The sequence below is a fragment of the Pristiophorus japonicus genome, chromosome 2 (assembly GCF_044704955.1).
Source record: "Pristiophorus japonicus isolate sPriJap1 chromosome 2, sPriJap1.hap1, whole genome shotgun sequence".
NCBI lineage: Eukaryota > Metazoa > Chordata > Chondrichthyes > Pristiophoridae > Pristiophorus > Pristiophorus japonicus.
The window spans coordinates 145,813,787-146,967,219 of NC_091978.1; the positions used below are offsets into that span (position 1 = coordinate 145,813,787).

The following is a 1,153,433-nucleotide window of genomic DNA, read 5'->3' on the forward strand; positions in this document are numbered from 1 at the left end:
CGTCTCTGGGCATTTGCTCTAGAAATCCCTCACACTCACAATGTCCTGCGAGGCACCTTAGTTTGGCGATGTAGCTCACCACTTCCTGGCCCTCCGATCGTTGACACGTATAGAACCGATATCTCGCCATCTAAATGCTTTCCTTAGGATTTCGGTGCTCCCAGACCAGCGTACACAATTCTTCGTAGGATTTTTTCTGTTGGTTTGCTGGGGCCAGGAGATTCTTCATGAGGCCATAGGTTGTTGCCCCACAGACAGTTAGAAGGATCACCCTTCGTTTGGTAGCGTTCTCGTCCCCTTCCAGCTCTTTGACCACAAAATATTGGTTGAGTCTCTCCACGAAGGCATCCCAATCATCCCCTTCTGAGAATTTCTCCAGGATGCCGACTGTTCTTTGCATTTTCACGCGGTTGTTCGTTACCTCATCGCCAATTGTTACACTCATAATAAAAGGGTGAGGCTGAGTACTGTGTGTAATGAGCAAGTGTGACCTTAGCTCCTTTAATAAGATTCCAGAGTGCAGGTATCTTGTGAGAGGCCTGCTTAAATACTGTGCTCCCAAGGGATCCCTTGGGACTCCAACAGGTGGGCCCTCTGGTGGTCAGGTGTAATGCAGGTTACAAAGGGTTAAATACAAAACACTCTCCTCCCCCTAGACCTGGTTGATTTCTCGGAAAGCTTGGTGCGTGTGTGGCAAGTGACATCATTGGACTGGACGAAATCTGAAAGTCACGACATTGTCACTATTCACTTCATACCCAATAAACCTGTTAGCAATCTGTGACCCACACACAATGCCCCATATATGGAGAGGCGGGGTGGGGGAATGTCAGGAACTTGTTGGGGGGATAAGGTTATGAATCCAGGGGAAGGTCAAAAACTTGGGCGGGGGGGGCGGGGGGTTGGGGGTGGAGGTTAGAAGCTTGGGCAGTGGGAGGTCAGGAACTTGGACTGGGTGGCAGGGGAGAAGATCAGGCACTTGGGTGTGGGGAAAATATTAGGAACTTAGGCGGGGAGGATTTCAGAAACTTCGGGGGAGAATTTCATGAAATTGGGCAGGGGAGAGTGGGTCAGGAACTTGGACAGGCAGGGAGTGGGTCAGGAACTTGGGTGGGGCGGGGGGGAGGAGTGGGAGAGTAGGGTCAGGAACTTGGGTGGTGGGGGGAGTGGGGGAGTAGGTCAGGAATTTGTGTGGGGGCGATGAGTCAGTCAGGAACTTGGGTGGGGGGAAGTGGGACAGGAACTTGTGTGTGGGGGAATGGGACAGGAACTTGGACGGGGGGGGAGGTGGTCAAGAACTTGGATGGTGGGGAAGGAACACGTTAATTGGAGGAAGAAGGTCTTAACCCATGAGGGTGAGCACTGTTCCAATTGAGCTCTGTTCGATCTGGAATAGACAGTCAGAATGGCTTGAATTACACTTTGCAAAGTAACTCATTAAGTAGGCAGGAAGAATCTAGTTGCACATTCCAGAGAAATTGCTGGGTGTGTCTTGTCTTCCAAGGGGACCAATCAGGACTTGTCATCAAGGGGGATCAATAAGATCCTTTGGTTTTGAAAATAAACACGTCCTTAAAATTGGATGAGCAAGAGGCCAGAATTAGAGGAGCGCAGATATCTCGGAGGGTGTGGGGCTGGAGGAGATTACAGAGCTAGGGAGGGGCAAGGCCATGGAGGGTTTTGAAAACAAGGATGAGAATTTTAAAATCAAGATGTTGCTTAACTGGGAGCCTGTGTAGGTCAGCGAGCACAGAGGTGATGGGTGAACGAGACTTTGTGCGAGTTAGGACACAGGCAGCAGAGTTTTGGATGACCTCAACTTTCCTTAGGGTGGAAAATGGGAGGCCAGCCAGGTGTGCATTGATATAGTCAAGTCTAGATTTAACAAAGATATGGGTGAGTGTTTCAGCAGCAGATGAGCTGAGGCAGGGGCAGACTCGAGCGATGTTAAGAAAATGGAAATAGTCGATCTTAGTGATGGAGTGGATATGTGGTCGGAAGTTCATTTCAGGGTCAAATATGACACCATGGTTGTGAACTGTCTGTTCAGCCTCAGGTAGATGCTAGGGAGAGGGATGGATTTTCTGGCTAGGGAACGGAGTTTGTGGCGGGAACCACAATATTCACAATATTTAGTTGGTGGACGTTTCTGCTCATCGAGTACTGAATGTTGGACAAGCAGTCTGATAACTTAGAGACAGTGATTGGGTCGAGAGAAGTGGTGGTGAGGTAGAGCTGGGTGTCGTCAGAGTACATGTGGAATCTGACGATGTGCTTTTGGATGATGTTACCTAGGGGTAGATAGCAATTGCTTCTGACCAGCCTCCTTATCAATGCCCCCACAAGCCCTGGTAGGTCACCACTTGACAATTCTTGCAGATTGGGAAAAATCAGACAGTGGACAAATGGGTTACTGGCAGTTGGAAAATTACAGTACTACCAATGGGGAAAATGGCATGAATGTGTCTTGTATAAGTTGTACCAGAGAGTTTATATTCAGTCACAAGTTGTCGCTCTAGTTGGAATTTTCCTTCTTTGATAGCCAATGTGATGTTTGCTTGTTGTCACCTTGGGAAAGGTTATTAATGATGAACTTAGGCAGAATTCTGGTAGCTGTATAAATAAATCCAGTTCAGACTTACTGCTAGTGAATGTATAAAAGGAGTAGAATTCATAAACAACATTGTGGATACACAGTGCCTGAAAGAGACCTGGGAGTAGAAATTCATGTCCTCCCGAAACTGCTTTTGAAGTGTTTTTTCCGCCACGGTAGATGAGGTAGTCTTTTTCGCGAAATTCAGCTCTTTGTCATTTTTTTTCAGGCGGAATGGAAGCCGGTCATAATGGGGGCAGAAGTGGGGCGGTAAGCAGAAGATCGACCACAAGAGAGGCAGAAATGGAGGCGGGACAGAGTCTCCGCCGCTGTCATTCAGCAGCAGAGCGGTGATGACATCATAACGCATGTGCATCACCACGTCTCTCCCCTTCACTTAAAGGGGAGAGCCGCTGTGAGCTCTGCGAAGATTTTACTTTGGTCCACTGGGCCACCAGTGGTCTGGCACCCAAGAGGAGGTGCCAGGCTAACTATTGGCGACCCAGCTGAACCCCGGGGCATAATTGTCTGGCCAATCTGGATGTCGGCCGGCAAAAATAATAAAATGATGGCCGCAGCGGTGCGCCCTCCCCTTGAATGGCCGCAGTGCAGCCATCTCCCACACACTGAAAACAAGGTGCACCGACAGAAAAAGCTATTTTGTGCTGAATATCGATTGAGTTGTGGGAGATTGGCAGTGTGCTCTTTGATGATGCACTTAGGAGCGGTTGGCAGCAGCGGGGCGGAAGTGGGGACTGCCGGAAAAATCACCGAGGTGAATTTTGCTGGCGGCGGCCATTGGACTCCAAATCGTCGGCCACTCGACTCCGCCACTTGGCCAGCGCTTTCCGGCGGTAAGCGTCCTTTTTGTTCGGCTGAATTTTGGCCCCCTGGTCTTGATTGTGCTGCGTCATCCAGTCCACAAACATCTGCAAGGCCCATCAACCATCTATATTGCATGCCAGTAGTAGTGAGGGTCACCATTACCCTCAAATTTTATGCCATAGGTACCTTCCAAGCACTGACAGGGGACATTTCAGGAGTCACTTTGTTCATTTACCTTTTGGAGGATAGACACTATTTCCTGAACATTGGATGAATGATGGCTTCAAAATATATTTGAAACAAATTATTGTTCATATTTAACAGCTATTACTTTGCTTCATGTCCTGTGTTGCTGATTTACAGTAATAATTATACTTTATTATTGGCGCTCGAACTTCTGAACGTCCAAGTTTCTGAGTGACCGACTTTGAGTACATTCTCACACTGATATATTGTCAGGCCTGATGTCTCCTTCAAATTCTTGGAAGCAGCCATTGCTGGACAAAAATGTACCTGCATCACTTTATTACAGAAATCCTTTTTTACGAGGTCTGTCTGCAAATGAGCCTTTCTCCTTTTCCATTTAGCTCTTTTCACCTTAAATTGCACACTCCAGCACTGGATTAATGAACTTTTCTGCATTTATACTGGTTAAGTGTCTCACTAGCTGCTTGCAAAGCATTAAAAGATGATGTGATTGCTTGCTTTTTTGTGCCCTTTAAGGAAATTGTAATTTTAGAAATTACACATTTCAAAGCTGTTTATCCCTGAAATGTTATGGTTGGCTCACTGATTTCAGAATAGAACAGGTATTTCTCCCATTGAGTGTTTATTTTAAACATATAAATTTAACACAGGTAGATTGGAGAAGGTGATTGCAGGCCAGGGCAGTAATCGAGCAATGGAAGGCATTCAGTGAAGAGATAGTTCAGGCACACACTAGGCATACTCCTTTGAAGGGAAAATGGAGGGCATCGAAAGCTAGTGCGCAATGGATGACAAAAGAAATTAGTTAAAATAAAACAGTAAAAGGAGGGTTATGCCAAATGTCAGGAGCAGATCCAACTAATAATCAGCATGATTGTGGAAAATACAGGAGGGAATTGACAAAGTTAATATGGGCAGCAAAGAGAGATTATAAGAAAAGATTAGCCTAAAAGATTTTATGAACATAGGGGTGAAATTCATTATCGCCTGTTTCGGAGTGGTAACTTTTGAAAGCTCGGAAACTTAGCACCAGGTGCTAATACTTCCCAGCTTTCAAAAAATTGCATTCAGCGCTCCAGGAAGGAAGTGGAATGAATCAAGTGCTCCACTTTCTTCTTGGAGTGCTAAAGGACACAGGCGGGGCGGAAATCTCAGGAAGGGCAGTCGCTGCAAGCTCCACAATTTAAAAGTCACCTACCTGGACCACCAAGGCCGCGGTGATCCCACACGATCAGTCCGGTACACAAACAAAGTGCCGGACTGAACGATCGCGGACAGGAACCCACGAAGAATCATCATCATTGTCATAGGCAATCCCTCAGAATTGAGGAAGACTTGCTTCCACTCTTAAAATGAGTCCTTAGGTGGCTGAACAGTCCAATACGAAACCATATTCCCTGTTACAGGTGGGACAGATAGTTGTTGAGGGTAAGGACTGGTTTGCCGCACGCTCTTTCCGTTGCCTGCGCTTGATTTCTGCATGCTCTCGGCGATGAGACTCGAGATGCTCAGCGCCTTCCCGGATGTACTTCCTTCACTTAGGATGGTCTCTGGCCAGGGACTCGCAGGTGTCATTGGGGATGTTGCATTTTATCAGGGAGGCTTTGAGGGTGTCCTTGTAATGTTTCCTCTGCCCAATTTTGGCTCGTTTGCTGTGAAGGAGTTCTGAGTAGAGCGCTTGCTTTGAGAGTCTCGTGTCTGACATGCAAACTATGTGGCCTTCCCAGTGGATCAAGTGTGGTCAATGCTTCAATGCGGGGATGTTGGCCTGGTCGAGGATACTAACATTGGTGTGTCTGTCCTCCCAGGGGATTTGTAGTACCTTGCAGAGACATCGTTGGTGGTATTTCTCCAGCGACTTGAGGTGTCTACTGTACATGGTCCATGTCTCTGAGCCATACCAGAAGGGCATGTATTACTACAGCCCTATAGACCATGAGCTTTGTGGCAGATTTGAGTGTCTGGTCTTCAAACACTCTTTTCCTCAGGCGGCCGAAGGCTGCACTGGCACATTGGAGTATCGCCAGTGTCTGCTCTTGTTGATAAGAGGCTCCCGAGGTATGGGAAATGGTCCATGTTGTCCAGGGCTGCGCCGTGGATCTTGATGACTGGGGGACAGTTCTGTGTGGTGAAGACAGGCTGGTGGAGGACCTTTGACTTACGGATCTTTAGCGTAAGGCCTATGCTTTTGTATGCCTCAGTAAATACGTCAATTATGTCCTGGAGTTCAACCTCTGTATATGCGCAGAAGCAGGCATCGTCCACGTACTGTAGCTCGACGACAGAGGTTGGGGTGGCCTTGGACCTGGCCTGGGGATAACGAAGATTGAACAGGTTCCCACTGATTCTGTAGTTTAGTTCCACTCCAGCGGGGAGCTTGTTGACTGTGAGGTGGAGCATGGCAGCGAGGAAGATTGAGAAGAGGATTGGGGTGATGACACAGCCTGTTTGATCCTGGTCCGGATGTGGATTGGGTCTGTAATGGATCCGTTGGTAAGGATCACGGCCTGCATGTCATCGTGGAGCAGGCGGAGGATGGTGATAGACTTTTGGGGGCATCCGAAACGGAGGAGGGCACTCCATAGACCCTCGCGGTTGACAGTGTCAAATGCCTTTGTAAGTTCGAAGAAGGCCATGTATAAGGGCTGGTGCTATTCCCTGCATTTTTCCTGCAGCTATCGCGCTGCAAAAATAATGTCCGTCGTGCCCCATAGGGGACGAAATCCGCACTGTGACTCCAGGAGTAGCTCCTCAGCCACAGGGAGAAGATGGTTGAAGAGGACTCTAGTGACGACTTTCCCAGTGGCTGATGACAGGGAGATTCCTCTGTAGTTGCCGCTGTAGGTTAATCAAGGAGAACCAGCATGGATTTGTTCAAGGCAAATCATGTCTGACTAACTTGATTGAATTATTTGATGAGGTAACAGAGAAGATTGATCAAGGTCATGCAATAGATGCTATATGAACTTTCGGAAGGCATTCGACAAAGTGGCACATGTGAGGTTTATTAAGAAGATGGAAACCCATGCAATTAAGGGGAAAGTGGCAGAATGGACACAGAATTGGTTCAGTGATAGGAAGCAAAGGGTGATGATTGGATGTATTTCAGACTGGGAGGTGGTTTGCAATGGTGTGCGGCCAAGGATTTTTGGGTCAATTACTCTTTGCAATTTTTATAAAAGACCTAGAGCTTGACTTTGCACTTATTTTGCATCGGTACTGCCCACTTAATGTCCATTTTAACGCTGAGATGAGGTGTAATGTCCAGATATCGCCCATTTAGGCACAAAATGGAAAATAACACCCACTTATCGCCCAGCAGTACTTTCGGCATGTACTTAACGCCGAGAAATAATAATACCGTCTGCCCACTTTTTTTTGGCGTAAAGATCAGAATGGGCGAAACTAACGCCCAAAATATCGCCGTGAGTTACTTTCGGCACTTCGCACACATATCACTGAAATATTTATCGGCAAAAAAAATCGCTGTGAAAAAGTTGTTCTCACCTGAACTAATCACAGCGGTATGGACGCTATTTTGTAAATCGCGGGTCGCTTCATTTAAAAGGCTGCTTCAACTTTTGGGGACTTTTGATGTACTGTGGAGTTCTTTTAAGGTGATTTGAACATCTGAATAAACATCTTATCATACTGTGGCCGATTGGAATTTAGTTTAGGTGTCTTAGTGGGAAAATTTATTGTTTGTAAACAACAGGTTAATACTGATAGTTATTTTAATGAGGCCTATAATTTCTCAGCCTGTCTTGATGACTATGCACATGCTGCAGACTAGAGATGGCAGAAGGTATATTCAACAGCATTATGTGCCCACTCTAAGACAAGCCAGACTGCTGAGGAGGATGAGACCTTACACCCCACACACTCACAGGGAGAATCGGCCCTACCTGAACTTGTCCGATAACACGAGCCTTAGGAGACTGCGCTTCCACAAAGAGGTTATCAGTGAGATATGCCAGCTCATCAGGGGAGATGTGCAGCCTGCCAGCACCAACAGGACCGCACTGTCCGTCGAGGTCAAGGTCACCGCAGCACTTTGCTTCCACGCATTGAGTTCCTTTCAGGCCTCAGCTGGTGACATTTGCGCTATATCTCAGCATGTCACACATTGCTGCATTTGACAGGTCACTGAAGCCCTTTACGCACACAGGATGGACTTTATCAGCTTCCCTATGACATAAAAACATAGAAAATAGGTGCAGGAGTAGGCCATTCGGCCCTTCGAGCCTGCACCACCATTCGATAAGTTCAGGGCTGATCATTCCTTCAGTACCCCTTTCCTGCTTTCTCTCCATACCCCTTGATCCCCTTAGCCGTAAGGGCCATATCTAACTCCCTCTTGAATATATCCAATAAACTTGCATCAACAACTCTTTGCGGCAGGGAATTCCACAGGTTAACAACTCTCTGAGTGAAGAAGTTTCTCCTCATCGCAGTCCTAAATGGCCTGCCCCTTATCTTAAGACTGTGTCCCCTGGTTCTGGATTTCCCCAAAATTGTGAACAATTTACCTGCATCTAACCTATCCCGTCCCATCAGAATCTTGTATGTTTCTATGAGATCCCCTCTCATCCTTCTAAACTCCAATGTATAAAGGCCCAGATGATCCAGTCTCTCCTCATATGTCAGATCTGGCCATCCCGGGAATCAGTCTGGTGAACCTTCGCTGCACTCCCTCAATAGCAAGAACGTCCTTCCTCAGATTAGGAGACCAAAATTGAACACAATATTCCAGGTGAGGACTCACCAAGGCCCTGTACAACTGCAGTAAGACCTCGCTGCTCCTATACTCAAATCCCCTAGCTATGAAGGCCAACATGCCATTTGCCTTCTTCACCGCCTGCTGTATCTGCATGCCAACTTTCAATGACTGATGAACCATGACACCCACGTCTCGTTGCACCTCGCCTTTTCCTAATCTGCCACCATTCAGATAATATTCTGTCTTCGTGTTTTTGCCACCAAAGTGGATAACCTCACATTTATCCACATTATCCTGCATCTGCCATACATTTGCCCACTCACCTAATCTGTCTAAGTCACCCTACAGCCTCTTAGCATCCTCCTCACAGCTCACATCACCACCCAGCTTAGTGTCATCTGCAAACTTGAAGATATTACACTCAATTCCTTCATCTAAATCATTAATGTATATTGTAAAGAGCTGGAGTCCCAGCACTGAGCCCTGCGGCACTAGTCACTGCCTGCCATTCTGAAGAGGACCCGTTTATCCCGACTCTCTGCTTCCTGTCTGCCAACCAATTCTCTATCCACGTCAGTATATTACCTAATACCATGTGCTTTGATTTTGCACACCAATCTCTTGTGTGGGACCTTGTCAAAAGCCTTTTGAAAGTCCAAATACACCACATCCACTGACCAGGAGGCTCAGACTGAGAGGGCTCAAGGATTCTACCGAATTGCTAACTTCCCCAAAGTGCAGGGAGCAATAGACTGTATGCACATCGTGATGTGGGCATCTTTTCAGGATGCAGAGGTTTTTTGGAATCGAAAGGGATTCCACTCCCTGAATGTACAACTCGTTGTCAACCTCCAGCAAATTATTATGGCGGTGAATGCAAAATTTACAGGCAGCATCCATGATGCTCCCATCCTGCGTGAGAGCGCTGTATCTGACATGTTTACCAGTCAGCCACAAGGTCAATGCTGGATGCTTGGTGACAAAGGATATGGCCGATGAACCCCCTGCATAACACACAGACAGAAGCCGAGAAGCGATAAAACGAGAGCCACAGAGCCACATGCAATATCGCCGAGAAAATCATCGGCGTGCTTTAGATGCCTGCACCACTCAGGAGGCAAACTACAATACCACCCTGAACAGGTAGCTCAATTCGTGGTGGTGTGCTGCATGCTGCACAACTTCGCTATCAGGAGGGTTCAAGAATTGCCAGAAGGGACTGACGGTCCACCTTAGGAGAGAGCGGAAGAGGAGGACGAGAAGGTGGACACTTATCTCATGCCAGACAATCAGGCTCATGATGAAACCATGCCCCCGCCCCCCTCTAGACTGCAGGAAAGGGCCCATGGTGGCTACATAGCTGCAAGACCCTTACATCAACAGCTCTTAAATGAGCACTTTGCTTGAAATAATGTTGGTGTTATTTACAAAGCTGCAACACTGCTGTGTCTGCAGCTCATACTTCAATGGTGTGCATCACATTGGTGACAGTTAAAGTTTAAGTTGATTCAAGTTAAGTTTAATTATCCCCTTTCAGGTTAAGGAATCACCAATGTGTAACGGTGCAACTATCTGAGACAACGCGCAACAAGGTTAGATTAAATAAAAAACATTTGAGGAGAACATTTGTATGAAATCATAATTATAACTGTAAAAAACACCCCACCCCACAACAAGTTTATAACAGTTAGATTAATCAAATATTCAACATTTCCAACACAGAACACAAATGCAAAACAATAAGATAGCCCTCTGCTTCCTGCCCCCAAACCTCCCAACAAAATAGCACCAACAACATAAAAATATGACCAAGACAATACCTGCGGCCATGCACCTCACTTTCCTTCCCCCTCCCGCTTCTCCACCCCACCTCTACCCCTTTCCCTTCCCCTCCCGACTCCAAGCCGCCATGCCGAACTGCTCCTCAGGCGCTGCTTCATTGGGGGGATGACGGCAGAACCGCTGATTGGACGGATATGGGAGAGGACGGTCCAGAGGTGGGAACGTGCTCCGAGCAAGAAGCAAGATCTTCCTCCTGGCTCTCATGTCATTGGCACCTTGGGGTGCAGTGCCGTGCTCTGGGACCACTGGGAGACCTCTGCCAGTAGTGTTCCTGGCTATCACCTCCAGGCTCTCCGCCATCCGCGGCATGTACTCCGTCATGGTGGCAGTCATGCTGGCCAGCTGTTGGGATATGCCCTCCATTGTCTGTAAGATCTGCTGACCTATGTCAATACTGCTCCTGGACAAGTCTACCATGTCCCAGCTCAGATCTGCCACTCATGGAGCAGACTTGCTGCGTCGAACCAACCTCCGCTTGGTCAGCGCCGTCCTGGAGACACCTTGGGTGCCCTGTGGCAAGGTGCTTGTGCCTGGTACCTCCACGGTGGAGGTGGGAATGGCCACAAGAGGCTTCGATGTCTTTGGTGTAGACTGCATTATGGAGCTTGGTGATGCAGGCTCCTCAAAGTTGGCACTGTCATCGGTGGAGAAGGGACCCAGCAGATTGTCGGGCAAGAATCGGGCCTCCTCACCACCAGATGGAGGTTTGTCCGGCGAGTCCAGCCCTGCGCCCCCATCTTCTGGGCTCAGTGGTCTTGCATGGCTGAGCTGCAAAACATAAATGAGGTTATTAGAGGAGAAGTGGGTGCTAGGGTCACAAGGTGATTCCAGCGCTACACACAGCATATGCACGACAAAAGCACCACTGCTATCAAAATCATTACAGACATCACATTTCATGACCATCACCAAATTCTGCATTGCAATGATTCTCATGAGGCCATCATTATTTAGAGAACACTTTTATCTATAATCTATCATATATTATTGGTCGGATATGAGTGGGTGTGGCATCTATTGACTTTACATCACACAATGGTGCATACTTGACTCATGTGGCATCACATCAGGTTCTGCAGCTGCTTGCGTGGCCGACCCGGGGTGACTCCCCATTAGTGCCAGCACCCACTCCTCAATGTCGGTGAGCTCACTGATGACTGGTGTCCCACCACCCGTTCGCCTCTGCTCGGTCCTATTCCTCGAAAGCTTCTTCTGTAAAAGGTAACTCCAGCATGCCATGACATGAGATCATTGCATGAGATCATTGCTAGGTACTGCCACAGAGACTGATACAACACATAACTGACAGATGTAATCATGATTATTATGAAAATTATCATTCTTTACCTCAAGACGTATATCGTGAATGCAGGCTTTGAGTAAAACGTTCCCAGTATAAGTGCAAGACATCATTATCTGATTTTAATCACTCATTAAACTTATAATTCCAATTATATAAATATATAAGTACATGTAAATAAATGTAAGATTTACTCTGGCAGATCTGACAAGGTCGTTCCAGTGCTTGTGGCTTTGGTTGCCCTCACGCACCTTTTTGGTCACTGATGAGACCACCTCGGCTATGTCGGCCTATATCCTCTGGTAGACCTTTGGGGTGGGCTTCCCACGCCCACCCTGGGTCAATTGGCCCCAGCGTGATTCGGCCTCCTACAGGAGGGAGGCATTTGCCTCGTCCAAGAATCTCCTCGCTCATTTTCGTCCTCCCAATTGTTCATCTCCCACCTCACTGCTTTCACCGGCATCAGTCTCCACAGCGTGCCGTGTTGCCTCCTCCATCTCTTCCATTGTAAAAAAAAATGTCCGCAAAAAACTTGGTGGGAACAACATTATTTGTGCTCTGAATTCTTTTTGCTGCTGGAAAATCTCCCTCCTACCTCCCAAATCAGCCAAACAAGCACACACCACACCCACACACACTTTCAGTTCCTCTCTGCTTCCCCTGTCTCTCTCACCTCTTCTACGCATGTAATGATGACCCCTGACCTCATGAAATGCGGGAAACGACCGTTGCCGTTGCTATGGACGCCGACACTTTACGGCAGAAGGTCAAAAACTTTAACGCTAACGCCCATTTCAGGTTGCTCGCTGTAACGCCATTTTATAAAATGGAAAAAGTTGAGGTTTTGAAAATGGGCGATAATCCGGCGATCTCACCCATTTTTAGGCGATCTGCACAAAAGTGGAAAGTCTAGCCCCTTGACTCAGGTGTAGGGAGCAGCATTATAATGTTTGCAGATGATACAAAACTTGACAAAGTAGTAGATCATGATGAGGTTCGTTGTAGACTTAAGGATGACATAGACAGGATGATGAAATGGGCAGAAACATGTCAGATGGAGTTCAATGTGAAAAAGTGTGAAGTGATGTACTTTGGGAGGACTAATATGGAAAGACAGTACACTATAAATGGCACGATTTTGAAAAGTGTAGATGAGCAGAGAGACCTTAGTGTCTGTATATACAAATCCTTAAAGGTAGCAGGGCAAATTGATAAAGTGGTTAGAAAAGCATACGAGTTACTTTGGTTTATTATTAGATAAATAGAATACAAAAGCAAATAAATAATGCTGGAACTTCACTGGAGCTGGAGTATTGTGGACAATTATGGGCACCACACTTCAGGAAAAATGTAAAGGCCTTAGAGAGGGTACAGAGGAGGTTTACCAAGATGTTTCCAGGGATGACGGAACTTCAATTATGAGGAGAGGTTGGAAAAGTTCGGACTGTTCTTCTTTAAACAGAGAGGTGACCTAATAGAGGTTTTCAAGATGATGAAAGGTTCTGATAGAATATACAGAGAAAAACTATTCCCTCTGGTGAGTGGGTCAATAACCAGAGATCATAGATTTAAAATCACTGACAAAAGATCTGGAGGGGTGATGAGGAGAAATGTTTTCACTCAGAGAGTTGTTTGGATGTGGAATGCTCTACCTGAAAAGGTAGCTGATTCCATAAATAATTTTAAAAGGGAGTTCGACAGGTACTTGAGGATGAGAAATTTAGAGTTATGGACAAAAAGTGGGGATATAGAACTAAGCATGACTGCTCTTTCAAAGAGCCAGCAGGGACACGACAGGCTGAATGCCCTCCTTCTGTGCTGTAAGTTACTATGATTCTATTGTGCTTATACCAAATTCATCTCTGCATTAAAATAGCACAGAGCAAAATTTGGTACGTGATATTAATTGTTCGGTAACGAATGGCATCAATCATAAATTCTACCCTCTGGACTCTTGTTTACTGCATTGTTGCAGAGGTTGTCAGTCCCAAGAAATAAACAAATAGGAAGAAAGATTATCTCCCAGTGATATATTTCAAAATTGTAACAGAATTGGTTGATGATTTTGCTGCACATAGTGTGCAGACTGTTTTCATCTTTCTTGCTGACTGAAATTGTAATAGGTCAGATAGTTTATAACACATTTATTGTTGTTTTCAAAGTTACCTCAGAAAAAGATGGAATCCATATTTACCTTGGTTTTGATGTTTTATACAAAAAAACAAGTTCCCATCTCCTGGTTTTGATCTGCCATAATGATCCATTGATACACAGGGGTACAGGAAGGAATGGTACTTATTAACAGAAAGTCCTGGCATGCTCTGTGAATGACTAGTCTATTGTCAATCGTCTATATATTATTAAAAATTAAAAATCATGATGGTAGACTTCCCGTTCACAAACCTTATTTCCTCTTGTCATGATTTTTTGCCAATGTTTAAATGTCAATATTTAACACAGAATCTGCCTTTGAAAATATTTCATAATGAGAAATGCTTTTCTCAACATTTCATCATAATGGTTTATTAATAAACCAAAATGCTTTCTGAAAAAAATTCCACCCATCATTTTCTTTCTCAACAACTGAAATGTTTATGATCACATGGTTTTGGGTGGGGTGGAAGGTGTATGTATTGGGATCCACAAGGTATCACAATTGTGTGGGATATACTGGATGAACTAGAGAGTCTTTTCCTATCAGCCTTGTTCGTATGTTTGTAACAAAGTAAAACATATATCAATTTCACAATACATGATTAAATGCAATCACCTTTTGGATCTGTTAGTACCTTCCTTAAAGTTTTTATTTCAAGGCCTCAGCCTGTCTCAGAGTATCAACTGGATATTTTACCTCAGAATAGTTGGAGAGTGCTTTCAACTACATCTTTGCATTCGGAACTTGTTTGAAAAATTTCCCAGTATGCAATCTGTGAATCAGCATGAGTCCCTCAGTACCTGATAGTTGCTTTACTTTTTCCCTAAAATCTTGAAAGAAACTGTAGATTGAATTCACAAAGCTTTTCTTTCAGGCAAGTGATGACGTTTATATAAGCTCATTAATCATTGCTGATTTTCTGTTATGAACAGAGATGAATAGGTTTTGTGATAAGCAGCATTGGTGATTATAGTTTCCTTGTTGATAGCTGGTAAAGAACACAACAAAACTGTTTATTACAAATGGATTTTCTATTTAGTCGTTCACCATTATATAGAAGATTCACTTGAGAAATCTCTTCTGAATCATTTTTAAGGCTTACAAAATTGGAAACTGCAAACAATAAAACTTTGAGCATTTTATAACATCATCTTTTTTGTTCACTGTATACATTGAAAGGGTAAGTTTTCCACTTATGCACACCTGCTGCATGTCAGAAATGCATATCAGAAAATTTCACATCCCCAGCCGATGATTTTCCATCTATTTGAATCAAGGACCAGGGTGTGCAATTTCCTCATACCTGCTGCTGTCACGTGCCAGAAGTGCAGAAGCAGGAATGTAAACATTGGAGCCGCTGATGATGGGGAAACAATGGGTGATCCCTGAGGGCACAAAAGGCACTGTGCATGAGTTGAGAAAGGAGGCTGATAGTAGAGGGTGGGAGGGAGTTGGTGCCCTATGTCCTGAAAGAGGCCAAGGCTAAGTTTGGGTCCCCAACTCCTGGGCCCTCGTCCCCAGCAATGCTGTTAGACACAACAAACAATGCCCCCCCCCCCTCCCACCCCAGCACTGACCCCAGGATTATTAGTTATTTTAAACCCCTCCCTATTGGATCACAGAACCTCATTGATTGCCACCTCCAATCTTGGATTCTGAGACCACCTCAAAGAGCTCACAAACCCCTAGATTGCATTTCCAGAGTTCCCTGCTCCCAAGTCCTCCTTCAATGCTTCCAGACCCTGAGACTCAATGTTCTCAGATTCCAGAATCTACCACAATGGTCCCAAAACATACTTTTCAAATGCTTTCAAACACTCAACCCAGATACGAGGACCCTCTCAAAGTGCTCTTAGATCCTAAGTGTCCATCAGTTTGCCTCTTTGAATGTCTCTTTTCTTTTCCCTTATTAGTTAAAGCTCCAGGAATCAGTAAGAGGAGTGTTGCTGGCTTTTGTGTGAGGTCACAGGGAAGCAGCTCCAGAGGGAGAACAAGAATTCTGAGACGTCAGAGCTGAGCCATTGTAAAAATCGGAAAGCAAGTTTCCAAGCCCCATGGTAACTGTCAGCAACATCATGGGAAAGTTAAAATGCATAAATGAATATTAAATTGTAAGTAGAAATATAAGGGATATTTGAAAAGTTTAAACAAGGCAGTATTGGGGTTGATGGATCACACCAAAATTTGAAGCCCAGGGATGAAGGAGGTCAAGGTCGGTTTGGGCTAGGTATGAGCAGAAATAGGCAATAAAATAATAATCATAGTCAGGCCAGAGGTTGTAGGCCAGAGTCAAAGGTGAAAAATATGAAGTTGCACCAGAGAATGAACACTATGACAGGAGGATGAAAAATAAATAATTAAAGGTCAACTAGAGATGAATAAAGGATAATTTAAGGTGAAAAAAATTCAAGCTGCAGATTATAGCCCTGGAAAAAGGGTAAGGTTGAGACTAAGCTCTGGCTGTAGGAACAAGCAGTGAACATAGGGTTGCCTACTCTGGTTGGAGATGTTACTAGACGTTTGATCATGTGACACTTACCTACAGATGGCAATTGTTATAACATTTATCTTGTAAAGGTTTTCTAGGTTGACACTCCAGTGCAGTGCTGAGCGAGTGCTGCACTGTCGGTGGTGCCGTCTTTCGGATGAGACATTAAATCGAGGCTCTGTCTGCTCTCAAGTGGATGTAAAAGATCCTATTGCACTATTTTGAAGACGAGCAGGTGTCCTGACTAATATTTATCCCTCAATCAACATAAAAAAACAGTTTATCTGGTCATTATCACATTGCTGTGCGAAAATTGGCTGCCGCGTTTCCTACATTACAAAAGTGACTACACTCCAAAAGTACTTCATTGACTTTAAAGTACTTGGAGATGTCCGGTGATCATGAAAGACGCGATATAAATGTAAGTCTTTCTTTCTTTCCCCTATATTTGAGTATCTTTACTCCCGATTTTACGACAGCAGTTGCCGAGTGAGAAATTCTGAGCACCAGGAGGCTTCTGCGAGTAGGTGAAGAAGCTAGACAGGTGCAAACCATAGGTGTGAACTGCGAATGTGGTAAAGTGCTAACTTTACTTTTCTATTGCATTGCTAACCGCAATACTCAAGAGATTAATCTTCCATTCCCGAAGAGTCCCAGACAATGTGGGGGGATTGGCAAACCTAGCTATACCCTCTCTGAAGCCTGAATAGCTTTCCTGCAGTGTGGAGCCCAATACTACACACAGTACTCTAATTGTGCAGATAGCAGTTAACGGATACGATGTGGTTGGCATCACGGAGACATGGCTCCAGGGTGACCAAGGCTGGGAACTCAACATCCAAGGGTATTCAACATTTAGGAAGGATAGACAGAAAGGAAAAGGAGGCGGGTGGCATTGCTGGTTAAAGAGGAAATTAATGCAATTGTAAGGAAAGACATTAGCTTAGATGATGTGGGATCGGTATGGGTGGAGCTACAGAATACCAAAGGGCAGAACACTCTAGTGGGAGTTGTGTACAGACCTTCAAACAGTAGTAGTGATGTTGGGGAGGGCATCAAACAGGAAATTAGGGGTGCATGCAACAAAGGTGCAGCAGTTATCATGGGTGACTTTAATATGCATATAGATTGGGCTAACCAAACTGGAAACAATACGGTGGAGGAGGATTTCCTGGAGTGCATAAGGGATGGTTTTCTAGACCAATATGTCGAGGAACCAACTAGGAGAAAGGCTCTCTTAGACTGGGTGTTGTGTAATGAGAGAGGATTAATTAGCAATCTCATTGTGCGAGGTCCTTTGGGGAAGAGTGACCATAATATGGTGGAATTCTACATTAGGATGGAGAATGAAACAGTTAATTCAGAGACCATGGTCCAGAACTTAAAGAAGGGTAACTTTGAAGGTATGAGGCATGAATTGGCTAGGATAGATTGGCAAATGATACTTAAGGGGTTGACAGTGGATGGGCAATGGCAGACATTTAGAGACCGCATGGATGAACTACAACAATTGTACATCCCTGTCTGGCGTAAAAATAAAAAAGGGAATGTGGCTCAACCATGGCTATCAAGGGAAATCAGGGATAGTATTAAAACCAAGGAAGTGGCATAGAAATTGGCCAGAAATAGCAGCGAACCCGGGGACTGGGAGAAATTTAGAACTCAGCAGAGGAGGACAAAGGTTTTGATTAGGGCAGGGAAAATAGAGTCCGAGAGTAAGTTTGCAGGGAACATTAAAATGGGCTGCAAAAGCTTCTATAGATATGTAAAGAGAAAAAGGTTAATAAAGACAAACGTACGTCCCCTGCAGTCAGAATCAGGGAAAGTCATAACTGGGAACAAAGAAATGGCAGACCAATTGAACAAGTACTTTGGTTCAGTATTCACTAAGGAGGACACAAACAACCTTCCGGGTATAAAAGGGGTCAGAGGGTCTAGTAAGAAGGAGGAACTGAGGGAAATCCTTATTAGTCGGGAAATTGTGTTGGGGAAATTGATGGGATTGAAGGCCGATAAATCCCCAGGGCCTGATGGTCTGCATCCCAGATTACTTAAGGAGGTGGCCTTGGAAATAGTGGATGCATTGACAGTCATTTTCCAACATTCCATTGACTCTGGATCAGTTCCTATCGAGTGGAGGGTAGCCAATGTAACCCCACTTTTTAAAAAAGGAGGGAGAGAGAAAACAGAGAATTATAGACCGGTCAACCTGACATCGGTAGTGGGTAAAATGATGGAATCAATTATTAAGGATGTCATAGCAGTGCATTTGGAAAGAGGTGACATGATAGGTCCAAGTCAGCATGGATTTGTGAAAGGGAAATCATGCTTGACAAATCTTCTGGAATTTTTTGAGGATGTTTCCAGTAGAGTGGACAAGGGAGAACCAGTTGATGTGATGTATTTGGACTTTCAGAAGGCTTTCGACCAGTTCCCGCACAAGAGATTAATGTGCAAAGTTAAAGCACATGGGATTGGGGGTAGTGTGCTGACATGGATTGAGAACTGGTTGGCAGACAGGAAGCAAAGAGTAGGAGTAAATCGGGACTTTTCAGAATGGCAGGCAGTGACTAATGGGGTACCGCAAGGTTCTGTGCTGGGGCCCCAGCTGTTTACATTGTACATTAATGATTTAGACGAGGGGATTAAATGTAGTATCTCCAAATTTGTGGATGACACTAAGTTGGGTGGCAGTGTGAGCTGCGAGGAGGATGCTATGAGGCTGCAGAGTGACTTGGATAGGTTAGATGAGTGGGCAAATGCATGGCAGATGAAGTATAATGAGGTTATCCACTTTGGTTGTAAAAACATAGAGACAGACTATTACCTGAATGGTGATAGATTAGGAAAAGGGGAGGTGCAACGAGACCTGGTTGTCATGGTACATCTGTCATTGAAGGTTGGAATGCAGGTACAGCAGGCGGTTAAGAAAGCAAATGGCATGTTGGCCTTCACAGCGAGCGGATTTGAGTACAGGGGCAGGGAGGTGTTACTACAGTTGTACAGGGCCTTGGTGAGGCCACAACTGGAGTATTGTGTACAGTTTTGGTCTCCTAACTTGACGAAGGACATTCTTGCTATTGAGGGAGTGCAGCGAAGGTTCACCAGACTGATTCCCGGGATGGCGGGACTGACCTATCAAGAAAGACTGGATCAACTGGGCTTGTATTCACTGGAGTTCAGAAGAATGAGAGGGGATCTCATAGAAATGTTTAAAATTCTGACGAGTTTAGACAGGTTAGATGCAGGAAGAATGTTCCCAATGTTGGGGAAGTCCAGAACCAGGGCTCACAGTCTAAGGATAAGGGGTAAGCCATTTAAGACCGAGATGAGGAGAAACTTCTTCACCCAGAGAATGGTGAACCTGTGGAATTCACTATCACAGAAAGTTGTTGAGGCCAATTCACTAAATATATTCAAAAAGGAGTTAGATGTTGTCCTTACTACCAGGAGGATCAAGGGATATGGCGAGAACGCAGGAATGGGGTACTGAAGTTGCATGTTCAGCCATGAATTCATCGAATGGTGGTGCAGGCTCGAAGGGTCAAATGGCCTACTCCTGCACCTATTTTTTATGTTTCTATGTTTCTCAAGTCTTCTCAAGGTTTGACATAGCCTCATCATTACCTCTTGGCTTTTATATTCTATACCTCTTGAGATAAAACCAAGAATTCTATTGGCTTTTTCCACAGCCTTATCAACCTGAGGCACTGCCTTTAATGTGCTGTGAACCTGTACCCCAAATCCCTCTGCTCTTCCACAACGTTGAGCCTTTCAGAATATAATTACTGCTGTTTCTTTTACCAAAATGCATCACCTTACACTTACTGACGTTGAATTTCATCTGCACCTTTTTCGCTCATCCCTCCCATCTTATCAATAACCTTTTGCAATTTCCTTTGGTCTTCTAAATAATTAACTACACCTCCTATTTTGGTATCATCTGTAAATTTTATCACCACTCCTTCGAAGACCTATGGGTTACAAGCAGTCTGCACAGAGCTGATTGTGCTAGTCAATGTATGCTCCTGCATCAAATGTTGTATCTACAGCAGCAGGAGTGCTTAGTGAAATTTATGCAGTTTTGAATTAAATATAAGTTCATTGCAGATCAGTCACAAGATCATGGCAGCACATTAGTAGTCACATCACTCTGCCTTCCTACTTTCAAACCTGGCCAAGTTTTAGTGCTGCACTTCACCACATGTCAGTGCTCTTTTAATAAGATCAGTTGATTCTCTATAGCTAGAAATCACAATGCACTTCTTTGCTCCCCACTTCCCAATACCAAAAAAAGTCCATTAACTGCACAGATAGGTTCTTACAGACAAGATACAGATGTGACAGACTGGCACAGTGGGTCCGAACAGCACTTTCACCCCTTCCAGCTGCATTTGAAGTCAGCCAGGTCGAAGACACAAGTGTCTCCTCTCCAAGGGTCCTGACCGAAATGTAGACAATCTCTACTCTTACAGATATACATACGACAAAATAAATGTTAATCGTTTGCTCCTTGGTGGTCTTATTTAAAGAAAACCATAGGGTTAATCTTTGAGGGTGGTGAACTTTTCCTGCATTATACCTCAGGTGAATCAGACAACAGATGGGAAAAGATTGAAAGAAATACTAGGGCCCCTATCTTAAACACACAAAACATAAGTGAAAGCAGGGACAGCAAGAACAGTTGATGGTTTGTTATACAGGACTTCAATAAGAGACTTTCATCCTGTTCTGAGGGAGTGACTGGAAAGGATTGTTACAACATCATCAGCTGACATTCACATCGAAAGCACCAAGAACCCAGCATCTATCAGTCACCCAACTAAAACCAGGGCTTCCAATCGTTACCAGAAATTAATCCTTGCTGCCCGGGGATAGAATAAATAAATCACTGCCATTCATGTTGTACTCCCTCCACTAACGCTGGCTTTGATCTGTGCTTTACTAACCCAGTTATCAGCTAAGGCTGCAGTGTAACTATAGTGACTGCGGGAAAGTCACTCAATCAACTGACATTGACACAGGCGAGCGCCCGGTGCAAGGGAAACTCAGGAATGCTGCCCCTGACAGTGGGCTTTCTACCCACGACTCACCGGCCACAATTCAGGCAATGAAACACTTTCAAACCTGCACTGATCTGGAGAGGGTCAGGCTGGGTTTGGGTTCCTGTCTCCCCATGTTCTGAAGCGGGTCAGGCCATGTTCAGCTTCACTGGCAATGGTGGAGAAGTAGACACGGGCCGATTTTCGGGTTTAGTCGGTGGAGCCCTCCTGCTGTCCTCCCGTGTTACAATTGAGATGCCAACTAATTTTCATGGTTGGGCTTTATTATTATCATTCAGTCAGCAAGCTGCTCGCATGTTTGGAGCGCAGACAAGCAGATTGCTGGTGGAGAGGAGCAGGAAATCCAGTGATGTCTCTGCGGAGCTAAGCCAGCAGAATTTAGTTGAGGGTGGTCCCTCAGAGACACAGACAGTAGGCTTACTCACAAACAGACAAACTTGCTCAATAACATGTGGTTCCTAATTCTTCATTAATTCCTCTTTTTGGGTATGAACCATTTATTAGGCTATAGCTATATTTTAGAATCTCAAAATAATGTGCTGTTGTACATTGATTGTAATATAATCAAACTGTTATGTCTTGAATAAAGAGTGAGACTAGATACTGCAAGCTCAAATTAAGGTGTGACCATAGTCCTTTATTACAGATCCCAGAGTGCCTCTCCAACCTGTAAGGCCTCCTTATATACAGATGCTCCAAAGGGATTGTGGGATCCCTTGGGACTCCAGGGGATAAGCCCTCTGATGGTTAGACATGGTATTTACAGGTTTATATACATAACAACACTCCCCGCCCCCGCCCCCCCCCCCCAAAGTCAATAGTGTAACTATTTACAATGTGAGTCGATCTGGGGCCTTCCTTTCCTTGGTTGATCATCTCGGTGCAAATGCTGGTTTTGGTGAGTCATTTGTTGGGCCCTCGCTGTGCTGCTGCGCAGCTGGCCTTGCTGGGCTGCTGGGGGTGGTGAGTCCTGCTGGGCTGCTGCAGGTGATGGGTTCTGCTTCATGGTCAACCGCTGGGTCGGTTGCCACTTGTGTGTGTTGGAGGGTCTAAAAAGGTGGAGTCTATTGTGGGTTGTTCTGGATAGTCCGTAAATCTGAGTTTGATTTGGTCCAAGTGTTTCCTGCAAGTGAGTCCATTTGAGAGTTTGACCACAAACACCCTACTCTCCTCTTTGGCCAAACCAGTGCCAGGAAGCCACTTGGCACCTTGTCCATAGTTCAACATAAATACAGAATCATTTATCTCAATTTCATGTGACACATTTGCGCGATCATGATATGTATTCTGTTGAAGCTGCCTGTTCTATACCTGTTTGTGTAGATCAGGGTGCACTAACGAGAGCCTTGTCTTAAGTGCCCCTTTCATGAGCAGTTCAGCAGGAGGGACCCCAGTGAGCGAGTGGAGTTTTGTGCGGTAACTGAGCAGGACTCGGGATAAGCGAGTCTGCAGTGAGCCTTCAGTTACCCTTTTCAAGCTCTGCTTGATTGTTTGAACTGCTCGTTCTGCCTGACCATTGGACGCTGGTTTAAACGGGGCAGATGTGACATGTTTGACCCCATTGCGGGTCATGAACTTCTTGAACTCGGCACTGGTAAAGCACGGCCCATTGTCACTTACAAGGACATCAGGCAAGCCGTGCATGGCAAATATGGCCCATAGGCTTTCAATGGTGGCAGCGGACGTGCTTGCCGACATTATCACACATTCAATCCTTTTGGAGTATGCATCTATAACCACTAAGAACATTTTTCCCAAGAATGGGCCTGCTTAGTCGACATGGACCCTGGACCACAGTTTGGAAGGCCAGGACCATAAGCTTAGTGGCACCTCCCTGGGTGCATTGGTTAACTGTGAACAAGTATTACATTTGTGCATCGATACTGGGCCACCACACGTGGGATCTGGCTATCGCTTTCATCATTACAATGCCTGAGGGGGTGCTGTGGAGATCACTAATGAAAGTGTCCCTGCCCTTTTTTGGCACCACTACCCAGTTACCCCATAGGAGGCAGTCTGCCTGTATCGACATTTCATCTTTGCACCGCTGGTATGGCTTTATTTCTTCCTGCATCTCTAACGGGACACTAGACCAACTCCTGTGGAGCACACAGTTTTTTACTAAGGACAGTAAGGGATCCTGGCTCATCCAGGTTCTAATTTGTCGGGTGGTAACAGGTGATTACTCACTCTCGAATGCTTCCATTACCATAACTAAATCTGTAGGCTGTGCCATATCCACTGCTGTGGTGGGCAATGGCAGCCTGCTGAGAGCATCTGCACAATTTTCTGAGCCTGGCCTGTGGCGGATGGCATAGTTGTATGCGGACAACGTGCGTGCCCACCTCTGGATGCGGGCCGATGGATTCATATTTATCCCCTTGCTTTCAGAATAGAGGGATATAAGCGGCCTATGGTCGGTTTCCAATTCAAATTTGAGCCCGAACAGATATTGATGCATTTTCTTTACCCCGTAAACACACGCTAACGTTTCTTTTTCGATCATACTGTAGGCCCTCTCGGCCTTAGACAGACTTCTGGATGCAAAAACAACCGGTTGCAATTTCCCAAATTCATTAGCTTGTTGCAATACACACCCGACCCCGTACCACGACGCATCACATGCTAGTACCAAACGCTTACATGGATCATACAATACAAGCAATTTATTTGAACATAACAGTTTCCTAGCTTTCTCAAAGGCATTTTCTTGACTTTTACCCCATACCCATTCATCTCCTTTACGCAGTAAAGAATGCAGGGGTTCTAACAATGTGCTAAGACCCGGTAAGAAGTTACCAAAATAGTTCAGATATCCCAGAAACGACCGCAGCTCCGTCACATTCTGTGGTCTCGGTATATTCTTGATTGCCTCCGTCTTCGACTCGGTGAGCCTGATGCCGTCCACCACGATTCTTCTCCCCAGGAGCTCCACTTCAGGCACCAGGAAAACGCACTTCGACCATTTTAGCCTGAGCCCCACACGATTAAACTGACTAAGCATCTCCTCCAGGTTCTGCAGGTCGATGGTGTCCCGACCTGTAACCAAGATGTCGTCCTGGAAGACCACGGTGTGCGGGACTGACTTCAGCAAGCTTTCCATGTTCCTCTGGAATATCGCCGTGGCCGATCGAATCCTAAACGGGCATCTGTTGTAAATGAAGAGACTTTTGTGCGTGTTGATGCAGGTAAGGCTTTTCGATGATTCCTCCAGCTCCTGCGTCATGTAGGTCGAGGTCAAGTCCAGCTTCGTGAATGTTTTCCCTCTCGCAGCGTCGCAAATAGGTCATCTGCCTTCGGTAGCGGGTATTTATCCTGCAGTGAGAAACGATTGATAGTTTCTTTGTAATCACCACAGATTCTGACGGTGCTGTCTACCTTGATGACTGGAACAATCGGATAGGCCCACTCATTGAATTCGATCGGCGAAATGATGCCCTCTCATTGCAACCTGTCCAGCTCGATCTCCACCCTCTCTCATCATGTAAGGTACCGCTTTTGCCTTGTGATGAATGGGTCATGCCTCCGGAATCAAATGGATCTGCACTTTTGCTCCTTGGAACTTCCCGATGCCTGGTTCGAACAGCGAGGGGAATTTGTTTAGGACCTGGGCAGATGAGGTGTCATCGACGGATGAAAGCGCTCGGACGTCGCCCCAGTTCCAGCGTATCTTTCCCAGCCAGCTCCTGCCGAACAGCGTGGGGCCATCACCCGGTACCACTCAGAGTGGTAACTCGTGCACCGCTCCATCGTAGGAGACCTTTACGGTAGCACTGCCGATTACGGGAATCAGTTCCTTTGTATACGTTCTTAGTTTAGTACGAATGGGAGTCAGGACTGGCCTTGATGCCTTGCTGCACCACAACTGTTTGCTCATTATGGACTGGCTTGCGCCCATGTCCAGCTCCATCGACACCGGGAGTCCATTTAATTCAACCTTCAGCATTACCGGAGGACACTTTGTGGTAAATGTGTGCACCCCATATATCTCTGCCTCCTCGGTCTGAGGCTCTGGATCTGTCCTCTTCTGCAACATGGTGCTTTCCAGAATTAGCACGATTTGCAGCTCGCTTGCACATATGTTGGAGGTATCCCATTGTTCCACAGCCATTGCAAACGTATCCTTTGAAGTGGCATGAATGGAAATGATGATCACCCCCGCAGCACCAACAAGATGTTAATGGCTTTGTATTCACCACCCTTGATGGTGGACTCTGAGTCATCTGCGGACGTGGAGCTGCAGGCGTGTAAGTCCTGCCCTGTACATTTCGATTCGAAAACAACGTTACTTTGTTCACAGTATTTGCAGCAACACTCATGTGCTGAGAAATTTGTTTGGTATTGCCTGGTCTATCGCTATGGCTTTACTCAAGGTTGGGGTCTCTACAGTCAAAAGTTTGTGAAGTATTACTTCATGGCCAGTGCCAAGTACAAAGAAGTCCCTGAGCATGTGCTCCAAGTGTCCTTCAAATTTGCAATGTCCTGCAAGGCGCCTTAGCTCGGCGACGTAGCTCTCCACTTCCTGGCCTTCAGACCTCTTGTATGTGTCGATCTGATACCTCGCCATCAGAACGCTTTTCTTCAGGTTTAGATGCTCCTGGACCAGTGTGCACAAATCATCATACGACTTGTCTGTGCGTTTCACTGGAGCGAGCAGATTTTTCATGAGGCCATACGTTGGTGCCCCGCAAACAGTGAGGAGGATCGCCCTTCATTTGGCAGTATTTGCCTCTCCTTCCAATTCGTTGGCCACAAAGTATCAGTCGAGTCACTCTACAAAGGTTTCCCAATCATCTCCCTCCGAAAATTTCTCCAGGATCCCCACGGTCTCTGCATTGTTGTCATTTGTATCTCGTCGCCAGTTGTTATGTCTTGAATAAAGAGTCAGACTAGATACTGCAAGCTCAAAGTAAGGTGTGACCATAGTCCTTTATTATAGATCTCAGAGTGCCGCTCCAGCCTGTGAGGCCTCCTTATATACAGGTGTTTCAAAGGGATTGTGGGATCCCTTGGGAATCCAGGGGATTAGCCCTCTGGTGGTTAGACATGATATTTTCAGGTTTACATACATAACACAAACAATGCTTGACTAGTGGAGAAATATGTCTTTCCATTCTGTGAAATGACTTTGTACTGAACATAAGAATTAGGAGCAGGAGTAGGCCATACAGCCCCTGGTGCCTGCTCTGCCATTCAATAAGATCATGGCTGATCTCTGACCTCAATTCCACTTTCCCACCCAATATCCTATGTAATCGTATGTCATCTCCATATCCCTTGATTCCCCGAGAGTCCAAAAATCTATCTATCTCAGCCTTGAATATACTCAACGATTCAGCATTCACAACCTTTTAGGGTAAAGAATTCCAAAGATTCACAACCCTCTGAATAAAGAAATTCCTCCTCATCTTTGTCTTAAATGGTTGACCCCTTATCCTGAAACTATGCCCCCTAGTTCTAGACTCTCCAGTCAGGGGAAACAACCTCTCAGCATCGACCCTGTCTATCCCCTTCAGAATCTTCTAAAGCCCAGAGAGTTATAGGCCCAATCTACTCAATCTCTCCTCATAAGACAACTCGCTCATCCCAGGAATCAATAGCATATGGGGGGTACAGTAGCATAGTGGTTATAAGAACATAAGAACATTAAAAATTAGGAACAGGAGTAGGCCATCTAGCCCCTCAAGCCTGCTCCGCCATTCAACAAGATCATGGCTGATCTGGCCGTGGACTCAGCTCCACTTACCCGCCCGCTCCCCGTAACTGTTATGTTACTGGACTAGTAATCTAGAGACCTGGACTAATAACCTCGCCATGGCAGCTAGGTCATTTAAATTCAGCTAATTAAATAAACCTGGAATTAAAAAGCTAGTATCTGCTGTCCTTACTTGGTCTGGCCTATATATGACTCCAGACCCACAGCAAGGTAGTTGACTCTTAACTGCCCTTTGAAATGGCCGAGCAAGCCACTCAGTTGTATCAAACCGCTACAACAAAGTCATCATTGTGGGAGCACCTTCACCACACAGACTGCAGCAGTTCAAGAAGGTGGCTCACCACCACCTTCTCAAGGGCAATTAGAGATGGGCAATAAATGCTGACCTTGCCAGCGATGCCACAAATAAATAATCCAGTCAACCTTTGTTGCAGCGCCTCTAAGGCAAGTACATCCTTCCTTAGATAAGGAGACCAAAACTGTGCACAGTACTCCAGGTGTGGTCTTACCAAAGCCCTGTACAATTGTAGGAAGACTTTCTGGGGCCGAAATTCAGGGTCAAAGAGACGCGTTAATGCCCGTTTGTGGTGGCCATTCCTAAAAATCGAAAGGCCACCGCTCTGGAGTCAACAGGCCGACCCGATCTAAATTCAGGTCAGGGATTTTTCATCCTGGACCCTATCCAGCCCAAGTAGATGCACTGGCAAATTAAAATAAAATAAATATTTAACTATCCATTTTCAGCTCGATCCGTCGATCTCCCGCCGTGCGGTGCCCCCGGCAGGTTTTTCTGCCGGTGCACCTCCTGAAGACTGTGTGCGGCTGGCCGTATGACCATCCTTAAAGGGGAGGGCCCACTGCCGCGACTGCAATGCAAACATTTTTGCCGGCCGACTTGCTGATCGGCCGGAAAAATACTGCCCCCGGGTTTGTCCGGGCTGCCAACGGGCAGCTTGGCACACCCTCTTGGGTGCCAGGTTGCTGGCCTGGCCAAAACCCTCCCTGGTGGCCCAGTGGCCAAAGTTAAAAAGTGATCGAATCGCTCCCCTTTAACGGAGGGGAGAGAGCATGGTGATGCACATGCGCTGTGACGTCACCACATTGATTGACAGCGGTGGACGGCCCCACTGACCCATTTTCAGCCAGTCAGCCTGGCTTTGATTCTAAGGCCCACCCCCATTATGATCCATTTCCTGTAGGACTTTGAAAAAAATTCAAAGTCCTGAAAATGGATCTATTCACCGCAGCAAGAGATCCAGCGGTGAGTACCAATTAAAAACTCATAGGTGCGCTAGCTTTCTGGTGCATCTGAATTTTGGCTCCTCTTACTCTTGCACACCAATCCTCTTGTAAGACAGGCCAATGTGAAATTTTCTTTCCTAATTGCTTGCTGTACCTGCAAGAGAACTCTCTGTGTTTCCCATATGAGGACATCTAAATATCGCTGAACACCAACATTTAATAGTTTCTCACCATTTAAAAAATATTCTATTTTTCAGTTATTCCGATCATCAGCAAACTTGGATACGTTACACTTGGCCCCTTCATCTAAGTCATTAATATGAATTGTAAATAGCTGAGGGTCCAGCACTGATCCTTGCAGCACCCCACCAGTTACAGCCTGCCAACTGTAAAATGACCCTACTCTCTGTTTTCTGTCCATTAACCAACTCTCTATTCATGCAATTATATTACCCCCAACACCATGATTCCTAATCTTGCGTAACAACCTTTTATGTGGCACCTTATCAAATACCTTTTGGAAACCCAAATATAATATAAATTCACTGGTTCCCCTTTATTTACCCTGCTAGTTACATCCTCAAAAAGCTCTAATAAATTTTTAAACATGATTTCCCTTTCATAAAGGCATGTTGACTCTGCCAATCATATTATAATTTCTAAATGCCGCTTACTTATTAATGGATTCCAGCATTTTCCCGACAACTGATAGCGTAACTGACCTATAGTCCATGTTTTGTTTCTCCCCCTTGCTTTAACACTCTGTTTCAAAGCACTCTGTTCAAGACCATTCTGTGCAGACCACTCTTGAACATTTGCTTCTTTGGTATTTTCTGATGGCAATTAGACTGAATTAGCAATTTGTTTAAAAAATTCACTTTGCGTATAGGAGTTGTAAAGCTATTGCAATATCTATTTAACTGGTTTGAATATACATTGTGCTTGTTGTACGTAGTTTTTCACTCACAGAGGTTATACAGGTTGTGGTTAATACTGTTGTCTCAACATTCCATCATGGTTACTTTATTGTATTATATAGTGTGTTCTGTAAAGGATCACAACTTGAATAGCTAATTGAAACAGGCTGTCAATTTGCTAAGCACTTGGAAATGATATTGTACCAGGTGTGTAGTATAGCGGAAGCTGATTCTGTCTGAGGGGAACAGGCCATGTTCAGTGTCTGTCTGATATCTGTAGATTGCTTGTCATGGATAGTCAAAAATGTGACAAATAAAGCAGTACCCAGCATGGGTTGCATTCAGGCCAGCCCAATATTGCATTGGGAGCACAAAACAAGCATTAGGCCAAGGTCCTAATGCCTGTTTTAGGTGCATTCTCTGGACGCCTTCTTTCTGCCTTTACCAATATGGCGGGTGGTGCACTTGTAGTGCATAATGAGCACACTCACTTGCCGCCATATTGGATGCTTCGGTTCCAATTTGCACCTGAAAAACAGACACAGCATCATTAAATTTCCGGTCAATGTTGTCCCACACTCTTCCTGGCAAGTTATGTTTAAAAAATTATGTTTCATGCAGTGTATGATCATCTCAAGCTATACCTCGCCTCACAATACTATTCCCAACTATAGCACCACAAATGCCTTCCATTTCTTCTTTTCTGCATTTGAAACACAAATCTGAGGGGGCGAAATTTGGGTACTTTGCACTTCCTGTTAGTGCCCCCATGGGGCGCTAACAGAAGCAGTTCTCCGACATCAATTTCACTGAGGAACAGTGTGTTCGAAGGCTGCGCTTCAGCAAGAATGTGGTCACAGAGCTCTGTGACCTCCTGCAACCAGACCTCGAGCCTCAGAACAGGGTGAGGACGGCTCTCTCAGTGGCAGTCAAGGTCACCATCGTGCTCAATGTGCAACAAGAGACATCGCCAATATCTCCCAGTTTGCCGTCCATTGCTCCATCTGCGAGGACACAGTTGTTCTGTACAAAAGGAGGAGGGACTACATCTTCTTCCCCATGATGAGAGAGAAGCAGCTGGAGTGTGCATGTGGCTTTGTCAGGATAGTGGGCTTCCCCATGATGCAGGGCACCATTTACTGTACCAATATTGTCTTGTGGGCACCGCATAACAATCCTGAGGTATTCCATAACCGCAAAAGCTGCCCACTCACTGAATGTGCAGTTGGTGTGCTACCACACATGCAGAATCCTCACCGCCAATGCCTGCTATCATGGTAGCAGCTATGATGCCTTCATCCTGTGCCAGACCGGTGTGTCAGCTCTCTTTCAACCACCACATGAAGCTCACGCTTGGCTGGTGAGAGACAACGTGCTCTCTGCTCTCCACTTGGCTCATGACTGCTCTGCAACCCCAACACTACTGCCCAGCAATCATATAATGAGAGCAATGCCACCACCAGGAACATCATTGAGCAGACCATCGGAGTGCTCAAGCAATGGTTCTGTTGCCTTGGCCGCTCGGGAGGCGTCCTCCAGTACTTGACTGAGCGGGTGTCCCTATTTGTCATCATCTGCTGCATGCTGCACAAGCTGGCCATCATGAGGACACAGCCATTGCCATCAGGCATAGCTCCGTCACCTCAGGTAGAGGAGGAGGAGAAGGAGGAGCAAGAGGTGGATGAGGAACAGCAGAAGCAGCAACCCCAGCGACGGAGGAGGCAGGCAAACAATCGGGATTCTGGAAGGGCAGTCTGCGACTGTCTTATCAGACTTTGGTTCCAGTGAATTTCTCCCCTTTCCAGTTCCCCTGGATGCCGCATTACCACTTCAATTTGCCCATCCATGCCGATGGAACATTCCAATTCAAATTTATGTAACAACAACTTACAGTATCATAAAGAACCCTTGTGCATTTCCTTATATCCCCTCATTGGTTCAACTATTACATAAGAACATAAGAATTAGGAACAGGAGTAGGCCATCTAGCCCCTCGAGCCTGCTCCGCCATTCAACAAGATCATGGCTGATCTGGCCGTGGACTCAGCTCCACTTACCCGCTCGCTCCCCATAACCCTTAATTCCCTTATTGGTTAAAAATCTATCTATCTGTGATTTGAATACATTCAATGAGCTAGCCTCAACTGCTTCCTTGGGCAGAGAATTCCACAGATTCACAACCCTCTGGGAGAAGAAATTCCTTCTCAACTCGGTTTTAAATTGGCTCCCCCGTATTTTGAGGCTGTGCCCCCTAGTTCTAGTCTTGCCGACCAGTGGAAACAACCTCTCTGCCTCTATCTTGTCTATCCCTTTCATTATTTCAAATGTTTCAATAAGATCATCCCTCATCCTTCTGAACTCCAACGAGTAAAGACCCAGTCTCCTCAATCTATCATCATAAGGTAACCCCCTCATCTCTGGAATCAGCCCAGTGAATCGTCTCTGTACTCCCTCCAAGGCTAGTATATCCTTCCTTAAGTAAGGTGACCAAAACTGCATGCAGTACTCCAGGTGCGGCCTCACCAATACCCTATACAGTTGCAGCAGGACCTCCCTGCTTTTGTACTCCATCCCTCTTGCAATGAAGGCCAACATTCCATTCGCCTTCCTGATTACCTGCTGCACCTGCAAACTAACTTTTTGGGATTCATGCACAAGGACCCCCAGGTCCCTCTGCACCGCAGCATGTTGTAATTTCTCCCCATTCAAATAATATTTCCTTTTACTGTTTTTTTTCCAAGGTGGATGACCTCACATTTTCCGACATTGTATTCCATCTGCCAAACCTTAGCCCATTCGCTTAACCTATCTAAATCTCTTTGCAGCCTCTCTGTGTCCTCTGCACAACCCGCTTTCCCACTAATCTTTGTGTCATCTGCAAATTTTGTTACACTACACTCTGTCCCCTCTTCCAGGTCATCTATGTATATTGTAAACAGTTGTGGTCCCAGCACCGATCCCTGTGGCACACCACTAACCACCGATTTCCAACCCGAAAAGGACCCATTTATCCCGACTCTCTGCTTTCTGTTAGCCAGCCAATTCTCTATCCATGCTAATATATTTCCTCTAACTCCGCGTACTTTTATCTTCTGCAGTAACCTTTTGTGTGGCACCTTATCGAATGCTTTTTGGAAATCTAAATACACCACATCCATCGGTACACCTCTATCCACCATGCTCGTTATATCCTCAAAGAATTCCAGTAAATTAGTTAAACATGATTTCCCCTTCATGAATCCATGTTGCGTCTGCTTGATTGCACTATTCCTATCTAGATGTCCCGCTATTTCTTCCTTAATGGTAGCTTCAAGCATTTTCCCCACTACAGATGTTAAACTAACCTGCCTATAGTTACCTGCCTTTGTCTGCCCCCTTTTTTAAACAGAGGCGTTACATTAGCGGCTTTCCAATCCGCTGGTATCTCCCCAGAGTCCAGAGAATTTTGGTAGATTATAACGAATGCATCTGCTATAACTTCCGCCATCTCTTTTAATACCCTGGGAAGCATTTCATCAGGACCAGGGGACTTGTCTACCTTGAGTCCCATTAGCCTGTCCAGCACTACCCCCCTAGTGATAGTGATTGTTTCAAGGTCCTCCCTTCCCACATTCCCGTGACCAGCAATTTTTGGCATGGTTTTTGTGTCTTCCACTGTGAAGACCGAAGCAAAATAATTGTTTGAGGTCTCAGCCATTTCCACATTTCCCATGATTAAAACTCCCTTCTCATCTTCTAAGGGACCAACATTTACTTTAGTCACTCTCTTCCGTTTTATATATCTGTAAAAGCTTTTACTATCTGTTTTTATGTTTTGCGCAAGTTTACTTTCGTAATCTATCTTTCCTTTCTTTATTGCTTTCTTATTCAACTTCTTTGCAGTGTGTCCCCTGTGGTTGCAGCACGGCTGGTGGAAGGCTACTGGGTGTCAGGGCCAGAGACTACAGATGGCCTTGCAGGATGCCCTCGACCAGCTCTTGGCCTGGAAGGTCCGGCTGTAGACTGCAACAACTCAGGCTGGGTAGTGGCAGTGTGGGCTGGCTGGGTGACAGCAGCGACAAGTGCAATGGCAGAGTGGCAGTGGTGGGATCAGGAATGCTGTCCTCCTGAGAGAGGACAGCAGGCTCCTGCTCCACTGACTCACTGTCACTCACCCGGGGCAGCACCTCACCAATCCCACAGTTTGGTGGGTTGCTGTGACACCAAGAGATCCCCGGTGGACTGTGGTGGACCCAACGGCAATGGCAGCAGTCAGAGCACGCGTGACATCCAACTGAGACGCATGAGAGCCCTCTGAGACTCGATGACAACAACCATGCTCTGCATCACAGCATCAAGGCGTTGCATTGCTTCCACCTGTGCTGCAATAGAAGCTGCCACATCACCCATGACACTCATCATGAGGTCTGGGTCTCCAGGATCTCTGGGAGTCCACCATCGCCTGCAGCCTGGAAATGATGGGCTCCATGGTGTGCACAGAGCTCTGTACTATACTGGAGGTGGACTCCTCCACACTCTTTACCATTTCCGAGAGGCTCTTGGGCACACTATCCATTGCAGCTATCATCTCGGAGTGCGTGGCCATCATCCTTCTTGTGTATGCCTCCCCATTGAGGTCCTCATCTGAGTCCTGTGCAGCAGAACTCGCGCGTGAACTCTCCCTCTGCGGAGCTGGCCCCCGAGGTTCCCTTTTCCCTTGACCTTGCTGCAACCCAGTAGGCCCCGGTGCATCACCCAGTGCAAGCCCCTCTGCTAACCTAATCTCTAAGGGCTGGTGCCTGCAGGAGAGAGATGCAATGATGCAATTCTTGTGTCCTCCTCCTCCTCTTTCTCCTCCTCCTCCTCCTCCCCTCTGTCCTGACTGTGCTGGGGGGGGATTCAGATTTAGGATGGTCATCTGCTGGCTGATTATCTGAAAGCAGAAATGGCACAAGACTTGCATTAAGGTGAGGGCAGGGCAGCAGGAATGGAGCAAGGAAGACAGACAGTATCAGGAGATGGAAAATGATAAAGCCTTCTGATTTGACAGTGAAGTGGAAAGAGAAAAGGAGAGTGGATAAAGATTCTGTTGTTGCCTCCAGCGGGATCGACGTCTCCGCCGGCTACGGTGCCCACCACCTGTGGGCCAACAAGCCGCAGCACTCGCTCCTCCAGATAACTAAGCACTTGCAGTTGAGGGTCGTCCCCTCCAGTCCTCCACTGCTCCCTCCTATTATGCACTTTCTTGGCCTGCGAAAGAAAGAAACTTGTGTGAGTAACAGTCCAGCAATGTATTTGGCAGATAGGTTAAATATGTGATGCTTTTTTTCTATTTTTTGATGGTGTTTTGATGCTGGGGGGTGTTTCTCAATCATAATAATGAGAACTCCTACTTACCGAGTTCCGATTATTATGAATGAGAAGATACTTTACCTGGATTGGCTGCCCAGTGCCATGTGACTCCAGTCCAGCTCTACTTCGATCGAGACGTGCACGGGCTCCAATGCGCAGGGAGAGGAGGCCTTGGGACCGGGATTTCTGGTGGGTGCAGCAGCAAAAGGTAAGTGCGCATTTTTTGTCTAGAATTGAGTTGAACGCCCATGGGAAGAAGAAACCAGGATTTCAGGGCTGTTATTTATTATTATGGATGTTAACGGGGGAGGAATGATTTCTCGGCCACCAGGAGAATTCCCTTCACTTCTTCGAATAGTGCCATAGGATTTTCTTTATCCACTTGGACAGGCAGACTCAGCCTTGGTTTAATGTCTCATTCAAAAGATTTCCCTCCCCAAAAAATACCAGCACTCCATCAGTATTGCACTGAAGTGTCAGCCTAAATTACGTGCTCAAGTCTGCAGTGAGGCTTGAGTCCATAACCTTCTGACTTAAAGGTAAGATTGCAACCAACTGGACAAAACAGATACTGATAAGCTGCAGACAAGATCTGGAAAAGAATGATTCTTCCCAAAAAGAGGAAGGTTTCCACATCTTGAGGTTTTCATGTTGTTGTCACATCAAGCTACGAGTCCAACACAAGAGACACCTGTTACATCCAGCAAGCTACAGTGCATACCTGTATCAAGCAAGTGATAACCACTATGTTTGCAAGGAGTAGCGCCTTCATCACTTTTTTGTAGAAAGGAAGGGCTGCTGATTAGATAACGTAGCTTTCACTGGGTGGCTGATGTCTCTTGAGTGCAGGATGTTGTAGATGCGACCCGTTTGATCATTAGGGTTCTTCATATCAATCCAATGGCCTCCATGAACAGCAGAAGGTTTTCACTCAATTAATGTTCAGGTGCCATCTGACACAGAAACATCAATATGCAATTTAGCGGCCATTATCCAAGAAGAAATCATGATAGAAACATAGAAACATAGAAAATAGGTGCAGGAATAGGCCATTCGGCCCTTCTAGCCTGCACCGCCATTCAATGAGTTCATGGCTGAACATGCAACTTCAGTACCCCATTCCTGCTTTCTCACCATACCCCTTGATTCCCCTAGTAGTAAGGACTTCATCTAACTCCTTTTTGAATATATTTAGTGAATTGGCCTCAACAACTTTCTGTGGTAGAGAATTCCACAGGTTCACCACTCTCTGGGTGAAGAAATTCCTCCTCATCTCGGTCCTAAATGGCTTCCCCCTTATCCTTAGACTGTGTCCCCTGGTTCTGGACTTCCCCAACATTGGGAACATTCTTCCTGCATCTAACCTGTCTAACCCCATCAGAATTTTAAACGTTTCTATGAGGTCCCCTCTCATTCTTCTGAACTCCAGTGAATACAAGCCCAGTTGATCCAGTCTTTCTTGATAGGTCAGTCCCGCCATCCCGGGAATCAGTCTGGTGAACCTTCGCTGCACGCCCTCAATAGCAAGAATGTCCTTCCTCAGGTTAGGAGACCAAAACTGTACACAGTACTCCAGGTGTGGCCTCACCAAGGCCCTGTACAACTGTAGCAACACCTCCCTGCCCCTGTATTCAAATCCCCTCGCTATGAAGGCCAACATGCCATTTGCTTTCTTACCCGCCTGCTGTACCTGCATGCCAACCTTCAATGACTGATGTATCATGATACCCAGGTCTCTTTGCACCTCCCCTTTTCCTAATCTGTCACCATTCAGATAATAGTCTGTCTCTCTGTTTTTACCACCAAAGTGGATAACCTCACATTTATCCACATTATACTTCATCTGCCATGCATTTGCCCACTCACCTAACCTATCCAAGTCGCTCTGCAGCCTCATAGCATCCTCCTCGCAGCTCACACTGCCACCCAACTTAGTGTCATCCGCAAATTTGGAGATACTACATTTAATCCCCTCGTCTAAATCATTAATGTACAGTGTAAACAGCTGGGGCCCCAGCACAGAACCTTGCGGTGCCCCACTAGTCACTGCCTGCCATTCTGAAAAGTTCCCATTTACTCCGACTCTTTGCTTCCTGTCTGACAACCAGTTCTCAATCCATGTCAGCACACTACCCCCAATCCCATGTGCTTTAACTTTGCACATTAATCTCTTGTGTGGGACCTTGTTGAAAGCCTTCTGAAAGTCCAAATATACCACATCAACTGGTTCTCCTTTGTCCACTCTACTGGAAACATCCTCAAAAAATTCCAGAAGATTTGTCAAGCATATCTTTATTTTGTGGCAGTCTATTGTATTAAATAAATGAAACATTGGGTGGCTAGTGTTAAGCTCATAATAAAGTAATGCAACTGAGTACTGTGGACAATGAGTAAGTGTGACCTTAGCTCCTTTAAGTAAACTCCAGAGTATTGGTACAGCATAGGAGGCCTGCTTATATACAGTGCTCCCAAGGGATGCTGAGATCCCTTGGGACTCCAGCAGGTATGCCCTCTAGTGGCGGTGTGATACAGGTTGCCCAGGATTGCATACTAACATCACTCCCTCCCAAAGTCAATAGTACACTTATTTACAGGATGAGACGATCTGGGACTTTACACTCCTTTGTCGATCGTCTCGGTACAAACGCAGGTGTGGGTGAGGTGGTTTGTTCTTCGCTGGGCTGTTGAGCAGCTGGCCTTGCCGGGCTGCTGGGGATAGTGAGTTCAGCTTCGTGGTCGACGGTGATGTCGGTTGCTGCTTGTGTGTGTGTTGGAGGGTCGAAGTTGGTGGAAGTCTGCAGGCTCTGCCATTTCCACCCCGGTAGTGGGCAATGGTAGCCAACTGAGAGCATCAGTGCATTTCTCTGTGCCTGGTCTGTGGTGAATTACATAGTTGTATGCAGACAGCGTGAGCGCCCATCTTTGGATGCGGGCAGAGGCATTGGTATTAATCCCATCTCCTGGTATAATCCATTGTTGGAGTTTGTGCACTGCTCTATCATAGGAGACTTTTACTGCTGCGCTGCCAATTACAGGGATCAGCTCTTTGGTGTAAGTTCTTAGCTTGGTATGAATGGGGCTAAGCTTGGGCCTGTGTGACTTGTTGCACCACAGCCTGTCGAAGGCTTTTTTGCTCATGATAGACTGACTCACACCCGTGTCCAGTTCCATGGATACTGGAATTACATCCAGTTTGACTTTTAGCATGATCACTGGACATTTCGTGGTGATGGTGTGTACCCCGTACACTTCTGCCTCCTCGGTTCGAGTCTCTAGTTCAGCCTGATCCACCATGGATCGATCCTCCTCTGCAACGTGGTGGTTTGCAGGGTTTGCAGCTTGTCAGCACATTCGCTGGAGGTGTCCCATTGTTCCATAGTGTTTGAAGCGGCATTGATGGGCTCGATGATCACCTCCGCAGCACCAACAGGGTGTTAACTGCCTCGCATTAACATTTGATGGCGGACTCTGAGTCTTCTGAGGTCGTTCAGCTGCAGGTGTGTACGTTCTGCCATATGCATTCCTGCCTGAAATTGCCATTACTTTGTGTGCAGTACTTGTCGAAACCTCTTTATGCTGCAAAATGTGTTTGGTGTTATTGCTGGTGGACATAAATGCCTGGGCTATCGTTATGGCTTTGCTCAGGTTCGATGTTTCAACAGTCAATAGTTTGTGAAGGATAACCTCATGGCCAATGCCAAGCACAAAGAAGACCCTTAGCATTTGCTCACAGAATTCATCGAATTCGCTATGTCCTGCAAGCCGCCTTAGTTCATCGACGTAGCTCGCCACTTCCTGGCCTTCAGACCGCTGACACGTGTAATGTCGATACTGTTATGTAATGATGTGTGTATCGTCCCAGTACCTTAAATGTAATGTAAGTACTATGCCACACCACAGAGGGCGCTGCGGTGGGAAACCCTGGTAGTACCTGTAACAAGGACTATATAAGGGTGACCACCACACCTGGGAGGCACTCTGGAGCTGAACAATAAAGGACGAAGGTCACAGCAGTTAGACTTACACCAGACCGTGTGGAGTCAGTGATTTGTGTGCTACATACACCACATTGACACTGAGGAAGCGGACGAACTCCATGCAACCATGGCTACTCTGGGCTCGCTAAAGGATTTTACCGTGGGCAATGATTGGGAGGCCTTTACGGAAAGGCTCGAGTACTACTTCACAGCAAATGACCTGACGGAGGACACATACGCAATGAGAGAGAAGCGTAAGGCGATATTGCTCTCCAGTTGTGGAGATGAGGTTTACTGTCTCGTCAGGAATTTGCTGGCACCTGGGAGCGCCAGGGACAAGTCATACGAGGAGTTGACTGAACTCATTCGTGACCAGTTGAAACTGAAGGAGAGCATCCTCACGGCCAGATACAAATTTTACCATCACTGCAGACCTGAGGGCCAGGATATCACCAAATATGCTGCGGACCTCAGGAGACTCGCGGCGCCGTGTGATTTTGGAGCACACCTTGACGAGGCTTTGCGGGACGTTTTCATTATGGGGATTGGCCACGAGGGCCTCCTTCACAAGCTGTTAGCCACGGAACCCACAGTCACTCTGACAAAGGCCATCACCATCAGCTGGGCATATATGACCTCGACTTGCAGCACCAAGCAAATAATCCACACTGTCTCGAACCCGGCAGGCACTGTCCACAGGATAGCGCCCACCACGGACAAAACTGCAGAACGTGGCTCTGCCCGGGGCAGAGAGCACGGACCTCGGGATCCTGGAGCTCAGAGTCCGCCGAGGGGGGCCAATCAAGCAGCACCATGCTGGCGCTGTGGAGGAAGCCATGGGAGGAGTACACGTGCAATACCTGCCATGTTAAAGGCCACCTTCAGCGTATGTGTAAAAGAAATCGGACTCACCATGTGGCTGAGGAGATGGGGGATGATCCACTGTTCAGCGAGGAGCAGGTAGAAGAAGATGTGGTGCTTGGACTGTATACGTGCACCGACGATTCGCCCCCAGTGATAAGGGAAGTAAAAATCAACGGAGTCCCTGTGAGTATGGAGGTGGACACGGGCTCGGGTCCGTCGTTGATGAGTCGGAGAACTTTTGATAAACTGTGGATTAACCCAGCTGCACGACCCAAGCTGGTCCCGGTCACTGTGAAGTTGCGTACCTACACCGGGGAACTAATACCTGTTCTCGGCAGAGCGATGGTGGAAGTATCCCACCGGGACGAGATGCACGCTTTACCTTTGTGGGTCATTGCAGGCGATGGGCCGACACTCCTCGGCCGGAGGTGGATGGGGATGGTCCGTGGGAGCTGGGAAGACTTCATTCCTCCACAGGCTGCTGCTCCCCGGGGTGCTGCCATGCCCCGGGTCCGAAGAGAGCAGTGCTAACCGAGCTGGAGCTGCAGCCTCAATCCACCCACAGGCAAGTCCCAGGCCTGGGCCTCACACAGAGACCCTTCAGCCCCAGCCCCCACAGGCAAGCAGCCCTGCACAGAGGGGCCCAAGGGGGGTTGGGGGTTGAGCCGGCGGGGTGCTGAGGGATCCAGGGGCCGGCGGTTCGGAAGGGCCCCGCAGAGGAACAGGCCGTTGGGCGGGCCCTGCCGAGGAGCTGGTAGCGTCGGGCGTCGGGCGGCCATGGCAGCCGCTACGGAAGCCGCGGGGGACGTGGCAAGTGCGGCCGCTGGAGAAGCCACGACAGCCGCAGGAGAGGCGGCAAGTCAGGTGGCAGCGGAGGGGAGCAGAGGCTGCGGCGGTGGAGGGCATCCGGAGCGGCGGAGAAGAAGATGGCGGCGGCATCGTGTCGGAGCTGCAGAGCATCAAAGATGGCGGCGCCCAAGGAGAAGCCTTGTGGAATCCTCCTGCATCAAAGATGGCGCCTTAAAGAGGAAATGCACCCGGGATTCTTAAAAGGGCCTTACAAAGAGGTGGTCCCCACAAAGGACTTCTGTTTGGCAGAGCAAGTCTAAAATGAGCTATGTTAATGTGAGATAGTGAATTTATAATAAGAATTACTTTTTTTATGCTGAATGGCCACTGTATTTGTGTAAAATAATGGATGAAGTACAATTAATGATAACGGTTAACAAGGAAATCGAGGTTCCGCTACCAGTCAATAACCAGTTAATGTACCAGATAATATGTACCATACTAACGCACTGTCTATGCCCACCTGCCTTCCGTTGGACAAGTGTGATGTTATGTAATGATGTGTGTATCGTTGTCCTGCGTCCAGGTGGGGGGGGGAAGGTGATGTTATGTAATGATGTGTGTATCGTCCCAGTACCTTAAATGTAATGTAAGTACTATGCCACACCACAGAGGGCGCTGCGGTGGGAAACCCTGGTAGTACCTGTAACAAGGACGATATAAGGGTGACCATCACACCTGGGAGGCACTCTGGAGCTGAACAATAAAGGACGAAGGTCACAGCAGTTAGACTTACACCAGACCGTGTGGAGTCAGTGATTTGTGTGCTACATACACCACAGATACCTTGCCATCAGAACATTCTCCTTCGGATTTAGGTGCTCCCAGACCAGCGTACACAGTTCTTCATACTATTTGGTTGTTGGTTTCAACGGAGCTAGAAGATTCTTCATGAGGCAATAATTGTTGCCCCACAGGTGGTGAGGAGGATCGCCCTTCGTTTGGCAGCGTTCAGACCCCCTTCCAGCTCGTTGGCCACAAAGTATTGGTCAAGTCACTCCATGAAGGCCTCCCAATCGTGCCCTTCTGAGAATTTCTCCAGGATACCAACAGTTCTCTGCATTTTCACGTGATTGTTCGTTATCTCGACGCCAGTTGTTAAGCTCATAATAAAGTAATGTAACTGAGTACTGTAGACAATGAGTAAGTGTGACCTTAACTCCTTTAATTAAACTACAGAGTGCTGTTACAGCATGGGAGGCCTGCTTATGTACAGTGTTCCAAGGGATGCTGGGATCCCTTGTGACTCCAACAGATATGTCCTCTGGTGGTGGTATGGTACAGTTTGCCTAAGTTGCATACATAACAGCTAGCGTTCAGAAGAATCGAGCTATCATCTATGTTTGCAGCCACCAACCCAACTGAACAACCCTCTATGAGTAGAGGAGCACCTTGGGCTGGACACCCCAGCGTTTCATTGCTGCTCTTCAGCTACCGCGTCCACCATCAAGAAAAATGTGCTTTGGCACAATAAGGAGGTCAATGCAAAAGGGCAATGATTCTGTACAATTCTTCAAATGGCACCTCCCAAAGGATGCCACAGTTTCCAACTTGGGTTAATGCCTTGCATGATTTCTGGAGATGTGCCTACGTCCAAGTGGCATCAGCAATATATCAGAATAACACTGGTAGTATTTGCAGTGCCATTTGCCCATTCCCTTCCTCGCAGCATGAAACAATAAATACACTGCTACAAATATGGAAGGAGAATACGGTGGATACTTTTTATCTACTATGCCAATAACAGTTTTATTATCGCACATTAAGGTGCTTCTGATACCTACTGACAAATCAAAGGAATAAAACTCTGCTCTATTAAAAGTATAGTGAGATTTCTGAGACAGCTTATGACTTTCAATATCACCAGTTGTGGGGGAGGCGAGTGTTTATTTTAACTATTTGAATAATTTACTCCACACTCTTGTTAAAATACTCATTACATTTGTGGAGCATGTGCTCATTAGGTTACAAAATTATAGACCAATTTGAATGAATTAATGAAAATTAACTTCAGCTTTAGTTATTGTAATGAGCGGGAAAATGGCACGTAGGTGTAGAATATGAGAAATGTTCTAAGATGATATATTTAGGGATTGACATTCCTGAAAATTCTAATATGCATTAAACTGAATTTCTGATCATTGCAGGCTTGGGTGAAAGCCTCCGGGACTGTCAGTAACATGGATACATTCCATCCTCAAAATCTTCCATAATCATCAGTCAACACAGAGACGCTTCTAACTAAACTAATAGAGTATGACACATCTACCCAATGCTAAGGAGCTGTTAAAGCCCCTCGTCATACACCATTGAAGACATTAACTAACATTGAAAATTCTTTATTTACTACAGGAATTCTAAATAAATGTAGTGAGGATAATAAATGTATATTTTATGCTCTGTGGGATACATTTTCTGCAAGAAAAAAATCCCATGAAATCAAAAGCAATTATAGTAAGACACCAGTATTAAGGAACAGGTGTTGAAACTGCAGTGGCTATATAAAGACCAATATGATGACACCATAGAGGTTTGAAAATAACAAGTCACCTTCTGTGCACTCACCTTGCAGCACTATTTGAACAGAAAAGGTGAATGTAGTGCACACAGGAGGACAATTCCAATCAGAACATTTTAGCTTCTTTGGAAACACTTTCCAATGAAATCAGATTTAGTTTGTTTATATTGGCAGTAATCTATTCTATTCAGTTCATTTCCTTTTGTATATTAACAATGAAATAAAGGCCGTTCATTACATAGAATTTACAGCACAGAAACAGGCCATTCAGCCCAACTGGTCGTTGCTGGTGTTTATGATCCACACAAGCCTCCTCCCACCCTTACTTCATCTAACCCTATTGGCATAACCTATCCCTTTCTCCCTCATGCAATTATCTAACTTCCCCTTAAATGCATCGACTATATATACACTACATAGTGGTAACCACAATTGGCATGGAATTCTCTTTTTGGTAAACATTCCAACCTACAAATGTCTTTGGGACAAAAATATATGTAAATATGTTGGATTCAATAATAAAATAACAGCAAATCTTGTTGAAGTATGTGATGTGGTTTGCTAAGATAATCAACGATGACTATTGTAGCCAAAGCATTGAGGCTGACATATTATAAATACATTAATCTATCGATATAATTTAAAAAATACATCTGGTGCATCTTCAACAAGTTTGGGAAAGTATCCGAAGTGTCTGCAAGGCACAAAACAGACCAATTGCCTCAAATTTCACAGTCATTAAAAGGAGCTGATCACAAATGCATAAAATACACTTGGCTCTCTCAAAAAAATCATATTTTTCAGAAAAAAAAGGAATCAATCGCATCCTTGAATTCTTATTCTCAAATCCTTTGGGCAGCCATCTTGTTAGCCCACTCACTCCACTTATACATCTAATAATAACATTTTTAAAAGAAAAGGTACAACAAAAATTCAGCAATTCTGAAAAGCAATTTATTAAAGTTACTCCACCTCAACTCCCTGCAAGTCTTTACCTAATATAGGATTTCATTCCCAGGGGCTTCAGGCTCGCTAATGCTCTACTCATGATATTTTAATCCTTCAGCTGGGCCTTGGGTTGCAATGTTTCTTGAGCCGCTGTGCATGCATGACTTGAGATCAGTGCTCCTCACTGCTGCTATGTTGCCCATCACTGGCATGTGTATGTGTGATCACAATATTTTCCTGGGTTTTATGCACGTTTCCTGCCCTTTGTCCAGCTCCCTGCTCCACTTCCCAGCCTGTGTTGCAGGCTACCCATTTGCAACAGATCTACTAGTAATTTAGAATTTTATCTAATTGTGCATGAAATATGTAAGCTTGCGTACATAATATTCTCAATCAAGCGATAAGATTAGTGATATTTTGTGCTTGTAGGACAAACTGAAGTAATATATATTTGAAAAACCATAAAGATAAAGTCATCAGAAAGATGAAACCAAAAATCTTATGTTTATTTTATATCATTAGCTGGCACATGATTATATGCATGACCAAACCCTAAGGCAAAGAAAATTAATAAATAGTAGGAATGGTAACTTGGGTTTCTTCACAATTTGTCTAAATTCCATAACACAGATGAAGATTCAACTCCACTGATGTCTCCCTAAAATGACAGAGAATATGAATGCATTCCCTCCCACACTCGGCACCATTCAGCAAAATAGGCACATACTCATACAACCCTTCCTTTTATAACTAGAGGGCTGGAATATAAAGGGGAAGAAGTTTTGCTACAGCTAAGGAAAGTCCTGGTCTGGAGTACTGTGTCCAGTCCTGGGCATCATAGCTTATAACGGATACATTGGCCTTGGAAGGAGTGCAGTGCAGATGCACCAGAATGTTACTAGGGCCAATGGTTAAATTATGAGGAGAGATTACATATACTAGGCTTGTATTTCCTGGAATATAGAAGGCTAAGGGATGATTTGATTGTGATTGTTAGGATTTTGAAAGGAATTAATAGGGTAGATAGAGAGAAACTTTTTATGCTGGTAGGGGAGTTAGGACAAAGAGTCATAACCTTAAAATCAGAGCCAGGCTATTCACGAGAGAAGTTAGGAAACGCTTCTTCACACAAAGGGTGGTAGAAGTGTGGAACTCTTGCCTACAATAAGCAGTAGATACTGTTTCATTTAAATTAATAATTTAAATCTATGATTGATAACATTTTTCGAATCAAAGGTATTAAGGGATAAGGAGCCAAGGCAGGCGGATGGAGTTAGGATACAGATCAGCATGATCTTATTGAATGGCGGTACAGGGGCTGAATGGCCTACTCCTGTTTCTATGTTCCTCATTATTTGACTGACACCACGAGAGAAAACAGAATATGAATCATCATTGCAAACCCAGGCAAGGGATGTCTCCGCATTTGGACAACAGGTTAAAAAGAATACTCCTAACAATATTCATTTGGTTAAAGAGGATGTGCTTACCCCAGAATATGGATAGGTCAAGACAGCTCTAGATTCATTAAATTGAGCAATTCTGATGGTTTCAGTTTGTGAATGGTTCATTTCTATGTACATTGGAGACTAAGCACTGAAGCTGGCTGATATCTTTTAGACAGCTGCTCCCAGCATATCAGTTTTTTTTTCTCTAAGGCCAAGTAAGTGCCAAAAGACAACCACTCAATATTATGATAGTTTATGTCCCTTCTGCAATTTGAGGGGAAAAAAAATGATACGCATACATGCACTTGGCTTGTATTTTCACCTTTGCATCGAAGGAGGATCAAGGCAGAACTTTCACCTGCTGCTGCCAACCTGACTCATTCTCCTGGGTCAGAGCTGATTAGTTACACGGGACAGACTCCCAATGGGATCCCTGCTACCAAGCAGGAGCCCGCCACTGCTCAGAAGGAAGATAGCTGCTGCTGCCCAAGAAGAGATGGGATTCAGAATTAAAGGGACAGAAGAGTTTGTTGCATTTCATATTGAAGACATCAGACTGTTGAGGTTTTAGGGCCAATACGGAGTGAGAGGAGGCCACTACTAGAAAACGCCACCTAATTTCCCCATCTTTTCTACAGCTAACGCACTCAGTTTGGGGCAGGATAGCAGAAGAAAATCCAGGACATAAACTCCTTTCTGAATGTAATTGTGTAGTTTAAGGACTTTAATTGAATTTGACCTTGTTGCAGCCTGTCAAGTAATAATCCATTTAATGGCTACACCGAGCAACTTGTAAACCTTCAGAGTCTCTGAACAGCTTTCTAGTTCCAGCTTCATTTCACAGTGCAGAATGAATCTTTACAGCCATAGTGCTTTTCTTGAAAAGTACCGATTTAGTTAATGGTCTGTATGTGCAACTGATTTTGTTCTGAAATGGTTTTGTTTATTTGTCCAGGCTTACAGAAATATAAAATGTTTCAATAAAGTAAATGGCACTTTTCATTGAAGACCTCTTAGCGGAATAGCATTCTTTGGCTCATCAGTTACACACTACACCTACAACGCCTCCATTGTTGCTATTTTCATTGTCATAGACCAATACTTCTGTCTTTTGGATGAGATGTTAAACCGAGGCCCCATCTGCTCTTTCGGGTAAATGTAAAAGATCCCATGGCACTATTTCAAAGAAGAGCAGGGGAGTTATCCCCAGTGTCCTGGCCAATATTTATCCCTCAAATGACATTACTAGGGGGAAGGATATAGAGGAGTAAATTTGCAGGGAAATTACAGAGAGGGTGCAAGAACTGTCATCATCATAGGCAGTCCTTCGAAATCGAGGAAGACTTGCTACCACTCCAAAAGTGAGTTCTCAGGTGACTGAACAGTCCAATACAAGAATTACAGTTTCTGTCACAGGTGGGACAGACAGGCGTTGGAGGAAAGGGTGGGTGGGGAGTCTGGTTTGCTGCACGCTCCTTCCGCTGCCAGTGCTTGGTTTCTGCATGCTCTTGGCGATGAGACTCGAGGTGCTCAGCGCCCTCCTAGATGCTCTTCCTCCATTTAGAGCAGTCTTTGGCCAGGGACTCCCAGGTGTTGGTGGGGATGTTGCACTTTATCAAGGAGGAAACGTTTCCTCTGCCCACCTGGGGCTCGCTTGCTGTGTAGGAGGTCCAAGTAGAATGCTTGCTTTGGGAGTCTTGTGTGCAGCATGCAGACAATGTGGCCTGTCCAATGGAGCTGGTCAAGTGTGGTCAATGCTTTGATGCTACTTTACAGAATAGTGATAAGGGGGTCTGCAATTATCTTAATAGAGACTGGGATAGTAATAGTGCAAAGGGCAGAGAGGGGGAAGAATTTCTGAAGTGTGTTCAGGAGAACTTTCTTGATCAGTATGTTTCGGGCCCAATGAGAAAGGAAGCATTGCTCTATCTGGTTCTAGGGAATGAGGTGGGTCAAGTGGAGCAAGTATCAGTAGAGGAGCATTTAGGGAACAGTGATTATAGTATCATAAGGTTTAGATTAGCTATGGAAAAGTATAGGGAGAAATCTAGAATAAAAATACTTAATTGGAGCAAGGCCAATTCCAGTGGGTTGAGAATGGATCTGGCCCGGATAAATTGGAATCAAAGATTGGCTGGCAAAACTGTAATTGGACAATGGGCTGCTTTTAAAGAGGAGATGGTTCGGGTACAGTCAAGGTACATTCTCACTAGGGGGAAAGGTCGGGTAACCAAAGTCAGAGTTCACTGGATGAGGAAAGAGATAGAGAGTAAGATGAAGCAGAAAAAGGGGGCATATGACAGTTGGCACATTGAGAATACAAGTGAGAATCAGGCTGAATATAGAAAGTTCAGAGGGGAACTGAAAAAGTAAATAAAATGGGCAAAGAAAGAGTATGAGAATAGATTGGCAGCCAATATATAAGATCATCCAAAGGTCTTCTATAGGTATATAAATAAGAAACAGGTAGTAAGAGGAGGGGAGGGGCTGATTAGGGACCAAAAAGGAGTTCTACGCATGGAGGCAGAGGGCATGGCTGAGGTACTAAATGATTACTTTGCATCTGTCTTTACCAAAGAAGAAGATGCTGCCAAAGTCATAGTGAAAGAGGAGTAGTTGAGATAAAAATTGATAAAGAGGAGGTATTGAAAGACTAGCTGTACTTAAAGTAGGTATGTCACCAGGATCGGATGGGATGCATCTGAGGATACTGGGGGAAGTACAGGTAAAAATTGCGGAGGTACTGGCCATAATCTTCCAATCCTCCTTAAGTGGTGCCAGAGGACTGGAGAATTGCAAATGTTACACCCTTGTTCAAAAAAGGGTGTAAGGATAAACCCAGCAACTACAGGCCAGTCAGTTTAACCTTAGTAGTGAGGAAGCTTTTAGAAACAATAATCCAGGACAAAATTAACATCATTTGGACCAATGTGAATTAATTAAGGAAAGTCATCATGGATTTGTTAAAGGCGAATCATGTTTAACTAACATGATTTAGTTTTTTGATGAGGTAACAGCGAGGATTGATGAGGGCAATGCAGTTGATGTGGTGTACATGGACTTCCAAAAGGCGTTTGATAAAGTGGCACATACTAGGCTTGCCAGAAAAGTTGAAGGTCATGGAATAAAAGGAACGGTGACAGCCTGGATGCTAAGTGACAGGAAACTGAGTAGTGGTGAACAATTATTTTTCATACTGGAGGAAGGTTTACAATGGTGTTCTCCAGGGGTCGGTACTAGGACTACTGCTTTTCTTGATATATATTAATGAATAGGACTTGGGTGTACAGGGCACAATTTCTAAATTTGCAGATGACACAAAACTTGGAAGTATAGTGAACTTTGAGGAGGATAGTGCTAGACTTCAAGAGGACATAGACAGGCTGGTGGAATGGGCAGACATGTGGCAGATGAAATTTAATGTAGAAAAGTGTAAAGTGATACATTTTGGTAGGAAGCACGTGGAGCGGCAATATGAACTAAAGGGTGCAATTCTAAAGGTGTTGCATGAACAGAGAGACCTGGGGTACATGTGTCCAAATCGTTAAAGGTGAAAGGGCAGGTTGAGAAAACGGTTAAAAAAGCTTACAGTTTCCTGGGCTTCATAAATAAAGGCATAGAGTACAAAAGCAAGGAAGTTATGATGAACCTTTATAAAACACTGGTTCATCCTCAACTGGAGTGTTTTGTTCAATTCTGGGCACCACACTTTAGGAAGGATGTATAGACCTTAGAGAGGTTGCAGAAAAGATTTACAAGAATGACTTCAGTTACGTGGATAGACTGGAGAAGCTGGGGTTGTTCTCCTTAGAGCAGAGAAGGTTGCGAGGAGCTTTGATAGAGGTGTTCAAAATCATGAGGGGTCTGGACAGAGTAGATAGAGAGAAACTGGCAGAAGGATGGAGAAGCAGAGGACACAGATTTAAGGTGATTGGCAGAAGAAGCAAAGGCGACATGAGGAAAAAGATATGGGATGTCCTGGGGTCATGAAAGGCACTAAATAAATACCTTTCTTTCTTTCTTTCTTTCTCTCTCTCTTTCTTTCACTCTTTCTTTCACTCTTTCACCTCTTTCAACTCTTTTAACTCTTTTAACTCTTTAAATATTATAGTAATTTAGCTCTCAAATTCAGCAAGTTGGGTTATAAAATATACTGTAAATGTGCTGTTGATTTTATCTGCTAAGACTTTATTCCTGATATTAACATTGATTTATTTTGAAATTATAACATGGAAACAGGTCTTCAAACCTAACCAGTCCATGTTGGTGTTTATTTCCACACAAACACCTCTGCCTTGATCTAAAGATGTTCTGCCTTGATCCTCCTGCAGTGAAAAAAGGAAAATACAAGCCAATGTATAAATGTGTATAAATTTTTTATTTTCCGCAAATTGCAGGAAGATCATAAACTCTCATAATATTTAGTGGTTGGGGCCGAAATTCAGCCTCCCAAAAAGGCCACTTACCGCCAGAAAGTGGCGACCAGACGGTGGAGTCGAGCGTCCACCGACTTCCGGTCTAATGGACACCGGCATGGAAATTCAGCTGGGATTTTTCTGGTGGTCCTACTTCCGCCCCGCTGCCACCGACCATCCTAAGTGCGTCATCAAAGGGCGCACAGCCGACCTCCCGCACCGGCATGGCACCCCCTGTGAAATTTCACTGGAAAATCATAGATCCGCTGCGCGGTGCCCCCGACAGCTTTTTCTGTCGGTGCATCTTCCTTTCACTGTGTGAGCCATGGCAGCATGACCGCCCTTCAAGCGGAGGGCACACTGCCGCGGCTGCCATGTGGTTTTTTTGATGGCCGACTTCCCGATCGGCTGGTCAATTATGGCCCCGCTTGGGTGCCAGGCCACTGGCCCGGCCAAAACCCTCCCTGGTAGGCCAAAGCTAAATAATCACTGGTTCTCTCCTCTTTAAATGAGGGGAGAGACGTGGTGATGCACATGCGCACTGACGTCAACACCACTCCATCGCTGACTGACAGCGACGGAGACTCCGTCCGCCTCCACTTCCGCCCCTCTGGAGTACCTACCACCGCACTTCTGCCCCCATTATATTCGACTTCCGGTCCGCTCCAAAAAATTGCCAAAGAGCTGAAAATTGATCAAGAGTCCACGTCGTCTGATGCAACGGTAAAAACACTTTGAAAACGGTAGGTGTGCCAGGTTTCCGGCGGGGTGAATTTCTACCCCATTGTCTTTTGGCACTTACTTAGCCTCAAGAAAAAATCAAACTGACATAGTGCGAGCAACTGTCCTAATCTCCTGTGCTCACTCTGTTCTGATATTAATTTACTCCACTTTCCTTCAACCACCTATCTAACCTATTCATAAATGTTGAAATGATCTCTGCTTCAGTCATTAACTATAGTAGTGCATTCCACAACCTCACAACTCCCTGTGTAAAAATATTTTTCATACTCTCTGTGCAAAATTCTTTGCATTTAATCTATCTGTGTCCTCTGTTCTAGGCCACTCAACCACTGATGACAGTCTATTGCATCTCTTCATAACTTTAAACACCTCTATCAAATCGCCCCACCATCTCTGTTGATCTAATGAAAAGAGCCTCAATTTTTCAGGTTTTCTGCTTAACTGTATTTCCTCACACCTGGCACTATCCTAGTGAACCTGCACTAAACCCTCTTTAGATGCAACATCCTTCCTATAATGCGGTTCCTAAAACTGTGTACAGTACTTCAACTGTAATCTTACTAAGGCTGTATAGAGATTCATCAATACATTTCAACTTTTATATTCTATGGGGGAGAAATGCGGCTGCTTTGTGCCTCCCGTTAGCACCGGCGGGGGTGGTAATGGGGCGCTAAGGGGGCTACTGACCGGGCGCAGCGAATTCAGCGATGCCCGCAAACTTTCTAGCAGTTTTGTGCTGGCGCTAACACCGCCTTGGTCTCTAGTGCTCCGTAGATTGTGATGTCATCAAGTGCGTTGCGTCCCATTACCGCCCCGGATGTGAAATTTGCTTCCGTCCCCTGCTGCATCGCTAGGCACCAGCAACCAGGGGGCGTTGTCACCTCAGCTGGCCGCTTGGGGAGCAATAATTTAAGGCAGTTGTGGACACGGAGGCTAAAGTTTATTCTTTGTACCAGTCTGGTGCCCGCTGGAAATTTTGACAGCCTCATTGCTGCGCAATGCCTAAGCCCTCCACTCTCTGAGAGTGATTGGAGATGTAATGGAAGTTGTGCAGGTCCCCTGGCCCCACAAAACTAAGAAGAAGAATGTTACAACCCATCATTGGCCTTTCCCTTTAATCGAGGGAATGAGCCTCTGACGCCGGCAGCACTGCACTGAACATTCTACAGCGCTCTACCGCAACTGCCCCTATCAGACACTTTTGCGCCCTCTTGGATTGCTAAAGCTGAAGTTCCTGGGATGAATAAAGGATTAAGACAGAGATGAGGAGGAATTGCTTCACTCAGAGGGTTGTGAATCTTTGGAATTCTCTGCCCCAGAGGGCTGTCTGTGCTGAGTCTCTGAATATATTCAAGGCTGAGATAGATAGATTTTTGGAGTCATGGGGAATTAAGGGATATGTATATCGGGCGAGAAAGTGGAGTTGAGGTCGATGATCAGCCATGATCTTATTGAATGGCGGAGCAGGCTCAAGGGGCCATATGGCCTACTCCTGCTCCTATTTCTTATGTTCTTATGTTCTTATCGCCTGGCAATACTTATCTCACATTTCAAAAGCTAGCACCCCAAACGGGATGCAACAGAATTTCTAGCTCTATTGCTCAACATAAAACCCAATATTGTTTTTTTAATGGACTTATTCACTTGAGATGCTACATTTAATGTTTAATGAACCTGAATCCCCAACTCACTCTGCTCTTTTGGAATTATGCTGGTTAAATTACAATTAATTCAAGTTTCCAATAAAAAATCATTTGCAAAATCACAAACATAAAATTTTCCATGAACCAGTGCAATCGCACAGCGTAATAGAATGTAATTTTATTTTTTCTTTCCATTAAAAAGTATTCATTGATGTATTTAAGAATGGTAACCTGGTGCAGTTTTATTAATACAGCTAAAAATGGGTTTATTTTCAAAATTAAGCATTTATAATAATGTCCTAGTCCTCCACCTTTAAAATCTTTAAAATCACCAAAAATGCATTAAAAAGGACTATAGTGAACCATATACTACTTTCATTGGTGTACACGAGTCAATTTCTTAGTAAATTAAATATTCTTTGAAATGAAAAAATTGAAAAAATGAGCCTATTAGTGCCCATGTGCCTAAGAAAATGAGTGCAATTTGAAGACCTCTAACCAGTGCAATCGGCAAAATCTTGCAAAGTAGACCTGGGAGCGTAGCCAGTTTTGTGGGTGAGGCTTGATTTGAGCAAATTGAATCTTAAACCATAAAAGATCACAGAAAACATGAACATAAGTAGTTTTGGGTGCAACTTACAATTAAAATTGCTTGTGCTGGTTTGGTCGATTTTGTTCTCAATAGAACTCCATATTGCTTTGGAACCTTGGATGTATCTCGTCACGTCCTGGTACCTTGTCCTCTTTTAGCTTAATTAACTCCTTTGATACTTTAAATTTATTTATTACGATATATCTGATCTCACTTTTAACCAACTCAGGATTTACTCCATTTCAATAAGCTTCTCTTTTGTAATCACTGAATCAAAGTACTTGTTAAGCATCCCTGCCAAGTTTTGCATATCCTCTACTAACTCACCATCATCTACTCTTTGCGATCCCACCTTATATTTAGCAATTCTCTTTTTACTAATATATTTGTAGAATACTTCAGATCTTTTCAATATATTTTGAGATTCTCTCCTCATGCTCCCTCTTTGCTTCCCTTATTTCCTTCTTAACTGAGTTCCTTATTTTCTCATATTCTCATCTGATAATTTTTATCATTCCTATAAGCCCCATATGCCATTTTCTTTCATTTTCGCTTTTGTAGACAGGACATACCTGGGCAACTTTCATATTTTCATGTAGATACCAGTGTTGTAGCTGTACTGAAACAGCTTGGCTAGAGGTGTGACTAGTTCTGAAGCACTGGTCTTCAGCACTACTGCCGGAAAGTTGTCAGGGCACATAGCCTTTGTTGTGCTCAGTGCAATCAGCCATTTCTTGATATCAAGTGTTGTGAATAAAGTTGGCTGAAGACTGGCGTCTGTGATGGTGGGGACCTCAGAAGAAGGCCAATAAGGATCATCCACTCAACACTTCTGGCTGAAGGTGGTTGAAAATTCTTCAGAGGGTTGTGGATTCAAGTCCCACTCCAGGAACTTGAGCACATAAATCTAAGCTGACACTCCAGTGCAGTGCTGAGGGAGTGCTACACTGTTGGATGTGCCGTCTTTTGAATGAGACGTTAAACCAAGGCCCAGTCTGCCCTCTCAGGTGGACGTAAAAGATCCCATGGCATTATTTTGAAGAAGAGCAGGTGAGTTATCCCCTATATGCTGGCCAATATGTATCCCTCAATCAACATAACAAAAGCCTATTATCTGGTCATTATCACATTGCTGTTTGTGGGAGCCTGCTGTGCGCAAGTTGGCTGCTGTGTTTCCCACTTTACAACAGTGACTACAATCCAAAAGTATTTCATTGGCTGTAAAGTACTTTGAAATATCCGGTGGTCGTGAAAGACGACACTATATAAATGCAAGTCTTTTGTTCGTTCATTCTTTCAGCCTTGTCCTTTGCGCCCATGTGCTGGGCTCCGCCATCTTTGTAATGGAATCTCCTCCTTCCGTTAGTTGCTTAATTATCCACCACCACTTGTGACTGGATGTGGCAAGACTGCAGAGCTTTGACTTGATCCATTGCTTGTCTGACATCCAGTAGTGGATAGGCAGAACTTTCCTCAAACTAAGGGCTCGAACTTGGTCAAAACCAAGGCCCACCCAAGTGCTGTCTAAAGGACTGCCAATGGCCTCTGAGAGACCGAGTGGTACTTTGCCAGGAAGATCCCTCAAATAGAGATGGCAGTACCGGCTTGTGGCAAAATGATGGCTTATGCCGTCAATCGTGGTGGCAGAGGCCGGGAGCTCCCAATCTCGGTGGCAAATGCGATCCTCGCCAAAATGCCGCTGAGGATTGATTTGGGCCCAGGGAGGGGGAACACTGAAAAATAAAAGCAAAATACTGCGGATGTTGGAATCTGGAATTAAAAACAGAAAATGCTGGAAATTTCAGCAGGTCAGGCAGCATCTGTGGAGAGGAAGCAGAGTTATCGACCCGAAACGTTAACTCTGCTTCCTCGCCACAGATGCTGCCTGACCTGCTGAGATTTCCAGCATTTTCTGTTTTTTTACCGAAACAAACCACTGGAACACCTACAGGGACCCCATACAGGTAAAATGCTGAAAGAAAAAAATGTAAAACATTTTCATTAACCTTTTTTTGCATGTCTTCGTACTTACTGTCTCCACGCAGCGGTCCTTCCTCCTGCTGCCGCCAACTCCCACCGACACCAATACGGCAGCTCAATGGACGGGAGGTCACTTACGTGACTTGGCCGCCAGTGGCCGTCAGCGGGAGTCAGCGGGCGGTTCCTTGCAGTACTCCCTCCCGCCGGCATCAGACCAAGAGGAATCTGTCACCGAGGGGAGAGCGACAAAAAAACTCGGCGGCAGTGGGCGGTAAGGCCACCAATTTCAGAGACTATATATTGGTTAATCCAAAGCCATTGTTTTCAAGTCTCAACTACAAACTCCGTTCCCTATCTGCTGGCACCATCCCTCTCCCCAGCAATTATCTGAGGCTGAACCAGACTGTTCGCAAGCTTGGTGCCATATTTGACCCTGAGATGAGCTTCCAACCATATATCTGCATTATCAATAAGACTGCCTATTTCCTTCTCCAGAACACTGCTCGACTTCACCTGCCTCAGCTCCTCTGCTGCTGAAACCCTCATCCATGCCTTTGTTATCCCTAGACATGACTATTCCAAACCACTCTTGGACAACCTCCGATGTTCTACCTTCTGTAAACTTGAGGACATCCAAAACGCTGCTGCCCATGTCATAGCTCACACCAAGTCTCATTCACCCACCATAAAATAAAGGCATTGCTTAACTGGGGGCCAATGACCTACATTCCTTCTTAAAGATGCTCCGTAAAACGTACCTCTTTGACAAAGCTTTTGGCCATCTATCCTAATGACTCTTTATGTGGTGCGGTGTTAAATTTTGTTTTATAACACTCCTGTGAAGCACCTTGGGTGCTTTACTATGTCCTAATAAAATATAAGTTGTTGGAGTTGTTGTTGTGGGATCGTTTAGCTCTGTTTAAAGCATGTTGCTTCTGCTGTTTAGCGTGCATATCGTCCTGCGTTGTAGCTTCATCAGGTTGTCACCTTATTTTCAGGTACGGTTGGTGATGCTCCTGGTATGACCTTTCCTCCCCCCACTCCCCTGCCCGCCCTCCTCCATTGAACCAGGCTTGTTTATCTGATTTGATGGAGATGGAGGAGGGAGTAATAGGCTGGACCATGAGGTTACAGATTGTGGTCGAATACAATTCTTCTAGCGTTCTGTGATCAGATCCTGACTTAAGCAGGGATCCCAAATGCTTTTAATATTGATTTCTCAATAGCAATCAATTCCAGAGTAATCAGTTTACTTTGGGAAATCTGTAACTTTGAATTTTTGAAAACATATTCATGTTTCTGGGTGTCTTCAGCCAGCATCCCCAGACTCACTAACTGCACTGCTCCAGCACTCCTTTTCCTTGCTCAGCAGATCAACGCAGTAGTGATTTAAAATGGCCTGGGTGTTGTTCCCTGCCTCCTCCATATGTAAATGTCCCTGACCCTGTGATTTAGGAAAGGTTCAGAGGCATGGCAGTCTGGCAGTCGTCAGTTCCTCCCACATTTCCAGTGGTGGAGTGCATCCTCTGGAATTTTGGGCTCCACTAATTTAAAAGTTTATTTAGTCAAGGTATTGATGCAAGGTCTACCTTGATTTCTGTGAGTTTCTGCTCGATGTTGGCTCATTGATAGCACAGTGCAGAGGCAGTGGAGATGTAGCACTCATCAAAGGTAATACATGCATTGACATTACTAATTGCTTGGTATGTTGAGGCTGTCATTTTATAATGAAGTCTAATCTTTTGTTTAGACGGTGTCAGGTTGGGGGCTGTGCCACACTCAATGCTGCAGGTAAAGATTTGGCTGTAGTCCAAGGTACCTGTCAGCCTGACATAAATCCCTTGTAGAACAGATAGATCTACCATTTTTTATGAAATAGTAACATGATCTGGATTGAACCAACCAAGTTCAAACAACTTTAATATTTTTACCCATTATCATCCGCATCATTAGTTTATAATGTGCCCACTTCCTTTCTGCACCAGTTGACATCCTGCTGTCATGTTTTTGTGTCTATGTTTTCTCCATTATAAATTTCTATGTCCACATTAAAAATGTGTTTTGCGGTGCTGCGTTCCAATGTGATGTTTCTTAAATCAACATTAACTCAATATACGCTCGACATAACTTGCACTTAAAATTCCTTGATCTTTGGTTTGATTAAATAGCAGAAACTCTAAGCCCTTGTGCTTGAAATTTGGTAGGTTAGCATCTCCCATTAGCGCCTGGGGCAGCGGAGGGGGGGAGGGAAGGGGTTGAGGGGAGGGTTAGGGGGAGGCGCTAGGGATGCTAAGGGGATAGCGACCAGATGCGGCGAAAGCAGTGACTCCCGCGAACTTCAGTGCTGGTTTAGCATGGGCATTAATTTGTAGCATGATTTGCAGCCTAGCTGATCGTGACATCATAAAGTGTGTAGCACCCAGTTACCGCCTCGAATGTGAAATTGACTCTCGCCCCCTACTGTGTCGCCTCGCGCTGACAACGCCAGCAAGAGGAGGCATTGGGAACTCGGTTGGCGGCTTGGGGAGTGGTTATTAAAGTGTATGGATTTCAGCTTGCACAACTTATTATTAGGCTGGTGCCTGTGCAAAGTTTTTCATGTTTCACTGGTGCAAGATGTCCCAGCCCTTCACTTTATGAGAGTGTTTGCGACTGTAATGGCAGAGATGCAGTTCGCCTTGCAAAACAGTGTCATGTATCTCACATTACTGTAGATAACTGTATCTTACCATGCTATACATGAATGTAACTGGATATGACCTTTAACAATAAGCATACATTACCACCACGAGTGCACTTGCAGGAGACATAAGAACATAAGAACATAAGAATTAGGAACAGGAGTAGGCCATCTAGCCCCTCGAGCGTGCTCCGCCATTCAACAAGATCATGGCTGATCTGGCCGTGGACTCAGCTCCACTTACCCGCCCGCTCCCCATAACCCTTAATTCCCTTATTGGTTAAAAATCTATCTATCTGTGACTTGAATACATTTAATGAGCTAGCCTCAACTGCTTCCTTGGGCAGAGAATTCCACAGATTCACAACCCTCTGGGAAAAGAAATTCCTTCTCAACTCGGTTTTAAATTGGCTCCCCCATATGTTGAGGCTGTGCCCCCTAGTTCTAGTCTCCCTGACCAGTGGAAACAACCTCTCTGCCTCTATCTTGTCGATCCCTTTCATTATTTTAAATGTTTCTATAAGATCACCCCTCATCCTTCTGAACTCCAACGAGTAAAGACCCAGTCTACTCAATCTATCATCATAAGGTAACCCTCTCATCTCCGGAATCAGCCGAATGAATCGTCTCTGTACCCCCCTCCAAAGCTAGTATATCCTTCCTTAAGTAAGGTGACCAAAACTGCACGCAGTACTCCAGGTGCGGCCTCACCAATACCCTATACAGTTGCAGCATGACATCCCTGCTTTTGTACTCCATCCCTCTCGCAATGAATGCTAACATTCCATTCGCCTTCCTGATGACCTGCTGCATCTGCAAACTAATTTTTTGGGGATTCATGCACAAGGACCCCCAGGTCCCTCTGCACCGCAGCATGTTGTAATTTCTCCCCATTCAAATAATATTCCCTTTTACTGTTTTTTTTCCCAAGGTGGATGACCTCATACTTTCTGACATTGTATTCCATCTGCCAAACCTTAGCCCATTCACTTAACCTATCTAAATCTCTTTGCAGCCTCTCTGTGTCCTCTACACAACCCGCTTTCCCACTAATCTTTGTGTCATCTGCAAATTGTTACACTACACTCTGTCCCCTCTTCCAGGTCATCTATGTATATTGTAAACAGTTGTGGTCCCAGTACCGATCCCTGTGACACACCACTAATCACCGATTTCCAACCCGAAAGGACCCATTTATCCCGACTCTCTGCTTTCTGTTAGCCAGCCAATTCTCTATCCATGCTAATACATTTCCTCTGACTCCGCGTACCTTTATCTTCTGCAATAACCTTTTGTGTGGAACCTTATCGAATGCCTTTTGGAAATCTAAATACACCACATCCATTGGTACACCTCTATCCACCATGCTCGTTATATCCTCAAAGAATTTCAGTAAGTTAGTTAAACATGATTTCCCCTTCATGAATCCATGTTGCGTCTGCTTGATTGCACTATTCCTATCTAGATGTCCCACTATTTCTTCCTTAATGATAGTTTCAAGCATTTTCCCCACTACAGATGTTAAACTAACCGGCCTATAGTTACCTGCCTTTTGTCTGTCCTCTTTTAAACAGCGGCATTACATTAGCTGCTTTTCAATCCGCTGGTACCTCTCCAGAGTCCAGATAATTTTGGTAGATTATAACGAATGCATCTGCTATAACTTCCGCCATCTCTTTTAATACCCTGGGATGCATTTCATCAGGACCAGGGGACTTGTCTATCTTGAGTCCCATTAGCCTGTCCAGCACTACCCCCCCCTAGTGATAGTGATTGTCTCAAGGTCCTCCCTTCCGACATTCCTGTGATCAGCAATTTTTGCATGGTTTTTGTGTCTTCCACTGTGAAGACCGAAGCAAAATAATTGTTTAAGGTCTCAGCCAATTCCACATTTCCCATTATTAAATCCCCCTTCTCATCTTCTAAGGGACCAATGTTTACTTTAGTCATTCTTCTCTGTTTTCTATATCTGTAAAAGCTTTCACTATCTGTTTTTATGTTTTGCGCAAGTGTACTTTCGTAATCTATCTTTCCTTTCTTTATTGCTTTCTTAGTCATTCTTTGCTGTCGTTTTAAATTTTCCTAATCTTCTAGTTTCCCACTAACCTTGGCCACCTTATGCGCATTAGTTTTTAATTTGATACTCTCCTTTATTTCCTTGGTTATCCACAGCTGGTTATCCCTTCTCTTACCACCCTTCTTTTTCACTGGAATATATTTTTGTTGAGCACTATGAAAGAGCTCCTTAAAAGTCCTCCACTGTTCCTCAATTGTGCCACCGTTTAGTCTGTGTTTCCAGTCTACTTTAGCCAACTCTGCCCTCATCCCATTGTAGTCCCCTTTGTTTAAGCATAGTACGCTTGTTTGAGACACTACTTCCTCACCCTCAATCTGTATTACAAATTCAACATACTGTGATTACTCATTCTGAGAGGATCTTTTACTCGGAGATCGTTTATTATTCCTGTCTCATTACACAGGACCAGATCTAAGATAGCTTGCTCCCTTGTAGGTTCTATAACATACTGTTCTAAGAAACAATCCCGTAGGCATTCTATGAATTCCTCCTCAAGGCTACCCCATGCAATTTGATTTGACCAATCGATATGTAGGTTAAAATCCCCCATGATTACTGCCGTTCCTTTTACACATGCCTCCATTATTCCCTTGATTATTGCCCGCCCCACCATGAAGTTATTATTTGGGGGCCTATAAACTACGCCCACCAGTGATTTTTTTCCCCTTACTATCTTTAATCTCCACCCACAATGATTCAACATTTTGTTCATTAGAGCCAATATCGTCTCTCACAACTGCCCTGATATCATCCTTTATTAACAGAGCTACCCCACCTCCTTTCCCTTCTTGTCTATCCTTCCGAATTGTCAGATACCCCTGTATGTTTAATTCCCAGTCTTGGTCACCCTGCAACCACGTTTCTGTAATGGCCACCAAATCATACCCATTTATAATGATTTGTGCCGTCAACTCATTTCCTTTATTTCGAATGCTGCATGCGTTTAGATAGAGTGTTTTAATACTAGTTTTTAATCCATGATTTTTAGTTTTGACCCCTCCTGCAGCCCCTTTATATTCAGTGGCCCTTTTTGTTTTTTGCCTTGGGTTTCTCTGCCCTCCACTTTTACTCATCTCCTTTCTGTCTTTTGCTTTTGTCTCCTCCATACCTGCCCCACTGTGGTATATAAAGAGAGGTCTCAGGCAAGTGCAGCACTGGAGAGCTGGAATTAAAGCTGCAGCTCCTGAGTGACCTTGACTTCAGCATGTGTCTCGTGTAAGTCAGTACATTCAAGTCAGGACTTAACAGTGGCGACGAGCTACGGGATCACAGAATCTACAGAATGGCTACCAACAGCTCAGATGAGAAACAATGCTAGAGACAATTGGGATGACTTTATAGAAAGGCTCCAGCAAAGCTTTGTGACCAAAGACTGGCTGGGCGATGATAAGGCAGACAAGAGAAGAGCCCATCTCTTGACCAGCTGTGGCTCAAAATCATACGCTTTAATGAAAGACCTGCTGGCATCCGAGAAACCAGCAAGCAAGTCGTTTGAGGAGGGAAGAGACCACCTGAAGCCAGCGAGCAGCCTACACATAGCCAAACACAGGTTCTACAACTACAGACGCTGTGTGGGCCAAAGCATAACCGACTTCGTGGCAGAACTTCGGAGGCTGACTAGTTCATGTAAGTTCCCCGATGAACTAAGGCGAGAAGTACCGAGAGACTTTTTTATTGAAGGAATAGGCCATGCAGGCGTATTCCGAAAGCTTATAGAGACTAAGAACTTGACCCTAGAGACAGCAGCACTGGTCGCACAGACGTTCTTGGCAGGCGAAGAAGAAACGAGGCTGATCTATACTTCGGGTACGACAACCAATGAGGCATCAGAACAAGGCGTTCACATTGTGAAACAAACCGCTACCCCCACACACAGACAAAGGCTGGAGAGCAGGCCTTCAACAGCAGACAGTGGTGCCAGAAGCCATCAAAATCAAGGGCCACATGAACAGCCGATCACACCTTATCAACCCACAATGCGAGCAATCAACAACAGATTGAGAGAAGCTCAAGGGAGAGCAGCCAGAAGCAGTTCATCCTTCGGAAACAATGGAAACGGTCTGTGTTGGAGATGTGGGGGAAGGCACTCAACCAGGGTGTGTCAATTTCAGCATGCCGTTTGCAGAAACTGCAACTACACAGGGCATCTGCTTCGCATGTGCAGAAAAACAGCAGCTCGGCTGGTATACGAATTGGAAGGGTTGGAAAGCGGACCAGAAGAGGTTGCAACAGTGCACGGGACGCCGAGGTACAGCGAGTTAACACGATCAATGTCCACTGTTCTTACACCAAGACGCCTCCAATTATGATGAGGGTTCTACTCAATGGGATACCCGTTAAAATGGAACTGGACACGGGGGCCAGTCAATCCCTCATGAGCGTTCAACAATTTGAACAGCTGTGGCCGCACAAAAGCAACAGACCAAAACACACAAAGATTGACACCAAACTAAGGACCTATACTAAAGAAATCGTCCCAGTCCTTGGCAGCGCCATGCTCTCAGTCACACACAAAGGGATGGTACACCGACTTTCCCTGTGGATTGTCCCCGGGGATCTCCCAGCCCTGTTGGGGAGAAGCTGGCTCGCAGAACTTAATTGGAAATGGGATGATGTTCACGCCATGTCATCAGAGGAATTAACCTCCTGCTCAACAGTTCTAAGCCATTTTGAACATCTCTTTCAGCCAGGTGTGGGCACCTTCAAAGGGGCTAAAGTTAGAATCTACCACACAGAATGCCAGACCGGTCCATCACAAGGCTAGAGCTGTGCCTTATGTGCTGAGGGAAAAGATTGAAAATGAACTGGACTGGCTTCTGCGGGAAGGCATAATTTCTCCCGTGGAATTCAGCGACTGGGCAAGCCCCATCGTCCCCGTCATGAAGCCTGATGGATCCGTGCGAATCTGTGGGGATTACAAGTCTATCATAAACAGAGTCTCCCTACAGGACCAATACCCGCTGCCCAGAGCGGAGGACCTATTTGCCACGTTGGCTGGAGGAAAGATTTTCTCGAAACCTGACCTCACATCTGCGCATATGACGCAAGAACTGACCGAAGAGTCTAAGCTACTCACCACCATCAACCTTCTTGTGTACAATCGATGCCCATTCAGCATCAGGTCGGCAGCTGGTATATTCCAGGACAACATGGAAAGCCTGCTCAAGTCTATTCCGGGGACGGTTGTGTTTCAAGATGACATACTCATCACGGGCAGGGACACCGACTCTCATCTCCACAATCTTGAGGAAGTACTAAGTTGATTGGATCGGGTAGGCCTAAGAGTTAAGAAATCCAAGTGTCTGTTTCTCGTGCCTGAGGTTGAATTTTTGGGCAGAAGGATTGCCGCTGATGGAATCCGCCCAACCGAATCCAAAACCGAAGTGATTCGCCTGGCACCAAGGCCCCGGAATGTCTCAGAACTGCACGCTTTTCTCGGGCTACTCAATTACTTTGGGAATTTTATGCAGAACTTGAGCACGCTGCTGGAGCCTCTCCACGTGCTACTCAGAAAGGGGTGCGATTGGTTTTGGGGGGACGCCCAAGAACGCGCCTTCAATAAGGCACGCAACCTTCTATGTTCCAAGAGTATTTTAGCCTTTTTTGACCCAGGTAAAAAGTTAGTCCTTACGTGTGATGCATCAGCGTACGAGGTCGGGTGCGTTTTACAGCACATCAATGATGCAGGTAAATTGCAGCCCGTTGCTTATGCCTCCAGGTCACTTTCGCGGGCGGAGCGCGGGTACGGTATGGTTGAGAAGGAGGCGCTCGCGTACGAGTCAAAAAGATGCACCAATAATTTTTCAGGGCCAAGTTTGCGTTAGAAACTGGCCACAAACCCATCACGTGCCTACTATCCAAGTGCAAGGCAATTAACGCCAACGCCTCGGCGCGCATTCAGCGGTGGGCACTCATGCTGGCGGCTTACGACTACACGATAAGGCACAGACCAGGCACAGACAACTGTGCCGACGCACTTAGCAGGCTACCCCGGCGACCACAGAAGGGTCCAATGAACAGGACTGTGAGATGGTCATGGCAATCAATGCCTTTGAATCCACAGGTTCGCCCATGACGGCTCGCCAAATCAGAGCCTGGACGATCAATGACCCCACGTTATCTCGAGTTAAAAGATGCATTTTAACCGGTGACTGGGCAGAGGCTCGCGATGCCTGCCCCGAGGAGGTCAAACCCTTCCATAGGCGCATGCATGAACTCTCACTACAGGCAGACTGCCTGATGTGGGGCAGCCGAGTAGTTATGCCCTTACGAGGCAGGGAGGCATTTGTCCGGTAGCTTCATTGTGAGCACCCGAGGATCGTCCTTATGAAGGCCATAGCCAGAGCTCATGTCTGGGGCCCTGGCATTGACGCAGACTTGGAGCTCTGCATCTGTCGGTGCACCATTTGTGCCCAACTCAGTAATGCCCACAGGGAGGCCACCCTCCTAAGCCCCTGGCCCTGGCCCACCAAACCGTGGTCGTGGGTGCATGTAGACTATGCGGGCCCATTCATGGGCAAAATGTTCCTCGTTGTCGTTGATGCATTTTCAAAATGGATCGAGTGCACCATTTTAAACTCGAGCACCACCTCCACCATTGTGGAGAGCCATAGAACCATGTTTGCAATGCACGGCATTCCTGACATATTAATCAGTGATAATGGTCCGTACTTCACCAGCGCAGAATTTCACGATTTTATAGTTGACCACGGTATAAATCACGTTAAGACGGCACCTTTCAAGCCGGCCTCCAATGGTCAGGCGGAGCGAGCAGTGCAGATCATTAAACAAGGCATGCTCAGAATCCAAGGTCCCACGCCGCAGAGCCGCCTGTCGCGACTGCTGCTGGCATACAGATCTCATCCGCATTCATTGACTGGGGTTCCCCCCGTGCAACTATTGATGAAACGAGCCTTAAGGACCAGGCTCTCATTAATCCTCCCAGACATGCATGAAATTGTTGAGGCTAAGCATCAAAAGCTAACTGAGTACCATGACCGAAATTCGAGGGGGAGGTGGAATGAGATAGGGGACAAAGTGTTTGTGCTAAACTATGGCAGGGGTCCCAAATGGCTTGCAGGGACAGTAACAGACAAAGAGGGAAACAGGCTACTGGTTGTACAAATGGACAATGGCCAAACCTGCCGGAGGCATGTAGACCAAGTAAAAAGTAGATTCACTGATAACATTGAAGAACCAGAGGCAGACTACAATGTGGAAATCACACCACACCTGTTGGATAGACAGGTGGAACAACCTGAGGAAAGAGCAGTCTCAACAGACAGCTCAGGCGAGATACCATCAATCACACCGAACGAAAAACAGGCACCAAGGCAAACAACTGAACCACAACTAAGACGCTCCACGCAAGAGCGCAGACCACCTGAGAGACTGAATCTATAAAGGCAATAAGACCTTGGGGGAGGGTGATGTCATGTATCTCACATTACTGTATATAACTGTATCTTACCATGCTATACATGAATGTAACTGGATATGACCTGTAACAATAAGCATACCTTACCACCAGGGGTGCACTAGCAGGAGACACTCCATACCTGTCCCACTGTGGTGTATAAAGGGAGGTCTCAGGCAAGTGCAGCACTGGAGAGCTGGAATTAAAGATGCAGGTCCTGAGTGACCTTGACTTCAGCAAGTGTCTCATGTAAGTCAGTACATTAGGACTTAACAAACAGAACTGCAGACATCTAGCTTGTGCAGTATCATTGGCCGTTCCCTTTAAGTGAGGGAAGTAGCATCTCATGTCGTTACCAGTGCGCTCAACCGCCTGCTCTCAGATTTTAGCACCTGAAGAGAAGTGATTAGCGCCTGAATTTGCACTCCATTTCCCACTTGGAGTGCTAAAACTGAATATCACTGGAGGAGAGAATGATTAGTGCTTGGCGCTACATTTTAAACTTTTCAAAATTTAACACCACAATTGAGGCGCTACGGAATTTTTTAGCCCCTAATATTTAGTAGAATCTTTGTCCTAATAAGAAACTACTGGCATAATTGATTGACACTCCCTTTTATAAGAAATAGAAGCAGGAGTAGGCCATTTGGCCCCTCGAGCCTGCTTCACCATTCAAAAAGATCATGGCTGATCTGATCTTGGGCTCAGCTCCACTTCCCTGCCCGCTCCCCATAACCCTTTACTCCCTTATCATTCAAAAATCTGTTTATCTCCACCTTAAATATATTCAATGACCCTGCCTCCACAGCTCTCTGGTGTAGAGAATTCCACAGATTTGTGACCCTCTGAGAGAAGAAATTCCTCCTCATCTCAGTTCTAAATGGGCAACTCTTTATTCTGAAACTATGCCCCCAGTTCTAGATTTCCCCACGAATGGAACCATCCTCTCTGCAACTACCTTGTTGAGCCCCCTCAGTATCTTACATGTTTCAATAAGTTCACCTGTCATTCTTCCAAACTCCAATGAGTATAGGCCCAATCTGCTCAACCTTTCTTCATAAGTCAATCCCTTCATCTCAGAAATTATCCTAGTGAACCTTCTCTGAACTGCCTCCAATGTGTCCTTCACACAACTTGCTTTCCTACACATCTTTGTATCATCAGCAAACTTCGCAACATGACACTCGGACTCTTCATCCAAGTCCCTTTTTCCAATGTCTTTAATGTACTTGGTTATGTATATCTTATTTGCTCTGAACCTAGTTTATATAGCTTAATATGGTGATCTCTTCCACATCAGCCACGGAGCAGTACGGGCATATACTCTTCAGATCACTGATGCACTTTGCAGTCGCCCAATTAATAATCAAAATACTGCGGATGCTGGAAATCTGAAATAAAAACAAAAAATGTTGGAAATACTCAGCAGGTCAGGCAGCATCTGGGGAGATAGAAACAGAGTTAACATTTCAGGTCGATGAGCTTTCGTCAGAACTGGAAAAAATTAGAGATGTAAAAGGTTTTAAGAAAGTACAGAGGCAGGGAAAGGCAGGAGAGATTAAAAGGGATGATGGTGCAAGGCAAAATGGGGTGGTCATGGGACAAGAAAAGAAACAAACGATGGGTCTAGAGGAGGAGTAAATGAGAATAGCAGAATCATCAGCAACAACCGTTATCCGAAAAAATAAGGGCAGTGGTTATGACCTGAAATTGTTGATTTCAACGTTGAGTCTGGAAGGCAGTAAAGTGCCTAATCGAAACATGAGGTGCTGCTCATCGAGCTTCCGTTAAGTTTCATTGGAATAGTGTAGGAGGCCTCTAAGGGGCAAGGTACGTACGGTTGGGGAATCACAGACTGGTGCTCTGTCTCTATGGGGCATTGCGTGCCAATTTGTCCTGCAAGAAGATAAAGTACATGAGGATAAAGCTTACAATTGAGGAGTGTGAGCCGAGTGACATGAGAGACCTTAAGTGAGGCTATGAGGCTGTTAAAGTTGAGGAATGTAACTAATTGCTGTGAAGGGTGCTGAATAGCCATACTGCAAGATGCTGAGTTGGAGTCCCCATTAAACAGAGAGCGTTCTAAAGGTCTAGCTGTGCAACTATCACTTTAAGAGGGTGAAGAGTGTTCTGGTTACCAGGATGGGCAAGGAAGAATAGGGAGAAGTGTGCAGTGTGTTATCGTACCTGTTCTGCTGATGATATGGAATACTTTACACCACTGTTTTGCAGCCCTTAAGATGAGTGGGTTGACACTCAGTGCTAATGCCACCTCCCTCCTCCTAGCATGAGTGATAATTCCATTAGCTAGGTAGCACCCACACTCAGAAGTCTGTTCCCCCTGCCTTCAATCCTCTTCACAAGAGCTTGACGGTATGAATGAGTGAAGCTTTGCATCCTTGGACTCTAGTTTGGTGCTTTACCCTGCTGACCTCTGGGTCCAGATGGTCCTTGATTGGTCATAATTATGTACAAGCATAATAAAAATATCACTAAGACAGATAGACAGAATGAAGAAGCCAAGTGATGTTCCTTTCTTAGTCCCCCATTCTCCTGCTGAACGGTATAGGCTGAACGATGTCATTAAAAGCTGCACAGAAGTTTCCAAGCAGTTTAGCTACTTGCACCCATCTTGCACAGTGCTACGCCAATAAGAATACAAATGAGCAGACCCAGGAAATGTACCTGTCATTCTCTCTGCAGGCCACTGGCGGGTACAGATTTTTTTTTAAAGGTGCAACAGTGGCGCAAGTGTCTGCGAGGAAATTCGAGGCCACAATGGCATGGCAAGTCATTTGGTATAAATTCTCCACTCATGGAGCTGATTATAACTCACTCCTGATGTCACCTCTTATAGAATACGAAGCAGCTGCATTTGTGGAACATTTATATTGTGCTATCACACTACTGCCCATGATGTATCTTCTATTGTATAACACTCATGGTCTGGCAACTGTAGATGTAAAAATCATCCATCTTACTGCCACTGCTTCCACGTGAGGAAAGCTGTAAGGTAAATGAAGATGCACAAGATTGCTCTTCTGCCCAGCAGTGCTCCATACTTAGTTCAGCAGAGAACAGTTCTCCTATCTTGTTGACAGCCTTTTTGCAAATCAAATTCAAATGAAGCAAGAGGCTTCATCGCCAGAGGTTCCCTGACAGCTCCAGACTTGGTTTGGCTTGGCCTCAGGAGCACAATGCCACTAAAAGTCATCTTGTTGCTATTGGTTACAGTGTTGCTTAGCTTTTTGCTAAGGGTTTATTTGCATCTTCCCTCTTGAAAGTAAAGCCCTGTTCCGAATGTCAAAATGTTATCAATATTAATAATGTTCTGTTTTTTTTTCCTAAATAAACATTTATGAGAACCTAAGAGATTCAGGGCAATAAGAAGTTGTTCACTGAATTTTTTTTTTGATTCAATAAAAATTGTTCACCAAATCACTCATGGGCTTGTAAAAGTTTTTTCAAGCTCAGGGCCTCAGTTAGTCATGTGCCTTGCCTCCAGCCAGGTTTATTCTTTCATGCAGCTTCAAGCTCGTGATGTTGCTATTTAAAAACACTAAAGATGTGAAGCAGTGAGAGTTGTAGCCAGTACATGAAGGTATTAGAACAGTCAAATATAGTGAAATAGACACAGGAGAATGAGGTGAAAGGCAGGAAGAGATGAAATAGAGAGACAAAGGACTGAGATTAAGAAAAAAAAGACAGCACAATATAAGGAGCAATAATAAAAGAAAGAAGGATGAAGAGAAGAAAAGTTCGAAGTAAAGTCACAATAAAAATATAAAATGCATTAAAGAGAGTGGGAGTGTCAGGCATTTGGGAAATGTTGCAATGCTATGCATGTATATTAGCAGTACAGATAAATAGATCAACTGCAAATGCTGGAAATCTGAGCTAAGACCAAAAATGCTGGAAGTACACAGTTCATCATCTTAAAAGAGAAAAGATGGGTTAATATTATGATTAGAGACATTTTTCAGGACTCTGATAAAGGGGCTGTATTTGAAACATCAATTCATCTTTTGGTTTCTCAGATGCTGATGAACATGTGAATAAATGGGTCATTTTTAGAGTGGCAGGCAGAAACTAGTGGAGTATCACAAGGTTCAGTGCTGGGACCTCAGCTATTTACAATATATATTAATGATTTAGACAAAGGAATTGAATGTAATATCTCCAAGTTTGCAGATGGCACTAAGCTGGGTGGCAGTGTGAGTTGTGAGGAGGATGCTAAGAGGCTGCAGGGTGACTTGGACAGGTTAGGTGAGTGGGCAAATGTATGGCAGATGCAGTATAATGTGGATAAGTGTGAGGTTATCCACTTTGGTGGCAAAAACAGGAAGGCAGATTATTATCAGAATGGTGACAGATTAGTAAAAGGGGAGGTGCAACGAGACCTGGGTGTCATGGTGCATCAGTCATTGAAAGTAGGCATGCAGGTACAGCAGGCAGTAAAGAAAGAAAATGGCATGTTGGCCTTCATAGCGAGAGCATTTGAGTATAGAAGCAGTGAGGTCTTGCTGCAGTTGTACAGGACCTGACATATGAAGAAAGACTGGATTGACTAGGCTTATATGAAGAATGAGAGGGGACCTCATAGAAACGTTTAAAATTCTGATGGGTTTAGACAGGTTAGATGCAGGAAGAATGTTCCCAATGTTGGGGAAGTCCAGAACCAGGGGTCACAGTCTAAGGATAAGGGGTAAGCCATTTAGGACCGAGATGAGGAGAAACTTCTTCACCCAGAGAGTGGTAAACCTGTGGAATTCTCTACCACAGAAAGTAGTTGATGCCAATTCACTAAATATATTCAAAAGGGAGTTAGATGAAATCCTTACTACTAGGGGGATCAAGGGGTATGGCGAGAAAGCAGGAATGGGGTACTGAAGTTGCATGTTCAGCCATGAACTCATTGAATGGCGGTGCAGGCTAGAAGGGCTGAATGGCCTACTCCTGCACCTATTTTCTATGTTTCTATGTTTTTATGTTTCTATATTCACTGGAATTTAGAAGAATGAGAGGGGATCTCATAGAAGCATATAAAATTCTGACAGAATTGGACAGGTTAGATGCAGGAAGAATGTTCCCGATGTTGGGGAAGGCCAGAATCAGGGGTCACGGTCTAAGGATAAGGGGTAAGCTATCTAGGACCGAGATGAGGAGAAACTTTTTCACTCAGAGAATTGTGAACCTATGGAATTCTCTACCACAGAAAGTTGTTGAGTCCAGTTCGTTGGATATATTCAAAAGGGAGTTAGATATGACCCTTATGGCTAAAGGGATCAGGGGGTATGGGGAAAAGGCAGGAGTGGGGTACTGAAGTTGCATGATCAGCCATGATCATATTGAATGGTGGTGCAGGCTCTAAGGGCCGAATGGCCTGCTCCTGCACCTATTTTCTATGTTTCTATGTATTTTCAGAATTTTCTGTTTTTACTTCATACGCAACTGTTGAGTTGTTAACACGAAATCTTCCAATTTATTGTATCTTAATTTACTTCTGGTTATGTTAAGATACACATAATATATCATTTGAAATTATTTACATTTACTGCTCTAACAATGGAAGTGATGCCTCTGACTTGTGCAAAATAATTTGACCTTGTATTCTGGAGGTAAAGAATGGAAAATGATGGCTTTAACGGTGACTCACAGGAGCCCATGTTTCAATGAAGTTCAATCATTTGTCTTGATGAGCAACATCTCACTTCCAAAGGTGTTTTTTGTGTCAGAAAAGCAACATTACTCAAGCAATCATTATTATTTTTTTTAATTCTTTCTTGGGATGTGGGCATCGCTAGCTAGGCTGGTATTTATTGCCCATCACTAGTTCCCCAGAGGAGCTAGTACCATTGTTTCCTGTCGCCTACCGCCATCTACCACCCTAAGAAGTGGCAGTAGCTGGGGAAAAAAATATCCCCTGGGGGACCTGAGCGTCTTCCCCCACTACAGTGAGTGGGGAAAGAAGGTGTGGCTAATGAAGATGCCAGGATCCCCATTGGACAAGGGAGTGGGAAATCCAAGCCAAGGCAGTGATGCAGCAGCAGGCTTTACCGCCGGATTATATGTTCTTCTCTATTGCTTATCTTAGCCTATTTCAGGTGGGATCATAGAGGAGAATCCAGCCCCAAGTGTCAGAAATTGAAATGTAAATGGAGCTGGGAACAGAACAAAAGCAATTGAACACTCAACTAAAGATGAGTAGCTATAGCAGTGCCTTGATACTGAAAAAAGCCTTTCACATCACAGATGTTAATCTTATTAAGTACGTCCTCTGATGGACCAGTCAGTAAAGATAATGGAATAAAGTGTTCATGTTATCCTGCCATTACGGAACTTAATGGAAACACCAGAGAATTGCCCTTTCTTCCAAAGTTACAGTGAAAGATTAGAAAAACACCCAACAAAATTTTATCCCAATGAATTTTCCTGCTTCTCCCTGTCTGCATTAACATTTCCCTACAATCAAAACCATCCCGAACAGTTTTGATTGCAGGGAAGTAGTTAGAGTTTATAGATTGCAATAGTTGGAGTTTATTGATCAAATGCTCATTATTCTTCAAGAAGATAAGAATTCAGTTATCATCGAAAACTTCAATATCATGGCTGAGTTACATATGTCCTGGAAATAAATTTAATTCTGTTCTGAAGTGCCAAATAGGTGTAGGGAATGATCCCTGCGCCAGAAGGTGGATTGGTCCTCAGGCGAGCTGCTGGTGCCTGTCACGCCTCCACGGGCAGCTCGCCCGACTGAAGAATTTAGTTTTGGCCCACTTGCCTCACTGGCAGCAACCCAGAGCTAAGTCCTCTGGTCAGGATAGGGGCAGTAGGAGGGGCCAATTGTGGCTGGCAGTGACTGGCAGCGATGCTGTGGCTTTACATCAATTTTTTAAAAATGTAATTATACTTTTTCAGTGACAGTTGCATTCAACTTCAGGAAACCTGCGCAGAGCAGGTCCGACTGCTCAATTTGGCAGAGAGGTCCTAAAACAGCATTTAGCATATGCAAGGGGCTTAAAAGTTGGCATCAGATTGTAACAGTGGGTGGTGTTATGTCTTTAGATGCTCTGATAATGACTCCACGAGGCAATATTGTGACCTTAGTCCATTTAATATAACTCCAGAGTGAGGATCACACATGGTGGCCTGCCTTTTATACTGGTAACCCACACGTCTCCCACTGCAGTGCCCTCTGGTGGCACACCTTAGTGACCATACAGCTGGTGTACAAGTTTCCCAATGGTAGTGCCCTCTGGTGGCACATCATATGTAATAGTACAAGCAGTAAACATGTCTAGATACATGACATGTGGGGAGGAGGAATGGAAGGAGATGGTGGTGGGGGCAGAAGACGATGGCTTCGGTCTTCCCAATGTTTATCTGGAGGAAATTGCAGTTCATCCGTTTATTGTAGTCTGACAATACAGTGGCAATGGGAGGGTCAAGAAAGGTGATAGAGCGTCATTGCTGGATGTTCACAGCATATATATGGAAGCTGCTGCTGTGCTTGTGGATGATATCACTGGGGAAGAGTGGGGACCAAGGATAGATCCGTGGTGGATTCCACAGGTAATGATGGGGGACAGGAAGAGAAAGTATTTCTGTAGATTCTCTGGTTACAACTGGATAGGGATGAGTCAAATCAAACGAGGGCTGTCCCACTAAACTTGACCATGGAGGTGGATGGCGTGATTGACTATGTCAAAGGCTGCACAGAGGTCACAGAAGATGAGGAGGGATGGTACGTCACCGTCACAATCATAGAGGATGTAACTTGTGACTTTGTTTAGGGCTGTTTCAGTGCTTGAGAGGGTAAATGGCTTTCTTGTGTCATGCTTTTATATGTGTTCTGAAAACAAAATTACCTGCATTTTCCGATCATAGCCACAAATGTCTCAAAACATTTCACATGCAACAATTTACATTTGGAGTGCAGTGACTGTCATCACATAGAGAAACAACAAAACAATTATCAGCGAGTCTTGTATATGTTTTATCTTGCCAGGCTCAGACCCTTGCGATGTCACTTTTTATAACGAATTAAAAATTCCACAAAAAGGCCCAGCACATACATTGAAGCAGCATATTTCATTGAAGCAGATTTTCCCAGGAAACAGCGGTGTATGTTATTTATCTCAGATGGTGGTGTTACCCTGTTTATTTTAATATCACACGCTAATATCACACATCATGCTCTCACCCAGAACTCTACATACAATTCATTTCCAGTAAGTACCATGGTTTAACAATGCTGGGACATAATTGTAATATAACACAGATATTAAATGGGATTAGATGTTACTATTTATATGTGTAACATTCTGAAGATGATATATCTCTTGGTTTCTCTGTTTTGGGGTGGGGATGCTATCCTCCCATTCCTTGGGCTAGTGAAAGTTCCTTATTAAAATAATATGGTCTGTAGGAGTGGCCCAGTGTTAGCAGCTCTGTTGCAGTGTCCTCTGTCACATACATGGGCATAAACAAAAGCTATCACGTGGAAAGTTTCTTCACATTTATGCAATGACTTACATTGAATACTATTGATTTAGAGGTGAGCAAAACTTCAAGGTAATGCAATGAAAAACATACTTGCTTTTGGAGGTTACAAGCAATTGTAGCAGAATAACAGAAATGGGTATTGCTTGTTTTGAAATTCAAAAGATTACTCGTTTAAATTGCTCTGGCAATTTACTCTTGTAAAATGCTAGGCATGGGCAGTTTTTTAATGCACCAGAGTATAAATCATTTTGCTTGCACTGCTGTATTTCCTTAAAGCATTGTCAATACTTGGTCAGGAGATTGAATTCATGTCAAGCATTTATTTTGCACTCCACTGTAATTTGGTTTCTATCACTTCACAAATCATGAAACACTGGTTGGGATAATGTGAGGTGTTATACTGTGAACTTTGGAGCCTGGTCGCTTCTTCCTTCCCTTCTCTGTACTTGAAAGTCTGAGGTCTCACTGTTGTAGTGCAATGTGTGATAGTCATTTACTTTGTCAGTTTGTATTATAGCTGTACTATCTTATAAATATTAACAAGCCAGGATAATTTTCAGTTCGATTAGTGTTTTTAACTCATGGACCAGAGGCACGGAAACAGAATTTGTATTAATTTTGTGATTAAGGGAATCTGAACCTATTAATCAAAGAACACATAGTATTTTTTGGGCCAAAATTGCATTAATTAAGTGACTACTGGGTAATATCTTTTTACATCAGGCTAAACAAATCTTTTTAACACTTTAAAAAAGCAAAATACTGCGGATGCTGGAATCTAAAATAAAACTGGAGAGAGAAACAGAGTTAATATTTCATGTCGATGACTATTTGTCAGAAATGGAAAAAGTTAGAGATGTAACAGGTTTTTAAACAAGTGTTTGAACACTTTACTTTGTTGTGTTACAACAATAAATAGAGAATACGTATCAGCGAATTTAAACAAAATGCAAATGTTGCAGATCTGAAATAAAAACAAAAAGTTTTTAAAATTCACAGCAGGTTAGACAGTATCTGTACCAGAAAGACTGCTTAACATTTTGGTTATCATTCATCACCACTCAGATTCATATTTTAAATTAGTGGCAAATGGTTTATTTTGTTTCTACTTCAATGGACGTGAGTTGATCGTGCAGCACGATCCCCATGCCTGTTTTTGGGCCTTATCCAATTTCTTTCCCACAATGCCTCTTGGAAATGCAACAATTGTCTAAGTCCCATTTTAGGGACACCTTATCAAGCACACTCTAATTATTTAGAATGTCTGTTGTTGATGGAACCTAAGATCCAGTCTCTAACCTAAACAGTAGTTCAACATGTGGCAATATCCCAAGCAGATGAGATTGCAGTGTACTTCTGCAGACTTTAAAATGGAGAACAGCCACATGATCCTACTCAACAAAGTCCATTACTTTATTATTATACACACATTTTTCAATCGCCATAAAGAGATGCTACTGAAAAAAAATCATGCCTTCAAGTTACTATGGTGACTTGGATGTGGGGCAAGCTGAGGAAAAGTCTTTGCTTAGTTGGGATTTCTGATTTTGTTATCTATCTGTAATATCCTTCTCTAATTCCGAAGTCACATAAGTGATTTGGAGGGACAATTGCCTACTAATTCTTTTTTCCCAAGTCAATTAAACCAATGGCTCAGGGCAGAGTGGCAAAATATTTGTGTTTCATTTAAACTATATCGATCAATTTGGAAGACACAGTCTCTTTAGGAGCCTTCCATCATTTCCAGCCTGGAAATCCTGGGCTCCAAGCTCTGCACAGAACCACGTGCAATGTTGGAGGTGGACTCCTCCATGCTCCTTGACATTACCAAGAGGTTCTCTGGCAGACTTGCCATTCCACCTAGCAATTCATCCTTCGTCTGAAGGCCGCCCCATCGAGGTCCTCATCTGAGTCCTGTGCAGCAGATCTCTCGTGTCAACTCGCCCTCTGATGGTGGCACCCGAGCTACCCTTTCTCCAGCTGTGCTGCAGCCCACACGCCTGGTGCCTCACCCTGTGTCGATCCCACTACACTGACAGCTATTCAACTATGGCAGGCACATTACCCAAACACATTGCATGCCACTCACCCATACACTGGCCTCTAAAGTACGTGCAGTGCCAGTTTCTGAGCTGATGTCTGCGAGTGACGGATGCAGTGACACTGTGTCTTTAAGTTTTTCTTCTTCATCTCCCCTTTCGCTCTCATGTGACGCCTCAGTGACAAGGTGCTGCAGTGCTTGTTGATTTTATGAAAGCAGAAAGGCACGAGAGTTGGGTTATGGTGAGGTGATGGGGGAGTGGCAGAAGCAAGGTATGCATGCATGCAGCATCAGCAGCTTGAAAGTGAGAAGAGATTGTAGGATGAGGGGGATGTGGGATGTAAGAAGAAGGATTAGAAATGAGCATGCCAATGTTGTCCCCAAGGGGTTCAACCCAGCTGGTTGCCATGGCTTTTATGATCTGCCGCCCAATGATTTCCAGCACTCTCTCCTCCAGCAGCCTGAGGTTATGGATGTTAGCCTGCCCTGCCTGTATGCCGCTGCTCCCTCTGGGTCCCTTTGCAAGCAAGAGAAAAAGAAGTGTGTGAGTGAGTTTGGTGTAATGTGTTTGGGTGATGTACCTGCTATAGTTCAATAGCTATCAGTGTGTGAGTTATGGTTGTGAGTATGTGAGAGTGAAGTGAAGCACTGATTGTGAGGTGCGAGTGGTGATAGTTAGAGATTGTTGGTAGGTAAGTGCAGATGGTGGGATATGGCATTTGTTGAAGCCTTCACACACCTTGACCTGCTGTGTGAGGTCATTAAACTTCTTTCAGCACTGGATGTCCGACCTTGGCACCACAGTGCTGGCCATGACATGGATGGCTCTCTCCTGCCAGGGCCTTCTCGAGGTGTGTGGTGAGGGCTTCCTTCCAGTGTGTAGGAAGAGGACAGCCCACCTCATCTCATCTCCACAGCCACAACGAGTGCCTCCAGAGCCACATCAGAAAATCTCCAGGCTCTCTCCCTTTGAGGACGCTGCGCCATGGCTTTGCAGTACCTTCTTTTTTTTTCTTCTTCTTCTTCTTCTTGCAGCTACTGTTCTAAGTGGCTTGATAATGAGGTGTTGTACCATTAATGCACCTCCCCTTTAAGAATTGAATAAAGCCTGTGCCACACATGACTGAGAATTAGACTGGACCCAGTATTGGTCCACCTGTTGACCGTTAAGCCAATGAGCAGCAGTTTTAGCACTGAAATCAAAACTATAATCATGTTAATGCTGATGAGCACAAATTTCACCTGCTACCTAGACCATTTTGAGGTAGCTCAGCTTAACTTGTTGGATCTTAATTGTGACCCTATCCAATTTCTAGGCCAAGGTTAATTGTTTAAAAGTTGATAATGTTAAATTTGGTATGTGCTCCCAAAGTGTTTTTAGTAAATGCCAATTTGAACTTTTATTAAAAAAATATATATGCTTCCATTTTCAATCGTAATTTTAGCTTAACTTGCCCAGTGGGAAACTGACATGCTCAGATTGCACAAGTTTACATTTCATTGACTAAGTAATTAGTTCTGAAGCAGGAAAATGGATTGGGATCACATGGAGGGAGGAGGAAGAGGAAGATCCAGACCCTAATGTGAATGATATGATGGAAGCTCTGGTCAATGATGTCTGGAACAGAACCTGTAGTTGTGGCACATGTGAGGAAACAATTACATGCACAAGAGGCAGTCTAAGGACCTATAATAGGCTCATATGAAGTTTAAAAAACTCTTTTTGGAGTTCACCTGCAAAACATAAAACATTAAACGGTGCCACCCGACCTGGGTGACACTCCAGACATTTACAAGGCCCTTTTTTTTTTGTGTTTTTCTTTTTTTTTTTTTTTTTTTGGGGCACTAAAATCACAATTTTTCCCCAGTGCCCCCTATAAAAGGGAAGGGGACACTAAAAGCACCGGCAATTAAAACAAATCAACTTTAAAACGTAAAATCAAATTAAAATTTGGTTGCCGGGCGTGATGATGCACTCCAGTCCCTCCGGTGCCCACCTCTCGCGGAAGGCCGCGAGCGTACCGGTGGACACCGCGTGCTCCATCTCCAAGGACACCCTGGACCGGATGTAAGAGCGGAAGAGAGGCAGGCAGTCAGGTTGAACGACCCCCTCGACCGCCCGCTGCCTGGACCGGCTGATGGCACCCTTGGCCGTGCCCAGGAGCAGTCCTACGAGGAGGCCTTCGGACCTACCCGCTCCCCTCCGCACAGGGTGCCCAAAGATCAGGAGAGTGGGACTGAAGTGCAGCCAGAATTTCAGGAGCAGCCCCTTCAAATAATGGAACAGGGGCTGCAACCTCGTGCACTCAATAAAAACATGGAACACGGACTCCTCCAGACCGCAGAAATTGCAGGCGGCCTGGGAGTCCGTGAACCGGCTTAAAAATTTGTTGCACGGCACTGCTCCGTGCACCACCCTCCAGGCCAAGTCCCCGATGAATAGTGGGAGGATGAAGTTTAAAGATTGAATTACAAAATGCAGCTGTCAATGCTATCATGGAATGATTAAATACTGAATAGGGATAATTGAATTCTATCGTTGGTTGAAAAGATGATGTAAGGAGAATAGAATTGAGTGCACTGAAAATTAGGTCCCGTCCCATCTTCACACCGAGGATACCCTCCAATGTGTCAATGTGGCTCAACCACCTTGCTACGTGGTATAGATTAAGAGCAGATCTAGCAGCTCAAAAGTGGGCACCATGAGGCACTGTGGGCTGTGAGAAGCAGCAGATTTATATACTACCACACTCTGCAACCTCATAACCTGGTATGTCCCTCGTGCCTCCATAATTTTCAAAGCAGGAGACCTTGTTCAATAAGGAGTGTGGTAGGGCATACCAGGAGGAACACCCATGCATATCTGGAAATGAGGTGACAACCTGGTAAAGCTCCAACACAGACTACTTGTATGCAAATGCAAAACAATAAAAGCAGCATCCTATAGGCAGAGCTAGTGATCCCACAACCAACAGATCAGGTCAAAGCTCTGAAACCCTGTCACATCTAATCATGAATAGTGGCAGATAATTAAGCAACTAATGGGAGGGGGAGGCTCCAAGCACACCCCCATCCTCAATGATCACACACCCCAACATGTAAGTACAAAAGACAAAGCTGAAACATTTGCAACCATTTTCAGCCAGAAGTGCTGAGCAGATGAAACTTCTCAGCTTCCTCCTGAGGTCCCTACCATTACAGAAGCCAGTTTTCAGCCAATTTGATTCACTCCACATGACATCAAGAAACAACTAATTGCACTGGACACAACAAAGGCAATATCCTGGCAGTAGTGCTGAAGATTTGTGCTTCAGAACTAGCCAAGCCTCTTGCCAAGCGGTTCCAATACAGCTATGACCTAACAATGTGGAAATTTGCCCACTTATGTCCTGTCCACAAAAAAAGGACAAAAGCCAAACCACCCAATTACCACACTCCCAATCATCTGCAAAGTGATGAACGGTGTTGTCGACAGTGATATCAAGCGGCACTTACTAAAAACCTGCTCACTGATGCTCAGTTTGGGTTATGCCAGGACCATTCGTCTGCAGATCTTCTTGCATCCTTGATCTAATCATGAACATGTAAGGTGAGGTGAGAGTGACTGCTCTTGACATAAGAACATAAGAAATAGGAGCAGGAGTAGGCTATTCGTCCCTTCGAGCCTGCTCCACCATTCAGTGAGATCATGGCTGATCTTCTACCTCAACTCCACTTTCCCGCACTATCCACATATCCTTTGATTCCCTTAGTACCCCAAAATCTATTGATCTGACTTGAATATACTCACCGACTGAGCCTTCACAGCCCTTGGGGAAGAGAATTCCAAAGATTCACCACCCTCTGAGTGAAGAGGTTTCTCCTCATCTCAGTCCTAAATGGCCGACCTCTTATTCTGAGATTGCGAACCCTGGTTCTCGACTCCCCAGCCAGTGGAAACATCCTCACTGCATCTACCCTGTCAAGTCCTGTAAGAATGCATGTTTCAATGGGATCACCTCTCTTTCTTCTAAACTCTAGAGAATATAAGCCTAGTCTACTCAATCTCTCCAATTTCATGGTTGCTTTGTCAAAACCTTGGAACTCCCTACCTAACAGCATTGTGGAAGCTCCTTTGCCACATACACTGCCGCGGTTTAAGAAGACCCAACACCACCTTCTCAGAGCTACTAGACAAAGGCAATAATGCTTGTTTTGCCAGAAATGCCCACGCCTGAGAATGAATTAAAGAAAAATATATAATATATGCGATAGAAACATTGTTACAATGTAATAATAGACAAGTTTCATACAAAATGTTTACAGGGAATGTAAAAAAACAGGTTGGGCAGCATTGCTAATAAGTGAGGATTTACCACTAATGAAAAATGATATAACCTCAAAAGACAGTCCATATGGGTGGTTTCCTATGATATCAAAGAAAATAAACGATTAATTTTATTGTTATAGATGACTAGGACAAAAGGAATAAATTGTGGTGATTATTCAAAGAAAGCACTGAAGAATGGAGGATGCAAGTTAATAGTGATTTTAATTATTCAAAAAGTGAGTGAAATGGTGAAGATTTTTCCAAAGGTTAAAAAAATTTGTGAAATCGATGCAAAATTGCAGTGTATTAAAAAGGGTACCACGAATTGTCTGAACTTGATCTATTTTAGTAGCAAGCCCGAGGTGGAAAAGTAATGTTTGAATTGATCTTGCTATATAGTAAAGGATAAGACACCAAGCATATAGGTCCAGATTTTGTGGTAGTAATGATGGTGAAACTATAAGTGGTTGCCGTCATTACCCCTCTGAATCTGACAGCAACTTCTGGAATCAGCGCAAGCGCAGATAAATGTGAAAATCCAGAATGCAGTCATTTCCTGCCCCTCCACCGGTTGCATCGTGGAACTCCCCGGAGCCAGCGATCAATTCAAATCACACTGACCTGAAAAAAACATCCCCGAATATGCTGGAATATCACTGTTGATGTCCTCCCACACCCCCTCCCCAAAGAATGTAAGCCTTAGTGAAACAGGTGGAACTGGGTTTTTAATGGCGTATTGACCGCTGAATAACCATTCTGGCCCTGAAAAACTAATTTTATATTTGTGGAATGTCATAATTTTCCATTAATATGATTAAGAATTATATGGTTTAAAAAGAATGTAAGTTTGTTTATGATATTTCAACCTCTACCTCAATCCTTTGTCTATGTCCCAATCTTTATTTTGCTCTCTGTAAAATGTATAAAAACAAAACTAGAATCTGTGCATTTTACTTCCTGGTTTGCTGTCTGTGAGAATTCTTTAAGTGCTGAAAATTCTGGCCTCATGAGGTCCGTACAAAGTGCACACGGACCCGGCGAGGATTCGCAAAAGCCGGTTTTAGGGGCGCGATGCGCATGCGATGAAAACTAGCTTTTTCGATCTGTCAAGATTTCCCGTGACAAATCCTCCACATCCCCGGGAGAAGGACATCCACGCGGGAGAGATTGGGCTATTTGCCCATCTCTTGCCCAGCGAATCTTCTTCAAACTTTTACACCTGGTAAAAGCAGTCGTACAGCTTACCTTCACCAGCGTAAGAGTTTTAAAACATATAAAAATTATAAATTTAATCATACATTTTTATGGTAAACACCTTGTCCATTAAGGTAAGTTTATTTTAAATCCTATTAAAACACATTAAAAAAAAAATTCCCCAAATATTTTTTTTCTAAAACATTAATTTCAATTAATTTGAAATATGTGAGGTGTTTTTTTAATTTATTATATTGTGTTTCTTGTTTTAGGAGGGTTTTCTCATAGATAGTAGTGGGAGCTCGTAAAAACGGAGTTCCCATTATTATCAATGAGAATACTAGACAGTGATTGGTGGTCCAGGCCATGTGACTGCAGCATTTTCGTGCGTACAGGGAAGACATCTCCCCGTACGTTGCGTGTCAAATGAAGGCCTCTGACTGGAATCGAAGATGCCTCCGTGACCACCAGGTATTTTCGCAAAAATATTTTGGGTCTGAGGTGTTCGTCCGAAGGAATTTTCTCCCCAATGTTTGGCTTCTGAGCCTGCTTAATAACATCACTGTTGCTGGACACTAGAGATTCATTTGATTTGGTGCCAGATTCAATCAAAGGTCAGAAGAGCCAAAACTCATGCCACAGAGATCGCTAGATCTTTGTGGGCAGATTTCTTCGAGGTCAGCGGCGAGTGCTGTTGCTTCACCACTGACCGCAAATTCTGGGCCATCAACCTTCCAAAGAGTTGACTTGAAAGTAATGAGAATGTAGGAAGAGAAATTGGGAATTAAAAAGGGAGGAAAGCTGGAATTACGAATCAATTTGGTTTTGAATAATACCAAACAAGGAGCCAATACCTTTAAGTAAAGGAATAAAGCTGAAAGAACAAATTGATTAGAGAAAAAAAATTACCTTAGAAAAGAGTAATTCTTAATACAAATGATGCATTTGCTGAAATTTCATTAAGTTGTGCCTGAAATCAAATTCATACAAGGTTTATGGAAATAAAAACCAGTTAAAACAATTAAGTAATACAGCAGAAAATCCTTCATTCAAATAATATAGATCGTCCATATTGATATATCAGTTACTAGACTTTCACATTTTAAAGTAAAACCCATGCATTTTAAGAGCAGGAGATGAAAAGTTAGAAATTGATAAGCTTAGTGGAAATACTGCATCACAAATTAGAAGCAGATGGAACTAGAAGGGTTTGCTACTGTATGCCTTTGACCTTATTAATTATAAATCACAGTAAATGCAATTGGTTTTACATTTGGGACAATTAAATGGGATTTGATATGACCAGGACTTGGGCCACTAAATGTGGCTCCATAGCGCCCAGTTCTTCAGTGTTTCGGGTGCCGTTTTGAGTCAAAAAATGGCATCCGCGCCACACATGCACACTTCTGGTGCGGGCTGCGACGGACGCCATTTTAGTGATGTAGTGAGTACGAGCACTGGGAGCATGCGCCGTAAGTATGCAGATCATGACGTCAATCAGCGTGCTGATTTGATACCAGTGCTGCCATTTTCAACCTCAGAGTTCCAGCTAACGCCCTCACTTAAACACACACAGCTGAACATATGCTCAAGCAGCAGGAAGGATCGTGCCTACCCCCCCTCCCCCATTCCCCGCCACCCACCAGCGCTATTTAAAGGGCTCATTGAGCGTTTTCAGGTTAGTTGCTGACTGATTTCTACTGGCTCTTGGTGAGTTTGTACAAGTGTTTGGTGGTTTGATATCTTATTTGAATTTACTGAAATCTCCAGGGACTGGTATGGCAGGTTACTTCAAGTGTGTGTGACATCTCCACTTCACTTCACTAAGGTGGTGCTCACTGAAATCTGCCACCTGCTGCAGGCAGAACGGCAGCTTCAGAACAGAGCGAGGATGGCATTGCCAGTAGCTGTAATAGTGAGCCTGGCCATGAATTATTATGCATTGGGCTTGCGAAAGGACAGCAGGTTCATTCTCCACAAATTCATTGCCACTTCCCCAGGGTGGCACCTCAGCAATCTGAGTAATCTGCTGGAGGACAGATTGCTGTACTGCTGTGATACTCTGCCAGCCCCTTTCAACACTGGTATCGTAGCCACAATGGAAGCAGTCTGAACTTGCATGGCACGACAGAACTCTGAGGTTCCACTGCAGCAGCCAGACATTGGGGGGCTTCTGCTTGTGCTGCAATGGAAGCTAAGATATCGGCCATTAGACGATGCATCAAGGTTGGGTCCACAAATGTGCTAATGGAGTTGTACATCACTTTCATGCTGGAAAGGTTGGGCTCCAAGCTCTGTGCAAAACTCTGTACAAGGTTGATGCTGGACTCCTCCATGCTCCTTAACATTGTACTCAGGCCTTCTGGCAGGCCTGCCAAAGCACCAACCATTTTGCTGTGCATACCCATCTTACCATTCTTCTGTAGGCTGCCCCATCAAAATCCTCAACTGAGTCCTGTGCAGTAGAACCTGTGTGCGACCTTGCCCTCCAGAGAGCTGGCACCTGCCCGACACTTTCCCCCTTCACTGATTGCAGGCCACTTGTGCCCAGTGTCTCATCACGTGCAGAGTCTACGTCTAACCTATCCTCTAAAGTACGCCGAGTGTCAATATCTAAGCCTGCGAGCACCATCAGAGCAGGCCGGGGAACAGAAAGAGCAGTGTGGCAGCCGAGCCCAGCAGTCTGCATGGCCCCCGGCCTTAAAGCACCATCGGAGCAAGCCGGGAAGCGGAAGGAGCAGCACATGCTGGAGCAGGAGAGCAACAACAGTGAAAAGGGACGTCATCAAGGTCCAGGTCAGTGATTGGAGCGTGGGCAGGTACTGCAGGAGCGGCGAGGTCGGGGCGAAGGAGCGGCGAGAGTTCATAGAGGGACGTGATCGGGGCCCAGGAAAGGTGTGAGTTCGGGGCCCAGAAGAGGCGAGGGCCCAGGGGCAGCACGGGCCAGCCCACACTGCAATATGTGTGCACACTAGGTCCGTGCAGCAGAGCTGGTCTCCAGTCGTCTTGGTTAACTCTTGCTACTGGACCAAGACCTAGCTCTGTCAAGCCCGTGTGGTGGTTGGTGTGCAACAGTCACCACATGTTAAAAAAATCCAAGCACAGGCATCTTCCATCCTTCAAGATTTAATTCGGACCTGGAATTTTAGGTCCTTCATTGAAACACCTGTGAACTTTTTGACGTGGAAGCAAGTCATCCTCGGTTCGAGGAACTGCCTATGATGATGATGATGATGGTGGCCGTGAGTGTGAAATCAAGTGACGGTATTTCTTCTTCATCGTTGTTTTCTTCCGCTGCAGTCCTGCTGCTCCATCACCGCATGGCCAGGTTGCCGTTCTTGGCTATCTGAAAGGAGATAGACACAAGGGTAGGGTTGTGGTGAGGGGAGGGGGGAAAGCAAGATGTGCATACTTACACCATCTGCAACTTATGAATCAGAAGCGATTGTGGGATGAAGGGAAGTGGGATGTGAGAAGAAGGATTAGGTATAAGGATACCGTCATCCTGGATTGTTTCAGCCCTGCCACTGGCTCAGCAATAGCCACTCCAATAATCTCCAACACCGTCTCCTCCATGGGAGTTAGGTCTTGCAGGCACGTCTATTTCCTGCCGGTTAGTTCCTGCTGCCTCCTGTTGTGCACCAACTTGTCCTGCAAGAGAGAGGGTATGGTGTCAGTGAGTGTGGTACAATATGTTTGCATAATGTGCCTGTCATGGTTGAATAGCTGGCAGTGTGTCCAAGCAGTGAGATGTGGGTGAGACACTTACAGCAGTGCTACGTGTGTGAGGGTGAGGTGAAGCTATAAATGTGAGGTATGAGTCATGATTGATAGAGATTGTTGACAGGTGAGTGAAGCAGGGGGTTGGTGAATTGAGCAGTGTGTGAGATTAGTAGTGCAGTTGTAAGGATATAGCATTTGAGGATGAATTCACTGACTTGACCACTTGTGTGAGGTCACTAAACTTCTTGCGGCACTACATCCAAGTCCTCGGGGCTACACTGCTGGCATTGACCATGGCGACTATCTGCTCCCATTTTCTAGTATGCTTGGAGGGCATCCTGGCCCTCTGCAGATAGAGGACCTCTCTCCTCCTGTCCACCTCCTGTACCAAGGCCTCCAGTACTGCATCAGAGAATCGTGGAGTCCATTCTCTGCTCTGTTACACCATCAGTGCGGCTTCTTCTTGTTCACACTCTCTTCCCCAACCACTTCCAGCACCTGCTGCAGCCAGAATGCATCATCATCATCATAAGCAGTCCCTCGAAATCGAGGAAGACTTGCTTTCACTCCAAAAGTGAGTTCTCAGGTGACTGAACAGTCCAATACAGGAATTACAGTCTCTGTCACAGGTGGGACAGAGAGGCTTTGGAGGAAAGGGTGGGTGGGGAGTCTGGTTTGCGACACGCTCCTTCCGCTGCCTGCGCTTGTTTTCTGCATGCTCTCAGCGACGAGACTTGAGGTGCTCAGCGCCCTCCCGGATGCTCTTCCTCCACTCAGGGTGGTCTTTGGCCAGGGTCTCCCAGGTGTCGGTGGGGATGTTGCACTTTATCAAGGAGGCTTTGAGGGTGTTTCCTCTGCCCACCTGGGGCTCGCTTGCCATGTAGGAGTTCCGAGTAGAACGTTTGCTTTGGGAGTCCTGTGTCCGGCATGCGGACAATGTGGCCCGCCCAACGAAGCTGGTCGAGTGTGGCCAGTGCTTCGATGTTGGGGATGTTGGCCTGATCGAGAACACTGACTGTCATGGACATATCATTGACGTTGGTGCATCTGTCCTCCCAGGGGATTTGCAGGATTTTGCGGAGGCATCGTTGGTGGTATTTCTCCAGGGAGACACTCATCAAGGACACCAAGGCAGTCAGGACCCGCTGGAAGGAGCACTTTGAAGATCTCCTTAATCAGGACTCTGCCTTTGACAAGAGTGTCCTCGACTCCATCCCGCAGCAGGCTACCGCCACCTTAGCAAAACACCAGCCCTGCACGAGGTAGAAAAGGCCATCCATCAGCTCACGAACAACAAGGCATCGGGCGCGGATGGAAGTATGGTGGAGAGGCACTATTAGCACGAATGCATGACTTCATTTCCCTCACCTGGAAGGAGGAGAGCATGCCGGAAGATCTCAGAGATACAAGAATCGTGACCATCTTTAAAAAAGGGGACAATTCCGACTGCGGCAACTACAGAGGAACCTCCCTGTTGTCAAACACTGGGAAAGTCATCACCAGAATCCTCCTCAACCATCTTCTCCCTGTGGCTGAGGGGCTCCTCCCGGAGTCACAGTGCGGATTCCGTCCACTACGGGATACACCGGACATGATCTTTATGGCGTGACAACTGCAAAAGAAATGCAGGGAACAGCACCAACCCTTGTACATGGCCTTCTTTGACCTTACAAAAGCCTTTGACACTGTTAACCGCGAGGGACTATGGGGCGTCCTCCTCCGCTTCGGCTGCCCCAAAAGTTTGTCGCCATCCTCCGCCTGCTCCACGATAGCATACAAGCCGTGATCCTGACCAACGGATCCACCACAGAGCCAGAATGCACCGCCCCTTTAAGTGGTGCGAGCCTTGCACAAACTTGGGCCCCCTGCTATGGCGTGCAGCCACTCAGCAGCACGTTCAGCAATGGACTGCCTGCTACTATTATTTAAAATTAACAGGCAGCACAAAGTTTCCGCACTATCTGCATTGAAAGGAACCACGCAGGTGGATTGTGCATCGCGATCCCAGCACCCATTTTTGGGCCTTGTCCAATTTCTAGGCCTTGAAGTGTTCAGAGCACTTTATCCATGTTGACATTCTGAAATTATATATTCTTCACAAACCATGTTTATGCCAGGAAGTATTTTTCTATAATTTTGAATTTGTGGCATTCGGTCCAAATTGTTCTTTATTATTCATGTTTTTCCCATCTACAGTTACTTCACCCTGAAGTATGTATACATTATGCCAAATCATAGTTTGCCAGGGAATAAATTTCAGATACGTATAGAGGTTCTCCTTGCTTTGAGCTTGTATGGCTGTACATGTTTCTTCACGGCCCTTCACCATCCCATTTTGCCTTACCCGATCATCCCTTTTGTCATTTAATCTCTCCTGCCTTCCATCCTATCACAGATCTTCCCTTTTGTTGTTTCCTCCCCTCCCCCTTTCCCTGCTTCTGCGTAAATCTGCAACATTTCCAGTTCTGATGAAATGTCACTGACCTGAAACGCTAACTTTGTTTCTCTGGCCACAGATGCTGCCTGATCTGATGAGTATTTCCAGCATTTTCTGTTTTTATTTCAGATTTCCAGCATTCGCAGTATTTTGCTTTTGTTTGTCTGTACTAATTTCTTCAATTATTAACTCAAAACCAATTAAAATTTAAAATTATTAACGCATCTGCAAGTTACCCTGGACCTGCCATCATTACATATCTATAATTTGAAGTTAAGCTGCTGTCATTAACTGAGGAATTGATACTGAGTGACAATATTGTTTTTGTTTTCAGATGACAAGGGAACAGTATATCTTGGCAACACAACATAACAACCTACAGAGGCCTGGAAATCAACAAGTCTATCAAGTAGGAATTTATGGGTGGCGGAAGCGTTGTCTATACTTTTTTGTGCTCCTCCTAATGGTGACAATGATTGTCAATCTTGCATTGACAATATGGATATTGAAAGTAATGAAATTCTCAGTGGTAAGTACCTATTGAGTCAAGACTGCCAAAGTAGTTTGATTTTCAGTTCACCTTATGTTGAAGTTGTAGAAGTTTTAGTGAAATACTTGTAAGAGTGTGTATAGTTCATCAGATATTAAGGACAATTGATGATTGTCATCAACCCATACATTTTTGTGGATTACCAATAATTCAACATGCTGCATAGGAGGAAATTAAAGTTTGTGCGAAACTTATTAGTTGGCTTTAAATGGCAGGCAAAACCATTAGTATACAAAAGGGCGAGCTGCTGTAGTAATTGTGTTGTAATTTACCTCTACTGTCTGGAGCAAATCGTTTCATAAGTGTATCTAAAAGCAGCAGACACAGCTATCAATAGTCTATTACTTGATTTGGTTCTCGTTTTATTGTAAATGACTACTCATACTTGACCATAACTCTCAGGTTTATGGCAGCACTCATCTACAGTAGCCTGGATTTTCCAATCACATTCATTTGATGCTGATAGTAATTACTGCAGGCATTAAGATGGAACCAATTGGAAAATCTAGGATTGTATCTGCATTTTAGCTAAACTGTGATAGGGGTTATTTTAACTGGTACGAACAGTGCAAGTGGTGGTTATGGTCGCAGGGGGGGAACTGGACAGATCGAGTAGCGATGAATTCACGTCCCCCCTCCATCTTATTTTTCCTGAAATATGGCACAAGCCCCGCTAGAGGTGTGGAGACCCAATTTAAATGCCAAAGTCACCTCTTTTGGGCTCCACACCCCCAATTCCCACCCTGTTAAAATCAGGGCTGATAGGTGGTCTTAAAATTCAAAACACATAACACCTGTAGGTGACGGTGTCAATGTAATGTTACGTGACATCACTGAAGCGGCACCTTGCGTTACATGACAGTTCAAATGGCACCTTGAGTGAATCGTCAAACTCAGCAGAGAAAGTGAAAGGCAGAAAACCTTAATAGAAGTGTGCTTTTATCAAAAAAGTATGCAACTAAATATAATATAGACAGCTGCAGATGGACAAAATAATGGCACAAATCTTGCTGGAGCGGGGCATCTCGCAGCATGCACTGTTAGTTAGACATTAGCTGCGCCCTTCAGCTCCAGAGAAATCTGCCTTGTAAGTTGCTGGAAGTACAACAGCATGGTGAGGGCAATGGGCTATCAAGGACCTTAGCGAACAATGAGACCAACAGTGTATCTCCTTAAAAATTAAGATTTAAGGTTTGAGAAAGAAATAGAGGACCACAAAGAAGGAGCTTGAATTAGAATGGATGAATCAAAGTCAAATCAGGTACAGAAAGGGAAGTAAAGAAAAGGGAAAGAAAGATTGGATTAAGAGAGAGAGATAAAGAAGACAGAAAGGAAAAGTAAGAAACATTTTTTATAATAATGTTTTTTAAATCTCTAGCAAGAATTTACTAAATGCATGAATGAAACTCAACAGTTTAAATTGTTCCCTTTCTGGGCTGAAGAGGTTGATAGGCTGCCCACTTGTGCATTAATAACAGCGGGTGTCATGACCTTGCCGTTGTTTTCCCAGCAAGATTTGGGCTATCGTAGAGTGAAGGGCACAAGAGATATTTAAAATAATCCAACAATGCAAATGGGGCCCTCAAGAAAAAATGCAGAAGGGAAAGATTTAAATATCTAAAATAAATGACACTGTCAGTGTCCCAACAGTGGCAGAGGTCAGAAGAAGAAATATCTTGAAAGGCACGCACCAACAGAAGGGAGCACCCTGAGAACAGGGGAGCTTTGTTAAATGAGTAACCTTTTAATCTAAATTGTTTATCTGCCGAACATATTTTACTTACTAAATTTCACATAATTATTCCTGCTTTATACTTAAAATAGGCCCAACAATAACCAATTTAGCAGGGCAGGGGTCCACGGCTGATCTGTATGGACATTCTGGCCACTATTAAATTGATTGGTGCCTTTTTAAGGTGGCTCTGTCAGTTGGCTGCACTCTCATTTCCAACTTGGATTTATTAATTTGTTTACACTAGTCAGAGCTTGGATGATATTTTCCAGTCTTGAGCACAAAAATCTAGGCTGACAATCCAGTGCAGTGCTGAGGGAGAGCGGCACTGTTGGAGGTGCTGTCTTTCGAATGAGACCGATGCCCCTTCTGATCTCTCAGGTGAATGTAAAAGTTTCCATAACACTATTTTGAAGAAGTGCAGGGGAGTTATCCCTGGTGTCCTGGCCAATAATTATCCCTCAATCAACATTACAAAACAGATTATCTGGCCGTTATCACATTACTGTTTATGAGAGCTTGTTCTGCACAAATTGGCTGCTGCGTTTCCTACATTACAACAGTGACTACACTTCAAAAAGTACTTCATTGGCTGTAAAGTGCTTTGGGACATCCTGAGGTCATGAAAGGCGCGATAGAAATGCATATTATCTTATATATCTAATCGTAGCCAGAGAATCGCCTGCAACGGCTTTTCTTCCCACCCCCGCATCGCTAACTCTGGTGTCCCCCAAGGATCTATCCTTGGCCCCCTCCTATTTCTCATCTACATGTTGCCCCTTGCCAACATCATCCGAAAACACTGTCAGTTTCCACATGTACGCTAATGACACCCAACTCTATCTCACTACTGTTAGGGTGTAGGGTTCTGGTTAGGGTTAGTGGTTAGGTAGGGTTAGTGATTAGGGATATGAGTGGGTTAGGTTTGGAGTTGCGATGTAAGATTAGGGTTAGGAGTTGGTTTATGGTTGTGGCTGGAGGTTAAGTTTCAGTGGTTGCAGGTTAGCGTTATGATTACTGTTTCGTGCTCGGATTAGAAACCGCTAATGATAGCATTGTTGTAACTAGACTCGGTGTACAGGAAAAGTGACTGGGAAAGAAGCTCCTTGAGGCAACCTGATTGTCCATTTTAAATTAAGATTTTAAATTGGGAAAGCTTGCTTTCAAGTGTGCGCTCTTTCCTGCTCGAATTTCCCATTGTGCTGTGTCCAGATGGTTGAGTATGCCCAGGCAAAGGAAAATTTGCTCCCATTCTTATATGGTTAATAGGTTTTTTTTTACACAGACTTTTCAATCCAGTGCCTAATCATTTTCACTGATTTTGATGAATTTGTTATTTTTTTAAAATCACAACTTTCTCCTTGTATCCGCTAACAGTAACAAATGCACAATTTGTGTCTTCTCTCTGTCAGCATTTACTTTTATATCAAAGCCTCTGGGTTGCTATGGATGTCATTGTGATGTCGATTTAAAGCAGTTTCATGATGTCATGACAAAGTTTGTATGGCATCAAACTAGTTTATTGTGACATCATTAACAATATCATGTTTCTATTGTATGCAGTGGAATATCCGGGAGGCAATAGAATAATGATGCCATAAATTGATACAGCAACAACTTTCATTTATATCGTGCATTTTTATCTGCCTCCTACAGTGGATTTGCTATATTTGCTTAAGATGCAAGTGTTTTATTTGTTTATTCTTCCTTCCTTCCTTCCTTCAACCTCACAACCTTCCTTCTGTTTCATTTATTTTCACTTTTATAAACATTACTTACTTCCCCTTATTTCCCATGATGAATATGTAGTAAAGCTGCTATTGTTGTAACAGCATTGAATTCCCAAAGACCAGCACCTGAACAGAGACTCACTCATTTGCTGTGGTCTGAGCCTGCTTGCCTGATTCTGGCCACAACATCAGTGTACCTCAAAAACATTCCCCTCTGGCCTCCAATCAAACACCAGTCACCAAGGGTGATGTCATGTATCTTACATTATTATATATAACTGTATCCTTACATGCTATACATGACTGTAATAAGATATGATCTGTAACCACCAGCATACCTTACCACCAGGGGTGCACTTGCAAGAGACAGGTATATAAGGACAGGTCTCAGGCAAGTGCAGCATTCCAAAAATAAAGGTGCAGGTCCAGAGTGACCTTGACTTCACGACATGCCTCATGTGAATCTGTACTGAGGAGACAGGACTTTTACAGTGGCGACGAGTTACGGGATTACAGAATCCACATAATGGCAAACAACGGATTAGATGAAAAATACAATGCGGGAGACAATTGGGAGGACTTTATAGAAAGGCTCCAGCAAAGCTTTGTAACAAAAGACTGGTTAGGCGACGATAAGACAGACAAGAGAAGAGCCCATCTCTTGACCAGCTGTGGCTCGAAAACAGACGCTTTAATGAAGGATCGGTTGACACCCGAGAAACCAGCAAGCAAGTCGTTTGAAAAATTGAGCACACTGGTAAGAGACCACCTGAAGCCAGCGAGCAGCCTACACATGGCCAGACACAGGTTCTACAACTACAGACGCTGTGTGGGCCAGAGCATACCCGACTTCGTGGCGAAACTTCGGAGGTTGGCTAGTTTATGTGAGTTCTCCGAAGAACTGAGGAGAGAAATGCTGAGAGGTTTTTTCATTGAAGGAATAGGCCACGCAGGCATATTCAGAAAGTTCATAGAGACCAAGAATCTGACCTTAGAGGCAGTAGCACTGGTTGCACAGACATTCTTGGTAGGGGAAGAAGAAACGAGGTTGATTTACAATGCAGGTACGACAACTAACGAAATATCGGAAGAAGAAGTTCACAGCACTAAACAAGCTGCTACCTCCACACACAGACAAACCGGGAGAACAGGGTTTTGACAGCAGGCAGAAGCCATCAAGGGCCACAGGAACGGCCGTTCACACCTCATCAACCTACAATGCGAGCAATCAACTACAAACTGAGAGAAGCTCAAGAGAGATCAGCCAGATGCAGATCATTCTTTAAGAACACTTTGAACAATGGAACAGGTCTGTGCTGGAGGTGTGGGGGTGGGCACTCGTCAAGGCGATGTCGACTTCAGCAGGCTGTTTGCAGAAATTGTGAATATACAGGGCATTTGGCCCGCATGTGCAAAAAAACGGCAGCTCGGCTGGTATACGAATCGGATGGGTCGGAAAGCGGACCAGAAGATGGTGGGGACAGTACCCGGGACACCGATGTACAGCGGGTCAACACGATCAATGGCCGCTGCTCCTACAACAGGACGCCTCCTATAATGATGAGCGTCCTACTCAACGGGATATCTGTCAACATGGAGCTGGATACGCGAGCGAATCAATCTCTCATGGGTGCTCAACAATTTCAACAACTGTGGCCGCATAAATGAGACAGACCAAAACTCACAAGGGTTGACACCAAACTAAGGACCTATACCAAAGAAATCGTACCAGTCCTCGGCAGCGCCATGCTCTCTGTCACACACAAAGGGACAGTGAACCGACTTCCTCTGTGGATTGTCCCCGGAGACCCCCCAGCACTGCTGGGGAGAAGTTGGCTGGCAAAACGAAACTGGAAATGGGATGATGTCCATGCCATGTCATTAGAGGAACGGACCTCCTGCTCAACAGTTATAAAGTGATTTGAACATCTCTTTCTGCCAGGTGTGGGCACTTTCAAAGGGGCCAAAGTCAAAATCTACATCACACAGGATGCTAAACCGGTCCATCACAAGGCCAGAGCTGTACCCTATGTGATGAGGGAAAAGATTGAACACGAACTAGACAGGTTTCTGCGGGAAGGCATTATATCACCTGTGGAATTTAGCGACTGGGCAAGTCGCTAAATCGTCCCAGTCATGAAGCCTGATGGATCCGTATGAATCTGTGGGGACTACAAATCTACCATAAACAGAGTCTCCCTACAGGACCAATACCCGCTGCCCAGTGCGGAGGACTTATTTGCCACATTGGCTGGAGGTAAACTTTTCTCAAAATTAGACCTCACATCTGCATATATGACGCAAGAATTGACCGAGGAATCCAAGCTACTCACCACCATCAACACACATCGAGGCCTTTTCATGCCCATTCGGCATCAGATCGGCAGCTGCCATATTCCAGCGCAACATGGAGAGTCTGCTCAAGTCCATCCTGGGGACGGTTGTATTTCAAGACGACATACTTATCACGGGCAGGGACACCGACTCCCATCTCCGTAATTTGGAGGAAGTACTAAAGCGGTTGGATCAGGTAGGCCTACAAGTCAAGAAATCCAAGTGCCTGTTTCTTGCACCCGAGGTTGAATTTTTGGGCAGAAGGATTGCCGCTGATGGAATCCGCCCAACAGAGTCCAAAACAGAAGCAATTCGCCTGGCACCCAGGCCCTGGAATGTCTCAGAAATGCGCGCCTTTCTCGGGCTACTCAATTACTTTGGGAACTTTATGCAGAACTTAAGCATGCTGCTGGAGCCTCTCCATGTGCTACTCAGGAAGGGATGCGATTGTTTTGGGGGGACGCCTAGGAACGCGCCTTCAATAAGGCACGCAACCTTCTGTGTTCCAACAGTGTTTTGACTTTCTTTGACCCAGGTAAAAAGCTAGTTCTCACATGCGATGCGTCAGCATATGGGGTTGGGTGCATTTTGCAACATGTCAATAGTGCGGGCAAATTACAACCCATAGCTTATGCCTCCAGGTCACTTTCGTGGACGGAGCGCGGGTACGGAATGGTAGAGAAGGAGGCACTCGCGTGCTTGTACGGTGTCAAAAAGATGCACCAACCTTTTCGGAGCCAAGTTCGCATTAGAAACTGGCCACAAGCCTCTCACGTCCCTCCTATCCGAGAGCAAGGCAATAAATGCCAACGCCTCGGCGCGAATTCAACGGTGGGCACACATGCTGGTGTCCTACGACTATACCATAAGGCACAGACCGAGCACAGACAACTGTGCTGATGCGCTCAGCAGGCTACCCCTGGCGACCACGGAAGGGTCTGACGAACAGGACTGTGAGATAGTCATGGCAATCAATGCCTTTGGGTCCACAGGTTCGCCCATGACGGCTCGCCAAATCAGAGCCTGGACGTCCAGCGACCCCACGTTATCCTTAGTAAAAACATGTGTCATAACCGGTGACTGGGCAGAGGCTCGCGATGCCCTCCCCGAGGAATTAAAACCCTTTCACAGGCGCATGCATGAGCTATCACTACAAGCAGACTGTCTGATGTGGGGCAGCCGAGTAGTCATGCCTCTGCGAGGCAGAGAGGCATTTGTCCGGGAGCTCCACCGCGAGCGTCCGGGAGCTCCACCGCGAGCATCCGGGGATCATTCTCATGAAGGCCATAGCCAGATCCCACATCTGGTGGCCTGGTATTGACGCGGACTTGGAACTCTGCGTCCGAAGGTGCACCATTTGTACCCAACTCAGCAATGCCCCCAGGGAGGCTCCACTGAGCCCCTGGCCCTGGCCTACCAAACCGTGGTCGCGGGTGCAGGTAGACTATGTGGGCCCATTCATGGGCAAAATGCTCCTCGTAGTTGTAGATGCATTTTCAAAGTGGATCGAATGCACCATTTTAAACTCGAGCACAACCTCCACCACTGTGGAGAGCCTCGGAACCATGTTTGCAATGCACGGAATTCCTGACATATTGGTCAGTGACAATGGCCCGTGATTCACCAGCACAGAATTCCAAGACTTTATAATTGACAACGGCATAAATCACGTCAAGACGACACCGTTCAAGCCGGCCTCCAACGGCCAGGCGGAGAGAGCAGTGCAATTCATTAAACAAGGCATGCTTAAAATCCAAGGTCCCATGCTGCAGGGTCGCCTGTCGTGACTGCTGCTGGCATACAGATCTCGTCCGCACTCACTGACTGGGATCCCCCCATGCAACTGTTGATGAAAAGGACTTTAAAAACAAGGCTCTCATTAATCCTCCCAGACATACAGAAAATCGTTGAGGCAAAGCGCCATAAGCTGACTGAGTACCATGACAGAAATTCGAGGGGGAGATGGAATGAGATAGGGGACAAAGTGTTTGTACTAAACTATGGCAGGGGTCCCAAATGGCTTGTAGGGACAGTAACGGGCAAGGAAGGAAACAGGCTACTGGTAGTACAAATGGACAATGGCAAAACCTGCCAGAGGCATGCAGACCAAGTCAAAAGCAGATTTACCAACAACACTGTGGAACCAGAGGCAGACTACAATGTGGAACTCGCAGCACACCTGGTGGACAGACAGAGGGAACAACCTGAGGAAAGGGCAATCCCAATAGACAGCCCAGGCGAGTCAACAACAATCACACCAATCGAAACAGACAGCCCAGGCAAGATACCAGCAACCACACCCAAAGAAAAACAGACACCAAGGCAAATGCATGGCAGATGCAGTATAATGTGGATAAATGTGATGTTATCCACTTTGGGGCAAAAACACGAAGGCAGAATATTATCTGAATGGCGGCAGATTAGGAAAAGGGGAGGTGCAACGAGACCTGGGTGTCATGGTACATCAGTCATTGAAAGGTGCCATGCAGGTACAGCAGGCGGTGAAGAAGGTAAATGGTATGTTGGCCTTCATAGCTAGGGGTTTTGAGAATAGAAGCAGGGAGATCTTACTGCAGTTGTACAGGGCTTTGGTAAGGCCTCACCTGGAATATTGTGTTCAGTTTTGGTCTCCTAATCTGAGGAAGGACGTTCTTGCTATTGAGGGAGTGCAGCAAAGGTTCACCAGACTGATTCCCGGGATGGCTGGACTGATATATGAGGAGAGATTGGAACAACTGGGCCTTTATACACTGGAGTTTAGAAGGATAAGAGGGTATCTCGTAGAAACATATAAAATTCTGACGGGACTGGACAGGTTAGATGCAGGAAGAATGTTCCCAATGCTGGAAAGTCCAGAACCAGGGGACACAGTCTAAAGATAAGGGGTAAGCCATTTAGGACTGAGATGAGGAGAAACTTCTTCACTCAGAGAGTTGTTAACCTGTGGAATTCTCTACCGCAGAGAGTTGTTGATGCCAGTTCGTTGGATATATTTAAGAGCGAGTTAGATATGGCCCTTACAGCTAAAGGGATCAAGAGGTATGGAGAGAAAGCAGGAGAAGGGTACTGAGGTGAATGATCAGCCATGATTTTATTGAATGGTGGTGCAGGCTCGAAGAGCTGAATGGCCTACTCCTGCACCTATTTTCTATGTTTCTATGTTTCTATGTTTACTTCCGTCGACCCTTCCATGGCCTCTAAATTGTCAGACTGCTTGTCTGACAACCAGTTCTGGATAAGCAGAAATTTTCTCCAATTGAACATGGGAAGACTGAAGCCATTGTTTTCTGTCCCCGCCACAAACTCTATTCCCTAGCCACTGACTGCATCTCTCTCCTCAGCTTCTGTCTGAGGCGGAACCACACAGTTTGCAACGTTGGTGTCATATTTGACCCTGAAATTAACTTTCGACCTCATATTCACAGCATAACTAAGACCTCCTATTTCCACCTCTGTAACATCGCCTGACTTTGCCCTTGTCTCAGCTCATCCGCTGCTGAAACCCTCAGCCCTGCCTTTGTTACCTCTCGACTTGACTAATCCAATGCACTGCTGGCTGGCCTCCCACATTCTACCCGATGTAAACTAGAGGTGATCAAAAACTTGCCCGCCCATGTCCTAACTCGCACCAAGTCTTGCTCATCTATCACCCCTATATTGGCTCCCGGTTAAGCAATGCCTCGACTTCAAAATTCTCCACCTCGTTTTCAAATCCCTCTGTTGCCTCGCCCCTCCCTATCTCTGTAATCTCCTTCAGCCCCACAACTCCCCGAGATGTCTGCGCTCCTCTTATTCTGCCCTCTTGAGCATCCCTGATTATAATCGCTCAACCATTGGTGGCCATGCCTTCTGTTGCCACGGCCTTAAGCTCTGGAACTCCCTGCCTGAACTTCTCCGCATCTCTATCTCTCTTTCCTCCTTCAAGATGCTCCTTAAAACCTACCTCTTTGACCAAGCGTTTGGTTGCCTTCCCTAATTTCTCCTTATGTGGCCCGGTGTCAAATGGTTTGTCTCCAAATACTCCCGTGAAGCACCTTGGAGCAGTTCAGTACATTAAAGGCACTATATAAATACACATTGTTGTTGTAGCTTTCCTTCTTTCTTTCTAATAAGCAGTCTTTAAAGGGAGTGCTTGAGGCCACTTACAAAAAGCCCCAAATCTTTCAAAATTTCGATTTTTGTGTCATAAGAAGGAGCAGGAGTGTTCCACCTGTCTCCATAAAAATACTGTGGCCCACTGTCAGTCTCTCTCATACTGCTTCCTGCCCCCCATCCCCCAGACTTACCTGTGGGTCGCATGGCACCGAGATAGCCCCCGGTTCAGGGCGCTAAGGAGTTTTAGACCCCCAGAGGGTTTTTAATTGACAGTGATTGTACATTCACAAATCAATGTAATAATAACAGAAAATACTGGAAATGAGCAACAAGGCAATCAGTATCTGAAAGTGAAAGGTATGTTAACATTTTGTTGTGCCCCTTCATAAGGTGATTGCTTGTTCACCATTTTTCTTTGTACATGGCCATTTTTATTGAAAGATGTTTTTCTTTGATATAAGCTCTACCCACTATCCAATTGTATTCAATTAAATTTGCCTTTTGCTGGTGACAAATAAAAAACCCCACAGTCTGCCCAAAAGAATTTGCTTATCCCAGCTTTGAAGTTAGTCGGTGTATTTCTTTTCATTTTCCTGGGCAGCATGCCTAGAATTGTGTCTCAACAAGGTAGGTGTGCCTGGAGCAATGAAGGGGACTACTGTGAATACGACTTATATCTAACTGGTCTTTTCTCCACACAGGGCAGCGCAACTATTGTAGTAAAACAACCTACTTGCACAAGGACACTTGCATCCTCTTTCTTGAGCCTGAGATAATGTGCTCTCACTCCCATTAGAGAGAGCGTAAGGAAGACTTGCAGTAGTCCATTTATACTGATAATGACACATGAACATTCTCAGTACTGGTAGAATTAATATTGCTTCCTGTTACCATCAGTGAAAAAATGTCACCCATAGTATTTATATGAAGAATGTCAAATGTGCGTAACAAAAATTCTTCCTCTGCTGCTGAGAAAATCCAAAAACCTTTTTCTCACTGACATTAATAAATCTAAAACAGAGCTCCTTTCAGAATGTTCCAACAAACACAGACATTTGTGTAAACTTAACTGTTAGTTTTAACTTTTCTATCAAAATATTAGCATGGGTTGGTCAGTTTTTATTTGTGAATTGAAAGTACTGCATCTCCTTGTAACTAAATGGAGTACATCCAGTATTCTTGTATAATAACAGCATGAGAAATGTTAAATAAGATAAGACTATTCAGCCACCAAAATTGTTCCTTCCACAGACTACATGGAACTTGGCATAATATGGATGCAGTCCTACCCACAGGGTAATGCAGCAAAACTCCACAATATAAATAATTAAAAAATCGTACATCTAGCATAAATCTGTAGCATTCCACTCCAAAGGCATTATGCATGCGTAGGGCAAAAAGTGTGTTTAAATTAAGCTAGCCATGCTGAAATGTTTGTATATATTCAGCAAGATATTTGTGCTAATCAACAAATAACTTTGGCTCGACAAGTAAAAAAAGCTTCTGATCAGCAATAAGCAAGCATCAGAATTAAATTGCTCAATTTCTTTTGAAACTCAGTGTTAGGTTCTGAGGTTGTTGACCACTTGTCCACAGAAAGGATCCTGGCGTGAAGCCTGTACCACCTTCAAGTTAAATCCGACTCTCAAAGGATTAAAATTGCTACAGCAGCCGGAAGATGGGGATTATTGTATTAAAGCTAGGTGGACCAGTTTGAAAGAAAAATAGAAGGTTGCGAAAGGTTACTGCTCATCTATCATTTTGAATTAAGACAATTAACTTATCCTAGATTCAATGGGGGCAATTTGTGTTTCATAGAAACATAGAAAATAGGTGCAGGAGTAGGCCATTCGGCCCTTTGAACCTGTACCACCATTCAATATGATCCTCTTACAAGAAAAATCAGGCTGGTATTGGGACCAAAATTACATGTTAAACACAATCTGTGACTTACCTATGATTGTCCAACCATTCTTGTTTTCTGGTAGACCAATGCTCTTGGTGGCCAGAGCACCCACCAGAAATAGGCGGGGCCTAAAGAAAATATGTAAATTGGGGTCAAATGATGTCAAGGTTCCCAAAGCTATTCTTGTTTTCCCCACATTGCTACCGTAAGTCCTGATCCCATCCACAGATTAAGCTCAGTACAAGTCAGGAGGTGGCCATTTCTAGCAATGTTTAAAGTGATCTTCGGCTACTCTCAGGTATAGTGGATAGATTTAGGAGACATCTTGCTTCTATTACATTGGGCTAGATTTTGCACTTTTGTGCAGATCACCCAAAAAATGGGCGTTATTTCCAGCGTGGGCGGTAAAAATAGGGTTTCAGATCGCCGGCTTGTCGCCCATTTTCAAAGCCCCCAAGTCACCATTTTAAAAATTGGGCGTTACTGCGAGCAATCTGAAATGGGCGTTAGTGTGAAATCTCTCTGACCTTCTGCCATAAAGTGTCACCATCCTTAGCAACGGCATGGCAACGCTCGTTTCCCACGATTGGGGAGGTCAGGGGTCATCATTACAGGCGCAGAAGAGGAGACAGAGCAGAGAGGAACTGAAAGCATGTGTGGGTGTGGTGTGTGCTTGTTTGGCTGTTGTGGGAGGCACGAGGAAGATTCACCAGCAGCAAAAAACCTACTAAGCACCAAGAACGTAATTGGCACCGAGTTTTTGTCCAACAAATAATAGATAACATGGACGGGGTGGAGGAGGCCCTGGAGCTGTTAGCCAGGAACACTGGTGGCAGAGGGTTCCCAGTGGTCCCGGAGTGCGGCACTGCACCCCAAGGTGCCGCACCACCATTGCCAATGACACATGAGAGCCAGGAGCAACATCTTGCTTCTGGCTCAGAGCACATTCCTCGGGACCTTCCTTTCCCGTATCCGTCCAAGCAGCGGCTCTGCCGTCATCCCCCTGCAATGAAGCATTGCCTGAGGAGCTCCTTGGCCAGGCGGCTTGGATTCAGGAGGGGAAGGGGAAGGGGTAGAGTTGGGGAGGAGAAGCGGTGGCGGGGGGGGGTGGGGAAGGAAAGTGAGGTGCATGGCTGCAGGTGTTGTCTGGGGCATATTTTTAGGTTGCTGCTGCTATTTTGGTGAGAGGGTCGGGGCAAGGGGTGAGGGGGCTACCTTGTTGGTTTGCATTTGTGTTCTGTTTTGCGGGAAATGGGGACCATTGCAATGATGCAAATCTGATAAATTTGTTGTGGGCTAAAGCGGGGGTGGGGTGGAGAGTTTTTTTACAGATATACTTATGATTTCAGACAAATGGTCGGTTTAAATATTTTTTATTTAACATAACCTTGGTGCGCATTGTCTCAGATAGCTGAATCGTTATACACTTGTGTTTCCTTAACATGAAAAGGTATAATTACACTTAACTTGAATCAACTTAAACTTTAACTGTCACCAAGGTGATGCACACCATTGATGTATGACCTGCACACCCAGCAGTGTTGCAGCTTTGTAAATACCACCAACGTTCTTTCAAGCAAAGTGTTCATTTATGAGCTCCTGACGTAAGAGTCTTGTAGCTATGATGCCACCACGGGCCCTTTCCTGTGGTATAGAGGGGGGTGGGGGCATGGCTTCAGCATCAGCCTAATTGTCTGGCCCGATTGTGTGGGTGTCATGCAGGGGGGTCATCAGCCAGGTGCCGAGGCCATATCCTTTATCACCAAGCATCCAGCATTGACCTTGTGGCTGATTGGTAAACATATCAGATATATTGTTCTCACGCAGGATGTGAGAATCATGGATGCTACCTGGAAATTTAGCATTCACTGCCATAATAATTTGCTGGTGGTCGAGAACGAGTTGCACATTCAGGGAGTGGAATCCCTTGCGGTTCCTGAAAACCTTTACATCCTAAAAAGGTGCCTGCATCGTGATGTGCGTACAGTCTATTGCTCCCTGTACCTTGGGGAAGTTAGCAATTTGGTAGAATCCTAAAGCCCTCTCAGTCTGAGCCTCCCTGGTCATAGTGAAGCTGATAAAGTCCATCCTGCATGCGTACAGGGCTCCAGTGACCTGTCGAATGCAGCAATGTGTGGCATACTGAGATATACCGCAAATGTCGGCAGCTGAGGCCTGAAAGGAACCTGACATGTAGAACGAAAGTGCCGCGGTTACCTTGACCTCGACGGAGAGTGCAGTCCTGATGGTGCTGGCAGGCTGCAGATCTCCCCTAATGAGCTGGTATATCTCACTGATAACCTCTTTAGGGAAGCGCAGTCTCCGAAGGCAGGTGGTGTTGCACAAGATAAGGTAAGACCGCTTCTCCCTGTAATTGTGGGGCGTGTAACATCTGGTCCTCCTCATCAGTCTGACACATCTTACATTGGGTACATGATGCTATCGAATGTACATTCTGCCATCTCTAGTCTGCAGCATGTGCATGGTCATCAAGAGAAGGTGAGAAATGACAGGCCCCATTCCAATAGCTATCTGTTTTACACCGATTGTTCACAAAGAATGAATGTCCCCACTAAGACACCGGTAAATCCCAATCGTCCACCGTATGATAAGATGTTTGTTCATATGTTCACATCACCTCAAAACACCTCCAGAGTACATCCGAACTCCCCAGAGGTTGAAACAGAGCAACCTTTTAAATGATGCAACTTGCGATTTAAAACATGGCGTCCATACCGCTGTGAGTAGTTCCGGTCAGTTCAACTTTTTCACAGCGTTTTTTTTGGTGAGCGATATTGTCGGCGAGATGTGTGCGAGGCTGAAAGTAAGGATGGGCGATATACTGGGCGTTAGTTTCGGCAAATGCGATCTTTACGGCAAAAAACAGTGGCTGGTCAATATTATTAAATCTCGGCGTTAATTACGTGCCGAAAGTGACACTGGGCGATAATATGGGTGTTGGGGTCACCCATTCTAATGATTCCACCCAAGAAACGTGGGCGGGCGCTATTATTTTTTCTCGGCATTACGCACATGCCGAAAGTAATGCTCATCTATAGGTGACTGAGAAATGGGCATCAGTTTCCATTTTGTGCCTAAATGGGTGATACATGGGTGTTACACCCCATTTCAGTGTTAAAATGGACGTTAATGGGCGTATGCATCCAAAAATAATGGAAAATCTAGCCCATAGTATTTTTTACCTGCTTAGACCATTTCAAACTGATTGTAATAGTTGTGGAATGTTCTGAACTTTTTCCAACAGGTTTCAGATGCCAAGAATTATAAAAACACTGAGATGCAAGAAAGATTTTAATTCTCCCCAATACAATGGACATGATTTGTCCAATAAAATGGCCTGCCCCTGCAATAAGTATGCTCCAAACTAGCTCATAATTTTCCAATACAATGGCCTTCCCCTGAATTTAGTATACTCTTAAGTTAACCGGTTTACGTATACATTTCCTCTCGCAATAAATATGCACTTCCGTTGACTGGCTGATGGATAATCTCTCGTGAGCGATAAGCCCGAGAGGATCATTGGTTCGAAACGTTTGCCTGGCCGGCTCAAAAACACCTCCCTTTGTTTCATTTCTTCAGCTCCAGAGAAAGAACACTCCTTTGTCCTTGCTTTTGATACCTCATAGCATGCTGGCCTCTCATGGTAGCCTGGTGTCCAGTTTCTTTTTGGCCAGAGCTAACTTATTCATTTTGCTGATTGGCCAATTCTGATGTCATGAAACATGCCTTTTTCCTGCTTGAATTCAAACTGTTTGTAGCTGAGAATGACGTGAATAGCACGTTTAGTGAGTTGGTCTTACCGCAGGTAAAGGGTCCACAGCCAGAGAGGGAATGGAAGACCAACAGGAAGAGCAGTGCAAGTATTTTGAGGATGTTTCCAGTAGAGTGGACAAGGGAGAACCAGTTGATGTGGTGTATTTAGACTTTCAGAAGGCTTTCGACAAGGTCCCACACAAGAGATTAATGTGCAAAGTTAAAACACATGGGATTGGGGGTAGTGTGTTGACGTGGATTGAGAACTGATTGGCAGACAGGAAGCAAAGAGTAGGAGTAAATGAATACTTTACAGAATGGCAGGCAGTGACTAGTGGTGTACCGCAAGGTTCTCTGCTGGGGCCCCAGCTGTTTACATTGTACATTAATGATTTAGACGAGGGGATTAAATGTAGTATCTCCAAATTTGCGGATGACACTAAGTTGGGTGACAGTGTGAGCTGCGAGGAGGATGCTATGAGGCTGCAGAGTGACTTGGATAGGTTAGGTGAGTGGGCAAATGCGTGGCAGATGAAGTATAATGTGGATAAATGTGAGGTTATCCACTTTGGTGGTAAAAACAGAGAGACAGACTATTATCTGAATGGTGACAGATTAGAAAAAGGGGAGGTGCAACGAAACCTTGGTGTCATGGTACATCAGTCATTGAAGGTTGGCATGCAGGTACAGCAGGTGGTTAAGAAAGCAAATGGCATGTTGGCCTTCATAGCGAGGGGATTTGAGTACAGGGGCAGGGAGGTGTTACTACAGTTGTACAGGGCCTTGGTGAGGCCACACCTGGAGTATTGTGTACAGTTTGGTCTCCTAACTTGCTATTGAGGGAGTGCAGCGAAGGTTCACCAGACTGATTCCCGGGATGGCGGGACTGAACTATCAAGAAAGACTGGATCAACTGGGCTTGTATTCACTGGAGTTCAGAAGAATGAGAGGGGATCTCATAGAAATGTTTAAAATTCTGACGGGTTTAGACAGGTTAGATGTAGGAAGAATGTTCCCAATGTTGGGGAAGTCCAGAACCAGGGATCACAGTCTAAGGATAAGGGGTAAGCCATTTAGGACCGAGATGAGGAGAAACTTCTTCACCCAGAGAGTGGAGAACCTGTGGAATTCTCTACCACAGAAAGTTGTTGAGGCCAATTCACTAAATATATTCAAAAAGGAGTTAGATGTCATCCTTACTACTCGGGGGATCAAGGGATATGGCGAGAAAGCAGGAATGGGGTACTGAAGTTGCATGTTCAGCCATGAACTCATTGAATGGCAATGCAGGCTTGAAGGGCCGAATGGCCTACTCCTGCACCTATTTTCTATGTTTCTATGTAGTGTGGAATGCCCATGCCCTGAGGTCTTTTCTTCAGCCTGTTTACAGATGATTTTATTCTTTTCCCACAAGCCTTCAGCTTTTGGCAATGTACTTTTTTCATGGAAGTCCTTCTGATAATACCACTCTGGCAAGCAGGCGGAGGAGTGGGTACAGCAGGCAGATGGAGAAAACAGAACTGCAGCGGCAAGGATAGTAAATGGAAGGAGCTCACTCAAATTCTTACCTTCCCAACAGTGTATTGGCTCAGATCAACATACTTGCAGTTCTCAAAGGAACAATGTGTAAAGATGCTTTGCTTGTTTAGAGAGGCTGTTAGAGTTGTGCCACCTGCTGCAATAAGATCAACAACATTCTGTGATAGTGAGCACATTGCCTATTGCAGTCAACTTTACTGCAGCCCTGAATTTCTTTGCCTCCAGCTACTTCGAGAATATCAGTAACATTGGTCAGTCTCCAGGTCATTAAGCAGGTGACTGATGCCATGTTTGCTAGAGCAAACGCTTTCTTCACTTTCCCCATGAATATCTGGAGATAGCAGGATAGGACAGATTGCAGGTTGCCCCAAGGCCAGGGTGTCATTGATTGCACCCAGGTTTTTCAGACAACCTCACTTCCTTCATGAATTGCTTGGGCTTCCACTCGATTAATGCATAATTGCTGTGTGATCACCAGAAAGGCATTATGCAAGTCTGTGCTCACTTTCCTGGCAGCTGCTATGATATTTTCATCTTCAATTTGAAATCTAAGCCATTTCTCCATTCTGCCACTCTTTACCTTTGTACAATAAGTAGAGGCTGGCTGCATGCAGACAAGACTTATTCCTTGCACACTCAGCTCATGATTCCTCTCAGGAACCCATGCTCAGCAGCTAAACTGCTCTCCATGGATTGACATGAGTCTTCTTTGAGCCGACCATTGGAGTCCTCAAACAACCATTCCACTGACTGGACAAGTCTGGTGTCTTTCTGCAATGCAGCCCACAAACAATGTTACATGTGACGGTGGTTTGTTGTATGTTGTATAACTTTGCTCTGAATGGGGACACCATTGGACATGATAGAGTCATAGAATCATAGAATGGTTACAGCATGAAAGACGGCCATTTGGCCCATTGAGCATGTGCCAGCTCTCTACAAGAGCGCTTCAGCTAGTCCCACTCTCCCGCCCTTTCCCCGTAGCCCTGCAAATTTTTTTCTTTCAGGTTTTTATCCAACTCCCTTTTGGAAGCAGTGATTGAGTCTGCCGCCACCATCTTTTCAGGCAGTGCATTCAAGCAGGATCCTAGCCACTCGCTGTGTAAAAAAGTTTTTTCTTACGTTGCCTTTGGTTCTTTTGCCAATCACCTTAAATCTGTGTCCTCTGGTTCTCGACATTTCTGCCAATAGGAACGATTTATCTCTATCTACTCTGTCCAGACCCCTCATGATTTTGAACACCTCTATCAAATCTCCTCTCAATCTTCTCTGCTCTAAGGAGAACAACCCCAGCTTCTCCAGTCTATCCACATAACTGAAGTCCCTGGAATCATTCTCGTAAATCTTTCCTGCACCCTCTCTAAGGCCTTTACATCCTTCCTAAAGTGTAATGCCTGGAATTGGACACAATACTCCAGTTGAAGATGAATCAGTGTTTTATAAAGGTGTAGCATTTGCAATTCTCCAGTCCTCGGGCACCACCCCCGTATCTGAAGAGGATTGGAATATTATGGCCAGTACCCCTGCGATTTCTGCCCTCAATCCACTCCTGGTGATTTATCTACTTTAAGTACAGCCAGCCTTTCTAATACCTCTTTATCAATTTTCATCCTATCATATGTCACCACAACCTCCTCCTTCACTATGTCTATGGCAGCATCCTCTTCCTTGGTGAAGACAGGTGCAAAGTACTCATTTAGTACCTTAGTCATACCTTCTGCCTCCATGTGTAGGTCTCCTTTTTGGTGTTTACTCGGCCCCACCCCACCTCTTACTACCCGTTAACTATTTATATGCCTACAGAAGACTTTGGGATTACCTCTTATGTTGGCTGCCATTCTATTCTCATACCCTCTCTTTGATGAGGAAAAAAACACTGATGATATAGAGGATGGCGAGGAAGGGAAAAGAACACCAACACTTGATGGCGGCTAGAGCTCTACAGCAGCAGCTCATTGATTGAAGAGTGCTTCAGCTGAACAATTCCTTGTCCACATGCATTAGCAGTCATTTCCAACATTCTCACAATGTTTTCACCCTCAGATAAACTATATCAGCAAAAACCAGCAGTAGTATTAATTTCAACTAACATAGCAAGGTCAGCAGATAATACAGGGACACTTTCAGCACACAATTTTTAAAATAATTTTACAGCTTCCATGCATGCCTAACACTGGTTTGTGCCTATAATGCCTGTTTTAAGTACTCTTTCATCTACTCTAGTGCTCTGAAGACTGCTCCTCCATTGGCTGCAGCTTGGGAAGTGGAAGGCCGCTGTAGCTCAGTCAAGCACTCTTGAGATGCTCATGGTCATTGACTTCCAGGAGCTGAGACCTGAGAAGGCCCAGTTACAGACTACAGCAGTTCAGTGACTGCTGAGGCAGTCTGGACCAGCTAGCTTTCTGGTACCGGGGTTACTAGGGTCCAAATGTGCTGTCATCCTGAGAGATGACAAACATTCCATTCCCATTGCAAGATTGACCCTACTGTTGAGCTGCAGTGTGTCAATAGCATGTACCAAAGCCAAACATGAGGTGGTAGTGGGCTCCTCCACTTTCTCTGACAAGTAGCAACAGCTACCTCGCACACAATCCAATGCACTGGTGCAGAGAAAGCATATTTCATTCAGAGGCGAGGCCCCTAAGGTCTGCATTTATGTACTCTTCAGCAGAACTAGAATGCAAGCTAGCCCTCTGCTGAACTGTCTCCTGGGCTATGCTTTCAACCTGCACCTGCTCTTGCTCACCTGTGCTCTGTGAAATACCCAATGTAGACCATTCTAACTCACCATCTGTTCCATGCAGGCTGCCAATTTCTGTGCGGTGTTTAAAAAGATGAGTGCGGATTTTCTCCCCCTCCATCTTTGCACATACAAAGTCCAAGACATCTGATGGACCAAGGAAACAGGGGGACGGATATGGGTTAGCATGTAGTGGCAAACAGAAACAGTTGCAGATGACTGGCAGCGTATTGCACCACTGGGTCGTCATGCTGAGTGAGAGAGAAGCTATTTAGGAATTAAGTTCCAATCCTGTAAATTGTAATTAAATCTGATCATGGGATTCCATTAAGTCTGATTACAGGATTCCCTTCTGAAATGATCTAAAATCGAATTTTGTTTCCTGATTGGAGGACCAGGCCCGCATGATCTCAGGTACGCTTCCACACAGGCTGTGCCCTTGAGATCCATGGGCCATTATGCTGCCCTCCAGTACACAGCGTGAGAGAGCAAGTTTACGAAGGAGGGCCCCCATCAGATAGGTGTGTATTCTTTTCGCAGCTCGGTGGCGTACTCTGGAGCTGTGCCGTCGACCGCAATTTTGGGGCCAAAATTAAAATTATAGCTAGGCCTATTAGGAGTGAAATCAGGAAGCACTTTTTCACACAAAGTAAATCTGAAACTCACTCCCCCAAAAGGCTAGAGATTTTGCGTCAATTGAAATTTTCAAATCTGAGATCGACAGATTTTTTTCTAGGTAAGGGTATCAAGAATTATGGAGCAAAGGTGAATAAATGAAGTTGAGGTATAGATCAGCCATGATCTAACTGAATAGCAGTAAATGCTTGAGAATGTCCGATTCCTGTTCCTATGTTCCTATTTTCCTATAATTCTGTTTAAGCTATCAAAATTCAACACAGAAAACAAAAGCTGCATTGATCTTTATCCTACTGAATAAACAGAAACTGCAATAAAGAAAGCTTAATGAATACCACCGCCACTTGCATTATAATCAGCTCTTGAAAGTTAAAATTTAATTGATTCTGCAATGCATAAATAAGAGAAGAGTTTTCTGTTATTTGTTAACAGTTGTCACCAGTCTGGAATATATTTAAGTAAAATTGTAGATTACAGAATGTCTATGTACTTCCAATACTTGCATGCCGCATATAAGCAAACAAATATGAGAATATAATGATGCTGAATTTGGGTTCGGAGGCTACTCGTGGGGATATACCTCCGACCCGCAAATAAAATGCCCACCTACCTGGTGGTCCAGGAGGTAAGGAAATTTGCATTCTTGGGGCTTTCCGGGTATCCACAGGAAGAGTATAAATGTACATGTCTTAAAGGGGCTAAAAATAAACCTACCTTATTTAACAGGTTTTTAAATGTATAAATTATTGCAAAAATTTTATTTTTCTGTTTTTTAAAACTCTTACGCTGGTAAAAGTGGGTCTTACCCCTCCATCCACGAATGCCCTTTTCCCAGGGATGTGGTGGACCTATCAAGAAAATTCTTGACAGATCACGTTCTGGGTTTTAGCGTATGCACAGTGCATGTCTAAACCTCGTACACACCCGTAAGGGCCGCAAATTATGGCCCAATATAACCAGTGTAGGCTGTCTGCTGAGAGCCATGGAGCACTTTCTCCAAAGAACCATGATTATATATGGTTCTTTTCGATAGCTGTTGGAGTTGGATATTCTGCATTTTGTGATCTCAATTTCAAATAAAAATTAAACCACAAAGGTAAAAATTAGATTATAGAAAATGGAAAATGGCAGCTAAATATGATGCAGTGAAACATGATAGATAGAAACATAGAAACATAGAAAATAGATGCAGGGTAAATCCCAGGGGACCCACATTTTTGAATGGAAATCCTCTTTGAAAGCAGGAACTTAGAAACATAGGAAGAAACACATTTTTAAAGAAAATACATGATATGAAAGCAGAAATCTAAGCCTTTCTTTCAAATGGAAATTATTTTATCATAGATTTTACCCAAATTATTTACCTGTGATGTTTCTTGAGATTATTTTGTTGCAAGAGAAGGAGGAGGCAGCTGAGGTGTAGAAGTGGGGACAGGGTGGACATCTCCACTGATGGAATTTAGAAAGACGTTTTTAAAAGATCTCTCCAGAGTCAGTGACTTGGAAATTCCTGGATCCCGATGCAATGCACCCGGGTGGGACTTACGCCTGCTGAAATCAGAGGAGGTATACTCCATCCAAAATCCCAGAGTAAGTTTATTTAAATAATGTTGGTAAGAAAAGGATGAGAGAATTAAAGCAAGTGGTGGTGCTGTGGTTGTGAGCGGGACCTCCATAACTCCTAGGGCTTGAAACGTCTCAAGAAGTTTAATGACTTCCCTAGTTCAGTAAAAGGTAAGGAAGGGTGTTTTCAGATGGATAATAGGACAGTTAACTAAATCACAGAGAAGCAAATAATATTCACTAGCACAATAGTCAAGCATTGCCTTTTGGGATATGATATAGCACTATACTCTTAGACTTGAAGCAAAATATTGTTAAGTTATAATGTCAAGTGCATCACATTCTGTAATGCATGCTAACATATGTTTTTTATCCATTTGTGGGATATGGACGTCGCTGGCAAGACCAAAATTTATTGCCTATCCTTAATTGCCTTTGGGAAGATGGGGGTGAGCCGCCTTCTTGAAATGCTGCAGTCCATGTGGTAAAGATACTCCTACAGTGCTTTTATGGAAAGAGTCCGAGGATTTTGACCCACCAACAATGAAGGAACGGTGATATACTTCCAAATCAGGATGGTGTATAACTTGGAAGGGAAATTGCAGGTGATGGTGTTCCCATGGGCTAGATTTTACACTTCTGCGCATATCACCCAAAAATGGGCATTATTTCCGGCGTGGGCGACAAAAATGGGTTTTCAGATCACCGGCTTCATGCCCATTCTCAAACACCTAGTCTCATTTTTAAATTGGGCGTTACCGTGAGCTTATATGAAATGGGTGGTAGCGTTAAATCTTGCTGACCTTCTGCCGTAAAGTGTCGCCATCCTTAGCAACGGCATGATAATGCTCGATTCCCGCGATTCAGGAGATCAAGGGTCATCATGACATGCGCAGAAGAGGAGACAGAGAGAGTGGGAGCTCAGAGGCACTGAAAGCTTGTGTGGGTGTGGTGTGTGCTTGTTTGGCTGTTATGAGAGGCACAAGGGAGGTTCACCAGCAGCAAAAAGCCTACTAAGCACCAAGAACATAGTTGGAACCGAGTTTTTGTCCAACAAATAAGATATAACATGGAAGGGTTGGTGGAGGCCCTGGAGCTGGTAGCCAGGAACAGTGGTGGCAGAGAGCTCCCAGTGGTCCCGGAGTGTGGCACTGTAACCCAAGGTACCGCACCCCCATTGCCAACCACACATGAGAGCCAGCAGCAACATCTTACCTCTGGCTTGGAGCACATTCCCACCTTGGGACCGTCCTCTCCCGTATCCGTCCAAGCAGCGATTCGGCCGTCATACTGCCCCCCAATGAAGCATCGCCTGAGGAGTGCCTCGGCCAGGCGGCGTGAAGTCAGGAGGGGAAGGGAAGGGGTAGAGGTGGGGAGGAGATGCGCAGGGTGGTGGTGGGGGGGAAGGGTTGGTTTTTACAGAAATACTGATGATTTCTGACAACTGTTGGGTTTAAATGCTTTTTATTTAACCTTGTTGCGCCTTGGCTCAGATAATTGCACTGTTACATGCTGGTGATTCCTTAACATCAAAGAGTATAATTACACTTTACTTCAATCAACTAAACTTTAACAGTCACCAAGGTGATGCCTGTTGTGTATCTGTAAAGCATGCACTCCCATGTTCTGCCACCAGGGAGCTCATCCCCTGAAGTCCCAAGGGGTGCCAGCATCCCTTGGGTGCACTGTATATAAGCCGGTCCCTAAGGCCTGTTCCTCACTCTGGAGTGTCTTAATAAGGACTGAAGTCACTGTCACTTTAACCTCCCTGTGTGCAGCCTCATCTGTGTTAGGAACACAATAACTAGTGACGAGAATACGAATCGAACGCAAATCAAACTGTGTGCATCCTGGAGAAGTTCTCGGAGGGTGAGGACTGGGAAGCCTATGTCGAACGGCTAGACCAGTACTTTGTAGCCAACGAGCTGGACGGAGAAGGAAGCGCTGCAAAAAGGAGAGCGGTCCTCCTCACAGTCTGCGGAGCACTGACCTACAGCCTCATGAAGAATCTTCTGGCTCCGGTGAAACCCACAGATAAGTCGTATGAGGAGCTGTGTACACTGGTTCAGGAGCATCTTATCCCGAGGGAGAACGTGCTGATGGCGAGGTATCGGTTCTACACATGCCAACGATTTGAAGGTCAGGAAGTGGCGAGCTATGTCGCCGAGCTAAGGCAACTTGCAGGACAATGTGAGTTTGATGGCTACCTGGACCAGATGCTCAGAGGTTTTTTGTACTGGGCATTGACCACGAGACCATCCGACGAAAACGTTTGACTGTAGAAACCGAACCTCAGTAAGGCCATTGCGATAGCACAGGCATTTATGTCCATCAGTGATAACACCAAACACATCTCTCAGCACACAAGTGCGAGCAATGTTCCTAAATTAACTGGAACTGTGTTTGCGAGCAGAAATGTACAGCGCAGAACCCACGACCGTGTAACTGCCAGCAGGCCTCAGGTGACCCAGATGACTCAGAGTCCTCAACAAAGGATGAATGCAAGGCAATTCACATCTTGTTGGCATTGTGAAGGCTTCCATTCAGCCGCTTCAAAGGGTATGTTTGCAAGAGCTGTGGAACAATGGGGCACCTCCAACAAGCTTGCAAACGAGCTGCAAGCTCTGCAAAACCTGCTAACCACCACGTGGCAGAGGAAGATCGGTCCATGGCGGAATAAAGCAATTTCGAATCTCAGAGAGAGGAGGCAGATGCTGAAGTACACGGGGTGCACACATCTTCAACGAAATGTCCACCTGTAATGCTAAACGTAAAATTGAATGGCTTACCCGTAGCCATGGAACTGGACACTGGAGCTAGCCAATCCATCATGAGTAAAAAGATTTTTGAGAGACTGTGGTGCAACAAGGCATTCAGACCAGCCCTGAGCCCTAATCACATGAAACTGAGAACGTACACCAAAGAGCTTATCACTGTCCTGGGCAGCGCCATGGTCAAGGTCACTTACGAGGGCACGGTGTACAAACTGCCACTCTGGATTGTCCCGGGCAATGGCCCCACACAGCTTGGAAGGAGCTGGCTGGGCAAAATCCGCTGGAACTGGAATGACATCCAAGTGCTATCACATGGCGATGAGGCCTCATGACTCTGACTTAGAGTCCTGTGTATGGCAATGCAGCGTATGTGCTCAGTTGAGCGATGCGTCCAGAGAGGCACCACTAAATTTGTGGTCCTGGTCCTTCAGACCATGGTCACGGAGCCATGTCGACTATGCAGGCCCATTTCTCGGTAAAATGTTCCTGGTGGTGGTGGATGCTTTTTCAAAATGGATTGAATGCGAAATAATGTCAGGAAGCACCGCCACCACCACCATTGAAAGCCTGAGGGCCATGTTTGCTACCCACGGCCTGCCTGACACCCTGGTCAGTGACAACGGGTCATGTTTCCCCAGTGCCGAATTTATAGAATTCATGACCTGCAATGGGATCAAACATGTCACCTCGGCCCCATTTAAACCAGCCTCCAATGGGCAGGCAGAGCGGGCAGTACAAACCATCAAACAGAGCATTCAACGAGTCACAGAAGGCTCACTCCAAACCAGCCTGCCCCGAGTACTGCTCAGCTATCGCACGAGACCCCACTCGCTCACAGGGGTGCCCCCGGCTGAGCTACTCATGAAAAGGACACTTAAAACCAGACTCTCGCTGGTTCACCCCAACCTGCATGATCAGGTAGAGAGCAGGTGGCAGCAACAAAATGTAAATGATGGTCGCGCCGCTGTGTCACGGGAAATTGATCTAAATTACCCTGTATGTGCTAAACTATGGACATAGTCCCAAGTGGATCGCAGGCATGGTGATAGCTAAAGAAGGGAGTAGGGTGTTTGTCGTCAAACTAGACAATGGACAAATTTGCAGAAAGCACCTGGACCAAACGAGGCTGCGGTTCACAGACTGCCCTGAACAGCCCACAGCAGACACCACCTTTTTCGAGCCCACAGCACACACCCAAAGGATCAACGACACCACGCCGGACCAGGAAATCGAACCCATCACGCCCAACAGCCCAGCAAGGCCAGGCTCACCTAGCAGCCCTGCAGGGCCAACAACACGCCAGCCCAGCGAGGGCACAGTCAACACACCAGAACAGACATTTGTACCGAGGCGGTCCACCAGGGAAAGAAAGGCTCCTGACCGCCTCACCTTGTAAATAGTTTTCACTTTGACTTTGCGGGGGGAAATGATGTTGTGTATCTGTAAAGCATGCACTTCCATGTTCTGCCACCAGGGAGCTCATCCCCTGAAGTCCCAAGGGATCCCAGCATCCCTTGGGAGCACTGTATATAAGCCGGCCCCTAAAGTGTCTTATTAAAGACTGAGGTTACTGTTACTTTAACCTCCCTGTGTGCAGCCTCATCTGTATTAGGAGCACAATAAAGCCCACCATTGATGTATTACCTGCACATCCAACAGTGTGTCAGCCTTATAAATACCACCAACGTTCTTTCAGGCAAAGCGCTCATTGATGAGCTCCTGATGTAAGGCTCTTGCAGCTATTATGCCACCACAGGCCCTTTCATGCAGTCTACAGGGGGGCGGGGGCATGGCTTCAGCATCAGCCTGATTGTCTGGGCCAATGTCAGCATCCGCCTCCTCGTCCTTCTCTTCCTCTCTCTGGTGATATGGACTGTCCGACTCATCAGGCAATTCTTGTCCCCTCCTGATAGCCAAGTTGTGCAGCATGGAGCACACCACCATGAATTGAGCTACCTGCTCAGGGTGGTATTGGAGCTCGCTCCTGAATGGTCCAGGCATCTAAAGCACTGCCTAAGCACGCCAATGGTTTTCTCCACAGTATTGCGAGTGGCTCTGTGTCTCTCGTATCGCCTCTCGGCTTCGGTGTGGGTGTCATGCAGGGGGGGTCATCAGCCAGGTGGCGAGGCCATATCCTTTGTCACCAAGCAGCCAACATTGACTTTGTGGCTGATTGTTAAACAAGTCAGATACAGTGCTGTCACGCAAGATGTGAGCATCATGGATGCTGCCCCAGAAATTTAGTATTCACTGCCATTATAATTTACCGGTGGTTGACATCGAATTGGATATTCAGGGAGTGGAATCCCTTGCGGTTCCTGAAAACCTCTGCATCCTGAAAAGGCGCCCGCATCACGATGTGCATACAGTCTATTGCTCCCTGCACCTTGGGGAAGTTTGCAAATCTGGATAATCCTAGAGCCCTCTCATTCTGTGCCTCCCTGGTCATAGGGAAGCTGGTCAAGTCCCTCCTGCATGCATAAAGGGCTTCAGTGACCTGTCTAATGCAGCGATGTGTGGCATGGTGAGACAGACCGCAAATGTCGCCAGCTGAGACCTGAAAAGACGCGTAGAACGACAGCGCCGCGGTGACTTTGACCTCGACGGACAGTGCAGTACTGATGGTGCTGGCAGGCTGCAGATCTCCCCTTATGAGCTGACATACCTCAGTGATAACATCTTTGTGGAAGCGCAGTATCCGAAGGCAGGTGGTGTCAGGCAAGTCGAGGTAAGACTGCTTCTCCCTTTACTTGCAGAAGGTGTAACGTCTGGTCCTCCTTATCAGTCTGGCACATCTTACATTGGGTGCATAATGCTGTGGAGCCTATCTTCGGCCATCTTGCATCTGCAGCATGTAATTGGTGATCAAGAGAGGGTGAGAAAGGACAGACTCCATTGCAATAGCTCTCTGTTTTCCACCGATTGGTCACAAACAATGAACGTCCCGATGAAGACATCCATTAAATTCCAATTGGTCAAAGTATGGTCAAGATGTCTGTACAGATGTTCACATCAACTCCAATGACCTCCAGAGAACATCTGAACTCCCCTGAGGTTGAAGCACAGCAGCCTTTTAAAGGATGCCACATGTGATGTAGAACATGGCGTGCATAATGTTTGATTAGATCCAATTAGTTCCACTTGTTCTGGGTCTTTTTTTGGGTGAGCGATATGTGTGCGAGGTGATGAAAGTGATGCTGGTCAATCTCATGGCCACTAGTTTCGGCAAATATGATCTTTACGACAAAAAAAAGTGGGTGCGTGGTATTATTGAATCTCGGCATTAATTCTGTGTGGAAAGTAATGCTGGGCGATATTATGGCCGTTGATTTAGCCCATTCTGATGATTCCACCCAAAAAAAGTGGGCGGGCAGTATTATTTTTTCCTGGCGTTACGCACATGGGGAAAATAACGCTCGGCGATAAGTTTCTGAAAAATGCCCGTCAGTTTCCATTTTGTGGCTAAATGGACGATATATGGGCGTTATACGTCATTTCAGTGGTAAAATGGACGTTAAATGGGCATTAAGCATGAAACAAAAGAGGAAACTCTAGCCTCAAGTGCCTGCTCCCCTTGTCCTTCTAGGTGGTAGAGGTATGATGCGGATAAGCGTGTCATACTCAGTGAGTCCCTCATAATTGTTTGTGAAGATGCTTTCATACTTATTCAGCATTGTGTCAAGTCGCTTCTTTGAAGCATTTACACTGAAAATGTTTTTCCAGTCTAGTTTTCTCCAGCAGTCTTTTCCCATGAGGGTTGGCCTGTTGTTGTAACTCGCTACGATAACAGGCAGCTTTACTGACTGGCCATTGCGTTGAACTGTACATTTCATTTGTCCGCATGTCTCTTGGACTTTTTAACTCTACGTTACTCTTTGTAAGTGGTACTGAATTAAACATACTCTCATATATGTCTATATATTTATCAATATATTGCTCGTTGATCAAAAGTTTTGTATGGACGTCTTTCTCATGACTGCTAGTATTGCTGCTAGTGGTATAAGTACTGTAGATGTATTTTCTTCAACATCAGGTATGTTCACTTCAGTATTGTGAATTCTTTCCTTTTGTTGTTGCTGCTTTGCATTACCACTAGAATGGTTCTTCCTTCCTGCTTTGTGTTGCAAGCTATTGAAATATGGCCTTGCTTCTGGTAGTGAAACTACTTCACATTTCTGTATCAGCAGGACTGTGGTAAGTGATTTCCATTGCAGCGATAACAATTCACTGAACTGCTCTCACCGACATGCTTTTAACCCAATCTCATAGCTTTAGGTTTGACGGTGGCTTTGTGACTGTCGACCTCAGCTGCACTACTCACTTGAATTGGACGGAGCTCCCTAGCATTCTTAGACACCATCTCCATAGATAGGGCAATGTTGCATGCTGTGTCAAATGTTAGGTTCAGTGTGTTCAATAACTTGGACTGTGTGTGCTCATCTACAAGTCCATACACAAACTTATCTGACAATATATGATCCAAAAATGTGCCAAAGTTACAATGCAAAGACAGGTTCTTCAGAGCTACAATGTACTCACTGATGGTTTCACTTTGTTTTTGATTTCTGGTACCAAACTTAAAGCTCTTTACTATTTCTAACAGCTTTGGGTCGAAATGGTCCTCAAGTTTCTTGACAATATCTTCAAATGATGCATCCTTCGCTTTCCCTGGTGCGAGTAGATTAGTCAATGTTCCGTAGACATCTGGCCTGAAACCTGGGAGAAAAATTGCTTTCTTCCATTCATGAACGACTTTATTTTGAGCTTGTACATTCTCATTTGCACCTTCGGTCTCAATAATGTTATTGGCCCTAAAAAACATCTCCATCCGCTCAATGTCTTCCATGCCAATGCTAACGATGAATCCCGTAGGTGCGGCCATGATTGTCCTGATCCCGTCGAGCAGAAACTCAGCACGCTACCAGTGTACCTGTGAGAATCAACACCACTGTTGCTATGTATACCTACAAACAAAGGCGAAGCACAGACAATTCTGCATGAACATTAACAGTAAAACATCGCAAAAATTCAGATTAGATGTCACAAATTTGCCTTAAACTTTTCCACTCGAAGGTTGAACACCGTGTCCTTCCATGATCCCTAAAAATGGCTTTGGGATCCCATTCTCATCATCAAAATGTAATATACGTGGTTAGAACAAATGAAGGACAGAGACACGATGAGTTGCTGGTCCATGTGCTTGTTTATTGGGTTAGAGCAAACTAAGCATGCTCATTCTAAACCATGTGATAATACATTACACTTACCATTTTGGTGACAGGCTCCAGTGGGCTCTCTAAGGGCTGCTGTTTTAGTTGTTTTATGCCTGAGAAAACAGATGCTGTACGGCGCTGAAGTGTCAGGCTGGATTATGTGCCCAAATCATTGGATTGAGGTTTACAAACCACAACCTTCTGACTCCGAGGTGAGAGTGCTACCACTGAGCTACCACTGGTTTATAGAGATGTCAATTAAGATACAACTGACATCCTGGCTCTGATATTTTATGTTTCTGGAGAGTTTATTTTTTTTTTATACTTTAAAGTGTGATACAGAAAATTAAGTGGGTGATAAAGAAATGTGAGGGACAGGAAATGTGTGCTAGACTTGTTGTTTTTATAATAGTATTTAGATAGATAGATAGATAGAAACATAGATAAATATATTCATCATAGGCAGTCCCTCGGAATTGAGGAAGACTTGCTTCCACTCTTAAAATCAGTTCTTAGGTGGCTGAACAGTCCAATATGAGAGGCACAGTCCCTGTCACAGGTGGGACAAATAGACGTTGAGGGAAGGGGTGGGTGGGACAGGTTTGCCACACGCTCTTTCCACTGCCTGCGCTTGATTTCTGCATGCTCTCGGCGATCAGACTTGAGATGCTCAGCGCCCTCCTGGATGCACTTCCTTTACTTAGGGCGGTCTTTGGTCAGGGACTCCCAGATGTCAGTGGGATGTTGCACTTTATCAGGGAGGCTTTGAGGATGTCCTTGTAACGTTTCCTCTGCCCACCTTTGGCTCGTTTGCTATGAAGGAGTTCCGAGTAGAGCGCTTGCTTTGGGAGTCTCGTGTCTGGCATGTGAACAATATGATCGAGTGTGGTCAGTGCTTCAATGCTGGGGATGTTGGCCTGGTCGAGGACGATAGATAGATAGATAGATAGATAGATAGATTGTGTCATGTATCTTACATTATTATATATAACTGTATCATAACATGCTATACATGACTGTAATAAGATATGACCTGTAACCACCAGCATACCTTACCACCAGGGGTGCACTTGCAAGAGACAGGTATATAAGGACAGGTCTCAGGCAAGTGCAGCATTCCAGAGCTGTGAAATAAAGGTGCAGGTCCAGAGTGACCTTGACTTCACTACATGCCTCGTGTGAATCTGTACTGAGGGGACAGGACTTTACAGTGGCGACGAGTTACGGGATTACGGAATCCACAGAATGGCGAACAACGGATCAGATGAAAAGTACAATGCGGGAGACAATTGGGAGGACTTTATAGAAAGGTTCCAGCAAAGCTTTGTAACCAAAGACTGGTTAGGCGATAAGGCAGGCAAGAGAAGAGCCCATCTCTTGACCAGCTGTGGCTCGAAAACATACGCTTTAATGAAGGATCTGTTGGCACTCGAGAAACCAGCAAGCAAGTCGTTTGAAGAATTGAGCACACTGGTAAGAGACCACCTAAAGCCAGCGAGCAGCCTACACATGGCCAGACACAGGTTCTACAACTACAGACGCTGTGTGGGCCAGAGCATACCCGACTTCGTGACGGAACTTCGGAGTTTGTCTAGTTTATGTGAGCTCTCTGATGAACTGCGGAGAGAAATGCTGAGAGACTTTTTCATTGAAGGAATAGGCCACGCAGGCATATTCCGAAAGCTCATAGAGACCAAGAACCTGACCTTAGAGGCAGCTGGTTGCACAGACATTCTTGGTAGGGGAAGAAGAAACAAGGTTGATTTACAATGCAGGTATGACAACTAACGAAATATGGGAAGAAGAAGTTCACAGCACTAAACAAGCTGCTACCCCCACACACAGACAAAACCGGGAGAACAGGCTCTCAACAGAAGGCAGAAGCCATCAAGGGCCACAGGAACGGCCGTTCACACCTCATCAACCCACAATGCGCGCAATCAACTACAAACTGAGAGAAGCTCAAGAGAGATCAGCCAGACGCAGCTCATTCTTTGGGAACACTTTAAACAATGGAACGGGTCTGTGCTGGAGGTGTGGGGGTGGGCACTCGTCAAGTGGATGTCGATTTCAGCAGGCTGTTTGCAGAAATTGTGAATATACAGGACATTTGGCCCGCATATGCAAAAAAACGGCAGCTCGGCTGGTATACGAATCGGATGGGTCGGAAAGCGGACCAGAAGATGGTGGGGACAGTACCCGGGACACCAATGAACAGCGGGTCAACACGATCAATGGCCGCTGCTCCTACAACAGGACGCCTCCTATAATGATGAGGGTCCGACTCAAAGGGATATCTGTCAACATGGAGTTGGATACGGGAGCGAGTCAAACTCTCATGGGCGCTCAACAATTTGAACAACTGTGGCTGCATAAAAGAGACAGACCAATACTGACAAGGGTCAACACCAAACTAAGGACCTATACCAAAGAAATCGTACCAGTCCTCGGCAGCGCCATGCTCTCTGTCACACACAAAGGGACAGTGAACCAACTTCCCCTGTGGATTGTCCCCGGAGAACCCCCAGCATTGCTGGGTTGAAGCTGGCTGGCAAAACTAAACTGGAAATGGGATGATGTCCATGCCATGTCATGCAATAAAGGTGCAGCAGTTATCATGGGTGACTTTAATATGCACATAGATTGGGCTCGCCAAACTGGAAGCAATACGGTGGAGGATTTCCTGGAGTGCATAAGGGATGGTTTTCTAGACCAATATGTCGAGGAACCAACTAGGGGGGAGGCCATCTTAGACTGGGTGTTGTGTAATGAGAGAGGACTAATTAGCAATCTCATTGTGCGAGGCCCCTTGGGGAAGAGTGACCATAATATGGTGGAATTCTGCATTAGGATGGAGAATGATACAGTTAATTCAGAGACCATGGTCCAGAACTTAAAGAAGGGTAACTTTGAAGGTATGAGGCATGAATTGGCTAGGATAGATTGGCGAATGATACTTAAGGGGTTGACTGTGGATGGGCAATGGCAGACATTTAGAGACTGCATGGATGGATTACAACAATTGTACATTCCTGCCTGGCGTAAAAATAAAAAAGGAAAGGTGGCTCAACCGTGGCTATCTAGGGAAATCAAGGATAGTATTAAAGCCAAGGAAGTGGCATACAAATTGGCCAGAAATAGCAGCGAACCTGGGGACTGGGAGAAATTTAGAACTCAGCAGAGGAGGACAAAGGGTTTGATTAGGGCAGGGAAAATGGAGTACGAGAAGAAGCTTGCAGGGAACATTAAGGCGGATTGCAAAAGTTTCGATAGGTATGTAAAGAGAAAAAGGTTAGTAAAGACAAACGTAGGTCCCCTGCAGTCAGAATCAGGGGAAGTCATAACGGGGAACAAAGAAATGGCAGACCAATTGAACAAGTACTTTGGTTCAGTATTCACTAAGGAGGACACAAACAACCTTCCGGATATAAAAGGGGTCAGAGGGTCGAGTAGGGAGGAGGAACTGAGGGAAATCTTTATTAGTCGGAAAATTGTGTTGGGGAAATTGATGGGATTGAAGGCCGATAAATCCCCAGGGCCTGATGGACTGCATCCCAGAGTACTTAAGGAGGTGGCCTTGGAAATAGCGGATGCATTGACAGACATTTTCCAACATTCCATTGACTCTGGATCAGTTCCTATCGAGTGGAGGGTAGCCAATGTAACCCCACTTTTTAAAAAAGGAGAGAGAAACAGGGAATTATAGACCTCAGTAATGGGTAAAATGATGGAATCAATTATTAAGGATGTCATAGCAGCGCATTTGGAAAATGGTGACATGATAGGTCCAAGTCAGCATGGATTTGTGAAGGGGAAATAATGCTTGACAAATCTTCTGGAATTTTTTGAGGATGTTTCCAGTAAAGTGGACAAAGGAGAACCAGTTGATGTGGTATATTTGGACTTTCAGAAGGCTTTCGACAAGGTCCCACACAAGAGATTAATGTGCAAAGTTAAAGCACATGGGATTGGGGGTAGTGTGCTGACGTGGATTGAGAACTGGTTGTCAGACAGGAAGCAAAGAGTAGGAGTAAATGGGTACTTTTCAGAATGGCAGGCAGTGACTAGTGGGGTACCGCAAGGTTCTGTGCTGGGGACCCAGCTGATTACATTGTACATTAATGATTTAGACCAGGGGATTAAATGTAGCATCTCCAAATTTGTGGATGACACTAAGTTGGGTGGCAGTGTGAGCTGCGAGGAGGATGCTATGAGGCTGCAGAGTGACTTGGATAGGTTAGGTGAGTGGGCAAATACATGGCAGATGAAGTATAATGTGGATAAATGTGAGGTTATCCACTTTGGTGGTAAAACAGAGAGACAGACTATTATCTGAATGATGACAGATTAGGAAAAGGGAAGGTGCAACGAGACCTGGGTGTCATGGTACATCAGTCATTGAAGGTTGGCATGCAGGTACAGCAGGCGGTTAAGAAAGCAAATGGCATGTTGCCCTTCATAGCGAGGGGATTTGAGTACAGGGGCAGGGAGGTGTTGCTACAGTTGTACAGGGCCTTGGTGAGGCCACACCTGGAGTATTGTGTACAATTTTGGTCTCCTAACTTGAGGAAGGACATTCTTGCTATTGAGGGAGTGCAGCGAAGATTCACCAGACTGATTCCCGGGATGGTGGGACTGACCTATCAAGAAAGACTGGATCAACTGGGCTTGTATTCACTGGAGTTTAGAAGAATGAGAGGGGACCTCATAGAAACGTTTAAAATTCTGACGGGTTCAGACAGGTTAGATGCAGGAAGAATGTTCCCAATGTTGGGGAAGTCCAGAACTAGGGGTCACAGTCTACGGATAAGGGGTAAGCCATTTAGGACCGAGATGAGGAGAGACTTCTTCACCCAGAGAGTGGTGAACCTGTGGAATTCTCTGCCACAGAAAGTGGTTGGGGCCAATTCACTAAATATATTCAAAAGGGAGTTAGATGAAGTCCTGACTACTCGGGGGATCAAGGGGTATGGCGAGAAAGCAGGAAGGGGGTACTGAAGTTTCATGTTCAGCCATGAACTCATTGAATGGCGGTGCAGGCTAGAAGGGCTGAATGGCCTGCTCCTGCACCTATTTTCTATGTTTCTATGACCTCCTGCTCAACAGTTTTAAAGGGATTTGAACATCTCTTTCAGCCAGGTGTGGGCACTTTCAAAGGGGCCAAAGTCAAAATCTACATCACACAGGATGCTAGACTGGTCCATCACAAGGCCAGAACTGTACCCTATGTGATGAGGGAAAAGATTGAACACGAACTAGACAGGCTTCTGTGGGAAGGCATTATATTACCTGTGGAATTTAGCGACTGGGCAAGTCCCATCGTCCCAGTCATGAAGCCTGATGGATCCGTATGAATCTGTGGGGACTACAAATCTACCATAAACAGAATCTCCCTACAGGACCAGTACCCGCTGTCCAGAGCGGAGGACTTATTTGCCACATTGGCTGGAGGTAAACTTTTCTCAAAATTAGACCTCACATCTGCGTATATGACGCAAGAATTGACCGAGTAATCCAAGCTACTCACCACCATCAACACACATCGAGGCCTTTTCATGTACAATCGATGCCCATTCGGCATCAGCCATATTCCAGCGCAACATGGAGAGTCTGCTCAAGTCCATCCCGGGGACGGTGGTATTTCAAGACGACATACTTATCCCGGGCAGGGACACCGACTCCCATCTCCGTAATTTGGAGGAAGTACTAAAGCGGTTGGATCGGGTAGGCCTACGAGTCAAGAAATCCAAGTGCCTATTTCTCGCACCCGAGGTTGAATTTTTGGGCAGAAGGATTGCCGCTGATGGAATCCGCCCAACAGAGTCCAAAACAGAAGCAATTCGCCTGGCACCCAGGCCCCGGAATGTCTCAGAAATGTGCGCCTTTCTCGGGCTACTCAATTACTTTGGGAACTTTATGCAGAACTTAAGCACGCTGCTGGAGCCTCTCCATGTGCTGCTCAGGAAGGGGTGCGATTGGTTTTGGGAGGACGCCTAGGAACGCGCCTTCAATAAGACACGCAACTTTCTATGTTTCAACAATGTTTTGACTTTTTTTGACACAGGTAAAAAGCTAGTTCTCACATGCAATGCGTCAGCGTATGGGGTCGGGTGCGTTTTGCAACATGTCAATAGTGCGGGCAAATTACAACCCATAGCTTATGCCTCCAGGTCACTTTTGTGGGTGGAGCGCGGGTACGGAATGGTAGAGAAGGAGGCGCTCGCGTGCGTGTATGGTGTCAAAAAGATGCACCAATACCTTTTCGGGGCCAAGTTCGCATTAGAAACTGACCACAAGCCCCTCACGTCCCTCCTATCCGAGAGCAAGACAATAAACGCCAACGCCTCGGCGCGAATTCAACGGTGGGCACTCATGCTGGCGTCCTACGACTATACCATAAGGCACAGACCAGGCACAGACAACTGTGCCGACGCACTCAGCAGGCTACCCCTGGCGACCGCGGAAGGGTCTGACGAACAGGACTGTGAGATAGTCATGGCAATCAATGCCTTTGGGTCCACAGCTTCGCCCATGACGGCTCGCCAAATCAGAGCTTGGACGGCCAGCGACCCCACGTTATCCTTAGTAAAAAGATGTGTCCTAACCGGTGACTGGGCAGAGGCTCGCGATGCCCACCCCGAGGAATTAAAACCCTTTCACAGGTGCATGCATGAGCTATCACTACAAGCAGACTGTCTGATGTGGGGCAACCGAGTAGTCATGCCTCTGCGAGGCAGAGAGGCAGTTGTCCGGGAGCTCCACCGTGAGCACCCGGGGATCGTTCTCATGAAGGCCATAGCCAGATCCCATGTCTGGTGGCCTGGTATTGACGCGGACTTGGAGTTCTGCGTCCGAAGGTGCACCATTTGTGCCCAACTCAGCAAGGCCCCTAGGGAAGCTCCACTGAGCCCCTGGCCCTGGCCTACCAAACCGTGGTCGTGGGTGCACGTAGACTATGTGGGCCCATTCATGGGCAAAATGTTCCTTGTAGTTGTAGATGCATTTTCAAAGTGGATCGAATGCACCATTTTAAACTCGAGCACAACCTCCACCACTGTGGAGAGCCTCGCAACCATGTTTGCAATGCACGGAATCCCTGACATATTGGTCAGTGACAATGGTCCGTGCTTCACCAGCGCAGAATTCCAAGACTTTATAATTGACCACGGCATAAATCACGTCAAGACGGCACCGTTCAAGCCGGCCTCCAACGGCCAGGCGGAGAGAGCAGTGCAAATCATTAAACAAGGCATGCTTAAAATCCAAGGTCCCATGCTGCAGGGTCGCCTGTCGCGACTGCTGCTGGCATACAGATCTCGTTCGCACTCACTGACTGGGATCCCCCCCACGCAACTGTTGATGAAAATGACTTTAAAAACAAGGCTCTCATTAATCCTCCCAGACATACACAAAATCGTTGAGGCAAAGTAAGCTGACTGAGTACCATGACAGAAATTTGAGGGGGAGATGGAATGAGATAGGGGACAAAGTGTTTGTACTAAACTATGGCAGGGGTCCCAAATGGCTTGCAGGGACAGTAACGGGCAAGGAAGGAAACAGGCTACACGTAGTACAAATGGACAATGGCAAAACCTGCCAGAGGCATGTCGACCAAGTCAAAAGCAGATTTACCAACAACACTGCGGAAAAAGAGGCAGACTACAATGTGGAACTCGCACCACACCTGGTGGACAGATAGAGGGAATAACCTGAGGAAAGGGCAATCCCAACAGACAGCCCAGGCGCGATACCAGCAATCACACCCAAAGAAAAACAGACACCAAGGCAAACAACTGAACCACAACTCAGACGCTCCACGCGAGAGCATAGACCACCTGAGAGACTGAACCTATAAAGACAATAAGACCTTGGGGGAGGGTGATGTCATGTATCTTACATTATTATATATAACTGTATCCTAACATGCTATACATGACTGTAATAAGATATGACCTGTAACCACCAGCATACCTTACCACCAGGGCTGCACTTGCAAGCAACAGGTACATAAGGACAGGTCTCAGGCAAGTGCAGCATTCCAGAGCTGTGAAATAAAGGTGCAGGTCCAGAGTGACCTTGACTTCACTATATGCCTCGTGTGAATCTGTACTGAGGGGACAGGACTTTACAGATCGATAGATAGATAGATAGATAGATGAATGAAGGAAGTCACAAATCACACATGAAACTTTCAAGAATACAAAGCTCTATGAAGGTACATCAATCAAATTTTACAATATTTGATTCTTGTAATATTATTCAATTCTGACAAGTTGTATTCACCGTTGATATTTCCATAGTCCAGCAGCAGAGCTGTTTTCCATGGAGAAAACATACCTTTATACCTATCCTTCAAACTTGCAATTGTGTTTTTAATCAAATTTCTGACCGGGTCTTTTTTTTTAAAATGACGTAACATTAACTATTTTTCAGGAGTGCCCATTTCACATATTCATTATCTTGGGGAAATCAAAATCTTCAATTTTCTGGTGTTCCTTGAAGCTTGCATATTTTGTACTAAATACTCATAAATTACATTTGTGTTGTCTGTTCCTTTCAACATTTTAAGGACCTGAATCACATTCATCCCAACTTTCTTCAGGTCACCTTTAAGAAACGATTGAGCTGTTAACAGAAAGTGTCGGTGTCAGATTGTAGACTCGATTCTGTTATATCTTCTTCACTACAATCACAGTCTTTCAGATCCAAGCTACAATTGCAGATCAGCTGCACACTTATCTTTGCTGCTAGGAGCTTTTAAACTGCGACTGATAGCCAGCGTGACAGGAGCATTAAATGATCGTTAAAGTTATTCCAAAGCCGTTTTAGCTTATCATACTACTTCCAATATCATTTTATAGAAAGCACAAAAGTTACACTAATACCTTGGTGCCAAATTCCAATGGCCATTTAGCTGCATTCCCATCATAATTCCAGCAGGAGTCCAGCAAAACAGTTCAGAAAAAAGCCCATAACTCAGATATGATGGGTCCTAATGTTAGTTGAGATATCCTACCCAGCTTTGCACGAGATAAAGCCTCTGCTAACCCCTTACAAGAGCACAGATGGAGAGGGGTTAACTAGTCCCTACAACAATAACAATTTGCCTTTATAAAGCATCTTTAACATAGAAAATCATTCCAAGTTCCTTCAAAAGGCTGTAATCAGATAAAAACAGACTTCGAACCAATGAAAGAGATATTATGATAAGTGACCAACAGTTTAGACAAAGAGGTGGATTTTAAGATATATCTTAAAGAAGGAGAGGTTGCTGGAGAGGCAGAGGTGTTTAGAGGGAGAATTCCAGAGAAAGAGGCCTACATGGCTGGAGGCACAGGTGTAAATAGTGGGGCCAAGGGTGGTGAGGATGTACAAAGGGCCAGTGTTGAAGGGATGGAGCATTCTCAGAGCACTGATTGGCAGGGGGAGGTTACAGAAATAGGGAGGGGTGAGGGGGGAGGATTTAAACACAAGGATGAGAATTTTAAATTGGAGGCTTTGGGGGACTGGGACTTCCTGCTTCTCCGCATTTCAGCAGCATGTTGTCAGATGGACGTTTGAGAAACGCCATAACAATGAATTGTTGTCCCATTGACAGCACAATTCTGGTGAGGTCAATGCTGCAGGGTGCTGATTGATCTTGGCATAATTGCCCAGATGGCTGCCCACAAATTTTCAGGGGCTTTATTCCTATTATTCTGACATAAATGTTTTCTCAAATTAATAACTCAAAAGTTTATTGTCCTATTACAGTTAAAATCTTGGATTGATCTGTGCAATGGTCAAACTATTTCTTGTGAGGTGTCAACCCAATGGTCTCATTTGTACAGCTAATTGACAACTTACCTTGTTTATTCGCAATCAGCAACAACATTTGCTTTCCTCTCAACATTGTTCTGAGTATCTTGTGTTTTTCTGTGTATCTTGTGTTTTCCAGTGTTAGTTAGTGTTGACATCAGAATCCTGGTAATATCCTGGTAGGTTATCAGAATCTTTGGGCTCAAGTTTCGGCCTGAGTTGCTCCTATTTTTTTGGAGCAACTAGTTTAGAATGGAGCATCTTAGAAATTGCAATTCTCGGCATTTAATTTGCTCCAGTTCTAGTGAGTTAGAATAGTTTCATTTTAGAACAGTCTTTTTTTTTCTAAAGGGGACGTGTCCAGCCACTTACACCTGTTTTGCAAGTTTAGGCAGCAAAAACTTACTCCAAACTAACTTAGAATGGAGTAAGTGTAGATTTTTGTACGCTCAGAAAAACCTTGCCTATACTTTATAAATTAGGCGTAGGGAACGAGAGATGGAGGGGTTGGAGGGGTGGGGAAGGGAAGCTTACAAGCATTAAACTCTTCACTTTTACAAATAAAGAGCCATCATCAATAATAAACAATAAATCAACCAATAAATCAATCAAAAAATTAAAAAAATTAAAAATATTAAAAAATATCAAACAAAAAAAATTTAAAAAATTTAAAAAATAATAAAAAATCAATTAATAAATAAAAAATTAAGTTTCTACTCACCTACCGCAGCACCGGGAGCCCACCAACAGTGTGCTGGGACGAGCCCCCCCCAGGAGATGCCAGTCAGGCGGGCCCCGCCGCCGCCCAGGACTTCGGGCAGGCCCCACCGCCGCCCAGGACTTCGGGCAGGCCCCACCGCCACCGCCCAGGACCTCGGGCAGGCCCCCCCGCCACCGCCCAGGACCTCGGGCAGGCCCCACCGCCACCGCCCAGGACTTCGGGCAGGCCCCACCGCCACCGCCCAGGACTTCGGGCAGGCCCCACCACCACCGTCGCCCAGGACTTCGGGCAGGCCCCACCACCACCGTCGCCCAGGACTTCGGGCAGGCCCCACCACCGCCACCGCCCAGGACTTCGGGCAGGCCCCACCGCCGCCGCCCAGGACTTCGGGCAGGCCCCACCACCACCGTCGCCCAGGACTTCGGGCAGGCCCCACCACCGCCACCGCCCAGGACTTCGGGCAGGCCCCACCACCGCCGCCGCCCAGGACTTCGGGCAGGCCCCACCACCGCCGCCCAGGACTTCGGGCAGGCCCCACCGCCACCGCCCAGGACCTCGGGCAGGCCCCACCGCCACCGCCCAGGACTTCGGGCAGGCCCCACCACCGCTGCCGCCCAGGACTTCGGGCAGGCCCCACCACCGCCGCCCAGGACTTCGGGCAGGCCCCACCACCGCCACCGCCCAGGACTTCGGGCAGGCCCCACCACCGCCGCCCAGGACTTCGGGCAGGCCCCACCGCCACCGCCCAGGACTTCGGGCAGGCCCCACCGCCGCCGCCCAGGACTTCGGGTAGGCCCCACCACCGCCGCCCAGGACTTCGGGCAGGCCCCACCACCGCCACCGCCCAGGACTTCGGGCAGGCCCCACCGCCGTCGCCCAGGACTTCGGGCAGGCCCCACCACCGCCGCCCAGGACTTCGGGCAGGCCCCACCACCGCCGCCGCCCAGGACTTCGGGCAGGCCCCACCACCACCGTCGCCCAGGACTTCGGGCAGGCCCCACCGCCACCGCCCAGGACTTCGGGCAGGCCCCACCGCCACCGCCCAGGACTTCGGGCAGGCCCCACCGCCACCGCCCAGGACTTCGGGCAGGCCCCACCGCCACCGCCCAGGACCTCGGGCAGGCCCCACCGCCACCGCCCAGGACTTCGGGCAGGCCCCACCACCGCCGCCCAGGACTTCGGGCAGGCCCCACCACCACCGTCGCCCAGGACTTCGGGCAGGCCCCACCACCACCGTCGCCCAGGACTTCGGGCAGGCCCCACCACCGCCGCCGCCCAGGACTTCGGGCAGGCCCCACCGCCACCGCCCAGGACCTCGGGCAGGCCCCACCACCACCGCCCAGGACTTCGGGCAGGCCCCACCACCACCGTCGCCCAGGACTTCGGGCAGGCCCCACCACCGCCGCCGCCCAGGACTTCGGGCAGGCCCCACCGCCACCGCCCAGGACCTCGGGCAGGCCCCACCACCACCGCCCAGGACTTCGGGCAGGCCCCACCACCACCGTCGCCCAGGACTTCGGGCAGGCCCCACCACCGCCGCCGCCCAGGACTTCGGGCAGGCCCCACCGCCACCGCCCAGGACCTCGGGCAGGCCCCACCACCACCGCCCAGGACTTCGGGCAGGCCCCACCACCACCGCCCAGGACTTCGGGCAGGCCCCACCACCACCGCCCAGGACCTCGGGCAGGCCCCACCACCGCCGCCGCCCAGGACTTCGGGCAGGCCCCACCGCCACCGCCCAGGACCTCGGGCAGGCCCCACCACCACCGCCCAGGACTTCGGGCAGGCCCCACCACCGCCACCGCCCAGGACTTCGGGCAGGCCCCACCACCACCGTCGCCCAGGACTTCGGGCAGGCCCCACCACCACCGCCGCCCAGGACTTCGGGCAGGCCCCACCACCGCCGCCGCCCAGGACTTCGGGCAGGCCCCACCACCACCGTCGCCCAGGACTTCGGGCAGGCCCCACCACCGTCGCCCAGGACTTCGGGCAGGCCCCACCACCACCGTCGCCCAGGACTTCGGGCAGGCCCCACCACCGCCGCCCAGGACTTCGGGCAGGCCCCACCACTGCCGCCCAGGACTTCGGGCAGGCCCCACCACCGCCGCCCAGGACTTCGGGCAGGCCCCACCACCGCCACCCAGGACTTCGGGCAGGCCCCACCACCACCACCGCCCAGGACTTCGGGCAGGCCCCACCACCACCACCGCCCATCACTGCATTCTGTGTGACTGGAATCTAAGGCTACTGGCTCCACAAGTTCTTTAGTCAGACACTCATTGTCCTCTTTCACAATTTCACGGGAGGCTTCTACAACTGTGCTCGTGCTCCTTCTGAGGAACTCTGACAAGAATTCAGGGAATCTTTGAGACAATTGTGGGTGATGTCTGAAGACTGAAAACCAGAATCAGGAAATTCTTGCAATGAACACTCCAAGTGAGTATCTTGTCTGAAAGGGGGTGGTGTTAGGTGGCTATTTAAGAGAAAGGACTGTGTTGTGCATTCAGAAAGATGTTGTGGGAGAGTGGATTCTTTTGTATCAGAGTGCAGTACTACATTCGGTGTCTGGGTCAGGGACATCTGCCACTCCTGGAGACTCTGAACCTGGTTCCATAAAAACTTTACAGCTTCATCCTGCACCCAGAAGATGACGGGCCGCCACCGAGGACTTCGGGCATGGCCCGCCCCCAGCGAGATGCTGGGCGAGTGGGCTCCGCTGCCGCCGACAACGGCACTTCGGGCGGGGCCCACACCCAGAAGATGCCGGGCCGCCGCCAAGGACTTCACGCGGGGCCCACCCCCGGCGAGATGCCGGGCGGATGGGCCCCGCTGCCGACGAGATAAGAGCTGTCAGGCCACTCGGCCCGGGATAGGGCGATGTTCCTTCGGCCAGGGATAGTGTCATCGCCCGGAGACAGGACATGCTGGGAGGGCCAGGAGCTACTGCGCACGCGTGCAGCTGCCGGCGCTGTTTTTGCCACAGGGCTGTAGCTCCACCCCCAGCAGAATCGCGAGGTAAGTATCTACAAATTAGTTCGACAAATTAGGCGGGCCTCTCCGATGTACGCCGTTCTAGCGGGGGTCCGAAACTTGAGCCCTCTGAGCTGGCAAAGCTAAAAGAAAAATTGAAGTATATGCAGCTGTTTCCTTTTTCATTTGTCAAAGACAAAGTCAGCTATCTCACTGTCTTTATTTTTGTTCATGCACAATAAATGCTATCCAAATATCTTAATATTTCTTTATACATTTAGAAAGATCTTTTTAGGATGTGAGACTGGCTCTTACTTTCTGTCTCTGTATTTACTCTTTCTTTCTGCTCTCTTATTCTCTCTTTTTCTCTCTTTCTGCACTTTTATCACTTTTTCTCTGCTCCCTGAATTTGGCAGTGGGGTATATGAGCTGTCAGTGGGGTACCCACAGGTGAGCAATAGGATCAACAGACAGACATGAGAAATGTGGGGGCAGGGATGCTGGAGGTACATGCAGATGTGGTCCAGAGTTGCTATGGCAATGGACACAAAAGGCTTATCATTAGTATAGTCAGAAGGAACTTGATTGAAACAAAGGATGATGTAATTGCTATTAACTTGACAATAATTATAATTGCATAATTGAATCAATGTTATACAATATGTGATTCATCTAAAATGTCATGACAATATATCAAATGGGATACATAGAGATTTCTTGCATATATCTTACAAATATCAATGAAAATATGTTACTACTAACTCAATGATTGCGACCTCGCCAACAGTGGTGAGACTGGTGCGGCCAGCATTGGTGGAGTGTGGGGAATGCCCTTCCTGCTCCATTCCACCCTCTCAACATAATGTTCTGTTGATTGGGCTTGTTAAGCCCACTCTGTGAGGTTCCCGGCCAATTAAGAGGAAGCGGGTCTGAGTACATCATCTGATAACACGTCATCAGCCGGTTTCCTTAAAGGGACCATGGCCAACTCTTATTTGATAGTTGTTCTGTTAGTGTTCTACAACATTGAGGTGCAACAAACACTGACGTGCACTGCACAAAGGTTTTCTCATGACACCCTCCAGATGCGTATGGAGGGAGTCACAGCATGCAGGGAGGTTCTCTTCCATTCCAAGGGACAGAAGAGACCTCCCCAGGAGACCAACACAGCCTGGTTGCACACTGCACAGGAAGGCACAAGCAGGGATGTCATCTGAACAACCTGGTTGCAGAGGTTCATCAGTGGATCATGAAACGTTACTGCAATGCCACAATCAACCTCATCCTGCTGTGCCACTCATCACTCATCACATCCCCATCACTCTGCCTTCCTGCACATCCCTACTCACACCAACTTACCATGCACCTACAGCCATCACTCTCTCTCTCTATCTACATTATCAGTTCCCCATCTCACCAGACACCCCTCACACTTACCCTCATCCTTGTCTAAACATACCGACTAACAACGCACAGGGGTAGGCATGGGTGTTTTAACCAATGTTCATGTAGAGTTTCTGCTAATGGGTTGTCAAACATTCAGATCTTTATTTTGAACACTTTGTGTTCTTGGACAGATTTGTGTGCACCTTTGTAGTGAATGGTCAGACATACCGGAACCCTGCACAATGTTGATGAGTGTGAAAGGAATGGCTTGGGCATTGCAGGGATACTTTATGGTGCTGGTGTGGGGTGGTGCCAACCTGGCACATCATGTGGCAACCAGGGTGCATAAGAACATTAGAAATAGGAGCAGGAGTAGTCCATTTGGCCCTTGGATTGTGTGGGAAGCCTTCTTTTCCCGCGCATTGGAGCACACCCCCATCCTCGAGGTTCACATGTAGAAGCTGGAGCTGGAGAAGCTGGAGCTGGAGTCATGTAGCCCTGGACAAACAATCACGGTACAGTATTCTCATTGAAAGCAATGAGGAACTTCGTAACTCCAAATTCCTATTACTATCAATGAGAAAAACACCCAAAACACCCAAACACAACACAATAAACAAAATAAAACATAACACAATTCCAAAATCAATTGAAATTAATGTTAATCAAATGTTTTATAAAAAATATATATTTTGGGGATTTCTTTTTTAAGTCTTTTAATAGGGTCCAACATAAACTTACCTTAATGGACAGAGCCCCCACTCTCAAAATGTGTGTTTCAATTTTATTTTTATGTGTTTTAAAACTCTTACGCTAAAAGTTTTAAGGACATTTGCTGGGCAAGAAATGGGCAAATAGCCCAATCTCTTCTGCGCGAATGTTCTTTTCCCGGGGATGTGGAGGATCTGTCACGAGAAACCTTGATAGATCGGAAAAGCCGCATTTTGGTGCGTGCACATTGCGCACCAAAACGGGCTTTTGCGAAGCCTCACTGGGTCCGTACACACTTCGTACTGACTCGGCAAGGCCGGGATTTTACAGCCATTGAGTACTCATTTAAGGAATCATGTTAATAAGTGCTGAGTGGGTGCCTCATGGCTCAGTGTTGGGACCACTGATCTGGATTCAGAAACTTAATGTAAAGTGGTCAAACTAGGAAGAGCAGCTCAGAATTTACAGAATGAGTCAGATGAAACATACAAGTAAGCACAGCAATGACACATGAAATTTAATGCAAACAAGTATAAAGCGCTGTACATAGGAAGGAAAAATAGATGACATGTGTACTCCATTAATGGCATTGAGATAGCTAAGGATGAAGTTGAAAGAGACCTGCAAGGAGTCTCAATAGACTCAACACTAAACTTACCAACCAATATAGAGCAGCAATCAGTAATGCCAGTAGGCCACCAGCCACCACACAGCTTGACAGAGCTAGGTCTTGGTCCGGTGGCAAGGATTAATCAAGACGACTGGAGACCAACTCTGCTGTTTGGTGATATGGTAATGAGAGGGCACAAATTTAACACAATCACAAAAAAGAATTAAAATAAGTAGAAAAAAATCTTTATGTAGTAGGCAGTTAGAATTTGGAATTTTCCGCCACAAAGCAGAGTACATAATTTTTTTTCAAAGGGATTTAGATTGTTGCTTGCATAAGAAATATTAAATGGTATTGGGAGCAAACAGGAGATTGTGATTAAAGGGAGAAAATCACTAATGCAGATTTGATGATGTGGATAGTCTGTTTTTATGCTGTAACATTCAATGATTCTATAATGTCCAAGGTGGGACAAGGTTTCTGCTATGAGAGCTTGCTGAATAGTTTTTACAGCTGGGAATGTGTTGTTATCCACAGCCTCTTTGGGCTCCTCCTGATTCTCTTGATGATTGATTGCCTTACTGCTGTTGAATGGCTTTCTCCTTTGGGGTTCACCACAGAGTGCTTTTGCAGAACAATGTTGTGGAGCATGCAGCAAACTAACACAAAACTCAATACTTTAGTTGGGCTGTTTTGCAGGATGTCCCACATCTGTCTGTACACCTGAAGTGCAGTTTCAACATGTTAATGGTGAGCTAAATGACTGTGCTGTTTAGCGTGCACCTCATTATATGTGTTTTCAGTTGGTGTCCTTGGTTGCAAAAGGGTCATGTACTCGGGCTCCACAGGGTAGCCTTCACATTTTCTTGACCTTTATAGTGCGCTGGTCATATCTTGAATACAAGCACTCTACTCAGAACTCCTACATAGCAAGCGAGCCCAGGTGGGCAGAGGAAACGTTTCAAGGATACGCTCAAAGCCTTCTTGATAAAGTGCAACATCCCCACTGGCACCTGGGAATCCCTAGTCCAAGATCGCCCAAAGCGGAAAAAAAACATCTGGGAGGCGTCGAGTACCTCAAGTCTCGTCGCCGAGAACATGGAGAAATCAAGAGCAGACAGTGGAAGGAGCATGCGGCAAACCAGACTCCCCACCCACCCTTTCCTTCAACTACTATCTAGTTGACCTGTTACAGAGACTGTAATTCCTGCATTGGACTGTACAGCCACCTGAGACCTCACTTTTAGAGTGGAAACAAGTCTTCCTCGATTTCGAGGGACTGTCTATGATGATGACTGCATCCAGTAGTCTAGTGGTCTATGAAATTGGACTTGCAACTTCCTGACATTATGGAAATTTGAGAAATCTGCAGGTTGATACTGGAAAAAGTGATCATGAAAGCTACTGGATTTTTGTAAAAGCTTAACTGGTTAATTAATGTCCTTCAGCAAAGGAAACCAGCTATCAATTCTCATTCTGACCTACCTATGACTCCAGTCACATTGCATGATTGACTCTGAATCCTCTCAGGGCATCTAAGGATCGACAATAATATTGCCTTACCTGCATCAGCCTTACCCGAAAGAAAGTTAAATGTTATGGGCCCAAACTTGGTCAATGCCAAGTGCCGTCCAAAGGCCCGCCGAGAGACCTGGCAGTACTTTGCCAGGAAGATTCTTCTAAAAGATCTGCCAGAACCGCCCGACGGCAAAAAAAATGACTTACGCCGTGAATCTGAGCAGCCGCGGGTGGGAACTCCCAATCTCAGCGGCAAATGCAATCCTCGCCAAAGTGCCACCGAGGATTGAGTCGGGTCCAGGGAGGGGGAACACATAAGAATAAAAAGTTACACAAAAACAAAACCACTGGTTAACCTAAATCGCTGAAAAAAAATAAAATAAAAGAAGTTCACTCACCTTTTTTTGCCGGTCTTCTTACTTACCATTGGGGTTAGACCTGCATTCACGCAGCAGTCCTTCCCCCTGCTGTCGCCGACTCCCACCCGCACCACACTGGCAGCTCGGCGGGCGGGAGGACAGTTAGGCGCTTTGCGCGCTAGCGGCTGTCAGCGGGCAGTTCCCAGTGGCCCTCCCCTGCTGCTGGTGGGAGGCCGAATGGAAAATGGCACCGAAGGGAGACTGCCCAAAAAACGCGGCAACGGCCGGCGGCATTGGGTGGTAAGGCCACCAAGTTCAGGCCCTAAATGTTTTGGTTCTCAAGAAACAAGATTCAAGTGCTGGAGGCAGAGCAGCATCTTAAGATCAGAGTTATGAGGAAAGACTGGAGAGATTTGGGAGCTGATATTACCCTCCACCCCATTTGGGGTGGATAATTCGAATTAAATGGTAAATTACCGCCAGTACAGATGGGGCAGACAATGGAGGGAAATTGGGCACTTTTGACTGCAAAAATGAATGGGCGCTGTTGGGGGCGGCAGAGTGGCAGGAAAGAGTCGCAAGCCGGGGGGAAGATGGGTGGTGTAATCAGCGCCACGCTGAGCATGTAACAACGTCCCTCCCCTTCACTTAAATGCTGCGAGACCTAACAAGGCCTCCTTGGTGCCCACTGGACCATCAGGGAGGGCTTTGGCCAGGCCAGTGGCCTAGCACCCAAGAGGGGTTGCCGGGCTGCCTGTTGGTGGCCCGGCTGAACCAGCGGCTGCCATTGTCGAGCCGACTGCAGAGATAGCCGACATATAAAACAAAATGGTGGCCACGGCTGTGTGACCTCCCCTTTAAGGACGGAGGTGCTGCCCAGTCACTGGCAGCTTCCTGAAGCTGTCGGTAGCACCGACTGGTGCTGGCTACACTCCCGCAGGCAATTTCTCCTGCGGGGTGGAAAAGGAGTCGCCGCCGGTCGGCAAGGGGTCGGCGGGCAGTCGACAATGGGCAGTAATGGGCCTTAAAAAAAGGGTCAATTTTGGTCCTTGGACTTTTCAGGGAAGGGAGGTGTCAATATATAGGATTGATAAAGGTTTAGAATAAGTTAACCTCGAATATTATTTCAAATTAAACTATGAGTTGAACTTTACACTGCATCGCCGTCCAGTTTCTCGGCAGTATTGGTCGTTTTGGGCGAAAACCGGATCAGCGAAATTTCCACAAAAAGTTCCGCCGGCGGTTTCAAAATACCGCTGGGGAGCGGACCACCGGCGTGCACCCTCCACAGACCGCCTCACCCGATTTTTGACTCAGCGGTGACTGTGGGTAAATAGAAAGAAAACCACCCACGAGAAGCAGCGGGAGCTGGGCGGTGCTGAGTGGTAGGTAAGTAGCCCTGCCAAAAAAGGTAAGTTAATGGGTTTTTAATAATTATTTTAAAATTCTCTTACAGTGATTAAGGTGAAAAGGGTCCTGAGAATGTTTCCTGATTTTTTTATTTTACGTTTTTTTGAAAAAATATTTTTTGTGTTTTCCTCCTCCTCGGCCCAACCTGCAGCCTTGTTATAAATTTTAGTAATTACCGCCCATTTTGTTTAAGAACCGCCCAATCGGCCCAAGATTCCATTTGCCGCCGAGAATCGGGGTGTATGGTCCATTTTCTTTCGCCGAGCAGAAGTTTTTCCTTTTTTTATGGAATTTTTCGCCGGCAGTAATTTTTAAATCTTAGCGGTATTTTGGGCGGCAATTCAGTGCTGGCAAAATTTTTGGAAAATCTAGCCCTTTGGGACTAGAACTAGTGGACACAGGTTCAAACTAGTAAAAGGTTATTTTAGGACAGATATCAGGAAATTCTTGTTCACACAAAGTGTGATTTACACTTCCAGGTAGAATATTAGAAGTAAAATGCTTCTGTTCATACAACTGGATGCTACAATGAAGGGACGTTAGGATCCCTTGGATGGATGAATTAAGATGATCTGAATGGCCTTGTTCATTTGTAATTATCTTGGCATTATTTATTTTTATAGCCCCCAAAATCTTGGTGGTTACACTGGCATAGTACCCATTGCTGTCCTCTAGTGCTGACCTCACTTGAGTTTATGATGGGGTCAGTGAGAGGGCACTAAATTGGCATGTAGCAGACACGCACAACCCACTGCTGTGGGTGTATCTCCAGTGCCCATTTTCCCTATACAGCTTGGATATTTGGCATGTGCCCAACATTGGGTGTTGATGGGACGGTTGGCCAGGCTCCCTCCAGACCTCAATCTCATGGAAAAAGCTCATCAAGAACTTAAAAAAAAATCTTACCAGTCTCCAAGGTCCAGAGTACTTGACTGGGACCCTTCCTCTCCCTCTGTGGGAGTGGAGTGTATCAGCCTCCAGTCTGTGCTGGGCCCCAAGTTGCCTTCCCTGGCTCCACTCCCTGGCGACTTTGGCCTTGTAAAAGAAGAGTGGAGGTTCTGCCCCTGACAAGACAAGCTAGAATATACCAGAAACATTGGAGAGTTGGTGCAACCAAGTCTCTGCCATTTTTCAGTGGCTTCCATCTGTCTTTTGCCAAAATTACAGCAAAGGACTGGCAGAAGATTAAGTACCATGAATGGGTTGCGATAGGTGCTTAAACCTTGCCATTCAGTGTGCATTCTGGTTCTGTTCATGTTGGCAGAGATGTAAAATCACTCATGGAGTTTGATCAATTCTCTGTTGTAAGGTCATCAACTATTAAAAGCCTGAGTCTTTAGAGTTGGGGAACAGCAGGCAGTCAAAAGTCACAGCTCTCTGTGCACGGTGGTGTCACAACGCAGTCTCACAGCTGATATAATGTCAGCTGATTAAAATGTCAGAAGATTACAGCTGGGCAACAGAACAATCAGCTGTGAGGTTTTGTTCTAATGCCCAGTTTTGTCGTCTCCCAGGATTTCAGGCCATGAGATTTTCAATCAGCTGTGAGACTCACAGCTAGACTGCTCTGTTCCCTGACCATTCGACCTCCCACCTTTGCAGTCAGCTGTGAGTTTCAGCTGTTTTACAAAGCTTGACATGCCTGCTGTAGTAGCTTCAAAATAAAACTGCATGTCACAATATACATGACATATGCCTGCCATAAGTGGAAAATGAAATGCCAATCTAACTGGTTCTTGAATGCTCTTATTTATATCTGATGTTATGAGAACAAAGGGAGACATAAGCTATTCTGACAAATGTTACTTTTTCACTGTCACAAAATCCAAATAAAATGACAACCTAATGCAAATTAGTCCAAGGTCTCACTCCTCTCAACCTACATAATCATTGAAACATAGAAACATAGAAAATAGGTGCAGGAGTAGGCCATTCGGCCCTTCGAGCCTGCACCACCATTCAATAAGATCATGGCTGATCATTCCCTCAGTACCCCTTTCCTGCTTTTTCTCCATACCCCTTGATCCCTTTAGCCATAAGGGCCATATCTAACTCCCTCTTGAATATATCCAATGAACTGGCATCAACAACTCTCTGCGGCAGGGAATTCCACAGGTTAACAACATCTTCAACTTTATGTCCCAGTACGTGCCATCCACTCCTCTGTCTCTGGTTTACTGTACATTCAACCCACCCTACACTCCACCATCGGTGGAAGAGCATTCAGTCATCATGTCCATGCACTCTGAAATTTTCTTCCTAAGCGTCTTCATCTTGTTATCCATTTTTTCACCTTTAAAATGCACCTCAAAATCTACCTCTTTGACTGTGCTGTTAGCCGCCTCTCCTACTTCCCTCTCTCAGGTGCCCCATCCACTCTGTAAAGCACCATGGATATTTTGTTACATGAAAGTTGCTGTAGAAACATGTTGTTTCAAATCTTTCTCTTTTATGCAATTTCACAAACTTTGCAAGTTTGTTTGTCACAATTGATAAGACCCTTTTCCTACATTCTCGCTTGATCTACTAATAGAAAATTTCTCCTTGACAAAAAAACTTGGTGCTCGTTTTAACTTTTATTTTACTGGAATAAAGTAAATTGCACCTTAGTTTGATCATTTCTCCAACACAATATGAAACGAATGTATTTACATAAAGGGCTTATTTTACAAGGTTCTGGACCAGGAATGCAGGTTGTGAAATTAAGCTTGGAAATACACATGTCTGATTTGTATTTAGTGGGAAAGAAATGTCCCCATTTTTTGTAACCGCATAGGCGACCAATGTAAGCCTCAATAGACCTGTGTAAACTATGTTGATGACTGCCAAGCTTTCTACACCGGCTCCTCCCCTTTAGCCCAGTTCCAAGATGCATGAATGTTGGACTAACTTGGCCTGTAGTAGTAAGCTTCTGAAAGTTGCATCAGAATTTTGCTTTATTGTTTGTGAAGTTATTTTTGGTTTACTTATTAGTGGATTTCATCTGCATTTTCCTTTATGCATTAATTTATGTTGCCTGTATGTACTGCAATATTTTATTCTCTATTGCTTTCACACAATGGTCTTGTTGACAGCTACAATGCCTGAAAGGATGGTGGAAGCAGATTCAAAATGTTCAAAAGGGAATTGGATGTGTACCTGAAAAGGAAAAATTATCAGAGCTACATGGAAAGAACAGGGATGAGTGGCTAATTGGATAGCTCTGGCACTGGCACGATAGGCCGCATGGCCGCCTTCTGTGCTGTATTATTCAACAAATCCCCTGGGAGGACAGCCGCACCAACATCAGTGTCCTCGTCCAGGCCAACATCCCCAGCAATGAAGTACTGACCACACTTGATCAGCTCTGCTGGGCAGGCCACAATGTCCATATGCCAGACACAAGACTCCCAAAGCAAGCGCTCTACTCGGAACTTCTTCATGGCAAACGAGCCAAAGGTGGACAGATGAAACGTTATAAGAACCACCGTCAAAGCCTCCCTGATAAAGTGCAACATCCCCACCGACACCTGGGAGTCCCTGGCCAAAGACCTCCCTAAGTGGAGGAAGTGCATCTGGATGGGCGCTGAGCGCCTCGAGTCTCATTGCCGATTGCATGCAGAAACCAAGCGCAGGCAGCGGAAAGAATGTGCAGCAAACCTGTCCCACCCACCCTTACTCTCAACGACTGTCTGTCCCACCTGTGGCAGGGACTGTGGCTCTCGTATTAGACTGTTCAGCTACCTAAGGACTCATTCTAAGAGTGGAAGCAAGTCTTCCTCGATTCCGAGGGATTGCCTATGATGATGATTATTCTACGATTCTATAATTTGACTTCTAGTTTGACCATGGAACCAGTGTGACTTCAACAGAAAGTCCTGGCCAGTGTCTCGAAAATTCTGTAAAAAAATATTTTTTAAGGTCGGTAGCAACTTAGTTCTATTGCTTTAGACTAATAAACTATGCTTTCTACAATTAGAAAAGTGTTTCTCTTTTGGTAGCTGGTGCAGCCTTTCTGAAGTTAGGACAAGGTCTCTCCAGCAGTGTATCATGATAAGCAGGGGTCCATATAAATATGTTAATATTTGGAACAGACTTTCATACAGAAAAATTTCAAACCACTGTCTTAAATGATAATGTGGCAGAATGCCAGTGACAAGTGAACTTGTTCTACATTAGTTATTTTTTGTTCCACGTATGGAGTCCTCCACTTATTTGTATTTCACTACATATAACAGGACTCTACACTATTGTCAATGTATTCAGCTTCCAGTACAATGTCATATATAACATGATAGCATTAATACCATATATGCCATAATGTTTAGTTTTGATTAGAAACTGGCAGTTATCTAAGAATAACATATTTCTGTACATTTGATGTTGAGTGTTTGCTCTCAGAGCAGCACTCACCAGACTGAGCTCTGTTCTACGCAGTAGCATTCACTTTCAGCAATACCTACACTCAAACATCGGAATTTCCTTTTATTTAGTTCATTGGTTTGAAATGGATGCCTGATACATGAATGATGTGCTTTTTAATAGTGCATCTTTTGTTCTGATGGAATTTCAATAAATGAAAGAAGAAAGAAAGACTTGGATTTATCTAGCGCCTTTCACAACCACCAGACGTCTCAAAATGCTTTACAGCCAATGACGTACTTTTGGAGTGTAGTCACTGTTGTAATGTAGGAAACAGTTAAATTGTTAGATTTTTTCACAAATCCTGAAAATCTGCTCTTTCGGTGCTTTAGCAGTTAAAAAAGCACAGTAAAGATGCAAGTCGTTATACTTAAATGTGAAATGCATCAATTAAATTGTGCCTCAAAAGCACTTATGATTATCATCTTCTGAGAAAAAGGCACAGACAGAAGCATTTTGGGAAGTACAGAATGAGGCTGTTAGACTTGAAACTTCCTCACATCCTATTTGACATATTAAGCACCTTCATTAGACTGACAGCAACTCTTACACCATAATAATCCCTTACCATCTGTTGGCAGTAGTTTAAAGAGCTGGTTGATCAAATAAAAGCAGATGGCATTTTAATACAAAAGTAGGGTTAGACTGGCCTTTTTATTAGATCATAATGCTCCCAATAAAAGTAGTGAGATTTATTGTCAGTGTGTCAGGCTTCATTAGAAAAGATCATACATGCAAATTCATTTTTATTCCATTTATTTGGATATATTGGCTGGAATTTTCCCGCTGCCAGGCGTGCAGATTTGGAGGTGGATCGGCAGTAAAGTTGCCGAAATTGTGAGTGGGTTGGGGACCCTTGTCATCCCACTGCTTCGCGCATTTAACTGCTGTGCATTCCCAAGCACACCACGGACCCAAACGGTACAGGCGGTTGACCTAATTGAAGTAATTAATTGCTTTTTGCGGGACCCTTAACAGGGTTTTTAACCAGAGCTTTTGATTTTTGCTAGACACCCACGGGAATCACACAGCTCGGGAACTTTGTCTGTCTACGTGAGGCGGAAGCTCAGTGCGCATTGTGCGAGGTCATTAATGGAGAGCACGGAAATCCCACATGACACCTCATTACTTGCCTAAGGGAAAGGCTCTTGCTGACTCCATTTTGTCCATAAATTTAGGTGTCTAGAGTTTTCAATTCTTTTCTGCAACCTCGGAAGCCACTCTCACCACATTGCTAGTAACTATCACAACATTGACAGATTGGTCCTCTGATTGCCTCTTGACCTGCCATCTATTACATCAACATGGGTGCTGGTTATAATTTCTCACCTTGGTCCTCAGAATTGGACCAAGATGAGCTCCACCACCAACAGCACCAAACACACTGGCAGCAACAGCAACAACACCACCAACTTTCTCCTCAATGACCTGATGCTGTACAAAACAGAGTGCATCAGCATAGGGCTGCACCACGCCAGAGGCGATACCCCCAACACAGAGTACCCAACACAGAGTATACAGGCAGAGGATGAGTTTCCCAACATGATTGAGCAGCTGTGCTTGAGGAGGCTCGGGGTATTGCGCCAGGTCATCACAGACATTTGCAGCTTGCTGAAGCTAGACCTGCTGCCCAGAGAACCTGGTGGACACACCTTACCAGTGGCTGTCAATGTCACCAACACTCTGAACTTCTTTGCCTCAGGCTCCTTCCGGGGATCTGCAGCAGACACTTACAGCATCTCGCAGTCGGCCGTCCACAGATGCATCACACAGGTCACCGATGCCCTGTTTGATAAGTCAGCCAATTATATCAACTTTGTCACTGATGACACCAGTGTTATTCAGTGGGCGCTCGGCTTTGCTGCTCTGTCTCGGTGCAGGACATCATCGACTGCACACATGTGGCTATCCAGGCCACCCCATCATCACCCAGGATTCAGCTTCCACTCCGTCAATGCAGCTGATCTGCAATCGTAGGAAGATCATCATGCATGTGTGCACCAAGTTACATTACAGCTGCCAGGACTCTTTCGTACTAAGCCAACCCTCAGCTCGTCGCATTTCCAAACAGACTTTCCACTTGACTGCTTGGCGACAAGGGCTATCCACTGAAGACATGGCAAATGAGGAGTCCAAGTACTGAGGCCAAGAAGAGATATAATGAGAGCCACATGTCTACCAGATGTGTCATGGAGCAGATAATAGGCATGCTGAAAATGAGCTTCAGATGCTTTGACAAATATGGAGGAGCCCTTCAGTACGTACCAACCAGGTCCTCCAGAATCATTGTCGCCTGCTGCGTGCTGCTCAACATAGTGCAGCTACGAGGATTAGCGCTGCATGAGGAACAAGGCTCTGAGTGCACAGCCTCTTCAGAGGAGGAGGAGCATCAGCTGGAAGCCGAGGAGAAGCAGGAGGAACCTGTGGTCCAGATCCCACCAGTACCCGAGCACATTGCTGCCCAGGAGGCCAAGGTGCTGGCCTCATCCTGGCCAGATTTACTTAACTTTCAGGAATTATACCCATATGCCTCCCACATGCTGCACCAAATTCCCACCATCTCACAGTGACAAAATTAAGCATCTCTACAATGACCAGGCCATTCCTTTCACTCTGACCACCATTGCTGGAGATAATGTTATGTTTCACCATTCACTCCAACTCACAAAGCCACTTCCAAAGTTTCAGACAAAATTGGGCATGGCCGGAAATTGGTGAAATAAATAGTTTTATCTGTGAAATAAAAGTAATGGAAGCTTAACACAAACAGTTATTAAAACACCCAAGTGCTTATCCTTGTGCATCTACTTGTGTGGCACCTTTCTCTTACATGTGCTTCTATGAGGTACTACCCCTATGGCTTTAGCAGAGATAGAGGCAGCATGCTCAGGTCCCTGCTGTGACTGCATAGACAGTTGTGACAGATGTCCTCTGGGTCTTAGGGCCTATGATGGCCCCATCAAAGTCTGCTCCTCCTGTGACTGTGCAGGGGCAGACTCGACCATCTCGATCCCATCGCAGTAAACAAACCTGTCCAAGCCTCTTGCACTTCTTCCTGCACCTCTAGGATTGACCTCTTTCTCAATGGACCCCGAGGCTCCGCATCTGCACGCAGCTGAGCAGACCTGGAAGCATACTGCACCTCCGGTGAGGATCTCCACTGCTGTCCCGGTCTCCACCATCTGCTCTTGCTCACTTGTGACTTGTGACGCACCAGATAACAACATTACTCTATCTCGCATGGCACTCACCGAGGTGTGTGTCTCTGCGATGGTGCTGGGTGCCTTATGTCTGCTGACGGTGTACCCTCAGAAGTTTGAGGCTCCTCTGAGGAGTCCTCTTCCTCTTCATCTTGGATGGTGAGGGGGTGGGGGGAGACTCTTGATGGATCCGTGGGAGAGTAAAGAGATGATTTAGAAATGTCAGATTAAGAATGGGTAACAATACCATTATGCACATGATGAACATTCACTGGCTGCTGACATCAGTCCCTATATAAGTAATTGCTGTATGCCATGTGGCTGTATGAGATGTCATTCTGTCACCAGGTTGCTGAGATGTCCCCCTTCCCTCCATCTACCACCGCCAGCAGCTCAGCAACTGCTGAGACTTCCAGGGCGACCTCCTCTGCTGCAGTTAACGTGGCCAGTGATGCATGGCCACTTCCGATTCTCTCCCTCTCATTGTGGGCTTTCTTCCCCTGCAAGGAGGGAAAGAAGCGAAGTTTGAATGATAGTGATGAATGACAGTAAGGAATGGATGGGTTACATCTGTAGAGGGTGAATATGAAGAGGTGGGGTGCCAAATGGACTCTTTGTGTGATGTTACTTGATATGATTGCATTAGGATGAGGGTGAGTGTGAGGGGTTGTTAGTCAGATAGGGATGTGATAATGTAGATAGAGAGAGCGGGATGGGTGGATGTGCAAGGTATGTTGGTGTGAGTAAGGACGTGTGGGAGTGAACGGAATGTGATGAGAGGCACAGTGGGATGATGTTGAGTGTGGCTTTGCACTCACCTTTCCTGATCTAATGAGATCATTGAAATGCTTCCAGCACTGCACTCAGGTCCTCCTCACAACATCCCTGTTGTTGATCTCCTCTGCAATCTCCAGAAGGCTTGTTTGGTCTCCTTGAGGTCTTTTGCGCCCATTAGAAGGGAAGAAGACCTCCCTGCGTGCTCTCGCTCCCTCCACAAGCATACGGAGCGAGTTATCTTAGAACCTGGGTACAGCCCACTGCCTCTGTGCAGTAATGTTTTCAAAGTTTAGGAAGACCTAAATGCTCTAATACAGTGCCTGCACACTCCTAGATAACCTTCAAATGCAATGTGGCCAAGGCTGCTTTAAATATCCCAGCTGGAAATGAGTCATCGATTACGTCATCAGACCCGCATGATTTAATAGGCCTGGGTAACATGCAGGGCTGCCTTAATAGGCGTCTTTAAGGGAAGTCACTCTGAGGAACGGGGTCCAGACCTGAATCACCATGCCAACTGCCCACACATGACCCGCCCAGGTAAACAAAATTCCGGCCAGAGAGTTAGCATGCAGGTACAGCAAGCAATTAGGAAGGCAAAGGGCATGTTGAACTTTATTGTAAAGGGGTTGGAGTACAAGACTGATTCCAGGGATGGCTGGGCTGTCATATGAGGAGAGACTGGATCAACTGGGCCTTTATTCACTGGAGTTTAGAAGGATGAGAGGGGATCTCATAGAAACATATAAGATTCTGACGGGACTGGACAGGTTAGATGTGGGAAGAATGTTCTCGATTTTGGGGAAGTCCAGAACCAGAGGACATAGTCTGAGGATAAGGGGTAGGCCATTTAGGACTGAGATGAGGAGAAACTTCTTCACTCAGAGAGTTGTTAGCCTGTGGAATTCCCTGCCGCAGAGAGTTGTTGATGCCCGTTCACTGGATATATTCACTGGAATTAGATATGGCTCTTACGGTTAAGGGAATCAAAGGGTATGGAGAGAAAACAGGAAAGGGGTACTGAAGGAATGATCAGCCATGATCTTATTGAATAGCGGTGCAGGCTCGAAGGGCCGAATGGCCTACTCCTACACCTATTTTTCTATGTTTCTATGTTTCTAAGAGTAAGGAAGTCTTGCTACAATTGTACAGGGCTTTGGTGAGACCATACCTGGAGTATTGTAAACAGGTTTGATCTATTTATCTGAGGAAGAATCATCATCATCATCATAGGCAGTCCCTTGGAATCAAGGAAGACTTGCTTCCACTCCTGAAGTAGGTTCTTTGGTGGCTGAACAGTCCAATACGAGAGCCACAGTCTCTGTCACAGGTGGGACAGATAGTCATTGAGGGAAGGGGTGGGTGGAACTAGTTTGCCGCATGCTCTTTCCACTGCCTGCGCTTGATTTCTCTGTGCTCTCGGCGTTGAGACTTGAGGTGCTCAGCGCCCTCTCGGATGCAGTTCCTCCACTTAGGGCAGTCTTGGGCCAGGTACTCCCAGGTGTCAGTGGGGATGTTGCACTTTATCAGGGAGGTTTGAGGGTGTCCATGAAGCGTTTTCGCTGCCCACCTTTGGCACGTTTGCCGTGAAGGAGCTCCGAGTAGAGCACTTGCTTTGGGAGTCTCGTGTCTGGCATGCGGACAATGTGGCCTGCCCAGCGGAGCTGATCAAGTGTGGTCAGTGCTTCAATGCTGGGGATGTTGGCCTGGAGGAGGATGCTAACATTGTTGCACCTGTCCTCCCATGGGATTTGTAGGATCTTGCAGAGAAATCGTTGGTGGTATTTCTCCAGCGACTTGAGGTGTCTACTGTACATGGTCCATGTCTCTGAGCCATACAGGAGAGCAGGTATTACTACAGCCCTGTAGACCATGAGCTTGGTGGCAGTTTTGAGGGCCTGGTCTTCAAACACTCTTTTCCTCAGGCGGCCTGAGGCTGCACTGGTGCACTGGAGGCGGTGTTGGATCTCGTCGTCGCTGCCTGCTCTTGTTGATAGGAGGCTCCCGAGATACGGGAAGAATACACTGCCTTTGTTAATGGTTCTCTCGCCTCAGGTACTGTCTTCCTCTCTCTTTAAATCTGATGGCATCACCCCTGTCCTCAAAAAAATAAACTTTGACCCCACCATTCTTGCAAACTACCAGTCCATCTCTAACTTCCCTTTCCTTTCCAAAGTCCTTGAACATGTAGTCCCCTCCAAAATCCATGCCCATCTTTCCCACAACACCATGTTTGAAACCTCCCCCCAATCAGGTTTTGGCCACTGCCACAGTGCTGAAACAGCTCTCATCAATGTCACAAATGACATCCTTTGTGACTGTGACAAAGGTAAACTATCCCTACTCGTCATTCTCGACTTGTCTGCGGCCTTTTACACGGTTGACTGCTCCATCCTCCTCCAACGCCTCTCCACTGTCGTCCAGTTGCCTAGGACTGCACTTGCCTGGTTCCATTCGTATCTATCTCATTGTAGCCAGAAAATCACCTGCAATGGCTTCTCTTCCTGCTCCCGCATTGTTACCTCTGGTGTCCCTCAAGGATCTATCCTTGGCCCCTCCTATTTCTCATCTACATGCTGCCCCTTGGTGACATCATCTGCAAAACACAGTATTGGTTTCCACATGTACACTGAAGACACCCAGTTATACCTCACCACCACTTCTCTCGACCCCTAAATTGTCAGACTGCTTGTCCGACATCCAGTTCTGGATGAGCAGAAATGTTCTTCAATTGAACATTGGGAAGACCGAAGCCATTGTTTAAGGTCCTAGCCATGAACTCCTTTCCCTAGCCACTGACTCTATCCCTCTCCCTAACATCTGTTTGAGGCTGAACCAGACTGTTTGCACCATTGGTGTCATATTTGACCCTGAAATGAGCTTCCGACCACATATCCGCGGCTATGATAACCGAGACCACCTATTTCCACCTCCGTAACATTGCTTGTCTCCATCTTTGCCTCGACTCATCTGCAATGAAAAATCTGATCCATGCCTATGTTGCCTCTAGACTTGACTATTCCAATGCATTCCTGGCTGGCCTCCCATGGTCTATCCTACGTAAACTTGAGGTCATCCAAAACTCGGCTGCCCGTGTCCTAACTTACACCAAGTCCCATTCACCCATCACCCATTCGGTTACTGACCTACATTGGCTTCCAGTTAAGCAACGCCTCAATTTCAAAATTCTCATCCTTGTTTTAAAATCCCTCCATGGCCTCATCCCTCTCTATCTTAGCAATCTTGTCCAGCTCCACAACACCCCGAGGTATCTGCGCTCCTCTAATTCTGCCTTCATGAGCATCACTGATAATTAGCACTCAACCATCGGTGGTCATGCCTTCTGTTGACTAGATCCTAAGCTCTGAAAATCCCTCCCAAAACCTTTTTGCCTCTCTATCTCTCTTTCCCCCTTTACGATGCTCCTTAAAACCTACCTCTCATCTGCCCTAATTGCTCCTTATATGGCTCGGTGTCAAATTTTGTGTCTCATAATATTCCTGTGAAGCGTCTTGGGGCATTTTACTACGTTAAAGGCGCTATATAAATACAAGTTGTTGTTGTTGTCTTAGAAGGACTGCAAAGAAGGATCACTATATTGATTTGTGGGCTGAGAGTATTTTCCTATGAGGAGAGATTGAGTAGATTGGACTATTCTCTCAGGAATTTAGAAGAATGAGAGGTGATCTCATTGAAACATACAGAGCTGGATTTTCGGTCTTCTGCCGCCCCTGTTAGTGCCCGGAGGGGCGGCAATGCTGGCGGTAAGCACATCTGGGTGGGCGGCCGGCTTCCAACACCATGTCAGGACTTTCGGTGCCGGTTTCAACAGGGTGCGGAGCATTTCCGCCCGGAAGATGTGCGCTGATGTGCAACCCCCTGGTTGCGACACCAGCTTGATTTGTGGCTGCTGCCCGACCCTTCGCGCTCCATAGAGCGCCCTGCTGGGAGCGTCTGTGAAAGCTGGCAGTCCGAGGTGTAGTGGCTGCAGTGAGGTATGTAATGTCGACCTCAGGTAAGTGTGATTGTTTTTAAAAAACTTTTTGCACTTTATGTTGTGGTGGCGTGAGTTATTTATTGGGAATGTTCTAGGTGGGTTTTTTTCAGGGGGTTTATTTGCCCCCCAGGCCTCTTTTACAGCACCCTGAGCCTGGCTGCTGAGCTCGGGATTTTCAGTTGCTCAGCTGGCCTAGCATCCTAAGAGTGGTGTGTAACGCCTCCCTTAGCGCTCCATCCCACACGCAAGTCCCAGCTGCTGAATTTTGTTGACTGAGGCGCAAACTGTTCCTGGGTGCAAACTTTACTGCCCTGCCACCATTACGGCCCCAAAATGATCAGTACCGAAAATCCAGCCCATAAGATGTTTCCCCTGGCTGGAGAGTCTCGAACTAGGGACCATAGTCTCAGGACAAGAGATCAGCCATTTAAGACTGAGATGAGGAGGAATTTCTTCACTCGGAGGGTTGTGGATGCTGAATGATTGAGTATATTCAAGGCTGAGATGGATAGATTTTTGGACTCTGGGGGAATCAAGGGATTATGGATACGGGAAAGTGGAGTTGAGGTTGAAGATCAGCCATTATCTTATCAGATAGCGGAGCAGGCTCGAGGGGCTGTATGGCTGACTCCTGCTCCTAATTCTTATGTTCTTATGTTACAAGCTAAAGCTGCTCTTATGCAAGAGAGTAAACACTAACCGTGTAACATTTGAAAATCTGAAGCAGATATCAAGGTGGTAATTTCCTCTTACCTACTATTTATTTTTACTGTGGCCTGGTTTTTGATCCTGTCTCTGCAATGAGTTTGGCTGGATCAAACAGGTGAATTTACTTCATAATCTTGAAACCTTCAATTATATGATCTGAAAGCTGCTTTTCCAAAGAAAGAAAAACTTCCTCATAACTTAAATGCCTGATACTTGGAAGCATTTAAGTTGTTTGCTTCTTGAGGCCAATAATATAATTCCTATAATAAGATGACCAGAACTGCACGGTATTCCAGATGGGGTCAGACCAATACCTTATACAGCAACAATAGAACCTACTTAGATTTGCAATGCATCCTTCTACTAATGTAACCCAACACCATATTTTCTATTTTTACTGAAGCTTTGCACTGTGATGATGGTTTCACAGATTTGCCCACTTTGTCTGGCATATATTCATTCAACATATATTCCCTTTCTTGCTTCCTTGTCCTCATACTAATCATTTTGCACATTTGCACATCAAATTCCATTTGTTGGCCCAGTTAGATCAAAACTCCTCTCAATTGCTCAATCTGGTTTCATTGGACCCAAGTTTCGGGCCACGCCTAAAACGTCGCAGCCCAGACCTGGACGCCCATTTTTCGCGCCACAAAGTGCGCCTAAAAAAACTTACCTATTCTCCGGCTCCCTGCAGGTCCTCTGAAGCTGGGCGCAATGCAGCACGAGCTGTGGGGGGCGGAGCCAGGTCCCTGCGCTGAAAACAGTGCCGGGACCTCTGCACAGGCGCGCTACAGTGGGCGCGCATGTGCAGTAGCTCCAGGTGCCCAAAACTGTGGGAGGGGCCCGAAGCATGCAGCCCCTAGCCCTGGCCGAATGGCCTCACTGGAGCTGCATGGATAAGGCTCCTCCCACCCGACCGGACCCGACCCGACCCCCGTTCTCCCCCCAACCCCTGGCGACCCGACCCGACCTCCGCGACTCTCCCACCCCGACCTTCGCGACTCCTCCCCGGACCTCCGCGACTCTTCCCTCCCCCCCCCTCCAGACCTCCGCGACCCCCCCACCCCCCGAGACCCAACGCCACCTACCTGTAAATCCAGCCCGAAGTCCTGGGCCCGGCCGTTCAGCCTCCTTCTCCCTCCCCCCCGCTCTCCTTCCCCCCCCCTCTCCTTCCCCTCCTCTCTCCTTCCCTCCCCTCTCCCTCTCTCCTTCCCTCCCCTCTCCCTCTCTCCCTCCCCTCTCCCTCTCTCCTTCCCTCCCCTCTCCCTCTCTTCTTCCCTCCCCTCTCACTCTCTCCTTCCCTCCCTCTCCTTCCCGTCCTTCCCTCTCCTTCCCTTCCCTCCCTCTCCTTCCCTCCCTCCCTCCTCTCTCCTTCCCTCCCTCCCTCCTCTCTCCTTCCCTCCCTCCCTCCTCTCTCCTTCCCTCCCTCCCTCCTCTCTCCTTCCCTCCCTCCCTCCTCTCTCCCTTCTCCCCTTTTCCCCACCTTCTCCCCCCCTTCTCCACCTCTCCCCCCTCTCCACCCCTTCTCCTTCCCCCCTTCTCCTCGCCCCTCCTCTCCTCCTTGCCCCTCCTCCCCCCATCCCTCCTCCTCCTCCCCCACCCCCCTCCTCCCCCCCTCCTCCCTCCCACCCCCCTCCTCCCCCTCCTCCTCCTCCTCCTCCCCCCTTCTCCCCCTCCCCCTCCCACCCCCCCTTCTCCCCCTCCCCTCGCTGTCAGAAACACAGACACTGACAGACAGAGAGTGAGAGACACACAGACAGACAGACAGACAGAGAGATAGAGACACTGACAGAGACACACTGTGGGGGCCGTCCCAGCACGCTGTTGGAGGACTCCCGGTGCTGCAGTCAGTAAGTAGAAAATGTTTTATTTATTGATTTTTTAAAAAAAATTTATTTTTTATTAATTTTTTTTGATTGATTTATTGGTTGATTTATTGATGTATTTATCATTTATTATTGATGATGGCTCTTTATTTGTAAAACTGAAGTGTTTAATGTTTGTAAACTTCCCTTTAAAGCCCCCCCCCCGCCCATTCTCTACGCCTAATTTGTAACCTGCGCCTGATTTTCTAAAGTGTAGACAAGGTTTTTTTCGAACGTACAAAAATCTTCACTTACTCCATTCTAAGTTAGTTTGGAGTAAGTTTTCACTGCCTAAACTTTGAAAACAGGCGTAAGTGGCCGGACACGCCCCCTTTTGAAAAAAAAATTCTGTTCCAAAGTGAAACTGTTCTAACTGACTAGAACTGGAGCAAACTAAATGCCGAGAATTCAAATTTCTAAGATACTCCATTCTAAACCAGTTGCTCCAAACAAACAGGAGCAACTCAGATCGAAACTTGGCCCCATTGTTCTTCATTATCATCAGCTAATTTGGAATTTATGTTTTCTCTATCCTTGCCCAAGTCATTAATATATGTGAAAAATAGCCAAGGCCCCAAGACTGACTCATGGGTATGTTGCTGTTGCCTTCTTCCAGCCTGAAAGGTTCCGCACTGTTGGAGGTGCCGTCTTTTAGACAGTGTTAAACCAAGGCCCAGTCTGCCTTTTCAGGTGGTCGTAAAAGATCCCACGGCACTATTCAAGGAAGAGTAGGGGAGTTTCTCCCGGTGTTCTGGTCTACATTTATCCCTTAACCAACACCACTAAAATAGATTATCGAGTCATTTGTCTCATTGTTGTTTGTGGGGCCTTGCAGTACACAAATTTGCTGCTGTGTTTTCTATGTTACAGCGGTGACTGCACTTCAGAAATACTTCATTGGCTGTAAAAACACTTTGGGACATCCTGAGGTAATGAAAGGTTTTATATAAATGTAAGTCCTTCTTTTTTTAAAATGTCAGTAGTTTCAATCCCCAGCTCTGTTAAGACTGTGAGTGCAAGTTGTCTGGACCAAGTACTTTGTGTTAAGAGCATCAAACCTTCTTTCTAATAAGGGGAGAATTTCCTTGTTCGCTATTTGTAGTAAAATGGTAAATGTGCTATTTATGCATCCTTTATTATTGGCATACTGTTGCCTCCTGCTGTGCTGTTTCTGGAAAATTAATCTACTTAGCCAACAATTCATCCCCTTCCTAGATAAAAACAGACGTGCAGTAACTATTTAATAATGCTGCTATTTCTTTGTACTCGATAGCAGAACAAATTGAGAATATAATATTTTCAGACCACTTCTTGAAACTAATTTTAGTTTTCATCTTGTGCAGGGATTGACATTTAAATACCATGGTACATTTTGTCATTCTGGGAGCTACTTCAGGAATACCTTTGAACTCAATAATCATTCTGCATTTTCTTCTAATAAACCCAGCAAAATCACCAATGAAATGATTGGGTTTGGTTGGATAATGTTATCTTTAGATACAGCTTCAACACTGCACAATCTCTACATGAGATTAGTTACTTTTATTCCTATATGACAATGAACCATACGAATACTGAATTCTGAAAGCTGCATCTATCAGCGCAGCAGTCATTTTCATTTTGTATAACTATTCTTAAGGTTTACTTCAGTTTTATTTTGATGGAGAGGACTTTAATTCAATACGGTTAGAGTCCTGAATTTATAGAAGTCTTATCACTGACTGACTAAGTTGATGTGTAGGGCTGTATAGCCCCGACTATTCATTATAAAAACTAGGACCTGAATAATGTATAAAACTTTGGTGTAACCTTATTTGAAGTACTATGCTCTGTTTTGATCTCAACTCAGGAACAAAATGTTGAGGTCGAAATTGTCCTCAGTGGGAAATTGCGGAGGGCACTTTGAATTAACTGGAAATTTACTGCGAGGTGGGAATTAGAGGGAAGAGCTGTAAAATTCAGCTCTTTAACCCTGACACCACCTCCCAGCACTTTGGGGCACTGTTTGAGGTGGTGTAGGGGTGGATTTGCGAGGGAGCAGTGTGGCGTCCATGTCAGTGCGGCGATGATGACTTCAGCATGATGTGGACGTGCTGCGTCACACTGACACATAGCAACGTCCCTCCCCTTCACTTAAAGGGGAGGGCTGCTGCAAGGCCGACATGGAGCCCACTGGACTATCAGGGAGGGGTTGGACCTATTGCCGGCCCGGCCAAACCAGTGGCCACCATTGTCGGGCCGACTCAGGAGTCGGACGATAATTAAAACAAAATAGCAGCTGCAGCAGTGCGTCCTCCCCTTTAAGGGCGGCTGCACCATCCAGCCACTGGCAGCTTCCCGCCTTGTGAAGATGTCGGGGGCACTGACGAGTGGCAGCCATGCTCCTGCGGGGCAATTTCCCCCACATGGTGGTAAGGGGTCGCCATGCCGGGTGGGGCGGAAACACAGGCCACAGCAGATCCTGTTCCCGCCGCCCCTGCCTCGGGGGCAATTGTGGCTGGGTTGGCCCCGCCAGCTTCCCCCAGACGGAAAAGCCTTACTGCCCCATTAGAGGTGGTAACGGGCCCTAAAGAATTGGGTAATTTCCCCCCTTTGACTCTGGAGAAGATGCAGAAAATGCAACAAATATGGTGAATGCCTCAGATATGAAGATAGTCTTGATTCTTTGGGTTTGTTTTCATCAGAAAGATAGAATGTGTCTGGTCCAGATATTTAAGATTATTAAAGCTGTAAGTGGTTTTGCCCTTGGTGGTTTCGAATCACCCCCCTTACAACAGTTCTAGACACCGGAATTATAGTGGTGAACAGAAATACAGTTATAGCCAGATCTTTTGGTCTCAACCATCACAATGCTTTTATTCAAGTTAAAGCACACACCGGCACCCAGTAAAACACACCCTGGTGGTGTAAAACAAACAAACACAGTACAACACACAACCCTGGCCTGTCTGAACAGGCCCCTAACGCAAAGTATCCACGACTAAAACATCCCTGCTCGGATTCAAGAGTGCACCACCAAATCTGTCCAACAGAATTGTGAATATGCTTATGATCCATGCAAAAACCTCCCCATTAAACCCCTAAGGCTTGGTTGCGACACACGACATCCCTCACACTATGCAGTGGCCTTAAAGATGTGTGGGCTGGGATAACTGCTCACCAATTATCCCTCTGGCTTACTCGCTGCTTCTCCCAATGAGGCGTATCTTCTGGTTCTGTACCATTCTGTCGTATTCAAGTCCAGTCTCAAGGTCAGCTTCCCAGTAGAAATAGCAAGGCTCACTTTACTCGTAGATGGTGTTTCTTCTCTCCATCCCAGACACAGTGCTCAGTCCTTGTGCATTGAACGGTGAGTAAGCGTAGAAGAGGCGAGAGGGAGAAAGATGGCAGCTGAAACTGCCTCTCTTATACCTGCAAAAAATGCTTCTGCGTCAAAAATCAGTCCTTCGCCTCAGGCAGTGCAACTGAAAGAGCAAAACAACACCTCTTTAGACAGTGTCTTTGTCAACTGTCCTGTTCCTGGTTAAGGCTCCAACAATCTGGGTGGTCGAAAAGCTTCTTTTGTGTCTTGAGCACCGACCAATCTTCTTGATCTCTCACTGATTACATGACAAAGGACCCTCCCCATCAACCATTTTCCTGCCATTTCAGCCATTGATTCCTGCCCACCTGATGTGTATTCACGTGCGACATGTTTGGACCTGTCCCACATCAGGCTGTCCGCCCTTCTTCAGTAACAGCAAAGTTTCAAAACTTAAAGTCCAAAAGTATAAGTCAAAAAGTTTCTGCTTTTGCTGTCGATGTTTTCGCCGAATTCTTACAGTCCCCCCGATGATATTTCAAGAATCCTTCTGGAATATCAAATATCCACTGTTGAAAACACATCATGGCCTCCAACCAACCCTACATACCTTACTTTTAAACACCTGGAATACATCCCTTAAAATATAACATGAACACATTCGTACAACATATTTACAGAGAAAAACATTCAGGTTCAACCTTTAACCAAGGCCTCCCACCTCGGAGCGCCTTGCTTCTCCTTTTGCAAGACGGCCGCAACAAATACATCACAATGAGAAACTGTATAATTACAAGAGTGTGCGAGCAAATCTGGATCCACGGAGGAACTTCTACATTCAAACCAATGTCCGTTCCAATGTAAAATAATGTTTCTGCGAGAGCTTAATGGCATTTATTAATGTTGTGAGATGTTCGGGCAGGAAAAGAATCTGATATCCGAACTGTGTGATCTACTGCTGCAGATTCTGGATTGTGTCGTTCACCGTGATGTGTACCGTGGATGGCTCTGGGATTGGAAGGATGTGCTCTTGGGCCACTTGAACTTCGGTGTGGGGTTTGAAGCAGAAAGTCATGTCGGTGTCCAGACACCAAGTGCCACGGTGCATCCGGTATTGGTCCATGCTCATCGTGACGCCGTACGTCCCATTGCCTGCATATGCTACCTGAGGTGGAACATGGCTCTGTGCCATCACCTCCATGGTGCAATTAATAGGCTCTGCACTCTCTGATTCAAACCCGCACTCCAGCCGATCGAACGCGTTCAAGTGCTGGGGACACAATATGATGTGTGTGCCCCTTCTCTGGCGCCCCTTGAGGTCAGTGCCAGTCATGGCGTGCTCCCACTTTATTACGAACGGTGGGGTCCCACGGTACCGCGCGTGCATCCCGTCCCATAAGACGCCAATGTTTTCCACTCGGTATACAGGCGCTGGCTGTGGTGTCCCGCCCATCACCAGCATACGCAACCCAATCCCCATAACCGTGTGATTGGACCAACCACAATCCACTGGGACTGGGTAGGTTTCGAAAGCTAAATGGAGCTGATACAGACTCATCGGATTATGTTACGGGCTGAGCGCTGCGAGGTGCCCGTTGCTGACCCACGATGGGACACGACCTTGCCGGAGGTCCTCCAAATTATTGCATCCCTCGCCTAGCAACCAAGCACCATACAACACACACACTTCATTCATGGCTGCCTGTGCCGAGGCATTCCTGTCCTCCCATATTAATTCATTAACCGTGTTAGCATGTGTCTCCAGCTCCCCGATGACCTCTTTTAAGTGAATAGTCATTGCCTGGTCCTCCTTTAGCTCTGACCCTACCACTTCATTCCTTTCCCCAGGATCTTCCGCAGCTGCTCCTTTAAACTGATAACCTGTAACTGCAGCTGCACGTCGTCCATACTATTGATGAGAGATGTACCTGCGCTAAACGCCATAGCGACATCATTGAGCACCCTTCGCCTCTGCCTCCCCTGACTAACGTTATTGTACACTCCCATGTCGTACAACTTTTCCCGACTCACATCCCTGTAACTGATTTCAAAGAACTGGTAGAACATTTCTATAATGAGGGCCTCATACAGCTGCTCAGTTTCTTTTGGACACCACTCGGGCAGATGTACCCCGGTTAAGTTTTAAATGACTGATCCGACCGCATAATGCACCCCCTGGAATAGAACCTTCCCGGTCGGGACTAAAACAAAACCATTCCCTGGGCCTGGTGTGGTGGCGGGACACCTCACTTCTGTCGCCTGTACTGGTGGGGCTGTGGGCAGGGGCTTCCTCTTGTGTGCAACAAGCTCCATGGAATTTATTGTGTTCGGAGGGTCTGGGATCATATGGGAGTCCATACTCCGATCCCATCTGATCCCAGCCCTGGCGTCCTGCCATTGCCTCGAAAAGGCAATTGACATACACGCTGGGCAGATCCATTCTGACCCCCACATACACACATAAATTCCCTGTTCCTCATTCTACACTTGTCCCAGCACACTTCCACTCCGCTCTGTGTTCCCGAAATCTGTCGGTACGTATCGTTCCCTAGTCTCTCCCAATCCGCTGTCTGATTCCCCGTGTCCTGACTCAATTTCCTGAGCCACCACCACCATCCCAGGGGAATGTGTACCTTGCACTTCAAGCATACGCACTTGTCCTCGGTCACCCCAACCCGTGTGGCCGTGACCTTCAGTCTGGGACACGGTATGGAAGCCTCCCCATATGTGAACATGGCGTGGCTGGAGTATTTCGTCGAATTCGACCTCAGCCACCCTGGCCACCTTCCCTCGTGGAAGTAGGTTGCCATCCCGTCCGTGTCCCCTGTCCTACCCCACTGTTTCATGGTGGAGAGGAACACTGGAGAGGAAGGACAACTCGGTGTCTCCTCTCCTGTTGTGCCCCGTTCCAGCCAGCATCCAAATCAGGCTCAGTCTCAGGGCTGTCTCCATTCCATCCTCGGATTCCTGCAAAATAAAACTAACAAGCACCTTGCTGTGAGAGTATCTAACTCCACACGTCTGGCTTCATTACTACTAACCAAAATACTTTAAAAGGAAACTATGTCCAATACCACCCGTGCTGCCGGGTGGACCCGCTAGGGCAGCTCTTGCCTGGGCCTTTTACGGCTCCTGGTCGACGTGTAAGGAGGCGTCCACGCGCCCTCGGCCATGGGATCCTGCTGCTCCTTCTTACAGCCCCCACCATGGGATCCTCGCTGTCCCAAACTATGGGAGGAAGACCTGCATCCACCATGCTGTTTACAGCGCCTTGGTGTTTCTTTCCTTTCCTTACCCTTTCCTCCAGGTTAAACAACTTACACTGGTTCACGTGGAACCACAATGTGCGTCTGGGAAGTTTACCGTGTAAACCATGGGGCTTGCCTTACCCACTATACTGTAAGGTCCCATACACAGTGGCTCAAACGTCCCTACGCGAGCGTAGTTTCGGACCATCACCCGGTCCCCTACCTTCCACTCGTGCGTTCTCTGGGGCTCGAGCAGCAACCGATTACTCCGGTGCTGTTTCCCCATGTTACTGGCTGCCTGCAATTAATCTTATCCCAGTTTACTTCTCTCACTTGACCTTCGGTGAGAACCGGTGCTAGAACATGGGTGGGCGTGCGCATGACCCTCCCGGTCATGAGCTCATGCGGGGAGTATCCTGTGCTCCTGGAGAAGCTGGCTCGGACCCCCATCAAAACTAACGGCAGGACCTCATCCCATCTTTTTGGGGATGGCCCTGTTTCCTTCCGCAGCCTTTCTTTGATGGTCCGATTAAGACGCTCCACAACCCCCGATGATTGTGGCTGGGGGGCCACATGCCATTTACCCTCTATCCCAGAACCTTCAAGGTGGCCTGCATGACTTGCCCTGCGAAGTGGCTCATTTGGTCGGAATCCACGATCTGCGGCAATCCCCACCTGGGGAACACTTCCCTCACCAAAATCCTTGCGGTTGCCAATGCCGTGGCTGATCGGAAAGGGAAGGTTTCCACCCACTTGGAGAACAAGTCTACTCGGACCAAACAATACTTGTAACCCCCCCTTTGTGGTGGGCAATGGCCCGATGTAATCGACCTGTACCGACTGCCATGGCTCCTCTACCTTCTCATGTGCCCCATGGGAACCTTCCTACGTTGTGGATCGGGGTTGTTAGCCGCGCACACCAGACAGTCTGCGCAAAAATCGCGGCTATCCTCCCTCAGTTGCGGTCACCTGTTCTACCCTTTGCCAGGTAGTTTCCGGCCCTGGGTGTCCCGCTCCTGGGCCCCCATGGGCCAACTGGATGAATTCCCTCTGGTGCACCTCGGGAACTATCCACCGATCCCCATTAAAGAGCATCCCCACCTTTACGGTGATACCCGCTACCCCGAATGGACCTTCTACCTTCTCGCCCTTAGCCAGCTGCTCCAGGACGACCTTGAGGATGGGATTCTGTGCTTGGACTTCCCTCAAGTCCGGGGCCAAGGCTACCACTGCATTTCCTGGTGTCCCCCCTTTGTCCCGGATCGCTGCTACTAGGCTGGACCCATATGGATCCCAAAAAACTCCTTCCCTTCCTCCCTCCTTTCCTAACTCGTCTGCCTTTTGGTTGCCTTCCCCTCTGGGCTCTGTCTTAGAGTGAGCCTTTACTTTGTGGATGTAATAACTTCCCAGGGTCCCCGTGGCCTTTAAGACTTTTCTCAGCAACGGTGCTGTTGCTAAAGGATTCCCGTCTGCGGATATGAAACCGCGACAAGCCCAGATGGTCAAGTATTCGGTACACGAATTGCAGGTAAACATGGAATCCGAGCAGATGGTGTGTGGGGTCGGGAGCTCGTCGGCATGGGTAACAACAGACACCACTGCTGACAGTTCGGTGTGCTGGGTGCTCAGGGTGCTTGTGAGTTTAATGGCCCTTGCTATCTCAGCCATAGGGTCATAAATCCCTCACCCGGTGAAACGCTCCCCGCTCACTACCGAACTAGACCTGTCGACGTAGATCTCGGTGTAACCCGGCCCAGAATCCTATGTCCACGTCCCATAACCCTTCCACCGTACACTTGTGGGCCATCCCTGGATAGATCATGTTGGCGGCCAACTTGGGGTCACTCAGGCCTTGCACTCTCAGATGCATCTGTGAGAACAATAAAGTCCAGCGGGCAATGCGAGCACTGCTCACCGTGCCGTCCTTTATCCTCCCATCTAATAACTTCTGAGTTGGGGTAGTGGTGGGTTAGTAGAATGATCAGAGATGATCCCGTAAAGAGCTGTGAGCGCTTTACGGCCCAGTGCGTGGCTAGGAGTTGCCTCTCGCAATTGGAATAGCCCCGTTCTACATCCGTGAGGACTCTTGCCGAGTACACCACGGGCCTCAGTTTGCCGTGCCGCTCCTGGAGCAGCACCACGCTCAAACTATCCCCGCTGGCTGCTACTTCCAAAAAAAAGTCCTCCCCACCATTAATCGCCCCGAGTCTGGGTGCCGTTTACAGGTCTTCCTTGAGGCGATTAAACGCTGCCTTGCAGTCCCCATCCCACTCCCATCCGACTCCCTTGCAGAGGAGCCAAAGCAGAGGGGCTGCCGTGGCGGTGTAATCCTCAATAAAATCCCTGCAGTACCCCGTGAGCCCCAGGAAGGATCTCACCCACGTCACTGTCGTGGGGGCTGGTAACTTCTGTACCGCCTTCCGTTTGGCCTCGTCTATAGCCCTTCCCCAGCCCTCCCAGTCAGCCTGAGTAATTTTACTTCCCTCTGACCGATCTGAGCTTTCTTAGGATTGACCTTGAACCCTGTCTCTCTCAGCAGCTCCAGCAGCTCGGCCAGCAGCGGACCATGCTCTTCCCCCTCATCGGAGAACAAAAGCAAATCGTCCACTTACTGCACCAACTGCTGGGGTCTGCCGAATCCTTTTAAGGTGTCTGCTATGCACTGGTGGAATATGGAGGGGCTGTTATGAAATCCCTGGGGAAGGCATGTCCATGTGTCCTGCTGTCCTTTAAAACTGGTCTTCCTTTTTCAGGGGAATCGACCAAACCCATTTGAAATGTCCAGCACCGTAAATGTGGTTGCGGTTGCTGGAATACTCCCTATCAGATCAGCTCCGGCCGCGACTGTGGGTGCGCAGGCTGGGATCTTTTTGTTGAGCACCCGATAGTCCAAGGTGGCTCTCCATGACTGGTCCGTTTCCTAACCGGCCAAAGTGGCAAATTCACGTGTATGGCTATGAGCCTCAACACTTCCTGTGCTTTCAGGGATCCCAGGGCCGTCTCCAAGTCGGCTTCTGCCTCTCTGGGGAACTGTACTGCTTCTGTGGCCATGGGGTCCACACTGTACTCGGACTTCCACCCCTGTCACCCTACCACAGTCGTGCTTGTGTGTGGCGAACGATGCGAGGTTGTCCTGCACGTACACCTGATACTCGGCCGGGGTATTATTGACCAATTACTCTCGGTCGTAACTCCCCTTCGGCTTCATGGTACACATGTTGCCCTTTCCTTCCCCTTTCCTTGGGATCACTACAACTTCTTTCTCTTTATCGGAACCCACTGCTCCCCAAAGGCAATGATTCCTCAAATCCACTATAATCCTGTGGGCTAACATAAAGTCAGCCCCGAGGACTCCTGACCCTAGCTATTCCCACTTTATTAGGATATATTCCCACCTGGTGTGGAGGGACCCTAAATCTATGGCTAACGGCCTGACATCGCCCCCACCCGCTCGTTCCCAGTGAACCCCACGAGACTGAATGGAACTTGCTGGACCAGAGTGAATCGGTCGGGTTGCTCGCATGGATCACCGTGCTCAAAGCTCCGGTGTCCACCAAGTACTCCCCCTCTATCTTCTCCACCGCCATCCACATGCATGGTCTACTCCACTCATCGTACGTAAGCGAACACAGGTACTCAGGTTGGGTGCGTGCTCGTCAGGGTGATGGGATTACCGGAGCGGTCGGGATTTCCCTGTTCACAGCAGCGTCTACCCTTCCCTGCTCTGGCACAAAAACTGTCCGTAGGGCGGCCACCAGATCATCCAATTGTTCCGCGGTCAGTCCCTTCGCCTCAACAGGTTTCGTCTTAGGCACTGGAGGATATCCTTTGCCTTGCCCCCTCCTTGGGACCGGGCAATCTCTCCTCCATTGTTCCGTCCTCCCCAGCCTGAAACACGTCCTGGCCTTCCCTGCGCTAACCCCTTCCTGACGCCATTCTTTTTTACTAGCCTCACTGGCCTTTATTTCATGTACCTTGCCTTTACTTGGTTTGATCTCCTCCTCTGAGCCAGTTTTAAAGGCCAGGCTCAGGTGACGGAGCACTCCGGCCTCCGTATTCGCAAGGTCCTCGGAGTCAAACCAGGCCTCCGCTTTTACCCTTACTCGTGGCAAACTGTTTGCCAAGAGGGTCCTGAGCCAATGGTTTCTTAGCCTCCCCCCGCAACTATGCTCTGTTGAGCACCCCACCCATGGCCATTTCAGAGAAGGGCCAGAGCCTGTCTGCGAATGCCTGAGGTGCTTCCCCTGCCAGTTGCAGTGTCCTCTCTACTCGAGAGAATGGACTCCCCTGGATGTGACCCATGGCTCTCAGGATTTCCTCCTTTAAGCCGGCCGTGGTCCCCTGTCTCCATTTGGTCTCGGCAGACAGGGTCTGCTAGAGTTTCCCATCCAGGGAAAACAGCAACAGTTTGTGAGCCTTGGCCTCACTACACCTGTTAATGCCCCCAATCTGGTCCATCTCGGTGAAGTGAATTGAGGGGTCCCCTTCTTTCTTTAACTTGAGCACCCCCAAGATCATATTCTGCAGCTGCGGGGTGGTGCATGGAAACACAAAATCACTTTGCAGCGCACCCTGACCCGCGCCGTCTATGGGCAGGCCGAACTTCTGCTGCCGTATGGGCCACATTGGTTCCTTTGGTGCTTCAAATGGTGGTCAGACATCCCTACCCTGCCCCCAGTCCTTGCTATCTTCTCCTTCCTCTTCCCAGTCCACCCGAACTTTCCCGGGGGCCACGAAGCAAACCATGCCTAATATGTCCTTACTATACAGTATAAATGCACACGAGGCCCATACTTGAGAGAAGATCACTCTGTGACCAGTCACCTTTATTACCACGACCTCAAGTGATGAAGGTGGGTGGAGCTTCCCCTTTTATACCTGAAAGTCCAGGTTAGGAGTGTCTCCCACAAGTTCACCACCTAGTGGTCAATGTTCTCAAGGTGTACAACTTTGGTCAGCTTATACATGGGTTACAATGATAGTTGAATACATGACATCACCTCCCCCCCAAAGTCTTATTGGGATCACAGGTTAAGTCTCTCTGGTGGTTTACGCTCCCTTGTAGAGTGCCTGAGTTGGGGCTCCAGTTGTTGGGTGCTGGCTTGAGTGTCTGCTGTTTGCAGTGCCTCAGGCCTGTCCGGACTGCCCACAGTGACTGGGCTCTCCTCCACTTGGTTCCGGTGTTCGGTCACCTGTGGTGGAGTAAATTCTACGTCGTGTTCTTCCTCTGCTTCTTCTATGGGGTTGCTGAACCTCCTTTTAGTTGATCCACGTGTTTGCGGCGGATTTGTCCATTGGTAAGTTTCACTACCAAAACGCTATCCCCCTCTTTGGCAATCACAGTGCCTGCAAGCCATTTGGACCCTGCAGCATAATTAAGGACAAAAACAGGGTCATTGACATCAATACATCGCGCACTCGCATTCCTGTCATGGTAGTCACATTGTGACTGATGCCTGCTCTCAACAATTTCTTTCATGGTGGCGTGTATGAGGGATAACCTGGTTTTGAACGTCCTTTTCATTAGCAGCTCTGTGGGTGGAACCCCTGTGAGCGAGTGTGGTCGAGATCTATTGGCCAACAGGAGGCGTGATAAGCGGCTTTGTAGGGAACGCCCTTGGATTCTGAGCATCCCTCGTTTGATTATCTGCACTGCTCGTTCCGCCTGGCCATTTGAAGCCGGCTTGAACATACCATTCTGACATGGTTGATTCCATTGCCTGCCATCAAGTCCTGGAATTCAGTGCTTGTGAAGCACGGGCCATTGTCGCTGACCAAAATGTCCGGTAGACCATGGGCGACGAACATTGCCTGTAGACTTTCTACCGTGGCAGAGGATGTGCTTGAATTTAAAATGGCACACTCAATCCATTTGGAGTAGGCGTCTACTACAACCAAAAACATTTTTCCCATGAAAGGACCTGTGTAGTCCACATGGATGCGTGACCATGGCTTGGCGGGCCAGGACCAGGGGCTAAGGGGGGCTTCCCTGGGTGCGTTGCCCAGCTGAGCACACGTGTTGCACCTGCGAACACAAAGTTCCAGGTCTGCGTCGATACCTGTCCACCAAACGTGTGACCTGGCAATCATCATGACAATGCCCGGGTGCTCATTGTGAAGTTCTCTGATAAACACGTCTCTGCCCTTCTGCGGCATCACTACTCGGTTTCCCCACAGTAGGCAATCGGCCTGAATTGAGAGTTCATCCTTGCACCTATGAAATGGTTTCAACTCCTCAGGGCATGCCCGTACGTGGCTGCCCAGTCCCCATTCAGGACACATTTCTTAACTAAAGACAGTAGCGGGTCTGTATTTGTCCAGACTTTAATCTGACGGGCTGTTACAGGTGAGCCTTTGCTTTCGAAAGCTTCAACAGCCATGACCATTTCAGCATCATGCTTGGCTGCCCCCTCACTGGTGGCTAGTGGTAGCCTACTGAGTACATCGGCACAGTTTTCAGTGCCCGGTCTGTGCTGAATTGTGTAGTCATAGGTGCCCACCTCTGTATGCGGGCTGATGCATTCGCATTTATGGCCTTGTTGTCGGCCAAAAGGACGTTAGGCGTTTGTGATCTGTCTCCAGCTCAAACAGGTACTGGTGCATTTTTTTTACAGCATATACACATGCGAGTGCTTCTTTTTCTACCATCCTGTTGCCCCTTTCTGCCCGGGACAGACTTCTGGAGGCATAAGCTACCGGCTGTAAGTGACCCTTGGCATTGACATGCTGCAACACACACCCGACCCCATAGGACGACGCATCACACGTTAAAACTAGTTTCTTACATGGGTCATATAACATTAACAGTTTGTTGGAGCATAACAAATTGCTTGCTCTATCAAAAGCCCTTTCCTGGCTGTCTCCGCAGACCCAATCATGACCTTTGCATAGGAGCATGTGTAGCGGCTCAAACAGCATGCTCAATTTGGGAAGAAAGTTACCAAAATAGTTCAGGAGCCCCAGAAACGAACACAGCTCCGTCGTGTTACGGGGTCTGGGTGCTCTCTGGATCACTTCCGTTTTGGATGCAGTAGGTCTGATCCCATCTGCTGCTACCCTCCTCCGCAGGAATTCTACCTCTGGAGCTAAGAAGTTGCACTTCACCTTTTTCAGTCGCAGACCTACCCGGTCTAGTCTGCGTAGCACCTCCTCCAGATTGTGGAGGTGTTCTTCAGTATTGCGACCCATGATGAGGATGTCATCTTGAAAAACCACCGTCCTAGGAATCAACTTGAGGAGGCTTTCCATATTTCGCTGAAAGATCACGGTGGCCGAACGAATCCCGAACGGACATCTGTTATACTCAAACAACCCCTTGTGTGTCGTGATGGTGGTCAGCTTCTTCGATTCACTCGCCAGCTCCTGGGTCATGTACGATGAGGTCAGGTCCAATTTTGAAAACAGTTTGCCACCGGATAGCGTTGCAAAGAGGTCCTCCGCTCTCGGTAGTGGGTACTGGTCTTGGATTGACACCCGATTGATGGTGGCCTTCAAATTGCCATATATCCTGACCGACCCATCTGCCTTGAGCACCGGCACGATCGGGCTCACCCAGTCACTGAATTTGACTGGCGAGATGATGCCTCCCCTCAGAAGGCAGTCCAATTCCCATTCTATCTTTTCCCACATCACGTACGGCACCGCTCTGACCTTGTGGTGTACTGGCCTGGCGTCCGGGTTTATATGAATCACTACCTTGGTCCCCATGAAAGTGCCGATGTCAGGTTGAAATAATGAGTCAAATTTGTCCAGGACTTGTGAGCATGATACTCACTCCACAGAAGAAATTGCATTGACATCGCTCCATTTCCAGTTCATGACAGCAAGCCAACTCCTCCCCAGTAGTGCGGGACCGTCCCCTGGGACAATCCAGAGTGGCAACCTGTTCTCCGAATCCTTGTGGGTCACGACTACCGTGGCGCTGCCTAGCACTGGAATGATCTCTTTTGTATATGTCCGTAGCAGTGCGTCAATCGGCAATAATTTTGGCCTCCTGGCCTTGGACACCCACAACGTTTCAAACTGTTTGATACTCATCAGGGACTGGCTGGCCCCCTTATCCAGCTCCATTAATACCGGGATGCAATTGAGGAGCACTTTCATCATTATCGGTGGCTTCCTGGTATATGAACTGTATATGTGATCCACATGAACTCGCTGAACTTCAGCTTCCAGCGATTTCCCCCAGTATTCATTTGGCCTCGTAGGGATTAAATCGGGCCCGTCCTCCTCGTACATCATCCTAGCTGCAGGCTTCCTGCACATACGTGCCAAGTGACTGCTGACGTCGCAGTTTCTGCAGGTATATTGCTGATGCCTGAAAGCTCTGACTGGGTGTTTGTCTTCACACCTCCAGCATGAGCTGGAGGCCCCATTGTTGGAAACAAAAGGTCCATTACCAGTTGATCATCTCTGACGGTCTCTGTAACTGTCCTTAAGTGCACCATTAACAGGTGTTGATGGCCCCATTACTGGCCGCATTGTCCATTGCGATGGCATGAATCGCCGTTCAGCTAGCCATGGTCTCTGTTGAATTCCCCCTTTGGGTTCAACTGCATGCTGGGGCATGTCCGATTGCCCTTGTCTGCCTGGAGAACTGTGTGCCACATTAACAATGTTGACTCCCTGGTCGTTTGCCAAATTTGAGCCAAGATTTTTGCCATAAATCATTCTGGTCTCTTCCTCCCCTGAGATAATTGTCTGGGTTATCAGAGCCGTCGCTTCCAAGGTCAAGTCTTTGGTCTCAATCAGTTTCATGAAAACCCCAGCGTGTCCGATGCCCTCAATAAAAAAGTCTTGCAGCATCTCCACTCTGCATGCATCTGGGAACTTACATAGGCTCGCCAGTCACCAGAGATCTGCCACGAAGTCTGGAACGCTTTTCCCTTCTCACCGCCGGTGCATGTAAAACCGGTGTCTCGCCATGTGCAAGCTGCTCGCTGGTTTAAGGTGTTCCCCGATCAACTTACTGATCTGTTCGAACGTCTTGTCCGCCGACTTCTCTGGCGCTAGAAGGTCCTTCATCAGGGAGTACGTTCTGGATCCACAAACCGTCAGGAGATGAGTCCTGCGTTTGTCGGCCGAATCTTGTCCCAACCATTCCTTAGTGACAAAATTTTGCTGTAGTCTCTCAATAAAGTCATCCCAATCATCACCAACACAGTACCTCTCTTCTGTGCTGCTAGTGGCCTGCTCACGTGGTTTAAATCCCAGTTTCTCATCGCCAATAAGAAGTCCTTACTATACAGTATAAATGCACACGAGGCCCATACTTGAGAGAAGATCACTCTGTGACCAGTTACCTTTATTACCAAGACCTCAAGAGACAGACGGTGGGTGCAGCTTCCCCTTTTATACCGGAAAGTCCAGGTTAGGAGTGTCTCCCACAAGTTCGCCCTTGTGGTCACAAGTGTACAACTTAGGTCAGCTTATACATGGGTTACAATGACAGTTGAATACATGACAATGCCTTTGGCTTTGCAAGAGCTTGAGTCAAGTTTTGGATTTTTTCTTGGCAAGGCCTGTGATTCCCTCTCAAACCCCCTACTGCTAGCTACCCTGTAAGCTGTCTTAATATCTCTCAATTGCCCCTCCAGCCCGTCAACTTTACCCGTTAAGTGGCCGTTCTCCTCTCATACAGCCTGCTCGTTGAGCTTGGCCTCAGTGACCTGGCATTGCAGGTACTCTCCTGTGTTACGGGAGGTTTCCTCCTGAGTACACCTTTCCTGCCTCTCCTCGAATAACTCATCCACTGATCTGTTCCCCACTGTGGCCCTTGCGGCTGACTGCTGCTCTGACTCTTGGAGCTCTGCCTTAAGCTTACCAACCTGCTCCCTGAGCAGCTGGACTTGCTTCTGCAAACACAGAAGCCAAATTTTCTTTTTGTACTCTTTACCCCCTGTCCACTCAGCAGCTTTGTCCTCAGGACGCTCAGCCTGCAACAGGTCTAACACCCACTGCTGTGTTACATTAACTTTACTGAATACGTATAAGGAAATCCTATCCCCCATTGCCGATCTCTTGACCTTGAGATCTTCCATAACTATCTGTTCACTCAAATATCGATGTCCTGCCGCGGTTACCAGAATCTGTAAGTGGTTTTGCCTTTGGTGGTTTTGAATCCCCCCCACCTTACAACAGTTCTAGACATCAGAACTTGGAGATGATGGTGATGCCATCCACCTGCTGCCCTTTCCCTTCCAGGTGATGCAGGTTGCGGGTGCGGGAGATGCTGGTAAGGAAGTCTTGACCAGTTGCTGCAATGCATCCTACAGATAGTACATGCTTTACAATACTAATGGAGGGAATGGTTGTTTAAGCAAGTGGATGCGGTGTCATTGCAAAAGCAGATTCCTGGATAATGTTAAGCTTCTTGAGTGTTGTTGGAGCAGCACCCGTCCAGTATTGATCCACTATTATTGACAACTAATATTGATGCTACTGCCTATATTATATTTCATTGAGTCAATTTGCAAGCAAAGCAATTGCTGCAGGAGCAAGCAAATTAAATTGGCCATTCCTCCCTTTACTTTGTTGTGCTCAATAATAAAAAATTTACACATTGGCAATAGGGTGTGCAGTATGTTAGAGCACCAACACAAAACATAATAGAATGGTAGCTCAGTGCTCAAACCCCTCTCCTCTCTGTTGCATTACCTTTCTTAACTGCATTGTGATGAGGAAACACGAAGCAGACAGCAAGCAGGAAGACACAGAAAATTAAAGGCTGAGGCAATCAGTAACCACTGGGGTGCTGCAGAGATCAGTGCTGGGACCCCAACTATTTATAATCTATACTAATGACTTGGAAGAAGGGACTGAGTGTAACGTAGCCAAGTTTGCCAACGATGCGAAGATGGGAAGAAAAGTGAGGAGGACACAAAAAATCTGCAAAAGGGCATAGACAGGCTGAGTAAATGGGCAAAAATTTGGGGGATGGTAAATGTTGGAAAGTGTGAGGTCATGCACTTTGGCAGAAAAAAAATCAAAGAGAAAGTTATTAGTTAAATGGAGAAAGATTGCAAAGTGCTTCTGTACAGCGGGACCTGGGGATACTTGTGCATGAAACACAAAAGGTTAGTATGCAGGTACAGCACGTGATCAGGAAAGCCAATGGAATCTTGGCCTTTATTGCAAAGGGGATGGATATATAAAATCAGGGAAGTCTTGCTACAGTTGTACCAGGTATTGGTGAGGCCACACCTGGTGTACTGCGTGGAGTTTTTATTGCGTTCCTAACCCAGATGAGACTGCAGACAGGGAGGTTAAAGTAACAGTGACCTCAGTCTTTATTAAGACACTCCAGAGTGAGGAACAGGTCTTAGGGGCCGGATTATATACAGTGCTCCCAAAGGATGCTAGGATCCCTTGGGACTTCAGGGGATGCGCTCCCTGGTGGCGGAACATGGGAGTGCATGCTTTACAGACACACAACATCACTTCCCAGCCCCAAAGTCAAAGTGAAAACTATTTACAAGGTGAGGCGGTCGGGAGCCTTTCTTTCCCGGTGGACCGCCTCGGTACAAATGTCTGTTCTGGTGTGTTGGCTGTGCCCTCGCTGGGCTGGCATGCTGTTGGCCCTGCAGGACTGCTGGGTGAGCCTGGCCTTGCTGAGCTGTTGGGCGTGATGGGTTCGATTTCCTGGTCCGGGGCGGTGTCGTTGATCATTGGGGTGTGTGTTGTGGGCTCGAAAAAGGTGGTGTCTGCTGTGCGTTGTTCAGGACAGTGTGTGAACCGCAGCCTCGTTTGGTCCAGGTGCTTTCTGCAAATTTGGCCATTGTCTAGTTTGAGTACAAACACCCTACACCCTTCTTTAGCTATCACCGTGCCCGCGATCCACTTGGGACCATGTCCATAGTTTAGCACATACACAGGGTCATTCAGATCAATTTCCCGTGACACAGTGGCGCGACCATTGTTTACATTTTGTTGGGGCCGCCTGCTCTCTACCTGATCATGCAGGATGGGGTGAACCAGTGAGAGTCTGGTTTTAAGTGTCCTTTTCATGAGTCGCTCAGCCGGGGGCACCCCTATGAGCGAGAGGGGTCTCGTGCGATGGCTGAGCAGTACTCGGGACAGGCAGGTTTGGAGTGATCCTTCTGTGACTCGTTTAAGACTCTGTTTGATGGTTTGTACTGCCCGCTCTGCCTGTCCATTGGAGGCTGGTTTAAACGGGGCCAAGGTGACATGTTTGATCCCATTGCGGGTCATGAATTCTTTAAATTCGGCACTGGTGAAACATGGCCTGTTATCACTGACCAGTATGTCAGGTAGGCCATGGGTGGCAAACATGGCCCTCAGGCTTTCAATGGTGGTGGTGGCGGTGCTTCCCGACATTATTTCACGTTAAATCCATTTTGAAAAAGCATCCACCACCACCAGGAACATTTTGGTGAGAAACGGGCCCGCATAGTCGACATGGATCGTCGACCATGGTCCGGAAGGCCAGGACCACAAACTTAGTGGTGCCTCTCTGGGCGCGTTGCTCAACTGTGTACACATGCTGCATTGCCGTACACAGGACTCTAAGTCAGAGTCAATACCGGGCCACCACGCGTGGGATTTGGCTATTGCTTTCATCATTGCTATACCCGGGTGTGTGCTGTGGAGATCCGAGATGAACGTCTCCTTTCCCTTTTTGGGTAGCACTACGCAGTTACCTCACAACAGGCAGTCTGTCTGAATAGACAGCTTGTCCTTTCGCCGCTGGAACGGCTTGATTAGCTCTTGCATTTCAATGGGGATGCTGGCCTAGTTCCCATGCAGTAAACAGTTTTTTACTCGGGACTTCAGAGGATCTTGACTGGTCCAAGTCCTAATCTGGCGGGTCGTGACAGGTGATTTATCATTTTCAAATGCTTCCATGACCATCAACAAGTCTGAGGGCTGCGCCAACATCAACAAGTTTGTAGGCTGCGCCATTTCCACCCCCCGTGTTCTCAGTGCCTGGCCTGTGGCGGATGGTATAGTTATACGCTGATAGCGTGAGTGTCCACCTTTGTATGCAGGCTGAGGCATTAGTATTTATCCCCTTGTTTTCAGCGAACAGGGATATGAGGGTCTTGTGATCGGTTTCCAGCTTAAATTTGAGGCCAAACAGGTATTGATGCATTTCCTTTACCCCGAACACACACGCTAAGCCTCATTCTCAATAATGCTGTAGGCCCTCTCGGTCTTAGACAAGCTCCTGGAGGCATAGGCGACAAGTTACAACTTCCCCGCAACGTTAGCTTGTTGTAATACACACCAGACTCCGTACGACGATGCATCACATGTTAGCACAAGTCTTTTACACGGGTTATACAATACAAGCAGCTTGTTGGAGCATAAAATGTTTCTGGCTTTCTCAAAAGCAATTACTTGGTTTTTTCCCCATACCCAGTTCTCACCTTTACGCAATAACACATGTAGGGGCTCTACAAGGGTGCTTAACCCCGGTAGGAAGTTACCAAAATAGTTGAGGAGTCCCAGGAACGACTGCAGCTTCATGATGGTCTGTGGCCTGGGCGCGTTCCTGACAGCCTCTGTCTTGGCATCTGTGGGCCGAATGCCATTCGTCGCGATCTTTCTCCCCAAAAACTCCACTTCTGTTGCCATGAAGACGCATTTCGACCTCTTCAGCCGCAACCCTATGCGATCCAGTCGCTGGAGGACCTCCTCCAGGTTTTGTAGGTGCTCGACAGTGTCCCGACCCGTGACCAATATATCGTCCTGAAAAACCACCGTGCATTGTACCGACTTCAGTAGGCTCTCCATGTTTCTCTGGAAGATCGCTGCAGCCGACCAAATTCGAAACGGGCATTTGTTGTAGATGAACAGTCGCTTGTGCGTTTTGATGCAGGTGAGGCCCTTCGAAGACTCCTCCAGATCCTGCGTCATGTAGGCCGAAGTCAGGTCGAGGTTGGTAAAAGGTTTGCCTCCTGCCAGCATCGCAAATAGGTCATCTGCCTTAGGTAGCGGGTATTGATCCTGTAGCGAGAAACGTTTAATAGTTACTTTATGATCGCCGCAAATCCTGACCGTGCCATGACTTTTGAGTACTGGAACAATCAGGCTGGCTCACTCGCTGAATTCCACTGCCCTCGCGTTGCAGCCTGTCCAGCTCGATTTCCACTCTCTCCCTCATCATGTGAGGTACCGCTCGCGCCTTGTGGTGAATGGGCCGTGCCTCTGGGACCAAGTGGATCTGTACCTTCGCCCCAGAAAAGTTTTCAATGCCTGGCTCAAAAAGGGAAGGCAATTTGTTAAGAACCTGGGTACATGAGGCCTCATCGACATGTGATAGCGCTCAGATAGCATCCCAGTTCCAGCGGATTTTGCCCAGCCAGCTCCTTCCAAGCAGTGTGGGGCCATCACCCGGGACAATCCAGAGTGGCAGTTCGTGCACCGTGTCCTTGTCGGCGACCTTGACCATGGCGCTGCCCAGGACAGTGATGAGCTCTTCGGTGTACGTTCTCAGTTTTGTGTGGATGGGGCTCAGGGCTGCACTGAGTGCCTTGTTGCACCACAGTCTCTCAAACATCTTTTTACTCATGATGGATTGACTAGCGTCAGTGTCCAGTTCCATGGCTACGGGTAAGCCATTCAATTTTACATTTAGCATTATACATGCACATTTCATTGAAAATGTGTGTACCCCATGTACTTCAGCATCTGCTTCCTCTCTTTGATGCTCGAAATTGCTTTGATCCACCATGGACCGATCTTCTGCCGATCTTCATCTGCAAGCTCGTTGAAAGTGCCCCATTGTTCCACAGCTCTTGCAAACAGACCCGTTGAAGTGGCATGAATAGGCTGAATGGAAGCCTCCACAACATCAACAAGGTGTGAATTGCCTTGCATTCATCCTTTGTTGCGGATTCTGAGTCATCTGGGTCACCTGAGGCCTGCTGGCAGTTGCAGACTCATGGTTTCTGCCCCGTACATTTCTGCTCGCAAACACAGTTCCAGTTAATTTATGAACATTGCTAGCACTTGTGTGCTGAGAGATTTGTTTGGTGTTATCAATGGTGGACATAAACGCCTGTGCTATCGCAATGGCCTTACTGAGGGTCAGTGTCTCTACAGTCAAAAGTTTTCGTGGATGGTCTCATGCCCAATGCACAGTACAAAAAAGTCTCTGAGCATCTGCTCCAGGTAGCCATCAAACTCACATTGTCTTGCAAGTCGACATAGCTTGCCACTTCCTGACCTTCAGATCGCTGTCACGTGTAGAACCGATACCTCACCATCAGCACACTCTCCCTCGGGTTAAGATGCTCCCGAACTAGTGTATACAGCTCCTCATACGACTTATCTGTGGGTTTCACCAGAGCCAGAAGATTCTTTATGAGACTGTAGGTCAGTGCCCTGCAGACCTTGAGGTCGACCGCTCTCCTTTTTGCAGCTCTTCCTTCTCCATCCAGCTCGTTGGCTACAAAGTACTGGTCTAGCCGTTCGACATAGGCTTCCCAGTCCTCACCCTCCAAGATCTTCTCCAGGATGCCCACAGTTTGCTGCATCTTTGCGATGGATTCGTATACTCGTCACCAGTTATTGTGTTCCTAACACAGATGAGACTGCACACAGGGAGTTTAAAGTAACAGTGATCTCAGTCTTTATTAAGACACTCCAGAGTGAGGAACAGGCCTTAGGGGCCGGCTTATATACAGTGGCCCTAAAGGATGCTGGGATCCCTTGGGACTTCAGGGGATGTGCTCCCTGGTGGTGGAACATGGGAGTGCATGCTTTACAGATACACAACAGTTTTGGTTTCCATATTTACGAAAGGATATATTTGCTTTGGAGGCAGTTCAGAGAAGGTGCACTAGGTTGATTCCAGAGATGAGGGGGTTGACTTATGAGGAAATGTTGAGTAGATTGGGCCTCTACTCATTGGAATTCAGAAAAATGAGAGGTGATCTTATCGAAACGTGTAAGATTATGAGGGAACTTGACAAGGTGGTTGCAGAGAGGATGTTTCCACTGATAGGGGAGACTAGAACTAGAGGGCATAATCTTAGCATAAGGGGCTGCCCATTTAAAACTGAGATGAGGAGAAATTTCTTCTCTCAGAGGGTTGTGGATCTGTGGAATGCGCTGCCTCAGAGAGATGTGGAAGCTGGGACATTAAATAAATTGAAGACAGAAATAGACAGTTTCTTAAACAATAAGGGAATAAGGGGTTATGGGGAGCGGGCAGGGAAGTGGACCTGAGGCCATGATTGGATCAGCCATAATCGCATTAAATGGCGTAGCAGGCTCGAGGGGCCGTATGGCCTACTCCTGCTCCTATTTCATATGTTCTTATGTTCTTATTCTCCACAATGCACTTTTAAGTTAAGATAGTGAAGATTTGTTGAGTACCTTGGGGATTAGAGAGAAATGCACAAAATATCATCTTCCAAATTGTTCTGTGGTTACTTACTCCCAGCAGAACATTAAATATTTTTTGTAAAATGCAGTTACATAATCTGTGAGAGAAAGGGGGGAGTTTAACCTAAAAAAAATGTGGGTTGTGAGCATGGGGGTAGTTCAAATGTTAAAAATGTGAAAATCCCGACTTGAACCCACCCACTTCTGGTTTGAACTGAGACAGGAAGGTTGTGGGGTGGGGGCGGTTAGTGGTGGGGGCTGCAGGACGGGTGCGGGCAGCCAACTCACGGCCAGGACACAGGCCGTCAATTTAAATATTATAATGCGGCTAGAAGCCTATTCATTAACCTCCATTTTGTCTCTAAGATGACATCGGAAGATGAGATTAGTAATGAGATAACCACATTTAAAATAAAAAGAGAAGATTTACGGGTGATATCATCATCATCATCATCATCATCATAGACAGTCCCTCGAAAGCGAGGAAGACTTGCTTCCACTCTAAAAGTGAGTTCTAAGGTGGCTGTGCCGTCCAATGCGGAAATTAGTCTCTGCAACAGGTGGTGCAGATAGTGGTTGAACGAAAGGGTGGGTGGGGAGCCTGGTTTGCCGCATGCTCCTTCCGCTGTCTGAGCTTGGTTTCTGCAACTCTCGGCGACGAGACTCGAGTTACTCAGCGCCCTCCCAGATGCTCTTCCTCCATTTTGGGTGGTCTTGGGCCAGCGATTCCCAAGTGTCGGTGGGGCTGTTACACTTTATCAAGGAGGCTTTGAGGGTGTCTTTGAGTGTCCTTGAAGTGTTTCCTCTGCCCACCTGGGGCTTGCTTGCCGTGTAGGAGTTCCGAGTCGAGCATTTGCTTCGGGAGTCTCGTGTTGGGCATACGGAAGCTGTGGCCCGCCCAACGGAGCTGGTCAAGTGTGGTTAGTGCTTTGATGCTGGGATGTTGGCCTGTGCAGCACTTTGATGTTGGTATGTCTATCCTCCCAGTGGATAGGCAGGATCTTGCGGAGGCAGCGCTCGTGGTACTTCTCCAACGTTTTGAGGCGTCCACTGTATATATAGTTCACGTCTCTGAGCCATATAGGAGGGCAGGTATCACTACTGCCCTGTAGACAATAAGCTTGGTGCCAGATTTGAGGTCATGGTCTTCAAACACTCTCTTCCTCAGGTGACCGAAGGCTGTGCTGGCACACTGGGGGTGGTGTTGGACCTCGTCATCGATACCATAAATATGAGGGTTTACATATTAGGAAAGGATGAACAGGCTGGATCACTTTCCTCTTGAAAAAAGAAGGCTGATGCGTGACCTAATAGAGATCTTTAAAATTATGAACAGATTTGACGGAGTAAATTCAGAGTGAGTGTTTCCATTTGTGGGGAAGAGCATAACTAGAGGCCATCAATATAAGATAGTCACCAAGAAATCCAGTAGGGAATTCAGAAGAAACTTCTTTGTCCAAAAAGTGCCGAGAATGTGGAACTTGCTACAACAGGGAGTGGTTGAAGCGAATAGTATAGACACATTTAAGGGGAGGCTATGAGGGAGAAGGAAATAGAGGGTTATGCTGATAATGTTAGATGAGGAAAGATGGGAGGAGATTTGAGTGGAACATAAACGCCAACATGAACTGGTTGGGCTGAATGGCCTGTGTCTGCTGTATATCCTATGTAATTGTATGTAATGTCAGTAATACGGATTACCGTCCACTCTTTCCTCTCCAGCCACTCCCCAACTGAACCATTTCCCTGTCATTTATCCTTCCAGGCTGGGAGTTTTCCTTGATTAGCCTTCACTTCCTTTCATTTCCTTTTTTTCCCTGCCAAAATCTCTCTGCCTCTCTACCTCTTCCCTCCTTTAAAATGCTCCTTAAAACCTACCTCTTTGACCAAGCTTTTGGTCACCTGCCCTAATTTCTCCTTATGCGGTTCAATTTCAAATTTTGTCTCATAATATTCCTGTGAAGTGCCTTGGGATATTTTACTACGTTAAAGATGCTATATAAATACAAGTTGTTGTTGAAGATTTCATAAAGCTGTAACCGCTTCGCCTTGGTCATTCTGACATTTTATTACATTTCTTAAAGCTGTACCATTATAGCGGATGCAGAGCTCACAAAAACTTATAGCTCACATTTGGGACTAGATTTTACACTATTGTGCATATCATCCAAAAATGGGCATTATTTCTGGCGTGGGCGGTAAAAATGGAGTTTCAGATTGCCGGCTTCTTGCCCATTCTCAAAGCACCTAGTCTCCATTTTTGAAATTGGGCGTTACCGCGAACGACATGAAATGGACGGTAGTGTTAAATCTCGCTGACCTTCTGCCGTAAAGTGTCGCATCCTTAGCAATGGCATGGCAACGCTCGACTCCCATGATTCAGGACGTCAAGTGTCATCATGACATGCACAGAAGAGGAGACAGAGAGAGAGGGAGCTGAGAGGGACTGTAGGAGTGTGAGGGCTTGTTGTGGCTGCTTTGGGAGGAAGGAGGGAGAGTTTAGAGCTTTACAGCAAATCGGGAAACAAAAATGAGCTGTTATCAGCCACATATTTGGCCTATAATGGAGGGAGAGGAGCACATTGGAGGGTACAAAAGAGCGAGGAGGTTCTCGGATAAGGCAAATGCCTCCCTCCTGCAGGAGGTTGAGTTACGCTGGAGTGATTTGACACAGGGAAGGCGTGGGAAGCCCACCCCAAAGGCCTATCAGAAGATATGGGCCAAGATAGCAGAGGTGGTCTCGTCAGCGACCAATGAGGTGCGTGAGGGCAACCAATGCCACAAACGATGGAACAACCTTGTGGAATCCGCAAGAGTAAGTATTATATTTATTTACATGTACTTATGTATTTATATAATTTGACTTGTAGCAGTCATGAGTGACTATCAGCAGATGTGAGGTCTTTCACTTTTACCGGGAATGTTTTACTCAAAGCCTGTAGTCATGGTGCACATCTTTAGGTAAAGAATGCTAATTATCATAATAATCATGATTACATCTGTCGGTTATGTGTTGTATCAGTCTCTGTGACAGTACCTAGCAATGTTATCACGCAATGATCTCATGCCATGTCGTACCTGTCACCTTTTACAGAAAAAGCTATCGCGGTGAGGTCCATGCAGAAGCGACCGGTGGGGGGGCCACCAGTCTCCAGCGACATCACTGAGATGAGGAGCGAGTGCTCGCACTCGTGGGGAAGCACACCCGGAAAGCCACGGACGCATCTGCAGACCCTGAAATGATGCCACGTGAGTAAAGCTTACACCATTGCGTGATGTAAAGTCAATAGATGCCATACCCACTCATATCCGAACAATTATATATGATAGATGATTTCTAAAATTGTCATAGAAATAATGCTGGCCGAATGAAAATCATTGCAATGCAAATGTGTTGATGGTCATGAAATGCGATGTCTGTGATGATTTTGATAGTGGTGGTGTTTTTGTCGTGCATATGCTGTGTGTAGCGCTGGACTCACCTTGTCACCCTAGCACCGCCTTCTCCTCTAATAACCTCATTTGTGTTTTGCAGCTCAGCCAGCAGCGCGGCCCCAGGCAAGACCACAGAGGCCAGAAGGTGGGGGCGCGGGGCCCGATTCTCTGGACGATCCTACATCTGGTGTTGAGGAGCTCCGATTCTCGCTCGTCAATCTGCTGGGTATATTCTCTACGGATGAGAGCGTGGACTTCGAGGAACCTACGTTTCCATGCTCCAGAAGCCAGTCCAACCCCAAGGCCATCTAGTGGTCCTCTAGTCATTCCCGTCTCCACTCTGGAGGTATCAGCCCCAAGTACCTCACCACAGGGCACCCCATTTGTCCCCAGGATAGCGCTGATCCGAGGAGGCCTCGTGGACATGGCAGGTCTGGTCCACGAGCTCCACATGAGAGCAGAGAGATGGTACAGTTGTCCAGGAGGACTGTAGACATTGGTGACCAGCTCATCGAAGCATTGGGGGACATATCCCAACAGCTGGCCACCATGACTGAGTACATTCCACGGATGACGGAGGCCCTGAATGTGATAGCCAGGAACACTGCTGGCTCAGGCTCCCAGTGGTCCCAGAGCGCGGCACTCCACACTTGGTTCTGCACCACCACTGCGAACGACAGATGAGAGCAAGGACCAAGATCTTGCTTCTGTATCAGAGAATGTTTCCCCCTTGGCATCCCCTGCTCCCATACCCGTGCAACCACCGCCTCTGCCTTCATCCCTCCCAATGAGGCACCGCCTGAGGAGCTCCTCGACCAGGTGCCATGGAGCGAGGAGGGGAAGGGGTAGAGGTGGGGAGAAGAAGTGGAGGAGGGAAGAAAATTGAGGTGCATGTCCGCAGGTGATGGCTGTGTTATATCTCCATCTGGGTGTATGCAATTTGTTGTAATGTATGGGGGCTGGGGACCACCCTCCTGCTTTGCCTTTGTATTCTGTGTTGCTGGACATGTTGAACATTTGATTGATGTCAATGGTGGAAAAAGTGGGGTGTGGGCGGGGGTTGGGTGTTATTGCCTGTGATACTTATGATTTCAGACCAATGTTGGTATAAAAATATTTTTATTGAACATAGCCTTGTCGCGCATTGTCTCAGATAGCTGGACCGTTACACACTGGTGATTCCTTAACATGAAAGGGTTAAATACAACTTAACTTCAATCAACATAAACTTTAACTGGCGCCAAGTTGATGGGTACCATTGATGTCTGAGCTGCACGCACACAGCAGTGTGTCAGCATTGTCACACACATCAACATTCTTTCAGGCAAATCGTTCAGTTATCAGCTCCTCACGTAAGAGTGTTACAGCTATGAAGCCACCACGGGCCCTTTCCTGTGGTCTGGAGGGGGTCGTGGGCATGGTTGCATAGCCAGCCTGATTGTCTGGCCCTAGGTCAGCGTCCAGCCCCTCGTCGTCCTCTTCCTCTCTCTCCTGAGGTGGAGCATCAGTCCCTTCTTGCAATTCTTGGCCCCTCCTGATAGCCAGGTTGTGCAGCATGGAGCACACGGCCACAGATTTAACTACTTGCTCAGGGTTGTATTGTAGCTCCCCTCCTGAGTGGTCCAGACATCTGAAGCACTGCTCAAGCATAGTTATTGTTTTGTGGACCATGTTGCGTGTGTCTCTGTGGCTCTGGTTGTATCTCTTCTCCACCTTGGTGTGGGTGTCACGCAGGGGCATCATCAGCAAGGTGGCGAGGTCATGTCGGTTATCACCAAGCATCCAGCATTGTCCTTGTGGTTGACTCTTAAAAATGTTAGAGACAGCGCTGTCACGTAGGAGGTAAGCCTCATCGAAGCTGCCCGGACATTTGGCATTCACTGCCAATATGATCTGGTTGTGGTCGACAACTAGTTCGACCTTCAGGGAGTATAATCCTCTTGTGTTATGAAAATGCTCTGGGTCCTGAGAAGGTGGCCGCATGGCGATTGAGTGCACTGTTTCGCTCCCTGCACTCTAGGAAAATTAGCAATGCAGTAGAATGCTCCAGCCCTGTCAGTCTGAGCCTCCGTGGTCTTGGGGAAGCTGATAAAATCCATCCTACTTGCGTACAGGGCCTCCGTGATCTGTCTAATGCAGCAATGGGTGGCATCATGAGACAGAGGGCAAATCTCGACCGCGGAGGCCCGAAAAGAACTGGATGCATAGAAAGGCAGTGCCGTGGTGACTTTCACCTCGACCAACACTGATGTCCTGATGGCAGGCTGCATATGTGGCCTGATGAGCTCACATATTTCATTGATCACCACCTTGTGGAAGCGCAGTCTCCGAAGGCAGATGTGGTCAGACACGTCGAGGTAAGACCTCTTTTCCCTGTACATGCGGGGTGTGTATGGTCTGGCCCTCCTCCTCATTCTTGCACGTCTTAAATTGGGGACATAATGATGTGCATCACACATTGAGCCATCTGCTCTCTGCAGCATCTGCGTATTAATCGATGCAGGCCGAGAAATGACTGGCCCCATTGCAATGAAAGTATAATAGCGATTGATCAGAAGCAATAATTTCCTCACTAAAATACACCTAGAGTAAACCTCCAATAGTCCAAAGTCTGAAAATATGTCTGTTGAGATGGTCATTTCACCTGAGAACTTCAGAGTCAATGCAAACTCCCCCGAAGTTGAAGCAGCCTTTTGAATGAAGCGACCTGCGATTTAAAAAATAGCAGCCACACCGCTGGCTTTAGTTCAGAACAGTTCCACTTTTTCTGCCGTTTTTTTGAGCGAGCGGCATTGTGAGCGATATGTGTGCGATGTGGTGAAAGTGATGGTGAGCGATCTCCTGGGCGTTAGTTTCACCAAATGTGCTCTTTATGACAAAAAAAATGGGCGGGCGATATTATTGAATCTCAACGTTAATTCCGTGTGGAAAGTAACGCTGGACGATATTATGGTCGTTGATTTCACCCATTCTGATGATTCCGCCCAAAAAAAGTGGACGGGCGGTAATATTTTTTCCCGGCGTTACGCACATGATGAAAGTAACGCTCGCCGATAAGTTTCCAAAAAATGCCCATCAGTTTCTATTTTGTGGCTAATTAGGCGATATATGGGCGTTATACGTCAGTTCAGTGGTACATAAGAACATAAGAACATAAGAATTAGGAACAGGAGTAGGCCATCTAGCCCCTCGAGCCTGCTCCGCCACTCAAGATCATGGCTGATCTGGCCGTGGACTCAGCTCCACTTACCCGCCCGCTCCCCATAACCTTTAATTCCCTTATTGGTTAAAAATCTATCTATCTGATTTGAATACAATGGGTGTTAAGTGGGCGTTAAGCATACGAAAAATGAGGAAACTCGAGCCCATCATCCCTCTCGCACTCTGTGACAGTATTAACTGCAATACTTCTCTTTTTATTTCAGGCTTATGCTCAGGGAGAGGGAGGCAGACTGCCTACTCTGTGGTACAGAAACAGGTGTTTGAGGCTCACAAGAGGGCCAGGCAATTGACTTCAGCAGCTGTCAAAGGGCGTTGTAGTTTCTCTTTGCCTCCAAATGAGCGATATGAAAAAGCAGGTTGCACAGTCGTGGACGTGGCTTCCATCAACTGTAAAATACTATGTGCTATTAGAGAGGATACCCTGACATTTATGTACATGAAATTTACAATACTTCAACCTCTTCATGTGCAGTCAGATGCAGGCACACGAAAAAAATACATTCAGGAAGTTGGTGTGCCATGCTATTCAAGAGAAAAATGAGAGCAAAGGATTAGTACCCAATTTTCCTCTGTATTATATATATATTTGGACACTATTTTGGGAGCAGCACAGAGACCAATTTACCCTCTTATGTTTTTGTTTTGAACAGTGAATGCCGTGCTTCCTTTAGTCAGAACTGTTTGATTTATTCCTTAGATCAAGATGAACTGTTTTCCTGTAACTAAATTGGACTTCTTGCTTTCTCAGACAATCAATCAGTGGAGCTCATCAGCTAGGTTCAGATATAGTATAATTTTACCTGACAATGTTCCACTGTGTCATACTACCACAGCTCTTTCCACACTATTTCTTTGATGAGCTGAATAAAATTACTTTTTATTGATACACTTTAGACAGAAGTACATTCATCCAAAGCTTCAGACATTGTTTCTCCTGCCTGTATCAAGAGGGTATCCCAGGCTTAGAATTAAGTTGTTTGAATGAATGAATGACCTCAAATTGTAGAATCATAGAATGATACAGCACTGAAGAAGGCTATTCAGCCCATCGTTCCTGTGCTGGCTCTTTGGTAGAGCTATCCATTAGTCTCACTCCCTGCTCTTTCCTCATAGCCCTGCAAATTGTTTCACTTCAAGTATTTATCTAATTCCCTTTTGAAAGTTGCTATTGAATCTGCTTCCTCCGCCCTTTTCCAGATCACAACAACTCGCTGTGCAATTTTCCTCATGTCACATTTGGTTCTTTTGCCAATCACCTTAAGTTACTGACCTCAGGTCACCTCAGGTTACTGACCATTTGGGAGAATGTAGAATCTGTCATCACTTTGTAAATTAGAGTTATAGGAGCATGCATGCTATTGGGCTATTGGAAATCTATGTTAAAATTGGGCGGGATCACATTGGAAAATTAGGAAAAGGGTTGGGGTTGAAATCTTCTGCTGATGGGGCAGGTGGAAATCCAGGATTTCCCCCACAATACCTACTGGAACCACTGCTAAAACCTCCTTCCCCACTTGCTACATGCAAATTGGTGGTAGGGGCATGACCCAGGTCCCAAAAGGACTTTCACTCTGTCTGTCCAACTTACTACCACTTTCTGAGGTCACCATGTAAAGATGGTGGTAGGTCCCATGAAACATTAGTAAAGGCTCCTCCTATGTAGAGGGAGGGCTTTGTATGAGCCTCCCCATCCTACAGTCGGCTACAAATACTTACTTGCTGAATGCCGTAGTCTAGGCCGAGGCCTTCGGTGGGTAATTGGATCCGGTCTTCAGGATTTAATCTACTTATTGACTATCTCCTCCCCGTCAAACTTACCATCCCGCCAATGGGAATTAAGGGTTATGGGGAGCGGGTAGGTAAGTGGAGCTGAGTCCACGGCCAGATCAGCCATGATCTTGTTGAATGGCGGAGCAGGCTCGAGGGGCTAGATAGCCTACTCCTGTTCCTAATTCTTATGTTCTTATGTTCTTATGTTCACCCCACAGCGGTCATCCTGTGGACGCAGGCAGTGGGGCAGCCATCACCGACCCTCTCCGCATCGCCCACTAGAACGTCTGTCCACCTCAATTCATCTTGCTCTCTCTCCTCTGAGTTTACTAGCCTCCTATACTCCCTTAATCTCTCCCACCATGTTAACTCCCCAACCCATATTCACAGCCAGCTCCTCAACTTTGCCTTCTCTCATGGCCTCGCTACTCCCATCGTGTTAATCACAGATAAGGTGTAAGTGGTCAGTCTACGGTTATTTCCCAAGATTTTCGAGGCCTCGCTGTAGGGTCCAAGTAAGTAAGGGTTTTCACTTGGCAGTGACCGGAGCCAAATTGTCCCTGCCTTGCTTGCTGTGCTACGGGTTGGTTTTCTGCAGAGACCGGTGCCAATAGGTCTCTCATAGTTATCCAATCTGATGTTTATGATTTAACACTTGCTTTTAGCAAGCACACTAACACTGTCCTTAGGTTCGGATGAAAAGAGTTACAACGGATTGTCTTATAGTGAGACACGGACCAACGTTTCAATTTCAAAATCACATAAGGTTTATTACAACAGATCAACACCTCAACTCCATTCACCAGATGCTTGTGAAGTAGAACCACAGAGTGCAGTAATACCCAGTAAAACAATGCACTTCCCTTGTTAGCCGTACAACAGCCCAACCCTCCCCTTGGGCTAAACCCTCCCAGGGCCGACCTAACTCTAAACCCTCCTCTGGTTTGGTTAGGGCACACTGACACCTCCTCACGCACTTTCATGGTTGGTGAGCGTGCAACTATTGAGTTCTCACCCAATCCGCCCTTCCTTGCTCGCTGGTCCTTCCTCAGTGGTTCGACTCCACGGCCCCGTGCTTGGCTGAAGCATGCGAGATCCAGGTTGAAGTTGAAGTCCGTCAGGTTGGAGAAGCGAGGCTTTGCTCTTGGTCCTTGTCCTCGAGGGGTGGGCAAAAGTGCCTTCACGTAGGATGCGATAGAACGAAGATCGAGCTTCCAAAATGCTCGGCAGTTATACTCCTGTAATCCACAATTCTGGCTGGGTTTTGTTGGTTCTGTTGCCTCCGGGGAACTTTTCTGGCTTCTTCAGGGCTTATCTGAGATGTACTGGACTCTGAACAAAGCCAGCCGATCGATCTCTGCAGGCTTCCTGAGTGAGTGTTAAATGGCCTAGCAGTCTTGATTGCTGGACCATGGTGGAGACAATACAGGTAGCGATTTTGTCCTTGCACCTTGCTCCCTTCCCTAGACAACCCAAGACAAAAGAGTCCCTTGGCCTTCCTAAAAGCAACCAGCTCTGATGTCATTGGCCGCTGGCAGGCCAGTGTTCAAATTAACATTTGAACAGACCTAGCTTCTCTCACCAGTTTCTGTGGGAGAGGTCCGTCCCCACTTGTTTCTTCCATCAACAGGTTTCTTTCAAATCCAGACCCGCCATCTTGTGTCACGGTATTGCAAAAGTTTTGTTCATGGTGTACAGCCAACAGGGATATAAACACAACAGTCCAGAGTTGATTTTGTCGACTTACAAAGGCCAACTCTAACCTCTGCCTCGTATCGCTCTCCACCCACATCCGTTTTCCACCCCGCACTGCCCCCACAACCCTACCTTCTTCTGTGTCCACCCCTGGAAAGACTCTCCCCCAACTCTCTTACAACTGCACTTATGAACTCCCAACTCTCCAGCCTTTGGCCCTCCATTCACTGACATTTCTGCAGATACCGATCTGCTCAATCACACGCTCACCATCACCTCTGATGCCCTAGTCCCTGTTTAAACAATTACTTTCTCTCACCCTGGCTGTTCCCCTTGGTACAGCCCTGATCTTCACTCCCTCAAGTCTAAGGGATGCAGACCTGAACGGATATGGCAGAAAACTGGTTTAGTTATTCACCGTCAGATCTGGCTGATCACATAAAGCATTATCGGGTCCCGCTCTTGCCTGCCAAAATTGCTCACTATTCCAGAATCATTCCTGAATGCAAAGATAAACACCGGCTTCTATTCTCCACTGCAAACCGCATTTTTAAACCCCTCTCCCCAGTCTCCACCTTCACCTCTGAAAATAAGTGTGAGGAGCTTCTTTATCTCTAAGATTGAGACCATCTGTTCGACCGTCTCTGCCTCTTCACTTCCTTCCCCTAGCTCACCAGACCAAACTTCCTCTAAGGATCTCCACCTGCCCTACCTCACATCTTTCTCCAGCTTCTCTCCGATCTCCCCTCATGACCTATCCAAGCTCATCTTGTCCATGAGACCCACTTCCTGCTCTCTTGACCTTATTCCCACCAAACTGCTGACCACCCAACTTCCTTTTCTGACTCCCATGTTAGCTGACATTGTTAACGGTTCTCACTCCTCAGGTACAGTTCCCCTCTCCCTCAAATCTGTCATCATCACCCCTTTTCTCAAAAAAACAACCCTTGACCCCTCCATTCTTGCAAAGTACAGGCCCATCTCCAACCTCACTTTCCGCTCCAAAGTCCTTGAATGCATTGTCGCCTCCCAAATCCTTGCCCATCTTTCCTTCGATTCCATGTTTGATCCCTCCAATCCGGATTCTGTGCCTGTACCGAAACGGCTCTCATCAAAGTCACACATGAAATCCTTTTTGATGGTGACAAAGGCAAACTATCCCTCCTCGTCCTTCTTGACTTGTCTGTAGCCTTTGACATGGTTGATCACTTTATCCTTCTCCAATGCGTCTCCACCACCGTCCAGCTGGGTGGGACTGCACTTGCCTCGTTCCATTCTTACCTATCTAACTGTAGACACAAAATCATCTTGGCTTCTCTTCCCACCCCCACATTGTTACCTCTGGTGTCCCCCAAGTATCTATCCTTGGCCCCTCCTATTTATCATCGACATGTTGCTCCTTGGCAACATCATCCAAAAACACAGCGTCAGTTTCTACTTGTACGCTGATGGCATCCAGCTCTACCTCACTACCACTTCTCTCAACCCATCCACGGTTTTACATTGTCAGACTATTTGTCTGACAGGATGAGCAGAAATTTTCTCCAATTGAATATTGGGAAGACCGAAGCCATTGTTTTTGGTCCCTGCCACAAACTCTGTTGCCTAGCCAGTGACTCCATCCCTCTCCCCAACTTCTGTCTGAGGCTGAACCAGACTGTTGCAACCTTGGTGTCATATATGACCCTGAAATGAACTTTCGACCACATACCCGCAACATAACTAAGACCACCTATTTCCATCTCCGTAACATCACCCATCTCCACCCTTGACTCAGCTCATCTGCTACTGAAGCCCTTATCCATGTCTTTGTTACCTCTAGTCTTGACAATTCCAACACACTCCTGGCTGGCCTCCCACATTCTACCCTACATAAACTAGAGGTGATCTAAATCTTGGCTGCCCGTGTCCAAACTCGCACCAAGTCCCGTTCGCCCATCACCCCTGTGCTCGCTGACCTACATTGGCTTCCAGTTAATCAACACCTCGATTTCAAAATTCTCATCCATATTTTCAAATCCCTCCATGGCCTCGACCCTCCCTATCTCTGTAATCTCCTCTAGCCCCACAATCCCCCCAAGATGTCTGTGCTGCTCTAATTCTGCCCTCTTGAGCATCCCTGATTATAATCGCTCAACCATTGGTGGCTGTGTCTTCTGTTGCCTAGGCCGCAAGCTCTAAAACTCCCTGCCTAAACCTTTGTTTCCTCCTTCAAGATGCTCCATAAAACTTACCTCTTTAACCAAGCTTTTGGACACCAGTGCTAATTTCTACTTATGCGGCACGGTGTCAAATTGTTTTATCTCATAATACTCCCGTGAAGCACCTTAGGACGTTTTACTACATTAAAGGTGCTATATAAATTCAAGTTGTTGTTGTTGCAGATTGAATGATTGAATGTTTTTTGCAAAGTAATTTTTTCAAGGCAAGGTTCTTGAAATGGAGCCTTCATTAAAACTTTAGTTACAAAAGGAGCATGGAGGTTTCAATGTAAAGTCCTTACACATTACCGCAAATTCATACGAGGCACCTTCTATGGACAAGGTCACTCCACGACCTGAACCTTTATTCACAGGACCAAGAAGTGATGAGCCTGCGTGGGACTTCCCTTTATATACCTGGGTGACCAGGTGAGAAGGTGAGGAGTGTCTCCCACAAGTTCACCGCCTGTGGTCAAGGTGTGCATTTCTTACATATATACAGTATTGCAGTGTTGTTACATAAAGGTTACATACATGACATAACCTCCCCCTCAACGTCTTATTGGGATCATAGGTTAAGTCTCTCGGGTGGTCTGCGCTCTCTCGTGGAGCGCCACAGTTGAGGCTCTGGTTGTTGAGCCTTGGTATGCATGTCTGTCACCTGTGGTGATTCCGGCCTGTCCAGGCTAACCGCAGGGACTGTGCATGCTGCTGAATGTTCTTGTTGCTCGTTCACTGGCAGTGGTGTGAATACCATCTCATGATTTTCCTCAGGTTCCTCTGACCATGCTGAACCTTTTTTTTACTTGGTCCAGATGCTTGCGGCATATCTGCCCATTGTTAAGTTTAACCACGATGATCCTATTCCCCTCTTTGTCTATTACAGTACCCTCAAGCCATTTGGGCCCCAAAGCATGATTGAGAACAAATACGGGGCCATCAATTTCCATACATCTCCCCCTTGAATTTCAGTCATGGTACTCGTTTTGGGACTGGCGCTTGCCCTCAACAATGTCGGACAGGACTGGATGAATAAGGGACAGCCGAGTTTTGAGTGTTCGTTTCATGAGTAGCTCCGCGGGGGGACCTCCGTGAGCAAGTGTGGTCAGGATCCTATAAGCCAGCAGGAGGCGCGATAGGCGGCATTGAAGGGAGGGTCCTTGAATCCGGAGCATGCCTTGCTTTATGATTTGGACCGCACGTTCCGCCTGGCCATTGGAGGCCAGCTTGAACGGTGCTGTTCTGACATGGTTAATGCCATTACCCGACATGAACTCCCGGAATTCGTAGCTTGTGAAACATGGGCCATTATCGCTAACAAGGATGTCCGGCAAGCCGTGGATCGCAAAGACCACACGCAGATTCTCCATGGTGGTGGATGTCATGCACGAATTCAAAATGATGCACTCGATCCATTTCGAGTACGCATCAACTACAATGGGAAACATTTTTGCCATGAATGGGCCCGCGCAGTCTACGCGAATATGTGACCATGGCCTGGTGGGCCAGGGCCACGGGCTGAGCAGGGCCTCATTGGGGGCATTACCTAGCTGGGCACACGTCGTGCACCTGCGAACACAGTGTTCCAGATCTGTATCAATTTCCAGCCACCACACATCTGACCAGGCAATGGCCTTCATCACCACGATGCCTGGGTGCTCGCTGTGGAGTTCCCTGATGAATGCTTCTCTGCCCCTCTGGGGCATGACTACCCGGCTGCCCCATAGTAGGCAGTCGGCTTGGATGGAGAGCTCATCCATCCATCTGTGAAACAGTCTGACCTCCTCAGGGCATGCTCCTTGTGCGGGCGCCCAATCCTCAGTCAGGACATATTTCTTAATCAAGGAGGAAACAAACAGACCCTTGTGCGTGGTGATGGTGGACAGTAGTTTAGATTCGTCGGCCAGTTCTTGGGTCATGTAGGCTGAAGTGAGGTCCAACTTAGTGAACAGCTTGCCACCTGCCAGCGTGGCAAAAAGATCCTCCGCTCTCGGAAGGGGTATTGGTCTTGTAGGGACACCCGGTTGATAATGGCCTTGTAGTCGCCACAGATCCTGACCGAGCCATCCGCTTTTAGGACGGGAACGATGGGGCTTGCCCAGTCGCTGAATTCAATGGGCGAGATGATGCCCTCTCTCAGCAACTGGTCCAACTTGCTCTCAATTTTCTCCCGCATCACATACGGCACAGCTCTGGCTTTGTGGTGCACTGGTGTGGCATCCGGGGTGATGCGTATCACTATTTTGGTACCTTTGAACGTCCCGATGCCAGGTTGAAATAGTGACTCAAATTGCTGTAGGACCTGTGAGCATGAACTTCGCTCCACAGATGACATGGTGTGCACATCCCCCCATTTCCAGTTCATCTCAGCTAACCAGCTCCTCCCCAACAGTGCGGGACCATTGCCCGGGACAGTCCAGAGCAGCAGCCGGTTCACTGATCCATTATGTGTGACCGCTAACATTGCACTGCCTAGCACTGGAATGATTTCTTTGGTGTACATCCGTAATTGCGTCTCAATGCGTTCTACTTTGGGTCTGCTGGCTTTGAGTGGCTACAGCTTTTCGAATTGTTGAACACTCATGAGTGACTGGCTGGCCCCCGTGTCCAGCTCCATGTGTACAGGGATGCCATTTAATAGGACTTTCATCATCATAGGTGATGTTTTGGTATATGAGCTGTGAATGTTTGCCACATGAACCTGCTGAACTTCAGCGTCCATTGATTTGCCCCAAGCGTCATCCTGCCTCGTAGATCCCTCATCTGGTTCATCTGCCTCGTATATTAGCCTGGTTACAGGCTTTCTGCACATTCTGGCTAAATGGAGGTTACAATTTCTGCAGACGAACTGTTGAAATCTACAAGTCCTGGCAGCATGTATGCCCCCATACCTCCAGCATGAACTGAGATTCCCATTGTTGTGAACAAAAGAGCTGTTGCAAGGCATTCCTTGCTGATTGTCCTTTTGACTGCTCTTGAGCACCCTGTTAGTGGATGTCAATGGCCACATTCCGAGCCGCATTGTCCACTGAGGGGGGCGTAAATGTCCGTTCAACCTGCCATTATCTCTGTTGGAGACTTACTCTTGGGTCTATTGCTGCCTGGGGTGTCTCGAACTGCCCTTGCCTGCCTGCGGGGCTCTGTGTCACGTTTATGATATTGACTCCCTGATCCATCGCCACGTTGGAGGCAGAATTGTGCGCGTATATTATCTTGGTTTCCTCCTCTCCCGCCATAAAAGTCTGAGCAATCAATGCTGCCGCTTCCAAGGTCAAGTCCTTGGTCTCAATTAGCTTTCTGAAAATCCCAGCATGACCGATGCCCCCAATAAAGAAATCCCTTAACATCTCCCCCCTGCAGGCATCTGTGAACTTACAGAGGCTGGTCAAGTGCCGGAGGTCCGCAATGAAATCCGGTATGCTCTGTCCTTCCCGACGTCGGTGTGTAATAGAATCTGTGTCGGGCCATGTGTACGCTGCTCGCCGGTTTGAGGTGCTCACCGATTAGTTTGCTGAGCTCTTCGAAGGTTTTGTCCAGCTTCTCGGGTGCTAACAGGTCATTCATGAGCGCGTAAGTCTTCGGTCCACAGCTTGTCAGCAGATGAGCCCTTCGCTTGTCGGCCGCTGCATCTCTCAGCCAGTCCTTCGTAACAAAACTCTGCTGGAGCCTCTCAATTAAATCATCCCAGTCCTCACCAACACAGTACCGTTCATCTGTGCTGCCGGTGGCCATTCTCGTGGGTCGTTGATTCCCATTTCTCGTCGCCAATGTAAAGTCCTTACACATTACCACAAATCCACATGAGGCACATTCTGTGGACAAAGTCACTCCATGACCTGAACCTTTATTCACAGGACCAAGAAGTGATGAGCCTGCGTGGGACCTCCCTTTATATACCTGGGTGACCAGGTGAGGAGATGCTCCCACAAGTTCACCCCCTGTGGTCAAGGTGTGCATTTCTTACATATATGCAATATTGCAGTGTTGTTACATAAAGGTTACATACATGACACAGAGGGTGGTGAATCTTTGGAAATCTCTACCCCAGAGGGCTGTGGAGGCTCAGTCTTTGAGCCAGAGGTTGATAGATTTTTGAATATTAAGGGAATCAAGGGATATGGGGACAGTGCAGGAAAATGGAGTTGAGGTAGAAGATCAGCCATGATCTTATTGAATGTGGAGCAGGCTCAAGGGGCAGACTGCCCTAATCCTGCTCCTAATTCTTGTTCTTATATTATATCAATACTACATTCTGCTACTTCAATCCTTCCTTGCAGTAAAATAGGATTCATCTTTTTTGCATATATGACCCTTTCTTTAAAGGTAATGATATGATCCAATTAAATCACTGGGGTAGATTTTCATCTTCAGTTGGTTGTATGTCAGCATCTTCTTACGCAGTCCCTCAGAGTTCTCAGGTGACTGAAGAGACCAATACGGGATCTACAGTCTCTGTCATAGGTGGGGCAGACGATGATTGAAGAGACTGGTGGGTGGGGTGCTTCGGTTGTCGTGCGTTCCTTCCAAATGTTTCCGCTTGGCTTCCGTGTGCTCCCGGCGAAGAGACTCAAGATGTTTGGCGCCTTCTCCTCTACGTTGGGCAGTCTTGGGCCAGTGATTCCCAGTGTCGCTGAGGATGTTGCACTTCTTCAAGGAGGCTATGAGGGTGTCCTTGCAGTGTTTTCTCTGCCCACCTGGGGCTCGCTTGCCATGTTAGAGCTCTGAGTATAGCATTTGTTTTGGGAATCTAGTATCGGGCATGCGGACGATGTGACCCATCCATTGGAGCTGATCGAGCATGGCCAATGCTTCGATGCTGGAGATATTGGCCTGATCAAGAGCACAGACGTTGGTGTGCCTATCCTGCCAATGGATTTGCAGGATCTTGCGGAGGCAGCGTTGGTGGTACTTCTCCAGTGCATTGAGGTGTCTGCTGTACATAGTCCATATCTCTGAAGCATATAGGAAGGCGGGTATCACTACTGCTTGGTAGACCATGATCTTGGTGCCAGGTTTGAGATCCTGGTCTTCAAACATTCTCATCCTCAGGCAAACGAAGGCTGCACTGGCACACTGAAGGCAGTGTTGGACTTCGTAATCGACGTCTGCCCTTGTTGACAGTAGGCTCCCGAGGTATGGAAAATATGAACTGCTGAGTATAATTTTACGAGTCAATAGTAGCAACATATTAAAGACTGCGACATTTATTTAGCAAAATACATCTTAATAGAATTCTTTAAATAAAGGTAGCAGTTTATGATGGAGCTGTTCTGAAATATGACTGAAGTACTGTACAGAAAATGGCAGGTGTCAGGCCAGTATTGTTGCTCACTGCAGGTGTTTTTTGTGAATAGAACATATCAAAGATGACAGCTTATTACTGTTTGCAGTCAAGACTTGTAATACATCATTAGGCAGATGTTGAGCAAAGAAGTTCAGTTAATTTAATGCCATTGAGTGTAGCAAAGCCTTAGGCGCTTTTCCTTTCGGTCATAAGTTCAAGCAAATTCAGCTAACAGGAGCTGAATTTATTGTACAGGCTGGGTGGGTGTGATATCAGAGAAGGCAGAACAGGCAGGTTGGAATCTGCTTCTCATAAACATTGGCTCTCCAGCCACTACCAGCTGTTTCTGTGTGTGAGTTACAATGTCTGACACTCTGGCTCCAAAATTTATTTGGGGCCAATTGGGGCCAACGAGAGTTGACTGTACCTCTTCTGTCTTGGATAAAGAGTCAGAATAGATACTGCAAGCTCAAAATAAGTGCGACCGTAGTCCTTTATTACAGATCTTAGAGTGCCTCTCCAGCCTGTGAGGCCTCCTTATATACAGGTGCTCCCAAGGGATTGTGGGATTCCTTGGGACTCCAGGGGATAAGCCCTCTGGTGGTTAGACATGGTAATTACAGGTTTACATATATAACAACACTCCCCCCAAAGTCAATAGTGTAACTATTTACAATGTGAGTCGATCTAGGGCCTTCCTTTCCCTAGTTGATCATCTTGGTGCAAATGCTGGTGTTGGGGAGTCATTTGTTGGGCCTTCGCTGGGCTGTTGCGCAGCTAATCTTGCTAGACTGCTGGGGGAGATGGGTTCTGCTTCATGTTCAACCGCTGGGTCGGTTGCCACTTGTGTGTGTGTTGGAGGATCGAAAAAGTTAGAGTCTATTGTGGGTTGTTCTGGATAGTCCGTAAATCAAAGTTTCGTTTGGTCCAAGTGTTTTCTGCAGGTGAGTCCATTTGCGAGTTTGACCACAAACACCCTACTCCCCTGTTTGGCCAAAACAGTGCCAGCAATCCACTTGGGACCTTGTCCATAGTTCAACAAAAATACAGGATTATTTACTTCAATTTCTCGTGACACATTTGCACGATCATGATATGTATTCTGTTGAAGCCGCCTGCTCTCTACCTGTTCGTGTAGATCAGGGTGGACTAACGAGAGCCTTGTCTTAAGTGCCCTTTTCATGAGCAGTTCAGCGGGAGGGACCCCAGTGAGCGAGTGGTGTCTTGTGCGGTAACTAAGCAGGACTCGGGATAAGCGAGTCTGCAGTGAGCCTTCAGTTACCCGTTTCAAGCTCTGGTTGTTTGTTTGAACTGCGGATTCTGCCTGACCGTTGGACGCTGGCTTAAACGGGGCAGACGTGACATGTTTGATCCCATTGCGGGTCATGAATTCCTTGAATTCGGCACTGGTAACAACAGCCCATTGTCACTTACAAGGACATCAGGCAGGCCATCCATGGCAAACATGGACCGTAGGCTTTCAATGGTGGCAGTGGACGTACTTACTGACATTATCACACATTCAATCTACTTGGAGTATGCATCTAAAACCACTAAAAACATTTTTCCCAAGAATGGGCCTGCATAGTCGACATGAACCCTCGACCATGGTTTGGAGGGCCAAGACCATAAACTTAGTGGCACCTCCCTGGGTGCATTGCTTAACTGTGAACATGTATTACACAGGATTCTAAGTATGCATTGATACTGGGCCACCACACGTGGGATCTGGCTATCGCTTTCATCATTACAATGCCTGGGTGGATACTGTGGAGATCACTAATGAAAGTGTCCCTGCCCTTTTTTGGCACAAGTACCCGATTACCCCATAGGAGGCAGTCTGCCTGTAGAGACATTTCATCTTTGTGCCACTGGTACAGCTTTATTTCTTCCTGCATCTCTAACGGGACACTAGACCAACTCCTGTGGAGCAAACAGTTTTTTACTAAGGACAGAAAGGGGTCCTGGCTCGTCCAAGTCCTAATCTGTCGGGCGGTAACAGTTGATTGCTCACTCTCGAATGCTTCCATTACTATAACTAAATCTGCAGGCTGTGCGATCTCCACCCTGGTGGTGAGCAATGGTGGCCTACTGAGAGCATCTGCACAGTTTTCTGTACCTGGCCTGTGGCGGATGGCGTAGTTTGAATGCGGACAATGTGAGCGCCCATCTCTGGATTCGGGCCGATACATTCGTATTCATCCCTTTATTTTCAGAAAAGAGGGATATAAGCGGCTTATGGTCAGTTTCCATTTCAAATTTGAGCCCGAACAGATATTGATGCATTTTCTTTGCCCCGTAAAGACACGCTAACGCTTCTTTTTCGATCATACTGTAGGCCCTCTCGGCCTTAGACAGACTTTTGGATGCATAAACAACCGGTTGCAATTTCCCAAATTCATTAGCTTGTTGCAATACACACCCAAGTCCGTACGACGACGCATCACAGGCTAGTACCAAACGTTTATATGGATCGTACAACACAAGCAATTTGTTTGAACGTAACAGCTACCTAGCTTTCTCAAAGGCATTTTCTTGGCAGTAAAGAGTGCAGGGGTTCTAACAATGTGCTAAGACCTGGTAAGAAGTTACCAAAATAGTTCAGGAGTCCGAGAAACAACCGCAGCTCTATCACGTTCTGTGGTCTTGCTGTATTTTTGATTGCCACCATCTTCGAATCGGTGGGCCTGATGCCGTCCACCGCGATTCTTCTTCTCAGGAACTCCACTTCAGGTGCCAGGAAAACGCACTTCGAGCATTTTAGCCTGATCCCCACATGATTAAGCCGACTAAAAACCTCCTCCAGGTTCTGCAAGTGTTCGACAGTGTCCCGACCTGTAACCAAGATGTCATCCTGGAAGACCACGGTGCGCGGGACTGACTTCAGCAAGCTTTCCATGTTCCTCTGGAATATCGCCACAGCCGATTGAATCCCAAATGGCACCTGTTGTAAACTAAAAGACCTTTGTACGTGTTGATGCAGGTGAGGCCTTTCGAAGATTGATGCAGGTGAGGCCTTTCGAAGATTCCTCCAGCTCCTGAGTCATATAGGCTGAGGTCAAGTCCAGCTTCGTCGCAAATACGTCGTCTGTCTTTGGTAGCGGGTATTGATCCTGCAGTAAGAAACGATTGATAGTTACTTTGTAATCATCACAGATTCTGACGGTGCCGTATCCCTTGAGGACTGGAACAATCGGACTGGCCCACTCATTGAATTCGATCAATGAAATGATGCCCTCTCGTTGCAGCCTGTCGAGCTTGATCTCCAACCTCTCTCTCATCATGTAAGGTATTGCTCTCGCCTTGCGATGAATGGGTCGCGCCCTCGGAATCAAATGGATCTGCACTTTTGCTCCTTGGAACTTCCCGATGCCTGGTTCGAACAGCGGGTAGAACTTGTTTAGGACCTGGGTACGAGTTGTCGTTGACGGACGAAAGCGCTCAGACATCGTTCCAGTTCCAACGTATCTTTTTCTGCCAGCTCCTGCCGAACAGCGTGAGGCCATCGCCCGGTACTACCCAGAGTGGTAAATCGTGCACCACTCCATCGTAGGGGACCTTTATGGTAGCACTGCCAATTATGGGAATCAGTTCCTTTGAGTACGTTCTAAGTTTGGTACGAATGGGAGTCAGGACTGGCCTTGAAGCATTGTTACACCACAACGTATCAAAAGTCTTTTTACTCATTATGGACTGGCTTGCGCCCGTGTCCAGCTCTATGGACACCGGGAGTCTATTTAATTCAACCTTCAGTATTATCGGGGGACACTTTGTGGTAAATGTGTGCACACCATATACCTCTGCCTCCTCGATCTAAGGCTCTTGTTCATCATGATCCACCGTGGAATTGTCCTCCTCTGCAACATGGTGGTTTGCAGGATTCGCAGGGTTTGCAGCTCGTCTGCACATACGTAGGAAGTGTCCCATTGTACAAACAGCCCTTGTAAATGTATCCTTTGAAGTGGCCTGAATGGAATCAATGATCACCCCCGCAGCGCCAATAAGGTGTTAATTGCTTTGTATTAACCACCCTTGATGGCGGACTCTGAGTCACCTGCGGAGGTGCAGCTACAGGCGTGTAGGTCCTGCCATGTACTTTTCGATTCGAAAACAATGTAACATTGTTTATAGTACTTGCAGCAGCACTAATGTGCTGGGAAATTTGTTTAGTATTGTCAGTGGTGGAGATAAACACCTGGGCTATCGCTATGGCATTACTAAAGGTTGAGGTCTCTACAGTCAAAAGTTTGCGAAGTATTACTTCATGGCCAATGCCAGGTACAAAGAAGTCCCTGAGCATATACTCCAAGTGTCCTTCAAATTTGCAATGTCCTGCAAGGCGCCTTAGCTCGGTGACGTAGCTCACCACTTCCTGGCCTTCAGACCTCTTGTACATGTAGAACCGATACCTCGCCATCAGAACGCTTTCCTTTGGGTTTAGATGCTCCAGGATCAGTGTGCACAACTCATCGTACGACGTGTCTGTAGGTTTTGCTGGAACGAGCAGGTTTTTCATGAGGCCTTACATTGGTGCCCCGCAAACGGTGAGCAGGATCGCCCTTCATTTTGCAGCGCTCTCTTCTCCGACCAGTTCATTGGCCACGAAGTATTGGTCAAGTCGCTCCACGACGGTTTCCCAATCATCTCCCTCCGAAAATGTCTCCAGGATGCCTACAGTTCACTGCATTGTTGAGTTGGGGTTCGTATTCTGTATCTCGTCACCAATTGTTATGTCTTGTATAAAGAGGGAGACTAGATATGGCAAGCTCAAAGTAAGTGTGACCGTAGTCCTTTATTAAAGATCTCAGAGTGCCTCTCCAGCCTGTCAGGCCTCCTTATATACATGTGCTCCCAAGGGATTGTGGGATCCCTTGGATTCCAGGGGATAAGCCCTCTGGTGGTTAGACATGGCAATTACAGGTTTACATACATAACAGTACTGGAGTTGAGGAGTCAACAGGAGGACACCTCAGTTGTGTGGGTTAGTAGTGTGGAAGTATCACATCTCCGACACTGGTCTACCCATGCCTCCCAGAAACTCTGGAGCCCACCTGCCTTTAGCTCCATTCACTTGACATACAGCCTGCCACAACTGTGCATCGGCCCTTTCCAGATGTAGTAACTGAAACTCCCGACTTATGGAGTCTTAGGCTCTGGCTCCACCTACTGGCCATCATTTGTGTTGTGATGTTCCGCCACTAGGGAGCACATCCCCTGAAGTCCCAAGGGATCCCAGCATCCCTTGTGAGCACTGTATATAAACTGGCCCCTAAGGCCTGTTCCTCACTCTGGAGCATCTTAATAAAGACTGAGGTCACTGTTACTTTAACCTCCCTGTGTGCATTCTCATCTGTGTTAGGAACACAATAACTGGCGACGAGTATACAAATCCAACGCAAAGATGCAGCAAACTGTGGGCATCCTGGAGAAGTTCTCGGAGGGTGAGGACTGGGAAGCCGATGTCTAACGGCTAGACCAGTACTTTGTAGCCAATGAGCTGGACGGAGAAGGAAGCGCGGCAAAAAGGAGAGCGGTCCTCCTCACGGTCTGCGGGGCACCGACCTGCAGCCTCATGAAGAATCTTCTGCCTCCGGTGAAACCCACAGATAAGTCATATGAGGAGCTGTGTACACTGGTTCAGGAGCATCTTAACCCGAGGGAGAGCGTGCTGATGGCGAGGTATCGGTTCTACACGTGCCAGCGATCTGAAGGTCAGGAAGTGGCGAGCTATGTCGCTGAGCTAAGGCGACTTGCAGGACAATGTGAGTTTGATGGTTACCTGGAGCAGACACTCAGTGACTTTTTTGTACTGGGCATTGGGCACGAGACCATCCTACGAAAACTTTTGACTGTAGTGATACCGGCCCTCAGTAAGGCCATTGCAATAGCACAGGGGTTTATGTCCACCAGTGATAACACCAAACAAGTGCTAACAATGTTCATAAATTATCTGGAACCGTGTTTGCGAGCAGAAATGTACAGGGCAGAAACCACGAGTCTGCAACTGCCAGCAGGCCTCAGGTGACCCAGATGACTCAGAGCCCGCAACAAAGGATGAATGCAAAGCAATTCACACCTTGTTGGCGTTGTGGAGGCTTCTATTCAGCCTATTCATGCCGCTTCAAAGGGTATGTTTGCAAGAGCTGTGGAACAATGGGGCACCTCAGACGAGCTGCAAGCTCTGCAAAACCTGCTAACCACCACGTGGCAGAGGAAGATAAGTCCATTGTGGATCAAAGCAATTGCGAGCCTCAGAGAGAGGAGGCAGATACTGAAGTACACGGGGTGCACACATTTTTGATGGAATGTCCACCTATAATGCTAAATGTAAAATTGAATGGCTTATCCGTAGCCATGGAACTGGACACTGCGCTAGCCAATCCATCATGAGTAAAAAGATGTTTGAGAGACTGTGGTGCAACAAGGCACTCAGACCAGCCCTGAGCCCCATCCACATGAAACTGCGAATGTACAGCAAAGAGTTTATCACTGTCCTGGACAGCTCCATCGTCAAGGTCACCTACGAGGGCACTTTGCACGAACTGCCACTCTGGATTGTCCCGGGCGATGGCCTCACACTGCTTGGAAGGAGGTGGCTAGGCAAAATCTGTTGGAACTGGGATGACATCCGAGCACTATCACATGTCGATGAGGCCTCATGTACCCAGGTTCTGAACAAATTTCCTTCCCTTTTTGAGCCAGGCATTGGAAACTTTTCCGGGGCGAAGGAGCGGATCCACTTGGTCCCAGAGGCACGACCCATTCACCACAAGGCGCGAGCGGTACCTCACATGATGAGGGAGAGAGTGGAAATCGAGCTGGACAGGCTGCAAAACGTGTGCATCATCTCCCCAGTGGAATTCAGCGAGTGGGCCAGCCCGATTGTTCCAGTACTCAAAAGTGATAGCACGGTCATGATTTGTGTCGATTATCAAGTAACTATGATTCGTTTCTCGCTACAGGACAAATACCCGCTACCTAAGGCAGACAACCTATTTGCGACGCTGGCAGGAGGCAAGATGTTCACCAAACTCGACCTGACTTCGGCCTACATGTCGCACAAGCTGGAGGAGTCTTCGAAGGGCCTCTCCTGAATCAACACGCAAAAGGCACTGTTCATCTACAACCGATGCCCGTTTGGAATTCGGTCGGCTGCAGCGATCATCCAGAGAAACATGGAGAGCCTACTCAAGTTGGTACCATGCACGGTGGTTTTTTAGGACGACATATTGGTCACGGGTCGGGACATCGTCGAGCACCTACAAAACATGGAGGAGGTCCTCCAGCAACTGGGTCATGTAGGGCTGCAGCTAAAGAAGTCGAAATGCATCTTCATGGCAACAGAAGTGGAGTTTTTGGGGAGAAAGATCACGGCAGATGGCATTCGGCCCACAGACGCCAAGACAGAGGCTATCAGGAATGCGCCCAGGCCACAGAATGTCACGGAGCTGCGGTCGTTCCTGGACTCCTCAACTATTTTGGTAACTTCCTACCAGGGTTAAGCACCCTCTTAGAGCCCCTACATGTGTTATTGCGTAAAGGTGAGACCTGGTTATGGGGAAAAAACCAAGTAATTGCTTTTGAGGAAGCCAGAAACATTTTATGCTCCAACAAGCTGCTTGTATTGTATAACCATGTAAATGACTTGTGCTATCATGTAATGCATCGTCTTATGGAGTCGGGTATGTATTACAACAAGCTAATGTTGTGGGGAAGTTGCAACCTGTCGCCTATGCCTCCAGGAGTTTGTCTAAGGCCAAGAGGGCCTACAGCATGATTGAGAAAGAGGCTTAGCGTGTGTGTTCGGGATAAAGAAAATGCATCAGTATCTGATTGGCCTCAAATTTGAGCTGGAAACCGATCACAAGCCCCTCACGCCCCTGTTCGCTGAAAACAAGGGGATAAATACTAATGCCTCAGCCCGCATACAAACGTGGGCACTCGCGCTATCAGCGTATAACTATACCATCCGCCACAGGCCAGGCACCGAGAACTATTCGGATGCTCTCAGTTGGCTACCATTGCCCACCACGGGGGTAGAAATGGCGCAGCCTGCAGACTTGTTGATGGTATGGAAGCATTTGAAAATGATAAATCACCTGTCACGGCCCACCAGATTAGGACTTGGACCAGCCAAGATCCTCTGCTGTCCTTAGTAAAAAACTGTGTACTGCATGGGAGCTGGGCCAGCATCCCCATTGAAATGCAAGAGCTAATCAAGACGTTCCAGCGGCGAAAGGATGAGCTGTCCATTCAGGCAGACTGCCTGTTGTGAGGTAACCGCATAGTGCTACCCAAAAAGGGCAGGGAGACGTTCATCTCGGATCTCCACAGCACACACCCGGGTATAGTAATGATGAAAGCGATAGCCAGATCCCACGTGTGGTGGCCCGGTATTGACTCTGACTTAGAGTCCTGTGTACGGCGATGCAGCGTGTGTGCTCAGTTGAGCAACGTGCCCAGAGAGGCACCACTAAGTTTGTGATCCTGGCCCTCCAGACCATGGTCGAGGATCCATGTCGACTATGCGGGCTCGTTTCTCGGTAAAATGTTCCTGGTGGTGGTGGAAGCTTTTTCAAAATGGATTGAATGTGAAATAATGTCGGGAAGCACCGCCACCGCCACCATTGAACGCCTGAGGGCCATGTTTGCCACCCACGGCCTGCCTGACATACTGGTCAGTGATAACGGGCCATGTTTCACTGGTGCCGAATTTAAAGAATTCATGACCCGCAATGGGATTAAGCATGTCACCTCGGCCCCGTTTAAACCAGCCTCCAACGGGCAGGCAGAGCGGGCAGTACAAACAATCAAACAGAGCCTTAAACGAGTCACAGAAGGCTCACTCCAAACCCGCCTGTCCCAAGTACTGCTCAGCTACCGCACAAGGCCCCACTCGCTCACAGGGGTGCCCCCGGCTGAACTACTCATGAAAAGGACACTTAAAACCAGACTCTTGCTGGTTCACCCCAACCTGCATGATCAGGTAGAGAGCAGGCGGCAGCAACAAAATGTAAACGATGGTTGCGCCACTGTGTCACGGGAAATTGATCTGAATGACCCTGTGTATGGGTTAAACTATGGACATGGTCCCAAGTGGATCGCGGGCACGGTGATAGCTAAAGAAGGGTGTAGGGTGTTTTTAGTCAAACGAAACAATGGACAAATTTGCAGAAAGCAACTGAACCAAACGAGGCTGTAGTTCACAAATTGCCCTGAACAACCCACAGCAGACACCACCTTTTTCGAGCCCACAACATACACCCAAAGGATCAACAACACCGCCCCGGACCAGGAAATTGAACCCATCATGTCCAACAGCCCAGGAAGGCCAGGCTCACCTCGCAGCCCTGCAGGGCCAACAACACGCCAGCCAAGCGAGGGCACAGCCAACACACCAGAACAGACATGTGTACCGAGGCAGTCCACCAGGGAAAGAAAGGCTCTCGACCGCCTCATCTTGTAAATAGTTTTCACTTTGACTTTGCGGGGGTGGGGTTGGGGGGGGGAGTGATGTTGTGTATCTGCAAAGCATGCACTCCCATGTTCTGCCACCAGGGAGCGCATCCCCTGAAGTCCCAAGGGATCCCAGCATCCCTTGGGAACACTGTATATAAACCAGCCCCTAAGGCCTGTTCCTCAATCTGGAGTGTCTTAATAAAAACTGAGGTCACTTTTACTTTAACCTCATCTGTGTTAGGAACACAATAATTTGCCTTGTAAGGGACGATGGAACTTCCACCGTAAGAAGAAAGACTTGCATTTATGTAGTGCCTTTCATGTCATCAAGACACCTAAAGCGCTTTGCAACCAATGAAGTGCTGTTGAAGTGTAGTCACAGTTGCAATGACAGCCAATTTGCACACAGCAAGCTCCCACAAACAGCAATATGATAATGACCAGATAATCTATTTTTAGTGATGTTCATTGTGGGATTAATATTGGCTAGAACTCCAGGAGAAACATCCCTGCTCTTCTTCGAATAGTGCTATGGGATCATTTACGCATGCCTGAGAGAGCAGACAGCGCCTCGGTTTCATCTGAAAGACGGCACGTCTGACAGTGCAGCAATCCCTCAGTACTGCACTGAAGTGGTAGCCTAGATTTATGTACTCAAGTCTCTGGAGCGGGACTTGAACCCAGAATGAGGTGAGAACGCTACCAACTGAGCCACGGCTGACACAAGAAAAAGATTAAACTCCCACAAATAGCTTTTAATTTTTGGGGCATCCGCTGGTCCTGTCGGGATTACAGCAACAAATTGTCACAACCTTGCACGGAATTTCAGCTCCGTAATTAATTTGTTGAGTGTGTCTGGGATGGTTTTCTATAACAATATGTCCTAGAACCAACAAGGTGGCAAGCCATATTAGATTAATAATGAGTAATGTGCCAGATTTAGTTAACAGCCTAATGGTGTGTGAACATTTATGGAATAGCCACCATAACATGATCGTGTTCGACATAGTGTTTGAAAGGGTGAAGCACAAAACAGCTACTAAGATTCTAGATTTAGGTAAGGTTGACTTTAATAGGATGAGACAGAGACTGTCCATAGTAAACTGTGCAAATTTTTTAATTTGTAAAACTACAGAAGATCAGTGGCAGATGTTTAAAAAATAATGTAATGTGATACAGAACCAGTTTATACCCCTGAGGGGTAAGAGCTCTACTTGCCAACCTTGGACTAATAAAGAAGTAAGAGACAGCATAAAACTAAAAGAAAAAGCAAACAAAAATGCAAAAAATATCACAGATCCAGGTGAATGGGAAAGATACAAAGAACAGCAAAGGGTGACAAAACAGATACAGGTAGCAAGATCTACACAAAGAATTTTTACAATTTTATTAGGAAAACAAGGGTGGTCACGAGCAATGTTGGCTCCTTGATAACTGATATTGGTGATATTGTCAATGATAATAAGTAAATGGCAGACATGTTGAATAATTACTTTGTGTCAGTATTTGCAGTAGAGGAAATCCCAAGGAAACTAATATTGAATCAGGGACAGGGACTCAATAAAACCAATGAAAGCAAAATAACAACAATGAATAAAATAATGTCACCAATGAGTGCAAATCCCCAGAACCAGATGGTTTCCATCTCAGGGTTTTAAAGGAAGTAGATGAACATATTGCAGATGCCCGAACGATAATCTTCCAAAGTTCTCTTGATTAAGAAATGGTTCCTTGAGATTGGAAAATTGCACCCATCACTCTGCTAGTTGAGAATGATGAGAGAGGGAAACCAGGGAATTATAGACCAGTTAACCGAACATCTGTTGTCAAGAAATTAACATAGTCTATAATTAAGGATAGGATGATGGAACACCTTGAACATTTTAACTGATCAGAGAGAGTCAGCATGGATTTGTGAAAGGTAGGTCATCCCTGGCAAATCTGATTGAATTTTTTGAAGAGGTGACTAAAGTAGTGAATAGCAGAATGTCTATGAATGTTATTCATATTGACTTCTGGAAATCCCTCATAAGAGACTGTTAATTAAAGTTGAGTCACATGGAATTGAAGAATAATTATTGACCGGATTAGGACATTGGCTGAGCGGCAGGAGACAGAGAGTAGGTGCAATAGGTAAGTACTCTAATTGGCAGGATATGACTAGTGATGTCCCGCAGGAATCTATGTTGCAGCCTCAAATATTCATAATATTTATTAAGGATGCATTTATTTGTACTAATAAAATGGCCACCGTGTCTCTGATTGGCTCTCCATTATCATATGATCTATTGCTGATTGGTCTCCTTGGAGGATAAGTCACACCCTGAAGTTTCTCTGGGATGTGTAACTGGAACCGCCCAGCCCAAGTTCTGACTGACTTTGCAAATTGTAATTCGATCCAATCTGACTTCAGAAGCCAGAGAGGACAGATCTCGAACTACCCAGCAAAAACCACCAAGGTCTAGCCGAAGTCCATTACCCCAGCATAAGTGCATCACTCCCCCAGCAGAAGTCCCTTGTGTCACCATTTCTCCCCCCCCACCACTCCCCCACCCCGCCATAGATAGGGCATTGTGTGGGTCACGGATTGTTAACAGGTTTATTGGGTATGAAGTGAAAAATGACATTGTTGTGACTTCTGGATTACATCCATTCCAATGATGTCCCTGATGCACTGAGCTTTCCGAGAAACGTCATCCATCTTCCCCGAGTTCCCTATCTCCCCTCTCTTCCCCTCCCCACCCAACACCCCCTCCCCCCGGTGTGTCTCTCTCTCCCCGAGTGTGTCTCTCTCCCCCCCCCAGTGTGTCTTTCTCCCCCTGCCCCTATGTGTCTCTCAACACTCCACGTGTGCCTCTCTCCCCCTGCCCCCATGTGTCTGTCCCCCCACCCCGTGCGTCTCTCTCCCCCCGCTGTGTGTCTCTCTCCCCCGCCATGTGTCTCTCTCCCCGCCGTGTGTCTCTCTTCCCCGCCCCCATGTGTCTCTCTCCCCCTCCCCCTGTGTGTCTCTTTACCCCCCCTTGTGTCTCTCCTCCCCCCACCCTGTGTATCTCTCTTACCCGCTCCGCATGTGTCCCTTTCTCCCAAGTGTGTGTCTCTCTCTCCCCTGCCATCTGCCGCCCCTCTCTCCCCCGCTGCCCTTCTTTCCCTGTCTTGCTCTCCCCAGCTGCCCGCCACCCCTCTCTCCATGCCACCTCTCTCTCTCCCCAGCTTGATTGGAAGCTCAGCGGCTCTTTGGAAAACACGATCAATTGCAGGGCCCCACATCTGGTTTGATGCCCCACTTCCGGTTCCGGTTTCGGATGGGACGTGTCGGGCAGAGTCCGGAGGACGCAGGCGCAGAAGGAAGAGAAAAGTGTTAATCCAAATAATCGCTCCGATTTATTAATGACTTAGATGATGGCATAGAAAACCACATATTGAAATTTGACGATGACACAAAGATAGGCAGCATTGTAGGCAGTGTAGATGAAAACATACAATTGCAAAGGGATGTTGATAGATTAAGTGAATGGGTAGAACATTGGCAAATGGATTTCAATGTAGCCAAATTTGACATCACCCACTTTGGACCAAAAAAGGGTAAAACAGGGTACTTTCTAAATGGTGAAAGGCTAAAAACAGTGGTTGTCCAAAGAGACTTGGGGGTTCAGGTACTTAGATCATTAAAATGTCATGAACAGGTACAGAAAATAATCAAAAAGGCTAATGGAATGCTAGCCTTTGTATCTAGAGGACTAGAATACAAGGAGATAGAAGTTATGCTGCAGTTATACAAAGTCCTGGTTAAACCACACCTGGAGTACTGTGAGCAATTCTGAGCACCACACCTTAGGAAGGATATACTGGCCTTGGAGCGATTGCAGCATAGGTTTCCAAGAATGATACCCGGACTCGAAGAGTTAAATTACAAGGAGAAATTACTCAAATTAGGGTTGTATTCCCTAGAATTTAGAAGGTTAAGGGGTGATTTGATTGAGGTTTTCAAAATATTAAGGGGAATAGATAGAATCGATAGAGAGAAACTATTTCAATGGTTGTTGAGTCTAGGACTAATGGGCATAGTCTAAAAGTTAGAGCCAGACGGTTCAGGAGTGACATTAGGAAACACTCTTACACACAAAGGGTGATAGAAGTTTGGAACTCTCTTCCGCAAATGGCAATTGATGCTAGATCAATTATTAATTTTAAGTCCGAGACTGATAGATTTTTGTTAACCAAAGGCATCAGGGGTTATGGGCAAAGACGGGTATATGTAGTTGGTCACAGATCAGCCATGATCTCATTGAATGGCGGAACAGACTCGAGGGACTGAATGGCCTACTCTTGTTTCTATGTTCCTATGTAATAATTACTTTTCTGCACCAAGAGGATTTCATGATTTTAAGATAAATTTAGTTATTTTTAAGTTTAGTTTTCTGAGAAAATGTTATGCTTGATATAGACTTTCTAGTATTTAAGTGCTCAGTAGAATTTCTCAACACAGTCCAAAATGAACTTGAATTTTAACACAGCCTGGCCAGCAAAAACAGTGCGGGCGAGTAGTTAAATAATGGTGTGGTGAGAGTTTCCTGTCACCTTCCCGCCCCACGCCATTTCAACTGAGCAGAAACTCATTTATGAGGATAGCCCATACCAAGCAGAGTGAGACCTACTTATCAAGCAAAAGTCTCAGCCCAGTGATATCATTGGCGCCGTGACTAATATGGGAAGGCCCCCCCACAACTTGAAATCTGCTAGGCGTCCCACAGAAATTCCAGGGCACGCGTCCTGCTGGCATCCCACCTGGGAGTATTTCAGAGATTAATCATGTTTTTTTCAAAGCTTGAATAAATATTTAAACCATCATCGAGGAGCCTTTTTCAATTAATTAAATTCACATGACTTACATATAAGACTAACGTTGGCAATATTAGCAGATGAACACTTAACACATTCAATGGGTTAATGTGTGTGCTAACTGCTTAATGTGATCAGAAGAATGTCATACAGCACATTCTCTAATATCACCAAGAGTAGAATCATATAATTCTAAAGCAAAGAAGACCATCCAGCCTATTATACTTGTGCTGGCTTGCTGAAAGAGCTATCCACTTAGTCCCATTCCCCTGCCCTTTCCCAATACCAATTTGGAGGTATGGTAGTCCTAGACTAATAATTCAGAAAACATGAATTCAAATGGCAGTTTGAAAATTTGAATTCTGTTTGAAAACAACATCTGGGGGAAAAAAAGTTGGTATCAGTAAAAAGGGATCATAAAGCTGTCAAATTGTCGTAAAAACCCAACTAGTTCACTAATGTCCTTGAGGGAGGCAAACCTGCCATCATTACCCAGTCTGATCTACAAATGATTCCAGGAGTTAGATATGGCCCTTGCGGCTAAAGGGATCAAGGGGTATGGAGAGAAAGCAGGAAAGGGGTACTGTACTGAAGGAATGATCAGCCATGATCTTATTGAATGGTGGTGCAGGCTCAAAGGGCCGGATGGCCTACTCCTGCACCTATTTTCTATATTTCTATGTCCCATACCAACGTGGTTGACCCTTAACTGCCTTCTGAAGTAACCTAGCAAACCACTCAGTTGTAACAAACCGCTGCTCAAGAATAAGACTACTGCCACCTTCTCAGGGCAAGTAAGGATGGGAAATAAATGTTGGTCTTTCCAGTAATGCTCACATCATGAGAATGAAATTTAAAAAATGTTTTCTTTGTCAAATAATTATCCCAATAGTAATTGCTAGCTTACAATTTCTACTCAAAGTATAAAGCCTGTGCTTCTGAAGCAACTATGGCTGCTTTCGCTCAAGCTGGCATTCCATTCACCAGTTTGACTGACTGTCCACTGTAAATGTTTGTGCTTGTTAAAGAAGTCGAATAATTTCCCAATCGGATTTGTGTTTCCTGGTCCCCTGCGTTATTTTTTCCAGAAAAGTTCAATTTGATTCATGCCCAGTGACTGTAAAAATCTACAAGATAATGCTGAAATTCCATTTCTCAACATCCCTGACAAGAAAAGATTGTGTCATTGACCTGCTGAAATATGTCATCCAGCTCAATGTTTGTCTAGAAGCATGACATGACAAGGTCTTCTAGAACCTCATTAATGCTGAAAAAACATCCAAGCCTAAAGTAAAGTGATAACATCACATGAGCACATGCTGTCTGTGATCATGCTGTTAGTACCGTAAGTTCCCAGAGAACACAATTCCACAGCATTCAGCTGCTTCGTCATCTGTAACTGCAAGTTGTCAGCAAAACATCAATCAAAAAGGTCTCAGCAATGGACTGTTATGTTACAAGTACTAGTTTGAGATTGTGGGATGTAGAGCTGGTGGTCGAGTTATACAGCTGTGTTTCTTTCTGGTCAGGCAAGTGGAGCACTGAGAAATGTTGCGTACACGCAAGTGTAGAGCTCTATTCATAATGTCCAACTGCTGGTTAAATGTTTAGTATTAGTGAAAACTCACGTCAAGCAATTTATAAATGACATGTGAAAAGTTCCCAGATGAAAGCACTTCCCAAAGTTCATTTCACACCAGTTACAGATATACCACAACTGGTATGAAGTCAAAGGGATGGAAGGTGACCTCCTCAGGATGGTCTTATATTGCTTTCCAGAATCCAATCTGTGGACTTCACTCTAAGTTCTAGTACAGTTTTCATTCATGCAAAACCAAAACCATTATGCATCAATCCAAACCGAAAGTATAACTGGGCTGTAAGATAAGATGCCTGAGGCAGTGTGTGCATTATATGATGAAGTACTTGTGCACTTGGGTTGTGATAAGAAAGGACAATTAATTATAATTGCGAGTATATGTAACGCACAATTACAGTGGAGAGATGCACAGTTACCAGAGTTAAGTTGCAATAAGCTGTGAATCAGTTCAGGCCCAAGACATGTTCAAAATTTTGTTTACACACGTGATTAAACAGTGGAGGTATGGGTTATCTTGATAAAATTACAATACTTGCAATGTCTGCAAGAACCATTATAAGAACTGAGTTATCTCTCCTCTCAATGGGTTATTTCCAATCGCTGCAAACAAACATATTGTGCGTTTAAAGTGCTGATACTTTGGGGCCAAAATTGATGAACTTACCATCCACTATCACCGACTGCCGCCCACTGTCGCCAACATTCCTCTGCTCGAACTGCCCAGTGCCACTTTCGACATGGCCTGGAGCAGGCGAGAGGGAAGAGCCACCGGGAAGCGCTCGTCGATATCAGCGAATGGCCGATGCGCTTAAGTAGACTCCCGCCCGTCGAGATGCCAGATTGGTGCAGGCGGGAGTCGGCTGGAGTCAACGGCAGGACGGCGGTGAACCGCTGCGTGGAGGCTGGTCTGTCCTGAATGGTGAGTGTCAATATCCTGTATAAAAGGTAAGTGGAGTGTTTTTAAATAATTTCTTTACATTTCTTGCCTGGATGGGGTCCCTTGAAGGTCCGCAGATGTTTCTTTTTTTTTGTTGATGATTTTTATTTTTAGGCCTTCGACCCTCCGTGGGTCCGACTCCATCCTCAGTGACAATTGGGCGGCAAGCGCCTCTGCCGTCGAGAATGAGACCTCCCGCCCGCTGCTGCCCAGATTGGCAGCGTACATCATTGATTTGTCGCCCACCGACCGACCTCGGCAATGAAAACCCCGCCGAAAGTACCATCCGGTACCTCGGCGGCCATTGGCGGCTCTTTGGTGGTACTTGAGCGGGCGGAGGCCTTGACCAAATTCGGCCCCTTTATACATAATTAGAAGATAAAAAATGTCAGGGATGAGAAAAAGCCCACTGAAGTCCATCTCTCTACTGCATTTACTCTCCAAACATTGCATTTGATTGTATTTTAAATAGTCTAAATAGTTTTGTCTCTGTAACCTTGCTTGATAGATTAGTCCATACAATTATCATTCATTTAAGTAAGGAGCCATGAATTTCCTTGGGGGTTCGACAGGAATCTGGTAGAACCTACCTGAAAAGGCAAGGCCTGGTTGTGCCTTTTCCTCGCTGCTTCTGGAATTTTTCGGTCAGCATTGTAAGGAAAGCAACCTCCACCCAGCCTCACAATTGCTGTTTGTGGGACATTGCTGTGCACAAAATTGGCTATCGCCTTTCTTGTATTACAACAGTGACTTCACTTCAAAATTACTTTATTGACTGTAAAGTGTTTTGGGACATCCTGGAGGTTGTGAAAGGCACTATATAAATGCAAGTTCTTTCTTTTACAAGCCCAGTGATATCAGTGGGGTGGAGATCGAGGAAGAGATTCCCTGCGCTGGGTATTGCTGCTTGGCTCAGATGGAATTTGCCATAGGACTGGAGGCCAGTACGCTGAGTGAGGTGAGATGTAGTGACCTCCAGATGGGGATAAGTGGGGCCCACCGGGTTGTCCAGGTCAGGGGTGCAGCCTGCAACAACGTTCCTACTAGCGGTGTGGAGGTGCTGCACAGGCTGATCACTGACTTCATATGGGAGAAACCACGCATGCACGAAAATTTGAATGGGCTGCACACTCAGTTAATAGGACTGCATATCAAAAAAATATATAAGAGGGAACATTGGCCTGCATCCCCAAAGAAAGCACAGCATTTTTATTTACCCAAAATAAACCCTCTGAAGCAAAGTAGGCTAGGGGTGGGAAAGGGGGAGGGGTTGGTCAGGCAAGCGATTTTCTGACCACAAGGGACAGGTGGGTACCAGAGTTACACCAGTAGCGGTACAGGCACCCACCAGCCACATGCAAATTAGGTTCCTTCCCGTTAATCCTGCAAACTCCAACGCTCAAGGATGTAACTCCCAGGATCATACACCATGAATTCTTGGGGCCAAGATATTCTTTTTATTTTCTAATTTAAATTTATTTATCACTACTTTCCGCTTATATCCACTGGATCTACTTTCTTTTTGTATTTTGAAGTAATAATCTGTGTTTACCTTACATATAGCATTTAATATTTTATATACTTTGATGATGTTTTTCCATAACTAAATTTTTTTCCAGACTGTACATTTGAACTTCTCTAATCCTTCATCATACCTCATCCCCTTTGCTCTTCGGATTTGGCAAAGTTCCAACAAGAGTGTGGGGGCATCTCGGAGGAAATTCCAGGCCAGTGTTTTCCATTTGATGCAGCATGGGGTACATTTTGGTTTCGATGGTAATAGTCTTTTAAAATATGTTCCTGGGATGTGGGCGTCACTGGCAAGGCCAGCATTTATTGCCCATCCCTAATTGCCCTTGAGAAGGTGGTGGTGCAGTCTGTGTGGTGAAGGTACTTCCACAGTGCTGTTCTGTAGAGAGTTCCAGGATTTTGACCCAGTGACGTTAAAAGAATGGCCAGTGGAGATTATTTCATTATATTCCTGGCGAGGCCCCGACCTGCGAGGAACCATCTGCGGCAGGTTGGTGCCATAAAAGGAGCGGAGGTACGGAGGCATACCATTACAAGATACAGCGCGAGCCAGTTCAAGAGGGCGACGACTTGGAGGAGTGCAATGGGATTGGTCGTCACCAAAATCCAGGTTGCTGATTGGAGCGTTGGCAGGTAAAGCAGGAGAGGCAGCAAGGAGCGCCAAGGTCAGGGTGAAGGAGCGGCGAGAGATTGTAGAACTACATGATCAGGGCCCAGGACAGAAGTGAGTTTCGGGGCCCAGAACAGGCGAGGGCCCAGGAGTAGCACAGGCCTGTGCACACTAGGTTCGTGCAGCAGAGCTGGTCTCCAGTCGTCTTGGTTAATCCTTGCCATTGGACCAAGCCCTAGCTCTGTCAAGCCTGTGTGGTGGCTGGTGTGCAACAGCCACCGCACGTTAAAAAAATCCACACACCGGCATCTTCCACCCTTCAACGTGTAGTTCGGGACTGGAATATTCGGTCCTTTTTTTGTATGGAAGCAAATCATTCTCGATACGAGGGACCGCCTAAGAGAAGATATTCCTGACTTGTGCCTTGTAGATGGTGGAAAGACTTTTGGGAGTCAGGAGGTGAGACACTCAGCCTTTGACCTATTCTTGCAGCCACATTATTTATGTGCTGGTCCAGTTCCGTTTCTGGTCAATAGTGGTCAATTTTCTGGTCACCTTTTCTATATTGCTCATTATCTTATAAAGTTTTATACGGTCACCTTTCAATTCCTACTTTCAAGCTAAAATGTCCAGTCTTCTTTACTCTGATGCTAGGGATCAGTCTTGTGTTTCCACCTGCATCACTTCCAGCGTCTGAGGAGCCAAAATTGTCCCTCCTGCTAAGGCCTCTGGCTGCCTGAAAGCGGCGGCCATAGTGCGTTGTGGAATGACTGCCGACAACCCGCGGAGCGGGCGGCATTTTGTAAATTGCCCTCCCTCAGTTTTGGAGCGGTGCCTGGAGCCGCTGCGCCCATTTTCCCGCTGCGGCGTCCACGCGCTGACCCCTTACCGACCGGCGGGGACCCACTCGTGAAATTGGCCTTCAGGAACTGGCCACTTTCCTGGTATTGCCCCGCGGGAGTGGCCCCACCTCCGATTGGTGCCCCCGACAGCTTTTACTGTCGGTACATCCTCTGTAGCATGGCGCCCAGCTGCCCTTAAAGGGGAGGGTGCACGGCCGCAGCCACCATGTTATTTTTTTTTGACGGCCAACTGCCAGGTCGGCCTGACAATTATGCCCCTGGGTTCAGCCAGGCCGCCAACAGGGTGCCAGACCACTGCCTCAGCCGAAACCCTCCCTGGTGGCCCAGTGGACCTAACTTAAAAGTATGCAGAGCATGCAGCGGTTCTCCGCTGTAACTAGAGGGGAGAGATGTTGTGACGCGTCAGCGAGATGCAGCATGTTCACGTCGCGCTGATGTCATCAGCGCGCGCTGATGACTGGCCGGGTCGGTGGACCCGCTGCAAGAGCACATCCGCCCCTCAGCCACCACAACTTCTGCCCCGAACAAAAAAAACATCAAAGTGCCGAACAATGACAGGGTTACGGTGGAGAAAACCGCCCATTCCGGACGGAGATCAATTTCTACCCCTGAATGTTTCCCATGTGTCTCTCCCGCTCTCTGTAACTTCCTCCAGCCCTCCGAAAACTTTACGTTCCTATAATTCTGGCCTCTTGTACATCCCATTCGGCCAGCATGGGTGGCTGATGTTTCAGCTGCCTAGGCCCCATCTCTGGAATTCCCTTCATAAACCTCTCCACCTCTCTCTCCTGCTTTAAGGCGCTTCTTAAAACTTACGTCTTTGAAAAAGCTTTTCGTCATCTGTGCTAAAATCTTTCTTTGGCTGAGTGTCAATTCTTTTGTCTGATTACGCTCCTGTGAAGCGCCTTGGAACATTGTATAATGTTAAAGGTGCTATATAAATGCAAGTTGCTGTTGTGTCCGAGATCAGAATTAGATGAGGTACTCAAGATATGATTTGATCAAAGCACTATTCATTTGAGCACAACTTCATCTGATTATATTAAACTGTAGGTGAAATAGTTCAGCATTCTGTTTGCTTTGTTGATTGCTGCTTCTCATTAATTGGACACACTGAATGTCTAATATACTAAAACCCTTAGACATTTTGGATTTTATGTAACCGTTTGTAAAGTACAAGATGAATATAAGTAGGAATTTTGAGCCTATCCTAATGGAATTGGGATAGAGGAAAGGACCACTGCAATGTATTGCAATAGTCTGTAATAACCTGTTGTGTGGGAATCTATTCATATGATGCAGATTGTTGAGGTTGAGATTTGTGCTGTGTTTTGGGGAAGACATAGGCTGCTTATAAGAGATGGGCTAAACATGGAGCTAGGTAGAGACCGACAAAGTGGAGTAGTGCCAGAAAACAGTTTGAAGTGGGCAGGCACCCAGAGATCTCTGTCCGAGGCTTGCCAGAAATTGGGCCGCAGGCCTCACCTGCATAAAACCAGAGCATCAGGAAAATCGTTCACATCCAACACCAAACTAGCCCGCAGCTAGATCCTGAGTAGGTGGCGTGCAATGAACTGGAGAGGGAGGGTGGAGGGAGTGGTCAAGCCCAGGCCAGTGAGTGACCGCAGTATTGTTGTGGAACCAAGAGTCATCCTCATGGCTCCATGTAAACGTAAGTTAAAAGAAAGCTCCTCCTCGTTTTGTCAGTTGTCCTTTTAAAGACTGTAGCTGAGGCCACTGTAAACCCAGGTAAACTGACCAGAGCATCCACAGTGCAAGCTCCGTTCAATTTGCATTGAATTTTGGAGCGGGGTCCTGAAGCAAGCATTAATACCCTGTTTAGCATATTCAAGGGGCTGTAAGACGTGTCTACCTTGCCTCCGTCTAACAGTATATAGAGTTGGACCCATAGTGGAACAGACAACTCAAGACAAAAGACTTCAGGGAAACTTTTCTTCACTTAAAATCAATCTATGATTATAAGCAAGTACAAGCATACATACAGACTAACACCAGCGAGTAACCAGTTCAGCAGTGACTGGTCGGCCCTTCTTCCTGTATGACTGGTCAAGTCACCCGACTCACTGCAGCAGCCCCAAGCGTTTTTCTGACTGCGTCCTTTATACCCAAAACTTGGCAGGCCTCCCAATGCATACATGTCTCAAACCACGTTGACTATTGTCCAATCATAGGCATCTCTTCTGTCTCAGAGCATGTTGACTATTGTTCAATCCTTTTACAAAAACTTAAAGGTTTGTTTTGCGGAAATCTTGAGGTCATGCAGATTGCCCCAACCATAGATTTGTAAACCGCAGCAGTTCTATCTTTACAGTGTTTTCCCAGAAACACAGCTTGTGCATCTAATTCAGTCAAGTTACAGGGCCTTATGTGTGTTTCACGCGGGTGTTCGGGACACTTGGAAGTTGGCGGCTACCAAATTAGCGGTTGGCGCAATTGCAGGGAAGATCAGGCACGAGGGATCATGCTTGGAGAGATTGCCACTTGACACACAGCAGTGAAATATTAATCACCCTGGTATTACAATGTGGGCCACGGTCTGAATATTAAATCCAGGAGCTGAGAAGCTGTTCTCTTTCAAGAAGCTGAAATGCAAAAAAAAAACTGTTCTTTACATCCCCGACACCAATATTTCTCAGGTTCTACATATGCATGTTTTTTTTCCCCTTAATTTCAAATCCTAATGTCCAAGAAATTCCCAGAGCTGCTCCCGCTCCACCGCATTACTTAACCGGAAGTGCAGCGGATACCCCATCGACACACGGTAGAAGCTCCGAGGAATTTCACAGCCAATGCAGAGTCCCTAGTTCAGCAATACACTTTTATAATCTTGACATGCACAGAATTGTAAATCCAAATCCCTGCTAATGGTGTTTCTTCAATGTTCTCTTTTTTAATTGGAGATGTTTGTCTGTGTTGGATCTCTTAATTCCCAATGAAATATGAACTCCGGTTGAAGTTTGAATGTAACTTTATTCTGGCAGCAGCAACAATCTTCTGGCTTTAAGCCAGGCCTTTGTCCTTCTGAGACCACATGGCCAAAATGGCTGTACTTATACCTGGTTCAATTTACAGAAAAGAACTCGCCTTCTTTGACCTTATTGGCTCATTTCATAGGCTTTTAACCTTTAATTGGCTCGCTACCCAAGGTCCTAAAATGTCAAGTTGATTGATGACTTAATGCAATGTGGTCTGTGTTTTTTCAAAACTGCAGCCGGGCTGCAGAGCTTGAATTCTCTATCAATCCCCCCTTTGATTCTTTCACAAACTGAATCATAAAACATCAGCTATCACTGGTTAAACATTCTAAAAAATAATTTCATATATGTTAATCGAGTTTCCTTCGAAAATTTGTTGATGTGTTTCGCCTCATGTCCGGACTAGTAACTTCCACACAAATTTACACCAACCCGAGTTCCATCGTGGCCACAATGGAAGTCTGTTTTTAGTAGGTTAATTAACTTTATCCAATTTAATCCAAATCAATATCTTACTTCAACCAGTAAACAACCTTCCTTTAAGCATAACATACCTCTGTGCCACGTACAGATGGTCTGCTGGGACCTGCAAGGTGTCTCACCTGCGGGACAGCAGCTACAACCGCCTGGTTGCAACAACATTTAATCAACATAAACAAACAATATAAAAGTAAAATAATTACAATGACTAGAATTAAACCTTCCACCAAGGAAGTTCCTATTGAACCTAGCCATTCAGTGGCTCCGCTCCACAAAGTGAATGATGGGGGTTGCTTAAGTTTTTCTACCTCCTTTTGGATATGCTCCGTGAAGTGGGTAATTTCTTCAGAGTTATCTGGGATATACGTGCAACACTCATTTCCGAGTAGGGCGCAAGTACCTCCCTTTTCAGAATTCCGGGAGCAGTTACTATCATTCCCTTGCTACCCTACTATTTCCCTTTGGTGCAGAGGGTTGACTAGTAAGAAGTAGGCCTATGCCTAGAATAACTACAGTCAGTAATACAGTAAATTTATACATTTTGGCAAAAAGTAATTGTCCTTATTAGATTTCAGCTTCAGTTACGGGTGCTCGTTTAACGTCTGAAGCGTGGATCCAGGCTTTCTTTCCTTGGACTTTAACAGCTGCCTGGGTGGTCAATAACTCTTGATAAGGTCCCTCCCACTTGGCACCCAAAGGTTCTTTATGCAACTTCTTCACATACACCCAGACTCCCGGGATGAAGTCGTGTCCTCCTTTGGGTAGATTACCTCAAGCTGCCGATACTTGTCGGGAAACAGAACTAATAGCATTGGTTAGGTTCTGACAGTATGATAACAAAGTGTCACTCATTAAGTGAACATCAGCTTTCCGTAAATCAATAGTTCCTGGCAGTGACATGGGTCTTCCTGTTATAATTTCAAATGGGCTTAGACCTGTTGTTCTGTTTGGGGTTGCCCAAATACTACATAGCACTATTTGTAGTGCCTGGGGCCAAGGTGTTCCTTTTTGGTGATATTTGGCAAGCTGTTGTTTCAGAGTTCGATTCATTCGCTCTACTTGTCCTGATGATTGTGGATGATAAGGGCAATGTAAATCCCACGTAATGTTCAGTAACCTACAGACTTCTTGGCAGACAGCACCTGTGAAGTGTGTTCCCTGATCTGAGTCAATGCTACTCGGGACTCCCCATCGGGGAATGTAATCCTTACACAAGACCTTTGCAGTGTGATTGGCTGTGGCTCTTTTAGTTGGGACAGCTTCTACCCATCTAGAGAATCTGTCGACCATGACAAGAATGTTAGTGTATCCTTGGCATGAAGGAAAAGATATATAATCAACCTGCAGATGCTGGAATGGTCCGACAGGGGCAGGGGGCCTCAGTTGGGGCATTACCATGATGGGTCCAGAATTATTTTTCTGGCAGACCACACAGCGGTCTGCTACCAGCTAGGCATGTTTTTTAAATCCTCGACCCCACCAGCTTTTCTGGAACCATGCCGTCATCTGTTGTGAGGCCAAATGTCCCCACGAGTGGATCTGTTGGGCCAAAAAAGGCATAAGTGCTTGTGGCGCGACTGGCTTGTCGGTAACTCTTTGTCTCCAGACACCATCTTCACATAGCTTAATTCCTGCCTCAATCCATGTCCATTTTTCCTCTCGGGAGCACTCGCCTTGCATTGTTTGAAGGTCTCGTGTCAGAGTCCTGAGTGCTTTCAATCTGCACATCTGTGTTGATTCTTCTAGGGGAACGCCCTGTGAGGCAGCATCTTTAGCTGCCTAGTCGGCTAGGGCATTTCCCTGTGCTTCCGTGGTATTTTCCTTGGTATGGGCCTTACACTTCAGGATGGACACTTCCTGAGGTAATTGTATGGCCTCTAGTAAGTCTCGGACTTCTTTTCCATTTTGGATCGGTGTACCAGCAGCAGTGAGGAATCCTCTTTTCCACCATAACAGACCAAAGTCATGAGCGACTCCAAAAGCATAACGTGAATCTGTGTAGACATTAGTTGTCTGTCCTTCTGCTATTCGACAAGCTTCTGACAGGGCCCGTAACTCGGCCTGTTGTGCTGACATCCCTGAGGGTAAACATCCTTTTGCCACTACCTCATATAAGGTTGTAACTGCCCATCCTGCTTTTCTGGTACCATTGTCAACAAAGGAGGAACCACCTGTAAACAGGATGAGGTCTGGGTTGTGCAGAGGCTCCTCTGCTGCTAAGGCTGCTTCTTCTGTTTCTTTTAAAATCTCCACACAGTCATGCTCTTCACATTCTCCCCCGTCTTGCTCCCTCGATTCTGACATCGGGAGCATAGTTGCGGGATTAACCGGGCTGGCCCGGACGATATGGAGATTAGGAGCTTCCAAAACTGCTGTCCAGTGGGTCCATCTAGCTGCCGTCACCTGAGACATTCTATTCATAGACAGCAAAGCATGTACTTGACAATCAGCTTTTGGTCGAGGACTAGACCCGCAGTGATCATTACCGCTCGACATGTAGCTTCCATTGCCCTTAGGCAACTTCCCCATCCGAGGGCTACCGCATCCAGCTTTGCCGAATAATAGCCAATAGGTCTTTGCTGATCCCCATGTTCTTGTGTCAGTATAGCTGTCATATATCCTTCTTTCTCATGGACAAACTGGGTAAATGGCTTACCACTGTCGGGGATTCCCAGAGCCGGTGCCGAACACAAAGCCTTTTTCAAAATCAGGAAGGCCTCTTGCTGTTCCTTAGTGAGGGTGGTGGCTTCTTTCAAGGCACGTTTCCCCTTTAAAATATCATTCAATGGCTGAGAAAGCTGTGTGAAGGAGTCAATCCAATTTCTGTTAAAGTTACACAATCCCAAAAAGGACCTTAGCTCCTGAATAGTGGTGGGTTTTTTAGCAGCCCGAATGGCTGCAGTTCTATCCTGGGTAAGTTCTCTCTTTCCTTGTGAAATCTTTTGTCCCAGGTATACAACCTTTTCTTGGGATATTTGTGCTTTGTCGATGCTGGCTTTATGTCCTTTCAGCCAAAGGTGGTCCAGCAAAGCTCGTAAATCTTGTTCATGCTGTTCTTCCGTGTTTGAAGCTAGCAGGATATCATCTTCATGTTGGATGACTGTGGATGACAGGGGAGGTAATTCTCGCAAATGGCTTTGTAAAGCCATGTGGAATACCGTAGGGCTGTTGTGGAAACTCTGCAGTAACCGGGTCCAGGTATACTGTTGTCCTTGGACCTTGAAAGCAAACCACTGTCGAACCTCCAGTGCCAGAGGCACCGAACAAAATCCGTTGGCCATATCAAAAACCGAGAAATATTTATGTTCCGGTTTGAGGGCATTAAAAATGGTGGAGGGATCTGCGACCAAAGGAGCTTTTTGATCAATACACTGGTTAGCTTTCCTATAATCGACAGTCAAATGGCAAGTCTCATTAGATTTCTGTACTGGCCACACGGGGCTATTGGAGGAGCTATGTGTTTTAATAAGCACCCCTTGTTTCTCCAATTGCTGAATAACTGGTAAGATTCGTGCGATGGCAGTTGGACTGATGGGATACTGTTTAGTGCATGGACGCTTGGTCCCGGTAAATGGCGCAGGCTCCATCTGGAGTAAGCCACAATCGTTCTTATCTTTGGCCCATAGCGGGTGTTCCTTCAATTCTTCTTTCTTCAAAGTTCTAATTGACCATGTCACCCGACCATCCTCAAAAGGCAATGATGAATCTACTTGGATTCGAACATCCATTCCCAAAAGGGGTTGATCTACTGGGCCTATCCAGACCGGCGTGGTTAGTTCATGTGGACCCAGCCCTATAAGTACCAGTGTTGTCCTTTTAATTTCCATTTTATGGCCCCCAACTCCATAGGCTGTACGTGCCCTACCATCCAACGACAAAAAGTCTCCATATTGTAGGGGTAAGCATGTTAATTCCCCCGCTGTGTCTAAAAGTCAGTTCACATCCTTATCGCCCACCCTCACAGTTATATATAGCCCATCTCCCCTTTGTTGTATTAGTGCGAGGAGGTGGACCAGAGTGGGCTCTAATCGTTTTTTGCTATCCCAAGTAACTCCTTTTGTTGTATTGTCAGTCGCTTAAATGCTTCTATGAAGTCGTTATCTTGTGACAATCCTGGTTTGTTGGCTGAATTGTATCCCTGGCTGTGTCCTCTTCCCCGGCCGTGACCTTGCTGTTTTGCCCTGCACGTCTTGGCCCAGTGACCTTCTTTCCCACAATAATGACATTTTCCGGGTAATTTTCCTAATAACTGTTTATCGGAATCCTGGGATTTCCATCCCATAGCCTGTACAGCTCGGACTTTAGCTCCTATATCCCGATCTAATTGGTTACATCGATCCACCAATGCTGCAAAGGTAGTTCCTCTACCTTCCCAGTCCAGTAATACTACCTTAAGCATTTTGGACAGTTCTGGCTTTAGACCTGCCATGAAAGCTGCTTTCAGTGGTCCAAACACTTGTTCATCCATTTCCTCATCCGTATTATTCATACCCGAATGTTGTAGCAATGTGCATCTAAACCGCTTGTCATACTCCAGGACCTCCTCTGTTCCTTTCTGTTGGCAGGCCGCAATTTTTCCCCAGTCTGTCTTGGCTGGACTGAAGGCTTGCAGCCAGTGTTTAATCGCCTCCCATCCTGCGTTTAATTCTTGCTCATCCTGCCCCAAATCTTCTTCTACCTTGTCGTGCAATTTTCTTCCCTGTGTTTTTGGCACCATTATGGTCAAAATTTGCACTCCGTCACAGGGATGAAGTTGATATATATTTCTTAAGCAGTCCAATTGGTCCCACGTTTTCACTCCCCCTTTCTTTGGATTGGGCAATTCCTTGGACCATTTATCAATTTTCTCTGGGTATGTCGGATCATGAAATAAGTATTCTGCATACACCCTTTTCCTCGTTTTTTTGGTTCCGCCCTCATCTGCAGTCTCTTCTGATTTGACTACAACTCGTCTTTTTTTAAACGGGGCAAAGCGCACCCCTAATTCTTCATCCTCTGACCCTGTATCGTCAGAGGATTCAGAATCCGTATCTATTCCTCGGTTGTGTCTTCGGGTTTACGCTTTTAATTTATCCAAACATGGGTACCCTGGGAATTGACCAATACATTTTCCTTTTCCTATTACTGTCTCTTGACCTAATGATTTTTTCCATTCTTTAATTTCACCTTTCAGATCTTTAACTTCCATTTCCGACTTTTCAAGTTCAAGTCTTTTCTGTCGCAACTGTGCACAAACAGCTTGCAATTGGTCCTTTGTACTGGTCAGTTCTCGATCATGTTGGGAACGCATTATAATTTCATTCCGCTTTCGGATCTGTCCCATAATGGCTTGGGACCATCTAGTTCACTCTTTATTTTTCATACGGGAGGTTTTTCCCCAGACCCTTTTAATCTCGTCCAAGGACCATTGTCCTTTGAAGGTTCCGTACTTTTGTTAGATCTTAATACAGGTTTTAGATAAGTCGAATTGTTGCTCTCTGTATTCTTTCAACTGTTGGAGGATTTCATCTATCGAAACGACAGTTGTAGGCAATTCTTTGCTCTTATCTCCTGCTGCCATAATACTGATTTCTTTCCTGGGGTCTCGGTCGTAGGCTTTCCAACCGATCAGTGGGTCGGTGATTAATTAACTAACACACTGCCAAAGTTAGACGTCTATGGAACCTCGAGCCGACTACCAACCGGAGGGTTCGCAAACCGGAGGCTTTCGGAATCGCGTAGAAGGAGAGGCGAATTTAGACTTTTGACTGAGGACTTTTATAAAGAGGAGTCCTTACCTCAGTATGTAGGTCCAATGTCCAAAATTCAGTTTCTTTCCTCAGTGATCGTGTTCGTGACGCCAAAATTGTTAGATCTCTTAATTCCCAATGAAATACGAACTCCGGTTGTAGTTTTAATGTACCTTTATTCTGGCAGCAGCAACAAGCTTCTGGCTTTAAGCCAGACCTTTGTCCTTCTGAGACCACATGGCCAAAATGGCTGTATTTATACCTGGTTCAATTTACAGAAAAGAACTCGCCTTCTTTGTCCTTATTGGCTCATTTGATAGTCTTTTAACCTTTAATTGGCTCGCTACCCAAGGTCCTAAAATGTCAAGTTGATTGATGACTTAATGCAATGTGGTCTGTGTTTTTTCAAAACTGCAGCCGGGCTGCAGAGCTGGAATTCTCTATCAATCTGTCTCTAACTTGATATTGTGCAACATAAAGTCAACTCGTGTTTACATCATTATCAATTTTTAGCATGGAAAAAAATGGATGTAGGATGTGTAACTGACACCAAAGTTCATTATGTTTTACATTGTAAGTTTTACTTATATCTGTCCCTACATGTTCCCTGTCTGTTTCTTTGTTTTGCTCCATCTTGCTCTGAATTTTCTTGCTTTTGCTCTGCGTTTCCACAATTCTCAACCATCAGTCTATCCTTTCATTTCCATCTTCATGTCCATCTTTCTCAGCATTTAAAAATCAAGCAGTGCTGTTAATACCTCTGTAACCCTCCATCCCTTTCTGATCCAACTGCGTTTTAAAGGTTAACCCTGAATCACCCAACTTTTCTGGGAGTCTAATACGCTGTGGGGGAAAAATGATGTTTTAATTATCTAAGCTGGACTTGTGATTTTTTTACCTGTATGCACTGTCCAAATTAACATCTTGCTTACCTCAACCATTTCCAATATTTTTTCATGCTTACTTTATACAGTCTACCACTGTTGTTTAATTCAAGCTTCTGGATCATTTTGACATTTTTTGGACAAAAATTGACTTTGAATAATTAGGAGTCCTCTGTATTTCATGTCTCCTCTTACTTGATGTGGTCTATAGCATTTTCTTTATTTTGTTCTGTGCTACATCTCATTTCCTTTTAATATTGTCTGCAATGGCATTCAAATAGACAGAAAATTCCACAAAAATGTAAAAATATAAAAAGCATGAACATAGGAACCAATAAATAGGCTGTTCAGCCCCATCAAGCCTGCGCCGTAATTTGCGGCTCCTATGGGTACGTACGAGGTGGGCACGCGCTCCTAAGAGCCGCACAAGTTCTGGGTTTCCACGCGATGCACATGCACAAAAACCCAGAATCTTCTTGATACATCCAACGCATCCCCAGGAAAAGGGCATCTATGATTCTATGATTCTATACTGTACCATCAAACACTCCCAGGATAGGAACAGCTTGGATTAAACAGAGGAAGACACAAATATCCTTCCAGATGTACTCGGGGACTAGTGAGAAAGACAACTGAAGGATATCCTTATTAGGCGGGAAATTGTGTTAGGGAAATTGATGGGATTGAACGCCGATAAATCCCTAGGGCCTGATAGTCTGCATCCCAGAGTACTTAAGGAAGTGGACCTCGAAATAGTGGATGCATTGGTGATCATTTTCCAACAGTCTATCGACTCTGGATCAGTTCCCATGGACTGGAGGGTAGCGAATGTAACACCACTTTTTAAAAAAGGAGGGAGAGAGAAAATGGGTAATTATAGACCGGTTAGCCTAACATCAGTAGTGGGGAAAATGTTGGAATCAATCATTAAGGATGAAATAGCAGCGCATTTGGAAAGCAATGACAGGATCGGTCCAAGTCAGCATGGAGTTATGAAGGGGAAATCATGCTTGACGAATCTTCTAGAATTTTTTGAGGAAGTAACTAGCAGAGTGGACAAGGGAGAACCAGTGGATGTGGTATATTTGGAATTTCAAAAGGCTTTTGACAAGGTCCACACAAGAGATTGCTGTGCAAAATCAAAGCACATGGTATTGGGGGTAATGGGACGTAGATAGGGAACTGGTTGGCAGACAGGAAGCAGAGAGTCGGGTTAAACGGGTCCTTTTCAGAATGGCAGGCAGTGACTAGTGGAGTGCCACAGGGCTCAGTGTGGGACCCCAGCTCTTTACAATATACATTCATGATTTAGATGAAGGAATTGAGTATAATATCTCCGAGTTTGCAGATGGCACAAACTGGGTGGTGGTGTGAGCTATGAGGAGGACGCTAAGAGGCTGCAGGGTGACTTGGACAGGTTCAGTGAGTGGGCAAATGCATGGCAGATGCAGTATAATGTGGATAAATGTGAGGTTATTCACTTTGGGGGCACAAACACGAAGGCAGAATATTATCTGACTGCCAGCAGATTAGGAAAAGGGGAGGTGCAACGAGACCTGGGTGTCATGGTACATCAGTCATTGAACGTTGGCATGTAGGTACAGCAGGCGATGAAGAAGGCAAATGGTATGTTGGCCTTCATAGCTAGGGGATTTGAGTATAGGAGCAGGGCGGTCTTACTGCAGTTGTACAGGGCCTTGGTGAGACCTCACCTGGAATATTGTGTTCAGCTTTGGTCTCCTAATCTGAGGAAGGACGTTCTTGCTATTGAGGGAGTGCAGCGAAGGTTCACCAGACTGATTCCAGGGATGGCTGGACTGACATATGAGGAGAGACTGGATCAACTGGGCCTTTATAGACTGGAGTTTAGAAGGATGAGAAACGTATAAAATTCTGACGGGACAGGACAGGATAGATGCGGGAAGAAGGTTCCCGATGTTGCGAAGGTCCAGAACCAGGGGACACAGTCTTAGGATAAGGGGTAGGCCATTAAGGACTGAGATGAGGAGAAACTTCTTCACTCAGAGAGTTGTTAACCTGTGGAATTTCCTGTCGCAGAGAGTTGTGGATGCCACTTCATTGGATATATTCAAGAGGGATTTAGATATGGCCCTTATGGCTAAAGGGATCAAAGGGTATGGAGAGAAAGCAAGGGCAGGGAGTACAGGGGCAGGGAGGTGTTGCTACAGTTGTGCAGGGCCTTGGTGAGGCCACACCTGGAGTATTGTGTACAGTTTTGGTCTCCTAATTTGAGGAAGGACATTCTTGCTATTGAGGGAGTGCAGCGAAGTTCACCAGACTGATTCCCGGGATGGTGGGACTGACCTATCAAGAAAGACTGGATCAACTGGGCTTGTATTCACTGGAGTTCAGAAGAATGAGAGGGGACCTCATAGAAACGTTTAAAATTCTGACGGGTTTGGACAGGTTAGATGCAGGAAGAATGTTCCCAATGTTGGGGAATTCCAGAACCAGGGGTCACAGTCTAAGGATAAAGGGTAAGCCATTTAGGACCGAGATGAGGAGAAACTTCTTCACCCAGAGAGTGGTGAACCTGTGTAATTCTCTACCACAGAAAGTAGTTGAGGCCAATTCACTAAATATATTCAAAAGGGAGTTAGATGAAGTCCTTACTACTCGGGGGATCAAGGGGTATGGCGAGAAAGCAGGAAGGGGGTACTGAGGTTTCATGTTCAGCCATGAACTCATTGAATGGCGGTGCTGGCTAGAAGGGCTGAATGGCCTGCTCCTGCACCTATTTTCTATGTTTCTATGAAAGTGGTACTGAGGGAATGTTCAGCCATGATCTTATTGAATGGTGGTGCAGGCTCAAAGGGCCGAATGGCCTACTCCGGCATCTATTTTCTATGTTTCCAGGTTTCTAGAGTAAAACTCTCTCTAAACTGACCCATCAAGACTCGCAGGGCAGGCACATCACAGGTTTGAGTTGAGCTATTTGCCCAACTTCTGCCCAGCGAATGCCCGTGAAATTCTTACGTCTGGGCCTAAGGCCTGCTTTTACCAGTGTAAGAGTTTAAAAATTTATACATTTAAAAATCTGTGAAATAAGGTAAGTTTAATTTTAGCCCCTTTAAAACATGTAAATTTATTCTTCAAAAAATTGAATTTTTGTTTTAAATACTTAATAAAATGCCAGTTTAATTAATTTTAACTATGTAATTTATTTTATTTATTTCATGTGTTTGTATATTTTTTAAGTGATCCCCATTCATACTTATGGGAGTTCCATACATACAGAGTCCGCATAAGCATGAATTCCCTTCTGTCATTGGTTGGGCTGTTCCACAAGATCCCGGAGAGGCCCAGGATCACACATCACCGTACCTGCCAGACCACCGGGAACGTGGGCATTTTATTTGCAGATCAGAGGCATTTCCCCATGGGACGCCCCATGCAAATTCAGGGCCATTACATCATAGCTGATCTATTGGCTAACTAACAGAAAACATGGTCGGGATAAATGGTTCATTCTCTGGTTGACAACCAGTAACTAGTGGGGTGCCGCAGGGATCAGTGCTGGATTCCCAACTATTTACAATCTATATTAATGACTTGGAAGAAGGGATGGAGTGTAACGTAGCCAAGTTTGCTGATGATACAAAGATGGGAGGAAAAGCAATTTGTGAGGAGGACACAAAACATCTGCAAATGGGCATAGACAGGCTAAATGAGTGGGCAAAAATTTGGCAGATGGAATATAATGTTGGAAAAGTGTGAGGTCTTGCACTTTGGCAGAAAAAAAATCAAAGAGCAAGTTATTATTTAAATGGAGAAAGATTGCAAAATGCCGCAATCCAGCCGGACCTGGGGATACTTGCATGAAACACAAAAGGATAGTATGCAGGTACAGCAAGTGATCAGAAAGGCCAATGGTATCTTGGCCTTTATTGCAAAGGGGATGGAGAATAAAAGCAGGGAAGTCTTGCTACAGCTATACAAGGTATTGGTGAGGCCACACCTGGAATACTGCGTGCAGTTTTGGTTTCCATATTTACGAAAGGATATACTTGCTTTGGAGGCAGTTCAAAGAAGGTTCTCTAGGTTGATTCCGGGGATGAGGGGGTTGACTTATGAGGGAAGGTTGATTAGATTGGGCCTCTACTCATTGGAGTTCAGAAGAATGAGAGGTGATCTTATCGAAACATATAAGATTATGAGGCGACTTGACAAGGTGGATGCAGAGAGGATGTTTCCACTGATGGGGGAGACTAGAACTAGAGGGCATGATCTTAGAATAAGGGACCACCCATTTAAAACAGAGATGTGGAGGAATTTCTTCTCTCAGAGGATTGTAAATCTGTGGAATTCGCTGCCTCGGAGAGCTGTGGAAGCTGGGGCATTGAATAAATTTAAGACATAAATGGACAGTTTCTTGAGGGGTTATGGTGAGCGGGCGGGGAAGTGGAGCTGAGTCCATGATCAGATCAGCCATGATCTTATTGAATGGCGTAACAGGCTCAAGGGGCCGTATAGCCTACTCCTGTTCCTATTCCTTATGTTCTTATGTTCTTATAACTCAACTCCAACTGCCTTTTCTTTATATCGTTTGTTACTCTTACCTAACAAAAATACATTGATCTCAAATTCACATCATCCATAGCTATTTAGGAAGAGAGTTCGAAATTTCCACTACCCTTTGTGTGAAAAAGGGCTTCCTGATTACACTCCTAAATGGACGAACTCTAATTTTAAGATGATGCCCCCTTGTTCTAGAGGAAATGGTTTCTCTTTATCTACTCTACTGAATCCTTTAACCATTTTTAGAGCTCCCTTCAACCTTGTAAACTCAAGGAATACAAGCCATGGTGATGAAACGTCCTCATAATTTAACTCTTTAAGCGCTGGTATCATTCTAGTGAAACTCCTTCCAAGGCCAAAATATCCTTCCTGAGGTGCTGTGCCCAAAACTACAATGAAGTACTCCAGATCAGGTCTGACCAAGGCTCTGTGCAACTGAAGCATCTCTTCTTCACTTTTGAATTCCAACTCCCTTGAGATGAAGGTTAACATTCCACTAGCCTTTTTGATTATTTTTTGTACAGTGCACCAGGTTTTCATGATTTGTGTACATGGACACCAAATCCCTTTCTCACTTCATCTGTCTCTGTCCCTTTCTGACTTTGTGCACCCATCTGCACAACTTACTGTTCCTCCTTACAAGGGCCCCAAGTTTCCACACGCAGCGAAAAAGGCGCCCCTCAGAGCTGGGCGCCTGTTTTTCGCGCCGAAAACAGCGCCTGAAAAAAAACGCGGTATTCTCGAGCTCCTTGCAGCTCGATGTCTGCTTGGCGCGGCGCACAGGGGGCGGAGCCTACCACTCGCGCCGATTTTGTAAGTAAGAGGGGGCGGGTACAATTTAAATGAGTTTTATTGGTGCCGGCAACCCTGCGCGTGCGCGTTGGAGCGTTCGCGCACGCGCAGTCTGAAGTAAACATTGGCACTCGGCCATTTTTAAAAGTGCTGCAGAAAAAGTGAAAATTTGTTTATTGAACCCTTGCAAAGGCTTGTATTTTAATTTTCTTGATATTTCTGTGTGTGAGGGAGTGCTTTTAGCAGCACTGCTGAATAAATCATCTACTGAATTAATGTTGGCTCTTTAACCAGTGTTACTGCAGCAACTGTGCATTTTAATTCAGCCTTTACAACTCGTTACCGTTTCAATCTCCACCAATCATTCTGTAATTAAAGATAGACTGTGATAAACGGGACACATGCACTTGTTTGAGACTATTCAAATTCTTTGTAGCTGTTTAATTTTTAAATTTTTTTAATAAAACCACATTGCCCTTCCATGATCAGCACTGAGGCTGCTTGCTGCTTCTTGCCCCTGCCGTCGGGACCGACGCCACACCGCTGCCTGAAAGTCCTGCCTGAAGCACTTTCACACAGGTAGGAACATAGTTTATTTAATCTTTTCTTTGCTTATACATTTTTATTCAGGTTGGATTTATTTGTATAATATTTGTATAAGTATAACTAAGGATTGATTGTAGAATTTAATGACGTCCCTTCTCCCCCCCCAACTCGTTCCGGACGCCTAATTTGTAACCTGCTCCTGATTTTTTAATGTGTAGACAAGGTTTTTTCAAGCGTACAAAAATCTTCACTTGCTCCATTCTAAGTTAGTTTGGAGTACGTTTTCACTGTGGAAACTTTCAAATCAGGCGTCAGTGGCCGAACACGCCCCCTTTTGAAAAAAAAATTCTGTTCAAAAGTGAAACTGTTCTACCTGACTAGAACTGCAGAAAACTTAAATGTGGAGAATTCCGATTTCTAAGATACTCCGTTCTCCACCAGTTGCTCCTAAAAATCAGGAGCAAATCATGTGGAAACTTGGGGCCTTAGTGTCATTTCATATTTGAACATACAACAATAAAAAACATTAAGCACGCAAACAAAAAGTATTAAATGAAGCAATATTTGCAAGAAAGAAAATCTTGAAAATAGACAGCAATAATGAGCAGGAAGGAAAGGATACAGTTATGATAGGTAAAAACAAAATAATGGCATTTCAGAAAAAAATCCTGAAAATTTTATGAAAGTGACATTAAGACAGAAATAAACAATAAAAAATACATCAGTTATTTGTAATCATATGAATAAAAATGCATAATTAAGTTGTATTTACTCTTAAGACCAGATCAAGCAAAAGTATGTTACATGCAAGCATTTATAGAATACTGTAAATGGTGAACAGTCTTTGAGTTTTATTTATTCAGTTCCAGTTTTGAGTCATTTTACATGAAAGCAGTTAGCTCCAGGCAGATGTTTCCATTTATCTTGCACATACTTTTGAAGTCAGCAGATTGATGATTTCCTTGGTTCTTCAATCAAAAGTGGGTTCTAAAGTAAAGGTTGATACACTGCACAATTTGTATTTATCTTCACTAAAGTGCACGAGCTATTAAAAGATTGTTGTATTGACTTTACAGCCACAAATTGCGAGACTTCGCTCCTGGTACAGATGGAACAGTTTATCAGCGAATCACCTCATTCATGGTGTTCTCAATTTTCTGGCTATTAAGATCAATGGCCAGAAAATTGGAAGTGTGCTGACCTCAGAATCTGATTCACTGATCTGCACTATTGTCATGCCAGATTCTGCTCAGGAGCAGAAGTGTTATCCAAAAAATATGAAAAAGCAAATTCCAAAATATTTGTGGCAGAATGACTGTTAGGGAAAACAAAGACACAACTTAAGACTAGACAAACTTACCCAAACTGGCTGTTATAATTATTGTCATACTTCTGTGATTTCAGCTTCCCTTCCTTTCATTATACATACATGAATTCTTTAACTCTTTGAGGTATCTCTGTTACTACTTGTGCCGACAGAGGAACCTCTTGATATATTTTTTTCCTTATTCCTCTTTGTCTCATGCTGCATGGTCCATTTGAGACCAGTATCTGCAGATGTGTGATATGATCTGGTAGCACCAAGTTATAAAGCTAGCATGGCGCTGTTCTCAAATTGGGGTGAGCATAGCACTGTAGATAAAGCCTTATATATTCGTACTGAACTCTATTCACTTTCCAGGGTTAAGGACACCTCCTCTGGGCTGGAGAGGAACTTGAAGTGGGACGGGAAAGATCCGATTGTAGTAGTCCACGTAGGTACCAATGACATAAGTAGGACAGAAAAAGAGTTTCTGCTGAGGGAATATGAGTAGCGAGGGGCAAAATTATAAAGCAGAACCACAAAGGTAATAATCTCTGGATTACTACCTGGACTATGAGCAAATTTGCATACGGTAAATAAGATTAGAGAAATGAACGCATGGCTCAAAGATTGGTGTGGGAGAAATGGGTTTTGATTCATAAGGCTCTAACACCAGTATTGGGAAAAAAGGGAGCTGTTCCGTTGGGATGGGCTTCACTTGAACCATGCTGGGACCAGTGTCCTGGCGAATTGAATAACTAGGGCTATCGATAAGGTTTTAAACTAATTAGTGGGGCGGGGGGGCAGGGTGTGGGTTCAGGTGAAGGGAAATTTAAAAAGTCATAGTGAAAGGAGAAGGCAATAGTGCAGGGTAGCGATAGGGGTAATGATAACCAGAGTGACAGGAAGGGACAGAGTGTATAAACATAAGAGTGCATGAGAAAGCAGAGTGAGAGTAGGGAAAAATGGTAAAAAGACAAAATTAAAAGCTCTTTATCTGAATGCACTCAGCATTCGTAACAAGATAGATGGGTTGATGGCACAAATAGAAATAAATGGGTATGATCTAATAGCCATTACAGAGATGTGGTTGCAAGGTGATCACGGCTGGGTACTGAATATTTAGGGTATCTGATATTTCGGAAGGATAGGCAGAAAGGAAATGGAGATGGGATAGTTATGTTAATAAAGGATGAGATCAGTGCAGTAGTGAGAAATTATATCGGCTCAGAAGATCAAGGTGTTGAATCAGTTTGGGTAGAGATAAGAAATAATAATCATTATCATCTTAGGCAGTCCCTCGGAATCGAGGAAGACTTGCTTCCACTTCTGAAGTGAGTTCTTTGGTGGCTGAACAGTCCAATACGAGAGCCACAGACTCTGTCACAGGTGGGACAGATAGTCGTTGAGGGAAGGGGTGGGTAGGACTGGTTTGCCGCACGCTCTTTCCGCTGCCTGCGCTTGATTTCTGCACGCTCTCGGCGTTGAGACTGTGTGCTCAACGGCCTCCCGGATGCACTTTCTCCACTTAGGGCGGTCTTTGGCCAGGGACTCCTAGGTGTCAGTGGTGATGTCGCACTTTTTCAGGGAGACTTTGAGGGTGTCCTTGTAACGTTTCAGCTGCCCACCTTTGGCTCATTTGCCGTGAAGGAGCTCTGCATAGAGCACTTGTTTTGGGAGTCTCGTGTCTGGCATGCGAACTATGTAGTCTGCCCAGCGAAGATGATCGAGTGTAGTCAGTGCTTCAATGCTGGCGATGTTAGCCTGGACGAGGACACTGATGTTAGTGTGCCTATCCTCCCAGGGGATTTGTAGGATCTTGCGGAGACATCATTGGTGATATATCACCAGCGACTTGAGGTGTCTTCTGTACATCGTCCATGCCTCTGAGCCATACAGGAGGGCGGGTATTACTACAGCCCTGTAGACCATGAGCTTGGTGGTAGATTTGACGGCCTGGTCTTCAAACACTCTTTTCCTCAGACGGCCGAAGGCTGCACTGGCGTATTGGAGGCGGTGTTTAATCTCCGCATCAATGTCTGCTTTTGTTGATAAGAGGCTCCTGAGGTATGGGAAATGGTCCACATTGTCGAGGGCCGCGCCATGGATCTTGATGACTGGGGGGCAGTGCTGGGCGATGAGGACAGGCTGGTGGAGGACCTTTGTCTTACGGATGTTTAGCGTAAGGCCCATGCTTTCGTCTGCCTCAGTAATAAGGGAAAGAAGTCACTGGTGGGAGTAATCTTTAGGCATCCTAACAGTAGTTGCCCTATAGGACAGAGTATAAATCAAGAAATAATACAGGCTTGTAAGAAAGTACTGGATGATTTAAATTTTCATATTGATTGGACAAATCAAATTGGCAAAGGTAGCCTTGAGGATAAGTTCATAGAGTGTATTCGGGATGGTTTCTTAGAACCAACCAGGGAACAGGCTATTTTTGATCTGGTAATGTGTAATGAGATAAGATTAATTAATGATCTCATAGATAAAGGATCCTCTCGGGAAGAGTGATCATAGCATGTTAGAATTTCAAATTCAGTTTGATGGTGAAAAACTTGAGTCTCAAACTAGTGTCTTGAATTAAAATAAAGGCAATTACAAAGGCGTGATTAAAGAGTTGACTAATGTGGACTAGGAAAATAGATTAAAAGCTTGGATGGTGGATCAGCAGTGGCAGACATTTAAGGAGAAAGAAATAATCTACGAGAAGGATGAACCATCCGTGACTAAATAAGGAAGTTAAGGATGGTATCAAATTGAAAACAAAGGCATACAATGTTGCGAAGATTAGAGGTAAACCAGAGGATTAGGACATTTTTAGGAACCAGCAAAAGATGACTAAAATAATAATAAAGAGAGAGAAGATAGATTATGAGAATAAATTAGCAAGAAATATAAAAACAGAAAGAGCTTCCAAAGATATATAAAAAGGAAGAGAGTAGCTAAAGTAAACATTTGTCCCTTAGAGGATGAGACTTGGGAATTAATAATGGGAAACAGAGAAATGGCAGAGACTTTGAACAAATATTTTGTTACGGTCTTCATGGAAGAAGACATTAAAAGCATTCCAATATAAATAATCAAGGTTCTATAGGGAGGGAGGAACTTAAAACAATCACTATCACTAGAGAAAAAGTACTAGGCAAACTAATGGGACTAATGATGGACAAGTCCCCTGGACTTGATGGCCTTCATCCTCGGGTCTTAAAAGAAGTGGCTGCAGAGATAGTGGATGCATTGATTGTAATCTACCAAAATTCCCTGGATTCTGCAGAGGTCCCAGCTGATTGTAAAATCACAAATGCAACATTCCTATTTAAGAAGGGAGGGAGACAGAAAACAGGAAATATAGACCATTTAGCCTAACATCTGTCATTGGGAAAATGCTGGAGCCCATTATTAAGAACATTTAGAAAATCATAATACAGTCATGCAGAGTCAGGATGGTTTTATGAAAGGGAAATCATATTTGACAAATTTGATGGAGTTCTTTGGAGATGTAACGAGCAGGATGAATAAAGGGGAACCAGAAGATGTTGTGTATTTGGATTTCCAGAAGGCATTCGATAAGGTGCCACTTAAAAGGCTACTGTGCAAGATAAGAGCTCACGAGGTTGGTGATAATATATTAGCATGGATAGAGGATTGGCTAACTAACAGAAAACAGAGAGTCAGGATAAATGGGTCATTTTCATGTTGGCAAACTGTAACTAGTGGAGTGCCACAGGGATCAGTGATGGGTCCTCAACTATTTACCATCTATATTAATGAATTGGATGAAGGAACTGAGTGCACTGTAGCCAAAGTTGGTTGTGAGGAGGACACAAAGAATCTCCAAAGGGATATAGATAGGTTAAGTGAGTGGGCAACAATTTGGCAGATGGAGTATAATGTGGGAAAAAGTGAGCTTATCCACTTTGGTAGGAAGAATAAAAAGGCAAATTATTATTTAAATGGAGAGAGACTACAAAATGCTGTAGTACAGAGGGATCTGGGGGTCCTTGTACATGAAAGACAAAATGTTAGCCTGCATGTACAGCAAGTAATTCGGAAGGCAAATGGAATGTTGGCCTTTATTGCAAGGAGCATGGATTATAAAAGTAGGGACTGCAGCTGGAGTATTGCAATTTTGGTTTCCTTATTTAAGGAAGGATATAATTGCATTGGAGCCAGTTCAGAGAAGGTTCTTTAGGTTAATTCCTGAGATGTCTTGTGAAGAAAAGTTGAGCAGGTTGGGCCTATACTCATTGGAGTTTAGAAAAATGAGAGGTGATCTTATTGAGACATGTAAGATTCTGAGGGAGTTTGACAGGGTAGATGCAGAAAGGATGTTTCCCCTCATGTGGAAATCTACAACTAGAGGGCATAGTTACAGAATAAGGGGTTGCCCATTTAAAATGGAGGTGAGAAGGAATTTTTTCTCTCAGAGGGTTGTGAATTTTTGGAATTCCCTACCCCAGAGAGCTGTGAAGACTGGGCCTTTGAATATATTTAAGGTGGAGGTAGACAGATTTTTGAACTATAGGGGAGTCAAGGGTTATGGGGAGTGGGCAGGAAAGTGCTGAGGCCAAGATCAGATTAGTCATGATCATATTTAATGGCGGAGCAGGCTTGAGAGGCCAAATTGCCTACTCCTGCTCCTATTTCTTACATTCTTATGTTCTTCTGACCTCCAGTTATTGATCCATTCGCAGGAGGGAATACATTTTCTTTATCTACTCTTTCAACACCTCTCATGGGTGTCAGACTGTCAGCTGTGGCTCTGTGGTAGCACACCGCCTCTGAGTCAGAAAGTTGTGCATTCAATTCCCACTCCAGGAACTTGAACACATAAATCTAGGCTCACAATCCAATGCAGTGCTGAGGGAGTGCTGCAATGCCAGAGTGGCCGTCTTTTGGTTGTGACGTTAAACCGAGGCCCCATTTGCCCTCTCATGTGGAAGTAAAAGATCCCATGGCACTATTTCGATGAAGAGCAGAGGAGTTATCCCTGGTGTTCTGGCTAATATATTCATCCCTCAATCATCATAACAAAAAAATAATAGATTATCTGGTCATTACCACATTGCTGTTTGTGGGAGTTTGCTGTATGCAATTTGACTGACGTGTTTCCCAAATTACAACAGTGATGGCACTTCAAAGTACTTCATTGGCTGTAAAGCATTTTAAGACGTCTGATGTTCATAAAAGGCGCGATATAAGTGCAAGTCTTTCTATTCTTTCTTTCTCATTATCTTGAAAACCACATTTCTGTCACCACTTCTCTATTCTAAGGAGAGCAGTCCTAACTTTTCCAACCTTTCCTCATAATTGAAGTCCCTCTAACGAACATAATAACATAAGAAATAGGAGCAGGAGTAGGACATACGGCCCCTCGAGCCTGCTCCGCCATTTAATATGATCATGGCTGATCCGATCATGGACTCAGGTCCACTTCCCTGCCTGCTCTCCATAACCCCTTATTCCTTTATCGTTTAAGAAACTGTCTATTTCTGTCTTAAATGTATTCAATGACCCAGCTTCCAAAGCTCTTTGAGGCAACGAATTCAACAGATCCACAACCCTCTGAGAAGAAATTTCTCCTCATCTCAGTTTTAAATGGGCGGCCCCTTATTCTAAGATTATATCCTTTAGTTCTAGTCTCCCCTATCAGTGGAAACATCCTCTCTGCATCCACCTTGTCAATCCCCCTCATAATCTTATACGTTTCGATAAGATCACCTCTCTTTCTTCTGAATTCCAATGAATAGAGGCCCAACTTACTCAACCTTTCCTCATAAGTCAACCCTCACATCTCTGGAATCAATCTTGTGAACCTTCTCTGAACTGCCTCCAAAGCAAGTATATCCTTTCTTAAATATGGAAACCAAAACTGCACGCAGTATTCCAGGTGTGGCCTCACCAATAACGTGTACAACTGTAGCAAGACCTCCCTGCTTTTAAACGCCATCCCCTTTGCAATAAAGGCCAAGATTCCATTAGCCTTCCTGATCACTTGCTGTACCTGCATACTAACCTTTTGTGTTTCATGCATAAGTACCCCCAGGTCCTGCTGTACTGCAGCACTTTGCAATCTTTCTCCATTTAAATAATAACTTGCTCGTTGATTTTTTTCTGCCAACATTATACTCCATCTGCTGAATTTTTGCCCACTCACTTAGCCTGTCCATGTCCTTTTGCGGATTTTTTGTATCCTCCTCACACATTGCTTTTCCTCCCATCTTTGTATCATCGGCAAATTTGGCTACATTACACTCAGTCCCTCATCCAAGTCGTTAATATAGATTGTAAATAGTTGGGGTCCCAGCACTGATCTCTGCAGCACCCCACTGGTTACTGTTTGTCAACCTGAGAATGAACCATTTATCCCGACTCTCTGTTTTCTGTTAGTTAGCCAATCCTCTATCCATGCTAATATATTATCCCCAACCCCGTGAACTTTTATCTTGTGCAGTAAAATTTTAAGTGGCACCTTGTCAAATGCCTTTTGGAAGTCCAAATACACCACATCCACTGGTTCCCCTTTATCCACCCTGTCCGTTACATCCTCAAAGAATTCTAGCAAATTTGTCAAACATGATTCCCCTTCATAAATCCATGCTGACTATGCCTGACCAAATTTTGCTTTTCCATATGTCCTGCTGCTGCTTCTTTAATAATGGACTCCAACATCTTCCCAACCACAGATGTTAGGCTAACTGGTCTATAGTTTTCTGCTTTTTGTCTGCCTCCTTTTTTAAATAAGGCATTACATTTGCAGTTTTCCAATCTGCATCCCTGATAACATGCTGGTAAACCTCTTCTGCACTCATTCTAAGGTTTTTACATCTTTTCTAGAGTGTGTAGTGTTATGTATGTAAACCTGTAATTACCATGTCTGACCACCAGAGGGATTATCCCCTGGAGTTCCAAGGGATCCCACAATTCCTTGGGAGCACTTTTTCATAAGGAGGCCTCAGAGGCTGGAGAGGCACTTTAAGATCTGTAATAAATGATTATGGTCACACTTACTTTGAGCTTGCAGTATCTAAACCGACTCTTTTTCAAGACATAACAACTGGCAACGCGATACAGATGATGAACCCCAATGCAACAATGCAGAGAACTGTGGGCATTCTGGAGAAATTTTCAGAGGGAGATGATTGGGAAACCTTTATGGAGTGACTTGACCAATACTTCATGGCCAACGAGCTGGAAGGAGAAGGGAACGCTGTCAAACGAAGGGCAATCCTCCTCACCGTTTGCGAGGCACCGACGTATGGCTGCATGAAAAACCTTCTCGCTCCAACGAAACCCACAGACAAGTGGTACGTTGAGTTGTGCACACTGGTCCGGGAGTATCTAAACCTGAAGGAAAGTGTTCTGATGGCGAGGTATTGGTTCTCCACGTAGAAGAGGTCTGAAGGCCAGGAAATGGCGAGCTACGTCACCGAGCTAAGGTGCCTTGCAGGACATTGCGAATTTGAAGGACACTTGGAACATATGCTCAGGGACTTCTTTGTACTTGACACTAGCCTTGAAGTAATACTTCGTAAACTTTTGACTGTAGAGACCCTAACCTTGAGTAAAGCCATAGCGATAGCCCAGGCATTTATCTCCACCAGTGACAATACCAAATAAATTTCCCAGCACACGAGTGCTGCTGCAAGTACTGTGAACAAAGTAACGTTGTTTTTGAATCGAAATGCACGTGGCAGGACTTACACGCCTGTAGCTGCACGTCCGCAGATGACTCAGAATCCGCCATCAAGGGTGGTGAATACAAGGCAATTAACACCTTGTTGGCGCTGCAGGGGTAATCATCGATTCCATTCATGCTTCTTCAAAGGACACGTTTGCAAGGGCTGCGCAACAATGGAACACTTCCAAGGTATGTGCAGGCGAGCTGCAAACCCTGCTAATCCTGCAAACCACCATGTTGCAGAGGAGGACAGATCCACGGTGGATCATGCTGAACCAGATCCTCAGACCGAGGAGGCAGAGATATATGGAGTGCACACATTTACCACAAAGTGACCCCCGATAATGCTGAATTAAATGGAATTCCGGTGTCCATGGAGCTGGACACGGATGCAAGCCAGTCCATAATGAGTAAAAAGACTTTCGATAAGTTGTGATGCAACAAGGCTTCAATGCCAGTCCTGATTCCCATTCGTACCAAACTTAGAATATACACAAAGGAACTGATTCCCGTAATTGGCAGTGCTACGGTAAAGGTCTCCAACGATGGAGCAGTGCATGATTTAGCACTCTGGGTGCTACCGGGTGATAGCCCCATGCTGTTTGGCAGGAGCTGGCTGGGAAAGATACACTGTTTTGTCCGTCGACGACACCTCATGTGCCCAGATCCTAAGCAAGTTTGGCGCGCTGTTCGAACCAAGCATCGTGAAGTTCCAAGGAGCAAAAGTGCAGATCCCTTTGATGTCGGGGACGCGACCCATCCACCACAAAGTGAGCGTGGTATCTTACATGATGAGAGAGAGGGTGGAATTCAAGCTAGTCAGGCTGCAACAAGAGGGCATTATTTCGCTGATCAAATTCAATGAGTGGGCCAGTCCGATTGTTCCAGTCCTCAAGGGAGATGGCACCATCAGAATCTGTGGTGATTACAAAGTAACTCAATCGTTTCTCACTGCAGGATCAATACCTGCTACCAAAGGCAGACGACCTATTTGCGACACTGGCGGGATGGAAAACATTCACAAAGCTGGACTTGATCTCGCCCTGCATGACGCAGGAGCTGGAGGAATCTTCAAAAGGCCTCACCTGCATCAATACGCACAAAGGTCTCTTCGTTAATAACAAATGGCCGTTTGGGATTCGATCAGCTGCGGTGATATTCCAGAGGAACATGGAAAGCTTGCTGAAGTCGGTCCCGCGCACTGTGGTCTTCCAGGACGACATCTTGGTTACAGGTCGGGACACCGTTGAGCACCTGCAGAACCTGGAGGAGGTTCTTAGTTGGCTTAATCATGTGGGACTCAGGCTAAAACGCTCGAAGTGTGTTTTCCTGGCGCCTGAAGTGGACTTCCTGGGGAGAAGAATCGCGGTGGATGGCATCAGGCTCACCGATTCGAAGACAATCAAAAATGCACCAAGACCACAGAACGTGATGGAGCTACGGTCGTTTCTAGGACTCCTGAACTAATTTGGTAACTTCTTACTGGGTCTTAGAACATTGTTAGAACCCCTGCACTCTTTACTGCATAAAGGAGATGAATGGGTATGGGGTAAAATCCAAGAAAATGCCTTTGAGGAAGCTAGGAAGCTGTTATGTTCAAATAAATTGCTTGTGTTGTACGATCCATGTAAACGTTTGGTATTAGCATGTGATGCATCATTATATGGGGTGGAATGTGTATTGCAACAAGCTAATGAATTTGGGAAATTGCAACCAGTTGCTTATGCATCCATAAGTCTGTCTAAGGCCGAGAGGGCCTATAGTATGATTGAAAAAGAAGCGTTAGCATGTGTTTAGGGGGTAAAGAAAATGCATCAATATCTGTTCGGGCTCAAATTTGAATTGGAAACCGACCATAAGCCGCTTATATCCCTCTTTTCTGAAAACAAAGGGATAAATATGAATGCATCAGTCCGCATCCAGAGATGGACCCACACGTTGTTCCCTACAACCATGCCATCCGCCACAGGCCAGGCACAGAAAACTATTGCCGACCACCGGGATGCAGATGGCACAGCCTGCAGATCCAGTTATGGTAATGGAAGAATTCGAGAGTGAGCAATCACCTGTTAACGCCCGACAGATTAGAACCTGGACGAGCCAGGACCCCTTACTGTCCTTATTTAAAAACTGTGTGCTCCATGGGAGTTGGTCTAGTGTCCCGTTAGAGATGCAGGAAGAAATAAAGTTGTACCAGCGGCGCAAAGATAAAATGTCTCTACAGACAGACTGCCTCCTATGGGGTAATCGGGTAGTTGTGCCAAAATAGGGCAGGGACACTTTCATTAGTGATCTCCACAGTACCCAACCAGGCATTGTAATGATGAAAGCGATAGCCAGATCCCACGTGTGGTGGCCCGGTATCAATGCATACTTAGAGTCCTGTGTGCACAAATGTAAAATATGTTCCCAGTTAAGCAATGCACCCAGGAAGGCGCCACTAAGTTTATGGTCTTGGCCTTCCAAACCGTGGTCTCGAGTTCATATCGACTATGCAGGCCCATTCTTGGGAAAAATGTTTTTAGTGGTTGTAGATGCATACTCCAAGTGGATTGACTGTGTGATAATGTCAGCAAGCATGTCCGCTGCCACCAATGAAAGCCTACGGGCCATGTTTGCCATGCAAGGCCTGCCTGATGTCCTTGTAAGTGACAATAGGCCGTGCTTTACCAATGCCGAATTCAAGGAATTCATGAACTGCAATGGGGAAAAACGTGTCACGTCTGCCCCGTTTAAGTCAACGGTCAGGCAGAACGAGCAATTCAAACAATCAAGCAGAGCTTGAAAAGATTAACTGAAGGCTCACTGCAGACTCGCTTATCCCGAGTCCTGCTTAGTTACCGCACAAGACACCACTCGCTCACCAGGTTCCCTCCCGCTGAACTGCTCATGAAAAGGGCACTTAAGACAAGGCTCTCGTTAGTCCACCCTGATCTACACGAACAGGTAGAGTGCAGGTGGCTTCAATAGAATACATATCATGATCACGCAAATGTGTCACGAGAAATTGAAGTAAATGATCCTGTATTTGTGTTGAACTATGGACAAGTTCCCAAATGGATTGCTGGCACTCTTTTGGCCAAAGAGGGGAGTAGGGTGTTTGTGGTCAAACTCACAAATGGACTCACCTGCAGAAAACACTTGGACCAAACCAAACTCAGATTTACGGACCATCCAACACACACACAAGTGGCAACCGACCCAGCGGTTGACCACGAAGCAGAACTCATCACCCCCAGCAGTCCAGCAAGGCCAGCTGCGCAGCAGCCCAGCGAGGGCCCAACAAATGACTCACCAACACCAGCATTTGCACCGAGACAATCAACCAGGGAAAGGAAGGTCCCAGATTGACTCACATTGTATATAGTTACACTGTTGACTTTGCAGGGGGTGGGAGTGTTGTTATGTATGTAAACCTGTAAATACCATGTCTAACCACCAGAGGGCTTATTCCCTGGAGACTCAAGGGATCCCACAATCCCTTTGGAGCACCTGTATATAAGGAGGTCTCACAGGCTGGAGAGGCACTCTAATAAAGTACTACGGTCACACTTACTTTGAGCTTACAGTATCTCGTCTGACTCTTTTTTTCAAGACATAACATGTAGGGTGTTTGTTTTTCACTCTACTCTGATTTTTAGTCCTCGGAACTTATAGTGGGAAAGGACAATACGTGACACAATATTTAGACTTAACCCAGTGTCAGTTATATTACGCAACAGAAACCGAGTAAAACTACAGGACTAGACTTCTGAGAGAAATTTACTTAAGACATACAATCACCACCCCTGGCTGTAGCTATTGTAGGTTCGTGGTCATTGATTCCATGACCGGTTGGTTCTTCTTCTGTCCGTTCTCTGCAGTGCTGTTCCCATTCCTGTCCTTCTGTCTCTCTTTTCCTTTTGTGTTTCTGTGTTTGTATATTTATATCCATAGCACGAATAAGTTTCCCACTGGGCCAGGGTATGATTAATGCGTCTGGATCGATGTGGTGATTTGTTTAATGCTGTGGTGATGAGTTTGAATGGCTACTAATTGGCACACGGAGTCGACAGTGCAAAAGATAACTCCTTATCCTTTATGCCCTGTTATCCAAAAATGTGCATTTCGTCGGGTCTTTTATAGTCCTGGTTTCTTGCAGACTTTATTCACTGGGGTGAACTGTTTTATCCCCTGCGGCCAATCAACTCCGGGGCTCCTCTGATAGATAGTATCAATCTATTTGTCTGCATGCATAACCAAGTTTAGTCCTTGACCACAGAGATTGTTCTTAATGGATGATGAGTCACCACTTGCGCCGAGCTGGTGCTTTTTCCCCTCCCAGGTAGTCCAAAAGGTTTTACTTTAAAATAGTTTGTTCATGGCCTCTTTCTTTGTCTTGTTCCAAGAAAATAGTTGTACCTTTACAAGTGTGGTGCCCAGAATTGTCCAAAATACTCCAGCTGAGGCCTAACCGGTGAATTATAATGGTCTAGCATGATCCCTTTTGTGATGTATGTAGCACTCAAATCACTGACTCCACACAGTCTGGTGTTGTAGTAACTGCTGTGACCTTGGTCCTTTATTGTGTAACTCCAGATGCCCCTCAGGTGGTGGGCAGCCTTTTATACTCTGTCTCGCAGGTACTTTCAGGTCTCCCACCACAGTGCCCCTTGTGGCGCACCATTGTAACTATACATTTAATGTACATGGACAATACATAACATCTCACTCCCGCCCCCCCGCCCAGTTCCATAAGCAAATTGCCGGTAACCTCGGCCTTGTTCGTCCTGGTTGATTTGTGAGTGTGAGTCCATGATCATTCGCTTCCCTCTTCCCCCCCATGTAGAGATTATGCTTGTGATCCGGTGCAAGGATGTGGTGTTTGCAGTCCTTACATGGGTGATACAAGTACACAAACATAATCTCCAGTCGAAAGCAGGTACACATAGACAGTACATTTGTACGATATATATAGATGCGTTGAAGAGTTATATCAAAAGGTTGCAGGTACACTGAACGGTTAATAAATCACAGCTCCACTGGGTGAGGTGTGGTGGCGGCATACTGCCCCTTTTTACCCGAGGTAATGGGCTGTGCTGAGACAGGGTATGGCAACTAGTGCGTTGCCTGTGTTCTCAAAAAATAGTTGCCTTTGCGGCTTGTCTGCAGCTGCTGAACAATTGCATAAATCACATAAAATCAGAAATCGCATTAATCCATTAGTCATGTTAGTCACAGATCCATTAACCCTTTTAACTGTGCATTGTGATATTAACTCTTTTCACCAATCATATCAATCATTTTAATCACAGTAATCATTTTGACTCACTCTTGCCCTTACAAAAGTCTCTTTGTGGGGACCGCCAATGGTGTAAGGTCCCTTTAAAACTCTCGGGTACATTTCCCTTTTAAGACGCCATTTTGTTTTTCCCACGAGGTTTCTACTGGGTACCGCCATTTTAGGTGCTCTGCTGGTGCCTGCCTGCCTCTCTCTGCAGAACTCTGCTGCCATGAGGCTCGCCGCCATCTTGAACTCGCTGTGCTGCTGCCTGCTCTCCCTCTCTCTCTCTCTCGATGCTCCAGCTGAGGCCTAACCGGTGAATTATAATGGTCGAGCATGATCCCTTTTGTGATGTATGTAGCACTCAAATCACTGACTCCACACAGTCTGGTGTTGTAGTAACTGCTGTGACCTTGGTCCTTTATTGTGTAACTCCAGATGCCCCTCAGGTGATGGGCAGCCTTTTATACTCTGTCTCGCAGGTACTTTCAGGTCTCCCACCACAGTGCCCCTTGTGGCGCATCATGCAGCTGACCTTTTTGCCCAGGAGCCGCCACACACACACACATCCTCCGGAGCTGACCTCTTCACTGCCGCAGCCGATCCTGGACGAGCCCTGCTCCTCGGAGCACCGGCCCTCATGACGTCGCCGAGCGAGTCCCACTCCCGGAACTGCCGAATCACCGCTCCTCCCGCTGTAAGCCCCGCGAATGGCCACCTCTGCCTGCAGGCCGACGGTACCTGCTGGAGCAGCCCGTCGAAGCCCTTCTCTCTTCTCCAGCTCAGTCGGCGTTGCTGCTGGTTCCAGTCCTTCTTTCTCACTCTCAGACTTTGCAGGGGAGAGTCGATGGCCGGCGCTGCTCTGCCCAACCCCACACACGCTTCCTTCGCTGCCGTCCGATCTGAAGGTGGAGGCCTGCTATGTCTGTGAACATGGGGTACAGCGGTCTGTGGAGGAATATAGTCTTCCCAGCTCCCATGGACCTTCCCCATCCATCTCCTGCCGAGTAGCGTTGGCACATCGCCTGCACTGATCCACAAAGGTAAACCGTGCGTCTCGCCACCGTGAGATACCTGTATATCCGCTCTGCCAAGAACAGGTATCAGTTCCTTGGTGTAGGTGTGCAGCTTCGTCGTGACCGGGACCAGCTTGGGTCGTGCAGCTGGGTTGATCCACAGTTTATCAAAAGTTTCCTGACTCATCAGCAACTGACCCGACCCCGTGTCCACTTCCATATTCACTGGGACTCCGTTAATCTTGACTTCCATAATCACTGGGGCTGAATCGTCGATACACGTATACAGTCCAAATGCATCACCTTCTTCTACCTGGGGCTGGGATGCCCGTCGAGCCTCGCTGGGTAGCAGATCATCTACCGTCTCCTCAGCCACACGGTAAGTTGTGTTTCTTTTGCACATACGCTGAAGGTGGCCTTTCGTATGGCAGGTATTGCACGTATGCTCCGCAAACCTGCACCGGTGAGCCCCATGGCTTCCTCCGCAGCGCCAGCATGGTGCTACTCGATTAGCCCCCCTCGGCGGACTCTGAGTTCCAGGACCCTGAGGTCAATGCTCTCTGCCCTGGGCAGAGCCTCGTTCTGCAGTTTTGTCCGTGATGGGCGCTATCCTGTGAATACTACCTGCCGGGTTCGAGACTGTGTGGATCATCTGCTTGGTTCTGCAATTCGAGGTCATAAATGCCTGGCTGATGTTGATGGCTTGCTGCAGGCTGACTGTAGGTTCAGTAGATAGCAGCTTTTGAAGGAGACCCTCATGGCCAATCCCCATAACAAAGACGTCTCGCAATGCCTCGTTAAGGTCTGTGCCAAAATCGCACGGCGCCGCAAGTCTCCTGATACCCGCAGCATATTTTGTGACATCCTGGCCCTCAGGTCTGCAGTGGTGGTAGAATTTGTGCCTGGCCGTGAGGATGCTCTCCTTTGGTTTCAGTTGGTTACGAATTAGTTCAATCAGTTGCTCATATGACTTGTCCTTGGCGCTCGCGGGTGCCAGCAAATCCCTGACGAGACGGTAAACCTCATCGCCACAACTGGATAGCAATATCGCCTTACGCTTCTCTATCAATGCGTTCGTGTTCCCTGTCAGGTCGTTTGCTATCAAATGGTACTCGAGCCTTTCCGTAAAGGCATCCCAGTCATTACCCACTGTGAAATCCTTTAACGTGCCCAAAGTAGCCATGGTTGCGTGAAGAGCTCGTCCGTGTCCTCGTCGGCAATTTGTGATGTATGTAGCACTCAGATCACTGACTCCACACAGTCTGGTGTTGTAGCAACTGCTGTGACCTTGGTCCTTTATTGTGTAACTCCAGAGTGCCCCTCGGGTGTGGTGGGCAGCCTTTTCTACTCTGTCTCGCAGATACTTTCTGGTCTCCCACCACAGTGCCCCTTGTGGCGCACCATTGTAACTATACATTTAATGTACATGGACAATACATAACACCTTTGCTTTTATATTCTATTCCACTATTTATAAACCCGAGTTACCACATAAGAGTGGTTAACAATTTTTGAAATGCATGTTTTAAAGTTTAAGGGGCCAAAATTGGCCTCATCTGTGCCACCCATTAGTACCTCCAGGATGCGCTAATGGGGCGCAAATCAGTTTGCGCTCGGGTGATCGCTCCCAGCAAAATTGGCTTCGGGTTTTTGGAGGTGCTGCCAGACACTGCCCAGCTCCTACCGGTAGCGCCCCGGTGATGATGACATCATCATCATGCGCACTGCTTCGTTACAGCTCCCTCCCATAAATTCGGCATCTCCCCATAGGTGCCGTCTGGCGCTGACAACAACAGCTTCAGGCGGAAGGCAGTTGGAGAAGCGCTATTTAAAGGTGCCATTTTGTCAAACTTTTCTGTCGGCCGTTATTATTTCCAGCATTCTGGCAGATAGACAGACTGCCTGTTGCAAGGATTGGAGCAGTTTTCACCTCAAGGACTGTTCTGGCTCTTGAGCATTGCTTTGTTTAATTCAGGGCAGATTTGACTGTGTAACAATGATCTAATTTCATGGGGACTGTGTTGGCACTTGACCTCCTGCTGCAACATCACCGTTGGAGCTTACTTAGGCCGCGACAACTGCAGAGAGAAATAGAGGCAGCAATACAAAGAGAAAGACAGGGAAAAGGAAATGCAGCAATATAAGGAGAAAGGCAGAGAGAGAGAGAGGGAGAGAAAAACAAAGAGAGAGAGAGAGAGAGAAAGATAAAGAGAGAGAGGGTGAAAAGTAAAGAGAGAGAGTGGGAGAAAGGCATTGAGGGAGAGGGAGAAAAGCAGACAGAGAGGGAGAAAGACAGGTACAAGGACAGCAATATGTGGCCAGAGGGAAAAAGCTCAACAGGGCTGGCAACAGGAGATGTTACCCTCCCAATGTATTCTGGCAGCAGTTCTCATACATCACTTTCACTGAGGAGCAGTGTGTTCGAAGACTGTGCTTCAGCAAGGAAGTGGTCACAAGCTCTGCCACCTCCTGCAACCAAATCTTGAGCATCAGACCATGGTGAGGACGGCTCTCTCAGTGGCAGTCAAGGTCACCATTGTCTTCAATTTCTACACCAATGGATTCTTTCAATGTGCAACAGTAGACATCTCCAATTACATTTTGCCATCCATTGGTCCATCCGCGAGGTCACAGATGCTCTCTACTGAAGGAGAAGGGACTACATTTCCTTCCCCATGATCAGAGAGAAGCAGCACGAGTATGCATGTGGATTCGTCAGGATGGCGGGCTTCCCCATGGTGCACGGTGCCATTAACTGCAACCACTTTGCTTTGAGGGCACCGCATCGCAAACCTGAGATCTTCCATAACCGCAAAGGCTACCACTCATTGGATGTGCAGATGGTGTGCGACCACACGCACTGCATGCTCACTGTCAATGGTCGCTATCCTGGCAGCAGTCACGATGCCTTCATCCTGCGCGAGACTAGTGTGCCAGCTCTCTTCCAGCCATCACACCAAGACCGTGACTGGTTGGTCAGAGACAAGAGCGATCCGCTCTCCACTTGGCTCATGATTCCCCTCCATAATCCCACCATTCCTGCCCAGCTGTCTTACAATGAGAGCCATGCCGCAACCAGGAATATCACTGAGCAGACCATCGGAGTGCTCAAGCAATGGTTCCACTGCCATGACCGCTCAGGAGGAGCCCTCCAGTACTCACCAGAGCGAATGTCCCTATTTATCATCATCTGCTGCATGCTGCACAACCTGGCCATCATGAGGCCACAGGCATAGCCACACCACCTCAGGAGGAGGAGGAGGACCAGGATGAGGACCAGGAGGAGCAGGAGGAGTAGCACAGCAGGTGGAGGAGGAGGAGCAGGAGCAGCAACACCAGCGATGGAGGAGGCAGCGACTCCATTGCGATCCTGCAAGGGAGGTCAGCAACCATCTCATCAGAGCTCGTTTACAGTGATTTCAATCCCACTTCCTGGTTCCTCTGGACCATCACCTCATCAATCTGCCCTTCCATTCCAAAGCCCCAAAACTAAAATGAGAGACAACAGCAAGCATTAAACATTCAAATCAACATTCAGAAAACAACAATAAAATGTATAAATGTGTATTTATTCATCCCCCTTGTGCATTTCCTTATATCCCCTCTTTCATTGACCTATTCTAATACTCCTCCACAGTGTGTCCCCTGTGGCTGCAGCATGGCTGGTGGAAGGCTGCTGTGTGTCAGGGCCAGAGACTACAGATGATCTTGTAGGACACCCTCGACCAGCTCTGGGCCTGGAAGGCCTGGATGCAAACGATATCACCTCAGGCTGGGCGGCAGCAGTCTGGGCTGGCTTAGTGACAGGCATTGACAAGTATAATGGCAGAGTGGCAGTGGTGGGATGAGGAATGCTGTCATCCTGAGAGCAGACAGTAGGTTCCTGTTCCACTGACCCAGTGCCACTCCACCGGAGAGGCACCTCAGCATCGCCACCAATCTGATGGAGCACAGATTGCTGGGCTGCTGCGAAACCGTGCGATCCCCAGTGGACTATGGTGGACCCAGCAGCGATGGCAGCAGTCAGGACTTGCATGGTATGCAGCTGAGACAGCAAGATATCATCAAGATATTGCGTGGCATCAAGCTGAGACTGCATGAGAGCAGGCTGAACATCCATACAAGCAAACATTGACTCCATTATTACATTAAGACGTTGCATTGCTTCCAACTGTGCCGTAATGGAAGCGGCCACATCGCCCATGACACGCGTCATGCGGTCTGGATCTACACAGTCTCTCAAGGAGTCCACCATCGTCTGCACACTGGCAATAATGGGCTCAATGGTGTGTGCAGAGCTCTGTACAATGTGGGAGGTGGTTTCCTCCATGCTCCTTATCACTGCCGAGAGGCTCTTGGGCACCCTTCCACTGCACCTATTGTATCGGAGTGCCAAGCCAGCACCCTCTGTGTGAACGTCTCCCCATCGAGGTCCTCATCTGAGTCCTGTTCAGCAGAACTTGTGTGCGAACTCAGCCTCCGGGGGGATGGCTTCCAAGGTTCTCTTTCCCCTTGACTGGGCTGCAGCCGCATTATATTTATAGTAATGACTTGGATGAAGGGACTGAGTGTAATGTAGCCAAATTGCTGATGATACAAAGATGGGTGGGAAAGCAAATTGTGAGGAGGACACAAAAAATCTGCAAAGGGATATAGACAGGCTAAGTGAGTGGGGAAAAATTTGGCAGATGGAGTATAATGTGGGAAAATGTAACATTATCCACTTTGGTAGAAAAAATAGAAAAGCAAATTATAATTTAAATGGAGAAAAATTACAAAATACTGCAGTACAGAGACACCTGGGGGTTCTTGTGCATGAAACACAAAAAGTTAGTATGCAGGTACAGCAAGTGATCAGGGAGGCAAATGGAATGTTGGCCTTTATTGCAAGTGGGATAAAGTATAAAAACAGAAGTCCTGCTACAACTGTACAGGTATTGATGAGACCACACCTGGAGAACTGCGTACAGTTTTGGTCTCCATATTTAAGGAAGAATATGCAGGTTAAGCGTCCATAATCTGGAACCCTCGGGACTGAGGCCATTCCGGATTCAGGGTATTTCCAGATTTTGGAACGTCTTTGCCTGGGCTGAGGTAGGCGCGGTCGGGCAGCCGACGTAAGGGGGCGAGGTCGGCCCACCGAAGTAAGGGGGAGCGGGGAGGAGGGGGGGAGCCGAGGCCAGGACGAGGTCAGGCTGGAGTGAGGTTGGGCCGCCGAGGGCCAGGGCGAAGTCGGGGCGGGCGAAGTTGCGGCGAAGTTGGGCCAGAGATTGGGCCGCCGAGGGCTGGAGCGAGGTCGGGCCGGAGCGAGGTAGGGCCGGGCGAGGTCGGGCTGCCAAGGGCCGGAGCGAGGTCGGGCTGGTGCGAGGTCGGGCCGGGGTGAGGTAGGGCCGGGCGAGGTTGGGCTGCCGAGGGCAGGAGCGAGGTCGGGCCGGGGCGAGGTAGGGCCGGGTGAGGTCGGGCTGTCGAGGGCCGGAGCGAGGTCGGGCCAGGGTGAGGTAGGGCCGGGTGAGGTCGGGCTGCCGAGGGCCGGAGCGAGGTCGGGCCGGGGCGAGTTAGGGCCGGGTGAGGTCGGGCTGCCGAGGGCCGGAGCGAGGTCGGGCCAGGGCGAGGTCGGGCCGCCGAGGCAGGGGGAGTCCGGATTTTGGAACATTTTCCAGTTTCCGGACGACCCTGCCACGAATTGGCCCGGTGTCTGGATTCCGGATCATTCTGGATTCCGGAACTCCGGATTTTGCACGCTCAACCTATACTTGCATTGGAGGCTGTTCAGCAAAGATTCACTAGGTTGATTCCCGCGATGAGGGGGTTGACTTATGAAGATAGGTTGAGTAGGTTGGGCCTGTACACATTGGAGTTCAGAAGAATGAGAGATGATCTTATTGAAACTCATAAGATAATGAGGGGGCTCGACAAGGTGGATGCAGAGAGAATATTTCCACTCATAGGGAAACTAAAACTAGGGGACATAGTCTTAGAATAAGGGACTGCCCATTTAAAACTGAAATGAGGAGAAATTTCTTCTCTCAGAAAGTTGTAAATCTATGGAATTCTCTGCGCTAGAGAGCTGTGGAGCTGTGGAGGCTGGGTCATTGAATATATTAAAGGCGGAGATAGACAGAATTTTGAGCGATAAGGGAGTAAGGGGTTATGGGGAGCAGGCAGGGAAGTGGAGCTGAGTCCATGATCACATCAGCCATGATCTTGTTGAATGGCGGAGCAGGCTCGAAGGGCCAAATGGCCTACTCCTGCTCCTATTTCTTATGTTCTTATGGACCCTGGTGCATCACCCAGTGTAGACCCCTCTACTAACCTAACCTCTAAGAACCGCATAGTGCCAGGATCTGAACTGTGCCTGCGGGTGAGCGAAGCAGTGACACAGTGTTTGGTTTCTCTTTCTCCCCCTCCTCATCATTATCCCCCTCTTCTTCTCCCTCGTGACTCAGTTGCGGGGGTGCTCAGGGACAGGCTGGTCATCTGCTGCATGGTTATCTGAAAGCATAAATGGCACAAGAGTCGCATTAAGGTGAGGGCAGGGGGGCAGGAATGGAGCAAGGAAGTTAGTATGAAGAGCTGGAAAGTGATAAGGCATTGTGGTTTAATGGGAAATGGGATGAGAAGAGGGGTTAAAGATACCATTGTTGCCCCCAGCGAGCTCGATCTCTCCATTGGCTACGATGCCCACCACCTGCGGGCCAATGGGCCGCAGCACTCGCTCCTCCAAGTCAGTCAGCTGGCGCAGTTCAACTTCCCCCCTTCCAGTCTGCTGCTGCTCCCTTCTGTTCTGTACCATATTGGCCTGCAAAAGAAAGGAACCTGTGAGAGTAAGAGTCAAACTATGTATGTGGAAGATATGCCTGCCGTGGTTGAATAGCTTCGAATGTAACCAAGGTGTGAAATGAAGATATGACTGTGAGTAGGTACAGCTACTTGGTGGTTGCCTGTTGGGTTAAGTACTGGTTTGAAGAGTGTGCAAAGATAGAGGCTCAGAGGCTGGTATGTAAGAGTTGTACTCACCTTGACCACCCGACTGAGGTTGTTGAATTCCTCCTAAATGCCTAATTTTCCACAATTTTGAAACCCATCTCGCCGGCGCTACCTGTTCAAAAAGTTAAAACTTAACGTCCCGACCGAATTTCGCCTAAATATTTTACTTTACCAGCAGTGCTGTGGTGTGTCTGGATGGGCTGTGCCAGGGATCTCCTTGGATCCAGTCGGGATGCCCTGATTTTTCCCAATCTTCTTTGTGCTGAATTGCCAATTTGGGCAAGGTGAGAGCTGCATATTCTGGGTGAGTATGTGTTCTTGCTTTGCGGTAGGAGCATCACGGTGTCAATGGAGCTGGTGAGTCATCAGGCAGGATTTTAAGCTAGGAGGGAGACAGCATCCTATACTCAGTAACCTTACTCTGGAATGTTGTTTTGATGACATAAAAAGTATTGCATGCCAGGATAGTTTGGAGAGAAGTTGGCAATAATTGAAACCTGGGGACTGGAAGTGCAGTTGTCCCTTGGCTCTTGCACGGACCATGATGAATTATTTTACTTAGAAGTTGTGGACATGCACCACAGAATGCAAAAGGCCCTGGAGCATTTTGCATTCTGTGGGAACTCTTCAGTGTTAGGACAAATCAGTTGGCAACTTGGTGGGTGTGTACCAAAATGTCATGGATGAAGGGGATATTTTTCTTTGCATCCTCAGGAATGCTAAACATGAGGATGTTGTTGTAACATCCTCAGTTGTTAAGATCTTCTAGTTTTGATGCTACCTTGCACTTTCTGGACACTGCCCAGTAGGTACGTTTAAAAAAAAATTTACAGAGAGAAAAAGATATTGTTTCACACAAGTTGCAACTATGCTGTATGTGAAGCCAACATATTCTGAGACTACCTTTTCAAATGGTCTTAACCTGAAGCCAGAACCTAGAATTAACCCAGGTTAATATTGTACATGTACCTTATAGTAGACACAAATAGGATTTCAGAGGTCTTCGCATATTCATGTATTTGATACGGATTTCTCTGAATTAACCTGAAAGCTTATCTCTATGGGGCAATGCAACTGAAAAGGACTTTTAGGGTTCGTAAAATTGAGGCCATTCCTAAAAATCGAATGGCCGTCGCTTTGGGTCAACAGACCTAAATTCAGGTCGGGATATTTCGACCTGGACCCCATCCCGCCCGTGTGGTTGCACCACCAATGAAAACAATAAAAAAGCAATAAAAATACTTTCCCATCAATTTTCACCTGAATCCGTCGATCCCCTGTCGCACAGTGCCCCCAGTAGGTTTTTCTGTCGGTGCACCATCTCCGCACTGAGTGCAGCCCAGCAGCGCGACCGCCCTTAAAGGGGAGGGCCCACTGCCGCGGCCGCAATGGAAATTTTTTTGCCGGCTGACTTGCCGATTGGCTGGCAAAATACTGCCCCCAGGTTCGGCCGAGCCGCCAATGGGCAGCCTGGCACCCCCCCGCCCCCCCTTGGGTGCCAGGTCACTGGCCAGTCTGAAACCCTCCCTGGTGGCCCAATGGCCAAAGTTAAAAAATGATAGAAGCTCTCCCCTTTAATGGAGGGGAGAGAGAGTGTGGTGATGCATCCACACTGTGACGTGGCCACAACTCCACCACTAATTGACAGCGGCAGAGACCCTGACCGATCCATTTTCAGCCAGTCAGCCTGGCTTTGAATCTAAAACCTGCCCCCATTATGATCCATTTCCTGTAAGTCTTTGAAAACATGTCCAAGTCCTGAAAATGGCTCTACTTATCGTACCAGGAATTTCAGTGATAAGTACCACTGCAAAACTCATAGGTGCGCCAGCTTTCTGGTGCACCTGAATTTCGGTCCCAGAGAGTATGGGCACTTACATTGAGCAAACTAAACAGGACTTGTATTATTTGAAGGGTTATATAAGTTCTATTCAATAGTATTTATCTAGGATCAAGATTCAATTTTGTTCAGACTTAACTTTCGTGGCAATGTGCCAGTGTTTAAAAAGGGAAGTTAATTCAAGTTAAATTCTGATGCACCTCAGCTCAAATGCTAGATTGGTCATACTATAATTCATGAGACAGGTAATCCCAGTTGCACTTTGAAATGTCCTTTTACAAAAGCAGAATCCACCTGAAAGGCATTTTCAATCATAAGTCAAACCAGAAATCTGAAAAATACATTAAGAAATGTGATTTAACCTCAGTGAGGGGATGTGTGGAATCATTTGTGTGGTCTACCTCAAGCCTTAATGTTGTAACCTTGTCAATCAATATCCTAGTCACTAAGGATTGGGATTAACTCTCACTGTACAACACATCAAACTCCCTTGTGCTTTAGAACCTCAATTGTTGATGTGCTTTATTTACCATGTTTCTGAACAGTTCTTTGGAATATTGGCAATCTTAGATTTACCAAAGTTTAGATTTTCAATTTGAAGATAAATGCTACAGCTTCGCCTAATTTGAAGATAATTGTGTAGATGATGTAATTTGATATCACATATCTGGATTATCTTTAAAATAACAACATTAACTTTCTTCTTACCCGTTTCCTCTCCATCTTCTTCCCCTCCCACAAAAATGTATTCACTCCTTGCTGGGGTATAGTTCCACATACATCAGGCTTCTTCCAATGATGAATATTCAAGTGTGATTATACACAAAAGTATATGAGCAGGGGGGTTGGATTCACATCGGAACCCCTCATAGGAACATAAGAACATAAGAAATAGGAGCAGGAGTAGGCCATACGGCTCCTCGAGCCTGTTCCGCCATTCAATAAGATCATGGCTGATCTTATCATGGACTCAGCTCCACTTTACTGCCCGCTCACCATAACCCCTTATCATTTAAGAAACTGTCTATTTCTGTCTGAAATTTAGTCAATGTCCCAGCTTCCACAGCTCTCTGAGGCAGCGAATTCCACAGATTTACAACCCTCTGAGAGAAGAAATTTCTCCTCATAGAAACATAGAAACATAGAAACATCTCTGTTTTAAATGGGCGGCCCCTTATTCAAAGATCGTGCCCTTTAGTTCTGGTCTCCCCCATCAGTGGAAACATCCTCTCTGCATCCACGTTGTCAAGCCCCCTCATAATCTTATACGTTTCGATAAGATCATCTCTCATTCTTCTGAATTCCAATGAATAGAGGCCCAACCTACTCAACCTTTCCTCATAAGTCAACCCCCTCATCCCCGGAATCAACCTAGTGAACCTTCTCTGAACTGCCTCCAAAGCAAGTATATCCTTTCGTAAATATGGAAACCAAAACTGCACACGGTATTCCAGGTGTGGCCTCACGAATACCTTATAAAGCTGTAGTAAGACTTCCCTGCTTTTATACTCCATCCCCTTTGCAATAAAGGCCAAGATACCATTGGCCTTCCTGATCACTTACCATACCTGCTTACTATCCTTTTGTGTTTCATGCACAAGTACCTCCAGATCTCGTTGTACTGCAGCACTTTGCAATCTTTCTCCATTTAAATAATAACTTGCTCTTCGATTTTTTTCTGCTAAAGTGCATGACCTCACACTTTCCAATGTTATACTGCATGGGTCAAATTTTTGCCCACTCACTGAGCCTGCCTATGCGATTACAGAGACGTGGCTCCAGGATGATCAGGGCTGGGAACTCAACATCCAAGGGTATTCAACATTCAGGAAGGATAGAATAAAAGGAAAAGGAGGTGGGGTAGCATTGCTGGTTAAAGAGGAGATTAATGCAATAGTTAGGAAGGACATTTAGCTTTGCAGAACACCAAAGGGCAAAAAACATTAGGGGGAGTTGTGTACAGACCTCCAAACAGTAGTAGTGATGTTGGGGAGAGCAACAAATAGGAAATTAGGGGTGCATGCAATAAAGGTGCAGCAGTTATCATGGGTGACTTTAATATGCATATAGATTGGGCTAACCAAACTGGAAGCAATACGGTGGAGGAGGATTTCCAGGAGTGCATAAGGGATGGTTTTCTAGACCAATACGTCGAGGAACCAACTCGGGGGCAGGCCATCTTAGACTGGGTGTTGTGTAATGAGAGAGGATTAATTAGCAATCTCGTTGTGCGAGGCCCCTTGGGGAAGAGTGACCATAATATGGTGGAATTCTACATTAGGATGGAGAATGAAATAGTTAATTCAGAGACCATGGTCCAGAACTTAAAGAAGGGTAACTTTGAAGGTATGAGGCGTGAATTGGCTAGGATAGATTGGCGAATGATACTTAAGTTATTGACAGTGGATGGGCAATGGCAGACATTTAGAGACCGCATGGATGAACTACAACAATTGTATATCCCTGTCTGGCGTAAAAATAAAAAAGGGAAGGTGGCTCAACCGTGGTTATCAAGGGAAATCAGGGATAGCATTAAAGCCAAGGAAATGGCATACAAATTGGCCAGAAATAGCAGCGAACTCGGGGACTGGGAGAAATTTAGAACTCAGCAGAGGAGGACAAAGGGTTTGATTAGGGCAGGGAAAATAGAGTACAAGAGGAAGCTTGCAGGGAACATTAAGACAGACTGCAAAAGCTTCCATAGATATGTAAAGAGAAAAAGGTTAGTAAAGACAAACATAGGTCCTCTGCAGTCAGAATCAGGGGAAGTCATAACAGAGAACAAAGAAATAGCAGACCAATTGAACAAGTACTTTGGTTCGGTATTCACTAAGGAGGACACAAACAACCTTCCGGATATAAAAGGGGTCAGAGGGTCTAGTAAGGAGGAGGAACTGAGGGAAATCCTTATTAGTCAGGAAATTGTGTTGGGGAAATTGATGAGATTGAAGGCCGATAAATCCCCAGGGCCTGATGGACTGCATCCCAGAGTACTTAAGGAGGTGGCCTTGGAAATAGCGGATGCATTGACAGTCATTTTCCAACATTCCATTGACTCTGGATCAGTTCCTATCGAATGGAGGGTAGCCAATGTAACCCCACTTTTTAAAAAAGGAGGGAGAGAGAAAACAGGGAATTATAGACCGGTCAGCCTGATATCGGAAGTGGGTAAAATGATGGAATCAATTATTAAGGATGTCATAGCAGCGCATTTGGAAAGAGGTGACATGATAGGTCCAAGTCAGCATGGATTTGTGAAAGGGAAATCATGCTTGACAAATCTTCTGGAATTTTTTGAGGATGTTTCCAGTAGAATGGACAAGGGAGAACCAGTTGATGTGGTGTATTTGGACTTTCAGAAGGCTTTCGACAAGGTCCCACACAAGAGATTAATGTGCAAAGTTAAAGCACATGGGATTGGGGGTAGTGTGCTGACATGGATTGAGAACTGGTTGTCAGACAGGAAGCAAAGAGTAGGAGTAAATGGGTACTTTTCAGAATGGCAGGCAGTGACCAGTGGGGTACCGCAAGGTTCTGTGCTGGGGCCGAGGCTGTTTACATTGTACATTAATGATTTAGACGAGGGAATTAAATGTAGAATCTCCAAATTTGCGGATGACACTAAGTTGGGTGGCAGTGTGAGCTGCGAGGAGGATGCTATGAGGCTGCAGAGTGACTTGGATAGGTTAGGTGAGTGGGCAAATGCATGGCAGATGAAGTATAATGTGGATAAATGTGAGGTTATCCACTTCGGTGATAAAAACAGAGAGACAGACTATTATCTGAATGGTGACACATTAGGAAAAGGGGAGGTGCAACGAGACCTGGGTGTCATGGTACATCAGTCATTGAAGGTTGGCATGCAGGTACAGCAGGTGGTTAAGAAAGCAAATGGCATGTTGGCCTTCATAGCGAGGGGATTTGAGTACAGGGGCAGGGAGGTGTTGCTACAGTTGTACGGGGCCTTGGTGAGGCCACACCTGGAGTGTTGTGTACAATTTTGGTCTCCTAACTTGAGGAAGGACATTCTTGCTATTGAGGAAGTGCAGCGAAGGTTCACCAGACTGATTCCCGGGATGGCGGGACTGACATATCAAGAAAGACTGGATCAACTGGGCTTGTATTCACTGGAGTTCAGAAGAATGAGAAGGGATCTCATAGAAACGTTTAAAATTCTGATGGGTTTAGAGAGGTTAGATGCAGGAAGAATGTTCCCAATATTGGGGAAGTCCAGAACCAGGGGTTACAGTCTAAGGATAAGGGGTAAGCCATTTAGGACCGAGATGAGGAGAAACTTCTTCACCCAGAGAGTGGTGAACCTGTGGAATTCTCTACCACAGGAAGTTGTTGAGGCCAATTCACTAAATATATTCAAAAAGGAGTTAGATGTTGTCCTTACTACTAGGGGGAATCAAGCGGTATGGCGAGAAAGCAGGAATGGGGTCTGAAGTTGCATGTTCAGCCATGAACTCATTGAATGGCGTTGCAGGCTCGAAGGGCTGAATGGCCTACTCCTGCACCTATTTTCTATGTTTCTATGTCTATGTCCTTTTGCAGATTTTTTGTGTCCTCCTCACGCATTGCTTTTCCTCCTATCTTTGTATCATCAGCAAGCTTGGCTACATTACAATCAGTCCCTTATTCCAAGTTGTTAATATAGATTGTAAATATTTGTGGTCCCAGCACTGATACCTGCGGCACCACACTAGTTACTGGTTGCCAACCAGAGAATGAACCATTTATCCTGAGACTCTGTTCTCTGTTAGTTAGCCAATCCTCTATCCATGCTAATATATCACCCCAAACCCTGTGAACTTTTATCTTGTACAGTAACCTTTTATGTGACACCTTGTCAAATGCCTTCTGGAAGTTCAAATATACCATATTCACTGGTTCCCCTTTATCCACCCTGTTCGTTACATTCTCAAAGAACTCCAGAAAATTTGTCAAACATGACTTCCCCTTCATAAATCCATGCTGACTCTGCCTGACCGAATTTTGCTTTTCCAAACGTTCTGCTCCTGCTTCTTTCATAATGGACTCCAACATTTTCCTAACCACAGATGTTAGGCTAACTGGTCTATAGTTTCCCTCTTTTTGTCTGCCTCCTTTTTTAAATAAGGTGTTACATTTGCAGTTTTCCCAATCTGCTGGGACCTCCTCAGAATCCAGGGAATTTTGGTAAATTACAACCAGTACATCCACAATCTCTGCCGCTACTTCTCTTAAGACCCTAGAATGCAAGTCATCAGGTCCACGGGAATTATCTGCCTTTAGTCCCATTATCTTACTGAGTACCACCTCCTTAGTGATTGTGATTGTGTTAAGTTCCTCCACCCTATGGCCCCTTGACTATCCACTGTTGGTATATTGTTAGTGTCCTCTACCGTAAAGACTGATACAAAATATTTGTTCAGAGTTTCTGCCATCTCCATGTTCCCCATTACTAATTCCCTGGTCTCATCCTCTAAGGGACCAACATTTATTTTAGCCACTCATTTCCTTTTTATATAACTATGGAAACTCTTGCTATATGTTTTTATGATGCCTGTTTAATGAGGAGGAATGAGAATCCTTCCCAATGCTCCCCTCCGGAGCCTAATTGTAGTCCCCATACCACCACCCAGCTGAAGTCCGGTCAGTAGATAAAGTTGCAGTCATTGGAACAGCTTAAACTAAGTTTTTTTTTGAGATAATCATAATTAGTGGCAATTAATAAATAACTGACATCATTTTACTTCAGAAGAATGAGAGGGGATCTCATAGAAACGTTTAAAATTCTGACGGGTTTAGACAGCTTAGATGCAGGAAGAATGTTCCCAATGTTGGGGAAGTCCAGAACCAGGGGTCAAAGTCTAAGGATAAGGGGTAAGCCATTTTGGACCGAGATGAGGAGAAACTTCTTCACCCAGAGAGTGGTGAACCTGTGGAATTCTCTACCACAGAAAGTTGTTGAGCCCAATTCACTAAATATATTCAAAAAGGAGTTAGATGTCGTCCTTACTACTAGGGGGATCAAGGGGTATGGCGAGAAAGCAGGAATGGGATACTGAAGTTGCATGTTCAGCCATGAACTCATTGAATGGCGATGCAGGCTCGAAGGGCCAAATGGCCTACTCCTGCACCTGTTTTCTATGTTTCTATGTTTCTATTTCAGTTATGCTGTAGTTACTCCATAATTGTGTCGGAAAGCTACATCATTTGCTAGCAAAGTGAGGTACATGCAGGTTTCCTGGAGTAAGTTAATTTAAATATTTTTGATGCAACTCTGGTGCAACTTTAGTGTAGAAATTATCTAAGTTGCTGACACCCCTCTCCCTCCCATAAATCGCTGTACAACAACTTTAAAACATTCTACAGGATCCCAGTCACAGCAGAGCCTTATCCGACAGCAAAGTAAGCGGCCAACAAGCTTTGTTAGCAATTTCCACCAAATCACTTGATGGCATCTCTCTTCCGCAGCATCACACTCAATTAGCTGCCAGCTGTGCCCATTGGATATCACACCAGGGCAGTAGCCAGAAGAAGCATACCTAGTAGAATGGGCGCATACTCTCTGGAATTTAGAAGAATGAGAGATGATCGCATTGAAACATATAAGATTCTGAGGGGGATTGACAGGGCAAGTACTGAGAGGTTGTTTCCCCTGGCTGGAGAGCCTAGAACTAGGGGGCATAGTCTCAGGAGAAGGAGTCGGCCATTTAAGACCGAGCTGAGGGGGAATTCCTTCACTCAGAGTGTTGTGAATCTTTGACATTCTCTACCCCAAAGGGCTGTGGATGCTGAGTCATTGGGCCCAAGTTTCCACATGCACCTAGAACGGCGCAGTCCCGACCTGGACGCCCGTTTTTCGCGCCACAAAGTGCGCCTAAAAAAATCCTCCGTATTCTCCACCTCCCTGCAGGTCCTCTGGCCCTCGGCGCAGCGCAGCAGGAGCTGTAGGGGGGCGGAGCCAGGTCCCTGCGCTGAAAACAGTGCCGGGACCTCTGCACATGCGCGCTACAGTAGGCACGCAAGTGCAGTAGCTCCAGGCGCCGAACTGTGTGGGAGGGGCCCGAAGCACGCAGCCCCTAGCCCTGGCCGAATGGCCTCACTGGGGCTGCGTGAATAAGGCTCCTCCCACGGCCAGCTCCTGCTTCCCCCCACCCCCGACCAGACCCGACACCCGCTCCCCGCCCCGCCCTGCCTCCAGACCAGACCCGACACCCGCTCCGCCCCCCACAGCCTCCGGACCAGACCCGACACCCGCTCCCCGCCCCCCCCCTGCCTCCGGACCAGACCCGACACCCGCTCCCTCCCCCCCGACTGGACCCGACCCGTGCTCCTGTTCCCTCTCCCCGCCCCCCCCACCCGACCCGACCCGACCTGACCCCCCCCCCCCCCACTGGACCCGACCCGACTCCCGCTCCCGGACTGGAATCCGACCTGACCTCCCTCCCTCCCGCCCCCACTCTCTCTCCCTCCCTCCCTCCCCCCTCTCTCTCTCCCTCCCTCCCTCCCCCCCCTCTCTCTCTCTCTCCCTCCCCCCCTCTCCCTCCCCCCCGAACCGAACAGAACCTCCCCGACCCGACCCAACCCAACGCCACCTATCTGTAAATCTGGTGCTGGGGACGGGCCCTGCCCGAAGTCTCGGGCCGGCCCGTTCAGCCTTCGGTCCCGAAAGGCCTGCCTGAAGCACTTTCACACAGGTAGGAAGATCGTTTATTTAATCTTTTCTTTGCTTATAAATGTTTATTCAGGTTGGATTTATTTGTATAATATTTGTATAAGTATAAATAAGGATTTATTATATAATTTAATGAGTTCCCTTCCCCCCCCACCTCGTTCTGGATGCCTAATTTGTAACCTGCGCCTGATTTTTTAATGTGTAGAACAGGTTTTTTCAGTTCTACAAAAATCTTCACTTGCTCCATTCTACTTTAGTTTGGAGTGCGTTTTCACTGTGGAAACTTTCAAATCAGGCGTCAGTGGCCAGACACGCCCCCTTTTGAAGAAAAAATTCTGTTCCAAAGTAGAACTGTTCTACCTGCCTAGAACTGCAGAAAAAAAAATGTGGAGAATTGCGATTTCTAAGATAGTCCATTCTCCACCAGTTGCTCCTAAAAATCAGGCGCAAATCACGTGGAAACTTGGGCAAATTGAGTATATCCCAGGCTGAGATAGATAGATTTTTGGACTCGAGGGGAATCAAGGGATGTGGGGAGTTGAGGTCGAAGATCAGCCATGATCTTATTGAATGGTGGAGCAGGCTTGAAGGGCTGTATGGCCTATTTCTGCTCCTAATTCTTATGTTCATATTTTAATTCATTTCTTTGATGAAGACGTTCACGCAGGGAAGTGGAGCTGAGTCCATGATCAGATCAGTCATGATCTTATTAAATGGCGGAGCAGGCTTGAGAGGCCAAATGGCCTTCTCCTGCTCCTATTTCTTATGTTCTTATGTTCTTATTGTCACATGTTATATCATAAGCATAAACCTTGATGGACTTATCATTCAACACACATTGTTTGATTTTTGTTTTCTAAGCTTTTCAGGAAGCAGTAACTTCTAGAGTTGAAAGCCTCAATATAGAAAACAAAGTTCAAAATGTCTATTGGAAGGTTTTAAAAAAAAACTAATATTGATTACTTTTATGGTTCAATGAATAAGGGCATGTAAGCACTTATGGTCCAGAGGAAGTGGTATCCTGTAGAGATACTCTACAACATTTCACAGCAGCAAATAACAGTGGTGATTTTTTTAACACCATCAAATTTGTGTGATGTGCTTATTTTCAAAGCACATCGCACTGATTCAGTTACATTGCAATAAAGCTCAAAAGGTTGAAAAATAGAAACACAGAAAGTAGGTGCAGGAGTAGGCCATTCAGCCCTTCGAGCCTGCACCAGCTTTCAATATGATCATGGCGGATCATGCAACTTCAGCACCCTATTCCTGCTTTCTCTCCTTACCCCGTGATCCCTTTAGCCGTAAGGGTCACATCTAACTCCCTTTTGAATATATCTCATTTTGAACTGGCCTCAACAACTTTCTGTGGGAGAGAATTCCACATGTTCACAATTCTCTGGGTGAAGAAGTTTCTCCTCATCTCGGTCCTAAATGGCTTATCCCTTATCCTTAGACTGTGACTCCTGGTTCTGGATTTCCCCAACATCGGGACCATTCTTCCTGCATCTAACCTGTCCAATCCCATCAGAATTTTATATGTTTCTATGAGATCCCCTATCATTCTTCTAAATTCCAGTGAATATAAGCCTAGTCGATCCAATCTTTCTTCATATGTCAGTCCTGTCATCCCTGGAATCAGTCTGGTAAACCTTCGCTGCACTCCCTCAATAGCAAGAATGTCCTTCCTCAGATTAGGAGACAAAACTGAACACAATATTCCAGGTGTGGCTTCACCAAGGCCCTGAACAATTGCAGTAAGACCTCCCAGCTCCTATACTCAAATCCTCTCGCTATGAAGGCCAACATGCCATTTGCCTTCTTCACCACCTGCTGTACCTGCATGCCAACTTTCAATGACTGATGTACCATGGTCTCATTGCACTTCCCCTTTTCCTAATCTGTCACCATTCAGATAGTATTCTGCCTTCCTGTTTTTGCCACCAACATGGATATCCTCACATTTATCTACATTATACTGCATCTTCCATGCATTTGCCCACTCACCAAACCAGTTCAAGACACCCTGCAGCCTCTTAGCATCCTCCTCACAGCTCACGCTGCCACCCAGCATAGTGTCATCTGCAAACTTGGAGATATTACATTCAATTCTTTTGTCTAAATCATTAATGTATATTGTAAATAGCTGATGTACCAACAGTGAACCTTGCGGTACCCCACTAGTCACTGCCTGCCATTCTGAAAAGGACCCGTTTATTCCTACTCTTTGCTTCCTGTCTGCCAACCATTTCTCTATCCATGTCAATACATTACCCCCAATACCATGTGTTTAATTTTGCACACTAATCACTTGTGTGGGACCTTGTCAAAAGCTTTTTGAAAGTTCAAATACACCACATCCACTGGTTCTCCCTTGTCCACTCTACCAGTTACATCCTCAAAAAACTCTAGAAGATTTGTCAAACATGATTTCCCTTTCATAAATCCATGCTGACTTGGACCGATCCTGTCACTGCTTTCCAAATGCGCTGCTATTACATCTTTAATAATTGATTCCAACATTTTCCCGACTACCGATGTCAGGCTAACCGGTCTATAATTCCCTGTTTTCTCTCTTCCTCCTTTTTTAAAAAGTGGGGTTACATTAGCTACCCTCCAATCCATAGGAACGAATCCAGAGTCTATAGGATGTTGGAAAATGATCACCAATGCATCCACTATTTCTAGGGCAACTTCATTCAATACTCTGGGATGCAGACTCTCAGGCCCTGGGGATTTATCGTCCTTCAATCCCATCAATTTCACGAACACAATTTCCTGACTAATAAGGATTCCCTTCAGTTCCTCCTTCTTGCTAGACCCTCGGTCCCCTATTTTTTTCGGGAGGTCATTGCACTGTGCGATATTAATACCAAATGCAGTGACACATCTGTATGAAATTCCTCTGTAAAGTAATTTAGTTAATGTCTGTGCCAAAATAGGAGGCAGAGAAATTTAATTCAATATTAATATCAACAGTGGAAGTTTAACCCCCACATCCAAAATCTATTGTTGGTAGCTGTAGTCCCTTGATATGGGGCACAGCACAAAGGTTAGGCAATAACTGCAGACCAGCAGTCGACTGTACTGATGGCCCATGATTTGCAGCTTTTATGGAATATTGGTCAAATTTGCAGAATGCAATCCCCAAATTACTGGTAAAATTTATGGACCCTCGTAATAAAATCTGAATTTGACTAATTCCATCACTGTAAAGTAGTGGCCTGAACATGGGGTAGAAATCACATGAGCGATGTTCTTGTACAAGCTCCTAATGTCCTCATACTTAATTCCTCTCATTATTGCAATAGAGGCATTAACTCATGTTTCTGTTTTGGGGTTTTTAACTCCACATATTGTCCTTGGAGTCAGTGTTTCAGACCACTCCCATTGGGGAGACCTTACTTTGTATGACCCAGAGATGTGCCTTTACCTGTTCAATATCTAGATAATTGGTAGTAAGCCCAGGGATTGAACCAAAATCCTTTCTCAGTATATTTGGCTAATTGGTTATATCAGTTGCTGTTATGTAACCTTCCTTGATTTTGGAAGACAGTTGAATTAACACCTAGAGTGAGATAGGAAAGATAATCACTTCTATATTTTTGAATCACATAAAAAATCAATAAATTGTTAATGATATCATGAGCATTGTGAGTGCTGGCACTTCATTCAACAACAACAACAACTTGTATTTATATAGCACCTTTAACATAGTGAAACATCCTAAGATGCTTCACAGGAGTATTATGTGATTAAAAAATTGACACCGAGCCGCATAACTAGAAATTAGCGCAGGTGACCAAAAGCTTGGTCCAAGAGCTATGTTTTAAGGAGCGTCTTGAAGGAGGAAAGAGCGGTAGAGAGGCGGAGAGGTTTAGGCAGGGAGTTCCAGAGCTTATTGAATAATGGTCTTGTACAAGGTGCATCCACATTCACATTCACAGCTGCTCTTGTAACGAATCTGCATTCACAGTTCCTGGCTTTATTATGGAGGAAATACCTTGGCCTTGAAATTCCATGAGGGTTCTCTCAATCTCCCACAGTAACTCAGCCATTCACGCTGTTTCTCTGAGCCTTCCGCAAGTCTCCTGTTAAGATTATGACGGGAGACTGGGCGATCCGCAATGGAATTTTAAGCCCTTTATGTCCATGATGGGATTGCATCAGCGCTCAGTACAAAACTCAGAATTCATTCCTGAGATTTTTTTTCTCTATTCCTCTGGTCATACAGCCTAAGATCCTATTTGCTCTTTTCACTGTTGCTGCACAGTCTGTTAATGGCTTCAGTGATATTGTCACCAGTGCCCCCAAATCCCTCTCCTGTATCGTATCCTCCTGAATAATGCTATTTAGCATACATTGCTGATGTTGATATTTCCCAATCTCCTGACTTTGCATTTGTCCACATTAAATGACATCGGCAACCTCCTTCCAATCCCAATCCAGCTCGACATATAATCAACGCTGGTATTATAGCTGAACTGCTATTTTACAGTTTTCTCACACACCTACCATAGCACCCACTGCCACACCAGCTACAGACAAAGACAGCCTGTCGAAAACAATTCCTGATTGATAATCATGGGTGCCCCAACAACAGAGGTGACATTTGAATGCTGTATGTGCTCACCTCCAGCAGATCCCCTGACTTTAAAATCAATAGAGATGCTGCCTGTTTAAGTGCCTTCCTATGCTGATGAGGAATGCACTTATACAGTTAGGCTGTATTGATTTTAACTTTGACATCTGTGCCGAGATCAGTGCTGGGGAGGCTGCCAGTACGATTGCTGGCAGTGAGCACAAAGTGGTGTCAAGTATCTGCAGTTCCTCTCCATCGCTTCAAATAAAACTGCGGAGTTGGAATCGTGCCCCAAGCAGGAATTCTTCTGGGCAGACACCCAGATTTCCCAGGTCCTGCTTGATTTTCCACCCATCCTGTCATCTTTTCCCTATCCCCCACTCCGCCCCCACCCCACTTTTACAGCAGCACTCCAGCCCAATCCTCGAGAAAATTCAGGGACAACGGCATAGAAATTTGTTTGCTTATCACCCAGTTTTCAGATGCTAAACCAACATTCCACATACCAGTTTCATGGTGGGATGTCCCATGCCAAAAGTGTGCTCGATATGCAGCCGCCACGGTATTGGTTCAGCAACCTCCTGAAATGAATGTTGAGGTCATCAAAATCTGTAAATAATGGTCCAGTGCTTAACTTAGGAGACTTCTGGGAAATTGGTGTCAAAAAGTATTTGATTCCATCAGTCTTAAGTCTGTCCATAAAAACACTCAGGAAACAGGCTGAAGCTTTGATATTTAAAAGGATCCTCACTTACATGACTCTATGTTACCCGGCATTCTCCCCATCATGAGCCAGCCATGTTTTATATCAGGAAGAGGTTCCACTCCTTAAATGTTCAGATGGTCTGTGACAGAGGCAGTGAATATCGCAGGTCTGTGCTCAGTATCCTGGCAGGAGTAATGATGCCTTCATACTACACCAGTCCTCAATCCATCTTGTCTTTAACCCGGACCAATGGGTGTCAATCTGGCTCCTTGAAGGCAGGGGATATCCCGGGGAACAGATGCTAAACGTTGATAAATAACTAAGAATATAAAGACCAACATCAATGCAAAACACAATCTGAGCTCACAGCAAAGCTGGCAGAGCTGTCACCAGAAGTTCCAACACTGTGGGCCCCACTGCAGGCTCACAGAGCTGACAGAGAACTAACCCAGTGTCTTTAGCATTCACGCCAGTAGCTGGAGCATTGCGTGGTTGTCTTTGGGGAGCGTTTGTAATGGTTTATCTTTCTGTGGGAGTTTTTCTGATCTCTCGCTGTAACTTCAGCAAAAGATTAGTGGAAAGTCCAGAGAAATTGGTCCTTTCTGCCTTTTCTCTAGGATTTACGCCAATCTTCTGTGAAGTTACACGGGAGATCAGTAGAACTCCTGTAGAAACTCTACCCCTATATAAGTATCTATTTGACATGCATTCTTTCAATTTTAAGAACAAGTTTAAACATTAATATTTATCTTTGTAGTTCATTTTATGTTTCCTTCATGGTTAAAATACAAAATTTAATATTTTGAGCAAAAATAGTACAGATCTGACAGTTCCATTTGTTTAAGGTTTAGCTTTTTATGGTGAAATTTAAAACTTAAGGTTTAAATTAATTTGCATATTTCTGTATTTTCTGCAATAGTACTTAAGATAATGTTAAGATGCCACATAAATTATCATAGTTAAATTCAGAACTATTATTCAGAACCTCCCTCCAAACTTCGCTAATACTTTCCTTCCACGAAATGCTGTAGTTAAATTAATCTGTTTTCTGTTGATTGCCAGTATAACTCAAATCTTTAGCTGCATATCACGCTAATGCAGGTACCAGTCTCAAATTGGTACCTGAAGATAACTGTCGACTTACAGCAGAGGAATGGAGGAGTAAAAGAGCAGAATCACTCCATTTTCTTTCACTCTGAAATATTAAAACCAAAGAATTTTACATTTTGAAATCAGCTACAGTCGTACCCTCTGAATGTCATTCAGTCAGACAACTGCACAGGCAGAGAGCTAGTTGAGCTTCAAAGTTAGCATGATTCTAGGGCATAGACGTGATCATGTAAAAAAAATTCCATGAACCCAATCACATTAATCCACTATAAATATAATTTATTGGACCTCAGCTTGTTAAAACATTGTAAATATGGGATGGCACTGTCTGGATGAAAGTATGAATGAATATGATTTTTAGTTTCCTTTACTATTGTTCCCAGAAGTACCAGTTAGTCACAATTAAAGTAAACAAAATTTAACAAGTGAAATTCCCCACATCTTTGTTTCCTTGTACCCATTCCACAACTTCTTCTGAAAATTCAGTAGTGCTGTTTTGGAAGGAGTTAGAATTTAACAATCTTTTTTAAGACCGCACAGTAATTATTATTTAATTTGATTTTTTTTGTTTACTTTTTTTCCTGACATCGGTACATCGATAAACCAAAAAATGATTTTCAAATTGATTACTGAGTAATTATTTACTGCTATGTCAGCTAACTACAATTGCCTACCAGGCAGTTCCTATGCACTTTGATAGAGGTACTTAAGTATAAATTAATAATGAAACAATAAATTATAATTCGGAACATAGTGAATTGTAAGATACCTTTGGCTATCAGGCATACTTTTAGCACAACATTATTTTGAAGCCTTGTTTTTAATTTTATGGAAAATGAAGCTTCAAGTAGCTATTGTATATAATTATTATAAAATTACGAACACATATACAGATGGACAAAAACAGAGCATAGATCGTCACAAAATCATACAACCACATTAATTACAGTACTCATTGGATGGTGTTGTGTTTATTCCAGAATCTATTAATCATTCATAGTTTAGTAGAGAAAGTGAAAAACTAATTCATTATTTTTGTTTCTGTTCAATCATTCAGCTAACTATCAGAGCTGCATTAAATATTGGAGGAAGGCCACCACAAAAAGAATGGTTAAACACCCCTCCTGTGTAGTGTAATTCTTAACTGACTCATGTTCAAAGCTTTAGTTCCATTTAATATACTAGTCAAAATGGAGATCTTACTTCACCATATTGCTTAGTGTGGATAGGACTGCTTTGTAACTTCGACATGGCTAAGCATCATCTCAGTGAAGGGTAAACAGCCAAGACTATCAGCATTTATGAATCAGCAGAAAATAGAATATAGTATAGAAGGCCACTTATAAAATGTTTTTTTTAAGTTGAGCTATTAAGCCAGGAAACATGGGTAAGCATTGCAGCCAGATTTAACAACGTACCAGAGAAGATTAGAAAAAAGTCTGAAAGCAAACAGGCAAGTGAGCAGAACAGAAAAACTGGGATAGCCTGAGGGGAGGAAGTTGAGAGAACAAGAGGAGAGTCTGACTTTTATTAAGGAGGATGTTTAAAGCTGAAAGAAAAAAAAATGAAATTGTGGGGAAGAAACCAAACAATAAAATGGAATGAAGTAGATGAAAAATAGAACCTGATTGACAATGTGCAGAAACTGAAGACAAGAGGAGAAATAGAGGTAGAGTGGAAGAGTTGGGGGTAAATTTTCATCTTCGCGTTCTGGGCTATAATCTGGTGGAGTGGATCGCCTGCCCATTGTAGCACTTGCCCAATTTTCATTTCATTGATAGAGATTTGATCGAGGTGTTCAAAATCATGAGGGGTCCATACAGAGTAGATAGAAAGAAACTGTTCCCACTGACGGAAGGGTCGAGAACCAGAGGTCACAAATTTAAGGTAATTGGCAAAAGAACCAAAGGCGACATGAGGGAAAACATTTTTACGCAGCGAGTGGTTAGGATCTCGAATGCACTGCTTGAAAGGGCGGTGGAGACAATCATGGCTTTCAAAAGGGAATTGGATAAGTACCTGAAGAAAAATAAATTGCAGGGTGAGAGGGCGGGGGAGTCGGATTAGCTGAAGTGCTCTTGCAGAGAACCGGCACAGGCTCGACAGGCCGAATGGCCTCCTTCTGTGCTGTAACCATTATCCACTGCAGCAGATCATCTCCCAGGTGGTGAAGGTGAAAATGTACCTCTTGATATCTGAGTCACCATGCATCAGCTGCTGCACAACTCACAGTCCTGGAGCTGAATACTATTAATTATTAGTTTACTGAATCTGCAGTTTCCTAAAAGCACTAAATTGCCAAAAGCATTAATTTGATTAAACTATGTTAGTAGAAGAAGCAAAGATTAGAATCAGTATAGCAGCATTTGTTCTGCATGAAGCAGCAAGTGTAACCAACGTTTCTCTTCCTGAGTAAACAACACTAAGTTCTGCCTTTGACATCAGCAATAAGAAAGCCTGAAACATACTTTAAAGATAAAAAGCTGTACAGAAAATATTATAATTAGAAGTTCACTTTTAAGAGCTCGCCTCTGTTTCATCCAGTGAAAACTTTCACCAGAAATCTCAACTGCCTGTTAAGTGCTATCTTGCATTTAATCTCTTCGCCACAGGGTGCTGGAAATCTTAAAGGTGCTTTTACATTGCAATGAGCCCTGCGCCACGTTATGTGTTCACCTTTCATGTTACAAAAGAACATAAGAAATAGGAGCAGGAGTAGGCCATAAGGTCCCTTGAGCCTGCTCCGCCATTTAATACGATCATGGGAGATCCGATCATGGACTCGGGTTCACTTCTCTGCCCGCTCCCCATAACCCCTTATTCCCTTATCGGTTAAGAAATTGTCTATCTCTGTCTTAAATTTATTCAATGACCCACCTTCCACAGCTCTCTGAGGCAGTGAATTCCACAGATTTACAACCCTCTGAGAGAAGAAATTTCTCCTCATCTCAGTTTTAAATGGGCGGCCCCTTATTCTAAGATTATTCCCTCTAGTTCTAGTCTCCCCTATCAGTGGAAACATTCTCTCTGCATCCACCCTGTCAAGCCCCCTCATAATCTTATATGAGATCACCTCTCATTCTTCTGAATTTCAATGAGAAGAGGCCTAACCTACTCAAACTTTCCTCATAAGTCAACCCCTTCATCCCCGGAATCAACCTAGTGAACCTTCTCTGAACTGCCTCCAAAGCAAGTATATCCTCTCTTAAATATGGAAACCAAAACTGGACGCAGTATTCTAGGTGTGGTCTCACCAATACCCTGTATAACTGTAGCAAGACTTCCCTGCTTTTATACTCCATCCCCTTTACAATAAAGGCTAAGATACCATTGGCCTTCCTGATCACTTGCTGTACCTGCATACTAACCTCTTGTGTTTCATGCACAATACCCCAGGTCCCGTTGTACTGCAGCACTTTGCAGTTTTTCCCCATTTAAATAATAACTTGCTTTTTGATTTTTTTCTGCCAAAGTTCATAACCTCACTCTTTCCAACATTATTTTCCATCTGCCAAATTTTTGCCCACTCACTGAGCCTGTCTATGTCCTTTTGCAGATTTTTTATGTCCTCCTCACACATTGTTTATCCTCCCACCTTTGTATCGTCAGCAAACTTGGCTACGTTATACTCGGTCCCTTCTTCCAAGTCATTAATATAGATTGTAAATAGTTGGGATCCCAGCACTGATCCCTGCAGCACCCCACTAGTTACTGATTGCCAAACCGAGAATGAACCATTTATCCCGACTCTCTGTTTTCTGTTCGTTAGCCAATCCTCTATCCATGCTAATATATCACCCCAAACCCTGTGAACTTTTATCTTGTGCAGTAACCTTCTATGTGGCACCTTTTTAAAAGCCTTCTGAAAGTCCAAATATGCAACATGCACTGGTTCCCCTTTATCCACCCTGTTCGTTACATCCTCAAAGAATTCCAGCAAATTTGTCAAACATGACTTCCCCTTCATAAATCCATGCTGACTCTGCCTGACTGAATTATGTTTTTCCAAATGTCCTGCTACTGCTTCTTAAATAATGGACTCCAACATTTTCCCAACCACAGATGTTAGGCTAACTGGTCTATAGTTTCCTGCTTTTTGCCTGCCTCCTTTTTTAAATAGGGGCATTACATTTGCAGTTTTCCAATCTGCTGAGTCCTCCCCAGAATTCAGGGAATTTTGCTAAATTACAACCAGTGAATCCACTATCCCTGCCACTATTTCTCTTAAAACCTTAGGATGTAAGCCATCAGATCCAGGGGATTAATCCACCTTTAGTCCCATTATCTGACTGAGTACCACTTCCTTAGTGTTTGTGATTGCGTTAAGTTCCTCCCCCCGATATAGCCCCTTGACTATCCACTGTTGGGATATTGTTAGTGTCCTCTACCGTAAAGACTGATACAAAGTATTTATTCAGAGTTTCTGCCATCTCCATGTTCCCCATTACTAATTCCCCGGTCTCGTCCTCTAAGGGACCAACATTTACTTTAGCCACTCTTTTCCTTTTTATATACCTATAGAAACTCTTACTATCTGTTTTTATATTTTGTGCTAGTTTACTTTCATAATCTATCTTCCCTTTCTTAATCATTTTTTTAGTCATTCTTTGTTGGCTTTTAAAAGCTTCCAAATCTTCTGTCCTCCCACTAGTTTTGGCCACTTTGTATGCCCTTGTTTTTAATTGGATACCATTCTTTATTTCTTCAGTTAGCCACAGATGGCTATCTTTTCTTTTACACCCATTCCTCCTCACTGGAATATATTTTTCTTGAGAGTTGTGAAATATTTCCTTAAATGTACACCGCTGTTCATCAACTGTCCTACATCCACAGCGATATCACACAACTTTACTACATTATGAAACACCTAAATGAAGAGCAGGAAAAGGAACACTTGACATCCAGACAAATATGTAGAAGAATATTTTCAAAATTGCTTATCACTGGGCAAGAAAAATTGTTGGCCCATAATTTGCGGTCAGCGGCGAAGCAAAGGTGTTCGCCATTCATTCACTGTTATTACCCACTGCAAATTCCAGGCCATTAATTTATAACTCAGATAAAGTTATCTTTTACTGACTTGAACTTAAAATAGAGGCAATGGTAAAAAGGAATAAAACAAAACTGTTTTGTTATAGACGGGAACTAAAGGTAAAGAGACTGAAACTCTTCAGGACATGATCACCATGGTGCCCCTGAAAAAAAGGTAACCCCTTGTCTGAGGGAACTCTTCGACTTGCTGTCAGATTCCTTCAGGTCTGCTGATCTTAGGGTCACAAGGCCCAGCACCAACTTCTTGTGTCACCCCTTTGCCTGGACGCCCCTGGAGGAGATTGAGGTGGGATGCTAGATATGTTCCTCCTGTCACATTAGATTGCTACACTGGGTTCATCTCTTGGCAAAAGCCCAGTGAATCCCAGGGCAATGTAAAGGGGACAAAGCATATTGTATCCCATGGCAATGGAATGGGGGTACACACCTGGCAGATTTCCCCCTATTTCCTGACCTTTGCATCCCTGGGCTGAAGTCAAGAAATTGGTCGCTCCATTTTGATAAACAAGAGGTAATTTTTGAGCAATAAATTCTACTCTCCAATCAGTTATACGAGTTTAATAATGTAGCAAACTAAAAACAATCATATTACCATCCTGTTTTGATCATGTCGGACCATAAATAATGGGGGTGAATTCTCTTGGCGTTTCTCCCACTCCGGCTCCTGCCACGGTTTCCGCCAAAGTTTCAGCAACGGAGCAGTAGGACCTGCGCCAATATTCACCCCCAGTGTTGCTGGCAGGTGGCAGGCTCGTGACTTTCTATTCGCCTTTGACTTTCGTCTAGACTCTGTGCAACTGGTTCTTTGTCGGCCGGAGTGGACATAGTGGGCCGAAATGGCCTCCTTCTGTGCTGTAAATTTCTATGTTTCCATGTTTCTATAACTGCACCAAGGTGCAAATTACAGCATTATTATTTTAGAAGCAATCACAGTCTGAACATTCAGCAATCAACCATGACCACTTCATTTACCAGAAACTGTAACAGAGAAATAGGTAGTTTCTGTCAAATCTGCGATGGAGTAAAACTATCAATCTGCATCGACAGGTCAACCCCCCATGAAGCCTATATCATCCATTCACCTACTATAAGTGTCAAACTAAAATACACTTAGTTTGACACACAAAGTGAAAAGTACAAGAACAAAAATCAATAGTAGCCCAGTGCTGAGTGTTACTGGAGGTGCATTTCCTATGTGTGCAGCAATGAGTAGATACTGTTCTATTCTGAATTATTCATGCTGCCTTCAATAATCCTCCACATTTGTATCAAAGCTTTTGCTTTGACATTCAAATACATTCTGCTTAACAGAGCAAACACACCGATCCAAAAATAATATTTTTCACGTAAGAGTTGCAATGGTTATAACAATACAGCTCATATTTCAATATCCTTCATAGATCCACAACCTCAATTGAGTAAAGCAATACCCGATGGCTTGTTTAATTTGGATTCCAGGAGCTCTTTAGGCTTATTCACAAGCTTCCATTGCTAAATCCAATTCCATTATCCCAACAGCAGGATCAAAGGCCCAATTCAGCCATTAGGATAAGGAATCTGGATCTCGACACATAATTATGGAGAGTTGCTGCATAAAATCTCTTAAACTGGTTTTACACTGGCACTAAATAAATGATAGCATAAAAATAGCTTTTGATGGTTAATAGCAACCTGCTTAGCTCTCTAAATGTTGATAACCCTTCATTTTAGACAATTATTTTACACTTTTCATCTCATGAAACTGACCATGGATTGTGTAGTCAGCTGCTCGGATGCTGCACCTGGAATTTCCTCAGAGCTTCTTCCGATCCGGCGCCAAAACTTTACGTGCGGTTTTGATAGAAGAGGAAGAAAAGCCATGAGGAAATTGCCCCCACTAGTCTTTAACCTCTAGGACTTGGGTCCAAATCCAGGGCAGACTGATGGCGTGAAAGCCTCCTCTATTACTGGTTGTAACTGTCCTCTGTGAGATGACTTTAGCCAGTCTCAATCCAGTCCCTGATCATCATGGCATAAGACTACTATTTCGGGCCTCAATTGGCTGTTGTGAGAAATGTAAAAAAGGATCCAATCTATGAAGGTATGTCAGAGTGCATGGTTCATGACAGATATCGTAGATTATGAGGTAGCATTTCTACGGGATTCTCCCGATTACCTGTATTAACTTTGACGTAAGAGCGGCAGAAACTCTAAAGAAATTGTGTAAATGGCCTTTTAAGCTACTTCCCCAAGGTTTCCACTGATCTTATGCTGAAGCTATGGCAGATGATTGGGGGAACCCTCCATGGAAATTCCAGGCAGTTGTAACTCGAACCTGTACATCCAATAATGCAAATGCATTCATGCCGTCTGGTGATACTGAAAGTCAGAAAAAAGAAAGAACTTGCATTATATAACGCCTTTCACAACTTCAGGATGTCCCAAAGTACTTCACAGCCAATAAGTACTTTTGAAATGTAGTCACTGTTGTAATGGAGACAAACACAGCAGCCAATATGCGCACAGCCAGGTCCCACAAACAACAATGTAATTCAAGACAAGATAACCTGTTTTAGTGATGTTGAGGGCTAAATATTGGCCAGGACACCAGGTGAACTCTCCTGCTCTTCTTCTTGTGCTACGGGATCTTTTAAACCCACCTGAGTATGCAGACGGCATCTCAGTTTAACATCTCATCTGAAAGATGTCACCTCCAACAGTGCAGCACTCCCTCAGTACTGTAATGAAGTGACAACCTAGATTATGTGCTCAAGTCTCTGGAGTGGTGCATGAACCCATGACCTTCTCATTCAGAGGTGAGAGTGCTATTGATGGATAGCAGGTGGTCAAGGTCAGGTTTGGGAAGGTTCTGTAATTCCATGTAATCGAGGGAGGCACAATCCATTGTTATCAGGATTTGAAAGAAATTACAAAAAACACATATCCTTAATTATTAAAAGAAGAAAATATAATCTTAGAACACATGATGGCTAAATAAGTAATGAGAATGGTCAAAACACAAATAACACCAGGATTGCATAAAATTAGCAGTTTAAAGATGCAGGAAAATGTGGATTAATTCCTCTTTAATCCTGATAGATTGCAACATTAACATCAGAGAAATGGATAGCATCAGCTTGTAATTTGAGTTTCTGCAAGATCATTGTCTCTTAGATTTACCTCAAAATGTTTAGAAAAATAGCACATAAACTTTGAGAGTACCGATAAACATTACACATGAACCTCCTTTCCCCAACTGTAGACATCAGGGGCCTAATTTTAAGTCAACCCGCCCAACATAACCAGGGCGATAATAGCCCGAAGGCAGCATTGGATTACTTACCGCTCCTTTCACGCCATCACTCTGGCTGCTGCCATTTTGGAAGGGGTCTTCCAATGGGCTGCAGGAGCATGTGCGTGTTTGTAGTGGTAGGTACTTCTAATCTGCAAACCGTGGTCTTATAACATACTGGGACAACGATTCAAATTTTGAGGGATAAATGGATGGACAGGCATTGTTAATGCTCCAGCCATTTGATGCAGGTAGTCATTTCAAAAAATTGTCCCAATGTTTTATTTTATTTCATTTTTTGGAGTACTCTACCAAGATCCACAAGAATACTGTGGGATTCTAATGTCTAGGGCCTCCCCTTGTCCATAATTTATTCCTCCTCCCCACCCACCCCCCCCCCCCCCCCCCCTGCTGCCAGACCTACTTCCTGCCAGACGGCTCAGCAATTCCTTTACCGACCAATCGGCAAGCTGCAGCAGGGTGGCTGTTCAGGGCATGCAGCTTGCCAGAGCCATGCTAATGAGGCCCAACCTCCAAAATGGTTTGGGCCTCTCCTCTATCCAAACAAGCAGCACCGCACACCTGGGTCGAGCAGCCAAAGGTCAAAATTTACCCCCAGGTATTTTGATGGAGTTACAGGATCAATCTCTGTCATCAGCACTGGCTATGAGGTTAGGTAGCGTAAGTTAGTTTAGACTTCATTTATCTGCACGTTCACAGTAGAAGTGGTACAAAACATCCATCCTCAGTGCCAAACAGCTGCTCAACCAAATGAAATGTGACATCAGCCATGAAAATCTTCGACCAATGTTCCTGGTCGCAATAAGCAAAGTGAGTGAAAGGTCTGCATATAGGGAATGGGTGCCCGCACCACTAGGGGCACAATTTGCGTGCCCATCTGCACCTGCAGACTTGGTAGCTGGGCCTGGGGGGAGGGCATTTTCTGGTCCCAGCTGCTTCCATCTGGTCTTCTTCAATGGTCTGTATCTAAACCCCCAACTGGGCTCCACTTCCACCAATGAAGAGACCAGTACATCTAATTCATCTCAGCGAACCAAGGAACTGCTAAGCCACTGAGAAGCTGAGGATGCAAGAACACCAATACAGGGAATCGCTGCCCTTGGTCACGAACCCTCCAAGCAAATGGCATTGTTTGGATGGGTAGAGGCATCCTGTATTGGGCCATTGGAAATCCCAGGCAAGGTATTCTGCCCTTTAGCATTGCTGTTGGAAAATGGAGCAGAACCCTACTTCGAAGGGCCATCGCTGGGATGTTCAAGGGCTTCTCAAGGAAATTCCACTCAATACACCTCCTCTTAGGTTGTGTTCTGAGCCGAGTAATGGCTCCAGAGGTAGCAGGTAATCAATCCTGGAAATGATCAATTGCCTTTCAGGGATGGTCCAAAAGTTACTCTGAGAGCTGCAGAGTTAGGGTTGCTCTGTTTCTATGGGGCCCTTCTACTGCGTTGGACCAGCATGGAGCTGATCTGATATTCTGGGCCTCAGTCAGGGCGGGCACCGCTGGTGTACACAGGTTTGATGCACACACCTCGACCATTGTAATGATCCTGTCCCCGCTATTTGGGATGGGGTCAGCAACTTTTACATTGTGCAGCCATGGTTTTTGCTACACTGCACTTGAACCAGCAGAACGGGCCCATTAGAATTTCAGCACCTCGGACTTTAGGTCAAGACCTGGTATATCTGGCTACCAGCCTCGCTTGTGGCCCCTCTGCCACATTCCCACTTAAGTTATGGCAGCAGTGCGGCAAAAGGTCTGAGCATTTTCAGCCCCACTTAATCTATGGGTCGAATGGCCTTCTTCTGTGCTGTTCTATTCTATAATTCTATGTCCTTAAATGATTCTGGCTTGCAAAAGCTTTACTAAATAGATTAATATTCTCAAATTAACAAGATGTTATCTTGTTTCTACTGCATTGGAAAAGAGGCACAACAGAGATGCATTTTGTCCATCTTACCATCCCAGTCTTGCCAGCACTTTAATTTTAAATGGAAACATGTTGAAGTGTCAGTATTCTGACACTTCCACCCGCCTGAGTGTGCAGGATTTTACCAGCTGGTCCAGTTATCAGGTGTCTTACCGTCAACACATACCCCATTTGTCACCAGCAATTCAGTCTCCAATTTTAAACAGTGTCAGTGAGCCTTGCGGAGTGTACAACTAGCTGGTTGCTGCACCATCTGTAACTTGCTCTATGACTATGTGGCCAGGGAAAGGCAGAGTACTGTTATTTTAAGCGTGCTCTAGATTATAATCAAAGTGCTGATGAGCGGGATAAAGACAATGGCCCAGATTTAGCTGCACGAATAATAGCGAGGCTGTTATCGTATGCCATTACTATTGGGTAAAACTGACAACAACTTCTAGTGCCTGCACATGCGCAGTTAAACATGGAAATACAAAAGTTGCTGTCAGTGATACCTTGCTCCTCCACAGGCTGCGCTGTTGCAGGCTTCGCCAGTGAAATCTGTACTGTCATGGCATGAACTTAAATGAATTACCCACTAGTTTTGTTCCAAAAGCGTCTGAAAAAGTTAAGGCTTGTTCAATCAGGAGTAACTGAGTTTTTAATGGCATAGTAAGTGATAATTACTGCTGAACAACCTCTCTGACCCTGAAAAATTAATTTGTCTAGTGTGGAGTTTATTCCCTCAGAAGAAAATTAATGTTGCAGGTTGAAAATTGTTTTTTATTTAGTTTTCTGTTTTGCTCTTTTATGTAATTCTCTTAATTCCATGTGTATGTCTCAATCTTTATTTTGCTTCCTGTACAATGATTTAAATGTTTTTTACTTCCTACTTTGCTGTCTGCGTGTCTCAGTGAAGATTCATCAATCTGATTGGTTGAAAAGCCTCCCTACTACTTGCCCACAGATGTCACAGATATCCTGTAGAGGGCACCAAATTCAAACAGATGCCGGATTATTCGAAATCTCTGCTCACAAGCCCGCAAAATGCCTGTGGGCAACTGTACGCAAGGTGAAAAGCGAAAGCAGTTCCTGCCCTGCTCATAGCAAAATCTGGGATATTGAAAACAAACTGTATTTCATGTTACTGGGGAAGTGGGCCTTTTTTTAAGTGTTTGAAGTCCCAGTCCCACAAAATATGCCTTGTGTATATATTTTCAGTTTTACGGTGTACAATGACCTTGTATTAGTGCCTGAGTATATTACTTATGCAGTTTGTGCAGTCAAATGGGGGTAATTTTAACCTAATGGTTCCACTTTTCAAATACATTGCTTCGCAAATTTCTGGCTGCTGCCATTTCTTAGATTGCAATCATTGTTGCCAGGTTATTTCATTCATAATCTATGATAAATGTACATGCCCATCAAGGTGAAGGATGTCAGTACTTGGAAATGGAACACCTTTTCACCTTAAGCACTGAATGTTAGCATCATACACTTCCAGCTTGGGTACAGCAGAGGCTAAGTGCAGAATGTAATGATATATTAGTGTTATATTAATTATATATTAGTGCTACCCTAATATCATTGACTATTTTAATGTTTTGATTTGAGTGTGAGGATTTATAGATGATTACTCAGTGTTTCAAACTGGGTGAGTATTGGGATAAAAAGAAAACTTCTCTTCCTCAAGGTGGGCTCCCTGATATAAGGAATTGACACCTGCCCTTTGGTATAGCGACCACGGAATCACTCAGACGAAAATTTTGGTTCAACCGGTTTTACTCGAGCATGCTTGGGAAGGTTCCGATGAACAGTTATACATTTTCTAAGGTGTGTGAGCCTTCTACAAAACCACCGATTGGCCTACTGTTTTCAGCGAAGTTACATTGATTTGTTGAATCTTAACTGTGCAAATAGATATTAACAAATATGATGTGATTGGGATTACAGAGACGTGGCACAAGGATGATCAGGGCTGGAAACTCAACATCCATGGGTATTCAACATTCAGGAAGGATAGAATAAAAGGAAAAGGAGGTGGGGTAGCATTGCTGGTTAAAGAGAAGATTAATGCAATAGTTAGGAAGGACATTAGCTTGGATGATGTGGAATCTATATGGGTAGAGCTGCAGAACACCAAAGGGCAAAAAACATTAGTGGAAGTTGTGTACAGACCTCCAAACAGTAGTAATGATGTTGGGGAGGGCATCAAACAGGAAATTAGGGGTGCATGCAATAAAGGTGCAGCAGTTATCATGGGTGACTTTAATATGCATATAGATTGGGCGAACCAAACTGGAAGCAATACGGTGGAGGAGGATTTCCTGGAGTGCATAAGGGATGGTTTTCTACACCAATATGTCGAGGAACCAACTAGGGGGGAGGCCATCTTAGACTGGGTGTTGTGTAATGAGAGAAGATTAATTAGCAATCTCGTTGTGCGAGGCCCCTTGGGTAAGAGTGACCATAATATGGTGGAATTCGACATTAGGATGGAGAATGAAACAGTGAATTCAGAGACCATGGTCCAGAACTTAAAGAAGGGTAACTTTGAAGGTATGAGGTGTGAATTGGCTAGGATAGATTGGCGAATGATACTTAAGGGGTTGACTGTGGATGGGCAATGGCAGACATTTAGAGACCGCATGGATGAACTACAACAATTGTACATCCCTGTTTGGCGTAAAAATAAAAAAGGGAAGGTGGCTCAACCGTGGCTATCAAGGGAAATCAGGGATAGTATTAAAGCCAAGGAAGTGGCATACAAATTGGCCAGAAATAGCAGTGAACCCGGGGACTGGGAGAAATTTAGAACTCAGCAGAGGAGGACAAAGGGTTTGATTAGGGCAGGGAAAATAGAGTACAAGAGGAAGCTTGCAGGGAACATTAAGACGGACTGCAAAAATTTCTGCAGATATGTAAAGAGAAAAAGGTTAGTAAAGACAAACGTAGGTCCTCTGCAGTCAGAATCAGGGGAAGTCATAACGGGGAACAAAGAAATAGCAGACCAATTGAACAAGTACTTTGGTTCGGTATTCACTAAGGAGGAGACAAACAACCTTCCGGATATAAAAGGGGTCAGAGGGTCGAGTAAGAAGGAGGAACTGAGGGAAATCTTTATTAGTCAGGAAATTGTGTTGGGGAAATTGATGGGATTGAAGGCCGATAAATCCCCAGAGCCTGATGGACTGCATCCCAGAGTACTTAAGAAGGTGGCCTCGGAAATAGCGGATGCATTGACAGTCATTTTCCAACATTCCATAGACTCTGGATCAATTCCTATGGAGTGGAGGGTAGCCAATGTAACCCCACTTTTTAAAAAAGGAGGGAGAGAGGAAACAGGGAATTATAGATCGGTCAGCCTGATATCGGTAGTGGGTAAAATGATGGAATCAATTATTAAAGATGTCATAGCAGTGCATTTGGAAAGAGGTGACATGATAGGTCCAAGTCAGCATGGATTTGTGAAAGGAAAATCATACTTGACAAATCTTCTGGAATTTTTTGAGGATGTTTCCAGTAGAGTGGACAAGGGAGAACCAGTTGATGTGGTGTATTTGGACTTTCAGAAGGCTTTCGACAAGGTCCCACACAAGAGATTAATGTGCAAAGTTAAAGCACATTGGATTGGGGGTAGTGTGCTGACGTGGATTGAGAACTGGTTGTCAGACAGGAAGCAAAGAGTAGGAGTAAATGGGTACTTTTCCGAATGGCAGGCAGCGACTAGTGGGGTACCACAAGGTTCTGTGCTGGGGCCCCAGCTGTTTCCATTGTACATTAATGATTTAGACGAGGGGATTAAATGTAGTATCTCCAAATTTGCAGATGACACTAAGTTGGGTGGCAGTGTGAGCTGCAAGGAGGATGCTATGAGGCTGCAGAGTGACTTGGATAGGTTAGGTGAGTGGGCAAATGCATGGCAGATGAAGTATAATGTGGATAAATGTGAGATTATCCACTTTGGTGGTAAAAACAGAGAGTAAGACTATTATCTGAATGGTGACAGATTAGGAAAAGGGGAGATGCAATGAGACCTGGGTGTCATGGTACATCAGTCATTGAAGGTTGGCATGCAGGTACAGCAGGTGGTTAAGAAAGCAAATGGCATGTTGGCCTTCATAGCAAGGGGATTTGAGTACAGGGGCAGGGAGGTGTTACTACAGTTGTACAGGGTCTTGGTGAGGCCACACCTTACGTATTGTGTAAGTTTTGGTCTCCTAACTTGAGGAAGGACATTGTTGCTATTGAGGGAGTGCAGCGAAGGTTCACCAGACTCATTCCCGGGATGGCAGGACTGACATATCAAGAAAGACTGGATCAACTGGGCTTGTATTCACTGGAGTTCAGAAGAATGAGAGAGGATCTCATAGAAACGTTTACAATTCTGATGGGTTTAGACAGGTTAGATGCAGGAAGAATGTTCCCAATGTTGGGGAAGTCCAGAACCAGGGGTCACAGTCTAAGGATAAGGGGTAAGCCATTTAGGACCGAGATGAGGAGAAACTTCTTCACCCAGAGAGTGGTGAACCTGTGGAATTCTCTACCACAGGAAGTTGTTGAGGCCAATTCACTAAATATATTCAAAAAGGAGTTAGATGTAGTCCTTACTACTCGGGGGATCAAGGGGCATGGCGAGAAAGCAGGAATGGGGTACTGAAGTTGCATGTTCAGCCATGAACTCATTGAATGACGGTGCAGGCTTGAAGGGCCAAATGGCCTACTCCTGCACCTATTTTCTATGTTTCTATGTTTCTATCAGACTAGCTCTGAGTGGTTCTTCCCCATCTGTCCATCTTCCATCACATGTCACCCTTCTGGAATGTGTTATTCAATGGTGTCAACTTTGCCTCAGTTTCTCATGACGTGTTGATTAACTTTGTTTTCCAGGGTTCCTTTGTTTTCCTTATCCCTCTCCCAAGAACTCTAGTCAAAACTACCAATGAATATCATCCTGTTCCATACTGCTATAATTTGCCAAACATTTGTGTCCTTGTTCTGTACTGAATATGTACGCTTCCATGAGTCTGTACTAAGGTTAATCCAACGGATGGTTTGTTAACCATCAGGCATTGCTGCTTCCCTCTTCTTAACCCAATGTAAGCGAGTGTATAAGCGTGCTTTACATACATAAGCGAGTTTTACATAATCAGTCAATCACAATCCTCACCGGAATATAGAGGAACTCCTGATTCCTCAGAACCTCCTAATACTGATAAACCTTTTTAATCTGGACCATTTTACATGTCAGATCAATTCACTACCTTCAGTATCCACTTTCGTGACCATCGGTCAGTCTCCACTCTAGTGACCATTTATTATCCCCTTACAGTGTGGTATTGGGAGTGGTTTTGTCATTGGATGAATAATCCAGGCACTTGGACTAATAATCCAAAAAGTGTGAGGTCAAATACTGTCATAGCAGTTTGAGAATTTGAATTCAGTTAAAAAAAAATCTGGAAATAAAAAGCTGATATCATGAAGTTGTCAGTTTGTTGTAAAAACCCAACTGCTTCATTAATTTCCTTTAAGGAAGGAAATCTGCTGTCCTTATCCAGTATGGACTAGGTGTGACTGCAGTCTCACACTAATGTGGTTGACTCTTAACTACCTTCTGAAGTGGCCAAGAAAGCCAGTTTTATCAAGGCAAATAGGAATGAGCAATAAATGTCAGTCTTGCCAACGATACCCATATCCCAAGAATTAATGAAAAAGTATCAACAAATTCGAACCAAACTAGTGGAGTCAGATTTACAAGGATTATACCAGAAATGTGAAGGTATACATATCAGGAAAGGTTGAACAGGCTGGGTTTCTTTTCTCTTGAAAAAAATAGGCTGAAGGGTCTTTAAAATTATGAAAGATTTTGATAGAGTGGATATAGAGTGAATATTTACACTTGTGGGGAAGAGTCTAACTAGAGGTCATCACTATAAGATAGTCACCAAGAAATCCAATAGAGAATTCAGACGAAACTTCTTTACCCAAAGAGTGATGAGACTGTGGAACTCACTATCACAGGGAGTGGTTGAAGTGAATAGTACAGATACATTTAAGGGGAGGCTAGACAAGCATATGAGGGAGAAGGGAATACAGGGCTACGTTGTTAGAGTTAGATGAGGAAAGACGGGATGAGGCTCTGTAGAGCATAAATGGCGGCATGGACTGGTTGGGACAAATGGCCTATTTCTGTGCAGTATATCATATGTAATCCTATGTAATCCTATGTAATCTGTAAGAGAAATTTATAAACTGACAGAAATCTGCTGAACGTTGCTTGATTTTCAAGTTGTTTTCAATCATAACATATACAGCAGTTATTCCTTGATCATTCAATCCTAGATTATTAGGAACCTTAAAAAGAATGCAACATTCTGTTTGGGAGCTGATTGTGGTGCACGAACAATACTCAAGAATCCTCAGAGCCATCAAAACTATATAAATTATCAACCTCCCAAAATAATGTAATCAGAGTACCTAAGTAACTTTCAAGTCATGAGGTATATGTTTCCCAACATGTGCTGAATGGGTCACCCTAGGTACCACCCAGCTTGTCTCATCAAGCTCAACTGCTTTGCCACCATCATCTCCTCAGCACCTCTCAACCTTTCCCCCCACCCCACTTAGAAAAAAATTCCTACTACTTGACAGGCAACTGTTGCCCAAGATTCCAGTCCAGTCCAACATTCCATCTTACACTGCATCAAGAGCACCAGCAAAATATTTAAATGAGTTGGCCTTGCATCATCAGACACATTCATGCACTTGGGTGCAGTGTACCTAAGCAGTCCTGGCCAGGACTGCAATATTGGCCCATGCTAATGACACTTTTGAATGAATAAAGAAAAAGCAAAGCAATAGATAGGAACCAGTAACTAAACGAAGAAAGCAGAAACTCATGAAGATAGGTAAAATATGTAATAAAATGGATTATTTGCAACCTTCACCTTGCTTTCAGGCGACTTGCAGAAATCTTGCAGAAAATTCAAAGATTATTCAGTGATTAGAAATGTATTCAGCAGCCATTGAAGTTGATAATGAATTGCAGAAGATGAAAGCATCCATTTTCCTATTGGTGGAAGTAGCACTAGGTAGATTCAGCATGGATTTATGAAGGGGAAGTCATGTTTGACAAATTTGCTGGAGTTCTTCGAGAATGTAATGAACAGGGCGATAAAGGGGAACCAGTGGATGTGGTGTATTTGGACTTCCAAAAGGCATTTGACAAGGTGCCACATAAAAGGTTATTGCACAAGATAAAAGTTCACAGGGTTGGGGGTAATACATTAGCATGGATAGAGGATTGACAAACTAACAGAGAACAGAGAGTTGGGATAAATGGTTCATTCTCTGGTTGGCAACCAGTAACTAGTGGGGTGCCACAAGGATCAGTACTGGGACCCCAACTATTTACAATGTATATTAACGACTTGGAAGAAGGGACTGAGCTGACGATACAAAGATGGGAGGAAAGCAATGTGTGAGGCGGACACAAAAAATCTGCAAAAGGACATAGACAGGCTAAGTGAGTGGGCAAAAATTTGGCAGATGGAGTATAATGTTGGAAAGTGTGAGGTCATGCACTTTGGCAGAAAAATCAAAGAACAAGTTAGTATTTAAATGGAGAAAGATTTCAAAGTGCTGCAGTACAACGGGACCTGGGGGTACTTCTGCATGAAACACAAAAGGATAGTATGTAAGTACAGCAAGTGACCAGGCAGGCCAATGGTATCTTGGCCTTTATTGCAAAGGGATTGGAGTATAAAAGCAGGGAAGTCTTGTTACAGTTATACAGGGTATTGGTGAGGCCACACCTGGAATACTGCGTGCAGTTTTGGTTTCCATATTTATGAAAGGATATACTTGCTTTGGAGGCAGTTCAGAGAAGGTTCACTGGGTTGATTCCGGGGATGAGGAGGTTGACTTATGAGGAAAGGTTGAATAGGTTCGGCCTCTACTCATTGGAATTCAGAAGAATGAGAGGTGACCTTATCGAAATGTATAAGATTGTGAGGAGGCTTGACAAGGTGGATACAGAGAGGATGTTTCCCCTGATGGAAGAGACTAGAACTAGAGGGCATAATCTTAGAATAAGGGGCTGCCCATTTAAAACAGAGATGAGAAGAAATTTCTTCACTCAGAGGGTTGTAAATCTGTGGAATTCGCTGCCTCAGAGAGCTGTGGAAGCTGGGACATTGAATAAATTTAAGACAGAACTAGACGATTTCTTAAACGATAAGGGAATAAGGGGTTATGGGGAGCGAGCGGGGAAGTGGAGCTGAGTCCATGATCAGATCAGCCATGATCATATTAAATGGCGGAGCAGGCTCGAGGGACCATATGGCCTACTCCTGTTCCTATTTCTTTTGTTATTATGTTCTTATGTATGTATCATTTCAACTTTGGAGAAGGAGAGAATTCTGACTGGGCATAACAATATATAAGTTTAAGAGGCAATGAAATCTTAAAGAAACGTGAACTGCAAAAGGCACAACTTTTTCACATGCAGAAAATTGTCAAAACAGATTGTAACTGACTTATGAACTCACAGTAAGATCTGCTGAATTATTGAAATAATAGACTCAATAGTAAACTACAGAATAATTTGTGGAAAACCAGATAACTCTGCAAAAAGGCTGCTGAGCGAGTGAGATCTGCCCTTCGACAAAGCAATACATGCAAGTAGGGCAGCAGAAGCAATAAAAGAGCAGGCTTGAAGAACTATGCAGTGAAAACCATTCAGGCTGTCATTACTTCGAGATAAGGAAACAACTGAATGGAAATCTAAACTTTTCTGATTAAAGCTGTAAGAGAGAGAAAAGCAAAAACTGTGTGATGGTTTGGAATGGAGCACAGATCAGAAGCTGCCTAGACTTTGGGAAAGCATGTACAAAATGTGTAAGATATTGCAATTCATAGGACAGGCAAAATCAACTACCCATTATGCAGGGAAAGACACTTATAGATATAATAGCTGCAAATCAAGCAAGTTATTGAGACTGATTATAAGAACATAAGAATATAAGAAATAGGAGCAGGAGTAGGCCTATGGCTCCTCGAGCCTACTCCGCCATTTACTACGATCATGGCTGATCCGATCATGGACTCAGGTCCACTTCCCTGCCCGCTCTCCATAACCCCTTATTCCCTTATCGTTTAAGAAACTGTCTATTTCTGTTTTAAATTTATTCAATGTCCCAGCTTCCACAGCTCTCTGAGGCAGCGAATTCCACAGATCCACAACCCTCTGAGAGAAGAAATTTCTCATCATCTCAGTTTTAAATGGGCAGCCCCGTATTCTAAGATTATGCCCTCGAGTTCTAGTCTCCCCTACAAGCGGAAACATCCTCTCTGCATCCACCTTGTCAAGCGCCCTCATAATCTTATCTGTTTCGATAAGATCACCTCTCATTCTATTGAATTCCAATGAGTAGAGGCCGAACCTACTCAACCTTTCCTCATAAGTCAACCCCCTCATCCCCGGAATCAACCTCGTGAACCTTCTCTGAACTGCCTCCAAAGCAAGTATATCCTTTCTTCAATAAGGAAATCAAAACTGCACACAGTATTCCAGGTGTGGCCTCACCAATACCTTTTATAGCTGTAGCAAGGCTTCCCTGCTTTTATACTCTATCCCCTTTGCAATAAAGGCCAAGATTCCATTGGCCTTCCTGATCACTTGCTGTACCTGCATACTAATCTTTTGTGTTTCATGCACAAGTACCCTCAGATCCCGCTGTACTGCAGCACTTTGCAATCTTTCTCCATTTAAATAATAACTTGCTCTTTGATTTTTTTTCTGCCAACATAATACTTCATCTGCCAAATTTTTGCCCACTCACTTAGCCTGTCTATGTCCTTTTGCAGATTTTTTGTGTCCTCCTCACACACTGGTTTTCCTCCCATCTTTGTATCATCTGCAAACTTGTCTAGGTTACACTCAGTCCCTTCCTCCAAGTCGTTACTATAGATTGTAAATAGTTGGGGTCCCAGCACTGATCCCTACGGCACCCCACTGGTTACTGATTGCCAACCCAAGAATAAACCAAAAATCCCGACTCTCTGTTTCTGTTCATTAGCCAATCCTCTATCCATGCTAATATATTACCCCCAACTCTGTGAACTTTTATCTTGTGCAGTAACCTTTTATGTGGCACCTTGTCAAATGCCTTCTGGAAGTCCAAATACACCCACATCCACTGGTTCCCCTTTATCCACCCTGTTCGTTACATCCTCAAAGAATTCTAGCAAATTTGTCAAACATGACTTCCCCTTCATAAATCCATGCTGATGCTGCCTGACCGAATTTTGCTTTTCCAAATGTCCTGCTCATGGACTCCAACATCTTCCCAACCACAGCTGTTAGGCTAACTGGTCTATAGTTTCTTGCTTTTTGTCTGTCTCCTTTTTTAAATAGGGGTGTTACATTTGCAGTTTTCCAATCTGCTGGGACCTCCCCAGAATCCAGGGAATTTTGGTAAATTACAACCAATGCATCCACTATCCCGCCGTTACTTCTCTTAAGACCCGAGGATTCAAGCCATCAGGTCCAGGGGATTTATCTGCCTTTAGTCCCATTATCTTACTGAATACCACCTCCTTAGTGATTGTGATTGTATTACGTTCCTGCTATTTGTTATTGCTATTTGTAATAAGTAAAAGTTATACGAGTTAAATTGATTAAAGGAGTGCAAATAAATGTCACTCTGGAGGTTACAAAATAGATCTGAATAGCAGGAAGCTAAAATAAAAGCAACTGGATACTTGAGAACAAACATGTTAACCATACCTGCTTGCTTGAAACCCTTAAAACCTACCTCTTTGATCAAGCTTTTGGATATATGCCCTAATATCTCCTTATGTGGTTTGGTGTCAAATGTATGATATTGCTCCTGTGAAGCACCTAGGAATGTTTTACTACGTTATAGGCGCTATATAAACACATGTTGTTGTTTACACATGCATTTTGGGTCCCAGTGACATTATCAGGCCCCGCCTACAATTTTTACTGGATGGCCAGAGTAAAAAGCCACTGTGGCTTTCCTGCCATGTAAAGACATCAAGGTAGAGGAGCCAGGGACAGAACATGCCCAAACAGGTACATTTTTTTGTATTGATTGGGCCAGGAGGAGCAAGGAAAGCTTGCGGACTTCCCCCCTTCCCGAATGTGAGACTCCTGTGAGAAGGCCTCTAAAGCTGATTCCATCAGCTATCTAGTGTCAGTCCATGGCTGAAAGCAAAGTAATTCTCTGCTGCTTCCTGCCGGTAGGATTTAAACTGGATAAAATTGGGGCCCAAATATCAATTACCATTTGTAATGTGCCAAAAGAAGCCTGTCAATTTTAGGTCTGAGTGCTGTTGAGATATTCGATCTGGTAAAAAACCAGACTTGAAAGAAAGTTTCAAAGTGGCATGTAATAGGGAATACAAAGATCTATTTCAAGGATTGGATCATTTGCCAGCATTCTGGATCTGGATTGATGAACAAACTACTTCAGCAATCCATCCTTGTGGAATCTGCACTGCAAGAATCATTAAAAAGGGAGCGTGATAAGATGCAGCACCTAGAGATCATAAAGGAAATAGTGAACCAATGGGGTCGATCAATTCATTATTAGATGTTGACAAAATAAATAGTAAATTGGACTATCTGACAGGAACAGGTTTTCAGTATTGGAATAAAAAGAGAGATTGCGATGAACAGGAACTCTGTCACAAATCAAACAGCAGAAAGGTTACAGCCAAAACATTCCCTGACTCAGGGCAGAACTGGGGCATGATTCAGGCAGGAGGTGACTGCAATTTGGAGTGAAACCTGGGTCAGCCAGGTGTCCGCTCCATTCAACAGAAGAGTGAAAATGGTGCTCTGGGAGTGGGATTTGAGCTTAACAGTCCTGCACAGCAACTTTGGGGGCATATCTGAGAGCCCTGGAAATTTTGCTCAGCTCACTCCTTATAGACATAGCCGGACTTGTATCTGCTGAGAACCTATAGATTACTTTGGAGGCCGAAATGGAGCCCAAAGTGAAGAAGGCAGAGGGCAGTTGATCCCAGAGGGCTGATCACCTTTTCCCAAATTGCCCTTTGCCTCATAACTGGAGGTTTTGAAAAATATTTGCAGCGATTCTTCTGTCTGGCTCAGGCTTTGGGTGCTTCCCTCTTTTAGCATTCGGTTGCTGCTCTGACCTCTTCCTTCGCAGAGGGGTGAGGGTTAGAGGCAGTACACAGCAGTCCCATCCCAACACACTTCTGTCCCCATAAAATGTATTATGGGCTTTCCAGCCTTATCTATATTTATTTATGAGCTGTAGCTGCTTGTTAGCACGAATAAATCCTGGAAGAACCACTCTGGTCGGTTGCAAACGTCAAAACGGTTTTATTTACGCCAGCGGGGAGAAAGCCTCTGGGTAACACCAGGCACTCCTCTCCGCCAAACAAAGAAATTCACCGATACTTATATGTTTTACAACAGTTTACAACAGTTACTCAGCCCATTTCGGCTGGACACAATCCAATCATAACGATTATAGATTACATACAGGTTTATTTGGGCCAATGGAATTGGCCCCTAAATAGCAGGGGACTGCGTGATCACTTCATGTTCAGCTCGGAGGTTACTCATGGTCTCGTGATGTTGTCAAGGCCCCCCTTTATCTACTGTCCTTGGGTTCTGTGTGTGCATAGCCTCCTTATCTTAACACTGTTACAGGAGTACCATTGTTTAGCATTTTACCAGGACATCTTGTCTGGGGGTCTGGAGGTTGTTGATTAGAGACATTCTGCTGAACATGCCTTTTTGTGTGATCCTGTGTGAGGAAATGCAGTTACGTCAGTTAACTAGGAATGTAGTCAAGTCTGCTAGCTAAGTCCCCCTAATGCTTTGAGAATCTCTGGCAGCAATTTTATATGTACTTTGCAGGTGCCTTTGCCTTAGGAAATGCCCTCCGACAATTCCCCTTTTCGGTAAGGGACAAGTTCTAGTCCCATTAATCAACACTATTTGTTACCCCATTTATTGTTTTACGTACCACCCGGTACTCCCTGCCTCAACGTGCTGGCCAGTCACGTGGTTTCAGGAGTTCCAGTTGCTAAGATCAAACTGATATAGTTCAAATTACCATGTTCTTCTGATAGACAGATCTCCTTGTTTACTTGCTGATTCTCCTTTGTCATGCATAATGCTTGCAGGATTGATAGGCCAGAACATCCCATGTTAGTGCCAAGACCAGCTGTACCCCGACCAGTATGTGTGAATTGGTGGTAGAGCTTGACAGACTGGCCCACTCTGAGTCTTAGTTTCCTCAATACCTCAGCTAAATGTGGGACAGGGGCCTGCTCTGGCTCGTCATAATCCTGCAGGTGATCATGGAGCTGATCGGTGACGTTAATGATTTCGGTACCTCGGCATCTAACCTGGATAATGCGGGCTTGTCCAATAGTAATGGGTCGTAGAGGCGTAAAGGAAAAGTTTGGCTGTGAGATCTGGCATTGTAGGCCAGTTTACTGATAAGAGCGTTCTGTGGTAGAGACACAGTACTTCCCTTTGCCTCCGTAACTTGCTCTGGCAAAATGTGTGGGGGCAGGTACAATTTCTAATACGCATCCATCGATTCGATTAAACCCACACTCGTCGAATTCTCCTTGTCCCACCGGGTGAGGACACACCGTAACATCACCCCTCTGCCTGCATCCCGTCAGGATGATCCCATAGAGTGTTGTCTCTGCGGACAGCAGAGATTGCGGTCAGATAGTAACAAAGGGAGGTGTTTTCCCGTATGATCCCGATATTCTCCAGTCGATAAAGGGGAAACGGCCCTGAGTCTTGTGTGACCATAGGGATCACCAGAACTATTCCCACTCTGGCAGCTTTGCCCATTGGGCAGTTTGGGATCACTGGGTATACTCTGGTCAGTCCCTTCAGAGTGCAATTATCCAGTGTCCCCTTCAGTTTGGCCAACTGAGCCAGATGTGGGCTGTCTATCCAGTCTGACACCTTCCCCCTTTGGATCTGATCGAGGTTGTGTCGTATCTGTCCCACCATCCATAAGCCATAAGCGTGACAGAGTTGTCCCTTTAAATTATTCCACCCTTTCGTTTAGCCCTTGTATATGCAGTGAGTTTACTATGGAGGTTCCGGTGTTAAAACTGGTAGCAGCATCATTAACTATTCCCCTCTTGGTCCTATGAACTTGCTCCTGTCCTCGGAATCTATTGCCGCCCATGGCATTGGTAGCCTGCTGCATTACAACCTTACTTAATACACTATACATATTTCTTGCTTGTTCCGTACAATATTCCGGCATTCGTATGCCTGAGATATTGATCAGAACAGGCACAATTTCATGCTTAACATTATCATATAGCCATGCGTTAAAATAAGTTCTGTCCTTGCTCCAGTCTTTGGCTGTTGGGATGCATATTCCATCAGTTAAATTAAACAAAGCCCCATAGTTCATGTAGTTGTGTCTTTCCTGCGTGCACTGTATCTCTCGTAGTCCGTCTGTATTATCCAGTGCTTGCGTGGGCCTTAAGGTTCCCAGTATGATGAGTCCCCAGAGTCGAAGTAGCCGCTGCGGTCCCATCTCGGTGAGTGTTTTATCTGCAAATTTTAAACAGATAGCCTGGTCGTCATCAGGTGTTAGTTTCTGGTCTATTCATCTTTTATACATGCATGTCGAGGTCACTCTGTGAAATCGGAGGTAAGCGTTAGGTTATCCATATTCTTTCTAGTCGTACCATCTCTATTACTTCATGTTCCTGTCTGAGCTGCCGTCTATTTTGCATTTGAGCATGTTGCGCTCGAGCCTGCATGGTGACCCTTCTAAATATTATCCAAACTCCAATCAACATCAATGCCACCACTATTCCTCTAAAAAGTTCATCTGTTGTACCTTTATATTCTTTCAGCTGGGACCAGTGTTTCCATCGACCCCTACCTTTCATATTCACGCAAGCACACATATCTCCACTAATTAATGCCTCATATTGTCCGCTCCACCTATGTGCGAACCCTGGTTTCTCTGCCACCTCCTTAACCATTACCTTCGCGCCCACCTCGGGGATTATAGCCGAGGCAGTTATCACACCACCTTCGTCCTCCTCCTTCCGCCATTCCCAGACCTCCTGTTGCATACCTTTCAACTGCTCACAAAATTCCCTCACGTACTTTCTGATTCTGTCTCGTAGGGGGCCTAAGTCGGCTCCTCCTGTCACTATTTTATCTGGTAACCTCATTGCCTCACTCAAGGCGATTTTAAGGGTTGGATTCATTCTCTCTACCATCCCTGAATTCATGGTAGATATGGGATGTAAAACTTCTGCTTAATGCCGAATATTCTACAAGTTTCTTTCATCACTTGACCCGTGAAATGAGACCCTTGATCCGAGTCAATCATGTGGTAATAGGACTGCCTCCCATTTAGCATTTCCACCAGTGTGTGTTTTGTGTGCAGTATTATTTCTTCCGTCTTTATGACAGGCTCGCTAATTTTGACTGCCCAAGTGGCACAATCCAGTGTGGCCACGCATCTGGACAGACTGGCAGCCATTGGTAATTGCTGTGTCGAGTAGTAAGCTATGGGTTTCATCATATTTCCATGCATTTGTGTCAACACGACTCCAAAGAAGCCTCCTTGGTTCTCACAATATATATGGAACGAAAGATCCCTGTTCGGGAGTCCCAATCTTGGAGCAGACATTAGGGCTTCCTTCAGATTACCGTAGTCTGCTTCTTGTTCGGGGCCCCATTCTATAGTTTCTAAGGATGGTCTTCCCCCTTTCACTAGCCGCTGTATTGGTTTTGCAATTGCCGAGGTTGGGTACAACATTCTTGCAATAGTTAAAGAGCCCCAGTACCTTACACACCCCTTGGACTGTTTTTGGTCGGGGCATAATCCTAATGGCCTCCTTCCTGTCATTGGACAAGGTCTTAGTTCCTTGGGATATTTCGTGTACCAGGTACTGTACCACGGCTTGTCCGATTTGTGCCTTTTTGGGATTTACTTTAAATCCTGCTTTCCATTATCTCAAATGTCTTTTCCGTAACTAGAACTGAGTCTAGCATGTAGGCTTTGAAAGCTGCTTTCCGTTATCTCAAATGTTCCATTTTCAAGGCCATTACATTGTCCTTTGTTCTAAACTGCTAAAGCCTGCTGTTTTAACATTTTAATTTTTCCAAAGTCCCTTTTACACTTTTGCAGATAGCTCACCACTTGCACAGGAGTTTGACCTGATCCCTGAAGGTACTTCTAGATTGTTTTCAAATCTTTTAGTTTTATTTCTTTTTTTTTTAAGAGATCAGATTTAACTTTTTATTTTATATATATCGCATTTTGTTGTGCATTTTCTTAACAAGTGGTACTTGAAACCTTCACAACAAAATTAACTCTTCATTGTTCCCATAATTACAAAATGTCAAATATGGTAATACTGTTTTTTGTAATATCGGACTTCTCATTTATGCTTAGTGATTCACAGATCACAGAATGCAAAGTACTTGTTTAATAATTATGTGCCTAACTTCTGCTTTAGAGCTCAACATCAAAAACTCTAATCTTTTGCTCTGTAACTTCAATTTTGTGATACAGTATCTCATAAATTACATCTTTTTAAGCTTCAGCTTCTGACGCAGTATGTGTACTGTTATTAAAAAGGCTTCCAAACGCAAGATTTTCCAATACAACCAAAATCTTTTATTTAAACTCTTTTTACTGAGCTAGAAGCTTTCGCGTCAAGGTTTTACACAAAGGAAAATGGGGCGTACTTCCCCAGCCCGCAGCCTCGAGCGACCCACGCAGGCTTTTTTTTTTTAAAAGGCAATTTTTTTAAACCATGTGGGACCATGCATTTTTAATCTTTTGCTCAACAAACCTATCCTTTGTGTAATTCCTAGTTCTGTAACTTATCATTCGAATAAATCGGCACCTGCGTTTCTAACTTAAAATGTAATTCAATTCTAGGTTCACACTTTCTTAAAACTTCCCACATACAGGACAACGCGACAAAGGGTTAAAAAAAACTTTCACTCTGTCTGAAAAAGTGGTTGGAGCTAAAACAAACAGACAGCTTCACTATGTTTTCAAACAGACTTTCAGGCACATGAAAAATTCATTAATTCCCACCTCAAATATTCCGCAGTCAAAAATCATACAAGCACTCTCATTCAAAGACAGACATTCACAAAAGTCTTTCTTCATTCAACAAAGCTTATTGTTTGGCCGGCTCTATTTTTGGATCCATACATCACTTAAGATAGTCACTATCATGTTTTTTTTATGGTATTACGTAATTACGCAAGTTACAATTAATGCATGATGATAGATTAATACATGATTGATTTACTTTCTCTGTTAATTTTACGTGGGCTCGAAGAATCAGAACACAGACCTTTTCTTCCTTATCTTTCTTTTCCTTCTTCCACCACTACCGCTGATCAGTTGGCGGGTGTGGGCTTTCCAGCCTGATTTAATCATCCTTCCTATTACTTTCTTCTGTTTCTCCGCCAAGTGGCAGGTAAGGGACCCTTCTGGCCCCCACTCGAGTTTTGTCTATTCATTGGCCATTCCTGGGTAGGATTAGAAAAGTTAGGAATCTACTCTCAGAGGTCCGCTTTCTGTCCAGCGCTACTTGTAGTAGACCATCTCCTGGCTAGCTGTCGGGTAACAAGTCTGTCATGATGTCTTTCTTACACCAGGCTTATGAAACAATTCTTAAATACTTTAAGCAATTCCCGATAGCGCTCTATGTCTCCTTAACGAACTACCTACCACCGTTTTGCTTGTTGGTTCGACCCTGTTCACAGGTTTGATATTCGTTGGTCGCTGGGTACTACCCGGCCCCGGGATAAGTTTAAGTATACTCACCCGGTGTTTCCAAGGGTATCAAGCGACCTCCGAAATATCCTGCCGACTACACCACTGTGAATGCAAATGAATCCTGGAAGAATCACTCGTCACTCGGGTCGGTTCCAAACGTCAAAACAGTTTTATTTACGCCAGCGGGGAGAAAGCCTCTGGGTAACACCGGGCACTCCTTTCCGCCTGTTAGTGCAAATGTTTTCTGGAAGAATCACTCATCACTCTGGGTCGGTTCCATACATCAAAACGGTTTATTACACTGGCGGGGAGATGAAGCCACTGGTTCATCCAGGCCAGGCACTTCTCTCCACCGAACGGAAGATTTCATGGAAATTTATATGTTTTACAACAGTTTACTACAACTACTTCAGCCCATTTCGGCTGGGCATATCCTAATCACATTGATTATAGATTACATATAGATTCAATTAGGCCAATAGAATTGTGGTTTCTAAACATCAGGTGCCCACGTGATCGCCTCGTGTGTTACTATGGGTTACTCATGGTCTTGTGACATTGTCCAGGCCTCCCTTACCTTACTGTCCTTGGGTGCTGTCTCTGTGTAGTTTCCTTATCTTAATCTTGTTACAGGAGTACTACTTTTCTATCATTCTACCGGGACATCTTGTCTGGGGCCTAGAGGTCTGCTGATTAAAGACATCTTCTGAGTTTGTCTTTTCTGTGTATTCCTGTGTGAGGAATGACAGTTATCAGTAACTAGGAATGTGGTCAATTCTGCTAGCTACACTCCCTTAGTGCTTTGCTGAATCATTGGCAGCCATCTTTATAAATATCCTGCCACCACTTTACACACACATATATTTAATTCTAACATTATACCACAGGTGCATTTGCCCTTCAACAATCCCCCCTTTCGGTAAAGGGGCTAGTCCTAGCCCCTTAAACCGACACTAATTTATATTATTAATGTTTTTGTATCACTCGAAACTCCCTGCCTCAACATGCTGGCCAGTCACATGATTTCAGGAGTCCCAGTTGCTTAGATCAAATTGATATAGTTCGAATCGCCCTTCTCGTCTGTTACACAGACTTCCTTGCTTATCTAAGCTCTGGCGCTAAACCTCCGTTGTTGTGCATAGTATCTGCAGGACCAGCAAGCCATGACACCCCATGTTAATGCTAGAACTAGCTGTATTCCGACCAGTATATGTGATATTATTCAAATCCAGGGGTGGGTGTTGACATTCGTCCCCCAGTTCCAAACCCTCCTCCACCAACTCTCATCCTGCAACTCTGTGTCGGTGTCTTTCTCCAGTATTTCAATCTTCGTCTGTAGTTGGTGGTAGAGTTTGACAGACTGGCACACTCTGAATCTTAGTTCCCTTAACACTTCAGCTAAATGTGGGATAGGGACCTGCTCTGGCTCGTCGTAGTCCTGCAGGTGATCATGGAGCTGATCGGTAACGTTAATGATTTCGGTACCTCGCCATCTAACTTTGAAAATACAGACTTGCCCTATCGTGACGGGTCGTAGGGATGTAAAGCAGAAGTTTGGTTGTGGGATCTGGCATTGCAAGCCGTTGTAACGATATGAACGTTCCGTGGTGGAGACACAGTGTCTCCCTTTGCCTCTGTACCCGGCCCGGTCAAAATGTATGGGGCAGGTACTGTTTCTAGAACGCATTCATCGGTTCGATTAAAATGACACTCATCTAGTTCTCCCTGTCCCACCGGGTGGTGGCACACCGTGATCTCGCCCCTCTGTTTGCACCCTGTCAGGGAGATGCCGTATAGCATGTTATCTCTAGGGATAGTGGAGACTGCGGTTAAGTAGTAACAGAGGGAGGCATTGTCGCGTACGACCCCGATATTCTTCAGTTGATAAAGGGGAAATGGACCTGAGTCTCGTGTGACTATAGGGATCATCAAGACAATCCCCACTCTGGCAGCTTTGCCCATTTGGCAGTTTGGGATCACTGGATATACTCTGGTTAGTCCGTTTAGAATGCAGTTATCCAGTGTCCCCTTCAGCTTGGCTAGCTGAGCCAGATGTGAGCTGTCTATCCAGTCTGGTACTTCCCCCCTTTGGATCTGATCGAGCTTGTGTCGTATCTGTCCCACCATCCATAAACCATAAGCGTGACAGAGTTGCCCCTGTCGGAGCTTTCCGGCATCTTCCTTTTCTCTGTCAATTAGGCGATTAATTGTTTTGGCATGTGTCCCGATTACTGAAATTCCATCTAACTGTATCTCCATGCCTTCTCTTCCAAGGTCGGCTTGGTCTTTCTGATTCTGCTCTGCCCGTTCTAGTAGTTCTTTCATCACCTCTTTAAGCTGTTCCACCTTTTCATTCAGCCCTTGTATATCCAGTGAGTTTACTATGGAGGTTCCAGTATTAAAACTGGTTGCAGCATCATTAACTATTCCTCTCTTATTCCTATGCACCTGCTCTTGTCCTCGGAACCGACTGATGCCCATGGCATCGGCAACCTGCTGCATTACAACCTTACTTAATACACTATACATATTTCTTGCCTGTTCCGTCCAATATTCCGGCTTTTGTGTGCCTGAGATATTGATTAGAACTGTCACAATTTCATGCTTAACATTATGCATTAAAATAAGTTCTGTCCTTGCTCCAGTCTTTGGATGCATATTCCGTCAGTTGAATTAAACAATGCCCCATAGTTCATGTAGTTGTGTTTTTCCTGCGTGTTCTGTATCTCACGTAGTCCGTCTGTATTATCCAGTGCTTGCGTGGGCCTTTAGGTTCCCAGTATCATGAGTCCCCAGAGTCGAAGTAGCCACTATGGTCCCATCTCGGTGAGTGTTTCATCTGCAAATTTTAAACAGATAGCCTGGTCATCACCAGGTGTTAGGTTCTGGTCTACTTGTATCGCGGTCACTCTGTGGAATCGGTGGTAAGGGTTAGGTTATCCACATTCTTTATAGTCGTACCATCTCCATCACTTCATATCCCTGTCTGGGCTGCCGTCGGTTTTGCGTTTGAGCCTGCTGTGCTCGAGCCTGCACGATGACCCATCGAAATATTATCCAAACTCCAATCAGCACCAATGCCACCATTATTCCTCCAAACATCCCAGTCTGCTTTACTGTTAGGTTGGGTTTGTGGACTACACCTACCCACCGTGGGGTACATTGGCTCTATTGCCATAGGTAATGATGTTATGGCTGTGCTCTACACTATCCGTCTGGTCCCGTTTTTTAAAATCTCTTCCAGTCTGTTTATCTTAGCTTTTAACTCTTGACCAGCTAGTTCTGTTTCATTTTTATTCTGACTATCCCACCATTTCCTCTGTCTGTCAGGTGAGTCATCTTTATTTTATTAAGAAATTCAAATTAGTAAGGTCCAGTGGAAAACAGCTGTCAATGCAAAGGGTTAACTCCTTTACAGGTTTGTAAGAAGGCCTGATGTCATTACGTGACTTCGCGTAATCATCCAAATCTTTGTGCCTTCAAAACTTGCTTAGAAATTAGGAATCCGTTAAAACAGCAGAAATTATTAGTAAAGTGGTCATAATAAAAATCTTCTCATTGGGAAAGACAGCATTTTAGATTAAACTCCAAATGTTCTAAACTTCTAATTCAAGTGCTTGCCAAAGATTTTTTTAATTGATTTAAAACAAGACCACACATTTTTAATAGCTATTTTGTTTACTGAAATCGAATTTTCACACAAGCTGTATACATGCCAACATTTCAGGGGTTTTTTATGGTCCCCTGGGCAAATCTTGTGTTTTATTTCTCTCTCGGCACAAAATCTAAACTTCCGTGCCAGTTCCATTTTCAATAAGAATTTTAAAATTCAGTAAAATTTTCTAATTCCCAGTTTTTTCTTTCTGTGCTGAGTTCGCATAGCTTAGATCTTTTCTCCTCGTTATTTTCAAAATGCTCCTGCTTGTTTAGACTGGGACTTTTCTTGATAAACAACGTCCATTTTGGAAATCTTTTCAAACTGCAATGAAACTTTGTCGTATTTTAAAACCTCTATAGAAACATAGAAACATAGAAAATAGGTGCCGGAGTAGGCCATTCGAGCCTGCACCACCATTCAATAAGATCATGGCTGATCCTTCAACTCAGTACCCCATTCCCGCTTTCTCTCCATACCCATTGATCCCTTTAGCCGTAAGGACCATATCTAACTCCCTCTTGAATACATCCAACGAACTGGCATCAACAACTCTCTGCGGCAGGGAATTCCACAGGTTAACAACTCTCTGAGTGAAGAAGTTTCTCCTCATCTCAGTCCTAAATGGCCTACCACTTATCCTAAGACTGTGTCCCCTGGTTCTGGACCTTCGCAACATCCGGAACATTCTTCCCGCATTTAACCTGTCCAGTCCCATCAGTATCTTATACGTTTCTATGAGATCCCCTCTCATCCTTCTAAACTCCAGTGTATAAAGGCCCAGTTGACCCAGTCTCTCCTCATATGTCAGTCCAGCCATCCTTGGAATCAGTCTGGTGAACCTTTGTTGCACTCCCTCAATAGCAAGAACGTCCTTCCTCAGATTAGGAGACCAAAACTGAACACAATATTCCAGGTGAGGCCTCACCAAGGCCCTGTACAATTGCAGTAAGATCTCCCTGCCCCAAACTCAAATCCTCTCGCTATGAAGGCCAACATGCCATTTGCCTTCTTCACCGCCTGCTGTACCTGTATGCCAACTTTCAATGACTGATGAGCCATGACACCCAGGTCTCGTTGCACCTCCCCTTTTCCTAATCTGCCGCCATTCAGATAATATTCTGCCTTCATGTTTTTGCCACCAAAGTGGATAACCTCACATTTATCCATATTATACTGCATCTGCTATGCATTTGCCCACTCACCTAACCTGTCCAAGACATCCTGCAGCCTCTTAGCATCCTTCTCACAGCTCACACCGTCACCCAGTTTAGTGTCATCTGCAAACTTGGAGATATTACACTCAATTCCTTCATCCAAATCATTGATGTATATTGTAAAGAGCTGGGGTCCCAGTACTGAGCCCTGTGGCACTCCACTAGTCACTGCCTCCCATTCCAAAAAGGACCCGTTTATCCTGACTCTCTGCTTCCTGTCTGCCAGCCAATTCTCTATCCACGCCAGTACATTACCCCCAATACCATGCGCTTTGATTTTGCACACCAATCTCTTATGTGGGACCTTGTCAAAGGCCTTTTGAAAGTCCAAATACACCACATCCACTGATTCTCCCTTGTCCACTCTACTAGTTATATCCTCAAAAAATTCTAGAAGATTTGTCAAGCATGATTTCACTTTCATAAATCCATGCTGACTTGGACCGATCCTGTCACTGCTTTCTAAATGCGCTACTATTTCATCCTTAATAATTGATTCCAACATTTTCCCCACTACTGATGCCAGGCTAACCGGTCTGTAATTACCTGTTTTCTCTCTCCCTCCTTTTTTAAAAAGTGGTGTTACATTAGCTAGCCTCCAGTCCATAGGAACTGATCCAGAGTCGATAGTGGAAAATGATCAACAATGCATCCACTATTCCTAGGGCCACTTCCCTAAGCACTCTGGGATGCAAACAATCAGGCCCCGGGGATTTATCGGCCTTCAATCCCATCAATTTCCCCAACACAATTTCCCGCCTAATTAGGATATCCTTCAATTCCTCCTTCTCACAAGATCCTCTAGTACTTCCGGAAGGTTATTTATGTCTTCCTTCATGAAGACAGAACCAAAGTATTTGTTCAATTGGTCTGCCATTTCTTTGTTCCCCATTATAAATTCACCCGAGTCCGACTGCAAGGGACCTACGTTTGTCTTCACTACTCTTTTTCTCTTCACATATCTATAGAAGCTTTTGCAGTAATTATCAATGTAGAGTGTCTTTTAGCTCTTCCAATTTTTTTCCCTTTTCCCAATTAAACCAATATCTTTTTCACAGCCAATATCAACTAGTATTTAATAAGTTATGTCTTTTTCCATCGCAAACACCTTTTTTTTTCCAGCACTTATTTAGTATGTTACGTCTTTTTTTTCCAAACCTTTTAGTTTTATTTCTTTTTATTAAGAGATCAGATTTAACTTTTTGTATTAAATGTATTGCATTTTGTTGTGCCTTTTCTTAACCAGTGGTACTTGAAACCTTCACAACAAAATTAACTCTTCACTGTTCCCATCCTAATTTCTGCTCCCCTTTTGTAGAATTTGAATGTATTGTTGAATTCCAAAATGTCAAATATTGTAATACTGTTTTTTTTAATGTGCCTAACTTCTTTAAAAAAAAATGTTTTTAATTTAAAATAAATTTTTGTTTTAGAAGCTGATCAAAAACTTTAATCTTTTGCTCCAGCTTCTGAAGCAGTATGTGTACTTTTATTAAAAAGGCTTCCAAACCGAAGATTTTACAATGCAACCAAAATGTTTATTAATGAGAATTACCTGAAATATCTCAAAATCCCAATTCAAATATTGTATTGCCAATCTTTTATTTAAAAATCTCTTTACTGAGCTAGAAGCTTTCGCGTAAAGGTTTTACACAAAGGAAAATAGGAGCATACTTCCCCAGCCTGCAGCCTCGCGAGACTCACACAGGCTTTTTTTTTTAAGGCATTACAGCTTCCCTTCTCCATTCTTTATCTCATTCCTTGACTAAATTTATTGTCTTTCAACCCAATGTAATCAATGATTGCGTCTTTTCTTTTGACAAGAAAGTGAGCGTGTCAAATTTTTTTTTAAAGAAAAACCAACGGGACCACACATTTTTTAATCTTTTGCTCAACAAACCTATCCTTTGTGCAATTCCTAGCTCCATAACTTATCATCCGAATAAATCTACACTAGCGTTGCTAACTTAAAATGTAATTCAATTCTAGGTTTACACTTTCTTAAAACTTCTCTGTCTGAAAAAGTGGGTGGAGCCAAAACAAATAAACAGCTCCACCACTTTACCAAACAGGCTTTCAGACACATGAAAAATTCATTAATTCCCACCTCAAATATTCCACAGTCAAAATCACACAAGCGTTCTTCATTCAAAGACAGATATTCACAAAAGTCTCTTTTCATTCAACAAAGTTCATTGTTTGGTCGGCTTTATTTTTGGATTTATACTTCACTTAAGATAGTCACTATCAGGTTTTTTTTCTTACATACTGATTTACTTCCTCTGTTAATTTTACGTGGACTCGAAGAATCAGAACCCAGGCCTTTTCTATTACTTTCTTTTGTTTCTCTGCCATGTGGCGGGTAAGGGACCCTTCGGGCCCCCACTCAAGTTTTGTTGTTACATTGGCCATATTGGGTATGATTGGCTTGTTAGGAATCTTACTCTCAGAGGTCCGCTTTTGCCCAGTGCAGTAGACCGTCTCTAGCTACTGTCAGGTCACAAGTCTGTTATTACACAAACTTATACAATTCTTAAAGCACCTTTAAGCAATTCCCGCAGTGCCTATGCCTCATTAACGACTACCTACCACCGTTTTGCCTGTTGGTCCGACCCTTCTCGCAGGTTGGATATTGCTTTGGCCTCTGGACATCACCTAGTCGCTTCCCCCCGGGATCGACTGCCAATTCCCTTACTGGGTCCAGGAGGTGACGCTTGGTCTCATGATCCTATGGTCTCAGGGGGTTCTCGAGACCTACTTAATCCTGGCCGTCACATGGGACTAAGTCCTCTTAATTCAGGCTCAGGCTAGGTGTGTGAGATACTGGACCATCCATCCGTGTCGATCAACCTGTGCATTCACCTCCAGCACCCCGCTATTTTACTCAGACTTATACTCACCCAGACTCTCCAGGGGTATCCCCAACGGCCTCTGCAATATCCTGCTGACTACATCATTGTTAACGCGAATGTATTCTGGAAGAATCACTCGTCACTCTGAGTCGGTTCCATACATCAAAACGGTTTATTACGCCGGCGGGGAGATGAAGTCACTGGTTCATCCAGGTACTTCTCTCCAATGAACGGAAGCTTTCATGGATATTTATATGTTTTACAACAGTTTACGATAGCTACTTCAGCCCATTTCAGCTGGACATATCCAATCACATTGATTATAGATTACATATAGATTCAATTAGGCCAATAGAATCGGTCTCTAAACATCAGATGATCACATGATCGCCTTGTGTGTTACTAAGGGTTACTCATGGTCTTGTGACATTGTCCAGCCTCCCCTTATCTTACTGTCCTTGGGTGCTGTCTCTGTGTAGTTTCCTTATCTTAATCCTGTTACAGGAATACTATTGTTCTATCATTCTACCGGGACATCTTGTCTGGGGCCTGGAGGTATGTTGATTAAAGACATCTTCTGAGTTTGTCTTTTCTGTGTATCCCTGTGTGAGGAACGACAGTTATCAGTAACTAGGAATGTGGTCAATTCTGCTAGCTACACTCCCTTAGTGCTTTGCTGAATCACTGGCAGCCATCTTTATATATATCTTACCACCATTTTACACATACATATATTTAATTCTAACATTATACCACAGGTGCCTTTGCTCCATGGAAACGCTCTTCAACACCGCTGAACAAAGAAATTCACCGATACTTATATGATTTACAACAGTTTACAACAGTTACTCAGCCCATTTTGGCTGGACACAATCCAATCATAATGATTATAGATTACATACAGGTTTATTTGGGCCAATGGAATTGGCCCCTAGGTAGCAGGGGACTGCGTGATCACTTCATGTTCAGCTAGGAGGTTACTCATGGTCTCATGATGTTTTCCAGGCCCCCCTTTATCTACTGATCTTGGGTTCTGTGTGCGCAGTTACAGGAGTATCATTGTTCAGCATTTTACCAGAACATCTTGTCTGGGGGTCTGGAGATTGTTGATTAGACATTCTGCTGAACGTGCCTTTTTGTGTGTTCCTGTGTGAGGACATGCAGTTATGTCAGTTAACTAGAAATGTAGTCAAGTCGGCTAGCTAAGTCCCACTAATGCTTTGCGGAATCTCTGGCAGCCATTTTATATGTACTTTGCAGATGTCTTTGCCTTAGGAAACGCCCTCCAACACTGCTCACTTTGAATTTGGTTACTACAAACTTGTTTTTACACATGTTGAAGAGGATGCTATTCCTGCTAACTTACTTTCAAGGCACTGCTCCAAAGAAACACATTTTGATTGCAAAGCAGTTAGAAAGCAGTTATACAGACTGCTTGCCTTGTCCTGAAATCAATCAAAATTAAGATACAGTTCAAATGTACTGTTGTTTTATAATAAAGTGACCTTGTTTAAGGTGATTGGCAAAAGAACCAAAGGCGACATGAGGGAAAACTATTTTACTCAGCGAGTGGTTAAGGTCTGGAATGCACTGCCTGAGAGGGTGATGGAAGCAGACTCAGTTGTGGCTTTCAAAAAAGAATTGGATAAATACCTGAAGGAAAGATTGCAGGGCTACCGGGGAAAGGGCAGGGGAGTGGGACCAGCTGATGTGCTCCTGCAGAGAGCCGGCACGGATTCGACAGGCCAAATGGCTTCCTTCTGTGCTGTAACCATTCTATGATTCTATAACTGGGTAAAGTTCAGGATACTATTTCATTAACTTGATCAGCTTGAGTCATCTTTACAAGACACTTTTTATACATCAAAGGTTATGAGAGGTATATCCCAGGCTGTATGCTCACGGGCTGGGAAATTGGCCCTGTGCGAAGGAACAATATGAGGTGGGCACCGCCTGACTCGTAGTTTATAAGCGAGGTCACATGATCTGGTAGCGTGTTTATTCTTCTGCTTTTCAGAGACGAGAAGAACACAAGAGTGCTGGTTTAAGATTCTAGAAAATGATCACAGCAGCATAAGTTTCTATTTGACGATGAGCAAATGCAGCAGCCCTGCTGTTATGGCTGTAGTCGGCACAGACGTAGCATTACAATTAATTGAGGTGGGTGGTGACTCTCCCGGCCTTCCCACCTCACCTTCCTCTGTATTTCTCCATGGAGCACCCAAACAGAAGGGCATCCTAAATTGTTGCCTTGGGGACTGGAGGGGCTGTGGTATTCTGGGAGCATCCCAAAGATAAATGAGGGCTGCAAGTTAACAGTTCATTCCCCCCTCTCCTTTATGATTCACCCCGATCAGACTTTTTCCTGTGGGTTTCAGACACCAAGACTTATAAAAACACTGAGATTCAACAAAGATTTTAATTTTTCTACTACAATGGACTTGATTTTTCCAATACAATAGACTTTATTGAAAGTATTTAAAATTGCTTTCTCTGCAATAACTATGCTTCAATCTAACTGGTATACATACAGTTAAAAAAATCCTTTCCTCGCAATAAATATGCACTTGAGTTAATTGGCTTATGTACAATCTTCCTTGAGTGATCAGTTCGAGCATCTGCCTGGCCAGCTCAAAAATATCTCCCTTCGTTTCCTTCTTCAGCTCCAGAGAGAGAGCAATCCTTTGTCCTGTTTCTTATACCTCATAGCATGTAGGCTCCTCGTGATCGCCTGGTGTCCAGTTTCTGTTTGGCCAGAGTTAACATACTACTTCTGCTGTTTGGCTGATTCTGATGTCATAAGCATGTTGGTTTGCCTGACCAGATGCTGTTATCAAAGTTTTTGCACATTATCAAGGTTTTTGCACTCGTTTGAAACAATGTTCTCTGCACATCGCACATCATTTTATTGCCCCCCCCCCTTTTTTCTCAGCAGTCTCAAGCACAAGCCTTCACCCCCACCCCAACCCCTCCAGCACAATCTTTAGGACTCAGAGCCTGCTGATTTCTGCTGACAGACAGGCAGCCTCTCAGCCCCACTCCTGTTTATGCTTCTGGCTCCCAGCGCAAGGCCAGGGGATGGGCCTACGTCATACCACTGACTCAGACCAGAAAATCTGGCCACAAGACTGCCTCAGCAATTGCTTTTATCCCACATCTGTCTGGTGCCTGGCAGGGCATCCAAAGGGAAAATTTATACTGTGCATATAAAAACACACTTGGGACTGTAGGGAGGGTTAACTCGCTTGTTTTTCTGTTAGTGTTGAGCACAAGAGAAGGTAACACTGATATCAATCACACGACCAGAAGATGAGTGCTTTGTGGCTTTTTTCTAGCATGTTCAGTGTGCTGCACACATTCTATTCAATTATTCTGTACTGATCCAGATAAATTATGTTCAAAAGTATTAGAGCTGTTGGAGAGGTTCGGCTAGTAGATATGATACTGTGGGCTAATTTGTAAACTCCACTGGGTTAAAACAGAAGCCCTTTCCATATCTATGGTTTACATTTTTGCTGGTCAGCATACTTACCGATCTCTTGGTCTAAAATATGCAGATATTACTATTTTCTGAGCTGTAAGAAGCTATTAACATCAGTATTTAAACCATTTGTTGGAACACTAAGTTTGACCTGCAGAGATTGTAGTTCCTTCCATTGTCACTGTGTAAAAAGACTCAAATCAAGATTAACAGCACACCAAGTAGGTCTTATCTGTGACACTATTATCAGTGGTCAATTCAAACATCATTGAACAAATTAAATGCTTTCGACTGACCTTTCTTGGTGTGGCAGAAAAGACTGATGACACATCAGTTTGATAACGCTTAAAGAAAGGTCAGTTAGCAGCAGGGTAGCTACCTTCTCCCAAGTTCAAACCCAGATAGTGTCAGGGAAATTTTAAATGACTGTGCATGTGCGTGATTGGACTTGTTTCACTCGTGCACATCTACTTAAAAAAATAGAATTACATCGAAAATACAACACAGAAACAGGCCATTTGCCCAGCCAGTCCGTGTTGGTGTTTATCCCGCACGTGAGCAGTAGACCCAGGGAATAAGGGGTTATGGGGAGCGGGCGGGGAAGTGGACCTGAGTCCGTGATCAGGTCAGCCATGATCGTATTAAATGGCGGAGCAGGTTCGAGGTGCCGTATGGCCTACTCCTGCTCCTATTTCTTATGTTCTTAGACCTAATCTCACGTGGCCTATTTCCATATCCAATTATCCCCCTTTCCTTCAACCACCTAGCTAACCTATTTGTTAATATTGACATATATCTGCTTTAATCACAAACTCCAGTAGTGAATTCCACAGCTTCACAACACTCTGTGAAACAAAAACCTCTTCTCAATGTCCTACATCTCTTCCATTTAATCTTAGTATACTGGGCAGCCACCTCCAAAACTGGACTGTCCACTTCAAAACCGAATCGGTGGTCAAAGTAGCTGGCAGTGTGAAGCTGCTATGGCATTCTCACTGCTAAGTTTCATTTCAGGCTTATTATTTACTTGTTGTACTGACTCACAAAGGAATGTCTTCGTTGACTCTAAATTGAACTGGAAGTGAAAATAACCCCTTAATTATTTGCAATACTGTTCTTTATATAGCACAGAGAAATTACTTGAATGGGTTATTTTACTGCTGTCTCTACTTAAACAAGTTCATGTCCCACCAGTAAAAGTTGTCAACCCTCACTTTATTCCTGACTACTGGCAAGTTCATATTTGGCTGGAGGATATCTGTACCCAATACCCCTCATTAAGTGAAATGCCATCACATTTTAGAAAAAAAACAAACAGCATAGCCTTTTCTTTAATATACACAGTTTCTCTCCTATCATATCCTTCTTAGTGTTACTTCTCTCCTTTCCAGTCTGCCGTTTTTTTCCCTTTTGATGCCTGTTTGTTAATGTTAGACAGAAATTTGTTGTCCATTGTCTCGACTAATTTGCCTGGTTATAACCCTATTGTTGCTGTCCTTTTCCGTCATTCCACTGTCTTGCTTTGTCTCCCTAAATGGTCTTCATAACCCCTTTTTTCATTTAGTTCCTCTTTCAGTCAGTCTTACAATTTCCTGCTCATTCCCATTTGACTCCCTGAAAAGCTCAAAATCACAACATTGAATGAACACGTCACCCAATACCAGGACTCTGTTACTACCCACCAATTGCTTTTTCCACATTAGAAAATATCTCCAAAATTGACAATTAGTTTGACTTTTTTTTTTAGTATTCTTCCATTTTCCTTTGAAAGGGCTGGCATGTTCAGGATATGGTTTCAGGTTCATCAACATACCTCTGGTACCTCTTCCAAGTAGCCACTTTTCATCTATGGGTCGAAACAATATGGGCCCGAAATTGGTCGATGTATAAGGTCCGCCCATTTCTCGGCGGTAAGCCGGCGGTGCATTGTTTTAAATCGCCGGCATACCGCCGAGACTGAAGAAGACAAAATTGGTCGATTTTTTTGCAGCATTATGTCGCCGATGTGCCAGCGGTCTGCAGAGGGTGGTATGTAACCTAATAGTCAATCCAGATTGATTTTCTCTTCGATGGATGGTGCGGCACTGAACTGCGCATGTGCAATTTGTTTTCCCCCTTTTTTTCACAAAAGCGATTTACCCGTGATTTCAGGGGTCACCCGCACATACACAGTGAGTTGAAGAGGAGGGAGAGAGAGTGAGAAGGAGCAGCAAGCTAGTTGACGGGCAGTTATGTTAAAAAACTTTGCAAAGTTAAAAAATATTCTTAACAACTAATAATTCTACAGTTTGAAGAATAAGAAGACATATTTTACAAAGCAAAAATCATAACATAAATATTATGGAAATGTAAAAAAAAAAGGAACATCGAGAAGAACGGGAGGTAGAAGGTGCCCGCCTTCGACGAGACGGAGTTATCTGCCCTTCTCGACAATGTCACAGAGAGGTACTCCGAGCTAATGAAGGGTGGTCGTGGAAAGCCCCCCCCCGTCAAAGGAGTACAGCAGGATATGGAACGAGATCGGGGAGGCTGTGTCCTCCACAAGTACCATGGTATGCATCGGGGAAAGGTGCCATAAGAGGTGGAACGACCTGGTGAGGGTAACAAGAGTAAGTAATGATTTTATTTATACACCCCCCATGTGCCATGTACCATGTAAATGTAGGTTCCGTGACACACAGATAATGTTATTTATCTTAAGGTTATGGCAATGTATTCGTGCTTTCACGCAATAACAAGAGAATCAATGCAATGTTTTTGAGTGTGTGTGTGTGTGTATGTGTGTGTGTGTGACCCTGTGTGTCTGCGATGTTAAATGGATTGAAGATTTTTACTTTCATTTACTTTACTTTCTGCAGAAGAAGACATCTGCAATAGCAGCCGATCAGCGGTGTACTGGGGGAGGACACACAACCCAGGAGCCTCTGACTGAAATCGAGATCCGTGCCCTGTCCCTGATTGGGGATAGCAACATGCCAACACCGGCATTGGAGCTGAGCCACTCACACAGGATGGTAAGTTGAATACAATTCCCGGTCTGTATTGCGGTCCTGTCATGTCATGTAATGTAACTGTAACTGTAATGTGGGCCTGATGTAATGTAATGTAAGTTTATTGCACTGTACTGTTGGCCTCGTGTGATGTACTGCAATGTTGGGGGCATGTAACGCAATGCATATATGTATTGTCTGTCTGCCATATGTAATGCATATGGTGGACATTTAAGTAAGACTGCGATAAGTCGCTGTACTACATACTCATGCAACCCTGACTCCTACTCTGGTGCCAAGCATTTTTAAATGTTGTTTTGTACTTCCAGACTCGGACGATTCAGACCACACTGACACAGAGAGACCAGACGAGAAACCCACTGCCTCCACCCCTGGCATCACCCAGCCCTCTCCCGATTTCACCACTGGCAGAGATTGAGGAAGATGAAAAGGAAGAGGAAGAGCGCTGATCCTGGAGCCAGTCGAGGTGGAGGTGGGGGCGGAGATGGAGAAGGATACACCAGCTTCATGTGGACCAGCTGGAACATCCTCCACCACAGAGTCTGTATTCAGGGAATTCCCCCTGGCTCTTCTGATTTTGCGGGACAAAGCAGTGTGCAGCACCTTTGCCGCAGCAACGGAGGTTGGTGCAGAAAAGGTCGGTTGCTGGAGGCATGTACCAGGACATGGTGCATCTGTCACAGGCCAGCGTCGACATAGGTCGAGAGCTGCTCAAGGCCATGACTGCAATAGCCGCAACTATCGCAGCTCTATCAGAGCGGCAATTGGAGGATATGTCGCGTATGATCACTGCAATGGAGCGAACCGCCGACGCTGTCGAAGCCATGCGGCAATCGACGGGATCGGGACACGGCGCGGAATCCCCCTGTGCCATAGTAGTCAGGTCGACAGCACCTGAGGGTGGGGAGCTGAAAGTATCTTCCAGCCCTGAAGCTTCGCTTTCCACATCACGAGCTTCTCCTGAGGCCCCATTTATTGCGCCTGCAATGTCTGACCCCCAACAACAGCAACAACACTCGGGGGCGGTGCTGCACACTGGCTTGGTACCACCACGGGGTGGTCCAGATTCAGGGGCGCTGGGAAAGGGAAGGGCAGGAGTAAGAAAGGGGGGAATAGTCCCAAGGATGGTGTAGCATGCGGTCGAGGTTGAGGTCGAGGTCGAGGACAGTCAAGGGTCTTTTGTTGTACTTGTTCATTGAATAATTGAAGTTTGATTTGTAAAAGTTTATTAAAGTTGTTAAAGTTTTGTTAAAGTTGTTATTAAAGTTGTTAAAGTTGTTTTATAGTTATAAGTTTTACAAAGTTTTAAAATTGTTGTATATTTTTGATATTTTTACATAAACGTTTGAATTAAATATAAGTACTCTTGTACAGTGTCAAATTTTTGGGGTAACCGTCATCAGGGTCCAAAAACATAGCTCTCCACATTCGAGCAAAGCGTTCATTTATAAACCTTCTCACATCTGGTTCCTCCATTAGACAGGTTGTCAGCAACATAGGCTGAGATAGTACAGGCCCCATTCTTTTTAAATCTCCACAATATTTTTCAATAAAAAAATATAAATAAATGCCTTCTATCTTAATAAGTTACTCAGTACCAATAAAAATAGCTTTTCCATTCTAAATCGCACTGTAAAATCACTGTTCACCTCAGAAATCGAGAGGTGCAGCTTTAGCTGACAGTTCCCCATTTCCAAAATGGCTGCTCCGAACATTACCGCCCATTCCCACCCACTTAACATCGCGTAAAACCACCTTTTCCAGGACGGTATGCAGCTCCAGTGGTATGAGGGTGGTATGCAATGAAAATCATATTTTTTGGGTGGTCCTGCACGGCGGATGGTATGCATACCACTCGGCGGTATGTCAATGATAAATATTCCACCGAGCAGTATGTCGGCGGTATGTAGGCATTTTTTCAGCAAAATCGCATTTTTGGGCGGTACGTGGGCGGTATGTCGATGAGTTTCGGGCCCTGAGTGTTAGCAGACGATTCAACTCCAAGGGATTGCAGCTAATTCTGATCCAAACTTTGCTCAATAGCCACGCATGATCACATTGCAGTAGGGGTCTCGGGACACAAAGCAGAGGCATGAACTCTGGTTGATATTTCCCCTTCCTAGACTGATTACATTGTAGCAAATTCTACTGCTTTCTTGGCTTTGATCAGTGGACTCACCAAAGATCATGGCTCAAACTGGGAACACAATTACAGGCATTAGGGCCGAAATTCACCCCCGCCCGAAATGGGTCGCACCTTCCACTTTTGAAGTGATTTCTCCGCCGCGTCGGATGAGGTGGCATCTTTTGCCAAATTCAGCTCTTTGTTTTTTTTTTGAAGCGGACCCGAAGTTGGTCATAATGGAGGTGGAAGTGGAGTGGTAAGCCCTCTAGAGGGGTGGAAGTGAAGGCGTGATGGAGTCTCCTCCGCTGTCAGTCAGCATCACCACATCCCTCCCCTTCAGTTAAAGGGGAGAGAAGCTGCGATTCTTTAGGTTCGGTCCACTGAACCAGCAGGGAGGGTTTCAGCCGGGCCAGCGGTCTGGCACTCAAGAGGCGGTGCCAGGCTGCCTGTTGGTGGCCTGGCCAAACTCAGGGACACAATTGTCCAGCCGACCTGGAAATAGGCTGGCAAAAAAAATAAAATGGCAGCCGCGGCAGTTGGTCATTGCTTTTAATGGCCGCCATGCAGCCAAATCCCACACACACAAGACAAGAAAAGCTGCTGTGTCACTGCTTGGCGGATCGAGGAATTTTACAGCTGCATTTGGCTGGAAGTGCAGGAGATCGGCGGTGCGCGCTTTGATGACGCACTTAGGAATGGTCGGTAGTGGCGGGGTGGAAATGGGGACAGCTGAATTTCGCTGGTTATTGAAATGGAAGTCAGCGGCCATTCGACTCCGCCACTTGGCCGTCACTTTCCACCAGTAAGCAGCCTTTTTGGGGAGCTGAATTTTGGCCCCAGTGTGTTTACATAAGAACATAAGAAATATGAGCAGGAGCAGGCCATTTGGCCCCTTGAGCCTGCTCCACCATTTAATAAGATCAAGGCTGATCTGATCATGCGCTCAGCTTGACTTCCCTGCCCGCTCCCCATAACCCTTTATTCCCTTATCACTCAAAAATCTGCCTATCTCTGCCTTAAATATGTTCAATGACTCAGCCTCCTGGGGCAGATGCATCCACAGATTTACAACCCTCTGAGAGAAGAAATTCCTCCTCATTTCAGTTTTAAATGGGCGGCGCCTTATTCTAAGACTATGTCCCCTAGTTTTAGTTTCCCCTATGAGTGGAAATATCCTTTCTGCATCTACCTGTCGAGTCCCCTAATTATCTTATATATTTCGATAGGATCACCTCTCATTCTTCTGAACTACAATGTGTACAGGCCCAACCTGCTCAACCTATCTTCATAAGTCAACCTCTTCATCTCCAGAATCAACCGAGTGAAAGTTCTTTGAACAGCCTCCAATACAAATACAGGTTGAACCTCCCTTATCCAGAACTCCCTTATCCGGAACCACCCATCATCTGGAAACATTTCCGGCCACTGGGTGGAGCATGCAAAGAACTCCGACATGAACAAATTTAAGTCCTTCCTCGCTGCCAACTCCTGCAATCGCTGGCCTGACTCTGCGATCCACCGCCCCCCATTATCTCTCTGCCACACTCCCATCCCCAAGCCGGTCAGCCCCGATATCCCCTTGCTCACCATCCAATTTAACGTGACCACCCCTCGCCCAGAAAAAATCCTTATCCAGAACAGGCCAGGTCCCGAGGGTTCTGTATAAGGGAGGTTCAACCTGTATATCCTTCCTTAAATACGGAGACCAAAACTGCATGCAGTACTCCAGGTGTGGCCTCACCTATACCCTGTACAGTTGTAGCAGGACTTCTCTGCTTTTATACTCTATCCCCCTTGCAATAAAGGCCAACATTCTATTTGCCTTCCTGATTTTTCTCCATTTAAATTATAATTTGCTTTTCTATTTTTTTCTGCCAAAGTGGATAACCTCACATTTTCCCACATTATATTCCATCTTCCAAGTTTTTGCCCATTCACTTAACCTGTCTATATCCCTTTCCTGAATTTTTGGGTCCTCCTCACAATTTGCTTTCTCACCCATCATCATCAGCAGCAAACTTGGCTACATTACACTCGGTCCCTTCATCCAAGTCATGAATATAAATTGTAAATAGTTGAGGCCCCAGCACCGATCCCTGCGGCAACCCACTAGTTACTGTTTGCCAACTGGAAAATTATCCATTTATCCCAACTCTGTTTTGTGTTATTTAGCCAATCCTCTATCCATGCTAATATATTACCCCTAACCCTGTGAACTTTTATCTTGTACAGTAATCTTTTATGTGGCACCTTGTCAAATGCCTGCTGGAAGTCCAAATACACCACATCCACTGATTCTCCCTTATTCACCCTGCTCATTACATCCTCAAAGAACTCCAGCAAATTTGTCAAACATAATTTCCCCTTCATAAAACCATGTTGAATCTGCTTGATAGAATTATGCTTTTCCAAATGTCCTGCTACTGCTTCTTTAATAATGAACACTAGCATTTTCCCAACAACAGATGTTCGGCTAACTGGTCTATCGTTCCCTGCTTTCTGTCTGCCTCCTTTTTTAAATAGGGGCATTACATTTGCAGTTATCCAATCTGCTGGGAGCTCCCCAGAATCCAGGGAATTTTAGTAGATTACAACCATTGTATCCACTATCTCTGCAGCCACTTCTTTTAAGACCCGAGGATGCAAACCATCAGGTCCAGGGGACTTCTCCGCCTTTAGTCCCATTATTTTACCGAGTACTACTTCATTAGTGATAGTGATTGTATTAAGTTCCTCCCTCCCTATAGCCCTTTGATTATCCACTATTGGGATGTTTTTAGTGTTTTCTACCATGAAGACCGATACAAAATATTTGTTCATCATCTTTGACATTTCCCTGTTCCCCATTATTAATTTCCCAGTCTCATCCTCTAGGGGACCAACATTTACTTTAGCCACTCTTTTCCTTTTTATGTACCTATAGAAACTCTTACTATCTGTTTTTATATGAGGTGGCTGGCGTGCAACGGCCACCACACTTTAAAAAATCCACGCACAGGCATCTTCCACCCTTCAAGATGTAGTTCGGAATCTGAAATATTAGGTCCTTCATTGAACTCATCCCTTTTTAGCATGGAAGCTAGTCATCCTCGTTTCGAGGGATTGCCTATGATGATATTTTGTGCTAGTTTAGTTTCATAATCTATCTTCCCTCTCTTTATTAATTTTTTAGTAATTCTTTGCTGGCTTTTAAATGTTTTCCAATCCTCTGGCCTCCCATTGGTCTTGGCCACATTGTATGCCCTTGTTTTCAATTTGATACCATCCCTTATTTCCTTAGTTAACCACGGATGATTATCCCTTCTCTTACAGTCTTTCCTACTCATTGGGATATATTTTTGTGGCGAGTTGTGAAATATCTCCTTAAATGTCTGTCACTGCTCATCAACCGTCCCATACTTTAATCTATTTTCCCAGTCCACATTAGCCAACTCTGCCTTCATACCTTTGTAGTCTCCTTTATTTAAACTTAGGACACTGGTTTGAGATCCAACTTTCTCACCCTCCAACTGAATTTGAAATTCAACCATGCTATGATCACTCATTCCTAGAGGATCCTTTACTAGGGGATAGTTTTTTAATCCTGTCTCATTACACAGTACTAGATCTAAGCCAGCCTGCTCCCTGGTTGGTTCCGCAACGTACTGTTCAAGAAAACTATCCCGGATACACTCTATGAACTCTTCCTCAAGGCTACCCTGGCCAATTTGCTTTGTCCAATCAATATCAATAAAATCGCCCATGATTATTGCTGTTCGTTTTTTGCAAACCTCCATTATTTCTTGATTTCTACTCTGTCCTACAGTGTAATTACTGTTAGGTGGCCTATAGACTATGCCCACCAGTGACTTTTTCCCCTTATTATTCCTTATCTCCAACCAAACTGATTCAACATCTTGATCTTCTGAGCCTATATCGTTTCACTGATCTCCTCCTTTATTAACAGTGCTACCTCCTTTTCCTTTCTGTCTGTCCTTCCGAATTGTCAAATACCCCTGAATATTTAGTTCCCAGCATTGGTCACCTTGCAACCACGTCTCTGTAATGACTATCAGATCATACCCATTTGTATCTATTTGTGCCGACAATTCATCTATTTTGTTACTAATGCCGCGTACATTCAGATAAAGAACTTTTAAATTTATCCACTAAGCCATTGGGGGAAGAATTATTTTATTTTATGTCTACTAAAGTATATCAGGGCCATATTAATAAGAATGAACTCCTTCAGGTTTATGCACTGTAGCGTTTATTTTGTGACAAACTATTGATTAGCATTGTTTACCCTAATTATGACAACATAAAGGTAACTTTAAGGGAGAAGCAAACTTGAACTCAGTATAAAATCACTCAAAAACAGAAACAGGATTAATTGTCCAAATGGCTTTTTCTTGTTTCATACTTTCTTATGTCTTATGAAAAATTGCCCTCCCTGTTCCCTCCAAACAGGCACACACTATGTTTAACCGCTGTTGGGCCCAATTATTGCATATAGATGGGATGAACACAATTAATTCGCCAGAATGTGAAACACCAGCTTTGACATTCAGAATTTTGTTAATGCAAGGCAGGCTCTTAGCTCATTTTCTTCCAAATTCAAATGGAATGCTGGCAGTACAGTTTATTGAGATAATATTTTTTTAACTAGGTTCTTGCTCAGCACAACCACCTGCCTTGCAGGAGCATAATGTCTGAAGCCACTGTGGAGTGAAAGCATAAGGAAAAAAAGGGAAGCTTTTGTCAGATACCGTAGAGGTCAATATTGCAGAAAGCCGAAAGGAGTATAGAAAGTGCAGGGGTGAAATTAAAAAGGAAATTAGGAAAGCAAAGTGAGGGCATGAAAAAATATTGGCAAGTAAAATCAAGGAAAACCCAAAGATGTTTATAAATACATAAAGAGCAAGAGAATAACTAAAGAAAGAGTCGAGTCTATTAGAGATCAAAAAAGTATCTTATGTATGGAAGCGGAAGTTGTGGATATTGGTCTTAATGAATACTTTGAATCTGTCTTCACAGAAGAGAGGGATGATGCAGACATTGTAATTAAGGATGAGGAGTGTGAAATACTAGATGGGATAATCGTAGAGAGAGAGGAAGTATTAAGAGGTTTTGCATCCTAGCCAGGCCCATATGAAATGTATCCTGGGCTGTTAAGAGAGTAAAGGGAGGAAATAGCGAAGGCTCTGACTGTAATTTTCCAATCCTCTCTGGCTACAGGTGTGGTGCCAGCAGACTGCTAATGTTGTACTGGTGTTTAAAAGGGGAGCAAGTGATAAATCAGGTAATTACAGGCCAGTTAGCTTAACCTCAATGGTGGGAAAATTATTCAAAAAAATTCTGAAGGACAGTATAAATCGTCATTTAGAAAGACATGGATTAATGAAGGACAGTCATCAGGGATTTGTTAAGGGAAGGTTGTGTCTGACTAACTTGATTGAATTTTTGAGGAGGTAATAAGGAGGGTCGATGAGGGTAGAGCATTTGATGTGATCTACATAGATTTTAGCAATGTCTTTTACAAGGTTCCCCATGGCAGGTTGATTAAAAAAGTAAAAGTCCCTGGGATCCAATGGAAAGAGTCAAGTTGGATATAAATACAAAAGCAAAATACTGCAGATGCTGGAACCTGAAATAAAAACAAAAAATGCTCGAAATCTCAGGCAGCACCTGTGGAGAGAAAAACAGAGTTAACATTTCAGGTCGATGACCCTTTGTTACAACTGCCGAATTTTCGAAAAGAACAAACCTCTGCCCATTTTTGGCTCCCTTATCCCCACCACCCTGATCTTATGTTTTTTTTAACTCTTTGTCTCCTATGGCAGCTAGTCATTATTCTGCCATTCACACCCTATCTCGACTAACCTTTTTCTAACTTCTTCCATTACCATTTCAATTTGGCCCATCATCCCTTTTGTCTCTCCTGCTTTCCATCCTATCACAGACCTTCCCTTTTGTTCTTTCTTCCCCTCCCCCTTTCAGTGCTCTTTAAGGATCTGTTCTTTTTGAACATTCTGCCAAAGGGTCATCGACCTGAAATATTAACTCTGTTTTTCTCTCCACAGATGCTGTCTGACCCATTGAGATTTCCAGCATTTTAAGTTGCATATAAAGTTGGCTCAATGGCAAGAAGCAAAATGTAATGGTAAATGAGTGTTTCTTTGACTGGAAGGCTGTTTCCAGTGGGGTTCCACAAGGCTCAGTACTAGGTCCCTACTTTTTGTGATATATATCAATGATTTAGACTTCAATGTAACATAAAAATGGTACCCAAGTACCATAAAAATGCTATTACTGATATTTCTTCACTACTTTCCTCCGTCTGCCTCTGCACCAAATGACTTCTCATCCTCGGTGATTTCAACCTACATCGCAATTCATCCTGCTCTCTCTCTTCTCTGAGTTCACTAGCCTCCAATCCACCCTTAATCTCTCCCTGCATGTAAAGTCCCCAACCCATATTCACAGCCACCCCCTCGACCTTGCCATCTCTCGTAGCCTCACTACTCCCATCCTGTCAATCGCAGATAAGTCCATCTCTGACCACTTCCTCGTATCATTCTCCTCCCAGATCTCTCTTCTAAACCCCCTCTCTTGGAAAATACTCTCTCCTGACTCTGTTAAACTGCACTTATCAACTCCCAACTGTCGAGCCTTTGGCCCTCCATTCACCATGACATTTCTGCAGCTACCGATCTGCTCAATCACACCCTCACCACCAACTTTGATGCCTTAGTCCCTGTTAAACCAATTACTCTCTCTCAACCTGGCCATCTCAAACTAGTGTCCTGAGCTTAAATAAAGTTCATTACAAAAGTATGAAGGCAGAGTTGGTTAAAGTGGACTGGGAAAGTATATTGAAGTGTAACACTGTAGAAATGCAGTGGGAAACATTTAAGGGGATATTTCATAACTCAGCAAAGATTTATTCCAGTGAGAAATAAAGATGCTAAGAGAAGGATGAACTATACCTGTCTAACTAAGGAAGTAAAGGATTGTATCAAATTGAAAACAAAAGCATGCAATGTTGCGAAAGGCAGTTAAAGGCCAGACGATTGGGACATTTTTACAAACCAGCAAAGGACGACTAAAAAACTGAAAAGACAGAGAAGATAGCATATAAGAGTAAACTAGCAAAAAATATAAAAACAGACAGTAAGAGATTCTATCAGCATATAAAAACGAAATGAGTAGCTCCAGTCAACGTTGGTCCTTTAGAGGATGTGACTGGGGAATTAATAATGGGAAACAGGGAAATGGCAGAGACTTTGAACAAATATTTTGTGTCGGTCTTCACGGTAGAGGACACTAAAAACATCCCAATAATAGATAATCAAGGAGCCATTGCAGGGCAGGGGAACTTAAAACAAACACTATCACTAGAGATAAAATAATGGGCCAACTAATGGGACTAAAGGTGAACAAGTCCTCTGGACCTGATGGCGTGCATCCTAGGGTCTTAAAAGAAGTGGCTGCAGAGATAGTGGATACATTGGTTGTAATCTACCAAAATTCCCTGAATTCTGGAGAAGTCCCGGCGGACTGGAAAACCGCAAATGTAATATCTCTATTTGAGAAAGGAAGGAGACAGAAAGCAGGAAATTATAGACCAGTTAGCTTAACATCTGTCGTTGGGAAAATGCTGGAGTCCAACATTAAAGAAGTAGTAGCAGGACATTTAGAAAATCATAATGCAATCAAGCAGAGTGGTTTTATGAAAGGGAAATCATGTTTGACAAATTTGTTGAAGCTCTTTGAGGATGTAATGAGCAGAATGGATAAAGGAGAACCAGTGGATGTTGTATATTTGGAATTCCAGAAAGCATTCGACAAGGTGCCACACAAAAGATTACTGCACAGATAAAAACTCACGGGGTTGGGGGTAATATAGAATAGAGGATTGGCTAACTAACAGACAACAGAGAGTCGGGATAAATGGATCATTTTCAGGTTGTCAAACTGTAACTAGTGGGGTGCCACAGGGATCAGTGCTGGGGACTCAACTATTTACAATCTATATTAATGACTTGGATGAAGGGACCAAGGGTAGCGTAGGCAAATTTGCTGATGATACAAAGATAGGTGGGAAAGCAAGTTGTCAGGAAGATGCAAAGAATCTACAAAGCAATATAGATAGGCTCAGGAAGTCGGCAAAAATTTGGCAGATGGAGTATAATGTGGGAAAATATGAGGTTATTCATTTTGGTACGAAAAATAAAAAAGCAAATTATTATTTAAATGGGGAGTGATTACAAAATGCTGCAGCACAGAGGGATCTGGGAGTACCTGTACATGAAACACAAAAAGTTAGCATGCAGGTGCAGCAATAATCAGGAAGGCAAATGGAATGTTGGCCATTATTGCAAGGGGGATGAAGTATAAAAGTAGGAAAGTCCTGCTACAACTGTACAGGGCGTTGGTAAGACCACACCTGGAGTACTGCGTACAGTTTTGATTTCCTTATTTAAGAAAGGATATTCTTGCATTGGAGGCAGCTCAGAGAAGGTTCACTAGGTTGATTCCTGAGATGACGGGGTTATCATATGAAGAAAAGTTGAGTAGATTGGGGCTATACTCATTGGAATTTAGAAGAATGAAAGGTGATCTTATTGGAAGATGTAAGAATCTGAGGGGGCTTGACAGGGTAGATGCAAAGAAGATTTTTCCCCTCATGGGAGAATCAAGAACTAGGGGACATAGTTTCAGAATAAGGGTCGCCCATTTAAAACAGAAATGCAGAGGAATTTCTTCTCTCAGAGGAAGGTGAATCTTTGGAATTCTCTACCACAGAGAGCTGTGGAGGCTGGGTCTTTGAATATATTTAAGGTGGAGATAGACAGATTTTTGAATGATAAGGAAGTCAAGGGTTATGGGGAGTGGGCAGCAAAATGGTGTTGAGACCAGGAACAGATGAGCCATGATCTTGTTGAATGGTGGAGCAAGCTTGAGGGGCCAAATGGCAGACAACTGGTTGAGCCATTCACTCCCAGATATGGCTGCACCACATAAAGCATTATTGGGTCCTGCTCTCATCTGCTGAGACCCCGTCTGCTCTGTCAGGTGGACGTAAAAGATCCCATGGCACTATTTCGAAGATGAGCAGTGGAGTTATCCCCAGTGTCCTGGCCAATATTTATTCCTCAATCAACATAACAAAACAGATTATCTGGTCATTATCACATTGCTCTTTGTGGGAGCTTGCTGTGTGCAAATTGGCTGCCGCATTTCCCACATTACAACATTGGAACACTCCAAAAGTACTTTATTGGCTGTAAAGTGGTCGTGAAAGGCGCTACATAAATGCAAGTCTTTCTTTTTTATTAGCCGAGGCATAGAATATAAGAGCAGAGAGGTTATGTTGGAGCTGTATAAAACACTAGCTAGGTCACAGCTAAACTACTACTTACAGTTCTGGTCACCACACTACAGGAAATATGTGATTGCACTCGAGAGGTTACAGAGGAGATTTACGAGTATGTTGCCAGGACTGGAGAATTTTAGCTATGAGGACAGATTGGCTAGGCTGTGATTGATTTCTTTGGAACAGAGGATGCTGAAGGGAGACTTAATTAAGGTGTATAAAATTATGAGAGGCCTAGATAGAATGAATATGAAGGACCTAGTTCCCTTATTGAAGAGGTCAATGCATTGGTTGTAATTTACCAAAATTCCCTGGATTCTGAGGAGGTCCCAGCAGATTGGAAAACTGCAAATATAATGCCCCTATTTAAAAAAGGAGGCAGACAAAAAGCAGGAAACTATAGACCAGTTAGCCAAACATCTGTGGTTGGGAAGATGTTGGAGTCCATTATTAAAGAAGCAGTAGCAGGACATTTGGAAAAGCAAAATTTGGTCAGGCAGAGTAAGCATGGATTAATGAAGCGGAAGTCAGTTTTGACAAATTTGCTAGAATTCCTTGAGGATGTAATGAACAGGCTGGATAAAGGGGAACCTGTGGATGTGGTGTATTTGGATTTCCAGAAGGCATTTGACAAGGTGCCACATAAAAGGTTACTGCACAAGATAAAAGTTCACGGGGTTGGGGATAATATATTAGCATGGATAGAGGATTGGCTAACTAACAGAAAATAGTGAGTTGGGATAAATGGTTCATTCTCAGGTTGGCAATCTGGAACAAGTGGGGTGCCACAGGGATCAGTGCTGGGACCCCAATTATTTACAATCTATATTAACGAATTGGAGGAAGGGACTGAGTGTAATGTAGACAAGTTTGCCGACGATACAAAGATGGAAGGAAAAGCAATATGTGAGCAGGATACAAAAATCTGCAAAAGGACATAGACAGGCTCAGTGAGTGGGCAAAAAATTGGCAGATGGAGTATAATGTTGGAAAGTGTGAGGTCATGCACTTTGACAGAAAAAAATCAAAGAGCAAGTTATTATTTAAATGGAGAAAGATTGCAAAGTGCTGCAGTATAGCGGGACCTGGGGATACTTGTGCATGAAACACAAAAGGTTAGTATGCAGGTACAGCAAGTGATCAGGAAGGCCAATGGAATCTTGGCCTTTATCACAAAGGGGATGGAGTATAAAAGCAGGGAAGTCTTGCTACGGTTGTACAGGGTATTGGTGAGGCCACACCTGGGATACTGCATGCAGTTTTGGTTTCCATATTTACGAAAGGTATACTTGCTTTGGAAGAAGTTCAGAGAAGGTTCACAAAGTTGATTCCAGAAATGAGGGGGTTGACTTATGATGAAATGTTGAGTAGGTTGGGCCTTTACTCATTGGAATTCAGAAGAATGAGAGGTGATCTTATCAAAACGTATAAGATTATGAGAGGGCTTGACAAGGTGGATACAGAGAGGATGTTTCCACTGATAGGGGAGACTAGAACCAGAGGGCATAATCTTAGAATAAGGAGCCGCCCATTTAAAACTGAGATGATGAGAAATTTCTTCTCAGAGGGTTGTGGATCTGTGGAATTCGCTGCCTCAGAGAGCTGTGGAAGCTGGGACATTGAATAAATTTAAGACAGAAATAGACAGTTTCTTAAATGATAAGGGGATAAGGGGTTATGGGGAGCAGGCAGGGAAGTGAACCTAAAGCCATGATTGGATCAGCCATGATCGTATTAAATGATGGAGCGGGCTCGAGGGGCCATGTGGCCTACTTCTGCTCCTAGTTCTTCTGTTGTTATAACCAGGGGGCATTGAGTTAAAGTAAGTAAGAACATAAGAGCATAAGAAATAGGAGCGGGATTAGGCCATTTGGCCCATCAAGTCTTCCCCGCCATTCAATAAGATCATGGCTGATCTGATCATGGATTCTGTTCCACTTCCCTGCCCCCGGTAGGAATTTTAGTGGGGATTTGAGGGAAAATGTCATCTGGAACTTACTGCCTGAAAGTGTGGTAGAGGCAGAAACCATCATCACATTTAAAAAAGCACTTGGATGCACATGAATTGCTGTAACCTGCAAGGCTACAGACCAAGAGCTGGAAAGTAGATTTAGGCTGGATAGCTCTTTTTCAAATGGCGTAGACAAGATGAGCCAAATGGCCTGATTTGGTGCCTTAAATTTCTATGATTCTATGATTGGAAGGGACACCAGTGTCAGCAGAGCAGAGGATGTGAGCTGGTCTGTCGGGCTAGTGATGGTTACGGAGATAATATATTGAAATGCTGTTGAAGGCTTGTAAATGACAATGATTTAGAAATCAATACTGACAGCTAAATGTTAGTGGAGTTCTGTGAGGTCTGAGGTGAAATGTGTAAACGACTTAGCAAATGGATGAGTTGCAGTTTATGTAGGATGGAGCCATGGAGACTGGCTAGAAGGAAAATCTTCAGTATGTAGGATGGAGCCATGGAGACTGGCTAGAAGGAAAATCTTCAGGTTTATGCAAAATTTGCAGGGCTATGGAGAAAGAGCGGGAGGTGGGACTTATTGGATAGGTCTTTCAATGAGAGAACACAGGTACGATGGGCCGAATGGCCTCTTTTTGTGCTGTATGAATCTATGATCAGCTCTTTAAGGTCTGCAACAACATTCAATGCTCCAACCCATAATGGCATAGCAACAAATCACAGGTTTAAACATGCCCGTGCTTGGTCATTCTATTACTCTACAACATTGACGGTGAATCCTTGTATACTTGCCTTCATAATGCTTTGGGAAAGCAATTAGAAAAATCGAACATTTAAAAGTTTTAAACTTTTTCATTTCCTAAAATTGTAAGATGTATTTTTTTCAGTCATTCACATTATAGATACCACAAGAGCAGCAATACAAGTATTTACTTAATCTACCATGGATATTTGGGCCAATAAGCTTAGCATCAATATTAATTTTACAGTTGGAGAACTGTCTGGTTATCCATACATACCATGCTACAAAAATTTGCCAAAGTTGATGAGCGATTTCAAAAAAACTGGCAGTTCAAAAAACAATGTACAACCGAGAAACAGCTCCAAATAAAAATCCATCACCAAAGCCACTGCTTCAAGACAATTGAATAAGTTAAATGTCTTTCGTTATGTTGAAAGTCAGGAATTTTATTAGTGTTTTGAGATCTCATTCTGCAATTGAATGTTTTTCTGTGAAAGCTGAAATCCAATTATGATATATAAAAACAAGTATTACAATGGGTATGCAGTGGGACAAGGGGCTAGAACCTCCACTTTTTTTGTCGGCTTAATGCCCACTTAACGCCCATTTAACCGCTGAAATTACACCCAAATATCGCCCATTTTGGTACAAAATGGAAACTGACGGGTTTTTTTAGGAGACTTATCGCCGAGTGTTATTTTCCCAATGGGCTTAACGGCAAGAAAAAATATTACCGCCCGCCCATTTTTTTTGGGTGGAATCAGCAGAATGGGTGATTTCAACGCCCATATTATCGCCCAGCGTTACTTTCCTCACGGAATTAATGTTGAGATTCAATGATAACACCTGCCGACTGTTTTTTGTCATAAAGAGCATATTTACCCAAACTAGTGGCCATGGAGATCGCCCACTGTCAATTTCACCACCTCGCACACATATCGCCCAGAATATCACTCGCTCAAAATACTGCCCACAAAAAGTGGAACTAACCGGGATGGATGCCAGCGGTGTGGCTGGCATTTGTTAAATCCCACTCTTACGTGAAGAGCTGATATCGGAAAGATTTGCCTGAAAGAGCGCTGATGTGAGTGACAATGCTGACACATTTGTGTGTGTGTGCAGCTCAGATATCAATGATACCCATCATCTTGGTGCCAGTTAAAGTTTATGTTGATTGATGTTAAGTTGTATTTAACTCTTTCATGGTAAGGAATCTCCAGTGTATAACGGTCCAGCTATCTGAGACAATGCACAAGGTTATGTTCAATAACAAAAGTTTGATATCAATTATAGTCTGAAATCATAAGTAACACAGCCAATAACACTCAACCCCTGCCCACTTCCCACTTTTTCCACTATTGACATAAATCATATGGTCAACATGTCCAGCAACACAGAATACAAAGGCAAAGCAGGAGCATGGTCCCCAGCCCCCATACATTGCAACAAATTGAATATACCCAGATGGAGATATAACACAGCCATCACCTGCGCACATGCACCTCACTTTCCTTCCCCCCTCTCTTTCTTCTCCCCACCTCTATCCTTTCCCCTCCTCGCTCCATGGCGCCTGGCCAAGGAGCTCCTCAGGCGGTGCCTCACTGGGGGGGAATGAAGGCAGATGCATTGGTTGGACGAAATGGGAGCAGGGTTTACCAAGGAGGCAACATTCTCTGATGCAGAAGCATTGGTCCTTGTTCGCATCTGTTGTTTGCAATGGTGGTGCGGAACCTAGGGGTGGAGTGCCGCGCTCTGAGACCACTGGGAGGACTGTGGCAGCAGTGTTTCTGGCTATCGCATCCAGGGACTCCGCTGTGTGCGGAATGTACTCGGACATGGTGGCCAAATGTCGGGATATGCCCCCCAAAGCTTTGATGAGCTGGTTACCAATGTCTACAGTCCTCCTGGACAACGGAACCATTTCTCCGCTATCATGTCGCACTTGTGGAACAGACCTGCCACGTCTATGAGGCCTCCACGGGGTCGGCACCATCCTGGGGACAAAGGGGTGCTCTGTGGAGAGGTGCTTGGGGCCGGCACCTCCAGAGTGGAGGCGGGAATGACCGGAGGACCACTAGATGGCCTTGGGGCGGAATGGGTTCTGGAGTGTGGCAATGTAGGTTCTTCGAAGTCCGTATTCTCATCCATCGAGAACAGACCCAGCAGTTTGACGGGCGACAATCGGAGCTCCTCAACACCAGATGTAGTGCTCCGCTCCCACCTCACTGTTCTCTCCAGCGTCAGTCTCCACAGCGTACTGTGATGCCTCCTCCTCTCCCTCCATTATAAGGCAAATTCGGTCAAATATGTGGCTGGTAACAGCTACTTTTTGTTTGCCTACTTGCTGTGAAGCTCTAAAGTCTCTCTCCTTCCTCCCAAAGCAGCCATACCACACCCAGCCACATTTTCAGTCCCTCTGAGCTCCCTCTCTCTCTCTGTCTCCTCTTCAGCACATGTCATGGTGACCTTTGACCTCCTGAATCGTGGGAATCGAGCGTTGCCATGCCGTTGCTAAGGATAGCCACACTTTATGGCAGAAGGCCACAAAAATGTTATGCTACCGCCCATTTGGTACCGCTCACGGTAACGGCCATTTTCAAAAATGTAAATTAGGTGTTTTGAGAATGGGCGAGAAGCCAGCGATCTGAAAGCCCTTCTTTACCACCCACGCCGGAAGCCCATGGCCTTGATGTGATTTAAAGCATGGTTAAGTCGGATATTCCATCAGTTTTATTGTAGAAAGAAAATAAAACTTTAAACACACAAATAAAATCTTTGTACTGGTGTATTTAAACATTTTTGAAGGAACAAATTAGTACTTAGCCCTTGCTGAAAAGGAGCCTTTTTGTTCATTGTTTCAGAAAATTCTAAAATGTCGCCTAAGTACAGATAATAATGCTTGCGACACTTTGCAAAACAAATTAGAATAGCCTGCCTTCAATTATCTTTTTTCAGGTCACAACAAATGGAAAGGTGACATCAAAGCGTGTCAGAATGGGTTTTAAATGGATAGCAGACTAGATCAATTGGACCCATTATGTTTATTCACTGCAGCATTTGATGAATGTAACTGTTCTGACAGATGGGCAAGGAATGCGTTAATTTAGGTTTAAAAAATTTAACGTTTTGCAACAATGTGCACTTCCTGTTCAAAGGCCTTTGTAAGGTCGAAGGCGGCCATGTATAAGGGCTGGTGCTGTTCCCTGCATTTTTCCTGCAGCTGTTGTGCTGCAAAAATCATGTCCGTTGTGCCCCGGAGGGGATGAAATCCGCACTGTGACTCCGGGAGAAGCTCCTCGGCCATGGGGAGAAGACGGTTGAGGAGGACTCTAACGACGACTTTCCCAGTGACTGATAGCAGGGAAGTTCCTCTGTAGTTGCCGCAGTCAGACTTGTTCCCTTTTTTAAAGATGGTCACGATCACTGCATCTCTAAGATTTCTCGGCATGCTCTCCTCCCTCCAGATGAGAGAGATGAGGTCATGTATTCGCGCCAGTAATGCCTCTCCGCCATACTTCAGTGCCTCAGCAGGGATTCCAGCCACTCCCGTAGCCTTGTTGTATTTTAGCTGTCTTATGGCCTTTTCTACCTCGTGCAGTGTTGGGGTCTCACTGAGTTCGTGGCGGGTAGCATGCTGCGGGATGGAGTCGAGAACACTCGAGTCAAAGACTTAGTCTTGGTTGAGGAGATCTTCGAAGTGTTCCTTCCAGCGGGCCCTGACTGCCTCAGTGTCCTTGATGAGTGTTTCCCTGTTCTTGGCCAGGAGTGGGTCTATGGAGCATCCTCTTTCGTTTCGGATGCCCCCAAAAGTACGTTACCATACTCCGCCTGCTTCATGATGACATGCAAGCTGTGATCCTTACCAACGGATCCATCACAGACCAAATTCATGTCCGGACCGGGGTCAAGCAGGGCTGCGTCATCGCCCCAAGCCTCTTCTCAATCTTCCTCGCTGCCATGCTCCACCTCACAGTTGATAAGCTCCCCGCTGGAGTGGAGCTAAACTACAGAACCAGTGGGAAGCTGTTCAACCTTCGCCGTCTCCAGACCAGGTCCAAGACCACTCCAACCTCTGATGTCGAGCTACAGTACGCGAACAATGCCTGCGTCTGTGCACACACAGAGGCTGAACTCTAGGACATAGTCGACGTATTTACCGAGGCGTATGAAAGCATGGCCCTTACGCTAAACATCAGTAAGACAATGGTCCTCCAACAGCCTGTCCTCGCCGCACAGCACTGCCCCCAAAATCAAAATCCACAGCGTGGCCCTGGACAACGTGGACCACTTCCCCGATCTTGGGAGCTTCCTATCAACAAGAGCAAGCATTGATGACGAGATCCAACACCGCCTCCAGTGCGCTAGTGCAGCCTTCGGCCGCCTGAGGAAAAGAGTGTTTGAAGTTCAATCCCTCAAAACTGTCACCGAGCTCATGATCTAAAAGGCCGTAGTAATACCCACCCTCCTGTATGGCTCAAAGATGTGGACCATGTACAGTAGACACCTCAAGTTGCTGGAGAAATACCACCAGGAATGTCTCCGCAAGATCCTGCAAATCCCCTGGGAGGACAGATGCACAAACATTAGCGTCCTTGTCCAGGCCAACATCCCCAGCATTGAAGTACTGACCACACTTAATTAGCTCCACTGGGCAGGCCTCATCGTCCGCATGCCAGACACGAGATTCCCAAAGCAAGCACTCTACTCAGAACTCATCCACGGCAAACGAGCCAAAGGCAGGCAGAAGAAACGTTAAAAGGACACCCTCAAAGCCTCCCTGATAAAGTGCGACATCCCCACTGATACTGTTTACAGTCTATGTTCCAGACTGTTACCCTTGGTGGATGTACTTATTCAGAATGTAAATCTGTATTAAGATTCACACAACGGGTGGTTCATTACCCATCAGGCTATTCACTTCCTACTAGCCCAATGTAAGCGAGTGTATAAGCGTGCTTTACATACATAAGCGGGTTATAAATAACCGGTTAATATTACAATCCATACCGTAAGACAGAAGAACTCCTGATTCCTCAGAATCTCCTAATACTGATAAGCCCTCTTCATCTGGACCATTTTATGTGTCAGATCAATTCACTACCTTCGGTGTCTCCATTTGTGACCATCAGCGTGATCATCAGTCTGTTTCCACTCTAGTGACCGTTTTTTAACCCCTTACAATCCCCACTTTGGCTATATGCCCAAGATAGGCCATTTCCCAATTACTTCCTCATGGGTGAGCTTCCAGGGTTGTCCTTTTGCTTGGGTAGCGCTACTTCCTGAACTGCAGGACCCACCTGTTGGCTTTCCCATCAAGGTTATACTCGATAAGTCCTTTTTGCCGGACTGTCTATATTCCCTTTATTCAATGTTTTAAATATTGTTCAGGCTATTGCCTGCCTTTTACGTCGGTTACACTTTTTACAGGCTAATACTAGCAAGATGACCAGTATGTTCCCTTGCACTACAACCAGTAGATGTGACACTATCCGTATCCATGGATGCACTTGCACATTGAGTCCAGCATTCCATTTTCTCAGTGTTCGAATTCTGCCCCGCCTGGGATATCCTCTGTTTCTTCTATCTTTCCTCCACCTGGAATCTTCTCTATGTTATCGAATTCTGCACGCCTGGGGTATCCTCTGTTTCTTCTACTTTTTCTCCACCTGGGGTCTTCTCTATGTTGCTTCGAATATTCTCTTTCATTGTGTCCAATTCAGTCAAGTTTGTTCCTCATTCAGTTCGAGTATCGGTTTTCCTTGCGGCCCAATGGCCTTCTGATACCCTTCTCAGATAGTGTCTATCATTGTCCCATTGATGGTTTGTTCTTTCAGTTCAGAGTTTATAACGTATCCATTTATGTGTGTCTCGTCAAGCATGGTAAAGCAGAAGTCAGTATTCATGATGGCGCATGAGGTATTTGTCACCATCATCTCAGTCGCCATGGTGCTCACACACCATTCTCCATTTCCTCGTGGAACAGCGATAGTTTCGTAGTCCCGTGCTGGAGGGTGATACTCAAGGTGCACCCGTCCACCTGGTCATCTCCACAGTCATCTTTGATCATTTGTAGTGGAACTCAACATAAAACAACTTGGTTATTTTTATAACAATCATCTATGCTGAGACTCTTAGTACTGTTGTTCTCTTCAATTACATTTATGGATTGTCATGGTACCGCACATGAGTTTGATTTTTTATATCCTCTATATTATTTGTTTGGTATAGGGGATCTCCCTTTATCACATCATACTGTGGTATAGATAGTACAAAATCTATTATATTTAAATGTCCGATTACAAATCTGACCTTTGGGACCCTAAGCATAACTGTTTCTCCGCACCTCACAGGCATGAGTCATGTTTTTGTCCAAGGTCCAGTTGGTAAATACATTAAGGTTATCCAATCCAGCACCTTTCCATTTTGAAGTTGTTCTAGGTTATGTTGTATAGCGATGAGTAACCATGCTCCGAATCCTGCGCACACTATTTCTGTCTGTATGATTCTACTCAAGTTTCTTTCCGCTCTATTTATTGAATTTATAGCTCTGGTGTGGTCTTGCAATGTCTGGGCCACTTGTAATAATTCCCTTTCCGTGCCATTCCCTAGTTGTGCCTGTACCTTCTCCTTATCCTCATCCCTCTCCAACAATCCCTGTATGATTCGTGTTAGGGCGTCAACTCGATCATCTATTGTGTGCAGGTCTATAGTGTTTACCCCCGCAACTCCCACCGCTAATATCCCGCGCCTACCATTTCTAGTATCCCTCTTTTTCCCTGGTCCCGCTTTTTACCTGACCCTCTTACCACATTAAACTTCATGATTTTTGATTCAGGGCCTTCAAGTGCTCGCAGGGTCAGGTTTTTAATACAGGCTTATAGTTTGACCCGCAGAAGCTGGGGATGGTTAAGTCTATTAAATTTAGGAATACAGTAATTATTTGCTGACGTCCCCCGAAGTGTATCTTATCCTTGGTCTGCCTTATTATCAATCCCCCATTTGCCCCAACATTCATAGTTGGACACATTGATGGCGCTGGGGTGTGGAGGTCGGGGCCCTGGTAGTGCTCACTGTTGCTAAAGTAGTGGGTGGGGCCGTGGTGGTGGGTCTATCTCGGGAGATAACCCTCCACCACCATTCATAGATGTTGAGTGAAATCTGCATCCCCTTCCCCCGGGTGCAGTATCTCTGTCCTCCGCCCTGGTTATAAAACACACCGCGGTCTTATTTACGCTAATTATTGATCCCGTATTAATGGCCCATCCCCAATTCCGTTTCGTTTCCATGTTAAGTTGTTTTATGCCTGTTTTTCCGACGCTGCAGTTTAAGTCCACTATTACTCCGTCCGTCACCGTCAGCGTTTTGGATTCTTTATCACAACTAATGTCACCTGAGTCCCTGTAATACAGGCCTTGCTGTCCCTCAGCCTGTTGTCCTTGATATGAGGCTCCGTTACCCCACGTTGTTCCCACGAACACCAAAATCCTGTAAAAAATAATATTTCCCGGTCGTCACTGGTTAGTTAGTAACCATGCTTTTTTAAACTGGGTCCAGTTTTTCCACTTGCCGATACCCCTTATAACTACGTAGGCGCACGTGTCCCTTACCATTATTACCTGATGGGGTCCGGTCCATTTTGGTGCGAGCCCGGATCTCTCTGGATTAATCCTCACCATCTATTTGGGGCATTTGGACCTTCTGTTCCTAAGTGTCGTTCTCTAAGTCCTTGATTACTTGCTGATCTCTAGCCTGTGCCTTTAAATCATGTAACTGCTTACAGAATTCCATCACAAACCTCCGTATCCTGTCTTTAAAAGGTCCTTCATCCTCGCTTCCTGTAACCAAGATTCCTGGCAGTGTCATTAGTTCAAAGGGTGTCAGTCCTGTCGTCCAACTAGGGGTTGCCCTGAGCTTCATCAGTACTTGGGTTAACCTGTCTACCAATCCCTTTCCAGTCTCTACAATTGCCTCGGCTCAGGTCGCTTTTAAGGTCCTATTCATTCGTACCACCAATCTAGAAGATCCCGGGTGATATGGGATATTTTTGCCTGATCCCTAGTAACGCACAGGCCTGTTTCATTATCTTCCCTGTGTGAAGAGTGTACCTTGATCTGAGTCCTGCTGTAGTGGCATTCCCCATCGGGGTATTATAACTAGAAAGTATGTCTTCCCCTTGTTGCTGGTTAACGGTCCAGTAAAATCTATCAGCCCATTCCCTTCCACCACCAGCATCTGGACATCGAGTTTATCATGTTGGTTCTACCTGTATGGACATACCCGTAGTATAAATTCCCATCTTTCCTTCATACCCTGTCTGTCCTTTGTTGGGCCCCGCTCGGCTTCCACCCCTCCTTTTCCTGTGGAGTGGCTTCTTCCTGTACCTTAAGCATGTTTCCTTCCTCAAGCCCGATTGTACATGCTCCAACCTGGGCTTCCCCAACCAGTATACCTGTCTCCGCCACCCGCTTGGCTGCCTCGTCTGCCCATGCATCTCCCTGTTGGTGTTGATCAGTAATTTCTTATGTGCGCTTTGACTTTTATTATCGCACACTCTTGGGGTAGGAGGGGGGATTCCACTAATTCTTTAACAATCTCCTCGTGCTTAATTGTCCCTCCTCCTGAGGTCATGTTTCCCCGTCTGCTCCAGGCTATCATATAATCATGCACGACTCCAAAAGCATACCGACTGTCTGAATAGCCAGCCTCAGAGCCTCAGTGAGAGCCACCAATTCAGCCACTTGAGTGGATAGGCCCTCTTCTAGACATCCTTCCCTTCTAACCTGTCCATTGCTATCTACCATGACCCATCCCATCCATGGTGTCCCGTTGATATAGTGCCGAGACTCATCTACATATAGATCCATGTCTGCCTCCTGAAGCCTGACTACTTCCCTCGTCTTCTCCTGTCGGGCTACACTGATGCTCCTCTCCCTGCATAATGGACTTACAGGGTTGTTCCAGTTGTCTTTTATTGTTACCGTTCTGTTGGGGAGGGGTGGGGTAAGAGCATTGCTTCCCACCTAGCCCTTCGTGCGTCGGATACTGTTTTTAGCCTTCCTGTGTTAAGCACTTCTACTAAGGTATGCTGGGTATGTAGGATTGTTATGCCACTGGCCTATGCCTGTCCCCATGTAAACTTTACTGTGGTACGTATAGATGTGGAAGGGCCTATTCTGGTCGGGTAATTCCAGGGCTGGAGCACTTGTGAGTGCTTGTTTTAACTTTACAACCGCAATTTCCTGATCAGGGTCCCAATTTACAGGCTCATTATGTGACTTCGCGTAATTTTTTTCGAAACCTTTCCCAATATCAGAATGCGGCATCCATTTTAAACAGGTTTTCAAATCCGAAATTTAAATGTCCTTACTGCAGTGAAACTTTCTCGTAATTTAAAATCATTATCAACATAGAGTGTCTTTTATCTCTTTTCCAATATTCACACTTTGAAACAAAACCGAAATTCCACTGTGGCTACAATGAAAGTTCGGTTTTCATTGGTTAATTACCCTCCAATTAAACCAGTATCTTTTTCACAGCCAATATCACATCCAGCAAGTAACATCATTTTCCATTTTTTTCCTTTCTTCAAATTAGTTTTGTATCTAACAAACATTTTACACAGAGGGGCTTGTGTCTCCGAGAAATTATTAATTTAAACTTCATAAGACAGTTTATTTTTCTTTTAGCAGCTGTAGCTTCCAAGGTTGCATCTTTTATCTTTTGATAACAACCCGTCCTTTGTGAATTCAATACAGCTTATCCTATGTTTTTTCCAACAATTTATTCCACAGTCAAGAAAGCTTCCACATGAATGCTTTCACTTAAAGACAGACATTCACACCAACTTTTCATTCAATACAATTTATCCTATGTTTTTTCAGCCAACGAAAGGTTGAGTAGGTTGGCCTCTACTCATTGGAGTTCAGAAGAATGAGAGGTAATCTTAGTATAAGGTGGATGCAGAGAGGATGTTTCCACTGATGGAGGAGACGAGAACTAGAGGGCATGATCTTAGAATAAGGGGCCGCCCATTTAAAACAGAGATGAGGAGGAATTTCTTCTCTCAGAGGATTGTAACTTGCTGCCTTGGAGAGCTGTGGAAGCTGGGACATTGAATAAATTTAAGGCAGAAATAGACTGTTTCTTGAGCGATAAGGGGATAGGGGTTATGGGTGGCTGAGTGCATGATCAGATCAGCCATGATCTTATTGAAAGGCGGAGCAGGCTCGAGGGGCCGTATGACCTACTCCTGTTCCTATTTCTTATGTTCTTATGTTTATCCTTGCATGCCATATTTTGTCTGGGTACGTTTACCCCTCTACCAGATTCCGTGTACTGCTTCCAAGCCCTTGGATCTCTCTAACGTCCGGCCGGACTAACAATACTGCTTGTCTCCCTAATCTTGTTCCTCCGCAACTTAAGTGTCGGTTTTATTTTTCTCCTTTCCTGCCAGCATTTGTATCCGGCAACCTTTTGGTCCATTTATCTCATAGAGCCCCCCCTTTCATCCCACTAGCCAGTTTCTCCTAAGTATCCTGGGGTGCCACCCCCCAACCTCAGTTTTCATCCTTCTGTGGTTCGCTATAACTTTGTTCCACAGATTACCCCCTTCTAGTTCTTTATACAGATTATCTCCTTCCCTGTCAATGCGCCATCTGCAGGTGGTACAAAAAACATACTCAAAACCACATCATCCAGGTCAGAGGGTCTACACCCTGCTCGCTGTGCCAATTGTTGGGGTAAAAGGAAGAGTTCTCTTCCTCGAGGTGGAGTCCCTGATATAAGGAGTTGACACCTGCCCTCTGTATAGCGACCATGGATTCACTCAGACGAAAACTTCGGTTCACCTGTTTTATTATTTGAACATGCTCGGGAAATGTTCCAATGAACATTTCAAAGTACAATTGTACTTTTATAGTTTTTGAGGGGTGCTACCCTCCTACAAAACCATCGATTGGTCTACTGCTATCAGCGAAGTTACATTGATTTGTTGACTCTTATCAGACTAGCTCTGAGTTGCTCTTTCCCACCTGTCCATCTCTCATCACATGTCAATCATGTTGTTCAGTGATGTGAACTTTGCATTAGTCCCTATGACATGTGAAATAACTCTGTTCCAAAACACTGGCTACCTTATCTCTTCCCGAGAGAACTAGTCTAATGTCCTGGTTTCTCATGAGAGTCAGATACTGTTTACAGTCTATGTTCCAGACTGTTACCCTTGGTGGATTTGCTTATTTAGAATGTAAATCTATACTAAGGTTCACGCAATGAGTGATTCATTACCCACCAGGCTATTCACTTCTCACTAGCCCAATGTAAGCGAGTGTATAAGCGTGCTTTACATACATAAGCGGGTTATACATAACCGGTTAATATTACAATCCATACCGTAAGACAGAAGAACTCCTGATTCCTCAGAATCTCCTAATACTGATAAGCCCTCTTCATCTGGACCATTTTACATGTCAGATCAATTCACTACCTTCAGTGTCTCCATTTGTGACCATCAGCGTGACCATCAGTCTGTTTCCACTCTAGTGACCGTTTTTTATCCCCTTACACTGCCACTGCTGCTTTTAGCATATCTCAGGCCATCCATGTCCTATTAGTGTTCCCGCACATCTTACTGCTCCTGCCATCTGCCTGTTTCACTGTGGCCTTATAGCCTCCTGAACATCTCCGTCCTGTTCCTCCTATTTCTCATCGGCAAAAATACTTTAGAATATTTCAAGGGTTGTTAATTCTAGCTGCTGGTTAATTATAGTTGAATGTTTATTTGGATGCACCAGGATTTTTGCCCGTCAATCAGTGATTATTCAGGGTAAATCTAGGGTACCAATAAGTAATTGGTTAAAGGGTAGTAAGCAATAGGAACTTGTTAGAGGAGTTACATTGGGTGAGGCAGGGGATATTACTGAGTGCGGTACTCAAGGGATCAATGTTGGGACCACTACTGTTTCTAATTTATATCAATTACTTTTACTCAGAAATCCAATGCAAAGTGATTACATTTGAATTCTCATACCAAATCAGGAAGAGCAGTAGATTTGGAGGAAGCAGCTCAAAAATTAAAAAATGAGTTGGACAAAATATGTGAGTAGAACAATGACAAATAAAATATAGTACGAAAAATTTAAACTACTACACATAGGAAGAAAAAAAATGGACAACAACAGAAGTATGAATGATGTTGAAAGTGATAGAAATGTAGTTGAAAAGATCTGAGAGACAAATTAGACCCAAATCCTCAATGGGGGAGAAATTCGGTTGCACCTCTGTTGGGGCGGTGTCATGGGTGAAGTGGTACATTTTGCGGCAGCAAATAGTTTGTGTCTGCTGCCGCAAAATTCATCAGCTGGGCCTGGAGTTTGGAGCGGAGCGCTAAGGGAGGTATTGCACACCTTTATTAGGGCATGAGGACGGCTGAGCAAGCGAAAATCCCGAACTAAACAGCCAGCCTCGGAGTGCCATAATAGAGGCCTGGAGGGGAAAAAAACCCACCAAAAGCATTCCCAATACATAACTCACGCCATCACAACATAAATCACAAAAAAAAACAATCACACTTACCCGAGGTTGACATTACTTACCTCACTGCGGCCGCTACAGCTCAGACCACCCAATTCCACAGGCATTCCCAGCAGGGTGCTCTATGCCACGCTATGGGTTGGGCAGCAGCCAAAGATCGAGCCGGTTTCACAAACAGGGGCATTGCACAGCGGCTCGCCACTTCCGGGTAGTAATACTCCATGCCACCTCGAAATCAGCACCGAATGTCTCGCGGGGCCGCTGGAAGCTGGCTGCCCGCCCAGAAGTGCTTACCGCCGCTATTGCCACCCCTCCGGGGCGCTAACCAGGGTAGCAGAAGACCGAAAATCCAGCCCAATGTGTCCAACCAACACAGACCAATAATTAACAAAGCCAATAGAATGTTGAACAATGTAGCCAAAACAGTAGAATAAAGTCAGAGGAAGTCAAGATCAAACTGTACACTGCTCTAGTCAGAGCTCTGGCTGGGGAGCTGGCCGAAATATGAAACTGAAAAAATTCTTACAGGGATCACGGTCTCAGAATAAGGGGTCGGCCATTTTGGATTGAGATGAGGAGAAATTTCTTCACACAGAGGGTGGTGACTCTTTGGAATTCTCTACCGCAGAGGGCTGTCGAGGTTTAGTGTTTGAGTATATTCAAGACAGAGATCGATAGATTTTTGAATATTAAGGGAATCAAGGGATATGGGGACAGTGCAGGAAAGAGGAGTTGAGGTTGAAGATCAGCCATGATCTTATTGAATGGCAGATCAGACTCAATGGCCTACTCCTGCTCGTAATTCTTATCTTATGAGGACCTAAGGTGAATCGCGGGAAGGCAATCAGGAGGATTTGTGAGCCGTGGCTGGCAGCAGCCCATGATTTTAACATGGAGCTGGGAGGAACACTCCTGTTCCTCCTGGCTCCACATTCAGGCAGTTATTTTGTTTAAAACCTATTTCTTTTTGGTGACGGCCTACAGTAGTCCCTTCAAGGACTGCTGGCTAGGTCGCATGTAGACCTGGTAATCCTGAACTCAGCAGGCCCGACGACCACATTTTGGTTTGGGTCTGAGAACAGGTACTGGGCCTCTGATTAGCATATCAAAGGGGCCGAACACCTGTTTCAGCTGCCCACCAGGGACTGCTCTACAGGGCCCGATCCAATATGGCTTTAGATTTTTTTCGACATTGTTTCACAGAGAGGGTTGGCCCCCTAAATTGGACCTCTTTGCACCTGTTTTCCATCTTGAAAACAGGTACAGCAAGATCCAATTTCTCGACCTTAATCTATAATTCAGCAATGCTGCGAAGAATAAGACATTTATAAAATTTGAGACAGACTCCGAGGCTTTCCAAAAGTTTGAGAACTGCTTTGATTGCTGCAAAGCTCTAACAATCTTCTCTTCTTAGGCGGTCCCTCATATTGAGGATGACTTGCTTCCACATCAAAAAGGGATGAGTTCACAGGTGTTTCAATGAAGGACCTGACAGTCCAGGTCCCGAACTACATATTGAAATGTGGAAGATGCCTGTGTGTGGATTTTTTTAACATGTGGTGACCGTTGCACACCAGCCACCTTGACAAGAGCTAGGTCTTAGTCCAGTGGCAAGGATTAACTAAGACGACTGGCGACCAGCTCTGCTGCACAGAACTAGTGTTACAATGTGGGTTGGTTCTGTGCTGCCCTTGGGCCCTCGCCTCTTCTGGAACCCAAATTTATGCCTCTCCTGGGCCCCGATCACATCGCCTTGCAATCTCTCGCCGCTCCTTTGCCCCGACCTGGCCGCTCTTCTGCTGATTGCCGCCTCTCCTGCTGTACCTGCCCATGCTCCAATCAGCCACCCTGATTTTTGTGACGTCCAATTCAGTCGCCCTTCTCCACGTTGTTGCCCTCTTGCACCAGCTCGTGGTGTTCTCTGAAGTAGCACGCCTCCACGCTGCTCCCGGGCCACAGGTCGGGGCCTCCACGCTGTTCCTGGGCTGCAGGTCAGGGCCTCCACGATGCTCCTGGGCTGCAGGTCAGGGCCTACACATTGCTCCCGGGCCGCCTCACCTCCGCTCCTTTTATGGCCCCGACCTGCGAGAGACCATCAATGGCAGGTCGGGGCAATAAAAGGAGCTCTAACAGTACAATGATGGGAGCTGACAATTAAATGTAAATCTGACAGGTTGGCATCCAAAGCTAAACTTTGTTACACTGAAACATAGAAACAAAGAAAATAGGTGCAGGAGTAGGTCATTCGGCCCTTCGAGCTTGCACCGCCATTCAATATGATCATGGCTGATCATGCAACTTCAGTACCCCACACTTGCCTTCTCTCTATACCCCCTGATCCCTTTAGCCATAAGGGCCACATCTAACTCCCTTTTGAATATATCTAACGAATTGGACTCAACAACTTTCTGTGGCAGAAAATTCCACAGGTTCACAACTCTCTGGGTGAAAAAGTCTCTCCTCATCTCGGTCCGATATGGCTTACCCCTTATCTTTTGACAAGGACCCCTGGTTCTGGACTTCCCCAACATCGAGAACATTCTGCCTGCATCTAACCTGTCCAGTCCCATTAGAATTTCAAAAGTTTCTATGAGATCTCCTCTCATTCTTCTAAATTCCAGTGAGTATTAGCCTAGCCGATCCAATCTTTCCTCATGTATCAGTCCTGCCATCCCGGAATCAGTCTGGTGAACCATCGCTGCACTCCATCAATAGCAAGCACGTCCTTTCTCAGATTCGGAGACCAAAACTGTACACAATACTGAAGGTGTGGTCTCACCAAGGCCCTGTACAACTGCAGTAAGACCTCTCTGTTCCTATACTCAAATCCTCTCGTTATGAAGGCCAGCATGCCATTTGCTTTCTTTACTGCCTGCTGTACCTGCATGTCTACCTTCAGTGACTGATGTACCACGACATCCAAGTCTCTTTGCACCTCCCCTTTTACTAATCTGTCACCATTCAGATAATAATCTGCATTCCTGTTTTTGCCACCAAAGTGGATAACCTCACATTTATCCACATTATACTGCATCTGCCATGCATTTGCCCATTCACTTAACCTGTCCAAGTCAATCTGCAGCCTCTTAGCATCCTCCTCGCAGCTCGCACTGCCACCCAGCTTAGTGTCATCTGCAAACTTGGAGATATTACCTTCAATTCCTTTGTCTAAATCATTAATGTATATTGTAAATAGCTGGGATTCCAGCACTGAACCCTGCAGCACCTCACTAGTCACTGCCTGTCATTCTGAAAAGGACACGTTTATTCCCACTCTTTGCTTCCTGTCTGCCAACCAGTTCTCTATCCACGTCAATACATTACCCTCAATACCATGTACCTTAATTTTGCACACTAATCTCTTGTGTGGGACCCTGTCAAAAGCCTTTTGAAAGTCCAAATATACCACATCCACTGGTTCTTCCTTATCCACTCTGCTAGTTACATCCTCAAAAAATTCTAGAAGATTTGTCAAGCATGATTTCTCTTTCATAAATCCATGCTGACTTGGACCAATCCTGTCACTGCTTTCCAGATGCGCTGCTACGTCTAATACCGGCCAGAAGCTAATTATGTTTTCTTTAGCTCTTATTTGCCTGTTTATCTTAAGCTTTAATATAGACTTTGATGTACTCTGAACCATACCTAAAGGGATCAAGGGGTATGGAGAGAAAGCAGGAAAGGGGTACTGAGGTGATGATCAGCCATGATCTTATTGAATGGTGGTGCAGGATAGAAGGGCCGAATGGCCTCCTCCTGCACCTATTTTCTATATTTTGATGTTTCTATCCTCGATCTATCCTGAATCCCTTGCTCCCTGCTATATAGCTTCCATGAAAATCAAGTAATATTTTTTTAAATATAAATGAACATGGTTTGTTTCTTAGCTCAGTCTTTATTTATTATCTGAACTAAAATCATTGTTAGCATCAGTAATAAAAGGTGATAAAAGGGAAAAAAAAGCAACAGGAGACATTATTAAGCAATATTTTGCACAGGATTATTTTTCTCAACAGAATATATGAAATCTCATCACACTACAGAACAGTTTTCGTGGAAAAGACATCGGAGAACCTGGGTTGAAAGAGGTCTAGAATATCTAGAATATCTAGAATAACCATGTTATAATTCCCCCACCCCCTAATATTCTGTACCAAATACGTTTTCTGTGCTTGCTTTATAACTTCTGTCCTCAATTTTTTTCTTCCTGTTTACCTGTAATGATCTCATTCTAAAAAAATACGGTGAAATTACACCAAAGTCAATCAGATATTAAAGTATCATCATTTAGTAGTTCATTGACAAACAGCTAACAGACTGTAAAAATACATCAAATTGGTATACAAGGGATTTTCATGATGAGAATATTGTAAGCCATCATCCAAAATATGTGTTTTTTTTGTGTATTTAATCTTTTCTGCTATTTATATTATAAATCAAATGAATTTTAGCTGAAACGATAGGTATTCTAGAGGCATATCTCGAGATACAATGTTGTAATAGGAATGTGTGCGATAAATACTTTTCCATCTGTAAGAATTGAGGAAAGCACAATGAAACCATAATCATTGATCAAATGTAGTGGTACAAGAACTGGAATCAATAGACAAAATAGAAATAATGGTTTGTTGCAGTGAGTTAGACATTAGCCCTTCATGTCAGGGAACCAAGTCCAGTGATAGTGTCTCATCTGACAGTTGTAAAAATCCTACATTCAATTATCTTGCACAACCTCAATCCAGTTCCTAATGGACTTGGCCCCACTGCACAAAACTCGCCATAATTGAACATCAATTGGGGCAGAATATCCATGTCCTCCCAACCCTTCACCATAACTTCAGCAGAAGATTGGTGAAAACCTCACAAAGCAGCGTAACCAGTCATTCAAGCTATTTGTCCAGGGTTTTGGCCATGGTTATAGTGGGAGATCCGAGAACTCACACAGAAATTCCAGATGAATGGAACTAAATTGATAATCTCTTTCAAAGAGGATGGCTGGTTTGGAAAGTCAGAGGTACTCTTCTGAGATTGGTATTAAGTCATATTGTTGAGGCAGATTTAGAGGAAGATATTCTGCACCTAACCATGCTTTACCAGAAATGGAAAGTCTTCAATTCGCCAACTTGATGAATACATCATTCACAAAAAAATCATAAAGTCAGATCCCCAGTCAAGATTGCACAGTGAAATAGTTGAACCATTCAGAAGGTCTCAGACTCTCAGAGTGTAAAATGAGCTGCCCAATCACTATTGCTTGTTTTGCACTCCCACCCAAAACAAATGTTTACCCAGCTTTAGTGAACCCCATTTGTCTGCACGTGCTGCCTCCATTTATGTTCAGCCTTCTCTTGCAACCAAATATAAAAGGGAAGTATGTTAGAAATGTGAATGTAAGTGACATGTGCCACCCAAGTGCGCAGTACACTATCCACCTTGTGTGAATGTGTGAGTAAATAACATTAAGGAACTGTGCACTGACATCAGACTTGATGTATTGTACTTACCACATTTAATGGGCCATATGGTCAACACGTCAGTGTGGCAACGTTGCACAGTGCTGTGACACACCATAAGCATGCCTGGGTACTTAGTAAGATGAACAGCTGGCAAAGCACACTACATTTTCCCTCTGTGATTGTGGATTAAGTCAAGAACAATAAAAATGTTTTGCAAGCACCGTCTTAAAGTTTGTCTTATGCTTCCATGCTTAACATGGCAACCTTGTGTAGCCAAGCAAATGACTTCCTTACCTGGTTCCAGGTCAAGGCCACAAATTGGACTGCATTTACGTGTTCTTGTCATCTATATACATAAGAACATAAGAATTAGGAACAGGAATAGGCCATCTAGCCCCTCGTGCCTGCTCTGCCACTCAACAAGATCATGGCTGATCTGGCCGTGGACTCAGCTCCACTTACCTGCCCGCTCCCCGTAACCTTTAATTCCCTTATTGGTTAAAAATCTATCTATCTGTGATTTGAATACATTCAATGAGCTAGCCTCAACTGCTTCCTTGGGCAGAGAATTCCACAGATTCACAACCCTCTGGGAGAAGAAATTCCTTCTCAACTCGGTTTTAAATTGGCTCCCCCGTATTTTGAGGCTGAGCCCCCTAGTTCTAGTCTCCCCGACCAGTGGAAACAACCTCTCTGCCTCTATCTTGTCTATCCCTTTCATTATTTTAAATGTTTCTATAAGATCATCCCTCATCTTTCTGAACTCCAACGAGTAAAGACCCAGTCTGCTCAATCTATCATCATAAGGTAATCCCCTCATCTCCGGAATCAGCCTAGTGAATCATCTCTGTACCCCCTCCAAAGCTAGTATATCCTTTCTTAAGTAAGGTGACCAAAACTGCACGCAGTACTCCAGGTGCGGCCTTACCAATACCCTATACAGTTGCAGCAGGACCTCCCTGCTTTTGTACTCCATCCCTCTCGCAATGAAGGCCAACATTCCATTTTCCTTCCTGATTACCTGCTGCACCTGCAAACAAACTTTTTGGGATTCATGCACAAGGACCCCCAGGTCCCTCTGCACCGCAGCATGTTGTAATTTCTCCCCATTCAAATAATATTCCCTTTTACAGTTTTTTTTCCCCAAGGTGGATAACCTCACATTTTCCGACATTGTATTCCATCTGCCAAACCTTAGCCCATTCGCTTAACCTATCTAAATCTCTTTGCACCCTCTCTGTGTCTTCGACACAACCCGCTTTCCCATTAATCTTTGTGTCATCTGCAAATTTTGTTACATTACACTCTGTCCCCTCTTCCAGGTCATCTATGTATATTGTAAACAGTTGTGGTCCCAGCACTGATCCCTGTGGCACACCACTAACCACCGATTTCCAACCCGAAAAGGACCCATTTATCCCGACTCTCTGCTTTCTGTTAGCCAGCCAATTCTCGATCCATGCTAATACATTTCCTCTGACTCCATCTACCTTTATCTTCTGCAGTAACCTTTTGTGTGGCACCTTATTGAATGCCTTTTGGAAATCTAAATACACCACATCCATCAGTACACCTCTATCCACCATGCTCGTTATATCCTCAAAGAATTCCAGTAAATTAGTTAAACATGATTTCCCCTTCATGAATCCATGTTGCGTCTGCTTGATTGCACTATTCCTAGCTAGATGTCCCACTATTTCTTCCTTAATGATAGCTTCAAGCATTTTCCCCACTACAGATGTTAAACTAACTGGCCTATAGTTACCTGCCTTTTGTCTGCCCCCTTTTTTAAACAGAGGCATTACATTAACTGCTTTCCAATCCGCTGGTACCTCCTCAGAGTCCAGAGAATTTTGGTAGATTATAACCAATGCATCTGCTATAACATCCACCATCTCTTTTAATACCCTGGGATGCATTTCATCAGGACCAGGTGACTTGTCTACCTTGAGTCCCATTAGCCTGTCCAGCACTACCCCCCTAGTGATAATGATTGTCTCAAGGTCCTCCCTTCCCATATTCCTGTGACCAGCAATTTTTGGCATGGTTTTTGTGTCTTCCACTGTGAAGACCGAAGCAAAATAATTGTTTAAGGTCTCAGCCATTTCCACATTTCCCATTATTAAATCCCCCTTCTCATCTTCTAAGGGACCAACATTTACTTTAGTCACTCTTTTCCGTTTTATATATCTGTAAAAGCTTTCACTATCTGCTTTTATGTTTTGCGCAAGTTTACTTTCGTAATCTATCTTTCCTTTCTTTATTGCTTTCTTAGACAATTATTGCAGGGTGACTTTGTTCCCCAAATAGAACCATCTTTTGCCACAGGACCTACAGATAGAGCCTCTATGGCATTATCGCTAAATAGTGTGATTATGTATTCAGCTAGTTTCCTGTAACCTTTTCTGAGATTATACAACAGCTGTTTAAGAGGTGATGGGCCCAGAAAGCACATCCCAAACTCTGGGTCGCTGAGTTTGACATACGCTAAGTGCCAGGAGAACAAACAACATGTTGAAATAAACTGACTTTACATTGTGGTGCAAGGCCAAACTTTTTCCCAGCATGCATGTGAGTAACATATATGAATGCAAGAAAATGTATCTCATAAATTAACAGCTTCCTTTTAACAGAAGCTGCCATCAGCAATGTGATCAGCATATGGAAACTGATTGAACAAAAAACCTGTGTTTTCTAACATGAGGGTCACATCTCCTTTTTTGAGTATTAAGATTACACTTGCTATCGTCCAGTCTGTTATTATGGAGAAAGAGTCAGACTGAACACTGTGAGCTCAAAGTAAAGTGTGACCGTAATCTTTTATTGCAGGTCTCCAGAGTGCCTCTCCAACCTGTGAGGCCTCCTTAAATACCTATACTCCCAAGGGATTATGGGATCTCTAGGGACTCCAGGGGATGAGCCCTCTGGTGGCTGTACAGAGTAAATACAAGTTTATATATATAACAACACTCCCCCACTGCCCCCCCCCCCGCCTCCCCCAAAGTTAATGGTATAACTATTTACAATGTGAGTCGATCTGGGGCCCTTCTTGCCCTGGTTGATCGTCTCGATGTGAAAGCTGGTGTTGTTGAATCATTTGTTGGGCCCTCGCTGGGCTGCTGTACAGCTGGCCTTGCTGGGCTGCCTGGTGTGTTGGGTCCTGCTGGGCTGTTGTGCATGATGGGTTCTGCTTCGCGGTCAACCGTGGTGCCGGTCGCCACTGGTGTGTGTGTTGGGGGATCAAAAAGGGTAGGGTCCAAGGTGGGTTGCTCAGGATAGTCCATGAATCTGAGTTTGATTTGGTCCAAGTGTTTCCGGTGAATGAGTCCATTTGAAAGTTTGACCTGAAACACCCTGCTCCACTCTTTAGCCACGTCAGTGCCGGAAGCAACTTGGGACCTTGTCCATAATTCAATACAAATACACAATCACTGATTTCAATCTCGCGTGACACATTTGCGCTATCATGGTATGTACTTTGTTGAAGCCACCTGCTCTCTACCTGTTCATGTAGATCAGGGTGAACTGACGAGAACCTTGTCTTAAGTGCTCTTTTCATGAGCAGTTCAGCAGGTGGGATCTCAGTGAGCGAGTGGGGTCTCGTGCGGTAGCTAAGCAGGACTCAGGATAGGCGAGTCTGCAGCGAGCCTTCAGTTACCCTCTTCAAGCCTGCTTGGTTACCCTCTTCAAGCCTTGCTTGATGGTTTGCACTGCTCTCTCTGCCTGACCATTGGACTCTGCTTTAAATGGGACAGATGTGACATGTTTGATCCCGTTACGGGTCATGAATTCTTTGAACTCAGCACTGATAAAACATGGCCAGTTGTCGCTCACCAGGACATCGGGTAGTCTGTGTGTGGCAAACATGGCCCGCAGGCTTTCAGTAGTGGCAGCGGATGTGCTAGCCCACATTGTCTCACATTCAATCCACTTGGAGTACGCATCTACAGCCACAAGGAACATTTTACCCAAGAACGGGCCTGCATAGTCAATGTGTACCCTAGACCACGGTTTGGAGGGCCAAGACGATGGGCCCAAGTTTCGGCCTCAGTTGCTCCTGATTTTTTGGAGCAACTGGTGTAGAACGGAGTATCTTAGAAATTCAAATTCTCGGCATTAAGTGTCCTCCAGTTCTAGTCAGTTAGAACAGTTTCACTTTGGAACAGAATTTTTTTTCAAAAGGGGGTGTGTCCGGCCACTTACGCCTGTTTTCAAAGTTTCGGCAGTGAAAACTTACTCCAAACTAACTTAGAATGGAGTAAGTGAAGATTTTTGTACGCTGGAAAAAACCTTGTCTACACTTTAGAAAATCAGGCGTAGGTTACAAATTCGGCGTAGGGAACAAGGTGTGGGGGGAAGGGGGGGAAGGAAAGTCATTAAATTCTACAATCAATCCTTAGTTATACTTATACAAATATTATACAAATAAATCCAACCTGAATAAAAATTTATAAGCAAAGAAAAGATGAAATAAACCATGTTCCTACCTGTGTGAAACAGCAACAGCCTTCGAGCTGATGTGCTTCAGGCAGGCCTTTCATGTTAGAGACAGGCAGGGGTGTGGCGTCAGTGTCTCGACGGCAGCCCCAACAGCGGCAGCAAGCAGCCTTCGAGCTGAGCTGCTGTGCTGCAGGCAGGCCTTCATTCTGTGAGTGGCTGGCCAGCAGCCGAAGGATCAACACCGGAGGCACGCAGCTTTTCAAGGGGGTTGAGGCCATTCGGCCATGGGATAGGAGCGGCGTCAGTGGCTGGCCGGCAGCCGAAGGATCAACATCGGACGCAGGCAGCTTTTCAAGGGGGCTGAGGCTATTCGGCCACACTTAAGGGGCGGCGTCAGTGGCTCAACGGCAGCCGAGTCCTTTTAAAAATGGCCGAGTGCCAATGTTTGTTTGACACTGCGCATGCACGCACGCTCCAACGCGCACGCGCAGGTATGCCAGCACCACGTTGGCTCATTTAAATTGGACCCGTCCCCCCCCACTACTTACAGAATCGGCGCAAGTATTTGGCTCCGCCCCCCGCTGTGAAGAGCGCGCCGCGCGCCAAGCTGAGATCGAGCTCCGAGGAGCCGGAGAATATTGAAGCTTTTATTCTAGCGCGCTTTTAGGCGCAAAGAACAGGCGTCCAGCTCGGAGGTGCATCGTTTTCGGCGCGGGCCGAAACTTGGGGCCTATAAACTTAGCAGCGCCTCACTGGGTACATTATTTAACTGCGAGCATGTATTACATCTGTGAATGCAGGACTCTTAAGTTCGCATCGATACCGGGCCTCCACACGTGGGATCTGGCTATCGCTTTCATCATTACAATGCCAGGGTGGGTACTGTCGAGGTCATTGATGAAGGTGTCTCTGCCCTTGAGAACCACTACACGATTGCCCCACAGAAGGCAGTCTGCCTGTATCGACATTTCATCTTTGCGCCGCTGGAATGGCTTTATCTTTTCCTGCATTTCCACTGGGATACTGGACCAGCTTCCATGAAGCACACAGCTTTTGACCACGTTTTGATCTGCCAGGCAGTGACGGGTGATTGCTCACTCTCAAATGCTTCCATAACCATGGCTAAATTTGCGGGCTGCGCCATTTCCACCCACGTGGTGGGCAATGGCAGCCTACTGAGAGCATCAGCGCAGTTTTCTGTACCTGGCCTGTGGCGGATGGCGTAGTTGTATGCGGACAACGTGAGCGCCCATCTCTGGATGCGGGCCGATGCGTTGGTACTTATCCCTTTACTCTCGGAAAACAGGGATATGAGTGGCTTTGGTCAGTTTCCAATTCGAAAAGGTATTAGCCCAAACAGGTATTGATGCATTTTCTTTACCCCATAGACACATGCTAACGTTTCTTTCTCAATCATGCTGTTGCTCTCTCAGCCTTAGACAGACTCCTGAATGCATAAGCAACCGGTTGCAGTTTCACAAAATCATTAGCTTGTTGTAATACACACCCGACGCCATATGACGACGCATCACATGCTAGTACCAACCGCTTACATGGATCATACAACACAAGCAATTTGTTTGAGCATAACAATTTTCTCGCTTTTACAAAGGCATTTTTTTTGCTTTTGCCCCAAACCTATTCGTCCCATTTTCGTAGTCAGACATGCAGTGGTTCCAGCAGTGTGCTGAGACCCGGTAAGAACTTAGCAAAGTAGTTCAGGAGTCCCAGAAACGACCTCAGCTCCGTCACGTTCTGTGGCCTCGGTGCGTTCTCGATTGCCTCCGTCTTCGCATTGGTGGGCCTGATGCCGTCCACTGCAATCCTCCTTCCCAAGAACTCCACTTCAGGCACCAGGAAAATGCACTTTGAGCGTTTTAACCTGAGCCCCACGTGGTTGAGTCAACTAAGAACCTCCTCCAGGTTCTGCAGATGCTCAGCTGTGTTCTGACCTGTGCCCAAGGTGTCATCCTGGAAGACCACAGTGTGCGGGACCGACTTCAGTAAACTTTCCATGTTTCTCTGGAATATCGCCGCCACTGTTCGAATTCCAAACGGGCATCTGTTATAAATAAAAAGACCTTTGTGTGTGTCGATGCAGGTGAGGCCCTTCAATGATTCCTCCAGTTCCTGCGTCATTTAGGCTGAAGTCAGATCCAGCTTCGTAAACGTCATTCCTCCTGCCAGCATTGCAAAGAGGTCATCGGCCTTTGGTAGTGGATATTGGTCCTGCAGAGAGAAACAATTGATAGTTACTTTGTAGTTGCCACAGATTCTGACAGGGCCGTCTCCCTTGAGGACTGGGACAATAGGACTGGCCCACTCGTTGAACTCGATCGGTGAAATGATGCCCTCTCGTTGCAGCCGGTCATCTCGATCTCTACCCTTTCTCTCATCATGTACGGTACTGCTGTCACCTTGTGATGGATGGGTCGTGCCCTCGGAATTAGGTGGACCTGCACTTTTGTTCCTTGGAATTTCCCAATGCCTGCTTTGAGCAGTGAAGGGAACTTGTTTAAGACCTGGGCACACGAAGTGTCGACAGCGGGCGATAGCGCTCGGACATCGTCCCAGTTCCAGCGTATCTTTCCCAGCCAGCTCTTGCCGAGCAGGGTGGGACCATCGCCCGGTACCACCCAGAGTGGTAGCTTGAGCACTGCTCCATCGCAGGAGACCTTTATGATAGCACTACCAATTACAGGAATCAGTTCTTTCGTGTAAGTTCTTAGTTTCGTACGAATTGGTGTTAAGACTGGCCTTGAGGCCTTGTTGCACCACAGTCTTTTGAAAATCTTTTTGCCCATGCTGGAGTGTCTCATGCCCGTGTCCAGTTCGATTTACACTGGGAGTCCATTTAGTTCAACATTCTGCATTATCAGGGGACAATTCATGGTGAATGTGTGCACCCCATGTACCTCTGCCTCCTCAGCCTGAGGCTCTGGTCCGTCGTGATCCTCCGTGGATCTGTCCTCCTCTGCAACATGGTGGTTTGCAGGTTTAACAGGATTAGCAACTCGCCTGCACATATGTTGGAGGTGTCCCATTGTTCCACAGCCTTTGCAAATATATTCTTTGAATTGGCATGAATGGAAATGATGATCACCCCCGCAGCGCCAACAAGGAGTTAATGGTCTTGCATTCATCATCCTTGACGGTGGACTCTGAGTCATCTGCGGACGTGCAGCTGCCCTGTACGTTGCGATTTTAAAACCTCACTTTGTTCCCAATCCTTGTAGCAGCACTTGTGTGCTGAGAGATTTGCTGCGTATTGTCACTGGTGGCAATGAACGCCTGGGTTATCACTATGGTCTTACTCAAGGTTGGGGTCTCTACAGTCAAAAGTTTGCGAAGTATGGTTTCGTGGTCAATGCCAAGTTTGAAAAAATCTCTGAGCATGAGCTCCAAATGTCCTTCAAATTTACAATGTCCTGCAAGGCGTCTAAGCTCGGCGACATAACTCGCCACTTCCTGGCCTTCACACCTTTTGTAGGTGTAGAACCGGTACCTCGCCATCAGAATGCTTTCCTTCAGGTTCAAATGCTCCCGGACCAGTGTGCACAAATCATCATACGATCTTTCTGTGGGTTTCGCTGGAGTGAGCAGATTCTTCATGAGGCCATACTTTGGTGCCCCACAGACAGTGAGGAGGATCGCACTTCGTTTGGCAGCATTCTCTTCCCCTTCTAGCTCATTGGCCACGAAGTTTTGGTCGAGTTGTTCCACAAAAGTTTCCCAATCATCTCCCTCCGAGAATTTCTCCAGGATGCCCACTGTTCTCTGCATCTTTGGGTTCGCTTATCTGTATCTCGTCGCCAGTTGTTATGTATGGAGAAAGAGTCAGACTGAACAGTTTGAGTTCAAAGTAAATTGTGACCTTAGTCTTTTATTGCAGGTCTCCAGAGTGCCTCTCCAACCTGTGAAGCCTCCTTAAATACCTGTGCTCCCAAGGGATTATGGGATCCCTTGGGACTCCAGGGGATGAGCCCTCTGGTGGCTGTACAGAATAAATATGTTTACATATATAAAACAGTCTTCAAAGGGATTTTTTCATTTTGAATTTTAATCTTCCCGAAGTTGGAGACCGTAGGTTAAAGAATTGCCCATCTGGTTACCATCTGTCAGTGAACACAAACTCAACAAATTCCATAGTTCGGATTTGAACCAAACTGCTTTCGTATCTTTTCTCACATGAAACTTCTTACTTCCCTCTGTCTTTCCTTCTCATGCAATTTTCAGGATTTTAGAACCCAAGCTTAGTGTCACCTAATTACTGCTCCTGATTTATTTCTCTTTCACTCTTTTCAACCTTATGGTACCCTGTACAATGAACCTTGGACAGTCACCTTAATTTATCAATTTTTAAAAAAATCTGGCACTGAGTTTTTCCCTAAAGGGAAATTAAACCAGAAAGCACTTTTTCACACAAAAGGTAGTCGAAATTTGGAATTCCCTTCCCCCAAAAAGCTGTGGTTACTGGGAGAACTGGAGTTTTCAAGAGTGAGATTGCCAGATTTAATTCAGTTAGGTTACTTCCAAGAGGTGATGTATGGGTAGCTAGCTCGATGGGCCAGATGGTGTCTGGGTTTGCCAGGGAATTATATCCACCTCTCGACATCTCCAATTCATTTTTAGTTCACACAGTTTTGGGAATGAACATCTATGTTGAACTGGGAACATCAAAATCAAAATTGTGTGTAGATGTGTTTCCTAATTTCACTCCTGAAAGGTCTAGCTCTAATTTTTAGACTGTGCCCCCATTCCTAGACACCCTAACCAGTGGAAATAGTTTATTTCTATCTGTTCCTCTTAATATCTTGAAAACTTTGATCAGATCACCCTTTAAGTTTCTAAATTCTAGGGAATGCAATCGTAATTTATGTAATCTCTTCTCGTAACTTAACCCTTGAACTCCTGGTATCATTCTGGTAAACCTATGCTACATTCCCTCCAATGCCAATCTATCCTTCCTAAGGTGTGGCGCCCAGAACTGCTCACATTACTCCAGATGTGGACTAACAAGGGTTTTGTATAGTTGCAGCATAAATTCTACCCCCTTTTAATTTAGTTCTCTGGATAGAAAGATCAGCTTCCCATTCGCCTTTTTGATTATTTTCTGTTCCTGTTCATGACATTTTAATGATCTATGTACCTGGACACCACCACCCACCTCCACCCCACCCCACCCAAGTCTCTTTGGACCTCAACTGCTTTTAGCTTTTCATCATTTAGAAAGTACTCTGTTCTATTCTTTTTAGCTCCAAAGTGGATGACCTCACATTTGCTTACATTGAAATCCATTTGACACAGTTTTGCCCATTCACTAAATCTATCACTATCCCTTTCATCTATACTGCCTACAAAGCTACCTGTCTGTCGATATATGACTTTCTATACCATCATCTAAGTCGTTTATACATATTGTGAATAGTTGAGGCTCCCACACAAATCCATGCGGGACACCACTAGTCACATTCTGCTAATTAGAGTACCTGCCCATTATCCATATTCTCTGTCTCCTGCCATGCAGCCAATTTCCTAACCAGGTCAATAATTTGCCCTCAATTCCATGGGCTTCTACCTTAGATGACAGTCTCTTATGTGGGACTTTATCAAATACCTTCTGGAAGTCCATATAAATAAGATCCCCTGTTCACTACTTTAGTCACCTCTTTAAAAAATGCAATTGGTTTGTCAGGCATGACCTACCTTTTACAAATCCATGCTGGCTCTCTCTGATCAGCTGAAAATCTTTCAGCTATTCAGTCACTCTATCCTTAATTATAGACTCTAGCAATTTCCCCACAACAGAAAATAGAATTAGAGGATATATATGGAAATGAACAAAAAGTTACATTTAGAACAAATGTTAGGAAAACTTCTTCACTTGGAGTGATACATTTCTGGAATAATCTACCAAGCATTGTAATACTGTAGAGGCAAAAACAATGGGGTTAGCAAAATGAGATGCCATGAGGAGAGAATTTGTGTACCAGAGGGATGATTTTCTTAAGTTCTTTATTGCATTCTCATGTGTCAGAGCACTTTCTGAGCTCCCTGCACTGTTAATGCAAGTGAGAGTGGCCAATATAACTGTTCAGAACCAGATACCAAGAGAACTTATTAGGGTTGAAGCATGGTAAAAAAAATCTTTCATATAACAAATGGCAAGGTGATATTCTGTATATTTTAATGATCATACCCTAGAGCAAGGCATGAAGTAGAATTAGAAAAGCTGAGCATATTCGAGCTGATTTTACCAATTTGTGCTTTTGGTGTGGAATTTCAGCTGGCGGAAGTGCATATCAGGAACTTGGAGACACTTCCCATGATTTTCTGTACGTTCCTTTTAATAGACAGAAAATGATGGCCGCCCGAATTCTTGAATTCTCCGAGCAGGTGAGGCTCTATGTTGGGAGTACAATTCTGTATGATTATCCCCAATATCTCTCAATCAATGTCTTGGAAATAAATTGGAAGTCTATTTCAGTCTTCAAAATATTGAAGCCATGCTGTGGTCTCTACAAGGACAGCAGCCGTAAGCTGCACCACATCACAAAAACAATTAAATATATAAAACTCAGCACACTACAAATGAAGCAGGCTGTGGGACTGTGTAACTTGTTTCCTTTGTATTCAATGTGGTGTTTCTGAGAAATACCCTTTGAGAAAATTATACAGTATAAAAAGGAGACCTATACATGGAGGCAGAGAGCACGGCTTAGGTACTAAATGAGTACTTTGCATCTGTCTTCACCAAGGAAGAGAATGCTGAAATAGACTTAGGGAAGGAGGAGGTAGTGGAGATACTTGAAAGAATAAAAATTGATAAAGATGAGGTATTGGAAAGGCTGGCTGTTCTTAAAGTAGATAAATCACCAGTAGCAGATGGGATGCATCCAAGGATGATGAGGGAATTGAGGGCGGAAATCGCGGAGGTACTGACCATAATATTCCAATCCTTCATAGAGATGGGGGTGGTGCCAAAGGACTGGAGAATTACAAATATTGTTCAAAAAAGTGTGTTAAGATAAACCCAGCAACTATAGGCCAGTAAGTTTAATCTCAGTAGTGGGGAAGCTTTTAGAAACAGTAATCAGGGACAAAAATAACAGTCACTTGGATAGGTATGGATTAATTAAGGAAAGCCAGAATGGATTTGTTAAAGGCAAATTGTGTTTAACCAAACTGATTGAGTTTTTTGATGAGGTAACAGAGAGGGTTGATGAGGGTAATGCGGTTGACGTAGTGTACATGAATTTCCAAAAGTCGTTCGACAAATTGCCACTTATTTGGCTTTCCAGCAAGGTTGAAGCCCATGAAATAAAAGGGACAGTGGCAGCATGGATATAAAATTTTCTAAGTGACAAGAAACAGAGAGTAATGGTGAATGGTTGTTTTTCAGACTGGAGAAAGGTATACAGTGGTGTTCCCCAGGGATCGGTTCTAGGACCACTGCATTTATTGATGTATATTAATGACTTGGACGTGGGTGTACAGGGCACAATTTCAAAATTTGAAGATGGCACAAAACTTGGAAGTATAGTGAACAGCGAGGAGGATAGTGACAGACATCAGGAAGACATAGATAGGCTGGTGAAATGGCGGACATGTGGCAGATGAAATTTAACATAGAAAATTGTGAAGTAATACATTTTGGTAGAAAGAATAAGGAGAGGGACATACAAATTAAATGCTACAATCCTGAACAGAGAGACCTGGGGGTATATGTGCAGAAATTATTGAAGGTGGCAGGGCAGGTTGAGAAAGCAGTTCAAAAGATTTATGGGATCCTGGGCTTCATAAATGGAAGTATAGAGTACAAAAGTGTGGAAATTATGATGAACCTGTATAAAACACTAGTTCGGCCCCAACTGGAGTACTGTTTCCAATTCTGGGCATCACACTTTAAGAAGGATGTGAAGGCCTTCAAGAAGGTTCAGAAAAAATTTACAAAAATAATTCTAGGAATGAGGAACTTCAGTTACGTTTATAGACTGGAGAAGCTGGGGTTGTTCTCCTTGGAGCAGAGAAGATGAGAGGAGATTTGACAGAGGTGTTCAAAATCATGAGGGCTCTGGACAAAGTAGAGATAGGGAAACTGTTCCCATTGGCAGAAGGGTCGAGAACCAGAAGACACAGATTTAAGGTGATTGGCAAAAGAACCAAAGGCAACATAAGAATATTTGACAATTTGGAAGGATGGACGGAAAGGAAAAGGAGGTGGGGTAGCTCTGTTAATAAAGAATGGTACCAGTGCAGCAGTGAGAAATGATAGTGATTCAGAAGATCAAGATGTAGAATCAGTTTGGGTGGAGATAAGAAATAATAGGAAGAAGACACTGGTGGGCATCGTTTATAGGCCCCCTAACAGGAGCTACATAGTTGGACGGAGTATAAATTAAAGAAATAATGGAGGCTTGTAAGAAAGGTACAGCAATAATCATGGGCGATTTTACTCTTCATATTGATTGGACAAATCAAATTGGCCAAGGAAGCCTTGAGGAAGAGTTCATAGAGTGTATCCGAGATGGTTTCTGTCATGTATGAATGAAGAGTCTGACTAGATACTGTGAGCTCAAAGTAAAGTGTGACCTTAGTCTTTTATTGCAGGTCTCCAGAGTACCTCACCAACCTGTGAGGCCTCCTTAAGTACAGGTGCTCCCAAGGGATTGTGGGATCCCTTGAGACTCCAGGGGATGAGCCCTCTGGTGGCTACACAAGGTATTTACATGTTTACACACAAAACAGTTTCCTTGAACAGTATGTTGTGGAACCAATGAAGGAGCAGGCTATCTTGGATCTTGGACAGCTGCAGGAAAAATGCAGGGAACAGCGCTAGCCCTTATACATGGTCTTCTTCGACCTCACAAAGGCCTTTGACACTATCAACTGCGAGGGTCTATGGAGCGTCCTCCTCCATTTCGGATGCCCCCAAAAGTTCGTCAACATCCTCCGCCTGCTCCATAATGACATGCAGGCCATGATCCTTACCAACGGATCCATTACAGACCCAATCTACATTCGGACCGGGGTCAAACAGGACTGCGTCATCGCCTCAACCCTCTTTTCAATCTTCCTCGCTGCCATGCTCAACCTCACAGTCAACAAAATCCCAGCTGGAGTGGAACTAAACTACAGAACCGGTGGGAACCTGTTCAACCTTCGCCGTCTCCAGGCCAGGTCCAAAACCAACCCAACCTCTGATATAGAGCTATAGTACACGGACGACACCTGCATCTGCGCACATAGGACATAGTCGACGTATTTACTGAGGTGTACAAAAGCACGGGCCTTACGCTAAACATCCGTAAGACAAAGGTCCTCCACCAGCCTGTCCTCGCCGCACAGCACTGCCTCCAAGACATTAAAATCCAAGTCGTGGCCCTGGACAACTTGGACCATTTCCCATACCTTGGGAGCCTCTTATCAACAAGATCAGACATTGATGACGAGATTTAACACCGCCTCCAGTGCGCCAGTGCAGCCTTCGGCCGCCTGAGGAAAAGAGTGTTTAAAGACCAGGCCCTCAAATCTGCCACCAAACTCAGGACTGTTGTAATACCCGTCCTCCTGTATGGCTCAGTGACATGGAACATGTACAGTAGACACCCCAAGTCGCTGGAGAAATACCACCAACGATGTCTCCGCACGATCCTACAAATCCCCTGGGAGAACAGACGCACCAACATTAGCGTCCTTGACCAGGCCAACATCTCCAGCATTGAAGCACTGACCACACTTGATCAGCTCCGCATGCCAGACACAAGACTCCCAAAGCAAGCGCTCTACTCAGAACTCCTTCACGGCAAACGAGCCAAAGGTGGGCAGAGAAAACATTAGAGAGACACCCTCAAAGCCTCCCTGATAAAGTCCAACATCCCCACTGACACCTGGGAGTCCCTGGCCAAAGACCGCCCTAAGTGGTGGAAGTGCATCCGGGAGAGCGCTGAGCACCTCGAGTTTCATCGCCGAGAGCATGCAGAAATCAAGCGTAGGCAGCGGAAAATGCGTGCGGCAAACCTGTCCCACCCTCACTTACCCTCAACGACTATTTGTCCCACCTGTGACAGGGACTGAGGTTCTCATATTGGACTGTTCAGCCACCTAAGGACTCATGTTAAGAGTGGAAGCAAGTCTCCCTCAATTGCAAGGGACTGTCTATGATGATGATGGTACTGTGTAATGAGAGAGGATTAATAAATGATCTCCTCGTAAAGCATCCTCTAGGAAAGAGTGATCATAGCATAGTTGAATTTCAAATTCAGTTGGAGGGTAAGAGAATTGGATCTCAAGCCAGTGTCCTGATCTTAAATAAAGGCAATTACAAAGGTATGAATGCAGAGTTGGCTAAAATGGACTGGGAAAATAGATTACAGTGTAAGACGGTTGATAAACAATGGCAGACATTTAAGGAAATATTTCATAACTCTCAACAAAAATATATTCCAGTGAGAAGGAGAGACTTTAAGAGAAGTGAGAACAATCCGTGACTAACTAAGGAAGTAAAGGATGGTATCAAATTGAAAACAATAGCATACAATGTTGCCAAAATTAGGGGAGGCCAGAGAATTGGGAAATGTTTAAAAACCAGCAAGGACGACTAAAAAAATAATAAAGAGCAGGAAGATAGGATATGAGAGTAAACTAGCAAGAAATATAAAAACAGATAGTAAGAGTCTCTACAGATATATAAAAAGGAATAAAGTAGCTAAAGTAAATGTTGGTCCCTTAGAGGATGAGACTGGGGAATTAATAATGGGGAACAGGGAAATGGCAGAGATTTTGAACAGATATTTTGTATTGATCTTCATGGTAGAAGACACTAAAAACATCCCAATAATAGAAAATCAAGGGGCTATAGAGAGGGAGGAACTTAAAACAATCACTACCACTAAAGAAACAGTAATCGGTAAAATAATGGGACTAATGGTGGACAAGTCCCCTGGACCTGATGGCATGTATCCTAGGGTCTTAAAGAAGTGGCTGCAGAGATAGTGGATACATTGGTTGTAATCTACCAAAATTCCCTGGATGCTGGAAAGGTCCCAGCAGATTGGAAAAGCGCAAATGTAACCCACCCTATTTAAAAAAGGAGGCAGACAAAAAGCAGCAAACTATAGACCAGTTAGCCTAACATCTGTCGTTGGGAAAATGCTGGAGTCCATTACTAAGAAAGCAGTAGCGGGACATTTGGAAAAGCATAATACAGTCAAGCTGAGTCAGCATGGTTTTATGAACGGGAAATCGTATTTGACAAATTTGCTGGCTTTCTTTGAGGATGTAACGAGTAGGGTGAATAAGTGGGAACCAGTGGATGTGGTGTATTTGGATTTCCAGAAGGCATTCGATAAGGTGCCACATAAAAGATTACTGCACAAGATAAGAGCTCATGGGGTTTGGTGGTAATATATTAGCATGGATTGAGGATTGACTAACTAGCAAATAACAGAAAGTTGGGATAAATGGGACGTTTTCAGGTTGACAAACTGTAACTAGTAGGGTGTCACAGGGATCGGTGCTGGGGCCTCAACTATTTACAATCTATAATAATGACTTGGATGAAGCCAAATTTGCTGATGATACAAAGATAGGTGGGAAAGCAAGTTGTGAGTGGACATAAAAAATCTGCAAAACATATAGACAGGCTAAGTGAGTGGGCAAGCATTTGGCAGATGGGGTTTAAAGTGGGAAGATGTGAAGTTAACCATTTTGGCAGGAAAAATAAAAGGAAATTATTATTTAAATGAAGAGAAATTACAAATTCAGTAGTACAGAGATAACTGGAGATCCTTGTGCATGAAACACAAAAAGTTAGAATGCAGGTACAGCAAGTAATCAGGAAGGCAAATGTAATGTTGGCCTTTACTGCAAAGAGGATGGAGTATAAAAGCAGGGAAATCCTGCTACAACTGTATAAGAACATAAGAACATAAGAAATAGGAACAGGAGACGGCCACATGACCCCTCGAGCCTGCTCTGCCATTCAATAAGATCATGGCTGATCTGATCATGGACTCAGCTCCACTTCCCCGCTCGCTTCCCATAACCCCTTATCGTTTAAGAAACTATTTCTGTCTTAAGTTTATAGGCTATTTCGAAGACCAGGCCCTCAAATCTACCACTAATCTCATGGTTTACAGGGCTGTAGTAATACCCGCCCTCCTATATGGATCAGAGGCATGGACGATGTACAGAAGACACCTCAAGTCATTGGAGATATATCACCAACGATGTCTCCGCAAGATCCTGCAAATCCCTGAGAGGACAGGCGCCCCAACATCAGTGTCCTCGTCCAGGCTAACATCCCCAGCATTGAAGCACTGACCACACTCGATCAGCTTCGCTGGGCAGGCCACATAGTTCACAAGCCAGAATCGAGGCTCCCTAACCAATTGCTCTATGCGGAGCTCCTTCACGGCAAATGAGCCAAAGGTGGGCAGCGGAAACGTTACAAGGACACCCTCAAAGCCCCACTGATAAAGTGCGACATCACCACTGATATCTGGGAGTCCCTGGCCGAAGACCGCCCTAGATGGAGAAAGTGCATCCGGGAGGGCGTTGAACTTTTCGAATCTCAATGCCGCGAGCTTGAAGAGGCAAATCAGTCCCACAGCCCCTCCCCTTCCCCCGATGAATGTCTGTCCCAAATGTGACAGGGTCTGTGGCTCTCACATTGGGCTGTTCAGCCATCAATGAACTCACTTTAGGAGTGGAAGCAAGTCTTCCTCGATTCCGAGGGACTGCCTATGATGATGATGATTAGTGAGACCATACCTAGCGTACTACGTACAATTGGTCTCCTTATTTAAGGAGGGATATACTTACATTGGAGGCAGTTCAGAGAAGGTTCACTAGGTTGATTCCGGAGATGAAGCGGTTGACTTAGGAAGAAAAGTTGAGCAGGTTGGGCCGATACTCATTGGAGTTTAGAAGAATGAGAGGTGATCTTATTGAAACATATAAGTTACTAAGAGGGCTCAAAAATTGGATGCAGAGAGGCTGTTTCCATTTGTGGGGGAACCTTGAACTGGGGGGCATAGTTTCAGAATAAGGGCTGGCCCATTTAGAACTGAGATGAGGAGGAATTTCTTCTCTCAGAGGGTCGTAAAGCTGTGGAATTCTCTTCCCCAGATAGCTGCGGAGGCTGGGTCATTGAATATATTTAAGACAGAAATAGACAGATTTTTGAATGATTAGGGAGTGAAGGGTTATGGGGAGCGGGCAAGGAAGTGGAGCTGAGTGCAAGATCAGATCAGCCATGATCTTATTGAATGGTGGAGCAGGCTCAAGGGGCAAATGGCCTACTCCTGCTCCTAATTCTTATTCTTATTCAAAGAAAAAACTTTTTTGTGCTGTGAGTGGTTTAGATCTGGAATGCAGTGCCTGAAAGGGTGCAGAAGGCAAAATCAATGTTATCTTTCTAAAGGGAGTTGGATAAGTGTCTGAAGGAATAAAAACTTCAGAGCTACAGGGAAAGGGTGGGGAACTGGGACTAGCTGAGAGCCGGTACGGGCTTGATAGGCAGAATGGCCATCTTCTGTGCTGTAACCATTCTATGATTCTAACTCCCTCTGTAACAACACTGTGGGTGTACCTTCACCACATGGACTGCAGTGGTTCAAGAAGGCGGCTCACCACCTCCTTCTCAAGGGCAATTAGGGATGGTCAATAAATGCTGGCCTTACCAGCGATGCCCACATCCCATGAACGAATAAAACAAAATCAGGGTCCTATGGCATATATAGAACACTGATTGCCATTTTAGGATAGCGCTGGGTGAAGTGTGCACTGCAGACATGTCTCCCAGTAACAGATGGTGGTCTAGCTGAAGAGGAGCTCAGCAAGCAAGTTTTCTTATTTTTTGAAGTCAGAAGATGCAGGAGTGCTCCTCTAGGCTCCACAAAAACAACCTAGCTGTCTTGCACACTTGGACCCTCCCTCTCTGAGTGCAGACTCCACTACCCCTCCCCACCTCGGACCTAGTTTCTCAAGGCTTAGAGGCGGGAACGTAGTGGTAATGTTACTGGGCTGGTAATCCAGAGACGTGAATTCAAATTCCACCAGCTGGGGAATTTAAATTGATTTAATTAAAATTAAAATCTGGAATAATGGTGACCATGAAACTACCGGATTGTTTTAAAAACCTAACTGGTTCACTAATGTCCTTTCAGGAAGGAAATCTGTCACCCTTACCCGGTCTGGCCTATATGTATCCCCAAACCCAGAACAATGCAATTGACTCTTAACTGCCCCTCTGAAATGGCCTAGCAAGCCACTCAAGGGCAGTTAAGGATGGACAATAAATGCTGGCCTTGCCAGTGATGTCCATATACCGTGAATGAATAATTTTTTTAAAAGGCCAGCCGGATGCCCAATATTGCCCCTATACCATTGATGTCTATCCATCAAAATAGACTGGGCCTCCCATCGGGATTGTCGGGCGAGTAGTGGGCAAACTCCTCTGGTCTGCCATTTGAACACCACTTGAGAGGGAAAATCTACTCCATGTTTAAGATAGCTTCTCTTTTGTTGACCCATTTAGTCTTCCCAACAGTGGACACGCCCAGGTGAGGTATACTCTGAGAGTTTGAAATCAGGTACATAAACACTGAGCTATCGCAGCAGTTATGACACATGGCTCTTCTCTACTGCCACACTCTTCTCTGGAAGTCAGCTTCTGGTATCCATAGCTGCACAGAGAAAGCATCCAGCCACCATATAACATTCTTATTGCAGTAAGATATTCTGACTTCCTTTGATATATCTGCTGTTTATGTTCAGGCTCCTGCACCTTCAATTTTTTACATACCTCCAGGCATATCACTTTGTTGGAGGCAGAAAGTAACACAAAAATGCTTTCTCAGTATCTGAAGTGTGCCTTGTGAAAGGGCAGTTTTCTGTTTCATGTCAACACTGGGTGATAAAGTACTCTTTGCATTAATGTTTAAATGAATACACTGAACACAACTGTGATAAACTTGAAACATTAAATATTAGTTGAATTAACAGTTAAACAGAATATGTGTCAGATATGGGGGCCGAAATTGTCCCTTTCTATAAGGCTCGTGGCCGCCTGAAAATGGCGGCCACAGATCTGTATGGACTAGCCGTCGAGTCTCCGCAGAGAAACAGCCATTTTAGATATTGCCCTCCTTCAATTTTGGAGCGGTGTAGGGAACCGCTCCGCCCGTTTTCCTGCCGCGTCGTGCACGCGCCAACCCCTTACCGAAATTGTCCCATGGGAAATTGCCCCTTTCAAAAATTCCTCCACAGGAGCGGCACTTTTTCTGTCGGGACCCTTTCTGTGGCTGGGCACGGAAAGGGGAGGTGGTGCTGCCGGCGACTCCATTTTATTTTTTATTGTTGGCCGACTGCCAGGTCGGGCTGAGAATTATGCCCACGAGTTCGGCCGACTGCCAACAGACAGCGTGGCACCCCTTCTCGGCGCTGATGACTTGGATAGTCAGCCATTCTGACCTGCCCCCACTTTCGCCCTGCTATTGGCGGCTAATCCGGCCTGACCTCACTTCCACCCCGATGATGAGACCACTTCCGCCCCACTCCAAAAAAAAACAAACGGGAATTTCTCCAGATTGTCCGCCCCAAGCATTGGGATGGATGGACCCCTTCAAAAAAGTTAGATGCGCCCCATTTGGGACGGAGGGCAATATCGCCCCATTGTATTTATAACCACGGCCACATTACTGCTGAATCTGTGCCTGATCCTCTCCTTACCCGATTTCTGCTTTTCACAAAACTCACTGAATAGCAATCAGGAGCAGGAATCCTGGCTGATTTCCCCTCTCAATGGTACTGTGAACAATTCGAACACCTATACTGCTGCCCTGGTCTGGTTAAGATTTTCCTCTCTGAATGGCCCAGTTCCACATTGGACAATGCCATCAGGGGGAGGGAGCTACTGTATTTTTGTTCTTTGGTAATCTTCAGTTATGGAGTTCCTCAAAGCGGCTGTATAAATATCCAATGTCAGCCAGGGATGATTTCAATGCAACTCTTCTACAGAGTGTAACGATTTGAAGAACATTGTGAAAACTAACCATGAGAAGACCAGCAAACATTTTGTGGATCACTCCTGCATATCCTTTGTAAAAGTTAGTGTGCGTAGCCATGTAAATAAAGACTATCAGAACATGAGAATAAAGGTCCAAGATGAAGCAAGTACCTCAGTGGTGCCTCTTACCTGTAAGGCTAGTTACAGATCATAGATGAAGCAGAATTGGCTCAATGGCCTTTTTTTAAATCACCCTGACATGCTGTTCTGGTTTCCTCTTTAAATTATCAGAAGTCTTTTAACCAGAAATCATGACATTCTTCAAAGTACCCTGTTTATTTCTCAGTTGGTAACGAGTGCCCAGTTACAGTGACCCAAGATGTGCAGTATTGGTTGCATTGCTAACAGGGTAGGAAGATATAGTTATACTGATCTTTCACATCCCTGTGGATTTGGCAGAGTTCTGTGCATGCATATTCGAATGGACTTGGAAATGATCCATGTAGCTGTTCTCACCAACATCCAACAACGGGGAAAATGTATAACCATTGAAAGTAAATGACAGAATAGTTAACTCTTTTTAATCACTAAAAGTAAGAAAATGGAGCAGCAGGATGCTTGGGATTTAAAAAAAAAACCATAAGAACACAAGAACATACGAATTGAGAGCAGGAGTAGGCCATACGACCCCTCGAGCCTGCTCCGCCATTCAATAAGATCATGGCTGACCTACGACTTTCCTGCCCTATCCCCATATCCCTTGATTCCCCAAGAGCACAAATAGCTATCTATATCAAAGTTGAAAGGCTCAACGACTGAGTATCCACAGCCCTTTAGGGCAGAGAATTCCAAAAATTCTTACCAAAGTGAATAACCTCACATTTCTCCACATTATACTCCATCTGCCACCTTATTGCCCACTCATTTAATCTGTCTATATCCCTTTTCAGGCTCTTTGTGTCCTCCTCACAGCTTCTAGCATCTGTTTGCAACCTGAAATGAGCTTCCGGCCACATATCCGCGACATAACTAAAACTGCCTATTGCCACCTCCGTAACAATGTCTGTCTCCGCCCCTGCCTCAGCTCATCTGCTGCTGAAACCCTCATCCATGCCTTTGTTACCTCTAACTTGACTACCCCAATGCACTCCTGGCTGGCCTCCCACGTTCCACCCTAAGTAAACTTGAGGGCAGCCCATGTCCTAACTCGCAGCAAGTCCCACTCACCCATCACCCCTTTGCTCACTGACCTACATTGGCTCCTGGTTAAGAAACACCTCGATTTCAAAATTCTCATCCTTGTTTATAAATCCCTCCATGGCCTCACCCCTCCCTATCTCTGAAATCTCCTTCAGCCTCACAACCGCCTAAGATGTCTGTGCTCCTCAAATTCTGCCTTCTTCAGCATCCCTGATTATAACTGCTCAACCATTGGTGGCCGTGCCTTCAGCTGCCTGGGCCCCAAGCTCAAACTCCCTCCCTAAATCTCTCCACCTCTCTACATTTCTTCCCTCCTTTAAGGCGCTCCTTAAAACCTACCTCGTTGACCAAGCTTTTGCTCATCTGCCGTAATTTCTTCTTATGTGGCTCAGTGTCAAATTTATTTGTTTTTTCTTAAACACTCCTGTGAACCGCCTTGGGACATTTTACTACATTAAAGGTGCTATATAAATACAAGTTGTTGTTAATTTCCCAACTAGCTTTGTATCATCAACAGACTTGGGTATATTACACTATGTCCCTTTATCTAAGTCAGTAAGATAGATTGTAAATAGCTGAGGCCCAAGACCCCACTACTTACAGCCTGTCAATCTGAAAATTACACATTTATCCCAACTCTCTGCTTTCTGTCCATTAACCAATCCTCTGTCCATGCGAATACATTACCTCCAATTCCATGAGCCCTTATCTTGTGTAATATCCTTTTATGTGGCACCTTATCGAATGCCTTTTAGAAATATAAATATACTACATCCACTGGTTCCCCTTTATCTACCCTGCTAGTTACATTCTCAAAAAACTTTAATAAATTTGTCAAAAATGATTTCCCTTTCAAAAAACCATGTTGACTCTGCCTAATCATATTACGACTTTCTAACTGCCCTGTTACCACTTCCTTAATAATGGATTCAAGCTTGCATTTTCCGATGACTAATATCAAGCTAACTGGCCTGTAGTTCCCTGTTTTCTCTCTCCCTCTTTTTTTGAATAGCAGTTAGCTACCTTCCAATCCATTGGAACCTTTCCAGAATCTAGGAAATTTTGGAAGATCACAACTAATGTATTCACTATCTCTGCAGCCACCTTTTTTAGAACCTTAGGATGTAGTCCATCAGGTCTAGGAGATTTGTCGGTTTTTAGTACATAAGAACATAAGAAATAGGAGCAGGAGTAGGCCCCTTGAGCCTGCTCCGCCATTCAATAAGATTGTCTACCTCTTCTACCTCAACTCCACTTTCCTGCACTATCCCCACTAGTCTCCCAAGTACTTTTTCTCTACTGATATTAATAAGCTCCTCACTCTCAATAGCCCCTTGGTTCCTCATTATTTTTGGTATACATTTTGTATCTTCTACTGTGAAGATAGATATAAAATATTTATTTACGGTCACTGCCATTTCCTTGTTCCCTAATATAAGTTCACCTGTCTCAGCCTCTAATGGTCCAAAGCCTGCTTTTGCTACTCTCTTCCTTTTTTTACATACTTGTAGAATCTTTGTTGTTATGCTGTAAATCGGTGTTTGGTGTGTCCAGTGTATCGAGCTTCAGCCCTTCACTTTTTCAGGGAATTGGCCATAATATCACATGTCTCCCAGCTCATGAAGCAAAGGGCTGTAATTTTTCATCACTTTAAAACTGTTCTGATACTGAAGGGTAAAAATGGCTGCAGTAGGACCAGGAGGATGAAGGTATTCTTCTAGGGTCTAGCTAGAAGAATACTAGTCCTGTTGCTAGAGAGAAGGATGGTATTTTTGGAGCAATGAGGAACAGTCTGGATGGTAACTTTGGCCCTGGTATTTATGGGGAGGGAGCGCATTAGGAGGAGCAAAACCAGATATTCCGGGGGTGCAGAGGTCCTGCCGAATTTAACAGCAGGACCACATGAACTTTTTTTGTTCCATTTCCCGCCCGGTAGCCAGCCAGATAGACAGGCTGTTAGGGGTGGTCCCCGGCAATCGGGAAAGTTTGGGGCCGAGAGGTGGTGGTCGGCGCTCTACAGTTTGGGAGAAAGGGAATGATTGGGGCTTGGTGGGGCATTGGGATCCCAGCAATTGAAAAGGAAAGATCGGGACTTGGAGGGAGGGGCTAGGCTGATCAAGGGGCCGGTGGCTTGAGATCGGGGATTGGGGAGAGGGTGTTGGCCGATTGCGGCAGCGAGGAGAGACCACAATCGGCAGCAGATTTGCTTGAGGTCCCAGAGGAAGTGGTCATGTTCCACTGGCTCACAAGGAGTGATCTATAAAGCAATTGCTTTCAGCAGCCGACTGCTGCCGTCTCCATTTCACTGCTGGATTTCCCAAGCTCTGGGTAACCCGGCCAGCAAATGTTACATTTAAATCAGCCTCACAACTGTACTGTGGGAGCCTGTTTTAATATTATAATAGTGACTTGCCTCTTGAAGATGGATACAGGCATGCTTCGCAACCCGTCACTGTAAAAATGGAAGCAGGCGCGTATGCGGCCAGTTGGGGTCGCGGTTTGCAATTTAAATTTTTTAACCGATCCTCAACCCTTTGCCCCACCTGTCATAGGGTTTTAATATTGACCCTTGTGTTTTAACCAAACCTTAAATCAATTGGTATCCTAAATAATATTGCCGCAAATCACGGATATTGGGGTCCCCCTTTTATTGCCTACCCAGTTCTCCTGTAACTGTAAAACTATTGGTCATATGCTTATGATGGGAATGCATTATTTCTTGGGGAATATTTTAGTAGTTCCAGTTCTGGTTCTGGGAAAGTAAATGAGACTCTGTGCTAGCTTGCCTGATTGTACAACATAGTACATTTATTGTATCTTTTCTTTATGCTTGGTTCTGTGGACTAAATATTAATGCGTTGGGTCAGAGTAAAAATATGCTTACATTGAATTTCATAATTCAAGGAGTACAAAGAAGTTTGTGAATTATGTGATTTTTAACAATTGTTCTCCGTTTACATTGCTCTATATGAGAGGGGGAAAGAATTACTTTTTAAAGTGCCAAGGAATTGCCAGAATTATTTATTGCTTTGAAGTGGTAAGCTTGCCACCCATCAAACCTCAAAGTAATCCAATGTGCCGTGATATAGTGGTGGCACATCAGAACCATAACCAATTTCAGCAGTTAAAAGAATATTTACTATTGTTATCCAAGGGTTTTTCCACTTCCAAAGCTTTATCATTTCCAGCACTGACCTATAATATCTCCCACAACCAAACTATTTCCTTATGAGAACGTTCAGCACCTCAAGCCTATTAGAACATAAAAACATAAGAAATTGGAGCAGGAGAAGGCCATTTGGCCCCTTGAGCCTGCTCCGCCTTTCAGTAAGATCAATACTTATCTGATCTTGGCCTCAACTTCACTTCCCTGCCCATTCCCCATAACCCTTGACTCCCTTATTGTTCGAAATAAGATACTGTCTATTTCCACCTTAAATATATTCAGTGACCCAGCCTCCAAAGATTCACAACCCTCTGAGAGAAGAAATTCCTCCTCATCTTCGTTTTAAATGGGCAACCCTTATTCTGAAACTATGCCCCTAGTTCTAGATTCCCCCACGAGGGGAAACATCTTCTCTGCATCTACCCTGTTAAGCCCCCTCAGAATCTTATATGTGTCAATAAGATCACTTCTCATTCTTCTGACCTCCAATGAGTAGATGCCCAACTTTCTCAATCTTTCTTCATAAGACAACCCCTTCATCTCAGGAATCAACCTCGTGAACCTTCTCTGAATTGCCTCCAATGCAAGTATATCCCTCCTTAAATAAAGAGACCAAAACTGTATGTAGTACTCCAGGTGTGGCCTCACCAATACCCTGTACAGTTGTAGCAGGACTTCCAATTTTTATATTCCATACCCCTTGCAATAAATGGCAACATTTCATTTGCCTTCCTAATTACTTGCTGTACCTGCATGCAAACTTTTTGTGTTTCATGTACAAGGACGTCCAGATCCCTCTGTAACGTAAAATTTTTTAACTCTCTCCATTTAAATAATAAATTGCTTTTTTATTTTTCTTACCAAAGTGGATAACCTCACATTTTCCCATATTATACTCCATCTGCCAAATTTTGCCCACTAACTTAGCCTATCTATATCCCTTTGCAGATTTTTTGCATCCTCCTCACAACTTGCTTTCCCACTTATCTTTGTATCATCAGCAAATTTGGCTACGATACACTTGGTCCCTTCATCCAAGTCATTGATATAGATTGTAAGTAATTGAGGCCCCAGCACTGATCCCTGTGGCACCCCACAAGTTACAGTTTGCCAACCTGAAAAGACCCATTTATCCCGACTCTCTGTTTTCTGTTAGTTAGCCAGCTCTATTCATGCTAATATATTCTCACAAACCCCGTGAGCTTTTATCTTGTGCAGTAACCTTTTATGTGGCCCCTTATTGAATAGCTTCTGGAAATCCAAATACACAACATCTACTGGTTCCCCTTTATCCACCCTGTTCGATACATCCTCAAAGAATTCTAGTAAATTTTTCAAACACGATTTCCCTTTCATAAAACTATGCTGACTCTGTTTAACTGTATTATGATTTTCTAAATGTCCTGCTACTACTTCCTTAATAATCGACTCCAGCATTTTCCGAATGACAGATGTTAGCCTAACTGTTCTATAGTTTCCTGCTTTATTAAATAGGGGCATTACATTTGCGGTTTTCCAATCTGCTCGGACCTCTCCAGAATCCAGGGAATTTTGGTAGATTGCAACCTATGCATCCACTATCTCTGCAGCCATTTCTTTTAAGACCCCAGGATTCAGGCCATCAGGTCCAGGGACTTGTCCACCTTTAGTTCCATTAGTTTGCCTAGTACTTTTTCTCTAGTGACAGTGATTGTTTTAAGTTTCCCCCTCCCAATAGCCCCTTCATTAGCAATTATTTGGATGCTTTTACTGACTTCTACCATGAAGACCGATAAAAAATATTTGTTCAAAGTCTCTGCCATTTCCCTGTTTCCTATTATGAATTCTCCAGTCTCATCCTCTAAGGGACCAATGTTTAATTTAGCTACTCTCTTCCTTTTTATTTAGCTGTAGAAGCTCTTACTGTCTGTTTTTATATTTCTTACTAGTTTTCTCTCATAAGCTATCTTCTCTCTCTTTATTTTTCTTCAGTCGTCCTTTGCTGATTGCTAAAAGTGTCCCAATCCTCGTGCCTTCCAATAATCTTTGCAATATTGTATGCCTTTTGTTTTCAATTTGATACCATCTTTTACTTCCTTAGTTAGTCACAGATGGTTCATCCTTCTCTTAGAGTCTTACTCAGTGGAATATTTCTTTGCTGAGAGTTATGAACTATCTCCTTAAATGTTTGCCATTGCTTATCTACCATCTTACCCTTTAATCTATTTTCCCAATCCACTTTAGCAAACTCTGCCTTCATACCTTTGTAGTTGCCTTTATTTAACTTCAGGACACTAGTTTGAGAACTAACTTTCTCACCCTCAAACCGAATTTGAAATTCTACCATGCTATGGTCGCTCATCCCAGAGGATCCTTTACTATGAGATCATTAATTAATTCAGTCTCATTACACATTACCAAATCAAAAATAGTTTGCTCCCTGGTTGGTTCTACAGTGTATTGTTCGAAGAAACCAACCCAAATATACTCTATGAACTCTTCCTCAAGACTACCGTTGCCAATTTGATTTGTCCAATCTATATGAAAATTTAAATCGCCCATGATTACTGCCATACCTTTCGTACAAACCTCCATTATTTCTTGATTTATACTCTGTCCCACAGTGTAGCTACTGTTACAGGGCCTGCAGACCACTCCCACCAGTGACTTCTTTCCCTTATTATTTCTTACCTCCACCCAACTGATTCTACATCTTGATCTTCTATGCCAATATCATTTCTCACTATTGCACTGATCTCATCCTTTATCAACAGAGCTACCCCACCTCCTTTTCCTTTCTGCCTATCCTTCCAAAATGGCAAATACCCCTGAATATTCAGTTCCCAACCTTGGTGACCTACCTCACTCGTAGTCACACCCTCCTGTCCCTGACCACGGACCAAATTTAAATTATTTAACCTACGGATTAGATCATGGCTGATTTGTATCTCAACTCCATTTACCCACCTTTGATCCATAACTCTTGATGCCCTTATCTAACAAGAATCAGTCAAACTCAGTCTTGAAAGCTTCATTTGACCCAGCATCCACAGCCATTTGAGGGAGAAAATTCCACATTTCCACCAACCTTTGAGTGAAAAAGTGTTTCCTGATTTCATTCCTGAATGGCCTAGGTCTAATATTAAGATTATGCCCCCTTGTTCTGGATTTCCCCACCAGGAGAAAAAACTTCTCTTTATCTATTCAATCTGTAAAGTCCTTAGTCTCAATGGCACAAAACCCACACGAGGCACATTCTATGGACAAGGTCACTCTATGACCTGAACCTTTATTCACAGGACAAGAAGTGATGACCCTGTGTGGGACCTCCTTTATATACCCGAATGACCAGGTCAGGAGTGTCTCCCACAAGTTCACCCCCTGTGGTCAAGGTGTGCATTGCTTAAGTATATACAGTATTGCAGTGGTGTTACATAGAGGTTACATACATGACAACACCTCCCCCCCAAAGTCTTATTGGGATCATAGGTTAAGTCTTTCGGGTGGTCTACACTGCCTCGTGGAGCGTCGCAGTTGGGGCTCTGGTTGTTGAGCCTTGGCGTGAGTGTCTGTCACCTGTGGTGATTCCGGCCTATCCGGGCTGACCGCCGGGACTGTGCATGCTGCTGAATGTTCTTGTTGCTCATTCACTGGCGGTGGTGTGAGCACCATCTCATGATCTTCCTCGGATTCCTCAGTGTCCATGCTGAACCTTTTTTTCACTTGGTACAGATGCTTATGGCATATCTGCCCATTGTTAAGTTTAACCACGATGACGTTGTTCCCCTCTTTGTCTATTACAGTACCCTCAAGCCATTTGTGCCCATGGCGTGATTGAGGACAAATACGGGGTCATTTATTTCTATACATCTCCCCCTTGAGTTTCAGTCATGGTACTCGTTTCGGGACTGGCGCTTGTCCTCAACTATGTCGGTTAGGACTGGGTGGATGAGCGACAACCAAGTTTAAAGTGTTCATTTCATAATTAGCTTGGCGGGCGGGACCCCCGTGAGCGAGTGCGATTGGGACCTACAGGCCAGCAGGAGACACGATAGGCGGCATTGAAGGGAGGGTCCTTGAATCCTGAGCATGCCTTCTTTAATGATTTGGACCGCACGTTCTGCCTGGCTATTGGAGGCCGGCTTGAACGGTGCTGTCCTGACATGGTTGATGCCATTGCCTGACATGAACTCCCGGAATTCGTAGCTCATGAAACATGGGCCATTATCGCTAACAAGGATGTCTGGCAAGCCGTGGGTTGCAAAGACCGCACGTAGACCCTCCACAGTGGTGGATGTCATGCACGAATTCAAAATGATGCACTCATCTACCACAATGAGAAATATTTTTCCCATGAACGGGCCCACGTAGTCTACATGAATACGTGACCATGGCATGGTGGGCCAGGGCCACGGGCTGAGCGGGGCCTCCCTGGGGGCATTACCCAGCTGGGCACATGTCGTGCACCTGCGAACACAGTGTTCCAGGTCTGAATCAATTCCCGGCCACCAAACACGGGCAATGGCCTTCATCAGAACGATGCCAGGATGCTCACTGTGGAGTTCCCTGATGAATGCCTCCCTGCCCCTCTGGGGCATGACTACCCGGCTGCCTCATAGTAGGCAGTCAGCTTGGATGGAGAACTCATCCATCCGCCTGTAAAACGGTCTGACCTCCTCAGGGCATGCTCCGTATGCGGGCGCCCAATCCCCAGTCAGGACACATTTCTTAATCAGAGATAGGAGGGGATCTCTGTTGGTCCAGATTTTGATCTGGTGGGCTGTGATGGGGGAGCCTGCGCTGTCAAAGGCATCAATGGCCATGACCATCTCAGCGCTTTGTTCCGCTGCCCCCTCGGTGGTGGCCAGTGGAAACCTGCTGAGCGCGCCAGCGCAATTTTCAGTGCCCGACCAGTACCGGATGGAGTAGTCATAAGCAGCCAGCATGAGAGCCCATCGCTGTATGCGGGCTGACGCATTGGCATTGACAACCTTGCCAGGGATGTTAACGGTTTGTGGTCCGTTTCCAATTTGAACCTCCTGCCAAAAAGTTACTGATGCATTTTTTTTACACCATAGACACACGCGAGTGCCTCCTTCTCAACCATCCCATATCCCCGTTCTGCTTGAGAGTGCGACCTGGAAGCATAAGCCACAGGTTGTAGTTGGCCCTCAGCATTACTCTGCTGCAACACGCACCCGAGCCCATAGGACGATGTATCACATGTCAGAACCAATTTCTTACCGGGGTCGTACAGGGTCAATAACTTATTTGAACAAAGTAGGTTCCGCGCCCGATTGAAAGCCCGTTCTTGACAGTCCCCCCAAAACCAATCACAACCCTTACTCAGGAGCACGTGAAGCGGCTCCAACAACATGTTTAAGTTCAGCAGAAAGTTCCCGAAATAGTTCAAGAGTCCCAGAAATAAACGCAACTCCGATGTGTTGCTGGGCCTGGGCGCTCATCGAATCGCCTCTGTTTTGGATTCGGTGGGCCGAATCCCATCTGCAGCAACCCTCCTGCCCAGGAACTCAACCTCAGGAGCCAAAAACACACATTTAGACTTCTTGCGTTGCAGGCCTACCCGGTCCAGTTGGCGTAACTCCTCCTCCAGGTTGTGGAGATGTTCCTCCGTGTCACGACCCACGATGAGGATGTCGTCCTGAAATACGATTGTTCCAGGAATGGATTTAAGCAGGCTTTCCACGTTTCTTTGAAAAATCGCGGCCGCTGATTGAATGCCAAACGGGCACCTGTTGTAACCGAACAGTCCCTTGTGCGTAGTGATGGTGGTCAGTAGTTTAGATTCGTCGGCCAGATTTTGGATCACATAGGCTGACGTGAGGTCCAACTTGGTAAACAGCTTGCCGCCTGCCAGCGTGGCGAAAAGATCCTCCGCTCTCGGGAGCGGGTATTGGTCTTGTAGGGACACCCGATTGATAGTGGCCTTGTAGTCGCCACAAATCCTGACAGAACCATCCGCTTTTAGGACGGGAACGATGGGGCTCGCCCAGTCGCTGAATTCAACGGGCGAGATGATGCCCTCTCTCAGCAAACGGTCCATTTCGCTCTCAATTTTCTCCTACATCACATACGGCACCACTCTGGCTTTGTGGTGCACTGGTCTGGCGTCCGGGGTGATGAGTATCACTACTTTGGTACCTTTGAACGTGCCGATGCCAGGTTGGAATAGTGACTCAAATTGTTGTAGGACTTCACAGATGGCATTGTGTGCACATCCCCCCATTTCCAGTTCATCTCAGCTAACCAGCTCCTTCCTAACAGTGCGAGACTATTGCCCGGGACAATCCAGAGTGGCAACTGGTTCACTGATCCATTGTGTGTGACCGCTAACATTGCATTGTCTAGTACTGGAATGATTTCTTTGGTATACGTCCGTAGTTGTGTCTCAATGCGTTCTAAATTGGGTCTACTGGCTTTGTGTGGCCATAGCTTTTCGAATTGTTGAACGCTCATGAGTGACTGGCTGGCCCCCGTGTCCAGCTCCATGCGTACAGGGATGCCGTTTAATAAAACCTTCATCATCATTGGTGGTGTTTTGGTATATGAGCTGTGAATGTTTGCCACATGAACCTGCTGAACTTCAGCATCCATTGATTTGCCCCAAGCGTCACCCTGCATCACAGACCCCTCTTCTGGTCCATCTACCTCGTAAATTAGCCTGGTTACAGGCTTCCTGCACATTCGAGCTAAATGGCCACTGAGGTTGCAAATTCTGCAGATGAATTGTTGAAACCTGCAAGTCCTGGCAGAGTGTTTGCCCCCACACCTCCAGCATGAACTGAGATTCCCATTGTTGTGAACAAAGGAGCTATGACTCGGCATTCCTCGCTGATTGTCCCTTTGATTGCCCTTGAGTACCCTATTAATGGGTGTCAATGGCCCCATCCCGGACTGCATTGTCCACTGTGATGGCATAAATGTCCGTTCAGCCTGCCATTGTCTCTGTTGAAAACCTGTTCTGGGGTCTATTGCTGCCTGGGGTGCGTCGAACTGCCCTTGCCTGCCTGCGGGGCTCTGAATCACATTTATGATATTGATTCCCTGATCCCCCGCCGCGTTGGAGGCAGAATTGCACGTGTATATTATTTTGGTTTCCTCCTCCCCCGCCATGAAAGTCTGAGCCATCAACGCCGCCACTTCCAAAGTCAATTAACTTTTGGAAAATCCCCACATGACCGATGCCCTCAATAAAGAAATCCCTTAACATCTCCCCTCTGCAGGCATCAGTGAACTTACAGAGGCTGGCCAAACGCCGGAGGTTTGCAACGAAGTCCTGTATGCTCTGTCCTTCACGACATCAGTGGGTATAGAATCTGGTAGGGCCATGTATATGCTGCTCACCAGTTTGAGATGCTCACCGATTAGTTTGCTGAACTCTTCAAAGGTTTTGTCGACCGGCTTTTCGGGTGCTAATAGGTCCTTCATGAACGCGTAAGTTTTCAGTCCGCAGCTGGTCAGCAGATGTGCCCTTCGCTTGTCGGCCGCTGCATCTCCCAGCCATTCTTTCATGACAAAGCTCTGCTGGAGCCTCTCAATGAAATCGTCCCAGTCCTCACCAATATAGTACCATTCTTCTGTGCTACCGGTGGCCATTCTCGTGGGTCATTGATTCCCGTTTCTCGTCGCCAATGTAAAGTCCCTAGTCTCAATGGTACAAAACCCACATGAGGCACATTCTATGGACAAGGTCACTCTATGACCTAAACCTTTATTCACAGGACCAAGAAATGATGACCATGCGTGGAACCTCCCTTTATATACCTGGATGACCAGGTAAGGAGTGTCTCCCACAAGTTCATCTCCTGTGGTCAAGGTGTGCATTGCTTAAGTATATATAGTATTGCAGTGGTGTTACATAGAGGTTACATACATGACAAAATCAAATCCTTTTATCATTTTAAACACCTCAATTAAATCACTCCTTAACCTTCTGAACGCAAGGGAATTCAAGGCAAGTTTATGCAACCTGACCTCATAATTTAAACCTTTAGGCCCCAGTATAATTTCTTCCCTCTACACATCTAGAATAACTATCATTAAAGGCTATGGATATTTATTCATTGCTATGTGCCATTGATCAGCTTCCTCAATGCTCAAATAATTAAGCCAGTTAGTGGCTGAGCCATATAGATCAGGAAGATTCCATATTCCATGCCTGATCTGTGCTGGTCAGTTCATTTCAGCTGGGGCAGGAGTAGGAACACTATAGGCTACCTCAGTGCCCTGGGCTTCTCACTCTTGATCACTATCCAGTGACTCCTGATGGAAGTTCTTGTCTGTGGAATGCAGGTGAGGACAAGCTTGTGCTCAGCTGTGATGCCACCCATTGTCAAATAGCCTGCCAACATTTATGTCTACACGTGAAAATGACGACGTAGGGGACGTTACCAAGGTTGACTACAATCTGTGGAACTGCACTCCAGCAAGGACTCAGAACTTTCAGAGCAGGAAGCGGATGTGCCTAAAGCAACTGAAAGAGGAGGAGGAAAAAACTGCGACAGTGGCTGTGAAATTCGACTTGCACCAAAAACAAGCACAAAGTTGCACAAATCATTGAATATATTTAAGATGGAGATAGGCAGATTATTGAATCATAAGGGAGTCAAGGTTATGGGGAGCGGGCAGGGAAGTGAAGTTGAGGCCAAGATCAGATCATGATATTGAATAGCGGAGCAGGCTCGAGGGGCCAAATGGCCGACTGCTGCTCCTATTTCTTATGTTCTTATGTCTGAAGGAAGCCTCCAACTGCAATTTTCCCCCATTATGTTTCAGGCAGCTGGATTGTTCGCTCATGTACAGACCTGAATATCTCATCAGGCAGGCCTTGGGCATTAAAGGGGTTGTCGGGGTGCTCCCTCCCTCCCTCCCCCACCTCCCTGATTTCCAGCTGCTGGTCACCCATTTCCCAGGCAAAAAATAAAAGGCTGTGAGTGGAATTTCTGTCGCAGTGCCTCAAGGTAGCGTGAGGTGCAATGCATCAACATTTATAACTACAATTACGACTAATAGTCCTTTGAAACCTCTCTACCTTCAGAAACTGTTCTATTATTCTGCATCATTTACAATATACAGCATATCCCTCAATAAAATAGAGAGTTGGAGGAGAAGGTAAATATCAAATTCATAATATTTATCGTATAAACATATTTATAGATAATGACTAATAGATTAGTAACATAAGTTAACCTCATATTTGGAATGCCAGTTGCGGGTATAGAAGATTCTTGGCAAAGCGCCCAACGCAGGATATTTTTAGACTTTTAAGACAGAGTAAAGTGACCGAGCACAGTGTTGTGCTCTGATAAGCAGCTGATCTTTTTTTGTAGGCATCCATATCCACAGGCTCAGAATTTTTCTCATAATCTATATAACACGCAATATAGGAAGTGGTAGAAAAGCTCAACAAATCAATGAGATCTTGTGCCTCTGCTGTGTCCTTTACTGCCCCATTCTTTCTGCGTCTTATGTGTTATATAATAAGCACAGATTATTTAAGGACAGATTTTTTTTTGACGGGAAAATTCCTCAGAAGGACCACAAGAATTGCCCTTGCAAATCTTGCGCTAATATTTTCCAGTTCTTTAATTGTAAAAGTAAGTTCAAACTTAACCTGATCCTCCTAATTTATTTTCTAACTTACAAATAAGGTTTCCATGTATTGTAATGATTGTAGCCATTAAAGTCTCTTCACACACATTTTCAGATTGCTATGGGACTTAGTGTGAGTGCTACATAGCAGGTCTATACTTCACGCTGCAGCCTGGGGATGCTGCCCTTCCTGCAGGTAGTCCTTTATTACTTTTTACACAATGAGAAGTGTCATAATACTGCTCAAGCGGAGGGTTACATAATGTTAGTGACATTCAGATCAGCATTTGCTTCAAAGTTAAGAGAGTACAAATTTAGGCCGAGAAATTCAACGGTGCTTTGCCCATTTTGCAGGTGCGATCGAAATTCTAGGCCGTCGTGTCCAACATTCTTAAGTTATCTTTTGCCATTTTGAGCACCTCAGCAATGATAGTAAAGCGTATAAAAGCTATCATCAGTCCAATGCAGGGAGAGGCATTTTCAGATTCAACTGTGAAACGCAAATAAGTCTTATCTTCACGTCTTACCGAAGGGACTAGAAAACACTGAAGTAAAAACCATGGGGGGCTGGGTGGGGGGGGGAAGAACTGCTGGGATCGCTGCATGAAGCAATATTGTGAACATATTTTTTAACACATTTACAATGAAACAGTTAATAGCAACCAGAAAAGTTATCCCTTAATGTTTTGCAGAGTTTGGAATAATTCAAAGGGCTAGCAGACTTTGCTTTGACAACAGGGACTTGGGTTTCGAATGCAGCATAGATGAAGATCTCTTCACTCTGCTGATTGTACAGCATTTATGTGAAAAGAGCTTAGATACTGGAATTCAGTGACACTGACTTAGCACTGCTAAGGAATCCATAGGATGCTGGTGTGGGAAAAAAAATCATACTGGTGTGGGTAAGAGGTGCTTATTCGAGGATGGTGTTAAGGCATTTAGTTGAAGCAGAAAACTCCACTCAAGACATGAGCACATAAGCTTAGCAGGCATCAAGGCAGAACTGAGGGAATGCTGCACTATCAAAGGTGAAGTCATTGAGATGAAATATTAATCTGAGGCCCTGTATGCCTTGTTAGGTAGGTGTAAAAGATCCTTATGACATTCTTCAAAGAATAGCAGGGGAGTTCTCCTGGTGTCCTGGCCATCATTTATCTCTCAACCAACATCTAAAGCAGACGATCTGCCATTATTTATTGGTGCTTGCTGTGTGTAAATTGACTGCTGCGTTTCTCTACATTACAACAGTGACTACACTTCAAAAAGTACTTAATTGACTTTGAAACACTTTGGAACATTCCGAGGTCATGAAAGGTGCTATATAAATGCCAGTTTTTCTTCTGCACTAGCGCACTGGAGGCGATGTTGAATCTCCGTATCAATGTCTGCCTTTGTTGATAAGAGGCTCCCGAGGTATGGGAAATGGTCCATGTTGTCGAGGGCCGTGCCGTGAATCTTGATGATTGGAGGACAGTGCTGTGCGGCGGGGACAGGCTGATGGAGAACCTTTGTCTTACGGATGTTAAGCGTAAGGTCCATGCTTTCATCCGGGAGGGCGTTGAGTTCTTTGAGTCTCAACGCAAAGAGCATGAAGAGGTCAGGTGCAGACAGTGGAAGGAGCATGCGGCAAATCAGCCCCACCCACCCCTTCCTTCAACGAATGTCTGTCCCACCTGTGACAGAGTCTGTGGCTCTCATATTGGACTGTTCAGCCACCAGAGAACTCACTTTGGGACTCAGACACTGTCTACACTGGGCTCGCTGTGTGAGGCCCGTGATCAGGGTGAAGCAAGTATCAGAAGGATATAAAAGGGGTCGGAGGGTCAAGTAAGAAGGAGGAACTGAGGGAAATCCTTATTAGTCGGGAAATTGTGTTGGGGAAATTGATGGGATTGAAGGCCGATAAACTCCTAGGGCCTGATGGACTGCAACCCAGAGTACTTAAGGAGGTGGCCTTGGAAATAGCGGATGCATTGACAGTCATTTTCCAACATTCCATAGACTCTGGATCAGTTCCTATGGAGTGGAGGGTAGCCAATGTAACCCCACTTTTTAAAAAAGGAGGGAGAGAGAAAACAGGGAATTATAGACCGGTCAGCCTGACATCAGTAGTGGGTAAAATGATAGAATCAATTGTTAAGGATGTCATAGCAGCGCATTTGGAAAGATGTGACATGATAGGTCCAAGTCAGCATGGATTTGTGAAAGGGAAATCATGCTTGACAAATCTTCTGGAATTTTTTGAGGATGTTTCCAGTAGAGTGAACAAGGGAGAACCAGTTGATGTGTTGTATTTGGACTTTCAGAAGGCTTTCGACAAGGTCCCACACAAGAGATTAACGTGCAAAGTTAAAACACATGGGATTGGGGGTAGTATGCTGACGTGGATTGAGAACTGGTTGGCAGACAGGAAGCAAAGAGTAGGAGTAAATGGGTACTTTTCAGAATGGCAGGCAGTGACTACTGGGGTAACGCAAGGTTCGGTGCTGGGGCCCCAGCTGTTTACACTGTACATTAATGATTTAGATGAGGGGATTAAATGTAGTATTTCCAAATTTACGGATGTCACTAAGTTGGGTGGCAGTGTGAGCTGCGAGGAGGATGCTATGAGGCTGCAGAGTGACTTGGATAGGTTAGGTGAGTGGGCAAATGCATGGCAGATGAAGTATAATGTGGTTAAATGTGAGGTTATCCACTTTGGTGGTAAAAACAGAGAGACAGACTATTATCTGAATGGTGACAGATTAGGAAAAGGGGAGGTGCAACGAGACCTGGGTGTCATGGTACATCAGTCATTGAAGGTTGGCATACAGGTACAGCAGGCGGTTAAGAAAGCAAATGGCATGTTGGCCTTCATAGCGAGGGGATTTGAGTACAGGGGCAGGGAGGTGTTGCTACAGTTGTACAGGGCCTTGGTGAGGCCACACCTGGAGTATTGTGTACAGTTTTGGTCTCCTAACTTGAGGAAGGACATTCTTGCTATTGAGGGAGTGCAGCGAAGGTTCACCAGACTGATTCCTGGGATGGTGGGACTGACATATCAAGAAAGACTGGATCAACTGGGCTTGTATTCACTGGAATTCAGAAGAATGAGAGGGGCTCTCATAGAAACGTTTAAAATTCTGATGGGTTTAGACAGGTTAGATGCAGGAAGAATGTTCCCAATGTTGGGGAATCCCAGAACCAGGGATCACAGTCTAAGGATAAGGGGTAAGCCATTTAGGACCGAGATGAGGAGAAACTTCTTCACCCAGAGAGTGGTGAACCTGTGGAATTCTCTACCACAGAAAGTTGTTGAGGGCAATTCACTAAATATATTCAAAAATTAGTTAGATGTAGTCCTTACTACTAGGGGGATCAAGGGGTATGGCGAGAAAGCAAGAATGGGGTACTGAAGTTGCATGTTCAGCCATGAACTCATTGAATGGCGGTGCAGGCTCGAAGGGCCGAATGGCCTACTCCTGCACCTATTTTCTATGTTTCTATGTTTTCCTCGATTCCGAGGGACTGCCTATGATGATGATAATTTCTTCTTCTGATACCTCAGATATCCCCACAAATGGAAAGCAGCTTGCCATGTTTCTGATGACTGACCAGCTGAGAAATATTTGCCTGTCCTCGAGAAGTTGTTTTGCTAATGCTGACTTTACAGCCATTGGTGAAGGTACTAGCCCCAGTAAAATAGTTGAGTAATTAATCTGCATCTGGTAATGCTACACCTGACCTCAGATTATTTAGTGACAAATGGGTGCAAAATGTGGAAAAGTGCCCTATTTCCCAGCATTGTTATTTCTTGGCATTAATATAATTCATCAACATTTAGCAAAAAACAGTAAATCATTCCTTGGTGGATTCATTTAAGGAGTTGTATCAAAAAAAAAAATCATGAAAATTCCCAACTTTTTTTGTTTCTAGGAAACAATTATGTATTATGAACAGCCTACAGCTAAGCTACGTTACCAGGGTTTAGTTCAGTCAGATAGGCTCCGAATTGAGGTGTCCCTTTAAGAGCTTGATACAGGCTGGGTATGATAAAATATGACACTGTTTTTTGCTGTTTCTATACTGAAATTGCAAAATCTCAACATTCATTTATGTCTCCTGAGAATGTGTATGTTTACACCACAGCTTTGAATGTTCATTTACTGTGAATTTGAAGCTTTTTTACAGTAGAATTGCTAATTGGAACATGGGATTTTGGTCTGAAACAGCAGTGGCAGAGATTGGTCATGGATGGGAGAGAGGATATTTACACCTTGATCTGATAAGTATGATGACCTCGACTGATTTTCTGCTGGCAAAGTATCAAACCTCAGCCAAGTCATTCATCCTAATATTGTGTGTAGGAGGATAAAAACTGGATTAAGGAGCAGAATGAAAATTGCCAGACTGCTAGTTGTGTTGACCAATGGGAACTGAGGCTCTCTCAAGTGGGTAGCTGTATTTTCTTCAGCAGTCGGGACTTCTTTTGAAAATATAAATTCAGATTTAAATAGATACTCAACTTATCTGCTCATTGCCGAGGCCATTATTGGTGCTGCGTGTTTGTGTGGACCACAGGGTAGGTTTTACCCTGAGTGGACTTGGGCCAGCTGCCCGATGATCCTGGGTGGAGGCCCATTCTAGTTTGAGGGCCAGACCTGATTTGCACCAGTATGGTGGGTTGAGGCCAGAGATCGAATGCCTCGTGTCAGCTTTTAAGCTATAATATTATGTGGCCCTCCAAGCCGAAAATGTGTAGATTCGTGGCAGGAAGCCTAAAAATGCAGCCCTATGCACAGGACCATTCACTTGGTGATTTTATTTATATATAATATGTGTCACAGAAAGTACAATTTGTTACAAATTGTTTCTGCTGTGTGTAAAACATGTTAAATGATGGCATGGCACCTTCACTGCTGTATCCTTAAAACAGTGTTAGTTGCTGCATCAAGCCAAAGCACTTGCTGCAATCTTCTTTTGTTCCCATTTTTCCCCCCTCATCTCCTGCAGGTGCTGATCATGCTGTAAGTATCAGTGCTCTGGTTCTCCACCTAAGTAGCCATTCGTCTTGAGTCTAGACATTGAGGCCACAATTTTTTACAAGAGTGCGTGGGAGCCCGGTAGCGGGCGACGAGCCAAGCAAGGTTGGGAACGTGAATCATTTGAATAAATCTCTGCAGAGCCTCGCCCAACATCCAGCCAGATTGACTACCTGGCTGGCTTGTGGGAGTGGGCATCTGGCAGCAGGTGGTCAATGCCCCGTGAGAACGGTCGCCGGCAGTCAAAGGGAGAGGAAGGCCTTGCTTACGATCGGCGGAGGGTGGGAGAAGGCTCATACAATGATCAGGAGGGAGTTAGCCGAGCACAAGGGAGGCTCGAGTTCCTATTGAGGCCCGGAGATGAACTCATGCTCCTCCTGACCTACAAGATATCCTAAAATAAAACTTACCTTCTGGTCCATGATCTGTCTCCCGGCAGGTTTGCCAGACGGGGAACCATCACTGCCCCCGCCCCCGGCTCAGGCCTTCAATTAAAATGGCACATCGGATCCTGATGACATCATCCGATCTGATCTGCATATTTAAAGTAGGACTCCCACTTCCTACCTGCAGGTGTCCTGCTCAACTGCTCAAAAGAGCATAGAAACATAGAAAATAGATGCAGGAGTAGGCCATTCGGCCCTTCTAGCCTGCACCGCCATTCAATGAGCTGAACATGCAACTTCAGTACCCCATTCCTGCTTTCTCGCCATACCCCTTGATCCCCCTAGTAGTAAGGACTACATCTAACTCCTTTTTGAATATATTTAGTGAATTGGCCTCAACAACTTTCTGTGGTAGAGAATTCCACAGGTTCACCACTCTCTGGGTGAAGAAATTCCTCCTCATCTCGGTCCTAAATGGCTTACCCCTTATCCTTAGACTGTGTCCCCTGGTTCTGGACTTCCCAACATTGGGAACATTCTTCCTGCATCTAACCTGTCTAACCCCGTCAGAATTTTAAACGTTTCTATGAGGTCCCCCCTCATTCTTCTGAACTCCAGTGAAAACAAGCCCAGTTGATCCAGTCTTTCTTGATATGTCAGTCCCGCCATCCCAGGAATCAGTCTGGTGAACCTTCGCTGCACTCCCTCAATAGCAAGAATGTCCTTCCTCAGGTTAGGAGACCAAAACTGTACACAATACTCCAGGTGTGGCCTCACCAAGGCCCTGTACAACTGTAGCAACACCTCCCTGCCCCTGTACTCAAATCCTCTCGCTATGAAGGCCAACATGCCATTTGCTTTCTTAACCGCCTGCTGTACCTGCATGCCAACCTTCAATGACTGATGTACCATGACACCCAGGTCTCTTTGCACCTCCCCTTTTCCTAATCTGTCACCATTCAGATAATAGTCTGTCTCTCTGTTTTTACCACCAAAGTGGATAACCTCACATTTATCCACATTATACTTCATCTGCCATGCATTTGCCCACTCACCTAACCTATCCAAGTTGCTCTGCAGCCTCATAGCATCCTCCTCGCAGCTCACACTGCCACCTAACTTAGTGTCATCCGCAAATTTGGAGATACTACATTTAATCCCCTCGTCTAAATCATTAATGTACAGTGTAAACAGCTGGAGCCCCAGAATAGAACCTTGCGGTACCCCACTAGTCACTGCCTGCCATTCTGAAAAGTCCCCATTTACTCCTACTCTTTGCTTCCTGTCTGACAACCAGCAGGTTAATATCGGGACATGGTGGGAAGGCAGCAGGATCAGAAGGCGTAAATGACAGGCCTTATATTAACTGTCCCCCTCCTCACCCAGTATCTGCCAGGCTAGGACAATTAAAATCGGGGCCTGATATCAGCAGGTTATTCAATTGTGGGGAACTAAATTGCTGAGCCTCATCCTCTCCTTATCCAATCCTTAGGCGGTCCCTCATATCGAGGATGACTTGCTTCCACACCAAAAAGGGAATGAGTTCACAGGTGTTACAATGAGGGACCTGATATTCCAGATCCAGAACTAAATATTGAAGGGTGGAAGATGCCTGTGCGTGGATTTTTTTAATGTGTGGTGGCCGTTGCACACCAGCCACCACACGGACTTGACAGAGCTAGGTCTTGGTCCAGTGGCAAGGATTAACCAAGATGACTGGAAACCAGCTCTGCTGCATGGACCTAGTGCGCACACATATTGCAGTGTGGGCTGGCCCGTGCTTCCCCTGGGCCCTGGCCTCTTCTGGGCCTGAATATCCATGTGCACACACACACATTTTCCAGCAGAAGTCGTTATATAAAAATTGGGAACAGGAACCCTGGCTGAATTTTCACCCTTCTCAGGGGCACTGAGGCCAACTCCTCTTGTCGCAATGATGACACTTCCTAGTGTACTTTGTCTAAGTTGCCTTTTTCTAGTGGTAGTAGAGTGTCACTTCTTCATAGGTCTTCAGACCCTCCCATGAAACCATCTCCTCCATGAATCCAATGGTGGTGAAAGAGACCAGCCACAGACTGGTAAAATGGTGAGCAGTATTGGGAGGTCATTAAGGTGTTATTCTCCCCAGTCCCAACATGCATCATGCTACAACATAAAAGCGGCTTCAGATTATTTGCTTGGAAAGGTGTAGGATTGGGAAAGATCATTTTTGGGGAAAAATGAAATGGAACTGAGTCCATTAAAGTATTGTGCCAACTCCTAGATTAGAGTATTAACATTTGAACTTTACTTTAATGGGTTGGAAGCATTTGTTGAAAATCTGTGTACAAATTTGCAATCAATTTATTTTCCTGCATGAAGCTATTTGTAATATAAACTGTGTCCTGTGGATATGTCAGGCTTTAATTGAGATTAAAAGGGGTGCAGGCATTAGATAAGGGTTAGTATCCCCTGGGTTATTTGAAGAGAATGAGACAGGAAGCTCCTTGTGGTCCATTTCTTTTCTTTTCCATTTCAATGTTTGTTGAAGAGACACTGTCATTTGCTTCATGCTGTTTGAGGATGAATAATAGCGTTTTACAGTTACTGAACAAGGGTAGGTGCCCTGCTTGTAAAACATTGCTCCTGAGCCCTCAGCTTCCTCTTCATTGAGTTTGCTTCCTGCCTTATCCAGCTGGAAGCCTATAATCAACTTTTGTTCAAATATATTTAACTTCAAAGAATTAAGATTTTACCATAATTGAGCAAAATTTAGAAAATGTAAAATTTATACACTGTAGTGTCTGGTTAACGAAGAATAAAGATGATCAGTGCTATGATTGTTGATGTAATCTAAAATAACTAAAACCAGTAACATTTGGTTGTTTAATTAGAAATGACAGAGATTTAATAAGATTTTTAGCTTATAGATATGGAATTAATTTCTTCATTGTTTTAAATTTTGAGTTGAAATTGTGTTGAAGATGAAGGGCAGCATTGCTGCAGAGTGGAACTCAATTTGTCAAGTTTAGTCACCTGGTGTCAACAGTAAGCACTCCCAGGTCAGTTTTACAGTGAGACAGAAGTAAAATGTGCCTTATTCTACCCATCACAATTGCCAGTAATTTCGTCAGAGCTTCTCCCACTCTGCTGCCGTGTAAGCAGAGTTTCTGCCAAACATCCGCAGAAAATACGGCGGAGCAGGAGTAGGCCCGAGCAAATTCCCAGTAAATGTGTCTCAACTGCCAATATGAAAACAGCACCCTTTATTGCACTATTGTGAATTTTCCCACATACCACACCTCCATTTGTGATCTCTGTAAGCAAAATTGTCAGTTTAGCCTCCAATTAACATTAGCGTCCTCGACCAGGCCAACATCCCCAGCAATGAAGCACTGACCACATTTGATCAGCTTCACTGGGCAGACCACATTGTCCGCATGCCAAGACTCCCAAAGCAAGTGCTCTACTCGGAACTCCTTCACGGCAAACGAGCCAGAGGTGGGCAGAGGAAATGTTACAAGGACACCCTCAAAGCCTCCCTGATAAAGTGCAACATCCCCACCGACACCTGGGAGTCCCTGGCCAAAGACTGCCCTAAGTGGAGGAAGTGCATCCGGGAGGGCGCTGAGCACCTCGAGTCTCATCGCCGAGAGCATGCCGAAATCAAGCGCAGGCAGCGGAAAATGCGTGCGGCAAACCTGTCCCACCCTCACTTACCCTCAACGACTATCTGTTCCACCTGTGACAGGGACTGAGGTTCTCGTATTAGACTGTTCAGCCACCTAAGGACTCATATTAAGAGTGGAAGAAAGTCTTCCTCAATTCCAAGGGACTGCCTATGATGATGATGATGTGTACTTTTGCATTAGGGACCGATACGCCCTGGGAATGATGTTGAGACTTGCCCAGAATCATCTCATACAGGACCCTTACAAATAACACAGATTTTAATTCCATATATTTGATTCTTCATTTCTTTTCAGCAGCATGTAGAGGAATAGGCAGGATGGAAAGTCATCATAGGTGTTAAGCATTCGTGATTTACCTTCTACTGGGTTTTTTATCTGATCAAGGAGAAGCCAGAGGCTTATTCCCAAGCAAGAATACCTTATTAGGAAAGCATTTGCTGGCTTAGGCACTGAACCCAGTTCTGGCAATGACTAGTGCTATATGTATATAAAAGGACAGATAATTGCAGAGTCTGGCATTGCTCCTGGGTTCTATATCCATATCGAAGCTAACTGTCAGCTGTTTCACCTTGCTGCAGCTGCCAATATATCTCCCCTGGTGGCTCAATTGGCAGATGTGTTGTCTAGTATGGAACTGAGCCACACAGTGTCAGTCTTTGCTCCACAGTTGCAATCTCAGTTCTGAGTCAGAAGGTTGTGGGTTCAAGCCCCACTCCAGAGGTGTAAGCATGTAATCTAGGCTGACACTTTAGTGCAGTACTGCCCTCTCAGGTGCACGTAAAAGATGCCATGGAACAATTTTGCAGTAGCGCATGGGAGTTCTGCCCGTGTCCTGGCAACCAACCAACATCACTAAAAAAAACAGATATCTGGTCATAGCTGGTTGTAGGACCTTGCTGAAGGAATGCTACACTGTCGGAGTTGCGATTTTTTGGATGAGACATTAAACTGAGGGCCCTGTGGCCTCTCAGGTTGATGTAAAAGATCCTGCCCCCATATTCAAAAGAAGAGCAGAGGAGTCCTCCTGGTGTCCTGGCCAACAGTTATCCCTCAACCAACACCTAAAAAGATGATCTGGTCATTTATTCATTGTTGTTTGTGGGACCTTTTTTTCCGCAAATTGGCTGCTATGTTTCCTTAAAACACAACACAGTGATTACACACAAAAGTACTCCATTGCCTGTAAAGCATTTGTGATGTCCTTTCAATCCTGAAAATTGCTATATAAATGTACGTTTTTTTCTTTACTCTCTGGACTGAGATCATTAGTTGTGGGTGGGGAGGGAGATTGTCTATACTGCAACAACTTACAGGAGGACATTAATAAACTTGTAGAATGAACATATAATCAGCAAATGAAGTTTAACACAGTTAGCAAGGCCATAAAAAAAGCAAACCAAGCACTAGGGTTTATTTCTGGAGGTATAGAAAAAAGTAGGGAAGTTATGGTAAACCTGTATCGAACCTTTGTTAGACCACAGTTAGAGTACTGCATACAGTTCTAGTCGCCATATTATAAAAAGCATATAGAGGCACTGAAGAAAAGATTTACAAGGATGATACCAGAAATGCGAGGGTATACCTATCAGGAAAGGATGAACAGGCTGGGTTTCTTTTCTCTTGAAAAAAGAAGGCTGAGGGGTGACCTAATCGAGGTCTTTAATATTCTGAAAGGTTTTGATAGAGTAGATACAGAGAGAATGTTTCCACTTGTGTGGAAGAGCATAACTAAAGGCCATCAATATGAGATAGTCACCAAGAAATCCAATAAGGAATTCAGAAGAAAATTCTTTACCCAAAGATGAAAATGTCGAACTCGCTACCACAGGGAGTGGTTCAAACGAATGGGGATATAGATTAATTTAAAGGGAGGCTAGACAAGCATATGAGGGAGAAGGGAATAGAGGGTTATGCGGATACATTTGGATGATGAAAGACGGGAGGAGGCTTCAGTGGAGCATTAACGCCAGCATGTACTGGTTGGGCCAAATAGCAGGGGATACCACATTTGTGCATCGAGAGCCAGTGGAAGCACAGTAATTATGTCATGTTGGTTACTGAGCAGAGATTTGTACATCCAGCCGGCAGAAGTCATTCTTCTTTCTAGTGGTGTAACAAAAGTTTCAGTTGGTTTCCCTTGTAGAGCTTACGGCCGGTTCTGTCTGCCTTTGAAAACATAATCAGCAACAAATGATAATGTTTCAGAATTTTATTTCAGCTTTATTGACTCCTTTTTTAACATTTGTGTTCAGTCAGACTCAGAGAAAGTTTTCTTGTAAAAATGAATATCTGTTGTTAAACTTTGCGGGTAACTTCCTGGGTTCACGCCATCCGATAATGAATCTCATTCATAGATAGCACATAAGCACATATTGGAAAATGATTTGCAGCATTTCACATTCACAAAATATTGGAGGCGAGCTCAGTGAGTAACTGCTGTCAAATTGAGTGCAGACTTGGGCCCTACCCCCTCAATGCTGGGTCCTGCTAAAAATGCACCAGCCTCGACCTCGACCCTTTCCTTTCAGCACCACTCCTGGTGCTAATAGCATGAATGGAACAGATCTCAGCTGCTCTCTGCTGTAGGTGTTAATTTTTACAAGAACAGGAGTTCCTACCGACAGTATACAGCCGCAGGGTTCCCTCCATTAGGACTGGAAGTGGTGTTCAGAGGAGAGGATGCCAGTCTGGTCTGGTGCATAAGAGGCAAGATTCAGTTCAGAGAAGTACTCGGATCAGTGAAGAGGGAACCAAAAAGGGAGAGAAGTGGCAGGGAAGGAGAAAATGAATGGAAAAGAAGAGCCAAAGGAAGGGAGGACTGAAGGTGAAAGAGTAGGGGGAAGAAGCTGGGAGCAATGATGGGGTGTGGGGGGAACGAAATTGTCAGCATTAACTCGGATGGGGAAGGTGAGTGTGAGCATGTCTGGGTGGAGGAAGGAGAATATCAGCTTGAATGGAAGGGGAAAGTACTAGGTTGATTTGAGAGGGGAGAGAAAGAAGACTGTTTCTGTGAAAGGGTGAGTGGTTGGCTAGGATGGAGTGTCCCTGTGAACTGAGTCTGCATGGGGTAGAGTGATCCTATGAATTTGGGGAGTTGATATTGAAGAATCACTGTTGGGGTAACTTTTGGGGAAATGATGATTGGCCTATTGGAAATCCAAATGTTGCAGATTTTTAATCAATAAAAGGAGAAATAATCAACTGTGAAGTAGAAAAATACTTAAAATAAATCAGAATGGATCATAGTTCATGTTAGAGTTCAAACTTTTTGAAGAATGAATTCTCCCAGATCATCCTATTTTGTCCCTTCAGTATTTGTATTTTCCCCTTCAGCTTTTTATGGAAAAAAGAAAGACTTGCATTTATATAGCACCTTTCATGACCACCGGTTGTCTCAAAGCGCTTTACAGCCAATGAAGTACTTTTGGAGTGTAGTCACTGTTATAATGTGGCAACCAATTTGCACACAGCAAACTCCCACAAACAGCAATGTGATAATGACCAGATCATCTGTTTTTGTATTGTTGATTGAGGGATAAATATTGGCCAGGACACCGAGGATAATTCCCCTTCAAAATAATGCCATGGGATCTTTTACCTGAGGGAGCAGACGGGACTTCGGTTTAACATCTCACCTGAAATACAGTACCTCCGACAGGGCAGCACTCCCTCAGTACTGCACTGGTGTGTCAAGCTTCTACTTATATGTTCAAGTCTCTGGAGTGGGACTTGAACCCACAATCTTCTGACCCAGAGGCGAATGTGCTACCCACAGAGCCACAGTTGACTTATATGCTAACATGTTTCTTCCAACACGTGTGAAGAATGTTTGGCATATCTACAACTGAAGCTACATTTCCCCCCCACCCCATAACTATTTATTTTCACATCATTTATAAACAAGGTTGTTTTTGAAGCTGACAGCTTGTTGGGGCCTGTGTCAGATGTATTTAAAGTCATTAATCAGCATTTGTTCATTTTCTGGGTTGAAATGTACCTGGAGCTAATTACAAGCTTACATGATAGATCAAGATGTGAAAGGCTATACACTCCATTGGTGCTTATCCACCTATTATATATTATAAATAGTAGGTAGGTCACATTCCATTTTAAAATTAATTGAAAACTCAATGTCCTACAGTGCTATGGAAAATCCCATTATAAAAGTGTCCGGCAATACATGTTACACCTGTCGCATTTTGATCAGATTTTTCAATGTTCTTCTTCTTAGGCAGTCCCTCGAATTGAGGATGACTTGCTTCCACGCCAAAAAAGAGATGAGTTCACAGGTGTTACAATGAGGGACCTGATATTCCAGGTCCAGAACTAAATATTGAAGGGTGGAAGATGCCTGTGCGTGGATTTTTTTAACGTGAGGTGGCCATTGCACACCAGCCACCACACGGGCATGACAGAGCTTGGTCTTGGTCCAGTGTCAAGGGTTAACCAAGATGATTGGAGACTAGCTCTGCTGCACGAACCTAGTGCGCACACATATCACAGAGTGGGCTGGCCCATGCTGCCCCTGAGCTGACACCTCTCCTGGGCCCCGATCACATCGCTCTTCAATCTCTCGCCACTCCTTCGCCCTGATCTCGCTGCTCATGCTGTACCTGCCCACGCTCCAATCACCGACCTGAGTTATGGTGACATCCAATCCAGTTGCCCTCTTCACTGCCGTCGCCCTCCTGCACCAGCTCGCGCTACTCCCTGTAGTGGGGTGGATTTACCCATAGGTTCTCCTGCTCAGCCATCGTTATTCCCAGGAAAATGCCGCAAATGGAAATTCATCTCCCATGACTCCTTAGACTGGAAGCTTCTCTTCTGGATGTTCCACCAACCTGTCCAAATCTACCCTAACACATTTCCCAGTTGGAGATAATTTACTATACACAGCAGGCTCCCAGCAGTATTCCCACCAAGACTGAGCCCACAAGTGCGAAGAGCAGAATCCCACTGATACTGCAGTGGTGATACCACTATAACACTGGAAGGGGCAGGAGCACCATTTAAATAACCGAAGAGCCCCAAAGACTGCATTTAGTATCTATTATCTTGTTTAGAAATCTACTTCACATGTTAATCTTTCTCGGTGTGAAGAACTGCTTCATATCAATCTTAGGTTTGACCTTTGCTAGTTTGAACTTTGCAGACTTCTAATGTCACAGTTTAGTTTGTGTTACACTTTCCTTACTGTTTACTATGTAATATATGTCTATAAGGTAACTTCCCAGATGCCTTCTTTCAAGGCTGAAAAGTGCAAGTTTCTCCATTAATCTTCAGAACTCAGACCTCAGACACTATGATCAGTCTCATGGCTCCTCTCTAAACTGGCTACAAAGTTTGAATATCTCCTCTGAATTGCAGTGATCAAAATTATACATAGTACTCAAGTGTGGTCTGACCAGAGTTTCAGCGTGAGCACAACTTCTTCTGACATGTACTTCACTGTTTGGGGTATATGGTTCAGCATTCTATTATCCTTGTTATTTATTGCTGAATAATGATAAGAAATGTTAAATGTCAAGTCTACTAATGTCCCTAGATGTCTTCATACCTCACTTTTGGCTATTTTGACACCAGTCGTGGAGTATGCATGATATCTGGTTTTTCCTTCCAGTGTACAATATTTGACACGTGTCCGTTTTAACTTGCATGTTGTTATGAAAAGCTCTTGTGGGAACATATTCTGTTTCTCTGGGTCGTAACTAAAGTTAAAGGGGAAACTTGCTCTTGAAGAGTTTCAGTACTGTTTGTAGGTTTTAGTGCAGTCACAAGGCCAGGAACTAACTATTCTGAAAAACTGACCACATCCCTGCAGTGTCGCTCATTGGCGAAAATTTGTGTGGCAACAAATTTCGCATTTGTGTTAAGCACGCTTACTGCTGCAATTGAGTCACTTTGCTCTCCTGTTTATTAATCTGGTAAACTTAGTAATGAAGGATGAAACATGGAGATTATATGGCTATTAAACTTTAATCTGAATATAATGCAGAGATATAGAAAGGGTGAGGCTTGTACAAGTCACTTTGGGGAATGTGGATGGATTATTCTGGAAAAGGTTTTGCCTATTTATAAACATCCATCTTTGTAGTTGAAATTCATTGCACAAAGATACTTAGCAGAATCATTACAATGAGGTGGATCTTAATTTTCACATAGGGTGGAAAACTGGCGGTAGACAGATCATCCCCCGGTTATACATCCCATCTGATTGATATCAATGGAAAGGAAAATGGAGCCCGGTGAATAATGGGCGGCCAATCCGCTACTGCCAGATTTTCACCCAACGGTGAATGTTTAAATCTACCCCAATGTCTCAATAATTGACCCAGAAAGCCTAGTTTAAAAAGTTTATTTTGGATGGTTTAAAGTGGAACTTCTTGGCTTACACACGGGCTGAGTCTTTGCTGAAGTATACTTTCATGGGCACAAGGCTCTCCCTTGTGCCTTGTCATGTGGGCATTCGCAATGTGAGAGCCTTGACAGTGTAGATTGGCAAACTATTTGACCATGTTGAGGGAAGAGCGTCTTGACAACCAAATCCCAAGCTGCCCTCATCTGACAGCTCCAGACCCACGTTTCCATGTTTCCAACATAAGATTGTTGCATAGCGACCAGGAACCTGCACGTTGATTCCCTCGGCTCAGATGATCTTCTCCCAGGTTTAGGGTTATATACTACTCTTGAGCTGATCAGTTGCAAGCGAGCAGTTGTAGCCTGGACTGACCTTCCCGGCTGGTTTTCTCTGCCAGGCTGTGTGAATGTACCAAGCCTCCACTGCATCCCTCACCCTGACCGAGGCTGCATAACCCTCATATGTAGATTTGTAGGAGGGTGATGTGCACAGTGTGTTTGGGACATGTTCTCAATACCACTTTAAATTCACCATGCAGCAGCTGCAAATGTTTGCAAAATATTCGAGGGACGCAGCAAGGGGACTACAAGCTGTTCATTGAGATGCAGAAAGAACTGAATCATTTACTGCCTGCAGTTAACTGGCATAATTTCATATTTAATGAAGTGTACTAGTTTTGGGGACTGCATCCTAGTTATAATGAAATCCAATTTGTCGAAATAAAGGAGTGACAGAATGGATAGAAATTAGTTTCCAGTGCTTTATAGATAAATAGTGTTAGTGTCTCAATGTGAAACACGACTATTTTTATCGCGAAGCGCCCACGTCACCTACCAAGCTGATCAAACATCATCATCCATATTTCAATCAATGGAATAATGTTGGGGCACTCCCTGTCAGGAATGTGCTGACAGTGAGGCTTGGCAGGTCTTTGTTGGATGAAAAGATTTATTGTGTTTGTTTGAAAAAAAATCCAATCAGAATATCTGTGAAAAAAGGGGTGAAATTAGTCTATGTTAGCAGTGCGTAATGGGCTCATAGTGATTCGGCAGTCCATGTTACATACAGCCTCATTTCCTTTTCCATTGGCCTCATTTTCTTTTCCATTAAACCAACTGCTGAACAGTTCTCACATTTTTAATGTTTTTGTACTTCCTGAACTGGCTGTGGGGGTATCATGTAAATCTTACCAACATTTTCAACATCCCAGGCAAGCAGACAGCAGCAGATGTAGTGTTCACTTGACTGGAGCTTGCTATTACAGCAATGTGCAAATACATAGCACTATGCTATACCAACTGCAACTCTTATCCGGAGGGATTTTCCTGAACGTCTTGTTAATCAGAGCATAATAGCAACGATAAAAATTCAGTGCGATACTTTGCCAAGTAATGGTACGTTAAACATCCACTCCCTCCACGATAGGTGCACTGTGGATCCACTGTGTTCTATCTGCAGGATGCACTGCAGCAACTCTCCAAGGGTTGTTCAGCAGCACCTCCCAAACAGCCACCCTCCACCACTTAGAAGGGCAAGGGCAAAAGGTGCACGAGAACACCAAGTTCCCCTCCGTCACACACCATCCTGACTTGGACATATATTGTCGTTTCTTAATTGTCGCTGGGTCAAAATCCTGGAACTCCATACCTAACAGCATTGTGGGAGCACCTTCACCGCACGGACTGCAGCGTTTCCAGAAGAAGGCCAATCATCACCTTCTCCAGGGCAACTAGCAATGGACAATAAATGCCAGAATTTTCAGCAATGTCCACATACTGAGAATATATATTTTTTAATATTATCCTAACAACAATGATCCTAATGCACATAGACATTCATAGCTAAAATCAATATGACCTAATTGTCAGTGTTCGAGTTTGAAATTGTATGTGCTTATTCAGATGGCATAGCTTTCACCTTAATATGTTAATTATGAATTTACTTTCGATGCACAGATAGGTTGGTACGGCTGTTGTCAGAGCTCAGCTGTGGGAGGAATAATTGACCAATGCTTGGATATGTTGAAGCTATCCTACCTGGTCATATTATATAGACCTAGACCTGTCAAGCCCATGTGGTGGCTGGTGTGCAATGGCCACCACATGTTAAAAAATTTCATGCACAGACATCTTCCACCCTTCAAGATTTAGTTCGAGACCAGGAATTTTATATCCTTTATTGGATCACCTGTGAACTTCTTGACATGGAAACAAGTTATCCTCAATTCAAGGGACTGCCTATGATGATGATTATATATAATTACAAATTTTTGTCTGGCACATGCTCAGAGGATGAAGTAAAAAGTCCAAAATGTCTGTATGGCGTGGGAAAGTCTCCAGGATGTTTGCATGGTGTGAAGAATTTGGATTGGCACAAACTTCCCTTTCACTAAAAGAATCAAAACCACCACTTTTTAAAAATTGTTCAAATAATGTATTTAAAGATTAACATTGAACAACCTCAATTGGAACATAGCTCTGAAAAATGTAGCCCTGTTTGCCCTCCCATTCCTTTGCCCATTATAACTTGATTGGTAAACTTTTGACAAATACCTGCCTTGGCTGAATGTATCGATAGCCGGAATTTTACCGGCACTGAGAGGGCGGGATTGGAGACGGGTCCGTTAAAATATGAAAGATTGACAGCGGATCTTCAGCCGGCTGTGAACCCACCTCCAAGTCAGTTTCCGAAGAGCCGGGTCAGTCAGCACTTAATAGACCCAACACCAAATGGCAGGGGAGGCAATTTAGATCATTAAGAGGTAGTTAAAAGCCAATTACCATTTTTCCAACTTTTTCACCAGGTTCACGGCACTCAGGGATCACGTCAGGTAAGTAGGTTGGGTGTTCCATCAGTATCTATTCTTCTGAATAGTTCACAGCTGCATCCAAGAGTACTTAAGGAAGTGGCCTGAGAAATAGTGGATGCATTGGTGATCATTTTCCAACATTCTATTGACTCTGGATCAGTTCCTCTGGACTGGAAGGTAGCTAATGTAACACCACTTTTTAAAAAAGAAGTGAAAGAGAAAACAGGGAATTATAGACCAGTTAGCCTGACATCGGTGGTGGCGAAAATGTTGGAATCAATTATTAAAGATGAAATAGCAGCACATTTGGAAAGCAGTGGCAGGATCGGTCCAAGTCAGCATGGATTTATGAAAGGGAAATCATGCTTGACAAATCTTCTAGAATTTTTTGAGGATGTAACTAGTAGAGTGGATAAGGAGAACCAGTGAATGTGGTGTATTTGGACTTTCAAAAGGCTTTTGACAAGGTCCCACACAAGAGATTAGTGTGCAAAATTAAAGCACATGATATTGGGAGTAATGAATTGACGTGTATAGAGAACTGGTTGGCAGACAGGAAGCAGAGAGTCAGGAAAAGCGGGTCCTTTTCAGAATAGCAAGCAGTGACCAGTGGGGTGCCACAGGGATCAGTGCTCCCTGCTCCTATAATCAAATGCCCAGTGCCCAGCTATTTACAATATACATCAATGATTTAGATGAAGGAATTGAATGTAATATCTCCAAGTTTGCAGATGACACTAAGCTGGGTGGCAGTGTGAGCTGTGAGGAGGACGCTAAGAGGCTGCAGGGTGACTTGGACAGGTTAGATGAGTGGGCAAATGCATGGCAGATGCAATATAATGTGGATAAATGTGAGATTATCCACTTTGGTGGCAAAAAACAGGAAGACAGAATATTATCTGAATGGTGACAGATTAAGAAAAGGGGAGGTGCAATGGGACCTGGTTGTCCTGGTACATCAGTCATTGAAGTTTGGCATGCAGGTACAGCAGGCGGTGAAGAATGCAAATGGCATGTTGGCCTTCATAGCTAGAGGATTTGAGTACAGGAGCAGGGAGGTCCTTCTGCAGTTGTACAGGACCTTGGTGAGGCCACACCTGGAATATTGTGTTCAGTTTTGGTCTCCTACTCTGAGGAAGGACATTCTTGTTATTGGGGGAGTACAGCGAAGGTTCACCAGATTGATTCCCGGGATGGCAGGACTGACATATGAGGAGAGACTGGATCAACTGGGCTTGTATCTACTGGAGTTTAGAAGAATGAGAGGGGATCTCATAGAAACATATAAAATTCTGACGGGATTGGACAGATTAGAGGCAGGGAGAATGTTCCCATTGCTGGGGAATTCCAGAACCAGGGGTCCAAGTCTAAGAATAAGGGGTAAGCCATTTAGGACTGAGATGAGGAGAAACTTCTTCACTCAGAGAGTGGTTAACCTGTGGAATTCTCTATCACAGAAAGTTGTTGAGGCCAGTTCGTTAGATATATTCAAGAGGGAGTTAGATATGGCCCTTATGGCCAAAGGGATCAAGGGGTATAGAGAAAAAGCAGGAAAGGGGTACTGAGGTTGAATGATCAGCCATGATCTTATTGAATGGCGATGCAGGCTTGAAGGGTCAAATGGCCTGCTCCTGCACCTAATTTCTATCTTTCTATGTTTCGATCACTTTCCAATATCAGAAGCTGGAGTCTTCAGGATTTGGAGATGCATTTGAGCTTTATGCATGTTGGAAGTGCTTGGAGTAAACTCTCCATCCACTCTCATCTCCATTGACAGATCGCTTCTGTCCTCTCAACCTCACCTGCCATCTATTCCATTAGTATTAGTGCCTTTGAAAAAATCTCACTTTGGTCCTCAGAATCCCACCACGCTTAACCCCAACATCACCAGGCACATGAGCAGCACCAGGCACACCAGCATCACCAATAACAACACCAACCTTTTCTGCCAGCAACTGATGCTGCACAGGACACAGGGCATCAGCACCTAACCATATTGTGCCCAGGAGGTATGGTCAGCTTTACTTTACAGTGATCATGTCGATAGAGAGAGAGGGATGAGTGGAGGCGTAAGTTAAGTTGGTGTGAGTAAGGATGTGCAGGAGCAGGGTAGGGAAGGCAGAGTGATGGGGATGTGATCAGTGGCACAGCAGGATGAGGTTGAGTGTGGCTTTGCAGTGACATTTTGTGATCTCTGAGATCATTGAAAGATTTGCACCACTGCAGCCTGGTCCTCCTGATGACATCCCTGCTTGTGTCCTCCTGTGTAATGTGCAACCAGGCTGTGCTGATCTCCTGGGGAGTCTCTTCTGCTCATTGGATGGGAAGGGAGCCTCCCTGCATGCATTGAGGGAGTCATGGGAAAGCATGGGTACAGCCGTGCACCTTTGTGCAGTGTTTGTCAGTGTTTGCAGCACCTCAATGCTGTAGAACACTGACAGCACAACTGTCAAAATCAATGTGGACATGGTCCCTTTAAGGAAACCAGCTAATGACGTGACATCAAATTACATTATCAGACCTGCTTCTTTTGAATTGGCCAGGAACCTTGCTGGGCAGGTTTAACAAACCCTATCAAGGTAAAATCCCTTGTAGAGAGCGCAATGGAACCGGCAGCAGGCCATGACCTCACTGTAGACCCTGGCTGCCTCACTCCCGGTTGGTGAAATTACGGACTTTATTTCTGAATTTGGCTTTTTAAAATATGTGTAGGCTTGGGTGTAGTCCTTGATGACCAAAAAGGTTAAAAATTGTTCCCTAATTTTTTGTCCTCTTCTAATAAAGGCTGCTTGTCTTACTTTGGCCATGTTTCCAGGGAGGGAGCAGGCACCCACTGCCACATTTAGCAACATGGCTTCAAGGGAAAGGAAAATTGAGCGAGCCGTATGATGGCTGGCCGATCCGCCATTATTCGTTTTGCACCCCTACCACAATTGACCTGAACCTCTTTTGGCAGGGGATTAATTAGGCAGGATTCCCATGCCTGATTACTATTCATTGTCTGGAAAGTACTTATGTAGGCTTATAAGGAAGACAGGGTGCAATGCCCCCATGATTGAATTGCCTAAAAAGAGGTCACTGGATATGATGAATGGCCATCTATGAGAGGCAATGGAGAGTTAAGGCTACTTAACCCTAACGTATGCCGGTGGCAATGAAACAGTCCAGCATGTGTCATCATCTTCAGGAGAGGAGGTAGAATATTGGAAAACCAAAAATTGTGTTCCCAAGGCTTGCTATGGTGCATTAAACAGAACCTACCTGTCCCAATGATAACTGCAGTAGCTTCCAAACCCGACACCAGCATTAATGGGGAAATCAAATATGTTGCACAGATTTTAAAGGGGTAATTTTCACCAAATACTTTAGATGCTAAAGAGGTAAAGACTCCCGAAAGAAACACTCTACTACGAGTTCCGTCATAACAAGCAAGTCCCAGAATTGCAGAGAAAATGCTTCAAGTACGCCCTCAAAGCCTCCTTGAAAAAATTTAACATCTCCACCGATTCTTGGGAATCCCTGATCCAAGACCGCTCAAAGTGGAGGAGAATCATTCGAGAAGGCGCCAAACACTTTGAGTGTCTTCATCGGGAGCACGCGGAAGTCAAGTACAAACAGCGGAAGGATTGTAGGACAACCCAAGCACCCCACCCACCTACCACCTTCAATCACCACCTGCCCCACCTGTAACAGACTCTGGAGATCCCGCATTGGACTCATCAGTTACCTTAGAACTAATTTTAGTGTGAAAGCAAGTCATCCGGGGGACTGCCTAAGAAGAAGAAGAAAGAGGTAGCCAAGATGGCGTCTTAAGCTCCAATGCTGGTAGCCCGCATTTAGTGCAAGATGCCACCTTGGTAAAGGAGTTGAAGCCAGTGCTAGGAACGTCCACCCGTAGGCTTCTTAAGCATGCCTGCTAGTACTTATTAAAGAGGCTGCACGGCATTTTGGTGGCTAGCGCTTCAACTAACGCCATCTTCTAACAGCAACCAGCTATTTGGGAGTAAACGTTGATATCGATTTCAAATGCTACTTAAAGGGCTACTCATCACTTAAAGGGATATTCAACATTTCATGGTCATTGCTGCTGGAGTTATGAAGCGGACCTCTGAAACATATTGGGAGACTTTCTGAGACACTTTGACAAGACTTCACCAACACTCGAGCAACATTTATTCCAGAAATTCCCTGAGAACTTCACCTAAAGAAAGTGAGTGATGTGCTACTCCACCTTGCAGTTTGGTTTCCATATTTACGAAAGGATATACTTGCTTTGGAGGCAGTTCAGAGAAGGTTCACTAGGCTGATTCCAGAGATGAGGGGGTTGACTTAGGAGGAAAGGTTGAGTAGGTTGGGCCTCTACTCATTGGAATTCAGAAGAATGAGAGGTGATCTTATCGAAACATATAAGATTATGAGGGGGCTTAACAAGGTGGATGCAGAGAGGATGTTTCCACTGATGGGGGAGACTAGAACTAGAGGGCATGATCTTAGAACAAGGGGCCACCCGTTTAAAAATGAGATGAGCAGAGATTTCTTGTCTCAGAGGGATATAAATCTGTGGAATTTACTGCCACAGAGAGCTGTGGAAGCTGGGACATTGAATAAATTTAAGACAGAAATAGACAGTTTCTTAAACGATAATGAATAAGGGGTTCTGGGGAGCGGGCAGGGAAGTGGAGCTGAGTCCATGATCAGATCAGCCATGATCTTATTGAATGGCGGAGCAGGCTCGAGGAGCCGTATGGCCTACTCCTGTTCCTATTTCTTATGTTCTTATGTTCTTATGTTCTCATTATTGGACACCTTATAGGAATTTCCAGGAGAAATGGAGCACTTGATCATGGGCATCTTGCTAGGGGTCACCCTTGATCTGGAGGAGTAATGGAAGGAGGACATGAGGCCAGGCAGGGCAGCACCAGTTGCTGCAGGAGAGAAGGATAAGAGGTGAGGTGGCATCCTCCCCCTCCTGTGGATACAAGACATCCCTGCTCCTCTGGACCTCTTCCACCAGGACCTCCAAGACCGCATCCAAGAACCTGTGCACCATCTCCCTCGGTCCCTGAGCCATCCTGCAATGTGCTGCTATGAGCCAGCCAGCACACTGCACACCTTCAGTGGAAGTGGGTGTGAGGAGCCCACATATACTGCTCCACAAAAATTGCACCTAATCAGCACTTGAGTGCTAAACCTACATGTTCTGGTTTGCAGCTCCAGGCGAGTTGAATTTATGGTAATCAGCAATTAGGACCAAAATTGTGTGCTAAATCCAGACTTTCAAACATGATAGTCTTATTAGCACAGCACCCAGTTGGCGCCTGTTTTCACAGCACCCAGTTCGTGCCTGTTTTTACCCTTTTGCCTAAATAACCCCCTATTTGACCATACTGCTACGATGTTAGGTGCTTATTATTTCAGCACCCAACATCATAGCAATACCCAATATCTGTGCACCAGTAATAAAATATTTCCTTATATTTGTCTTTGTATCTCAAATAACGACCGTATGTTATTTGATTCAACCTGTTGTAAAAATGATGCAGAAGGTCAGGTACCAAATGGACTATATTGTGCAAATAAGCCACTGTGCTGAATTACTGCTTCGGCACAAAAACATGAGTGCTCTCTGATTGTATTTTCTATATTGTAGCAATAATTTTGACTTCAACATTGGCTTTTTCTTATATAGGAGAAATAGCTTTATTTCTCCTGTAACATTTCAATGTAAGTAGGTAAAGGGTTAATAGTTTTAGACTCATGCTGTGAATATGCAGTGCTGTGTAATTCACATAATCAACTTAATGAACGTTGATATTTTCTATGATTTTGAAATATACTGCCACGAATGTTTCATAAGAACATAAGAATATAAGGAATAGGAGCAGGAGTGGAGTCTGGATCAGTTCCTATGGAGTGGAGGGTAGCCAATCTAACCCCACTTTTTAAAAAAGGAAGGAGAGAGAAAACAGGGAATTATAGACATCGGTAGTGGGTAAAATGATGGAATCAATTATTAAGGATGTCATAGCAGCGCATTTGGAAAGAGGTGACATGATAGATCCAATTCAGCATGGATTTGTGAAAGGGAAATCATGCTTGACAAATCTTCTGGAATTTTTTGAGGATGTTTCCTGTAGAGTGGACAAGGGAGAACCATTTAATGTGATGTATTTGGACTTTCAGAAGGCTTTCGACAAGGTCCCACACAAGAGATTAATGTGCAAATTTAAAGCACATGGGATTGGGGTAGTGTGCTGATGTGGATTGAGAACTGGTTGGCAGACAGGAAGCAAAGAGTAGGAGTAAATTGCAGGCGGTGACTAGTGGGGTACCGCAAGGTTCTGTGCTGGGGCCCCAGCTGTTTACATTGTACATTAATGATTTAGACGAGGGGATTAAATGTAGCATCTCCAAATTTGCGGATGACACTAAGTTGGGTGGCAGTGTGAGCTGCGAGGAGGATGCTATGAGGCTGCAGAGTGACTTGGATAGGTTAGGTGAGTGGGCAAATGCATGGCAGATGAAGTATAATGTGGATAAATATGAGGTTATCCACTTTGGTGGTAAAAACAGAGAGACAGACTATTATCTGAATGGTGACAGATTAGGAAAAGGGGAGGTGCAACGAGACCTGGGTGTCATGGTACATCAGTCATTGAAGGTTGGCATGCAGGTACAGCAGGCGGTTAAGAAAGCAAATGGCATGTTGGCCTTCATAGCGAGGGGATTTGAGTACAGGGGCAGGGAGGTGTTACTACAGTTGTACAGGGTCTTGGTGAGGCCACACCTGGAGTATTGTGTAGGACATTCTTGCTATTGAGGGAGTGCAGCGAAGGTTCACCAGCCTAATTCTCGGGATGGCGGGACTGACATATCAAGAAAGACTGGAACAACTGGGCTTGTATTCACTGGAGTTCAGAAGAATGAGAGGGGATCTCGCAGAAACGTTTAAAATTCTGACGGGTTTAGACAGGTTAGATGCAGGAAGAATGTTCCCAATGTTGGGGAAGTCTAGAACCAGGGGTCACAGTCTAAGGATAAGGGGTAAGCCATTTAGGACCAAGATTAGGAGAAACTTCTTCACCCAGAGAGTGGTGAACCTGTGGAATTCTCTACCACAAAAAGTTGTTGAGGCCAATTCACTAAATATATTCAAAAAGTAGTTAGAAGTAGTCCTTGCTACTAGGGGGATCAAGGGGTATGGCGAGAAAGCAGGAATGGGGTACTGAAATTGCATGTTCAGCCATGAACTCATTGAATGGCGGTGCAGGCTCGAAGGGCCGAATGGCCTACTCCTGCACCTATTTTCTATGTTTCTATGGGCCATTTTGCCCCTCGAGCCTGCTCCGCCAGTCAATAAGATCATGGCGGATCTGATCATGGACTCAGCTCCACTTCCCTGCCCACTCCCAATAACCCTTTACTCCCTGATTGCTCAAAAATCTGTCTATCTCCGCCTTAAATATATTCAATGACCCAGCCTCCACAACTCTCTGGGGCAGAGAATTCTATAGATTTACAACCCTCTGAGGGAAGACATTTCTCCTCATCTCAGTTTTAAATGGGTGACCCCTTATTCTAAGACTATGTCCCCTAGTTTTAGTTTCGCCTATGAGTGGAAATATCCTCTCTGCATCCACCTTGTCGAGCCCTCTCATTATCTTATAAGTTTCTTTAAGATCACCTCTCATTCTTCTGAACTCCAATATATATAGGTCCAACCTACTCAACCTATCCTCAAGGACTCCCAGGTCTCTCTGTATTGCAGCACTTTGCAATTTTTCTCCATTTAAATTATAATTTGCTTTTCTATTATTTCTGCCAAAATGGATAACCTCACATTTTCCCACATTATACTCCATCTGCCAAATTTTTGCCCACTCACTTAGCCTGTCTATATCCCTTTGCAGATTTTTTGTGTCCTCCTCACAATTTGCTTTCCCACCCATCTTTGTATCATCAGCAAACTTGGCTACATTGCACTCGGTCCTTTCAGAGCACAGAAAGTCACATTCTAACTCAAGGTCAATTCTGTAGCAAAATAAGTTATTTGTTGTAATAAATAATTAATGCATATCCTTCCTTCAGTTGAGACTTAGAGCATGGCTCCGACTGTTTGAGCACTAATCTGCATAAAAGTCTGAATTTTGTCACACAAGATCAGTGAGCTGTAACAAGCAAAAACAAAATTGTGCGAGTAACATTTTAATTCTAGGCATTATTAGTTATGTGTTTTAAAGCATGAAGTTATGTGTACACAGTCAGAAAAGCATTTTGGCTAGAACTGCTGCTATTTATGTTTTACACTGATCACAGAAGGTCCAGAGATGGATCCCAATTGTTTTGCCTTCTTTAAAGCAAAACACAGACACAGTTATCTTTTTGTGAGAAGCATCATCGTATCTTTAAAACGACACTTAATCAACTTTGAAAACCAGGCTATACTATTTTAACCTCCTTTTGAATTCATTTTTACATAGGAACAGGAGTGGGGCATTTAGCCCCTTGAGCTTGTTCTACCATTCCATTAGATCATAGCTGCTCTGCACCTCAACTCCATTAACCTGCCTTTGTCTGTTTAAAAGTTATTGCAAAGCAGTGTGAACTTTACTGGCTGGAAGGAATTACTAAACAGATGGTGTGAGGAAGCTGATTTAAGATCAGTAAAAATGCAGTCATTAACCTGGGATGTTTCTGGTTTAACTGTGTATGTTAGTTTATTTCATTCTCCCTTATGCTCAGTGATTCCTCTGAGCCAGTTCCTTCAATGCTGTCATCAGCACTTACCAGATAAACAAACATATTAGAAGTCTACAAAGAGACAATTAAAATAAATGGGGCTAAAAATTGAATAGCTTAGCGCTACCCATGAGGGGCGCTAAAATGTTAGCGCACACGAGCAGCAATATTAACGCTTTAAGAGCGCATTTATTCAATTTTTGCCCCATAATCTTTTAACGTAATGCTAATTATTTGTCAGAGAAAATCAGATCTTAATGGTGAGAAAGGCCTGACCTTGGAAATTGTTTTAAGAACATAAGAAATAGGAGCAGGAGTAGGTCACCTGGACCCTCGAGCCTGCTCTGCCATTTAATAAGATTATGGCTGATCTGATCATGGACTCAGCTCCACTTCCCTGCCTGCTCCCCATAACCTTTCTTTCCTTTATCACTCAAAAATCTGTCTATCTCCGCCTTAAATATATTCAATGACTTGTGTTCTTTGTGGCAGAGTTGGTAATATTTCTGTATTATAGTGGACACGGAGGAGTTGGGGCTTGTCTGAAAATATCAGGGATGGCCCGAAGAGCAAGAGTGGTGTATTAGCGATGGCAGGCTGGGACCAGCACAGGTGGGAATATCAGAACATTGCGGACTGGCTGGAGGAATGGGGGAAGGGGATCCAGAACATAATGATCACAAGCCGGCCGGGACCAGCATGAAGGGGAGGCGGGTGGGGAGGGGCGGGGGCAGAACATCATGGGGTCAACCGCAGGAGCAGGGGGATTCCAGAACTTAGCGATCAAGGGCCGGCCAGGACCTGCACGGGGCAGGGGGGTCAGCCGAAGGAGCAGGGGGTGGGTATGAAAGGATCACGGGCCAGAGGATCAGCATAGGAGGTGGGCTGGGTGAGGACCAGGGGCAGCACGAGGAGGGCCAGACGATTGGGAGGGGAAGCCTGGTAGGGTGGAATTGGAGGCCTACGGGTGAATTGGAGTCCTGGGGGGATTATCAGAGGCTTGGGAGGGGTGCTTTGATCATAAAGAGTAGGTTAGGTAGGGATCCTGAATTCATGAGGTAAATGTAAAGGCACTTACCTGGATCCAGCAGTCCTCGGCTTGCATTAGCTGGCGGGTTTTAAACTCAAGCAGCTAAAGTTAATTACAAAATGGAGGTTAAAGAAGATGTTTCCAGCCTCATTATAATATTTTAAATGAGTGACCCTCCTCCAGGCAGCGGGTTGGCTGTCTGTCCCATGTACCACCTCCATTAACACCAGAAGTGGGCGGGTTGGAGGCAGATTCAGTTTGAGATTCACATTTTTAATACTTTAACTACCTCCAAGCCACAAACCCTCATGTTTTTTTTAGGTTAAAATTCTCCGCTATAACTGTCACATGTCACTCCCTCCATTCCATGATAAAAAAAATCTATAGATTTTTCAAATAATAAAAATTAATATCTATTTCATTTTTTTAAAGTTTGTTTAAGATATTTCAACTTCTACTCTAATGCCATGTTTATGTCCCATCTTTATTTTGCTCTTTCTAAAAAGATTAAAATGTGAATTATAATCTGTGCTTTTTACTTCCTGGTTTGCTGTCTGTGAGAATTCTTCAATCAGATTGGCTGCTCAGCCTGCTTGATGGCTTCACTGTCCCTGGATGCCACAGATCCCCTATCAATGGCACAGAATGAAATTGATCTTGTAATAGGGGAAATCGAGCCCGCTAAATCTTTGTGGGCAACTTTCGTCGAGGTCAGCGGCGAGAGCCAGCCCTTCACCGCTGACCTAAAAATAGCGACCAATATTGTTTTGTAACTCAGGTGATATTTAGCAATTAAAGAGACTGGACTATATTTTTTCATTGCCAGGAGTTGGGACGAGTGCTACTGCTGTCAGTGGGCTGACTGTATGCTTGGTGACAGCAGTAAAATAGCACGAGTACCGGCAGGCAGTCAATGCTCATTACATTTCAAGTGCTAAGCTAGTTACTGCAGGATGTCAAGACAGTGTGTGGATCTCTTACTGTGGGAATTAGCTTCCTTTGTCTCGCGTTGACGAATACAAATGTTCAGAAGTTGGTGATATCTGCCAGAATAAATCCACTGATATCTGATAGTCTTTAACCACAATAGAATGTATTGCTTCAAAGAAAAAAACAAGATCGACTGTTGTTTAAAATATTATGCCTTTTTTTTCATTTCCTTCATTCATTCCTTGCCAGTTAGCCACCATCTTCTGACAGACCGACAGAGCAGATTGTAAACAAGCACCCTGTTCCAAATGTTCAACCCCCACAGTTCTTGAAGCAGCTGGTAAAGGGTGTGAAAGCACGTTAGAGCTTGACTCACCCTCCAATTTTTCTGCCACCACACTCTGGTGAAGAATCATTCCATCTGCTTACTACTTCCCTTTGCATAACCTACTTTAAAAAATGAGAAACCTAATGGAAAGGTCAAGGCTCATATGCAGCACTAAGGTTGAAAAGAGTAAGAAAGCAAACAAAGTAAACCAAGAAGTGGTGGTTAGGAGACAGCAAGCTTGGGCTTTAACAGTCTGTGCATTTTAGGAAAATATGAAGACTGAGAGAAGTAGAAGGAATTCTACAGCATAAATAAGTCGGGGGGAGAAATTGGCGTCATTTGTGCCTCCCGTGGGAGTTTAGCGGCGGCGGTAACCAGTAGAGCCCTGCTCGGCTGCGCCGGCAATGACGACATCATCACCATGTGCAGCAAACGATTTTTGCCCTGGAATGAAAATTCAGGAGGGCCTCCTGAAGCTGTGCCGGGCAATGACAGCAACAGTTTCAGGGGGCACATACCAGGTTGTAGGCCGCTCACGGGGTGCTAGTTAAAGAGGAGGTGGCGCGCGGAAGTAAAGAAAAATCAGCCAACTTACCTGTTGTGGCCCATTGCATGGTGGATCGTGGAGTTCAGGCCGCGATCTGGAGGTCCGGCGCTCCCTGGTGGTCCAGGTAGGCACCTGCAGTGTCCCTCTCCTTTAATGAAGGGATAGAACAATTCTACGCGGCAGCGCTACGCTTCCCTGCACATAGCGAAGCGCCCTCCTCCGATTGCATCTGCCCCGCTTGCACCCCACAGAGCTAGTGGAGCACATTATGTTGCGCAGCACTTGCTCTAGGGGCAGTAACCCCAATATCCCACCTCACGCTTGTTACCGTCCGGAATGGAGCGCTACAAAATTTCCCCCTCCCAGGAGGCACCAAACTGAGTATTGATTTCAACACAACGAGGATGGGGGGAGAGGGTGAAGCATATTTGGAGCTTAGGAGGCACAACGGAAGAAGATTACACAAGATTACATAGGAAATACAGCACAGAAACAGACCATTCAGCCGAACCAGTCCATGCTGGTGTTTGTGCTCCATTTGAGCCTCCTCCCGTCTTTCCTGATCTAAATCTAGCCACATAACTCTCTGTTGCCTTCTTCCTCATATGCTTGTCTAGCCTCCCCTTAAATGCATCGATACTATCTACTTCAACCACTCCCTGTGGTATCAAATTCCACATTCTCACCACTCTTTGGGTAAATAATTTTTTCCTGAATTTTCTATTGGATTTCTTGGTGACTATCTTATATTGATGGCCTCTCATTATGCTCTTCCCCACAAGTGGAAACATTTTCTCAGTATCCACTCTATCAAAACTTTTCATAATTTTAAAGACCTCAAGAGAAAATAGACCCATTCTGTTCATCCTTTCCTGATATGTATACCCTCGCATTTCTAGTATCATCCTTGTAAATTTCTCTGCACCCTCTCCAGTGCCTCTATATCCTTTTTATAATATGGCAACCAGAACAGTATGCAGTGCTCTAAGTGTGGTCGAACCAAGGTTCGATACAGGTTTAGCATAACTTCCCTACTTATCAATTCTCTACCTCTAGAAATAAACCCGAGTGCTTGGTTTGATTTTTTTGATGGCCTTGCTAACCTGTGTTGCACATTTTAGCAATTTGTATATTTGTATTCCGAGATCCCTTTGTTCCTCTACCCCTTCTAGACTCTCACCCTCCAAGTAATAAGTAACCTCCCTATTCTTCCTACCAAAATGTAATACCACACATTTATCTGTGCGACTTTATTTGCCAATTATATGCCCATTCTGCAAGTTTATTAATGTCCTCCTGTAATTTGTTGCAGTCTTCCTCGGTTTTGACTCAGTATCCTCCTCAATTTGATGTCATCCACGAATTTGGAAATGGTGTTTTTGATTCCAAAGTCTAAGTTGTTAATATAAATTGTGAACAACAGTGGTCCCAGCACTGATCCTTGTGGAACACCACTACCCACCTTCTGCCACTGTGAATAGCTACCCTTTACATCCACTCTCTGCTTTCTGTCTTGAAGCCAGCTAGCTATCCATCCTGCTACTTGTCCCCTGACTCCGCATTCTCTGACCTTGTTCATCAGTTTATTATGGGGTACCTTATCGAAGGTTTATTGAAAATCTAGATAAATTACATTTACTGCATTACCATTGTCTATTCTCTTTGTTACCTCTTCAAAAAATTCAATGAGGTTGGTTCAGTACGACTTTCCCTTTTGAAATCCATGCTGACTATTTGTTATTATATTTTTGGTTTCGAGATGTTCTTCTATTTTCTCCTTTAGTTGGCATTCCATTATTTTTCCTACCACCGATGTTAAACTGACTGGTCTATAATTCCGTGGACATGTTCTATCTTCCTTCTTAAATATAGGTATTACATTAGCTATCCGACAGTCCTCTGGCACTACACCTTTATCTGACGAATTATTAAATATGTGTAGTAAAGCCTCTGGTATCTCTTCCCTAGCTCCTTTTAAAATGCGTGGATGCAACACATCCAGACCAGGAGTCTGAGTTTGATTAGTTTATTTAATATATCTCCTCTTTTTATTTTAAATACACATATCTCATTACTAATATCATCATCCAATGTCATGTCCCCCCTGTTCTATTCTGTGGAAGATTGTCCAAAGTAATATGCGTAAAGAAAGGAAAAGCTCCAGTGGGGAGAGAGAGGAGGCTGGAAATGTGAATAGGAATAATTGTCAGACAAGATGCATTTTCCTTTAATTCTTTGTATTGGGCTACTTATTTTCTAAATTTCCCTTATTTCATTTCCATTCTGTTGCAAATTCAAGATGGGGTACAGGTCCATGGAAAAATTACCCCTATGGAGCATAAGGTTGAGGCCCCTTGATGTTGGGAGTGAGCTGGTGAGCTGAAATACCATTGTGCAGTGTTCCAGCTCTTAAATCAAAGAAAATCATTTTTTTCTTCAGATTTACTAGTTCCATCAGCATGAAGTTCCTTTGACCCAAGTGCCAACAAGACTGCAACAAGAATATCAGTGCCTGTGGCATAGAGGAGAGAATGTGAAATGTGCGGCACTGATGCAGGGCACGTGAGCAGCAGCTTGACTGTGCATTGAGTTTAAGGGCATCTGAACTTAAAAATAGCGGGGGAGAAAATTGGGTCATTTGCGCCTCCCGTTAGCACTCCTGGGGGGCGCTAACGAGGCACAAACAAGTTTTCGTCCGGGCGTGGCGCCGCTACTGTCTCCCGCTATATTCTGCAGGAGTTTAGTAGCAGCAGTATCCGCTAGCGCTCCGCTCTGCTGCACCGGCGATAACGATATCATCACCGTACGCAGCAACCCATTTTCGCCCCGGAGCAAAAATTCAGGACCGCTCCTTGAAGCTGTGCCGGGCGATTACAGCGACAGCTTTAGGGGGCGCATACTGGGCTTTAAGCTGTTCACGGGTCACTAGTTAAAGGGGAGGTGGCATACACAAAAGACAAATCGGCTGACTTACTGAGTGGGGCCCGTTGCATCGTGGAACACGGAATTAGTACCGCGATCTGGCAGCCCAGTACTCCACTTGAGTGCTGGACTGATGTAACGGCACCCCACTCCCGAGTGGTCCAGGTCGGGTCCCACAGAGTCGGCAGCTTGGCCCTCCTCTTTAATGAAGGGACGGCCCCTTCCATGCGGCAGCGCTACGTGTCCCAGCACATATCGCTACGCTCCTGTCCCATTTGCTTCTGCCGCACTTGTGCCCCGCAGAGGCAGTGGAGCGCATTATTTTGCGCTCCACTTGCTCTCGAAGGCGGTAACCCCAATATCGCGAGCCGAGTGGGACTTCCTTGCGGCTGTTACCGCCCCCAAATGGGCCGCTACGAAATTTCCTCCCCATCATTAATTGCTGTTTGTGCACCACTGTTGGGTGTGGTCAGAATTGGCATGTTATTTTATTTACTTTATGCATGCAGGGCCCTAGGTTCTTTTCCTTATGGACACCCTGTGCTACTATTTGAAGAGTAACATGTATATGTTAAAGATCCCATGGTACTATTTGAAGAAGAGTGGCAGGTGTCTTTTAAAGATCCCATGGTAATATTTGAAGAGTAACCTGTATTTGTTAAAATCCCATGGTGATATTTGAAGAGTAACCAGTATTTGTTAAAATCCCATGGTGATATTTGAAGAGTAACCAGTATTTGTTAAAATCCCATGGTGATATTTGAAGAGTAACCTGCATTTGTTAAAATCCCATGGTGATATTTGAAGAGTAACCTGTATTTGTTAAAGATCCCATGGTACAGTTTGAAGGGTAACCTGTATTTGTTAAAGATCCCATGGTACAGTTTGAAGAGTAACCTGTATTTGTTAAAGATCCCATGGTGATATTTGAAGAGTAACCTGTATTTGTTAAAATCCCATGGTACAGTTTGAAGAGTAACCTGTATTTGTTAAAGATCCCATAGTGATATTTGAAGCGTAACCTGTATTTGTTATAATCCCATGGTGATATTTGAAGAGTAACCTGTATTTGTTAAAGATCCCATAGTGACATTTGAAGCGTAACCTGTATTTGTTATAATTCCATGGTGATATTTGAAGAGTAACCTGTATTTGTTAAAGATCCCATGGTGATATTTGAAGCGTAACCTGTATTTGTTATAATCCCATGGTGATATTTGAAGAGTAATCTGTATTTGTTAAAGATCCCATGGTGATATTTGAAGAGTAACCTGTATTTGTTAAAGATCCCATGGTAATATATATAAAATAGAGCAGATGCTTCTCCCCGTGTCCAGGTCAACATTTTTCCATCAACTACCAGATTAATTAGACATTCATCTCATTTCTGTTTGTAGGACCTGCAATGCACAAAATGTCTACAGTCTTTGACTACTTCACAAATAATTGCACTTTCAAAATGTAGTTCATAGTATGTTGAATTCTTTGAGACATTTCTGTGAAATATTATAATGCATTATTTAACAGCAAGTCTTTTTTTTTCCTTTCTCCACCCAAACATTCCTTATACTATTTTTCAGAAAAGCACCTCAAAGTGAAAGTTTGGAAAATAAATGACAATCAGTAGCCATTTCAGAATATGCAGCAGAGGTCTCGTGTGTTTATGAGATTGAAGCTGTTATTCTGTTAATGATGCTTTCACACTTCCTGAGGCTGTTTCCTTTTTTCTACACCTTTGAAAATCAAAATGATTTTATTCTACATGACATATTATTGAAATATCATAGCCTGGAAGTTGCTTCTTTACGTAAAACCTTACACCAGTGGATCTTGAGCAAGAGGAGACAACAAAGTCTGGAGTGTGGTACAGTGCTCACTTATTGCACATTTACCGACACAATGTTGGCTGAAATTGGCTAATAATAATTCAGCAATAATCCTGCAATACTGGAGCAATGTATTCACCCCAATTGAAACTGCTGTTAAGAGCTGGGTTGCAAGGAGAAAGCTGGAATTTAAGGTCTGTAAATTGAATTTTTCCGCAGTTTCTTGGTACTCCAGCATCTGGACTTGGTCGAAGAGAGCCAGCAAGAGCAGAGAGGGCCAGCCATGATGTCAAGTTAAAATCTATGGCACTCTTATTTTAACAAGAATGGAGAATGGATGGCTGAAGCAGGGGAAACCAAGGCTACCTATACAGTCATGGCTTCTGATACCCATGCACCACCATTGACAGCAACAGCATTCAGGCACAGAAAAGTTGATACTGCAACCAGAATTATCAGATATATGAGTTGTATCTTGAAGCAACCCTTTTTGTGTCTGGAAAGATTGGGTGTAGCCTTACAGTACAACTGTTGTGTATAGAAGAACTCCACGAGGCTGAGTACTGTGAGCTAAACTTAGTGTGACCTTAGTCCTCTTTATTACAACTCCAGAGTGCTTAAACAACATGGCAGCCAACCTTTTATACTGGCCCTGCACGTCTTTGCAGGTGACCATTAGGACTCCAACAGTTGCGCCCTCTGATGGCAAGTATTACATGGTTACATACATAAAATCACTCCTCCCCTGCAAAATCTTCGGTACAAGTTATTTACAAGTTGAGGCGATCTGGAGCCCTTCGCTCCCTGGTTGATTGTCTAAGTTCAAATGCTGGCATGTGTGAGCTGGCACTGCACCGCGGTTGGTCTGACCGGACTGTCAAGAACGGTGGGTTCATCCTCGTGATTGACAGTGAGGTCAATTGCTAGTTGGGTGTGTGTTGGTGGATTGTCGATGGCGATGTCCTCTTCAAGTCGGTCCTGGTTGTCAGTAAATTGCAATTTAATCTGATCTAAATGCTTTCTGCATGTTTGGCCATTTAACAGTTTGATTATAAACACCTTATTCCCTTCCTTGGCCAAAACAGTGCCAGCAACCCACTTGGGACCATGACCGTAATTCAGGACAAACACAGGGTCATGAACTTCAATGTCATGTGAAACAGCCGCGCGATCATGGTAGATGTTCTGCCAGTGTCGCCAGGTTTCCACGTGATCATTAAGATCCGGGTGGACTAGGGAGAGCCTGGTTTTGAGGGCTCTCTTCATTAACATAGAAACATAGAAAAAAGGGCAGGAGTAGGCCATTCGGTCCTTCGAGACTGCACCACCATTCAATATGATCATGGCTGATCATGCAACTTCAGTACTCCATTCCTGCTTTCTCTCCATACCCCTTGATCCTTTAGCCGTAAGGGCCACATCGAACTCCCTTTTGAATATATCTAATGAACTGGCCTCACCAACTTTCTGTGGTAGAGAATTCCACAGGTTCATAATTCTCTGGGTGAAAAAGTTTTTCCTCATCTCAGTCCTAAATGGCTTACCCCTTAGCCTTAGACTGTGACCCCTGGTTCTGGACTTCCTCAACATCGGGAACATTCTTCCTGCATCTAACTTGTCCAATCCTGTCAGAATTTTATATGTTTCTATAAGATCCCCTCTCATTCTTTTAAATTCCGGTGAATATAAACCTAGTCAATCCAGTCTTTCTTCATATGTCAGTCCTGCCATCCTGGGAATCAGTCTGGTGAACCTTCGCTGCACTCCCTCAATAGCAAGATTGTCCTTCCTCAGATTAGGAGATTAAAACTGTACACAATATTCAAGGTGTGGCCTCACCAAGGCCCTGTACAACTGCAGTAAGACCTCTCTGCTCCTATACTCAATTCCTCTCGCTATGAAGGCCAACATGCCATTTGCCTTCTTCACCACCTGCTGTACCTGCATGCCAACTTTCAATGACTGATGTACCATGACACCCAGGTCTCATTGCACCTCCCCTTTTCCTAATCTGTCACCATTCAGATAATATTCTGCCTTCCTGTTTTTAGTGGATAACCTCACATTTCTGCCGGATGAACCCCAGTGAGCGAGTAGGATCGAATCCGGAAACTGAGCAGAATGCGAGACAACTGGGTCTTCAGGGAGCCGTCCGTCACACATTTCATGCTCTGCTTGATTGTTTGGACCGCCCGCTCTGCTTGACCGTTAGACGCAGGCTTAAACGGAGCAGACCTGACATGCTTGATGCCATTGCGGGTCATAAACTCATTGAATTCCGAGCTGGTGAAACACGGTCCATTGTCGCTGACAAGGATGCGGGCAAACCATGGGTGACGAACATGGCCCGGAGGCTTTCAATGGTGGCTGTGGACATGCTGGATGACATGATTATGCATTCAATCCATTTGGAGTAAGCGTCCACAACTACTAAAAACATCTTTCCGAGAAAGGGGCCGGCAAAATCTACGTGGATCCTGGACCACGGTTTGGAAGACCATGACCACAGACTCAGTGGAGCCTCCCTTGGTGCATTGCTCAGTTGTGAGCAAGTGTTGCACTGATGCACACATGACTCCAAGTCCGAGTCAATGCTGGGCCACCAAACATTCGACCTGGCAATTGCCTTCATCATGACAATGCCTGGATGGGTGCTGTGTAGGTCGCGTATAAATGTTTCCCTGCCTTTTTTTGGAAAAACCACGTGATTACCCCATAAGAGACAATCCGATTGGATGGACATTTCATTTTTGCGTCGCTGAAATGGCTTAATTTCATCTTGCCTTACCCCGGGAACAGCCAACCAGTTCCCATTTAGGACACAACTCTTTACTAATGATAGCACAGGATCCTGGCTGGTCCAGGTCCTGATCTGGTGAGCTGTGACGGGTGACCCCTCGCTCACAAAAGCATCCATGACCAGTGGCAAGTCTGTGGGCTCCGCCATTTCAACCCCGGTGGTGGGTAATGGTAGCCGGCTGAGAGCATCGGCATTGTTTTCAGTGCCTGGTCTATGGCAGATAACATGGTCATAGCCGAATATGTTAGTGCCCATCTTTGGATGCGGGACGAGTGATTGGTATTTATACCTTTGCTCTCTGAAAACAGCGAAATGAGCGCTTGTGGTCAGTTTCAAGTTCAAACCGAAATCCAAATAGGTATTGGTGCATTTTCTTAACCGCATATACACATGCTAACGCCTCTTTCTCGACCATACTATAGGCTCTCTCAGCCGTAGACAGACTTCTAGACACGTGTGCAACGAGTTGGAGGTTGCCCAATACATTGGCTTGTTGTAACACACAGTCGACCCCATGCGATGAGGCTTCACAAGCTAGCACTAAATGTTTACATGGGTCAGAGTGTACAAGTAACTTATTTGAACAGAGCTGATTCCTGTCCTTCTCAAAGGCTGTGTCTTGAGATTTGCTCCAAACCCAGCTATTATGTAGCAACATGTGCAAAGGCTCTAACAACATGCTCAACTCGGGTAGAATGTTCCCGAAATAGTTGAGGAGTCCCAGGAACGATCGCAGCTCCGTCACATTCTGTGGTCTGGGTGCATTCTTGATGGCCTCTGCCTTTGAGTCCATGGGCCTGATGCCGTCTGCTGCAATCTTTCTCCCCAAAAACTCGACTTCTGGCGCCAGGAAAACATACTTGGAACTTTTCACCCTGAGTCCCACTCTGTCCAGTCGCTTTAGAACCTCTTCCAGGTTGTGGAGGTATTCGAAGCTGTCATGACCGGTGATCAGGATGAGGTCTTGAAACACAACGGTGCGCGGAACAGATTTCAGCAAACTCTCCATGTTTCTCTGGAAAATGGCTGCAGTCGAGCGAATCCTGAAAGGGCACCTGTGGTATATAAACAGCCCTTTGTGTGTGTTGATGCACATCAGTCTTTTCGAAGATTCAGCCAGCTCCTGTGTCATGTAGGCAGAGGTTAGGTCCAACTTGGTGAACAACTTCCCCCCCGTTAACATTACGAACAGGTTATCCGCCTTGGGCAGCGGGTACTAGTCCTGTAGTGAGACTTGATTAATCATTACCTTGTAGTCTCCGCAGATTCTGACCATGCCATTGCTTTTCAACACCAGAACAATTGGACTGGCCCACTCATTGAACTCGACTGGCGATATGATTCCTTCGCGTTGGAGTCTGTCCAGTTCGATCTCGACTTTCTCCCTCATCGTGTATGGAACCGCCCGAGCCTTGTGATGGACAGGCCGTGCATCGGTACCTTGGTGCCTGTGAAGTTGCCGATGCCTAGTTCGAATAGCGAGGAAAACTTGCTCAGCACTTGAGCACACAAGGCGTCATCCACTGAAGATAGTGCTTTGATGTCATTCCAATTCCATCTAATCTTTACTGGCCAGCTTCTGCTGGGCCAATGCCTGGAACAATCCACAATGATAGGTCATGCACAGCTCCATCATACGATACCGTCACTGCTGCACTTCCAATGACTGTTATGAGCTCCTTGGTGTAGATATGCAGCTTTGCATTAACCGGGCTCAGTTTGGGCCTTTGTGCTTTATTGCCCCACAGTTTCTCGAAAGCCTTTTAGCTCATTGTTGACTGACTCGCACCCATGTCCAACTCCATGGATACTGGAACACCATTTAATTTGACTTTCAGCATTATAGGAGGGCTCTTGGTGATGAAGGTATCTACCCCATGCACTTCTTCCTCGGGTTGAGTTGCCTGTGCTGTGTGATCCGCGCCGGATCGATCATCCTCTGCCATGTGGTGTGTCGCAGCTCGTTTTCACATTTGCTGGAGGTGCCACATTGTTGCACAGCCTTTGCACACGTAGTGCTGGAATCGACATTGATGGGTCCAATGATTACCCAACATGGTGCTAATGGATTCACATTCACCCCCGATGGCGGACTCGGAATCATCACAGGTCTTGCAGCCGCAGACGTATAGGCCCAGCCATATGCAGTTCGGCCTGCTAGCGACATCTATTTATGCACAGTAGTTGCCGGTGAGCTTCAATATTGAGAAGATATCTGTTTGGTGTTATTGTCCGTGGCCATGCATGCCTGGGTGATCGCGATAGCCCTGCTCAGGTCTAGGGCTTTTGCAGCTAGCAGGTTTTGAAGAATGACCTTGTGGCTGATGCCCAGCAGGAAAAAGTCCCGCAGTATTTGCCCCAACGCAGCTCCAAAATTGCAAGGTCCCGCAAGGCGTCTCAGGTCGGCGGCATAATCTGCCACGTCCTGGCCCTCAGAGCAATGGTGCATGTAAAAATGATACCTGGCCATGAAGATACTTGCCTCTGCTTGAGGTGGTCCTGAACCAGTGTACACAACTCTATATATTCCTTCTCCGCTGGTTTTGTTGGTGCGAGCAGATTCTTGATGAGGCCGTATATTTTAGGCTCACAGACTATGAGAAGAACTGCCCTGCGCTTGACCGCGTTAGTGACTCCTCCCAGTTCATTGGAGTATTAGTTGAGACGCTCGACGAAGGCTTCCCAATCATCACCCTCTACGAATCTCTCTAATATTCCAACGGCAGTCATGGTTGCGTGAAGGTCGTATTCTGTTACTCGTCGCCAATTGTTGTGTAGAGAAGAACTCCACAAGGCTGAGTACTGTGAGTTCAACTTCGTGTGACCTTAGTCTTCTTTATTACAACTCCAGAATGCCTAAACAAAAAAGCCAACCTTTTATACTGGTCCTGACATGTGTACAGGTGGCCATTAGGACTCCAACAGTCGCGTCCTCTGGTGGCAAGTATTACATGGTTACGTACATAACACAACTCCCCAATGATTTCCAGAATAATTGCTATCCACTGCAGGCTCAGCAACTTTGTCTTGAAAAGAGCCTTCAGTATATATCGCAATTGCCAAGATGTGAAGGCCCTGACAGATTGTGTGAGTTAAAATGCCAGTCAGGAAATAGCAGTGATACTAGCAATGCAGCAAAGAAGACAAGTGCACCATGCACTCATTTCAGGTGTCACGGCTACCTAATTTTTAAAGGAGAAAATCACATCTGTTAAAGAACATTTCCAAATCACCTTGTCCTACATTTTCACACTTAATTCTTCAAATACCATCTATTACTATCTTATGCTGGTAACTCCTATTATATTGGCCAATAACAACAGCGCATTGATAAAATCAGATGTTAAACTTTTATTTTCTCTAACGTCTCATCATCATAGGCGGTCCCTTGAATGCGGATGACCTATTTCCACATGATTTCACAGATGTTTCAATGAAGGACCGGATATTCCAGTCCTGAACTCCAATTGAAGGGGTGGAAGATGCCTGTGCGTGGATTTTGTTAACATGTAGTGACCGTTGCACATCAGCCACCACACAGACTTGACAGTGGCAAGAGTTAACCAGGACGACTGAAGACCTGTTCTGCTGCACGGACCTAGTGCGCACACATATCTCAGTGTGGGCTGGCCCGTGCTGCCCCTGGGCTCCCGGCTCTTCTGGGCCCCGTACCCTCATTTGCTGCACCTCCACCACGATCTCTTGCTGCTCCTCCACCACAAACATTCGACGAACCTCCACCACAATCTCTCACTGCTCCTCCGTCACGATCTCTCGCCGCTCCTGCACCACAAATATTCGCCGCACCTCCATAATGATCTCTCACCGTTCCTCCACCACAATCTCTTGCCGCTCCTCCGCCACAAACATTCACCGCACCTCTGCAACAATCTCTCATCGTTCCTCCGCCACGATCTCTCGCTGCTCCTCCACCACAAAAACATTTGCCGCACCTCCACCACGATCTTTCACCACTCATCCGCCCCGACCTTCCCGCTCCTCCGCTGTACAATGGTCCCGCCGATGTTCCTGCCCACACTCCAGATGGCGACCTGGGTTTTGATGATGTCACCCAGTCACCACTTCGAAGCTGTCGCATACTTGTAGCAGCTCGTACTGGAGCAGTAGTATGCTCTTTTATCCTCCTGACCTGCGGTGATGTCCCACAATGTTCCAGGGGCTCCTAATGTCTAGTGTGTGAATGTTCACGGCTTGAATCGACATGAAGCTACCCCTTGAAGCTTGGATGTGTGACACCTACACCTAACCCATCAATCCTTCTGAGTAATTTGTTTGTGAAAGGAGTAAGTGTTATTGCTGCCTGCAGGAATTCACTGATGAGATGCTGGGATTCTGGTGGCCCGAGAGCCAGGGCCCAACATGTGAGTCCGCCATAGCTCCACTTGCTGATGCAGCAGGCACTTCTGGGGCAGGTGTGGTCAGTAGTCCCTTTAAGTTTGTTAAGTTCCTTCTCTGTCTGAGCCCTTGCAGAATGGTTTGAAACTCCGAGCAAATCAAACTATTTTTTGTGTCAGTAACACCCACATTGATAGCAATTTGGTGAGTCAGCTAGCTTTGCTTTGCCAATAGTATTTTGGGTGCTTAACTGGCTCCTAATTGCAGCTCACACAAAATTTAGAGGATTTGGTGCTGCTCCATTCTTATTGGCTGTCACATTGTGTGGGAGAATTCCCAGAGTTTTAGATCTAGAAATCTGATAAAGCTTGAAAATGAGCGGTGCCACCATGGGGTGAGGTTGTCTCGCGCCCCTAAAAAGAGTGAAGGCAGCACTGTTGTTTTGGTGCTGTCTGCTAATTTAAATGATTGCAGCACAAAACTTACCATGCAAGGTGCTGCTTCAGGCAGTGCACTTAACAGGAGGCCAAATGTAGCATGGCTGTAGGGTCTCTGGAACGAGGCAGTGTTTTCTTAAAGCCATTTTAGAAAGTTGTCTCATTTCCTTAAAGGGGAACTGCCTTCTAAAATAAAATGAAAGTTAAAAATAGGCAGTTTTTAGCCCTTAGAGCTCAACCGACTTCTGAGAAAAAAAGTAAAATCATTCCAAAATGGCAGACTTCAACTCTTAAAGCTGAACTACCAGCTAATTAATCTGGACCAGATCACCAAGGCCATCACTGCCAGCAGGTGTCACTCCCACAACCTGGCTCCAGTGCCCAAAGAAGTTTCATGACCTCAGACCAGTGGTCAAGGTCTGTGAATGCATCTTCAAAAGCTATCTCCTACCATCTGCACAACTAGTCTCACAGACTGCTTAATGCACGACCTCCCTCCCCCATCACTCAACTACCAACAATCTCTACCAAACACGAGGCACACCTCATATTCCACAGTTCAGCGGGGAAGTGAAAAAGAACATAAATGGGGCAAAAAGGGAGTATGAGATTAGATTGGCAGACAACACAAAAGTCTTCTATAGACATATACATAGTAAACAAGTAATAAGAGGAGGGGTGGGGCCAGTTAGGGACCAAACAGGAGCCCTATGTTGGAGGCAGAGGGTATGACTGAGAAAATAAATGAGCACTTTGCATCTGTCTTTACCAAGGAAGAAGATGCTGCCAAAGTCACAGTAAATGATGAGTTAGTGGAGATACTGGATGGGATAAAAATTAATAAAGAGGCAGTACTAGAAAGGCTAGCTGTACTTAAAGTAGGTAAGTCACCAGGACCGATGGGATGCATCCTAGATGCTGAGGGGAGTTAAGGTGGAAATCGCGGAGGTACTGGCCATAATCCTCCTTAGATACAGGAGTTGCGCCAGAGGACTGAAGAACTGCAAATGTTATATCCTTGTTCAAAAAGGGTGTAAGGATAAACTCAGCAACTACAGGCCAGTCAGTTTAATCTTGGTAGTGGGGCAGCTTTTAGAAATGATAATCAGGGACAAAATTAATAATAACTTGGACAAGTGTGGAATATTTAAGGAAAGCCAGCTCGGATTTGTTAAAGGCAAATCGTGTTTAACTAACTTGATTGAGTCTTTTGATGAGTGACGTTGTGTATATGGATTTCCAAAAGGTGTTTGATAAAGTGCTACATAATAGGCATGCCAGCAAAGTTGAAGCCCATGGAATAAAATGGGCAGTGGCAGCATGGATATGAAATTGGTTAAGTGACAGGAGACACATTAGTGGTGAACAGTTGTTTTTCGGACTGGGGTAAGGTATACAGTGCAGTTCCACAGAGGTCGGTACTGGAACCACTGCTTTTCTTGACATATATTAATGACTTGGACTTGGGTGTACAGGGCATAATTTCAAAATTTGCAGATGACACAAAACTTGGAAGAATAGGGAATAGTGAGGAGGATAGGGATAGACTTCAAGAAGACATAAAAACATAAGAACATAAGAAATAGGAGCAGGAGAAGGCCATATGGCCCCTCGAGCCTGCTCTGCCATTTAATACGATCATGGCTGATCTGATCATGGACTCAGCTCCACTTTCCCGCCGGCTCCCCATAACCCCTTATCCTCCTATCATTTAAGAAACTCTCTATTTCTCTTAAATAGGCAGAGTCAACAGAATCAGTCGGTCTAATGATCATCACCATCCATTGTTCTAGTATCAACCTACTCAGAGTGAACTGAAATTGAGACACGGCTTCTTACACTCTGTCAATCCCCTCGACTCCAGAGAGAAACAGTGGAGAATTAATGCCTGCAGAACATGTCCACAGATCGCATCATCTGGATATTGAACCCAATGAACATCTCCGAGTTGGAGCCTCTGAACCGTGGCCAATCTGGCAATGCTTCAATCACTTATGCACCGATACTGGGCGTTCAAAAGTAATGATGGGGCATGGGGTTACAATGACAGTAACTCAGTGATGTATGACTGTGGTGATGCATTACAAACTATGGGCCATCTACACCTTTGTCAACTTCTGTCTGAGTCCTTGCCAAATGCAATGATAATGCATGTGTAACCTTGTGGTATGGAAGAGTTTGAAGATACAACACAACAACATAACATATAATAGAACTGGTTTAGTGAGGAAACTGAGCAGAGAGAGGAGTCTGAGACTGAGGGAATACGGTAATAAATAAAATAGTAACAGATGCTGAATGTATACAGCAACAATGGAGATATTTAATGTGAGTAACATCATAAAATATTTGACGCAATTTTTAAATATAGATGAAGTTAAGAAAGATTGTGGGCTGAAAATTCCGGCCTCGCCAGGTTTGTACGGACTGCGCATGGACCCGGCGAGGCCTCGAAAAAGCCGGTTTTCGGGTCATGGTGTGCATGCACCGAAAACCGGCTTTTCCGATCTCTCAAGATTTCTCTTGGCAGATCCTTCGGGAAAAGGACATCCGCGTGGGAGAGATTGGGCTATTTGCCCAACTCATACCCAACGAATCTCCTCCAAATTTTTACGCCTGGTAAAAGCAGGCACATTGCTTAATTTTTACCAGTGTAAGAGTTTTAAAACATATAAAAATTAAATTTAACCACTCCTTTTTATATTAAAAACCCTGTCCATTAAGGTAAGTTTATTTTTAACACTATTAAAATACATTTAAAAAATTCAAAAAAAAAAAAAATTCTAAAATGTTTAATTATATTTAATTTCAATTACTTTTAAATATGTGAGGTGTTTTATTTATGTATTATGTTGCGTTTTGATGTTTTAGGAGTTTTCTCATTGATAGTAATGGGAATCCGTACAAACAGAGCTCCCATTTTTTTCAATGAGAATACTGCATAGTGATTGGTGGTCCAGGCCCATGTGACTCCAGGGGTTGGAGGCGTACAAACGAAGGAAGCCTGTGACCGCAACTTTGCCCCCAATGTAACTGCATATGAATACCAAACAATTCAAAAAGTAAAACATGCAATTAGGGCTGAAAATTGTAATCTTGATAGGGCTTTGGGGTCTCTGAAGTGGGGCCACTGTGAAACAACAGAGGGAGAACTTTACAAAACATGTTGAGGGAACTTAGAATGAAGTTGGGAGGGACACAGGTCCCAGTTCCACTCACAGAGCTCACGTTGTAGAGTATGAAAGAAAGATCTTTATCAAGTCTTTAAAACCACAGGATGTCCTAAAGAATTTTACAGCCAATGAATTACTTTTTGTTGTTAAGTATGCAAACACAGCGGCTAATTTGTAACACAATGACATAAATGACCAATTGATCTGTATTGGTGTTATCGTGGAGGAATAATTGCTGGCTGGAGCACATAGAGAACTTCCTTGATCTTCTTCATAAAATGCTAGGGAATCTTTGACATCCACATGAGCTGACCAACAGGCCTCAATTTAGCATTTAATCCAAAAGTTGGCCTCAACACTGCGCTGAAGTGTAAGTTTAAATGATGTGCTTTATTCCTGCAGCACCGCTTAAACCTTCTGATCTTCTGACTCAGAGGCAAGAACACTACCACTTAGCCATGACTGACACTTAAACTAACATTACTGGCAATGCATATTTGCACAGCATAGTACCAACAAAATTCCAAAATCATGACACATGTTAATCCTTTGAGCTGAAATGCTGAGCAGATTTGTTGTTCTCTGTCTCTCACTTTACAATGTAAAGTCTCACTTATCTGTCTTTGCAGTCTGAGGTGACCTGATAGAGGTCTTTAAAATTATGGATGGGTTGGACAGGGTAGATATGGAGAGAATGGCTGGAAATTGCAGTCAGAGGCTTGCCGTCCACCTACGAACCACAAGAAAACTCCGTACTTACCTGCTGTCTCCAGAGCCTCAGACTCTTGCAGTTCTGGGCCTCCAGGCATACGCCTGCATAAAGCGCCCATGCATCCCAGGGGTACATGCGGTTCGTAAGCGTCCCTGGGATCACGTGGGCTGACCCAACAAATCACAAAGGGGGATTCTTATTCTGCTTATGGGGTTTCCATTTACGTACAGAATCCCCAAAAGCATAGCATAAAATCACCTAATAAATACAATTTCACAACACTGAAATAAAAATAAATACACAGGTTCAAAATTAATTAAAATACCCTTTAATTAAATGTTTAAAATAAAAATCTAATCTTTTGAAAAATAAATTTAAACATTTTTAAATGGGACAAAAATAACCAAACCTAATTTTAAATGTAAGTGAATGTGAAAATTAAAAAAAAAATTTAAACATTTATTTTAAGCCTTGCGCAGGTGTGAGGGTTTGGTGGGTATTCACTGGGCAGTAGTTGGACAAATAGCTCAAATCTGCACCAGCAAAAGTGAATTTGTAACAGATGGGTACGATCTGTCAAGGAGAAATTTGACAGATTGCAAGTTCCGGGTTTTTGCACATCCGCATTGCATGCGGAAACCCGGAACTTGCGGCGTACGCCATGGTAGGCCCTGTAAAATCCAGGCCAATGTTTACACTTGTGGGAGAATCCAAAACTAGGGTCCATAAATACATGATGGATTTATTAATAAATCCAATAGGGAAATGCTGAGCAATAAGGAGTTGTTAGAATGTGGCACTTATCACAGGCGTGGTTGAGGCAAATGGCTTAGATGCTTTCAACAGAAAACTAGATGAGTACATGAGAGAAAAGGGAATAGAATGATATGCTGAAAGGCTAAGGTGAGGTAGATGGAATGGGAGGAGACTCGTTTGGAATATAAACACCATCATAGACTAGTTGGGCCGAACGGCCTGTTTCTGTGCTGTATATTCCATGTAATTCTATGTAATATTCCAAAAAGTGGACCTGTATTTTTTAGGAGTGGTTCCTGAGAAAATATTTAAGGAATATAGTTATGCTTTACACAATTATGAGCTATAAGTATAGAGATATTGATTAAATGTTACATAGAATGAGTTGTTATAGTTTCGTAATCGGGACAACTTTTTCTCACTAAAATTTCAACAAGAGAACAAGAGGAATTTCACCCCATAAATTACAGAAACTAGACAACAGAAGATTAGTCGCTGAATTCCCAGCAGCTATGAGGCTGCAGAGTGACTTGGATAGGTTAGGTGAGTGGGCAAATCATGGCAGATGAAGTATAATGTGGATAAATGTGAGGATATCCACTTTGGTGGTAAAAACAGAGAGACAGACTATTATCTGAATGGTGACAGATTAGGAAAAAGGGAGGTGCAATGAGACCTGGGTGTCATGGTACATCAGTCATTGAAGGTTGGCATGCAGGTACAGCAGGCGGTTAAGAAAGCAAATGGCATGTTGGCCTTCATAGCAAGGGGATTTGAGTACAGGGGCAGGGAGGTGTTACTACAGTTGTACAGGGCCTTGGTGAGGCCACACTTGAGAGTATTGTGTACAGTTTTGGTCTCCTAACTTGAGGAAGGACATTCTTGCTATTGAGGGAGTGCAGCGAAGGTTCACCAGACTGATTCCCGGGATGGCGGGACTGACATATCAAGAAAGACTGGATCAACTGGGCTTGTATTTACTGGAGTTCAGAAGAATGAGAGGGGCTCTCATAGAAACGTTTAAAATTCTGATGGGTTTAGACAGGTTAGATGCAGGAAGAATGTTCCCAATGTTGGGGAAGTCCAGAACCAGGGGTCACAGTCGAAGGATAAGGGGTAAGCCATTTAGGACCGAGATGAGGAGAAACTTCTTCACCCAGAGAGTGGTGAACCTGTGGAATTCTCTCCCACAGAAAGTTGTTGAGGCCAATTCACTAAATATATTCAAAAAGGAATTAGATGTAGTCCTTACTACTAGGGGATCAAGGAGTATGGCGAGAAAGCGGGAATGGGGTACTGAAGTTGCATGTTCAGCCATGAACTCATTGAATGGTGGTGCAGGCTCGAAGGGCCGAATGGCCTACTCCTGCACCTATTTTCTATGTTTCTATGTTTCTTTGGATAATATTTTACAAATTGGACCATAATCGTGAAGTCGTGAGGTATTGATTCATCTTCCGTATCCTAGTTGTAATCGTTCCAGTGTCAGTTCTCTTTGTAGTTTATTTTTAGTCTTTGGGGAACTCTTTGATCAGTATTTTCCTTTGTAAGCCTAGATCTTGTCATGTTGCTAATTGGTGTTCCTACATTCTTTGTAGTTCCTTTGAGGTATAACTATTTATATGTTTGTTGCTTTTATTGTACCTGGGATTTCCAGAGGCACATTTGTACTGATTTCCGTTTAAAATTTAGTTTACACTTCCGTTTAAAATTTTCTTCATACCAACCAAAATAAATTTTATACTGCAGCACACAATAGATCAATTATATATCAACACTTTGATACACAACATTGGCATGTAAATAATCTGATTGTTAAGATCCTTAAAACATATGTATTTGACCTCCCATAATTCAAGAATTGTCCCTGTTCTTGCTTGTGCATTTCCCACCCCATGAAGCACTCGATGACGTTTCACTATATTAGTCCAAGTTGCATTGAATTTATTGTTAGCCTGGTTTAAAAGAAGATGAAGTGGTCAGACACTGGTGGGACACACATTTCCATCTCACTCCAAAATAATTCCTGAGCATACATTACATGACAATTCATTGTACTGCTTAATTTCAGAATTTCTTTTAAACTATAAAATTACATTAAGGACATGCTTTAATAAAGAGCTGCAGATATATGCTTGATATTTGTAAAGGTGAAGACCACAGAAGTCATTGAGGCATTCTTTATTAGACTGACAGGAACCTCTTCTACATACATACTATTAAATTGCAAGGAATGGAATGACTCCCACTGGAATACCAAACAAGAAGTAAAAGGAAGAGCACAAGCAGAATACACCTGGAAATCCCAGAATTGTGCAAAAACATTGGTTAAAAAAAATCTGTCTGTCTGTCTGTCTATCTATCTATGATTAATATTATTGCATGGGCATACATTTCCTGTCTATAACCATTGCTTTTGTCGCAATTGTTGGCAGCATTTATAATGTTAAAGTGAGCTGCAAACATTTATATTGGCAATCTGCAATGTCAACAGTTGCCTTTCAGAATATTGTTACAGGCTCTGGCAACTAGGTGACACTTTTTTTTCTCACCGATTGCTCTAACCTGAAAATCTCATCTACTGGGCTCCGAACCTGAGGCAGGAAATATCTTTACATGAGTGTAAGGAATAAACTTCAATTGCAGTTTTCAATTTAAAACTCAAAAAAATTTAAAATGTTGCCCTGCTCCCTTTTGCCCTCCATGCCTTTCCTGGTTCCACTCTCGAGTATCAGAGACAGATGCAAAGCCACTTTGCCCACTCCTCACTTACTTTTCCCAGTCACTCTTTGTCTCTTTAAAAAAATTAAAACATGTCTGTCCTGGTGTCATAATCCCACTGTTCCCTGGCTACAATGAGAGTTGCCCTGACATCATTTATTCTATTTCTGACCCAGATATTATTTATTCTATTTCTGACTCTGATGTTTATTCCATATAATTAAATAATATCAGAGCTGAGTAATACATTAAATAATATCAGAAACCAGGTATTAAATAAATAATAGTTGGGCCAGGAATTGAAAAAATATATTGTTGTAAAACAACCTGTCATTTGACTCAACACAACAATGTCTTGGGATCTCCTAAATAGTATTAAACTACTTTCATATGGCATGCATTTCCTATAAGTGCCACACTTACTTCCTCTCACACTTCAGACATCAAACTTTATCCTCCAACACTGTGAGTAATACTACAGGTGGTGAACTACACTGATACAAAGGTCAGAATCTTTACTGTGGAGCGTGCGAGCGGGCCACGTAGTGGGTCGGGAACCTGAAGACGTGACCAGTGCATTCTACAGTGTGAGTTCAACTTAATGGCCCTAATTAAAACAGACCTGCGCATTTCCCACCCCAATTAAATGGAGCAGTTCTGATGACATCATCGATTACTTGTTTTCAGCGTGGATATTTAAAGCAGCCTTGCACACATCTCATTTAAAGGTTGCTGTAGGAGTGTTGAAGTTGATTTCCAGAGCACTAAATAGCTGAATAACAGAATTATGTGGGTCATGGAGACACAAAGGCAGAAGGCAGTTGCAAGATTCCCAGATGTCTTCCTGGAAGTGCTGGTGCAGGCAGTAAGGGCATGCATGGTGGTCCTCTTTCCTGGGGATGGAAGAAAAAGACCACCCAATGATACAAAAAGGCTGGAGATCACAGAGGAGTTCAACAGCAGGGATGTCATCAAGAGGATATGGATCCAGTGCCAGTAAAGCTTCAATAGTTTCATGAGGTCAGGAAAAGTGAGTGCAATGCCACACTTACGTACATCCTGATGTGCCTGTCATCACATCCCCATCACCCTGCCTTCTCAAGCTTACTCCTGCACATCATTCCTCACACCAACCTACCTTGCAAGTCCACCCATCCCTATCTGTCTACTCACATCCCCATCTGACTAACTACCCCTTCCATTCACCCTCATTCTATTGCAATCATAAGAAGTAACACCACAAAAGGAGGCCACTTAACAATGTCACACCACTCCCTCATAGTCACCGTGTACAGATCTATCCCATCCATTCCTTACACTCATTCCATCACTCTCACTCAAAGATATCATCTTTCCCTCCTTGCAGGAGAAGGGAACACATAGCAATAGGGAGAGACAGAGAACAGAGGTGGACCTCCAGTCTTCAGCCAATTGACTCCAGCAGAGGAGGAGGAGGCCCTGGAGATCTTTGGTGTTACAAAGCTGCTGGTGGTAGGAAATGGAGAGAAGGGGTCATCACATCAACCTGGTGACAGAATTACATCTCAAACAGCCACATGGCATACAATAATCACTCATATGATGACTGATGTCAGCAGCCAGTGAAATGTCATCATATCCATAATGGCAATGTTACGTATTCTTATTGTAACACTTCTAATTCATCTCTTTAGTCTCCCATAGGTCCATCAAGTGTACCCCACAACTGTCCAGCCACAGGAGGAAGAAGTCTCCTCAGAGGAACCTCAAACCTCTGAGGGTGCATCATCAGCAGACCTAAGCGCAACCAGCACCAGCACCAGCACAGATACTTAAGATTCCATAGGATATACAGCACAGAAACAGGCCATTTGGCCCAACCAGTCCATACCAGCGTTTATGCTCCACTTGAGCCTCCTCCTGTCTTTCCTCATCTATTCACATAACCCTCTATTCCCTTCTCCCTCATAGGCTTTTCTAGCCTCCCCTTAAATGCATCCATAATATTCACTTCAACCACTCCCTGTGGTAGCATGTTCATACTCTCACCACTCTTTGGGTAAAGAATTTTCTTTGAATTCCCGATTGGATTTCTTGGTGACTATCTTACATTGATGGCCTCCAGTTATACTGTATCAAAACGTTTCATTGTTTTAAAGACCTCGACTGGGTCACCTTTCAGCCTTTTTTCAAGAGAAAAGAGACCCAGCCTTTTCATCCTTTCCTGATATGTATATCCTCGCATTTCTGGTATCAACCTTGTAAATCTTCTCTCCACCTTCTCCAGTGCCTCTATCATTTTTATAATATGGCGACCAGAACTGTACGCAGTACTCTATGTGTGGTCTAACCCTGATATCCTAAAGGTTTAGCATAATTTCCCTACTTTTCAATTCCATACCTCTAGAAATAAACCCTAGTGCTTGGTTTATTTTTTTTAATGGGCTTGCTAACCTGTGTCGCAACTTTTAGTGATTTGTGTATTTGTTCTTCGAGATCTCACCTAGACTCTCACCCTCTAAGTAATAAATGACCCCAAAATGTAATATCTCACATTTATCTGTGTTGAACTTCATTTGCCAATTATTTGTGCATTCTGCAAGTTTATTAATGTCCTTTTATAATTTGTTGCAGTATTCCTCAGTATAGACTATCGCCCCCAATTTGATGTCATCCACAAATTTAGAAATTGTGTTTTTGATTCCAAAGTCTAAATCGTTAATATAAATTATGAATAACAGTGGTCCCAGCACTGATCCTTGTGGAGTATCACTACCTTCTGCTACTGTGAGTAGCTACCTTTTACCCCCACTCTCTGCTTTCTGTCTTAAAACCAGCTAGCTATCCATTATCGAAGGCCTTTTGAAAATCTAGATAAATTACATCTACTGCATTACCATTGTCTACTCTCTCTGTTACCTCCTCAAAAAATTCAATGAGGTTAATCAAGCCAGTCTTTCACTTTCGAAATCCATGCTAACTATTTGTTATTATACTTTTGGTTTCTTGATGTTCTTCTATTTTCTCCTTTAGTAGGGATTTCATTATTTTTCCTACCACCGATGTTAAGCTGACTGGTCTATAATTCACTGAACATATTCTATCCCCTTTCTTAAATATAAGTTTTATGTTAGCTACCTTTCCTCTGGATATCAGTCCTCTGGCACTACACTTTTTTCAAATGAATTATTAAATATGTGTATTAATGCCTCTGCTATCTCTTCCCTAGATTATTTTAAAATGCATGGATGCAATCCATCCAGACCAGGGGTTTTATCCTCATTGAGTTTTGTTAATTTATTTAATATATCCCCTCTTTTTATTTTAAATGTACTTATCTCATTACTAATCTCATCATCCAATGGCATGTCCACCTATTCTATCTCCCTGGTAAATACTGAAGCAAAATAATTATTACTATTTCTGCCATCTCTCTATCGTTACCTGTGGTATTATCCTGTCTATCCCTTAATGGCCATATTCTCATCCCAACCTATCTTTTTTTATTGATGTGCCTGTACAATATTTTGCTATTTTGTTTTATGTTCCTTGATAATTTAATTTTATAGTTGCTCTTTGCCTTCCTAATTGTTTTTTTGATTTATCTCCTAAACTTTTCATATTCTCCTTATCATGCACTCCCCTGCTGTCTATATACTTAATGTTTACCTCTTTCATTACCCTCAATTGTTCTCTTATGTCTTCATTCATCCATGGAGTCTCATTAGTGTTTAGTTTGTTCGTTCCTTTTCGCAGAATATATTGTTCCTGCACTCTGTTGAACACAGTTTTAAATGTTTCCCATTGCTGCTTTGCATCGTTTTATGCCAATATTGTTGCCCATTTTATTTTCCCAAGTTCTATTCTCAGCCCTTCAAAATTAGCTTTGCTCCAATCTATTATCCTGGTTTTCATCATACTTATGTCCTTCACAATTATCATCTTAAACATTTTATATTATGGTCACTATTGCCTAGCTCTTCCCCTACTTTTACTTTTCTTATCTGCTCTGGCTCATTCCCCATTATTAGATCCAATAGCGAATCCTCCCTTGTTGGGCTTTTTATATATTGGTTTCGAAAGGAGTCCTGTACACATTGTAGGAACTCCATTCCCTTATCCCCTTTACCTATCTTTCTGTCCAATTAATATCAGGGTAATTGAAGTCCCCCATGATTATTATTCTAGGTTTATTACTCATTTCCCTAATTTGTCTGCACATTTCTCCCTCCATCTCCCTTCCACGATTAGGTGGTCTGTAGCGTCACTTTTTTCCACTGCCATTATGTTATCCTAATAAATACAGCTACTCCACATCACCTTTTTCCCTCTCTATCTTTTCTAAATGTGTTATACCCTGCAATGTTTAATTCCCAGTCCTGATTTTTGTTTAGCCATGTCTGAGTAATCCCTACTATGTCTGGTTCCTTGCAATTCATGATTGCCTCCAGCTAACCTGCTTTATTACAGACACTGCTGTACAGAGAGTTTAATTCATTTTTAATAGGATTTCCTCTCACTTTATGTTTAACCATGTTTACCCATCTTTTTACGCATACCTTGGTGTGTCACCTGGTGTCTCTCACATACAAGCGAACAAGTGCAGATGGTATTGACAGGGACAGCAGTGGAGACTCCTTGCCAGAGGGCACAGGATGCTCTACTTTCTGCTGAGCTGCATGCAGATGCTGAAGCTCGGGGGCCATCAGGAAAGAGAGTGATCTTGGAGGAGCAGCAACAATGACATGAAGCTTTGGCAGCTTTTGCAGCCGTGATGTGTGCAAATGTACAGAGGATGGAGGTGTCCATCTCCAACATGAGTACACCATCTCGCAGACGATGGCAACAATGTAATATTCCATGGAAAGGATGGCCACCTGCAGCAAAAGTGCCAGTCACACAAGAATATGCTTGCTATGAACAACAAATGACAGATGCTCATAGACCTCACCTCAAGGAGGCATATAAACTCAGATTTGGGCATTCATCGCCCCACTGCTGTGCAGCAAGGTTCCTCCAGCTCCTTGCTAGTAGGGAAGTGCAGGTGGCCCATGAGAGTGATGTTGGTGAGGGGGGGGGGGGGACATGGAAGTAGGGGCTCTTCCCAAACCTTGCAAACTTCTCCATTGGCTCCCCCTTAGTCAGAGCCCCAGATGCTTCCTCAGATCCTGATGGCCGAGTCTGCCCCTGCACAGTTGCAGGAGGAGCAGCCTTTGGCTCCAAAACCCAGAGGACATCCATCAAAAGTGTCTATGCAGTCGCAGCAGGGAAGTGAGCAGCATGCCTCTACATCTGCTGAAACCACAGCGGTTGCACCTCATAGAAACATGCGGAAAATAAAAAAGACACAATCCTAGATGCAGAAGGGTATGCACATGGATGTATGAAAAAATGTTAGTGATAAGTTTTACTTATATTTATGATAAACATCTTGTCCATTTTTGCCTGCTACCTGGGAAGTGGCCTTGTCACTTGGAGTGAATGGTGAGACATTACTTAACCTCAATGTAGTGGTTGGTGGTTGGGGGACTTAGTACAGTATGTGGCAGCCACATCTCCCCCATTGCCTCCCCCTCAGTCAGAGCTCCAGATGCCTCCTTGGATCCCGTTGGCCGAGTCTGCCCCTATACAGTCGCAGGAGGAGCAGTCTTTAGCAGGGCCTTCCGAAACCCAGAGGATGTCCACCAAAAGTGTCCAACCAGTCGCAACAGTGAAGTGAGCAGCCTGCCTGTACCTCCGCTGAAGCCACAGGGGTTGCATCTGGTAAAGGCACTTGGAAGAGAAAAAAGACATAATCCTAGATGCACAAGGGTATGCACATGGATGTATGAAAAAATGTTAGTGATAAGTTTTACTTATATTTATGACACACATCTTGTCCATTTTTGCCTGCTACCTGGGAAGTGGCCTTGTCACTTGGATTAAATGGTGAGATATAACTTAACCTCGAGCTATGGGATTTTGGGTGAGAGGAATGGCTTGGTCATTGTAGGGCTGCTTCATGGTGTTGTTGATGGTGGGTGGTGGTGGGGTGGGGGTGTTAGTACAGCATGTGCCAACCATATGGGTGCATTGGAGAAAGTTCAGTAAATCTGGCCATTATGAGGCCATCCCAGGCCTCCCAGGCAGCAATGTGCACCGCTGATGGTGTTGTCTCCACCTCAGGTCCCTCCTCCTCCTCCTCCTCCTCCTCCTCTGAAGCGCACTGTGCCTTGCTCTTCCTGTAGCTCACATCCTTGCTGCTGTGCAATGTTGTGCAGTGCGCAGCAAAAACTATGTTTCTGGAGACCCTGGCTAAATGAGTACATAAGAACATAAGAACATAAGAATTAGGAACAGGAATAGGCCATCTAGCCCCTCGAGCCTGCGCTGCCATTCAACAAGACCATGGCTGATCTGGCTGTGGACTCAGCTCCACTTACCCGCCCGCTCCCCGTAAGCCTTAATTCCCTTATTGGTTAAAAATCTATCTATCTGTGATTTGAATACATTCAATAAGCTAGCCTCAACTGCTTCCTTGGGCAGAGAATTCCACAGATTCACAACCCTCTGGGAGTACTGAAGGGCTCCTCCAGATCTGTCAAGGCATCTGAAGCGCATCTTCAGCATGACTATTGCTTCCTCTATGACACATTTGGTGGACATGTGGCTGTCATTTTAACGCTCTTCGGTCTCAGTTCTTGGCCTCTTCAAGGGAATCTGGTGCACACATAAGAACATAAGAACATAAGAAATAGGAGCAGGAGTAGACCATTCAGCCCTTCAAGCCTGCCCTGCTATTCAATAAGATTATCTACCTCAACTCCATTTTCCTGCACTACCCCATATCCCTTGGTTCCCTTAATAGTTAAAAATCTATCTGTCTTGCATGATGTTCCTTTTATGGTTGCAGACAAGCTGCACATTGAGGGAGTGGAAGACCTTGCAGTTCACAAACACTCCTGAATGATTGGGGAGTGCCTTGATGACCACATATGTGCAGTCGATGATGCCCTGCATCTTCGGGAAGCCAGCCAAAGCCATACAGCTCAGTAACACTGGCTTCATCAATGGCAAAGTTGACATAATGGGCTGATTTTTGAAATATGGCTAATGTATCAGTGACTGGCCAATTGAGAGATCCTGCAAACGTCTGCTGCAGATCCCTGGAAGGAGCCTGAAGTGAAAAGGTTGAGGGGACTGGTGAATTTGACAGCCTCTGGTAACGCTTGTGTACCAGGACGTCTGGGCAGCAGGTCTTCTTCCAGCAGGCTACAAATGTCTCCAACAACCCGACACGATAGCCTGAGCCTCCTGAAGCACTGCTGCTCAGTCTTGTTGAGGAAGCTCATCCTCTGCCTGTATACCCTGTGTTGAGGGTATTACCTCTGGCACGCTGCAGCCCTGTGCAGACCCCCTCTCTTCTGTGGAGGGTTGAGGAAAAGGCTGCTGTTGTGGTTGCTGCTGCTGGTGTATCTGGGATTCATCTTGGTCTGATTCTGAGGTACAAGGTGAGACAGCATAAGTTGTACCTATGCTAATGTGATAGATGTCAGGTAAAGTGGAGATCAAGGGCCCAATCTTTCAATGTTGTGATAGTGATTAGCAATGTGGTAAGAGTGGCTTCTGAGGTTGCAGAAATGATCTGCTAACCCCTGACAACTAAATCTCTGCACAAAATGGAGTAAGCAAGACCCTTTCATTAGACAAGGAAGCAGGTGTAATGTGGGAGCATTTATGTGTTTTTCCCAGCTGTCAATGAATGAACTCGCACAATGGCCATTGAGCTTCCACTTCCCCTTTACAGGCATGGTTCGCAAGGTGCGTGAATCCCGTGCTCCAGAAGTTAAAGCCAAAACCTGCTGTTAAAAGACCTCTTAAGGGTGTCTCAACAAGCAGTTAAGTACTTCAATGAGGTCACCTGCCTCTCCCAAGCGGGTCCATAGCACGCTCAGAAATGTGCCCGAGTTAAATGCAGGATGATGGTGCCTTTCTGATGCACTGCCAACTTCCACGATTTTTACTTTTGACCCGCCCCAAACCCACATGTTCAGGACTGGGAAAATTCCGGCCAAGCCTCCATTGCTTCTAGTAGTGCTGAATTCCTTGTGTTGCTTATACTCCCATATTTATAAAGTGCCATGATCCTTAATATATTACTGTTTCATTTTTTCTTCAGAATTTTCATTATCAAGAGGGATTGTGAGCAGAGCTGTCATTCTTTTTTTATTTCACCTCAATATTTTCCAGAAAAATGTACACCCAATACAGCTGTATTTCAAAAGTAGCTGTCTTTGGGGTTGCTGACGATTTTGTGTAGACTACTTTGCCTGCAGTATGATTTGATGCTGTATTCTTCCATGAAATGCTGTCTGTCACTGCAGATTTTTTTCCTGTCGGAACTTGCAGCTTTTGGCATCAGTGAACTGCACATTATAACATTCAGATTTTCAACATCTATCAGTTGCCATTGACATTTCAGACAGAATCTCCCCAACTCAAACACCTCTCAATCAGGACTAGCACTGCAGTGAAATGTCTCCAGTGCAAGGTCGTGTTCTTTGCAAAATGTAGAATACTGTCAGAATGTTTCACTTATGAGACAGTCCAATTTTTAAAAGTTATTTCTGTAGGGGCAAATGGTTGGCTTCAGAACTCATGTTTTGCTATGAGTCCAGTCGACCTAATGCTTGACCAAGCAGATATCAGAAGGAGTTACCTCTCAATAGCCCACATCACCTTTGCAGAATGAGTGAAGCTTGTGCTTCCGATCAGGAGTGACATCATGCAAACATGAAAACATTGATAATGAGAAAGAAATTTACATTTATATAGTGTCTTTCCATGGGGCTGAATTTGGTCACCGCCCATTTCTCGGCGGCTCCCGGGCCTTTTTGCAGCCTGCTGTTGCCGGGTTCCATCAGGCTCTGCTGTGCGGGCTTCAGCGGCAGCGGCAGGCAGCGGCAGTCGCCGGGCGGGAGTGGGAGTGAGCGGGAGTGAGCGGCTGGCGTCATCAGTGTGCTGCAGTTGGAGGCCTCTCCACTCGGGGATCTTTGGAGAGCCTCCAATGCCCATGCGCGAGACTTTGCGATTTTAATTTGGTAGTTTTTGTCTTCTGACGTGTCATCATTTCTGGGCCGTTTGAGGCTGATTGCTGTACTACGTATGCGCATAAAGGCACACCACTTTATTCGATCTGTGAGTGTGAGAGGGGAGAGGACAGATTTGGAGGTTGGAGAGGACAGAGTTGGAGGTTGGAGAGGACAGAGTTGGAGGTTGCAGAAGAAAGAGTTGGAGGTCGCAGGGGAGAGAGTTGGAGGTTGCAGGGGGGACAGTCGGAGAAATTGAGACACACAAACTCTTGAGCACCCATTCATTCCATCATTGACAATGAGTGGCCAGAAATCAGCAAAGAAGACTGGTAAAACCAAGCCCAGAGCTCATGGTTTAATCAGCAGGAATTGGAGGAGCTCGAGAAGGAGGTGGAGCGCAGGTACAAAGACCTCAGCCAGGATGGCCGTGGCAAGCCTCCACCACCCTGAGACACGAAGAAGAGGAGAGAGAGGAGGGAGAAGGGCCCATCTTTGAGCACCTTGAGCTCCAGGAGCAGGAACAGGATGACAGCAGCCTCCTGCCATGTGAGCCAGGTGTCAGCAGAACCTTGGCGTCAGCCTCCAAGTTACTGGGGTTTGGAACGGACTCCACACTGGCAAGCTCAACCAAGTGCAGAGGTCATGGCGCGAAGGCAAACAAGGCACCAGAACCCACCAGGAGCGAGCATGCACCTGAGGATTCACCACGGCTCTCTGAAATTCTGGAGATGGTCCAGCTATCACGGACAAGCATGTAGGTAGGTCACGATATGCTCCAGCCCATGACTGGGATAGCTGGCAGCAAGGCCACCTTCACCCAGCAGCATGATGACAAGATGGATGAAGAGCAGGAGACCCCAGCGCCTTCGGTCACACCCCGTGCCTTCTTACCAAGATGCACATGTCTGCAGACATCCCGCTGCCCTCCTGCACAACCTCATCAACCAGAGGCATTGGGGGGCAGGGGAGTGGGATGCCGTGGTATAGGTGGGGCGAGGAAGAGGAGCTTGCACATCGCTTCAAGGTGGGGGAAGAGAGGTGGTGGTGCTGGGTAGAGGGGTGGGTGTTGGTGGTGTAAATGTTTGTAAATGTAATAATGTTATTTAACCTTTGTTATTGTACACTTATAAATACACTCACATTGTTGATCCTCTCTTGGAGAGTGTCTGATTTTAACGTAATGTGTGGTGCCTTGTGAGAAACACACATCTGTCCCTCAGGTCATCTATTTTATCAGGAATATCTTCCCATCCACATATAACTGCACTGTATAATATGTACAGTCATCAGGCCATCGCAACATGCTTTATGTGCTGTGAGGGTTATTCGATGTGCCAGATTAATTACATCTCTCAGAATAGACCTATGTCTGTCACCCCAACAAGGCACGCTGTATACAGGTCTTTTGTGATGAATCGGAACAGATTTTATGAAGTAGTTTCCTTGCAGTACAAAGAAAGACACATTAACAAGGCGATAGTGACAGTCTAGTTGTTGAATTCTCAACGGTAGGCCACTTGCCCTGTTCTATTGACCATAGTCCTTCCTCAGTTTGGTCTGTAATTGCGCTGCCCCTATAGTCGAATAGCTGTAATTTTATACCCTTTTCCTCCCATACAAATGTTGTCAGAGTCTGCAGCTGTCTCAGGCTTACAATAGATCATTCTAACCCTAACCCTCTCGCCTTCTATGTGATATATGGTGCTTCCCTGAGAACTCCTTGAAGGACTGTGTCACAGAATCAATTAATCAGCTTGGATAGACAAAATGTGACTTTTCACTTAACCATAACTATTTTGCCTTCACCATTGGGCTTCTCAATGAAGCTCTTTCAGCAAGGTCAAAGAAAAAAGTTTCTATCAGCCGAGACACATTTTAGTCGCATTTATCATATCCAAATTATACATGACTATCAGCAATAAAGTAAAGCAACATCCACCTAACATTTTTCCAACAGTCCCACTCATGATGGCCCAGAATCTGCACCATAACCACGATGTGCAGTGCTGCAGCACTCGGAGCCCTTCTCCCTGCCGCCCGATGCACGGCCAGATCAGACCTGGTTTTTGTGAGCGGTCCTTCTGGCGAGCAGCAGGTCGATCTGAGGCCAGCATCCCTGACCAAAATGGCTGATTTGGAGTATCCAGCACGGGCGGGCGGCATGACGTCGCGCCGGCGGATCCCTCCATGACCAATCTCACGCTGGGCAAAACCTGGACGGCAGATGGGCGTTTCCGGAGGAATCACCCAGAAAACGTACATTTCCAGTGGATCCTCGGCGGCTGCGGGCGCAACCTGCACCAAATTCGGCCCTCATGATTCTACAATTCAAAAACCTGTTCTATAAGATTCTATGACGGGGGGGGGGGGGGAATTGGGGTCATTTGCACCACCTGTTAGCGCCCCCAGGAGCACTAACATGGCACAAATGACTTTACGACTGGGCACGGCACCGCTAGCTACTCCTGCTAAATTAGGCAAGAGTTTAACGGCAGCGCTACGGTGTTGCACCCAAACTCCTGCGTCCAGAGATGGTGACATCATCGCTGTGCACATTGCCTCGTTAGCACCCTGGTACCTGAATTGGGTTTCGCCCCCTAAAGCTGCGCCGGCCGATAACAGCGACAGCTTCAGGGACACATACCTAGCGGCTGGCCGCTATTGGGGCAACATTTAAATGGGAGGTGGCTGGTTGCTGCTGAAAGAAAAACCAAGCAGATCGCGTGGCACCCCCGCTTTCCTGTGGTCCAGGTAGGTGGGTTCCTATTCTGCAGTGTATGCAGCTTGGGCCCTTGCCATTAATTCAGGGAAGAGCCTCTCATGCGCGAACCAGTGCATAGCTCTGCTGAATCGAGCGCGCCGTACCCGCCCCAGAAAAGAAGTGGAGAGCTTGATATAGCTCTCCACTTTCTTTCGGGGTGGTAACCCCAATTTATTGTGAGGGCGAGACTGCTGTGCCTGGCGGTACCCAATTTCTTTATTTTTAAACTTGGTGGAACACATAAATGTTTAAGGCATTTCTTATCAAGCATTTTCACTTTGCGTGGATACTTGAGTGGGTCGTCTCTGGCTGAATTATTAAGGATCGATAAGAGATCTTACGGGAAACAACTGAAACTGTAAGAGAAGGAATAACCATCCGTGGCTAACTAAGTAGATAAGGGATGGTATCAAATTGAAAACAAGGGCATAAAATGTGGCCAAGACTAGTGGGAGGCCAGAAGATTGGGAAACTTTGAAAAGCCAGCAAAGAATGATTAAAAAAATGATAGAGAGGGACGATAGATTATTAAAGTAAACTAGCACAAAATATTAAAACAGATAGCAAGAGTTTCTACCAGTACACAAAAAGGAAAAGAATGGCTAAAGTAAATGTTGGTCCCCCAGAGGATGAGACTAGGAAATTAATAATGGAAAACAGGGAAATGGCAGAGACGTTGAACAAATATTCACAGTAGAAGACACTAAAAACATCCCAATAGTGGATAATCAAGGGGCTAAAGGGAGGGAGGAACTTAATACAATCACTATTACTAATGAAGTAGTGCTCGGTAAAATAATGGGACTAAAGGTGGACAAGTATCCTGGACCTGATGGCTTACATCCTAGGGTCTTAAAAGAAGTGGCTGCAGAGATAGTGGATTGGTTATAATCTACCAAAATTCCCTGGATTCTGGGGCAGTCCCAGCAGATTGGAAAACGGCAAATGTAACGCCCCTATTTAAAAAAGGAGGCAGACAAAAATCAGGAAACTATAGACCAGTTAGCCTAACATCTGTCATTGGGAAAATGCTGGAGTCCATTATTAAGGAAGCAGTAGCGGGACATTTTGAAAAGCATAATTCAATCAAGTAGAGTCAGCATGGTTTTATGAAAGGGAAATCATGTTTGACGAATTTGCTGGAGTTCTTTGAGGATGTAATGAGCAGGGTGGATAAGGAGGAACCAGTGGATGTGGTGTATTTGGATTTCCAGAAGGCATTCGATCAGGTGCCACATAAAAGGTTACTGCACAAAATAAAAGTTCACCGGGTTGGGAGTAATATATTCGCATAGATAGAGGATTGGCTAACTAATAGAAAACAAAGAGTTGGGATAAATGGGTAATTTTCCAGTTGGCCATCAGTGACTAGTGGGATGCCGCAGGAATGGGTGCTGAGGCTTCAACTATATTAACATTCTATATTAATGACTTGGATGAAGGGACCGAGTGTAATGGAGCCAAGTTTGCTGATGATACAAAGATGGGTGGGAAAGCAAATTGTGAGGAGGACACAAAAAATCTGCAAAGGGATATAGACAGACTAAGTGAGTGGGCAAAATTTTGGCAGATGGAGTATAATGTGGGAAAATGTGAGGTTATTCACTTTGGTAGAAAAAATAGTAAAGGAAATTATAATTTAAACGGAAAAAAAATTGCAAAGTGCTGCAGTAAAGAGGGTCTTGGGATCCTTGCGCATGAAACACAAAAAGTTAGTATGCAGGTACAGGAATTAATCAGGAAGGCAAATGGAATGTTGACCTTTATTGCAAGGGGGATAGAGTATAAAAGCAGAGAAGTCCTGCTACAACTGTACAAGGTATTGGTGAAGCCACACCTAGAGTACTGCATACAGTTTTGGGCTCCATATTTAAGGAAGGATGTACTTGCATTGGACACTGTTCAGAGAAGGTTCTCTCGGTTGATTCTGGAGATGAGCGAGTTGACTTATGAGGATAAGTTGAGTAAGTTGGACTTATATACTGGTTAGGTTCCGGCTTGCGTATTGTGTCCAATTCTGGGCACTACAATTTAGGAAGGATGTCAAGGCCTTAGAGAGGGTGCACAAGAGATTTACTAGAATGGTACCATGGATGCAGGACTTCACTTACATGGAGAGACTGGAGAACCTGGAGTTGTTCTGCTTAGACCAGAGAAAAGTTAAGGGGAGATTTGATAGAAGAGTTCAGAATCATGAAGGGTCATAGAACGGTTGGTAACCAGAGGACACAGAGCTATGGTAATTAACAAAAGAACCAGAGCGAGATGAGGACCATTTGTTTTATGCAGTAAGTTGTTTTATCTGGAATGCACCGTTTGTAAGGGTGGTGGAAGCAGATTCAATAATAACTTTTGAAAGGAGATTAGATAAATACTTGAAGGTGATATATTTGCAAGGCTATGGGGAAAAGACGGGAATGGGACTAATTGGACAGCTCTTTCAAAGAGGTGGCACAGGGCATGATGGGCTGAATAGCCTCCTATGCTGAATCATTCTATGATTCTAAGAAGTCATTAGAATAACCTACAATTTGTTCACCAAACTTCAACGTTTAAAATAGAAAAGAGAAGGCTGTGGGCTACCCTGATAGAGGTCTTAGGGGGAGGCCAAAACTAGGGGCTATGAATATAAGATAATCACTAATTAATCCAATAGGAAATTCAGGAGAAATGTCTTTACCCAGAGAGTCGTTATTGTGGAATTTGTTACCACAAGGAGTAGTTGAGGCAAATAGCATAGACTTAAGGGAAAGCGTGATAACACATGAGGGAGAAAGGAATAAAAGGTTATGCTGATAGGGTTAGATGAAGAGAGGTGGGAGAAGGCTCATGTGGAGCATAAACACCACCATGGACCAGTTGGGCAGAATGGCCTGTTTCTGTGCTGTACATTCTGTGTAATTCTATGTAAAATAATATTAGTTTATAGCAAACCTTGCCACATTGTAGTAACCTCATAACATGGTAAAGTAGATGAAGTGGTGCTGTTGCTTGTCTAGTTTTCATGAGCATCTCTTGGGATAGATCTTGACTTTGAGTGATCGTGTAAAATGGGCTGCTGACTCGCTATCACTGGTTTTAAACTATTGCAAAAGTCAAGATTTATCCCCTTGTCTCACAACATTATTGGTTCATAGTCAGCACTGGAGATGCCATTGAAGATAGAGGCTTTTTGGCTGTTAGTTGCTTTGTAGTTTACCCGCCTGTAAAGGCCAGTGAAACGATTTAACATTTATTGTCATGTAGAAACCTTCTGCATCCAATCAACAACTGGATATAGAGATTTAAGGACAAATGTACATAATGTACATTAATCATAAGAACTCAAGGTATTGTTGCTTAAATCTGAAACCAGATTGTAATCTATGTTTGGTCAATCTTTGTACTACACTAGCTGTCACAGCCAAGGGGGTAAGTGATTGGCTGGTGATTGGTGAGTAGCTTTTCTTTTTCTTTCTCTTCGATAACAGTGAGTAACTTTTAACATTGTTGTTGCCAATTTAAGTGTATCTAAGGGTTAAGTCATGGCAGGAGAGCTCGGTCACGTGATATGCTCCTCCTGTACCATGTGGGAACTCAGGGACGCTTCTGGTGTCCCTGACGACTACATCTGCGGAAAGTGTATCCGCCTCCAGCTCCTGACGGACCGCGTTGCAGAATTGGAGCTGAGGGTGGATTCACTCTGGAGCATCCACGATGCTGAGAACGATGTGAGTAGCACGTATAGCGAGTTGGTCTTACTGCAGGAGAAGGGTCCACAGCCAGATAGGGAATGGAAGACCAGCAGGAAGAGCAGTGCAAGGAAGGTAGTGCAGGGGTCCCCTGTGGTCATCCCCCTGCAAAACAGATACACCACTTTGAGTGCTGTTGAGGGGGATGACTCATCAGGGGAGGGCAGCAGCAGCCAAGTTCATGGCATCGTGGCTGGCTCTGTTGCACAGGAGGGCAGGAAAAAGAGTGGGAGAGCGATAGTGATAGGGGATTCAATTGTGAGGGGAATAGATAGGCGTTTCTGCGGCCGCAACCGAGACTCCAGGATGGTATGTTGCCTCCCTGGTGCAAGGGTCAAGGATGTCTCGGAGCGGGTGCAGGACATTCTGAAAAGGGAGGGAGAACAGCCAGTTGTTGTGGTGCACATTGGTACCAACGACATAGGTAAAAAAAGGGATGAGGTCCTACGAAATGAATTTAAGGAGCTAGGAGCTAAATTAAAAAGTAGGACCTCAAAAGTAGTAATCTCGGGATTGCTACCAGTGTCACATGCTAGACAGAGTAGGAATCGCAGGAGAGCACAGATGAATACGTGGCTTGAACAGTGGTGCAGCAGGGAGGGATTCAAATTCCTGGGGCATTGGAACCGGTTCTGGGGGAGGTGGGACCAGTACAAACCGGACGGCCTGCACCTGGGCAGGACCGGATCCAATGTCCGAGGGGGAGTGTTTGCTAGTGCTGTTGGGGAGGAGTTAAACTAATATGGCAGGGGGATGGGAACCAATGCAGGGAGACAGAGGGAAACAAAAATGAGGCAAAAGCAAAAGACAGAAAGGAGATGAGGAAAAGTGGAGGGCAGAGAAACCAAAGGCAAAGAACAAAAAGGGCCACTGTACAGCAAAATTCAAAAAGGACAAAGGGTGCTAAAAAAACAAGCCTGAAGGCTTTGTGTCTTAATGCAAGGAGTATCCGCAATAAGGTGGATGAATTAACTGTGCAAATAGATGTTAACAAATATGATGTGATTGGGATTACGGAGACGTGGCTCCAGGATGATCAGGGCTGGGAACTCAACATCCAGGGGTATTCAACATTCAGGAAGGATAGAATAAAAGGAAAAGGAGGTGGGGTAGCATTGCTGGTTAAAGAGGAGATTAATGCAATAGTTAGGAAAGACATTAGCTTGGATGATGTGAAATCTATATGGGTAGAGCTGCAGAACACCAAAGGGCAAAAAACGTTAGTGGGAGTTGTGTACAGACCTCCAAACAGTAGTAGTGATGTTGGGGAGGGCATCAAACAGGAAATTAGGGGTGCATGCAATAAAGGTGCAGCAGTTATAATGGGTGACTTTAATATGCACATAGATTGGGCTATCCAAACGGGAAGCAATACGGTCGAGGAGGATTTCCTGGAGTGCATAAGGGATAGTTTTCTAGACCAATATGTTGAGGAACCAACTAGGGGGGAGGCCATCTTAGACTGGGTGTTGTGTAATGAGAGAGGATTAATTAGCAATCTCATTGTGCGAGGCCCCTTGGGGAAGAGTGACCATAATATGGTGGAATTCTGCATTTGGATGGAGAATGAAACAGTTAATTCAGAGACCATGGTTCAGAACTTAAAGAAGGGTAACTTTGAAGGTATGAGGCGTGAATTGGCTCGGATAGATTAGTGAATGATAATTAAGGGGTTGACTGTGGATGGGCAATGGCAGACATTTAGAGAGCGCATGAATGAACGACAACAATTGTACATTCCTGTCTGGCGTAAAAATAAAAAAGGGAAGGTGGCTCAACCGTAGCTATCAAGGGAAATCAGGGATAGTATTAAAGCCAAGGAAGTGGCATACAAATTGGCCAGAAATAGCAGCGAACCCAGGACTGGGAGAAATTTAGAACTCAGCAGAGGAGGACAAAGGGTTTGATTAGGGCAGGGAAAATGGAGTACGAGAAGATGCTTGCAGGGAACATTAAGACGGATTGCAAAAGTTTCTATAGATATGTAAAGAAAAAAAGGTTAGTAAAGACAAACGTAGGTCCTCTGCAGTCAGAATCAGGGGAAGTCATAACGGGGAACAAAGAAATGCAGACCAATTGAACAAGTACTTTGGTTCGGTATTCACTAAGGAGGACACAAACAACCTTCCGGATATAAAAGGGGTCAGAGGGTCTAGTGAGGAGGAGAAACTAAGGGAAATCTTTATTAGTCGGGAAATTGTGTTGGGAAAATTGATGGGAATGATGGCAAATAAATCCCCAGGGCCTGATGGACTGCATCCCAGAGTACTTAAGGAGGTGGCCTTGGAAATAGCAGATGCATTGACAGTCATTTTCCAACATTCCATTGACTCTGGATCAGTTCCTATCGAGTGGAGGGTAGCCAATGTAACCCCACTTTTTAAAAAAGGAGGGAGAGAGAAAACAGGAAATTATAGACCGGTCAGCCTGACCTCAGTAATGGGTAAAATGATGGAATCAATTATTAAGGATGTCATAGCAGCGCATTTGGAAAGAGGTGACATGATAGGTCCAAGTCAGCATGGATTTGTGAAAGGGAAATCATGCTTGACAAAACTTCTGGAATTTTCTGAGGATGTTTCCAGTAAAGTGGACAAGGGAGAACTAGTTGATGTGGTATATTTGGACTTTCAGAAGGCTTTCGACAAGGTCCCACACAAGAGATTAATGTGCAAAGTTAAAGAACATGGGATTACGGGTAGTGTGCTGACGTGGATTGCGAATTGGTTGTCAGACAGGAAGCAAAGAGTAGGAGTAAATGGGTACTTTTCAGAATGGCAGGCAGTGACTAGTGGGGTACCGCAAGGTTCTGTGCTGGGACCCCAGCTGTTTACATTGTACATTAATGATTTAGATGAGGGGATTAAATGCAGTATCTCCAAATTTGCGGATGACACTAAGTTGGGTGGCAGTGTGAGCTGCGAGGAGGATGCTATGAGGCTGCAGAGTGACTTGGATAGGTTAGGTGAGTGGGCAAATGCATGGCAGATGAAGTATAATGTGGATAAATGTGAGGTTATCCACTTTGTTGGTAAAAACAGAGAGACAGACCATTATCTGAATGGTGACAGATTAGGAAAAGGGGAGGTGCAACGAGACCTGGGTGTCATGGTACATCAGTCATTGAAGGTTGGCATGCAGGTACAGAAGGCGGTTAAGAAAGCAAATGGCATGTTGGCCTTCATAGCGAGGGGATTTGAGTACAGGGGCAGGGAGGTGTTACTACAGTTGTACAGGGCCTTGGTGAGGCCACACCTTACGTATTGTGTACAGTTTTGGTCTCCTAACTTGAGGAAGGACATTCTTGCTATTGAGGGAGTGCAGCAAAGATTCACCAGACCGGGATGGTGGGACTGACCTATCAAGAAGGACTGGATCAACTGGGCTTATATTCACTGGAGTTCAGAAGAATGAGAGGGGACCTCATTGAAACGTTCAAAATTCTGATGGGTTTAGACAGGTTAGATGCAGGAAGAATGTTCCCAATGTTGGGGAAGTCCAGAATCAGGGGTCACAGTCTCAGGATAAGGGGTAAGCCATTTAGGACCGAGATGAGGAGAAACTTCTTCACCTAGAGAGTGGTGAACCTGTGGAATTCTCTACCACAGAAAGTAGTTGAGGCCAATTCACTAAATATATTCAAAAGTGAGTTAGATGAAGTCCTTACTACTAGGGGGATCAAGGGGTATGGCGAGAAAGCAGGAAGTGGGTACTGATGTTACATGTTCAGCCATGAACTCATTGAATGGCGGTGCAGGCTAGAAGGGCTGAATGGCCTACTCCTGCACTTATTTTCTATGTTTCTATGTTTCTATGCTTCCTCGGTGTGTTTTACATGCTTGATGTGATTGTGAGATATTATTCCTACAGGAAGATTAATAATTATCATTATCAGGAAATAATCATCAGTTGATAACCAGAAAATTCTGCCCTCAATATCTTTGTATTCTCCGTTTCTTCCTTGTTTAGCCATGAGTAATTCAGAATTTACATTCGCTATGTGACTTGCCTGGGCACAAAATATACATTTCCATTGTCTTCCTGAGCCTTCATTTGAACTAAGCCTCAGGGTTCTCTCGACTTAACCAAAATAAGCAAGTTAACAGTTGGGCACAAAACTGATTACAAAGAATTGTCTTTTTTTCTTACATGGAACAGAATTAATATTTATGTATTTTGGGCAGCTGCTATGATTTACTACCTTGACCTTCAGCAAAGAACAATGATGCGAAAGTTAATGGGGAGATGTATTAAAAATAGACAAAAGCACCTGCATGCTAATACACAAATAAATATTCCTGGGTTAAGTGTGCCATCTCCACCAAGAAATTTCATTACTTTCCGAATCCATCTTTACCAAGTAATTTTATGTTTAACCGCCATCTCTGACAGGCTGACTACAGAGTTAAATGTAAGATATAGAATGTCAGTAATGTGTTCTCTTGTACTCTTGTGCACTTGTCAATAAACTACGGTTTTCATCATCCACACTCTACCTGGGTTTCATATTGCACGAAGAATTAATGGTGAAGTTGCTATATTTTATAAAATGTATTAATTCAAGGGATGTGGATGTCACCGGAGGGCCAGCATTTATTGCCCATCCCTAATTGCCCTCGAGAAGGTGGTGATGAGCCGCCTTATTCAATGTAACTGAGTGGCTTGCTCGGCCATTTCAGAATGTAGTTAAGAGTCAACCACATTGCTGTGGGTCTGGAGTCACATATAGGCCAGACGAGGTAAGGACGGTAGATTTCCTTCCCTGAAGGACATTAATGAACCACATAGGTTTTTACAACAATCTGCTAGTTTCGTAGTCACCATTACTGAAACCAGCTTTTTATTCCAGATTTTTTAATTTCATTAACTGAATTTAAGTTCCCCAGTTTCCGTGATGGGATTTGAACTCATTTCACCGGATCGTTAGTCCAGGCCTCTGGATTACTCGTCCAGTGACATAACCACTCTGCTTATATATATATATTCCACTTAATCTTGCAAGAAGACAATTAAAACTTATTTGCTGATTTATTCAAAACTCCGTGGCCTGGAGTTTCGACTCAATTGCATTGTTTTTTTGATGCAATTCCTCCAATATCGGCATAACTGCTGCAAAAGATTACAGAATTTTAAGCACAAATTATGTTCAGCGCAAATCGAATTTCCACGGTCTGTTGCGTTAGTTTTAAAACATTGCACTAGAAGCAGGCGCTGTCCACAAAACTGGCCACACCCCCAGGGTCAATTAAGCACAATTGGGAGTTTCCGCTAATTACGCTCATTTGCGGGCCTTCGAGGAGGCTCCAAAAATTAAACTGGATATTTTGGGCGTAAGGAAAGTAATAGGTACATTTTGCAAGGTTTTGAATTTCTTTTTAAATTTTCTAAGGAACCGAATACTGTACCCAAATCTAACTAGAAAATAGTTTTGTATATTTTTTCAAAATCATTTTCAATAATTTAAAATTGGCTTACTCACAGGTGGTGGATTGACAGGTGATTTAAAATGCGTATTTTTTGTGACAAATCCATGTTCAGCTGTATTAATCAAACTTTACCAAGTTAACATTGTTAAATACGTAAGGGAATATTTTATAAAGCAAAATTAAGTAATATTAGTTTTTAAAACGCTGCCCAATTGAGCTGGTTAATGGCAGATTTTACGTTTGGTGATATGCAAATGAGATTGAGCAGAAACTCAGGGCAAAAAACACTTTTCAAAATGCTGCAATTTGCACTGGAATCGCCATTATTCCCAAATCGGAAACTCTACTACACTTTAAACCCATGGACCCGAAACATTTATAGATTATAAGTCCATGAAATTCAATACCTTTGCACTGGCAGTTAAGGCTGGTTTCGGGGAAAAAAATGGTGTCCGCCTCGCTTGCATCCACTTCAGGCCCAGCCCACGCTGGTCACCATCTTGGTAAGGGTGATAACGTGGGTGGGCCATGCATGCGCTGGCAGTATGCAATGTAGACAGTGATGTCACTCAGCATGTAACGCTGAGTTGATGCATGACCTGCCATTTTGGATGTCGCCATTCCAAACAATACCCTCTCCTAAGCATGCAAAGTTGAATGTGCATTCAGCTGCAGGAGGGACCACCCCCTCTCCTCAACCCACCAGTGCTATTTAAAGGGATACATCCAACTTGCAGGTAAGTTGATTATTTGTCTTGTACCGACTTTACAGAGTTTATATCAGTATTGGCTTGCTGGAAGGCGTTCATAACGTTAAGAGTATGCAGGGAGTGCTGCTAAATGTTGGGAAGGCGTTGGCTGCAACTGGAAGACCGCTGACTGCACCACATGCTCCCAGTCATGGGGGCTCTACTTGCAGTCCCCCTCACAATGCAGCATGACAGGGAGCTGGAGCAATGGCACAAAATACATGCTGCTTGCAGAGGGAGGAGGAGGGGGAGGGGGAGGGGGACTCACAGCAGGAAATCTTACCTACCTGGGGTCTTCAGTGAGTACTTCTCCTACCTGCAGCTAAGCCAGGAGCAGTGTATCTGTCGGCTCTGCATCACCAAGGAGGTGATCACATAACTCTGCCACCTCTTTGAACCAGACCTGCAGCCACAGAGCAGGGTGATGACGGCTCTGCCAGTGGCCATCAAGGTGATTGTGGCCATGAATTGTTTCACCAAGGAATCCTTCAAAGCTGGAACAGTCGACATTGCAAACATTTCACAGTTCGCCCTCCATCACTGCATCACAGAGGCTCTGTACTCTAGGAGAAGGAACTTCATTGTCTTCTCTCCAAACAGAGAGAAACAGGTGGAGCATGCAGGTGGCTTTGCCTGGATATTGAGCTTACCCATAGTGCAGGACACCATTGACTGCACACAAAAGGGTTTTGCAGGCACTGCAAATCAAAGGCTACCACTCACTTAATATGCAGTTCTGGTGCAACCACACCAAACACATCATGATAGTGAATGCCCGCTATCCTTGCAGCAGTCATGATGCCTTCATCCTGTGTCAGTCCACTGTGCCAGCAATCTTCCAGACACCATGTCAAACCCGAGGGTGGCTACTCGGCGACAAGGGCTATCCACTCTCAAAAAGCACCTCCAGTTTAAGAAGTGCAGACAGCCTTTCACTCTGTAGGCAACCTTTAAATACAAAGCAGACTTCCCATGATATTGATCCCCCTGTTGAGCATCGAGCCAACCAACAGCACATTTGACAATGGGCCCAAAACTGCAATCATGTTAATGAACAGGCAGCATGAATTTCACGAGCTCCCTGCAGTACTTTCAATGGCATGGGCAGGTCCCAAACCCGTGCCAATTTTTGGGCCCTATCCAATTTAGCCCACTCATGAAATATCAATTTAATAATTAAATAATGCAAGTGAGTCATACAAGTGGGTACAGGAGCAGGTCAGAAGCTGGTGATTCTATGGTAAGTGATTCACCTCCTAACTTCCCAAAGCCTTTCCACCATCTACACGGCACAAGTCAGGAGTGTGATGGAATACTCCCCACTTGCCTGGATGCGTGCAGTTCCAACAACACTCAAGAAGCTCGACACCATCCAGGATAAAGCAGCCTGCTTGATTGGTACCCCCTCCACCAAATTAAATATTCACTTCCTCCAACTCTAGTGCACCATGTCTGCAATGTGTACCATCTAAAAGATGCACTGCAGCAACTCAGCAAGGCACCTTCAACAGCTCCTCCAAAACTCACGACCTCTACTACCGAGAAGGACAAGAGCAGCAGGCACATTGGAACACCACCACATATAAGTTCCCATCCAAGTTACACACCATCCTGACTTGGAAATATATCGCTGTTTCTTTGGATCAAAATCCAGGAACTCCCTCCCCAACAGCATTGTAGGAGTACCTTCACCACATGGACTTCAGTGGTTCAAGTCGGCTCACAACCACTTTCTCCAGGGCAATTAGAGATGGACAATAAATGCTAGCCTTGCCAGCAACGCCCACATCCTGTGAATGAATAAAAAAAATAAGCAGTAACAGAATGGGGTAGGTTTTGTGCTTGGCGGTGTACCTTCGGAGTACACTGTCGGCATTCGAATAGAATAGACTTACTTGATGGGGACCCTCCTTCATAAACTTGCTCTTTGACTCTAGGGCAGCGTAATGGCCCACGGATCGCAGGGGAGCAATGTGTGCAGAAGTGTACCTAGGTCACGTGGGCCTGGTGCTCCAATCAGTGGAAGCGCCGAGTTTCCTACTACATTTCTTGTAATTGAAGAGCAGGTTACAGTGATAGAGCGAGGAGTTAATGGCCCGGAACTGACCGCAAATTAAACATATGCTGCTTTGTCTCTCTCACTTTGGATGTATTTTCAGAATAATTATAAGGACTAGGAGAATAAAAATTCCTAAATGACTCTCTCTCTCTCTCTCTCTCTCTCTCTCCCACTCACACACACACACACACACGCACACACAGATGCACCTAAAAAAATTATTTGGGAATTAATTCTTACATCTAATTTAGGAATTAGAGTTCTGATAAATCGTTCAAACTCTGTAAAAATTCATATAAAATACATCAATAAGAAGCGGAAATATCTGACAGTATTAACGTGGACAAGTGATGCAAACATAAATACAACAGAACCCAAACAAAGATCAGAAGATGTGGAATTAGTTATTGTAAAAACACAGAAATACTAATATTATAATAATCTGCGCTGATGTTATAGTAATATGATCACGTTAGTAACCATGGATCTGAAAAATGTGCACATAATCATTGGAGGTGTTTCTGATGGTTTTACAATTCATTACATCACATTCTGCAGCAAATAGATGCGTAATTGCAATTAGCCCAACCCTGTGCCAGCAATTGAGATTTCCAATAAGGAGCTTGACAAATCGTAACTTGACAAGTGCATGCGGAAATCCCGAACTAGCGGTCCTTTTCAAAGGCAGTATGAAGGCGTACTCTGAGAGTATACCGTCATAAACACCGCAAAGTCTGGCCCATAGTATTAATTTGTAAGATTGTGTCTTTTTGAGCATCTTCCACACATCTGGAAAACCTATAATAAATTAACATTCTTCAAACCTGTTTTCCGTATACATTATTAAGTAAAGTTGAATCAGTTCCTGAAGTGTTTGGGGAATCAACATCTGATCAGAAGATCACAGAACATCTGATCAGTGATGAGTAAGAATCAATAAAATCAGTTGTAAATTTAAAAAAAGATGTTTTTTTCAGACTTCATTTTTCACATAAAAATCAAGAAAAAAGTTGGTGGGAATAAACAGGGCTCCAAAAAACCTGGGTAACATAAGAACATAAGAACATAAGAACATAAGAACATAAGAATTAGGAACAGGAGTTGGCCATCTAGCCCCTCGAGCCTGCTCCGCCATTCAACAAGATCATGGCTGATCTGGCCGTGGACTCAGCTCCACTTACCCGCCCGCTCCCCGTAACCGTTAATTCCCTTATTGGTTAAAAATCTATCTATCTGTGACTTGAAAACATTCAATGAGCTAGCCTCAACTGCTTCCTTGGGCAGAGAATTCCACAGAGTCACAACCCTCTGGGAGAAGAAATTCCTTCTCAACTCGGTTTTAAATTGGCTTCCCCGTATTTTGAGGCTGTGCCCCCTAGTTCTAGTCTCCCCGACCGGTGGAAACAATCTCTCTGCCTCTATCTTGTCTATCCCTTTCATTATTTTAAATGTTTCTATAAGATCACCCCTCATCCTTCTGAACTCCAACGAGTAAAGACCCAGTCCACTCAATCTATCATCATAAGGTAACCCCCTCATCTCCGGAATCAGCCTCGTGAATCATCTCTGTACCCCCTCCAAAGCTAATAATATCCTTCCTTAAGTAAGGTGACCAGAACTGCACGCAGTACTCCAGGTGCGGCCTCACCAATACCCTATACAGTTGCAGAAGGACCTCCCTGCTTTTGGACTCTATCCCTCTCGCAATGAAGTCCAACATTCCATTCGCCTTCCTGTTTACCTTTTGCACCTGCAAACTAACTTTTTGGGATTCATGCACAAGGACCCCCAGGTCCCTCTGCACCGCAGCATGTTGTAATTTCTCCCCATTCAAATAATATTCCCTTTTACTGTTTTTTTCCCAAGGTTGATGACCTTACACTTTCCGACATTGTATTCCATCTGCCAAACCTTAGCCCATTCGCTTAACCTATCTAAATCTCTTTGCAGCCTCTCTGTGTCCTCTACACAACCCGCTTTCTCACTAATCTTTGTGTCATCTGCAAATTTTGTTATACTACACTCTGTCCCCTCTTCCAGGTCATCTATGTATATTGTAAACAGTTGTGGTCCCAGCACCGATCCCTGTGGCACACCACTAACCACCAATTTCCAACCCGAAAAGGACCCATTTATCCCAACTCTCTGCTTTCTGTTAGCCAGCCAATTCTCTATCCATGCTAATACATTTCCACTGACTCTGCGTACCTTTATCTTCTGCAGTAACCTTGTGTGTGGCACCTTATCGAATGCATTTTGAAAATCTAAATACACCACATCCATCGGTACACCTCTATCCACCATGCTCATTATATCCTCAAATTTGGAGAGCTTTTTTTTAATATATTTCTCTATACAAAAAAAATGCCAGTGAATTTATTCTACTCAATACAATTACAAATTAAATCACTGAAAACATGGGAGAATAATTTATGGGCCTAGAAATTTACTTGGGCGTAACGCAAAAAGTGCGGTATCAGATTGGCCGCCCATTACACAAAGCGCCTGATATTCATATTCATCAGGCACTGTGTATAATGAGCAGCTGATCTGATACTGTCCATTTTGAGCTACCGCCCAAGATGAATCTCTCGGCCTCTGACTTTATCTGAAAAGATTAGTTGGGTACTTCTACTCCATTAATAGAAAGATTTTTGCACTCTAGGGGAAACAAGGGATATGGGATTGGGCAGGAAAGTGGAGTTTCCTGGGAGGACAGACGCACAAACACTAGCGTCCTCATCCAGGCCAACATCCCCAGCATTGAAGCACTGACCGCACTTGATCAGCTCCGCTGGGCAGGCCACATAGTTCGCATGCCAGACACGAGACTCCCAAAGCAAGCGCTCTACTCGGAACTCGTCGATGGCAAACGAGCCAAAGGTGGGCAGAGGAAACGTTACAAGGACACCTTTGAAGCCTCCCTGATAAAGTGCGACATCCCCACTGACACCTGGGAGTCCTTGGCCATAGACTGCCCTAAGTGGAGGAAGTGCATTCGGGAGGGCGCTGAGCTCCTTGAGTATCGTTGCCGAGAGCATGCAGAAATCAAGTGCTGGCAGCGGAATGAGCGTGCGGCAAACCAGGCTCCTGCCCACCCTTTCTCTCAACCACTATCTGTCCCACCTGTGACAGAGACTGTGGTTCTCATATTGGACTGTACAGCCACCTAAGAACTCATGCTAAGAATGGAAGCAAGTCTTCCTCGATTCTGAGGGACTGCCTGTGATGGTGATGATGGAGTTTAGGTCGAAAATCAGCCACAATATTGAATGGCGGAGCAGGCTCGAAAGGCCGTATGGCTTACTCCTGCTCCTAATTCTTATGGTCTTATAAAAATAATCATGCAGAATCATTTGAACTGACACCATTATACACTAGCTAAAGACAGTGGATAAAGAATATCTTTTGACTCAGGGGCAGTCAGGTCCTAAAAAGGAAAATGAAAAAAATCGACATTTCTTATTTTTCAGTTAGGAACGAGGCCATATAGTCACTTTTAATTGTCCCATGTTGATTTCCAGATTAAGAATTCCCTAACTTACCCAATACATGACCTGTAGGTGTACGCACCGTCAACTGAGGTCAGTGAGGGTGACTGAAGAGCACAAAGTTCTAATCAGCCCAAATGACAAAGACTTCATGGCCTAGAAATTCAAGTATGCAGGAAACCTGCCCGTGTCACTGCGGGCCAAAGTAAATGGCTGCTCGCAATAATAGCACAGAAAGACCGGTATTTTAGCGCAGTGCAAAATCTGTAGTGCAACACCCTTGCAAGTGCAGGAGTTGCAACGCCTGCCCTTTTACCTCCTTTCTTCCCACTGTCTCGGGCCCCAAGCACTCCTTCCAGCTGAAACAGCGAATTACTTGTACTTCTTTCAATTTAGTATACTGTATTCGCTGCTCACAATGTGGTCTCCTCTACATTTGGGAGACCAAGCGCAGATTGGGTGATTGATTTGCAGAATAGCTCCGCTCAGTCCATAAACGTGACCACGAGCTTCCGGTCGCCTGTCACTTTAATTCTCGACTCCACTTCTACTATGATCCCTCCGTCATCAGCCTCTTATACTGTTCCAATGAAACTCAACACAAGCTCGAGGAGCAGCACCCCATCGTTCGTTTAGGCACTTTACAGCCTTCTGGACTCAACATCGAGTTCAACAATTTCAAACCCTAACCTCTGCCCATATTTCGTTCTTTTTTTCTGTTTTTTTCTCTTTCCCACAGCAGCTGACGATGATTCTGCCATTTATACTCTATCTAGACGCATCTTTTGCTTCTTGACTTGCCCCATTACTATCTCCTTTTGCCTTGCACCATCATTCCTTTGGTCTTTTAATCTCTTCTGCCTTCCACCCTATCACAGACCTTCCCCTTTGTTCTTTCCTCCACTCCCCCCTTTCCCTGCCTCTACACTCGCTTAAAACCTGTTACATCTCTAACTTTTTCCAGTTCTGATGAAGAGTCATCGACCTGAAACGTTAACTCTGTTTCTCTCTCCCCAGATGCTGTCTGACCTGCTGAGTTTTTCCAGCATTTTCTATTTTTATTTCAGAGTCCAGCATCTGTAGTATTTTGCTTTTGATCCAAGAAATCCAACTTGCCCAGACAGTGGTTGACCAAGAAGATGGAGAGGAGAGAGAAGAAGAAGAAAAAGAAAAGGAAAAAGAAGAAACACCGTTACTCAATTTCACACTCCCAGCCACCAGCTCCTCAAGGTCATCCTGCAAGGCTTTCTACAGCCTTACCGCTCTGAAAGTCAGCAGCCTTCCAACAGCCATGCTGCAGCCACTGGGGTAGCACTGTGTGGACATCACTAAGATAGGCAAAGGCACACGCAAGACCGTCACTTAAGGATGGCACAAGGGCAATAAGTTGATTTTTTGATGTAATATTGGATGCATAAAGTTAAATTGTTGGATTGAAAAGTTTGCTTTGTGGTGTCTTTTATTTCAGCAATGTATGAGTTCCAGATACCCACCACCCTCTGGGTGAAGAAATTTCCCCTCAAATCCCCTCTAAACCTCCTACCAATGACTTTAAATCTATGCCCCCTGGTTGGTGACCCTTCTGCTCAAGGAAATAGATCATTCCTATCCACACTAGGCCCCTCATAATTTTATACACCTCAATAAGGTCTCCCTTCAGCCTCCTCTGTTCCAAAGAAAACAACCCCAGCCTATCCAATCTTTCCTCATGGCTAAAATTCTAAAGTCCAGGCAACATCCTCGTAAATCTCCTCTGTACCTTCTCCAGTGCAATCACATGTTTCCTGTAATGCAGTGACCAGAACTGCATACAGTACTCTAGCTGTGGCCTAATTAGTGTTTTGTACAGTTCAAGCATAACATTCCTACTCTTATATTCTATGCCTCAGCTAATAAAGGCAAGTATTCTGTATGCGTTCTTAACCACCTTATCTACCTGGCCTGCTACCTTCAGGGATCTGTGGACATGAACTCCAAGGTCCCTCTGTTCCTCTACACTTCTCAGTGTCCTACCATTTAATGTGTATTCCTTTGCCTTGTTAGCCCGCCCCAAATGCATTGCATCATACTTCTCCAGTTTGAATTTCATTTGCCACTGTTCTGCCCACATGTCCAGTTGATTGATGTGTTCCTGCAGTCCATGGCTTTCTTCTTCATTATCAACCACACAGCCAATTTTTGTATCATCTGCAAACTTCTTAATCACACCCCCTACATTCAAGTCCAAATTGTTGATATATACCACAAAAACCAAGGGACCTAGTACTGAGCCCTGTGGAACCCCACTGGAAACAGCCTTCCAGTCAGAAAAACACCCATCAGCCATTACCCCTTGCTTCCTGCCTCTGAGCCAATTTTGGATCCAACTTGCCACTTTGCCTTGGACCCCATGGGCTTTTACTTTCGTGACCAGTCTGCCATGTGGGACTTTATCAAAAGCCTTGCTAATATATCAGCAGATCACTATCTCAAATGTACTTCCCTCATCGACCTTCCTTGTTACCTTTCAGAAATACTAGGGGACCAAGGGTCTAGCGAGAAGGAGGAACTGAAGGAAATCCTTATTAGTCAGGAAATTGTGTTAGGGAAATTGATGGGATTGAAGGCTGATAAATCCCCGGGGCCTGATAATCTGCACCCAGACTATTTAAGGAAGTGGCCCGAGAAATAGTGGACGCATTGGTGGTCATTTTCCAACAGTCTATAGACTCTGGATCAGTTCCTATGGATTGGAGGGTAGCTAATGTAACCCCACTTTTTAAAAAAGGAGGGAGAGAGAAAACAGGGAATTATAGACTGGATAGCCTGACATTGGTAGTGGGGAAAATGTTGGAATCAATTATTAAAGATGTAATCGTAGCGCATTTGGAAAGCAGTGACAGGATCGGTCCGAGTCAGCATGGATTTATGAAAGGGAAATCATGCTTGACAAATCTTCTAGAATTTTTTGAGGATGTAATAAATAGTAGAGTGGACAAGGGAGAACCAGTGGATGTGGTGTATTTGGACTTTCAAAAGTCTTTTGACAAGGTCCCACAAAAGAGATTAATGTGCAAAATTAAAGCACATGGTATTGGGAGTAATGTATTGATGTGGATAGAGAACTGGTTGGCAAACAGGAAGCAACGAGTAGGAATAAACGGGTCCTTTTCAGAATGGCAGGCAGTGACTAATGGGGTACCGCAAGGTTCAGTGCTGGGACCCCAGCTATTTACAATATATATTAATGATTTAGACAAAGGAATTGAATGTAATATCTCCAAGTTTACAGATGACACTAAGCTGGGTGAGCTGTGAGGAGGATGCTAAGAGGCTGCAGGGTGACTTGGACAGGTTAGGTGAGTGGGCAAATGCATGGCAGATGCAATATAATGTAGATAAATGTGAGGTTATCCACTTTGATGGCAAAAATAGAAAGGCAGAATATTATCTGAATGGTGACAGATTAGGATAAGGGGAGTTGAAACGAGACCTGGATGTCATGGTACATCAGTCATTGAAAGTTGGCATGCAGGTACAGCAGGCGGTGAAGAATGCAAATGGCATGTTGGCCTTCATAGCTAGAGGATTTGAGTATAGGAGCAGGGAGGTCTTACTGCAGTTGTACAGGGCCTTGGTGAGGCCACACCTTGAATATTGTGTTCAGTTTTGGTCTCCTAATCTGAGGAAGAACATTCTTGCTATTGAGGGAGTGCAGCGAAGATTCACATGACTGATTCCCGAAATGGCAGGACTGACATATGAAGAAAGACTGGATCGACTAGAAATCACTGGAATTTAGAAGAATGAGAGGGGATCTCATAGAAACATATAACATTCTGATGGGATTGGACAGGTTAGATGCAGGAAGAATGTTCCCGATGTTGGGGAAGTCCAGAACCAGGGGTCACAGTCTAAGGATAAGGGGTAAGCCATTTAGGACCGAGATGAGGAGAAACTTCTTCACTCAGAGAATTGTGAACCTGTGGAATTCTCTACCACAAAGTTGTTGAGGCCAGTTCATTAGATATATTCAACAGGGAGTTAGATGTGGCCCTTACAGCTAAAGGGATCAAGGGGTATGGAGAGAAAGCAGAAATGGGGTACTGAAGTAGCATGATCAGCCATGATCATATTGAATGGTGGTGCAGGCTCGAGGGGCTGAATGGCCTACTCCTGCACCTTTTTTCTATGTTTCTATGTTTACCTCTTCAAAAAATTTAATAAGTTAGTCAGACACGACCTTCTCTTAACAACTCCATGATGACTGTCTTTGATTAATCCGTGCCTTTCTAAATGACCTGGCATTATGGCATGCCGAAGCATCCATGTTGACAGTTGTGGCATCAAGTTAGGCGTTGCACGTCTATTGACATCACGATGTGCTAATTTACATTTGAGAGACCAGCGCTGTCAACAGCAGTGTTGTGGCCCACACCAAAATGGCAGCTGTCGTGTCTCACGCCGGAAGCAACCAGAAGCTGCTTCCAGTAAACCAGCATTAATAGCGGTGCAAAAGCAAGCAATTTCTAGGTTTATAACCCTTGTGTGTACTTATGATACCTGATTAAGCATACAGGCAAATTAAAAGGTTCGAAGGCCCTTTATAACAGGAATTATTAGAATATTAAATCCTCCCAAGCATCGTGATACAGATATTTTTCAGCTGATCAAAAATTCAACTCTTCTACTAAGATGTATGAGAAATTCAGAATTCTAGCACCTTGTGGTCATAATCTCATATACTTATGTAAGACTATGTTGACTTCCTAATATGTTGTTTTATGTTTGGTTTGGAATGAAAGGAGTCATGCTTTTAAACATCAAAGTGAAAATATTTCTTCAAGATGTTTCTGCAGTGAATTTATTTGCAATACTGTGAAGGCTGTTTTTTTAAGGCCTTGTCCTTGACAAACAAACAACTATCTCTCCAAGCACAGGATGCAACAGTAGCATTAAAAAAAGAGCAAAATATTGGCAAACATTTTCCAACGTACAGTTTTTAAAAAATTATATTTACCTCGACACTGTCAGGAAATACAGATGCAACAGCCCTGCAGACCACTAGGGATCAGAGATACGTTTGTCCCTATACAAGCAGAGAATGTGAATGTAACACCCTGCACTGCCACAAAACCACCATGAATCAGAGATGCACTTGTCACTAGAACCCCAGTTTATACAGAGCTAACTGTGGGAAGGCCAGGGGTGTCCTGCTTTATTTATTTGCCCACATTCCAAAGGGGAATATAATTGGCGTCACTACAGCATAAGCCAGCACAGTTCATTTCATAGGTATTATTACTCAGATTACTGTGGGGATTTAATGATCATTTTTTATTTTTTTACGACAGGGATTGAAAGATATTGTTATGGCAGAAAGCGGGAGAACCACTGTAAAAATTTACTCCAATGCTTCCACCTTTCTAGTACGCCTCTCTGGTAGAGCATTGTTAATTCAGTAACAGTGTTTTTTGTGCCTAGAATTCCATTTTTTGGTTTGATTGCAGAATTGTGTGTGTTTTGTATCAACGTAGAAAATGACAAAAGTTGTTTTTTGATGGGTTGTGAGATATTTGGAAATCAGAGTTAAAAACGTAAGTGCATTTTTAGTTCAGAAGTACAAAGAGTATCCACTAATGCTCTAGTAATAGATAACAATTTTTGTTTGATCTGTTGATCCTATAACCTCATTATATAAAGTCAGAAATTAAAAAAGAGAAAAATGATCAAGAGGGCAAAATTGGGTGTCTTTGTGCCTCCCGTTAGCGCCCCCAGGGGGCACCAATGGTCGCAAATGGCTTTGCGACCTGTCGTGGCGCAGACATCGGGTGTTTTGTGGCAGCGCTATGGCATTGTGCCCTGATCTCCTTTGCCCCGAGATCGTGACATAACTGCAGCACTCATCGCCCTGGTCTCAAAATTGACTTCCGCCCCCTACAGCAAAGCTGGGTGAAAACACCCGCAGCTGCAGGAGGTGTGCATCTGGGGCAATGATTAAAGGTGAGGTGGCCGAGGTAAGTAAAAAACAAAGTTACCTTTCTTCTTCCAGTTTTTTCCACAGGATCCTGTCCGCAATCAATCAGCCCAGTACTAAACATAGAAACATAGAAAATAGGTGCAGGAATAGGCCATTCGGCCCTTCGAGCCTGCACCGCCATTCAATGAGTTCATGGCTGAACATGCAACTTCAGTACCCCATTCCTGCTTTCTCGCCATATCCCTTGATTCCCCTAGTAGTAAGGACTACATCTAACTCCTTTTTGAATGTATTTAGTGAATTGACCTCAACAACTTTCTGTGGTAGAGAATTCCACAGGTTCACCACTCTCTGGGTGAAGAAGTTTCTCCTCATCTCGGTCCTAAATGGCTTACCGCTTATCCTTAGAATGTGACCCCTGGTTCTGGACTTCCCCAACATTGGGAACATTCTTCCTGCATCTAACCTGTCTAAACCCGTCAGAATTTTAAACGTTTCTATGAGATCCTCTCTCATTCTTCTGAATTCCAGTGAATACAAGCCCAGTTGATCCAGTCTTTCTTGAAATGTCAGTCCCGCCATCCCGGGAATCAGTCTGGTGAACCTTCGCTGCACTCCCTCAATAGCAAGAATGTCCTTCCTCAAGTTAGGAAACCAATACTCCAGGTGTGGCCTCACCAAACCCTGTACAACTGCAATAACACCTCCCTGCCCCTGTACTCAAATCCCCTCACTATGAAGGCCAACATGTCATTTGCTTTCTTAACCGCCTGCTCTACCTGCATGCCAACCTTCAATGACTGATGTACCATGACACCCAGGTCTCGTTGCACCTCCCCTTTTCCTAATCTGTCACCATTCAGATAATAGTCTGTCTCTCTGTTTTTACCACCAAAGTGGATAACCTCACATTTATCCACATTATACTTCATCTGCCATGCATTTGCCCACTCACCTAACCTATCCAAGTCACTCTGCAGCCTCATAGCATCTTCCTCGCAGCTCACACTGCCACCCAACTTAGTGTCATCCGTAAATTTGGAGATACTACATTTAATCCCCTCGTCTAAATCATTAATGTACAATGTAAACAGCTGCGGCCCCAGCACAGAACCTTGCGGTACCCCACTAGTCACTGCCTGCCATTCTGAAAAGTACCCATTTACTCTTTGCTTACTGTCTGCCAACCAGTTCTCAATCCACGTCAGCACACTACCCCCAATCCCATGTGCTTTAACTTTGCACATTAATCTCTTGTGTAGGACCTTGTCGAAAGCCTTCTGAAAGTCCAAATACACCACATCAACTGGTTCTCCCTTGTCCATTCTACTGGAAACATCCTCAAAAAATTCCAGAAGATTTGTCAAGCATGATTTCCCTTTCACAAATCCATGCTGACTTGGACCTATCATGTCACCTCTTTCCAAATGTGCTGCTGTGACATCCTTAATAATTGATTCCATCATTTTACCCACTACCGATGTCAGGCGGACCGGTCTAAAATTCCCTGTTTTCTCTCTCCCTCCTTTTTTAAAAAGTGGGGTTACATTGGCTACCCTCCACTCCATAGGAACTGATCCAGAGTCTATGGAATGTTGGAAAATGATTGTCAATGCATCCACTATTCCCAAGGCCACCTCCTTAAGTACTCTGGGATGCAGTCCATCAGGCCCTGGGAATTTATCGGCCTTCAATCCCATCAATTTCCCCAACACAATTTCCCGACTAATAAGGATTTCCCTCAGTTTCTCCTTCTTACTAGACCCTCTGACCCCTTTTATATGCGGAAGGTTGTTTGTGTCCTCCTGAGTGAATACCGAACCAAAGTACTTGTTCAATTGGTCTGCCATTGCTTTGTTCCCCGTTATGACTTCCCCTGATTCTGACTGCAGAGGACATACATTTGTCTTTACTAACCTTTTTCTCTTTACATATTGATAGAAACTTTTGCAGTCCGTCTTAATGTTTCCTGCAATCTTCCTCTCGTACTCTATTTTCCCTGTCCTAATCAAACCCTTTGACCTCCTCTGCTGAGTTCTAAATTTCTCCCAGTCCCCAGGGTTCACTGCTATTTCTGGCCAATTTGTATGCCACTTCCTTGGCTTTAATACTATCCCTGATTTTCCTTAATAGCCACGGTTGAGCCACCTTCCCTTTTTTATTTTTAAGCCAGACAGGGATGTACAATTGTTGTAGTTCATTCATGCGGTCTCTAAATGTCTGCCATTGCCCATCCACAGTCAACCCCTTAAGTATCATTCGCCAATCTATCCTAGCCAATTTACTCCTCATACCTTCAAAGTTACCCTTCTTTAAGTTCTGGACCATGGTCTCTGAATTCACTGTTTCATTCTCCATCCTAATGTAGAATTCCACCATATTATGGTCACTCTTTCCCAAGGGACCTCGCACAACGAGATTGCTAATTAATCCTCTCTCATTGCACAACACCCAGTCTAAGATGGCCTCCCCCCTAGTTGGTTTCTCGACACATTGGTCCAGAAAACCATCCCTTATGCACTCCAGGAAATCCTCCTCCACCATATTGTTTCCAGCTTGGTTAGCCCAATCTATATGCATATTAAAGTCACCCATGATAACTGCTGCACCTTTATTGCATGCACCCCTAATTTCCTGTTTTTGGTGCCCTCCGCAACATCACTGCTACTGTTTGGAGGTCTGTACACAACTCCCACTAACGTTTTTTGCCCTTTGGTGTTTTGCAGCTCTACCCATGTAGATTCCACATCATCCAAGCTAATGTCCTTCCTAACTATTGCATTAATCTCCTCTTTAACCAGCAATGCTACCCCACCTCCTTTTCCTTTTATTATATCGTTCCTGAATGTTGAATACCCATGGATGTTGAATTCCCAACCCTGATCATCCTGGAGCCACGTCTCTGTAATCAAATCACATCTTATCTGTTAACATCTATTTGCACAGTTAATTCATCCACGTTATTATGGATACTCCTTGCATTAAGACACAAAGCCTTGAGGCTTGTTTTTTTAACACCCTTTGTCCTTTTAGAATTATGATGTCGTGTGGCCCTTTTTGTTTCTGGCCTTTGTTTACTCGGCCTTCCACTGTTGCTTTTTACCTTTCTACCATCTGTTTCTGACTCCATATTACTTCGCCTTATCTCGCTTCATAGGTTCCCATTCCCCTGCCATATTAGTTTAAACACTCCCGAACTGCATTAGCAAATGTTACCCCTAGGACATCAGTTCCAGTCCTGCCCAAGTGCAAACCGTCCCTTTTGTACAGGTCCCACTTCCCCCAGAACTGGTTCCAATGTCCCAGGAATTTGAATCCCTCCCTCTTGCACCACTGCTCAAGCCATGTATTTATTCTAACTATCCTGCTCCCTCTACTCTGATTAGCATGTGGCACTGGTAGCAATCCGGAGATTACTACCTTTGAGGTCCTACTTTTTAATTTAACTCCTAGCTCCCTAAATTCAGCTTGTAGGATCTCTTCCCACTTCTTACCTATATCGTTGGTACCTACATGTACCACAACAACTGTCTGTTCACCCTCCCTCTCCAGAATGCTCTGCAGCTGCTCCGAGACATCCTTGACCCTTGCACCAGGGAGGCAACATACCATCCTGGAGTCTTGGTTGCGGCCGTAGAAACTCCTATCTAGTCCCCTTACAATAGAGTCCCCTATCACTATAGCTCTCCCACTCTTTTACCCTCCCTTCTGTGCAGCAGAGCCACCTGGCTGCTGGTGCCTTCCCCTGCTAAGTCATCTCCCCCAACAATATCCAAAACGGTATATCTGTTTTGGAGGGAGATGACCGCAGGGGACTCGTGCACTACCTTCCTGCTCTTGCCTTGTCTCTTGGTTACCCATTCACTATCTGTCCTAACCCTTACCTGCGGTGTGACCAACTCACTAAATGTGCTATCCACAACATTCTCAGCATCGCGCATGCTCCAGAGTGAGTCCATCCGCAGCTCCAGTGCCGTCATGCGGTCTGTCAGGAGCTGCAGCTGGACACACTTCCCGCACACATAGTAGAGTGTCCCTGACTTCCCACATAGCACAGGAGGAGCATGACACGGGCCCGAGCTCTACTGCCATGACTTAATCCTTAAATTAATTTACTTTCTAAAATTTACTTAAACACCAAACAGCTACTTAGTAGTTCGCTGCCAATTAAACCAATCTAAAAGTCAGTCTAAAAGAGAGTTACACTTACCAGTCGAATAGCCAACCACTTACCAGCTTGGCTGTGACGTCACCTCTCGATTTTGCACCCCTCTATCTTTGTCTGCAACTGGTTGGGCTGGTCTCTGGGTCTCCGTCTCCTACTCTTGCACTCCTTATCAGTTGCTCTAGTGTCAGCACTGGTAGGAAAAACAAGACAAAACAGCACCTGCCGCCCCCACTTGTCCGAACTCACCCACTTACCAAACTCACAAATGCCACTCTATGCTGTTGCACTCCGTGCTCTGCTTGAGTGCAGGGCTGATCGCGTGGGATCACGGCTGCCTTGATGGTCCAGTGTGGTCCGAGTCACAATCGTGCAGCCCGGCACTCGGTCATGGATGCCGGGCTACTGGACCAGTCGCACACTGCTCTGGTGGCCCAGTGGTGGCCATTGGAGGCTGTGCAGTGTGTGCAGCAGCCCTCTCCTTTTGTGTAGCGCTGAACCTTTCACCCCAGTCGCGGCCCGGGACCTGCCCCCAAAGTGGAGCTCTGGAGATAGCGCTCTGCTTCCTTTGAGCGGCGGTAAGCCCAATTCAGTGGCGGAGGTGGGACTTCAGCGCCGGGCACTCAAAGTTCTGGCCCTGGAAGGTTACCGCCCTCAATTGGGACATGAGGCAATTTCGCCCCCACTGTCTTTATTTCTTCTGGTACCACTTCTGTCATCAGATTATATGTTTGAGCAAGTGAGAACAGGCTCCAACTGGTCCAAGGTTTGGGTTTATCTGAATTAATCTAGACTGATTAACTGGGCATTTGGTTTGTGGTCCAGAGTTCATCCTGGATGAAATTGGAACAGCACAAGGTGCTGCAATAGTGTGTAGGAGGAAGAAAAGAAGTGTGTATGGTAATGTTATTAGAATCATAGTGGCAGAAATACAGTGCTGTTGTAGTCGGTGCAATATCACTTTTAAGAGTTTAATACAAAAGCTGTTACATTGATATTACATTCTTGAATTACCTCAAAAATCTTGTCATTGCAAAGAAAGTAGTGGATGTGCATTTCTGTCCCAATCATTTATGCTCTAAATTGGCTGTTCATTTTAAGCAGGAATTCTTGACAAGAAGGAATCTAATCCTTGGCAACACAACCGCTTACAGCCACTGACCTTGTGCAGCAAACACAACATTCTTTGACCAACCTCACTCTGTCGTCTATAATGGTCAGGGAGCCACATTTAAGGGTTACTAAGTTATAGCGTATTGCTGCATTTCATCAAGGACACCTGTGAACCATCCTCATGATAGATGTTGTGGACATGTTTTTCTCAAAGAAACAGTTCTGTTTCATCCTTCATTTTGAATAAATGTTTTCTTTTACTGATTGCAGGATGGAATGGGAAACCTGAAAATCACAAATAAAGGGATACGGCTCGAAGGCAAAGCTGATTTCCTTCTTCCATTATATGTCAAAGAAGTTCGTTCACGAAAGGTAAGTAGGAACTGTCCTGGCAGTGATAAATAAAAAAAACAAGTTAAATATAGGTGCTGTTGAGTTGACAAATATAGATAATGTTAGAAATGCGAATGAGGCCATAGTCCTACGTGAGTTTTCTTTAATCATCTTTTTGAAGAGTAAACTTTCGAAATAATGTTGCAGGTCAGTTGACTTAATATGAATGCATTATTTTCATGGATATGATAAATGTTGTTAGGATGCAATATATTACTAAATAGTAGAAGCTAGCTTTGCAACTCAATTGAAAACTATGTAAAACTCTCTTTCACTTTTATAAATTTTCAAGTTTATATTTGTGAAATGTTATGTTTCTCTTTTTCTTTACTTTTTGAACATTTCCACCATCTTAATTTTTTGTCTTATAATAGTCCTGTGATGTGCTTTGACACATTTTACTACATTATAAGCGCTATATAAATACACGTTGTTGTTTGTTGTTATACATTCTGATTGGTGAGTCAGACTGGCATGTGCCAGCACTTCTGTATCCAGCAGCTACATGAGTGAGAATGGTTCAGATGTGGCAAGAGAATCTATGCTGTCTCTCACAGGGAGCGTAAACTCAAAAGGGAGTTTACGCTCCCTGTGAGAAACAGCACAGATTCTGCTTAGATTAAGAACTCACCATGTGGGGAATTGTAAACACAAAGTCCATTTCTATCCTATTCCTCTGTGGCAATTGCATCGTTACCATTTTTAGGAGATTTGAGTAATGTAAGTAAATGAAGTAAAAGACATGGATTAATCAAGGACAGTCAGCATGGATTTGTTAAGGAAAGGTCATGTCTGACTAACTTGATTGAATTTTTCGAGGAGGTAACCAGGAGGGTCGATGAGGGCAGTGCGTATGATGTAGTGTATATGGATTTTAGCAAAGCTTTTGATAAGGTCCCACATGGCAGACTGGTCACGGGTAAAAGCCCATGGGATCCAGGGCAAAGTGGCAAGTTGGATCCAAAATTGTCTCAGAGGCAGGAAGCAAAGAGTAATGGTTGATGGGCATTTTTGTGACTGGAAGGATGTTTCCAGCGGGGTTCCGCAGGGCTCAGTGCTGGGTCCCTTGCATTTTGTGGTATATATCTATGACTTGGACTTCAGTGTTGGGGGTATGATTAAGAAGTTTGCAGGTGATACAAAAATAGGCTGTGTGGTTGAAGAAGAAAGCTGCAAACTGCAGGAAGATATCAATGTACTGGTCAGGTGGGCAGAACAGTGGCAAATGGAATTCAATCCGGATAAGTGTGAGGTAATGCATTTGGGGAGGTCTAACAAGACAAGGGAATAAACATTAAATGATACGACATTGAAAAGTGTAGAGAAACAAAGGGACCTTGGAGTGCAGGTCCACAGACTCCTGTAGGTAGCAGGCCAGGTAGATAAGGTGGTTAAGAAGGCATATGGAATACTTGCCTTTATTAGTTGAGGCGTGGAATACAAGAGCAAGGACGCAATGCTTGAACTGTATAAAACACCGGTTAGGCCGCAACTGGATTACTGTGTGCAGTTCTGGTCACCACATTACAGAAAAGATGTGATTGCACTGAAAAGGGTGCAGAGGAGATTTACAGGAATGTTGCCTGGACTGGAGAAGTTTGGCTATGAGGAAAGTTTGGAGGTGCTGGGTCTGTTTTTTTTGGAACAGAGGAGGCTGAGGGGAGACCTGATTGAGGTGTAAAATTTTGGATAGAGTGGATATGAAGGACCTGTTTCCCTTGGCAGAGGGGTCAACAACTAGGGGGCATAGATTTAAAGTAATTGGGGGGAGGTATAGAAGAGATATGGGGGGAAATTTCTTTACCCAGAGGGTGGTGGAGGTCTGGAACTCACTGCCTAAAAGGGTGATAGAGGCAGAAAGCCTCACCACATTAAAAAAATATTTGGATGTGCACTTAAAAGTACCATAACCTACAGGGCTATGGGCCAGCAGCTGGAAAGTGGGATTAGGCTGGATAGCTGTTGATCGGCCGGCGCGAACATGATGGGCTGAAATGGCCTGCTCTGTGCTGTAAATTTTTATGATTCTATGATTCTATGTATTGTTGTTGGGCAATCGTCTACCATGTTTGTTACACAGCTTATCAAGACCCTTAAAAATTGCTAAGAATGAATATAGAATTTGTTTAAATTTCAGTACTTTAAATACATTCTACTCTCTGGGGTTGAAGTTAATGATTTTCCCCAGTTGGTGCCAGTTCTGAAACGTAAACATTCGAATTACTAACAGCTGCCAGAGAGACACACAAACAGTGGCCTAGAAATGCGTCTTGGGCAGTGGTGCCAAACGGGGGTATCAGATCAGCCTCCCTTTATACACAGTGCCTGATATATAGCGTCATTGACTGCACTCAAACAGTGTCTTTCCTCCTTTCATTTGATCTATCCCAAAAAAAGCAAATGAGTTTTATTTTCAAAGCTCACATTATCACCTGAATTTTGTTAATAATTAGTAATTAGAGTGTTTGCATGCTCTTATAATTGAGAGTGAGACACACACATACACATACATACAGAGGCTAAATATTCCCGTTGCCGAGTGTGCAGGTCTGGGGGCGGGTCGGCAGTAAAAGTCCCGGAAATAGCGAGTGCGTCGGGAACCTGCTGTCATCCCACTGCCTCGTACTTTTAACTCGGGCAGCTTTAAAGGTGCGAAACGGACCCGATCGACAGAGGCGGGCAACCTTATTAAAGTCATTAATTGTTTGTTGAGAGACCCTTAAGAGGGTTCTTGAGCACAGGAGTCACGTAGTTTTGGGTACCTCACCTGTGAAAGGGAGGCTGAAGTTCAGTGGCCATTTATTGCGAGCTGGGAAACACATATAAATACTGCAACATCACACCTCATTACTTGCCTCATGGAAAGGCTCTTGCTCAGTCCATTTTGTCCACAGATTTTGGTGTCAGCAGTTTGCAGGTCATTTCTGAAACATCGGAAACCACTCTCACCACTTTGTTACTCAGTATCAGAACATTGAGGGTTTGGCCCTCTGATCTCCAATTTACCTACCATCTGCTACATCAATAAGGGTGCCGCTTATACTGTCTCACTTGGCCCTCAGAATCAGACCAAGTTGAGCTCCACAACCAGCAGCAGCAGCCATACCAGCCTTCTCCTCAATGACCTGATGCTCCATAGGAGTGAGGAGGACACCACAGGACTGCAGCATGCCAGAGACAATACCCCAACATCAGGGTACACAGGCACAGGATGAGCTTTCGCAACATGACTGAGCAGCATTGCTTCAGAAGGCTCAGCCAGGTCATGGCAGACATTTGAAGCTTGCTGGAACAAAACTTGCTGCCCAGATGCCTCCATATGCTCTACGAAGTTCCCCCCACCAAAACCATAAAGCATCCTTACAATGACCAAGCTATTCCTCTCACCCAAATCCCCATTGCTCGAGGTTAAGTAATGTCTCACCAATCACTCCAAGTGATAAAGCCACTTCCCAGGTAGCAGGCAAATGTGGACAAGACCCAGAAGTGGTGCATATAAATATATTTATGTGCATCATCAAAATAACTGAATCTTAACACTGACATTTTTTCATACACCCATGTACGTACCCATGTGCATCTACTTTTGTGTCTTTTTCCTTTTCCGAGTGCTTCTACGAGGTGTAACCCCTGTGGCTTCAGCAGAGGTAGAGCCATGCTGCTCACTTCCCTGCTGTGACTGCAAAGACACTTCTGGCAGACATCATCTGGGTTTTGGAGCCTGTGAGGGCCCTGCCAAAGACTGCTCCTCCTGCAACTGTGCATGGGCAGCCTCAGCCATCAGGATCCGAAGCAGCATGTGGGGCCTTTGAATGAGGGGTAGGCACTGTGAGAAGAGCCTCCATTTCCATGTTCCCTCTCACCATCATCCCTCTTTTGGGCCATCCACACTTCCATGCAAGCAAGCACCTTTGTGTTTTTTTGTATTTCAACTTCCACCCTCCTCTAGCAACCTTCAAATGAGTGGAGTGCAAGGCTACTTTAAATATTGGTGCTGGAAACAAGTCATCGATGACATCATCAGACCCGCTCCATTTAATTGGATCCAGGAAATGCGCATGACTGCTTTAAGTGGAGCCATTAAGTTAAAGTTGCCCTGAAGAACGGACTGAGCAGAACATTGCATTCCTGACCCACTATGCGACCCGCATACACCTTACCTGACTCCACAGTAAAAATTGAAGCCAGACACAAATACAGATACAAAGACAGAGATACATGTCCAGGAACTAATCACTAAACACTAAAGACCAAATTCAGTGTTTAAAGAGATCCCTTAGAAAGTCCCAAGCAATGCTGTTGAACATGGAGATACCATTCCCCCGTCACCGCCCCCCGTCCCCCCAGCCCCACCGCCCCTTGTGTCAGCTCTATGTCCTGGCCCTTTCCTCACTCCTGATAGAGACCAAGGGGTCGAAATTCGGTTGCTAACGCCAACTTAAACACTGGCATTATGAGTCACCTGGGCGGCGGTGGGTTGTCGCTGGCATTAGAGGCTGGTGATGCCTGGCACGAAATTGGGTTGTGGTTTTTTAAGGGCGTTAAAATTTAAGGTCCAGCTGGCTAACGCCATGGAAATTAAGAGTCACCTCGCGTACAATGCCTCCTTGGCGCCGGTCTCGCTAAATTCACTTTTGCCACTTCACTTACCAGCTGGTGGCGATGACGCCTAGAAAAAGTTGCCGTGCACAAGCGAGGAAACAAATCCAGGGCGTTATTTAAAGGGAGTTGCAACCAGCCCAGAGAGCTTGTGGTCCGTGCTACGTTGGCTGCTTTCACAGTTTGAAGGAGCTGGCATCCTGCGGCTACTGACTCCTAAGCTTCAGTACTAGCATCTCAAAGACATTGTTGTGTTCAAGATCTAGCATATTGCTGTTACCCCTGCAAATTTAAGGGGGCAGTGATCGCACACCATGCCGTCCTGCGGCAAAGACTTCAAAGGTGCCGGCTGCAGAGACAGCTTATGGCAAATGTGGATGCTCGCCAGAGGATAGACCCCAAACAGCGAGGCAGGAGGCCGTACAATCGTAGGATTTACCGTGCACATTATTCTTATCTTGAGATGTCCGAGGAGCAGTGCCTAAGAAGGCTGAGGTTCCGCAATGAGGTGGTGACGGAACTCTGCCACCTCCTGCGGACATATCTGGCAGCTGACATCGGCACCAGGACCTCGCTGTCAGTGGCAGTGAAAGTGACAGCAGCACTCAACTTCTATGCTACTGGCTCCTTTCAGTCTCCTGTGTGCGAAATTTGCAACATCTCACAGTTTGCAGTGCATTGCTGCATTCGGCAGGTGACCGACACTCTCTACAGCAAACAAATGGACTACATCAAGTTCAGCATGTCCAGGGAAGACCTGGATGAGTGCTCCCGTGGCTTTGCCAGGATAGCGGGCTTCCTCATGATCCAAGGGAGCCATTGATTGTACCCATGAAGCATTGTGGACTCTGCCTCATCTGGCAAGCCTATTCACCTGGCCATCTGCTGAAGACATTGCACCCAGCCTCCAAGCCTCCATGCATATAAATGGCAAGACAAGATTGTGCCAAATTAAACAACTGTTTATTTACAAAAAAAAACAGAGTGCTGTAAAGAAGCACTAAAGGATGCCATCATCCACAGCAAGCAATAATTGAAACCAGACCCTTTGAACCATTATCACACACATCCATGTGCAACTATCCATATTAGTTCATAATGGAACAAGGACAGCATCTCTGGCCAGCACTACACAATTCTTTAATGGCTCATCCAAGTGCAACTATTTACATGAGTTCATATTCGAGCAAGGTCAGCATTTCTGGCTACTAGCACACACATATTTACCGGCTCTTTCTCAGTGCTTTCCCACCCCTTCCCTTCTCTCCCCTCCCATGCCTATTGCTTCTCCTCAATGGGGTCTCAGTGTCTGCAGCAAAGCTGGTAGCAGGTCGCTCTATTGGCACTGCTGCTATAGCTGATGGCCTAGCTGGACATTCGGCACCAGCTCAGGCCCTGGAAGGCCCACTGCAGACCTCATCTCAGCTTGGGTGGCAGCACTCTGTGGTAGATAGGTTGCAGAGAGCGGCAGGGGCAAGGGCAGAATGATGTCACACTGAGGGAGGACATCGTTCCAACAGGTCCGACATGCTGCTACACCCTCGGGCAGAGCCTCAGCATCTGGAGCTATCTGGCTGAGCACAGATTGCTGCCGTGCTTCAGCAACATTAGTTCCCTGTGCAACTGATGGGGCCCCAGACATGATGGCAGTGGTCAGTGCCTAGCATAGCGTCGGCCTGCTGCTCAATGGCTACTGCCATATCAGCCATAGTCTGTGCCAGCATGTCTGGGACCCCATGGTCACTTGAGGTATCAAACATCCTTTGGAATCTACCAAAGATGGGCTCGATGAGCTGCTGAGATACAAATGCAAAGGTTTCAGCGGACTCCTCTATTCTCAGAGCTAGTGCTTCGAAACTCACGGGCACTCTTGACGATACACCCAGCAGATTGCTGTGCATCTGCGATGACTGTCTTATGAGATCCTCTAATTCAGGCTCATCACCAGAGTGTTGCTGAGCATCACTCAGGAGTGCACTCACCCTCCAGGGAGCTGGCCCCCAGGCCTCCCCTTCCCCATGGCCTTGCTGCAGACCACTGGGTCCCGGAGCATTACCCACCTCCATCTCCCCAACCACGCCTTCCACAAAAAAGCTGATGGCCCCGCTCTCTGAGGGCACTGGATCCTCTGTCACATCCAGAGAGGTATCCTCTGCCTCCTCCTCCTCTCCACCGTCAGTCGCAGTGGAAGGCTGAGGTGCAGTCTTATGGAAAGAGTTGAAGGATTGTGGTGTCAGGCCTAAGTGGCATGCCAGATACTGCAAAGGAACTCAACATACCATCACTGTCCCCAGGGGGTTCAGTCTCACCCACCGCCATGGCACCAACTTGAACGCTCATCAGGGCCGAGACACGTTCCTCCAACGGAGTCAGGTGCTGGAGTTCAGAGTCTCCTCCTGCAGTCCTCATCTACTTCCTGTGGTTGTGGACGATCTTGTCCTGTGAGATTAAAGAGAACGTCTGAGTTCGAGCCCTTCTATCAGTGTGTCCCAAGTGCCTTACATAGTTTAGTTGATGTTACTGTATGAGAGTCTTCACAGTTCGATGTAACTTCCATTCACTGCGTGGACTTGCTGTGGCAATGCTTGAATTAGAGGGCCAGGACCTAACAGTAATGGGGAGACTACCATCTTCGAGATGCATATGAAGACTGAGGAGTCAACAACAAGAGGGGAGGGTCTGCAGAACAGAGTAGCAAGGTTAACAGCGCCTGCAGGCCCTTGCAGTGGGTGAGGCTTCAAATGGAAGCCTTGCATCTGGCCTCACCCACGTAGACATGGATTCCCAACACTATATTCAGCAGAGAGTGCACATTGAGCTAAGAGCATAGGATGTTGATGTTTAAAATTTAAGATGCTCACCCTCACAAGCCGCATCATGTCATTCCACTTTTTACTGCATTGAGTGACTGTCCTGCCCACCATGTCACTCGCAGACACTCGTTCTGTAAGTTTGTGGTTGTGGTCCTCTCCAGCCTCTGTCCTGAACAACTCACTCCGCCTCTCTGTGGCATCAAGGATTGCATCCACGGTGGCATCCGACACGCTGGCGAGCTGCTGCTGCTTGATCTGCCATCTTCATTGTCTGAGTGAGTGCAGAGGAAGCGAATATATCCACGAGGCGTTGAGGCGCCCAATCAACACGTCAATGTTGAGGCCCCGCTTAACGGCCCACTCAACACTCCTTACCACCTCCAGTTAAGTGCAAACACCACGATTCGCTGCTATCCTTTTTTCAGTTGGCAAAACTGAATTTCGCGTTTCGGCGCCATGCCCAACAACTGGCGGTAAAAAAATCGACTCAGCCGGTGACACTGCCTCAGAAATGGCAATACCCAATTTCAGCCCCCAAGGAACTCATTTTAACTTTTCTTGCAAGGTCAAAAATAGTTGATTACATCAATGGAAAGGAAAATTGAGTGAGCTGTAAAACAGGCTGCCAATTTACTAATATCCAGTTTTTGCTCAGCAATAAAAGTTAAAATTAACCCCCAGAAATCCACTGTGAGAACGTATATATTTTCCAGAGGACTGCTCACGATAAGTCAGAAAATGTGCTGTTTTGAAAGGAATGGAACATTATACCGGGTAAAATAAAACAAATTATTTTTTGGCTAATTTACAAAGGAACTGACTATCTAAATCAAACTAGAAAATAGTTCTGTATATTTCTAAAAAATAATTTTTAGTCATTTAAAATCAGGTTGCTCACAGGTGTTGGATTGACACTGATTTTTAAATACTTATTTTTTGTGATAAACCCACTTTCAGCTGTAGTTATTTTTTTATTTGTTCTGGGATGTGGACATCATTGGAAGAAGGCACTGAGTGTAACTTAGCCAAGTTTGCTGATGATAGGAGGATGACACAAAAAATCTGCAAAAGGACATAGACAGGCTAAGTTGAGTGGGCAAAAATTTGGCGGATGGAATATAATGTTGGAAAGTGTGAGGTCATGCACTTTGGCAGAAAAAAATCAAAGAGCAAGTTATTATTTAAATGGAGAAAGATTGCAAAGTGCCGCAATACAGTGGGACCTGGGGGTACTTGTGCATGAAACACAAAAGGATAGTATGCAGGTACAGCAAATGATCAGGAAGGCCAATGGTATTTTGGCCTTTATTGCAAAAGGGATGGAGTATAAAAGCAGGGAAGTCTTGCTACAGCTATATAAGGTATTGGTGAGACCACACCTGGAATACCACGTGCAGTTTTGGTTTCCATATTTACGAAAGGATATACTTGCTTTGGAGGCAGTTCAGAGAAGGTTCACAAGGTTGATTCCGGGGATGAGGGGGTTGACTTATGAGGAAAGGTTGAGTAGGTTGGGCCTCTACTCATTGGAATTCAGAAGAATGAGAGGTGATCTTATCGAAACGTATAAGATTCTGGGGGGGCTTGACAAGGTAGATGCAGGGAGGATGTTTCCATTGATAGGGGAGACTAGAACTAGAGAGCACGATCTTAGAATAAGGGGCCGCCATTTAAAACTGAGATGAGGAGAAATTTCTTCTCTCAGAAGGTTGTAAATCTGTGGAATTCGTTGCCTCAGAGAGCTGTGGAAGCTCGGACATTGAATAAATTTAAGATAGAAATACAGTTTCTTAAACAATAAGGGGATAAGGGGCTATGGGGAATGGGTGGGGAAGTGGATCCATGATCAGATCAGCCATGAACATTGAATGGCGGAGCAGGCTCGAGGGGCCATATGGCCTACTTCTGTTCCTATTTCTTATGTGCTTATATGTTCTTATGTTCATCTATTGTCCATCCCTATTTGCCCTTGAAAAGGTGGTGCTACTGAGCTGCCTTCTTGAATTGCTGAAGTCTGTGTGGTGCAGGTACTCCCACAGTGCCGTTGGGGAGCGAGTTCCTGGATTTCACCCAATGATTACGAAGGAATGCAGATATATTTCCAAGTCAGGATGGTGTGTAACTTGGAGGGTAACATGCAGGTGATGGCGTTCCCCTGTGCCTGCTGCCCTTGTCCTTCTTGGTGGTAGAGGTCGTGAGTTTTGGAGGTGCTGTCCAAGAAGCCTTGGCAAGTCGCTACAGTGCATCTTGTAGATGGTGCACACTGCAGCCACGGTGCGCCGGTGATGGAGGGAGTGAATGTTTAAAGTGGTGGATTGGGTGTCAATCAAGTGGGCTACTTTGTCCTGGATGGTGTCGGGCTTGTTGAGTGTTATTGGAGCTGCAATCTACCACCAAACTCATGGTCTACAGGGCTGTAGTAATACCCACCTTCCTGTATGGGTCTGAGGCATGGACGATGTACAGAAGGCACCTCAAGTCACTGGAGATATATTACCAAAGGTGTCTCCACAAGATCCTGCAAATCCCCTGGGAGGACAGACGCACAAACATCAGTGTCCTCGACCAGGCTAACATGCCCAGTATTGAAGCACTGACCACACTCAATCAGCTTCACTGGGCAGGCCACATAGTACGCATGCCAGATACAAGACTCCCTAAGCAAATGCTTTATGCGGAGCTCCTTCAGAGTAAACGAGCCAAAGGAGGACAGCGGAAACGTTATAAGGACACCCTCAAAGCCTCCCTGGTAAAGTGCGACTTCACCACTGACACCTGGGAGACATTGGCCGGAGATCGCCCGAGGTGGAGAAAGTCCATCCGGGAGGGCGTTGAGCTCTTTGAGGCTCGACGCAAGGAGCATGAAGAGGCCAGGCGCAGGCAGTGGAAGGAGCGCATGGCAATCCAGCCTACCGCCCCCTTCCCCCGACGAATGTCTGTCCCACCTGTAACAGGGCCTGTGGCTCTCGTATCGGACTGTTCAGCCATCAAAGAACTCACTTTGGGAGTGGAAGCAAGTCCTCCTCGATTCCGAGGGACTGCCTATGATGATGACTCATCCAGGCAAGTGGAAAGTATTCCTCACACTCTTGACTTGTGCCTTGTAAATGGTGGAAAGGCTTTGGGGAGTCAGGAGGTGAGACACTTGCTGCAGAACACCCAGTTTCTGACTCGCTCTTGTTGTCACAGTATTTGTGTGGCTGGTCCAGTTAAGTTTCTGGTCAGTAGTGACTCCAGGATGTTGATGGTGGGGGATTCGGTGATGGTAATCCCGTTGAATGTCAAGGGAAGTGGTTAGACTCTCACTTGTTGGAGATAGTCATTGCCTGGCACTTGTGCGGCTCGATTGTTACTAGTCACTTATCAACCCAAGCCTGAATGTTGTCCAGGTCTTGCTGCATGTGGGCATGGACTGCTTCATTTTCTGAGGAATTGCGAATGGAACTGAACACTGTGCAATCATCAGTGAGCATCCCCTCTTCTGACCTTATGATGGAGGGAAGGTCATTGATGAAGCAGCTAAAGATGGTTGGGCCTAGGACACTGCCCTGAGGAACTCCTGCAGCACTGTCCTGGGGCTGAGATGATTGACCTCCAACCACCGCAACCATCTTCCTTTGTGCTAGGTATGACTCCAGCCAGTGGAGAGTTTTCCCACTGATTACCATTGACTTCAATTTTACTAGGGCTCCTTGATGCCACACTCGGTCAAATGCTGCCTTGATGTCAAGGGCAGTCACTCTCACCTCACCTCTGGAATTCAGCACTTTTGTCCATGTTTGGACCAAGGCTGTAATGAGGTCAAAGTAATAAAACTTTATCAAATTAGCACTCTTAAATACATCAAGGAATATTTTTTTAAGCAATTTTTTAAAAATTAGGTTTTAAAATGCTGCCTGATTCCATTGATTCGTGGCAGATTTTGCTTTGGCATTATGCAAATGAGTTTGAGTGGAAACTTGGGCGACAAAACACTTTTCAAAACTGGCACAATTTTGGGTGCAATTTGCGCCAGAATCGCCGATTACGCCCAAAGCAGAAACTCTCCCCCAAGTTGTCCTATCTGTTGCAGAATAGTGAACTCTGACACAATTTTCACTCTTCAGATATGAGTTAATTTTTTGTGTAAAATAAATAATCCAGATCTAAACAGTATAGTGTCATTGCTGAAAATTAATAGTTGAACTGTTTTTTACATCTAATATTTTCTGTTAAATTTCTCACTCTTGGAGATGTATTTAATGTTAGTTTGATCTCCCATGGTTTTTCACATGACGAACTTGGGGACGAATTTGGTCACTGCCAATTTCTCGGCAGCCCCCGGGCGGCACCTACCTTTTTGCCACCGGGTCCCGTCGGGAGCCACTTTTGGCTCTGTTGTGGGGGCGTCAGTGTCAGCGGCAGGCAGCCGCAGCGAGTGGCCGATGTCATCAGTGTGCAGCAGTTGGAGGCTTCTCCACTCGGGGATCTTTGGAGGGCCTCCAATGCGCATGGGCGAGACTTCGCAATTTTTTTTTGTAGTTTTTCTCTTCGGACGTACCGTCATTTCGGGGCCGTTTGAGGCTAATTGCTGTACTGTGCATGCACATAAAGGCACACCACTTTATTCCACCTGTGAGTGTGAGACGGTAGAGGAGAGAGTTGTCATTTGAGAGTAGAGAGCTGGCATTTGAGAGGAGAGAGCTGGAGGTTGGAGAGGACAGAGTTGGAGGTTGGAGAGGCGGCAGTCGGAGAAATTGAGTCATACAAACTGTTGAGCACCCATTCATTTCATCATATTCGATGAGTGGCCAGAAATCAGCACTGAAGACTGGCAAAACCAGGCCCAGAGCTCCATGGTTTAATGGGGAGAAATTGGAGGAGCTAGTAACAGAGGTGGAGCGCAGGTACAAAGACATCACCCGGGTTGGTCGTGGCAAGCCTCCAACACCCCAATACTGCTGCTTGTGGAGGGAGATCGCTGAGATCGTGTCCGCAATGGGCAGCGTTGAGCGGGATGGGGACCAATGCCGGAAACGTTGGAACGAATTGGTGGCGGCAGCAAGAGTGAGTAAAAATGTATTCGGCCCTTCCTGTTCAACGTCAAAAGGGTTGTGCGCCAGATGTGTGTGTGTGTGTGTGTGTGTGTGTTGGAGCGTGTGGTGGCATTAGCAAAGGGGCTAAGGGCTGCAACGTATCTTTGTGTTGAAGAAAAACACACTCAAGTCAGCAAGCCTGTGTGGGATGGGAGGGGGACCAGTAGAGGTGATAGAATTGAGCAGGCTGGATGAGCATGCGTTGGCATTGGTCGGTGACTGCCGCCATGCAACACAACTGTTGATGCACATCCAGTGCTACAGCATGGTAAGATTATATTAATCTGGGATCTGAGCCATGCTCATGGCATGAAAGGGCATGCAATGTTAAGGCACCCACGGTTTACCGCACACTTTGTTGCCCAGTATTGATGTGCCCATGTAGAGATGCAACTCCTTGCAGGTAGAATGTGAGATGGCACGGCTCACATCTCAGCTTGACCAGCTTCACCCAACCCCTGCCCCTCCCCTTCCCCACAGATTGAAATGTCGTCCTCTAGTTGCAGATATTGACTCGGACAGCACGGATCAAAGCACACCATTGACTTCTGACCTTCAGAGAAGCCGTCAGACCCCAACGTCTCCCACGCCGACATCGCCTCCAGCCCAAGACAGCGGATCCCTCCTCCACCCATCACCCTTCGCCCGCCACCCCCCCGCCCCGCCCCCGAGATCACCCATTTCCAAGGCTCCCACCTCCACCACCCTGAGCCACGAAGAAAAGGAGAGAGAGGAGGGAGAAGGGCCCATCTTTAAGCGCCTTGAGCTCCAGCAGGAACAGGATGACAGCAGCCTCCTGCCATGTGAGCCAGGTGTCAGCAGAACCTCGATGTCCTCTGAGTTCCTGGGGTTTGGAACGGACTCCACACTGGCAAGCTCAACCAAGTGCAGAGGGCGTGGCGCGAAAGCAAGCAAGGCACCAGAATCAACCAGGAGCGAGCATGCACCTGAGGATTCACCACGGCTCTCTGTAATTCTGGAGACAGTCCAGCTATTACGGACAAGCATGCAGAGAGGTCACGATATGCTCCAGACCATGACTGGGATAGCTGCCAACATGGCCACCTTCACCCAGCAGCATGATGACCAGATGGACCAGCTCATCGCTGTGTTGGAGCATACAACCGAGAGCGTTCAGGTGATGAGGCAAGAGATGGCTTCTGGACGCGAAGTGCAAGCCCCCGAGCCCACACCCTCAAGCAGACATCCGAAGGAGCAGGAGACCCCAGCGCCTTCAGCTGCGCCTCCTGCCTTCTCACCAAGACGCACGCGTCTGCAGACATCTCACTGTCCTCCTGCGCAACCTCGTCAACCAGAGGCAGTAAGGGGCAGGGGAGTGGGATGCCGTGGTGTAGGCGGGGCGAGGAAGAGGATCTTCGGCATGGCTTCAAGGCGGGGGGGAAGAGAGGTGATGGTGCCGGGTAGAGGGGTGGGTGTTGGTGGTGTAAATGATTGTAAATGTAATAATGTTATGTAACCTTTATTATTGTGCACTTGTAAATACACTCACATTGTTGACTCTCTCTTGGTGAGTGTCTGGTTTTAACATCATGTGTGGTGCCTTGTGAGAAACACACATCTGTCCCTCAGGTCACCTGCTTTATCAGGAATATCTTCCCATCCACATATAACTGCACTGTATAATGTGTATGATCATCAGGCCATCACAACATGCTTTATGTGCTGTGAGGGTTATTCGATGTGTCAGATTAATTACATCTCTCAAAATATACTTATGTCTGTCACCCCAACAAGGCACGCTGTGTACAGGTCTTTTGTGATGAATCAGAACAGATTTTATGAAGTAGTTTCCTTGCAGTACAAAGAAAGACACATTAACAAGGCGATAGTGACAGACTAGTCGTTGAATTCTCAACGATAGGCCACTGAGTCACCACGGCACTTGTCTCTTGCTGTGTTCTATTGACCATAGTCCTTCCTCAGTTTGGTCTGTAATCACGCTGCCTCTATAGTCGAATAGCTGTAACTTTATACCCTTTTCCTCCCATACAAATGTTGTCAGAGTCTGCAGCTGTCTCAGGCTTACAATAGATCATTCTAACCCTAACCCTCTCACCTTCTATGTGATATATGGTGCTTCCCTGAGAACTTCTTGAAGGACTGTGTCATAGAATTAATTAATCAGCTTGGATGGACAAAATGTGACTTTTCATTTAACCATAACTATTTTGCCTTCACCATTGGGCTTCTCAATGAAGGTCTTTCAGCAAGGTCAAAGAAAAAAGTTTCTATCAGCCGAGACACATTTTAGTCGCATTTATCATATCCAAATTAAACATGACTATCAGCAATAAAGTAAAGCAACATCCACCTAACAATTTTCCAACAGTCCCACTCATGATGGCCCAGAATCTGCACCATAACCACGATGTGCAGCGCTGCAGCACTCGGAGTCCTTCTCCCTGCTGTCCGATGCACGGCCAGGTCAGACCTGTTTTTTGCGAGCGGTCCTTCTGGCGAGCAGCAGGTCGATCTGAGGCCAGCATCCCTGACCAAAATGGCCGATTTGCAGCATCCGGCATGGGCGGGCGCCATGACGTTGCGCTGGTGGATCCCTCCGTGACCAATCTCGCACTGGGCGGAACCTGGACAGCAGATCATCCAGAAAACATACATTTCCAGCGGATCCTCGGCAGTTGCGGTTGCAACCTGCACCAAATTCGGCCCTCAAGACCTTGAATTTCCTCAGTCTTTCTGTCACTGTGCAGCAGTAACTTCATTGGAAGTAGGTGGAACCCCATTTCAGGGTTTCTGTCACAGTCCTGATGAAGTTACAGTCGGGCAGCGGCAGAAAGTCTGAAGAAAGGTGGATGAATGAACTGTGCAAATAGATGTTAACGGATATGATGTGATTGGGATTACGGAGACGTGGCTCCAGGATGATCAGGGCTGGGAACTCAACATCCATGGGTATTAAACATTCAGGAAGGATAGAATAAAAGGAAAAGGAGGTGGGGTAGCATTGCTGGTTAAAGAGGAGATTAATGCAATAGTTAGGAAGGACATTAGCTTAGATGATGTGGAATCTATATGGGTAGAGCTGCAGAACACCAAAGGGCAAAAAACGTTAGTGGGAGTTGTGTATAGACCTCCAAACAGTAGTCGTGATGTTGCGGAGGGCATCAAACAGGAAATTAGGGGTGCATGCAATAAAGGTGCAGCAGTTATCATGAGTGACTTTAATATGCATATAGATTGGGCTAACCAAACTGGAAGCAATACGGTGGAGGAGGATTTCCTGGAGTGCATAAGGGATGGTTTTCAAGACCAATATGTCGAGGAACCAACTAGGGGGGAGGCCATCTTAGACTGGGTGTTGTGTAATGAGAGAGGATTAATTAGTAATCTCGTTGTGCGAGGCCCCTTGGGGCAGAGTGACCATAATATGGTGGAATTCTACATTAGGATGGAGAATGAAACAGTTAATTCAGAGACCATGGTCCAGAACTTAAAGAAGGGTAACTTTGAAGGTATGAGGTGTGAATTGGCTAGGATAGATTGGCGAATGATACTTAAGGGGTTGACAGTGGATGGGCAATGGTAGACATTTAGAGACCGCATGGATGAACTACAACAATTGTACATTCCTGTCTGGCGTAAAAATAAAAAAGGGAAGATGGCTCAACCGTGGCTATCAAGGGAAATCAGGGATAGTATTAAAGCCAAGGAAGTGGCATACAAATTGGCCAGAAATAGCAGTGAACCTGGGGACTGGGAGAAATTTAGAACTCAGCAGAGGAGGACAAAGGGTTTGATTAGGGCAGGGAAAATAGAGTACGAGAGGAAGCTTGCAGGGAACATTAAGACGGACTGCAAAAGTTTCTATAGATATGTAAAGAGAAAAAGGTTAGTAAAGACAAATGTAGGTCCCCTGCAGTCAGAATCAGGGGAAGTCATAATGGGGAACAAAGAAATGGCGGACCAATTGAACAAGTACTTTGGTTCGATATTCACTAAGGAGGACACAAACAACCTTCCGGATATAAAAGGGGTCAGAGGTTCTAGTAAGAAAGAGGAACTGAGGGAAATCCTTATTAGTTGGGAAATTGTGTTGGGGAAATTGATGGGATTGAAGGCTGATAAATCCCCAGGGTCGAATGGACTGCATCCCAGAGTACTTAAGGAGGTGGCCTTGGAAATAGCGGATGCATTGACAGTCATTTTCCAACATTCCATAGACTCTGGATCAGTTCCTATCAAGTGGAGGGTAGCCAATGTAACCCCACTTTTTAAAAAAGGAGGGAGAGAGAAAACAGGGAATTATAGACCGGTCAGCCTGACATCAGTAGTGGGTAAAATGATGGAATCAATTATGAAGGATGTCATAGCAGCACATTTGGAAAGAGGTGACATGATAGGTCCAAGTCAGCATGGATATGTAAAAGGGAAATCATGCTTGACAAATCTTCTGGAATTTTTTGAGGAGGTTTCCAGTAGAGTGGACAAGGGAGAACCAGTTGATGTGGTATATTTGGGTACTTTTCAGAATGGCAGGCAGTGACTACTGGGGTACCGCAAGGTTCTGTGTTGGGGCTCCAGCTGTTTACATTGTACATTAATGATTTGGACGAGGGGATTAAATGTAGTATCTCCAAATTTGCGGATGACAACGAAGTTGGGTGGCAGTGTGAGCTGCGAGGAGGATGCTATGAGGCTGCAGAGTGACTTGGATAGGTTAGGTGAGTGGGCAAATGCATGGCAGATGAAGTATAATGTGGATAAATGTGAGGTTATCCACTTTGGTGGTAAAAACAGAGAGACAGACTATTATCTGAATGGTGACAGATTAGGAAAAGGGGAGGTGCAACGAGACCTGGATGTCATTGTACATCTGTCATTGAAGGTTGGCATGCAGGTACAGCAGGCGGTTAAGAAAGCAAATGGCATGTTGGCCTTCATAGCGAGGGGATTTGAGTACCGGGCAGGGAGGTATTGCTACAGTTGTACAGGGCCTTGGTGAGGCCACACCTGGAGTATTGTGTACAGTTGTGGTCTCCTAACTTAAGGAAGGACATTCTTGCTATTGAGGGAGTGCAGCGAAGGTTCACCAGACTGATTCCCGGGATGGCGGGACTGACATATCAAGAAAGATTGGATCAACTGAGCTTGTATTCACTGGAGTTCAGAAGAACGAGAGGGGATCTCATAGAAACATTTAAAATTCTGACGGGTTTAGACAGGTTAGATGCAGGAAGAATGTTCCCAATGTTGCGACGTCCAGAACCAGGAGTCACAGTCTAAGGATAACGGGTAAGCCATTTAGGACCGAGATGAGGAGAAACTTCTTCACCCAGAGAGTGGTGAACCTGTGGAATTCTCTGCCACAGAAAGTTGTTGAGGCCAATTCACTAAATATATTCAAAAAGGAGTTCGATGTCGTCCTTACTTCTAGGGGGATCAAGGGGTATGGCGAGAAAGCAGGAATGGGGTACTGAGGTTGCATGTTCAGCCATGAATTCATTGAATGGCAGTGCAGGCTCGAAGGGCTGAATGGCCTACTCCTGCACCTATTTTCTATGTTTCTATGTTTCTATGAAATTTAGGGCTCAACTGTAGTCTTCAGGTGAAGTAGGGTTAGAGGTTGGGCTAATTAGATATTCCCCATTTTAAAGCTATACATTCTGTCCTTATTTTTATAATTCCATTAGAAATTCCCATGTTCATATTTATAATTGAAACTGTCTGTATAACCTCTATTAGTACAGCTGTGATTGCAGCAAGACAGGGCCTAACCATCGGAAATATGGACAGGAATTTATAATGGGAAAATTGAAAGGAAGCGTGCATGGAAGTAAACAATTTTATATGTTATAGATTTACATGGAATCCATGGTAACGTCGTGTGGGGATGAACAGCTATGCATCTGTTCCTGGTTTCACCTAGTGAGAAAGGATAGGCAAATGTCTGAGTTCCTTCTTCAGGTGAATTATTTTTGTGTGGATTTAATTTTCAGCATTGAGATTTGGAAATTTGTATATTTAGAAAATAAGCTTGCAAGCTGATTTTATATATATTTATCTCTGATGTTTTATATCCTGTGGCATCTCAAAGTGGACTTGAAATATAACAGCAGTGCTTTATGTGATAGCGTCAGGTACCACTGTGCAGCAAGTATCTGTACCAAAATTAGGGGACGACATGCTAAAAACCCGTGCAACTGTACGATATGATTTTTTTTCACAACTTTGGTTTGACTTGCAAACCCAGTGCTAATTGCTCTGCATGAAGGTTAACAGTTATGAAGAAAGTTATATTGCAATAATATTGATTGCATTTCCTCTAATTTGCATTTTAAGTAAGCAATAAATGGGGGGAAAACAATCATAATTGCTGTGTATCGTGCAATGTATTGTATATTTCTAGACTTTGCCATTTTATAATATTGTCCAAGTGCTCCCTGTTCGCAACAATATGTATCTTACATGATGCAAAGTTTTTTATTAGGCCATAAAATATTCTGCCAGCTGTGATTCAGAATTATAATCCCCACAGCAAGATTTAAGATAGTTCAGTACACCAAGAAGTAATTTCTTGACCCAGCATGATTAAATAATTTGTTAGACAGGTATATTTCAGTAATAGAATGGTTTCCAATATTACCAGTGTTTATGGAAAGAGTTATTTCCTTTAATTACAGTGATTGCAGTTTCCAAACAGGTTCTATTAACTGTGCACAACTATCAAGGTTAACAGCAAGAAAGAATGGTTGAAATATGGAAAGAAAGCAGTTATGAGACTGAATTTATTTTCTTTTTGTCTATTTTAGCATCCTACATCCATTCTAGTGCATTAAGTGCTGAACACATATTGTATTTAGTTTCAGTTTTGCACCAATGAATAAATATCAATAAGCGTTTTCAATGCATTTACAGTCGAATTTGGTTAAATTGTTCAATTTCTAGAATGCATGTGTATTCACGCAATGCACTAGTTCTCTGTGCGGAATGCTTCTCAGTGCTAACCAACATTTTAACAGCTGAGCTGCACAGCTGAGTGGCTGTTAAACAGTCTACTCGTCGTCACTATCATAAGATGGGAAACAACATCAGAAGGTGGCAATGGATTGAAATTACTGTGTACAACTGATGGAATTTGAACTCCTTCCGCCCGGAAGAAACGGAGCAGTAGCACAGGTCAATTCGAGGTGGTAGACTTACTGGCCAGTTCCCGCTCCACCGCCATTTTAACGTGGGCCTTCAGCTAGCTGCACAGACACCCACAGAATGAAGCAGGGACCTTATTATTTATTTGTACAAATCAGCAATCTACGGTGTATATAGAACCCTGATGCAATTTAGTGGACCCACTGGGCACAGCACGCACCGTAGGTGCTGCGCTCAGTAAATTCTGGTGGTCAAGTGGAAACGGCCCTAAAAAGCTAAATCTAAGATTATGGTCAGAATCTTTACCTGAGCTGCGGGGCGGGTACGTGCGGGCCGTGTAGCGGGTCGCCATTCCGAACGTTTTAACAGCGCATTCTGAACTGTGTGTTTAACTCAATTATATCAATTGAAATAGTCATGCGGATTTCCTGGCCCAATTAAGTAGAGCGGGTCTGCGAACATCACCGATGACTCGTTTTCAGTGCAGATATTTAAAGCAACCTTGCACATATCCCATTTGAAGGTGGGATCTGGCTATCGCTTTCATCATTATGATGCCTGGGTGGGTACTGAGGAGGTCATTGATGAAGGTGTCTTTGCCCTTCTTGGGGACCACTACTCGATTGCCCCACAGAAGGCAGTCTGTCTGTATAGACGATTCATCTTTGCGCAGCTGGAATGGCTTTATCTCTTCCTGCATTTCCACTGGGACACTGGACCAGCTCCCATGAAGCATACAGCTTTTGATTAGAGATATTAAGGGGTCTTGGCTTGTCCAGGTTTTGATCTGCCGGGCACTCTCAAATGCTTCCATAACCATGGCTAGATCTGCGGGCTGCTCCATTTCCACCCCCGTAGTGGACAATGGCAGCCTGCTGAGAGCATCGGCGCAGTTTTCTGTGCCTGGCATGTGGCGGATGGCGTAGTTGTATGTGGTCAACCTGAGCGCCCATCTCGGGATGCGGGTCGATACGTTGTTACTTATCCCTTTACTCTCGGAAAACAGGGATATAAGAGGCTTGTGGTCACTTTCTAATTCGAATTTTAGCCCAAACAGGTACTGATGTATTTTCTTTAGCCATAGACACACGCTAACGCTTCTTTTTCAATCATGCTGTAGGCTTTCTCAGCCTTAGACAGATCCCTGCATGCATAAGCAACCGGTTGCAGTTTCCCGAAATCATTAGCTTGTTCCAATACACACCCGACGCCATATAACAACGCAACACATGCTAGTACCAAACGCTTACATTGATCATGCAGCACAAGCAATTTGTTTGAGCATAACAATTTTCTCGCTTTTACAAAGGCATTTTCTTGGCTTTTGCCCCAAATCCATTCGCCCCCGTTTCGTAGTAAGACATGTAGTGGTTCTAACAGTGTGCTGAGACCCGGTAAGAAGTTACCAAAGTAGTTCAAGAGTCCCAGAAACAACCGCAGCTCCGTCACGTTCTATGGCCTCGGTGCATTCTCAATTGCCTCCATCTTCCTGTTGGTGGGCCTGATGCCGTCCACCGCAATCCTCCTTCCCAAGAACTCCACTTCAGGTGCCAGGAAAATGCACTTCGAGCGTTTTAACCTGAGCCCCACGCGGTTGAGTCGACTAAGAACCTCCTCCAGTTTCTGCAGGTGCTCGACTATGTTCTGACCTGTGACCAAGATTTTGTTCTGGAAGACCACAGTATGCAGGACCAACTTTAGTAAACTTTCCATGTTTCTCTGGAATATCGCCGCTGCTGATCGGATTCCAAATGGGCATCTGTTATAAACAAAAAGAACTTTGTGCGTGTTGATGCAGGTGAGGGTCTTTGATGATTCCTCCAGTTCCTGCGTCATGTAGGCTGAAGTCAGATCCAGCATTGTGAACATCTTTCCTCCCGCCAGCATTGCAAAGAGGTCGTCGGCCTTTTGTAGTGGGTATTGGCCCTGCAGGGAGAAACGATTGATAGTTACTTTGTAATCGCCACAGATTCTGACGGTGCCGTCTTCCTTGAGGACTAGGACAATAGGACTGGCCCACTCACTGAACTCAATCGGTGAAATGATGCCCTCTCTTTGCAGCCGGTCTAGCTCAATCTCTGCACTTTCTTTCATCATGTATGGTACTGCTCTCGCCTTGTGATGGATGGATCGCGCCCCCGGAATTAGGTGGATCTGCACTTTTGCTCCTTGGAATTTCCCGATACCTGGTTCAAACAGAGAAGGAAATCTGTTTAAGACCTGGGCACACGAAGTGTCATCAGTGGGCGATAGCACTCGGGCGTCGTCTCAGTTCCAGCGTATCTTTGCCAGCCAGCTCCTGCCGAGCAGCGTGGGACCATCGCCCGGTACCACCCAAAGTGGTAACTTGTGCACCGCTCCATCGTACGAGACCTTTACGGTAGCACTGCCGATTACAGGAATCAGTTCTTTTGTGTAAGTTCTTAATTTCGTGCAAACTGGAGTTAAGACTGGCCTTGAGGCCTTGTTGCACCACAACCTTTCGAAAGTCTTTTTGCCCATGATGGACTGGCTCGCACCCATGTCCAGCTCCATTGACACTGGGAGTCTATTTAGTTTAACATTCAGCATTATCGGGGGACAATTCTTGGTGAATGTGTGCACCCCATGTACCTCTGCCTCCTCGATCCGAGGCTCTGGTTCGTCGTGATCCTCCGTGAATCTGTCCTCCTCTGCAACATGGTGGTTTGCACGCTTAACAGGCTTTGCAGCTCAGCTGCACACTTGTTGGAGGTGTCCCATTGTTACACAGCCCTTGCAAACGTACTCTTTGAATTGGCATGAATGGAAACGATGATCACCCCCGCAGCGCCAACAAGGTGTTAATGGCCTTGCATTCATCACCCTTGATGGTGGACTCTGAGTCATCTGCAGATGTGCAGCTGCAGGTATGTGTGACCTGCCCTGCACATTACTATTCGAAAATAACATCACTTTGTTCACAGTACTTGTAGCAGCACTTGTGTGCTGAGAGATTTGCTGCGTATTGTCACTGGTGGCAATGAACGCCTGGGCTATCGCTATGGCCTTACTCAAGGTTGGGGTCTCTACAGTCAAAAATTTGTGAAGTATGGTTTCGTGGCCAATGCCAAGCACAAAAAAGTCTCTGAGCATGTGCTCCACATGTCCTTCAAATTCACAATGTCCTGCAAGGCATCTTAGCTCGGCGACATAACTCGCCACTTCCTGGTCTTCAGACATTTTGTAGGTGTAGAACCGGTACCTCGCCATCAGAACGCTTTCCTTCGGGTTCAAATGCTCTCGGACCAGTGTGCACAAATCGTCATATGATTTCTCCGTGGGTTTTGCTGGAGTGAACAGATTCTTCATGAGGTTATATGTTGGTGCCCCACAGACGGTGAGGAGGTTCGCCCTTCGTTTGGCAGTGCTCTCTTCCCCATCTAGCTCTCTGGCCGAGAAATATTGGTCGAGTCGCTCCACAAAAGTTTCCCAATCATCTCCCTCTGAAAATTTCGCCAGACTGCCTACTGTTCTCTGCATCTTTGGGTTCGCTATCTGTATCTTGTCGCCAATTGTTGTGTGTGGAGAAAGAGTCAGACTGAACACTGTGAGCTCAAGGTAAAGTGTAACCTTAGTCTTTTATTGCAGGTCTCCAGAGTGCCTCTCCAACCTGTGAAGCCTCCTTAATACCTGTGCTCCCAAGGAATTATGGGATTCCAGAGGAAGATATAAGTCCACATATATAACAGCAACGTTACACATTCTTATCATTAGACTTCTAATTCATCTGCTTACTCTCCCACAGCTCCATTACGTACCCCCTTCAACTGTCCAGCCAGAGGAGGAAGGTGACTCCTCAGAGGAAGTTGCACTCTCTGAGGGTGCACTGTCACCAGACCCATGCGCACCCAGCACCAGTACAGATACGCACACCTCAATGGGTTCAGGGAAACATAGAATAGTGTTGTCATCTGGTGCCTCATACATCACAAGTGAGCAAGAGCAAATGGTGGAGACAAGGACAGCAGATGCTGAGCTACATGCAGATGCTGAACCTCGGGCCTGGGGGCCTTCAAGAAAGAGGGTGATCGTGGAAGAGCAGCAACAAATGCGCGAGGCTTCAGCAGCTTTTTCAGCACGAAATATGTAACAGTACAGAGAATGTAGTGTCCATCTTCAACATGAGCACCACCATGTCACAGACGATGGTGATAATGTGCTGTTCCATGGAAAGGATGGCCACCTGCATGGAGCAGCAAATGCGCCAGTCCGATGAGAACATACGTGTTGTGAACAACAGATTGTAGACACTCTTGATCTCATCTCAAGGAGGGATACCAATGTAGACTTGGGCATTCATTGCCCCACTGATGTGCAGCTAGGTTTCTCCAGCTTCTTACCAGCAGGAAAGTGCGGGTGACCCATGAGAGGGATGATGTTAAATGGGGCAGGAAGTGGGGGCTCTTCTTAAAGCACTTCCACTTCTCCCCTGTTGCCTCCCCCTCAGTCAGATGCTTCCTCGGATCTCAATGGCTGAGTCTGCCCCTGCACAGTCGTAGGAGGAGAAGTCTTTGGCGGGGCCATCACAGGCTCCAAAACCCAGAGGACGTCCACCAAAAGTGTCAAAGCAGTTGCAGCAGGCAAATGAACAGTATATCTCTACCTCTGCTGAAGCCACAGGGGTTGCAACTCATAGAAAGCACACAGAAATGAAAAAAGACACAATTGTAGATGCACAAGGGTATGCACATGGGTGTTTAACAACATTTTCATGTTAAGTTTCAGTTCTATTTATGACACATACAAATTTATTTCTTTGCACTACTTTCTCGTCTTGTCTATTTTTCCATGCTACCTGACAAGTGACTTTGTCACTTGGAGTGAATGGTGAGATAGTACTTAACCTCGAGCAGTGGGGGTTTTGGGTGACAGGAATGGTAATTTGAGGACTGCTTTGTGGTATTTTTTGGGGGGTGGGGGAGCTTGGTACAGTGTCTGGGAGCCATACTCGTGCCGTTATAAGGCCATCCCGGGACTCCCAGGCTGCAATGTGCACCACTGTTGGTGTCATCTCCACCTCAGTTTCCTCCTCCTCCTCCTTATGGTCCATATATTCCTCCACCTCCTCATGTTCCAGCTGTTCCTCCTCCTCCTCCTTCTCCTCTGAAGAGGCTGTGCGCTCTGCACCTTTCTCCTCCTACAGCTCCAATCCTCGCTGCTGTGCTATGTTGTGCAGGGCGCTGCATACGACAATGATTCTGGAGACCCAGCTGGTACGTACTGAAGGCCTACTCCAGATCTGTCAAAGCATCTGAAACGCATCTTAAGCATGCCAATTACTTGCTCTATGACACATCTGATGGACATATGGCTCTCATTATAGCGCTCCTTGGCCTCATTGCTTAGCCTCCTCAGTGGTGTCATCAGCCATGTCTTCAGTGGCTAGCTCTTGTCTCCAAGCAGCCAGTCGGTAATTCTGTTTAATGGTGCAAAGAGCTTAGCGAGGGTGGACTGGTGCAGCACAAAAGAGTCATGACAGCTGCCAGGGAATCTTGCACACATGCATGATGATCTTTTTATGGTTGCAGACGAGCTGTACATTGATGGCGTGGAAGCCGTTATAGTTCATAAACACTCCTGGGTGATGTGATGGCCACATGTGTGCAGTTGATGATGTCCTGCCCCTGTGGGAAGCCAGCCAGAGCCGCAAAGCCGAGCGCCCACTCAGTAACACTGGCCTCATCAGTGGCATAGTTTACATAATTGGCTGACCTGTCAAACATGGCTTCGGTCACCTGGGTGATGCATTTGTGGGTGGCTGACTGCGAGATCCTGCAAATGTCTGCTGCAGAACCCTGGGAGGAGTCTGAGGCAAAGAAGTTAAGGGCAGTGGTGACTTTGACAGCCCTTGGTAAGGCATGTCCACCAGGTCCACTTGGCAGCAGGTCTTCTTCCAGCAATCTACAAACGTCTGCCACAACCTGCCGCGATAGCACTGTGGCTCAGCCATGTCCAGGAAGCTCATCCTCTGCCTGTATACCCTGTGTTGGGGGCATCGCCTCAGGCGCAGTGGATCCCTGTGCTGATCCTTTCTCCTGTGGAGCATCAGATCGTTGAGGAGAAGGTTGCTAGTGTGGTTGCTGCTGTTGCTGCTGTGGCTGGTGCTGTTGGTGCTGGGGCTCATCTTGGTCCGATTCTGAGGTCCAACTTGAGACAGCGTAAGTGGTACCTATGCTGATCTAATAGATGCCAGGTAAAGTTGAGATCAGAGGCATAATCCTCCAATGTAGTGAGAGTGACTAGCAATGTGGTGAGAGTGTCCTGAGAGGTTGCAGAAATCACCTGCAAACTCCTGAAAGCTAAATCTTTGCACAAAATGGTGTCAGCAAGAACCTTTCCATTAGGCAAGGAAGCAGGTGTAAGGTGTGAGTATTTATGTGCTTTTCCCACTGTCACTTAATGAACTTGCACAATGGCCACTGAGCTTCCACTTCCGCTTCACAGGCCAGGTTCCCGAGCTGCATGAATCCCGTGTGCTGCCAGTTAAAGTCCAAAATAAAAACAGAAAATGCTGGAAATACTCATGTCAGGTAGCATCTGTGGAGAGAGAAACAGAATTAACGTTTCAGGTCTGTGACCTTTCACAAAACTTTTGTATTCCGAAAATAATGTGCTCTGCTTCTGCCCCAGGCTCTATCCTCCCGCCTCCTCCTCCCTCCTCCCCAAATCTACCTTTCTGCCGGCTGGCGTGAAGCCTGAGCTACCTGATATAGTGTCGTCCCAAAGCACATGTCCAGGGCTTTCATCTCACTGGCAGCAAGTTAATGAGGTCCAAGCCTTAAAGTAGCTCAGGTCTTCTGCCAGAGAGATAGGGCAGTCGGCCAGTCCAAAATTAAAATCTACTCCATTGAGTGAAAATAAATGGATTCTGGAAATTGTGATTGGAGCATTACATTCATATAATCATCACAAATGAACTCTATTGTATTTGGGGCTGGTGCACTGAAATCCAATCAGGTTACCATTGTAGAAAGTGGCTTCTTACATTAAATACATAAACGTAATTGATATTCTCATTGCTACATGGAGAACCAACATTAAGGTTATTTTTGGCACATGACCCAGTGAGGTCAGGCAAAAGTAAACATATTTGGTAATATATTTTTGTACGGGGAGAAGATCCAAAAATGTTTCCGAAGAATATAAGAAATAGGAGCAGGAGTAGGCCATTTGGCCCCTTGAGCCTGCTCCGCCATTCAATAAGATCATGGCTGATCTGATCTTGGACTCAGCTCCACTTCCCTGCCCGCTCCCCATAACCCTTCACACCCTTTCTCAATGGTCTGTGAGGCCCTTCAATGGCCTATAATAATCAGGATCAGAACATCTTCACAAGTACCCACATTTAACAGTTCTTCAAAGACAATAATGCAAAAAAACCTCATTTCTCATAACAGGGGTGACCTGGTGGAATATTTTCTCAAAAGGTGACCCCATACAAGATCACTATTAATTCATACTTTCATGCTTCACTGCATCAAGTAAGTCAGAAAGGAAACATAGCGGGTGAAATTGGATTAAGCTCAAAAACTGACGCAGGCACCGCGATACGCCATCTGCCCGCGACTATTGAAAGGAGTTTAGGCTGCACGTAAAATTTCTGCTGCCTATTACTTTACATGATTTCAGCTCACAGCCCAGCGCTGAACACACTGCTGACAGGATGTGCACTCAGCACAAAGCCCAAGTTCACAATGTTCGCATGAGGCTAGCTTTACTTAGAGCTAGCCTGCACCTCTTAAAGGCAGTCTGCAACTCTTAAAGGTGAGCTCCCTTCTGGTGATGAAAAATGTTAAAAGTGCTTTAGGACAAACCCAAATGGCTCAACAGCCCAGGGAAAATGCACTGAGGATCTGGGACACAGCACTTGAGGCCTTTGTGAAGGGGGTGAACACTGGAAGAAAGGTCCTCTACCCTCAGGGGGCCATGAGGCCCCCCAGAAGTAAGCATATGGGACCAAATCATTGAAGCTTTCACTGCCTGCAGTGTCACCCCAGAATATGGCTCAAGTGTCCAGAGAAGTTTCATGACCTGAGACGAGTGGTTAAGGTCAGTGAATGCATCTTCAAAAGCCGTCTCCTACCAACTTCACCACCAGCCTCACACACTGCTCACTGCACGACAACCTATCATTCACCTACCAACAATCACTACCAAACACCAGGCACACCTCACATTCTTAGCTTCACCTCACCCCCTTAGAGGAGATGATGCTGGCCTCTCTTGGCAGGGGCATTGTTGTGTCCTTGGCCAGAAGGGGGGGATGAAATAATACAAGATGCTGGTAATCTCATATGTTATCTTCCTTCTCCCATCTCACTTCCCCCTCATCCCACAATCTCTTTTGATGTACAAGCTACACATGGTGTCAGCATGCACCTCTTGCTTTCCTCCCTCATGCCTTCCTAATTTCAGACGCAGCAATAAATCCAGCCTGCCCAGTCAGTGTTTGAACAAGAAGAGGGAGAGGAGAGTGAAGAAGCAGAAGAAGAAACACCGTCACTCGAATTCACACTCCCAGCCACCAGCTCCTCGAGTCATTCTGAAAAGTCATCTGCAGTGTCCTCCACTGAAAGTTGTCAGCCTTCCACCAGCCATGCTACAGCCACTGGGGTAACACTGCGTAGGAGCACGAGGATAGGCAAAGGTGCATGCAAGACACTTACGAAGGGAATGCATATGGGTGATTAGTTGATTTTTTTAATGTAATATTGGATGCATATAGGGATAACGTTGGATTGGAAAGTTTGCTTTATGGTGACTTTTATTTCAGCATTGTGGCCAAGAGGATGCTGTGATGGTCAGTAACAGAAGGAAGATAACGTGTGGGACTAATGTTGAAAGGGGAATTGGGGTTGTGTTCACTGGTGCTGCAGGTGGAAGATTCAATCCTGGCTAGAAAGGGGCTCTCTGATTTGTCTCGTTCCTTCTACTTCGTCCTCTTTCGCTTCATCCTCTTCTGATTCACCCTCTTCTACTTCTTCCTCTTAATAAGAACATAGGAACATAAGAATTAGGAACAGGAGTAGGCCATCTAGCCCTTCGAGCCTGCTCCGCCATTTAACAAGATCATAGCTGATCTGGCAGTGGACTCAGCTCCACTTACCCGCCCACTCCCCGTAACCCTTAATTCCCTTATTGGTTAAAAATCTATCTATCCGTGACTGGAATACATTCAATGAGCTAGCCTCAACTGCTTCCTTGGGCAGAGAATTCCACAGATTCACAACCCTCTGGGAGAAGAAATTCTTTCTCAACTCGGTTTTAAATTGGCTCCCCCGTATTTTGAGGCTGTGCCCCCTAGTTCTAGTCTCCCCGACCAGTGGAAACAACCTCTCTGCCTCTATCTTGTCTATCCCTTTCATTATTTTAAATGTTTCTATAAGATCACCCCTCATCCTTCTGAACTCCAACGAGTAAAGACCCAGTCTACTCAATCTATCATCATAAGGTAACCCCCTCATCTCCGGAATCAGCCTAGTGAATCGTCTCTGTACCCCCTCCAAAGCTAGTATATCCTTCCTTAAGTAAGGTGACCAAAACTGCATGCAGTACTCCAGGTGTGGTCTCACCAATACCCTATACAGTTGCAGCAGGACCTCCCTGTTTTTGTACTCCACCCCTCTCGCAATGAAGGCCAACATTCCATTCGCCTTCCTGATTACCTGCTGCACCTGCAAACTAACTTTTTGGGATTCATGCACAAGGACCCCCAGGTCCCTCTGCACCGCAGCATGTTGTAATTTCTCCCCATTCAAATAATATTCCCTTTTACTGTGTTTTTTTCCAAGGTGGATGACCTCACACTTTCCGACATTGTATTCCATCTGCCAAACCTTAGCCCATTCGCTTAGCCTGTCTAAATCTCTTTGCAGCCTCTCTGTGTCCTCTATACAACCCGCTTTCTCACTAATCTTTGTGTCATCTGCAAATTTTGTTACACTACACTCTGTCCCCTCTTCCAGGTCATCTATGTATATTGTAAACAGTTGTAGTCCCAGCACCGATCCCTGTAGCACACCACTAACCACCGATTTCCAACCCAAAAAGGACCCATTTATCCCGACTCTCTGCTTTCTGTTAGCCAGCCAATTCTCTATCCATGCTGATACATTTCCTCTGACTCCGCGAACCTTTATCTTCTGCAGTAACCTTTTGTGTGGCACCTTATCGAATGCCTTTTGAAAATCTAAATACACCACATCCATCGGTACACCTCTATCCACCATGCTCGTTATATCCTCAAAGAATTTCCTCCCCCTCCACGTCCTCTGTGAGCAGCTTGTCCTCTTTCTGCCTCTGCTTCATCTCCAAGGAGGACTGCAACTAAAGTCCCCAGAACTAGGAACAACTGGTAATCTCAGAGGTCTTCCTTTAAGAGCCAAAGCCTTGCAAACGTCCAGCAGTGATGCCTGCACTCCCTGCACATTTTAACAACTTTTGAATTGACTTACACCAAACCACTACTCAAATAAACTGTACAGGAACCAGCACAAAAGCAAAAATCAAAACTTAAAATTACGTGTGTCTCTTTAAGTAGCATTAGTGAGTGGTCTGTCGTGCAGCTGAACGTATGTTCAGCTGTACCTGCTTTGGAGAGGGCATACATTCAAGCAACGGTGTCCAAAATAGCAGGTTGTGTGTCAAATCTGCATTACACACTGATTGACGTCATGATCTATCTCCTTATCATATTTCCAGAGAGTGCAGGCAACAGCTGTGATGATGACCTGCCCAAAATGACGGTTGCCATTGGCCGCGCTGGAATGGGTGGAAGTGAGGTGGCAGCCATTTTTTGATGAAACTGTGCTTAATAGCTGGTGCCAAGGTGCCGAATTTAATGGCCATAGATTCCAGTTTGCTGATATATATATAGAATATTTAGGAAAAGAACAAAAAATCTGAGAGACCTTGCAAACAAACTTATTGCGCCATTTTCCTTGAACGTATTTATACATTACATCGCAGTAACTACTGGCCTAACTAAAGAGACAATTTCATTGTAATAAAAGGGAAAAAATATAATACCTGTGTTACATTTCTTTTTGAATCATTTAATTGAAAGTGGATAAAGATAGTAGATATTATTATGCCAAGGAAGTTACTTCGGATAATGTACTATTTTAGTCATGTTCAATTGAGTAGTTTGATTAAAGAAGATAAAGGAGATTATATTAAGCACTACATATGAATCAGAAAGCAAGATTTTCATTATAACCAAGTGACAACTTCTCCACATTATTAACTGTTTCTCCTCTGTCAGTTGCTGACTTTCATTAACAAGAGGACATCATCATAACAGCCAATTAAATTAATCTAACAGTTTTGTGAAGAAGTGCTGTTGGTCTTTCACAAACCCAAAGGGAGAAAATCGACATCTTTAAAATGGAATATTTCCAGAAGTATAGACTGAAAATTAATAAGATTTTGTGTAACGTGGATATTAATAATGGTAACAGATTTAAACTGGCACGCTCCTGATTAGAATCCTCACTGTACCACATGTCATTAATTTAAAAGACTATCAGACTCGAAAGGGGATTGTATTCTCCTGAAGTGAGGTTATTGCTGCATAATAGCCACTGGGATTTCTGATTGCATTATTTCACGTCCTCACTTCTCCTCTCGCTTATGTTTGCAATTTTCTTCACATGCATTACGCAACATACACATGTCTTCATTTTTACACCTTTTGTTCAGCAGCTCATGACAGAATATAGGCCTTTATTTTATATCGCAACTGGCTCGTCAACAAATTCATCTGGAAAGTTGTCAGGAAGATGCAGTCACGTTCTTTTCCTTAATTAGGTATGATATTGAGTGCAGCTTAGGATTCCCAATCCTCCCACTGTGGGCAGGAGTCTACCGGAATGGGCAATTGATCTCCGAGCACAGCTGCTGGCGACTCGAGAGAAACGGACCCTATATGTGCGGTTCGCGCATGCACAGTACCTGGGTATCGTGGCTTGCAACCAAAGCACATTGTCTGTGCCCCGCTGGTGTCTCGCTCTTTGGAAACACTGCTTCATTGCCAGTTGTCAGGATGACAACATCGGGACGAATGAAAATCGCCTGTAAACTGTGTGAGTCCTGAGATAACAACTGGGGAGGGAGACAGAGAGAGAAACACAATTGGAGCAAGGGAGAATTCATGTCAAACTGTAATGTGCGCTGTTGTATAATGTGTTTTGTTCTGGGAGTCAGGCAGCTTTGCGGATTCTCCCTGAGGACTGAGCCTTACCTACCTGAAGCTGGGCTTGAGAGATAGGATGTGGGAGTCAGTGAATTTAATTTGGCTTGGTTTTATTTATTATTTTTATATCTTGCTGTGTATTGTGGGCCAATGTTACGTGTCGAAATGTCACGTGATCTGTGTCACGTGATCGACTGCCTTGTGATCAAATGTCACAGGATCAAATCTCCAGGAATACTTCAAACTAGAGTTGGCAACCCGAGCACAGACTGAAATTAAAAAATCAGAAACAAATAATTCAGTCGCACTATTTTGGCATTTTCAGTTGAGATTGTGAGTAGTTTGAGATTAGAAAATGAGGATATCAAAAGTGAATCGACATTAAAAGATTCACTACAGAGTTCTTCAAGCCTTCTTTAATCTGAAAAGCACATAAATATTTTAGAATGAATCCTGGGGACTCGAACTTTTGTTCTTACAATGGTTGCCAAAACAAATTTCCGTCATGATTACGGATTCTAATATTTCAAGTAGTATCCTTTTTTTCACATTCACAGGAAGCTCTCATCCTTCTTGATAGATCTTATCAAGAAGTGAACTTCTTTAAATTTACAACCCCATTAGTCTAAATTGAAAAGCAATGCAATAAAGGTTACATATTTACTATTTCAGAACAGATTGCTGTCTAAGGAATGAAATATCCACAACATATAGGGCCATAAATTGTGGCCTCTCCGGGTGCGTATGATGTGCGCATGCACCCAAAGTGGCCTCGCAAATGCCGGTTCTTGCCGTGCGATGCACACGCGCCGAGATCCGACATTTGCAAACCATCAAAATTTCTTTTGACAGATCGTACGCATCCCTGGGAGAATGACATTCGCGCACAGAGATTTGAGCTATTTGCCCAACTCCTGCCCAGTGAACGTCCTCCAATTTCATTACGCTTGGTGAAAGAGTTTTAAAAGAGAAAAATAAAACGTTAATATAAAATTTTTATATTAAGAACCCTGTCCATGAAAGTAAGTTTATTTTTACCCCATTAAAACATAATGGCCCTAAAATCCCGGTTGGAAACTTCCCGCGGGCATTCACCTGAAAGCAAGAAACATGATCCACACCTACCTTCTGCTCCTGCGCCCTCCGCCGATTCCGTTATTCTCTGGAAAAATTCCTGCACTTCGCAGCGCACCCCCGTCTTCCAGGTACGTAAGTCTGAGATGGAGTCACGTGGGTCTGGACAACCAATCATGATACAGTATTCTCATTGATAATAATGGGAACTCCGTATCTCCAAGTTCCTATTACTATTGATGTGGAGTATGATAAAGACACTCAACACAGGCCTGTTGTGGAGAAAAGAATTGTTTAATTGTCTTTTTAACACACTTTGCCCCTTTAGAATTTTGCTGTAATGTGGCCCTTTTTGGTTTTTGCCTTGGGTTTCTCTGCCCTCCACTTTTATCTTTTGCTTCTGCCTCCATTTTATTTCCCTCTGTCTCCCTGCATAGGTTCCCAACCCCCTGCCATATTAGTTTAACTCCTTCCCAATAGCACGAGCAAACACTCCCCCTAGGACGTTGGTTCTGGTCCTGCCCATGTGCAGACCGTCCGGTTTGTACTGGTCCCATCTCCCCCAGAACCGGTTCTAATGTCCCAGGAATTTGAATCCCTCCCTTTTGCGCCACTCCTCAAGCCACGTATTCATCTGGGCTATCCTGCGATTCCTACTCTGACTAGCATGTGACACTGGTAGCAATCCTGACATTACTACTTTTGAGGTCCTATTTTTAATTTAGCTCCTAGCTCCCTAAATTCGTCTCGTAGGACCTCATCCCATTTTTTACCGATATCGTTGGTACCTATATGCACCACGACAACTGACTGTTCACCCTCCCTTTTTAGAATGTCCTGCATCCGCTCCGAGACATCCTTGACCCTTGCACCAAGGAGGCAACATACCATCCTGGAGTCTCGGTTGCGGCCGCAGAAACGCCTATCTATTACCCTTACAATCGAATCTCCTATCACTATCGCTCTCCCACTCTTTTTCCTGCCCTCCTGTGCAGCAGAGCCACCCACGGTGCCATGAAGTTGGCTGCTGCTACCCTCCCCTGATATGTCATCCCCTTCAACAGTACCCAAAACGGTGTATCTGTTCTGCAGGGGGATGACCGCAGGGGACCCCTGCACTATCTTCCTTGCACTGCTCTTCCTGTTGGTCACCCATTTACTATCTGGTTGTGTACCCTTTTCCTGCGGTAAGACCAACTCGCTACACGTGCTACTCACGTCATTCTCAGCATCGTGCATGCTCCAGAGTGAATCCACCCGCAGCTCCAGTGCTGCAATGTGGTCCGTCAGGAGCTGGAGGCGGATGCATTTCCCACACACGTAGTCGTTAGGGACACCGGAAGCGTCCCTGACTTCCCACATAGTACAGTGGGAGCATAACACATGTCCGAGCTCTCCTGCCATAACTTAACCCTTAGATTAACTTAATTTCGCAACAACAATGCTAAATGTTACTTACTGATAAAGAAAAGAAAAAGAAAAACTACTTACCAATCACCAGCCAATCACTTACCCACTTGGCTGTGAGGTCACCTTTCGATTTCTTTCTACTTTTTTTTGCCTTCTCCCTGCAGCTGCACCGATGGGCCTCCTCCTCAACGAACTCCCGACTGCTGAACTCACGACCTTTTTATAGGCCTCCGACCCCGGACTCCCGCCTCCTCCTCGACGAACTCCCAACTGCTGAACTCGCGGCCTTTTTATAGGCCTCCGACCCCGGACTCCCGCCTCCTCCTCAACGAACTCCCAACTGCTGAACTCACGACCTTTTTATAGGCCTCCGACCCCGGACTCCCGCCTCCTCCTCGACGAACTCCCAACTGCTGAACTCGCGGCCTTTTTATAGGCCTCCGACCCCGGACTCCCGCCTCCTCCTCAACGAACTCCCAACTGCTGAACTCACGACCTTTTTATAGGCCTCCGACCCCGGACTCCCGTCTCCTTCTCGACGAACTCCCGACTGCTGAACTCGCGGCCTTTTTATAGACCTCAGACACCGGATGCCTGCCTCCTCCTCGACGAACTGTGCCTGAAGGCTCTGTGCCTCAATGCGAGAAGCATTCGGAATAAGGTGGCCGAATTAACTGCGCAGACAGCAGTTAACAGATATGATGTAATTGGCATCACGGACACATGGTTCCAGGGTGACCAAGGCTGGGAACTCAACATCCAGGGGTATTCAACATTTAGGAAGGATAGGCAGAGAGGAAAAGGAGGCGGGGTGGCGTTGCTGGTTAAAGAGGAAATTAATGCAATAGTAAGGAGGGACATTAGCCTGGATGATGTGGAATCAGTATGGGTGGAGCTGCGGAATACCAAAGGGCAGAAAACGCTGGTGGGAGTTGTGTACAGACCACCAAACAGTAGTAGTGAGGTTGGAGACAGCATCAAACAAGAAATATGGGATGTGTGCAATAAAGGTACAGTAGTTATCATGGGTGACTTTAATTTACATATTGATTGGGCTAACCAAACTGGTAGCAATGCGGTGGAGGAGGTTTTCCTGGAGTGTATTAGGGATGGTTTTCTAGACCAATATGTCGAGGAACCAACTAGAGAGCTAGCCATCCTTGACTGGGTGATGTGTAATGAGAAGGGACTAATTAGCAATCTTGTTGTGCGAGGCCCCTTGGGGAAGAGTGACCATAATATGATAAAATTCTTTATTAAGATGGAGAGTGACTCAGTTAATTCGGAAACTAGGGAACTTAAGGAAAGGTAACTTCGACGGTATGAGGCATGAATTGGCTAGAATAGACTGGCAAAGGATATTGAAAGGGTTGACGGTGGATAAGCAATGGCAAACATTTAAAGATCACATGGATGAACTTTAGCAATTGTACATCCCATTCCTGGAGTAAAAACAAAACGGGGAAGGTGGCTCAACCGTGGCTAACAAAGGAAATTAATGATAGTGTTAAAACCAAGGAAGAGGCATATAACTTGGCTAGAAAAAGTAACAAACCTGAGGACTTGGAGAAATTTAGAATTCAACAGAGGAGGACTAAGGTTTTAATTAAGAGGGGGAAAATAGAGTATGACAGGAAGCTTGCAGGGAATATAAACACTGACTGCAAAAGCTTCTATAAATATGTGAAGAGAAAATGATTAGTGAAGACAAATGTAGGTCCCTTGCAGTTGGATTCAGGTGAATTTATAATGGGGAACAAAGAAATGGCAGACCAATTGAACAAATACTTCGGTTCTGTCTTCACGAAGGAAGACACAAATAACCTTCCGAATGTACTAGGGGAGAGTGGGTTGAGTGAGAATGAGGAACTGAAGGCTATCCTTATTAGGCGGGAAATTGTGTTAGGGAAATTGATGGGATTGAAGACCGATAAATCCCCAGGGCCTGATAGTCTGCATCCCAGAGTATTTAAGGAAGTGGCCCTAGAAATAGTGGATGCATTGGTGATCATTTTCCAACAGTCTATCGACTCGGGATCAGTTCCAATGGACTGGAGGGTAGCTAATGTAATACCACTTTTTAAAAAAGGAGGGAGAGAGAAAATGGGTAATTATAGACCGGTTAGCCTGACATCAGTAGTGGGGAAAATGTTGGAATCAATCATTAAGGATGAAAAAGCAATGCATTTGGAAAGCAGTGACAGGATCTGTCCAAGTCAGCATGGATTTATGAAGGGGAAATCATACTTGACGAATCTTCTGGAATTTTTTGAGGATGTAACTAGCAGAGTGGACAAAGGAGAACAAGTGGATATGGTGTATTTGGACTTTCAAAAGGCTTTTGACAAGGTCCCGCACAAGAGATTGGTGTGCAAAATCAAAGTGCACGGTATTGGGGGTAATGTATTGACGTGGATAGAGAACTGGTTGGCAGACAGGAAGCAGAGAGTCAGGATAAACGGCTGAATGGCAGGCAGTGACTAGTGGAGTGCCGCAGGGCTCAGTGCTGGGACCCCAGCTCTGTACAATATATATTAACGATTTGGATGAGGGAATTGAGTGTAATATCTCCAAGTTTGCAGATGACATTAAACTGGTGTGAGCTGTGCGGGGGACACTAAGAGGCTGCAGGGTGACGTGGACAGGTTAGGTGAATAGGCAAATGCATGGCAGATGCAGTATAATGTGGATAAATGTGAGGTTATCCATTTTGGTGGCAAAAATATGAAGGCAGAATATTAACTGAATGGCGGCAGATTAGGAAAAGAGTAGGTGCAACGAGGCCTGGGGGTCATGGTTCATCAGTCATTGAAGGTTGGCATGCAGGTACAGCAGATTGTGAAGAAGGCAAATGGTGTGTTGGCCTTCATAGCTAGGGGATTTGAGTATAGGAGCAGGGAGGTCTTACTGCAGTTGTACAGGGCCTTAGTGAGTCCTCACCTGGAATATTGTGTTCAGTTTTGGTCTCCTAATCTGAGGAAGGACGTTCTTGCTATTGAGGGAGTGCAGCGAAGGTTCACCAGACTAATTCCAGGGATGGCTGGACTGTCATATGAGGAGAGACTGGATCAACTGGGCCTTTATTCACAGGAGTTTAGAAGGATGAGAGGGGATCTCATAGAAACGTATAAGATTCTGACGGGACTGGACAGGTTAGATGCGGGAAGAACGTTCTCGATGTTGGGGAAGTGCAGAACCAGGGGACATAGTCTTAGGATAAGGGGTAGGCCACTTAGGACTGAGATGAGGAGAAACTTCTTCACTCAGAGAGTTGTTAACCTGTGGAATTTCCTGCCGCAGAGAGTTGTTGATGCCAGTTCATTGGATATATTCAAGAGGGAGTTAGATATGGCTCTTACGGCTAAGGGGATCAAGGGGTATGGGGAGAAAGCAGGAAAGGGGTACTGAGGGAATGATCAGCCATGATCTTATTAAATGGCGGTGCAGGCTCGAAGGGCCGAATGCCCTACTCCTGCACCTATTTTCTGTGTTTCTATGTTTCTATGTTAATTGCTTGAGCAACGGAGGCACCATCTACACCAGTTCCTTAACTGGATATCTTCCCAACCGTTCTCGTCTAACACTTCAGGAGCTGCTTCTTTTATACAGAATTCTTTGCAAAGTCATCATTTACATTATCATTGGTCAGTTTTTCTACCACGTGACAATTTTTTTCGCTTTGTTACAGGTTGTTCAATATTAACTTTACTAATGGTTCCCACCCTCCTTGGATATGAACATATGTATCCTGCATCCTGCCTCCTGCCACTAACAGGAATCTATTTCTTAGTTCTGAATAACAACAGAAATCTATTCTTCATTCTGAATAACAACAGGAAGCCACTTCATAGGCCTATGACATTAGCTCTGAATTACAGGAATTGCACCATTGTCCTACGGTTGCACCTGCTAATTTCACCACATCAGCAAATTGTGTTTTTGCCTTCCTAATCTAAAACATGTTTAACTCTTTAATTCCCACTTGAATCCCCACTTTGGTCGCATGGTTATTCTATTAACCCACCGCGACCAATTCTTTTACCTTACGAGACTCGTGTGTCTCCCATCCTGATTTCGTTAATCAGGCGATAGGATTGGGACACTCATGACCCATATCAGGTATTCATGTTGGTTTTGTTTGTCTCCCCTGTCACTTTCTTTTAGCAAAGGCTTTGTTTCGTATTTCTGAGCAGCTTTTACCAGTGCTTTCATCCTTCTCCTCCTACATCTAAAGCACCATTCAAACAGTAACATCAGTATAACCAACATCTGCACTATCACTAATACATGTGACATAATTCTTATCCAAGAGTATACATGAACATTGTCCAAAATTCCACTTTCTTTGTGTCCTTTTGCAGCTTAACAATCTTTTAATCAGGATGAATTATTTTTGTCATTGCTCATGGGCATTCTTCTCCAATGCTGTCTGTTCCTCACTTAGTTTGGGAATGGGTTTTCCCTGAGGCTGTTCGAAGCCCTTGTACCTTGCTTTTATAATGTCTACTACCGTTCCACTGACAGTTTCTTCTTTTAATTCTGGGTATGTAATATGTCCCTGAATATTAACCTCTTCTCTGGTCGTGAAGCAAAAGTCGGTGGTAGTGCTGGGGCAGTGCATTACTCCTCCCAGTCATGTTAGTGGCTGTGGTGCTGACACACCATTGCCCGTTACTTCGTGATGCTGCTGTTGTCTCGAAATCCAGCATCAGCGGGGTATTGCTCAGAAAGCATCCTTCTGTGCGACTGTATCCACAATCATCTTGATCAAATTTGGGATGTTCTCGGCACAAAACAACCTGGTTATTCTTATAACAATCTTTAATGCACACACCCTTGGTATCATCTCCCTTCTTAATAACATATTGGTGCAGTTTGTGGTGTCTGACCGGTGTTTGATTTCTTACTTCTCCTATATTGTCAACTTTATACAGGAGGTTTCCCTTGGTCACATCATATTGGGGTATTTACAGTACAAATCCAATTATATTCTGATGACCAGTTACACATTTAGTTTTAGGAACCCATGCATGGCTGTTTCGCCTGACTTCACAGGCATCTGTTTCCCTTTTTCTCAAGGTCCATTCCCTGAATACATCATTGGTTATCTAATCTGGGACCTCCCCATTTTGTAGCTGTTCTAAGTTATGTTCTATTGTACTTATCATCCATGCTCCATACCCGACGTATACTGTGGCATTTCGTCCATTTTCACTATTATATTTTTGGTTTGCGTTTATTAAGTTAATTGTCTTGGCGTGATCCCTTAGTGTGTGGGCCACTTGTAACAATTCTCATTCAGCCCCATCTCCCAATTGGGCCTGCATTTTCTCAGTATCATTTCCCCTTTCCAACGACGCTCTTAGGGTTTGATGAGTGTGCCAACCTGCTCTTTTACCATCTGGAGATCTATAGCGTTTACCGTGGCTACACCCGCTGCATATCCCGCGCCCATCATTTCTAATATTCCCCTTTTTCGTCTAACTTTCCCTTTTAATGTGATAAACCTTAGGGTCTTAGACTTGGGTTCATCTAAGGCCCACAGTATCAGATTTTTATACGTGCTTATTGTTTTTGACCCGCAGGAACTGGGGATCGTTAGATCGGTCAGATTTAGAAATATTATGATTATCTTCTGGCGTATTCCCAAGTGTATTTTTTCCTTCGTGTATTTCATTACTAACCATCTTTGGCCCCCTTTGTTATGTGAAGGCACTTTGGAGTTCTCATCATACACAGAAACATCGTTCCCCCTCCTGTATGATTGTCACAACTTGTACTTCCCTCTGGGGTGGGTGATGGGCTACTAGCTTCTTCCTTGTCCTTGTAGAATTATAAGGGCAGTGGTTATCATGTTTATATACATTCTGTTGATAAAACACATCCTGGATATTCCAGGCTTTTAGTTCGATTCTTACCATTTCGACTTGCACTGGATTGTTTGCACTGTTTCTCCGGGCATGTGACCTTTCCCAGGTCCATTTTATTATGGCAAGTACATCTAGTATTGCAAATATTAATCCTCGTTCCCCGAAAAATCCATCTATCAATGCATCTATCCACTCCTTATTCTTTCAGCTGGGTACAACGTGTCCATCGGCCCCCACCTTTCATATTTACGCATGCACATGTGTCTCCGCTAATCAGTACCTCATAGGGTCCGCTCTGTCGAGGGGCGAATCTAGATTTTTCTGTTAATACCCAAACCATTACCCTTGCCCCCACCTCCAGTAATACCGCCGGGGGTTTTGTTCCTTTATCCTCATCTTCCTCTTCCTGCTTATCTCGCACTTCCTATCGCATACATTTCAACTGCCTACTCAGTTCCATCACATATTTCCTAATTCTATCGCGTAAAGGTCCTATCTCTACTCCTCCTGTAACTATTTCCTCAGGGAGTTTCATTGCTCGTCCAGTCATTAGTTCATAAGGGGTGAGTCCTGTTATGTGGTTCAGTGCAGCACACAGTCTCATCAATATGATGGGCAGGAGCTCCAGCCATGTCCAGTTCCCTGGATTGCTTTACTGAGGGAAGTTCTGAGGGTTCTATTCATTCTTTCTACCATTCCCGAACTCTGGGGATGTGGAATTTCCGCTTAATGTTCAGTATTTTACAAGTTTCCTTCATTACCTTTCATGTGAAATGAGTCCCTTGGTCCGAATCTATCTGAATGGGAATCCCCATCTAGGAATTATCTCTTCCACTAGTATACGGGCTACCGTGGTTGTGGTGCAATTGCGGGTGGCGAATACTTCCACCCACCTTGTAAACTGGTCAATAATCCAAGCAGTACTTCCTTACCCTGGAGTTTATTAGGGACCCAGTAAAATCAATCTGTATGTTTTCCCATGGTCCCCGTGGGCGGGGTTAGTGCGCCATCCTTATTTTTATCGCTTTTCCTGGATTATGTTGGGCGCACGTAACACAGTGCTGACAATGTTTAGCAACATCGCGCCCAATTCCCGGCCACCACCAATCCCGTGAGATATTGGATATCATGGCATTATGCCCGGCATGGTTAATGCCGTGGTGTAACTCCATGATCATTTGCCGAATGCAGGAAGGGGCCAACACCTTTCCGTCCTTTCTCCACACGGAGTCTATACCAGGTGATCCTCCATTCCTCTCCCATTCTGCTCTTTCTTCCTCGTTCGTATCTGCGTGCAGTTTAATTATGTTTATGTCCTCCTCTGTGGTCATGCTACAGACTGAGTCCATCTTTATGTCTGCGGATGTGGCCACTTCTCGGGCGGCATTGTCCGCAGCCTCATTTCCACACTGTATTTCATCCACTACTCGTTGATGGGCCTTTATCTTTATCACTGCTGCTTCAGCTGGTTTGCTGGCTGCTTCTATTAGTAATTTTATACGTTCATCGTGTTTGATGGCCTCGCCGCCAGAGGTAACAAACCCTCTCCTTCCCCATGCTGCCATGTAGTCATGTACTACCCTAAAGGCATACCTGCTATCTGTATATATATTCACTGTCTTTCCCTCTGCCAGTAATAAGGCTTCTGTCAGTGTGGTTAATTCTGCTACTTGGGCTGAAAGCCTCCATCCAGCGCACCCTGCATCACTACCTCGAGATGCTGGTTTAATACTGCCCATCCCGTACGTGGGTGGCCATCGACGTACCGTTGGGATCCGTCCACATACAATGTGAGGGCTGGGTTTTTGAGAGCTACCTCACTCACATTCCCTGGGGAAGCTTCCCATTTGAATGCGTTACACTCGTGGTGCTCCCCTTTAGTGAGGATTCCTTCTGCTGGGTTTTCCCCGGTGTCTCTGACTATCTTTACTGATTCATCGTGGGGCAGTAAAACTGCTTCCCACTTTGCTCAGTGGACGTTGAAGATGGCCCGGAGCTTTCAAGTATTCAACATTTCTAGCAGAGTGTGTTTGGTGTGTGTGACAATTTTGCCTGTCATCACGACAGGTTCACTGTCCTTGACTGCCCATGTGGCACAGTCTAGTGCAGCCACGCATCTGGACAAGCCCGTGGCTACTGGTGATTGTTGGGTTGAATAGTAACCTATGGATCTCATTCTGTCCCCGTGCATTTCTGTCTCTCATCAGAGAAAATGGCATTTTTAGATTGTTTCCAAACGTTTAGTATTTTTTTTCCAAAATATTTAGTATTATTTCTTTTACAAAGGTTTCCAAACCCAAGATTTTCCAATACAACCAAAATGTTTATCAAGAAGAATATCTCAACATCCCAATTCAAACACTCTACTGCAAATCTTTTTATTTAAATCTCTTACTAAATTAGAAGCTTTCACATCATTTAAAATAAGATCCTACACAAAGGAAACGAGGGCGGAGCTTCCCCAGCCTGTAGCCTCAAGAAACCCACGCAGGCTTTTTTTAAAAGGACATTATACTCTTCCCTTCTCCTTTTTTTATCTCACTCATAGACTAAATTTATTGTCTTTCAACCGAATGTAATCAATGATGAAGTTTTTTTTGACACAAGTAATTGGGCGTTTCAGCCTGCAATAACCAAATTGAAAAGACAACACTTTGTTTACGATTAAAATTGATTTAAAATGAGTCACACATTTTTAATTGAAGTTTTATCTTTTGTTAAACAAACCCATCCTTTGTGCATTTCCTAGCGCCGTAAGTTATCATCAAAATAAATTCACATCTGTGTTTCTAACTTAAAGTGTCATTCAATTCTGGATACACAATTCAACTTCTTCACATTTTCTTAAATTCCCACATCTAGGACAACACTACAAAGGTTAAAAACTTTAAGCTCTCTGCCCGAAAAACAAACATACAGATAAACCATTTCTCTTTTAAAAGAATGGCTTTCAGACAAATGAAAAATTCATTATCTCCCACCTCAAATATTCTACAGTCAAGAAGACTTCCATGCAACCACTTTCATTCAACAAAGCTTATCTTTCTCTTCCTCGGCACAAAAGCTGAAGCTTCTGTGTCAGTGTTATAATCTTCTTAGATCTACCTACTCTATGTCCTAATCTTAATTTGTGAAATTTCTCTAATTGAGACCTGGCCATGGCCTTATATTGCAAACATTGACTGCCCACCATCAAACATATTTTGGCCGTCCTTTTATTTGCCTTTCTCCCACCATAATTTTTGTTTTGCGGGGTTTTCTTTGGGATCCCATCCGTAACTTAACATAGTAAATATCAATTTTTTATGGTCGTCGGCAAAATACCTACTCAGCGAACCTTCTGGCACCTAATCCAGCATATCTTTGCATGCCATCTATGTTTGGTATGCCTACCGCTTTATTGGTTCATTGTCCCCTTTAACCTGGTTTCCTCGAACCTAGGGTCTGCAATTTCAAATCTACAAAGCCGATCCTACTTTGATAATTACTATTGTGACCTCTTAACTACCCTCAAGTCTTTTACACCATTAAAGACCTTTCACAAGTTCGGACACCCCAGGCGACTGATACATTTTATGGCAGATTACATCGAATTTATGAGTGGTATTTAAAATATATACTCACTTGTGATGGTCTGCAAACATCCATCTGTCTTTCGTCCAGGTGCGTCCTGCCAGACTACGCCATTTGATGTGGAGTATGACAAAGACACTCAACACAGGCCTGTTGTGGAGAAAATAATTGTTTAATTGCTTGATCAAGGGAGACGCAGTCTACACCAGTTCCTTAACTGGATATCTTCCCAACCATTCTCATCTAACACTTCGGAGCTACTTCTTTTATACAGAATTCTTTGCAAAGTCATCATTTACATTATCATTGGTCAGTCTTTCTACCGCGTGACAATTTTTTTCGCTTTGTTACAGATTGTTCAATTTTAACTTTGCTAATTGTTTCACACCCTCCTTGGGTATGAACATATATATCCTGTATTCTGCCTCCTGCCACTAACAGGAATCTATTTCTTAGTTCTGAATAACAACAGGAATCTATTTCTTAGTTCTGAATAATAGGAAGCCACTTCGTAGGCCTACGACATTAGCTCTTGTTAGATCTCTTAATTCCCAATGAAATACGAACTCCGGTTGTAGTTTTAATGTAACTCTGGCAGCAGCAACAAGCTTCTGGCTTGAAGCCAGGCCTTTGTCCTTCTGAGACCACATGGCCAAAATGGCTGCACTTATACCTGGTTCAATATACAGAAAAGAACTCACCTTCTTTGACCTTATTGGCTCAATTGATAGTCTGTTAACCTTTTAATTGGCTCGCTACCCAAGGTCCTAAAATGTCAAGTTGATTGATGACTTAATGCAATGTGGTCTGTGTTTTTTTCAAAACTGCAGCCGGGCTGCAGAGCTTGAATTCTCTATCAATCCCCCCTTTGATTCTTTCACAAACTGAATCATAAAACATCAGCTATCACTGGTTAAACATTCTAAAAAATAATTTCATACATGTTAATAGAGTTTCCTTCTTAGATTTGTTGATGTGTTTCGCCACATGTCCGGACTAGTAGCTTCCACACAAATTTACACCAACCTGAGTTCCATCGTGGCCACAATGGAAGTCTGGTTTAGCGTGTTAATTAACCTTATTCCAATTTAATCCAAATCAATATCTTAATTCAACCAGTAAACAACCTTCCCTGAAGCATAACATACCCCTGTGCCATGTACAGACGGTCTGCTGGGACCTGCAAGGTGTCTAACATGCGGGAAACCAGCTACAGCTGCCTGGTCGCAACAATATTTAATCAACATAAACAAAGAATATAAAAGTAAAATAATAGAATTAAACCTTCCACCAATGAAGTTCCTATTGAACCTAGCCATTCAGTGGCTCCGCTCCACAAAGTGAATGATGGGGGTTGCTTAAGTTTTTCTACCTCCTTTTGGATATGCTCCGCGAAGTGGGTAATTTCTTCGGAGCTATCTGGGATATATGTGCAACACTCAGTTCCGAATAGGGCGCAAGTACCTCCCTTTTCAGAATTCCGGGAGCAGTTACTATAATTCCCTTGTTACCCTACAATTTCCCTTTGGTGCAAAGGGTCGGCTAGTAAGAAGTAGGCCTATGCCTAGAATACCTACAATCAGTAATACAGTAAATTTATACATTTTGGCAAAAAGTAATTGTCCTTATTAGATTTCAGCTTCAGTTACGGGTGCTCGTTTAACGTGTGAAGCGTGGATCCAGGCTTTCTTTCCTTGGACTTTAACAGCTGCCTGGGTGGTCAATAACACTTGATAAGGTCCCTCCCACTTGGCACCCAAAGGTTCTTTATGCAACTTTTTCATATACACCCAGACTCCCAGGATGATGTCGTGCCCTCCTTCGGGTGGATTACCCCAAGCTGCCGATACCTGTCGGGAAACAGAACTAATAGCATTGGTTAGGTTCTGACAGTATGATAACAAAGTGTCACACATTAAGTGAACATCAGCTTTCCTTAAATCGATAGTTCCTGGCCGCGACATGGGTCTTCCTGTTATAATTTCAAATGGGCTTAGACCTGTTGTTCTGTTCGGGGTTGCCCTAATACGACATAGCACTATTGGTAGTGCCTGGGGCCATGGTGTTCCTTCTTGGTGATATTTGGCAAGCCGTTGTTTCAGAGTTCGATTCATTCACTCTACTTGTCCTGATGATTGTGGATGATAAGGACAGTGTAAATCCCATGTAATGTTCAGTAACCTACAGACTTCTTGGCAGACAGCACCTGTGAAATATGTTCCCTGATCTGAGTCAATGCTACTCGGGACTCCCCATCGGGAATGTAATCCTTACACAAGACCTTTGCAGTGTGATTGGCTGTGGCTCTTTTAGTTGGGACAGCTTCTACCCATCTAGAGAATCTGTCGACCATGACACGAATGTTAATGTATCCTTGGCATGAAGGAAGAGATATATAATCAACCTGCAGATGCTGGAATGGTCCGACAGGGGCAGGGGGCCTCAGTTGGGGCATTACCGTGATGGGTCCAGAATTATTTTTCTGGCAGACCACACAGCGGTCTACGAGCAGCTGGGCATGTTTTTTAAATCCCCGACCCCACCAGCTTTTCTGGAACCATGCCGTCATCTACTGTGAGGCCAAGTGTCCCCACGAGTGGATCTGTTGGACTAAAAAAGGCATAAGCGCTTGTGGCGCGACTGGCTTGTCGGTAACTCTTTGTCTCCAGACACCATCTTCACATAGCTTAATTCCTGCCTCAATCCATGTCCATTTTTCCTCTCGGGAGCACTCACCTTGCATTGTTTGAAGGTCTCGTGTCAGAGTCCTGAGTGCTTTCAATCTGCACACCTGTGTTGGTTCTTCTGGGGGAACGCCCTGTGAGGCGGCATCTTTAGTTGCCTGGTTGGCGAGGGCATTTCCCTGTACTTCCGTGGTATTTTCCTTGATATGGGCCTTACACTTCAGGATGGACACTTCCTGAGGTAATTGTATGGCCTCTAGTAAGTCTCAGACTTCTTTTCCATTTCGGATAGGTGTACCAGCAGCAGTGAGGTATCCCCTTTTCCGCTATAACAGACCAAAGTCGTGAGCGACTCCAAAAACATAATGCGAATCTGTGTAGACATTAGCTGTCTGTCCTTCTGCTATTCGACATGCTTCTGACAGGGCCCGTAACTCGGCCTGTTGTGCTGACGTTCCTGAGGGTAAACATCCTTTTGCCCCTACCTCATATAAGGTTGTAACTGCCCATCCTGCTTTTCTGGTACCATTGTCAACAAAGCAGGAACCATCTGTAAACAGGATGAGGTCTGGGTTGTGCAGAGGCTCCTCTGCTGCTAAGGCTGCTTCTTCTGTTTCTTTTAAAATCTCCACGCAGTCATGCTCTTCACATTCTCCCCCCTCGTGCTCCCTCGATTCTGACATCGGGAGCATAGTTGCGGGATTAACTGGGGTGGCCCAGACGATATGGAGATTAGGAGCTTCCAAAACTGCTCTCCAGCGGGTCCATCGAGTTGCCGTCACCTGAGACATTCTATTCATAGACAGCAAAGCGTGTACAGTGTGGGGACACTTGACAATCAGCTTTTGGTCGAGGACTAGACCCGCAGTGATCATTACCGCTCGACATGTAGCTTCCATTGCCCTTAGGCAACTTCCCCATCCGAGGGCTGCCGCATCCAGTTTTGCCGAATAATAGCCAATTGGTCTTTGCCGATCCCCGTGTTCTTGTGTCAGTACAGCTGTCATATATCCTTCTTTCTCATGGACAAACAGGGTAAATGGCTTACCACTGTTGGGGATTCCCAGAGCCGGTGCCGAACACAAAGCCTTTTTCAAACTCAGGAAGGCCTCTTGCTGTTCCTTAGTGAGGGTGATGGCTTCTTTAGAGGCACGTTTTCCCTTTAAAATATCATTCAGTGGCTAAGCAAGCTGTGTGAAGGAGTCAATCCAATTTCTGTTAAAGTTACACAATCCCAAAAAAGACCTCAGTTCCTGAATAGTGGTGGGTTTTTTAGCAGCCCGAATGGCTGCAGTTCTATCCTGGGTAAGTTCTCTTTTTCCTTGTGAAATCTTTTGTCCCAGGTATACAGCCTCTTCTTGGGATATTTGTGCTTTGTCGATGTCCTTTCAGCCAAAGGTGGTCCAACAAAGCTCGCAAATTTTGTTCATGTTGTTCTTCCGTGTTTGAAGCTAGCAGGATATCGTCTACATATTGGATGACTGTGGATGACAGGGGAGGTAATTCTCGCAAATGACTTTGTAAAGCCATTTGGAATACCGTAGGGCTGTTGTGGAAACCCTGCAGTAACCGGGTCCAAGTATACTGTTGTCCTTGGACCATGAAAGGAAACCACTGTCGAACCTCCGGTGCCAGAGGCACCGAACAAAATCCATTGGCCATATCTATAACCGAGAAATATTTATGTTCCGGTTTGAGGGCATTAAAAATGGTGGCGGGATCTGCGACCAAAGGAGCTTTTTGATCAATACACTGGTTAGCTTTCCTATAATCGACAGTCAAACGCCAAGTCTCATTAGATTTCTGTACCGACCACACGGGGCTATTGGAGGAGCTATGCGTTTTAATAAGCACCCCTTGTTTCTCCAATTGCTGAATAACCGGTAAGATTCCAGCGATAGCAGTTGGACTGATGGGATACTGTTTAGTGCATGGAGGCTTGTTCCCTGTAAATGACGCAGGCTCCATCTGGAGTAGGCCACAATCGTTCTTATCTTTAGCCCATATCGGGTGTTCCTTCAATTCTTCTTTCTTCAAAGTTCTAATTGACCATGTCACCCGACCATCCTCGAAATGCAATGATGAATCTACTTGGATTAGAACGTCCATTCCCAAAAGGGGTTGATCGACTGATCCTATCCAGACCGGCGTGGTTAGTTCATGTGGACCCAGCCCTATAGGTGTTGTCCTTTTAATTTCCATTTTATGGCCCCCAACTCCATAGGCTGTACGTGCCCTACCATCCAACGACAAAAAGTCTCCATATTGTAGGGGTAAGCATGTTAATTCCCCCGCTGTGTCTAAAAGTCAGTTCACATCCTTATCGCCCACCCTCACAGTTATATATAGCCCATCTCCCCTTTGTTGTATTAGTGCGAGGAGGTGGACCAGAGTGGGCTCTAATCGTTTTTAGCTATCCCAAGTAACTCCTTCTTTTGTTGTATTGTCAGTCTCTTAAATGCTTCTATGAAGTCGTTATCTTGTGACAATCCTGGTTTGTTGGCTGAATTGTATCCCTGGCTGCGTCCTCTTCCCCGGCCGTGAACCTTGCTGTTTTGCCCTGCACGTCTTGGCCCAGTGACCTTCTTTCCCACAATAATGACATTTTCCGGGAAATTATCCTCATAACTGTTTATTGGAATCCTGGGATTTCCATCCCATAGCCTGTACAGCTCGGACTTTAACTCCCATATCCCAATCTAATTGGTTACATCGATCCACCAATGCTGCAAAGGTAGTTCCTCTACCTTCCCAGTCCGGTAACACTACCTTAAGCATTTTGGACAGTTCTGGCTTTTGACCTGCCATGAAAGCTGCTTTCAGAGGTCCAAACACTTGTTCATCCATTTCCTCATCCGTATTATTCATACCCGAATGTTCTAGCCACGTGCATCTAAACCGCTCGTCATACTCCAGGACCTCCTCTGTTCCTTTCTGTTGGCAGGCTGCAATTTTTCCCCAGTCTGTCTTAGTTGGACTGAAGGCTTGCAGCCAGTGTTTAATCGCCTCCCATCCTGCGTTTAATTCTTGCTTATCCTGTCCCAAAGCTTCTTCTACCTTGTCGTGCAATTTTCTTCCCTGTGTTTATGGCACCATTATGGTCAAAATTTGCACTCCATCCCAGGGATGAAGTTGATATATATTTCTTAAGCGGTCCAATTGGTCCCACGTTTTTACTCCCACTTTCTTTGGATTGGGCAATTCCTTGGACCATTTATCAATTTTCTCTGGGTCTGCCGGATCATGAACTAAATATTCTGCAGACACCCTTTTCCTTGTTTTTTTGGTTCCGCCCTCATCCGCAATCTCTTCTGATTTGACTACAACTCGTCTTTTTTTAAATGGGGCAAAGCGGACCCCTAATTCTTCATCCTCTGACCCTGTATCGTCAGAGGATTCAGAATCCGTATCTATTCCTCGGTCGTGTCTTCGGGTTTGCGCTTTTAATTTATCCAAGCATGGGTACCCTGGGAATTGACCGATACATTTTCCTTTTCCTTTTACTGTCTCTTGACCTAATGATTTTTTCCATTTTTTTATTTCACCTTTAAGATCTTTAACTTCCGCTTCCGACTTTTCAAGTTCAAGTTTTTTCTGTCGGAGCTGTGCACAAACAGCTTGCAATTGGTCCTTTGTACTCGTCAGTTCTCGATCATGTTGGGAACGCATTATAATTTCATTCCGCTTTTGGATCTTTCCCATAATGGCTAGGGATCATCTCGTTCGCTCTTTATTTTTCATATGGGTCGTTTTTCCCCAGACCCTTTTAATCTCGTCCCAGGACCATTGTCCTTTGGAGGTTCCGTACTTTTGTTCGATCTTAATACAGGTTTTAGATAAGTCGAATTGTTGCTCTATGTATTCTTTCAACTGTTGGAGGATTTCATCTATCGAAACCTCAGGTGGTGCCCGCCCACCTTTTTTCAGTTGTCGGCAATTCTTTGCTCATATCTCCTGCTGCCGTAATACTGATTTCTTTACTGGGGTCTCGAGTTGCAGGCTTTCCAGCCGATCAGTGTGTTGATGATTAACTAACTAACACACCGCCGAAGTTAGACGTCTATGGGACCTCGAGCTGACTACCAACCAGAGGGTTCGCAAATCGGAGGCTTTCAGAATCGCGTAGAAGGAGAGGTGAATTTAGACTTTTGACCGAGGACTTTTATAAAGAGGAGTCCTTACCTCAGTATGTAGGTCCGATGTCCAAAATTCAGTTTCTTTCCTTAGCGATCCTGTTCGTGACGCCAAAATTGTTAGATCTCTTAATTCCAAATGAAATACAAACTCCGGTTGTAGTTTTAACGTAACTTTATTCTGGCAGCAGCTCAAGCTTCTGGCTTTAAGCCAGGCCTTTGTCCTTCTGAGACCACATGGCCAAAATGGCTGTACTTATACCTGGTTCAATATACAGAAAAGAACTCGCCTTCTTTGACCTTATTGGCTCAATTGATAGTCTGTTAACCTTTTAATTGGCTCGCTACCCAAAGTCCTAAAATGTCAAGTTGATTGATGACTTAATGCAATGTGGTCTGTATTTTTTTCAAAACTGTAGCCGGGCTGCAGAGCTTGAATTCTCTATCAGCTCTACATAACAAGAATTACACCATTGTGCTACGGTTGCACCTGCTAATTTCACCACATCATCAAATTGTGTTTTTGCCTTCCTAATCTAAAACGTGTTTAACTCTTTGATAGTGAAGGGGAAATTAATGAGAATAACCCCATAAAACACCCAAACACAACATAATAAATAAAAAAAAACACCTCACATATTTAAAATTAATTCAAATTAAAGTTAATTAAATGTTTAAAAAAATCCAAAAATGTTTTTCTAAATGTGTTTTATTTAGGATTTAAAATAAACTTACCTTAATGGACAGGATTTTTATTCTAAAAATATGTATTTAATTTTAATTTTTATGTGTTTTAAAACTCTTACGCTGGTAAAATTTGCCTATGTGCCTGCTTTTACCAGGCGTAAAAATTTCAAGGACATTCGCTGGGCAAGAGATGGGCAAATAGCCCAATCTCACCCACGCAAATGTCCTTGCTGCGGGGATGCAGAAGATCTGTCAAGAGATCTCTTGTCAGATCGGAAAAGCCGCATGCACCGAAAACCGGCTTTTGCGAGATCTTGGTGGGTCTGTACACACTCCGTACACACCCGGCAAGGCCGGGATTTTACGCCCATTAAAAAAAGTTCAAAAAAATTAATTTTTGTCTCAAACATTTAATTAAATTCAATTTCAATTAATTTTAAATATGTGAGATTTTTTTTTATTTATTTTGTTGTGTTTCTGTGTTTTTGGGGGTATTCTTATTGGTAGTAATGGGTGCTTGTACAAATGGAACTCACCATTATTGTCAATGAGAATACTCCATGTTCACTGGTGGTCCAGGCTTACATGATCCTAGGTTGCATCTACATTCCTCTGGGATCGCCAGGTACTTTCATAAAAACAAATTTGGTTGGAGACGTCCGCGTGCAGGAAGCCTCCGACTGCAATTTATGGACCCCAGATAAGTTAAATTGCACTGAAATTACATTTTTATATTGAACTAATTTTGTAATCAAAAGATGTATTCTTGATGCAATATCAAATTATATGATGCTATTTAACTTTGTACAGTAATCAGCAGTGTACTACAATAAGACAAATGTAATATAGCCTTTAAAAGCATTGCCCTTATGTTTACTGATATTTCAAAGAAATTTTGTTTTTTTAAATCCTGAGGGAGTTATTATTATTATTCAATAATTATTTGATAATATCATGGCATTTATAGGAATATAAGAATTGCTCGATGAAAAAATTACCCAACGTTCATCTAGTTTGGTTTCTACTATCCTGGTTGTCGCATGATACAATGATAATAGAGTTGGCTAATCGTGGCAATCAATCTCACTCAAATAGTCTACATTGCAGGAGACAGCAGCACCATAAAGATCAACTCTTATTGTCATTGACTATAATGAACCAGCGAGGAAAACACCTCAGGCAGAGTGCTATGTCCCAAATCACCTGCTCCTCCCAAGCATGGTATAATTACCATATACTGTATCCCAAAATATTATTTTCTGAAAGAAATTGATCTAATTTGCATTTGAATAGATGGAAGGTACCTGCCCAGGAGACCAATGCAGTGTGGTTGCACACTGCACAGGAGGGCACAAGAAAGGATATCATCAGAAGGACCTGGCTGCAGTGGCGCAAATGTTTCAATGATCTCAGTAGATCACATAAGAATATAAGAAACAGGAGCAGGAGTAGGCCATACGGCCCCTCAAGCCTGCTCTGCCATTTAATACGATCATGGCTGATCCGATCATGGACTTGGGTTCACTTCCCTGCCCGCTCCCCATAACCCCTTATTCCCTTATCATTTAAGAAACTGTCTATTTCTGTCTTAAATTTATTCAATGTCTCAGCTTCCACGGGTCTCTGAGGCAACGAATTCCACAGATCCACAACCCTCTGAGAGAAGAAATTTCTCCTCATCTCAGTTTTAAATGGGCGGCCCCTTATTCTAAGATTATGCCCTCTAGTTCTAGTCTCCCCTGTCAGTGGAAACATCCTCTCTGCATCCACCTTGTCAAGCCCCCACATAATCTTATAAGTTTTGATACGATCACCTCTCATTTTTCTGAATTCCAATGAGTAGAGGCCCAACCTACTCAACCTTTCCTCATAAGTCAACCCCCTCATCTCTAGAATCAACCTTGTGAACCTTCTCTGAACTGCCTCCAAAGCAAGTATATCCTTTTAAAAATATGGAAACCAAAACTGCACGCAGTATTCCAGGTGTGGCCTCACCAATACGCTGTACAACTGTAACAAAACTTCCCTGCTTCTATACTCCATCTCCTTTGCAACAAAGGCCAAGATTCCATTGGCCTTCCTGATCACTTGCTATACCTGCATACTAACATCTTTTTGTGTTTCATGCACAAGCATCTCCAGGTCCCGCTGTACTGCAGCATTTTGCAATCTTTCTCCATTTAAATAATAACTTGCTCTTTGATTTTTTTCTGCCAAGTGCATGACCTCACACTTTCCAACATTATACTCCATCTGCCAAATTTTTTCCCACTCACTTAACCTGTCTATGTCCTTTTGCAGATTTTTTGTGTCCTCCTCACACATTGCTTTTCCTCCCATCTTTTTAGCGTTGACAAACTTGGCTACGTTACATTCGGTCCCTTCCTCCAAGTCGTTAATATAGATTGTAAATAGTTGGGGTCCCAGCACTGATCCCTGCAGCAAATCCACACTCAACCTCATCCTGCTGTACCATTCATCATATCCCAATCACTCTGCTTTTCCTACCCAACTCCTGCACATCCTTACTCACACCAACTAACCTTGCACCTCCACCTGTCCCTCTCTCTCTACATTATCACTTCCTCATCTCACAAGCCACCCCTCGCACTCACCCTCATCCAATCATACCAACTAACAACACACAACAGTAGGCACAAGCCAATGTTCATGTAGAGTTTCTGTGAATGTGTTGTCAAACAATGAAATCTTTATTTTAAACACTTTGTTTTCTTGGACCGATTTATGTACACCTTTGGAAGTGGCTCAGTGAGTTGTAGTGAATGGTGAGATATAAGGATACCCCCACAATGGTGACGAGTGTGAAAGGAAATGCTTGGGCATTGCAGGGATGCTTTATGGTGCTGGTATGGGTGATGACAACCTGGCACATCAAGCCAGCGGAAAATTACTTGAAAACAAAGCTGAGAGGGCGGTATTATATAGTGGATGACTAAATAGACTTGATAATGGGCAGATTGCTGTGGGCAGGTTGACTTTAATGACTGACTGATTTGAAAAGTATTTATTTCCTTCAGTGTTTTACTGTTTCTACTCACTGAAAGCAATTTTTGATTCAGAATTCCATTTATAAATTTATGTGAACACTTTTTCCTGAGGTATACGGACAAAATCCCTCTTGCTAGAACAGACTCAAATAAACTATTTTGTTTTGACAATATTTCCTAATTTCTAGATCTTTTTAGTCTGCTTTCCAAATTTCTAAACTATCATGTATCTCATCCATTTATTCATAGTATTTGTGATTGTGTCCTGCAGACTTTTTGAACATCAGACATTGGTATGAAAGTCGAAGTGAAGATGTGCGACTTATTGAAATAATAACAACATTTAAGCTCATTGGATTACAGGGACAGTGGCAGTGCATACAAAATTGGCTCAGGGACAGAAAGCAGAAAGTAGTGGAGAACAGTTGTTTTTCAGACTGGAGGGTTGTATACAGTGGTGTTCCCCGGGGGTCACTTTTGGGCCCACTGCTCTTTTTGATATAATAATGACCTGGACTTGGGTATAGAGGGCATAATTTCAAAGTTTGCAGATGACACAAAACTCAGAAATGTAGTAAACAATGAATAGGTTAGTAACAGACTTCAGGAGGACATAGACTGACTGATGAAATGGGCAGACACATGGCAGATGAAACTTAATACAGAGAAATGTGAAGTGATTCATTTTGGTAGGAAGAATGAGAATGGCAATAGAAACTAGATGATACAATTTAATGGGCGTGCAGGAACAGAGAGACCTTGGGGGTGTATGTACACAAATCTTTGAAGGTGGCAGGAGATGTTGCGAAGGTTGTTTTAAAAAAAGGCATGTGGGATCCTTGGCTTTATTCGTAGCGGAATCGAGAACAAAATCGAGGAAGTTATGCTAAATCTTTGTAAAACACTGGTGAGACAATCGCTGGAGTATTGAGTTCAATTCTGGGCACGGCACTTTAGGAATGATGTAAGGCCTTGGGGCCCAAATTTCTCCAGGAGTTGCTTCGTTTTTTTTTGAGCAACTTGATTTTTCTGGAGTATCTTAAAATCCCCATTCTGCACGTTTAATTTGCGCCAGTGTAAGTGAGTTAGTTAGGATTTTTTTTAGTTTAGTTTTTTTTTCAAAAGGGGGCATTACCAGCCACCCAAGCCTGTTTTGGCCATTTAAGCCAGTTTGGACAGCTAATAGTTGCTCCAAACTAACTTAGGCCAGCGTATGTGGCCGCACAGAAACCCCTTCGGAGAGTTAAGAAATCAGCGCAGGTAGACACTTTTTGAAAATCCCAAACAGCGAGACTGGACAGGGTGTAGGTGCTAACATAGAAACATAGAATCATAGAAACATAGAAACATAGAAACATGGAAAATAGGTGTAGGAGTAGGCCATTCGGCCCTTGGAGCCTGCGCACCATTCAGTAAGATCATGGCTGATCATTCACCTCAGTACCCCGTTCCTGCTTTCTCTCCATACCCTTTGATTCCTTTAGCCATAAGGGCCATATCCAACTCTTTCTTGAATATATCTAACGAACTGGCATCAACAACTCTCTGTGGAAGAGAATTCCACAGGTTAACAACTCTCTGAGTGAAGAAGTTTCTCCTCATCTCGGTCCTAAATGGCTTACCCCTTATCTTTAGACTGTGACCCATGGTTCTGGACTCCCCCAACATCAGGTACATTCTTCCTGCATCTAACCTGTCCAGTCCCGTCAGAATTTTATATGTTTCAATGAGATCCCCTCTCATTCTTCTGAACTCCAGTGAATACAGGCACAGTCGATCCAGTCTCTCCTCATATGTCAGTCCTGCCATCCCGGGAATCAGTCTGGTGAACCTTCGCTGCACTCCCTCAATAGCAAGAATGTCCTTCCGCAGATTAGGAGTCCAAAACTGAACACAATATTCCAGGTGAGGCCTCACTAAACCCCTGTACAACTGCAGTAAGACCTTCCTGCTCGTATACTCAAATCCCCTAACTATGAAGGCCAACATGCCATTTGCCTTCTTCACCGCCTGCTGTACCTACATGCCAACCTTCAATGACTGATGTACCATGCCACCCAGGTCTCGCTGCACCTCCCCTTTTCCTAATCTGCCACCATTCAGATAATATTCTGCCTTTGTGTTTTTGTCACCAAATTGGATAACCTCACATTTATCCACATTATACTGCATCTGCCATGCATTTGCAAACTCTCCTAACCTGTCTAAGTCCATTTGCAGCCTCTTAGCATCCTCCTCACAGCTCACACCGCCACCCAGCTTAGTGTCATCTGCAAACCTGGAGATATTACTCTCAATTCCTTCATCTAAATCATTGATGTATATTGTAAATAGCTGAGGTCTTAGCACTGAGCCCTGTGGCACCCCACTAGTCACTGACTGCCATTCTGAAAAGGACCTGCTTATCCTGACTCTCTGTTTTCTGTCTGCCAACCAGTTCTCTATCCATGTCAATATATTACCCCCGATAGCATGTACTTTAACGTTTCACACCAATCTCTTGTGTGGGACATTGTCAAAAGCCTTTTGAAAGTCCAAATACACCACATCCAGTGGTTCTCCCTTGTCCACTCTACTAGTTACATCCTCAAAAAATTCTGGAAAATTTGTCAAGCATGATTTCCCTTTCACAAATCCATGCTGACTTGGACCAATCCTGTCACTGCTTTCCAAATGCATTGCTATTTCATCTTTAATAATTGATTCCAACATTTTCCCCACTACTGATGTAAGGCTAACCGGTCTATAATTCCCTGTCTTCTCTCTCCCTCCTTTTTTAAACAGTGGGTGTCACATTAGCTACCCCCTAGTCCATAGGAACTGATCCAGAATCGACAGACTGTTGGAAAATGATCACCAATGCATCCACTATTTCGAGGGCCACTTCCTTAAGTACTCTGGGATGCAGACTATCAGGCCCTGGGGATTTATCGGCCTTCAATCCCATCAATTTCCCTAACAGAATTTCCTGACTTATAAGGATTTCCTTTCGTTCCTCCTTATTGCAAACCCTCGCTCCCCTAGTATTTCCAGAACGTTAATTGTGTTTCCTTCGTGAAGACAGAACCAAAGTTTTGTTCAATTGGTCTGTCATTTCTTTGTTCCCCATTATAAATTCACCTGATTCAGACTGCAAGGGACCTATGTTTGTCTTCACTAATCTTTTCTCTTCACATATCTGTAGAAACTTTTGCAGTCAGTTTTTATGTTCCCAGCAAACTTCCTCTCTTACTCTATTTTCTCCCCCTTAATTAAAACCTTAGTCCTCCTCTGTTGAATTCTAAATTTCTCCCAGTCCTCAGGTTTGTTACTTTTTCTACTTAAGGAAGGATATACTAGCTTTGCAGGGGGAACAGAGAAGATTCACTAGGCTGATTCCGGAGATGAGGGGGTTACCTTATGATGATAGATTGAGCAGACTGCGTCTTTACTCGTTAGAGTTCAGAAGGATGAGGGGTGATCTGATAGAAACATTTAAAATAATGAAAGGGATAGACAAGATAGAGGCAGAGAGGTTGTTTCCACTGGTCGGGGAGACTAGAACTGGGAGGCACTGCCTCAAAATACGGGGGAGCCAATTTAAAACCGAGTTGAGAAGGAATTTCTTCTCCCAGAGGGTTGTGAATCTGTGGAATTCTCTGCCCAAGGAAGCAGTTGAGGCTAGCTCATTGAATGTATTCAAATCACAGATAGATAGATTTTTAACCAATAAGGGAATTAAGGGTTACGGGGAGCGGGCGGGTAAGTGGAGCTGAGTCCACGGCCAGATCAGCCATGATCTTGTTGAATGGCGGAGCAGGCTCGAGGGGCTAGATGGCCTACTCCTGTTCCTAATTCTTATGTTCTTATGTTCTTATGTCATACATAATTGATTAAACTGAGTATGGGGTTTTTACAAGAATAAAAATGATCTTGTAATGAAGGCTGAAGTATAGGGGCCACTTAAGCAAGGAGAGGGTTTTCTTTGCAAATAATAGATCAAGAGCACCAACGCTCTCGCCGAATAGATTCATGTGCGGCATCTCACCATATTGGATTTTGACGTCTGCAGCACCAAAGAATTGCCCTGACTAGGTTTATAGATTTAAAATGTTAGACTTAACAAAAAAAGCATGCAGAAAGTAAACTTAAATTTTGGTGTTCAGCTTTGCGTCGTGTGACTCTGATAATTAGTAATATTTTAGAATGCTATGCAGTAGTGGGTGAGCTGTAAGATACTGCAGATATGGAATTTTTTGTAAAGATAGCTAGATATTAAAGTACTGGAACATCTTTGAGGATTCTTTCCCTCCTTCTCGTCCCCCACCCCATCCCCCCACCCCCCCAGATCAAAACTCTTCCGGTTACCAAGCTGTTTCTTGTAGCCCTCAGCACGGGAAGGCAGCGGCCGGCCTGTGCGGCAGGCCACTCGGCCCAGGATAGGGGCAGGATGCGTTGGGTCCCACGCTGCGGGCATCATCATCACAATCATGGGAGGAGCTACTGCACATGCGCGAATGCTCCAATGCGCATGCACAACACTGCCGATACTCTTACAGATACTGGGCCCTGGCCCCGCCGCCCTGCCGGCTCTGTTTCAGCAGCACGGCCCTAGCTCTGCCCCCCGTGGCTTTTGCCATGCCATGCCAAGGCCTAGAATGGTCCATGGAGCGGGGAGAATACGGAGCTACATTTTCGGCGCCGTTTTTAGAGCGGTAAGTGCGCCAAAATAAACAGAGGGGAAAATTTGGGCCCATCGAGAGGATGCAGAAGAGATTTAGTCTAGATTTCGACCAGGGATGAGGATTTCCGTTATGTGGAGAGACCGGACAAGCTGGGGATGTTTTCCTTAGAGCAGTGAAGTTTAGAAGAGATGTGATAGGGGTGTTTAAAATTATGAATGGTTTTGATCATGTAAATAAGGAGAAACTGTTTCCATTAGTCGAAGGTAACCAGAGAACACAGATTTAAAGTGTTTGGCAAAAGAATCAGAGGCAACATTTTTTACACAGCAAGTTACATAAGAACATAAGAATATAAGAAATAGGAGCAGGAGTGGACCATTTGGCTCCTCGAACCTGCTCCGCCATTCAATAAGATCATGGCTGATCTGATCTTGGCCTCAACTCCATTTCCCTGCCCGTTCCCTGTAGTGTCTCTGCACTGTATTACAAAGTCACACGAGGCATATACTGCAGACAAGGTCACTCATGACCTGCACCTTTATTCCCAGGACCAAGGAGTGCTGAGCCTGCGTGGAACCTCCCTTTAAGTTCCTGGTTGACCAAGTGAGGAATGTCTCCCACAAGTTCACCCCCTGTGGTCAAGGTGTGTATTTCACAGTTGTATACAGTGTACAGTGTTGTTACATATTGGTTACAGTCATGACACTCCCCATAACGATTGACTCCCTTATCGTTCAACACTCTATCTATCCCCACCTTAAAAATATTCAATGACCCAGCCTCCACAGCTGTCTGGGGTAGAGAATTCTCCAGATACATGACCCTCTTGAGAGAAGAAATTGCTCTTCATCTCCGTTTTAAATCGGTGACTCCTTATTCTGAAACTATGCCTCCTAGTTCTAGATTCCCAACAAGGGGAAATATGCTTTCTGCATCTACCCTGTCAAACCCCCTCATAATCTTATATGTTTCAGTAAGATAAACTCACATTCTTCTAAACTCCAATGAGCATAGGCCCAACCTGCTCAATCTTTCTTCATAAGACAACCCCTTCATCTCAGGAATCAACCTAGTGAACCTTCTCTGAATTGCCTCCAATGCAAGTTTATCCCGCCTTAAATAAGGAGATCAAAACTGTATGCAGTACTCCAGGTGTGGTCTCACCAACGCTCTATAAAGTTGTAGCAGGACTTCTCTGCATTTATACTCCATCCCCTTTGCAATAAAGGCCAACATTCCATTTGCCTTCCTGAATACTTGCTGTACCTGCATGTTAACTTTTGGTGTTTCATGCACAAGGACCACCAGATCACTCTGTACAGCAGCATTTTGTAATTTCTCTCCATTTGAATAATAAATTGCCTTTTTATTTTTCCTAGCAATGTGGGTACCTTCACATTTTCCCACATTATACTCCATCTGCCACATTTTTGCCCACTCACTTCACCTATCTATATTCCATTGCAGATTCTTTGTGTCGTCTTCACAACTTGCTTTCCTTCCTATCTTTGTATCATCAGCAAATTTGGCTACGTTACACTCAGTCCCTTCATCTAAGTCATTAATGTAGATTGTAAGTAGTTGAGGCCCCAGCAATGATTCCTGTGGCACTACACCAGTTACAGTTTGCCATCCTGAAAATTACCATTTATCCCAAATCTCTGTTTTCTGTTAGTTAGCCAATCCTCTATCCATACATAGAAACATAGAAACATAGAAAGTAGGTGCAGGAGTAGGCCATTCGGCCCTTCAAGCCTCCACCACCATTAAATATGATCATGCCTGATTATGCAACTTCAGTACCCAACTCCTGCTTTCTCTCCATACCCCTTGATCCCTTTAGCCATAAGAGCCACATCTAACGAACTGGCCTCAATAACATTCTGTGATAGAGAATTCCACAGGTTCACAGTTCTCTGACTGAACAAGTTTCTCCTCATCTTGGTCCTAAATGGCTTACCCCTTATCCTTAGACTGTGATCCCTGCTTCTGGACTTCCCCAACATTGGGAACATTCTTCTTGCATCTAACCTGTCAATCCCGTCAGAATTTTATATGTTTCGATGAGATCCCCTCTCATTCTTCTAACTTCCAGTGAAAGTTGATCCAGTCTTTCTTCATATGTCAGTCCTGCCATCCCGGGAATCAGTCTGGTGAATCATCGCTGCACTCCCTCAATAGCAAGAATGTCCTTCCTCAGATTAAGAGACCAAAACTGCACACAATACTCCAGGTGTGGTCTCACCAAGGTCCTGTACAACTGCAGTAAGATCTCCCTGCTCCTATACTTAAATTCCCTTGCTATGAAGGCCAGCATGCCATTTGTTTTCTTTACTGCCTACTGTACCTGCATGCCTACCTTCAATGACTGATATACCATGACACTCAGGTCTCGTTGCACCTCCCCTTTTACTAATCTGTCACCATTCAGATAATAATCTGCCTTCCTGTTATTGCCACCAAAGTGGATAACCTCACACTTATCCACATTATACTACATCTGCCATGCATTTGCCCATTCATCTAACCTGTCCAAGTCCCACTGCAGCCTCCTAGCATCCTCTTCACAGCTCGACTGCCAACCAGCTTAGTGTCATCTGCAAACTTGGAGATATACATTCAATTCCTTCATCTAAATCATTAATGTATATTGTAAATAACTGGGGTCCCAGCACTGAACTTTGCGGCACCCCACTAGTCACTGCCTGCCATTCTGAAAAGGACCCGTTTATTCCCACTCTTTGCTTCCTGTCTCTATGCACATCAATATATTAACCCCCAATACCATGTGCCTTAATATTGCACACTAATCTCTTGTGTGGGACCTTGTCAAAAGCCTTTTGAAAGTCCAAATACACCACATCCACTGGTTCTCCCTTATCCACTCTACTGGAAACCTCCTCAAAAAACTCTAGAAGATTTGTCAAGCATGATTTCCCTTTCATAAATCCATGCTGACTTGGATCGATCCTGTCACTGCTTTCCAAATGCGCTGCTATTGCATCTTTAATAATTGATTCCAGTATTTTCCCCACCACCGATGTCCACTCAACCGGTCTATAATTCCCTGTTTTCTCTCGTTCCTTTTTAAAAAAGTGGAGTTACATTAGCTACCCTCCAATCTATAGGAACTGAACCAGAGTCCATGGAACGTTGGAAAATGGCCACCAATGCATCTACTATTTCTAGGGCCACTTCCTTAAGTACTCTGGGATGGAGACTATCAGGCCCTGGGGATTTATCAGCCTTCAGTCCCTTCAATTTCCCCACACCATTTCCTGAAGTTCCCCCTTCTCGCTAGACCCTTGGTCCCCTAGTATTTTCGGGAGGTTATTTGTGTCTTCCTTAGTGAAGACAGAATCAAAGTATTTGTTCAATTGGTCTGCCATTTTCTTGTTCCCCATTATGAACTCCCCTGATTCTGACTACAAGGGATCTACATTAGTCTTCACTAATCTTTTTCTCTTCACATATCTATAGAAGCTTTTGCAGTTAGTTTTTATGTTCCCTGCAAGCTTACTCTCATACTCTATTTTCTCCCTCCGAATTAAACCCTTAGTCCTCCTCTGCTGAATTCTAAATTTCTCCCAGTCCTCAGGTTTGTTGCTTTTTTTGGCCAATTTATAAGCCTCTTCCTTGGATTTAACACTTTCCTTAATTTCAATTGTTAGCCACGGTTGAGGCACCTTCACTTTGTTATTCTTACGCCATACAGGGATGTTCAATTGTTGTAGTTCATCCATGTAATATTTAAATGTCTGCCATTGCCTATCCACTGTCAACCCTTTAAGTGTCATTCTCCAGTCTATCCTAGCCAAATCACGTCTCATACTGTCTCATACTAATATATTACCCCCATCCCCATGAGCTCTTATCTTGTGCAGTAACCTTTTACGTGACACCTTATTGAAGGCCTTCTGGAAATCCAAATACACAGCATCTACTGGTTCCCCTTTATCCATCCTGCTCGATACATCCTGAAAGAACTCCAGCAAATTTGTGAAACATGATTTCCCTTTCATAAAACCATGCTGACTCTGCTTCACTGTATTATGATTTTCTAAATGTCCTGCTACTACTTCCTTTATAATGGACTCCAGCATTTTCATAAGAACATAAGAACATAAGAAATAGGAGCAGGAGTAGGCCATAAGGCCCCTCGAGCCTGCACTGCCATTCAATAAGATCATGGCTGATCCGATCATGGACTCAGCTCCACTTCCCTGCCCGTTCCCCATAACCCTTTCTCCCCTTATCATTTAAGAAACTGTCTATTTCTGTCTTAAATTTATTTAATGTCCCAGCTTCCACAGCTCTCTGAGGCAGCGAATTCCAGAGATTTACAACCCTCTGAAAGAAGAAATTTCTCCTCATCTCAGTTCTAAATGACAGATATTAGGCTAACTGGTCTATTGTTTACTGCTTTCTATCTCTCTCCTTTCTTAAATAGGGGCATTACATTTGTGGTTTCCCAACCTGCTGGGACTCTCCAGAATCCAGGGAATTTTGGTAGATTGCAACCACTATCTCTGCAGCCACTTCTTTTAGGAATAAAAACAGAAAATGTTGGAAATCTCAACAGGTCAGGCAGTATCTGTGGAGAGGAAGCAGAGTTAAAGTTTCCGGTCGATGACCCTTTGTGAGAACTTATTTTAAGACAAAAGGATGCAGGCCATCAGGTCCACAGGACTTGTTCTCCTTTAGTCTCATTATTTTACCGACTACTTGTTCTCCAGTGATAGTGATTGTTTTAAGTTCGCCCTCCTTATAGCCCCTGATTATTTATTATTGGGATGCATTTATTGTCTTCGACCATACAAAATATCTGTTCATAATCTCTGCCATTTCTTTGTTTCACGTTATTAATTCCCCAGTCTCATCCTCTAAGGGACCAACATTTATTTTAGCTAATCTCTTCCTTTTTATATACCTCTAGAAGCTCTTACTCTCTTTTATTTCATTTCTTGTTGGTTTACTCTCATAATTTATCTTTTTTTTTAGTCGTCCTTTGCTGATTTCTAAACATTTCCCAATCCTCTGATTTACCACATTGTAAGCCTTTGTTTTGATTTTGATACCATCCTTTTCTTCCTTAGTTAGCCATGGATGCTTCATCCTTCTCTTCGAGTCTTTCCTTCTTACTGGAATATATTTTGCTGAGCGTTATGAAATATCTCCTTAAATATCTGCCACTGCTTATCTACCGTCTTACCTTTTAATCTATTGTCCCAGTCAACTTTAGCTAACTCTGCCTTCATACCTTTGTAATTGCCTTTATTTAGGTGCAGGACACTGGTTTGAGATGCAAATTTCTCATCCTCAAACTGAATTTGAAATTCTACATGCCAAGATCACTCTTTCCTCGATGATCCTTTACTATGAGATCATTAATTAATCCTGTTTTATTACACAGTACCCGATCTAAGATAGCCTGCTCCCTGGTTGGTTCCACAATGTATTGTTCTAAGAAACCATCCCGAATACACTCTATGAACTCATCCTCAAGGCTACCTTTGTTAATTTGATTTGTCCAATCAATATGAAGACTAAAATCGCCCATGATTATTGCAGTATCTTTCTTACAAGCCTCGATTGTTTCTTAATTTATATCTGTCCTACAGTGTAGCTACTGTTAGGGTACATTTCGACTATTCCTACCAGTGACTTCTTTCCCTTATTATTTCTTATCTGCACCCAAACTGATTCGACATCTTGATCTTCTGTGCCAATATCATTTCTCACTATTGCACTGATCTCATCCTTTATCAACAGGGCTACCCCACCTCCTTTTCCTTTCTGTCTATCCTTCCAAAGATAGCCCCAAATATTCAGTTCCCAGTCTTGGTCACCTTGCAACTATGTCTGTGTAATGGCTATCAGATCATACCCATTTATTTCTATTCGGCCGTCAACTCATCTATCTTGTTATGAATGCTGCATGCATTCAGGTAAAGAGCTTTTAATTTTGCCTTTTTACCATTTTCCCTAATCTGACCCCATTTTCTGATGCACTTTTATGTTTATATGCTCTGTCCCTTTCTGCCACACTATGGTTATCATTACTCCTATAACTACCCTGCACTATTGCCTTCTTCTTTCTCTTTTACTTTTTAAATTTCCACTCACCTGAACCCTTCCCCCACCGCCCCCCGCCCCCCGCACTATCTAGTTTAAAGCCCTATCTACAGACCTCGTTATTCGATTCACCAGAACACTGGTCCCCGCATAGTTCCCGCCCAAATGGAACAGCTCCCTCTTACCCCAGTACTGGTGCCAGTTCCCCGTGAATCAAAACCCATTTCTCCCACACCAATCTCTGATCTTATTTACCCTATGCATATTTGCTCGTGCCTTGGGTAGTAATCCAGAGATTATTACCATTGTGGTTCTGCTTTTTAATTTAGCCGCTAGCTGCTCATACTCGTTCAGCAGAACCTTTTTCTTGGTCCTACCTATGGCTTTGGTACCTACGTGGACCACCACAATTGGATCTTTCCCCTCCCACTCTAAATTCCTCTCCAGCCCAGAGGAGATGTCCTTAACCCTGGCACCGGGGCAGGCAACACAGCCTTCGGGACTCACGTTCTCGCCCACAGAGAACAGTATCTATCCCCCTATCTATACTGTCCCCTACCACTACAACATTTATTTTTACTCCCCCCACTTGACTGGCCCCCTGTACTACGGTGCTGTGGTCAGTTTGCTCATCCTCCCTGCAGTCCCTGCTCTCGACCACACAGGGGGTAAGTGTCATGTATGTAACCATCATGCAACAGTAACCTTCAAGTAACTGTAACCTTCATGCAACTCCTGTACACTGTACTGAAACCCTAGAAATGCACACCCTGACCACAGGGGGTGAACTTGTGGGAGACACTCCTCATCTGGGTTTCCAGGATATAAAAGGGGAGGTCCCACCCAGGGTCAGCACTCCTTGGTCCTGGGAATAAAGGTTAAGGTCACGTAGTGACTGTGTCTGCAGTACATGCCTCGGGTGAGTTTGTAATAAGGTGCAGGGACACCATGGTAAGAACCTCGTACCTGTTGGACAATAGTCAGGGCTGAGGATGCTCCAGTGCTACCTTCTAAATCCCCATACCTGCCTCACTCGTAGTCACAGCCTCCGGCCCTGACCACTGATCAAATTTGAAGTATTTAACTTAAGGGGTATACACAGTGTCCAGGTAACTTTCCCCCTCCCTGATATATCGGAGTGTCTGAAGCTCGGACACCAGCTCATCAACTCTGAGCCTAAGTTCCTCAAGCTACCAAAACTTACTGCAGATGTGATCACCATGGCTCACACTAGTGTCCACCAGCTCCCACATGCTGCAGCTGCAACACATCGCCCGCCCTGCCATCTCTATTTTTATTGAACTAATTAAGTTTTCAAGTTTTCAACTTTCATTTATCTATTTACATAGTTTTAAATCTGTAGCATGGCTCTTAATTTGTTGTGTGAGTTGTTGTGATCTGGAATGTACTGCCTGAAAGGGTGGTGGAAGCAGATTCAATAGTAACCTTCAAAAAGGAATTGGATAAATACTTGAAGGGAAAAAATATAGGGCTCTTGGGAAAGAGCGGGGGAGTGGGATTAATTGGATAGCTCTACCAGAGAGGCAGTACAAACACGATGGGCTGAATGGCCTCCTTCTCTGCTGTATTATTCTATGATTCTAATACCTTTCACTCGTCTTCACAAAGCTTTTGATGTAAAATAAGAATATCATTATATTTATATATATCATATAAAGATATATATATGATATAGCTGACTTAGAAAGAAATCCATATGTAGCAAAAATATCAATAGGCCTGGAATCATGCTCCCCGCGGGCGTGTACGAGGTGCGCACATGCCCGTGGGTTTCCTGCAAGTTCCAGGTTTAGGCATGTGAAGCACATGTGCCTAAACCCAGCATTTGCGATCTGTCAAAATGTTTTGATTGCATGCATCCGAAACTAAAGGGCCTCCGTGGGCGGAGAGTTAGGCTATTTGCCAAATTCCTGCTCAGCAAGTGTCCTTCAAATTCTTATAACTGAAAAAAATAGGCATAAGGCCTGTTTTTATCAGCGTAAGATTTTTAAAGTACAGTAAAATATATTTTAAAAATTTAATTTAAACGTTTAGGGGGAGAAATTCGGTGGGCATCTGTTGCGGCGTTAAGCCAGGTAGAGCAGTACATTTAGCATCTTGAAAAAGTATGCGCCTCCCGTCCAGAAATTCATCAGAATTGATCGAAGAGCTGACAGGGGCAATATCAGCCGTTGCACACCAGAGCTGGGGGGGCAATAGTGAAAGTTTGGTCGGTACATTGTGCGCACCCATCGCGCATGCGTGGAACTCTGAATCAGATCCCGGGAAAAGCCGAGTCTTAAAGGCACGGCATAGTAATGCACCCATTAAAGTTTTCAAAATCACTTGTTTTTAATCTGTACTGTTATGTCTGTCCCTGTAAACTCAGAGGCTCACGCACCGTGCTCTGTGTAAACGTTGCACTGACTGTGAGCTCCGAGGGAAGCGTTTCTTCATCCCTTTAAGTAGCCGCCAGTTAACGGCTCTGCAAGTTTGTACCGACTGCACTTAAGGGGCCCAATTTTCCCCAACTCCTTTTTTCGGCACACTTACCTTAAATATGGTGACTTTGCGCGCTGGAAACGGCGCCGAAAAAAAGGGGCTGTGCTTGAGAGTTTTGATTGGTGGGGTGGGCAGGAGGAGAGTTTGGGGTGGGGGAGGGAGAAAGAGTGTTTTGATGGTTGGGGGAGACATTAAAAAAAACTTGATACTGGCATAAAGGTAGAACTTCTATTTTTTATTTGTTATTGATTGCTTATTACTTTTTGTGGTTTGTTTAATGCTTTGTAAGTCTTGGTGCAGGTCCTCAGCTTCCTTGTATCTTTTATTTGTTATTGAATGCTTATTTTTGTGCTTATTTTTGTGCTTTGTAAGTGTTGGTGCTTTAAATATACTAACCTGCGCCGAATTCTTAACTGCCCACAATGTTTTTCAGAGCTGGCCACATACGCTGACCTAAGTTGGTTTGGAGTAAGTTTTAGCTGGCCAAAGTGGCTTAAATGGCCAAAACTGGCATGTGTTTGGGAACGCTCCCTTTTGAAAAAAAAACTGAACTAAGAAAAATCGTACCCAACTGGAACAAATTTTGGGGGGGAAAATGGCACTTTTTAACTTACGCCTGAAAAAACAACTTACTCCAAAAAAATTGTCATGGCCAAAATTGGGCCCAAGATCCCATAGCTGCCAATGACATAACATTTTTGATCTCATCAGTCTGAGTGAGATTAGAATTCAGACCTTCTGTCATCAATGAATCTGGGTAAAAGTGCCCCTGGCAGAATCAGAAAAATGTTCATTTTTCATCTCACTATTGTGAATTGGTGTATTGATGAATGATTGAAGAACCAAAAGTCTCTCAGACCTGATTAATGAGCGCGAACTTCCTGATGTCTCAAATAATGAGAGAGTGCATTCATATTTACAGTAAATTGAATGGCTGTTAAAGTTATCATCTGTCTAATGCTAACTGATAGAGAGCCTACAGTTTGCTGCTTGTTGAGATTCTGCATTGCTATTGTTGGACTATTTTAACTCACCAGTTTCTGGTTTCGGGTCAAATGCCCAGGCTATCAGAGGCTGAACTAAAATCTCAAAGTCACACTCCAATGACGTCATTGATGCAATTTTGACTTAAAATCATGGTGGATCTGCCCAGTGTGGATCAGGTCAGCAAAACCTGGCAGGATTGGTCTCTGAGAGCCCCAGAAGCAATATAAAGGGGCCCTCAGCTGCAGCTCACTGAATCACTGAAATCTTTGATGTCTGGTTTTCCAGGAAAATTTCCAGATTGCTACTTCTACACTTCCTTGCTGTTACAACACTTTAGTCAGCTTTCTCTACTACTATGAGTTCCAATCATGCTGTTGTCTTCTGGATGGAGCAAGACTTGGAGGAGGAGCAGCAGCAACAGCTTCCGCAACTACCAGCAGCAGCAGCTGGGCCTCTTGGAAGACACCAGTTGAGGAGGCTGTTAGCAGGAGGCCAACCCCATCACACAAGGTCTTCACCTTCTTGGTCCTATCTGATGAGCAGTGCAAGAGGAGTCTGTGCTTCTCCAGGAAGGCTGTCCCAGACCTCTGTAGCTTTCTGGAACAAGAACTGCTGCTTGCTAGATCAGGGAGATGTGCCATGCCAGTCAGCACAGCCCTGAATTTCTTTGCCACTTTATCATCACCTGGCAGCGTGGGCGCTTTGCTTTAAGTGAGGGAAGGGTCCCTTGGAAGCAGCAGTGCTGCATGACCCGGTGTGCAGTACTGCTGAGGTGTCCGCCTCTTTAGCATTCCAAGAAGGAAGAGGAGCACTTGATTTAGCGTTACACTTTCTTCCGGGGACGGTAACCCGAACTTTTTGAGAGGGGCGAGACTTCAGCGCCTGTCGCTAAGTTTTGCGTCTCCCAACTGTTACCGCCCCCAAGTGGAGCGATAATGAATTTCACCCCTTTAGAATTTAACTTCGAGCTTTAAAAACTGCAAGGCGTTTAACAGTTAGCAGTTAACAGTGCAAGTTTTAAGGAGATTCATTTAAGGAGATATATAAGGAGATATTTCACAACTCTCCAGAAAAATATATTCCAGTGAGCAGGAAAGGGTGTAAGAGAAAAGATAGCCATCTGTGGCTAACGAAAGAAATAAAGGACGGTATCCAATTAAAAACAAGGGCATACAAAGTGGCCAAAACTAATGGGAGGACAGAAGACTGGGAAGCTTTTAAAGACCAGCAAAGGATGACGATAAAAATGATTAAGAAAGGGAAGATAGACTATGAAAGTAAACTAGCACAAAATATAAAAACAGATCGAAAGAGTTTCTATAGGTATATAAAAAGGAAAAGAGTGGCGAAAGTAAATGTTGGTCCCTTAGAGGACAAGACCGGGGAATTAGTAATGGGGAACATGGAGATGGCAGAAACTCTGAACAATCAGTCTTTATGGCAAAATCATCATCATCATCATCATAGGCAGTCCCTCGGGATCGAGGAAGACTTGCTTCCACTCTTAGCATGAGTTCTTAGGTGGCTGTACAGTCCAATACGAGAACCACAGTCTCTGTCACAGGTGGGACAGATAGTCATTGCGGGAAAGAGTGCACAGTGAGCCTGGTTTGCCGCACGCTCCTTCCGCTGCCTGCGCTTGATTTCTGCATGCTCTCGGCGATGATACTCGAGGAGCTCTGCCCTCCCGAATGCACTTCCTCCACTTAGGGCGGTCTATGGCCAGGGACTCCCAGGTGTCAGTGGGGATGACGCACTTTATCAGGGAGGCTTTGAAGGTGACCTTGAACGTTTCCTCTGCCCGCCTTTGGCTCGTTTGCCGTGGACGAGTTCCGAGTAGAGTGCTTGCTTTGGCAGTCTCGTGTCTGGCATGCGAACTATGTGGCCTGCCCAGCGGAGTTGATCAAGTGTGGTCAGTGCTTCAATGCTGGGGATGTTGGCCTGGAAGAGGATCCTATTTTTGTGCGTCTGTCCTCCCAGGGAATTTGCAGGATCTTGCGGAGACATCGCTGGTGGTATTTCTCCAGCGACTTGAGGTGTCTACTGTACATGGTCCACGTCTCTGAGTCATACAGGAGGGCGGATATTACTACGGCCCAACAGTGGATAGTCAAGGGGCTATGGGGGGGAGGAACTTAACACAATCACAATCACTAAGGAGGTAGTACTCAGCAAGATAATGGGACTAAAGGCAGATAAATCCCCTCGACTTGATGGCTTGCATCCTCGGGTCTTAAGAGAACTTTGGATGCATTGGTTATAATTTACGAAAATTCCCTGGACTCTGGGGAGGTCCCAGCAGATTGGAAAACTGCAAATGTAATGCCCCAATTAAAAAAGGAGGCAGACAAAAAGCATGAAACTATAGACCAGTTAGACAAACTTCTGTAGGTGGGAAAATGTTGGAGTCCATTATTAAAGAAGCAGTAGCAGGACATTTGGAAAAGCAAAATTCAGTCAGGCACAGACAGCATGAATTTATGAAGGGGAAGTCATGTTTGACAAATTTGCTGGAATTCTTTGAGGATGTAACGAACAGGGTGGATAAAGGGGAACCAGTGGATGTGGTGTATTTGGACTTCCAGGTTTGACAAGGTGTTACATCAAAGGTTACTGCACAAGATAAAAGATCACGGGGTTGAGAGTAATATATTAGCATGGATAGAGGATTGGCTAACTAACAGAAAACAGAGAGTCGGGATAAATGGTTCATTCTCGGGTTGGCAATCATTAACTAGTGGGGTGCCGCAGGGATCAGTGCTGGGACTCTAACTATTTACAATCTATATTAACGACTTGGAAGAAGGGACCGAGTGTAATGTAGTCAAGTTTGCTGACGATACAAAGATGGGAGGAAACGCAAGTTGTGAAAAGGACACAAAAAATTTGCAAAAGGACATAGACAGGCTAAGTCAGTGGGCAAAAATTTCGCAGATGGAGTAAAATGTTGGAAAGTGTGAGGTCATGCACTTTGCAGAAAAAAAAATCAAAGAGCAAGTTATTAAATGGAGAAAGATTGCAAAGTGCTGCAGTACAGCAGGACCTGGGGATACTTGTGCATGAAACACAAAAGGTTAGTATGCAGGTACAGCAAGTGATCAGGAAGGCCAATGGAATCTTGGCCTTTATTGCAAAGGGGATGGAGTATAAAAGCAGGGAAGTCTTGCTACAGTTATACAGAGTCACACCTGGAATACTGCGTGCAGTTTTGGTTTCTATATTTATGAAAGGATATACTTGCTTTGGAGGCAGTTCAGAGAAAGTTCACTAGGTTGATTCTGGAGATGAGGGGGTTGACTTATGAGGAAAGGCTAAGTAGGTTGGGCCTCTACTCATTGGAATTCAGAAGAATGAGAGGTGATCTTATCGAAACGTATAAGATATATGAGGGGACTTGACAGGGTGGATACAGAGAGGATGTTTCCGCTTATAGGGGAGACTAGAACTAGAGGGCATGATCTTAGATTAAGGGGCCACCCATTTAAAACAGAAATGAGGAGATATTTCTTCTCTGAGGGTTGTAAATCTGTGGAATGTGCTGCCTCAGAGAGCTGTGGAAGCTGGAACATTGAATAAATTTAAGACAGAAATAGACAGTTTGTTAAATGATAAGGGGATAAGGGGTTATGGGGAGTGGGCAGGGAAGTGGAGCTGAGTCCATGATCAGATCAGCCATATTAAATGGCGGAGCAGGCTCGAGGAACCGTATGGCCTACTCCTACTCCTATTTCTTATGTTCTTATGTTCTTATGTTAAGTCAGGTTAGAAGTTAGCTATTGGGACAGGCTCCACCTGAACCGGGCTGGGACTAGGATCCTATCTGAAAGGATAAATAGGGCAGTCAGAAGGACTTTAAACCAGTAAATGGGGTTAGGGCTTGGGTGGAAAAGGTAGTATAAATAAGAATTTTAAAGCAAATGAAAAGGAAAAGGAAAAGGAAATAATTAGAAATTATTCGTTAGGCACTACCCGTAAAGGGAAAACACGTAACATAATCAGGAAATGTGAAATAAGAAATGTGTGAGAAATCAACATTAGAGTAGATGTACAGGCTAGGGTGTGTTGCCCAAATAAGTGTCCTTTATCAAAACGCACGATGTATAAGGAACAAATTAAATGAATTGCAGGCACAAATTCAACTCGGAGGGTATGACATGGTCGCCATTACTGAGACATGGCTGCAAGATGGTGAGGACTCGGAACTGAATATACCAGGTTATAAGGTCGACAGGAAGCATAAGGAATCTGGTAGGTGGAAGGAATAACATTAGTAATTAAGGATGACATTATTTCTATGATAATAGATGATATAATGAGAGATAAGCAGGCAGTGGAGACGTTATGGGTCGAATTAAGAAATAGAAAATGTTTTTAAGACTGTAGTGGGAGTTGTATATAGGTTCCCTGAGAGCAGCTGTGAAGTGGCAGAATACATTAATGTCGAGATTAGACAAGCATGTAGTAAAGGCAGAGTGGTTTTAATGGGGGATTTTAACTTCCCTATATACTGGGATAAGCAGATGAGCTCATGGCAGAAAGGTAGCAAATTTCTTGATTGTGCTCAGGATAGTTTTCTGCAACAATATGTCCTAGACCCAATAAAGGGGCAGATTTAATGATAACCAATAAGCCAGATTTAGTTAACAGCCTAACGATGCATTAACATTTATCTAATAATGACCATAATATGATTGAGTTCAATGTTGTGTTTGAAAGAGAGAAATGCAAAATAGTTACTAAGATTCTAGATTTAGCTAAGACCAACTTCAATGGGATGAGACAGAGGCGCCGAAATTGTCCACCCCTGGAAATGGAGCACACCTACCCTGTTTCTGTTATTTTTACCGATGCGGTGGATGCGGTGGTGTCTCTTGAGCAAAATTCTGCTCTTTGGCTTTTCTTTTTCAGCGGACCGGAAGTCGGTCATAATGGGGGCGGATGTGTGGCGGTAAGCGGAAGTTCACAGTATAGAGGGGCGGATGTTGGGGGCGGGTGTAGTGGATGCCGCTGTCAGTCATCAGTGTAGCGTTGATGACATCATCACGGCGCCGCGTCACCATAACTCTCCCCTTCACTTAAAGGGGAGAGCCTGCGTGATTCTTTACGTTCAGTCCACTGGGCCACCAGGGGGGAGGGTTTCAGCCGGGCTAGTGGCCTGGCACCCAAGAGGGGGTGCCAGGCTGCCTGTTGGTGGTCTGGCCAAACCCAGGGGCATTATTGTCATCCCGATATGGCAGTTGGCTGACAAAAAGAAAACATGGCGGCAGCGGCAGTAGGTCCTCCCCTTTAAAGGGAGCCGCACCGTCATTTTAAACAGACTCAAAGCTCAGTGCACTGGCAGAAAAAGCTGCTCTTGGCACCACGCGGCGGGAGCACGTTTTTTCGGCAGAACTTCGCCATCAGGGAGGAACATCGCGTGCTCTGATGATGCACTTAGGACGGATCGGCAGCAGCGGAGTGGTACGGGGGGAGCACGTCAAGTTGGGACATCGCAGGAGCGGAATTAAAAAAATGGCAGCCATTACACGAAAAGTCAGCAGCATGGCCGTCGATTCCCGATGGTAACAGGCCTTAAGGGAAGGAGCAATCTTGGCCCCAGAGACTGTGCACAGTAAACTGGGTAAATCTGTTAATGGGTAAAATAGTAGAAAATCAGTGGGAAATGTCAAAAGACAATTTAATGTGATACAGAACCACTTAAAACCCTAAGGGGCAAAAGCTCTACTTGCCAAAAAAACTACAGATAACTAAACAGATAAGGGGCAACATAAAACTAAAAGTAAAAGCATCTAAGAATGCAAAAAATGGCATATATCCTGGAGAACGGGAGAGCTACAAAGATCAGCAAAGGGTGACAAAACAGATAGTAAGAGTTATAAAAAAGAAGTATGAAAAGATAATGCAAGGGATAATAAAATCAACAATTATAATTATATTAGGTTAAGAGCAAAGTCGGCTCTGCAAAAACTGACAATGGTCATCATCATCATCATCATAGGCAGTCCCTCGGAACCGAGGAGGACTGGCTGAACAGTCCAATACGAGAGCCATAGACCCTGTTACAGGTGGGACAGACATTCGTCGGGGAAAGGGGTTAGTAGGGCTGGTTTGCCGCACACTCCTTCTGCTGTCTGCGCCTGGCCTCTTCATGCTCCTTGCATCGAGACTCAAACAGCTCAACGCCCTCCCGGATGGACTTTCTCCACCTCGGGCATTCTGCTGCCAGGATCTCCCAGGTATCAGTGGTGATGTCGCACTTTACCAGGGAGGCTTTGAGGGTGTCCTTATAATGTTTCCGCTGTCCTCCTTTGGCTCGTTTACCATGAAGGAGCTCCGTACAAAGCATTTGCTTAGGGAGTCTCGTATCTGGCATACGTACTATGTGGCCTGCCCAGCGAAGCTGATCAAATGTGGTCAGTGCTTCAATACTGCGGATGTTAGCCTGGTCGGGGACACTGATGTTGGTGCGCCTGTCCTCCCAGAAGATTTGCAGGATCTTGCGGAGACATCGTTGGTGATATATCTCCAGCGACTTGAGGTGCCTTCTGTACACCGTCCATGCCTCAGACTCATACAGGAGGGTGGGTATTACTACAGCCCTATAGACCATGAGTTTGGTGGTAGATTTGAGGGCCTGGTCTTCACTCTTTTCAGCAGGCAGCTGAATCTCCACATCAATGTCTGCCTTTTTTGATAAGAGGTTCCTGAGATATGGAAAATGGTCCACGTTGTCCAGGGCCTCGCCGTGGATCTTGATGATTGGAGGGCAGTGCTGTGCGGCGATGGCAGGCTGGTGAAGGACCTTTGTCTTACGGATGTTTAGGGTAAGGCCCATGCTTTCATATGCCTCAGTGAGTACATTGACTATATCCTGGAGTTCAGCCTCTGAATGTGCACAGACGCAGGCGTCGTCCGCATACTGCAGCTCAATGACAGAGGTTGGGGTGATCTTGGACATGGCCTGGGGGCAGCGTAGGTTAAACAGCTTCCCACTGGTTCTGTAGTTTAGTTTCACTCCAGCGGGGAGTTTGTTGATTATGAGATGGAACATGGCAGTGAGGAAGATTGAGAAGAGGGTTGGAGGGTTTGACCCCGGTCCGGACATGGATTGGGTCTGTAATGGATCCTTGGTAAGGATCACAGTCTGCATGTCATCATGAAACAGGCGAAGGATGTTGACAAACTGTTGGGGGCATCCGAAATGGAGGAGGATGCTCCATAGACCCTCACGATTGACAGTGTCAAAGGCCTTTGTAAGATCGAAAAAGGCCATGTATAAGGGCTGGTGCTGCTCCCTGCATTTTTCCTGCAACTGGCACGCTGCAAAGATTATGACTGTTATGTCCCGAAGGGGACGAAATCCGCATTATGATTCCAGGAGGAGCTCCTTGGCGACTGGGAGAAGACGATTGAGGAGAACTCGAGCGACAACTTTCCCAGTGGCTGAAAGCAGGGAGATTCCCCTGAAGGTGCTGCAATCGGACTTGTTCCCCTTTTTAAAGATGATAACAATTACTGCATCTCTGTGAACATGTTAAATAAATGGACGTGACTGCTGCCAATGACATAGTTGCGATGGTCTCTTGGTTGTTCTTGCCAGACTTCATAGTCAGCAATCATTTTGATAGAATGGAAATTGTTTTAGTTTTACCGATCACTAGAATAATTCACAGCCCTGCTTCTCAAATGTGGCCACAGTCCCCAAAGGTTTAGATGAAGATATGGGCCGAAAATTGCGGCCGCGTCAGGTGCGTGCAATATGCATACGCACCCAGCGAGGCCTCGCAAAAGGCAGTTCTCGGGGCACGATGCGCATGCGCTGTGAATCAGCTTTTGCGATCTGTCAAAATTTCTTTTGACAGGTCCTACGCATCCCCGCAGGAAGGACATTCGCGGGGCAGAGATTGGGCTATTTGCCCAACTCTTTCCGAGTGAATGTCCTTCAAACGCTTACAAAAACAGGCATATAGCCGACTTTCACCAGCATAAGAGTTTTGAAACATAGAAAAATTAAATTTAATCACTCAAATTTATATTAAAAACATTAAGGTAAGTTTATTTTTACACATTATTAAAACACATTAAAAAAAATTCCAAAAAATATATTCTTTTCTAAAACATTTAATTCAATTTCAATTAATTTTAAATATGTGAGCTTTTTTTTATTTATTGTGTTATGTTTCTTGCTTTAGGGTTTTTTTCTCATTGTTTTTACGAGCTCCCGTTACTATCAGAGTTTGCATTATTATCAAGGAGAATACTATATAGTGATTGGTGATTCCAGCCTGTACTTATGTATCTGTTAGACATGTTCCTGTACACTGTACAGCGAATGTAGGCCTCCGACCGGAATCCTCCGTTCCTCCTGGGCCACCGGGTATTTTCATAGATTGTTTTCAGGTCGGAAGTGTTTGTCCGAAGGAAGCGTCCAACTGCAATTTTCCCCCTTGGTTTTGTTGTTTTATTTAATAGATCGAGTGATGCAGCAGTGAAAAGTAAACCCAGATTTCAATTGCAGGAGCCCTAAGGTGATTGGATATTCTTGGTACGAGTCAATATCTCTAAACTGGAAAAAGAAAAATTTAAAACATATGGAGTGAATTATTTTTGTGAGCTAGAATGTTGACAGATAATTGCCAGAATAGTTCATTTGGAGCGAGGGATGTGGAGATAACCTGCTTGCTATACAGGGGCAGGTTAACAAAAACAAACAGCACCCAGATCACGGAAATACCAGCACTCTGTCTGTTGTGAACGTTACTTTTTAAATTTGGGATCTGACAGTTATGTGCAGAAAACCGGTAGCTTCCGGTTCGTTGGTAGGAGTCACTCTGTAAATAAATATTTGTGTCAATATTTACTGTAGAGGAAGAATGTCGGATATCCCAACCAAACTAATATTGAATCTGGTATGGGGACTCATCAAAATTAACATAAGCAAAATAGCAGTAATGAAGAAAATAATGGCACCAAAGATTGACAAATCCCCACGACCAGATGGTTTCCATCCCAGGAAGTAGGTGAGCACATGGCAGATGCCCTAACTATAATCTTCCAAAGTTCTCACAATTCAGGAACCGTTCCTTTAGATCGGAAAATTATACATCATACTTCGTTATTTCAGGGCTCAATTCTCCCGGGTCATTTGTGCCATTTTTTTGGCATGAGCCATTTTTTTTCTGGTGTAATTATTTAATTCAAAGTTTCTCCCTGGAATCTGCGCCGGTGTAACTGCTTTAGTTATAATTTTTCTAGGTTAGGTTTTTTTCTAGGTCACAGATGGAGGGCTCGGCTTGGGGCTCTTCAGAGGCTGGTGTGGGAATTGGAGTGGGAGTGGCAGTTAATTCTGTCAATGGGCGCAGGGTCTGGGCGTGTTCCCTTATTGCAGCAGCTAACTCCAACATGCCGTCCCTCATGCGCCCTGATGTTCACTAATGTCTGCGCCAGTTTTCAGCATTTTTCGCAGTTTGCCCAAAAATGTTTTATCCTAGATCGGCGTATCTGGCCACTCCCGAAAAACCTTCTGGTGAGTTAACAGAGAGCAGCGCACATTCAAAACTGGGCGCTGAAAGACGTCATTGTTTTTCATTGAAGTTTTTGGAGGGAGTCTCTAACACTTGAAATATCCACAATAATGTTCAACTTTTTTTACCTTTCAACAGAGTACATGGAAGTTTTTTGGATTTCTGAAGTTTTCATTTTTTTTATTCACACGCCACCACCGAATATCTTCCAGCAGGGCTGAAGGGGGTGTCGTAGCGTCGGCCGTCAGAAACGGCCCCGCGCCCGGACACGGGCTTGGGACTCGGCTGGAAAACAAGCCCGGGGGGGGAGGAGGAGAAATGTCAATCGGAGGGCTGCTGCACTGAGCCCGGGGAGGGAAATGGCGATTGGAAGGCTGCTGCACTCGGCACAAGACTGCAATGACTTTAGGGGAGCGGGGGGAGAAGTCACAAGACTGCAATGAGTTGGGGGGTGGGGTGGGGCGGGGGGGAGAAGTCCATCCATATAGACCTTGGAGAGAGAGAACAAACAGTTTGTACTTAGCTTAACTTTAATAAAATTATTCTTGTAGCAAACTTTAAAGTTTTCAGTTACGATCACTTAAAAACTTTAAGATCACTTACTAACTTTTAAACTTGTAAAGTTACATAACTTACAAAAATATTTTAACTTTAGAACAACAATTGCAACAGTAACAATAATAACAACAACAACAGCAGCATCAGCAAAGAAAGGCTGCACACATCTCTCCTACACCTTATTCTAAGACCACCCGCTGCGCTTGTTCTTGGTGACTCCACCACCCCTGCCCGCAGGCGATGACACAGTGTTTCTGGAGTTGGTACAAAGCTTAGAGAAAGTGTGAGGTCATGCACTTTGGAAGAAAAAAAATCAAAGAGCAAGTTATTATTTAAATGGAGAAAGATTGCAAAGTGCCGTAATACAGCGGGACTTGGGGTACTTGTGCATGAATCACAAAAGGATAGTATGCAGGTACAGCAAGTGATCAGGAAGGCCAATGGTATCTTGGCCTTTATTTCAAAGGGGATGGAGTATAAATGCAGGGAAGTCTTGCTACAGCTATACAAGGGATTGGTGAGGCTACACCTGGAATATTGCGTGCAGTTTTGGTTTCCATTTTTAAGAAAGGATATATTTGCTTTGGAGGCAGTTCAGAGAAGGTTCACTAGGTTGATTTCAGGGATGAGGGGGCTGACTTATGAGGAAAAGTTGAGCAGGTTGGGTCTCTACTCATTGGAATTCAGAAGAATGAGAGGTGATCTTATCGAAACGTTTCAGTCTGTGAGGGGGCTTGACAGGGTGGATGCAGAGAGGATGGGGGGAGACAAGAACTAGAGGGCATAATCTTAGAATAAAGGGCCGCCCATTTGAAACAGATGAGGAGAAATTTCTTCTCTCAGAGGGTTGTAATTCGCTGCCTCAGAGAGCTGTGGAAGGTGAGACATTGAATAAATTTAAGACAGAAATAGACAGTTTCTTAAACGATAAGGGGATCAGGGGTTATGGGGAGCAGGTGGTTAAGTGGAACTGAGTTCATGATCAGATCAGCCGTGATCTTATTGAATGGCGGAGCAGGCTCGAGGAGCCGTATGGCCGACTCCTGTTCCTATTTATTATGTTCTTATTCTTTCTAAGATCTCAGGTAGTGCGCACCTGTGAGGGGGGGGTGAGGGGGGGAGGGCGGCAGGTGGCAATGTGGAGAGCCCGACCTGGGGCTCTTCAGAGGCTGGTGTGGGGATTGGAATGGGAGTGACAGTTGATTTTCTGTCAATGGGCGCGGGGTCTGGGCGTGTTCCCTTATTGCAGCAGCTAACTCCAACATGCCGTCCCTCATGCACCCTGACAGTGTCTCAGTGACCTGCAACATTCCCTCCCTCATGTTGAGCAAAACTGTCTCAACTACCTGAGACATTCCCTCCCTCATGGTCACTGACATTGTTCCCATTTATCGTGAGATTTCTGTTACTTCTCCCGACAGTCCTGCTACGTCATCACCCACTCCACCGATGGTGTCCAGGAGTGATCGGGTAAGATCAATGCTCTCTCCCACTCATTGCCATTATCTGAACCACATCTGTTAGATCCTGCACCTCAGGAGAGCGTGGTCGAGCTCTCCTTCCCCTCTTCCCCACGGATGTGGCTCGCACCCCACCACTGGGACCCACAACCTCGGAAGATGTGCTTCACTGCACCACACCACTGGAACCCACAGCCTCGGACGTTATGAAACCATGGAATGTCCCACCAACACTCAAACCATTAGTCACGGAAGAGGCTGGCACCTCAAAGGGCAGCACCTGCACCTCCACCAAAGTCAGTAAAACAGTGGGGTCTTCATCCATTTACATCCCCTCCCGCCCCTCCTCACCCCCATGCTCTTGGTGGGATGGGAAGATGTTCTCTTCTTCAGGCTCGTCCTCGTCTAAATCTTCTTTTACATCATCAGGATTGGCCTCAAGTTCTGCAAAATATAACAGAACACAGACAAATGATTAGCAACAAAGGAGGGGGCAGGGTGGTATGAGTAGCTCACACAGCGCTGGCAGCAGGCTGATTTCAAGGACCACGATGTATGATAGCACATTGCATCAACTGAAACGTAACTGACGGAAACATCCCCTTGAATCGAAGCATGGCTAGCCCGCGACGTACTTAACATTTAGCAAAGCCAGACTGTGGAATTTGCAGGACCTGCCCTCTCCCTCGAGTGTGGGCCCAGCTTGTGTAGTGGTGATTGCTTTTCTCCAGGCAGGACCCTCTTCCAAGGGTGTCAGTCGGTGCAGATTTGCCGGGCCTCCTCCTGTTAAAGTTCTTTCCCTTTTATTACATGCCACTTTACTCTGCAAAGATGAAAATGCAACTTTTTAGAGAAGGTGTCTTTCTGTTGGGTGGGACATATACAGCTGGTCACATTTACAATTGCAATTCCATTGAATAATTGAAAATATTACTTACACTAACTACTTGACCAAGGTCCTGCCATTTCTTTTTACACTGGCCTCCAGATCTTGTGGTGGTCACCATTGCACAGTAATCTTCTGCAACGTGGTTCAGGCATATCTTCATTTCTTTGGGTGGAACTTTTATGTAACCTCTGCTGGTGTCCAGCTCCTGCCATCTGTTCTCAATCACAGTAACTAGTGCCTTTACTTCATCCTGTAAGAAATTCTTGGTCCTTGCACCGTGTTGCATCTTGTGTTGCTGCAGATCCGATTTTTCCAATGCTCTCACACAGCACTCCTTCTCACACAGAACTGTCTCTTTAAAAATGGCCACTTGCCAACCTGGAGTGTACTGCGCATGCGCGTCCATTGACATAACGTCAAAAAGTCACTTTTTTTGTCGTGCATGCACAGAAGGTGCGGCATCGTTTTTTTGGCGCAGACAGCAGGCTCCACCCCCCGAGGCAACTGGACATGATGTGCGACGCCAAATTTGAATTATACATCGGGGAAACTTTGGCAAAATATTTGATGCATTTCTGGCCTCGAAATATGCCAGAAAACGGACTTGGGAAAAATTGAGCTATAAAAAAGGTGAGAGAGGGAAACGAGGGAATTATAGACTAGTTAGCCTAACTCCTGTTGTCAGGAAATAACTAGAGTCTATAATTAAGGATAGGGTGACTGAATACCTTGAATGTTTTCAGTTGATCAGAGAGAGCCAGCATGGATTTGTGAAAGATAGGTCATGCCTGACAAACCTGATTGAATTTTTTGAAGAGATGACTAAAGTAGTGAACAGCAGAATGTATATGGATGTTATTTATATGGACTTCCTGAAGGCATTTCATAACGTCCCACATAAGAGATTGTTAGCAAACGTTGAAGCTCATTGAATTGACTGCAAATTATTGGTTAGGAGATTGGCTGAGCAGCAGGAAAAGAGAATAGGGATAATGGGCAGGTAATCTAAGTGGCAGGATGTGATTAGTGGTGTCCCGTTAGGATCTGTGTTAGGACCTCAACTATTCACTGTTTTATTAATGACTTAGATGATGGGATAGAGAGCCACATATCCAAGTTTGCCGATGACACAAAGATAGGCGGCATTGTGAGTAGTGTAAATAGAAGCATAAAATTGCAAAGATATCATAAGTGCGACCTAAATTGGACCTAAAAAAGGATAGATCAGCATACTTTCTAAATGGTGAAAAGCTAGAGCAGAGGAAGTCCAAAGGACTTAGTGGTCCATGTACATAGATTATTAAATTTTCATGGACATCTACAGAAAATAATCAAAAAGGCTAATGGAATGTTGGCCTTTATGTCTAGAAGACTAGAACACAAAGTGTTAGAAGTCATGCTGTATCTATACAAAGCCCTGGTTAGACCACACCTAGAGTAGTGTGAGCAGTTCTGGGCACCACACCTTCGGAAGGATATACTGGCCTTGGAGAGAGTTCTGCATAAATTTACGAGAATGGTACCTGGATTCCAGGCGTTAAATTATGAGGAGATCACATAAACTAGGTGTAGTCTCTGGAATTTAGATGGTTAAGGGGTGATGTATTCGAAGTTTTCAAAATATTAAGGTGAACTGATAGGGTAGATGGAGAGAAACTATTTCTACTGGTTGGGGAATCTAGGACTAAGGGACATAGCTTGAAAATTAGAGTTAGACCTTACAGGAGTGAAGTTAGGAAACACTTCTACGCACAAATTCTAAGTCTGAGATTGATAGATTTTTGTTAACCAAAGGTATGAAGGGATATGGGCTAAAGGTGGATATATGGAGCTCGGTCACATATCAGCCATGATCTCATCGAATGGTGAAACAGGCCCTGTCCCTATGTTTCTATATTCTTATGTCTGTGCAAGGTGCCCAATGAGCTACCACAATGGTTTTATCCTGAGACAATCTACAATCTCACTGCTATTCAACCCTGTGAGGAACGTAACTGGATGGCTACTGGGGAACAAGTGATACCCCTGCAGACCTGGCTGATAATATCACCTTACCGAAACAGCACAGTTACTATCAAAGCTAGAATCTTTATAGAGCATACAATAGGAATGCTTAAGCAGAGGTTTAGGTGTCTGGACCACTCAGTCCCAGATAGAGTGTCACGTATTTTTGTGGTGTATCGCACACTGCAGAACATTGCATCTCCGAGAGGCCTGCATATGGAGGAGTAAGAGCAGAGCCATGTGTCTTCATCAGATGAGGAAGACCTGGAGTAAGGAGAAGAAGCAGTAGGGAAGGTGGGCCACATCAGCACCTTGCAGACATAGATGTCAGATATCAACTCATAGGTCAGCAATTCCTCTGATTTTCTCACACCCCTGCCCTTAGATCTTTGACAGAAGCCCTTTGCATAACATTAATTGTTATATTCTTCCCCACTCCCTTCATCCTGCACTGAATTTAATCAGGCAACTTCCATAACAACGACATTCTGACAATGCAGACTCAGAAGCTACTATTAATCCACACTGTAGGCAAAAGTGCCAAATGTAATAAATGTAATTTAATGCCAAACATAATAAATGCCTTCTATTCATTTTTCACCCAAGTGATCAGACAATAGTGCTTTTATTTAAAGAAGGTTTGCTAACTCTACTACTCCTATGATGTGCTCCGCTAGTTGCCTCAGCAGAGCTGGTGAAAGGCTGCTGTTCTTCATGTGGATAGCCTTGAGATGCTTGTGGCCACTCATTTCTGGGTGCTGAAGCCTGTGAGGGCTCAGCCAGAGTCTGCTGCATCTCGGCTGCTGTAGCTCTGGCCTAGCTGACTTGCTGGTACCTCGGTGGAGATTAGTTGAGGATGGTTGCAGAGGGCGGGGGGGCAGGGCGTGGAAGGAAAAGTCATGCTGATATACTGGGAGAGGCCAACATGTCCCACTCCCATCAGCCCTTGCCACTCAAATAGGGCTACGCCTCAGATCTTCTAATGATCTGCGAGAGAGCAGAATTCAGAAAATGACTGATGCTTTATTCAACTCATTCTGTCAATTTTAGGCTGCATTCTTCAATTGCACTGTGCTTCCCAGTCCGATATTATTCCTCTAATTATTATCTTTACCCAAGCTTTGCCCTAAATACCCATAACTTTGAGCTCAATTAGCAATTACTCATGTGGAACTTTATCAAATGTCTTCTGAAAGTCTAAATACACAGACCGAGAAGTTTGATGGCACTGTGCCTCTTTTTTGAGCACTAAATCGGCACCAAAGCCTCCATTATGGTGGGTAGGAGCTCACGCACATTACAAGCTGGACATGCATGGCCCGCCATATTGGTATAAGCAAAAAAAAAGACATCCAAGGCCCAACCCTAAACAGGTGCAAATTAGACCCTTTGCATATGCAATAAGGGGCTCGATTTTTGGCTGATTTGCGCACCATTTAGCGCCTTGGAGGGGCATAAAAATGATGTTTGGGTATGAAATGAGGCGCACAAGATTTTGTGCCCGGGCGGAACTTACGCCAATGGTTTTGCAGCGGTGCTAAAATTCACCGCCCCGCTGCTGTTTTGACCTTTGGGATGGCGTAAATCATCGTGCATCGCTGTGCTAGCACCCTGGGCAGAACCTTCGAGCATTTCACCCGATTTATTGTCTGCCCGAGAACCCGCCCAGAAAAACCAGACGGGCCATGTTCAGCCATGAACTCACTGAATGGCGGTGCAGGCTCGAAAGGCCGAATGGCCTACTCCTGCATCTATTTTCTATGTTTCTATGTTTCTATGACCTAGGGCACACCTAATGGCACCATGTTGAAAACGAAGGAAGAAGTTACAGTTGTGAGTGATTAAAAGGATTGGGAGTAGAACGCTGCATTACTGCATACTTTTGATTGTGAAGTTTACGTGAGTTGCTAGTTTGTTTTATAGAGGACATTTAAGGACATTTTAAAAGATCAGGGTCATGCTAGGTTGGGAGCCATTTATCCTGGCTGCAATTGCCATACGGCTTCAAACTGAAAGAAGGCTTATTGTTGATCATTTGCAACGTAATCGAAGAGGTTACAGACATGTGGGGAGGAGGCCTTACCTCCCACGAGTTTACAGGGAACATTACTCATAATTCCAGCTCTCTGAGGCATAGTACATTAGAAGGCTGTGCTTCCGAAAAGAGGTGGAGATATGCCAGCTCTTACAGGCAGACCTACAGCCTACTAGTGGCAACAGGACTGCACTGCCCGTCAAGGTGAAGGTGACTGTGGCATTTGCCTTCAATGGCTCCAGCACCTTTCAGGCATCAACGGGAGACATCTCGCAGCACGCTACACATTGCTGCATTCGCCAGGTGACTAATGTACTGTACGCACGAAGAATGGACTTCATAAACTTCCCAATGACCAGAGAGACCCAAAATGAGAGGGCTATAGGTTTTGGACAATTTTCTGGCTTCCCCAAGGTTCAGGGTGCCCTTGACTATATGCACATCGGCCTGTGAGCACCTTTACAGAATGCAGAGGTTTTCTGAAACCGAAAGGGATTCCACTCCATCAACGTACAGATCGTCTGCGACCATACTCAGTGCATCATGGCAGTCAATGCCTGATATCCAGGAAGCATCCATGACGCTTTCATCTTGTGTGAGAGCAATGTCTCACGCATGTTCCAGCATCAGCTACAAGGCCAGAGCTGGATGCTGGGGGACAAAGTTTGCGATCTCGCCACTTGGCTCATGACCCCCCCGAAGCCGAGCCTCGCTATAACGAGAGCCATGCAGCCACATGCAACATCGTCGAACAGACAATTGGAATGCTCAAGCAGCACTTTCAATGCCTGGACCACTCTGGTGGCTGCCTGCAATACTTCCCTCAGCAGGTCTCTGAGTTCATTGTGGTGTGCTGCATGCTACGCAACTTAGCCCTCATGAGGGACAGGAATTGTCAATGGAGTTTGCAGGACCACCTCAGGAGAAAGGGAGGAAGAGGAGCAGGAAGATAAGGAAGAGGAGCCTGGCGAGAAACCCAAGCCACCACCACAACCACAGAGGAGGTATCGGAGAGATTTTGTCGCTGCAAAAGCCTTACGTCGGCAGCTCATAATTGAACACTTTGCTTGAAGAGTAAACGGCACGTTTGATCGTTGCCTGGCAACTCTATCCCACCATGTTGATTATTCCCCCTCTTATTCTGCAAATGAGACACTACGCAGGAATGGTTAAGGTAAACAAAAAAATGTATTAAACATTGTAATATTGTAAACTTTGTAACCTTAATTGTGAAACTTTAATAAAAATAAAATAATTAGCTGCATTCAGCAGTGTGATCATTCAACAACATTATCAGAACATCTGTAACATAATAATACTGTAACATAAAACATACCATGCACCTAGCATCAACAGCATAATGCAGCAACATCGTATCCTGCCCCACTATTTTTTTCTCACTGTCTTTTGCACCCCTTCCCATTATCACCCTCCCTTGCCTGCTGCTCCTACTCAAAGTGGCACCAAGATGTCATGCAGCAAAGCTGCCAGAGCGCTGCTGTGTTGGGGAGAGAGACAATGGAGATGCTGCCTGGGGACCTACTGAACCAGCTCGTGGCGTGGAAGGCCTGGCTTCTGACTGGTTAGCCTCTTCATCGGCATCACCATTCACAGGTGATTTGGGTGACAACCATCGCTGATGCTTGGTTGGCGACTGAGTGGGAAGAGACGGAATGCTGTCATCCCGAGGAATTACACCACCTTCCATATCCTTGGAACCACTTAGTCACTGACAGGGCTGGCCCCTAGCAACCAGAGCACCTTGCTGGCCTGCTTCAGAACCGTCACTTCCCTGTGTGACAGTGGGGAATGCAGGGACTATGGCAGCAGGCATGGATTGCATCACCTGCCCAAGCTGAAGCATAGCTTGTGCCTGTGATGCACCACATTCTGCAAGGGCTCGCGCCACACTTTCCAGGACTCTACTGTCACTACTGGAGGCCACATGCCTTGTGTGGGCATTAATGGCCTCGCTGGTATTACGGCTCGTACTGACAATCTGCGACCCTACCTCCGTAATGGTCGCTTTCAGACTGTCAATGCTGACGGAAATCCTACCCAAGACATCAAGAAGCTGACGGCTGATTTGGGTGCTCTCCCTGAACATTCCGACCATGTCCAGTTCCACGTCTGCCTGCCTTTCAGTAGACTGACTTTGCTGACTCACTCTCCGGAGAGATGGCCTGCGAGATTCAACCTTGGCTGCACACCACTGGTCCAGGAGCCTCGGATTTCTCAAACCCCGAGAACGCCAAGTCATCCTAAGAGGAGCTGAGTGCCAGTGGTGGGGCAGGGGACGATTGATGCTGCACCAGAGCCTGCTGATCAGTATACTTCTCTTCCTCCTCCTCCAGATCATGGCCTGATGTGAAGTGGTCCCATGGGGGTAGCTGCACCTGTGATTTGTCTGGAAGTAGAAAGCAACAGACGAGTGGTTAGCAACAGGGGAGGGGACAGGTGACATGAGGAAGGTTACATAGCACAGGCTCATTTGGAGGATCGCCGCTACTCCATTATATCCAGTTCAAAGGCACTACAGGATATTGGCCCAACCTATCCCAGGGAGTGTGCAGGACTTACCCTCAGTATCCGAACAGGGTTCAGTGCCTCCAGTGGCAGCTGCTCGACCTGTGATGCCGATGAGGCCTGCCACTCTCTCCTTGATGTTAGTAAGTGGCAGGGTCTGAGGCGGACCGTCGCCTGTCCGTACCTGCTTGTGCCAATTATGAGACTTCTTGGCCTGGAAAGATGAAAATGGGAATGGTTACAAGATAGCCACCAAAGCACTTATACCATACTGTCTGAATGCAATACAGTCCTCTGTTTAATGGACTTGGAAGTTGCACATGGTTCATCAGGAGGACATCGAAGTGGAGAGCCGTCTTATGAGATCTCAGAAAGCAATCTTAATGTGTAATCATTAATGGCAAATAGGGTGCTGAACTAAGCCTACCTATGCATTTTAGGAGGCAACCCACAGAGTGCTGAGAGGCACCAACAGCATGAGAACAAATAGTGGGTCAGATTTATAATTGAAGTAATGAAGGAGTGCATGAATTCAAATTGTAAGTACTCTGAAGACCCTTGTCAGATCATTGAACTTATTTTGGCACTGTGTGCCAGTCCTGACCACAGTGTCTGAGGCAGAGACCTCCTCAGCGATTTCCCTCCAAATCCTCTTAAATATTGATGGCAGTGGTCGAGAACCATCCCGAAGATGCAACTCCTGCCATCTTCTTTCCCCAGCCCCACTAGAGCTCATGGCTGAATCACCTGGCATGCTATCTGCAATTGTCATCCTCCAGAATCTAAATGTACCATGGCTGTTTCAGCTGCGGTTGTACTGCGCAATGCTTGCGGCCATGCCCTGCATTAGCGTTTGTAACAGGAAAGCAGCCCATAAGCGTGGTAAAAAAAAAAATTGCGCATGAGCAGACCAGCAGATTGTTTCAGTGCCGGAACTTTCGGCTCCGGCACACAAAGTCTGTGGTGTAATGCCAGAGTTAACATTAATGCTCCTCGTGAATTTTCATTGGGTGAAAGTTTCTCGCTTTAGCGCGAATGCTAACCCGCCGCTAATTTTTTCGCTCCGCTGCGAATTGCACCCGGAAACGGATGAAAGCGCAAAAATCCAAAAATCCAGCCAAAGATGTCTAACACCTGTTTGTGGCCCCCTCTGCAATATTGTTTGCCCTGGGGCAGTCAGTGCCGGCTACATTTAGGGAAACCAGCTCCACCAAAAGGTAGGTTTGTTCAGCGTTCCAAACTCCAGAAACACCTGTCTTTTTTCCTGAATTCCCATGTAACATATAAGATGGACTCTTAACCCTAACCACTAAATTGGTCATACATGACCTGCCTCTTCCAAACCCCTGCTGGCTCCCTCTAGTCAAACTATGCCCTTCCAGGTGATCCCTTGAGCTAGCTATCATCAATGATTCGACCACTTTCCCCAACTTAAGGTAAAACACAGTTGCTAAAAATCTGGGAGCTCAGTGCTAGATTCGGGGAAAAAATGGCTGCACCTGCACTATAGCCCACTGCTGGCAGGTCCTTTGGCAGCCGCCATTTTCAGCGGGTCGGCAGTGCTGCTGTTGCCTGCACTCACCGAAAGTATTGGAATGAGTCAGAGCGTGACGTCAATCAGCGTGCAACGCCAAGTTGACAACTGCTCATCCATTTTTTGTTTTCGACGCTCCTATTGCCACCCTCTCTAAGGCGTGCAGCCATTAAAAGCTTTTCAATAGTGTTAATGGCCATGAGGTGTCTGATAGGACTTGGCAGTTTGTATATGAGGATGGAGGCTGACAAGTGGAAAACATCTCAGATAGACTCCGGAACTTCAAACGCCTCCTTTGCCAAGGTTCTTCTTTTTATACTTCCATTTTTTGCCAATCAGTTGGGCGGGGGCGGAGCTGGGGTGCGTTGCACTTTTCTGGCACCTTTCTGGGAGACCTAGGGGGCGAAATTCCCCTGCTGTGTGCCTGCCGTTTGTGCCTCTGGGTAGCGCTGACGGGGAGCAAAAGTATTTTCACCCAGTAGGTACGGCGCTAACGGCTCCTGCGAAATTGCGTGGGAGTTAGCAGAAGCCCGAAAATGGTAGCGCCCCAGGCTGCTCCGCCTCCGGCGATGACATCATCAATGTGCACAGTGTCCCCTTTTCGCCCCGCGGTGGCCCGTTACCATCCCATGGTAGAAATTGGGCAGCGTACGTGAGGCTGCCGTGGGCAATGTCAGCACCGGGCCACACTCCGCTCGCGGGGCAAAAGTTAAAGGGGATGCACGCTGCGGCGCCCTCCGCCATTTATTTTTCTATCCGACTCACTGGTCGGGCCATTGTCTGCTAATTTTGCAGGGACCGTACCGCGATCGTGCTTCCCATCACTCCGTTTCAATGCCGGGCTGCAGCCACACACCCCGCATTCCCGGTGGCTGAGTGGAGGCAAATCAAAAGCTCGCAGTGTCCTTCCCCTTTAATGGACTGGGAGGGGCCTTGAAACATATTAGCGCTACGCGGAGAGGCCGCCCGTGTAGCGCCCCCGAGCCCGCCCTGAGAGGACGTGGAGCATGACATTGCTCCACTTCCTGTGAGGGGCGGTAAATCCAATTTTGCTTCCGGGCCGGGAGAATGTCCAGTCTCTGAAAGGTTACTGCCCCCAACTGGGATGATGCACAATTTCGGCCCCCTAGTGTTTGTGGGTCAGTAAGTCAATGGGTGAAGCCTGGTGGAACAAGCTTTTAGTTCAGAACAGAACTCCTGCACAAAACTGCAACTCTCTCGGCGGATTCCCAGCAAATAAAAAAAATGACTTCCTAAAGAGCATCAGATTGCCTCGAACTCCATTGCAATGTTTGATAATCATCTTTGATAAGATCTCTTTTATCTTTATGGCAGTATTACCAGAATGTCACCCCCTTGCTAATCGGGACTCAACGACTTAAGATTTTATGGAATTATAATTAATTTATTCAAATTACTGAATTATTTATCAAATTATTTTCACGATTATTGTACATTCAATCACTTTCAAGTGTACAGGGAATGCAGATGCATTCATTTCATGAACTATTAAAAAATCAACAAACATCGGGTGGCAGGTAATATTTTTGCAGCAATACGGCAACTGTTCTGTACATGGCCTACAGGTTTGCTCCTTTCTTCTCCATTCCCCTTCACTGTAAGTGGGAGACAAACATAACCTTCAGCCTCTGCTGAGCTTTCACCACAAAATCAATGCTACATTGATTTAATTAGCAGGCAGCGCCAAAATACCGGTGCTGTCTGCGCTCTCTTGGCCTTGGACGGCGCTGTTACCGGCAGGTTTCCAGCATACATGAATTTTTAACCCAAGAAATTCCAATCTCTTCTTTCCTCCTCTTTAAAACTGTTGCAAAAAAGGATGGCATTTGTGGTGTCCCTGCACTTTGCTACTGAATCACACGAGGCGTGTACTGCAGACACGGTCACTACGTGACCTTTCTTTATTCCCAGGACCAAGAAGTGCTGACCCTGCGTGGGACCTCCCTTTAAATACCTGAGGGCCCAGGTGAGGAGTGTTCACCCCCTGTGGTCAAGGTGGGCACTTCCAGGACATATATACAGTGTACAGTGTGGTTGCATGAAGTTACAGTTGCATGAAGGTTACAGTTGTATGAAGGTTGCATACATGACATCACCTCCCCCCTTACGTCTTTTTGTGTCAAAGGTTAAGTCTTTCAGGTGGTCGACGCTCTCTCGTGGAGCGCCGCAGTTGGAGCTCTGGTGGCTGAGCCTTGGCATGCATCTCTGTCACCTGAGATGATTCCGGCCTGTCCGGGTTGGCCGCAGAGACTGTGCATGCTGTGGATTGTCCTCATTGCTTGTCCACTGGCAGTGGTGTGGGTAACATCTCATGCTCTTCCTCAGGTTCCTCAGTGCCTCAGCTGAACCTTTTCTTTACTTGGTCCAAGTGTTTTTGGCATATCTGCCCATTGTCGAGTCTGACCACCGTGATCCTGTTTCCTTCTTTGCCAATTACGGTGCCCTCAAGCCACTTGGGTCCCAAAGCATGGTTAAGAACAAATACCAGGTCATCAATTTCTATACACCTCCCCCTTGCGTTTCGATCATGGCACTCGGTTTGAGACTGGCGCTTGCCCTCAACAACGTCTGCCAGGGCTGGATGAATGAGGGACAGCCGCGTTTTAAGCATGCGTTTCATGAGTAGTTCCGCTGGCGGGACTTCCATGAGCGAATGCGGGCGGGACTTGTAGGCCAGCAGGAGGCGCGATAGGTGGTGCTGAAGGGAGGGTCCTTGGATACGGAGCATGCCCTGTTTTATCACTTGGACCGCACATTCCGCCTGGCCATTGGAAGCCAGCTTGAACTGCGCTGTCCGGATGTGTTTGATGCCATTACCCGACATAAACTCCTGGAATTCATGGCTGGTGAAGCACGGGCCATTGTCGCTGACCAGAATGTTCGGCAAGCCGTGGGTTGCGAAAACTGTGCGCAGACTCTCCACAGTGATGGATGTCGTGCACGAGTTTAATATGATGCACTCGATCCATTTCAAGTATGCATCGACAACGATCAGGAACATTTTTCCCATGAACGGCCCCGAGAAGTCTACATGAACGCGTGACCATGGCCTGGTGGGCCAGGGCCATGGACTGAGGGGGGCTTCCCTGGGGACATTGCCCAGCTGGATACACGTCGTGCACCTGCGAACCCAGTGTTCCAGGTCTGAGTCAATTCCCGGACACCATACATGTGAACGGGCAATGGCCTTCATTAGCACGATGCCAGGGTGCTCGCTGTGGAGTTCCCTGATGAATGCTTCCCTTACTTTCTGGGGCATGACTATCCGGCTGCCCCATAGCAGGCAGTCGGCTTGGATGGAGAGCTCATCCATCCGTCTGTGAAACGGTCTGACCTCGGGGCACGCCCTGTGTGCGGGCACCCAATCCCCAGTCAGAACACATTTCTATATCATGGACAGGAGGGGGTCCCCGTTGGTCCAGAGTTTGATCTGGCGGGCTGTGATGGGGGAGCCTGCGGTGTCAAAAGCCTCAACGGCCATGACCATCTCAGTGCTTTGCTCCGACGCCCCCTCAGTGGTGGCCAGTGGGAGCCTGCTGAGCACGTCAGCGCAATTCTCGCCCCCTCAGTGGTACCTGGCCAGTGCCGTATGGTGCAGTCATACGCAGCCAGCGTGAGAGCCCATCACTGTATGCGAACTGACGCACTGGCATTGATAGCCTTGCTGTCGGACAACAGGGATGTTAATGGCTTGTGGTCCGTTACTAGCTCGAACCGCCTACTGAAAAGGTACTGGTGCATCTTTTTCACACCGTAAACACAAGCGAGTGCTTCCTTTTCGACCATGCCGTATCCACGCTCTGCATGGGAGAGCGACCTGGAGGCATAAGCCACGGGTTGGAGTCGGACATCATCATTGCTCTGCTGCAACATGCACCCAACCCCGTAGGACGATGCATCACATGTTAAAACCAGTTTTTTACAGAGGTTGTACAAAGTCAACAGCTTGTTAGAACAAAGGAGATTCCGCGCTCTATTGAAAGCCCATTCTTGACCGTCCCCCCAAAACCATTCACAACCTTTACGCAAGAGCTCGTGTAACGGCTCCAACAGTGTACTTAAGTTCGGCAGAAATTTCCCGAAATAGTTCAAAAGTCCCAGGAATGATTGCAACTCCGATGTGTTGCCGGGCCTGGGCGCCCGGCGGATCACCTCCGTTTTAGCTTTGGTGGGCCGAATCCCGTCTGCAGCAACTCTCCTGCCCAAAAAATCGACCTCTGGGGCCAAAAACACATACTTGGGCTTTTTCAACCACAAGCCTACCTGGTCCAGTCGGCATAGCTCCTCCCCCAGGTTTTGGAGGTGTTCCTCGGTGTCTCGACCTGTTATTAGGATGCCGTCTTGGAATACGATCGTTCCAGGAATGGATTTAAGCAAGCTTTCCATGTTCCTCTGAAAGATAGTGGCCGCCGAATGAATGCCAAACGGACACCTGTTGTAGATAAATAGCCCCTTGTGCGTCGTGATGGTGGTCAGAAGCTTAGATTCTTCAGCCAGTTCCTGAGTCATGTAGGCCGAAGTGAGGTCCAACTTGGTGAACAGCTTGCCATCTGCCAGCATGGCAAAAAGGTCCTCCGCTCTCGGAAGCGGGTATTGGTCCATCAGTGTCACTCGGTTGATGGTGGCCTTGTAGTCGCCAAAAATCATTACCGAGCCATCCGCTTTGAGAACAGGAACGATGGGGCTTGCCCAGTCACTGAATTCAACGGCCGAGATTATGCCCTCTCTGAGCAGCCTGTCCAATTCACTTTCAATTTTCTCATGCATCACATATGGCACCGCTCTGGTTTTGTGGTGCACTGGTCTGGCGTCCGGGGTGATGCGTATCACTACTTTGGTACCCTTGAAAGTCCCGACACCTGGTTGAAACAGTGCCCCGAATTTCTGTAGGACCTGTGGGCATGAGCTTCACTGCACAGATGAAATGGCGTGCACATCCCCCCATTTCCAATTCATCTCGGCTAGCCAGCTCCTCCCCAAAAGTGCGGGGCCGTTTCCCAGGACAATCCAGAGTGGCAGCCGGTTCTCTGACCCATTATGTGTTACCGCCAAGTTTGCACTGCCTAGCACTGGGATGATCTCTTTGGTGTACGTCTGTAGCTGCGTGTCAATGCATTCCAGTCTGGGTCTGCTAGCTCTGTGTGGCCATAGTCTCTCAAATTGTTGGGCGCTCATAAGGAACTGGCTAGCTCCTGTGTCCAGCTCCATGCACACCGGGATGCCATTCAATAAACCTTTCATCACCATGGGTGGCGTTTTGGTATATGAGCTGTGGACATCAGCCACATGAACCCGCTGAACTTCAGCATACATGGCTTTGCCCCAAGCATCATCCTGCATTGCAGCCCCCTCGTCTGGTTCCTCTGTCTCGTAGATTAGCCTCGCTACAGCCTTCCTGCAGATTCTGGCCAAGTGTCCACTGATGTTGCAATTCCTGCAGATAAATTGCTGGAACCTGCAGCTTTTCGCAGTATGTCTACCCCAATACCTCCAACATGAGCTGAGGTTGTTGTTAACAAAAGGACTGTTACCAGACATCCCTCTCTGATTGTCCCTTTGGTTGTTTCTAAGCGCTCTGATGGTGGGTGTCAATGGTTCCTCGAGATGGCGTGAATTGCCAATCCCCTTTCCATTGTCCCTGTTGCGGGCCCACCCTCGCGTCTGTTGCTGCCTGACCGGTTTCAAAATGCCCTTGCCAGCCTGCGGGGTCCTGAGCCGCATTCACAATGTTAACGCCCTGGTCCATCGCTACGTTGGAACCAGAGCTGTGCGCGTAAATTTGCTTGGTCTCTTCGTCCCCTGCCATGAAGGTCTGAGCTATCAACGCTGCCCCTTCTAAAGTCAAATCCTTGGCCTCTCTGAGCTTCCTGAAAATCCTGGCATGACTAATGTCCTCAATGAAGAAATCCCTTAACATCTCCCCCCTGCAGTCGTCTGTGAACTTACAGAGACTGGCCAAGCACCGCAGGTCCGCAACGGAGTCCGAGATGTTTTGTCCCTCCCGACACTGGTGTGTGTAGAACCAGTGCCAGGCCATGTGTACGCTACTCGCTGGTTTGAGATCCTCACTGATCAGCTGGCTGAGAATATAAGAACATAAGAACATAAGAATTAGGAACAGGAGTAGGCCATCTAGCCCCTCGAGCCTGCTCCGCCATTCAACAAGATCATGGCTGATCTAGCCGTGGACTCAGCTCCACTTACCCGCCCGCTCCCCATAACCCTTAATTCCCTTATTGGTTAAAAATCTATCTATCTGTGACTTGAATACATTCAATGAGCTACCCTCAACTGCTTCCTTGGGCAGAGAATTCCACAGATTCACAACCCCCTGGGAGAAGAAATTCCTTCTCAACTCTGTTTTAAATTGGCTCCCCCATATTTTGAGGCTGTGCCCCCTAGTTCTAGTCTCCCCGACCAGTGGAAACAACCTCTCTGCCTCGATCTTGTCTATCCCTTTCATTATTTTAAATGTTTCTATAAGATCACCTCTCATCCTTCTGAACTCCAACGAATAAAGACCCAGTCTGCTCAATCTATCATCATAAGGTAACCCTCTCATCTCCAGCCTAGTGAAAGGTCTCTGTACCCACTCCAAAGCTAATATATCCTTCCTTAAGTAAGGTGCCCAAAACTGCATGCAGTACTCCAGGTGCAGCCTCACTAATACCCTATACAGTTTCAGCAGGACCTCCCTGCTTTTGTACTCCATCCCTCTCGCAATGAAGGCCAACATTCCATTCGCCTTCCTGATTACCTGCTGTACCTGCAAACTAACTTTTTGGGATTCATGCACAAGGACCCCCAGGTCCCTCTGCACCGCAGCATGTTGTAATTTCTCCCCATTCAAATAATATTCCATTTTACTGTTTTTTTTTTCCAAGGTGGATGACCTCACATTTTCCGACATTGTATTCCATCTGCCAAACCTTAGCCCATTCGCTTAACCTACCTAAATCTCTTTGCAGCCTCTCTGTGTCCACTACACAACCCGCTTTCCCACTAATCTTTGTATCATCTGCAAATTTTGTTACACTACTCTCTGTCCCCTCTTCCAGGTCATCTATGTATATTGTAAACAGTTGTGGTCCCAGCACCGGTCCCTGTGGCACACCACTAACCACCGATTTCCAACTCAAAAAGGACCCACTTATCCCGACGCTCTGCTTTCTGTTCGCCAACCAATTCTCGATCCATGCTAATTCGAAGGACTTGTCCGCCGGCTTCTCGGGTGCGAGCAGGTCTTTCATCAGCGCATACGTCTTTGGGCCGCAGCTGGTTAGTAGATGCGCCCTCCGCTTGTCAGCTGCTGCCGCTCCCAACCAGCCCTTCGTGAAGAAACTTTGCTGGAGCCTCTCAACGAAGTCGTGCCAGTCCTCACCCACACAGTAACGTTCCTCTGTGCTACCGGTGGTCATCCTCATGGTTCGGTGATTCCCGTTTCTCATCGCCAAATGTGGTGTCCCTGCATCTTGCTACTGAATCACACGAGGCATGTACTGCAGACACGGTCACTGCGTGACCTTTCTTTATTCCCAGGACCAAGAAGTGATGACCCTGCATGGGACCTCCCTTTAAATACCTGAGTGCCCAGGTGAGGAGTGTCTCCCACCAGTTCACCCCCTGTGGTCAAGGTGTGCACTTCCAGAACATATATACAGTGTACAGTGTGGTTGCATGAAGGTTACAGTTACATGAAGGTTACAGTTACATGAAGGTTACAGTTGTATGAAGGTTGCAAACATGACAGGATTAATTCATGTTAGGAAAGGGGATGCAGATTATTCATCCAGGCATCAGGTAAGAGAGCTGATACAAGGTTTGAAAGGGTAGATTAGATGGACCAATGGTATTGTTCTGCCCAAAGCATTACTATGTGCCTGTTAAAAAATTAAAAGGTCAATTTTCAGATCAGTACCTTAGTGATTCCCCCAAATTGATACAGGTTAGGAAGTGGCCCTCCATAGACTGGAGATCATAAAAACACTCTGAAATTACCCTTGTAGTTCTGTTTGTGTGAATTGTAAATTAACTTGACATTTTACAAACATTTGTTGTATTTTCAATAACTTGCCTCCTTGACATAATTGCAGTGTCCAACAATCTGACATAATGGCTCTGAGCAAATCATTCTTATTGGAACAGATATTATGCACAATTAAATTAACCTCTGGCTATGGTCCCTTCCAGAGGGATTGTGACAGAATTATCCAAAAATTCAAACATGGGTTATCAATCATCCATCGGAACTATTTAGAATTAAGTATCTTTTGGAGGCTTTTGAACTGAAGTACTTTGCAGAGGAGAACGTCCCTTTTGGCTACAATTTAGAAAAGTGCAGGACCAGAAAAGCTATGCACTCTCCAAACTGATAGTTTCCTCTTTGCTTTTGTGTTAAATTTGACCATCTATCAGTAAATGAAACATTCTTCAGGTTGGTGACTTCAATTGCCACTATCAGAATTGGCTTGGAAGATAACAAATTGACCTTAGTGGTTGCAATGTGCTATTCACATCTGCTAATGGTCCCAAGCAGTTATTTCAGTCTCAAACTGGAGACAATGCCTATACAGGTGCAGCGCCCCGAATTCGGAACTCTTGGGACCGAGGCCATTCCGGATTTTGCGTTTTGCCAGATTTTGGAACATCTTTCTGACGTCACGAATCCGGAAACACCCGAGCCCAGGTTCGGGAATTTCCGGATTTCGGAATGTCAGAAGGGGGGCGGGTGGCGTTCGCTGGGTGATGAGGTCGTCGGGGGTGGTGTTCGCCGGGCGATGAGGTCGTCGGCCAGGGCCCCGGCGTCGAGGAGGTGTTTGGGTGGGCCCCGCCGCCGGGAAAGTGTTCAGGCGAGGCCCGCCGCCGGGAAAGAGTTTGGGCGGGCCCCGCCGCCAAGGAGGTGTTCGGGCAGGGCCCGCCGAAGAGCTGGTCTGGCGGCCCCATCGTGGATGAGGTGTTCGGGCGGGCTGGTGAGGAGGCTTCGAGGTAAGGGCAGTGGTGGCGAGGCGAGGCTCGAGGTAAGGGCAGTGGCAGCACAATGGGGGGGGGGGGTGAGGCGAGGCCCGAGGTCGGGCAGTGGTGAGGCGAGGGACGGGGAGGCCCGAGGTCAGGCGGCAGTGGGACCTTGAGATCGTAAGGGTCGGCCGGTCCGGATTCCGGACGACCCTGCCACCAATTGGTCCGGAGTCCGGATTCTGGAACATTCTGGATTCCAGAACTCTGGATTTTGGACGCTCAACCTGTACTAGTTTGGCCTAATCACTTGAAAGCACATTACACAACATCAGTTGGCATGTCTGGCCATCCTTTGATGTGTATCCAAGTAGCCTTTCATTTGTACCTTGACAGGAAAGTCAAGCACAAGTTTTTACTGCACAGAGAGACCAACTGGAATGAACTTAGTTGATAAATAGGACTCTCTATCCCAGCAACCAATCAAGAATTCTTTGTGGCTCAAACCAAATGATGGCAGCCCTCCTGCGTAAACTTGCAGTCTGACACTGCGTGTAGGAGGGCAGCATAATGGCCCATGGATCCCAGGGACGCAGCCTGTGCGGAGGCATACCTGGGATCACGTGGGCCTGGTCCTCCAATCAGAAAACAGATTGCCTTTCATTTATTGAAATTACTTCATTACTACAGCCTTTAAAATACATTACAGATTTAGCTTTTCTCGTGGGAATCCAATTCATTACTCATAATTTCCACTTCTAAACAAATACTATGTACTGCGCAGAAAGTTATGAAATGTACACATTATTTTTTTTTAAACTGCAGCTTTAATATACACTAGGATTGCTTCTCATTAAAGCTTTTACGTCATTTAATTTTTAAAAAAATGTTTTTTTTCATTTCGGGTATCCCCTTACACCATGGAATCAGACCCTGTATTTATTTCCACCAGTCGTAAAATTTCCGTATGTAATTGCTGGGCAGTTGTTGGGCAAATAGCTCACCTCTGTGCTAGCAAATAGGTTTTTGGTGGTGGAGCGGATGGCATATCAACGCATATGTTGACAGACCGCAAGTTCAGGATTTAGCACATATGAAAGCGCATGCAGAATTCCCGAATATGCGGTGGATTTCAAAGGCAATATGATGGCATACTCTGACAGTATGCTGTCATACCCACTGCAAAATCCGGGCCATTAGCATTAATTCATCAGCCTAGAATTCCTGATATAGGTGCAATTTAGACCCGACAGCTAATGGTAGATGCGACATAAATACAAGTTCCTTTTTGACTAAACGCAATATTTAAGGGAGTCTGCGTGTAAAAGGGGCCATTTGTACATTTTCTGAAATGCAAGACAGGGAAGAGGTGTGCTGAGATGGAGTTCTAGTGGTGCAGGACTTCAGCCTGCTTCTCCCAAACTACCCAACCCTGACCCATTAACTGGGTCGAGGGCCAAGCATTAAGTACAGCGGACCCTTGTGGGATTCCTGCTGCCAAGAGGGAGCAACTGCAGCATCAGAGGGTGTGGGGGTGGGGGGCGGTGACAAAGGACCTTAAAAACCCAACTGGCTCATTAATGTCCTTTACGGAAGGAACCCTGGTGTGACTCCAGTTCCAGACCAATTTGGTTGATTCTTAACTGCCCTCTGAAATGTCCGATTAAACTGTTAGAAAGATTGTGGGAGCACCTTCACTATATGGACTGCAACAGTTCAAGAAAGCTACTGATCTGAAATCATAGATTGATAAAGGACAGAAAGATGCCATTTGACCCATCGTGTCTGTGCTCAATCTAAAGTTAAATTTCAAATGTTTATTAATTTCTCTAGTTGCTGCTCCCTTCATGAGCCATCCATTTGTTTTCTCAGTCTCTTACCTTTTCATGTATTTCTCCTCTTTTTCCTTGTTTTTATTCTCTCACCATTACATTCACCTTAAATTTAACGTTCTTTTTCTTTCTCTTTGCTTTTTTTCTCTCCCATTCTTCTATGCTTACACTTTCTCTTATGTAATGTTTCAGTTTTTTCTAAATCTAATTTTTTCAATTGAATTTGTCCATAAATGTAAACAGAAGCTGATATCTCCCCTGCTTTATCGAATGTTACTTCAAACTACTTTTGTTCTTCGGGCCATTGCCTTATCTATATTGATCACAGTGATCATTCACAAAGGGCCAAGAAGGTTTTCAGAAAACTCTGGAATTTGTCTCCAGTGCTTTTTCAAGGTTGATGAAGATAGCTTGCTTTTTGGAATTATATTCAGAAGTTGTGTTTTTACAAGCTTCTTGTGTGTAAGGATGGCATCGGAGCCGCTGTGACTTCTTTTAAAATCTTGTGGAGCTTTGCCAATAAATCTAATCTTCTTTATAGGATTTTATATATACTGGTATCTTCACAAGCAAATTGGGATCAGTTGTTATACAGTTTGAAACTAAAATTTCACCAAGCTTTATCATAGATTCACACTATGATAAAGAAGGAGGGCATTTGGCCCATTGAGTCTGAGCCAGTTCTTTCAAAGAGCAATCGAGTTAGTTCCTGTTGTGGATCTGTAAAGCATGCACTCCCATGTTCTGCCACCAGGGAGCTCATCCCCTGAAGTCCCAAGGGATCCCAGCGTCCCTTGGGAGCACTGTATATAAGCCGGCCCCTAAGGCCTGTTCCTCACTCTGGAGTGTCTTATGAAAGACTGAGGTCACTGTTACTTTAACCTCCCTGTGTGCCGCCACATCTGTGTTAGGAACACAATAACTAACTGGCGATGAAAATACGAATCCAACGCAAAGATGCAGCAAACTGTGGACATCCTGGAGAAGTTCTTGGAAGGTGAGGACTGGGAAGCCTATGTCGAACGGCTAGACCAGTACTTTGTAGCCAACGAGCTGGACGGAGAAGGAAGCGCTGCAAAAAGGAGAGTGGTCCTCCTCACAGTCTGCGGGACACCGACCTACAGCCTCATGAAGAATCTTCTGGCTCTGGTGAAACCCACAGATAAGTCATATGAGGAGCTGTGTACACTGGTTCGGGAGCATCTTAACCCAAGGGAGAGCATGCTGATGGCGAGGTATCGGTTCTACACGTGCCAGCGATCTGAAGGTCAGGAAGTGGCGAACTACATCGCCAAGCTAAGGCGACTTGCAGGACAATGTGAGTTTGATGGCTACCTGGAGCAAATGCTCAGAGACTTTTTTGTTCTGGGCATTGGCCACGAGACCATCCTATGAAAATTTTTGACTGTAGAGACACCGACCCTCAGTAGGGCCACTGCGATAGCACAGGCGTTTATGTCCACCAGTGATAACACCAAACAAATCTCTCACCACACAAGTGCTAGCAATGTTCATAAATTAACTGGAACTGTGATTGCGAGCAGAAATGTACAGGGCAATTTCCAGCAGGCCTCAGGTGACCCAGATGACTCAGAGTCCCCAACAAATGATGAATGCAAGGCAATTCACACCTTGTAGATGGTGTGGAGGCTCCCATTCAGCCTTTTCATGCCGCTTCAAAGGGTATGTTTGCAAGAGCTGTGGAACAATGGGGCACCTCCAACGAGCTTGCAAACGAGCTGCAAGCTCTTCAAAACCTGCTAACCAGCACATGGCAGAGGAAGATCGGTCCATGGTGGATCAAAGCAATTTCGAGCCTCAGAGAGAGGAGCAGATGCTGAAGTACATGGGGTGCACACTTTTTCGACGAAATGTCCACCTATAATGCTAAACGTAAAACTGAATGGCTTACCCATAGCCATGGAACTGGACACTGGCGCAAGCCAATCCATTATGAGTAAAAAGATGTTTGAGAGACTGTGGTGCAACAAGGCATTCAGACCAGCCCTGAGCCCCATCCACACAAAACTGAGAACATACACCAAAGAGCTTATCACTGTCCTGTGCAACGCCATAGTCAAGGGCACCTACGAGGGCATGGTGCACGAACTGCCACTCTGGATTGTCCTGGGCGATGGCCCCACACTGCTTGGAAGGAGCTGGCTGGGCAAAATCTGCTGGAACTGGGATGACATCCGAGTTTTATCACATGTCAATGAGGCCTCATGTACCCAGGTTCTTAACAAATTTCCTTTCCTTTTTGAGCCAGGCATTGGAAACTTTTCCGGGGCGAAGGTGCAGATCCACTTGGTCCCAGAGGCACGACCCATTCACCACAAGGCGCGAGCGGTACCTCACATGATGAGGGAGAGAGTGGAAATCGAGCTGGACAGGCTGCAACGCGAAGACATCATCCCCCCAGTGGGATTCAGCGAGTGGGCCAGTCCGATTGTTCCAGTACTCAAAAGCGATGGCACAGTCAGGATTTGCGGCGATAAAAAAGTAACTATTAATCGTTTCACGCTTCAGGACCAATACCCGCTACCTAAGGCAGACGACCTATTTGCGATGCTGGCAGGAGGCAAGACGTTCACCAAGCTCGACCTGACTTCGGCCTACATGATGCAGGAGCTGGAGGAGTCTTCGAAGTGCCTCACCTGCATCAACACGCACAAGGGAATGTTCATCAACAACAGATGCCCGTTTGGAATTCGGTCGGCTGCAGCGATCTTCCAGAGAAACATGGAGAGCCTACTCAAGTCGGTACCACACACGGTGGTCTTTCAGGACGACATATTGGTCACGGGTCAGGACACCGCCGAGCACCTCCAAAACGTAGAGGAGGTCCTCCAGCGACTGGATCGCGTAAGGCTGCGGCTGAAGAGGTCGAAATGCATCTTCACAGCAACAGAAGTGGAGTTTTTGGGGAGAAAGATCGTGGCGGACAGCATTCGGCCCACAGACGCCAAGACAGAGGCTATCAGGAACGCACCCAGGCCACAGAACGTCATGGAGCTGCGGTCGTTCCTGGGACTCCTCAACTATTTTGGTAACTTCCTACCGGGGTTAAGCACCCTTTTAGAGCCCCTACATGTGTTATTCGCAAAGGTGGGAACTGGGTATGGGGAAAAAAACCAAGTAATTGTTTTTGAGAAAGCCAGAAACATTTTATGCTCCAGCAAGCTGCTTGTACTGTATAACCTGTGTAAAAGACTTGTGCTAGAATGTGACGCGTCGTCGTACGGAGTCGGGTGTGTATTACAACAAGCTAAAGTTGCGGGGAAGTTGCAACCTGTTGCCTATGCTTCCTGGAGCTTGTCTAAGGCCGAGAGGGCCTACAGCATGATTGAGAAAGAGGCAGTAGCATGTGTGTTCGGTGTAAAGAAAATGCATCAGTACCTGTTTGGCCTCAAATTTGAGCTGGAAACCGATCACAAGCCCCTCACATCCCTGTTCGCTGAAAACAAGGGGATAAATACTAATGCCTCAGCCCGCATACAAAGGTGGGCACTCACGCTATCAGCGTATAACTATACCATCCGCCACAGGCCAGGCACTGAGAACTGTGTGGATGCTCTCAGTCGGCTACCATTGCCCACCACGGGGGAGGAAATGGCGCAGCCTGCAAACTTGTTGATGGTGGCGTAGCCCACAGACTTGTTGATGGTCATGGAAGCGTTTGAAAATGATAAATCGCCTGTCACGGCCCGCCACATTAAGACTTGGCCCAGCCAAGATCCTCTGCTGTTCCTAGTAAAAAAACTGTGTACTGCATGGGAGCTGGGCCAGCATCCCCGTTGAAATTCCAGCGGCAAAAGGACGAGCTGTCCATTCAGGCAGACTGCCTGTTGTGGGGTAACCGCGTACTGCTACCAAAAAAGGGCAGGAAGACATTCATCTCGGATCTCCACAGCACACACCTGGGTATAATAATGATGAAAGCGATAGCCAGATCCCACGTGGGGTGGCCCGCTATCGACTCTGACTTAGAGTCCTGTGTACGGCAATGCAGCATATGTGCTCAGTTGAGCAACGCGCCCAGAGAGGCACCACTAATTTTGTGGTCCTGGCCCTCCAGACCATGGTCGAGGATCCATGTCGACTATGCGGGCCGTTTCTCGGTAAAATGTTTCTGGTGGTGATGGATGCTTTTTCAAAATGGATTGAAGGTGAAATAATGTTGGGAAGCACCGCCGCCGCCATTGAAAGCCTGAGGGCCATGTTTGCCACCCATGGCCTGCTTGACGTACAGGTCAGTCACAACGGGCCATGTTTCACCAGTGCCGAATTTAAAGAATTCATGACCCGCAATGGGATCAAACATGTCACCTCGGCCCCATTTAAACCAGCCTCCAATGGGCAGGCAGAGTGGGCAGTACAAACCATCAAACAGAGCCTTATACGAGTCACAGAAAGCTCACTCCAAACCCGCCTGTCCCGAGTACTGCTCAGCTACCGCACGAGTCCCCACTCGCTCACAGGGGTGCTCCCGGCTGAGCTACTCATGAAAAGGACACTTAAAACCAGACTCTTGCTGGTTCACCCCAACCTGCATGATCAGGTAGAGAGCAGGCGGCAGCAACAAAATGTAAGTGATGGTTGCGCCACTGTGTCATGGGAAATTGATCTGAATGACCCTGTGTATGTGCTAAACTATGGACATGGCCCCAAGTGGATCGCGGGCACGGTGATAGCTAAAGAAGGGACTAGGGTGCTTGTAGTCAAACTAGACAATGGACAAATTTGCAGAAAGCCCCTGGACCAAACGAGGCTGCGGTTCACAGACTGCCCTGAACAACCCACAGCTGACACCACCTTTTTCGAGCCCACAACACACACCCAAAGGATCAACGACACCACGCCGGACCAGGAAATCGAACCCATCACGCCCAACAGCCCAGCAAGGCCAGGCTCACCGAGCAGCCCTGCAGGACCAACAACACGCCAGCCCAGCGAGGGCACAGCCAACACACCAGAACAGACATTTGTACCGAGGAAGTCCACCAGGGAAAGAAAGGCTCCCGACCGCCTCACCTTGTAAATAGTTTTCACTTTGACTTTGGGAGGGGGAGTGATGTTGTGTATCTGTAAAGCATGCACTCTCATGTTCCGCCACCAGGGAGATCATCCCCTGAAGTTCCAAGGGATCCCAGCGTCCCTTGGGAGCACTGTATATAAGCCGGCCCCTAAGGCCTGTTCCTCACTCTGGAGTGTCTTATGAAAGACTGAGGTCACTGTTACTTTAACCTCCCTGTGTGCCGCCACATCTGTGTTAGGAACACAATAACTAACTGGCGATGAAAATACGAATCCAACGCAAAGATGCAGCAAACTGTGGACATCCTGGAGAAGTTCTTGGAAGGTGAGGACTGGGAAGCCTATGTCGAACGGCTAGACCAGTACTTTGTAGCCAACGAGCTGGACGGAGAAGGAAGCGCTGCAAAAAGGAGAGTGGTCCTCCTCACAGTCTGCGGGACACCGACCTACAGCCTCATGAAGAATCTTCTGGCTCTGGTGAAACCCACAGATAAGTCATATGAGGAGCTGTGTACACTGGTTCGGGAGCATCTTAACCCAAGGGAGAGCATGCTGATGGCGAGGTATCGGTTCTACACGTGCCAGCGATCTGAAGGTCAGGAAGTGGCGAGCTACATCGCCAAGTTAAGGCGACTTGCAGGACAATGTGAGTTTGATGGCTACCTGGAGCAAATGCTCAGAGACTTTTTTGTTCTGGGCATTGGCCACGAGACCATCCTATGAAAATTTTTGACTGTAGAGACACCGACCCTCAGTAGGGCCACTGCGATAGCACAGGCGTTTATGTCCACCAGTGATAACACCAAACAAATCTCTCACCACACAAGTGCTAGCAATGTTCATAAATTAACTGGAACTGTGATTGCGAGCAGAAATGTACAGGGCAATTTCCAGCAGGCCTCAGGTGACCCAGATGACTCAGAGTCCCCAACAAATGATGAATGCAAGGCAATTCACACCTTGTTGACGTTGTGGAGGCTCCCATTCAGCCTTTTCATGCCGCTTCAAAGGGTATGTTTGCAAGAGCTGTGGAACAATGGGGCACCTCCAACGAGCTTGCAAACGAGCTGCAAGCTCTTCAAAACCTGCTAACCAGCACGTGGCAGAGGAAGATCGGTCCATGGTGGATCAAAGCAATTTCGAGCCTCAGAGAGAGGAGCAGATGCTGAAGTACATGGGGTGCACACTTTTTCGACGAAATGTCCACCTATAATGCTAAACGTAAAACTGAATGGCTTACCCATAGCCATGGAACTGGACACTGGCGCAAGCCAATCCATTATGAGTAAAAAGATGTTTGAGAGACTGTGGTGCAACAAGGCATTCAGACCAGCCCTGAGCCCCATCCACACAAAACTGAGAACATACACCAAAGAGCTTATCACTGTCCTGTGCAACGCCATAGTCAAGGGCACCTACGAGGGCATGGTGCACGAACTGCCACTCTGGATTGTCCTGGGCGATGGCCCCACACTGCTTGGAAGGAGCTGGCTGGGCAAAATCTGCTGGAACTGGGATGACATCCGAGTTTTATCACATGTCAATGAGGCCTCATGTACCCAGGTTCTTAACAAATTTCCTTTCCTTTTTGAGCCAGGCATTGGAAACTTTTCCGGGGCGAAGGTGCAGATCCACTTGGTCCCAGAGGCACGACCCATTCACCACAAGGCGCGAGCGGTACCTCACATGATGAGGGAGAGAGTGGAAATCGAGCTGGACAGGCTGCAACGCGAAGACATCATCCCCCCAGTGGGATTCAGCGAGTGGGCCAGTCCGATTGTTCCAGTACTCAAAAGCGATGGCACAGTCAGGATTTGCGGCGATAAAAAAGTAACTATTAATCGTTTCACGCTTCAGGACCAATACCCGCTACCTAAGGCAGACGACCTATTTGCGATGCTGGCAGGAGGCAAGATGTTCACCAAGCTCGACCTGACTTCGGCCTACATGATGCAGGAGCTGGAGGAGTCTTCGAAGTGCCTCACCTGCATCAACACGCACAAGGGAATGTTCATCAACAACAGATGCCCGTTTGGAATTCGGTCGGCTGCAGCGATCTTCCAGAGAAACATGGAGAGCCTACTCAAGTCGGTACCACACACGGTGGTCTTTCAGGACGACATATTGGTCACGGGTCAGGACACCGCCGAGCACCTCCAAAACGTAGAGGAGGTCCTCCAGCGACTGGATCGCGTAAGGCTGCGGCTGAAGAGGTCGAAATGCATCTTCACAGCAACAGAAGTGGAGTTTTTGGGGAGAAAGATCGTGGCGGACAGCATTCGGCCCACAGACGCCAAGACAGAGGCTATCAGGAACGCACCCAGGCCACAGAACGTCATGGAGCTGCGGTCGTTCCTGGGACTCCTCAACTATTTTGGTAACTTCCTACCGGGGTTAAGCACCCTTTTAGAGCCCCTACATGTGTTATTCGCAAAGGTGGGAACTGGGTATGGGGAAAAAAACCAAGTAATTGTTTTTGAGAAAGCCAGAAACATTTTATGCTCCAGCAAGCTGCTTGTATTGTATAACCTGTGTAAAAGACTTGTGCTAGCATGTGACGCGTCGTCGTACGGAGTCGGGTGTGTATTACAACAAGCTAACGTTGCGGGGAAGTTGCAACCTGTTGCCTATGCTTCCTGGAGCTTGTCTAAGGCCGAGAGGGCCTACAGCATGATTGAGAAAGAGGCATTAGCGTGTGTGTTCGGTGTAAAGAAAATGCATCAGTACCTGTTTGACCTCAAATTTGAGCTGGAAACCGATCACAAGCCCCTCACATCCCTGTTCGCTGAAAACAAGGGGATAAATACTAATGCCTCAGCCCGCATACAAAGGTGGGCACTCACGCTATCAGCGTATAACTATACCATCCGCCACAGGCCAGGCACTGAGAACTGTGTGGATGCTCTCAGTCGGCTACCATTGCCCACCACGGGGGAGGAAATGGCGCAGCCTGCAAACTTATTGATGGTGGCGTAGCCCACAGACTTGTTGATGGTCATGGAAGCGTTTGAAAATGATAAATCGCCTGTCACGGCCCGCCACATTAAGACTTGGCCCAGCCAAGATCCTCTGCTGTTCCTAGTAAAAAACTGTGTACTGCATGGGAGCTGGGCCAGCATCCCCGTTGAAATTCCAGCGGCAAAAGGATGAGCTGTCCATTCAGTCAGACTGCCTGTTATGGGGTAACCGCGTACTGCTACCAAAAAAGGGCAGGGAGACATTCATCTCGGATCTCCACAGCACACACCCGGGTATAATAATGATGAAAGCGATAGCCAGATCCCACGTGGGGTGGCCCGCTATCGACTCTGACTTAGAGTCCTGTGTACGGCAATGCAGCATATGTGCTCAGTTGAGCAACGCGCCCAGAGAGGCACCACTAATTTTGTGGTCCTGGCCCTCCAGACCATGGTCGAGGATCCATGTCGACTATACGGGCTGTTTCTCGGTAAAATGTTTCTGGTGGTGATGGATGCTTTTTCAAAATGGATTGAAGGTGAAATAATGTTGGGAAGCACCGCCGCCGCCATTGAAAGCCTGAGGGCCATGTTTGCCACCCACGGCCTGCTTGACGTACAGGTCAGTCACAACGGGCCATGTTTCACCAGTGCCGAATTTAAAGAATTCATGACCCGCAATGGGATCAAACATGTCACCTCGGCCCCGTTTAAACCAGCCTCCAATGGGCAGGCAGAGTGGGCAGTACAAACCATCAAACAGAGCCTTATACGAGTCACAGAAGGCTCACTCCAAACCCGCCTGTCCCGAGTACTGCTCAGCTACCGCACGAGACCCCACTTGCTCACAGGGGTGCCCCCGGCTGAGCTACTCATGAAAAGGACACTTAAAACCAGAGTCTCGCTGGTTCGCCCCAACCTGCATGATCAGGTAGAGAGCAGGCGGCAGCAACAAAATGTAAGCGATGGTTGCGCCACTGTGTCATGGGAAATTGATGTGAATGACCCTGTGTATGTGCTAAACTATGGACATGGCCCCAAGTGGATCGCGGGCACGGTGATAGCTAAAGAAGGGACTAGGGTGCTTGTAGTCAAACTAGACAATGGACAAATTTGCAGAAAGCCCCTGGACCAAACGAGGCTGCGGTTCACAGACTGCCCTGAACAACCCACAGCTGACACCACCTTTTTCGAGCCCACAACACACACCCAAAGGATCAACGACACCACGCCGGACCAGGAAATCGAACCCATCACGCCCAACAGCCCAGCAAGGCCAGGCTCACCGAGCAGCCCTGCAGGACCAACAACACGCCAGCCCAGCGAGGGCACAGCCAACACACCAGAACAGACATTTGTACCGAGGAAGTCCACCAGGGAAAGAAAGGCTCCCGACCGCCTCACCTTGTAAATAGTTTTCACTTTGACTTTGGGAGGGGGAGTGATGTTGTGTATCTGTAAAGCATGCACTCTCATGTTCCGCCACCAGGGAGCTCATCCCCTGAAGTCCCAAGGGATCCCAGCATCCCTTGGGAGCACTGTATATCAGTCGGCCCCTAAGGCCTATTCCTCACTCTGGAGTGTCTTATTAAAGACTGAGGTCACTGTTACTTTAACCTCCCTGTGTGCAGCCTCATCTGTGTTAGGAACACAATAGGCCCACTCCCCCGCTCTGTCAGACGTCATTGGGCTGTACGCACATGTGTGCAGCCCAGGTATAAAAGGCAAACCATCATGTAATATAATCACTTTGGGCCCTAATAAAGCAGAGCCAGGTTTGTACGTGTGTTAGTTTACTGTATTCAGTCTATCGAGTTATTACATACATAACACTGCAGGCCAAGGGGGATAACAACTAGAGCACCCATGACTGGGAGCAAGTGGCCTGACCAGAACGCTTGAAGTCAGAAGCAAGGCCTTCTCCATTTGCAGCACTACACCCTGTCACCTCACCAACTTTAAAAAGCTTGCGATAGCTCCAAACAGTTCCACAAACCTACACAGAGCCAGTAGAAATCAAAAAGCTAGTTATCTGAAAGTTGGTGATGATCCCTTTAAATAGAACTGTTGGAAGGGTCCTTTCTGCTGCTGAACACATGTTCAGCTGTGAGAGGTTAAGACAGGGCATTAGCTCCAGCGATTTTGATGAAGATGACAGCGCTGGTGTCAAATCAATGTTGCCCGCTGATTGACGTCACAATCTACTTACCATACTTCCAGCACACGCTCCCAATGGCCGTCCTATCGGCCTCCAGTATGGACTGCACTTGAAATGTATGGGAGCTGCTCGGATACCATTTTGGTCCCAATTAGGTACGTGTAACGCCCAAATAACGGTGCTACACAACCGAATTTCTAGGCCGTTTTAAAAAATATTTTGAGAGATTCAATTAATTCATCAACTAACTGTGATAGTAAAATAATTACTTATGTTTTCTCCATTATAAAATGTTTACATGAGTTTTTCCATTATAAAAGTTGACAGCTGGCCCTAGATTTTCCAATTGTAATGCTGACAGTCACCTATATAAAATATATGGGTGACTATAATTGGAAAATCTATGTCATGTTTTTGTTGATATATAAAGTGCTCCACAAAGCTAACATTTATGGATATGAAGTGCGTGTCTCTCAGAAGATTTTCTATACATTACTTGATCAGCTGTGGTATTGCACATGGGTTAGTCTTCAAGAGAAGCAGGGTTAGAAGGCAGGTGTTAATTGGACCTGGACACAAACGCAATTTAGGCCCCATTTAAAAGTAATATATTATGGAGGAGAAATTGAGGTTATTTCCGCCTCCCGTTAGCACCCCCGGGAGGCGCTCACAGGGTGCAAATGACTTTTCGCCCAGATGCAACGCTGCTAACAAATCCCATGGGAGTTTAGTGGTGGCAGTAACCGGTAGCGCCCCGCTCCGCTGAGTCGGCAATGACAACACCATCACCATGCGCAGCGACCCGTTTGCGCCCCGGAGCAAAAATTCGGGACTGATGACAGCAACAGCTTCAGGGGCTACGTACCAGACTGCAGGCCGCTCATGGGGCGCTAGTTAAAGGGGAGGTGGCATGTGTGAACAAAAAGAAATTGGCCCACTTACCGGCAGGGCCCGTGTCACGATATGGCTGTGCGCACTCCGCTTGACTGCTGGACTGCTGCCATGGCACCCTGCTCCCTGGTGATCCAGGTTTGGGCCTCACAGAGTCAGTCTGCAGCTTGGCGTCCTTTGAGCCCCACAGAGGAACTGGAATGTGTTGTTTTGTGCTCCACTTCCTCTTGGGGGCGATAACCTCAATATCGTGAGCGGGCGGGACTTGCGCGCATGGCATAGGAAATCTCACCTCACGACTATTAACACCTTCAAACAGGGCGCTACACAATTTCCACCCCCCCTCCCACCCCCAACTTTATTTCTTGTAATACTTTGATTTTATGATTATTTATAGCTAAATATAAACTTACAAGTATTTAAGAAGCAGAGTTGGCGAGAGCATAGGAGTTCCTTTGCTCAGGTTGAGGAACTGGGAGACATATGGAGGTGTGGTGGGAGGATGTAATTAGTGTGATCAGTCATTGAACGTTGGCATGCAGGTACAGCAGGTGGTGAAGAAGGCAAATGGCATGTTGGCGTTCATAGCTAGAGGATTTGAGTATAGGAGCAGAGAGGTTTTGCTGCAGTTGTACAGGGCCTTGGTGAGGCCACACCTTGAATATTGTGTTCAGTTTTGTTCTCCTAATCTGAGGAAGGACATTCTTGCTATTGAGGGAGTACAGAGAAGGTTCCGATATGGCAGGACTGACATATTAAGAAAGACTGGATCGACTAGGCTTATATTCACTGGAATTTTAAATAATGAGAGGGGATCTCATAGAAACATATAAGATTCTGACGGAATTGGACAGGTTAGATGCAGAAGAATGTTCCCGATGTTGGGGAAGTCCAGAACCAGGGGTCACAGTCTAAGTATAAGGGGTAAGCCATTTAGGGCCGAGGTGAAGAGAAATTTCTTCACTCAGAGAGTTGTGAACCTGTGGAATTCCCTACTACAGAATGTTGTTGAGGCCAGTTCGTTAGATATATTCAAAAGGGAGTTAAATGTGGCCCTTATGGCTAAAAGGATCAAGGGGTATGGAGAGAAAGCAGGAATGGGATACTGAAGTTGCATGATCAGCCATGATCATATTGAATGGTGATGCAGCTCGAAGGGCCGAATGGCCTACTCCTGCACCTATTTTCTATGTTTCTATGTTTCTATGTGACCACTTTATGTGGGCAATTTCCATTATAAATGCCTACATGGAAATTTGTAATGGAAAAAGGCGACATAAAATTTGACCAAAACATTGCAAAAGGAAATAAAATTGTAGATGGGAAGTGCATACAGATGTAGTTTGTTTAGTAATATCTTATCCACACTAGCAGATCACTCTTGGACTTGTAAATATATCAGTGTTCCTTCATCTGGGTCAAAATCCAGGAATTCCCTCCCTCACAGCACTATGGGAGTACCTTCACCATATGTATTGCAGTACTTCAAGAAAGCAGCTCACCACCCCCTTCTCAAGGGCAATTAGGAATGGGCAATAAATGCTGGTTTTGTCAGCGACACCCACATCCTGTGAATAAATTTTAAAAAACATTTGACTTTCTTGTTGTTTTGAAGTACGACAAACTTTGCATTTGCAAATGTATATCATCCAAGTGTAATGTGTTACCCTGACTCTGTTCTACAAATATATATCTAGATATAGATATACATGAAGTACTGCTCCATGGCCCAGTAAGATTTTCCAGTGAATAGCCGAGTCATAAAGAGTGGGAAGATCCCAAGTTTGATTTTCAGACTGTGGTGGATTAGCTGATCTCTGCTGGGGTGATGGTAGTGATGCTACAATTGGCCTCAATGCCCACGTATTTGAGGAGATGGGCAAGAAATAATCAGGTGTCCTGCTTTTGGTCACTGTCCAGCAATTCTTGCTGAACATATGAGTGATGTAAGTTCTGGATTGTTCGCTGTGGTCATTTTACCTGCTGAGATGCAACCATGAGCAATGGTATCTTGGTTGGGGTAGAAGAGGGTAATTGGCATTTCAATACAATTGAATGGTTCTCTCAAATGGTTCACTTGCAGTCCACTAGACTGTTGGTATAGGTCTGCGCAGCCCACTGACTGTCAGGGAATGATACCCAGGGGTATCCTGTTGGAAAAGGACCTTCTCAATAGAAAAGTCAGGCTGTTGGCCAGACATCCTTACAGGTGAAAAAGAGAGGGTCTAACTGGTAACTGAGTTCATGATGCGAGACAAAGGAAAGGACAGCTAGTACAGCTAGTGAAAGTGAAGGACAGATAGCGGGACGAGTAATTGAGAACATTACAGAAAAAATATCAGTAGAGTAGGGCATATTGAAGGGAAAAAAGAGAGCTGAATGGATAATGTTCCTTTAAATCATTATAATATGGTTTACTGAGCATAATTTTAACAAATTATTGTAGTGCTGAATATTTAGGAACTGAAGTCAGATCATATGACAGGACCAAGAACAGAATAGTATTCTTATTATATAACCGTGATATCTTGAGACACAGTAAATACACACACTTGCATTAACATGGCTGCTGAATAAGAACTACGTTGAGCTAATGGCTGTATTGTTATTACATCAGTAGTCCACTAGGTGGAGTAGTCCATTAGAGGGCTCTACAACACTTCTCTCTCCTTATTGAATAAGTTAATTATAACAAAATAATCATTATACATGACTTGCATGGTATACACAACTCTTGGTTCACATTTCTTAAATGCAACTCATTTTATGTTTCCAAATTCTACTATAAAATTCTGTAACACAAACAAAAGATATGAACTTATTTTTCATCTTTACAGATTAATCTGAACCACTGCTTTTCTGTTTCGAAAAGGATACCTTCTTTCTTGAACAGTACTTTCCGATCTTGTTGTAGGACTTTGATTTATTCTAGGCTGAGACTGGGGAGAGTTTTTCTCCAAGGGCTGACCTTGATATGCATTTGGACTCTACACTTTCAGACTGCTTGTCTGCCTGACTCGGACTCAGACTTAAATTCTGTCTTTCGCTTGGATTTGCTACTGGTACTCTACTTGTAACAAGACTATCTGACTCATCAGAATAAATTGAATCATCCCAACTTTCAACTCCTTCCACATCTGTAGGTAAAATATGCTCAATGTTAATAAACCTAATCTTTCCATGATCAAACATCTTGACCACATATCTTCACTGCTCTTGCTGGTAACCACTTTAACCATTTATGGTGATGGTTCCTCACTCTAACCTTCAGATTCAACTTCACACTTCGCTCTCTTATTCTACCTCTATCATGACTTTCTGCCTTGACTGTTTTTCTTCTACTGACTGTGCCAATTTTGGCTTCAACAACAAGAATCTGGTTCATGCCTGTCATTTGGGAAACAACTCTGCTGATGTTCTACCAGTAGTGGTAAAAGGAGTATTATGATAAGTAATCAGAAAATTTGCCAATTTGTGGTCCAACGACAACTGACGTTTCTTTGGATTTGGATCCTACATTTGCTTGAAGAGGGCACGTTTTAGAAGTTGTACTGTGCGCTCTGTTGTACCTGGGTGGTACAGTGGGAATTTGGAATGTTTCAAACCGTTTCTGCTCATATTCTGTGCAAATTCTTCTGAACAAAATTGCGGGCCATTATCAGACACAATTTCTCCTGGGAGGCCACATGAAGAAAACAATCTTCACAAAATGTCTAATATTTTACTTGTTGTTGTTTTCCGTATTGGAAACACCTCGATCCATATTGAATGACTATCTATCACTATGAACAATTGCTGTCCTTCTAGCTCAGCAAAATCTACATCTAACCTTTGCCACACCTGGGGAGGCCATTTCCAGGGCTGTAATGGTACTGATGGTGGTTTCTTGCTCACCGATTGACATGTTATACACTGACTAATGATGTACTCTATCTCTTTATATAAACCTGGCCACCTTAAGTAACTGCATGCAAAAGTCTTGGTCAAGCAAATTCCCAGGTGCTGGTCATGAAGATCTCCTAACAATTTGGACCGGAACCTATTTGGGATAACCACTCTTGCTCCTCACGTGATACAATCTTTATCCACTTACAATTCATTCCTACGAACGAGGCATGGATTAATGTGTTTCTCTGATACCTGGTTTGGCCATCCATTTGCTATGTAATCATACATCTTTGACATAACTGGGTCACATACGGTTACCCTACCAATTTCTTCAGCTGTAACTGGCAGCTCATCTATGTATGTAAAATAGAACACTTCTTCCCGATTGGGTGTAACTTGTGATGGGGATGGCAACCTAGACATATCATCAGCGTTACTAAGATCAACTGATCATCTGTACACAATGTCATACTTATATGCTGACAAAATCAAAGCCCATCTTTGCATTCGGGCTGCAGCTAAGTTTGGAACTGGGGACTTTGGATGGAGGATTGCTGTCATGTGCTTATGGTCAATAACTACGGTAAACTTATGACCAAATATTTATTTGTGTAATTTCTTGACCCCAAAGATCAATGCCAAAGCTTCTCTTTCGATCTGTGCATTAATACGCTCACTGGCAATGAGAGTACATGAAGCAAAAGCAATTGGTCTCTCCTCCCTTCTAAACACGTCACAGAAAGCAGGCGTTCATACCTGCGATTGCCACTGCTGGAGCGCTATTTAAAGGGCTGAGCAACCGGATCATTGAGAGGTCAGAGTGAGTGCTAGCTAGTGTGCACGCACAATTTGTAGCTCTTGCCATGCTGTGGCTGTTAAAATTGCTTTCCTTAGCATTTAGCAACCCATTTACACCTCATCCATTTCCACATTGATGGAGAGCTGTACTTTCGCTCCAGATTTGTAGGCGGCACCTGCAAGGACAGATTATGGGAAATGTGGGCCAAGGCATGAGGATGGCCTGTAGAGGTCGCAACAGGAGGCTTTGTTTCCTCGCACACTCCGCCAGCCCGTCCCCTCACACCCAGGGTTTTCCGGGAGCACTTCTCTTACATTAATCTGTTAGAGGAGCAGAGCCTAAGAAGGCTGTGCTTCAGCAAGAAGGTGGTCACAGAGTTCTGCCACCTGCTCCAGCCAGACCTCCAGCTTCACAGGACTTCGCTGTCAGTGGCAGTTAAGGTGACAGTAGTGCTGAGCTTCTACGCTACCGGCTCCTTCCCAGCTACAGCAGGGGATATCTCCAACATCTCTCAACTTGCTGTCCATTGCTGCATCCGGGAGGTCACTGAGGCTCTGCACCGCAGGAGAAGGGAATACTTCACCTTCAGCACGATCAGGGAGAAACAAGGGGAGTGCTTATGTGGCTTTGCCACGATTGCGGGCTTCCCCATGGTTCACGTGCCATTGACTGCACCCACGTTGCATTGCAGGCACCTCAGCAGAATGCAGAGACGTTCCTTAACCACAAAGGGTACTTCTCTCTGAAAGTGCAGTTGGTGTGCGCCCACAGGCAGCTCATCCTTGCCGTAAATGCCCTGCTATCCTGGCAGCAGCCATGATGCATTCATTCTGCGAGAGATCACTGTGTAAGCACTCTTACAGCCGCCACATGAAATTCACGGCTGACTGCTCGGGGGCAAGGGCTATCCACTCACCATCTGGCTGATGAGACCCCTCCGCAATCGCAACATGCCTGCTGAGCACCGTTACAATGAGAGCCATGCTGCCAACAGGAACGTGATCGAACAGACTATCGGGGTGCTGAAGCAGCTGTTCCGCTGCCTTGACAGCTCTGGAGGGACCGTTCAGTACTCCCCTGATTGAGTCTCCTTCTTCATCATTGTTTGCTGCATGCTGCACAACCTGGCCATTAAAAGAACATTTCTTATGTTTCTTAAGAAATAGGAGCAGGAGTAGGCCATATGGCCCCTCGAGCCTGCTCCGCCATTTAATATGGCTGATCCGATCATGGACTCAGGTCCACTTCCCTGCCTGCTTCCCATAACCCCTTATTCCCTTATCGGTTAAGAAACTGTCAATCTCTGTCTTAAATGTATTCAATGACTCAGCTTCCACTGCTTTCTGATGCAGCGAATTCCACAGATTTACAAACTTCTGAGAAAAGAAATTTCTCCTCATCTCAGTTTAAATGGGCGGCCCCTTATTCTAAGATTATGTCCCCTAGTTCTAGTCTACTCTATCAGTGGAAACATCCTCTCTGCAGCCACCTTGTCAAGCCCCCTCATAATCTTATACATTTCAATAAGATCACCTCATAAGTCAATTCCCTTATCTCCGGAATCAAGCTAGTGAACCTTCCTTGAACGGCCTGCAAAGCAAGTGTATCCTTTCGTAAGTATGGAAACCAAAACTGCACACAGTATTCCAGGTGTGGCCTCACCAGTAACCTGTATAACTGTAGCAATACTTCCTTGCTTTTATATTCCATCCTCTTTGCAATAAAGGCCAAGATTCAATTGTCCTTCCTGATCACTTGCTGTAACTGCATACTAACCTTTTGTTTTTCATCCATAAGTACCCCCAGGTCCTACATAGAAACATAGAAACATAGAAAATAGGTGCAGGAGTAGGCCATTCGGCCCTTCTAGCCTGCACCGCCATTCAATGAGTTCATGGCTGAACATGCAACTTCAGTACCCCATTCCTGCTTTCTCACCATACCCCTTGATTCCCCTAGTAGTAAGGACTTCATCTAACTCCTTTTTGAATATATTTAGTGAATTGGCCTCAACAACTTTCTGTGGTAGAGAATTCCACAGGTTCACCACTCTCTGGGTGAAGAAATTCCTCCTCATCTCGGTCCTAAATGGCTTCCCCCTTATCCTTAGACTGTGTCCCCTGGTTCTGGACTTCCCCAACATTGGGAACATTCTTCCTGCATCTAACCTGTCTAACCCCGTCAGAATTTTAAACGTTTCTATGAGGTCCCCTCTCATTCTTCTGAACTCCAGTGAATACAAGCCCAGTTGATCCAGTCTTTCTTGATAGGTCAGTCCCGCCATCTCGGGAATCAGTCTGGTGAACCTTCGCTGCACTCCCTCAATAGCAAGAATGTCCTTCCTCAGGTTAGGAGACCAAAACTGTACACAATACTCCAGGTGTGGCCTCACCAAGGCCCTGTACAATTGTAGCAACACCTCCCTGCCCTTGTAATCAAATCCCCTCGCTATGAAGGCCAACATGCCATTTGCTTTCTTAACCGCCTGCTGTACCTGCATGCCAACCTTCAATGACTGATGTACCATGACACCCAGGTCTCTTTGCACCTGCCCTTTTCCTAATCTGTCACCATTCAGATAATAGTCTGTCTCTCTGTTTTTACCACCAAAGTGGATAACCTCACATTTATCCACATTATACTTCATCTGCCATGCATTTGCCCATTCACCTAACCTATCCAAGTCGCTCTGCAGCCTCATAGAATCCTCCTTGCAGCTCACACTGCCACCCAACTTAGTGTCATCTGCAAATTTGGAGATACTACATTTAATCCCCTCGTCTAAATCATTAATGTACAGTGTAAACAGCTGGGGCCCCAGCACAGAACCTTGCGGTACCCCACTAGTCACTGCCTGCCATTCTGAAAAGTCCCCATTTACTCCTACTCTTTGCTTCCTGTCTGACAACCAGTTCTCAATCCATGTCAGCACACTACCCCCAATCCCATGTGCTTTAACTTTGCACATTAATCTCTTGTGTGGGACCTTGTCGAAAGCCTTCTGAAAGTCCAAATATACCACATCAACTGGTTCTCCCTTGTCCACTCTGCTGGAAACATCCTCAAAAAATTCCAGAAGATTTGTCAAGCATGATTTCCCTTTCACAAATCCATGCTGACTTGGATCTATCATATTACCTCTTTCCAAATGCACTGCGATGACATCCTTAATAATTGATTCCATCATTTTACCCACTACCGATGTCAGGCTGACCGGTCTGTAATTCCCTGTTTTCTCTCTCCCTCCTTTTTTAAAAAGTGGGGTTACATTGGCTACCCTCCACTCCATAGGAACTGATCCAGAGTCAATGGAATGTTGGAAAATGACTGTCAATGCATCCACTATTTCCAAGGCCACCTCCTTAAGTACTCTGGGATGCAGTCCATCAGGCCCTGGGGATTTATCGGCCTTCAATCCCATCAATTTCCCCAACACAATTTCCCGACTAATAAGGATTTCCCTCAGTTCCTCCTCCTTACTAGACCCTCCGACCCCTTTTATATCCGGAAGGTTGTTTGTGTCCTCCTCAGTGAATACCGAACCAAAGTACTTGTTCAATTGGTCCGCCATTTCTTTGTTCCCTGTTATGACTTCCCCTGATTCTGACTGCAGGGGACCTACGTTTGTCTTTACTAACCTTTTTCTCTTTACATATCTATAGAAACTTTTGCAATCCTGCTGTACTGAAGCACTTTGCAATTTTTCTCCATTTAAATAATAACTTGCTCTTTGATTTTTTTCTTCCAAAGTGCATAACCTCACACTTTCCAACATTATACTCCATCTGCCAAATTTTTGTTCACTCACTTAGCCTGCTTATGGGCTAGAACCTCCAATTTGTTTGCATGCTTAACGCCCACTTAATGCCCATTTTACTGCTGAAATGACGTACAATGCCCATCTATCGCCCATTCTGGCACAAAATGGAAACTGACGGGCTTTTTTAGGAGACTTATCGCCGAGCGTTATTATCCCAATGGGCTTAATGCAGAGAAAAAATATCACCACCCGCCCACTTTTTTAAGGGCGGAATCAGCAGAATGGGCGAACTCAACACCCATAATATTGTCCAGCTTAACTTTCCACACGGAATTAACGCCGAGATTAAATATTAACGCCCGCCCACTGCTTGTTGTCGTAAAGAGCATATTTAACTAAACTAGCGCCCATCTTCAATTTCACCACCTCGCACACATATCGCCCACAATATTGCTCGCTCAAAAAACCGCCCATAAAAAGGGGAACTAACCGGAACGAACACCAGTGGTGTGGCTGGCATTTGTTAAATCCCACTCTTATGTGAGGAGCTGATATCGGAAAGATTTGCCTGAAAGAGCGCTGATGTGAGTGCCAATGCTGTCACACTGCTGTGTGTGTGCAGCTCAGACATCAATGGTGCCCATCACCTTGGTGCCAGTTAAAGTTTACGTTGATTGATGTTAAGTTGTATTTAACTCTTTCATGGTAAGGAATCATCAGTGCGTAACGGTCCAGCTATCTGAAACAATGCGCAACAAGGTTATGTTCAATAACAAAAGTTTAGCACCAACATTGGTCTGAAATCATAAGTATCATAGCCAATAACACCCAACCCCCGCCCACACCCCACTTTTTCCACCATTGACATAAATCACATGTTCAACATGTCCACGAACACAGAATACAAAGGCAAAGCAGAAGCGTGGTTCCCAGCCCCCATACATTGCAATAAATTGCATACACCCAGATGGAGAGATAACACAGCCATCACCTGCGCACATGCACCTCACTTTCCTTCCCCCATCTCCTCACCCCTACCCCTTCCCTTCCTCATGCGGTGCCTCACTGGGGGGGATGAAGGCAGATGCGTTGGTAGGATGGGTACGGGAGCGGGAGGTGCCGAGGGGGCAACATTCTCTGATGCAGAAGCAGGATCTTGGTCCTTGCTCTCACCTGTCGTTCGCAGTGCTAGTGCAGAACCTAGGGGTGGAGTGCTGTACTCGGCGACCACTGGGAGGCCTGTGGCAGCAGTGTCCTGGCTATCACAGAATGTACTCGGTCATGGTGTCCAGATATCGGGATATTCCCCCCAATGCTTTGATAAGCTGGTCACCAATTTCTACAGTCCTCCTGGGCAACTGTACCATCTCTCCGCTGTCATGTCGCGCTCGTATAACAAACCTGCCGTGTACACGAGGTGTCCGCGGGGTCGGTGCCGTCCTGGGGACAAATGGGGTGCCCTGTGGAGAGGTACTTGGGGCCGGCATCTCCAGAGTGGAGGCGGGAATGACTGGAGGACCACTAGATGGCCTTGGGGTGGAATGGCTTCTGGAGCGTGGCGATGCAGGTTCTTCGAAGTCCGTGCTCTCAACCATCAAGAACAGGCCCAGCGGATTGACGGGAGACAATCGGAGCTCCTCAGCACCAGATGTAATAGGATCGTCCGCCGACTCCTGTCCCACGCCCCCACCTTCTGGCCTCTGTGGCCTTGCCTGGGGCTGCATTGCTGGCTGAGCTGCAAGACATAAATGAGGTTATTAGAGGAGAAGGGGGTGTTAGGGTGACAAGGTGAGTCCAGCGCTTTACACAGCATAAGCACGACAAAAGCACAGGCATCACAATTCATGACCATCAACACTTTGTGCATTGCAATCATTTTCATTAGGCCAGCATTATTTCTGACACTTTTAGAAATCATCTATCATATATGATTGTTCGGATCTGAGTTGGTGTGGCATCTATTGACTTTACATCACGCAATGGTGTAAGCCTTACTCACGTGGCATCACTTCAGGGTCTGCAGATGGTCGGTGTAAGCCTTACTCACGTGGCATCACTTCAGGGTCTGCAGATGTGTCCGTGATTGTCCAGGGGTGCTTCCCCACGAGTGCAAGCATTCGCTCCTCCATCTCTGTGATGTCAATGGGGACTGGTGGCCCCCCACCCGTTCGCCTCTGCATGGACCTCATCGTCAATAGCTTCTTCTGTAACAGGTGACAGGACGACATGGCATGAGGTCATTGCATGATATCATTGCTAGGTACTGCCACAGAGACTGATATAACACATAACCGACAGATGTAATCATGATTATTATGAAAATGATCATTCTTTACCTAAAGACGTACACCGTGACCGCAGGCTTTGAGTAAAACATTCCCGGTAAAAGTGCAAGACCTCACACTGCTGATAGTCACTCATGACTGTTACAAATCAAATTATATAAATACATAAGTACATGTAAATCAATGTAATACTTACTCATGCTGATCCCACAAGGTCATTCCATCGTTTGCGGCATTGGTTGCCCTCACACAACTCATTGGTTGCCGACGAGACCACCTCTGCTATCTTGGTCTATATCCTCTGGTAGGTCTTTGGGATGGACTTCCCACGTCCTCCCTGTGTCAAATCACCCAGCGTAAATTGACCTCCTGCAGGAGGGCGCCATTTGCCTCATCCGAGAACCTCCTGGCTCTTTTGCGGCCTCCAATGTGCTCCTCTCCCACCTCACTGCTCTCTCCAGTGATAGTCTCCACAGCGTGCTGCGATGCCTCCTCCTCTCCCTCCATTATAAGGCAAATTGGGTCAATTATGTGGCTGGTAACAGCTACTTTTTGTTTGCCTACTTGCTGTGAAGCTCTAAAGTCTCCCTCCTTCCTCCCAAAGTAGCCACACCACACACAGACACACCTTCAGTCCCTCTGAGCTCCCTCTCTCTCTGTCTCCTCTTCTGCGCATTGTCATGGTGACCCTTGACCTCCAGAATCGTGGGAATCGAGCGTTGCCATACCGTTGCTAAGGACGCCAAACTTTACGGCAGAAGGTCAAAAAAATTTAATGCTACGGCCCATTTGCTATCATTCACGGTATCGCCCATTTAAAAAAAATGTAAACTAGGTGTTTTGAGAATGGGTGAGAAGCCGACGATTTGAAAACCCTTTTTTACCACCCACGCCGGAAATAACACCCATTTTTGGGCGATAAGCATAAAAATGGAGGTTGTAGCCCACAGTCCTTTGCAGATTTTTTGTGTCCACCTCACACATTGCTTTTCCTCCCATCTTTGTATCATCAGCAAACTAAGCTGCGTTACACTCGGTCCCTTCTTCCAAATCATTAATATAGATTGTAAATAGTTGGGGTCCCAGCACTGATCCCTGCGGCACTCCACTAATTACTGGTTGCCAAACAGAGAATGAACTATTTATCCCGACTCTCTGTTTTCAATTAGGTACCCAATCCTCTATCCTGCTAATATATTACCCCCAACCCCGTGAACTTTTATCTTGTGCAGTAACCTTTTATGTGGCACCTTGTCATATGCCTTCTGGAAGTGGCTGGGGCATTGGTGTAGGAGGGAGGGCTTTAGTTTCCTGAACAATTGGGACCACTTCTGGGGTAAGTGGGATCTGTACAAGTCGGACAGGTTACACCTCAACAGAGACGGGACCAATGTTCTCGCGGGTGGTTTTGATAGTGCGGTTGGGAGGGCTTTAAACTAGCTTGGCAGGGGGATGGGAACCCAGGAGAGGGCTCTGAGCTAGTTAGAGTGGGTGAGAGCTTAGATGAACAGAACCCCAAGAAAGAATGCAAAAGGCAGGAGGCAACAGAGCAGAGTAGCACTGGGGTAAGTGTAAACCACAAGATGATAGGAAGGGACAATATGTATGAATATAAAGGGGCTGCAGGAGGGGTCAAAACTAAAAATCATGGTTTAAAAACTAGTATTAAAACACTTTACCTAAACGCACACAGCATTCGAAACAAAGTAAATGAGTTGACGGCACAAATCATTACAAATGGGTATGATTTCGTGGCCATTACAGAAACGTGGTTGCAGGGTGGCCAAGACTGGGAAATAAACATACAGGGGTATCTGACAATTCGGAAAGATAGACAAGAAGGGAAAGGAGGTGGGGTAGCTCCGTTAATAAAGGATGATATCAGGGCAGTTGTGAGAGACGATATTGGCTCTAATAACAAAATGTTGAATCATTATGGGTGGAGATTAGAGATAGTAAGGGAAAAAGTCACTGGTGGGCGTAGTTTATAGGTCGCCAAATAATAACTTCACGGTGGGGCGGACAATAATCAGGGAATAATGGAGGCATGTGAAAAAGGAACGGCAGTAATCATGGGGGATTTTAACCTACATATCGATTGGTCAAAACAAATCGCACGGGGTAGCCTTGAGGAGGAATTCATAGAATACGTATGGGATTGTTTCTTAGAACAGTATGTTACAGAACCTACAAGGGAGCAAGCTATCTTAGATCTGGTCCCGTGTAATGAGACAGGAATAATAAGCGATCTCAGAGTAAAAGATCCTCTCGGAATGAGTGATCACAGTATGGTTGAATTTATAATACAGATTGAGGGTGAGGAAGTAGTGTCTCAAACGAGTGTACTATGCTTAAACAAAGGGGACTACAGTGGAATGAGGGCAGAGTTGGCTAAAGTAGACTGGGAACACAGACTAAACGGTGGCACAATTGAGGAACAGTGGAGGACTTTTAAGGAGCTCTTTCAGAGTGCTCAACAAAAATATATTCCAGTGAAAAAGAAGGGTGGTAAGAGAAGGGATAACCAGCCGTGGATAACCAAGGAAATAAAGGAGAGTATCAAATTAAAAACCAATGCGTATAAGGTGGCCAAGGTTAGTGGGAATCTAGAAGATTGGGAAAATTTTAAACGACAGGAAAGAATGACCAAGAAAGCAATAAAGAAAGGAAAGATAGATTACGAAAGTAAACTTGCGCAAAACATAAAAACAGATAGTAAAATCTTTTACCGATATATAAAACGGAAAAGAGTGACTAAAGTAAATGTTGGTCCCTTAGAAGATGAGAAGGGGGATTTAATAATGGGAAATGTGGAAATGGCTGAGACCTTAAACAATTATTTTGCTTTGGTCTTCAGAGTGGAAGACACAAAAACCATGCCAAAAATTGCTGGTCACGGGAATGTGGGAAGGGAGGACCTTGAGACAATCACTATCACTATGGGGGTAGTGCTGGACAGGCTAATGGGACTCAAGGTAGACAAGTCCCCTGGTCCTGATGAAATGCATCCCAGGGTATTAAAAGAGATGGCGGAAGTTATAGCAGATGCATTCGTTATAATCTACCAAAATTCTCTGGACTCTGGGGAGGTACCAGCGGATTGGAAAGCAGCTAATGTAACGCCTCTGTTTAAAAAAGGGGGCAGTCAAAAGGCAGGTAACTATAGACCGGTTAGTTTAACATCTGTAGTGGGGAAAATGCTTGAAGCTATCATTAAGGAAGAAATAGCAGGACATCTAGATAGAAATAGTGCAATCAAGCAGACGCAACATGGATTCATGAAGGGGAAATCATGTTTAACTAATTTACTGGAATTCTTTGGGGATATAACGAGCATGGTGGATAGAGATGTACCGATGGTTGTGGTGTATTTAGATTTCCAAAAGGCATTCGATAAGGTGCCACACAAAAGGTTACTGCAGAAGATAAAGGTACGCGGAGTCAGAGGAAATGTATTAGCATGGATAGAGAATTGGCTGGCGAACAGAAAGCAGAGAGTCGGGATAAATGGGTCCTTTTCGGGTTGGAAATCGGTGGTTAGTGGTGTGCCACAGGGATCGGTGCTGGGACCACAACTGTTTACAATATACATAGATGACCTGGAAGAGGGGCCGAGTGTAGTGTAACAAAATTTGCAGGTGACACAAAGATTAGTGGGAAAGCGGGTTGTGTAGAGGACACAGAGAGGCTGCAAAGAGATTTAGATAGGTTAAGCGAATGTGCTAAGGTTTGACAGATGGAATACAATGTCAGAAAATATGAGGTCATCCACCTTGGGAAAAAAACAGTAAAAGGGAATATTATTTGAATGAGGAGAAATTACAACATGCTGTGGTGCAGAGGGACCTGGGGGTCCTTGTGCAGAAATCCCAAAAAGTTAGCTTGCAGGTGCAGCAGTTAATCAGGAAGGCGAATGGAATGTTGGCCTTCATTGCGAGAGGGATGGAGTACAAAAGCAGGGAGGTTCTGTTGCAACTGTTCAGGGTATTGGTGAGGCCACACCTGGAGTACTGCGTGCAGTTTTGGTCAACTTACTTAAGGAAGGATATACTAGCTTTGGAGGGGGTACAGAGACGAATCACTAGGCTGATTCCGGAGATGAGGGGGTTACCTTATGATGATAGATTGAGTAAACTGGGTCTTTACTCGTTGGAGTTCAGAAGGATGAGGGGTGATCTTATAGAAACATTTAAAATAATGAAAGGGATCGACAAGATAGAGGCAGAGAGGTTCTTTCCACTGGTCGGGGAGACTAGAACTCGGGGGCACAGCCTCAAAATACAGGGAAGCCAATTTAAAACCGATTTGAGAAGGAATTTCTTCTCCCAGAGGGTTGTGAATCTGTGGAATTCTCTGCCGAGGGAAGCAGTTGAGGCTAGCCCATTGAATGTATTCAAATCACAGATAGATAGATTTTTAACCAATAAGGGAATTAAGGGTTACGGGGAGCGGGCGGGTAAGTGGAGCTGAGTCCACGGCAAGATCAGCCATGATCTTGTTGAGTGGCGGAGCAGGCTCGAGAGGCTAGATGGCCTATCCCTGTTTCTAATTCTTATGTTCTTATGTTTTTATGTAAGTCCAAATCCACCACATCCACTTGTTCCCCTTTATTCACCCTGCAAATTCCAGCAAATTTGTGAAACATGACTTGCCCTTCATAAATCCATGCTGACTCTGCCTGACTGAATTACGTTTTTCTAAATGTTCTGCTACTGCTTCTTTAATAATGGACTCCAACATTTTCCCAACCACCAATGTTAGGCTAACTGTCTATCATTTCCTGCATTTTGTCTGCCTCCTTTTTTAAATAGGAGCATTACATTTGCAGTTTTCCAATCTGCTGGGACCTCCTCAGAATCCAGGGAATTTTGGTAATTTACAACCAATGCATCCACTGTTCCTGCTGCTCATTCACTTAAGACCACACGATGCAAGCCATCAGGTCCAGGGAAGTTATCTGCCTATAGTCCCATTATCTTACTGAGTACCACCTCCTTAGCGATTGTGCTTGTGTTAAGTTCCTCCCCCCGGCTATAGCCCCTTGACTATCCACTGTTGGGATATTGTTAGTGTCGTCTCCCATAAAGACTGATACAAAATATTTGTTCAGAGTTTCTGCCATCTCCATGTTCCCCATTACTAATTCCCTGGTCTCGTCCTCTAAGGGACCAACATTTACTTTAGCCACTCTGTTCCTTTTTATATACCTTTAGAAACTTTTCCTATCTGTTTTTATATTTTGTGCTAGTTTACTTTCATCATCTATCTTCCCATTCTTAATCATTTTTTTAGTCATTCGTTGCTAGCTTTTAAAAGCTTCCCAATCAGCTGTCCTCCCACTAGTTTTGGCCACTTTGCCCTTGTTTTTAATTGGTTACTACCATCCTTTATTTCTTTAGTTAGCGACGGATGGCTATCTTTTCTTTTACACCATTTCCTCCTCACTGGAATATATTTTTCTTGAGAGTTGTGAAATATCTCCTTAAATGTACACCACTGTTCATCAACCGACCTACACTTTAATCTATTTTCCCAGTCCACTTTAGCTAACTCTGCTCTCATACCTTCATAATCTCTTTATTTAAGCTTAGTACGCTGGTTTGAGATCCAATTGTCTCACCCTCCAACTGAATTTGAAATTCAACCATGCTATGTGTTGTGTATAGAGAAAGAGTCAGACTGAACACTGTGAGCTCAAAGTAAAGTGTGACCTTAGTCTTTTTTTGCAGGACTCCAGAGTGTCTCTCCAATCTGTGAAGTCTTCTTAAGTACCTGTGCTCCCAAGGGATTATGGGATCCTGAGGGACTCCGGGAGATGGCCCCTCTGGTGGCTGTACAGAGTAAATACAAGTCCACATAAGTCACAACTTTCCCCCTCAAAGTCAATTGTGTAACTATTTACAATTTGAGTCGATCTGGGGCCCTTCTTGCCCTGGTTAATTGTCTCGGTGTGAAAGCTGGTGTTGGTGAATCATTTGGTGGGCTTTCGCTGGGCTACTGTGCAGCTGGCCTTGCTGGGCTGCCTGGTGTGTTGGGCCCTGCAGGGCTGCTGTGGATAATGTCTTCTGCTTCGTGGTCAACCATGGTGCCAGTTGCCACTGGTGTGTATGTTGGGGGATCAAAAAAGGTGGGGTGCTAGGTGGGTTGCTCAGGGTAGTCTGTAAATCTGAGTTTGATTTGGTTCAAGTGTTTCCGGTGAATGAATCCATTTGAAAATTTGACCCGAAACACCCTGCTCCCCTCTTTGGCCACGACAGTGCTGGGAAGCCACTTGGGACCTTGTCCATAATTTAATACAAATACTGGATCATTGACTTCAATCTCGCGTGACACGTTTGTGTTAACATGATGTGCACTTTATTGAAGCTGCCTGCACTTTTCATGAGCAGTTCAGCAGGTGGAATCCCAGTGAGTGAGTGGGGTCTCGTGCGGTAGCTAAGCAGGACTCGGGATAAGCGAGTCTGCAGTGAGCCTTCAGTTACCCTCTTCAAGCCTTGCTCGATGGTTTGCACTGCTCTCTCTGCCTGACCATTGGATGCTGGTTTAAATGGGGCAGATGTGATATGTTTGATCCCGTTATGGGTCATGAATTCTTTGAACCCAGCACTGGTAAAACATGGCCGTTGTCGCTCACCAGGACATCGGGTAAGCCGTGAATGGCAAACATGGCCTGCAGGCTTTCAATAATGGCAGCGTACATGCTAGTCGATATTATCTCACATTCAATCCACTTGGAGTAAGTGTCTACAACCACAAGAAACATTTTACCCAAGAACGGGCCTGCATAGTTGACGTGTACCCTAAACCATGGTTTGGAGGGCCAAGACCATAAACTTAGCGGCACCTCCCTGGGTACATTGGTTAACTGCGAGCATGTATTACATCTGTGAACACAGGACTCTAAGTCAGCATCGATACTGGGTCACCACACCTGGGATCTGGCTATCGCTTTCATCATTACGATGCCTGAGTGGGTACTGTGGAGGTCATTGATGAAGGTGTCTCTGCCCTTCTTGGGGACCACAACTTGATTGCCCCACAAAAGGCCGTCTGCCTGTATAGACATTTCATCTTTGCGCCACTGGAATGGCTTTATCTCTTCCTGTATTTCCACTTGGCACTGGACCAGCTCCGTAAAGCATACAGCTTTTGACTAGAGATAATAAGGGGTCCTGGCTTGTCCAGGTTTTGATCTGCCAGGCAGTGACGGGTGATTGCTCACTCTCAAATGCTTCCATAACCATGGCTAGATCTGCGGGCTGTGCCATTTCCACCCCCTTGCTGGGCAATGGCAGCCTACTGAGAGCATTGGTGCAGTTTTCTGTGCCTGGCCTGTGGCGGATAGCGTAGTTGTATGTGGACAACGTGAGCGTCCATCTCTGGATACGGGCCAATGTGTGGTATTTATCCCTTTACTCTCGGAAAACAGGGATATAAGTGGCTTATGGTCAGTTTCCAATTCGAATTTGAGCCTAAACATTTATTGTTGCGTTTTCTTTACCATGTAGGAGTACAGCGAAGGTTCACCAGACTGATTCCAGGGATGGCTGGACTGACATATGAGGAGAGACTGGATCAACTGGGCCTTTATACACTAGAGTTTAGAAGGATGAGAGAGGATCTCATAGAAATGTATAAGATTCTGACGGGATGGGACAGGTTAGATGCGGGAAGAATGTTCCCGATGTTGGGGAAGTCCAGAACCAGGGGGCACAGTCTTAGGATAAGGGGTAGGCCATTTAGGACTGAGATGAGGAGAAACTTCTTCACTCAGAGAGTTGTTAACTTGTGGAATTCCCTGCCGCAGAGAGTTGTTGATGCCAGTTCATTGGATATATTCAAGAGGGAGTTAGATGTGGCCCTTATGGCTAAAGGAATCAAGGGGTATGGAGAGAAAGCGGGAAAGGGGTACTGAGGTGAATGATCAGCCATGATCATATTGAATGGTGGTGCAGGCTCGAAGGGCCGAATGGCCTACTCCTGCATCTATTTTCTATGTTTCTATGTTTCTAGACACACGCTAACGCTTCTTTTTCAATCATGCTGTAGGATCTCTCGGCCTTAGACAGACTCCTGGATGCATATGCAACCGATTGCAGTTTCCCGAAATCATTAGCTTGTTGCAATACACACCGACGCCATATGACGACGCATCACATGCTAGTACCAAACGTTTACATGGATCACACAACACAAGCAATTTGTTTGAGCATAACAATTTTCTCACTTTTACAAAGGCATTTTCTTGGCTTTTGCCCCAAACCAATTCGCCCCCTTTTCGTAGTAAGACATGCAGTGGTTCTAGCAGGGTGCTGAGACCCGGTAAGAAGTTACTAAAGTAGTTCAAGAGCCGCAGAAACGACCGCTGCTCCGTCACGTTCTGTAGCCTCAGTGCGTTCTCGATTGCCTCCGTTTTCGCGTTGGTGGACCTGATGCCATCCGCCACAATCCTCCTTCCCATGAACTCCACTTCAGGCGACAGAAATACGCACTTCGGCGTTTTAACCTGAGCCCCATGCGGTTGAGTCAACTAAGAACCTCCTCCAGGTTCTGCAGGTGCTTGACTGTGTTCCGACATGTGACCAAGATGTCATCCTGGAAGACCACGGTGTGCGAGACCGACTTCAGTAAACTTTCCATGTTTCTCTGGAATATCGCCGCCGCTGATCGGATTCCAAACGGATATCTGTTATAAACAAAAAGACCTTTGTGCGTGTTGATGCAGGTAAAGGCCTTCAATGATTCCTCCAATTCCTGCGTCATGTAGGCTGAAGTCAGATCCAACTTCGTGAACGTCTTTCCTCCCACCATCATTGCAAAGAGGTCGTCGGCTTTTGGTAGTGGGTATTGGTCCTGCAGGAAGAAACAATTGATAGTTACTTTGTAATCGCCACAGATTCTGACGTGCCGTCTCCCTTGAGCACTGGGACAATAGGACTGACCCACTCGCGGAACGCGATCGGTGAAATTATGCCCTCTCTTTGTAGACGGTCTAGCTCGACCTCCACCCTTTCTCTCAGCATGTACGGTACTGCTCTTGCCTTGTGATGGATGGGTCGCCCTCTCAGAATTAGGTGGATCTGCATTTTTGTTCTTTGGAATTTCCCGATGCCTGGTTCGAACAGCGAAGGAAATTTGTTTAAGACCTGGGCACACGAGGTGTCGTCAGTGGGCCATAGTGCTCAGATGGCGTCCCAGTTCCAGCGAATCTTTCCCAGCCAGCTCCTGCCGAGCAGCATGGGACCATCGCCTGGTACCACCCAGAGTGGTAGCTTTTGCACCACTCCATCGTCAGAAACCTTTACGGTAGCACTGCCAATTACAAGAATCAGTTCATTTGTGTAAGTTCTTAGTTTCGTGCGAATTGGAGTTCAGACTGGCCTTGAGGCCTTGTTGTACCACAACCTTTCGAAAGTCTTTTTGCCCATGATGGACTGGCTTGTGCCCGTATTCAGCTCCATTGACACCAGGAGTCGATTTAGTTCAACGTTCAGCATTATCGGGGGACAATTCGTGGTGAATGTGTGTACCCCATTTACCTCTGCCTCCTCTATCTGGGGCTCTGTTTCATCGTGATCCTCCTCTGCAACATGGTGGTTTGCAGGTTTAACAGGCTTAGCATCTCGCTTGCACACTTGTTAGAGGTGTCCCATTGTTCCGCTGCCCTTGCAAATGTATCCTTTGAATCGGCCTGAATGGAAATGATGATCACCCCCGCAGCGCCAACAAGGTGTTAATAACCTTGCATCATCACCCTTGATGGCGGACTCTGAGACATCTGCAGACGTACAGCTGCAGGTATGTGTGACCTGCCCTGTACGTTACAATTGAAAAACAACATCACTTTGTTCACGGAACTTGTAGCAGCACTTGTGTGCTGAGAGATCTGCTTCATATTGTCACTGGTGGCTCTGAGCATGTGCTCCAAATGTCCTTCAAATTCGCAATATCCTGCAAGGTGTTTTAGCTCGACGACATAACTCGCCACTTCCTGGCCTTCAGACCTTTTGTCAGTGTAGAACCGGTACCTCACCATCAGAACGCTTTCCTTTGGGTTCAAATGCTCTTGGACCAGTGTGCACAAATCGTCGTATGATTTCTCCATGGGTTTCGCTGGAGTGAGCAGATTCTTCACGAGGCCATACGTTGGTGCTCCACAGATGGTGAGGAGGATCGCCCTTCGTTTGGCAGCACTCTCTTCCCCATCTAGCTCGTTGCCCACGAAGTATTGGTCGAGTCGCTCCACAAAAGTTTCCCAATCATCTCCCTCCGAAAATTTCTCCAGGATGTCCACTGTTCTCTGCATCTTTGGATTCGCTATCTGTATCTCACCGCCAGTTGTTGTGTATGGAGAAAGAGTCAGACCGAACACTGTAAGCTCAAAGTAAAGTGTGACCTTAGTCTTTCATTACAGGTCTCCAGAGTGTCTTTCCAACCTGTGAAGCCTTCTTAAGTACCTGTGCTCCCAAGGGATTATGGGATCCCTTGGGACACCAGTGGCTGAGCCCTGTGGTGGCTGTACAGAGTAAATACAAGTCCACATATATAACACTATGATCACTCATTCCAAGGGGATCCTTTACTACGTGATTGTTTATCAATCCAGTCTCATTACACAGGACCAAATCTAAGATAGCCTGCCCCCTGGTTGGTTCTGTTACATACTGCTCAAAGAACTCAAGTATTATGAGGGCCCAGCCATTGCCAGCAGGGATTGCAGTTCCACCTATAGAGGAGGAAGAGGGAAAGGAGGATCAGGAGGCGGAGCATGATGCTGCAGAGGATTTGAAGGAGCAGCAGCCACGGAGGAGGGATTGTGGCAATTTTTGCACTGCAAGGGCCGTGCATGAGCGGCTCATTAGGCACCGCTTCCAATAAATCATTGCTGAGATGGCAATTTCAAAGCAGAAAGACCTGGCTACCTGCAGATGGCAGGCCCTTGAAAGGTCGAATGTGAAAGTTCGAACGTGAAAGGTCCAATGTGAAAGGTCCAATGAGAAATTTCATGCACAACTATCTCCTGTTTATACCTTCCATTTCGACCAAGACACTGCCACTCCTCTGGGACAGAGCTTCAGTATCCATAGCAATCTGCTGGAGCACAGAATGCTGTTCTGCTTCGGCACCGTGAGATCCCCGTTGGACTGGTGGGAACCCAAATATGATAGCAGCAGTCAGCGCATGCGTACCATCAATCTGAGTCAGCATGAGAGCAGACTGAGTTTGGATGCCACCAAGCACTGATTCCATTGCAGCAGTAAGGCATTGCGTTGCTTCGGCCTGTGTGGCAATAGTTGCTGCCACCTTACCCATGACACGTGGCATGAGGTCAGGGTCTTCATGGTCTCTCTGGCAAACTGCCAAGGATGGGCTTGAAGGTCTTCTGAGAGACATGGGCAATGCGTGAGATGGAATCCTCCAACCTCAGAGCAAGTACATCCATGCTCTCCTGCATCCTTGTCATTACACCCAGAGCTCGCTGTGCATCGCACTTGACCGTCTGGCCACAGCCTCAACATTGAGGTCCTCATCTGATTCTTAATGAGCAGAACTCACATGCAAACTCACCCTCCGGGGTGCTGGCCCCCAAGCTTCCCTTTCCCCGTGGCATTGCTGCATGCCTCTGGGTCCTGGAGCTTCACCCACATCATATCCCTAGAACATGGCCTCCTCCACCGATGTTGTGTCCACACCCTCAGAGGCAGCTGGCTGGTCTGACACAGGCAGAGACACAATGTCCTCCCCTTCCTCCTCGTCCGCGTCACTGCCACCTGAAGGCTGAGGGACAGGCTACGAGGCTACTGGTTCATTATCTGAAAGCATAAAGGCAGATGAGTGTGGTTAAGTGTAGGGAGGGAATATGAAGGCAGCAAGGAATTGAGACAACATAGTTATATGTAAAGTGGGAAAGGCTTGTGGTGTGAGGGGGAAGTGGTCTTTAGAAGAGGGAGAGGTGCTGAAAATACGGCTATTGTCCCCCGGCGTCTCCCATGGCAACTACACCTGCCACTTGTGCCCTGCTGTCTGCAGCCATTCATCCCTCGAGATCAGTTAAAGGCTGGAGGGTCCACCTTTCCTCCACCCATGTGCAGCTGCTCCCTTGTGTTGTAAGCAAGCTTGGCCTGCAAGAAAAAACAGAACATGCGAGTGAGTGTGTTTGCTGGTGTGGCCGTCGGGGTAGCAGCTCCCGAGGGAGCTCCCCTGATAAGCAGCTCCTCGGCAACTTCCCACCCTCAACCTCCCCCCTTCCACTGTCTAAACTTCCCCATGCCCCAGCCCTAGCCCCAATAGACCCTAATAGGGGGTCACTCTAACCCCAACTCCTCGAATCCCAAAGTTCGGGCTTACTTCAGGCCTCTCGCCACACCACACATCGGCGACCCGCTGCGACCTGGGCCTCCCAACTGGACCTCCTGCGACGATTCGCCGAGAACTGGGCCTCTCGGGCTGGACTTCCTGCGACAACTCGACACGACCTGGGCCTCTCGGGCTGGACTTCCTGCGGCGATTCGCCGCGACCTGGGCCTCTCGGGCTGGACTTCCTGCGATGACTCGACACGACCTGGGCCTCCCGGTTAGACCTCCTGCGGCGATTCGCCGCGGCCTGGGCCTCTCGGGCTGGACTTCCTGCGACGACTCGACACAACCTGGGCCTCCCAGCTGGACCTCCTGCGACGACTCGACACAACCTGGGCCTCCCAGCTGGACCTCCTGCGGCGATTCGCCGCGTCCTGGGCCTCCCGGCTGGACTTCCTGCGACGACTCGACACGACCTGGGTCTCCCGGCTGGACTTCCTGCGACGACTCGACACGACCTGGGCCTCCCGGCTGGACTTCCTGCGATGACTCGACACAACCTGGGCCTCCCAGCTGGACCTCCTGCACCGATTCGCCGCGACCTGGGCCTCTCGGGCTGGACTTCCTACGACGACTCGACACGACCTGGGTCTCCCGGCTGGACTTCCTGCGACGACTCGATATGACCTGGGCCTCCCGGCTGGACTTCCTACGATGACTCGACACGACCTGGGCCTCCCGGTTAGACCTCCTGTGGCGATTCGCTGTGACCTGGGCCTCCCGGGCTGGACTTCCTGCGACGACTCGACGCGACCTGGGCCTCCCGGTTAGACCTCCTGTGGCGATTCGCTGTGACCTGGGCCTCCCGGGCTGGACTTCATGCGACGACTCGACGCGACCTGGGCCTCCCGGCTGGACCTCCTGCGGCGACTCGAAGCGACCTTTGCCTCCCGGTTAGACCTCCTGTGGCGATTCGCTGTGACCTGGGCCTCCCGGCTGGACCTCCTGCGGCGACTCGAAGCGACCTTTGCCTCCCGGCTGGATCTCCTGCGGCGACTGGGTGGCTGGACCTGGCTATCGGGCCTCTACCTCCTCTCCCCAGCTCCACCTCCCCCCCGCACAATCTGGACCTCTCCTTCCCCACTGATGGCCTGGCCTCCTCTTCTCCTCCAGCACGTGGTGAGTACAATGGCAATGATGCCCCTGCCCCCTATTCTGAATCGCAGTGCACCACTGGCCCCCCCAATGTCTACCCCCAACCAGGCCTTGGACCACCTACCATCAAGAGTGTTATATATGTGGACTTGTATTTACTCTGTACAGCCACGAGAGAGCTCATTCCCGGAGTCCCAAGGGATCCCATAATCCCTTGGGAGCACAGGTATTTATGAAGGCTTCACTGGTTGGAGAGGCATTCTGGAGACCTGCAATAAAAGACTAAGGTCACACGTTACTTTGAGCTCACAATTTTCAGTCTGACTCTTTCTCCATACACAAAAACTGACGACGAGATACAGATAGTGAACCCAAAGATGCAGAGAAAATCCTGGAGAGATTTTCAGAGGGAGATGATTGGGAAACTTTTGTGGAGCGACTTGACTAATACTTCGTGGCCAACGAGCGAGATGGGGAAGAGAGCACTGCCAAACGAAGGGCGATCCTCCTCACCGTCTGTGGAGCACCAACGTATGGCCTCATGAAGAATCTGCTCACTCCAGCGATACCCACGGAGAAATCATACGACAATTTATGCACACTGGTCCGAGAGCATTTGAATCCGAAGGAAAGCAGTCTGATGGCGAGGTACCGGTTCTACACCTAAAAAAGGTCTGAAGGCCAGGAAGTTGCGAGTTATGTCGCCGAGCTAAGACGCCTTGCAGGACATTGTGAATTTGAAGGACATTTGGAGCACATGCTCAGAGACTTTTTTGTACTTGGATTGGCCACGAAACCATACTTCGCAAACTTTTGACTGCAGAGACCCCAACCTTGGGTAAGGCCATAGCGATAGCGCAGGCGTTCATAGCCATCAGTGACAATACTAAGCAAATCTCTCAGCACACAAGTGCTGCTACAAGTACTGTGAACAAAGTGATGTTGTTTTCGAATTGTAACGTACAGGGCAGGTCACACAAACCTGCAGCTATACGTCCGCAGATGTCTCAGAGTCCACCATCAAGGGTGATGAATGCAAGGGCATTAACACCTTGTTGGCGCTGCGGGGGTGATCATCGTTTCCATTCATGCCGATTCAAAGGATACGTTTGCAAGGGCTGTGAAACAATGGGACACCTCCAATGAGTGTGCAGGTGAGCTGCTAAGTCTGTTAAACCTGCAAACTACCATGTTGCAGAGGAGGATCACGATGAAACAGAGCCTCAGATAGAGGAGGCAGAGATTCATGGGGTCCACACATTCACCACGAATTATCCCCCAATAATGCTGAATATTGAACTAAATGGACTCCTGGTGTCAATGGAGCTGAACACGGGTGCAAGCCAGTCCATCATGGGCAAAAAGACTTTCGAAAGGTTGTGGTGCAACAAGGCCTCAAGGCCAGTCTTCACTCTAATTTGCACGAAACTAAGAACTTACACAAAAGAACTGATTCCCGTAATCAGCAGTGCTACCGTAAAGGTCTCCTACGATGGAGCGGTGCAAAAGCTAACACTCTAGGTGGTAACGGGTGATGGTCCCACGCTGCTCGGCAGAAGCTGGCTGGGAAAGATACGCTGGAACTGGGATGACGTCCGAGCGCTATCAACACTTCGTGTGCCCAGGTCTTAAACAAATTTCCTTCGCTGTTTGAACCAGGCATTGGGAAATTCCAAGGAGCAAAAGTGCAAATCAACTAATTCCGGGGGCGCGACCTATCCATCACAAGGCAAGAGCAGTACCGTACCTAATGAGAGAAAGGGCAGAGATCGAGCTAGACCAGCTGCATCGCGAGGGCATCAATTCACCGATCGAGTTCAGCGAGTGGGCCAGTCCTATTGCCCCAGTCCTCAAGGGAGACGGCAACGTCAGAATCTGTGGCAATTACAAAATAACTATCAATCCTTTCTCCCTGCAGGACCAATACCCACTGCCAAAAGCCGCCAACCTCTTTGCAACGCTGGCGGGAGGTAAGTCATTCACGAAGCTGGATCTGACTTCAGACTATATAACGCATGAACTGGAGGAATCATCAAAGGCCCTCACTGCATCAACACGCACAAAGGTCTTTTTGTTTATAACAGGTGCCCATTTGGTATCTGATCAGCGGTGACGATATTCCAGAAAAACGTGGAAAGTTTACTGAAGTTGGTCCCGCACACCGTGGTCTTCCAGGACGACATTTTTGTAACAGGTCGGAACACAGTCGAGTATCTGCAGAACCTGGAGGAGGTTCTTAGTCGACTCAACTGCGTGGGGCTCAGGTTAAAATGCTCGAAGTGCGTTTTCCTTCGCCTGAAGTGGAGTTCCTGGGAAGGAGGATTGCGGTGGACGGCATCAGGCCCACCAAGTCGAAAACGGAGGCAATCGAGAATGCACCGAGGCCACAGAACGTGACGGAGCTGCGATCGTTTCTGGGACTCTTGAACTACTTTGGTAACTTCTTACCGGGTCTCAGCACCCTGCTAGAACCACTGCATGTCTTACTATGAATAGGGGGCAAATGGGTTTGGGGCAAAAGCCAAGAAAATACCTTTGTAAAAATGAGAAAATTGTTATGCTGAAACAAATTGCTTGTGTTGTATGATCCATGAAGGCGGTACTAGCATGTGATGCGTCGTCATATGGCGTCGGGTGTATATTGCAACAAGCTAATGATTTCGGGAAACTGCAACTGGTTGCTTATTCATACAGGAGTCTGTCTAAGGCCGAGAGAGCCTACAGCATGATTGAAAAAGAAGCGTTAGCGTGTGTCTATGGGGTAAAGAAAATGCATCAACACCTGTTTGGGCTAAAATTTAAATTGGAAACTGACCATAAGCCACTTATATCGCTGTTTTCCGAGAGTAAAGGGATAAATACCAACGCATCAGCCCGCATCCAGAGATGGGCGCTCATGTTGTCCGCATAATACTATGCCATCCGCCACAGGCCAGGTATAGAAAACTGCGTCGATGCTGTCACAGGGGTGGAAATGGCGCAGCCCGCAGATCTAGCCATGGTTATAGAAGCATTTGAGAGTGATCAATCACCCGTCACTGCCCGGCAGATCAAAACCTGGACAAGCTAGGACCCCTTATTATCTCTAGTCAAAAGCTGTGTACTTCACGGGAGCTGGTCCATGTCCCAGTGGAAATGCAGGAAGAGATAAAGCCGTTCCAGCGGTGCAAAGATTAAATGTCTACACAGGTAGACTGCCTTCTGTGGGGCAATCGAGTAGTGGTCCCCAAGAAGGGCAGAGACACCTTCATCAATGACCTCCACAGTACCCACCCAGGCATCGTAATGATGAAAGCGATAGCCAGATCCCACGTGTGGTGGCCCGGTATCACTGCGGACTTAGAGTCCTGTGTTCACAGATGTAATACATGCTCGCAGTTAAGCAATGTACCCAGGGAGGTGCCGCTAAGTTTATGGTCTTGGCCCTCCAAACCATGGTCTAGGGTACACGTCGACTATGCAGGCCCGTTCTTGTGGTTCCTTGTGGTTATAGACGCGTACTCCAAGTGGATTAAATGTGAGATAATGTCGGCTAGCACGTCCGTTGCCACTTCTGAAAGCCTGCGGGCCATGTTTGCCACACACGGCTTACCCAATGTCCTGGTGAGCGAGAACGGGCTATATTTTACCAGTTCTGAGTTCAAATAATTCATGACCCATAACGGCATCAAACATGTCACATCTGCCCCGTTTAAACCAGTGTCCAATGGTCAGGCAGAGAGAGCAGTGCAAACCATCAAGCAAGGCTTGAAGAAGGTAACTGAAGGCTCACTGCAGACTCGCCTATCCCAAGTCCTGCTTAGCTACCGCACAAGACCCCACTCACTCACTGGGATCCCACTTGCTGAACTGCTCATGAAAAGAGCAATCAAGGCAAAGCTCTTTATCAGTAAGTAACCTTTTTGCCTTGTTGCCAAATTAAGTTTATCGAAAGGTTAAGTCATGGTAGGACAGCTCGGACATGTGTTATGCTCCTCTTGTGTTATGTGGGAAGTCAGGGACGCTTCCGGTATCCCTGACGACTACGTGTGCGGAAAGTGCATCCACCTACAGCTCCTGACGGACCACATTGCGGCATTGCAGTTGTGGGTGGATGAACTCTGGAAGGTAGTGCAGGATCCTCTGCGGTCATCCCCCTGCAAAACAGATAGATACACCACTTTCGGTACTGTTGAGGGGGATGACTCATCAGGGGAGGGCAGCAGCAGCCAAGTTCATGGCACCTTGGATGGCTCTGCTGCACAGGAGGGCAGGAAAAAGAGGAGAGCTATAGTGATAGGGGATTCAATTGTAAGGGGAATAGATAGACGTTTCTGCTGCCGTAACCGAGACTCCAGGATGGTATGTTGCCTCTCTGGTGCAAGGGTCAAGGATGTCTCGGAGCGGGTGCAGGGCATTCTGAAAAGGGAGGGTGAACAGCCAGTTGTCATGGTACATATAGGTACCAACGATATAGGTTAAAAAAAGGGATGAGGTCCTCCAAGAGGAATTTAGGGAGCTAGGAGCTAAATTAAAAAGTAGGACCTCAAAAGTAATAATCTCAGGATTGCTACCAGTGCCACGTGCTCATCAGAGTAGGAATCACAGGATAGCTCAGATGAATACGTGGCTTGAGGAGTGGTGCAGCAGGGAGGGATTCAAATTCCTGGGACAATGGAACCGGATCAGGGGGAGGTGGGATCAGCACAAACCGGACGGTCTGCACCTGGGCAGGACCGGAACCAATGTCCTCGGGGAAGTGTTTGCTAGTGCTATTGGGGAGGATTTAAACTAATGTGGTAGGAGGATGGGAAACTATGCAGGGTGACAGAGGCATGTAGAATGGGGACAGAAGCAAAAGATAGAAAGAAGAAAATGGAAGGCAGAGAAACCTAAGGTAAAAAGCAAAAAGGGCCACATTACAACAAAATACTAAAGGGGCATAGTGTGTTAGAAAGACAAGCCTGAAGGCCATGTGCTTCAATGCGAGGAGTATTCGGAATAAGGTGGACGAATTAATTGCGCAGATAGCAGTTAACGGGTATGATGTAATTGGCATCACGGAGACATGGCTCCAGGGTGACCAAGGCTGGGAACTCAACATCCAGGGGTATTCAACATTTGGAAAGGATAGACAGAAAGGAAAAGGAGGCGGGGTGGCATTGCTGGTTAAAGAGGAAATTAATGCAATAGTAAGAAAGGACATTAGCTTGGATGATGTGGAATTGGTATGGGTGGAGCTGCGGAATACGAAGGGGAAGAAAACGCGAGTGGGAGTTGTGTACAGATCACCAAACAGTAGTAGTAAGGTTGGGGACTGCATCAAACAAGAAATTAGGGATGCATGCAATAAAGGTACAGCAGTTATCATGGGTGACTTTAATCTACATATTGATTGGGCTAACCAAACTGGTAACAATGTGGTGGAGGAGGATTTCCTGGATTATATTAGGGATGGTTTTCTAGACCAATATGTCGAGCAACCAACCAGGGAGCTGGCCATCCTAGACTGGGTGATGTGTAGTGAGAAAGGACTAATGAGCAATCTTGTTGTGCGAGACCCCTTGCGGAAGAGTGACCATAATATGGTAGAATTATTTATTAGGATGGAGAGTGACAGAGTTAATTCAGAAACTAGGGTCCTGAACTTAAGGAAAGGTAACTTCGATGGTTTGAGGCGTGAATTGGCTAGAATAGACTGGCAAATTTAAAGGATTGATGGTGGATAGGCAATGGTAAACATTTAAAGATCACATGGATGAACTTCAGCAATTGTACATCCCTGTCTGGAGTAAAAATAAAATGGGGAAGGTGGCTCAACTGTGGCTAACAATGGAACTTAAGGATAGTGTTAAATCCAAGGAAGAGGCATATAAATTGGCCAGAAAAAGCAGCAAACCTGAGGACTGGGAGAAATTTAGAATTCAGCAGAGGAGGACAAAGGGTTTAATTAAGAGGGGGAAAATAGAGTATGAGGAGAAGCTTGCCGGGAACATAAAAACTAACTGCAAAAGCTTCTATAGATAGGTGAAGAGAAAAAGATTAGTGAAGACAAATGTAGGCCCCTTGCAGTCGGATTCAGGTGAATTTATAATGGGGAACAAAGAAATGGCAGACCAATTGAACAAATACTTTGGTTCTGTCTTCACGAAGAAAGACACAAATAACCTTCCGGAAGTACTAAGGGACTGAGGGTCTAGTGAGAAGGAGGAACTGAAGGATATCCTTATTAGGTGGGAAATTGTGTTCGGGAAATTGATGGGATTGAAGGCCGATAAATCCCCGGGGCCTGCTAGTCTGCATCCCAGAGTACTTAAGGAAGTGGCCCTAGAAATAGTGGATGTATTGGTGATCATTTTCCAACAGTCTATCGACTCGGGATCAGTTTCTATTGACTGGAGAATAGCTAATGCAACACCACTTTTAAAAAATTATAGACCGGTTAGCCTGACATCAGTGGTGGGGAAAATGTTGGAATCAATTATTAAGGATGAAATAGCAGCGCATTTGGAAAGCAATGACAGGATCGGTCCAAGTCAGCATGGATTTGTGAAAGGGAAATCATGCTTGATAAATCTCCTGGAATTTTTTGAGGATGTAACTAGTAGAGTGGACAAGGGAGAACCAGTGGATGTGGTGTATTTGGACTTTCAAAAGGCTTTTGACAAGGTCCCACACAAGAGATTGATGTGCAAAATCAAAGCACATGGTATTGGGGGTAATATACTGACGTGGATAGAGAACTGGTTGGCAGACAGGAAGCAGAGAGTCAGGATAAACGGGTCCTTTTCAGAATGGCAGGCAGTGACTAGTGGAGTGCCTCAGGGCTCAGTGCTGGGACCCCAACTCTTTACAATATACATTAATGATTTGGATGAAGGAATTGAATGTAATATCTCCAAGTTTGCAGATGACACTAGACTGGGTGGCGGAATGAGCTGTGAGGGGGACTCTAAGAGGCTGCAGGGTGACTTGGACAGGTTAGGTGAGTGGGCAAATGCATGGCAGATGCAGTATAATGTGGATAAATGTGAGGTTATCCACTTTGGTGTCAAAAACGCGAAGACAGAATATTATCTGAATGGAGGCAGATTAGGAAAAGGGGAGGTGCAACAAGACCTGGGTGCCATGGTTCATCAGTCATTGAAAGCTGGCATACAGCTACAGCAGGCGGTAAAGTAGGCAAATGGTATGTTGGCCTTCATAGCTAGGGGATTTGAGTATAGGAGCAGGGAGGTCTTACTGCAGTTGTACAGGGCCTTAGTGAGGCCTCACCTGGAATATTGTGTTCCGTTTTGGTCTCCTAATCTGAGGAAGGACGTTCTTGCTATTGAGGGAGTGCAGCGAAGGTTCACCAGATTGATTCCCGGGATGGCTGGACTGACATATGAGGAGAGACTGGATCAATTGGGCCTTTAAACATTGGAGTTTAGAAGGATGACAGGGGATCTCATAGAAACATACAAGATTCTGATGGGAAAGGGCAGGTTAGATGCGGGAAGAATGTTCCCGATGTTTAGGAAGTCCAGAACCAGGGGACACAGCCTTCGGATAAGGAGTAGTCCATTTAGGACTGAGATGAGAAGAAACTTCTTCACTCAGAGAATTGTTAACCTTTGGAATTCCCTGCCGCAGAGAGTTGTTGATGCCAGTTCATTGGATATATTCAGGAGGGAGTTAGATATGGCCCTTACGGCTATGGGAATCAAGACACACAGTAGCCTCACAAGGGATCTCACAGTATTCATCCTGACTCTTTCTCCATACACAACAAAGGGTGCTACCCAGCACCACAGCTTTCAATGACTGATGAACCATAGGCAACTAGGTCCATACAGCAGTGCCTGGTCTCCAGTCATCTTGGACCCCTTTGCCACTGGACCAAGACCTTGCTCAGCTTAGCCCATGTGGTCGCCGGTGTGCAACAACCACCCCATGTTAAAAGAAATGACGCACCGGCATCTTCCACTTCGCTAACATGAAGTTCGGGACCTGGAATGTCAGGACCCAAATGGACAATCCCAAACGCTGCACCGGGAACTTAAATGCTTTGATATCGACCTCGCTGCCCTCAGCAAGATCCGGTGGGCAGGGGAAGGCCAGCTCAAGGAACAAGGTGGAGGTTACGCTTTCTTCTAGAAAGGGAAACCAGAGGCAGAACGCTGCCTCCACGGAGTCGCCTTCGCCATCAAAATCGAGTTGGTCGACTACCTCAAAGACTCCCCCTGTGGGGCTAACGAACACCTCATGACGCTTTGACTCACCCTATCCTGGAACCAGTGTGCCACAGTCATCAGTGCTTACGCCGCAACACTCGATACAACAGATGAGACCAAAGAGGGTTTTTACTCTAACCTCGAAAAATCCCAGACCTGCGTCCCCGCGGGCGACAAACTGATCCTCCTCGGCGATTTCAACGCCAGGGTCGGCAAGGACACAGACCTCTGGGGAGGCGTGATTGGCAGAAAGGAGGATAGGGAAAGACAACTCCAGCGGTACCCTACTCCTGACAAAATGTCTAGAGCATGAATTTGTCATCATCAACACCTTGTTCTGCCAGAGGAATAAATACAAGGCATTGTGGCAACACCCTCGCTACAAGCACTGGCACCTGCTCAACAATATCAAGGATGTGTGCATCTCCCACGCCATGACAGGAGCTGACGACAGCTGGATGGACCACCGCCTAATCCGATCCATCATTGACATCAACATAGCCCCAAAGCGAAGGGGGCAGCAGAAGCAGTGTCGCAAAAAAGTCAATGCCGGGGCACTTAAGGACCCAGCTAAGAGAGCCCTTTACAGTCAGCGCCTCACAGCTAACCTGGCGTGCCTTGATGACCCCGAGATGCAGAATGTCCATAGCGCTTGGTCTGCCCTCCAGGCCTCCATAACCAGTGCCTGTGAGAGAGACGCTCTGTCACTCAACCAGGAAACACCAGGTCTGGTTTGATGAGAATGATCAGGAGATTCAAGAGCTAATAGATTGCAAGCGCAGGGCATTTCTGAGCCTTAAACAGCAACCCAACTTGGGAGCAGCAAAGCAGCATTACAGATGTCTAAAGGCTAAGGTCCAACAAAAAACCCGGGACCTAAAGAACAGGTGGTGGATGAAGAAAGCACAGGAGATACAGCAACTGTCCGACAGCCATGATGTACGAGGATTTTTCATCGCAGTCAAGGCCACATATGGTCCAAACTCCCAAGGCCCCACCCCGCTGCTGGCCAAGAACGGGGAAACACTCATCAAGGACACCGAGGCAGTCAGGGCCCGCTGGAAGGAGCAATTCAAAGATCTCAATCGAGACTCTGCCTTTGACTCGAAAGTTCTCGACTCCATTCCGCAGCATGCTACCCGCCACCACCTCAATGAGACCCCAACACTGCACGAGGTAGAAAAGGCCATAAGACAGCTAAAAAACAAGAAGTCTATGGGAGTGGATGGAATTCCTGCTGAGGCACTGAACTATGGCGGAGAGGCACTGCTGGCACGAATACATGACCTCATCTCTCTCATCTGGAGGGAGGAGAGCATGCCGGGAGATCTTAGCGATGCAGTGATCGTGACCATCTTTAAAAAATGGGACAAGTCCGACTGCGGCAACTACAGAGGAATCTCCCTGCCATCAGCCACTGGGAAAGTCATCGCAAGAGTCCTCCTCAACCACCTTCTCCCCATGGCCGAGGAGCTCCTCCCAGAGTCGCAGTGCAGATTTCGTCCCCTCCGGAGCAAATGGACATGATTTTTGCAGTGCGACAGCTGCAGGAAAAATGCAGGGACAGCGCCAGCCCTGATACATGGCCTTCTTCGACCTTACAAAGGCCTTTGACACTGTCAACCGCGAGAGTCTATGGAGCGTCCTCCTCCATTTAGGGTGCCCCCAAAAGTACGTCACCATCCTCCGCCTGCTCCACAATGACATGCAGGCCGTGATTCTGACCAACGGATCCATCACAGACCCAATCCACGTCCAGACTGGGGTCAAGCAGGGCTGCGTTATCACCCCAACCCTCTTCTCAATCTTCCTCGTTGCCATGCTCCACCTCACAGTTGACAAGCTCCCCGCTGGAGTGGAACTAAACTACAGAACTAGTGGGAACCTGTTCAACCTTCGTCATCTCCAGGCCAGATCCAAGACCACTCCAACCTCTGTCATCAAGCTACAATATGCGGATGATGCCTGCGTCTGTGCACACATAGAGGCTGAACTCCAGGATATAGTCAACGTATTTACCGAGGCGTATTAAAGCATGGCCCTTAGGCTAAACATCAGTAAGACAAAGGTCCTCCACCAGCCTGCACCCCAGACATCAAGATCCATGGCGCGGCCCCGGACAACGTGGACCACTTCCTATATCTCGGGAGCCTCCTATCAACAAGAGTAGACATTGACGACAAGATCCAACACCACCTCCAGTGCGCCAGTGCAGCCTTCGGCCACCTGAGGAAAAGAGTGTTTGAAGACCAGGCCCTCAAATCTGTCACCAAACTCATAGTCTACAGGACCGTAGTGATTCCCGCCCTCCTGTATGGCTCAGGAACATGGACCATGTACAGTAGACACCTCAAGTTGCTGGAGAAATACCACCAACGATGTCTCCGCAATATCCTATAAATCCCCTGGGAGGACAGACACACCAACATTCGTGTCCTCATCCAGGCCAACATCCCCAGCATTGAAGCACTGACCACACTTGATCAGCTCTGCTGGGCAGGCCACATAGTTCGCATGCCAGACACGAGACTCCCAAAGCAAGCACTCTACTCGGAGCTCGTCCATGGCAAATGAGCCAAAGGTGGGCAGAGGAAACATTACAAGGACACCCTCAAAGCCTCCCTGATAAAGTGCAACATCCCCACTGATACCTGGAAGTGCCTGGCCAAAGACCGCCCTAAGTGGAGGAAGTGCATCCGGGAGGGTGCTGAGCACCTCGAGTATCGTCACCGCGAGCAAGCAGAAATCAAGTGCAGGCAGCGGAAGGAGCGTGCGGCAAACCAGGCTCCCTGTCCACCCTTTCCCTCAACGACTATCTCTCCCACCTGTGATAGAGACTGTGGTTCTCAAATTGGACTGTACAGCTACCTAAGAACTCATGCTAAGAGTGGAAGCAAGTCTTCCTCGATTCTGAGGGACTGCCTATGATGATGATGACGTGTTTGTCAGATGTGCCTACCATAGTTGAATAGGTATTACTGTATGGAAGGGGTCAGATGTGGATGTTACTTTCATTAGGTGGGCACAGGTGGTGTATGAGTGCTGGGTTATGGCGACTTATACAGTCTGTGAGACAGTGAGGTTGAGATGGTGGCATGGGCATGTTGCGGTTTCTGAAGAAGGTACTCACCCTGACGACCCGAGTGAGGTCGTTGAAATTTTTGTGACATTGTATGGGAGTTCTGGGCAACGCGCTTCTGGCTGACACGTACTGTGCCACCTCCCTCCATAGACGCCAAAAAATGTTGGCCAGTCGCCTCCTGCCAGTGTGAGGAATCATCATGGCCCATTGCCTCATCACCGCTTCAACCAGAGCCTCCAGCGCAGCGTCAGGAAAATGCTGGGCACACTGGCAAAGCCTCTGCGCTGCCATGTTACTTATTGCAAGACTGCAATGATGAGAATGAGGCTGTGCAGCATGATTGAACCTTCCCTTTAAGAACCGGATGGCGCCATTATGTATGATGACTCTCTGATTGGCGTACTGAACTTCATTTGCGCTGTGACCTTAGTGCCCCGCGTGCCGACTGCATCACCCTAAGAGAAGTGTGTAAGGCTTGATTAAGCGCTACTCCTCCCTCTTGGGGTGTTAAAACTGAATATCGCAGTCACCGGCGCTAATTATCACCAAGTGCTAAACTTACCGACCAGTCGTTGTTAAGGCTTCAAGATGGTCGATAACTAATTTTTAGCCCAATGTTCTCAGTTTCTAATCTTTTGAGTTCTTGCTCAAGTTTCTCCTTGAGTGCATATGGTACAGAACGTGGCTTGCAGTAAACTGGTCTTGCATCCTTCTGCAGTCTGATACTCATCTTGAAGCCTTAGATCGGATTGCTGTTTCGCGGAACACCTTCGGATACTGCTTGATGACCCCATCTTTTCATGCAAATTTCGCTTCCACACAAAAAATTTCATTCCAATCCAGCTTCAGTGGTCCCAACCAATTTTTACCTATCAAGGCAGGCTTGTCTCCTGCAATTATTATGAGCAGCAAGCTCTGATCCTTGTATTTCACTGGTACGGTGACTTGTCCTACTACAGGGGTTAGCTCTACTGAGAAGTCTCGCAGCTCTATCTTCGATTTCTCTAGTTGAAAATCATGCAACTTTTCACGATATAGCAATTCTGGTACTATGCTCACGGATACACAGTGTCGATTTCCATGGGTATCCTGGTTCCTGCAAGGTCTACTTGGATGACGATTCTTCGCGAATCGCTGTTAGATACCCTCTTGCTCCTGATGACGTAAATCTCTAGAAACTTTTCATCCTGCTGCTTCTCTTCAATGTTATGTAGTGTCTGATGGTTTCCACCTCTAGCATTGCCAGTCGGTTTACTCTTCTGTTGACATGCCTTTGCAAAATGCCCATTTTTCTTGAAGAAATCCTCTGCCTTCACATATGGACATCTTTGATCAATGTATTGTCCCAAGCACTTATAGCACAACTTCAGTGTTGTTATCTCAGCCAGTTGCTGAGGCATTGAAGCCCAACTGCCTTTTACTTTTAGCTTGCGGGTGATTCACCTCGGTTGTCTGACTGGAAATGGAGTGAAGTTCTCAGGAGTATTGGTTGGCCATATCCATCAGCATAGCTGTCTGACAAGCTAAATCAAAAGTTAAGTTCGAGGTTGTCAATAACTTTCTTCTGATTGCTTCATTATTCAATCCACAAACAAAGCGGTCACGCAATGCTTGGTCCTGAAAGTTTCCAAAATGACAGTGAATAGATAGTTTTTTTAAAGCTACTATGTACTCACTGATACCCTCATCATTTAATTGATTGCTTGTACCAAAACGATAACTTTCAGCAATTTCCAGGGGCTCAGGACTGTAGTACTGTTGTAACTGGTTAGAATCTCCTTCAGTGGCATGCCCTTCGGCTTGGCAGAAATAAGCACATTTGTCGGGGCCTGCTTCAGTCAAGAAAATAGCTTGTTTCATTTCTAAAACTGCCCAGTTACAGTTTACATCATCAGGGACTTCAACAATACTATTTGCGGTGAAAAACATTTCGAGCCGCTCCATATACACTCCAAAAGTCTCTCGATCACAAGGAACTCACACAAGCACCCTACTATTCCCATAGGCACAGCCATCTGGACTCTGGCAAAATCAACAGTTCAGCTACATGTGCTCGAAATTTACCATGGAATTTTAAGCTTTTCTACAAAACAAAACAAAACAGTCCCTCCGTCGGTTGGCAGGATTATCCTGCAACTAAACTTTCAGCTAGGGAATCCAAAAATCACATTCTCATTGTCAATCTGTGATATCTTGACACATTAAATACATGCACTTGCACTAACATGGCTGCTGAATAAGAACTGTGCTGAGCACATGGCTTTATTGTGATTACATCAGTAGTCCACTAGGTGGAGTAGTCGACTAGAGAGCTCTACAACAATAACCTGATTATTTCTTACAGTTAGTTTGATCTATTACTTGAGTAAAATGAAAGTACTCCATGTAAAAATACAAAGAAGTATTTTGACAGCAGGCAGATCATTTGGCTATGATTACCTACTCATTTTCCCTGATCATCTACATTGCAGTGACTGCACTTTGGAGTAATTAATTGCACATGAAGCACTTTGGGTTATTTCTGAAGTATGTGACAAGGTGTTACATAAATGTAAGTTCATTCCTTTGAAAACAATGGTGATGCAAGTATAGATCCAAATGCCATGCCTTTTTGCCCTCTCACAGACTCAGCATTTGTCAACTAAAATACATGCAACAACATGTTATAATTATTAATGGAAACCAATATTTATTTTCGATATGTTTAACAATCTAATGGACAGTTGACATTCTAATTATCACTGTGGAACAGTTCCAAGCTCTTTAAATTAGACAGCCTTTTACTGTAATAGAAGTAAGAATGCAGGTTTATGCCTATATTTCACTGCAGGGTGAGCTTCTGATATTGAAAGTCTTATTAGGGAAAGGCACCAAATAGAGGGCAGCTGCACTGTAAATGGAAGAAGAAAAACTGGGATAGGGACAGTGGCAAAACAGTAAATGAGATAAATGACCAGTTAATCTGTTTTAGATAAATGTACGCCAGAGCACCTGAAGAACTCACTGATCTTCGTCAAGCAGTGCCACAGGACCTATTACATCTGCCTGAACTTGTGGACTTAGAACCATAGAATAGTTTCAGCACAGAGGGAGGCCATTCTGCCTGTCGTATCTGTGCCGGCTCTTTACAAGAGCACTTCAGCTAGTCCCACTCCCCCACCCTTTCTACATAGCCCTGCAAATTATGACTTGATCTCGGTTTATAGAATCATAGAATCATGGAATAGTACAGCATCATCGAGACTGTGCCAGCTCTTTTAAAGGTTTAAACATCTTATTCAAAAGATGGCACCTCCAACGATCCAGCACTGCCTCAGTACTCCATGGAAATGTGAAGCCTGGAGTTCGCTTGATCCCAGCCCTTTTGACTCAGAAGAGAGAGCACTGCCGCTGAGCCAAGCTGAAACTAGCAAGAAAGGAAAGTGAAAAGAAATAAGACAAAAAGGTAAAGGAGCAAGGTTAGAGGAAAAGGGAAGTGAAAGAGGAGAGCACAATAAAAAATAACATGCAAGAATCTGTCTTCAATAAACTAATTCCTGACTGTATTTATTGTTGAAGCCTCAGGAAAAGGGAGAGAAGAGAGATAAAAGGGTTGGAATTACCCCTTTGTGCAGGGCCAGTTAGCGCCGCCGGCCAGTGCTAACAGAGTGCTAATGGGTTAAGGTGCAGGCTTGGCGTCCACATCAGCACACATGGAATTGTACCCCTCTTCGCTGATGGCGCTATGGCTCTGCACCCCACTCTGGTGTCGCCCGTGACGCTCATCTGTGCACGGTGATGGTGAGGTCATCACTGTGCACATCGCCTCGTGACTGCCCCGGACACTTAAATTGTCCTGCGCTCCTCCAGCTAATGATTGCCGATGCCAACGACAGCATTTGCTGGTCGGCTTGCCGTCATCAGGCAGCAACCCCAGCAAGATTTAAAGGCGCGCTGTTCGAGTTATTTTTTGTTGTCCAAATTTTCCCCACTTTGCAATTATGTTATTATTTGGTCATGCCACGGCCATCATTGATTGCTGGACCTCAGTTTCATTTGGCTTCCATCGCTCCCCCTGCTTTAGTCAGATCCATTTGCAGAGCACAACATTCTTTACCAATCATGGGCTCAGTGTAGGCAGTGGACCGCCTACTCCAACTTCACAATCGGAGGATGGTTCGGAGAAATATACGGCACCGTGATTTAGCCAGGCAGAGGCATCGGGAGAGGGAACGAGAAAGGCTCCCACTGGGAGAGGGACCTGCACTGGGAGGGGCCCATGGAAAGGACCATGGAGAGGCTCATGCTCTGAGGATCAGGGAGAGGAACAAGGAGAGGCAGAGAGAGAGGGAGAGGGACAAACACAGGCATATGGAAAGCTGCAGGGAGAGGCATAGGGATCAAGAGCAGCAGGCAGAGGCACAGCAGCAGCAGGACCAACATCATGAGGTCCGTGAGGATGTGGGCAGTACACAGATGTGCCAACAGAAGGCCATACGCACCCAGGGTGTTTCGCCAACAGTTTTCCTACTATCACTTCACTGAGGAGCAGTGTGTCCAAAGGCTGGGATTTAGGAAAGACGTGGTGACGGAGCTGTGCCATTTGCTGCAGCCAGACTGTAATGTCCTGAATAAAGAGTCAGACTAGATACTGCAAGCTCAAAGTAAGGTGTGTCCGTAGTCCTTTATTACAGATCGCAGAGTGCCTCTCCAGCCTGTGAGGCCTCCTTATATACAGGTGCTCCCAAGGGATTGTGGGATCCCTTGGTACTCCAGGGGATAAGCCCTCTGGTGGTTAGACATGGTATTTACAGGTTTATATACATAACACAGACCTTGAGCCTCAAACAAGGGTGAGAACGGCTCTCAGTGGCAGTGAACATCACCATCGCCCTCAATTTCTATGCCAATGGATCTTTCCAGGGAGCCACAACAGACATTGCCAACATCTCCCAGTATTCCACCCATTGCTCCATTCGTGATGTCACAGATGCTCTGTACAGAAGGAGGATAGACTACATCTCATTTCCCTCTGACCAGACAAAAGCAGCTGCAGTGGTCAACTGGCTTTGTGACGATGGCACACTTCCCCATGGTGCAGAGTGCCATAGACTGCACATACGTCGCCTAGAGGGCTCCGCACCACAACCCTGAGATCTTTCGAATCCGAAAAGGTACCACTCACTCAATGTCCAGTTGGTGTGTGACTACACGTGCATAATAATGGCTGTTAATGCAGTCATGATGCCTTCATCCTGCACCAGACCATTGCACCAGCTCTGTTCCAGCCACCTAATGAAGCTCCTGGCTGGCTCCTCGAAGACAAAGGTTTTTCGCTATGCACCGAGCTCATGACTCCCCTCTACAACCCTACCACTCCTGCCCAGCATTCTTACAATGACAGTCATTCCGCCACCAGGAGCACCATTGAATAGACCATTGGAGTGCTGAAGCAATGGTTCCACTGCCTTGACTGCTCAGGAGGAATCCTGCAGTACTCGCCTGACTGCATGTCCCTCTCCGTCGTCGTCTGCTCATTTTTCACAACCTGGCAATCATGAAGGCACAGCCTTTGCCCGAAGACATAGGCTTTGCATCTCAGAAGGAGGAGGAGCAGCAGGGCCAGGAGGAGGAGGAGCAGCAGGACCAGGAGGAGGAGCAGGACCAGGAGGAGGAGGAGGACGAGGAGGAGAAGGAGGAGCTGCAGGAGGAGCACAGCCGGCAGGCAGGATTTGCCGATACCGTCCCAATCCTGCAAGGGAGGTCCGAGACCTTCTCATAAGATCCCAGTTCCAATAAGGTCCTCACCACTTACCGCTTCCTTTGTGCCTCCCCATAAACACATCAATGAGCCCTTCCTCAATACCATATGCCCAACACTGAAATGAGATACAAGACCAAACAGTAAAGATGAGAATCAACATTTATGTGTCAAAAGTGCAACATCACCACAACATATATCATTCACCTTTGTGCATCTCCTTATATCCCCTTTTACATAAAGCTACTCTGCTGCTATGCCGCAGTGTCTCCCCTGTGGCTGCAGCATGGCTGGTGGAAGGCTGCTGTGTTTCTGGGCCAGAGACTACAGATGGCCCTCTAGGACGCCCTCGACAAGCTCTGGGCCTGGAAGGCCTGGCTGTAGACTGTAGCACCTCAGGCTTGGCAGCGGCAGTCTGGGCTGGCTGGGTGACAGCCGTGGATAGTTGCAATGAGGGAGTGGCAGTGGTGGGATCAGGAATGCTGTCGTCCTGAGAGAGGACAGCAGGTTCCTGCTCCACTAACCCAGTGTCACTCCCCCGGGGCTGCACCTCAGCCTTGGCACCAATCTGATGGAGCACAGATTGGTGGTCTGCTGCGGCCCCAGGTGATCCCCAGTGGACCGTGATGGACCCAGCGACGATGGCAGCAGTCAGGGCTTGCTTGACATCATGCTGAGATTGCATGAGAACATGAGTGTAAGGAATGGATGGGTTACATCTTTAGATGGTGATTATGATGGCGTGGGGTGGCAATGTCAAGTAGCCTCCTTGTGTGTTGTTAGTTGGTATGATTGCATGAGGGTGAGTGTGAGAGATAGTTAGATGGTCATGTGATAATTTAGATAGAGAGAGAGAGAGGGATGGGTGGACCTGCAAGGTATGTTGGTGTGAGTATGTTGTGCAGGAGTAGGGTTGGAAAGGCAGAGTGATGGAGCTGTGATGAGAGGCACAGCAGGATGATGTTGAGTGTGGCTTTGCCTTACCTGATCTAATGAAATGTTTGTGGCACTGCAGCCAGGTCTTCCTGACAGCATCCCTGCTGTTGACCTCCTCTTCTATTTGGAGCCAGAATCCCTTGGTCTGCTGGGGAAGTCTCTTCCGCCCATCAGTAGGGAAGAGGACATCCTTGCCTGCTCTCACTCCCTCCAAAGTATATGGAGGGAGTCATCTTAGAACCTGGGCACAGTCCTCTAACTCTGTGCAGTACTGTTTGCTACTCTTTGCAGCACTCCAATGGAGCAGTGCAGTGCCTGCACTATCCTAGATGAACCTTCAAATGCAATGTGGCCATGGCTCCTTTAAATATCTCGGCTGAAAACACATCATCGATGACATTATCAGACCTGCATGATTTAATAGGACCAATTAACGAGCAGGGCTGCCTTAATAGGTGTCATTAAGTGAAAGTTGATTTCAGGAACGGGATGTAATGAAGAACGGGGTCATGAACCGCCATGGTGATTGCCCGGACCCGACCCAATCAGGTACAAAAAATTCCGGCCAATGACTTGGAGCCTGAAATTTATAAGCAGTTACAGCAATTCCCTCATTTACTTTATCACTTTAGAAGTATGAATTGCGATCCCTTCTAAGATGGTGCAGTGTTGCAGTATCTCAGATACGATGTTGCTGTCAAAAAGGAAACATTAGCGAAGAACTTTTTTTTAGTAACGCCATTATACTGCAAGTCAAGTTTATTTTCTTTCTCACATTTGCTTTGTGTATCTTATTCCTTGAAAATAATGGTTTCCTGTAAAATTTTAGCCGTGTAGACTTGGAAGAGCTTGGCTTTGATCTCCGATCTTCTATTAAGCAGTTTTCAGGTCATTCAACCCATTTACTCCCTCTCTGTGATTGTTGTATCTGATGATTTTTTCCCTATACCTTTTTCGCTCCATTTCTTTACAATCTTACTAAAATGCGTGTTTACCTTTCAGCTCTGATGCAGTGTTATAACCCAAAACAACAATAACCTGTGTTTTCTTGTTACAGATATTAACTGACTTGCTGTGTATTTTCATCAATTATTTAATTTCAGATTTTCAACATCTGTAGTTTAAATAAATCTTTTTATTTCACTGTATGGTGACATTTGGAAACAGTTTGTGTGGGTTGACGTCAGGTGAGAAGAGAACTAGCTTTGGATGTGATCTCTTTGATATTTGGATACCTGCTTAGATGCACTATCGAGGCTCACACATGAATGATTGATCACTTGAGCAAGAGGATGACTGATATTTTTGGAAGACTGCCTCAATGAGCGAGTTAATGCCTGTTAGAGAGGAGGGAGGGGAGACATTGGAGGAGAAGCAAAGCCTTGACATGAAAAAAAAAAGATTTACTTTCTTTGGGCCTAAATTTTCCCAGGAGTTGCTCCGTTCTTTTTTGGAGCAACTTGATTTTTTTGGAGTATCTTAAAAATCCCCATTCTGCACATTTAATTTGCGCCAGTGTAAGTGAGTTAGTTAGGATTTTTTTAATTTACTTTTTTCTTCAAAAGAGGGCGTTAACAGCCAACGATACCTGTTTTTGCCATTTAAGCCAGTTGGACGGCTCAGATAGTTGCTCCAAACTAATTTAGGCCAGCGTATGTGGCCACTTGTGGCCGCACAGAAAAGTCTTGTGGAGAGTTAAGAAATCAGCGCAGGTAGCCAGAGATGAGAGGGGGGAAGGGAAGTGAGAGGACCTTGCAAAGCACTAAACACCTTCACAACAACATTAAAGGAGCATAAAAACCATCAATAATAAATAAAAAAATAAAACTTAAGTCATCAAGGGCTCAAGGCTGGGCCAAACAACATACATTAGTTCACACAGATTGGCTATCCTACCAACATTAAATGAAAATGATCTTTTATAAGCTTGGATGATGTCGAATCTGTATGGGTGGAGCTGCGGAATACCAAAGGGCAGAAAATGCAAGCGGGAGTTGTGTACAGACCACCAAACAGTAGTAGTGAGGTTGGGGACAGCGTCAAACAAGAAATTAGGGATGCATGCAATAAAGGTACAGCAGTTATCATGGGCAACTTTAATCTACATATAGATTGGACTAACCAAACTGGTAGCAATACGATGGAGGAAGATTTTCTGGAGTGTATTAGGGATGGTTTTCTGGACCAATATGTCGAAGAACCAACTAGAGGGCTAGCTATCCTAGACTGGGTGATGTGTAATGAGAACGGACTAATCAGCAATCTTGTTGTGCGAGGCCCATTGAGGAAGAGTGACCATAAAATGGTAGAATTCTTTATTAAGATGGAGAGTGACACAGTTAATTCAGAGACTAGGATCCTGAACTTAAAAAAAGTAACTTCGATGGTATGAGACGTGAATTGGCTAGAATAGACTGCAAATGATAGGTAGCCGGTTGACAGTGGCTAGGCAAAGATAAACATTTAAAGATCACATGGATGAACTTCAACAATTGTACATCTCTGTCTGGAGTAAAAATAAAACGGGGAAGGTGGCTCAACCGTGGCTAACAAAGGAAATTAAGGATAGTGTTAAATCCAAGGAAGAGGCATATAAATTGGCCAGAAAAAACAGCAAACCTGAAGACTGGGAGAAATTTAGAATTCAGCAGAGGAGGACAAAGGGTTCAATTAGGAGGAGGAAAATAGAATATGAGAGGAAGCTTGCCGGGAACATAAAAACTGACTGCAAAAGCTTCTATAGATATGTGAAGAAAAAAAGATTAGTGAAGACAACTGTAGGTCCCTTGCAGTCAGATTCAGGTGAATTTATAATGGGGTACAAAGAAATGGCATACCAGTTGAACAAATACTTTGGTTTTGTCTTCATGAAGGAAGACACAAATAACCTTCCGGAAATACTGGGGGACCGAGAGTCCAGTGAGAAGCAGGAACTGAAGGATATCCTTATTAGGCGGGAAATTGTGTTAGGGAAATTGATGGGATTGAAGGCCGATAAATCCCCAGGGCCTGATAGTCTGCATCCCAGAGTACTTAAGGAAGTGGCCCTAGAAATAGTGGATGCATTGGTGACCATTTTCCAACAGTCCATCGACTCTGGATTAGTTCCTATGGACTGGAGGGCAGCTAATGTAACACCATTTTTTACAAAAGGAGGGAGAGAGAAAATGGGTAATTATCGACCGGTTTGCCTGACATCAGTAGTGGGGAAAATGTTGGATCAATTATTAAAGATGAAATAACAGCGCATTTGGAAAGCAGTGACAGGATCGGTCCAAGTCATCATGGATTTATGAAGGGGAAATCATGCTTGACAAATCTTCTGGAATTTTTTGAGGAGGTAACTAGTAGAGTGGACAAGAGAGAACCAGTGGATGTGGTGTATTTGGACTTTCAAAAGGCTTTTGACAAGATCCCACACAAGAGATTGGTGTACAAAATTAAAGCACATGGTATTGGGGGTAATGTATTGACTTGGATAGAGAACTGATTGGCAGACAGGAAGCAGAGAGTCGGGATAAACGGGTCCTTTTTAGAATGGCAGGCAGTGACTAGTGGCATGCCGCAGGGCTCAGTGCTGGGACCCCATCTCTTTACAAATATACATTAATGATTTAGATGAAGGAATTGAGTGTAATATCTCCAAGTTTGCAGATGACACTAAACTTGGTGGCGGTGTGAGCTGTGAGGAGGACGCTAAGAGGCTGCAAGTTGACTTGGACAGGTTAGGTGAGTGGGCAAATGCATGGCAGATGAAGTATAATAAGGATAAATGTGAGGTTATCCACTTTGGGGGCAAAAACACGAAGGCAGAATATTATCTGAATGGCGGCAGATTAGGAAAAGGGGAGGTGTAACGAGACCTGGGTGTCATGGTATATCAGTCATTGAAAGTTGGCATGCAGGTACAACAGGCGGTGAACAATACAAATGGTATGTTGGCCTTCATAGCTAGGGGTTTTGAGTATAAGAGCAGGGAGGTCTTACTGCAGCTGTACAGGGCCTTGGTGAGGCTTCACCTGGAATATTGTGTTCAGTTTTAGAAACATAGAAACATAGAAAATAGATGCAGGAGTAGGCCATTCAGCCCTTCTAGCCTGCACCGCCATTCAATGAGTTCATGGCTGAACATGCAACTTCAGTACCCCCTTCCTGCTTTCTCGCCATATCCCTTGATCCCCCGAGTAGTAAGGACTTCATCTAACTCCCTTTTGAATATATTTAGTGAATTGGCCTCAACTACTTTCTGTGGTGGAGAATTCCACAGGTTCACCACTCTCTGGGTGAAGAAGTTTCTCCACATCTCGGTCCTAAATGGCTTACCCCTTATCCTTAGACTGTGACCCCTGGTTCTGGACTTCCCCAACATTGGGAACATTCTTCCTGCATCTAACCTGTCTAAACCCATCAGAATTTTAAACATTTCTATGAGGTCCTCTCTCATTCTTCTGAACTCCAGTGAATACAAGCCCAGTTGATCCAGTCTTTCTTGATAGGTCAGTCCCACCATCCCGGGAATCAGTCTGGTGAATCTTCACTGCACTCCCTCAATAGCAAGAATGTCCTTCCTCAAGTTAGGAGGCCAAAACTGTACACAATACTCCAGGTGTGGCTTCACCAAGGCCCTGTACAACTGTAGCAACACCTCCCTGCCCTTGTATTCACATCCCCTCGCTATGAAGGCCAACATGCCATTTGCTTTCTTAACCGCCTGCTGTACCTGCATGCCAACCTTCAATGACTGATGTACCATGACACACAGGTCTCGTTGCACCTCCCCTTTTCCTAATCTGTCACCATTCAGATAATAGTCTGTCTCTCTGTGAGGCTGCAGAGCGACTTGGATAGGTTAGGTGAATGGGCAAATGCATGGCAGATGAAGTATAATGTGGATAAATGTGAGGTTATCCACTTTGGTGGTAAAAACAGAGAGACAGATATTATCTGAATGGTGACAGATTAGGAAAAGGGGAGGTGCAAAGAGACCTGGGTGTCATGGTACATCAGTCATTGAAGGTTGGCATGCAGGTGCAGCAGGCGGTTAAGAAAGCAAATGGCATGTTGGCCTTCATAGCAAGGGGATTTGAGTACAGGGGCAGGGAGGTGTTGCTACAGTTGTACAGGGCATTGGTGAGGCCACACCTGGAGTATTGCGTACAGTTTTGGTCTCCTAACCTGAGGAAGGACATTCTTGCTATTGAGGGAGTGCAGCGAAGGTTCACCAGACTGATTCCCGGGATGGCGGGACTGACCTATCAAGAAAGACTGGATCAACTGGGCTTGTATTCACTGGAGTTCAGAAGAATGAGAGGGGACCTCATAGAAACATTTAAAATTCTGACGGGGTTAGACAGGTTAGATGCAGGAAGAATGTTCCCAATGTTGGGGAAGTCCAGAACCAGAGGTCACAGTCTAAGGATAAGGGGTAAGCCATTTAGGACCGAGATGCAGAGGAACTTCTTCACCCAGAGAGTGGTGAACCTGTGGAATTCTCTACCACAGAAAGTTGTTGAGGCCAATTCACTAAATATATTCAAAAAGGAGTTAGATGAGGTCCTTACTACTAGGGGGATCAAGGGGTATGGCAAGAAAGCAGGAATGGGGTACTGAAGTTGAATGTTCAGCCATGAACTCATTGAATGGCGGTGCAGGCTAGAAGGGCCGAATGGCCTACTCCTGCACCTATTTTCTATGTTTCTATGTTTCTATGTTTCTGTTTTTACCACCAAAGTGGATAACCTCACATTTATCCACATTATAGTTCATCTGCCATGCATTTGCCCATTCACCTAACCTATCCAAGTCACTCTGCAGCCTCATAGCATCCTCCTCGCAGCTCACACTGCCACCCAACTTAGTGTCATCCGCAAATTTGGAGATACTACATTTAATCCCCTCGTCTAAATCATTAATATACAATGTAAACAGCTGGGGCCCCAGCACAGAACCTTGCGGTACCCCACTAATCACTGCCTGCCATTCTGAAAAGTACCCATTTACTCCTACTCTTTGCTTCCCGTCTGACAACCAGTTCTCAATCCATGTCAGCACCCTACCCGCAATCCCATGTGCTTTAACTTTGCACATTAATCTCTTGTGTGGGATCTCTTGTTTTTGTCTCCTAATCTGAGGAAGCACTTTCTTGCTATTGAGGGAGTGCAGCGAAGGTCCACCAGACTGATTCCTGGGATGGCTGGACTGGCATATGAGGAGAGACTGGATCGACTGGGCCTGTATTCACTGAAGTTTAGAAGGATGAGAGGGGATCTCATAGAAACATATAAAATTCTGATGGGACTGGACAGGTTAGATGCAGGAAGAATGTTCCCGATGTTGGGGAAGTCCAGAACCAGGGGACACAGTCTAAGGATAAGTGGTAAGCCATTTAGGACTGAGGTGAGGAGAAACTTATTCACTCAGAGAGTTGTTAACCTGTGGAATTCTCTACCGCAGAGAGTTGTTGATGCCAGTTCGTTAGATATATTCAAGAGGGAGTTAGATATGGCCCTTACGGCTAACGGGATCAAGGGGTATGGAGAGAAAGCAGGAAAGGGGTACTGAGGTGAAGATCAGCCATGATCTTATTGAATGATGATGCAGGCTCGAAGGGCTGAATGGCCTACTCCTGCACCTATTTTCTATGTTTCTATGTTTCTAGTCTAAAATGCTCTGTCCAATTCAACATATTGACACCAAAATCTAGTTAAACGATGGATTGACCTGAGAGTTTCTCACTGAAATTAAGCAGCATCGATGCCAGCATGTCTTTGGACTAGTTATGACCTCCATCTCTGGATAGCATATTAACGTTTCAAATCACCACTAGCCTCGCTCTCTGCTGCTAGCTTATTGTTACAAAAATTCAGAATTTAATATTACAGAAATATGTTTAACTGCATCAGAACTGGACTTTTCTTCAAAGACAAAATGCTACCCCTCCCACCCGGCTATAAAAAAAAGTTCCTTTTACGCGAGTCCCAATGGCTCGTGTATGCAACCGTGCACACTCTGCTAAGCGATTCACTATGGCTGCTGGTGCTTCTAAACATCAGGATTCCATGAACTCCATGGGAACCTGTCTGACAGACATGCCACTCCTGCTAGCACCCCTAACTTACTTCAACCATAGCACTCTGTTGTGTAGCATAGTTTACCAGTGCAGTGCTGTTGAAGAGTATTGGGTCGTCCCTTCAGCCAGGGATAGGCGTGGCGAGCATCGGGTCAGGCTCACAGCCTGCAGGATGCACTGGGAGGGCGAGGAGCTACTGCACATGCGAGCAGACTCCACTGCGCATGCGCGCAGCTGCTGGCACTGTTTTCGGTGCAGGGCTGTAGCTCCGCCCCCCCCCCGCCACTGCTTTTGCCATGACATGCCAAGGCCTACGACGATCCACGGAGCTGGTAGAATACTGAGGAAAATTTTCGGCCCTGTTTTTGGAGTATAAAGTCGGCGCACCTCAGGCAAGTGCGCCGTTTTAACCGGAGGGCCAAATTTTAGCCCTCTGTAACTGGCTTTCGGTTGCTGACATTTGCTCTGTTATCCTCCCTCACATTTTAAGATTACATTATTGTCTATGCTTGGGTTTTTTCTCACTTTCTCCAGTGCTTGTTTGTTCTTGTCACACCTCAACAAATAATCTGATTTCTTGTACACACAGCAACAAAATGGATGCAGGCTCATTCGTAAGCTCCATGGCTCTGAAATTCCACAGGGATTCTCCTGGTTGCCTGCCAAAACTTTGGTGGGAGTCCAGCAGAACACCCTCAGAAACAGCACAAATGGCTGATAATGTTTGTTTGCATAATTTCTCTGGGGTTTCGCCGGTCTTCCACTGAAGCTATGGCAGAAGAATTTCAGAACTCAAAGGAAGCGGTTAAAAACGCATACGGGATCCTGGGCTTCATAAATAGAGGTATAGAGTTCAAAAACAAGGAAGTTATGATGAACCATTATAAAACAGTCCAATTCTGGGCACTGCACTTTAGGAAGGATGTGAAGGTCTTATATAAGGAGCAGAAAAGATTTACAAGAATGGTTTCAGAGATGAGGGACTTCAGTTATGTGGAGAAGCTGGGGTTGTTTTCCTTAGAGCAGAGAAGATTGAAAGGAGATTTGAAAGAGGTGTTCAGAATCATGGGGGGGTCTAGACAGAGTAGATAGAGAGAAACTGTTCCCATTGGCGGAAGATCGAGAACCAGAGGACATAGATTTAAGGTGATTGGCAGAAGAACCAAAGGCAACATGAGGGAGAAAAAATTAAGTAGCGAGTGATTAGGGTCTGGAATGCGCTGCCTGAGAGGGTGGTGGAGGCAGATTCAATCGTGGCTTTCAAAAGGGAATTAATAAGTACCTGAAGGAAAAACATTTGCAGAGCTACTGGAAAAGTGCAGGGGAATGGAACTAGTTTAAGTGCTCTTGCAGAGAGCCGACACAGGCTCAACAGGCTAAATGGCCTCCTTCTGTGCTGTCAGAATTCTATGATTCTATGACTCCACTTACATGACTTTGCTCACCTGAGTGCTCTTTAAATCAATGGATGGAAAATCAAACAATATCCCTTTTGATCCTTCCAGCTTGGTTTTCCTCTATTTGCTGCCTATCGGTGTTCCAAAATGCCAAGGAACATTTAGAGCTACAATGAAGCTCAATGTAGCTTAAATGTAGCTCAAGAAACAACTCATTCTTAACCTAGTTACTAATTATTAGCCACGCAACAAAATTAATGTCCACGAGGGGAATGAATGAACAAGAATGTAAAATCATTGACAAAGCACTTTAAAATAGATTTTTTGAAAGATTGGTTATAAAATAAGTTTTCTACATAAGATTTGGAAAAGCATAATTCAATCAAGCAGAGTCAGCATGGTTTTATGAAAGGGAAATCATGTTTGACAAATTTGCTGGAGTTCTTTGAGGATGTAATGAGCAGCGTGGATAAGGGGAAACCAGTGGATGTGGTGTATTTGGATTTCCAGAAGGCATTTGACAAGGTGCCACATAAGAGGTTACTGCACAAGATAAAAGCTCACGGGATTGGGGGTAATATATTACTATGGATAGAGGATTGGCTAAATAACAGAAAACAGAGAGTCGTGATAAGCGGGTTTTTTCCAGTTGGCAAACAGTGACTAGTGGGGTACCGCAGGGTTTGGTGCTGCTTCCTCAACTATTTACAATCTATATTAATGACTTGGATGAAGGGACTGAGTGTAATGGAGCCAAGTTTGCTGATGATACAAAGATGGGTGGGAAAGCAAATTGTGAGGATGACACAAAAAATCTGCAAAGGAATATAGACAGGCTAAGTGAGTGGGCAAAAATTTGGCAGATGGAGTATAATGTGGGAAAATGTGAGGTTATCCACTTTGGCAGAAATAATAGAAAAGCAAATTATATTTTAAATGGAGAAAAATTGCAAAGTGCTGCAGTACAGAGAGACCTGGGGGTCCTTGTGCATGAAACACAAAAAGTTAATCTGCAGGTACAGCAAGTAATCAAGAAGGCAAATGGATCGTTGGCCTTTATTGCAAGGGGATTAGAGTATAAAAGCAGAAAAGTCCTGCTACAACTATACAGGGTATTGGTGAGGCCACACCTGGAGTATTGCATTCAGTTTTGGTCTCCGTATTTAAGGAAGGATCAGCATCATAGGCGGTCTCTCGGATGAGGATGACTTGCTTTCACGAGTTCACGGGTGTTTCGATGAAGGACCCGATGTTCCAGTCCTGAACTCCAATTGAGGGGGTGGAAGATGCCTGTGTGTGAATTTTTTTAATGTGTGGTGAGCGTTGCACACCAACCACCACACGGGCTCGAGAGAGTTAGGTCTTGGTCCAGTGGCAAGGATTAACCACGACGACTGGAGACCTGCTCTGCTGCACGGACCTAGCGCGTACACATATCGCAGTGTGGGCTGGCCCCTGCTGCCCCTGGGCCCCCGCCTCTTCTGGGCCCCGTACCCTCATCTGTCGCAACTCCGCCATGATCTCTCACCGTTCCTCCGCCATAAACATTCACCGCATCTCATCACAAATACTCGCCACTCATCCGCCCACCTTCTCATTCCTCTGTACTTGAGCCCTGCCGAAATTCCTGCCCATGCTCCAAAACAGCGACCAGGGTTTTGATGACGTCATCCGTTGCCCATCTCAAAATCGTCGCACACTTGGAGCAGCTCGCGCTGGAGGTTGAAGTGGTATGCTCCAGCTCTTTTATAGCCCGACCTGCGAAAGTGTTCTCTCGCAGATCAGGGGGCTACAATGTACCAGGCCTGCCGCTCCAGGAAGGAAGGATATACTTGCATTGGAGGCTGTTCAGAGAAGGTTCACTAGGTTGATTCTGGAGATGGGGGGGTTGACTTATGAAAATTGGTTGAGTAGGTTGGGCCTATACTCATTCAGAAGAACGAGAGGTGATCTTTCTGAAACATATGATAATGAGGGGGGTTCGACAAGGTGGATGCAGGGAGGATATTTCCACTCATAGGGGAAAATAAAACTAGGGGACATAGTCTTAGAATAAGGGGCCACCCATTTAAAACTGAGATGAGGAGAAATTTCTTCTCTCAGAGGGTTGTGAATCTATGGAATTCTCTGCCCCAGAGAGCTGTGGAGTCTGGATCATTGAATATATTTTGAGGCGGATATACTCAAATTTTTGAGCGATCAGGGAGTAAAGGGTTATGGGAAGCGTGCAGGGAAGTGGAGCCGAGCCCATGATCAGATCAGCCATGATCTTATTAAATGGTGGAGTAGGCTCGAGGGGCCAAATGGCCTACTCCTGCTCCTATTTCTTATGTTCTTATTATGAATACAGTCCACTCTTGATAATTCAGTTATTTTTTAATTCTAAAAATGTTGAATTATCCAATAATTTAAATTGATAAATATCATTGCAATAACACAACAAAGTGGGAATTTAGTGTTTTGCAAATTAAGTTACCAGATGGTTTGAATTAAATGTCTTTGAGTTACAAGGAGTAGACTGTCAACCCTTTCTGGTAATTTTGTGTTGCATTCTTCAAACTCACCTCAGTATCATTTTTATCCTTCCCCACCCCATTTTTCCTCTCTTGTCATTATTTCTCAGGACAGCCCACTGATGTTGCAGTCTGACAGAAATGTAACCGTGAATGCTCGCAATAACCTTGGACAGATTACCGGGCAGCTGACAGTTGGTGAGTTTGCTACTCTGTGATTGTACATTTCGGCTGGAATCACTTTATCTGTCAGCTAATCAAATGACATACTTCTTGTACCAGTGGTTGCAGATTAATGCTAGTACGTATTACAGTCTCAAGTCTCATCACATTTATAGTAAAGCATGTCCACAGTGATACTGATCTAGAATTTTTTAAAACACCAAAATAGTTTATCTCCTTTCAATTTAAGTTATTTCAGCTTTTGATCCTCTCCTTTTCTAGATGCATACTACTAGAATTCATTTCAAATAATTCATGATATTATGTAATTGAAAGATGTCTGTTTATCAGACTGCATTTTCAGAACCACCAGCTTAATAATTCTCACAGCATGTTCATCCACTAGATTTATAATATGATGCCCATTTTCTCTTGAACATCCTCTCAGTACAATGAAATTAACTCGAACATCTGGCACTTAAGTAGATGTTTGACAGAAGATCAAGATTTCATATTGTGCATGTTGCTGCTGATTCTTAGTGAGTGAATTCATTCTTTAAAGGGCCTGTCTCTTCAATCTTCGAATGGCTTATATTTAAGTGAGTAAAGTGAATTCTTTCTTCTTTGTTCACTTCAATTCTGGTGTAAATACACAACAATATGTCAAACAGGCTGAAACTAACATCAGGATACTGCTGAATTGTGGAATGAGGAGCTGTGAAGGAATTATGTGGTTTGCACAGAAAAAGATAGAATTGCTTGAGAACTTTTTCTCTGAATTTTAATTTGTGTGCACTATTCGATTTTGAGATAAAAACAGAAAATGCTGGAAATACTCAGCAGGTCAGGCAGCATCTGTGGAGAGAGAAACAGAGTTAACATTTCTGGTCGATGACCTTTCATCAGAACTGGAAAAAGTTAGAGATGTAACAGATTTTAAATAAGTGCAGGGGCAGGGAAAGCAGAGCGGGGAGGAAAGAACAAATTCTTTCTGTGATAGGGTGATTAAATGACAAAAGGTATGATTGTATAAAGCAAAAGGAGATGATAATTCTGAGAAATGGACAGTATTTCATATTAAAATGACTCGTCTACAACTTAACACTATGGAATAAACTCCCCTGGTAGCTCAGTTGATCAAATAGTCTGTAGTTGAGTCATACAAAACCAAAAGGCCCCAGATTTGATTTTTGGTGTATGCGAGCTCGCTGACCTCGGCCAGGAGGCAGTCAGGTGCTACTATTGACCTTGGTGCTCCTTGGCTAAGGAGAGAAAAATCCTTAGTGATCACTATGTAGTGATCTGCTGGAAAGTGCATGTGGGCATTTTAACCCCCCAAAAAATGGGTGGGTTTGGGTCAGGTGGGAAGTTAAAGTGTTAAAAGTATGAATCCGGACCTGAACCCCACATCCAACCCGCCCACTTCCGATTTTAACGGAGGCGGACGGGGAGGGGGGAACAGGGGGGGGCAGGCATCTAACCCTTTCCCAGGAGGTGTGTCGCCCAATTTAAATATTATTATGAGTTAGTTTAGTTTTAATCTCTATTTTAAATTTAAATCTGGCTGGTCGGGTTTTGCAGGCCACATGAAACCCACCAGCTAAAATAAGACGAGGACTGCTGGATTCAGTAGGTAAGTGCCTTTACACTTACCTCCTAGATCCAGTGACTCTGCTTAGCCCATCCCCCATGATCAGAAATCCCCCACAAGGCTTCCCACCCCCGATCTGCTACTCATGGCCCCCTGTCCAATCTGTTGCTCATCCAGCCCCACCCCCATGCTCCTCCAGCCCTCTGATGCCCATCCGGCCTCCACGCGATCCCTTCTTCCCTCCTCAGGCCTACCTGCTTGCAGCCAACCAGTCTCTCAACCTGGCTGGTTGTGGATGAGAAACAGAGGTTTCCCTTGCCAATCTGGCCCTGCCGTTAGATGTGGCAGGACTTGTGGGAACTTGACCTCTTTGCCCCTTCGCTCCCAACCCGCCTTCACCATTAAAATTCAGGCCTATATGTGTGAATGTCTGGTGAGATAAGGTGTGACTCAGCTGTGGTTTCCTTCCCAAGCCAAAATAAACAAAAACCGAACTGTGAAACAAAACACTTTTCGGCTTTGTTTTTCAATCTCAAGCTTTCCCACGACGTACACTAGTGAACATTTCCTAAATCTGTTTTCAACACCTTCATGCTGTTCCATGCTATTGCCAGTTGTCATCTCATGAAATAACCAAGTTATGTAGCTCAAATTGAAAGCATACAATAAGGATCTGAGCCATAGAATGGTAGATGTTTTTCAATCATCTCTTCCATATGTGCCAATGAATACATCCTTCAGGGTCAGATGGAATAGTGCAACTGAATCAAATGCGAGCTCAAGGTTCGGTCAAATATCAGTGTTTACATAGGATTACATCGGATATACGTCACAGAAACAGGTAATTCAGCCCAACTAGTCCATGCTGGCATTTATGCTCCTTTTGAGCCGCCTCCTGCCTTTCCTCACCTAACTCTATCAGCTCTCTATCCTTCTCCCTTATATGCTTATCTAGCCTCCCCGTAAATGCATCTATAATATTCGCTTCAACCACTCCTTGTGGTAGCAAGCTCCACATTCTCACCACTCTCTGGGTAAAGAAGTTACTTCTGAATTCCCTATTTGATTTCTTAGTGACTAATCTTATATTGATTGCCTCTAGTTTTGCTCTTCCCCCTACTCTATCAAAACCTTTCATAATTTTAAAGACCTCTATTAGGTCACCCCTCAGCCTTCTCTTTTCAAGAGAAAGTAGACTCAGCCTGTTCATCCTTTGCTGATAGGTAAAACTTCTAATTTCTGGTATCATCCTTGTAAATCTTTTTTGCACATTCTCCAGTGCCTCTATATCCTTTTAAGAATATGTTGACCAGAATTGTACATAGTACTCCAAGTGTGGTCTAACCCAAACTTCGACACAAGTTTAGCATAACTTCTCTGCTTTTCAATTCTATCCCTCTAGAAATAAATCCTAGTGCTTGGTTTGCTTTTTTATGGCCTTATGTAGCTACTTTTAGTGATTTTGTGTATTTGTACCCAGAGATCACATTGCTGTGTCAGCTTTGGCTCAGTGGGTAGCACTCTCACCTCTGAGTTAGAAGGTTGTGGGTTCCAGTCCCACTCCAGGGACTTGAGCACAGAAATCTAGGCAGATACTCCAGTGCAGTGCTGAGGGAGAGCTGCGCTGTTGGACGTGCCATCTTTCAGATGAGATGTTAAACCGAGTCCCCGTCCGCTCGCTCAAGTGGACGTAAAAGATCCCATTGTGCTATTTTGAAGAAGAGCAGGGGAGTTAACCCCAGTGTCCTGGCCAATATTTATTCCTCAATCAACATAACAAAAACAGATTACATGGCTGTTTGTAAGAGCTTCCTTGTGTGCTATTTGGCTGCTGCGTTTCCTACATTGCAACAGTGACTACACTTCAAAAGTACTTCATTGGCTGTAAAGCACTTTGAGACGTCTGGTGGTCATAAAAGGCACTATATAAATCCAAATCTTTCTTTCTTCTACTCCTTTTAGATTCTTATTTTCCAAGTAATATGTGACCTCCCTATTTTTCTTACCAAAATGTAATACATTACATTTATCTGTGTTGAAATTCATTTCCCAATTATATGCCCATTCTGCAAGTTTATTAATGTCTTCCTGTAATTTGTTGCAGTCCTCCTCAGTATTGACTATCCCTTCCAATTTGGTGTCATCCGCAAATTTAGAAATTGTGCTTTTGATTCCAAAGCCTAATATAAACTATGAACAACAGTGGTTCCAGCACTGATCCTTGTGGAACACCACTACCCACCTTCTGCCACTCTGAATAGCTACCCTTTACCCCAACTCTCTGCTTATATATTTAAGAAGGGGGATAGAACATGTCCAGGGAATTATAGACCAGTCAGCTTAACATTGGTGGTAAGAAAAATAATGGAATCCCTACTAAAGGAGAAAATAGAAGAACATCTAGAAACAAAAAGTACAATAATGAATATTCAGCATGGATTTCAAAAGAGAAAATCTTGCTTGACCAATCTTGTTGAATTTTTTGAAGAGGTAACAGAGAGAGTAGACAATGGTAATTCAATGGATGTAATTTATCTAGAATTTCAAAAGGCCTTCAATAAGGTAACCTATTAATAGACTAATAGACTGGAGTCATACCTAGCACAAAGGAAGATAGTTGTAGTTGTTGAAGGCCAATCATCACAGCCCCAGGACATCACTGCAGGAGTTCCTCAGGGCTTTGTCCTTGACCCAACCATCTCAGCTGCTTCATCAATGACCTTCTCTGCATCATAACTTCAGAACTGGGGTTGTTTGCTGATGATTGCACAGTTTTCAGTTCCATTCACAACTCCTCAGATAAGGTAGTAGTCCATGCTCGAATGCAGCAAGACCTGGATGACACTCAGGCATGGGCAGATAAGTGGCATGTAATATTCGCGCCACCACAAGTGACAGACGATGACTATCTCCAACAAGCGAGAGTATAACCACCGCTGCTTGACATTCAATGGCATTACCATCACTGAACCTCACACTCAGAAAAGTGAAACTAAACTGGACCAGCCACATAAATAATGTGGCTACAAGAGCAGGTCAGAGGCTGGGTATTCTGCAACGAGTGTCTCAACTCCTAACTCCTAATTTTCCACCATCTACAAGGCACAAGTCAGGCGTGTGATGGAATACTCTCCACTTGCCTGGCTGAGTGCAGCTCCAACAACACTCAAGAAACTTGACACCAAGGACAAAGCAGCCTGCTTGATGGCACCCCATTCACCACTTTAAACATTCACTCCCTCCACCACCAACGCACTGTGGCTGTAGTGTGTACCATCTACAAGATGCACTGCAGCAACTCACCAAGGCTTCTTTGGCAACACCTCCCAAACCCGCAACCTCTACCGCCTAGAAGGACAAGGGCATCAGGTGCATGGGAACAGCATCACCTGCAAGTTCCCCTCCAAGTCACACACCATCCTGACTTGTAAATATATCACCGTTCCTTCATCATCGCTGGGTCAAAATCCTGGAACTCCCTCCCTAACAGCACTGTGGGAGTAGCTTCACCATAAGGACTGCAGCGGTTCAAGAAAGCAGCTCACCACCACCTTCTCAAGTGCAATTAGGGATGGGCAATAAATGCTGGCTTTTCAAGTGACACCCACATCCCAGGAATGAATTTAAAAAAAGACAGTTATCCATCAGCACAGATCCGAGTCTCATTTTAACTTTTGACGCTAGTGTAAATGGGTTGATAGTGGATCAGCCGACCGTTATACACCTCTCTTGATTTGAATTTCCATATTGGTAGAGATCGGATAGCACGGCCTGCCAGAACAAACTGGGTGCAGGGAATGCTCCCTTGTTTGTTACAGATATGCCTGAGATCCAATTGAAAGGGGGCCACTGGCCCCATTTAAATACGACCGTGAGCTGCGGATGCCTATTTAAGTGGATATAAATTTTGTACCACTGCAACATCGTCAGGGGCCCTCAGGTAGGTCTTGGGTGGGAGAAGTGATCGGAGGAGCTGAGCAGGGACAGGTGATGGTCTTTGAGACTGCTGTGGAGCTGGGAGGAGCACTCCTGCTTCTGCATGCTCCTCATTCAGCTAAGAATTTTTTAATAAATGGATTTTTATGGTGTCAGCTTCCAGCAATTCCTTCAAGGACCATTGGTTTGACTGCATCTAAACTCTAGACCTGGTTATCCTGAATGCGGCCGGCCCAACACCAGCTGTGTTCAGGACAGCCTAATTCTGGAAGGCTTCCTAAAATGGATGTTAGACCCCTCATAAACACAAGCTAAGAGCCTAACTCCTGTTTTAGGCAGCTGGTAGGGATGTCTGAACATTCCAATATGGGACATACTGATTACAGGCATTTTGGGGACATAGAATTGTGAAATTGTATTTGTTTTCCCCTCCAGAAAATGGGTGCAAGGAGGCTCAATTTCTAGACCATTGATTTCAATGAAAATGAAAATTAGGCAAGGTGTACACAAGCGCCTGATCTGACACAGCCTGTTTTATACTATCGCCAAAAGTTAAAATTAGCCCCAAGGTAACAACAATATGAGAGATAGCCATTCACCATCACAGACATAAGACAACAACAGCAAGAGAAATAGCATCCATTAACACTGAGAGAGAAACAAAAGGCAAACGTAATTAATTGCACAGAAGGTAAAGTTATAGAAAAAGTTATAGCAAATATAGGACCAGAAATTGCAGTCGGAGGCTTCCGACCACAAAAAAATCTGAAAGTACCTGGTGGTCCCGCTCCAACGTAGACTTCGGGCCGAGGCCGAGCATCAGCACTTCCTGGGATCACGTGAGCCTGGATCACCAATTACACTGTAGTATTCTCATTCATAGTAAGGGGAACTCGGAGCTCCCCTTACTATGAATGGGGGAACCCCTAAAAACAAAGGAAACGCACACATAAATACAAAGAACACATCACTTTTAAAAAAAGTAATAGAAATTACATTAAATTCAGGGGGCAAAATTGCTCTCCGCCCCAAATGGAGCGGATAATTCGAATAAACCACAGGCCAGCGAATAGAGGGAAATTGCCCACTTTTGCTTGGCTAATTCGTAGTGGCGGTGTTTGGGGGCGGAAGTGCTTTTGGAGCGGGACGGAAAGCCGGTGATGTCATGTGCGCCGATGGACATGCCACAATGCCTTGACGCGTCAAAATGACCCTCCCCTTCACTTAAAGGGCAGGGCCGCTATGGTGGTGCAAGTGGGCCACCAGGGAGAGCTTCGGTTGGGCCAGGGAATGGGTGCCGGGCTGCCTGTTGGCCCGTGACGCCATTTTCTGGCCGACTTCAGAGTCAGCCGACAAGTGAAATAAAATGACGGCCGCAGCAGTGTGCCCGCCGGTTTAAGGGCGGACGTGCGCCCAGCCACTGGCAGCTTCCCACCGGGAAAAGCTGTCAAAGACACCGTGCGGCAGCGGCGGCCGCGCTCTCGCGGGGCAATTTCTCTCACAGAGTAGAAAGGGGTCAGCGCGTGCCCGAAGGGGTGGGCACACCGGGCGAGAAGAAACGCATTTCCACCGCCCCTAACTCGGGGGGGAATTTCTGATGGGTTGGCCTTAGAGGCGGTAATGGACCTTAAAGAGGGGAAAAATATATTATTGGGAAATTTAAAAAGAAAAGTTTTAATGGCGTTAAACATAAACTTACCTTGATATGGGGCAGGGTTTTTAATATAAAAATAAGTAAGAAAATTTATATTTTCTATCTTTTAAAACTCTTAGGCTGGTAAAAGCAGGTCTTATGTCTGCTTTTACTAGGTATAAGAGTTTCAAGGATATGCCTTGGGCAAGAGTTGGGCAAATAACCCAAATCTCCACCCACAAAGGTCCTTCGGGTATAGGCACGTGCGCACATGTGCGCACAATTTACGGCCCATAATATTTCAAGGTTAAGGGCTGGATTTTTGGTTGTATTGCACTTCTGTTTGTGTCCCAGAGGGGCAGTAACAGGTATCGAAATGCTTACCGCCCGAGCGGCCAACTTCCAGCGCCCTGCCGGGAAATTCGGTGCCGGTTTTGCGGCGGCACAAAACGCTACCGCCTCGCTCTGTAAGTTCATTCAGATTATGACGTCAGTCGTCGTGCAACATCCCGCTCGCACACCAGTCGCTAAATTAGGTGGTAACGCTGCATTTAACATCTGCCCCAAGTCACGACTGAAAAATCAGGTGGTCCCACGGCCGAGTCGGCATTATTTGCAGCGTGTTGAACGTGAGGGAGGAGGATCCTAAATCGGAGGACACATTGAGTGCAACGTTTGCGCAGAGCATGCTACGTGGACCTCAGACTTTAAAGCGGCAGATTTATCTGCCATTACAGGTTCCTTACAATTTCAGTGAAATAATTTAATGGGGGCATTACTAGTTCGCCAGCATTCCTACTCCATGCTCTTGTTAGGCGGCGTCAAGGTAGAAGGGCTGTTGGCCATGTCGGGCCATGGATGAGGAGAGGCCAAAGATGTCTTGACAGGAGGCCTTAACCCCCACAGGTTTGCAGTCAGCAACGCTCATACCGCCAGCTCTCTGAGGAGCAGTGTGTGAGATGGCTGTGCTTCTGAAAGGAAGTGCTGACAGCGATATGCCATCTCCTACAGGCAGACCTGCAGCCTTACATTGGCACCAGGACTGCATTGCCTGTTGCAGTGAAGGTGACTGTGGGGTTGACCATCTATGCCTCCGGCTCCTTCCAGGCTGCAGCAGGGGACCTATGCAGTGTCTCTCAATAAGCTGCACATCATTGCATTCGCCACATCACAAAGGCTCTCTACGCCCGCGAATGGACTTCATAATGTTCCCAATGATCAGGGAGAGCCAGAATGAGCAGGCACTTGGCTTTGGCAGGAGTGTGGGCTTCCCGAGGATTCAAGGAGCCATTGACTGCACACACCTGGCCTTGCGAGCACCATTCCACAATGCAGAGGTATTCAGAAACCAAAAGGGATACTGTGATATCATAAATGAACAGACTATAAGATGGCTCTACAGAAAACTCGTCAGGTGACCTGGTCACATGATCCTTTTATTATTGTACAGCAGCAACTGCATTACCACAGTAGTCCAAAGGTGGAGCTCTATATTTCAGATACCACTCTCTAAACGTGCAGCTGGTGTATGACCTCAGTAGTGCATCCTCACAGTGAATGCCCACTAACTAGGGAGCGCACATGATGCTTTCATCTTGAGTGAGAGCACTCTGTCATGATTGTTTCGGCCACATGGGAAGGGCGCGGCTAGCTGCTCAGGGACAAAGAAGATGGACTAGCCACCTGGCTAATCACCCCCTCTGCAACCCCACCACAGAAGCAGAGCATCGCTATAATGCGAACCATGGGGCCACCTGCAACATCATCAAACAGACAAAAGGGGTGCTGAAGCAACATTTCCAATGCCTGGACTGCTCTGGAGGCAGCCGTCAACAGGTGTCGGAATTAATTGTGGTCCATGAGGAGTCAGGCATTGCCAGTGGGGATTGCACCCCCACCTCAGGAGGAAGAGGATGAGGCCTTGAATCGCCATCCACGGCAGGAAGAACACCATCCACAGAGGAGACAGTGTCGTGATGCTGCCGGACCAAGAGCCGCACGTCATTGACTCATAATGGATCGGCTCTCTTGAATGGAGGAAGCTGAGGGATGCAGCTAATACTGAGATCATCTTCATTAAACTCTACAATGATATACAAGACGCCAATGCAAAACAGTCAAAGTAACATTTTACTAACGACCCCAACATCGTCGCCTCCACCAACAGAACCAAACCTCCCCGTGCCCCAGCATGTAACAAAACAAAACACAACAAGCTCACTGCAGTGCAACAATTGTAATTACATATTTACAGCCATTATCTACATTGGAAGAACATGATCCCATGGTGGTCAAAGTCGAAAATCGGACTTTACCTGACATTTCCCCCCCACCCTCCCTCACCATCTCCTCCCTCCTACACCTAGTGCTCCTCCTCAATGTGGCCTCAGTCCCTATAGCAAGGCTGCTTGAGGGCTTATGTGTGTGTGGGACAAGCACTCCAAATGGCCAACCAGGCTGCCCTGGACCAGCTCTGGGCCTTGAAGGCCCGGCTGCGGAAACCGATAGCTCGAGTGTAGACCACGGGTTGGTGCAAAGGCAGAGGGGCAGTGTTGGGAGCTGGAATGCTGTCATCTTGAGGAAGGGCAGCGCCTTCCATTTCCAGGGGCCCACTGCCACTCACACGGGGCAGAGTGTCAGCATCTGGAGCACAATATGTGAGGACACATTGCTGGCCTGCTCGGACTGTGGGAAAGAGAGAGAGAATTGCAGCAGTCAGTGATTGCATGGCATTACACTGAGACTGACTCAGAGCACACTGAGCCTGAAATGCAGCATTCTGCAAGTTCATGCAGCAATCACTGACAGCATCACATCACAAGGTTCTTGCGTAACTTGGGCCCGTGATGTGATTGCTGCTTCCACGTCAACCATGGCACGCGCAATCCTCCCTGGGATGCCACTATCACTCGTTGAGCCCATCTCCTTCTATGAATGGGCAAGGATGTGCTTGTGGGCTCTTGAGAGGCACGGGCAATGCTTGAGGCGGCCTCTGCCACACTCACAGCAAGTGCGTCGATGCTCTGCAGGACCCTATCCAATGTACCCATGAGGTCATGGTGCATTTGCGTGGTCTTCCTGGGCAGAGCCAACAAGTCCAGCTCCAGGTCTGCCTGTCTCTCAGCGGGACCTAGGCCGACTCACCCTCTGGTGAGCTGGCCACCGAGTTTACCCTCCCACTGGGCGTTGGTGTAGGCCACTGGGGCCAGGAGCCTCAGAGTGCCTCAAACCCCACAAAAACAGCCTCGTCCACCGATCTGATGTCCCCACTTACTGGGACTGATGGCATCTCCCACTCAGTGAGCACACTGTTGTCCCCTCCCTCATCATCTCCCCCGTCCCCAGATGTGGATGGCTCAGGGGCAGGCTACTGCACTTCTGGCTGGTCATCTGCAAGCACAAAGCAATAGACGTGTGGTTAGCAGCAGGTGAGGGGGCAGGGAGATAAGAGGAAGGTGGCATTGGACATCTATATGTAAAGGGGGTAGGCCACTTGATATCAGGGGTCAAGGAGCTCACATAAATCGCAAACACCATTCACATACCATCACTACCCACAGGGGGCTCTGCCTTGCTGGACGCCACTGCAAGAACTGTGGTGCCCATGAGGGCCAACACTCGCTGCTCCACCACAATGAGGTCCTGAAGATCAGGCTCCCCACCTCCGGTACATTGCTGCTCCCGCCGATTTTGCACCAATTTCGCCTACAATAAGATCAAGAAGAAGGTGTGAGTGAGTTTGCAGCTCATCGTGTGGCACAAGTGCCTCCCATAGTAGATTAGCTGCTACTGTCTGGAAGTGTCAAGATTTGTATAATAATCTGCGTGGCTGCACAGTAAGCAGGTGGGAAGGCTGGGAGGAAGTGAGAACCAGCTAGGATTGTGACTCAGGGTGACGTTTGCCCAACACATATCCAGAGTCAAAGGGTAGTGCGAGGAGGGGTGAGAATGAATAGGGGACCAGAGGGTCCGCGATGCCTGAATGCGCAGGGCATGGCTGGTGAAATGAGCCTCCAGTTTTCAGCGAGCTTTACCAACCCACACCATGGCCTGGAACACATAGAGAAGGGGCAGCTCTGCCAAAGACGTTACATTGTGTGAGACAGTGATGCTGCAACTATGGCAGTGGTGCATAAATGTAAAGGATACTCACCTCATGAGGTCTGAAACTTTTTGCAATATTGGGTGGCAGTTCTAAGCACTGCCACCTCTTGTGTAATCTCACTCGAAATCCTCCTAAAGACACTTGGCAGGGGCCTACTTCCTGCAGCAAGATGTAAGGTGGGCCACCTCCTCTCAATGGTCTGTATTAGTGCCTCAGCGGCCATGGCAGAGAAGTGGGCATGCTCTCTGGTGTCCTTCCTGCTACACCATTTTTCCCACTCTGAAGTGGACAGGTGAATCTGCGCATGCACAAAATTATATTGCCGCGTCCTAACCTTTCATCTGGCTTCTGGAACTAAAGCACTCCTCTTCGCATGCGCGAGAAAAGAAGTTTTGTTTGCATGGTAATTTTCAGTTGGGCGGCCAAGCTCATGTGTGTAACGCCTGATTTAGCATCCCCGATCATTCTCACTGAATTTCCAGTAAATTTTCCAGACGGAGACGCAAACTTTTATAGGGCGCTAAATTTAACGCCCCACCGCCATTAGCCCCCTAAGAAGCCTGCATCCGAAAATCCAGTCCGAAGAATTTCATGAAGCCAAGTGTAGTTTTCTGTTTTCTGTTTTGAAGGGCTTTTGGATTTCTACAGTATAAGTACTGAAAATTCTGGGAAGCAGGATTAATTCTAACCACAGGAAAATAATGCTAGGATTATGTTAATCAACTCCCAATAGAAAAAAGTAATTAAAAAAAGGCAGACATCCTAGGAAGTAATCCCACAGCCTCCTTCTATCATCTCAGGGAAAGCTCAGGGCAAGGTCAATAGAAGTTTTGAAAACAAATCAGACGTGTTGCAGATTTGGAAGAGTTTCATTGGACAGCTGAACAAATATATGATGCCTGTTCTGCCAGGCAATACCTTCTGGGAAAAATCAGTGGTAAAGCTGGGAAAACAGCTCCAAATTGGGTCTGACATTCGCCCTTGCTTTTGACCAGTTACAGATTGATTACTTGCATGGTATTTTTGATTCCCTCTGCACATGTGTGCCCGTTTTGCTCAATCCGGTTGCGCATCCGCAGTGCCAAATGGTGCGGGCGACTGCAGCCTGCATCGCCACACTCTCCTTGGCTCTGTACAGAGAAGGCCAGGGGATCAGATGAGAGGGGATTGAGGGGGGAGGGGTGAGGGGATCGAAGGGGAGAGAGGGGATCGAGGGGTGGGAGAGGGGATCGATGGGGCAGGAGATTGAGGGGGAGGGGAGGGGGAGAGGGGATTGGGTGGGCGAGGGAATCGAGGGCGGGAGAGGGGCGGGGGAGAGGGGATTGAGGGGGAGGGTGAGGGGATCAAGGGGGGTGAGGGGATCGATGGGGGGAGGAGAGGAGATCGAGGGGGAAGGGGATTGATGGGGGAGAGGGAATCATAGAAACATAGAAAATAGGTGCAGGAGCAGGCATTCAGCCCTTCGAGCCTGCACCACCATTCGATAAGATCATGGCTGATCTTTCAGCTCAGTACTCCTTTCCTGCTTTCTCTCCATACGCCTTGATCCCTTTAGCAGTAAGGACCATATCTAACTCCCTTTTGAATATATCCAATGAACTGGTATCAACAACTCTATGCGGTAGAGAATTCCACAGGTTAACAGCTCTCTGAGTGAAGAATTTTCTCCTCATCTCGGTCCTAAATGGCTTACCCTTTATCCTTAGACAGTGACCTCTGGTTCTGTACTTCCCCAACATCGGGAACATTCTTCATACATTTAACATGTCCAATCCCGTCAGAATTTTATATGTTTCTATGAGATCCCCTCTCATTCTTCTAAACTCCAGTCTATCCACTCTCTCCACATATGTCAGTACTACCATCCCGGGAATCAGTCTGGTGAACCCTCGCTGCACTCACTCAATAGCAAGAACGTCCTTCCTCAGATTAGGAGACCAAAACTGAACACAATATTCCAGGTGAGGCCTCATCAAGGCCCTTTACAACTGCAGTAAGACCTCCCTACTCCCACACTCAAATCCCCCAGCTATGAAGGCCAACAGGCCATTTACCTTCTTCACCGCCTGCTGTACCTGCATGCCAACTTTCAATGACTGATGTACCATGACATCCAGGTCTCGTTGCACCTCCCCTTTTCCTAATCTGCGGCCATTCAGATAATATTCTACCTTCGTGTTTTTGCCGCCAAAGTGAATAACCTCACATTTATCCACATTATACTGCATCTGCCATGCATTTGCCCACTCACCTAACCTGTCCAAGTCACCCTGCAGCCTCTTAGCATCCTCCTCACAGCTCACACTGCCACCCAGCTTAGTGTCATCTGCAAACTTGGAGATATTACACTCAATTCCTTCATCTAAATCATTGATGTATATTGTAAATAGCTGAGGTCCCAGCACTGAGCCCTGCGGCTTCCCACTAGTCACTGCCTGCCATTCTGAAAAGGACCCGTTAATCCCGACTATCTGCTTCCTGTCTGCCAACCAGTTCTCTATCTACGTCAGTACACTACCCCCAATACCATGTGCTTTAATTTTGCACACCAATCTCTTGTGTGGGACCTTGTCAAAAGCCTTTTGAAAGTTCAAATACACCACATCCACTGGTTCTCCCTTGTCCACTCTACTAGTTACATCCTCAAAAAATTCTAGAAGATTTGTCAAGCATGATTTCCCTTTCACAAATCCATGCTGACTTGGACCGATCCTGTCACTACTTTCCAAATGCGCTGCTTCATCTTTAATAATTGATTCCAACATTTTCCCCACTACTGATGTCAGGCTAACCAGTCTATAATTCCCTGTTTTCTCTCTCCCTCCTTTTTTAAAAAGTGGTGTTACATTAGCTGCCCTCCAGTCCATAGGAACTGATCTAGAGTCGATAGACTGTTGGAAAATGATCACCAATGCATCCACTATTTCTAGGGCCACTTCCTTAAGTACTCTGGGATGCAGACTATCAGGTTCCGGGGGTTTATCGGCCTTCAATACTATCAATTTCCCTAACATAATTTCCTGACTAATAAGGATTTCCTTCAGTTCCTCCTTCTCACTAGACCCTCGGTCCCCTTGTATTTCCGGAACGTTATTTGTGTCTTCCTTCGTGAAGACAGAACTAAAGTATTTGTTCAATTCGTCTTTCATTTCTTCGTTCCCCATTATAAATTCACCTGATTCTGACTGTAAGGGACCTACATTTGTCTTCGCTAATTTTTTTCTCTTCACATATCTATAGAAGCTTTTGCAATCAGTTTTTATGTTCCCAGCAAGCTTCCTCTCATACTCTATTTTCCCCCTTCTAATTAAAACCTTTGTCCTCCTCTTCTCAATTCTAAATTTCTCCCAGTCCTCAGATTTGCTGCTTTTTCTGGCCAATTTATATGCCTCTTCCTTGGATTTAACACTATCCTTAATTTCCCTTGTTAGCCACGGTTGTGCCACCTTCTCCTTTTTATCTTTACTCCAGACAGGGATGTACAATTGTTGAAGTTCATCCATGTGATCTATAAATATCTGCCATTGCCTATCCACTGTCAACCCTTTAAGTATCATTCGCCAGTCTATTCTAGCCAATTCACGTCTCATACCATCGAAGTTACCTTTCCTTCAGTTCAGGACCCTAGTCTCTGAATTAACTGTGTCACTCTCCATCTTAATAAAGAATTCCACCATATTATGGTCACTCTTCCCCAAGGGGCCTCGCACAACAAGATTGCTAATTAGTCCTTTCTCATTACACAACACCCAGTCTAGGATGGCCAGCTCTCTAATTGGTTCCTCGACATAATTGTCTCGAAAACCAACCCTAATACACTCCAGGAAATCCTCCTCCACCATATTGCTACCAGTTTGGTTAGCCCAATCTATATGTAGATTATAGTTGTCCATGATAACTGCTGTACCTTTATTGCACGCATCCCTAATTTCTTGTTTGATGCTGTCCCCAACCTCACTACTACTGTTTGGTGGTCTGTACACAACTCCCACTAATGTTTTCTGTCCTTTGGTATTCCACAGTTCTACCCATACAGATTCCACATCATCCAAGCTAATGTCCTTCCTTACTATTGCGTTAATTTCCTCTTTAACCAGCATCGCTATCCCACCTCCTTTTCCTTTCTGTCTATCCTTCCTGAATGTCGAATACCCCTGGATGTTGAGTTCCCAGCCTTGGTCACCTTGGAGACATGTCTCCGTGTTGCCAATTATATTGTATTCATTAATAGCTGACTGCGCAGTTAATTCGTGCACCTTATTACGAATACTCCTCGCATTGAGGCACAGAGCCTTCAGGCTTGTCTTTTTCACACATTTTGTCCCTTTTAGAATTTTGCTGTAATGTGGCCCTTTTTGATTTTTGCCTTGGGTTTCTCTGCCCTACATGTCTTCTTTCTGTCTTTTGCTTCTGCCCCTATTTTACTTCCCTCTGTCTCCCTGCATAGGTTACCATCTCCCTGCCATATTAGTTTAACCCTTCCCCAACACACTAGCAAACACTCCCCCTAGGACATTTGTTCCAGTCCTGCCTTGGTGCAGACCGTCCGGCTTGTACTGGTCCCACCTCCCCCAGAACCGGTTCCAATGTCCCAGAAATTTGATTCCCTCCCACCTGCACAACTCTTCAAGCCACGTATTCATCTTAGCTATCTTGCAATTCCTACTCTGACTAGCATGTGACACTGGTAGCAATGCTGAGATTACTACCTTTGAGGTCCTGCTTTTTAATTTAACTCCTAGCTCCCTAAATTCAGCTTGTAGGACCTCATTCCATTTTTTACCGAAATTGTTCGTACCTAAATGCACCACGACAACTGGCTGTTCATCTTCCCCTCCAAAATGTCCTGCAACCACTCCAAGACATCCTTGACCCTTGCACCAGGGAGGCAACATACCATCTTGGAGTCTCGGTTGTGGCCACAGAAACCTCTATCTATTCCCCTTACAATAGAATCCCCTACCACTATAGCTCTCCCACTTTTTTTCCTGTCCTCCTGTGCAGCAGAGCCACCCATGGTGCGATGAACTTGGCTTCTGCTGCCCCCCCCCCCCCGCCAATGAGTCATCCCCCCCAACAGCACCCAAGGCGGTGTACCTGTTTTGGAGGGGGATGACCACAGGGGGCCCCTGCACTACCTTCCTTCCACTGCTCTGCCTGATGGTCACCCATTCTCTCTCTGGCTGAGTAACCTTTACCTGCGGTGTGACCAACTCACTAAATGTGCTGTTCACGACATCCTCAGCATCGCGGATGCTCCAGAGTGAATCCATGCGCAGCTCCAGTGCCGCAATGCGGTCTGTCAGGAACTGCAGCTGGATACACTTCCAACACACTGGAAGCATCCCTGACTTCCCACATAGCACGGGAGGAGCATGACACAGGTCAGGGCTCTCCTGCCATGACTTAACCCTTAAATTAATTTAATTTGGCAACAATGCCAAAGGTTTCTTACTTATAAAGGAAAAGAAAAAGAAGAAAAACTACTCACCAATTACCAGCCAATCACTTACCCCCTTGGTTGTGACATTACACTTCGATTTTGCCTTTTACTTCTTTTTTGCCTTTTCTCTCTGCTGCAGCTGCACCAGCTGGCTCCTCAATGCTGCCGCTCCCTCCAAAGCTGCTGGGCCTTTTATGGGCCTCCCCCGGACTCCCGCTCCTAGCCGCTGCCGCTCCTTCCAAAGCTGCTGGACCTTTTATTGGTCTCCCCCGGACTCCCGCTCCTAGACGCTGCCGCTCCTTCCAAAGCTGCTGGACCTTTTATTGGTCTCCCCCGGACTCCCGCACCTCGACACTGCCACTTCCTCCGACGCTGCCGGGCCTTTTATGGGCCTCCCCCAGACTCACGTTCCTTGACGACTCACTGCTCCTCCGGTGCTGCTGGGCCTTTTATGGGCTTCTACCGGACTATCGCTCCTCGACGACTCACTGCTCCTCCGACGCTGCTGGGCCTTTTATGGGCCTCCCCTGGACTCCCTCTGCTCGAATCATGGGGGGATAGGAGAGGGGATCGAGGGGTGGAGAACAGACCGAGGTGGGGAGAGAGAATTACACGGGAGAGGAGAGGAGATCGGTGGAGGCGGGGGTGGTGGGTGAGCAGGGATTGAGGGGAAGGGGATCAAATTACACATTCCACACACACTGTTGGGGTGACTTGTCCACCAATGGGACCGATGAGAAATTTGTTGTTTCAAATAGAGATAACCTTTTAGCTATGGGCTATGGCACTGCCTCTTTCCTCTGCAGAGCTGATTTTTACATGTGCTAAACTCCGCATATGCATTTCATATATTACCACAGTGACTACACATCAAAAGTATTTCATTGGCAGTAAAGCACTTTGGGACATCCTGAGGTCATGTATGGTGTGATATAAATTCAAATTCTTTCTTTCTATTGTAAAAATATTCAGCTCTATTCAGTTAAAAAAAATAGAGCCGATCCACTCTCTTTCCTCCCCCCTTCGATCCACTCTCCTCTTTATAAACTTCACCAAAACTGTGATCTGAAAAAAACCATGATATGTCACACCAATTCATTATAATATCTCAGTGAAATCTTTCCAAGTTAGTTTTTGGAGTTTGCACTTAATTCATCCACATCTTTAGTGCAGGCTTTAAAGTGCTAAGGGGACTAGATAATGTCAATCTAAGTATTTCAATTATTTTGATCTATGAGAGCATAACTAAAGGACCTGTGTATAAAGTTAACAAGCTACAAGCAAGACTTGAGATTAAAAGTTTTCTTCCAGAGTAGTACATCACAGAATGGACCCATATCAGTTTCTTCTTCTTCTTTTCCGTGCCTAACAGCACATGAGACAACCCATTTCTTCCATTGCTTTACCTCCAGCAATCCTGCTCTGGGTTGTTTCCATAACAAAGTCCCTTTTTACATGCACAGGTCGTTAGCCTGACTCACAATTGCCAAGCAGGAGACCCAGACAAATGCAATTGCGGGGTTCGTCAGTCCACTCCCATTGTACACGGGTACCACACCTGATGTCAACCCAGTGTTCAGAGGCCGGAACTGCGATTTGCTGCTCATTGGGACTATGATGGGGCAGGGGAGGCACTGAACTCACATCGGCCACATAAGAACATAATATATCGGAGCAGGAGTAGGCCATACGGCCCCTCGAGCCTGCTCCATCATTTAATACGACCATGGCTGATCCAATCATGGACTCAGGTCCACTTCACTGCCCGCTCCCCATAACCCCTTATCCCCTTATCGGTTAAGAAACTGTCTATTTCTGTATTAAATTTATTCAATGACCCAGCTTTGATAGGCAGCAAATTCCACAGGTTTACAACCCTCTGAGAGAAGAAATTCCTCCTCATCTCAGTTTTATATGGGTGGCCCCTTAATCTATGATTATGCCCCCTAGTTCTAGTCTCCCCTATCAGTCGAAACATCCTCTCTGCATCCACCTTGTCAAGCCCCCTCATAATTTTATACATTTCAATAAGATCACCTCTCATTCTTCTAAATTCCAATGAGTAGAGGCCCAACCTACTCAACATTTCCTCATAAATCAACCCCCTCATCTCCGGAATCAACCTAGTGAACCTTCTCTGAACTGCCTCCAAACCAAGTATATCCTTTCTTAAATATGGAAACCAAAACTGTACGCAGTATTCCAGGTGTGGTCTCATCAATACCCTGTTTAACTGTAGCAAGACTGCCTTGCTTTTATACTCCACCCCCTTTGCAATTAAGACCAAGATTCCATTGGCCTTCCTGATCACTTGCTGTACCTGCATACTATCCTTTTCTGTTTCATGCACAAGTACCCCCAGGTCCTGCTGTAATGCAGTACTTTGCATTTTTTTTAAATTTAAATAATAACTTGCTCTTTGATTTTTTCTGCCAAAGTGCTAAACCTCACATTTTCCAACATTATACTCCATCTACCAAATTTTTGCCCACTCACTTAGCCTGTCTATGTCCTTTTGCAGAATTTTTGTGTCCTCCTCACTCATTGCTTTTCCTCCCATTTTTGTATCATCAGCAAACTTGACTATGTTACACTCAGTCCCTTCTTCCAAGTCATTAATATAGATTGTAAATACATGTATCCAGCTGGATGACAACCCAGTATTCAGAGATCAGAACTCTTGTCTCTGGTCACTGGGAATTAGCAGTTTAACCTGTGTCAATTAATACTTTCATAAAAGGAGCTGGAGAAAAGAAATAATTTGCATTTATATAACACCTATCACAACCTCGGGACATCTCAAAGCATTATACAGCCAATTATCAAGTGTAATCACTGTTGTAATCTCGGGAAACGCAGCAGTCAATTTGAATACAGCAGGGTCCCACAAACAACAATGAGATAAATGACCCGTTAAAGTGCTTTAGTGATGTTGATTGAGGGATAAATGCTGGCCAAGTTACTGGGAGAACTCCCCTGCTCTTATTTGAATAGTGTCATGGTATCTTTTCTGTTCACCTCAGAGGGCAAATGGGAATTTGGTTTAATGTCTCATCCAAAGGACAGCACCTCCAACAGTGCAGCATTCCTTCATCATCATCATAGGCAATCCCTTGGAATCGACGAAGACTTGCTTCCACTCTTAAAATGAGTCCTTAGGTGGCTGAACAGTCTAATACGAGAGCCACAGTCCCTGTCACAGGTGGGACAGATAGTCGTTGAAGGTAAGGGGCAGGTTTGCCGCACACTGTTTCCGCTGCCTGTGCTTGATTTCTGCATCTCTCGGCGATGAGACTCGAGTTGCTCAGCGCCCTCCCGGATGCATTCCTTCAGCACTGCACTGAAGTGTCAGCTGAGATGATGTGCTCAAATCGCTGGAGTGGGATTCAAACCTACAACTTTTGATTGAGAGCTGAGAATGCTACTACTGAACCAAGACAAACTAATTAATTCCAATTAGGAATGGGATTGAGGTTTCTAAAGGTAAATATAGGGAAGTATCATTGAATGCTGGTTGAAACACAATGGTTCCTCAGCTGCTGGACGGTAGAAATGTCAAGTCAAGGAAGTCAACAAATTGAAGATGAACGATTGTCATGTTTCAGAAATTCTAAAAATGTTCTCATGGGAGTATGTTGGTGTGATGTATGTTAAAATGGAACCATTGAGCTAAATTTGGCTTTAAAGGAGTTAAATATACAAGAGAGTAGAGGTAGCACCTCTAGATTTGGATGTAAGACAGGAGGGGGCCGAAATTGCCCTCCACCCGAAGTGGCGTGCACCTACTGATTTTAAAATGTTCCGCCCGCCCCAATGCATGGGGCAGACAATCCGGCGATTTTCAACACTTTGGTTCTTGTTTCCGGTCAGAGCGGTGTTGGTGTCGGGAGAGGGGCGGAAGTAGGGGCGGGACAGAACAGCCGTCAGGAGAGGGTCGGAAGTGGGGGCAGGTCGGAGCGACTACTGCTCCAAATCACCAGCGCACCGCTGATGACGTCAGCGCGATGTGATTTCAGTTAAAGGGGAGGGTCGCTGCGAACTCTGCAGCCACTTTAGTGGCAAACACTGGGCCATCAGGTTGTGTTTCGGCCAGGCTAGTGCCTGTTGGCGGCCCGGCCCGAACCCGTGGCCGCCATTGTCGGGCCGATCTGGGAATTGGCCGACAATTAAAATTAAGTGGCGGCCGCTACACTGCGCCCTCCACTTTAAAGGTGGATGTGCCGCCCAGCCACAAGAAGATTCCCGCTGGGAAAAGCTGTCAGTGGCACTGACCGGCGGCCATTCATCTCCTGTGGGACAATATCCCGTGGGGCAATTTCCCGAATGCCAATTTTCCAAGAGGGACAGAAACGATGTCGCCACCAATCAGTAAGGGGTCGACGGGGCGGCAACACAAGCGGAGACGTTCTCTGCCGGGAAAATCCACGAGGGCAATTTACAAAATGGCGGTCCCTCCGCGCCAACCAAGCGGTGAGTGCTTTCCGACCCATGGTGCCACGTTCAGGCGGCCATGGCTCTTATTGAAAGGGACAATTTCGGCCCCGAGGTCTCAAACAGTGTCATGGAGACAATAAAAGAAAGTTTGACATTCTAATGATCGTTCATATTCACAGATGCTGTGACAGTTCTATTAATTGAACTCAGTAGGGGTTATTAACAAAATATGCTGGTCGATTCTACTCGAGTGTAGGGGGGTGGCGGGGTGTAATTAGTTTGATTAAAAGCTGACACTGGAATTATGCTTTTAAATAAAGAGAGATGTAAAGGATGGAATTCAAGAGAGAGAAGTTAGTAATGTAGTTTTTAATCAAACAAGACAATCCACTAATGTAGGGTAACATAGCATGTTCATTATTTAATATTATTATGCGAGGACAAGTTGATGAAAATAATTGTATTCAATCATAACTGTTCTGTATGTTGACCTGGTAAAAAATAAAGCAGCTTAACAAATCATATCATGCCCCATCTGACCAACGGTTTGCTCAGTCTGCCTTCAGAGGGATTATACAGGTGTGAGAAACATCTGGTCCAGATCATAAGTGAATGCTTTTGTTACATCCCTGGGCTATATTATTTTACAAGAATTTACAGGGCAGCATGTATCAATTAATATAAAAGTAAGATATTCAGACTGTTTAAGGAAGTGATTAATGCAATTGAAACTAAGAATGTATCTACAGGACCTGAATTTGTAGCAATTATGTAGGAATAGGAGTAGGCCATTGAGCCCCGCGAGCCTGTTCCACCAATTAGATCATGGCTGATCTATGTAATTTACCCAGCTTTTCTTTATATACCAAAATACCCTTAACTCGCAAAAATATATTGAACTCAGTTTCTAAAAATCCAATTTACCCAGCATCCTTAGCTTTTTGGGGTTAGAGAGTTCCATTTTTCCATTATCCTTTATGTAAAATGGCTCCTGATTTCACTCCTAAATGGCCTAGCTCTAATTGAAAGGTTGATGCCCCCTTGTTCTGGATTTCCACACCAGAAGAAATAGTTTCTATGAACCCACCCTATTGAATCCCTTTATCATTTAAATGCCTTAGATTAGATCACCCCACAGCCTTCTGAATGCCAGAGAATACAAGTTTCTGTAACCTGTCATCATAACAGATACAAAGTGCTCATTTAACAAGTCTGCCATTTCCTATTGTCCCTTACAGTCTTGCCTGCATCTGTCTTTAATAGAGCCACATTGTCCTTTACCACTCTATGATATATTTACAAAAACAGATATGCATTGTACATTTTTTCTTTCATATTGCCTTTTTGCACCATTTATTTGTTCCTTGTATCCCTTTGTTGCTATTTATAACTCTCCCAAACTACTGGATTAACACTTTTCTTTGCATTTATGTAAGACTTTTCTTTCAGCTAGACATTCTCTTACCTCATTTGTTGACCATGGTGCTTAACTACACAAGTAGAGCCTTTGGGGGCACAAATGCCGCTCACCCCGATTGTGGGCGGTAACCTTCCAGGGCCGGGACTGTTATCACCCGGCCCGGAAGTCAGGCCCCAGTGTGGAATTGGGCACGTGCGCCCCTTAAAGTAAGCGGAGCGCTGTCTCCGGTGTTCTGCTTTCTTGAAGGGGCGCTCCGGGGGCAGGAGCCTAGCGCGCTGACATGCTATAATGCCCCTCCCCTTCATTTAAAGGGGAGGGCTGCTGCGCACAATGCAGGACCTTTAGTGGCCAACCACTGGGGCACCAGGGATGCGATCAACCGGGCCAGCAGTCCAGCACCCAAAATGGTGCACCGAGCTGCAAGATGGCGGCCTGGTCGATGTGATTGCTATTCCTATTTACACCTCTCCTAGACCCATTTTTTTTGTTTCTTTGCTTGTCCCATTTTTGTTTTGCATCATCATCCCTTTTGTCAATCTTGTAGTGTAACCATTTTTTCCTCTGCTTTGTAGTCACTTGTGGTTACTTTCCTCTGTGTTACTTCTTTTGCTCGCACTACTAGTACCTAAACAGGTATACCTGTTAGGGAAATCCAGCTCTACAACCTTTCTACCCAAACCTGATGCTTCCTACCTTGTCTAACAATGGTCATCCAGTCTCTGTTACCAATTTCACTACTTCTGGCAACCTGAGAGATGACTGCCCTCTAAAATGTCTATTCTGGAAAATGTTCTCCCTCCTGAATGTTGTAGTGTCCAATTAAGCACAACCTTTGTACACTTTTGAGTAGATTTTCTGCTTTGGGCACAATTGGGAAATTGCTTGAAATTGCGATGGTTAGGTTCCAATTTAAATTTCTGCAAAATTCATTGACATGATCACAATTGTGAAATCTTCCATGAATCAGTGCAATCGGGTAGATAGAACATAACTTTCTTTTTATTATCTTTCCATTAAATAGTATTATTTGATGTATTTAAGAGTGGTGCAGTTTTATTAATACAGCTGAAAACGGGTTTATCACCAAAACTAAGCCTTTTTAATAAGGGTAAAACAAAAGCAAAATACTGCGGATGCTGGAAATCTGAAGCAAATAACAGAAAATGCTGGGAACACTCCGCAGGTCAGGCAGCAGACCTGCTGCATGTTTCCAGCGTTTTCTGTTTTTGTTTTTAAAAAGAGTGTCAAGTTCTTCAATTGTAAGTAATGTGATTTAAAATCACAGAAAATGACTTAAAGAGTGTCCTGAACCATTTAATAGTTTCATTGGTGTACACTTCAGTGTCTTAGTAATTAATATTTTTTGATATGAAAAAACTTTTAAAACGTGCCTATTAGGGCCTGAGCACCCATAATATGAGCACAATTTGAAGAGCCTTCCCAAACAAGCACAATCAGCAGAAGCTCACAATTTTGACCTGTGGTGTGGTCAGTTTTATGGGCAGGGCCTGATTCAGGTGATTTGAATCTCGAACCAGCGTAAAAGATCGCCGTGAAGCCGAGCGTAAGTGGTTTTGGCGTAATTCACGTTTAAAATGTTGTGATCTTTTGTGCGCATTCAGCCAATTCGGGCTGGATTTATGGAAAGAAGCAAAGACTCATACTCTTTGGGCTGGATTTTCGATTGTCTATAGCCTCAGTTAGCAGCCAGAGGGGGCGTTAGTTAATGTGAGCATTAGAGCTTGGCGGCTGGACGCGCAGCTTTTAGTGACCCGACAGAAAATTAATTAGAGGCTCACCGAGGGAGCAAGCCATTAGCAACTGGCTGCTAACGATCACTCCAATCATGATGTATTCCTGGTGTAACCTGCATGCTTGCGCCCCGGTCGGTAAATTCATTGAGTGCCTGCCAATAACAACATCTGCAAAAACAGTCGGTACAGAGTTGCAGAGTTGTTAACTGGTGGCTACTTAAAGGGATGAGAAAGTGCTTCCCTTGGAGGTCACAGTGAGTGCAACATTTATATAGAGCACAGTGCGTGAGCCTCCGAGTTTACAGCGGCAGACAGACATAACAATACAGAATTAAAACAAGTGTTTTGGAAAACTTTAATGGGTGCATTACTATGCCGCGCCTTTAAGAGTTGGCTTTTCCGGGATCTGATTCGGAGTTCTGCGCAATGGGTCCACAAAATGTACCAATCACACTATCGTTATCGCGCCCCAACCACCGCCCCCCCACCCCCAGCTCTGGTGTGCAACAGCTGATTTATCACCCCTGTCAGCTCTTCAAACAATTCTGATGAATTTCTGGGCGGGAGGCGCAAACCTTTTCAAGGCGCTAAAAGTACCATTCCGCCTGGATTAACGATGCAACAGAGGTGCAACCATTTCTCCCCCCTTATATTTATGTGTTCACTCTGCATGGTACGTGAGTCCAGGCAGGTCCATATCATGCATGCCACACACATCACTCTAGATTATAATCCTGGAAATATTTAAAACGGTGTTCAACAGAGTCTGGGAAAAATATATTCCGCTAAAAAATAAGAACAAACTGAACACTAATGAGACACCATGGAGGAAATGATAATTAGTAAGAAAATAGTGTTGGAGAAACTAATGGGACTGAAGGCGGATAAATCCCCAGGGCCTGATGATCTGCATCCCAGAGTACTAAAAGAGGTAGCCATGGAAATAGTAGATGCATTGGTTGTCATCTTCCAAAATTCTATAGATTATGGAACAGTTCCTGCAGATTGGAGGGTGGCAAATATAACCCCACTATTTAAAAAAGAAGGGAGAGAGAAAACGGATGCTGGAGTCTATTATAAAGGATGTGAAAACGGCACGCTTAGATTATATCAACGGGATTAAACAAAGTCAACATGGATTTATGAATGGAAGATCATGTTTGACAAACCTACTGGAGTTTTTTGAAGTAACTGATAAAAATGATAAGGGAGAACCAGTGGATGTAGTGCATTTGGATTTTCAGAAGGCCTTTGATAAAGGCACACATATGAGGTTAGTGTGCAAAATTAAAGCACATAGGATTGGGGGTAATGTATTGGCATAGATTGAAAATTTGTTTACTGACAGGAAACAGAGAATAGAAATAAACGGGTCTTTTTCGGGGTGGCGGGCAGTGACTAGTGGGGTACCACAGAGATCAGTGCTTGGGCCCCAGCTATTCACAATATATATAAATAATTTGGATGAGGGAACCAAATGTAATATTTACAAGTTTGCTGATGACACAAAACTAGGTGGGATTGTGAGTTGTGAGGAGGATGCAAAGATTCTGCAAGGCGATTTAGATAGGTTGAGTGAGTGGGCAAACATATGGTAGATGTAGTATAACGTGAATAAATGTGAAGTTAGCCACTTTGGTAGGAAAAACATAAGGACAAAGTATGATTTAAATGGTGATGGCTTGGGAAGTGTTGATGTACAGAGGGACCTGGGTGTCCATGTACACCAGTCATTGAAAGCAAACATGCAGATGCAGCAAGCAGTTAGGAAGGCAAATGGTATGTTGGCCTTCATTGCAAGAGGATTTGAGTACAAAAGCAAGGATGTCTTACTACAGTGATACAGGGCCATGGTGAGACCGCACCTGGAGTATTGTGTGCAGTTTTGGTCTCCTTACCTAAGAAAGGATATACTTACCATAAAGGGAGTGCAGCGAAGGTTCACCAGACTGATTCCTGGGATGGAAGGACTGTCGTATGAGGAGAGATTGGTCGACTAGACCTGTATTCACTAGAGTTTAGAAGAATGAGAGGGGATCTCATTGTAATGTATAAAATTCTGACGGGGTTGGACAGACTGGATGCCGGGAGGATGTTTCCCCTGGCTGGGAAGTCTAGAACAAGGGGGTCACAGTCGTAGGATACGGAATAGGAAATTTAGGACCGAGACGAGGAGAAATTTTTTCACTCAGAGGGTGATGAACCTGTGGAATTCTCTACTACGGAAGGCTGTGGAGGCCAAGTCACTGAATATATTTAAGAGGGAGATAGATAGATTTCTAGAAACTAAAGGCATCAAGGGATATAGAGAAAAAGTGGTAATATGGTGTTGAGATCGAGGATCAGCCATGATCATATTGAATGGCGGTGCAGACTCGAAGGGCCGAATGGCCTACTACTGCTCCTATTTTCTATGTTTCTATGTTTCTAATAAATACATACGGGAAAAATTGAGGCGAAGGAAAAAGGCATACACTAAGTACATGGATAGCAGATAAGAACATGACAAGAAAGAATACGAAGAGATTAGTAGAGAAGTCAAAAAAACAATTAGAAAGGCAAGAAGGAACTATGAAATTAAATTATCAAAGAACATAAAGCAAAGCAGTACAATATTTACAGGCACATAACTAAAAAAAGGAAAGTTGGGATGAGAATATGGCCACCGAGGGATGGACAGGATAATATCACAGGCAGCGATAGCGAGTCGGCAGAAATATTATGCTTCAAGGAGATAGAACAGGTGGACATGATATTGGATGATGAGATTAGAAATGAGATAACAGCATTTAAAATAAAAAGAGGAGAAATGTTAAGCTAATCGCACTCAAATAGGATAAAACCCCTGGTCCAGACGGATTACATCCACGCATTTTAAAAGTGACTAGGGAAAAGATAGCAGAGGTATCACGACACATATTTAATAATTCGTTAGAATAAGGTGCAGTGCCAGGGGACTGGTGGATAGCCACCATAATACATATATTTAAGAAGGGAGATAGAACATGTCCAGGGAACTATAGGCCAGTCAGCTTAACATCGGTGATAGGAAACATAATGAAATCCCTACTAAAGGAGAAAATAGAAGAACATCTAGAAACCAAAAATATACTAATGAAGGGCGAGAAATTCATATACTTACCATCCCCTGTTAGTGTCAGTGATTCTCAAAAAAATGGCAGCCGCTGCTCTTGTGCCATATTTGTGGGTCCCTTTGTGCAACCGGTATCTGGCAGCGCCCTGTAAATAATGGCGGCGTGGCGATGTCAGTCAGTGTGCAACACCAACTGAACATCACCTATGTGAACTTCAACCCTAGTGCTCAATTCAGTGCTGGGTCCTAAGCTCGCCAGGTTATCCAGCATTGAATTGAGGTTAACCTGATGTGCAAGCAGGTTGATAGATGCTGACAGAAGTGATATCTTCAGCTGTTAAAGGGACACACAAATCAATTAGGTAAATTTGAATGGAAAGCTTTGGCTTTGGGTTTTGGATTTTATTGAAGTGGTTACTCACAAAAAAGTTTTTCAAGTGGTTTCGAAGTGCTGATGGATGCTTGTAAGGGTTCAGATTGTAAGTGAACGCCTTTAATAAGACAGAAAATACTGCGAATACTCAGCAGATCACGCAACATTTGTGGAGATCACATCTCAGGTCGACATGTTGCCTGACCAACTGAATATTTGCAACATTTTATGCTGTCATTTCACATTTACAGTGTCCGCTTGCAGAGGGAAGAGGAAGACGCATAAGAGGAAGATGCAGTAGGGGAGGAAGCCGAAGAGGATCAATCCAATAGAAGGATGCATCCCAGACAGCCTCTTTGTGACAGGGATATCCGGGATGGAATCATCCGCCTGCGGTCCCACTGGTTGGGCAGGATGCATTTCTTGGGTGTGTGAAATGAGGAAGGTACAAGGGTGGAGTTGTGCTGACGGGAGACTGGGAAGCCTCGAGGTGCTTGCCAGAAGTAGAAAAACGTATGAAGATACCAGCATCTTGTATCCATTCTGCCCCGCCACTTACCAACGGCTCAGCCATGCCGCTGCCAAGAATGTCCAGCACCGTCTCCTCCGATGGGGTGAGAAAATGCCAGGAATATGAAATGTGCATTGTCATTGGTGCAGATTGTTGGTAGGTGAGCAATTGGGGGTCCTACATTGAGCAGTGTGTGAGACTAGTGGTTCAGTTGGTAGGTGGCATCTTTTGAAGATGCATTCACTGACCTTGACCAGTGGTCTGAGGTCATGAAGCTTCTTTGGGCACTGGAGTCAGGTGGTGGCAGGGGCGGGAGGGTTGGTAGGGGTGAGGGGCGGGGGGGGCGGGGGCACACTGGCCTTGGAAATGTACTCTCATATTGCTCTTTCTGGAGGGCCTCCTGACCCATGTGGGTAGAGAGCCAGTCCTGTAGTGTTGACCCCTTGCACAAAGCTGGAGTGCTACGTGCGAGACCCTGGGTATCCTGATCCTTGCTCACCCATTTGTGATAGTACTGATGCAGTTTTCCATTTGTTTTTAGGAAGGTAATTCAGCTTTAAGTGCTGAATATTGACATTTGGAGTTTCTTTTAAATATTGCTTATTTGTTAAAGGACAGAAAGGTCTGAAAAATGCATTTCTTCTTCCCACGGGCCTTCGACTAAAAGTAAGAGGAAAGATGCGCACTTACCTTTTGGTCGAATGCCTGCCCGAGATCCCGGACTCGAGGCCTCCTCTTCTTGTGCAACGGAGCATGTTCACGTTGGGACGTCTGCAGGAGCCACGTGGCTGGACACCCAATCACGGGTAAGTATTATCTCATTCATAGTAGTAGGAGTTTCGTAAATCTGAAACTCCTATCACTATGAATGAGAAACACCCCCAAACACACAAACACTACATACAACATTAAAAAAACACCCCACATAAATACACTAATAGAAATTAAAGTTGTTAGAAATGTTTTTTAAAGAAAAAAAATTTGCCGATTTAAAAAAAAAAGTTTTAATTATGGTTAAAAATAAATATAACATATTGGGCAGGGTTTTAAAAAATGTGTTTTTTTACTTTAATTTATTTACATTTTTGTATGTTTTTAAACTCTTACACCTACTAAGCGCCTGCTTTTATCAGGCGCAAGAGTTTTGAGGACATTTGCTGGGCAAGATATGGATAAATACCACATTGCATGCTGAAAACCGGCTTTTCTGATGCCTTCCCGGGTTCGTAGACACTCCGTATGGACCCGGGAGGCAGGAATTTCTGGGCCATTGAATCAGTGCATTTTATTTTCCCTTGCTTCAATGTACATGGCCATTTAAACTTCAGAGCTCCTCACTGCCCACAATGCATTGTGAACTTCGCAGCCTCGCACACAGATGCTAGGGGAAGCAGCAACGCTGCACCATCACAACAAAATGGTCACGCGGCATTGCACCACCTACCACCAGGCCCCGCAAACCAATTTACCTCATTTAGTGCGGTGGCCATTTTCTGCAGCCGTTAATGGCAGGTTTTTTAAATTGTTCCATGATGTGGGCGCTGCTGGCAAAGCCAGCATTTATTGCCCATCCCTAATTGCCCTTGAGAACATGGTGGTGAGCCGCTTTCTTGAACCACTGCAGTCCTTGTGGTGAAGGTACTCTCACAGTGCTGTTAGGGAGGGAGTTTCAGGATTTTCACCCAGCGACGATGAAGGAATGGTGATATACTTCCATATCAGGATGGTGTGTAACTTGGAGGGAACTTGCAGGTGATGGTGCTCCCATGCGTCTGCCGCCCTTTAAGGTAGTAGAGGTTGTGGGTTTGGAAAGTGTTTCCAAAGAAGCCTTGCCGAGTTGCTGCAGTGCATCTTATAGATGATACATACTGCAGCCACCATGTGGAAGTGGTGGAAGGAGTGAACGTTTAATGTGGTGGATGGGGTGCCAGTCAAGTGGGCTGTTTTGTCCTGGATGGTGTCAAGCTTCTTGAGTGTTGTTGTAACTGCACTGATCCAGGCAAGTGGAGAGTATTCCATCACACTCCTGAATTGTGCCTTATAGATGGTCGAAAGACTTTGGGGAGTCAGGAGGTGAGATACTCACCGCAAAATCCCAGCCTCTGACCTGCTACAATAGTTATGTGGCTGGTTCAATTAAGTTTCTGGTCAATGGTGACCCCCCAGGATGTTGATGGTGGGGGATTCAGCAATGGTAATGCCATTGAATATCATGGAGAGGTGGTTAGACTCTCGCTTGAAGGAGATAGTCATTGCCTGGCACTTGTGTGGCACGAATGTTACTTGCCACTTATCAGCCCAAGCCCGAATATCATCCAGGTCATGCTGCATGCGGGCATGGACTGCTTAATTTAGTGAGGAATTGCGAATGGAATTGAACACTGCGCAATCATCAGCGAATATCCTCGCTTTGGACCTTTGGAGGGAAGGTCATTGATGAAGCAGCTGAAGATGGTTGGGCCTAGGACACTGCCGTGTGGAACTCCTGCAGCGGTATCCTGGGCTGGGATGATTGACCTCCAACAACTGCAACCGTCTTTCTTTGTGCTAGTTATGGGTCCAGCCAGTGGAGAGTTTTCCCCCTGATTCTTATTGACTTCAGTTTTACTAGGGCTGCTTGATGCCACACTCAGTCAAATGCTGCCTCAATTTCAAGGGCAGTCACTTTCACCTCACCCCTGGAACTCAGTTTTCTTTCCATGTTTGGAGCAAGGCTGTAATGAGGTCTGGAGACAATTTGGCAAGGACACTGACTGTGACCTGAGCGACAATATATTTTTCCCTTGAATAGTCAGCATGGATTTCAAAAGAGAAAGTCTTGCTTGACCAGCCTCATTAAATTTTTTGAAGAGGTAACAAAGAGAGTAGACAGGGTAATGCAGTAGATGTAATTTATCTAGATTTTTAAAAGCCTTCGATATGATAACACATAATAGACTGATGAAGAAAGTCAGAGCATGTGCATGAGCATGTGTACAATTCTAGTCGCCATATTATAAAAAAGATATAGAGGCACCGGCGAGTGTGCCAAAAAGCTTTACAAGGATGATACCAGAAATGTGAGGGTATGCCTATCAGGAAAGGATGAACAAGTTGGGTCTCTTTTCTCTTGAAAAGGGAAGGCTGAGGGGTGACCTAATAGACATCTTTAAAATTATGAAAGATTTTGATAGAGTAGATACAGAGAGAATGTTTTCACTTGTGGGGAAGAGCACATTTAGAGACCATCAATATAAGATAGTCACAAAGAAATCAAATAGGGAATTCAGAAGGAACTTCTTTACCCAGAGAGTGCTGAGAATGTGGAACTTGCTACCACAGGGAGTGGCTGAAGCGAATAGTATAGATGCATTTAAGGGGAGGCTATTTAAACATATGAGCGAAAAGGGAATAGAGGGTTATGCTGATAGATTTAGATGAGGAAAGATGGAACGAGGCTCAAGTGGAGCATAAACACCGGCATGGACTGATTGGGCCAAATGGCCTGCTTTGGTGCTGTATATCCAATGTAAACCTATTTATATGTTTTACTCACCAGAGAATCTGTTTAAAATGATTGTTTATTTAATTATTGTTCACTATTATTAGTCAATGCCTTCCTCCTGACTTAATTAATACTTCATTTTTTTCTGACTGCCACTGCTGCTTACTTGCTGATGTTCTGAATCTGCTGCTTTCCTATTGTCTTCCTACTCCGTTTCTTGGCCCCTCAGCATTGCTTCAGCCTGCCTCACTCTGGTCAGTTCCAGGAGATAAGGTTAGATTAGATAGGTGTAGAATTTTCAACCTGATTTGAGTTCATCAGGTATGCTGGCTAACATTTATCCTTCAACTAACACCACAAAAAAACAGATTAAATGGTTATTCCTCTCGTTGCTGTTGTGGGACATTGCAGTGCACAAACTGGTGACCACATATGCCTACATTACAATAGTGAGTACACTTCAAAAGTAAGATATTGAGCCTGAAATCGCGCTCCCCATGGGTGCGTACAAAGTGCGCACATGCCATGGGATGCCCACCAGTTCATGGTTTAGTTAAGCCAAGTGCATGCGCCTAAACACGGCACTTGTGATCTGTCAAAAATCCTTTTGACAGATCGTACGCATACGAAGGAAAAGGGCCTCCACGGGCGGAGAGTTGGGCTATTTGCCCCACTCCTGTCCAGTATATATTAAAAACCCTATCCATTAAGTAGGTTTATTTTTAGCCCTGTTAAACCATATTGGGCCAAAAATCGCGGCCTCGCCTTATGCGGACGAAGTGTGCATCCTCTCAGCGAGGCATCGCAAATACCGGTTCTCAGCACGCAATGCGCATGCGCCGAGAACCAGCTTTTCCAATATGTCAAAATTTATTTTGTCAGATCCTATGCATCCCCGCTAGTTGGCCAACTCTTGCCCAGTGAATGTCCTTCGAACTCTTACACCTGGTAAAAGCAGGTGTATAGTTTACTTTTACCAGCATAATAGTTTTAACACATAGAAAAATTACATTTAATCATTCACTTTTATATTAAAAACCCTGTCCATTAAGTAAGTTTATTTTTAACCCGATTAAAACGCATTAAAAAACATTTCAAAAAATACTTTTATTTCTAAAACATTTATAAGAACATAAGAACATAAGAATTAGGAACAGGAGTAGGTCATCTAGCCCCTCGAGCCTGCTCCGCCATTCAACAAGATCATGGCTGATCTGGCCGTGGACTCAGCTCCACTTACCCGCCCTCTCCCCATAACCCTTAATTCCCTTATTGGTTAAAAATCTATCTATCTGTGACTTGAATACATTCAATGAGCTAGCCTCAACTGCTTCCTTGGGCAGAGAATTCCACAGATTCACAACCCTCTGGGAGAAGAAATTCCTTCTCAACTTGGTTTTAAATTGGCTCCCCCGTATTTTGAGGCTGTGCCCCCTAGTTCTAGTCTCCCCTACCAGTGGAAACAACCTCTCTGCCTCTATCTTGTCTATCCCTTTCATGATTTTAAATGTTTCTAAAAGATCACCCCTCATTTGATTAAATTCAATTCCAATTAATTTTAAATATGTGAGATGTTTTTTTTATTTATTAGCTGTGTTTCTTGTTTTAGTGGTTACTCTCATTGATAGTAATGGGAGGTCCGTACAAATAGAGATCCCATTGTTATCAATGAGAATACTAGAGAGTAATTGGTGGTGAAGGCTCACAAGATTCTAGCATATGTCCGTATGTGGAAGACATGTTCCTGTACCTTGAATCAAGGTCTCTGACCAGAATCCTACGTTCCTCTGGGACCACCAGGTATTTTCGTAGATTTTTTTCGGATTGGAGGCGTTCGTCCAAAGGATGCCTCCGACTTCAATTTTCCCCCATTAAAAAAATGTAAAAAATTTTTTTTTTTGCATGAAATATTAATTACATTGCATTTTAATTAATTTTAAATATGTAATGTGTTTTTAAAATTAATTTTCTGTGTTTCTGTGTTTTAGAGTATATTCCCATAGATACTTATGGCAGTTCCATACAAACGGAATTACGAAAAGTATGAATGGGGATCCCCTACTCTGATAGGTTGGGCCGGCCCACGTGATACCAGAAATCCGTACGAAACCTGTCCTATCCTGGGATATGTGGCGCCTATGTTGGCCTTCACGTAGAGCCCTAGGACTGCAATTCTCTAACCTTTCGGGACCACCAGGTACTTTCATAGGAATTATTGCAGTCGGAGGCATCCGCCCGGGAGAAGCCTCCGACCGCAATTTCTGAGTCATTGAGATGGGCCGAGGTGAAAGGTGCTGATAATTGCAAGTTCTTTCTTTCTTATTGGCCCGGAATTTGCAGTGGGTAATGATGGCAAAATCTTGGCATTCGCTGTTATTACCCCTTTGAAACTGACCGCAACTTCAGGATTTCGCTCATATGCATCTAAAAGCAGAAATCCTGAAGTTGCTGTCAGTCATTCACTGCTCCGACACAAATTGCACTGTGGCCACCTCCTTATCGAAACGTATAAAATTATGAGGGGGCTTGACAAGGTGGATGCAGAGAGGATGTTTCCATTGATGGGAGAGACTAGAACTAGGGGGCATAATCTTAGAATAAGGGGCCGCCCATTTAAAACTAAGATAAGGAAAAATTTCTTCTCTCAGAGGGTTGTAAATCTGTGGAATTCGCTGCCCCAGAGAGCTGTGGAAGCCGGGACATTGAATAAATTTAAGACAGAGATAGACAGTTTCTTAAACGATAAGGGAATAAGGGATTATGGGGAGGGGGCAGGGAAGTGGACCTGAGTCCATGATTGGATCAGCCATGATTGTATTAAAAGGCAGAGCAGGCTCGAGGGGCCATATGGCCTGTTCCTGCTCCTATTTCTTAGGTTCTTATGTTCTTATGTTACTGATTGCCAACCTGAGAATAAACCATTTATCCTGACTCTCTGTTTTCTGTTAGTTAGCCCATCCTCTATCCATGCTAATATATTACCCCCAACCCCGTGAACTTTTATCTTGTGCAGTAACCTTTTATATGGCATCTTGTCAAATGACTTCTGGAAGTCCAAATACACCACATACACTGGCGCCCCTTTATCCACCCTGTTCGTTTACATCCTCAAAGAATTCCAACAAATTTGTCAAACATAACTTCCCCTTCATAAATCCATGCTTACTCTGCCTGACTGAATTTTGCTTTTCCTCATATCCTGCTACTGTTTCTTTAATAATGGACTCCAACATTTTCCCAACCACAGATATTAGGTTAACTGGTCTATAGTTTCCTGCTTTTTGCCTGTCTCCTTTTTTAAATAGGGGCATTACATTTGCAGTTTTCCAATCTGCTGGGACCACCCCAGAATCCAGGGAATTTTGGTAAATTACAACCAATGCATCCACTATCCCTGTCGCTACTTCTTTTAAGACCCTAGGATGCAAGCCATCAGGTCCAGGGGATTTATCTGCCTTGTCCCATTATCTTACTGAGTACCACCTCCTTAGTGATTGTGTTAAGTTCCTCCCCCCCTCCCCCCCATAGCTCCTTGACTATCCACTGTAACTAGTGGGGTGCCGCAGGGATCAGTGCTGGGACCTCAACTATTTAAAATCTATAATAACGACTTGGAAGAAGGGACTGAGTGTAACGTAGCCGAGTTTGCTGATGATACAAAGATGGGAGGAAATGCAATGTGTGAGGAGGACACAAAATATCTGCAAAAGGACATAGACAGGCTGAGTGAGTGGGCAAAAATTTGGCAGATGGAGTATAATGTTGGAAAGTGTGAGGTCATGCACTTTGACAGAAAAAAAAATCAAAGAGCAAGTTATTATTTAAATGGAGAAAAATTGCAAAGTGCTGCAGTACAGCGGGACCTTGGGGTACTTGCACATGAAACTCAAAAGGTTAGTATGCAGGTACAGCAAGTAATCAGAAAGGTCAATGGAATCTTGGCCTTTATTGCAAAGGGAATGGAGTACAAAAGCAGGGAAGTCTTGCTACAGTTATACAGGGTATTGGTGAGGCCACACCTGGAATACTGCGTGCAGTTTTGGTTTCCATATTTACGAAAGAATATACTTGCTTTGGAGGCAGCTCAGGTTGATTCCGGAGATGAGGGGACTGACTTATGAGGAAATGTTTCGGAGGTTGGGCCTCTACTCATTGGAATTCAGAAGAATGAGAGGTGATCTTATCGAAACGTATAAGATTATGAGCGGGCTTGACAAGGTGGATGCCGAGAGAATGTTTCCACTGATGGGGGAGACTAGAACTAGAGAGCATAATCTTAGAATACGGGGCCGCCCATTTAAAACTGAGATGAGGAGGAATTTTTTCTCTCAGAGTGTTGTAAATCTGTGGAATTTGCTGCCTCGGAGAGCTGTGGAAGCCGGGACATTGAATAAATTTAAGACAGAGATCGACAGTTTCTTAAATGATAAGGGAATAAGAGATTATGGGGATCGGGCAGGGAAGTGGACCTGAGTCCTTGATCAAATCCGCCATGATCGTATTAAATGGCAGAGCAGGCTCGAGGGGCCGTATGGCCTACTCCTGCTCCTATTTCTTATGTTCTTATGTTCCCCCTGGTAGAGCCCTAATTTTCACTCCCTTAAGTCCAAGGGACGCAGACTTGAACGGGTATGGCGGACAACTGGTTTAGCCATTCACTTCCTGCTCCCTTGACCCTAATCCCACCAAAATGCTGACCAATCAACATCCTTTTCTGGCTCCAATGTCAGCTGTTATTGTTAACAATTCTCTCTCCTCAAGTACAGTCCCCCTCGCCCTCAAATCTGCCATCATCACCCTTCTCCTCAAAAAACTAACCCTCGACCCCATCATCCTTGCAACCTCCCTTTGCTCTCCAAAGTCCTTGAATGTGTTGTCATCTCCCAAATCCGCGCCCATATTTTTCACAATTCCATGTTTGAATATCTCCAATCCAGATTCTGCGCCTGCCATAGTACCGAAACGGCTATCATGAAAGTCACAAATGACATCCTTTGAGACTATGACAAAGGCAAACTATCCCTCCTCATCCTTCTTGATTTGTTTGCAGCCTTTGACACGGTTGACCACTTCTCTAATGCCTCTCCACCGTCATCCAGCTGGGTGGGACTTCACTCGCCTCATTCCATTCTTATCTATCTAATCATAGCCAGAGAATCACCTGCAATAGCTTCTCATCCTATGCCCACAGCGTTACTTTTGGTGACACCCAAGGATCGATCCTTGGCCCCCTCCTATTTCTCATCGACATGATACCCTTTGCGACATCATCCGAAAACACCACGTCAGTTTCCACATGTACGCTGATGACACCCAGCTCTACCTCACCACCAGTTCTCTCGACCCCTCCTCGGTCTCTAAATTGTCAGACTGCTTGTCTGACATCCAGTTTTGGAAAAGCTGAAATTCTCTCCAATTGAATATTTGGAAGAACAAAGCCATTCTTTTCAGTCCCCGATACAAACTCCATTCCCTAGCCACTGACTCCATCCCTTTCCCCAACTTCTCTCTGAGTACAAAAGCAGGGAGGTCCTTCTGCAACTGTATAGGGTATTGGTGAGGCCGCATCTGGAATACTGCGTGCAGTTTTGGTCACCTTACTTAAGGAAGGATATACCAGCTTTGGAGGGGTTACAGAGACGATTCACTCGGCTGATTCCGGAGATGAGGGGGTTACCTTATGATGATAGATTGAGTAGACTGGGTCTTTACTCGTTGGAGTTCAGAAGGATGAGGAGTGATCTTATAGAAACAATTAAAATAATGAAAGGGTTAGACAAGATAGAAGCAGAGAGATTGTTTCCACTGGTCGGGGAGACTAGAACTAGGGGGCATAGCCTCAAAATACCGGGGAGCCAATTTAAAACCGAGTTGAGAAGGAATTTCTTCTCCCAGAGGGTTGTGAATCTGTGGAATTCTCTGCCCAAGGAAGCAGTTGAGGCTAGCTCATTGAATGTATTCAAGTCACAGATGGATAGATTTTTAACCAATAAGGGAATTAAGGGCTATGGGGAGCGGGCGGGTAAGTGGAGCTGAGTCCACGGCCAGATCAGCCATGATCTTGTTGAAAGGCGGAGCAGGCTCGAGAGGCTAGATGGCCTACTCCTGTTCCTAATTCTTTTGCTCTTATGTTCTTATGAGGCTAAACCAGACTGTTCACAGCCTTGGTGTCATATTTGACCCTGAAATGAGCTTTCGACCACATATCTGAAGCATAATTAAGACTGTCTATTTCCAACTCCATAACATCGCCCATCTCCGCACTTGCCTCAGATCATCCGCTGCTGTAGCCCTCATCCTTGCCTTTGTTATCTCTAGACTTGACTATTCCAACGCACTTCTGGCTGGCCTCCCACATTCTACCCTACGTAAACTTGAGATGATCCAAAACTCGGCTGCCCGTGTTCTAACTCACACCAAGTCCCACTCATCCATCCCGCCTATGCTCGCTAACCTACATTGGCACCAGGTTAAGCAACACCTCGCTTTTAAAATTCTCCTCCTCATTTTCAAATCCCTCCATGGCCTCGCCCCTCCCTGTATCTGTAATCTCCTCCAGCCCCACAATCCCCACCCCACCATCCACCCCCTGGAGATGCCTGCGCTCCTCCAATTCTGCTCTCTTGAGCATCCCTGATTATAATCGCTCAAATATTGGTGGCCGTGCCTTCAGTTGCCTAGGCCCTAAGCTCTGGAATTTCCTGTCTAAGCCTCTCTGCTTCTCTACCTCTCTTTTCTCCTTCCAGACACTCCTTAAAACTACTTCTTTGATGAAGCTTTTGGTTACCTGCTCTAATTTCTCCTTATGTAGCTCGGTTTCAAATGTTTATCTCATCATACTCCTGTGAAGCACCTTGGCATGTTTCACTATGTAAATGACGCTATACAAATACAAGTTGTTGTTGTTGTTGACCATCTCCAAATTTATTTTGACAGTTGAGCTGTCAGTGTTCTGCAGCATTGAGGTGCTGCAAACACTGACAAGTACCGCACAAAGGTGCACGGCTATACCCAGGCGCTCACCATGACTCCCTCCAGATGGTTATGGATGGTGTCACAACAAGCAGGGATGTACTCTTCCCTTCCCATGGGCAGAAGAGACCTCCCCGTAAAATCAACACAGCCTGGTTGCACACTGCAGAGGAGGACACAAGCAGAGATATGTTCAGGAGGAGCTGGGTGAAGTGCCGCAAACCTTTCAATGATCTCAGTAGATCACGAAACCTTACTGCAAAGCCACACTCAACTTCATTCTGCTGTGCCTCTCATCACATCCCCATCACTCTGCCGTCCCTACTCTACTCCTGCACATCCTTACTCACACCAACTTATCTTACACCGCCACCCATTCCTCTCTATTTACATTATCATATCCCCATCTCACAAGCCACCCCTCACACTCACCTCATCCTAGTGCAATCATATCAACTAACAACACACAAGGGTATTCACATTGGAGTTTTATCCAATGTTCATGTAAAATTTCTGTTAATGTGCTGTAAAACATTGAAATCTTTATTTTCAACTATTTTCATTTTTGGAAAGTTTCATGTCCACCTTTGGAAGTGGCTTAGTGAGTTGCAGTGAATGGTGAGATATAACAGTACCCCCTTAGAGAGTGTAAAAGGAATGGCTAGGGCGCTATAGGGATGCTTTATGGTGTTGGTGCCAACCTGGTGCATCATGTGGCAGCCAGGGTGTACAGCATCAAGTGAAGTAAATCTGGCCATGGTGAGGCCATCCCTGGCCTCCCGGGCAGCAATGTGGTCAGGTGGTGTGCAGCATCAGTTGATTGCGGAGAAGGTTGGTGTTGTTGTTGGTACTGCTTGGGTGCCTGCTAATGCTGGTGCTGGGGCTCATCATGGTGGGATTCTGAGGAACAAGGTGAGAGAATAGAAAGGGCACCCGTGTTGATGGAATAGATAGCAGGTGAAGTTGAGATGACACAAGCATTCGTCAATGGTGAGAGAGGTTGTTCTGATGAGGTCACACTGGATAGTGAGTTTGCTTCAAACTCTTGCAACCTACATAAACCTCAATCTGGATTCCAAAGGCAGTAAGCAACAGCTTCTGAGCTTGGAAAGTGAATAACTGAGGTGGGAGCTTTTATAGTACATTTCAAGCAGTCAAGTAATTAGCGATTCAGTGGCCATTCATCTCCTGGCTCAGCTTAACAGATGTGATCCCCGAGCAGCAAGGACCCTGTGGGGGAGCACGTAAAGTTAAAAGGTTAACTAAAATGTATTCTTAATGATCTCTAAACAAAGTCATAATGAGTTTAATTGGGTTCCCCGCCGCTGCGTGTTGGGTCTGCTCAGTGCTGACAGACCCGACATTGGGGCAGAGGGTTGACAGCAGGGTCCTGGCCTGCTGTGCAAAAAAACACTTTCCCACCTGACCCACTACCGATCCCACCTGCTGACCACCCTGAAAATTCTGGCCTAAGTTTTATATTTGTGAAATATCAAATTTCTTCATTATAATTACAATTTTTTCAAAACTTCAATTTAAAAAAAAATTTGTTTATGATCTTCATGTTAAAGTCCCAATCTTTATTTTTCTCTCTCTAACTTTTAAAAAAAAGTCTAGATAAAAGCAGCTTCTCATTTCCTGGATTGCTGTCTATGAGAATTCTTCAATGTGATTGGCTGCTTTGACAACTTGTTCCCGTCACAACAACTCTTAGCTGGGAATCCCCATGACAGATCGATTGAATGTCAAAAAGGCCTTTGATGATCTTAGATTGTTTATACAGCAGTAACTTTTAGATTTGATTGTTCATCATTTCAGCTGGTGACGTAGTGGGATCTTGAATATCACAGATACACACGTCCTCTTATTTATTTTCAAAGGCCATTACTAGTTTGCTGGTAGAGTTTAATCATGCCCAGTCACAGTCAAAAAAAGCTTGCTCTAAAATTTTGGATCCTTACATTTCCACAGTAGCTGCTGAATTGTTTCAATTTGTTCTCATGATGTTGGCTGCACTGGTAAAGTAATTTATAGTTTCCATTCTTAGTTGTCGAGACGATCAAGGTGAGCTTTTTCCTTGAACCACTGCAGTCATTGTGCTAATGTTGCTCCCCCAAGGATGTTAAGTAGCAAATTCCAGGATTCTGACCCAATGATGACAGTGGTGAATGTTCAAATCAAGATGATGTGTAACTTAGAGTGGAACTTTCTGGTGATGATGTTCCAATAAAATTGCTGCACTTGTCTTCCTCAGTGGTAAAGGTCATGGAGTTGGGATGTCCTGTCGAAGTAACCTCAGCAAGGCTGAGCTATTGAAGAGGGTAAGGTAACCTAGTGGTTATGCTGCTGGACTAGCAACTCTGAGATAGTGGGCAGATTGTGACCCTGGATCCAGCAGGTAGGTGTAAAGGCACTCACCTCCTGGATGCAGCAGTCTGCACTTTCTGGTGATGATGTTCCAATAAAATTGGTTTTACCAAATGTGCAAAACCTGACCAGATGCACTTAAAACCAAAATGGAGGTTAAAGAAGAGGCTTCCAGCATCATTATAATATTTAAATTGACATCCCGCCTCCTGGCAGTAGGTTGGCTGCCCGCCCCCTGTCTCACCTCTGTTAAAACCAGAAGTGGGTGGATTGGAGACAGGATCAGGTCGGGAAACTGATTTTTAACAATTTAATTACCCCCACGCTCCAAACCCACCCGTTTTTACAGGTAAAAATTCCCCAATTGTTTGTCTTTTGGTGCCTATGTGTTGTGTTTGTGTGTAGAATAGCGCAATAATCAATGTGCAACAGTGTAGCATTAATCAGATGATAGATCAGCTTAAAGGTCAAGTGCTGGAACAAATCTCATTCCAGTGCATGGTCTTTGGATCAATATGGCAATGAGCATAGGAAATAAGGGAACAAAAAAAATCACATTAATGGCTTTATCTTGAAGGAGACAAGGCTTAGGGGCCAAAATTGGTCGACATACAGCCCCCTACTGCACGTGTACCGCTGACATACCGCCCAAAAATGCGATTTTGGTCAAAAAACACCTACATGCCGCCAACGTACCGCTCGGCGGAATATTCATCATTGACATACCGCCGAGCGGTATGCACACTGCCGTGCAGGACCGCCCGCATATCGCCCAAAAAGTCCGACTTTTATTGCATACCGCCGACATACCACCGGAGCTGCATACCATCCTGGAAAAGGTGGTTTTACGTGATGTTAAAAGTGGGCGGGAATGGGTGGAGTGCACGGATCCGCCATTTTGGAAATCTGGAACTGTCAGCTAAAGCAGCAACTCTGTATCTTGGAGGTAAACAGTAATTTTAGAGTGCGATTTTGATTGGAAATATATATTTACTATTACTGAGTTACTTATTAAGATAGAAAGGCATTTTAGTTATTTTTTTTGATCGAAAAATATTACGGAGATTTAAAAAGAATAGGGCCTGTATTATCTCAGCCTGTATTGCTGACAACCTGTCTAGTGGAGGAACCAGATGTGAGGAAGTTTATTGAGCAGAATTATAAGGGTAATGGAAGAGGTCTCAGAATGATGATGAGAATGAGGAGGACTTATCCGTAAAGGATCTTCAGGGAAAAGTTTGACACTGTACAAGAGTGTTTAAATTCAATTCAAATGTGTATGTAAAAATGTAAAAAGTTTACAACAATTTTAAAACTTTGTAAAACTTTATAACTATAAAACAACTTTAACAACTTGAATAACAACTTTAACAAAAATGTTACAACTTGAATAAACTTGTATAAATAAAACTTCAATTACAACAAAAAGACCCTTTACTTTCCCCGCCCACACCCTCTGCCCCTTCCATCATCATCATCATAGACAGTCCCTCGGAATCGAGAAACACTTGCTCCCACTCTGAAAATGAGTCCTTAGGTGGCTGAACAGTCCAATACGAACAATAATCATGGTGATTTTAACCTCCATATTGATTGGACAAATCAAATTGGTCAGGGTAGCCTTGAGGAGGAGTTCATAGAGTGCATAAGAGACGCGTTCCTTGAGCAGTATATAACGGAACCAGGCTATCTTAGATCTGGTCCTGTGTAATGAGACAAGATTAATAAACAATCTCCTAGTAAAGGATCCCCTCGGAATGAGTGATCATAGCATGATTGAATTTCAAATTCAGATGGAGGGTGAGAAAGTTGCATCTCTAACCAGCATACTAAGCTTAAATAAAGAAGACTATGAAGTTATGAGGGCGGAGTTGGCTAAAGAGGACTGGGAAAATAGATTAAAGTGTAGGACGGTTGATGAACAGTGGCTACATTTAAGGAGATATTTCACAACTCTCAAGAAAAATATATTCCAGTGAGGAGGAAAGGGTCTAAGAGAAAAGAGCCATCTGTGGCTAACTAAAGAAATAAAGGATGGTATCCAATTAAAAAAGGGCATACAAAGTGGCCAAAACTAGTGGGAGGAGAGAAGACTGGGACGCTTTTAAAAGCCAGCAAAGAACAACTAAAGAAATGATTGAGAAAGGGAAGATAGGCTATGAAAGTAAACTAGCACAAAATATAAAAACAGATAGCAAGAGTTTCTATAGGTATATAAAAAGGAAAAGAATGGCTAAAGTAAATGTTGGTCCCTTAGAGGACGTGACTGGGGAATTAGTAATGGGGAACATGGAGATGGCAGAAACTCTAACAAATATTTTCTATCAGCCTTTACGGTAGAGGATATTAACAATATTCCGACAGTGGATAGTCAAGGGGCTATAGGGAGGAGGAACTTAAAAGAATCACAATCACTAAGGAGGTGGCTGGGAGGTGGCTGCAATGACTCAAGAGTCTGGTTACTGTAAACTCACTAAGGTGTAACCCGATCCAAGAGTGCCAGCTTGACAAAGATATACAGGTGACCAAGCACTCATGCCACATGCGTACAGCCCGATGACCTCCGACCGCGGCGCCCTCTGGTATCTGGTGACCCCCAAGCATTAATACATAACATCTCCCTTTTAACAACAGTCTTTTTACAAATTAAGACGGTCTGGGGCTTTCCTCTCACGAGTTGATCGTCTCAGTTCAACTTTGGCTCTGGGCGAGCGTTCTGAGTCCATTGAGACTGAGGGCTGAGTAGCCGATCTGATGGGAGTGGTCATGGCCACATCAGAGACTGAAGGTTCAGAGGTAGTGATGTAAGCAGAGTTCTCTGATGAGTGAACAATGGTTGGTTGGTATCTGACTGCATCTTCCTCACTCAGTTCCAGTTCATCTGTGTGCCGCAGTTTAACCTGGTCAAGGTGTTTCCTGCATGTTTGCCCATTCTTGAGCACGACAGTAAACACTCCATTACCCTCCTTGGCTGTAACAGTGCCGGCGATCCACTTTGGACCTTGGTCATAGTTCATTACATAAACCGGATCGTTGACCGAGATGTCACGGGACACGGCAAAATGAACATGACACCATTGTTGACTTTGATGTTTGTTTCAACACGATCATTCAAATCAGGATGAACAAGAGAAAGCCTGGTCTTGAGATTTCTCTTCATCAGTAGTTCAGCAGAAGGAACCCCAGTAAACGTATGAGGACTTAACCTGTAACTGGGCAATATACATGACAACTGTCTCTGCAGTGAACCCTGAGTTACACGTTTCATACTTTGCTTCATCGTTTGAATGGCACGCTCTGCTTGACCATTAGAAGCAGGCTTGACTGGACCTGATCTCACATGTCTGATGCCATTGAGTTTCATGAACTCCTGGAACTCAAGACTTGTGAAGCAAGATCCGTTGACGCTCACAACAATGTCAGGCAAACCATGAGTAGCAAACATGATACGAAGCTGTAGATGTGCTGGATGATATAATAACACATTCTATCCACTTGGAATATGCATCCACTACGACAAAAAAACATCTTTCCTAGGAACGGGCCCGCAAAATCAACGTGAATCCTCGACCATGGTTTGGATGGCCACGACCAAAGACTCAGCGGAGGTTCCACTGGTACTTAGTTGCATGCAGGTATTGCACTGATGCACGCATGATTCCAAATCAGAGTCAATTTCAGGCCACCATACATGAGACCTAGCAATGGACTTCAACATGACAATACCAGGATGAGTGCTATGAAGTTCACGTAGAAATTTTTCTCTACCTTTCTTAGGCATGATTACATGATTACCCCACAGTAAACAGTCTGACGGAATGGACAGCTCACCCTTGCAACAGTTGTAAGGTTTGGTCTCCTCACGCATCTCCATAGGTATGGCAGACCAATCACCACTGAGTACACACTGTTTCACAACCGATAAAGTAAGGTCATGGCTCGTCCAGATCCTAAGTTGTTGAGCAGTGACAGGGGTTCCTTCACTCTCAAAAGCATCCATTACTAACAGTAGATCTGCAGGTTGAGGCGTCTCCATCTCAGTTGTGGGTAAGGGCAGATGACTCAGTGCATCGGCACAATTCTCAGTACCAGGTCTATGATAGATGACGTAATTACAGGCAGACAATTTCAGCGCCCACCTTTGAATATGGAACGATGCATTAGTATTAATACCTTTGTTTTCCGCAAACAATGAAATGAGTGGTTTGTGATCCGTTTCTAGTTCAAAACGAAAATCAAACAGGTACTGGTGCTTATTTTTAATCTCATACACACAGGCCAAAGCTTCTTTCTCTACCATACTGTAAGCTCTTTCCACTTTAGACAGACTTCTCGAAGCATACGCAACAGGTTGTAGCCTGCCCGATTCATTTGCTTGTTGGAGTACACAGCCAACCCCATATGATGAAGCATCACAGAACAATACAAGAAGCTTACATGGATCATAATGAACAAGCAACTTGTTTGAAAATAGCAGATTCTTGGCTTTCTCAAAGGCTCTATCTTGAGACGCACCCCAGACCCAGTTGTCACCATTTCTTAGTTACACACGCAGTGGCTCTAGTAAAGTACTCAATCTGGGTAAGAAATTACCAAAGTAGTTGAGTAGCCCAAGGAATGAATGCAGCTCCATCACATTCTGAGGCCTGGTGCATTTTTGATGGCCTCAGTTTTCGAATCAGTGGACCTGATGCCATCAGCAGCAATCTTCCTCCCGAGGAATTCGACTTCACACAATGAATACACACTTCGAGCATTTCAGCCTAAGTCCCACTTTGTCCAGACACTGTAGGACTTCTTCAAGATTGCTCTGATGTTCAGCAGTGTCATGACCTGTGACCAGAATGTCATCTTGAAACATGACAGTTCTAGGAACGGACTTCAGTAAACTCTCCATATTCCTCTGAAATATGGCTGCAGCCGAACGAATCCCAAAAGGACACCTGTTGTAGATGAATAGTCCTTTATGGGTGTTGATGCAGGTGAATTTCTTCAAAGTGTCGACAAGCTTCTGTGATATATAGGCTGATGTCAGATCCAGTTTCGTGAACGACTTTCCACCAGCTAGCATGGCGAACAGCTCATCATCCCTCGGTAACCGATACTGATCCTATTTCGAAAACAGTTAATCATAACTTTGTAGTCTCCACAAATCCTGGCAGTGCCATCACTGTTTAACACAGAACAATGGGACTAGCCCACTGGTTAAACTCAACCGGTGATATGATGCCTTCACGCTGGAGTCTATCGAGCTCAATTTTAACCTTCTCCCTCATCATGTATGGACCAGACTGAGCTTTGTGATAGACAGGCCTTGCATTGGAGTCCAGGTGAATCTGCACCTTGGCTCCTGTAAAATTGCCAATGCCCGGTTCAAACAAAGAAGGAAACTTTTTCAATACTTGAGCACACGAAGTATCATCCACCAAGGACAACATCTTGACATCATTCCAGTTCAGCTTGAATTTCTCGAGCCAATTCCTGCCGAACAGCGTTGAATCATTACCTGGTAGCTCGAGCCATAATGGTAGCTCGTGAATCACACCATTATATGACACCTCGATTGCCGAGTACCGGTATGAGTTCCTTAGTGTTATGTCTGTAAGCACTATAGTAGTGACTCCACGAGGTAAGGTATTGCACTTGAACTGTTGTGACCTTAGTCCATTTATTGCAGCTCCTGAATGAGGTTACAGGAAGGTGAGCCCCCTTTAATACTGGGTTACCTGCAGTGTGCAGGTGACCTCTAACTCTGCACCAGTTGCACCCTCTGGTGGTACAGGCATATTGTATACAATGGTCTTATGTAACTGTACATTGAGTGTACAGGTTATATACATACACAACATCACTCCCCCTAAGTTTTGTGCCACTGGCCTTTGCACTATGTGCTCTGGCCCTCGACTTGAGTGCCCAAAGCCCTTGCATTTTGTCTCTGCTTGGGAATGGCTCTCTCACTGTGGATCCCCAAGTCCTTATTGCCACGACATAGGGAAATGGTCAGCAGTGGATGGTTGGAGGTTGCAGTGGGGGTTTGAGTGGGTTCTGGGTGTGATCCATGTGTGTCCATGGCTACATACCCCCATTTCCCAACCCACCATACATAGACCATGCGTGTGGCTCGACATCTGCATTTACGTACATGTACAGAGAATGGAAAAAAGAAAGGTAGGATTGGTTACATCACTGTTTGGGTCTTGCAGAAGTGGAAGGAGTACATATGACAGGTAAGGTACATACATGGTATTACAATCTTGCCCCTGGAGTGTAGGTGCAGGTAGGTGAGGATGCTAGTTCCAGAGTAACCGGACTGTGTCCAGGTTGTCTGATGGTGGCGCTGCGCCCCCTGCCAGCTGGGTGGGCTCGGATCACTCCCTTGGCTGGGTCTCAGGGTCTTTGCCATTGCCTAGTGGTGGGCAGAGCCACAGGAATGAGTGGCCTCCCTGTCCTCTTTTGAGGGCATCAGGGCATCCCTGCTGCCCTTCAGCGATAGTGGGAGCCTGGTCATCCCAGGTCCCGTCGGGAGGGCTGGAGTGTGCTGGCCTCTTGCTCCCAGCACTGGTCCTGGTGGCCAGAGAGGTAGGGCCAATCTGGGGCAGGGTGCCAGTAGTCGTGCCTGTGCCGTCCACTGATCACTGGCCCTGCAGTGGGTATGCTCCCACTGTGTGTGGCCACACTCCTTGGGGCATCCCGAGGTGCAGGCTACATGATCAGGTAGCCCACTGGACCTGTGTGCTTCAAATGGGAGGTTGCCCTTGGTTTTGTCGGCGTGCATATTGAACCTGGCATCACACATTATTCCATCATTTACATTCATGATACATTGGCTCCAATCGCACTCAGGTACTAATCCCTAATTCACATTTGTCAATTACATCTTTTCCCTCAATTACATATTTTCCCTGTATATTACTGGCATTGCTGTACAATATTACATTGAGATACTTGTATTCATCAATTACATCTTTTCCACGTATCCTACCGGCATCGCTGTTCAATGATACATTTAGACACTTGCATTTGTTAATTACATCTCACACATTAGTATCACCGGCATCGCTGTACACAAAGTGGAACTGTCCCTTGAATAGTTCTAGGTTGCCGGTCCCCTTTAAAAGGGCCTTGCAATCGTTACCCCATTCCGGTTCGCTGCTCGGCATCACGTGTTGCTCCCTCAACGCTGCCCCTTGTGGTCTGGTTGTGGCCATCTTTACTTCAAGTGCTTCACCTCATGGTGTGGGCGCCATCTTCTTTCTCTTCACGAGGTAGGCTGCGGTGATCCTTTTCTCCCCAGGTTCTGCCACTGAAGCCGGGAATTTACCTTCTGCGTTGATCTTCTTCCTTCGGAGTCCTGCCACGGCCCGGAAGGTGAGGTCTGGTCGTTCGGGTTGGATCATCTTGCTGTTGGGTAGTGCGGTCTGTGTTGTTGCCACGCAGTTGAGCTGGACGGTGGGATTTTCAGGTGCTGCGATGAATCCAAATTTGGGCCGCATAGGACATCGATCGCTGGGGCCTGGAGGCATTCCGAGCTCCAACAAATTTGGATTTGTTTCATCCATCTTCTTCCTAGCAGCGTTGGACCATCACCAGCAACGATCCACAAAGGTAGCTTGTGCATTGCGCCGTAGGACACCTGGACATCCACGCTGCCAACGACTGGGATGGTGTTGTTTATGTAAGTGAGCAGCTTCACCTGGATCGGTAGCATTTTGGGTTGTTCGATAGGATTGTCCCAGAGTTTCTCGAAGGCCGCCTGATTTATCAGCAATTGGCTCGCCCCTGTGTCGATCTCCATCGAGACTGGAACACCGTTGATTTCGACTTCTATTTTCAATGGGGAACTCTCAGTGGAGCAGGTAAACACTCTGTATACCTCTTCCTGGGGCTGAGCTACCTCCTGGACTCTCTCTTCGTCTTCATCAGCACTGGAGCCCGGGTGATCGGCCAACTCTTCAGCAACTCGGTGAGTAAAATTTCTTTTACACATTCGCTGGAGATGGCCTTTAGTGTTACAGCCTTAGCAAGTAGAGTCTCGGTATCAGCACTGGTGGGCTCTATGATTTCCTTCACAGCGCCAGCATGGGGCTGGCCGGTTGGCCCCCCTGCGGCGGACTCAGGGTTGCGGGGCTCGGGGTCACAGTCTTGCCTCTGAAAGGCACCATTTGGTTCACTGTACTTGCTGTGTTAGAGTCCTGAGGTTGAGTCATCATCCTTCTGGAATCGCAGACCAAGGCCATGAACGCTTGGCTCATGTTAATTGCCTTCTGCAGGGTGACCGTGGTGTCCGCAGAGAGCAGCCTGTGGGGGAGGCCTTGGTGGCTGATTCCTATAACAAAGATGTTCCTCAGTGCTTCAGTGAGGTGGTCGCCAAAATCACACGGTGCAGCCAATCGTCTCAGGTCTGCAGCATATTTTGCGATTTCTTGGCCATCGGGCCGCCGGTGTGTGTAGAACCAGTGTCTGGCTGTGAGGATGCTCTCTTTCGGCTTGTGCTGCCCTGTATCAACGTTACGAATTCTGTGTATGTTTTGGTTGTTGTCTTCTCTGGGACTAGCAGGTCCCTGATGAGGCCGTGGACAGTGGGCCCACAACTGCTGAGCAGGATAGCTCGGCACTTATCAGCCAGCGAGGTCGGTGTGTCTCCAGCCAGGTCATTCACGATGAAGTAGTGTTCGAGCCTTTCCACAAAGGCATCCCAATCTTCCCCATCAGCGATTTGTTGAAAGTTGCCAAGGTTAACCATTTTTCGCATGGAAATTTGTATTCTTGTCGCCAATTGTTATTGTTGTAAGCACTCTAGTAATGACTCCTCGAGGTAAGGTATTGCACTTGAACCGTTGTGACCTTAGTCCTTTTATTGCAGCTCCTGAATGAAGTTACATTACATTAAGGTTATTGTGTATGCAAGCACTCTCTTAATGACTCCACGAGGCAGGGGTATGGCACTTGAACTGTATTGACTGTAGTCCTTTATTGCAGCTTCTATAGTGAGGACACCAAGCGGTGAGCTCCCCTTTATACTTGGTTACCTGCAGTGTACAGGTGACCCTTAGATCTCCAGCAGCAGCACCTTCTGGTGTACAGTTATGGTATATACAGGGTGAAGGTACATTCAGGTCTAGTGTTACAGTACAACATTAACATGTATACATAACAACACTCCCTCCTAAGCCTTTCCCAAGTCCTTATTGCCATGACATGAGGAGCTGATCAGTCGTGGGCTGTGGGAGGTTGTGGTGACAGTTGTGTGGGTGCCAGGTGTGATCCTGGTTTTCGTGGTTGCACTCCTCCATTTCCCCCCCTCATACAAAGACCATGTGGGTGTCACTGTTGGAGGATTCCACAGTGGTGGAGCAAGTGCTATAGATAAGGTACATACATTGTAGAATGGGTAGGTGGTGGCATTTGGTGGTGGGCAGGGCCACAGCGCGGTGTGGGCTTCTTGTCCTCCATTAGTGGTGGAAGTCTGGTCATCCCAGGTTCCGCCGGGAAAGCTAGAAGGTACTGGCCTCTCACTCTCGGTGCTGGCCCTGGTTGCCGGGGGGCTAGGGCCGATCTGGAGCAGGTTGCCAGTGGTGGTGGCTGTGCTTCCCATTGACCACTGTCCCTGCAGTGGGTCTGCTCCCACTGGGTGTGTGTGAGCCCTTCCTGGGGCATCACATTGGTCCCGAAAGTGCAGGCTACATGATCAGGTAGCCCACTGGACCTGTGTGTCTCCCACGGGGGGTTTCCTCTGGCATTATACCTGTAGAACCCGGTATCATTTATCATTATATCTTTAGCATACATGACACATTGGCTCCGACCACAACTAGTCGACTCGACATTGTATCTTTATACACTTTCACATTTTGCACTTACAACGCTTTTTTGTGTATCGGTATCTCTGTACAAGATTATATTTTTCACGTTAGCATTTCTGGCATCACTGTTCAACAGTAAAGCTTGTTACTTACATCACTTTTTGAAGCATTTGTTACATTTCTCCCATTAGCCTTGCCGGCATCACCATTTAATAGTACATTTGTATACCTGCATTCATTTACTACACTTTTATCTTTAATATCACTGGCATCGCTGTGCCTAGTGTAGAACTGTCCCTTTAATTGTTTTGGGTTGCCGGTCTCCTTTAAGACTGCCTTGCCCCAATCCGGTTCGTCACTCAGTGACACGTGTTGCTCCCTCAACGCTGCCCCTCGTGGTCTGGTCGTGGCCATCTTGATTCCAGGTGCTTCGCCTCGTGGCGCGGCGCCATCTTCTCTCTCTCCGCAAGGTAGGCTGCGGTGATCCTTTTCTCCCCAGGTTCTACCATGGACGCCGCGAATCTACCTTCTGTGCCGATCTTCTTCCCTCGGAGTCCTGCCACAGCCCAGAAGGTGAGTTCTGGTCGTTCAGGTAAGATCATCTTGCCGCAGAGTTGTGCAGTCTGTGTCATCGCCACGCAGTTGAGCTGGACGGTCGGATTTCCAGGTGCTGCGATGGATCCACGTAGAATGTCGATCATCAGGGCCCGGAGGCCGTCGTCGCTCTGATCAATTTGGACTTGCTTTATCCATCTTCTGCCCAGCAGCGTTGGACCATCACCGGCAACGATCCACAAGGGGAACTTGTGCATTGCGCCGCCATGGGATACCTGGACGTCCACACTGCCAACGACTAGGATGGTGCCTTTTATGTAGGTGAGCAGCTTTGCCTGGATTGGGGACATTTTTGTTCGTTCGGTGGGATTGTTCCAGAGTTTCTCAAAGGCCATTTGATTGATCAGCGACTGGCTCGCCCCTGTGTCGATCTCCATTGAGACTGGAACACCGTTGATTTCCACTTCTATTTTCCATGGGGAACTCTCGGTGGAGCAGGTATACAGAGCAGGTATATATTCCGTACTCCTCTGCCAGGGGCTGAGCAGCTTCGTCTTCATCATTGTTGGAGCCCGGGTGATCGGCCAACTCTTCAGCGACTCGGTGAGTAAAATGTTTTCTACACATTTGCTGAAGATGACCTTTAGTGTTGCAGCCTTTGCATGTACAGTCTTTGTATTGGCACTGGTGGACCCTGTGGTTTCCTCCACAGTGCCAGCACGGGGCTAGCCGGTTGGCCCCATGTGGCAGACTCAGAGTTGTGGGACTTGGGGCAGCATCCTTGCCTCTGAAAGTCGCCATTCTGTTCGCTGCACTCGTCGCGTTAGAGTCCTGGGTGTGGGTCATCATCTGTTTGGAGTCGCAGACCGAAATCATGAAAGCCTGGCTCACTTTGATTTCCTTCTGCAGGGTGACCGTAGTGTCCGCAGAGAGCAATTTATGGAGGAGGCCCTCGTGGCCGATTCCAATAACGAAGATGTCCCTTAGTGCTTCGGTGAGATGGTCACATGGTGCAGCTAACCTTGTTAGATCTTCAGCATATTTAGCAATTTCTTGTCCTTCGGGCTGCCGGTGAGTGTAAAACCAGTACCTGGCTGTGAGGATGCTCTCTTTGGGTTTAAGTTGTTCTTGTATTAAAATTAAGAGCTCCGCATAGATCTTGGTTCTCGTCATCACTGGGGCTAGCAGGTCCTTGACGAGGCCATGGATAATGGACCCACAACTGCTGAGCAGGATGGCCCTGCGCTTGTTCGCCAACAAGATCGGTGAGTCCTCAGTCAGGTCGTTCGCGATGAAAAGGTGTTCTAGCCTTTCCACAAAGGCATTCCAATCTTCCCCATCAGCGAATTAATGGAAGTTGCTGAGGTTAGACATGTTGTGCGTGGAAATTCATAACCTCGTCGCCAGTTATTGTGTATGCAAGCACTCTCTTAATGACTCCACGAGGCATTGAAGTGTATTGACTGTAGTTCTTTATTGCAGCTCCTAGAGTGAGGACACAAAGAGATGAGCTCCCTTTTATACTTGGTTATCTGCAGTGTACAGGTGACCCTTAGGTCTCCAGCAGCAGCACCCTTTGGTGTACAGGTAAGGTATACACAGGGTGAAGGTACATTCAGGTCTAGTGTTACAGTACAACATCAACATGCATACATAACAAAGGTGAGCTCCCTTTTATACTGGGTTACCTGCAGTGTGCATGTGACCTCTAGGTCTCCACCAGTTGCAACCTCTGGTGGTACAGGTATATTGTATACAGTGTGAAGATACATTCAATGGTCTTATGAAACTATACATTGACTGTACAGGGTATATACATACACAACACTTAGTGTAAGTACGCAACCTGGCATTGACTGGACTCAGCTTCGGTTTCGCAATCTTAGTGTCCCACAGCTTGTCGAATGTCCTTTGGCTCATTATCGACTGGCTCGCTCCCGTGATACAGGCACACCATTCAGCTTCACATTAACGACTATCGGCTGGCTCTTGCTCAGGAATGAATACAGTCCATTCACTTCCTCCTTGGGTTGCGTATCCGAGCCATCACTGAACTGGTCCTCATCAACCATGTGGTGAGCCGCACCACACTTGTTCCGTTGTGGACACGCCCTGTGAAAATACCCCACTTTTGAACATCCATTGTATGAGTATTGTCTAAACCGACACTGATGAGATTGATGATTGCCCCCACAACGCCAAGAGGGTGAGATCTGGTTCGAACCCGTTGGTGGGCTCTGAGCAGTGGCAGGTTTCACGTAAGCAGCTCAGCCCGAAAACGATGCCATCTTGTTTATAGTACTTGCCGTGGAACTCCGACTCGTCGATGCTATCTGCCTCAAATTATCATCCGTCATCATGCATGCTTGGGCCGTTGCGATGGCCTTTTTAAAATCCAGTGTCTCTGCAGCCAACAGCTTCCTGAGGATCGCATCATGGTTGATGCCTATCACGAAGACATCACGCAGCATGTCTTCCAGCATGTTCCCGAACTTACACGGCTCAGCAAGATGTCGCAGGTCGGTGACAAATCCCGACACGTCCTGGCCCTCAGCAGGAACATGCATGTAGAAACGGTAGCGTGATATAATGATCCTCTCTTTTGGCTTCAGAGGGTTATCCACCAACGTACACAATTCCTCATACCCTTTTTCCGCCGGATGTACAGGCGAGAGAAGATTCTTCATGAGGCCGTAAATTTTCGGACCACAAACAGTGAGGAGAACTGCCCTGCGCTTAACTGTGTAGGCCTCTGCCTCCATGCCATTGGCCACAAAATACTGATCCAGGCAGTCGATAAAATCCGCCCAATCCTTGCCTTCCATGAATCTCTCCAGGATTGCAACAGTGCCCATTGTACATGTGAAGGTTCTTAAATTACTTTGTTGCCAATTGTAATGACTCAAGAGTCTGGTTACTGTAAACTCACTCAGGTGCAACCTGATCCATCTTTATTCCAGCCCAAGAGTGCATACGTGACAAAGACACCCAGCTTATATACAGGTGTCCAAGCAGACTTGCCACATGCGTACAGCCCGATGGCCTCCGACCATGGCGCCCTCTGGTGTCTGCTGACCCCCCAAGCATTAATACATAACAGTGGTACTCAGTAAGATAATGGGACTAAAGGCAGATAAATTCCCTGGACCTGATGGCTTACATCCTAGGATCTTAAGAGAAGCAGTGGCAGGGATTGTGGATACATTGGTTATAATTTACCAAAATTCCCTGGATTCTGGGGAGGTCCCAGCAGATTAGAAAACTGAAAATGTAACGCCCCTATTTAAAAAAGGAGGCAGACAAAAAGCAGGAAACTATAGACCAGTTAGCCTAACTCATGTGGTTGGGAAAATGTTGGAGTCCATTAATTAAGAAGCAGTAGCAGGATATTTGGGAAAGCAAAATTCGGTCAGGCAACGTCAGCATGGATTTATGAAGGGGAAGTCATTGTTTGACAAATCTACTGGAGTTCTTTGAGGATGTAACAGACAGGGTGGATAAAGGGGAACCAGTGGATGTGGTGTATTTGGACTTCCAGAAGGCATTTGACAAGGTGTCATTAAAAGGTGCCACACCAAACTCATGGTCTACAGGGCTGTATTAATACCCATTCTCTTGTAGGGATCTGAGGCATGGACGATGTATAGAAAGCACCTCAAGTCGCTGGAGATATATCACCAACGATGTTTCAGCAAGATCCTGCAAATCCACTAGGAGGACAGGTGCACCAACATCAGTGTCCTCGACCAGGCTAACATCCCCAGTGTGAAGCACTGATCACACTCGATCAGCTTCGTTGGGCAGGCCACATAGTATGTGTCATGTATTTCACCATCTTGCAATGACTATAAGTATGTAACTGTAACTCATGCATACTGTACCTGTACCCTTGAAATGCACACCCTGACCACAGAGAGTGAGCTCCTCACCTGGGCTTCCAGGTATAAAAGGGAAGGTCCCACCCAGGATCAAGACTCTTCAGTCCTGGAAATAAAGTGAAGGTCATAGAGTGACCGTGTCTGATATATCCATGCCTCGTGTGAGTTTGTAACAAGGTGCAGAGACATTACATCTGGCGACGAGAATCGGGAATCACCGAACTATGAGGATGGCCACCGGTGGCACAGAGGAATGCTACTGTGTGGGTGAAGATTGGGACGACTTTGTGGAAAGACTCCAGCAGAGCTTTGTCACAAAGGACTGGCTGGAAGAGGCAACGGCTGACAAGCGGAGGGCGCATCTACTGACCAGCTGTTGTCCACAGACGTATGCGCTGATGAAAGACCTGCTCGCACCCCAAAAGCCAGCGGACAAGTCCTTGGAAGAGCTCAGCCAGCTGATCAGTGTGCATCTCAAGCTGGCAAGTAGTGTACATATGGGCCGGCACCAGTTCCACTCTCACCGGCATCGGGAGGGTCAAAACATCTCGGACTTCGTGGCGGAACTGCGGCATCTGGCCAGTCTCTGTAAGTTCTCCGATGCCTGCAGGGGGGAGATGTTAAGGGACTTTTTCATCGAGGGCATTAATCATGCCAGCATTTTCAGGAAGCTCATAAAGACTAAGGATTTGACTTTAGAAGGGGCAGCGTTGATAGCTCAGACCTTCATGGCAGGGGAAGAGGAGACCAAGCTAATTTTTGCACACAGCCCTGGTTTCAATGTTGCGATCAACCAGGGAGTTAATGTTGTAAAAAGGACACAGAACCCCCCAAACAGGCAAGGGCAATTCGACACCATCCAGGTAGCCAGGGTGGGCCTGCAACAGGTTCAATGGAAAGGAGATCGGCAATTCACGCCATCATGAGGAACAATACATCCTGTGATGGGACAATTAACACCCTCCATCAGAGTGATTAGACACAGTCAAAAGGACCATCAGAGAGGAATGCCTGGGAATAGCCCTTTTGTTAACAGCAATCTCAGCTCATGTTGGAGATGTGGGGGCAGTCACACTGCAAAAATCAGCAGGTTCCAACTTTACACCTGTAGGATTTGTAATGTGCCAAGTCAGCATGGATTTGTGAAAGGGAAATCATGCTTGACAAATCTTCTGGAATTGTTTGAGGATGTTTCCAGTAGAGTGGACAAGGGAGAACCAGTTGATATGGTGTATTTGGACTTTCAGAAGGCTTTCGACAAGGTCCCACACAAGAGATTAATGTGCAAAGTTAAAGCACATGGGATTGGGGATAGTGTGCTGACATGGATTGAGAACTGGTTGTCAGACAGGAAGCAAAGAGTAGGAGTAAATGGGTACTTTTCAGAATGGCAGGCAGTGACTAGTGGGATACCGCAAGGTTCTGTGCTGGGGCCCCAGCTGTTTACATTGTACATTAATGATTTAGACGAGGGGATTAAATGTAGTATCTCCAAATTTGAGGATGACACTAAGTTGGGTGGCAGTGTGAGCTGCGAGGAGGATGCTATCAGGCTGCAGAGTGACTTGGATAGGTTAGGTGAGTGGGCAAGTGAATGGCAGATGAAGTGTAATGTGGATAAATGTGAGGTTATCCACTTTGGTGGTAAAAACAGAGAGACAGACTATTATCTGAATGGTGACAGATTAGGAAAAGGGGAGGTGCAACGAGACCTGGGTGTCATGGTACATCAGTCATTGAAGGTTGTCATGCAGGTACAGCAGGCGGTTAAAAAAGCAAATGGCATGTTGGCCTTCATAGCGAGGGGATTTGAGTACAGGGGCAGGGAGGTGTTACTACAGTTGTACAGGGCCTTGGTGAGGCCACACCTGGAGTATTGTGCACAGCTTTGGTCTCCTACCTTGAGGAAGGACGTTCTTGCTATTGAGGGAGTGCAGCGAAGGTTCACCAGACTGATTCCCGGGATGGCGGGACTGACATATCAAGAAAGACTGGATCAACTGGGCTTGTATTCACTGGAGTTCAGAAGAGTGAGAGTGGATCTCATAGAAACGTTTAAAATTCTGACGGGTTTCGACAGGGTAGATGCAGGAAGAATGTTCCCAATGTTGGGGAAGCCCAGAACCAGGAGTCGCAGTCTAAGGATAAGGGGTAAGCCATTTAGGACCGAGATGAAGAGAAACTTCTTCACCCAGAGAGTGGTGAACCTGTGGAATTCTCTACCACAGAAAGTTGTTGAGCCCAATTCACTAAATATATTCAAGAAAGAGTTAGATGTAGTCCTGACTACTAGGGGGATCAAAGGGTATGGCGAGAAAGCAGGAATGGAGTACTGAAGTTGCATGTTCAGCCATGAACTCATTGAATGGCAGTGCAGGCTCGAAGGGCCGAATGGCCTACACCTGCACCTATTTTCTATGTTTCTATGTTTCTATGAGACGCAGCTACATACGTACACCAAAGAGATCATCCCAGTGCTGGACAATGCAAACTTGGTGATAACGCATAATAGATCACAGAACCGGCTGCCACTCTGGATTGTTCCGGGAAATGGCCCCGCGCTCTTGGGGAGGAATTGGCTAGCTGAGATGAATTGGAAATGGGGGGATGTGCACGCCATTTCATCCGTAGAGCGAAGTTCATGCTCGCAGGTATTGGAAAAATTCGAGTCGCTCTTTCAACCCGGTGTCGGAACGTTCAAGGGCACCAAAGTAGTGATACATATCACTCCAGACGCCAGACCAGTGCACCACAAAGCCAGAGCAGACATTGTTGAGGGCAAGCCGTCCCAAACCGAGCTCCATGTTCGAGGCTCAAGGGGGAGGTGTATAGAAATAGATGACCCGGTATTTGTTCTTAACCATGCTTTGGGACCCAAATGACTTGAGGGCACTGTAATTGGCAAAGAAGGAAACAGGATCATGGTGGTCAGACTAAACAATGGGCAGATATGCCGCAAACACTTGGACCAAGTAAAGACAAGGTTCAGTGCAGACACGGAGGAACCGGAAGAAGAGCATGATGAGATAGCACCCACACCACTGCCAGCGCACGAGCACAAAGACAGCCCTCAGCATGCACAGTCCCTGCGGCCAGCCCAGACAGGCCTGAATCACCTCAAGTGACAGAGACGCGAGCTGAGGCTCAGCCACCAGAGTCACAACTGCGGCGCTCCACGAGAAAGCGCCGACCACCCGATAGACTTAACCTCTGAAACCAAAAGACCTAAGGGCGGAGGTGATGTCATGTATTTCGCCATCTTGCAATGACTATAAGTATGTAACTGTAACTCATGCATACTGTACCTGTACCCTTGTAATGCACACCCTGATCACAGGGAGTGAGCTCCTCACCTGGGCTTCCAAGTATAAAAGGGGAGGTCCCATCCAGGATCAAGACTCTTCAGTCCTGGAAATAAAGTGAAGGTCACAGAGTGACCATGTCTGATATATCCATGCCTCGTGTGAGTTTGTGACAAGGTGCAGAGACATTACAATATGCATGCCAGATACGAGACTCCCTAAGCAAATGCTTTATGCAGAGCTCCTTCATGGTAAACGAGCCAAAGCAGGACAGCGGAAACGTTACAAATAAATCCTCAAAGCCTCCCTGGTAAAGTGACACCACTGACACCTGGGAAACCCTGGCCGCAGACTGCCCGAGGTGGAGAACGTCCATCCCGGAGGGCGTTGAGCTCTTCGAGTCTCAACTCAAAGAGCATGAAGAGGCCAAGCGCAGGCAACGGAAGGAGCGCGCGGCAAACCAGCCCCACCGACCCCTTCCCTCGACGAATGTCTGTCCCACCTGTAGCAGGGTCTGTCACTCTCGTATCAGATTGTTCAGCCATCAAAGAACTCACATTGGAAGTGGAAGCAAGTCTTCCTCGATTCCGAGGGACTGCCTATGATGATGATGACATAAAAGGTTACTGCGCAAGATAAAAGTTCACAGGGTTGGGGGTAATATATTAGCATGGATATAGGATTGGCTAACTGACAGAGAACAGAGAGTCGGGTTAAATGGTTCATTGTCTGGTTGGCAACCAGTAACTAGTGGGGTGCCGCAGGCATCAGTGCTAGGACCCAAACTATTTACAATCTATTTTAACAACTTGGAAGAAGGGACTGAGTGTAACGTAGTCAAGTTTGCTGACGATACAAAGATGGGAGGAAAAGCAATGTGTGAGGAGGACACAAAAAATCTGCAAAAGCACATAGACAGGCTAAGTGAGTGGGCAAAAATTTGGCAGATGGAGTATAATGTCGGAAAGTGTGAGGTCATGCACTTTGGCAGAAAAAATCAAAGAGCAAGTTATTTTTTTAAATGGAGAAAGATTGCAAAGTGGCCCAGTACATCGTGACTTGGGGGCATTTGTGCATGAAACACAAAAGGATAGTATGCAGGTACAACAAGTGATCAGGAAGGCCAGTGGTATCTTGGCCTTTATTGCAAAGGGGATGGATTATAAAAGCAGAGAAGTCTTGCTACAGCTATATAAAGTATTGGTGAGGCCACACCTGGAATACTGCGTGTAGTTTTGGTTTCCATATTTACGAAAGGATATACTTGCTTTGGAGGCAGTTGCGAGAAGGTTCACTCGGTTGATTCCGGGGATGAGGGTTTGACTTATGAGGAAAGATTGAGTAGGTTGGGCCTCTACTCATTGCAATTCAGAAGAAAGAGAGGTGCTCTTATCGAAACGTATAAGATTATGAGGGGGCCTGGCAAGGTGGATGCAGAGGATCCACCATTGGGGGAGATGAGCACTAGAGGGCATGATCTTAGAATAAGAGTCTGCCCAATGAAAACAGAGATGAGGAGAAATTTCTTCTCTCAGAGGGTTGTTAGTCTGTGGAATTCGCTGCCTCAGAGAGCTGTGGAAGCTGGGACATTGAATAAATTTAAGACAGAAATAGACAGTTTCTTAAACGATAAGGGGATAAGAGGTTATGGGAAGTGCGCAGGGAAGTGGAGCTGAGTCCATGATCAGATCAGCCATGATCTTGTTGAATGGCGGAGCAGGCTCGAGGGGCAGTATGGCCTACTCCTGTTCCTATTTCTTATGTTCTTATGTAACCACAGTCCCTGTCACAGGTGGGACAGATAGTCGTTGAGAGAATGGATAGGTGGGATAGGTTTGCCGCACGCTCTTTCTCCTGCCAGCACTTGATTTCTGCATGCTCTCGGCGATGAGACATGAGACTCGAGGTGCTCAGCGCCCTCCCGGATGCACTTCCTCCATTTAGGGCGGTCTTTGGCCAGGGACTCCCAGGTGTCAGTGGGGATGTTGCACTTTATCAGGGAGGTTTTGAGGGTGTCCTTTTAATGTTTCCTCTGCCCACTTTTGGCTCATTTGCCATGAAGGAGTTCCGAGTAGAGTGCTTGCTTTGGGAGTCTCGTGTCTGGCATGTGAACAATGTGGCCTGCCCAGCGGAGCTGATCAAGTGTGGTCAGTGCTTCAATGCTGGGGACGTTGGCCTGGACGTGGATGCTAACGTTGGTGCATCTGTCCTCCCAGGGGATTTGTAGGATCTTGCGGAGACATCATTGGTGGTATTTCTCCAGCGACTTGAGGTGTCTACTGTACATGGTCCATGTCTCTGAGCCATTCAGGAGGGTGGGTATTGCTATAGCACTGTAAACCATGAGCTTGGTGGCAGATTTGAGGGCCTTGTCTTCAAACAGTCTTTTCCTCGGGTGGCCAAAGTCTGCACTGGCGCACTGGAGGCAGTGTTGAATCTCATCGTCAATGTCTGCTCTTGTTGATAAGAAGCTCCAGAGATATGGGAAATGGTCCACGTTGTCCAGGGCTACGCCATGAATCTTGATGACTGGGGGGCGAGGACAGGCTGGTGGAGGACCTTTGTCTTACGGATGTTTAGGGTAAGGGCCATGCTTTCATACGCCCCTGTATGTGCGCAGACGCAGGCATCGTCCGCGTACTGTAGCTCGACGACAGAGGTTGGGGTGGTCTTGTACCTGGCCTGGAGATGACGAAGATTGAACGGGTTCCCACTGGTTCTGTAGTTTAGATCCACTCCAGCGGAGAGCTTGTTGACTGTGAGGTGAAGCATGGCGGCGAGGAAGATGGAGAAGAGGGTTGGGGCGATGACGCAGCCCTGTTTGACCCCGGTCCGGACGTGGATTGGGTCTGTAATGGATCTGTTGGGAAGGATCACAGCCCGCATATCATCGTGGAGCAGGCGGAGGATGGTGACGAACTATTGGGGGCATTCGAAACAGAGGAGGACGCTCCATAGACCTTCGCGGTTGACAGTGTCAAAGGCCTTTGTAATATCGAAAAAGGCCATGTATAAGGGCTGGCGCTGTTCCCTACATTTTTCCTGCAGCTGTCGTGCTGTTAAAAGCATGTCCATTGTGCCCCGTAGGGGACGAAATCCGCACTGTGACTCCGGGAGGAGCTCCTCAGCCACAGGGAGAAAACGGTTGAGGAGGACTCTAGCGACGACTTTCCCAGTGGCTGATAACGGGGAGATTCCTCTATAGTTGCTGCAGTTGGACTTGTCTCCTTTTTTAAAGATGGACATGATCATTGCATCTCTGAGATCTCCCGGCATGCTCTCTTCCCTCCAAATGAGAGAGATGAGGTCATGTATTCGCACCAACAGTGCCTCTCCGCCATACTTCAGTGCCTCAGTTGGGATTCCATCGTTCCCCTAGCCTTGTTTTTCTTAAGCTGTCTTATGGCTTTCTCTACCTCTTGCAGTGCTGGGGTTTTACTGAGGTGGTGGCGGGTAGCATGCTGTGGGATGGAGTCGAGAACACTTGAGTCAAAGGCAGAGTCTCGATTGAGGAGATCTTCGAAGTGCTCCTTCCAGCGGGCCCTAACTGCCTCTGTGTCCTTGATGAGTGTTTCCCCGTTCTTGGCCAGCAGTGGGGTGGGGCCTTGGGTGTTAGGACCGTAGATGGCCTTGACTGCGATGAAGCATCCTCGCATGGCTGTCGGCCAGCTGCTGCATCTCCTGTGCTTTCTCCATCCAACACCTGTTCTTTAGGTCCCGGGTTGGACCTCAGCCTTAAACCGTCTGTAACTGCCTGCGTGCTACACCACCCTTGGGACTATTCCCCCTTTCTTACTCCCGCCCTTCCCTTTCCCAGTGCCTGTGGGCATGGACCTCCCCATGTTGATACCAAGCTGGCATGCAGCACCACACCCAGAGTGCCATTGCTGTCATCGGGGGGCAGGGTGGGGGTGTGGTCAAACATTGCAGGCGCAATAACAGGGGCCTCAGGAGAAGCTCACGATGTGGAAGGCGAGGCTTCAGGGCTGGGAGATGATGACAGCTCCCCACCCTCAGGTGCAGTCGACCTGATTATTATGGCATGGGGGGATCTCGCACCATGTCCCGATCCTGTCGATTGCTGCATGGCTTCGACGGCGTTGGCGGTTCACTCCATCGTGGCCATCATACGTGACGTATCCTCCAATTGATGCTCTGATAGAGCCGTGATGTTAGTGGCTATCGTAGTCATGGCCTTGAGGAGCTCTCGACCTATGTCGATGCTGGCCTGTGACAGACGCACCATGTCCTGGTACACACCTACAGCAACCAACCTTTCCTGCACCAACCTCCATTGCTGCGGCAAAGGCGCTGCAACATTTGGGGTGTCTTGTTGCGCACGGCTTGGTCCGGCAGAATCCGAGGATTATTGGGGATTCCTCTGAATACAGACTCCGTGGTGGAGGATGTTCTAGCTGGCCCACATTGAGCTGGTGTATCCTCCTCCGTCTCCACCCCCAGCTCCACCTCACTGGCTGCCGGATCATTGGCTGTTCCTGTTCTTCTTCCTCTTCCTTGTCAGGAGAGGGTTGGGTGACACCAGAGGTAGAGGCAGTGGGTCTGTCATCTGTGTTGCTGTGGTCTGAATCATCCGAGTCTGGAAGTACAAAACAACATTTAAAAAAGCTTGACACCAGGGGAGGGGTCAGGGTTATGTTAGTGTAATGTATGTACATAAGGTCTGCCCAACACCAGGGGGCACTACCGTCGGAGGTCCTAGGTATTGTGTTCCTAACACAGATGAGACTGCACACAGGGAGGTTAAAGTAACAGTGACCTCAGTCTTTATTAAGACACTCCAGAGTGAGGAACAGGCCTTAAGGGCGGCTTATATACAGTGCTCCCAAGGGATGCTGGGATCCCTTGGGACTTCAGGGGATGCGCTCCCTGGTGGCGGAACATGGGAGTGCATGCTTTACAGATACACAACACTAGGCTCATAGGTACACTTGTGCTGGGCCCGGTATATAAACTGAACTTCAGCTTTGTATCTTCACTTCTGGAAGCCATTAAAGACTGACCAGGTTACACCTAGTCACTGGCTCACAGTCCGGAGTTCATTGTATCATTTCATACCCCACAACTGGCAACGAGGCAAATACGAACCCACGCAAAAGTATGGCGAGCACAGCACGATCGAGTACTGTTGGAATTCTCCAGAGATTCAATGAGGGAGAGGATTAGAGAGATTTCACAGATCGTCTTGACCAGTATTTCATGGCAAACGACCAAAACAAAGACGAGGCTGCAGAGAAGCGCAGGGCAGTTCTTTTCACCGTCTGTGGCCCCACGATCTATGCACGCATCAAGAATCTGTTCTCACCCACTTTTCCTACAGAAAAGGATTACAAAGAACTGCGTGCTCTAGTTCAGGAACACCTTAAGCCCATGGAAGGAATCCTCCTATCCAGATAACGCTTCGATACGCACATTCGTCCAGAAGGCCAGGATGTAGCGGTATTTGTTGCCTACCTGAGATGTCTTGTAGGGCCTTGCAAATTTGGGCCAGCATTGGAAGAAACGCTGCGTGACGTTTTCGTGATCGGGGTCAGCCACGAGGTGATCTTAAGTAAGCTGCTGGCTGTGGAGGCGCCTGACCTCAGCAAGGTCATTACCATCACCCAGGCTTGCATGTCCACGCGGATAAGAACGAAGCAGATATCGCGACAAAACAGGAACTCCACGGCAAGTACTGTGTACAAAATTGTATCGAATGCTGGCAGAGCTGCACATGGCAGGGCCTACTCGACTGCATCTCCAAGACCGGGAGCTGCTCAAAGTTCACCATCGAGGGCCTACTCGACTGCATATGCGAGAACGGGAGCCGCTCAAAGTTCGCCATCGAGGGCTTACTTGACTGCATATGCGAGAACGGGAGCCACTCAAAGCCCGCCATCGGGCGCAAATCCGAGCTCAACATGTTGGCATTGCGGGGGCAATCACCAACCCTATCAGTGCCGCTTCAGGCAGTATGTATGCAGAGGGTGTGCGAAGACGGGGCATCTTCAGCGGACGTATCCGTAGCGGAGCAAGCGAGCTGCGACACAGCACGTGGATGATGATCAATTCAGCGTGGATCTGGCGATGCAGCCCGAGACATTTGAGAGCTCCGAGGAGGAAGTGTATAACGTACGTGCATTCCTAACAAAGAGCCAACTGATAATGATGGAGGTAAAATTAAATGGCGTGCCGGTATCCATGGAATTAGACACGGGTGCGAGTCAATCGATAATGAGCCAGAGGACTTTCGAAAAGTTATGGGAGGCCAAGGCAGAAAGACCCAAGCTGAGTCTGATAAATGTGAAGTTGCATACCTACACCAAAGAGCTCATAACAGTGATCGGTCGTGCAGCAGTAAGAGCGGTTCATGATCTACCTTTATGGATTATCCCAGGCAATGGCCCATCGTTATTCGGCAGGAGTTGGCTCGAGAAAATAAAATGGAAATGGTACGATATCAGGGCGGATAATGATTTGTGTGCTCAAGTGCTGAGCAAATTTCCCTCACTGTTTGAACCAGGAATTGGCAGCTTTAAGGGAGCCAAGTTGCAGATTCGCCTAGGCCCAGACGCAAGGCCCATCCATCACAAAGCCAGAGCCGTCCCGTACATGATGAGAGAAAAGGTCGAGCTTGAATTGGACAGGCTACAACGCGAGGGGGTCATCTCACCGGTCGAATTTAAAAAATGGGCCAGCCTCGGTGTTAAAGAGCGACGGCACAGTCACCATCAACCGAGTTTCGAAATAAGATCAGTACCCACGACCGAAAGCTGATGACCTATTTGCAACGCTAGCCGGCGAAAAATCGTTCACCAAATTGGATATAACATCAGCCTGCATGACACAGGAACTGGTTGAATCATCAAAGAAACTTATGTGCATTAACACGCAAAAAAGGACTATTTATTTACAACAGGTGCCCTTTTGGCATTCATTCGGCGGCAGCCATATTTCAGAGAAACATGGAGAGCCTATTGAAATCCGTCCCCAGGACCATGGTATTCCAAGACGACATCCTAGTCACAGGTCGTGACATCGCCGAGCACCTGCACAATTTGGAAGAGGTTCTGCGTCGTCTGGACAAAGTGGAACTCGGGCTGAAACGTTCGAAGTGCATTTTCATGGCACCAGAGGTCGAATTCCTTGGATGAAAGATTGCTGGAGATGGAACAGGCCGACAGACGTGAAAACAGAGGCCATCAAAAATGTGCCCAGGCCCCAGAATGTGATGGAGCTGTGTTCGTTCCTGGGTCTTCTCAACTACTTCGGTAACTTCTTACCCAAATTGAGCACAGCATTAGAGCCTTTGCACAAGCTGCTCAGGAAAGGAGATGACTGAGTGTGGGGTGAACTTCAAGACAGAGCCTTTGAGAAGGCTAGAAATCTGTTGTGTTCCCACAAGCTACTGGTACTATATGACCCATGCAAGCATCTAGTTTTGACCTGTGATGCATCATCCTATGGGGTCAGCTGCGTACTCCAGCAAGCCAATGAGTCAGGCAAACTACAATCAGTTGCATACGCGTCTCGAAGACTGTCCAAGGCAGAAAGAGCCGACAGCATGGTAGAGAAAGAGGCTTTGGCATGTATTTATGGGGTAAAAAAAATGCACCAGTACCTATTTGGGCTTCGCTTTGAGCTGTAAACCGATCACAAGCCACTTATATCATCGTTCTCAGAATATAAAGGTATCAATACTAACCGGTCTATAATTCCCCGTTTTCTCTCTCCCTCCTTTTTTAACAAGTGGTGTTACATTAGCTACCCTCCAGTCCATAGGAACTGATACAATGAACTCCGTACTGAATCATTTCATACACCACAGTTAGTACATAGTACAGTGACTTATCGCAATCTTATTTAAATGTTCACCACTGCTGCAGTACTGCATTACATATTGCAGACAGACAATACATATATGCATTGTGTTATATGCTCCCAACATTCCAGTACATTACATTAGGCCAACATTACAATTACGGTTACAGTACATGACCGCAACACAGACTGTATTGTTTTCAAATTACCATCTTATGTGCATGGGTCAGCTCAAATATCGGTGGAGGCACGGTTGCTATCCCTAACCAGGGACAGGGCATGGTTCGCAATCGCAGACACAGACGCACACGCAGACGCACATGCACACGCACACACACACACACACACACACATACTGAACCTACATTTACATGGTACATAGCACATGGAGCGGGGGGGGGGGAGGGGTGGGAAGGGGGCATAAATAAAATCATTATTTACTCTTGCTACCCTCACCAGGTCGTTCCACCTCTTACGGCACCTTTCCCTGGTGCATACCATCGTACTTTTGGAGGACACAGCCTCCCCGATCTCGTCCCATATCCTGTTGTACTCCTTTGGCGGGGGGGGAGGGCGCTTTTCACGACCACCCTTTGTTAGATCGGAGTACCTCTCTGTTATGTGCTCCAGAAGGGCAGGTAACTCCATCTCATCAACCTCCCCTCCTTCTCGATGTTCCTCCGCTTTGATGTATTTTTTAACATTGCCATAATCTTTTTACTGGCATGAATTTTGTTTGTTAAATATCTCGTCTTCAAAGTGAAGAATTATTAGTTGTTCGCAATATATTTCCACTGTGCTATGTATTTTTAAACTCACTGCCTGTTGACTACCTTGCTACTCCTTCTCACTCTCTTTCTCCTCTTCAAATCACTGCGCATTCACGAGTGACCCCTGACCCCCAAACTCGCGAGTAAAACACTTGTGTAAAAAGAAGGGAAAAAAGAAATTTGCGCATGCGCAGTTCAGTACCGCACCACCTATTGAACAGAAAGTTGATCTGGATCGACTACTAAGATGCATACCGCCTGATGCAGACTGCTGACATACCGCCAAAATACCGGCGAAAAAATGTTGACCAATTTTGTCCTCTTCAGTCTCAGCAGTATGCCGGCGGTGTGAAACAACACACCGCCGAGAAATGGGTGGAACTTATGTATCGACCAATTTCGGGCCCTTAGACTTTTATTTCATCCAACTGGATGTGCAGTCCTTACAGTCAATATTATATTCTCTAGTCAGCTATAAACAGCAGTATAAATATTAACTCTTGACAGATAAAGAAGGATTTAAATTTCCCCTGCCCAGCAGGAATACGGCAGAACATAGGTGAAATTGAGTACGAGGATTTACTGCTAGTTTTGCACCTGCCGCTAGTTTAACTGTGCACTCTATTTAAGTGTCTGAGGCACCTGCCAGAAGTAGGTAGGTGTTTTGTGAATACATAAAATCAGAGTCCTCTGATGTCATTAGGACCCCGATGTTATTTTATCTCAAAAAATTGTCAGTCCTGCCCAGTGCTAAACCCATGGAGTAAAATCTTGTGTGATTGGCTTCTAGGGCTGGTTGCAAGGAATATTTAAAATGTCACCTGTAAGCACCCAGATCATAAAGATGTGTCTGTTATTGTGATTTTTGGATTTCTAAAGGATAATATAACTTGGGGATTGTTTTCTTCTGAATGTAGTTTGCTTACACACTCTGAATAAGCACTCGGAGCTTGTGATGAGTGACATTCTTGCTACTTTGATTTTGTTGCATAAAGAGGAAGAGGAACAGCAGCAGCAACAGCCTTACCAGAAGGAGCAGCAGTTGGGCCTGTTAGAAGACAACAGGTGAGGGAAGCTACTCATAGAAGGCTTTATCCAGCCCACAGCGTTACAGAATGAGTATCCTGGATTTATCTGTGAAGCAATGCATGAGGAGGCAGTGCTTCTCCAGACAGGTTGTCCCACACCTCTAAAACCAACTGCAAGAAGATCCATTGACTGCTAAGCCAGGTGGCCATGCTTTGCCAATGGTTGTCAAAGTCACCACTGCCCTTAACTTCTTTTCCTCAGCTTGTTCCAGAGTCCTACAGGGGACATTTCCATATTTCACAGTTTGAAGTTCACAAGTATATTATGCAGATCACCAATTTCCTCTTTGCCAGGACCAACTAATACATTGCCTTTGCAATGGACACCAGCAGTCAAAATGAAAGGGCTCTGAGATTTGCTGCAGTGACTGGCTTCATTTGTGCACAGGAGATCATAGACAGCACACATGTAGCCATCAAGGAACCAGAAGACCAGCCAGGAACTTAATTAATTGGAAAGGATTTAATTCCATCAATGCGCAGCTGGTCTGTGATCAGCATCATGCAGCACTGTGCCAGGATTCCAGGATGCTGTCGCAATTCCTTTATCAAGCGCAAATCAACAATCCCCCCATTATTCCATTCATTGGGGAATGTTAGAGGATGGTCGTTGGGGATAATAATAACAATAATAACTTTTATTTATATAACGCCTTTATCGTAGTAAAACGTCCCAAAGTGCTTCACAACAGGATTACAAGACAAAACAGATAAATTTGACACCGAGCCACAAAAGAATTAAGGCAAATGACCAAAAGCTTGTTTAAAGAGGTAGGTTTTAAAGGAGCGTCTTAAAGGAGGAAAGAAAGATAGAGAGGTTTAGGGAGGGAGTTCCAGAGCTTAGGACCCAGGCAACTGAAGGCACTGCCACCAATGGTTGAGCAGTTATAATGAGGGATATTCAAGAGGCCGGAATTTGAGGAGCACAGACATCTTGTGGGATTGTGAGGCTGAAAAAGATTACAGAGATAGGGAGGGGCAAGGCCATGGAGTGATTTGCAAACATGGATGAGAATTTTGAAATCGTAGATAAAAGGCTGCCTCCGTATACATGGTGGATAACATCCCTCTGCAACCTCAGTATAGCGTAACAGCTGGGGTACAGAGTGAAATTTGGGACCACCAGGATGATAATTGATACTTTGGAATTATTGAATCAATGGTTTAGGTGCCTACAAAAGTCTCGCAGCTTGCTTACTTGACCCCAGAGAACGTCTGTTATATGATAGTACTGAACTGCATCTTGGACATAGAAACATAGAAAATAGGTGCAGGAGTAGGCCATTTGGCCCTTCGAGCCTGCATCACCATTCAATAAGATCATGGCTGATCATCCCTCAGTACCCCTTTCCTGCTTTCTCTCCATACCCCTTGATCCCTTTAGCCGTAAGTGCCATATCTAACTCCCTCTTGAATATATCTAATGAACTAGCATCAACAACTCTCTGCGGTAGAGAATTCCACAAATTAACAACTCTCTGAGTGAAGAAGTTTCTCCTCATCTTGTTCCTAAATCGCTTACCCCTTATCCTTAGACTGTGTCCCCTGGTTCTGGACTTCCCCAACATCGGGAACATTCTTCCTGCATCTAAGCTGTCCAGTCCTGTCAGTATTTTATATCTTTCTAAGAGATCCCCTCTCATTCTTCTAAACTCCAGTGAATACAGGCCCAGTCGATCCAGTCTCTCCTCATATGTCAGTTCTGCCATGCGGGAATCAGTCCGGTGAACTTTCACTGCACTCCCTCAATAGCAAGAACGTCCTTCCTCAGATTAGGAGACCAAAACTGAACACAATATTCCAGCTGAGGCCTCACCAAGGCCCTGTACAACTGCAGTAAGACCTCCCTGCTCCTATACTCAAGTCCCCTCGCTATGAAGGCCAACATGCCATTTGCCTTCTTCACCGCCTGCTGTACCTGCATGCCAACTTTCAATGACTGATGTACCATGACACCCAAGTCTCGTTGCACCTCCCCTTTTCCTAATCTGCTGCCATTCAGATAATATTCTGCCCTTGTGTTTTTTCCACATTATACTGCATCTGCCATGCATTTGCCCACTCACCTAACCTGTCCAAGTCACCCTGCAGCCTCACAGCTCACACCGCCACCCAGCTTAGTGTCATCTGCAAATTTGGAGATATTACACTCAATTCTTTCATCTAAATTATTGATGTATATTGTAAATAGCTGGGGTCCCAGCACTGAGCCCTGTGGCACCCCACTAGTCACTGCCTGCCATTCTGAAAAGGACCCGTTTATCCTGACTCTCTGCTTCCTGTCTGCAAACAAGTTCTCTATCCATGTCAATACATTACCCCCAATGCCATGTGCTTTAATTTTGCACACCAATCTCTTGTGTGGGACCTTGTCAAAAGCCTTTTGAAAGTCCAAATACACCACATCCACTGGTTCTCCCCTGTCTACTCTACGAGTTACATCCTCAAAAAATGCCAGAAGATTTGTCAAGTATGATTTCCCTTTCATATATCCATGCTGACTTGGATCAATCCTGTCACTGCTTTCCAAATGCGCTGCTATTTCATCTTTAATAATTGATTCCAACATTTTTGCCAACACTGATGTCAGGCTAACCGGTCTATAATTCCCCGTCTGCTCTCTCCGTCCTTTCTTAAAAAGTGGTGTTACATTAGCTGCCCTCCAGTCCATAGGAACTGCTCCAGAGTCGATAGACTGCTGCAAAATGATCTCCAATGCATCCACTATTTCTAGGGCCACCCTTAAGTACTCTGAGATGCAGACTATCAGGCCCTGGGGATTTATCGGCTTTCAATCCAATCAATTTCCCTAACACAATTTCCTGACTAATAAGGATTTCCTTCAGTTCCTCCTGCTCACTCGACCCTCGGTCCCCTAGTATTTCCAAATGGTTATTTGTGTTTTCCTTCGTGACGGCAGAACAAAAGTATTTGTTCAATTGGTCTGCCATTTCTTTGTTCCCCATTATAAATTCACCTGATTCTGACTGCAGTTCACCTGAATCGGACAACCTCGCAATCCAAAGAGGATTACACATGTAGGAGGCAGAACAAGAGGAACACTCATAATCTGATGAGGAAGACTTGAGTAAAGGTGAGGAAGAAGCCGAAGAAGCTTGGCCACCACAACACCTTGCAAACAGAAATGGAAGGGATATGATAATTGTGCAACACTTCAATTGACCTCCTTATCCACTGTAAAGTTATACAACCCCATGTGCAGTAACAGTCCTTGTTACCACCTTCATCACTCCTTTAACCCTGCAATAATGAACGTTGAAACCATTCAATCAAAAATGACATAACATACTGACAATGCAGATTCAAAAGCTGCTATGAAAATATATTGCAGACAAAAGCACCAAATGGTAAATTATTTAATTCCAAACTCAAAATAATTATTTTGGATTCAATTCTCACCCAACTTTCAACCTATCTGACGAAGGGTCATCGACCTGAAACGTTAACTCGGTTTCTCTCTCCACAGATGCTGCTTGACTGCATTTTATATTTTTATATCAACCTATAGAATTTTTCTTAAATGATGATCTGTTAACTCTACTATTGTGACAAAGTGCTTAAGCTTAGCTAGTGGAATGTTGCTGTTGCTCATGTGAGGACCTTTTAGATGCTTGTGTCTGGCAGCCTCTGGAAGCTTGAACTTGCAAGGACCTTTGATTGCTCCTGGGGCAGTCTGGCCGAGCTGGCTTTCTGGCACCATTGGTTAAGGGAATGATGACAGATCCGATGTGCTGATATGCTAAGAGAGGGCAATATGTTCCACTCCCATTGTACTACTACTGTTTCCAGGGAGCTGTGGCTCATCACTCCCACTGATTTGCAGCAGAGCAAACTGCAGGAGATGAGTGACGCCTTGGAAGCCCCTTTCCATGTGGTCCGCTAGTCTCTGCAAGATGGAGGCTACGTTGGAGCCCAGAGACTGGCTGGCAGTTGCTTGAATTCCCATCAAAGTTGCAAAAGCTGGTGACACAGATTCCTGGTGCAGTCTAAGTTGAAAAGAATATTGATGTTTTAAAGAGGGTTCATGAAGAGCGACAAATATGATTTCAGAAGTTGGGTTCACCTTATGAGCAGTGACTCATAGAATTAAATTTCTTTTGCTGTTGAATAAAAGATTGAAGGGAAACAGGATCCAGGGTGTGTTGATCTTTTAGATGTGTTGGACTTGGGTTGAGATGTTAAATTAAGGTCCTGTCTACCTGCTAAGTTGGACATTGAAGCTGTAATAATAAAACTGCAAGATGGTATTCTGGAAGCATTGAAGTCAAACAGGCTGAAGAGCCTCCTTCATCCAAAAGTACAAAGCGATGTCTTCTGAATTATGTATTTTATTGCTTGAATAACATATATTGATGATATTATTTCCTATTAATTGACTGTTCAATATTATTTGATAAAATTGCAGTTAAAACCAAGCTTCCCTACCATCACCACCCCCTCAATCAAACCCCACACCCCAAGGATTGGAACCCCCAAAAGGGGTGTGACCCCCGGGTTCAGGAATCGGAACCCCACTCCGGAATTGGAGATCAGGCCCCCCCTGCTCCCGGGGTCAGGGATCGAACTCTTTTCCCAGGTTCAGGGATCAGATCTACCTAGTGCTGCAGTCTCTTATCGAGCTTTCCCCACCCGACTGGAAGCCAAGCCAGGCAGACTTCCAGGTGGGGAATCTGTCAATGATGTCATACGCCGCTGTGGAGTTCCCTGCTCCTGGTGGGTCCAAAAGTTAAAATTCCCCACAAAATAGAATGAAACTAATGCATGCACATAGAGTTTACATTATATATTAAAAGGCTAACAGCTAGCAGCCAATGACTTCTATTTATAATTTCATGAGAGGATCCAGATTTAATTATAACTGTAGTCAAAGTTCACCCCGTTCAATTATAATATCATTCTGATCCCTCAATGAGCTTTGTTATCTATCCTGGGTTGGCATTATTCTTTATACAATTAATTAAACGTAAGGGGCTGGATTTTAGGTTTTTATGTTTCTGGGCCGCTAATGGCGGCGGGGCAGGAAAGTCAGTGGCTGGGAATAGTTTGCGATTTACTATTTAAATTTGGGCATCTGGGCCCTACATCAGGGGGCACAGTGCTAAGGGAGGCGTTGTGCACCTCTCTGGGGGCTGACCGCCCGCCCAGATGCCCTCACCATCACCATTGCCACCACTCCAGGGGGAAATCCAGAGTGCAGAAGACCAGAAAATCCAGCCCAAGGTTTAGATGGTTTGTTTCTGTCGTTTGAAATCTTAGCCAAGTTAACATGGGATAGGCATTTCACAAAAAAGGTTTAGTTCATCCCTTTATACACAAAAGGATGTATACAAATTAGATTAGTGTTGGAATTACTGATAATATCATTTCCTGTGTGTTGCTTCCTGTCGTGTACGTAAATAGCAGATAAGCTGAAACAGGAGTAATTTAACTTACTGTGTCCTTTATAGCAACTCCCAAAATGGTGTCCCAAAACTAGCATGAACCAGCATGTTTACAGCAGTGTGTGAATAGCTCCCGCAGGGTCCTAATGCCTGCCTCGTGTCCTGTAACAAACAAATAGAGTATGAACACACCTCCAAGAATACATTGTAATCAATTAGAATTAGGTAAATTCTTAACTCTAATGCGGTCTGTCTTCTAGCTTTGATCTATGTTGCTCTTTCTAGCTGCTTTGCATCAACTGTTTTTAACTATTTTAAAGGCCTTTTTGTACCAAGCCCAGTAATTTAATGAATGCATGGATGCATGTTAAATGATAAGTTCAGAAGTTCTTGTCACCAGCACAAAATAGCTTTTGCTTCTCATTTTTCATGAAAACTACAACACCATAACAACTGAATTGAAATCTCTTAGAGCAATCATTGCAGCATTGAGTTGCATGTTCTTTAGAATTTCACCACTTTGACCAAATTATTGGAAAATATACCAGCAAAAAAAGATTGGAGTCTTCAAAAAATAATAGTGCAGGCTTTGATTCATGTGTTTACCTTGTAATTTTTAACATGTAACCAACAGCTATGTCCATCAAACAAACAATCCAATCTGAGTAATTGTTATTCATGATATAAAGGTTTCACCTGCACTACAGTCAGCAGCTCAGCATTGATCATAGGGTATTGTACCATTCCATTTCAACTCAAACAATTTTTAAAAACCTGGCACAAAATTCTTGTCTCCTTCAAAAAAAAATAGATGAGAATGGTGGAATTTGTGTAGAATGTGCTAAATGACTATTCCATTTTAAGGTTACCACAGGAATTCCTACCCCTCCAAAAATGAATTAACTAACTGACCAATCATGGGAAAGTCATCCATAATCACAGAACACTGCAGGCTTTTTAGAAAATGAAGGTCACCACTGGCCTCAGCTTTTATGCCACAGGGCCCTTCCAGATGCCATGGGAGATATTCGGGGCTGGATTTTCCATTTCAGGCGGGGGGCAATTTCTACCCCCATAAGTTTAAGAAAAATATATTTTTTAATTTTCTTGTGGTTCGAGGAGAAGCAAGAACGCTCCCCCGATTCTATCTCAATCGCCACTACAGGTAATAGGAAAATGCAAAGTGCAACAGGTAGTGATTCCTAGACCAGAGAATGTTTACATACTTTGATAAGGTATTTCTGGAAAAGAGGCTTCAAGATGTGGGGTTACCACTTCTCCAATCGCCCCCCCACCCTCGCCACATCCCCCAGAACTTACTTTCAGGCTGCTGCTGGTGAGGCAAGCCGCCCAAATATTCAGCTATTTAAAAGGAGCAAGCGGCCTGCGGAGCTGTAACTGCCGCTGGCAGCCTGCCCAAATAATGTTCATGAGGCCCGAGGCCCATTTCAGGTCATCCTCAGACCTCCAGGTTTTGGTGCACGTCCGTGCGTGGCACCCATTTCAGGTCCGAAAATGAGCCGAAAGTAATTTCATCATCAATGTTCACAAATAATAAGAAAATAAAATGCAAACTCTGCAAACTTGAAATAAAAACAGGAAATGCTTGAAATACACTGCAGGTACATTGTAAAGAGAAACAAATAGGTTCATGTTTTTCATGTGGACCCTCCATCACAACTGGAAAACTAGAAGCTAACAAAGGCTCTTAATATTGCTTCACTAAACAAATGGAAGAAAAGAATAATAAAACATTAATCACTGCCCACTCCTAAGTAGTTGGTTTAGCACTAAAAATACGAATCATCCAATGAATTAAATTTAGCAATGTAGGTAACCTAGCAATGTGGGGATTTGATGCTTTGAATTAAGAAGAGTAGACTGACTTTTACCTGTTGTTCTCTCAGGTAGAAATCAAGTGTCAGGAATGCTGACTCTTGTCACTGAGGAGTTAATTTGTGGAATAGCAAGCTAACCGACCTGGAAAGAGGTGAAACCTGGGGGTTAAGATTATCTCAATAAGGCAGTGGCAATGAAAAACAATGATAGCAACAAAATAGCTAAAGTAGTTGCGAGAAAGGCATGGTGATGTGCTTTTAGATAGAAGTTTAAGAAAAAAGGGTTCCCTATATGGAGATAATCGATAATCCAACAAAACTTTTCAGTAACTGGACCTGATGGGTATTTTGATTTCAGAATTTGTTTAAATCTGTTGCTAAATCTAATGTGCCCTCAATCTCCAGAAAATGCTGTACATATGAGACAACTGAGAGCAAAAAGATGAGATTAAAATAAAAATGGAGAAATGCCATTGAAAGAAGAAAGGGAAAGGCATAATAGAATTGATATACGAAACATTCTCCTCAATTCCTCAAATAAGGAAGTTCTGTGTCCTATTTATTTTCCTGCCCCCAAAATGTTTCTAGGTTTTGCTTTTTGAGCAGAAGCAGTGATTCAAATAAAATTCTTGTTGGCACAGACATAAAATGCTTGGAAGCAGAAATTCCTGCTCAGAATCCCATTACCATACTAAAATAAAAGAGCGCAATATTATTCTATTACATGCTTTAAAAACTAGGGGTGGGGGAGGGCCTTGAATGCAATTGTTAAGTAATATTGGTGGATCGATCAATGGTGAAAATATTCAGTTTTCCATTTCTTAAACATTAAATTTAAAGCTACCCAGAAATTGTCAAGAGGACATTGAATTATAAGCATGTATTTGATTATTGCTGTGCTGATATTCTTTAAAATGATGAAAAAATCCAAACAGAACACTCATAATATGGACTTGTTTAAAGTTGGACAACTTGTTAGGATTAAAGGGAATCTTTTCCATTTCATGGTGGTGGTGTTAATTGTCCTTCTTATCACTGCAGATACAGGTGGTTACTCTGAGAATGAGGTATAAATGTAATTCTATTTAAAGAACTGTGGTATTGAATTAATAATATTGTGGAGCTGGATGCATGATCAACAAGACCTTGGCCTTCAGTTCGAGATTTGTAAATGAAAAATAACTGCTCAATTTTGAGTTATTGTTACATTTTTGGCATTCATTTAGTGTAGGGTAGCCTGTAGAGAATAAAGATTTGCGTAGATTATAATGAGGCTTTTATATTTAATATTGATGATAATTATATTTAGCCACGTTTTTAGTCAGCACAGTTAGCCTTACTTTATTTGAAAGTGTATGTGGCTTGCAAAAACACAATTGATGCTATTCTGATAAGACAAGGTTATTTGAGAATGCATCCTCCATTCTATTGCACCAGATTGTAAACCATTATTAAACTGCACTTCATTCCCTGATTTTCGGTAAATGGTGATTAATCTTTTCATTCCACCACTGTGAACAGAATTGCTTGTAATAAAACAGTTATCTCAGTAAGCTATTGCTTATGGATTTTCTGTGAGAAATCACTTAAGAGATGCTGAACAAAAATGAATATTAATTAGACTTTACACAAAGATGCAACAAAATGACAGCTCACAAGTGTAGACCATTTCATTTTGCCATTTAATGAAGATCAAAAAGTTTCTGTTTTGTAGAAATTGATTTCACTTCGTGAAAGTTGAATTATAAAGAAATGAAGACTCCTTCAAACAGCTGTTAGAGGCATCAATTTTGAGGCAGCATGGAGGCAAAGTTAAATGACACAATAATAACTCAGCTTATTTGGTTGAGACAGAATGGTAGTTTCTAAATGATCCCGTTTAGCACTCTTGCTCTGCAGTCACAAAAGGTTCACAAAAGCCAAAACTAAAATTAATATTCTTCAAGCTTTATTATAATAATAGAATTCAATCTGTAAGTGAAGCAATAGTATACAATGGTTCAATAAGTGATTTTCAAGTCATTAAGAGGTAGATAAGTGGGTATAAGAACCACAAGACATCAAGGAATGCAATTTTTTAGAAGTTAAATGATATCTTTATAATAACATATCTGGTGTCTATCGCATTTGTGGTGACTGTGAATGCATCAAGTCTATCAGGTAATAATCTTCTTCCTCATTGACTAAGTGGATGAAGTCCTGATATTTTTCTTCTTTCTAGTTGATTATTACCTGTTTTCATTACTCACCATTCATATTATGCAAAACTTTTCTCCCGAGTTTCAATTTCTTCCTCAATCACATTCCAGCAAAAATAAATCTGAAAAATTCAGTGACCAAGGCAGGTGAATGGAAATAGGATTACTGCTTGTGCATAGGATAAACAGCAAAATGGACTGGTTGGGCCAAATGGCTTGTTTCACTGTTGTAATTTCTATGTATTTTAATTGACCTTTACACCCAGGACAACAATTCCCAGACTAGCCCCCAATGAGACTACCATGCTCACTCCGTCCTCATCTTCCTTGTGCATTTTACATGCCCTTTATCCATTTTTTCCATGATCTGATCTCCTTCCCCTTCTTCAAATACATACACTGCAAGTGAGAGGCTTTGGGAACAAAGAGGTGAGAGACTTAACTCTGAAGAATAAAAAAGGGGGAACATTGAATGGTGAAAAGAAATGAAAGAAATGAAGTAGAGACTCCAGGATGGTATGTTGCCTCCCTGGTGCAAGGGCCAAGGATGTCTCGGAGCGGCTGCAGAGCATTCTGGAGAGGGAGGGTGAACAGCCAGTTGTCGTAGTACATGTAGATACCAACGATATAGGTAAGAAGTGGGAAGAGGTCCGACAAGCTAAATTTAGGGAGCTAGGAGTGAAATTAAAAAGTAGGATCTCAAAGGTAGTAATCTCTGGATTCTACCAGTGCCACGTACTAATCAGAGTAGAGGGAGCAGGATAGTTAGAATAAATACATGGCTTGAGCAGTGGTGCAAGAGGGAGGGATTCAAATTCCTGGGACATTAGAACCAGTTCTGGGGTAAGTGGGACCTGTACAAAAGGGATGGTCTGCACTTGGGCAGGACTGGAACTGATGTCCTCGGGGTAACATTTGCTAATGCAGTTCGGGAATGTTTAAACTAATATGGCAGGGGGATGGGAACCTATGCAACGAGATAGGGCGAAGGTAATATGGAGTCAGAAACAGATGGTAGAAAGGTAAAAAGCAATAGTGGTAAGGCCGAGTAAACAAAGGCAAGAAACAAAAAGGGCCACTGTACAGCAAAATTCTAAAAGGACAAAGGTTGTTAAAAAAAAACAAGCCTGAAGGCTTTGTGTTTTAATGCAAGGAGTATCCGTAATAAGGTGGATGAATTAACTGTGCAAATAGATGTTAACAGATATGATGTGATTGGGATTACAGAGACGTGGCTCCAGGATGATCAGGGCTGGGAACTCAACATCCAAGGGTATTTAACATTCAGGAAGGATAGAATAAAAGGAAAAGGAAGTGGGGTAGCATTGCTGGTTAAAGAGGAGATTAATGCAATAGTTAGGAAGGACATTAGCTTGGATGATATGGAATCTATATGGGTAGAGCTGCAGAACACCAAAGGGCAAAAAACGTTAGTGGGAGTTGTGTACAGACCTCCAAAGAGTAGTAGTGATGTTGGGGAGGGCACCAAACAGGAAATTAGGGGTGCATGCAATAAAGGTGCAGCTGTTACCATGGGTGACTTTAATATGCATGTAGATTGGGCTAACCAAACTGGAAGCAATACGGTGGAGGAGGATTTTCTGGAGTGCATAAGGGATGGTTTTCTAGACCAATATGTCGAGGAACCAACTAAGGGGGAGGCCATCTTAGACTGGGTGTTGTGTAATGAGAGAGGATTAATTAACAATCTCGTTGTGCGAGGCCCTTTGGGGTAGAGTGACCATAATATGGTGGAATTCTACATTAGGATGGAGAATGAAACAGTTAATTCAGAGACCATGGTCCAGAACTTAAAGAAGGGTAACTTTGAAGGTATGAGGCGTGAATTGGCAAGGATAGATTGGCGAATGATACTTAAGGGGTTGACTGTGGATGGGCAATGGCAGACATTTAGAGACTGCATGGATGAACAACAACAATTGTACATCCCTGTCTGGCGTAAAAATAAAAAAGGGAAGGTGGCTCAACCGTGGCTATCAAGGGAAATCAGGGATAGTATTAAAGCTAAGGAAGTGGCATACAAATTGGCCAGAAATAGCAGTGAACCCGGGGACTGGGAGAAATTTAGAACTCAGCAGAGGAGGACAAAGGGTTTGATTAGGGCAGGGAAAATATGGTATGAGAGGAAGCTTGCAGGGAACATTAAGATCGACTGCAAAAGTTTCTATCGATATGTAAAGAGAAAAAGGTTAGTAAAGACAAACGTAAGTCCCCTGCAGTCAGAATCACGGGAAGTCATAACGTGGAACAAAGAAATGGCAGACCAACGTGAACAAGTACTTTGGTTCGGTATTCACTAAGGAGGACACAAACAACCTTCCGGATATAAAAGGGGTCAGAGGGTCTAGCAAGAAGGAGGAACTAAGGGAAATCCTTATTAGTCAGGAAATTGTGTTGGGGAAATTGATGGGGTTGAAGGACGATAAATCCCCAGGGCCTGATGGACTGCATCTCAGAGTACTTAAGGAGGTGGCCTTGGAAATAGCGGATGCATTGACAGTCATTTTCCAACATTGCATAGTCGATGGATCAGTTCCTATGGAGTGGAGGGTAGCCAATGTAACCCCACTTTTTAAAAAAGGAGGGAGAGAGAAAACAGGGAATTATAGACCGGTCAGTCTGACATCAGTAGTGGGTAAAATGATGGAATCAATTATTAAGGATATCATAGCAGCGCATTTGGAAAGAGGTAACGTGCTAGGTCCGAGTCAGCATGGATTTGTGAAAGGAAAATCATGCTTGACAAATCTTCTGGAATTTTTTGAGGATGTTTCCAGCAGAGTGGACAAGGGAGAACCAGTTGATGTGTTGTATTTGGACTTTCAGAAGGCTTTCGACAAGGTCCCACACAAGTCATTAATATGCAAAGTTAAAGCACATGGGATTGGGGGTAGTGTGCTGACGTGGATTGAGAACTGGTTGGCAGACAGGAAGCAAAGAGTAGGAGTAAATGGCTAGTTTTTAGAATGGCAGGCAGTGACTAGTGGGGTACCGCAAGGTTCTGTGCTGGGGCCCCAGCTGTTTACATTGTACATTAATGATTTAGACGAGGGGATTAAATGTCGTATCTCCAAATTTGCGGATGACACTAAGTTGGGTGGCAGTGTGAGCTGCGAGGAGGATGCTATGAGGCTGCAGAGTGACTTGGATAGGTTAGGTGAGTGGGTAAATGCATGGCAGATGAAGTACAATGTTGATAAATGTGAGGTTATCCACTTTGGTGGTAAAAACAGAGAGACAGACTATTATCTGAATGGTGACAGATTAGGAACAGGGGAGGTGCAACGAGACCTGGGTGTCATGGTACATCAGTCATTGAAGGTTGGCATGCAGGTACAGCAGGCGGTTAAGAAAGCAAATGGCATGTTGGCCTTCATAGCGAGGGGATTTGACTGCAGGGGCAGGGAGATGGTTCTACCATTGTACAGGGCCTCGGTGAGGCCACACCTGGAGTATTGTGTACAGTTTTGGTCTCCTAACTTGAAGAAGGACATTCTTGCTATTGAGGGAGTGCAGCGAAGGTTCAGCAGACTAATTCCCGGGATGGCGGGACTGACATATCAAGAAAGACTGGATCAACTGGGCTTGTATTCACTGGAGTTCAGAAGAATGAGAGGGGACCTCATAGAAACGTTTAAAATTCTGACAGGTTTAGACAGGTAAAATCCAGGAAGAATGTTCCCAATGTTGGGGAAGTCCAGAACCAGGGGTCACAGCCGAAGGATAAGGGGTAAGCCATTTTGGACCGAGATGAGGAGAAATTTCTTCACCCAGAGAGTGGTGAACCTGTGGAATTCTCTACCACAGAAAGTTGTTGAGGCCAATTCACTAAATATATTCAAAAAGGAGTTAGATGTAGTCCTTACTACTAAGGGGATCAAGGGGTATGGCAAGAAAGCAGGAATGGGGTACTGAAGTTACATGTTCAGCCATGAACTCATTGAATGGCGGTGCAGGCTCGAAGGGCCAAATGGCCTACTCCTGCACCTATTTTCTATGTTTCTATGTTTCTATGAGAGAGGAACAGAGAACTGAAGAATGGGTAAGAGAGGAAAATAAACATGAAGGTAGAGGGAAAGAGGAAATGGGACATGAAGGAGGAAGAGAGTAGAAGAAGAAAAGGGAAGTGAAGGAGGAGAGGGAGAGGAAATGAAATATGAAGGAGATGGGGGGAGTGGAAGAGGAAAAGAGAATTGGAGAAAGAGTGGGAGAGTGAAAGATGTAAAGGAGTTGGGAGAAAGAAAAAGAGTGCGAGGATAAGAATGTAAAGGGGAAAAAGAGAAGAAATGCAATATGCATATATGTAAGATGGTCATGATGGACAAACTTGTGATCTTATTCATTTCAGCAGTGCTGCATGTGAGGCAATGGAGAAAAAGAAAGAAACAGATTATGTTGTTGAAGGGTGGGGGGAGGGTGGTGGAATAGATAATGTTTTCGTGGGTCGGGGGGGCGGTTGGGGGTTAAAGGAGAATGAATATCTTGTTGGACCAAGTGAGAGGGAGAGTCTGTTGAAGGGCCAGGAGAATAATATCCTCTTTGGGACCTGGTTGAGGAGAGAGGCAGAAAGAAAGAGACACTTTGTTGATGTGGGGAAGGAAAGAAAGAGAAATAGGTAGAAACCCAATTCAATGTTGATATATGTCCAAGTCAAGATGATATGTGATTTGGATGGGAACGTGGAAGTGATGGTGTTCCCACAATGTAGCTTCTCTTGCCTTTCTCTGTGGTAGAGGTGCTGTTGAAATAACCTTGGTGAGTTGCTGCAGTGCATCCTATAGATCATATATACTGCAGCCAGAGTGCACTGATAATGAAGGGATGGATATTGAATCCAGTGGCAGGGGCACCAATCACTCAAACTTGTCTTTCCTGGATGATGTGGAGTTTGTTGAGTGTTCTTGTGACCATACTCTTCCAGGCAAGAAATAAGTGTTCCATCACCCTACAGACATCAGTCTTGTAGTTGCCAGAGAGATTTTGAGGGTTAAAGAGGTGAACCACTCATCCCAGAGAACTCATCCTCTGTCCTGCTTTTGTAGTGAGAGTGTTAATATAGCTGGTCCAGTTAAAGTTCTGGTCAGTTGGGACCTCCAAAAATCTGGGCAAACTCGGCAATGGTATGGATGTTGAAGATCAGAAGAAGATGGCTGGCTTTCTCTTGTTCAAGATGATTATTACCTAGTGCTTTTGTGGAGCAATTGTTACCTGCCACTTATCAGCTGAAACTTGGATGTTATTCAAGTCCTGCTTCATTATTGAAGGAGTTGTGAATGGAGCTCAACACTGTGGACTTGCTCACGATTAGCTCCACTCCTGGTGTTATGATGGATGAATCAGTATGATGGTTGGGCTGAGGATGCTTCCCTGAGGAACTCTTGCAGCAATGACTTGGGGCTGCAATGTTTGACCATCCATTTTCATGGACAAGGAATGATTTACACCAAGGTGATTTATTTTCATTTCTGCCAATCTATATATGGTGGTGATTGTGTGTTTCCAATCTACCAATGTGTCCTCAGAGAACTTATAATATGCTTAACCTTTCTGCATCTCTTGATATGGGCGCCATAGCAAGGCTGGCTTTTATTGCCCAGTCACTAGTTGCCCTTGAGAAGATGGTCATGTGCTTTCATCTTGAACTGCTGCAGTCCATGTCTTGAAGGTGTTCCCACAATGTTATTAGGTTGCTACCTCTTTGACCATGCTTTGGATCACGCAATCCAATCTCTCCTCCTTTGGCTTGATGTCTGTTTTTCCTCTGTGAAGCACCTTGAGTTGCTTTTCTATGTTATGGGCACTACATAAATGCAAGTTGATGTTGAGACCATCACAAGTGTATATAATTATGATATATTTGACTGCAGTAGAACAAATAGGCAGGATTTTTCTCTTTGTTGGCAATGTTGTCAGAAGTATGGCAGAGCAACACTTCTGGCTGTCATCCAGCCTCAGTGCTGAAGTTGTCAGATTTCTTGGGGTCAGCCTATTTTGACAAGCTTCTGAGAGCCAGAAAATCAGTACCACTGCAGGACTCTTGCACCTCCAGCAGATAGAAGGAGGCTGGTTGCCACCAGAACAGAAAGAAGCATTATTTGACTATGCCTGTATGTAAGTGAGTGGGTGTCTCTGACACTTCTGGTGGAAAATATGATGTGGGGATCCAGCATAAAGGATTCCCAACCCAGTTATCAACCGATTAACTTACCACAAGAAAATTGTTGGCGGATTATGTGTCAATGATAATTATTTTTTTTGTAGCTATCAAGTTGAGGATGTCATTACTGCTTAATGGAACAGTTCCTACTGTCAGCGATAAGCAAACCTGGGCCAGGTACAGGAACACAAAAGCTCTGCTATTCTCTCCTAATAATGTGCCTTAAACCCAACTTCAGAAAAAAAAATTTCCACTTTCCACATTAGATATTCCTATGACCTCTAAGCAAGATTGTCAATTTGTGTGACATTGTGCATGGTTAAGCACTGTGGACCCATGCCCACTAGAAACTGGATGGAGATTGCCCATTCATTTCCCATATGACTCCTTCGGCTAATGAAGAGAGTAGGCTTATCCCATCAATCTGTGCTGCCTTCAAAAGCAGGTTCCAGAGGTAAAAGGTCAGTATGCTGATCCACTTCAGTTAGAATTCACACCATACAGTTTTAACTTATAGCAAAAAGTTACATATCCTATTAAATCAAGTTTAAAAAAAATGAATTAATTCAGGCAAAATTGAATAATGTTATGTAATTTAACAAAGATATTGGAACATTTAGAGTAGTTATGGAAAATGCCAAGGAACAATCAATGGGGAAAACACTCAACTGGAAGAGGGTTAATTTCAGTTAGTTGAAAAGGGATCTGGCACATGTGGATTGAAAACAATGATTGGCAGGTTAAGCAGTGAAAGCAATGGGAGACCTTCAAAGACGATATATTTTGGGTACAGAATAGACACAGTCCAATGAAAGGGAAAGGAGGGGCATCCAAAACTAGAGCTCCCTGAATGGCAAAATAAATAGATGTTAAAATGAAGCAGAAAGGATGTCAGGTTCATAATACAGTAGAGAAACAAGCTGAATACAGAGAGTGTGGAGTAGAGAAAATAAGAGGTGCAAAGAGGATGTCTGAGAAAAGATTAGCAGGTAACACAAAAGGAAACACTAAAGTATTTTATAAACATATGAAGAGTAAAAGGATAGTTAATGGAAGGGTGAGGCTGATTAAAGACCAAAAAGAAAACTTCTTGTGGAAGCTGAGGTATTAAATGAGTACTTTGCATCTGTCTTCACTAAAGAAGATGATGCTGCCAATGTAACAGAGTCTGAGGAGAGGGTGGAGAAATTAGATTGGAAAAAAATAGATAAAGAGGAGGTACTATAACAGTTGGCAGTACTCACAGTAGAAAAGTCACCAGTTCAGGTAGGATCCATCCTTGGTTGTTGAGGGAAGTAAGGCTGGAAATAGCGGAGATTCTGGCCACAATATTTCAAACCTCCTTGGGGATGGGAGTGCTACCAGAGAACTAAAGTGTTTCAAATATTACACCACTGTTCAAAAAGGGGAGAGAGATAAACCAGGTAACTACTGGTTAGTTGACCTAACATCAGTGGTGGAGAAAATTCCGGCGACAATAATTCAAGACAAAATTAATTATCACTTGGAAAAACATGGATTAATAAATGGCAGCCAACATAGATTTGTTGAAAGAAAATCGTGTCTGACTAACCTGATTGAGTTCTTCAATGAAGTAACGGAGAGGACTGATGAAGGCAGTGTAGCTGATGTTGCATATATGGAATTTTAAAAGGCTTTTGGTAAAATGCCACATAATAGACTTGTTAGCAAAATTGAAGCACATGGGATTAAAAAGACAGTAGTGAATGTTTTCCAGACTGAAAGGAAGTATAGAGTGGTGGTCCCCAGGGATTGGCATTAGGACCACTGCTCTTTTTGATATAAATGACCTGGACTTAGATATTGATTTCCTAAGGCTTAATTTCAAAGTTTGTGGATGACACAAGGCTTGGAAATGTAGTAAACAGTGTGGTGGATAGTAGTAGATTTCAGGAGAACTTAATCAGACTGATGAAATGGGCAGAAATGTGGCAGATGAAATTTAATGCCGAGAAATGCGAAGTGATTCAGCTTTGAAGGAAAAGTTAGGAGAGTCTGTATAAATTAAATGGTGACATTTTAAAGGTAGTGCAAGCAGAGAGACCTGGGAGTATATGTGCACAAATCCAATGGTGGCATCAATCAAAATAATGGAAATATTTGGCAACAGCTTGGAAGCATCAACAACCTGCCTCCATATCAGCTGCCCTACCATTTCCCTGAGATGGTCTTAGATCTCTACTGGTGTTGTCTGGAAATATGGGAAAATTAGAAGCTTGGTGCTTTGGGTCCTATTTTGTTACTGTTTCTCTATTTAATGAAAAATATGCAGTGTTACTGCAGTAAAAGAGAAAGTGAGTCAATTAAAGGAAAAAATATTTTACTGTATTTCCTTTGGGCAGTATGTGGAGAAATCCTAACTGTGGTCTGGTCCTGACTGATACGGCAATATCTATCCATTCACGCAAACACCTTGGAAGACCCCCAAAATGTCAGCGGGGTTGGGTTTCTTGCAAATTAATCAATACCTTCTGGGAATAAATGGTTATTGTAGTTCTATCTATAGTGGCCAATTTCTTTTTTGATTTGCCTTAATGAAGTGCTTTATTATGTTTTTCTACATTAAGTACACTACATAAATGCAATTTGTTGTTGATGAATCAAATGTCTGCAAAGATAGTTAAATATTCTCAGCTAAGAATAGCAGTGATGATTTTTTATATACACAGTCTATCAATGTATTCTAAGCTGATTGCTAATACATGTTGTGAAGATTGGAGCACTTATGAACAAACTTCACTAATGTTCTTCACTGGCTAGAATATTTGATTCAGCATTTTTAACCCCTCTAACTTGGGCAGTGATATAGATAGCGTTCTCACAAAATTGTGAATTTTAGAGAGAATTGATACATTAAAAAGAAACACTGGTGTGTATCTATGTGTGCGTGTTATAAACAATTTTGTGCTGTAGATTTGCTGCCCTAAGCAACTGTGTTGAAACAGTTCAAATGTGGTTTCATTTTGTCGGTTAAGGGTAACAATCTTACACTGACTTGGATTGACAGCCAGGTTCAGGATATGAAATTATACTGTTCCTTTTCCTCTCCAAAGATCTTGAACGTGTTGTCACTTCCCAATTCTGTGCCCATCTTTCCCGCAACTCTATGTTTGAATCCCTTCAATCCGGTTTCTGTGCCTGCCACAGTGCCGAAATGGCCCTCATCAAAGTCACAAATTACATCCTTTGTGACTGTGACAAAGGCAGACTATTCCTCCTCGTCCTTCTTGACTTGTCTGTAGCCTTTGACACGGTTGACCACTCTATCCTTCTCCAAGGAGAGTCGATGAGGGTAGTGCGTTTGATGTAGTGTATATGGGCTAGAACCGCCACTTTCTTTGCATGCTTATTTACCACTTAACACCCATTTTAGCGCTGAAATGACGAATAACACCCATATAATCGCCCATTTTGGCACAAAATGGAAACTGAAGGGCTTTTTTTAGGAGATCTATTGCCGAGCGTTATTTTCACAATGGGCTTAATGCCAGGAAAAAATATTACCGCCCACCCACTTTCAGCAGAATGGGCGAAATCAATGCCCATAATATCGCCCAGCGTTAATTTCCGCACGGAATTAACGGCAAGATTCAATATGAACACCCAGCCACTGTTTTTTGTCGTAAACAGCATATTTACCTAAACTAGCGGCCTTGGAGATCATCCATCTTCAATATCACCACCTCGCACGCATATCGGCCACAATATCGCTCACTCAAAAAATCGCCCACAAAAAGTGAAACTAACCGGAATGAACGCCAGTGATGTGGCTGGCATTGGTTAAATCCCACTCTTATGTGAGGAGCTGATATCGGAAAGATTTGCATGAAAGAGAGCTGATGTGAGTGATTACGCTGACACACTGCTGTGTGTGTGCAGCTCAGACTTCAATGGTGTCCATCACCTTGGTGCCAGTTAAAGTTTACGTTGATTGATGTTAAGTTTATTTAACCCTTTCAAGGTAAGGAATCACCAGTGTGTAATGGTCCAACTATCTGAGACAATGCGCAACAAGGTTATGTTCAATAACAAAAGTTTAACACCAACATTGGTCTGAAATCATAAGTAACACAGCCAATAACACCCAACCCCCGCCCACATCTACTTTTTCCACCATTGACATAAGTCACATGTTCAACATGCCCACCAACACAGAATACAAAGACAAAGCAGAAGCATGGTCCCCAGCCCCCATACATTGCAACAAATTGTATATACTCAGATGGAACCATCACCTGCGCACATGCACCTCACAATCCTTCCCCCCTCTCCTTCTCCCCACCTCTACCCCTTCCCCTGATCGCTCCACGGCGCCAGACAGAGGAGCTCCTCAGGCGGTGCCTCATTGGGAGGGATGAAGACAGATGCGGTGGTTGCACGTGTACGGGAGTGGGGCGTGCCGAGGGGGCAACATTCTCTGATGCAGAAGCAGGATCTTGGTCCTTGCTCTCATCTGTTGTTCGCAGTGGTGGTGTGGAATCTAGGGGTGGAGTGCAGCGCTCGGGGACCACTGGGAGGACTGTGACAGCAGTATTCCTGGCTATCGCATCCAGGGACTCCACAATGCGTGGAATGTACTTGGTTATGGTGGCCAGATGTCAGGATTAGCGCCCCAATGCTTCGATGAGCTGGTCACCAATGTCTACAGTCCTCCTGTAGATAGATAGGCGTTTCTGCGGCCGCAATCGAGACTCCAGGATGGTATGTTGCCTCCCTGGTGCAAGGGTCAAGGATGTCTCCGAGCGAGTGCAGGACATTCTGAAAAGGGAGGGAGAACAGCCAGTTGTCGTGGTGCACATTGGTACCAACGACGTAGGTAAAAAAAGGGATAAGGTCCTACGAGACAAATTTAAGGAGCTAGGAGTTAAATTAAAAAGTAGGACCTCAAAAGTAGTAATCTCGGGATTGCTACCAGTGCCACGTGCTAGTCAGAGTAGGAATCGCAGGATAGCTGAGATGAATATGTGGCTTGAGCAGTAGTGCAGCAGGGAGGGATTCAAATTCGTGGGGCATTGGAACAGGTTCTGGGGGAGGTGGGACCAGTACAAACCGGACGGTCTGCACTTGGGCAGGACCGGAACCAATGTCCTAGGGGGAGTGTTTGCTAGTGCTGTTGGTGAGGAGTTAAACTAATATGACAGGGGGATGGGAACCAATACAGGGAGACAGAGGGAAACAAAAAGGAGACAAAGACAAAAGACAGACAAGAGATGAGTAAAAGTGGAGGGCAGAGAAACCAAAGGCAAGAAACAAAAAGGGCCACTGAATATAAAAGGGCTGCAGGAGGGGTAAAAACTAAAAATCATGGTTTAAAAACTGGGATGAAAACACTCTACCTAAATGCATGCAGCATTAGAAATAAAGTAAATGATTTGACGGCACAAATCATTACAAATGGGTATGATTTGGTGGCCATTACAGAGACATGGTTGCAAGGTGGCCAGGACTGGGAATTAAACATACAGGGGTATCTGACGATTCAGAAAGATAGGCAGGAAGGGAAGGGAGGTGGGGTAGCTCTGTTAATAAGGGATGATATCAGGGCAGTTGTGAGGGATGATATTGGCTCCAATATACAAAATGTTGAATCATTGTGGGTGGAGATTAGAGATAGTAAGGGGAAAAAGTCACTGGTCGGCGTAGTTTATAGGCCCCCAAATAATAACTTCATGGTGGGGCGGGAAATAATCAAGGGGATAATGGAGGCATGTGAAAAAGGAATGGCAATAGTTATGGGGGATTTTAACCGACATATCGATTGGTCAAATCAAATCGCAGGGGGTAGCCTGGAGGAGGAATTCATAGAATGCATACGGGATTGTTTCTTAGAATAGTATGTAACAGAGCCAACAAGGGAGCAAGCCATTTTCGATCTGGTCCGGTGTAACGAGACAGGAAAAATAAACGATCTCCTCGTAAAAGATCCTCTCGGAATGAGTGATCACAATATGGTTGAATTTGTAATACAGATTGAGGATGAGGAAGTTGTGTCAGAAACGAACGTGCTATGCTTAAACAAAGGGGACTATAGTGGGATGAGGGCAGAGTTGGCTAAAGTAGACTGGAAACAAGGACTAAATGGTAGCACAATTAAGAAACAGTGGAGGACTTTTAAGAAGCTCTTTCATAATGCCCAACAAAAATATATTCCAGTGAAAAAGAAGGGCGGCAAGAGAAGAGATAACCAGCCGTGGATAACTAAGGAAATAAAGGAAAGTATCAAATCAAAGACCAATGCGTATAAGGTGGCCAAGGTTAGTGGGAAACTAGAGGATTGGGAAGATTTTAAGCAACAGCAAAGAATGACTAAAAAAGCAATAAAGAAAGGGAAGATAGATTACGAAGGTAAACTTGCGCAAAACATAAAAACAGATAGTAAAAGCTTTTACAGATATATAAAACGGAAAAGAGTGACTAAAGTAAATGTTGGTCCCTTAGAAGATGAAAAGGGGGATTTAATAATGGGAAATGTGGAAATGGCTGAGACCTTAAACAATTATTTTGCTTCACAGTGGAAGACACAAAAACCATGCCAAAAATTGCTGGTCATAGGAATGTGGGAAGGGAGGACCTTGAGATGATCAATATCACTAGGGAGGCAGTGCTGGACAGACTAATGGGACTGAAGGTAGACAAGTCCCCTGGTCCTGATGAAATGCATCCCAGGGTATTAAAAGAGATGGCGGAAGTTATAGCAGATGCATTTGTTATAATCTACCAAAATTCTCTGGACTCTGGAGAGGTACCAGCGGATTGGAGAGCAGCTAATGTAACGCCTCTGTTTAAAAAAGGGGGCAGGCAAAAGGCAGGTAACTATAGGCCGGTTAGTTTAACATCTGTAGTGGGGAAAATGCTTGAAACTATCATTAAGGAAGAAATAGCGGGACATCTGGATAGGAATAGTGCAATCAAGCAGACGCAGCATGGATTCATGAAAGGGAAATCATGTTTAACTAACTTACTGGAATTCTTTGAGGATATAACGAGCATGGTGGATAGAGATGTACCGATGGATGTGGTGTATTTAGATTTCCAAAAGGCATTCGATAAGGTGCCACACAAAAGGTTACTGCAGAAGATAAAGGTACGCGGAGTCAGAGGAAATGTATTAGCATGGATAGAGAATTGACTGGCGAACAGAAAGCAGAGAGTCGGGATAAATGGGTCTTTTTCCGGTTGGAAATCAGTGGTTAGTGGTGTGCCACAGGGATCAGTGCTGGGACCACAACTGTTTACAATATACATAGATGACCTAGAAGATGGGACAGAGAGTAGTGCAACAAAATTTTCAGATGACACTAAGATTAGTGGGAAAGCGGGTTGTGTAGAGGACTCAGAGAGGCTGCAAGGAGATTTGGATAGGTTAAGCGAATGGGCTAAGGTTTGGCAGATGGAATACAATGTCGGAAAGTGTGAGGTCATCCACCTTGGGAAAAAAAACAGTAAAAGGGAATATTATTTGAATGGGGAGAAATTACAACATGCTGTGGTGCAGAGGAATCTGGGGGTCCTTGTGCATGAAACTCTTTCCCAAAAGGTTAGTTTGCAGGTGCAGCAGGTAATCAGGAAGGCACATGGAATGTTGGCCTTCATTGCGAAAGGGATGGAGTACAAAAGCAGGGAGGTGTTGCTGCAACTGTATAAGGTATTGGTAAGGCCGCACCTGGAGTACTGCGTGCAGTTTTGGTCACCTTACTTAAGGAAGGATATACTTGCTTTGGAAGGGGTACAGAGACGATACACTAGGCTGATTCGAGAAATGAGGGGGTTACCTTATGATGAGAGATTGAGTAGACTGGGTCTTTACTCCTTGGAGTTCAGAAGGATGTGTGGTGATCTTATAGAAACATTTAAAATCATGAAAGGGATAGACAAGATAGAGGCAGAGAGGTTGTTTCCATTGGTGGGGGAGACTAGAACTAGGGGGCACAGCCTCAAAATACGGAGGAGCCAATTTAATACCAGTTGAGAAAGAATTTCTTCTCCAAGAGGGTTGTGAATCTGTGGAATTCTCTGCCCAAGGAAGCAGTTGAGGCTGGCTCATTGAATGTTTTCAAGTCAAAGATAGATAGATTTTTAAGCAATAAGGGAATTAAGGGTTACGGGGAGAGGGCGGGTAAGTGGAGCTGAGTCCACGACCAGATCAGCCATGATCTTATTGAATGGCGGAGCAGGCTCGAGGGGCTAGATGGCCTACTCCTGTTCCTAATTCTTATGTTCTTATGTTCTTATGTTCCTGGACAACTGTATTACCTCTCCGCTGTCTTGTCGCGCTTGTGGAACAAACCTGCTGCATCCACGAGGCCTCCACGGGGTCGACACCATCCTGGGGACAAATGGAGTGCCCTGTGAAGAGGTGCTTGGGGCCGGTACCTCCAGAGTGGAGGCGGGAATGACTGGAGGACCACAAATGGCCTTGGGGTGGAATGGCTTCTGGAGCGTGGCGATGCAGGTTCTTCGAAGTCTGTCAAGAACAGACCCAGTGGATTGATGGGTAACAATCGGAGCTCATCAGCACCAAATATAGTAGGATCGTCCACCGACTCCTTTCCCACGCCCCATCTTCTGGCCTCTGTGGTCTTGCCTGGGGCCGCGCTTCTGGCTGAGCTGCAAGACACAAATGAGGGTTATTAGAGGAGAATGGGATGCTAGGGTGACAAAGTGAGTCCAGCGCTACATACAGCATATGCACGACAAAGGCACCACCGCTCTCAAAATCTTCGCAGACATCACATTTCATGACCATCAACACATTTGCATTCCAATGATTTTCATTTGGCCAGCATTATTTCCATGACACTTTTAGAAATCATCTATCATATATGATTGTTCGGGTATGAGTTGGTGTGGCATCTATTGACTTTACATCACGCAATGGTGTCAGCTTTACTCACGTGGTATCACTTCAGGGTCTGCAGATGCATCCGTGGCTGTGCGGGGGTGCTTCCCCACGAGTGCGAGCACTCGCTCCTACATCTCTGTGATGTCGCTGGGGACTGGTGGCCCCTCACCCGTTCACCTCTGCACGGACCTCATTGTCAATAGCTTCTTCTGCAAAAGGTGACAGGATGACATGGCATGAGGTCATTGCGTGATATCATTGCTAGCTACTGTCACAGAGACTGATACAACACATAACCGACAGATGTAATCATGATTATTATGATTATTATCATTCTTTACCTAAAGACGTACACCGTGACTGCAGGCTTTGAGTAAAACATTCCCGGTAAAAGTGCAAAACCCCACATCTGCTGATAGTCACTCATGACTGGTACAAATCAAATTATATCAATACATAAGTACATGTAAATCAATATAATACTTATTCTTGCAGATCCCACAAGGTTGTTCCATCGTTTGCGGCATTGGTTGCCCTCACGCACCTCGTTGGTTGCCGACGAGACCACCTCTGCTATCTCGGCCCATATCCTCTGGTATGCCTTTGGGGTGGGCTTCCCATGCCCTCCCTGTTTCAAATCACCCCAGCGTGACTTGACCTCCTGCAGGAGGGAGGCATTTGCCTCATCCGAGAACCTCCTGGCTCTTTTGCGGCCCCAATGTGCTCCTCTGTCACCTTACTGCTCTCTCCAGCATCAGTCTCCACAGCGTGCTGTGATGCCTACTCCTCTTCCTTCAATTATATGGCAAATTCAGTCAAATATGTGGCTGGTAACAGCTACTTTATGTTTGGCTACTTGCTTTGAAGCGCTAAAATCTCCCTCTTTCCTCCCAAAGCAGCCAAATCACACCCAGCCACGCCTTCAGTCCCTCTGAGCTCCCTCTCTCTCTGTCTCCTCTTCTGCATATGTCATGGTGACCCTTGACCTCCAGAATCGTGGGAATTGAGCGTTGCCATGCCGTTGCTAAGGACGGCCACACTTTACGGCAGAAGGTCAAAACAATTTAACACTACCGCCCATTTGATATCGCTCGCAGTAACGGCCATTTTCAAAAATATAAACTCGGTGTTTTGAGAATGGACGAGAAGCCGGCGATCTGAAAACCCTTTTTTACCACCCATGCCGGAAATAACGCCCATTTTGGGCAATAAGCACAAAAGTGAAGGTTCTAGCTCTATGGATTTTAGCAATGCTTTTGATAAGGTCACACATAGCAGTCTGGTCACGAAAGTAAAAGCCCATGCAATCCAGGGCAAAGTGGCAAGTTGGATCCAGAATTGGCTTGAATCAAAAGGTAATGATTGATTGTTGTTTTATGACAGAAGGCTGATTCCAGTGGGGTTCTGCAGGGCTCAGCACTAGGTCCCTTGCTTTTTGTGGTATATATCAATGATTTAGACTTGAATGTTGGGGGTATGATTAAGAAGTTTGCAGATGATACTAAAATCGGCTGTGTGGTTGATAATGAAGAAGAAAGCTGTAGACTGCAGGAAGGTATCAATGAACTGGTCAGGTGGGCCGAAGAGTGGAAATTCAATCCGGAGAAGTGCGAGGTAGTGCATTTGGGGAGGGCTAAGGCAAGGGCATACACATTAAATGTTAGGACACTGACAAGTGTAGAAGTACAAAGGGACTTTGGAGTGTATGTCCACAGATCCCTGAAGGTAGCAGGCCAGGTAGATAAGGTGGTTAAGAAGACATACATAATACTTGCCTTTATTAGCCGAGGCATAGAATACAAGAGCAGGGAGGTTATGCTTGAACTGTATAAAACACTAGTTGGACCACAGCTAGAGTACTGCATACAGTTCTGGTCACCACATTACAGGAAAGTTGTGATTGCACTCGAGAAGGTACAAAGGAGATTTACGAGGATGTTGCCTGGAATGGAGAATTTTAGCTATAAGGAAAGATTGGATAGGCTGAGTTTGTTTTCTTTGGAACAGAGAAAGCTGAAGAGAGACCTTATTGAGGTGTATAAAATTATGAGGGGCATAGTTAGAGTGGATAGGAAGGACCTATTTCCCTTAGCAGAGCGGTCAACAAGGGGCATAGATTTAATGTAATTGGGGGAAGGTTTAGAGGCGATGTAAGGGGAAATGTCTTCACGCAGAGGGTTGTGGGGGTCTGGAACTCACTGCCTGAAAGGGTGGAAGAGGCAGGAACCCTCACCACAATTAAAAAGTACTTGGATGTGCACTTGAAGTGCCATAACTTAAAGGATGACGGACCAAGAGCTGGAAAGTGGGATTAGGCTGGATAGCCCTTTATCGGCCGGCGCAGACCGAGTGGGCTGAAATGACCTCCTTCCATGCTGTAAATTTCTATGATTCTATGACAATGCCTCCCACCATTGTCCAGCTGGGTTGGACTGCACTCGCCTGGGTCCACTCTTTTTGTCCAATCGGTCCAATCATAGCCAGAGAATCACCTGCAATGGCTTCTCTTCCCGCCCCTGCATCGTTACCTGTGGTGTCCCCAAGGATCTATCCTTGGCCCCCTCCTATTTCTCATCCACATGTTGCTCCCTTGGCGACATTATCGAAAACATGGCATCAATTTCTACATGTACATTGATGACACCCAGCTCTACCTCACTGCCAATTCTCTCGACCCCTCCACAGTCTCTAAATTGTCAGACTGCTGGTCCAACATTCAGTGCTGGATGAGCAGACATTTTCTCCTATTAAGTATTGGGAAGACCGAACCCATTGTTCTTGGTCCCCGTCATAAACTCCGTTCCCTAGCCACTGACTCCATCCCCCTCCCCAACTCCTGTCTGAGGCTGAACCAGACCGTTCACAACCTTGGTATCATGTTTGATCCTGAAATGAGCTTTCGACCACATATCCGCAACATAATTAAGACCACCTATTTCTACGTCCGTAACATCGCCATCTCCGCCCCGCCTCAGCTCATCTGCTGCTGAAACCCTATCCATGCCTTTGTTACCGCTAGACTTGACTATTCCAAGAGACTTCTCGCTGGCCTCCCACATTCTACCCTACGTAAACTTGAGGTGATCCATAACTCGCCTAGCCATGTCCTAACTCACACCAAGTCCCACTCACCCATTACCCCTGTGCTCGCTGACCTACATTGGCTCCCAGTTAAACAATGCCTCGATTTGAAAATTCTCATCCTTGTTTTCAAATCGCTCCATGGCAGCGTCCGTCCATATCTCCTTTAGCCCCACAACCCCCTGACATATCTCCACTCCTTTAATTTTGCCCTCTTGAGCATCCCTGATTATAATCACTCAACCATTGGTGGCTGTGCCTTCTGTTGCCTCGGCTCTAAGCTCAGGAATTCCCTGCCTAAACCTCTCCGCCTCTCTACCTCTCTTTCCTCCTTGAAGACACTCCTTAAAATCTACCTCTTTGACCAAGCTTTTGGTCACCTGCCCTTATTTCTCCTTATGTGGCTCGGTGTCAAATTTTTAGTCTCAATACTCTATGAAGCACCTTGGGATGCTTCACTATGTTAACGGTGCTATATAAATACAAGTTGTTGTTGTTGTTGTTCCTAGTCACTACAACAGCAAATCGCTGAGCAACAACAAAGACCCTGTTTTGAAAATTAATATTTCAACATTCACTTAATTTACTCTGTGTTTGTAGATTTGAGCGGGAAATTATATTCATTTTTTGTATCTTTTTCAGACATTGGGTTAATTAAAATCCATTTTAAATTTTTTATCATTATATCAAACATGAAATCATATCTTGGTTAAATGCAGTATCTTTAACATCAGTGTTTAATCATCTTTTAAAAGGAAACTTTGGAGATGCGGTTTTAGAAGATTGTCTTCATCAAAGTTTGACTTGAAGGAGGCTTCATTATTCAATATTGTGCCTCTCCAATGTTGCTGTATACTTCTGTGAGTTTTCAACCAATTAATTAAATCCTACCTAAATTGGGTGCGACATCCATTGGCATAGATGAAGCAGCAACGTCAGACAGTTGCACGCTGCTCAGAATAAAGATCCAACTATTTTCTGTATAGTGCTTCTCTGAATTGAAATTGCATAGCAGTTCTGTGGGTTGGTGACTCGATAGAGGTATTCCAAACTCAAAGCACTCTTTTCTTTGCCTAACCATCAGTGTGTGGTAATCCCTGCTGCCAGTCTCAAGTTAGTTCCCAATAAGATAAACTGCTTTCTAGCTGCTTATAAACACATAACTGTTGGAATGCTTCCATATAAATCCTGTAAAATTGGTTTTGATAGATTGACCTTACAAGGTATCTTGAATTACCTTGATCTAGTTGCAAGTTATAAAACTACACAAGGAAAGGGTGGAAACTGAATAATTCATATATCATAGATGTGGAGTAATAATCTGAGCCATATAATTGAAACTCCTGGAATTCTCGACCAAGCATCATTATAGGAGCACCAGGACTACAGGGGCTACAACAGGTCAGGTTATGGCCCAACACGACATTCTCAAGACAATGAGGGATGGGAAATAAATGCAGCCTTGCCAGCTTGCCCATATCCCGAGAGCAAATAAAACTAAATGAATAATTGAATTGTGAAGAGAATGGAGGCATTAGTAGTTGACATTTGAGTAGAAGGAAAGTAGAGGAAATAGTCAAATATAATTGTTATGTTTTCGGTACGACCTCACAAACACACAGACTCTAAGATGGCTGATAACTTCAGGAAGCCAGTCATGTGACTTGTTCCCTCTTTATTGTTGTAAACAGCAATGGCTGCAATGCCACAGTAGTCCACTGGGTGGAGATATTTATATTATACTTCTCCCTCCTTAATGAAGAAGTAATTATAACAAACAATTATCATACATAACTTGCATGGTTATACAGAACAAAAGATATGGACTTATTTCGCCATATTTACAAATCAAGCTTAACCACTTGTTTTCTGTTTTGAAGAGGATACCTTCGTTCTCGAACAGAATCTTCCAAGTATGGTGTCGAGCTTAGACTCATTCTAGGCTGATCCCGAGGAAAGTTTTCCTCCAAGGGTTGCCCTTGATTTATATTCAAACTCTCTACAACTTCAGACTGTTTGTCTGCCTGACTCGGACTCAGCTTTAAATTCTGACTTTCTCTTGGACTTGTTTCCAGTATATTTGATGCAGGATTTGCTACTGGTACTTTACTTTATCAAAACTATCTGATGAGGGAGGGGTGGCGGGGGGATAGGGGAGAGGGAGAGAGGGGGAGGAGGGGGGCGGGGGGAAGGGGACAGGGGGGAGGGGACGGGGGGCAGGAGGGGAGGGGACTCTCATCTTCTGTATTAATATCACACTTCTCTCTTTTACTCTACCTCTATCATGATTCTCTTTCTGTCTTAATTGTTTCTCTTCTGCGGATTGTGCCAAGTTTGGTTTTAACAACGAGAATCTGGTTCATGGCTGTCATTTGAGAAACAACTCTGCTGGTGTTCTACCAGTAGTTGTATGAGGAGTATTATGATACGTAATTAGATAATTAGCCAAGTTGTGATCCAATGACAACTGTAGTTTCTTTGGATTTGGATCCGACATCTGTTTGATGAGGGCACGTTTTGCAATTTGTAAAGTGCGCTCTGCTGCACCATTTAAAGCAGGGTGGTACAGTGGAACCTTGGTATGTTTCACACCATTTTTGCTCGTGAACTGTGCAAATTCTTCTGAATAAAATGTGGTCCATTAACTGAAACAATTTCTTCTGGGAGGCCAAATGAAAAAATAATCTTCGTAAAATGTCTAATGTTTTACTTGTTGGTATTTTGTGCTTGGAAACACCTCGACCCACTTCGGATGGCTATCAATCACAATGAACAATTGTTGTCCTTCTAGCTCAGCAAAATCGAAATGTAACCTTTGCCATACCCGAGGAGGCCATTTCCATGGCTGTAATGGTACTGATGGTTGTTGCTTGCTTACCGATTGACATGTCGTACACTGACTGACGATGTACTCTATATCTTTATCTAGACCTGGCCACCATAATTAACTGCATGCAAAACTCTTGGTCAAGCACATTCTCAGGTGCTGGTCATGAAGATCTCCTTTTAATTTGGACCTGAATTTACTTTGGTATAACCACTCTTGCACCCCACATGATACAATATTTATTGTCTGATAATTCATTCCTAGGAATGAAGAATGGATGAATATCTTTGTCTGTTACCTGGTTTGGCCAGCCATTCGTTATGTAATCATACACCTTTGACATAACTGGATCACATTTGGTTGCTCTACCAATCTCTTCAGCTGTGACTAGCAGTTCATCAATGTATGAAAAATAGAACACTTCTTCCCTATTGGGTGTACTTGTGATGGGGAAGGCAATCTAGCCATAGCATCAGCATTACTGTGATCAGCTGATCATCTGTATTCAATATTATATGTATACCCTGACAACATCAAAGCCCATCTCTGCAGCTAATGTTGGAACTGGGGACTTTGGATGGAGGATTGCTGTCAGGGGCTTATGGTCCATAACGATGGTAAACTTATGACCATACAAGTATTTGTGGAACTTCTTGCCCCAAGAATTAATGCCAAAGCTTCCCTTTCGATTTGTGCATAATTAGGTTCACTGGCACTGAGAGTGTGTGAAGCAAAAGCAATTGGTCTCTCCTCCCCATTATGTAGTACATGAGAGATCAATGCCCCAACTTCATATGGAGAGGCATCACACGCTAGTTTGATCTCCTTAGATACGTCATAGTGAACTAACATGGTGCTCTCTACCAATTGGAATTTACACTCCTTGAATGCTATGTCGCATTCTTCTGACCACTTCCAATGGATCTGTTTTTTCAATAGTTTATTCAGTGTATGTAACGCTGTAGCCACCTTTGGTAGGAACTTTACATAATAATTCAAAAGACCCAAAAATGATCGAAGTTCAATGACATTCTTGGGAGTGGGTGCATTTTTGATTCCCATGGTTGGATGTAAACCATCTTTGTCTACTCTGTACCTAAGTACTCCACTGAGTTTTGAAATAACTCACACTTGCGAGCAGTCACTCGTACTCTGTGCTTCTCTAGCCATTTGAGGACTTAAGTCAACATGTTATGAATTTGCCTGTTGCTGAAATTAGTATGTCATCTAAATAATATACTACCCCTTCAATACCTTGGAAAATCTGATTCATCGCCCCTTGGAATATGGCAGGGATGGAAGACACTCCAAATGGCAGCCTATTAAATTGATATCAGCCTAGATGAGTATTTATAGTCAAGCAGGACTTGGACTCCTCATCTAGTTCAAGCTGTAAGTCGGCATTCGTAAGATCTGACTACCGTCAGTGCTGTGAATAAATCTTCTACATTTGGCAATGTATTGGGGAGATTACCCCCTAGAAGCTGGATTACGGTTACTTTATAATCACCACACAACCTTATCTTACCATCGGACTTAGGTACAACAACAATGGGCATAGCCCAATTACATAGATCTATCTTAGGAGATAATGTTCTCAGTCTCTAGTCTTTTGAATTCTTGCTCAAATTTCTCCTTGAGTGCATATGGTACTGGACGTGGCTTGCAGTAAACTGGTCTAGCATCCTTCTGTACCCTGACACTCGCCTTGAAGCCTTGGATCGAACTGCCTGTTTCGGAGAACATCTTCAGATATTTCTTGATGACATCATCCTTTGATGCAAATCTCTTTTCAAAATGAAAAATCTCACCCCAATCCAGCTTCAGTGATTCCAACCAATTTCTTCCTAGTAAGGCAGGCTTGTCTCCTGCCACTACTAAGAAAGGCAAGCTCTGAAATTGATCCTTGTATTTCACCAGTACGGTGATACGATCTACCACAGCAATGTTCTCTCCCGAGTGGCTCGTAGCTCTATCTTGGATTTCTCCAATGGGAAATCATGCAATTTGTCGAGGTATAGCGATTCCAGTACTACACTCATGGATGCACCAGTATCGATTTCCATGGGTTTCTTGGTTCCTGTGCCATCTGCGTGGATGATGATACTTTTCGAATTGCTGTTAGATACCCTGATGCTCCTGATAATGTGTAGCTCTAAAATCTCCTTGTCCTGTAGTTTTTCTTCCATGCTATGTAGTCTGTGAGGATTTCTACCTATAGCATTGAAAGTTGATTTACTCTTCAGTCAGCATGTCTTCACAAGATGCCCAGTTTTCCTGCAGAAGAAACACTCTGCCTTCACATATGGACAACTTTGAGCAATGTGTTGTCCCAGGCACCGATAGCATAACTTCAATACTCTGTTACCATTGCCAGTTGCTGAGACCTTGGGGCCCAACTGCCTTTTACTTTTAAACTACAGGTGATTCACCTTACTTGTCTGACTACTGGAAATGGTACAAAATTCTCGCGAATATTGGTCGGCCATGTCCATTGACAGAGCTGTCTGACAAGCTAATTCAAAAGCCAAGTTAGGAGTTGTCAATAACTTTCTTCTGATCGTATCATTTTTCATCCCACAAACAAAGCGGTCTCGCAATGCTTGGTCCTGAAAGTTTCCGAAATTACAGTGAATAGATAGCTTTTTTAATGATACAATGTACTCACTGATACTTTGTCGGTTAAATGATCTCGTATTTTGAAACAATAACTTTCAGCAATTTCCAGGGGCTCAGGACTGTAGTGCTGAGAAACTGCTTAACTGATGTGTCCTTTGGCTTGACAGGCACAAGCACATTTTTCAGGGTTTCACACACCTCGGGCCCTGCTCCAATTAAGAAAATGGCCCGTTGTCTTTCCAACACCACCCGGTTATGGTTTTCATCATCGGTGACTTAGATGATACTATTTGCGGTGAAAAACATTTCTAGCCATTCCACATACACACCAAAACTTTCACGGTCATATTGAACCTCCCCCAAGCGCACTATTATTCCCATAGGCGCGGCCATCTGGACTCTGGCAGTTCAGCCAAATGTGCTTGTAATTTACCTTGGATTTTTAGCTGTTAACCAAAACAGAGAAGCTCTCAAAGTCTCTCTTGTCAGTTCGCTGAATCATCCACCAACAAAAATTTCAGCTAAATTATCCAATTATCCCATCCTCGTCGTCAATGTTATGTTTTTGGTACGACCTCACAACACACAAGCTTTAAGATGGCTGATAACTTCAGGATGCCAGTCACATGACTTGTTCCCTCTTTATTGTTATAAACAGCAATGGCTGCAATGCCACAGTAGTCCACTGGGTGGAGCTACATATATTACAATAATAATGAAGCAACCATGTGAAATCATACAACTTATGTCGTTTTCTTAACTGTTTACATGTTCAAGTAATCTAACAAGCGTCTTTCATCTCAACTCTGGCCAAGACACCAGAACATTTTTCATCTACATCTATCAATTTCAACTAGAGTAAGAAAAATAAAGATTTGCATTTATATAGCACCTTAACAGCGTTACCTCTGGTGTCCCCCAAAGATCTATCCTTGGCACACTGCTAGTTCTCATCTATATGCTGCCCCTTGGTGACATCATCCGAAAACACTGCCCTACATTGGCTCCCGGGTAAGCAACGCCTCGATTTAAACATTCTCTTCCTTTTTTACAACTCGCTCCATGCCCTCACCCCTCCCTATCTCTGTAATCTCTTTCAGCCTCACAACCCTCCGGGATATCTGTGCTCTTCAAATTCTGGTCTCCAGAGCATCCCTGATCATAACAGTTCAACCATTGGTGGCCATGCCTTCAGCTGCCTGGGCCCTAAGCTCTGGAACTCCCTCCCCAAACTTCTCCACCTCGCTACCTCTCTTTCCTTATTTAAGACGCTCCTTAAAACCTACCTCTTTGACCAAGCATCTGCCATAATTTCTTCTTATGTGGCTCGGTGTGAAATTTATTTGTTTTGTCTTATAACATTCCTGTGAAGTGCTTTGGGACGTTTTACTACATTAACGGTGCTATATAAATACAAGTTATTTTTGTTCTTGAATCATTGAGGTACAATGTGCTACTGCACCGATAACTGTGCTACTGGGCTGCTCCTGATTATAATGTTTACATATCACACATAATTCCTGGAAATTTGAAACAGTAACTGGATAAACCAGATTTACTTTTGGAACTGTTGATGCAAACTGTTACACTGACTTGAATTTCAATATCTGAGATGGGAAAAGAAGGAACTATGACCTATTTGCAAGCGAGACTGAGAGAAATGTGGCATGCAAATGCAGTTAATAGTGTCCATTAATAGTGAGTTATCTGAGTAGTACAAGGATTACTATTTATTTTAAAAGAGCCCTCCTTTAAAAATAAAAATCTCTTCATGGTAGTCCTGGAGCTTTTGTAATTTTAATACTGATTTAGACACAAAGCAGGAGTTTCAGGAAGCTTTTGGGTCTGAGCCAACAGAGGAAATATGATGAATTCTTATGCTTATTTAGCTGACAGTATATTGTGTTGTCTTCCAGTAACATAATATTAAAGCTGTTTGAGAGAATTTCTAGTGAAATTCATCATTACATTTAAATCGAGACCATGGTTATGATATGAAACATAATAAATGCATCTAATAAATGTGATAATAAGTCAACAAAGAGGTTCAGAAGATATAACCTCAATCTTGGGTTTTTGTTATTTTCCTAAATACAAAAAAGCACCTGTTTCAAAGGAACATTTAAAGGTGATTTTACTTTATTTTGTTATTATCAGGCCAATGAAACATTTTGGCATAAAATGTGTTTTCTGTTTCTTATCTAATTCTAGGTTCTAATGCTGTGGAGGCCCAGTGCAGAAGATTCGAAGTAAAAGCACAGGATGGCAAGAAGGTACTGTTTGCTGCAGATGAAAATGAAATCGCTATTGGTGTTGACAAACTGCGGGTAACAGGTAACACTCATTAAAATATAAAACCTTTTTTTGTAATTCATCTATTTATCTTTCAGCACATTAGACATTAAACAACTGTAATGTTCAGTTATGCTGTGTGATATTCAGGCATTAATGTTAAGCCAAAAATAGTAAAATGATCAATAAGACTAAAATTAATAAGAGGGATGTGCAAGACTGAAGCAGAAGTAAACAACATGTGGTGAAGGACAGATCCTGGCAGGGATCATGTATCATCTACGTTCTAATTGAAATTATTCTGAAATAACTTTCACTCTACTTTCATGTTGAGACAGTGAGCCACATGATTTAACTGTAATAAGATGTTCTGAGAATAAACATCAGAGTCAATTTTATATTGACTTTGTATCATTATTGTTATATTATGTACAGAAAAGATTTCTTCAAGTGGCATACAGCTAATAATCTGCTACCAAAATATGGTATTAAGTTATGCAGCGACGTTTATCTGATCTGCTTTTGTGGCACACTGCTTTGTTCATACTCAGAGTTGATGCTGTATAATGGTCAGGGGGAAAAAAACACATTTCTTGAGCTAAATAGTTCAGTATAAATGTTACACAATGACAAAAAGCTAGAATTAAGATTATGGCATTTTCAGAACCTTTTGGTTGAATTTCTCTTCTGGCATCCTATATTAAATCATAATCTACTTATTGAGAGAGGGCTTCCTCTGTTTGTCATTTGTATTGCAATTGTAAAACTGAGTATAAAGAACTGTTTATTGTCTTGCTAAAAATAGTGAACAGAAGAAATCATTCCCATTATGTAATAAAAAATATATGGTTGAATTATGAAACCCAGCCTCATTTTGTGTTGCACTGTTTTTGTGCCATTTACACTCTTTTGTGTTGAAGCAGAGGCACTTTTAGGTCATAGATTTATCAAAGCCTTCTTTGAACAATGATCTGATGCTGTAATTGTGCAGCACCACAGGTCATTTTGCAGAGCTCTTCATATCTCATTCAGTACAGCATCATTATAACCTCACTTGCTACACCCAAAATCCACTTTGTACATCTGCACTAAGTGCCACCTGATGTCTTCTCAGTGTCTTCTCAAATACCAAGGGCTAACTTTTATTCTCAAGTGAGTATGCACATTTCATGTTCTCTGATATGCGTTAACACAGGCTATTGTTTACACCTTTGTAAAATATGAATCATATTCTAAAGCTGTGCTACGTATTTTTTAGCATGTCTGAAAATGTTTTTGATATATAAATGCAACATTTTGATAAGCGATAGTATTCCATTCACAAATCCTTGATTTTAAAATGTCCACTTTCTGTGCCATGACTTTTGCCTGTAGCTGTTGTAAACAGCATTACAGGGTATGCATATGCTTGGCTGCTACCCGCCCTCCTGTATGGCTCAGAAATATGGACCATGTAGAGTAGACACCTCAAGTCGTTGGAGAAATACCACCAACGATGTCTCCGCAAGATCCTACAAATCCCCTCGGAGGACAGATGCACCAACATCAGCGTCCTCGACCAGGCCAACATCCCCAGCATTGAAGTACTGACCACACTTGAGCAGCTCCGCTGGGCAGGCCACATTGTCCGCATGCCAGTCACGAGATTCCCAAAGCAAGCGCTCTACTCGGAACTCCTTCACGGCAAACGAGCCAAAGGTGGGCAGAGGAAATGTTACAAGGACACCCTCAAAGCCTCCCTGATAAAGTGCAACATCCCCACCGTCACCTGGGAGCCCCTGGCCAAAGATCGCCCTAAGTGGAGGAAGTGCATCTTGGAGGGCGCTGAGCACCTCGAGTCTCATTGGCGAGAGCATGCAGAACTCAAGCGCAGGCAGCGGAAAGAGCGTGCGGCAAACCTGTCCCACCCTCCCTTACTCTCAACGACTATCTGTCCCACCTGTGACAGGGACTGTGGCTCTCGTATTGGACTGTTCAGGCACCTAAGGACTCATTTTAAGAGTGGAAGCAAGTCTTCCTCGATTCTGAGGGACTGCCTATAGATGCTTAGCTGATTACATAATGGTATAGGTTACACTCATGCTGTCCAAAGAAATTTCTCTCAGAATTTGCAGATGCTTTGCAGTATGACGCCAAAAGATAAGTTGCCACAATCAACATACAAATGGGGAGCTATTCAAAGATATATTTGTAAATATTAATTAAGCAAAATGAAAAGTTATGGCAGTTATTGATAACCGTTGATAAATCATAGTTATAGAAACATATAGAAACATAGAAAATAGGTGCAGGAGCAGGCCATTCAGCCCTTCTAGCCTGCACCGCCATTCAATGAGTTCATGGCTGAATATGCAACTTCAGTACCCCCTTCCTGCTTTCTCGCCATACCCCTTGATCCCCCGAGTAGCAAGGACTTCATCTAACTCCCTTTTGAATATATTTAGTGAATTGGCCTCAACTACTTTCTGTGGTAGAGAATTCCACAGGTTCACCACTCTCTGGGTGAAGAAGTTTCTCCTCATATCGGTCCTAAATGGCTTATCCCTTATCCTTAGACTGTGACCTCTGGTTCTGGACTTCCCCAACATTGGGAACATTCTTCCTGCATCTAACCTGTCTAAAACCGTCAGAATTTTAAACGTTTCTATGAGGTCCCCTCTCATTCTTCTGAACTCCAGTGAATACAAGCCCAGTTGATCCAGTCTTTCTTGATAGGTCAGTCCCACCATCCCGGGAATCAGTCTGGTGAATCTTCGCTGCACTCCCTCAATAGCAAGAATGTCCTTCCTCAAGTTAGGAGACCAAAACTGTACACAATACTCCAGGTGTGGCCTCACCAAGGCCCGGTACAACTGTAGCAACACCTCCCTGCCCCTGTACTCAAATCCCCTCGCTATGAAGGCCAACATGCCATTTGCTTTCTTAACCGCCTGCTGTACCTGCATGCCAACCTTCAATGACTGATGTACCATGACACCCAGGTCTCGTTGCACCTCCCCTTTTCCTAATCTGTCACCATTCAGATAATGAAGTCTTTCCATTACACTTACGCGTCTCCCAAACTTCCTTGCCTAAAAATTGGATGACACTGTGCATGTTATACAGAGGGAAGATGGGCACTTAAGGGTCACATATAAAGGACGGCGTGCACACGCTCATCTTGCACCGGCAGCTGACTGTGAACCATATTGGTGAAGACTCCACCATAGTTGTCCAGGGCTCGTGCCTGAATCAGGTGTAAAAGGACAGCCTGCCTTCCGCCCGCCTCACCCACCGCTCCCACTGGGTCCAGTGAACTGCCTCTCACGTGGTGCCCACAACTCACCCAGTATTAAGCAAATGAGGCTGGCAGACCAATTTGCCGTGGTCCCACTGATGGCCTCATTAGGTGCATGCAGCCTAGGCTGCACTGATTCAGGTGCAATCCAGTTTCTAGGCCTCTATTGGAGACCCTCCAATCTGGCTTCTAACGTGCCACTGTTATGTATGTAAAGCTGTAATTACCATGTCTAACCACCAGAGGGCTTATTCCCTAGAGTCCCAAGGGATCCCACAATCCCTTGGGAGCACCTGTATATAAGGAGGCCTCACAGGCTGGAGAGGCACTCTGAGATCTGTAATAAAAGGACTACAGTCACACTTACTTTGAGCTTGCAGTATCTAGTCTGACTCTTTATTCAAGATATAACAACTGACGACAAGATACAGATGATGAACCCCAACGCAACAATGCAGAGAACTGTGGGCATCCTGGAGAAATATTTGGAGGGAGATGATTGGGAAACCTTCGTGCAGTGACTCGACCAATACTTCGTGGCCAACGAAGGAGAAGGGAACGCTGCCAAACGAAGGGCGATCCTCCTCACCGTTTGCGTGGCACCAACGTATGGCCTCATGAAAAACCTGCTCGCTCCAGCAAAACCCACAGAGAAGTTGTACGATGAGTTGTGCACATTGGTCCGGGAGCATCTAAACCCAAAGGAAAACGTTCTGATGGCGAGGTATCGGTTCTATACATACAAGAGGTCTGAAGGCTAGGAAGTGGCAAGCTACGTCGCCAAGCTAAGGCGCCTTGCAGGACATTGCAAATTTGAGGGACACTTGGAGCATATGCTCAGGGATTTCTTTGTACGTGGCATTGACTGTTGAGACCCCAACCTTGAGTGAAGCCATAGCGATAGCCCAGGTGTTTATCTCAACCAGTGACAATACCAAACAAATTTACCAGCAAACTAGTGCTGTGAACAAAGTAACGTTGTTTTTGAATCGAAATGTACAGGGCAGGACTTACACGCCTGTAGCTGCACATCCACAGATGACTCAGAGTCCGCCATCAAGGGTGGTGAATACCAGGCAATTAATACCTTGTTGGCGCTGCGGGGGTGATCATCAATTCCATTTATGCTGCTTCAAAGAACACGTTTGCAAGGGCTGTGGAGCAATGGGACACTTCCAGCATTTGTGCAGGCGAGCTGCAAACCCTGCTAATCCTGCAAACCATGTTGCAGAAGAGGACAGATCCACCGTGGATCATGATGAACCAGAGCCTCAGACTGAGGAGGCAGAGGTATGAGGTGCACACATTTACCACAACAATAATGCTGAAGGTTGAATTAAATGGACTCCCAGTATCCATGGAGCTGGACATGGGCGCAAGCCAGTCCATAATGTGTAAAAAGACTTTCGATAAGTTGTGGTGCAACAAGGCTTCAAGGCCAATCCTGACTCCCATTCGTACCAAACTTAGAACATACACAAAGGAACTGATTCCTGTAATTGGCAGTGCTACCGTAAAGGTCTCCTACAATGGAGCGGTGCACGATTTACCACTCTGGGTGGTACCAGGCAATGGCCCCACTCTGTTCGGCAGGAGCTGGCTGGGAAAGATATGCTGGAATTGGGACGACCTCCGAGCACTTTCGTCCGTCAACGACACCTCATGTGCCCAGGTCCTAAGCAAGTTCCCCGTGCTGTTCAAATCAGGCATCAGGAAGTTTTAAGGAGCAAAAGTGCAGATCCATTTGATTCCGGGGGCGTGGCCCATCCAGAACAAGGCGAGAGCGGTACCTTACATGATGAGAGAGAAGGTGGGGATCGAGCTGGACAGGCTGCAACGAGAGGGCATCATTTCGCCGATCGAATTCAGTGAGTGGGCCAGTCTGATTGTTCCAGTCCTCAAGGGAGATGGCACTGTCAGAATTTGTGGTGATTACAAAGTAATTATCAATCGTTTCTCACTGCAGAATCAATACCCGCTACTGAAGGAAGACGACCTACTAGCAACGCTTGCAGGAGGGAAAACGTTCACGAAGTTGGACTTGATCTCGGCCTACATGACGCAGGAGCTGGAGGAATCACCGAAAGCCCTCACCTGCATCAACATGCACAAAGGTCTTTTCATTTACAACAGATGCCCATTTGGGATTTGATCGGCCGCGGCGATATTCCAGAAGAACATGGAAAGCTTGCTGCAGTCGGTCCCACACACCGTGGCCTTCCACGACGACATCTTGGTTACAGGTCGGGACACTGTCGAGCACCTGCAGAACCTGGGGGAAGTTCTTCGTTGGCTTAATCGTGTGGGGCTCAGGCTAAAATGCTCGAAGTGCATTTTCCTGGCACCTGAAGTGGAGTTCCTGGGAAGAAGAATCACGACGGACGGCATCAGGCCCACCGAATCAAAGACGGAGGCAATCAAAAACGCACCAAGACCACAGAATGTGACGGAGCTGCGGTCATTTCTAGGACTCCTGAACTACTTTGGTACTTTTTACCAGGTCTTAGCACATTGTTAGAACCCCTACACTCTTTACTGCATAAAGGAGATGAATGGGTATGGGGTAAAAGCCAAAAAAAATGCCTTTGAGAAATCTAGGAAGCTGTTATGTTCAAACAAATTGCGTGTGTTGTACGATCCATGAAAATGTTTGGTACTAGCATGTGATGTGTTGTCATACGGGTGTGTATTGCAACAAGCTAATGAATTTTGGAAATTGCAACCGGTTGCTTATGCATCCAGAAGTCTGTCTAAGGCTGAGAAGGCCTACAGTATGATCGAAAAAGAAGCATTAGTGTGTGTTTACGGGGTAAAGAAAATGCATCAATATCTATTCGGGCTCAAATTTGAATTAGAAACCGACCATAAGCCGCTTATATCCCTCTTCTGAAAAAAAGGGGATAAATACGAATGCATTGGCCCGCATCCAGAGATGGGCACTCACGTTGTCCGCATACAACTATGCCATCCGCCACAGGCCAGGCACAGAAAACTGTGCCGATGCTCTCAGTAGGCTACCATTGCCCACCACTGGGGTGGAGATGGCACAGCCTGCAGATCTAGTTATGGAAGCATTCGAGAATGAGCAATCACCTGTTACTGCCCGACAGATTAGAACCTGGACAACCCAGGATCCCTTACTGTCCTTAATAAAAAACTCTGTGCTTCACGGGAGTTGGTCGAGTGTCCCGTTAGACATGCAGGAAGAAATAAAGCCGTACCAGCGGCGCAAAGATGAAATGTCTATACAGGCAGACTGCCTCCTATGGGGTAATCGGGTAGTTGTGCCGAAAAAGGGCAGGGACACTTTCATTAGTGATCTCCACAGTATCCACCCAGGCATTGTAATGATAAAAGCGATAGCCAGATCCCACATGTGGTGGCCCGGTATCGATGCAGACTTAGAGTCCTGTGTGCACAAATTTAATACATGTTCCCAGTTAAGCAATGCACCCAAGGAGCCGCCACTAAATTTATGGTCTTGGCCCTCCAAACCGTGGTCTAGGTTCATGTCGACTATGTTGGCCCATTCTTGGGAAAGATGTTTTCAGTGGTTGTAGATGCGTACTCCAAAGTGGATTGAATGTGTGATAATGTCGGCAAGCACATCCGCTACCACCATTGAAAGCTTACGGGCCATGTTTGCCACGCACGGCCTGCCTGATGTCCTTGTAAGTGCAATGGGCTGTGCTTTACCAGTGCCGAATTCAAGGAATTCATGACCAGCAATGGGGCCAAACATGTCACATCTGCCCCGTTTAAGCCAGTGTCCAACTGTCAGGCAGAACGAGAAGTTCAAACAATCAAGCAGAGCTTGAAAAGGATAACTGAAGGCTCACTGCAGACTCGCTTATCCCGAATCCTGCTTAGTTACCGCAGAAGACCCCACTCGCTTACCGGTGTCCCTCCCGCTGAACTGCTCATGAAAAGGGTACTTAAGACAAGGCTCTCGTTCGTTCACCCTGATCTACATGAACAGGTAGAGAGCAGGCGGCTTCAACGGAATACATATCATGATCACGCAAATGTGGCATGAGAAATTGAAGTAAATGATCCTGTATTTGTGTTGAACTATGGACAAGGTCCTAAGTTCATTGCTGGCACTGTTTTGGCCAAAGAGGGGAGTAGGGTGTTTGTGGTCAAACTCTCAAATGGACTCACCTGCAGAAACCAAACCAAACTCAGATTTACGGACTATCCAGAACAACCCACAATAGACTCTACCTTTTTCCACCCTCCAACACACACACAAGTGGCAACCGACCCAGCGGTTGACCATGAAGCAGAACCCATCACCTGCAGCAGTCCAGCAAGGCCAGCTGCACAGCAGCCCAGCGAGGGCCCAACAAACGACTCATCAACACCAGCATTTGCACCAAGACGATCAACCAGAGAAAGGAAGGTCCCAGATTGACTCACATTGTAAATAGTTACACTATTGACTTTGGGAGGGAATGTTGTTATGTATGTAAACCTGTAATTACCATGTCTAACCACCAGAGGGTTTATCCCCTGGAGTCTCAAGGGATCCCACAATCCCTTGGGAGTATCTGTACCTAAGGAGGCCTCACAGGCTGGAGAGGCATTCTGAGATCTGTAATAAAGGACTACGGACACACTTACTTTGAGCTTGCAGTATCTAGTCTGACTCTTTATTCAAGACATAACAGCCACAGTCAAACATTCTTCAGCAGCCCCTCCCAGCTCCACAACATCTATCACCAAGTGGTAAGGCCCAGAAATTAGCTTGGTACCTAGCTACGCCAGAATGGATTCCTCATGCCTTGGAAGGGTCAGAGCTTCAGTCCATCCTTTAGCAAGCCAGCCGCATAGGAATGTGCAGTGTCAAAAGCAAAGCCTGGATCTTATCCTGGGCCCCAGAGAGGAGGCAGATTCTTTTTTCTATTTCAGCCCGCTTACAAAAGGGACTGAGACGGCACCATTTTATCCTTCTGGTGGGTAGGGTTGGGGGAGGGAGGAAATGGCACACCACAACACCCATCCTGGAAATGACAACATTCACCAGTCTTTCCGGCATAATCATCCCGGTGATTCTTGATGGCATCGGCACCAGTTATTCATGTACTAATCAAAGGAACTGATCTTGTCACTGTGAACTTTATACGGTCAGAGGGCCATTTATGCTGGGATGCACTCCATGTGGATTTCCAGCACTGGAATGTTTTACCACAAATGTCTATTGAGGCAGATATAGTAGCATCATTTAATAGGGAATTGGATAAATACTTAAAATGGGAGAATATATGAAGATACGAGGAAAAAGCAGAGAAATAGGATTAGAGTAGCTCCAGTTAAAAAGTTAATTCTGGCTCAGGCGCAGTGTGCTGAATGGCCTACATCTGTGCTGTGATGATTATCATTCTATGTGGAATCCCCACAGTAGAGATTGAAGGAATGGTGTTGCAGCTCCCTGTCCATCAGGACAATGATGGCTAATTCAGGCTAGCAGTAGGCTGACCTGTAATCTTATGGATTAATTTACAAATCGTCATATTTAAAAGAGTTGTAATCTTTGCATTACAAACAAAAAGAATGATCAGCTGTCAAAAAAGTCAGTTTCTTGCAGTGAGATTTTAATCAAAAGCAAATCAAAGGGAGAGCACCTATCTCTCTTTGACAGATCTGGGGCCAGGTGTATGCAATCCTTACAGATGGAGGCTAATTATTTGACAGGACTCCTCTTCACTTCCCATTTGGCAGTTTGACACATTCATGATGAACACCTTACTGAAGTGAATTATTTGTAAGGAAATTTTGGTAATGGAGTATATTTGAACCTGGAAACTCTTGGTTGACGAACCCAATTCACCAACCACTAGACCACATGAGGCTACATCAAGCTATGAGGTTCATCAAATGTTTGAGGAATTTATTAGAACGAAATCTACTTAACATAGAAACATAGAAACATAGAAAATAGATGCAGGAGTAAGCCATTCGGCCCTTTGAGCCTGCACAACCATTCAATAAGATCATGGCTGATCATTCCCTCAGTACCTCTTTCCTGCTTTCTCTCCATACCTCCTGATCTCCTTAGCCGTAAGGGCCATATCTAACTCCCTCTTGAATGTATCCAATGAACTGGCATCAACAACTCTCTGCGGCAGGGAATTCCACAGGTTAACAACTCTGAGTGAAGAAGTTTCTCCTCATCTCAGTCCTAAATGGCCTACCCCTTATCCTAAGACTATGTCCCCTGGTTCTGGACTTCCCCAACATCGGGAACATTCTTCCTGCATCTAACCTGTCCAGTCCAATCAGAATCTTATACGTTTCTATGAGATCCCCTCTCATCCTTCAAAACTCCAGTGAATAAAGGCCTAGTTGATCCAGTCTCTCCTCATATGACAGCCCAGCCATCCCTGGAATCAGTCTGGTGAACCTTCGCTGCACTCCCTCAATAGCAAGAAGGTCCTTCCTCAGATTAGGAGACCAAAACTGAACACAATATTCCAGCTGAGGCTTCACCAACGCCCTGTACAACTGCAGTAAGACCTCACTGCTTCGAGACTCAAATCCCCTAGCGATGAAGGCCAACATACCATTTGCCTTTTTCACTGCCTGCTGTACCTGCATGCCAACTTTCAATAACTGATGAACCATGACACCCAGGTCTCGTTGCACCTCCCCTTTTCCTAATTTGCCGCCATTCAGATAATATTCTGCCTTCGTGTTTTTGCCACCAAAATGTATAACGTCACATTTATCCACATTATACTGTATCTGCCATGCATTTGCCCACTCACCTAACCTGTCCAAGTCACCCTGCAGCCTGTTAGCGTCCTCCTCACAGCTCACACTGCCTCCCAGCTTAGTGTCATCTGCAAACTTGGAGATGTTACACTCAATTCTTTCATCTAAATCGTTAATGTACATTGTAAAGAACTGGGGTCCCAGCACTGAGCCCTGCAGCACTCCACTAGTCACTGTCTGCCATTCTGAAAAGGACCCGTTTATCCCGACTCTCTGCTTCCTGTCTGCCAACCGGTTCTCTATCCACATCAGTGTATTACCCCCAATACCATGTGCTTTGATTTTGCACACCAATCTCTTGTGCGGGACCTTGTCAAAAGCCTTTGGAAAGTCAAATACACCACATTCACTGGTTCTCCCTTGTCCACTCTGCTAGTTAAATCCTCAAAAAATTCCAGGTTTGTCAAGCATGATTTCCCTTTCATAAATCCATGTTGACTTGGACCAGTCCTGTCACTGCTTTCCAAATGCACTGCTATTTCATCATTAATGATTGATTCCAACATTAATAGTAAGTACCTGTTTGCATATCACCCTATATTGTCCAGGATGAGAGAAGAGTATTCACTTGCTGTGTCCCTCTGATTATCATTACAGGCTTGTGGGACATGATGGTGTTAGAGGCAGAGAGCAATCAGAGGTGCTTACTATGCTGTTGGTAGAATTGGGATCGTTAATTCCCTCAGTCTGTTTTGGAAGCAGAAATAATATTCATTGGGATTAGCTGGAAGGTGGGAATGTGGCCTCTCCTCTGTTCTGTCAAGGAAATTTAGCTCCAAATGTTCTTATCTCCAGAAGATATTTTATCGTTGCAATCATCAGACCCAACTCATTTAGTGCAATACGGAAATATCTGTAGAGTTGGCAGTACATTAAGGGGTAGAAATTCTGCGGGTCTCCCTGATCTCCCAATGGAAGATAGGCGGAAACCTCGGGGAAATGGCACAAATGGTATTTCTGCTGATCTTTCACCGAAGTTACAGTGGGAGATCGGAAAATCTTTGCGGAAATTCCAGTTGTATATCTTTAATTTCATTTATTTTTCTTGGTCTCCCACCTGCAGGTCAATTTTCATTTATTACATCTCCTCCTGTTTCCTGTCAAGTAATACCTCCGGGGGCGCTAACGGGGTGCCAAACTGTTTTTGCCCGGGGGGGGAGGGGGTGCTACCGGCTCCCGTGAAATTGCATGGGAGTTAGCGGAGGCGCGAACAATGTAGCGCCGCACCCGGCTAGTAGCGCTACAGGTCACCGCATCTCTGGCGCCCCCTTTCCGCCCTTCAACGGAAATTGCCGAGTGCCCCATGAGGCTACCCATGGATGATGCCTGTGTCAGCCTCACAGGTCATGAACCGGGCTGACCTCTGCTTTCGGGGCGGAAGTTAAAGGGGAGGTGCATGCTACCTTTTTTTCTTCAGCCGACTCACTGGTCGGCCCATGCTCCATCGCTGGCTCGTGGTCCACGCCACGACCATGCAGCCCGGCACTCCATGCAGCCATGGCACCATGCAGCCCTGCTGGCCCAGTGGAGGCCATCAAAGGCCCTGCAGAGTTCACAGCGGCCCTTGCCTGTAATGGAAGGGGAGAGGCACTTAAATGTGTCAGCGCTATGCAGAAAAGCCGCGTACTGCTGCCGAACTGCCCGTGTAGTGCCCTGGACATCGCACCAACAGGACCTGAAGCACACGACATTGCGTTCCACCTCCTGTGACGGGTGGTAGCCCGAATTCCGCGCGTAGGAAGTCCTGCCCAACTTGGTGACTGCCCCCAAATGGGGCGTAACCCAATTTTGCCTTCTTAGTCTTTTATTTTCTCACAAAAGGTTCTTTCCAGCAAAACGCTTCCTCTGATCACAAATATTTCCACTACTGCGAACAGACCAAAGCTATGTTCATGGAAATAAAGACCTCTCAAGCTGCTTGCTTTTGAGGTAAGTGCTCTGAAGAACGTAGAGCAGCGCAGGTAAACTTAAAGATAAAAGAGGTCATTCAATGATCCCAGGTTACTCCTTAGTATTTCCTCGCAACTTCGTGTAGAGTGGCACCAGGAGAGACTTGGAAACAAATCATCCTCTTTACTGGGGAATGGAGTGTGGAGTTTAAGGTGGGGACCAGTATAGAAAAGCTTTGTTCTAATAAGAAGATTTAGTCAGACTAAACAAATGGGGAGAGGGTGTAGTGGAGTAAGCTGATCATTAAGTAGATTTTTCTCAATCGATCCATTCTTAATCAGAGTAGACTCTCTGGGGCTGAAGTTTGGCCTTCCGATAAAGCCTCTGGCCGACTGAAAGTGGAATGGCCGCCGACTTGAGACAGACTGGCTGATATTCGTGGAATTGCCCTCAGGGCTTTTGCTGTGGTCTGAGGATCCGCCCCGCTCCCTCCACTTCTGCTCCACTCCTGCAGATGCATCCTTAACGACATCATCAGAGCGCGCACCACAGCGTCTCTGCCCCGGAAGGAAAATTCAGGTCAAAAAGTCTTCCAGCCGTCTGTCGCTGCTCCTGACAGTTTTTTGGGTCGGTGCACGGTGCCGGCTCAAGACCGCCAGTGGACTTTAAAGGCATGTTGCGTGCATCTCCATTTTTTGGGACGAGAATTTTTCGGACTTCTTACAAGTTTGTCAGTTGCCCTTTTCAGAGCAGCATTGAGTGCTAGTGGGCTCAAGTCCTCAATCTGTACAACACAGCGGCCTCATTGTGGAGGTTGTGCTTGTAGAGATAATGTGGTCAATGCTGGCAGTGGAACGCCTCCTGCACATTATGCACGGCAGGGAGTGTAAGGGAAGCTTGGGGTGTGGGTTCGAATCCACACTCCCCTTGGGCTCTGTACGTGCGATTTATGAGGGTGGGTGAGTAACGAGGCACCAGACACAGTGGGTAAGAGTACAAAATGGCTAATGTTGTTTATTTAGAATAGCAAACACAAAGATAGAGGGCATAGGAAGAGGTCATAAAATGGCAGTAATGGAAGAATCTCATTCAACAACCCGAAAAATCTCGCAACAGGGAAGGGGAAAACAAGAGGTTAAAACATCCCACTCACACACACCCACACCTCCCACTCCCACCCTTCCTACCAATCCCTATCCTAAATTGAATCTGTGAGGGGGTTAGGGCTGTACTCACAATCCTATCAACTCCGGGGTTCTGTCGCACTTATTTCAGCTCGGGGTCTCTCTGGGGTGGGTTTTATGTTGTTCGGTTTTCCTCTTCGATGTTGCGTCGGTTTCTTCTATCTGCCTCTCGGTTATCATCAGACTACAGCTGTGAATCCAGGTTATTGAACCAGGTGTCCAGGTCTGCACAGCTCTGCGTGCCCCAGTCTGATGCTTCGGCTATTCTCACCCTGTCCAGTGTGTTCAGGGCTAACAGCAGCACCTGCTGCCACTTACCAACCAGGAGATTGGCTCGTGGGTTTTTAGTCTAGACCAAAATCAAAGTTTGCAAAACTCTCTCAGCTCCTTTTCTCCACAACTGCTTTTCTGCACAAATCTTTTATCCACCACTGTCTTTCTGGTGGTTCTGTGTCCTATATTTGTATTCAATTCAGTTCTGGTCTTTTCGCGCTCAAACCCAGTGGGTGGCCCATTGTGTAAGTTTGGCCGGGGAGATAGCTTTGAATATTTAATCAGAAGATCTCACAGGTACACGCAGGTGTGAGGACCAGGGTATTGTTTCAGTGCACATAGGTGCCTGAACGTCTGTGGGTCCTTTGTTATAGTCCTGGGAGTCAGTGGGCCATTCCGCCAGTGATTCATAGTTTTGATTCAGAGCTATTGTCCATATTAATTAGGTAGATAATGGCCCACATTCGTAGTTTGATTTGGGGGGTGGGGGGGGAAAGTCATTTTCAAACTGGGCCGGGGAGTCCTTATTGGTTGAAGATTTCCCCACTTCAGGCCCGACTCGACCCCTGATTGGCCTGCCAGAATGCACTTTTCCCCCATTGGCCAGTGCCTCGGTCTCGCTTGTGAGCCAGACTCCACAATGTCTGTATCCGCCCACATGTTTTCCCAGCCTGCTTTTACTTGGCCAAAAATGTTCATTTAGTGTATGGAACAATCCCATGTTAGTTTTCTTGTCCTTACGGTGTTTCAAATGCGGCCGTAGATTTTCGAACCTTACACTCCCCCATTAAAATACTCTGTGTCAGGGTGTTTTCAGAATGTGGAGCAAAACCTTTTCCCTCTCACAGAGCCAATCTTCCCCAAATCTTACCTAAACCCACGATAAACATTAAAATACACCAATGGTATTCATACATTTGGAATCAATACAATACTGAAAATGTAAAATCTCAACCAATGCCCTTCACCAACATCATAATAGCACATAATATCACACATCATAGTATTACACTGGTTCTTTGTTGTTGTCGGGTGAAGTAGTGTTTCTGGGATTTTGTACTGCTTTGAACAGATCTGTCAGGTGCTCTGGTAAAAAAAAAATGGAATGTGGTATCCGAAATTGTCCATGCTATTAATCATTGATGCCCCGGTGTTGAAACCGGTAAAAACATCATTCCAGATCCCTCTTCTATGTCTTTTCGGTTTAATGTTGTCTCTGGGTTGCAGACAGTACAGCAAAGTCTTATTCAAATAGCCAAAATCGAGCTCGTAGAATGTCCTGAACATTTCTCGAAGGAGAGCCTGGTAGAGGCGTTCTGTCTCTTTTGGGCACCACTCAGGTAGGTGCACCTCGGTAAGGTTTAGGATGACGGAAGCACCGGCATAGTGGACCCCCTGGTATAGCAGCTTGCCCGTGGGAACCAAAACCAAACCGTTCTCTGGTCCCTGGGTGGTGGTAGGGCATCTGTCCATGTCAGTTGGTTCGGTCGGGGCTGTGGGCAGGGGCTGTCTGGGGTGTGTGCTTAACTTAGCGGCGTGGATGGAGCTGCGGTGGCTTACTATGCATGCGACCATGCTCCGGTCCCATCCCATCCCCTCCCCTTCATCCCGTCACTGTCAGGAGAACGCTATGGAGATGCCTGCCGGGCATATCTTCTCTGATCCCCACCTTCACACATACAATCCTAACTCCGCCTCCCACCATTTATCCCAACACACACTCACTCCCCCCCTGGGTGCCCGTGATGGTCCGGTAGGTGCTGTTGTCCAGTCTCTCCCAATCTGCTGTTGGATTTCCCATGTCCTTGCTCAGCTTCCTGAGCCACCACCACCTTCCCACCGGGATGTGCCCCTTACAAGTCAGGCGAACCCTCTTCCCAACCACTACCCTAACCCGGGATGCGGTCACCTCAATGCTGGGGCAGGAGACTGATGCTTCCCCATATGTGACCCTGGGGCGGCTGGAGTATCTAGTGGAATTGGACCCCACCCACCCTGGCCACCTTCCCCTGTGGGTGATGGTCTGTGCCTGCTCCCCTGAGCACCCAAAAATAATGGCTTCTTCAGTCTCTCCCCGGCAGCCGATGCACATTCTGATGTAGGTGCACATGAGCCGGATTTTCCTCATCTACGGTTCCTCTTCTGAAAGACAAAATCTCATTTGGTTTAAAGACCCAGAGCCCCCTGGCTCGTCCCTCCCCCATTTTCCCCTCTGTCTGCACCTCACAGTACCCCTGCATGGGTTTAAACTGTGTGTGCTTATTTTTGCTGTGGAAGTCAAGGCATTTCAACTAATTGGTCGAACCGCAAACCGCAACAAACCCTTAAAAAAACAAACAACCTTACACAAAAGAGGAAGTGAGAGAAAAAAAGAAGTCCAGGCTCCCTATCCTATTGGCTCAAAAGCCTCACTGTTATACTCCTTATATAACACCTGAGCCCCACTACGCTAGAGAAAACTTTATATATAGCTGCACACACCTACTGCTCTCCTTTTTAACCTGCTTGCCACCCTTCCCGGGTGGCTGTGCTAATCCCTGGGATGCTCCTTGGTTTTCCTTTTATGCGGGGGAATGTAGGGGGGAGACCACCTCTCCTTTGGCCTCTTGGGCCGGACCGACCTCCGCGGCCCCTCTGTCTCCCCTGCCAAGGTGTCCCCCAAGCTTCGGGTGGTGCTTACTGGGCTGGTACAGCCCCTCACCCCCTCCAGGGATGGCTCACTGCCCTCGGGAGCAAAGAAAATTCCCCCGGCAGGCTCCTCACTGCCGGGGACTCCCGTATCCTCTGGAGTCTTTGGGTTGTACAAGGGTTCCACCCAAACCACTCGCAGCTGATACTCTCACAGCGTTTCCTCTGTTCTTCCAGGGACCACTCACTGCTGGGACCCGCCGCCACCCTCTCTCCTGCAGGCTCTGGGCTGTCTGCACCGAAGGCTAGGCTAGCCCCGACAGGCTCCTCACTGTTGGCGGCCCCTTCCTCCAGTACAACCCCTTCCCCGTCAGGAGACCTTGGCTGCGGGATCACGTCCAGTGACTGGCTGCCTGCCCTGCGCGGCCCTTTTCCCCTAGTATCTCTTGGGAAAGTAAAACAGGCTGATAGGGACGGTGGCACCCTTGGTTGCAGAGTCCGAGCGGATCTCCTAACGGGTGGAGGTGAGTCCTCGTCCCATATGTAAGGTGGGAATCCCCCTTCCTGTGGATCCCAGATCTGTGGGTAGTTTGTACCTGTGAAGCAACTCACTGCTCCTTGTGGTGGGATCGGTGAGGCTGCAGTGGTGGGCTGGAGGCCTGGGCTTCCTGTCGGGATTATCCCTCCGGGCTGTCCTTTCCCACGAGGGTTTGCCTTGTTGGGGTTAAACAGTTTCGATTGGTTAATATGAAACCATTTAACCCGGCGGGGCATCTTGACCGCGTATACTGTGGGGCTTGCCTTGTCGACAATGCTGTAAGGCCCCATGTATAGTGGCTCAAAGACTCCCACCCTGGCAAAGTTGCGGATCATGACCTGGTTCCCCACCTGCCACTCGTGCTGTTTGCTCGGTTCCAGCAGCAATCGGTTGGTCTGATGCTGCTTCCCCATGTTAGTGGCCGCCTGCCAGTGAATCTGCTTGAGGTGCTCCAACAGACTCTTGGTAAAGCAGTCCCTATTCATCTCGATTACCTGAGCTTCTGTCAGGACCGGGGCAAGTACATGGGTGGGGGTTTGCATGGCTCTTCCAGTCATGAGCTCGTATGGGGAATACCCCGTGCTTTTCGACTGGCTGGCCCGGATCCCCATCAAAACCAGCAGCAACCTCTCCACCCACCTCTGCGGGGAATCCCCAGTCTCCTTCCTGAGTTTTTCTTTCAAGGTCCTATTCATACGCTCCACTAGCCCCGAGGACTGGGGGTTGTAGGCGACGTGCCACTTCCCCTCAATCCCCAGCACCTTAAGGGTTGCCTGCATGACCTGTCCCGTGAAGTGGCTCCCCCGGTCAGACTCCATGTACTGTGGAAGTCCCCACCTGGAGACCACCTCCCTAACCAATATCCTGGCGGTCCCCGCTGCTGTGGCTGTTCGGCAAGGGAAGGCTTCAACCCACTTTGTGAAAGTGTCCACCAAAACCAGACAGTACCGGTACCCTCCCTTAGCCACAGGTAGGGGCCCTAGGTAATCGATTTGTATCGATTGCCATGGTCCCTCTACCCTCCTTGCGTGTCCTAGAGACACCTTTCTTTTCTGGGGTCTGGATTATTGGTTGCACAGACAAGACAGTTTGTGCAAAATTCACGAGTGTCTTCCCGGAGCTGGGGTCACCACCCGACCTGTTCCACCCGTTGCCAGGTGACCTCCGGTCTGGGGTGTCCAGCTCCAGGGCCTGTGTGGGCCAGCTGAAGGAACTCCCTCTGGTGCTGCTGGGGCACTATCCACTGCTCTCCTTTAAACAACATCTTCTCCCTAACATCTTCTCCCTGTGCCTCCGTACGGTCCTTCGACCTTTTCTCCCGCAGTCAGCTTGTCCATGACGGACTTGAGGATGGGATCTCGTGCCTGTACCTGCTGGAGGTCTGGGGCCAAAGCCATTCCTGCACTCCCTTGTGTCCCCTGTCCACCCCGGATAGCTGCTATGGGGCCTGCCTCGAGCGGGTTCCACTTGGTTCCCGTTCGGGCTCCCTCTTTGGCCAGTTGATCTGCCTTTTGGTTCCCTGCAGCCCTGGGATCATGTTTGTTATGGGCCTTTACTTTGTGACTGCAAATGTCTGCCCCGGTCCCTACTGCCTGCATGATGTGCTGCAGTAGGGGTTTTATGGCCAGGGGCTTACCGTCTGCAGATGTATACCCGCGACGGGACCAGATGACTAGGTACTCCATGCAGGCATTGCAGGTGAACATACTATCTGAAAAGATAGTATAGGGCCGTGGGAATTCGTCGGGGTGGGTGACTACATACATGACTGCTGACAGTTCAGCATGCTGGGCGCTCATGGTGTTTGGGAGCTTTATGGCCCTGGCAATGCCTGCCTGGGGATCATAAATCCCGCACGCACCCTGTGAGCCTTTCCCCTGCCACCACCATGCTGGATCCGTCAACATAGATCTCCCAGCCGTGGGGATGGATCCCCGCCCAGAGCCCTATGTCCACATCCCAGACCCCCTCAACGGAGTAACGGTGGGCTTTCCCGGGTACAGCATGTTGGCTGCCAGTCGGGGCTCACACATCCCTTTCACTCTCAAATCCATCTTTGAGAGCAGGAGGGTCCAGCGAGCAATGCGTGCGCTGCTCACTGTCCCATCCTTAATTCTCCCATCCAGCAGCATCTGAGTGGGGGTGTGATGAGTGAGGAGAGTGATTGGGGACACGCCTGTAAACACCTGCGACCGCTTCACAGCCCAGTGGGTGGCCAGCAGATGCCTTTCACAGTTTGAATAACCCCTCTCAATCTCAGTGAGGACCCTGGACGAGTAGACCACTGGTCTCAGCTGGCCATGCCGCTGTTGCATCAGCACAGCACTAAAGCTATCCCCGCAGGCTGCTACCTCCAGGAAAATTCCTTGCCCTCATCTACCGCTCCCATGGCCGGAGCTTTCTGCAGGTCTCCCTTGAGGCGGGTAAACGCTGCATCACAGTCCTCATCCCACTCCCACTCCACGCCTTTGCGCAGGAGCCGGAGTAGGGGGCTGCAATGGCTGCGTAATCCTCAATGAAGTCCCTGCAGTCACTGGTCAGACCCAGGAACGACCTCACCCATGTAACTGTAGTCGGAGCCAGTAACTCCTGAACTGCCCTCCTCTTAACCTCGTCAATGGCTCTCTCCCCTGCCTGCACAGTCAGCCCCAGGAATTTTACCTCTGTCTGGCCGATCTGTGCCTTCTTCGGGTTTACTTTAAAATCCTCGTGCAGCAGTCCCAACAACTCTGCCCGCAGGGGACCGTGCTCTTCCTCCGAATCAGAGAATAGCAGCAGGTCGTCCACATACTGGACTAGCTGTCTGGATCTACTGAACTCTTTCAGGCAGTTGGCCATACACTGATGAAAGATGCTCGGACTGTTGTGGAAGCCCTGGGGAAGACAGTTCCAGGTATACTGCTGTCCTTTGAATGTAAAGGCGAATTTGTACTGGTCCTCCCGCCGCAGCGGGATGGACCAGAACCCATTCGAGATGTCCAGCACCGTAAAGACGGTTGCGGACGCGGGGATGGCTGCGACTAGGTCGGCTACGGCTGCCACTGTGGGCGCACAGACAGGGATATTGTTATTGAGGACTCGGTAGTCCACTGTGGCCCTCCAAGAATTGTCCGGTTTCCTAACCGGCCAAAGTGGAGAGTTCACATGTGTGGCTATTGGTCTCAACACTCCCCGTCTTACTAGAGATCCCAATGCAACCTCGAGGTCTGCCTCAGCCTCCCTGGGAAAATTATACTGCTTCTGGGGCTTAAACATGGGGTCCCCATCTACTCTGACCTCGACCCCATTTACCCGTCCACAGTCGTGCTTATGCCTGGCAAATGCCGCCAGGTTAGCCCGCACAAAAGCCTGATAGATCATCGGGGTGCCGTCTACCAGAGCGCTGAGGTCATATCCCTCCTTCAGTTTTACAGTGCAGAGGGAACCCTTCCCCTGCTTCCCCTGGATGACTGCTGTACCTTCCCCCTCCCCGGTGTCAGAATTTTCTGGCCGCTGAGGAAATCTGCCCCTAGGATGCCTTTACCCACTCCCTCCCACGGCAGTGTATGTGTATCTGCAGTGGTTTGGAGAAGAAGCCCTCGCATTCTTCTCCAGTGAAACTGGTTAGGCAGTAGGGGATCCCACTGGATAGGGGTGAGGTGGTCGGGTCATCGACATGAATCAGGGTGCACGAGGCCCCTGTGTCCAGCAGATACTCCCCCAGACCCCCTCAACCCCCATCATAACACGTGATCTGCTCCACGCATCATAGGTGACCGGGCAGAGGTACACGGGTTCCTCGGGGTCTAGTCATTGGGGGGTGTTGGTCTGGGCCTGAGGGACTTCTCCCCTGGTCACGGCTGCGACCTTCCCAGTCTGGGTAAGGAGTGCCTGCAGAGCTGTGAGGAGACCCTCGAGTGGGGCGGCAGGGCTGGGCACAGCTGGTTTGGGAGGGCTTGCGGCCCCGGGGACTGGGGCTGAGGTTGGGGCCTGTGGACCTCTCTTTTCTCGCCTCGGATCCCGGCATTCCCTCCTCATGTGCCCTGTCTTCCTGCACCCGTAGCAAACCACCTCTCTGCCTGCCTGCCAATTCCCTTCTTGCCTCCACTCTCTCTTATCAGAGCCGGGGCAGATCTCACACACCGTCCCCTTGGTGGGTTTCTCCACCCCGATTCTGCTACTAAGAAAAGAGAGGGTCAGCTGCCTCAGCACCGTCTTCTCTGTGGCTTGGGAGTCTCTGAAATTGAACCACAGGTTGGCCTGGGCGCGTAACTCAGGTAGGCTGTTTGCCACCAGTGCACGCAGCCAGCGACCATGTTGATGTGCATCCAGCTGGGTTCGGTCCAAATTCCCCCCACTGGCTTCCTTATACACTGGCCACAGTCGATCAGCGAATTTACCTGGGGGGTCTCCCCGGGTCTAGTGACAGTGGCCTGTACTCGGTCGAACGGACAGCCGTCGTTCAAGCCCATGGCCTCCAGGATATCCTCCTGGAGAGTAGCCACTGTTCGCTGACCCCTCTTACTCTCAGCAGAGAGAGTCTGACACAGGGCTGGGTCCAGTGAGAACGGGAGCAGTTTGTTCCGTTCGGCCTCATTACAGTCATTTATGTCTCCTACCTGCTCTACTTCCATAAAGTGGACAGAGGGGTCTCCTTTTTGGGTAAGTTTATTCACATGGGCCACCATCTGCCGCAGCTGGGTCGCACTGTGGGGACCCACGTACTGGTTCTGTAGGGGACCCTCAGCCTGACCCACTGTGGGTGGTCTGAATCTACTCTGCCTGATGGGGCACATTGGGGCTGGTCCCAGCATTTCACCCTGCTTCTCCTCCGGGATCCCCAATAGAGCTGTGGGAGAGGGCCTATAGGATCCTTCCTCCCTACAGCCTGTTTCACGATGCTGCCCCTTCCGTACCTCGGCTGGGCTGATAAGGCACACCACTCCTTTACTGAGTGCCTGGCTTTCAGCCCAGCCAAGGGCTTTTGCCTCAGCTAGGGCCAGAGCTTTGGTGTCGGGCCGGGTGGGGATTCGAGTCTCGGGCACTTCCAGAGCTTTTGCTCCGGTTAGAACAAGAGCTGCTTTGGCTTCAGCCAGAGCCAGGGTGAGCCGATCAATTTGTTCCTGAAAGGAACGATGATCCGCCTCTGCCCTGCTGTGGCACACCTGAAGCGCAGCCTGTAGCTGGAGACTCTTACCCTCCCCCAACTTTCCCTGGTTCTGAGCCTGGGCAAGTTCCTCCTGCAATCCCCTGATGTGACCTTTTCCCTCAGTTACCTGGGACTGAAGGTACTCCCTGTGGTTGCGATAGCTTTCTCTATCTTTCTCTCTTTCCCGCCTCTCCCACTTTAAATCGTGATCCAGCTTTTCCTTTCTTTGCTGGTCTTTACTAGCTCCTCTTTCTGCTCAGCTAATTCTGTCTGCAAGACGTCTATCTGCCTGTCCAAAACCTGTATTTGCTTCTGAAAGCAAGTCAGCCACACTGCCTTTTCCACTGATCTTTTATGATCTTTACTCTGGGTCCACCTGACTGCTGTGTTCTCAGGCCGTTCAGCCTCCAGCAGCGCCTGCACCCACTTCCTTGAGCAGTTTATCCTTGCTGTTACATACCTAGCAATCCTACCCTCCATTTTATACTTCTCTTCACCAAGACTGACTGTCTCTTCACCCTCACTCAATGCACATCCCTTCGTGGTCATCATTCTGTAAGGGGAGCTTGGGGTGTGGGTTCGAATCCACACTCCCCTTGGGCTCTGTACATGCGATTTATGAGGGTGGGTGAGTAACGAGGCACCAGACACAGTGGGTAAGAGAACAAAATGGCTAATGTTGTTTATTTAGAATAGCAAACACAAAGATAGAGGGCATAGGAAGAGGTCATAAAATGGCAGTAATGGAAGAATCTCATTCAACAACCCGAAAAATCTCGCAACAGGGAAGGGGAAAACAAGAGGTTAAAACATCCCACTCACACACACCCACACCTCCCACTCCCACCCTTCCTACCAATCCCTATCCTACATTGAATCTGTGAGGGGGTTAGGGCTGTACTCACAATCCTATCAACTCCGGGGTTCTGTAGCACTTATTTCAGCTCGGGGTCCCTCCGGGGTGGGTTTTATGTTGTTCGGTTTTCCTCTTCGATGTTGCGTCGGTTTCTTCTATCTGCCTCTCGGTTATTATCAGACTACAGCTGTGAATCCAGGTTATTGAACCAGGTGTCCAGGTCTGCACAGCTCTGTGTGCCCCAGCCTGATGCTTCGGCTATTCTCACCCTGTCCAGTGTGTTCAGGGCTAACAGCAGCACCTGCTGCCACTTACCACCCAGGAGGTTGGCTCGTGGGTTTTTAGTCTAGACCAAAATCAAAGTTTGCAAAACTCTCTCAGCTCCTTTTTGGTCCACAACTCCCTTTTTCCACAACTCCTTTTCTCCACAACTCCTTTTCACCACAACTGTCTTTCTGTATTTGTATTCAATTCAGTTCTGGTCTTTTCGCGCTCAAACCCAGTGGGTGGTCCATTGTGTAAGTTTGGCCGGGGAGATAGCTTTGAATATTTAATCAGAAGATCTCACAGGTACACGCAGGTGTGAGGACCAGGGTATTGTTTCAGTGCACATAGGTGCCTGAACATCTGTGGGTCCTTTGTTATAGTCCTGGGAGTCAGTGGGCCATTCCGCCAGTGATTCATAGTTTTGATTCAGAGCTATTGTCCATATTAATTAGGTAGATAATGGCCCACATTCGTAGTTTGATTTGGGGGGTGGGGGGGAAAGTCATTTTCAAACTGGGCCGGGGAGTCCTTATTGGTTGAAGATTTCCCCACTTCAGGCCCAACTCGACCCCTGATTGGCCTGCCAGAATGCACTTTTCCCCCATTGGCCAGTGCTTCGGTCTCGCTTGTGAGCCAGACTCCACAATGTCTGTCTCCGCCCACACGTTTTCCCAGCCTGTTTTTACTTGGCCAAAAATGTTCATTTAGTGTATGGAACGATCCCATGTTAGTTTTCTTGTCCTTACGGTGTTTCAAATGCGGCCATGGATTTTCGAACCTTACAGGAGGCACGCAAGAGAAGGCGGCGTCGTTTCCAAAGGCTCCAGAGGCAGCGGGTAAGGGACACAGCACACATGGCTGACCAACATGCAGAAGGCCATGGGGATGGTGACAAACCTGAACCCAGAGAGATGACCCAGCAAGGACCTGGCGTCAGGAGGAGGGTCAGTTACGCTGACCCCTTGCACCAGATAGTGGCTGAGATGGACAGGCGGCAGCTTGCACAGGAGGCAGATGTTTGCCAGCAGCAGGCTGCAGAGGGTGAGGAGCAGCAAGAGCATGAGGGAGAAGGCAATGAGGCAGCTGCCATAGAAAGACCTGCCCAGAGATGTGGGGGGGGAGAAGGCTCTATTGTGCAAGGGTCTACAGAGAGCAGTTTTTGATCATGGACCTGACAGATGACTAATGTCTCCAGAGACTTCGATTCCGGAGGGACGTCATGAGGGAGCTGTGCAATCTCCTGCAGCCACACCTCCAACCTGAGACAAGGCTCAGGACAGCTCTGAGCATCGAACCAAAGTGACTATCGCCCTCAATTTCGATGCCATTGGATCTATCCAAGCTGCTACAGCAGACATTGTGAATATTTCTCACTTTGCCGCGCATCGCTCCATCCGTCAAGTGACAAATGCTCTCTATAAGAGAAGGAACGACTACATTGCCTTCCTGATGAGCATGGAGAAGCAGTTGGAGCGGCAGACCGGATTCGGGCTTCCCCAGGGTTCAGGGTGCCATAGATGGCACCTATGTCACATTGAGGGTGCCACAAAACAATTCCAAGATCTTCAGAAACTGCAAGGGATTCCACTCCCTCAATGTGCAGCTGGTGTGCGACCACCACTGCAAACTCATGGCAGTTGATGCCCGGTATCCTGGCAGCAGCCATGATACTTTCATCCTGCGCCAGACCAGTGTGACAGGCGTCTTTGCAGCTGGTTCCTTGGAGACAAGGGCTACCCACTGTGCACTTGGCTGCTGACTCCCTTTCGCCACCCCAGGACTGCAGCACAGCAAGCCTACAATGACTCCCAATCAGCCATCAGGTGCATCATTGAGCAGACCATCGGAATCCTCAAACAAACAGAGATTCCATTGCCTGGATCGCTCAGGAGGAGTGCTGCAGTACTCACCTGAGCAGTTGTCCCGATTCGTGGTGGTCTGCTGCATGCTTCACAATCTGGCAATCATGAGGGCACAACCATTGGAGGACGAGGCAGCAGTACGACCTGAGGAGGAAGACCAGGAGGAGGATGTGCAGGAGCACGACACGCAGCAGAAAGAGGAGGAGGAGGAAGAGGACGACCATGATACAGGTTGCCAGCATTGCAGGACGGGGCGTCGCCTTCGGGACCTTGCAAGAGAAGTGCAGAGCGATCTCATTGCAGCTCGTTTCCGTTCATCTGTGTATCTCCAGGGCCATCCTAATGTGCCCTTTCACAAAGCATTGCCCACAGTGAAATGAGAGACATGCACAGATGTGGGAACACAAACTAATGATTTATTACACAAGAAATCAAGGTGCAAAAACATACACATAATCATTTCTCACCTTGTGCATTTCCTTATAGCAACTCTTATAAGAACATAATAAGAACATAAGAAATAGGAGCAGGAGTAGGCCATAAGGCCCCTCGAGCCTGCTCCGCCATTCAATATGATCATGACTGATCTGATCATGGACTCAGGTTCACCTCCCTGCTCGTTCTCCATAATCCCTTATCGTTTAAGAAACTGTCTATTTCTGTCTTAAATTTATTCAATGTCCCAGCTTCCACAGCTCTCTGAGGCAGCGAATTCCACAGATTTACAATCCTCTGAGAGAAGAAATTTCTCCTCATCTCTGTTTCAAATGTGCGGTCCCTTATTCTAAGATTTTGCCCTCCAGTTCTAGTGTCCCCATCAGCGGAAACATCCTCTCTGCATCCACCTTGTTAAGCCCCCTCATAATCTTATATGTTTCGATAAGATCACCTCTCATTCTTCTGAATTCCAATGAGTAGAGGCCCAACCTACTCAAACTTTCCTCAGAAGACAACCCCCTCATCTCCGGAATCAACCTAGTGAACCTTCTCTGAACTGCCTCCAAAGCAAGTATATCCTTTCGTAAATATGGAAACCAAAACTGCACACAGTATTCCAGATGTGGCCTCACCAATACCCTGTATAGCTGTAGCAAGACTTCCCTGCTTTTATACTCCATCCCCTTTGCGATAAAGGCCAAGATTCCATTGGCCTTCCTGATCACTTGCTGTACCTACATATTATCCTTTTGTGTTTCATGCACAAGTACCCCCAGGTCCTGCTGTACTGCAGCACTTTGCAATCTTCATTTAAATAATAACCTGCTCTTTGATTTTTTTCTGCCAAAGTGCATGACTTTACACTTTACAACATTATACTCCATCTGCCCAATTTTTGCCCACTCACTTAGCCAGTCTATGTCCTTTTGCAGATTTTGTATGTCCTCCTCACACATTGCTTTTCCTCCCATCTTTGTATGGTCAGCAAACCTGGCTACGTTACACTCGGTCTCTTCTTCCAAGTCGTAAATATAAATTGTAAATAGTTGGGGTCCCAGCACTGATCCCTGCAGCACACCAGTAGTTACTGATTGCCAACCTGAGAATGAATCATTTATCCCGACTCTCTGTTTCTATTTTTTAGGCAATCCTCTATCCAAACTAGTAGTTATGTTTTAATGCTTGGGGGTCACCAGACACCAGAGGGCGCCGTGGTCAGAGGTCATCGGGCTGTACGCATATGGCATGTGTGCTTGGTCACCTGTATATAAGCTGGGTGTCTTTGTCACGCTGGCACTCTTGGGCTGGAATAAAGATGGATCAGGTTGCACCTGAGTGAGTTTACAGTAACCAGACTCTTGAGTCATTACACTAATATTTTACCCCCAACCCTGTGAACTTTTATCTTGTGCAGTAACCTTATTGTGCAGTTATCTTATGCAAGCCTATTCTCGAACTATGCCATAGTGTCTCCCCTGTGGCTCTATCATGGATCTGGGAAGGCTGCTGTATTTCAGGTGTCAAAACTACAGATGTCCTTTTAAGATGCCCTCAACCAACTCTGGCCCTGGAAGGGCCGGCTGAAGACTGGGTAGCAACCTCCTCGGTGCATTCAGACGTCCTTGGCTCAGGCAAGTCAATGCTTGTTGGCAATGGCGGAATGATGGGTCTGGGGTCAGGACTGCTGTGATCCTGAGAGAGCACATCATCATCATCCTGGTCCGAGGAGCCTGTGCCACTCCCGGGGGCAGCACCTCACCATCGTCACCATTCTGAGGGAACACAGGTCGATGCTGTGACACGACACCAGAAGGTCCCCCGTGGACCATGGTGGACCCAACCATGATGACAGCAGTCAGATCTCGCGTGATATCCAGTTGAGACTGTAGGAGAGCAGACAAAGTCTCGATGCCACCAGAGATGACAGCAGTAGGGCACTCCATTGCCAGTTGCTCAGAGTGCATGAGAGAATTCGGAGCTTCCCGGGCAGCGGCCATCCTCTCCAAAGCAGCACTCAGACACTCATTCCCTTGCACCTGTACTGTTATGGCAGCTGCCACATTGCCAACGAGACGCGGCATCACAGCTGGATCTGCACGGTCACTCTGGGTGTCCACCATCGTCTGCACATTGGCAATGATGGGCTCCATGGTGTGCACAGAGCTATCCACAATGTGGGAGGTGGACACCCCCACACTCCTGACCACTTGCGACAGGCTCTCGGGCAACCTTGCCATTGCCCCCACATCTGGGAATGCATGGCCTCTACCCTTCTTTCATAAGCCCCAACATCGAGGGGCTCGCCTGAGTCCTCTGCAGCAGAACTCGTGTGCGACCTCGTCCCCCGGAGAGATGGCACCCGAAGTTGCCTTTTCCCTTCACCATGCTGCAGCCCACTAGGCCCCGGTGCATCACCCAGTGCAAGCCCTCTGCTACATCCAGCATTCCCGGCGGCGTACTCCCAGTATCTGAGCTGGCATGTGTGAATGTAGGAAGCAGTGACGTAGTGCTGGCAGCACCGTCATCGGAGATGGAGCCAATAGATGGAGTGGCTTCTAGGTGTCGTCATGGCTTTGGCTGCCAGTGCTCTCAATGCTGTCGTCCTGGCTTTGGCCCACATTCGGGGTCTCATCGGCAATCATAAAGGGCACCTATGAGGGTGAAGTAAGGCATTGCAACATCAGCCTGCAACTTGCACACTATCATTTGCAAACGCGCGGTAGGCATGGGCACTTTCAGGGACAGATGGCATTAAAGGAAGGCCTTCACTTACCAATGCTGCCCCGGCAGGATCGGCATGACCAGCAGCCACAGAGAAGGCAACAATTGGGCCCACTAGCCTCCGAATGCTTTCTTTCAGGTGAGTGAGCTGCTGGATCCCCGGCTCGCCACCACCAGTCCTGTGTTGCTCAATACAGTTTGCCTGCAAAGCAAATAAGGCTTGCTGTGTAGAAATGTCATGAGGCTCAGCAATGAATGCACAAGTGTGTGTCCATTACATGCAGCTATAACTCTGACATGAAAGGGAGTCTCCATTGTGAGTACGTATATATATATACACCTCAACAATGAAATGGCACTTCAGTGACTATATAGTGAAGGTGGGAAATAAAAGAAGAAGGTGGTGAAGGAGAGGCTCAGAGATGGAAGGTGAGGAGTTGGGGGAACATGTACTCACTTTCATCAAGCAAATGATGTCATTGAGCCTTTTGCGGCATTGGGTCGCAGTGCAGTCATGAATGGTGTCACCGAGACCTCCACAGCGATCTCTCTCCAGGCATTAATGAAGACAGCGCAAGTCAGTCTGCCTGTGTCGGGGTAGAGATTGCGCCTCCTTCCTTCCACTCGATCAGGGTCTCCAGTTCTGAATCCGAAAACCTGCTGGCCCTCCTTGCTCCCCCTGGATTCGCCATGCCCTCGATTCAAAGTGCTTCCCTGCTCAGGGCCGAGCTGCAAACCCTGCCCTTTCAGAAGGCCAGGGAGCAGCTGGCTCGTTAGTAGCAAATCGGCAACAGCTGAATTTCATGGCCCTATTGACCACTTCACACCCACACCGCTGCAAACAGCCCATTCCCGCCACCAATACCGTTCTGTTCCTTTTTTTCAGCAAAAATGCTGAATTTCGCTCCAGTGGCTGCCGCATCCATATATGTAACCACAATGTAATACCACTGTATTACTGTATACACACAACCTAGATGACACCTTGACCACAAGGGGTGAACTTGTGGGAGACACTCCTTACCTGATCTCCCAGGTATATAAAGGGAAGTCCCACGTAGGGTCATCACTTGTGGAGTGCTGTGAATAAAGAGTTGAAGTCACACAGTGACCTTGTCCCCAGACTGTGCCTCGTGTGGTTTCATGCTGTAGAGTAAGGACTTTACATTGGCAATGAGAAACGGGAACTCACGACCCACGAGAATGGCCACCGGTAGTGCAGAGGAAAGATACTGTGTTGGGGAAGACTGGGACGATTTTGTCAAGAGGCTTCAGCAAAGCTTTGTTACGAAAGAATGGCTGGGGGATGCAGCGGCCGACAAGCGAAGGGCTCATCTTTTGACCAACTGCGAAAAAAGAACTTACTAGCACCCGAAAAGCCGTCAGACAAAACCTTTGAAGAACTTAGCAAACTGATTGGGGAGCACCTCAAACCGGCGAGTAGCATACATTTGGCCCGACACAGATTCGACACTCACCGACGTCGTGAAGGACAGAGCATACCGGATTTCGTAGCGGACCTCTGGCGTTTGGCCAGCCTCTGTAAGTTCACAGACGCCTGCAGGGGGGAGATGCTAAGGAACTTATTTATCGAGGGCATCGGTCATGCGGGAATTTTCCGCAAATTAAGTGAGACCAAGGATTGACCTTGGAAGCGGCGACGTTGTTAGCTGACACTTTCATGGCGGGGGAAGAAGAGACGAAAATAATAATATGCGCGCAATTCTGCCTCTAACGCAGCGATGGGTCAGGGAGTCAACATCATCAATGCGACTCAGAGCCCTGCAGGCTGGCAGGGGCAGTCCGACATTCCCCAGGCAGCAATAGACACCAGAGTAGGGCTCCAACAGAGACAATGGCAGGCTGAATGGACATTCATGCCATCACAGCGGACAATGCGGCCCGGGATGGGGCCATTGACACCCACGAATAGGGTATTTAAGAGCAATCAAAGGGATAGTCAGCGTGGAATGCCTGGCCATAGTCCCTTTGTCCCCAACATTGGAAACTTTAACTCATGCTGGAGGTGTGGGGGAAAACACTCAGCCAGATCTTGCAGATTTCAACAGTTTGTCTGCAGAAACTGCAATCTCAGTGGCCATTTAGCTCGAATGTGCAGGAAGCCTGCAACCAGACTAATATATGAGGCGGAGGGACCAGAAGAGGGTCCTTTGAGGCAGGATGACTTTTGGGGCAATTCGATGGACGCGAGGTTCAGTGGGTCCATGTGGCGAATATTCACAGTTTATACACCAAAACGCCACCAATGAGGATGAGGGTTTTATTAAACGGCATCCCAGTACGCATGGAGCTGGACACTGGGGCCAGCCAGTCACTCATGGGCGTTCAGCAATTTGAGAAGCTATTGCCACTTAAAGCCAGTAGACCCAAATTAGCACATATTGAGACACAATTACGGACTTACACTAAAGAAATCATTCCGGTGCTCGGCAGTGCAATGTTGGCTGTCACACACAATGGGTTAGTGAATCGGCTGCCGCTCTGGATTGTCCCGGGCAATGGTCTCGCACTGTTGGGGAGGAGCTGGTTAGCCGAGATGAACTGGAAATGGGGGGGGATGGTCACGCAATGTCATCTGTGGAGCGAAGTTCGTGCTCACAAGTCCTACAAAAATTTGATTCACTATTCCAACCTGGCGTTGGGACTTTCAAAGGCACCAAAGTAATAATGCACATCACCCCGGATGCCAGGCCATTACACCACAAAGCCAGAGCGGTGCCGTATGTGATGCGGGAAAAAAATCGAGAGCGAATTGGACCGGCTGTTGAGAGAGGGCATCATCTCGCCTGTTGAATTCAGCGACTTGGCGAGCCTCATTGTTCTCGTCCTAAAAGTGGGTGGCTCTGTCAGGATCTGTGGCGATGACATGGCCACTATCAATCAGGTAACCCTACAAGATCAATACACGCTCCCGAGAGCGGAGGACCTTTTCGCCACACTGACAGGCGACAAGCTGTTCACCAAGTTGGACCTCACCTTAGCCTATACGACCCAGGAACTGGCCGACGAATCTAAACTACTGACCACCATCACCACGCACAAGGGACTGTTCGTTTATAACAGGTGCCCGTTCGGCCGCTGATCGAATGCCACGATTTTTCAACGAAACATGGAAAGCCTGCTTAAATCCATTCCTGGAACGATCGTATTGCAGGACGACATCCTCATCACGGGTCGAGACACCGGGAAACACCTCCACAACCTGGAGGAGGTGCTATGCCGACTGGACAGGGTAGGCCTGCGACTCAAGAAGTCTAAATGTGTGTTCTTAGCTCCTGAGGTTGAGTTTCTGGGCAGGAGGGTTGCTGCAGATGGGATTCGGCCCACCGAATCCAAAACAGAGGCGATTCGATGAGCACCCAGGCCCTGCAACACATCGGAGTTGCGTTCATTTCTGGGACTGTTGAACTATTTCAGGAACTTTCTGCCGAACTTGAGCACATTGTTGGAGCCGCTACATGTGCTCCTGCATCAGGGTTGCGATTGGTTTTGGGGGGTACTATCATGAACGGGCTTTTGATCGGGCTCGAAACCTACTTTGTTCAAACAAGTTGTTGACCCTGTACGACCCCTGTAAAAGATTGGTTCTGACATGTGATGCATCGTCCTATGGGGTTGGGTGCGTGTTGCAGCAGGGCAATGCTGAGGGTCAACTACAACCTGTGGTTTATGCCTCTAGGTCGCTCTCTCAAGCAGAACGGGGATATGGGATGGTCGAGAAAGAAGCGCTCGCATGTGTCTATGGTGTAAAAAAAATGCATCAGTACCTCTTTGGTTGGAAGTTTGAATTAGAGACGGACCATAGCCATTAACATCCCTGTTGTCAGACAGCAAGGCTGTCAATGCCAACGCATCAGCCCGCATACAGCGATGGGCTCTCACGCTGGCTGCTTATGACTACTCCATCCGGCACCGGCCCGGCACTGAAAATTGCGCTGACGTGCTCAGCAGGCTTCCACTGGCCATCACTGAGGGGGCAGTGGAGCAAAGCGCTGAGATGGTCATGGCTGTCGATGCCTTTGACAGTGCAGGCTCCTCCATCACAGCCCGCCAGATCAAAATCTGGACAAACAGAGATCCCCTCCTTTCCCTCATTAAGAAATGTGTTCTGACTGGGGATTGGGCGCCCGCACACGGAGCATGTCCTGAGGAGGTCAGACCGTTCCACAGATGGCTGAATGAGCTCTCCATCCAAGCCGACTGCCTACTATGGGGCAGCTGTGTAGTTATGCCCCAGAAGGGCAGGGAGGCATTCATCAGGGAACTCCACAGCGAGCACCCAGGCGTTGTGCTGATGAAGGCCATTGCCCGGTCACATGTTTGGTGGCCTGGAATTGATTCAGACCTGGAACACTGTGTTCGCAGGTGCACGATGTGTGCCCAGCTGGGTAATGCCCCCAGGGAGGCCCCGCTCAGCCCGTGGCCCGGGCCCACCAGGCCATGGTCATGCATTCATATTGACTACGCGGGCCCGTTCATGGGAAAGATGTTCTTATTGTGGTAGATGCGTACTCGAAATGGATCGAGTGCATCATTCTGAATTCATGCATGTCATCCACCACTGTGGAAAGCCTATGTGCGATCTTTGCAACCCATGGCTTGCCGGACATCCTGGTTAGTGATAATGGCCCAGGCTTCACAAGGTACGAATTACGGGAGTTTATGTCGGGCAATGGCATCAACCATGTCAGGACTGCGCCGTTCAAACCGGGCTCCAATGGCCAGGCCGAACGTGCGGTCTAAATCATTAAGCAAGGTATGCTCAGGATTCAAGGACCCTCCCTACACTGCTGCCTATCACGTCTTCTGCTGGCCTATAGATCCCGACTGCACTCGCTCATGAGGGTCCCACCCGCAGAGCTACAAATGAAACGGACACTCATAACCCGGTTGTCCCTCATTCACCCAGTCCTAACCGACATAGTTGAGGGCAAGCGCAAGTCACAAAATGAGTACCATGACCGCAATTCGAGAGGGAGATGTATAGAAATAAATGATCCTGTATTCACCCTCAATCACGCCATGGGGCCCAAATGGCTTGAGGGTACTGTAATTGACCAAGAGAGGAATAGGGTCCTCGTGGTAAAACTCAACAATGGTCAGATATGCCGTAAACATCTCGACTAAGTAAAAAAAAAAAGGTTCAGCATCGACACGGAGGAACTTGAAGAAGACCATGAGATGGAGCTCACACCACCGCCAGTGAATGAGCAACAAGAGCAATCAGAAGAATGCACAGTCCCTGTGGTCAGCCCGGACAGGCCGGAATCACCACAGGTGACAGACACCCACGTCAGTGTCCAACAACCAGAGCCCCAACTGCGGCACTCCACGAGGGAGCATAGACCACCTGAAAGACTAAACCTATGATCCTAACAAATCTTTGGAGGGGGGAAGGTGATGTCATGTATGTAACTACAATGTAACACCACTGTATTACTGTATACACACAACCTAGATGCACACCTTGACCACAAGGGGTGAACTTGTGTGAGACACTCCTTACCTGATCTCCCAGGTATATAAAGGGAGGTCCCATGCAGGGTCATCACTTGAGGAGTGCTGTGAATAAAGAGTTGAGGTCACACAGTGACCTTGTCCCCAGAATATGCCTCGTGTGGTTTCATGCTGTAGAGTAAGGACTTTACAGTAATGACCGGCAAAAAGCAGTAGGTGCGTCTCATTTCAGGTGGAGGTGAATTTCTACCCCTCTATTTCCAAGCTGTGAAATGATTTTAAAACACCTAATTGGTCTCACTCTGAGCTAGGATACCCCATCATCAATTCTGTTGTTGAAAGTTGGAATATATATCTCATGTGTACTTCGAACTCTTTCATTGGCCAGATCTGGATGCTGTTCTTCCTTCTATTAATTATCTGTTCTATCCACAAAAGCACAGTTGTGAAAGCCTGTTGTGTAATAAAATAATACAACTGACAGCATAGAGAAGAATGTAGGTTAATGGTACCTGGAGTGCAGTTTGTCCTAAATGTAGATTTGTTTTGTGGAAAGATTTAAATATGTTCTGCAAAGATATAAATTGCATTGTTTTGAATAAAATAACATTGGCGTATAATTCATTTCCTTATGCTGCAAGGGATTATAATGACAACATATTTTCTTTGTAAAAATAATAATGAAACCAAATAGATTTTGAGTGAGAGCAGCCCAGTGGTTAAAGAGGAGATCTTGGATTTCAGGTTCAAACTGATGCTGGATTTGGCATTTGAAAATCATCTTCCAACAGGCTGATGGGCTCTAAGTACAGTAAAGGATTGTTGTACCAAAAGAAAATCAAGCAGGAGCCTGCTTTTTCTGTCCCTTTCACAGAGCAACTGCACAGTTGTGGGGTCCATTCATGTTAGTCTGGAAATGTAATTTTGCAAAAGCAAAAGAGAAGTCAGAGTATGGAAAACGATGGCACAATAAATCAGAAATGAAGCATTCGGTACATGAAGGTAGATGCAAGCTCCAATTAATGGAGGATAAAATACAATCACTATTTACTGCCAGCAGAGGTATTCTGGATTTTTTATTTTTAATTATATTGCATTTATATTAAAAAATACATTTATAAATGATTTTTTTAAAACTTGCTGTCATATTCCATCCTGTTATCAACAGTAGCAAATAAATATATTGCATTTGTAGTTTTTTTTTTTTAAATGATTTTACCTATTGCAATATATTTTCTTCTTAACAAAATAAATGGCTTCTGGCTTTTTAATTTTATTTTGTTTCATTCGCTATGATGACTTTGGAATGCCTCTCCTGTCTGTGATCAGTGCCACGCTGCTGGAGGTTGTCTATTTCCTGTCTTTTTATATTTCCATTCATTAAATACCCATACTCGTCAGTATTAAATAATAACTGCAGATGTCGATTAGACTTTTTTTTAAAACTGTTTTCCAATTTCTCAAAGTTTTTTTTTTGCTTAATGAATTCTGCAGCAACGTACTTGGCATTTTTAAAAACATGCCTGACTGGAAATGAAATAAATTGTACTAAAAGTCAAGATAGATGTTAACCTCCGACCTGTTTCTGGCAGGAAACCGCTCCGACGAGTTAATTCCCCACCTGCCTGAGGCAGCAGGAGGCTATGGTGATTTAACCGCTGGGCCTCATCTAAATGCTGCCAGTCCACTTCCCACGCGGAAGTAACTACTGGCAAGGGAAGATCAGGCAGTACTTGGCAGCCCACCGGCTTCCTGGTAAATTATAGGGTGGGAGCTTCAGCGGGGGGCGGGGGCGATGGGGGTGGAGTCTAGGGTACAAGAGGCTGCGAGATTTTTTATGTGGAACGGAGGAGCACTCCTGCAAAAGCATATCCATGACATGCCCCTTTATCCTTCCCACCAGCTGCCGGCCTTCTTCAGGCCCCCCTTAAGATGCCATCAAAATCCTAGTGACGTAATAGGACCATAAATTGTATAAATTAATTAGCCTCCCGCCTATTTTAGTCAGCACCTCATCCACCTACACAGGTAAGCATCAGAGATAGCAGCAAAGGATCGCGTTTCAAGTGGATAAGTAAACTGCACAGAATCCATAGGGCGGTGGTGGGGTTAAAATTAACAACTTTATTTTTACAGAGTATATGGGGCAGATTAGAGAAATGAGGTGAAATTAGGAAGGAATTAGTGAAAAATCTGGAAATGTTGCTTCTTGCTGCGACCCCCTCCCCCCCAAAAAGAAATGTCACATTTTCTCAGAACAGTTTCATCCCACAAGACTGGGTATAATTACTACAGCTGTCACTTTAAATTTATAAACCTGCTGTGATATCCTTTGATCTCACTCTTCACTGAATCCATTTGATATATCTGAGACAGCATTATAAGTCAAGTCTGAGCAATCTCAAACACATTTTTTCACAATCAGTTCAAGGGCCCTTCCCCCAACTAAAGTCTACCAGTTGGGAAAAGGCAGCATTCAGCACGCTTAATGACCATAGCGCAGCATCTTTTTTGCATTAAGTTTCTGACTGCATGTAGAGATAGTCTTAACCCCCGTGAAGAGCAGGCTGATAGCATTCATTCTGCTCTTCATGGGTATTTTTATCAAATTTTATTATGAGCACCATAAAAGCTGGAATTATCTATAATGTCTCTCTGACTTAAGCTAATTCTTACGAAGATTCTATGTAAAATGGCTATGCATCATAGCAGAGTCACTTATCACCATGATTATTTTGGCAATTATTGGTGATGAATATGATACCCTTCACTGATTTCAACAGTAATCCTGTGACCTTGGTAATGCCAAAGTCAGCTAACTTCAAAAGGTATTAACCTTGTTTGCTGAAAGCCTATAATTTTATTTGAATACACAGTAGCAATTTGTGAATATCAGACTTGGGGTTATTATATAAAGCAACTCAGTTGACTCAGCTGAAAAAAAAATCCATTGAGTTATGTCAGGATGCATGACTGGAGTCGATTATAACTGGCATGGTCAGTGTACGCCAGGGAAAATATGGTCCATAGAATGTAAATTAGATGCTTGTTATGTGAACATGGGTTATCAATTTAACGTGACATAAAAACAAATTGTATGGGTCATCAGTGCGTCTTTTAAAAGGATAAATGTATCTAAATTCTAAACTTAATTATTTTTTGTCTCAAGTACAGCCAGAGAGTTTTCTGTTTCGATTCCTGTGATCACTTATAATATCAACTGATAATAGTCACTAATATGATGCAAGGCTTTGTTCAAGATCTAGTCTACTATCCCAATTCCTCGTATGTACTTTCAAAAACTGCCATGGATAAACTAGTCTTGATTTCCTTCTTTAAAGGATTTAAAATATTGTTAAAAATATTTCCAATAGCAGGTCACAGCTTGTGAATTTCAAACTAGGGCCTATATTTCTTCTGGAAATTCATGATCTAAATGCAGACTGTGTGTGTGACTGATGTCTTTTTGTTTGCTGGCTTTTTTGAGTGTGCCTAGCAGAATGTAATCAGAGTTCATCTATCGTAATGCTAGCTTGATGAACGAATAAGCTGCTTGGACTAGTCGTGCAGTGGAAAATCATTAGTCAAATGTTACAGTCATGTGAATTTGAAGGCTAGGAGAATATTTTCTTCACTTCTGGTTACTGCCAGGTACATATAGGCTCTCCTTGATAGAAATGCATGCTGTCTTCAGTTAGCCTCTGCTACCAGCCATCAGGAACAGGAGGAGGCTATTCAACCCCTCAAGCCTGCCCTACCATTCAGTTAGATCATGGCTGATCTGTACCTCAACTCCATTTACCCACCTTTGCTGCATATCCCTTGATACCCTTAGTTTAAAAAAATAATCTATTGATCTCAGTCTTGGAAACTCCAATTGACCCAGCATTGACACCGTTTGGGGGAGAAAATTCGAGAGTTCTACTATCTTGTGAAAAAGTGCTTTCTGATTTGACTCCTGAATGGCCTAACTCTGATTTTAAGATTATATGTCCTTGTTCTTGATTCCCCCACCAGAGAAAATAGTTTCTCTGTATCTACCTCATCACATTATTTTAATCTTATGAACACCCAGATCAGATCACTTCTCAATCTTCTATACTCAAGTAAGTACAAGTTAGGTTTATGCAGCTTGTCTTCATAATTTAACTCTCAGCCCCTGAATTATATTGATGAATCTGCACCTCACCCGCTCCAATATCCATCCCGAGATGCGCTTTCCAAAATTCAACTCAGTACTCCAGATGGAGTCTGACCAAAACTTTATACAACTGGAGCATAACTTTCTCCCCTTTGTATTCCAGCTCCCTTGAACTAAAGACCAACCATCCATTAGCCTTTTTTAAATTGGTTTTTGTACCAGTCTACGAGTTTAAGGATTTGTGTACTTGAACTCCTAAATCTCTTTGCTCCCCTGCAGCTCCGAGTTCCTCACCATTAAGTAGTACCTGTACTCCAATTTACCTTTCTTTGATCCAAAGTCGATGGGCTGAAGTTTCTCCAGGAGTTGCTCCTTTTTTTGAGCAACTTGATTTTTCTGGACTATCTTTTTAGTTGCAATTCTGGCCATTTAATTTGCGCCAGTGTAAGTGAGTTAGTTAGGTTTTTTTTTTAGTTCCGTTTTTTTTTCCAAAAAGGGGCATTCCCAGCCACTTACCCCTGTTTTAGGTGTTTGGCCAGAAAATAGTTGCTCCAAACTAACTTAGGCCAGCGTATGTTGCCACTTCCGTCCGCAGAGAAAAACCTTACCTAGAGTTAAGGAATCGGTGCAAGTAACTACATTTAAAGAACCACCAAGCATCAAACAAAAGCACAAAAAGTAACAAGCAATTAATTAATAAATAGAAGGAACTCTGCACCTAAAGCACCGACCAAAGTAATAATCAATCAATCAATTGCAAATAAAAAATAGAAGTCCTACCAAAACACGGCCTGGGAAGGCAGCGGGCCGCCGATGAGGGAGACCATTAGGCCAGGGATAGGGGCTGGTGGGGGGGCTGGTGGGGGGGCAGGGGAGAGCAGGGTTGGGGGAGGAGAGAGGAGGTGGAAGTACCTCTTGCTCAAATGGTACAAATCCTCTGGAAGGTCTGGAGCCATCCCCTTCGACTTCAGTACCCTGAGGATCTTGTTTGTCTGAGATATGGTGGACGTTCCCTCTGCTCAGGCACATTTGTTCCTGCTGTCGGTGCCGCTTACTGGGCTGCCTGCGCGCCGCAGTTACTCCCGTCCTTGCTCACAGAGGGCCTGGCTTCACGTTTGGGGCACTGATCTTGGAGGGCTTTGGTAATGACCACTTGCTGATGACAATGGTCCATAAACCCCTTCAGAGTCCTGTAAGAGTTTGGCACATCTAGATCGATTCCGGCATGGCATCAAACAACCGCATGAATCCTCGGTTCATCTGATCGAGAGTTACAAACCAGACCCCCAGAAACTCTTCAGGAGTTTTACAATCAGGTCAGAGTTGACACCGTTTGCGACGCACTATATGGCCGCCGATGAGGGAACCCATTCGGCTAGGGCTAGGGGCGGTGTGCTTTGGGCCCCTCCCACACAGCCTGCAGCACGCATTTTCAGAAACGGCCTGCCAGGAGCTACTGCACATGTGTGCAGACTCTAGCGTGCATGTGCAGAGGTGCCGGCACTGTTTTCAGCGTCAGGACCTGGCTCCGCCCACGTGTTCCAATGCACTGTGCCACAGGCCACAGGCTTGGAACCAATGGAGAGAACACGGAGGTAAGAAATCGGTGCCGGTTCTGTTCTACAAAGTCGGCGCACCTCATGGATGTCACGTATGTAACCACAATGTAACACCACTGTATTACTGTAGACACTCAACCTAGATGCACATCTTGACCACAAGGGGTGAACTTGTGGGAGACACTCCTTACCTGATCACACAGGTATAAAAAGGGAGGTCCCAAGCAGGGTCATCGTCTTTGGAGTCCTGTAAATAAAGAGTGATCTTGTCCCCAGAATGTGCCTCGTATAGTTTCATACTATAGAGTAAGGACTTTACATTGGCGACGAAAAATGGGAATTCACGACCCACGAGAATGGCTACCGGTAGCACAGAGGAACGGTACTGTGTTAGCGAAGACTGGGACGATTTTGTCAAGAGGCTTCAGCAAAGCTTCATTGCGAAAGAATGGCTGGGGGATGCAGCGGCCAACAAGCAAAGGGCTCATCTTTTGACCAGTTGCGGACCAAAGACTTACGCACTCATGAAGGATTTACTAGCACCGGAAAAGGCGGCAGACAAAACCTTTGACGAACTTAGCAAATTGATTGGGGAGCACCTCAAACCGGCGAGTAGCATACAGTGGCCCGACACAGATTCTACACCCACCGACGTTGTGAATGACAGAGCATACCCGACTTCATAACAGACCTCCGGTGTTTGGCCAGCCTCTAAGTTCACAGACACCTGCAGGGGGGAGATGCTAAGGCACTTCTTTAACGAGGCATCGGTCAGGCGGAAATTTTCCGCAAATTGAGAACAAGGATTTGACCTTGGAAGCGGCGCGGCGTTGATAGCTCAAACTTTCATGGCGGGGGAGGAAGAGACGAAAATAATATACGCTCACAATTCTGCCTCTAACACGGCGATGGATCAGGGAGTCAACATCATTAATGCGACTCAGAGCCCCGCAGGCAGGCAGGGGCAGTCCAACACTCCCCAGGCAGCAATAGACACCAGAGTAGGACTTCAACGGAGACAATGGCAGGCTGAACGGACATTCACGCCACCACATTGGACAATGCAGCCCGGGATGGGGCCATTGACACCCACTAATAGGGTATTTAAGAGCAGTCAAAGGGACAGTCAGCGCGGAATGCCTGGCCATAGTCCCTTTGTTCCCAACAATGGAAAGTTTAACTCATAGTGGAGGTGTGGGGGAAAACACTCAGCTAGATCTTGCAGATTTCAACAGTTTGTCTGCAGGAACTGCAATCTCAATGCCACTTAGCTTGAATGTGCAGGAAGCCTGCAACCAGGCTAATATGAGGCAGATGGACCAGAAGAGGATTCTTTGAGGCAGGATGGCTTTTGGGGCAAATCGATGGACGCTGAGGTTTAGCGGGTCCATGCGGCGAACAGTTCATACACCAAAACGCCACCAATGATGAGACTTTTATTAAACGGTATCCCAGTACACATGGAGCTGGACACTGGGGCCAGCCAGTCATTCATGGGCATCAGTAATTTGAGAAGCTATGGCCACTTAAAGCCAGTAGACCCAAATTAGCACGTATTGAGACACAATTACGGACTTACACTAAAGAAATCATTCCGGTGTGAGGCAGTGCAATGTTGGCTGTCACACACAATGGGGTAGTGAATTGGCTGCCGCTCTGGATTGTCCCGGGCAATGGTCCCGAACTGTTGGGGAGGAGCTGGTTAGCCGAGATGAACTGGAAATGAGGGGGGATGTTCACACAAAGTTATCTGTGGAGCGAAGTTTGTGCTCACAGGTCCTATAACAATTCGATTCACTATTCCAACCTGGCGCTCGGACTTTGAAAGGCACTAAAGTAGTGATACACATCACATGGGATGCCAGGTCAGTGCACCACAAAGCCAGAGCGGTGCCATATGTGATGCGGGAAAAGATCGAGAGCGAATTGGACCGGCTGTTGAGAGAGGGCATCATCTCGCTTGTTGAATTCAGCAACTGGGTGAGCCCCATTGTTCCCGTCCTAAAAGTGGATGGCTCTATCAGGATCTGTGGCGACGACAAGGCCATCATCAATCGGGTGCCCCAAAAAGATCAATACCCGCTCCAGAGAGCGGAGGACCTCTTCGCCACGCCGACAGGCGGCAAGCTGTTCACCAAGTTGGACCTCACTTCAGCCTATGTGACCCAGGAACTGGCCGACGAATCTAAACTACTGACCACCATCACCACGCACAAGGGACTGTTCGTTTATAACAGGTGCCCGTTCGGCCGCTGATCGAATGCCGTGATTTTTCAACGAAACATGGAAAGCCTGCTTAAATCCATTCCTGGAACGATCGTATTGCAGGACGACATCCTCATCATGGGTCGAGACACCGAGGAACACCTCCACAACCTGGAGGAGGTGCTATGCCGACTGGACCGGGTAGGCCTGCGACTCAAGAAGTCTAAATGTGTGTTCTTAGCTCCTGAGGTTGAGTTTCTGGGCAGGAGGGTTGCTGCAGATGGGATTTGGCCCACCGAATCCAAAACAAAGGCGATTCGATAAGCAACCAGGCCCTGCAACACAGAGTTGCATTCATTCCTGGGACTGTTGAACTATTTCGGGAAATTTCTGCTGAACTTGAGCACGTTGTTGGAGCCGCTACACGTGCTCCTGCATAAGGATTGCGATTGGTTTTAGGGGGACTGTCAGGAAAGGGGTTTTGAATGAGCGCGAAACCTATTTTGTTCAAACAAGTTGTTGACCCTGTACGACCTCTATAAAAAATTGGTTCTGACATGTGAAGCATCGTCCTATGAAGTAGGGTGCATGTTGCAGCAGGACAATGCTGAGGGTCAACTACAATCTGTGGCTTATGCCTCCAGGTTGCACTCTGAAGCAGAACGGGGATATGGGATGGTCGAGAAGGAAGCGCTTGCATGTGTCTATGTTGTAAAAAAAAAATGCATCAGTACCTCTTTGGTAGGAAGTTTGAATTAGACACAGACTACAAGCCATTAACATCCCTGTTGTCAGACAGCAAGGCATCAATACCAACACATCTGCTCGCATGCAGCGATGGGCTCTCACCCTGGCTGCTTATGACTCCATCCGGCACCGAAAATTGCACTGACTTGCTCAGCAGGCTTCCACTGGCTACCACCGAGGGGGCAGCGGAGCAAAGCGGCGAGATAGTCATGGCTGTCGATGCCTTTGACAGCACAGGCTCCCCCATCACAGCCCGCCAGATCAAAATCTGGACAAACAGAGATCCCCTCCTATCCCTCAATAAGAAATGTGTCCTGACTGGGGATTGGGCGCCCGCACACGGAACATGCCCTGAGGAGGTCAGACCGTTCCACAGACGGATGGATGAGCTCTCCATCCAAGCCGACTGCCTACTATGGGGCAGCCGGGTAGTTATGCTCCAGAAGGGCAGGGAGGCATTCATCAGGGAACTCCACAGTGAGCACCCAGGCATTGGGCTGATGAAGGCCATTGCCCGGTCACACGTTTGGTGGCCTGGAATTGATTCAGACCTGGAACACTGTGTTCGCAGGTGCACGATATGTGCCCAGCTGCGTAATGCCACCAGGGAGGCCCCGCTCAGCCCTAGCCCTGGCCCTCCAGGCCATGGTCACGCATTCATGTTGACTATGCGAGTCCGTTCATGAGAAAGATGTTCCTTATTGTGGTAAATGCGTACTCGAAATGGATCGAGTGCATCATTCTGAATTCATGCACGTCATCCACCACCGTGGAAAGCCTATGTGCAATCTTTGCAACCCACAGCTTGCCAGACATCCTAATGGCCGATGTTTCACAAGGTACAAATTCTGAGAGTTTATGTCGGGCAATGGCATCAATCACGTCAGGACTGCGCCGTTCAAGCTGGTCTTCAATGGCCAGGAAGAACGTGCAGTCCAAATCATTAAGCAAGGTATGCTCAGGATTCAAGAACCCTCCCTACAATGCTGCCCTATCGTGTCTTCTGCTGGCCTATAGATTCCGACCGCACTCGCTCACGGGGGTCCTGCCCGCAGAGCTGCTAATGAAACGGACACTCAAAACTCGGTTGTTCCTCATTCACCCAGTCCTGACCGACATAGTTGAGGGCAAGCGCAAGTCACAAAATGAGTACCATGACAGTAATTCGAGGGGGAGATGTATAGAAATAAATGATCCTGTATTCGTCCTCAATCCCGCCATGGGCCCCAAATGTCTTGAGGGCATTTTAATTGACAAAGAGGGGAATAGGGTCATCGTGGTAAAACTCCACAATGGTCAGACATGCGGTAAGCATCTGGACCAAGTAAAAAAAAGGTTCAGCATTGACATGGAGGAACCTGAAGACGACCATGAGATGGAGCTCACAAGACTGCCAATGAACGAGCAACAGGAGCAATCAGAAGAATGCACAGTCCCTGCGGTCAGCCCGGACAGGCTGGCAATAACACAGGTGACAGGCACTCAAGTCAGTGTCCAACAACCAGAGCCCCAACTGCGGCGCTCCATGAGGGAGCGTAGACCACCTGAAAGACTAAACCTGTGATCCAATAAGACTTTGGGCCAGGGGTGGGGGGGGGGGGGGCGGGGGGGAGGTGATGTCATGTATGTAACCAAACTATTACTGTATACACTCAACCTAGATGCACATCTTGACTACAAGGAGTGAACTTGTGGGAGACACTACTTACCTGATCACAGGTATAAAAGGGAGGTCCCACACAGGGTCATCGCCTTTGGAGTCCTGTAAATAAAGAGTTAAGGTCACAGAGTGTCCTTGTCCCTAGAATGTGCCTCATGTGGTTTCATATTGTAGAGTAAGGACTTTACAATGGAGGTGCACCGTACTAGCAGAGGGATCAAACTTGGGCCCGATGACCTCACACTTGCCCAAATTGAACAAGATTGGTCACACTCATTTAATCTGTCTATGTTCCTGTCTATGTAACTTTCTGCTCCTATTTATACTACTTACTGTCCCTCCATCTAACCCCCAGGATCAGCATCCAGCCAACCCCTGATAATAATTCAAATTCACATGGTCTACTTGTAGCTGAGAAGTCTACCAATGTTAATACGGAATGATTATATATAAATTGCACGGAGAGTTGGAATTCATACAATTTTTAAGACCAATATGATTATGTATAATGGCGAATAACATGGATAACTGAAGCAATCCAGGCAATTTTTTTGTAAAAAAAAAATCAAAACACATTTTACAGTGTAATTAAAATCTTACTTCTGTTATCCAACCAAGTGGAAAAGAAGTCCCAGAAATAATGCTTCTTACATCTTAATTCTGTAGCTTTGTTTAATAGTGCAGCTGATGGGATTAAAGTCCCAGATTTAATGTTGCTAAATAATTAAATAGTAGCAGCAGGAAACAGGATTGTTACTTATCTCCACTGTCCTGACTCATCTGGGTGAGGAATTAAAATTGTATTTTTACAATACACTGCCCTCCCACAGGATCATCCAGGTATACTTTTAATATGCTGCTTAAATTAAAAATAGAGGGAGAAGCTTGCACCTACATCGATTTACTTATGTTGTACAAGGCAAGTCCAATTGCTAGCTTGCTAACTCTGCCCACTCTGGTGGGTATAATTGCTTTACATGAAATCTAAAATGGAGAGTGAGCCGAGTGTGTCTACTTGGTGCTAAGTATTAGTACTGGCTCTGTTACTATCAGACAGCAGAGTTGATCTCCAGTCTTCTTGGTTAATCCTTGCCACTGGACCAAGCCCTAGCTTTGTCAAGCCCGTGTGGTGGTTGGTGTGCACAAGCCACCACATGTTTAAAAAATCCACGCACAGGCATCTTCCACCCTCCAAGATGTAATTCGGGATCTGGAATATTAGGTCCTTCATTGAAACACCTGTGAACTCATTCCTTTTTGGCGTGGAAGCAAGTCATCCTCGTTTCGAGGGATTGCCTATGATGATGATGATGATGATGATGATATTACTATCAGGGTCATTGGCTGAGCCATCATAAATTCTCCAAAATGTGTCCAAATTTCTGCAGCAGTCAGTGGATGCTTGGAGTCAAATGAACCACTCATTGTTTAACTGCAAGCATGATAGGACTCCAAATTTTGAGGAATGATCTCCACATGTTGCTATTCACAGCAAAATTATAAACATAATTTTTATACAAGCATTTACAGTTTTGCTATGAGGAGTGAACTGTGGTAGTCTTCTCCCTATGAGTCATTTGCCGGAATTTTACCGGCGCTGAGAGGGCAGGGTCAGAGGCAGGTCAGCTGTCAAAATAGAAATGATTGACATCGCATCGGGAACCTGCTGTCAACCCGAATCCACGCTAGTCTCCTGTGCGTCAGGTCTGTCAGCGCTTAATAGACCCGACACCAAGTAGCGGGGTTGGCATTTAGATTATTAAGAGCTTGTTAAAAGCCAATTAAACACCATTTTGCGGTGTACTTACCATTTTTCCAGCTTTTTCACAAGGTTCACAGTGCTTGGGGATCACGTCACGTAAGTGGGTCGGGTGTTCCATCAGTATCCATTCTTCTGAATAGTTGACAGCTGCAAATGTGGTATAAATGCTATCATTTCACAACTGTTCACTTTCCAATCTCAGAAGCTGGAGCCTTCAAAATTTGGAAGACACGTTTGAGTTTTATGCAGGTTGGAAGTGTTTGGAGTAAACTCTCTATCCACTGTCACCTCCTTGGATCAACCTCTCTCACCATTGACAGATCGCTTCTAGTGTAATGTAGCCAAGTTTGCTGATGATACAAAGATGGGTGGGAAAGCAAATTGTGAGGAGGACACAAAAAATCTGCAAAGGGATATAGACAGGCTAAGTGAGTGGACAAAATTTTGGCAGATGGAGTATAATGTGGGAAAATATGAGGTTATCCACTTTGGCAGAAAGAATAGAAAAGCAAATTATAATTTCAATGGAGAAAAATTGCAAAGTGCTACAGAACAGAGAGACCTGGGGATCCTTGTGCATGAAACACAAAAAGTTAGTATGCAGGTACAGCAAGTAATCAGGAAGGCAAATGGAATGTTAGCCTTTATTGCAAAGGAGAAAGAATAAAAGCAGAGAAGTCTTGCTACAACTGTAAAGGATATTGGCGAGGCCATATCTGGAGTACCGCATACAGTTTTGGTCTCCATATTTAAGGAAATAGTTGCATTGGAGGTTGTTCAGCGAAGGTTCACGAGGTTGATTCCGGAGATGAGGGGGTTGACTTATGAGGATAGGTTGAGTCGGTTGGACCTATACATATTGGAGTTCAGAAGAATGAGAGGTGATCTGAAAGAAACTTATAAGATAATGAGAGGGCTCGACAAGGTGGATGCAGAGAGGATATTTCCACTCATAGGGGAAATTAAAACTAGGGGACATAGTCTTAGAATAAGGGACCACCCATTTAAAACTGAGATGGAGGAGAAATTTCTTCTCTGAGGGTTGTAAATCTATGGAATTCTCTGCCCCAGAGAGCTGTGGAGGCTGGGTTTTTGAATATATTTAAGGTGGAGATAGACAGATTTTTGAATGATAAGGGAGTAAAGGGTTATGGGGAGCGGGCAGGAAAGTGGAGCTGAGTCCGTGATCAGATCAGCCATGATCTTATTGAATGGCGGAGCAGGCTCAAGGGGCAAAATGGCCTACTCCTGCTCCTATTTCTTATGTTCTTATGTTCTTATCTCAACCTCACCTGCCATCTATTCCATCAGCAACGGTGCCCTTGAAAAAAATCTCACCTTAGTCCTCAAAATCCCATCACAATCAGCCCCACCAACATCAGCAGGCACATCAGCAGCACCAACAACCTTTTCTGCAATCAACTGATGCTGCACAGAACATAGGGCATCTGCACATGACCTCATTGCTGCTCAGAAGGGCAGGGATGGCCTCACCATGTCCAGATTTACTTCACTTGATGCTGTACACCCTCACTGCCACATGATGCACCAGGTTGGCACCACCCCACACCAGCACCATAAAGCATCTTTGCATTGTCCAAGCCATTCCTTTCAAATTCATCACCATTGCGGGGTTACTGTTATGTCTCACCATTCATTGCAACTCACTAAGCCACTTCCAAAGGTGCACACAAATCTGTCCAATAAAGATTTCAATGTTTGACAACACATTAACAGAAACTTTATATGAACATTGGTGAGAACTCAAGTGCCGACCCTTGTGTGTTGTTAGTTAGGTTGAGGGTAATTATGAGGGGTGGCTAGTGAGAAGGGGGAAGTGATAATATAGATAGAGATAGAGGGATAGGTGGAGGTACAAGGTAAGTTGGTGAGTAAGGATGTGCAGGAGTCGGGTAGGGAAGGCAGAGTGATGGGGATGAGATGACTTGCACAGCTGGATGAGGTTGAGTGTGGCTTTGCAGTAACATTTCGTGATCTACTGAGATTATTGAAAGGTTTGCACCACTGCAGTCAGGTGCTCCTGACGACATCCCTGCTTGGGTCCTCCTGTGCAATGTGCAACTAGGCTATGTTCGTCTGCTGCAGAGGTCTCTTCTGCCCATTGGAAGGGAAGACAACCTCCTGTATGCTGTGACTCCCTCCATAAGCATATGGAGAGAGACCTGAGAGAACCTGGGTGCAGCCGTGCACCTTTGTGCAGTGCTTGTCAGTATTTACAGCACCACAATGCTATCGAACACTGATAGCACAACTTTCAAAATCAATGTGGCCATGGTCCCTTTAAGGAAACCGGCTGATGACGGATCAAGTGACGGCATTAGACCCGCTTCCTTTTAATTGGTCGGTAACCTTGCTGGGTCTGCTTAACAATCCCAATCAAGGTAAAATCACTTGCAGAGAGCGGGATGGAACCGGCAGAGGGCTGAGACCTCAGTCCAGACCCTGGCCACCTTGCTCCCAACCCGGTAGGCGAAATCACATCATAATGTTTGGATTGCTGTTCTATGTTAACTTCATACAGGGAGAAGTAAAAGTCAATTGCACACATTTTCTTCCCTTATCGGTCCATTCATTTAAAAAAATGTTTTTTGTTCATTCATGGGATATGGGCATCGCTGGCAAGGCCAGCATTTATTGTCCATCCTTAATTGCCCCTAGGAAGATGGTGGTGAGCCACCGCCTTCAACATCTGCAGTCCATGTGGTGAAGGTACTCCCATAATACAGTTAGGGAGGGAGTTCCAGGAATTTGACCCAGTGACAATGAAGGAACGGTAATATATTTCCAAGTCAGGCTGGCATGTGACTTGAAGGGGAACTTGCAGGTGGTATTGTAGTGTTGTTCCCTTGTCCTTCTCGGTGGTAGAGCTCATGGGTTTGGAAGTTGCTGTCAAAGAAGCCTTGGTGAGTTGCTGCAGGGCATCTTGTAGATGGTACACACTGCAGCCACGGTAGGCTGGTGGTAGAGGGAGTGAATGTTTAAGGTGGTGAATGGGGTGCCAATCAAGTGGGCTGCTTTGTCCTGGATGGTGTCAAGCTTCTTGAGTGTTTTTAGAGCTGCACTTATCCAGGCGTGAATTAATCACCACAGATTACCCAGTCTCTAACCTGGTCTTATAGCCACAGTATTTAAGTGGCTGTTCCAGTTAAGATTCTGCTCAATGGTGATTCCCAGGTAGTTGATGGTTGGGCATTCGACAATGATCAAGCCATTGAATGTCAATGGCAGGTGGTTATACTCTCTTTTGTTGAAGATAGTCATTGCCTGGCACTTGTGCAGCACAAATCTTATTTACCATATTACCGTGATGGCTTGATCCCTTCTACCTCTCACATTGTAACATATGTTCTAAGGCCAAGAACATCATCAGCATCAGCTCCACTGCCTTTCAAACCCCCACCTCATTGGTGCATAGCAGTGCGAATGTAAGGGGAGAATTTCAATTAAAGTTCCTTGACCTCCTGCCGTATCTTTGACAGAACCCTCAGAGAAATGGTGTAAATGGATTGAAAGTATCTAGACTACATCAAGCTCTACAAGGCTTCACTCCCCTCAGCTAAAGTTATCCATTAATCTAAGGTCATCCAGAGAGCAGAGCTAACTCTTGGCTTCTTTTAAAACGGTCAACCATTTCCTTAAATCCCTCTTACCTGATCCCGCTTTCCTCATGTCATGGACTTCTTTGTCACGAACATTCAGGCCATGTGTTCAGCTGCCATACATAAGAATATCAGAACATTGTTGCCAAATTAAGTTAATCTAAGGGTTAAGTCATAGCAGGAGAGCCCAGATCCATGTCATGCTCCTCCTGTGCTATGTGGGAAATCAGGGACGCTTTCAGTGTCCTTGACCACTATGTATGCAGGAAGTGTGTCCAGATGCAGCTCCTGACAGACTGCATTGCGGCACTGGAGCTGCGCATGGATCCACACTGGAGTATCCGTGATGTTGAGGATGTCGTGAATAGCACATTCGGTGAGCTGGTCACACGGCAGGCAACGGTTACACAGCTGGATAGGAAATGGCTGACCATTAGGAAGTGCAAGGGAAGGAAGGTAGTGCAGGGGTCCCCTGGGGTCACTTCCCTCCAAAACAAATATACCATTTTGGATACTGTTGGGGGAGGTGGCTCATCAGGGGAAGGCAGCAGCAGCCAAGTCCATGGCACTAGGGGTGGCTCTGCTGCACAGGAAAAAAAGGAGTGGGAGAGCTATAGTGACAGGGGATTCTATTGTAAGGGGAACAGATAGGCGTTTCTGCGGCTGGAAACGAGACTCCAGGATGGTATGTTGCCTCCCTGGTGCAAGGGTCAACAATGTCTCAGAGCGGCTGCAACGCATTCTGGAGGGGAAGGGAGAACAGCCAGCTGTCGTGGTGCATATAGGTACCAACAATATAGGTAAAAAAAGCTTAATTTAGGGAGCTAAGAATTAAATTAAAAAGTAGGACCTCAAAAGGTAGTAATCTCAGGATTGCTATCAGTGCCACATGCTAATCAGAGTAGGAATAGCAAGATAGTTCAGATGAATACGTGGCTTGAGGAATGGTGCAAGGAGGAAGGTTTCAAATTCCTGGGGCATTGAAACCAGTTTTGGGGGAGGTGGGACCAGTTCAAACTGGACGGTCTGCACCTGGGCAGGATCGGAACCTGTGTCCTAGGCGGAATGTTTGCTAGTGCTGTTGGGGACGGGTTAAACTAATATGGCAGGGGGATGGGAACCTATGCAGGGAGGCAGAGGGAAGTAAAAAGGGGGCAGAAGCAAAAGGTAGGAAGGAGAGAAGCAAGAGTGAAGGGCAGAGAAATCAAGAGCAAAAAATCAAAAAGGGCCACATTATAACATAATTCTAAAAGGACAAAGAGATTATTAAAAAAAAACAAGTCTGAAGACTGAGTCTCAATGCGAGGAGCATTCGTAATAAGGTGGACAAATTAACTGCGCAGATAGCTGTTAATGGATATGATGTTATTGAGTTTGAGACATGGCTCCAGGGTAACCAAGGCTGGGAACTCAACATCCAGGGGTATTCAATATTCAGAAAGGATAGACAGGAAGGAAAAGGAGATGGGATAGCGTTACTGGTTAAAGAGGAGGTTAACACAATAGTAAGGAACGACATTAGCTTGGATGATGTGGAATCTATATGGGTAGAGCTGCGAAACACCAAAGGGCAGAAAATGTTAGTGGGAGTTGTGTACAGACCGCCAAACAGTAGTAGGAAGGTTGGGGATGGCATCAAACAGGAAATTAGGGACGCGTGCAATAAGGGTACAGCAGTTCTCATGGGTGATTTAACCTACATATTGATTGGGCTAACCAAACTGGTAGCAATACGGTGGACGAGGATTTCCTGGAGTGTATAAGGGATGTTTTCTAGACCAATATGTCAAGGAACCAACTAGAGAGCAGGCCATCCTAGACTGGGTCTTGTGTAACGAAAGAGGATTAATTAGCAATCTGGTCATGCATGGCCCCTTGGGGAAGAGTGAGCATAATATGGTAGAATTCTTCATTAAGATGGAGAGCAACACAGTTAATTCAGAGACCAGGGTCCTGGACGTAAAGAAAGGACATTTCGATGATATGAGACATGGATTGGTTAGGATAGTCTGGCGAATGATACTTAAAGGGTTGATAGTGGATAGGCAATGGCAGACATTTAAAGATCACATGGATGAATTACAACTATTGTACATCCCTGTCCGGTGTAAAAATAAAACAGGAAAGGTGGCTCAACCGTGGCTAACAAGGGACATTAGGGATAGTGTTAAATTCAAGGAAGAGGCATATAAATTGGTCAGAAACAGCAGCAAAACTGAGGACTCCAAGAAATTTAGAACTCAGCAGAGGAGGGCTAAGGGTTTAATTAGGAGGGGGGAAATAGGAGTATGAGTGTAAGCTTGCAGGGAACATAAAAACTGACTGCAAAAGCTTCTGTAGATATGTGAAGAGAAAAAGATTAGTGAAGACTAATGTAGTCAGAATCAGGTGAATTCATAATAGGGAACAAGGAAATGGCAAACCATTTGAACAAATACTTTGGTTCTGTCTTCACTAAGGAAGAGCACAAATAACCTCCCGAAAATACTAGGGGACCGAGGGTCTAGCAAGAAGGAGGAGCTGAGGGAAATCCTTAGTCAGGAAATGGTGTTAGGGAAACTGATGGGACTGAAAGCCGATAACTCCCCAGGGCCTGATAGTCTACATCCCAGAATACTTAAGAAAGTGGCCCTAGAAATAGTAGATGCATTGGTGGTCATTTTCCAAAATTCATGGATTCTGGGTCAGTACCTATGGATTGGAGGGTAGCTAATGTAACCCCACTTTTTAAAAAAGGAGGAAGAGAGAAAACAGGGAATTATAGACAAGTTAGCCGGACATCGGTGGTGGGAAAAATGCTGGAATCAATTGTTAAAGATGTAACAGCAGCACATTTGGAAAGCAGTGACAGGATCGGTCCAACAGTATGGATTTATGAAAGGGAAATCATGCATGACAAATCTTCTAGAGTTTTTTGAGGATGTAACTAGTAGAGTGGATAAGGGAGAACCAGTGGATTTGGTGTCTTTGGACTTTCAAAAGGTTTTTGACAAGGTCCCACACAAGAGATTAGTGTGCAAAATTAAGGCACATGGTATTGGGGGTAATGTGTTGATGTGGCTAGAGAACTGGTCGGCAGACAGGAAGCAAAGAGTAGGAATAAATGGGTCCTTTTCAGAATGGCAGGCAGTGACTAGTGGGGTACCGCAAGGTTCAGTGCTGGGACCCCAGCTACTTACAATATACATTAATGATTGACGAAAATTGAGAAAATTATTGGGAAAAAATTCTGAGATAGTATTAATCATCATTTAGAAAGGCACTGATCAAGGACAGTCACCATGGATTTGGTGAGAAGGTCGTATCTAACTTGATTGAATTTTCTGAGGAGGTAACAAGGAGGGCTGATGGTAGTGCATTTGATGTAGTCTACATGGACTTTAAGCAAGGCTTTTGCTAAGGTCCCATATGGCAGACTGGTCAGAAAAGTCAAAGCCCATGGGATCCAAGGGAAAGTGGCAAGTTAGATCCAAAATTGGTTCAGTGGCAGGAAGCAATGGGTAATGGTTTGCAGATGTTTTTTTGACGGGCAAGTTGTTTCCCGTGGGGGTCTGCAGGGCTCAGTACGAGGCCCCTTGCTTTTTGTGGTGTATATCAATGAGTTAGATTTCAATGTTGGAGGTATGATTAAGAAGTTTGCAGATGATACAAAAATTGGCTGTATAGTTAATAGTGAGGAAGAAAGCTGCAGACTGCAGGAAGATATCAATGGACTTGTCAGGTGGGCAGAAAAATGGAAAATTAAATTCAATACAGAGGAGAGAGAGGTAATGCATTTGGGGAGGGCGAACAAGGCAAGGGAATATACAACAGGGCTGAAATTCAGCCTACCGATAAGGCCTCTGGCCGCCTGAAAGCGGACTGGCTGATGCTCGCTAAATTCACCTCGGGGCTTTTTGCTGCGGTATGGAGATCCGCTCTGCTCCTCTCCTCACTTCCGCCCCGTTGCTGCTGAAGCCCCTTAACTACGTCACCAGAGCGCACACTACCAAGGTCCCGCCCCGGAAGTGAAATTTAGCTGTAATAGTCTTCCATTCGGTGCTGCTGACAGCTTTTTGTGTCGATGAACTCCTTGTTGGTCGCCGGCAGGGCCGCCCTTAAAGGGGACGTGGCGTTGCCGGCAATGCCAGTTTATTTTTTATTGTCAGCTGACTGCCATGTCGGCCTGAAAATTATGCCCCCGGTTTCAGCTGGGCCTCCAACAGGCAGCCTGGCAACCTCTCTTGGATGCCAGGCTGTTGGCCCAGCCGAAACCCTCCCTGGTGGCCCAGTGGACCTAACTAAAGTAAACGCACAGTTCGCAGCAGCTCTCCACTTTAAATGTAGTGGAGAAACGTGGTGATGCGCCAGCGCAATGATGTCATCGGCCCGGGCTGATGACAGAGTGGCGGAGACTACATTACGCCCCCATTATGACCGACTTCCGCCCTGTTCAAAAAAAAAAGACAACGAGCTGAATTTCGCAGGATGGGCCGCCGCATCCATTGCGCTGAGGTGGATAAGGTGGTTAAGAAGGCATACAGGATACTTTCCTTTATTAGCTAAGGCATAAAATATATGAGCAAATTATGCTTGAACTGTACAAAACACTAATTCGGCCACAACTAGAGTACTGCGTGCAGTTCTGGTCACCACATTACAGGAAAGATGTGATTATATCCATTCTGGTGCAGAGGAGATTGACAAGGATGTTGCCAGTACTGGAGAATTTTAGCTATGAGAAACGATATGATTGGCTAAGGTTGTTTCCTTTGGAACAGAGAGGACATGGAGGAAAGACCTTATTGAGGTGTATAAAATTATGAGGGGCCTAGATAGAGTGGATAGGACGGACCTATTTCTCCTTGCAGAGAGGTCAACAACCAGGGGACATAGATTTAAAGTTCTGGGTAAACAGATTAGAAGGGCATTGAGAAAAACTTTTTTCAGCCAGAGGGTGGTGGGGGTCTGGAAGTCAGTGCCTGAAAGGGTAGTAGAGGCATAAAGGCTCATCACATTTAAAAAATACTTGGATATGCACTTGAAGTGGTGTAACTTACAAGGCTGCGGACCAAGAGCTGGAAAGTGGGATTAGGCTGGATAGCTCTTTTTCAGCCTTCACAGACATGATTGATTAAAGGACTGTAAATTTTTATGATTCTCTGATACCCAGCTATACCTGTCCACCAATTCTGGTGACCCTTCTACTGTCTTTATTCAGTCTTGAATGATCTGCAATTTCCTACAGCTAAATATTGAGAAGACTGAACCCATTGTCTTCGGCCCCTGCCATAACCTTGCCAATAACTATCTCCTTGCAAACTGCATGATTTGATGGCACTGTTCCAAAACAAACTGTAGATTGAGGAAGCAGTAATCTTTCTTATTGATGTAGTTGATAGGATTGTGAAAGGCAAACATGTATGGCTACGTGGATGCAATCTGTGAATCATTAGAATTTAGGGAATCCTGCCACATGAAGAAAGGGCAGGACTTGTTCATTGCCCACAGGGGATTGCATGTACTGGGCTGTTCAAGGTGATGGCTCAGCACTTTCTATATAACGCCACCACAATAAATGCTGGCCTTGCCAGCGATGCCCACATCCCATAAACAAAACGTTTTAAAAAATTTAGCAGATGATGCATCCATAACTTGCTGACATCTCCATGCACAGCAGATTGGCTAATATTGCAAATCATGAAGTGTTTAGAGTGAATATTGAGAAACTGTTTCTAATGAAAGGGTCGATAACCGGAGGGCATAGACTTAAGGTGATTGGAATAGCAAGGAAAAATCTTTTTACACAACAACTGGTTAGGATTTGGAATGCACTGCCTGATAGGGTGGTGGATACAGATTCAATAGTAGCCTTCAAAAGGGAATTGGATAAATACTTGGAGGAAAAAATTGCAAGTATATGGGCAAAGAGCAGTGGAGTGGGACCAACTGAATTGCTCTTTGAAAGAGTCATGCAGACTCAATGAGCTATATTACCTTCTTTTGTGCTGTATGATTCTATGGGCCTGAAATTCAGTACCACTGGAAGGCTGGTGCTCCCTCCATCTTTTTGTGGCTATTAGCACCAAAATTGTTTTGTGGCTGCACACCATATTCAGCTCCAAGTGAACAAATGGATTCTCCAGCGCTAATGAACCCTTCCAAAGTGGATTTTTCAGCGGTGTGGCTGTCTTAATTTGAGCGTTATCACCACTGAGAAATTCAGCATGCAGGTAATGAGCCAGCTGATCCCTGGCCTTTTTAAAGGCCAAGGTTTGCAGCAAGGACCTGAGGCCTGGGGGGGGGGCGGGGGGAGGAGGAGGAGGAGGAGGAAGAGGAGTTTGGAAGGATGGCTGGTGTAAGAGGTGCAAAGAGAGCCAACAGGTTCACTGATGGAGCTGGAGACACTGATGGATGGTGTGGAGGACAGAAGAATACTGCTTCCTGATGTGGGGAGACCTGGCAGACAAGCAGCACATAATGCATGGAGGGAGATTGCAGGGGAGGTGTCAGGCACTTCCATATATGTGAGGACACACCCTCCCAGGAGGGCGCTGGCCAGTCTGCACCCGGCCCTTCCAGGCTGACGATGGGTAGACACCTCCTAACTCTGGTGCGATGGGAATCCTCCTCCTTCAGTGGTACTGTTGGCTCGATCTCCAGCAGCTGTCCCCTCATGGCCAGGTTGTGCAGCATGCAGCAAAGAACAATGATTATGGAGACCCATTGAGGAGAGTACTGCAAGATGCAAGCACCAGAATCTCTGCTTAAAGATGCCTATGCACTGCTCAATGATTCACCTGGTGGCACAATAAGCGTCATTGTATGCATGCTCTGGTGCTGTCCTGGGGTTCCGCAGACGAGTGATCAGCCAAGTGGACAGAGGATATCCCTTGTCCCCAAGCAGCCAACCATAATCCTGATCTGGGCCAGTGTTGATGGCGGGCACACAGGTCTGTCGCAGAATGAACGAATCATGGCTGCTGTCTCCCTTGCACACTGCCTGCCTGCATGGTGCTGACAGCAACGCATTCTCCTGTGTGGCGCCCTGTTTGAGCAGGTGTACCAGGTGTCACCCTCCCAACACTCCTCCCATCCTTGGTGAACCCTGCCAAGCAGGTCTCTGCAGCCCACAGAACTCCACTAAAGAATCAGATCTGAAAGTTGTACAGAAGTGCAGGGGTATGTCAAACCTCTGAGCAGCACTCAGCAGGTTTAATGGAGCCAAAACAATTAACAACATTAGATCAAAAGATAAACACTGCGGATGCTGGAAAATGAAATAAAAACAATAATAAATAATCAAACTTTTTACCTACCAAAGGGCCCCAGCGGGGTCGCGTTCGAGCACCTGCATCGAAAACTTCGCAGGGGCACTGCTGGGAAAAGTCCTACCTTTTCCTCAGTGATTTTTGCTGTGATATTCCCTTTCCAGCGGCCTGAACGTTGCAGAGCTTACCACTGGAAACCCTCCTTTACTGTGGCTTCACCGCGCCATTTCCGGTGGAAGTGAACACCACTGAAATTTCCCCCCCCCGCACCGATCTGAAATGGTTCGGGGAGGGAAAGTATCCAACCGCGACAGCTGAACGATTTTTTTCGGGCCCTGTGCTTCTATACGGTTAGTTGGATAGAACAGGTTTTTTCTTTTCCATTACAGCCCTTCTTATGTTCTTGTGCGTTACACTTTGTGTTTATGAAAATGATTATTTTCAAATTAAATTTAATCTTGAGTAAGTCCATAGTTTATTGGGTGACAATGTGATTTGTCCTTGAAATGTACTCTAGGTGGGGGACTTCAATGTCCATCACCAAGAGCAGCTTGGCAGCACCACTACTGACCAAGCTGGTCAAGTCCTGATGGACATATCTGTCAGACTGGGCCTGCGGCAGGTGATGAGAACACCAACACGAGGGAAAAATCTACTTGGGTTCGTACTCACCAAACTACATGTCACAAATGCATCTGTCCATGATAGCATTGGTCACAGTGACCACTGCACGGTCCTTGGAGACAAAGACCCATATTCACGTTGAGGTCACCCTCCATCGTGTTGTGTGGCACCACCTGCAGCTCAAAACTGGTCATCCATTAGGAACTGTGGGCCATCAGCAGAAGCAGAATTGTATACCACCGTAATCTGTAAACTCATGGCCCAGCATATCCCTCACTCTACCATTACCATCAGGGGACCAAACCTGGTTCAATATGGAGTGTAGAAGAGCATGCCAGGAGCTAACCTGATGAAGCTACAACACAGGACTACATACATGCTAAACAGCAAAAGCAGCACACTATAGACAGAGCTAAGCGATCCCACAACCAATGGATCAGATGAAAGCTCTGCTGTCCTGCCACATCCAGTTGTGAATGGTGGTGGACAATTAAACAAATAATGGGAGGAGGAGGCTCCATGAATATCCCAATCCTCAATGATGGTAGAGCACAGCACATGAGTGCAAAAGACAAGGCTGAAGTGATTGCAGCCATTTTCAGCCAGAAGTGTTGAGTGGATGATCCATATCAGCCTCCTCCTGAGGTCCCCACTATCACAGAAGCCAGTCTTTAGCCAATTCGATATCACTCCATGTGATATCAAGAAATGACTGAGTGCACTGGATACAGCAAAGGCCATGGGCCCCAACAAGTGCTGAAGACTTGTGCTCCAGAACTAGCCACATCTTTAGCCAAACTGTTCCAGTACAGCTACAATACTGATACCTACCCAACAAAGTGGAAAATTGTCCAGATATGTCCTATCCACAAAAAGCAGTACAAATCTAATCCGGCCAATTACTGCCCCATCGGTCTACGCTCAATCAGCAAAGTGATGAATGCGGTCATCAACAGTGCTATTAAGCGGCATTTACTCACAAATAACTTGCTCACCGATGCTCAGTTTGGGTTCTGTAAGGACCACTCAGCTCCAAACCTCATTACAGCCTTGGTCCAATCATGGACCAAAGAGCTGAATTCGAGGCGAGGTGAGAGTGACTGCCCTTGATATCAAGGCAGCACTTGACCAAGTGTGGTTTCAAGGAGCCCTAGTAAAATTGATGTCAATGGGAATCAGGAGGAAATCTCTCCACTGTCTGGAGTCATACCGATCACAAAGATGGCTGTGGTGTTGAGGCCAATCATCTCATTCCCAGGACATTACTGCAGGAGTTCTTCAGGGCAGTGTCCTAGGCCCAGCTATCTTCAGCTGCTTCATCAATGACCTTCCCTCCATCAAAGTCAGAAGTGGGGATGTTCGGTGATGATTGCAAAGTGTTCAGTTCCATTCACAACTCTCATAAATGAACCATCCGTGCCCACATACAGCAATCCCTGGACAACATTTAGACTTGGACTGATAAGTGGCAAGCAACATTTGTGCCACACAAGTGCCAGGCAATGACTACTTCCAACAAGAGAGAGTCTAGCCACCTCCCCTTGACATTCAACAGCATTACCATCGCTGAATCTCCCACCATCAACATCCTGGGATGACCATTGACCAGAAACTTAACTGGACCAGCCACAAATACTGTGGCTACAAGAGCATATCAGAGACATGATAATCTGCAGCAAGTAACTCACCTCCTGTCTCCCCAAAGCCTTTCCACCATTTACAAGGCACAAGTCAGGAGTGTGATGGAATACTCTATTGTCCAACAACACTCAAGCAGCTCGATACCCTCCATTGTAAAGCAACCTGCTTTATTAGCACTCCATCCACTAGTTAGACATTCTCTCCCTCCATCACTGTGGCTGTAGTGTGTACCCTCGACATGATGCACTGCAGCAACTCACCAAGGTTTCTTCGACAGCATCTCCCAAACCTGCGACCTCTACCACTAGAAGGACAAGGGCAGCAGGCATATGAGAATCTTGAAGTTCCCGCCCATGTTACACACCATCCTGACTTGAAAATATAATCATCATTCCTTCATCGGCATTGGGTCAAACCCTGGAACTCTCTCCCTAACAACACTGTGGGAGTTCCTTCACCACACAGATGGCACTGGTTTAAGGTGGCTGCTCACCACCACCTTCTCAGCGGCAATTAGTGATGGGAAATAAATTCTGGCTTTGCCAGCTGAGCCTCATCCCATGAATGAATAAATATTGTACCTTTGGTTCCGGGACCACTTTCATTGAGCCTACTTATCCAGATGTGAGTCACGTGGAGAGGTCACAAGCAGCATTTGACACCATCTTCATTCTCTGTATTTGAAAGCTGTACCACGATGCATGGCCCGAATTCAATAACAAGTGCTGTCTTGCTGAGGAGAGGTCTTAACAACTCGTCTCCATATTTATCACAAGCTATATCTGCTGTTAGCTTAAGTGGCTGTGTTTGTAGGGTACAAACAGGCATGGAAGTAGTAGACACTCAACCTCCTCTTCACCCCAAATCATTCTGTGCCTATTCTCTGCTGTGATTGATAAACTCATTCTCAAGAGGCTGGAGTAACCGAGACCACACAAACCTATTTCCTTGGATTCCTTAAAAAGAATACCTCAGTACTTGTTGTTCATGTCTGATTAGTACATGGTTGGCTTGGTGCAAATTGGTGTGGCTGATATTTAAATTCTCCCCCAGCTATATGTAAATCCGTACTTTTGTCATTTGAATAGCAAGTATATGCGTCATGGTAGGTACATCAGAAAGCAAAGACATTAGGCAGTATATTGTAGATGCCACCATACTTATCAACATTGTGCATATTTATGACTGTGTAAGATGTCGATGGTGGGCGAGAAATGTCATAGGAAACCACTTGATGTGCTTTTGCCCAGCCTGTGAGTCATTCAAACTACTGTTGATTATTTAGACAACAAAAGGCATACTGAGTAGAAAGAAAAAAAAAATAATTGTAGCAAGAATTTGAGTAAATGAGATTTTAAAAATTACTGATATTGATTCTTCACATATATGCACTTTAATATGGTATGACATTCTTAAGCAGGTGCATAGCAAGGTCATAAAACAGTTAAGATATTTATTTCCATACGTATCATACATAAAACAACAAGTTGAAAATTTGGTTTAATAGAAACTGAAGCAGCTTGAATGATGATTTACCATATCACTTCACTGAACCTGTACTTATTTGTGGAATATTGAATAGTTAGCTGGATGGGAAAAAGATAGGAAGAATAAAGAAGCGTAATGTGCTCAGTCTCATTTTCAATAGTAATTAATAAATCCATAAATGTTACTGTTACAAAACAGAAACATATGAATAATTAATTAGATATAATTTGTATACTTAAGTTATCTTGATTAGAAAATTAACTTCAATACAATTTAAATTATTAAGCACTGTTTTTTGAAATTCAGACGATGTAACCATACTGTGATTTGGGATAGTGACTGTCTAAATGTGTAAATAATAGGCTGTAATATGCGATCGGTAATAATGGGGAACTAACAGCGTTCACCATTATTACCCCTCATTAACCCTTTAAAACTGACCGCAACTTCAGGAGGTAGCGCATGCGCATCCTAACGCGGAAATCCTGAAGTTGTGATTAGTCATTCACTGCTACGACACTGGCTGCACTGTGGACCCCACCACCCCCCGCACCTCACTTGTAGCCGGCAATCAGTGTAATCAGTGAAACTGATGAATCATTGGGATTTTCCGCACTAATACCACTGTTAAATACGCCACTAAATGTTATTCCTTGTTAGGTTAAGGGGCTGAAATTCACCACCGTCAGAAACAGGTCGCAGTTATCATTTTTGTTGTGTTTAGGCCGGTGAAATGGATGCGGCAGCCCATCCTGCGAAATTCAGCTCTGTCTTTTTTTGAGCAGGGTGGAAGCCGGTCATAATGCGGGTGAAGCTGGGGGTGGAATGGAATGACCGTCACTAGTGGAGCAGAAGTGGGGGTGTAACGTAGTCTCCGCCGCTGTCAGTCATCAGCGCCAAGGCGATGACATCATCGCGCTGGCGCATCACCACATCTCTCCCTTTCAGTTAAAGGGGAGAGCCGCTGCGAACTGTGCGTTTATTTTAGTTAGGTCCACTGGGCCACCAGGGAGGGTTTCGGCCAGGCCAGCAGCCTGGTATGCAAGAGGGAGCTTATTAGCAGTCCAGTCGAACCAAACGGTGGCCGAAAGACTTTTACAGCTGAATTACACTTCCGGGGCGGGTCCTCTGATGGTGCACTTAGGAGGCTTTGGCAGCAGCGAGGCAGAAGTGGGGGGGCAACGGGGCCGATCTCCACATCGCAGCAAAAAGCCCTGATGTGAATTTTGCGAGCGTCAGCCAGACCACTGCAAATGGCGACCATTCAGCACCGTCCTGTGGTAGCCACTTTCAGACGGCCAGAGGACATATCGGGAGGCTGACCTTCGACCTTTAAGTGTAACTGGAGTTTAAAAAGTGTATTGACTGCTAAACAAATGTCATAGCCCTGAAAAACTAATTTTAATTTTGTGAAGTATCAAATTTCTCCATGATGATAGAAATAACAATTAAAAAAAAAATTAGGGCCTGGAAATTGGACTGCGACATGAAAACTGCCAGTGTCACCGCAGCCTCGGGGTAACGGGTGCTGAAAATTATCGCGCCGGTAGGAGAGAAAAATTTGCACTGGGTCTAAAGATTTTTAGCACAGTGCTAAGCTTACCATGTAACACCCTCCTGGTGGCATTACTCCAGGTATCAGTGCCGAATGTAGTGTCCAGAAGCAGTGTTACATCTTCCAACCGCCTCTGGAAGTGGGCCTATGAGTTCACTCGGCATTGTTGGATATTAAAAGGGCAATGCATTGTCGGTTGTTTAAAATGCCTTCTGAACTGATAAAAATAAAATGAAGTACAAAACTGCAGTTTTCAGCCCTTACAGCTCTACTGCCTTTTTAAAAATAGAATTAACATTTGAACAAACAATCTCAAATGGAAGTCTTCAGCTCTTAAAGCTGAATTCTCATACGCACCTAAAATAAAATGGGAAAAGTGCTTCATCACTAACACAAATGGAACAGCAAGTCAGTGAAGGGGCACCTGGGGTCTCGAACACAGCACTCCAGCTTGGTGCAGGGGATCAACACTGCAGGAGAGATCCTCTATCCACAGGGGCCAGGATGTCCTCCAGAAAGAGCGATGTGGGACCAGATCACCGAGACCGTCACTGCTGGTCGTATCGCCCCGGCAATTATCTCCAGTGCCCAAAGAAGTTTCTTGACCTCAGTCCACTGCTAAAGATCAGAGAATACACCTTCAAAAGCTGCGTCCTACCAACTGCATCACTAGCCTCACATACTTCACAATACAGGACTCCCTCACCCCACTCACCTACCAACAATCTGTACTAAACACAAGACACGCCTCCCATTCCTAGCTTCACCTCACGTCCTTGGAGGAGACTGTGCAGGCCATTGTTGGCAGGGCCAAAGGACTACAAAATGCTAATATCCTCATACATTATGCTCCTTCTCGCATGCCCTCTTCATTTCCCGGCCTCTCCTCACCACAACTCCACCCTTCCTCATTTCACACAATCAGCCAGTGGTTGACCAAGAAAAGGGAGAGGAGAGTGAAGGAAAAGAAGAAACACAGTCACTTGATTTCACACTCCCAGCTTCGAGTTCAACCAACAAGGCCACTCAAAGTCAACAGCCTTTCACCAGCCATGCTGCAGCCACTGGGGTACCACTGTCTGACATCAATATAATGGCCCAGAAATCCAGATTTCTCCTTCCCAAGGGCATTCGATTGGATTCTAGAAAAAAGAAGTGCACCTACCTGAAGCTGCTGCACCCACGTGAGATCCCGGTCCGGAGGCCTCTCCTGACTGCGCGTCACAGCGTGTGCACGTGGCCTGGAGCTGGAGTCACATGGCTTTGGGCTGCCAATCAGGTATAGTATATTCTCATTCATAATAATGGGCACTCAGCAAGTTGGAGTTCCCTTTATTATGAATGAGAAACAGCCCCCAAAACACACAGGCAATAATAAAAAGATAGGAAAAATGCACAACATATTTTTATTAATTTTAATTAAAGTTATTTATGTATTTAAAAAATCTATTTTTCCGATTTTAAAAAAACATTTTTTAAATTATGTTTTAAAATAAACTTACCGTAGTGGGGAGGGTTTTTAACAACACGTGTTTTTAAAATGTTATTTTACGATGTTTGTGTGTTTAAAACTCTCATGCCTGTAAAAGTAGGCTATATGCCTGCTTTTATCAAGCACAAGAGTTTGAGGGCATTTGCTGGGTGAATACTGCAATCTTGCTATTGCAAGTGTCCTGGCTTCCGAGATGCAGAGGATCTGTCAAGTTCCAGCTTCACAGATCGGAAAAGCTGGTTTTCGCGCATGTGCATTGTGCCTGAAAACCGACTTTTCTGATGCCTTCCCGGGTCCGTAGAAACTCCGTACGGATCCGGGGAGGCCGGGATTTCTGGGCCAATAGGAAAAGGCAATCACCAACAGAATGCATAAGGGTGATGAATTGATTTCTTGATGTCACATTGGATGTATAGATGTATAAAGTTGGATTGGAAAGTTTGCTTTGTGGTGGCTTTTATTTCAGCATTGTGATGGTCAGTAACAGAGGGAAGGTAAGGTGTGGGACAGATGTTGAAAGGAGAATTGTGGTCACTGGTATCACAGGCAGATCATTCTATCCCAGATATCCGAGCCAGAATGGGGCTGTCCGGGTTGTATCCTTCCTTCTCTACTGCACCTTTCGTTACTGCCTTCCTAGCATCAACACTCACTGCACACACAAAATACTTTTAACATGTATTGCAGCAAGTCACTACTTCAATAAAATGTTTCAAAAATAGTCCAAAAGCTTAAATGCAAACTTATAAAAGATGTGTGTGTCCCAGAGGTGCTGACAGTGCCTGTCAGTTTGCTGAACACTGGGTTTTCATGGCGAGCTTAGGGCCCAACGCTGAACCCAGTGCTAAGGTCCAAGTTTGCCGAGGTGATGTTAAGTTGGCGTTGCATGCAACTGACATCACATTTCCATCATTTAAATTTGCAGGGCCATTGCTCTTACTGGCAGTTCCCTGCTGGATCTTGGAAAATAGCCGATGCGTGGGACCTGCCACCAGCTGGTGAAAGAGCGGCTGCCACTGTCTTTTCACTACATTTTGCTGGTAACAGGTGGAATAAAGCACCCAAATATTTAGCCCTATTTTTTTTTTTTAAGTTTGTTTGTGATATGTTAGGTTCTACCTTATCACAGTGCCCCATTTCTTTTTGCTCTAACGTTTTTTTTAAAGTCCAGATAAAGTCAGCTTCTCATTTCCTAGTTCCCTGTCTGAGAATTCTACAATACGATTGGTTGCTTAGACAGCTTGTTGACGTCACAGCAGATGGCATTAGGGAATTCCCACTATAGAGCACTGCTATCACTTGAACATTGGGAAAGGCAAACTTCTCACCAGAGAGATTGCGAGATCTCTGGACAGCTTTCTTTGGAATTAGCAGCAAATGCCCTTGCTTCACCGCTGATCGCAAACTCAGCCAATAAGTTTCTTAGCAAATAGGCTTGAACCTGAGATAGGTTCAACCTAAGATAGCATAAGCTCTGGCTGGGGGTAATAACCCACAAGCCCTGTAGCGGCCGGTTTCCTTTATTATTTTGTGCTATTTGTTCCGATTTTGGGTTCTTTAAAAATGTATTCCTCTCGCAATGAAGCAGTTTCCATTAGCAGACATAGAAATCAGAGAATCAAAGAAATTTACAGCAAGGAAGGAGGCCATTTCGGCCTATCGTATCCGCACTGACCGACCAAGAGCTATCCAGCCTAATCCCAATTTCCAGCTCTCTGGTCACGGCACTTTAAATGCACATCCAAGTATCTTTTAAGTGTGGTGAGGGTTTCTGCCTCTACCAGCCTTTCAGGCAGTGAGTTCCACCACCACCCCTTAGGTGGTGAAGAAATTTCCCCTCATATCTCCTCTAAACCTCCACCCAATTACTTTAAATCCATGCCCGCTGGTTGTTGACCCCTTTGCCAAGGGAAACAGGTCTTTCCTATCCACTCTATCCAGGCCCCTCATAATTTTATACACCTCAATCAGGTCTCCCCTTAGCCTCCTCTGTTCCAAAGAAAACAGACCCAGCATCTCCAATCTTTCCTCAGCCAAAATTCTCTAGTCCAGACAAGATTCTTGTAAATCTCCTCTGCACCCTTTCCAGTGCAATCACATCTTTCCTGTAATGTGGTGACCAGAACTGTACACGCTACTCCAGCTGCTGCCAAACCAATGTTTTATACAGTTCAAGCATAACCTCCTTGCTCTTGTACTCCCTGCCTCAACTTAAAGGCAAGTTTTCCATATGCCTTTTTAACCATCTTATCTACCTGGTCTGCTACCTTCAGGGATCGGTGGACCTGCACTCCAAGGTCTCTTTGTTCTTCTACACTTTTCAGTGTCATACTATTTAATGTGTATTCCCTTGCCTTGGTAGACCTCCCCAAAGGCATTACTTCAACTTATCCGGATTGAATTATATTTGCCACTGTTCTGCCCACCTAACCAGGACATTGATATCTTCCTGCAGTCCGCAGCTTTCTTCTGCATTATCAACCACACAGCCTATTTTAGTGTCGTCTGCAAACAACTTCATCATAACCCCAACATTTAAGTCCAAGACATTTAAGACCATAAAAATTAAGGGACACAGCACTGAACCCTGCAGAACCCCACTGGATACAGCCTTCCAGTCACAAAAACACACATCAACCATTACCTAGCTAGTTTATACCCTCCCCAACGACACTAGCAAAACCTCCCACAAGGATACTGGTCCCAGCAGTGTTGAGGTGCAACCCGTCCGTCCCCCAGAAACAGTCCCAATGTCTCAGGAATCTAAAGCCCTCCTGCCTGCACCATCTCTCCAACCACGCATTCAGCTTTTCTATCCTCCTATTTCTGTACGTACTAGCACATGGCACAGCAGTAATCTGGAGATTACTACCTTTGAGGTCCTGCTTTTTAATCTCTCTCCTAGCTCCCTAAACTCTGCCTGCAGGACCTCTTCACTCTTTCTACCTGTGTCATTGGTACCGATAATGGACCATGACCAATGGCTGTTCACTCTTTACCCCCAGAATGTCTTGCAGCCACTCAGTGACATCCCTGACCCTGGCACCAGGGAGGTAACATATCATCCTGGAGTCACATCTGCAGCCATAGAAACACCTGTCTGCTCCACTGACCATCGAATCCCCTACCACTATTGCTCTTCCATTCTCCTTCCTCCCCCACCCACCATGCAGTTTAGCCACCCATGGTGCCGTGGACTTGGCTCTAGCTGCACTTAAACTGCGGGGTGACCACCTCCTGAAAACATGCTATTCACAAAATTCTCACTCTCGCAGATGCACCGCAGTGACTCCAGCTGCCGCTCACGAGTTATTGTAGCTGGAGACACCTCCTTCACATGTGGTCATCCAGGCTGCGTGAAGCATTCAGTACTTCCCACATGCCACAGGATGTGCAATGCACAGGACTGAGCTGCCCTACCATGCCTCTAGTTAACATCAGAACTATCAAACAGAAATAAACTCTAAAACATAACAAAACACATCTAGTTGCTAATCAGCAATCAGTTGATTTAATTAATGAGGTTTATTAGATTAGAAATATCACTTATCTATCCTTACCTTTTTCATTGAATTTAATCTTCCTCCTTTTCTCCAAATTGCCAATCTTCCCAAATTCCCAAATAAACCACTCTGCTTAAATCCACTCCATTTATGACCACTCTGTGCAGAGCTCTCTTTGCTCTGAAAAACTGTTGACTTTTATACTCTTTGGAGCTACACCCAATTTACAAGTGTTGACTCAGCTCCCCTTTTCTCTGTGATTAACACCTATTCAAGACAAACACTTACAACTGACTTACAGTTAACTGTCACTGGCAGGCAACTTCTGTTAACTATAGTTTAAAGTTCTAGGTTTAAATCAAAATGTTAAACTCGATTTCATTATGTACAGCTTCTACTTACTCAATACTTACCAGAAATTTCCAATCTTTCCAAATTCCCAAATAAACCATTCTGCTTAAGTCCACTCTGTTTAAGACTGCTTTGTGCAGACTTGGTTGCCTTTGATTCGGATGTTGTATTTTTATTGACAATCTGGCTTTTGTAGATACAGAATAATGTGATCCGAAGCTTAACTGACTTGTAGTAATTCATCTACTTCATGTACATGATACCTCTCCTTTCAAAATGATGCAATATTAATTGCAGACCAGAATTTTTACAGACTTAAAGTATTTATTGACAATTAAATGGATATATGAAGCACAAAAAAAAATAGAATTGTTAATATGATCTCAAATCTACGGGGTTGGATTTAGAAATTTCCGACCTAACCAGAGCGGAGTGGGGGCCTGGTAGACCATGGGTCCCTGCACATTGTGGAGAGTTAAATCCACAGCATGCATGTTAAATCATGGGCAGGATCCCTGATAAACAGGCTGGCTTCCAGTCAGGTGGAGAATGCTGGTTGGACAGGATGCCAAAACAGTAGGTTCCAAGCCCAGTGGGGGGTGGGGTTCCAAGATCAAGACGGGTCCGATCCCTGACCCCAAGGGTGGGTGGGGGGCGGGAGGGAGGTGGAGGGAGCAGCCTGCTGGTGGGGGAGCTTAGTCGGTCGGTCGGAAGCATTCCTATTCCTCGTGGCCTACAAGGATTTCTCCCTGAGGCTATGCTCGCCTCGCTGCAGCTACCAGGAATCCTGAGGCCTGAGATCCCCAGCAGGCTGCTATTGGCTGCCCGCCCCCATCCCACCTGAGTGAAAGTGGGCGGGTTGGGGTCGGGATTTAGATTTTTAAAACTTTAACATCCATCCACTGCTTCCAACTCATTCGTTTCTTTCATGTTAAAATTCCCCCCAATGGATTAGTTTTCCTTTTTGAGAAAGTCTCTGGAAAGCAATGCATTTTTGAACAACTAAGGCTGACACATGCTGAAACCCATTAATGTACTGAAGAGTCTCCAAACCAAGCAACTGGGAAATCCAAACAAGTAGAGTGTCACAATACAGAGAGCACTCTCTTTCTCCGTAAGCAGACATTCTAAATTAAGAGAGCTCGATGCAGATTGGCATAGCCAAGGCTTAGGGACCCCAAATATTGTCACTATAACTCTTCTACCTACCAGCACAGAATACCAACAACAACAACTTGTATTTATATAGCGCCTTTAATGTAGCAAAATGTCCGAAGGTGCTTCATAGGAGTATTATGAGCTAAATAAATTTGACACCGAGCCGCATATGTAGAAATTAGCACATATGACCGAAAGCTTGATCGAAGAGGTATGTTTTAAGGAGGAAAGAGAGGTAGAGAGGCGGAAAGATTTAGGCAGAAAATTCCAGAGCTTAGGGCCAAGGCAACAGAAGGCACGGTCACCAATAGTTGAGCGACTATAATCAGGGATGCTCAAGAGGGCAGAATTAGAGGATCACAGATATCTTGGGAGTGTTATGGAGCTGGAGGAGATTACAGAGATAGGGAGGGGCGAGGCCATGGAGGGATTTGAAAATAAGAATGAGAATTTTGAAATCGAGGCATTGCTTAACCAGAAGCCAATGTAGGCCAGCGAACACAGGGGTGATGGATGAAGGGACTTGGTGCGGATTAGGACATGGGCAGCTGAGTTTTGGATCAACTCTAGTTTACATAGGGTAGAATGTGGGAGGCCAGCCAGGAGTGCGTTGGAATAGTCAAGTCTAGAGGTAAAAAAGGCATGGATGAGTGCTTCATCAGCAGATGAGCTGAGGCAAGGGTGGAGACGGGTGATGTTATGGAGGTTAAAAATGGGGGGGGTCTTAGTTATGCAGCGGATATGTTGTCAAATGCTCATTTCATGGTCAAATATGACACCAAGGTTGCAAACAGTCTGGTTCAGCCTCAGAAGTTGGGGAGAGGGATGGAGTCAGTGGCTAGGGAACGGAGTTTGTGGCGGGGACCAATAACAATGGCTTCGGTCTTCCCAATATTAATTTGGATACATTTCTGCTCATCCAGAACTAGATGTCGGACAAGCAGTCTGACAATTTAGAGACTGTGGAGGGGTCAAAAGAAGTGGTGGTGAGGTAGAGCTGGGTGTTGTTAGCGTACATGTGGAAACTGACGCTGTGTTTTCGGATGATGTCGCCAAGGGGCAGCATGTAGATGAGAAATAGGAGGGGGCCAAGGATAGATCCTTAACCAGGACTGGTTAACTTCCCACTGCTTGTCTAGCTAGGATTCCCCAACCTATTAGCGTACTGGCTTGCAGGATTAAGGGGTAAAGTGAGAAGGCACTCAGGCCTAGAAATTCGGGGGTTTAGCGCTGTCCATTAAGGCTTGTTTTGAAGGAAAAATGGTGACCACCTCATTTCTGCTCATTTCTGGCGAGTCCTACGGCCACTGCCATTTTGGGCAGGTCACCGCATGCTTCACAACTGCGCCATCATGAGGGTGCCGCCCTTTCCATCATGGATTGCAGGATCTCCTGAGGAGAAGGAGTAGGGAGAGGAGGAAGAGGAGGGAGCGAGGGGCAGGCTGCAGATCCCCATTCCGGATGGGGTGTCCGTGAAGGCCCCATCTAACTCCGATTCCAGTGAATAAAACCCCAGATCTCCATTGCTCACCACATTCCCATCATACCATCCCTCTTCCCAAAATATCACAGTATCCTCCTGGGCATAAAGCTGAAATGAAAACACACATTCCAATAAAAATCATAAAGTTAGCAGAATCCAATCAACATCACAATATCAAGTAATCATTCTTGTGCAATACCTTCATGCCTGTTGTTCGTGTGCCTTTACCTACTCTAGTGCTCCTATGCAGTACTACCCCAGTGGCTGCAGCATGGCTGGTGAAAGGCTGCTGACTTTCAGTGGGGGAGATTACAGATGGCCTTGCAGGACAACCTCGACCAACTGTGGACCTAGAAGACCTGGCTGTATACTTCACCAGCTTGGCATGAATGGCAGCAGTCTAGATTGGCTGTCTGATTGGCAGCGGCAAGGGCAATGGTGGTGCGGCAGTGGTGGCAATAGGACAGCAGGCTTGTGCTCCACAGACCCACTGTCACTCCCTTGGGGCGGCATCTCAGCATTCCTAGAAATCTGTTGGAGGACAGATTGCTGGCCTTTGCGACACCCTGAAAGTCCCTTTCGACACTCGTAAACCCAGCGACGATGGCAGCAAGCTGAGCCGGCAGGAGAGCAGTCTGCGCTACCGTTGCAGTGCTTAGACTTTGCTGCAACGGAAGCCGCATCATCGCCCATCACCTGTAGCAGCATGGCTGGGTCGACGAGGTCCATCCTGGATATCATAGGCTCCAAGCTCTGCACAAAGCCCCGTCCAATGTTGGAGCTGGACTCCTCCATGCTCCTGAACATTGACAAGAGGCTCTCTGGCAGTCTTGCCATTGCACCTAGCATTTCCCTGTGCATGGCCATCACATTTTCTCTGAAGGTCGCCCCATCGAGATCATCATCCAAGCCCTGTGCAGCAGAACTCATGCATGAGCTCTCCTTCTGGGAAGCTGGACCCCAGGCTATCTTTTTCTCCTGGCCTTGCTGAAGCCCACTCGTGCCCAGTGCCTCACCGGGTGCTGATCCCGCCTATATACTACCCTCTAAATGGCACAGTGCCATTTTCTTAGTTGGTGTCTGTGAGCGTCAGATGCAGTAACGGTGTCTTTTTCTCCTGCATCACTTTCCTCCACAACATCCAGGCTCGGCTGGCCTGCTGACAATTCTTGCCTATCTGAAAGCAGAAAGGCACAAGGATAGGGCTGTGGTGAGGAGAGGCGGAGAAGCAAAACACCCATTCATACACCATCAGCAGCTTGTAAGTGAGAAGAAATTGTGGGATGAATGGGAAGTGGGATGTGAGAAGAAGGATTGGGAATGACCATACCGTTATCATCAGTAAGGGCTTTAAACTTTCCCATGGCCATGGCCTCAGCCTCTGCCCCTCCAATGATGTCAAGCATAGCTTCCTCCAGGTGATTGAGGTTCTATATAGCTGCATGACTGCCTCCCATCTGCCGCTGCTCCCTCGGGTTATGTGGCAGTTTGGTCTGCAAGAGAAAGGGAAGTGTGTGAGTGAGTGTGTTGCAATGTGTTTGGGTGATGTGCCTGCCATAGTTGAATAGCTGTCAGTGTGTGCAAAGTGTGTGAAATGGGTGTGAGTGCTGCGGCAGAGGTAAGGTTGTGAGGGTGAAGAGAAGCCATGATTGTGAGGTATGAGTGGTGATAGATAGAGATTATTAGTAAGTGAGTGATGGAGGTGTGGTGCATTGAGCAGTGTGAGGCTTGTGGTGCAGATGGTGGGATATGGCATTTGCTGAAACTTTCACTCACCTTGACCTGCCGTGTGAACTCATTAAAGTTCTTGAGGCATTGGATCCATGTCCTTGGAATCACTTGGTGGCCATGACAGAGTCAGCTATCTCCTTTCAGAGCCCCTGCAAGTAGCCTTGAATGGCTTCAAACCACCCTATGGGAATAGTACAGTGCGCCTTCTTTGAACGACCTTGAGTGTGGCATCCAAACACTTTTGTGCTCTCTCCCTAGGTTGCTGAGCCACATCTTCAGCCTGACTGACAATCAGGTGCTGCTGCAACAAAGCACCTCCCCTTTAAGTAGTGCAGAGAGCTCAGCATCAGCATTACTGCCCATTAGACTGCACCCGATATTGGCCCACCTGTTCAGTGCTAAGCCAATCAGAAGCACTGCAATTATTATAATGAGCAGACAGGACAATATTTGCGTGCTGCCTGGAGCACTTTCAACAGACGTAGGCAAATAGTGCCGGCCCTTGACACCGCCCGTTTTCAAGCCTAATCCAATTTCTGGACCTCAGTCCCAATGATAACTCTACCCGTCCAGGCTCCATTTGGGAGCCAGACTGACAAGTTATTCATCAACAGTACCATGGAGTATTCTAGATGTATCTACAGGTACTGGATTACTGAGTCTGTCATAGGGAATTGACTTGATTACAAACTTCCAACTTCAAGTGTATCAGCTTGGAGCCAACTCAACCCAAAAGAGACCTCACTTATTACCCCTCCAAGAAAGATAGTCACAAGTTGGTCATTAGATAACATAAAAGTGGAGGTTTGAACCTTTCTAGACAGATACCAAATTCTGGGAGCTCCTCAGGAGCAGAAAACTGGAAAACACAATTCATCATAGGAATAAACGGGTCTTTTTCGGGGTGGCGGGCAGTGACTAGTGGGCTATCACAGAGATCAGTGCTTGGGCCCCAGCTATTCACAATATATATAAATAATTTGGATGAGGGAACCAAATGTAATATTTCAAAGTTTTCTGACGACACAAAACTAGGTGGGATTGTGAGTTGTGAGGAGGATGCAAAGACGCTGCAAGATGATTTCGATAGGTTGAGTGAGTGGGCAAACACATGGTAGATACAGTATAACATGGATAAATGCGAAGTTATCCACTTTGGTAGGAAAAACATAAGGACAAAGTATTATTTACATAGTGATGGTTTGGGAAGTGTCGATGTACAAAAGGACCTGGGTGTCCTTGTACACCAGTCATTGAAAGCAAACATGCAGATGTAGCAAGCAGTTAGGAAGGCAAATGGTATGTTGGCCTTCATTGCAAGAGGATTTGAGTACAGAAGCAAGGATGTCTTACTACAGTTATACAGGGCCTTGATGAGACCACACCTGCAGTATTGTGTGCAATTTTGGTCTCCTTACCTAAGAAAGGATATACTTGCCATAGAGGGAGTGCAGCGAAGGTTCACCAGACTGATTCCTGGGATGGCAGGACTGTCGTATGAGGAGAGATTGGGTCGACTAGGCCTGTATTCACTAGAGTTTAGAAGAATGAGAGGGGATCTCATTGAAACAAATACAATTCTGACTGGGTTGGATAGACTGGATGCAGGAAGGATGTTTCCCCTGGCTGGGAAGTCTAGAACAAGGGGTCACAGTCTCAGGATATGGGGTAGGATATGTAGGACCGAGATGGAGAGAAAATTTTTCACTCAGAGGGTGGTGAACCTGTGGAATTCTCTACCACAGAAGGCTGTGGAGGCCAAGTCACTGAATATATCTAAGAGGGAGATAGATAGATTTCTAGAAACAAAAGGCATCAAGGGGTATGGGGAAAAAGCGGGAATATGGTGAGGATCTATCATGATCATATTGAATGGCGGTGCAGACTTGAAGGGCTGAATGGCCTACTACTGCTCCTATTTTCTATGTTTTTATGTTTCTATGGGGCCCAAGTTTCCACATAATTTGCGCCTGATTTTTAGGAGCAACTGGTGGTGAACGGATTATCTTAGAAATCGCAATTCTCCACATTTTTTTTCTGCAGTTCTAGTCAGGTAGAACAGTTCTACTTTGGAACAGAATTTTTTCTTCAAAAGGGGGCGTGTCCGGCCACTGACGCCTGATTTCAAAGTTTCCACAGTGAAAACGTACTCCAAACTAACTTAGAATGGAGCAAGTGAAGATTTTTGTAGAACTGAAAAAACCTGTTCTACACATTAAAAAATCAGGCGCAGGTTACAAATTAGGTGTAGGGAACAATGGGGGGAGGGGGGGGAGAAGGGAAGTCATTAAATTCTACAATAAACCCTTAATTATACTTATACAAATATTATACAAATAAATCCAACCTGAATAAACATTTATAAGCAAAGAAAAGATGAAATAAACCATGTTCCTACCTGTGTGAAAGTTCTTCAGGCAGGCCTTTAGGAAGCGGTTTGCCGTCGGGACCGAAGGCTGAATGAGCTGGGCCCGAGATTTCGGGCAGGGCCCGTCCCCAGCAACAGAGGTAGGTGGCGTTGGGTCGGGGAGAGAGGTTCGGTTCGGGTTGGCGGGGGAGGGAGGGAGAGAGGGGGAGGGAGGGAGAGGGGGAGGGGGAGGGAGGGAGAGGGGGAGGGAGGGGGAGGGAGGGAGAGGGGGAGGGAGAGTGGGAGGGGGAGGGAGGGAGAGAGGGAGGGGAGGGAGGGAGAGAGGGAGAGAGGGAGGGAGGGAGAGAGGGAGAGGGAGGGAGGGAGAGAGGGAGAGAGGGAGAGAGAGAGGGAGGGAGGGAGATCAGGTCGGGAAGGGAGGTCAGGTCGGGGAGAGGGAGGTCAGGTCGGGGAGGGGGAGGTCAGGTCGGATCCAGTCCGGGGGCGAGAGTAGAGTCGGGTCGAGCCGGGTGGGAGCAGGAGCGGCAGCGGCAGACGCAGACGGGTCGAGTCGGGTCCAGTCCGGTCGAGGGGGGGAGGGCGGAAGCAGGAGTGGTGGGGAAGCAGGAGCGGCAGCGACAGGCGGGTCAAGTCGGGTCCGGTTGGCGGGTGTGGGGTGGGGGGGGAAAAGCAGGAGCGGGAGTCGGCAGGAAGCAGGAGCGGCAACGACAGGCGGGTCGAGTTGGGTCTGGTCGGGGGGGATGGGGGGGAAGCAGGAGCTGGCCGTGGGAGGAGCCTTATTCATGCAGCCCCAGTGAGGCCATTCGGCCAGGGCTAGGGGCTGCATGCTTCGGGCCCCTCCCACACAGTTTCGGACACCTGGAGCTACTGCACTTGCGTGCCCACTGTAGCGCGCATGTGCAGAGCTCCCGGCACTGTTTTCGGCGCAGGGTCCTAGCTCCGCCCCCTACAGCTCCTGCTGCGCCGCGCCGAGTGCCAGAGGACCTGCAGGGAGGTGGAGAATATGGAGGGTTTTTTTAGGCGCACTTTGAGGCGCGAAAAACGGGCGCCCAGCTTGGAGGGGCACCCGTTTTTTATCGTGTGGAAACTTGGGCCCATAGTTTCTATCATAAAATGTGGGCGTGTATTTTCACCATCCTCCTAGCCATAGCATGGTTATACACCATACCCCATCAAACAATGGATCCAATTGATGTATTTTGTTATCTGATATGCTGCTCGTAAGAAGCTTATGAAGCCTGCTGTCTACCGAGCAAGAGTTCAAAACCAAACTTATCAGTTGTCTTATAGCCAATTCATGTCTATCCAATTTGGATGGAAGATGAAAATTTCTTTGTTATTAATGTGGCTCCAGATGACACCGAGGTGAGGAGCTTCAGTAGGATCTACTTAATCATAGAAACATAGAAACATAGAAAATAGGTGCAGGAGTAGGCCATTCGGCCCTTCGAGCCTGCACCACCATTCAATATGATCATGGTTGATCATGTAACTTCAGTATCCCATTCCTGCTTTCTCTCCATACCCCTTCATCCCTTTAGCCGTAAAAGCCACATCTAACTCACTTTTGATTATATCTAATGAACTGGCCTCGACAGCTTTCTGTGGTCGAGAATTCCACAGGTTTATAAATCTCTGAGTGAAGAAGTTTCTCCTCATCTCGGTCCTAAATGGCTTACCCCTTATCCTTAGACTGTGACCCCTGGTTCTGGACTTCCCCAGTATCGGTAACATTCTTCCTCCATTCTGTCCAATCTCGTCAGAATTTTATATTTTTCTATGAGATCCCCTCTCATTCTTCTAAATTCCAGTGAATATAAGCCTGGTCGATCCAGTCTTTCTTCATATGTCAGTCCTGCCATCCTGGGAATCAGTCTGGTGAACCTTCGCTGCACTCCCTCAATATGAAGAATGTCCTTCCTCAGATTAGGAGACCAAAACTGAACACAATATTCAAGGTGTGGCCTCACTGCAGTAAGACCTCCCTGCTCCTATACTCAAATTCTCTTGCTATGAAGGCCAACATGCCATTTGCCTTCTTCACCGCCTGCTGTACCTGAATGCAACTTTTAATGACTGATGTACCATGACACCCAGGTCTCGTTGCACTTCCCCTTTTCTTAATCTGTCACCATTCAGATAATATTCTGCCTTCCTGTTTTTGCCACTAAAGTGGATAACCTCACATTTATCTACATTATACTGCATCTGCCATGCATTTGCCCACTCACCTAACCTGTCCAAGTCACCCTGCAGCCTCTTAGCATCCTCCTCACAGCTCACACTGCCACCCAGCTTAGTGTCATCTCCAAACTTGGAGATACTACACTCAATTCCTTCGTCTAAATCATTAATGTATATTGTAAATAGCTGGGGTCCCAGCACTGAACCTTGTGGCACCTCACTAGTTACTGCCTGCTATTCTGAAAAGGACCCGTTTATTCCTACTCTTTGCTTCCTGTCTGCCAACCAGTTCTCTATCCATATCAATACATTGCAGCCAATACCATGTGCTTTAATTTTGCACACTAATCTCTTGTGTGGAACCTTATCAAAAGTCTTGTGTAAGTCCAAATACACCACATCCACTGGTTCTCCCTTGTACACTCTATTAGTTACATCCTCAAAAAATTTGAGAAGATTTGTCAAGCATGATTTCGCTTTCATACATCCATGCTGACTTGGACCGATCCTGTCACTACTTTTCAAATGCGCTGCTATTACATCTTTAATAATTGATTCCAACATTTTCCCCACTACTGATGTCAGGCTAACCGGTCTATAATTCCCTGTTTTCTCTCTCCCTCCTTTTTTAAAAAGTGGCGTTACATTAGCTACCCTCCAATCCATAAGAACTGACCCAGAGTCTATATAATGTTGGAAAATGACCACCAATGCATCTACTATTTCTAGGGCCACTTCCTTAATTACTCTGGGATACAGACTATCAGGCCCTAGGGATTTTTTGGCTTTCAATCCCATCAATTTTCCTAACACAATTTCCTGACAAATAAGGATTTCCTTCAGTTCCTCCTTCTAGCTAGACCCTCGGTCCCCTAGTATTTCCGGAAGGTAGGTACTGATCTCTGGAGTTTAAAAAAATTATTAACACGATGTGGGCGTTGCTGGCAAGGCCAGCTTTTGTTTCCCATCCCTAATTGCTCTTGAGAGGGTGGTGGTGAGCTGTCTTCTTAAAATGTTGCAATGATTGTGGCGAAGGTACTTCCACAGTGCTGTTCGGGAGGGAGTTCCAGGATTTTGACCCAGCGACGATAAAGGAATGGTGATATATTTCCAAATCAGGATGGTGTGTGACTTTGAGGGGAACTTGTTGATGGTGGTGTTTCCGCAAGCCTGCTTTCCTTGTCCTTCTAGGTGATAGAAATTGCGGGTTTGGGAGGAGCTGTTTAAGAAGCCTTGGCGAGTTGGTGCAATGCATCTTGTAGTTGGTACAGACTGTGCTCTGGTGGTGCATGGAATGAATGTTTAACCTGGTGGATGGGGAGCCAATCAAATGGGCTGCTTTGTCCTGGATGGTGATATTGGAGCTGCACTCATTCAGGCAAGTGGAGAGTATTCCATTACATTCCTTGCTTGCGCCTTGTAGATGGTGGAAAGGCTTTGTGAAGTCGGGAGGCGAGTCACTTAACCTCAGGATGTCCAGCTTTTGGCTTGCTCTTGTAGCCTCATTATTTATCTGGCTGGTCCAGTTAAGTTTCTGGTCAAGCGAGTTTGTAAATTTGTACCTGGCTCCTGAGTAATACCTTTCCGCAGTTGTCATACAGAATCTTTGGGACAGATTTTCCTCTTCCTGCAACTGGAGATATTGGATCATTTGGGCATATTACATAAAGGAAAATTGAACAGGGAAGAGCACAAACACATAAAGATGCCTTCTATGCAAAGTGATGTGACTAGAGATACAAAAATAAATATTGAAACTATAAGCTAAATGGTGTTTAGAACATTTTTTTGCTACTTTATTAGAGGCGTTAATATATTTATCTTAATTCATCACATTGATTTTAATTGGAAAACCTAATTGTGCAATTCCTTTTAAGACTGACTTATATATGAGAGAAAATATATTAGTTGTATTAACATTAAATAAAATTGAATATCAAAAATATACTTGATAATCAATAACACAGACTTGAATTAAAATGATTGAGGTTATGCGACCTAGCTTTCAGTATTCTTTGTTCTGAAATAAAGGGTTTGAAGCAATTGCTATTGTGTAACCTTCTGACTAAGAAAATATTCATATATACAGTTGTAAGCTATGCATTAATTTCCATTATAATCTTCTTCATAATCAAATGGTGTAAATATAAAATTGTGTATTTTTTTTAGGGCTAGCAACTAACAATATAAATGCAATCAGTGTTTTATCTGTTTCTGAGTAGGAGCAAAAGAAATAGCTTGAGTATACTTATTGTAAGTTGCAATGTCCATTCTGGTTGAATAGCATTTTTAATTGGTCATATGCGCTTTATATTTTTAACTTTATCATCTCAGTAAATATAATTTCCAGTAAATTTGCTATGCTGAATAATATAGAAAGCCCAAAAATTCAGGTATCAGCAACCCTGGCAGTTAAGTCGGGATCGTGCCCACTGTTTATTGTGAGTTTTCTGGGTTGGGGGAGTGGTTCGCTGATGAGACTGAAAATAGCAGGCTTCAAAGCCATTTGGGACACCTACCAGAAGGACACTCCAGAACCTTAGGCGGAGGATTGTCACGTTGGGGATAGATTTTAACTTTTCAGTGACAGACATGCCATAGGACCATGATTTGCATACTAAACGAAGCCTACTGACTGAAACAGGGAAGCACTTTGGCCACCCACAAGTAGGCCCCTGTAAAAATGGCAGTATCCAGAGTGTCGGTGTTACAAGGACAGTCAGTCTATTGAACCCATTTTGCGTCCATAACCGTGCTCATTAATGCAAATTTTATTCAAGTTACCAGGTTGCCCCGCAGCCCCTTGTTTAAAAATTATTGAAGAAAAATCTGTGTGTTCTTTGGGCTCGATATTGTGCCAGCCTGGAGCTGGTGAGCTGCAACGGGGTGCTCGTAGCCCATCAGCCATATGGTAATGGGGCCCGGCCATGAAAATGGATCTGCCGTCCACACCATCAGGCGCACTCCATCGGTTAGCCGTCCAGTAGTTAAAATCCACCCCTTACCCTTAATCATTTGCTGCTGATCATTCCAAGACAGCTGCTAACTTCAACACTTATCTGTGGCTCTCAAGCTCAAAATTCTTCCACTTAGAAGTTTGAAGGGCATCAAAAATAATTACATACTTCAAACTAGAGAAAGAAAATGTTGCGGCATGCTGAGGAAAATGTCACTTATGACAAGTTATTGATTACTTCCCATGAATTCAATGCTATCATGCACTTTATTAATTCTCAGTGGCCCACCAGCAAAGTCCATCTAATTACATTTTCAGAACCAACATGTTTAACACTCAATTTCATTGTTTTAAGTTTGAATGATTTGTGTCGACACTTGCTGAGAACTGAAGTTATGGAACTGAAGTTTTGTAGTTTTGTCAATAAATGTTTTAAAAATACATTGCTTCCATCTCTGTCCTATTGTAATAAAAACAAAAGGTTAACCAAGTGTATCATCGTGAAATGTAGGAAAAGATGGATTTTGCCAATGTCTAAGTGATATAAGATCTTGCATGATTAATGGATTGTTTTCATTAGATGAGAGTGCAAGTGATTATTTCTATCTTTAAATTTTTTTGCCTCATAACATATGTGGTTATTGGATGGTTCTAGAATTATGATTTCCCTTGTGTTTCTCGTATAGGTCCAGAAGGTGCAGTGTTTGGACAGTCAGTGGAAACACCTTGCATCAGAGCTGAATCCTCACAAGAACTCAAGTAAGTAACTGACTTGGACATTTTTAGCAGTCTTTGATTTGCCTAAATGCTGTTTCATTTCACATACAGCTGATTTACAGACCAGTCAGGGTGAGCATTCGGGTGAGTCTTTTCGATAATAAGGTCTTTGCAAAATTCAAATTTAACATTTTTGTGGCTGAATAGTACCTTATTAGGAACTCATTTGATACTGTCCACACACAAACAGATACCCACCCTGACAAGACTACCAAGAATTGGATGAAAAGCACCCAAATGTACCCATGGCCACCACTAACGTACCACAGAAAATGAATATTTAAGCACTAAACCATGAGGGAAAATGTGCACAACCATTAGAAACCACCAAAAACAAATGACCAAATAAAGTGTAAAATCCAAACTTTATTTCCTCACACTTACTGACATTAAATTGAATCTGCCTGCTCTTTTTATTTGGCTAACCGTTCTCTCTGAGATATCTGCGCTTTTCCAAATGTGGCCTCTTGAATATGCCTGATTTTAATCACTCCACCATTGGTGGCCGTGCCTTCAGCTGCCAAGGACACAAGCTCTAGAATTCCTTCCCTAAACCTCTCCGCTTCTCTATCTCTCTTTCCTTCTTCAAGAATCTCCTTAAAACATACTACTTTGACCAATCTCCTAGTGTCAAATTTTGTTTGATAATGTTCCTGTGAAGTACCGTGGAACATTTTATTAATGATGCTATATAAATACAAGTTGTTGCTGATGCTAGCCTGAAATATTTTGCAGTCCTCCTAATTGTTTGCCCAACCTCCTTCTGTGATATCAGTAAACTTTGAGATTGTGTTTCCTATACTCAAGTCTAATTCATCTGTATACACTGAGAACAAAAGTGGACCCAGCTCTAACTTCTGAGCATCTCACTTCCAGCCCTTCTCCAATGCAAGCCACACCCATTTCCCCATACTCTTTGTTTTCTGTTGCCCAAACAATTTTCTATCTATGCGGCTTAATTTCCTAATGTAGCCGCATCGTGCCAGAATTTTCTAACAAGCATCTTATGAGATGCATTATCGAATAACTTTTGAAAATCCATGTATGCTACACCTACTGCATTCCATTGTCACACATGATTTGCCTTTTAAAAAATCCATACTGACTGTCTATGATTAACCTATGCATTTCTAAATGTTCATTAATTTTTGTGTCAAGCTATGGATTGTAAGGGATTCATTTTTAATTTTGGCGGTGGCGGAAACTGTGAGATAGCGGATTGGCTGCTTGTAATTAACCCATCCGAGTGTTACTTTGACCTCAACAAAATGAGCGTAGAGTGGCCAAACCAGTGATCCTTAAAGGTACTGCTGCAGGCCGCTCCAAAAAAAAGTTGACTGAAAGCTTTTTACGTGATATTTGTTGTACCAGGAGGTAGATGAATGCTCCTTCTGACCCCCAAAAAATCTTCCTGCCAGACCCTCTGCCCCTCCCCTACTTTAATGAGCAGATGGATAACCTCTTCCAATCAGTGCCTGTTCAGTGCTGTCTGCTCGCTAATTCTATTATAATGAGGCCCCACCACGAAAATGGATTGAGGCTCCCACCAACATCATCGGGCGGGTGCGGGGGGGGGGGGGGGGTGGGAGGGGGCTATTCTCCCACTCACTCCCAGCCCAATTTGTGCTGAATCCCAAATTCAGTACCAATATGCCTCTCCTCTACACTGGCATTTGAGTCGACAATATTCGAAGTAATTGATCTTCTCTGAATGTCTGTTGATCTAACAAAATTCTGAGAGATGTAGTCATCTAGTGGCTTTTGATTTAGTAGACCTTCATAAAGGTTTGGATTATATTTTTCTGGGAAACCTGCTTACCTGAGAGTCAGTTTTCAGCTTTAGAGCCTGCAGAAAATCTTTGGCCGAGAAAATCGTGTTTGCCATGAAAGTCGCCGGTATCACTGGCAACTGGAGTTAATGGCCGTTGAAAATGACCGCAACGTTAAGGAGAATAAATTCATCTGGCGGGCTGTTGATTGGTGGCGCAGCGCTAACGTTCCATGCAACACTCTCCTGATGGCGTTAGTGGAGACCTCATGTTCTGAAGTAGTGTTCGAGCTTTGTACAGCCTCTGGGAGCGAGGCTCTGGAACTCGCAAGGAATTGTGGGCAACTAAAAGGGCCACGAATAAAAGGGGCAATGCACAGAACTAATACAAATTTAAATGCAGTGAGAAAATGTCATTTTTCATCCCTTTGACACTCCCAGCCACCAGCTCCTTAAGGTCGACCAGCAAGTACATTTATAGTGTTCCCCCACTGAAAGTCAGCAGATTTCCACCAGTTATGCTGCAGCCGCTGGGGTAGCACTGCGTGACATCAGTAGGATAGTCAAAGGCACACACAAGACAGTCACTAAGAGAATTCATAAAGGTGATGAGTTGATTTCTAGATGTCATATTGGATGGATAGATGTACAAAGTTGTATTGGAAAGTTTGCTTTGTGGTGGCTTTTATTTCAGCATTGTGGCCAAGAGAATGCTGTGATGGTCAATAACAGAGGGAAGGTAAGGTGTGCGACAAATGTGGAAAGGGGAATTGGGGTTATGGTTACTAGTACCACAGGCGGATGATTCCTTCCCAGATATGCTGGCAAGAAAGGGGCTGCCTGGGTTGCACCTTCCTTCTGCTTCTTCCTCTTCTGCATCTTCCTCTTCTGTATCTTCCTCTTCTCTCTATGAGCAGATGCTGTAAATCTGAAATTACAGCATAAAATGCTGGAAATACTCAGCTGGTCAGGCAGCATCTTGACCTGAGACATGAACTTTGTTTCTCTCTCCATAGATGTTGCCTGACCTGCTGAGTATTTGCAGCATTTTCTGTCTTCACAGAGGCCTCTGTTTACCATCCGAGGCCTTGCAAGCATCTAGAAGCACTCCCTACACACTTAAAAAACTTTTACCATCAATTGCAGCAAGCCACTTCTTCAATAAAATTTCAAAAACAGTCTAAAAGCTTAAATCCAAACTAACCTGAAGGATGTGTGTGTCCCTTTAACAGGCATTGACAGCTCCACTGTCCGCCTGCTTGCATGCCAGGTTTACCTGCAGTGGTTCAAGACGGCTCACCACCACCTTCTCGAGGGCAATTAGGGATGGATAATAAATGCTGGCCTTCCCAGCGATGCCCGCATTCCAGGAACAATTTTTTTTTTAAATGATGTTCAGTTCTACAGCCTTGGTCAGACCCCATCTAGAGTACTCTGTTCAGTTCTGGGCACCACACCTCAGGAAGGATATATTGGCCTCCAAGGAGGTACAGTGCAGATTCTTCAGAATTATAATAGAGTTTAAAGGCTTAAATTATGAAGGCAGTGTGCATTAACTTGGTTTCTATTCTTTTGAGTTTAGAAAGTTGAGGGGTGATCTAATGAGGTCTTGAATGAAAACAGAAAGTACTTTTTCACGCAAAATAAGTGGAAATCTGAAACTCTCTTCCCCAAAAGGTTGTTGGTGTTGGGTCAATTGAAATTTTCAAGATTGAAGTCGATAGATTTTTGATTGGTCAGGATATCAATGGTTACATAGTAAAGGTGGGTAAATGGAGGTGAGGTACAGATCAGCCATGATCTAATAGAATGGTGGAACACACTTGAGGGGCTGAATGGCCTGCTCCTTTCCTGCTTCTAATATTGCGCACTGCTTCACTATCTTTCTATTTTCTGCATCCATTCATCTTGTAAATGGTTCTGAATTAATTCTCTAATTCCTTGGTAACAAAGTGCCTATATTCCACATAGCACTTCATTTGATTTACTTTGAACCATGTCATCTGCAGCTCTCCGGTGCATGTCTATGATCTTGGTTGAGGATTCCAACTTATTATCACAATTGAGACCATTATATAAAGTACCATTGATGAGGAGTGGTACATCATGTCATTAAGATCAATGCACATATCTGAAACCAAAATGAACAAACCTGATATCATTGGCAAGAGTTTCAAAATGTTCCTCTTTAGTTCTATCCTTTTTATTGGATCTTGTGCCGATCGTGATATAATTCTCTATTTTTAACTCACTGAACAAAATAAGGAGTTTTGAAGATGTTCTAACAGCTGTTAAGGGAGTACTCTGCTGTTTGAGATAGAGGACATTCTTAATTCCCTCACGCATTAAGAACTACTCAACAGGTGCTTTGTAGTCTGCAGCATTTGAAAGGTCTCAAGCTTGCAAATCTGAACCTGTAGGGAACTAACATAGCAGATGTTGGAAACTACAGAAGGTGTTCCAAAATTACTAATACTTGCTGTGAATTATTTGCTAACATTTTTTTTTTAACCGCTCCTATATTGTACAGGTAATTTCATTTTCTAACTATATCATAAAGATATCTATGAAATGTTTCGAATGAAATCTGTACGTACAGTAGAACTTGAATAGCTGCCAATTTAGACAAATGCGCTTAGGGCACAGAATCTAAAGTCAATGGATAAAGTAACAAAGTGTTGTCATAGAATGTAAGCTTCACTTAAACTTAGATTTCTTTTATAGCATTATTTTATTGTTCATTGAATCACAATTATTCTTTTGATTCCAGTCTGATTTCAAACTTTGTATCAAAGGAACTTTTGTGATTTTGCCAACTGTAAGATTTGTCTTTATTTGGGAGTACTAGTAATAAACAAACAATTATCTTTCATTTCAAATTAGCAACTTCAAACCTCATGCCTGTAAATTTATTAATATCTTGTATTGAAAAAAATGCTACCACTACCAAGCTCGTACAAACAAAAACGCCAAAATAAATGATCTTGCACATTCAGGTGAGGATAGTAACCATTTTGTACCTGAATATAAATACTGTGGTTGAACAGCTCAGTATCATCGAGTAAGTTTCACAACTCTTTGAAACACAAAAGTAAGATTGACGTGTATGATGCAGAATATGTAAAAAAAATAGGTGCTTGGAAAAGGAACATAATCTAAGGATGGCAATGACATTTACAACCTGCTTTTCTTTGACAATTCATGATGTCTCCAAATAGATCACTCTCAGATATTTTATTTTTTACACACTGTACAATTGCTGTACCATGCTATTTGTGATTCATCCAAATAGCACTTAATAACATTATGTGCAAAATTCCCATTGCTGACACAGTCTACAGCTGCTGGAATTCCTTTGACTTCACTGCTTGGGAATAACTGGCTTAGATGTGAAGACGGCATGCTGTAACTTGACACTCTTTAAAATTAATTTCTTGACAATACATAAAAAAGCCCAACTAGCAGCAGGGAAAAAACCTTCTGGTAAAACAGTTGCCCCTTCCCCCACTACCACAGAAAAAAAATTATAACTTAAAAATAAATTAAATATGTTACCTATATAGCTGTTCCTGCAATGGTTGTATGTCATTTTTTGATTTTAAAGTATATGTTATTACTTTTTTATGCATTTCTTCTGCTAAAAAAATGATTTAATGAGTATACTGACATTTGGCAACTAAGTTGATTTTGTTTATATGCTAACACGCAGATAGCATATTAAAAATAATTAAAATATAGCTCTAGATGCTGTACTTTCTGCTGACAACGGCACCATGCTTGATTATACCGGCATTGCAGTACAGCATAAAGTATTATTTGATAATGTGGCACAAATTGTATCAGTACAGCATAGTGCCAACCAATTACAAGAGATGTAAATCTCAGCAAAATATGTATAAATGATTGGGTGACATCATTACTAAGTTGGCTGCTTCTTTTGAAGTAAGCACTTTGTGTTATTGGGTCAGAATTTGCTATCAAAGAAACGGTGAGACTAATGGCGCTCACCCATTATTTATGCAAAACTGGTACAGAAACTTCAGTGAGGGACAGATGCATGGTTAAACTGAAAAATTCAAAAGTTGCCCAACCAGTTGTGGTGCTCCAGTATTAGCTTCATGAAAATGGCATCTTGCTGTCTGGCTCATCATTGAAATGCATTGAATGGCGTGAAGTAGCTGTATTTGCGTGATAGATACACATTAACTCACCACAGCAAGTTAAGTCTTGTCATTTCAAGTCAAAGTATCCTTTTAACTATGTGATAAGTGTCAATTACTGCCAATCAACCTCTCTGGCACTGAAAATTACACATGTGGATTCTCATTCCTTCAGGTTTTAATTGTTGTTGGAGATTTTAATAATGTCAAATGTAAAATTCTCTCTTTTTTTCACTTTTCCTTTATGTTTATTTTCTCTGTCTCTCTTAATCAAATCTTTCTTTTCCTCTGTTTATTTCTCTTCCTGTACCTGATTTTACATTGAATTCACCCATTCTAATCGATACTTCCTTCTCAGTCCTTATGCTTTTAATTTCACAATCCTTCATCTGATTAGTTAAGGAGATACACAGCCACTTGGCTTGTTCAATCAGGTCCAAATGCCTTGTTTTCCTCACTGCAGCATTATCAGCTCGCATTCCCAGCAACTTTCCATGCAAAAAATGTAAAAACCTAAACATGCACAGGTAGGTCTAACTAACGGCAGACACTATTAGATGCCCTGCTACGGCAAATTATGGCCCATTGTATTTACAATTTATTTTCTTGAGCCTGAATAAATTATTGTATTTAAACATGTATATCTCCTTGCACAACTCAGTCACTGAGGCTGAAATTCGATGACCCAAAAACAGGAAGGGGCACAGTGGGTTGAGATTTAGAAAGCACATTTAGAAAGCACAGGCAGCACATTAATTTGGTGCTGCCTGCTAATTTGAATGATTTTAACACACAGCCCAGTGACTATCACGCTGCTTCAGGCTGTGCGCTCAGCAGGAGGCTCAGTTTCGTGCCGCTATAGCATTTTCTTAAAGAAAGGCTGTTAGTATTCAAATAAAACAGAACTGCAAGAAATACTCAGCAGGGCAGGCAGCATCTGTGGAAAGAGGAACAGAGTTAACATTTCAGGTCAATGACCTTTCATCAGAATTCAAAAAAAGTTAGAGATGTAACAGGTTTTAAGCAAGTGCAGGGACAGGGAAAGGTGGATGGGAGGAAGGAATAAGAGGGAAGGTCTATGATCGGGTGGAAGGCAGGAGAGATTAAATGACCAAAGGTATGATGGTACAAAGCAAAAGGAGATAGTAATGGAACAAGTAAAGAAACAAAAGATGGGTCTAGAGGTGGTGTATATGACAATAGTAGAATCAGCAACAGCTGTTATCTGAAAAAATGGAGGCAGAGGGTATGATCTGAAATTGTTCAGCTTGAAGAAGGTCAGAAGGCTGTAAAGTGCCTAATCGAAAGTTGAGGTGCTGTTCCTCGAGCTTACATTGAGTTTCATTGGAACAGCGTAAGAGACCAAAGACAGCGAGGTCCGAGTAGGAGTGGGAGTGGGAATGGAGCAGAGAATTAAAGTGACAGGTGACCGGAAGCTCGGAGTCATGCTTATGGACTGAACGGAGGTGTTCTACAAAGCGGTCAGCCAATCTGCAATTGGTCTCCCAATGTAGAGTGAACTGCATCGTGAGCAGCGAATGCAGTATACTAAATTGAAAGAAGTACAAGTAAATCGCTGTTTCACCTGGATGGTGGGAAGGGAGAATGTAAAAGGGTAGATGTTGTACCTCCTGCACTTGCATGGAAGATGCTGTGGGAATTGGAGGGCATGTTGGCAACGTCCCAAATCACAGTCGTGCGTCAATTCAGGCATTGCACGTCGACTGACGTCACAATCTGTATATTTACATGTGGGAGGCGAGTGCAGACAACAGCAGCGCAACCGACCTGCCCAAAATGGCAGCTGCCGTGCTCCGAGCGGGAAGTGGGCAGAAGCTAGGCAGCCGCCATTGTTTCAACAAAACCGGCCTTAACAGCCGGCACAATAACCTCAGATTTTGCAGCCACTGTGTCCAATGAGACACTCAGTCTTTCGGAACATTCTACCAAATGATATCGTTGCTCAAAATCAACATCTTGCGTCACGGAGCAAATACATTGCGACCGAAATTGTCCCTTTGAATAAGGCCCATGGCCGCCTGAAAGCAACGGCCACGAATCAGTGCAGACTGGCCGTCGAGTCTCCGTGGAGGGGCTGCCATTTTAGATAATGCCCTCCTTCAGGTTTGGAGCAGTGTAGGGGACCACTCCGCCCGTTTTCCTGCCACTTCGTGCACGCGCCTACCCCTTACCAATTGGCGACGACCCCTTCCCGAAATTGCCCCATGGGAAATTGGCCCTTTCCGGAATTGCCCCGTGGGAGCACCGTTGGTCAGTGCCATTGACAGATTTTTTTGTTGGTACCCTTTCTGTGGCTTGCCAGCGCGGCCGCCCTTAAAGGGGAGGTGGTGTTGCAAGCGACTCCATGATATTTTTTTTTGTTGGTCGACTGCCAGGTCAGGTCAACTATTATTGGCCGCGGGTTCGGCCGGGCTGACAACAGGCAGCCTGGCACCTCCTCTTGCCGCTGGCCGAGCCAAAACTCTCCCCGGTGGCCCAGTGTTTGCCATTAAAGTGGCTGTAGAGTTCGCAGGCCCCCCCCCACTTTAACTGATGGGGAGGAACGTTGAGATGCGGCAGCGCGATGACTTGCAACGTTGGTCACTCCGACCCGCCCCCACTTCTGCCTGGCTAGTAACGGCTACTGCGACCCCACCGTACTTCTGCCCCGATGATAAGGCCACTTCCACCCCACTCCAAAAAAAAGTATAAAGACCTGAAATGTTCTGGATTGTCCGCCCCATGCATTGGGGCAGAGGGGACCCTTTGAAAATATTAGATGCGACTCGTTTCGGGTGGTGGGCAATTTCGAACCCATTAGAGTTACAAGGCAGGATAGAAATAACTTGCATTTATATAGTGCCTTCTAAAGTGCTTTCTTGCCAATGATATACTTTTGAAGTGTGGCCATTGTTGTTTTTAGGCAAACACAGCAGACAATTTGCACACAGCAAATTCCTCAAAGAGCAATGAGATGTCTGACCAGCTATATGTTTTTTGGTGGTGTAGATTAAGATCTGCAAGGCAAACATAGGAGAATATTTTCCTTTGTACTAAAATATGGGTTAAATCTATTTACAACCAGCTAGCAAAATGGCAGGAAGGAGTGCTTTTGAAATGAGTAATCACAATATACTGTAATAATGATCTCGACTACTGCTCAAGCATCAAACAAACCATTTATCAGTATAACTGATGAAAAATTCAGTATTCCAGCTATGGAGTGCATAACAGTTTGTGCAAAGGCTCCCAATTGAGAAAGCATGTTTTTCTCACCACATTGCCACTGATAGGAGTATGGCCTCTCAACATGCTGTAAAAACAAGCATAGCAATATGTCACAGACAATATGAACACCGTATTCACCATTGTTCAGACTTGGTAGGAAGTATTAAAAATAACATATCAAAGAGCACAAAGGTAAGACAAAACAATCACTGTAAAATAATGTAACACAACAAATTTTTGCAATTATGTTAGGAAAAGGAGGTTAGTCAGAAGCAATGTTGACCCCTTAAAAATTGATATCAGTGATATTGTCAAAGATGATGAGGAAATGACAGACATATTGAATAATTATTTTGTGTCAGTATTTACAGTAGAGGAAGAGGATAGCATGCCATAAATTCCAAGGAAACTAATATTGAATCATGGACAAGGACTCACAAAAATTAACGTATGTAAAATAATAGTAATGAAGAAAATAATGGCACTAAAGAGTGACAAATCCCCGTGACCAGGTAATTTCTGTCCCAGGGATTTAAAGGAAAGAGGTGAGCACATTGCAGATGCCCTAACAGTAATCTTCCAAAGTTCTCTCAATTCAGGAACCATCTCTTTACATTGGAAAATTGCACATGAAAGGCATTAGATAAAGTCTCACATAACTGTTAACTAAGAGAGTAGGGATAATGGGCAGGTAATCTAATTGGCAGGATGTGATTAGTGATGTCCTGTAGGATTCTGTATTGGGGCCTCAACTATTCACTGTATTTATTGACTTACATGATGGCATAAAAAGCCATGTATCCAAATTTGACGATGACACATGGCTAGGCACCATTGTAGGCAGTGTAGATGAAAGCATAAAATTACAAAGGGACATCAATAGATTAAGTGATTGGCCAAAACTGTGGCTAATGCCTTTCAATATAGGTAAATGTGAGTTCATCCACTTTGGACCTAAAAAGGATAGAACAGGGTACTTTCTGAATGGCGAAAAGCTAAAAACAGTGGGTGTCCAGGTACTAAAAAGTCATGAAGAAATACAGAAAATAATCAAACAAGGCTAATGGAATGCTGGTCTTTATATCTAGAGGACTAGAATACAAGAGGTTGGAAGTTATGCTGCAGCTATACAAAGCCCTGGAGTACTGTGGGCTGTTCTGGGCATCACACCTTAGGAAGAATACATTGGCCTTGGAGGGAGTGCAGCGTAGGTTTACCAGAATGACACCCTGACTCCAAGGGTTAAGTTACGAGGAGAGTTTACACAAATTTGAATTTAGAAGGTTAAGGGCTGATTTGATCAAGGTGTTAAAGATATTAAGGGGAACAGATAGGGAAAGGATCATTACTGCCTGTTTGCGACGGCCATTCGTCAAAATTGAATGGCCGCCGTTTTGAGCTCATATGGCTGCCCCGACCTAAATTAGGCTCGGACGGTTTTGCAGCATTGTGGGCCACCGCCGTGATCGACTGACTCAAATGGTAGTGTGGGGCTTGCCGCAGTAGTGATGTGGTAAAAGTGCGCACTGCTGCCGCTCTGCCCCGGACCCATTTTCACCATTAAGAAGCTGTCCCTTTAGCTGACTTTGTCCCCGCTAGGTTTTAGGGCCGGTGCAGTCTCAGCTGGATGCCCCCCGAGACCTCAGTGTTGCTTTTGCGGCTGAGTCCACCATGGGCCATGGGGGACCTTCCGGTGTGGCGTCATAGCACCGACCTGAGCTCTCTCAGATTGGTGGTGGTAGTAATGTGCCGCCCTTGGTTAGTTACTCAGGCTCCTCGAGCCAGGATATGGATGATGCGCTCCCTCCGGCTCGCAACATTCCTGGCCTCAGACCTGTCACTCTGCCAGTGCCTCCACTCATGGCCTCGCCCGAGCCAAGCCAGTCACCAGCCAGCACTTCCAGGCCCAAAGATGTGTTAATGAAGAAGAGGTGTACTTGTTATGCAAAAAAACTCTACACTTGCTTGGATGGATGTGGTAATGAAGGTATTAGAAGTAAAAATAAAATTACATTTTAGATAAAATCATTGGCAAGGAAGAAATTTCCATAAGTAATATCATCCTGCCTTAATCAAAAATGGTCTTTCATGTTTAAAGGCTCACAGGGAGTCTCTCAAAGAGTTTACGATTGCACAGACCAATTAATACGTACGCTATAAATCATAAAATTAGAATTACACGTTAGTACTTCCAACAAGAGCTTCACACAACAGGAATACATATCAAGAATTTGGACGCAAAGATCAGCATGCCTAATTAGTGTCCCTCTCATTTTATAAACTGAAAATTGGAAGAGCTGCTATTCGACTGTGATGACCTCTACACCTGATTGTCCAAATTGCCACTTGTCAAACGAGGCTTTGTGCCAAGAGTTCTAAACTCAGAAAATTTAGCCTCTACTATAATGTTATTGAAGTGTTTACTTAGCGTAGGCCAATGCGAATAGGACTGGTCAACAAAGTGATAGAAGAAAAAGCAATGAGATGCCATGATGGGAGAATTAATGTTCTAGATGGATGAGCGATGATGTCTAATGTTTTTTTTTCTCATCCCTGTCTTTTCATATGTCCTTATGCATCAGAACCAGGAAAGTCCAATTCAAGATTTCACATAGTACTTTAGAACCTCTAGCAAACGTCATGAGATGTAACTCTTGAGCCCTAATTTTAATTGGAAGTATAGTTGGGGTGTGCGAGGGCCAAAGTAAATGACAAGTTGCACGATTGCGCCAGCATGAAGCCCGAGCCCTTTTAACTCCTAGGCCTCATTTAAATTTTGGAACACTGACTGCTGCTTGAACCAGGTGGCAATTATTTGGTTGCAGGAATGGGATTTTGGGCAGCTGAAGATTGCTGCCAGGGACTGGAGGGAGCGGTTCCAGGTGCCAAGGTCAGGCATCGGGGTGGTGTGGCAGGGGGTCGGGAAGCAATCACTGTCCAGAACAGAGTAAAGCAGGGGTGGCACAAGGTTTTTTCTTGAAGTTCTGGAGGATATTTCTGCTCCTCCTAGTCCACAAAGAAACCTATATTAAAAAGAAATACCTCCTGGGCCTCTTTGGGGTCTATCTGTTGCCAACTTTACCATGCTTGTTCATAATTAGTAAGAAACATGTGGCCCGGGTTAAATTTGTGTTGGGGTCTGATGACATCATCAAAGCCTGACTTTTGAATATTTATGAGGCCCTTTCCTGCCTGGGGTCTGCATTTGGCACTGCACAACACATACCTGTTAAAATGGTGCAAAAAGCAGGTGCATCACAAACAAGGTGAGTGCCACTATGCCCCAATTTTAATTCCTATCACACCCTGTTCTCATCAGTCACAGGAGGTTAAAATCCCGTCCTTAATTTCAGTGGAATATATTTGAATAGAGCAGGTCAATTCTGTCATTCTTTAATGACTGGGACGAGGTGAAGCTCATGGAGTATACTGCAAAGCTAATGAAGGTGATCAACTCCATAGCTACCGGAGGATTTGAATATACTTGGGAATCGGGCAGGCAGGAGGCAAATGCAACTTAATGTAGATAAATGAAAAGTGCTTCACATGGGGACAAAAAAAACTGGAAGACAATATTATTTAAATGGAAAATAACGTGCCTGGATAATGAAAGCAATCTGAGGTTCCTGATTGACAATAAATTGAAGCTATTGCTACAATACTTGGCATCAGTGAGTAAAGAAAATCAGATGTTTTCTTGTCTTTCGCCTCTGAGTCAGAAGCTTGTGGGTTCAAATCCCATTCCAGGGACTTGAGCACAAAAATCTAGGCTGATTCAATGCAGTGCTGAGGGAGTGCTGCACTGTCGGTGGTGCCATCTTTTGGATGAGGCATTAAACCAAGACTCCGTCTGCTCTCTCAGGTGGACATGAAAGATCCCATGATACTATTTTGAAGAAGAGCAGGGGAGATATCCCGCGTGTCCTGGCCAATATTTATCCCTCAATCAACATAACAAAAAACAGATTATCTGGTCATTATCTCATTGTGTTAGTGGGTGCTTGCTGTGTGCAAATTGGCTGCTGCATTTCCCACATTACAACAGTGACTACACTCCAAAAGTACTTAATTGGCTGTAAAGCACTTTGAGATGTCTGGTGGTCATGAAAGGCACTATATAAATTCTAGTCTTTCTTTCTTTCTAAATTAAAAGGTCAATATTGAGTCAAATAGTGAGTTAATCCTGCCACTCTATAAATCATTGGTGCAGCCGCATTTAGAATATTGTGTACACTTCTGGTTTGCACAGTGAAAGAAGGATATTGCAGCTATTGAAAGGACACAGAAGCGAGCTACCAGAATGATTGAGCGGATAGAGAAATTGTATAAAGTGGGCATGAAGGACATGGCGTGGGGAGGTGTCGGGAAGAGATTATGGGTTGTGGAGGACATTTGAAGGGCATCGAATTGTCCTGGGGAGCAAGGTCTGATCGCTGGGGAGGTTAACAAGGTAGCTTGGTGGGCAAGGGAGTGCATTCCTGCTCCTCCTGGCCCACAGGCAGTGCTGAAAATACACTCATCTGTTCCATGCAGCAGTCCTCGTCTCCCTTTATCTGCTGGGTTTCTCGAGGCCCAGGAGACTCAGACGGCCAGTGTTAAAACTGGAACAGAGAAAAACATCTTTGACACGCTGCCTCATTAAAATAATTAAGTGACAGATCCACCTCATGGGAGCGGGTTGGTCACCTGCCTCCATCCCGCCTCCATTAAAATCGGAAGTGGAAGCATTTGAGGTGGAATAAAAACAGGAAATGCTGGAAATACTCAGCAGGCCAGGCAGCATCTGTGGAGAGAGAAACAGAGTTAACGTTTCAGGTCAATGACCTTTCATCAGAACTGCCTGACCTGCTGAGTATTTCCAGCATTTTCTGTTTTTACTTCAGACTTCCAGCATCCACAGTACTTTTGGATTTGAGTTGGGTTGGGGGTCAGGTTTGACATTTTTAACATTTTTACTTCCTACATGAGCCAAGGCTATTCATTTCTGGGGGTTATAATTAACCTCTTTATTTCAGTGAGCGAGTGGCTTCCAAGAGAAACAACGGAAACAGTTAGTATTGATTAACTCAACTGAAAATTAGATAGATTTCTTTCAAAAAATAACATTTTGGGATATGACATATGGTTAAGTGTAGAATGCTTGGGAGGAAAAAGGTAACTAAATATATTCAAAAAGGAGTTAGATGAGGTCCTTACTGCTAGGGGGATCAAGGGGTATGGCGAGAAAGCAGGAATGGGGTACTGAAGTTGAATGTTCAGCCATGAACTCATTGAATGGCGGTGCAGGCTAGAAGGGCCGAATGGCCTACTCCTGCACCTATTTTCTATGTTTCTATGTTTCTATGGACCTATTGTTCCCAAAGATTTCTACCAATGAGGGTTTCCCCACCTCATGTCTGAGTCTGTTGTAGAATAATTGATAGACATTCAGTGCTGTGATTAGTCAACAATTCCAATATTATTGTATCATACGACTACCAGGATGGTAGAAGATGAACTAGATGGACCTTGGTCTTTTTTCATTCAGCAATTCTTATGTTCCTAAGTCTGCTAACCATCAGTGAGTTTTGTAGCATTTGGGTTTATTAAAAATAATGCAGACTATTACTTTATTTCACATATTGTCCCTACTCAGGGCTCAGCCAGTGGCTCAGTGGGTAGCAGTCTCACCTCTGAGTCAGACGGTTGTGGGTTCATGTCCCACTCCAGAGACTTGAGCACAAAAATCGAAGCTGATACTCCAGGGCAGTACTGAGGGAGTGCTGCGCTGTCGGAAGTGGCGTCTTTCAGATGAGAAGTTAAATTATCTACTCTCTCACGTGGACCTAAAAGTTCCCATGGCACTATTTTGAGGAAGAACAGGGGAGTTATCCCTGGTGTGCTAGCCAATAATTATCCCTCAAATAACATCGTAAAACAGATTATTTGGTCATTATCACATTGCTGTTTGTGGGAGCCTGCTGTGCGCAAATTGGCTGCCTTGTTTCCTACATTGCAACAATGACTACACTTCAAAAAGGTATTTCATTGGCTGTAAAGCACTTTGAGACATCCGGTGAAAGGCGCTATATAAATGCAAGTCTTTCTTTTTTCTTTCTACTGAGTTTGATTGCCAGGGAAATTGGTGAATCCATTCATGGTACCATTAGGGACGTTATGACTTTGTAGCCCACTTGGATAATCTTTGAATTAAACCTTTTTCTATTTTATGACAATAACTTAATTGATTGAAGGTACTTTGAAGGGCTTGTGAATATATTTGATCGCTTCCGCTGGCTGAAAAACAACTCATGTTTAGTTCATAGATACTGCCAATGGGTGGAAGGAAAACAAAGATTTAATTGAGGTGCCTGGATAGAGTGCATAGGAAGGACCTATTTCCGTTAGCAATAACCAAGGGGCATAGATTTAAAATAGTTGTTGGAAGGATTAAAGGGGAGATGAGGAAAAATGTCTTCACGCAGAGGGTGATGGGAGTCTGGAACTCACTGCCTAAAAGGGTGGTAGAGGCAGAAACCCTCATCACATTTAAAAAAGCACTTGGATGCGCACTTGAAGTGACGTAATCTACAAGGCTATGGACCTAGTGCGAGAAGTTGGGATTAGGCTGAGTACCATGACCGCGCAAATTTGTCAAGCGATATTGAGATCAATGATCCTGTGTTTGTGCTCAATTATGGACATGGTCCCAAATGGCTTGCTAGCACAGTCACAGCCAAAGAGGGGAGTAGGGTGTTTCAGGTCAAACTGACCAATGGACAAACGCACAGAAAACATTTGTACCAAATGGCCTTGGACAAACTCCTGGACGTATAATCGACCGGTTGCAAAATCCCCAATTCATTAGCCTGTTGTAACACACATCCGACCCCATATGACGACGTATCGCAAGCTAGCACTAATCGTTTAGATAGGTTATACAGGACATGCAGTTTGTTAGAACACAACAGATTTCTGGCTTTCTTAAAGGCAGCCTCTTGTGAATTCCCCCAAAACCAGTCGGCTCCCTTGCGCAGTAGCGCATGTAGGGGTTCTAGCAGGGTGCTTAACCCAGGTAGGAAATTACCGAAATAGTTAAGGAGTCCCAGGAACGACCGCAGCTCCGTCACGTTCTGTGGTCGCGGTGCATTCTTGATGGCCTCCATCTTGGCCTCGGTGGGTCTGATGCCATCTGCTGCGATTCTCCTTCCTAAGAATTCGATGTTCTGTGCCAGGTAAACAAACTTCGAGCGTTTCAACCTGAGCCCCACGTGATCCAGCCAATTAAGAACCTCCTCCAGATTCTTCAAGTCCCGACCTGCAACTAATATGTCATCCTGGAAGATGACTGTACAATGAATCGACTTTAGCAGGCTCTCCATGTTCCGCTGGAAGATCGCCGCGGCCATCCCAAACGGGCACCGGTTGGAGATAAACAGACATTTGTGCGTATTGATGCAGGTGAGGCCTTTCGAAGACTCCTCCAGCTCCTGCGTCATGTAGGCCGAGGTCAGGTCCAGCTTGGTGCATGTCTTCCCTCCAGCCAGGGTCACAAATAGGTCGTCTGCCCTGGGTAGCGGGTAGTGGTCCTGCAGCGAAAAACGGTTAATCGTTACTTTATAGTCCCGCAAATTCTAACCGTACTGCCCTCCTTGAGTACCGGGACAATCAGACTGGCCCAGTCATTGAATTCCACTGGTGCGATGATGCCTTCACGTTGCAGCCTGTCCAGCTCAATTTCCACTTTTTCACACATCATGTACGGTACCGCCCGAGCCTTGTGGCGGATGGGTCACGTACCGGGAACCAAATGGATCTGTATTTTCGCCCCCGAGAAGCTTCCAATGCCTGGCTCGACTAACGATGGGAACTTGCTCAGAACCTGGGTACATGAGGCATCGTCGATGAACGAAAGCGTTCGGATGTCATCCCTATTGTGTTCCTAACACAGATGAGGCTGCACACAGGGAGGTTAAAGTAACAGTGACCTCAGTCTTTAATAGGACACTCCAGAGTGAGGAACAGGCCTTAGGGTCCGGCTCATGTACAGTGCTCCCAAGGGATGCTGGGATCCCTTGGGACTTCAGGGGATGAGCTCCCTGGTGGCAGAACATGGGAGTGCATGCTTTACAGATACACAACATCACTCCCCCGCCAAAGTCAAAGTGAAAACTATTTACAAAGTGAGGCTGTTGGGAGCCTTTCTTTCCCTGCTGGACCGCCTCGGTACAAATTTCTATTCTGGTGTGTTGGCTGTGCCCTCGCTGGGCTGGCGTGTTGTTGGCCCTGCAGGGCTATTGGGTGAGCCTGGCCTTACTGGGCTGTTGGGCGTGATGGGTTCGATTTCCTTGTCTGGGGTGGTGTCGTTGATCCATTGGGTGTGTGTTGTGGGCTCAAAAAAGGTGGTGTCTGCTGTGGGTTGTTCAGGGCAGTCTGTGAATCGCAGCCTCGTTTAGTCCAGGTGCTTTCTGCAAATTTGTCCATTGTCCAGTTTGACTACAAACACCCTACTCCCTTCTTTAGCTATCACCGTGCCCGCGATCCACTTGGGACCATGTCCATAGTTCAGCACATACAAGTGTCATTCAGATCAATTTCCCGTGACACAGTGGCGCGACCACCGCTTACATTTTGGTGCTGCCGCCTGCTCTCTACCTGATGATGCAGGTTGGGGGGAACCAGCGACAGTCTGGTTTTAAGTGTCCTTTTCATGAGTAGCTCAGCCGGGGGCACCCCTGTGAGCGAGTGGGATCTCGTGCGGTAGCTGAGCAGTACTCGGCATAGGCGGGTTTGGAGTGAGCCTTCTTTGACTCATTTAAGGCTCTGTTTGATGGTTTGTACTGCCCGCTCTGCCTGCCCATTGGAGGCTGGTTTAAACGGGGCCGAGGTGACATGTTTGATCCCATTGCGGGTCATGAATTCTTTAAATTCGGCACTGGTGAAACATGACCCGTTGTCACTGATCTGTATGTCAGGCAGGCCGTGGGTGGCAAACATGGCCCTCAGGCTTTCAATGATGGTGGTGGCGGTGCTTCCCGACATTATTTCACATTCAATCCATTTTGAGAAAGCATCCACCACCACCAGGAACATTTTACCGAGAAACGGGCCCACATAGTCGACATGGATTCTCGATCATGGTCTGGAGGGCCAGGACCACAAACTTAGTCGTGCCTCTCTGGGCGCATTGCTCAACTGAGCACATATCCTGCATTGCCGTACACAGGACTCTAAGTCAGAGTCGATACCGGGCCACCACACGTGGGATCTGGCTATCGCTTTCATCATTACTATACCCAGGTGTGTGCTGTGGAGATCCGAGATGAACGTCTCCCTGCCCTTTTTTGGTAGCACTATGCGGTTACCCCACAACAGGCAGTCTGCCTGAATGGACAGCTCGTTCTTTCACCACTGGAACGGCTTGATTAGCTCTTGCATTTCAACGGGATGCCAGCTCCCATGCAGTACACAGTTTTTTACTAGGGACAGCAGAAGATCTTGGCTGGTCCAAGTCCTAATCTGGCAGGCTGTGACAGGTGATTTATCATTTTCAAATGCCTCCATGACCATCAACAAGTCTGAGGGCTGCGCCACCATCAACAAGTTTGCAGGCTGCGCCATTTCCAACCCCATGGTGGGCAATGGTAGCGAACTGAGAGCATCCGCACAATTCTCGGTGCCTGGCCTGTGGCGGATGGAATAGTTATACGCTGATAGTGCGGGTGCCCACCTTCGTATGCGGGCTGAGGAATTTGTATTTATCCCCTTGTTTTCAGCGAACAGGAATGTGAGGGGCTTGTGATCGGTTTCCAGCTCAAATTTGAGGCCAAACTGGTAGTGATGCATTTTCTTTACCCCGAACACACACGCTAATGCCTCTTTTTCAATTATGCTGTCGGCCCTCTCGGCCTTAGACAAGCTCCTGGAAGCATAGGCGACAGGTTGCAACTTCCCTGCAACGTTAGCTTGTTGTAATACACACCCGACTCCGTACAACGATGCGTCACATGCAAGCACAAGTCTTTTACATGGGTTATACAATACAAGCAGCTTGTTGGAGCATAAAATGTTTCTGACTTTCTCAAAAGCAATTACTTGATTTTTTCCCCATACCCACTTCTCAACTTTGTGCAATAACACTTGTAGGGGCTCTAAAAGGCTGCTTAACTCCGGTAGGAAGTTACCAAAATAGTTGAGGAGTCTCAGGAATGACTGTGATGTTCTGTTGCCTGGACGCATTCCTGATAGCCTCTGTCTTGGCGTCTGTGGGCCGAATGCCGTCCGCCGCGAGCTTTCTCACCAAAAACTTCACTTCTGTTGCCATGAAGATGCATTTCGACCTCTTCAGCCACAGCCCTACGCGATCCAGTCGCTGGAGGACCTCCTCCAGGTTTTGTAGGTGTTCGGCGGTGTCCCGACCCGTGACCAATATGTTGTCCTGAAAGAACACTGTGTGTGGTACCGACTTGAGTAGGCTCTCCATGTTTCTCTGGAAGATCGCTGCAGCCGACCGAATTCCAAACGGGCATCTGTTGCAGATGAACAGTCCCTTGTGCGTGTTGATGCAGGTGAGGCCCTTCGAAGACTCCTCCAGCTCCTGCGTCATGTAGGCCGAAGTCAGGTCGAGCTTGGTGAACGTCTTGCCTCCTGCCAGTGTCGCAAATAGGTCGTCTACCTTAGGTAGCGGGTATTGGTCCTGTAGCGAGAAACGATTAATAGTTACTTTATAATAGTTACTTTATAATCCCCGCAAATCCTGACCGTGCCATCACTTTTGAGTACTGGAACAATCGGGCTGGCCTACTTGCTGAATTCCACTGGGGAGATGATGCCCTCGCTTGCAGCCTGTCCAGCTCGATTTCCACTCTCTCCCTCATCATGTGAGGTACCGCTCGCGCCTTGTGGTGAATGGATCGTGCATCTAGGACCAAGTGTATCCGCACCTTTGACCCGGAAAAGTTTCCACTGCCTGGCTCAAAAAGGGAAGGAAATTTGTTAAGAACCTGGGTACATGAGGCCTCAGCGACATGTGATTGCGCTCGGATGTCATCCCAGTTCCAGAGGATTTTGCCCAGCCAGCTCCTTCCAACCAGTGTGGGGCCATCGCCCGGGACAATCCAGAGTGGCAGTTTGTGCACTGTGCCCTCATAGGTGACCTTGACCGTGGCGCTGCCCAGATCAGTGATAAGCTCTTTGGTGAACGTTCTCAGTTTCGTGTGGATGGGGCTCAGGGCTGGTCTGAATGCCTTGCTGCACCACAGTCTCTCAAACATCTTTTTACTCATGATGGATTGGCTAGCGCCAGTGTCCAGTTCCATGGCTATGGGTAAGCCGTTCAATTTTACATTTAGCATTATAGGTGGATATTTCATCGAAAATGTGTGCACCCCGTGTACTTCAGCATCTGCCTCCTCTCTCTGAGGTTCGAAATTGCTTTGATCTACCATGGACCAATCTTCCTCTGCCACGTGGTGGTTAGAAGGTTTTGCAGAGCTAGCAGCTCATTTGCAAGCTCATTGGAGGTGCCTCATTGTTCCACAGCTCTTGCAAACATACCCTTTGAAGTGGTATGAATCGGCTGAATAGAAGCCTCCACAACGCCAACAAGGTGTGAATTGCCTTGCATTCCTCCTTTGTTGGGGACTCTGATTCATCTGACTCACCTGAGGCCTGCTAGCAGTTGCAGACTCGTGGTTTCTGCCCTGTACGTTTCTGCTTGCAAACACAAGTTCCAGATAATTTATGAACATTGCGAGCACTTGTGTGCTGAGAGATTTGTTTGGTGTTATCACTGGTGGACATAAACGCCTGTGCATATCGCAATGACCTTACTGAGGGTCGGTGTCTCTACATTCAAAAGTTTTCGTCGGATGGTCTCGTGGCCAATGCCCGGTGCAAAAAAGTCTGAGCATTTGCTCCAGGTAGCCATCAAATTCACATTGTCGTGCAAGTCGCCTTAGCTCGGCGACGTAGCTCGCCACTTCCTGACCTTCAGATCGCTGGTATGTGTCGAACCGATACCTCGCCATCAGCACGCTCTCCCTCGGGTTAAGATGCTCCCGAACCAGTGGTACACAGCTCCTCATACGACTTATCTGTGGGTTTCACTGGAGCCAGAAGATTCTTCATGAGGCTATAGGTCGGTGCCCCGCAGACTGTGAGGAGGACTGCTCTCCTTTTTGCAGCGCTTCCTTCTCCGTCCAGCTCGTTGGCTACAAAGTACTGGTGTAGCCGTTTGACATAGGCTTCCCAGTCCTCACCCTCCGAGAACTTCTCCAGGATGCCCACAGTTTGCTGCATCTTTGCGTTGGATTCAAATTCTCATCGCCAGTTATTGTATTCCTAACACAGATGAGGCTGCACACAGGGAGGTTAAAGTAACAGTGACCTCAGTCTTTAATAAGACACTCCAGAGTGAGGAACAGGCCTGATGGTCTGGCTTATATACAGTGCCCCCAAGGGATGCTGGGATCCCTTGGGACTTCAGGGGATGAGCTCCCTGGTGGCAGAACATGGGAGTGCATGCTTTACAGATACTCAACAGACCCAGTTCCAGCGGATTTTTCCCAGCCAGCTTCTGCCAAACAACCTGGGGCCATCCCCTGGTACAATCCACAGCGGGAGTTCGTGTACTGCTCCTTCATAGGAGATTTTGACTTCTGCACTGACAATTACAGAGATAAGTTCCTTGGTGTAAATCCTTAGTTTGGTGTGAATGGGGCTGAGCTTGGGCCTGTGTGCCTTGTTTCCCCACAGCCCGTCGAAGGCCAGTTATGGACTGACGGCCCCTGTGTCCAGCTCCATAAATACTAGAATGCCGTTCAGTTTGAACATAAGAATATAAGAACATAAGAATTCGGAAGAGGAGTAGGCCATCTAGCCCCTGAAGCCTGCTCCGCCACTCAACAAGATCATGGCTGATCTGGCTGTGGACTCAGCATGTAATTTCTCCCCATTCAAATAATATCCCCTTTTACTGTTTTTTTTTCCAAGGTGGATGACCTCACATTTTCCGACATTGTATTCCATCTGCCAAACCTTAGCCCATTCGCTTAACCTATCTAAATCTCTTTTCAGCCTCTCTGTGTCCTCTACACAACCTGCTTTCCCACTAATCTTTGTGTCATTTGCAAATGTTGTTACACTACACTCTGTCCCCTCTTCCAGGTCATCTATATATATTGCAAATAGTTGTGGTCCCAGCACCGATCCCTGTGGCACACCACTAACCACCGATTTCCAACCCGAAAAAGACCCATTTATCCCGACTCTCTACTTTCTGTTAGCCAGCCAATTCTCTATCCATGCTAATACATTTCCTCTGACTCCGCGTTCCTTTATCTTCTGCAGTAACCTTTTGTGTGGCACCTTATCGAATGCCTTTTGGAAATCCAAATACACCACATCCATTGGTACACCTCTATCCACCATGCTCGTTATATCCTCAAAGAATTCCAGTAAATTAGTTAAACATGATTTCCCCTTCATGAATCCATGTTGCGTCTGCTTGATTGCACTATTCCTATCTAGATGTCCCTTTAATTCTTCCTTAATGATAGCTTCAAGCATTTTTTCCACTACAGATGTTAAACTAACGGCCTATAGTTACCTGCCTTTTGTCTGCCCCATTTTTTAAACAGAGGCATTACATTAGCTGCTTTCCAATCCGCTGGTACCTCCCCAGAGTCCAGAGAATTTTGGTTGATTATAACGAATGCATCTGTTATAACTTCCGCCATCTCTTTTAATACCATGGGATGCATTTCATCAGGACCAGGGGACTTGTCTACCTTGAGATCCATTAGCCTGTCCAGCACTACCCCCCTAATGATAGTGATTGTCTCAAGGTCCTCCCTTCCCGCATTCCGGTGACCAGCAATGTTTGGCATGGTTTTTGTGTCCTCCACTGTGAAGACTGAAGCAAAATAATTGTTTGAGATCTCAGCCATTTCCACATTTCCAATTATTAAATCCCCCTCCTCATCTTCTAAGGGACCAACATTTACTTTAGTCATTCTTTTCCGTTTTATATATCGTTAAAAGCTTTTACTATCTGTTTTTATGTTTTGCGCAAGTTTACTTCCATAATCTATCTTTCCTTTCTTTATTGCTTTCTTAGTCATTCTTTGCTGTCGTTTAAAATTTTACCAATCTTCTAGATTCCCACTAACCTTGGCCACCTTATACGCATTGGTTTTTAATTTGATACTCTCCTTTATTTCCTTGGTTATCCCTTCTCTTACCGCCCTTCTTTTTCACTGGAATATATTTTTGTTGAGCACGATGAAAGAGCTCCTTAAAAGGCTTCCACTGTTCCACAATTGTGCCACCATTTAGTCTGTGTTCCCAGTCTACTTTAGCCAACTCTGCCCTCATCCCACTGTAGTCCCCTTTGTTTAAGCATAGTACGCTCGTTTCTGACACTACTTCCTCACCCTCAATCTGTGTTACAAATTCAACCATACTGTGATCACTCATTCCGAGAGGATCTTTTTCTCGGAGATCGTTTATTATTCCCGTCTCATTACACAGGACCAGATCTAAGATAGCTTGCTCCCTTGTAAGTTCTGTAACATACTGTTCTAAGAAACAATCCCATATGCATTCTATGAATTCTTCCTCAAGGCTACCCCGTGCGATTTGATTTGATCAATCGTTATGTAGGTTAAAATCCCCCATGATTACTGCCGTTCCTTTTTCACATGCCTCCATTATTCCCTTGATTATTGCCCTCCCCACCGTGAAGTTATTATTTGGGGGCCTATAAACTACGCCCACGGTGACTTTTTCCCCTTACTATCTCTAATCTCAACCCACAATGATTCAACATTTTGTTCATTAGAGCCAATATCGTCTCTCACAACTGCCCTGATATCATCCTTTATTAACAGAGCTACCCCACCTCTTTTCCCTTTTTGTCTATCTTTCCGAATTGTCAGATACCGCTGTATGTTTAATTCCCAGTCGTGGCCACCCTGCAACCACGTTTCTGTAATGGCCACCAAATCATGCCCATTTGTAATGATTTGCGCCGTCAACTCATTTACTTTGTTTCGAATGCTGCGTGTTTTAATACTCGTTTTTAAACCATGATTTTTAGTTTTGACCTCTCCTGCAGCTCCTTTATATTCATCCATATTGTCCCTTCCTATCACCTTGTGGTTTACACTTACCCCAGTGCTACTCTGCTCTGTTGCCTCCTGCCTTTTGCATCCTTTCTTGGGGTTCTGTTCATCTGAGCTCTCACCCACTCTAACTAGCTTAGAGTCCTCTCCTGGGTACCCATCCCCCTGCCAAGCTAGTTTAAAGCCCTCCCAACCGCACTGTCAAAACCACCCGCGAGAACATTGGTCCCGTCTCTGTTGAGGTGTAACCTGTCCGACTTGTACAGGTCCCACTTACCCCAGAAGCGGTCCCAATTGTTCAGGAAACTAAAGCCCTCCCTCCTGCACCAATGCTCCAGCCACATATTTATCTGACTAGCCTTCCTATTTCTACCCTCATTAGTACGTGGCACTGGCAGTAATCCCGAGATTACCACCTTTGAGGTCCTGGCTTTCAACCTTACTCCTAGCTCCCTAAACTCAGCTTTCAGCACCTCACCCCTCTTTCCATCTATGTCGTTGGTACCAATGTGGGCCATAACTCCTGGCTGTTCCCCTTCCCTCCCCAGAATGCCCTGCAGGTCACTCAGTGACATCATTGACCCTTGCACCAGGGCGGGAGGCAACACATCATCCTGATGTCACTTTTGCTGCCGCAGAAGTGCCTATCTGCTCCCCTAACTATTGAATCTCCTATCACTATAGTCCTTCCCGTCTTCTTCCTCCCCCCCTGTGCAGCTGAGCCACCCACGGTGCTGTGGACTTGGCCCTGGCTGCACTCCCCAGAGGCATCACCGCCCTCGCCAGTAGTCAGAATAGAGTACCGGTTGAAGAGCGGGATAGCCTCAGGGGACTCCTGCACTACCTGCCTCGCCATACTCTTGTGTGCGACGGTCACCCATTCCCTATCCTCCTGTACCCTTTTAATCTGTGGGGTGACCAACGCCTGAAACGAGCTATCCACGTACCTCTCATTCTCTCGGATGCTCCTCAGTGCCTCCAGTCCTCGCTCAAGCTCCAAGACTCGGCGCTCGAGTTGGAGGAGCTGGAGACACTTCCTGCACATGTGGTCATCCCCATGGTGGGAAGCATCCAGGAATTCCCACATGGCACAGGTGTTGCATTCTGTTTGAACGAGCTGCCCTGCCATCCCACTAGTTACCCTTAAATTACCCAGCAAAAACACTGACTCCCGCTACACACACTAAACAGCTATTTAGTAATTTATCCTCTTATCTATTAGAACACAAAATCAAAAAGATATATACACCAGCCGATCAGCCAACCACTTACCAGCTTGGCTGTGACGTCACTTTTTGATTTCTTGTCCCTCCTTCCCGCACTGCTCGCTTACCGACTGCTGCTGGGCCTTTGTAGGCCGCTGACCCCGGACTGCCGCTGACGCTGCTCCTCCCCACACTCTGACATCACCTCTCGATTTCTCACCCCTCTATCTTTGTCTGCAGCTGGTTGGGCTGGTCTCTGAGCCTCCATCTTCTACTCTCGCATTCCTTATCAGCTGCTCTAGTGTCAGCACTGGTAGGAAAAACAAGACAAAACATCACCTGCCACCCCCGCTTTCCCGAACTCACCCACTTACCAAACTCACAAATGCCACTCTATGCAGCTGCACTCCTTGCTCTGCATGAGCTGCCTCTTTTTAAACTGTATCTCGGTCAGATGACTCACTACTGGTCAGTCGTTTACAGAACTAGTTTTAACTAGCTGCTAATTGCCTCTTACTGGAGAGTTACCTTGTTTTTCTCTGCCTAAACCTGAAAGAATCCCAAATATTTAACTTTTCCCCTTTAAATTAAACTGCTACTTACTTAGAAGCTACTGGCAATTGCCACTAATAATTTACTCCAGCCTCCAAATGGTTGAAAGAGAATAACCCTTAAAACTCTCCCACTTACCAAACTCACAAATGCCACTCTATGCTGCTGCACTCTGTGCTCTGCACAAGTTCAACTTACAACATTAGTGGTGGGCATTTCGTCGTGAATGTGTGTACCCCATACACTTCTGCCACCTCAGTACGTGTCTCCAATTCAGCCTGATCCACTATAGATCGATCTTCCTCTGCAAAGTGGTGGCTTGCAGGGTTTGGAGGGTTTGCAGATTGCCTGCACATTCATTGGAGGTGTCCCATTGTTCTGCAACCATTGCACGCATAATGCTTAGAAACATAGAAACATAGAAAATAGGTGCAGGAGCAGGCCATTCAGCCCTTCTAGCCTGCACCGCCATTCAATGAGTTCATGGTTGAACATGCAACTTCAGTACCCCATTCCTGCTTTCTCACCATACCCCTTGATCCCCTTAGTAGTAAGGACTACATCTAACTCCTTTTTGAATATATTTAGTGAATTGGCCTCAACAACTTTCTGTGGTAGAGAATTCCACAGGTTCACCACTCTCTGGGTGAAGAAGTTCCTCCTCAGCTCGGTCCTATATGGCTTACCCCTTATCCTTAGACTGTGACCCCTGGTTCTGGACTTCCCCAACATTGGGAACATTCTTCCTGCATCTAACCTGTCTAAACCCATCAGAATTTTAAACGTTTCTATGAGGTCCCCTTTCATTCTTCTGAACTCCAGTGAATACAAGCCCAGTTGATCCAGTCTTTCTTGATAGGTCAGTCCCGCCATCCCGGGAATCAGTCTGGTGAACCTTCGCTGCACTCCCTCAATAGCAAGAATGTCCTTCCTCAGGTTAGGAGACCAAAACTGTACACAATACTCCAGGTGTGGCCTCACCAATGCCCTGTACAACTGTAGCAACACCTCCCTGCCCCTGTACTGAAATCCCCTCGCTATGAAGGCCAACATGCCATTTGCTTTCTTAACCGCCTGCTGCACCTGCATGCCAACCTTCAATGACTGATGTACCATGACACCCAGGTCTCGTTGCACCTCCCCTTTTCCAATCTGTCACCATTCAGGTAATAGTCTGTCTCTCTGTTTTTACCACCAAAGTGGATAACCTCACATTTATCCACATTATACTTCATCTGCCATGCATTTGCCCACTCACCTAACCTATCCAAGTCGCTCTGCAGCCTCATAGCATCCTCCTCGCAGCTCACACTGCTACCTAACTTAGTGTCATCCGCAAATTTGGAGATACTACATTTAATCCCCTCGTCTAAATCATTAGTGTACAGTGTAAACAGCTGGGGCCCCAGCACAGAACCTTGCGGTACCCCACTAGTCACCGCCTGCCATTCTGAAAAGTACCCATTTACTCCTACTCTTTGCTTCCTGTCTGACAACAAGTTCTCAATCCATGTCAGCACACTACCCCCAATCCCATGTGCTTAAAGCAGCATTGATGGGGCTGATGATCACCTCCGCAGCACCAACAGGGTGTTAACTGCCTCACATTAACAGTTGATGGAGGACTCTGGGTCACTTGAGTTCGGGCCACAGCACCCAGCGTGTACGTTCTGCCATGTACATTTCTGCTCAAAACCGATGTTACTTTATGCACAGTACTGGCTGAAACTTCTTTCTTCTGCAAAATCTGCTTGGTTGTAGCTGGTGGACATAAATGCCTGGGCTATCGTTATGGCTTTACTTAGATTCGGAGTTTCTACAGTCAACAGTTTGCGAAGGATTGTCTCATGTCCAATGCCCACTACAAAAAAGTCTCTGAGCATTTGTTCCAGGAATCCCTCAAACTCACAATGTCCTGCGAGGTGCCTTAGTTCGGCGACGTAGCTCGCCACTTCCTGGCCCACCAATCGTTGACATGTGTAAAACCAATATCTCGCCATCAAAACACTTTCCTTAGGATTTCGGTGCTCCCGGACCAGCGTACGCAATTCTTCGTAGGATTTCTCTGTTGGTTTTGTCAGGGCCAAGAGATTCTTCATGAGGCCATAAGTTGTTGCCCCGTAGACAGTTAGGAGGATCGCCCTTCTTTTGTTTGCGTTCTCATCCCCTTCCAGCTCATTCACCACAAAGTATTGGTCGAGTCTCTCCATGAAGGCCTCCCAATCGTCCCCTTCTGAAAACTTCTCCAGGGTGCCGATTGTTCTTTTCATTTTCATGTGGTTGTTCGTTACCTTGTCGCCAGTTGTTACACTCATAATAAATGGTGAGGCTGAGTAATGTGTGCAATGAGCAAGTGTGACCTTAGCTCCTTTAATAAGATTCCAGAGTGCAGGTACCTTGTGGGTGGCCTGCTTATATACTGTGCTCCCAAGCGATGCTGGGATCCCTTGGAACTCCAACAGGTGGGCCCTCTGGTGGTCAGTTGTAATGCAGGTTATAAAGGGTTAAATACATAACAGTTATGCCGTTGAATGTCAAGGGACGATGGTTAGACTCTCTATTGTTGGAGATAGTCATTGCCTGGCACTTGTGTGACACAAATGTTAAACTTTACCATACTATAGTTGTTGTCACCCTGGGGTGCTATGAATTCCATTACCTGTATATTGTCTTTATCCTTTACAAATACCAAATCAAGAGGAGCACAGCACTTTTGTTGCTTCTTGAATCTTAAAAGAGTTGGGCATTGCATTTGCCAACTCTGCTTCTGAAACACTTGCGCTTCCTAGTTTATTAGGTTGTTTGATATCTCCCATGAAATTCATTTCCTGTCCACCCATAGCCTTCCAGTCCTTTCATAGAGCAAATTTGTTTCCACCCTACGCTGACCCAGTGGTCTATAATATTCCCCAATTGTTAGTTTGAATTTTTTCGAGGTTCTTACCCAGATTAGTTCATTCAGTAGCTTTTGCCCTTCCACAGAATCACCTTTGTTTACTTCCTAACTGTCCCTGACATAAAGCTACACCATCTCCTTTATTGTCCACTCTCTTTTTTCTGAACACTCTATGGGGCCGAAATTGGTGAAGGCCAAGACCCGCCCAAGTGCCGCCCAAAGGACCGCCGATTGCCGCCGAGAGACCGGGTGATACTTTGCCTGGAAGATTCCTCTAAAAGAGGTGGCAGTACTGCCCGACGGCAAAATAACAGTTTATGCCATCAATCTGGGCGGCAGCAGGCGGGAGCTCTCAATCTCGACGGCAAAGGCTCTTGCCGCCCAAGTGCCACTGAGGATGGAGTCGCGCCCAGGGAGGGTGGAGAACCTGAAAATAAAAATCATAGGAAACAAAAAAAAACACTGGAACACCTTCAGGGGACCCCATCCAGGTAAGTTGCTGTAAAAAATGTTTAAAAAAATTGTTGATTAACCTTTTTTTCCTGTTCTTCATACCTACCGTCGGGATTAGACTTGCCTCCATGCAACGGTCCTCCCCCCTGCTGGTGCCTACTCGCACCGACCCCCGCCCGTACCAATCTGGCAGCTCGGCGGGCGGGAGACCACACGCTACTTGGCCACCAGAGAACATCAGCGGGCAGTTCCCGGCGGTACTCCCCTCCCGCCTGCTCCAACCCAAGTGGAAAATGGCGAGGATTGGAAAACGGCAACGGCAGTCGGTGGCAGCAAACGGCAGTGGGCGGTATGGCCACCAATATCGGGGCCTATATCCCTGAATGATCATTGCAATGTTATAAAAGAAATTGCAAAAACAAAATAACAAACTGTAAACTATTCACCATCAACCAAACAGATACAGTTTAGTTAAGAGAGCCTGATATATTAAAGGACACGGCTGCTGCCAACGAAATAGAGTAGTTTCAGTGGTTTTTTGTTTATTCTCCTCGGACTTCCCATAAATTAGTGATAGGGAAGGGTGACAGGTGGAAATTTCAGGTATTGAGGTCTGTAATGTGACTTGATGGTGGTATTAGGATGTTGTCAGATTGTGAGAGTTTTATTGTAATCTCGCAGGGTGCCTTTATCGCTATCAGGTCCTCTGCCAGTTGTGATTTGAACACACAGCTGGTGAACAGAATGCAGGCACAGGTTGTTAAGATTTAATCTGCTGGGGAAAGAATCATTGAGAAAGAGAAGGGACAGTGCAAAGAGATAGAGAGAGCAGTGCTAGACAAAGAGACTGGGGCGGAAAATGAGAGAGAGGGCGGAGGAGGAACGGGATAGAGAATAGCAGCGGTGTGATTAATTGATCAGAATGAACTGCTAAAACCTTCAGTACAATTTAACGAGGAAATGTGAAATGTGACTTGAAGGTGATATTAGGATTATTGTACTCTCGCCGAATATGCTTATCGCTCTCCGCTCCTCTGCCGGTTGAGGTGAACGTTACTTTTTAATATTTGGGACCTGACATTTATGCGCAGAATGCTTTTGCACAGCTTCTGGTAGCTTCCGTTTCGTTGGCAGCCGTCACTCCGTATATTAAAATGTTCAAAATATTTTTTAAGGTGCCGAGATCTAAAACTATGCTATAGAGTATTTATAAAGCAAGAAGATTGAAGAGTTAAGCTTTTATTAAAATAGAATTGCACACTTTATTACACAGATACCCTCAAACCCATAGAGTTCTACTGCAAGAAAGTGAAAGTGGGGAGTCAATTTCATCAGAGTAAAAAAAGGTTTGCGCGATCAACATCTGAAACCATGTTTCATCTCAACCTGATTCTGTAACATCATTCGGCTTTATTACAGACCTACTGAGAGCACAGAGGATAATGCTGTTTCATTTTCAACCCTATTTCACATGGTTTTAATAATTAAATGGTATCTCATGTTCATCCATGATATATGAAACTATAATCCATATAAGACATCAATAATTCTTAAGGTAAAGCCAAAGGATTATCTTGAGATTCAAACAGCTTCTTAGAAATACAACCTGGATAATGAAGATTATAGTAACTATATGCAGAATTAAAGAAAATGAATGAGTCCCAGTATAATTATGTATATGCATAATTGCCTGTGAACTCTTGCTACAGTTATACCGGGTATTGTTGAGGCCACAACTAGAATACTGCATACAGTTTTGATTTCCATATTTAAGAAAGGATATACTTGCTTTGGAGGCAGTTCAGAGAAGGTTCACTAGGTTGATTCTGGAGATGAGGGGGTTGTCTTATGAGGAAAGGTTGAGTAGGTTGGGCCTCTACTCATTGGAATTCAGAAGAATGAGAGGTGATCTTATCGAAACGTATAAAATTATGAGAGGGCTTGATAAGGTGGATGCAGAGAGGATGTTTCCACTGATGGGGGAGACTAGAACAAGAGGGCATGATCTTAGAATAAGGGTCGCCCACTTAAAACTGAGATGAGGAGAAATTTCTTCTCTCAGAGGGCTGTAAATCTGTGGAATTCGCTGCCTCAGAGAACTGTGGAAGCTGGGACATTGAATAAATTTAAGACAGAGATAGACAGTTTCTTAACCGATAAGGGGATAAGGGGTTATGGGGAGCGGGCAGGGAAGTGGACCTGAGTCCATGATCAGATCAGCCATGATCGTATTAAATGGCGGAGCAGGCTCAAGAGACCGTATGGCCTGCTCCTGCTTCTATTTCTTATGTTCTTATGTAACTAATTGTAACCCTTAAGAGCCTCCGTTATGGTCCTCACCCATAGGTTACCAGTCCTGAAGAAAGAAAGAAATATAGAAATAAATAAATAAATAAATAAATAAATTAATTATTAATTAATTTCTATAGCACCATTCATGACCTCCAGACATCTCAAAGTGCTTTACAGCCAGTGAAGTACTTTTGAAGTGTAGTCACTGCAGTAATGTAGGAAATATGGCAACCAATTTGCGTGCAAGTGAGCTCCCACATACAACACTCACACACAATGTGATAATGACCAGATAATCTGTTTTTTTGTTATGTTGATTGAGAGATAAATATTGCCCAGGACACCGAGGATAACTCCCCTGCTCTTCTTCGAAATAGTCTTCTGGGATCTTTTATGTCCATCTGAGAGAGCAGACGGGGCCTTGGTTCAACATCTCTTCTGAAAGATGGCACCTGTGACAGTGCAGCACACCCTCAGCATTGCACTGGAGTGTCAGCCTAGATTTATGTGCCCAAGTCCCTGAAGTGGGACTTCAATCTTCTGACTCAGAGGCAAGTGTGCTACCCACTGAGCCACAGCAGACACTTGGATGAGGAAGGACACTCAGCCCAATTTAGCTCATCTATTCAGAATAATGTACAGTTCCCCATCACAGAACCCAACTGTTTCTTAAATGATTCCAAGGTTTTAGAAACATAGAAACATAGAAAATAGGTGCAGGAGTAGGCCATTCAGCCCTTCGAGCCTGCACTGCCATTCAATGAGTTCATGGCTGAACATGTAACTTCAGTACCCCATTCCTGCTTTCTCGCCATACCCATTGATCCCCCTAGTAGTAAGGACTACATCTAACTTCCTCTTGAATATATTTAGTGAATTGGCCTCAACAACTTTCTGTGGTAGAGAATTCCACAGGTTCACCACTCTCTGGGTGAAGAAGTTTCTCCTCATCTCGGTCCTAAATGGCTTACCCCTTATCCTTAGGCTGTGACCCCTAGTTCTGGACTTCCCCAACATTGGGAACATTCTTCCTACAACTACCCTGTCTAAATCCGTCAGAATTTTAAACGTTTCTATGAGATCCCCTCTCATTCGTCTGAACTCCAGTGAATACAAGCCCAGTTGATCCAGTCTTTCTTGATATGTCAGTCCCATCATCCCGGGAATCTGTCTGGTGAACCTTCGCTGCACTCCCTCAATAGCAAGAATGTCCTTCCTTAAGTTAGGAGACCAAAACTGTACACAATACTCCAGGTGTGGCCTCACCAAGGCCCTGTACAACTGTAGTAACACCTCCCTGCCCCTGTACTCAATTCCCCTCGCTATGAAGGCCAACATGCCATTTGCTTTCTTAACCGCCTGCTGTACCTGCATGCCAACCTTCAATGACTGATGTACCATGACACCCAGGTCTCGGTGCACCTCCCCTTTTCCTAATCTGTCACCATTCAGATAATAGTCTGTCTCTCTGTTTTTACCACCAAAGTGGATAACCTCACATTTATCCACATTATACTTCATCTGCCATGCATTTGCCCACTCACCTAACCTATCCAAGTCACTCTGCAGCCTCATAGCATCCTCCTCGCAGCTCACACTGCCACCCAACTTAGTGTCATCTGCAAATTTGGGGATACTACATTTAATCCCCTCGTCTAAATCATTAATGTATAATGTAAACAGCTGGGGACCCAGCACAGAACCTTGCGGTACCCCACTAGTCACTGCCTGCAATTCTGAAAAGTACCCATTCCTCTGAACTGCCCTACCCGGAAATCCATTCTAAGTGTCTAGCACCCTTTGGATGAAAAACAACTTGCTGACCTCATTCCTAATTTTGCCTTTCTCGAGTTTAAATCCATGCCCCTTCTCTTCCTCTCATGGGGCCCAAAATTCCACATTGCTGTTTTTTGCCATTATTTCATATTAACAGCCGTTTTTTTTGTCTAAAATAACGGCAAAAAAAAGTCCCAAGTTTCGCCAAAATTATTTTTCATTTTGGCGTAGCACAGAATCACCTCTGGTTTTTGAGGGTGGAGCTAATTTTTTGTACTGAAAATGTAAGGCCCGTTCTGCGCATGCCTAAGCATTTAGGTTTCCAGGGTAACGTAAGGCACAATGGGAGGGAAGGAGCTGTTTCTCTCCGCTTCCCGGGCGTGGGAGGAAGGAAATGTGGGCTGAGGGCTGATTTTATATAATTGTGTAGAGGGAGCTTTACTCTGTAGCTAACCCGTGCTCTACCTGCCCTGGGAGTGTTTTGATGCTAAAACGTGAACTCCCCGTCCAAGCCGCCGGACTCTGCCAACGGCTCGCAAATGGCCCGCCGAGTGTTTCATCACAGTATGTCCTAAAAATAAACTAACTTTCTTTTATATTGAAGTAATTCAAAGATAATATTGCATCACTATATTCAATAGGAACATAATGGGCCAGGACACTCAGGGGTAGAAATTACTATGCTATTTGCACATTTTCCAGCTCTAAAACAGGTGCCACAATGTCGAATTCTGCAGTGTGAAATTCCGCACCAGAAGTACGACCAATGGCATAAGCTCAATGGGTGCTTTGGGAAGCCGTGTGAAACAAATTCAAGCATAATTTAAATATGTTAATAAAGGTCCTGCATCTGAATCAGATCCTTTTGTGAATCTGGTGTCTGTGCGCACTTGCAATGTCACTTCCTAAGTTGCCCAGCCAATCATGATGGGAACAGTCGGAAAGCAGTTTTCACATGCTGTATTAAAAGGAATCCTCACCTCCATTAAGGTAAGTCTCTGGTGAGGTGCTTTAGGCCTCTAGGGTGCTTTTGGGCCAAGTTTTTGCCTGTTTTGTTAAGTGTGAGTATGTGGAAGGCAGGAACTGTTTCAAAGGATTTTCTTGTTCTCAATTTTTGAACATGGGAATGCTACTGGGCCAACATTGAGGCTCCGAAATCAGGATAAGGAGCAGGAGCAAATAAGGCACAAAAAAACTGCACAGACTGCAAGAAGAAGGTGAAGGAAGCAAAGGCATTAGGAGGCATTACAGCTTGCGGGTGTTCAGAAACAGAACATCATACCTGAACCTCAGAGGACTAGTGTGTCTGCTGGCTGTGTTTCACCAGGGAGACAGTCACTTAACTGTGTGACCTGTTGGAGAGAGAATTAGAGCCCAATACAGGAGCATGCACCTTTTTGCCAGAGTCATAAAGGCTTCGAGCAATGAAGCTCACCAAGGCTCGAATCCTTTATGACTCTGGCTGCTTCCAAACTACACTGGTGACATCAGCAACGTCAGTCAGTTGCTTTGCACTTGGCGATGCGGCAGGTCACTGATGCACTGTTTACAAGGCGACAACAGTTCATTACGTTTCCCATGGAGGCTAACAAGCAGGAACAAAGAGCATTTGGATTTCCCACACTGCTGCATTTCCGCAGGTGCAGGGCACCACAGACTGCATGCATGTAGCCCTGCGTGCTACCTATCAGGGACCAGCTTCGATTCTCAAAATTCATTCACTCAATGTTCAACTTGTGACCACAGGCAGCGAGTCATACAGGTCTGTGCTTGGTTTGCTGGCAATTGTCATGATTCTTTCATATTGCACCAGTCCTCAATATCCCCACTGTTCCACCCAGACCATCAAGTAACAGACTGGCTGCTGGGGCATAAGGGCTATCTCCTCACCGACTGACTCATGACACTGTTGTGTATCTGTAAAGCATGCACTCCCATGTTCCGGCACCAGGGAGCGCATCCCCTGAAGTCCCAAGGGATCCCAGCATCCCTTGGGAGCACTGTATATAAGCCGGCCCCTAAGGCCTGTTCCTCACTCTGGAGTATCTTAATAAAGACTGAGGTCACTGTTACTTTAACCTCCCTGTGTGCAGTCTCATCTGTGTTATGAAGAAAATAACTGCCGACGAGTATACGAATCCAACGCAAAGATGCAGCAAACGGTGGGCATCCTGGAGAAGTTCTCGGAGGGTGAGGACTGGGAAGCCTATGTTGAACAGCTACACCAGTACTTTGTAGCCAACGAGCTGGATGGAGAAGGAAGTGCTGCAAAAAGGAGAGCAGTCCTCCTCACTGACTGCGGGGCACCGACCTACAGCCTCATGAAGAATCTTCTGGCTCTGGTGAAAGCCACAGATAAGTCGTATGAGGAGCTGTGTACACTGGTTTGGGAGCATCTAAACCCGAGGGAGAGCATGCTGATGACGAGGTATCGGTTCTACACGTGCCAGCGATCTGAAGGTCAGGAAGTGGCGAGCTACGTCGCCTAGCTAAGGCGACTGGCAGGACAATGTGAGTTTGATGGCTACCTGGAGCAGATGCTCAGAGACCTTTTTGTACTGGGCATTGGCCACGAGACCATCCTACGAAAACTTTGGACTGCTGAGACACCGACCTTCAGTAAGGCCATTGAGATAGCACTGGCGTTTATGTCCACCAATGATAACACCAAACAAATCTCTCAGCACACAAGAGCTAGCAATGTTCACAAATTAACTGCAACTGTGTTTGCGAGCAGAAATGTACAGGGAAGAAACCACGAGTCTGCAACTGCCAGCAGGCCTCAGGTGACCCAGATGACTCAGAGTCCGCAACAAAGAATGAATGCAAGGCAATTCACACCTTATTGGCATTGTGGAGGCTTACATTCAGCCTATTCATGCTGCTTCAAAGGGTATGTTTGCAAGAGCTGTGGAACAATGGGGCACCTCCAACCAGCCTGCAAATGAGCTGCAAGCTCTGCAAAACCTGCTAACCACCAGGTGGCAGTGGAAGATTGGTCCGTGGTGGATCAAAGCAATTTCGAGCTTCAGAGAGAGGAGTCAGATGCTGAAGTACACGGAATGCACATATTTTCGACGAAATGTTCACCTATAATGCTAAATGTAAAATTGAATGGCTTACCCGTAGCCATGGAACTGGACACTGGCACTAGCCAATCCATCATGACTAAAAAGATGTTTAAGAGACTGTGGTGCAACAAGGCACTCAGACCAGCCCTGAGCCCCATCCACACGAAACTGAGAACATACACCAAAGAGCTCATCACTGTCCTGGACAGCATCATGGTCAAGGTCATCTACGAGGGCACTGTGCATGAACTGCCACTCTGGATTGTCCCGGGCGATGGCCCCACACTGCTTGGAAGGAGCTGCCTAGGCAAAATCCACTGGAACTGGGATGACATCCGAGTGCTATCACATGTCGCTGAGGCCTCATGTACCCAGGTTCTTAACAAGTTTCCTTCCCTTTTTGAGCCAGGCATTGGAAACTTTTCCGGGGCGAAGGTGCGGATCCACTTGGTCCCAGAGGCATGACTCATTCACCACAAGGCGCGAGCGGTACCTCACATGATGAGGAAGAGAGTGGAAATCGAGCTGGACAGGCTGCAATGCGAGGGCAGCATCTCAGTGGAATTCAGTGAGTGGGCCAGCCCGATTGTTCCAGTACTGAAAAGTGATGGCACGGTCAGGATTTGCGGCAATTATAAAGTAACTATTAATCGTTTCACGCTACAGGACCAATACCCGCTACCTAAAGCAGACGACCTATTTGTGACGCTGGCAGGAGGTAAGATGTTCACCAAGCTCGACCTGACTTCGGCCTACATGACGTAGGAGCTGAAGGAGTTTTTCAAGGGCCTCACCTGCATCAAGGGAATGTTCATCTACAACAGATGCCCGTTTGGAATTCGGCCGGCTGCAGCAATTTTCTAGAGAAACATGGAGAGCCTACTTAAGACGGTACCATGCACGGTGGTTTTTCAGGACGACACATTGGTCATGGGTCGGGACACCTTCGAGCACCTACAAAACCTGGAGGAGGTCCTCCAGCGACTGGATTGGGTAGGGATGTGGCTGAAGAGGTCAAAATGCGTCTTCATGGCAACAGAAGTAGAGTTTTTGGGGAGAAAGATGGCGGTGGATGGCATTCGGCCCACAGACACCAAGTCAGAGGCTATCAGGAATGCGCCCAGGCCACAGAATGTCACACAGCTGCGGTCATTCCTGGGACTCCTCAACTATTTTGGTAACTTCCTACCGGGGTTAAGCACCCTCTTAGAGCCCCTACATGTGTTATTGCATAAAGGTGAGAACTGGGTATCGGGAAAAAAACAAGTAATTACTTTTGAGAAAGCCAGAAACATTTTGTGCTCCAACAAGCTGCTTGTATTGTATAACCCGTGTAAAAGACTTGTGCTAGCATGTGATGCATCGTCGTACGGAGTCGGGTGTGTATTGCAACAAGCTAACGTTGCGGGGAAGCTGCAACCTGTCGCCTATGCCTCCAGGAGCTTGTCTAAGGCCGAGAGGGCCTACAGCATGATTGAGAAAGAGGCATTAGCGTGTGTGTTCAGGGTAAAGAAAATGCATTAGTACCTATTTGGCCTCAAATTTGAGCTGGAAACCGATCACAAGCCCCTCACATCCCTGTTCACTGAAAACAAGGGGATAAATACTAATGTCTCAGCCCCCATACAAAGGTGGGCACTCGCGCTATCAGCGTATAACTATACCATCTGCCACAGGCCAGGCATCGGGAACTCTCAGTCGGCTACCATTGCTCACCACGGGGGTGGAAATGGCACAGCCTGCAAACTTGTTGATGGTGGCGCTGCCCGCAGACTTGTGGATGGTCATGGAAGCGTTTGAAAATGATAAATCACCTGTCACGGCCCACCAGATTAGGACTTGGACCAGTCAAGATCCTCTGCTGTCCCTAGTAAAAAACTGTGTACTGCATGGGAGCTGGGTCAGCATCCCCATTGATATGCAAGAGCTAATCACGCCATTCCAGCAACGAAAGGATGCCTGTTGTGGAGTAACTGCGTAGTGCTACCCAAAAAGGGCAGGGAGACGTTCATCTCGGATCTCCACAGCACATACCCGGGTATAGTAATGCTGAAAGCGATAGCCAGATCCCACGTGTGGTGACCCGGTATCGACTCTAACTTAGAGTCCTGTGTACGGCAATGCAGCGTATGTGCTCAGTTGAGCAACGCACCCAGCGAGGCACCACTAAGTTTGTGGTCCTGGCCCTCCAGACCATGATCGAGGATCCATGTCGACTGTGCGGGCCCGTTTCTCGGTGGTGGTGGAAGCTTTTTCAAAATGGATTAAATGTGAAATAATGTCGGGAAGCAACGCCACTGCCACCATTGAAAGCCTGAGGGCCATGTTTGCCACCTATGGCCTGCCTGCTGACATACTGGTTCGTGACAACTGGCCATGTTTCACCATTGCTGAATTTAAAGAATTCGTGACCTGCAATGGGATCAAACATGTCACCTCAGCCCCGTTTAAACCAGCCTCCAATGGGCAGGCAGAGCGGGCAGTACAAACAATCAAACAGAGCCTTAAACGAGTCACAAAAGGCTCACTCCAAACCCGCCTGTCCCGAGTACTGCTCAGCTACCGCACGAGACCTCACTCGCTCACAGGGGTGCCCCCGGCTGAGCTCCTCATGAAAAGGACACTTAAAACCAGACTCTCGCTGGTTCACCCCAACCTGCATGCTTAGGTAGAGAGCAGGCGGCAGCAACAAAATGTAAATGATGGTCGCGCCACTGTGTCACGGGAAATTGATCTGAATGACCCTGTGTATGTGCTAAACTATGGACATGGTCCCAAGTGGATCGTGGGCACAGTGATAGCTAAAGAAGGGAATAGGGTGTTTGTAGTCAAACCAGACAATGGACAAATTTGCAGAAAGCACCTGGACCCAACGAGGCTGCGGTTCACAGACTGCCCTGAACAACCCACAGCATACACCACCTTTTTCGAGCCTACAACACACACGCAAAGGATCAACCATACCACCCCGGACCAAGAAATTTAACCCATCACGCCCAACAGCCCAGCAAGGCCAGGCTCACCCAGCAGCCCTACAGGGCCAACAACACGCCAGCCCAGCGAGGGCACAGCCAACACACCAGAACAGACATTTGTACCGAGGCGGTCCACCAAGGAAAGAAAGGCTCCCGACCGCCTCACCTTGTAAATAGTTTTTACTTTGACTTTGGGGGGCATTGATGTTGTGTATCTGTAAAGCATGCACTCTCATGTTCCACCACCAGGGAGCGCATCCCCCGAAGTTCCAAGGGATCCCAGCATCCCTTGGGAGCACTGTATATAAGCCAGCCCCTAAGGCCTGTTCCTCACTCTGGAGTGTCTTAATAAAGACTGAGGTCGCTGTAACTTTAACCTCCCTGTGTGCAGTCTCATCTGTGTTAGGAACACAATAGACACCTCCCAGGAATCTGGCACAGTCATGGAGTGCAGCTATAATGAGAGATATGCAGCAACAAAGGCTCTATTTGAGTAAACCAGTGGCATCCTGAAACAATGGATCCGCTGGTTCGAAAGGCACCCTTCAGTGCAGCTCAGAGTGAGTGCCAAGATTCTTAATCATTTGCTCCACAATCTTTCAAGACAAAGGGGAGTTGCCTTGGAGCTTCCTGAGGAGGAGGAAGTGGAGCAGAAAGATAAAGGAGGTAAGGAACCTGAAGATGCAGAGGAAGAGCAAGAGCCCTCAGTACTGTAAACTGCCAGAGCTGTGAGCAGCCAATTATCGAGAAGCGGTTCTCCTGAACCAACTTCTCCTTCCCCAGAGCAGCAACACTCCCGCCTTCCATCTGACCTTGTCCAGACACCCACCATATTAATATTCTCAAACAGTACAACTTCATGCGTGCTCCTGTTACATCACTAAGATTATGATCACCAACATCTATATCAAAACAAAACATTTGGGGCTGAATTTGCGGTCAGAGGCTTCCCGCAAGTGGATGCCTCCAACCTGCAAAAAATCGACGAACCTACATGGTGATCCAGGAGGTTCAGTGACTTGTGCACCTGGACCTCTAGGCGTAGGCCTGTGTCGAGGCCCACGTATCCACGGGGCGCATGGGGTTTGCAAGCGGCCCTGGGATCACATGGGCTTACCCAACCAATCAAAGAAGGGAATCCCCATTCATACTTATGGGGATTCCGGAACTCCCATAAATATGAATGGGGATCATATAAAAAAATACCTCTACACATCAAATAAATAAAAAAGCATTACATATTTAAAATGAATTAAAATGCCATTTAATTCAATATTTAAAACAAATATTAATTTTTTTGAAAAATAAATGTATATGTTTTAACAGCGCTAAAAGTAAACTTAACCTTATTGCACATGGTTTTTAATGTATCAATGAATGAAAACATTTTATGTTTATGTTTTTTAAAACTACGTTGGTAAACGTGCTTTTACCAGGCGTAAGAATTTCTCGGGCATTCTCTGGGCAGAAATTGGGCAAATAGCCCAATTCTCCACCCACAGAGGCCCGTCTCCCAGGGATTCGTACGATCCATCAAGAGAATTCTTGACAGATCGCAAGTTCCAGGTTTTAGCGCATGCGCAGCGCATGCCTAAACCCGGAACATGTGTGGCCCCTACAGATGCATGCGTACCTTGTATGCGCCCGTAGGAGCTGCAAATTCAGCCCCTTTACTTCACTACTTCAAAATACTCCAATCTCCATTTGGTAAATGGTTACATGAGTCATGCCTATCAACAAATTGCCTTCTGCAACCCCTTTATACCTGTCTTGTGTGCTCGGTTACCTATTCTAGTACTCCTATGTGCTGTTTCTCCAAGGGCTACTATTTGGGAGGTGAAAGGCTGCTAATCTTCCGCTGAGAGCACTTGAAATGGTTGTGGTGAGCGACCTCAAAGAGCTGTGGCCGTTGAGGACCCAAATGCAGACTGCTGGAACTCAGCTTTGGCTGGGGCAGCCTGACCCAGCTGGCTGCCTGGCACCAACAAGGGCACTGGTTGAGAGGCTGGCGGGGCAGCAGATGTGCTGTAATCTTGAGAGAGAACAACGTGTGCCTTTCCCATGGAATCATTGCCACTCTTGGGCCTGAGCGGCAGATTTTGTAAGCCAGACGAGATGCTGAAGCCCAGAGCCACAATTGGCAGCAGTTTGAGCTACCATCCAAACTGTCAGAGCTGTCACCAGAGGCTCCATCGCTATGGGCTCTCCTACAGTGATCATAGAGCTGACCTCTCACTCCATGTTTGACTGCATGGTCTTGATGACGAGAGAAAAGACAGCACTCAAGTTGGAGCTCGATCCCCAATGATCTCCAACATTGTGCATGAGCTTGAGCGCGTTGGACTTAAAAAGTCGGACTTGAATTGCCATAAGACTTCTTGTGTATGGTGGGCCCTTGACATTCCCTGCTCTATTTTAACTGTGACCTGAAAGATTTTGAAATGATAAATCCAGAAGAAGACTTCTGTATCAATAATACTACAGCGCATTTGGAAAGCAGTGACAGGATCGGACCAACTAAGCATGGATTTATGAAAGGGAAATCATGCTTGACGGATCTTCTGGAATTTTTTGAGGATGTAACTAGCAGAGTGGACAAGGGAGAACCAGTGGATGTGGTGTATTTGGACTTTCAAAAGGCTTTTGACAAGGTCCCGCACAAGAGATTGGTGTGCAAAATCGAAGCACATGGTATTGGGTGTAATATATTGACGTGGATAGGGAACTGGTTGGCAGACAGGAAGCAGAGAGTGGGGATAAACGGGTCCTTTTCAGAATGGCAGGCAGTGGCTAGTGGAGTGCTACAGGGCTCAGTGCTGGGACCCCAGCTCTTTACAATGTACATTAACGATTTAGATGAAGGAATAGAGTGTAATATCTCCAAGTTTGCGGATGACACTAAACTGGTGGCAGTGTGAGCTGTGAGGAGGACGCTAAGAGGCTGCAGGGTGACTTGGACAGGTTAGGTGAGTGGGCAAATACATGGCAGATGCAGTATAACGTGGATAAATGTGAGGTTATCCATTTTGGTGGCAAAAACACGAAGGCAGAATATTATCTGAAATGGCGGCAGAGTAGGAAAAGGGGAGGTGCAACGAGACCTGGGTGTCATGGTTCATCAGTCACTGAAAGTGGGCAAGCAGGTACAGCAGGTGGTAAAGAAGGCAAATGGTATGTTGGTCTTCATAGCTAGGGGATTTGAATATAGAAGCAGGGAGGTCTTAATGCAGCTGTACAGGGCCTTGGTGAGGCCTCATCTGGAATATTGTGTTCAATTTTTGTCTCCTAGTCTGAGGAAGGACATTCTTGCTATTGAGGGAGTGCAGCGAAGGTTCACCAGACTGATTCCAGGGATGGCTGGGCTGTCATATGAGGAGAGACTGGATCAACTGGGCCTTTATTCACTGGAGTTTAGAAGGATGAGAGGGGATCTCATAGAAATGTATAAGATTCTGACGGGACTGGACAGGATAGATGCCGGAAGAATGTTCCCGATGTTGGGGAAGTCCAGAACCAGGGGACATAGTCTTAGGATAAGGGGTAGGCCATTTAGGACTGAGATGAGGAGAAACTTCTTCACTCAGAGAGTTGTTAACTTGTGGAATTCCCTGCCGCAAACAGTTGTTGATTCCAGTTCACTGGATATATTCAAGAGGGAGTTAGATATGGTCCTTACAGTTAAGGGGATCAAGGGGTATGGAGCGAAAGCAGGAAAGGGGTACTGAAGGAATGATCAGCCATGATCTTATTGATTGGCGGTGCAGGCTCGAAGGGCCGAATGGCCTACTCCTGCACCTATTTTCTATGTTTCTATGTTTACAATAGTTTTGGTACAGCAAGAAGGAGGATATGGTTTCTCATGCTCTGTCTAAATGCCACAGGCATCTGGCACTGGTGAATTTCACAGACCTGCATTGTCAACAACTCACAATAGTACAGAGCATGCAAGAGGAAGTTCTCAGCAGAGACAAGGTTCAACCATATGAATGAATTCTTCAAGGTGAATTTTACCTTTACAAATCTTTGCACACGGGAGCCCTAATTGTAAAATGTGCCCATGAACCAACTGTTGAAATTCTGTGGCAGATTCCAAAATAGCAAAGGGTGTTAGATATATAAAAGATTTACCTACCTGTATAAAATTATTTTTGTTTCATTTTGACCGTAACTTTTTTTTGAGTCTGTGCTGCAGTTTTACGGTGAGTTAATTTGTTAGAAATTCCTTGACCTTGATAAACTTACCTTTTCAATTTGGTAATTTGATTTTGATAATGTGATGTTCTTAGAATTAATTTTACTGTTACAATTAATTTTTTTGTACAGACAAATTCAATTATTGGAAATCAAAAGCTATTTAACCAAATGTCCTTAGCAAAAAAATACGCTGGTTAGCGTATTAGTTTTGGTAATACATGAGCCTTAAAGCTTTCAATAGCACATTGGAGTAAGCAGTTGAATTATTTTAACGTATAAGCCGAGAAATTGCTGTTTGCAATATTAGTGTATGAGCAATTATTACATTATGTGATATTGCTCTCATATTTTAAAATAAAAGGAGAATACATTAAGCATTTGTGCATATCATCACAACCATTTCTAGATTATTGACATTATATATCTTTTCACACCAAGTTCAAAATCTATTACAGGAACAACTAACACTTGATTTTATTTATATAGAATATTTGATGATTTATACTTTTCTCAGCTGGATTGATTACACTGTCTCCTTATCATATAAACATCTCATAGAAACATATAAAATTCTGACGGGATTGGACAGGTTAGAGGCAGGAAGAATGTTCCCATTGCTGTGGAGTTCCAGAACCAGGGGTCACAGTCTAAGAATAAGGGGTAAGCCATTTAGGGCTGAGATGAAGAGAAACTTCTTCACTCAGAGAGTGGTTAACCTGTGGAATTCTCTACCGCAGAAAGTTGTTGAGACCAGTTCATAAGATATATTCAAAAGGGGGTTAGATATGGCCCGTACGGCCAAAGGGATCAAGGGGTATGGAGAGAAAGCAGGAAAGGGGTACTGAGGCTGAATGATCAGCCATGATCTTGTTGAATGGTGGTACAGGCTTGAAGGGTCGAGTGGCCTACTCCTGCACCTAATTTCTATGTTTCTATATTTCTATTTATGATCTTTAAATCTTTCTTTCTTGTGTATGTATGTGAGTGTATGTATTCTTTCTTGTGTATGTATGTGAGTGTATATTAGTGTGTATTAGAGTTCTAACTGTCACAGGAGAGAGAGTGGAGAGCACCAGTTCCAACTGTCACAGGACAGAGAGTGGAGAGCACCAGTTCAAACAGTACAGGATGGGAGAGTAGAGAGCACCAGTTCAAATAGTCACAGGACAGGAGAGAGGAGAGCACCAGTTCAAACAGTACAGGACAGGAGAGTGGAGAGCACCAGTTCAAACTGTCACAGGAACATCCAGTCGTGCCCCAGTAACTGCCCCCAAAGGAAGTGGAGTGTGGGAAATTGCACTCCGCTTCCATTGAGGGGTGGTAAGGCCAATTCTGCGGCGGGGGCAGGACTTCCACGCTGGGGGCTAAAATTCCCTGCCCAAGAAGGTTACCGCCCCCAAGATGGGAGCCTGTGCGGGGAGGCAGAGGGAAGATGAGGGGATACGGGGGCGGGGGATGGAGGGGAGAGTGGTGGAGGTGGAGGGCGGAGAAACCCAGGGCGGGGGACAGGAGGGGCCACATTGCAGCGGAAGTCTGGGGGGGGGGCGAAGTGTGTTGGAGGGGCGGGCCTGGGGACTCTGTGCCTCGGTGCAGGGAGTGTTCGGAGTGGGGTGGACGGGTTGACTGCGCAGATGGTGGTTGGTGGATGTGGTGTGGTTGGCGTCGAGGGGGCGTGGCTCCGGGGTGGCCGGGGCTGGGGGCTCGACATCTGGGGGTGTTCGGCATTTGGGAAGGATTCTGACGGGACGGGGCGGGTTGGGTGCGGGGGGAGTGTTCCCGGTGTTGGGTGGGTCCGGAGCCGGGGGGGTGGCACGCTCGTGGGACGGGGGGTGGGCTGTTTGGGGCTGGGATTGGGAGAGACTTCTTCACTCAGGGAGTTATTGGTCTGTGGGGTTCCCTGCCACGGAGAGTTGTTGATGCCAGTTCATTGGATGTGTTCAGGAGGGAGTTGGATGTGGTCCTTGCGGCTGGGGGAGTTGGGGGGGTGTGGAGGGGGCGTGAGGGGGAGTTGCTGGGGTGGGTGATCAGCCATGATCTTGTTGAATGGCGGTGCAGGCTTGAAGGGCCGAATGGCCTACTCCTGCACCTATTTTCTATGTTTCTATGTTTCTATGTACTCGAAGTAAAATGTCTGTGTGATAAATTATTGATGATTGACAAGTTTATTGTGATAAGAAGCTGCAGTGCCAATATTAGAGTAGAAGACTTATTGATACAGATGAGATTAATCTAGAAAATACACTTCGTTAATGGTTTTTTACATTCAAAGAAAGTACAATACAGCTCTAACCCACAATGCAGTTAGTTGACCATAATACTCTCTGTCATCTCTTAAGTAAAGGGGTGAATTATTTTGGTGAAGTTTTTCTTCTGAACCCTCAGGGAGGACCAGCAGATCAGCTTTAATAACTTTTTTTACTTTAGAAATGAGGATAGTATGTCATTGGTATCTGACTAATCCTGCTACCCAGTACTGAGTATAATGAGATGGAAATTGATCCAGGAGCTAGGAGCTAACACAGATTGGTGCAGTTCCAACCTTGCTGGTGCCTGTATTTTGCAGCCATGGCTTGTTATTAAGTGATTCCAACAGCAGTTCTTCAGTTATGCCTTTAATCAAACCACTTTGCTTTGTATTTGAGTTATCATTAGATTGAACCAGAGTCTAACTGATCCATGGACTTTAATTGTATGATGATAGAGGCGTAACATCGTTTGTGTAGTTGTCTACACCATTTTATATACAAAACACATTAGCATGTAGTTTATTGTATAGTGACGAAGTATAGCTCCTCTGGGGCCTTATTTTTCTTCCTTGCAATCTCAAGTTGTAAACTTCATTCAAAACAATGTGTTAGCAAAATACTGCAGGTGCTGTCAATCTGAAATAAAAACAGAAGATGCTGGAAACACTCAGCATTTCAGGCAGCATCTGTGCAGAGAGGGAGATACTATTAATGTTGTGATATATTCTTTACGACATGACTAATACACACATTATTGGAAACTGTCACATGGCGCTTTTATTATTATACATCAGGAGTTGCATTATCACAGTAGTCCACTAGGTGGAGTCATAGTCCACTCAGTGGAGCTCTATGTTACACTAATCCCTCCTGAATGAAAAAGTAATCATTACAAAATAATCATCATACATAACTTGCATGGTTATACACAACAAAAGATGTGGGGCTCGAATTTACAAATAATCCGCCAACGCCGGATTGCCGCCCAAAATACCGCTAAGATTCTCAAAATATTGCCAACGAAAAATTTCATAAAAAGAAGAAAAAAATCCACCCAGCGAAAAAAATGTACCTTACACCCGATTCTCAGCGAAAAAATTGAATTTTGGGCCGATTGGACAGTTCTTTAAAAAAATGGGCGATAATCACTAAAATTACAAAAATTTACACCGTGGCTGCGGGTTGGGCCTCGGAGGAGAAAAACACAAAAAATATTTTTTTCAAAAACGTAAAATAAAAAATCTGAAAGACATTCTCAGGACCCTTTTAATTTAAATCACTGAAAGAGAATTTTAGAATAATTAGTAAAATCACATTTACTTACCCTTTTTTTGCAGGATTACTTACCTACCGCCCAGCTCCGCTGCTTCTCATGGGCATTTTTTTTCAACTTGCCTGCAGGTCACCGCTGAGCCAAAAATCAGGCGATGGTGGTCTATGGACGGTGCACACCGGCCGTGCGTTCCCCAGTAGTACTTCAAAACCGCTGGCAGAACTCACTGTGGAAATTTTCGGCGACCCGTTTCACGACCAATACCGCCGAGAAACCGGGCGGCGAAGCATTGGAAATTCTAGCCCATGGACTTATTTTACTATATTTATAAAATCAAACTTAACCACTGGTTTTCTGTTTCGAAAAGGATACCTTCACTCTTGGACAGAACTTAGACTCATTCTAGGCTGAGCCTGAGGAGAGTTTTCCTCCAAGGGTAACCTTGAGCTGCATTTGGACTCTGTACAAACTTCAGACTGTTTGTCTGCCTGACTCAGACTCAGACTTAAATTCTGACTTTCTCTTGGACTTGTTACTAGTACATCTGATGTAGGATTTGCTACTGGTACTCTACTTGTAACAATACTATCTGACTTTTCAGAAATAATCGAATCAGTCCAACTTTCAACTCCTTCCACATCTGTAGGTAACATATGATCAATGTGAACAGACCTAACTTATCCATGATCAAACATCTTGACCAAATATGCGCGAGGGCCACATATCTTCACTACTCTTCCTGGTTATCACTTTAACCATTTATGGTGATGGTTCTTCACTCTCACCTTCAGATTCAATTTCATACTTTTCTCTCTTACTCTACTTTTATCATGATTTAATGTCTTGATTGTTTCTCTTCTACTGACTGTGCCAAGTTTGGCTTTAACAACGATAACCTGGTTCGTGGCTGTCATTTGAGAAATAACTCTGCTGGTGTTCTTTCTACCAGTAGTTGTATGAGGAGTATTACGATAAGTAATTAGAAAGTTTGCCAATTTGTGGTCCAATGACAACTGCTGTTTCCTTCGATTTGGATCCAACATTTGCTTGATGAGGGTACGTTTTACAATTTGTACTATGCACTCTGCTGCAACATTGGAGCAGGGTGGTACGGTAGAACTTTGGTATGTTTCACACTGTTTCTGCTTGTGGACTGTGCAAATTCTTCTGAACAAAACTGTGTCCCATTATCAGACAATTTCTTCTGGGAGGCCAAATGAAGAAATCAATTCGCAAATTGTTTAGTATTATTTTCCGCATCGAAAACACCTCTACCCACTTTGAATGACTATCAATCACAATGAACAATTGCTGTCCTTCTAGCACAGCAAAATCTACATGTAACCTTGGCCACACCCTGGGAGGCCATTTCCACGGCTGTAATAGTTCTGATGGTGGTTTCTTGCTCACCAATTGACATGTTATACACTGACTAACGATGTATTCTATGACCCCGAAATTGGTGTATTCACCGCCGGCTGCTGCCGACAGCCGACGAAATTTCTGGGCGGTCTCCCCTCGGTGCCAGTTTCGTGGAGGCTTCCCACCTGCCGAGCTGTCAGTTTGCTCCGGGCAAGGGTCGGCAGTAGCAGGGGGAAGGGCTGCCGCGTGGAGGCAGGTCTAACCTCAACGGTAAGTATGAAGACCTGCAATAAAAAGTTAGCAAACTTATTTTTTTTTTAACAGCGATTCAGGTGGATAGGGTCCCATGAAGGTTTTCCAGTGTTTTCTTTTTTTTCGTGTAAATTTTTATTTTTATGTGCTCCCCCCTCCCTGGGCCTGACTCAATCTTTGCCGAGGATTGCATTTGCCGCCGAGATTGGGAGCTCCCGCCCGCTGCCGGCCAAAATCATGGCATAAGTCATATTTTTGGTGCCGGGTGGTCATTCCAGGACTTTTCAATGAAACTCCCGCCGGGCCCTATATCTTTATCTAAACCTGGCCACCACAAGTAACTCCGTGCAAAATTCTTGGTCAAGCACATTCCCAGGTGTTGACTATGACGATCTCTGAACAATTTGGACCTGAACTTATTTGAGATAACCACTCTTGCACTCCACATGATACAATCTTTATCCACTGATAATTCATTCCTACGAATGAAGTATGGATGAATATCTTACTCTGGTACATGGTTTGGCCAGCAAATTGCTATGTAATCATATACCTTTGACATAACTAGGTCACATTTGGTTGCTCTACCATTCTCTTCAGCTGTGACTGGCAGTTCATCAATGTATGAAAAATAGAACACTTCTTCCCTATTGGGTGTAACTTGTGATGGGGATGGCAACCTGGACATAGCATTAGCATTACTGTGATCAGCTCATCACCTGTATTCAATGTCATACGTATATGCTGAAAAATCAAAGCACATCTCTACATTTGAGGAGCAGCTAAGTTTGGAACTGAGCACTTTGGATGGATAATTGCTGTCAGGGACTTATGGTCAGTAACGATGGTAAACTTGTGACCATACAAATTTTTGTAGGACTTCCTGACCCCAAAACTGAATGCCAAAGCTTCTCTTTCGATCTGCGCATAATTACACTCATGGGCACTGAGAGTGCGTGAAGCAAAAGCAGTTGATCTCTCCTCCCTACTAACGAATACATGAGAGATCACTGGCCCAACTCCATAAGGAGGGGCATCACATGCTAGTTTGATCTCCTGAGATACGTCATAGTGAACTAACATGGTGTTCTCTACCAACTGGCTTTTACACTCTTTGAATGCTGCGTCGCATTCTTCTGACCACTTTCAATGGACCTGTTTTTTCAACAGCTCATTCAGTGGATGTAACTCTGTAGCCAACTTTGGCAGGAGCTTCCCATAGTAGTTCAAAAGACCCAAAAATGATTGAAGTTTAGTGACATTTTTGGGAGTGGGCGCATTTCTGATTGCATCCAGCTTTTCCTTTTTTGGATTTAAACCATCTTTGTCTACTCTGTGCCTGAGGTACTCCACTGAGTTTTGAAATAACTCACACTTGTGAGCAATCACTCATACTCTGTGCTTCTCTAGCCATTTGAGCACTTCATTCAATACGTTATTATGGATTTGCCTGTTTGGTGCTGCAATGTATATGTCATCTAAATAACATACTACCCCTTCAATGCCTTTCAAAATCTGGTTCATAACCTCTTGGAATATAGCAGGGGTGAAAGACACTCAAAATGGTAGCATGTTAAATTGATATAGGCTGAGATGAGTATTTATAGTTAAGCATGACTTGGACTCCTCATCTAGTTCAAGTTGTAAGTAGGCATTTGTGAGAGCTAACTTTGAGAAGATCTGACCACCTGTGTGCATTGTGAACAAATCTTCTACATTTGGCAATGTATTGGGTAGATTGCCCTCTCGAACCTGGTTTATGGTTATGTTATAATCACCACACAATCTTACCTTACCATCTGACTTCAGTACAACAACAATGGGTGTAGCCCAATTACTTAGATCTATCTTAGAGATAATGTTCTCAGTTCTAGTCTTTTGAGTTCTTACTCAACTTTCCCCTTGAATGCGTACGGTACGGGATGTGGCTTGCAGTAAACTGGTCTAGCGTCCTTCTGTACTCTGACTCTCGCCTTGAAGCCTTGGATCGGACGGCCTGTTTCGCGGAACACCTTTGGATACTGCTGGATGACATCATCACATGGCTCTCTTATTATTATACATCAGAGGTTGTATTACCACTGTAGTTCATTGGGTGGCGCTCTATATATTTCAAACGTGCGGTTCTGAAGAAAGGTCATCTGCCTTAAATGTTATCCTAACTTCCTCTCTCCACAGATGTTGCCTGGCCTGCTGAGTGTTTCCAGCATTTTCAGTTTTTATTTCGTAACACTGCTTTCAAGATTATTTTGAGTAACAGGAAATCATTGCAACAAATTAGAATTAAAAGGTAATCCAATCAAAGATAAGAAATTAAAAGAATTAAATTAAACTCCTAGTTACTGATTCTATTGAGCAACTCTGTGGCTGCTAATTGAATAATATTATTTTGTAATGAAGTAAAACTTGTGTTTGTTACTAACCAAATATATTTCAGTGCTCATTTCAAAGAACGACAAATTTCTTTAAAAGTGGTGCCTGAAATAAACCAAAGATTAGGATACTGTTCATTAACTTACTGAGAGAGTGGAATTCCTTTGTGCGTTAGAGCTAGTGCACATGCTAAATGTACATTAAGATGTAGAAATTTTGTGCGTAACTATTAATGGAGCAGTTATAAATTATTGTCTATGCTCCGAAGGTTACACGGGGAGTAAGTCAGTTTAACACACATTGACACATCCAGTGTTAATGTTTTTTGTTTGCTGGTTAATGGTCTATTAAGCAGCAATTGAGGTGCTTCCAAATTCACTCATGCTTGTCTACTTTACCTTGCATTAGTGATGCTCACATGAACTTGCAGTTTGTTGACGGAGAGAAGCAACAGATTCTCAGCGCAGAACAGAACAGGAGATATTGGAAGGAGCAACTCAACTGCCATTCTGCCTTAAGCATTCGGGGATGATGTCTGGAGAAAGGCCAAATTGTAACAATCATTGGCAGCGAAAGTGGATTAAATAACACTGTCAGCTCAAATAGGCATTTTAAAGTTTAAATTATCAGAACAAGCAACAATTACTATGACTACAAGAGCATAGAAAGGTATGGGTAGAATGTTGGAATTGTTGATGAAAGCCAACGCCATTATTTGGTTGGAATGTGTAGGTTAGCAATAGAGGAGAACTAAGAATGATGCAGCAATAAGGAGCAGCAGCACCAGCCCAGAGGGGAAGAATAGGACTCACAGTGCCAGCACGAGGAGGCGCAGTGCAGACATGAGGCGGAGGAAAAGAGAAACACCATTATTGTGTGCACAATTTGGTAGAGCTAGGTGTATTGAGATTGGTGGTGGTGAGGGCGGGGGGGTGGTTTTAGGGGCTCAATTAATTCAGCCCATATCTCTGTAACAAAATATTTATCAAATCTAACATAATTCCAGATTTTACAAAAGGGAACACAATATATATTGGGACCAATTTTGGTCTCATTATTGATGTCTTTCAGTGGGAATGGGGACGTAGACCAAAATCACTATGAAGTACCTACCGCCCAGTTCCCGCTGACATACGGCCCACCACGCTGTACAAGCCTTGCTTGCTGTGGAGCTCAACATAGAGTGGCCTTACAAACAGTTCTTAAAGGGACTGCCAGAGGCCATTCTGAAAGTACTTTATAACTAATGTGCTTCCTGCGCCCACAATAATTGTTCCACTCACAGCCGGATGCTTGCCAATCCGCCCCTTCCCCATGATCGTCTGTCCCCCTTTAATTAAATACTGCCAGCTTGACTCTGTGGATGAACTGGCAGATTCCCACCCGCCACTCCCCCCCACCCCCCGCAATCATGAGCTGCCTGTCAGCACTCAAAATGCAGAGGTAACTCGCCACTCAAATCAGGCCTAATCAGCAAAATCTATAGGGCCTTCTGCTGACGGCCAAAACAAAAATTGACCCCAAAGTTTCTTCAGGGTTTTTCAATGCAACTGCATGGGGAAATATGAGCCAAAAGGCTGGTACAGTCACTTAGTGGTGGAAATTGTGTATTTACAAGGAGCTTTGAGGGTAAATTTTCTGAGTTGTGGCACATGGCAAGGTTCCTCACGCCTTCCACGAAAGAAAATTGGGCAAGGTGTCAAACTGGCTGACTATTCCCTATCATTCATTTTTGCCCAGGAATCAATGTTAACATTAGCCCCAATCATTCTTGTTGCTTTTGACTGATGCCAGAAGCAATTAGTTGGAGATTTAAAATGTTATAGAAAGCTCAGGCCTAAGATTACAGAGAACTGGCAATAGAACTTGAAGATGTATTGAAATGATGGCTTGAGGGTGAAATTGTAATGTCTTAAGAAGAAATCTGTGAATTTGTATTAAGAGACATGATTTGACCAAGGAAGCAGGACATTAAATGAGATGGCCAAGCAAACCGATCATTTTGTGGTCTCCTAAATGTTGGAGAGCCAACGAGCAGATGGAAAAGCAGAGGATCCATACCGTTCAACTGGCAAGCCATTTGCCGAACTGTGTAATCAGCTGTTACCCCATGATGTGGTGACTGTACAGCCTGTACAGAGGGGTCATTCAAGTGCCATCAAATAAAGGTGCAATAAGGTCAAACACAAAGGAAAGTAGCTGGGTTGAAAGGGAGTCAAGGTGCCATTGGGGATACAAAGTGTAATCATCAGACATGAGATTGCCAAGAGCTGTATGGCTACACTGAATTCATGGAATTTTGTGCAGTACTTAACCCTAATAACTGTGAATGAGTAGGAAACGGATAGCTTGCAGGATATGGAATGTAGCTTGAAGCAAACCAGTTGACTGTCGAAAGTTTAATTTATTTAAGTTTATCTGTTTTAATCCCCCCCACCACCCTTTTTAGCCAGGGGGCACTTGATTTAACGTTTTATTGTTTTACAGATACAACAAAATAGTTGTAGCTTGAAGCATAGTCATTGTTGTAATGTGGAGAAACATGGGGACCAATTTGCACACAGCAATTTCCCACAAACAGCAATGAGATAAACAAGCAGATAATCTGACTTGGTTATACCAGTTAAGGGATAAATGTTGGCCCAGACACACCTCTTTGAATAATGCAACAGGATCTTTTACACCCACTGAGAGGACAGATGGAGCCTTGGTGTAATGTCTCATTCAAAAAACTGGACTTCCAACAGTGTCACACTCCTTTAAGTAGCAGCCTACTTTATATGCTTGTCTCTGGATTGCAGCTTGAACCTATGACCTTCTGAATACCATTGGAAATGAAAATTGGGAGAGATGTATAACTGACGGCTGCTCCAATTCCATTTGTTATATACTATTTCCCAAAGTTCAAATCACCTCGTGACCGTTGTAAAATATATTTTACGGTTGCTTCCTTGCAATATTTCAGTTATGTAATTGTGGATTATATGATTAAATAAAAAAACATTTTTCTCCCAACGTAATGTCATCTAAGAGAAAGGGACAAGCTTATTTTCTTTCAATACATTGAATGGGGTGAACAGTGGAATCATCTTCGAAAACCATTACTGTAGGTCGCAGTAATCTTTTACAATTGATTTTGTAAGAAATTACTAATTGTGGCTGGAGGAAAAACTAATTGAACACAATTACATTTCAAACTTTATCTCTACAATGTGCCATAGAAATGAATCAAGTTTCACTGATAAATGTGGTACTGCAAAGGAAGGACAAATAACATCAACTCTGTAGTATTCTACTGAGCTACACTTAAAAAAAAAGGAGGATCTCAATAAGTAGATGGGAGAATTTAATGGAATGAAATGTCTCGCAAGAAGCAATTTGTATTACTGTGTCTGACTTCATGCGTAATGCCATTATAGAAATGTAGGTGGAGAGGGATCCAGAATCCTACACTCTTACATTTCTATAATGGCATTAAGTATGCAGCAGACACAATAATACAAATTGGTTCTGGCTAGAAGTTTAATTCCATTAAATTCTCCCTTTCTATTTAATTTAGTATTGCGATCCTCCTTCAGTACTATAGCTCAGTTGAACACTATAGAGTTCACATATTTTTGCCCATCCTGTGCAGTAAATTGCTTTGTTCCACATTTATCACTGCTTCTGTGGCACATTATAGAGATAAAGTTAAAATGTAATTGTGTTCAATTAGTTTTTCCTCCAGCTAGAATTTGTAATGTTCCTACAAAATTCATTGTAAAAATTGACTGCTTCCTACAATAATGATTCTTTCCAGATGGTAGTTCTGTTCATTCTATTGACTGGATTATTTTATTTGAAAGCAGAAGAATGTCGTCTTATCCTCCCACATTTCTTCAATCTGTGCACAGCAACAGGGGAAAAAGGAGTCTTGCATTTATAACATACCTTATCATGTGTCTGAAAAACATTTCAAAGTATTATATATTCAAAAAACTTATCAGAAGATATTGAACATGCAAGGGTAATGGTTGATGGGTATTTATGTGACTGGAAGGCTGTATCCAGTGGGGTTCTGCATGGCTCAGTGCTGGGTCCCTTGCTTTTTGTGGTATATATCAATGACTTGGACTTGAATGTTGGGGGTATGATTAAGAAGTTTGCAGATGACACTAAAATAGGCTGTGTGGTTGATAATGAAGAAGGGAGCTGCTGACTGCAGGAAGATATCAATGTACTGGTCAGGTGGGCAGAACAGTGGTAAATGGAATTCAATCCGAATAAGTGTGAGGTAATGCATTTGGGGAGGACTAACAAGGCAAGGGAATACACATTAAATGGTACGACACTAAAAAGTGTAGAGGAACAAAGGGATCTTGGAGTGCAGGTCGACAGATCTCTAAAAGTAGCAGGACAGGTAGATAAGGTGGTTAAGACGGCATATAGAATACTTGACTTTATTAGTCGAGGTATGGAATACAAGAGTAAGGACGCTATGCTTGAATTGTATAAAACACTGGTTAGGCCACAGCTGGAGTACTGTGTGCAGTTCTGGTCACCATATTACAGGAAAGATGTGATTGCACTGGAAAAGTTGCAGAGGAGATTTACAAGAATGTTGCCTGGACTGGAGAGTTTTGGCTTAGAGAAAAGATTGGAGATGCTGGGTTTGTTTTCTTTGGAACAGAGGAGGCTAAGGGGAGACCTGATTGAGGTGTATAAAATTATGAGGGACTGGATAGAGTGGATAGGAAGGCCCTGTTTCCCTTGACAGAGGGGTAAACAACCAGGGGGTATAGATTTAAAGTAATTGGGGGGAGGTATAGAGGAGATATGAGGGGAGGGTGGTGAGGGTCCGAACTCACTACCTGAAAGGGTGGTGGAGGCAGAAAGCCTCACCACATTTAAAAAATACTTGGATGTGCCGAAATGGCCTCCTCCCATGCTGGAAATTTCTGTGATTCTCAGAGCAGAGAAGACTTGAGGGGTGACCTTACGGTGATCTTTAAGATTATGAAAGGGTTTGATAGGATAGACATAGGGAAGACCTTTCCACTTGCGCAGGAGACCAGAATTAACGGCCATAAATATAAGATCATCACTAATAAATCCAGTAGGGAATTCAGGAGAACTTCTTTCCCTAGAGTGTGGTTAGTGTGGAACTTGCTCAGGCCAACATCCCCAGCAAGGAAGCATTGACATGCTCAATCAGCTCCGATGGATGGGCCACATCATCCGCATGCCCGATACTGGACTCCCAAAACCAGTGCTCTACTCAGAGCTCCGACACAGCTAGCGAGTCCCAGATGGGCAGAGGAAATGCTTCAAGGGCACCCTCAAAGCCTCCTTGAAAAAGTGCAACTCCCCCACCGGCACCTGGGAATCCCTGGCACGAGATCGCTCAAAGTGGAGGAGAAGCATCTAGGAAGGCACCGAACACCTCGAGTCTCTTCGCTGGGAGCACATGGAAGCCAAGCACAAACAGCAGAAGGAGTGCACAACAATCCAAACACCCCACCCACCCATTCCTTCAACCATCATCTGCCCCACCTGTGACAGCGACTTCCCGCATTGGTCTTATCAGGCACCTGAGAACTCATGTTAGTGTGGAAGCAAGTCATCCTCGACTCCGAGGGACTGCCTAAGAGAGAGACAGAGACCACAAGGAGTAGCTGAGGCAAATAGCATGGATGCATTTAAGGGGAAACTAAATAAACACATGAGGGAGAAAAGAATAGAAGGATATGTTAATGGCATTAAATGTAGAAGGATAGGAGGAGGCTCATGTGGAGCATAAACAGTGGCATGGACCTGTTGAGTGGAATTGCCTGTTTTTGTGCTGCAAATATTATGTAATCTTGTTGCTATATCTTTAAATATCATGATGGGTTTGCAGCTGATCAATTCACCCAAAATGTATTTTTTCAGCCTATACACATCCCTGTTTTCCTTTTCTCTTTGTAATCCCTTCTTTTGTTCCTTTCCTTTTTATATTCTCATAAAGTTGATGTCTCCTATTACTTGATTCCTAAATACTTGTCAGCAGCATCATAGCTCCTTTATCCCATGGCAGCAGTGGCTGTGATTCCTTTCACTATTTAGGCTTTCTGATAGCCAATCCACCATGTCATCACTCTATTTGTTACTGTAAGGAAAACTTTCCCAAAGCAGTGCTGTATACATTAGGTAACCTACAGAGCCTCCTCTGGAATTCACCAAGCCACCACTTCCACCAGCCAATCCAATTTAATGCTACAGAACAGCTCAGCTAAATATCAATACTTTGAAGATTTCTATTGGAGATTAGCAAATAAGCCAAGACTATAGTTTGTAAGCTTTGCTTTAGCTTTTTCACGGGGAAGGGATTACTTTTTATTTGGTAGAAATTCACAGATAAAAGTACAGGTATCCACAAGTATATATAACACTGCATATAAATTCCATTACAGTTAATATTTTCCACTCCACATGCTGTTACTTATACAACTCAACACAAATAACATAATTAATCATATGCATGACTTAGGGAATACCTTTTGATAGCAAAATAAATCACCAAAAGCTGCAAGGAAGCTAGCAGCGGGGTAGCTAGCAGATTCATCAAACACTATTATTTGCGTTTTCAGATAAGTGCCTATGGCTCTCCCCACATGAAAAGTAACATCCAGTCATCGGATCTTTTAAAAGAAAACCCCCTCTCTAGTTTCCCTTCTTAGAAAACCCCACCATGCCTATCACTAAGGACACAGCTCAATCAGGTCTCCCCTTAGCCTCCTCTGTTCCAAAGAAAATCCCCTCTCTAGTTTCCCTTCTTTATCTCTCATGTGATGACTTGTGCAGGGACACTATTTCACATGTGTCATGAGCATTGCAATACCCTTCTCTAATGGCCGATTTAGTTTTACCAGTCAACGTTGGTAGGTTGTTCAGCTGTGGGTACGTCACAACTCAGCCAAGCCCTCTCGTAATCTGATATCCATAGGCCTACAGTTCCAGTAGGCTTCTCTGGGTAAAGAAAGAGCTTGCATTTTATACTGTGCCTTTCATGACCTGAGGATGTCCCAAAGCACTTTACAGCCAATACATTACTTTTGAAGTGTCGTCACTGAGGGTAGCAATCAATAACGGGAACGTTGCTCGATTATTCCATGAACTAAAACAGAAAATACTGGACACACTGAGTAGATTGGGCAGTATCTGTGGAGAAAACAAAGGAGTCAAGTGTGAAGACTTCATTGGAAATTATTTTTCCTTCCTTATCTGAGAACGCTAAAGCTAATTTCTCTGCTGAGATTAATAAATTCAACACAGCCCAAGAATTGAACCTTTGACATTTATAGCTTGCATGGTTCAGTAGCATACGGTGTGGAGCATCTCAAGTCATCTACATGCTTTTCATTATTACTTTTATCTTGGGATTTAAAATGTGTTTCATTTTCCTTGATTTTCATATTCTGTGATCATCCTATCAAATACTGCAGCCTGAATCATTGCATATATCCATCTAGTTAGTTTGATGTGCTCCACACTTTCCAGCTGCTTTATATTAAAGTAGCAAAAGACCCAAGAGCACCACTCTCATTTCACCTTCTGGACCACATATCTTTGCTTGATCAACCAACATATATATTCAAGTGAAATATCTATTGATTTTAATTTTTTGGGGGGTGTGGGAGAAGCTGGTATTTATTTCTCATCCCTAGTTGCTGTGAGAAGGTGCTGATGGGTCTTCTGCTTGAACCTGCAATCCTTGTGATAGTGCTCCCACAATACTGTTTAGGTGGGGTATTCTAGGATATTGACCCAGTGATGAAGGAAAGGAGACATTTGTCCTAGTCAGGATGGTGAGTGAATGGAGGTGATGGTGTTCCCACAACATTCAGCTCTTGTCCTTAGTGATAGGCATGGTGGGACAGAGGTTCTGTTGAATTAAGCTTGTTGAGTTGTTGCATTACATCTTGTGGATAATACATGTTGCAGCTACCGCCATTGATGAAGAAGGTGGTTATTCATTCTGAAGGAGAGGCACTGAGTATTCTTCATAATCTCTTTCCAAAATACCCAAATCAAATGGCAGTCTCCTATACCTTCCAGTATCACTAAAGGCTGATAACCGTCAGAACAACATGTTACTTGAGCTTACTACAGGTCATGTACAATCTATAGAAGGCCTGAGCTGGATTGTAATGTGTTCCCGGTACCTTGGAATAACATTTTATTGTGAATTTACCACGCATGTCCAGTGCCTTTCTAGATTGTGGAAGAAACATTTTCATGCATCTAATACAAAAGCCACAGTTTCAAACTTTAACTTTCTCAAATTAGCAGCTTATTATTTAATATCATGCAATATATCCATTATGATTTTCATAAATCAATAATGGATTTTAAGTTATTTTAAAATTTGTTCTCCGAATTAGACTTGCAAAGGTGGAAAAATATAAACATAATAATTTGACCAAACAGCAATATATAAACCAGCTAAACACTCATTTTATCAATGTATTTTTATAACCTTTGTTTTATATAATGAAACCAAATTGCAGATATGAAACAGCAAAGCAATATCTTTAATCATTTACAGAAGTGGCATTGTCAAGCTACATTGGCCTAATTGAGTGTAGTTGAACCAACATTTTGACAACTGAATGAAGACAAGTACTCCGTATTTATCTACTGAAATTTAAGCTGTCAAGAAGGGGAAGAAGTAAAACAAAATCGAATTTTGAGGATGGCACACACAGCAGAAGCCCCAGCTTTGGATGGTTCTGAAGTCTGGCTACTGATTTGATCACGATTCTGAACCATTCCGCACGTGCTTGGTGATTGCTGTGGGTGTCTCACCTTTTCCTGGAGAGTTTCTATTGTCCTTTAGTTTTGTTCCATCCTCTCTTGAGTGCATGTGTGTTGTTATGTAACCGGGAAGGGCTACTGACGAGATTACCTTGTTTTGTAGAAATCATGTCTTTCCAAGAAATAAAAGTTATTTTTGGATAAAATCTTGTTTTTAAAAGCTGCATTGAGAGCACCGTTATTTTTTTTTAATGAAATTTGAAATAATATCTTATCTTCTTTAAAAGTAGTGCTCCCTCAGTGAACCCCATTTCAACCACCTATGTTTATTAAAGTGTAACCCCCCCATGGCATTATTTCAAAGAAGAGCAGGGGAGTTCTCCCCAGTGTACTGGCCAATATTTATCCCTCAACTGACATCACTAAAACAGATTATCTGCTTATTATCACATTGCTGTTTGTGGGATCTTGCTGTGTGAAAATTAGCTGTCATGTTTCTTACGTTACTATGACAACATTTCAAAAGTATTTCATTGGTTGTAAATTGTTTTAAGACATCCTGAGGTCATGAAAGTTGCTATATAAATGCAAGTCTTTTTTTATTAACTGCTGAGCTATACCAAGATAAATAGGGATTTGTTATATTATACCTTTTGAGGCCAGCGCTGCCTGTAATTTTAATTATGCCAGCCGCAAAAAATACATCAGGGCCAAATTTATTTGGCCTTTCTGGCAGACTATAACTGCTGTAACTCTGGCGGAAGTTCTGTGGAACAGCTGGAAACTTCACAAAGACCTGGATGGGCCAGGCCCTGGCCTTACACCTGGAATTCTAGTGGACTTGTTTGGGGGCGGAGCCATCGTCTGCCCCAAGCAAGTCCACTAAAATGGAGAGGGCTAGTAGCAAAGATTTCCTACTTCCTCGACTCTATGCCTGGTCAGCTAAGGCCTGGTCTCTCAAAGTTGATCGAAAGGTTTTTTTAAATTAGTATCGGCCCCCATACAAGTGAGGACACAAAAATTGTATCCCCAAATGAGAGACAGACAGCAGAGTTTCCATAAGCTTGGGGCTGGCAGGTGGCCAAGGTGTGCACAAAGTAGTGCAGGCACTCGTCAGCTACATGCAAATGAGTTGTCCTCCTTCTTAGCCTGTAGGCGCCACCAGGGTCAGCACTGGGGCTACCAGTGAGTGAATTTTATGAAAAACTGAGAAAAAAAGTAGGACAGTATCAGCAAGTTGTGCTCAACCTTTATAAATCACTGGTTATGCCCCAGCTGGAGTATTGTGTTCAAATCTGGGCATCACACTTTAGGAAGGATGTCAAGGCCTTGGAGAGGGTGCAGAGGAGATTCGCTAGAATGGTACCAGCGATGAAAGACTTTAGTTACGTGGAGAGCCTGGAGAAGCTGGGGTTGTTCTCCTAGAGCAGAGAAGGTTAAGGTAGATTTAATCGAGGTGTTCAAAATTATGAAGGATTTTGATAGAATAAATAAGGAGAAACTGTTTTCAATGGTAAAAGGGTCAGTAACCAGAAGACATGGATTTAATGTAATTTGTTTATTTAAAATATTTAGCCAAAATTGCCCATTGTAGTCTTGTGGTCTTGTGCACATAATCTAGGCTGACACTTCAGTGCATGACTGAGGGAGTCCTACATTGTCAGGGGTGCTGTCTTTCAGCTGAGATACTAAGTTAAAGTCTGTCTGTATGCTCAGATGGATATAAAAGATCCCAAGATAGTAAGAAGAGGGAGTTCTCCTGATGTCCTGGTCCAGAAACTAGGTAGGTCTAGGGGGGGGGAGGGGAGAGGAGGAGCAGCCAGAGAAGTAGAATTCCTGCTTCTCCAGGCCCTACAATAATACAGCAACAATGACCTTTGCTTGGCCCACCAGCTGATACACGACAGAGTGTGCACAGCACACAATATGCCCAGCATGTCATAGGATCCCAATTTGCATATTGAAAGTGCCTGATTCAGTCGGCATCCATCTGCCCAATGGCAGGCCCAGCGAGAAGATTGTGCCGGCCACAGCAATAATGGGAACAGGACCGTAAGTCATTCCCACCTCTTTCAGAGCTTTACCATGCCATTTCCCCTAGGAGGCCTCAAAAGCTCTTTTCCTAAGAAAATAAAATGCTAGAATAGAAGCACTCCGCACTCATATTTATATGTGTTGTGCATGGAGAAAGAGTCAGACTGAACACTGTGAGCGCAAAGTAAAGTGTGACCTTAGTCTTTTATTGCAGGTCTCCAGAGTGCCTCTCCAACCAGTGAAGCCTCCTTAAATCGCTGTGCTCCCAAGGGATTATTGGATCTCTTGGGACTCCAGGGGATGAGCCCTCTGGTGGCTGTACAGAGTAAATACAAGTTTACATATACAACAATATGCAACACCACTTACATGGAGTTCTAGCACCCTCCCTTGATAGTAGTGTGATTAGTTCATGTAACTTAGTGTTTCTTCCATGCTCCACTACACAAATAGAGTACTGTCAAAACCAATATAAGGATATTATGTGTTAGACCAGAATTTCATACTAAATTTATGCCTTTAGCAGCATAAATTCAGCATGAAAAACATAATGCAGAGCAGCAGAACTGAATTTTGATTTGTTTGCCCTACCTCCAACGAGACTAATGAAGTAGGCAGTTCGATACAGAAGTGATATTGAGAGGCCCTGTATTCTTGACTCGAATTAAAATGTCACTATCTAAATATCAACATAAATGCACCACCACCACCAAATTTGTAGACTTATGGTAATAATCAGATTAAGGAGCTGTTAATGTGGTGATAAACACCATCGGCAGGACCCAGGTACAGAGGAGTGGGAAGGTCGGGGCGGATGAGCGGCGAATGTTTGTGACGAGATGCGGTGAACGTTTATGGCGGAGGAGCGGCGAGAGATCATGGCGGAGTTGCGACAGATGAGGGTACGGGGCCCAGAAGAGGCGAGGGCCCAGGGGCAGCAGGGGCCAGCCCACACTGTGATATGTGTACGCGCTAGGTCCTTGCAGCAGAGCAGGTCTCCAGTCGTCTTGGTTAATCCTTGCCACTGGACCAAGACCTAGCTCTCTCGAACCCGTGTGGTGGCTGGTGTGCAACGGTCACCACACATTAAAAAAATTCATGCACCGGTATCTTCCACCCCCTCAATTGGATTCCAGGACCTCATCGGGTCCTTCATCGAAACACCTGTGAACTCGTGGAAGCAAGTCATCCTCGTTCGAGGGACCGCTTATGATGAAACACCAGTAGTACAGATGCACATCAGAAGACGATAACCTTTATTGTTGGGGGCTGAAGCCCAAGGTCTGTTGTACAATCCCCAAATGATTTAAATGAACTTCTGGTCCAGAATGCATTCACAGTACTGACACAATGCCACAGTCACTCAATGCCCATATAAAATCTTCCAGTCATGTTGGATAATTTTTTCTTCAAGGGGAGTCTGTTTGGTAGTTGTTGCAAATTGCTGTAAATTGACTCAGCAGTTTATTGGCTTTGAAAAAAAAATGTCACTATTGTGTTCCTAACACAGATGAGACTGCACACAGGGAGGTTAAAGCAACAATGTCCTCAGTCTTTATTAAGACACTCCAGAGTGAGCAACAGGCCTTAGGGGCCGGCTTATATACAGTGCTCCCAAGGGATCCCTTGGGACTTCAGGGGATGCACTCCCTGGTGGCGGAACATGGGAGTGCATGCTTTACAGATACACAACATCACTGCCCCCATCAAAGTCAAAGTGAAAACTATTTACAAGGTGAGGCGGTCGGGAGCCTTTCTTTCCCTGGTGGACCGCCTCGGTACAAATGTCTGTTCTGGTGTGTTGGCTGTGCCCTCGCTGGGCTGGCGTGTTGTTGGCCCTGCAGGGCAGCTGGGTGAGCCTGGCCTTGCTGGGCAGTTGGGCGTGATGGGTTCGATTTCCTGGTCCGGGGTAGTGTCGTTGATCCTTTGGGTATGTGTTGTGGGCTCGAAAAAGGAGGTGTCTGCTGTGGGTTGTTCAGGGCAGTCTGTGAATCGCAGCCTCGTTTGGTCCAGGTGCTTTTTGCAAATTTGTCCATTGTCTGGTTTGACTACAAACACCCTACTCCCTTCTTTAGCTATCACCGTGCCCGCGATCCACTTGGAACCATGTTCATAGTTGAACCCATACACAGGGTCATTCAGATCAATTTCCCGTGACACAGTGCCGCGACCATCGTTTACATCTTGTTGCTGCCGCCTACTCTCGACCTGATCATGCAGGTTGGGGTGAACCAGCAAAAGTCTGGTTTTAAGTGTCCTTTTCATGAGTAGCTCAGCCGGGGGCACCCCTGTGAGCGAGTGGGGTCTCGTGCGGTAGCTGAGCAGTACTCGGGACTGGCGGGTTTGGAGTGAGCCTTCTGTGACTCGTTTAAGGCTATGTTTGATTGTTTGTACTGCCCACTCTGCCTGCCCATTGGAGGCTGGTTTAAACGGGGCCAAGGTGACATGTTTGATCCCATTGCGGGTCATGAATTCTTTAAATTCGGCACTGGTAAAACATGGCCCGTTGTCACTGACCAGTATGTCAGGCAGGCCATGGGTGGCAAACACAGCCCTCAGGCTTTCAATGGTGACGGTGGCGTTGCTTCCTGACATTATTTCACATTCAATCCATTTTGAAAAAGCATCCACCACCACCAGGAACATTTTACCGAGAAACGGGGCCACATAGTCGACATGGATCCTCGACCATGGTCTGGAGGGCCAGGACCACAAACTTAGTGGTGCCTCTCTGGGCACGTTGCTCAACTGAGCACACACGCTGCATTGCCGTACACAGGACTCTAAGTCTGAGTCGATACTGGGCCACCACACGTGGGATCTGGCTATCGCTTTCAGCATTACTATACCTGGGTGGGTGCTGTGGAGATCCAAGATGAACGTCTCCTTGCCCTTTTTGGGTAGCACTATGTGTTTACCCCACAACAGGCAGTCTGCCTGAATGGACAGCTCGTCCTTTCGCCGCTGATTGATGGCTTGATTAGCTCTTGCATATCCACGAGGATGCTGGCCCAGCTCCCATGCAGTACACAGTTTTTTTACTAGGGACAGCAGAGGATCTTGGCTCGTCCAAGTCTTAATCTGGTGGGCCGTAACAGGTGATTTATCATTTTCATACGCTTTCATGACCATCAACAAGTCTGCGGGCTGCGCCACCATCTACAAGTTTGCAGGCTGCGCCATTTCCACCCACTTGGTGGGCAATGGTAGCCGACTGAGAGCATCCGCACAGTTCTCAGTGCGTGGCCTGTGGCGCATGGTATAGTTATACGCTGATAGCACAACTGCCCAACTTTGTATGCTGGCTGAGGCATTAGTATTTATCCCCTTGTTTTCAGCGAACAGGGATATGAGGGGTTTGTGATCAGTTTCCAGCTCAAATTTGAGGCCAAACTGGTACTGATACATTTTCTTTACCCCGAACACACACGCTACTGCCTCTTTTTCAATCATGCTGTAGGCCCTCTCGGCCTTAGACAAGCTCCTGGAAGCATAGGCGACAAGTTGCAACTTCCCCGCAACGTTAGCTTGTTGTAATACACACCCGACTCCGTACGACGACGCATCACATGCTAGCACAAGTCTTTTACACGGATTATACAATACAAGCAACTTGTTGGAGCATAAAATGTTTCTGGCTTTCTCAAAAGCAATTACTTGTTTTTTTCCCGATACCCAGTTCTCACCTTTACGCAATAACACATGTAGGGGGATCCAAGAGGGTGCTTAACCCTGGTAGAATGTTACCAAAATAGTTAGGAGTCCCAGGAACGACTGCAGCTCCGTGACGTTCTGTGGCCTGGGCGCATTCCTGATAGCCTCTGTCTTGGCGCCTGTGGGCCGAATGCCATCCGCTGTGAACTTTCTCCCCAATAACTCCACTTCTGTTGCCATGAAGACGCATTTCGACCTCTTCAGCTACAGCTCTACGCGATCCAGTCGCTGGAGGACCTCCTCCAGGTTTTGTAGGTGCTCGACGGTGTCCTGACCCGTGACCAATATATCGTCCTGAAAAACCACTGTGCATGGTATCGACTTGAGTAGGCTCTCCATGTTTCTCTGGCAGCCGACCGAATTCCAAACGGGCATCTGTTGTAGATGAACAGTCCCTTGTGCGTGTTGATGCAGTTGAGGCCCTTCGAGGACTCCTCCAGCTCCTGCGTCATGTAGGCCGAAGTTAGGTCGAGCTTGGTGAACGTCTTGCCTCCTGCCAGTGTCGCAAATAGATTTTCTGCCTTAGGTAGCGGGTATTGGTCCTGTAGCGAGAAACGATTAATAGGTACTTTATAATCGCCGCAAATCCTGACCGTGCCATCACTTTTGAGAAATGGAACAATCGGGCTGGCCCAATCACTGAATTCCATTGGGGAGATGATGCTCTCGCGTTGCAGCCTGTCCAGCTCGATTTCCACTCTCTCCCTCATCATGTGAGGTACCGCTCGTGCCTTGTGATGAATGGGTCGTGCCTCTGGGACCAAGTGGATCCGCACCTTCGCCCCGGAAAGGTTTCCAATGCCTGGCTCAAAAAGGGAAGGAAATTTGTTAAGAACCTGGGTACATGAGGCCTCATCGACATGTGATAGCGCTCGGATGTCATCCCAATTCCAGAGGATTTTGCCTAGGCAGCTCCTTCCAAGCAGTGTGGGGCCATCGTCCGGGACAATCCAGAGTGGCAGTTTATGCACCGTGCCCTCGTAGGTGACCTTGACCATGGTGCTGCCCAGGACAGTGATGAGCTCTTTGGTGTACGTTCTCAGTTTCGTGTGGATGGGGCTCAGTGCACCACAATCTCTCAAACATCTTTTTACTCCTGATGGATTGGCTAGCGCCAGTGTCCAGTTCCATGGCTATGGGTAAGCCATTCAATTTTACATTTAGCATTATAGGTGGATATTTCATCGAAAATGTGTGCACCCCGTGTACTTCAGCATCTGCCTCCTCTCTTTGAGGCTCGAAATTGCTTTGATCCACCATGGACCGATCTTCCTCTGCCACGTGGTGGTTAGCAGGTTTTGCAGAGCTTGTAGCTTGTTTGCAAGCTCGATGGCGGTGCCCCATTGTTCCACAGCTCTTGCAAACATACCCTTTGAAGCGGCATGAATAGGCTGAATGGAAGCCTCTACAACACCAACAAGGTGTGAATTGCCTTGCATTCATCCTTTGTTTGGGACTCTAATTCATCTGGGTCACCTGAGGTCTGCTAGCAATTACATATTTGTGGTTTCTGCTCTGTACGTTTCTGCTCGCAAACACAGTTCCAGTTAATTTATGAACATTGATGGCACTTGTGTGCTGAGAGATTTGTTTGGTGTTATCACTCGTGGACATAAACGCCTGTATCGCAATGGCCTTGCTGAGAGTCGGTGTCGCTACAGTCAAAAGTTTTCGTAGGATGGTCTCGTGGCCAATGCCCAGTAAAAAAAGTCTCTGAGCATTTGCTCCAGGTAGCCATCAAACACACATTGCCAGTCGCCTTAGCTCGGCGACATAGCTCGCCACTTCCTGACCTTCAGATCGCTGGCATGTGAAGAACCGATACCTCGCCATCAGCACACTCTCCCTCGGGTTAAGATGCTCCTGAACCAGTGTACGCAGCTCCTCATACGACTTATCTGTGGGTTTCACCAGAGCCAGAAGATTCTTCATGAGGCTGTAGGTCGGTGCCCCACAGACCATGAGGAGGACCGATTTCCTTTTTGCAGCGCTTCCTTCTCGGTCCAGCCTGTTGGCTAAAAAGTACTGGTCTAGCCATTTGACATAGGCTTCCCAGTCCTCACCCTCCGAGAACTTCTCCAGGATGCCCACAGTTTGGTGCATCTTTGCGTTGTATTCGTATACTCGTCGCCAGTTTTTGTGTTCCTAACAGAGATGAGACTGCACACAGGGAGGTTAAAGTAACAGTGACCTCAGTCTTTATTGAGACACTCCAGAATGAAGAACAGGCCTTACGGGCCAGCTTATATAGAGTGCTCTCAAGGGATGCTGGGATCCCTTGGGACTTCAGGGGATGAGCTCCCTGGTGGCGGAACATCGGAGTGCATGCTTTACAGATACACAACAGTTACCACCGAAGAAAGTTTAACCTGTTTAAAGTTAGACCTCATTTCCCACTTGTGAGTATTTGTTAAAGGAACACTAATCCATATTTGGCTCTTTGTCATCTATTTCAGGATGGGGCAGTGCTGAGGAGTGGACTTGCCCTTCTTTTGGGTCAGGTGCCCCAACGAGTGATCAGCGCCGCGCTGCTAACGTCAGCGCATCAGTTAAAGGGGAGGGCTGCTGCGACTTCTGCAAGAAGTTTACTTAAGCCCACTGGGCCACCAGGGAGGGTTTTGACTGGGCCAGCAGTTGCTCAGTCCATCTGTCTGCCTCCGTTCAGTGAGGCCTATCCACTCTCAAGGAGAGGGAGAAACCCTATGCCTCGATTAATAAAGCCAAGCTCTCGGTTCCTGTACCCACTTTAAGATTGTACCCTTTAGTTTATATTGTCTCTCCTTATTCTTGCTATCAAAATGGATCACTTCACACTTCTCTGCTTAAATTTCAGTTGCCACATGTCTGCCCATTTTCCCAGTATTGTACTGGGCTCAGTCAGAGCATAACTGGCTCTAACCAATACCATTATGTTTATTTCCTCCTGAAGTCTGTTACTATCCCCCTCATTGTTTACCACATTCCCGAGTTTCCTATCATCTGCAATCTTTGAAATTATGCCCTGCATTCTCATTAATTTTTATCAAAAAGAGTAGTGATCCTAATACTGACCACTGGGGAACACCACTATATACTTACTCAAATTTGAAAAGCAACCTTTCACCATTACTCTCTGCTTTCTATTCCTTAGCCAATTTTGTATCCATACTGCCACCGTCCCTTTAATCCAATGGGGTTTAAATTTCATAACAAGTCTGTTATGTGGTACTTTGTCAAATGCCTTTTGAAAGTCCATATACACAACATTAACCAAATTACACTCATCAACTATCAAATCCTTGGTAATTTCAATCTGCATCTCAACATACCTTGCCCTCTCTCCTCTGATTTCACTGCCCTACCTTCCCTAAGTTGCCACATAAAAGTTACTGCAAAAAGATAGGCAATAGATAGGGAGGAACTTAATACAATCACTATCACTATTGAAGTAATACTAGGGATCCACGATGAGGCCTTGGACAACGTGGACCATTTTCCATACCTCGCGAGCTTACTGTCATCAAGGGCAGATGTCGATGACAAAGTCCAACACCACTTTCAATGTGCCAGTGCAGCCTTCGGTCGCCTGAGGAAAAAAGTGTTTGAAGACCAGGACCTCAAACCCAGCACCAAGCTCATGGTCTACAGAGCAGTAGTGATACCTGCCCTCTTAGATGCTTCAGAGACATGAACTATGTACAGCAGGCACCTCAAAGCAATGGCGAAGTACCACCAATGCTGCTTCCGCATGATCCTGTAAATCCATTGGTAGGATAGGCGCACCAACGTCCGTGATCTCGCTCAGGCCAATATCCTCAGCATCGAAACATTGACCACGCTCGTTTAGTCCGCTGGACAGGCCACATCGTCTGCATGCCCGATACTAGACTCCCAAAACAAGTGCTCTACTCAGAGCTCCGACACGGCAATCGAGTCCCAAGTGGGCAGAGGAAACGCATCAAGGACACCCTCAAAGCCTCCTTGAAAAAGTGCAACATCCCCACTGGCACCTGGGAATCCTCCTCTACTCCCATCATCTTGATCATAGACAGGGTCATCTCTGATCACTTGTTTGTATTCCTCAGCATCCCCCTTCTAACCCCACTTACTTCTGTATCCATCCCTGGAAAAAACCCTTTCCCTAGTCATTTACAATTGTATTTTAAAACTCCCAACTGTCCAGCATTTGGCCCTCTGTTTGCCAGGATAGTTCTATAGTTGTTGATATGCTGAATTACTTCCTCACCTCTAATGTTGATGCCCAGTAAAATCTTTACTCTCTCCTTCTCTTACGGACCCTACCTTCACTCCTTCAAAACCAAGAGCTCCAGACTTGGATGTGCCTGGTGCACAATTTGTTTAGCTATCCATCGCCATATCTGGCTGGACAACATCAAGTAAATATCGGGCCTTGCTCTCATCTTCCAAAATTGCTCACCACTCTAAGATAATCTCCAGCTTCTTTTCTACACTCCCAATCATCTCCTTAAACCACTCTCTTCTGACCCTTCCAGCCTCACCTCCAATAACAAGCCTGAGGAGCTCATGGACCCAAACTTGGCCCCATGAAATTGGCCATTGCAGGCTGCTGGCAGTGATAGCTCTTGAAACAGATCTTAGACAGCAAGACATTCTATAGTTTGTTATGCTGTTGTGCTGCAGTGTCAGTCTATTTGTGAAGGAATGAATGAATAAGTAAGTAGGTGGAAAACAAATAAAAAACAAAGTACGATACTAACTGTGAGTTTGTGCTGTTAAGAGTGGGAGGTGAACGTCCAAACTGCCCCTTCCTTATTTCCTGTATTACCTCCTCCCAGAATCTGAATTTATGAGGATTCAAAAATGCTAGATGAAGTGAATCTTCTCCAATCAGTATTTAGAATGGTAGGAGACAGTTGCTAGAGTGCTTTTTCCTCTCTCTCTCAGATGCTCCACCCCGCTGACAGTGAAGTGTCTTAAAATGCATTGCAAGGCTAAATGGTAAAGTTAAGCAAAGTTAGTGCATACTTACCTTGGCAACCTTACAAAAACAGGAAGTTTCATCTTCATCCGCTCCCAGAGTTGCAATGCGGATTCCGCCCACTAAGGGTCACAATGGACATGATCTTCACTGCGCGCCAAATTCAAGAGAAATGCAGGTAACAGCATCATCCTTGTACATGGCCTTCTTTGACCTCACAAAGGCATTCGACACTGTCAACCATGAGGGATTATGGAGTGTCCTCCTCAAATGCGCTGCCCTCAAATGTTCGGCAACATCCTCCGCTTGCTTCACGATGACATGCAAGCCGTGATCCTGACCTATGGATCCACCACAGACCTAATACATGTGCGGACTGGGGTCAGGTAAGGCTGTGTCATTGCATCAATGCTATTCTCGATCTTCCTTGCTACAATGCTCCATCTCACCCTCAGCAAGCTCCTTGCTGGAGTGGAGCTAATCAACAGAACCAGCAGGAAATTGTTCAACCTGCGCCACCTCCAGTCCAGATCCAAGGTTGTCCCATCCTCTGTCATTTAATTACTGTATGCAGTCGACGCTTGTGTTTGCGCACACTCAGAGGTCGAACTCCAAACTATCATCAACACCTTCATCGAAGCATACGAGAGTATTGGCCTTACACTAAACATCCATAAGACAAAGGTCCTCTAACAACTTCCCCAGTCACACAGTACTGCCCCCTGATTATCAAAATCCATGGTGAGGCCTTAGACAACATGGACCATTCTGCATACCTCGGGAGCCTACTGTCAACAAGGGCAGATGTCGATGATAAAGTCCAACATCAGTGTGCCAGTGCAACCTTCGGTCACCTGAGGATGAGGGTGTTTGAAGACCAGGTCCTCAAACCCGGCACCAAGCTCATGGTCTACTGAACAATAGTGATATCCACCCTCCTATATGCTGCAGAGACATGGACTATGTACAGTAGGCTCCTCAAAGTACTTGAGAACTGCCACCAACGTTGCCTCCACAAGATCCTGCAAATCCATTGGCAGGATAGGCTCAGGCCAACATCCTCAACATAGAAGCATTGACTACGCTCAATCAGCTCTGATGGATGGGCCACATTGTCCGCATGCCCGACACTAGACTCCCAAACCAAGCGCTCTACTCAGAGCTCCGACATGCGAAGCGAAACCCAGGTGGGCAGAGGAAATGCTTCAAGTTCACCCTCAAAACCTCCTTGAAAATGTGCAACATCCCCACCAAACCTGGGAATCCCTGGCCCAAAACTGCTCAAAATGGAGGAGATGCATCTGGGAAGGCACCGAACACCTTGAGTCTCTTTGCCGGGAGCAAGCGGAGGCCAAGCGCAAACAGTGGAAGCAGCGCCAGACAACCCAAGCACCACACCCACCCATCCCTTCAACCACCATCTGCATCACCTGTGACAGAGTCTGTAGGTCCCGCATTGGACTCATCAGTCACCTGAGAACTCATATTAGTGTGGAAGCAAGTCATCCTCGACTCCAAGGGACTGCCTAATAAGATATCTTGTGATGGCTTGTGCTTGGTGCCACTTATAATAGGTCACAACCAAAGGCATTGGCATGGCATTAGTACAGAATGCCCTGCAATAACGGCATGTTTGTGCTTTAGAATGGCAGGAGACAGTGCTGGAGTGCTTTGTTGCCTCTCTCTCTGATGCTCCACCCAGCTTACATTTGAGTGCTCTTAAAATGCATTGCAAGGCTAAATGGTAAAGTTAAGCAAAGTTAGTGCATACCTTGACAACCTTGCAAAAATCTTAAGTTTCATCTTCACCTGCTCCCAGGACCAGTGCACTGGTGAGACAGTATTCCACCTCTCAGCAACCTTTATCCAGGCTGTTCTGATGCTGAGCTGCATTGGAGGATGGCCCTACACTCAAAATAATAGCACACTTTTTCAGTTCATCTTGGAGGATTTCCAAAACTGCATCCCGGTATGGTGCTTTTCTGTGTTGTGGCCTTTCCATGACGATTTCTCACCCTCAATTGCTGGACAGTTTTAAAGGCAGCCTTGTAAGAGCGTCTGACACTAGATAACTGTCCCTTCGCCCAATGCACTCTCAGTGCATCATATTCTGTGCAACATTTTATAAATTACTGACCTTGTATAATAACACATGGTCAGCTAAGGGCACTGCAATCAAACACAGCATCTAAAAATCAGTGGTGCTGCCTCACTTGCATTATTGACCCCTTAATATATGGCCAAATGGAGTAGAGACACCAGGTTCTCTGGTCAGCTCCAAAACACAGCGCTCGACTTAACATGTGCAAGATTAAATGTAGTATGTGCTTGAATGCACATAATCAAACCTACATTTAAGATTTACTAGAGAAATATGGTAATATAAATCTCCCAAAACTGACTGCTGATTTTCAGTGTCATGTGACTAATATGGCTAATTATGTCTTATATTAAGGATATTTATATATAATATTTGCCACTGTTTTCCCTTATATAATGGAATGCAAGTGTACTTTTAAGACTTTAAAGGACATTCCGTAATCAAAAGAATAATGAATTGTACACTAACATGTTATTGTCACTTTTATTAAGTAAAATTTCTAATCAAACATTAATAAGGAGAATTTGATAGTGACCAATGTACATTTTAAAATCTAAGCTTAATACTTAAACCAAGTTCAAATCCTATCTAATCATTAAAGCAAAGGTCTGGTATCACTGATGGTGATTGAGGCTCATGAATTAAATTAGCTTTGATCTTTAGTCTGCAGTATACTTGAGTTCCAAGTTTCCCATTTTACCATTTCATATTTTAATGGTTTATGCTAAAATATCAATTGTCTTTGATTGTGGTAAGTAGCACATTGCTGTTTTTTCACATCAGGCTTAAAGATGCTATGCATTGTCACTGACCAAGTGAATAATTCCAACAGTATAAAATATGACTAGAATTACACTGAGCAAGATTAGCATACTGAGACTTAATCTATTTGTATGAAATCCCCTTGTCTTCTATTTGAACTTTAACTCCTGCATTAGAATAGCAGCAAAGGCATTTACTGTGAACGTGTTAACTGTGTGTACGCTACGATTGCAGTGACATTTATAGATTATATCTGTGTGTTGTCTTTATTTGCATTTGCTTTAATTACAGTATTTTTTCACAGTTTAAAAAGTATACTAAATAACAATAACAGAAGAAGTGTAATGTTTCATGTTTTGCATGGGAGTTTTGATTAAAATATTGCTGAAACTCATTAGATCTCTGAAGAATCAGCAACAACTTATATTTATACAGCGCCTTTAATGTAGTAAAATGCCCCACGGCACTTCACAGGAGTCTTATAAGAAAAAACAAATAAATTTGACATCGAGCCACATAAGAAAAAATTATGGCAGATGATCAAAAGCTTGATCAAAGAGGTAGGTTTTAAGGAGCGTCTTAAAGGAGGAAAGAGAGGTAAGAGAGGTGGAGAGGTATAGGGAGGGAGTTCCAGAGTTTAGGGCCCAGGCAGCTAAAGGCACAGCCACCAATGGCTGAGCAGTTATATTCAAGGATGCTCAAAAGGGCAGAATTTGAGGAGCACAGACATCTCGGGGGGCTGTGAGGCTGAAGGAGACTACAGAGATAGGGAGGGGCGAGGCCATGGAGGGATTTGTAAAAAAGGATGAGAATTTTGAAATCGAGGCGTTGCTTAACTGGGAGCCATTGTAGGTCAGCGAGCATAAGGGTGCTGGTTGAGCGGGACTTGGTGTGAGCTAGGACATGGGCTGCCGATTTAGGATGACCTCAAGTTTACGTAGGGTAGAATGTGGGAGGCTAACCAGGAGTGCGTTGGAGTAGTCACCTAGGTTGCGAACAGTCTCGTTCAGCCTCTGACAGATGCTAGGGGAAAGGATGGAGTCGGTGGCTAGGGAATGCAGTTTGTGACTGGGACCAAAGACAATGGTTTCGGTCTTCCCAACATTTAATCGTTTTGTTGTATGCTCCATGACTATGTGCATGAAGGGGCTTCCCTATGCTGGTTTGACTTTATTTTATTTTTTGGCCTTCCAATTTTCTCCTCTTACCCCTCATCTTCTGAAGACAACACCTGGTACGGTGGTATAGTAATCATGAAGGGGTCTGGACAGAGTAGATAGAGAGAAACTGTTATGTCTTGAATAAAGAGTCAGACCAGATACTGCAAGCTTAAAGTAAGGTGTGATCTGTAATAAGTCTTTTATTACAGATCTCAGAGTGCCTCTCCAGCCTGTGAGGCCTCCTTATATACAGGTGCTCCCAAGGGATTGTGGAATCCCTTGGGATTCCAGGGGATAAGCCCTCTGCTGGTTAGACATGGTATTTACAGGTTTACATACATAACAGAAACTGTCCCCATTGACAGAAGGGTAGAGAACCAGAGGACACAGATTTAAGGTGATTGGCAAAAGAACCAAAGGTGACGGAAGAAAAAACTTTTTTACGCAGCAAGTAATTAAGATCTGGAATGCACTGCCTGAAAGGTGGTGGAGGCAGACTCAATTTTATCTTTCAAAAGGGAGTTGGATAATTATCTGAAGGAAAAGAATTTGCAGGGCTATGGGGAAAGGGCAGGGGAGTGGGACTTGCTGAGAGTCGGCACGGGCTCGATGGGCCGAATGGCCTTCTTCCATGCTGTAACCATTCAATGATTATATGTTTCTCTCGATGACTGTAGCCCTCTACTATCTTATCTCAGTGGCTCTTCTTCATGTGTGATCCGGTACTTCACCAGAGAAGGCCGTCGCAGTCAAGACAAACACTGATTCTATCGTCTCACTCTAGCCACATATATGCTCTTCTATAAGCATTGCTAGATAGTGATTAGAACTACTGGGAACCCCAGTTGATTTTCTCTTCAGTCCTGAAAATAGTGAGTTTGATTATTGCTCTGGCTGAGATTGGCTGGCTCAGCACTACCAGGGTACTTCTTGGTTTGTATGACTCAGCCCCACATCCTTCAGTCCATTTTATCCACTGAGATATCAGGGTCTGCTAAATCTGTAATCAGTATTTATTTCAGTCAAGTTAACTATTTCAAAAATGTCTTTTCAGTATGGAATCTATCAGCAGTACTGAAATCCAAGGCAGTGTGTGCTGGCATTTTCAAACGTACCTCTTGATATTGAAATGATAAATTAATTGCAGTGCACACACTTTCTTATTCTTTTACAAAAACAAAATAAGATCAGTCATGATCTTACTGAATGGCAGAGCAGGTTTGAATGGCCATATGGCCCACTCTTGCTCATATTTCTTATCTTCCTATGTTCTGTGGCTACCGGAAATCTGAAATAGAAACATAGAACATAGAAACATAGAAAATAGGTGCAGGAGTAGGCCATTCGGCCCTTCTAGCCTGCACCGCCATTCAATGAGTTCATGGCTGAACATTCAACTTCAGTACCCCATTCCTGCTTTCTCGCCATACCCCTTGATCCCCCTAGCAGTAAGGACCTCATCTAACTCCTTTTTGAATATATTTAGTGAATTGGCCTCAACAACTTTCTGTGGTAGAGAATTCCACAGGTTCACCACTCTCTGGGTGAAGAAGTTCCTCCGCATCTCGGTCCTAAATGGCTTACCCCTTATCCTTAGACTGTGACCCCTGGTTCTGGACTTCCCCAACATTGGGAACATTCTTCCTGCATCTAACCTGTCTAACCCCGTCAGAATTTTATATGTTTCTATGAGGTCCCCTCTCATTCTTCTGAACTCCAGTGAATACAAGCCCAGTTGATCCAGTCTTTCTTGATAGGTCAGTCCCGCCATCCCGGGAATCAGTCTGGTGAACCTTCGCTGCACTCCCTCAATAGCAAGAATGTCCTTCCTCAGGTTAGGAGACCAAAACTGTACACAATACTCCAGGTGTGGCCTCACCAATGCCCTGTACAACTGTAGCAACACCTCCCTGCCCCTGTACTCAAATCCCCTTGCTATGAAGGCCAACATGCCATTTGCTTTCTTAACCGCCTGCTGCACCTGCATGCCAACCTTCAATGACTGATGTACCATGACACCCAGGTCTCTTTGCACCTCCCCTTTTCCTAATCTGTCACCATTCAGATAATAGTCTGTCTCTCTGTTTTTACCACCAAAGTGGATAACCTCACATTTATCCACATTATACTTCATCTGCCATGCATTTGCCCACTCACCTAACCTATCCAAGTCGCTCTGCAGCCTCACAGCATCCTCCTCGCAGCTCACACTGCCACCCAACTTAGTGTCATCCGCAAATTTGGAGATACTACATTTAATCCCCTCATCTAAATCATTAATGTACAGTGTAAACAGCTGGGGCCCCAGCACAGAACCTTGCGGTACCCCACTAGTCACTGCCTGCCATTCTGAAAAGTACCCATTTACTCCTACTCTTTGCTTCCTGTCTGACAACCAGTTCTCAATCCATGTCAGTACACTACCCCCAATCCCATGTGCTCTAACTTTGCACATCAATCTCTTGTGTGGGACCTTGTCGAACGCCTTCTGAAAGTCCAAATATACCACATCAACTGGTTCTCCCTTATCCACTCTACTGGAAACATCCTCAAAAAATTCCAGAAGATTTGTCAAGCATGATTTCCCTTTCACAAATCCATGCTGACTTGGACCTATCATGTCACCTCTTTCCAAATGCACTGCTATGACATCCTTAATAATTGATTCCATCATTTTACCCACTACCGATGTCAGGCTGACCGGTCTATAATTCCCTGTTTTCTCTCTCCCTCCTTTTTTAAAAAGTGGGGTTACATTGGCTACCCTCCACTCCATAGGAACTGATCCAGAGTCAATGGAATGTTGGAAAATGACTGTCAACGCATCCACTATTTCCAAGGCCACCTCCTTAAGTACTCTGGGATGCAGTCCATCAGGCCCTGGGGATTTATCGGCCTTCAATCCCATCAATTTCCCCAACACAATTTCCCGGCTAATAAGGATTTCCCTCAGTTCCTCCTCCTTACTAGACCCCCCGACCCCTTTTATAACCGGAAATGCTGGAAATACTTAGTAGGTCAGGTAGCATAAGAAATAGGAAGAGGAGTAGGTCATTTGGCCCTTCGAACCTGCTCCGCCATTTAATAAGATCATGGCTGATCAGATCTTGGTCTCAACTCCACTTCCCTGCCCGCTCTCCATAACCTTCACTTCCTTATCATTCGCAGAATCTGTGAGAGTTAATGGCCCTGAAATTCCGTTTTGGTCTTCCCGTGGGCAAACTAAAGAAAAAAGGTCAAAAACTGCGCACTTAACTGTTGCTGCTGCGCCCGCTTGAATCTCCGAGCCTGAGGCCTTCACTCATCCGCATCGGAGTGCATGCACATCAGGACGTGCGCAGGGCTGGAGCTGTAGTCACATGGCTCTGGGCAGCCAATCAAGGTACAGTATTTTCTCATTCATAATAATGGGAATTCTGTAAGTTGGAGTTCCCATTATTATGAATGAGAAACCCTCCAAAAACACAAAAAAATCAATAAAAAATAGAAAAATACACAACATATTTAAGAATCATTTAAATTAAAGTTCTTATAAAAAATAATATTTTCCCAACTTTTTTTAAAGATGTCTTAAAATAAACTTACCGTAGCGAGTAGGGTTTTTAACAATAAAGTATGTTTTCATATGTGTTTATTTCATTAAAGTTTAATGTTTTTATGTATTTTTAAGCACTTGCGCCTGTAAAATATCATAAATATCGGAAATCTTGCCCTGCAAGCGTCCTCGCTCCCGATATGCGCGAGATCTGTCAAGCCAGAAACTTGACAGATCGGAAAAGCTGGATTTCAGCACATGCGCATTGTGCGCTGAAACCTGGCTTTTCCGATGCCTTCGCAGGTCCGTAGGAACTTCGTATGGACCCGGGATGTTGGAATTTCAGGGCTAATGTTTCAGGTTGATGTTGACCTGAAACGCTAACTCTGCTTATTTCTCCACAGATGCTGCACGACTTGCTGAGTATTTCCTTCTTATTCTTTGTTGCCATTATTACAGTTGAGGATAAAGAAGTTGCTTCATTTGTATGGAATTACATAAAAGACCCAATGAGGACACTATACCAGCCTCCAAATCTCTTGTTTTACATCCAAGCTACTGCTGTGAAGTCATTTGCAGGCAGCAGAAGAAAGTAAATGGGAAAACTGTAGTGAAAAAGAAATAAAAATGACAAATACCCTGTAATAGTTCTAATCCACTGTAACAGTAAATGCAAAGAGATACGTTTATTTATCTTTCAGGACACCAGCCTCTAATTTGATCTAATTAGCTGTCTCATCCTAAATTGAATGCAATCTCCATTCACAATTACTGGAATAACACAGACTATCACGGATGCAGAATTTTTACTTCTGTCAAATAATTATTTAAAGACACAAACAAAATCTGTTGCTGTATTCTTATTCCAAATATGATATATTGGTATGCTAATTCCACAAGAACAACATTCTACTTCTTTCTTAGCTAAAAGAAATTCTCCTAAAGGCTAACTGTGAAGCTTATTTTTTAAAGCAATTGTATATTTTTTCAGTTGTCTGAATCTGCCATGATGTACTCAGAATGTAAATTGCAAAAATAAGCTTCTTGAGATATATCTTTTGTATGAAATGCATCTAAATCTTGCCCGAAATAAATCCTGCTGATGTTTTGATTTACAGTTTGATTAAAATGCCCACAGCTTTCTGAACTAACGCATCACTGTTTCCTTTCATTTTTAGTAGCCTAACAAATCAATGGTATAATTTGACAATTCAATCCATTTTTCATAGTCCCAGAGGTGTGACTGAATTGCATTGATATTAGCAGGCATTTTGTTCATCATGAATTTGTTTTCCAAATGAAATTTATAGGCTGGAATCTCCGACCCGGGCTCTGACAATGGAAGCCCCGAAGGGAGTGTTTATTTCTGCAGTCGAAGGGGACCTCAAGGCCACCTGTCGAAGAAAACTACAGCTTGAGTCTACAGATGGGGAGGTAAGCTCTTCTGATGGGGACTTGCACTTGTAAATCTGTCACACACCACTGTCGGGATGGGCACTAAATGTTGGCTTTACCAGCGATGCCCACATCCCTTGAATGAATTTTTTTTTTAAACTGATTCTGTCCTCTTATATCAGGATGGTGCATTTGGCCCTTGGTTAGACATAAAATAGTGCAAACAAAGTACTGGGGTTAAATTCTAGAGGATTAGAATGCAAAAGCAAGGAGGTAATGTTAAATGTAAATAGAACCTTGGTTAGACCATACAAAAAGGATAGGGAAGTACTAGAGAAAGTGCAGAAATGATTTACAAGAATGATACCCAAATTGAGAGAATACAACTGTCAGGGAACACTGAACAGGTTGGGGCTCTTTTACCTGGAAAAGGTAACACTAAGAGGAGACCTGCACTGTAGATTCTAGGCGTGTCACCATCAACCTTAAGAACGTGCGTATGATTTGCATTCTGCTGCGGTCCAAATCTTGGCTATGCTATTCCAAGTCTGCCGGTGGGGGGAGAGGTGGGGGTGGCCACTGAGGTTGGCTCTGAGTGGAGAACAGATATTTTTCTTCTGGGCAAGGAACAGCTGGATGGGGACTACCACTGGCCTGCTTTCACCCATCCGGTGGCTGGCCACCATGCCCTTTCAGATGCACTTGTATTGAGTTAAGAGGGTACATTTTGTTCTAAGGGTGCCTGCTGGATCCCCAGCAGCTGCCCCTTGTTTTTCCTTTCCCAGACCACTTGCATGGCCCAGAGGGATCGCCAGTGACAGACCCGCCCATGTCTGAATCATGCTCTTAAAAAACAAGAGGAAAGGCGAATATAGTTGTAGGCCAGAAGACCACAAATTCCTTGTATCATTTTGGGCGTGGGGGAGGTGCGATAACAAGTACCTACAAACTAAACATCTCATTAGCAGCCCTGGGACTCCTGCAAACCAAACATCATCATCATAGGCAGTCCCTTGGAATCAAGGAAGACTTGCTTCCACTCTAAAAATGAGTCCTTAGGTGGCTGAATAGTCCAATACGAAAACCACAGTCCCTGTCACAAGTGGGACAGATAGTCGTTAGGGGAAAGGGTGGATGGGACTGGTTTGCCGCAATCTCTTTCCGTTGCCTGCGCTTGATTTCTGCAAGCTCTCGGCGATGAGACTCGAGGTGCTCAACGCCCTCCCGGATCTACTTCCTCCACTTCGGGTGGTCTTTGGCCAGGGACTCCTAGGTGTCAGTGGGGATGTTGCACTTGATCAAGGAGGCTTTGAGGGTGTCCTTGTAAAGTTTCCTCTGCCCACCTTTGGCTCGCTTGCCAGGAAGGAGTTCCGAGTAGAAACCAACAGTCCACGAGCTAACCACAAGTTACCCTCTGTGGGATGCTGAACAAATGAACTGAGGGAAAGAATGAGGTGGTAAGCTGGAAACACACCCTCCCACCCCATTATCATAGCAATGGTGGGTCTGTGCCTAATACATGTGCTGACCAAGTTATGGCCACTGGAATAGCCCCACGAAATCCCAGCGCATTGTCATTGGGATGGATACTGGAGGTAATACATCTCTGCCAAATCATCCTCATTCCAACGCCATGGGGATGCCTGTAGGTGTGGTTCTCTGTTTAAAAATACCAGCCGGTAAACATCATAAGAATAACATTAAAAACAGTAATAAAAACAGAAAATGCTGGAAATCTCAGCAGTACCTGTGAAGAGAAACAGAGTTAACGTTTCAGGTCTGTGACCATTCGTCAGAACTGGAAAAGTTCGAGATGTAACAGATTTTTAAGGAAGTGCAGGGGCACTGAAAGGGGGAGGGGAGGAAAGAACAAAAGGGAAGGTCTGTGATAGGGAGGAAGACAGGAGTGATTTAAGAGAGGGCAGGAGTGATTAAAGAAACAGTGTTACCAGGAATTGCTATCTTGCAAGCCACAACATTCCATTTAACCATTGATCCAGGTTTCAACACCAGCCGTCAGAAAATAATGCAATGCCAGTATATACTGGTGCTTTGATTTGCATCTTGAAGGCAGTAGTGCTGACTTACCTTTACTTTTGCTCTGACACTTGGAAAAATACAGATCAGTTTTCACACAAAAATTAGTGCCTTTTTCAAAATATTTGTGGTTCTCCAAATTATTTGTGAACTTATAGCTTTAAAGTTCAAACTTGATAAGAGTAGTTTGATAGAATAAAATTGCTCGGGACTGAATTCCTCAATTTTAAGAAATTAATAAAACACTTTGTCAATATGCTTAAAGGAACCTCACAACCTTTATTGATAGATTCTGATCTGAGTAATTACTTCTGGTTGGTTCAACTACAATGACGAGAAATGATGTGACTACTGGTTTAGTGAATTGCAAATTTCTAAAGTATGGACCTCTATTTCCAAGATTATAAAAGATTACTGAGGCTGGACTTTTGAAGATTTGAGCCCTGTAGTTACAGTTGGTCACACTGGTAGAAACACTTAATGTATTCATACAATATTCTGCTATTTTAATAAAAGCATTAGCCTATTTGAAATTACAACATGCTGCGGTGCAGAGGGACCTGGGGGTCCTTGTGCATGAATCCCATAAAGTTAGTTTGCAGGTGCAGCAGGTAATCAGGAAGGCGAATGGAATGTTGGCCGTCATTGCGAGAGGGATGGAGTACAAAAGCAGGGAGGTCCTGCTGCAACTGTATGGGGTATTGGTGAGGCCGCACCTGGAGCACTGCGTGCAGTTTTGGTCACCTTACTTAAGGAAGGATATACTAGCCTTGGAGGGGGTACAGAGACGATTCACTAGGCTGATTCTGGAGATGAGGGGGTTACCTTATGTTGATAGATTGAGTAGACTGGGTCTTTACTCGTTGGAGTTCAGAAGAATGAGGGGTGATCTTATAGAAACATTTAAAATCATGAAAGGGATAGACAAGATAGAGGCAGAGAGGTTGTTTCCACTGGTCGGGGAGACTAGAACTAGGGGGCACAGCCTCAAAATACGGGGGAGCCAATTTAAAACCGAGTTGAGAAGGAATTTCTTCTCCCAGAGGGTTGTGAATCTGTGGAATTCTCTGCCCAAGGAAGCAGTTGAGGCTGGCTCATTGAATGTATTCAAATCACAGATAGATAGATTTTTAATCAATAAGGGAATTAAGGGTTACGGGGAGCGGGCGAGTAAGTGGAGCTGGGTCCACGGCCAGATCAGCCGTGATCTTGTTGAATGGCGGAGCAGGCTCGAAGGGCTAGATGGCCTACTCCTGTTCCTAATTCTTATGTTCTTATGTTCTTATAAAATAAATATGTTGTGTTCATCCACTAATATAGCCAATAACAATTTCTAGCTTTTAGATTATATGCTGACCAAAACAATTGGTATCGTTGCAAACTGTATAAGCAGTATTGTGTGTGTGCGCGTGAGTGACCAAGGACTCATTAAGTTGACATGTTGGATTTATGGATATCATCTAGACTATGATTAATGGATAGAATATATTGATTTTCACCCACATTCACTATGGCCCTGAATTTACTGAAGGACTCCACCTAACTCCCGTAACAACTCTGGGAGGAGTCCAGTGGAACCTATTGGTAAAAAGCAGGTACCCGGTGGTGTGGGGTCTCTGTCATGTCTGAGATTTTCCAGTGAGGTGTACTGACGGGAGGAGTGGCCTGGAACCCGAGAAAGGAACAAAACATTTTTAGAAAAATTTGGTACAGCCCTCTTTTACAGGAGGCCAAAGAGGAGATGGCTGGGGTCTTAGGATGGCCTAGGTAACATCCCCCGCACCCCCTCCCCCACCCCCCACCACTACCCAAATGCAGACAGGCGTTGGATTTTCTAGTTTCATTGGGCCCAAGTTTCGGGCCGCGCCTAGAACGGCGCAGCCCCGACCTGGACGCCCGTTTTTCGCACCACGAAGTGCGCCTAAAAAATTCTTCCAGATTCTCCAGCTCCCTGCTGGTCCTCTGGCCCTCGGCGTGGTGCAGCACAAGCTGTGGGGGGCGGAGCTCGGTCCCTGTGCTGAAAACAGTGTCGGGACCTCTGCACATGCGCGCTACAATGGGCGCGCATGTGCAGTATCTCCAGGCGCCCAAAGCTGTGTGGGAGGGGCCCGAAGCACGCAGCCCCTAGCCCTGGCCGAATGGCCTCACTGGGGCTGCGTGGATAAGGCTCCTCCCACGTCCAGCTCCTGCTTCCACCTGACCCGACTCGACTCGACTCCCGCTCCCCCGCCCCCGGACCGGACCCGACCCGCGCTCCCCCCCCTCCCCCTGACCCGAAACGAACCGACCTCCCTCTCACCACCCCTTCCCACCCGACCCGCGCTCCCGACGCCCCCCACCTGGACCCGACCCAACCCAACCTGACCTCCCTCCCCCCGCCCCCGACACGAACCGTGCTCCCGACCCCCCCGCCTCCCCCCTCCCCCCCCCCCCGCCGGTCTGGCCCCGACCCGATCCGACCCACGCTCCCGACCCCGGACCTGACCCGACCCAACACCACCTACCTGTAAATCTGGTGCTGGGGACGGGTCCTGCCCGAAGTCTTGGGCCCGGCCGCCGGCCCCGGACCGTTCAGCCTCTCCCCCCCCCCGTTCAGTCTCTCCCCCCCCTTCTCCTCCACCCCCTTTCCCCCTTCTCCTTTCCCCCCTTCTCCTATCCCCCCTTCTCCTCTCTCTCCCTTCTCCTCTCCCCCCCTTTCCCCTTCTCCTCCTCCCCCTTCCCCTTCTCCTCCTTCCCCACTTCCCCTTCCCCCCTTCCCCTTCCCGTTCTTCTCCCCCCCCTTCCCCTCTGCCTCCTCCCTCCCTCCCCTCCCCCTGCCCCCCCCTCTCTCCTCTACCCCCCTCCTCCCCCTCCCGTCACTGTCAGAAACACAGACACTGACAGACAGAGAGTGAGAGACATACACAGACAGACAGACAGAGAGATAAAGACACTGACAGAGACACACTGTGGGGGGTGGGGGGGGGGCATCCCAGCACGCAGTTGGAGGGCTCCCGGTGCTGCAGTCGGTAAGTAGAAAATGTTTTATTTATTTATTTTAAAAAAATATATTTCTTATTAATTTTTTTTGATTGATTTATTGGTTGATTTATTGATGTTTTTATCATTTATTATTGATGATGGCTCTTTATTTGTAAAACTGAAGTGTTTAATGTTTGTAAACTTCCCTTTAAACCCCCCCCGCCCCATTCCCTACGCCTGATTTGTAACCTACGCCTGATTTTCTAAAGTGTAGACAAGGTTTTTTCGAGCGTACAAAAATCTTCACTTACTCCATTCTAAGTTAGTTTGGAGTAAGTTTTCACTGACGAAACTTTGAAAACAGGCGTAAGTGGCCGGACACGCCCCCTTTTGAAAAATAAATTCTGTTCCAAAGTGAAACTGTTCTAACTGACTCGAACTGGAGCAAACTAAATGCCGAGAATTTGAATTTCTAAGATACTCCGTTCTACACCAGTTGCTCCAAAAAATCAGGAGCAACTGAGGCCGAAACTTGGGCCCAATGGCAGGCAAGTACCGAAGATGCCTATAGTGGAGGAGGCATCTGCTTTCTCCATGCAGCTTCAGTGCTCTCTTGCTGACGGTACAAACTCTGGCGGGGTCAGCGCTGGCGGGCACAACCAGTGGGTATGCCAGGATCACGGCCTGTTGATTTGCAGGGCCTATATTCTACTCTTTTATAAACTCTTAAATTCACTACCCTCTATTTCTTACTGTTACTGCTATGATATAGCTATAGATTTTTTTATTTTATGATAATATTTTACTGTTTTGTTATCATAGAAATTGCCAGTTGCATTACAGCAGTAAAAGTAGTTTGGAAATTCTACTATATACGGTGGCTATTGCCGAATAACACTCAGGATTTCACAAGAGGGCATTAGAAGGGAATTATGTTTCAGTTCTCAAGCTAAGTTACAAAAGTATCATGTATCTTATGAAAATCCTCGTTGGTTGGGAGTGAATAGTAAGCTGTCATTTAATCAAATGTTAAAAACCACAAAAGTGAAACTTGAATGATTTGTGGATATCATCTGAGATTAAACTATTTGTTTGCAGTCATTCTGTAGCATGTTTTCACAGCTGTGACTGTCATTGTTTTATGCTCAGTGATTAGACTGGGATCATTTTTACCAGCAATTAAAACTGCAGAGTGACTGAAGATTACAGCCACAACTAATGAACGCTCCTTTAAAGTTATACTGGGACAGTAGCAGAGGTTGAAATGAAAAGTACACAAAGAAAACCAGCAATCTTTAGAAGATGGCAGTCTGATTACTAACTCATTAAATCAGTTAAGTCATGTAAGTTAGGACTTGTCAGACCAGAATACAGGTACTTGATTTGCTTACTGTATTATCATTTAGCAGGATTGTCAGTTTTTAACTACTCTACATAGGATCATAGGGTACATGTTGTGGAGCTTCCAAACCTTACTCTCATATACCCATTTGCAATAACTATCAAGTCAAAATTTTTACTATTAGAAAATATGAATCAAAAATTAGGAAATTAGAAAGAAATTCAGGCAAAAATGTTACAATTAAAAAGCAAAATGTTTTGTAATAAGTTACCAAGGAATGCCTTTTGAAGAAGACAGTCTTTGGTCCCTGCCACAAACACCATATCCTAGCCACCGACTTCATTCTCCCTCCTGGCCATTGTCTCAAGCTGAATCAGATGGTTTGCAGCATCGCCATCCTGTTAGACCTTCAGCTAGGCTTCCAATCCCATACTCACCATCCCAAAGACCTCTGTAATCGCAACCACCTTTGCCTCTGCCTCTACCTCTACCTCTGCCCATCCACCATTGAAACACTCATACATTCCTTTGTCACCTCCAAACTTGACATACCCAGAATTCTGTTTGGGCCCAAGGACAGAGAGTGGACAGATCACCTGCTTGTGGTCTTAATTTGGAATGCAATCCAGTTCAACTGAAAATCTGCCCAATGTTTTAGTTCCTGTCATTTGCTGGTAAGGAGGGCTGGGTGGATCTTCTGTACAACCCTCCTACAGCAAGGGTGCATGTCTGTGGGAATTTATGGGTCACTTTGGAAATTCTATCCAGTAAACCTTTATAAGATGTCAGCTGAGAGCTGGCATGAGTCTGAAAGGTCTCAAACCTTTACCAAGCCAAAGTAACAAATCGTGGAGTAGATTGCTTACTTTAAGTAGATGCCCTACTGGCTCCATTTGGAGCTGAAGAAAGGAATAAAATACATTTCTCATTGGGTCCTTCCTGGGTCTGTCCTGCTCTTATAAAGGCCTAGATCTGCTCCAATTTTCCAGGCCTCTTCGAATCACACAATCTTACAACACTGAAGGAGGCCATTTGGATTATTGTCCCACTCCGCTAATCCCATAGCTCTATGAATGTTTCCTTTGGGGCAGCTGCTACTGATGCACAATTTTTCAGGTGCCAGTGACACACCCATTCCATGGGGTTGACTCCATCTATATAATTTTGAATGGGGACTGCGCCACTGTGTCTGAGTAACAGGCAGTCACTCCACCAAATTTCCTCAGGTGGCGTGCGACTCCAGAATTTTCAACTAAATGAGAATTGTCACAGTTGATGATAAGGAACGTTTTAGCCTGCAGCCCACATGGTCCCCTTTATGAGGGAGCTTATATGCATACTGGTATTGTCCTTTTGGACTGTCTTTTCAATTGTTCGGCCATTGCATCATATTGGTTATAGTTATATGACTTAGAATCATAGAAATTTACAGCACGGAAGGATGTCATTGAGCACATCATGTCTGTGCCAGCCGACAAAGAGCTATTCAGCCTAATCCCACTTTCCAGTTCTTGGTCCATAGCCTTGTAGATTACAGCACTTCAAGTGCATATCCAAGTACTTTTTAAATACTATAAGGGTTTCTGCCTCTACCACCCTTTCAGGCAGTGAGTTCCAGACTCCCACCACCCTCTGGGTAAACACATTTCTCCTCAAATCCCCTCCCTTCCTCCTATCACTTACTTTTAATCTATGCCCTCTGGTTATTGACCCCTCTGTTGAGGGGAATAGGTCCTTCCTAGCCACTCTATCTAGGACCTTCAAAATTTTATCCATCTCAATAAGGTCGCCTCTCAGCCTCCTCTGTTCCAAAGAAAACAAATCCAGCCTGTCCAATCTTTCCTCGTAACTAAAATTCTCCAGTCCAGGCAACATCCTCGTAAATCTCCTCTGTACCCTCTCTAGTGCAATTACATCTTTCCTGTAATGTGGTGACCAAAATTGCATGCAATATTCTAGCTGTGGCCTAGCTAGTGTTTTATGCAGTTCAAGCCTACCTTTCATTCTTTTATATTCTATGCTTCGGCTAATAACGGTAATTATCCCGTAAGCATTCTTAACTATCTTATCTACCTGTTCTGCTAACTTCAGGGATCTGTGGACATGCACTCCAAGGTCCTCTACACTTCTCAGTATCCTAACATTTATTCTGTATTCCCTTTCCTTGTTAGTCCTCCCCAAATGCATTACATCACATTTCTCCAAATTGAATTCCATTTGCCACTGTTCTGCCCACCTGACCAGTCCATTGATATCTTCATGCAGTCTCCAGCTTTCTCCTTCATTATTAACCACACGGGCAATTTTTGTATCATCTGCAAACTTTTTAATCATACCCCCCTACATTCAAGTCCAATTCATTGATATATACCACAAAAGCAAGGGACCTAGTACCGAACCCTACAGATCTCCACTAGAAACAAACTCACTCATCGACCATTAACCTTTGCTTCTTGCCTCTGAGCCAGTTTTGGATTCGACTTACTACTTTGCCATGGATCCATGGGCTTTTACTTTCATGACCAGTCTGCCATGTGGGACCTTATCAAAAGTCTTGCTAAAATCCATTTCGACTACTTCAAATGCACTGCCCTCATCGACCCTCCTTGTTACCTCCTCAAAAAATTAACCAAATTAGTCAGACATGACCTTCCCTTAACACATTGATGTTGACTGACCTTGATTAATTCATGTCTTTCTAAATGTTGATTTATCCTGTCCCTCAGAAGTTTTTCAAATAATTTTCCCACCACCGAGGTTAGGCTGATTGGCCTGGAATTACTTGCTCTATCTCTTCCTCCCTTTTTAACCAATGGTACAATGTTAGCAGTGCTTCAGTAACACACGTGTAGCCAGAGAGGATTGGAAAATGATGGTCAGAGCCTCTGCTATTTCCTCTCTTGCTTCTCTTAACATTTTGGGATACATTTCACCAGGCCTGAGGATTTATCCACTTTCAAAGCTGCTAACCCCCTTAATACTTCCTTGTTCATTTCATCTAATATTTCACACTCCTCCTCCTTGATTGCAAAGTCTGCATCATCCCTCTCTTTTTTGACAACAGATGCAAAGGATACATTAAGAACCATACCCATGTCTTCCACCTCCACACACACTAATAGGCCCTACTCTTTTTTTAGTTATCCTTTTGCTCTTCATTTATTTGTAAAACATCTTTGTGCTTTCCTTGATTTTACTTGCCAATATTTTTCATGCTCTGTCTTTACTTTCCTTTTTAAATTCATCCCTGTTCTTTCTATACTCCTCACGGGTTTCTGCAGTATTTAGCCCTCATTATCTGTCATATGCTTCTCTTTTTTTCTTTATCCTACCCTGTATGCCCCTTGAGATCCAAGGAGCTCTAGATTTGTTAGTCGCACCCTTTTTCTTTAAGGGAGCATACTTGCTCTGAACCCTCACTATCTCCTCCTTGAATGCTTCTCACTGCTTTGACACTGATTTAACTTCAAGTTGCTGTTTCCAGTCCACTTTGGCTAAATCAAAGCTCCGCTTAGTAAAATTACCTCATCCCCAATTGAGAACTTTTATTCTTGGTCTATCTTTGTCCTTTTCCATAATTACCCTAAATCTAACTGAATTATGATCACTACCACCAAAATGTTCTCCCACTGATACCCCTTCCACCTGTCCAGTTTCATTCCCTAAAACTAAGTCCAGAACTGCCCCTCTCTTATTGGGCTTGCTACGTATTGGCTAAAAAAGTTCTGCTGAAAGCATTTTAAGAATTCTGCTCCCTCTATACCTTTCACACTAATTCTATCCTAGTCAATATTAGGGTAGTTGAAATCCCCTACTATTATTGTCCTATTGTTTTTGCACTTCTTAGTAATTTGCCTACATATTTGTTCTTCTATCTCCCTCTGATTGTTTGGGGATCTATAGTACACTCCCAGCAGTGTGATTGCCTCTTTTTTATTTTTCAGTTCAACCCATATGGCCTCATTTGATGATCCTTCAAACATATCATCCCTCCTCACAGCTGTAATTGTTTCTTTAATCAATATTGCGACCCCCCACCTCCTTTTTTATCCCCCTCTCTATCTCGTCTGAAAACACTGTAACCAGGGATGTTGAGCTGCCATTCCTGCCCTTCTTTCAGCTATGGCTCAGTAATAGCTAAAATATCATACTCCCACCTGTCTATCTGTGCCTTCAGCTCACCTACCTTATTCCCTGAACTCTTTGCATTGAAGTACAGGTATATACCGGTTAGCACTGCCAAACTCCCTTGTTGTCTATTTTCTAGCCTTTGTTTCCTCTGCCTTCCAAACTTGCTTACTAATTTTCTGCCTTCCATTTTCAGCTTTCCTTCTCTCCCTTCTGAATTTACTCTCAGGTTCCCATCCCCTGCCAAGCTAGTTTAAATCCACTCTAACAGTACTATCAGCCCTCCCCCCCCATCGCCCCACCCCATCCCCGCAAGGATATTGATCCCGGCCCTGTTGCAACCTGTGCAGCTTGTGCAGGTCCCACCTCCCCCCAGAAATGGTTCCAATGCCTCAGGAATCTAAAGCTCTCCCTCCTGCACCATCTCTCCAGCCATGCATTCATCTGCTCTATCCTTCTATTTCTATATTTACTGGCTCGTGGCTCTGGGAGTAAACCGGAGATTACTACCTTTGAGGTCCTGCATTTTGATCTCTTTCCTAGCTCCCTAAAATCTGCCTGCAGGACCTCATCCCTCTTTCTACCTATGTCATTGGTGCTGATATGGACCGTGACCTCTGGTTGTTCACCCTCCCCCCTCAGAATGTCCTGTAGCCGTTCAGACTTTATGTGGTATAAGCAAGAATGAATGCATTGCACTATTTAAGCAATCGTTTACAAAGTACAATTGAGAATGATATTACCCGTTGTCCTTTGGTTAGAAGGTGCAACCCATTTCCAGCCCGCTGCCCAAAATGATTTTACATTGATTGGGCTTGTTAATCCCGTCCAGTGTGTTTGCCGACCAATTGAAGGAAGCGGGACTGATGAAGTCATTTGATGACGCATCATCAGCCAGTTTCCTTAAAGGGACCATGCGCAGATTTAGTTTGACACTTGTGCTGTCAGTGTTCTACAACATTGAGGTGCTGCAAACACTGACAAACACTGCAGAGAGGTGCATGGCTGCACCCAGGTTCTCCCATGACACCCTCCATATGCTTATGCAGGGAGTCACAACACACAGGGAGGTTTCCTTCCCTTCTAGTGGGTGGAAGAGACGTCCCCAGGAGATGAACGCAGCCTGGTTACACATTGCACAGGAGGACACAAGCAGGGATGTCATCAGGAGGACCAGGGTGCAGTGGCACAAACCTTTCAATGATCTCAGTGGATTACAAAACATTACTGCAAAGCCACACTTAACCTCATCCTACTGTGCCTCTCATCACATCCCCATCACTCTGCATTCCCTAACTTATTCCTACACATCCTTCCTCACACCAACCTACCTTGCACCTCCACCATCCCTCTCTATCTACATTATCACTTCCCCATCTCACTAGCCACCCCTCACACTCACGTTTATCCTAGTCTAATCATACCAACTAACAACACACAAGGGTTTCTGTTAATGTGGTATCAAACATTGAATCCTTTATGTTGAACATTTTGCGTTCTTGGACAGATGTGTGTGCACCTTTGGAAATGGCTTAGTGAGCTGTAGTAAATGGTGAGACTTAGCGGTACCCCCGTAATGGTGATGAATGTGAAAGGAATGGCTTGAGCACTGAGGGATGCTTTATGGTGTTGGTGTGGGGTGGTGCCAACCTAGTGCATCATGTGGCAGCCAGGATGTACAGTTTCAAGTGAAGTAAATCTGGCCATAGTGAGGTCATCCCTGGCCTCCCGGGCAGCAATGTGGTCAGGTGCTGTTCCCCTGTGTCCTGTACAGCATCAGCTGATTGCGGAGAAGGTTGGTGTTGTTGTTGGTGCTGCTGGCGTGCCTGGTGCTGTAGGTGTTGGGGATGATCGTGGTGGGATTCTGAGGACCAAGTTCGTTTCAAGGCACTGATGTTGGTGTAATAGATGGCAGGTGAGATTGGGATGACAGAAGCAATCTGTCAATGGTGAGAGAGGTTGTTCCAATGAGGTGACACTGGATGGAGAGTTTGCTCCAAACACTTGCAACCTGTATAAAGCTCAATCTTTCTTCCAAATGCAGTAAGTAACAGCTTCTGAGCTTGGAAAGTGAACATCTGTGAGATAGGAGCTGTTATAGCATAATCGCAGCTGTCAAGTAATGAGATAATTTCATGGCCATTCAACTCCCACCCTGCTTATCTGCCATGATCCCTGAGCAGCATGGACTCCATGGACGACCTGGTAAACTCTGAAGATGAGCTGAAAATAGTTCTTATTCCTCAGTTAACCAGGTCATAATGACCTGAATTGCCTCCCCCGTCACTACGTGTCGGATCTGCTCAGCGCTGACAGACCCAACATCTGGGAAAGGTGCATGGCAGCAGGTTGACATCAGGGTCCTGACCTGTCAAAAAAAAACATTCTCCCACCCGACCCATCACCGATCCCGTCCACTGACCACCTCCCGCAAAATTCCCCTCAATGTGAGGGTGGTGTTCTGTCAGCAAAATTGGGGTAGAGAACAAAACCTATCTGACATTAAACAAGAAATAAATTGGATTCATTGGCAGTTCTAGAATATGACTTGTGTTTCATAACAGAGCCCTGAAGATAAGTTACACCATTATAAAACTGCATATGTGTTATTTGAATTTTGTCACTGGTTTTAAACTGGGGCTGTCCTGTAATCCAATATTTTGTTTAACTGAAGTATTCAAGAAAGATCAGCATGTGTTCAGTCTACATTAGCGGGGTCTTACCAGCATTGCAGAACATACTCTTTAAATAGTGGATAAGGTTTCTCTTTTTATTTCTTTTCTTCAGATATTTTTAAATGCAAAAACAATCCGATTGGGAAACATCCCCCAGGGCTCCACCTCCTCATCCTCAGCCAGTTCTTCGAACCTACGTCAGACTGTCTACGAAGTGTGCGTGTGTCCCAATGGCAAACTCTTTCTGTCTCCAGCAGCGGCCGGTTCCACCTGCCAGTTGAGCAGCAACATCTGTTTGCGGATTTAAATCCATGGACGTTGTTGCAATTCTACCACCGTAAAAGCCTTTTCGGTACTGTCGCTTGGCATCTGTTTTGACTCTCATGGTGTACCAGGAACCACAATGATGTTACAAAGCTTCTGTTGCCACACAGCAGAAGGACGTGGCTGCCTTTCAAATGGGAATGGACCAGTTGGTGTAGAAAGTGTTAGTGAAGAGATATGCCTGCACCAGAACAACTTGGATACCATCCTTTTCCAGAAAGGGGGAGAAATACACAGGTGCCTTTGCTAATCTAAGTAAAGCACATAGTTTTTTATTGTTAGCAGGACCTGATTATGAAAGGATTGAATATATAATACCACAAATAAGATAATAAGTCATTTCTCAGAACTTTAGTTCCCTTTTCAACATCTAAACAGACTTTGGTTTTGCCGTATAGTACCAAACAAGAGTTCAAGAAATTCCGAAGTAGTTTTGATTGAACATTTAAATATAATGTGGTATTTGCATGTCATTCATTTGGAAAGGAATGGACAAATCGTTCATTCTTACCTCCTTTTTTTCAATGTGAAATGAAATCATGTCAACCATAACTTCCCAGGACCTCTCATAGCATTGTTGGTGAAACCATGGTTTTGTGTTATTGATTTTTTTTTGTGATGTGGTATAAACCAAAGAATTGAACGCGTGATATAAATTCCCAACACTGCACACTGCAGCTGCTACTGACCAGTAAGGCAGCGTCAAGAGATTCTTAAGGACATATTAGGGGGTGAGCGAACATCCATTTCCAAATCCAGTGAAAAACATCTGGCCAGACTATACCCAGTATATCCTGGGCCAGCCCAAATCAAGGCCAAATTTCAACTGCTTAAGTTATTGTTTCCTCTCTGACTCAGTGGCAGATTGAAAAATGTGGTGCTCCCTGAACCTAGCAAAGCTTGGTTTTGGCCTGGTTCTACTGAACCATTTAATTTCAGTCTTGGATTTGCGCTCATCCCTAAAGGACATCACATGTAATCTTTTATGTGTTACACCAGGCCTGCTAGCCATTTTCCTTTCTTTCTTTACTGATCTCATTAAAATACATTTTCTTTATGTATGAAAAATTTAACCTGAATGATAAAGGAAACTATTTTCTTACACATTCTATGCAAATGTTTGTAAAATTGCAATATTGCCAAAATGACAAAAGCTGTGCTTTTGTACTCTATATGTCTCTTGCTTTATGTAAAATGAAAACATTTTTTCTACTTATAAGAGATGAGCAGTATGTCTTGTTAACTGTAACTAATGGTTATTAGGCCTCTTGTCAGACTTATTGTACCTTCATGGATTAAAAACCAGGTTTGAAAAGTTGGTTGAAATGTTATGTTTGACTTCCAAAGCAAACAAGACTAAAGAGGTTTGGCCACAATTTGCTCCCAGCAAAAGCAGCTGGCTTGAGAGAAGGATTATATTGGGAATCAATAAATCTGCAGCCAACTGCAACCAGCGGTAGCCAACGGTAGGTCAACATTCTACCAACTGTGTTTGAAGAACCATATGTTAAATGCCAATGATCATTGGCAAATCTCTAAAATGTTTATGTTTTTGTCTGTTCTTTCACACTGAGCTAAGTGACGGATGGATAAATTAATAGGACTGTATATCATTTCATGAGATGTATTTCATGCAATCCTGACAATGTGTTTAATATGGTAATATTGATCTTTCCATGCTGCAAATGGTAGAAAGTAAAAAAAAACTGTTCAGAATTACCTGTTTAGGAATTCTTTAAGTTAATAATCCTAGTGGATGTGAATAAACACACATATAACTCAACCTTGGGTTAGAATAAAGCTTACCCCTGTTCAGTGTGCCATTCTCATTCTCTTCAATCCTTTAGAAACTCAGATCCAAAAACAATACTTCTTTGAAAATGAGTTATGAATTTATCAAACTTTAATAGTCGTTCAGTAGGTTAGGCGAAGATGCCTTGTCACAGAGATGTTTATGGCTCTTTGGTCTGGATTTTCCAATATGGTTGCAGTTTATAAGGAGGCCAATATGCACAAATGGGTTTCAGACTGACTCAAAACAAAGTGGGCTATTTGAACCCAATTTTGCAAGGTCAATTAATTTGACGAGTTCTGGATACCAATTAGGATGTGTGCAGTGAGTATACTAGGGGGTGGATTTTGAGTTTTGGGCGACCAACCAGTTTTGGAGGTAACTGGGCTGCCTGATTTACATCATTAAAACAGAAAGTCCCAATCTAAAACTCAAGGCAAATTTGAACATAGTTGCAATATGATCAGTCTAACCGATGAGATGTTGTTAATTGTGGATGCTGCCTTTATAATTACCTTGGTATACTGCTAGCTGTTAAACTGTATAAATGCAGTTAGACATTGGACTCTACCAATCACAATTACTTGTACCAAACATCCATATCATCAGACTAGCCTCAGCAAGTTGCACGTTGCCCATCTTAAAGACTATCTTTTTTTAATAATGTATTGCACAGATAGAAGCGAATTCTGTTCAGAATCTACGCAGCACAACTTTTCAAACTTGGCATTTAATGATATGTTTATTATTTAAGTGTTTTTCTATTTTATTTGTGACTATGCATATATACTTTAAAGGGTGAAATCTTAAAGATAATGGCCCTTGAAAATCTGTTGTGGTTCTGTCAGTCTCCTGCTGTGACTGTTGCAAAAGACCGCTAGAGCCTACCGGAACATGACAGGGACCCTATTACATCAGGTCACCACCATTTCCAGGGTTTTCCTAAGGGGTGGAAACTGCACCCGACCCTTACAAGAAAAATGTCATCGGGGGGGGTAGCAGAGCAAGGAGCAGGGACTTTCTATGCCAGGAGCTCCCGCTTCCCTGCCTCATTAGTACTGCCGACATAGTACTGGGGGCCAGTATACTGAGTGAGAGAAGGCATACCAGCCTCCAGAAAGCTGCAAGTTGGCCCCGCCAGGGGAGAGAGGTCCAGACCAAGTTTCCTTACGCAGTAGACTTAGGGGACATTGTTTGGGGGTGGGGGGGGTGGGTGGTGGTGTGGGCTAGGCAACCCCCTCCTGCCTCATCCCATAGAAGGCAGGCACAGGATTTTCTGGTTGCGTGGGGTAGGCAGGTGCCGGAAATGTGCCTACAGTGGCACTGATGCCCGCCCGCCTGTCCCATGCAAGTGAGGAACTTTCCCACTGACTCAGCAAACTGCAGCGATGTCAGCGCTGGAGGGCACCAGTGGTTGTGAGTGCCAGGATTGCATCCAGAGGCTTTTTCAGCACCAGTGAATTAATCTCTGAGGATGGGAACTGGAAAATTAACCTTTTTTACAGCCAGTAATGTTCATGTTTAGCAACAAGTAAAATGACCCTGATAAATAAAAGTATATAAGCATATTTGTGTTTGAATAGATTGTTGGGCAAGTATTTTAGTTGATTCATTATTTCTGCTACTTAATAAAAATAACTACCCAATGTATGTATTAACTCTTTTTTAGTCACTCCTGTAAATTTGTAACATTTTGTATAAAAATTACACTAAAATTTTCAAAAATATATGTACAGTATACATCGTATCTAATAGGAATACCTATGTCTGCTGGCAATAACAAACAAGAAGGTATGTGGCTATCATATTATGAATGTGAGCACTTTTTGGTAAATGGGAGTTGTATAGACAATAATATGGGAAAATAAGATGGGAAAATATAAAGATGCACAAAAGCTTCACACCTTTCCTGTTTGTTGCTGCATTTAGATTCAGTCTACCTGGTTAATTAAATACAGAAAAATAAAAAAAATAGTGTTTGAAAAACTTGTTTTAAATATGTAGGTTTTATGAATTTCCAAGTCTTCCCTCCTGGCCTCACATACACATCTACAGTACATTTCAAACAAGTTTTCAAAGAATCCAAGGGACCAGTCAGAAAAGACAAAATACATTGCTTTAATCACACTGTATCCCATAGCAAATGTGCCCTGTGATCCCTGGGTGTCCAGTCAACAAAGCCCAAGAAACCATTTCTGTCTGATAGGAAAGATCTTCCACTCCAGTGTCCCCAGCAGATCCCAGGAGCAGATATTAGTGTCAGCTGTCGACCAGTGGGTAGCACTCCAACCTCTGAATCAGAAGGTTGTGGGTTCATCCCACTTCGGGAACTTGAGCACAAAGATCGAGGCTGACACTCCAGTGCAGTGCTGAGAGTGTCCTGCATTGCCAGAGGTGCCATCTTTTAGATGAAATGTAAAACCGAGGCCCTATCTGCTCTCTCAGGTGGACATAAAAGATCCCATGGCACTATTTCGAAGAAGAGCAGGGAAGTTATCCCTGGTGTCAAATTATCTGGTCATTATCACATTGCTGTTTGGGGAGCTGGCTGTGTGCATGTTGGCTGCTGCAGTTCTATCATCACAACAGTGACTACACTCCAAAAGTCCTTCATTGAATGTGAAGCACTTTGAGACATCTGGTGGTCGTGAAAGGCACCAAACAAATGCAAGTCTTTTATTCTTTTTACCTACAGCCCCCAATTTTCCATTTATTAAAATGATGTGATGGAGCCCCAGAGTGGAAAGTCTCGGCATTTCTTAGTCTACTGCTTTTTGCCATTTGAATTTCATGGCCTAAAGTTAGAAATGCACTGTTCTCAACTCTGGTCCCTATTTGGTAAATAATTCTAAAATCTAAACACCAAGATCTGTTCGTATCAGCAGTTTGAGATGTATGTAAATGGATGTCACTTAAACTTCATATGTGACCGTGAGGCTCTGTAGTACGTACCCAATGGCTGGTACGGACCGAAGGTTTAAACGCTCCTGCCTTAATCCTTTCTTCTACATTGAGCATCTGGGCCATTATTGCAAGGCGGATTATGTTGTTTATTCACACATGAACCGGTGTGCTTGGGCTTAGCCATCTGGGGTCTGATGCTCCACGTGTATCAATCTGTAGATAAAGCGTAAGATATAACACTTGACTTTAACTGGTGTGCAACATTGTTTTGCAAACAGTAACAGGAAGATTAGTCCTAATCTTTATTGGGGCAGCATTTCCAAGCCGGGGGCAGGGTGGGGGCAGCGGGTGCAGGTGTGGAAAAGGAGTAATGTGTAATATCTTCAAGAGAGCACACAACACGCAACCTGTAAGATGGCTGCAGGTTCTGGAATCTTCTGACCTGCTGGTCAGGTGAGCTGCTCTTTATTAAACAGCACTAGCTCCAGTAACACAGGCGTCCACAGTGTGCAGCTACAGACATTACACTTCTCCCTCCTTAATGAAGAATTATTATAACAAACAATCATCATAAATAACTTGCATGGTTATACATAACAAAGGATATGGACTTATTTTGCCATATTTACAAATCAAGCTTTACCACTTGTTTTCTGTTTCAAAGAGGATACCTTTGCTCTCAAACAGAACCTTCCAAACATGGTGTTGAACTTAAACTCATTCGAGGCTGATCCTGAGGGACATTTTCCTCCAAGGGATGCCCTTGATTTCCATTTGAACTTTCCCTACCTTCAGACTAGTTTGTTTTCCTGACTCGAACTCAGACTTAAATTCTGACTTTCCCTTCAATTTGTTTCCAGTACGTTGGATGCAGGATATGCTACTGGTGCATCAAAACTGTCTGATGAGTCAGAAATAATTGAATCACTCCCACCTTCAACTACTTCCATGTCTGTGAGTAAAATATGATCAATGTGAACAAACCTGACCAGTCCATTAACAAACATCTTGACCAAATATGTGCGAGGACCACATATCTTCACCACTCTTCCTGTTAATCACTTTACCCATTTATGGTGATGGCTCTTCACTCTCACCTTCTGATTTCATTTCACACTTCTCTCTTTTACTCTACCTCTATCATGATTCTCTTTCTATCTTAATTGTGTCTCTTCTACGGACTGTACCAAGTTTGGTTTTAACAACGAGAATCTGGTTCATGGCTGTCGTTTGAGAAACAACTCTGCTGGTGTTCTACCAATAGTTGTGTGAGGAGTATTATGATACATTATTAGAAAATTAGCCAATTTGTGGTCCAATGACAACTGTCATTTCTTTGGATTTAGATCCAATATTTGTTTGATGAGGGCACATTTTACAATTTGTACAGTGCGCTCTGCTGCACCATTTGAAGCAGGATGGTACGGTGGAACCTTGGTATGTTTCACACCATTTTTGCTCGTGAACTGTGCAAATTCTTCGAACAAAATTGTGGTCCATTATCTGAAAAAATTTCTTCTGGGAGGCCAAATGAAGAAAATAATCTTCGTAAAATGTCTAATGTTTTACTTGTTGTTATTTTCCACATTGGAAACATCCCCGGCCCACTTTGAATGGCTATCAATCACAATGAACAATTGTTTTCCTTCTAGCTCAGCAAAATCGATATGTAGCCTTTACCACACCCTGGGAGACCATTTCCATGGCTGTAATGATACTGATGGTGGCTGCTTGCTTACCGATTGACATGTTGTACACTGACTGACAATGTACTCTATATCTTTATCAAGACCTGGCCACCATAAGTAACTGCGTGCAAAATAATTGGTCAAGCACATTCCCAAGTGCTGGTCATGGAGGTCTCCTAATAATTTGGACCTGAATCTATTTGGTATAACCACTCTTGCATGCCACATGATACAATCTTTATTGACTGATAATTCATTCCTACGAATGAAGAATGAATGTGTATCTTTGTCTGTTACTTGGTTTGGCCATCCATTTGCAATATAATCATACACCTTTGACATAACTGGGTCATGTTTGGTTGCCCTCCCAATCTCTTCAGCTGTGACTGGCAGTTCATCGATGTATGAAAAATAGAATACCTCTTCCCTATCGGGTGTAACTTGTGATGGGGAAGGCAATCTGGACATAGGATCAGCATTACTGTGATCAGCTGATCATCTGTATTCAATATCATATGTATATGCTGACAAAATCAAAGCCCATCTCTGTATTCGGGCTGCAGCTAATGTTGGAACTGGGGACTTTGGATGGAAGATTGCTATCAGGGGCTTATAGTTCGTAACGATGGTAAACGTATGACCATACAAGTATTTGTGGAACTTCTTGACCCCAAAAATTAATGCTAAAGCTTCCCTTTTGATTTGCACATAATTACGCTTACTGGCACTGCGAGTGCGTGAAACAAAAGCAATTGGTCTCTCCTCCCCACTACGTAATACTTGAGAGATTACTGCCCCAACTCCATACAGAGAGGCATCGCATGCAACTTGATCTCCCGAGATACATCATAGTGAACTAACATGGTGCTCTCTACCAAGTTGCTTTTACACTCCTTGAATGCTGTATTGCATTCCTTTGCCCACTTCCAATGGACCTGTTTTTTCAGTAGGTCATTCAGTGAATGTAGCCAAATTTGGTAGGAACTTCCCATAACAGTTCAAAAGGCCCAAAAGTGATCGAAGTTCAGTGACATTCTTGGGAGTGGGGCATTTCTGATTGCATCCAATTTTTCCTTGGTTGGATGTAAACCATCTTTGTCTACTCTGTACCCTAAGTACTCCACTGAGTTTTGAAATAATTCACACTTACGAGCAGACACTCGTACTCTGTGCTTCTCTAGCTATTTGAGGACTTCATTCAATATGTTATTATGAATTTGCTTATTTGGTGCTGAAATTAATATGTCATCTAAATAACATACTATCCCTTCAATACCTTGAAAAATCTAATTCATTACCCCTTGGAATATGGCAGGAGTGGAAGACACTCCAAATGGTAGCCTATTAAATTGATATAGGTCTAGATGGGGATTTATAGTCAAGCATGACTTGGACTCCTCATCTAGTTCAAGCTGTAAGTAGGCATTCGTAAGATCCAACTTTGAGAAAATCTGACCCCCTTTGTTCAGTGTTGTGAACAAATCTTCTATATTTGACATTGTATTGGGGACATTACCCTCTAGAAGCTGGATTAAGGTTACTTTATAATCATCACACAATCTTACCTTACCATCAGACTTAGGTACAACAGCAATGGGTGTAGCACAGTTACATTGATCTATCTTAGAAATAATGTTCTCAGTCTCTAGTCTTTTGAGTTCTTGCTCAACTTTCTCCTTGAGTGCATATGGTACGGAATGTGGCTTGCAGTAAACCGATCTGTACCCTGACACTTGCCTTGAAGCCTTGGATCGGACTGCCCGTTTCGCAGAACACCTTCAGATAATTCTTGATGACATCATCCTTTGATGCAAGTCTCATTTCAACACGAAAAATCTCACTCCAATCCAGCTTCAGTGACCCCAACCAATTTCTTTCTCGTAAGGCAGGCTTGTCTCCTGCCACTACTATTAGAGGCAAGCTCTCAACTTGATCCTTATATTTCACTGGTACGGTGATAAGTCCTACCACAGGAAAGTTCTCTCCCGAGTAACCTCGCAGCTCTTTCTTGACTTTCTCCAATGAGAAATCCTGCAATTTGTCGAGGTATAGCGACTCCGGTACTACACTCATGGATACACCAGTGTTGATTTCCATGGGTATCTTGAATCCTGCAACATCTATGTGGATTATGATACTTTTCGAATCGCCGTCCATTAACCTCGTGCTCCTGATGACGTTTATCTCGAACATCTCCTCGTCCTATTGTTGTTCTTCCATGCTATGTAGTCTCTGGGGATTTCTACTCATAGCTTTGAAAGCTGGTTTACCCTTCAGTCGGCATGCCTTCGCAGGATGCCCAGTTTTCCTGCAGACGAAACACTCTGCCTTCACATATGGACAACTTTGAGCAATATGTTGTTCCAGGCACCGATAGGACATCAATGCTCTGTTCCCATTTCCAGTTTCTGAGACTTTGGGGCCCCACCGCCTTTTACTTTGAACCTGCAGGTGATTCACCTCAGTTGTCTGATGACTGAAATTAGTATGAAATTCTTGGGAATATTGGACGGCCATGCTCATCGACCTAGCTGTCTGACAAGCTAAATTAAAAGTCAAGTTAGGCGTCGTCAATAACTTTCTTCTGATCGCATTAGTTTTCATCCCACAAACACAGCGGTCTCGCAATGCTCAGTTCTGAAAGTTTCCAAAATTACAGTGAATAGATAGCTTTTTTAATGCTACAATGATATTTTCTTCGGACTTCAAATTTCGTATTCCGAAATTATACCTTTCAGCAATTTCTAATGGAACGGGGCTGTAATGTTGTTCTAACTTAGTTAAAATCTGTTTCAGCGTTGTATCCTTTGGCTTGTCAGGCACAAGCACATTTATCAGCATTTCATACAACTCGGGCCTGGCCTCAGTTAAGAATTTTGCTGGTTTTCATTCCAACACCACTCGGTTATTGTCTTCATTACTGGGAATTTCGATGATATTATTTGAAATGAAAACCATTTCTAGCTGATCCACATATGTTCTGAAACTTTCATGGTCGCGTTGAAATGCCCCCAAGTGCCCTATAACTTCCATACAGGCAGCCATTTTGACTCTTGCAGTTTAATCAAGTGTGCTCGTAATTTATCTCAGATTTGTAGTTGTTTCCAAAAACAAAGAAGCTCTCAAAGTCTCTCTGTCGGCTGGCTGAAACCTTCACTAACAAAAATGTCAGCTTTGTATTATCTGAATACATCCCATTCTCGTCACCAAATGTAATAGCTTCAAGAAAGCACACAACACACAACCTGTAAGATGGCTGCAGGTTCCGGAATCTTCTGACCTGCTGGTCAGGTGACCTGCTCTTTATTAAACAGCACTCGCTGCAGTAACACAGGTGTCCACAGTGTAGAGCTACAGACATTACATAATGGAAATTCCGGGTTTCCCCAAATGATATGGGGTTTTAACTCCTGCACTCCTGCTCCTCCTGGTCCACAAACAGCACTGGAAATACATTTATGTCTACCACACAGCAGTCTCCGCATCACTTTAGCTGCTGGGTTTCCAGAGGCCCGGGAAACCCGGCCAGCCAACATTAAAGCTGGAACAGAGCTAAAACCTGAGGCACGCAACCTCATTACAATATTTAAATGAGCGACCCGCCTCCTGAGAGATGGTTGCTTGCCCCCCCACTTCCCACCCCCATTAAAACCTGACGTGGGCGGGTTCGAGATGAGTTGAGTTTAAGTTTGGGATTTTTTAAATTATAACATCCCACCCAACCCAAACCCACCCATTTTGGGGGATTAAAATTCCTCTCATAAATTCTGTTTTTGCCAGTTCTATGCCTTTCCTTTAGATGCTGATCAACTTGTGGTGCATTCCCAGTATCTTCTGTTTTGATTGTCAGGTTTTCAACAAATAATTTTTAAAAATTTAATCGAACAGATGTACATCTTTTCCTATGAATTTAAGCCTGGAACTTCTTGGATCTGCGTAACCGTTAAGTTTCGGCAAAATTTACTCCAGTCTCCATGCTGATCTTGCCCATGGCTACTTGAGGTGAAATTATCTCATTAGTGTACACCAGAACATGTAAAACAACGAGCTCAGAAGTGGGTCCCAGATAGCATATATAGCTCTATAAAAGGTTTTATTTCTCAGAGTGAGGCTTGGCAGTGGTGAATAAGTGGAGCATTGTTTTCTCTCTTCAGTCTCTTTTGCTAAAAATGACTTTATATTTATTTCCAGTACCTCAGTAACATCTCTGTTTTCCCAGAGATGTCCACTGAGGAAAAGGCAGCCAGGAAGAGGGCTAAGGAAGTAGGAAAGCCTAGCCAACACTGTAAAGTTAGCCAGGGTGCCTGGAGGCAGCTAGCACTGGCTCTCAGTGCATATTCTGTGACCCTGTGTTGACTGTCTGGCTACTTAGGTAGACACTGAACAGATTGTTGCTGACGAACCCTGGTAACCTCTGTTGATTAGGCAGAGAGAGGTTTCTAATAGTGGGACACTGTCACCAATGTCTTTTGCACAGGCTACAAGGGGAAAGCCTGATTTGCATTAACCACCCCATCCTGTCGTATGTACACCTGCAAAGAAAACTTCCTAATGACATAGCAACCGCCTAGCACAATTCTCCATCCAAGCTGGTACCCTGACAACAGTACCTTTGGCACACCAAGTCAGCAAACTGTAAGCCTCACCTACATTCTCTTTTGTCTTTGCAGGGAAAGTTGGCATACGGTGCGAGGGAATGTAAATGCAACCCATCCCTTTAGAAAACTGATCCCCATGAAAAGAAGGCATTCCAGATTGTGGGCTGCCACAGTGCATTGCCTGTGATGCAGGCCAAGGTGGGTGATGTCAAGCAACGATGGGGCGAGTTCCTATGTACCTAAACATGCATCATGTACCTAAGCACACCAACCTCATACTCCTCTCCGCTCCCCCCCCCCACCCCCCGCCCCCCTGAAATGGAGACCAGATCCCAGCTTGAACAAGCTCAACCGTACATATCCTCATACATTTCCCTCCCACGGGTCTGTCAAAGCAAATCTGCCCAGCAAATGCCCATGAAGTTCTTACACCTGGTAAAAGCAGAGTTTAAATGAACATAAAAATATTTTTTTCAATCAGTTAAACACTAAAAAACCTGTACAGTAAGGTAAGGTTATTTTTAACCCCGTTAAAACATTGAAATGTATTTTTAAAAAATTTTCAAAAAAATACATTTTTCATTTAAATATTTAATTAAATTACATTTTAATTAATTTAAAAAATGTAATTTAAAAAAATGTATTTGATGTACAGATGTATTTTTCGGGTATTCATGCTTACGGGGATTCCGTATGTAAGAATGAATCAGGATTCCGTTCATTCGTTGGGCTGGCCCGCATGAACCTCATGCGCCCCTGGGAAACGTCAGAACATAAGAACATAAGAAATAGAAGCAGAAGTAGGCCATATGGCCCCTCGAGCCTGCTTAGTAAGATCATGGCTGATCTGATCTTGGCCTCCACTCCATTTTCCTGCCTGTTCCCCAAAACCCTTTATTCCCTTATAATTCAAGAATCTGTCCATCTCAGCCTTGAATATATTCAATGACCCAGCCTTCACAGCTCTCTGGGGTAGAGAATTCCCAAGATTCATGATCCTCTAAGATAAGAAATTCCTTCTCATCTCCGTCTTAAATGGGCGACACCTTATTCTGAAACAATGGGCTCTAGTTTTACATTCCCCCACGAGTGGAAACATTCTTTCAGCATCTACGCTGTTGTCCCCTCAGAAACTTATATGTTTCAATAAGATCACCTCTCATTTTTCTAAATTCCAATGAATACAGGCCCAACCTGCTCAAACTTTCCTCATGACAACCACTTCATCCCTAGAAGCAACCTAGTGAACCTTCTCTGAACTGCCACCAATGCAAAACTGTACGCAGTAATCCAGGTGTGGTCTCACAAATACCCTGTACAGCTGTAGCAGGACTTCTTTGCTTTTATACTCTATCCCCCTTGCAATAAAGGCCAACATTCCATTTGCTTTCCTGATTACTTGCTGTACCTGCATACTAACTTTTTGTGCTTCATGCCTCTCCAGGTCTCTCTGTACTGCAGCACTTTGCAAGTTTTCTCCATTTAAATTATAATTTGCTTTTCTATTTTTTCTGCCAAAGTGGATAACCTCACATTTTCCCACATTATATTCCATCTGCCAACTTTTTGCCCACTCACTTAACCTATCTATATACCTTTGCAGAGCCTTCGTGTTATCCTCACAACTTGCTTTCCCACCTATCTTCGTACCGTCAGCAACTTCAGCTACAATACACTCGGTTCCTTCATCCAAGTCATTGATATAGATTGTAAACAGTTGAGGCCCCAGCACCGATACTTGTGACACCCCACTAGTTACAGTTTGCCAACCTGAAAACAACCCATTTATCCCGACTTTCTGTTTTCTGTTACTTAGCCAATTGTTGTGGGAAAAAAGTCCACAATACGAGAATTCTTTATACAAGCATGCAGAGGAGAGCGTTTGGCATCCCGAGATCAAGTCCCGAAGTCACTCGACTTTACTGCAGTCATGGCAATGTATTTACACATAATTCAGCAGAAGTGAAACTCGACAGTTGACAAACTAACGTGATTAACAAATGAGCAACTGTCAATTGTTAATCATGTAAGCTCTCAGCAGATGTATTCTGTTATCTCAACTGTCTTATGTTTGTCCATTATCTCTGTAACAAGGTTTCATCTTTATCCTTTGGGCTAGACTTTCCACTAGGTAGCTAAGGCCCAAAAAAATGGACCATGTTCCAGCAATGTGGGACGTCTCGGCTGTGCTGATCATCGGCACATCGGCCATTTTTTTTTTGCAATTTTCCACTCGGCCTTACCCCGATGTCAAATGGGCGATCTGATTTTTTGGCGATCTCACGATCGCCCAAAGAAAACAGAAGTCAAACGGAAGTCATAGAAAAAAATAAGGTCCCAAGCAACGCTATTGTGCACATGTGTGGATTGTTTTCTTTTTTGGTTGATTTTTTTTGACGCGTTTCGAGAGGTCAGGGGTCATTGCACATGCTCAGAAGCACAGCAAGGTCAGAGAGAGTGGGAGAGAGAAGGAGAGAGGATTGCAAGTTTGTTCTATGCTTAGTAGGTATATTTGAAAGAAAAAACTGAGAAATCTGACAAATCTGATAGATCTGATAGATCTTTTCATTTCATTTCATTTCAATTCTTAAAATAATGGGAAAGCAGGGAGCAAGAGAAAGAGAAAGAGAAAGTGAAAGGAGAAGGGCCAAAGCCTCTAGTGAGGAGGCCAACAAGGCCCTTGTAAATGTTGTAAGTAGAAGGTGCATGCTTAACACGGGGTGGGCATGGGAAACCTCCACCCCGGGCATATCGCAGAATATGGCTCGAGATTGCCGATGTAGTTACATCGGCATCAAATGAAGTGCGGATTGCAGACCAGCGCCGTAAGAGATGGAACAGCCTGCTGGCTGCAGCCAGGATACGTTGTGTTTTATATTTTATATTTAAAATCATATTTAAAATCATACATGCATGTTATTTAAATGATGTTTATAAATTTTAATTAGAATTCTCAATATAATTTATTTATAATATAAAATAATTAAATTATTAATACATTTATGCACCCTAACACTAAGTTGAATCTTATAGTATGAAAAATTATTCATATGCAATGCAATGTTAATTATTAATTGAACATTTAAATATGCCAGTCTTAAATGTTAATTGTCAAGTCCATTAGCTTATGTCGTGCAATGTTATCTTATCATTTACAGAAGAAGATATCTATCAACCATGCAGAGCAAAGGAGGACGGGCAGTGGCTTCGCTACAGTACATGTGTTGAATCCATACGAGGAGCTTGCGGTGGCCTTGGTGGGGCCTGAAAGCCGTTCAGTCATGACCCATGGTGTGGCCAAACCCACCCTTGAGACTCGTGAGTAATGGGAACTGTGCACTGTGCAATGTGTCAAACATTATTAAATACATACTAAAAATATCGTGGTTATGCATGTAATGTTATGCACTTATAATTTTGATGTACTCTTGATCTACGAATGAGATCATGTTAGCCCTGGTGAACCCTTTTGCATATGGGGTTTTGAAAAGTATTGCAATGTTTTGGGTTATTGAAGTATTGATATTTATTGTTATGTATTGTTATAAGTTGTTTAAAAATTTCAGTCGTCTTTCTAAGGTCAAGTGTCCGTTGAGTCCATTGAGTTAAAGGAGGCATCTGCAACTATTGATCCTTCCAACAGCTCGCAGTAGGAAGAGACGGATGAGGAGGAAGTTATTACTCAAGTTATTAATCAAGTTGAGCAGGAGCAAGAGGAGGAGGAGGAGGAGGAGGAAGGCGATATCAATGAGACTGTTTTTGTGGGGGGGGATCAACCTGCGGCCATCTCTATTAAGATGGATGATGCACCGGGACCAAGCGGTGTGCAGGTGGCGACGCCAAGACGCGTAATGTTCACAGTTCAGCGGGGTGATCAATCGCCTACCACGGAGGGCCAGACTGAGAGCTTATTATCCCTGTGCAGGGAAACGGTCATGATTGGTCACAACCTTATTCAGAATTTCGCGGGATTCTCTGCAAACTGGAGCCAGTTCTCCGTGAACTGGAGCCAGTTTCCAGCAACCTGGAGTGAGTTCTGCACAAACTTCTCCAACTGGTCTTCTGAGCAAACACAGACTGCAAGGGAGACGTTGGAGGCCATTCGGCAGCAGACAGCCGCAACTAATGCCCTACAGCATGTGTTGCTGGCTGGACACGGCGCTGCAACCCAAGGTGTCATGTCTGCTCATAGCGAGACCCCGAGCACGCAAGCGAGTATGGAGGACACAAGTTCCTCCTGACTCAGAAGTGGAACTTCAGGCTTCTGCTTCCGCTCCGTCACCACCACCACGGCAGGAAGTCTTGCCGTCCCAACCTGTACGACGTCTTGGTGTCGGTCTGCGTAGACCAAAACGGGCGGGTGGGGTACGAACACGGGGTGGGACTGGACCTGGAGGGAAACGTGGCCGCAGGTAGGGAGGGGGGAGCATTTCTAAAAGTTTATTCATTCAATGTTCAACATTAAATGTTCAAAATTCAATTGTCCTTACTTTGTTAATTGTTAATTATTAACGTTTTGGGGATTTGAGGGAAGGGTGGGTTGGTGCGGGGAATGGGAGGCTAAAGGGAGGGTATAGTTAAAAAGTTTATTAAAGTTTATTAAAAATTATTTTTTTTATCTTTGTTAATTAAAAAAAAATCTTAATTCACAAATTTTGTGTCTTCTATCTTAGTTACATAAGTTATCAACTTTACAGTTGTTTATTCTTTTACTATAGCAGTACTTTACTTAAACTTTAAAATTGTAATAAAAGATGATAGGCCAGTGCAGGCAAGACAAAAAGGAAACCCCATTCAAATGAAACTTTTGATTAACGCTAACTGTAAATCAACATTTGAATATCCACATTTCGCAAATGGAATCCCTTTCTGTTACGAAAGACCTCCGCGTTTTTTAAGGATGCTTTGAGGGCAATGTGCTTACAGTCTATTGCTTACTGCACCTTCGGGAAGTCTGCTATTGTCAAAAAACCCAATAACGTCCTCTCGGTCTGTGCCTCCCTGGTCATTGTGAAGTTTATGAAATCCCTCCACGCGCATAAAGAGCTTCAGTCACCTGTCAAATGCAGCCGTGTGTAGCGTGCTGAGAGATATGGCAGATGTCAACAGCTGAAGCCTGAAAAGATCCCAATGCATAGAAGGCAGCAGTAACTTTCACCTCAATGGATAGTGCGGTTCTGATGGTGCTAGAAGGCTGCAGATCACATTTGACGAGTTGACATATCTCAACAATGACCTCCTTCCAGAATCGCAGCCTCCTAAGACAAGCATTTTCAGACTAGTACAGGTAAGATTGCTTTTCCTAGTACCTTCATTGGCTGTACGGTCGCCTCCTCTGTCTTCGTCTCTGTCTACGCATTACTGTGCCACCTCTTCGATTGATCCTTTTAGTAACCAGTGTGTGAGCAGCTGCAATTAAAGGCATGGAAAGCATAGGCCCTATATCACTATCAATAATTACTTTCACTAATTTTAATAATCTCTCAACAATATCTAATCACTGTACTCTGTACTCTTTGTACTCCCTACGCTGTATACCAGTCAGTTTGATAGGCCCCAACAATATCAGTTAATAACTTCACTATATAAAAGCTATTCACAAAATAATTTCTATATAAAAGCTTTTTTCAAAAATAACTTGATAATACCTATCTATATTCCCTGTCCCAATATTCTAAGTACAATTATCTTTACATAACTCTTTAAATAACTCACAACTAATCTTCCACCCTTCCTCTGAAGTTCAAAATGGCGTCCGTAGTGCCCATTATCCTTCTCTTAGGCCCAGAAAATGCTACTATTTCTCAGCACTCTTTTGGGCCTTGTATCGGTCCAGCGAAGTGCATGCTAGGTGCTGAAACTTGGGATGAGCCTTGTGTGGGCGATCATTTGGGCGATCATCTCGGCGATCAAAGTGGAAATTTAGGCACCTGTTTTTCTGGCGATATTTTGGGCCTAGTTTCCACTTTTTGCTCAAAATGGGCGATAGAGGTCCGTTTTGGGCCATAGATGGGCCACAGATGGGCGATGTGAAGTGGAAAGTCTAGCCCACTCTGTAAAAAGATTTCATCTTTACCCATTGTCTCTGTAACAAGGTATCATGAAACATCTTTATACCGACTGTTACTTATTAACTGCTGACACAATGCTTCTGTCTATTTTGGCCAAGCTTCCCATCAGGCCTTGTAATATAGCTACAGTGTTTCAAAACAACATTCACCTGAACCCTGTGCATCCCACATCACCAATCCTCTACACATGCTAGTATATTACCCCCAACATCATGGGCTGGATTTTCATTTGGACTGTGTCTCTGTTAGCACCCCGGAGAGGCGGTAATGGCTCTCGAAATGCTTACCGCCTGGGCGGCCAGCTTCCAGCGACCCGCCGGGAAATTTTGTGCCGGTTTTGCGGAAGCGCTGAGCAGTACGGCCCGGGAGCGTCGTGCCGGTGTGCAACGCCCCCGGTATCATCCCAATCGCCACATTTGTTTTGCGCTGTTTCACGCTGAGCCCTAGCGCCCCGTAGGCAACTTACCAGAGAAAGCTGGTGATCAGAGCTGTACCGGTGGCGGTAAGGAAAGGAATGGACTGCATGTGGTAAGTGTGATTGATCTTTTTTTGATTTCTTTGTGCGATTTATTTTTATTTGGGGTGAGTAATATATTGGGAATTCAATCTTTGCTGATAGCTGTAATCTCTCAGTTCTACCATCCTTGTTGATCTTTTTTGCACTTTCTCCAGTGATTCTATGTCATTTTTATAATATGGTGACCAGACTGTGCACAGTACTCTAAATTGGGCATGACCAGGGTCCTATACAAGCTTAACATGACGTCACTACTTTTGAATACTATACCCCTAGAGATCAGTTTCTTATTTTCTAAGGTGCAGGTGATGTTTCTATTATTTCTACCAAAATATGAATGAAATAACATGTGACGTGATATATTTATAAGAGAAGGTTAATTTATCCATGCAGCATTCATCTTATAAAGCAAAGACTCATAATGATGGTAAAATGTTAAGTGGGGTAGAAAAACAGTAACAAAGTTTGAACTCGTGTGCCAACACCAACCTCAAACTCAGCCATCACACATTACATTGACTGGTCAGCTGACTCTGTCTGGTATCATCAATCAAGCTGCACTGCTACATGTGCTCTAGACGTGACAACAGATGTTCCTGACTTATCGAGCAATAGATTAGAGATACCATCTGCTCTTGAACTAAATTTGTAGTTCCCTGAAGAACCAGCACATTTGGCCACATTTGAGCATCAGTGTTGCCAATACTCGGGATTTTTTAACATTTTATTGAGTCTGCATTTTTGCTTTGATGCATTACATTCCTGGGGATAGCAGGGTGAAAAGTTTGGATTTTCATCTTCGTACTGCCTAACAATCAAGCAGTACTTTGGCAGGCACGGGCAAGAAATGGAGCAGGATCTGTTGCATTGGATTTTAGCAATTTTTCTTTTATCATCAGAAGTACCTGCCCTAAAATGGGTGGGTGTATTTAAATAAAGTGGTGACACCTTGCATCCAATTTCCATTATTGCTGTAGTGTGTGGAGAAAGAGTCAGACTGAACACTGTGAGCTCAAAGTAAAGTGTGACCTTAGTCTATTATTGCAGGTCTCCAGAGTGCCTCTCCAACCTGTGAAGCCTCCTTAAATACCTGTGCTCCCAAGGGATTATGGGATCCCTTGGGATGCCAGGGGATGAGCCCTCTGGTGGCTGTACAGAGTAAATACAAGTTTACATATATAACAACACTCCCCCTCCAAAGTCAACAGTGTAAGTATTTACAATGTGAGTCGACCTGGGACCCTTCTTGCCCTGGTTGATCATCTCGGTGTGAAAGCTGGTGTTGTTGAATCATTTGTTGGGCCCTCTCTGGGCTGCTGTGCAGTTGGCCTTGCTGGGCTGCCTGGTGTGTTGTGCCCTGCTGGGCTGATGATGGGTTCTGCATCGTGGTCAACCATGGTGCCGGTTGCCACTGGCGTGCATGTTGGGGATCAAAAAAGGTAGGGTCCAAGGTGGGTTGCTCAGGATAGTCTGTGAATCTGAGTTTGATTTGGTCCAAGTGTTTCTGGTGAATGAATCTATTTGAAAGTTTGACCCGAAACACCCTGCTCCCCTCTTTGGCCACGACAATGCCGGGAAGCCACTTGGGACCTTGTCCAAAATTTAATACAAATACAGGATCATTGATTTCAATCTCGCGTGACACATTTGCGCTATCATGGTATGCACTTTGTTGAAGCTGCCTGCTCTCTACCTGCTCATGTAGATCAGGGTGAATTAACGAGAGCCTTGGCTTAAGTGCTCTTTTCATGAGCAGTTCAGCAGGTGTGATCCCAGTGAGTGAGTGTGGTCTCGTGCGGTAGCTAAGCAGGACTCGGGATAGGCGAGTCTGCAGTGAGCCTTCAGTTACCTTCTTCAAGCCTTGCTTGATGGTTTGCACTGCTCTCTCTGCCTGACCATTGGACGCTGGTTTAAACGGGGCAGATGTGACATGGTTGATCCCATTACGGGTCATGAATTCTTTGAACCCAGTACTGGTAAAACATGACCCATTGTCGCTCACCAGGACATTGGAATCTGGCGATCGCTTTCATCATTATGATCCCTGGGTGGGTACTGTGGAGGTCATTGATAAAGGTGTCTCTGCCCTTCTTGGGGACCACTACTCGATTGCCCCACAGAAGGCAGTCTACCTGTATAGACATTTCATCTTTGCACCACTGGAATGGCTTTATCTCTTCCTGCATTTCCACTGGGACATTGGACCAGCTCCCGTGAAGCACACAGCTTTTGACTAGAGATAATAAGGGGTCCTGGCTTGTCCAGGTTTTGATCTGCCATGCAGTGACGGGTGATAGCTCACTCACAAATGCTTCCATAACCATGGCTAGATCTGCAGGCTGCACCATTTCCGCCCCCGTGGTGGGCAATGGCAGCCTACTGAGGGCATCGGTGCAGTTTTCTGTACCTGGCCTGTGGTGGATGGCACAGTATTATGCGGACAACGTGAGCGCCCATCTCTGGATGCGGGCCGATGCGTTGCTATTTATCCCTTTACTCTCGGAGAACAGGGATATAAGTGGCTTGTGGTCAGTTTCCAATTCGAATTTTAGCCCAAACAGGTATTACCCCATAGACACACGCTAACGCTTCTTTCTCAATCATGCTGTAGGCTCTCTCAGCCTTAGACAGACTCCTGAATGCATAAGCAACTGGTTGCAGTTTCCCAAAATCATTAGCTTGTTGCAATACACACCTGCCGCCATATGATGATGCATCACATGCTAGTACCAAACGATTGCATGGATCATGCAACACAAGCAATTTGTTTGAGCATAACAATTTTCTCACTTTTACAAAGGCATTTTCTTGGCTTTTGCCCCAAACCCATCCATCCCCTTTTCGTAGTAAGACATGCAATGGCTCTAGCAGTGTGCTGAGACCCGGTAAGAAGTTAACAAAGTATTTCAGGAGTCCCAGAAATGACCGCAGCTCCATCACATTCTGTGGCCTTGGTGCATTCTCGATTGCCTCCGTCTTTGGTGGGCCTGATGCCGTCCACTGCAATCCTCCTTCCAAGCACCTCCACTTCAGGCACCAGCAAAACGCAATTCGAGCGTTTTAATCTGAGCCCCACGCGGTTTATTCGACTAAGAACCTCCTCCAGGTTCTGCAGGTGCTCGACTGTGTTCTGAACTGTGACCAAGATGTCGTCCTGGAAGACCACAGTGTGCTGGATCAACTTCAGTAAACTTTCCATGTTTCTCTGGAATATTGCCACCTTTCGGATTCCAAACAGACATCTGTTGTCAACAAAAAGACCTTTGTGCGTGTTGATGCAGGTGAGAGCCTTCGATGATTCTTCCAGTTCCTGCGTCATGTAGGCTGAAGTCAGATCCCGCTTCATGAACTTCTTTCCTCCCGCCAGCATTGCAAAGAGGTCGTCGGTCTTTGGTAGTGAATATTGGTCCTGCAGGGAGAAATGATTAAGTTATTTTGTAATCGCCACAGATTCTGATGGTGCCGTCTCCCTTGAGGACTGGGACGATAGGACTGGCCCACTCATTGAACTTGATTGTGGAAATGATGCCCTCTCTTTGCAGCTGGTCTAGCTCAATCGCTACACTTTCTCTCATCATTTACGGTACTGTTCTCGCCTTGTGATGGATGGGTCGCGCCCCCGGAATTAGGTGGATTTGCACTTTTGCTCCTTGGAATTTCCTGATGCCTGGTTCAAACAATGAAGGAAATTTATTTAAGACCTGGGCATACGAAGTGTCGTCAGCGGGCGATAGCGCTCGGACGTCGTCCCAGTTCCAGCGTATCTTTTCCAGCCGGCTCCTGCCGAACAGCGTGGGACCATCGACCGGTACCACCCAAAGTGTTAGCTTGTGCACCGCTCCATCGTAGGAGACCTTTACGGTAGCACTGCCGATTACAAGAATCAATTCTTTCGTGTAAGATCTTAGTTTCGTGCAAACTGGAGTTAAGACTGGCCTTGAGGCCTTGATGCACCACAACCTTTCGAAAGTCTTTTTGCCCATGATGGACTGGCTCGCGCCCGCATCCAGCTCCATTGACACTGGGAGTCCCTTTAGTTCAACATTCAGCATTATCGTGGGACAATTCGTTGTGAATGTGTGCACCCCATAAACCTGTGCTTCCTCGATCTGAGGCTCTGGTTTGTCGTGATCCTCTGTAGATCTGTCCTCCTCTGCAACATGGTGGCTTGCAGGTTTAACAGGCTTTGCAGCTCACCTGCACACTCATTGAAGGTGTCTCATTGTTTCACAGCCCTTGCAAACGTACTCTTTGGTACTCTTTGAATTGGCATGAATGGAAACGATGATCACCCCTGCAGCGCCAACAAGGTGTTAATGACCTTGCATTCATCACCCTTGATGGTGGACTCAGACATCTGCAGACGTGTAGCTGCAGGTAAGAATGACCTGTCCTGTACGATACGATTCAAAAACAACATCATTTTGTTCACAGTACTTGTAGCAGCACTTGTGTGCTGAGAGATTTGCTTCGTATTGTCACTGGTGGCAATGAATGCCGGGTATGGCGTTACTCAAGGTTGGAGTCTCTACAGTCAAAAGATTGCGAAGTATGGTTTTGTGGCCAATGCCGAGTACGAAAATCTCACTGAGCATGTGCTCCTAATGTCCTTCAAGTTTGCAATGTTCTGCAAGGCGTCTTAGCTCTGGGACATAACTCGCCACTTCCTGACCTTCAGACCTTTTGTAGGTGCAGAACCGGTACCTCGCCACCAGAATGCTTTCTTCGGGTTCAAATGCTCTCGGACCAGTGTGCACAAATCGTCGTATGATTTCTCCGTGGGTTTCGCTGGAGTGAGCAGATTCTTCATGAGGCCATACGTTGGGGCCTCACAGATGGTGAGGAGGATCGCCCTTGATTTGGCAGTGCTCTCTTCCCCAGCTAGCTCATTGGCCACCAAGTATTGGTTGAGTCACTCCACAACAGTTTCCCAATCATCTCCCTCCGAGAATATCTCCAGGATGCCCACTGTTCTCTGCATCTTTGGGTTCGCTATCTGTATCTTGTCACCAGTTGTAGTGTATGGAGAAAGAGTCAGACTGATCACTGTGAACTCAAAGTAAAGTGTGACCTTAGTCTTTTATTGCAGGTCTCCAGAGTGCCTCTCCAACCTGTGAAGCATCCTTAAATACCTGTGCTCCCAAGGGATCGTGGGATCCCTTGGGGTGGCTGTACAGAGTAAATAAAAGTTTACATATATAACAACTGCTTTAATTAACACTGAACATACAATGCCCATTTTAAATTGGCATCCAGCATTGCTAGGCAATAAGGAAAAGGTGTAAGTAAAATTAAAGGGCCCAGCGGGTATTATAAAAAATTCACAGAAAGCATTTTTGTCGGATGAATTTGATATTTTTTTCCTCTTCCACTGCTGATAAATGTTTCACCTTTTTTTGCCTTTGTGCCTTCTGTTGCAGGATTCCTATCCTCGCACAGCACAATTCAAAAGAGATGATAATTAGTTTCTCGTTGGGAATATCCCTATATCTTAACTTTTTGGAGAAAGATGAAGAGGCAATGGAGGCTCATATCACCCACCCACCCATGCCACAATCCAGAATATAATGCCCAAGTTGCTCCTATCCTGCGCAGATCACTCCTCAAGAGGTAATGGGGCCTGATTAAAACAATTTAATAATGCAAAGACCCACGCTCGATCTGCAAGAGTGTGTGGGCCACTATTAAATAGATAGTAGGCTTTTTTTTGAGGCAGCTGCCTGAATTGAGCCCAGGCCTTAGTTGAAATGAGACACCTGCACCCATTTCAAATTCCTACATTTGTTAAAACTAGTTGGAGTTTGCAATGCACAATTAGTATTTCCAGATCATGAGCTGCCGAACCAGCAGTCGGTAAAGGATGACAGGATTTCTTCCCTGAAGCACAGTAATGATTAAGAAAGGGAAGATAGACTATGAAGGTAAACTAGTATAAAAAATATAAAAACAGATACTAGAGTTTCTATAGGTATATAAAAAGGAAAAGAGTGTCTAAAGTAAATGTTGGTCCCTGAGAGGACGAGACCGGGGAATAAGTAATGGGGAAAATGGAGATGGCAAAAACTCTCAACAAATATTTTGTATCAGTCTTTACAGTAGAGGACACTAACAATATTCCAACAGTGGATTGTCAAGGGACTATAGCGGGGGAGGAACTTAACACAATCACAATCACTAAGGAGGTGATACGTAGGAAGATAATAGGACTAAAGGCAGATAAATCCTCTGGACCTGATGGCTTTCATCCTAGGGTCTTAAGAGAAGTAGCGGCAGGGATTGTGGATGCATTGGTTGTAATTTACCAAAATTCCTTGGATTTTGGGTGGTCCCAGCAGATTGGAAAACTGCAAATGTAATGCCCCTATTCAAAAAAGGAGGCAGACAAAAAGCAGGAAACTATAGACCAGTTAGCCTAACATCTGTGGTTGGGAAAATGTTGGTGTCCATTATTAAAAAAACAGTAGCAGGACATTTGGATAAGCAAAATTCGGTCAGGCAGAGTCAGCATGGATTTATGAAGGGGAAGTCATGTTTGACAAATTTGCTGGAGTTCTTTGAGGATGTAACGAACAGGGTGGATAAAGGGGAACTAGTGGATGTGGTGTATTTGGACTCCAGAAGGCATTTGACAAGGTGCCACATAAAAGGTTAATGCACAAGATAAAAGTTCATGGGGTTGGGGGTAATATATTAGCATGGATAGAGGATTGGCTAACTAACACAGAACAGAGAGTCAGGATAAATGGTTCATTCTCGGGTGGGCAACCAGTAACTAGTCGGGTGCCGCAGGGATCAGTGCTGGGGCCCCAACTATTTACAATCAATATTAATGTCTTGGAAGAAGGGACTGAGTATAATGTAGCCATGTTTGCTGACGATACAAAGATGGGAGGAAAAGCAATGTGTGAGGAGGACACCAAAAAATCTGCAAAAGGACATAGACAGGTAAGTGAGTAGGCAAAAATGTGGCAGATCGAGTATAATGTTGGAAAGTATGAGGTCATGCACTTTGGCAGAAAAAAATCAAAGAGCAAGTTATTATTTAAATGGCAAAAGATTGCAAAGTGCCGCAGTACAGCGGGACCTGGGAGTACTTGTGCATGAAACACAAAAGGATAGTCTGCAGGTGCAGCAAATGAACAGGAAGGCCAATGGTATCTTGGCCTTTATTGCAAAGGGGATGTCTTGCTACAGCTATACAAGGTTTTGTTGAGGCCACACCTGGAATACTGCGTGCAGTTTCGGTTTCCATATTTACGAAAGGATATACTTGCTTTGGAGGCAGTTCAGAGAAGGTTCACTAGGTTGATTCCAGGGATGAGAGGGTTGACTAATGAGGAAAGGTTGAGTAGCTTGGGCCTCTACTCATTGGAGTTCAGAAGAATGAGAGGTGATCTTATCGAAACATATAAGATTATGTGGGGGCTTGACAAGGTGGATGCAGAGAGGATGTTTCCACTGATCAGGGGGACTAGAACTAGGGGGGCATGATCTTAGAATAAGGGGCTGGAGATTTAAAACAGAGATGAGGAGAAATTTCTTCTCAGAGGATTGTAAATCTGTGGAATTCACTGCCTCAGAGAGTTGTGGAAGCTGGGACATTGAATAAATTTAAGACAGAAAAACACGGTTTCTTAAATGATAAGGGGATAAGGGGTGTGGGGAAGTGGACCTGAGTCCATGATCAGAATAGCCATGATCTTATTGAATGGCGGAACAGGCTCGAGGGGCTGTATGGCCTACTCCTGTTCCTATTTCTTATGTTCTTATGTAATCAACCAGTTAGGTTTTTGCGACAGTCCAATAGCTTCATGGTCAGTTTCATTGATACTGGCTTTATACTTAAAGATTTTTTAACTAAATTCAAATTCAAAAACTGCCATAATGGGAGCTGAACTCACATTGTCTTGATTATTCATCCAGCCCTTGGATTACTAATCCAGTAATAAAACCACTCCATTACTGTACTCATAACCATTCAAACCCTGAGAGGATTGCTGTTGGTCACTCCTTCCCCAGTCACATGCAAAAGCTGACGGGGGACAGGGAGAGGGTTCCCATTGGGTCTACCTATCGTCTGTCTAATACTGCCACTCGCCAGGGTCGCCAGGAAAAAGATGGCAGACGGCACGGGATGACAGTGGGAAGACCACAAAGTTATTTTTCTGGAGGGAGAGGTCCCAGTAGATGCCGCTTCTTCCTCCATTTCTGCTGCACACACACCTTTATGGCGGTCTTCGAGAAGAGAATGGGTCAGGGTTGCGGCAGAGTGAGACATGCGTATGGAAATCTCGTTCCATCAGAACACCACAACAACTTGCATTTATGTAGCGCCTTTAATGTAGTAAAACATCCCACGGTGCTCCACAGGAGTGTTATCAAACAAAATTTGACACCAAAAGCTTGGTCAAAGAGGTATATGTTAAGGAGTATCTTAAAGGAGGAAAAGAGAGGTAAAGAGGCAGAGAGGTTTATGGAGTGAATTCCAGAGCTTAAGGCCTTGACAGTTTACCTGGGTCACAGTATGACTAAAATCAGGATTGCATAAGAGGCCCGACTTGGAGGAGAGCAGATATCTTGGAGGGTTGTATGGCTGGATGAGGCTACACAAATAGGGAGGGACGAAGCCATGGATGGATTTGTAAACAAGGATGAGAATTTTAAAATCGAGGTGGTGCTTAAGTGGGAGCCAATGCAGGTCAGTGAGCAGAGGGGTGATGGGTGAACAGGACTTGGTACGAGTTAGAACATGGGCAGCAGAGTTTTGGATGACCTCAAGTTTACAGAGGGTGGAAGATGAGAGTGTGTTGGAATAGTCAAGTCTAAAGGTAACAAAGGCATGGATGAGGGTTTCAGCAGTAGATGAGCTGAGGCAGGAGTGGCGTCGGGTGATGTTACGGAGCTGGAAATAGGCGGTCTAGTGATGGCACAGATATGTGGTCGGAAGCTCATCTGGCTGTGAAATCTGATACCAAGGTTACGAACAGTCTGATTCAACCTCAGACAATTGTCGGGGAGATAGATGGTGTCAGTGGTCAGGAAACAGAATTTGTGGTGGGGACCTAAGAGATGGTGTGAAGAGGAGGGATCCCAGCGATTATGTCACCCAGCCATAAACCCATTATCAGCAACATCTCAAGGACAACTAGGGCTGGCCAAAAACTGCTGGCCTTGCTAGCAACACCCATATTCCAAGAAGGATTAAAAAATAATTTGCATTATTGCCATTTAGATAGAGCGGACACATCTTACACTCTCCCTCACTTCCTCATTTAAGGTGGTACTTAAATGGGGCTTAAAACAGGGGGATTGATCCAGTCTAAGGGCTGCATTTTACTTTGCAGGGTATCGGGGTTTGCAAGCTGGTGGGCAGTTAAAAGCGCTGACAGTGATAGCGCGTCGGGAAGCCAGCTTCAACGTGGGCGCGTTAGTCAGCGTGCCAGAGACCCGTTTGGGAGAATCGGGTGGCCTAATTAAAGTAGTTGAGAGCTCGTTAGGAGGCTATAAACAACTTTTTTTTTATCTGATGTTGCAGCTTTTACTGGTTGTTCACAAGATTCCCAGAAAAGTGGTGGAAGAAATATTTTTACGTGGCTCATAACTTCAACAAAAACTTAACGCTCTAACGTTTTATAACTCGCGCATGTGCATACCCTTGTGTATCGACAATTGTGTCTTTTTTTTCTGCTATTTGTAAGGTCCTTACTCTACAGTATGAAACCACACGAGGCACATTCTGGGGACAAGGTCACTCTGTGACCTTAATTCTTTATTCCAGGACTCCAAAGACGATGACCCTGCGTGGGACCTCCCTTTTTATACCTGTGTGATCAGGTAAGGAGTGTTTCCCATAAGTTCACCTCTTCTGGTCAAGGTGTGCATCTAGGTTGAGTGTTTACAGTAATACAGTGGTGTTACATTGTGGTTATATACATAACATCACCTCCCCCCCCCCCCAAAGTCTTATTGGGATCATAGGTTTAGTTTTGCAGGTGGTCTACGCTCCCTCGTGGAGCGCCGCAGTTGGGGCTCTGGTTGTTGGACACTGACATGAGTGTCTGTCACCTGTGGTGATTCCGGCCTGTCCGGGCTGATCGCAGGGACTGTGCATTCTTCTGATTGCTCTTGTTGCTCGTTCACTGGCAGTGTTCTGAGCTCCATCTCATGGTCTTCTTCAGGTTCATCCGTGTCGATGCTGAACCTTTTTTTTTTACTTGGTCCAGATGCTTATGGCATATCTGACCATTGTTGAGTTTTACCACGATGACCCTATTCCCCTCTTTGTCAATTACAGTGACCTCAAGCCATTTGGGCCCCATGGCATGATTAAGGACGAATACAGGATCATTTATTTCGATACATCTCCCCCTCGAATTACGGTCATGGTACTCATTTTGTGACTTGCGTTTGCCCTCAACTATGTCGGTCAGGACTGGGTGAATGAGGGACAACTGAGTTTTGAGTGTCTGTTTCATTAGTAGCTCTGTGGGCGGGAGCCCCGTGAGCGAGTGCTGTCGGGATCTATAGGCCAGCAGGAGACGCGATAGGCAGCATTGTAGGGAGGGCCCTTGAATCCTGAGCATACCTTCCTTAATGATTTGGACCGCACGTTCCGCCTGGCCATTGGAGGCCGGCTTGAATGGCGCAGTCCTGACATGGTTGATGCCATTGTCCGACATAAACTCTCGGAATTTGTAGTTTGTGAAACATGGGCCATTAACACTAACCAGGATGTCCGGCAAGCCATGGGTTGCAAAGATCGCACGTAGGCTTTCCACGGTGGTGGATGATGTGCATGAATTCAGAATGATGCACTCGATCCATTTCGAGTACGCATCTACCACAATAAGGAACATATTTCCCATGAACGGGCCCGCGTAGTCAACATGAATGCGTGACCATGGCCTGGTGGGCCAGGGCCTCGGACTGAGCGGGGCCTCCCTGGGGGCATTACCCAGCTGGGCACACGTTGTGCACCTGTGAACACAGTGTTCCAGGTCTGAATCAATTCCAGGCCACCAAACGTGTGACCGGGGCAATGGCCTTTATCAGCACAATGCCTGGGTGCTCGCTGTGGAGTTCCCTGATGAATGCCTCCCTGCCCTTCTGAGGCATAACTACCCAGCTGCCCCATAGTAGGCAGTCGGCTTGGATGGAGAGCTCATCCATCCGTCTGTGGAACGGTCTGACCTCCTCAGGGCATGCTCCGTGTGCGGGCGCCCAATCCCCAGTCAGAACACATTTCTTAATCAGGGATAGGAGGGGATCTCTGTTTGTCCAGATTTTGATCTGGCGTGCTGTGATGGGGGAGCCTGCACTGTCAAAGGCATCGACAGCCATGACCATCTCAGTGCTTTGCTCAGCTGCCACCTCGGTGATAGTCAGTGGGAGCCTGCTGAGCGCGTCAGCGCAATTTTCAGTGCCGGGCCGGTGCTGGATAGAGTAGTCATAAGTAGCCAGCGTGAGAGCTCATCGCTGTATGCGAGCTGATGCATTGGCATTGATAGCCTTGCTGTCTGACAACAGATATGTTAATGGCTTGTGGTCCGCCTCTAATTCAAACTTCCTACCAAAGAGGTACTGATGCATTTTTTTTACACCATAGACACATGCAAGCGCTTCCTTCTCAACCATCCCATATCCCCATTCTGCTTGAGAGAGCGATCTGGAGGCATAAGCCACAGGTTGTAGTTGACCCTCAGCATTGCCCTGCTGCAACACGCACCCAACTCCATAGGACGATGCATCACATGTCAGAAGCAATTTTTTACATGGGTCGTACAGGGTAAACAACTTGATTGAACAAAGTAGGTTTCGCGCCCGATCAATAGCCCGTTCCTGACAATCCCCCCAAAACCAATCGCAATCCTTACGCGGGAGCATGTGTAGCAGCTCCAACAACGTGCTCAAGTTCGGCAGAAAGTTCCCGAAATAGTTCAACAGTCCCAGGATTGAACGCAACTCCGATGTGTTGCAGGGCCTGGGTGCTCGTCGAATCGCCTCTGTTTTGGATTCGGTGGGCCGAATCCCGTCGACAGCAACCCTCCTGCCCAGAAACTCAACCTCAGGAGCTAAGATCATACATTTAGACTTCTTGACTCGCAGGCCTACCCGATTCAGTCAGCGTAGCACCTCCTCCAGGTTGTGGAGGTGTTCCTCAGTGTCTCAACCTGTGATAAGGATGTCGTCCTGGAACACAATCGTTCCAGGAATGGATTTAAGCAGGCTTTCCATGTTTCATTGAAAAATCGCGGCCGCTGATCGAATGCCAAACGGGCACCTGTTATAAACGAACAGTCCCTTGTGCGTGATGGTGGTCAGTAGTTTAGATTCATCGGCCAGTTTCTGGGACATATAGGCTGAAGTGAGGTCCAACTTGGTGCACATCTTGCCACCTGCCAGTGTGGCGAAGAGGTCCTCTGCTCTCGGGAGCCGGTGTTGATCTTGTAAGGGCACCCGATTGATGGTGGCCTTGTAGTCGCCACAGATCCTGACAGAGCCATTTACTTTTAGGACTGGAACAATGGGGCTCGCCCAGTCGCTGAATTCAACAGGCGAGATGATGCCCTCTCTCAACAGCCGGTCCAATTCGCTCTCGATCTTTTCCCGCATCACATACGGCACCGCTCTGGCTTTGTGGTGCACCGGTCTGGCGTCCGGGGTGATGTGTATCACTACTTTACTGCCTTTGAAAGTCCCGACGCCAGGTTGGAATAGTGAATTGAATTGTTGTAGGACTTGTGAGCATGAACTTCGCTCCACAGATGACATTGCGTGAACATCCCCCCATTTCCAGTTCATCTCGGCAAACCAGCTCCTCCCCAACAGTGCGGGACCATTGCCCAGGACAATTCAGAGTGGCAGCCGATTCACTAACCCATTGTGTGTGACAGCCAACATTGCACTGCATAGCACCGGAATGATTTCTTTAGTGTAAGTCTGTAATTGTGTCTCAATACGTGCTAATTTGGGTCTATTGGCTTTAAGTGGCCATAGCTTCTCAAATTGCTGAATGCCCACGAGTGACTGGCTGGCCCCAGTGTCCAGCTTCATGCGTACTGGGATACCGTTTAATAAAACCCTCATCATCATTGGTGGCGTTTTGGTGTATGAATTGTGAATATTCGCCACATGGACCCACTGAACCTCGCGTCCATCGATTTGCCCCAAAATCATCCTGCCTCAAAGGACCCTCTTCTGGTCCATCCGCCTCATATATTAGTCTGGTTGCAGACTTCCTGCACATTCGAGCTAAGTGGCCACTGAGATTGCAGTTCCTGCAGACAAACTGTTGAAATCTGCAAGATCTGCAAGTGTTTTCCCCCACACCTCCAGCATGAGTTAAAGTTTCCATTGTTGGGAACAAAGGGACTATGGCCAGGCATTCCTCGCTGACTGTCCCTTTGACTGCTCTTAAGTACCCTATTAGTGGATGTCAATGGCCCCATCCCGGGCCGCATTGTCCACTGTGATGGCATGAATGTCCATTCAGCCTGCCATTGTCTCTGTTGAAGTCCTACTCTGGGGTCTATTGCTGCCTGGGGAGTGTCGGACTGCCCCTACCTGCCTGCGGGGCTCTGAGTCGCATTGATGACGTTGACTCCCTGATCCATCGTTAGAGGCAGAATTGCGCGCGTATATTATTTTCGTCTCTTCCTCCCCCGTCATGAAAGTTTCAGCTAACAACGCCGCCGCTTCCAAGGTCATAATTCATTTGCGGAAAATTTCCGCATGACCGATGCCCTCGATAAAGAAGTCCCTTAGCATCCCCCCCTGCAGGCGTCCGTGAACTTACAGAGGCTGGCCAAACGCCGGAGGTCCGCTACGAATCCGTTATGCTCTGTCCTTCACGACGTCGGTGGGTGTAGAATCTGTGTCGGGCCATATGTATGCTACTCAACGGTTTGAGGTGCTCCCCGATCAATTTGCTAAGTCTTCAAAGGTTTTGTCCGCCGGCTTTTCGGGTGCTAGTAAGTCCTTCATGAGCGCGTAAGTCTTTGGTCCGCAGCTGGTCAAAAGATGAGCCCGTCGCTTGTCGGCCACTGCATCCCCCAGCTATTCTTTTGTAACGAAGCTTTGCTGAAGCCTCTCGACAAAATCGTCCCAGTCTTCCCCAACACACTACCATTCTTCTGTGCTACCGGTGGCCATTCTCGTGGATCGTGAATTCCTGTTTCTTGTCGCCAATGTAAGGTCCTTACTCTACAGCATGAAACCACACGAGGCACATTCTGGGGACAAGGTCACTTTGTGACCTTAACTCTTTATTCCAGGACTCCAAAGACGATGCCCCTGCATGGGACCTCCCTTTTTACACCTGTGTGATCAGGTAAGGAGTGTCTCCTACAAGTTCATCCCTTGTGGTCAAGGCGTGCATCTAGGTTGAGTGTATACAGTAATACAGTGGTGTTACATTGTGATTACATACATGACACTATTTGCTACGAGGTGCAACCCCTGAGGTTTCAGCAGAGGTAGAGGTAGAGTGCTCATTTCTCTGCTTTGACTGCTTAAATTATTTTGGCAGACCTCCTCTGGATTTCGCAGCCTGTGAGGGCCCGCCAAACACTGCTCCTCCTGCAACTGTGCAGGGGCTGACTCGGCCATTGGGATCTGAGGCAGCATGTGGGGTTCTGACTGAGTACGGTCAATGGGAGAGAACTGAGAGCGCATTGAACAGAGCCCCCACTTCCATGTCTCCTCTCACCATCATCCCACCCACACTTCCCTGCTAGCAAGAACTGGAGAGCACTTTGCTGCACAACAGTGGGGCGATTAAGGGCCAAATCTACGGGGCCAAAATTGCCCCTTTTTTACGCCCCATTAGCACCTCTGGAAGGCACTAATGGTGTGCAATGGCCTTTATGCCAGGGGGCGGGCGGTGGTAGCGCCTTGGGTGAAATTGGCCCTGAGATTTTTGGGGTGATTTGCCGGTAGTGCCGTGCCCGCGGCTAGCGCCCCGGGCCGGCGCGCTACAGGCGATGATGCCATCACCATGCGTTCTGACCCCTTTGCGCCCCGGAGGGGAAATTGCCCCATGGGACACGAGATTGGGACGAACCGTTATCAGTGCTAGCTTCACAGGGTGCCTACATCCGCCTGGGGCACCCCTCAAAGAAAGCCCGTGTGCACCCCGGGCCGCCATTTTATTTTGTCGGACGACTCTTCAATCGACCCGACAATGGCAGCCCTTGCCTTGACCGGGCCGCCATCATGCTCTTTTGGGTGTCGGGCTGCTGGCCCTTTCGAGCACGTCCCTGGTGGCCCTGTTGCGGTCATCAAAGGGACTGCAGAGTGTGCAGCGGCCCTCTCCATTAACTCATTTGCTTATCTTACCACCCCTTATATGCATCTGTACTAGGCGTTTCAACCACTCCCTGTGGTAACAAGTTCCACATTCTTACTACTCTGGGTAAAGAAGTTTTTTCTGAATTCGCTATTTGATTTCTTAGTGATTATCTTATACTGATGGCCTCTAGTTGTGCTCTTCCCCACAAGTGGAAACATTCTCTCTGTATCTACTCTATCAAAACCTTTCATGATTTTAAAGACCTCTATTAGGTCAAACTTCAGCCTTCTTTTTTCAAGAGAAGGTGACTTTTCTAGTTAGGTACCTTCCCTGTGTTATGTGGACCATACATTAATTTAAAGACTAATGAGTACTTCACCTGAAAGTCAGTAATTTACCCTTATAAATGTTAATTAAAAATAAGTCAAAGATATGGTAATGAATGGTGTTGCAGAGTATTGAAGCTTGATCATGTTGTAACAGAGATTAATGTTGTGTAAATTCACTATTTTCTACATGGCAAGTTTTAGAGGTTAATTGGTTCTTTGTCAAAAAGCTATCATTTTAAGTATTATTGGGATTGTTGCCATATTTTGAATGATTCTAGGGTTAAATGTTATAAAATTACAGATTTTTTATGCGTTTAACATATTTCTCATTCCAGTATATTTAATCAAATTAAATAGGTATAATAATTTGTGTCCTATAGTTTCATGTCTCATCATCATAAACAGTCACTCAAAATCGAGGGAGACTTGTTTCCACTCTAAAAATGAGTTCTTAGGCGACTGAACAGTTCAATACGGGAATTACAGTCTCTGTCACAGGTGGGACAGACAGTCGTTGAAGGAAAGGTTGGGTGGGGAGTATAGTTTGCCGTAGGCTCCTTCCGCTGCCTGCGCTTGCTTTCTTCATGCTCTCGGTAACGAGACTTAGCTGCTCAGTGCCCTCCTGGATGCTCTTCCTCCACTTAGAGCAATCTTTGAGCAGGGACTCCCAGATGTTGGTGGGGATGTCGAATTTTATCAAGGAGGCTTTGAGGGTGTCCTTGAAATGTTTCCTCTGCCCACCTGGGGCTCGCTTGCCGTGTAGGAGTTCCGAGTAGAGCGCTTGCTTTGAGAGTCTTGTGTCAGGCATGCGAACAATGTGGCCCATTCAACAGAGCTGGTCAAGTGTGAACAGTGCTTCGATGCTGGGGATGTTGGCCTAATCGAGGACACTAACGTTAGTGCATCTGTCCTCCCAGGGGATTTGCAGGATCTTGCGGAGACATCGTTGGTGATATTTCTGCAGCGATTTGAGGTGTTTACTCTATATGGTCCTCGTCTCTGAGCCATACAGGAGGGTGGGTATCACTACAGCCCTGTAGACCATAAGCTTGGTGCCAGATTTGAGGGCCTGACCTTCAAACACTCTCTTCCTCAGGGGGCCGAAGGCTGCGCTGGCGCACTGGAGGCAGTGTTGAACCTCGTCGTCGATGTCTGCCCTTGCTGATAATAGGCTCCCGAGGTATGGAAAGTGGTCCACATTGTCCGGGCTGCGCCGTGGATCTTGATGACTGCGGGGCAGTACTGTATGGTGGGGTCACGTTGGTGTCTATCAATTTCATGTCGATCAATGTGGTGGATATCCAAGAATCTAAGGAGAAATACCACCAACGATGTCTCCGTAAGATCCTGCAAATCACCAGGGAGGATGGAGCACCAATGTTAGTGTCCTCGATCAGGCCAACATCACCAGCATCTAACTTAAAGAGGAGACTCCATGAACATCACCATCCTCAACGATGTGCAGCAGCAGAATTGTATTCCACCACAATCTGTAACCTTATGGCCTTACATATCTCTCATTCTACCATTACCATCAAGCCAGGGGACCAACACTGGTTCAATGAAGAGTGTAGAAGAGCATGCCAGAACAGCACCAGGCGTACCTAAAAATGAGGTGCTAATCTGGGGAAGTTGCAATACAGGACTTCATGCTTGCTAAAAAGGGGAATCAGCATGCTATAGACAAGGCTAAGTGATCCCACAACCAACGGATCAGATTAAAGCTGTGTAGTCCTGCCACATCCAGTCGTGAATGGCGGTGGACCATTAAACAACTAACGGGAGGAGGAGGCTCCAAGAATATCCCCATCCACAATGATTTGGAACACAGCACCTGTGCAAAAGACAAGCCTGAAGCGTTTAAAACCATCTTCAGCCAGAGGTGCTGAGTGGATGATCCATATCGGCCTCCTCCTGAGGTCCCTACCATCACAGAAGTCAGTCTTCAGCCAATTCAATTCACTTCACGTGATATCAAGAAATGGCTGAGCACATTGGATATGGATCCCGACAACATTCTGGCTGTTGTGTTGAAGACTTGTGCTCCAGAACTAGCTGTGCCTCTAAACAAGCTGTTCCAGTACAGCTACAACATTGGCATCTATCCGACAATGTGGAAAACTGCCCAGGTATGTCCTGTCCACAAAAAGCAGGACAAATCTATTCGGGCCATTTACTGCCCCATCAGTGTACTCTCAATCATCAGCAAAGTGTTGCTATCAAGCGACACTTATTCACCAATATTGCAACATTGCCATCAAGCAACACTTATTCACCAATATCCTGCTAACCGATGCCCAGTTTGGGTTCCGCCAGGACCACTCGACTCCAGACCTCATTGGGGCAAAAGAGCTGAATTCCAGAGGTGAGGTGGAAGTGACTTCCCTTGACATCAAGGCAGCATTTGACGGAGTGTGGCATCAAGGAGCCCTAGGAAAACTGAAGTCAATGGGAATCAGAGGGAAAACTCTCCACTGGCTGGAGTCATACCTAGCACAAAGGATGCTGGTTGTGGTGGTTGAAGCTCAATCATCACAGCCCCAGGACATTGTTGCAGGAGTTCCTCAGGGCAGTGCCCCAGGTCCAACTATCTTCAGCTGCACTTTCTATCCCAAGTATCACTCTTTCGTGAAATTCACCTCTTTGTCTTTTTTTTGAATCGGCCAGGAGGTCGGTCATAAAACATAAGAACATAAGAAATAGGAGTAGGTCATTTGGCCCCTCGAGTCTGCTCCGCCATTCAATAAGATCACGGCTGATCTGATCATGGACTCAGTTCCACTTTTCTACCCACTCTCCATAAACCTTTACTTCCTTATCGCTCAAAAATCTGTCGATCTCCGTCTTAAATATATTCAATGAGCCAGCCTCCACAGCTCTCTGGGGCAGAGAATTCCATAGATTTACAACCCTCTGAGAGAAGAAATTCCACCTCATCTCAGTTTTAAATGGCGACCACATGTTCTGAGACTATGTCTCCAAGTTTCCCCTATGAATGGAAATATCCTCTCTGCATCCACCTTGTCGAGCCTCCTCATTATCTTATATGTTTCAATAAGATCACCTCTCATTCTTCTGAACTCCAATGTGTATAGGCCCAATATACTCAATCTATCTTCATAAGTCAACCCCCTCATCTCCGGAATCAACCTAGTGAACCTTCTCTGAACAGCCTCCAATGCAAATATATCCTTGCTTAAATACAGAGACCAAAACTGTATGCAGTACTCAAGGTGTGGCCTTACCAATACCCTGTACAGCTGTAGCAGGACTTCTCTGCTTTTATACTCCATCCTCTTTGCAATAAAGGCCAACATTCCATTTGTGTTCCTGATTCCTTGCTGTACCTGCATACTCACTTTTTGTGTTTCATGCACAAGGACCCCCAGGTCCCTCTGTACTACAGCACTTTGTAATTTTTCTCCATTTAAATTATACTTTGCTTTTTGTTTTTTTTTTGTGCCAAAGTTGATAACCTCATATGTTCCCACATTATATTTTCATCTGCCAATTTTTTGCCTACTCACTTAGCCTATCTATGTCCTTTTGCAGATTTTTTGTGTCCTCTTCACAATTTGCTTTCCCACCCATCTTTGTTTTGTATCATCAGCAAACTTGGCTACATTACACTCTGTCCCTTCTTCCAGTTCATTAATATAGATTGTAAATAGTTGAGGATCCAGCACTGATCCCTGCAGCACCCCACTAATCACTATTTGCCAACCGGAAAATGACCAATTTATCCCGACTCTCTGTTTTCTGTTAGTTAGCCAACCCTCTATCCATGCTAATATATGACCCCCAACCCCGTGAACTTTTATCTTGTGTCATAACCTCTTATGTGGCACCTTATCGAATGCCTTCTGGAAATCCAAATAAAGGGGGCGTAATTGCAGCAGTAAGTATTGGTGAGGGGCGGAAATGGAGGTGGGACGGATTCTCTGCTGCTGTCACTCAACAGAGGAGTGGCGGTGATGTTTTGCGTGTCTGCATCACCAGGTAGCTCGCTTCGTTTAAGGGGCGAGAATTGGCCATCAGTCACAATTGGACACTGGACCACCAGGGAGGGTTTCAGCTGGGCCAGCAACCTGACACCCAAATGGGGGTTGGCGGCCCGGCCGAACCTGGGGGCACAATAGTCGGCCGACATGGAATTCGGCCTGCGCAAAAAAAAATAGTGGCCGCAGCATTGGGCCTTCACCTTTAATGGCTTTTACACAGCCAGGGTAGAGAGAGAGCATACAAGATGCACCCACAGAAAAAGCTGTCAGGGGCATGGCTCGGCAGCAATAAGATTTTGCTTGCTAAATTTCACAGGAGGTGGGAGGTCCCAGCCATGCATGCACTGGTGACGCACGCACGGCCAGTTGGCAATGGCAGGACGGAAGTGGGGACCAGCAGAAAAATCCCCGAGCTGAATTTAGCTTGCGGCGGCTATTCAACCAGAAGTCAGCGGCAGCTCGACTCTGCCGCATACCTGCCAAAAACGGGTGGTAACGGGCCTTATTGGGAGCTGAATTTTGGCCCCTATGTATCCAATCACCCCCTTTATTGGGCTAGGTCTCAATTAGTCCCACTCCCCTGCTTTTTCCCCATGGGAATTCAAACTGGTCTTGTTCAAGTATATATCCAGTTCCCTTTTGAAAGTTACTCTTAACTCTACTTCCTTTCAGGCAGTGCATTCATGATCATAATATCTCGTTGCATTAAAAAAAAATGATCTTCATCACCACTTTTCTTCTTTAACAAATATCTTAAATTTGATTCCTGTGGTTGCCAACCCACCTGCCTGTGGGAACAGTTTTGCTTCATTTACTCTATGAAAACCTCTCATCATTTTGAACACCTCTATTAAATCTTCCCTTAAACTTTTCTGCTCTAAGGAGAAAATCCCAGCTTCTCTAGTCCAGCTACATAACTGAAATCCCTCATCCCAGTATCATTCTGGTAAATCTCCTCTGCACCCTCTCCAAGGCCTTGAAATCTTTCCTAAAGTGCAGTGCCCCGAATTGTATGCAATACTCCACCTGATGCCTAGCCAGTGATTTATAAAGGTTTAGCATAACTTCTTAGATTTTTTATTCTATGCCTCTGTTTATGAAACCAAGGATCCTATATGTTTTTTTAACTGCTTTCTCAACTTGTCCTGCCACCTTCAAAGAGTTATGGATGTGAACCATTAGTCTCTCTGTTCCTGCACTCCCTTTAAAATTGTACCATTTACTTTATATTGCCTCTCCTCATTCTTCCTCCTTCCATGCATTACCACATTTTGCTGCATTAAACTTCATCCGCTATGTGTCCACCCATTTCACCAGTCTATGTCCTCCTGAAGTTTACTATTTTCCTCCTCACTGTTTACTATATTTCTAAGTTTTGCTTTACCTGCAAACTTTGAAATTGTGCTTCCTATATTGAAGTCCAGATCATTAACATACATCAAAAAGTACAGTGGTCCTAATGCTGACCCCTAGGGGACACCACTGTATATACCTCCATCCAGTCTGAGGCACATGCATCTACTAGAGTGACAACTGAGTCAGTTATTTGAAGCATCTTAAAACTAAGCCTTGAGAGACTTGGACAGAGGAGAATGAAAACTCACCTGATTCTCCAAGCTTGTCATTGTGTGATGTATCCTGAACAATGTTGCCAACCTAACAGACCTAACCAGAAAAGAGGACATTCATCCATCGGCAATGCTGGAGGACAACTCTGGCAATATCCCTGTGGACATTGCCACAGAAAAGACTTTACAGGCTTGCTCTGATAAAGAAGAATATTTTCTAGGTGCCTGAGTGATTCATTTCACTAACATTTCGGTTGACATGTACACCATCCAATACACAGTTCCCATCACTGTCCTCTGCATTACTTAAATATCATGGAAGCCTATTGTTGGATTTGCTGCTACCTTATTCTGTACCACCAGAAACTCTGAACAAATTTGATATAAAATGCAAAAATGTATTTCCCATAAGCGATCTACGGATATGTGTTTAGTGTTTTGTTATTCTGATGCTTATCCTTGGTAACAGTGCCTTGCAGAATCCATCTAGTTCTATGTTTAGTATTTCCCCAATGGAAGGTGTAAGTATGTCTGTTGGTTGCCTATTGTAACATCGTGGGATTGAACTGGCCTTGTATCCCTTGTGCTGAGTCATGACTCATGAGATATTTTTAAGAAGGAGCTTGCAAAGTTGCAAAATAAATATATACCATTAAAAGAAAGAAAATAAATAAAGGTTTGGACTTTGAGAGCCTTTCACGACCACCAGACGTCTCAAACCGCTTTACAGCCAATTAAGTACTTTTGGAGTGTAGTCACTGTTGTAGTGTGGGAAAGTTTCAGAATGCCGTCGATAAATAATGATGTTAGAAATGTTCTAAAACTTGAAGAGCGTGCATATATTAATGATAAAAAAAGAAAGAATATGAGAAAATAATGAATTATGTTACTAAAGGGCAAAGGAAAGCAAGGAAGGAGTCTGAGGAGAGAATCTCAAAAATATTAAAAAAGAACAGTAAACTAGTCTACAAATATATCACTAAAAGGAGAATTGTTAGATGTGAGATGAGGTCCTTGGAAGGAGGAAAGAGTTCGATCATAGAGGATAAGCAGAAATTGGTGAGCAAGTACTTCACTTTAATATTTACAAAAGAGGAAGTTAATCCTAAGTGGAACAAGTGAGACGGGAGATATTATAATAAATAAATGGAAATTATTAGAGAAATTAGTTAAGCTAAAGGAGGGCCAAGTACCAGACCTGATTTGGAAATGGGGCAAGTAATAGTGGAGGCCTTAGTCATTATATTTCAGTGTTCTGGTGAGAGCAGATGTGTGCCAGAGGACTGGATAGTGGTCAATGTAATACCCATTTTCAAAATGTGAGACAGAATTAACCAGTATGTTTACAAGCCAGTTTGTTTAACTATTTCAGTACGGAAAACTTTCGAATCTTTAGCGGAAGTTTTTGGAAAGACTAAGGGGGTTTCCTTACATTTTCAGTACATTAGCAGTGCAGAAGCATAGGGAAATTGAGTGGAGGTCATTACTGCCTATTGTGAGTCTTGAGAGTTTAAACATTGATGTCTACAATGTGGAATGGCTTTTTGAACCTTTTTAAAAAATAATTATCTCTAAAAATACATGCACTTTGCTTATGACTGTATCCCACAAGATCAGGCCACCAGAAGATTTTTTGATCCCACCACAATCAAGGGATCTCAGGAACAGGTATGGCTTTTGGTACACTCATAACAGAGGATGAAACTGAGTACTGTGTACAATGAGCAAGTGTGACCTTAGCTCCTTTAATGTGATTCCAGAGTGCAGGTACCTCGTGGGTGGCTTGCTTATATACCGTGCTCCCAAGGGATGCTGGGATCCCTTGGGACTCCAACAGGTGGGCCCTCTGGTGGTCAGGTGTCATACAGGTTACAAGGGGTTAAATACATAACATCACTCCCCCGTGAAGTCAACAGTACACTTCTTTACAAGGTGAGACGATCTGGGACTTTTCGCTCCCTTGTCGATCGTCTCGGTACAAATGTGGGTATGGGTGAGTTGGTCAGTTCTTCACTGGGCTGTTGGGCAGCCGGACGTGCCGGGCTGCTGGGGATGATGAGTTCGGCTTCGTGGTCAACCACGATGATGTCAGTTGCCACTTGTGTGTGTGTTGGAGGGTGACTTCTTCGGGTTGTTCGTAGCTGTTGGTGAACCGCAATTTGATTTGGTCCAAATCTTTTCTGCACGTTTGTCCTTTGGCCAATTTGACCTGAAATACCCTACTCCCCTCTTTGGCTGTGACTCTGCCAGCGAGCCATTTGGGACCATGTCCATAATTGAGCACAAACACAGGATCATTGATCTCAATATCGCGTGACAAATTTGCGCGGTCATGGTATGCACATTGTTGATGCCGCTTGTCCCCCATGTGATCATGGAGATCAGGATGGACAAGAGAGAGCCTTGTTTTGAGTGCCCTTTTCATGAGCAGTTCGGCCGCGGGAACCCTGGTGAGTGAGTGGGGTCTGGTGCGGTAGTTCAGCAGCACTCGGGACAACAGGGTCTGTAGGGAGCATTCCGACACTCGTTTCAAGCATCGCTTGATGGTCTGAACTGCACGTTCTGTCTGGCCATTGGATGCAGGCTTGAATGGGGCAGATGTGACGTGTTTGATCCCGTTGCGGATCATGAATTCCTTGAATTCAGCATTAGTGAAGTATGGCCCATTGTCACTGACTAGGACATCAGGCAAGCCGTGCGTGGTAAACATAGTTCGTAGGCTTTCAATAGTGGCCGTGGACGTGCTTACAGACATTATTACACATTCAATCCATTTTGAGTAAGCGTCCATGACAACCAAAAACATTTTGCCTAGAAATGGGCCCGCATAGTCCACGTGGATCCTTGACCACGGTTTGGAGGACCACGACCACAAACTTAGCGGTGCCTCTCCGGGTGCATTGCTCAGCTGAGAGCAAATGTTGCACTGGCGCACGCATGACTCTAAATCTGAGTCGATGCCAGGCCACCACACATGGGATCTGGCTATGGCTTTCATCATTACGATGCCTGGGTGGGTGTTGTGCAGTTCACATATGAACGTATCTCTGCCTTTCTTGGGCAAGACCACGCGATTGCCCCACAATAGACAGTCCGCCTGCAGGGACAACTCGTCTTTGCATTTGTGGAACGGTTTAATTGCCTCCTGCATCTCCGCTGGGACACTGGACCAGCTCCCATGGAGGACAGTTTTTTACCAAGGACAGTAAAGGATCCTGGCTGGTCCAGGTCCTGATCTGGCGGGCCGTAACGGGGGACTTCTCATTCTCGAATGCCTCCATGACCATGAGCAAGTCCACTGGCTGTGCCATTTCCACCCCGGTGGTGGGCAATGGCAGCCGACTGAGAGGTATCTGCGCAGTTCTCTGTGCTCGGTCTGTGGTGGATTACATAGTTGTATGCCGACAGTGGGAGCGCCCATCTTTGAATGCGGGCAGAGGCATTGGTATTAATCCCTTTGCTCTCAGAGAACAGCGATAGAGCGGCTTGTGGTCAGTTTCAAGCTCAAACTTGAGGCCAAATAAGTACTGGTGCATTTTTTTACCCCGTAAACGCTCGTCAGAGCCTCTTTTTCAATCATGCTGTAGGCCCTTTCGGCCTTGGACACACTCCTGGACGCATAAGCGACCGGTTGCAAAATCCCTTATTCGTTAGCCTGTTGCAACACTCACCCGACCCCGTATGACGACACATCGCAAGCTAGCACTAATCGTTTACAAGGGTTATACAGAACAAACAGTTTGTTTGAACACAACAGATTTCTGGCTTTCTTAAAGTCAGCCTCTTGTGAATTTCCCCATACCCAGTCGTCTCCCTTGCGCAGTAGTGCATGTAGGGGTTCTAGCAGGGTGTTTAACCCAGGTAGGAAAATACCTGGAGTCCCATGAACGACTGCAACTCCGTCATGTTCTATGGTCTCGGCGCGTTCTTGATGGCCTCCGTCTTGGCGTCGGTGGGTCTAATGCCATCTGCTGCGATTCATCTTCCCACGAACTCGAAGTCCTGCACCAGGAAAACACACTTCGAGCGTTTCAACCTGAGCCCCACGCGATCCAACTGACTAAGAACCTTTTCCAGATTCTTGAAGTGCTCCATGATGTCCCCACCTGTAACCAATATGTCGTCCTGGAAAACCACGGTGAACGTCTTCCCTCCAGCCAGATTTGCAAATAGGTCGTCTGCCTTGGGTAGCGAGTACTGGTCCTGCTGCGAAAAACGGTTAATCGTTACTTTATAATCCCCACAAATTCTAACCATGCCGTCCTCTTTAAGGGGACAATCAGACTAGCCCGGTCATTGAATTCCACCGGCTCGATGATGCCTTCTCGCTGCAGCCTGTCCAGCTTAATTTTCACTTTTTCACGCATCATGTACGGTATCGCCCGTGCCTTGTGGTGGATGTGTCGCATACCGGGAACCAAATGGATCTGCACTTTCGCCCCCGAGAAGCTTCCAATGCCTGGCTCAAACAACGATGGGAACTTGCTCAGAACCTGGACACATGAGGCTTTGTCGAAAGACGAAAGCGCTCGGATGCCGTCCCAGTTCCAGCGGAATTTTCCCAGTCAGATTCTGCTAAACAACGTGGGGTCATCCCCTGGCACAATCCACAGCGGGAGTTTGTGTACTGCTCCGTCATAGGAGACTTTGACTTCTGTACTGCCAATTACAGTAGTTCCTTGGTGTAAGTCCTTAGTTTGGTTTGAATGGGGCTGAGCTTGGGCCTGTGTGCCTTTTTGCCCCACAGCCTGTCAAAGGCCTTTTTACTCATTATGGAATGACTTGCACCTGTGTCCAGTTCCATAGAAACTGGAATACCGCTCAGTTCAACTTTCAACATTAGTAGTGGACATTTCGTAGTGAACGTGTGTACCCCGTACACTTCTGCCACCTCTCCAATTCAGCCTGATCCACAGTGAATCGATCTTCCTCTGCAACGTGGTGGTTTGCAGGGTTTGCAGCTCACCTGCACATTCACTGGAGGTGTCCCATTGTTCTGCAGCCGTTGCACGCATAGTGCTTGAAGCGGCATTGATGGGGCCGATGATCACCTGCACAATGCCAACAAGGTGTTAACTGCCTCGCATTAACGCTTGATGGCGTACTCTGGGTCAATTAAGGTCGGGCAGCAGCAGCCGGCGTGTACATTCTGCCATGTACATTTCTGCTCGAAACCAATGTTACAGTGCTGACCAAAACTTCTTTACTCTGTGAAATCCGTTTGGTGTTATCGCTGGTGGACATAAATGCCTGGGCTATCGTTATGGCTTTACTTAGATTCGGAGTTTCTACAGTCAACAGTTTGCGAAGGAGTGTTTCATGTCCAATGCCCAGTACAAAAAAGTTTCTGAGCATTTGTTCTAGGAATCCCTCAAACTCACAATGTCCTGTGAGGCACCTTAGTTCGGCGACATAGCTCGCCACTTCCTGGCCCTCCGATCGTTGAGACGTGTAGAACCGATATCTCGCCATCGAAACACTTCCCTTAGGATTTAGGTGCTCCTGGACCAGCGTACACAATTCTTCGTAGGATTTCTCTGTTGGTTTTGCTGGAGCCAGGAAATTCTTCATGAGGCCATAGGTTGTTGCCCCACAGACAGTTGGTAGGATCACCCTTGGTTTGGTGGCGTTCTCATCCCCTTCCAGCTTGTGGGCCACAAAGTATTGGTTGAGTCTCTCCACGAAGGCCTCCCAATCGTCCCCTTCTGCGAACTTCTCCAGGATACCTAATGTTCTTTGCATTTTCGCGTGGTTGTTCGTTACCTCATTGCCAATTGGTACACTCATAATAAAGGATGAAACTGAGTACTGTGTGCAATAAGCAAATGTGACTTTAGCTCCTTTAATGAGACTCCAGAGTGCAGGTACCTCGTGGGTGGCCTGCTTATATTCCGTGCTCCCAAGGGATGCTGGGATCCCTTGGGACTCCAACAGGTGGGCCCTCTGGTGGTCAGGTGTCATACAGGTTACAAGGGGTTAAATACATAACAGCTTTCCAATGGGCACAACAAATAATGTAAGCCTAGAACTTTGTTGGTACCATGTCAGTTTTACAGGCCTAAAATCTGTGCCTAAAAATCCAATACAACAGGCCCCGTGCACATTCCGGTATATTGGTAAAGGCTTCTGTATAGGCATCCAAGACCACTTGAAAAAGGCGTTAGGCCAATTACTTGCCTGTTTGAGGCCCCCTTTGCAAAATTCATTAGTGCATGCTGTGGTCAGTATTCTCAGGCAATTGAAGCCAAACCAGTAGTCCTTAAAGGGAATGCTGGAGGCTGCCTCCCTGATATTTACGGGGAGCCAGGGAGGGTGCGGGTAGGTGGAAAATGACTAATGAACCCAGCAAATCTGGGGACACCGAGGTCCTGCTGATCTTAACAGCAGGAGCTCATTAACATTTTTTTGTTCATTTTCCTACCGAGCACCCGGCCAAATGGACAGAGTGACCGGTGGCCAGGAGGGAACACCAACAGCAGGAATCTACAGCTGGAGAAAAGTGGGGATCATCCCCGGCAATTGGGTGGGGGAAGGGATGCCGTGATCGGGAGGGAGGAGAGAAGGCATGATCAGGACAGGGAGAATGGTCAGCAAACGGGAGGGTTGGGGGTGGTCTATGTAGAATGGCGATCGGGGTTTGTGGGAGGAGGCTGGCAATTGGAGTTAGGGGAGGCCGGAGGCTTCATTGAGGGACTGTTCCTCCTGGCCCACAAGAAATGCTGAAAAAGGAAATTACCTTGTGGAGCACCCAGTTCCCGCCTCCCTTTCACTGTGGAGTTTCCCGATGACTGGGAAACCGGTGCAGCAACAGTCAATTTTAAATTGGTTTCCTAATTGCACTATGGGAGCCTGATTCAAATATGTTAATTAAGCGTCGCGCCTCTCCATGACGGGACAGTTGGATGCCCCGCTATTCGCCGCCATAAAAGAGGTGGGCGCATGTGTGGTGTGTTTGGACCAAATCCCCGTATTTAGCTCTTTAACCCCACTGTCCCCCCCCCTTCCTCTTGCGCCTGTCATGTGTGTGTGTCGACTGGCAGCCACAGCTCTGCAGTAGTAGATAATTGAGGTGGGCAGACCAATTTCAGGTGATCCCTGCCACCGGCGTCATTAGGCGCATGCAGCGTGTGCTGCACTGGAATGGCGCCCAGTTTTCAGACCATAATCTTTGTTAACTGAACCATTGGTTTGAACTCTAGTTTAAAGAGGGCAACTGAAAATCTTGCATAAGCCAACACCAGTACAAGAACCAAGCCTGCAATGAATGTAGTCTCTAGTCTTAAACTCAGCTCATGAACTCCTGAGCTAAGCATACAGTAATCGGAGAGTTGAACAAATCAATTTGAGGTTGTAGTAATCTCAGAGTTGAACTCACCTGAAGCTTATTGCAAGGTGACACATTGCAGATTGATTGCTTTGTGTGCTAATGGCTTGGATGAAGCAGCTAAGGGAATTATATTGAAACCCTTTTTAGATTTTAGCATCTGAAAATAATGGATGTGAAATTATTTGACAGCACAGATAATGAGCAACAGTTCCAATTAATCTGTTATTCTTCAAAAAGTAATTGAAAGGAAATGCAAACTATACTCTGGTCATTAATGTAGAAACATAGAAACATACAAAATAGGTGCAGGAGTAGGCTATTCGGCCCTTTGAACCTGCACCACCATTCAATAAGATCATGGCTGATCATTCACCTCAGTACCCCTTTCCTACCTTTCCTCCATACCCCTTGATCCCTTTAGCCATAAGGGCCATATCTAACTCCCTCTCGAATATATCCAATGAACTGGCATCCACAACTCTCTGCGGTAGGGAATTCCACAGGTTAACAACTCTCTGAGCGAAGAAATTTCTCCTCATCTCAGTCCTAAATGGCTTACTGCTTATCCTTAGACTGTGTCCCCTGGTTCTGGACTTCCCCAACATCGGGAACATTCTTCATGCATCTAACCTGTCCAATCCCATCAGAATTTTATATGTTTCTATGAGATCCCCTCTCATCCTTCTAAACTCCAGTGAATACAGGCCCAGTCGATCCAGTCTCTCCTCATATGTCAGTCCTGCCATCCCTGGAATCAGTCTGGTGAACCTTCGCTGCACTCCCTCAATAGCAAGAATGTCCTTCCTCAGATTAGGAGACCAAAACTGAACACAATATTCTGGCATCATTCCCTTTGTGCTATGTGACCTTTCTTTAATTGGGCTGAATATGATAGAAGTTTGTTTCTCAGAATATTAGCAGTCAGTAATAGGTTTCATAGGGCTAGAATTTGAACTCTATCCCTGCCCGGTTTCTCGGCAGTATTGGCCGTTTTGGGCAAGAACCGGGTCGACGAAAAATTCCCCAGCTGAGGCATGCCGGTGATTTCGAAGTATCGCTGGGGAGAGGACTGCCGACGTGCAATGTCCACAGATCGTGGCGCGAACTTTGGCTGAGCGGTGACCCATACGTAAGTATAAATTTTTATTTTTAAAAACACCCACGAGGATCAGCGGAGCTGGGCGGTAAGTAAGTAGGTCTGCAAGATTGGTTTTTTACCATTTATTTTCAAAACCTATTGGGGTGATTTCATTCAAAAATGTATTGGGAATGTTTTGGGGATTTTTTAGTTAGGTTTTTAAAAACATTATTTTAATTTTTTTTTGTTGTTAGGCCCAACCCGCAGCCTCGAAGTAAATTCTTATAGAAATTTATATTTTTCCCCATTTTCTTTAGGCACCACCCAATCTAGGCAAAATTGCACTTTTCCGCCCAGATAGCGGGTGCAAGGCCCATTTTTTACGCTGGGCGTATTTTAAAATGTTTTTTCGGGAAGTTTTCACGGGCGATTATCTTCCCAGCCTTAGCATTTTTTTGGGTGGTAATTTGGGGAAATTCTAGCCCATAATGAAGTACTGAACTTGTCCAGCTTGGTTTATTTGTATTGTGACACATTAGTTGTTGTTAAGAGAAGCCAATTAAAATCATCCAGCAGAGCATAGAAGATTTGTATATCATTTCTGTAGATTTGGCAATTAAACAATCACAGTATAATGCTTTGAGTGGGAATTAAGGCACATAATAGTACAGGGAATGTAACTGCACAGTTAGAAAGGTGGCTAGGTGTCAGGAAAGCACCTGATTAGAGGTAATCATAGAATTTTACAGCACAGAAGGAGGCCATTCGCCCCATTGAGCTTGTGTCAGCTCATTGAAAGAGCTATCCAATAAATCCCTCTCCCCTGCTCTTTCACCATAGCCCTGCAATTTTCTCCCCTTCAACTATTTATCCTATTCCCTTCTGAAAGTTACTATTGGATCTGCTTCCTCCACTCTTTCAGGCCTGTCATTCCAGATCATAAAAACTCACTGAATAAAAAATGTTTCCTTATGTCGCCTCTGGTTCTTTTGCCAATTATCTTAAATCTGTGGTTATCAACCCACACACTACCCATGATATCCACGTTACCCGCACAATCGCTCCACGATGACATGCAAGCCGTGATCCTTACCAATGAATCCATTACAGACCTAATCCACGTCCGGACCGGGGTAAAACAGGGCTACGTCATGGCCCCAACCCTCTTCTCGATCTTTCTTGCTGCCATGCTCCACCTCACAGTCAACAAACTTCCCGCTGGAGTGGAACTAAACTACAGAACCAGTGGGAACCTGTTCAACCTTCGTTGTCTCCAGGCCAGGTCCAAGAACACCCCAACCTCTGTCGTCGAGCTACAGTATGCGGACGATGCCTGCGTCTGCGCACAAACAGATGCACCAGATTAGCATCCTCGACCAAGCCAACATCCCCAGCATTGAAGCACTGATCAACTTGATCTGCTGGGCAGGCCACATTGTTCGCATGCCAGACACGGGACTCCCAAAGCAAGCGCTCTACTCGGAACTCCTTCATGGCAAACGAGCCAAAGGTGGGCAGCAGAAACATTACAAGGACACCCTCAAAGCCTCCCTGATAAAATGCAATATCCCCATTGACACTTGGGAGTCCCTGGCCAAAAACCGTCCAAAGTGGAGGAAGTGCTTCCGGAAGGGCGCTGAGCACCTCGAGTCTCATCGCCGAGAGTGTGCAGAAAACAAGCACAGGCAGCGGAAAGAGCATGCGACAAATCTGTTCCAACCACCCTTTCCTTCAACAACTATCTGTCCCACCTGTGACAGGGATTGAGGTTCTCGTATTGGACTGTTCAGTCACCTAAAAACTCATTTTAAGAGTGGAAGCAAGTCCTCCTTGATTCTGAGGGATTGCCTATGATGATGATGATGTCTCTCCACATAAGTTGGGGAATTGGGGGGAAAAAAAACATGTAACCTTCCTCTCTGACCCATCTAGATGATCTAAACTGGTCCAGGAGATCACGCTGGCCATATTAGATTCCCTGAAGTACTTACCATCGTAGCTGTGATAGTCAACAAGAGGTTATTCATTCTAATCCCACTTAGCAACTCTAGGTCCATAACCATGCAGGTTACGGCACTTCAAGTGCCCATCCAAAGACCTTTTAAATGTGGTGAGAGTTTCTGCCTCCACCACCTTCCCAGACAGTGAGTTCCAGACCCCCACAACCCTCTGTGTGAAGAAGCCTCCCCTCAAACCCTCTAAACCCTCCACCAACCACCTTAAACCTATGCCCCCTCGTAATTGATCCTTCCACTCAGGGAAATAGGCCCTTGCTATCCACTATATCCTGCCCCCTCAAAATTTTATACACCTTAATGAGGTCTCCTCTCAGCCTCCTCTGTTCCAAGGAGAACAAACCCAGCCAATCCAATCTGTCCAAGCAGCATCCTTGTAAATCTCCTCTGGACTCTCTCCAGTGCAATCACATCCTTCCTATAATACGGCGACCAAAGCTGCATGCAGTACTCCAGCTGTGGCCTAACCAGAGTCTTATACAATTCAAGCATAACCTCCCTGCTCTTGTATTCTATGCCTCGGCCAATAAAGGCAAGCATTCCGTATGCCTTCTTAACCAACTTAACCACTTGGTCTGCTACTTTCCGAGATCTGTGGACAAGCACTCTACAGTCCCTTTGTTCATCTGCACTACTAAGTGGCCTACCGTTTAATGTTCATACCCTTTCCTTATTAGCCCTCCCCAAATGCATTACCTCACACTTCTCTAAATTATATTCCATTTGCCACGGGTCTGCCCACCTGACCAGTAGATTGATATCCTCCTGCTGTCCATGACTTTCCTCTTCAGTATCAACCACACAGTCAATATTAGCCTCATCTGCAAACATCTTAATCATACCCGCTATATTCAAATCTAGATCATTAATGTATACCACAAGAAGAAAGGGACCCAGTGCTGAGCCCTGTGGAACACCACTGGAAACATTGTTCCAGTCACAAAAATTATCCTTTGCTTCCTACCTCTATGCCAATTTTGGATCCAACTTGCCACTTTGTGCTGGATCCCATGGGCTTTTACCTTCATAACCAGTCTGCCATGTGGGACCTTATCAAAAGCTTTGCTAAAGTCCATAAACACTACATCGTAAGCACTACCCTCATCGACCCTCCTGGTTACCTCCTCAAAAAATTCAATCAGGTTAGTCAAACACTATCTTAACTTAACAAATCCGTGCTGACTGTCCTTGATTAATCCTTGCCTTTCGAAATGTTGTGCTAATGGAACAAATGATTCAGTTAAAAGTTAAATATATTTTATTCAAAAGTTAATACTTGTTTGTACTTAACTTTAATAAAAATATTCTTGTATCAAACTTTAAAGATTTCAGTTAAGATCACTTACAAACTTTAAGATCATTTCTAAACTCCTAAGATCACTTAAAAACTTTAAGATTACTTACAAACTTTTAAACTTGTAAATTTACAGAACTTACAAAAAACTTTTAATTTGAGAACAGTTACAACAGTAACAACAATAATAAAACAACAACAACAGCAGCAAGGAAAGGCTGCACCCATCTCTCCTCTACCTTATTCTAAGACCGCCGCTGCGCTTGGTCTTGTTGACTCCACCCCTGCCCGCAGATGGTGGCGCAGCATTTTTCGGGTTGCTACCAAGCTTATTCTTTCGAATATCTCGGGTAATATGCGCTTCTTGATGGCGGGGAGGCCCGTTTTGGGCCTCTTCAGTGGCTGGTCTGGGGATTGGAGTGGGAGTAGCTATTGATTTTGTCAATGGCCGTGGGGTCTGGGTATGTTCTCTTATTGCAGCAGCTAGCTCCAACATTCCCTCCCTCATGTGCACTGACAGTGTCACAACTACCTGCAACATTCCCTCCCTCATGTTTGCCGACATTGTATCAGCTGCCTGCGACATTCCCTCCCTCATGTGCCTGGACAGTGTTCACATTTCTCCTGAAAGTGTTGTTACTTCTCCCCACAGTCCAGATACCTCATCACTTACCCCACTGATGGTGTCCAGGAGTGATCGTGTAAGGTCAATGCTCTCCGCACTCACTTCCATCATCTGAACCACATCTGTTAGATCCTGCACCTCAGGAGAGTGCTGTCGAGATCTCCTTCCCCTCCTCACCCTGGGTGTGGCTCGCTGCATCCCACTGTGACCCACAGCCTTAGACGGTGGGGCCCTGGGTGTGCCTTACTGCATCCCACTGGGACCTGCAGCCTTGGACGGTGGGGCCCTGGGTGTGCCTCGCTGCACACCATTGGAATAGAAAACATAGAAAACATAGAAAATAGGTGCAGGAGTATGCCATTCGGCCCTTTGAGCCCGCACCGCCATTCAATGAGTTCATGGTTGAACATGCAACTTCAGTACCCCATTCCTGCTTTCTCGCCATACCCCTTGATCCCCCCCAAGTAGTAAGGACTACATCTAACTCCTTTTTGAATATATTTAGTGAATTGGCCTCAACAACTTTCTGTGGTAGAGAATTCCACAGGTTCACCATTCTCTGGGTGAAGAAGCTCCTCCTCATCTCAGTCCTAAATGGCTTACCCCTTATACTTAGACTGTGACCCCTGGTTCTGGACTTCCCCAACATTGGGAACATTCTTCCTGCATCTAACCTGTCTAAACCCGTCAGAATTTTAAACGTTTCTATGAGATCCCCTCTCATTCTTCTGAACTCCAGTGAATACAAGCCCAGTTGATCCAGTCTATCTTGATAGGTCAGTCCCGCCATCGAGGGAATCAGTCTGGTGAACCTTCGCTGCACTCCCTCAATAGCAAGAATGTCCTTCCTCAAGTTAGGAGACCAAAACTGTACACAATACTCCAGGTGTGGCCTCACCAAGGCCATGTACAACTGTAGTAACACATCCCTGCCCCTGTACTCAAATCCCCTCGCTATGAAGGTCAACATGCCATTTGCCTTCTTAACCGTCTGCTGTACCTGCATGCCAACTTTCAATGACTGATGTACCATGACACCCAGGTCTCGATGCACCTCCTCTTTTCCTAATCTGTCACCATTCAGATAATAGTCTGTCTCTCTTTTTTTACAACTAAAGTGGATAACTTCACATTTATCCACATTATACTTCATCTGCCATGCATTTGCCCACTTACCTTACCTATCCAAGTCGCTCTGCAGCTTCATAGCATCCTCCTCGCAGCTCACACTGCCACCCAACTTAGTGTCATCCGCAAATTTGGAGATACTACATTTAATCCCCTCGTCTAAATCATTAATGTACAATGTAAACAGCTGGGGCCCCAGCACAGAACCTTGCGGTACCCCACTAGTCACTGCCTGCCATTCTGAAAAGTACCCATCTACTCCTACTCTTTGCTTCCTGTCTGCCAACCAGTTCTCAATCCATGTCAGCACACTTCCCCCAATCCCATGTGCTTTAACTTTGCACATTAATCTCTTGTGTGGGACTTTGTCGAAAGCCTTCTGAAAGTCCAAATACATCACATCAACTGGTTCTCCCTAATCCACTCTACTGGAAACATCCTCAAAAAATTCCAGAAGATTTGTGACAGCTGAGGCCCAAGCACTGATCCTTGCGGCAGCCCACTAGTACTAGCCTGCCAACTCGAAAATGATCAGTTTATTTCTAGTCTTTGTTTTATGTCCTTTAACTAATTCTCTATGCAGGCTATTATATTATCCCACAACAGAGTTCTGAAGAAAGGCCATCGACCTCAAATGTTAACTTGGGCTGAATTTTTACTTTGAAAAGTGTGCAAATTTGCGAGTTTGGATGTTAAAAGTGCTGAAATTGACAGCATGCTGGGAAGCTGGCTTCAACTCGCCGGCTTCCACCTTTAATTCGGGCACGTTAGGTGGGTGATCTAAATAAAGCAGTTCAGAGATCGTTAAGAGGCTATTACCAGCAGGTTACATTTGCAATATCTCACAGTCGACCGCCCACAAATGCATCACCTCAGTGACCAAGGCCATCTTTGACAAGTTATACACTTTGTACACTTTGCCACTGATGAAGCCAGTCAGACTGAGTGGGTGCTTGGCTTTGCGGCTTTGGCTGGCTTTCCACACGTGCAGGGTGTCATTGACTGCATGCATGTGGCTATCAAGGCAGCCCCACATCACCTAGGAGCGTTTGTGAACCGGAAGGGATTCCACTCCCTCAATGTGCAGCTCATCTGCAATCATAAAAAGGTCATCATGCATGTGTGTGCCAGATTCCCTGGCAGCTGTCATGATTCATTTGTCCTGCATCAGTCCAACCTCCCTCAGTTCTTCGCACCTCTGACCAGACTTACTGGCTGGCTGCTTGGAGACAAGGGGTATTATCCACTGAAGTCTTAGCTGATGACACCCTTGTGGAGGCCAAGCAATGAGACCAAAGAGCGCTATAATCAAAGCCAGATGACAACGAGATGTGTAATTGTAAGCATCAGCGTAAACATCGATACAAACGTCAACATTTTGGACTTTAAGTTTTGGACATTGCTTTTTCATATTTTAGAAGAGCTGGGACAGGCCTAGGAATGTTCCACAGGAATACACATCAGGTGGGCAGGGATAGCCTGGGATGGCTGAAAGCAGATGGAGGACCCTTTTGACATATAATGGGAACCCATCAGTGAGAGATCAGTTAAACTGGTCGGTGCTCAAGCCATCGAAATGACTGAGAGCCCCGGAGCATGGGAACCTCAGGACAAAGGAAGCTATATGGCCACCCAGACTCGTTGGAGCCTTTATCCCCAGGAAGAGCCCAGTATCAAAGGCACAGGCTGAAGATGTGATTCATTGCTCTTTAATTGGACTGCCTCAGACAAAGGACTGTTTTTTTGGTACAAGAATTCAGCAAGCATTTTCAGGTATAAGAGTTTGCTGCCATCTCTCTCTCTCTCTCTCCTCTTCTACGCTTGCTTGCTTCGTTCAAAGCTTTCAAGGACCGAGCACTCCATCTACGAGCAAAGAGAGCCTCGCTATTTCGACTGGAAAGCTGACCTTAAGACTGGGACTTGGAAACCACAGATTGGTATGAAACCAGAAGCTACGCCTCATCGGGAGAAGCAGCGAGTAAGTCAGAGAGGTAACTGGTGAGCATTATCCCAGCCCACACATCCTTTAGACCACTGCATAGTGTGAAGGGGTGTCGTGAGTCCCAGCCAAGCCTTAGGGGTTTAGTGGGGAAGTTTCTGCACGGATCCTAGACGTACGCACAGTCTGTTGGACAGATTCGGTGGTGCCCTATTGAGCCAAGCAGTGGCATTTTAGTCGTGGGTACTTCGCTATAGGGGCCTGTTCAGATGGGCTAGTGTTTTGTGTTTTACTGGGCGCAGGTGTGTGCTTTAACTTGAATAAAAGCATTGTGATGGTTGAGACCGAAAGATCTGTCTATAACTGAGTATTCTGTTCACTACTATAATTCCCGGGGTCTCTCACTGTTGTAAGGGGTTGATTCAAAACCACCAAGGGCAAAACCACTTATAAATAGAGCGATTAATTGGGATTGTTGAAGATGTGCTTCAGATGCTTGGACACATCTGGAGGAGCCCTTCAATACTCACCAGCCAGAGTCTCCAGACTGATCATTGTATGCTGCATGTTGCACAAAATATTGCAGCAGCGAGGATTGGAGCTACTGGAGGAGCAAGACACAGAGCCTCTTCAGATGAGGAGGAACAACAGGAGGAACAGAAGAGGAACCTGAAGTGGACATGGAACCAGCAGCGGCGCACATTGCTGCCCGAAAGACCCGGGATGGCTTCATAATTACACGATTTAATTAGGTTGCACCAATGCACCCTTATGGCACCCAGATGCTGAACCAACTCCCCCCGCCCCCACACCTCCGCCCGTCCCCCCCCCCCCCCGCAACCACCACCACAAAGCAGTCCTAAAATGACCAAACTACTCCTGTCACACACACCCATTGCTCAAGGTTAAGTAATGTCTTACCATTCACGTCAACTGACAAGGCCTTGTGCCAGGCAACAGACAAAAATGGACAAGGTGGGAAAGTGGTGCAAAGAAATAATTTTATATGGCTGAAAAATTCAACAGAAACTTAACCCTCCAAAATGTTATAACACACCCATGTGCATCTACAATTGTTTCTTCTTTCTCTTCCTACAGCTCCTATGGCATGCAACCCCTGTGGCTTCAGCAGAGATAGAGCCAGGCTACTCACTACCCTGCTCTGACTGCTTAGACACGTTTGGTGGATCTCCTCTGGGTTTTGGAGCCTGTGAGGGCCCTGCCAATGACTGTTCCTCCTGCAATTGTGCAGGGACAGATTTGGCCATCGGGACCCAAGGCCGCATGTGGGGCTCTGACTGAGGGGTGGCAACAGGTGAGAAGTGCGAGCACTTTGAGCTAAGCCCCCACTTCCTTGTCTCCTCTCACCATTATCCCTCTCATGGGCCACCTGCACTTCCCTGCTAGCAAGGAGCTGGGGAGCACTTTGCTGTACATCAGTGGGGTGATGAATGGTCAACTCTATGCTTCTATCCATCCTGGATATGGCTGCAATCAGAGTCTGCAAGCTGTTGTTCACAGCACCATGCACCCATTTGACTGGTGCATTTGGTGCTCCAAGCATTTTTTCCATGGATGAACACATCATAGCCATGGCCAGCGACATCATTTCAGTCACGCTGGAGATGGACTCCTCCATCTCCTTACAAATGAGCCTTTCACAGTTGGAAAAACTGCCAGAACCTCCTGCATTTTCTGTTACTCCTCATCAATCATCAGGTTTGTCGATGACCCTGAGTTTTCGCCTCTTTGTCCACCTGAGCACTGCTGGGAGCATCCTGCATCCTCCGACGAGGACTCTCCCCTGCTGACCCTGTCCCCACCATCTGCTCTTGCTCACATGTGATGTGTGAGACAGCAGGTGATAACACTACTCTCACTCTTACTGGACTCACAGACGTGTGTGTATATGTGCTGGTTCTTGGTGTGCATCCGTCACGTGACGGTGCACCCTCAGAATAAGTGACCTCCTCTGAGGAATCGACTTCTTCCTCTGACTAGACAGAGGGGGCGGGGGTGGGGAGGGGGGGTAGTGCACTTGATGGTCCTGTGGGAGAGTAAAGATCTGAATTGGAACTTCTATAATAAGAATATTTTAAGTTACCATTATTCACATGATCATATATCACTGGCTCCTGATATCAGTCAACATATTATCAGAGTGTCTGTTGTATCTCTGTAACTGTATGATATTTAATTCTGTCACCAGGTAGTTGGGAGGTCCTCCTCTCTCCATCTCCCACCGCCAGCAACTCTGCAGCATGGCTCAGCTTCAGCACCTCCTCCTCTGCTGAAGTGAGCGGTGTCATGATTGGAGGGCCACCGCCGCGTTTCACTGCCTCTACCGGGTGTTCTGTGCTCTCGTTTCCTGCAAGGAGAGAAACAAGAGACCTTTGAGTGAGAGTCATGGAATGAGTGTAAGGGATGGATGGGCAACATCTGTAGAGGGTGACTGTGAGGGAGAGGCATGACATTACTTTAAGATGAGGGCAAGTGTCAATGGTGGATGTCAGATGGGGATGTCAGTAGGTGCATAGACAGTGAGGGATAGGTGACCTGCAAGGTAGGTTAGTGTGTGGAGTGATGTTGAGGAGTAGGCTGGGGAAGGCAGAGTGAGGGGGTTGGGCTGATACTCACAGTAGGATGTAGGACCATGTGGCATTGTACTCAACTTTCCTGGCCTCATGAGGTTGTTGAATAACAAATAAAGAATCGTACACAGATACTGCAAATCCACCATGGAAGGTAAAGCGATAAAGGTTTGAGAATGTAAATAAATAAATAACCATTGACTGGGTAGACAAATTGGCCCATAGGGTTTTGGAGAGAGAAGAACACACAAATCTACTTTCATCTTAAGCAAGCAAGTTTTGTAAAATGGCAGGTCAATCATATTACAAATATTATGTGATGTCTATACCTTTTAGTATCAGTGAGATGTGGAAAGTTTTATCTTGTGTCAGTCATGTGATATATTGTTTCAGTAAATTTGCTATATAACAGCAGTGGACAATTTATGTTGTGGCTTGAACATAGGAAACAGTGAAAATTGTGTATGGGTAACACAGGTTCTGAGCTACCCTTGAGAAAAACTGTGGGAGATCTACTGCTACTTGTACTAATTTTCATAATCAATTAAAGGCACTAAGAAATATATATATTTCAATCCATCGAGAAAAAAATTCCATTAAAATAATTTGTTATCTAATACAGTACTTACAATCTCATACAAAAGCAAAATACTGTGGATGCAGGAAATCTGAAATTAAAACAGAAAATGCTGGAAATATTCAACAAGTCAGGCAGCATCTGTGAAGACAGAAAAAGAGTTAACGTTTCAGTTCAGTGACCCTTCGTCAGAACGATTACCCTTCTGACGAAGGGTCATTGACCTGAAATATTGTGGCCAAAACTACCCACCGCTGGAAATTAGGTGCACCTACCCTGTTTCTCGTGTTTTTACTGGCGCGGTGGCCTCTTGAGCGAAATTCCGCTCTATGGCTTTTTTTTTCAGCGGACCGGACGTCGGTCATAATAGGAGTGGATGTGCAGCGGTGAGCACACTTGAGGGGCGGAAGTTGAGGGCGGGCAGAGTGGCCGTCGCTATCACTCATCAGCGTAGCACTGATGACATTATCGCGCTGTCGCGTGACCACGATTTACACCTTTACTTAAAGGGGAGAGCCTGCGCGATTGTTTAAGTTCGGTCCACTGGGCCACCAAGGAGGGTTTCGGCCAGGCCAGCGGCCTGGCACCCAAAAAAGAGGAGCCAGGCTACCTGTTGACGGCCCGGTCGAACCCGGGAGCATAATTGTCAGCTCGACATAACAGTTGGCCGACAAAAAAAAAACATGGCGGTAGCGGCAGTAGGTCCTCCCCTTTAATGGGAGCTGCACCACCATTTTACAAGGACTACAGCCTCACTGCACCGGAAAAAAAAGCAGCTTTTAGCACCAAGCGGCGGGAGCAAGATTTTTTCGGCAGAATTTCGCCATCGGGGGGGGAACATCGCCGGTGCGCGCTCTGATGACGCTAATAGGATGGATCAGCATTAGCAGAGCGGCTGGGGGGGCGGGGGGGGCAGGTCACCACCGGATACTGCAGGAGTGGAATTTTAAAAAATGACAGCCATTACACGAACAATCGGCGGCCATTGCACTCCGCAGCCTGGCCACCAATTTTCGGTGGTAACAGGCCTTAAGGGAAGAGACAATTTTGGCCCTATTAACTCTGTTTCTCTCTCCACAGATGCTGCCTGACCTGCTGAGTATTTGCAGCATTTTCTGTTTTTACTTACAATCTAATCCTGTTTCCCATCAAGAAACATGCTTCACTGTCACAAGTAATGCATTGCAAATATTATACCTCTTTACTGTCAAATTCACAGTTTGCATGAAATATCTGTGTGTTTAAAATCTATAAAATTTTTGCTGATTTTACCCTAATTTGCGACTGATAGAACTGTTTTAATATTGTCATATTACTCCACCTTTTAATTGAGGCAGAGTGGGATAATCTTAAACTTGTAGTGATAGCACATAGCTATAAAGCAAGAAGTTAGTTCATAGCAAGAACTGTGGAAAACTACAGAAAATCTCGCTTTGACCATGCCTGCAGTTTCTCTGTTTCCTTTAATTGGTGTTAGGCACCATCTTCTGCTTGTACAGCAGTCCACGATGCTTTTCTTTAATGGAAGCAGTGCTTTGTGAATATAAGTTGCTGTTGGAGGTTTAAACTGATAGGGCTAGATTTTACACTTTTGTGCAGATCGCCCAAAAATGGACATTATTTCCGGTGTGGGCGGTAAAAATGGGTTTTCAGATCGCCGGCTTGTCGCCCATTCTCAAATCACCCATTGTAGCCAGGAACACTGGTGACAGAGGGCTCCCAGTAGTCCCGGAGCGTGGCACTGCACCTCAAGGTGTCGCACCCCAATTGCCAATGACACATGAGAGCCAGGAGCAACATCTTGCTTCTGGCTCAGAGCACGTTCCCAGCTCGGGACAGTCCTCTCCCATATCCGTCCAAGCAGCGGTTCTGCTGTCATCCACCCCCCCCCGCCAATGAAGCATCGCCTGAGGAGCTCCTCGGCCAGGTGGCTTGGAGTTAGGAGGGGAACAGGTAGAGGTGGGGAGGAGAAACGAGGGGTGGGGGGGGGAGAGGGGCAGCAGGAAGGGTTGTTTTTTACAGAAATACTTATGATTTCAGACAAATGTTCAGTTTAAGTGCTTTTTATTTGACAAAACCTTGTTGTGCATTGACTCAGATAGCTGCAATGTTACACACTGGTGATTCCTTAACATCGAAGGGTATAATTACACTTAACTTCAATCAACTTAAACTTTAACTGTCACCAAGGTGATGTCCACCATTGATGTATGACCTGCACACCCAGCAGTGTGTCAGCCTTGTAAATAACACCAACGTTCTTTCAGGCAAAGTGATCATTGATGAGCTCCTGACGTAAGGCTCTTGCAGCTATCATGTCACCATGGGCCCTTTCCTGCGGTCTACAGGGGGGCGGGGGCATGGCGTCAGCATCAGCCTGATTGTCTGGCCCGATGTCAGCATCCACCTCCTCGTCTTCCTCTTCCTCTCTCTGCTGAGGTGGACCATCAGACCCTTCTGACAATTCTTGTCCCCTCCTGATAGCCAAGTTGTGCAGCATGCAGCACTCCACCATGAATTGAGCTAGCTGCTCAGGGTGGTATTGGTGCTCGCCACCTGAGTGGTTCAGGCATCTAAAGCGCTGCTTAAGCACTCCAATGGTTTTCTCCATGATATTTGGAGTGGCTCTGTGGATCTCTTTGTATTGCCTCTTGGCTTCGGTGTGGGTGTCATGCAGAGGGGCCATCAGGTAGGTGGCGAGGCCATATCCTTTGTCACCAAGCATCCAGCATTGACCTTGTGGCTGATTGTTAAACAAGTCAGATACAGTGCTCTCATGCAGGATGTGAGCATCATGGATGCTGCCCGGAAATTTAGCATTCACTGCCATAATAATTTGCTCGTGGTCGACAACGAGTTGCACATTCAGGGAATGGAATCCCTTGTGGTTCCTGAAAACCTCTGCATTCTGAAAAGTTGAAAATGTGCGTACAATCTATATGCTCCCTGCACCTTGGTGAAGTTAGCAATCCTAAAGCCCTCTCAGTCTGAGCATCCCTGGTTGTAGGGAAGCTGATAAAGTCCATCCTGCGTACGTACAAGGCTTTAGTGATCTGTCTAATACAGCAATATATGGCATGCTGAGACAGACTGCAAATGTTGCCAGTTGAGGCCTGAAAAGAACCTGACGTGTAGAACGACAGTGCCGCAGTGACTTTGACCTTAACGGACAGTGCAGTTCTGATGGTGCTGGTAGACTGCAGATCTCCCCTTATGAGCTGGCATACCTCTTTGTGGAAGGCAGGTGTTATCGGACAAGTTGAGGCAAAACTGCTTTGCCCTGTACTTGAGGGGTGTGTAACTTCTGGTCCTCCTTATCAGTCTGGCAGAATTACATTGGGCACATAATGCTGTGGAGCGTACCTTCTGCCATCTCGAGTTTGCACCATGTAATTGGTCACCAAGAGAGGGTGAGAAAGGACAGGCCACCAATTGGTCACAAAGAATGAATGTCCTGATGAAGACACCTATTAAATTCCAATCGTTCACAGTATGATAAAGATGTTTGTTCAGATGTTCACATCACCTCCAAAGACCTCCAGAGTACATGCGAACTCCACCGTGCAGAGCAGCCTTTTAAATGATGCGACATGTGATTTAGAACATGGCGTCCATACACTGTGAATAGTTCCGGTTAGTTCCACGTTTTCCCGGTGGTTTTTTGGGCGAGCGATATTGTGGGCGAGATGTGTGCGAGGTGGTGAAAGTGACGCTGAGCGATCTCCTGGGCATTAGTTTCGGCAAATGTGATCTTTATGACAAAATAAAGTGGGCAGTAGGTATTTTTGAATCTCGGCATTAATTACGTGTGGAAAGTAATGCTGGGCGATATTATGGGCGTTGGTTTCGCCCTTTCTGATGATTGCACCCAAAAAAAGTGGGCGGGCATTATTATTTTTTCCCAGCGTTACACACATAGGGAAAGTAACGCTCAGCAATAAGTGTCCAAAAAATGGGCGTCAATTTTCATTTTGTGGCTAAATGGGCGATATCTGGGCATTATACGTCATTTCAGCGTTAAAATGGATATTAATTAGGCGTTAAGCAAGCAAAAAAACTGGAAAATCTAGCCCATAGGCTGCTTCAGTTCCGCAATGTGACATGGGACGGAGAGATACATTAAACAAATTATATATTTATTTAATTTCATATTGCTCATGTTCAATTTTAGTAATTTTACATGTGTTCATTTCTGCTCTTTTATTGTCAGGAAACAGAAAGGAAGGTTGTCCTCCAAGTTGTTTGCAAACTCTGTGGGGATGTTCATAGATAAACTATGATTGATGATTTGAATACTTTGCAGGCAAAAGCTTTTCATGTGAGAGACCTAACATCACATTGTTTTCAGAATCTTTCATTTATCATCTCCCAGCTAGTGGGTAATTGTAGTTAAATAAGAAAGATTGGGCTAGAAATTTGGAAAATAGCGGCATTGTTGGTGCTTGGGCAGTAATCGGAATACCGCTATCGCTAGAGGCTTCAAAATTTGCCAAACGGTGACCGGCGGTAGCAGTAGCGGTAAAATCTGACCTTGCATGATGGAGTTTGTGCGCCGGAGCTGAATTCAGCGATCTGAAAAAAAAACAGATCTTCTGCACATGCACAATTTTTTTTTGGGACGATTTTTTTCTTCCGATTTTTTTCCCCCGTGATTCTGGTCAGGTGTCAGGGTGTGCCTGCGCATGTGCAGTATGCCCAGCTCCCAATCTGCCATTTTTCAGAGGCAGGAGAAGATGCAGCAGGGTGATCATAGCAGGCAGATGGCCAGGAAAATTAGTTCTGATGCAAATGAGGCAATTATAACAAAAATTGAGAGTAGATGGGGGGAGTCTAACAGGAAGGGTCAGAGTAAACCACCTCACCCGTTGTAAGGAGATTTTGGACTGCTGTTGCTGAGGAGGTGTCCTCAGTAGATGACATTCCCAGGGGTGCAGCAATGCAGGAAAAGGTAGAATGACCATTGCAGGGTTGTGAGAGTAAGTAATATTTTTATTCATGGACTCCTTGATTACTTAAATTGTTAATCTGACACAAGAGTCGCTAAAGTAAATGTTGGTCCCTTAGAGGACGAGACCGGGGAATTAGTAATGGGGAACATGGAGAAACTTTAAACAAATATTTTGTATCAATTTTTACAGTAGAGGACACTAATAATATTCCAACAGTAGATAATTAAGGGGCTATGAGGGGGAGGAACTTAACACAATCACAATCACTAAGGAGGCGGTTCTCAGTAAGATAATGGAACTAAAGGCAGATAAATCCCCTGGATCTGATCGCTTGCATCCGAGGGACTTAAGAGAAGTAGCGGCAGGGATTGTGGATGCAATGGTTGTAATTTACCAAAATTCGCTGGATTCTGAAGAGGTCCCAGCAGATTGGAAAACTGCAAATGTTTCAAAAAAGGAGGCAGACAAAAAGCAGGAAACTATAGACCAGTTAGCCTAACATCTGTGGCTGGGAAAATGTTGGAGTCCATTATTAAAGAAGCAGTAACAGGACATTTGGAAAAGCAAAATTTGGTCAGGCAAAGTCAGCATGGATTTATGAAAGGGAAGTCATGTTTGACAAATTTGCTGGAATTCTTTGAGGATGTAATGAACAGGGTGGATAAAGGGGAACCAGTTGATGTGGAATATTTGGACTTCCAGAAGGCATTTGACAAGGTGCCACATAAAAGGTTACTGCACAAAATAAAAGTTCACGGGGTTGGGGGTAATATATTAGCATGGATAGAAGATTGGCTGACAAACAGAAAACAGAGAGTCGGGATAAATGGTTCATTCTCTGGTTGGCAATCAGTAACGAGTGGGGTGGCGCAGGGATCAGTGCTGGGACCCCAACTATTTATAATCTATATTAACAACTTGGTAGAGGGGACTGAGTGTAATGTAGCCAAGTTTGCTGACGATACAAAGATGGGAAGAAGGGCAATTTGTGAGGAGGACATAAAGAGGCTGCAGGAGGACATAGACAAGCTAAGTGAGTGGGCAAGAATTTGGCAGATAGAGTAAAATGTTGGAAAGTGTGAGGTCATACACTTTGGCAAAAAAAAAAATCAAAGAGCAAGTTATTATTTAAATGGAGAAAGATTGCAAAGTGCCGCAGTACTGCGGGACCTGGGGGAACTTGTGCATGAAACACAGGGGGATGGTATGCAGGTACAGCAAGTGATCAGGAAAGCCAATGGAATCTTGGCCTTTATTGCAAAGGGGATGGAGTATAAAAGCAGGGAAGTCTTCTTACAGCTGTACAGGGTATTGCTGAGGCCACACCTGGAATACTGCGTGCAGTTTTGGTTTCCATATTTACGAAAGAATATACTTGCTGTGGAGGCAGTTCAGAGAAGGTTCACTCGGTTGATCCCGGAGATGAGGGGGTTGACTTATGAGGAAAGGTTGAGTAGGTTGGGCTTCTACTCATTGGAATTCAGAAGGAAGAGAGGTGATCTTATAGAAACGTATAAGATTATGAGGGGGCTTGACAAGGTGATGCAGAGAGGATGTTTCCACTGGTGGGGGAAACTAGAACTAGGGGGCATAATCTTAGACTAAGGGGCCACCCATTTAGAACTGAGATGAGGAGAAATCTCTTCTCTCAGAGGGTTGTGAATCTGTGGAATTCGCTGCCTCAGAGAGCTGTGGAAGCTGGTACATTAAATAAATTTAAGACAGAAATAGACAGTTTCTTAAATGATAAAGGGATAAGGGGTTATGGGGAGCGGGCAGGGAAGTGGAGCAGAGTCCATGATCAGATCAGCCATGATCTTATTGAATGGCGGAGCAGGCTCGAGGGGCCTTATGGCCTACTCCTATTCGTATTTCTTATGTTCTTATGCTGCTGTAGATAGGCTCAGTGTTGCACCTTATTTGCCATGAATGATCATTACACATTATTAAGACTGCTTTTTGACATCTTAAAAGATGTTTCTGCATGTCGATGTCTTCCTCATGAACCACATGCAACTACCAGAACCATTAACTAAACAGCTGCATTAAATCCACACAATATGCTATAAGTGCTTTGATGGCTATCTGTATGTGCCACAAGAGCAGAAGGGCACTCTGGTAACTGTCCCTATTGTCATTTTTTCAGGAAAAGTTGTCCCACAATCGTCACAAGCAGTGATGGACAGACGGTGGTCCGCCCCAATCACATCCATTAACAGACCTGGAGGAACGCGTGTTAATGATGTTAATAGCTGGGCTGGAAAGTTGAATATTCTGTATTGACGTCAAATAAATGGGCTCCGGGAGGTCAACTACCCATACAGGTGCTGAGCCAATGGTCGAAACTGAGGGTATGTCCTGCAAGATCCATAGGCTGGGTTGGGGTCATGCGATGCAGTGTCTGAGGACTCGGGTAGGGGTAATGTGATGCAGTGTCTGAGGACTCGGGTTGGGGTCATGTGATGCAGTGTCTGAGGACTCGGGTAGGGGTAATGTGATGCAGTGTCTGAGGACTCGGGTTGGGGTCATGCGATGCAGTGTCTGAGGACTCGGGTAGGGGTAATGTGATGCAGTGTCTCTCGAAGACATATAATGCAGTAGTGGTGGTCCTTCAAATAAGCCTGAGCTATATGTCCTTACTCATGTCACCCTGTCTCCTCCCCTGCTGCTAACCGGCCGTCTGTTGTTTTCTATTTTGCAGATGAGGATCCTGAGGTGCTACATCATCCTAAGCAAGCCTCCACTTCAGCCCATCATGTGTGGCTGGAGGAGGAAGGTGAGGGGCACTCTGAGGACCCTCCATGGGAGGAACAAGAGCATGAAGCTGATGTGAGGGGGGTGGTGGTGGAGGGGGTGGAGGGGTTGGAGGGGGTGCTGGGGTGTAGGGTGTGGAGTGGGTGGACTGGGTTGCTGGGGCGGGGGTGGTGGAGCGGTTGGAGGGGGTGCTGGGAGAGGAGGGGGTGAAGGGGGTGATGCAGTCAGCACCACATTTAGCTGCGGCAACGTTTCTCGGAGGAAGCCACCTTCATAGGCTTCGTCCAATCCGAGGGACCAAGTAGAACACCGTATGCCATCTCTGCAGAGGTTGAGCCAGCAAAGCTGTCTGCTGAAAGACAGGCAGACACACACCTGGATATGGAGAGACTGTCAAGAGAGAGCGTCGAACTCGGTTGAGAGCTCCTCCAGGTCCTGGGTAGTATTTCCGGCAACATCGTTGCACAATTTGTGACATGTCGCAGATTGCCGCTGCAATCCGGGAAAACATTCTGACTTGTCTGACTACACATATTCCTATGAAGGCCACATACTAGAATTCCACAAATATAGAATCATACAATCATACAGCACAGAAGGAAGCCATTCGGCCCATTGTGTCTGTGCTGGCTTTTTTGAAGAGCTACTCCAATTAGTCCCACTCCCCCACTCTTTCCCCATAGTCGTGCAAATGTTTCCCCTTCAATTATTTATCCATTTCCCTTTTGAAAGTTACTAATGACTCCGCTTCCAGCATCCTTTCAGGCAGTGCATTCCAGATCATAACAACTCGCTTTGTTAAAAAAAAAAGTCTCCTCATCTCACCTCTGGTTCTTTTGTCAATTATCTTAAATCGTGTCCTCTGGTTACAGACCTTTCTGCCACTGGTAATAGTTTCTCCTTATTTACTCTATCAAAACCGTTCATAATTTTGAACACCTCTTTTAAATATATTACACTTTGCAATATTATGTTGCAATGAAAAATTTTGTTAGTATCTGTTTTATATGTTACACTGCACATACATGTCAGGGTAGAATAGTGTTTCTGGTGTGTGAAAGTTGGCAGAGGTGTCAGGAAGTGAAGGAAATAATAGCGAGGAGCGTAGCAGGTACAGTAGGAGCAGAAGGAGGTGGAGTGAAGTGAGCTGTAGTGATTAGAGGAGAGTGCTGGTAATCACGGGGTTAAGGGTTATGAATGCTGGGGCAACAGATAGTGCATGCAAGGCTAATCAGAAAGTAACAAGAGATGTGAGTTAGAAGGTTTTCTTTGTGAGGTCATTAAACTATTTTTTGCATTACAGCCATGTCATTGGAGTGATACTTCTGGCAAAGACCCACCCTGCCAAGTATGCCCACTCATGCTGAGTAGTTTGCTTTGACAGCTTCCTGTTGTCTGGTGGATGAAGATGTCCCTCTTCATGACCTCACCCATCAATACATTCAATGCAGTGTCAGAAAAACAAGGGTCCATTGCAACTTCCCTTGTCCCTGCCATTGTCCACAATCCTCAGATATAGTTGTCTGCAACCAACAAGCACCTCCCCTATAAGAGGTGCAGGCTGTCTTTAAATGGCATCAACAATGCACAATATTGTCAACCCCTATTAGGTGAGCTACCAATTAACAGTGTGAGTAGCACTGGCACCCCACCTATTTTATTTTAATTAATCGGGGGACCAATTTCAACCTTAGTTGTGTCCACATGATCAGTGCATCGCTACCTTTATATATTATCGAACTTGCAACTAATTCTGACTTTAGCTTTTACCTCTAAACATTGGTCTGATGATGTGGCATTTTCTGCCTTTTGAAGGAGACAGTAACAACATGCTAGACATTCTACATGATCGCTGGTGTATATACTATAATTATTGTGGTTCTGCTACTTCACACACAGGACACGCAAGAGTGCAAGTTTCGAACAGCAGGGGGATAATTTTGACTTTGGGTGATAGTATAAAACGGGCGATATTGATTCAACCATCTATAATACATTTCTCCCGATTTTCATTTCCAGCGACTTCAATAGAAAATGAAAATCCTGAAAAATGTATAATGGGTGGCTGAAATCACCCAAAGTCAAAAAATACCCCCTAGGTTTTGGACCTATTTAGGGAAACAGTTTTTTCACTGTGAATACAAGGCAGAAAGTTGGCAGAATACCAAGCTGTAACAACATTGTTCCCTATTAATCGTGTCCTTAAACCTCCATAATTATTACCCATCAACCACTCTGTGTGCTCAACGCAGACCTGTGAGGGTACATTATGGGTGCCCAATGGATGCCTGACAGCCGCAAGTCCAAGAGAAGTGTACACAATTGTCCTTTCCTGATGCCCTGAATTGCTACCACTTTTTTAAAATACACCTGCCCATATCTGGAGATGGGGTTGGATTCAATGTCTGCATCATTTCTGATGCAAAATGCTGCAAGTAGGCAAGAAGCTGACTCAATGGTTCTCTGGTTGATTTTCCATCCCCACAAAACTAATTAATGGACAAAAAGCATCATAATTAAAACAGAAAATCTGCCCATAGCTGTTGCACTCAGCAGCTCATCTGTTCCAGAGAGCATCCCGTGCATCCCTGCTGACCTAACAATTGTTTGAACATCTTTTGTAATCGTTAGCTTTTGTATCTGTGAAGATTAATTTTTATGACTGCTCCCTTATATATCAGAGGAACTTTCTAAAGGTTAAAAATTGGAATTATGCTGATTTTCCTTTCACTGACTTCACTGCTTCAGAAGAATTCATTAAGAAAGTGTAGATTAACTCCATATGGGCATTGCTCCTTGCATCTACTTTAGTTAATTATCCTGTTTATTGATATTTGCTGACTTCTTTTGGTTCTTCATTTCTCTATTTTAAATCATAAATAAATATTTTAATTATACTAGACTGAAAAACCTGCACTGGTTTAATATTCTATCAAGTTACATAGGATTACATAGGAAAAACGGCACAGAAACAGGCCATTCGGCCCAACCAGTTCATATCGACATTTATACTCCACTTGAGCCTTCTCCCATCCTTCCTCATCTAACTCTACCAGTGTAACCCTCTATTCCCTTCTCCCTCATATAGCTTCCCCTTAAATGCAACTAAAGTACTCACCTTAACCTGTGATAACAAGTTCCACATTCTCACCACTCTCTGGGTAAAGAAGTTTCTTCTGAATTTCCTATTTGATTTTTTGGTGACTATCTTATATTGATGGCCTCTAGTTTTGCTCTTTTCCACAAGTGGAAACACTCTGTGTCTACTCTCTCAAACCTTTCATAATTTTAAAGTTGTCTATTGTCACCCCTCAGCCCTCTCTTTTCAAGAGAAAGGAGCCCCAGCCTGTTCATCCTTTCCTGATAGGTATAACCTCATAGTTCTGGTATCATCCTTGTAAATGTTTTTTGCACCCTCTGCAGTACCATTATTTCATTTTATATTGGCCCTGAAATCCCGGTTTCTTCTTCCTGCAGGCGTTCGACTAAAAATCGGAGAAAAAAATGTGCACTTACCGTTTGGTCGAACGCTCGCCAGAGATCCGGGACTTGAGGCCTCCTCTTTTTGCGCAATGGAGCGCGTCCGCAGAAGTCACGTGGGCCTGGACAGCCAATCACGGTAAAGTATTTTCTTATTCATAGTTAAGTAAGTCTGAAACTCCTATTACTATGAATGAGAAACACTCCCAAACACTGCATAAAACATTAAAAAAACACCTCACATAAATACATTATAGAAATTAAAGTTGATAGAAAAGTTTTTGAAAAAAAAATATTTGCTGATTTTTACAAAAAGTTTTAATTATGGTTTAAAATAAAATGACCTAAGTGGCCAGGGTTTTTAACATAAATATGTATTTTAAATTTTATTTTAATATGTTTTTGATATGTTTTAAACTCTTATACTGGTAAAAGTAGGCTATGTGCCTGCTTTTACCAGGCGCAAGAGTTTTAAGGACATTCGCAGGGCAAGAGATGGGCAAATAGCGCAATCTCTGTCGTGGGAATGTCCTTGCTCCTGAGATGTGGCCATCTGTCAAGTGTAAGATTTCTAAATCTTTGGCATTAAATTTGACAGTGAGATAATTCATCTAAAATAATTGGAACAGTTTATTAAAAAAAAACACACACACACATGCACGTCCACCTTAGTTACAACAGATACAATGAGGCTATAATAAAGAGTAATATACGTTACTTCCCTTTGGCTGGCTGGTTCAAGAGAGCGAGTAAAGTCTTTGACTGAGTTCTTTATACCTCTCAAAAGCAATTGTCCCTCCAAAAGCCTCAGGATTGGAGCTTGGTTCCAGGGCAATTCCTTATTGGCTCTCCTCACAAATGTGGCTGTCTGGTCTGGCTCAACCATCTCTTGATTATTTTAAATGGCTTTCCAATACACAAAACACATGCGGCCTTTCCGTATAACCTACACTGTTAACATTTATACATACACAGAATCAATTTTAAATATTAATAAATACTTTTTTTCTTACAAACTCCCCACCTTGAGGGGGAAATATCCTTATTGACCTCTCATATTGTTTATCTCCTCAGGGATCACATATCATAGACATTGAGAGGGAGAGAGAGAAAAGTGGATGGCCTGACTTGGTCCCCACCTCGTAATGTGTAGGCCACATAGGGGATTTACTATAGTCCATTAACATCTCCAGCGGAGACTCTCCCCTTCCCATATCTTCAGTGCACCGTCGCTTCTCACAGCACATTGATGATTGATGATGTTCGTGAGTCACGCTGCAGCTCCCACTTCTCCGCCTTCCCTTGGCTTCGGTCGTGGCCAGTATCGTCCTGACAATCGTGAGGATCCGTGACATGGTCTGTGGGAAACAAGATCAGTGCAGTATTTACTCTTTGGCAGTTTTTAACTGATTAATGTGAAACCACTTCTTGTACTTCCCCGGTAACTGAATCAAATAAACTGTGGGATTCAATCGGTCTATAATCTTATGCGGTCCCCACCACCTGGGCTCAAAGGCAGCTTCTTTTTCCCATAATTTGTAATCATTACTGAGTCTCCCACCTGGTATACAAAGGGACGTACTTTCTTCTCAAAGTACTTCTCAATTTGTCTTCTTGACTTCTCCAATTTGGTGGCCACAAATCGATTACTCTGATCAGTGAGATCTACCACATGTTCCAGCCACTTGGAACTACATGTTTTCATTGTCATGTGGTGTTAGCTGGCCTGGTGTTCTCATGAGCCTCCCCATTATGGCCTGATATGGGGAGACCCCTGTTGTTCTATGAGGTGTGGACCTCATTGCCATTAAGCACATTGGCAGCATGTTAGCCCATTGAGTGGGGTGGTCCACGCACAATTTTTTAAACATTAACTTGAGGGTCCTTTTCCCCCTTTCGACCCCTCCGGACGACTAGGGGTGGTGAGCAATATGTAATTTATGTTTTATCCCCAACATTTCCTGCAGGTGGGTAAAAATTTTACCGGTAAAGTGTGAACCTTGATCGCTGTCCACTTGCACTGGTACTCCCCACCTACAAAACACATAATTCAATAGAGTTTTGGCTGTTTTGATTGCGGTGTTGGAGCAGCAGGGGAATGCTTCGATCCATTTAGTGAATTGATCCACCACCACTAGGACACGCTGAAAATTGCCTTGCGCCTGTGGATGTGGCCCAATGAAGTCTATCTGGAGGTGAGTCCATGGCCCTTGAGGTGGGGGGTGCGTTTTGAAGCAAGGCTCGGTTAGTGCATGCGGGAGGATTGTGTTGCAGGCACGGTAGGCATCGTGCCATGTATTGGTTGATTGTTTCCCTCATGGAAGCTGTGGATGCTACCTTATAGAAGGTTACCAGGGCCGAATAGTGCCCTGCTGTGGGCTGGGAGTGAAGGAGGGAGAGCAGTTCCTGACCCACCTCTGGTGGAACACACGCCACTGACAGGCGTTTGGCTTTCTTTTGAACATCAGCAACTGCTCTTCTGAGTCAGGGGCAGTGACTAGTATGGTATTGGGAGCCCAGGCTGTTGCTTGAGGAAGGGGTCTGCCTTTCTCGTGCCAGACGCTTATAACAGCATATGACCAGTATTGCTGCTGCAGGTGATTTGTTGGGGAGGGCTTGCTAACAGCATTGAAAGGCTCAACAACTATATGCTCTATCTCCCCAACAATCGCAATGTCCTTGGCTGCTCTGTCTGCTCTGGAATTTCCCTCACTATGTGGACCCCCTTTTCTATGGGCTGCTACTTTTCCTATGAAGCAGGGCTGGGATCGCTGTTTAGGGTATGACCAGAGCAGGCATAACCAGGGCCCATGGACCAGGGCCTTGCCATCTATCATACAATAGTCATTTTTGTGGTATGGGGCAGGGAGAGCATGGTGTTTATAGCATAGGCACTATCAGACCAAATATTCACTGGTCTATCTGAGGTTTCCTTCACAGCAATTAGAAGTGCGGCGATTTCTGCATATTGTGAAGACTGCCTGTTGCATCTTCGCTGGATGGTTCTTTCTGGCAATATCACAGCAATACCATAGTGTGAGGGGATCCCTCAATGTGATATGAAAACCCATTGATATAGACATCTGGGGCACCCTGTATGGGCTCTCTCTGCACAGGATGGGTCTCAAAGTTATTCAGGGGTAACGGACATTCATGCGGGACCCCTTCATAGATCAGAAATTGTGGCAGCAAGGTGGTGGGTTTGGAAATGGAATCAATGTCTCTTTCCATAAATTCCAATTTGCTGAGGCGCTGTGAGGAAACTAGCGCATCTCCAGGTTTCATCAGTTGTTTCAGAGGTGTGTGTCCATTGTGCAGGATGTAGCCTGTAACCCAGTAATAAAAGTAAAGTGATTGTACTGCCCAGAAGACGGCCAGTAGATGGCGTTCGCATGCGGTCTACGTCTTTTCTGTCCCCTGCAGGATTCGAGACGCATATGCAATGGGCTGTAGTCGATCAGCTCGCATTTGGCACAGGGCTGCAGTGAGGCTTTGCTCTGTGGCCCCGACCTCCAAATGGAAGGGCTGCATGGAATCAGGAGGGATTTAATTTAGCCACGGACTGGATGTGGGCATCAGTCTATGCCGGGCGTATGTCATCACCCTGCAGTGTTATTAAATCATACAGGGGCTTTGCACATTCTGCAAAGCCTGGGATAAAGTTCCTTTGGTACCCCACCAATCCCAAGAATGATGGTAGGGCTGTTTTGGAAGTGGGTAATGGCAATCACTGTATTATCTCCACCTTGTAAGAGGTGGGGGATGATCCCTCTGGAGAAATGGACACTCCAAGAAAGGAGCAGGAATTGAGCCTTGCGGGGATTCACTTTTAGTCCCGCCTGAGCCAACAATGCCAAAAGTTCGTGCAAAAGGGACAGGTGTTCCTCCACGCTATCGGTTGCCAACAGTAGGTCGTCTATGCACTGCAGCAAGCAGATAGGGCGGGAAAAGTCTTTTAAAATTGCAGCCATTCTTTTGTGGAATATCTAGGGGGCAGTGTGGAACCCCTGAGGCAGGCATGTCCAAGTGTAGCTTTGGTCCTCAAATGTGAATGCAAATTTGTACTGGTCTTCCCCTTTAACAGGGACACTCCAGAATCCATTGGCGATATTGAGAGTCGGGAAGTACTTGGAACCAGCAGGAATTTGAGATAATATGGTAGGAGTTTCTCTTACTACCGGTGAGCAAGCTGGTGTTACACAATTTAACTTTCTGTAATCAATAGTCAGTCGGCACCTGCTATCAGGCTTTTTAACCGGCCATGTGGGTGAATTGGTCGTGAAAATGCCTGTCCTAAGAACACCCTGCTCGACTAGGGATTTTATGGTGTCTCGGATGTAAGGGTGACTCTCTCTTGGGGTGGGGTACTGTTTAGTGAATGAGTGGGGGTTCCCTCAATAGATTCCTCACCTGCCATTTTTCCACAGTCATGCTTGCATGTGGCAAACACCGATAGGTGTTACTAAATTAGTTTTGCTACAGCTTCATTTTCGCTCCCCGGAGGGTCAGACTCAGATGGCTTTTTGATAGCAAAAACTGAGTGAGCATCTGAAATTTCTATCACCCCTGCCTTATTCTCAATCCCATCCAAACACAATCCTGATTATAATCTATCACCGCCCCATTCTGATCCAACACATCAGTCCCTACAATTCCCCTTCCGTCGGGGATGGTCATCAGCATCGGCGCTGGGACCTTACAGGTGAGGCCTCCCAACTGAAGTTCAGTGGCCTTCCCTGTATACGTGGTGGTTGTATCACCGTTAAACCCGTTGAGGGTAATATAACCCTTGCCTGCCGCCGCATGACGTTCAGGGTATGATTACGGCTGAGCCAGTATTGAGAAGCATAATCTGCTGTCTGTCCCCTTTTAAGACAACAAGGACAACTGATCTCCCGTTACCATCACGTCGGAACCCCAATTCCGACCAATCTTTGGGGACCGAACCCAGTCATAGGGTCGATCCTTGAATGGATCTCTCTAATGAGTGTGCATCGGGGATTGTGTGCACCAGTAAATGATTTTGCATCCTTCCCGTGACAATTTGGATTTGTATGAGGGTTATCAATTGATCCAATCGTTGATCTATCCCAGAGGGCTTGGATTCGTCCCTCGGGAGGTATCTATGCGTTGCAACATGGTTCGGTGCTGGTCTGGGTCTGTTGCAGTCTTTTGCTAGGTGGCCTATCTTCTTACAATTAAAGCACTGTCCCTTAAAGGGGTAGTTTCGAGATCCCTCCACCATTGACACTGGTTTATTTGCAGTGGGTGATGACTTTCCCTTTAACTGGTCTTTAACCATCGCCCAGGTTATTTGAGTGTTGGTCTCTATATCTGTCCACTGATTGGTGGACCTCATGGCTATATCCAGGGTGGTTTTAACTAAAGGGTGGAGTTAGGTCAGGAACATCGATTTAAATTGTTCCTGATTCTTTCCTATGGTTCTGTGTACGTTGTACGGGTACCTGGTTCTGTGTACGTTGATAGATATTGTACAGGCGATTACTGAAGGCTCTAAGGGTCTCTTCTGGGCGCTGCTTGGTCTGATTAAGCAGAGCCACTAAGTTCAAGTTTTGGATCCCTAAATGGTTTAGGATCTCGGACATGAGTGCATCGGCCGCTGCAGCAGGCTGGAGGACTGCTTCTGGCAGATTATCTTTTTGGGAAGTGGAGCAGGCCAAGAGGAGGACTCGTGTTAAGTCTCTCTCTTCCAACTTGGGGCGACCCCTCCTGAAATTTGCCCAGCTCCTATTAACTTCCAGTGGGTTGTCCCCATCAATAATGGGCCCCAACTCGTGGCTACACGCCATGGCGTCAGCACCAGATATGGGCCGTGAGTCGGTATGGTTACTGGTGATGTGGCCGTGCGCATTACATCACGAAGAAGTGGTTACTACAGCTATGATTGGCTCTTGTGTCTCCAAGGTATCCCATTCTACATCACTCTCCTGGGGATTATACTGACTTCCTTCCTCTTCCCAATCTGTCTCTGTTATGGTTCCCCGTGTTACTGCGGATACCAGGGCCTGCTGCACTCCTAATTTACTTTTTAGCCTCGCTATTTCTAGTTGGCACTGGGAGTGATCTGCCTCCCTATGTGGCTTCTTAATTACTTCCCTTAATACACCCCTAGCATCTTCTATCTCTTGCTGGAGCCTCAAGTTTTCCAATTTATATTTTTTTAACTTTAATTTGTTTTCATTTGCTTCAACAACGGCTGCTGCAGCATTTGAGTTTGAGAGACTTTGTTGTTGTAGCAATGAAGCTGCCTGTTCGGCCCCTCTTTCTAATTGCTTAATACTCTGGTATAATTGGCTAATTTCTTGTCTTAAATGCTGTATTTCTCCCTCTTTTAACTGCTTCACAAGTTAGAAGCCTTCTTCCTTTTGTTGTTTTATACCTTCATTCTCTCTTTCTTTTAGTTGAATCTCTTTTACTTGCAATTCTTTCAAATCTTGTATCACTTTGGCGTCCTGTCTCATTAATTCCTCATCTCTCTGGGCACAATAAAATGCGCTGAATGCCACAAGACTGTTTGCCCGTTTTGGCTTTGTCTCTCCCTTATCTACCCTTTCCTGGATAAATTTCACAATCTCCCTATTGTGTTCCTAACACAGATGAGGCTGCACACAGGGAGGTTAAAGTAACAGTGACCTCAGTCTTTAATAAGACACTGCAGAGTGAGGAACAAGCCTTCGGGACCGGCTTATATACAGTGCACCCAAGGGATGCTGGGATCCCTTGGGACTTCAGGGAATGAGCTCCCTGGTGGCAGAACATGGGAGTGCATGCTTTACAGATACACAACATCACTCTCCCCCGCCAAAGTCAAAGTGAAAACTATTTACAAGGTGAGGCGGTCGGGAGCCTTTCTTTCCCTGGTGGACCGCCTCGGTACAAATGTCTGTTCTGGTGTGTTGGCTGTGCCCTCGCTGGGCTGGCGTATTGTTGACCCTGCAGGGCTGCTAGGTGAGCCTGGCCTTGCTGGGCTGTTGGGTGTGATGGGTTCGATTTCCTGGTCCGGCGTGGTGTCGTTGATCCTTTGGGTGTGTGTTGTGGGCTCGAAAAAGGTGGTGTCTGCTGTGGGTTGTTCAGGGCAGTCTGTGAACCGCAGCCTCGTTTGGTCCAGGTGCTTTCTGAAAATTTGTCCATTGTCTAGTTTGACTACAAACATCCTATTCCCTTTTTTAGCCATCACCGTGCCCGTGATCCACTTGGGACCATGTCCATTGTTTAGCACATACACAGGGTCATTCAGATCAATTTCTCGTGACACAGTGGCACGACTATCGTTTACATTTTGTTGCTGCAGCCTGCTCTCTACCTGATCATGCAGGTTGGGGTGAACCAGCGGGAGTCTGGTTTTAAGTATCCTTTTCATGAGTAGCTCAGCCGGGGGCACCCCTGTGAGTGAGTGGGGTCTTGTACGGTAGCTGAGCAGTACTCGGGATAGGCAGGTTTGGAGTGAGCCTTCTGTGACTCATTTAAGGCTCTGTTTGATTGTTTGTACTGCCCGCTCTGTCTGCCCATTGGAGGCTGGTTTAAACGGGGCCGAGGTGACATGTTTGATCCCATTGCAGGTCATGAATTCTTTAAATTCAGCACTGGTGAAACATGGCCCGTTGTCACTGACCAGTATGTCAGGCAGGCCGTGGGTGGCAAACATGGCCCTCAGGCTTTCAATGGTGGCGGTGGCGGTACTTCCCGACATTATTTCACATTCAATCCATTTTGAAAAAGCATCCACCACCACCAGGAACATTTTACCGAGAAACGGGCCCGCATAGTTGACATGGATCCTTGACCATGGTTTGGAGGGCCAGGACCACAAACATAGTGGTGCCTCTCTGGGGGCGTTGCTCAACTGAGCACATACACTGCATTGTCGTACACAGGACTCTAAGCCAGAGTCGATACCGGGCCAGCACACGTGGGATCTGGCTATTGCTTTCATCATTACTATACCCAGGTGTGTGCTGTGGAGATCTGAGATGAACGTCTCCCTGCCCTTTTTTGGTGGCACTACGCAGTTACCCCACAACAGGCAGTTTGCCTGAATGGACAGCTCGTCCTTTCGCTGCTGGAACAGCTTGATTAGCTCTTGCATTTCAACGGGGATGCTGGCCCAGCTCCCATGCAGTACACAGTTTTTTACGAGGGGCAGCAGAGGATCTTGACTGGTCCAAGTCCTAATCTGGCGAGCCATGACAGGTGATTTATCATTTTCAAACACTTACATGACCATCAACCAGTTTGAAGGCTGCGCTACCATCAACAAGTTTGCAAGCTGCGCCATTTCCACCCCCGTGGTGGGCAATGGTTGCCGACTGAGAGCATCCACACAGTTCTCGGTGCCTGGCCTGTGGCGGATGGTCTAGTTATACGCTGATAGCACGAGTGCCCACCTTTGTATGCAGGCTGAGGCATTAGTATTTATCTCCTTGTTTTCAGTGAACAGGGACGTGAGGGGCTTGTGATCAGTTTCCAGCTCAAATTTGAGGCCAAACAGGTACTGATACATTTTCTTTACCACAAACACACACGCTAATGCCTCTTTCTCAATCATGCTGTAGGCCCTCTCGGCCTTAGACAAGCTCCTGGAAGCATAGGTGACAGGTTGCAACTTCCCCGCAACGTCAGCTTGTTGTAATACACACCCGACTCCGTATGATGACATGTCACATGCTAGCACAAGTCTTTTACACGGGTTATACAATACAAACAGCTTGTTGGAGCATAAAATGTTTCTGGCTTTCTCAAAAGCAATTACTTATTTTTTTTCCCATACCCAGTTCTGATCTTTGCGCAATAACACATTTAGGGGCTCTAAGAGGGTGCTTAACCCCGGTAGGAAGTTACCAAATAGTTGAGGAGTCCCAAGAACGACCGCAGCTCCGTGACGTTCTGTGGCCTGGGTGCATTCATGATAGCCTCTGTCTTGGCGTCTGTGGGCCGAAGGCCATCCGCCATGACCTTTCTCCCCAAAAACTCCACTTCTGTTGCCATGAAGACGCATTTCGACCTCTTCAGCCACAGCCCTACGCGATCCAGTCACTGGAGGACCTCCTCCAGGTTTTGTAGGTGCTCGACCGTGACCAATATGTCGTCCTGAAAGACCACCATGTGTGGTACCGGCTTGAGTAGGCTCTCCATGTTTCTCCGGAAGATCGCTGCAGCCGACCGAATTCTAAGCGGGTATCTGTTGTAGATCAACAGTCCCTTGTGCGCGTTAATGCAGGTGAGGCCCTTTGAAGACTCCTCCAGCTCCCACGTCATGTCGGCCAAAGTCAGGTGGAGCTTGGTTAACGTCTTGCCTCCTGCCAGCGTCGCAAATAGGTCGTCTGCCTTAGGTAGCGGGTATTGGTCCTGTAGCGAAGAAACGATTAATAGTTACTTTATAATCGCCGCAAATCCTGACCGTGCCATCACTTTTGAGTACTGGAACAATCGGGCTGGCCCACTCGCTGAATTCCACTGGGGAGATGATGCCCTCGCATTGCAGCCTGTCCAGCTCGATTTCCACTCTCTCCCTCATCATGTGAGGTACCGCTCACGCCTTGTGGTGAATGGGTTGTGCGTCTGGGACCACCTTCATCCCAGAAAAGTTTCCAATGCCTGGCTCAAAAAGGGAAGGAAATTTGTTCAGAACCTGGGTACATGAGGCCTCATCGACATGTGATAGCGTTCGGATGTCATCCCAGTTCCAGCGGATTTTGCCTAGCCAGCTATTTCAAACAGTGTGGGGCCATCACCCAGGACAATCCAGAGTGGCAGTTCGTGCACCATGCCCTCGTAGGTGACCTTTACCATAGTGCTGCCCAGGACAGTGATAAGCTCTTTGGTGTACATTCTCAGTTTCGTGTGGATGGGGCTCAGGGCTGCTCTGAGTGTCTTGTTGCACCACAGTCTCTCAAACATCTTTTTACTCATGATGGACTGGCTAGCGTCAGTGTCCTGTTCCATGGCTATGGGTAAGCCATTCAATTTTACATTTAGCATTATAGGTGGCCATTTCATCGAAAATATGTGCACCGCGTATACTTCAGCATGTGCTTCCTCTCACTGAGGCTCGAAATTGCTTTGATCCACCATGAACCGATCTTCCTCTGCCACGTGGTGGTTAGCAGGTTTTGCAGAGCTTGCAGCTCGTTGGAGATGCCCCATCGTTCCACAGCTCCTGCAAACATACCCTTTGAAGCGGCATGAATAGGCTGAATGGAAGCCTCCACAATGCCAACAAGGTGTGAATTGCCTTGCATTCATCCTTTGTTGGGGACTCTGAGTCATCTGGGTCACCTGAGGCCTGCTGGCAGTTGCAGACTCGTGGGTTCTGCCCTGTACATTTCTGCTTGCAGACACAGTTGCAGTTAAATTATGAACATTGCTAGCACTTGTGTGCTGAGAGATTTGTTTGGTGTTATCACTGATGGACATAAACGCCTGTGCTATCGCAATGGCCTTACTGAGGGTCGGTGTCTCTAAAGTCAAAAGATTTCGTAGGATGGTCTCATGGCCAATGCCTAGTGCAAAAAGGTCTCTGAGCATTTGCTTCAGGTAGTCATCAAACTCACATTGTCCTGCAAGTCGCTTTAGCTCGACGATATAGCTAGCCACTTCCTGACCTTCAGATCGCTGGCACGTGTAGAACCGATACCTCGCCATCAGCACGCTCTCCCTCGGGTTAAGATGCTCCCAAACCAATGTACACAGCTCCTCATATGACTTATCTGTGGGTTTCACCGGAGTCAGAAGATTCTTCATGAGGCTGTAGGTCGGTGCCCCGCAGACCGTGAGGAGGACCGCTATCATTTTTGCAGCAATTCCTTCTCCGTCCAGCTCGTTGGCTACAAAGTACTGGTCTAGCCATTCGACATAGGCTTCCCAGTCCTCACCCTCTGAGAACTTCTCCAGGATGCCCACAGTTTGCTGCATCTTTGCGTTGGATTCGTATTCTTGTCGCCAGTTATTGTGTTCCTAACACAGATGAGGCTGCACACAGGGAAGTTAAAGTAATAGTGACCTCAGTCTTTAATAAGATACTCCAGAATGAGGAACAGGCCTTGGGGGCCGGCTTATATACAGTGCACCCAAGGGATGCTGGGATCCCTTGGGACTTCAGGGGATGCGCTCCCTGGTGGCAAAACATGGGAGTGCATGCTTTACAGATACACAACACTCCCCAAATGATGCAGGTTGACCCTCGTGGATGTGCCGTGCCTGTGCCTTTAACTCTTCTATGTCTTGTAGTGGGAACTTTTTCAACAACTTCTCCTGATGAACTTGCTCAACATTTCTTTTTATTGTTGGCTTTCTGTCCATGACCGATCCCTTCATCCTGTGTCTTTTGAATATAAAAACCAGTGGGTCCCGACTTAAACATTTACAACCCACCCCACTTAAACAGTTACAACTATCGAGATGACCGCTCCTTAAGACGCAATTTCTCCCGATCCATTTAATTGTTTCAAGCTTATACTTCGCAACACAGTTTAGAATCACAACTCCTGAGATTTCCAATTGTTCAAAAGAATCATCAAAAAGTTGTTTCGCCAGTTGCCCGCATTCTCCACCAATTGTAAGATTTCTAAATCTCTGGCATTAAACTTGACAATGTGATAATTCTTCTAAAACAATTGGAACAGTCTATTAAAAAAACACACACACATGCATGCCCTCAATTCAATTTTAAATGGACAGCCCCTTATTCTAAGACTATGTCCCCTAGTTTTAGTTTCCCCAATGAGTGGAAATATCCTCTCTGCATCCACCTTGTCAAGCCCCCTCATTATCTTATAAGTTTCAATAAGATCACCTCTCATTCTTCTGAACTCCAATGTGTATAGGCCCAACCTACTGAACCTATTCTCATAAGTCAACCCCCTCATCTCCAAAATCAACCTTGTGAACCTTCTCTGAACAGTCTCCAATGCAAATATATCCTTCCTTAAATACGGAGACCAAAACTGTGCGCAGTATTCCAGGTGTGGTTTCATCAATACCCTGTACAGTTGTAGCAGGACTCCTTTGCTTTTATACTCTATCTCCCTTGCAATAAAGGCCAACATTCCATTTGCCTTCCTGATTACTTACTGTACCTGCATACTAACTTTTTGTGTTTCATGCACAAGGACCCCCAGGTCTCTCTGTACTGCAGCACTTTACAAGTTTTCTCCATTTAAATTATAATTTGCTTTTCTATTTTTTCTGCCAAAGTGGATAACCTCACATTTTCGCACATTGTACTCCATCTGCCAATTTTTTTCCCACTCACTATATCCCTTTACAGATTTTTTGTGTCCTCCTCACAATTTGCTTTCCCACCCATCTTTGTAATCATCAGCAAACCTGGCTACATTACACTTGGTCCCTTCTTCCAAGTCATAGTTGAGGTCCCAGCATCAATCCCTGTGGCACCCCACTAGTCACTGTTTGCCAACCGGAAAATGACCCATTTATCCCGACTCTCTGTTTTCTGTTCACCAATCCTCTATCCATGCTAATATATTACCCCCAATCCCGTGAACTTTTATCTTGTGCTGTAACCTTTTAGGTGACACCTTATCGAATGCCTTCTGGGAATCCAAATATCCCACGTCCACTGGTTCCCCCTTATCAACCCTGCTCATTACATCCTCAAAGAACTCCAGAAAATTTGTCAAACATGATTTCCCTTTAGGGTAGGGTTCAGGGCTGGGTCCAGAGTGGCAGAAGAAGGTCCAAGGGTACGGTTATGTTACTGGTCTAGTAATCCAAAGGCCTAGACTAATAATCCAGATACGTGAGTTGAAATCCCACCATGGCAGTTCTGGAATTTAAACTCAGTTAATGAAATAAATCTGGAATTGAAAAGCTGTTGTCAGTAATGGTGACCATGAAACTACCAGATTGTCATAAAAACCCAGTTGGCTCATTAATGTCCTCTGGGGAAGAAAATCTGCCATCCTTACCCAGTCTGGCCTATGTTTGACTCCAGACTCACAGCAATGTGGTTGACTCTTAACTGCCCTCTGAAATGGCCAAGCTCGTCACTCAGTTGTACCAAACCGCTACGACGAAGTCAGCACTGTGCGAGAACCTTCACCACACGGACTGTACTGGTTCAAGAAGGCAGCTCACGACCACTTTCTCGAGCAGTTAGGGACGGGCAATAAATGCCGGCCTTGCCAGCGTGGCCCACATCCCTTAAATGAATTTTTATTAATGTGTAGTGGAAATGCAGGCTTTATTTTGACATAAATATGATTTTCTTGCTAGAAAACCTAGCATTTTATTTTAAAGCAAGTTGGATAACAATTTATTCCATTTGAAATTTACACTTCAATTGCAAAAGCCTAAGATGCGTATCATCTATGGAAGTTTCCACACACAGCAAGATAATGTTATCTGGACGGAGTAAAAGCACATCTGTTTGTAGAGTGACAGCTGATCATAGATAAATTTCAATGCACTGAACCATCCAGTGCTCCACATAAACAAGATAATAAAAGCTCTTGATATATATTCTGGTAATAATAACAGAAAAGATAAGATTTTAAACAGGCTATCCCACTATTGGAAAGCATACATTTTCGAAGTTTAGACCGCAGCAGAACTAGCTCCACTATTTCAAGGTATTTCTTAAAGCCAGAAAAAATCTTTCAACGTGGTCTCGGGCTTTGCACATTATATTGTTAAGAATTTCAAAGAGCTATTGAAGTCAAGAGAACAAGATGAAAACTGATTAGTAATGGTTGATAATACTCAATGATGGCAGAACCCAGCACGTGAATGCAAAAGACAAGGCTGAAGAGTTTGCAACCATTCCATTTCCCATTTTTCTGCCCACATGACCAGTCCATTGATATCTTTCTGCAGTCTACAGTTATCTTCCTCACTATCAACCACCCAGCCAATTTTTGTATCATCTGTAAACTTCTTAATCATGCCCAAACATTGCAGTCTAAATCTTTGATATATATCACAAAAAGCAGGGGACCTAATATTCAGCCCTGCGGAACCCCACAGTAAACAGCCTTCGAGCCACAAAAATACCCGTCGACCACTACTCTTTGCTTCCTGCCACTGAGCCAATTTTGAATCCAACTTGCAACTTTCCCTTGGATCCCATGGGCTTTTATTTTTTAACCAGTCTGCCATGTGGGATGTTGTCAAAGGCCTTGCTAAAATCCAGATAGACTACATCAAACGCACTACCCTTATCGACTCTCCTTGTTACCTCTTCAAAAAATTCAATCAAGTTAGTCAGGCGCTTAATAAATCCGTGCTGACACTCTGATTAATCTGTGCCATTCTAAATGACGATTAATACTGGCCCGCAGAATTTTTTCCAATCATTTTCCCACCACCGAGGTTAGGCTGTAATTACCCGGTCGATCTCTTGCTCCCTTTTTAAAAAACAATACAACGTTAGCAGCCTCCCAGTCCTCCAGCACCTCACCTATAGCCAGAAAGGATTGGAAAATGATGGTCAGAGACTCCACTATTTCCTCCCCTGCTTTTCTGAACAGCCTGGGATACATTTCATCCAGGCCTGGAGATTTATCCACTTTCAACAATGCTAAACCTCTTAATATTTCCTCTCTCATTATGTTTATCTCATCTAATATTTCACACTCCTCCTTAACTACAATGTCTGCATCGTCCCTCTCTTTTTTGAAGAGAGATACAAAGCTTTCATTATGAATCATATGCACATCTTCTGCCTCCACACATAAGTTTTCTTTTTGGTCTCTAATAGGTCCCACTCTTTCTTTATTTATCCTCTTGCTCTTTATGTATTTGTAAAAAATCTTTGGATTTTTCTTGCCAATATTTGTTTATGCTCTCTCTTTGCTTTCCTAATTTCCTTTCTTAATTTCACCCCTGCACTTTCTATACTCCTCTAGGCTTTCTGCAGTATTTAAGCTCTTGGTATCTGTCATAGCTTCCTTTTTTTGCCTTATTCTATTTGAACATAGAGAGTGAGTTATTTTCAAATACGGCATATTTCTGTCTTACAATTTTCAGTATTCATTACTATTTTCTTGACTGCTGTAGGTTTGATAGAAAAAGCTTAACCACCTACCAAAGAAGAATATCAAGTAACAGAGAACCAAGATGACTGAGTATAGCATGAAGTCCTGGGTATGATTAAAAATGTTCTTGTACAACCGAGTTGGTAGGGGAGGAAACTGAGGAGGTTAGACTGTTCAGCAAAGGTTTAATTTATATATTGAGCCTTTATTTAGTATTGCGTCCCTTTTAAGCTTGCTTGTCAAACTGATTAAGCTTCTTCATTTTTAAAATCCAGTTTTGTTACATATTCTAAACCCAGGTCTTAAAAACATATTGAAAAGATTATAGTGATAGTTTTATTATTCTCTCAAAATGCTATTGGTATCCATGGAAACAGAGGGCGGGTGCAGAATTTCCGCTTTTTATAGCCACATTAGCGCCTGAGGGGGCATTAACGGGGCACAAGGAAGTTTTCGCCCAGGTGAGTGGGGTGCCCCGCTGATCCCGTAACGCCCCACGGGGGAAATTGCCCCGTGTACCGAAAGGCTGGATGTCAACGTCAGCTTCGGTGGACATCCATTCTCAGGGTGCTGATTAAAGGGGAGGGCACCAGCGCCCCGGGCCATCATCTTTTTTTGTCGACCGACTCTCAGTCTTGGGTGCCGGGCTGCTGGCCCGGTCGCACGCTGCCTTGGTGGCACAGTGGTGGCCATCAGAGGCCGTGCAGAGTATGCAACAGCCCTCCCTTTTAATCGAACAGGAGGGGTGTTGAAGTGCTTGACACACCTCCCCAGTAGCATCCCGGAACCCGCTCCTAAAGGGAATGAAGCGTGGCACAGAGCAATTTCGCCCCAGGATCTTAATTATTAGTGCGACAAAGAAGCAAGCTGTACTTCTATATACCAGAAGTTCATGGGGAGATTTTAACTATCGGGCCAATAGAGCACATGGGCCGGCTACCCTACCGCTTTGATGGGAGGCCCAGTCTATTTTGAGAGTCACCAGTGAGCTGCACACTCCAAACATGTATCTCATTGCAGGTTGCCGGGTGGTTGGGAGGTGTAATCGCAGTCGGAGGAGTCTTGGGTGGAAACGTCCCACATTATTCTCCTGGAAGCCACAGGAGCGCTCCTGCTCCTTCTGACTTACAAAATCAAGCAAACCTGATTCGGGGAAACGAGGTCTCTTGAGTACAGAACTCTTTGAGCTCAAACTTGCCGAGTCAAATGCAAAATCCCATTAGACTTCTCCACTTTTTGTTTACCTTTTTGAGCTACATAGCACTAATCTAAATGTCTTTAAAGGGCATGTAACTACCTCTTTAAACTACAAGATGTATACATAAACAATGGGTAAAATTATACTATTGATTGACATGGGTGAGATCATTTCATCTCATAATGCTATTTCCCTTCACTATCCCATACATCTTACCTTCCTCATTCAAGGTCACCAGATTCGCTGCATTAAGTCTCATACAGTGGCATGAGTACTATGTATTGGTTCTTTTATATTGGACAAGATAAGCATGCAGGTGCTTATCTACACTTGAGGCCTGGCTTTTGATTTTTAGCGGGGAAAGTAAAGCGTGAGATAATGTTCTTTTAAATACATTTTAACCCTTTTTCTGCCCATGTCTCCTAACACATGCTCCACCCAATAAGTGCATAAAAATTTCCTATGTACCTTAAAGGGCCCAAAATTTCATAGATTAATGAGGCCCAACTTGATTCAGGTGGGTGCCTGGACCTTCCAACAGAAGACCAGATTTAAAATGTGGGAACAAGCAGATAGGTCGACCACCTCGATTTTAATTTCACTCCCACCCTGTTTCTGGCAGGCTGTGGGAGTTAAAATGCCCCCCAACATTTATTCCATCCGCTTGATCATACTTGTCTTTCAAATGTTTATTTTTTAGCTTTTGATGGATGAATACACATTCCTCACTGCAACAGCTATTTGTTTTTTGTAAGCATGTTGGAAAGAGAATTTCACCTTGATGTTTGTTCTTCCTGTGAGTTATTTAAGTGAGGTAGGGGCAGAATTGATCATCGTATGTAGGCCTGCTCTCACTCCAGGCTGTTTTTCTCAACATGCTGATGGATTTCCCTGCTGGCTATTATTTTCTCACATGACAAAATGTCTCAAATATGGAACACATTGTTGAACAACGGGGCATAAAACAAGGTGCTGCATTTGCTCAGGATGAATTATTAATCTCTCTGCCATTAATATCCATATCTGAACTCTGAAAAGTAAAATTATGAACAAAATTAGAAAAAGAAAGTTTGATCTTCCTCGTTCACTGTTCCTGCTTTCCATGTTCATCGTAGATAGATAGTAATATGGTAATGTAGTTTATTGGGAAACAAGGGGGTAAATCGTTGTCATCACACATGGGTGGTAATCTGGCCGAGTGGATTGCCTGCCCATTATAGAACCTATCCAATTTTCATTCCACTACAGAGTTCCTCCAGCAAATCCACATCGCTGCTTGTGTTTGTGGATGGGGTGGCAACAGTGGGTGGTGTAATGTGTGCACCTGTGAGGATGCTCACAGGTTTGTGGAGCTGTTGAGGAGCCGGCGCCTCACAACTTGAGCCTCCTCCGGGAAATCCCCTCCGTGCCTTTCAGTTCTGCGTGGAGGGGTTTCCTGTACGAGCTGCTCCTGCACACTCTCAACCTTGCCATCCTCGTCTGCCCTCCGGACACGCCATGTCGTACCATTTTGCTGTCCGGAGGAGGTGGAGGTTCCAGATGGAGTGCACTCTACGCGGGAGTCCTCCCACTGTTTATCGGGGACTTGGCCTGGAGGGTGGTGCACAGAGCAGTCCCATGCAACAAATTTTTAAGCCGGTTCACGGGCTCCCAGGCCGCCTGCAATTTCTGCGGTCTGGAAGAGTCCGTGTTCCACGTTTTTATTGAATGTACGACTTCCAGCACCTGTTCCATTATTTAAAGGGGCTGCTCCTCAATTTCTGGTTGCACTTCTGTCTCACACTCCTGATCTTTGGGCACACTGTGTGGAGGGGAGCGGGTAGGTCCGAAGGCCTCCTCGTAGGACTGCTCCTGGGCACGGCCAAGGGTGCCATCAGCCGGTCCAGGCAGCGGGCGGTCAAGGGGGTCATTCAGCCTGACTGCCTGCCTCTCTTCCGCACCTACATCCGGGCCAGGGTGTCCCTGGAGAGGGAGCACGCGGTGTCCACCGGTACGCTCGCAGCCTTCCGCGAGAGGTGGGCACCGGAGGGACTGGAGTGCATCATCACCCCCGGCAACCAAATTTAAATTTGATTTTATATGTTTTAAAGTCTAATTTATTTTAAATGCCGGTTTTAGTGTCCCCCTCCCCTTTTATAGGGGGCACTTGAAAAAAAATATGATTTTAGTGCCCAAAAATACCCAAAAAAACCCCCCAAAAAATACAAAAACCCCCCGAAAAACAAAAAAAAACACAAAAAGGGGCCTTGAAAAATGTTTGGTGTATCCCACTGATCGGAGGGCACGATTTAATGTTTACTTTTTCCTCCCAAAAGAGTTGTGGAGCTGTTGAGGAGCCAGCGCCTCACAACTTGAGCCTCCTCCCCGAAATCCCCTCCGTGCCTTTCAGATCTGCACCTTGCCATCCTCGTCTGCCGTCCGGACATGCCATGGTGTACCATCTTGCCGTCCGGAGGAGGCGGGGGTCCCCGATGGAGTGCACTCTACGCGGGAGTCCTCCCACTATTTATCGGGGACTTGGCCTGGAGGGTGGTGCACAGAGCAGTCCCGTGCAATAAATTTTTAAGTCGGTTCACGGGCTCCCAGGCCGCCTGCAATTTCTGCGGTCTGGAAGAGTCCGTGTTCCACGTTTTTATCAAATGTGCGAGGTTGCAGCCATTATTTAACGGGGCTGCTCCTCAATTTCTGGCTGCACTTCAGTCCCACACTCCTGATCTTTGGGCACCCTGTGCGGAGGGGAGCGGGTAGGTCCAAAGGCCTCCTCGTAGGACTGCTCCTGGGCACGGCCAAGGGTGCCATCAGCTGGTCCAGGCAGCGGGCGGTCGAGGGGGTCATTCAGCCTGATTGCCTGCCTCTTTTCCGTGCCTACATCTGAGCCAGGGTGTCCTTAGAGATGGAGCACGCGGTGTCTACCGGTACGCTGGCGGCCTTCCGCGAGAGGTGGGCACCGGAGGGACTGGAGTGCATTGTCACCCCCGGCAACCAAATTGTAATTTGATTTTATATGTTTTAAAGTTTAATTTGTTTTAATTGCCAGGTTTTTAGTGTCCCCCTCCCCTGTTATAGGGGGCACTTGTAAATTATGATTTTAGAGCCCCAAAAAAACCCATAAAAAAAACCTACAAAAATACAAAAAAAAACCCAAAACATAAAAAAGGGCCTTGGGAAATGTTTGGAGTGTCCCCCAGATCGGGGGGCACGATTTAATGTTTAAGATTTAATGTTTAATATTGTTTACTCCAAAAGAGTTGTGGAGCTGTTGAAAAGCTGGCGCCTCACAACTTGAGCCTCCTCCGGGGAATCCCCTCCATGCCTTTCAGTTCTGCGCGGAGGGGTTTCCTGTACGGGCTGCTCCTGCACACTCTCAACCTTGCCATCCTCGTCTGCCGTCCGGACACGCCATGGCGTACCATCTTGCCATCCGGAGGAGGCAGGGGACCCAATGGATTGCACTCTACGCGGGAGTCCTCCCACTATTTATCGGAGACTTGGCCAGGAGGGTGGTGCACGGAGCAGTCCCGTGCAATAAATTTTTATGTCAGTTCACGGGCTCCCAGGCCGCCTACAATTTCTGCTGTCTGGAAAAGTCCGTGTTCCATGTTTTATTGACTGTGCGAGGTTGCAGGCCCTGTTTCATTATTTAAAGGGGCTGCTCTTCAAATTCTGGTTGCACTTCAGTCCCACACTCCTGATCTTTGGGCACCCTGTGCGGAGGGGAGCGGGGGAGGTCCGAGGGCCTCCTCGTAGGACTGCTCTTGGGCACGGCCAAGTGTGCCATCAGCCGGTCCAGGCAGCGGGCGGTCGAGGGGGTCGTTCAGCCTAACTACCTGCGTCTCTTCCGCGCGTACATCTGCGCCAGGGTTTCCTTGGAGATGGAGCACGCGGTGTCCACCGGTACGCTTGCGGCCTTCCGCGAGAGGTGGGCGCCAGAGGGACTGGAGTGCATCATCACGCCCGGCAACCAAATTTTTATTTGATTTTATATGTTTTAAAGTTTAATTTGTTTTAATTGCCGGGTTTTAGTGTCTCCCTCCCCTTTTACAGGGGGCACTTGTAAATTATGGTTTTAGTGCCCAAAAAAAAACAAAAAACCCACAAAAATCACAAAAAAACACACCAAAACAAAAACAAAAAGGTACGTGAAAACTGTTTGGAATATCCCCCAGATCGGGGGGCACTTGATTTAATTAATTATGGTTTCTCCAAAAGAGTTGTGGAGCTGTTGAGGAGCTGGCGCCTCACAACTTGAGCCTATACGGGAAATCCCCTCCGTGCCTTTCAGTTCTGCGTGGAGGGGTTTCCTGTACGAGCTGCTCCTGCACACTCTCAATCTTGCCATCCTCGTCTGCCGTCCGGACACGCCATGGCGCAATATCTTGCCGTCCGGATGAGGCGGGGGTCCCCGATGGAGTGCACTCTACGAGGGAGTCCTTCCACTATTTATTGGGGACTTGGCCTGGAGGGTGGTGCACGGAGCAGTCCCGTGCAATAAATTTTAAAGTCACTTCACGGGCTCCCAGGCCGCTGCATTTTCTGCGGTCTGGAAGAATCCATGTTCCATGTTTTTACTGAGTGTGCGAGGTTGCAGCCCCTCGATCAATATTTGAAGGGGCTGCTCCTCAAATTCTGGTTGCACTTCAGTCCCACACTCCTGATCTTTGGGCACCCTGTGTGGAGGGGAGCGGGTAGGTTCAAGGGCCTCCTCATTGGACTGCTCCTGGGCACGGCCAAGGGTGCCATCAGCCGGTCCAGGCAGCGGGCGGTCGAGGGGGTTGTTCAGCCCGACTGCCTGCCTCTCTTCCCCGGTTATATCCGAGACAGGGTGTTCCTGGAGAAGGAGCACGCGGTGTCCACCGGTACGCTCGCGGCCTTCCGCGAGAGGTGGGCACCAGAGAGACTGGCGTGCATCATCACCCCCGGCAACCAAATTTTAAATTTCATTACCTTTGTTCAAAATTTTAATTTGTTTATTGTGCTGGTTTTAGTGTCCCCCCACCCCCCTTTTAGCCAGGGGGCACTTGTAAAATGTGTGTGCTTTCACTGCTCTAAAAAAAAATGGGGCACTTGTTTCAAAATGTTTGGAATATCCCCCCCCATTTAAACAGGGGGTGCTTGATTTCATTGATTTTTGTATTCTACAAAAAAGTTGTGGAGCAGTTGAGGCACTTCACAACTTGAGATTCCTCCAGGAAATCCCCTCCATGCCTGTCAGTTCTGCATGAAGTCCTGTATGGGCTGCTCTTACACTCTCTATTTTGCCATCCTCGTCTGCCGTCCGGACATGCCACGGCGCACCATCTTGCCGTCTGGAGGAGGCGGGGGTCCCCAATGGAGTGCACTCTACGTGGGAGTCCTCCCCTATTTATTGGGGACTTGGCCTGGAGGTGGTGCACGGAGCAGTCCCATGCAATAAGTTTTTAAGCCGGTTCACGGGCTCCCAGGCTGCCTGCAATTTCTGCGGTCGGGAAGAGTACGTGTTCTACGTTTTTATCGAATGTGCGAGGTTGCAGCCCCTATTCCATTATTTGAAGGGGCTGCTCCTCAAATTCTGATTGCACTTCAGTCCCACAATCCTGAACTTTGGCCACCCTGTGTAGAGGGTAGCTGGCAGGTCGGAAGGCCTCCTTATAGGACTGCTCCTGGACATGGCTAAGGGGGCCATCAGCCGGTCCAGGCAGCAGGTGGTCGAGGGGGTCATTCAGCCTGACTGCCTGCCTCTCTTCCGTGTGTACATCCGGGCCAGGATGTCCTTGGAAATGGAGCACGCGGTGTCCACCGGTACGCTCGCGGCCTTCCGCGAGAGGTGGTTGCCGGAGGGACTGGAGTGCATCGTTACCGCCGGCAACCAAATTTTAATTTGGTTTCATATGTTTTAAAGTTTCATTTGTTTTAATTGCCGGGTTTTTAGTGTCTCCCTCCCCTTTTATAGGGGGCACTTGTAAATTATGGTTGCATTGCCCAAAAAAACCCCCCACAAAAATCACAAAACCCCCCCAAAAAAAACAAAAAAAAGGGCACGTGAAAGTGTTTGGAGTGTCCCCCAGATCGGGGGGCACTTGATTTAATGTTTAATTTTTGTTTACCCCAAAAAGAGTTGTGGAGCTGTTGAAAAGCCGGCGCCTCACAACTTGAGCCTCCTCCGGGAAATCCCCTCTGTGCCTTTCAATTCTGCGCGGAGGGGTTTCCTGTACGGGCTGCTCCTGTACACTCTCAACCTTGCCATCCTCGTCTGCCATCCGGACACGCCATGGCGTACCATCTTGCCATCCGGAGGAGGCGGGGGTCCCCGATGGAGTGCACTCTACGCGGGAGTCCTCCCACTATTTATCGGAGACTTGGCCTGGAGGGTGGTGCACGGAGCAGTCCCGTGCAATAAATTTTAAAGTCGATTCACGGGCTCCCATGTCGGCTGCACGGAGCAGTCACCCCCAGCAACCAAATTTTAATTTGATTATTATTGTTTAAATTTAATTTATTTAATTGCCGGTTTTAGTGCCCCTCCCCCTTTTAGCCAGGGGGCAATTAATATAATTTGTGCTTTTATTGCCCAAAAAAAACCCCCAAAAAAACAAAACAAAACAAGGGAGCACTTGTTTGAAAGTGTTTGGTGTCCCCCCCCAGCCCCTCGCATTTAATCGGGGGTACTTGATTTAATTTGTTACAACCAAAAGAGTTGTGGAGCTGTTGAGGAGCCGGCGCCTCACAACTTGAGACTCCTCCGGGAAATCCTCTCCGTGCCTGTAAGTTCTGCATGGAGGAGATTCCTGTACGGGCTGCTCTTGCACACTGTCCACTTTGCCATCCTTGTCTGCTGTCTGGACACACCATGGCGCACCATCTTGCCGTACGAAGGAAGCGGGGGTCCCCAATGGAGTGCTCTCCAAGCGTGAGTCCTCCCTTCATTTATTGGGGACTTGGCCTGGAGGGTGTTGCTCGGAGCAGTCCCGTGCAATAAGCTTTTAAGTTGGTTCACGGACTCCCAGGCCGCCTGCAATTTCTGCGTTCTGGAAGAGTCCGTGTTCCATAGTTATGTTGAGTGATCGAGGGTGCAGCCCCTCTTCCAATACTTGAAGGGGCTGCTCCTCAACTTCTGGTTGCACTTCAGTCCCACACTGCTGAGCTTTGGGTACCCTGTGCAGAGGGAAGCGGGCAGGTCGGAAGGCCTCCTCGTAGGACTGCTCCTGGGCATGGCCAAGGTGGCCATCAACAGGTCCAGGCAGCAGGCGGTCGAAGGGGTCATTCATCCCAACTGCTGCCTCTCTTCTGTTGTTACATCCGAGCCAAGGTATCCCTGGAGATGGAGCACGCGGTGTACACCGGTGCACTCGCAGCCTTCCGCGAGAGTGGGCACCGGAGGGAATGGAATGCATCATCACCCCGGCACCAAATTTTAATTTGATGTGTTTTACGTCCAAGGTTTAATTTGTTTAATGTGTCAGTTTTAGTGCCCCTTTAATAAGGGGGCATTTGATTCACAATTTTTTTACAGGTGAAACAAAAGAGTTGTGGAGCTGTTGAGGAGCCGACGCCTCACAACCTTGAGCCTCCTCCGGCGAATCACCTCCGTGCCTTTCAGTTCTGCACGAAGGCGATTCCTGTACAGGCTGCTCTTGCACACTCTCCACTTTTCCATCCTCGTCTGCCATCTGGACATGCCATGGCACACCATCTTGCCAGCGGAGAAGCGGGGTCCCCAATGGAGTGCTCTCTATGTGGGAGACCTCCCTTTATTTATTGGTTTCTTGGCCTGGAGGGTGGTGCATGGAACACTCCCGGGCAGTAAGTTTTTAAGTCGGTTCATGGACTCCCAAGCCGCCTGTAATTTCTGCGGTCTAGAGGAATCCATGTTCCATGTGTATGTCGTATGTGTGAGATTGCAGCCGCTATTCCATTATTTGAAGGGGCTGCTCCTCAAATTCTGGTTGCACTTCAGTCCCACACTCCTGATCTTTGGGCACCCTGTGCGGAGGGGAGCGGGCAGGTCGGAAGGCCTCCTCGTAGGACTGCTCCTGGGCATGGCCAAGGTGGCCAGGCAGCGGGCGGTCGAGGGGGTCGTTCAGCCCGACTGCCTGCCACTCTTCTGCGGTTAAATCCGAGCCACGGTGTCCCTGGAGATGGAGCACACGGTGTCCACCGGTACGCTTGCGGCCTTCCACGAGAGGTGAGCGCCGGAGGGACTGGAGTGCATCATCACCCTCGGCAACCAAATTTTAATTTGATCCTTAATGTCTAAAGTTCAATTTGTTTAAGTTTTTTGGTTTTAATGCTCCCTTTAATCAGGGGGCACTTGATTTATTGTTTTACAAAAATGGCTGTGGAGCTGTTGAAACAGAATTTTAATTTGATTTGATTTGACAAAGGTTCCCTTTATGTTCAATTGTTAATCTGAGTTTTTGTTGCACTCAAAAAAACAAGGGGCACTTGAATGAAAGTTTCTCCCAAAATAGTTGTGGAGCTGTTGAGTGGGAGTGGCTTAGCCACTTGGAGCTGTGAGCCTGTGGAGGAAGGTGCTGCAGCTGCTGTCTGCCTGCATCCAAAGAAAGAGTGAGTTTCCAAGAGAGGAGGAAGAGGTCTGTTTCATATGTGGACTTGTATTTACTCTGTACGGCCACCAGAGGGCTCATCCCCTGGAGTCCCAAGGGATCCCATAATCCCTTGGGAGCACATGTATTTAAGGAGGCTTCACAGGTTGCAGAGGCACTCTGGAGACCTGCAATAAAAGACTAAGATTACACTTTACTTTGAGCTCACAGTGTTCAGTCTGACTCTTCCACCATACACTACAACTGGCGACGAGATACAGATAGCGAACCCAAAGATGCAGACAACAGTGAACATCATGGAGAAATTTTCAGAGGGAGATGATTGGGAAACTTTTGTGGAGCGACTCGACCAATACTTTGTGGCCAACGCGCTAGATGGGGAAGAGAGCACTGCCAAACGAATGGTGATCCTACTCACTGTCTGTGGGGCACCAACGTATGGCCTCATGAAGAATCTGCTCACTCCAGCGAAACCCTTGGAGAAATCGTACGACGATTTGTGTACACTGGTCCGAGAGCATTTGAACCCGAAGGGAAGTGTTCTGATGGCGCGGTACCGGTTCTACACCGACAAAAGGTCTGAAGGCCAGGAAGTGGCGAGTTATGTCCCAGAGCTAAGATGCCTTGCAGGACATTGCGAATTTGAAGGACATTTGGAGCACGTGCTCAGAGATCTTTTCGTGTTTGGCATTGGCCACGAAACCATACTTCGCAAACTTTTGATTGTAGAGACCCCAACCTTGAGCAAGGCCAGAGCGTTCATTGCCACATGTGACAATACGAAGCAAATCTCTCAGCACACAAGTGCTGCTACAAGTACTGTGAACAAAGTGATGTGGTTTTTGAATCATAACATACAGGGCAGGTCACACATACCTGCAGCTACACGTCCGCAGATGACTCAAGTCCACCATCAAGGGTGATGAATGCAAGGTCATTAACACCTTGTTGGCGCTGCAGGGGTGATCATCATTTCCATTCATGCCGATTCAAAGTGTATGTTTGCAAGAGCTGTGGAACAATGGGACACCTCCAATGAGTGTGCAGGTGAGCTGCTAAACCTATTAAACCTGCAAACTACCACGTTGCAGAGGAGGACAGATCCACGGAGGATCACAATGAACCAGAGCCTCAGATAGCGGAGGCAGAGGTGCATGGGATGCACACATTCACCACGAATTGTCCCCCGATAAAGCTGAATGTTGAACTAAATGGACTCCCGGTGTCAATGGAGCTGGACACGGGCACAAGCCAGTCCATCATGGGCAAAAAGACTTTCAAAAGGTTGTGGTGCAACAGGGCCTCAAGGTCAGACTTAACTCCAGTTCGCACGAAACTAAGAACTTACACGAAAGAACTGATTCCTGTAATCGGCAGTGCTTCAATAAAGGTCTCCTACGATGGAGCGGCGCACAAGCTGTCACTCTGGGTGGTACCGGGTGATAGTCCCATGCTGCTCGGCAGGAGCTGACTGGGAAAGATAGGCTGGAACTGGGACAACGTCCGACGCTAGAACCCGCTGACGACACTTTGTGTGACCAGGTCTTAAAGAAATTTCCTTCGCTGTTCGAACCAGGCATCGACAAATTTGAAGGAACAAAAGTGCAGATCCACCTAATTCTGGGGGCACGACCCATCCATCACAAGGTGAGAGCAGTACCGTACTTGATGAGAAAAAGGGTAGAGATTGAGCTAGACCGGCTGCAACGAGAGGGCATCATTTCACCGATCGAGTTCAGCAAGTGGGCTAGTCCTATTGTCCCAATCCTCAAGGGAGACGGCACCGTCAGAATCTGTGGCAATTACAAAGTAACTATCAATTGTTTCTCCCTGCAGGACCAATACCCACTACCAAAGACCTACGATCTCTTTGCAACCCTGGTAGGAGGAAAGACATTCACGAAGCTGGATCTGACTTCAGCCTACATGACGCAGGAACTGGAGGAATCATCGAAGGCTCTGCATCAACATGCACAAGGATCTTTTTGTTTATAACAGATGCCCGTTTGGAATCCGATCAGTGGTGGCGATATTCCAGAGAAACATGGAAAGTTTACTGAAGTCAGTCCCGCACACCGTGGTCTTCCAGGATCGACATCTTGGTCACGGGTCAGAACACAGTCGAGCACCTGCAGAACCTGGAGGAATTTCTTAGTCGACTTAACCACGTGGGGCTCGAGTTAAAACGCTCGAAGTGTGTTTCACTGGCGCCTGAAGTGGAGTTCTTGGGAAGGAGGATTGCAGCAGACGGCATCAGGCCCACCAACATGAAGACGGAAGCAATTGAGAACGCATCGAGGCCACAGAATGTGACGGAGCTGCGGTCGTTTCTGGGACTCTTGAACAACTTTGGTAACTTCTTACCAGGTCTCAGCACACCGCTAGAACCACTGCATGTCTTACTATGAAAAGGGGGCGAATGGGTTTGGGGCAAAAGCCAAGAAAATGCCTTTGTAAAAGCGAGAAAATTGTTATGCTGAAACAAATTGTTTGTATTGTATGATCCATGTAAGCGTTTGGTACTAGCATGTGATGCGTCATCATATGGAGTCAGGTGTGTATTGCAACAAGCTAATGATTTCGGGAAACTGCAACTGGTTGCTTATGCATCCAGGAGTCTGTCTAAGGCTGAGAGAGCCTACAGCATGACTGAAAAAGAAGCGTTAGCGTGTGTCTATGGGGTAAAGAAAATGCATCAATAACTGCTTGGGGGAAAATTCAAATTGGAAACTGACCATAAGCCACTTATAACCCTGTTTTCCGAGAGTAAAGGAATAAATACCAACACATCGGCCCGCATCCAGAGATGGACGCTCTGTTTGTCCGCATACAACTACGCCATCCGCCACAGGCCAGGCAAGAAAACTGTGCTGATGTTCTCAGTCGGCTGCCATTGCCCACCATGGGGGTGGAAATGGCGCAGCCCACAGATCTAACCATGGTTATGGAAGCATTTGAGAGTGAGCAATCACCCGTCACTGCCCGGCAGATCAAAACCTGGACAAGCCAGGACCCCTTATTATCTCTAGTCAAAAGCTGTGTGCTTCACGGGAGCTGGTCCAGTGTCCCAGTGGAAATGCAGGAAGAGATAAAACCATTCCAGTGGCGCAAAGGTGAAATGTCTATACAGGCAGACTGCCTTCTGTGGGGCAATCGAGTAGTGGTCCCCAAGAAGGGCAGAGACACCTTCATCAATGACCTCCACAGTACCCACCCACGCATCATAATAATGAAAGCAATAGTCAGATCTCATGTGTGGTGGCCCGGTATTGATGCAGACTTAGAGTCCTGCATTCACAGATGTAATACATGCTCGCAGTTAAGCAATGCACCCAGGGAGGTGCATAAGTTTATGGTCTTGGTCCTCCAAACCGTGGTCTAGGGTACACGTCGACTATGCAGGCCCATTCTTGGGTAGACACGTACTCCAAGTGAAGTGAATGTGAGATAATGTTGGCTAGCATGTCCGCTGCCATTACTGAAAGCCTGCAAGCCATGTTTGCCACACACGGCCTACCCGATGTCCTGGTGAGCGACAACGGGCCATGTTTTACCAGTGCTGAGTTCAAAAAATTCATGACCTGTTAGTGAGAGTAGTGTACAGACCTCCAAACAGTAGTAGTGATGTTGGGGAGGGCATCAAACAGGAAATTAGGGGTGCATGCAATAAAGGTGCAGCAGTTATCATGGGTGACTTTAACATGCATATAGATTGGGCTAACCAAACTGGAAGCAATACGGTGGAGGAGGATTTCCTGGAGTGCATAAGGGATGGTTTTCTAGACCAATATGTCAAGGAACCAACTAGGGGGAAGCCATCATGCACTGGGTGTTGTATAATGAGAGAGGATTAATTAGCAATCTCGTTGTGCGAGGCCCCTTGGGGAAGAGTGACCATAATATGGTGGAATTTTATATTAGGATGGAGAATGAAACAGTTAATTCAGAGACCATGGTCCAGAACTTAAAAAAGGGTAACTTTGAAGGTATGAGGTGTGAATAGGCTAGGAAAGATTGGCGAATGATACTTTAGGGGTTGACAGTGGTTGGGCAATGGCAGACATTTAGAGACCGCATGGGTGAACTACAACAATTGTACATCCCTGTCTGGCGTAAAAATAAAAAAGGGAAGGTGGTTCAACCGTGGCTATCAAGGGAAATCAGGGATAGTATTAAAGCCAAGGAAGTGGCAAACAAATTGGCCAGAAATAGCAGCAAACCCAGGGACTGGGAGAAATTTAGAACTCAGCAGAGGAGGACAAAGGGTTTGATTAGGGCAGGGAAAATAGGGTACGAGAGGAAGCTTGCAGCGAACATTAAAACGGACTGCAAAAGCTTCTATAGCTATGTAAAGAGAAAACGGTTAGTAAAGACAAATGTAGGTCCCCTGCAGTCAGAATCAGGGGAAGTCATAACGGGGAACAAATAAATGGCAGACCAATTGAACAAGTACTTTGGTTCGGTATTCACTAAGGAGGACACAAACAACCTTCCAGATATAAAAGGGGTCAGAGGGTCGAGTAAGAAGGAGGAACTGAGGGAAATCCTTATTAGTCGGGAAATTGTGTTGGGGAAATTGATGGGATTGAAGGCCGATAAATCCCCAGGGCTTGATAGTCTGCATCCCAGACTACTGAAGGAAGTGGCCTTGGAAATAGCGGATGCATTGACAGTCATTTTCCAATATTCCATAGACTCTGGATCAGTTGCTATGGAGTGGAGGGTAGCCAATGTAACCCCACTTTTTAAAAAAGGAGGGAGAGAGAAAACAGGGAATTATAGACCGGTCAGCCTGACATCGGTAGTGGGTAAAATGATGGAATCAATTATTAAGGATGTCATTTGGAAAGAGGTGACATGATAGGTCCAAGTCAGCATGGATTTGTGAAAGGGTAATCATGCTTGACAAATCTTCTGGAATTTTTTGAGGATGTTTCCAGTAGAGTGGTCAAGGGAGAACCAGTTGATGTGGTGTATTTGGACTTTCAGAAGGTTTTCGACAAGGTCCCACACAAGAGATTAATGTGCAAAGTTAAAGCACATGGAATTGGGGGTAGTATGCTGACATGGATTGAGAACTGGTTGGCAGACAGGAAGCAAAGAGTAGGAGTAAATGGGTACTTTTCAGAATGGCAGGCAGTGACAAGTGGGGTACTGCAAGGTTCTGTGCTGGGGCCCCAGCTGTTTACATTGTACATTAATGATTTAGACGAGGGGATTAAATGTAGTATCTCCAAATTTGCGGATGACACTAAGTTGGGTGGCAGTGTGAGCTGCGAGGAGGATGCTATGAGGCTGCAGAGTGATTTGGATAGGTTAGGTGAGTGGGCAAATGCATGGCAGATGAAGTATAATGTGGATAAATGTGAGGTTATCCACTTTGGTGGTAAAAACAGAGAGACAGACTATTATCTGAATGGTGACAGATTAGGAAAAGGGGAGGTGCAATGAGACCTGGGTGTCATGGTACATCAGTCATTGAAGGTTGGCATGCAGGTACAGCAGGCGGTTAAGAAAGCAAATGGCATGTTGGCCTTCATAGCATGGAGATTTGAGTACAGGGACAGGGAGGTGTTACTACAGTTGTACAGGGCCTTGGTGAGGCCACACCTGGAGTATTGAGTACAGTTTTGATCTCCTAACTTGAGGAAGGACATTCTTGCTATTGAGGGAGTGCAGCGAAGGTTCACCAGACTGATTCCCGGGATGGCGGGTCTGACATATCAAGAAAGACTGGATCAACTGGCTTGTATTCACTCGAGTTCAGAAGAATGAGAGGGGATCTCATAGAAATGTTTAAAATTCTGATGGGTTTAGACAGGTTAGATGCAGGAAGAATGTTCCCAATGTTGGGGAAGTCCAGAATCAGGGGTCACAGTCTAAGGATAAGGGGTAAGCCATTTAGGATCGAGATGAGGAGAAACTTCTTCACCCAGAGAGTGGTGAACCTGTGGAATTCTCTACCACAGAAAGTTGTTGAGGCCAATTCACTAAATATATTCAAAAAGGAGTTAGATGGAGTCCTTACTACCAGGAGGATCAAGGGCTATGGCGAGAAAGCAGGAATGGGGGTACTGAAGTTGCATGTTCAGCCATGAACTCATTGAATGGTGGTGCAGGCTCGAAGGACCGAATGGCCTACTCCTGCACCTATTTCTATGTTTCTATCTTTCTACGTAATGGGATCAACCATGTCACATCTGCCCCGTTTAAACCAGCGTCCAATGGTCAGGCAGAGAGGGCAGTGCAAACCATCAAGCAAGGCTTGAAGAGGGTAACTGAAGGTTCACTGCAGACTCGCCTATCCCGAGTCCAGCTTCGCTACCACACGAGACCCCACTCACTCACTGGGATCCCACCTGCTGAACTGCTCATGAAAAGAGCATTTAAGACAAGGCTCTCGTTATTTCACCCAGATCTATATGAACAGGTACAGAGCGGGCAGCATCAACAAAGTGCATACCATGATAGTGCAAATGTGTCACGCGAGATTGAAATCAATGATCCTGTATTTGTGTTAAATTATGGACAAGGTCCCAAGTGGCTTCCCGGCACTGTCGTGGCCAAAGAGGGGAGCAGGATATTTCGGGTCAAACTTTCAAATGGATTCATTCACCGGAAACACTTGGACCAAATCAAACTCAGATTCACAGACTATCCTGAGGAAGACTATCACAGACCATCTTGGACCCTACTTTTTTTGATCCCCCAACATACACAGCAGCCCAGCAGGACCCAACACACCAGGCAGCCCAGCAAGACCAGCTGCACAGCAGCCTAGCGAGGGCCCAACAAATGATTCAACAGCACCAGCTTTCACATCGAGACGATCAACCAGGCCAAGAAGGGCCCCAGATCAACTCACATTGTAAATAGTTATCCTATTGACTTTGGGGGGAATGTTGTTATATTTGTATACTTGTATTTACTCTGTACAGCCACCAGAGGGCTCATCTCCTGGAGTCCCAAGGGATCCCATAATCCCTTGGGAGCACAGGTAGTTTGGAGGTTCAAGGTGGAGAGGCACTCTGGAGACCTGCAATAAAAGACTGTCACACTTTACTTTGAGCTCATAGTGTTCAGTCCGACTCTTCCTCCATCAACACCTGGAGAGGGATGAGAGGAAGAGCTGCTAACAGCACCACTGCCACAGAGTTGGAGAGAGGGGAGAAAAAATAAAACTGCATCATCTGTGATAGAGAATTCAAACAAGCAGTCTGTGAGAAAGCACAGACCCCCCCCAGTTAGAGCTTCTACATGCAACTCAGCACATTGCATTAAGTCATCAATCAACTTGACATTTCAGGACCTTTGACAGCAAGCCAATTAAAGATTAACAGTATATTAATTGAGCCAATAAGGTCAAAGAAGGCGCGTTCTTTTCTGTAAATTGAGTCAGGTATAAGAACAGCCATGTTTTGCATGTGTCTCAGAAGGACAAAGGAACTGACAATCAGCCAAGAGCTTGTTGCTGCTGCCAGAATAAAGTTACATTAAAACTATAATCGGAATTCGGATTTCATTGGAAATTAAGAGATCTAACAATTTTGGCATCACGAACACGATCGCTGAGGGAAGAAACTGAATTTTGGACATCAGACCTACATACTGAGGTAAGAACTCCTCTTTATAAAAGTCCTCGGTCAAAAGTCTAAATTCGCCTCTCCTTCTACGCGATTCCGAAAGCCTCTGGTTTGCGAATCCTCTGGTTGGTAGTCGGCTCGAGCTCCAATAGACATTTAAACTTCAGCGGTATGTTAGTTAAATAATCACCGACCCACTGATCGGCTGGAAAGCCTACGACTCGAGACCCCAGTAAAGAAATCAGTATTATGGCAGCAGGAGATAAGAGCAAAGAATTGCCTATAACTGTTAAAGGTGGGCAGGCATCACCTGAGGTTTCGATAGATGAAATCCTCGAACGGTTGAAAGAATACATAGAGCAACAATTCAACTTATCTAAAACCTGTATTAAGATCGAACAAAAGTACAGAACCTCCAAAGGGCAATAGTTCTTGGACGAGATTAAAAGGTTCTGGGGAAAAATAACCTGTATGAAAAATAAAGAGAGAACCCGATGGTCCCTAACTATTATGGGACCGATCTGACAGTGGAATTAAATTATAATGCGTTCCCAACATGATAGGGACCTGACCAGTACAAAGGACCAATTGTAAGCGGTTTGTGAACAGCTGCGACAGAAAAAGCTTGAAAATGAAAAGTTAAAGTTAAGTTAAAGTTAAAGTGGAAGTTAAAGATCTGAAAGGTGAAATTAAAGAATGGAAAAAATCATTTGGTCAAGAGACAGTAATAGGAAAAGGAAAATGTATTGGTCAATTCCCAGGGTACCCATGTTTGGATAAATTAAAAGCGCAAACCCGAAGACACGACCGAGGAATAGATACGGATTCTGAGTCCTCCGACGAAACAGGGTCGGAGGATGAAGAATTAGGGGTGCGCTTTGCCCCATTTAAAAAAAGACGAGTTGTAGTCAAATCAGAAGAGACTGCGGATGAGGGCAGAACCAAAAAAAACAGGAAAAGGATGTATGCAGAATACTTATTTCATGATCCGGCAGACCCAGAGAAAATTGATAAATGGTCCAAGGAATTGCCCAATCCAAAGAAAGGAGGAGTGAAAACGTGGGACCAATTGGACTGCTTAAGAAATATATATCAACTTCATCCCTGGGACGGAGTGCAAATTTTGACCATAATGCTGCCAAAAACACAGCGAAGAAAATTGCACGACAAGGCAGAAGAAGCTTTGGGGCAGGATGAGCAAGAATTAAACGCAGGGTGGAAGGTGATTAAACACTGGCTGCAAGCCTTCAGTCCAGCTAAAACAGACTGGGGAAAAATTGCAGCCTGCCAACAGAAAGGAACAGAGGAGGTCCTGGAGTATGACAAGCGGTTTAGATGCACGTGGCTAGAACATTCGGGTATGGATAATACGGATGAGGAAATGGATGAACAAGTGTTTGGACCCCTGAAAGCAGCTTTCATGGCAGGTCTAAAGCCAGAACTGTCCAAAATGCTTACGGTAGTGTTACCGGACTGGGAAGGTAGAGGAACTACCTTTGCAGCATTGGTGGATCGATGTAACCAATTAGATCGGGATATGGGAGCTAAAGTCTGAGCCCTGCAGGCTGTGGGATGAAAATCCCAGGATTCCGCTAAACAGTTATTCGGAAAATTACCCGGAAAATGTCATTATTGTGGGAAAGAAGGTCACTGGGCCAAGACGTGCAGGGCAAAACAGCAAGATCGCGGCCGGGGAAGAGGACGCAGCCAGGGATACAATTCAGCCAACAAACCAGGATTGTCACAAGATAACGACCTCATAGAAGCATTTAAGCGACTGACAATACAACAACAGAAGGAGTTACTTGGGATAGCAAAAAACGATGAGAGCCCGCCCTGGCTACCCTCCTCGCACTAATACAACAAAAGGGAGATGGGCTATATATAACTGTGAGGGTGGGCGATAAGGATGTGGACTGTCTTTTAGACACAAGGGCGGAATTAACCCTACAATATGGAGATTTTTTGCCGTTGGATGGTAGGGCACGTACAGCCTATGGAGTTGGGGGCCATAAAATGGAAATTAAAAGGACAACACCGGTACTTATAAGGCTGGGTCCACATGAACTAACCACGCCGGTCTGGATAGGCCCAGTAGATCAACCCCTTTTAGGAATGGACGTTCTAATCCAAGTAGATTCATCGTTGCATTTCGAGGATGGTCGGGTGACATGGTCAATTAGAACTTTGAAGAAAGAAGAATTGAAGGAACACCCGATATGGGCTAAAGATAAGACCGATTGTGGCCAACTCCAGATGGAGCCTGCGTCATTTACCGGAACCAAGCCTCCATGCAATAAACAGTATCCCATCAGTCTAACTGCCATCGCGGGAATCTTACTGGTTATTCAGCAATTGGAGAAACAAGGAGTGCTTATTAAAACGCATAGCTCCTCCAATAGCCCCGTGTGGCAGGTATAGAAATCTAATGAGACTTGACATTTGACTGTCGATTATAGGAAAGCTAACCAGTGTATTGATCAAAAAGCTCCTTTGGTTGCAGATCCCTCCACCATTTTTAATGCCCTCAAACCGGAACATAAATATTTCTCGGTTATAGATATGGCCAACGGATTTTGGTCAGTGCCTCTGGCACCGGAGGTTCGACAGTGGTTTGCTTTCACGGTCCAAGGACAACAGTAAACTTGGACCCGGTTACCGCAGGGTTTTCACAATAGCCCTACGGTATTCCACATGGCTTTACAAAGCCATTTGCGAGAATTACCTCCCCTGTCATCCACAGTCATCCAATATGTAGACGATATCCTGCTAGCTTCAAACACGGAAGAACAGCATGAACAAGATTTACGAGCTTTGCTGGACCACCTTTGGCTGAAAGGACATAAAGCCAGCATTGACAAAGCACAAATATCCCAAGAAGAGGTTATATACTTGGGACAAAAGATTTCACAAGGAAAGAGAGAATTTACCCAGGATAGAACTGCAGCCATTCGGGCTGCTAAAAAACCCACCACTAATCAGGAACTAAGGTCTTTTTTGGGATTGTGTAACTTTAACAGAAATTGGATTGACTCCTTCACACAGCTTGCTCAGCCACTGAATGATATTTTAAAGGGGAAACGTGCCTCTAAAGAAGCCATCACCCTCACTAAGGAACAGCAAGAGGCTTTCCTGAGTTTGAAAAAGGCTTTGTGTTCGGCACCGGCTCTGGGAAGCCCCGACAGTGGTAAGCCATTTACCCTGTTTGTCCATGAGAAAGAAGGAGTCATGACACAAGAACATGGGGATCGGCAAAGGCCTAGTGGCTATTATTCAGCAAAACTGGATGCGGTAGCCCTCGGATGGGGAAGTTGCCAAAGGGCCATGGAAGCTACATGTCGAGCGGTAATGATCACTGCGGGTCTAGTCCTCGACCAAAGGCATGATTGTCAAGTGTCCCCACACCGTACACGCTTTGTTGTCAATGAATAGAATGTCTCAGGTGATGGCAGCTAGATGGACCCGCTGGACAGCAGTTTTGGAAGCTCCTAATCTCCACATTGTCCGGGCCAGCCCGGTTAATCCCGCAATTATGCTCCCGATGTCAGAATCGAGGGAGCAAGAGGGAGGAGAATGTGAAGAGCATGGCTGCGTGGAGATTTTAAAAGAAACAGAAGAAGCAACCTTAGCAGCAGAGGAGCCTCTGCACAACCCAGATCTCATCCTGTTTACAGATGGTTCCTCCTTTGTTGACAATGGTACCAGAAAAGCAGGATGGGCAGTTACAACCTTATATGAGGTAGTGGCAAAAGGATGTTTACCCTCAGGAACGTCAGCACAACAGGCCGAGTTACGGGTCCTATCAGAAGCATGTCGAATAGCAGAAGGACAGACAGCTAATGTCTACACAGATTCGCGTTATACTTTTGGAGTCGCTCACGACTTTGGTCTGTCATGGCAGAAAAGAGGATTCCCCACTGCTGCTGGTACACCTATCTAAAATGGAAAAGAAGCCCGAGATTTACTAGAGACCATACAATTACCTCAGGAAGTGTCCATCCTGAAGTGTAAGGCCCATACCAAGGAAAATACCACAGAAGCACAGGGAAATGCCCTAGCCGACCAGGCAGCTAAAGATGCCGCCTCACAGGGTGCTCCTCCAGAAGAACCAACACAGATGTACAGATTGAAAGCACTCAGGACTCTGACACGAGACCTTCAAACAATGCAAGGTGAGTGTTCCCGAGAGGAAAAATGGACATGGATTGAGGCAGGAATTAAGCTATGAGAAGATGGTGTCTGGAGACAAAGAGTTACCGACAAGCCAGTCGCGCCACAAGCTCTTATGCCTTTTTTAGCCCAATGGATCCACTCGTGGGGACACTTGACCTCACAACAGATGATGGCATGGTTCCAGAAAAGCTGGTGGGGTTGGGAATTTAAAAAACATGCCCAGCTGGTAGCAGACCGCTGTGTGGTCTGCCAGAAAAATAATTCTGGACCCATCACAGTAATGCTCCAACTGAGGCCCCCTGCTCCTGTCGGACCGTTCCAGCATCTGCAGGTTGATTATATATCTTTTCCTTCATGCCAAGGATACACTAACATTCTTGTCATGGTCGATAGATTCTCTCGATGGGAAGAAGCTGTCCCAACTAAAAGAGCCACAGCCAATCACACTGCAAAGGTCTTGTGTAAGGATTATATTCCCCGATGGAGAGTCCCAAGTAGCATTGACTCATATCAAGTGCTGTCTGCCAAGAAGTCTGTAGGTTACTGAACATTACATGGGATTTACACTGTCCTTATCATCTACAATCATCAGGATAAGTAGAGCAAATGAATCGAACTCTGAAACAATGGCTTGCCAAATATCACCAAGACGGAACACCATGGCCCCAGGCACTACCAATAGTGCTATGTAACATTAGGGCAACCCCAAACAGAACTACAGGTCTAAGCCCATTTGAAATTATAACAGGAAGACTCATGTCGCTGCCAGGAACTATCGATTTACGGAAAGCTGATGTTCACTTCATGAGTGACACTTTGTTATCATACTGTCAGAACCTAACCAATGCTATTAGTTCTGTTTCCCGACAGGTATCGGCAGCTTGGGGTAATCCACCCGAAGGAGGATACGACATCATCCCGGGAGTCTGGGTGTATGTGAAAAAGTTGCATAAAGAACCTTTGGGTGCCAAGTGGGAGGGACCTTATCAAGTGTTATTGACCACCCAGGCAGCTGTTAAAGTCCAAGGAAAGAAAGCCTGGATCCACGCTTCACACGTTAAACGAGCACTCGTAACTGAAGTTGAAATCTAATAAGGACAATTACTTTTTGCCAAAATGTATAAATTTACTGTATTACTGACTGTAGGTATTCTAGGCATATGCCTACTTCTTACTAGCCGACCCTCTGCACCAAAGGGAAATTGTAGGGTAGCCAGGGAATTACATGTAAATATCTTTTTATATATGTCATACATTTATGCCAAACAAGGTAACATTTCTAGTTGTTGGGTATATGTGCATATTCCTATTCACTCAAAGGGAGGAATTCCCTTGAGGCCAGTTCCCTTGAATATCTCGGAAATGGCTGAGTGGATAATTAATCAAAACAAAACAGGCAATGAGTTTCAGGATACAGAAAACTGGGCACGTAAATGGAAGTCAGCAGGTTACAATCTGACTATCTTTGAAGGGGGGTACCAACCGTGCTACAATAATTCCAAACGGCCCCCATTTTTTGTTATCACTAATACAATGGGGATAGGAAGACCGGGGGAATCAGTCTGTCTGATTAGAAACATCAAAGGAGGCCAAAATATGGGGTAGAGTAACTGCTCCCGGAATTATAATGTAATCAAGCCACGGAACCATCCAAACTGGGCCGATGTGGGAATTCTTAACGTAACGGGGATTCTGAATAAAATAGATGGAAAAGCCTGGACAGGCCCCAGAGTGTTGCTGACAAAGAAACAGCTAACATTCATTGCCTATAATGGCACCATTTGGGTTTGTGGCCACAAGGCCTATCCTTGGTTGCCCCAGAATTGGACGGGATCCTGCTATTTAGCCTGCATTGTGCCATATATGTATCATATAAAGTCACTGTCGGAACATTTACACCATCCTCAGAGAGCTATTACAGAAACAGAGAGGTTCTTTGCCATTCTGATCCCCAGGTACGGGACCGCCAGACTGGCAAGGGAATCTATTAACATAGCAGCCGTTGTGGAACGGGTAGCCAATGATACCTCAGAGGCCCTAGGTAAAATCAATTCAGAAATGGTAGCAATCCGCACAGTAGCCCTACAGAATAGACTAGCCCTTGACTACATCCTGGCTGAAAAGGGAGGTACTTGCGCCCTACTCGGAACTGAGTGTTGCACGTATATCCCAGATAGCTCCGAAGAAATTACCCACTGAGTGGAGCATATCCAAAAGGAGGTAGAAAAACTTAAGCAACCCCCATCATTCACTTTGTGGAGCGGAGCCACTGAATGGCTAGGTTCAATAGGAACTTCATTGGTGGAAGGTTTAATTCTATTCGTTGTAATTATTTTACTTTTTTATTGTTTGTTTATGTTGATTAAATGTTGTTGCGACCAGGCGGCTGTAGCTGCTGTCCCGCAGGTGAGACACCTTGCAGGTCCCAGCAGACCGTCTTTACATGGCACAGGGGTATGTTATGCTTAAGGGAAGGTTGTTTACTGGTTGAATTAAGATATTGATTTGGATTAAATTGGAATAAGGTTAATTAACCTACTAAAACCAGACTTCCATTGTGGCCACGATGGAATTCGGGTTCGTGTAAATTTGTGTGGAAGCTACTAGTCCGGACTGTGGCGAAATACATCAACAAATTTTAGAAGTAAACTATGAAATTATTTTGTAGAATGTTTAACCAGTGATACCTGGTGTTTTATGATTCAGTTTGTGAAAGAATCAAAGGGGGGATTGATGGAGAATTCAAACAAACAGTCTGTGAGAAAGCACAGACCCCCCCAGTTGGAGCTTCTACGTGCAACTCAGCACATTGCATTAAATCATTGCATTAAGTCATTGACATTTCAGGACCTTTGACAGCGAGCCAATTAAAGGTTAACAGTATATTAATTGAGCCAATAAGGTCAAAGAAGGCGCGTTCTTTTCTGTAAATTGAGTTAGGTATAAGAACAGCCATGTTTTGCATGTGTCTCAGAAGGACAAAGGAATTGGCAATCAGCCAGAAGCTTGTTGCTGCTGCCAGAATAAAAGTTATGTTAAAACTACAACCGGAGTTCGCATTTTATTGAAAATTAAGAGATCTAACAATCTGTGTGGAAGGAGGGAGAACCATCTTTCAACATCAACAGGTGGGTGTTTTGGTGTACTCTCCCAACAGATTTTAATTTGTAGATGGGGGTGGAGGAAAGAAGATTAAGAAGGCCGGACTATCGTGTGTGTGTGTGTGTGTGTGTGTGTGTGTGTGTGTAATGGGGGGTGGGGCGTGGTGGGGTGTAAGTGTGTGGTGTTCTTATTAATAACTAGGCCCAACACACCACTAAAACACCCCTCCCCCATTGCCTGGCCCAGGACAGCTGGAGCTCCCTGGGTGAAGTCCACTTCCCTAATTGACATTGTTGAGACCTGGTAGAAGATGGTGCCTGGGTGGTTCCAGCTGTCCTGGATGAAGGCATCTTCACCCCCCCCAGAAGACCATCAATAAAGCTTTGTTTGCCATCAGAGAGTGCAGCACTGTGAGCACCCACCTATGCTGTGAGAGGCGACCCTGCCCTTGCAGGCTCCCTCCTTATCATCTCTCTCTTTCTCTTCTCTCTCTTTCTCTTCTCTGTTTTTCTCTTTCTCTCTCTCTCTCTCTCTAACTGTGAGGCCTCTTTCTCCTCTTTAAAACTACTGAGCAGAGGGTAAAAGGCCCCTCCCCCATTGTTAAACTAGCAGGGGAGAGGTGTGCCTTAATTAAGAGCTCCCTCTGCTCAATTAAGGAGACCAGTAAGACCTTTAGGCCTGTGATATTGGGTTGGGTGTAGCCCTTAAAGGAAATCTGATAATGGCAAGTCCATCTTTAGCAGTGGCGGGGCCAGCCCCAACATATGCGCATGTGGCAGCAAAAGCCACGGCGGCTCCTGCTGCCCTGCCACCATTCAAATTATTAACAATAAAGAATGGGCTTAAGAGCTACACCCACCCCAATATGACCATTGAGGAGTGCGTGAGGGCAGTGGCTGGGGTAGTTGGCCTCTCGCCCATTGTCGCCGCCTCCAAAATGTACGGGAAGGCTGTGTTCTTCCTGGCGTCGGAGCGGGCGGTGTCCTTGGCCCTTAATAGGGGGCTCACGGTGGGCGGAACCTTCTTGCTGGATCCCCTCAAGGCCACCGCACAAAGACTTGTAATTTCCAACGTCCCGCCCTTTGTTGCCAGTGAACTCCTCCTCCACCACCTATGTCAACTCGGAGAGGTGAGGTCAGGGATAAATTCGATCCCTCTCAGCTTCAGGGAGGCCAGCCTCCGTCATGTGCTCTCCTTCCGCCACCAGATTTTCATTCAGCTGGCACGGGAGGAGGTAACAGAAGGAAGGTTCGACGTGGTCCACGAGGGGACAGCCTACCGCGTCTTTTGAACATCAGACGGTGTGCGGTGCCACGCCTGTAAGGAGGTGGGGTATGTCTGCAAGAACTGCAAGAACTCCAAGGCCGCTAAAACACCCAAAGTGGCCAAGGCTGGTGCCGCTGCCACTCCTCCCCCAATTACCGTCTGCGTGTCGGGAGCCATAGATGCGTGGGCAACATTGGGAGCCAAATTATTCTCTGCCTCCGGGAGCAGAAAGGGCAGAGGAAAGCCAAGCACCTGCAGGCAAGTCCCCTCAGTGGGCCAAACAGCCCTATCACTGCGCTCGGCCCCAAATCAGCACCGGGGAGCGTGGGGATTTCCGTGCCCAAGCCCGAGCCATTGACCACACCTGCTCCTGCAGATGGTTTGATACCTGCAGTTGGGCTCGGGCATGGGAATGAAACCCAGAAGGAGGGAGCGGAGGTGACGAGCCCTCGGCAGACATGGAGGTCTCCCTGCCTCTGCATTCCTCCGGACACAAAAGGAGGTACCACTCCGGGGAAACGGAGGAGCACCATGATCCCTCCCTGGAGGAGTTGGTGCCTGGCGCGCGTCCTGTGTCGCCCACCATCACTCCCAACGCGTGCCGAAGGTGGGGGGAGTCTGTCCTTTGGAAGGGTGAGGTAGCCAAGGCTTTCCAGCCTGGGCCTCCTGGTGATGGGGAAGAAGACCTGCCTGTTGCCGGGGCCGCGAGGACGCCAAAAGAAACATCGCCGCCGGGTCGAGTGTCCCGGAGACTGAGGCGGGCGAGGCTGAAGAGGCCAAGTCCAAGTCTGCCCAGTCAAACCTCAACATCCCCGGGATCTGCTCGATCTGGCAGAAAACAGTTCTCAAGAACCCCCGCCCACTGGGTCAGAGGGTGGTGGCGGTGAGTGTGAGGAACTCCAATCTCCATCCCTGACTTTGGCGCCGGGGGTGTTGGAGGAACTGGAGGTGTTTTTCGGCCCGGTATCTCCATGCACCCCAGTGCCTGGGGCGGAGGGGGTCCCCTGTCCGCTGCTGCTTCCCGACCTGGCTCTGCAAGGTGCTTATGCCGATGATGTGCTCCTCATGGTCGAGGATCCCGTTGACCTGCGGAGGATGCGTGAGTGCCAGGAGATTTACTCTCCAGGATCAACTGGGAGAAATGTTCCGGACTCCTGGTGGATCAGCGGCGGGGGGACTCCCTGCCGGAGGAGCTCAGGCCTTTTGCCTGGAGCACGACTCATCTCCTCTATCTGGCAGTCTACCTTAGCCCTGACGAGGAAGCCTGACCGGCGAACTGGCAGGAGCTGGAGGCCAAAGTCGCTGCTCGCCTCGGGCGCTGGACAGGACTGCTCCGAGTGCTGTCCTACAGGGGTCAAGTGCTAGTCATAAGCCAGCTGGTGGCCGCTATACTGCGGTACCGGCTGGTCACTTTGACCCCTCCCCTGCGTTTCTCGCCAAGATACAGAAGAAGCTGGTGGACTTCTTCTGGAACAACTGGATCGCTGCTGTGGTTTTGGGTCTCCCGCTTAGGGAGGGCGGTCAGGCATTGGTGTGCGTCAGCACCCAGCATGTGACTTTCTGTCTTCAGACCCTGCAGAGATACCTCTACATCGAGCCACCTCCTAGATGGCGTGCGATGGCAACGCATTTTTTCTGCCAGCAGTACTGCCTCTATTACAACACGCAACTCCTGTTTGTGAGCCTGGGGGGCGTCAGGACCGCCATGCGGGGGCTGCCTGTCTTTTACCAGGAACTCATCAGGGTCTGGAACAGAGTCGCCACCAAGCGCAGTTCTCTCCCGTCTGGAGTGACGGCTGTCCTTCGTGAGCCCTTGCTCGGGAATCCATAACTTCAACGACCGCGGTTTTAGGTGGCAGGTGGATGAGAGGGCTGTGTCTGGCGAGGTGACCAGGGTCAGAGACATGCTTGATGGCGGAGGATCAGGCTGGATGGTGCCAGACGTGCTGGCACCGCGCCTATCCTGGGCTGACATCCGGCGCACAGCCAATGCCATCGAGTCAGTCTCTGTCTCTGTTGTAGGAGGTAGGCACCTTTAGAATATACCAGAATACTAGGCATTAGGCACCTGCTAGATATATCAAAACTCACATAAGCTTAAAATGGACACACACATAAAATGGCTGCCCAGGCATGATGGGAAATCAGGTAGTCAAGCTGTGAACTGTTGAACGTTCAATGACCAAGCAATAACCCTGTGAGGCCCACTGTAGGAATGCCTGGGATGCGGGAAGACAGAGATAAGAAGGAAACCATCTCCTGTGAACAAGGTCATAAACCAATTAATTCCCCAGGAAGAAAGATAAGAGGGAAACCATCTCCTGTAAACAAGGTTATAAACCAATTATTTCTCCCAGATGAAAGAACTAGGGAGAGAACCTATAAAGTCATCGATCAGCCCAAGCTGACAATAACCGAACATATGGTTCCCTGGATACTAGGGGAATTCTATTGGGTTAAAAGAACCTATATGTAATCTATAATCGTTGTGATTGGCTTGTGTCCAGCCATGATGGGCTGTGTAGCTGTAGTAAACTGTTTTGTAACTGTTGTGAAACATATAAAAGTGCATGTAACCCTTTGTTCTGTGGAGAGAAACCTGGATACGGTCCTGAGTGTTTCCTCCCCGCTGAGCGTAATAAAAGCTGCATCAGCTTTGGAACCGACTCTGAGTGTTGAGTGATTCTTCTGAGAAAACACTAACGCTAACAGTGGCGTAGTCGACGGGATTTCCCGGAGTCGCTGGACGCCCTTGGAAAAAACCCAGGTGAGTATAAAAAACAATTTTTAAGTATAAAGGGTGCGGAAGGTGGAAGCTGGTTGATCGACATGAGGAGACGGTCTAATATCTCAAACGCCTAGCCTGAGCCTGAATTAAGAGGACTTTTGTCCCACGTGACGGCCAGGAACCAAGTAGGCGTAGGGAACACACTTAGACCGTGGGATCGTGATACTGAGAGACATCTTCCGGACCCAGTAGTGTAATTTGAAATACCCCGGGGTAGAACCAAGCGGTGTACAGCGGCTAACGGAATCCAAACCTGTGAACAGGGTCGGACCAACGGGCTGAGCGGTGGTAGGTAGTCGTTAAGGATACGTAGAGCACTGCGGGAATTGCTTAAACGCGTTTTTAAGAATTGTATAAGTTTGTGTAACAGCAGAACTTGTGACCTGACAGTAGCCAAGAGACAGTTTACTACAAGTAGCGCTAGAAAGAAAGCGGACCTCTGAGAGTAGATTCCTAACGGTACTAGTCCTACCCAGGAATGGCCATGAAAACAAATAAACTCGAGTGGGGACCAGAAGGGTCGCTTACCCGCCGCCTGGCGGAAAAACAAAAGAAGCTAACTGAAAAAATGATTAAAGCAGGGTGGAATCCTCAGGGATTAGTTATGTGAGGAATTATTTAGATAAAACTACGAATTCCCTGAAAGGTCATGGATCCAAAAATAGAGCCGGCCAAAACAAGAAGAGAGACTGTTGTAAATGTCTGATCGTTGAGTGAGAAGTGTCTGTGTGATTTTTGACTGCAGAATGAATTTTTTAATGTTTTCATGTTCCGAAAGCCTGGTTGGAAGAGGAATGCAAGTGTCTGTTTATTTTAGAAACAGAGTGAATGTCTTTTTTTAACCCTTTGTAATGTTGTCCTGTATTTGGGAAGTTTTAAGACATTTAAGTTAGAAACGCAGGTGTGGATTTATTTGGATGATAAGTTACGGAGCTAGGAAAATAAACAAATAAAGAATAGGTTTGTTGAGCAAAATATTTATTTGACATGCTCACTTACTTGCCGAAAGAAAACATGCAATGATTGATTGGGTTGAAAGACATAAATTTAGTCTCGGAATGAGATAAAGAATGCTTTAAAAAAAAGAGCTTCTAAAAAAAAAGTTTTAAATAAAGATTGAAATTACAAAGTTTGAATTGGGATTTTGAGATATTCAGAGAAGGCACAGGAAATACTGAGGTGGATTTAAAAAAAAAAGAAAAAGATTAAATTAAATCTGATCAGGTCAAACTCCTGGGCAAGTGGCGAGCTATCTGCGAAGGTGTAAAAGGAACTTTTGGAAAATGTTAAAAAACAGCAAGCTTTAGTAACGACTTTGAAACTGGAGCATTTTGAGATAACGAAAGGCAGCACTCAAACTCTCAAAGCTGGACTCCATTCCAGTTATGGAGAAAAAGAAAAAGATAAAGACGCCACTTTGAAAGTAAACAAATGATTTTAAATTAACAACTTTATGGAGTTACGAACCCTCCGTGTAAAATACAAAACCTAATTTGAAGAAAGGAAAAAAAGATGTAACAGACTAAATGGAAAAAGACATAACTTACTAAATACTAGTTGATGTTTGCTGTGAAAAAGATATTGGTTTAATTAGAAGAGAAAAAAAAAATTGGAATAAGTAAAAAACACTCTACATGGATTCGAATTTTCAATTATGAAAAAGTTTCAATGCAGTTTGAAAAGATTTCCAAAATGGACAGTGTTTATCAAAAATGTCCCGAACAGTCTAAACAAGCAGGAGGGTTTTGAAGATAACGAGGAGAAAGAGAGAAATAAAAAAAAACAGAATTGAATTTCAGTAAACAAAATTGCTATTGTATGTGTGGTCTTGTTTTAAAACAATTAAAAAAAAAAATTCTTTGGCAAGTACTTGAATTAGAAGTTAAGAAAACATTGGAGTTTACTCTAATGATTTATGCTGTTTTTAACGGATTCCTAATTTCGAAGCCAGTTTTGAAGCCACAAAGACTTTTTTTTTCAGATGATTACGTGAAGTCACGTAATGACATCAGGTCTTCGTACAAACCTGGAAAGGAGTTAACCCTTTCCATTGACAGCCGTTTTATACTGAACATTATTAATTTGGATTTCTTAATAGGAAAAAAAAGACTCACCTAACAGAGGAAACAAAAATAAAAACAGAACTAGCTTATGTAATAATACTTGCCTGATACAATAAAGAAATAGATATTCAATAAAACAAATTGAAGAGTTAAACGCTAAGATAAACAGGCTGGAAGAGATAACAGGACTAGACGGATAGTGCAGTGCGCAGCCATAGCACCATCACCTCTGGCAATAGAGCCAATGTACCCCACGGTGGGTAGGTGTAGTCCACAAACCCAACCTAACGGTAAAGCAGACAGCGATGTTTGGAGGAATAGCTTTGGCCTTGGTCATAGGAGTTTGAGTAATATTTAAGTGGGTAAAGACACGGGCGCACGCCCTACAGATTCAGCTCGAAATGGTTCGATTATAACCTTGTGCTTCTGATTTTGCAGGGTGACAGGGACACTCGTAGAGCAAAAAACTTAACCCCTGGTGATGACCAGGCCGTCTGTTTAAAATTACAGATAATACTTACCGGAATGGGAATACGAACGGCGCTACTCGTAATATGGATAGCCCTGCGACAGGCACGTACCCTGGGCAACACCGACGGACAGCAGAGCACGCTGGAAATAAACAACTATATGAACTATGGAGTCTTGTTTAATTTAACGGACGGAATGTGCATCCCAGCAGCCAAGGACTGGAGCAAGGACAGGACTTATTTTAATGCATGGTTACAAGTGAATCCTAATAAGAATCCTAATAAGAATAAGAGTATGTGTACAGTGCTCCACGGGTATAAGAAGCAGATGCATTAAACGGAGGGATGTCAAAGGGCCTGATGAATGTACTTTCGGCATAATTTGCACGCCTCCGGGACAATCCCAGCAATCAGTCATCCGCAAGAAGGGAATGGGGCTGTGTGGGTATTACGAGGAGGCGGGGGCGGCTGCAATATCATTGTATGTATGTTTCTCACCCCCTCCGACACCGCGCCCCATAAGAATCACTACATTGCCCGAGGAACTGCCTTGCCCCATAACTACGAAGGGACCAGAGAATGGGATTGTAATGTACAGCGAGGGGGAACTGTTGTATGATAATGTTAGACATGAAATTGTGCCTGTTCTGATCAATATTTCAGGCATCCAGATGCTGGAATACTGTACAGAACAGTCAAGGAAGATGTACAATGTATTAAGTAAAGTTGTAATGCAGCAGGCTGCCGATGCAATGGGTGCCAGTAGGTTCCGGGGACAGGGGTTAGCCCCCAGGATGAAGAGGGAAATAGTTAATGATGTTGCTACCGTTTTCAATACAGGGACCTCTGTAGTGAACTCGATAGACATACAAGGATTAAATGAGAGGGTGGAACAGCTTAGAGGGGTGATGAAGGGGTTATTGGAGAGGGTGGAGCAAAACCAGGAAGACCAAGCCAACCTAGGAAAGGAGGGTGCCAAAATCCAGCTGGATGGCATCTCAGTCCTGGAAGCTCACGCCAGAACCATCAATCACCTCATTGATAGAGAACAGGAAGATTTAGCTCAGTTGGCTAACCAAAGGGGGATACTGGATAATTGTACTCTGAAGGGACTGACCAGAGTATACCCAGCAATTCCAGATTGCCAGATGGGTAGGACTACCGGGATAGGGACAGTCCTGATGATCCCTATAGTCACGCCGGACTCAGGGCCGTTCCCCCTATACCAACGAGAGAATATCGGAATAATACGGGAAAATGTCTCCATACGCTACTACCTGACCACCACCTCTGCCGTTCGTCGAAACAACATACTTACCGGGATTTCCCTAGCAGATTGCAAGCAAAAGGGGGAAATCACAGTATGTCCTCACCCGGTGGGCAGAGGGGAGCGAGACGAGTGCGGGTTTAACCGAACCGACGGGTGTGTACTAGAAATAGTGCCCGCACACATGCACTTCGCGAGGGCAGGCTACGGAGGGAGGGGAAGATACTGCGTCTCTACCACAGAGCGTTCATACCGGTATAATGACCTGCAGTGCCCTATACCGCAGCCAAACTTTTGCTTTACACCACTACGACCTGTCGCGATCGGGCAAGCGCATATCACCCAGGTTAGGCGCCGGAAGTCCGAAGTTATCGAGGTAACCGATCAGCTCCATGATCATTTACAGGATTATGACGAGCCAGAGCAGGTCCCTATCCCACATCTAACCAAGGTATTACGAGAGTTGAGGCTCAGAGTGGGTCAATCTGTAAAACTATATCACCAACTGCAAACTAAAATCAAAGTACTGGAAGAAGATACCGAGGTAGACTTACAAAGTCAGAGTTGGTGGAGAAAGGTCTGGGACTGGGGAATAAATGTGAACATCCACCCATGGATTCGAATAATTTCACATATACTGGTCGGGATACAATTGATCTTAGCAATAACATGGGGCGTAATGGCCTGCCAGGCATGCAGGCACCACGCACAACGAAGACGGATAAATCACCGTTCCCCGGATACTAAACAAGCCTGTTTTATAAGGGGGCAGGAGGATTTGGCCTTTGTCAATTCGATTTAAGCAACCGGGACTCCTGAAACCGCGTGACTGGCCAGCACGTTGAGGCAGGGAGTACCGGGCCGTGCACAAAATCTAATAAAGGCAGAACGGTCGGTTAAAAGGGGACTAGGACTAGTCCCTTTACCGAAAGGGGGAGTTGTTGTAGGAGGTAGGCACCTTTAGAATATACCAGAATACTAGGCATTAGGCACCTGCTAGATATATCAAAACTCACATAAGCTTAAAATGGACACACACATAAAATGGCTGCCCAGGCATGATGGGAAATCAGGTAGTCAAGCTGTGAACTGTTGAACGTTCAATGACCATTCCTACAGTGAGGCCCACTGTAGGAATGCCTGGGATGCGGGAAGACAGAGATAAGAAGGAAACCATCTCCTGTGAACAAGGTCATTAACCAATTAATTCCCCAGGAAGAAAGATAAGAGGGAAACCATCTCCTGTAAACAAGGTTATAAACCAATTATTTCTCCCAGATGAAAGAACTAGGGAGAGAACCTATAAAGTCATCGATCAGCCCAAGCTGACAATAACCGAACATATGGTTCCCTGGATACCAGGGGAATTCTATTGGGTTAAAAGAACCTATATGTAATCTATAATCGTTGTGATTGGCTTGTGTCCAGCCATGATGGGCTGTGTAGCTGTAGTAAACTGTTTTGTAACTGTTGTGAAACATATAAAAGTGCATGTAACCCTTTGTTCTGTGGAGAGAAACCTGGATACGGTCCTGAGTGTTTCCTCCCCGCTGAGCGTAATAAAAGCTGCATCAGCATTGGAACCGACTCTGAGTGATTCTTCTGAGAAAACACTAACGCTAACAGTCTCTGTCTCTGTCTCTGTCTCTGTCTCTGTACAGGGTCCTGGTGAGGCCACACCTGGAGTATTGTGTACAGTTTTGGTCTCCTAACTTGAGGAAGGACATTCTTGCTATTGAGCGAATGCAGCGAAGGTTCACCAGACTGATTCCCGGGATGGCGGGACTGACATATCAAGAAAGACTAGATCGACTGGCTTGTATTCACTGGCGTTCAGAAGAATGAGAGGGGACCTCATAGAAACGTTTAAAATTCTGATGGGTTTAGACAGGTTAGATGCAGGAAGAATGTTCCCAATGTTGGGGAAGTCCAGAACCAGGGGTCACAGTCTAAGGATAAGGGGTAAGTCATTTAGGACTGAGATGAGGAGAAACTTCTTCACCCAGAGAGTGGTGAACCTGTGGAATTCTCTCCCACAGAAAGTTGTTGAGGCCAATTCACTAAATATATTCAAAAAGGAGTTAGACGTAGTCCTTACTACTAGGGGGATCAAGGGGTATGGCGAGAAAGTGGGAATGGGGTACTGAAGTTGCATGTTCAGCCATGAACTCATTGAATGGTGGTGCAGGCTCGAAGGGCCGAATGGCCTACTCCTGCACCTATTTTCTATGTTTCTATGTTTCTATGTCTCTGTCTCTCTGTCTCAAATTAACATTACTGAGCAGAGGGAAAAGGCCCCTCCCCCAATTGTTAAGCAGGGGAGAGGTAAGTCTCATTTAGAGCTCCCTCTGTTCAATTAAGGAGGCCAATCAATACCTTCAGGCCTGTGACATTGGGGCGAGTGTAGCCCTTAAAGGGACCCTGTTATGGCGAGTCCATCTTCACTGGTGGCGGGCAAGTTCGAAGAGGCTGAGTCTGAGTCCACCCAGTCAAACCTTAACATCCCCTGGGATCTGCTCGACCTGGCGGAAAACATATTACAAGAACCCCCGCCTGCTGGGTCGGAGGGTGATGGCGGGGAGGGTGAGGAACCCCAATCTCTGTCCAACTTTGGCGCCGGGTGTGTTGGATGAATTGGAGGTGTTTTTCGGTCCGGTTTCTCCATGCACCCCGGTGCCTGGAGCAGAGGGGGTCCCCCGTCCACTACCGCTTCCAAACCTGGCACCCCAGGATGAGCCAGGGAGGACACCTCTGCCATCATTCATGGGGGTGTGATTGTGACAGAGGTAGGGCCGGATGGTATGGCCGGCCCGTTCGCCATACCCTGTGCAGTCGACAGCGACCTCCCAGTGGAACACGGGGGCTTGGTGGTGGGCGTGGGAGAAGATTTAGAATCCATTGCCAGAGGTGATAGATCTCCTCATGCCCATCACTGAGTTCCCCCCTCATTCCCGCCAGGGAACTGTGGCATTTTATGGCAGAATGCCAGGGCCGCCGCAATAAAGCCCAGCTGGCCCTGGACAAGTGGTCTGAGCCGGCGCTGCTCATCATGTCCGTCCGCGCCGTCATCAAAACCATGGGCGCGGACAGGGCCTTACCTAAAAAAGATAATTTTGAGTTGCGCCGGTTTAAAATGTTCCTCGCTGGGTTGCTGAGGGAGTGGAAGTCATCACACGACTCAGCTCCCTTCCCACAGTAGTATAAGTTAGAGGTTGCACTATGTTCTTGCCATGAAGATAACCATAGCCAGCCTCAACATCAATGGTGGCAGAGAGGCGCTACGTAGATTTAATGATTTTTTGCTCCTACGGAAGGGGAAATATGCAGTGTGCTTCCTGCAAGAAACCCACACCATTCCGGGGACGAGGCCACGTAGCTTCTGGAATGACAAGGAGAGGTCCGCATGAGCCACCTCACTGCCACTTCTTATATCTTGCTAGCCCCACATTTTCAGCTGGAGATCTTGGGGGTTGAGGAGCCTGTGCCAGGCTGCTTGCTCCATGTCACGGTTCACCTGGGGGATGTGCCGCTCCATCTCGTGAACGTGTACGCCCCCCAGCCCGGCCCGCAGCAAGTGCGCTTCTTCGAAGAAGTGTCCACTCTTCTAAGCTCCGTCGATGTCGGCGACTGCATTGTCCTCGGGGGGGAGGGGTGGGGGAGTGGATTTCACTGCACCCTTGAGGTGAGGGACCGCTCCGGTGCCCCGCAGAGCATGACAGCGATGGAGAAGTTGAGGGACCTGGTCGGGTCCTTCAACTTGGTGGACATCTGGCGAAATCTCCATCCCAACTCCAGCGCCTTCACTTGGGTGAGGCCTGGAAGAGGATAGTCCAGAATCGACTGCCTATATATATCCCAGGCGTATGTCTCCTGCGTTCTGGTGGCTTCCATGCGGCCGGTGAGATGCCCGAACCAACATCTGATGTGGGCGGAGCTTGCTTTGCTCTGCGCGCGGGTGGTGTCCATGTACTGGCATTTTAACAACCTACTGCTGGAGGACGAGCGGTTCTGGGATTCGTTCCATTGGACTGATCCGACTGGAGAAGGAAGCAGGGGGGCTTCCCCTCCTTGAGGTTATGGTGGGATGTGGGCAAGGCTCATGTCCGTGTCTTCTGTCAAGAGTACGCGAAGGGGTCGACCAAGAGGTGGGAGGCCAGGGTGCGGCGCTTGGAAAAGGAGGTGCTCGACCTGGATTCCCGTCTCGGTCAAGTCGTCGAGGACCCGGCCCTGCGGATGGTGTACGAAGAGAATAAGAGCGCGCTGAAGGACCTGCAGCTCGTCGGGTCCCAAGGCTCATTCGTGAGGTCGCATATCTGGTTCCTCCAGGACTTGGTCCGTGGCTCCCCCATCTACTCGCTGGAAAAAAGACAGGGGCTCTGTAAGCAGCTCTTGATGCTGCTGGCCAACAATGGATCTCTGGTCTCGGATTTGGAGGGGAACAGTAACAGGGCCCGAGACTATTAAGGGGCTCTGTTCTCTCTGGATCCGTCCAGCGAGGAAGCGTGCAGAGTTTTGTGGGAGGACCTGTCTGTAATGTCCTTACACACTACTATAAATTCACACGAGGTACATTCTGCAGACAAGGTCACTCTGTGACCCTAACCTTTATTCACAGGACCAAGAAGTGATGACCCTGCGTGGGACCTCCCTTTATATACCTGGATGACCAGGTGAGGAGTGTCTCCCACAAGTTCAGCCCCTGTGGTCACGGTGTGCATTTCTGAGGTGTATACAGTGTACAGTGTTGTTACATAAAGGTTACAGTTACATGAAGGTTACATACATGACTTTACCTTCCCCCCCCCAAACATCTTATGGGGTCAAAGGTTAAGCCTTTCAGGCGGTCGACGCTCTCTCGTGGAGCGCCGCAGTTGGGTCTCTGGTTGTTGAGCCCTGCCATGCGTCTCTGTCACCTGTGGTGATTCTGGCTTGTCCGCAGGGACTGTGCATGCTGCTGAATGTTCTTGTTGCTCGTTCACTGGCGGTGGTGTGAGCAACATCTCATGATCTTCCTCAGGTTCCTCAGTGTCCATGCTGAACCTTTTTTTTTACTTGGTCCAGATGCTTGCGGCATATCTGTCCATTGTTAAGTCTGACCACTATGACCCTATTCTCCTCTTTGCCAATTACAGTATCCTCAAGCCACTTGAGCCCCAAAGCGTGATTAAGAACAAATACAGGGTCATCGATTTCGATACATCTCCCCTTTGAGTTACGGTCATGGCACTCATTTTGGGACTGGCGCTTGCCCTCAACAATGTCTGACAGGACTGGACGAATGAGAGACAGCTGAGTTTAAATGTACATTTCATGAGTAGTTCTGCGGGCGGGACTCCCATGAGCGAATACTGTCAGGACCTATAGGCAAGCGGCATTCAAGGGAGGGTCCTTGAATCCAGAGCATGCCCTGTTTTATGATTTGGATCGCACATTCCGCCTGGCCATTGGAAGCCGGCTTGAACTGTGCCGTCCTGACATGTTTGATGCCATTACCCGACATGAACTCTCGGAATTCATAGCTAGTGAAACACAGGCCGTTGTCGCTAACCAGGATGTCCGGCAAGCCGTGGTTTGCAAAGACCGCATGCAGACTCTCCACAGTGGTGGATGTCATGCACGAGTTCAATATGATGCACTTGATCCATTTCGAGTACGCATCAACAACAATGAGGATCATTTTTCCCATGAATGGGCCTGCGTAGTTCACGTGAATACCTGACCATGGCCTGATGGGTCAGGGCCACGGGCTGAGTGGGGCCTCCCTGGGGGCATTGCTCAGCTGGGCACACGTGCACCTGCGAACACACTGTTCCAGGTCTGAGTTAATTCCCGGCCACCATACATGTGACTGGTCAATGGCCTTCATTAGCACGATGCATGGGTGCTCGCTGTGGAGTTCCCTGATGAATGCTGCCCTTCCCTTCTGGGGCATGACTACTCGGCTGCCCCATAGTAGGCAGTCGGCTTGGATGGAGAGCTCATCCATCCGTCTGTGAAACGGTCTGACCTCCTCGGAGCATGCTCCATGTGCGGGCGCCCAATCCCCAGTCAGGACACATTTCTTAATCAAGGATAGTAGGGGATCTCTGTTGGTTCAGATTTTGATCTGGCGGGCTGTGATGGGGGAGCCTGCGCTGTCAAAGGCATCAATGGCCATGACCATTTCAGCGCTTTGCTCCGCTGCCCTCTCAGTGGTGGCCAGTGGAAGCCTGCTGAGCGCGTCAGCGCAATTTTCAGTGCTTGGCCGGTGCCGTATGGTGTAGTCATATGCAGCCAGCGTGAGAGCCCATCGCTGTATGCGAGCTGACACATTGGCATTGACAGCTTTGCTGTCTGTCAACAGGGATGTTAATGGCTTGTGGTCCGTTTCTACCTCGAATCTTCTGCCAAAAAGGTACTGGTGCATTTTTTCACCCCGTTGACACATGCGAGTGCTTCCTTTTCAACCATCCCACATCCCCGTTCTGCTTGGAAGAGTGGAGGCATAAGCCACAGGTTGGAGTTGGCCCTCATCATTACTCTGCTGCAACACGCACTCAACCCCATAGGATGATGCATCACATGTCAAAACCAATTTCTTTCAGGGGTTGTACAGGGTCACCAGCTTATTTGAACAAAGCAGGTTCCGCGCCCGATTGAAAGCCCGTTCCTGACAGTCCCCCCAAAACCAATCGCAACCCTTACGCAGGAGCACGTGTAGCGGCTCCAACAATATGCTTAAATTCGGCAGAAAGTTCCCGAAATAGTTCAAGAGTCCCAGAAATGAACGCAACTCCGATGTGTTGCCGGGCCTGGACACACGACGAATCACCTCCGTTTTGGATTCGGTAGGCCGGATCCCATCTGCGGCAACCCTCCTGCCAAAAACTCGACCTCTAGGGCCAAAAACACACACTTGGACTTCTTTAGTCGCAGGCCTACCCGGTCCAGTCGGCGTAGCACTTCCTCCAGGTTGTGGAGGTGTTCCTCGGTGTCTCGATCCGTGATAAGGATGTCGTCCTGAAATAAGATTGTTCCAGGGATGGATTTGAGCAGGCTTTCCATGTTCCTTTGAAAGATAGCGGCCGCTGATCGAATGCCAAATGGACACCTGTTGTAGACAAACAGCCCCTTGTGCGTGGTGATGGTGGTCAGTAGCTTGGATTCTTCGGCCAGTTCCTGGGTCATGTAGGCTGAAGTGAGGTCCAACTTGGTGAACAGCTTGCCGCCTGTCAGCGTGGCAAAAAGATCCTCCACTCTCGGAAGCGGGTATTGGTCTTGTAGTGACACTCGGTTGATAGTGGCCTTGTAGTTGCCACAGATCCTGACCAAGCCATCCGTTTTTAGGACAGGGACGATGGGGCTTGCCCAGTCGCTGAATTCAATGGGTGAAATTATGCCCTCTCTTAGCAACCTGTCCAACTCACTCTCAATTTTCTCCCGCATCACATACGGCACAGCTCTGGCTTTGTGGTGCATTGGTCTGGCGTCCGGGGTGATGCGTATCACTACTTTGGTACCTTTGAAAGTCCCGACACCAGGTTGAACTAGTGACTCAAATTTCTGTAGGACCTGTGAGCATGAACTTTGCTCCACAGATGAAATCCCCCCCACATTTCCAGTTCATCTCGGCTAGCCAGCTCCTCCCCAAAAGCGTAGGACCATTTCCCGGGACAATCCAGAGTGGCAGCCGGTTCTCTGATCCATTATGTGTGACCACCAACATTGTACTTCCTAGCACTGGGATGATCTCTTTGGTGTACATCCGTAATTGCGTGTCAATACATTCTTGTTTGGGTCTGCTAGCTCTGAGTGGCCATAGTTTCTCGAATTGTTGGACACTCTCATAAGTAACTGGGTGGCCCCTGTGTCCAGCTCCATGCGTTTAACAGGACTTTCATCATCATTGGTGGCGTTTTGGTATATGAGCTGTGGATGTTTGCCACATGAACCCGCTGAACTTCAGCATCCATTGCTTTGTCCCAAGCATCAACCTGCCTTGCAGACCCCTCTTCTGGTTCATCTACCTCGTAAATTAGCCTCTGTGCAGGAAGCCCACAGCTTCTGGCTAAATGTCCACTGAAGTTACAATTTCTACAGATAAAATTGTTGAAACCTACAGGTTTTTGCAGCATGTCTACCCCCGCACCTCCAGCATGAACTGAGATTATTGTGAACAAAAAGGCTGTTAATAGGCATTCCTCTCTGATTCTCTCTTTGATTACTCTTGAGCACTCTGTTAATGATTGTCAATGGCCCCATCCCAGGATGCATTGTCCACCGTGATGGCGTAAATGTCCGTTCAACCTGCCATTGTCTCCGTTGAGGACCCACTCTAGAGTTTGTTGCTGCCTGGGTGGTGTCAAATTGCCCTTGCCTGCCTGCCGCGTTCTGAGTCGCGTTTACAATGTTAACTCCCTGATCCATTGCCATGTTGGAAGCAGAGTTGCGCGCGTATATTATCTTGGTTTCCTCCTCCCCCGCCATGAAGGTCTGAGCCATCAACGCCGCCGCTTCCAAGGTAAAGTCCTTGGTCTCAATTAGCTTTCTGAAAATCCCGGCATGACCAATGCCCTCAATAAAGAAATCCCTTAACATCACCCCCCTGCAGGTGTCTGTGAACTTAGAGCTAGCCAAGCGCCGAAGGTCCGCAATGAAGTCCAGTATGCTCTGTCCTTCCCGACATCGGTGTGTATAGAATCGGTGTCGGGCCACGTGTATACTGCTCGCTGGTTTGAGGTGCTCACTGATCAGTTTGCTGAGCTCTTCAAAGGTTTTGTCCACTGGCTTCTCGGGTTTGAGTAGGTCTTTCATCAGCGCGTACATCTTAGGTCCACAGCTGGTCAGTAGATGCGCCCTTCGCTTGTCAGCCGCTGCATCTCCCAGCCAGTCCTTCTAGACAAAGCTCTGCTGGAGCCTCTCAACGAAATCGTCCCAGTCCTCACCAACACAGTACCGTTCCTCTGTGCTACCGGTGGCCATTCTCGTGAGTGGTTGATTCCTGTTTATCGTCGCCAAATTTAATGTCCTTACACACTACTATAAATTCACACGAGGCACATTCTGCAGACAAGGTCACTCTGTGACCCGAACCTTTATTCACAGGACCAAGAAGTGATGACCCTGCGTGGGACCTCCCTTTATATACCTGGATGACCAGGTGAGGAGTGTCTTCCACAAGTTCACCCCGTGTGGTCAAGGTGTGCATTTCTCAGGTGTAGACAGATGCAGTGTTGTTACATGAAGGTTACAGTTACATGAAGGTTACATACATGACACTGCTGAAGGTCAGCCTGGAGCCGCCGAAAATCTGGACGCTCCACGAAGCTTGGCGGAGCTGAGCAGTGCACTCAACCAGCTCTCGAGACGAAAGTCCCCGGGGCTGGACGGGCTGACCGTGGAGTTCCACAGGGCATTCTGGGATGTCCTGGGGTTCCTGGGGGAAAGTCTGGCAACCAAGGAGATGCCCCTCTCTTGGCGCAGGGAAATCATTGTCCCGCTGCCTAAGAAGGGCGATCTCCGCCTACTTAAACTGGTGCCCGGTCTCCCTCCTCAGCATGGATTACAACATTTTTTCCAGGGCTATGTCTGCTCGCCTTGGCACCGTGCTGGACCACATGATCCACCCTGACCAGTCCTACACCTTCCATGGCTGGACAATCCACGACAACATCCATCTGGTCCGGGACCTGGTCCAACATTCCCAGAGGGCTGGTCTGTCGGTCGCTTTCCTTTCCTTAGACCAAGGGAAGGCACTCGACAGGGTGGATCACGAGTATTTTTTGGGGACTCTGTGTGCTTTTGGGTTCGGGACGCATTTCGTCGCCCAGAGCCGACTTTTGTACGCCGCCACGGAGTTTCTGATTAAGGTTAACGGGTCATTGACCTTCGCTTTGGGAGAGGGCTGCACCAGGGATGCCCCATGTGCGGTCAGTTATATGCCATATGCGTGGAGCCATTCCTGTGCCTCTTGCAGAAGACAGGACTGGCTCTGCAAGGGCCAGACGTGGAGGTCGTCCTCTCGGCTTACACCGATGGCATTCTCCTCATGGTCGAGGGTCCCCTTGACCTGCAAAGGATACATGAGTGCCAGATGATTTATTCGGCTGCATCCTCCACCAGGATCAACTGGGAGAAATGTTCCGGACTCCTCAGTGGCGGATGGATTCCCCACCAGAGGAGTTCACGCCTTTTGCCTGGAACACCACCGATCTCCTCTACCTGGTGGTCTACCTTAGCCCTGACGAGGAAGCCTGGCTGGCGAATTGGCAAGAACTGGAGGCTAAAGTCGCCGCTCACCTAGGGCGCTGGACAGGACTGCTCAGAGTGCTGTCCTACAGTGGTTGAGCGCTAGTCATAAACCAGCTGGTGGCTGCTATGCTGTGGTTCCGGCTAGTCACTTTGACCCCGCCCCCTGCGTTTGTCACCAAAATACAGAAGAAGATGGTGGACTTCTTCTGGAACAACAGGAAGCACTGGGTCTCTGCTGCGGTTCTGAGTCTCCTGCTTCGGGAGGGCGGTCAAGCGTGGAGCACCCAGGCTGCGACTTTCCATCTTCAGACCCTGCAGAGATACCTGTATCTCAGGCAACCTCCTAGATGGTTTGCGCTGGCGACGTATTTCTTCCACCAGCAGTACTACCTCAATTACGACACACAGCTCCTGTTTGTGCCGAGAGCATGCAGAAATCAAGCGCAGGCAGCGAAAGGACCGTGCGGCAAACCAGACTCCCCGCTTACCCTTTCCATCAGCCACTGTCTGTCCCACCTGTGATAGAGACTGTGGTTCTCATATTGTACTGTGCAGCCACTTAAGAACTCCTGCTAAGAATGGAAGCAAATCTTCCTCGATTCCAAGGGACTGCCTATGATGATGATGATGGTTGTGAACCTGGGAGGTGTCGGGACCGCCATGCGGAGGCTGCCTGTCTTTTACAAAGAACTCATCACGGTCTGGAACAGAGTCGCCACCAGCGCAGTTCTCCCCATCTGGAGTGGCGGCTGTCCTTCGGGAGCCGCTGATCAGGAATCCGTACCTCCATGAGCGTGGTTTTAGGTGGCAGGTGGACGAGAGGGCTGTGCTTGGCAAGGTGACGATTGCGTATGCAATAACTCAATAGACTGAATACTGTAAACTCCGAACCGGTACACTCTCTTGTTGTAATCAATTAATCACAACTCTTTTGTTGCAAAAACAAAAAACAATTAATCCAAGTGCCCCCTTATTATAGGGGGTGGACACTCCAAACATTTTCCAAGTGCCCTTTTTTTTTTAGGGCACCGAGAGAGAAATTATACAGGTGCCCTAACTGGGGAGACACTAAAACCCGGCAATAAAACAAATCAAACTTTAAAACATGTAAAATCAAATTAAAATTTGGTTGCCGGGGGTGATGATGCACTCCAGTCCCTCCGCCGCCCACCTCTTGCGGAAGGCCGCGAGCGTACCGGTGGACACCGCGTGCTCCATGTCGGACACCCTGGCCCGGATGTAACTGCGGAAGAGAGGCAGGCAGTCAGGCTGAACGACCCCCTTGACTGCCCGCTGCCTGGACCGGGCGATGGCACCCTTGGCTGTGCCCAGGAGCAGTCCTACGAGGAGGCCCTCGGACCTACCCGCTCCCCTCCGCACAGGGTGCCCAAAGATCAGGAGTGTGGGACTGAAGTGCAACCAGAATTTGAGGAGCAGCCCCTTCAAATAATGGAATAGGAGCTGCAACCTCGCACACTCAGTAAAAACATGGAACACGGACTCATCCAGACCGCAGAAATTACAGACTGCCTGGGAGCCTGTGAACCGACTTAAAAACTTATTGCACGGGACTACTCCATGCAACACCCTCCAGGCCAAGTCCCCAATAGATAGAGGGAGGACTCCCGCATAGAGAGCACTCCATTGGGGATCCCCGCCTCCTCCGGACGGCAAGATGTTGCGCAATGGCGTGTCCGGACGGCAGACGAGGATGGCAAGGTGCAGAGTGTGCAGGAGCAGCCCGTACAGGAAACTACTCCATGCAGAACTGAAAGGCACGGAGGGGTTTTCCCCGAGAAGGCTCAAGTTGTGAGGTGCCGGCTCCGGAGGGAGGTTTCGGGCTTGGCGCCGATGAGGAATTCCGTCCGGAGGGGGGTCATTTCAGACAGGATCTCCCCACGTGCCTGCGCCTCCTCGACACACCTAACGTAGTCAGGGCCCAATGCTGTTTTTAGCGACTCAATGGCATCGGCCGCGCGGCGGACTTCGGCCCAGTTTAGGCACCATATCAGCGTGTCTGACGCCATCCAGCCCGCTCCTCCGCCATCGAGCAGGTCCCTGACCCTGGTCACCTCACCAGCCACAGTCCGCTCATCCACCTGCCACCTAAAACCGTGGTCGTGGAGGTACGGATTCCTGAGCAGCGGCTCCTGAAGGACAGCCGCCGCTCCAGACGGGGAAGAGCTGCGCTTGGTGGTGACTCTGTTCCAGACCCTGATGAGTTCCTGGTAAAAGACAGGCAGCCCCTGCATGGTGGTCCTGACGTGTCATAATTGAGGCAGTACTGCTGGCGGAATAAATACGTCGCCAGCGCACGCCACCTAGGAGGGGGCTCGACGTAGAGGTATCTCTGCAGTATCTGAAGACGGAAAGTCACATGCTGGGTGCTGATGCACACCAACGCCTGACCGCCCTCCCTAAGCGGGAAACTCAAAACCACAGCAGCGACCCAGTTGTTCCAGAAGAAGTCCACCAGCTTTTTCTGTATCTTGGCGAGAAATGCAGGGGGAGAGGTCAAAGTGACCAGCCGGTACCGCAGTATAGCGGCCACCAGCTGGTTTATGACTAGCGTTCGACCCCTATCGGACAGCACTCGGAGCAGTCCTGTCCAGCGCTCTAGGTGAGCGGCGACTTTGGCCTCCAGCTCTTGCCAGTTCGCCGGCCAGGCTTCCTCGGTGGGGCTAAGGTAGACACCCAGATAGAGGAGATGGGTCGTGCTCCAGGCAAAAGGCCTGAGCTCCTCCGGCAGGGAGTCCACCCGCCACTGACCCACCAGGAGTCCGGAACATGTCTCCCAGTTGATCCTGGCGGAGGGTGCGGCCGAGTAAATCTCCTGGCACTCACGTATCTTCTGCAGGTCAAAAGGATCCTCGACCACGAGGAGCACATCATCGGTGTAAGTCGAGAGGACGACCTCCACGCCCGGCTCTTGCAGAGCCAGTCGTCAACCTCTTCCGCAAGAAGCGCAGGAAACGCTCCACGCAGATGGCATATAACTGGCTGGACATGGGGCATCCCTGGCGCACCCCTCTCCCAAAGCGAAGGGACGTCGTCAAAGACCAGTTAACCTCAATCAGACACTCCGCGCCGGCGTACAAAAGTCGGATCTGAACCCGAAAACGCGCAGAGTTGTGAACAGGTACTCATGATCCACCCTGTCTTACATCTTCTCCTGGTCTAGGGAAAGGAAGGCGACCGACAGACCAGCCTCCTGGGAATGGTGGACCAGGCCCCTCACCAGGAGGATGTTGTCGTGGATTGTCCGGCCCGGGACCATGTAGGACTGGTCGGGGTGGATCATGTGGTCCAGCATGGCGCCAAGGCAAGCAGACATCGCCCTGGCAAAAATGTTGTAATACTTGCTGAGGAGGGAGATCGGGCGGCAGTTCTTTAGTAGATGAAGATCGCCCTTCTTAGGTAGCAGGACGATGACTGCCTTGCGCCAAGAGAGGGGCATCTCCCCGGTCGCCAGACTTTCCCCCAGGACCCACGCATAGTCGCCCTCCAAGATGTCCCAGAACGACCTGTGGAACTCCATGGTCAGCCCGTCCAGTCCCGGGGACTTTCCCCTTAGAGAGCTGGTCGAGGGCACCAGTCAGTTCCGCCAGGCTTCGAGGAGCGTCCAGATTTTCGGCGCCCTCCGGGCCGACCTTCGGCAGGTCCTCTAACAAAACTCTATGCACTTCCTCGCTGGACGGATCCGGAGAGAACAGAGCCCTGTAATAGTCTCGGGTTCTATTGCTGATGCCCTCCGGATCCGAGATCAGAGATCCGTTGTCGGCCAGCAGCGTCTTTCCAGCGAGTAGAAGTGGGAGCCACGGTCCAGATCCCAGAGGAACCGGATCCGCGACCTCATGAACACGCGTCGGGACCCGACGTGCTGCATGTCCTTCTTCGCTTCGTACACCGTCCGCAGGGCCGGGTCCTCGACGACTTGACCGAGACGGGACTCCAGGTTGAGCACCTCCTTTTCCAGGTGCCCCATCTTGGCCGCCTGCCTCTTGGTCGACCCCCTTGCATACTCTTGACAGAAGAGACGGGCTTGAGCCTTGCCCACGTCCCACCATTGCCTCAAGGAGGGGAAGCCCCCCTGCTTCCTTCCCCAGTCGGCCCAGAAGCGACGGAATGAATCCTGGAACAGCTCATCCTCCAACAGCTGGTTGTTAAAGTGCCAGTACGCGGACCCCGCCCACGTCACGTGGTCTGAGCATGGCATGGCCACATGGAAGCCGCTGGAACGCAGGAGACATACGCCCGAGACATGTAAAGGCGGTCGATTCTGGACCATTCTATTCCACCCAAGTAAAGGCGCTGGAGTCGGGGTGGAGATTTTGCCAGACGTCCACCAAGTCAAAGGACCCGACCAGGTCCCTCAACTTCTCTATCGCCATCATGCTCTGCAGGGCACCGGAGCGGTCCCTCGCCTCGAGGGTGCAGTTAAAATCCCACCCGAGGACAATGCCGTCGCCAACATCGATTTAGCCTAGAAGAGTGGACACTTCTTTGAAGAAGCACACTTGCTGCAGGCCGGGCTGGGGGGTCGTACACGTTCACGAGATGGAGTGGCACATCCCCCAGGTGAACCGTGACATGGAGCAAGCGGCCTGGCACAGGATCCTCGACCCCCAAGATCTCCGGCTGAAAATGTGGGGCCAGCAATATAGCCACCCCACAACTCATGTGGACCTCTCCTTGCCATTCCAGGATCCCCAGGCCTCATCTCCCAGAACGGTGTGGGTTTCTTGCAGGAAGCACACCGCATGTTTCCACTCCCGAATGAGCGAAAATTTGTTAAACCTTCGGCATGCCTCTCTGCCGCCATTGATGTTGAGGCTGGCTATGGTTATCTTCATGGCAAAAGCATAGTGCAACCTGTAACTTAAACTACTGTGGGGGGGGGAGTGGAGTCGTTTGATGACCTCAGCTCCCTCACCAACCCAGCGATGAACGTTCTGAGCTGGCGCAGCTCAAGTCTTTCTTGTTTTGATAAGGGCCCGCCTGCGGCCATGGTTTTGATAGCAGCACGGACAGACCTGATGAGCAGCGCTGGCTCGGACCATTTGTCCAGGGCCAAATGGGCTCGATTGCGGCGACCCTGACATTGGGCCAGAAAGTCCAGGAGTTCCTTTGCAGGAATGACGGGGGACTCAGCGGCGGGCACGAGGAGATCCACCACCTCACTATCGATGGACTCCAGATTTTCTCTCGCGCCCTCCACTGAGTCCCCATCCCCCTCCAGGAAGTCGCCACCAGCAGCCGGTCCGTCGACCGCACAGGGTACAGCGAACAGCCCGGCCGCGCCATCCGGCCCTAGCTCTGTTCCGATCCCACCCCCAGGTTTGTCGGCAGAGGAGTCCCCCCTGGGCTCTCTTTGGGATGCCGGGTTGGGAATCCACAGTGGATGGGGGTCCCCCTTCACCCCAGGGAACATTGAGAAACCGGGCCGAAAAACAGCTCCAGTTCCTCCAAGTCCCCTGGCTCCAAAATTAGGGACAAAGATTGGGGTTTCTCACTCTCCCCGCCACCACCCTCCGGCCCAGCGGGTGCGGTTTCCTGAAAAACATTAGATTTTAATTTTTATTTTCCTGCCAAGTCGAGCAAATCCTGAGGGATGTCAATTTGGCTGGGCAGGGTCCGATTCAGCCTTTTCAGCCTCGGCTGCCTTAATCCCCGGGACACTCGACCTGGCGGCAACACACTCTTGTGGTGGTCCCGCTCTCCCCGCAACAGGCAGGTCTTTGCCTCACGGGGATTGGGAAAGAGGCTGGGCAGCCTCGGCTGTCTCATCCTCCTCAGGGACAGACTCCCCCCGCCTTTGGCGTGGTTTGGGAGCGCTGGTGGGGGACGCTGGCACCAACTCCTCCACAGAAGTATATTGTTCATCCTCCGCTTCCTTGGAGTGGTGCCTCCTCTTTTGTCTGGGAGGGTGGCGAGGCAGGGAGAGCTCCATGTGTGCCGAGTCCTCCGGCTCCGGTTCCCCCCTTTGAATTGTCTTTCCCGCGCCCGAGCCCGACCACGGGTAAAAAACTCTCGGCGATATGGTCAAGGGCTCAAGCATGTGCTGGGATACCCCGCACTCGCCAGTGACAGGGGTTGGCTGGGCGCAGTGATGGAGCTGTCTGGTCCACTGAGGGGACTCGCCCGAAGGTGTTTAGTTTTGCTCCGCGCCTTCCTTCCGAACAGACGCTCTCCCTCCCCCCCTGCCAGAGGCCATGATGACATTGGTCCTCGACGATGCCTACATACCTATGGCTCCCGGCACGCGGACGGTACTAGGGGGAGGAGTGGCGGCGGCACCAGCCCCGGCCGCTTTAGATTTTTTTGCGGCCTTGGAGGTGGGGCAGTTCTTGCAGACATGCCCCACCTCCTTAAAGGCGTGGCACCGCACACCGTCCGACGTCCAGAAGACATGGTAGGCAGTCCCCTTATGGACCACACAAAAGGTTCCCTCTGTTACCTCCTCCCGCACCAGCTGAACAAAAAGCTGGTGGCAGAGGAGATCACATGATGGAGGCCGGCCTCCTCGAGGCGAGCGGTATCGGGTTTATCCCCAACCTTACCTCCCTCAGTTGACGTAGTGGGGGTGAGGAGGAGCTCACCCAGAACAAAGAGTGGGACGTTGGAGATGACCAGTCTCTGCACGGTGGCCTCGAGAGGATCCACTGGCAGCAATGTCCCAACCACCGTGAGCCCCTTTTCAAGGTCCAGGGACACCACCCGCTCCAACCCCAGGAAGAACACAGCTTTGCCGGACATTTGAGGCGGCGACAATGGCCAAGGGGCCGATTACCCCAGCCATCGTCCTCACGCACTCCCCAATGTTCATGTTGGGGTGAGTGTAGCTCTTGACCCCATTCTTTTTTGTAATTAAAGTAAAGGGTGGCAGGGCAGCAGGAGCAGCAGAAGTCACCGTGGTTGTGGACATCACGCACGCATATGCTTGCGCTGGCCCTGCCACCGGCATAGATGGACTCGCCAGTACAGGTCCCTTTTAAGGGCTACACTCACCCCAAAGTCACAGGCCTGAAAGGTCTTAATTTGCCTTGTTGTTGAGCAGAGGGAGCTCGATGAGGCACACCTCTCCCCTGCTTGTTTTAACATTTGGGGTGGGGCCTTTTTTCCTCTGCTCAGTTGTCTTAATTTATTATAACTTATTTAATTGAGGAGAAAGGGGCCTCTCTGAGAGAGGGAGAGAGGGTGGTGGGAAAGAGGGAGGCTGTGATATCAAGGTCACTCCTCACGCATTGGGTGGGTGCTTGCAGGGGTGCACTCCCCAGATGGTAAACAAGGCAAAGTCTTTATATTCTTCTGGTTGGGGGAGAAGATGTCTTCACCCGGGATAGCTGGAACGACCCAGGCACCATAGTCCACCCAGGTCTTAACGATGTTTAATTAATGAGTCTTCACCCAGGTAGCTCCAGCTAACCCGGGCCAAGAAATGGGAGAGGGGTGCTTTAGTGGTGTGTGGGGCCTAGTTGTTTACAAGAACCCCACACGCACTTCCACACACACACACACCCTCCTTCAAATTACTCTTCTTTCCTCCTGTCACTGACAAAACAAAGTCTTTTTGGAGACTGCACCAATACACCCACCTGTAGATGATATAAATGGCTCCCTCTTTCCACACGGATGATATTTTCGGTTGATATTTTTTCCTTTTCCCCTCTCTCCAACTCTCTGGCAGCAGTGTTGTAGTTGCTCTCCTCCTCTCCCTCAAGGTGTTGAAACACTAGGCCCCTTCCTCCTCTTCCTGGGGTCTCAGGTTTGCAGGCAGGAGCAGTTGCAGCACCTCCTTCCTTCACAGCTCACAGCTCCCAAGTGAATAGGCCATGCCCCCAACCTGTGAGCATACTCACCTGTCCACCTGTAGTGCAGTCTCACCTGTTTGGCATCTCTCTATTGCTCCTCCACTGGCTCATCCTTCAGTGTAGCAAGAGTCCTAAAGGAATACACATTGTTCCAAATTTTAGGACGAAACAAAAAAAAAATGGCAGTGCCTTTACTTAGGACGCAAATCTTTTCAGTAACTGAGTAGACATTTAAAAAAAAAAAGCTTTTGAAGAAAAAGCAGAAAATAATTAAGTGACTGAGAAATTGAAATGAGATTCACTTCCAAAACAGTACCTAGCAACTGTGGATGCTCGTTTTACAGGGGCAAACTGAGGATGCAGTACACTTCTAGCGTAATCTCAGGGAAATTGTGTTGACATCTATCTAACATCACGCCTGTTGCATTAACATATTGAAATGAAGCTCCAACCCGTTCCTGTACCATTCACTTTGCTTGTTTGAAATGTGCATCACATGCATTGCAAGTGAAGAGACAGAACAAGTGAACTTCACCCTCTCTGTAATATCCTGATTGTGCACATTTATGTGGAATTACAGAGACTAAAATTGGCGCTGGCACCTCGCCTGATTTATTCTGATGAGGCCCAAGGGTGAATTTGCTTTGGTGCTCAGGCCTCTCTGTTATAGTGAGTACCAGCACTCTCCCCTCTGAGTCAGAAGGTTGTGGGTTCAAACCCACTCCAGGGATTTGACCACAAAAAATCTAGGCTAACACTCAGTGCTGTGCTGACGGAATGCTGCACTGTTGGAGGGGCCGTCCTTCGTATGAGATATTAAACCGAGGCCCCGTCTGCTCTCTCAAGTGGACGTAAACAATCCGATGATATTATTTCAAAGAAGAGCAGGGGAGTTATCCTCGGTGTCTCGGCCAATATTTAACAAATTATTATTTAAATGGAAAGAGATTGCAAAATGCTGCAGTACAGAGGGACCTGGGGATCCTTGTGCATGAATCACAAAAAGTTAGTGTTATGTATGGAGAAAGAGTCAGACTGAACACTGTGAGCTCAAAGTGAAGTGTGACCTTAGTCATTTATTGCAGGTCTCCAGAGTGCCTCTCCAACCTGTGAGGCCTGCTTAAATACCTGTGTTCCTTGGGACTCCAGGGGATGAGCCCTCTGGTGGCTGTACAGAGAAAATGCAAATTCACATATATAACAACACTTTCCTTGCCAAAGTCAATTGTATAACTATTTACAATGTGAGTCAATTTGGGGGCCTTTTTGCCCTGGTTGATTGTCTCGGTTTGAAAGCTGGTGTTGTTGAATCATTTGTTGGGCCCTCGCTGGGCTCAGGATAGTCTATAAATCTGAGTTTGATACGATCCAAGTGTTTCCGGTGAATGAGTCCATTTGAAAGTTTGACCCGAAACATCCTGCCCACCTCTTTGGCCACGACTGTGCCAGGAAGCCACTTGGGACCTTGTCCATAATTCAATACAAATACAGGATCATTGATTTCAATCTCGCGTGACACATTTGCGCTATCATGGAATGTACTTTGTTGAAGCCGCCTGCTTCTACCTGTTCATGTAGATCAGGGTGAACTAATGAGAACCTTGTCTTAAGTGCCCTTTTTATGAGAAGTTCAGCAGGTGGGATACCAGTAAGTGAGTGGGGTCTCGTGCGGTAGCTAAGCAGGACTCGGGATAGGCGAGTCTGCAGCGAGCCGACAGTTACCGTCTTCAAGCCTTGCTTGATGGTTTGCACTGCTCCCTCTGCCTGACCATTGGACGCTGGTTTAAACGGGACAGATGTGACATGTTTGATCCTGTTACGGGTCATGAATTCTTTGAACTCAGCACTGGTAAAACATGGCCCGTTGTCGCTCACCAGGACATCGGGTGAGCCATGAGTGGCAAACATGGCCCGCAGGCTTTCAGTAGTGGCAGCAGACATGCTAGCCGACATTATCGCACATTCAATCCACTTGGAGTACGCGTCGACAACCACAAGGAACATTTTACCTAAGAATGGGCCTGCAGAGTCGACGTGTACCCTAGACCACGGTTTGGAGGGCCAAGACCATAAACTTAGCAGCACCACCCTGGGTACATTGCTTAACTGCGAGCATGTATTACATCTGTGAAAGCAGGACTCTAAGTCCGCATGATACCGGGCCACCACACGTGGGATCTGGCTATCGTTTTCATCATTACGATGCCTGGGTAGGTACTTTGGAGATCATTGATGAAGGTGTCTTTGTCCTTCTTGGGGACCACTACTTGATTGCCCCACAGAAGGCAGTCTGCTGGTATAGACATTTCATCTTTGCGCTGCTGGAACGGCTTAATCTCTTCCTGCCTTTCCACTGGGACGCTGGACCAGTTCCCGTGAAGCACACAGCTTTTGACTAGAGATAATAAGGAGTCCTGACTTATCCAGGTTTTGATCTGCCGGGCAGTGACAGGTGATTGCTCACTCTCAAATGCTTCCAAAACCATGGCTAGATCTGCAGGCTGCGCCATTTCCACTCCCGTGGTGGGCAATGGCAGCCTACTGAGAGCATCGGCGCAGTTTTCTGTGCCTGGCTTGTGGTGGATAGTGTAGTTGTATGCAGACAACATGAGCGCCCATCTCTGGATGTGGGCCGATTCTTTGGTATTTATCCCTTTACTCACGGAAAACAGGGATGTAAGTGGCTTATGGTCAGTTTCCAATTCGAATTTTAGCCCAAACGGGTATTGATGCATTTTCTTTACCCATAAACACACGCTAACGCTTCTTTTTCAATCATTCTGTAAGCTCTCTCAGCCTTAGACAGACTCCTGGATGCATAAGCAACCAGTTGCAGTTTCACGGAATCATTAGCTTGATGCAATACACACCGGACGCCATATGAGAATGCATCACTTGCTAGTACATGGATCATACAACACAAGCAATTTGTTTGAGCATAACAATTTTCTCGCTTTTACAAAGACATTTTCTTGGCTTTTGCCCCAAACCCATTCATCCCCTTTTCATAGTAAAACATGCAGCGGTTCTAACAGTGTGCTAAGACCCTGTAAGATGTTACCAAAGTAGATCAGGAGTCCCAGAAACGACCACAGCTCCGTCATGTTCTGTGGTCTCGGTGCGTTCTCGATTGCCTCCGTTGGTGGGCCTGATGTCGTCCGCCACAATCCTCCTTCCCAAGAACTCCACTACAGGCACCAGGAAAACACACTTCGAGCGTTTTAACCTGAGCCCCACACTGTTGAGTCGACTAAGTACCTCCTCCAGGTTCTGCAGGTGCTCGACTGTGTTCCAACCTGTGACCAAGATGTCATCCTGGAAGACCATGGTGTGCGGGACCGACTTCAGTAAACTTTCCATGTTTCTCTGGAATATTGCCGCCACTAATCGGATTCCAAATGGGCATCTGTTATAAACAAAAGGACCTTGGTGCGTGTTGATGCCGGTGAGGGACTTCGATGATTCCTCAAGTTCCTGCTTCATGTAGGCTGAAGTCAGATTCAACTTCGTGAACGTCTTTCCTCCCGCCAGCATTGCAAAAAGGTCGTCGTCCTTGGTAGTAGGTATTGGTCCTGCAGGGAGAAACGATTGATAGTTACTTTGTAATCGCCACAGATTATGACAGTGCCATCTCCCTTGAGGACAGGAACGATTGGACTGACCCATTCGTTGAACTCGATCGGTGAAATGATGCCTTCTCTTTGCAGCCGGTCTAGCTCGATCTCTACCCTTTCTCTCATCATGTACGGTGCTGCTCTCGCTTTGTAATGGATGGGTCGCGCCCCTGGAATTAGATGGATCTGCACTTTTGCTCCTTGGAATTTCCTGATGCCTGGTTTGAACAGCAAAGGGAAGTTGTTTAAAACCTCTCATCCCTCTCAAGGTGTTGATGGAGGAAGAGTCAGACTGAACACTGTAAGCTCAAAGTAAAGTGTGACCTTAGACTTTTATTGCAGGTCTCCAGAGTGCCTCTCCAACCTGTGAAGCCTCCTTAAATAGCTGTGCCCCCAAGGGATTATGGGATCCCTTGGGATTCCAGGGGATGAGCCCTCTGGTGGCTGTACAGAACAAATACAAACTCACATATATAACAGTTAGTATGCCAGTACAGCAAGTAATGAGAAACACAAATGGAATGTTGGCCTTTATTGCAAAGGGGGTTGGAATATTAAAGCAGAGAAGTCCTGCTACAACTGTACAGGATATTGGTGAGACTACACCTAGAGTACTGCGTACAGTTTTGGTCTCCTTATTTAAGGATGGATATACTTGCATTGGAGGCAGTTCAGAGACGATTCACTATGTTGATTCCTGAGATGAAGGGGTTGACTTATGAAGAAAGGTTGAGCAGGTTGGCCCTATATTCATTGGAGTTTAGATGAATGAGAGGTGATCTTATTGAAACATATAAGATACTGAGGGGGCTCGTCAAGGTAGATGCAGAGAAAATGTTACCACTAGTGGGGGAATCTAGAACTAGGGGGCATAGTTTGAGAACAAGATTAGATGGAATTTGAATGTATCAGCATTTTCTTTGCAAGCACTAGCGACGCAGAATTGTGTGTTAAGTTTTTAACCTGCATAATTGCGGTGAAACTTCATTTCGAACTGAGATTAGGTGGAATTTCTTCTCTGAGGAATGTAAATCTGTGGAATTCTCTGCCCCAGAGAGCTATGGAGGCTGGGTCATTGAATATATTTAAGGTGTAGGTAGACAAAATTTTGAATGATAAATGAGTGAAGGGCTATGGGGAGCAGGCAGGGAAGGGGAGCTGAGTCCAAGATCAGATCAACCATGATCTTATTAAATGGTGGAGCAGGCTCGAGGGGTCATATGGCCTACTCCTGCTCCTATTTCTTATGTTCTTATCCCGCTAGAATCGTGCCTTGTTTGGGGGTCTAAGGAATTTAGGCTCATGGAACTCTAATCTTGAAAGCGGTGACTGATATAAGATAAAAAATAAAGAAACTGCAGTGTACTACTTGAAGGTGAGCCATGATTGTAGAAAAATGTGGCTATGATCACAATCTGGCAAAAGAAAAAATTAGGACTGGTGTCTGTAAGAAAGAGTAACATAGAATAAAAAGTACTTGGATTATGCTTCTGGGTAGGAAAGTAGGAGCCTGTTGAATGCTGTTATAGAGGTACGATAGTTTTTCCTTTTGAAACAGCTGAGTTAATAAGAGCCAATTAATATTCCTAGTCTGTAGTCACCTTCTGATTTTATTATATGTGAATAATAGAATTGCCTCAAAACCACAATTTGGTCTATGCTATTACAAAATTGAGGAGCAGTCCTAGCCTAATTACACTAATTGATATCATCATTGTAACAAAGTGGATGCGTGTGAGAACAGATACATTTTCAATGATGCCTAAATGCATATTTCAAAAAAAAGTTAAACACACTTTGGGTATTTATCTTAGTGTCCCACATTTGAATTGCAAGTCTATTGCATCCTTAGTATAGAACAGTTAAATGTACAATGATACATCAGTTTGTCCCAGACCATGGAATTTTGATGGCTGCATCTCTGCAAAATATCGGTGAAAGGAATTCCTGCCATGGCGCCATGCACAGGTGGAACCCTTCATTGGTCGGTCACTGATTGTGTCTTCCTCAGACTATTCCGGTTCATCCGTGTGCCGCTGATCAACATGTTTCCTGCATGTTTGCCCATTCTTGAGCTTGACGATAAACACTCTGTTACCTTCCTTGGCCGTAACAGTACCGACAATCCACTTGGGACCCTGACCATAATTTAGTACATATGCAGCATCGTTAACAGAAATATCGCGTGACGCAGCAGCGCGATCATGATACCACTGCTGACTTTGACATCTGTATTCAACATGATCATTCAAGTCAGGGTGTACAAGAAAGAGCTTGATCTTGAGATCTATCTTCATCAATAGTTCAGCAGAGGGGACCCCGGTAAGCGTGTGGGGTCTTTTCTGTAACTAAGCAATATGCATGACAAGCGAATCTGCAGTGAACCTTGAGTTACACGTTTCATAGTCTGCTTGATGGTTTGGACAGCACACACTGCTTGAGCATTAGATGCAGGTTTGAATGGTGCTGACCTCACATGTTTGATACCATTGAGTTTCATGAACTCTTGAAACTCCAGACTAGTGAAGCAAGGTCCATTATTGCTTACAATGATGTCGGGCAAACATGACACGAAGGCTCTCAATGGTAGCTGTGGATGTACTGGATGACAGGATTATACACTCTATCCACTTGGAATATGCATCCACAACTAAAAATATCTTTCCCAGGAAGGGACCTGTAAAGTCGATGTGGATCCTGGACCCTGGTTTAGATGGCCATGACCACAGACTCAGCGGCAATTCGGCTGGTGCTTTACTTAGCTGCATGCAAGTGTTGCACTGATACACACATGATTCCAGATCAGAGTCAATTCCAGGCCACCATACATGAGACCTGGCATGTATGGCTTTCATCATGAAAATACCGGGATGAGTGCTATGTAGATCATGTATAAGTTTTCCTCTGCCTTTCTTAGGCACAACAACACGATTACCCCACAGTAAACAATCTGACTGAATGGATAGTTCGTCTTTGCGATGGTTGTAAAGTTTGGTCTCATCTTGGGTATGGCAGAACAATCACCACTAAGGACACACCATTTCATAACCGACAATATCGGGTCCTGGACTTAACTTGTTGAGCCGTGACAGGGATTCCTACACTTTTAAAAGCATCCATGACAAACAGTAGGTCTGCAAGTTTTGGCGTCCCCACCACTGGTGTGGGCAACGGCAGATGGCTCAGTGCATCGACACAATTCTCGGTGCCAGGTCCATGGCGAATGACATAATCATAGGCAGATAATGTCAGCGCCCATCTCTGGATGCAGGACGATGCGTTGGTATTGATACCTTTGTTTTCCGAAAACAATGAAATGAGTGGCTTATGATCTGTTTCTAGTTCAAACCGAAGATCAAACAGGTACTGATGCATCTTTTTAACCCCATACACACAGGCTAATGCTTCTTTTTCTACCATGCTGTAGGTTCTTTCCACCTTTGACAAACTTTTAGAAGCATACGCAACAGGTTGTAGTTTACCCGACTCATTAGCTTGTTGGAGCATGCAACCAACTCCATATGACGAAGCATCACAGGCCAATACTATACCCTTACACGGATCATAATGTACTAGCAACTTGTTAGAGCAAAGCAGATTAGTAGCTTTCTCAAAAGCTTTATCTTGAGACGCACCCCAAACCCAGTTGTCGCCTTTTCTTAGCAGCATGTGCAGTGGCTCTAATGAAGTGCTCAATCTAGGTAGGAAATTACCAAAGTAGTTGAGTAGACCAAGGAATGAACACAGCTCCATCACATTCTGAGGCTTGGATGCATTTTTGATGGCCTTGGTTTTTGAGTCCATAAGCCTGATGCCGTCAGCAGCAATTTTCCTCCCCAGGAATTCGATTTCCAGTGCCATGAAGATGCACTTTGAACGTTTCAGTCCAAATCCCACTTTGTCCAGATGATATAGAACCTCTTCCAGGTTGTTCAGATGTTCGGCAGTGTCACGACCTGTGACCAGGATGTCATCTTGGAACACGACAGTTCGAGGGACGGTCTTCAGTAGACTCTCCATGTTCATCTGAAATATGGCGGCAGCCGAGCGAATTCTGAAAGGACACCTGTTGTAGATAAACAGTCCTTTATGAGTGTTGATGCACGTAAGTTTCTTCAGTATCTCAACCAGCTCCTGTGTCATGTAGGCCAACCTCAGATCCAGTTTACTGAATGACTTCCCCCCAGTTAGCGTTGCAAATAGGTCATCAGCCTTCGGTAACGGGTATTGACCCTGTTTTGAAACTCGGTTGATTGTAACCTTGTAGTCCCCATAAATCCTGACAGTGCCATCACTCTTCAACACAGGAACAATGGGTGGCCCATTCGTTAAATTCGACCGCTGATATAACCCCTTCACGCTGGTGTCTGTCCAGTTCAATTTCGACCTTCTCCCTCATCATGTACGGAAGTGCCCAAACTTTGTGATGGACGGGTATTGCATCCGAGTCCACGTGGATCTGCACCTTGGCTCCCATAAAATTGCTGATGCCTAGTTCAAATAGCGAGGGGAACTTGCTATTTGAGCACATGGAGTATCATCGTCCGATGACAACTCTTTGATATCGTTCCAATTCCATTTGATTTTTTCTAGCCAATTTCTGCCGAACAGCGTTGGACCATTGCCTGGAATAATCCATAATGGTAAATCATGAACCGCACCATCAGACGACATCTTGACTACTGCACTGTCAGTCACCATTATGAGTTCTTTAGTGTATGTACGCAACTTGGCATTGACTGTACTCAGCTTAGGCCTCACAGCCTTAGTATCCCACAGCTTGTCAAATGTCCTCTGACTCTTTATTGATTGACTCGCACCCGTGTCCAATTCCATCGATACAGGCACACCGTTAAGTTTCACGTTAATCATTATCGGTTGGCTCCTTGTTGTGAACGAATACAGTCCATACACTTCCTCCTCTGGTATCTCGGGTTGCATATCCGGATCGCGTTATACTGGTCATCATCCTCCACATGGTATGTCACAGCACGCTTGCTCAGTTGTGGACACATGCGATGAAGATGCCCAAGTCTCAAACAACCTTTACAAATTTACTGTTTAAACCGACTCTGATGAGGCCAATGATTGCCCCCACAACGACAACATGGTGAAATCGGATTACATAGAACATAGAAAATAGGTGCAGGAGTAGGCCATTCAGCCCTTCGAGCCTGCACCACAAATCACTAAGATCATGGCTGATCATTCAACTCAGTACCCTTTTCCTACTTTTTCTCGATACCCCTTGATCCCTTAGCCGTAAGGGCCATATGTAACTCCCTCTTGAATATATCCAATGAACTGGCATCAACAACTCTCTGCAGTAGGGAATTACACAGGTTAACAACTCTCTGAGTGAAGAAGTTTCTCCTCATCTCAGTCCTAAAAGACCTATCCTTTATCCTAAGACTGTGTCCCCTAGTTTTGGACTTCCCCAACATCGGGAACATTCTACCCGCATCTAACCTGTCCCATCCCGTCAGAATCTTATATGTTTCTATGAGATCATCTCTCATCCTTCTAAACTCCAATGTATAAAGGCCCAGTCGATCCAGTCTCCCCTCATATGTCAGTCCTGCCATCCCAGGAATCAGTCTGGTGAACCTTCGCTGCACTGCCTCAATAGCAAGAACGTCCTTCCTCAGATTAGGAGACCAAAACTGTACACAATATTCCAGGCAAGGCCTCACTAAGGCCTTGTAAACTGCAGTAAGACCTCCCTGCTCCTATACTCAAATCCCCTAGCTATGAAGGCCAACATACCATTTGCCTTCTTCACCGCCTGCTGTACCTGTATGCCAACTTTCAATGACTGATGAACCATGACACCCAGGTCTCGTTGCACCTCCCCTTTTCCTAATCTGCCGCCAATCATCTAATATTCTGCCTTTGTGTTTTTGCCCCCAAAGTGGATAACCTCACATCTATCCACATTATACTGCATCTGCCATGCATTTTCCCACTCACCGAACCGGTCCAAGTCACCCTGCTGTCTCCTAGCGTCAATTGTACATTGTAAAGAGCTGGGGTCCCAGCACTGAGCCCTGCGGCACTCCACTAGTCACTGTCTGCCATTTTGAAAAGGGCCCGTTTATCCCAACTCTCTGCTTCCTGTCTGCCAACCAGTTCTCTATCCATGTCAGTATATTACCCCCAATACCATGTGCTTTAATTTTGCACACCAATCTCTTGTGTGGGCCCTTGTCAAAAGCCTTTTGAAAGTCCAAATACACTACATCCGCTGGTTCTCCCTTGCCCACTCTACTAGTCACATCCTCAAAAAATTCCAGGAAGTTTGTCAAGCATGATTTCCCCTTCATAAATTCATGCTGACTTGGACCGATCCTGTCACTGCTTTCCAAATGCGCTGCTATTTCATCCTTAATAATTGATTCCAACATTTTCCCCATTACTGATGTCAGGCTAACCGGTCTATAATTAGCTGCTTTCTCTCTCTCTCCCTTTTTAAAAAGTGGTGTTACATTAGCTACCCTCCAATCCATAGGAACTGATTCAGACTCGCTAGACTGTTGGAAAATGATCACCAATGCATCCACTATTTTTAGGACCACTTCCTTAAGTGAATATCCTTCAGTTCCTCCTTCTCACGAGACACTCGGTCATCTAGTACTTCCAGAAGGTTATTTGTGTCTTCCTTCGTGAAGACAGAACCAAAGTATTTGTTCAATTGGTCTGCCATTTCTTTGTTCCCCATTATAAATTCACCTGAATCCGAATGCAAGGGACCTACGTTTGTCTTCACTAATCTTTTTCTCTTCACCTATCTATAGAAGCTTTTGCAGTCAGTTTTTATGTTCTCAGCAAGCTTCTTCTCATACTCTATTTTCCTCCTCTTAATTAAACCTTTTGTCCTCCTCTCCTCAATTATAAATTTCTCCCAGTCCTCAGGTTTGTTGCTTTTTCTGGCCAATTTATATGCCTCTTTCTTGGATTTAACACTATTATTAATTTCCCTTTTTAGCCACGGTTGAGCCACCTTCCCTGTTTTATTTTTACACCAGACAGGGATGTACAATTGCAGAAGTTCATCCATGTGATCTTTAAATGTTTGCCATTGCCTATCCACCGTCAACCCTTTAAGAATCATTTGCTAGTCTATTCTAGCCAATTCATGCCTCAAACCATCGAAGTTACCTTTCCTTAAGTTCAGGACCCTAGTTTCTGAATTAACCATCTCCAGCTTAATAAAGAACTCTATCATGTTATGATCACTCTTCCCCAAGGGGCCTCGCACAACGAAATTGACAATCAGTCCTCTCTCATTACACATCACCCAGTCCAGGATGGCCAGCTCCCTAGTTGGTTCCTCGACATATAGGTCTAGAAAACCATCCCGAATACACTGCAGGAAATCCTCCTCTACCGCATTGCTACCAGTTTGGTTAGCCCAATCAATATGTAGATTAACGTCACCCATGATAACTGCTGTACCTTTATTGCATGCATCCCTAATTTCTTGTTTGATGCTATCCCCAACCTTACTACTACTGTTTGGTGGTCTGTACACAATTCCCACTTGTATTTTCTGCCCTTTGGTATTCCGTAGCTCCACCCATACTGATTCCATATCATCCAAGCTAATGTCCTTTCTTACTATTTCATTCCCGTTGACAGACTTTGGGCAGCCACAGGTTTCGCACACACAGTCGAGTAGGCTCTGCCATATGCAGTTCTGCCAAACGCCGACACAATCTTGTTTACAGTACGTGCCGAGTTCTGCTTTTTCGATAATATCTGCTTGAAGTTTTTGTCCATCATCATGCATGCCTGGGCAATCGTGATGGTCTTGCTGAAATCCAGCGTCTCCGCCGCCAGTAGCTTACGTAGGATCACCTCGTGGTTGATGCCGATTACAAAGAAGCCCCGCAGCAAGTCTCCCACTGCGTTTTCGAAATTACACGGTCCAGCTAGACGTTTTAGGTCAGCAAAGAATTCCTACATATCCTGGCCTTCAGAACGAACGTGCGTGTAGAATTGATATCGTGAGATGATGATACCTTCATCTGGTTTGAGATGGTCATATACCAGAGCACACATAGTCCTTGTCCATTGGACTTGCAGACGAAAGAAGATCCTTTATGAGTCCATAGATTTTCGGACTGCATACCGTGAGGAAGACCGCCCTGTGCCTAACTGCGTCAGTGGGTTCCTCCATTTTATTGGCCATGAAGTACTGGTCCAGCAAGCTACAAAATCTGCCCCGTCCTCTCCCTCCATGAATCTCTCCAGAATTCCAATTGTGCTCATTTTTGCATGTGAAGGTTCTTAAGTTACCTCGTCACCAATAACTCGATAGACTGAATACTGTAAGCTAACACAGGTAAAACCTGGCTCTGCTTTATTACATCCCAAAGTGATTACATTATATGATGGCTTGCCTTTTATACTTGGGCCGCACACACGTACCTATAGGCCGGTTAGTTTAACATCTGTAGTGGGGAAAATGCTTGAAACTATCATTAAGGAAGAAATAGCGGGATATCTAGATAGGAATAGTGTAATCAAGCAGACGCAACATGGATTCATGAAGGGGAAATCATGTTTAACTACTTTACTGGAATTCTTTGAGGATATAACGAGCATGGTGGATAGAGGTGTACCGATGGATGTGGTGTATTTAGATTTCCAAAAGGCATTCGATAAGGTGCCACACAAAAGGTTACTGCAGAAGATAAAGGTACGCGGAGTCAGAGGAAATGTATTAGCATGGATAGAGAATTGGCTGGCTAACAGAAAGTAGAGAGTCGGGAAAAATGGGTCCTTTTCGGGTTGGAAATCGGTGGTTAGTGGTGTGCCACAGGGATCGGTGCTGGGACCACAACTGTTTACAATATACATAGATGACCTGGAAGAGGGGACAGAGTGTAGTGTAACAATATTTGCAGATGACACAAAGATTAGCGGGAAAGCAGGTTGTGTAGAGGACAAAGAGAGGCTGCAAAGAGATTTAGATAGGTTAAGCGAAAGGGCTAAGGTTTGGCAGATGGAATACAATGTCGGAAAATGTGAGGTCATCCACCTTGGAAAAAAAAACAGTAAAAGGGAATATTATTTGAATGGGGAGAAATTACAACATGCTGCGGTGCAGAGAAACCTGGGGGTCCTTGTGCATGAATCCCAAAAAGTTAGTTTGCAGGTGCAGCAGGTAATCAGGAAGGCGAATGGAATGTTGGCCTTCATTGCGCGAGGGATGGAGTACAAAAGCAGGGAGGTCCTGCTGCAACTGTGCAGGGTATTGGTGAGGCCACACCTGGAGTACTGCGTGCAGTTTTGGTCACCTTATTAAGGAAGGATAGACTAGCTTTGGAGGGGGTACAGAGACGATTTACAAGGCTGATTCCGGAGATGAGGGGGTTACCTTATGATGATAGATTGAGTAGACTGGGTCTTTACTCGTTGGAGTTCAGAAGGATGAGGGGTGATCTTATAGAAACATTTAAAATAATGAAAGGGATAGACAAGATAGAGGCAGAGAGGTTGTTTCCACTGGTCGGGGAAACTAGAACTAGGGGGCACAGCCTCAAAATACGGGGGAGCCAATTTAAAACCGAGTTGAGAAGGAATTTCTTCTCCCAGAGGGTTGTGAATCTGTGGAATTCTCTGCCCAAGGAAGCAGTTGAGGCTAGCTCATTGAATGTATTCAAGTCACAGATAGATAGATTTTTAACCAATAAGGGAATTAAGGGTTATGGGGAGCGGGCCGGTAAGTGGAGCTGAGTCCACGGCCAGATCAGCCATGATCTTGTTGAGTGGCGGAGCAGGCTCGAGGGGCTAGATGGCCTACTCCTGTTCCTAATTCTTAGGTTCTGTATATTTTTGAGTACAGCCCAATGACCTCCGACAGTGGCGCCACCTGGTTGCTAGTAACCCCAAGCTTACATACACGACAATTGTCATCTCCCCACAGCGTGCGAATTGGTCATCAATGTAAAAGAACACAACACAAGGTAAATTATGTTCATCTGGAATTTGCTGGAATGGCATTATTAGCGATGATTGCCATACATAAGGCCATTATTCGCCCCGATTCTCCAGCGCAGATCCAAAGTCAACATTTTCTGGGAATCATCATCATACGGCACAGCAATCAGTGTGTCACTCCAAGGAGCTCTGAAGCGGGTCAGCTGTATACACAAATCAGTTTAATTTGAGACAGCGGTACTGCCAAAGTGAACTGGAACCAGCTACTGGAAGGTAAATCAGTGTCACAGCAGTGGGAGACATTCAAGGAGGGGATCCTGCGGGTTCAGAGCAAGTATGTTCCCTTAAAGAAAAGCGGTGGGACTTACAAATCTAGAGCCCCCTGGATGTCAAGGGGCATACAGGGTAGGATAAAGAACAAAAGGAAAACTTATGGCAGATACCAAGAGTTTAATACTGCAGAAACCCTAGAGAGGTATAGAAAGTACAGGGGTGTAATTGAAAAGGAAATTAGGAAAGCAAAGAGAGAGCATGAAAACATTTTTGCAAGTAAAATCAAGGAAAACACAAAGATGTTTTATAAATACATTAAGAGCAAGATGATAACGAAAGAAAGTGTACAGCCTATCAGAGGTCATAAAGATAATCTGTGTGTGGAGGCAGAAGATGTGGGTATGGTTCTTAATGAATATTTTGTGTCTGTTTTCACAAAAGAGAGGGGCAATGCAGACGTTGCAATCAGGGAGGAGGTGTGTGAAATATTAGATGAAATAAACACAGTAAGAGAGGAAGTATTAAGGGGTTTAGCAGCTTTGAAAGTCGACAAATCCCAAGGCCCGGATGAAGTGTTTCCCAGGCTGTTATGAGAAGCAAAAGCGGAAATAGCAGAGGCTTTGACCATCATTTTCCAATCCTCTCTAGCTACAGGGGTGGTGCCGGAGGACTGGAGGACTGCTAACATTCTACCTGTGTTTAAAAAGGGAGAGAGGGATAGACCAAGTTATTAAAGGACAGTCAGCCTTACCTTGGTGGTGGCAAAATTATTGGAATAATTAACCCAGCCTATCCAAACTTATAGATTGTAAATATTTGGGGTCCCAGCACTGATCCCTGCGGTGCCCGGCTAGTTACTGATTGCCAACCAGAGAATGAACCATTTATCCCGACTCTCTCTTTTCTGTTAGTAAGCCAATTCTCTATCCATGCTATTATATTACCCCCAACCCAGTGAACTTTTATCTTGTGCAGCAACCTTTTTATATGGCACCTTATCGAATGCCTTCTGGAAATCCAAATACACCACAGCCACTGGTTTCCCCTTATTCACCCTGCTCATTACATCCTCAAAGAACTCCAGCAAATGTGTCAAACATGATTTCCCTTTCATAAAACAATGCTGACTCTGCTTGATTGAATTATGCTTTTCCAAATGTCCTGCTACTGCTCATCACAACTCACTGTATTAAAAATGTTTTCTCATGTCACCTCTGGTTTGAAGTGAATTGAACACAATGCTCCAGTTGAGGCCAAAACAGTGTTTTATAAAGGTTTTGCATAACTTCCTTGTTTTTGTACTCTATTCCTCTATTAATGAACCCAATGATCCCACATGTTTTATTAACAGTCTTCTCAACTTGTCCTGCCACCTTCAAACATTTGTGTACATACATCCCCAGGTCTCTCTCTTCCTGCGTCGCCTTCAAGGCATCCCTGACAATGCCAGAATTTATTGCCAAACCCTAATTGCCCCTGAGAAGATGGTGGTGATCCACCATTTTGAACCGCTGCAGTCCATGAGGTGAAGGTACTCCAACAGTGCTGTTAGGGAGGGAGTTCCAGGATTTTGATCCAGCGACGATGAAGGAACGGTGATATATTTCTAAGTCAGGATGTGTGTGACTTGGACGGGAATGTGGAAGTAGTGGTGTTCCAATGCGCCTGCTGCCCTTGTCCTTCTAGATGACAGAGGTCACAGGTTTGGGAGGTGCTGCCGAAGAAATCTTGCTGAGTTACTGCAGTGCATCTTGTAGATGGTACACACTGCAGCCATGGTACGCCAATCAGGGAAGGTGTGAATGTTTAAGTTGGTGGATGGTGTGATGTCTCTGCACCTTACTACAAATTCACACGAGGCATGTACTGCAGACACAGTCACTACGTGACCTTAACCTTTATTCCCAGGACCAAGGAGTGCTGACCCTGGGTGGGACCTCCCCTTTTATACCTGGAAACCCAGGTGAGGAGTGCCTCCCACAAGTTCACCCCCTGTGGTCAGGGTGTGTATTTCTAGGGTATAAGTACAGTGTACAGGACTTGCATGAAGGTTACAGTTACATGAAGGTTACCATTGCATGATGGTTACATACATGACATCACCTCCCCCCTTACGTCTTTTAGTGTCAAAGGTTAAGCCTTTCAGGTGGTCGATGCTCTCTCGTGGAGCGCCGCAGTTGTGGCTCTGGTGGCTGAGCCTCGGCAAGCGTCTTTGTCACCTGAGGTGATTCCGGCCTGTCCGGGCTGGCCGCAGGGACTGTGCACGTTGTCCTCGTTGCTCGTCCACTGGCAGTGGTATGGGTGACATCTCGTGCTCTCCTTCAGTTTCCTCTGTGTCTGTGCTGAACCTTTTCTTTACTTGGTCCAAGTGTTTGCGGCATATCTGTCCATTGTTTATTCTGACCACTATGATCCTATTCCCTTCTTTGCCAATTACTGTGCCCTCAAGCCACTTGGGTCCCAAAGCATGGTTAAGAACAAATACCGGGTCATCCATTTCTATACACCTCCCCCTTGAGTTTCGATCATGGAACTCGGTTTGGGACTGGCGCTTGCCCTCAACAATGTCTGCCAGGACTGGGTGACAGCCGCGTTTTAAGCATGCGCTTCATGAGGAGTTCCACTGGTGGGACTCCCGTGAGCGAGTGCGGGCGGGACCTGTAGGCCAGCAGGAGGCGCAATAGGCGGTACTGAAGGGAGGGTCCTTAGATGCGTAGCATGCCCTGTTTTATGACTTGGACCGCACGTTCCGCCTGGCCATTGGAAGCCGGCTTGAACGGCGCTGTCCGGACGTGTTTGATACCATTGCCCGACATAAACTCCTGGAATTCATGGCTAGTGAAACACGGGCCATTGTCGCTGACCAGAATGTCCGCCAAGCCGTGGTTCGCCAAACCTGTTCGCAGACTCTCCACGGTGATGGATGTCGTGCACGAGTTTAATATGATGCACTCGATCCATTTCGAGTATGCATTGACAACAATCAGGAACATTTTTCCCATGAACGACCCTGCGTAGTCTACGCGAATACGTGACCATGGTCTGGTGGGCCAGCTGGGCACACGTCGGTGCACCTGCGAACCCAGTGTTCCAGGTCTGATTCAATCCCCCGCCACCATACATGTGATCGGGCAATGGCCTTCATTAACATGATGCCAGGGTGCTCGCTGTGGAGTTCCCTGATGAACGCTTCCCTGCCTTTCTGGGGCATGACTACCTGGCTGCCCCATAGCAGGCAGTTGGCTTGGATGGAGAACTCACTCATCTGTCTCTGAAACGGTCTGACCTCCTTGGGGCACGCCCTGTGTGTGGGCGCCCAATCCCCAGTCAGGACACATTTCTTTATCATGGATAGGAGTGGGTCTCTGTTGGTCCAGAGTTTTATCTGGCAGGCTGTGATGGGGGAGCCTGCGGTGTCAAAAGCCTCAACAGCCATGACCATCTCAGCGCTTTGCTCCGCTGCCCCCTCGGTGGTGGTCAGTGGGAGTCTGCTGAGCGCGTCAGCGCAATTTTCGGTGTCTGGCTGGTGCCGTATGGTGCAGTCATACGCAGCCAGCGTGAGAGCCCATCGCTGTATGCGAGCTGATGCATTGGCATTGACAGCCTTGCTGTCGGACAACAGGGATGTTAACGGCTTGTGGTCCATCTCTAGCTCTACCTAAAAGGTACTGGTGCATCTTTTTCACACCGTAAACACAAGCGAGTGCTTCCTTTTCGACCATGCCGTATCCACGCTCTGTCTGGAAGAGTGACCTGGAGGCATAAGCCACCGGTTAGAGTCGACCGACATCATTACCCTGCTGCAACACACACCCAATCCCGTAGGACGATGCATCGCATGTTAAAACCAGTTTTTTACAGGAGTCATACAAAGTCAACAGTTTGTTAGAACACAGCAGGTTCCTCGCCTTATTGAAAGCCCATTCTTGACAGTCCCCCCAAAGCCATTCACAATCTTTCCGCAGGAGCATGTGTAACGGCTCCAACAATGTGCTTAATTTCGGCAGAAAGTTCCCGAAATAGTTTAAAAGTCCCAGGAATGATCGCAACTCTGACGTGTTGCCGGGCCTGGGCACCCGACGGATCGCCTCTGTTTTTGATTCAGTGGGCCGGATCCAGTCTGCGGCAACCCTCCTGCCCAAAAACTCGACCTCTGGGGCCAAAAACACAAACTTGGCCTTTTTCAGCCACAAGCCTACCCGGTCCAGTCGGCGTAGCACCTCCTCCAGGTTGTGGAGGTGTTCCTCGGTGTCTCAACCCATTATAAGGATGTCGTCTTGGAATACGATTGTTCCAGGAATGGATTTGAGCAAGCTTTCCATGTTCCGCTGAAAGATAGCTGCTGCCGAACGAATGCCAAATGGACACCTGTTGTAGATAAATAATCCCTTGTGCGTTGTGATGGTGGTCAGAAGCTTGGATTCTTCAGCCAGTTCCTGAGTCATGTAGGCCGAAGTGAGGTCCAGCTTCGTGAACAGTTTGCCACCTGCCAGCGTGGCAAAAAGGTCCTCCGCTCTCGGGAGCGGGTATTGGTCTTGCGGCGACACTTGGTTGATGGTGGCTTTGTAGTCGCCACAAATCTGACCGAGCCATCTGCTTTAAGGACAGGAACGATGGGACTTGCCCAGTCGCTGAATTCAACGGCCGAAATTATGCCCTCTCTGAGCAGCCTGTCCAATTCACTTTCAATTTTCTCACGCATCACATATGGCACAGCTCTGGCTTTGTGGTGCACTGGTCTGGCGTTCGGAGTGATGCGTATCACTATTTTAGTGCCCTTGAACGTTCTGACACCGGGTTGAAACAGTGACCCGAAATTTTGTAGGACCTGTGAGCATGAACTTCGCTCCACAGATGAAATGCCGTGCACATCCCCCCCTTTCCAATTCATGTCGGCTAGCTAACTCCTCCCCAAGAGCGCGGGGCCATTCCCCGGGATGATTCAGCTGGTTCTGTAAAAACAGAGAGACAGACTATTATCTGAATGGTGACAGATTAGGAAAAGGGGAGGTGCAAAGAGACCTGGGTGTCATGGTACATCAGTCATTGAAGGTTGGCATGCAGGTGCAGCAGGCGGTTAAGAAAGCAAATGGCATGTTGGCCTTCATAGCAAGGGGATTTGAGTACAGGGGCAGGGAGGTGTTGCTACAGTTGTACAGGGCATTGGTGAGGCCACACCTGGAGTATTGTGTACAGTTTTGGTCTCCTAACCTGAGGAAGGACATTCTTGCTATTGAGGGAGTGCAACGAAGGTTCACCAGACTGATTCCCGGGATGGCGGGACTGACCTATCAAGAAAGACTGGATCAACTGGGCTTGTATTCACTGGAGTTCAGAAGAATGAGAGGGGACCTCATAGAAACATATAAAATTCTGACGGGGTTAGACAGGTTAGATGCAGGAAGAATGTTCCCAATGTTGGGGAAGTCCAGAACCAGGGGTCACAGTCTAAGGATAAGGGGTAAGCCATTTAGGACCGAGATGCGGAGGAACTTCTTCACCCAGAGAGTGGTGAACCTGTGGAATTCTCTACCACAGAAAGTTGTTGAGGCCAATTCACTAAATATATTCAAAAAGGAGTTAGATGAGGTCCTTACTGCTAGGGGGATCAAGGGGTATGGCGAGAAAGCAGGAATGGGGTACTGAAGTTGAATGTTCAGCCATGAACTCATTGAATGGCGGTGCAGGCTAGAAGGGCCGAATGGCCTACTCCTGCACCTTGTTTCTATGTTTCTATGTTTCTATTATGTGTTACCACCAAGTTTGCACTGCCCAGCGCTAGGATGATCTCTTTTGTGTACGTACGTAGCTGCGTCTCAATGCGTTCCAATTTGGGCCTGCTAGCTCTGTGTGGCCATAGTCTCTCAAATTGTTGGCCGCTCAAAGATGACTGGCTAGCTCCTGTATCCAGCTCCATTCGCACCGGGATGCCATTCAATAAAACTTTCATCATCATGGGTGGCGTTTCAGTGTATGAGCTGTGGACGTCAGCCACGTGAACCCGCTGAACTTCAGCATCCATGGCTTCTCCCCAGGCATCATCCTGCATTGCAGACCCCTCATCTGGTTCCTCTGTCTCACAGATTAGCCTCGCCACAGCCTTTTGGCACATCCTGGCCAAGTGTCCACTGAGGTTACAAATCCTACAGGTATATTGCTAGAACCTGCAGCTTTTCACAGTATGTCTACCCCCACATCTCCAGCATGAGCTGAGATTGTTGTTAACAAAGGGAGTGTTACTAGGCATTCCTCTCTGATTGCCAATTTGGTTGTTTCTAAGCACTCTGATGGTGGGTGTTAATGGTCCAATCGCGGGACGCATTGTTCCTCATGATGGCATGAATTTCCGATCCCCTTTCCATTGTCCCTGATGTGGGCCCACCCTAGTGTCTGTTGCTGCCTGGGCAGTTTTGAAATGCCCTTGCCTGCCTGCAGGGTCCCTGTCCGCGTTCTCAATGTTAACTCCCTGGAACAACGCCACGTTGGGACCAGGGCTGCGCACGTAAATTAGCTTGGTCTCCTCTTCCCCTGCCATGAAGGTCTGAGCTATCAACGCCGTCCCTTCTAAAGTCAAGTACTTGGCCTCTATGAGCTTCCTGAAAATCCCGGCATCATTAATGCCCTCAAAGAAAAAGTCCCTTAACATCTCCCCACTGCAGGTGTCTGTGAACTTACAGAGACTGGCCAAGCGCCGCAGGTCCACAACGAAGTCCAAGATGCATTGTCCCTCCCAACGTCGGTGTCTGTAGAACCGGTGCCGGGCCAGGTGTACGCTACTCACTGGCTTGAGATGCTCACTGATCAGCTGGCTGAGCTCTTCAAAGGACTTGTCCGCTGGCTTTTGGGGTGCGAGCAGGTCTTTCATCAACGCATACGTCCGCAGCTGGTCAGTAGATGCGTCCTCCGCTTGTCAGCCGCTGTCGCTCCCAGCCAGTCCTTCATGACAAAGCTCTGTTGGAGTCTTTCCACGAAGTTGTCCCAGTCCTCACCCACACAGTAACATTCCTCTGTGCTACCGGTGGCCATCCTTGTGGTTCAGTGATTCCCGCTTCTCGTCGCCAAATGTGGTGTCCCTGCACCGTACTACAAACTCACACGAGGCATGTACTGTAGACACAGTCACTACGTGACCTTAACCTTTATTTCCAGGACCAAGGAGTGCTGACCCTGGGTGGGACCTCCCCTTTTATACCTGGAAACCCAGGTGAGGAATGTCTCCCACAAGTTCACCCCCTGTGGTCAGGGTGTGCATTTCTACGATATAAGTACAGTGTACAGGAATTGCATGAAGGTTACAGTTACATGAAGATTACCATTGCACGATGGTTACATACATGACAGATGGGGTGCCAATCAAGCCGGCTGCTTTGTACTGGATGGTGTTAAGCTTCTTGAGTGTTGCTGGAGCAGCGCTCATCCAGGCAAGTGGAGAGTATTCCATTACACTCCTGATTTGTGCCTTGTAGATGGTGGAAAGGCTTTGGGTAGTCAAGAGGTGAGATGTTCATCGCAGATTAACCAGCCTCTGACCTGCTCGTTGCCACAGTATTTATGTGGCTGGTCCAGTTAAGTTTCTGGTCAATGGTGACCCCCAGAATGTTGATGGTGAGGGATTCGGTGATCGCAATGCCATTGAATGTCAAGGGGCAGTGGTTAGACTCTCACTTGTTGGAGATAGTCATTGCCTGGCACTTGTGTGGCCCGAATGTTACTTGCCACTTATCAGCCAAGCCTGAATGTCATCCAGGTCTTGCTGCATGCAGAGCAAAGATGGTTGGGTCTAGAACATTGCCTGAGGAACTCCTGCAGCGATGTCCTGGGGCTGTGCTGATTGATCTCCAACCACCACACCATCTTCCTTTGTGTTCAGTATGACTCCAATCAGTGGTAAGTTTTCCCATTGATTCTCATTGACTTCAGTTTTACTAGAGCTCCTTGATGCCACTCTCAGTCAAATGCTGCATTGATGTCAAGGGCAGTCACTCTCACCTCACCTCTTTTGTCCATGTTTGGACCAAGGTGTAATGAGGTCTGGAGCTGAGTGGTCCTGGCAGAACCCAAACTTAGCATTGGTGAGCAGGTTATTGGTAAGTGGCGCTTGATAGCACTGTTGACGACACCTTCCAACACTTTGCTGATGATGAGAGTAGACTGATGTGGCGGTAATTGGCCAGCTTGGATTTATCCTGCTTTTTGTTGGGGGCAGGACATACTTGGCAATTTTCCACATTGTCGGATAGACGCAGTGTTGCAGCTGGACTGGAACAGTGTTGTAGCTGTACTTGGCTCGAGATGTGGCTAGTTCTGGAGCACAAGTCTTCAGCACAACAGCTAGGATGTTGTCAGGGCCCATAGCCTTTCCTGTATCCAGTGTGTCAGCCATTTCTTGATATCACATGGAGTGAATCGAATTGGCTGAAGACTGGCTTCTGTGATGGCGGGAGTCAGGAGAAGGCCGATAATGGATCATCCACTTGTCACTTCTGGCTGAAGATGTTTGTAAATGCTTCAGCCTTGACTTTTATACTCATGTATTGCCTCTGCCATCATTGAGGATGTGGATATTCATGGAGTCTCCTCCGACCGTTAGTTGTGTAATGGTCCACCACCATTCACGATTGGAAGTGGCAAGATTACAGAGCTTTAATCTGAGCCATTGGTTGGGGGATCGCTTAGTCCTGACTATAGCATGCTGCTTCCGCTTTTTATCATAGAAACATAGAAAATAGGTGCAGGAGTAGGTCATTCTGCCCTTCGAGCCTGCACCACCATTCAATAAGATCATGGCTGATCACTCGCCTTAGTTTCCCTTTCCTGTTTTCTCTCAATACCCCTTGATCCCTTTAGCTGTAAGGGCCATATCTAACTCCCTCTTGAATATATCTAACGAACTGGCATCAACAACTTTCTGTGGTAGAGAATTTCACAGGTTAACAACTCTCTGAGTGAAGAAGTTTCTCCTCATCTAGGTCCTAAATGGCTTGCCCCTTATCCTTAGACTGTGACACCGGGTTCTGGACTTCCCCAGTACCGGGAACATTCTTCCTACCTCTAACTTGTCCAGTCCCGTCAGAATTTTGTATGTTTCTATGAGAGCCCCTCTCTTTCTTCTAAACTCCAGTGAATACAGGCCCAGTCGATCCAGTCTCTCCTCATATGTCAGTGCTGCCATCCCGGGTATCAGTCTGGTGAACCTTCGCTGCACTCCCTCAATAGCAAGAACGTCCTTCCTCAGATTAGAAGACCAAGACTGTACACAATATTCCAGATGAGGCCTGAAGTAAGATCTCTCTGCTCCTATACTTAAATCCCTTGCTATGAAGGCCAACATGCCATTTGCCTTCTTCACCGCCTGCTGTACATGCATGCCAACTTTCAATGACTGATGTACCATGACACCCAGATCTCATTGCACCTCCCCTTTTCCTAATATGTCGCCATTCAGATAATATTCTGCTTTCCTGTTTTTGCCACCAAAGTGGATAAGCTCACATTTATCCACATTATACTGCATCTGCCATGCATTTGCCCATTCACCTAACATGTCCAACTCATCCTGCAGCTTCTTAGCATCCTCCTCCCAGCTCACACCACCACCCAGCTTAGTGTCATCTGCAAACTTGGAGATATTACACTCAATTCCTTCATCTAAATCATTGTTGTATATTGTAAATAGCTGGGGTCCCAGCACTGAGCCCTGCGGAACCCCACTAGTCACTGCCTGCCATTATGAAAAGGACCCGTTATCCCGACTCTCTGCTTCCTGTTTGCCAACCAGTTCTCTATCCACGTCAATCCATTACCCCCAATACCATGTGCTTTAATTTTGAACACTAATCTCTTGTGTGGGACCTTGTCAAAAGCCTTTTGAAAGTCCAAATACACCACACCCACATTTTCTCCCTTGCCAACTCTACTAGTTACATCCTTAAAAAATTCTAGAAGATATGTCAAGCATGATTTCCCTTTCATAAATCCATGCTGACTTGGACCGATCCTGTCATTGCTTTCCAAATGCACTGCTATTTCATCTTTAAAAATTTATTCAACATTTTCCCCACTACTGCTGTCAGGCTAACCAGTCTATAATTCCCCATTTTCTCTCTCCTTCCTTTTTTAAAAAGTGGTGTTACATTTGCTACCCTCCAGTCCACAGGAACTGATCCAGAGTCGATAGACTGTTGGAAAATGATCACCAATGCATCCACTATTTCGAGGGCCACTTCCTTAAGTATTCTGGAATGCAGACAATCAGGCCCTGGGGATTTATCGGACTTCAATCCCATCAATTTCCCTAACACAATTAACTGACTAATAAGGACTTCCTTCAGTTCCTATCTGAAGGCGGCAGATTAGGAAAAGGGGAGGTGCAACAAGACCTGGGTGTCATGGTACATCAGTAATTGAAAGTTGGCATGCAGGTACAGCAGGCGGGACCGAGGGTCTAGTGAGAAGGAGGAACTGAAGGTTATCCTTATTCGGCGGGAAATTGTGTTAGGGAAATTGATCGGATTGAAGGCCGATAAATCCCTGGGGCCTGATAGTGTGCATCCCAGAGTACTTAGGGAAGTGGCCCGAGATATAGTGGATGCATTGGTGATCATTTTCCAACAGTCTATCGACTCTGGATCAGTTCCTATGGACTGGAGGGTAGCTAATGTAACACCACCTTTTAAGAAAGGAGGGAGAGAAAAAACAGGGAATTATAGACCATTTAGCCTGACATCAGCAGTGGGGAAAATATTGGAATCAATTATTAAAGATGAAATAACAGCACATTTGGAAAGCAGTGACAGAATCGGTCCAAGTCAGCATGGATTTATGAAAGGGAAATCATGCTTGACAAATCTTCTGAAATTTTTTGAGGATGTAAATAGTAGAGTGGGACAAGGGAGAACCAGTGGAAGTGGTGTATTTGGACTTTCAAAAGGATTTTGACAAGGTCCCACATAAGAGCTTGGTGTACAAAATTAAAGCACATGGTACTGGGGGTAATGTACTGACGTGGATAGAGAACTGGTTGGCAGACAGGAAGTAGAGAGTCGGGATAAACAGGTCCTTTTCTAAATGGCAGGCAGTGACCAATGAGGTGCTGCATGGCTCAGTGCTGGGACCCCAGCTATTTACAATACACATTAATGATTTAGATGAAGGAATTGAGTGTAATATATCCAAGTTTGCAGATGACACTAAGCTGGGTGGCTGAGTAAGCTGTGAGGAAGGTGCTAAGAGGCTGCAGGTGACCTGGACAAGTTAGGTGAGTGGGCAAATGCACGGCAGATGCAGCATCATGTGGCTAAATATGAGGTTATCCATTTTGGGGGCAAAAACACGAAGGCAGAATATTATCTGAATGTCGGCAGATTAGGAAAAGGGGAGGTGCAACGAGACCTGGGTGTCATGGTACATCAGTCATTGAAAGTTGGCATACAGGTACAGCAGGCAGTGAAGAAGGCAAATGGTATGTTGGCCTTCATAGCTAGGGGTTTTGAGTATAAGAGCAGGGAGATCTTACTGCAGTTGTATAGGACATTGGTGAGGTCTCACCTGGAATATTGTGTTCCGTTTTGGCCTCCTAATCTGAGGAAGGACGTGTTTGCTATTGAGGGAGTGCAGCGAAGGTTCACTAGACTGATTCCCGGGATTGTAGGACAGACATATGAAGATAGACTCGATCGACTGGGCCTATATTCACTGGAGTTTAGAAGGATAAGAGGGGATCTCATAGTAACATATAAAATTCTGACAGGACTGGACAGGTTAGCTGCAGGAAAATGTTCCCGATGTTGGGGAAGTCCAGAACCAGAGGATAAGGGGATAAGCCATTTAGGACTAAGATGAGGAGAAACTTCTTCACTCAGAGAGCTGTTAACCTGTGGAATTCCCTACCGCAGAGTGTTGTTGATACCAGTTCGTTGGATATATTCAAAAGGGAGTTAGATATGGCCCTTACGGCTAAAGGGTTCAAGGGGTATGGAGAGAAAGCAGGAAAGGGGTACTGAGTCGAACGATCAGCCATGATCTTATTGAATGGTGGTGCAGGCTCGAAGGGCCGAATGGCCTACTCCTGCACCTATTTTCTATGTTTCTATGTTAACACACTTTGTCCCTTTAGACTTTTGCTGTAATGTGGCTCTTTTTGATTTTTGCCTTGGGTTTCTCTGTCCTCCACTTTTACTTTTCTTCTTTCTATCTTTTGCTTCTGCCCCCATTTTACTTCCCTCTGTCTCCCTGCATAGGTTCCCATCTCTCTGCCATATTAGTTTAACCCCTCCCCAACAGCACTAGAAAACACTCCCCCTAGGACATTGGTTTCGGTCCTGCCCAGGTGCAGACCGTCCGGTTTGTACTGGTCCCACCTCCCCCAGAAATGGTTCCAAAGACCCAGGAATTTGAATCCTTCCCTCCTGCACCACTCCTCAAGCCACGTATTCATCTTAGCTATCCTGCTATTTCTACTCTGACTAGCATGTGGCACTGGTAGCAATCATGCATGGTGTACGAAAGCATGGGCCTTACACTAAACATCCGTAAGCAAAGGTCCTCCACCAACCTGACCCCACCACACAGCACTGCCCCGTCGTCTTCAAGATGCATGGTGCGGCCCGAGACAATGTGGATCATTTCCCATACCTCGGGAGCCTATTATCAGCAAGGGAAGACATCGACGACGAGATTTAACACCCCCTCCAGTGTGCCAGCGCTGCCTTCGACTGCCTGAGGAAAAGAGTGTTTGATGATCAGTCCCTCAAATCTGCCACCAAACATATAGTCTACAGGGCTGTAGTGATACCCACCCTCCTATATTGCTCAGAGACATGGACCACATACATTAGTAACCTCAAATCGCTGGAGAAATACCACCAACCATATCTCCGCAAGATCCTGCAAATCCCCTGGGAGGATAGACGCACCAACATTAGCGTCCTTGATCAGGGCAACATCCCCAGCATTGAAGCACTGACCACACTCGACCAGCTCCGCTGGGCAGGCCACATTGTTCGCATGCCTGACACAATACTCCCAAAGCAAGCGCTCTACTCGAAACTCCTACATGGCAGGCGAGCCCAAGGTGGGCAGAGGAAATGTTTCAAGGATACCCTCAAAGCCCCTTGATAAAATGCATCATCATCATCATAGGCAGGCCCTCGGAATCGAGGAGGACTTGCTTCCACTCCCAAAGTGAGTTCTTTGATGGCTGAACAGTCTGATACGAGAGCCACAGACCCTGTTACAGGTGGGACAGACATTCGTCAAGGGAACGGTCGGTAGGGCTGGTTTGCCGCGTGCTTCTTCCGCTGCCTGCACTTGGCCTCTTCATGCTCTTTGCTTTGAGACTCAAAGAGCTCAACGCCCTCCTGGATGTACTTTCTCCACTTCGGGTGGTCTTCGGCCAGGGTCTCCCATGTGTCAGTGGTGATGTCGCACTTTACCAGGGAGGCTTTGAAGGTGTCCTTATAATGTTTTCGCTGTCCTCCTTTGGCTCGTTTACCATGAAGGAGCACCGCATAAAGCATTTGCTTAGGGAGTCTCGTATCTGGCATGCGTACTATGTGGCCTGCCCAGCAAAGCTGATCAAGTGTGGTCAGTGCTTCAATACTGGGGATGTTAGCTTGGTCGAGGACACATATGTTGCTGCACCTGTCCTCCCAGGGGATTTGCAGGATCTTGCAGAGGCACCTCAAATTATCTCCAGCAACTTGAGGTGCCTTCTGTACATCGTCCATGCCTCAGATCCATACAGGAGGGCGGGCATTACTGCAGCCCTGTAGACCATGACCTTGGTGGTAGATTTGAGGGCCTGGTCTTCAAACACTCTTTTCCTCAGACAGCCGATGGCTGCGCTGGTGCACTGGAAGCGATGCTGAGTCTCCGCATCAATGTCTGCCTTTCTTGATAAGAGGCTCCCAAGATATAGGAAATGGTCCACATTGTCCAGGGCCGTGCCGTGGATCTTGTGATTGGACGGCGGTGATAGGCTGGTGGAGGACCTTTGCCTTATGGATGTTAAGTGTAAGGCCCATGCTTTCATATGCCTCAGAGAATACATTGACTATATCCTGGGGTTCAGCCTCTGAATGTACACAGACGCAGGCATCGTCCGCATACTGCAGCTCAACGACAGACGACAGAGGACAGATGCAACATCCCCACCGACACCAGGGAGTCCCTGGCCAAAGACCGCCCTAAGTGGAGAAAGTGCATCCGGGAGGGTGCTGAGCACCTCATGTCTCATCGCTAAGAGCATGCAGAAACCAAGCACAGGTAGCGGAAGGAGCGTGCGATTAACCGGTCCCACCCACCCATTCCTTCAACGACTAATTCCCGTATTGAACTGTTCAATTACCTTAGAACTCACTTTTAGAGTGGAAGTAAGTCTTCCTCGATTTCGATGGACTACCTTCCTATAAGTTGCAGCTTCCCCAGGTTGACACCTCATTTTTAGATACACCTGGTACTGCTCCTGGCATGCTCTTCTAGACTCCTCATTGAACCTGGGTTAGTCCCCTAGCTTGATGGCAGTGGTGGAGTGAGGGATATGCTGGGCCATGAGTTTACAGATTGTGTTGGAATATAATTGTGCTGCTGCTGATGGTCCACAGTGCCTCATGGATGGCCAGTTTTCAGCTGTTAGATCTGTTCTGAATCTATCCCATTTAGCACAGTGGTAGTGCCACATAACATGATGAATACTGTCCTCAGTTTGAAGATGGGACTTTGTCTCCATAATGACTGCGGTGGTCACTACTACTAATGCTGTCATGGACAGATGCATCTGTGACAGTTAGATTATTGAGTGCAAGATGAAGTCGGTTTTTACCTCGTGTTGGTTCTCTCACCACCTGCTGCAGGCCACGCTTGATGATGGATATTGAAGTCCCCCACCCAGAGTACATTCTGTGCCCTTGACCTGACGCCATGAGACTTTTTGGGGTCCAGAGTCAATGTTAAGGATTCCCAAGGCCACTCACTCCCGACTGTATACCACTGTGCCACCACCCCTGGTGGGTCGATCCTGCCGAAGGGACAGCACATACCCACTGCCATTGACACGACAACGGCACACCCAGCCCAGTCGACCCTGCAAAGTCCTTCTCACCAACACCTGGGGACGTGCCAACATTGGGAGAATAGTCCCACAGATTAGTCAAGCAACAGCCTGACATAGTCATACTCACAGAATCATACCTTTCGGCTAATGTCTCAGACTCCTCCATCACCATCCCTGCGAGGTCGATCTGCGAGGTTTTATTCTTCTTATTGTTGTTGTTTTTCATAGCGGTTGTGTACAACTGAATGCCTTGCTAGGCCATTTCAGAGGGTAGTTAAGAGTCAACCACATTGCTGTGTGTCTTGAATCACATATAGGTCAGACCGGGACAGTAGATTCCCTAAATGACATTTTTGAAGCAGATGGATTTTTACAACAATCCAGTAGTTTCATGGTCACCATTACTGATACCTTATTCCAGATTTAAATAATTAATTGAATTTAAATTCTCCAGCAGGTGTGGTGGGATTTGAACTCATGTCTCTGGAGCATTAGTCCAGGCATCTGGATTATTAGTTTAGTGATGTTAACACTATGCTACCGTGCCCATAACATAAAAAATAGGAGCATCAGTAGACCTTACAGCCCATTGAGCCTGCTCTGCCGTTCAATGAGATCATGGCTGAACTTTTACATCAACTCCACTTTCCCGCCCTATCTTCATCCACCTTGAACAGCTCTCTCCTGTCCCAGAACGAGTTTCAATGCCCCAGGAATCTTGCACCATTTCTTCAGCCATGCGTGAAACTGTCTTATCCTACTATGCATATAATCACTAGCACATGGCACAGGGAGTAATCCATAGATTACTACCTTTCATTTCCTCTGGAACTCCTGAAACTCTGACTGCAGGATCTCAACCTTTTTCTTCCTATGTTATTCGTTCCCACATGGACTACGACTTCTGGCTGTTCTCCTTCCCCCCTCAAAATGTCCTTTACCCTGGCATCGGGGAGGCAACACACCATGTGGGACTCACATCGACGTTTGCAGAAACGCCTGTCTATCCACCTGATGATTGAATCCTCTCCGACCACCACATTTCTACACTTTGCCATGCTCCCCCCCGCCATGCAGTCATTTGCCCCACAGTGCTGTGAATGTGCTCGAGACCGTAGTCCCCTGAGGTGCCGTTATTCTCCACTGAAATCTGGTTTGACAGTGCCAAATGGAGTCCTACACTGCCAGCCTCTTCCTACACCTGCTGGATGGTCACTCATTCTATTCTCCTCAACTCTCTGCAGCTGCAGGGTGACTACCCCCTGGAACATGTGCTCCAGGAAATTACAGCCGCCCATGTGTACTGCAGTGACTCCAGCCGCCCCTCACGCTCAGAAATCTTGACTCCGAACTTGGTAGACTTACTGCCCGCTGCCACCCACTGCCACCGAGTTTTCTGGGCAGTTTCCCCTCCGAGCGAGTTTGGTGGAGGCCTCCCACCGGCGGGGAGGAAAGATCGCTGGGAACCACCCGCTGACGTCCGCTGGCGCGCAACGCGTGTAAGTGTCCTCCGCCCGCCGAGCTACAAGTTTGGTCCGGGCGGGAGTCCGCTACAGCAGGGGGAAGGACCACCACATGGAGGCAGGTCTAACCTCAACAATAAGTAAGAAGACCTGCAAAAAGGGTTAGTAAACTTATTTTCTTAATTTTTTTTCCAGTGATTCAGGTGGATGGGGTCCCCTGAAGGTTTTCCAGTGTTTTAAAAAAATATATATATCGTTTTATTTTTATCTGTTCCCCCCTCCCTGGGCCCAACTCAATCCTCGGCGGTACTTTACCGAGGATTACATTTGCTACCGAGATTGGGAGCTCCCGCCCATTGCCGCCCAGGTTCAGAGCGTAAGTCACGTTTTTGCCGCCGGGCGGTCTTTCCAGGACTTTTCCACGAAACCTCCGCCTAATGTACCGTTAGGTATCTCAGCGGTCCTTTGGGCAGCACTTGGGCAGAACTTAGCTTCAACCAAGTTTGGGGCCCTTGAGTTCGAACAACTGGAGGCACTTCCTGTACACGTGGTTATCCAGGACATATGAAGCATCTTGGAGTTTCCACATGACGCAGGAATTGCAGGCAACAGGTCTCAGCTGTCCCATCATTTTGATTAAAAATCTATCTACTTAAGTTTTATATATATATATATGATTTTAGTTTAGTATCCCCTTACTCCTATTTATTGTTTATGTACACCAGATTTTAATTTAATCCAATTTTGACCCCTTTAATATTGATATCCTCCTCTTAATTAATTTTATTTTATCCCTTTAGATCTAATTAATTACCGATTATTTATATATTTATTGTTGCCCCTTGTTTTAAAGCACTTAGCACCTCCTTCTCCTCCCCGCACTGGATTCCCACTCTCACCAAATTCCCGTTGCCACGCCATTTAGAAGATACTCCCAGCTCTGTGTACACTCAGCCAGTTGTTCCAAATGAGTCAGTCTCTCAGGTGTCGAGCAGCCATTGCCTGAATCTGCTTCCTGTTCTCCATGGGCTGGGGCTTCAGCAGTGTCATCATGGGGCTCTCTAACACCCCATGGGATATCTACCATCAGTCCTTCTGTAATTGCAAAGTTTTGAAGTGCACAGCATGCTACCACAATTTGTGTGACAGTACTGAGAATATAATCCAAGATTCCTCCACCTGCCCCGTACCTATCCAGACATCAGAACTTTTCATTGAGAATCCCAATGGCTGGAAAATTCTTATCCATGACTTCATACTGTTTTAATGCCAATCTCATCATTATCATAGGCAGTCCCTCGAACGAGGATGACTTGCTTTCACACCAAAAGGGATGAGTTCACAGATGTTTCAATAAAGGACCCGATATTCCAGTCCTGAACTGCAATCGAAGGAAGATGCCTGTGCGTGGATTTTTTCAACGTGTGGTGATCATTGCACATCAGCCACCACGTGAGCTTGACAGAGCTAGGCCTTTATCCAGTGACCAGGGTTAACCAGGACGACTGGAGACCTGCTCTGCTGCACAGACATAGTGCACACACATATCGCAGTGTGGGCTGGCCCGTGTTGCCCCTGGGCCTTTGGCTCTTCTGGGTCCCGTACCCTCATTTGCCACACCTCCGCCACGATCTCTCACTGCTCCTCCACCATAAAATGCGCGCCACACCTCCGCAGATCGTGGCGGACGTTTGGCGAATGTTTGGTGCGGAGGTGCGATGGGAGATCGTAATGCTATTCTATGACACTGGTGGTCCTACAAAGAGGTGCTATAAGCCATGCGAGTAGTGAATTCCTCCATGGCCTTGCCTCTCCCTATCTCTGTATGTAATCTCTTCAAACCTCACAACCCTCCAATATATCTCTGCTCCTCTAATTCTGGCATCTTGAGCTTCCATGATTTTAATCGCTCAACAGTTGGTAGCAATAACAAGGCCCTAAGCGTTGGAATTCCCCCCTTAAAACTCTACTTCTCTTTTCTTCTTTAAGGCACTCATTAAATCCTATCTTCTTTTGTCCTTCTATCCTCTAATATGTGGCTCGGTGTCAAATTTTGGTTTTATTACAGTTGTGTATAGAAGAACTTCACGAGGCTGAGGACTGTGAGCTAACCTTAGTGTGACCTTAGTCTTCTTTATTACAACTCCAGAGTGCCTAAACAGCATGACAGCCAACCTTTTATACTAGCCCTGCATGTGTGTGCAGGTGACCAATAGGACTCCAACAGTCGCGCCCTCTGGTGGCAAGTATTACATAGTTATATACATAACTACATACATAGTTACATACATAACATCACTCCCCCCGAAAGTCTTCGGTACAAGTTATTTACAAATTGAGGCGATCTGGAGCCCTTCATTTCCTGGTTGATCATCTAAGTTCAAACCCTGGCTTGTGTGAGTTGGCCGGACCATTGCTGCACTGCATGGTCTGACCGGACTGTCAGGAGTGATTGACAGCGAGGTCAATTGCTGGTTGGGTGTGTGTTGGTGGATCATCGATGGTGATGTTCTCTTCAAGTCGTTCCTGGTTGTCAGTAAATCGCAATTTGGTCTAATCTAAATGCTTTCTGCATGTTTGGCCATTTAACAATTTGATTATAAAGACCCTATTCCCTTCCTTGGCCAAAACAGTGCCAGCAGCCCACTTGGGACCATGACTGTAATTCAGGACAATCACAGGGTCGTTAACATCAATGTCACGTGAAACAGCCGCGCGATCGTGATACATGTTTTGCTGGTGTCGCTGGGTTTCCACGTGATCATTGAGATCCGGGTGCACTAGGGAGGTCCTGATTTTGAGGGCTCTCTTCATTAACAACTCTTCCGGGTGAGCCCCAGTGAGTGAGTGGGGTCACGTCCAGTAACTGAGCAGAATGCGAGACAAGCGGATCTGCAGGGAGCCATCAGTCATGCGTTCCATGATCTGCTTGATTGTTTGGACTGCCCGTTCCGCTTGACTGTTAGACGTAGGCTTAAACGGAGTAGACCTGACATGCTTAATGCCATTGCGGGTTATAAACTCATTGAATTCCGAGCTGGTGAAATACGGTCCATTGTCGCTGACAAGGACGTCAGGCAAGCCATGGGTGGCGAACATGGCCCGGAGGCTTTCATGACGTGCTGGATGACATGATTATGTATTCAATCCATTTGGAGTAAGCGTCCACAACTACTAAAAACATCTTTCCTAGAAAGGGGCCGGCAAAATCTATGTGGATCCTGGACCACAGTTTGGAAGGCCAGCACAACAGACTCAATGAAGCCTCCCTTGGTGCATTGCTCAGTTGCGAGCAAGTGTTGAACTGATGCACGCATGATTCCAAGTCCGAGTGAATGCTGGGCCACCAAACATGTGACCTGACACTTGCCTTCATCATGACAATGCCTGGGTGGGTACTGTATAGGTCATGTATCAATGTTTCCCTGCCTTTTTTTGGCAAAACCACGCGATTACCTCAAAATGAGTTAATCCGATTGGATAAGACATGTCATCTTTGCGTCGGTGAAACGGTTTAATTTCATCTTGCATTTCCCCGGGAATGGCCGACCAGTTCCCATTTAGGCCGCAACTCTTTACTAATGATAGCACAGGATCCTGGCTGGTCCAGCTCCTGATCTGGTGAGCTGTGACGGGTGACCCCTCGCTCTCAAAAGCATCCATGACCAGTAGCAAGTCTGCGTGCTGCGCCATTTCAACCCCGGTAGTGGGTAATGGTAGCCGGCTGAGAGCATCGGCACAGTTTTCAGTGCCTGGTCTGTGGCGGTTAACATAGTCATAAGCGGATAATGTTAGTGCCCACCTTTGGATGCGGGACAAAGCATTGCTATTTATACCTTTGCTCTCTGAAAACAGCGAAATGAGCCGCTTGTGTTCAGTTTCAAGCTCAAACCGAAGTCGAAATAGGTATTGGTGCATTTTCTTAACCCCATATATAGATGCTAAAGCCTCTTTCTCAACCATACTATAGGCTCTCTCTGTCTTAGACAGACTTCTAGACGCGTATGCAACCTGTTGGAGGTTGCCCGATACATTGGCTTGCTGTAACACTCAGCCGACCCCATACGATGAGGCATCACAAGCTAGCACTAAATGTTTACATGGGTCATAGTGTCCAAGTAACTTATTTGAACATAGCAGGTTCCTGGCTTTTTCAAAGGCTGTGTCTTGAGGTTTGCCCCAAACCCAGTCCTCACCCTTACATAGCAACATGTGCAAAGGCTCCAACAACATGCTTAACCCAGGTAGAAAGTTACCGAAATAGTTGAGGAATCCCAGGAACGAACGCAGCTCCGTCACATTATGTGTTCTGGGTGCATTCTTGATGGCCTCTGTCTTTGAGTCCATGGGCCTGATGCTGTCTGCTGCAATCTTTCTCCCCAAAAATTCAACTTCTGGCGCCAGGAAAACACACTTGGAGCATTTCAGCCTGAGTCCCACTTTGTCTAGGCGACTTAGGACCTCTTCCAGGTTGTGTAGATGTTCGATGGTGTCACGATCAGTGATAAGGATGTCGTCTTGAAACACAACGGTGCGCGGAACAGATTTCAGCAAACTCTCAATGTTTCTCTGGAAAATGGCTGCAGTCAAGCGAATCCTGAAAGGGCACCTGTGGTATATAAACAGCCCTTTGTGTGTGTGTTGATGCACGTCAGTCTTTTCGAAGATTCAGCCAACTTCTGTGTCATGTAGACAGAGGTTAAGTCCAACTTGGTGAACGACTTCCCCCCCGCTAACATTGCGAACAGGTCATCCGCCTTGGGCAGTGGGTACTGGTCCTGTAGTGAGACTCGGTTAATCGCTACCCTGTAGTCTCCACAGATTCTGACCGTGCCATCGCTTTTCAACACTGGAACAATTGGACTGGCCCACTCGTTGAACTTGACTGGTGATATGATTCCTTCGCATTGGAGTCTGTCCAGTTCGATCTCGGCTTTCTCTCTCATCATGTACGGAACCGCCCGAGCCTTGTGATGGACGGGCCGTGCATTGGTGCCCAGATGGATCTGCACCTTGGTGCCTGTGACGTTGCCGATGCCTGGTTCGAATAGCGAGGGAAACTTGCTCAGTACTTGAGCACATGAGGCATCATCCACTGAAGATAGTGCTTTGATGTCATTTCAATTCTATCTAATCTTTTCTAGCCAGCTTCTGCCGAACAGCGTTGGGCCGTTACCTGGAACAATCCACAATGATAGGTCATGCACAGCTCCATCATACAATACCTTCACTGCCGCACTTCCAATGACTGGTATGAGCTCTTAAGTGTAGTTATGCAATTTTGCATTAATCGGGCTCAGTTTGGGCCTTTGTGCTTTATTGCCCCACAGTTTCTCGAAAGCTTTCTGGCTCATTATTGACTGACTCGCACCCATGTCCAACTGCATGGATACTGGAACTCCATTTAATTTGACTTTCAGCATTATAGGAGGGATCTTGGTGGTGAAGGTATGTACCCCGTACACTTCTTCCTTGGGTTGAGTTGCCTGTGCTGCGTGATCCGCACCGGATCGATCATCCTCTGCCATGTGGTATGTTGCAGCACGTTTGCACATTCGCTGGAGGTGCCCCATCGTTGCGCAGCCTTTGCACACGTAGTGCTTGAATCGACATTGATGGGCCCGATGATTCCCACTGCAGCGCTAACACGATGCTAATGGATTCATATTCACCTCCGATGGCGGACTCTGAGTCATCACAGGTCTTGCAGCCCCGGACGTATAGGCCCTGCCAAATGCAGTTTGGCCTGCTAGCGACATCATTTTATGCACAGTACTTGCCGGTGAGCTTCGATATTGAGAAGATATCTGTTTGGTGTTATTGTCCGTGGCCATGCATGCCTGGGCGATTGCAATGCCCTGCTCATGTGTAGGGTTTCGGCAGCCAGCAGCTTTCGAAGAATGACCTCGTGGCTGATGCCCAGCATGAAAAAGTCCCACAGCATTTGCCCCAACGCAGCTCAAAAATTGCAAGGTCCTGCGAGGCATCTCAGGTTGGCGACATAATCTGCCACGTTCTGGCCCCCGGAGCGATGGTGCTTATAAAAATGATATCTGGCCATGAGGATACTCTCATTCGGCTTGAGGTGGTCCCGAACCAGCGTGCACAACTCTGTATATTCCTTCTCCGTTGGTTTTGTCGGTGCGAGCAGATTCTTGATGAGGCTGTATATTTTAGGCCCACAGACGGTGAGGAGAACCGCCCTGCGCTTGGCCGCGTTAGTGCCTCCTTCCAACTCGTTGGCCACGAAGTATTGGTCGAGACGCTCAATGAAGGCTTCCCAATCATCACCCTCTATGAATCTCTCGAATATTCCAACGGCAGCCATGATTGCGCGAAGGTTCGTATTGTGTTACTCATCGCCAATTGTTGTGTATAGAAGAACTCCATGATGCTGATTACTGTGAGCTAAACTTAGTGTGACCTTAGTCTTCTTTATTACAACTCCAGAGTGCCTAAACAACAAGGCAGCCAACCTTTTATACTGGCCCTGCACGTGTGTGCAGGTGACCATTAGGACTCCAACAGTCGCACCCTCTGGTGGCAAGTATTACATAGTTATATACGTAACACTAACACTCCTGTGACGCGCCGTGGAAAGTTTTACTACGTTAAAGGCGCTATGTAAATACAAGTTTTTGTTGTTGTTATTGTTGTTGTCTTCACCCAGCAGCCATTCTGGCCCTTGCCCTGCTATTGAAATGGAGCTAATATAGTGGCCCAGGGGAGGCGTGAGTTCGGGCCAGGGGTCAGTCCACACTGCGGTATGTGTGCAACTAGGTTCGTGCAGCAGAGCTGTTCCCCAGTCATCTTGGGTAATCCTTGCCACTGGACCAAGACCTAACTCTGTCAAGCCCGTGTGGTGACTGGTGTGCAACGGCTACCATACGTTAAAAAAATCCACGCACAGGCATCTTCCACCCTTGAGGATGTAGTTTGGGTCCTTCATTGAAACACCTGTGAACTCATCCTTTTTTGGCATTGAAGCAAGTCATCCTCATTTCGAGGGACCTCCTATGATGAATATAGTGGAGCATAAAAGCATTATCGCAGCTTCCATCATGTCATGAATTCACAGAAGCTGTACCTGCCGTCGCAAATGAGCTGCACATTGAGGGAACAGAAGCTTTCCTACAAATATAGGTGTTTATATTTGGGGAGCAGAATGGCACATGTTTGCAATCAATAGCCAAGGCAACCCTGGGGAATCCAACAAGTCTGAAAAATTGATGACCCTGTCAAATATCTTTGTAGGAGGACTGTCAAACTGTACATAATTGAGCTGTCCGAGCAGAGAGGGCATTGTTGACTTGCCTCATAGAAGAATGCACAGTAAATTGGCTGATCTGACAATGGTCCCCTTTGGCTCCCTGTGATGAGCCTGTTGCATAAAGTTAAGAACTATGGTTATGTTTTTGCAATGTCTAAAGTGAGTTCCAAGATATGGCCAAAAGTCTCCACAAGCAATCTTAGTGAGCAGTTTGCCTTTTTTAATTCATCTTTGGGATGTGGGTGTCGCTGCCAAGGCCAGCATTTATTGCCCACCCCTAGTTGCCCTTGAGAAAGTGGTGATGGGCCTTCTTACTTGATCAACTACAGTCCGATAAAGTTGCACCCACAATGCAGTTAGGTAGCAAGCTGATGGTCTTGAGACCAACAGCTCAAAAGTGCTGATGGGCCCAAAAAATGGTGGCCTCCATTTTGCAATATTCAGCTCGAGGAAATATTAGGTTCATCCAGGTATTGATGCCAGACAAGCAAATTGATAGTGTGGTGCTATAGGTTGTAAACAGCAGAGGGCCCAGGCACTGATCTTTGAGGCACTCTACTATTTATCAGAGATCAGATATATATTTATTTGTAGTCTTGTAAACTTGTACCCTACTTATGGGCCAAAATTGCTGGATATACGGCCGCATACCGCCCGCGGACCGCTGACGTACCGCCCAAAATTACGAAATTGATTAAATAATACCCACATACCGCCCACATACCGCCCGGCGGGAAATTCATCAGCGACGTACCGTCGGGTGGTATGCATACCATCCACGCACACAGAGCACCCGACAGACCTCGCCCAAAAGTCCAACATTAGTCGCATACAGCCGACGTACCACCGGAGCTGCACACCGTCTGAAAAAAGGTGGTTTTATGCCGATGGTATGTCGTTTTCCAGTCTTGAGCCTAATCTTCCAACACATTAAGATCTGTCTGAAGCAGATGAGCATCTCCTGCAGTTCTAACACTCGCACAGATCTTGGTATCATCTGCAAATTTGAAAATTGTGTCCCCAATCTCAAAATCTAGATCATTAATAAAAATAGTAAAAAGCAACAGTCCCAACACTGATCCCTGCAGGACACCATTGGTGACCGGTCTCCAAACAGATCCAATTCCATCTATAACTACCCTTTGCCTGCGTCCTGCCTGCCAGTTCTGAATCCTACTCAATGGCCCAGAAATTGCAGTTGGAGGCTTCCTGCGGGGACCACCAGATACAAAAGTACTTGGTGGTCCCGGAGGAACGTAGACTTGCGGTCCGAGGCCTCCATTTGCAGTCAAACATAGGGGCTCATGCATCTCAGGAACATAAGAGCAACCTGGGATTACATGGGCCTGGACCACCAATGGACACGGAGTATTCTCATTGGTAATAATGGTGAGTTCCGTTTGTACGAGCTCCCATTATTATCAATGCGAATACCCACAAAACGCAGAAACACAACACAATAAATAAATTTAAAAAACTCCTCACATATTTAAAATTAATTGAAATTGAATTGAATTAAATACTTTAGACAAAAATTTATTTTTTTGATTTTTTTTTTTATGTGTTTCAATAGGGGTAAAAATAAACTTACCTTAATGGACTGAGTTTTTAATCTAAAAATTAATGATAACATTATTTTTTTCTATCTTTTAAAACTCTTACATTGGTAAAAGCAAGCTATATACCTGCTCTTATCAGGCATAAGAGTTTGAAGGACAATCCCTGGGCAGGAGTTGAGCAAATAACCCAAATCTCTCCACGCGAATGTCCTTCTCCCGGGGATGCGTGCGATCTGGCAAAAGAAATGGTGACAGTTTGCAAATGCCAGTTCTCTGCACATGCGCATCATGTGCCGAGACCCAGCATTGTGGGGGCCTCTTCAGGCATGTGGGCACATTGTACGCACTCAGAGAGGCCGCAATTTACAGCCCAATATATTTCTACTAATACCAGATGCTCCGATCTTATAGAGATGCCTCATCTGCGGTACCTTGTCAAAAGCTTTAGAGACAATATCTACTGGGCTTCCCTCATCCATCAGCGTTTTAACTTTTTCAAAAAATACAATTAGCTTTGTGAAACCTGATCCTTTTTTATGAAGCCATGTTGGGTGTCCCTAATATGTCCCTCTCTATCCAAGTAGTCACATATTGTACCCTTATGATTCCTTCAAGCATCTTACCTATTACTGATGTTAAACTGATGGGCCTATAGTTACCCGGGTCTGCCATGTCACCTTTTTAAAAAATTGGGACTACATTAGCTTCTTTCCAATCTGTAGGAACCATTCCAGAGTGCAGTGAGCTATTAAAAATACAGGCCAGGGGCTTACACAGCACATGTCCCACCTCCGGGAGTACCCTCGGGTGGATATCATCCGGCCTGGCTGCTCTATCTATTTTCAAGTTCTTAATTCTTTCTAACACAATAAGCTTATCTATATTAATATTACTAACAAAATTAGTATTATTAATTATCAGTGAGCAGGTTATTGGTGAGTAAGTGCAGCTTGATAGCACTGTCGACGGCACCTTCCATCACTTTGCTGATGATTGAGAGTAGACTGATGGGATGGTAATTGACCCAATTGGATTTGTCCTTCTTTTTGTGGACTGAAATACCTGGGCAGTTTTCCACATTGTCAGGTACATGCCAGAGTTGTAGCTGTACTGGAACAGTTTGGTTAGAGGCGCAACTAGTTCTGGAGCACAAGTCCTCAGCACAACAGCCGGGATTTTGTCGGGGCCCATAGCCTTTGCTGTTTACCAGTGCGCTCAGTCGTTTCTTGATATCACATGGAGTAAATCAAATTGGTTGAAGACTGGCTTCTCTGATGGTGGGGGCCTCAGGAATACGCTGAGATGGATCATCTACTCGACACTTCTTGCTGAAGATGATTGCAAATGCTTCAACCTTGATTTTTGTACATGCATGCTGGGCTCCGCCAACATAGAAGATGGGGATATTCATGGAGGCTCCTCCTCCCATTAGTTGTTTAATTCTCTACCACCATTCATGACTGGATGTGTCAGGACTGCAGAGCTTTGATCTGATCCATTGATTGTGGGATCGCTTAGCCCTATCTATAGCATCCTGCTTCTGTTGTTTACTATGCATGTAGTCCTGTGCTGCAGCTTCCCAGGTTGGTACTTCATTTTTAGGTATGCTTGGTGCTGTTCCTGGCATGCTCTTCTGCACTCCTCATTGAACCAGGTTTGGTCCCCTGGCTTGAAGGTTATGGTAGAGTGAGGGATATGCTGGGCCATTAGATTACAGATTGTGGTAGAATAACATGGATGCCCAGTTTTGAGCTGCTAGATCTGTTCTGAATCTATCCCATTTAGCACAATGGTAGTGCCACACAACACGACGGAGGGTGTCTTCAGTATGCAGATGAGACTTCATCTCTACAAGGTGATCACTGCTACCAATGCTGTCATGGACAGATGCATCTGCAACAGATAGATTGGTGAGGACAATCATGAAGGGCGCTGTACAAATACAAGTCTTTCTTCTTTCCTTCTCAGTACAGGTCGCGGATGAATGAGTCTAGGCTGCAGATGACACCTACCAGGTTTCCCAGATACCAATATGAATCAATGATTGGGATTAATGCCTCTTGTATCTTACAATTAATTCCCTCGTGAGCCCCTTGTTTTCCCACTTGGTTTCAGATAACCCTGCAGACTGGTCCTAGTTGCAGAAACAATGGGACTTGAGCACATACATCTAGGCTGACACTCCAATGCAGTGCTGAGGGAGTGCTTCACTGTTGGAGGTGCCGTCTTTTGGATGAGCCTTTTAGCCAAGGCCCTGTCTTCTCTCTCAGATGGACATAAAGGATCCCATGGCACTATTTCAAAGAAGAGCAGGGGAGGTATCCAGGGTGTCCTGGCCAATATGTATCCCTCAATCAACATAACAAAAGTAGATCATCTGGTCATTATCACATAGTTGTTTGTGGGAGCTTTCTGTGCGCAGATTGGCTGCCGTGTTTCCCACATTACAACAGTGACTACATTTCAAAAGTACTTCATTGGCTGTAAAGTCCTTTGAGATGTCTAGTGATGGTGAAATGCGCAAAATAAATGCAAGTCTTTCATTCTTCTTTTTTGTCTCTCTGCAACATGAATTGGTCACAGTACTCATGATGTGGTCTGTCCAGAACACTGTACAGTTGGATCATGAATTCCTCTGACTTGAATTCTACTGTCTTGGTGATGTATTACAACATTCTATTAGCCTTGCCAATTGCTGCTCTGCATTGGGTGGACATGTTGCATGTTGAGTCAACTAAGATTCCTTAGTCTCTTTCAATTTCATCCTTAGTTATGTCAACACCATTCATGAAATATATATGTTGTCCATTTTCCCTTTCTATATGCAATACTTTACACTTGTCTGCATTAAATTCCATGTGCCATTGTTCAGCCCACTTTTCTTTAATGGCCCGTAATTTGTGGCCAACCTGATCAAACACGAGTCGGGAAACAGAAAGCAATAAAGATAAACAAGATAAAAGCCCAAGTTTTCATCAGTTTCACTTATGTGGGGGTTGTGAGGCGGGGTGGGGGGGTCCCCAGTGGAGCCAATATTGGAGCAGTGACTGACTCACACCAACTTCAGGAATTTCACATTTAGATGCACATGCACTAAATCCTGAAGTTGTGCTCAGTTTCGGAGGGGTAATGATGGTGAACCCTGACAGTTTGCCGTCATTACCCACTGCAAATTCCAAGCCATTATGTTTAGCTCATCTTGTAATTTATGTAATACCTCCTTTGCCCGTCCGGACTTGATATCATCCACAAATTTGACCAATTTGCTTTGAGCTTCTGAATCCAACTCATTGGTGCAAATTAAAAACAGTAATACTCCCAACATTGAGCCCTGGGAAACTCCATTCAGTACTTCCCCCATATTGATATAGGTCTTCTAAACAGTGCCCTTAATTTTCTACTCTTCAATTAATCTCATATCCATACTCAAGGTTTGCCCTGAATCCCCCCAGCTTTGAAATGAATTAGTAATCTTTCATGTTGAACTTTATAAAATGCCTTGTGAATGTCTAAATACGATGTAATAGAGTTTACCATACTCGAATTAGCTTGTCATTTCGTCAAAGAAATCAATGAGTTGGGTCAGGCAAGATCTTCCTTGTTGAAAGCTGTGTTGACTCCTGTTTATAAAGTTGTTGTTTACTCCTGATAGCTGATTTTATTATTTTACACAGTAATGGTCTGTAATTGTCGGTTTTATCATCCTTTTTGAATGTGGGCAGTAGGTCAGCCTGTTTCCAATCGACGTGTCTGTTCACTCCCTCATAATGATTTCATTGCCTCACAAATCTTCTTGTTAGCCTATATCAACACTCTGGCACATATACCACCTACCTATGGGGATTTATTTTGCTTGTCCAGAACTTCCATTTCATTTTATATCAAAGTCCTGAACTTTGCCTTTGTGCTGTTCTTTATTTGGATTGTGTTTTTACAAACTTTATTATTTAGAGTAACATTAGATATATTCCTACTCTTGTACTGCAGTATTTCTGTATGTTATTTTGTCTCTCACACACTGCTTATTTCACACAAAGCTTCCATTATATTTGACTAAGCATTGCCTAATTCCCTCCTGTACCTATTAATAAAGCCCTACTTGCCATCATTCAACAAAAGAAGTAAAACTGATATAGTTTTACAGTGAATCAAAATGTCCAAACTTGATATGTGAAAGGGAATCATCTGCTAATGAACATCCCGAGTTAATTTTCTTCTGTATCCTGTTTCCATTTCTAAAGATGAAACTCCTGTCAGTGGAGAATAGAATATCAGTGCGTGAAGAGCCAGCAGCATCAGCCATGTCGTTATGTTTAAATCTGCAGCATCGCCACTAACTGAAGTGAAAGATCAATTACAGCAATCATTATGCAACCCAAAACACAACAGGCACCGCCTGCGGAGTATTCTTGAGGGAGTTTAGCTTGTTTCATTTATAGGATGGTTTCACAGAATGGTTGCAGCACCAGCTTTCTGTGACTGTGAGCTGAGGCCCATAGACTGTTCCAGTGGTCTTTCAATTAATTCTGAGTAAAACACTTTACGCAACAGGATACAGAAACTGAGGAGAGTTAAAATCTTGCAAAAGTACAGTTGAATTATGTAGAAAAATGCCTTTCATTTTGGACACTTATTAATAGGTCGCCTGTGGTACTGTTTATGGTAAGTTGGAGGAAATGGTGTTTTATAATGACATGACTATATACAGGAGCATTATACTCAGTAACTGACAGTCAGTTATATAAGTTATATAAGTTAAGTTGGTGCAAGTTGAAAGAGTATTTAGGGCTGAAGGATGGAGGCTGAAGCACTGGAAGAAATGTGGGGACTGCAAGCTGTTACAGATTGGAGGCTGAAGCAACCAGGGGAATGAGCATTCTGTGGCTCAGCGTAAGGCTTGAGTGCATAACTGGTAGTCTAGGATCAGGGAGCCAATGTAGGTCAGCGTGCACAGGGGTGATGGATGAGTGGGTCTTGGTGTGAGTTAGGACACGGGCTGCCGAATTTTAGATGACCTCAAGTTTACAGCCCGACTTTGGTGGATTGCCCAATTCTCGGCGGTCTCGCAGTGGTCAGTCAATCTTCACCGCCCGGTACCGCTGGGACGGAGTGCTGGCAACATTGGTCCGAGCGGTCCTGAGCGGTGCATCAGCAGAGTGCGACGGACGGTCTACTCTGGCGGTGCAGGGCAAGTTGACTGGGACTCGGGACTCTTTGGGTCCTGAGTTCTGTGCACACGTGCTCTTCCATCGATCTCCTTCCCCCCCCCCGCCCCACCCCCAAGAAGAGCAGTCTGGGGGCCAGAGACTGCCGACATCGGATCGCAAGTAAGTGTCTCTGGTAAGTTTGGATTTTTAATTGTTTTGTGCAGTGTTTCTAATTTATTTATAATACTTATATTGTTATTTATTTATTTATTTATTTATTTATTTATTTATTTATTTGTTTGTTTGTTTTAATGTTTTTCGGGGGGGGCGGGGAATAGATCTCTGGGGAGGAAAGATTAGATCTCTTGGGGGATTAGATCTATGGGGGGATTAGATCTCCCTGGGGTGATTAGATCCCTCTGGGGGGATTAAGTCTCTTGGGATTAGATCTCCCTGGGGGTGATTAGATCCCTCTGGGGAGATTAAATCTCTGGAGGGATTAGATCTCTGGGGGATTAGATCTCTCGGGGGAGGACTAGATCGCTGGGGGGATTAGATCTTTGGGGGGATTAGATCTCTCTGGGGGTGATTAGATCCCTCTAGGGGATTAGATCTCTGGGGTGATTAGATCTCTGGGGGATTAGATCTCCCTGGGGCTGATTAGATCCCTCTGGGGGATTAGATCTCTGGGTGGATTAGATCTCTGAGGGATTAGATCTCTGGGGGGGTGGACTAGATCGCTGGGGGGATTAGATCTCTCAGGGGAGATTAGATGATTAAATAAATGCAGTGTTATGCATGTGGGCAGGGCAAATGCTCAACATTCATTCACCCTCCAGGGAAAAGCATTAAAAATGGTGGAAATAGAACGAGATTTGGGCATTCTAGTGCATACATCCTTAAAGGTACATGAGCAATGCCGTGCAGCGATAGTTAGAGCAAATAGGGTGTTGGGGTGTATCCATACTACAATTGAGTATAAGACGAGGTGTATTGTTTGGTCCTTATACAATACATTAGTCAGGCCGCATTTGGAAGACTGTGTCCAGTTTTGGTCTCCTCACATATGGGTGATATTGAGGCTCTGGAAAGATTGCACAGCAGTGCCACTAGACTAATTCCAAGCATCTTAGTTATCAAGATAGGCTAGAAGAGTTGTGACTCTATACCTCAGAGCAGCATAGAATTAGGGGGAATATGATTGAGGTTTATAAGATAATGAAGGAAATAGATGGTGTTCCAGCTGACAGTTTATTTCAATTAAATAGGTTAGGCAGGACCAGGGGTCACAAATTTAAGTTGTATAGGGTTAGATCTAGTTTAGACTTAAGAAGGTGGTTCGTTTTCCAGAGAAGAGTAGATCTCTGGAATAAGCTGCCGTTGTGTGGATGCAGACTCGCTGAATTCCTTGAAGCAAAAGCTGGATTTTTTTCTGGTTGTGGCGGAGATCACCTCTTACAGAAGGTAGGTACCACAAGGAATTTAATGGTCAGAGTGATCTCCTGAATGAGTTTCGATCAGCTAGATGGGTCAGAGAGGAATTTCCCAGATTTTATTTCCCAAATTAGCCTTGGTTTTTTACCTGTTTTTTTCCTCTCCCAGGAGATCACATTGTTTTTGGTGGGGTGGAGTATATATGTTATGATACATAAGGTATCACAATTGCGTGGAACAGGCTCGATGGACCAGTTTGTCTTTACCAGTCCGTCATTGTTCGTATGTTCATATGATGCTCAGTTTGGGTTCCAGCAGGACCACTCAGCTCCAGACCTCATTACAGCCTTGGTCAAAACATGAACAAAAGAGCTGAATTCCAGAGGTGAGGTAAGAGTGACTGCCCTTGACATCAAGGCAGCATTTGACCGAGTATGGCATTAAGGAGCCCTAGTAAAATTGAAGTCAATGGGAATCAGTGGGAAAATTCTCTACTGGCTGGAATCATACCTAATACAAAGGAAATTGGTTTTGGTTGTTGGAGGTCAATCATTCCAGCCCCAGCTGCAGGAGTTCCTCAGGGCAGTGTCCTAGACCCAACCACCTTCAGCTGCTTCATCAATGAACTTCCCTCCATCATAAGGTCAGAAGTGGGGATGTTCGCTGATGATTGCACAGTGTTCAATTCCATTCGCAACTCCTTAGATAATGAAGCAGTCCATGCCCGCATGCAGCAAGACCTGGACGACATTCAGGCTTTGGCTGATAAGTGACAAGTAACATTCGCACCACATAAGTACCAAGCAATGACTATCTCAAACAGCAGAGAATCTAGCCATCTCCCCTTGACATTCAATGGGATTACCATCACTGAGTCTCCCACAATCAATATCCTGGGGTCACCATTGACCAGAAACTTAACTGGGCCAGGCACATAAATATTGTGGCAACGAGAGCAGGTCAGAGGCTGGGTATTCTGCGGCGAGTGTCTCACCTCCTGACTCCCCAAAACCTATCCACTATCTACAAGGCACAACGCAGGAGTGTGGTGGAATACTCTCCACTTGCCTGGATGATTGCAGCTCCAACAACACTCAAGAAGCTTGACACCATCCAGGACAAAGCAGCCCACTTGATTGGCACTCCATCTACCACTTTCAACATTCACTCCCTCTATCACCGGTGCACTGGGGCTGCAGTGTGCACCATCTACAAGATGCACTGCAGCAACTCACCATGGCTTCTTCTGTAGCACCTCCCAAACTCGCGACCTCTACCACCTAGAAGGACAAAGGCAGCAGGTGCATGGGATCACCATCAACTGCAAGTCCCCCTCCAAGTTACATAGCATCCTGACATGGAAATATATCGTCATTCCTTTATTGTTACTGAGTCAAAATCCTGGAACCCCCTCTCTAACAGCACAGTAGGAGTACCTTCATCACATAGACTGCAGCAGTTCAAGAAGGCTGCTCACCACCACCTTCTCAAGGGCAATTAGGGATGGGCAATAAATTCTGGGCTTGCCAGCAATGCCCACATCCTGGAACGAATAAAAAAAAACTCAGGATGTCCCAAAGTGCTTCACAGCCAATTATTTCTTCAATGATACAAAATGCTAATGCAGGTGACATATAAAGTAGCTCTTCATGTATCAGAATTCCTGAGTCTATTAAAATCACTGTTATTTGTAACAATAAAAATGAATTCTAATTTCTTGTTGCTAAATCCTTTATCCTCCCCTATCCTGTCACCACTCCCTCCCCCAAAGCAGATATCATGGCTGACCAGGATACTTTATTTGGTTAACACATGATTCTGTTATCACTGAAAGATTAATTCTGTGACATTATAAAAGATTACATGGATTATAGGGAAATTACATCATTATTGCTGATATTATTAAAGAAGTAGCAGAACATTTGGAAAAGCAAAATTCGGTCAGGCAAAGTCAGCATGAAATTATGAAGGGGAAGTCATGTTTCACAAATTTGCTGGAGTTCTTTGAGGATGTAACGAACAGGGTGGATAAAGGGGAACCAGTGGATGTGGTGTATTTGGACTTCCAGAAGGCATTTGACATTGTGCCACATAAAAGGTTACTGCACAAGATAAAAGTACATGGGACTGGGGGTAATATATTAGCATGGATAGAGGATTGGCTAACTAAGAGAACAGAGAGTCAGGATAAATGGTTCATTCTCTGGTTGGCAGCAGTAACTAGTGGGGTGCCGCAGGGATCAGTGCTGGGACCCAAACTATTTACAATTTTTATTAACGACTTGGTAGAAGGGACTGTGTATAATGTAGCCAAGTTTGCTGACGATACAAAAATGGGAAGAAAAGCAATGTGTGAATAGGACACAGAAAATCTGCAAAAGGACATAGACAGGCTGAGTGAGTGGGTAAAAATTTGGCAGATGGAGTATAATGTTGGAAAGTGTGAGGTCATGCAATTTGACAGAAAAAAAATCAAAGAGCAAGTTATTATTTAAATGGAGAAAGATTGCAAAATGCCGCAGTTCAGAGGGACCTGGGGGATACTTGTGCATGAACCACAAAAGGTTAGTATGCAGCTACAACAAGTGATTAGGAAGGCCAATGGAATTGTGGCTTTTATTGCAAAGGGGATGGAGTATAAAAGCAGGGAAGTCTTGCTACAGTTATACAGGGTATTGTTGAGGCCACACCTGGAATACTGTGTACAGTTTTGGTTTCCATATTTACGAAAGGATATACTTGCTTTGGAGGCAATTCAGAGAAGGTTCATTAGATTGATTCCGGGAATGAGGGGTAGATTTGTGAGGAAAGGTTGAGTAGGTTGGGCCTCTACTCATTGGAATTCAGAAGAATGAGAGGTGATCTTATCGAAATGTATAAGATAATGAGGGGGCTTGACAAGGTGGATGCAGAGAGGATGTTTCCACTAGGGGAGACTAGAACTAGAAACATAGAAACATAGAAAATAGGTGCAGGAGTAGGCCATTCGGCCCTTCGAGCCTGCACCACCATTCAATAAAATCATGGCTGATCATTCCCTCCGTACCCCTTTCCTGCTTTCTCTCCATACCCCTTGATCCCCTTAGCCGTAAGGGCCATATCTAACTCCCTCTTGAATATATCCAATGAACTGGCATCAACAGCTCTCTGCGGCAGGGAATTCCACAGGTTAACAACTCTCTGAGTGAAGAAGTTTCTCCTCATCTCAGTCCTAAATGGCCTATCCCTTATCCTAAGACTGTGTCCCCTGGTTCTGGACTTCTCCAACATCGGGAACATTCTACCCGCATCTAACCTGTCCCGTCCCGTCAGAATCTTATATGTTTCTATGAGATCCCCTCTCATCTTTCTAAACCCCAATGTATAAAGGCCCAGTTGATCCAGTCTCTCGTCATATGTCAGTCCTGTCATCGGGGGAATCAGTCTGGTGTGATTTGTGTTGCGGTGGGGCGGGCAATGTTTTAGAACTGTTTTTGTGGGATTTTTTAGGTTCCACACCTCACCCCGCCCCCCCCCCCCCCCCGCCCTTCCTGGCCTCTCTCGGAGCGCTCCCAGCCCGGCTCTTTAGCTCGGGTGTTTCCCTTCCTTGTGCCAAGAGAGGTGTACAACGCCTCCCTTCGCGCTGCACCCTCTGACGCAGGGCCCAGATACACAAAGTTAAATACTAAAGCGCAAACTATTTTTGGCCGCTAACTTTCCTGCCCCGCAGCCATTATCGCCCCGAAAACAGAAACGCCGAAAATCCAGCTCTTTATCTCAAGCTCTAATATCATCTAAATATAGTATTATCTATGTCATAATTTCATTCACATAACCATAGATATTTTAGGTATCCCTAATTTCTAACAATTAAAACAGGCCTCTAAATATTAATTTATTTCTAAGGCTTTAATGAGCACTGTCAGCTGCGTTGGGCTGCAGTACATGCATCAGATGCAGAGTAGGCCTCATGCCTCCACATCCAATAATATGAGGAGCCAACACTCAATGAGCATTTACTGAATGGGTACTGGTCATTACATTATTGGCTCCTATAGGTGCTGAGAATATTATGAAAATTAATCATGTTTTGTTTATTAGCAGATCAAGTTGTGAAAAGAAAGTTAATAGATTCCTTGACATCTTTAGACAGAAATTAAGTAACTGAGAAAGAAGGAATTGTTATGTGAGTTACTGGACCTTGCTTGCAGTGATATGAATAAATTACCAACCCGTCTCTGAATGTGTGTGCATGTGGGCGTAACAGTCTTTCTACCTTTCTAATTCTAGTTCTCCAAACCTTAGGCAATATTCTGCTATTAAACTTATATGCCGTAAGTTTCAAATATAATTGACCAGAACTTTTAAATGGCATTTAATGAAGTATTTCATAACAAAGATATTCGGAAAATAGAAACATATGGGGCTAGACTTTCCACTTTTGTGCAGATAGCCCAAGAATGGACGTTATTTCCAGTGTTGGCGGTAAATATGGGTTTGGAGATCACTGAATTATCATCCATTTTCAAAACACCAACTTTACGTTTTATAAAATGGGAGTTACCGTGAGCGATCTGAAATCGGCGTTAGCCTTAAATTCTTTTGACCTTCTGCCGCAAAGTGTCGGCGTCCATAGTAATGGCATGGCACTGGTTGTTTCCCGCATTTCAGGAGATCAGGGGTCATCAATACATGTGCAGAACAGGAGAGAGAGAGGGAGAGAGCAGAGAGGAACTGAAAGCATGTGTGGATGTGTTGTGCGCTTGTTTGGCTGTTTTGGGAGGCAGGAGGGAGATTTACCAGCAGCAAAAAGACTTGTGAGCACAAAGAACGTTGTTGCCACTGAATTTCTGTCTAAAAAATAATATTTAGAATGGAAGGGATGAAGGAGGTGACACAGCATGCTGTGGAAACTGAGGACGCTGGAGAAAGCAGTGAGGTGGGAGAGGAACAATTGGGAGAACGCAAATGAGTGAGGAGATTCCCCGATGAGGTAAATGCCTCCCTCCTGCAGGAGGTGGAGTCACGCCAGGGTCATTTGACACAGGGAGGGCATAGGAAGCCCACTCCAAAGGCCTATCAGAGGATATGGGCTGACATAGCCGAGGTGGTCTCATCGGCGACCAACGAGATGCATGAGGGCAACCAGTGCCGCAAGTGTTGGAACGACCTTGTCGGATCCGCCAGAGTAGTACTTAGAAATTTATATAATTTGAATTGTAAGTGTAATGATTAATTAAAATCAGGTGTGATGTCTTGCATTTATACTGGGAATGTTTTACTCAAAGCCTGCGTTTACGGTGTACATCTTTAGGTAAAGAGTTATAATTATCATAATAATCATGATTACATCTGCTGGTTATGTGTTGTATGAGTCTCCGTGACAGTACTTAACAATTATTTCCCGCAATGATCTCATGCCATGTCGTGCTGGTGTTACCTTTTACAGAAGAAGTTTCAAAGAATAGGGCCGAGCAGAGGCGAACGGGTGGCGGGTCACCAGTCATCATTGAGCTCACTGACATTAAGAAGTGGGTGCTGGCACTAGTGGGGAGCCACCCCCGATCGGCCACGCATGCAGCTGCAGAAACTGATGTGGTGCCACGTGAGTAAAGTATACATCATTGTATGATGTAAAGTCAATAGATGCCACACCCACTCATATCCGAATAATAATATATGATAGATGATTGATAAAAATGTTCTCTAAATAATGATGGCCTCATGAGAATCATTGCAATGCAGAATTTGGCAAGGCTCATGAAATGTAATGTCTGTGATGATTTTGATAGTGGTGGTGCATATGCTTTGTGTATCGTTGGAATCATCTTGTGACCCAAGCACCCCCTTCTCCTCTAATAACCTCATTTATGTTTTGTAGATCAGCCAGCAACGCGGCCCCATGCAACACCACCGAGTCCGGAAGCTGGGGTTATGGGGCTGGATTCGCCGGATGATCGTGCATCTGGTGCTGAGGAGGCCCGATTCTCGCCCGTGGATCTGCTGGGTGCCTTCTCCATGGATGAGAGTGCGGACTTCAAGGAGCCTGCATCGCCAAGCTCCATAATGCAGTCGACACCCATGATATCTAGTGCTCCTGAGGCCATTCCCTCCTCCACCGTGGAGGTACCGGGCCCAAGCACCTTGCCGCAGGGCACCTGAGGTGTCTCCAGGATGGCGCCGACCACACGGATGTTGGTTCGACGCAGCAGGTCTGCTTCACGAACAGCAGATCTGAGCAACGACGGGTACGTTTGTCCAGGAGGAGTGTTGACATAGGTCAACAGGTCCTACAAACAATGGGGGCATATCCCAATAGATAACCAGCATGTCTGCCACTATGAGCGAGTATGTGCCACAGATGGAGGAGGCCCTGGAGGTGATGGCCAGGAACACTGGTGGCAGAGACCTCCCAGTGGTCCCGGAGCGCGGTACTGTACCCCAAGGTGCCGCATCCCCATTGCCAATGACACGAGAGTCAGGAGGAAGATTTGATTCTAGCTCGGAGCACGTTCCCACCTCGGGACCGTCCTCTCCCATATCCGTCCAAGCAGCGGTTCTGCCGTCAACCCCCCCCCCCAATGAAGCAGCGCCTGAGGAGCTCCTCGGCCAGGCGACATGGAGTCAGGAAGGGAAGAGAAAGGGGTAGAGGTGGGGAGGAGAAAAGGGTGGGGGGAAAGGAAAGTGAGGTGCATGGCCGCAGGTGTTGTCTTGGTCACAGTATTTTGATGTTGTTGCTGCTATTTTGTTGGGAGGTTTGTGGGGAGAAGGGCACCTTGTTTTTTTGCATTTGTGTTCTATGTTTATGAAGTGCTGTTGGAAATGTTAAACATTGAATGAATTATATAAATGTTATAAATTTGTTGTGCGGTGAGGTGGGGTATATTTTAGTTATATTTATGATTTCATATAAATGTTCTCATTAAATGTTGTTATTTAACGTAACCTTATTGCGCATTGTCTCAGACAGCTGAACCGTTACACACTGGTGATTCCTTAACATGAAAGAGGATAATTAAACTTAACTTGAATCAACTTAAACTTTAACTGTCACCAAGGTAATGCACAGCATTCATGTATGAGCTGAAGACACATCAGTCTTGCAGCTTTTTAAATATGACAAATGTTATTTCAAGTAAAATGCTCATTTATGAGCTGCTGACCTAAGATTCTTGCAGTTATGTAGTCACCACGGGCCCTATCCTGCAGTCGAGAGGGGGACGGGGGCACGGTTTCATCATCAGCCTGATTGTCTGGCCCGAGGTCCGTGACTACCTCCTCGTCCTCCTCTTCCTCTCTCTCCTGAGGTGGACCGGCAGTCCCTTCTGGCAATTCTTGTCCCCACCTGATAGCCAAGTTGTGTAGCATGCAGCACACCACCACGAATTGAGCTACCTGCTCAGGGTGGTACTGTAACTCGCCTGCTGAGTGGTCCAGGCATCTAAAGCGTTGCTCAAGCACTTTAATAGTATTCTCGATGATATTGCGTGTGGCTCTGTGGCTCTCATAGTATCACTTCTTGTCTTCTGTGTGGGCGTTACGCAGGGAGGTCATCAGCCAGGTGACGAGGCCATATCATTTTTCACCAAGCATCCAGCATTGACCTTGTGGCTGACTGGTAAACATGTCAGATACAGCGCTATCACGCAGGATGTGAGCATTATGGATGCTGCCCGGAAATTTTGCATTTACTGCCATTATAATTTTCTGGTTGTCGACAACGAGTTGCACATTCAGGGAGTGGAATCCCTTTTCCGTTACGAAAAACCTCTGCATCCTGAAAAGATGCCCACATGGTGATGTGCATACAGTCTATTACTCCCTGCACCTTGGGGAAGTTTGCAATTCTGGAGAATCCTAGAGCCCTCTCAGTCTGTGCCTTCCTGGACATAGGGAAACTGATAAAGTCCATCCTGCATGCGTAATGGGCTTCAGTGACCTGTTGAATGCAGCAATGTGTACCATGCTGTGATACATTGCAAATGTTGCCAGCTGAGGCCTGAAAGGAACCCGATGCATAGAAGGCAAGTGCCGCAGTGACCTTGACCTCAACAGACAGTGCGGTCCTGATGCTGCTGGCAGGCTGCACATCTCCCCTGATGAGCTGGCATATCTCACTGATAACCTCTTTATGGAAGCGCAGTCTCCTAAGGCACGTGTTATTGGACAATTTCAGGTAAGACTGCTTCTCCCTGTAAGTGTGTTGGGTGTAAGTTCTCATCCTCCTCAGCAGTCTGGCACATCTTTGATTGGGCACATAATGCTGTTGAATATACCTTCTGCTGTCTCTAGTCTGCAGCATGTGCGTAGTTATCAAGACAGGCTGAGAAATTATAGGCTTCATTAAAATAACTCTCAGTATTATACCTATTGTTCACAAACAATAAATTTACCGAATAAAACACCTAAAATAAATTCAAATAATTCACAGTAAGATAAGATGTTTGTTCAGATGTTCAAATCACCTTAAAAGACCTCCATAGTACATCAAAACTCCCCAGTAGTTGAAGCAGCCTTTTATATGAACCGACCTCCGATTTACAAAATGGTGTCCACACCGCTGGGTTTAGTTCAGGTGAGAGCAACTTTTTCTTAGCGGGTTTTTCAGCAAGCGATATTTTCGACGATATGTGGGCGAGGTGCCGAAAGTAACGCTCGCCGATATTATGGGCATTAATTTAGGCCATTCTGATTTTTACGATAAAAAAAAGTGGGCGGGCAGTATTATTATTTCTCGGCGTTAATTACATGCCGAAAGTAACGTTGGGCAATAAGTGAGCGATAAGTGGGCGTTATTTTCCATTTTGTGCCTAAATGGGCGATATTTGGGCTTTATACCTCATCTCAGCATTAAAATGGACGTTCAGTGGACGGTATCGATGCAAATGAATTTGAAAGTCTAGCACATGGTATAAAGGGATGGTGGTAACTAGGTATGAAATTGGCCAAGGGATAGCAGTGAACGGTTGATTTTCTGACTGGAGAGATGTATACAGTGACATTCCCAGGGATCAGTATTTGGACCATTGCTGTTCTTGTTATGTATGAATGATCTGGACTTGTGTACAAGAAGTAGACTTTTGAAGTTTGTGAACAATTCAAACCTTGGTCATTTGGTAAATAGTGAGCATGATAGTAGCAGATTCATGAGGACATAGGCAGCATGGTGAAATGGGCAGACACAAAGCAGATAGAATTTAATGCCGATAAGTGTGAAGTGATGCAATTTGGGAAAAACAAAATGGAAAGGCAGTATAATCTAATGATACTATTTTGAGGGGGATGTAAGAACAGAGGGACCTGGGAGTTCATGTTCACAAATCTTTGAAGGTGGCAGGGCAAGTTGATAAGGTGGTTAAGAAAGGATACTTGCCTTTGTAAATAGGGGCATTGAATACAAAAACAAGGAAGTCATGCTAACTGGTTAGGCCTCAGCTGGAGCATTGTGTACAGTTCCGGGCTTCACACTTTAGGATAGATGTCAAGACCTTCGAGAAGGTGCAGAGGAGATTGATCAGGATGATATCAGGGATGAGGGACTTCAGTAATGTGGTGAAATTGGAGAAGCTGGAATTGTTCTCCTTAGAGCAGAGAAGGTTAACGAGAGACCTAATAGAGATATTTTTAAATTTTAATAGAGCAAGCAGAGAGAAATTATTACCTCTGGCAAATGATCAGTAACCAGAGGTCATAGATTGTAAATAATGGGCAAAAGAACTAGAGGGGAAATGGAGAGAAATTTCTTCACACAGAAGGTTGTTAAAATCTGGAGAGTTGTTACACTCCTGGTGGAATCAGATTCCATAGGCAATTGGACATGTACTTGAAGAGAACTCATTTGCAGGGTTATGGGGAAAAAGGTGGGGTATGGGACTAAATTGGGCAGCTCTTTCAAAGAGCTGGCAGAGGTATGATGGGCCGAATGGCCGCCTTCTGTGCTGTATGATTCTATGATTATATAAACCTTTATTGTATAAAATTACAAGAATATACAAATATTGGATTAATACAAGTTTCAGGCGTGGGGGCTAAAGTGTCTAGAAATGACAGGAATATCTATTTGTGCTCCTCATAAGATCTAACTATACTAAAAATAAAGGAGTCTGGAGTTTCACTGTTTTTTTGGCGCAATTCCCCCGATATCGACGTAACCGGCGCAAAAGATCGCGGGATTTTAAGCCCAAATTACATTCAGCTCAACTTGACTTTCCGTGATCCTTTGTGGTAATTTAAATATCATGCTAGGAGCTGCCCCCACCCACAAAACTGACCACACTCCAAGGGTGAATACGCACCATTAGAAATCTCGGCTAATTGCGCTCATTTGCAGGCCTTCGGGGAGGATTGAATAATGAAGCTGGAACTTTTGGGTACAAGGGCACAAATAGGCACATGTTCTAAGGTTTTGAATACGTGAAGTAAGTGCTGGACTCTTTCTTAATCCTGCATGATAAAAATGTTGCCAGGAAAACGACTATCAGCTGAATATTCAGTACCGCCCGATTTGGCGAAACTTCCTGCGCTAAGCTTATCGTCCCCGACAGGAACTGTAGCGCAAAATCTCGTGCGGGTGGGTCCGGGGCGCAATGGGACACAAATTTTCCAGCGCCATGCGGAGGGACGCGTAGCACTAGCGGGAAGACAGGTCCCTCCCCTTCCATTAAAGAGGAGGGCCGAGCTCTCGACTCTGCAGAAGGGTCAAGGGGCCATCGCTGGAAATGTCCTTCCTCAGATTAGGAGACCAAAACTGCACACAATATTCAAGATGTGGCCTCACCAAGGCCCTGTACAACTGCAGTAAGACCTCCCTGCTCCTATACTCAAATCCTCTCGCTATGAAGGCCAACATGCCATTTGCCTTCTTAACCGCCTGATGTACTTGCATGCCAGCTTGTTGGCATGTTGGCATGTTGGCCTTCATAGCGAGAGGATTTGAGTATAGGAGCAGGGAGGTCTTACTGCAGTTGTACAGGGCCTTGGTGAGGCCACACCTTGAATATTGTGTACAGTTTTGGTCTCCTAATCTGAGGAAGGACATTTTTGCTGTTGAGGGAGTGCAGCGAGCGAAGATTCACCAGACTGATTCCTGGGATGGCAGTACTGACATATGAGGAAAGATTGGATCGACTAGGCTTATATTAACTGGAAATGAGGAGAATGAGAGGGGATCTCAAAGAAACATATAACATTCTGACGAGATTGGACAGGTTAGATGCAGGAAGAATGTTTCCATTGTTGGGGAATCCAGAACCAGGGGTCACAGTCTAAGGATAAGGGGTAAGCCATTTAGGACCGAGATGAGGAGAAACTGCTTCACTCAGAGAATTGTGAACCTGTGGAATTCTCTGCCACAGAAAGTTGTTGAGGCCAGTTCATTAGCTATATTCAAAAAGGAGTTAGATTTGGCCTTTACGGCTAAAGGGATCAAGGGATATGGAGAGAAAGCAGGAATGGGGTACTGAAGTTGCATGATCAGCCATGATCATATTGACTGGTGGTGCAGGCTCGAAGGGCCGAATGGCCTACTCCTGCACCTATTTTCTATGTTTCTATGTCTGGTAAGTTGCCCATTTTTAAATTTTTCACCACCACACCTCCCCTTTAAGTTTTCACCCAGTGAGCAACTTACAGCCGCGGCAGCTTCACGGCCATTACCGAATTTTTGCTCCGGGTTGGAAACGGTGATATCACCGTCATTGCCAACGTAGCAGCCCATGGCAATACCGGCAAGAGTGGAGCATTACCAGTTAGCACCACCACTAAATTCTCACGGAATTTCGCGGGAGTCGATAGCGGAGCCGCAGCCGGGTGAATAGTAATTTTCTACCTGTTAGCGACCTCCGGAAGGCGCAAATGACTGGAATTTTCCCCCCGTTCTGTTAGTTTTATAGATAAGCTTAAACCAGTTGAAAATTAGGCTGGAATAGCTTGCCACTGCTCATCAATATTTTGTTAGGTTAATCCTTGCGGCATATAAACAGTAACACACTGGATTGTGGGATGCATGAATTGAGAAGTAAACCCATGTTTTTTCTTTTGAAGGCTACGAGTACATCTGTGACAGCATTGTTCCCCAGGGATGTGAATGCAAGCTGATAAAGGTTACAATACAAATTCAAACTGAATTAAATGTCCAAACAAACAAAATCCCAGAGTCAGACTTACAAGTCCATAACAACGACAGGAAAGGCCCAGGAAACCAAATTAAATCTGAGAAATAATTATGAATACCAATAAAAGTAAATAATATATGCAAAGTTCAATATACATGGTGGGCGAGTGAGCCTCCCCACTGCCTGCAAAAAACTCAGTGAGAGCTAAATAGTAGAGATGTGGAGGTGACTAGGTAATTGGCATTGTCGAATACCTTGCGGATCAAGGAATATTTCTGCAGAAAATTTCTATACAAGCTTAAGTAGGGTGCAGTTCATAATAAGGTAGATTCCATCTACGAACTAAAATTAATGAGAAAACTGGCCTTTTCTCATTCTGCACTGTTCTTATAGTGGTTATGTCACTGGACTAGTAATCCAGAGGCCTGCACTAATGATCGGGAGATGTGAGTTCAAATCCCACCACGGAAGCTGGGGAATTTTAATTCAGTTAATTAAATAAATCTGGAATAAAAAGCTAGTATCAGTAATGGTGACCATGAATCTACCGGATTGTCGTAAAAACCCATGTGGTTCACTAATGTCCTTTCGGGAAGGAAATCTGCCATCCTTACCTGGTCTGGCTTATATGTGATTCCAGACCCACAACAATGCGTTTGACTCTTAACTGCCTTCTGAAATGTTAGCTCACCACCATCTTCTCAAATGCAATTAGGGATGGGCAATAAATGCTAGCCTTGCCAGTGACGCCCACAACCCAGAAACAAACTAAAAAAATATATGAATTCAGACATTTACATTAACTACCCACCACTGATCAAAACAATCAAAGATCATGGCCTGAAGTTTCCGTTCAATTACGCTGCTTTTTTCTGGCCCAATGATTAAGAAAGGGAAGATAGACTAAGAACGTAAACTAGTACGAAATATAAAAGCAGATAGCAAAAGTTTCTACAGATATGTAAAAAGGAAAAACGTGGCTAAAGTAAATGTTGGTCCCTTAGAGGATGAAACCGGGGAATTAGTAATGGGGAACATGGAGATGGCAGGAACTCTGAACAAATATTTTGTATCAGTCTTTATGGTAGAGGACACTAACAATATTCCAACAGTGGATAGTCAAGGGGCTATAGTGAGGGAGGAACTTAACACAATCACAATCACTAAGGAGGTGGTACTCAGTAAGATAATAGGACAAGGCAGATAAATTCCCTAGAGCTGATGTCTTGCATCCTAGAGTCTTAAGAGAAGTAGCGGTAGGGATTGTGGATGCATCGGTTGTAATTTACCAAAATTCCCTGGATTCTGGGGAGGGCCCAGCAGATTGGAAAACTGCAAATGTAACACCCCTATTTAAAAAAGGAGGCAGACAAAAAGCAGGAAACAATAAACCAGTTAGCTTAACATCTGTGGTTGGGAAAATGTTGGAGTCCATTATTAAAGAAGCAGTAGCAGGACATTTGGAAAAGCAAAATTCGGTCAGGCAGAGTCAGCATGGAATTATGAGGGGGAAGTTATGTTTAACAAATTTGCTGGAATTCTTTGAAGATGTAACAAACAGGGTGGGTGTAGGGGAACCAGTGGATGTGGTGTATTTGGACTTCCAGAAGGCATTTGACAAGGTGCCACATAAAAGGTTACTGCATAAGATAAAATTTCACAGGGTTGGGGTAATATATTAGCATGGATAGAGGATTGGCTAACTAATAGAAAACAGAGAGTTGGGATAAATGGTTCATTCTCTGGTTGGCAATCAATAACTAGTGGGGTGCCGCAGGGATCAGTGCTGGGACCCCAACTATTTACAATCTATATTAATGACTTGGAAGAAGGGACTGAGTGTAACGTAGCCAAGCTTGTTGACGATACAAAGATGAGAGGAAATGCAATGTGTGAGGAGGGCACAGAAAATCTGCAAAAGGACATAGACAGGCTGAGTGAGTGGGCTAAAATTTGGCAGATGGAGTATAATGTTGGAAAGTGTGAGGTCATGCACTTTGGCAGAAAAAATCAAACAGCAAGTTATTATTTAAATGGAGAAAGATTGCAAAGTGCTGCAGTACAGCTGGACCTGGGGGTACTTGTGCATGAAACACAAAAGGATAGTATGCAGGTACAGCAAGAGATCAGGAAGGCCAATGGAATCTTGGCCTTTATTGCAAAGGGGATGGAATATAAAAGCAGGGAAATCTTGCTACAGTTGTGAGGCCACACCTGGAATACTGCATGCAGTTTTGGTTTCCATATTTACGAAAGGATATAGTTGCTTTGGAGGCAGTTCAGAGGAGGTTCACTAGGTTGATTCCAGAGATGAGGGGGTTGACTTATGAGGAAAGGTTAAGTAGGTTGGGCCTCTACTTATTGGAATTCAGAAGAATGAAAGGTGATCTTATCGAAACTTATAAGATTATGAGGGGTCTTGATAAGGTGAATGCAGAGAGGATGTTTCCACTGGAGGAGACTAGAACTAGATGGCATAATCTTAGAATAAGGGACCGCCCATTTAAAACTGAGGTAAGGAGAAATTTCTTCTCTCAGAGGATTGTAACTCTCTGGAATTTGCTGCCTCAGAGAGCTGTGGAAGCTGGGACATTGAATAAATTTAAGACAGAAATAGACAGTTTCTTAAAGGGGATAAGGGGTTATGGGGAGCGGGCAGGGAAGTGGACCTGAGTCCATGATCGGATCGGCCAAGATCGTATTAAATGGCAGAGCAGGCTGAAGGGGCTATATGGCCTACTCCTGCTCCTATTTCTTATGTTCTTATGTAATTTCTTCAATATCAGCTTAAGCGGCACAAAAGATCTTAAAATTTTAAACACAAATTGCATTCAGTGCAATTCAAGTTTCCACGATCTGTTGTGTTAGTTTTAAAAACATTGTGCTAGAAGCAGGTGCTGTCCACAAAACTGGCCAAACCCCCAGGGTGAATTAATCACCATTGGGAGTTTCTGCTAATTGCTCTCATTTGCAGGCCTTTGAGGAGGCTCTAAAAATTAAGCTGGAACCTTTGGGTGCAAGGACGCTAATAGGTACATTTTGAATAGATTAGAAAGTTTTTTTAATTTATTAAGGAACTGACTACTGTACACCAACTAACTAGGAAATAGTTGTGTCTATTTTTTGAAAGTCATTTTCAGTAACTTAAAATCGGGTTACTCAGGTGCTGGATTGAAACTGTGATTTAAAATGATTCTTTGTGATAAACCCATTTCCAGTATTAATCAAACTTTACCAAGTTAGCACTTTTAAATATATCAAGGAATATTTTTTAAAGCAAATTTTTTTTTTTTTTAATTGTTTCAAAACGCTGCCAGATTGTGCTGGTTCATGGCAGACTTTGCTTTCGGTGATATGCAAATGAGTTTGAGTGGAAACTCAGAGGGAAACAACACTTTTCAAACTGGGTCAATTTTGGGCGCAATTTGTGTCGGAATTGCCGATTGCACCCAAAGCGGAAACTCCACCTCCACTTGATTAGATTCTTTACAAATGCTAGTCTTCCTTTAAATTGAATTTTGATCACAGAGTTAAATGATCTTTCAATATACTGAATTCAGGTCCTGCCAGCCTTTAAACGTTTACCCTTTAGTGTTCATGTCTTCTCTATATTCTTCCTCTAAAATATATCATGTCACATTTCTTTGCATAAAAATTCATTTGACATCTATCTCTTCATTCCACTATGTCCTCCTGAAGTTGCTTACAGTCCTATACTCGCACTGCAAATTTTGATAATGTGCTCCCTATTACCAACTCTATATCATTTCTATATAGAGAGGATAAAGGATGTGAAAGATTTCTCTATTTATGTTAAGAATATATGATTCTTTTCAACGTATATCTCTTACTACCTTGGACTTTGTGGGTAACAGTGGACAGAATGAAATGGCAATCCTAATTGTAACTGAAACTTGGGATCATTTTTGTCAGAAGTCAATGCGTCCAGAATCTCACAGGTATGGATGGTTAGAAATTAACATATCCCAGAAATACCACTACGAACTACAGACTCACACAAACAATTTCTAGGTTACTCACCACCTTGAACATTCAACACAACGTTAGGAAAAATACCACCTGAGATAGAAATATAGTTTCCTGTGCTCTGATGTTCAATGATTGCTGGATGTCAAATAACAACAACTTGTATTTATAGAACACCTTTTACATAGTAAAATATCCCAAGGTACTTGACAACCAACATTAGATCAAGGATAAAAACAGAAAATGCAGTAAATCTCAGCGGGTCAGGCAACATCTGTGGCGAGAAACAGAGTTAACGTTTCAGGTCAATCATCCATTAGATCAAGGATATATGGCTCTTTTCAAAGTATATTTCTTACTACCTTGGACTTTTCGGGTAGGAGTGGGCGAATGAAATGGCAAATCAGCAGCGAAAACATGAGTATTAATAGTAACACCGAATATTTGTAACTGTAATAAACTTATTTAGAATGATTTCTGTGCTCAACACAAAGGTAACAGAGGGTTGATGAGGTTGACGTGGTTTACTCGGATTTCCAAAAGCTGTTCGACAAAGTGACACATAATAGGCTTGCCAGCAAAGTTGAAGCCCATGGAATAAAAGGGACAGTGGCAGCCTGGATATGAAATTGGCTAAGCGATAGGAAACAGAGAGTAGTGGTGAACAGTTGTTTTTCAGATGAGAGGAAGGTATACAGTGGTGTTCCCCAGGGGTCAATACTAGGACCACTGCTTTTCTTGATATTAATGACTTGGATGTGGGGGTATAGGGCACAATTTCAAAATGTATCGATGACACAAAACTTGGAAGTATAGTGAACAGTGAGGAGGATAGTCACAGACTTCAAGAAGACATAGACAGGCTGGTGGAATGGGTGGACACATGGCAGATGAAATTTAATGCAGAAAATTGTGAAGTGATATATTTTTGTAGAAAGAATGAAGAGAGGAAATATAAACTAAAGGGTACAATCTTAAAGAGGATACATGAACAGAGAGACCGAGGGGCAGTGCTGAATTAAAGCTGTGAGGGGCCTAAGGTTAATAGGAGGAAAGGGCCTATATATGTACTATATATTGCATACAATTCATAAAATCATCAAACAAATATAATTGTATATTTATCAAAATTCAACAACTAACAAAAATCAAAGCTTTGTACATTAAAAAACAGCATACAATTCAAACAGAATGGTTTCTTCCTGGCTTCAAACTATGATATCAAACAAAAATTATCTGAATATATATTTTCAAACAAAGATTGGTAAGTTTCTGGTCATCACTGTGGAAAACAAATAACAAAAATCAAAGCTATGTACATTAAAAAAAATAGCAAAAACAGCATACAGTTCAAGCAGAGATTGCTTTTCATCAGGTGCAGTAAATTTACTTCTGCTGTTCGTCGTTTGAATATCCTCATTAGATTTAGTGGGAGCAAAAAAAGCTAAGAGAGAGGGAGTTCCTTTCAGCACTTCTTCTCTTTGTCGAATTTGTTTGGCCTCCTTCAGCTTTTGCCATCCTCCTTTCTTCGACATGCTTAATGATCATTACTTACAAACAATTTGGAAACAGATTAACCATTTGAAGCCAATTATAAAAATGAATGAAAATCTTACATCCATATCGACAATAATAAACTATTAAATATAATGGCATGTTAAAATAACTATTAAAAATGGTTTGTTTGATACACGTATATGCATAACTGAACAGTAAATAGTGTGTTGTCATTCTGATGATATTATGAAGACAAATACTGACAAGTTGATAAAACAAGCAGATGGCAAAGCCTAATCCTTACATAGTTACATGAACTGCAACATTTAAAATTTAGAAAGCCAGGCTAGAAAGTATTTTAGTGAATCAGTTTTTCCCAAAGAAAACTGTATTGAGATGACTATCTTGACTCAAAAACTACTTGACTTGAGAACACAGGTCAGAATAACATAAGAATATAGGAAAAAGAGAGCAGTTAAGAGTCACAAGCGCTTATTGAAGCTGCCCACCCCCAAAAAACAAATGCATTATTCCAATATAGTCTTTCAGACTTAATTTGGAATATTCCTGTTTTACCCCTAGTAGTTTATAGTAGGAGTATCTATGAGGGATATCTAGGGGTATCTATGAGGACATGCATACTCTACTAAATACTTTTGACATTTGACTTTGACTTTGACATCTACATTTCCACTTTCAAAAGATAAATGAAGATTCTTCATCCTTTCCGAAGCATTCACAATGATCAAACCTGATACTATTTATGAACTTATCCTATGAACAGTGTCATGTATTCAACCAGCATTGTAACCCATGCATAAACTGACAAGTTGTACACTGCGAGAACAATGACCACTAGGTGGTGAACTTGTGGGAGACACTCCTAACCTGGACCTTCAGATATAAAAGGGGAAGCTCCACCCACTTCCATCACTTGAGTGCTATGGAATAAAGGACAGGTCACAGACTGACCTTCTCTCAAGCATGGGCCTCGTTGTGCATTTATACTGTATAGTAAGGATGTATCAATGGCGACGAGAAACTGGGATTTAAACCACGCGAGCATGGCCACTAGCAGAACAGACGAGAGGTACTGTGTTAAGGAATGGTTGGGACAGAGATTCAACATTGTTAAAGCAGCACACAGTTCTCCAGGCAGACAAGGGCAATCGGGCATGCCCCAACATGTAGTCGAACCCAGAGGGGGAGTTCGACAGAGACAATGGCAAGCTGAACGGTGATTCATGCCATTGCAAGGGACAATGCGGCCAGTAATGGGGCCATCAACACCTGTTAATGGCGCATTCAAGGACAATCACAGGGGCAGTCAGGGATGATCGACTGGCAAGGGACCTTTTGTTTCCAACAGCAGCTCATGTTGGAGGTGTGGAGGCACACACTCAGCCGGAGTTTGCAGAGATGAGCAAAATACCTGCAGAAATTGCAGAAATGAACGCTGGGGGAAATCGCTGGAAGCTGAAGTTCAGCGAGTTCATGTGGAGCACGTATACAGTTCATACACCAGGACGCCATCGATAATGATGAAAGTGCTCCTCAATGAAAGCCCAGTATCAATGAAGCTAGACACGGGGCCAGCCAGTCCCTAATGGGTATCAAATAGTTCGAAAAGTTGTGGGCATCCAAGGCCAGGAGGCCAAAATTATCGCCGATTGACGCACAGCTACGGACTTACACAAAGCAGATCATTCCGGTGCTAGGCAGCGCCACGGTAGTCGTGACCCACAAAGATTCGGAGAATAGGTTGCCACTCTGGGTTGTCCCGGGGGACGGTCCCACACTACTGGGGAGGAGTTGGCTTGCTGTCATGAACTGGAAATGGGGCGATGTCAATGCAATTTCCTCTGTGGAGCGAGTATCATGCTCACAGATCCTGGACAAATTTGACTCATTATTTCAACACGGCATTGGCACTTTCATGGGGGATATTTATACATGTTTTAAGATTGCCACAGAATTTTATACACACTTTGAGCCATAAGGACGCAATATTTTGCACCTCTTAAGATATAATTATGCAGTTATATGATATTGCTTAACCAACATTGTGACAAAGATTTAGGGTAAATGATATAAAAATTAGGGCCTAAAGTTGAGGGTCCTAAAAATATGACGGCCTAAGGCTACAGCCTTATTAGCCTATGGATTAATCTGGCCCTGCTGACGGGTTTATGAGTACAAATCGTTGAAGGTGGCAGAGAAAGCGGTTAAAAAAACTTACGGGATCCTGGGCTTCATGAATAGAGGTATAGAGTACAAGAGGGTGGAAATTATAAATACGCTGTGTAAAACACTGGTTCGGCCTCAACTGTCCAATTCTGGACACCGCACTTCAGGAAGGATGTGGAGAGGGTGCAGAAAAGATTTATGAGAATGATTCCAGGAATGAGGGACTTCAGTTACATGGCTAGATTGGAGAAGCTGGGGTTGTTCTTCTTAGCACAAAGAAGATTGAGAGGAGATTTGATAGAGGTGTTCAAAATCATGAGGGGTCTGGACAGAATAGACTGAGAGAAACTGTTCCCATTGGCAGAAGGGTCGAGAAACATGAGGACATAGATTTAAGGTGATTGGCAAAAGAACCAAGGTGACATAATAACAACAACAACAACAACTTGTATTTATATAGCACCTTTAATGTAATGAAATGTCCCAAACCGCTTCACAGGAGTATTATGAGGTAAAAATTTGACATCGAGCCGCAAAAGTAGAAATTAGCATAGGAAGAGGTATGTTTTAAGGAGCATCTTGAAGGAGGAAAGAAAGTTAGAGAGGCGAGAGGTTTAGGCAGGAAGTTCCAAAGCTTGGGGCCTAGGCAACAGAAGACGCAGCCATCAATGGTTGAGCGATTATAATCAGGGATGCTCAGGAGGGCAGAATTAGAGGAGCGCAGACATCTCAAGGGGCTGGAGGAGATTACAGAGATAGGGAGGGGCCAGGCCATAGAGGAATTTGATGATGAGGATGAGAATTTTGAAATCAAGGCTTTGCTTAACCGGAGGCCAATGTATGTCAGCGAGCACAAGGATGATGGGTGAGCGGGACTTGGTGCGAGTTAGGACACAGCAGCCGAGTTTTGGATCACCTCTAGTTTACGTAGGGTAGAATGTGGGAGGCCAGCCAGGAGTGCGTTGGAATAGTCAAGTGAGAGGTAACAAATGCATCAATGAGGGCTTCAGCAGCGGATGACCTGAGGCAAAGGCAGAGACAGGCGATGTTACGGAGGTGGAAATAGGCGGTCTTAGTTATGCTGCAGATATGTGTTTGAAAGCTCAGGATCAAATATGACACCAAGGTTGCGAAGAGTCTGGTTCGACCTCAGACAGAAATTGGGGAGAGGGATGGAGTCAGTGGCTAGGGAAGACAGTTGCTGGTGGGGACCGAAAACAATGGCTTCGGTCTTCCCAATATTCAATTGGAGAAAATTTCTGCTCATCCAGAACTGGATGTCGGATAAGCAGTCTGACAATTTAGAGACCATGGAGAGGTCGAGAGAAGTGGTAGTGAGGTTGAGCTGGGTGTCATCAGCATGCACGTGAAAACTGGTGTTGTGTTTCAGATGATGTCACCAAAGGGCAAAATGTAGCTGATAAAAAGAAAGGGGCCAAGGATAGATCCTTGGGGGACACCAGTGGTAATGATGCGGGGCTGGGACGAGAAGCCGTTGCAGGTGATTCTCCGGCTACGATTATATAGATAACAATGGAACCAGGCGAGTGCTGTCCCACCTAGCTGGATGACGGTGGCGAGGCGTGGGAGAAGGATAGAGTGGTAAACTGTGTCAAAGGCTGCAGACAAGTCAAGAAGGAAGAGGAGGAATAGTTTGCCTTTGTCACAATTACAAAGGATAAGAAAAAACGTTTTACACAGCGAGTGGTTAGGATCTGGAATGCACTGCCTGAAAGGGTGGTGGAGGCAGGCTCAATCACTGCTTTCAAAAGGTAGTTGGATAAGTACCTGAAAGAAAAAAATTGCAGGGCTTCGGGGAAAGGGTGGGTGAGTGGGACTAGCTGAGGTGCTCTTGCAGAGAGCTGGCACGGGCACAATGGGCCAAATGGCCTTCATCCGTGGTGTAACCATTTTATGGGCATATGATTCTATGGAGACTTCATATATATCAGCTAAACGGATAAAAATATTGTTCTTTATTTTTCATGTCTAGTCAAAAGAATCTATGCTGGCAGAAGTATTCAAACAGTCTCACAAGATGAGTCAGCAGCAGAGACTGCCCCATACCCTCTGATAGAAACATAGAAACATAGAAAATAGTTGCAGGAGTAGGCCATTCGGCCCTTCGAGCCTGCACCACCATTCAATAAGATCCTCATCTCGGTCCTAAATGGCTTACCCGTTATACTTAGACTGTGACCCCTAGTTCTGGACTTATCCAACATCGGGAACATTCTTCCTGCATCTAACCTGTCCAGTCCTGTCAGAATTGTATATGTTTCTATGAGATCCCCTCTCATTCTTCTAAACTCCAGTGAATACAGGCCCAGTCGATCCAGTCTCTCCTCATATGTCAGTCCTGCCATCCCAGGAATCAATCTGGTGAACCTTCGCTGCACTCCCTCAATAGCAAGAACGTCCTTCCTCAGATTAGGAGACCAAAACTGAACACAATATTCCAGGTGAGGCCTCACCAAGGCCCTGTACAACTGCAGTAAGACCTCCTAGTGCCTTTACACAAATCCCCTAGCTATGAAAGCCAACATGCCATTTGCCTTCTTCACCGCCTGCTGTACCTGCATGCCAACTTTCAATGACTGATGTACCATGGCACCCAGGTCTCGTTGCACCTCCCTTTTTCCTAATCTGCCGCCATTCAGATAATATTCTGCCTTCACATTTTTTCCACAAAAGTGGATAACCTCACATTTATCCACATTATACTGCATCTGCCATGCATTTGCTCACTCACCTAACCTGTCCAAGTCACCCTGCAGCCTCTTAGCATCCTCCTCACAGCTCACTCCGCCACCCAGTTTAATGTCATCTGCAAACTTGGAGATATTACACTCAATTCCTTCATATAAATCAGTAATGTATATTGTAAATAGCTGGGGTCCCAGTACTGAGCCCTGCGGCACCCCTTTAATCACCGCACGCCATTCTGAAAAGGACCCGTTTATCCCGACTCTCTGCTTCCTGTCTTCCAACCAGTTCTCTATCCACGTCAATACATTACCCCCAATACCATGTGCTTTAATTTTGCACAACAATCGCTTTTTGAAAGTCCAAATACACCACATCCACTGGTTCTCCCTTGTCCACTCTACTAGTTACATCCTCAAAAAATTCTAGAAGATTTGTCAAGCATGATTTCCCTTTCATAAATCCATGCTGACTTGGACCGATCCTGTCACTGCTTTCCAAATGTGCTGCTATTTCACCTTTAATAATTGATTCCAACATTTTCCCCTCTACTGATGTCAGGCTAACCGGTCTATAATTACCCATTTTCTCTCTCCCTCCTTTTTAAAAAAAGTGGTGTTATATTAGCTACCCTCCAGTCCATAGGAACTGACCCAGAATCGATAGACTGTTGGAAAATGATCACCAATGCATCGACTATTTCTAGGGCCACTTCCTTAAGTACTCTGGGATGCAGACTATCAGGCCCTGGGGATTTATCAGCCTTCAATCCCATCAATTTCCTGAACACAATTTCCTGACTAATAAAGATTTCCTTCAGTTCTTCCTTCTTGCTCGATCCTCTGTCCCCTAGTATTTCCAGAAGGTTATTCGTGTCTTCCTTCGTGAAGACAGAGCCAAAGTATTTGTTCAATTGGTCTGCCATTTCTCTGTTCCCCATTATAAATTCACCTGATTCTGACTACAAGGGACCTACATTTGTCTTCACTAATCTCTTTCTCTTCACATATCTATAGAAGCTTTTGCAGTCAGTTTTTATGTTCCCAGCAAGCTTCCTCTCATACTCTATTTTCCCCCTCCTAATTAAACACTTTATCCTCCTCTGCTGGAGGTCATGTAGACCTTTCTTTTGTGTTTTTTAAATTAGCTTTTCTATGATCTGTTGCCCAAGCTGTAAACATGTTGTTACATCTTCTGATGGAATCCTCTAATCAGTCGAGTTTGAAATTACCAATCAAAATATTGCATTGTCAAACGCTGTGATTGAATCTATATTTTAGGATTTTAATAGTTTAAAACATTGTTTGGTAACTTGTTAATTAGTTTTATAACAAAAGGACAGATAGTCTGGACATGATCCAAACATATGTTTGATCTAATGTTTAAAATATCTATCTTAAATTGGAGGTAATTGTGAGTGACAATTCTGGGATACTGCCAATATAGCAGCGTGAGACACCTTAACTAGCAAGTTAACAAGATAAGAAACAGGTGCAGGCTTGCCAAGTTATATGCATTATGTAGGAGTTTCAAGCAATTTTGTTTTAATGAAAATGTTTAGTATTGCACGCTGGCAAACTATTCTGCACACGTAATGTAACATATTTGTTGACTGAATTTTCTAGGTAACTGAAACCTCACTCAAACATATACAGCAGTACATTACAGAATAAAAACAATGTGGATTTAAACACTGCTCTGTAGCACACATCCAACATCAAATGAGGTTACAATACAGCTATGTTTGTGCCAGTAATTCGACAATTCTAATCATACAACTGGCAATTAAAATTCATTACCTCTCTCTGATTATACATCTTCAAGTTCCTCCCTGCAGTTTCCCGGATTTTGTAAGTTGGATCAGATTTAATTGAACTCAGTGAAAACATGGTTTGATATGTGATCATCAATTCTCGAGGGAGTAAATCTACAGCTGTCTTTCATCAGTACACATTTTGCAATATTTACAGTTTGGGCAACAGATCATAGTAATTCCAATTTAAAAAAACCAAAAGAAAGGTCTACATGACATAAAGTTAGTAACTAAGGGCCCAAATTCCTATTAGTCGGGAAATTGTGTTGGGGAAATTGATGGGATTGAAGGCCGATAAATCCCCAGGGCCTGATGGACTGCATCCCAGAGTACTTAAGGAGGTGGCCTTGGAAATACCGGATGCATTGACAGTCATTTTCCAACATTCCATTGACTCTGGATCAGTTCCTATCGAGTGGAGGGTAGCCAATGTAACCCCACTTTTTAAAAAAGGAGGGAGAGAGAAAACAGGGAATTATAGACCGGTCAGCCTGACCTCAGTAGTGGGTAAAATGATGGAATCAATTATTAAGGATGTCATAGCAGTGCATCTGGAAAATGGTGACATGATAGGTTCAAGTCAGCATGGATTTGTGAAAGGGAAATCATGCTTGACAAATCTTCTGGAATTTTTTGAGGATGTTTCCAGTAAAGTGGACAAAGGAGAACCAGTTGATGTGGTATATTTGGATCTTCAGAAGGCTTTCGACAAGGTCCCACACAAGAGATTAATGTGCAAAGTTAAAGCACATGGGATTGGGGGTAGTGTGCTGATGTGGATTGAGAACTGGTTGTCAGACAGGAAGCAAAGAGTAGGAGTAAACGGGTACTTTTCAGAATGGCAGGCAGTGACTAGTGGGGTGCCGCAAGGTTCTGTGCTGGGGCCCCAGCTGTTTACATTGTACATTAATGATTTAGACGAGGGGATTAAATGCAGTATCTCCAAATTTGCGGATGACACTAAGTTGGGTGGCAGTGTGAGCTGCGAGGAGGATGCTATTAGGCTGCAGAGTGACTTGGATAGGTTAGGTGAGTGGGCAAATGCATGGCAGATGAAGTATAATGTGGATAAATGTGAGGTTATCCACTTTGGTGGTAAAAACAGAGAGACAGACTATTATCTGAATGGTGACAGATTAGGAAAAGGGAAGGTGCAACGAGACCTGGGTGTCATGGTACATCAGTCATTGAAGGTTAGCATGCAGGTACAGCAGGCGGTTAAGAAAGCAAATGGCATGTTGGCCTTCATAGCGAGGGGATTTGAATACAGGGGCACAGAGGTGTTGCTACAGTTGTACAGGGCCTTGGTGAGGCCACACCTGGAGTATTGTGTACAGTTTTGGTCTCCTAACTTGAGGAAGGACATTCTTGCTATTGAGGGAGTGCAGCGAAGATTCACCAGACTGATTCCCAGGATGGCGGGACTGACCTATCAAGAAAGACTGGATCAACTGGGCTTGTATTCACTGGAGTTCAGAAGAATGAGAGGGGACCTCATAGAAACGTTTAAAATTCTGACGGGTTTAGACAGGTTAGATGCAGGAAGAATGTTCCCAATGTTGGGGAAGTCCAGAACCAGGAGTCACAGTCTGAGGATAAGGGGTAAGCCATTTAGGACCGAGATGAGGAGAAACTTCTTCACCCAGAGAGTGGTGAACCTGTGGAATTCTCTACCACAGAGAGTAGTTGAGGCCAATTCACTAAATATATTCAAAAGGGAGTTAGATGAAGTCCTTACTACTCGGGGGATCAAGGGTTATGGCGAGAAAGCAGGAATGGGGTACTGAAGTTTCATGTTCAGCCATGAACTCATTGAATGGCGGTGCAGGCTAGAAGGGCTGAATGGCCTGCTCCTGCACCTATTTTCTATGTTTCTATGTTTCCATGTAACCCCTTTTACCGGTGTACTTACCCGAGGTGTGCCGACTTTCTGCTCCTAAAACGGTGTCGAAAATGTCGTACCTTTTTCTCCCTGCTCCATGGACCGTCCTAGGGGTTGGCGTGGTGTGGCAATCACAGTGGGGGGCGGAGCTATAGCGCTGCATCGAAAACAGTGCCGGCAGCTGTGCGCATGCGCAGTGGAGTCTGCGCGCATGCGCAGTAGCTCCTCGCCCTCCCAACATGTCCGGAAGGGATGACGCGATGTTCGCCGTCCCTATCCCAGGCCGAGTGGCCTGCCACACAGGCCCAGCCGCTGCCTTCCCTGCCTCAACCACACTCCACATTGGACACCCTGAGGCATCCAATCTCCCCTTGACCTCCAACCCCGAGACCTCTGATTCCACCCACGAGACCTCTGTTCCTCCCTCCCTGAGGCCTCTGATCCTCCCCTCTGGCCAACAATCGCCTTCCCAGCCTCCCCCCTCCAGTCCCGATGCTCCTCTGGCTCCTGAGTCCCAACCCCTGCCCCTCCCCCCCCCGATGCTCCTCTGGCTCCCAAGTTCCGAGTCCCAACCACCCCTTCCCCAATGCTCCTTCACCCCCCGACTCTTCTCCAGCTCCTGAGTCCTGACCTCCGCCCCTGCTGGAAAAGTGTTCACATTTGGGGATGTTAGACGAGGAAAAAATTGGCTGTGAAACCTTCCTCAATAAAATAGCCCCTAAACCTAACGACCTAAATTCATACCTAATGATCTTGGAGAGTTCAAGACTCAAACCACTCTGAGGGCTACAAGAAACAGGTTGGTGCAGGGAGACTTTTGATCAGAGTGGAGGCGGGGTAAGAGTTTTGATTGGGCGGGGGGCGAAGGAGGAGAGTTTCTTTGAATGATTTAGAAAAAGAACAAGCTGCTCGAATTAGAAAAGTTGTCCCTAGACTGTCTGCTGATAAGAGCAATAAGAAAGGCAGTCAGCACCATCAAAACTCAACTTCTAATATAAATGATATTAAAAAGTGCATATTTTATGAAGCTTCATATAGTGGAATGTGTAAGTTATGCAAAAGTTACAGTACAAGATCTGTATTAGTTGTTGTGAAGGTGTTTAGTGCTTTGCAAGGTCCTCTCGCTCCCCCCCCCCCAGCTGCTTCCCCTCATCTCTGGCTACCTGCGCTGATTTCTTAGCTCACCGCAAGGGTTTTCTGTGCGGACACAAGTGGCCACATACGCTGGCCTAAGTTAGTTTGGAGTAACTTTTAGCTGTCTAAACTTGCCAAAACAGGCGTAAGTGGCTGGTAATGCCCCCTTTTGAAAAAAAAAATGAAACTAAAAAAAACCTAACCAACTCACTTACATTGGAGCAAATTAAATGGGCAGAATTGTGATTTTTAAGATACTCCAAAAAAATCTAGTTGCTCCAAAAAAACGGAGCAACTCTTTGCAAACTTGGGCCCTAAAATTTAATTGCTTTTGTATCTCAAACGTCAAAGAAGACTAAAGAGTAGTTTATATATGTAGAATAAGAGTCATGTCAACAAAATTCAAGAAGTTATGGAAAACTTAGGAACTCCTTACAAAGAACTGCAAATAAAATTGGATGACATTTGAAAATTATGGTTAGAGGGAATAATGTAACAGGTTAAAAAAGAACTAAGTCAATGAATGTTAAGAGTTTATTTTCTGGAAGTGGCTCCAGACAATTTAAAAGTATGGTTGCTTGACTAGGAATTCACAAGCCTGAATCAGCAGGCCCAATGGGCTGATCACTTTGTGGCCTCATGAGCAGGTGACTGGACAGATGTCCCATACCACCTGACCAGTAGGCAACCCAATGAGCCAGATGATGAGCCTGTGTACCTTGTGGTGGGACAACCAACCAGATCACAGAGGGGTAATGCAAGGGAAATGAAATGTTTGAAATGCAATCAGCAATCAGCTGGGCACACAGCAATCCACAGCTGGTGCAAGAGCCGCCGGAGGGACTGGAGTGCATCGTTACCCCGGCAACCAAATTTTAATTTGATTTTATATGTTTTAAAGTTTAATTTGTTTTAATTGCCGGTTTTAGTGTCCCCCTCCCCTTTTATAGGGGGCACTTGTAAATTATATGGTTTTAATGCCCCAAAAAAAAAATCACAAAAAACCCCACAAAAAATACCAAAAATAAAAACAAAAAAGAGCACACTTAAAAGTGTCTGGAGTGTCCCCCAGATCGGGGGGCACTTGATTTAATGTTTCATTTTGTTTACCCTAAAAGAGTTCTGGTGCAAGAGCCGCCGGAGGGACTGGAATGCATCGTTACCCCCGGCAACCAAATTTTAATTTGATTTTATATGTTTTAAAGTTTAATTTGTTTTAATTGCTGGTTTTAGTGTCCCCCTCCCCTTTTATAGGGGGTACTTTTAATGCCCCCCAGAAAAAAATCACAAAAGAAAACCCACAAAAAAAAAGCAACAAAAAAACCCCAAAAAACATGAAAAAAAATAAAGGGACAGTTAAAAGGGACAGATCGGGGGGCACTTGATCTAATGTTTATTTTGTTCCCCCCCAAAAGAGTTCTGGTGCAAGAGCAGGTCTGGCCACTGTTACATATAAAACTGTGTGGTGCGCTGTGACCTCAATTTGGAACAGTATTTCAGTCTGATCACATTGAACGACTACATACAGAAGGCTTATGTGATAAAGGATATAGTCTGACACCAGTAAAACCACATCTGGTACAGTGCGGTCAGTATATTAAGCGCAGGACTACCCATGTTCAATGATTTGCGAGGGTGGAAAATATAATCATGGCAAGAATATCCTACATGGCCATATGCAAGATAAGTACAAGTCCCAGTAGCTATGTCATTTGATAGGGAATTGAAGGATGAGGAAGCTGTGGCCAGCTTACGTAATGGTAAAAGGGTCACCCCTAAAATCAGTGCAGACAGCTGTAGCTTCACCCATCTGAAGAGCAGGCCAATCTGTCAACAGATCTGCTGGTTTTATTCAAGCACTGTGGAGGAATGCAGAATAGCAACAAGACTGCACCAGAATTCACTCATATACAACTGGCCAATGGAACCTGGATAGTGTAAGCCAAACAGGATTGGGTGAGGCTCATTTCCAGCGATGGGCAATTTTGGCCCCCTTTACTCTTATACTCAAATCCTTTTGTAATGAAGGCTAACATACCATTTGCTTTCCTAATTGCTTGCTGTACCTGCATTTTAACTTTCAGTGAGGTGTGTACAGAGGACACCCAGCTTCCTCTGAAAATGAACATTTTCCCATCTCTCACCATTTAAAAAATATTCTGCTTTTCTATTTTTCCTACCAAAGTGTTTAACTTCACATTTCTACACATTATATTCCATTTGCCATGTTCTTGCCCACTCACTTAACCTGTCTATATTCCTTTGCAGCCTCTTTGCGTCCTCCACACATCTTACTTTCCCACCTAGCTTTATACCGTCAGCAAACTTGTAAACATTACATTCAGGGGCCGAAATTGTCCACCGCTTGGAGGAACGTGCTGCAGCACTAGTAGGCAGCCACAGTCGCTCTGCCACCTGTGGTGGTGCAGATCCCATTGTTGTGCCATGTGAGTAATGTGTAAAGCAGTGGTAAAGCAGTGGTAATTCAAAGTAATGTAATAGCATTTTAGTATAATATATGAACGATGTCATGTTGTGCATAAAGCTTCTCAGGTTAACAACATAAGAATATAAGAAAGAGGAGCAGGAGTAGGCCATTTGGCTGATCTGATCATGGACTCAGCTCCACTTCCCTGCCCGTCCCCCATAACCCCAAAAGCAATCATACCTGAACTTGTCCAATAACACGTGCCTTAAGAGGCTGCGCTTCTGAAAGGAGGTCATCGCTGAGATATGCCAGTTCATTAAGGGAGATCTGCAGCCTACCAGCACCATCAGGACCGCACTGTCCGTTGAGGTTAAGATTACTGCCGCACTTTCCGACTACACATCGGGCTCCTTTCAGGCCCCAGCTGGCAACATTTGCGGTATCTCTTTACATGCCGCACATTGCTCCATTCGACAGGTGACTGAAGCCCTTTACGCATGCAGGATGGACTTTATAAGCTTCCCTATGACCAGAGAAGCACAGACGGAGAGGGCTTTGCGTTTCTCGCAAAGATCAAATTTCCCCAAGGTGCAGGGAGCAATAGACTGCACGCACATCGACCTGCGAGCACCTTTACAGGATGCAGCGGTGTTTCAGAACCGAAAGGGATTCCACTCCCTGAATGTGGTCGACAACGAGCTGGAGAAACAAATAATCATGGCAGTAAATGCAAATTTTCCAGGCAGCACTCATGATGAGCACATCTTGCGTGAGAGCACTGTTTCTGACCTGTTTAAGAGTCAGCCACAAGGTCACGGTTGGATGCTGGGGATAAAGGATATGGCCTTGCCAGCTGGCTCATGACCCCCTGCTTAAGCCCCAGACAGAAGCCGAGAAGCGCTACAATGAAAGCCATATCGCTACACGCAATGTTGTCGAAAGACAATTGGAGTCTTAAGCGCAGCTTCAGATGCCTGGACCACTCCGGAGGCAACCTACAATAATACCCTGAGCAGGTCACTGAGTTCATTGTGGTGTGCTGCATGTTGCATAACCTAGCTATGAGGAGAGGACAACAATTGCCTGATGGGACCGCCGACCACCTCAGGAGAGAGGGGAGGCGGAAGAGGAAGACGAGGAGGAGGATGACGAAGACCTCGGGGAGGACAATCAGCCTGGCGATGAACCCATGCACCCACATCCACCTGGAAGACTGAAAAAACCCCGTGGTAGTTACACAGCTGCAAAACTCTTGCATCAGCAGCTCATAAATGATTGCTTTTCATGAACTTCCATTGGCGACAGTTACAGTAGCGTTACGTTTCATTCTTGCCTCACCTGGCCTGGCCATGGCCATTGTTTCTAACCGTTGTATTCATGTTTTACTTTATATTATTAGAAGACACTTCAGGACAATTGTAATGTTAAATAATATAATTTAATAGTTAAACAGGAATATGAAAATGTTTAGCTCAAACATATATAACACCCCACCCCCCCCCCACCCCGAACATTCAACAATATTTTTAACACAACAATAATATTACAGTGAACATTTAACAAAAAATTATTTTTAACAAGATCTTACAATACAACCCCCCATTCCCCCTCCCTACCTACGGCCACACTTTCCTCCTGACCCTGGACCCCCCCTTCTAATAAGTCCCTGTTTCAATCCCCGAGTAACAGGACCAAGGGGCTAGACTTTCCACTTCACATCGCCCATCTAAGGCCCATCTATGGCCCAAAATGGACCTCTATCGCCCATTTTGAGCAAAAAGTGGAAACTAGGCCCAAAATATCGCCGGAAAAATAGGCCCCAAGTTTCCACTTTGATCGCTGAGATGATCGCCCAATTGATCGCCCACACAAGGCCCGTCCCAAGTTTCAGCACTTAGCATGAACTTCGCTGGGCCGATGCAAGGCCCAAAAGAGTGCTCAAAAATAGTTGCTTTTTCAGGGCCTTAGAGAGGGAAATGGGCACTACGGACGCCATTTTTAGCCTCTGAGGAAGGGTGGAGAATTGTTCTGAGTTATTTAGAGAGTAAAATTGATGCAAATTGTACTCAGAAATTTGGGACAGGGAATATAAATAGGTATTATCACCTTATTTATACATATATTGGAATTATTTATTAAATAGCTTTTACATAGTGAAGTTATTTAATGATATTCCGTGGGGAAACAGAATAAACAAACAAATCTGCATGAAGAACTGTACGTTGTAAAACTTATGTAAGTAAGAGAGAAGGTTCAAAAGTTGTAGAATTTTAAAAAAAAATTAACAAACAAAGAACTAATGAACAACACTCTCCCTCCAACTCCCCACCCCCCACACCAACCCACCCTTCCCTCAAAATCCCCAAAATGTTACAAGAAAAAGAAATGAACATTTTACAGAACAGGTGGTCATTTAAGTAATGACAACAAGTGACCATTTCAGTCACGCCAACAAGTGACCATTTCAGTCATGACAACAAGTGACCATTTCAATCATGACAACAAATGATCATTTCAGTGATGATAACAAGTAACCATTTCAGTCATGTCAACAAGTGACCATTTCAGAAAGAATGGAAAGGGAACAGTTAAGTAATGATAACAAGTGAACAAGTGAACATTTAACTTTATGTGGGGTTGCGTAAAATTTATTTATGTTTAAATGTAACCCAATAACATTGCAGATTCTAGTTACTATTTAGACCATTAACTAATAGAGAAATATAAATTTCAACTACTCTCGCAGCTGCCAGTAGGCTGTTCCACCGTTTGCAGCACTGGTCCAGTGTGCGTGTTTCATTGGAGGCCGATGTGACTACATCGGCTATTTCGAATCAAATCCTGCGATATGCACGGGGTGGAGGTTTCCCCCGCCCACCCCCGTGTCAGATCCTCCCACCTGGAGCTGTCAGCATTTACGAGGGCCTCATTTGCCTCTTCGCTGAAGGGTTTGGCCCTTCTCTTTCCTGCACCTCCCTCCATTCTTTAAGTTTACCTGTAATTTGGATAAGACTTTCTGACCTGCTTCCTTTCTTCTCTCTCTCTCTCTCTCTCTCTCAGACCCACCCAGAGCTTCTGAGCATGTGTGAAGACCCTTGACCTCTCAAAACATGGGAAGAAGCATCAACCTGAAAAAAAAAATCACCTGCACATGCCCAGTAATGCGTTGCTAGGGAAGCTTTTATTTTCCATTCACTTCCGTTTTCTTTGGGCGATCAGGAGATCGCCGAGAAATGACATCGCCCATTTGACATCGCTGGGCTAAGGCCGAGTGGAAAATCGCAAAAAAAAAAAGGGCCTTGAGCTGGCGATCAGCACGGGCAATAGGTCCCGCATCGCTGGAACAAGGCCCATTTTTTTCGGCCTCAGCCTGAAAGTGGAAAGTCTAGCCCAATATGTCTTGCAGCATGGGACCTCAAGGCCTGCTGCTGTGGGAGGGGGGAGGGTGACATTGGCAGAATCCTCTCAGTGGCTGGAGGAGAAGATGTTCCGGAAGAAACGTGTTCCGAGCCAGAAGGAAGTTCTTCCTCCTGACTCGCATCTGTCCGGGTGTTTGGTGGGACGGCACCTTGGGGTGCAGTGCCATCTCCCGACACTATTGCATGCTGCAAGACATGGACAGTGTCAGTTGTTTGGTCCATTGCCACAACTATCCGCTCCATGCCCTCCGTTATTCGTGCAGACATTGCGGCAATGTTTCCGGACAACCCACCAATCGCCTGGAGGAGTTCTCGACCAATGTCGTCGCTCTCCCTTGACAGTGCAACCATGTCCTCATTAGGATCTGCCCATCGCAGCGCGTGCCTACCTTACCGACTCAACCTCCATGTGGTCGATGTGGGCACTGTATGCCTTGGAGTCACCTGCTGCAAGCCGCTTGGCTCCGCTACTTCATCCATCGATGACGAGGTGGCAGCAGGTACAACAGATGATAATTGGTCATCTTGCTCCTCCTCTTCAGTTGTCTCCTCTGCAGCCATGGTGATGACCACCTGCAATGGCACAGGCGTTCATGGAGTGGCCTCCTTTTGCATCTCGGGAGTCTCGGGACCTGCAAAACATAATTGAGGATATTAGAACAGAAGTTAGACATGAGAATGCTTGCACTGTGCTGGCACATGTAGGAGGAACAACATTACTGCAATAAATGTGAACGAGAGACATTACATATGATTACATCTATGGAATTCTCTGCCCAAGATAGCTGTGGAAGCTGGGTCATTGAATATATTTAAGGCGGAGATAGACACATTTTTCAGTGATAAGTAAGTAAAGGGTTATCAGCCATGAACTTATTGAATGGTGAAGCAGGCTCGAGGGGCTATATGGCCTACTCCTGCTCCTATTTCTTATGTTCTTATTGATGGTTGCAGACAGAGTGGCAACCTGGCCAGATAAACCTTCCATTGCCCGGAGGAGCTCCGACAGATTTCGATGCTCTTCCTGGACAAGTTCACCTTGTCCACATTCAGATCGTCCGCTCTCGGAGCAGTCCGACTGCGCCGAACCAACCTCCGTAGGACGGGCGCCGGCATGGAGTCACTCGGGGTGCCCTGCGGCAAAGTGCTTGGCCCCGCTATCTCCTCAGTCGAGGAGGACCTGCAGCAGGACGGGCGAGATACAGGGCTCCTCGCCCGCAGAAACAATGACCAGCGCCGGATCCATAGGTGCCTGCAGTTCCTGTAAGGCTTGCAAGGCCTGCGCTCTTGGCTGAGCTAGAAAACATAAATGAGGTAATTAGAGGAGAAGAGGGTGCTAGGGTCACATGGGAATCCAAATGCTACACAGGCATGAGAGCAACACTGCTGCGATAAAAATAATGACAGACATCACATTTAATGACCATCATGACAATACAAAATCTGCATTACAATGATTTTCATGATCCCATCATTAATTACATAACATTACATAACATAACATTACATAACATTGCATCAATCAAATACATCATCATCAATCATATATTATACAGATATGAGTGGCATTAATTTACTTTACATCACCCAATGGTTTATACTTTACTCACGTGGCATGAGGACAGGTTCCGATGCAGTACGGGTGGCCAACCGGTTGCGCATACCCACAAGTGCCAGTGCCCATTCCTCCAGATCAGTGAGGGCGCTAAGGTCCGCTGGGCCACCACCCTTGCGCCGCTGCTCAGCCGTATTCTTCGAAAGTTTCTTCTGCAAAAGGTGGCAACAGTACGGCATGGCATAAGATCATTGCTAGGTACTGTTACAGATACTGATACAACAGATAGCAGATTACTGATAGATATCATGCTATTATTATTATTATTATATTATGCAACACAACACACATGGTGGTCCACCATAAATGTCAGACATATCGCATGCATGATTATATCTACCGTCTGCAAATAACTTGTTTAAGATCGAGATTTAGATTAAATGCTTCCCGGTCTAACTATAATACATCAGACCTGCACTTAAATTCATCATTACATCATTACAATTACAATTACAATTATATAAATAAATATAAATAAATGTAATACTTACTCTTCCGGAACCAACAAGGTTGTTCCAGCGCTTGTGGCACTAGTTCGGCTCATGGACCTCATGTGTCATCGATGAGACCACTTCGGCGATCCCCGCCCATATTCGCTGATAAACCCTGGGGGGTGATTTCCCATGACCACCCCAGGTCAATTGTGCCCAATGAGTTTCTATCTCGCGGACGAGGGCAGCATTGGCCTCCACAGAAAAACACTTTGCATGCATTCTGCCACCCATCTCCGCTCCCATTTCACCCAGATCACTGCCTTCACCCACCTCCTCCACCTCTATGACATCACCTAGCACCTCCTCTACCTGCTCCATTATTTTGTTTTAATTATTTTCAATTAATTTTGGCCAAAAATCAATTAATCACTATCCCTCAAAACCAGCTTTCCCACACTCGACTCTCTCTCTCTCACTCTCTGATCTGCACAAGATGACTCCTGACCTCCAGAAACACGGGAAAAGTTGCTATGGATGCTGGTCTTGCACGACTGAAAAAACCGCTAACGCTCATTTCGTGCTGCTACGGCTAAATACAAACTATAAAGTGGAAACTAATGGGTTTGAAAATGGGCGATATTCTGGTGAACACAAAAAACAATATAAATGCTAATGCTGGAAATATCGCCCACTTTTGGGCGTTCTGGATAATAATGCAAAGTCTAGCTCCAGGTGAGTGCAGCTTTTTTTCAGCGGCTTTTTCGGCAAGCAATCATCTCGGTGAAGTGTGTGCGAAATGTCGAAAGTTTCGGTCAGCGATCATCTGGGCGATAAACTTAGGCAGGCGATGCAGCACATTCATGTGTGCCGAAAGTTGGGCCGGCTATAAATGGGTGATAATCCGGCACTAGTTTCCACTTTTTAGCAAAAATGGGCAATAGCCTGCATCTTAGTGCTTATATGGGTGATAAATGGCCGATAAATGCGCAATGATGTGCCGAAAGTCTAATCCCAGGGAAGATGTGAATGACAATGCAGATATTTAGGTTTTATCAGTGGACCATATCCAATTAAATCAGAACAGAAATCAACATTCCTTCAGTCAAGTTTACATGTGTAAGAGACAATGTACCAGAGCGATGACTTGAAAAACATTATAGAAAAATATATTTTGTTAAATTAGGCCTATAAAATTGCCTAACAGCTATCCAATTATACCTAAGAGGATCTTGTACTGTCATTTGTAAATATTGCTTCAGGATGATTTAACATTGCATTGATTGTGACAATACTTACGAATCAGCAAAGTGCAGAAATACTGCTTCTAGCCTGAAGAAGATGATTACATAGTTCATTTGAAAAATAGTGTCACTGAATTCAAAATGAGATATAGGGCTCAATTTTCCCAAATGCTGTTTTTTGGCGTATTTGAAGAGTTACGTCCAGTTTTTTGGGGGGGCCCCGACTACGCCAGAATAAAACTTGAAAGTTTCCCCATTATAATTTTTGAAATTGGCGCCGTGCAGCCTGTCCTTTATAAAGCTTTGGGTAGAGCCTAAGGTCTGCACCGAAAAAAGGATGCCCCCCCCTTCTGCACATGCAGGGAAAAAAATTATGTTTTCTACGTGACGGTATGTGCGCACATGCTCAGTACACCACCGGTCTGCATTCAGCCATTTTTAAAGAGCCAGTTGTGTGTGAAAACTTTTCTTCTGATTGGAAAAAAATTGGAACTGCAATATACAACACAGCTCAAGGACCAAGAATTTCTCACAGGACGAAGTGGAGGCCCTGGTTACTGTAACTAAGGCCAGATGGCATGAGCTGGACACCAACAGAGGTCAAATAAACGTTTCACCAAAAGAAATGAAGAAACGCTGGAACCATCTTTCACAAGATGAATGTGCAATGGTGACCACCCCGAGGCTGGAGGCCAGTGCAAAAAGAAATAGCAGGACCTTGGTCAAGCAGTTGGTATAAGTAATATTTTCATTTAATCAGTGGAATTGCAATTGTAAATGTGACGATCTGTGTGTCCCACCCAGCAGAAAGGTACCCTCTCTAAAAAGTTATATTTTCTTCTTTGCAGAGGAAGGTGGCCCACAACATAAGAACAAAAGAACATAAGAAATAGGAACAGGAGTAGGCCATATGGCCCCTCAAGCCTGCTCTGCCATTCAGTAAGATCTTGGCTGATCTGATCATGGACTCAGCTCCACTACCCCGCGCGCTCCCCATAACCCCTTATCCCCTTATCGTTTAAGAAACTGTCTATTTCTGTCTTAAATTTATTCAATGTCCCACCTTCCACAGCTCTTTGAGGCAGCCACAGATTTACAACCCTCTGAAGAAGAAATTTCTCCTCATCTCAGTTTTAAATGGGCGGCCCCTTACTCTAAGATCATGCCTTCTAGTTTTAATCTCCCCCATCAGTGGAAACATCCTCTCGGCATCCACCTTGCCAAGCCCCCTCATAATCTTATATGTTTCGATAAGATCACCTCTCATTCTTCTGAATTCCAATGAGTAGAGGCCCAACCTACTCAATCTTTCCTCATAAGTCAACCCCCTCATCTCCAGAATCAACCTTGTGAACCTTCTCTGAACTGCCTCCAAAGCAAGTATATCCTATCGTAAATACAGAAACGAAAATTGTGCACAGTATTCCAGGTGTGGCCTCACCAATACCTTGTATTGCTGTAGCAAGAATTCCTGGCTTTTATACTCCATCCCCTTTGCAATAAAGGTCAAGATACCATTGGCCTTCCTGATCACTTGCTGTACCTGCATACTATCCTTTTGTGTTTTATGCACAAGTACCCCCAGGTCCCGCTGTACTGCGGCACTTTGCAATCTTTCTCCATTTAAATAATAACTTGCTCTTTGATTCTTTTTCTGCCAAAGTGCATGACCTCACACTTTCCAATATTATACTCCATCGGCCAAATATTTGCCCACTCACTTAGCCCGTCTATGACCTTTTGAAGATTGTTTGTGTCCTCCTCACACATTGCTTTTCCTCCCATCTTTGTATTGTCAGCAAACTTGGCTCCATTACACTCAGTCCCTTTTTCCAAGTCGTTAATATAGATTGTAAATAGTTGGGGTCCCAGCACTGATCCCTGCGGCACCCCACTAGTTACTGGTTGCCAACCAGAGAATGACTCTGTTTTCTGTTAGTTAGCCAATCCTCTATCCATGCTAATATATTACCCCCAACCATGTGAACTTTTATCTTGTGCCGTAACCTTTTATGTGGCACCTTGTCAAATGCCTTCTGGAAGTCCAAATACACCACATCCACTGGTTCCCCTTTATCCACCCTGTTCATCACATCCTCATGGAATTCCAGCAAATTTGTCAAACATGACTTCCCCTTCATAAATCCATGCTGACTCTGCCTGACCGAATTTTGCTTTTCCAAATGTCCTGCTACTGCTTCTTTAATAATGGACTCCATCATTTTCCCAACCACAGATGTTAGGCTAACTGGTCTATAGTTTCCTGCTTTTTATCTGCCTCCTTTTTTAAGTAGGGGCATTACATTTGCCGTTTTCCAATCTGCTGGGACCTCCCCAGAATCCAGAGAATTTTGATAAATTACAACCAATGCATCCACAATCCCTGCTGCTACTTCTCTTCAGACCCTAGAATGCAAGCCATCAGGTTCAGGGGATTTATCTGCCTTTAGTCCCATTATCTTACTGATTACCAAAAGAGAAAGAACTCTAACAGAAGGAGGCCCGGCAAATCTGCAGCCACTGACAGACACCCGTGGAAGAGAGGGGCGCTGCTTTGATGGGCCCTGCCTGGAGAAAAGGAACCACCACTGCACAAGCTGGGCCCACACTGGAGTGAGAGGGTAAGTCCTGAAAATTCCACATTCTGGCTTTGCTAATTGTTAAGTACTGCACGGGCTACACAACATTACGGAACAGGTCCAAACAGTAAATATGGTCCATGTGGAATGGTTGTCACTGAGCCTTCAGGCAGCAAAGCGTTCATGGATGAGCTGCTGATGCAAGGCTCGAGCAATCATTAAAGGGGCACAACAGCCCAGCCTCCGCCGTCGTGCTCCGGGTTCATGTAGTTGCATGGCTTCCTCCTCGTCCACCTCCTCCTCGTCATCTGCAACTTCTTCCTCATCATCAGCCACTCTCCCCTCAGGTGGGTCATCTACTATCAGCTGCTGCTGCCTCATGATGGCTAAGTTGTGCAGCATGCAGCACACAACAGTGAACTGATTGACAATCTCAGGGGAGTATTGCAAGTAGCCTCCAGAATGCACCAGGCATCAGAAATGCTGCTTCAAGACGCCAATGTTCCTCTCCTTTATGCTGTGCGTCGCAATGTGCGACATGTTGTATTCCTGCTCAGCTTCCGTCCAGGTTACGCATAGGGGCTTCATGAGCCAGGTGGCGAGGCCGTACCCTTTGTCTCCCTGCAGCGAGCTCTGCTCTTCTGACTGCTGCTGAAACATAACAGATATAGCGCTCTCGTGTAGAATGAACGCATCATGGGTGCTCCCAGGGTATCTCGCATCAACTGTCATGATGCGATGCATATCGTCACGGACGAGTTGCCCGTTCATCAAGTGGAAGCCTTATCTGTTCCTATACATCTTGGAATCGTCCAAAGGTGCTCGCAAGGCGGTGTAGGTACAATCAATGCAGCCCTGTACCAATGAAGCCAGTATTCCTGGAAAAACCTACAGGCCTGTCATGCATTGCCTGGGCGGTCATGGGGAACTTTATGTAGTCATTCCTCCGGGCATACAGCGCAGCAATCACCTGCTGAATGCAGACATGTATTGCATGTTGAGAAATGGTGCACACATCCCCAGTTCTGGCCTGGAATGATCCAGGTGCATAAAATGAAATTGCAGCTGTAACCTTTATTTCAACTGACAAAGCAATCCCCTTGATGCTTTTAGGATGCAGGTCTACTTTTATTAACTCACAGATCTCGATTACAACTTCTTTGCAGAAACGCAGACTTCTCACACAGTTTGTCTCACTAAGGTGCAGGAATGAATGCCTGTCTTGATATACCTGATGTGGGTATGACCTGCTGCCCATGATCCTATGTGCTCTGAGGTTCCTCAGGTGATGCTGTCTAATCAATCTTCTCCTCCGCAGCACCATCATGCAGAAGGCTTGCACGAGGTATGGCATTGTCAATATTGCCCCCATAATTAAATTGTAGCTTTGCAACAACCTCACAACATAGGACAAAGCACTCACACCTCTTCTTCCCTCTCTCTCTCTCCAAGGTGGATGCCCTGGTATGGACTACACCCTGGTCAGCGCATGCGCAATAGGCTTGCTTATACCGGGAAGCTAGGCATTCAATGAAGACATTTAGGGCAACAAAGTGTAAAGCAATTCTGGAATTTTTGATTTATTTCAAAGTACCATCCCACCACCTCTCCTCTCCTCACCGGGTCGAGGGTCAGAGTATCGGCCAACAGAGTCACCCCCTCGCCAGGACACAGGAGCTCAGGGCTCGGCTTCCCCCCCACCCCTGGACTCCTTCTGAAGCTGATCCCTGAGGTACTGCTTCCTGGCAAGGGGGCACTTCTGCCAGCCGACGCTCTGACCCTCGAGCCCGGTGAGGAGAGGAAAGGTGGTACTTTGAAAAAAATCAAACATTCAAGAATTGCATTACACTTCCAATTTCTCTCTTTTCAGTTTCAAAAATCAAGATTTATGATGCATAATTTCTGCCTTCTTCACGCCCTGCAAAACTTTGGCTAAAAACAATGGCATCTTTCTGCGCCGATTTTGTAATATGCGTTGATTTTTGTTAAGTGCCCATTTGGGAGTGGTCACATATGCCGTGATAGAAAAAATGTAAGTTGGCCAAACTTGCTTATATGTCAAAAACTGGCGCAGACATCAGGTCCCCCTATGACGCAAAAAAATCGGAGCCTAAAGAAATCGTACCTAAGTAAATCACGCTGGCGCAGAAACTTTGGGGAAACTTGGAGATTTTTATTTACTCAAAAAAAATGGTGCACGCCAAAAAAACGCACAGTTAATTGGGGAAAATTGAGCCCATAAACAGTACTTATTCCTCTCAGAATTGAATCCAAAGTAGATTCTCCACACGGCTATGATAGATACATTCATTTGGGGTAAGTACAAGTAGCTTGGGAGAATGGACGGTTGAATGAAGGCTTTTCTTCATCAAAGAGCATACTGTGTCGTCTCAATAAAGATCTTGCGAGGATTGATGCATGAAATGAGGAGGGCACAGAGCAGCTGTCAGTTTGAAGCATCTTTGCTATTAGTTTGAAATAATGGCTTATTTCTGGTAGTTCTTTCTGATTATTATTGTTATGTGTAAAAGGAATGTGGATGAGAAAAATAACATCGAAGCATGCTTTAAAAATAGTGGAAATGTAATTCGTACACAGCTGTACATCACAGCACGAGATTTAATGTACTCTTCAATTCCATAGTGGACAATTTCCTCAGTGTGCTATTTGTAGTGACATCGCAAACACATTTTACATACTTACATTATGATTCCAGTATAAATAGTGAAGAGGGCATCTTCTGATGTTCAGTACTTTAACCCTGCAGTGTTTTTAGACAAGAACAGCATAATGTAAAGTATGACAGGTTGCCACTTGATAAAACTCCACATCCCAGAAAGTGGTGCACTTACTTGAAGTATAATTTATATCTTGAATTGTAAAATGAGATTTCATCCGACTACTGTAATTAGATTTCAGTCTCTGTGGTCTGATCAATGCATCGTGAGGCCAAGATGATTGCCAGCTATATTCTGGTTATAAATCTGGTTATTACTATAACACAGTGCTCATGTATAAGTGTCATTTTATTTATATGCTCATGAGTTTTTCAATTTCTATATTTCTACATTTATATAGCACGGTGGGCCTTTAAATTATTTTTCTTTTCCCCAAAGAATTATTGGTCAGTAAATAAATGTTACCTGTTCTTCAATAGTCGCTATATTTGCATTAATTTCTAATTATGTTCCCTCAAAAACAAATACTTACAAACTATTACATTTGTAGACAACTAGATCTTTAATAAAGACTGTACAAATATAAAAGTGGCAATAGTAACTATTATATATCACTTTTTGTTAAAGGACTGTCTACTTAATTGCTATTTTAAATGATAGATTGAGAGCAAAGGAGATAATTTCTGTTGATTCACACACAATACAACTTACATGATTAGAACAGCTGGAATGTGGATATTTAAGATTCACCATTGCCAAAACGTTGACCAATTTTAAAATGATAAACTCTCATGACAACAATAATGAAAAAAAACTATAAGCTGTAAATCTAAAATATAGATCACCATTTGAAAGAGAAAAAGTTAGGTTTCAATACATGAGAGTGAGAGAGTGAGTGAGAGAGAGATAAAATGTTAATTTTTTTGAATAGTTGTCTGATCCTCACACTGCCTTTTGTTACAATTTTCTCCAAGGGAGCAGGTACCTTCATGCCTGAAATTAGAATGCTCACGGTCTACCATTGACATTTTAGTCACCAAGTTCAGTTTTTATATATGTCGCTTCATTTTAAGTGGCACTAAGCGAACATTAAGGACTACAGGTACTAGTGCCTAAAGATAAGTGTTCTGTAGCTACCTTTTCACTTAAAATGCACTTATCTTTATCATCCATCCAATAGTATGGTAGATACGGTGGCAAATCAAAAAAAGCCCGACTTCATGGGACTGTCAGTGGAGCAGTTTGGAGTTTGGAGCCGTGGGCAACTCAAAAAAAAGCTAGCCACCGCAGCAGCAGAATCAATAACGTGAAGGTCGGAATCGGCGAGGAGCGGAGGTCGGAAGCAGTGTGACGCGGAGGGAGGGACCAATGAGGAGCAGAGGTTGGAAGCGATGAGGAATGGAGGTCGGAAGTGGCGAGGAGCAGAGGTCAGAATCGGGGAGGAGCGGAGGGAGGAACCGACGAGGAGCGGAGGTCAGAAGCTAGGAGGATCGGAGGTCGAAAGTTACGAGGAGCAGAGATTGGAAGCGGCGAAGAGCGGAGGTCAGAAGTGGCGAGGAGGAAAGGTCAGAAGTGGCGAGGGAACATAGGAACATAGAAAATAGGTGCAGGAGTAGGCCATTTGGCACTTCGAGCCTGCGCCACCATTCAATGAGTTCATGGCTGAACATGCAACTTCAGAGGAGCGGAAGTCGTAAGAGTTGTGGAGCGAAGGTCAGAAGCGGCAAGTAGGAAAGATCAGAAGTGGCGAAGAGCGGAGGGAGGGAGCGACAAAGAGCAGAGGGAGGGACCGACGAGGAGCTGCGGTCGGAAGCTACGAGGAGCGGCCACCGGAAGCTACGAGGAGAGGCGGTCAGAAGCTACGAGGAGAGGCGGTCAGAAGCAGCGAGGAGCTTGGGAGGGACTGACGAGGAATGGAATTCGGGACCGACGAGGTCTGGAGATCGGAAGTGGAGAGGAAGGATGGATGAGGCACAGAGGAGCGGAGAGGTCGGAGCCCAGATGTGGAGCAGCGTGGATAAGACCAAGGGAAGGCGAAGCATGGGCCAATAGCAATGCTGTGAGGTTGTGAGGCTCACATTGCATTCTATGAATTACTTTGAAAGTAGAGCTACTTTCTGTCAATAAAAGTATGATACTTTTATGATTTGAACCTAATAGTTTTGCAATTATGTAGAATGTTAAGCTTTATGCTTCAGATCTTGATTGGCTAAGAGTTTAGCTCCCAGAGCCAACAATTATGATTTGCATCTGCCTTCAAATACAATGGCAGAGAAAAAAAAACACAAGTATGTGAGTTGTTGAAAGTTTTTTTTAACAAAAGGAAAAATAAGTTATAAAAGTTGGAATAGTGCATATTAGATTTTAAAAGGGTAAAGTATAAATACTCCTATGCTCATTGGAGTTCAGAAGAATGAGAGGTGATCTTATCGAAACACATAAGATAATGAAAGAGCTCGACAAGGTGGATGCAGAGAGGATATTTCCACACATAGGGGAAACTGAAACTAGGGGGCATAGTCTCAGAATAAGGGGCTGCCCATTCAAAACTGAGATGAGGAGGAATTTCTTCTCTCAGAGAGTTGTAAATCTATGGAATTCTCTGCCCCAGAGAGCTATACAGGCTGGGTCATTGAATATATTTAAGGCAGAGATAGACAGATTTTTGAGCAATAAGGAAATAAAGGGCTATGGGGAGCAGGCAGGGAGGTGGAGCTGAGTTCTTGATCAGATCAGCCATGGTCTTATTGAATGGCGGAGCAGGCTCGAGGGGCCAAATGGCCTACTCCTGTTCCTATTTCTTATGTTCTTATGTTCTTATGTAGAAGGCAGAGAGAGAAAAAAGGGAGAATTGGCAAAAGTGAAGACAGGTGCTCAACTGAAAAGTCTATTTGTTGTCAGCCTTGGCTCAACCTTTAAATCAGTAGGCTGTGGGATCAAGTTCCACTCCTGAGACTTGAGCACATACTCTCGGCAGACACTTCAGTGTAGTACTGAGGGAATGCTGTACTGACAGAAATGCATCCTTCCAGATATGTTGTTAAACCGAGACCCATTCTGCCCTCTCAGGTAATTGTAAAAGATTTCTCTATACTATTTGAAGAAGAACAGGGGTGTTCCCCTGGTGTCCTGGTCAACGTTTATTCCTGAAGCAGATTATTTGGTAATTTATCTCATTGCTGTTTGTGGGACCGTGCCTTGTGTAAATTGGCTGCTGTGTTTCCCTACTCTCTAACAGTGACTATATTTCAAAAGTAACTCTATGGCCATGAAGCACTTTGCAATGTCCTGAGGTCAAGAACAGCATTATACAATTGCAAGTTCTTTCTGAACAATTTTTGTTTAAATTGGCTTTATATAGGGTTAATATTAAAACAATACAGCTGCTCCTGACAGCCAGTAGCTTCATTATTGTAAAAGCTTGTTTTAGCATCACAGAAAACAAACTGGGATTGAAACCAAAACGGCCAACTCAAGGACGATTCCTGAACAGAAATGTAGCCTGTAATATATATAGCTACACCCTGTGGACTACTGTGGCACTGCAGCCAGTTCTGTTTACAAGAATAAACAATTCAGGTCAGCTGACAGGCTTTCCTAAAGTTACCAGCCATCTTAAAGCCTGTGTGTGTTTGTGATGCCGTACTGAAAACATAATATTGGTGATGAGAATGGGATAATCGGATAAAAAAATTGAAATTTTTGTTGGTGCATGATTCAGTCAACCGACAGAGAGACTTTGAGATCTTCTCTGTTTTGATTAACAGCTACAAATCCTAGATAAATTACAAACACACTTGGCTGAACTGTCAGAGTCCAGACGGCTGCACCTATGGAAATAATAGGGTGCTTGGGAGAATTTCAACACGACCGTGAATGTTTTGGAGCATAGGTGGAGCAGCTAGAAATGTTTTTCATGGCAAATAATATCATCAAAGTTCCCAATAATGAAAACCATAACCAGGTTGTATTGGAAAGACAACGGGCTATTTTCTTAACTGAAGCAGGGCCCGAGGTGTATGAAACAGTCAGTCGAGGAGGCGGGAGCTCGGAGCAGCGCGAGTCCGGGGTCGGCGAGAGGCCTATAAAGGCCAGCGGGAGTCGAACAGTTCGAGCAGTCAGTCGAGGAGGCGGGAGCTCGGAGCAGCGCGAGTCCGGGGTCGGCGAGAGGCCTATAAAGGCCAGCGGGAGTCGAACAGTTCGAGCAGTCAGTAGAGGAGGCGGGAGCTCGGAGCAGCGCGAGTCCGGGGTCAGCGAGAGGCGTGCCGGTGCAGCTACAGGGAGAAGGCAAAGAAACAAAGGTGACGTCACAGCCTAGGGGGTAAGTGATTGGCTGGTGATTGGTGAGTAGTTTTTCTTTTTCTTCTTATATTAGTCAGTAACTTTTAACATTGTTGTTGCCAATTTAAGTGTATCTAAGGGTTAAGTCATGGCAGGAGAGCTTGGTCGGGTGTTATGCTCCTCCTGTACCATGTGGGAACTCAGGGACACTTCCAGTGTCCCTGACGACTACGTGTGCGGGAAGTGTATCCGCCTCCAGCTCCTGACGGACCGCGTTGTGCAGTTGGAGCTGAGGGTGGATTCTCTCTGGAGCATCCACGATGCTGAGAATGACGTGAGTATCACGTGTAGTGAGTTGGTCTTACCGCAGGGGAAGGGTCCACAGCCAGCTAGGGAATGGAAGACCAGCAGGAAGAGTAGTGCAAGGAAGGTAGTGCAGGGGTCCCCTGTGGTCATCCCCCTGCAAAACAGATACACTGTTTTGAGTACTGTTGAGGGGGATGACTCATCAGGGGAGGGCAGCAGCAGCCAAGTTCATGGCACCGTGGCTGGCTCTGCTGCACAGGAGGGCAAGAAAAAGAGTGGGACAGCAATAGTGATAGGGGATTCAATGGTGAGGGGAATAGATAGGCGTTTCTGCGGCCGCGACCGAGACTCCAGGATGGTATGTTGCCTCCCTGGTGCAAGGGTCAAGGATGTCTCGGAGCGGGTGCAGGACATTCTGAAATGGGAGGGAGAACAGCCAGTTGTCGTGGTGCACATTGGTACCAACGACATAGGTAAAAAAAGGGATGAGGTCCTACGAAACGAATTTAAGGAGCTAGGAGCTAAATTAAAAAGTAGGACCTCAAAAGTAGTAATCTCGGGATTGCTACCAGTGCCACGTGATAGTCAGAGTAGGAATCGCAGGATAGCGCAGATGAATACGTGGCTTGAGCAGTGGTGCAGCAGGGAGGGATTCAAATTCCTGGGGCATTGGAACCGGTTCTGGGGGAGGTGGGACCAGTACAAACCGGACGGTCTGCACCTGGGCAGGACCGGAACCAATGTCCTAGGGGGAGTGTTTGCTAGTGCTGTTGGGGAGGATTTAAACTAATATGGCAGGGGGATGGGAACCAATGCAGGGAGACGGAGGGAAACAAAAAGGAGGCAAAAGCAAAAGACAGAAAGGAGATGAGGAAAAGTGGAGGGCGGAGAAACCCAAGGCAAAGAACAAAAAGGGCCACTGTACAGCAAAATTCTAAAAGGACGAAGGGTGTTAAAAAAACAAGCCTGAAGGCTTTGTGTCTTAATGCAAGGAGTATCCGCAATAAGGTGGATGAATTAATTGTGCAAATAGATGTTAATAAATATGTTGTGATTGGGATTACGGAGACATGGCTCCAGGATGATCAGGGCTGGGAACTCAACATTCAGGGGTATTCAACATTCAGGAAGGATAGAATAAAAGGAAAAGGAGGTGGGGTAGCATTGTTGGTTAAAGAGGAGATTAATGCAATAGTTAGGAAAGACATTAGCTTGGATGATGTGGAATCTATATGGGTAGAGCTGCAGAACACCAAAGGGCAAAAAACGTTAGTAGGAGTTGTGTACAGACCTCCAAACAGTAATAGGGATGTTGGGGAGGGCATCAAACAGGAAATTAGGGGTGCATGCAATAAAGGTGTAGCAGTTATAATGGGTGACTTTAATATGCACATAGATTGGGCTAGCCAAACTGGAAGCAATACGGTGGAGGAGGATTTCCTGGAGTGCATAAGGGATGGTTTTCTAGACCAATATGTTGAGGAACCAACTAGGGGGGAGGCCATCTTAGACTGGGTGTTGTGTAATGAGAGAGGATTAATTAGCAATCTCATTGTGCGAGGCCCCTTGGGGAAGAGTGACCATAATATGGTGGAATTCTGCATTAGGATGGAGAATGAAACAGTAAATTCAGAGACCATGGTCCAGAACTTAAAGAAGGGTAACTTTGAAGGTATGAGGCGTGAATTGGCTAGGATAGATTGGCGAATGATACTTAGGGGGTTGACTGTGGATGGGCAATGGCAGACATTTAGAGACCGCATGGATGAATTACAACAATTGTACATTCCTGTCTGGCGTAAAAATAAAAAAGGGAAGGTGGCTCAACCGTGGCTATCTAGGGAAATCAGGGATAGTATTAAAGCCAAGGAAGTGGCATACAAATTGGCCAGAAATAGCAGCGAACCTGGGGACTGGGAGAAATTTAGAACTCAGCAGAGGAGGACAAAGGGTTTGATTAGGGCAGGGAAAATGGAGTACGAGAAGAAGCTTGCAGGGAACATTAAGGTGGATTGCAAAAGTTTCTATAGGTATGTAAAGAGAAAAAGGTTAGTAAAGACAAACGTAGGTCCCCTGCAGTCAGAATCAGGGGAAGTCATAACGGGGAACAAAGAAATGGCAGACCAATTGAACAATTACTTTGGTTCGGTATTCACTAAGGAGGATACAAACAACCTTCCGGATATAAAAGGGGTCAGAGGGTCTAGTAAGGAGGGGGAACTGAGGGAAATCTTTATTAGTCGGGAAATTGTGTTGGGGAAATTGATGGGATTGAAGGCCGATAAATCCCCAGGGCCTGATGGACTGCATCCCAGAGTACTTAAGGAGGTGGCCTTGGAAATAACGGATGCATTGACAGTCATTTTCCAACATTCAATTGACTCTGGATCAGTTCCTATCGAGTGGAGGGTAGCCAATGTAACCCCACTTTTTAAAAAAGGAGGGAGAGAGAAAACAGGGAATTATAGACCGGTCAGCCTGACCTCAGTAGTGGGTAAAATGATGGAATCAATTATTAAGGATGTCATGCATCTGGAAAATGGTGACATGATAGGTCCAAGTCAGCATGGATTTGTGAAAGGGAAATCATGCTTGACAAATCTTCTGGAATTTTTTGAGGATGTTTCCAGTAAAGTGGACAAAGGAGAACCAGTTGATGTGGTATATTTGGACTTTCAGAAGGCTTTCGACAAGGTCCCACACAAGAGATTAATGTGCAAAGTTAAAGCACATGGGATTGGGGGTAGTGTGCTGACGTGGATTGAGAACTGGTTGTCAGACAGGAAGCAAAGAGTAGGAGTAAACGGGTACTTTTCAGAATGGCAGGCAGTGACTAGTGGGGTGCCGCAAGGTTCTGTGCTGGGGCCCCAGCTGTTTACATTGTACATTAATGATTTAGACGAGTGGATTAAATGCAGTATCTCCAAATTTGCGGATGACACTAAGTTGGGTGGCAGTGTGAGCTGCGAGGAGGATGCTATTAGGCTGCAGAGTGACTTGGATAGGTTAGGTGAGTGGGCAAATGCATGGCAGATGAAGTATAATGTGGATAAATGTGAGGTTATCCACTTTGGTGGTAAAAACAGAGAGACAGACTATTATCTGAATGGTGACAGATTAGGAAAAGGGAAGGTGCAACGAGACCTGGCTGTCATGGTACATCAGTCATTGAAGGTTAGCATGCAGATACAGCAGGCGGTTAAGAAAGCAAATGGCATGTTGGCCTTCATAGCGAGGGGATTTGAATACAGGGGCAGGGAGGTGTTGCTACAGTTGTACAGGGCCTTGGTGAGGCCACACCTGGAGTATTGTGTACAGTTTTGTTCTCCTAACTTGAGGAAGGACATTCTTGCTATTGAGGGAATGCAGCGAAGATTCACCAGACTGATTCCCGGGATGGCGGGACTGACCTATCAAGAAAGACTGGATCAACTGGGCTTGTATTCACTGGAGTTCAGAAGAATGAGAGGGGACCTCATAGAAACGTTTAAAATTCTGACGGGTTTAGACAGGTTAGATGCAGGAAGAATGTTCCCAATGTTGGGGAAGTCCAGAACCAGGGGTCACAGTCTGAGGATAAGGGGTAAGCCATTTAGGACCGAGATGAGGAGAAACTTCTTCACCCAGAGAGTGGTGAACCTGTGGAATTCTCTACCACAGAAAGTAGTTGAGGCCAATTCACTAAATATATTCAAAAGGGAGTTAGATGAAGTCCTTACTGCTCGGGGGATCAAGGGTTATGGCGAGAAAGCAGGAATGGGGTACTGAAGTTTCATGTTCAGCCATGAACTCATTGAATGGCGGTGCAGGCTAGAAGGGCTGAATGGTCTCCTCCTGCACCTATTTTCTATGTTTCTATGTTTCTAAACCCAGAAAAATGTGCTTGTGCCTATCAAGCCAAAGGACACATCACTTAAGCAGAATGGCACTACAGTCCTGAGCCCCTGGAAATTACTGAAAGTGATCATTTTAGAATATGAGATCAATTAACCGATGAAAATATCAGTAAGTACATTGTAGCATTAAAAAAGCTATCTATTCACTGTAATTTCGGAAACTTTCAGGACCGAGCATTGCGTGACCGCTTTGTTTGTGGGATGAAAAATGATGAGATCAGAAGAAAGTTATTGACAACGCCTAACTTGACTTTTGATTTAGCTTGTCAGACAGCTATATCAATGGACATGGTTGACCAATATTTCCGAGAATTTTGTACTATTTCCGGTCGTCAGACAACCGAGGTGAGTCACCTGCAGGTTAAAAGTAAAAGACAGTTAGGCCCCAAAGTCTCAGCAACTGGCAATGGTAACAGAGCATTGAAGTCATGCTATCGGTGCCTGGGACAACACATTGCTCAAAGTTGTTCATATGTGAAGGCAGACTGTTTCTTCTGCAGGAAAATTGGGCATCTTGCGAAGGCGTGCCAACTGAAGAGTAAACCACCTTTCAAAGCTATAAGTAGAAATCCCCAGAGACTACGTAGCATGGAAGAAAAACAGCAGGACAAAGAGAGACACATCATCAGGAGCACGAGAGTGTTGAACAGTGATTCGAAAAGTATCATCATCCACACAGATGTTGCAGGATCCGATAACCATGGAAATCGACACCGGTGCATCCGTGAGTGCAGTACCGGAATCGTTATACCTCGACAAATTGCGGGATTTCCCATTGGAGAAATCCAAGATAGAGCTGCGAGGCTACGCGGGAGAGAACATTCCTGTGGTAGGTCATATCACCGTACCGGTGAAATAAAAGGATCAATTTCAGAGTTGTCATGTCATCGGAATCGAGGAAGACTTGCTTCCATTCTTAACATTCTTAACATGAGTTCTTAGAATCCTGAACAGTCCACTGCAAGAGCCAGAGACTCTGTCACAGCTGGAGCAGATAGTCGTTGAGGGAAGGGGTGGGTGGGATTGGTTTGCGCACGCTCTTTCTGCTGCCTGGGCTTGATTTCTGCATGTTCTCGGCGATGAAACTCGAGGTGATCAGCGCCCTCCCGGATGCACTTCCACCACTTAGGGCGATCTCTGACCAAGGAGTCCCAGGTGTCAGTGGGAATGTTGCACTTTATCAGGGAGGCTTTGAGGGTGTCCTTGTAACGTTTCCTCTGCCCACCTTTGGCTTGTTTGCCGTGAAGGAGTTCCGAGTAGAGCACTTGCTTTGGGAGCCTGGTGTCAGGCATGCGAACAATGTGGCCTGCCCAGCGGAGCTGATCTAGTGTGGTTAGTGCTTAAATGCTGGGGATGTTGGCCTGGCCGAGGACACTGATGCTGGTGCGTCTGTCCTCCCAGGGGATTTGTAGGATCGTTGGTGGTATCTCTGCAGCGACTTGAGGTGTCCACTGTATATGGTCCATGTCTCTGAGCCATACAGGAGGGGGGATGTTTTCCATGAGGGTCCTGATATTCCAGGTCCCAAACTTCATGTTAGAGGAGTGGAAGATGCCTGTGCATGGTTTCTTTTAACGTGGGGTGGTCATTGCACACCGGCTACCACATGGGCTTAGCTGAGAAAGGTCTTGATCCAGTGGCAAGGGGGTCCGAGATGACTGGAGACCAGACACTGCTATATGGGCCTATTTATCTACGTCAAAAATGTGGGCCGCAGGCTCAGCGCTGGGTTGTGCTCTTGATGGTAGGTGGTCCGAGGTTTGGTTGGGGGGAGGCATTTGGAGGGTCAATGGCTTACTGGGGTTCAGAGTGGAGGTTCAGAGGGGTCATAGCCATGATGCTCACCACGTGTTGGAGGGGGAGAAAAGGCCAGGTCACCAGTGGGGCAGGAGGGCCCCAGTCATCACGTTGCCATTGAGGTGGAGGTCGCCTGTTGCCGCAGGAGGTCCAGCCGTCGTTGGGGAGGAGAGGCCCATCTGCCGCCGCTGGAGATGTTCTGATTGCCATGACCAGGCCATCACTGCAGGAGGTCCTGGTCGTCGCTGCAGGAGGCCCCGGTCTTCGCCGCAGGAGGCCTCGATCTTCGCAGCAGGAGGCCCCGGTCATCGCCGCAGGAGGCCCCGGTCGCCGCCGCAGGAGACCCCAGTAATAGGTTAGTAACAGACTTTAAGACATACATAGATTTCCGCCGGTGGTCCAGGCTCTCAGGCAGTGTGTGTGCTGAGCATCCGCGGTGCGGGCCGCGTAGTGGCAGGAGACAAGCTTGCCTTACTGGGAAGAAATTGGTTGAGATCACTGAAGCTGAAGGAATGAGATTTTTCGTGTTGAAACACGATTTGCATCAAAGGATGATGTCATCAAGAAGTATCCAAAGGTGTTCTGCGAAACAGGCAGTCTGATCCAAGGCATCAAGGTGAGTGCCAGGGTACAGGAGGACGCTAGATCGGTTTACTGCAAGCCACATCCCGTACCATATGCACTCAAGGAGAAAGCTGAGCAAGAACTTAAAAGACTGGAGACTGAGAACATTATCTCTAAGATAGATCGATGTAATTGGGCTATGCCCATTGTTGTTGCACCTAAATCTGATGGTAAGGTAAGGTTGTGTTGTGATTCTAAAGTAACCGTAAACCAGGTTCTAGAGGGCAATCTCCCCAATACATTTTCAAGTGTAGATTTGTTCACAACACTGACAGGTGGTCAGATCTTCTCAAAGTTGGATCTTACAAATGCTTACTTACTGTTGTATTCCAAACACAGATGAGACTGCACACAGGGAGGTTAAAGTAACAGTGACTTCAGTCTTTATTAAGACACTCCAGAGTGAGGAACAGGCCTTAGGGGCCGGCTTATATACAGTGCTCCCAAGGGATGCTGGGATCCCTTGGGACTTCAGGGAATGCACCCCCTAGTGGCGGAACATGGGAGTGCATGCTTTACAGATACACAACACTTACAGCTTAAACTAGATGAGGAGTCCAAATCATGCTTAACTATAAATACTCATCTAGGCCTATATCAATTTAATAGGTTACCATTTGGAGTGTCTTCCACCTCTTCCATATTTCAAGGGGTGATGAACCAGATTTTGCAAGGTATTGATGGGATAGTATGTTATTTAGATGACATAGTCATTTCACCACCAAACAGGCAAATTCATAATAACATATTGAATGAAGTCCTCAACTTATCGTAATACTCCTCATACAAGTACTGGTAGAACACCAGCAGAGTTGTTTCTCAAACGACAGTCACGAACCAAATTCTCGTTGTTAAAACCAGCTTGCACAGTCTGTAGAAGAGAAACAATTAAGACAGAAAGAGAATCATGATAGAGGTAGAGTAAAAGAGAGAAGTGTGAAATTAAATCAGAAGGTGAGAGTGAAGAACCATCACCATAAATGGTTAATGTGGTTACCAGGAAGAGTGGTGAAGATATGTGGTCCTCGCACATATTTGGTCAAGTTGTTTGATCATGGACAGGTTAGGTTTGTTCACATTGATCATATTTTACCTACAGACGTGGAAAAAGTTGAAGGTTGGAATGATTTGATTATTTCTGACTTAGATAGTTTTGATACAAGTAAAGTACCAGTAGCATATCTTACATCAAATGCACTGGAAACAAGTCCAGGTGAAAGTTGGAATTTAAGTCTGAGTTTGCGTCAGGCAGACAAACAGTCTGAAGTTAGAGAGAGTTCAAATGGAAATCAAGTGAAAACTTTCCTCAGGATCAGCCTTGAATGAGTCTAAGTTTGACACCATGTTTGGAAGGTTCTGTTCGAAAGCGAAGTATCCTCTTCGAAACAGAAAACAAGTGGTTAAGCTTGATTTGTAAATATGGCAAAATAAGTCCATATCTTTTATTATGTATAACCATGCAATTTATGTATGATGATCGTTTGTTATAATTATTACTTCATTAAGAAGAGAGAAGTGTAATATATATAGCTCCACCCTGTTGTCTACTGTTGCACTGCAGCAGTGCGGTTTACAAGAATAAACAGTTCAGGTCAGCTGACAGGCTTTCCTAAAGTTATCAACCATCTTAAAGCCTGTGTGTGTTTGTGATGTCGTACAGAAAACATAACATAGCCTAAAGATTTAAAAAGAAATATGCATGTATTCCATCATGTAAACATGGAAGGTAGAATTTATAACGAAACAAAGAGAATTTGAGTAAGAATATTTACTTGTACAAATTACTAAAAATTGATAATTCCAACCGAAAATTCAAAAACTTGATTTAAATGCCAGTGCCTAATTGTCCTGGAGTAGAAGATACTTTTGATTTCAACAATGAAACATGGGTTGAGTCTCAAAAAATGCTTTTCCATAGTCCTCTCTGTGGAAGTAATTCATATTCACACCAATATTAGTTTAGGGATCACTTATCACAAAAATCAATGTTTCCATCTTCAAAAAGAGAGCGTTTTGCAGAAATTTTCATGAGAAAATAGTCAGAAATCTCATCAAAACCCAGATTGATGACATGATTCTGAGTTACTTAAATGACCAATCACAACTGCTGTATTTGTCAGTACTGCGAAATCAGCCAATCACGATCTCTGTACAAGATTGATTAGAGTTGGTAACTGCATGCACCAAAACAATGGCATGCTGCATGCATGTAGATGCGGGAGCCAATGGCAACATAATTTTTTTTTCGGACTCTAGCTGGATAAAATTTTTCACGAGTGTTCATCAGTGGAAATTTACTGCAACGAGAGAAGCTAAAATTGCAGAGGATGCAACCGAGAGTTTAGATCTGGAGCTGGTTATTGCACCAGAAAGAGTCACAACAATCCCACATTTGATTGGATATCATCGGCAGTGCTACATGCGTTTCATTGATAAATCCAAGAGTGACAGAGCCAAGAAGAAGCAAGAACGAGAAAATCAGAACTATGAATGTGAGTACATTCATATATTTATTTGTATATATTTATCACATATCAATACTGAGAAGAATGAAATTAAAATATGACAAATGTCCATCACAATCATTTACCTTTCTTTTTCTCTCTGTTTGTCTCCCCACACCCTCTTTTACTCTCTTACACTTTTCTGTATTTTTTTTTTCTTGTCTTTTTGTTTCTGTGCAGCTGAAGCAGCTATTACAGAAACGTGGTTGCAGGGGAGCCAAGACTGGGAAATAAACATACAGGAGTATCTGACAATTCGGAAAGATAGACAAGAAGGGAAAAGAGGTGGGGTAGCTCTGTTAATAAAGGATGATATCAGGGCAGTTGTGAGAGATGATATTGGCTCTAATGAACAAAATGTTGAATCATTGTGGGTGGAGATTAGAGATAGTAAGGGAAAAAAGTCACTGGTGGGCGTAGTTTATAGGCCCCCAAATAATAACTTCACGGTGGGGCGGGCAATAATCAAGGGAATAATGGAGGCATGTGAAAAAGGAACAGCAGTAATCATGGGGGATTTTAACCTACATATCGATTGGTCAAATCAAATCGCACGGGGTAGCCTGGAGGAGGAATTCATAGAATGCATACGGGATTGTTTCTGAGAACAGAATGTTACAGAACCTACAAGGGAGCAAGCTATCTTAGATCTGGTCCTGTGTAATGAGACAGGAATAATAAACGATCTCCTAGTAAAAGATCCTCTCGGAATGAGTGATCACAGTATGGTTGAATTTGTAATACAGATTGAGGGTGAGGAAGTAGTGTCAGAAATGAGCATACTATGCTTAAACAAAGGGGACTACAGTAGGATGAGGGCAGAGTTGGCTAAAGTAGACTGGAAACACAGACTAAATGGTGGCACAATTGAGGAACAGTGGAGGACTTTTAAGGAGCTCTTTCATAGTGCTCAACAAAAATATATTCCAGTGAAAAAGAAGGGCAGTAAGAGAAGGGATAACCAGCCGTGGATAACCAAGGAAATAAAGGAGAGTATCAAATTAAAAACCAATGCGTATAAGGTGGCCAAGGTTAGTGGGAAACTAGAAGATTGGGAAAATTTTAAACGACAGCAAAGAATGACTAAGAAAGCAATAAAGAAAGGAAAGATAGATTACGAAAGTAAACTTGCGCAAAACATAAAAATAGATAGTAAAAGCTTTTACCGATATATAAAACGGAAAAGAGTGACTAAAGTAAATGTTGGTCCCTTAGAAGATGAGAAGGGGGATTTAATAATGGGAAATGTGGAAATGGCTGAGACCTTAAACAATTATTTTGCTTCGGTCTTCACAGTGGAAGACACAAAAACCATGCCAAAAATTGGTGGTCACGGGAATGTGGGAAGGGAGGACCTTGAGACAATCACTATCACTAGGGGGGTAGTGCTGGACAGGCTAATGGGACTCAAGGTAGACAAGTCCCCTGGCCCTGATGAAATGCATCCCAGGGTATTAAAAGAGATGGCGGAAGTTATAGCAGATGCATTCGTTATAATCTACCAAAATTCTCTGGACTCTGGGGAGATACCAGTGGATTGGAAAGCAGCTAATGCAACACCTCTGTTTAAAAAAGGGAGCAGACAAAAGGCAGGTAACTATAGGCCGGTTAGTTTAACATCTGTAGTGGGGAAAATGCTTGAAGCTATCATTAAGGAAGAAATAGCGGGACATCTAGATAGGAATAGTGCAATCAAGCAGATGCAACATGGATTCATGAAGGGGAAATCATGTTTAACTAATTTACTGGAATTCTTTGAGGATATAACGAGCATGGTGGATAGAGGTGTACCGATGGATGTGGTGTATTTAGATTTCCAAAAGGCATTCGATAAGGTGCCACACAAAAGGTTACTGCAGAAGATAAAGGTACGCGGAGTCAGAGGAAATGTATTAGCATGGATCGAGAATTGGCTGGCTAACAGAAAGCAGAGAGTCGGGATAAATGGGTCCTTTTCGGGTTGGAAATCGGTGGTTAGTGGTGTGCCACAGGAATCGGTGCTGGGACCACAACTGTTTACAATATACATAGATGACCTGGAAGAGGGGACAGAGTGTAGTGTAACAAAATTTGCAGATGACACTAAGATTAATGGGAAAGTGGGTTGTGTAGAGGACACAGAGAGGCTGCAAAGAGATTTAGATAGGTTAAGCGAATGGGCTAAGGTTTGGCAGATGGAATACAATGTCGGAAAATGTGAGGCCATCCACCTTGGGAAAAAAAACAGTAAAAGGGAATATTATTTGAATGGGGAGAAATTACAACATGCTGTGGTGCAGAGGGACCTGGGGGTCCTTGTGCATGAATCCCAAAAAGTTAGTTTGCAGGTGCAGCAGGTAATCAGGAAGGTGAATGGAATGTTGGCCTTCATTGCGAGAGGGATGGAGTACAAAAGCAGGGAGGTCCTGCTGCAACTGTGTAGGGTATTGGTGAGGCTGCACCTGGAGTACTGCGTGCAGTTTTGGTCACCTTACTTAAGGAAGGATATACTAGCCTTGGAGGGGGTACAGAGACGATTCACTGGGCTGATTCCGGAGATGAGAGGGTTACCTTATGATGATAGATTGAGTAGACTGGGACTTTACTCGTTGGAGTTCAGAAGGAATTGGGGTGATCTTATAGAAACATTTAAAATAATGAAAGGAATAGACAAGATAGAGGCAGAGAGGTTGTTTCCACTGGTCGGGGATACTAGAACTAGGGGGCACAGCCTCAAAATACGGGGGGGAGCCAATTTAAAACTAAGTTGAGAAGAAATTTCTTCTCCCAGAGGGTTGTGAATCTGTGGAATTCTCTGCCCAAGGAAGTAGTTGAGGCTAGCTCATTGAATGTATTTAAATCACAGATAGATAGATTTTTAACCAATAAGGCAATTAAGGGTTATGGGGAGCGGGCGGGTAAGTGGAGCTGAGTCCACGGCCAGATCAGCCATGATCTTGTTGAATGGCGGAGCAGGCTCGAGGGGCTAGATGGCCGACTCCTGTTCCTAATTCTTATGTTCTTATGTTCTTATGTTCTTATTGCAGAACTAATACAGAAAGAAGAGGCGAGGAGTGAAGCAGCCACCAAGGTTCGACTGCTTCCCTCAAAGACGACGGACCTCAAAGTTATACCTGTGAGGGCTTCCCATCTTCTTCCAGTGCAGTGCCTTATCTGCAAGAGGGACAAGAACATTGTGGAGAGACACAACCAAAAGAGATGAAAAGAGAGGCTGGTACACTGTGAGACTAAAACTGAAGGTAAGCTGCTCCTTGCAGCAGAAACCCACAAAGTTGAGGCAATTCTACTGCATATCCGTGGATAAGATTTTGCTGCCCTTGAAGTAAAGGTATCATCAGCTACAAGAGCAACACCAAATTTCTGACCAGAAAGGAGCAGGAAGACCCTCCAAAAGGCAACCTCTACCAGACAGGATACAGTGATAGAGGGCAGGATTGTAAAGAACCGTGAAGTTCGTAGAATGACAAAGCTGAACAGTTTGTTTAAGAAATGCATTTTTGAGAAAGAGGATATCGATGCTTCTTCTTATAAAATGTCTAATCTTAAACTTAGAATGCAGAAATCTTATTCTTTCCTGAAAGTTGTCAGAACATCACACAGTAATGAGAGTGATCTTGTTTTTGTAGAAGATCTGCAACAGAAGAAGTTTTTGAGGAGGCAATCAGAGATTTGCTTTCAGAAACAAGCACAAGTGAAACTAACACAGATATGCATACCAGCATGGAAAATGGAGCCAAAGTTCTGATCAGAGGATTGGAGTTAAGACATGATTGCCGATCCTTGTACATTGCTGCTCTGGCACTGAAAAGAAGTCAGGTGTCGTTCTTATTGTGTTCCTAACACAGATGAGTTTGCACACAGGGAGGTTAAAGTAACAATGACCTCAGTCTTTAATAAGACACTCCAGAGCGAGGAACAGGCCTTAGGGCCCGGCTTATATACAGTGCTCCCAAGGGATGCTGGGATCCCTTGAGACTTCAGGGAATGTGCTCCCTGGTGGCGGAACATGGGAGTGCATGCTTTACAGATACACAACAGTTCCTCCGCTGAGATGGCCACCAACTGCCAAGGAATTAACTCTGGATGCGGCAAAGAATTTGGTACCTGATGAGCTTTTTAATTTCCTGGCATGGACAATGAAAATCACATTTGAGCTTCCAGTAGACGAATCACAAGTCGCAGTCAATAACATCAACAGCAGCAAGATTATTTTTGTTTGCCAAGACATCATGAATCTTGGATTGAAAGGGAGGAGGCTCATGCGAAAACACAGCTTTGGCCATGTCTGTCAGACATATGACTGGCTCAGCACAGTTGATCGATCTTCTCAATGATCTTGGGCACTGCTCTTCAAATTCTTAAATACTAGAACATGACACAGCACTGAGCTGAGCTTCAGATTCAATGAAGTGAGCAGTATATCCCATCCAATATCAAGCGAAACATACAGATAACACTGATTTGGACAACAACGATTTTGGAGAAGAGACATTGTCAGGAAAAGACACAACTCACAGTACAAATGGCACTCTAATTCAAAGGGATGAATCAACTGCAACGGCCAGAACTACCGGCCTTGAAGAAAATTATAAAGATGCCTACGACCACCCCCAATATTGACCTGTATATTGAGGTCAAAGAAAAAACCCAAAGTCGATCGGTGAGGGAGTACGATTGGAGCTTGAAAATCACATGCTTATCCAAGAAGATGTATGCAGCTTGGATAGTGCGTACTTCCTCAGCAATTTTCCAGAGATGAACGATGATGTCTTGCCAGGAAGGACTGGTTTCAATACCCTGCTACAGAAAACTTCAATCCCACCCAAGTCAAACATTGGCTACCTTCTAGTCATTGATGCCAGCCTTACTGAGCTGTGTACACGATCTTGCAACAAAGTGTTGATATTGCAGACAAGCTTGGACTGGATATGATTGTCGTGGTAATAGACCAGGCAATTTACGCAAAAACCCAGGAGATTCGTTGGACGAATGCCCTCTTCATGTGAAGAATTATTCTTCGCATGGGAGAGTTTCATACATCACTGACATTCATAGCTTGCATCGGGAAAAGGTTCACAGATGCCGGACTTCAGGCATTGTCATCGAATCTAAACTAGTTTCGGTAGGTCTGTCACTGGTGTTGTAAGCGGCCATCATTACAACAGGAGTGTGAGAAGTCACAAGATAGTCTGTGAAACTCTACAGGGATTGAGATTGCAGGCTTACACAGACACTCTACCAGAAGAGGAGCAAGACCTTGCTTACAATCTTGCAGTTGATCTTCAGACTGCCTTCCCCAATGTCATCCTCAACTCTGAGAGATTCCAGAAACTCATCGATAGGTACAAGAACTTTGTTAGTAACAAAAAAAACAACATGACATTTCAGTTCTGGAGCAGTTACATTAATATGGATGAAAAATTGCTGCTATTTATCAGAGCAACCAGAGTAGTCAGCTGGGATCTTCATTTGTCAAGTCTTCATTCCATGATGCCATGATTCTTCTTGTATGACCGTGTCAACTATTCCAGGTATCTTTCAGCTGATTGGCTCGAGATGTGCAGGTTGAAAGCGAGTCATCCCAATATCAATGCAGAGCTACAAGCAGGACAGTTTGTTGCCCAGAAGCAGAAGAAATATAGCTTCGCTCAGACTCCATGTGATCATGTTATAGAACAGACGGCAAATTGCGACTCCAAGACAAAGGGAGGTTTGACAGGATTTACTCTCAACAAGGGAGCTGTACAAATTTGGACCTTGTCACTGCATGAGAGAGCTGCTATAAGCAAAGAATGTCAAGAGATGGCTGGTCATAAAAGGTCAACAAGATCTCCCGTTGACTTGGTCAAGACAAGAAGGGAGCATGATGAAAAGGATGTGAGGAATGTCATGGACACCATTCAGAATATGGTTAATCCTTTTGACCCTTCCTTGGAGACAGATCAGTTGTATCACATTACATCAGGTGAAGTTGTATCAGCACCTTTAGTCAAAGACCTTACAGAGGCCGAGGAAAAGAGAGAGCAAGCCTTCATTACTTTTTGTCAGAAGCGACTACAAAAGCAAGATGTCAACTCTAATGATCCTGTCAAGAAAATGAAACTGAAGACATAGAAACATAGAAACATAGAAAATAGGTGCAGCAGTAGGTCATTCGTCCCTTCTAGCCTGCACCACCATTCAATATGGTCAAGGGCGATCATGCAAATTCAGTGCCCCTTTCCTGCTTTCTCTCCATACCCCTTGATCCCTTTAGCCGTAAGGGCCACATCTAACTCTCTTTTGAATATGTTTAATGAACTGGCTCAACAACTTTCTGTGGTAGAGAATTCCACAGGTTCATAATTCTCTGAGTGAAGAAGTTTCTCCTCAACTCAGTCCTAAATGGCTTACCCCTTATCGTTTGACTGTGACCCCTGGTTCTGGATTTCCCAACATTGGGAACATTCTTACTGCATCTAACCTGTCCAATATCTTCAGAATTTTATATACTACTATGAGATCCCCTCTCGTTCTTCTAAATTCCAGTGAACATAAGCCTAGTCGATCCAATCTTTCTTCATATGTCAGTCCTGCCATCCCGGGAATCAGTCTGGTGAATCTTCGCTGCATTCCTTCAATAGCAAGAATGTCCTTCATCACCTAAGCTGTCCAAGTCAACCTGCAGCCTCTTAGCATCCTCTTCACAACTCACACTGCCACCCAGCTTAGTGTCAGCTGCAAACTTGGAGACATTACATTCAATTCCTTCGTCAAAATCATTGATGTATATTGTAAATAGCTGGGGGCCCAGCACTGAACCTTGCGGTACACTACTAGTCACTGCCTGCCATTCTGAAAAGGACCCGTTTATTCCGACTCTTTGCTTCCTGTCTGCCAATGAGTTCTCTATCCACATCAGTACGTTACCCCCAATACAATGTGCTTTAATTTTGCACACCAATCTCTTGTGTGGGACCTTGTCAAAAGCCTTTTGAAAGTCCAAATACACCACATTCACTGGTTCTCCCTTGTCCACTCTACTAGTTACATCCTCAAAAAATTCTAGAAGATTTGTCAAGCATGATTTCCCTTTCATAAATCCATGTTGACTTGGACCGATCCTGTCACTGCTTTCCAAATGCGCTGCTATTACATCTTTAACAATTGATTCCTACATTTTCCCCATTACTAGTGTCAGGCTAACCGGTCTATAATTCCCTGTTATCTCTCTCCCTTCTTTTTTAAAAAGTGGGTTTACATTAGCTACCCTCCAATTCATAGGAACTGATCCAGAGTCTATAGAAGGTTGAAAAATGATCACCAATGACTCCACTATTTCTGGGGCCACGTCCTTAAGTACTCTGGGATGCAGACTGTCAGGCCCTGCGGATTTATCGGCCTTCAATCCCATCAATTTCCCCAACACCATTTCCTGACTAATAAGGATTTCCTTCAGTTCCTCCTTCTCGCTAAACCTTCGGTCCCCTAGTATTTCTGGAAGGTTATTTGTATCTTCCTTAGTGAAGACAGAACCAAAGTATTTGTTGAATTGTTCTGCCATTTCTTTATTTCCCATTATAAATTCACCTGATTCTGACTGCAAGGGGCCCTACATTTGCCTTCACTAATCTTTTTCTCTTCACATATCTATAGAAGCTTTTGCAGTCAGTTTTTATGTTCCCTGCAATCTTACTCTTATACTTTATTTTCCCCCTCCTAATTAAATTATTTTCCCTCCTCTGCTGAATTCTAAATTTATCCCAGTCCTCAGGTTTGCTGCTTTTTCTGGCCAATTCATACGCCTCTTCCTTGGCTTTAACACTATCCCTAATTTCCATTTTTAGCCACAGTTGAGTCACATTCCCCGTTTTATTTTTACGACAGGCAGGGATGTACAATTAAAGTTCATCGATGTGATCTTCAAATGTCTGCCATTGCCTATCCACCGTCAACCCTTTAAGTATCATTCGCCAGTCTATTCTAGCCAATTCATGTCTCATACCATCGAAGTTAACTTTCTTTAAGTTCAGGACCCTAGTCTCTGAATTAACTGTGTCACTCTCCATCTTAATGAAGAATTTTACCATATTATGGTTACTCTTCCTCAAGGGGCCTCGCACAACAAGATTGCTAATTAATCCACTCTCATTACACAAGACCCAGTCTAGGATGGCCAGCTCTCTAGTTGGTTCCTCGATATATTGGTCTAGAAAATCATTCCTTATACACTTCAGGAAATCCTCCTCCACCATATTGCTAGTTTGGTTAGCCCAATCCATATTAAAGTCACCCATGATAACTGCTGTACCTTTATTGGACGTATCCCTAATTTCCTGTTTGATGCTATCCCTAACCTCACTACTGTTTGGTGGACTGTACACAACTCCCACTCGGGTTTTCTGCCCTTTGGTGTTCCGCAGCTCTACCCATACAGATTCCACATCAACGAAATTAATGTCCTTACTTACTATTGCGTGAATCTCCTCTTTAACCAGCAACGCTACCCCACCTCCTATTCCTTTCTGTCTATCCTTCCTGAATATTGAATACCTCTGGATGTTGAGTTCCCAGCCTTGGTCACCCTGGAGCCATGTCTCCGTAATCCCAATTACATCATATCCGTTAACAACTATCTGCGCAGTTAATTCATCCACCTTATTACGAATGCTCCTCGCATTGAGACACAGAGCCATCAGGCTTGTTTTATTAAACATTCTTTGTCCTTTTTCGAATTATGTTGTAATGTGGCCCTTTTTGATTTTTGCCTTTGATTTGTCTGCCCTCCACCTTTCCTTATCTCCTTTCTACCTTTTGCTTCTGCCCCCATTTTACTTCACTCTGTCTCCCTGAATAGATTCCCATTCCCTTGCCATATTAGTTTAAACCCTCAGCACTAGCAAACACTCCACCTAGGACATCGGTTCCGGTCCTGCCCAGGTGTAGACCATCTGGTTTGTACTGGTCCCACCTCCCCCAGAACTGGTTCCAATGTCCCAGGAATTTGAATCCCTCCCTCTTGCACCATTCCTCAAGCCACGTATTCATCTTAACTATCCGGCTATTTCTACTCTGACTAGCACATGGTACTGGTAGCAATCCTGTGATTACTACCTTTGAGGTCCTACTTTTTAATTTAACTCCTAGCTCCCTAAATTCAGCTTGTCGGACCTCATCCCATTGTTTTACCTATATTGTTGGTACCTATATGCACCACAACAACTGGCTGTTCACCCTCCTCCTCCAGAATGCCCTGCAGCCGCTCCAAGACATCCTTGATCCTTGCGCAACATACCATCCTGGAGTCTCGATTGCGGCCACAAAAACACCTATCTATTCCTCTTACAATAGAATCCCCTACCAAAATAGCTCTCCCACTCTTTTTCCTGCCCTCCTGTGCAGCAGTGCCATCCATTGTGCCATGAACTTGGCTGCTGCTGCCTTCCCCTGATGAGCCATCTCCCCCAACAGTATCTAAAGCGGTATATCTGTTTTGGAGGGAGATGACCACAGGGGACTACCTTCCTATTCCTGCTCTGACTGATGGTCACCCATCCCCTATCTGCCTTTGTAATCTTTATCTGCGATGTGACCAGCTCACTAAACGTGCTATTCACAACATCCTCAGCATTGTGCATGCTCCAGAGTGAATCCATGCGCAGCTCCAGTGTCGCAATGCAATCTGACAGGAGCTGCAGCTGGATACACTTCCCGCACACATAGTAGTCAGGGACACTGGAAATGTCCCTGATTTCCCATATAGCACAGGAGGAGCATGATATGGGTCTGGGCTCTCCTGCCATGACTTAACCCTTAAATTAACTTAATTTGGCAACAATGCCAAAGGTTTCTTACTGAAACCTGAAGGCAACAGCACCAATGGTACCACGATCGCGTGACCGTATCACGTGACATTGCTGTTCACGACCCTGTGTTTGTCCTGAATTATGGTCATGGTCCAAAGTAGGTTGCTGGCATGGTTTTGGCCAAGGAGGGGAACAGGGTCTTTGTAGTCAAACTGTTAAATAGCCAAACGTGCAAGAGGCACATCGACCAAACCAAACTGCATTCACAGACAACCCAGACAAATTGAAAATGACATCATCATCGACCAATCAAAACACATCCAACCATCAGTTGACCCTTGTATCATTCACGAAGACGAAGCTACCATCCCCGACAGTCCTGTCAGACTGACTGCTTCGCAATGCATCAATGGTCCTACTAACTCACCCAAGCTTGGGTTCGAACTGAGAAGATCAATCAGGGAATGGAAGGCCCTGGACCATCTCAACTTGTAAATACTACCTGTATCAAGGACTTTGAGGGAATGATGTTTTATATGTTAACCGGGTTTTACCTGCCACCTGAGGGTGTGACTGTCGGAGTCCTAATGGTCACTGGCAGACATGTGCAAGCCGTGTATATAATGTTGGCAGCCATGTTGAATCCTCTCTTTGAAAATAAATAAACTGGAGTAAGGTCATGCCTGAACTAACTCACCATACTTAGCCTCGTGGAGTAATTCGATACTTAACAGTAGGATTGGAAGTTGTTCTCCTCTTTAAGCTCGTCCGCATCTGAATCGTTTTCTGCATTGTCAGGGTTGGCTTCAAGTTCTGCAAAATATAACAAAACAGACAAATGGTGAGCAGCAGAGTAGTGGGGCAGGGTGGGCCGCATGAGTAGGCTCACACAGTGCAGGGCAGCTGGCTGATTTGAAGGACCACGATGAATGATAGCACATTGCATCAACTGAAGCGTAGCTGATGGAGACATCCCCATGAACATAGGCATGGCTAGCCGATGCAGTACTTAACATTTAGCAAAGCCAGACTGTGGAATTTGCAGCACTTACCCTCTCCCTCGAGTGTGGGCCCAGCTTGTGCTGTGGTGGTTGCTTTTCTCCAGGCAGGACCCATCAAAGCAGCGACCCTCTCTTCTAAGGGTGTCAGTGGGTGCAGATTTGCTGGGTCTCCTCCTGTTCGAGTTCCTTCCCATTTGTTGTGTGCCACCTTCCTCTGCAAAGATGAAAACATAACTTTTTATGGAGGGTGCCACATTTACAATTGCCATTCCATTGAATAAATGAAAATATTACTTACACTAACTACATGACCAAGGTTTTGCCACTTCTTTTTGGACTGGCCTCCAGACCTCGGGGTGGTCACTATTGCACAGTAATCTTCTGCAAGTTGGTTCCAGCGTTTCTTCATTTCTTTTAGTGAAACTTTTATGGGACCTCTGCTGGTGTCGAGCTCCTGCCATCTGGTCTCAATTACAGTAACCAATGCCTCTTCATTGCATCTTGTATTGCAGCTCCGATTTTTCCAATGAGAATTAAAGTTCTCACACACAACTGGCTCTTTACAAATGGCCGAATGCAGACTGGGAGCTGTACTGGGCATGCGTGCCCATCACAATCACGTCAAAAACATTCTTTTCTCTTTCGTGCATGGGCAGAAGGAGGAGCATCCTTTTTTCGACGCAGACATTAGGCTCCACCCTCCGAAGCTATAGGACAGTCTGCACAGCGCCAATTTCAAAAAATAGAACACGGAAACTTGGTACTTATTTTTTTTGAATAGTTGGGACCAGAAAAAAATGACGTAACTCTGGCAATACACCAAAAAACGGCAATGAGGAAAATTGAGCCCAAAGAATTATTTTAACTCTTACATTAGCACTAATTATACTAGGTTTACTATTTATTTAATCAGGATATCTTTGTGAATGGAAGCTAATTAGCCTAATTACAAAAATAAAAATCGCATTTATTGCACTGAATCCTCTATCTACTTATATAGGAATAGATTCTCCTTAGTAACCTGCAATAAACCTATGAATATCAGTCGCAAAATATGTAGAATAATAAAACATTTTAAAACAAAACCACTGTTTATTGTCTCAGTGTAGATGAATATGGATTCAGTGTTTTAATTATCCCTTCACACAGTTTGAACAGTTATTTATCCTATTAGGAAATCAAAATGTTACATCTTGTTGCCACCTACGCCAATTTGCACCAATCGTTGTAAAACCACGATTTCAGACAGGTTGAGTTTTCTCTCCCAGTACAAAGCATTGAAATTTTGCATCTACAGACACTCTAGTTCTAATTTGCTGAATTAATGCCATTTGTGCGGCAGTCTAAACAATGCATTTAATTGTGCTGTTGGTTTAACCAGTTAATATCATTCATCAGTGAACAATTGACATAATTGGGTAACAAATGTGGTTCCAGTCAATCTGCTGCTTTTAAAAAAATCTTCTCTGTATTGATTTTAAATGACATGCAACCCCCGATTGCAGTTAGTAAATGTAGTTGGAGAGCTATCATCACACACTCGGAAGATTAAGAGTTTCAAACTTGGCAGCTTCTAAAGGTTTTTTTTGCCTGAGATCAGTCGTGACTTTTCTGCTATTAAGGTTTATTCCCGGTTAGGCGCTTGTTTAGCTCATCTGCTAAGTTGTTAGGCATCAGCTTCACATAATTAAGAGCAAGAGATGTTGACATGGGCTGGTTCAGATACTGGCAGTAACCTCAACATGTACATTGCTCATATTGAACACTGCCAGGAGGAGATAGACTGATTCTGCCATTTTCTTTGCACTGATAAAAGATGTCTATTGGGGTTCCATATATTAACTAATGTTTACTTCTAGTTGCTTTAAGTTTAAGTAGTTTCGTTAAAGGTGGTTTGAAAGCATTGATTTCCTGTTTTAACAACCCAAATTCAAATCCCGGACATGACTTTTCTTCAAACCTGTTTCTCAACCTAGGGCAACGTTTTCCTTTTACAACTAATGCTCACGAGGTTGCTAGATCAAGCTCTGTAACCATTCACAGGCTCAATTTAACCTGCCGAAGCATGGCGTTTGGCTAATCAGTTTATGGAAAATAAAAGGTATCCTGTAAATAACCATTTGGATGGAATTGGAGGTTTTTATATTAAGCTGCTTTTTATATTGGTGTTTGTTTAAGTCAGATTGTGAATGTAAAGTCCTTACTCAATGGCACAAAACCCACATGAGGCACATTGTATGGACAATGTCACTCTATGACCTGAACCTTTATTCACAGGACCAAAAAGTGATGACCCTGTGTGGGACCTCCCATTATATACCTGGATGACCAGGTAAGGAGTGTCTCCCACTAGTTCACCCCCTGTGATCAAGGTGTGCATTGTTTAAGTATATACAGTATTGCAGTGGTGTCACATAGAGGTTACATACATGACAGTGAAAGAACAGTAATTGTCCATTGGCTGTTTGCATTGCTAAAGCCAACTCCTGCTGCCTGACAGCAGAATCCCCACCCCTCATCAGCTGGATGTGGTTGGAACCATTTTTATTTAGCTAACCTTGTGCTTTCATTGAGCTGCACCCAACATTGCACTACAGTATCATATAAACATATTGGGCTGTAATTTGCCTCCTCTCCAGGTGCGTATCTGGTGCGCACGTGCCCGTAGGGGATGCACAAGTTCTGGGTTTTGGGTTTTGGGTTTCGGTGCATGCGCTAGAACCTGGAACTTGCAATCCGGCAATAACTTTCTTGACAGATCCATCGCATCATCGGGAAAAGGGCCTCCGTGGGCAGAGAATTGGGCTAATTCCTATGCCTGGCAAAATCAGGTGTAAGGCCTGCTTTTACCAGCGTAAGAGTTCTAAAAAACAGAAAAATAAAATTTTATTCATCATTTATACATTTGAAAATCTGTGAAATAAGTTACATTTATTTTTAGCCCCTTTAAAACATGCAAATTGATTTTTCAAATATTTAATTAAATGCCATTTTAAATATGTAATGGAGATCCCCTTGTGTCATTCATTGGGCTGGCCCATGTGATCCCAGGGGTGCTTGTGAACGACCTGTGCCCGAGATACGTGGGCCTCTACCCGCAGGTACCCAGAGAGACCCAGGACCGCGAATCTCCCTACCTTCCAGATCACCAGGTTCGTGGGCATTTCCCCGCAAATTCAGGGCCATTGTTTAAATAAAACATATTTTCTCATGAACCAAGAATCTGATATTATAATATAAAATATACATTTACCTGATGTGTTACATGAACTAAAACACATGATTTTTTAAAGACAATGATTAAACATTAATACAAAAGCAAAATAAAAAAGGAAAATGCTGGAAATACTCAACAGGTCAGACAGCATCTGTGGAGAGAGAAACAGAGTTAATGTTTTAGGTCAATGACCTTTCATTTGAACTGGAAAAAGTTAGAGATATAACAAGTTTAAGAACAGAAGAACATAAGAAAAAGGAGCAGGAGTAGGCCATTTGGCCCCTGGAGCCTGCTCTGCCATTCAATAAGATCATGACTGATCTGAGCCTGGTCTCAACTCCACTTCCTCGCTCACTCTGCATAACCCTTGACTCACTCATCATTCAAAAATCTGTTGATTTCCACCTTAAATACATTCAATGACCCAACCTCCACAGCTCTCTGGGGTAGAGAATTCCAAAGATTCATGACCCTCTAAGAGAAGAAATTCCTCCTCCTTTCTGTTTTAAATGGGCGGCCCCTTATTCTGAGACTATGCCCCCTCGATCTTGATTCCCCTATGAGTGGAAATATCCTCTCTGCATCCAACTTGTCAAGCTCTCTC

The 1,153,433-nt window shown here is 45.5% G+C and overlaps 1 protein-coding gene and 1 long non-coding RNA gene across 3 annotated transcripts; both read left to right on the top strand.

Annotated features, from left to right (window-relative positions):
• Positions 1-87,093: 87,093 nt before the first annotated feature.
• On the top strand, positions 87,094-904,915 carry LOC139232499 (zeta-sarcoglycan). 2 transcript variants are annotated; one of them, XM_070862812.1, is made up of 7 exons: positions 87,094-87,288; positions 463,416-463,517; positions 627,636-627,723; positions 731,236-731,358; positions 810,795-810,867; positions 890,396-890,519; positions 903,736-904,915. In XM_070862812.1, exons 1-7 carry the CDS (start codon positions 87,094-87,096, stop codon positions 903,928-903,930), a joined length of 900 nt encoding a protein of 299 aa, XP_070718913.1. In that variant the 3' UTR covers positions 903,931-904,915. The 2 variants fall into 2 exon arrangements, with proteins under 2 accessions (XP_070718913.1, XP_070718923.1); XM_070862822.1 differs by lacking the exon at positions 731,236-731,358.
• LOC139232496 (uncharacterized) lies at positions 292,689-453,348 on the top strand. The gene is made up of 2 exons (XR_011588019.1): positions 292,689-292,741; positions 452,976-453,348. It is a non-coding gene; the product is annotated as an uncharacterized lncRNA (long non-coding RNA).
• Positions 904,916-1,153,433: the final 248,518 nt, after the last annotated feature.

Coding starts and splice junctions, on each gene's coding strand:
- LOC139232499 (XM_070862812.1), top strand. CDS start 87,094: ATGACAAGGGAACAGTATATCTTGGCAACACAACATAACAACCTACAG. Junction 627,724..731,235: donor TACCGGGCAGCTGACAGTTG/GTGAGTTTGCTA, acceptor ATCTAATTCTAG/GTTCTAATGCTGTGGAGGCC. Junction 890,520..903,735: donor TTGAGTCTACAGATGGGGAG/GTAAGCTCTTCT, acceptor TCTTTTCTTCAG/ATATTTTTAAATGCAAAAAC.